Source organism: Acinonyx jubatus, chromosome A3, assembly GCF_027475565.1.
Source record: "Acinonyx jubatus isolate Ajub_Pintada_27869175 chromosome A3, VMU_Ajub_asm_v1.0, whole genome shotgun sequence".
NCBI lineage: Eukaryota > Metazoa > Chordata > Mammalia > Carnivora > Felidae > Acinonyx > Acinonyx jubatus.
The window spans coordinates 86,843,551-87,964,811 of record NC_069388.1 but is presented as its reverse complement, the minus strand read 5'-3'; the positions used below and the strand labels follow the sequence as shown (position 1 = coordinate 87,964,811).

Sequence of the window (1,121,261 nt, the reverse complement as noted above, 5' to 3'; positions counted from 1 at the left end):
AATACTATGAACAATTGTATGCCAAAGTTGGATAACCTATATGAAATGGACAAGTTCCTAGAAACACACAACCTACCAAGACTAAATCACAAAGAAATAGAAAATTGGAATAGATCTATAACTAGTAAGAAGATTGAATCAGTATTCAGAGATCTTCAAACAAAGAAAACCTCTGGACCTGATGGCTTCACAGGGGAATTCTACCAAGAAGTACTAATACAATCCTTCTCAAACTTTTCTAAAAAACTGAAGAGGAGGGAACACTTCCTCATTTTTGTGATGTCAGCATTACCTGATACAGGATAGCCAAACAAAGACACTACAAGAAAACTACAGTCTAATATTCCTGATGAACACAGGTGCAAAAACCTCAACAAAATATTAGCAAACAGAATTCTGTAGCATATTAAAAGGTTATACACCATGACTAAGTGGGATTTATTACTGGAATGCAAGGATGGTTCAACATATGGAAATTGATGAATATAATTCACCACATCAACATGCAGGGGGTAAAACACATTATCATCTCAATTGATGCAGAAAAAGTATTTGATAAAATTTAGCACATTTCACACTTCATGATAAACACTCAACAAACTAGGGATAGAAGGAAACTATCTCAACATAGTAAGAATCATAGAATAAAAATGCATAGTAAACATTATATTCAATGATGAAAGACTTTCCCTCTAAAATCAGGATCAAGGCTTTCACCACTTGTATTCAAAACACGACTAGAAGGGGCACCTGGGTGGCTCTGTCAGTTAAGTGTTGGACTTGGGCTCAGGTTATGATCTCACGGTATATGGGTTCGAGCCCTGTATCCAGCTCTGTGCTGACAACATGGAGGCCGCTTGGGATTCTCTCTCTCTGCCGTTCCCCTATTCACGCTGTCTCTTTCTCTCTCAAAATAAATAAATAAACTTAAAAAATTTAAAAACAAAAACAGAATACAACTGTTGGGGCACCTGGCTGGTTCAGTTGGAAGAACATGTAGTTCTTGATCTCAGAGTCATGAGTTTGAACCCCCATTGGTGTAGAGATTACTAAAAAATTTCCAACAAGAAATAAGGGGTGCCTGGGTGGCTCAGTTGGTTAAGCATCCAACTCTTAGTTTTGGCTGGGGTCATGATCTCATGGTTCATGTGATCAAGCCCCACATCAGGCTGCTGCATGCTGACAGCACAGAACCTGCTTGGGATTCTCTCCCTCTCTCTTTGCCCTTCCCCTGCTTGTGTTATCTCTCTCTCTCAAAAATAAATAAACTTAAAAATAAAAGAAATAAAAGGCATCCAAAGTGAAAAAGAAGTAAAATATCTCTGTTTGCAGATAATATGACTTTATATGTAGAAAACTCTAAAGATTCCACACAAAAAAACTTGTTAGAATAAATCATGAATTTAACAAAGTAGCAGAATCAAAGTCAACACACGAAAATAATTTGCGTTTCTATACACAATGAACAATCTGAAAACAAATTATAAAAACAATCCCATTTATAGTAGCATCAAAATGAATAAAATACTTAGGAATTAACTTAACCAAGGAGGTGAAAGACTTGTACAATGAAAACTAGAAAGCATTGCTGAAAGAATTGGAGAAGACACAAATGGAAATAGATCCTATGTTCATGGATTGGAAGGCAATATTGTTAAAATGTCAATGCTACCCAAAGTGATCTGTAGATTCAATGCCTATTAAAATCCCAATGATGTTTTTCACAGAAATAGGAAAACCCATCTAAAAATTTGTATGGAATTTCCAGTGACCCTGTATAGCCAAATCGATACTGAAAAAGAAGAAAAACACTGGAGGACTTCTACTTCCTGATTTCAAAACTTAGTTCAAAGATACAGTAATAAAATCAGAGTGGTATTGGCATAAAGCAGACATATAGACCCATAGAATAGAATAGAGAGCCCAGAATTAAACCCTTATGTATATGGCCAAATGATTCTTGACAAGGACTCCAAGACCATTAAATGGGTAAAAAACAGTCTTTTCAACAAATGGTACTGGGAAAACTGTATATCCACATGCAAAATAATGAAGGTGGACCCTTACCCAACACCACATACAAAAATTAACTAAAAATTGCTCAAAGACCTAAATGTAAGACCTAAAACAATAAAACTCTTAGAAGAAAACGTAAGACAAAAGCTTCACAACATTGTATTTGGCAGTGATTTCCTGACTATAATACAAAAGGAAAAATAGACAAATTGGACTTCGTGAAAATTTTTAGTAATTTGTGCATCAAAACACAACTATCAACATGCCCTTGTTGTGATGAGTACTGGGTGTTGGACGAAAGTATTGAATCACTATATTGTACACCTGAAACTAATATTACACTGTATGTTAACTGGAATTTAAATAAAAACTTAAAAAAAAGACACTATCAACACAGTAAAAAGACAACCCACAGAATGGGAGAAAATATTGGTATATCATATATCTGATAAGACAATTATAGCTAAGATATATAAAGAACTATTACAATTCAATAATAAAAAAGCAACCCAATTAAAAAATAGGCAAAGGATCTGAGTAGATGTTTCACCAACGATGTGCAAATGGCCAATGACCATGTGAAAAGATGTTCAACATCGCTAAATATTAGGGAAATGCAAATCAAAACTGCAGTGAGATACCACCTCATACCCAGTAGGATGGCCACCACCCAAAAGACAGGAAACAAGTGCTGGTGAGGATGTAGAGACATTGGAAACCTCATGCACTGTTGATGGGAATGTAAAAGGTAAAGCTGCTATGGAAAACAGTATGACAGTTCCTCAAAAAATTAAAAATAGAATTACCATATGGCCCAGCAATTCCACTTCTTGGTTTTTGCCCAAAAGAATTGACAGCAGGGTCTGGAAGAGATATTTGTACACCCATGTTCACAGAAGCATTATTCACAATAGCTAAAACATGGAAGCAACCTGTGTCCATCAGTGGTTGAATGGATTAGCAAAATGTGGTATACACACACAATGGAATATTATTCAGCCTTAAAAAGGAAAGAAATTCTGCCATACACTATAACATGGATGAAACTTGAGGACAATATACTCAATAAAGTAAGCACAGAATGACAAATACTATATGATTCCGTTTATATGAAGTACATGTTCAAAATCATAAAGACAGTGTATAATGGTGGTTTCCAGGAGACGGTGATGGGGAGTACAGGGAGTTACCATCTAATGGGTAAAGAGTTTCAGTTATACAAGATGAAGAGTCATGGGGATTGATAGGGATGATGGTTCTACAACCATGTGAATGAATTTAATACCTCTGGACTTCACACTTAAACTTAAAGATGGTAATACAACAACAGAAAAAAGTGGGAAAAAAGACAATGGAGACGTCTCTTCAATGTATTGAGAGAGATTATCCATCTAGAAGTTTATATCCTATAATTTGGATAACTATAATTATATATCATAATACTAAACATAAACATAAAGTGACAATTTTATGTCATTTAACATATTAAACTATTATTCAAGAGAGAGGTAAAAATGGAAGCATTTTCAGACATACAAAGACCAAGAGAGTTTGCTGCCCAAAGACCCTTCTTTATAAGAGACATGTTAAAGAGTAGATTAGCAAGAAAAAACAAAACTCAAAAGGCACACACAAAAAAGCATAGAGGTTTTTTAATCTGTCAATAAATTTTCATGAACTATTAATTATTAAGAATAATGTTTTTAAATTACAAAATTAAAATTTCAACAGCAATAATAAAATTGGGCACATTAAACAATGGGCCTGTTAAAAGGTTATTGTCATGATCAGGAGAAGAATTAAAAATATTGACTAATTTTATTTGTTAGTAGCAAAAATAATAGTTAAGATTGTATATTAAAAATTCATGGACAAAGACTAAAAGAACAGAAATACAATACATGCTTTGAAACCAGCAAAGGGTTTATTTTATTTTTTAAAGATTAGAAATTGATTTTTATTTTTTTTAAAGTTCATTTATTTATTTTGAGAGAGAGAGAGAGAAGGGGAGGGGCAGAGAGAGAGGAAGAGAGAATCCCAAACACTGTCAGTGCAGAGCCCCAAGCAGAACTCGAACTCACAAACTGTGAGATCATGACCTGAGCGGAGATCAAGAGTCAGACGTTTGACTGAGCCACCCAGGTGCCCCCAAAACAGCAAAGGGTCTTAAAAGGGGAGCAGTGTGGATGTGGAAATTTTTATCATTTTTCTAGAAGGTAATAAAGGAGACAAATTTTTTAAAAAAGAACCGTAAACAGAAAATACAAAGAAATTGGAGAAAAAAAGTCCAAATCAAATAGCATTCACACAACATGAAAGAGAACCTTACCCTATGTTTAACTGAGATGAGTGTTTCTAAACCAGAAAGAGATGGTAGGTCAGGATAGCTTTCCTAACTCATGGTTCTTGATTTTGCTCTTTAAGATGTTTTAGTGAAGAGCTATATATATATGAAAATACTATTCTCACGATCTCTGCCTGAAGAATCTACTGGAAAAAAAACTTCAGACAACCAAAAATGACAGGACAGAAAACAGCATAAAGGATAGTGGCAATGATCATCAGTGGTCCCTATTATCACAAACCTGAATCTGATCAAGTCTTTAGATCTAACTGCCAAGTCACAGGAAATACAGTGACCAGAGCAACATGTTTAAACACCACAGGGATGCAATCACAAAATCCAGAGTACAGAGAGAGACAGGGAGAGGGAGGGGGCATAGAGAGAGGGAGAGAGAGAATCCCACATCTAACAGTGCAGAGCCTGACGTGTGGCTCGATCCCTCAAACCATGAGATCATGACCTGAGCTGACCCAAGAGTCAGATGCTTAACCGACTGAGCCACCTAGGCGCCCCACTATCTATCTTCATCAATAAATAAATCGTAAGAAAAAAAAGATGAAGAGAGAACCTATAAGTTAACAGTCACAAGAGACATATTAACCAATTGCAATTATTAGACCTTATTAGGAGTCAAAGAAACTGTATAAATATTTATGAGGTAATTGAGGAAATTTGAATACTGGAAATTGAATGACATGAAAGATTATTGTTTTATTTTTTTAGGGATTGTAATGGTATATTTAAAAAAATTTTTTAATGTTTATTTAAAGAGACAGAAAGAGACAAAGCATGAGCATGGGAGGGGCAGAGAGAGGGGGAGACACAGAATCTGAAGCAGCTCCAGGCTCTGAGCTGTCAGCACAGAGCTGGACGTGGGGCTGGAACTCATAAACTGCGAGATCATGACCGGAGCCAAAGTTGGACACTTAACCCACTGAGCCACCCAGGCGCCCCTGTAACGGTATATTTTTAAGGTATGTTAGTGATATTTCTTTAGGTTGTATATAATAAGTCCTTATGTTTTAGAAAAACCTGCTGCACTATTTACACATGAAAATATATGGCATCAGAATTTGCTTCAAAGCAATCTGGGATGGGTGATTGGCCAACACATGGTTGGCAATGAGTTGGAAATTGTTGAAACTGGCTGGTGAGTGTATGGAGTTTCATTATAGTAGTTTTTCTGCTTTTGTTTATATTTAAAAATTTCTGTAACAAAAAGCTACAATAAAAATAAAGACTAGCAGTAAATGAATTGTGTTCAACATAAGTATGTAGGAAAAAACCAATAGGGGAAAAAGCTAAAGAAAATAGAGGGAAAATTCAGATAAGAACAAAAAGTAATGAAATAGAAAAAAAAGATACAGTTAATAGAAAAAGATGGTACAGTTGAGAAGATCAACAAAATCCAAAATGGTTCTTTGGAAGAGATAATAAAATAAACCACTATGAAGATTTATCAAGAGTAAAAAGAGAAAAGGTATAATAAAAATTATTTGGAATGATGACAGAGTAGGCTGGAAATAAAATAGAGATTATTCCATTCAAGACAAAAATCATAAACCAATTATCCTATGATGCTAAAGTGCTAAGATGTTAAGTCAAATCTTAGCAATTTGAATTTGGTCATTTATATAAAAATAATCATAATCAAGTAGGGTTTGTCCTGAAAAGGTAAGGAATTTCAACATCATAAAATCTCTTAAGGAATATACCATATTAACAGACAGGCTTTCGGGTTGCGCTGCCAGGTGTCCAAGAGGTTCTCTGAGTTCCCACTCAAGTACATCTGCAATTCAAAATGCCGCACCCATCCCCCCAAACTCAGCCCTCCAACCCTAGTAACTCCCAAGTCTTTTCTGAGGTGGATGTTGGAGGGGAACAAGTTGGTTGAATTGTCTTAGAATTGCTTGCAGATATTGTACCCAAGACTGCAGAAAAATTTTGTGCATGTGTACAGGAGACAAAGGTATTGGACCCACCACTGGGAAACCTCTCCATTTTGAAGGATGCCCTTTCCATCAGATTATTAAGAAATTTATGATTCAGGGTGGAGACTTCTCAAATCAAAATGTGACAGGTCGAGAAAGTATTTACGGTGAAAAATTTGAGGTGAAATTAAGAGAAAGTATTTACGGTGAAAAATTTATAATAAAAATATTATAAGCATGATCAGGAAGATTTATCGAGCATGGCAAATGCAGGTTGCAAATACAAATGGTTCTCAGTTCTTTATCACAACAGTTTCCCTCTCCTCATTTGGATGGGAAACATGTGATACTTGGCCAAGTAATTAAAGGAATGGGTGTGGCAAGGATACTGGAAAATGTAGAAGTGAAAGGTGTAAAACCTGCCAAATTGTGTGTTATTGCAGAATGCAAAGAATTGAAGGAAGGGGATGATTGGAGCATATCTCCAAAAGATGGTTCTGATGACAGTCATCCAGGTTTCCCTGAGGATGCAGATATAGATTTAAAAGATATAGATAAAATGTTACTAATAACAGAAGACTTAAAAATATTGGAAATACTTTTCTTCAAATCCCAGAACTGGGAGATGGCCATTAAAAAATATATGAAAGTTTTAAGATATGTGGAAGGTTCAAAGACTTATTGAGAAAGCAGATAGGTTGAAGCTGCACCGACAGCTTTAAGCTGCGAGCTGAATATTGGTGCTTGTAAACTGAAGATGTCAAGTTGGCAGGGAGCAATTGGCAGTTGTTTGGAGGCTCTTGAAATAGACCCATCAAATACCAAATCATGGTACTATAGAGCTCAGGGATGGCAAGGATTAAAAGAATAGATCAAGCATTGGCTGACCTTTTTGTTTTTAATATTTATTTATTTTTGAGAGAGGGAGAGAGACAGACCACGAGCAAGGTAGGGGCAGAGAGAGAGGGAGATACAGAACCCATCTGAAGCAGGCTCCAGGCTCTGAGCTATCAGCACAGTGCCTGATGTGGGGCTTGAACTCATGGACCATGAGATTTTACCTGAGCTGAAGTTGGATGCTTAATCGACTGAGCCACCCAGGTGCCCCAAGCATTGACTGATCTTAAGAAAGCTCAGGAGATAGCACTGGAAAATAAAGCTATCCAGGCAGAACTGTTGAAAGCCAAAGAAAAGACAAAGGCACATAAAGATAGGGAGAAGGCAGCATATGCAAAAATGCCTAATAAGGAATTCAGCTTTACTTAAATATTATGCATTGATTGTATAAAGACAATAAGAAGTTTTAAGATTTTTCTCTGTTACAGATGACCCTTGATGTGTTTCCTTTGATACTTCAGTTTCCCAATGTTTACAGCTTAGGAATACTGAAAAGGGTTCAATCTTATTAAAACAGAGTTTCACACACACATACACACAAAAGGAATACACCATATTAACAGATTAAAGAAAAATATATAACATTCTTAATAGATGCAGAAGGAGCATTTGATCAATTTTCTACAATCATTTAAAAATGTAAAGTTTTAGTAAACTTAAGGGTAAAAGGTTGTCATCAAAGTGGTATTGCATATAAACAGGTTGAAGAAAAAACTATAATGATCTTATAGGTCTAGAAAATTTTTTTTATAAAATTCAACATAAATTCATTTAAAAATTATACCTTTTACCAAACTAAAGGGTAAAAACCTACTGCAAAGATCATATTTAGAAATGAGACTGCAGAAGCAGTGCCAATTAAAGTCAGGAATAAGACATGTATATCCACTACCATAGAGTCTATTTATCATCGTACTGGCAATCTTAGCCAATGCAATAAGACGCAAAAAGAAAGATATAAGAATTAGAAAGGGAGAGACCAAACTACTCTTATTTGTAGACAATATGATTATCTACAGAGAAAGTTGATGCAAATCCACAGAGAAAGTTTTCTGGAAACATGATCAGTATATAAGAATTGGTAAAGGTAAATATTATTAGCGAATGTAGCTGAAAATATATCTCACTTGTAACTGCCTCATAAACTATAAGATACATAGGAATAAACTTAAGAGATGTGCAAAATGTTTAAAGAGAAAGTTAGTATTGAAGGACATGAAATAAGACTTGAATATATGGATAGGAAGACTCAAAGTCAAAAGATGACAATTCTTCTCCAAATTATCTTAAAATGAAATGAAATGAGAATTTTTAAAATTTATGGAATTGTACAACTTGACAAATTGATTCAAAAAACTGTATAAGGAAGCACCAAGAATATCTAAGACAGTATGAATAAAATGAACAAGGTGAAAGAACTCGCCTTACCCAATAGCAACACTTCTTATAAAGCTGGAGTGATAAACACGGTGTGATATTGGTATAGGGATAGATGAATGGGCCAGTGGAACAGAATGGAGAGCCCTGACCCTATAACAACCTTCCAAGTATAAACATGGCTGCTTCACTTCTACTTTTCACATCTCATGCAAATTTCTCCTATGGCCAACTCCAGCCCAGTACCATACAGGAAAGGGAATTCTAGGAAGTAGGATTCCAACTTAGCTAAGTTGGCACAGTACAAAGCCACCACAGCCCACCCTTTGTCGACTTGGCATCCATAAATACCCGTTTTCACTACATTTAACCTTGAAATGAAGTTTAAAAGCCAATGATAGCCAAATTGTGCCTCCACTTAACATGATGCATCTATCCCTTGCACAATGAAAGCCTATCAGATAATTGGTTAACCATATGGAGAAATAAAAAGTACATTCTTAATGCTCCCCGCCAAAAGAGGATATAAAGTCTCTTTATTCATAGTTCAGTGTTGTTCATTTCTCTTCTAACTGAGTCACATTTCTCCTGTGATATCCTGTAAATTAATTACTGACAAATAATGTTAAAAACTTATTCAGACAGTAGAGGAATGGGGAGGGGAAAGAAATTTTTTTATTAAAACACAAAAATATTTACATTGAAATAAGAAGAAAAGTTTCATCCTCATTTCTGCAGCTGATTGTGTTGTTTTAGCTGGTATTTATAAATCCTCTTCCACTTCCCATTCATATTCTCTTCTTGGTGAGGTGACCTTTGTTTCTGGTCTGGACTATTAACACTTCTTCCTGTATTGGGTTGTAGCAGTTTTTCCATTGACATTAATCACAGGAAATGGGAATGCCAAGAGGCTCCCCATTCTCCCCTTTGGAAGTCAAGACTAGTCACCCCAGACAATACAATAAGCTTCTTTTTTGCCTGTTGATTCACTGGCAAGAGAAGTTCAAAGTAGCCGGGGCCAGACTCAACATCCAGTTTAGTGCAACCACTGCTGTGTTCTCTGTGGGAATATTTCTCTTTTGGGAACTAGTACTTTTATTTTTTTTTTATTTTTTTTAATGTTTATTTTTGAGACAGAGAGAGACAGAGCATGAATGGGGGAGGGTCAGAGAGGGAGACACGGAATCTGAAGCAGGCTCCAGGCTCCGAGCTGTCAGCACAAAGCCCAACGCGGGGCTCGAACTCACAGACCGTGAGATCATGACCTGAGGCGGAGTCGGAAGCTCAACCGACTGAGCCACTCAGGGGCCCCGGGAACTAATACTTTTAGATCAGCAGAACTCAATGTTTCAGAGACAGAAAGCAACATTTTTGCTAGAGAAGCACTGTGTGTTTTATTGAGGGAAGCTGTTCTCATTTCTAACCTCTGCTTCTTGATCCACGAACCACTGCTTTGGGAGAAACAGCAGTATACATCAGTTGCTGATTTAGAGACCATCTTGCATCCTGAGGGACATTACCTAAGCCCTGCAAGGTGTTGCCACACAGGTAGTTCCGTAACTGAGTCTTGAAAAGGCCATTCTATTGTTCTCTCAGGCCAGCTGCTTCAGGATACATGGTAAGACCAGTAGATTCCATAAGCTTGAGCCTGTTGCCACTCTTCTTGAATGTAAAAGAAATTCTTCCGTCAGCCGTAGAAAATTTCAGGTCCCTTACATTGACCTTGAGATGGGAATTTAGAGCCCCAACTCATCATATTCTTTCCCCAAGTTCTTCAGGGCATTTTAAGAATCCACCAATCTTATTCTAATTATATTCAAGCAACTACTTGGTCAATCAAAGCACTGACTTCTATAGGCACCAAATTACAATTGTCTACAGGTGATCATTTTTCTCCCATTCTGTGACATGGAGTACTAGTGATCCCTATACCCCTGGTAGCCCTTGGTAGTCCTTGGCAAGGGTCATTTATGCCTTTAAATCTAATTAGACCACAGAATCAATGGATAATCTGGCAGGCAGTGGGAAAGGAAAGATGGATGTGAAATGGGGGAGCAAGGACAAATTGGAACCCAGGAAGAAGAGCAAGAATGAGCTAGAAACTGCTTCAGTCTCACACCGCCTCTAAGCCTCTAACTTTGTTAATTCAGGTGACCTGCAGAAGAATCTGGTCCTTTGTTTTAGAACTAAATCCACAACTAGCCCAGGAGTTGGGGGAAACTGTAGAGGCTCTGATGGGAAATAAAGGAGCTTTGTGCCCATCTGCTTTCTCCCATTTCCCCCACCAGCAAGGTGAGCCAGCAAATCTGTCATAATGCATGAGCCACCAAAGGGCCTGCCTTCCACAGTGTAAACATGACAGCTGCTACTTCACTTCTGTTGCCAATCTGTAGCATGCAGATTTCTCCTGTGGCCAGCCCTAGCCCAGAACCATGCAGGGAAGGAAATTCTGGGAAACGTAGTCCTAGCTTAGCCAAGTTGACACAATATAAAGCCACTACACTATTTATAAAAAGGTTTAAAACATATATAACTGAAGCCATAAATATGTGGTATGAGTATAAAGACATTCTTGAGCATGAAAAATATGATAACTAAGGGTGAGCTCTGGGGAGGAGGAAGGGAACAGGAGTAGGGAGGGCACACAGGCCATCAATTTTCTGTAATCTTTTATCTCTTAAAACAAAACAACTGTAGTAAAAATGTTTGATACAGTACGTGGTGGTGGACATAATGATATTCTTTTTTTAAATTTATACTTGCCTATAGGTGTGAAACGTTGAGAGGAGGAAAAGGAGGGGGGAAATGGTAATAATAATAATTGCTGATAGTTACTGATCACTTAGGCTTTGCACTTGGGTTATGCCACTTAGGTAGAGAATGGGTTTCTTTCTCTGGATTGAGGGAAGAAGCACAGCTGTAGACACGAACATGTTGACCCCTTTTCAGGATCCCAGAGCCCCTGGGGACCTGGAAAGATGGAGATGTGTTATGGCGGAGCCCCTCTGCTGCCCTTACTCCCAACATCCTTGAGAATTCTTGTCCCTTTTCTCCTTTTGCCCTCTCTTGTGCAGGGTCTCTCCATCTCTCTTGCTCTCTCAACTTTCCAAAGTTTTTGCGTCCAGAAGAAAGGTGCTAAGTGGGGGCAAGTGCAGGTCTTGGGAGCTACAATGCAGGGCACACACACATCAGGCCTTAAGTCAAGCCCAGCCCACAGGATGAGAGGGCCCAAGGCTACTGTGGGGAAGCCACACACCTCCTCCCCCCTGCCCGGCTGTCTCAGCTCCAACCCACACCTGTTCCTCCCCTCATCTACTCCTCCCGCCTCGCCTTGCACCTGACAGGCCAAGAGCAAACAAGGTTGTTGTTTGTTCCTCTCTTCGTGCAATGCACAGTCACACAAGGAGGCACCATATATGCTGGCAACACACATTGCACTTTGCAGTTACCTACTGTTTCCTAACTTTTTTGTGTGTACGCTGCTTTTAAGACTTTCTCTGAAATCCTATGCTCTTCAATTAGACTGAAGTCAACAAACATCTGTTTGTTTGAGGCCTGTTTTATGTGCAGGGTTAATGAGGGGTACAAAGGAATGAAGAACACAGTTTCTTCCCATTGGGAACTCACAATCTCACGACGGGGGAGATTCTATGGGAGTATGAAGTGCAGAGAGTATAACTTCAGAGAATCAGGAAGGCTCCTTAGAGGAAGCTCTCCTCTGCAGACAACCTTCAAAGAGAGGAAAGCCTATGAAGGGAAGGAGTGGGTGAGATTAGGCAGAAAGAAAATGCTGTGAGAGAAGAGACAGGGGCTAGTTAGTATGGGCCCCTTGGGGGACTGTCAGCTGGACAGAGGGAAGAAGGGGGAATGATCAGAGAAGAACAACCCTCGTGCAATGACGGTAGTTTGTGTTCTACCCACTTAGAGTACTTTAGAGCTGATTGGGCCGTTGGCAAACTAGCCAAAGCCCTTTCTTGTACTAAAAAGGAAGGACATTGAGGCCCAACTAAATGGGGAGTGATTTGCACAAAAGGCAAAACTGGGTCCAGGATTCAGCTTCCAGATCACTCTATCAGCTTCCAGATAAAATCAGCATTTTATTTGTCTTTTTATCCATCAGCCGTGCCTGCCACAGTGCCTAGCATGTAGTAGGCACAAACCTATTTGCTGAAGTGAATTCTGTTTCTCTAGTTTCAGAATTCTGTTTCTTCAGAAACTTATTCCTTCAGTTTCTGAAGAAATGGACAAGAAAGAGGGATGGTCCTCTACCCAACCCTGTTATACCACAGGCACCGTGCAGGGTGCATATTGATGCTATCTTCTTGATCCCCACAATCTTGCTGTTATTCCCACTTCACAGACAAGGAAACTGCATCTGGAGAGCTAGGTGGTTTGTTTACAGGTAGTCAAGTACCTGAATTCAAATCCAAGTCCATCTGACTCTAAATTCCATGACGAGGGTGTCAGAGGAAATGGTTGGAATTGAGTTTCATTGAATTGATTTTTACTCCATGCCCACAGCTCTTGGGGCAGGATTTTTTTCCTTTGGGGTAAATGGGGAAATAGCATTGTAGTAGAAGAGTATGTGTGAGAGAGGGTGAACCCTTTTAGGGACTACCTTGCTTTAACTGCTCATAACTGACAACACCAAACAAAGGTGTTGGTTCTTTTTTTAAGGTCGCTGCCCTTCAGTCTTTAGTTCCTCTCTGCATCAGGGGCATTCAAACCCCATCTGAGGATCCAGAAACTCAGAGATATTGACAAAATGGAAAGACATAAAAAGAATTGGATTATGGCATATGTGACCTCTCCAAGTGTCTTATAATCAGATGGAGTTGGAGAGGGCAGAGGATGGGAGAACCATCTAGAAAGAGGTTTCTGTGTTTAGAAGAAAGGAAAATAGAGATAGTGGTGGTGATTGTGTGTGTGTGTGTGTCTTGCAGGTAAGTGTTGGGTGGTGTTGGGCAGGGGGAGAACAGATCTGTCACAGGCTCTGTGTACCAGCCCAGACCTCCCCTCATCCCCCAGGCAGGTTTCTGGGGTTCTCACCAAGCCTTTGCCACTCCCTACTAAAGCTAGGGATGTTGAGTCAAGGGTTGGGGAAAGGTTGGAAGAGAACTGAGTGGGAAGGAGCACTGAAAGTCCCAGGGAAGCTCATTTTCCAGGCCAGGTGCAGAGGCTGGGCCTTGCTGCCAGCTGGAGGTCTAGGAGTGGGGCGGGGGCTCTGGCTGCCTGTTTGTTCAGCACTGAACTGAGATTCCTGTTAGGAAATGCCCTTGTTTGTGCCCAGACTGATTTGTTTGCTGTTCACACTTACATGGAGAGCTGCTCCTTGGAGTCCTGGCTTCAAACACAGAGGTAGGCGTGGGAAGGGGGAACATGGTTGGAACCCAGAGCCTACAGGGTCCAGAGAATAACCTGGGAAAATGAATGTCTACAGCTTCTGGTGAGGAGAGGGAGGGCTGGACCTCACTGGAAGCTCAGCCCTGACTTCTTTCTTTCCAGAGAAGAGCCATGTGGGGCTTGCCCAAAGAGGAGTCCCGACTCAGGAATCATTTGGAGTTTGGCTTCCTCACTCCCCGTGGGAACTGTCTGGTGGGGAGCAAAACATCTTAATGCAAGTTCCACCTTGGGATGCTGATTTAGTTGGTCTGGGGTGTGGCCAGGGCATCAGGACTTATAAAACCTTCCCAGGTGATTCCAACTGTGCAGCCAAGGTGAGAACCACTGTTCCAGAGTCTACATGCTTCTCAAACCTTCACATGCATATGAATCACCGTGGGATCTTGTTAAATTGTAGATCTGCATCAGTAGGCCTGGGTTGGCTCCTTAGCATCTGCGTTTCTAACGGACTCCAGGGTGATGCTAGTGCTGCTGGCCTAGGGACCATACTTTGAATGGCAAGGCTCTCTACCCGCTTTGGACTTCTCATTCCAATTGCCCTCATTGCTCAGAAGGAAGGAGGTAGAACCATGAACCCCAAAGCTTCCTGCACCTGTTCACCTGGCCCACTCTTTTCCCACTACCTTACTTGGTAAGTAAGCAACAGACCTCACAGACACTGGCCAAGGCCAGTCATTCTCAGAGTCTCCGTGGACCAAACAGATCCCTGACCCTACCTGAGACAAACCAATTCAACTAGCTCCAGTTGGGAGTATAGCAGAGGGCAGGAGGAAAAGCAACAGGAACAGCCTTCTCTGTCCTCTTGGGAAAGTAGGCCTGATGGGCATACAGGACACAAACATTCTGTGGTAGGGTATGGTTCTAAGGATGGCTGTAATAATATTTTCCTCCCTTATAATCTGTTACAAGGAGGCCTTGTCACTACCCCAGCCACTCTTCGTGGATCTAGGCTAGACCTATGACTTGTTTTAGTCTGTAGAATGTAGAGAAAGTGACACTGTGTAATTTCTAAGGCTGGGCCTAATGATCTGAAGTTTTCCCTTTGCCATTCAGGATGCTCACTCTCAGGATCCAGTTTCCATTTAAGAAGCCCAAGCTAGTCACGTGGAGAGTTTGAGAGAGGTCCCAGACTTCCAGCCAACCCTTCACCAGAAGATGCTGACCTGGGGGAAGGCAGAGGAGGCAAGGATAGGACCCTGTTTGCTTTCCCTTTTCCCTGGGAAGGCAGTGCGGTGGAGCAAAAGAATGGTCTCAGAAGTCAGACAGACCTAGGCTTACATTAGGCGTGTGCACAGTCACATAGTGAGAGTTTGGGGAGACTCACACCTCCTCATCTGTCCCCATCCTGCTCCCCTTGCAGCTTTTCCCATCCCAGAAAATGGCAACTTCATCCCTTTAGCTGTTCAGGCCAAAAAACTCAGGCTTCCTTGGATCCAGCCTTTCTCTCATCCTCATATCCAGTCCATCAGCATAATTCTTATAAAGCCCTACCTTTCAAATATAGCCAGAATCAGACTTCATCCAGCCACTTCCACTGCTACCACAGGGGGGCTGAGCCTCTTGTCTTTTGTTGGGATCACTACAAGAGCTACCTATCTGTGTCTTTGCTCCCATCCTTGCCCCTTGCCAGTCTCCAGCCCAGCAGCCAGGGTAGTTTTGGTAAATGGGCTTAGAGCAGGTCACTTCTTTGCTAAATATCCTCCAATGACTTCCCAAGTCATCCCAGGTAGAGACTGACAAGGCCCTTGAGAGCTCTTCTCTCTCTAATCTCATCCACTACTATTCAGCACCCCTCACCCCATATGTACGCACACACTCTGCTCTAGCCACACTGGCCTTCTGGCTTTCCCTTGGCCAAATCAATACTTCTTTACAAATAAGGAACACAAGACTCAGAAAGGAGGGTAAGCCACCTATCAAGGTGATACAGCTAGTACATGGCTGAAGAGAGGGACACTCCTTCCTGCCTCCAAGCTCCTCTGGCTCTGACCTTACATTGTCCACCCTTCCTCAGGGAACTTATAGCCTCAGCCTGGGGGGTGGGGATGCTTCTGGAGCTTTTCTGGGCTGGTGTTTCTCTGCTGGCTGGGATGACATTTGAACTTGGTGCTGAGGAGGATCCTGTGTGCTCACTGCCTGGGTAGGCTCTGCCCAGAAACAGAACAGGTGGGCTCATGATGCTGGCCACTGGCCTGTGTGTGCAGAACCCAGAATCAGGCCTGCACCTGCTCTGGGGCTCAAGGTTCCTGGGAGGCAGGACCCGGTTTTCTCAAGTCTCTGGAAAGCTCCTCGTACGATGCCCTGGAGAATTTAAGCCCTCTGTTTCAGCAGTGGTTTGTAGAGTTCTCGACTTGCTGTCAGGAAACCTAGGCTCTGGTCTGGCCCTGTATCTAACTTGCTGTGTGACAAGATGCAGGAAAGTCACTTAGGCCCCTTGCAAAGTGAGGTGATAGCCTCAAGGGGGGTGCTGATTCCATTTATGGAGGCACCATTTTGCTTTTTAAATGCCTATGCCTTCTGGGCACGGTCCCAGCGAGGCCACGAGAATGCTCCTGGAGGCGAGAGGTGGAGGGTGACTGGAACGGGCAGATTGAAGGGCAGGGCCTACGGCAAGTGTCTCTCGCGACAGGCAGCAGGGGGCGCGCGCAGACCGTGTGATGCGGAAGGCGGCAAGGCCTCTTACGTAGGAGCCTAAGAGGATCAGTTTGGCCTGTAGACCCCTCAGAAGCTCCAGGACAAGAAGCCTGAGTCGAGGAGGAGGGGCGCAGCGCTGTGTCCGGAGGGCAGTAGAGCACAGGCGGGAGAAAGGAAGCAGTGAGGGCGCTGACCACCGCTGCTCTCACTGCTCTCGGGCTGGTTGTGGTCAACACTTTCTCACTGCGGGGGGAGAAACAAGCACCCCCCACCTCCCAGGCGAGAGAATGTAACTGCAGGAGATACCCAAATGTCAAAACGAAAAATATCTCATTTTTCATCTGATTCCTCTCCCGACCCTGGAGGGGTGAGGGGCAAGGGAAGCGACCCTCGCTCCTACGCAGTCCCAGCTGGGAGGTGGCAGCGTGTAGTACATAGGGGACCCCATTTTCCTGCTCCCACACCACAATCCTGGCCAGCCTCAAATGTCCAAGGCCCTTCTGTCCTGTCAGTAAAGGTTCTTTTCTGATTCCAAAACTAATATATACATGTTGCATAAAAATAAAGCGATACTGAAATTACCATTAAAATGAAAGCCTTCCCATAATCCCCTAGCAAAATAACCACCGTGAGCGTCATTTTTCAGGTTTATTTCTATTCTGTACATACACTAACATAAATATTTATTACAATGATTTTTACAAAAATCATTGACTCAAACTGTAACACTGTTCTTTAACTTGCTTCATTTTTCACTTAGCGTTGGACACCATGTCGGTATATATATAGTTGCACCTCACTTTTAATAAGTGGTTGTGCAGCATGCTTGATATACCTGAGGCAGCCAGCTGCTGATAGGCCTTACGTTGGTTTTCCATGTCCCCTCAGGACAAGCATCCCTACTGGCACTGTGTTCCCTGCAAGTTACTATTTAGGAGAGATTCTTTTTTTTTTTTTAATTAAAAATTTTTTTTAAGTTTATTTATTTTGAGAGAGACACAGAGCAAGCAGGGAAGGGGCAGAGAGAGAGAGGAAGAGAGAGAATCTCAAGCGGGTTCCACACTGTCAGTGTGGAGCCCGATGTGGGGCTTGAACTCACCAACTGTGAGATCATGACCTGAGCCGAAACCACAAGTTGGAGGCTTAACCGACTGAGCCACCCAGGCACCCCCTATTTAGGAGAAATTCTTAAAAGTTCACTTTCTGGGATAAGAGATCGGCTCATTTGAATATTGGCTGATGTTGCTATGCTGCACTCCACAAGCTGAATGCCTGGCCAGTATGTTCACCCACAGCGAGGGCAAGTTCCTGGTGGGTTTAGCCACAACCTCTCTGTAGGTGAGGCTGGAACCCCTCCACTCGTGGAACTGGTAGTTGCCTGACCTGGTCACTTCTGGAGGTTCCAGCAGCTCACTAAGGAACTTAGGGGAGGGTGAAAAGGAAGGGGGCACACAGGTCAGGGAACTGGATTTGTTTGTTCAATTCAGAAATGTCAATGGTATGAGAAAGGACTTCATTACCTACAAAAAGAGCAGTGATAAAGCACTGGTTTTATCTCCCAAGGTGGAGGCTGGGGGGGGGGGGGCAGAGGAGCCAGTCCTCTGTGTGAGGCACCAGTGAGGGTCCCTGGGAGGGAAACTGTATCACTCTTGAGGGAAAGGCACAGGTGCCTTAGGGACCAGCCCACTACTTTTTCAAGCTCCAGCATCTGTCTGGAGGTGGAGGGAAAGTCTATCCCTGGCTAAACCTCCCAGCTCCAACATATAGCCTGTCTTTAAAGGAGAAGACAGGTGGCTAAGGTCCCTCCCAGAGGGATCCCAAGACCAAATCAGGTGCTAAACTGGTTCAAAAAGCCTCTGAGCTGCAGAAATCCTGGAGGGCTTTCTGGAGGAAAAGGTTGGCAGCTATTTGTGCCTTCGTGAACGGGCAAGATTTGGAACCGCTGAGAATCCTGAGCAAAGGCGTTTGTAGAAGCGATCAGTCTGTTCAGGGAACAGGAAGGAGCAGGGATTGAGGGTGAGTTGGGTGGGCAGGGCAGAGGAGCTCTAGCTAGGGATGTGGGAGAGGCTGGAGTGGGGCTATCCCACAGAAGCAAGAAGAGGATTTGCTCAGGAGTTTTAGATTGTCCTTCCAACCTCTGGGACCCTGGAAGATCTGGCTTAAGACTCTGGACATGTCCCCTGGGGCTGCTGGAAGCCTGTCAAAGGCTTGCTTCCCTGAGCAGCCCAGGACTCAGAGCTTGGGCGGCGGTCAACGCCAAGCAGCGCAGTCCCCTGGACACCAGGAGGCGCCATGCCCCGCTGGGCTGGCTCGGGGCTGCTCCGCCCCGGGGACCGCTGGTGCGGCCGAAAATCTGCGGCCTACCACTCTCGTCTTCATATCTCCACTCTTGGCTCTTTTTCCTTCCCCAAACCCAGCTAGGGGTTCCTCGCGCCAGCCGGCAGACGGTGAACTAGGGGTGCGGGGAGAGGGGAGGTTTAGAACCAGCCCTGGAAGGCGAGTCAACGAGGGTCCGAGGGACTAGAGGAGACCATGCCTGGGTTTCCCCCACTCGCCTTCCCTCTTCCCGTTCCTCCCCCCTTTCCCTGCCTCGTAACCCCTCTCCAGCCCTGCTCTCTCTCCCGCCCCCCCCCCCCCCCCCCGCTCTCTCTCCTTCTCGCACCTTGACCTTTTGTACCAAGCCAATTTTTATGGGAGTTCGTCCTCCACGTGTAAGCTTATTAAGGAAAGGGTGCAAAATTCTTAACATTGGAAGGGAGAAAAAATTGCTTTGCTCCTCCGCCTGGTGCCTGTCCCCTTGGAGCGGCCCCCACCTGCTGGCGGGCCCGGGCGGCCAAGCCTCCCCAGGGGCTCGCGCAGAGCCCCACCACCCCGGCGGGGGAGGGGGCCCCGGCCTCCCCCGCCACCCAGCTTCTCGCAGCAGAGTCGCGGCCTGGCCGGCGCTGCCGCGGGCAGAATCGAGGACGGGGGATTGAGGCGGCCGCTGCGTGTTTGCCCAGTGTCCGCCCCCGCCGCCGCCGGCCCTAATCTCCGATACACTTGCGAGTTGGTTTCCTGCCCCGGGGCCCCGGCTTCCCGAGCAAACAGGCCGAGCGCGGCGCTGCATCCGAAATGTGGCATTTGAGCCGCACCGCGGGAGGAAAGCCGGAGCGCGGCCTGTGGGGGTAATTGCCCTTCTCCGCCCCTAATCCTCCCGCCCTGCCCCTCCGGCCGGCTGCGGCCCATTGATTAGCGCGGAAGACTAGGGCTCAGCCCAGCCCCGGGAGGGGAGACCCGCTCCACACCCTGCGCCTAGAATGCAGTCACGACCCTCTCCCCGTCCCTCACTCCTCTGATCCCCCGGCCCCTCTCCAGCCGGACTTGGAGGCGGAGAATGTCCCTGGAAAGGACATTGAGGTTGCCTGGGGAAAGATGGGTAGAGGGAGGAGGGGAACACTTGTCCAGGCACACCCCAGGCCGAGGGAAGTGAGACCCTCAGACCACGCTGTACTAAGCAAGGTCAGGGAGGGGTTGCAGAGGATCCACAGGGGCCCGGCTGGACTTGACATCCTGAGAGCCCCTGTATGGAGCTGGGGGTTGGGAGGTTCCTGTGTACTCAAACCACCAGTGCTTCTGCAGTGGCCAGGGCCTGCTTCCTATGGTCTGCCCAGAGGGCCCTAGGCCTCGTGGAGGCCTCATTCAGTCATTCATTCACTGAGGGAGGTGGAGTGCAGAGCCCCAAGTGCTTCCAGTGGGAAATAGACATGGCCCCTTCTACAAGTCCTTAATGAGAGAGGTCAGTGCCAGGGAAGAGAGAAATAGAGTAATATGAGAGCCTTTGTGGGCAGAGGAACTGAGCGATGGCCTCACAGGGACAAGACTTACCAGCTGGGGTGAGTTTTCTTCCCTCTCACTTCCAGACCTCCAGCATGCACCCTTTCCTCTCCCAGAACAGCCACGCTAGGCCAAGAAAAATGAGGCTTGACCTTCTGAGCTACCTCCCTGGGCCTAAGCTGACAGTTCAAAGCTTGGCTTCTCTGTGTAGGGGCAAGTCTTGTTGCTGCAGTCCTTAAGGGTGCCAGGAGCAGGACCTTGGAGCAGAGGCCTCCTCCAACACCCTGAGGCCCAGGGAAGGAAAGCTAGGGCTGGGGGCAGAGGCTGGGGTAGGGCAAGCATAGGGCTGCAGAAATGGAACGTACAAGCAGAGATGTAGGAGAGTAAACAGGCTAAAAGGACTGGACAGAGACCTAGAACCTCATGCCTAGGTGCCTCCCCTCCCCACACCCTTGCACAGGGCCAGGACTAGGGTGAGGTAAGAAGGGCACAAATTTAAGGAGGCACTCCCTCTCAAGGTCATGCCAATGCAGGGTCAGCACCTGAGAGAGAGTGCCTCCTTGCCTCACCTTGGTCTCATGCCTGCCCTCATTGTCCTAAGTGAGCCCTCCCCTGGCCAAAGGGAGCTCCAGTTACTGCCCATGACCTGCTGATTTGCCTCATAGCCTGAGGCACATCAGGCACATCACCCTGAAGTTATCTTCACTATTCACTTGGTTGGTACTGACTGTCTCCCAGCTGGGATGGTGCTGCCCAAGGCAGTGACCACATCCCTCGAAGTCCTACGTAGACAGTGAGTGCTAAATGTAGCTGATGAATGAATAAATGCCCCCAGAATCTTCCACCCTCCTCACCCCAAGTGTGAATTTTTCCCTCTAGACATGGCCAGCTGCAGCGGCCACCCTGGGGTTGCTTGCTTTACCTTGAACTCCATTTAATCCTCAGGCCTTCTGCCTGAGCGTGAATTTGCACATCTGGTATGTGTTTGTTCTCACATCCTCTGATATTAAGCGCTGCTTCTCTCTCCAGTCAGACACTGACTCCCCAAGGACAGAGCCCAAGTCTGGCCTGGAATTCCTTATCTGGCCTGCAGCACTCAGCCCAGGGTGACACTCAGTATGCGCTATATGCTGAACCCCGGGGCATCTGAAGCCTGGACAAGTCCTAACCCCTTATTTGTGGTTGAGGAGAGGGTGATCCGGGTCACATGTCTCTGCAGTGACAGAGCTGACCTAAAGCCAGAGTCCCGCGTCTCAGAAGCAGTGGAATCTCCTCCTCACGTTTAGTAATTGCATCAGGCAAATTATGAGGGCACAACACCACCTTATGCATGTGGGCGTGGGCTGGTGGGGGCTTCTCAGCTTTCTCATATCATACCAGGTGCATGGCCACCAGCTCCAGTGAATGTGACAGAGCACGTGCGAATGGGTGGGCGTGTATGCGATGTCTGCCGGGGGTGTGTGTGTGTGTGTCTGGTGTCTGCTGTGAATGGATGTGTGTGTGCCTGGGGAGGTGTGTGTATGTGGTGTCAGTGGAGGGTGTGTGTGGATTCCGTTGGGCATGAGTGTAGGTTGGTGGGGGGGGGGTGTTGGCTGTGTGTGTCTGCTGAGTGTGGGCGTGTAATGTAGTATCTCTTGGGTTCTGTCTGTGTGTTTGTAGTGTTTGCTGAGGGTGAGGGTGAGTGGTATCTGTGGGGTGTGTCTGCAGAGTGTGTGCAGTGCTGGCTGGGATGTATGTGTGTAATGTCTGCTCTGTGTGCATGTAGGTGGCTGTCGTGCCTGCAGGCTGTATTATGATGCTGCCTTCCGGAAACTTCTGTGTAAAATGCCTAATGACATCCCCAGATCAGTTACCCTATGCCTGGGCTGGCTAGAGAGACATGCACAGAGGGTCTGGGAGTCCAGTGTCTCGGGAGGTCAGGAAGCTGAAAGACAGCAGTAACTATTGTGACCAGGGTGCATGGAAACCCAGACGGGGACAGGTGCTGGCTGCAGTAAGTGGACAGAGGCAGTGCCAGGAGGCCTCAAATCCGATTGAATACAGATGGCAAGGCCCCACGCAGCACACAGATCCCAGGGCAGGGAAGGGGACTGGACATGTCAAGTCTGGACCTGAATCCAGGCAACACTTTCAGTCTCAGGATGATTTAGAAGGAGAGGAGTGCTGGGGGAAGGCTGAGCTGAGATGGTTGGGGCAGGTGGGTTAGAAAAGTAAGCCAGCTCTTGGGGCGCCTTGGTGGCTCAGTCGGTTAAGCGGCCAACTTCGGCTCAGGTCATGATCTCACGGTTCGTGAGTTTGAGCCCCTCGTCGGGCTCTGTGCTGACAGCTCAGAGCCTGGAGCCTGTTTCAGATTCTGTGTCTCCCTCTCTCTCTCTGACCCTCCCCCATTCATGCTCTGTCTCTCTCTGTCTCAAAAGTAAATAAACATTAAAAAAAAATTAAAAAAAAAAAAAAAAAGAAAGAAAAGTAAGCCAGCTCTGGATGGCTAGCCCCATTGGCATCTTTCTGGGTAGAGGCAGCTCCATATTCTACAGGGCACAGGACTCAGTGAAGAAAGAAAGAGTTGGATTTCAGCCCCACTGCCCACCTGGCCCTTGTGCAGTGTACAACCTGCCAGACTGTACACAGTGGCCCTGGGTCTTGGCCTGTGAACCTGCAAGTTCTGCTTCTTCTGAAGCAGAAAAGAGGATGTCCTCCTCAGGCTTTGGAGGAGAGGAAGGCCTGACTGACTGGGGTGGGGATAGCTTTGGAGCAGGATAGCTGGAGGCCTATTGGCTGGGCATCCTCTCTCCCGGGCTGGCCTTCACAGTGAAGGCAGGGCAGAAGGGACTAGCAGTCTAGAAGCTTATTGTTCCACAGAGTGCCAGAATAACCACTTATTGCCCACAGAAGAGCTATGACAGGGAAGAGACTACAAAAAAAATAGAAAGAGGGCGGACCGAAAAGAGCAAGGAGTCTGATAGAGGAGAGGAGAGAAGCCTCCAAACAGTAACCTGAGTCACCAAGATGACCCAGAACTAGATTTGTAACCTCCTTTCTGGTCTCAGTTTTGTCATCTGATTCTGGGAGTTGGAATAAAATGATTTTAAGGTTCTTTCTCCCATGACTCTAACCACAGACAGAACTGGCCCGGCCTTGGGCTGCCCCAGATGAAGGTCACGCTAGTTCCCGTCCGCATTCACAGGGACATGGCGCGGGGGTGGGGTGGCAGTGGGAGTGGGGAGTAAGGATGGCTCAGTGCAGTCCATCCCCAGGCTGAAAACCCAGCCCAGAGTCCCATCTTGCTGTCTGAAACACCATGTTCATGTGTGAGCAAAGACTTGAAAGGACTGTTACAGACTTTTAGCTCCAAGGAAGGCCGTGTCTTTCTAACTCAATCCTAGAATTAAATTTGGAGGTCACATCTGTAGACTTTCAAGGCTGAGATTCTGGGAAATTCCAGCCAGACTCCAGAGCTGATGTGAGTGGCTTATGACCATTTTTTTTGGTTCCTGGGGCCTAGAGGACAGAGAAGGACAAGAGGCAGAGAATTCAGGCCTTTGGAGGTCATGAGAAGGTGGAGGTGGAGGTGGAGGACCATCTGGCTGCTTCAGTGCTGAGGAGGGAGGAGGGGGTGATGAGCAAGATTTTTCACTCCTTCAGTAAAACAAACAAAAAAATTATTTCTCCTATTTCCTTCTCTGAGATTAATGATAAACTGTCTGTCCCCTAAAAGAAAATGATAAAGACTCTAATTTTACTTGGAGGCTTAGAAATGCCATTTCTACGCAAAACAGGGAGCCCATAATCAGACTTGAGCGGGGCAGAGCTTTGATAGAAAATGTTTTCCTCTCTCCCTCTATTTCTTCCCCTCCTTTCCCTCGCAAAGCAAGATGCCCGACAGCTAAGAACAATGCTCAATAAAGTGAAATAATATTTTAGTCAAAATAGGCCGAGACTGCTCCCAGCCAACTGTAAATTAGCATTTTGAGGGCAAATATGCAGACAATTTGAGATAATGAAGCCTGATTATTCAATCCAATGAATGTTAACTAGGGAGCAGAGGCTCCAGTGCCTTATCTCACTCCCTTCGATTTATTTTTTTTAATCGTTTCACATTTGAACTCTTTATTTGTTTCTGTTTTATGCGCCCCCTCCTTCAGACACACACACACACATGCGTGTGCACACACACACTCCCTCCCTTCTTCCTCTCCTGCGCTTCTGCCTAGGCTGCTGAAGAGGACCATGGGAAATGGTCAGTCTGTCCACCTAGGTTCCCTGCCTGGCCTTCTGATCAGCTCAGCAAGCCCCACGGAGCACCCATTATATGCATGACCATTTGTGGAGTCAGAGGGGGTGGAGGGAGAGTCAGAGGGGGTGGAGAGGAGTCAGAGGGAGTCAGATGTGCACTAAACAGATGGATGACACAGGCCCTGCTTCTCAGAGCTTACAGCAGGGCTGGGTACAGAATGTGGGGAAGTCACAGAGGTTTATAAAGGAATATTCCTGGTGTGTGTGAGGTGTGGGAATCGAGGCGGCAGGGGGTAGACATGAAATAGGAAACAACAGGAGGAATTCCTTTTAAGGCCTTCAACCCACCTTCCCTGAAAGGTCCCAAGGGAGCTTCGTACACTCCCCCCCTCCCCCCTCCCCAGGAGTTATGTGTGGAAATCTTTCTTAAATTATTCTTCATTCCAGGCAGGACTAAATTCATAGTTTGCAGGGACCAGTGCAAAATGAAAATGCAGGGCCCCTGGTTAAAAAATTATTGAGGGGCACCTGGGTGGCTCAGTCAGTTAAGCATCTGACTTCAGCTCAGGTCATGGTCTCATGATTCATGAGATTGAGTCCTGCATCAGATCCTCTGATGTCTTTGGATCCTCTGTCTCCCTCCCTCTTTTCCCCTCCCCTGTGCTCTCTCTCTCTCTCTCTCAGAAATAAGTCAACATTAAAAAAAAATTATTGAGAATTCCCAGACGGTGATGGCAGAGCACTAAACCAAGCATGGGGGGCTTCTTCTGACCATGGGGCCTGGGCAACCATGCAGGACAGATACCCATGCTGCTGGCCCTGGCTCTAGGAGCAATGGGTGGATGTAATCTAAGAAGGCTTTCTGGAGGAGGAATAAGGCAGGACCCCCCCCCCCCCCTTCCCACCAGCTGTCAGCACAGCTATGTTTCCACCTGGCAGTGGCTGTTCTCCAGCCCAGAAGTGATGTTTACTTGGTGGTGGAGAGAACAGCTTCCAACTGGGTGAGGGATGCCCCATGCTCTGGTGCTCACCTGAGCCTCAGCTTCCTCTTTTGGCCTTGGCCCTGCTCTTTGCCTCATCAGTGCCTGCCTCCCATTCCTGCCCCTTTTCCCATGGGCTCTTGCCCCCGTGCCAGGCCTGTAGCTCCCCTTCCCTCTGTGCCCATTGAGTACGTATGGTGTATGCAGCAGGAAAGCTCCTCCCAGTCATGGCTTCACCCCTTCTCTGCCCTCCTTCTCAGCATGCCCACTCCCCACCACACCCCCAGCTCGCAGCAGGCCATGTTCACCATGCCCAAACCCCTCAGTGTGTCTGCTCGTGCCAGGATCCTCACCTGGAAGCTCTTCCTTCAGCCCCCTCCCACCCACGCCCATCTACTCTGTTCCCATGCCTCTCTTCACACCCAGCCAAAAGGGCTTTGGTGTCAAGCAGCCTGCTTCTGTGCCCTGCTCTGCCCTTCACCTGCATGTGCTCTTGGGCACATTATTTCTGAGCCTTGGTTCCCTGTGAGTAAGTGGGGACGTACTAAATAAACCCTGTCTCCTGAGGTAGGTGGAACAATGGAATGAGCCGGTACAGGGCGCAGCCCTCTTAAACGTACATATGTTAGCTTACCACTCTGGGAAGCCAGAGGGGGAGCTGCCCTCTCAGAACTGCTGTGCCGTTTGGCGTCCCCAACATGTATTGAGTCCCACGGTCTTGCACCGTTTCTTCCACTTGGTGGAGCTTTCCCCAAATGGGGTGGTGGACACTGAGGGCGGGCTCCTTCAACCTCCCTGCCATCTCCTTTTTGCCTGGAGGTGTTGTAAAATGAAAAACTACATTTCCCAGAACCCCTTGCAGCCAGGGTTCTGGAAGTGAATAGGATTCCACCAGTCGGTTATACCTTGAAATCTGGAAGGTAGACATGAGCCTGAGGCTGTTTCCTGCCTCTGGTTGTTTCTGGCCTTTTGTTTGTTTGTTTTCTGCAGATTCATTCTCTAGCTTCTCCATGTCATGAGGCAATGACAGTGGTGACAATGTCAGTAGTCACTCAATTCTGATTTTGTGATCTCTGTATTGCAGACACAATGGTTTTAAACCCATAGTTCAAGGGATGGTTTCAGAGGTGGTGGTGCCGCTGAGGTCAGTTCAGAATTCTTCTGGAAATTATTCCTGGATGTTCAGGTTAGAAACCTCTATACTGGCCCCTCCAACAATTTTGAAAGTACTTGATTCTCTGTATTAAATACCTCCTTGGTTAACATGCCCAGAGGGGTTTTTCCTGCAGAGCCTTGCACAGGTGCAAGCAAACCAGGCCTTCTCTTTCTTCTAGACACCTGCAGCACAGCACCTAACATAGGTCTCCTTCTCCTAACGAAAGCTTCTTCATACCAGCAGACCTGGCACTGCGATCGGCCTCTGAGCTGCCCAGCTCATGTGCTGGTCAATGCCTGTTTGCACTGGCATTCATTTCCTGCCCTTCCCCTGCACTGTTCTGCATGCAGGGAGCCACTCCTGCAAATTACATTTCTCGGGCCACTCTGTCCACTGGTTTCCTGTTGCATTCAACTAATGTAAGGCACTGGAAGGCAGAAAGAGGGAACAGGCCAGATTATTTCTTGTCTTCTCTCTCCCTCTGCTAACAGTGGCATCTATTCTGTGCTTCCAACTTCGGTCAGACACTCCCGGCAAAGGCCTCCGGCTCCCAGCTGTTGGCCCCTCCAGAGTTGTAGCTCTGACCTGGCAGTCCCAGCTCTGGGCTCCTGGGGGACGCCCTCTCCTCCACTGTCCAGCTCCAGGGGCAGTAGCAGCTTCTTGCAATTATTAATCTTGAAGTTGCCTCACCTTCCCATTTTCAGCTCTTCCAACACTCCTGTTACTGGGTTCTCAAATTAAATTCCCTCCGGAGTGAGCCACCTGGTGTGAGTGGGTTTCCTGCCGCCGCATTCCTCAAACTGGCAGGTAGCAGGGCCCTGAGCCACATCTTCCATCTTCACGGACGCAGTCCATCTACGAGGCCTGCCCGGCCAGCCTGCCCTGCCTGGCCCAGCCAGGGGAAACGTCTGGGCAGAGTCCTTCGGGGTCCCGTTCCCCCGCTGAGGAGTGGGGGGCTGGGGAGGAGCCAGGGTGAATGGCAGCTTTCGCCAACACCTCACTCTTCTCTTCTCGACATGTTTACTCACAGGCTGTCTGGAAAGTGAGAATCCTCCCTAATGGATGTTTCACCCAATTAAATAATTAACTCAGAGTGTTGCTAAGCATCCTCAGCAAATGTCTTCCCGTCCTGGAGGCTTCCTCATGCCAGGCCGTGGCTGCTGCCAGCCAGGGCCTGGCCTGTACTGACAAAGAAAAGGCTGGTGGGAGGAGCCAGGAAGCTGGGGGTGGGGGTGTGGTGCCCCCAAAGTTTCCAGGCAGAGATGAGGGAGATGAGTGCCCTGGGGAGAGAAGGCCAGGAGGGGCGCTTAGAATAGGGAGGCTGAGGCTCATAGGAGGGGCAGTAGACCACGGACTAAGGTGCCTACAGGGGAGAGGCTAAGGTTCGTTCATACTGTGGAATATCACTCAGTCCTTAAAAGAAGTGAAATAAGTTTACATGGCATGGACATCAAAAGATCTCCAAGATATCATAAATTAAAAAAAAATGCAGGCACCATGCATTAAATGCAGTTTAATTTAGTATAAGTAACAACTAATGTGCACTTGAATGCATGTACCTGCACATCTATGAAAGAGGGCCAGAAGGAGGCACGCCCAACTGCCCCCAGGGGAGACCCTCGTGCCTGTGAGTGGGGTGAGGAGAGGTGACTGTTCTCCTGTGGCTCTCTGCATGTCTGGAATGCTCGACTCTTACAACTGGAATGTGTTCTATCACTTCTATAATTAAAACAAAAAAATATATAGTGAAGAATACTGTTAGAAATTAAAAAAAAAATAGCTGTGTTAAAAAACTGGCACAGAGCAGGATGTAGGAGTTATGATAAATGAAGAAAATAGATTCTTAACCCCAGGGAATCTAGATTATTGAATCAGTATTTTCCAATCATTTTGGCCTCATGTCATAGCAAGAAGTAGATTTTCGGCAGATCCCAGCACACGTATATATTTGAAACAGAAATTCCACAAAATGATGTTTCTATTTGGTACATATCCTGCACCCTAGTATTTTCTATTCTTTTCTAATTTTCCTTTAAAAATGCTACTTGTGATCCTCCAAATAGGTTTCATGAGTATTAATGGGTCCCAAGCTACAGTTTGGAAGACACTGCCTAAACTGGGGGGTCTCTTAGGAAAGTCTTGGCCACCAGGCACCCCTTCCCCTCATGGAGAGATTTTCTTACTTGGCATGACCACAGGATGGCAGCGCTGGCTGCATCTGCTACCAGCACACAGGTCTGTCTTTGAACCATTATGAACCAGAATCAATCCTTTATGAACCAGAACTGAACCATCGCCTACTAATCATGAAAGAAAAGAAAAGAAAGAAAGAAAGAAAGAAAGAAAGAAAGAAAGAAAGAGGGAGGGAAGAAGAGAGAGAGAGAGAGAACCAAAAACATTCCACAAGAGTGAGACCTCCTCCCCTGAGGTAGGCTACTCTTTTTTTTTTTTTTTTTTAAAGATTTAACATTTATTTATTTTTGAGAGACAGAGACAGAGTGAGCAGGGGAGGGGCAGAGACACAGGGAGACACAGAATCCGAAGCAGGCTCCAGGCTCTGAGCTGTCAGCCCAGAGCCCTACGCAGGGCTCAAACCCATGAACCATGAGGTCATGACCTGAGCTGAAGTCAGACTTAACAAACTGGTGCCCTCAGGTGCCCTGAGGTAGCCCAGTCCTAAAGGTGGAAACCAAATTCTACCCAAATTCAAAACCCAGGTCCTCACTGCTAGCTGTGTGGCCTTGGGCAAGTTTCTTAACCTCTGTGCATCTCAGTGTTTCTTCATCTGTAAAACGGGCATAGATAAAAATACTTCCTTCCCTCAAGGAGTTGTAAAGATCACCACAGTGCCAATGGTCAGTAAGTGTAAGCTATTACTATTATACTGCTTTCCCTCCTGATTGCTCCTGCTGTGAAGGTGGGGCGGGTGGGCCAGGGGGAAGTGCTTTAGAGGTCAATTGACTGCAGAAATGAATGAAATCCGGGAGAGCCCATTTCCACCCTCTCCTCTCGGCCAGCTCTGCGAGCTGAAGCGGTGGGGGTGAGGGGAGATGGAGTGTGGCGGGCTCTGATGGGGCTGATAAGCCATGACTCCCGTTCCCTTGTGACCGCGCCCTGGGGCTTGACCACTGCCCCTGACTCCCCGCTCCCACACCCGCCCAGAACCAAGCCTATCTCGGAGATCACGGGCACCCAAGCCAGGACTCGCCCCTCCCTCTCCCTCCCCCCCCCCCACTCTGACCCCGGGTGAGGGACAGACACCCAAGATCTACCTCTAAACGGCTCACTTCACCCTTTTCCTGGCGGTCCAAACACCCCAGCGAAGGTGGGGCGCCACCTCTGGCCCCCCTGTGCACCTCGGTTCCTCCCCTCCACCAGGTGCGTGGCTCAGGTCAGCCTCCCTCCTCCCCTCTCCAGCCCAGCGAAAGGCTCCTTAATACCCCGCTCCTGAAAGCCCTTTCCCTGGCCTGGCTCCTGTGCACACCCCCAGACAGGCCTAGCTCAACCATCACTGGACCCTGAAGCCTTCAACTGGGTCGTCTTCTGAATATTAGGGCATGGTGTTTTCAAGTTAGAAACTTGAAAACAGCATCCGAAAGTCTTAAAAGTAACCTTCAGGACGGCTATGTTTCTTCTTTTGGAATTACCTCATATGAGACAAAGAACAAAAGGGTAGAACAAATCCAGTGTAAGGTAAATTGACACTTCTGGGTATGCGGTTTCGAGGTTTGACAAATGCAGAGAGCCTGTAACCACCACCGAAGCCAAGATGTAGAATATTCCCATCACCCTCCAAAATGTCCTCCTTCTGTCTCCTTTTACTCAGCCTCCCCTCCACCCAACCCAACAACCACTCCTTTGTACTTCTTCCCTGTAGTTTTCCCTTTTCCAGAAATGTCTGGAAATAGAATGCTAGAGCATGTAGCCTTTTAAGTCTGTCTTCTTTCACTCAGCACAATGCGTTGGAGGTTCACTCATGTTGTTGCATGTATTAATAGTTTGTTCCTTTTCACTGCTAAGCAGTATTCTCCTGTGTGGGTGTACCACAGTTTGCATATCCCTTACAAGTTAACAGATATTTGGACAGTTTCTGGGTTGGGGCTATGATTTAAAAAGCTGCTATTTGTACATTGGTACAGGTTTTTGCAAGAGCATAAGTTTTCACATGTCATGGGTAAATACCGAAGAGTGGGATTGCTAGGTCATATGCAAATTATTTAAAAGGAAAGAAAGAGAGCAAATCTCCTTCCCAGGCTTTTGGCTCTCCAGGCAACTGCCATTACCTTTTTCTTTGTATTTTTCCAAAGATGTGGGGGGGGGGGGGAGAGGGAAAGAGAGAGAGAACATATAATGTTAAAAAAAATGGGGTGCCTGGGTGGCTCAGTTGGTTGAGCATCAACTTCAGATCAGGTCATGATCCATAGTTGTGAGTTCAAGTCCCACATTTGGCTCACTGCTGTTGACATGGAGCCTGCTTCAGATCCTCTGTCCCCCTCTCTCTCTGCACCTCCCAGCCCATGCTCTGTCTCTCAAAAATAAATAAACATTTAAACACACACACACACACACACACACACACACACACACACACACCAAAAAACCCCCCACAAATATCAGATAATGCACATATTTTGCTTTTGTTGCCTTTTTCATTCAATGGATCTTGAAGGTTATTCCCTCTTAATTCATATACTTCTGTCTCACTCTTTCCCATAGCTCCATGGTAGTCCATATATGGAGGTACCATGCCTTATTTATTGATTTCTAATTTTTTTGAACTTGTTGTAATGAACATCCCTGTATATGTTTCATGTGCCAGTGTTGAGCACAACTATGGGGTAAGTCACAGGTGGAGTTCCTACGAGAATAATATACACCCTCATCACTGGTTGCTCCCCTCCTTCCCTCCTCCTCTGACCATAGCCCCCACCACACCAGTGAAACTGCCCTCACCAAGGCCACCACTGGCCCTGCATCCCTCGTCCTCTTGGATTCTCTGAGGCAGGCAATGTTGTAGACCCTGCCCTTCTGTTTGAAATATTCCTTTCAGGGGCTTCTGGTTTCTCTTGGCTCCCCACATCTCTCATAGTCTCATCTCCCTTTCCCCTTCCCCCCAGCCGTTCTGCAGACCCTCAGCAGGATCCACTCAGCTCTCTCCTGTCCTCCACATCTTCAGTCACACTTGCTTTCAGGTAGCTCTCATTTTATGTCCATAGTTCTGACCTTTGTTCTCAGCTGTAGTCAACTTCCTGCCCACCCTGTGAGACTGACACCCTAAACCTAACACTGCATCTCTCTACCCTCCAAAGCTTGTCCTCACCTGCTTGCTCTGGCTTTATTTATGGGTCTGCTATGCTGCCAGGAAACTGGGAGACTTTGTGTCCCCCTCTCATGCACAGACATGTACTGTATCCGCTCACTCTCCCATTAATCAGTCACCAAAAGTTGCCTTTCTCATGGTTCTTTCTCTTCTAATCCTAGGATCAATCACCCTGGGACTCTGCTTCCCATAACAATGTGCCAGGCCCTGTGCAAGAATTACCAATCAAATGTACACCTCACACAGCCTTATAAGAAAGATTCTTGGGGCGCCTAGGTGGCTCAGTTGGTTAAGTATCCAACTCTTGATTTTGGCTCAGGTCATGATCTCAAGGTTGTGGGATCAAGCCCCACATCAGGCTTTCCTCTGGGCATGGAGCCTGCTTAAGATTCTCTCTCCCTCTCCCTCTGCCCCCTCCCCTGCTCATACACTGTCTCTCAAAATACATAAATAAACTTAAAAAAAAAAAAAGATTGTCGTTTAAAGCTCAGATTCAGTAACACATCTAGGAAATGGTGGACCCAGGGTCCCAAGCAGTCCGGAGCCTGTGCTTGTGACTACATTGTTGTACCCCCTTACTCAGTGAGATTGTCTTAGTCTAGATTGGCTGGCCTCCAGACTTACCAAGTCCAACTGACACTTAACTCACAGATAGATCTTCCCAAGATATTGCTCTAATTACACCACAGCTCTGATCAAATACCTTCCCTGCCTCCAAATAGAGCCCTGATGTCAGGCTTGCCATTCAAGGCCCTCCATGCACTGGGCCCAACCTGTGCGTCTCACCCACCATGTGCACCTGAGTCTCCAGCTGTTCTGATGTGTCTTCTCATTCCCACATGTCCTTCTTGGCTCACACATTCCTTGCTGGGGGTGCCATCACCCTCATCTCAACCAGAGCAAATCTATCCCCTCCTTTATGGCTTAGCTAAATGCCACTTCCCCCAAAGTTCCCCACATCACAGAGAAAGTACTGCCTTAGAAAGGGAATACCTCAACTCTTGCCCCCAGGCTTCTCTCCTCTTCACCGTGAATCCAACCTCTGCTCCTGCTCCAACTGGTCCTGTCTTCACAGAGATCTCATTTTAGAAATTAAGCTGGACTGAAACCAGTTTGGCCCAAATCAAGCTGAACAGCATAGCTATTTGGTCAAAATAATAATAATATTCTAGAGTCATTTAAAATTCAATTTATTTATTTTTGGATAAAGAATAGACTTACATTGTTAAAAATTTTAAAGATAAAAGGGGTACAAAGTAAACTCTTTCCCCTTTCCGTCTCCCAGCCACCTAGTTCTTTTCCTCACAGGAAACAAGTATTATTAGTATCTTGTGTATTTTCTCAGACATATTGTATGGTGGGCTTTTAAAAATGTCCAAAAATTCTTTGATTATCCCTCCTTTGAGCATGGGCTGGGCTTAGTGAGTTGCTTGTGGTGTTGTAGACTTCTAAGACTAGGGCATCAAAGGCATTGCAGCCTCCCCCTTCCTGTGCTCTCCTACGGGACATTCAAGCAGCCCTCTGGGGAGACAGGGAACTGGGGCCTCCTGCCAACAGCCATGAGAGGAAGCCATCCTGGAAGCAGAGCCTCCAGCCTCAGACAAGCCTTCAGATAATCACAGTGCCCACTGACATTTGACCACAGCCTCATAAGACACCATGAGCCAAAACCTGAGCTGCTCCCCGCTGAGCTGCTCCCAAATTTCTGGCCCACAGAAAGTGTGACATAACACAATTGAGTCTTGTTGTTCACAGCAGTTGGTTCTATAAAGTCACCAAGAACACTGACTTCTCGAATACTGAACCGTTGCTCTTAGGGTAAATACACGGTTAGGTTCCTGTTAGCCTCTGGTCACATTTCCAACTGATCAATATGTAGCCTTGTTTCATGTGTATTTCTGTTTAAGAATACTGTATTTAATACATATTGTTGATTCATTAACATTGAACTCATGGCCAACTGCACCAGAACTCATGTCTGAACAAAGGTTATATAATGCACGTTTTCTCCGTAAGCTTTCTTGTGCTAAAGAACACTAGACAGCACGGAAGCCCTGCACTGGGGGGCCATTTTAAGCTGTGAAATCACCAACAGAAAGTATAGAAAAACATGGCACTACACAGACATGAGAGCTGAAACAAGAAGGCGGAGCATCACCTTGTTCAGTCTCAGCTGGGAATGTGTGTATGGGGCAACCTAAAATTTTCCTTGCTCTGCGCCTGTCTGCAAATGACCATGAAAGCACTTCAAGTCTTGATTTTGGGCTTACAAATTAATTTTAGCGAGTAAGCTCGGAAATACAGAATACATGAATAATGAGGATTCACTGTAAATATCTGTTGTTTTAGACCACTAAGAATTGGGGTAATTTGCTCTGCAGCAGGAGCTATAAAGAACACATATCCTAATATGCATGCTATGATTCCACTTCTTGCAGAATAATGATACATGCATAGGAAAGGATTGGGGACCAAGAGTACCAGTATAAGTGACTTCGGGTGCATGGAATTATGGGTGTTTTCTAAAGTGCCTTTGTTTGATGGTGTATTCTGATTTTTCCTGAAATAACTGTGTATTGTTTTATGATAAGAAACCATAACAAAACATTTAAATATATATTGTTAGAGGTTGTGTTTGTTCCAATTAGTTGCCTATCATTGGGCAATTATTTTTGCAGTAAATCCCATATTGGGAGACATTTATTTGACCTAACCAATCCCTTTTTGGGTATTTAAGTACTATCATCCCTTCTCAAAACGGATTACCTCTGGTCACATTGTTTGGGGCCACACGTTATACTACCTCCTCTTTCACCCCTGTTGTCCTTTATCTTCAACCTCCACCCCTTGATCCCTTTCCAGACCTTGCTTTGGTCTTTTCCATGAAAACAAGCAACCCTCTTATTTCCCCAGTAATGTGTACATTCACAGCTTCTTCCCCTTCCTCATCCCCAAACCCTCGGTCCACTGTAGTACTCCTCTTCCTGGCACCATTCAGCAAAACTGTTCCCCCGGTCTCCTTGTAGCTAAGTCTAACAGACCCTTCTTGGGGCCTTTATTACCCTGGGACTTCCTGCTGCTGGCCCCTGCCTCCTTCTTCTGGGTTTCCACACACTTTCTCCCTTTTTCCCTGTCTGCCTGCTCCTCTGTGGCCCCTTCAGAGCCAATGCTCTTGGGCCTGCTCTCTCCTTGGCCCTCTTCCCTCCTCGTTCTACACCCCCTGTCTGGGGAACACACCCCTTGGCTTCAGTTATGTCTGTATGTGAGGGGCTCCCACCAGGTCCCATCAGCTGTCTGATGTTGGGCCTGAGCTCTGGCCTGTATGTCAGCTGTCCTCTGGGCCTCTCACTTGGATGTCTCAGATTCACTACACTGGGTTTGTCCGCACAGGGCCCATCATCTCCCTCCCCTAGTCTCTCCAGTCTCTTCTTCTCTGTCCCCATTTCAGTTTCTCATGTGAGGACTTAGGAGTCACTTCCCCCTCTTCCTCAACCTCCACACAGTGCCTGGCACTCAGGACACTCAATTAGTATTAATGACTTTAATCAACCCCAAGCCTAGTTGATTCCACCTTCTGAATGACGGGAGAAGCTGTTGGCCTCCCTCCACCATCTTCTTTTGTCTGTTGTTTCTCTGTTTCTCCCTGACGCTATGGGACCTATCTCAGAGGCGGCAGAGCTGTGATCCCAGGGCACCTTACTTAACAAGATGCTATGGGAGAATGAAATCCAGCCTGCTCTCAGGGCACCAAGCTGTGGGACCTGGCAAGGGTTTACCCTCACACTTCCCTAGCCCCGCCCTCCTCCATCCAGGGGGAAGGGGTGCCTTTTAAGCTGCATATCCTCAGGGCTGCATCAGAAGGGACACTTCTTTCCACACGCTGAAAAGCGAGATGAGATCCCTCCATGCCCAGCGTCTAGTCCAGCAGGCTGCATGCCCACCTTACATTTGCTTGGCACCGGCACCGCTGGCTGAGCCCAGGAGAAAAGGGGCTTCTGCCTTCCGGGAGGTCCCATCGGGCTGCGAGCCAGGATAGGAGGGAGGAACTGCGAGGAAAAGGGGTGGAGGGGGGGTGTGCATGGTGGAAATGTGGGGGCAGTGGGATGGCCAGGGTCTAGAAGAGGAGGGGATGACTAATTTCCTCGCCGCTTGCTGACTTCCCGAAAGGGCAGCCTTGCTGATAGGGGCAAAACGACCTTACTCAGCGGAAACACTGGAGTCCAAGCCCTGTTCAGGCCAGCCACTGTGGGAGCGCGGCCACAGGAAGGAACTGTAGTTCTTCAAATCGCCAGCAGAGGGAGACCTGAGTTCGCCTCTGCTCCGTGCGGGGCGGGGTATGTGTGGTAGGCTCCGATGGGAAGGTTCGCCTATGGTACAGAATGTGGGGAGCAAGTATGAGGGAGAAATGAGCTGCCTTTCACGCTTCTCTCCTGTATGCCACCCCAAACTCAGGAATACAGGAGGGGAGAGGTGTGGTGGTACTCAGAGAAAGTGAGTGGGGTTTGAACCTGTGGAACGTGAGGTCCTGACGGATATCCGATGGGAGACGCGTACTGGGCAACTAGTATACAGTTCTGGAGCTTTGGGGAAGACGGGAGGGGGGGCGGTTAAACATGCAGATTTGGGGTCATGTTGCAATAAGTGCAATGTCTGAAGTAGCTGAGATTGCATAGGGAGCATGAGCACGAGGCAAGCCAAAGGCAGAGGACTGGGGAGCATCAGTATCTTTTTAAGAGGCTGGGAAGAGAGAGGGTGGGCATATCAGCGAAGTTGTAGAATAACCAAGGGAGAGTGTGGTGGATGACAAGGGATGAGAGAATTTTAAAGTAGATGAGTGTCCCCATTGCCAGCCCTCTAAAGAAGAGACTTTGGGGACCCCTGGGTGGCTCAGTCAGTTGAGCATCCAATTTCGGCTCAGGTCATGATCTCAGAGTTCATGAGTTCGAACCCTGCATTGGGCTCACTATGGTCAGTGCAGAGCCTGCTTTGGATCCTGTCTCCCCTCTCTCTGCCCTTTCCCCACTCATGAGTGCATGTGCACGCTCTCTCTCTCTCTCTCTCTCTCTCTCTCAAAAATAAGTAAAACATTAAAAAAGGGGGGGGGGCACCTGAGTGGCTCAGTCTGTTAAGCGTCTGACTCTGATTTTGGCTCAGGTCATGATCTCACAGTTTGTGGGTTTGAGCCCTGCATCAGGCTCTGTGCAGACAGTGCAGAGCCTGCTTGGGATTCTCTCTCTGCCTCTCTCTCTCTCTCTCTCTCTCTCTCACACACACACACACACAAAATAAATACACTTAAAAAAATAAATAAAAGAGACTTTGCCAGCCTGGTCCCAGGATCTGTATAATGTATGGTCCAGAGGGTGGAAAAAGAGAGATAAAATCAAGAGGCTGGAGAGAAGATGGGGCCCTTAGCTAGAGAGGTAAGTACTTAATAGAAACAATACATTAAAAAACAAACACACGGGGCGCCTGGGTGGCGCAGTCGGTTAAGCGTCCGACTTCAGCTCAGGTCACGATCTCGCGGTCCCTGAGTTCGAGCCCCGCGTCAGGCTCTGGGCTGATGGCTCAGAGCCTGGAGCCTGTTTCCGATTCTGTGTCTCCCTCTCTCTCTGCCCCTCCCCCGTTCATGCCCTGTCTCTCTCTGTCTCAAAAATAAATAAACGTTGAAAAAAAAAATTAAAAAAAAACACAACACACAGACACACACACACACACAAACACAAAAAACCTTCCTTAACAAAAGGAAACTCCCAGGAATCAAGAACAAACTTCATGGTAAAATATTGAAGTCATTCCTATAACATGTAAGACCAAGACAAAAATGTGCTTTATTGCTGTCATTATTCAACATTGTAGTGTAGATCCTACTTTGACAAGAAGACACAAAGAAAGTACAATTTTTGGAAAGGAAGAAACCAGAATATCATTATTTGCAGATGTTGTTATGTACCCAGAAAAGAGGGATACCTGAAAAATTATTATAACTAACAAGAGAATTAAGTGGCCAATACAAGATCAACATACAAGAATCAACAGTTCTTTTACATACCGATAGTAAGTGATTAAAAAACATAAAGGTTGGGGTGCCTGGGTGGCTCAGTCAGTTAAGCATCTGACATGATTTCATGAGTTTGTGAGTTCAAGCCCTGCTTTGGGCTGTCTGCTGTCAGCACAGAGCCCACTTTGGATCCTCTGTCCCCTTCTGTCTCTGCCTCTCCCCTGCTTGCACACGCACTCTCTCTCTCTCTCTCTCTCTCTCTCTCTCTCTCTAAAAAATAAACAAACATTCAAAAACAAAACAAACCATGAAGATCAAAACATACCATTTCTAGTAGCGACTAGAAACTATAAAATGCTGTACCTATACACTTAACAGTAGTTAAAATGGTAAATTTTATGTTATGTATATTTTGCACAATAAAAACAAAAAAAAATACAATACCTAGGATTTACTTTTTTTAAAAAGTGTACCACCCATATAAAGAAAACTCTAAAGCATTGCTTAAAAGAAAAGAAGAGGGGCGCCTGGGTGGCTCGTAGGTTGAGCATCAGACTTTGGCTCAGGTCATGATCTCACAGTTGGTGGGTTTGAGTCCTGCATTGGGCTCTGTGCTAACGGCTTAGAGCCTGGAGCCTGCTTCAGATTCTGTGTCTTCCTCTCTCTGTCCCTCCCCCACTCACACTCTGTCTCTCGCTCTCAAAAATAAACATTAAAAAAAAAAAGTTTAAAAAAATGAATAAAAAAAGAAAAGAAATGTGAAATAAATGGAGAGACATACCATGTTCCCAGATGCCATTATTGTTTGTTATTTTAATTCTGTTTTTACATGAATTAGACATTACTAGAATCATTTTATACAGGCAACAATACCTGCTTGTTTACCGATTTCTTTGCTCACCATTCCTTCTTGAATCTCTGATTTTCCTTCTAGGATTTTCCCCTTCTTTCTGAAAGAACATTCTTTAGCAGTCCCTTAATACAGGTTTATTAGTGCTAAACGTCAGTTTTTGTTTATTTAGATACGTCCCTAATTCACATCATTCTTCAAAGACAGTTTTGCTGAATATATAATTCAATCCTGGCAGTTACTTCCTTTTAATCCTTTAGTACATTATTTTGCTATTTTCTGTATTCCACTCTTGCTGTTGAGAAATCTTCGTCAGCTTAATCATTGTTTACTTGTAGGTGATATGACTTTCCTTTCTGATTGCCTTAAAAAATTTTTTTTTGCCTTAAAAAATTTTTTATGGAAAATTTCAAACATACCCCAAAGTAGAGAGAAGAGTTTAATGAACTTCCACATTCCCAACACCTGGCATCAACAGTTAAGGATATTTTGTCAATAGTGTTTCCTCTATTCTGCCTCCCCTTCCCTGAGGCATTTTGTTTTGTTTTTGCTGGGATATTTAAAGCAAATTCCATGGGTGCCTGGCTGGCTCAGTCAGTAGAACATGTGACTCTTGATCTCAGGGCCTTGAGTTCAAGCACCTTGTTAGGTGTAGAGCTTACTTAAAAAAAAAAAAAGTTAAAAAAGAGCAAATTCCAGATATACATAAGGATTAGATTGTGTTGTTGATAACTCAGGATTTTTTGCTTTATTTTATTTTTGCTAATCTCTTAATATCATCTAATTCCTCATGCATGTTCAAATTTCTCTGATTGTCTCAAAAAGGTCTTTTTACAGTTGGTTTGTTTGACTCAGCATCCAGAGTCCACATCATGCATTTGGTTGATATGGCTATTAAGTCTCTTTTCATCTATCACAGCCCCACTCCACCTCCTTTTTTATGCCATTCATGTCTTGATTAAAAATAGGCCATTTGTCTTGTGGAATGTCCACAATCAGGATTTGTCTGATTTCTTCCTCATGGTGTCATCTCACTTGTTCCTCTAGCTCCTGTATTTCCCATAAATTGGTAGTTCACTCTAAAGAGTTGATTAGATTTAGGTTATTTTGGCAAAATGCTGTCGTAGATGGCATTCCAGTTGCATTATGCTAAGAAGCATAATTGTGTTTGGTTATTGCACTTTGATGTTAAATGCATCCATTACTGAATTGGAGGGCACAAAATGGTTATTTCCTCCTAATTCTATCATTCCTTCTCCATTTATTAGTTGGAATTAATCTATTAGAAAATTTTCGTCAACTACTTGATTGAAATGCACTTGATGTCATATCAAGGTAACTAATGAAGGGTATGTGTGTGAGATTATCAAATTATGGAAGTTTGTGTATTTAATGTGCTCAATAAAATACAGCCATTATTATTTTAGATGCTGAGATTATCCCATCTTTAGTCCTTTCAGTTTGGCTTCTGTAACTTTTTGGCATTACTCTGGTAGTCATTGACAACTTTATTACTTTATGAGTCAATGAAATCTCCTAGGTCCATCTTGTATATTTCCTGCCTCAGATATGGAATCAGCCATTTTTCCAGGGAACGCTGGTTCCTTTTAGTGAGAATGATATTTAGAGAGCAAACTTTGGTTGTTAAGGGTGCTTATTGCTACCAGGTTGTCATTTCTACAGAGGACAGAGCTGGAAAATACCTATTATTTAGAAAGAAAAGGAAATAGTGAGTTCATATCTATGTTTCCAATTCAATTTTAAGATTACGAAGGTTTTCAACTGAACTTTTAAAAACTTTAATCTCTGGCTGCTTTTACAACTCTGTCGTTAGTATTCTTCAGTTTCCTTATAAGCATCTGGGGTGGATTTCTTTTTATTTATTCTGCTTGCTATCATATGGTGCATCCTGTGTTGTGAGTTCATATATTTCATCAGTTCTGGAATACTCTTCCTTTTCCTCTTCACATATTGCTTCTCCTACATTCTTTCCATAATGCCTTCCTGTGATTTCTCTCTTTTTTTAATGCTCATTTATTTAATTTATTTTTGAGAGAGAGAGAGAGAAAGAGAGAGAGAGAAAACATGCAAGCAGGGGAGGGGCAGAGAGAGAGAGGGAGAATCCAAAGCAGGTTGCAGGCTCCAAGCTGTCAGAGGAGAGCCCAATGACTTGGGGCTCTAATGCAAGAACTGTGTGAATATGACCTGAGCTTAAGTCAGACACTTAACGACTGAGCCACTCAGGTGACCCCGTCTTATGATTTCTTTCTTTTTTTTAATGTTTATTTTTGAGAGAGAGAGACAGAGCATGAGCAGGGGAGGGGCAGAGAGAGAGGAAGACAGAATCTGAAGCAGGCTCCAGGCTCTGAGCTGTCAGCACAGAGCGCAACGTGGGGCTCAAACTCATGAACCATCAGTTCATGACCTGAGCTGAAGTCTGATACTTAACCACCTGAGCTACCCAGGCACACCCTGCGATTTCAATTAGACAAATGACAGGTCCTTTCATTCTGTACACCATAACTCTTATATCCTCTGTCACAATATTCTTCTCCTGTTTCTCTTTGCTGTGTTTTAAGTAATTCCGTCAACAATTTCTTCATGATATCTCTTTTCAGCTGCATCTAATCTGTGTTTTTTAATATTCAGTGTACTCAGTGAAGTGCTTTTTTATTGTGGTATTGTTTATCGAAAAACTAGAGTACGATTACGTTTCATCATTAGCTGAACACCTAAGTAAATTATTATATATACATAAAATGAATACTACGAAATCACTTACATGATATTTATAAAATTTCAAAATGCATAAACAAAAAACAACAAAAGAGGGATTGCTCTAGACTAAGAGAAATTTAAGAAACACAATTACCAAATTCAGTATGTGAGTCCTAATGCAAATAAACCAACTATCAAAAAAGACATTTTGAGACAACTGGGGAAATTTGAATATGACCTACTATTACAGAAATCCAAGGAATTATTGTTAAATGTGATAATGACATTACATCTTTGTAAGAAAACATTGACATATTTTAGAGATGCATTAAGTGTAGAATTTATTTAAAATACTTCAGTAGCAGCACACGCACACACACACACACACACACACACACACACACACACACAAGGAAAAGATGAAGTAAGTTTGACAAAGGTTTGATAATTGTTGAATGTGGGTAATACTCATATGGGAATTCATTAAACTGTTCTCCCCACTCTTTGGGTGTATTTGAAATTGTCCAAGAAAAAGTCCTAGTCAATATATATGGAGGCAAATAAATAGAAACAGGCCTTGAAGAGCTCCAGGCAATCTGTTAATAATAGTTACCTATGGTGCAGGAGACAGCTAGGTAGGGTGGGGGCTAAGGCGGAGTTTCACTCTTTATATACATCAGTATGGTTTGATTTCTTCTTTTTTTCTGGTACAATGAGAATATACTTACATGTTACTTCCGTAAATTCCCTGTTAAGAAGGAAGTTGTCTGCATTGTCAATTGCCTCGGAGAGGCCAAGGCAGGACTGCAGAGTCCACTCAATTTGGCAACCAGAGGCTATTGATGACTTTAAGAAGAGCTGCGGGTGGGGTGGATGGCAGGCTGCAGGGATGAGGGGACGCCAGCATCGAGGTGGGAAGCTCACCTATGAAAAGCGTCAGAAGGGCAAGGAAGACAGCAGATAGGAGCAGGTGAGTAAAGTTTCCAGTAAGACGGAGTTTGGGAGCAAAGACATCTGCCTGAGCCAGGTGTGAGGGATGAGATATGGTCCTGAATGGGAAAACAGGAAACTAGAAACAGAGTTTGAAGGATCAGGAACAGGTTGAGAAAGGTAGATGGGTCAGGGTGATTTGTTCAGGAAGCATCCTGTGAATATCATTCCAGGGCATTAGTGGCTCATTTCTCTGAGTGTGTGTGATGGCTGGGGTGGGGGCTGAAAGCATTGGGGCCTGACTACAGAGCAGGGTCATTGACATTGAATGGTGACCCTTGTTTAGGACGGGTGCACGGGAGATTCAGGGGCCAGGTTGAGAGAGCTGTCAGAAATGGGTGAAGTGATGCCTCTTAGAATCCAGTTGAACAAGGAAGGGAATGAGGAAGGAAGTCACCTGATACCATACCTGGCACATAGTAGATGCTCAACCAATACTTGCTGACTGTTTTCAAGGGATTAGAAGCCTCAATAAGATTGAAGAGCAAGTGTTGTGAGACTAAGCGTGTAGGGGCTGGAGGAACAGGAGGTTGTGGTCACAAAGTGGTGTATTGAGAGGTTATGGTATCAACACTGGGATGGTTTTGGTCATGACCAAAGCTCAGCTATGGCTTGATGGAGTGGGTTGGGGGACAAGGTCTGTTTAGGAAATCACAGAACAGTGAGGATTTATGAGTGTTAGAAGATCTTAAGAACTGAAGTGCCCTCCCCTTCCTACCAGGTCTCAGCTTTTCTACACTTCTGTCTCTGGCTTTCCTATGTGTTGGTCTTTGATCGCATGTTCTCCTTTGTCTGTGCTTTCACTCACCCTTCAGTTAACTTCCTGGCTGAGTCGGAGCCCATCTGAGCTTCTGGGCACCCCTCAGGCAGTTACAACACATCAGTAGTGCTCTTCCATCCGCCTCAGGATCTGCTGTCGCCTGACTCCTAGATCTCGTGCCTGTGCACAGGCTATTCCTCACGTCCTGGAGTTTCCTGTGATCATGTGAACACCTGTTTGCCTGCTCATAGAGAAAGAGGCCATTTACAGTTAGAATGATTCGGTGTTTTATGGTTGTTCACACCCTGTGACTTGCCAAAACATTTTCATAAACACCATTTTTTCTGCTGCTCACATTATCTCAGGAAGTTAAAATGATAAAGGAAATATTAACAGAGGGAGTCTGGTGGTGGGGCTTGGCACAGAACTATGGAGACCCTGTAGGTCAGAGTCTGAGCTTCAGATTTGCTGGGCCAGACACTTGAATTTCGTGGGGTCCCCAAAGTGAGCAGTCTCACCAGGACCGATTCACACCGGCCAAACTGATAAGAGATTGATATACAAGCCAGATCTAAACTTTTATTTACAGTAAGGGATATATTTTTCTTTTTAAAAAAATGTCCATTTATTTATTTTGAGAGAGAGAGAGAACCTGTGCGAGAGAGAGTTGGGAGAGACACAGAGAGAGGGAGACAGAGAATCCCAAGAAGGCTTCATGCTGCAAGCGAAGAGCCCAATGCAGGGCTTGATCCCACAAATCGTGAGATCTTGACCTGTGCTGAAATCAAGAGCCAGATGCTTAACCGACTGAGCCACCCATGCACCACCAGAGTATATTCTTCAAAAGGTGCCTCCTATATCTATAATCCTTCCCCAAGAGATCTCATCCAGGTTCGTGGCTGGAAAAGCCACATATGCCCTGACGACTCCCAAATATGTATCTCTAGGCCCAGTCTATTCTATTCCTTACCTATCCAATGGTCTAGTTTACCTCTCCTTTGACTAATAGACATCTCTTGACTGTTCCAATTCTGCCAAGATGAGAATTCACTTGGGCTGCTGGCTTCCTCCCCAAACTAAACATAGGAGGAATTATAGAGAGCAGTATGAAATCCAGGAAATAGCAACAACAAAGAAGAAACGCCTGGGGAGCTAAAAGCCTCTTTAGAACAAAATTGCACGCGCGTGCGTGCGTGCGTGTGTGTGTGCGTGTGTGTAGAGTAGTTGCAGCCTGAGGCAGAGGTGACAGTAATCATAAGGATAAAAGAAAAGTAATGGACTTTCTGTTCTTGCCTCTCCCACACCTTTGCATCAGACAGACATTGCCTCTCTCTGTAGAACTGCAGAGGCAGTGGCTCAGGCCACTGGTCAGCGTGTCCATGGGAATGAACTCAGAACAGCATGAAAGCCCTATCAGGGTCAAGAGTAGATAAATTAGGGGAACAACTGTCTTTGAGTGTATCCTCACTCCTTTACTCTTTGCCCTCCACATCCCCAGGCTGGCCCTTCCAATCGGGAAAGGCAGCTTCCTTCCAGCCCAGGGGGGAGGGGAGGAAGAAAACCAAGACCCCAAGGAGTTTGGGGCCAGGTGAAGACAAGCAGACGTGATGCCATGTGATTGTGTGGTGCTTGGGGTGCCCCACTAGAGATCGGAGTCCCTGTTCTCTCCTTGAACTTAATAGGCTAACAGACACTGAGTGGCCTTCTGTCCCTCCCCAAAAGGCTGTATGGAGCAGAGTAGGGAATACCCTCAGGGAATATAGTCCCACAAGCCTAAGTAGTGGTACACTCAAGGCATAAAATTAAACCAAAAGAAAAGCAAAATGCATCACATGTAACATCAGAAGAAACAGGAGGACAGAAGCAGGAGAATTAGTACAGATGGACCAGGGATTTCAAATCAGCTCTACAAATATACAAAAGTAGTATTAGCACTATAAAGCAAAAACCAGAAAAAGTTTAGAAGAGCCAAATGAAAATATTAGGTAAGAAAAAGATAGTAGTTGAAATAAAGAGCACAATAAGTGAGATATATAACCGATGAAAAATAAATTAATTAGAGAATATCATTTTGAGAAACACTCCAAAAAGGACTCATTAAATAATGAGGAGATAGGGGCACCTGGGTGGCTCAGTCGGTTAAGTGTCCGACTTCAGCTCAGGTCATGATCTCATGGTTCATGGGTTTGAGCCTCGCATTGGGCTCTGTGCTGACAACTCAGAGCCTGGAGCCTGCTTCAGATTCTGTGTCTCCCTCTCTCTGCCCCTCTCCTGCTTACACTCTGTCCCTTTCTAAAATAAATAAAAAATAAAAAATAATTAAAAAAAAGAATGAGGAGATAAAAAAAATAAAATTGGCAGATCAGGAAGGTAGAAGTAAATGCCCACATCTATAACAGGAATTCAGAAGGAAAAAATGAAAATGCATAGAAGAATCTATTTGAAGAAATAATAGACACACATTTTCCAGGTTTGAAAAGAATGAATGGCTTCAGATTGGAAGGGCTACAGAGTGGAAAATAAAAGAGAGAAGGGAAAACCCATACAAGATACCAGATGGTAAAATCTAAAAATACCAAAGAGAAAACTTGAAAAGTATTAGATCGACATTAGATCTCTCTGTTGCAACACTGGGCGTAAGAAGATAGTGGAATAATATTTCTTAAGTACCAGAAGAAAATAATTTTGAACTTGAAGTTTTATATCCAGCCAGGTTGTCATTCAAACGTGAAAAAAATTCTCAGGCAACAAGGTCTCAAAATGCTTCTCATAAAAAGAGCCACATGAGAAAACATCTCTGGAGTGCCAGAAAGCAAGGATGCATGAAAAGGTAAATGGAATGATTCCAAATGGTTTATCCTAATATATAAAGCAAGTTGTTTACAAAATGTTAACAATTATTAAATATAGGTGGAGGGATATATTGATGTTTATTGAATTTACTTTTCTAGAAGTTTGGGAATTTTCATAACAAAAAATGTTTAAAACATTTTGGAGGCAATACGCAAATATGAAGAGATACAAATCCAGGAGACTTTGCAAGAAATAGAGTAAGAGTGATTTGATACATTGGTGAAATTTCTGTTGTCTAAACAACAACAGCAAGAACAACAAACTTAAGACTGAGAAAAGGAAATAGAGGAAGTATACCCATAATAGTCCCAAATTAATATTCTAGACAATACTAAATTGATAGTAGATTGGAAGTAGATAGAAATTTGGGAAATGCCTAAGTTCTTGGAAATGAAACAATACATTCTTTAAAAAATTTTTATTTATTTGTTCATTCATTCATTCATTCATTCATTCATTTATTTTACATCCAAGTTAGTTAGCATATAGTGCAACAATTTCAGGAGTAGATTCCTTAATGCCCCTTATTCTTTTAGCCCATCCCCCTCCACAACCCTCTGTTTGTTCTGTATATTTAGCAGTGTCTTATAAACAACACATTTTGATATAACCCATGGTTCAAAGAAAAAATCACAAGGAAAATTATTTTTGAATTGAATAAAAAAGAAAACTTGGGGTGCCTAGATGGCTCTGTCGGTTAGGCATCCGACTCTTGATTTCAGCTCAGGTCATGATCTCAGGGTTCATGGGTTCAGGCTCTGTGTTGGGCTCCATGCTGATAGTGCAAAACCTGCTTGGAATTCTCTCTCCCCCTCTCGGACTTTCCCCTGCTTGCTCTCTCTCTATCTCAAAAATAATAAAAACATTAAAAAAAAAGAAAATTCGACGTATCAAAATTTATGGGAGGCAGCAAAAGCAGCGCTTTTAGGGAAAGGTATAGCTTTAAACACCTATATTAGAAAAGAAAAAATGGTCTCATATCAATAACTTAAGCTTCCACATTAATAACCTGGAGAAAAGGAGCCAGCTGAGTCCAAAGCAAGCAGAAGGTAGAAAATAATATAGATTAAAGTGTAAACAAATGAAATAGAAAACAGAAAAACAACAGAGACAAAAATAAATTTAAAAAAAAGTTAGGTTTTTTGGAAAAGATTAACAAAATTGACATATCTTTAGTTAGGCTGACCAAAATTTAAAAAAAAAAAGGAAAAAGAAAAAGAAAAAATATGAATTGCAAAATCACGACTGATCCTACAGAAATAAAAAGAATATAAAGGAATACTACAAATTCAATAACCTGGTTGAAATGGACAAGTTCCTAGCAAGATATGGATTATGAAAATTGATTCAAGAATATAAAATCTGAATAGTAAGTAAAAAGTAAAAAAGTAAACAAGTAAAAAAAAAGATATCCACATTGGAAAGGAAGTAAAAGTGTATTCACAGATGACATGGTCCTGTATATACAAATTCCTAAGAAATTCATAAAAAAACTATTCTTAACATGGCAACACTGCCCAAATTGATGTACAAATTTAATGTAATCCCTATCCAAGTCCCAGCTGCCTTCTTTGTAGATATTGACAAACTAATTCTATCATCAAAGTGGAAATGCAAAGGATCCAGAATAGCCAAAAAATTTTTGAAAAAGAATAAAGTTGAAGGACTCAGACTTTCTGATTGGAAAACTTACTACAAAACTATAGTAATCAAAACAATGTGGTACCGATAGTAAGATGGACATATAGACCGATGGCCCAGAATTGAGAGTCAGAAATAAGACTTCACATGTAAGGTCAATTTACTTTTGGCGCAGGTGCCAAGGAAAGTCAATGGGAAAAAGATATTCTATACAACTGTTGGCAAGGATGTGGAGAAACTGGATCCCTCATACATTCCCAACAGGAGTGTAAAATGGTACAGTCACTTTGGAGAGCAGTTTGGCAGTTTCTTAAAAAGTTAAAAATAAACCTACCCTTCAACCCAGAAATTCCATTCCTAACTATCTACTGAGAGAAATGAAAACATGTCCACACAAAGATTTGTACATGAATATTCGTAGCAGCATTATGCATAATAGCTAAAACCAGGAAACAATCCAAACGCCTATCAACAGGTTAATGGATAAACCAAATGTGGTGTATTCACACTGGAAGACTGCTCAGCAATTAAAAGGAATAATTACTGATAACTGATACACACATGACATAGATGAACCTCAAAAACATTATAGACACAAAAGACTGTATCTTGTATGATCCCATTTATGTGAACTATACAGAAAAGGCAAATTTATACACGTAGAAGTAGGTCAGTGGTTGCCTGGGCTGGATCTGGGAATAGGGACTGACTGCAAATGAGCACTGCAAGGGAACTTTTTGGGGTGATGAAAATGTTCCAAATTTGGATCGTTGCAATAGTTGCACAGCTCTATACATTTACTAAAAATAATTGAATTGTACACTTACAATGGATGAATATGTTATTTTATGGTATTTACATTAAATTTCAATAAAGCTGTTAAAAAAAAGAATCATAGGTTCAGGGACCAAAGTATTGGGGTAATTGAGGGATATTTTATTCTAGCTGGAGGAAAATCTCTGATAGGCTCAAATCTGAGGGCTATATCCAACTACATACCTGTGATGGGATCAATAATGGCTCCAAAGATATTCAGGTCCTAATCCCTGGAACCTGTGAGTATAATCTCAAACGGCAAAAGGGACTTTGCACATGTGATTCAGTTAAGGGTCTTGAAATGGGAAGGTTATTCTGGATTATCCAGTTAGTCGGGCCCTGCAGTTAATCACAGATGCTCTTGTAAGTAGGAGACAGCGGGAGATTTGACACAGTGATAAGAGATGAGAATGTGGACTCGAGGAGCGGAGGAAGGGGTCATGAGCCACAGAATGCAGACTGCCTCCAGAAGCTAGGAAATGAGAAGAAGCAGATTCTCCCCCAGAGCCTCCAAAAGGAATGCGGACCTGGTGACGCCTTGACTTCAGCCCAGTAAAATTGATGTCAGACTTCTGGCCTCTAGAACAGTAAGGGAATACACCTGTGCTGCTTCAGGTCACCAAGTTGGTGGCAATTTGTTACAGTGCCATAGGAAATGAATATAATATCCAACCTCAAACAGATTTGGTATGCATTTTATAAATTTTGAATTAGTTGCAAATACATAAAAACTTGTAAATTTCACATTATAATCTAGATTCATGTGGGCTTTTTTTAAATGGGAAAATTAGGCAGCATAGGTCTTCCCCATCAATATGATAATAATTGGCCAGAACTGAGTCATGCTCCATCAGCTTTGTGGTCTTCCTGTGGCCTGTTTATTCTCTACGTATGCCTGCATCCTGTAGCCAGATGGGAGTTTGTGCCTCCTACTTTACTTTATTTACTTATTTATTTTAGAGAGAAAGGGGGTGTGTGAGCAGGGGAAAGGGGCACAGGGAGACAGAATCTTAATCAGGCTCCATGCCCAGCGTGGAGGGTGACATAGGACTCGATTTCACAACTGTGAGATCATGATCTGAGCCCAAATCAAGAGTCAGAGGCTTAACCCACTGAGCCACCCAGGCTCCCCTGTGTCTCCTACTTTAGAATGGTTACTGGGGCACCTGGGTGGCTCAGTCAGTTAAGTGTCCGACTTCTGCAGAGGTCATGATCTCGAGGTTCGTGAGTTTGAGCCCTGTCTGGGGCTCTGTGCTGACAGCTCAGAGCCTGGAGCCTGCTTCGGATTCGGTGTCTCCTCTTTCTGCCCCTGCCCCACTCGTACTGTCTCTCCTTCCCTCTCTCAAAAATAAAAATGAACATTAAAAAAATTAATATAGAATGGTTGCCATAGCTTTCTGCATCTGAAGACACGGCGCTGAATGTGGCATCTTCCTCACTAGCATGGATTATAACTATCTTCTTTTTGAGAGGGTCAAAGAGGAAAGAGGGGTCACTCATAAAGCTGCCTAATTAGTTCATCCTGTGTCATGTAAGGGTTCTGCTGACTAAAGAGCTCTTGCTTGCATTATCAGATTTGTCTGTCAAGCGTCTGGCCTTTGTAGAATATTTGGGGGCGGGGAGTCTCTCATGTTCACACTTTGCTTGTTTTTTCCATTTTACCGTGTTCTGATCCATTACCTCCTGGGGTTCCAGGACCACTACCTTCTCTTGAAAGGTGCTGTCAGCATCTTGGAGGCCTCAGAAGAGAGGCAGGAGGGGGCCATTGGGAAAGCCATCCTTGAGTCTGAGGTGTGAACACAGACCGTGCAATGATTTGCATCAGCACAGGTGAAAGGTCCGCAGACTTCGCCAAAATCTTGGGGTGAGCTATGAGGCACAAAAGAGAAGTCTTAAAAAAGTAGGTGTGAGAAAATGCTCCAGCATTCAAGATCAAGTGCCTCCACTTCAGTTCCTGTCTGGGCACTCCCTCTCTCCTATCCCTCAACTCCCTCCACCCGGAAGCCTGGGCTCCCGAAGCCCTTTTTCAGGTCAGATGCCACCATGGTTGGTCTTTCCACACTCTGACCAATCCCCTTGTGGAAAGACTCACAGTTTTGGTTTTTTGCTTTTTATTGATTTTATGTTTTAAATTTACATCCAAATTAGTTAGCATATAGTGCAACAATGATTTCAGGAGTAGATTCCTTAGTGCCCCTTACCCATTTAGCTCATCCACCCTCCCACAACCCCTCCAGCAACCCTCTGTTTGTTCTCTATATTTAAGAGTCTCTTATGTTTTGTGCCCCTCCACCTTTTTATACTCTTTTTGCTTCCCATCCCTTATGTTCATCTGTTCTGTGTCTTAAAGTCCTCATATGAGTGAAGTCATATGATATTTGTCTTTCTCTGACTGACTAATTTCGTTTAGCATAATACCCTCTAGTTCCATCCACATAGTTGCAAATGGCAAGATTTCTTTCTGATTGTTGAGTAATAGTCCATTGTATATATATACCACATTTTCTTTATCCATTCATCCATTGATGGACATTTGGGCTCTTTCCATACTTTGGCTATTGTTGATAGTGCTGTTATAAACGTGGGGGTGCATGTGTCCCTTTGAAACAACATACCTGTATCCCTTGGATAAATACCTAGTAGTGCAATTGCTGGGTCGTAGGGTAGTTCTATTTTTAATTTTTTGAGGAACCGCCATACTGTTTTCCAGAGTGGCTGCACCAGTTTGCATTCCCACCAGCAGTGCAAAAGAGATCCTCTTTCTCCGCATCCTTGCCAACATCTGTTGTTGCCTGCGTTGTTATGTTAGCCATTCTGACAGGTGTGAGGTGGTATCTCCTTGTGGTTTTGATTTGTATTTCCCTGATGATGAATGATGCTGAGCATTTTTTCATGTGATGGTTGGCCATCTGGATGTCTTCTTTGGAGAAGTGTCTATTCATGTCTTTTGCCCATGTCTTCACTGGATTATTTGTTTTTGGGGTGTTGAGTTTGCTAAGTTCTTTATAGATTTTGGATACTGACCCTTTATCTGATATGTCATTTGCAAATATCTTCTCCTGTTTTGTCGGTTGCCTTTTAGTTTTGCTGATTGTTTCCTTTGCTGTGCAGAAGAAGACACACACACACACACACACACACACACACACACACACATATTCCATGCAACTGGATAGGAAGAGCAAATATTGTTAAAATGTCGATACTACCCAAAGCAACCTACATATTCAATTCAGTCCCTATCGAAATAACACCAGCATTCTTCACAGAGCTAGAACAAACAATCCTAAAATTTGTATGGAACGAGAAAAGACCCCGGATAGCCAAAGCAATCTTGAAAAAGAAAACCAAAGCAGGAGGCATCACAATTCCAGACATCAAGCTATTCTACAAAGCTGTAATCATCAAGACAGTATGATACTGGCACAAGAACAGACACTCAGATCAATGGAACAGAATAGAGAACCCAGAAATGGACCCGCAAACATATGGCCAACTGACCTTTGACAAAGCAGGAAAGAATATCCAGTGGAATAAAGACAGTCTCTTTAGCAAGTGGTGCTGGGAAAACTGGACGGCGACATGCAGAAGAGTGAACCTGGACCTCTTTCTTACACCATACACAGAAATAAACTCAGAACGGATAAAAGACCAAAATGTGAGATAGGAAGCCATCAAAATCCTCAAGGAGAAAGCAGGCAAAAACCTCTTTGACCTTGGCTGCAGCAACTTCTTACTCAACACGTCTCCAGGGGCCAGGGAAACAAAAGCAAAAATGAACTATTGGTACCTCATCAAAATAGAAAGACTCACAGTTTTCCAGACACCCGCTCACTTGCTGCCCCCGTCCCTGCTGGAGGACACCACCTCTCTGGCCAGTGCACCTCCCAGAGTCTGGATTCTTCAGTCTGGATTGGAGCCTATGCACAGCCTCATGAAACAGTTTCACGGAAGTGCTTCAGCAATGCCTGTGGAGGCCTCTCAGTGGTCTCCATTCTCAAGAGGAAATTCGTCTCAGGTTCTTTTGGCTACCTTTCTGGCCTTCCTCCCAATTTCCTGTGGGTAATGGCTTTGACCAGGGTATACCCACGCCCTTGCCCAAAATAGGACTGCAGGGACTGCCTGCTCTGAATATTATTCGTTAAAAAGAAACATTTTCCTCACCCATAAATAGGTTTGCAATGACCTTAGTAGAAAATTATAGATCTTAAGAGTGGCCCACAGATCCTGAATCGGTAGCTTCTTTCCATCTTGCCATCCCACTCAGTGCTCAGGCCACACCAGCGTTAAAACTCATAACGGCATAAATCTCCCAGCTATTGCCTGTCTTGTACCTTTGTACAAACCCTTCCCTCTTTATGCAAACTGTTCTGGGCTCCTTTTCCACTCCTCATCTTTCTGTGGTCTCGCCTAAAGTAATTTCCTCAGGGAAACCATCCCTGACCTCCCAACTGGAAGGAAGTTCCTCTATATTCCCTGTAGAACCCCAAACACAGACACCCATAATCCTTCGCTCTCCCCTCACAGCACTTACTGTCACTTGAAGTTTTATATTTTTGGGGTTTTGTATTTACTGTCTCCCTCACGAGAGTTCCTCTCACGAGAGGAGCTTCTTGAGAGGCTGTGTCTGTCGGTCCCACATTTGTTGAATCCATAAATGAATGAAAGGGAACCATTTACAAAGACACTCTCAACCTCAGCCATCCCCGACAATTTAAAATATGCAGAGCTTCTCACTCTTTTGAACCCTTGTATTTAAAATAAGATACACCCAATGATGTATCTTGATAGTTTGCCTAACCAAAAGGCCCAAGACTTAAGTGTTTTTCTCAAAATAAATGTGAAATCAGCAAAGATGATGACTAAGAACATAAACTCTCATGCATGGAGACCACAGCTCCTTCCGGATGGGAAGGTCCAAATCCTCTGGGATGCTGAGACCATGGTCCCTGCAGAGGAAAGCTTTCCTCAGTACAAGGCCCAGAGTGGGGAGGCTGGCTCTGAGAGCGGAGAAGCCAAGCCCATAACTCCCCTTTCCTCAGTGGCCCACACAGCTCCTGGCCTTCTCTGATGTGCTATGACCTCTTCATCTCTGTTAATGGAAATTTAGGCTCCACCCCAAGTGGTTTGCTGTTTTAAATCCCCTGGAACTGAACATCCTTCTACAAAGATCTTTGAACACTGTGTGAAGATTTCCACAGGGTAAACTCGTAGAAATGGGATTGCCAGATTAAAGGGATGACCCATTTAAAATTGTTGGTATATACTGCTGAACTGATCTTCAAAAAGGCTGTGCCAGTTCATATTCACACCAAGGGTGTCCGCTTTGCCCAGCCCCCCCACCCTGCATACCACTGTTGTGCTAATTTGCGATTTTAAACTAGTAGTGAGGTTAAGCATTTTTTCATGTTTAATTGCCCTTTGTATTTGCCGGGAACTGTTTATTCAAATTCTTTGAGCAATTCAGGTAGAGCCCTAATATAAAAAATATACTCCTATATTTTATTCTGTTACTTGAGTGAGGTTTTTATGTCCATATCTTTAATCTATCGGGAATGATTTTTTTATGCGTTGGAACTCTAACTCTGTGTTTAATACTTATTGCTATTATTATTGTTATTAATTTTAGAGAGAGAGCATGTGTGTGAGTCGGGGAGAAGAGCAGAGGGAGAGAGAATCTTAAGCAGGCTCCACACTCAGTGTGGAACTCCAGGGGGCTTGATCCAACGACCCTGGGATCATGACCTGAGCTGAAATCAAGAGTTGGATGTTCTACCAACTGAGCCATCCAGGTGCCCCACTATTTTTTTTAAGTGTTTTGTTTGTTTGTTTATAAGTAACTTCTACACCCAACGTGGGGCTTGAACTCACAACCCTGAGATCAAGAGTTGCATGCTCTCCTGACTGCAACCTGCACTCCAGCCACGTGCCCCTATTACTGTTCTTTTTTAAAGATGGAGGTTAAAGTTGTCTTTTCCCTACATATTTGAAATACCATCTTTATCATAGGTTAAATTCTTATGCAAGTGAAAGATTGTTTCCAGACTCCACTCTGTTTCTGCTGACTGTTTGCCGAATTCTGGCTTCACCCCACATTGTCTGAATCATTGCAGCTTTGTAACACATGCCTGGTACCCAGTAGGCACTCAACAAATATTTGTCACTCTGTATTCTACTCTTTTGAATATACTTGAGAATCAATGATATCAAGTTATTTTAAAACCCACTGAGATTTGCCTTCCCAAACTCCTTGAGCAACTTTGTTTTAGATGTATCTTTTATTGCTATCATATTTTTGCATTTTTAAACCATATCGGAAAGTATTTTCTTTGAATTGGCAAGTTTCCACCATTCAGTTATTGTTATACAGATTGATAGATTTACTCTTATCATCTTTTATAATTTCAGATTGTTTTTTAATACTCCCTTGCTGCTTTCCATCATTTGTTTCCTGGTCTGTTTTCTTCATTGTTTCTCCCCACTTCCAGCAATTTGAAAAATGTTTAACTTTTAAATATTAATCTTCATCTTTTTACTTTTAAATAAATATCCTACAGCCTGTATTACTGCAAAGTCACTCTTCTCAGAAACCAAGAGAGCAAGCAGACAAAAAACAGAGATAGTGAAGATCTAAAAACGCAACTAATATGTTTGCTGTATTAGATATAATGGAACTCCACACCCAAGAGAGAATTCGTATTCTTTTTGAGCACAGGAGGAACATTTGCATTGGCTATAAAAGGAGCTATAATAAATTTCACAGAATCAATAACACACAGATCATGTCATCTGTCCACAATGCACTAAAATCATGAATTAATAACAAAGTAAGGCTTAAAAGCACATGCCTCTTGTAATTTTGCTTGCTCCACAACTCCCTCAGAACTCTTGCACCTGCCCCTCCCTCCTGGATTACTAGATGACTCTGGGAAACGAAATCCTCACTCTACACAGCAATTCAGGTTCAGTTCTCTTTGAAAACTCAGCTCCCAGACCAACGTTCTTCATCTGGAACTCCTCAGGTATCCGACAGAAACAAAAGGGTCATCTTCCGATTTACCAGGCAGGATTTGCCCTCCTAACCGTCTGATTTGGGCTCAGGTCATGATCTCATGGTTCCTGGATTCAAGCCCCGTGTCAGGCTCTCTGCTGTCAGCACAGAGCCCTTTTCAGATCCTCTGTCCTCCTCTCTCTCTGCCCCTCCCCTCCCTCTCAAAAATAAATAAACATTTAAAAATAATTATGAAGTCATGGATTTAAGTATATTTAATATATTTCAATCCATTGATTATTATCCTTGGCCATGCTCTATTTGTTGCACCTTTGGCCCGTGGAAGCCTCTCAAGTTGGCTTCTGAGTCCTTTCTGACAATCCTAGTAGGTCTTTGATGTCATCTGGGAAGCAGGCAAGAGGCAGATGCCCTCTGTAGCCTGCAGGTTTGGTGAGAGCACCTCTGCTTAGTCCCATCTTTGAAGAGGAAACACTGTACCCTCTAGGTTTCTGGTTAGAGCCTTGAGGGGTTCAGCAGAGAGGGACTACAGAAGAGGGAGCCGCTGAAGGTGGGGAAAATGATGAGTACAACTTTTTGTTTTTAAGTTTATTCATTTATCTTGAGATAGAGAGAACCGGTGGGGGTGGGGCCGAGAGAGAGATGGGAACAGAGGATCCAAAACGGGCCCTATGCTGACAGCAAAAAGCCCGATGTGTGCATGGCTTGAACTCACAAACCGTGAGATCGTGACCTGAGCCGAAGTTGAATGCTTAACTGACTGAGCCACCCAGGCACCTCGATGAGCGCAGCTTTTAACTTTGCTGTGGGCTGAATTGTGTTCCTCACAAATTCCTATGTTGAAAACCTTATTCCCAGTACCTCAGATTATATTTGGAGATAGGGCCTTACATAGGTAAGTAAGGTAAAATGCAAGCATATGGATGGGTCCGTCCTCCATAATCCAAAGTGACTGATGTTGTTTATAAGAATAAAAGATTATGGACATCTGAGTGGCTCAGTTGGTTAAGTGTCCCATTTCAGCTCAGGTCATGATCTAATGGTTCCTGCGTTCGAGCCCCACATCAAGTCTATACTGTCAGTGCAGAGCTTGCTTGGGATTCTCTCTCTCTCTCTCTCTCTGCCCCTCTCCCACTTGTGCTCACTGTCTTTCTCTCTCTTTCTCTCAAAATAAATAAACTTAAAAAAAAAAAAGAACAGAAGATTAGGGCACAGACAACACAGAGACCAAGGGACAGTCATGTGAGAATTCAGCAAGAAGACGGCCACCTGCAAGGCAAGAAGAGAGGCCTCAGAAGAAACCAACTTAACAGCACCTTGATCTTGGACTTCTAGCCTCCAGAACTGTGAAAAAATAGATTTGTGTGGTTTGAGCCACCCAGTCAGTGGTATTTTGTTATGGCAGCCTTAGCAAACTCCTAAGAACCTGTTGAGTTTGAAGCATCCACGGATGTTGCTTCGCAGTTGTAAGTGTGGATCTGGGGTTCAGGAAAGAAGACAGCTGGAAGCAGACCTGTGGGAATTGGGAACATATACAGGGTGGATCAAACCACGTATATAAGGGTGAATCTCCAGGGAGAATCTGACGAGTAAAATGAGGAGAGGGCTCAGAAATAAACCAATGTTAAGAAATGGGGGAAGAGAAGCCCTTGAAGGAGACCCAGAGATAGTGGGTCGAGGGATAGGCAGGAGCAAAAGTGTGGAAGAATGGAGTCTGAGGCAGAGAGTGGAGTTGAGGGAGTTTGGAGAAGGCAGTGGTTAACTACTCAATGCCAAAGAGAGGTCAAGTAAGATAAAGACTGAAGAAAGGCCTTGGGGTTTTACAATTATGAGTGAGTGGGGGCATGGAGAGCCCAGGCTGCAGTGGTTTGGGGTGTGACTGGAGAAGGGGATAAGGACTAGGAGGATAAATCATCTTCAGCAAATCTGATGGAAAGCAGGACATGGTGTAGGCTGACAGCGAGAAGCAGCTTGATATTTTCTCTTTTTTTCTTGGGAGGGACTTGAACACATTCATATTATGACAGGAAGGAGCCAGTGGATGAGAAATACCAGAATGAAGGAGGAGATGGAAACCTGGAGTGCCCCAAAGCAAAGAGAGGGAAATTAAGCACATAGGAATACCTCTTCCTCTGAGATGGGAGAAATGTAAGTGGTGATTAGTTTGTAGGTTTTAGGGTGGGAATCTGGGAATCAATATTCATGCACAACTTTTTATGTAGACACATGTTTTCATTTCTTTTGGATATATTTCTGTATATTTCTATTCCAATGAAATTGCTGGGTCATACGGTAACTGCCATATTTAACAATTTGAGGAACTGCCAAACTGTTTTGAAAAGCGGCTGCACCCTTTTACATTCCCACCAGCAATGTATGAATGAGGGCTTCAATGTTTCCACACCCAGTGGGTTTCAGGTGGTGTCTCATTGTGGTTTTGATTTACATTTCCTAATGACTAATGTTTTTTATTTCTTTTCATGTGCTTATTGGCCATTTGTCTATCTTCTTTAGGAAATATCTATTCAAATCATTTGAAAAAATGTTTTTAAAATGATTTTTTTAAATGTTTATTTTTGAGAGAGAGAGAGAGACAAAACTCGAGTGGGGGAGGGGCAGAGAGAGAGAGAGAGGGAGAGAGAGAGAAAGACAGAATCTGAAGCGGGCTCCAGGCAATCAGGCTCTATATGGGGCTCGAACCCACGGACTGCGAGATCATGACCTGAGCCAAAGTTGGACGCTCAATCGACTGAGCCACCCAGACCCCTCTCATTTGCCCCTTTTAGAGTTGGATTATCTTTCTATTGTTGAGTTGTAACAGTTCTTTATATATTCTGCATACCAGTCTCTTATCAGATGTATGATTTACAAATATTTTCTCCCATCCTGCAAGTTGTCTTTTCACTTTCTTAAGGGTGTTCTTTGAAGCACAAAAACTTTTAGCTTTGATGAAGGCTAGTTTATCTATTTTTTCTTCGGTTGCTTGTGCTTTTGGTGTTCTAAGAAAGCTTTGCCTAATCCAAGTCATGAAGATTTACTCCCTTTTCATCTGAGAGTTTTATTGTTTTAGCACTTCCATTTAGTCTATGATCTATTTTGAGTTAATTTTTGTGTATGGTGTAAGGAAGGGGTACAATTAATTCTTTTGCATGTGAATATCTAGCTGTTCCAACACATTTGTTGAAAAGGTTCACTGAATGCTCTTGGCACCTCTGTTGAAAAATCAATTGGCCATAAATATATGGGTTTCTTTCTGGATTCTCAATTCTTCCACTGATCTATATGTCTATCCTTATGCCAGTATCATACTGTCCTGATTTGTAGATAAGTTTTGAAGTTGGGAAGTAGGAGTCCCCTAAATTTGTCCTTTTTTCAAGATTTATTTGGCTCTTCTGGGTCCCTCCCATTTCCATATGATTTTAAAGACCAGCTTGTCAATTTCTGCAAAAAAACGGGATTTTGTTGGAAAATGTGTTGAGTCTATAGATCAATTTGAGGAGTATTGCCATCTTAACAATATTGTCTTCTATCCAAGAACATGGAACATCTTTCCATTTATTTAGGTCTTTGTTAATTTCTTTCAGTGATGTTTTGTAGTTTCCAGTGTACAACTTTTATACTTCATTAAGTTCATTTCTTGGTATTTTGTTTAATTTTTTGAAGGCTTTTATAAATGACATTGACCATAACAACTTCTTAAAAAATTTTTTTTAGTGTCTATTCATTTTTGAGAGAAAGAAAAATAGAGTGGGAGCAGGGGAGGGACAGAGAGAGAGGGAGACACAGAATCCAAAGCAGGCTCCAAGGTCTGAGCTGTCAGCACAGAGCCCAATGCGGGGCTCAAACCCATGAACTGCGAGATCATGACCTGAGCCAAAGTTGGATGCTCAACCGACTAAGCCACCCAGGCAACCCTATATTTTATTTTTTGATGCTTTTACAAATGGAATTGTTCTTCATTTTTCTTTTCAATTGTTTATTACTAGTGTGCAGAAATACAATTGATTTTAGTATTTTGAACCTGTATCCTGTAACCTTGCTGAACCCATTTGTTAGTTCTAATAGTCTCTTAGTGGATTCCTTTGGATTTTCTATTTATAAGATCACGCCATCTGCAAACAGAGATCATTTTACCCTTCCTTTCCAATCTGGATTACTTTTATTTATTTTTCTTGCCAAATTGCCCTCGCTTGAACCTCCAGCACAATGTTGAATAGAAGCGGAGAGAGGACATCCTTGTCTTACTCCAAATTTTAGGGAGTATACCATGATTTTAAATAGCTATTGCTTGTAATGATACTAATTTTTCTCATAACAATTTCTCTTACAATTCCAAAAAGAATTAGCGCTTATGTGGATGAATACACAGGCGAGAATAGCAATAAAATCTTTGAAAAAAAGTAATGAGTGAAGATTTGCTCTTCTGTTGTAGTAAGGCTTTAAAAAGGCAACAATAATTAAAACAGAATGGCACTGGCAACCAGATAGAAACCTCAGCAGAATAGAAAACAAAGTTCAGGCTCTGTCTACAGTATATATAAGAATGTATACTAGAAAACCAATGGCAAGGGGATAGTGTTTTGCAATAAGTACTGGGAAGAACGGACGGCTGTTGGGGGAGAGAGAGTTAGATTTCCAAACCTTTCACTAAAATAGTATATAGAATTTAAAGATGATGAAAGAACAAAGAAAAAGCCAAACAACTTAAAAGCTAGAAAAAATATGAGTGGATATTATTGGACCTGTGAGTGTGGAAGACCTTAACCTTGAGACAATGGAAGAAATTCAAGGATTTGACAACATAACCTCTTTGGTCAAACTGATTTGCAAAATATATAAAAGACAAAGTGTTATTCTTAATAAAGTGCTAACATAAATTAATAAGAAATTAAGGCTTCAAAGAAAAATGAGCATGGAAAATAGATAATTCAGAGAATAGACAACTCAGTAAAAGAGGAAATATAAATGACTAATAATGAAAAATAAAGTTCAATCTCATTGGCAATCGAAGAAATGCAAATGAAACAAGGAAATACAAACGTTTGCTTTCAGCAAAGATTTCTAAGATGATAATACTTATCACTGCTTAGTGTGTGTTAAGATGGCTCTCTTATTAACCCTTTGAGGTGACTTCTATTATTAGGCTCATTTAATAGATGTGGAAACTGAGACTTAGTGGGGTTTAGTAACTTTCTCAAGCTTATAATGCCACTGACTGGTGGCACTAGAATTTGAACCTGGGCTGTGTGACTCTACTATGGTGAGGGGCCTAGAAAACAGATGCAGGAAAGGGGAGGTGAAGAACAAGGGGAAATGTAGACTGAAGAGCCAGGCAAAGACATTTGAAGTACCCATGTGGAAGGGCGAACGGGCTTTTATGGTATTGCAGAACGAAGCAACAAGTTGAAATTACACAAAGGACCACTTTTTTATAGCAAGAACTATCCCCTAACGGACTAGAGAGGCCCAGGAAGGCATGAGCACACCCGGCCCCAGGGGAGGTAGGGGAAGCCAGAGGGTCCTTGGTCTAACCCTCATGGCAGGCTGCAGGGGATGGGGATGTTGGTGGCCTCATTTTGTAGAGGAGGACACATATCTCTAGGTGGTCGAGACCTCAGTGTCTTCAGAGTTTCTGCTCTTTTCTCACCCACAGATAGCTAAAAGACCCGGCCCTTTCCTCCTAGGGCCAAGTGACCTGCAGGGGAGCCCTGCCTGGCTTCACTGCCCTCCTATAGCTGCAGTCCCAGGCCAACAGGAAGCCTGAACTTGCCAAACTGCGTGGGCCAGGGCAGGAGGAAGGAGAGAGGGAGTAGTCCATCTGAGTTCTGTTTTGTCCTTTCCTGCAGCCTTGCTACTCCATGGCGGGGGGGGGGGAGGGGGTGCAGTCTAGTTGTGTTAGAGAACTAGGAAACAGGTTAAACAGAACCATTAAAGAAGGGTGACTAATGTATGGTAGTTGCAGTTTGGTAAAGATGTCTTCATTTGCAAAGCCCTTGGGGAATCCATTCTTAAAGTTGGGGCTTCGTCCTGAGTGCAACTTTGGTTAAGTCTCTTAACATTTTTATACCTCAATTTCTTCATCTGTAAAATGGGTATGACAACACTTCCTGCTTTATCAACTCCGAATTATGTAGTGCTTATATGACCAACAAGCTAGTGTGAGAGCAGAGTGCCACAGGCAGTAGTCCCTCAGACCTGAGTTCAAGCCCATTCTCTGCAATTTTCCAGTTAGAAACTTGGAGAAAATTACCCAAGCTCTCTCTCCGCTTTGGTTTCTTCATCAGTGAAAATGAAGGTGGCAACAGCACCTGCCTTAAACGGTTGTCTTCAGAGGTAAATGAGATAATACATGTAAAGTAAATGGTAGAACCAGGGCTCCAACACCCACTCCAAAGCTACACTACAGCTGCCTCACAGGCATAATGCAAACACATCAACAACAGAGTGTAGAGAAAAGCTTGGATAGAAACACAACAAATGGTTAACAATGTTTACTTCTGGGTGGGGAGATTATGACCTATTTGTATTTCCTTTATTTTCTTCTGCATTTTCCATAATCAGAAGAAAAGCTGTATATGATTTTCAGATGCCTTGAGATCATCTGTGATGGTCTCCACTGCATTAAAATCTTTCACAATATTTTCTCACGCAGTCTTCTCAGCAACTGCTTGAAGTAGGCATCATTATCCTCATTTTCTAGATGAGTAAATGAGGCTGATAGAGGTTAGAGAGCTGGTTTAATCTTCAGATCTTATTGCTGTGAAGTGGCAGAAAGCCAAGACCCACAGGCAGATCTGGCTGCCTCAAAGATAGGTGCTATCCACAGGGATGTTGGACCATGGGGCTCAGTGCCCAGGACTCCTCCACCCCAGTCTTCAGAATGCAGGGATAAGGTGGCAGGCTGTCAGGATCAGGCCTGTGGTGTGTGTGTTCCCATGGATCCCCAGTGCCTGGTGTACTGGTTCTCTGTATCCATATTGTGGTGGAAAACATGGCCGGCAGAGTTGGGATTTTTGGCATCCTTCTCTCATAGCACAGGATGTCAAGGGGTACTGTGGAGAGTCTTCCCAAGAAGAAATACAGGTTTCCATCATAAAAGTAGCCAGCCAGAGGAACTAAAAATAGGTTATCACATAAGATTGAGGGAGGGAAATGGTTGTGAGATACATTATCTGTCACAGCAGGAAGACAATAGATAATGGCCCTGATAAATCCATCTGTGTAAGCATTTTATGTAGAGAGATGGAGGTACCCACCAGGCTTGAAAACACAAATGGCTGTAAGTGAGTTTTCTTTGGATCCAGCGGTGGAGAGGGAATCTTTCGCTTTTCATCATAAGCGCTTCTGTCCTATTTGATTTTCTTTAGGTGTATGTGTTACATTTTATTTAAAAATTAGGATTTTAAAAAGTACAGGCTGTGGGGTCATCTGTGTGGATTCAAATTCCACCTTTGCCAATTATGCATCGTGGGCAGTTTAGCCTCTCTAAGCTGAAATTTTACCTTCTGGAAAATAGGAATAAAACTCATACTCATCCAGAAGGTTGCTCTGAGGATAAAATGAGGTAATGCATATAAAGTACATGGACCTGCATTGGCCGAAATGCAGTATCTATAATTACTAACCATTGTTATCATTATTAATAATAAGCCAAGCATTCAAATCATACCCCTGGGCTTTACACACAGGCACGTAGTAGGCACTTAATGGGTGGAAGTAATTGTTTAAAACTCCCATTAGAGCCTATAATTTCCGTCAACCAGTGACGCAGGAGCTCCAGCTGAAATATTGATGTCGTTACTTATTTATTCATCACGCTGCTCCCCACCGCAGTGTCCGCTAAGGGCGAGCCCAGCTCTCCCGCCTTCCGCGGCGCGGTCTCGTTTCATCAGTAGGTCCCCGAAGCGCGCGGAGGTCCGAAGCCGGGGCAGCTCACCGGCTTCCAGCTCGCTGTCGCGGGCCAGTCACGTGCCAGAGCGGGACTCACTTCTGGTTTCACGCAGCATCTTCCCTGGCAGGGACCGGCTGGAGGAGGGTTGGAGCGCGGCTCGAGACGGAGGGGGCAGCGGGGTCCCGCCCCACCCCCACTTGCCCGCGCCAAGAGGATGGCCATTCCAGGAGGGGCGGGCCGGGGCAGTTGCAGGGCAGGGCTTTCGGAGCAGGGACATCTTGAAGAAAGATTTGGGATTGGCCGGGAGACGCGGAGCGGGCTTTTCATACCGGGCAGAGGGTGCCGCGCTCCCGCAAGCGAGGCGGGGTTCCGCGGGTGCCCCCAGGCCGGGGCGGGGCCAATGCCGCAGCCCCGCCCACCCCTCTGCAGTGGCCGCGCGCCCCACCCCTTGGTGCCCGTCGGCCCCTCCAGCTCCGGTCGGGTCTGCGGTGGCCAGCGCCGGGGCGCGACAGCCAGGGCCCCCGCTGCACTGCCGCACCGCCGCGCGGGTCTGGGTCGCGGGGCGGGGCAGGGCGAGAGGCGGGGCGCTGACGTCGTGGCGCGGCCGGCGGCCGGGGAGGCGGGGAGGCGGCTGCCGGCTCGGCCCAGCCCAGCCCGCAGCTGCGGCGGCCCGGTGGTGGCGGCGGCGGCGCTCGGAGCCGGCTCCTGACCTCCCTCCGCCCGCTGCCTGGTTCCTCTCACGGTCTCCGTGTCTGCTCCCGCTTTTGCCGGCCCTCGTCCGCTGTCGCCTGCCCCGCCATGGCCCTGGTGCGGGACGCCGAGCCGGCGGCTGGGCCCTCCCGCTGGCTACCCACGCACGTCCAGGTGACTGTGCTGCGGGCCCGCGGGCTGCGGGGCAAGAGCTCGGGAGCGGGCAGTACTAGCGACGCGTACACGGTGATCCAGGTGGGCCGTGAGAAGTACAGCACGTCGGTGGTGGAGAAGACGCCGGGCTGCCCGGAGTGGCGCGAGGAGTGCTCCTTCGAGCTGCCGCCTGGTGCCCTGGACGGCCTGCTGCGGGCGCAGGAGGCCGACGCGGGCCCGGCGCCCTGGGCCGCGGGCTCCGCTGCAGCCTGTGAGCTGGTGCTCACCACCATGCACCGCTCCCTCATCGGCGTCGACAAGTTCCTGGGCCAGGCCACGGTGGCGCTGGACGAGGTCTTCGGCGCAGGCCGCGCCCAGCACACGCAGTGAGTGAGGGGCGCCGAGAGCGCGGAAACGGTTAAAGGCCTCGCTGGGCGGGGCTGGCGGGGGAGCGGGACCCCGAACCTCGGCCAGGGCTGTGCGCCCTTTGCCGCGCGCTCAAGGGCATAAACCGCTTCTTGGGTCCCCTTCCGATCGATCCCCTTCCTTGCGACGTTCAATGCTTGGCTGCTGGTGTGTCCTTGGGTAGCCTAGGGGGGAGGTATGATTGGTGGCCTAGCCTTAGGAGTAGATTGCCCGGTAAAGTTCGGAGTGGGATCCAGAGGCCCTTGCACCATGGGAACCTCAAGAAGGAAAATCTTGGGGCCATTCTTAGGGCCTCTGGGCCTGTCTCCCTTTCCTGGAAGGGGAGGGGCACTGCAGGCGCTTGCCCCAACCCAGGCCCGCAGGGTAGTGGAGAGGCCCACGGCCTCGCCCTGTGGGGGAAGGAAAGGTGCAGTGCTCTACTTGATGGCTAGATTGACCCGAGATGCCCCACCAAATCTGGAAAATGCAGAGGGCATCTGCTTCTTGCCTGGTATTTGGATGGCCTCTGGAACCCTGCCCCTCTGTGTCCCTGTTCTGAAAACAGGAGAACCTCTTAATTAAAGGAAGGAAACCCTTCAGGCAGCCTTCAAGTGTCCTGCCTGTCCTGCTTGAGGTGAAGGCAGCGTCACAGTTAGTGCACAGCAGGAGATCATCTCCCAGCCACTTCCACCTAGAAGGGCCTGTGTGTTTTTTAATCATTTATTTTGGCAGTGTTTAACCTTCCCTGTGTTAAGATCAAGGCTTCAGACTTGGAGCCCCATTTCCTGTTTGGACTTGGGCAGGATCTGAAAGCCAGTCCCTAGGGCTGAGCACCTGCTGTGGATCATTCAAGGGGTTAACTGGGGTGACACCTCCCCTGGACCCCAGGGACCCTGGATGAGGAGGGTAAAGGGATGGGGGCAGGGGTGTGCCCTAGGTGAGGACAGGTGCTGAAAAGGTTTGCCCACCTGGAATGGCATCTAACTGAGTAAATCTAGGAAACCTTGTTGGAGCAGGTGCAGACCCATATGAGAGCAGAATTTGGTTAGAAAGGATCTGACCTTGAATGTTTTTCAAAACGTGTGGAGGAAAGGGCCTTCATGGCTCTGTGGCCTGGAATGGGAAGCTGGGTAGCATAGGGCAGGTTCAGGGCAGGGCTGTGACCTGACTCCACCTCCCCCCTCCCCTGGCCTTCTCCTCTCCTTTTCTCTGAGTTGCTGCTGTTTGGTTGCTGGGTGTGGAATCATGTGGTATAGTTTGGCCCTTGTTTTGTTTTTTTCCTCCGCTTTTCTGTCCTCTCCTTCCTTTCTGGCCGAGGGAGGCTGTGGGGGTGGGGCAGAAAGCTCTCCTCTGGATCTCTTAGCCCTTTTCTTTCCTGAAGAGGCTTCTGTCCCCAAATTCATTCCACCCCTTTCTTTCCTGGTCCTTCAGCCTCCACCACTCAGCTAATCTGACCAGACTAGTACATGATACCCCTGGTATACAGGGGGAGACAGAAAATCTCTAGGCTTGTGGGGAGAGGCCTCTGTGAAGTCCGTGACTTGGGGTGGGGAGAGCTTTGATCTTTTTCAATTTCTGCTCTTGATTTCTTCTTGGTCTTTGGTTCTTCCTGAGCTGTCTGTGCTTGTAGGCCCAGGTTGGCCTGCCTGTTTGCAGCCAAGGACAGTCCCTCTTGGTGAATTTGACTTGCCACCCCTTGATCTGAAGGGAACCTTAATTTATTTTATAGAAGTCCTCTTTCTCACCAGGATCTTTCTGCACCTACCAGCTGCTTTTCCTCTGTTGCATTGACCTGGGTTATTTATAGAACCTGGAGGGGGCAGAAAGGAGAGGGGCCCTCCTGGTGGGACGAGGAAAAGTCTGTGAAATCTGCCTGATCTTCCAGTAAGCTGGACCTAACAGCATGCCTACTGACAGAGGGTGAGAGCTGCTGCTCCCAACTCTGGTCCCCACCTCCCACCTCTGACTTTAATGGCCACTCCTGGGTGCATATCCTGGGAGCACCCTGGCGTGAGCTGTTAAGACAGTGAGTCTGCACATTTCCCAGTGGAGAGAGGGCAAGATGGAGAGGACCAGGGTGTAGCCTCCTCAGCTTTGAATAATGGTGGAGAACACCATCCACTCTAACTCCAGGAGCCAGTCAGTTGTGGTGGTCTCATGGAAGGTAGATAGCAGCCCTATGTCACCAAGACAGAACCTGACTGGGGAAGGGCAGCCTCATGGTTATGATGATGGGGCTGTGGAGTTGCAAGAAGCAGATTCTAGTCTCAAACTTGCCACCTTGTGGCAAGTCAAATAAACTCTTGGTGCCTCAGTTTTCTCATCCGTCCAATGGGGCTATTACAAGATTGATGTGAGGCATGAAATGAGAGTGCAGGTAAAGCATCTAGATGTGGTTGCTGGTCGGTGAAGAGCAATGATAGTGGAGGGAGGCTGTTGGTAACAGTGTCTGGGTGATGTCCCTGCCCTGTAAAAAACTTTCTCATGTGATGGGGGGAAACAATACAGAACTTAGAAGAGCCTGAGCCTGGGAAGACCCTAGGACCATGGGTGGCAGAGTGCATCCAGGAGTATGAGAGTGCCTGATGAAATAGGCTGACCCCTTGCAGTCCTTCATTCTCTTTGCTGCTCCAGGTTTGAGAACTAGGGCTGGGCTTGGGAGGCCTCTTGCGGTGCTGTAGCCCGGCTCGGATCAGCTTGTAGCGCCCCCCAGCAGCCTGGGCTGGAGCTGCCCCTGCCCTGTTGGGGAGGCTGGACAGCCCAGTGTTTAAGAACCTGGAGCCTGGGGTTTCACTCCTAGTTCTAGCAGGCGAGTTTCTTAACCCGTCTCCTCATTTCTGCAAAGGTCAGAAAAATAATTATGGAATCGCAACATTAAATAAGACAGTGTCTGTAAAAGCTTTGGTGTAGTTGCAGACCTAGAGCAAGGCTTCAAAGTATGGGTGTTGTGGTTACGCTGAGGACCCTGCCTTGTGGGATGATGGTGATGATGGTGACTGGTGCGAGGTGCCTTCACGGCTCCTGAAGCTCCTTTGTCAAGGGGTGCTCTTTGAGGTGAGGGATTTCACTGGAGGCTTCCAAATAATTGAAGAGGAAGTCCTCAAAACATAATTTAACGTAATACAGGAGGAAACTGATTATAGCTGTCTCCCCCCAGTAAAGCCATATATGCATCATCACAAGTCTGAAAATCCTGAGATGTTTCTCCACTATTTCCTCTCTGGTTTTTATCTCTGTACCCTTCCTGGTACTACTCTCCAGTGGGTGCTGTGTGTGGAGTAAAAGAGTCCCTGCTGTAAAGAACCCCTCCCCACCCATCCTGGGCCTATTAGATTGATGGTTAGAGCCTGGCCCCTTGGGAAGGCTGAGTCTGGGTTTAATTTGGGTCGGGATCAGTTTGGTTTTTTTTATCCCAAAGAATAGAACTGTTGGGACCATGGACAGGCTGCTAACTGTGGCACCCTGATAGGTTCTGTTGCATCTGGTCAGACCCGTGCCACTGATTTTATGGAGGGCCTTGTGGAGGCCTGTGGCCCAGGACCGCTTAGGTTTGAGACTACAGTATTCTGCCTGGCTGGGCATGGAGACCTGAGATCCCCTTGAGAGTGGTGGGGTTGGGGGCACTGCGAGATGCACCTGAGGGAAAATGCAGCCTGCTGGCCTAGGTTGGGCTGGTGTTTGAGGGCTTCCGTTCATTTCTTAGCCTCCAGACAGCCTGTGCATTCCTGTGCCCGTGACCCCGCAGCCTTCTCTCCACCAGGTTCCAGATGTGACTGCTCCTCAGGAAGTAGCTGAGGCCATGAGGGTCCTTGGTTTTGGCTCCTGCTCCAACCCCAGACCTGTGGAGCTGCTGGGGAAGTCTGCTGTGGCTGTGGGGGGTGGAGGGGTAGGGTCTGACTCCCACTCCCTGAGTTACGGGTAGTTTTTATTTGGGGTTGCTTGAGCAGCGGTGCTGGGGCAGAGGGGAGGGGTAGGAAGTGACTCCTCCGTCCGACTGGGCGGTTCCTGGCTGGCACAGCAGCTTCCCCTTCCCTCTGCATCTGGCCCTGGGTGGGAACCCCGTCTCTGCCCTGTTCTCCTCTCCGAAGCCAGCCGGGGACAGGCATAACTCAGCAGCTCCTCCACTCCAGGCAACCGGAGGGCTCTCCCTTTCCACTGATGGGGGCCGCCGGCTGCACTTGTTATTGTTAGTCCCCTGGTGCCACGACGCTCTTGCCGAAGCTAGATGACTAGCCTGGCCTTGTCCACATTTTCCCTGCCCTTCCTATCCTGTGCCGGGACAGATCATTAACACAATGACAGGAGCTCTCCGGGCTCTCTGCAAGTCAGTTTGCTATGTTTTTCCTTGTACAGGGCCAGTCCTCTGCAAAATTGTGTAGTCATGAAGAAGCGTTGGCCCTTTTCACAGCCAAGTGATAAAAATCAGTCTACAATGTGGGTCCTTTATATAGCTGGCTGTGCTGCCAGTGAAGGGTCTAACGGCTTTGCTTTTAGTGAGCTGCCCGAGGACCCCTTAGGTTATTTCTTCCCTCAGGAAGGATGGCAGCCAGTGAGAAGAGCTGCACTTGGACAGCCCAGTGTTGGTCGGTTGGTTGGTCGGGCTGAGGCCTGGGTGTGGGGCTGGGCCCAGGCCTCTCCTTAGTGAAGGGCAAGCCAGCAGGGACTCCGCAGGTTCCATTCCCAGGAGGCAGCACTTCTAGGAGCTGCACAAGGGAAGGGCTTTGTCACGGGCCACCTCAACCTTCAGCTGACCCAGGGGTTGGGGTGTGGTGGGGAGGGGAAGCACAGCCCTTGATCATGGAGTTGCAATGTCAGAGCTCGAAGAGTGCTTCGATGAGGGGGCTGAGGCTGGGGAGGGGAGCGATACCGACTCAGCTACTCAGCCGCCAGTGGAGGGTGGGGCTCTGCTGGTCTCTGTTAGGCCCTGGCAGCCCGTAGGATTTCGGGCCAACGAAGAGAAGGCATTTGGGGCCCTGTGTGCATCCCAGGGGGTTATAGTGTGAGAAGGACATTGCTGCTAGGATAGGGTAGGGGGCCTTGGGGCTTATCTATGGGCCTGGAGGAGCAGTCTCATCCACAGGCTTTTCTGGAGTGTCTGGACACTGGGTGGGGTAGAGGGGATCAGAGGAGGGGAGGGCGTGGATATCCCAGCCTGAATGCCGGGAAGGTAATGGCTTTGTTAGGAGGATGAACTGCACATTTTTGGAGAAAGGGCCATAGGCAAGTGCTGTGTTTTCAGGCCTTGCCAGGGAGAACTGGAGATGTTCAGAGCATACAGAGCTGCTGGGCTCGGCTGTGGTCAGGGACACCTCCTTGAGGAAGAGACGAACACTGAAGACCTGTGAGGTCCACCTTGGCAGCATGTAGCAGTCTGTTTCAGGGGGCTGTTATTGCCTTGTTAGGGAGGCATATCATTTACTAAGCCATTTCTTTGTGCTGCCACTGTCCTATGGGCTTGACTTACTGTAGCTCACAGGAGCCCCTTGAGGTATAGGTATTGTTACTCTGTTTAACAAATGGAGAAACTGAGGCACAGAGAGGTGAAGTAACTTCTTTTTTTTCACTTAAAAATTTTTTTAATGTATATTTTTATTTTTTATTTTCTTTACAAAAATTTTTTAACGTTTTTTATTTATTTTTGAGACAGAGAGAGACAGAGCATGAACGGGGGAGGGGCAGATAGAGAGGGAGACATAGAATCAGAAGCAGGCTCCAGGCTCTGAGCCATCAGCCCAGAGCCTGACACAGGGCTCGAACTCACGGACTGTGAGATCATGACCTGAGCTGAAGTCAGACGCTTAACCGACTGAGCCACCCAGGCACCTCTTTAGTGTTTATTTTTGAGAGAGCTCATGAGCTTGCATGAGCGGGGGAGGGGCAGAGAGAGAGAGAGGGAGATAGAGGATTTGAAGACTCTTGTGCTGACAGCCCAATGCAGGGCTTGAACTGATGAACCGTGAGATCATGACCTGAGCCAAAGTTGGACGCTTAGCCAACTAAGCCACCCAGGCACCCTGAAATGACTTTTCTAAAGGCACACATACATGGCAGGGTCAGGATTTGCACCCGGGCACCCTAGCTTCAGATTCTGTGCTCTTCATCACCACTCTATACTGTCCCCCTCAGTTTCCCCCCATTTCTTTCATGATTTGGTTCTGCATAGGACGGGGGTTCTGCTGCTGCCCTCCTGAAGGTTTCTCTCTCCTCCGCAGGGCCAATCTCTGGGGCTCTGTAAGCATGGCCTGCTTCTCTTGTGTGAGGCCTTGGCTGATTGGGGCGTGTGTGATCTGCAGCTCCAAATCCAGCCATGTCTGTCTCAGGGGCTGGAGGTGTTGTGTGGGACTTTGGGAGGGAGGATATCAGTGTCACCAGAGTGTCTCTCAGGAGCTTGGGGGAGCCTGGGAAGCTCTGCCTTGGCCCTGGACACCCCAGCCCTGGAGAGATTTGCTCCCATTGGCTTGTGCAGTAGAGCAGAGCTTGGGAGCATCACCAGATATAAGACTTCCTGACCTTTCTCAAGAATCACGTGCTTGTTTTGCTGTGACAGAACACTCTGAGCCATCCAGTGCCTCACAGTGATGCAGTCGTTTGCTTTTTTTTTTTTTTTTTCTTTTGTTCAATATTTAGGAAGCAATTACTAGGCAACCGCTGTGCCTAGGTCAGGGCTTTGGAGAAAACAAGAGAAAGAAATGTATAGCCCTTTCCCTAGAAGGGCAAAAATGTGTTTGAAACAAGACTTACTCAGGAAGGATAATTAACCTACAAAGCAGCATACACACATGTGAGAGAAGGAAGGGGTCAGGAGAAGGGTGAATTCAGCAGGGTTGGAGTGATCAGGGTGGCTTTCTGGGGGAGGCAGGTCCTTGAATGATAGCTGAGGCTGTGATGGAGGCTGGGTGAGTTTTTGGGAGGGAGACTTCCCTTCCTGAAGGGAAAGTGAGTGTTCTGGGGCTGGGCCGGGAGAGGGGAGCTGATCTTAGTTTCCTCCGTGCCTCTCTTAGCAAAACAGCTTGACTTTATATTTATTTATTTATTATTATTTTAATATAGTGGTAGTATTTAACATTTTGTTTTATTTTGTGTTTTTTTTAAAGTTTATTTATTTTGAGAGAGAGAGACCACACGTGCTCATGTGGGTGGGGGGCAGAGAGAGAGGGTGAGAGAGAATCCCAAGCGGGCTCCACGCTGTGCCTGCCGTGGGGCTCGTCTCACAAATCATGACCTGAACCGAAATCAATTGTCGATGCTTAACTGACTAAGGCACCCAGGTGCCCCATTATTATCATTTCTTTGAGTAGTTTACTTGGTTCAAATTCTGAAGGTACAGAAGGTGTGCCATGAAAAAATCTCCTTTGCCCTGACCTTAAATCATCCAGCTCCTGTCTTCAGAGGCATGAGTATTGCCAGTTCTTGGGTAACTTTTCAAAGTTATTCTATGCATTTAATGTTTGTCTGCACAAATACAGCGTTCTCCACACACAGGTTTTACCTATGCTCAGACTGACCATCCCACACAGGATGTTTATTTGTCATCTCCACCTATGGTGCGTCTGAACTGGGACCCTGGCAGAGGGGACAGACACTGCTTAGCTTTGTCCCCTATGACCCAACACTCCTATGTTGGGTGAATATGGGGTTAGGATCAAACTGGAGAGGGGGTGTGGTTAAGTAGAATTTCTTCCTAGTCCCCAACCCCCATTTGACCAAGACCGTCTGAGAGAGGTCATCTTGCTGGTTCTCTCCTTCCTCCTGGACAGAGTCATCACTGGGGGGTCCTGGGCCACCTTGCTCCTAGGGGCTGATGACGGCTTATAAAAGGCCCTTGATAGACCGTGAACCCAAATCTTTATGTGTGGTTTGGCCTACTTTTCAGAGTGCTTTCCTGGCATCATCTCATTTCATTCTTCCCTGTGGGCAGACAAGGTGACCCCCATTTTTACAGATGTGGAGACTGCCGTCTCGGGAGGTGAAATGACTTGTCCAAGGTCACATGACTTGTTAGTGGCAGCCAGATCTCTGACTTGCAAGCCCAGTGCTTTTTCCCCTACCTCGTGCTTTTGGCTGTACACACTTCCTGCTGCTGTTGGGGTGGTTAGACTCGTCTCTGGGCATTTTTATGGCTTTTCCTCTGCCAAGTGAGCATAGTCGCTGGCCAGTCTGAGGCAAGCTGACAGTGACAGGCCTCTGGAGCCTGCAGCAGTAGGGGGCACTAGCTGAGATGTTTGTGCCTAGGAGGGAAGCTGGACCTGGCTGGGCTCTGAGGTGAGTTGAGCAAGCCATGTCCACGGAGGCTGGGGCGGCTCTTGAAGTGACGCTTCTGGGCTCTGAGGACTATTGGTTCTAGAGTGGGTGATAAGAATCATCCTGTGGCCGATAAGAGGCAATATCCTGCCCCAGGACTGCGTCTGGCTTACAGTCTTGCTGTAGATACCAAATCAAAGGGTGGGTTTGATTGTGGGCGTGGGGAGCCAGAAGATGGGCCTGAGGGCCCTGCACACGTCTTTGTATCTGATAGTATGTGAGGAAGAATGCTTCTGTGGGGTTTTGGAGAGGAGGAAGGGCATCCCATGCAGGAGACTGTGGGGAGGAGGTTTTCCAGCTTCCCTCCAGCTCCCTGAGTAATGACAGTCTTAGTTGGCACCCCTCCCGCCCCTAACTGGCTTTTCTTATTACTCCCTTTTACAGAGGTGAAATGATTGGTTTAAAGCCACTGAGTAGATCCAGAACTAGAACCTGGATCTCCTTCCTGTCTTCCTGCTATGACCTTAAAATAATTTTTTTTCAACTTATTTTTGGGACTAGCTGAGTCCTTGCCAATTCCATCTCATTTATCCAGCAAGTATTGGAAAGTGTTCCAAATATCAGGCCCCATCCCTGGGTTTGGGGGTAAAAGGTAAGTAGCAGTCCCTGCTGTCATTAAGTACTGAGAGTGCAGGGTGGAGGCACCCTACCGCTAGGGGAGGAAAGGAGGCCCTAGAGGGAGGGCACTCCTAGCCCCTCCCATTGCTCCTGTCCTAGTTTAGGAAATTATTATTATTTTTTTTTTACTTCTGTTCTGGACTGTTAGCATAGCTGCTGCTGCCTTTTTATAAACCAGAATGGCAGTTTATTAATTTACGATGAGAAGTAACCGCTGAGGCGTACGGAGTTGCTTGGGTCAGCCCAGCCATGGGACCTGCCTTGGGTTGTGTCAGCTTCCTGCCTGTCGCCCCTGCCTTGTATCTGTGCTGTCCTTGTCCCTGCTGTCCCACGCTCTTCCTACAGCACAGCATCCATCAGGCTGGGTCCTTGTTTTGTACCCCATAGTGCTCTTCAGGGCCCGGAATAAAGTCACAGCCCTTAAGTGCAGTGTTGGAGGCAGTCTCCTACATGCCCCAAAGCCCCTTTCTGCCTGTCTTTACCTGTCACCACCCTCCCGAAATCATCGTAGTACTCCCCTTTAACTTTCCTATGCAGCTTGTGCACTTTCGTGGTGTTGACCACGTTCCTGATTTATGTGGTTATCTTATTTCCCCACCAAGATGTGAGCTGCTTGAGGACTCTCCCTTCTTGTTCCTGGCACATACTTGGGAAATGTTGGGAGGTCTAGCTGAGGCCTCCTATGTCTGGGTGAGAGCCCTGTGCCTCTAAGAGGGATGGTGTTGGGGGCACCTGGGTGGCTCAGTTGGTTAAGTGTCCAGCTTCAGCTCAGGTCATGATCTTGCAGTTCATGAGTTCAAGCCCCATACCGGGCTCTTTGCTGACAGTGCAGAGCCTGGAGCCTGCTTTGGATTCTGTGTCTCCCTCTTTCTCTCTGCCCTTCCCCCACTCTCTCCCTCAAAAATAAATAAACATTAAAAAAAATTAAGAGGGACGGTGTTGGCATTGAGTGCCGGGATCCCACATGCCAGGCCCTGTGCTGAGGTTTGGCCATGAGTGGGCAGGGCTGAGCTCACAGGTCCGCACAAGGCTCAGAGACCAGGAGCAGGGCTGAGTCATAGCATAAGGAAAAAAAGCCTGTGTCCTGGCCTCTGGGGTTTAATGGAAATGCACTGTTAGTCCCAAGTGGGACCAGAAGGACAGTGTAAATGAATCCGTGCTCCCTAACATAACCATAATGCCCTTATCACACACAAAATCAACAGTTCCTTAATAATCATCCAGTATCAGAGTCCATATTCAAATTTCTCTGATATCAGAACTTTTTCTTCCTAGGTGGTTTGCTGAGTCAGGATCAGATAGGGCTCCCATCCTATGCCTGGTTAGACCTCCCAGTGTGACTGTCCCTCCCCCTCTATCTCAGACCCTTGCCTGATAGAACTGGGTCACTTGTCCTTGAGGCTGACACTGTGGCCCTGGCTGAGGAGCTCCTCATGTTGCCCTTCACCTTGGTTCTCCAGCCCCTGAGCACTAGTTGTTGGGTCTGGAAGGCCTGGTCCCCATGCCCCACCTGCTGAAAGGAGTCCTTCCACGTGGGGTGGCTGAGGCGGGTGCCTGGCCTCGCTGTCAGGGTCTCTCTGTCAGTGAGGCCCAGCTTGAGCAGTGGGTCCTGTTAGTCCGACCCAGCCACCATGGTTCCCCATCACCGTGTCACCCAGTGGGTTTAGCATTCGTGGATGAGCACCACCTCTGTCCCCAGTTCTGCCTTTTCTTCTGCACCTTTCAGGAATCTGGCATAAGGAAGAGCTTTCCCTCTCAACTCTGGGGTCACTCTCCATAGGAATAGCAGGAATGGCAATTCTTTGCCATTATTTTTCAAGTATTGATGGCTTTCAAATTAAAAATCCACCCTGCTCCATGATAGTGTGCATGATCCTAGTTATTTACACATCAGGGGGTTCCTGCCAAAGCAGAGATGACAGGGTCTCATGAACCTGGGGATGGTGGAGACAAGGCGGCTCGTGTCTGGGGCTGCAGCTCTCTCCAGGGCAAATGATTTACTCTGTACGACATCACTCGAAATGGCTGATGGCTGGCTTGGAGTAGGAATATGGGGGCAGATAATGTTAAGGATAGATATTTTTGTGTTTTCTCCTGCAGTTTTCTCCAACATTTACTTTCTGGGGTGCAAATCCTCTCCACTCAGAGCCCTGTAGCCCCCATTTGTACTAACTCTCTACATGGGGAGAGTGAAGTCAGGAAAGGAGAGCTGGCTCAGTATATCTTTCTCTCCTTTGTGCTGGCTCCTCACTTTCCCTTCTGGAAGATTCTCCAGCCAGTACATCAGGCCTTTTCGCTTCATTTGCCTCAGAGGGTGGGGTTCGATTCCTGCCACTGTCAGCTTTGCAAGACCCCTCATTCCCAGCCTGGTGGTAGCTGTTCGGTAGCCTGAAGTGAGGCCTGTCTCTGCTGAGGTGGCATCCATAGTCACAAGAGAGAAACTGCATACCTGGTGGGTTATAGCTGTAGCAAAGAAAGGTCAGGTGAGGAGCAACCCTCCAGGAAGTTAGAGATTGTGGTATTGGGGCATGATCAAAACAAGCTTGCCTGCTCCCTAGCTAGTAGGTGCATTTGGCTGTTTTTGTTTTTCTGGAGTCACCTTCACTGGCGTGCAGGGTATTGAGGGTTAGGCTGAGCACTGTAGCATGACGCTGGAGAGACTCAAGGCCTTGAGCCAGCTTCTGGCCCCTGGGCAGGCCCTCCCATACCCCTGGGTGGGAAATGGGGAGCAGTGCCTGTCCTCTGCTTTGAGATCTCAGCCTGGGTGTTGTGTAGTGGGGCAGGAGGGAAAGACCTGCTTTTTTGCTGCCTTTGCTCCCTCCCTACTCTAGAGCAGATATTCTGAGTCCTTGTGGTCCCACGGACCCCTTTGGTATCTGGTGAAGCCCGTAGACCCCTTTTCAGAACAACCCCTTCAACTGGATAGAATATAAAGTACACCAATGATATTGAAGTACATTTATCAATATGTGGAAACATTTGTTAAAGTAACATGTCTGTTATCACTATATTAAGTGATGCAGTCTAGTGATTGTCTAACAGCTTTAAAGTTCAGGGGGCAGTTGGGTGGCTCAGTTGGTTAAGCGTCCGACTTTGGCTCAGGTCGTGATCTTGCAGTCCATGGGTTCGAGCCTCGCATCGGGCTCTGTGCTGACAGCTCGGAGCCTGGAGCCTGCTTCAGATTCTGTGTCTCCCTCTCTCTCTGCCCCTCCCCCACTTGCACTGTCTCTCAATCTCTCAAAAAATAAATAAACTTTAAAAAAGTTAAAGTTCAGAGTAGTGATGGATATCAACCATATTTTGTAACATCTGCCACAACTGTCATGGGATGTAAAAATGTCTGGTTTCTCTTGGTAACACACTTATGGGTACTGACTGCTACTATATACCATTACTGTTGGCAAAAACTCATCATTGGCGGAAATACTAAATTTCAGTTAGAGGTTAGGGGAAAGAAAGATGTAACTTGTCTTCCATCTAACACATAACCCTGCCCTAGAGAAATAAGGGGGTGACTTTGGATTCCTTGGTTGGGCAGGGACATGGGGACATGGGTCTCTGTGTGTTGGTTGTACTTGCAGACAGGGGCAGTCTAGTGCAGTGATCAAGGTCAGGGTCTCTGGAGTCAGGGAGCTTGAGTTCACGTCCTGGCTCTCCTACTTACTGAAAAGAACCGTGTGACTTAACTCATTGGACTTCTCTGTGCCTCCGTGTCTGCATCTGCAGAAACACGTGAGCTGACGCTCGTCTGGCATTTCTCCTGTGCCAGGCCCCATTTTCTGAGTGCTCCACAGATAGCCCACTTAACGTTCCTAGTTGTCTTGTGAGGAGAGCAGATTGGATATCCGTTACCCCCACATTATAGGTAGGTATGGAAACTGAGGTGTATAGATTAAGTGACCTGTCCTGGGTGGTGGGGCTGGGGCTTAAACCAGGTAGCCTGGCTCCACAGGCCGTGCTTGTAGCCACCCTCGAGGTCTGCCCCCCACACCCACCTCACAGGGCTGTTAAGAGGATTAGTAAGGTATCATGGGAGTGTTGAGTGCATAGTATGGTGCCCAGCACACAATAAGTGATAAAGGAGAGGTGTAGCTATCAATGGTGATAAGATTAGTGTCCTAATGATGGGCTAGAATGTGGTCAACACCCAACCTCCCTCACCTTCACCGACCTCCATTCACTGGGTTGGGCACTTCCCAGATCTAGCTCAGTGCCTTCTCTCCCAAGGAAGTGAATGAGATTCTTCACTCAGAAATGGGGGGTAAGGCTGTCAGGATTAAAGAAGGCCCCTTTTTGGAACTGTCCCCTTTAAGCCTGGCACCTGTGGCTCCTGCCCTTGGAGGGCTCCTATTGGGGATGGGAGGCAGGGAGCACTCCCTTGCTTTCCAGGAGCTCCTGGTCTCATGGGTAAGACCCATGGGTTTGTAATGAGAGAAACATTACACAATTATTCAATGGTGAATGGGGACAGATAAGTTCCAAAGTCAAATCCTAGATTAATTTGTTCATTCACTGAACAAATATTTAGATGTCTGCTGTTTTTAAGTGCGGGGGATGCAGAGATGAACGGAATACAGTTGCTGCCTATAGAGCAGGGGAGGACAGATGTCTCATCATTGTACTGTGTAGGACACACACACACACACACACACACACACACCCGCACGTGGGATGTCCAGTAGTACTAAGTACACTGAAGAAACAGAATAAGGCATGTGCCCTGGGGGTACTAGGGAAGACTGAGGAGGTGCCGATGAACGGACACCTGATGTGAGTGAGTGAGGGAACCGTGGCCTGACGATCTGGGAGGATCAAGTGCAGTGGCCTTGGGCTCAGGGACATCAAGAAGGTGAGTGTGGGATGAGTGGTGCAGAGCGTCAGAGGAGCCAGGACCCAAAGATGGGACCTTTCTACCATTCTGAGGAGCAGGGTGTTTTGTGCCTATTTGCCGGTGGAGCAGGGATGGTAGGGAGTTGTCCTGTCCAGGGGGGCGATCGTGGTGGACTGGACTGCAGGGTGACAGTGGTGACACGGGTAGAATTCTGGATATAATTTGCACATAGAACCAGCAGAGTTCAAAGTTTAGATGTGGGGTGCGAGGTGGGGGAGAAGAGACAAAGATGGTCCTGGGTTTGGGGACTGAACAAATGACATGTGGGGGCTAACTGGGGCACCATTATTTGGGTCATAAGCTGCATTTGGGGCTGATAAGAACTGACGATGAGTCAGGTGTGCCTGGGCCTGTGTGTCACAGCCCTTACTGCCCCCGGTCTCTGACAGGACCTGCCCTGACCTGGGCATGTGTGAATTGGACATCAGTCCTAGGTTGGCTCACCGGGTGCTGGGCATTTCCAGTTATGGTGTGTGGCAGCTGTTAGCCCAGCAGCATTCCCTGATAAGTAGGTGGAGAGCTGGGTACCGCGGGCCGGGAAGCCCCACTGACAGGAGTAACTAAGGTTGTAATCTTGGGAACAGGTGAGGCAACTAGCCCCCTACCCCTTCCATCCCACCTTTGTCCTCTGTCCCTGGGGTGTGGGGGGAGGCAGGGCAAGAGGCTGAGTGCCAAGTCCTAAGTCCAAGCTGGCCCTGCTGAACTTTTGTCAGCCTGAGGGAGCTTGTGGGAGGTCTGGCTGATGAGCAAGGGGCCTTGAAGGCTTCTCCATGGTTCTGTCCTCCCAGGAATTCTTGACTCTGATGGCCATTGGGGGAGGCTGGGCTGCCCTCAGATAGGGTTTTAATGGCCTGCAGACAGGACAAAGCCCCAAGGTTCCCTCAGTGACCATTCCAGGGTGTCGGAATCCCGACATCCTCCTGGGATTGTGCCAGCATCTGTGGTATACGTCCAGGAATTTTCCAACCTCTGTCGCTGGACAGGGTGTCCAGAGGCCTGAGTGTTTGCATTCAGTTTTATGAGAAATGTTACATCTTAAAGGTCAAGGGCGTGGGCTGAGAGTTCAGCATCCTCATGTTCAGGTTCCAATCCATTGCTTACCCGCTGTGTGACTCAGGCAAGTGACAAACCTCTGTGGGTTAGTTTCCTCATCTACAGAATGGAGAAAATGGACCCCGCTTCCTGGACTGTGTGGGTAGTAAAGGAGGTACAGAACCTTGGACATGAGCGTGCCACACGTCTCCCCCTCTCACGTGTGGTCCACAGCAGCATGGGCATCCCCCGGAAGCTGGGTGGAAATGGAGCCTCTCAGACGTCCATGGCCTCAGATCTGCATTTTAACCAGACCCAGTGATCCTTTTGCACTTTGCAGTTCGGGAAGCGCTGATGTATGTTACTCCTGAAGCTCAGCATTGTAGCTATGCATCTCTCTTCAGGGACAAGGAGTTTCCTCTTACTCTTCCTTCTCATCGGTGCCCATCATGGGTTGGTTGCAGACACACTGGGGACAAGTCCCAGATAATGATCGTCACTGTCAAACCCTCGTCTCCTGCGTGTGTGCTGCCTGGGCCTTGGAGACTTCAGATGCCCCACCCACCTTGACCCTCACACTGTCTGAGAGTAAATGGGAAGCATTGGCTCCGCACTGACCAGGGGTCCAAGAGGGTGGCTCCCACTGGATGTCTGAGGACACGGAGGTATAGGGAAGTAACCTGGTAAGTGGTGGGGGCCAGGGTGTGCACTCAGGATGCAGAGCCCAGCTCTTAGCCACCATGCTTTGCTGCCATGGGCATCCAGATGAGAGCTCCAAGCAAGGGGTGGGTGGAGCAAGAGGAAAAAGAGAGGGAGTGGAGGCAGGGAATCACTGAGAGGTTGTAACATCTCAGAATTTACTGCCATGCACTATTTATTTACTTTGTAGCTGTGTACCCTGGGGGTTACTCAGTAAGTATCTGCAGGGAACCCAGTCCTGCTAGGGAGACCTTGAGCACCCAGAATATGACAGGACTAGGTAGCTGTGGAGCAGACTGCAAACAGATCTGGTTGTGGAGTGAGTTTGGTTCAGAGTGCCTGTGCCTGGTCAGAAAGAGGAAGAATTGGGCTGGCCCAGGATGGTGGCAGCTGCGAGATCTTCCCAGAGGAGGTGGGACTGGAGCTGGGCCACAGGACCCTGTAGGCACATTCCCCGTGGGAGCCCCGCTTTGTGGGGATGAGATGCCCAGTGGGATCTGCTGCATGTGGGGCTCTGTAAAGAGAATCTCCATCGTTTCACTGAGGGATCATCAGCCCATGTCGGCAATGTCTGTGGCCTTCTAGCCTCCAGTGGACCGTGTGCCACAGGGTCTGGCAGGTCTGGGATTTTCTAGGGGCCATCTGGATAGGCAGGAGGAGGAAGCAGAAGCAAGGGGTCGAGGAGAGGGATGTGGGCTTTGTCTGGGAGCTGGTGGTTATGTGGCCTTGCCATCCCAGCTGGTGTGGGTCATACTCTTTGGAGAAGGCCTGCTCTGGTTGAGTCCCAGGACACCCAAGGTGCCTGGCAGGGTCCAGTTCAGTCCTGCCCTGGACTGGTAGGGAGGTAGATGGGTGACAGTGGCTGGGGTCCAGAGGCAGCCTCACTCTGCTCTGGATGGGGGAGTCTCAGAAAATGGTAAGGAAAGTCTTTCCTCTTCACTCCTGGCCTTCCTGAAAAGCAGGTCGGAGACAGACAAGCAGACAGACAGACACAGACCCAAATTCCCTGGGGAAAAGCAGGAGAAGCAGAGGTGACCTTATGTGGGGGTAGGGAAGGGCAGGGAACAAGGATCCTTTAGGCAGAGGACCTAAGCCTCCCTGTGGTCTAATGATGTAAGCTCCCTTCATCTGAAGGGTGAGAGGGGAGAGGCCAGCAGCCTGTTCTGTGGCTCAAGCAACTGAGGAGATAAGATAGGAACAAGCGTTTTCTTTGGTCTCTTTTTCCTATTGTGACAGTAATATATATATATATATATATATATATATATATATATATTATATATTCCTTATAAAAAATTCAAACCGGACAAAAATACTCAATGGAGGCGGTCATTGTTCCCTGCAGCCTCACCCCCCACAGATAGCTACTGTTCATCCTGCGATGTATGGAGTGTGACCAGCTGGGACTGAGGGCCCCTGACCTTTATGCCCCAGCAAAGGATGTCTGTACTTGCCGATTCCAGTTACTCAGAGCTAGTGGGTTTGGGGTGGAGTCCACACAGTTCTCTTTTTCTCCACCTCCCAGGATCTTCTGTGCTAGATAGGGCCTGGTCTAGGTTTGGAGAAAGTGACTAGGGCCCGGCCTTTAAAGAGTCAGAGTGTCAGGCCCAGGGTGGGCACTGGCTTGAGAAAGTAGGGGTGTGAGGATGTTGATGCAAGCTGGTTTGTTTTTCTAGTAACCCTCCCCTCTTGCCCCCAGACACATCCTCTCACACATGCCTTTGATCTCTCAGCTCTCTCTCTTCTCGCCACACTTCTCCCTCCTCCTCCTGCCCCTGCATACTGTGAGAGCATGGAGACGTGCACGCACACTTTGAGCAGGGTCCTCTGTCCTGCCTGCCTGTGCCACCGTCTGCCCTGACGCAGCCTGCCCGGTGGATGGTCTAGGAGGGAAAACCAGCGGCCCTGGCTCACTGCACTCGGGCCATCGCGTGGGTCACCTAGGACAGGACAGGCGCGTAGCTCATAATGGGCACACAAGGGTGCAGTCATGATGGACTCTCCCAAAGGGGTGCAACTGCACGTGGCCTGGGAAGACGTTTTTTCATACAGAAGATGCCCCACTCCCAACCCGTTTATGTCTGTGAGAAGCTGAGAAGCTCGGGGAGCTGGTGCCGTGGGGTAGGCAGATTTCAGGGTTGGGGGTGACCACCATTGCACTGACTGAGGCATGTGGGGCGGTTGTAGGGTGTGTGGTGTGTGTATGTGTGTGGTGTGGGAGGGGTGTGTGGGGTGCAGTGTTGGGGGTGGTGGTGGTGGTGGTGGTGGGTGGGAGGGTGGGTAGTATGGGGTATATGTGGGTGTAGTATATGTATGTACTGCGGGACTTTGAGCCCTTCAGTGACCAATCTGACCATCTCTACCAGGTCTCATTGTACCTTCATGCTTGATTGGCTGGGTCTAGAATCCTAGGCTGGAAAACTTTTCCCTCAGAATTCTGAAGGCATGATTCCATATGTACCCAGTGTTGCTAGTGAAGATCCAATGTTACTCTGATTCCTGAACATATCAACCTGTCTTCCCTATTTGGAAGCTCCCAGGGTCTGCTTTATTTTATTTTATTTTATTTTATTTTATTTTATTTTATTTTATTTTAATTGTATTTATTTTAGAGAGAGAAAACGTGTGTGTGTGCACGAGTAGGGGAGAGGGGCAGAGGGAGAGAGACAGAGAATCTTCAGCAGGCTCCACCCTCAGCACAGAGCCTGATGCAGGGCTTGATCCCACGACCCTGGGATCATGACCTGAGCTGAAATCAAGAGTCAGACTCTCAACGTACTGAGCCACCCAGCCCCTGGGCTCTCCTTTTTATACCTGGTATTCTGAAACCTCACAGTGAGACCTGTTGGCTGGGTCTTTCTTTATTCATCGTGCTACGTGCTTATGGGCCCCTGTGTGCTGATGCTCATGTCCTTCAGGTCAGGAAAACTTTCTTGTGTTATTTCTCGCACTTTGTGCTCTCTGTTCCCTCCCTCTCCCCCCCCTCCTTTTTTAAATGTATACAGTTTTGTTTTTTTTTAAAGAACAGTTTTTGATTTACAGAAAAACAAATGGACGGTACAGGCAGTTCACATACACTCCCTAACTCTGATCCCCATCCCGTTCCCCATTTCCTCTGTTGTAACATCTCACATTAGTGTGGTACATTTGTTACAACTGATGAACCAGTACCAATATAATATTATTAACTAGAGCCTGTAGTTTACATTAGAGGTCACTCTCTGTATTTTAGATTCTGCGGGTACTGACAAATACATAATGACATGTGTTTACCATTACAGTATCACACAGAATAGTTTCACTGCCCTAAAAATTCCCTGTGAGTTGTTGATTTTCAGCTTGTTCAGCCTTTTTCCTGTCTTGTGGATTGGAGAGAGGCCTCTCAAGCCCTTCACACATGGAAGAAGACTCCCTCATCTTTCTTGACTCTCCAGTTACTTGGTGGTGAAACTCCTTGACTGACCTCCAATCATCGCCTCATCTTTGTTCTACTTTCTGGGAGATTTCCCCCAACTTGTCTGGAACACATCCTCTGAGGGTTGTGTTTAGCTCTTCTATGCTAGGGAGGTTAGACATTCTGGGTGTTGGTGTGAGAAAGGGGGCTGATTTTTAGTCACTCCTGTCTTCAGCCCTGCACCTGAACCCATCTTGGCGTCCCTACGTCCAGAACCTTTCTGGTTCAGTTTCTCTGCAGAATCTCTCTGCTCACATCTGTAGGAGATGGGACGGGGTATGGCCCGCTGAGCAGAATGGGAGAGGGATCTGGGTGGACCTCCGGGCAGACTCCTCGGAGTGCGAGTGGTCGGGAGGAGGATTTGGGCAGCAGAGGAAGAGCTCCGGTGCACAGCGCTCCCCTGTAGGGCGGGCTCCACCCATCCTGTGCAGTCCTCATGTGTGTGAGGGGTCTCTCTGGGAGTGTGTGGTGGGCAGAACATGGGCTTTGGAGAGGTGAAAACCTGGCTCTCGGTCTCCTCTGTCCTTCCTGGCTGCTTGTTCTTGGACGAGTTACTTTACTGCTGAGCCTTGACCTCCTGATGTGTAAAATCAGGGTGGCGGCCCCCACCCCCTAGGCGTGTTGTAAGGTGTGAGTGAGCGTCAGACGAAAACCCTTGTACTCCATTGTGGCACACACACGATGCTCAGCAGATGCGAGTGTTCCTTCCCTTCCCTGGGTCTCTTGAGGTCTCCTTGAGGCCACTTTATGCCATAGTGTCCCCCCCCCACCCCCCCACCCCCCGTCTTGCAGAGGTATTCCTGGTGGGGCTCGGATGAGTCAGTAAGTGACTGAGGTAGGGGTGCCTGTGTACATGTGTTCCTGGCCCTGGGCCTCTGGATGAGCTGTTTTTTCCTGGGCTCACTAGTGGCTTGGAGCAGAGCTTTGGCTGGGACTAGCCAGAGGAGATGATGTAAACAGGGAAAAATGTGAGTAGGTCTGTCTATACCAGGGGCCTGGAGGGTTAAGAGACCTCTCCACACCCAGTCTCACCCCTCTGGGCCTCAGAGTTGCAGATGTAGGCAGGGAGGGGGAAGAGGGGGGATCTCCGAGCTTCAGGGAAGGGGGATGGGAGGGTGGCATGGAGTGGTAACCGCTGCCCTGCCCAGTAACACCCAGGAGATTCCCCTACACAGGATGTGGTTTCCTTCATCATGGAAAAGCTGTAGATAGTTTCTCAGCTCTGCCTGTGGCTGGGAAGGCTGGGCCTGTGCGTCAGGGCAGGAGCCTATGGCGGTGGGGGGGGGGGGGCGGGCTCCTTGTGCTGTGACCACAGCTGCCTCCCACCCCCTTCCCGCAGGTGGTACAAGCTGCACTCCAAGGCGGGCAAGAAGGAGAAGGAACGTGGAGAGATTCAGGTCACCATCCAGTTCACTCGCAATAACTTGAGCGCCAGCATGTTTGACCTGTCCATGAAGGACAAGCCGCGGTCCCCTTTCAGCAAGATCAAGGACAAGATGAAGGGCAAGAAGAAGTATGAGCTGGAATCTGCCTCCGCCATCCTCCCAAGCAGCGCCCTGGAGGACCCTGAGCTGGGCAGCCTGGGCAAGATGGGCAAAGCCAAAGGCTTCTTCCTGCGCAACAAGCTACGCAAGTCCTCCCTGACGCAGTCTAACACCTCGCTGGGCTCGGACAGCACCCTGTCCTCGGCCAGCGGGAGCCTGGCCTACCAGGGCCCGGGCGCAGAGCTCCTCACACGCTCGCCCAGCCGTAGCAGCTGGCTGTCCACCGAAGGGGGTGAGTGAGGGCTGAGCGCCCCGGGGTGGGGGGTGGGGAACAGGGGGACAAGGAGGGTGGTGGGGGAAGGCCCCCCACCAGGAACCAGGGCTTCTCTTCCTGCTGCCAACCCCATGGGGTGCTTCCTTTTCAGGCAGGGACGCTACCCAGTCCCCCAAGTTGCTCACTCACAAAAGGACCTACAGTGATGAGGCCAGCCAGATGCGAGCGGCTCCACCCCGATCCCTTCTGGACCTCCAGGGCCACCTGGAAGCTGCCTCCCGCTCCTCGCTCTGTGTCAATGGGAGCCACATTTACAACGAGGAGCCCCAGGCCCCCCTGCGGCACCGCAGCTCCATCTCGGGCCCCTTCCCACCCTCCAGCTCCCTGCACAGTGTGTCTTCCCGGCCTGCTGAGGAGGGGACTCGGCCCGCAGATGACTCCGGGGGCAGAGGCAGCCGCAGCACCAGCAGCTCAGAGGTGCTGCCCGGACAGGAGGAGCTGAGCTCTCAGGCCAAAGTGTTGGCCACTGGGGCCAACCGCTCTGGAGAGGAAGAGGGGGCCCGGCTCCCAGAGGGAAAGCCAGTACAGGTTGCCACACCCATGGTGGCCTCCTCCGAGGCTGTGGCCGAGAAGGAAGGAGCCCGGAAGGAGGAGCGGAAGCCCCGGATGGGCCTCTTCCACCACCACCACCAGGGGCTGAGTCGGAGCGAGTTGGGGCGCCGTGGCTCTCTGGGGGAGAAGGGGGGTCCCACGCTGGGGGCCTCCCCCCACCACTCATCCAGCGGGGAGGAAAAGGCCAAGAGTAGCTGGTTTGGCTTCAGAGAAGCCAAGGAACCGACTCAGAAACCCAGGTACGTCCTTGGCAAAACCAGCTTTGCTCCTCGGGAAGGATGCTGGGGTATTTGCAGCCTGGACCCTGGGGCAGGGAGAATGGAGCAGATGGGGCCCTTGGGCAGGCTGCTGGGGCTCTGGCTTTGCATGGTTGAGTTGGGGGAGGGTGCTGTTTCCCTAAGCCAGGGCTTGGTGTTGGCACATGGACACAGGTGAGTTGCAAGGGCACAGCGCTTTGGGGGCCCTGTGGATTGAGGAGTCCAGTCTCCTGCTCATGGGTCTTGCTTCTGAGTTGGCACGCCTACCCCCTGAGGGAGGGGGAGAAGGGAAGAAAAGCAGGAAAGGCTATTTGTGTGAATTCTTTGCTTTCCAACTTCTACCTCTTGCCCTTTGGCCTCAAGGCCAGGAAGCTTTGGCAGGTGGAGAGGCAGGACGGGGCCTGTACCTCATACCCTCCACCTCCATCCCAGCTGTTCCCTGTTGGCTCTGTGACCTCTTCCCCCTGAGCGATGGGAGCCAAGTCATTGATGCCCCCCTCCCCAGTTATGCTCCTGGGCTGGCAAGGGGCTGAGGACAACTCCCTTAAAATCTGTGACCTACCTTCTGTCCTTGGAAGACTGTTAGGGCTCTGGCCCTCACTGTCATCCTTGGTCTTGGGGTATGGCAAGTGCTGATGGCTGTTCTGTTGTGAATGTGCCAAGTCCCACCCATGAGAGCGATGAGGGAGTCCTTGAGCTCAGGCTCTGGCAGAGCTCTCAGAAGGGTTCTGGTACTAATTAGGATTCTGTACCTGGTGCCACTGTGGGGACTGGTTTCCCACACATCCAAGGAATTCTCTGACACCAGCTTGATGTCTTACAATTCAACTCAATTCTGACACTATTTACTCAGAGATAGCATCAGACCCCACATAGGCTCAGTCCTACACGACTGACCTACAGGATTGACTCCCCCCCCCCCCCCGCCCACTTCGGATGCCTGTCACAAGTCCAGGTTGTCACCTGTGCTACTGACCAACCAGCTGTAGATCAGAGGTTCCAGTGACCATCTCCCCGCCCCCTTCCTTGGGTTTGGTTATTTTGCTAGAGTGGCTCACAGAACTCAGAAACACTTTGCTTACTAGATCGCTCTTTTATTATAAATGGCTATAACTCAGGAACAGCCTGATGGAAGAGATACATAGGACAAGGTAGGAAAGGGCGCAGGGCTTCCATGCCCTCTCCCAGCATGCCACACCCCCAGCATCTCCACATGTTCACTGGTCCCTGAAACTCTCAAACCCCATTCTTTGGAGTTTTTATGGAGACTTCATCACACAAGCGCTTATGATTAAATCATTGGCCGCTGGTGATCAACTCAACTTCCAACTCCTTTCTCCTCTGCAGAAATGAGGGTGAGACTGAAAGTTCCACCCTTCTGTTCATGGTTGATTCCGCTGGCAACCAGCCCCCATCCTTAGGGGCTTTTTAAGAGTCACCTCATCCACACAAACCCAGTTATGGTAGAAAGGGACTTGTTACGAATAACAAGATGCCCATTTCACTTTTATGGCTCTGAAGCATTTCAGGAACTGCAGACAAGAGACCAAATATTAAAAGATGCTCTTATTGCTTAGGAAATTTCAAGGGTTTTGGAAGCTATGAGCCAGAAACTGTGGATGAAGACCACATATATATGAGAAATATACGATTGGTCATTCAGATGACCAAATCGCCCACCCTGGCCCTTTGACTACTCCTCACTCTGACCATCAGAGGCTGCTGCATTGTCCAACAGGGTGTAGGGAGGGCCACCAGGCCTAGGTCCCAGGAGCAGATGTCCCCCCCTTCACAAAGGGGCAGGCCCTGGACAGGCAGTGTCTGTGGCAGCTCCAGCCAGTGTGGTCGGGCCGCTGTTTCTGCCCTCAGTGAGCCTGCCCCTCCCCTGTCCACGGGTCTGTGGGCAGGAGGTGGGGTGTGAAGGCTGGGCACAGTGAGGAAGGGTTGAGAGTGGGCCCTACAGCCGTTCCCCAGCAGAAGAGAGAGGACTCCTGCAGTCCTGGTTTTTCTCTTTCCCAGTGGAATTCAAGTCCACGGAGAAGGGCAGGGAGAGGGCTCAGGCCTGGCCGCCTGGCAGCCCCCAGGATGCCTCACACATGGACGGGCGGGGGTTGGAGCAGTCCCTGGGTGATGCTGCCCTCTGCATCCCCTGCTATAGGTATATCAGCTTCTGTCCCCGCTGCCCAGCCCCTACTCACCAGAGCCCAGGGGAACTGCTGGCCACCTGCAGCGGAGGGAAGATAAGGAAAAAGGGAATGGGCCTGTCTCAGAAGCCCAGGCTGAGCCTATAGCCCTGTGACAACTTAGAGATATTTATGGGTGGTAGTCTGGAAGGTGGTGGCAGGAGACCTGGGCAGGGCGTTTGCTGGGAGGAGCTAGGGTGCCTGGGTCAGATGGAACACAGACCATGGGCTCAGTGCTATTGTCTGTGGGGCATCTCAGGGCCTTTTCCAGGGCAGACAATTGCTCATGAGGTCATTTCTGTTCATGTGCCCAGGCTTTGGGCTCAGACCCCTGCAGGACATGACTTTGATGTTGTCATCACTCCTGCTTATAGCCTATTTTCCTAATCCTGGGTCTCTATGTCTCCCAGTGGCCCTTCAGAGTCCAGAGAAGTTGGCTCACTTATAGACATGAGGAAGCTGAGGTTTGTGCCCTTCTCCTTGAATTCTGAGCTTGTCCTCACCAGGATGGAGACCATCCAGGCATTTCTGCCCTTTGGAGACTCATTTGAGGGCATAGGCCACCAGAGCTGGCCCTGTGGCCTTGCATCCAGGCTGGGTGGGGTGGGAGGGCTGTTTTTTGGGTCAAGTGGCCTAATCTGGACAGGAGTGAAACCTGGATAGTGAGTCCGTCAGCATCACCCTGGCCCTGGGCCTTGACAGAGCCGGGAAGGTGGTCTGGAAGAAATGAGTGTTGGCACTTGCCCAGAGGGCTTGCTCTGGGCTTTTGAGGAGAGAATGAGGTCAGATACCCAGAACTGGAGTGACCAAAGGTAGCTTCAGGCCCCCAGTGGAGCTCCAGAGTCTGTCTACAGGCTCAGAGGTTCGGGGCACCTGTGCCCCCCCCCGGGGCTACCATTGCAGATTGCTGGGTGTTCCTCACTGGGAAGGGCAGCAGCGCCCTCTAGTGCTCCCACGTGGCACTGGTGCCCCAGGGAGAGGCCGGAAGCAGTACTACGGGTCGGATGTGCAGTCTCCAGAAAAAAAGCTTTTGCTGTTGGAGAAGCCAGTGGCTGGAAGAAAAGGAACAAGGGTATGAAGGGCTGAGAAGATGGTCCTCCTTTTCCTCCTGGCCTGGCCTGGCCCTTGCCTGCTAGGCCCATGGCTGTCATACTAGGCCCCTACCAGTGTGTGTGCCTGGGGGGCGATGGTAGTTGAGACTCAGCCCTGCTCACCAGCCCCGTGGTCGCCGTGTGTCTTGGGCTGCAGCATGAGCTCCTTACTGTGTGTTTGAGGACTGTCAGGAGTGTTCAACACAAGCGTGTTCAACCCACCAGAGCCAAACAGGGTTGTCTTTGTGTCTATCCCTCTCTGATCATTTAGAGTATAAGCTCCCTGTGGGCAGGCCACCCCGGAGCTCGCCCGCCAGGGCCCCTTCACACTAATCATAGAACCCTGTGTACAATAGGGGATCAAGTGCTGGATGCAGATTTTTTATTTTCATTTTTTTTTCAATATATGAAATTTATTGTCACATTGGTTTCCATACAACACCCAGTGCTCATCCCAAAAGGTGCCCTCCTCAATACCCATCACCCACCCTCCCCTGGATACAGAGTTTTTAAATTGGGGTCAGTGTGGTACAACATGGGAGCAAGTGTATTGTGGTGGCCTTTGGTGGTCTGTGCATCTGTCCCGGCCCCTAACCAGGAGTAGTGACACCGAGGTCCCGATGAGCTTAGAGTGTGCAGTGGCTGCCGAAAGCTGAGCGCCTCAGTGGCAGTCCGGGTGGGGTAAATGAGGGACATGATGTGTGTCCAGTGACCTAGAGTTAGTGTGGCCGTCCATCCTGTTTGTGGCTGTTTTCCTGGTATGGTTAATATTGCCCTTTTACTGTGTTAAAAACATTCTGGTTTGGAAGATAAATTACGTGGTCTCCCCACTTACAGCTTCCTAGGCCCCTCTTTGTCACCCCATTGTGCTCAGGTGATGGGAGAGGATACATACGCCCCGTCTATTGGACACCTTTCCTGGGCATCAGGCATCAGTCTCAGGAGGGTGCCAGGAGATCGTGCCTTAGGAGGGATGGCTAAAGGGCTTGTTGGCTGGGCGTGTATGCCTCGAAGGCTGGCTTTGACCTTTTGGGGGACTGCCTGGTGGAGAGCCTTTGCAGATCCACATGCCACCTCTGGGACCAGTGTGTGGAAATAACAAGGACAACGGCTCATCTCAGCCTAAGGAAGGGCTGTCCGCCAGTGAAACTGACCTCCAGCTACAGAGGTGGCCTGGTGATGCAGTAAGTTGCCCAGCAACGGCAACGTTTAAGTAGAGGGGCTGTTAGAGAGAAGGGGGGATGTCAGCATTAAGGGGCGGGTTCCACCAGTTGTCCTAAGTTTCCTGCAGGCCCTAAAGCTTTATTCCCTCAGATTACTGGGGCAGAGACATTTGGACCTCTGATTTCTTTCCCCAACTTTGTTCCTAGAAGACAAGACAAGTCAGCATATGTTGAAGTCCCCTCTGCATGGTGCGGGCTGGCACCGTGGGTTCTGGCCTCAGAGCATAACCTGGGGAGATAACCACATGTGGGGGTGCGTCTGGTCTGTGCCAGATACAGTGGCAGGGAGAGGAAATTCTAAAGTGAGAACCCTCAGAGTGTGCATCTGGGGTGGAGCAAGGGTAAGGGAGAGGCGGGGGGGAAGGGGAGGGGGTGTTACTGGGTGGGAGGGTTGGATGGGATGTTCTCACAGGTGCCGCCAATTCTTGGGAGCCTGCTGGGCCTGGCACTAGGAGTCCCATCCTCTAGGGAGAGCCCTTTGGTGGTTCCATACCAACGGGTTTGTGTGTACCTCTGGGGAGCCAGTGGGGGAGGGTGCTAGCCTAGCCTGGGGCTCTGGGCCTCCTGCTCTGCCGTCTCCTGCCCTGCGGTTCTGACTGCCAGCCAGACTGCGATGAGACCACAGGGGTGAGTGGGGCCAGGCCAAAGCTGAAGGGACTGCAGAGCTAAGCTAGGTGCTTTTAATGTTGATGGAGCTCTCTTCCTTCAGACCCCTCTGGTCACTTGTCACGAAGGGGACTGGAGAGATCCACTGAGGTGGCTCAGAGTAGCTCTGTTCCTGGGGGCTGACTCCTGCTGGCACAGTTGGACTGTGTCTGGTATGGGTGCTCCAGCTGGGGGGCAGGCTGAGGGCAGGGCCTTGACCCACGTGGTGGTACGTTGCTCTCTGTGGTCCCCTAGGTAGGCACCTGCCTGGGGCCTGCTTAGAATGGAGAAGGGACGTTTGTGGGGCTTGGGACTCTGGGCCCAGGATTTGCCCTCTTTTGGTATCTTCACCATGTCAGGACCACAGAGGTAGAGCCGTGCTGGGAAGCCTGGTGGGTTGGGAGTCGATGGGACTCTCTTACCCTCCACCCCACACCCAATCTCTAGGTGATAGTATGAGGCCAAGAAGCCACACTTGGATGGGGAGTTAGTATAGGGCAAAAGAATAAGGAGAGTCTCTGGAAGCTGGATTCTTAAGAGAAGCCCAGAGTTTTGGACCTGGCTGTGCCCTGCCAGTGTGGCTGGGATCACAAACTCACAGACTGTCTTGCAAAGCCCACCTTTGCTGCTGGTTGAACTGGATTCTTTCCCGTTGCTTGCTCCCCATGTTTGTGGACAAGCCGGCCCTGCCTCTGCCCAGCTCTCTCTGGGCCCTGGGTTCCCAGAAGAATCCTGGTGAACTCCAGACTAACCGGCTTCCTTCCATAGGTGCCCCTCCCACCCCAACCTGCGTTCCATATGAGCTGGCTGGTGAAACCTGGCTTCTGCTCCTCAACCACACCACCTCCTGCCCCTGTGCCTGCCCCCAGTGTTTCCCTGGGGAAAACAGCAGCTTGAGTGGAGAAGATGGAGACATAGGAGTTCCCAGGATGATCACCTGAGCAGGGGCCAAGGAATGGGGGTCTTGGGGCTTCGACTGGGGGCTGGAAGATGGGACCCAGGCAGTAGGCGAAGCCACCAAGGTCTGGGCCTGTTAGGTGGGCTCAGCTGCCAGGCAGCTGTAAACCACTGTCAGAGTCCTGAAAACTGGGGTGTGGGCCTCCCCTTTTTACCTGCACTGCCTTTCTGGTTTTCTGTCTCCTGGGCTGTCCTGGAGAAGCCATGAACTCAAGTTTCGGAGTCTGCCCCAGCCCACACCCCTACAGTCATCTGTGCACCATAGGTAAGGTGCAGGTGCAGGTGGTGCTCCCTCCCGGAGAGGACCCTGGAGCGGACACCTGGAGGCCAGCAAGTGTTCGCCGGTGTCCGTGGGAGTGGAGGTTCACTGCCACAGGATGGATTTCCCAGGGGAGCCGGCAATCTCTCTCTGTGTGGGGGACCCCAGAGGGCCCCTGGTGACACTCAAGAGTTGCTGCTACTGCCGCCTTCCAGTCTTTGTGTCCTGAGCAGGGCTGCTCTCAAGGCTGGCCTGTGAGTGCCCTTGGTGATGGGCACCCTCTGCAGGGTGCTGGGCCATGTGGATGCCTGACAGCAGACATCCTCAGTGATGTCTTGCTGTCCATCCAGGCAGGTTATGGACCTCCCTCCCCCCGCCCCCCCCCAAGAAACGAGAGGGGTGGGTTCTTTTTTATTGACATCTTACCATGCCTTGATGACTGCCCCATCATTACCTCCTATTGCTGCAAGAGGTCAGCAAAACACATCTGCTTCAGCGGTCTGAATTCCAGGCGCCCTGCCGGGTTCTATTAGCAAGGGCTTTACTTCACCCAGCCGGATCGCTAAGCCTGGCCTTTCTCTGGTCTCCTCATCCCCTCCAAGCACCTGGTATTTCTTTCCTCTCTCAGTCCTTAAAGGGATATAGGGTGCTTTCTGATTGGTTCTGTAGGCATAAGTCTGGTGTTGAGTAGAAACTTCAGCATATGGACCAGTGAAGAACACTTGGTTTTGGCTGGAATCCTGTCTGTAAAACGGGATTATTATTACTCTCTGGGGTTGGCATGAGGTTTAAATGAGCTCTGTCCAGCATCTTCCTCCTTGGGCAGCACCTAATAATGTACCTGTTAGAGTCTTCCCTTTGTCCCCTGGCTCACATACCTGAACCCAGGTACCAGGCATGTGGTACCTTGCCCAAGGCAGGTGGGGGGCAGGCGCGTGGTATTCAGCAGGGGCGTTTCCAGTCTTGGCATTAACCAGGAGGCTCACGGTTTTGTCTCCCTCCACAGCCTGGACGTGTCTCCTCAGGTAGAACCTGACCCAGCTGCTCTTCCTCACCACCTCCCCTGCTCCCCCTGTGCTACGGCCCCCCCCACTCCTGCTCCCACCGCTGCTCCCATGCTAAGCACTAACCTTTTTGCAGCCGCCTCCCCTGCTGCTGCCACTGCTGCTGCCGCCTCCGCCGCCCCTGAAGCCACCCCATCTGGATTCTTGGGTCTCACCAACCCGTTCCTCACCTCCATGCAGAGCAACCCTTTCTTCGAGGAACTCATAGCCGACATAGCACTAAACTCTCCTTCACCTGCTCCCTCTCTCCCCAGTGCCTCCAGGGCCAGCCCCACCCCCCTGGCCTCCCCTGGGAAAGCCCCGCCTGAGTGGGACGACACCTTCAACGTCTTTGCTGCCAGCAGGCTGCGTCCAGAGGCCAGGAGCAAGATCCTGGCCCCTGCAGGAGTGGGGCTGGAGGTGACTGGGCTGCAAGACCAAGGCCGTGGGGCCATGACAATGAAGGCAGCTGAGCCCCGGGGGGACCCTGGGGGAGGAGGAAGAGGTGGGAGCAGCGTGTGGCTGGAGCCCAGGGTTCCTCTGGACTTGGGACTGGACCGCCAGAGCAAGAGCACAGCTGACCTGGGGCCCCTTGGGTCGATAGGGGCCTGCCTGCCCTCTACGTCAGCCCAGCTGCACCCGAGAGCCTCAGACTCTGAAGCAGACAGGGAGCCACCAGCCCCAGGAGGGGAAGCAGGGCAGAGTCCAGCAGACAGTGCGACGTCTCTGTTTAGCTCCCCAGAAGTGATCAGTGTGTGGGAAAGACTGCCTGGCCCAGACGACGCCCCTGAGGGCAAGGACGAGGCATCCCAAGGCGAAGGCCAGCTTTTGCATGAGCTCAATACAGTGGAAGATTCATGGCCTTGGGATGTGGTCACCATTTCTCCTGCAGCTGAAATGTCTTCACCGGTCCTGCGGGGAGAGTCTGATGAGCTGCCTCCTCCCCAGATGCAGCCAGAGTCACCAGAAGCTGTGAGCCCCAAGGGGAGTGAGGGGCCTCCCCCACTGGAGCTGGAGCCAGAGCCTGAGCCAGAACCCAAACCTGAGCAGGTGTTGGACAAGGAACTGCAGCCCAGCAGGCCACCTCCCAAGCCACCACGCCTCTTCACACCCTCAGATTCTCAGGAGGAGGAGGAGGCGGCCACGGCAGCTGCTGCAGGGGGGCTGAGAAGCAGGGGGGCAGAGACTGGAGGAGAAGACGACCTCCCAAGCATGCTGGTTGCTGGTCCACAGGAGGCCAAGGAGGAGGGCGAGGCCCCTGGGTCGGAGTCTGACAGCCATTCTTCCAGAACCCTGCTGAGTGGGCCAGGCCTGGAAGACGTAGTGGAGGGTGCCAGCCCTCCTGTGTCTGGGCCCTACTTATCCCTGCCCACTAGCTGCCCTGAGGGTCCTGCCCCCATACCCCATTACTCAAAGAGCTTGGCTCCTCAGAGTCAGCAGATCCGGGAGGCTCCAGAGAAAGGAGGGAGCCCTGAGGGTCCTGAGGCCCAGACCCAAGGACCAGTGGGAGAGGGGCTTGGGCCCTTGCCCGGCAGCTCCCAACACACTGACCTCTGGGCGTCAGAGGAGGATGCCTTGAACCCCTTTTTGTCTCAGGGGAACCAAGACCCCCCCAGTCTCCCGTCCACATCCCCTCCAGGGTCCAGGGAATCTTCCATCCTCTCTGGTCCAGAAGAGCTGCCCACGCCCCCAGAGCCTGCTTTTCCACCGCCCCCTCTCCCGTCCTGGGCCGGCCACCGCCATGGGGAGCCCAGCCCTCCATGCTCTCCTCTGCCTGGAGCTCGGCCCCTGACTTCTTCCTCCCCACCCCCTGGGGAGCCAGCCTCCTCCCCTGGGGGCTCCCCTGCCCCACTTGGGGAGGACCACGCTGCAACCACCCCAGCCTCCCCGCTTGTGCTTCTGCCCTTGGAGACACGACCAGCTGAGGAGCCACAACCCAGTGCCAGGTGAGCGGTGAGCTGCCACCCTGAGAATACACTGCAGGAGGAGATGGGTGGAGGGGGGCAAAGCAGCCCAGGGGCTAGGATGTTCACATTCCAGCCTCAGTCCTTCCAGGGGCAGATGAAGGGCTCCTTTACCCTGAAGCAGGATAGGGGAGGCTTTGAAGAAAGGAGCCCTTCTGTGGTACCTGCTCTGAAGCTGTCTCCTCCTTGGATCCTCGGGCAAGCAGAGGTGCAGGGGGTGAAGAATGGAGTGGGGAGAGCCAGTGTGGGCTGGCAGGGGAAGGGGGATGAGAGTTCAGGCATTCAGCTGCAAGGGAAGCTGGGTACTTGTCAAATGGGGGCCACATCCTCTGCAGCAGGCCCAGGGGAACAGGCTGTGGGAGGCAGAGAAACAGAGGAGGGACCGATACAGAAGTCCGTCGGAGAGAAAGCCCAAGAGCTATTTAGAGGACAGAAGAAAAACAAAAATACTCCCTCACTCAGAAGAAAGGGTCTGTAACCCCTTCAGGTGCCTCATTGGTTTGTATCTGTGCCTTTTCAGGGGGTGGTCCTGATGTGCTTAGGACTGTGCGGAGTGGACACTGGATGCCTGTGTGACTGTGGTCACCGTGGCATTGGCCCGTTTGGGGAAGAATGATGAGGCTGTGACCTCACCAGGTTGACTGGTGCAGGGTGACCAGAGCTGAGGTCTGGAGACACAGATCACTTGGGGTCAATGAGGAGCAGTGAAGTCCAGAAGGATGCTAGTGCTCTAGGAGCCCTGAGTGAAGAAGTGGAGGGAGTAGAGGAGGCTGCTTTTTCTGCTGAACAGAGCAGGGTGAGAGTTTTGAGGAGCAGGACGGGCTCCTGGACTAGGGCCCCCAGCCTGCTGGCTCATACATTTAGTCTTCCGAATTCACTGAGCATCCACTGTGTGTCAGACACTAAACAGAGATCAAAGACATGCCCGGAGAGTTCCCAATCCAGTGAGCAAGACAGAAATGCACCCATGAAGAGCTGGCCTGTGGGGCCCATGCTGATGGAGGAGAAGTGGGAGGGAAGGAATCTGGGCTACCCTTGACTGCTGTTCCAGTGGTAGGTGGTAAGGGAGAGGGGGTGGTTACAGCTTCCTTGCTCTGATGACAGTGTCCTTACCTGGCCCTACTGTATTCCAGCCTCACTTCTAATTATACTCACTACCTTTAGGAAGCTTTATTCCCTTCAGGGCTGCCTTCATGTCGAACTCAGCATGTTCCTTCATCATGAAGTAGATGGGCCAAGTAGAGCTATCCCCATTTCTCAGATGAGGAAATGGGAGTCCTTGAGAGCTATGGGGTCCAGGGTCCCTCTGATGTGTGGGGGCAACCAGATTGAGAGCCCAGGACCCATTCAGGGTTTCTTTATGCCACCCCTCCCCAGGCACAGCCCATAGGTAGCATTAGAGCGGCTTTTAAGTTCCCATCCCTAATGCAAACTCTTAGGTGGGAAGAGATAGGTTGTTTACTGCTATCTGCCCCTTGCCTGGCCTCTCTACCACTCTTCCCAGGTTGTGAGACTGAATCCATGGCCCTATCCTGAGTAGCAGAGTTGACTTCTCTGGGTCTGGGCACTCCTTCCTCCAATGGAGCTCAGGGCCTTGGGCTAAGCCATTTTGCTTCCTACTTCTGAACAGTCCAAATTCTGGGGGCAGGTTAGTTGATTTGAGGGCCTGCTGCTTGCAGTTTGCATACCTGTCACAGGTACAGGGTGCTGGGGGATCCCAGAGCAGGGTCACTTTAGTCAGCTTGGGGGAGTCGGGAAAGTTGCCCAGAGGAAGTGGCCTTGCATAGCTTTGAAACATGAATAGGAGTTAGTAGGCCAGCAGGTGAAGGGCCAGTGTTCCAGACAGAGCCAGACAGACTTTTATAAGAGCCTGCAGGTGAGAAAGAGCACATTTCCCGGGGTGTCGTCAGTGCGTGGGGAAGTAGAGACCCATCAGGAAAGGGCAGGGCCCATTAGTGTTAGAGATTGTGTTTTCTTATCTGATCTAGAATGGTAAAGGCTGTTTAAGCGTTGGAGAGGCTGAGCTAGCTCACAGTCCCATAGCAGTACAGGGCATGGTTGGAGGTGGGCAAGACTCCCTTGGAGGAGATGAGTTAGCAGTTGTAGCCGGAGGAAGTTTAGCTAGCACTGGCTCGGAGAGGAGGGGATGGGGTGAGAGAAGATGAGAGGGAGCAGGGCTTGAGTTTTGTTAGTCCTGGAGCTGAGTGGGGGTGGGGTGGGGTGGGGGAGGAATCAGAGGGATTCCCAGGTGTCTGACTGGAGCCACCCACTGCTGGGAAGGACACAGAAAAGGACAGACAGGACAGACATGGAAGGGAGTATGATGCACCTGAACTGGCCCCGGTGTGGAGTGAGCCAGCCTCCAATTGTATGTGAGCCGGAGCTCGGGGGTGAGGTCTGGGCTGGAGCTGGACATTAGGGGTTGTGGGAGCCAAGGTGAGGAGGGGAGAGATCCAAGGGCAGACTAGCAGTTAAGACTGAGGAGGAGACCGTCAGAGGTCAGAAAACCAGATGGAGGTCTTGGAGGGAAATGAGGGAGAGCAAGCCAAAGGAAGGAGTGGTCCAAGTGTGAACTCCACAGAGAGGTCAGTGAGTTGAGAACTGAGGGGTTGGTGGACTCAGCAGGAGCACTTGTGATGGGCCGGCGGGGCCAATGGCCCATTCTGATGGGTTGAGGAGTCACGAAAGGTAAGAACTTGCAGAGACAAAATGCAGTGTGCATGCTCTGGTGGGGCTGGGGGAGGAGGAAGGGGAGGTGGGGCATGACTCATGCGGAAACAGAGTCAAGGGAGGCCTGTGTAATTGCTGAAGGGAAGCAACCAGTAGAGAGAGGCGGGCAGCCAAGTGTTCTAGTTTGGCCAGGTCTTTCCTGGTTTGAGCACCCAAAGTCCCTCACCCTGGGAATCCTTAGTCCTGGGAAAATTGGGAAACTGGGAGAGTTGGTCAGATCCCTAGAGAAAGGTTACAGTATGGAAGAGGCGGGGAGGATGGGGGGGGGGGGCTGGCAAAGACTGGCTGTAGGTGCAGAGAATGCTGTGGGCTGGCCTCTGCCATCCCTGTGAAGGGGCAGGTCTTCTGAGGGAGTAAAATGGAGAGGGCACAGGCAGTGAGGGAGGAGGAGGGGAGAGTTGCTGAGGAGTGCAGGGTGCAGCCGCCCCAAGGCTCTGGCTGTGTAGGGGACAGCCACCACCACGTGGTGGTTTGTGTCCAGCAGACTGCTGGCCCCCCCAGAGAAGGTGGCCCCGTGTTTTCGCTGCACTGCCCATCCCTCCTCATAAGGCATCTCCTTTCTGTGTCTGCAGCCCCCACCCTGTGAAGCCCCTCAGTGCTGCCGCTGTGGAGGGCAGCCCAGACAGGAAGCAGCCTCGCTCCAGTCTGAGCACAGCTCTGAGCAGTGGGCTGGAGAAGCTCAAGACCGTCACATCGGGCAGCGTTCAGCCTGTGGCTCCAGCCCCCTACGTTGGCCAGACTGTGGACGCCAAGCAGCTGAAGGTGAGGCCCGGCAGGATGCCAGGGTGCGTCAGACCGGATGTGTGGTGCCATGGAGAGAGGTCTGGCGCCTGGAGGTCAGGAGCAGGGTGCTGGGCAGGGTGGAGCAAAGAGCGGGCCTGGTCCCCCACGCCAGAGCCCTGAAGCCAGTCAGGCTATCTCTCGCACTGGAGACAGAGGCCGCTCCAGGGGCCTGTAGGAGTGAAACCCGGGTGTTGGTGGGTGGACAGGCAGGTAGGCCTGAGGCTGCCCTGCTCATTCTCATTCCTGGCCTCAGGACTCGGGTGTGCTGGACCAGTCGGCCAAGTACTACCACCTGACCCACGACGAGCTCATCGGCCTGCTCTTGCAGCGGGAGCGGGAGCTGAGCCAGCGGGACGAGCATGTGCAGGAGCTGGAGAGCTACATTGACCGGCTGCTGGTGCGGATCATGGAGACCTCACCCACACTGCTGCAGATCCCCCCTGGCCCCCCAAAGTAGCCTTCCTCACCCCTGCCCCCGGGAGGGTCAGCGTGCACCCACTGCCCAAACAAGGGCTTGCGCTGCCCTCCTTCCCGCTGAACTCACTCTCACCTGGGCAGGCTGCTGTCTGTCCTCTGTTGTCACTCCTTGCTCCTCTTCCCTTCTGCCTCCGTGGGGCTGCTGGAAGGGGGACCCTTTGGACTCCCATTGGAGGCATCAGGTTCCATGTACAACTTGTGTGTTTTGGGGAGCCCTCAGTCGTTCCCACCTGCCTATTTCCATATCCCTTAGTTTTAGGGGCTCCAGGGAATTGGAGCAAAGAATTTAGTACTCGAGGGGGAGCAGGGGTGAGCTGCAATTTGATGTGGCATCTGGGACATACTTTATTACCCCACAACAATGGTCAGTCATTTTGTCCAAGGCTAAACCCTTGTCCTCATTTGTCTTCAGCCCCTGGAGGGCTCCTAGCATTACTGGGGTTGGGGCTGTGGCAGGAACCAAGTTGCCCATTTTGGAGTTATGGGCAACAGAAGTCTCATGTCTGTTCCCTTGAGAGCAAGGAGCCTGTATGGTCTGGTCTCATCTCTGCTGTGTTCTGATTTTCGTGTGTTTCCAGCTGTTTGCAGAACGAGTGCCACGTGGATGGATGGGGATGATGTGTGTTTTCCAGGCCCCCCGCCCTGCCCTCCTCTTCTGATCTTTCCATTGAGTGTCATGTGTGAATGTATGGAGAGCTGGGGCAAGTGTGGGGAGAGCACCTCCTCACCTGCCTCCAAGCTGTGGGCCCCTCCAGGCCTCAGGGCTTTGGGCTGCTTGTGTTTGGGGATGAAGCCTCCATCTTTGTTTTTGTTGCCTGTCCAGATGCCAAAACTCTGTGCTGCGGCAGGGTTTGCACTTTTGGAAACCAATTAAAATGTGCCTTTTGTGGGTGGGGTCAAGAGCCTCTGGATGCAGACCTCTCTCTCTCTGTTTGGTGTCCCCCTCCCTCCCTGTTGAGCACACGGGGCTGGATCTGTCAGAGCCCTGGACATGGGAGAGGAGGATGGTGAGACTCGCTGCACCCTGTGCCCCTCCCCCAGAGTTCAGTTAAGGGTCTGGCGAAGCTGCCACTGCTCCTTTAACTTTCCTGCCACCTTCTCTTCCTCCCTCAACCTCATTTGCGGAGGGTCCTGGGATAAAAACTACATTCTGGAAGTGGGAGGTCCCACTCTGCCCATACTTAGGAAAAAAGCCTTTGTTGCTCTCCTCTCCATCCACTGGCTGCTCTCCCAGCCTGTCCCTTCTGCCCCATGGCCTTGCCTGGCTTGGCTGCAGTGCACTTTGAAATGAAGTGTCTGTCTTTTGGCCCAGCCCTGGTTAGCTTGCAGAAAACATGGCCGGCTTCCCATGGCATCTACAGGGAACCTTTAGTGGCTCGCGTGCCCTGATTTGGCAAAAGTTTTGGGGTAAGGAGGCACTGAAGGAGGATACTTTTGGCCCAGGGAGGAGGTGAGAGCTCGTCTGGAATTACCTCTTCTTCCTGAGAGAGCCTATGGGATCTTTCCGACAGCCTTGGAAGGACATGTGCTCTGTGGGTGATGTCTTCTGCCAGGATGAAGCAGAGGAGCCCCGACACATGGGGGAAAGCCCCTGTAATGTTATCTACCTTAACGATCACTCATCAAAGCTGAGGAAGTGTGTCCAGGTGTCCAGATCTTGGGTCATGGTTTTTTTGGGGGTCAGTGGGGGTTGGGTAGGTGTCTCTTCTGGGGGAAGGGGAGCACTCCTCTACTATGTATTCTTCCGGGCTCTATTCATTACCAGCCCTGACCCTGATCTTCCACTCATCCTTGATTGTGGGCCTCCAAAATGCCCAGGGCAAGGATGTCTTCAGAAGAGCTTTGAGTTGAAGCCCAAGGTTCTTGTTGGATGTTTCTGCTCCTGGCCACGACTTGGAGAGTTGCAGGTGGGGTGGGCAGAGAGCAGGCACAGTTCTGCTTTGCTGTTTGTCTTCCTAGTTGTAACTCCTGTTTATAAAGAGCTTGTTCTTCATGTTTTGAGCACTTTATGAAGAATAAAAAGTTCATATACTGCAGGTGGCTCTATTGTGTTCCTGTTTTGACAAACGTATGAAGGAGGCTTCCTGGGGGAAAAGGCGGGTAATGGGGTTTTGGATGTCACTGCCCCCATCTTAACATCAGGGGCAGCAGCACAGCATTGACAGGTGGCATGGACTCGGTCTTTTCTTTGCCGAGATACCCACATTTATTGAGCACTGTGGGGGAATACAGAGGGTAAAGACTTGATTCTTAATGTGAAACCACGTAGTCTAGTAGCAAATGATACAAATCCAAGATACAAATGGTTCTTCATAGCTAGCTAGAATCTCTCTCTAGCTTTAGGAATCGTCTGTTTCTTGTGGGTTTTGTTGGTGGATGAGGAACTGGCTGCTACAAATCATGCATTGTCCAGAAAGACATGAGCAGGCATGAGCCAATACTGCACCTCACTTTGAGACTAGGGAGACCCAAAGTGGGATTACCTAGGATCAAAACTATTTCTACTTCCCTCTTGGGTAGCTTCCTTCCCTTCCTGCCAGCCTGACACACTGACCAGATAATTCATCTGGGAATCTTCTACTCCATCCTGCACAAGTGTGTTTATTATCCTTGCTTGCATCCTGTTCTACGATATGCAGCACTCCTTCTTACCTAACGGCCTTGTAGTGCTTAATAAACATTACTGAACCCCACTCCCCACTCCCACTTCTCTTCCTGCCTGGGAATTAGGCTGAGGAGGATCTTCCTTAGTTGGGCAAAGGAAGTGGAAGCCGCCAGGGCTCTGAAGCTCCAACTATTTAATTCACACAGTCAATACATATTTGAGTCCCTGTTGGTAGTCCTCCCAAGCCTGGCACTGAGGACTCAGCAGTGAATCAAAAGGTCATACTTCCTGTCTCGTGGACCTAACTAACAGTGGGAACCACATAGGCAAAGCCGTAAATAATTAAAAGTGCGAGGGCTGCAAGGGAGAAGTGCTGGATACTAATAGGAGCATACAGCGGATTTTGTGGAAGTAGGGTGATGGATCGGGAAATGCGATGTTTAGGCTGAGGTCAGGAGAGCCAGAGTCAGGCAAAGACAAAAAAGTTTTCTGGGTACAGAATGTTCAAGGGTCAGAGGTGGGAAGCACCCCAGCATGTTCCTGTACTCAGTGTCAGGATGGCTGGAGAGCACAAGGGGAGGGGCAGGGTGGCGGCAGAAGAAACTGCATGAAGACTCCGCAGTGCAAGTCTTTGCAGGAAGCCTTTCGAGATTAACCCGGAGCCTTTGCGCATCTGGTCCCGGGTCGGACCCGCGAGTAGGGCTCTTTCGGACTAGAGCTCCGGGAGCGACGCCCTCCGCAGCAAGTGAAACTTCTGGGGGCAGGTAACCAGCGAGGGGGAGCCCTGTGGCCCCCTATCGGGACCTTAGAGTCGTACACGCACGCTTTTCCCATATTGCCTAGCCCTTCAGAACTGGCAGCAGGAACGGAGATCGGGTTTGAGTCAGTTCAACTCTCCGCAGTCTAGGGTTGGCAAGCGCCGTGACTAGAAAAACTACACTCCCCACAATCCCTTGCGCCCCCGGCTCGCTGCGGTTGCTTATGGCCAATCGGGAGAAGCAGCTGTGGCGGGGGCCGAGGAGGGACATTTTAAAAGGGCCGGAGATTGCAGGCGTCAGTGGTCATGGCGGATACAGCGACTACAGCATCGGCGGCGGCTAGTGCTGCTAACACCTCGACCGATGCACCTCCTTTCCAGCTGGGCAAACCTCGCTTCCAGCAGGTGAGGACGGAGCTATGGTCTGAAGGTCGGCGGGTGGCACAGGGAGGGCGGCACACTCCTCTCCAAAATCCCCTTTAGTCCTGGGGTCCTCCGACCCGCGGCCACTGGGGAGCCTGCAGCTACTGCCTCGGGGACCTCGACCACAGCCATCCCTTTCCCATTGGCGAGCAGAGTGGGCGAGGACTCCCACTTTGGCTCCCTATTGGCCGCTGGTGCCGTCACTCCTCGGTTGCCCGCTCCCTCCAGCCTTTCCCGCCCGAGGCGCTCTGTGATTGGCCACTGACAGTCGCGGCCAGGAATCCGGGCGCCCCGGGTCCGAGCGGCTTCTGCAGGGTCGCTTTGAGCTGTGCAACCAGCCACTCGCGGCGGAAAGTTCGAGCCCGGCTCTGGATGACAAGTTGGCGTGGCGGAGATGCCTTCTAACTTTCCCTGGGTGGGGATGACGTTCTTTCCGAGATGCTGGCGGAGCCCCTGGGCAGTGTCTGACCCTGCGGTCATGCTGCCAGCCCTTGACCCCAAGCCAGGTCCGCTGTGCTCGATGGTTTAGGGCCACGGGCCGAGGGGTCCCCGCGACCTGGCGACCCCTTTCCCCTCCAATGGGGGATTCGCTGATGCGAGTCGGCCGGCTGGTGCCCTGCCGGGGATGGAAGGAGGACGTGCGGGGAGAGCCGGGTGCGGAGGAAACGCTGTGTCATCCCCCGGGGCCGCGGGCTGTTGGAAGAGTCCGCGTCCCTGGGAGCCAGCTTCAGCTCCTCCTCCGGAGCGACCTCCGAGGAAGGTCTCTGGGACCCGGGCCCTGGCGCCGCCGAGGGCTCGGCTCTTTGGACCCGGTCGGGCTCTTCGGAGCATGGTGACAGTGGCCTTTTTACCCGGGGACTCCCGACAGGGCGTGACTAACTCGTCCTCGGCCACGGAGATGGGGATCGAACCCATAGCCTGGACGTGCGACCAGTGCTGAAGGCTTGGAGGGGCCGTTCCCACGCTGCGGGCCGCCTCGTACCCTCCTTCCTCCACTGCCTCCAGCCAGCGCGGAGGAAGTGGACTTTATTAGGAAAAGGGCAAAGAGGCTCGGCTGAAGTGAACTGGGTTTGCCTTGGGTGGGGGGCAGCGGAGGCGGACAGAAAGAAGTTTGCAGGAAGAAAGGAAATTGTACAAGGTCGGTGAGGTGGTGGATTTTTTGTGTGTGTTTTGTGGGGGTTTTTTTGTTTTGTTTTGTTTTTTGGTGGTAGTGGTTGTGTGGGAGAGGGACTGGTTCCTGCAAAGTGGTGCACCGAGCTTCACTGATACTTAAGGAATTAAGCCCCTGAGCCTTCTGAAAACAATGCCCTCACTGTTTTAAAACAGGACTTTCATTCCTTAAAAAAAAAATTAAGCCATCTCAGCATGTAGGTGTCAGAGCAAGACTGGCATCTTCCTGCCAGTGTAGGGTGCTGTCTAGGAGGAGACTGTCAGGGGTGCCTCTCCCAGAACTTGAATGACCCTTCTTTTGGCTGGCCCCCTTTCCCAGCCCTCCACACACGTACCACTCATCCTTTAAGGATCAGCTAGGCCTCCTACTCTGGAAACACTTCCTCTCTTCTTCCATATATTACCCCTGGTGGGACCAGGTCACTGACTCTTTCCTGACCCCCCTTTTTGGCCACCCCAAGTGGGATCCTTTTAGGTTAGCCTTTAGTGACAGTCTGTCTGTGTTGCTCTAATACTTGTTCTTCTCACCCCTTGTGTACATCTTTTGAGAGAAGGGACTGGTCTTGCCCTCCTTTGTCTCTGTCTTACCCCGAGGTGGGGCTAGGCACATGGTGATGTGCTGAATAAAGACTTGTGGGTTGTCTTTTTCGGGGACCTGTTCTGGGACATTCAGTCACACAACACACAGTTATTGAGAACTTCCCAGTGGCTTTAATGACTGAGCCCTTTGCTGTGATCACCGCTGGAGCCATATATGCACATTTGAAATTACTCCAGTCATTGCTGGTATCTGTTTTTGGCACCGCTCTTGAGGGCAATAAAAGTGTTTGTTGTATTTGCTTTGGCAGCAGCCCTCCTCCAGCGTAGTGACTTGCATAAAGCATAGTACAAGTGATTGTCCATGTTAAGGAACTTCCCACCGTTGCCCATGCCCCCTCCTGCTCCTTCCACACCACTCCCTGCTCTGTAAGCAGCCCAACCTGCCACCCAGTTGGCTCCCAAGAGACCTGCGAGTCCCCTGCATACTTCCCTTTCCCTCACCCTCTAAACACAACCAGAGGCCCAGTGTTTCTCGTCTCTTGAAACAGCTCTCAAATTCACCGGATTCCCTGCTGGAATCCTGGATCAAGCTGCCATTATCTATCTCCTGAGCCACTGTGGAAGCCTAACAGGTCTCCCTGCTTGCACTCTGGCCCCCTTCCAATCCCATCCTTCTTTCAATTGGCAGCCTCAACAACGCAGGTTGATCAGGTGACTCCCTCCCCTCCCCCCACCACACACTTAAACACTCTCCAGTGGCTTCCCCTCCTTCTGAAATAAAGACCTCCCTTTTGAAGAGGCCCCAAAAGCCCACATGGCCCACCCATGCTGACTTCTTCTTCCTGAAATCAGACTCCCTCCTTCCCCCTCTCTCCTATCACACTGGCTGCTTTCAGCCACTGGAACTCTGAGTGGTTCATAATCCGGGGCCCAATTCCCAGAGCCCATGCCACGGACACCACCCTCAGTCCCCAACTAGTCTCATCGCTTTCTTCAAGACTGGGTGCAGGGAGTTCTCTTCTTACTCCCTAGAGTCGCCTCAGGACCCTTCTTTCCATCCTTCAAAGTTCTCTGTGCAGGAGGGCTGGGGAATAAAGGACACTGACCAGTGTCAGAGGGTGAAGAGAGATGGCTTGCCCTGCTGGGCTTTGGTCTGTGACCATCTTTCTTCCCATAAGATGATGATAACAGCCAAGCATCGTTCCAGGCTTTTGGCATATTGGCTTATTTAATTTTCACAACAACTCTGTGAGACAGATAGGTGAGGAAGCTGCCACACACACAGATTAACTCACTTCCCAGGCAGTCTGGCTCCAGAGTCCTTGTTTGTTGGTTTATTGTTAACATTTTTTTTTAGTGTTTATTTATTTTTGAAAGAAAGAGAGAGTAAGGGAGGGGCAGAGAGAGAGAGGGAGACAGAGGATCTGAAGCAGGTTCTGGGCTCTGAGCTGTCAGCACAGAGCCCGATGTGAGGCTCAAACCCACTAACTGTGAGATCATGACCTGAACCGAAGTCAGACGCTGAAGCAACTGAGCCACCCAGGTACCTCTTATTGTCAACCTTTTTATTAAGGTTTTCAGACTTTCAAAAGTGGAGACAGTCGTCAAAGAAGAGCCCACCCATCACTGAGCTTCAACAATTGCCACTGTGAGGCTAGCCTCATTTCATGTATATGCCCCCATCCCAAACAATGAATTATTAAAAAAAATTTTTTTTTACATTTATTTATTTTTGAGAAACAGAGTGAGACAAAGCATGAGCGGGGAAGGGGCAGAGAGAGAAGGAGACACAGAATCTGAAGCAGGCTCCAGGCTCTGAGCAAGCGGTCAGCACATAGTCTGATTCAGGGCTCGAACCCACAAACTGTGAGATCGTGACCTGAGCTAAAGTCGGACGCTCAACTGACTGAGCCACCCAGGTTCCCCCAATGAATTATTTTAAAGCAATGCCCAGACAACCCATCATTTCATTGTACCAGCTAGTAGATAGCTGTAAAAAATAAGGACTTAAAAAAAAATGTTTATTTATTTACCTTTGAGAGAGAGAAAGAGCAGTGAAGAGCCTGATGTGGGGTTTGATCTCATTACCATGAAATCAAGAGTCAAATGCTTAACTGACTGAGCCACCCAGCCATCCCAGGACTTTTTCTAAATAATTTTTTTTTTACTTCAGAATAATTTTTTTTCCCATTAAATAAAGCTTTGGGTATTTCATAATCCCAGTTTTATTTATTTATTTTTAATTAATAATTAATTTTTAAATTTATATCCAAGTTAGTTAGCATATAGTGCAACAATGATTTTAGGAGTAGATTCCTTAATGCCCTTTACCCATTTAGCCCTTACCCCAACCCCTCCAGCAGCCCTCTGTTCTCTATATTTAAGAGTCTCTTATGTTTTGTCCACCTCCCTGTTTTTATATTATTTTTGCTTCCCTTCCCTTATGTCCATCTGTTTTGTATCTTAAAGTCCTCATATGAATGAGGTCATAAGATATTTGTCTTTCTCCAACTAATTTTGCTTAGCATAGTACCCTCTAGTTCCATCCACGTAATTGCAAATGGCAAGATTTCATTCTTGATTGCTGAGTAATACTCCATTGTATGTATGTACCACATCTTCTTTATCCATTCATCTGTCAATGGACCTTTGGGCTCTTTCCATACTTTGGCTATTGTTGGTTGATAGTGCTGCTATAAACATTGGGGTGCATGTGCCCCTTCGAAACAACACACCTGTATCCTTTGGATAAATCCCTAGTAGTGCAATTCCTGGATTGTAGGGTAGTTCTACTTTTAATTTTTTGAGGAACCTCCATACCGTTTTCCAGAGTGGCTGCACCAGTTTCTTCAGAATATTTGTAGATTTATGGAAGTCAAAAAGCACAGAATTCCGGTATAACTCTCACCTAGTTTCCCCTAATGTTATCATCTCATGGTACAGTTGACAACTGACCATGGTACAATTGTCAAAACTGAGTGTTGGAACATTACTATTAACTATACTCCCAGACTTTATTGGATCTCACTATTTTTTACACTAATATTCCTTTTTCTGTTCCAGGATCCAATCCATGATCCCACATTACATTTAGTTTTCATGTCTCCTTAGCCTCCTCTGGTCTATGACAGCTTCTCAGACTTTCCTTGTTTTTGATGACCTTGGCAGCTTTGAGGAGTACTGGTCAGGTATTTTGTAGACTATCTCTCAATTTGCTGTCTCTCATGGCTAGACTGAAGTTATGCATTTTGGGGGAAGAATATCACAGATGTGAAGTGCTTTCTTTCTCACATGGTATCAGAGGGTTTTTTTTTTTTTTAACATAACCACAATACCATTAACACACCTAAAATTATTGTTTCTTAACATCTTCAAACTAGTTACTATTTGTCTTAGTCTGTTTGGGCTGTTATAACAAAATACCATAGATTGGGTAGCATACAAACAATATAAATGTACTTTTCACTGTTCTGGAAGCTGGAAGTTCAAGATCAAGGTGCTGACAAACTGATGAAAGCCAGTTTTCTGGTTCATAGATAGCAGCACTTTGTAGTTGCAGCACTGCATGACATAAGGGTAGAGAGATCTTCGTGGGGTCTCTTTTATAAGGGTACTAATCTTGTTCATGAGGGTTCTGCCCTCATTACCTCAGTATCTCTCAAAGGCCCCACCACCTAATACCATCACTTAACCTCACACTGGAGGTTAAGCTTCAACATATGACTTTTGAGGGGACACAATATTGCACTATTCACATTTCTGTGATTATCACATCATGTTTTAAATAATTGATTTGTCTGAATCAGGAACATACATATATGTTCCATACATTATATTACATTATATTTGACTGATAAGCCTCTTCTAATCTATTGGTTCTCCTTCTCTTTTTTTTTTTTTTTTCCCATTTGTTGAAGAAACTAGATTGTTTGCCTTGTAGAGTCCCTCATTCTGAATATGGGTGATGGCTGATCTGTGGTATTATTTAACATGTTCTTCTGTCCCCTGTTGTTCCTATAAACTTGAAGTCCGTGCTTTAACCACTGCGCCATATTGCTTGGTGAAGGGGAGAAAGATAATAGGACGGCTCCTGGGGAAGCTCTATGACCTGACTGTGCTCTCTTTCCTCCTCCTTTTCTGCTCATTTCCTCTTCTGAAGTTGTTTTTTCTTTTCTTCGGGCCCAGACACCATTTTGGCAAGTCAGGTCCTAGGACAGGGAGCTAACATATGTGCTTCTTCCCATTTGCGTTTCAGTCTATCCAGATCCAGAAATAAGTTGTGTTTTGTTTTTAAAGTTCCTTTTACTCTTCCTTTGCCTGAGTCATTTACCTAGCTGACTGGGGGTGTGAGTGTGCTGTGTTTGTGCATGGGAAATCCAGAAATCCACTGAGGCAGCAGAGCAGATGGGTTGCATGAGGCTCCCTCGGGGGAGGAGGAGCTGGCTGGACAGGAAAGTGCACTCTTCACTTCTAGGAAGGAAGCTGTGTGTGGGCTGAGAGTTGGAAGGCAGTAGGGAGATTTCTTATGGAGTTTGCCTGAACTCAAGTTCCAGGATGAAAATGCCTTGCAGGTAGTTATGTTTTAATTGTTTACATCCTATAGGCTGGAGAGTGACTGTTTCCGAGGCTGGTCCTGGAGCTGGTTTGTGCTGTGGACAAGGTCAACACCTTCTAGTCCAGTGGCTCTCAATCCCTGCTGCACATTTGAACCCCCTGGGCAGGGTTTTAAATGGACACCAATGCCTGGAGCCCACCCCAGCCAATAGAATTTGAATCCCTGAGTGGAAGACCTTGTTTGGGGATACCCAGGTCATGCAGCCTGGCTGAGGACTACTGAGCTGGCCCAGCCTTTTTGCCTTTGGGCTATAGGTTCAGTGTGTATTTTATTCCTGATCTGGAAGAGCCCTGACTTAGAGGTCTGGGTATAGAAGGACAGTCAGTTTCTTTCAGGCCTTGGCCCTCAGCTGCTGCTCCCTAACCGCCTCTCCCCAGAGGGTGTAGAGGTGAGACTGTCTGTGCTGCAGGTCCTGCTGAGAATGAGATGACTCACCTCTCTTGGGAAGGGAAAGAGAAGGAATCACTGGGCTGACTCATTCTTCCGGTTATGAAAAAGGAAAGGAAAAACATCCACGATTGATTGGGTAAAGATGGGGGCTGAATTTTGGAGGGGAGAGGAAGCCCATACATTTAAAACTTTTGAGAAAATAAAAATTAACTCAGACAGAGAAAGTAAAACCCTTTGTTGCCATTTTTCAGTCTGGGGAGGACAGACATATAAGCCCCCTCTCTACAAAGAATCAGTGTTTCTCACAAGGCTATAAAGTTTCCCAATGACTTACTTCTTTGAACACTACTCTTCCATACTCGCTGAGAAATCGCATTCTCCAAGATCATAGATTGCCAGAAACTTTGCTCTTTAAAATAATGTCAGTAGGAATGAAACATCCACCTCTTGATAGGTGGGTCGAAGTCACTTTGACTTAGAGAACTAACCCAAGTGCCATAGTTTCTGGACATAACATTCCATATTTATCTTGATTTTATAGTTTCTAAGGAAACAAGATCCAGTGCCCATTTCTCAGTATAGACCTAGATGGACCCTTTACCTCATAGCTGTGCTTTGCTTTGAACCTATTAAAGCACCACATCATTTAAATTTTACTCTACCTTTCTCCAGAATTCTGTACTAACCCTATTTTCCCCTTTGTTTGGTGACATGCCCCATGGTTCCTCCACTGTGTGGCCTCTCCCTCGTTGCAGTGAGTCAGTAGATGTGACTTTGTCAGACTATGTGTTTGTCCCTGGGGGTCTTAGGCTGATTGGATTAGTACATTGTCATCTGTGCTTGCGATTTATAACTCAGAACTCCTTTCCTGAATCTCAGGCCTATCTTTCCAGTGTTTATTGAAATTACATCTGGAAGGCCTTTTAAGTATTTCAAACTCACATGACCAATACAGAACTTTTATCTTCCCCTCCACTAAGTCAGTATGCTTCTTGTTTTCCTTGTCCTGGTTAATAAGCATTAGTATCTAACTAGAAATCAAGGCATTATCCATATTCTGTTCTTCTTCATTCCCCCAGTCAGTCAGCCAGCCCCTTGTTCTACCCCAGGACCCAGCGCAGTGCTGGGCACATAGTAAGTCCTGAGTAGCTACTTGGTGAATGAATGAATAAAACCACAAGTCTGGTAGTTGCTTTTCTTTTAATTTTTAAAAATTTCTACTAGATGATACGTTTGCTTAGGTCTTGGGATGGATCTATATCTCTGTTGCCTTGCACTTCTCAGCTTGGTTATTTGCACATAGTAGGTATTTAATGTATATAGATTGGATAAATACAATAATATAGCTAGTTCCCCAGGTAACTAAAGTGATTATTTTTTCAAATTTAATTTTATTTATTTTGAGAGAGAGAGAGAACAAGAGAGCGCACAGAGGGGAAGGGGGGAGCAGAGAGATAGCAAGAGAGAGAATCCCACGCAGTCTCTATATTGCCAGCCCAGTTTGGGGCTTGATCTCACAATCATGAGATCAGACCTGAGCTGAAATCAAGAGTTGGATGCTCAACTGCCTGAGCCACCCAGGTGCCCCTACAGTGATTATTTAAAAAAAAAACATCAGAACATTCCAGTCAAACCCTATCTGTTCTTGGCCTTGCCCTCTTTTTTCTGAAATGTCTTTTATCACACTTCAGTCCCTCCTTTGGCTGACGGTGGTGCAGTTTCTGACTCTGGCCTTCATGCGTCTGACTCAGGCCTTGCTGATACCCTTCTCTGCTTGGTAAACTCGGCTGTCCACCCATTCCAGAGCCTCTGGGAAACCTCCTTGACTCATGAGGGAGAAATCATCTGTGTCCCCACTGTACTTAATGCTTCATTTAAGCTCTGGTCACAGTATTTTGTATTTATTTGTTTACTTGTGTTTCTTGATGGACTCGGCTTCTTGAATGTTTATCCAAGAAGCGTTCCCTGAGCCCAACTCAGAAGAGGGTGTAGATATCTGTGGAGCAAAATGTTTTTCCTGGGACTTTCTCTTAGTGGCTGGGTGGAGAGTGACACAGGGGACCAGCAGGGCTAGGACAGGGTGAAGACAGTGCCAGACCACAGGGCAGTCAGAAGCTAGACGTCTTCACCCACCATCTTCAAGAGGTTGCTTTACTCAGGCCCATCTTCCAGGCTCTCACCTCTGCCCCTGCTGCTCCTCTTCCTTCCTTGAGCCACCATCTGCCATACGTTTGTCCCTTTCAAGTCCTCTCCCTTCAGAGCCCTGCCTGGGCTCCATTCTCTCCAGGCAACCTCCAGGCCATAGACTGCTCACCTGCCCACTCATTCATTCTTGTGACAGGTGTGTTGCTGGAGCCCCTTCTAGGTATGAATCACGAGACCAGGAGCCAAGGAGGATGAGGAGATGGAAAGAACAGCCAACAGCCCACCTCCTTCAGGAGCTTATAATCAAGTAATATATTAGATAGTATTTTAAATTAAATATATTTTTTTATTTTATTATTTTTTAATTTTTTAAGGTTATTTATTTATTTTGAGAGAGACAGAGACAGCATGAATGGGGGAGAGGCAGAGAGAGAGGGAGAGAGAATCTCAAGCAGGCTCTGCACTGCCAGCATGTGCCCAGTACAGGGCTCGAACTCATGAAACCGTGAGATCACGGCCTGAGCCGAAACCGAGAGTCAGACGCTTAACCGACTGAATTAAATATATATTTTAAAAATAGAATATTACTTTTATGTATTATATATAATGCTGATTTTTTTTCATTTTAAAAAGAAATAAAAACCATCCATATTCCTATTACTCAGAGACAATCTCTCTTAACGTTTTAATGTATTTTCATCTAACTTAAAATAATTCTCTACTTTTTATTTTGAAGTAGTTTGTATTACAGAAAAGTCGCAATAAGAATAAAGAACTTTCAGGGGCGCCTTGGTGGCTCAGTTGGTTGAGCTTCTGACTTCGGCTCAGGTCATGATCTCATGGTTCGTGGGTTCAAGCCCTGCATCGGGGTCTGTGCTGATAGCTCAGAGCCTGGAGGCTGCTTTCGATTCTGTGTGTGTCCCTCTCTCTGCCCCTCTGCCGCACATGCTCTGTCTCTCTCTCTCTCTCAAAAATAAATAAACATTAAAAACATTAAAAAAAAAAAAGAATAAAGAACTTTCCTATACTCTTTGCCTAGATCCACCAGTTTTCAACATTTTGCCACACTTCCTTTTTTATTCTTTTTATCTGCGGATGATCATAAAGTCTGGAAACATAGCAAATATACATGATATCACCAAGGACATTTTCAGTCTGTAAAGAAAATAAAAGTACATTTCCAGATTGTATTGCCACCTTCTCTACTTACACATGCTATTGTTTCTCAGCTGTTTGAGAGTAGCTTATATTCATTTGTCTCCCTACTACTTAGTGTAACATAAGAATGAGGGCATTCTCTTACATTTCTGTCTTAGTTCATTCAGTCTGCTGTAACATAAATACCATAGACTGGGTGGCTTGTAAACAACAGAAATTAATTTCTCACAGTTCTGGAGGCAAGAAGTCTAAGCTCAAGGCACTGGCAGATTCGTCGTCTGGTGACAGCTTGAGCCCTGGTTCATAGACAGCCATCGTCTGTGTTCTTGCATGGCAGAAGGGGCGAGGGGGCCCTCTGAGGTCTCTTCTATAAGAGCACTAGTGTCATTCGTGTCAAAAGGCCCCACCTCAAAATTCCATCACATTAGGTGTTAGGTTAAGATAGGAATTAGGGGAGGGACACAAACATCCAGTGTCTAGCAATAGCCTCAAGTGTAGTTATTACATTTAGAAATTTAAGATGGATATAATACCTTTATTAACCTATGATCCCTGTGCCAATTTTGTCAGTTCTCTCAGTAACATCCTTGCGGACGTTTTTCTGTGATTCAGTCCAGAATCACATACTACATTTAGGTGTCTTGTCTCTTCAGTGTCCTTTCACGTGGACCAGGTCCTCAGTCTTTCTTTGTCTTTATGACATGGACATATTTGATGAACAAGCCTGGTTATTTTATGGCATGCTGCTCAGTTTGGGTTTGTCTGATGTCTCCTTATGATTAGATTCAATCCCTCCAGAATACTGTTTGAGTGACACTGTGAACTTCTCAGGGTGTCACATCTAGAGGCACACAATGTCCATCTGCCCCTCATTGGTCCCTTTAACACATCCCCATCATTTTGTGGGCTGGCACTTCATTACTTTCTGACACAACAAGATGTACCAGGTTCATCTTGTGCCTTCCCTTCCCCGGCCCTGGAATCAGCCACTTCTGTAAGGAACCCTGGTTTGTTTTAGTAGATCAGGGTCTGGATGTCATTCTGTCTCTTTGTTATCCACATACTGTCCATCTAGCTCTATTTATCTCCTTGGCTTTTTTCTTTTTAAAGTTTATTTATTTACTTAGAAAAAGCACGTGAGCGGGAGAGGGGCAGAGAGCGAGGGGGAGAGAGAGAGAGAGAGAGAGAGAGAGAGAGAGAGAGAGAGATAATCCCAAACAAGCTCCATGCTGTCAACGCAGAGCCCGCCGGAGGGCTCAATTGCACGAACCGTGAGATCATGACCTGAGCAGAAATCAACAGTCAGATGCTTATCCAATTGAGCCATTGAGATGCCCCGTATCTCCTTATTTTTTTGAGTTGGAATTATCCTGTTTGTATGCATTCCACAAAATCAGAAGCCTATTTTCATGTCATAAATGTCCAAGAACATTTCAAATGGCTGTAGAGTGTTCAATCATGCGATAGGACTGTTATTTGCTCATCATCCACCTTTGCAAATACTGCAGCGGTGAGCACCCTCAGCATTCACATCTTACCGCACCTCTGAACGTCTCTGTTTCCTGAGACTAGATACTTAGAGGGGAAATTTTGCCAGGACAACAGTGTGAGCATTATGTACAAGTGGGGAAAATGGTTGAGACCATTTGAGTTATAAGAGGTCCGAGAAGCAACCGTTTTAGTTAGGAACAGTGCCGAAGCTTGACCTGCTCTGTGAACGGCAGCGCCTCAGTGGGGGTGGATGTAGGAGGTGGAGAGGGTCCTCCATGCAGGGGGCATCACAGCGAGCAGAGAGATGGAGGCAGCATGGGGCCTGGTGTGCGCAGGGGACTTTCAGGGGACTATTGCAGGACTTTATTAGGAAGGGTAAGGAGCAGGAGGTGGCTATAGGATCTGGTGTCCTAATGAGCAAGGGGAGGGAGGGAGGGAGTGTGGAGGTATCTGCTTCCTTCACCATGCAGAGGACGGTGCTGGGGGAGCGGTGAGGCTCCAGTGCAGATTTGGGGTAGAGCCTGGAGTGTAGTGAGGCACCAACCCCCGGTATTTGTGGCTTCCCCTTTGTCCTCTAGCTTGGCATCTTCTCACCTCCCATTGAGCTTGGCTTTTTCCCTAAGGCAGAGGGCCCAGGAGCAGTGGTGCCTGTTGCCTGGTTTCCTTTCATTGTGCGCTAATGCCTGTGGCCTGCTTTGCACAAAGCCCTGCTTTTCTGGGGCCCCTGCTCTGGGGTGAGGCCAGGGCAGGCAGGCCCTGTCCTGAGCCTCACAGCAGCTCCAGGGCTATGGGTATAGGAGGGCTTGAGGGGAGTGAGCTGGGCACTGTCATGCCTGAGCTTTGCCCGTGGAGAGATTTCCTCGGGGACAGAGCCTGAGCTGGACCTTGGAGAGGGACCCTCCTTCACTGGAGAAGTCCAAAGCAAGGCAGGGAGGCTGTGGTGGACAGGGAAGGCCAGGAGAGGGCTCGGCCCAGGTCTCACCTTTAGCCTGTGTGCTCATGGGTGCTTGGGAGCAGTGGGAAGCTGGGAGTGGATCTCAGGGAATTCGGGGAAGTGAGAGGAAAATGTGAGGCATTTTTGAAGAGCAGCTGAGACAGTCATTGAGTGTCTTAATGGTCCTTATGGGTTGACTTTAGAAAGACTTCAGACCTGGGAGGCCCTCAGGTCACTGAGAAGCAAGGTCTCATTGGCACTCATCACATGGGGAGTCCTGGGGACTGTGGGACCCCAATAATAAGTGTAGGCTGTGGGGTGTGGTCCATGGGGTTTAGAGGATGATCTCCAGCGGCTGACCTGCTCTCCTCTCCCACCTCCTTCCCCAGACATCCTTCTATGGCCGCTTCAGGCACTTCTTGGATATCATTGATCCTCGCACACTCTTTGTCACTGAGGTAAGTCCTGGATGTCACTCTCAGTAGAGGCCCCTGGCCCCTTTAGATCCATGGGTCCCTTGTGTGTATGCTTTATACACATTGTCTCATTCCGTTTGCATTTTACAACATCCCTTCAAGGTAGATATATCGCATCGTTATTATTTCCAACTCTAATAAAGTTATTACCCAGCACATAAATGACATGCTCATTAGAAAAGTTCACATGGCACAGGTGTGTTTAAATGAGAACGTATCCTTTATGTACTCTCCCTACCCAGGCTCCCTCCTGTCGTAGGTAGTGTCAGGTTTGTTAAGGTATAATTTACCTTTTGCATGTGTACCATTCTGCGTTTCAGCAAACAGGTTCAGTCATGTATCTACCACCACCATGAAGCTGTAGGATGCTCCCAATCACCCTAAAATGTTCGCTCATGCCCGTTTGTAAAGTTGATCTCCCTCATTCCTGCCAGCCTCTGGCAACCACTTGTCTGTTTTCTGTATTGTTTTCTTGTTTAAAATGCCATATAAATGGAATACTACAGCACGTAGCCTTGTGTGTCTGGCTTCTTTTCCGAAGTGTAATGTTTTCGAGATTCATCCACGTTGCCGTGTGTGTATCAGTGGTTCATGACTTCTTATTGCTGAGCAGTATTCCACTGAGAGGATGTTCCAGAATGTGTGTATCCATCCACTTGTTGATGAACACCTGGGCTGTTTCCAGCTTGGAGCTATTGTAGATAATATACTATGAGCATTCTTTGTGTGGACATATGTTTTCATTTCTCTTGAATAAGTAACTAGGAATGGAGCGCTAGTTCATATGGTAAGTGTGGTAAGTGTATGTTTCTCTTCATAGGAAGCTGCCAAACCATTGTTGAGAGTGGCTCTACATTTAACATCCCATCTGCAGTGTCCCAGTGGTTCCACATCCTCACCAACATGTGGTATCATCACATTTAAATTTATCGCCAAGTCTATTTTAGCTATCATATGTCTTAATGGCCTTTGTATGTGTGTAGCAATGCATGCACATATAAAAAAGCAAATATTTGTTAAGCCCTTCACTGTGAGCAGGGCAGTGTGTTAAGCAGTTTACATGCGTTAGCTCATCAGATTAACTCAAAGCATCCCTACGAGGTAGATGTTATTCTAAGTTCCATTTTACAGATGAGGAAACAGACAGAAGTTAAATCTCATGCACATGGTGCTGGCCAGTGGTGGAGCCAGTGTATGAACCCAGGTAAGCTTGTCTCCGGAACCCTTATTCTTAGCCAGTTTGTATCCCGTTCAGGTAATAATCCCAAGATTACTCAGCTGGCAGAAGGCTTGAGCTCCCGCACCGGGACCCCACCTATCCCGAGGAAGGTCTTGAGCCTTGAGTTGTGCACTTCTCTGCACGTCTTCTCTGTGTTGAGCATTGGATTGCTTCTGCCCTGGACTTGATCCCTCTGGGAGGTAAAAGCCATGATGAAAAGAAGCACAAGGCCTTCTGGGCACCTGGGCTTAGAACCATCTCCAGTGGGGGATGCGGTCCAGTATCACTAAATGTGAGAATTACCCTGTTGTGTGCTTTCCAACAACATGTCAGTGAGAACAAAGGGCTCCAGCATTTTACTGGCTGACTTTACCTGCCCCTCTGGGTCTACCGCCTCGAAAGCACAGGGCTGCTATACTCTGGGCTCTGTCTGGATTCTCCTGAGGAGTAATCAATATGACTACACAAAAATTTGGGAAATCACCAAGCTAGAGAAACTACTTACCTAGCCTAGGTGATGTGACTTTCTAGAAAGCTCCAGAATAGCACAAAACCGGATATAATTGTAACAAGAATCCCAACGAAAATGCCACCTGCTTGACGGAGAAGGCTGCAGAGGCCAGTGCTTAACTCAAAGGGTAGGAGTGCTAATGATGGGTTTGAGACACATTGAGAAATGGTGGAGGACGACAGAAGGTCAGGAGGTACTTCGTGCTCCCCAGATTACCATGAGGAGGCGGGGGCTTTGGGGATAGATGGGCAGCTACAGGGCAGCATGCCAGCTGTGCCAGGGGACCCACACCCTCCTTCCTCTCCAGTCCACCCTCTTCTCGTTCCCAGACCATTTCATTTCCCACTCTCCTCCTGGTGCCACATCTTTCTTGCATTTTGAAAGGCCCCAATATTCCCGTACATCACTAAACCATTTTTGACCTGTTTCCCCTGTCAGCAACTCACTTGTCAAAGCTACCTATTTACTGACTGGAAAATAACCAGTACAACAGTAATTTTGGAATAGTTTTCAAAATTCACCTGTCCTCCTCCCCTCATCAAAGATTCTGAAAGGCTTCCCAGAAAGACCCACACCTCCCTCCCTGCTACATCCCAGTTGGGGACTGTTTTCCAACACTACATGCTGGCCTTTTGGAAAGTTTTTGCCCACAGAAGATCATCTTCTAAGCCCTAAAAACTCTGGAAGGGCCATGAGTGGGGTATCCAGGCCTTCACTGGCTCTAGTCCATGCAGGTTGCTTAGCAAGGCCATCTGCATGGAAGCAATGAGAAATTAGAAGCTGAGAGGAGAGTCTCTTACCTGATGCTCTCCCCCAGGAACTGTGGCACTACCAGAAGGGCCACTCTCCCCTCTGCCGAGCTCAGTCCACAGACCATGGTTCATGCCTACAGAGCACTGTTTCTCTCCCAGGGCTTTTTGCTGGTGTTCTGGGAGGGATTGTGTTCTGGAAGAGACCTAGACAGGTCTCTTTGCCTGTGAGAGCAATAGGTTCGTGGAGACATAAGGAGGTAGTTCTGGAAGCTGGAGGTTCTTGAGGTAGAAAGATCCTGGGCAGCGTGAGCTGTCTGGTGACTTGGTTCTGAGAGGCATTAGCCGAGTCGATGGATAGACTCCTCTTGAGAGAGTTTTGCAGCAATTTGTTTGACATTTATAACTGACCAACCTTTAAAAAGATCCCAATCCTTATATGTGTGATGAGGCAGAGGACATTTTATTCACCGTAGGAAGAAGGCTGTCTTTGTCATAAGAATGTCTTGAGCAAGGCTTCAGAGGAGGAAGACGTTTGTCTGCTTGATGCAGGGGGAAGAATTGTCCTTTTTGATCGTGCCAAGAGAGGGGAGAGAGAAGGAAGAAGAGGGAGAAACAGTGGAAAGGAGAGCAAGCATCCAGGATGAGCTGAGAGGCCAGTGGCTGGGGCCCTCTTGAGACTGCTCATGCCTCCTGGGTTGTGAAATTTGTTGACATGGTGTACTTTTGTCCCCTCTGCCTGTTCCTGGAAAGTTGTCAGTAAAGTCTGCCTGGTTCATGAAATCTCTGCAGGAGTAGATTATTTGGGAAGATCTTGAGGGGCTAGGAGTCTCTTGTCAGGGTGCAGTGTGTCCAGGATCAGACCTGAGGAAACAAACCACCAGGAGTTGGCAGAAGCCCCACTGTTGGCTTTCCACCTAGGTCATGGAATTAGATTTAGACCTCTAAATCTAATAGCTGGCAAGGTTGTACCAGCTGACATCAGACTTACTTTTATTTATTTATTTTTAAGTTTATTTATTTTAAGAGAGACACAGAGAGAGAGAGTGCAGGCAGAGCTGAGGGGGCAGGTAGTGGGGGACAGAGGATCCAAAGTTCTGTGCTGACAGCAGAGAGCTGGATGCAGGGCTCGAGCCCACGAACTGTGAGATTATGACCTAAGCTGAAATCAGACTGACTGAGCCACCCAGGCGCCCCTGAAGTTACTTTTAATTTTGGACTGAAGATGAAAGGAATTTGCTATTATGAATTAAATAATTATTTAAGGGAATGAATGGTTGACAGATTATCATCCTGAAGGACAGAGAAAACTAACTGCAATAGTGTTAATAACACAGACTCAGGACTAGTTTTGGTGTAGTAATCTGAAACCGGGGTATATTGTGGGGTAGAATAGATAAGTAATTATATTGATGTTGGGAACCAGGGTTCTCACTGTGGAAGTAGGAGGATACAAATATGGAGCAGGGGAAAGGACAAAGAACTACGTGATGTTGTACTGAATTGGAGGTATGGATATGAACTCATGACCCCCCCCCCCCCACCACACACACACACATTTGTGTTTATATTTTCCAGTTTCCTGGCTCTTTTCACTGAAAGGGCCTAGAAGCAATGACACCTGGTAACAGTGAACACATTTAGCACTCAGATCTTGGTTTCTAAATAACCAGTACTCCCTAATAGAAATCAGGGATTCTTGGAGAGGTGGCGAAATCCACATTTGGGGCAAGAGGAGCTGCTACAGAATGTGGGAGGGTGCTCAAAGAATGGAGACACAGGAACTGGCTTGAAAGGAAACCCACCAGTCACATTTGGGAGAATTTGAACGTTAAGAAGAATACAATGGGTTATTCACCCTTCAGTTATCCACCCTTCAGTTATAACACACTGAAGAATGATAATAATGGCAATAATAATAAATGCAGGAGTCAAAAATAACAAGAAGGAGGAGGAGAAACCCATCAGTCCACAGTCCACTAGAAGTGTGGGAGGGGGAAGCTCATCTTCACAGAAGAATGTCAGCTGATAAATGTAGTAGGAAATAGTCATTGTGTAACCCTCAATGAAATAACTGCCTCTGACCAGGATCTTTAATGGATGCTGCTCACATAGAGTAATGAGTTGTAGGCAAACAGGATATCCGGATGTTTTCAAGTAAGTGTCACCCTGAAGATAGTCAGCAAAGAGGAAAAGTTACCTTTACTGTGAAGAGCTTAGAGGACATTGCTTTAACCAGGTGGCCAAACTTAGCATCCTTAGCCACGAAAAACTGACATTATATGCCTTCTGATGTGATATGATTCTGGTAGTAATCCCTAAATACTGGAATATATGAAAGCCTAAAGAAGAAAATAAAAACAGCCCATAATCCTACCTGCCAGAAATAATCACCATTGACATTTTGGTATATGCATATGTGCAAAATTAGGATGATTTATGCAATATGTGTATATATATCTATCTCTTTATATAGCATATATAGAGAGAGAATCATATATGATATATATGTTTACCTAACATATATGTATACATAATATATACTCTTTTTTCCATGCAGCATATCATGAACATTCTTCCTTGTCATTAAATGTCATTACAAAATATATTTAATAACCACATAGTAATCCATCCTGTAGTTATTCTATAATGCACTTGATAATTTTCTCTCTTGTTGACCACTTGGGTGGTTTCAAGTCTTTTGCCATTATAAGTAGTATTGCAGTATATATCCATGTACATAAATCTCCCCATATTTCTCTTCATTTTCTTTGGATAAATTCCTACAAGTGGAATTTCTGAATGGAAGACTTTTTTTTTAATGTTTAAAAAAAATCTTTATTTATTTTGAGAGAGAGAGGGAGAGCGCATGAGCCGGGGAGGGGCAGAGAGAGAGAGAGACAGAGACAGAGACAGAGAGAGAGAGAGAGAGAGAGAGACAGAAAGAAAATCCTAAGCAGGCCCCACTGCAGTGCAGAGCAGTGCAGAGCTTGACTCGGGGCTCAATCTCATGAATCGTGAGATCATGACCTGAGCCGAAATTAGGAGTCGGACGCTTAACTGACTGAGCCTCCCAGGCACCCCTCTGAATGAAAGACATTTTAAGGCTTTTCATATATATTGCCAGTTTACCCTGTAGATTATACCAAGCTGTGCCAAGATCATATCAGTTTATAGTCTCAATAATAGTGAGGATATCCATTTATATTCTATTTTTTATCAACTACTTTTTAATCATAATATTTCTCTACACTTAAAAAACTTTCAGTATAATTAACATACAGCATTATATTAGTTTCAGGTGTACAATATAGTAATTCAACAATTCTGTTACTCAGTGCTTATCATAATAAGTGTACCCTTAATCTCTTTGAGGATGCCCATTTATTTAAATGCTTTCTAGACAACATCTGATATTCTAATTTTAAAGTCTTTAATCGAAGTTTTAATAGTAAATATCCAAATGTCGCTTTTTTTATTCAATTTTTTATTGATTATTTATAAAAATGTAAGTGTAAACATAAAGCTCATTTATCCCTCTTTGGGATTTTTACAGAAACTGAAAGAGTGCCAAAATTTATAACATTATCTTCTACCTAAAACAGCTTTGTAAACACAGTTTTCATCCTGTTTATAAGATCTTTTTTTTTTTTTAATTTTTTTTTTTTTAACATTTATTTATTTTTGAGACAGAGAGAGACAGAGCATGAATGCGGGAGGGTCAGAGAGAGGGAGACACAGAATCCGAAACAGGCTCCAGGCTCTGAGCCGTCAGCGCAGAGCCCGACGCGGGGCTCGAACTCACAAACCGCGAGATCATGACCTGAGCCGAAGTCGGACACTTAACCGACTGAGCCACCCAGGCGCCCCTGTTTATAAGATCTTTGATAGCTTCCCAGTGACAAGTTACTGTTTTGTTTTGTTTAAATCCAAGTTAGTTAACATGTGGTGTAATAATGATTTCAGGAGTAGAATTTAGTGATTCCTCACTTACATACAACACCCAGTGCTCATCCCAACAGGTCTCCTCCTTAGTGCCCTTCACCTCTTTAGCCCTTCCCATCCAACACCCCCTCCAGCAACCTTCAGTTTGTTCTCTGTATTTAAGAGTCTCTTATGTTTGCCTCCCTCTCTGGTTTTATATTATTTTTAGTCAGTCAGACAAAGACAAATATCATATGATTTCACTCATATGTGGAATTTAAGAAACAAAACAGATGAACATAAGGGAAGGGAACCAAACATCAGTACCTTTATACACTTTAAGTTCTTGCCTATCTGCACGCATTTTTGGCATACTATTACACTGAACAGTTTTTATTTGCCTTTTTCATTCATTTCCAAGTCTTTATAATTATTTATTTGTATATTTTTAAATGTTTATTTTTGAGGGTGCAAGCAGGGGAAGGGCAGAGAGAGGGGGACGGAGGGTCCAATGTGGGCTCTGAGATGTCAGTCTGACAGCAGCGAGCCTGATGTGGGCTCAAACACACGAACCGGTGACATCATGACCTGAGCTGAAGTCAGATGCTCAACCAACCAAGTCACCCAAGTGTCTCCACAATTTTTTAAAATCAAGTTTTAAAGTCTAAATAACCGTCCCTGTTAGACCCTTAGATCTAACAGCATAGGTGGTGCTTTTCCAAGAAAAGTAGTCTCAAACCTATCACTTTTCACTTCAGCTACATTTATTTTCTAGAATAAATTCCCAAGAGTAGGCTATCTAGGCTGGAGGCCATGATTGTTTCTAAAGCTCTTTGGGGTAGCTGGACGGGTTTCTTTTCTGAAGGGTTATACTTCCTGTCATGCTGCCAGAATTATATGGGTTTACCTCTCAAGGGCCCCTTGAAGGTGATCAGAGGTCAGCCACAGGGAAAGCAGAGCCCCTCCCCATATGTCCCCGGTTTCCCCTTCCCTGGGGCCTCCTTGAGGGTGGCCTGGGCGGGGGAGCCAAGGACCAATCTCAGCACAGATGTTTAACCCTGGGGGTCCCAGGACTACTGGGAAGGAACAGGAGAGTATAGGAAGGCTGAAGGAAGACAAGAGAAAGGCTTGGGACCCTGTCTGCCTATAAATCATTATCTTCTGCAAATCCCAGCATTTGGGAATGATTCAAGCAGTCTTTTGGGTGAGGGGAGAATGCGTGGCTCTCTGCCCTGGGCAGGTGCAAGACTGACCCAGGTGAGAACAATCAGACACTGAGCAATCAAGGCATGATGCGACATAAGCTGCTGCCCCCACCTCCTCCTGCTTCCCCACCAGCCATCCCTGCTCCGTTCTCTCATGCACACCCCCCTCTGCCAGTTCATTCTCCCCTGGCATCGGACGCTGTTTTTTAAATTTAAATTTAAATTTTAATTTTGTTTGTTTGTTTATTTACTTATTTATTTCAGTTCTGCAAACTTTGGGACTTCCAAACTCTCCACTTTGCCTGAAATGCCCATGTTTCAATGCTCCAGTTTCTCTGTGTCGGGCTGGGCATGGCTTTGAGTGAGAGTAAGGAAGGACCTTCCTACCCTTGCCTGGGGTGCCCTGCCCCAGTAGGCGTCAACTTTGGGGGATGCAGGCATTGCTGTGAACTCACTGGGAGACAACCCTTCTTTCAGTTATTGTTATGAGGACAGGAGGGTCTTCCATGATGATGTCTTTTCTTTTTAATGTTTTCATTTATTTTTGAGAGAGAGAGAGAGAGAGCAAGGGAGGGGCAGAGAGAGAGGGTACAGAGGATTTGAAGCAGGCTCTGTGCTGACAGCAGAGAGCCTGTTGTAGGGCTCGAACTCACTAACTATGGGATCATGACCTGAGCAGATGTTGGGCGCTTAACGGACTGAGCCACCCAGGTGCCCCTTCCATGCTGATATCTTGTAGAAGTGGCCCAGAACTGGGATTGAGGGATTTGAGGCTCCTAGGTGCCTCCCACCCCTATGTAACCCTGGACATGGAAATACCCTTCCTTTTCTGGCCCCAGTTATTTCAGAGGAGGGAGGTGGCCTAGATGGTTCTATGATAGATATATGCAAAGGGGTATTCTTATCTACATCCTGTGTAAACAGTGCAGTCTCTTGTAATTCTGGGATTTTGTCAAACCAGCATCACCATCGAGGGACTTTGGTCTGTGGCTTTGGAACCTGGATTCCTAATCCTGACCATACCTTTCACCTCTCCCCCCAGCAACCTCAGTCACTCATTTTTGGTTAAATCCCTCTGATGTGTGGCCCGTGTTAAGATGGACAGGGGTGAGTGGGTCCTGTGGATCCGCAAAGTGCCTAAAACCAGCTCCCTGGTCCCTGCTGTGCAATCTCTGACAGACAACAAGGACACATGGATGCTTAAAGGGTCAGGGACCTCAGAGAGGTGCAGATCAAATAAATGCACTGACTATTGACAGGAGTGGAGAACATTTCTGGAAGATTCATGGAGAAGATGGCTCTGAGCCTGGAAGCATAGTTGGGGATGGTCATAGACTGTTGGGGAGCAAGAGTGTCCTGATAAAGCAAACAGTATGGGCAAGGCCAGGAGGTGGGAACATGCAGGCACCACCCAGACAGTGATGGTCCCTTTACCAGATGTGAGGGTGAAATATTTCTGAGTGCTACTCATATCCAGATCAGTTGCTATCACTGCCACCATGTGTTTAATATATTAAATATTCTTATGATAAATATTTATGTCATGTTTGACATCCTCTCTGTTAGCCAAGCAGGGATTACATGCAGTCTACATTTAGTTTGAGAGTGGGCTATGGTGCCCCCCCCAAAAAAAAGATTAGGGTTTTTTTCCCCAATTTTTTAAAGTTTTTTTATTTTGAGAGAAAGAGAGACAGCATGAGTGGAGGAAGGGCAGAAAACAAGAGAGAGAGAGAGAGAGAATCCCACACAGTCTCCATATTGTCAGCAAAACCCAATGTGGGGCCAAACTCATGAACAGCGAAATCATGACCCGAGCCAAAACCAAGAGTCAGATGCCCAACCGACTGAGCCATCCAGGTGCCCCATGTTTTTTTTTCTTTTTTTTAATGTTTATTTATTTTTGAGAGAGAGAGAGGACAGAGTAGGAGGGGCAGAAAGAGGGGACAGGGGATCCGAAGTGGGATCTTCGCTGACAGCAGTGAGCCTGATGTGAGTGGGGCTTGAACTCACAAACTGGAAGATCATGACCTGAGTCGAAGTCGGATGCTCAACCGACTGAGCCACCTAGGCACCCCAAGATTAATTTTGTTTTTGATAACTTATTCCCCAGCTTTCCTTTTTGTGTCCTTTCCTTCCTGCGTCCCTCGGTCCCCATTACTGTAGTACGGTCTCCTGCCCTCTCTGGCCACCACTCCATGCTTGCCCTCCTGCTTCCTTCTCCTTCCGCTTAGGGCCTTGGGGTAGGACCCTTGGAGCCAGGATTCTCCTCTGTTTAAATTCTCTGCCCTGGAGCAGACCTCCCAGGGGCCAGCGTTTCCAGAAGGACCTTCTGGAGACCACACCCCCATCAAATACAAGGAGACAACCTCAAGGTGACACCTTCTGGCAGGTTAGCAAGAGGCAGGAAGCCAATGAGGGAGGTTGGGAAGCAACCTGGCCGTCCCTCCCCCTGGCCCAGGGCTCTAGAGAAGGGCCTGCAGCTTTACATCTGCCACTCGATGCCTTTGCATTCAGGGCCCCGCTGCCTGTTTGTTCATGGTTGAAAAGACTTCCTGCAAAGTTCACCATGCCTGGGACCTTCAGCTTTCCCCTTCCCTCAAGTGCCCAGGGCTCTCCCGTCAAGCCTCGTGATGCATAGGGGTGAGAGGAGGGTTTAAAGCAGGGAGATACTCCTCCCATCCCTCAAATCTCCCAGATAATGGCCTCCTCTATAGTGAAAAGCCCAGCCCCCAGAACAGGCAGGCCTCAGGGAACTTCTAAGGTCCTCTTTGGCTGTCCCGCAGCAGGGCCTGGAGCCCCAACCCCTCGGCCTCTGACCGAGGGGCCTGTCTGAGGGTTAGTAAGGCCCAGCAACAGAAAAGCATGTTCTAGCTTCCTCCAGTCCTCATTTCTCAGGCTTGTCTTCAGGAACTTGGGATTTAGTTCTCCCTCAACCCATGCCAAGATCAGGGCTCTTTGGAACTTATTCTTGTGGCAGGAGGCCTCCCTTTAATGATGGTGTCAAATGAGATGGAATGTGGCCAGGTTGTTATAGGAACTCAGGAGAATCCCTGGAGTGGGAAAATAATGAGAACACGGGGCCATTCACCATTCAGCGCTGGAAAGTAGAGCATTCATTGTCCCATGGCAGAGGCTGTGGCGTGGGAGGAAGCCGGCCTGGCCGGCGGCGGGGGGGGGGGGGGGGGGGGTGGGAGAGCTCGCTGCATCACTAGGAGGCTTTCGGGGTGTTGGGGGCACAGAGCAAGGGTTTGACTAAACTCTGGGTACAAAAACTGAACTTCCCACTTTCTAGCTGTGTGACCTTAGGCCAGTTGAAACAGTCAGCATGATCCCATTTTGTTGAAAAACAAATGCTTTAAATCTAGAAAGAAAATCATCCTCACTTTTTTTTAAAACCATCCTCACTTCTTCAGTAGTTACCTCAGTGCTATGTTTACAAGTGATTTAAAGTGATTTTTTGTGCTTATCCATTTTTTCTGACATTTTCTCTAAACAGCATGGATTGATTGGGGCCCCCTCCAATAAAAACCCTCACAAAGCTATCTCCACTTTGGAAACAGATTCTGGGAAGGGACTCTGGAATTTTGGTATTGATACCCATACATTTGAAAGGGGAGGGGCTGTACTTTCCAGCAGTCAGGCTGCTCCTAAGTAGTTTCCCTGGCCCCTCAATGCCCTGGATTAGACTAGTGTTGGCCACAGAAACTTCACACATGCCTGATGGGTCAGGTGGCCTGGCTGGCTTGTCCGGGCTCCCAGTTAGTCCTGCTGGTGGCTGTTCATTTCTCATGCTACGGGACTGCCTGCCAGCTGGCTCAGCAAACACCCCACCTGCCCCACTGGGTGCTCTTCCTGATGCTACATCCTGCCTTTAGACCAAGGTACTTCTGTGGAGGTCACTCTGCATTCCTCTGCTCAGCCAGCCTTATTCTTTTATCAACAGGAGAACAGAGGCACCTGGGTGACTCAGGCCCTGAGCCACAGATTCTTCATTTCAGCTCAGGTCATGATCCCAGGGTCGTGAGATCTAGTCCTATGTCAGGCTTTGGGCTGAGCATGGAACCTGCTTAAGATTCTCTCTCCCTCTGCCCCCTCCCATGCTCATACTCCCAATCAATCAAGCAAGCAAGCAAGCAAGCAAGCAAGCAAAATTATAAAAAGGAGAACAAAATAGCTTCACTGGGTTTCTTTGCCCACTCTAGACAACCCTGATGTCTGGGTGCCTCACCTGACCTTGACATAGGCTGCCTTCCATGAATGTTATCTGCTTCTTGTTAATTTTTTGAGGTATGGTATACATATGATAGAATGCACAAATCCTAAATTTATGGCTTAAAGCATTTTGACCTATGTTTATACCCATATAACCACCACTTAGATGAAGACATTGAACATTTCCATTACCTCAAAGGGGTCCCTCGTGCCTTTTCCAAGTCAACACCCTGCCCCACCCCCCCAAAAGTAACATGACCTCCACCAGGTTGGTTAGATTAGCATTGCCTGTTTTTGAACTTTATACATACTCTTTGGCATCTGACTTCTTTTGCTTTTCATTATGGATGTCAGCTTTCACAAATCACCCCAAAATGTAGTGGCTTCAAACAACAACACTCAATTCTTTTGCTCACTGATCTTCCATTTGGGCAGGGCTTGCAGGGGATGGTTCATCACTATTCCATGCGGCATCTGCTAGGGCAGATTGATGGGGCTCTGGAAAGTCCATTTCAAGATGGCTCATTTGCGTGGTGGTTGAGTTGATGCTGACTGTCATCTGATAGCTCAGCTGCAGCCTTGGGCCAGAGACTCAGTTCCCATCCAGATGCATCACTCCAGAAGCTGCTTGGGCTTCCTTATAGTATGATGGCTGAGTTCCAAGAGAATGACCATCTCAAGAGAACAAGGTCAAAGTGCAAGGCATTTTCATGACATAGCCTCCGAGGTCACATAGCCTCACCTCAGCCGTACTCTATTTGTGGCGGCAGTCACGAAGGCCTGCCCAGGATCAGCAAGAGGAAACATGGACTCTACCTCTCAATGGGGATGTGGGAATGTTCTAAAAGAGGGTGGGGAGTGGTAGATATTGGAGTGTCATCTTTGGAAAATACGTTTTGCAGTTTATTTCTGTGAGATTCATCTATGTTGTAACATGTATTTGTAGTTTGCTTTTTACATTGCTGAGTAATATTCCATTTACCTGTCCAGTCTACTATTGACATTTGGATTGTTTGCAATTTGGAGCTATTTGAATAGTGCTGCTATGAATATTCTTATATAAATATTTTGGTGGGTAAATGCTGCCTTCAATCACTGTTGCTGTCCCTTTAGCTTTTAAGATCTTACAAATGATACAATTCTATCCTCTTTTTCCCCCCTCCCTCTCTCCATCAGTTACTGTAGCCGTATGTACTTAGTATGTAAATCTCTGCTGGTGTTTTTAGAATGTTGAAAAGAAATTCTATGAGTATTATATAAATACGTTCTCTTTATAAAAACTTTCAATATTGCAATTAAGATTAAATTTCCTTCTGACACCCCTTGCCAAATCTGGACCCTTTCCTCTTACCCCACAGTAACCCCTGCCACTAGTTTGCTAAGTCTCCTTCTAGAGCTTTTTTGATGCATCTACACACATGAGTATTCTCATAGAAAAATATTGTTTTCTGTGTGTGTGTGGGCTTTGTTTGTTTGGTATAATGAATGGCATCATACGGCTCTGCAATTCACTTTCTCACTCAAAAAAATATGTTGGAGATGGAATCACATGCAGATCTACTTTGCTTTTTTAAACTGCCAAATATTGTTCCATAGTATTATTATACCCCTGTCATTTAGCGACATCCCTTTGGAAGGACATTTAAAGTGTATCCTTTATTGTTTGCAAGTGAAAGAGTTGCAGGAGCCTTGGATCTATGCCCCTCAATGTCTGTTTTCTTTCCCCTGCAGAGACGTCTCAGAGAGGCTGTGCAGCTGCTGGAGGACTACAAGCATGGGACCCTGCGCCCAGGGGTCACCAATGAGCAGGTAACTCTACTGGAGGTGGGAGGAGAAGGAAGGGGGCAAAGTCACAATCCTTTCTCTGCATCCGGAACCAACTCTCTTCCCTTCATTATCCACTTCCAGTGTTAAATAGCCATGTGGACTTCTGGTTTTTTGGAGGAGACACTCAGCTCTCTCTCATACCCTGGGTCTGGGGGGAAGCACAGAGGTGATAAGACAAGAGACGCCCAAAGGCAGTAGTTTTCTGGAGCTGATGTGTACATCTCTTCCCAATTCCACGTTCAGTGACATCACAGAAGTAACTTGAAATCAGCCATGTGGGAGCATTTACACCATGGAAATTGGCAAATGCTACAAATCAGGACTTTCTTCCCCAAAGAACTAATTTTTAAATATTTACTAGCATACCACTACCCAAAAGTTCAGGTTGAGGATGGGAAAGATGGGGCAGGATAAAGGGGATTAGGCTAGGATGCTATAATTTTGTTTTTTATATATCATGTAGGAATTTGAACTAGAGCTAAGTAAAATGTTATTGGTTGTGTTTGGTTTGAGGAAAGGTAGAGGGATGCAGTGCAGGGCTGCTTTAATGATTATAGAGACTGATGGTTAACATTGCCAAAGTTTTTCTTTTTGTTTATAAACTTTATTTCAAAAACTTAAAAAAATTAATTTCACGCTTTTTTTCCCCCAAAGTAACATGTGTGCATAGTTCAAAAAGTTAAATAGTACTAAAATACCTGGAGGAAAAGTACTATGTTGTCCCATCCCTCTTCTGTTCCCATTCTTTTTCTCCAGAAGCAAATACTTTTAACTATTTCTTCACATAGAAATCTGTATGTCAAACCAGTATGCTTATCTATAGTCTTATTGTTCAACTAGTTCTTTGTATTATCTATTTATAGTAGATGAGGATTCAGCTCTCTTGTTATTTACTTCCATAAAAAACACACTTCTCTCCGCCATCCTCATTACTCTCCCAAAATAGTTATTATGGCTTTGGGGTTTATGGATATTCAGTATTCACACTATTACAATTATACAAATACCACTTACTGTTTTTTGTTTTCTCTCTTTTGAACTTTGTATTTTACCTGGAGTTAATAATTGCCTTAGTTTTTCCACATTGGCATAGTTTTCTTTATACCATCTCTACCTCTTACTACATTCTTTAGCAGCCTTTGATATTTTCAGTGCCTCCTTTCAATCTGAAGACTCCTGTCCTTCGGTTCCATTTTTTTCCCCTGAAGTTTTCCTTTCTGGTGTCCACCTCTTCCAGCTCCAGGCCTTTCTATTGTTGTATACTTTAGTTTTGGTGGAGCACCTCTTTCAGTAGCTTCCTAATATAAGAGTAAATGGGAAGAAAATTTTGAGTCCTTTTATGTCTGAAAATTGTAATTCTTCACTCAGCCTTAATTGACAATTTTGCTGAGGAGAAAATTATAGGTTGACAGACATTTTGAAGACATTACTCTATTGTCTTCTCACTTTCAGGACAGCTGTTGGAAATCTGATACATTTCATCTCTGATTCTTTTCAAGTAACCTGTTTTCCCTTTTTGGAAATGTTTAGGATCTTCCCTTTTAAAATTTGTTATTTTGGGTTCCTAGTGACCCTTTTCAATCTGGAGACTCCTGTCTCTCAGTTCTGGCTAATTTTCTTATGCTGTTTCCTTGATAATTTCTTCTTATTTTGGAACTCCTGTTAGCCAAAAGTCGACATCTTAAATTGACACTTAAATTTTCTTATATTTTTTTCTTTTCCATTTCATCACTTTGTCCTGTGTGGCTTTGCAAGAAATTTCCTTGAGTTTATTTTCAACGTATCTATTGAAATTTTAACTTCAGCTAGTATAATTTTAATTTCCAAGAGCTCTTTGACTGTTTCTTTTTAAAAATCTTCTTTTTTTTAATGTTTTTATTTATTTTGAGAGAGAGTACACATGCACACAAGCAGGGGAGGTAAGGAGAGAGAGAGAGACAGAGAGAGACAGAGAGAGAGAGAGAGAGAAGGAGAGAGAGAATCCCAAGTAGGCTTCACATTATCAGTGCAGAGCCCAATGCAGGGTTTGATTTCAAGAACCGTGAGATCATGACCTGAACCAAAATAAAGAGTTGGAGGCTTAACCAACTGAACCACCTCAGTACCCCTTAAATTCTTCTTAATAGAATTCTTTTCCTGTGTTGTGAGTACAGTAGCCATCTCACGTCTCTGCATTCTGGAAGACAAGTGGGGGAAGGAGGCTGGAGTCCCAATACTCACTTTGCAAACTTTTATTAATTTCCCTGCTTTGAGTCTCACTTACTCCCACCCTCTACTGTGCTGGTGTTCTCAAGTCTGGGATCACTTGGATTTAGTTTCTTCAGAAGGCTGATAAACCTCTAGCATCTGGGAAACATAGGTGAGGGTGGTAAGAGTCACCTTGCTGTATGGTGAAGGCCTTGGGATCTTATTGCTTTGAGGACAGACTTAGACCAACTCCCTGTGTTTAGTCTTATGATTAGCCCTTTTTTCCTGTGGTACCTGGTACCTTCAAGACCTGAACTTTGCTGGTGTTTTGAGAGCAATGGACTGGCTCCCTAAGTATGTCTTCCTCAGGCATTTGGGGGATGGTTTTTTCTTGTCTACTGGATAAGTTACTAAACCTCTAATTATTTTCCATCCAAAAACATGTTGCTGTCCCTCCTCTGCTGTTGTCTCTCCTTCCATTCTTTTGGTGACCCTATGAGGCACTGCCCTTGCCTTCTAACACCTTTAGGTGTAAAGCCCATGCTGAGGCTCTGGGCTGACATCAGGACACACTAGTACCTGGCTGGCTGTTCCTGGGGTGGGTGGCTCAGCCATCAGCTCTCCCCAACCTAATTCATGTAATATGCATTTATGGAGCACCTGCAGGCCAGTTTTGATGCTGGGGCCTAGGGGAGAGAGCAAGGAAGAAAGTAGATGAAGATCTTGCTTCATGGACCCCCAGAATCTAGGCAATGATTATGAAAAACCACCATACTGTGGGACAGCAGAAGGAGGAGTAACTTGCCCAGACTGTCTGGAAGAGATTCCCACCAGAGATTTGAGGGATGAGAAGGGAATGGCCAAGAGGAGTACTAGGTAAGAGCCATCTGGGTGAGGAAGCACATCATGAGCGAAGATAGCAAGCCGCCCACAGCGGAAGTCCGGGAGAATGTGCTTTACTGAGGCCCGGCCACTTGAAAGGAGGGCACATATGTGAGCTGATGCAGCACCTTGGCCAGATGTCCTTGTGCAGGGCCCCAGGGAGTGGTGGGAGATGGGGCAATGCCTGGCTAGACAGGGTCTATCTTCAGGCATCTGTGCTGCTATCAGCAGGAAGCACGGGCTATGATCAGATCATCCCTGAGCACAGTGCTTCCCTCTGGCATGGGCACTGAGGAGTCTGGGTGGCCTCACCTGACATCTCCTCTCTAGGCCAAAGTAATCCTCAGACCCTTGCAGTTCCTCTTGGACCTGTCAGGGGTGAGTTCAGCCCCCCAACTCTTCACCCTGCATCTGCTCCCAACCCAAGCTCCCTCTGGCTGAGGTTGGCCTCTTGGGACTCCCTCCAGCATCCAGAGGTTGGGGAGTGAGGCCACATTTCTCCTCTTTACTCCCTTCAGTAGCGTAAAGTTGCCTGCCCTATTTGCTGGGCCTCTTTTGTTTTCTGCCCTGAAAGCCCCAGTGTGCCCCCAGAGAGCTGGGAGGAGGGGAGGTGGGGCGGGGGATCCTGGCAGTAGCCATGCTTCCCAATTCTGGCTCACGTTAGTGATGCCTGCAGTGTCCATCTGATGGCTGGGTAGCACAGTGCTCTAGGTGTGAGCCTGCTGCTCAGCCCCATTAATAATCATATCCTCCCTCTACTTCCCTTTCCAGTCCTCCTGGCTCTCACAATACTTCCCTCCCTGGGCCTCATCTACAAAGCCACACCTCCTCTGGCCTCCATGGACAAGAACAGAGTGGGTGGATGATGACATATTAGCCCAGGATTTGGGAAAGCCTCAGCATTCTGCAGTTAAGGATGGTCCCCTATTCCTGGTCTAGGCTGGTCCTGTTCACAAGCCATATCTAGGCCCAGGGTGGCTCTGGATCTCAGTCTGGACAGCTGCCTCATCTGCCCCTAGGCTCTGTGCTTGCTCTGACGTCCTTTTGCAGGCGTGTGGATCAGAAGCCTGTGGCTGCCTCCTGATGCCTGCGGGCCTATCCTGATGTCACAGGCAGCGCAGGGTAACCTACTTACCAGCTTGTAAGCCTGGCCTCTTGTTATGACATCTCACTGGTGGGTACATACAAGTGGATTGCTAGTTTGTTCACACCTGATGGCCTTTGTTTGGTCTTCTGTTGGTGGGTGGCTGATAATTCCTCCAGAGACTGTTGTTAAAAGGTTACTATTCCAGTGAAAAATTAGTCTTTAGGATAAAATAAAAATAAGTATGTATAAATTACCCTTTGGGCTTGACAAGTAGAAACTTGATGTGCTAGGAGCCCTATTAAGGACTGTAGTTATCAGTTAAACAACAAAGCCATAGGGGTGCCACGGTGGTTCAGTCAGTTAGGCATCTGACTTTGGCTCAGGTCATGATCTCATGGTTTGTGAGTTCGAGCCCTGCGATGGGCTGTGTGCTGACAGCTCGGAGCCTGGAGTCGGCTTTGGATTCTGTGTCTCCCCCTCTCTCTCTGCCCCTCCCTCACTTGCTCCTATCTCTCTCTCTTTCTCTAAAATGAATAAACATTAAAAAAATTATTAAAAAAAAAAGCCATAGATGAGAGCAAAGCTATAAGCATAGGCAGCTGGACTAGGTTTCTGGATGTTGACTCTGTTGTGGCGCTTTATACACTGGGGTGTCGCTGCAGTGGTTTGCTGTGGATGGAGATGGGTGAGGTTAAATATGAAAGATGCCCTCTTGGTAATGAGCCGCCACTCACTTTGGCTTACCAAGTGCCAGGCATTGTGCTAAGTATTAGCACTTTACGCACATTTCAGTTAATGTTCACAGGAACCCTATTTGGTAGGTGCTTGTATTAATCCCATTTTACAGGTAAGAAAACTGAGTCTCAGAGAGGTTACATTACTTACCTAAGGTCACATAGCCAGTATGTGGTGGAACAGGGATCTGACGCTGGGCCTGCTAGATCCAGTGCCCATCTTTCACCCACTTCCTGAAGGTGGATTTGGCAGGGAAGGGGGTACTCTGTGGAGTGGACTGATGTGTGCAAACATGGCAGGCAGAAGAGCTTGGCATTTGTGAAGGTCTGCAGCCCAGTTACACCTGTGCGGTTCGCACACACAGTGCAGGCCCTGGGCATCTGCTGAGCGTCCTGTTTGGAGCAGTTGCTCTGGGAGGTGGCCCCGAGGGGGAGATGAGCGCTCCCTAGTTCCTGCCCTCACGCAGCCGGCTCCCAGCACAGGTGAGGTGACCACACAGAAGCAGGCGCTAGAGGCCAGGCTGGAGGCAAGACTGTGGCTGAGGCAGGTAGGAGCTCAGCAAGGAGAGAGTCCTGAGAATGCAGGGAGTGAGGAAAGGCCTCACAGAGGGGACACAGTGGTTAGTGTAGAGTGTAGACAGAGACCCACCGTGTTCACAGACAAGAGGGAGAAGTGAAGTGGAGATTGAGAGAGAGAGAGAGAGAGATGGGGAGGGAGTGTGGAGGAGAGAAAGGAGTGGGGAGAGAAGATGAGACCAGAGAGAGGAAGCTGGAGAGGCAGTTGGGAAGTTACTTATTGCAAAAGTTTTTGCAACCCAGGTAGAGATGTGAGATGCGTTGTATGGGGCAAGGGGAAGCTACTGGAAGCTCTTGAGCAAGGGAGTAGCCTGAATGTGCACTGTGGTAGCATCAGTCCGAGTGCCAGGGGGAGGGTAAGTGCCCTTAGGGAAACCAGCCTGGAAGCTACTGGAGTAGGCAGGCGTAAGGAGAGCAGGTCTCTGGGAGCCCCTGTGGGCTGCTCTTGCCCATCATTCCACATCCCCCAGGGCCTGGGGACCAGCTCACCTTGTTAATTGCCTACTCTGCACCCAGCGTAACCTACTGGTTGCCCAGAGGCCCCACGAAAGGGTGGATTCTGCCTGCAACCTGCCAAGGAGAAAGGGCAGCTGGTGTAAGAGATCCTGCAAGTCTCCTCCTCTGGCAGTGTGGAAATGGGGTCAGCTGTGTTTGGGCTTTGCTGAAAACAGCAGAGAAAATATGAGAGAGTTAAAAATACTTGCACCCAAAATCTTCTCTGGGTGTCAGCAGGTTTGCCAGAAGGTGGCTGAAGGGAAGGCTTGGCTGACACCTCCCCTTCCTTACCAGAGCCTTCAGGACCCCTAGCCTCTGACTCCTGGTCAGGAGCCCACCCCTCTAGGCTGGCCACGGTTTGTCCCTTACCATTAGCGCAGGACAGGCAAGTGGCCAATCCTAGCTGAAGCATTTGCAGGATGTGCTAGGTGTGGTGCTGGGCGCTGTAGGTGCATCTCTGGGCTGGGTCGCTGCGGTGGGCTCCTGGGGGGTCCCCCTATTCTACCTGGGCCCCTCTGTCCATTCCCATCACAGCACGCAGAGTAATCTGTGAGCACCTACATTATTTCACTTGTTCCTTGGTTCCATAGTTTCTCAGCCTCAGTGCTATTGGCATCTGGGGCCACATAATTCTTTGTTGTAGGGGCTGTTCTGTGCACCGTAGGATTTTTAGCAGTATCCCTGGCTTCTACCAGCTAGATGCCAGTAGCCCCCCTCCCAAGTCATGACAACCAGACATTGCCAAATGTACCCTGGATGCAAAATCACACCCCCCTCGCCCCCCGGTGAGAACCACTTCTCTACAAACTGTGTTGTGTCCCTGCTTTCCACTCAGAGTAAAAGCCATAGTATTTAGCACAGCCTGCAAAGCCCCCTTCCTTCTGTGATCTTTCTCCCAGTAGTCTCCCCTTATTCAGTCCACTCCAGTCACGCTGGCCTCCTTTGCTGTCCCTCACACGTGCTGGGCAGGCCCACTTCTGCCTCAGGGCCTTCGCTCTGGCTGTTCTGGCTGCCAGAACAATCTCCCACTAGATATCTGCATGACTTACTCCCTCCTTCAAGTATTTCCTCCCATGTCACCTGAATGTAAATGACCCCAGGGCACCTAGGTGGCTCAGTGTGTTGAGCATCCGACTCTAAGATCTCAGCTCAGGTCTTGATCTCAGGATCATGAGTTCAAGCTTCACACTGGGCTCCACGCTGGGCGTGGAACCCACTTAAAAAAAAAAAGAAAGAAAGAAAATGACCCTGCCCACCTTGTACTGCTGTGCCCTCCATCCCCACTGCATATAAGCTTCATGAAAGCAGAGATTTTCAGTATTTTTTTCATTGATGTGTTCTTAATGCCAGAGCTGTCTGTGGCTGACACATAGTAGGTGCTCAGTAAATATTTGCTGAATAAATGAATTTTCTTTAATTTTCACAATAACCTTGAAAGTAACTATTCATATCCCCATATTGCAAAAGAGGACGTGGAAGTGCAAAAAGATTAAGTAAATTGCCTCAAATCACATGGCCAGCAAGCGGGAGATCTGGAGTAGACCAGGGTTTGATTCCAAGGTGTGTCCTCTTCGAGAAGCTGCACGTATACAGAAGTTACTGCCGCTAAACTACCAGGGGGATGTTTTTCTCCTTTTATGAATCTGTAGGATTGAGGGGGGGTACCTTTACCCCACATAGACTTGCATATGTACATATTACCTGGGAGTAACCATGGCAACAAAATTAATGGTAAGGAATAATGGGATTGGCCCAAGTGATAAATTAGGAAGTTTTTTTTTGTTTGTTTTATGGAGGCATCCTTTGCTTTACAGAAGGATCCCCTTCGGGCTCTGTTTAATTACCTTCTGGAGGTTGTTTTAAATAGGCTCTGTCTTTGCTGCCTTTAGAGGTTTGGAGAAGCAGCTTGGAAGGAGGCAGAGGGGAAGGGGAGTGAGCCAGACTGGGGGCGGTTGCTCCCTTCATCTGGGTTTTGGGTGCTGGGGTATGCCCTGCTCCACACCCAAAAGGCAAGGCTTCTCCTTCTGAAGCCCACCCTCTGCCCCTTCCCTTGGCCTCTACACGGGGTTCTAATAGGTTCGTATGGCAGCTCGGCAGAGACACTGGCCATTTCTGAAATCAGCAAACTTCTGCATTGTTCCAGCAACCTCTTGCCCAGACTGCTTCCCCCACCCCCGCTCTGTCCTCATTGCCCAAGCTGAGAAATCAAGCAAGGTCCAAAGTCTCACGTCCACATGAGTTCCAAGGGTGCGACTGGGGCCGCACCCTTTTTATGTTCCGCCAGAGGCATGGAGTGAGATGGGCTGAGCCCAGAGAAGACAAGTCATATTAAGGATTTTATAGGTTAAAGGTTGAGGAATTCGCAGGTTAAAGTGTAGTTACTTCACAGGCTGATAAGAAGATGCCAGAGGCTCCCCATTTAAAATAAACATTAAAAAATTTTTTTCACATTTATTTTTTTTTGAGAGACAGAGCAAGACAGAGTATGAACAGGGAAGGGGCAGAGAGAGAGGGGGGACACAGAATCTGAAGCAGGTTCCAGGCTCTGAGCTGTCAGCACAGAGCCCGATGCGGGGTTCAAACTCACGGACCATGAGATCATGACCTGAGCTGAAGTCGGACGCTTAACCGACTAAGCTACCCAGGTGCCCCTAAAATAAACATTTTTAAAAAAGGATCTACTGGGTACAGAGTTTCAGTTGAGGAGGATGAAAAGGTTCTGGAGGTGGATGGTGGTGATGTCCACATAACAATGTGAATGTGCTTAATGCCACTGACCTGCCACTTAAAAGTGGTTAAAATGGTAAATTTTTAGGTTATGTATATTTTTCCACAATAAAAAAAGATGGAAAATAGCCTAAAAGTCCACTTATAGGGTACGGTTTACAATATATGCATCCAAGGTTTCTGTTAGGAAGAGTGGTGGTGACATGGAAAGATCTCCGAAATATATAGATGCCTAAAGGGAGAGAACAGTGAACGTCAGTGTGCTAACATTTAGAAACAGGTGCATGTGGTGGTTAAGACTGGAGACTTTGGAACCAGACTGCTTGGGTTCAAATCCCAGTGCTGCTGTAAGACTCTGGGCAAGTCCCATAACCTGTCTGTGCCTCCATTTGCACATCTATAAAGTGGGGAATGTACTAGTCCCTGCCCCAAGGGGCTATTGAGGAGATTACATTAGTTAATATGTACAAAGCCCTCAGAAGGGTGTCACACTCCTAGCACTTGTTCACTAAATATGAATGAATGAGGATGAATGGAGGGACAAATCTGAGTCAGAGGTTGTGAGCTCTGCCTCTGAGGCTTTGGAGGTGGCTCTGAGCTTTGGCTTCCTCACCTGGGCTGTGAGCAGGTTTCTGAGTGTGAGAATCAAATAATTAAAGGGAGGGAAGGTGCTCAGCTCAGCGGGGAAGCATGGACTTATGTGTGAGGCTTTGTTATCGCCTCTTATCTGTGGCACTGGCCTGCGTGGTGTGGTGGTGTCATTGCAGGGTGGGGAATATGTCTGTGCGCGCTGGGTCCCGGGCCTTGCCGCTGACGCCCCCGCTCCTGGGTGGGGCAGAGGAGGCAGTCCTTGCACCTGAGGGACATGGCCGTGGCCGTGGGTTACTAGCACTGGGCTGCGCAGCTGGACTTCTGTGGGAGGGGAGCAACAGGTGCTGGCGAGGGGCATCAGCCACCGGGCTGCAAGGAGGAGGTTCGGAGACCCCAGGATGATGTCAGCTGACTCTCCTCCTCTTCTCGTGCCTCAGGCACGGCAGTCACCCTGGCCACACCAGGCAGCGATCTGCTCCAGAGGCTCTTGGAGAGCAGGAGAACATGAGTCGAGAGGTCGGGTAGGCCCGGGGGCCCATCTCCATCCTGCCACCAACCCGGAGGACCCTGGCTGAGTCACTTATTCTCTCTGAGACGAGTTGCTTTGTCTGAAAATAATCTACCTACCTCACAGGCATGTTGTAGGAATAAAGACAATCGAGATGAAGTTACTTTGAAAAATAATTAAGTCCCTTAAAAATAGATTGCTCATTTGAATGACTTCTCCTCTACTTTAGGCATTCATTGAGCACGTTCCAGGGGCTGAGTGAGTATTTTAGATATGTACACCTCATTGAGACCTCTGTTTAGTCAGGGTGAGCCAAGCACCGGAACAAACAACCCCAGATTTCAGGGACTTACGCACAAAGGTCTATTTCTCTCTCATGTCAGAGTCCAGTGCTGCTGGGGAACAGGGCACATGCCATTGTCCAGGGCCTGGCCTCCTCTGCCTCGTGGCTTTGCTGCCACCAGCCTCCACTGGATCCTCTGCGGGAGGTTGCGGGGCCAGGCCTGGTGGAGGCGTGGTGAATGTCACTTCCACCCATAGTTCATTAGCCAGCACCCCATCACATGAGCCCACCTGCCCGTGAGGGAAGCTGGAAACACAGGCTTCGCTGTGTGCCCAAAGGGAAATGCAAACTGCTGGGAGCATGCAGCACGGTTCTGCCCTACTCTTACAACAACCCATTTCACTGATGGAGAAACTGAGGCACACAGGCAGAGTAATCACACATCCAGCAAGTGATTTGAACACAGTTCTAATACCTGTTCTTTGTACTGTCGTTTGATGTCTTAGACCAGTGTTTTCCACCCCAGCTGTTCATCAGAATCGTGGGGAATTTTTTCTTTTCTTTTCTTTTTATAAGAGTTATATAAAGAGATCTTGCACTTTTTTTTTTTTTTAAATAAAATTTTGGAGCACCTGGGTGGCTCAGTCAGTTAGGCATCCAGCTTCGGCTTGGGTCATAATCTCCTGGTTCATGGGTTTGAGCCCCATGTAGGGTTCTGTGCTAGCAGTGAGGAGCCTGCTTCAGATCCTTTGTCTCCCTCTCTCAAGCTCATGCTCTCTCTCCAAGAAATAAACATTTAGAATAGGATAGAAAGGGGCGCCTGGGTGGCTCAGTTGGTTGAGCTTCCGACTTCGGCTCAGGTCATGATCTCATGGTCCGTGAGTTCAAGCCCTGCCTCGGGCTCCTTGCTGACAGCTTGGAGCCTGGAGCCTGCTTTGGATTCTGTGTCTTCCTCTCTCTCTGCCCCTCCGCCGTTCATGCTCTGCCTCTCTCTGTCTCAAAAATAAATAAACATTAGAAAAAATTTTAAAAAAAAGAATTAAAAAAAAAAGAATAGGATAGAATAGATTAGAATGGAATTTTAATTTAGAATAGCTTTAGGTTTGCTGTGTGCCCAGCACTGTGGGAGATACTGGAGGAGGGCAGCAGGCATGCCCTTGCCTCTAAGAAGCTGGACCTAGAAATGGAAGATTCTGATCCTGGGTGGGGAGTATGGGGTGTCAGGAATCTGAGCACAGGGCCTGGGGTTGCACCAGAGCTGGTGCTGGGACTGGAGGCACACTGTATGAAGGCACTTTCTGAGCAATAGAGGATCTGCCTTTTATCACTTCTTTTTCTTTACCTCTTTGCTGTTATGCACTGACTCACCTTCTTTGGCCAACAGTGATTTTGCATTTAGTTTTTCTCTCTTCAGTCCCCTTTACCCCTAATTATTAAAAACAAATCTACCACTTCTAATCTTTGAGAGTCTGGAATAGCAGACCATCAAATATGTTTGAAATGTATCTAAAATAAGGATAATTAGGCTGTGAATTAAGGCTTGAGGGACTCTGCTGTGAGTAAAATGCATAAACTTTAACATATCAATCTTATGCTTCTGTTTCTGCTACCCAGTAGCCTTCTGCAGCTTAATTTATATTCCAGATGACAATGCTGCTATATAAATGAAGCGTAACTGAAGCGTTCTCTTGTAAAACTCAAATCAACTGCTGGCCACCTCCTCCCTCTCACCCCATACCTTCTTGCTCCTTTAAAAATGCCCCGCCTTTGGTTTGCCCATAAATTTTGACTACGTTTGCTTGATTTCTTTTTGAAAGGTTTATCTTATCACATTTTAACATCTCTCAAATGGGATGAGTCTGTTAATTGATGGAGGTCTTGGCATTATGTTATACTTTTATTTCTTAGTGGGACATGCTAGTGTATCTTAGGGTCAGTGATGTCTTAGATTCAATGAAATACAGCATTTGTGTCATTTGAAGGAACTGGCAATTGTTCTGTCCCTCCAGCCTGTCTCCTGTGCTGTGCTGGAGAGACCTCACCGCTCATCTGAAAGCAACTTCTCTTTATAACCTTGTTATAATAACAGCAACAATAGGAAAATAATGCCCACAGCAGTCGGCAGCAATAAAGCCCTTCCTGTGTGTCCAGCGCTGCGTCAGTCACTTTTCCTATTCCTCTTTAACAATGTTGGAGGCAGAGCTATTATCCGCATTCTACAGATGAGGAAATGGAGGTTCAGCGGAAGAAGTGGCAAAGCCAGGCATGCAGGCAGTCTGTCCAGCCTTGAAAAATCTGTGTTATGCTGCCTCTAGTGATTCTGGGAGGCAGTTAAAGTAACTTCATTGAAATAGGGACTTCATACCTGGCCATACCTTAGAATCAACTAGAGAATTGCTGGAAGAATTTTTCAAGTAATTTTACAGCGCAGCCAGAGCAGAGGACCCTTGGTTGAAATGATCTGCATGAGAGACCCGAGCTCTGCTGTTCTGGGCTCCCTGATGCCACAGCCCCAGGGATGCTGCCAGTCCTGGGGGTGTCAGGACAGCCTGAGCTTCTCAGGCCCTCTGAACTGGATCTCTTGGTTAAAATATGGGGCTTTGAGACTTTAAATTGATATGTGCTTTGAATTTTTGTCCTTTATTTCCTTTTCCTTTTTTCTCTCCCTTCCTTCCTTGCAGCTCTGGAGTGCACAGAAAATCAAGCAGGTAATTCAATTTTGGATTCATTTCCTTCCCTCCTCTCTGCTCTCCTGGACCTTGCCCTGCGCTGTCCTGGGGAATCATGGCTGTGCTGCTCAGCCTTGCCCCTCCCATTTGCCACGTGCTGCCCTGCTGTCCCTTCTTTCCCAACACCCAGGGCCTGAGTTTCTGAATGCCAGAGCTCAGGCCCCTTGCCTTCTCCTGGGCCCCTGAGCTCCTTCCCTGTGGGCTCCTCTACAAAATCCTTCTTACATGCCCACTAAATACTAGGCACAGGGGACAGAGGACCCAGTCCCAATCACCTGCATTCAGCTTTGAGCATTAATCAGGAAAAGTCCTGTTTGCTGCCTGTGTTTTGTTTCTCTTGCCTTGAATGGTGAGAAAGGACTGGCCTTCCAGTCCTCCCGGGGGGAGCTCTCCTTTCCCTCCCTCCTCTTCCTCCCCACAGTCACCCTGTGCTCTGTTCCCTGCTCTTGCCAGGCTATTCTACACCCAGATACCAATGAGAAGATCTTCATGCCCTTTAGAATGTCAGGTAAGCCCCTGGGACCCTCCTGAATCTGCCTGGCCTCGGGCGCTTACCACGGTCACAGCTGTAGAAGCATCCAGATGCACCAACCTGAGGAGGGGCAGAACCCGTTACACACACGGCCAGTTTGCACCTCCGTATTCACCTTGGCTCGACCATACACGTCTCTGACCAGGCCTTAGAATCACCTGTGGGGCTTTAAAAAAAAATGTGCCTGCCTGCCTTTTCTTCCTGAGCAGTTGGGGTGCAGTGGAGGCCTCCACAGGTGAATCTGGGGCTCCTTTTCCTGTTATACACCACCCACCTACAGCAGCAGCCTCAGGGATGATACCTGCTTCCGGCAAGCCCTATCTTCTCTCTCACCTACCTGTGTATACTGTGCTCTTTCCTTGCAAACCACACTCCCTTAAAGGCACTTAATCCCCAGGCTAACTCCCTGGTGTCCGATCCTGCTATTAACCTGTACTCCAGAATGCATGAACTGCATTAGCACTACTGTGCACACAGAGAGGGTGGATTCCCATTCTGTGGAGACCAGTGGTAGAGGGGCTGGGGTGGGAAAGTGGACATAAGATCCCTGCCCCCAGGAAGTCCCTGCCCCCAGGAAGTCCCTGCCCAGTGGTCACTAGAGGGAAGCTCTTTGTGCATGAGCTTAGTAGCCCAGAAAACACTTGCACGCACGGGGCCTGGCCTAGCGTGTTTGTCCTACCTGTAGTTCCGAGAGGCCACAGGCCCTGTCCAGAGTCACACAGCAGAGGTCAGACTCCCACCAGAGTGTTGATGCCTACTGCGTGGCCTTTCTCAGTGCACTGGGGCACTCTTGCAGGGTGGGTGGGAGGGCTGTTGGCTGCTGCCTTGAGAAGTCCTCAGGTGGCTGGAGAGTCTCTATCAAGAGGTGTTCTCAGCTGAGTCAGTCAAGATCCCCACCCCCAGACAGCCTGACCTCATGTGAGTGAGAGAACAAACAACCACATGACCTCATCGTGCTGAGGCATTGCGTGCCCACGGACCCTCCTTGCTTGGCTGTGAGGAACTCCCAGGTAGCAAAGGCCTCTGGCCGAGCATCTTGCAGCTACGGCTGTAGGTGCACCGGGCCACAGCACGCTCTCACCTGGGGCCTGGATCCTCTTGTAATTCTCCAGTCAAACCTGGGGCCCATCTCCAGAGGAATGCGGGCAGTAGAGTGACGGTTCATGTGCAAGCGCAATTATGCACAGTCAGGATGCGAACCTTTGCTTTAGATAACCCAGATAAGTGTGGTTCTCTGCTGTCCAGCCCGCCAGCTGACTGCCTGCCATAAGCTAGAGGCCAGGGACACAGGGCTGCCCACTGACAGTGGGAGGTGGAGGGCAGCAGACGGGGCCTCCGATAGTCCAGGGAAGCGAGCGGTGAGGAGACAGTGCCTGGGGCCTGCTCTACTGAGGATGTTTAGGCAGGGTAGGAGAGATTTAAAGAGTACCCCTGGCACTTAGAGGTACACATCTCAAGTGTGTGGAGAGTTCCCCTTTCAGAACTAAGTAAGGCTGTGTGCTAGAAAGGTAAGCTGAGAGAAGAAGGAGGGCATTCTGGGGCCTTTGAAGGCAGCGTGCTGTGTGTAGTGGGCATGGGCAGAGGACACGGTGCCTCCTGGAGGAAATCATGGAAGGAACACCAACTGTAGCACCAAGTGCATGGTGTTCCCAGTGGTGGGCAGCCCTGCCCTCAGCAGAGGGCTTCTGAGTTTTGGAGTGAGAAGTATCTGGCCAAAGGGGAACAGAGAGAGGGTGGCTGGGGGACACGGGGGAGCCCTCTATCCTGGGGAGGGCTGAGCCGGGAAAAGGCCTGGGGGCTAGAGGTGCCTTCTGCCTCGCTGACCTGAGCTCCCTCATCAGGACCATTGCCAAGACCAAGTCTAAAGGTCTCTTCCGGTGCCTCTGTTGAGGGGTGGAGTGGGATGGGGTGGGACTGTAAGACCTGACCCTTTCCTCTCCCCTCTCAGGTTACATTCCTTTTGGGACGCCAATTGTAAGTACTGCCTTCAAAGGGTTTTCTTTTCTAAAAAAGTGTTAATGTATAACTCTATATCGTAATAGAGTTATGTGATAGAGTAATGTCATAAATATTTGAGATGTTGATTTAAGATTCATTCCTGGAGGGGAATTAGCAGGTAAAGTAGCATGCATGTCTTTTTAAATCTCTTGGTGTGTATTGTCGAACTTCTTTCCACAAAAGTGTGCCAACGAGCACCTAAGACAGAGCCTCCAAGTGCATTTGTCCCTGCACGTTCCCATGCTGAGTATTGCCACTAGGACATGCTCCTTACAAAAGACTTTTCCCAAAAAGCTTAGGAAGTCAGAGGATAAGCATGCCTGCTGAAACCCAAAGTTTAAAATTAACTCAGAGGGGTGCTTGGGTGGCTCAGTAGGTTAAGTATCTGACTTTGGCTCGGGTCATGATCTCACGGTTCGTGGGTTCAAGCCTCACATTGGGCTCTGTGCCGACACTCCGAGCCTGGAGCCTGCTTCGGATCCTGTGTCTCGCTCTCTCTCGGCCCCTGCCCTGCTCACGCTCTGTCTCTCAAAAATAAATAAATGTTAAAAAAAATTAAAATTAACTCATAAAGGATTCGGTATTCTTTTTGTTTAGTTTTGGAATCAAGGTTAAGTTTGCTCTTTAAAAAAAAAAAATATATATATATATATATATATATATCACATGTATAGAAGGGTGCATTCATCATAAATGTACAGTGTGGTACGTTTTCACAAAGCAAGTACATCCAAGTAACCTGCACTTAGATTCAGAGCCTAGCAGCATCTCAGGAACCTCTCGTGTACTACTCAGTCACTACCCCCACAGGGAATCACTTTTCTGACTTCCTTTACTATATTCCAATTTTTCCTATTACTGAATTTTATATAAAGGATATCACCAGGATGTACTTTTTTTGGTCTGTCTTCTTTCCCTCAAAATTATCTGTGGGACTCATCCATACTATACGGACATCCATATTGACTCACCCATATTGGTGTATGTAGTATTTATTTGTTCTTTTTTCATTGCTTTCTGTGTCATATCGCATTGTTAGAACTATATCAAAATTTACTTATCCATCCTCCTTATTTTCTGACTTCCTAAGCTTTTTGGGAAAACTCCCCTGTAAGTAGCATGTCCTGGTGACAATACTGGGGTTTGGAGTGAACAACAAACAGTGGTGCTTTGTACAAGTCTTTTAGAGGGTATTTTCCCTCACTTCTCCTGGATTATACCTACAGTGTTAAAGAGATAGCAATGAAATGCAGCGTGTAATCCTAGAGCTGGGATCGGGACCAGGGCAGGGGTATGTGTGAGATGGTATTGTGGTCTCTTGGAAACTGAACATACATTACATATGATGTGAGTCAGTAACCGTACTTGTTGGCGTTGCCTCCAAGAGAAATGAAGACATATGTCCCCACAAATTTCTGTACACAAATGTTTATAGTGGCTTTCTTCGTATTAGCCTAAAACTGAAAAAAGGTAAGAATGACCAACAGATAGTATATCTATGAGTGAAAACCTGACTGGGAACAGAGTCATGGCTTAGTCTGAAAGTTTCCTATATATCTCATAGGTCTCATTCCTTCTCTGTGTATTTGCAGACCCCCCTTCTGTAAAAAAGCGTTTTCCCATATGCCTTTCCCTTTTAATGTTTTTTAAATTATCAGTAAGTATGGTGGGTGTATTTTTTGTATTTGGTTGATAACAATTTACTTCTGTCACTATTCATTTTCATATGCAGATTGTCCCAAATGTGACCAGTAGGAAACCTTTGAAGCAGTTTCTCTGTCCATTTGACAAGTCCTCTTTATCCTTTGATACTTTAGTACTTTTTGGCACAATGTATAGATATTCCAGACTCATCTTGTGGTCTCTGCCCCAGTCCTGGAATCATGCATTTCTACAAACAGCTCTGATTCTCTTCAGAGAAGAATGGTATTTAGAAACCAACATCTGAATGCTTAGGTGTGCTCACTGTTGCCGGAGCCTCATTGTTTCTAGGCCCTCTTAGCATGCATAGCTAGGAAATACCACTTCTTGAAAATGATGAGTTTATGCCAATACCTTGAATCCCAATCCAACATCTCAGAGGTCTTCCTTCCTCCCATTTCATATTTATATCCCCCTCCTCCCTGAATGAGAAGCCAGCAAACATATGTGTACTCACCAAATCTTGCACACAAATGAAAGAATTTCAGAATTGCTATATCAGTACTATTCCCCAAAAGTGTATTAAGTGAAGTTCAAGATTTCTTTGAAGTTCTTTTTGTCCTTGGACTCTATCCTCCTGAGGGTGTACAGTCACAGAATTGTGGTCAAAAGTTATTTGAAGTAATGTTTTTCTTCTGTGTGGTTATTTGTGTGATATACAGTTAGGTTTATTTGTTATTGTTGGCATTCAGTTTTAGTTGCTTCTCTGTTCTTATTGATTTTTTTTAATATCTAAAATATCAACATAAGTCAAAGCTATATAAAAAGGCATGATAAACGTTCCATTCCCTGGGGCACCTGGGTGGCTCAGTTGGTTGAGCATCTATTGATTTGGGCTTAGGTGATGATCACAGGGGCGTGGGATTGAGCCCTGCATTGGGCTCTGCACTGAGCACGGAGCCTGCTTGGGATCCTCTTTCTCTCTCCCTCTGCCCCTCTCCCCTATGTGTGCTCTCTCTCTCTCTAAAATAAAATTTTTAAAAAGTTCCACTTCCCTTTTCACCTATCCTGTGTAGGTAAACAATTTTATCCGTCCTATTTCTTTTTCTAAATAAGCAGATACAAATATAAGTCCCATTTTTTTCTTATACAAAAGGTAGCATTCTATATATACTCTTTTGCACGTTGTTTTTTCCACTTAATCACATATTCTAGAAATCACGGCCCATCAGTTTATACAGGTCTTCCTTGTTCTGTTTTTTTTCTTTTTAACATTTGTTTATTTTTGAGAGAGTGCAAGGAGGGGAGGGGCAGAGAGAGGGGGACAGAGGATCCAAAGGGGGCTCTGCTGACAGCAGCGACAGCAGTGATGTGGGGCTTGAACTCACAAACTGCATGATCATGACCTGAGCTGAAGTCGGATGCTCAACCAACTGAGCCACCCAGGTGCCCCATCATTCTTTTTTTTAAATGGCTATCTAACTGTCTACTTTGTGGAAGTGGCATAATTTATTCAGCTAATTTCCTTCAAATGGACATTGAGACTATGTCCACTATATTGCTATGATGAATTATGCCAGAATGGGTAATCTTGTGCATATTGTTTTGATATAGTTAGAGATATACCTTGAGGGTAAATTTCTAACTTCTGTGTAAGGACTAATTCAATAGACATTTCTGGAAACACTAAACAAGAAAAAAGAAGATGCAAATAAACAATATTAGGAATAAAAAGTACAATAACTGTATATACAATGGAACTTTAAAAGATCAGAATGCATTAAACGATATGGGGTAATAAATCTGAAGACCTGGAAGAAAAGGGCACATTTCTAGGAAAGCACAGCTTCCCAAAGACCACCAAGCAAGAGGAAATACGGAATATGACTAGACTATGAATAACAAGAAATTAAATCAGTTGTTTAAAATATATGCACCAGGGGCGCCTGGGTGGCTCAGTCAGCTAAGCGTCCAACTTCGGCTCAGGTCATGATCTTGCGGTCCGTGGGTTCGAGCCCCGCGTTGGGCTCTGTGCTGACAACTCAGAGCCTGGAGCCTGTTTCAGATTCTGTGTCTCCCTCTTTCTCTGACCCTCCCCTGTTCATGCTCTCTCTCTGTCTCAAAAATAAATAAATGTTAAAATAAAAAATAAAATAAAATAAAATATATGCACCAAAGAACGAACAAAACATAACCACTAGACTCCCATGATCTTCCAGATGACTACCCTTTGTTTTTATTTTTATTTTTTTAATGTTTATTTATTTTTGAGAGAGAGAGACAGAGCACAAATAGGGGAGGGGCAGAGAGAGAGGGAGACAGAGAATCTGAAGCAGGCTTCAGGCTCTGAGCTGTCCGCACAGAGCCCGACGCAGGACTTGAACTCACAAACTGTGAGATCATGACCTGAGCCAAAGTTGGACCCTTAACCGACTGAGCCAGCCAAGTGCCCCTCTGGATGCCTACTCTTAAAACAATAGCCAAACTCAATTTTCATTATACTCAAGAAAGAGGATAAAAAGAGGAAATGTTCCCAGTTCATTCATGAGGCACTTTGAGACCAATACCAAAGAAGTAAATGGAAGAAAGAAAAATTGTAGGCTAATATCACTTATGAAATTACAAATAAAAGTCCAAATGAAATAACAAATTGAACCCAGCAATGCATTAAGACATGTCATAACCAATTTTTACTAAGAATGATAACATTAGGAATATATTAATAGAGTTCATCACATTAACAAATTAAAGGAGAAATGTGATAATCTCAGTACATTTAGAAAAATGATTTGGTAAAATGAAACATAAGTCCACTTATGACTTTTTTTTTTAAAGAGCAGATTAGATTCAGAAGGGAACGTTGTTAATTTATAGAGGGTCTATCCAAAAAAAAAAAAAAAAAATCCCAACCCCAAAGCAAGCAACATTCTTAAAGATGAAACAGATGAAGGTAAATTCTTAATGTCTGGGACAGGGTAAGAGTATCTGATATCCAACATTTTCCTGGAAGACTAGCAAATACAGTAACACATGACAAAATAAATCAGTAGTAATAGGATTGGAAAGGAAGAAACAAGAACATTCATGAGCATAGGCAAACTATTAGAACTACTATTTTTGAAGATGTCTGGATGTAAGATCAGTATATAAAACATTATTATAGGCCTTTGGACCTATAAAAAACGTCTAGAATATAATGTTTAAAAAAAGATAGTATTTACAATAGCACTTAAAACTATAAGGTACCATAGCAACATTTTTTTTTTTTTTTGGATAGGAAACAGTAAAACTGCTTTTATTTGAAGACAACATGATTGTGTACATACAAAGTCCTAAGGAATTTTCCAAAAAGTGGCTAGAATTAATAAGTAAACTTAACAAGGTAGCAGGCTACAAGGTCAATATACAAAAATCAATTATATCTCTATATACCAGCAGCAAAAAGCCTTATACATCATTTACAATGACATAAAAGATATAAAATCTTCAAGAATAAATGCTTCAGAGGTTATACAAGATTTCTCCGCTGAAAATTACATGCGTTGCTGAGAGAAATGAAGGAAGACCTCAGTAAAGTCAGATATATACCTTGTTTGTGGATTGAGAGTCAATATTGTTAAAATGTTAATTTTCTCCAAATTGAGCCATAGATTCAACACAATCCCATCAAAATCTCAAGATCTTTGCTGTAGAAATTTACTAGTTAGCCTAAAATTTATGTGAGAATTAAAAAAGACCTAGAATAAGCAAAACAATTTTTTATTTTTTAAATTTTTTAAAAATATAATTTATTGTCAAATTGGCTGACATACAGTGTGTAAAGTGTGCTCTTGGTTTTTGGGGTTGATTCCCATGGTTTATCGCTTACATACAACACCCAGTGCTCATCCCAACAAGTGCCCTCCTCTATGCCCATTACCCATTTTCCCCTCCCCCACCCCCCTATCAACCCTCAGTTTGTTCTCTGTATTTAAGAGCCTCTTATGGTTTGCCTCTCTCCCTCTCTGTTTGTAACTATTTTTTCCCCTTCCCTTTCTCCATGGTCTTCTGCTAAGTTTCTCAAGATCCACATATGAGTGAAAACATATGATATCAGTCTTTCTCTGACTAACTTATTTCACTTAGCATAATACCTTCCAGTTCCAGCTACATTGCTGCAAATGGCATGATTTCATTCTTTCTCACTGCCAAGTAGTATTCCATTGTATATATAAACCACATCTTCTTTAATTTTTTAAAAATGTTTATTTATATATGAGAGAGAGAGACAGAGTGTGAGCAGGGCAGGGGCAGAGAGAGAGGGAGACACAGAATCCAAAGCTGGCTCCAGGCTCTGAGCTGTCAGCACAGAGCCCGATGCAGAGTTCGAACCCATGAGCTGGGAGATCATAACCTGAGCCGAAGTTGGACGCTTAACGGACTGAGCCACCCAGGTGACCCTGAATGGACATTTTTCTAAAGAAGACCTACAGGTAGCTCACAGACACCTGAAAAGATGCTCAACATCATGCATCATCAGGAAAATGCAAATCAAAACCATGAGAGGGGCGTTTGGGTGGCTCAGTCAGTTAAGCATCCAACTTCGGCTCAGGTCATGATCTCCCAGCTCGTGGGTTCGAGCCCCGCATTGGGCTCTGTGCTGACAGCTCAGAGCCTGGAGCCTGCTTCAGATTCTGTGTCTCCCTCTCTCTCTGCCCCTCCCCCTCTCAAAAATAAATAAACATTAAAAATTTAAAAAACATAATGAGATATCACCTTACCCCTGTCAGAATGGCTGAAACCAAAAAGATGAAATAATAAATGTTGGTGAAGATGTGGAGAGAAAGGAACCCTTGTGCACTATTGGTGGGAATGTAAATAGGTGCAGCCACTATAGAAAACAGCATGAAGGTTCTCAAAAAATTAAAAATAGAAATACCATATGATCCAATGATTCCATTACTGCGTATTTACCCAAAGAAAATGAAAACACTAATTCAAAAAGATACGTGCACACCTATGTTTATTGCAGCATTATTTACAATAGCCAAGATATAGAAACAATCCAAGTGTCCATCCTGAATGGATAGGGAAGATGTGTTATATCTATATGTGGGGCATTACTCATCGATAAAAAGGATGAGATCTTGCCATTTGTGACAACAGGGATAGACCTAGAAAGTATCATGCTAAGTGAAATAAGTTAGACAAAGAAAGACAAATACCATGTGATTTCACTTATATGTGGAATCTAAAAAAAAAAAAACAACAAACAAAAAAACAAATGAGTAACCAAAAAGCAGAAGCAGACCTATAACTACAGAGAACAAACTGTTGTTAAGCCAGAGGGAAGGGGGTGGGGAGGTGGGCAAAATGGGTAAAGGGGACTGGGAGATCAGGCTTCCAGTTATGGTATGAAAAAGTTACGGGAATAAAAGATTTAGCATAGGGAATATAGTCTATGGTACTGTAATAGCGATGTATGGTGACAGAGCTCTCTATTTCTCTCTCTCTCTCTCACATGCACACACAAAGTATCCCTGTTTCAATGAATATTGTCTTGAATTCTACTTCATCTTATGTCAGTGTTTCTATTCCTGTTTTGTTTATTTGCTCTGTAAATCATTGCCCACACCTTTATATGAGTGACATTTTGTTTCTGCATTTTTTTGTATTATATGTCTCTTGACAAAATGTAGCTGAGTTTTACTTCTTCACTCAGTTTGAGAAACACTGTCTTTAATTTTAATAATAAATGGAACCCATTCATATTTGTTCTGCTACTGGTTATTGTGACTACTTATCTCAGCCATCAAATAGTTTGTTGTTGGTTTATTAAGCTTTGCTATTGTTTCCACTTCCTTTCCTGATTTGTACTAGAGTGACCTTTTCAATGGTCCTTTGGTTTCTTAAGTAGTTTGGAAGGGAAACATCCTACTTTTCTCTAGTTACTATTCAGCTGTAATATTTTGTAGAGTGGTCCTATTATATTTACCCTATATTAATAATAAATTATTCAATTAATAATTGAATAATAAATACGACCTCCTTAACCCTCCCCACATAGGAAGAGACTTTTTTTTTAATGTTTATTTATTTTTGAGAGAGAGAGAGAGACAGAGTGCAAGCAGTGGAGGGGAAGGGAGAGAGGAAGACACAGAATCTGAAGCAGACTCTAGGCTCCAAGCTGTGAGCATAGAGCCTGTCGTGGGGCTCAAACCCACGAACTGTGAGATCTTGAGCTGAGCCAAAGTTGGATGCTTAACTGACTGAGCCACCCAGGTGCCCTGGAAGAGACTTTTAACATACCATTTTCCTCTATTCTCTGCTTTACCATTTTACCCATACACACCTGCCAAGATTTTGGAAATAATCTGGAATCTCATCAGATTTTTGAATCTTTGCTTAATTAATACCTGTATGAAACTTCACAATTATTTAGGCTGTGTGTGTGTGTGTGTGTGTGTGTGTGTGTGTGTGCATTCTATGTTTGGCTAGAGCACGTCTGTGAATAATATTCAGAGTGTGTGGGCAATATACTTTTTGAGTCCTTGCATATCTGGAAATGTATTTTTTTTCTCTCTCATACATGAACAATAGTTGGCCTGATTCTCTTTTCCTTTGTAGGTAAACCTCCCCCACTCCCCTTAGGATCCTTTGGTATTTTTTCTTTTTATCTTTGGAGTTCAGAAATATCCTCAGGATTAAAAAAAATCTTCTCTGTATATTTTATAAAATTATACAAGTAATACATGAATATGTTCTTTGGAATTCAAAAATACCACCAAGACTTTTTAAAGAATATTTTTAAAGTTCTACAAGTAATACATGAATATGTTCTCTCAGCTCAGAATTCAAACAACGCAAAAAAAGTAGAAATTCCTCTGACAAGTCTCAATCCCAAATCTGCTCCTAGAAGTAACCTCTGTTAGAACTTTGATGTGAATTTTCAGGTTTTTTTCTAGGCATTTGCATATATATATGAGTCATCGTTTAAACGTTCTTTTCTGTTTTGTATTTTTTCCATTAAAAATACAACAGTATACTTATTTGTCTACAATTAGCTTATTACATTTAGTAATTTGGCTACATAAAGATCTGCTTCATCATTCATTCATTCATTTGTTTTTTCCTCCTGAGTAATATTCTCTCCCCCAGTGATGGACTTAGGTTGTTTCTGATTATTTGCTATTAGAAATAACAGTGCTGTGAGGCTCCTGGGTAGTTCAGTCAGTTGAACGTCCAACTCTTGATTTCAGCTCAATTCATGATCCCAGGGTTGTGGGATTGAGCCCTGCATTGGGCTCCATGCTGAGCATGGAGCCTGCTTGAGATTCTCTCTCTCTCTCTCTCTCTCTCTCCCTCTGCCCCCTCCCCTACTTACCTGCTCTCTCTCTTTCTAAAACAAATAAACAAACAAAAAAGAAATAACAGCGCTGTGAAAAATTCTTGTGAAATTCTTCTCACCCAAGTATGAAGATTTCTCAAAGGCCCATTCTAGAAAGTGAATTTGCTGTGTAAATAGGTATACACATTTACATTTTTGATAGCTATTGCCAAATTTCCCTTCAGGAAGGCTACATTTCACTACACCTTAGTAACATTGGTATTTATATTTTTAGATTTTTTTTATGACAACCTGATGGGAGAAAGGTAGCATCTCACTATGGTTTTAGTTTTTGTTTCCCTGAATACCAAAAAGTTTGTGCTTCTTTTCATCTATGTACTTACCATTTATATTTCCTCTTCTGTGAATTACCTGTTCACATCCTTTGTCCAATCTTCCATTGGCTGTATTTTCCAAATTAATTTTAAGAGTTCTTTATATATTGGGTACTAATCCTTTGAATTATATACATTGCAGATCTCTTCTTCCAGCTATTTTCTCTTCATTCTTTGGTGTCTTTGTTGTGGAAAGTTTTAAATATTGACATTTTAAAATATAACAATCTTTCCTTGGATGGGTTTTGAGTTCCGTCCCCCCCCCCCCCCGCCGTCACCTTCATCTCCTTTATTAAAATTACCAGATTTGTGAGGTTCGTGTCTGGGAATCAACTCTTGGATGTATTGATCAATTCTTCTATTTTCATCTTCTAATTTATTCATTTCTGCTTTTGTTTTTATAATATCCTTTTTCCCTCTTTCCCTTGGTTTGTTTGTGGTGTTTTAGTTTGTGTTTTTTTTTTTTTTTTTTTTTTTACATTTTATCTCAAATACTTTATTTATGCTCATTCTTTCTTTCTAATAAAAATTCTTGGGGCTGTGAATTTGCTTCTGAGTATATCTAATACCTAGCTGTATCTAATATGTGTTTGTATACAGTGATCCATATTTTTATTTTCTAAATAAGTTTGAAATTTCTGTTTTGACTCTTCTTTAATCAGGTAGTCAGAAGAACACATTTTGAATTGCAAGTGGTTTGTTTTTGACAAATGTGTTCTTTTCTTATTATTTTCTACTGTGTTGTATTTTCAGAGAGAATGATTCTGCCATTGGAGATGTATTGTGGTTTTCTCTGTAGCATACTATACGATTATACCAGTTAGGAATAGGACCATCTGCATATTAAAAATTTCAAAATAACAGTGGCTTAAAGAAAATAATTTATTACTCCCTCATGTCAAAGAAGTTTGGAGGTAAGTGGATCCCCATAATGCTACCAGGAACCCAGACTTCCATACTTCTGCACCATTCTCAGTGCTGGCTTCTGTCATCAGAATCCCCTCATAGCCCAATATGGTTGTCAGAGTTCTAGCCATGCATATTAAAGAGTCAGAGTTCACATCCATATTAAAGGGAAGAGTAAAAGAATGTACTTCCCAACAGAGTCAGTTCCCTTTATGGAGACTTCTTCAATCTCTCATACAACATTTCTGTTTATATTTCATGCAGAATCTCCCAACTATAGGAATTCTGTTAGTAAGCAAGAAGAGAAGAATGGTTGATATGTAGGCAAAGAAGAGTCTGCCATAATAATTTTAATAAATATTCCATCAACACTTGAGAAAGAAAGATGCATCATTTAGCAATATTGTTTCTTTGCAAACCAGAGAAGTTGAATTTGGGGCTCATTTCCCCATAAGAGGCCAACTGGATCCTCACACAATTAATGGGTGCCATCAACTAGGATGAACTAGATAACCCATGGGATACCAGCACTGTCTCTAGTTGACAAGGTGTTATTGAGGACACCCCATCAATTTCCACTCTCTTCTTCCTACCCAAGACAAGTCAGTTATCTTAGGGTCCGTACAGCCTTGGAGGCATCCTGGGAACTTGGGTGCCGTCCACTCTTGTGTTATTCAGGGGTTTACTGCTAAAGCAGATGCTGTGAATGTCCTATGAGGACCAATCCTCTCCCAGCCTGGAACAAGCACCCCTGTGAATAAATGTGTAGCGTATGGGAATACGGTGCCCTGGCTCTGAGATCTGTATGAACACTTGATTGAGGTGAATGGGCAGCGAGAGCTGGGACATCTCCCAGCAGGCCTCAGTGGCAGCCAGAGCCAAAACGGCAATGCTCACCCAGTCCCCACTTCCTAGTCTCAAATATTCATATTCCAGGATTCAGAATAGCTGGCCCAGAGACCAGGTCCTGAAAAGAGCCACTGGATGAAGCACACCTGTAGCCTTCTATCCTGGCACTTTAACGTGGCTAAGAATTCAGAGGGCTCACTTTCTCATTCCCTCCTGGGCCACTGCCTTGCCTTGTATGGAAGGGGCACCATGGCCATTCCGGCCTTCTACCAGAGCCTGGCTCCCTCTAGCCACATCAGCTTCCCTAAGGCCCCCACCATCACCTGGTAGCACTGAACATCTTGGCAAATGCCTGGTCTGAAGGGGAGTGAAGGTTCCAGTCCACACCTTAGGGAAGCCCCTGGTGTGATAGAATGCGTAAGAAATATATACATGCAGAAGCCACTAAAATGCTTACCAAAATAGAAATGGGGTGCTGGCAAATGTGCTAGGAACCGGGTCCCTGAGTTATGAAGGGAAGGGGTGATTAAGGCTGGCAGATGCCTCAACTGAGATGCTTCTGGAAGCAGCATCCACGCTTCCTGCCTAGGTGAGCATCCCCAGCCCTGACCCCCCGTGTTGTTCCCGCCTTGCCTGAGAGTAACCCCGCCCCCACCCTGCTCGCTCTCCAGAGCTCAGGAGAAGCGAGCTGGTTTTCTCCCAGAGGCTGGTGCCAGTTTAGTCAGCAGATTTCACAGATCCACTGGCACCCGTGTAGCGTCTTATTTTAAGCTTAACATTTGAAGATGGGAACTTTTCCCCCTTTGGTGTGTGGCAAAGAGATCCCAATTTATACATAAGCATGGTGGCTAAGCCAGGGCACCAAGGCTGTTCCCCAGGCTAGTGCAGTTCATGCTACCTCTTCCTTGGGTACCTTCCCAGAAGAACCCCGCCAACCGTGGTTGCTTAGAAGTGGCAGTTCTGTTCCCAGGTTTCCACTAAGAGGTGTGCAGCACTGTCCTTTCCATGCACGTGCGGCTGGGGAGAGGCAGGGCCAGTGTTCCGAACCCTGTCCTATTCTCTCTGCGTTTTCCCACCTGCCAGCCTGCACCCTGCACCCTTGGCTACCAGAATGTCGCAGATGCCAGCTTTCTCTCGTGGGCCCGAGCTTCTCTCAGGGGCCATTTGTGTCTCCCTCCTCACCTCTGAACTCCCCGTGATGCTGCTGTCCTCCTCTCCCCTCCCCCTGTCATTCTCAAACCCTCAAAACTCAAGGCTCCAATCTCCCATATCCAGGTGGGAGACTGAGGAGGGCAGACCGGGAGCATCCGGTCAGTGAGTCCCAGTGGCCTTGGGTTACATCCAAACCAGATCTCTGTCTTGGAACATTCAGAGCTTGGATTCTATGCTCTGAACCCTGCACTGCATGTGCGCACGCGGACTTAAAAGCCTCAGAAGGTGCAGGTGTGGGTCACTTCACCTCCAGGGGGAGGAGGGGTAGACCACAGAGGGTTCATTTCACGTGAGGATTTGGCTGTGTCCCAGAGCCTTCGTGGTGTCTCCCAACCCTCCTCATCCCAGACTCTGCTTTTTCACACATTTAAATGCCAATCACAATTTCTCCCTGGCCTACCTCCGTTGTAACCCGACAGCAGTCAGTTTGGCCTGGTTCGCACCAGAGGTGTTACTCAGTTAAGCTGGAATTGACCAGTCAGGGACAAACATTCACTGGATAAACGATATTCTCTTTAACTGGTTGGGATCCTTTAAATAGCACCCCTCATGCACTGAAGTGTTACTTTTCAGATCGTTAGCCACATAAATCAGAAGATGGAGACAAAGTAGAAGGAAAAAACAGGCAAATTGTTGAGTACTGGGGCCTGTGGTAGGTCTTTCAAAAATGAAGAGGGACATTTTGGAATTGAGTGAGTCAGTATGGAGGACACAGGTACGATGCCAGAGGACTGTCGCTTTGCCAGTGAGGACTCCCAGGTATGTGAGCAGTGAATGTCGATGGTTTCACCCGTCGGAAGCCTCTGGAAGTTCTCGAGGAAGACAGACTTTAAGCAGACAGATTCTTACCACGGAGAACCAGTACTGCCAAGAAGGCAGGCAGGGTGCTGAGGGAGCGAATGACAGGGGACCTGACTCCTCTTGAGGGTCAGGGAAGGCTTCCCGAAGGAAGTGACAACTAGGCTGAAGCCTGGAGGATGAGGAGGGATTAGCCGAGTAGAGAAGGGGTGGAGATGACAGGGACAGTGCTGTACCCTGTACTCATCCCCTGACTTGAGTTTCACCACCTCATTGTTTTGACACACACTGTGCTTCCTCTCTGGATTTTCTGTGCTTTTTTCTTTTAAGTTTATTTATTTATTTTGAGAGAGACAGAGGAGGGCGAGGAGGGACAGAGAGAGAGGGAGAGAGAGAGGATCCCAAGCAGGTTCTGCACTGTCAGCGCAGAGCCTGATACAGGGCTTGAACTCGCGAAGCATGAGATCATGACCTAAGCTGAAACCAAGAGTCGGATGCTTAACTTACTGAACCACCCAGGTGCCCCTGGATTTTCTGTACTTATAAAACGTCTTTCTCCTACTGCTCGACTCTGTGTTGCATGGCGGCAGCCTGAGGGAGTGAGGGCTGCTCAGTTCTCTCTTTCTGAGCATCGTAGGACATTGTGACCAGCGGCCTTGCTCTCCTGTCTTCGTCTTCAGCCATTCGCATCCCACCTCCAGCCAAGCAGATCAGGATATTTGGGGGTGCCCCTCTCCCACATTGAGACCTTATCTCTCTGCAGAGGTTAGAATACTCTGAAGGAGGAAGCCTGGAGTAAAGGTGTGAGCCAGTTGCCATCTGGGTGCCATTGGCCCCATTCTGGATTCTGTCCTGAGATGAGCCTCAGGCACAAACCCCCCATCTTCCTGGCTGGCCAGGCAGCCCCAGAGTTGAGCTATTGGTCACCAGGTGGAGTGATAAGCCGGGCTGCTCAGGAACCAATCTCACTAGTGAAGGCATAATTCAGGGGCATTGGTAATGGTACAGAATTCTGAATCAGAAAGGACATCATCTGCAGCCTTCCTATGTGGCAATCCCTGTATTTAAACAGCTATTGCTACCTCCATGCTGTGTGGCAAACATCCGCAGAATTTCTGTGGCGACCATAAGAATTTGTTCTTAGAGGTCCGTGGTTACCTGGGGTCTAGCTGCGTTCGACTGTGCTTGACTGAGTACGTGCCATTGCAGGTCTGGGCTCAACTGGGAGTCAGCCAACACAGACTGTACTTTGCTTCAAACGTCTCTCCTCCTCCTTTGATGAGGCCTCTGAGGCCTGGGCTCTGAACTGGCACACTGCCACTTCCTCCCACATGCTTTTGGCCACAGCAAGACATATATGTCCAAGCCAAGCAACGCCAAGAGCATGGAAATATATTCTTCCCGTGTCAAGGGCATGGATGCAGGGAGGAGTGAAGAATCGGGACCTAAAACTAATCTGCCCCTCTCTCCAAGAGCGTGCCCTCATGCAATGCAGGGTTTTAATACAAGGAGTAAGGAGGAAATGGGTGATGGTGGTCATGGTCACAGTCCATCATAGATCTTTTGCCTGGCCAAGAATTCATGTTCTTAATAATGAATTAGTAATGTTCTTCCAGTGTGTAGTGTGGACCCAGCTTTGTGCTGAGCGCTTTGGGGGACATCAGAGAGAAAAACCCTGATTCTACCTTCAGGAGCTCACTATTGAGGGATGAGGCTTGTGTTCAAGGACAAGATGGGGGCAAGATGAAGCTCGATGGTGTCATGCAGCCTGTGGAGTTCAGAGAAAGGAGAGACCGGCAAAAACTAGAAAAGGATGAGACAGGAGGAGAGGAATGATACGGACACCTTATACCTAGTGAGCACTTGCTGCCCACCAAACCCTGGGCCGAATTCTTTCCATGCCTTGCTTCTTCTCATGGCCGTCCAGAGAGGTGCCAGGATGGTGCTCATTTAACAGAAAAAAAAAAAAAAAATGGAGGCACAAGGGCTCAAGTAACTTGTGTGTGGTCACACAGCTGGTAAATACCAGAGCCAGGGTGTGAGTCCAGCTCTTCGTATGACCAGAGCCTGCATGTTAGTCACCGGGGCCTACGGCCGGCCACTTGAGGCGAAGGGGAGCAGCGAAAGTAGACAGATGTGAGAAGAAGACAGCTGCCAGGGGGCGGGAGCTGTGGAGGGGACCCCAGCCGTGTTATGAACTATAAATGGGAGCAAAGACTGGATGTGCGATTTGGCCAAGGTCCTGCAGCAAGATAGGGTGGAGGCTGGGCTGGAAATTCTGGCTGCTGGCTCTCCTTCCACTTTCCCTGGTACCAGCCGCTTTCTGGGCTCTCTCCACCCGTCTGCGCGGCCACGCCTGAAGCGCTTCCCTCTTGGAAGAGGTGCAATCCACTGGCATTGAAGCCGGGTGGACTGGCTCCCTCTCTCTATCCCTCTCTTTCCTCCTTTCTCCTGCCATGTTCTGGAAAGGGCAGCGTGGGGGAATGTGGGCAGGTTGCACCAGAGATATACATCTGAGAACTGAAGGAACATTTATTTTTAATTTAGACTTAAAAAGAAAAAAGGAAGTTATAAAATATCTGCTCTTGCTCCTGGGACTGTGCAGATGGTGCTGCGTGTTGCCTAATAGGGAATGGGGCTGGCACCCATGTGCTCCCGGCCCCACCAGCCTGACTGTAGGACCTGGAAAGTGGGATCGCTATTCCCCTTGCCTCAGCCTCAGATGGTTCCCGTGGGTCCGTTTGGCCAATACAGCATGGGTTTCCACTGCCTTCTAACCTCACCCTCCCCAGGTCTGCTGATTTTTCTGCCTCTTCTAATGAGACCAGTCTCTCGGCTGTTCTGCTCCTGTGAGTGTGCACACGTGTCCCCTGCCCCACGCACGCACACGCACGCACGGCTCAGCTCCATCCTACCACCTACTTCGGCAGATAGCCACAGCATGCTGACCTCTCCCTTCTTTAGGTCCTGTTCGGATGTTAGAAGTTACCGGCTTGACATGACCAAGTACCTGATTAAACCATCTGGTCATTTTCACGTCCAGATGTTATAAAGGATATTCTCATACATTTTCCTGTTTGGTCTTTGTGCTTACTGTGGTTAGGTGCCATATATTCCTCTCTTCCTGTTTGCTCCATTGGGAGCACCACGGAACATGGTGCATAGAAGGTATTTGAAAATGGGCATGGAGTGTGACTCTTCCTTTGTGCTCAGGCGAATGAGCTGGGAAAGGAACCCCTAAAATCAGAGAGTTGGAGCCCTCAAGCCAAGAGTGAGGAGACCTTTCTGACATTCTCTCTAGTTTGCTGTGAAGCCTTGGGCAAATCACTGAATTTCTCTAAGCCTCAGTTTCCCCATTTGCAAAATATAGAAAGCAATCTCTATTTTGTCTGCGCCCCAGCGTACTAATAAGAATCATGGTAAGTGACATAGGGGAAATTCTTAGCAAAATCAATCAATCATTCAATTTCTTTAAGAAAGCATGAGGGGTCAGAGGTGCCCAGCATGAATATCAGGCCCATGTTACAGCAGGAGGTTGGGACAGGAGGCTGGTCGGGTTTGGCTAATAAGGTTACAAGCTCACAGGTTACAAGCTGTGTGTGTGTGTGTGTGTGTGTGTGTGTGTGTGTGTGTGTGTGTGTGTGTGTTACATAGGCCTGGGTACTATTTCAGTTTCGTTTAGGACTGTGGTTTGTTCTGGAAAAGACTTGATGTCACACAAAGACAATGCCTGCCACCAGAAAAGACAAGTGAAGGCGAAAGTGAGATAAAAGTTTAGGAATGGGAAGAAGCCAGGAGTGAAGTTTGGGCACAAAATACATGCAGTGATGGTTTGTACACTTGACAAATATGAGCCATGGAGATCTGGCCTGAGGTTCTTGACAGTCAGTGCAGAGAGAGACACAGTAAAATGCTCAACGTCTACAAGACAGATGCAGACCAGATGCTCAGAAGTGTATAAATTTCTGACCCCAAGGCCAGAAAAATTTCCCCCAGGAGGATTCATAAAGGATATTCTGTGATGTAATGAGCAGTGAGTGTCATGGACAATAGGTGTTTGGTAAATATAGTGAGTCCCAAGGAGCTGTACCTTATGATGCTCCTGATAGCCCAAGCTCAGTTCAGGGAGTGTAAGGGAGACTGAGGAGGGGAAGGCAACGTGGCCCATAACACACACTTGTTATGTAAACCAACAGATTAGGGGGGATGATATGCTGAGTTCTCAACAGTGAATAACAGCTTTTACTTCTTCTTCTGGCTTTGGGAGGCAGTCAGGCATGCATGTGTGTATACACATACACACACACACTCACTAGATCACATTGTTTGTTCCCAATTTCAGGCCTCTCTAGGCTCAGCTTCCTCTCTGTGGAAGCTCTCTGGCTCCTGGCTAGAGGCTGACTAGGGTCCCCAGGGATTTTTCTCAGCCAGGCTGGGGAGGGGTGATTCCCTTTACAGGCAATGGGACTATCTCACTTGACTTCATACCTACTACTTGGAACTCAAGAGTAGAACTTTAAACCAAGGTAGGACCTCCAAGCTCAACCCCTTCACTCTATAGGTAAGAAAGCCAGAGCCCCAAAGGAGCCTGTCTTCTGCTGGAGACACTGTCGGCTGGAGATCACAGAGGCACGGGGCTGAGGTTGAGCTCCAAGCTCTCCTGATTCTCACTCCAGTGCCCTAAGCTGTTGCTGCAGAGAAAAATCAAACTGGGATCTCATTCTGGGGAGAAAAATCTCATAATTCCTCATTGGAGCTATGGAATGGCTTTACATTATATAATTTTATTCAAACTGATATGGGCCAATAAATATAAATGTGTGTGTGTGTGTTTGCTGTCTTAAAACATTTTAATGTTTAAAACATGATATACAAATGCTGCTGAGGATGTCTAGAATTTGATTTACTGCATAGTATTGGATGTTTATACTTGCTCCTTACAGAAATTCTTGCCAAAGAGCCATTTTATCTACAGGAATAATAAATAAGTCAATATGTGGATGGTTGTGCACATTTTTCCCATATGCATTGGTACTTGGTAGATGTTATTTTGCTCACAGGCTCTCAAAAGGTAAACTTGAAAGAGACACATGGATCCCTGAAGTCCAAAGTTTGGCCACTTGTGAAGATGAGACCATTAATATTGACTTAAACCAAAAAAACAAAGTCAGCAAGCCTAGCTCTTAGGTGACATTTGGGCTTTGGGAATAATGAATCCAGACCCATGTAGCGGTGCTCAGCCATATGTGTGTATTTGTTCATTCATTGATTCATTCACTCATTTGACAAGTATTTATTAGACATCTATGTTTCCTTCAGTAGCTTAAACATGGTGTAGATTTTCTTCATGGAGGCTCAGAGATAAAAGATCTAAATTCCCCCCGTTTGTATTTATAAAGTGCTTAAGGCCCTTGAAATGATTTTTCTCATCATATTTTAATCTGCACAAAAATCCTATTGGATCATGAGGGTGTGAAAGAGAGCTGGGTTAGCTGAGTGGAAGTAAAGATGTTCCTTCTGTTTGCTTGTTTTTATTGTCCCCCTGCCGTCAGTTATGGAAATAATACATGCCCAATGCTTAAAAGAATATAGGAATATTCAAGAAGAATGCGAGAAAGTACTGTATAATGTGACCTCCAGAGACATCTACTTGTGGGGCTATAGATTTGTTCATGAAGATACATATATGCTTATGTTTGTGTATATGGTTCTATGTGCGATGTGATGTCTTTTCTTTAACAAGAGTGGGATTGTGCTGTAATTTAATTCTGCAACCTGGTCCACTTCTTCGTGTGCCATCTCACATGGGCAGCAGTTTGTATGTACACATCAGCCACCTCGGTTTGTACAGATCCAGCTTTACTTTTGCTCATGCCTGTGTCATTTTTCCTTGCAAAAGTGTAGGATGGTCTTTTGGCTTTATTCAGTCTTTCCTCTCTTTTTCTCTCATAGGTAGTTGGTCTTCTCTTGCCCAACCAGACACTGGCATCCACTGTCTTCTGGCAGGTAACAGTCCCTGGCAACAGAGGGCCTATGAAAGGGGGCCCCACAAATGCTGGTTATGATTCCCCACCCCAGGGTCTCCCATCCAGGCCCCTGGGGGAAAGCCACCCCATTTCCCCCGCCCTGACTCAGAAGCCACTGGTAGAACCCCGGGACTTCAGATGCTGCTGAGCAGGTCCCAGCGGCCCATGCCTAGGCCATTTTATGTGACTAATTTTTGCACGAGGGGAGGATAGCTTATTTGTGGCCGCCCACTGCTCCTTGGCTGCTTGTCCAGAGGCCTGTGACCTCGAGGCCCTCAGCAGCATTTTGGTATAAGCCTCACTGAGATCTGTGGGGAAGGTGAACCCACCGCCAACCCCAAGGTAGCAAGGTGGGTGGGGGAATGTCATGGACCCTGGTGTCCACTCTTAGAGCCTGGGCTATGGCTCCCTAAAAACAGTTGAAGCTCTGTGTGTGTGTGTCTATGCACAGAGAGCTGGGCAGGAAGAAAGCCTGTCTGTCTTCAGGAAAAAATGTCAGAGTCTTCCCTGAATAAAACTCCTAACGGTGCCCGCATCAGGGCACGGCAGGTGGCGCAAGACACCGGGCTGGGATACTTTTGAAAGAGGTTCACGGCTGTCCGTAATTCCAGGGGTTACACGTCCGCTTTCGGCTCAGTAAGGAATATAATAAGGATTAATGTGTCAGAGGCAGTGAGGCCCGTTTGGGGCAGTGAACGCCACAGTTCCGGGAGAGGTGACAGTCTCTGGATGGGGATGAACTGCCGTCATGGGCAGGACCGGTGTCCTGGTTTGGCAGCAACTGAGGGGTGTCCCAGGTTTTCAGCGCTGATGCTGGCGCCATCCCAAGCAAACTGGAACAGTCGGTCATGGACAGAACCACCTGTGAGCTGGACACAGCATCCCATTGTCTTCTTGGAGGCTGTGGCCCCGCCGGGGTCCAGGCCTGGCTCCCATGCCTCCCCTGACTTCTCCTCTCCCCCCTTGCCTTCCAGTGGCTGAACCAGAGCCACAACGCTTGTGTCAACTATGCAAACCGGAACGCTACCAAGGTGAGCCGCGCAGAACAGGCTCGGGTGACCCTCAACCTCCCTCCAGGGTGGTGTGCCACCATCGGGGGCTGCTTCCTCTGAGTTGAGCATTGTGCTTCTCCAAGCACCTTATTGAAATGGCCAGCCCTTCAGGAAGGGCCCCACTGGGGAGGGGCTGTTCAACATGAAGTGAAGAAGGCCCATGAAATGGGAATGTGCCTGAAGCAGTGAGAGAGATGAGCTCCGTTGGCGGAATCCTCCTTGGGCAACTCTTATCCCCAGATCTTGGATTAGGATGGCAACAGCCACATGGGGACTGAATTCCCCTAAAGCTTCCTCCAAGCTTGCCTGGAAGCTGCCTTGGTGCCCCCCAGACTGTGGGCTGTAAAGCTGAAGGGCTGCTCCTGAGGGGTGAGGGGTCTGAGGGGCCTGTCACCTCCTCCCCAAAGTCCCCTGCGCTCCTGGGACAAGCTCAGGGTGGAGGCCTGTCACCCTTCTCTTGTCCAGGAAGGGGCTGGGCCCCAGCTTCACTGGTAACGCTGTATTTCCTGCACTTCTGTCCAAAGGCAGTAAGAGGGGAGGAGGAGTCTAGGTCCCCTTGGGGGGCCTGTCAGTTTGGGGAGGAGAGGCTGTGGGCATCCTCTAACCTAGGGGGGAGATGGGGTAGGGTTAGTGGCTGGGCCTTGGTGGTAGGAACTTTGGGGCCTGAAACTCTGAGGATGCCCCCCTTCCCCGTCCAAACCTTCAGTCCACATCTCGCGTGTGTGATCCACACGTGTACATCCCTGCTTGGATGGCTCTCACATGCCTTGAACCAAACATCTCCAAAATAACAGAGCATAGTTAAAGGCAAGTTCCTCAGCTCTTTCTTAATTTTATATGTTGCAACTTGGGTTACATTTTTCCTTAGAAACATTGAGCACCCCTCGCCTATTGGCATGGAAGCCCGGTGGCCTCATGGGTTAAGGCCGGGAGAGCCAGCCAGGCACAGCCAGCCAGGACACTGCCACTTTCACCTAGACACCCCTCCAGCTGCCCTCAGCCCACTTCCAGCACGCATCCTCCCTCCACTGGATATGCTTGCCCCAGACGTACATGACCCACATTGGCCCTTGCTGTTGTCTACCTCCAGCCAGCAGTGTCTGCCCCTGAGCTCTCTAGAACAGGGCAAAAGTGCAGTGGGCCCCTTTGGCATCTCCCTGGACGTTCCTGCCCTGTATTTCCTGTATGGAGCTGTGCTGAGGGAAGCCTGGCTCCCTTTGGCTTCCAGAGGGATCTTTTCCTTCTCACCTGTTGGTGGGCAGGACTGTCTCTTGCTGGCTGGGGCTGTTTGCAAGGGTGGAGTATGGCAGCTTTGGGCACCCAGTGGGCCTAGAAATCTGTCTCTGCCTTCCAGCCTTCTCCTGCGTCCAAGTTCATCCAGGGCTACCTGGGAGCTGTTATCAGCGCCGTCTCCATTGCTGTGAGTAACTCTCTCCCCACTTCTCTGTCCCACTGCTCTGCAGCTGCCCCTCTCCCCTGCAGCTCTGGCCAGACCTGTCTGAGGTCAGGGCCAGGCAAGGATGTGGGAGACAGAGGTTTGTGTGGGTGGGCCACCAGGGCAGGCTTCCTCGGCAGACAAGAGAGTAGATTCTGGTGACACTTTACTAGAGAGACACAAACTTTAACACAGAGTGCTCGAGATTTTGGAGAGCCGGCGGGGAGGTGAGGCGGTGCCCATGAGTGATGCAAAGGGCTGTACATTCCAGCTGAGGGCAGGACGTCTGTCCCTAGTAGGGCCCCTTGCCCCAGCACCCTTCTCAGAGGAGCTCACTCTCAGTAATGTGGCTGATGCAGGAAGCAAGGGGCTCAGGAACAGCTGTAAGGCTGGCCCAAATGCTGGCTCCCCTTTGCTCTCTGCCCGAGCTCCCAGGGCACTATTGTCCTCTGTGGCCTTGGTCATGTGGTTACATGTCCAGTGCATCCTGGAGGCCCTCCACAAGACAGGAATAGTTTCATCTGAATTCCTCAGGACTTTGAAAATAGAGCAGCTATTAAGTAGGGGAGGTTTGTAAACTGGCTGTGTGAGTGTAAGGCTGGATCCCAGATGAGGGCTGAAGGCAGGTGACACAGCAGGGGCCTGGGCCAGAGCCACAGTGGAAGCTCAAGTTCCCACCCTTGAGCCCACCCTTGTGCCCCCATCATACTCTCTAGATCCTGGCTGGGTGGTCTCCTATAGCTGACTCCAGAGGGTGAAAGTCACTTCACAACTTTTGTTATTTTATTCATCACACAATAAATACATGCAATTGGTGAGAAAAAACTTACAAAATGCAAATTCAAAAATTCACGTATAATGAAAGAATTCACATATAATAATCTCTTTGCAAAACCCACTTTCCTTATCTTTCCCATGTCGTTAAGTGTAATAATTGTTCACAACTATGTACTAACCCACTGTACCCTACACCGTCATTCATTCCACTGCTCTGGGAAAGTAGGGATTTGGGATTGTTCTGAGATGGCTTCTTTTACTCTGCTCCCGTGTGGACCACGTCCTCTCCAAGTGACCTGTTGGGGAGTGATCCCCACTTCATACCAAGATTGAGCTCCCTCCCGACTCGTTGCCTTACCCCAAGCCAGGAGCCAGACATTGCCTAATCTATTCAGATGGCTCGCTGAGAGACTGCAAACCCCACCCTGGTGAGGTCCCCAACCCAGCAGAGACTTCATTTGGGGTCATACAAACTGGCAGGCTCTGATTCTGGGGGGCTCCTGGCAAAGGTGACGGCTCTTGTGAGAGAAGGAAAGGGACTCTGTCACCTCCTCCTTGCTCTTCGTGACAAGAGGAGCTGATGGCTCTGCCCAGTTTAGCAGCTTGAAAATCCCATCTTCCTTCTTTGAGATTTAAGGGTGGAGTGGGGTGGAGCTGAGGGGAGGAAACCACTGAGCAGCCCTGACTGGGAAGGGCTTGAGCCCTATCCTGGTGGGATGTCCTCCTCCTATAGGCTTGGGGCTCCAGGCTCTCAGCATCCCCAGGCCTCACTGTCCCACCCAAGGGCCCTTTGGGCATTCCATCCCTCCCATTTCCTAGGATCTGAGCTAGCCCAGATTGTGGGGTCGGGCCTCTGACGCCCAAGCTGCTGTTCCTGGGGACTGGGGGCCCTCCAGGCTCTCAGAGCCAGGATCTTACCCTCAGGGACCGGAGGCCTCACACTGGGCTGTCACAGCCCCCAGGGGTTGCGCCTGTGCTTGGGACATCCCAGCTCCCTTCCAGAGCCCTCAAAGAGGCTTTTCCTGACCATGTGAGCCCAAACTCTTCCCACAGCCCCAAGGCCTAGAAACTTCTGGCCTTCCCACACACTCACTCAGTTACACCCCGTGTCCTGTCCTGTCATTGTTCTACTGGCTTACAAGTTAACCAGGGACAGGCCCTGTGTCTTCTCCCCCATGGAGGGGGAGTGAGCACTGCTCCATAAATAATTGTTAATTAGGTTGCTGATTGATTGCGGGCCTCAGGAGGCCCCTCTCCGCCTAGATCCACGAGTCTTAGCCGTGGCGGCGTCCCTCTGCCTGACGTCTTCACACAGTGAGGGTCTAACTCCGGCAGATGGAGCGGAGTTTCTGACTTGGAAAATCTGCAGCTTGCTTGCTTTTCTTTTGTGTGTGTAAATCACAAAACCTCCAAAGAAAGAGGCTTTATTTTATTTTCCTTTCCCTTGTTCTCTGGAACCCTGGGCCCGCGGCCTCATTAACTGATCTCTGCTTCAATTAGTGACAAATCCCCTCCCAGGGAGAACCTGTTAGGAGGAGAAGACCTGCAAACAAGTGTCACGGCCCCAGTGGTTGGCCCAGCTCTGGCATTAATTAAAACGAGTCCCTACAAGCAGGCGGCGTGGATGGGCGTGCTGACAGGCTGAGGGCAAATCCCAGGGACTAAGGACAAGCTGGAGTGGAGGCTAGGCCCTGAGAGTCCAGTCTCCTCCCTGGACCTTTCCTCTCCCTCAGAAGAGCCAGAGTCCTGACCTTGGCCAGCACCCCCCTGAATCAAGGACCCCCAGTTTGCATGGCCCCCCGAATGAAGTCTCATGCTGGTTACAGGACCACCAGTGCAGGGGTAGCAGCCTTTTGGTGAACTCTCTAAATAGATTTGGCAATGTCTGGCTTCTTGCTCGAGAATAAAAAAGAAATTTTGTCTTAAGTTATTTTTGAAATCTAACAGTTTGCTGTCTTTTAACAAAGGAAGCCTCTGTCAGTCCTCACTGTATTTGAATTTGGGGGTTCATGTTGAGTATTTCTGTGGTCAGCCCCCCGCGGGCCCTGGCTACACAAGAGTGAGACCTATTCACTCCCTTCAGGGGAGTGTATACGGCAGGCAGTTGGAAGGTGCAAGGGGGGTCACTCCGATTGGTATGTTGTCCTTCAAGACGAGGAGAGGGAAAGCTGAGGATATTTTGTGGTAGAACCAGAATTCTGATGAAGGTGACCCTTGGGTGTGGTGGTAAGTAGGGAAGGGGCCCCCAAGTCACAAGAGGCCGACTCTTCAGGACAGACCAGAGAGAGCCGAAGGCAGGGTTGAGGGTTCCCGGTAGAGGGCACAGCATGTGGAGAGGCATTCAGGAAAAGGAGACTGTGATGGACTCCGGAAGTGATGGGGATGAGGTGGCAATGAACTGAGGAGTAGCAGAGCCGCTTGTGAAACACTGGGAGCGCCTACTCAGGAGTTAGGGGGCCACGCCGGCAGTGCTGGCTGGACTCAGGGACCTGGGCATTGCGGGAAGGGCGGGCAGAGTGGGCTGGAAGAGAAGTCATGGCGGGGCAGTAGGCCCAGCAGATGACCCGCATCATGGACATCAAGGCCCTGGTGAGAATGGACCTGTGGCTGGAGAGGAAGGCTCAGGGCTGAAGTCCTCCATGCTGGTCAGGAGCTGTTTGGTACATGAGAGACACTTCACGCCTGGCTCTCAAACCCCTCACCTTCAGGCACGTCTTAGGTGGCTGAGCTCTTTCCCTCTTGGGGAGTTGCTGTTCTCCATTCCCAAAGGGTCTGGGCCCTGAGGGGTTCTTTCTGAACAGGATACAGTGGTTGTCTGTTTACCTTTACTAGATATTGGAGTGCAAGGAGGTGTCCCAGGAGGTTCCTGGGCTGAACCCCTACCCCTCCCAGTTCCCATTGCCTACTGGGAGCTCCATGTCCCGGTATCAGAGTGGCAAACAATCACAATGGTCATAATGCCTAACACTTCTGGAATGCCTTCAGTGTGCCAGGTACTGCTTAGGTGCCCTTCTCAGTTGTATCGATGAGGACACTGAAGCATAGAGGTGAAACCAGTGACAGAACCAGGATTCAAACACAGGCTTAATCGTACACTATTCTGCTAATACAAAGACACCATTTTCTTCCTGTTCCCAGTTGTGGCCTAAGGTGGAGGGAAGAGCCAAACAATGTTCTTGGCTTCCAGTTTAAAGGAACTGTAGCCATGCCTCCTGGAAGATAAGTCTGCCCCCAGGTACCCTGAGAACAGTGGGGACTGGAAGAAAATTTTTAAAAGGCTCCTTAGGTGTAATGGGGTTAGACCCACTATCCAACTTCATACTTGGTTCCTGCACCTGTGTTTTCTGGCCAAAGTTGAGCCAGCGGCGCATATTTGTCCCTGGTCCAGAGGCTCCTTGTTCCGCCTCCTGCAAGAACCAAGTCTGGCTAGTTCTGTGGTGGAAGGCATACTTCAGAGTGTTCTTTGTGGTTGAGGGTGTACCTCAGGGTGTTCCCTGTGGTCCAGGGTATACCTCAGAGTGTTCTCTGGTCAGGTGACTCAGGTGCTCTCTGGTCAGGGTGTACCTCAGAGTGTCCGTGTCCTGTCCTCTGGTCCAGGGTGTACCTCAGGGTGTTCTCTTGGCCCAGGGTGTACCTCAGGGTGTTCCCTGTGATTCAATCTATACCTCAGAGTGTTCTCTGTGGTCAAGAATGCACCTTGAATGTTCCCTATGATCCGGGTGTACCTTAGAGTGTTCTCTGTAGTTGAGGGTATACTTAAGGATGTTCTCTGTGATCCAGGGTGTACCTCAGGGTGTTCTCTGTGATCCAGGGTGTACTTATAGCCTTGCTGTCTTTCTCTGGGCCTAATGGAGGTAGGGACCGTTAACCAGAGAATCCAAGACCAGAATGTTAACTCACTGCTTTCCTGTGATTGGCTTTCGGGTTGGAGGGCCCATTACATGGACCCTGTAGCAGAATCTGAAGTTTTCCAGAAGCCTGCAGATGGTGATATTGGCAGTGGTGAGTCCAACGTGAATATGGGTTCTGCATCTATTCTATTCTGGGGAGGACAAGTTGTGTCCCTTCCTACGTGTAAGGGGTCTGATGTAACTGGTTTTCTAGCAGGTGGCCAACAGGTCCCTACAGGACACGGTTCAGGGATCAGGATTGGTCTCTGTTGCTGGCAAACAACCCTCTTAGAAGCAGGTGAAGCTGATTGGTCTTTCAGCCTGTGTATGACTCTGTCTCAGCCACCTTGGCCCTTTGCTCCTGAGCCTGTCACCAAGCAAGAGGCTGTCTGGGGTTGCAGGACAGTTGACCTCCACAGAGGGTCATGGGGTCCGCTTGGTTGCCAAGAGTTTATCCTACAACGAGCGCCCTCTGCTGGGCATTTTTGGCACCTCAAAGATTCTTCGACCTGCCCCGGCCCTTGCTCCACCACCTCCTAACCATCTCTTTACATTATCATCCACCACCCAAGAGTAGATCTGATTTCGGAATCTCGTGCCATCTCTCCTTTCAGGCATGCCCTCTTCTCCATTGTTCTCCAGGACCCCTTGGGTCCTCTTACAGGCTCTATTAGAGTCCACAGCTGGCTACAGACAACCTGGTATTTTATGCCCCTGACACTCTACTGAGCCTCCTCGTTCCTTATCTGGTTGCTTACTACTTACCCTTCAGGTCTCAGTCAGGCATCCCCTTTCCCAGAAACCTTCACGGCCTTGGGGCCACCCCTTCCAGGCCCCTCCTCCTGACAGAGTGACGAGCCGTCTGCTCAGGTGGACTCGGCCCTGTGTGTGCAACGTTTAGCACTGCAGAGTTGTTTGCTAGCAGTGATTGCACAAGGCAGATCTCCCTTGCGGCTCTTTTTTTTCCTGCCTCAGAAATCACTCACATGATGCATTCTAGAATATTTATTAAGCACCTACTCATTTCCCCAGGCAGCAGGAATTCAGTGAGGAGTAAGGGAGACACAGGCCCTGTACCCAGTACTTAGGGCCTACTGGGAGAGATGGATATTTAGTAAAGAGGCCACAGGTAAAAATATTTCTGTGCTATTCAGTTTTAAATAATATACATGTATCACCTTGATTCCCAACCTTTTAAGGAGGAAAATCAATGTACACTTTGAGACTGTGATAGGTGCAGGGAAGGAAGAGGTCCGGGTTCTGTGAGAAACTGTAAAAGGGGAGCCCTGAGTGAAGAGGAGGGCTGTCTGACATTTAAGCTGAAAAGGGAGGAGGCCAAGGGAGGGCCGTGCTTGAAGGCCCCGAGGAGAGAGGTGGTGGGGGGAGTGAGGGAGGGAGAGGAGAGAGAGAGTTGGCTCAGGGGAGGAGCAGGGCAAAGGCAGGTGGCTGGAGCCTTGCAAAGGGGGGTGTGGGGGGGTCCTGTGGGTCTCTATCTGCAGTGAGAAGCCACTGAAAGGCTAAAGCGAATTGATACCCATTTTTAGAAGATCGTTCTGGCTGCTGTGTAGGGAGCTGATGGGAGGGAGCAAGAGCAGAAGCAGGGAGCTGAGTTAGGAGGCGGGCAGTTGTCCAAGGAGAAGAGATGGGTGCTTAAGGTAAGCAACAGGAGCAGAGAGAAGTGGTTGCATTCAGGATACCTGGGAGACAGGACAGGTAGCCTTGCATGCCGAGTTGCATGTGGGGAGGGAGAGGCTCCTATCCAGGAAGACTCGTGGGTTTGGGGCAGGAGGAGCTGCTAACAGTGGGACAGGACAGGGTGTAGGTGAGGAGGAGCAAGGGAACCTTCATCCTGGGAGTGTGAAAGGGGAGCACCTGAAGCCCCTCCAGATAAAGGCGTCCTGCAGGGGGTTGCAGGTTTGTGGAGGACACAGCCTGCTTGCACTGCTCAAGCCCCATCCAGCGTCTCCTCGCTGGCCTCACAGAAAGGAAGCTGCTGGTGGCCTGGGGAGGACCTTGGTGCTTAAGGAGACAGCTATCAGCCGTACAGCTCATGACATGGGAGATCTTGTGTCACAGAGCCCCTTATCCCACCTTGGGAGATTGTCAGGAAGCCAGTCTTCTCTCTTCTGTTCCTGTCAGCTGCCCGTGGCAAATCCACTGGCCTGGGAGCCAGAGCTTGGAGAGAAGTGGCCAGAGACAGTCCACTGCTTCCTTAGGTCATTGCTGATGTCCCACGGGGTCTCCTGGGCTCTTGCTCCTCCCAGGACCCCTGTCTGCTGACCACAAGGGGAATTCGTGTGCAAAATCCACACCCTGTTTGTTTTCTTCTCTGCCAAAATGGAGCCCCTGTTTGGTTAATTTCTATTTTGTGGCTTATTTTGAGGCTGTTAAAACAGACCCTGGGGGACCCTCAGCAGTGATTGTTCCATATCTCATTATCTTTCCCAAACCCGATTATTAGCTCAGATTTTTCTGATCGCTAGCTGCTGTTCGTGATGAGTTGTGTGCCATTAATGCCAGCTGGTTCCCTTAAACAGGACCCACCATGCCAGGGAAAATGAGCTGGCATTCAGAGCCACCAGCCACTTGGCTTTTTAATTTTAATGGGCTCCACCAAATGTTTCAGGCCAAAGGGCCCCTGAGGAATCAGAACAGACGGGCTCGCAACCCTGGTCTGCAGCCCACCCTTCCCAGGCTGTGGCCATCCTAGCTGCTGGGACGGTAAGGCCTGAGTTGGGGGCTGTGGCAGGAGTGGGAATAAGTGCCTGCTTGACTCTCCTTTATTTGTACCTTCCTGCTTTCGAGCTCATCATCAGTGGGTGTGCAGGGTGACCTCACCAGCTCCTAGTCTCCCCACTTTGCTGGTCCCCGGCCCCTTCCTTGGCTCAGGCATGCTGGCCATGCTCAGGAATGAGCATGTCGGGAAGACCCCAGTGGGGTTCAGGGAAAGGGCAGGCCAGAAGAGATCTGGAACCCAGGCATTGTTGTTTCTCTTCTTTCCTCCTCCCTACCCCGGACTCCCACCCAGAGTTGGGGGGACAGGCTGAAACACTCACTCTGGACTGTGCCAGTCCCAGCCAGAGGGAAAAACAGCCAGCCAGGGAGGCTTGAGGGCAAGTCTGAGTGTTACAACCAGTGACCACTATTCCTTGTCCTCCCACTACACTCCAGCCCTGCCTGCCCCCAAGAGGCTGCCAGGGGAATGTCCCAGCTGCCTGCTGGCCTCCTGGAAGACTCCTCCAACACGTCCCACATCTTTCCAAAAGGATATCGGGGGTGGAGCTGGAGTTTGAACCTAGACCTTCTGTTTGATAGCTGGGATGGGGGCGCAGGCAGGGCTGGATCAAGGGCCCTATCTTTGCTGACGGGAGCTGCCTCCCATTCATCTGGGCCCTGGCCCCAACTGTGGTCTTTTCAGGACAGCTTTTGCTATGCAAACAGCAAGTTTTAAATGGCACACTAGACATTAAAGCATGCCTCATTGAGATGGAAGCTACAGAGAAAGTAAATAGCATAGTTAAGGCAAAGCTTTGGAATTAGCAGACCCCTGGGTTCAAATCCTAGCTTTACCTGCCCCGTAATAGCTGTGTGTCCCTGGGTAAAGTTACTTAACTCCTCGGAACTTGTCTGAACTTTTTTGAATCTATAAAAAGGAGCAACATACCTATGTAATTTATTTTTTTAATGTTTATTTATTTTTGAGGGGGGAGGGGCAGAGAGAGAGGGGGACAGAACATCTGAAGCAGACTCTGTGCGGACAGCAGAGAGCCTGATGCAGGGCTCGAACTCACGAAGCACAAGATCATGACCTGAGCTGAGCTGAAGTCAGATGCTTAACTGAGCCACCCAGGTGCCCCATGCCTATTTAATTTAGATATTTCATGCGATGTGCCCAGCACACAGCCTGGCACTTCCCCGTGCCCCTTTCCTCCTCTTCTCCGTCACCAACACCTGTGTCATCCTGTCTCCCTCCAGACTTTCCCACTCTGCACTCTGTAGGAACGTGTTCCCTGGCATTTGCGGGAAGGGGGGGCCACAGAAATAGACAGTCACTCACTGCTGAGAGCTGGGGAGACCTGGACTTGGTGAGTTCCATCTGCGTGGCAGGGCAGCCTGGAAGCAGGGGAGCAGGGCCCATTGTAGGCTAGCAGCTCCCTGGCCTGCCCTGCCATACCAGTGAAGTGTGTCCAAGCTGCCGCACATCTCCCTGCCTCCCAGCCTTCCCTTGAGCAAGTGACAGGGAAAGGACAAGGATGAGACTCTGAGGATCAGCTTGAGGCTTCAAATACAGACCAGATGCCCAAGAGCCCAAGCTGGGTTTGCCCGGGAGCATCCTGGCTCCGTGAGGTCCTGGGCTACCCAGGGGCTGACAGGTTGGCACTTCCTGTCTTCCCAGGTCACCGTGCCATTCTTGCTTTGACTGCTGTAGTCACCCTGCAGCCCTGGAGGCCTTCCCAAGGCTCTGCATCTTCTCCAACAACTCAGAAGGCTGAGGCCAGAGCCAGGGCTGTGGGGGCAGGGTGGCCTGCTAGTGACCAGGTGTGCCAGAGCTGAGCGCAGGCTCCCCAGGCCCCCTTTGGCCAGGTGTCCTGCGGCAGCCGCCGCTGCCCCTCCTCCCAGGAAAGACCTCCAGGGCAGAGTCTGGTTCTGGCCTCAGTTTGGGGCAGCAGTGGCCTCTATACATCTGCTTCTGGTCTGGCCACGTGTCTAGCCTTTTCTCTCTCCACGCCTGTGCTTGTGCTGTTTTCCCCACCAAAATTCTCTTTCCTCTGCCCTGCCTAACCCACCTTTCCTCCCTCCACGAAACCCCCCTTCCAGCCTTTGCTGATCTCCATCCATTCATTTGTTGGTTCATGCATTTATTCCTCAGTCACCAGTTGATTGAGCAAGAACTACATGCCGTCCACTGTCCTGAATGCTGGGTACACAAACATGAAAAAGGCATGGTCCACCTCCCCTGTCCAGCTGGGACATCACATCCATGAGCCGTGAACAGAGTGGCAGGAAGGAGGGATTGGAGGCATGTGAGGGAGCACCTTCCTGCCTGGGAGAGGCAACATTCCTACATGGCTTACATTTTTACATAGCTTCATTTATTTAGATCCCTTTATGCTCTAAGCTCATGCGAAACACTTTGCATACATTCTTTTTTTTTAAGTGTATTTATTTATTTTGAGAGAGAGAGAGACAGTGCGCATGCGTGTATACACGTGTAGAGGAGGGGGCAGAGAGAGGAGAGAGAGAATCCCAAACAGGCTCCATGGTCATCACAGAGCCTGATGACACAGGGCTTGATCCCACAACCGTGAGATCATGACCTGAGCTGAAATCAAGAGTCGGATGCTCAACCCCCTGAGCCACCCAGGAGGTCCTACATAAATTCTTGTAACAGCCCTGGGATGTTGTAGATATTACGGTCCCTTTTTACAGACAAGGAAACCGAGGCAGAAAAAGGTTCAGTGACTCCCACTGTTAGTAAGTCATTGGAGGTGGAGGTCAGAGGTGGGCCTTAAAGAGCAGGTGTGGACTGAGTAGAGAAGGAAGGCATTCGGGTCTCAGGGACCAGCATGGGCAAAGGCCCCAAGACCAGAAAGCTCCCATAGCATCTGGGGAGCAGTAAACTGGATTCCCAGAAGGAGAATGTGGGGTGTTGAGGGAGTAGGGAAGCTGCATGAAGGAAATGGCACCTTTTCACACAGGTCACGGGAGGAGCTGGTCACGTGTTCTAGAAGAACAGAGGATAGCATGGGGGATGGAATAGAATGGGGAGTGCCCAAGGGGAAGGCGAGGCGGGAGCCCAGTGTCCCAGGCTGGGTGAGGGGGCTGGGGTCTACGTGAAGAGGGCAGTGAGCCCAGGATGTCACCCACTGCACCCCCATCCTGCTCTCGGCTGCTCTACTTAGTTCCACAGTCACCTGTGGGCAGGTGTGTGGATCTCCTTCTCCTGAGCTCTTGAGGTTAGGCTTGTGCCTGAGCCCATAGCAGGGCCTCAGAAAAGGGGTTCCTAGAGGCTGAGGTGGGAATGAGGGTTCCCACACTTCATTTACTTGCGGATTATGTGTTCTTCTAACAGCAATCTTTCCTTTTTCCCTCCTAAAAGAGGTTGTGTATGTGGGGGGGGGGGAGGGGTACATGCATGCGTGCATGCGTGCATGCGTGTGTGTGTGTGTGTGTGTGTGTGTGTGTGTGTGCGTGTGTAGCTGAGACTTTCCCCTCACCCTCTTCTTCGTGGGCTGGTTAACTGGAATGACTGGGCAGTGATGCTTTGACTAGTGACCCTGGAGCCCGGCAGCCCCCGATGACATTGAGGATTTGGGGTCTGGGGCACAACTTCAGGGGAAGACAGTGCCGTTCACTCTCTGCTCCTGCCCCAGCCTGCCCCCCCCCTGCCCTAGTCGGCCAGGCCGCTGCAGCATCATGAACTTTCTGTTTTCTCTTTCTAAGGTGGGCCTTAATGTCCTGGTTCAGAAAGCCAACAAGTTCACCCCAGCCACCCGTCTTCTTGTCCAGAGATTTGTGCCATTCCCCGCTGTAGGTAAGACTTGAACCATGCAGAGGTGTGCAGGGGTGTGTGCAGGTGTGTGTGTGTCACACCTGGGTGTGTGGGGCTGCAGGGCTCTTGGGGAACTGGATGCCTTTCCAGACTTCTTCTGACATTGGGGGTCTCCTGGTGAGGGCAACTAGAGCAAAACATGTGTAGACAGAAGTGAGGGTGACAGGGGCGCTGCTGATGAGCTCTGTGACCAGGATTCTGCTTTTAGCTCAGGGATTCTTAACCTGGAGCCCCAGTCCCCCACAGGACCAGTAGATAGAACGCAGGGGATCCTATGAACTTGGCTGGGGAAAATACCTACACTAGCCTCTAGCTGAAATTTAACATTTCCTTCCACTGGGAGTGTAGGCAGCAAACCACAGTAACAAGCAAGAGCTGTGACTTTGTCACCAATAGAAATCACGGATACTTTCACGTCCTGTTACAGTTGTTGCAGAGGTTTTAAAATACCGTTTCTGTGCCACACTGACTCAAAATTATGATATTGATCCAATCCACTGGTAGGTCTTATTTTTTAATTCGTTAGTTAAAAAGCACACCTATGATTGTATCACAATTGAAAAAATATTTGGCAATGTATTCCAATATAATCCCTTTATTTTTTTTTTAATGTTTATTTCTTTTTTGAGAGAGAGAGAAAGAGCATGAGTAGGGGAGGGACAGAGAGAGATGGGGGACAGAGGATCTGAAGCGGGCTCTGCGCCTACAGCAGTGAGTCCCACGTACTCGTATTATTCATATTCAGGTAATTGTGGTGCGTGCGTGTGTGTAGAGGGGATTTTGCTGCCTCCAGCTAAGTCTTTGCTGGTCTTGGAGCCGCTGAGCTCACAATAGATGCCCCCGGCCAGCTCATCAAGCCCAGCCTGGCTCTTAAGAAGCCCATGCTTTGTTTGGGGAGAGGGCCCTATAGCAGAATGTTTTTAAAAACTAAAAAGAAACAACACTGAAAGAAGCATGAAGCAGTGTGTGATTAGTCGTCTAAAGAGAAGTATACGCCTGAACCATGATACCGAGTTCCCCGTTTGATGCCAGAGGACAAAGATAGGGGCCGGCCCAGGAGTGGTGTCAGGTCCCGTCACCTCCCAGGTGCCAAGGCTCAGTCTGAACAGCCCGAGTCAGACCCAGGCTCATGGTCCCAATCTCATTATTCACCTCCAGGGTTCAGCTTCCCCATCTGTAAAATGGGGGCACTGATACCTACCTTCCTGCAGCCCAGAGCTGTGGGAGGGCCAAACGAGATTACAGACCAGATTCCATTCGCAGGAAAGTGCTTTGGAGCACCTAAAGAGCCCCGTAAGAAGGTGGGAGATCATTACCTGGCAGCCCCCGCCTCCTCGTTGGCCAGAGGCTAATGAACTCCCAGGACCAACTGCCCGTCTGAGCCTCAGCTGACCCAGATAATTGCTTAGCAACTCCACACTTTTAATGAACTCCCAGCTATTTCTGGCATGGGCCACTAATGGAATAACTCTTTAGATCTGACTTTGTTAAGGGGCCTAATTGAGTGAACAAGGCTGCCGATCTTGCGTTCCTCGCTATTCTGGGCTGGAGGGTCAGATGTAGCCTCAGAAGGTGGCAGCTCTTAGCTGCACTGGACTGGATCTGGGACTCGGCGGAGATGCAATCTGTCCTTGAGCCAAGCTTCAGACAAGGACTTTGCCAGGGGCCTGTTCCAGCCTTGCTCTGCCAGTCATCTTGCTGGATGACCTTGGGGGTGGTCTTAACCTCTGGGGCTCCTTCAGGAGGAGGGTCCCTGCTTTCAGGTTTGACCCTATCTGTCATGCCCACCCGAGACTTTAGGACCTGTCCCTCTTTGGGCTCCAGCCTGATTCTCCTCCTGTCTTAATCCAAGAGGAGCCTGCAGGTCCAGCCACTGTCAAATTGTCTTGAGATCCCACATATCCATAGTCAGTTGCACAGGTTGCACACAATGCCATTTGTAGTCCTGATAGTCCTAGTTTGCCAGGATCCAGAGAGCAGCAGATCCTTTCTGGCTGCTTCCTCAGGCCTGCTGCCCGAGTCCTAGCTGAGTGCCTGCCTCCCTTCCACCCCTGGCTCCTGTCTCTCCTTGTCCACATTGCAGGCTTCCACTTCCCTGGCCCCGATGCCCTCCCAGGCCCATCTGTAAACGGATACCTGCTAACCCCCCGGGTAGATGTTGACACGGTGGTGTGCAAGATGAACAGACATCCCCCTCACCTGCTTTTGAACCCCTGGTCCTCTCAGGCCATCATACAGACCCTGCACTTGGCCACCCTTCACCTTGTTCTCAGGCTTAGACATCTTTTGTAAGGCTCACTGCATGCAGGCAGGGCCTAGGTCCCTCCAGGCATTCATCCTGCTTTCTATGGTGGGCTAGACCAGACTAGGCCAAGCCACCGTTAAGGCCACCAAGAAGCTTGCTCAGGATTTGCTTTACCTTGTAGAGGGTTCTTTGCCCTTCCAACCCCTGGCCTGATGGGGAGACAGGATTCACAGAGCCATAAGTGCTCACAGGAAGGAGGTTGAGGCAAGTGGAAGTGATCAGATTAAGCCCTGGCTGTTGGGATGTGTGTGGGGGCTTGGGGGTGGTGTGTAGAGCAGAAGGGGGTCTTCATGGTGAGGGAGGGTCCTGAAAGGGCCTGTGTGCCCTGTGCTCAGAGGCCATATCCCTACTCCCTCCCTCAGGAAGGAGGCTCCCAGAAGCCGGTTGCTTCTTCCCGCTGCCCTGCCCAGTGAGTTCTGCCCTGTTCACAGGACACTGTGAACAGGACACTTCACAGGACACTTCATTCCCCCACCTGACTCCACTGATTTTACCCCTCTCTGGCTTTGGACCAGACCTCACTTCAGCCCCTTCCCACTGGAACATGTGTGACAGACATTGCAGGCCTTCCCTGGGTTTGTAGGGGCTCCACAGCTCTCCACATTTCCCCCAGCATACCTCTGTGGCCTCTCACTCCCCACATTGTCTCTCTGGGAGGACCCAAGGCAGGGTGAGCCATCCCCATTTCCCAGAAGAAAAAAATTCAGACTCTCTGAGCTGGCCACCGCCCAGGCCTTGAAGGCCCAGCCCAGGCTACTTCAAGCCCACTTGGATAACCCCTCACCCAAACAGCCGTGAAACTGAGGCATGTGGTCCAGAGGCGCCCCCCAGGAGCACCCCACCTCCAGGTTCACCCTGGTTTTTTAGCTAGGGTTGTGCGTGTGTACGTGCACGCATGTGTGCTGAGTACGTGGGAAGCCCTGAGGACACTCACTGAGCCCTTCTCTCCCTCACGGTGGTTTCAGAGCCTTGCTGTGCCCCGGTCCACAGCAGCAATCATGTGGGAAATCTCGGTTTCTATTTATACATGGAGATGTTAGGAAAGACGGTGAGCCCAGGAGCATGTGTGCTGGCATCAGAATCGATTGGGGACTGGTAATTAATTTGTTTAGACCTTAATTAATTCTCCAGTTCTTTCTTATTTGTGGACTGTCACGCTTAATTGTGTTCAGGAGCTCGAGCTCGGAGCAGGCCCTCCATTAATTGATGGGTGCTGTGAGGTGGGAGTTAATGGTTTGGGGAGCTGGGCAAACAGTGTAATTAAAGGTCAGTAGAGGAGGCATTGGAAAAACAACCCCCCTCCCCCAGGTCCACCCACCAGTCTCCATGAGCAGAGTCCATTCCAGGGCAGGCAGACCCCACAAACAGCCTTCTCTTGAGGCCTTAGGCTGGGAGCTGGCAGGAGTGGCCAGTGGGAGGCATGCAAGGTCGCGGATGCCGCAAGGGGGCACTGGTGAGAGGAATGGGCACATTTCATCAGGAATGCGTGGGGCAGGGCCTTTAGCCAGGGGCCGAGAGGTGAGGATCCCCAGGTGCCACCTGGCAAGCAAATCTCCGTACCGGGCTCTGCATATATGTGTGCAGGAGTCAGGGAAGGAAGCCCTGAAGGTCACCCCACCCCCACCTGCTTGACTGAATCCATACCCAGCAAGGGACAAGACCCCCATGTGGGCTTTGAGCTCCCTCACGGGAGGCCGGAGCCTCAGCACCTGCTAGCTGACTCCTTGCACGGGCGGGGGGGGGCGGGGAATAACCTTCGCGTATGGGCCAAAATGCCAGCCTCATCATCCCTTTGCCGGGAAACGCCTTCTTCCTGCACTGTCTACAGCAGTCCCCTGCATTAAATGTCACAGCTGATTTCATCACCAGGAAAAAATCTCTGTGTTCACCGGGGAGTCCGTTCCTCAGGATGTCTGGGCAGTGTCTGGGAGGTCTTCTGTTCACATGTCTGCCCTCACCCCACCTCCTTGCTCCCCTTCACCCCCAGGCCACGTGGGTCTTGGTGTCCTTGATTCCTTCTTTACTATTCTTCCCTTGGTGTTCAAGCCTCCCTGCTTGCCTCGTCCGGGAGGTGGCCACGGCAATGTGCCCGAGCCCAGAGGGTTGGTCCTGACCTCCTCAGTTCCTCATCCCCTGAGGTGCACCTGTGTCAGCTGTGGCTGGGCCTCATGACGTTTGTCCCTTCCATCCAGGTCAGTGATAATGTGGTGTCCGCAGCCCTTCAGCTCCTCTGTCCTTTCCTTGACCTAGTCCCTGCCCATACTCCTTTGGAGCTGTGGTGAATCTTCAACCTCCCGTCTGCCTCGCTCACTGGTCCCAGGCCTTTGAACATGGCCCTGTTTGCCTGGAATCTCCACTTCCCATTACCTCAGCCCCCATCCTCTGCCTTCTCTTGCCTTCATTTCTCTGCTCAGACACCACCTCCACCAAGAAGCCCTCCCTGGTAGGCCCAATCAGGGCTAGACCACAGCACCCTGTGTGTGCCTGTGTGTGACCTGGAATTGCATGTTTTTTGTTGCTGTTTTTTTTTTTCTGGGTCTGCCTCCTTTATCAGACTGTGAGCTCCCCAAGACTCATTCATCCCCAACCCCCAGGCCCCCTCTATGCCTGGCACACAGTGTTCAGTGTGGGTTTGTTCAGTGATCAAATGAGTGCTTTGATAAAAAGTCTTTGAAATTGGGCACCCATAGTGGAGGCCCACCATAATGATATCGGTGACCACATTCTGTGGCTGCTTGGACATTTATTCTGGGTTTTTTTTTTTCATTTTTAAAATTGTTTCTTGAATGTTCTTTTTTGTTATGTAACGTTTTCACTGTCCTCCACACGTTTAGTTGTCAGGCCTAGGGTGGATGACCAATGGGCCATGTTTCCAGGTCATCCGGGGCACGTTCTCCAACCTTTCTGGGTTGGATCTGGAAGGATGAGTGGGCTGGGCTGGGTGCCATAAGCGCGAGCCGCCCTAGAAATGACATGGGCCCCCAGTGTGTATCAGGTTTCAAGAGGACGTGAGTAGTTAGCCTGAGGGAAGTCTCCAGTGGTGTGTCCTGGGGCTCTGTCTTCAGTCTTGTCCCCTTCAGTTATAACTGCCTTGGTCATACGTAACTGTGGGTTGCATTTAAGGAACAGGCACAGCAACTTGGCAGTGACTGTGAATTCATGGGCAAGAGGTGCAGGATCTAAGATTGCTCAAGGTGTGGCCCAGAACAAAGGAGTCTGTTTAGTTCTGGACTCCACACATCAAGAGATGCTCCACACATGATAAGCAGGAGCCCAACGAAAGTAGCAGGATCTTCTGAAAAACTGACAGTCTGTTGTTGCAATGAACTGCCTGACCCCTCAGTTAAAGAAGTGTCCAAGTAGCAGCCGGGCCCAAAAAGCTGTGAGGGGCTCTCACGTGCGATCAAGTCACCTGTTTCTCTGGGCAGTTTGCCCAGGACCTGGCATATAGTAGGCACTCAGTGAATGCTTATTGAATGAATGGCTTTCCAGTTCAGAGATTTCATAATTACTGAAATCCAGATAGCAGAGGAATCCAGAGGCAGAGAAGGTGGGAAGCACAAGGCAGGAGAGGGTGTTATGAATGTGGGAGGAGTAGGGACTGGCTGGGGTGGGCCTGCCCTGTTGAGGAAAGGGAAGGGCAGAGGGCCATTGGGACCTTGGATGTTAGCTTAGAGTTGGACTTCATCTTATGGTTAACAGGGAACCAACCACTGAAGAATTTCAAGCTAGGAAGCAGCTGTGATAAAAGGGAGTTTTCCAGACGAATGTGTTAGCAGGAATCTTTTATTAAGAGATCCTGAACTTGAGAGTCCGCCTACACCTATTTACAGGCTGATTTTTCAATCCCCAAATTCCCAGTCCTGAGTTTGTGACACTTTAGTATGGGTTGTGAACCTCTCCCCGAATTCTCAAGCTATTTAAAAGAAAACTGTGTCATATAGCAAGCTTTTCAGGTGGAATATTGGGGAGTATCGTGAAATCAAGCAAATATTAAGGTATCCATCCCTATTTGATAATCATCCCTCCTCTAAAGGCAGGGATGGGGCTGTGTTCTGGTGTGATTCGCATGAGTGTGTGTGTATGTGTGTTTCAGGTCGTGATGTACATACGTGTCCACTAGTAAATACATAGACCGTATCTGGCAGAGACATGAGAACCTGGCTAGAGTGTTGTCTCTGGGGAGGGTCAAGGGGAAGCTAAGAGTCAAGGGTTGGAAGGAGACTGGTTTTGTTATTTACCCTTCTATGAGATTTGAATTGTTCACTGTGTGCACATAATAACCCACAAAAGAGGAAAGAGACAGAGGAAGTAGAGTGGGGAAAGCTTTGTCCGATGTCAGTCTGGACCCAAATGGGAGCTCAAATCTCCTGGCTACCACAGTCATGCTTTTTTTTTTTTTTTAAATAAAAATGGTTCTATTATTTTCCTGATAATACATGATTGCTTTATAAAGTTAAACAACCCTACTTCTCTCTCCAAAGTAAGTTGGTGTATATCCCTCCAAATTCGAGTAAGCCTCTAAAAATGCGGGAATCTCTATTTATTCTATCTATAATATAAATATGCATATATAAATATATATTTAATACAAATGAGATCATACCATGTATACTGTTCTGTAAACTGCATTTTAACCTCAGTAAATTTTAGACACCTTTACAGGGCAGTCATAAAATCTCAACTTATCCTTTTTAACAACCATGATAGTACTGCACTGATCAACCTTATACACACATGTGTCTCTGTGCCCGTGACTGGGAGCTTCTCCAGGGCAGAGGTTTTCAAACAGCCACCTGGTGGGGGGGGCAGGGGGTAGGGGCTTTTAAAAATGCACAGATCTGGACCCTACTTCAGATTTGGTTTCAGTCGTGCCACCAGTGTTGACAGTCACCAATCTAGAAATAGAATGGCCACGTCAGAGGGCGTGCACATACCTAGCTTTGCTAGATATTGCCAAGTAAGCATACCGGCTCTTTTCTCCTACCTGCAAGGCTTAAATTTTTGTTTCCCTACATCCTCTTCAACATTTGGTGTTATCAATCTTGAAAATTTTTTGTCCATCTGAAATGGTTCTTTTCTCACTTTAATTTGCATTTTTCCAATTCCCAGGGTGGTTGAGAATATTTTCTTGACTGTATTGGGTATTTGGGTTTTCAAATAGAACGGAGAGAAAAAAAGGAGATCCCTATTGCATACCATACACAAAAATTAATTCCGGATAGATTAAAGACCTAAATGTGAAAAGTAAAATGTTAAGTCTTCTAGAAAAAAATATAAATGAACACTGGGGAAGGATAGAGTTTCTCAATGACACAAAAAGTATACACCAGAGGGGAAAGGATTGCTTATTTGAGTACATGTTACAGTATATGCCAGAAGACTCCATCTACAAAGTAAGAAAACAAGCCACACACTATTTGTAAGCCATTTAACCAATGAGGATTAGTCTCCAAAACATCCGAAGATCTCCTGCCAGATTGATTTTTCTTTAGATAAAAAAAATCTATCTTTGACTATTAATAAGATTGAGTTCGTGTTCATTGAATTTTTACTATTTCTTTTATGAACTCCTACTCGAATATTTTTGGGGTGATTTCAATGACTATCTTTCTCTTAATAACTGTTAAAGCTCTTTATACATTTTATGAATGGTTTTGCCCCAAAGTACCAGACTCAAACTGGCTGAATTAATAAATGAATGTATTACTGGGGCACCTGGGTGGCTCGGTTAAGCGTCTGACTCTTGATTTCGGCTCAGGTCATGATCTTACAGGTTTCGTGAGTCGAGCCCCACATCGGGCTCCGCACTGACAGTGTGGAGCCTGCTTGGTTCTGTCTCCCTCTCTCCCTGCCCCTCCCCTACTCATGCTGTCTCTGTGTCTCTCAAAATAAATAAGTAAACTTAAAAAAATTTTTTTTAATTTTAATGTTTATTTTTGAGAGAGAGACAGAGTGAAAGCAGGGGAGGGGCAGAGAGAGAGGGAGACACAGAATCCGAAGCAGGCTCCAGGCTCTGAGCTGTCAGCACAGAGCCCGACACGGGGTTCGAACTCGTGAACTGTGAGATCAGGACCTGAGCCGAAGTCGGACGCTCAACCGACTGAGCCACCCAGGTGCCCCCCCAAAAATTTTTTAAATAAAAAAAAATGAATGTATTACTTCACAAAGGGTGAGTGCCGAGTGAGGCACCCATGGCCCTTCCTTCCACCTCTGTGCTCTGCCAGGGGCTTCATCTGCGGGCTAGCCCCTTTCATGTCCTAAAATGGTAACAGCAACTCCAAGCACCACATTCAGACCCACCACTGCCCAGAGGACAGGAGGCTCTCCCTGCCACCGCTTCTTGGATGAGAGGAGACCTTTTCCAGAAGTCCCCTGCAGACATCTGTCATTGGCTAGGGTTGGCCACGTGTCCCTTCCTCAATCAATCACTGGCAAGGGAAGGATTATCACAACTAGTTAAGACTAATCCTCTGGGGGTAGAATAGTTATTGGGCGTCAGTTACCATGACCTTCTATTGATGAGTAGTAGCGGCTCTTTGTCACATAGAATACATTTTCTCAGTTTCCCATTTCTTATAATATGATTCATAGATATTGACTGCCGTATTTCTCAATGCTCAGATGCCTCAGTTATAGGGGCATTAATGTAATAGCCTTTCCGAAGAGGAGAGGACTGTATTTTCTGTTCGTGTGGAGGAATAAACAAGCCTTCGCTACACATTCAATCCAAGTCACTTTCTTCGATGTCACAGAGTTTGAGTCTGAGCCTTCCTCATTTTTCCACTTCTCTTTTGGACATCGGTTGTTAGACACAGGGTCACGGTCACCACTGCTTTTTGTAACCCTGCTTGTAATCTTGACCCTTTTGGCCACTTTAAAACCGACAGTATGCTTTGAAAGCATGTAAAAGAATTTGCGAATTTTTTGTCTGCGTTTCCTAGTTGGTTTTATACTTGTGGTTTCATTTTTTTCCTTTACTTTAAGGAGAAACTATTCCTGAAGTTAATCAGCTTCTTTAGGAAGTTCCTCACATACAGATACCGAAGTGTGGGAACGGTGAGTAGGTCGCACCGATCCCTGCTGGCTGTCAAATTTTTATGATCCACTTTAGGAAGTTTGGCAATTTCTTTTCACTTTTTAGACAAGTAAAGCATGATTCTATTCTCATTGTAAAAATTCAAGTGGTATTTAGAAAAACAGGGTAAAAAAAAAAGTGGAAGTCTTTCAACAACCCCTAATTCCTAAATTTAGGTCCCTTCCCAAGGAAATCACTGTGTGAGGTGTGAACCTTCTAAAACATTACCTGTGGGTTTATGGGCACACAGTACGTGTGTACCAATTATGGGGTTTTACATATAGTAAATCATCCTGTACACAACTCGGTAGCATTTTTTCATAGAAGTTTGTTTTGGAGATCTTCCCATGTGAGTTCCCTAATGGTGGACATTTAGGTTGTTTCTAATTATTTGCTCTTACAAACAGTGCTATAATTAACATCCTTGTAAATGTCTCTTTGTGCATATGGGCAAGCATTTCTTTAGGGTAGCTATCTATGGTTTGGCAATTTCTGCTGCCTTTAATTGCATTGCCTGGTATCTGGCAGACGATCTTCTGCATGTACAATAACTTTTCATGTCCGTGCTCCATTATAGTGTAAGTTCTAAAAAGATGTTTTAGGCAACAATTAGGAATCTAAGTTTAAGTTCAAATTCTGTGCAGACTGCTCTGGGTAGCTGAGGTGACACTTGAACGAACCTCCCCACGTGGCAAAGTTCACACACGCACAGGCAGTTGTGGTGGGGAGCAGGTAAGGGTTCCTCTCCGCCACCCCGACGTCCGTTGTAAGGCCCACTGGGATTTTTAAAACATTAAAACATGGGGGAATCCATCTTAGAACCAAGGAGTTAAGATATGTTGTTTTCCCCAAATGAATAGCCCAATAGCCCATTGCTTCACCTTCGTGTTTGAATGGTCCTTTCCTGTGAGTTGAAAGAACTGCTTTCCTGCAAACTCATTTCCCCTACAGGTGGGTGTGTTTCTGGACTATTAACCCCATTGATCTATGTGTCTGTTCCTGTGCTAGATCAGAGGCACACTCCCCCATAGTCGTCTTTTGGAGAACTTTTTTTGCACATTTGCCTTTCTGTCTACTGCTCTTCTTCCCCATGCTGTCCCTTTTACACAGGGTGCTTCATTAGCTGTTCACAATCTGCATGATTTTGCATCACGATGGGTCTGATGTGAGAACATCTGCAGCAGTCAAGCGCATATTTTCCTCGGGACTTGACACTGAGCTTGCCATCAGCGTGAAGCGATCTCTCCCCCTCTCTCTCCCTCTCTCCTCTCTCTCTCTCTCTCTCTGTCTCTAATCCCATGACATCTCTTAGCATAGCTTCTCCAACGTCAGTTATGCCTGAGTCTTGAATGGTGCCAATCTGAGTTGAAAATGTGCCAGCTTTCTTAACATTATCACTAACAGACTGCTTAATTAACCTGCTGATACTGTCAATAATAGATCTTGCTGGTGTGCTAGAAAGAAGACCCATGGCCTACAGTTTGGTCTCTCTTTCTCTCTCTCTTTCATTTGCTTAGGCTCTCAGTGCTCATGACTTGGGAGCTGGACTTGCCAAGAGTGGGATGGGAGGGACCAGGGAGGCTTGAAAGGAATGCGGCAGAAATGGAAGTTCTGGACGAGATCATGGAAATGAAATCACTGAAACGGTCTGGTGTTCTCATTGCTCAAAGATGAGGATGGCTAGTCACCTGTGTATACAGCGGGTGCTCAATAAATGGACCAACTGAAGATATTATAGGGCGTGTGCCAGTTGAGTAGGCAGTGAGAAGTGTGGGCGTTCTGAGGGAGGAGCCTGGGGGTGCCACCATTTTAGGGTGGCTTTCAGGGTTTTCCCTTTTTTCCCATCCAGGCAGCTTAGACAAGGAGAGAGCTTTATCGTGCCCAAACTGCCCTGGCAGGGCTGTCTGAAGGGAGGGACACTGGGTTTTCACTTCTTTTCCTGCTTTATGTTTCATGCCAAGTGGTTTTGTGTTTGAACCGAAGTCCTGCTCTATCTGCCGTGGCTTCATTTTACATTTGGAAAGTGCAGTGAGCAAGCGGATGCCACCATGAGCCTGGAGCTGGTTGACCACCACCTCCAAATACTCTTGTCTTTGTCTCCTCTGCCTGGGCACACACACGGCACGGGGCTAGAGATGTCTCAGCAGTCCCTGGCTTCCCCTAACCTGGTGGGGGAGTGGGTGCAGAAGGTGACATCTATGTGAGCTCAGCCGGTGCCCAGAGATCCCATAGAGAGGCTGAGCGCAGCACCTCTTCTTATATCTGGGGAAGGCTGGTTAGGGCGGCCGCTTCCGGTTGCAGAGTGAGCCGGTGGCTCCTGACTTCAGGCAGATGCTCCTTGCCTGGACCACATTCCTTTGGCCTTGCCTTTACCGCCGTGGTGGTGGTGGTGTAGCGGTGCCGTGGCAGTGGTGTAAGGGGTTCTCAGAGGGCAGAGATAGATTCCTTTCAGGGCAGAGAACCCCAAGATCCTCTCCAGTGGTTTTGTGGGTCTCCTGGGAACTGAAGAGCCTGGTAGCCCCAGAGGTGTGAGGGGTGCAGAGTATTCCTGCCGCCACTAGAGGGCACGTCACTAACACACAGGCCAGGTGTCCGCTTCCCGAGGCCACCCTGGGGACCCTTCCGGGACCTGAACCCCGGGAGGGTCCAAGGCTGGCAGGAGCTCACCTCTGGAGGTCAGGAGGGGGAGATTCAGAGCCAGGACTATAACTCAAGCCCAGCTGGCCCCAGAGCCAGGCTCCCAACTTCTCCTTTACCTCAGATTCACTTTCCTACTACTGTCAATCTCTGGACGTGTTTAAGACAAGGGTTTCCTAACGTCAACACTACTGACATTTTTGCCCGGATACTTCTGTGCTGTGGAGGCCGTGCATTGTAGGATGTTTAGTGTACCTCTGGTCAATACCCACTAGATGACAGTAGCACCCCCCAGCCCCAGGTTGCGAAAATCAGAAATGTCTCCAAAGCTCGCCAAAGGTCCACAAGATCGCCCCTGGCTGTGTAAGTCAGGTGAGCGTGCCTGCTGTGACGACAGGAGGGACCCAGTGCAGAAGAGGTCTGCCCGTGGTTACCACTGTGCCTGAGAGTCGTGTGGAAACACGAGAGCTCCTCAGAGATGGCATATGTGCTGTAAATACATGTTAAAACTGTATTTGGTCTCCTCCTTTTCTTCTCCAAAGACTGCAGAGCCTCTCGGTCTTTCCCTCTGTTTATTCCACCTCCCCACTTTATTGAAACAAGAGACTGAGGCTCAGAGACCCCCAGGGTCTCAAGCCGCCCCTCACCTGCAGAACCCCGTCCCCCAGCTGCAAGCGCCCTCACCGCCATCTCCCCAGCCTTGGCTCGGGCACCAGGAGCATCTGTGGTCCTCCTCCCACTGCACCTGCCCACTAGGCCCTGCAGCCCTGCGGCTCCCCAAACCCTAGTGCCCCCCCACTGGAGGGAGTGGGGAAGCAGCAGGTGTTGATGCTAATCAGCGTTCACAGCCCAGAACTGCAGTCGCTCCCAGGCTCACACACTCCCCAAAATTAAACACTCATTATACAAAATTAATTGACATTAATTAGCAAAAATTAAAACTTTAAACACAGCAAGGCGCTTTTGGGGGAGGAGTGAAGCAGGCGGCCTCCACATTTGTCACCCCCACTCCCCACCCGCCCACCACCCTCAAGTCCCCCCAGTTTTATCCCGGAACAGGGTTGGAGGAGGTCAGGCAAGGTCAGCACCACACCAGCCCTGCCCCAGGCCCGGGTCCAGCTCCACGAGTTCCAGGCGAGAGGAGCAGAGGGACACTCCTGGGGCTAGTCACCAGCTGATGGGTGGCCCCCAAATGCTGGTATCCGGTGTCTAACGGAGGAGCCAGGAACCCTCCCCTCAGCCTAGGTCTGTCATGATCTCCTAGCCAAGGGAGGGAACCCAACCATGTGAAGTGAGAAGGTCGGCCTTTAGCTCCCCCTGACCCACCCCTGCCCCCTATCCCTGAACCCGCCCGTCTCCGGGGCACCCAAAGGATTAGCTCTGTCCCACTTTGCTGTGTGACCTCAGATAAGTCACCCCCCTCCCCTGAGCCTCACTGTTCCATCCATATGATGAGGGGGCGGCGCTGGGTGAGTGCTGAGGTTCCCGCCTGCTCTGGCACCTGCAGTCAGAGAAGCGGATCTCTGGGAACCCAATTCACTCTGAGGAGCAAAGGGCTGAAGGTGGGGGGCTGCCATTTCGAGAACATGTCTGGAAAGGCAGCCCGAGGGGTTGAGTTGCTGGTGATGGAACATCAGGCACTGGTGAGGTGTCTTCAAGCCAGGGAGCCCTCCCAGAGGGGCACTCACTTCGCCTGCTTGCCAGGCCCACCCCCGAGGAAAGGAAAGTAGCTATCCCTTGATAGCTCTGCTCTCTAGCTCCTGAGCACTGCCCCCTTCCTCCTCTCATGTAGGTTATTTTCCACCTTTGCTCACGTGGCCATCAAGGGCTCCCAAATCCCTCAGCAGGCTGATGGGCAGATGGGCAGCAGAATCACACCTTCACTCACCACATTTGAATGCAGACTTGGCCCTTAACTCAGGACTGTTGCTGCTTGGGACGGGGAGGCTTGGGTGCATCCCGGTGGCTTTGCCCCACCAGCTAGAATGGCATCCTCCCCTCTTACTCCTGCCCCCCTGCTCCCCTCTCTCTCTCTCCAGCCAGTGCCAACATCTGCAACGTGGTCCTGATGCGGTACGGGGAGCTGGAGGAAGGGATCGATGTCCTGGATGGTGATGGCAACCTCGTGGGCTCCTCCAAGATTGCAGCCAGACATGTGGGTCATCCGGAGGCTCAGGGGGCCAGTGGAGAGGCCAGCGACAGGGAGAGGGTTTTGTTCCTCAGGGGCTTCCGTGCATAGTGCCTTTGCTTTGTCTTCTTGGTCTGCCTTCCTTGTCCCACCCTGCCTCCCTTCTGCATGAGCCCAGGGCCTCCAGGTCTGGCCCCAGCCATGCCTGTCCCTGAACAGTCCTTCTCTCCATCCCCCCTCTCGTCACCACTGTAAGACATCCCATCTCTTGTCCCAACCCCTCAGGACCTGGCTTCTCTGATCTGTTAATTGGAAAGGGCAGAGGAGACCCCCCCCCCCCGGAGCTTTCTTTCCCCCACCCTGGGACCTAGAGCCCTGCTCTCTGGCCTTTCAGAGCCTCCTGGGCAAGAAGAGGAAGTATGGGAGCGGGTAGTTCGTGGTTCTGTGCTAATGGGCACTTGTGCAGGTGGCACCTCCCTGGGGACCGAGTGTGGCTGAGGTGGGGCTTTGGGGAAAGAATATCTTGCTGCAAGAAGGCCATCTTTCACCTCTCATTTCATCAGCCTCACCTACTTCAGCAACTGGAATTTTTTAGAAAATTCCAGTCGGCTTGTGTATCTCCCCATGCTTTCCCAGCCTTCATCCTAGTGGTGATTAGTGGCCGGTGTTGCTCTAGCCTGAGTGATGGCATGGCGGGTCTGCTGTGAGTACCTGAGCATTCTCCTCCTCTCCAGCCACTGTCCCTTATCAGCTTTCCCGATGGGCCCCAAGCCTCACCTCCGTCAGTGAGGCCTTCTCTATAATCCTCTGAGGTGGGAAGAACCCTTTCCTTGTCCCAGCCCTCCCCTCTCCACTGGTCTCAGAGAACATGAGTGCCCATCCAAGGCTTGTGAGGGGCAGAGGGCCTGCGGGTGCCGGTGCCAGCACTGTACCCTCGGGTTCTTGTGCAGGCGCCGGGCCCCCCATCATTCCCACACCTGTTCAGAAGACTGGAGGAACCTTCTCCCAGGCCTTCCAGAGGCTGATCATGACAGAACTAGTTTCCTGGAAGACATTTTCAGCCCTGAACCTATCCATCATCAAAGGGGATTTGGCCTCAGTTTCCTACCCAACCCCATCCTCCCATGCAACCCTAGTGTTTCCCCTGATGTGCCAAGAGGGAGGCCGACTACGGTAACTCTCCTCATGATGCAAACAGCAAGGAACCCCTCACCCTTGCTGTCTAGGGGAAGGCTCCCAGGGTTTATGAGCTGTGAGCATTCTTCAGCACTTCTCTGAGGGCCAGGAGCCCAAGCCTTGAAGGAACTCCCATCAGAGTGACCATCAGAGTGCAGAACTGCCTCTGAGCTGTTGCCTTCACCATGCTCTGCCTCCCCAGGAATCCCAGGGGAGCCCTCAGAGCAAGGACCCAGTTAACCCCATATGGAGACACAGCAGACACTCAGCAGAAGCATTTCCCGCTCGCAAAGCTGACCTCTCGTCACTAAGAAGGGCTCTCATCCAGATCCAGGAGAGGCAGAATCTTTGAAATTTTTGTCTTTAGGGGGTGTCAAAAAGAAAAAAGAAGTAAATCCCAGAATTTCTGTCCTCCTTCAGCACCAAGAGCCTCACGCGGCTCAGCAGGCCCCAGCTGTTTGCTCTGGTCCTTCCAGCTCCTGCTTTGTTTTTAGAGCATCTCGAGTCCTCCATATGCCTCCTCCCCAGCCCCTGCTCCTGCCACCAAGGCACCTCCCCGGGCACAGGCCCCTTCCTGGGGCCGCTTCTGTGTTGCCACCCCTCCCCCACATGTGGCAGGTGACAAGGATCTGCTCTTTTCAAATGTGTGTGGTGGGAAGATGGGGGTGGCTTTTTTCTGTTGTTTGGAATAAGGCTTTGTGAGCAATTCCATGAATTATTCCAGCCAGCCAGATGTGCTTAGCAGCAGTACACACACCTAGAGGCTCCAGGGGAGGGGTTCACCGCCAGGTGGCTCTCCCCCACCCCCTGGGAGCTCTGCTCACCACAGCTTCTGCTTGCCCCTCAGGCCCTGCTCGAGACGGCGCTGACGCGAGTGGTCCTCCCCATGCCCATCCTGGTGCTCCCCCCGATCGTCATGTCCATGCTGGAGAAGTGAGTTGGGGCAGCCAGGAGAGAGGGGCCACCACTGGGGAGGAGGGTGCAAGAGAGGAGGAACCAGCTGGCCCAGGGCAGGGGACAGAAGTAGCTGGCAGCCCACCCTGCCCGTTTGTTCAGACACTCCTGGGTAGTGTTACTGGAATCGTGCCGTGAACATTCGGGGACTTCTATTCTGCAGGACCCTGCACTAGGTGCTAGGAAGGATGTCCAGATGGACAACACTGGCCCTGTCCTGAGGAGCTGACAGTTCTGGGGTGTGCGTGTGTGTGTGTGCACACGTGTGTGCGTACATGTGCTCTGTTGGTGCACAGTGCAGGACCGGTTGTGGAAAGAGTCTGAGGATTGTGGTAGGAAGACTAGATTTGGGGGCAGGGCCACCCTATTCAGGCATCCACCCTGAAGCAACTCAATACCTCACTGAGCCTCAGTTTCTCGTTTTTAAAATACAGATAGTACTAACCTCCCTGCCTTCTGCAGAAGCGTGTTCTGAGAACACATATTTGCCATGACAAATCTTATAAAGACATAAGGGAACACAGCAATATGAGCAACGATAGAGTGATCCTATAATTAATGAGCAGGATGTTGAATTGTGAAGACAGACATGCTGCCGGAAGGGCAGGCTGAGGGGACAAAGGGAGGAGCCAGAGCTGACCTTCACGCAGGCTTGGGCAGGCTCTGAGGATGAGTGTGAGTCTGGGAGGATGGCAAGGAGCAGAGAAGGGCTCTAAGTGGGGGCAGCAAGGTGAATACGAGTCTGGAGGTGCAGACCCCGAGCTTGCGCAAGTACGAGGGAGGCAGTGACCACTCCCACTCTCCTGGTGGCCTAGCCTAGGAGGGGGTGCCTCAGGGCATAAAGACAGGCTTGGGGACACGCTACCTGGGGCTCTAGATCAGTTTAGGGACCTTCCTATTCCCACCATTTGAATTGTAATAACAGCTAACATTTATTAAGCGTGTCCTGAGTGCCAGTCCTCTCCCAGCCAGGTCTCTGCCCCGACGCCATCTTCTCAAAGAGTCCCTCCCTGACCACCCCATCGAGGTAACAGCACCAGTACTCCCTTTTCTGTCCATTGCCTTATTTTTATTCATAGCACCTAGAGACATCGCAGACTTTATCTCGTTGTCTATCATCTGTCTGGCCCACTAGAATGCAATCTCCTTGGAGGCGAGTAAACGCGTGTCATTTATTGCCCTGCACAGCATCCAACACGGTTGCTGGCACGTAGTAGATGCTTAGTGTTTGTTGAATGAATGATCTCATTTAACCATCACAACAGTATGGTGAGGTAAGTGTAACATTTCCTTTTCACAGACGAAGAAAGCAAGGCGAAAAGAGGTTATACCATCTGCCTATAGTTCTCCAATAGGAAACGAGGAAACGACAGAGGCAGGAGTGGCCCAGGAGCGCAGCCGCAATGCTGGCTCTTCCTCCCACTCAGGCTGCCTTGGGTCTTCAGATCACATCGCATAATCCGCATGTCTTTGGGCCTTGCCCTGCATGGAGACAGGAGAGAAGCAGATGTGGGGTCCTGGTCTCAGGAAGCCTGTATTTTGATAAAAGAGATGGCCATGACCCGTACACAAGTCAGCTGCAGGTGGGACTGGGCAGTATGTAAATGAGCCCAAGGTGACCTTGAGGGGGGCCGGGGGAGCACTATGGGCCCATCAGCAGGGAAGACTGGTCCATAGGAGAAGGGCTGTAGCTGACTCTGAGAGCAGGGTAGGACTTCTGTGGAAGGCAGGCTTTCTGGACAAGGTGTGGGTCTTTTGTGTGGGAAATTGAGGAGTCTAACCAGACAGAAGCAAAGTGTGCTTGTTGGGGCCAGCTGATCAGGGGCCCTGTGTCCAGCCAAGGAGATGATCCCTTCCTCACCATGGAAGAGGGGGAGTCATGGGAGGCAACTGAGCAGGGGTGTGGCGTGTTGAGCACTAGGATTCAAGAAAATCAATCTTGTATGGGAGTTGCAAAAAGAAACAGATCCTGGGAGAACAATGGCTTTGGTGCCCCTGGCCCTTGTGTATGTAGCTGCCTCATGAATGGTGACCGCAAGTGCACACAAGGAGACCACCAGGCAAATGAGGAAGGCAGGGCTTCAGTCTTCAAAGCTACTGAACCCCAGGCCTGGAATTTTCTGGGGAAACATCTGTGATGCCTTTCTAGTTGGTATCTGAGCTGGGTTTGCAGAAAGTGGAGTGGAGTGGAGTGATGGTTAGTGTCCCATTGGCTTGGGGATTTAAATAGCTTTGGGAAGTTGGGTGGGATTGTTCCAGTTCTGAACCTCCCGGCCTAGGATCTGCGCAGAGGCCGTGTGCCTGGCTCAGCTCAGAGTCCAAAGAAGTCTGTCAGGGAGGCGGAGACAGGGAGGCCATTTGGTTCTGGCAGCCTTGTGTTTGGTGGGTCCTTTTCTGAAGTTCCTGAGAGGGTCCCTGGGGAGGAGAAAGAGTCCAGCCCAGGATCCCTCAGCAATAGCCAGACCCAGTTTGTGCCCTCAAGGACTTACTAACCTCAGATCTGTCTGGTAACCCCAGGACTGTGTGGTAGGAGGGGCCGAGCCGCACAGCACTGGCAGCCGAGGCTCCTGGTAGGAAAACGGAATCCGGGTTCCTGCTCCAGCACTTTCAGGCCTGGCTAGTGGAGGAGAGAGTCCCTCGGCTGCGGTCTCCCACCCGGGGAATGCTGGCACTGCCCGCTTCGCCACCTTGTGGGCTAGGAGCCTTTGCAGGGGCTCCAGCGTGCACCCTGCAGCCTTCCACACGCAGGGGTGCTAGCAGCGGGGCATCTGCCCAGAAGGCTGGTGGGGGAGCCCAGTTGGGTGAGAGAGTCAGGACAGCCAGGGGAAGAAGACAAAAGAACACTTACAAAGCAGCCTACTTGCAAATTAATGGAGTGCAAACTAAGACTGCTCCAAGTGCTGAGGGAGTGTGCGGTGGTGGCGGGGAGGCTGCGGGGAGACAAGCTGTCGCGGGGCGGGTGTGGTGGTGCCATGGCTGGGGCCTGCTGGCTCTGCCTCTGGCCTCAGCCCCACCTGCTTGGGAGGAGCACTCGGGGACAAGGTCCCCAGGTTTCCTGCTGGCATAAGAGAGGTGGGAGCCCAGCTTGTCCGGGTGTCCCTGTCTCTGAGACCAAAAGGGAGAGAGTCTCAAGTCTGAAGCAGAGGAGCCAGCACCCCCCACCCAGAGCACGGAGGGTGTGCACCCCTCCCACACACACACCCCTTCCCCTCACTCTCCACTGCCCCTTCCCTTGGGCTGAGGGCTCACACTCCAGCTCTACCCTCCTGAGGAGGAAGATGGTCTTAGTCCCTGGGCTGGGAGATCCATTCTCCCCATAATCCCACTAACTCAGAGGCAGGTGCAATGGCTCTCTTCCCTCAGCCCTGCATCCCTAGCCCTGGAGTTCGCCTTCCAGCCAGGTGGGGTCCCAGCCGGGTAGGGGTTCAGACTACATCCTCCCCAGTGGTTCCTGAGACCGCTCCCCAGGCTCCCTCCTTCCCGAGGCTCCGGGTCTTTCCTTTCTCCAGGCATTCGCACACACGCACATCTCTCCATCTGCATATTTCAACTCCCCCAGCTGCCTTTCCGATCCCTCCCTGCCATTTCCCTCTCCTCCACCCCTCCCCAGTCCTGCTGTGTTCACTCTCCCTGCTCAGGGCTGGGACTTCAGGGGTTCCTGTTTGGCTGAAGTCTTGGGGCTGCCTGCTTCCTGAGTCAGGAGCACAGGCTTGGGGCCTTCTGGACCCCTTTTCCAGTGCAGATTTCAGCCAGTCACCCCTGAGAGAGGAGCTGAGGTCACAGCCCCATGTGGAAGGAGGCTGTCCAGTGTCCCCACCAGGAGTGCCCAGGGATTCAGCCCAGGGCCTGCCCCTCATCTGCCAGGGAGGGAGCTGCACTCTTTCTCCCTGTCACCCTCCAGGCCCTTGGTGACCCTCCAGTCTATGCCTCCAGGGACTGAGGTCCCAGTCACTGCCACAGGACAGGAAGGCAGCCCCACCCTCCACAGCCTCTTCAAGGCAAGGGGCCTCCTGTGTAAGTCTGGAGAGTGAGCCCGGGTACCCCACTTCCTTGTCCTGCTGGAGAAGTTGATCTCAGTTAAAAAGATCTCAGAGCCCATTTCAGCCTTACTCCTGGCCCTTCTGTGACTCCCATGGAAGCCAGGAGGCCTTGGGCTGAGTCCATGGAGGATATGAGGCTCACCTGACCTGCTCTTACTCCTATGAAACTGCCCTCTCTCAATTCAGTCTTAATTCAACAGCTGGACAGGTCTTGGGGTCTGGGCCAGTGGGAAGGGCTAGAGGGTAGCCCTAGGGTCCTCCCTCCTTCCTGCACTTAACAAGAACAGTAACAGCAATAATAACACAAAATCACTGAGCATTTACTGTGTCCAGGCCTTTTATTTGCGTAGAATTAACAAATAAGTGGAGCTTTATTTGTGCCTTAGCAGGAACATCCTAGCCCAGGGTTTCTGTTTTAGACTCATGGAAGGTTGTTTGAAATACAGATTCCCAGGTATGATACCAACTGAATGGAGATCTTATGGGGTAAGGGGCCCTTGGGGGTCTGCATTGTTCAGCAGTTACCGAGACACCAGAGTTTGAAAACTGTGGCTCCCAATTCTGCTGTCTGCTCAGAGCCAGGAGCTCTTGTCCCAGGAGGGGAAGGTTGGAGGCGGGGCGGGGGGGGGGAGGCAGTTGCCTGCCCCCACAATGAAGCCTGCCTCCAGAAGGGCCTCTCCCCTGCCTATGGTCATAGCCAGCCCTGTTCCAGTAGGAGAGGGACAAGACCCTGATTATATCCTTTTCACACCAGGAGCCAGTCAGTCATGAGGACGCTGACACAGTTACTGAAATCAGATTTAGTGCCCACCCAACATAGTCCAGTCACCCATCCTGCTGGCGCAGGGCCCCAAGCCTCCCCAAGTAGAATGCCTGGTGGTCTCCACTAAAGGGCCTGCTGGATTATACAAAATGTGAGGTTCTGATGGGCAGCAAGGAAAGGTATATTGGCCAGTGGGCATGGCCCCCTCTCCATCTGGAGACCTTGTTTCTATCATGGAGCTGGGGCCCCAGAGCCTGGAGGGAGGGTTTTCGTACACTTCTCCTGCCCCAGAATCCCACCTCCAAAGCTTCTCATGGCAGGGGGCGGGGGGGAGGGTGCCAGCTGTGACATGCTGCAATGAGGCCGGCAAAGTGTTCTGCGGGCAGGACTTGGGGGCAGCACGGGAGCGATAGCACTCGCAGGAAGTCAAGAGTCCAGGCAGCAGCCCCGTCTGCCTCCTGCAGACTTAGCCATGGCCTTGGGCAAGTCATTGCCCTTCTCTGTGGCTCTTGGATGGACGTGGACCAGGTGGTCGCTGGGGTGTGTTCTGTTCCCATACGCGGAAGAGGATAATCCCCTCCCGGCTGTGTGTATGTGTGTGTGCATGTGCCTGTATCCACATGTGTGTATGTGTATGTGTGCATGTGTGTGTGTGCGGTCTGTCTCTCCCTGGACCTGGCACCTACCCTGGTTTGTTCAGTGCTTCGTTATGTGCCACCTTTGAGGACCATCTTTCTCTGCTGTGTGTCTCCCCAGGGGCAGGGGCTGACAGCCTCCTCTATTGTCTCCCCCACATGTGGCCTTCTTTGCACAGAGCTGGACGCATGGTGGGATGGGTGCCCCACAAGTACTCATTTACGATGGATGATTGAGAGTTCCCCCAGCAATGTCCTTCAGAGCAGAGCCTGGGGAAAAGGGTGCCGTTGGGGAAGGCTCCAAAGATAGAATTCCACCACGACTATTTAGCTATGGGTTGGCACTGGCCCAGGACCGTGCTGCCTGGCCCTGGGACGCTGAGTGGGACCCCGCATGGTGGGTAGCAGCAGCTCACCCTGTCTTCCGGTCTCATGGAGCTCCCTCCTCTCTCCCCCACAGGACGGCTCTCCTGCAGGCGCGCCCCCGGCTGCTCCTCCCTGTACAAAGCCTTGTGTGCCTGGCAGCCTTCGGCCTGGCCCTGCCGCTGGCCATCAGCCTCTTCCCGCAGATGTCAGAGGTCAGTGTGGGGAAGGTCTCGAGGGCGGGAAGGGTGGGTACAGTTTTGCCATCTGTTAACAAACACTTATTCAGCGCTGACTCCTTATCCCTGAGCTAGGCACTGGGGTTAGAGCCATAAAGGAGACACATTCAGGCCCTGACCTCTCCCGAGCTGAAGGCCAAGCAGTGAGCATGATAATTAAAAAGGGACTAGCAAATGAAGGGGGAGGACTGTTCGGAGGGAAAAGTCCAGCCGGACATGGGAGGAGACAGTGCGGGGCCCCAAACCCAGCCTAAGAGGGAAGTGGCATTTCATGAGGCCTTGAGGATGAGCTGGAGTTGGCCAGGTGCAAGGGGGAAAAGGGGACATATAGGCTGCGGTCACCTGGGGTGAAGGTTCTGAGAGGAGGCAGCACACAGCGCATTACAGGGGCCGAGGAAAGTCTGCATCACGAGCAGAGGGTGGGCCAGGCAAGGGGGCCCAGGGCAGGTGGAGGTGGGGACTTGGGAGCCAAAGCAGAGAAGGTAGGTGTCATCAGAAGGGCCGTGCAACGCAGGACTGCAGATTCCCAATTGTGAGCCTGGGCTGGAGCTCTGGAGGAGAAGGAGCCATCAGGAGGCAGTGGGCATCCAGCAAGAGATGGTGTCAGCTTGGACCAGGCTGTTGGAAGTGGGCATCGAGAAGTGGGTCCTTTAGGAGGAAGTTATAGGTCTATGAAGAACCGCATGTGGTGGGAGGGAAGGGAGCCGACGGGGTGTGCGTCCGGCTTGCTGCTTTTGAACGACCAGGCAGACGTGAGCACTATTTAACAAGATAGAGACACGAAGGGAGGTGGTTTGAGGGAAGAGGGCATGTTGAGTGGGATGGACACGTGAGGTTCCAGGATCCTGTGGAATGTGCTAATGGGGGTGCCCGGTGGGAAGTCGGCTCTGGGCCTGGAATCCAGGAGAGAGGCCTGGGCTAGAGGGACGGACGTAAGGCCACCAGCATAAAAACAATGATGGAAGCCGGGGAGTGTGTGGAGAAAAGAGGCCTTGGGGAGGAGTGGCATCCACAGACCAGCAGCCAGTTTGGTAAGTTCAGAGCTAAGTGCAGTCAGGGCGGGGGTGGGCCGCCCACAGGGGCAGGCATTCCTGAGAAGTTGAGCCCCATGAAGTTGAAGTGTCCCTTGGTGTCCCAGACGATGAAGGCAAACCCTCTCCCCAGGAGTGGGCCCAGCTGAGGGGTAAGGAAATAGGGTGGCAGGGCTAACGGCTCTGTCCAGGGGCTTGGCACTAAGGGAAAACAGAAATAGACCTGCAGCTGGAATGAGATGTGGGATCCAGGGAGGCTTTGATTTGCTTATTTTTCCCTTTTTTAAATGAAAGAGATGGGAGCTTGTGTAAATACAAAAGGGAAGGTACCAGGAGAGAAGCAGAGGACCGAGGGAGGGGGAAGATGGGGAGAGCAAAGTCCACGGAGTGGGGGCGGGGCAGAGCACAGACCGGGGATTCAAGGGATTTGCCTTGGCTGCGGAGAACCTGCTCCCCACTTTAGGAGTGGGGATGGAGAGAGATGCAGTTGGGGATGGTGTTGGGGGGTAAGGAGGTTAAGGAAGTTGTTCTGATAGCTTCTGTGTCCTCCTGACGGAGCAGAGAGGATGGCGAAGGGTGGAGGAGGGGGAGGCCAGAGGTTTGAGGACTATGGAGACGTTCGGAGGGACAATGGGAAAGACAGCTGACCAAGGAAGTTAGAGAATCTGGGTGGGCAGTGCACCAGGTCTGCTGTGAGGATGCAGGTCTGTGGGCGTGGCCAGGGCCTGTCTATCTAAAGGAGCCGGGGCTGAGAGGGCCACAGGGTTCACTCCGCAGGTTTCATCTGGCTGGCTGATTCAGGGAGTCGGTAAACCATCAGGCGGAATGGCGGGCCCCGGAATCTTAGCTGGGTGGGTGAAGATGGGCGAGTAAGCTGACCGGGGAAGGCAAGGTTTGACAGAAAGGCAGACCCAAGGGGGTCATAGAATGAATGTGGTATTTGGAGTCACTGAACTCTTGGGCAGATGGAGGCTGTGGCCACAGACTGGCACTTACGAGTTTGCGATTACAGGCCTGATCCTGCTCAGTCCTGAGAGAGGTGGGCGTTGGGGGCAGGTGCCTGGAGGGAAGCCAGAAAGGTAAAACTGAGGGGCCTGGACTGTGGGCCCTGGAGACCCAAGGTCCTAAGTAGGAGGTAGTGAGCCAGCCCGGAGCCCTGAGGTCCCAGGAGGGTGAGGACTAGAGTCACTTCCCCACACTGAGCCCCAGAGATTTAGAAGGAAACCAGAATGGGGTGGGGCTCCTGTCTTGGAGGGCCCAAGGCACACTGGGGTGGGAAGCCCGGTGTGTGATACGTGCCAGGAACACCCTCATGCCCGCAGGGCCCAGCCTTGCTGTGAAGCCGGGGATACCCCTTCCCCCATGAAAGCTGAAAAGCCGTTACCTGATGTTTGGAGATTCTGAATGGAGCCAAGGGCTCCAGAAGTTCTGAAGGTGGGAGAGAGGGCACTTCTCGGTGGTCTGGGCATCCCCGTCCTGGAAGGGGTGTGCCCAGCACTCGCCAAAGTGACTGCATCTCTCTGTACAGTCAGGCTAAATCTGCAGTTCTAGGCGAGGGTCAGAGACACTCGTAGGCACCACTGTGTTCAGAAGCTTCGGGTAGGTCTCCTATCTCTACCTGTCGTATGGGGAGCGACCTAGGGCAGAGAAGCCTCACAGGACAGAATCGGGGACTGGCCTGTTGGAAGGATTGCTCAGTTTACCATCCTTCTGGCTCTGCTGGGAAAATGGAGCAGCCCATTTTCTGCTGGGAGCAGCCCTGGGCCCAGAGCAGCCCAGGGACCAGACCAAAGTCACAGAAGTGAGGCGGTGATATGAGAGGAACCCCCAGAGGCCCATTCCCAGGCCATACTGCATCTACTTGTTCTGTAGGATTTTCTCTCCTCCCTCAGCCACTTTGACTGCACTGAGGTAGTGGAGAGATGGGGGGACCGGGGGCCACCCTACTCTCTGGGGGGAAGAGCCTAGGAGTGGGCCTTTGGCAGGTGTTCCTCTGGGGCAGATGATGGAGAGATGGCTGCAGTCCACCCACCCAAGCCTCTGGCTCTAGCTGCAGGAGGTTGTCTCAGTGAGCAGGCCTGCCCTCACAGAGGCTCCCTGTCAAGCTTCAGGCTCCTCTCTTCCCTCATGTCTGCCTCAAACAGGCATGGAAATGGACCAAAGTCCCTCTCATTGAAACCCAAGACTTTTTTTTTTTCTAGACTGGGAAGAATATAATCATGGCATGAGAAGTCTGTTCTCTTGAGAAAGGAGGGTAGGGATGTGGTTTTCAGTGCCCCTTCCTCACCTGCATCAAGTCCACTAGGATGTAGGCATGCCTGGGGGCTTTATGAGCTGCTTTGAGGCCAATCTGCGACCTGTGGCGGCAAGGCCATCAGCCAACTGGCTGAGAGGACCTCATTCCCTCCATCCATCCTTCCAATTAATTCTAATGAGGTACTGCTTCTGCCGTATGGGGATCATGTCTCACATCCCAGAAGCCAGTGGGATTTGCCATAATAAGTCTGGACTTGCTTGGGCTGACCCATCCTTGCCAAGAGTCACCAAGGTTGTCAACAGGAGTAATAGCTGGAACACCAATTAATTAATTAGGGGACTTGGAAATAGAGTTTAGGAACTTGTTTCTAGAATGGTTGGCCTGCAGTGATTGGTGTGGAGTTTCCAACCCACTAACCCCAGAGGTTGAGGAAAGAACTTCAATCCTCCCTTCAATCCCTGGGAGAGAGTTTTGCTGCTCATTTCAAATTAGTATTTCTGCCTATTAAAATGGTGCTAATTTTAAAATTAAAATTGCAAACAATAATAATAGCCACCATTTGCTAAGCATCTACTAGGCCTGTCAGCATGTTGGTAACTGTGCATCCCTTGTTGTATCAAGTCCTCCCAATGCCCTTCAAGTCTGAGGTATTATTGACTCTTAAGGGATGTTACCTAGAGCATTAGCGTTAGGTGTGCACATCTCTGACTCTGGGAAGAGATTTTTGCTGGAGATGGAACCTTTGGTGCCTGGGGGGAACTGAAGCCAAGGAAGGGGTGAGGTCATTGTGGGAGGAAGGAAAGGCATCAGGAAAAGGCAGGGTCAGCCAGGAGCAGAGGGAGGACCCTGATGGAGCACCACCATGGATCCTGAGGACAAGGTCATTTCAAGGAGGAGGGGCTCTCTGCAGAGTGAGCTACAGCAAGGGGACCTGTCAGCTGGGTGTGTAGGCAAAGCAATCTAGGAAGTGAATGATAGTCAAGTTTCTCTGTGTTCAGAGAAGCAAGCTCATGAATGGGAAACCATTCAAGAACAGTAAAGAAAGTGGCACTCCCTGGGTGTTCTATTGATGGGGGTGGGAGCCTGGAGAGGGCCAGTAGAGGGAAGGAATGTACAGGAGGGGATGCACGTAGCCCAGGGCAGAAAGGCACGGCCCTGGGTCCAGTAACTAGAGCGGCCTGCTTGGTGGGGGAGGGGAGATGGGAGACTAGGACATGACAGTCCTATGAAATAGGAGTCAATATTATTCTGTGTTTACAAAGGAGGAGACTGAGGCATGCCTTGCCCAAGGTCCAAAGGTGGTAATGGTGACTCCATACTCACGGAAGGATTTTATGTCCCTCCTCAGCCCACCTTTATATCTCTATAAAATGAGAAGGCCCAAGTCTGAGTCCCAGATGGCTCCCTGATAATGTATTATTATGAACATTCCAGCACCCTCAGCCAACCCTCCTACTCTTCATGGGGAGTCCCTGTCCATGTTCACAGGGACCCTCTGGAGTAGGTGTTTGTGCCTTTAAACTTTTTTTTTTTTCTTGAGAGAGAGAGAGAGAGAGAGAGAGAGAGAGAGAGCCTGAGAAAGCCTGTGCTCAAGAGCAGGGGACAGGCAGAGAGAGAAGAGGGAGAGAATCTTAAGTAGGCCCCACACCCAGTGCAGAGCCCTACACGGGGCTGGATCTCAGGACCATGAGATCATGACCTGAGCTGAAATCCAGAGTTGGATGCTTAAGGCTTAACCAACTGAGCCACTCAGGTGCCACCTCTTGTGCCTTTAATCTCTACCCCAGAACTGGGGGCAGGGGGAGGGTTGTTAGTAGGCCAGCAGGTAGGGCAGGGAACCTCCTTAGGAAATTGAGTGTGAGAACAGGGGGGTAAAGTCTGGCCTTCCTTCCAGACCCCAGGCCGGTCACTGTGCAGGGAGTGAGTGACCCTGTGACCTGTAGATTAGGGCTGTGAGGCACTGGACAAGACTGTCTCAGTCAGGCTGTGCCCAGGCATGGACCCATCCACACCTAGATTCTGTTTCCCACCCCATAGATGCTGGGTTGCTTTTCCCTTCCTCTTGTAATTATGAGAATCATGTCATAGCCCCCTGGTATCAGACAGCCTCCATTCTGATGGGATGGGCAGAAACCCAGTGAACAACAAATGTCAGATGGTGGTGTAGTAACATGAAAATAAAGCAGAGGACTGTGCTGGGGCTTTCCCAGAGGCAACTCAAGGTCACATGGATTGTGGAGGCCACCATGGCATGTGGGGCCTGATTTGTGATGGCCTGTCTGGCCACCCTACAGTCCTCTCTGTAGATTGGGGCTCTGGGTTCCAGCAAATGTGGTCATCTCTGTCCTCCCCCAGACACACACGTGCATAAACACACACACAAACACACACACACACACACACACACACACACACACACACACTCTGTGCCTGTGGCCCGGGTCCCTAGAGGGAGATGTCCAGGGTCCAGTCTTCATGCCCGCAGCCTTTGCTGCCACAAGAGGCTGGACCAGGGGATGGTGAATGTCCCCCCAACTCTGACAGCCAGCATTCCCCACCTGGGAGAGTTTCCAATCCCATTTAATGAACCTCATGTCTCCTTGGAGCAAGAAGCAGTACCTTGGCCAAGTCCTCTCCCCGTGTCCCTGCCTGTTTCTGTCTCTCTGTCTTTGTGCCTCTTTCTCCCTTCCTCAATTCCTCTCCGGCTTCCGCCACCACCCCCCCTCAACCCCATTCCCCTCACTTTTCCCCACTATTCCCTTGGGAGCTCGGGGGCTGGGGAACAGGGCTGCACATACAAGCCGGAGCCATTGTTTGACAATCTGTTTTTGTCTTCATCTTGTTGGCAGGCGGCAGGAGAGGAGCAAAAGGTTAATGAGGCACTGTGCAGCGGGATTACTGCGTGAACGGGCGGGCGGCGGGCGGGCGAGCCAGCCGTGGTAACAGGGAACTAATTAGGAGCAGTTTAACAGGAGGAAAAAGTGAAATCTCCTCTTCACCAACTGTCAATAATTAGCTGATTTGGTGAGGTTGAAATGTGTCCACAGGAAAAGGTGGGGCTTTTCTGTGGATGAGTGAGGCATTGGGGAATAGAGGCCACTAAGAGCTCTGCCCTGTCCATAGGTGGGATTGGGGCTGGTGGTCACCCCACATCCCCCAGGCCCACCCTCCTCCAGAGGCAGAGGCTGGCATCCCTCAGCCTCAACTATCCATATGACCTTGGTCTTAACCTCAAAGACCTCAGTTTCCCCAGCCATAGGGTGGTGGAACTATGTTTCTTCATGGCTCTGCCCATTGGGATTCTGGAAGCGAAACCATTAGACCAGGCCCTTGTTCTGGAGTTTGAAGAGCTGACAGCAGGCCATGCAATCTTGAGTCAGATGCTGACCCCATCTAACCCTCAGGTGTCTTGTCTGCAGCACGAGTGTGCCCTCTGAGAGCCACCTCCGAGGGCCTGGCGTGGCTCAAGAATGCTGCCAAATGGCTAATGGGCAGAGCCTGGCCTTCCTGGGAACTTGCCTTGTGGCCCCTGGACCCTCACTTGACTCTTCTGGCCTCCCAGCAGCAATAGGGACTGGAGTGGGGGCACAGAAAAGATGGGCTATGCGCCTCTGGCTGGCTGCGGGTGAAGGAGAGAACCCTGGGCTCTTCCATAGGGCTAGGGGGCTCTCTAAATGTGTGTGCATCTCTTTTCCCTGCACCACATGCCAGGTGGGAGGCAAGGAGTCAGGTTCACCAGTATTGAGCACCTGTTTGCTCTGTTGGCATGCCCTGCAGTTGCTGGTTGGTTGGCCTTTGCTCGTTGGCCTTGCCTGACAGCTCAGCAGAGGACTTCCCACCTTCCCCTGCCCCTCCAGCTTCTGCCAAACACCTTGACTGGAAGAAAAGACATCATCAGAGGCCGTCAAGGCTTCCTGCTCAGAGCCTCCCATGTCAGCCCTGCCAACCCCACCCCCACTCAGCCTACCCTCTCCTCTCCTCAGCCTTAGAGGGTCCGGGCCACTAGAAGAAGGCATGTTCTGAAGAAGGCTAAGGCCCTCGTCACATCCTCATACCACTCACAAACCACAAGTCACCCTGGCCCCAGAGGGTGGCTCTTAGAGGCCACATCCATGCTGTAGATGAGGTACCTGAGTGTCAAGTTCAGCCACCCCCTTCTCATTCCCTACCCCCTCCCTGTCTGGGAAGAGAATATGGGTGACCCCACTGGCAGCAAAACCTCTACCACCTCTCTCCCCATCAGCAGCTCTGAGGAAAATGGTAGTTTTCACGAACCAGCTTGGTTGGAAGCTGTGACTTACCAGAAGCAAATATCTACCCCAGCTTGCCTCTCTTTCCCCTCTCTTTCTCTTTTTCTTGGGAAAGCATTTGAATGCCCAACCAAGAATGGGGAAGAATTGGGAATGAGCTCAGGTCTACATTCAGGCTGTTCTAGAAATGACCGCTCCTCCAGGAAGTCCTCTCTGATGAGCCACACTAGGATCTGTCTCACCTCACATAGGTAGACTTCGGTGACATGTGTTTCCTGTGTCCCATCTACTACCTCGAGACAATTGTCCTTTCTCCCTCTTTCAACACATAAGGATGTTCCTAGGGCTGAGAAATAGAGCTCTTTATCAACACCTAATACAGAGTGTGGCTCATCTGGGCTTACCCCGGTTCCTGCTTCTCTGGCTTTTGCAGTGCTGTTATGAGGCCAGAGGCAACGTCTAGAGGGCATTGTGTCCCTCCTGAGTCCACAGACATTCACCTTCTCCGAGAGCAGGGGCCTCTTCCCTCTAATCTCAAATCCATCTCCCACTTTCCTTGGAGTTGTTTGTTTGGGGTTTTTCTCATTTACTGGTTTAATCAGTCTCTACTGAACTCCAAAGCGGGCTATTTTTGCCGTCAGAAATCTGCCGCCTCCCCGCCCGCTGCTTTCTTGGAGTTTGCCCACAGGACCCCCCAGGAGGGACGGATGGGAATGGCAAAGCCACTCAGAGCCCAGGAACGCCAACGCCACCTGTCACGTTGCCTGTTCCCCACACCCCCAGCCCAAACCTGCATGTGCACACAGGCCCACACACAAGCACACACATGAACATGCACACACATGGCCCAGTGACATCCTCCAGCAGGGCCACCTCTCAGCCTGTCCCTCCTTGTTCTTTCTAGGACCTTCTAGAAAGCCTAGCTGAATTCAGGACAGGGAGGGAGGAGGCTTGGTTGTGCAAAGCTTCCGCTGAGAGGATTAAAAGCATCAATATGTGCGAAGCATAGAACATGCCTGGCCTGTGCACAAGCAAGGGCTCAGCCTTGTGAGCCATGAGGACTCATGGCTCATGAACAAGACTGGGCCTAGGCTCTAGGATAGCCATGGAGTCCTTCCTTCCTTATGCAGCATCACATGGATTTTCCAAGTTTCCAAAGAACTCTCTCACCTGTTTCTTGATATTATCCTCATGTCAGTCCCAGGAAGTAGAAAATCTTCCCACCACACATATGGGGAAACTGAGGCCTTGAAGCTGAGAAGATGGAGGACAGAGAAGGATTCTGAGATTGATCCACCAGGGGGCACCCAGGAACAGTACAAAGCCCCAAAATGGGGAGGGGGTCTGAGCCTCCACTGGGTGCACATTGCACAGGGGAGATGGAAGAGTATAGACGGGATCCCTACACTTGGGGACCTTCAGTTCAGTTTGATTCAACTTCTGCCAAGGACCTACCGGCTTGAACTGGGGTGAGGTGGGGGACTGCTGTGTTCATAGATGATTAGCGAACAAATTGCCTGCAACTGGGGATGTGATGGAGATGGAAATAAATGCAAGGGGCAATGGATTTGGTTTGAGAAGATCAGGGGAGGCTTCCTGGAGGAGGCAGCCTTAGAGGATTAAGATATAGCTAGACTTGGGCCTCAAAGGCTAAACATACAGTGTACTAGAAATGGAGAGCAGCCAGTAGGTGAGAAACCTGGAGAAGGTCCCAGAAGGCCTTTAGCATCCAGCCAAGGAATCTGACATTCACTGGGAAAGCAGCGGGAGCCAAAAGCCAGCAACCATAGGCCTGACCCACAGGGTCTAGGCTCAAGCCTCAGCTGCTCTCCAGCGCTGTCCTAACACCTCTGCCCTCTAGGACACTCGGGACAGCTTCACAAAAGATGGGGCCTGGACTTGTGTGCCTAAGCAGGACCTGAGGCCTGCTCAGCCCTGAAGAGAGAGCGTGGGGTGTGCTGCCCCTTACGTGCTAGACCGGAAAGAGGCGTCAGACACACAGGGTCAGTCAGGTGCCGGCCTGGGCACTGGACCCCATGTCAATGTCAGCACCACCTGCAGATGCTCAGAAGCCCAGAACCCTGGCCAGGAGCAGGAGGCAGCTTTGAGCCATGTCACAGGGTCACACTGAACACCCCGCCCCCCCAGCCCCATGCCTTTGAAAAGGAGGCAGAAAAGCCACCAGAAGAAAGGCAAGGAGGAGGAAGTTCTTTGTAGTAGGTAAAAGCCCCTGAGAATGGGGCACAGGCCAGGGATCCAGTTTCCTGTTTGTGTCTGGGCACCTTAGCTCCAGGTTCAAATATGTAAACTATCCGCCGGCCTGGCTGCAGGTGTGTGTGCTCCCAGGCTGCAGAGGCAGCGGTGGCCCCAAATGCATTCCTGACTCGGGCCCCCCACCCATAATGAGCCGGGAGACAGAGGCAGATAGCTCAGGGTTAACCCTTCCTGCACCACCAAGGAAGACCCAGTCAGGCTGCTCTAGGGGACTGTGGGGCCAGCTGGGCCTTGGGGTGCTCAGGGGGGCTGGGGGTTTCTGGACGTGATGATTCATGTTTTCTGCCTCCGACTTTCAATGCAACTAAAAGTTAGGGACTATCTGCTGTGAGGGGCAGCAGGGTCTGGCTGGGTGGGGCATCTGGATGAGGCTCTCTGGGAGCCAGGGTGCAGGTTGTACCTCAGGGTCAGGGAACAGTGGCTGGGCAGCACTCTCTTGGGCAGGGTGGGTGTGTGTCCAGCAGGCCCACGGCCTCCTGGCACCGCCAGTTCTGGGGCTTGTGGGGGACTATCAGACAGCTGATAAAACTTCAGCTCTCTCACTGGTCCCTGCAGCCCCCACCCTCCAGGGCTCTGGCTCCCCATCCCCTGCTAACTGGCTGTCAGGTACCCGGAGAGGTGTCTACCAGATGAAGAGAGGGAGCCAGGGGCTCTTGCCTGCCCCCTGAGGCCAGCCTGGAACTAGGTCACCCCTCCTCCCTATGGCCACTTCTTGCCCAGCCCCCTTTCTCCTCATCCCATTCTCCTTGTATGAATCCCCTCAGAGCTTGTTGAGGTCAGAACCAAGCCCTGCCCTCGGCCCACTACCCTGGGCCATCAAGCCTTTACTGGGTTGGTACTGGTGACCCCTCTTGCTGCACCCATTCCCCTTACCAGGCCTTGGCAACTCCCTCACTCCACAACCCACCCATGAACCTCTGTGGGCAACACACCATTTGATCTGCTGCCCACATGGCACATAAAGCCAGCTTCTGCTTCTTATCCATCAGCCCCCCCACCCTGAGCAGCAGGGGTGCCCCCAAAACAACAGCACAGCCCTTTGTCTCTGTCTCTGGTTGGGGCAGCAGCAGGGCACTCTGTATCTGAATCACATCCATTTACCAGCAGAGCCCTGGATGTGATAGCTGTGGACGAGACCCCCACACCTCAGAGAGGTGATCTTCAAACGGCACAGGGGTCTTCCCTGTGGGGGCCTCCCGCTGAGGCCAGCGGTAAAGATCCCCAATGGTCCCGACGCCTGTGAGATCTGCCATTGCCCCAGCCCCAGCCAAGGCTAGAGGAGTCTTAATGGACAGCCAGTTGAAGTGGCCCAGGATGGAAGTGAGAGTCTGTGCCTGGGGTCAGCGCTGAGTTGGGGGTAGGAAATCTGGACTCCAGAGGTCACCAAATCCCGTTGTGAAGACTGAAGCCTTTCAGCTCTCATTGGGACCACTCAGAAAGCTGTGCCTGGTATCCATGCTGCCTGGTGCCTTGGCACCCCGTCACTGCTTCTGCTCCTTGGGCTGGTCCCTCAAGGCCACCATCATGGGCTTGTTCCCTTCAGCCGCCCCTCAAATTTGCCTGTTCTCCAGGCCTGGCGCCCTCCCCTTCCATCTGTTCTCCTGGGCAAGTTCCCCCACCCTGGGGCCTCCGGCTGTGCTTGCACATCCCGGGTTTGCTCTCCCACCCAGACCCCGGCCCAGAGCCCCCCAACCCATGCGCTGTCTGCCTCCCTGGCCTCTCTGCCTAGGGAACTCAACATGACCAAGCCTGAGCCTGTCACCCTCCCACCCTGACCCGTCCCCCTCCCGCATTCCCTGCCTCTGAGAACGGCGTCACCAGCCACCCCAGCTCCCGAGCTAGAATTAGGAGTCATCCAACGCACAGTCATCCTCGACACCTCCCTCTCACCCCCACATGGGATTGGTCATCAACTCCTATGGGTTTCTCTTCAGAAAGGATTCAGTGCCACCCTCCTCACAGCCCCGCCGGCAGCATCATAGGGCAGGACCTGGCACCTCTCTCTTATTCCCACAGCTGCCCCCCACTTACCCTCCGATCCGTCCTCCACATCCACGGCCACCAGAGAAACATTTCTAAAATGGAGTCTGGATCATGGCCCACCCCCACTCAGAATCCTCCCGTGGCTCCCCATGGCCCACACTGACACGTTCGTGTGGCCCATAAGGGCCTGCCCGTCCCAGCCCCACCTCCACGTCCTGCCGCATTCCCTACATGCCCAACGTTGCCCACACCAAACGGGCCGTGCTGGCCCGCCAATGCTTTTCCTGCCCTCTCTTACAAAATCCTCCATTTTATTCCCAGCCTACCTCCTCTGAGAAGTCTTTCTTCCTTATTCCTTTCATCAATACGTGGTAACCCCCACCCCCTCCCCAGTTACCATGGCACCTTGTCTCTCTGGGATCCATGTGCTTTCATAGATGACTCCTCCCCTAGACTGTGAGCTACTCAAGGGCATGGATGAGATAGACTGTCCATCTCACCTGTCCACCTCTGTGTGCCCAGCCCTGGTGTATGGAGTTGACAGCCATAAACGTCTGACGTGAGGGCTGGTTAATGTGAAATGAGAGAAAAAGCCCCGAAGGCCACTCTGTCCCCGAGCCTCTGCTCCTGAGTACCTCAACCAGCTACCCCTCCCCAGAGCCTTTCCACTGCCCGCATCTCCCCCCTGCATCCCTTCTACCTGCTGCCCTCGGCACAGCGAGGAGCCTGGGGGACCTGAGTCAGGGACAGCCCCCGCGGGGAGGATGAGGCCTTGGTCTGCACCCAGGCCGGCACCCTCCAGGGAGCGGGTCGAGTGGGCCGTGGCCCCGGCCGTGGTCCTCCACCGCGGTGGTGAGCAGCCTCTCCGATTTTAATGCGGGCCTCGGTGCTTCAGTGAAAGCCGGCATGGGAAGTTGCTAATAATGGCACTAAAATAAAATATGCTACATCTGTTATGGGTAGCAGAACAAAATTAGCTGCTCACACCTCTGACATCCAAGATGTCTTAACTTAAAATACTCCTTGGCTTACTTTACATCATTTACTGATTATATTTAAAAGAAATACAATTTTGCAATTACTGTTCTTTCCAGTGTGATATCTGTGCATCATTTTCCTTTTATGTTTATATATTTCTCCTTCATTAGTGCAGTCTGAAGGGTGATTAGGATTCTTCAAACATTTTACAGAGGTTAAACGTTGATTAAGATTTAATTATTACTGTAAATAGCTTGGAATGACATATGGTGCAAAAGCCTGACATATGTGCATTTGAATAAATGAAGTGCTATTTCCCAGGATGCCTCAGTAGCTGTTTAACAGCTTTCCCGAAGGGTTATGTTACACCTCATGGTAAGATTGCTGGGATGTTATATTTTGTTGGTTTTTGCAGCTGAAAGCTAAGAACAGTTTTCCAGTTTTTTAAAAACATTGAATATTTTAAATACCTAAATTGTTTTGCACAAATTTTTGCTAATTTGTCTAACTAGGTTAAACATTTTCAAAAGCATTTAGATTTTTAAGCGTGGGCGCTGTGCATTGTGTCAGTGGCAGCATGGGGACGAGGGGAGCTGGTGAGGTGGAGGGGACACGGAGGCCGGCAGGGGTGGGGAGGGAAGAGGTGGCTTGAGGAGAGGGGGTGGGGAAGAGGCCTGGGCCCTGAGCCTAGCTCTTGTCTCTTTGGCCCTCTTCAGTGGCCAGAGCCTGGGTATGGGGGTACCGTGGACCACAGGGGAAGGGTTCCCCTTCCCCAGAAACTCCACTATGCCCACTGGCTCTAGTCCACACTGAACTCCCTCCTTCTTGGCCTCTGACATGCCCGGTCTGGCCATGACCGAGTTCTTTGAAGGCAGGGCTGGTCTATGGCGCCTTCTGCATACTTCTCAGGGTGGCCCTGTCTTGACATACAGCAGGTACCTGGGACCAGGTTCGGCTGAACTAAGCCACAAAGGCCCGGCACTTCCTTGACTCTGCCTAGGGTGGAGATCATGCCGAGGCCCCCCTCACTGAAGTAGCACCTCCCTTTCAGGTTCCCTCAGGCATCCTTACTGGCTAAGTCCCTGGAGCTGCAGACCAACATCTGGGCTGCTGTAGAGCCTCCAGGGGGACCTTATTTCCCAGTGCCTTCTGCCTCCCTTCTTTCCATTCATTTATTCAACACTTACTGAATACCTCCTGTGCACTGGCAGTGGGCCTTGAGGGTGCAGGGATGAACACGATCGCACATCACGTTTGCTGCCTTGTGGAGCCTGCAGTCTAAAGTGGAGAGGGGGAAGACGAGTGGACGGTCAACCTCAGAAACAAGTGATACGACTGAGATGCAAAAAGTGCCAGAAGCTGTGGGGGGTCCCAGGAAGTGGCCACACCCAGGCTGGAGGAGGGAAGATGTCTAAAACTGAGATGTGGAAGATAAGCCCAAGGAGGAGCCCGGCAAGGGGGGTGGAGAGAGGCGGTGACAGAGGGGCAGTTCAGGCAAAGAACCAGGGTGGGGAAAGCCCGGTATCTGAGGCATGGCAATAAGTAGGCGTGTGCGGTGCCTCCAGCCCCAGGCGCAGGGCGAGGCGAGGCAGGGGCTGAATAGCGCAGGAGTCGAGACTGTTCCCTGAGGACAGTGGGGTTATTGAGCCATTTTATGAGGACGAGAGGGGTGCCCAAACTTGTGGTTGGGAAGGCTCGTACTGTCTGAGGTGGGGGTAGACGGAGACTTGAGGGGAAGGAAGGAAAGAGGAGGTGAGGTGGTGCCAGAGCATCACTGGATGACGGTGTGGGGAGCCGGGTTGGGACAGGGGCAGATGGTGACTTCAATCCCGATTTCGATTTTAGGGTTGAGTTCAAGTGCCTGTGAGACATCCATGAAAAGGTCCAGTAGACAGCCCCTGCCTGCCCAGGACTCAGGGCAGAAACACGGCTGGAGAACCCGCAGATCTGGGGAGTCCCCGGGAGGGTGGAATCACCCCGGGGCTTGTGCAGGGAAGAGGGCCCAGCCAGACGAAGCCCCCGGTGACCCTGAGAAGTGTCCAGTGGATGTCACAAAGTGCAGGGTGGCAGTGACTTGGGAGAGAAGGATTTTTGTGGATTGTGGTGGGAACAGAAACCAGATTTGCTGTGGGTTGAAAAGTCAGTGGGAGGTGAAGAGGTGGAGAAGGCCACCTGAGACAGTGCCTTAAAGAAATTTGCTTGTGGGGGAGGAGAGAGACCAGGCGGTAGCTGGAGCGTGACGTGGGGTTAACGGGACAGTTTATCAGATGAGAAGTTCTTGTCAGTGTTGAAACGCTGATGGTCGAGAGTCAGTGGACTGTGAAGGTGGGAGACAGCAGGAGAGCCTGGGAGTGGGCTCCCGGAGTAGGCATGGGGGACATGGACCCCAGGAGGTTCTGCCTTCTGAGGGGAGGGGTGGCAGGAGGGCAGGTGCGGAGCAGCGTGGACAGGTAGATCATGGGTTTGATGGGGGATGCCGAGGGGCTTCTTCTGTTGTCTTCTGCTTTTTCTCTGAAGTAGGAAGAAGGCTCTTCTGCTCAGGAAGAGTGGGGGGCTGAGGGCAGAGTGACTAAGGAGGGCGGAGCAGGTTTAAGGTGGCCCCTGTGGAGAATGAGGGAAGGAGCTGACTGGGCAAAGTGGCTGGGAGGAGGCGGGTTGCTGGTCACTGTGGGGGCCCAGCAAAGTCAGGTTCAAGAGCATGGTTGAGTTCCTGTAAACCTGGGCCCCTGCCAGTCAGAGCTGGAAGGACCTTTGGGCTAGAGAGTGGCTGGAGCGACAGCCCCTGGTGTCCGGGTTGGAGTGGGTGGGTGTGAAGACTGAGCTGTAGGGAGTCTGGGGCTTGAGGTCTTCGATGTCTAAAAACAGATAGGGATAGTGAGTGGGGTGCTGGAAGGATAAGGACTGTGGAGTCCAAGAAGGTTGAGTTTGGATTTCAGGAGTGTGGGTGGAGCAGCCCTGGGTGGGGACCAGGTCCAGGGTGGGTGTGGGAGTGGGTGTGTGCCACGAAGCAGACTGGGCCCTGGGAGATGAGGAGGTCAGAGTGTGGGACATTCACCTGCACGGACACACCGTCAGAGGAAGACACAAGACCGAGCCAGGAAGGGATACTGTGGCAGGAGGGCGGTAAAGGAGGATGTGTCAGTAGGCGGCAGCGGGGGAGAACTTTGGGTACCGGGGTAGTCTTAATGCTACTCCCAGCCTCCACACTCACCCGTCCCCCCTCACCTTTCTTCTCTGTTCTCACTCTCTCCTCAGATCGAGACGTCCCAGTTAGAGCCTGAAATTGCCCGGGCCACGAGTAGTCGGACGGTGGTATACAACAAGGGGCTGTGAGTGGTGGCCGGCCGGCCTGGGGATGGAGTGCTATCCAGGCCGGGGAGCCGGGGGCGGGAAGGAGTCTCCCGGCTGCACCTGCAGGGAGGGGCAAGCTGATCCCACCGGTCAAGCTGGGCCACCTGGGGGAGCCCTGGACCCACAGTGGTAGGGAGACTAATCTATTCACACGTTAACATAAGGGTGAGGAATTCTGACACATTTCCTATAAGAAATAATCAAGTGCATTTCTGGGCCTTACGTGGGGTTGTCAAAACTCTACTCAGCACAATTATCTGTGAAGCTGAAAAATTGTAGAGTGCCCACGGGATAGACTTAGGATCCTTTTATACTTTGGGTTTTTTTTTCTTTTGTTTTTTATCTGAATCAAGTCTGAGCCTTGGCTGCAGTGGCCCAGGTGGCAGCAGCGGACCAGTGGTGGCAGTAGGAATAGGCCAGGGGGCTGGTTGGGTTGGCAGAAGGGCTGGTAGATTCAAGACATTATGGTGGCCGGGCCCAATGGCTCCCTGAGCTGGGCTGGGCTGGGGGTAGGGGAGGCAGTCTACACCTCACAGGAGGAAGCAGCTACGACTGAGGTCCCCAGGAGGTGGCCCAGGGAGTCAGAAGCACTGGAAGCCTCTGGAAGATTCTGTGGGCAGTTGACTCTGAGTGTGGCTGGCCTTCATCCATGCTACAGCCTGCAGAACCAATCCCTCTGCACGAAGCCCAGTGCCTGGGGCTGGGGTCACCCTTCATGGAATCCCGATCCATTCGAGGCCTCAGCTTCAGGCAAGAAGCCCCAAGAAGGAATGATGTTTGGCTGGAATTGTGGGCCTGCACTTTGACCTCTGCAGGGTGACCCTCCTTCTAGTCACCAGGCTGGAAGCTGGGCTGTGGGGCTGAGGATGGGGCTGGAGCTGGAGCTGGACCGACCTCCATCTGGGGGGCTCTCAGGCCCCAAGGCTTCCTGCCCCATCCCACTGCTTCCCGAGTGGGAGGGTCTTATGCCTGAGTGCAGAGGCAGGTTTCTAGGTACCAATCTGAGAGTCAGCATCAAGACAGGAACTGCAGGCCCTGACTGTGGCACCAATGGGCTGTATGACCTTGGACAAGTCTGCTCCCCTCTCTGAGCCTCTACTCCCCATCTGGAACCAGAGGACTGGATCAGGGCGTTCCCACCGACTCTTCCAGCTAACCTCGTCTTTGCCTGTCCTGCTCAGATGCTGGTCATCCCAGGCACATCCCCAGTGTGGACACTGAACTGGGAAAGGGGCAGGCCTCTTTGGGAATGGCCTCAGGAGCTAGACCTTGACTTTCTGTATGTGAACCCACATCCTGGGAACACTTGATCTTTGCCCCTTTTCAGTTCTGAAGGAGGAGATAGTGTGGGTGGCTGGGCCTAAGTGTGGCTCCACACCCACGTGCCACCTCTCACCCTGCACCGGCCTCCGAGGCCACTTAGTGCTGGCTCCTGTCTCTTCCCATTGGCGAGCCAGGAAAAGGAGAGGCCTGCAGGGGCTCTGCAGAAGACAGCAGGACCCGAGGTGAGGGTGAACAGGGCAAACAAAGAGGAAGCATGGGTCCCGTTGTACCCTTCACCTGCCCCCAGCTGGAATGGAGCCCTCAACATGCAGCCGCATGGCCTCCTCACCTCCCTGGTGACTCCACCTGGGGAGAGACCTGGCTGGAGGTGAACACAGGCATGTGCAGGAAAAGACTAGTGCAGGGCAGCAAGGCTGTGGCCATGGGCGGCTCTCACCATCCTCTGTGCAGGGGTGGTTGTGGGAAGGTGGGTCTTCCACAGGCACTGGCACCATGTACCCCCTCAGAACCCCGTGCTGTCTGTGAGGACCTCCCAGCCTGGCCCTGCTATTTCTGCAGAATGCTGCCCTGAGGGCCCCCCACTCTCCTGAGGAGCAGCACCCCCCTACCAGTCAGGAAGGGGTGAACACAGAGCAGGTAGGGAGACCAGAACAGCAGAGAAAAAGGGGCAAGTATTTTTGAGCCAATCCTGCCATAATGTGACGGTGCCAATGACAGGCTGGGTGTTTCTGGGTCCCCTTTTGAAAAGCTCTCTTCAAACTCACCCTACCCCACCTCTCATTGGACCTTGTTTGTGTGCACTTTACCTTGAGACCAAAACTGCCCACCCCAGCCCCACTCCCACCCTTTCTGGAGATGTGGTAGAGATGGGGTCTCTCCGGCTCCCTCTCTGGACTGGCTGCCCTGGCCCAGCCCCACCCCAGCCCCAGCCCTGTGGCCTTGTCATCTCATAACCTACTTACTTTGTCTCCTGGATGATTTCTGGTCATGCTCCCAAATGCAACTTCAGGTGAGCTAACGGGACTCCTCCTTGGGAAAGGGGTTGGCAAAAGATCTGTATAATACAGCTCAGGGTGATGGTGACAGAGGGTTGGTGGCCGTGCTGATAAGATAAGCCCTGGCTCGGCTGTAGAAAACACCATAAGGGAAACCTTTTGGCCAATATCCATCACCCACTCTGCTGAGGCCAGAGGAAGGGAGGCCTCATGGGCAGACTGGCTCATGACTGGGGAGGAGGCTGAGCTAGGTCCCACAGCTAGGGTGTGGCTGGTTCGGCTGCGCCAGAATCCAGGCCATGCCTACAACTGGTTCTCTAGCCCTGGTGTACTGCCCCACCCCCCACCCCCACCTTCTTCTAGTCACTTCAAACATTCTCTGAGGCTCGGGGATGTCCTTCTCCCATTCTGGAGAATAATCTGATGGTGCAGGGGCCAAAAGCCCAAGATGTCTAGACGGCTGCTGGGTCAAGGTGGCTGATAGCCCCCTTTCTACTTCCTGATTGTGAGCTGGCTTGTTTTCTGTCCTGAGCCCCTGGCCTGGGAGAAGAGTGGGGTCCTGAGAGCAGAAGGGCCAGAGGACAGGGGCAAGTGCTCTTCCAGCCCTGGGCCAGGTGTGAGTGAGGCACGAGCACATATGCCTTGGCCACACCAAGGGGACTTTGCAGTGTCTTTTTAACCTTCTCAGAAAATTTCTCAATCTCTGTGATTTATGTAATACTAATGAGCTGTGGGCAATAAATGATGGATTTAAAGCATCAGGGCTTGGCTTTGTGGGTTGTGGGTGGGAGCAATAGGGGTACAGAAACACAGTGGGGACAGGCCAGGGCTGCCTGAGGATTTTGTGGGAAGCCCCCCGAGGAAGGTGCAGACCCCAGGCTCCAGGAGGGGTCAGGCCGTCTGGGAGGCCCAGAGGGAAGGGGAAAGAAAAGGATGGAAGAGCATGTGAGGGCAGGAAGTTGGACAGAGGGCATGGGTTGAACTTTACAGAAGGAACCCCCCCTTTACAGAAAAGTTGCTGAGCACTCACTAAGACCCCACCGCAAGGCACTTGAGTAGATAGGGATGTTGGTAGATCTCATACTGTTGCTGTCCGGGGGACACAGAGGGGAGTGCTGGTGGGAGGGTCATTCTGGACTGCCTGGGAGCCCAGAGAGTCTTCATAGGGAGGAAAGATGTGAGCCAAGTACAAAGGTACCAATATCCACAGTGTGTGTGGCACTAGCCCCAGGAATTCTGCCCCTTCCTAACTTCCCCACAGTCCCTCGGGGCCAGGCCTCAGCCACCTCCTAATAGTTCTGGCCCCTCTTCTTCTAGGAAGCCCCCAGAATCCCTGGAGAAGTGAGGCCTGAACTCTTTTCCTGGACCTCTAAGCATCTTCCACCCCTGCAGGGAGAAGCTGATGGCCTCCCATGGCAGGGGGACCATGTTGTAGAGGTGAGGTCCACGGCTGGGGTCACGTCAACCCAGGTGCCAGCCCCAGCTTGGCCCCAGCATGAGTGTTTGACTTCTAGCCAGTCACTTCCTTTATTCACCCATTAATTTGGTCAGGTGTTTATGGAGCATCTTCTCCAACAGAGCCTTGTGTCTTTAGCTGTAAAATGTCAAGAACAAGCATCACTCGCTGGGCTGGTGTAAGGATTGGAGAGACCAGGTGAGGAATGCGCCCCGACTCTTCACTTTTGCCTGTCCAGGTGTCAAGAGAACGGCTGCCTCCCCTTACCTGTGCACTGGGCCCCTCTAGGAGGCTTGGGGAGGGGGGGCAGGAAAGGGATGGGGGCGGGGTCTGTTCTCAAAGTGATACTTCTAGGTCATGGGGCTTCTGGTCTCTGGGGAATTTCTTTGCTAACAGCCCCACTGGCCACAGCCCCCATCCGGGCGGAAATCCTTGACTCTCAGGACAGACACAAATCCCTCCTGGGAGCTGTTTGTTGTTTTTAGCTGGTTTGGGGGCTCAGCTCCTGCCCAGCCCGGAGATCATTAACACTCCAGGAATGTGGCCTCCCTGGCCCCATCCCCACCCGCTGGCCCCTAGGGCCTCCCTCCTCCCACTCAGGCCATGATTAGAAGGAAAGTCAGAATGCTAGGGGATGAGGACAGTGATGAGTGACTCTTTCTCAAGGCCCTGGGGTACCTGGGATAATTTGAAGAATGGAGCTCCCTCAGTCTTCCAGAGCTGCTGCTGCTCCTGCCATCTCACCATACCCCTGCCGCTGATTAGCTCCTCAAACAGAAAAGTGTCAGCCATTCCCGAAAGGCCTAACCCCCATGTGCCCTTGCTTCCCTGCAGTACCAGGAGTCTCCTGGGCAGTGGCTGAAAAATGTTCATTCACTTCTCACGTCCCACTCTGAGGTAGCCGCTGGCAACCTGATCTAAGCTCAGAGCCTGACTCCTTCCTGACAAGGACATCTTCTCAACCAGAGCAAGAATCTGGGGCCCCACCTCACCCCAGTTCCCTGGGCCTTGTGGAAGGGTAAAGGGAAGGAAGGAGAAAGAGAAGGAAGACAAATGAGTGACAGAGGCACCAGGTGCCCCATGCAAATTCATCGAGGAAATGAGGGAAGGAGGCTGCCCTCAGCCCCCTGGCCCCCCGAGCCAGTTCTCCTCTCCACACGGAAGCATGGCAGAGCGAAGGGCAGTACAACAGGGCCCTCACTCAGTCCAGGGGTGAACCGCACGAAGCTCAGCATTAGGGAATGGGGTGGGGCAAGACAAGATGCTGGAAATAGAAGTGGGCCAGCTGCTGCAGGGCAAGGGGCAGCTGGGAGCCACTGGAGGCTTTAAGTAGGGAAGTGGATTCATCTGGCAACAGAATGGAGTGTATCGTAGACACAGGCAAGACTGCTGGTGAGACCAGGGGAGAGTCAAGGTGAGGGAAGATGGAGCCTAGACCAGGGGGTGGGAAGGTGATGGAGAGAATGAAGAGATTCAGGATTGCTCAGCTCTAGGTGATTGGTGGTGGAGAGGGTGGCCGAGAGAAGTCAGAGATGGCCCCAGGTTCCTGGCTTAGGCAGCCGAGGACATGGATGGTGGTGCCGTTTCTCAGTTAAGGAACAGAAGGAAGAACAAATCTGCAGGCCTTCTGCTTCACAAGTTATTAGAGGTCCCTGTGAGGTACTCAAGTCGAGGTGTCGGGACAACCGGATGTGCTTGTCGGGAGCTCAGGAAGCAGGTGGAGACTAGATACGTAGCTTGGCATGTTAGCCACTTACTGAGCACCTGGAGCTAAAGGGACCGTGGCAACCACCCAGGGGGAGTATGTGGGGTGAGAACAGGAAGACCTGGGAGAGAACCTCCAGGAACCCCCACCTCTGAGGCCTGGCCCAAGACAGGAGACTGCTAAAAAGCTCAGCCATAAGAAGGGTGTTATGGACTGAACTGTGTCCCCCCAAATTCACATGTTGAAGCCCCGATCCCCCATACCTCAGAATGCAACTGTATTCCGAGGTAGGGTCTTTAAGGAGGTTATTAAAGTAAAACGAGCTCAGGTGGGTGGGTCCTAATGCAATACGACTGGTGACCCTATAAGAAGAGGAAGTTTGGACACAGACGAACACAAAGCCAGCCATCTTCAAGCCAAGAACAGAGGCTTCAGAAGAAACCAACCCACTTTGAGCTGGTACTCTGAGCCTCCAGAACTGTGAGAAAATGTACTTCTGTTGTGTAAACTGCCTGAGCACACTAATGCCAGGGGTAAGAGGAAGATGAGGAGAGCATGGCACCCCAGAGGACAAGAGATGAGAATGCTTCCAGTAGGAGAGGCTGTGCACATACTGAATAGGTGCTGGGAGGTGAAGGAAGACGAAGACCAAGCACGTCCTTTGGAAGGACCTGGAGAGAATAGTCTCAGTGGAGTGTGGTCAGGTCAAAAGCCAGATCTCCATGGGCTGAGAAGTGAGTATGTCTCCGACTGGCTGCCAGTATACAATTAACTTGTAAAACAAAGGATTTCCAAGAGACTGAGTTGTGAGCTGGGCATTGAGACACGACAGTGGCTGCAGCATAATGTGGGGGCGAAGGGAAGGCTTCAGAGGGCACACTGGGGCTTGCGGACATTAATGGGTGAGAGGGGAGGAGCCTAGGGAGACAGGCAAGAGGAGTGAGGTCTCCGGAGGGGCGGGGGCCGGGAGGAGAGAAGGGTCTCAGGGGTAACAGGAAGCAGGTGGAGAGGATGGGTTGGATGCAGGTAGTGTGGATCTGAGGGAGGGAGGTTGAAGGGTGAGAGACTAGCTTGCCTGGCCCCTCCAGGTATACTTTGCACCATTCTCTATCCGCTCTCTGGGAGGCCTACTCGTATGGACTTGCCATTGGGCAAGTTTGGGAGTCTCCAGTGGGAAACTGAGGATTCGAGGAGGGTGACACTGGGGGGTCGATTCCGCGGGCCTCCCCTGCATCATTGGGCCTCCCACTCACGAAGGCTGCGGCTCCTATCTGGGGCTATCTCCATCCATCTGTCCTCTTGAGTTCTGGTAACTGCTCCTGCCCCTGCCTCTTCGGGCCCCAGGGCTGTGGGCCATCGTCATTAGCCTTGTGGCGCTACAACATCTCTTGTCAGGTGTCTAAAATTTGTGAATTGTTCCTTTATCCAACTCTCCTCAGACTGCCCCATTTGAAGGGACTACCTCTTTCTTCCTGGCCCCTGGTTGATATGAAGGTGTTCCCTTGCAGTGCTTCTCATTTCTTTCTGGAGATGGAAATAAGGTCCTCTGTTGAGGGTAAGCAGAAGAGGTTTGGGCAGAAGGGCGACTGTTTGAGACATCCCCTGTGGAGAATGGGAGTGGATTTATCAACAGGAGTGAGGCCTCAGCTGAGGCTGGGACCTTGGACTTCAAGGGGTGCCATCCAGCACACTTGCGGGATGTCCTCGCGGCTGCAAGGGCAGGTGGGGAAACAGGTTCAGGCAAGTTTGCAGGTGCCAGGCAGGTGCAACAAGGAGCAGTGGGACCAGGGGATGTCAGAGAGACAACAGAGGGGCCCGTGGCCAGGAGCGCGTTATGAGGCCAAAGCATGGACATAGGCGACGACTGAACGAGTGAGTGGCAAGAACGTGTGGTTTGATAGGGAAGGACATCTGAAGGTGCGGTTTGAAAGAAGGGGTCACGTGACTGTGGCCTCTCATAAGCCCTGAGAGTGAGGGTGATGAGGGGAGTAGGAAATGAGGGCCTGGGGTGCCGGGTGGGTTGTTCATGGAGACCCCCAGGTCTCGGGGAGACAGGAAGACCATGAGCTGGTAACCACAGTCTGACAACTGAGGGGGTACGACTGGGACAGGCAGCAACCCCGCCCACGTGCACAGCCGCACGCCCACACACACCCACACAGTCACACTCGCGCACACACGCCCACAGCCCTCCCAGACACTCCCAGACACCCTCACATGCACTCACCCTCACACACACCCCAGACAGCAGATGGGGCGCTCGGGTAATTGGTTAAACCTGTTCCCGATGTCTGGCTCCGCATTGGCAGCGCCTGTCTGACAGGAAAGCTGGCTGGGCCTGCACCACTCAGCCTGCTGGCCTCCCCGCCCCTCCCCCTACGGGGCTGCCCGAGAGCAGGGGCTCCAGGAGAGGCCTGTGGGGGGTGGGGTGGGGGTGCCGCCTGGCTCCCTCCTGGGCAGAACCCAGTTGACGAGGTGAGGGTTCCACGTAGTCCCACGGGAAGCAGTCACAGCACCCATGAGGAGGAGCTGGTGACAACCAAGTGCAGAGATGCTGAGAGCACCAGCCATGCCGCTGCGGAGCCGTGGGGACTAATCTTGGAAAGTTCCGCGGACCGGCGGAGTGTAAAGATCATTCCCCGAAGCTGAGGCGCGTGGCTTGGGCCACAAGAGCGAAGAACCTGCGTTCCCGCTACTTAAGTCACATACAACATGGGGTTCTTACGGGCGTCATCAGTACCTCAGCCCATCTGACTCTGCAGGGCCTGGGAGACCAGCCCAGCTGAGGCGATGTGACATAGCCAGGCTCTCTCGCGGAAAGCCTGGCCAAGCAGCCCCTGTCCACCTGTCCTCACCCCTGCAGGGCCCTGATCTCCAAGAGGAAGGAGCAGTCGAGGGAGGGCCGGGAGCATCATTCCTCGGCTTCTTCTCCCCTTCCCGGCTGCATCTGTGTCTCTTCGAGAGAAACTTTGGTTTGTTCCCTGGAGAGGGCCCAAAAACTCCCAAATTAGCAAACCTGGCAAGCCGGCAGCTCAGAAAATAGTTCATCCTGATTCCATGTTTTTCAGGCTCACAGAAGCCTTTATTAATGAAGTCACAACACCAATATTTACCGTCTGCAGGGAGAGGCACAACACGGGGGGGTGGGTGGGAGTGCAGTGGGGACTCCCAGCCCGCCCCTTGCAGGCCTGGCCTAGGAAGATTGGCAGGTTTCCTTGGGTCCTTTCCAGCCCTTTATCTGGATGACAGGGGCTGCTCTGCTGTGATCCTCGTGTACCTCCTCCCCCACCAAGCGACAGAATCTTGAGAGGAACAGCTCACCCATTCCCCTGCCCCCACTGGTGCCAAAAGAATGCCTCCCCTTCTCACCCTCACCCCACCTGTGTGGACATGCTCCCCAGAGGTTATCCACCTGCTTGGCAGTGAGAGTGTCCACCCCAAGGTGAGGACTTTCAAGATGCCAGGAATGTGTTTCCTGGCTGATGGGGTGCAGAGGGGCACTGAGATGGGAGAAAGCCCTTTGGTTTCTAGCATTGACTGGACCCAAGTGAGATGCTGACAGCCTCAGCTAAAGGACCTTCTGTGCTTGGATCCCTGCATGGGCCCCAGGCAGCAAGTCTTCAACACTGACTTCAACATTAATCAAGCCCCCAACACATTCCAGGAGCCTAGAGAAGCATAAGTAAAGGCACAGCACAGGCAAAACCCATGGCTCACTGGGGGACAGGGGTGACATGGATGAGACTGAAGCCAAGGGCACCAGGAGCGAGGTAGGAGAGGTCAAGCCGGGGAAGGAAGTGGGGCAGGGGAGGGGGCTTAGGAAGGATGTGACACAGTCCTGTCTGGGCTCAAGGAAGAGAACCCTAGCCACAGCATGGAGGTCCTCCTTTGAAGCGGCCTCATCCTTGGCAGTCCACATAAACCTCATTATGTCTACCATCCCTTCCCTCTCCTCCAACCCCCCCAGGAGCCATGTACACTGCTTCCCAAGGTAGAAGAAACCTTGGCCGTTTGTCAAGGTGGGCAAGCCTGGAAGAGAACAGGTGGGGAGATGAGTCAGCTGTGAATGTGTTGGGTTCAAGGTGCCAAGGGGGCTGGAGTGCAGCAGACGCGAGCAGCCGGCTAGGTGGCTCTGCAGCTTGGCAGAGGTTGGCTGGAGAGATTCCAGGGAGCCAGGAGAAGTCCCAGACATGGATGCGAAGCCCCAGGCAGAGGGCACAATCAAGAGGCAGGTGGAACAAGGAATGACCCTGCGGAGGACAGGGGCGATGAGGCACGGATGAGACTGGGGAGGGCTTGGAGAAGCGGGAGGTAAAAGTGTCAGAGGTACTGGAATAAGGCAGGGAGGGGTACGAGAATCAAGGAGGGAATGGTCGGAAGATCAGGGCGTAGATGGGGCCAGACAGGAGGCAGCTGAGTTTGGCCCCAAGGGGTGGCAGTGATTGGTGACTGGTGATGGCATCAGCATCAGCATTGGGTTAGAGAGCTCACGGGAGGTGAAGAAGTGGAGACAGGTCTGGACGTTGTAAGAGAAAGGTGTTAGGAATACAGGTCTTGCTTTTAAGGATGAAGGACACGTTGATGTGTGACAGTAGGAAAGGCAAGTCGATGAGCAGAAGAGCAGGTGAACTACAGAGCTCTATTGGGTCCTTCCTTGCTGTTTCCTGGCTGGAGGCCCTGTGTCCGTGGGGACAGGTTACAGGCTCAGCCTTTTGCCCCATCTCAAAAGTTTTCATCTACACAGAGGAGTTCTCCGGGGACGGGTGCGCATCCTGGTGAAGCTAGGACCCGGGGCTAGCATGGTCAACTTCTGTGAATGGTGCCCCGCCCCTCAGCTCCCAAGTCTCCCTTTTTCCTCGAGTGTCTCCTCAACTGGAGGAGCCACCAGTCTCTCAGCATGCAGAAGTATGCATGTTCTCTCTCTCCAACAACCCACATGGGCCTGTTTCCCACCGCTCAACAAACTTGGAAACTCCCAAGCATAGCCTCCCTTAAGACACAGAGTGGTCCTTCCCTATGTCTGGCCTTCATTTCTCTTGCTGTACACTTGGGAGCTAGAGACCAGGGTAGAGACCACCAAGGCACTGCACAAGCTTGCTCTGCTGGTCCCCAATGGTCCCCAGAGCCGGTATCCACCACCCAGGCTCGAAGGCTCTGGGGTTGGAGCTGGATGCCCATGTCATTAAGAGAGAGACTTTTATTATTCCCATAGGGAAGGGAGATACAAGGGGATCACTAAGAACTACAGCGGGTGCCTGGAAAATAAATTAAAACAGAAACGCATCAAAACAAACAGGAGATAAGAGAAATGGAGAATGGCTGGGAGGCTGCAGTGGCTGGCGGCCCGCCCAGGCAGGCAGGCTCTCCGAGGAGAAGGTTGAGCAGTCCCAGGCCTCAGCCAGCCCATTTCTTGTCCCTCTGGCAGTGGTAGCCCCAGGCTCCAAGCCCTGTGAGGCCGTGACTCGAGGCCTCCCCGAAGCCTGGCGGGGGAGCGGCCAGAGTCCAGCTGGGCCCACCCGGGGGCCTGGCCAGCAGCGAGCAGACGCTCTGCCCTCATGGATCCGTGGCTGCCCCCCCTAGTCATTGGAGGTGACATCGATGTCCTCCCCGTTGGCCTGCTTCGTGGCGATGCGCCACCGGTTGATGTGGTGGGAGCCCTTCTTCTTCTGCTCAGACTCAGGCCCCTCTTCCTCCAGCTTCTGCCGCTTGTACTTTGTCCTCCGGTTCTGGAACCACACCTTCACCTGGGCCAGGGAGGGAGGGGCAGAGGTAAGAAACACCCAGGAGGCCCCCAGAACAGGTACTGGGGCCTCAGCACCCAGGCTGAGCTGGGAGCCAGTTGGGGAAACCAAGACCAGGGTCCTCTCCTCTGGCCAGGTGCCACCTGCTGGGTCCAGAAGACTACTCTTCCAGATGCGAATGAGGTGGGGCAGGGAGAGGACACAGTGGGTCACGAGGAGCCATTTTCCCATCCCTCTATCACAGAGGGAAGGGAGCAATCGTGGAGCTGCCGAGCATCCTGTAGCCACAGCATGGCAGAAGGGAGGAACCCAGGCTCTGGAGCCCAGCAGACCTGGGTCCCTACCCATTTCTAGAGAAGAGAGAATAACTGCTCCTTCACGAGGCAGAGATGAACAGTAAGTGGGAGAATATATGAAAAGCCATCGCATGAGTCCTGATGAGCTCCCTGTGGGCCTGATATGGGCCCCACCTCCCAGGGCCACCCTATGCTCTTTGCAGCACAAAGAGGCAGAGCGGACATGGCTACGTGACCAGGAGATGATGTCCACACCAAGAGCAGTGCTCACGACAGCCAGAGCATGCCTGGGGTCACGGACCCCGCCACTCAAAAGGCTCTGACTCACACACCATCTAGGTCAGTCTCTCCAGGGGACCCTGTGAGCAACGTCAGGTGGAGTTACCCCCATCCCACATCAGAAGTAGAGCTGGACAGGTGGGAAGTCTGGTCCCTCATGTGGCAACTCCTCAGGGTAGTCTGAAATCCACCAATGAGCCCTCATCCTCCTTAGACATAGCAGTGTCTGCAGCCCCACCTGGGGCAGGGCTCTAAACTTCCTGCCCCCAAAGCCTTGGCCTCTGTAGCCTACCCAAATATGGGAACAGGTCACATGGGAGAAATCACAGGGGACAGAGGCAAGCTCCTCTTTAAACATAGAGGGTTCCCCACTTCTGTGTCAGGCATTGAGAGTCCTGACAAGGGGAGGGTTCAAACAGTGGACAATTATCTTCTGTGATGGGTTGTGGGGTGCTTAGAGGGAGGAGCAGGTCTGCAATGCAAAGCCTCTGCGAAGAGGCTTAGTCCCATCTCTAATCACCCCTCACTTCTCCCACCTCCCCCAGCATGTGATCAGTGTCCAGGATACAGCCTTTAACATCTTCGTGGGCGTGATCTAGGAGGGTTGTCCCAGCTTCCTGACTAGTCTTAGTGCTTGGGGACTGTGGAGAAAGTCTCGCTCAGTCTGTCAGCTCCTCCTGACCATACAGTTCTTTACTTGGCCTTACAGAGCCAGGCCAGCACCCCCATCCTCAGAGCTGGTAAAGGTGAGTCTGGGTGCTGACCCTTTGCTAAGTTCCTTCCCTTCTCTGGGCTTAAGTCCCTCATCCATAGGAGAGATGTTTTCGGGGGCCCCTGCAGCTCCAGGGCACCTCCTGGGCTTTTGCTCCAGAGGGTCCCTGGGGAGGTGATGCAGAGATGGCAGGGTTACAAGGCATGGATGGTTTCCTGAAAATGACAGCTCATTTAAAAAGCAAGCAGGTGCTGTCACCTGCAGCTGGGTGATCTGTGGTGTCCATGACAGTGGTGACTGGTAAGTCATGTGTGTGGAATGATGGTGAGCACCTTGGTTTTGGCAGCAGCAGTTACTGCTGAGGGGAGATCCTGGAACCCTGGGTGGGGCCAGGAGCAGTCCTCAGAAGACTACCCAGTCCAACCCCTAGTCCCTGAGAATGGCTGAGAAGCACAGGTCTTAGCCATAAAGCCAGGCAGTGGCAGCCAAAAGCAAGCAGGCCTGGCATCTGGGCGTAGGGAGCAGTTTCCTGCCCAGGACATTCTACCTTCATGCTTCTCAGACACTACCCCCTCTCCCCTTCGTGGAACTCACCCAGTCCAAGGCTTCCCCTAAGAGCACACCCTTCCCAGGGTCTGCCTTACCCCTTGATTTTAGAGCACTGGTTGGGGGTGGGGGCAGCCAGCCAGAGACAGGAAGAGATGAGGTGCCTGGCCTGGTGGATGGAGTAAGAGGAGGATCTTCTTCCCTCATTTCTAGAGTAAGGTGCAAACCTGTCGCCTGCATGTCTCACCCTAGGTAGACAAGGGAGAATGGTAGATGCTCTGGGTGCAAGACTTCTAGATTCCATAACCACCTTTCCTTGGGTACCAGGCTGGCTAGGCCCTGGGTGGTTCTGCGTGGCAGAACTGCGCGGCAGCCAGCCTGGTCCCCACCCCCTATCGTGGAGCCCACTGACACTACACCAGCCAGTAGGTGGGTGAGCTCCTGTGCCAGGCATTTGTGTGTGACTCAGGCCTGGATGCGGGGTTGGGGCAGCATTCCTGAGAGCCCAAGGGGCTGGCTAAGGGTTAAGTGTGCCCAGCCTAGCGATGGGGCAATCCGAGGAAGCCCTGGGCAACACCAGGACCTAGGGCCCTTCCTGCACCTTCTCCCTCCCACACAACTCCCAAGTCTCCTTCCAGGGAGGATGGATGGACCCAGCCTGCTACCCTCGCCTCACAACACTGGCCCAAAGAAAGAAAGTTTCCAGTGGTGGAACCCCAGGTGCAGGATATGTTTTCAGGCAAGGGCCAGCTTCCTGGCACACCCAAATGAAAGGTGATTCGGAATATTTTCTCCATGAAAATGACTGGGGTCAAGGAGGCAGATTTTTAGAAACAGGGATGCAAACTCTCTCCCTAGGCAGACTGGCTATCTTCTGAACAGCCTTAGGCTGAGTGACCAGATGCTGTTTACAAAGACTGTAATAACAGGGGGATGCTTCTGACTTCATAATATCAGTGAAAATGGCAGGATGCAGTTTGGGCACAGTGTGATCACAACCATGGAAAATAAAATCTATGCATGGGGAAAAAAAGACTAGAAGGAAATGTACCTAAAGTGAGGGTGACATTTCTTTTTTCTTTCCACTTTTCTGACTTTTCTTTAATGCATTACTGATAACAGTTAATAGTTATTTTTTACTTAGAAAAAGAAGAAGAACTGGGCTCTGAGGTATTATGAGACAAGAGTGACATCCCATCAACCTCTCTAACCCAGCCTCTGGGGTCACCCCGGAGCCCTTTCCCTAGAGGACAGAGGCCCTAGAAAGGCTACCAGCTCTGGGGGAGCTGTGCCTATTCTGCACCTGCCTCCCCGGAACATCTGCACATGAGCCCTCAAAGACACAGTTGGGATGTTGGCTAAAGGAATCCCTCCCCCATCTCTGAGTCTCCTGGGTTTGCAGAGAGGTTCCCTGTGGTCTCCAAAGTCCCCATCCCATTGAATGTCTCTTTTTCAGGTAAGCCGGATCTTTCCAAGATTCTCCACTTTTGCCTGAGTTACCCCCCTGGGGTACTCTTCCTTAGCCTTCAAATTCCTGCTCAGATGTTCCTAGGCTGGGCCTGCCCTATTGCCCATCTGTACTTCCTTAGTACTTTTCCCTGTCGCAGCAACAGTGACCCCAGCAGTGGGTTAATTTATTTGCTTGAACCTCTGTCTCCTCATCAGGCTGTGAGAACCCGGAGAATCAAAGCAGTGTATAAGTCTACTCTAGAGTCCCAGTGGGCATGTTCCAGTCTGTTCAGCAAGCTGGGCAGAGGTGAAGTGACCTGCACTCTGCTCTTGGCAAGAGGTGTCTAGGTCAGAAATGGAAAGCTGAAGAAAATCAATGGTGGAGGGAATTGAGATCTAATCAGAAAATGGGTTTGGGAAGTGCAATTGCTGGAAAGATGGGTTTAGTTCAGTGGACACTTCTACAACAGGGTCAACTTTTTTATTTTAATTTTTTTTAAAGATTTTTAAAAGTTTTATTTATTTAAGTAATCTCTACACTGAACCCCAAGATCTAGAATTGCATGCTCTACCGACTGAGCCAGCCAGGCTCCCCCAAGAGGGTCAATTCTTAATTCTCCATGTTGTGAATTGGATTAACCACTTCTAGGGAGAATCTGGGGGAGGGAGAAAGACCTATTGTTGGGGGGCACAAGGGTCAGCATGAGTCAAACAGGACGAAGAAAGTGCTGTGGATAAATGAAGGAATGCATGCATGCATTAATGTATTAAAGGACTGATTGATGTATGTATGCATTGATGAATGAAGGTGTGTATGTATTAACGAACAAATGAATGGACAAAGGAACTAACGCACAAGCCAACTACAGCTCCAGCCAATTGTTTCAGATTTTACTTTCGAATAACCTATTTGAATGAACCAGATTTGGACCCTTCTTTTCTACTAGTCCCCAACTTTAGTCCCTCCCAAATGGAAGAGTCTGTGGCTCCTGCCTGCATACTTTCAGACAAATACTTGTCCTCAAGGAGTTTGAACACCCTATCGAGATAATAGCCTTTTCCACTGGGGATCCATTTCCTACTATTTGATCATATGAGCTACTCTCACTCACAGGGTCAAGCCCAATGTCATGAAGCTCAGCCCTCACCCCACCAAACTGAAGCCACCTCTGACCCCCCATCAACCATAGCCCTAACTCTTCCTAAGCTTTCCTGTCTCCTCCTCTGTCCCACCATCCTGGATGCTTGCCCTCACTCTCAGAGAGACATCAAGATTCATCCGCCTCCGCAGGACCAGGCCCTGGAGAACCACTCCAGTCTGCCTTACCTCCCCTGCCCTGTCCTGCCTCCCACTGGACTCCTGGAACATGAATGATGCAGAAATTCTTGGAGAAAAGCCAAGACTTGAAGAAGGGATGAGTCCATCTCAGAACCAACAATAAGCTAGCAACAAAGGCCTCTTGACCTTTCCCTAAAATTCAAGTCATTTGGATATTTCCTTCTCATCTGCCCCCCCCAAAACAGAGCTTTTCAGAGCAGGAAGGGGCCCCAGGAAGTCTCCTTACCATGCTCCTGGGGGAAAAACCCATAGGCGGGTAACTATACACTCCTTCCTTCTAAGACCTCCCCACCTGTTCTTGGGCCCCAAGATGGTGGCCAGACTTGTCAGCTCCCACTCCATCTTAACTCACCCACTTCAAACCCTCCCCTTCCTTCCCACCAACCTAGAATCCTATGCATCCCACTGACTCTTCTGGGCCTGAGGTCTCCTGGGAGCCTTCCACCCATACAGGTCTCCCCTTATCTTCCTCAGTCACGGTGTGACTTCAAGGGGACTCCGGTCACTCACCCTATGCATATCCCATAAGTGTGCACACTTTACATTTTGCTCCCACCACCAAATGAGGAATCTCCAAGGCTAAAGACTCCATTTCTACACTCCTTTCCCTCATAGCTCAAGTGAACTCAAAGCTGGAAAAGGTGAAGAAACACCTGCTGAACTGGTCAAAGCAGACACGGACCAATTGATCAGCCTGGAGCAAACAAATGCTTTCTCTCATTCCCCATAAAACTAACGTGTCACCCCACACATGCACATAAGCACCCGAGCTGCTGTCCGTGCCATGTGTATATATGATATCACCTGACCTTTGGGTATCATCTCACTGCTCATCTGTGCTCCACACTGTGGCACATACATGTTACACACATACACACACACACACACACACACACACACACACACACACTCACTTGCCCTCACAGCTCTGATCTGACCCAAATCCAGGTCTGTGCCACCAGACTGAAGCTTAAATGGGCCTCATTCAGTCATCGAGGTCAGACGCTGAGGCTGCACCACAGCAGTGAGGAGCAAGTAATTAGAGCCAGAGGAGAGAACTAGCCCTTTTCCCAGGACCACTCCCTCCACTTCCTGGATTGATCCACTGCCATCCCAGTACAAACACCCTCTCTCAACCAAACACACAAACCTGCCCCCAACAAAGAAGCCCAGGTTTCCCACCTGCCAACACTCCATACTAAAGCTTTGAGCATGCATACACCCCTGAGCTCTGGCTGGGTTAAGACCCACACGTTGATTTCCTTAACTCCCCCAGAAGTTTTATCCGTGAACTGGTGGAGAAAATGAGATCATGTAGATTAAAATGCAAGGGAAAGATAGAAAACAGAGGGACAGAAAGGAGTCAGTGACTGCAGAAAGCAAGGGAAATGACTGATAAAGTGAACACATGGATATGAGTACAATCAAGAGAAATTCGCCTATTCATTTGATACATGTTTATGAAGCCTCTATGCCTTGCTGGTCATTGAGCTGGACCCTACGGTATAGAGAGAAACAAGAAGGCTTGACCTCTGGCTCCCAGAGGTGGCCTGTTATTCATCAGAATCACCCAGAGGGCTGTTTTAAAAACATTTCCTGGATCCCATCCTGGAACTCCTAAGAGAATCTCCTGAATGGGGCCTGGGAATCTGTATTTTAAGATTTCTTGGTGCAATAGATCTAGCCAGTCCACAGAGTGACATTTGGACATGATAGATAATTAAACCACAGCAAAGTCCTATGTGTATTATGATATATGGGAGATGTACTGTGAGCTCTGAGAACTTGCAGGAAGCATTATATAGAAACACAGAGAAGTAGAATATAGATGAGCCAGAAACTCAGGGCTGGAAAGAATCACGGAGTTGATTTCATCAAATCTTACAGATACAGCAGACTGAGGCCCAGAATGAAGACAAAGGCAGAGCTGATGACATGACAGGTAAGCACTAGCAGATATTTGAACATGCATCTGTCAGTAGCTAACTAGATCTGCAGAGATGGAAGCTTGAGATGGATGGTAGATACACAGAAGATAGAACAGATGATAAGGAAATAATCAACAGTTGGGTAAATGAGAGCTATTATTAGGAAGATTATAATTAATAGAATATATAAATTAACTAGCTATGGAGAGGCAGTTTAATGAGAGCAGACAGAAGTGCGTGGCTAGATATAAAACAGCTATCTGTGATGGATTGGAGAGCCCTGAGAGACGAATGTAGGTACTGACAGTAGAAATAGATGGCAGGGAACCGATGAGACTGTCGCTTGATGAACAGCTGATAGCTGGAAATGACAGGTAAGTTTGCCTGATAAATACTGAAAGATGGACAATTAATTAAATATATGGCATAAGTCCAAATAATAAGTACCAGAGGGACAGAAAGCTCTGATGATGAAGGAGACTGGATGGGGCAGAAGAAACACTGGACTAAGTCAGGAAACCCAGGTTTGGGGCTTACTGTAACACTAACCTGATACACTACTTTAAACAAAGGGAAGGGAAGGACTGGGGATGAGAATTAATATTATTTGAGTTCATATTAGGTGACTTTAATCTTTAAACAATCTATCTTCTGGATGAGAACATCACAGCTCAGAGAAGTTGAGTAACTCACCCAGGGTCACACAGATAATGAAATCCAAACTGCCTGCCTAGGGAGCTCTGCCCAGTTGGTGTCTCTTTCCCAGAATCCTCACCTGAATAGATGAGCCTAAGGAGGTTTCTCAGGCTCAAACCTCCCATAGTTCTATTGTGGTTTCTTGTTCCATATGCTAAAACCAGCTCACTTATAGATAGAATATGAGTAGACATAAGAGTTTTGATAGTGATGCTGGATATATTAGTCTATCTGGGTTTTGTTTTAAATGTGTTTGGAACATAATGAAAATGAAAGAAACAATCATTACATTTACTAACTGGCATTGTTAGGAGCAAATAGGCAGCTAGATTTGGTGTGAAAGAAAGTTAATTAAAAATCCTCTCACTGAGCTAAAAAATTGAAAGTTTAAAAGCAATGACATTATTTCAACAAGTGTTAATCTGTGGGTGGGAGGATTATAAACCATTTTGTTTTCTTACACTTATGCAATTAAAATTAATAACTAATACTTTTTAAATGATGTTAACTATAAACACCATTCTTAAATTGACACCTTGTTTTAGACAATAATTTTAAAACACTCCCAGGAGGGAACGGGGGTATTATTTTTTTAACTTGTTTTTTTAACATCTTTCTTTAAAACATTTTAAAAATTAACTCTATCATAAGCTTTATCTCTGCTGTTAGAACAGCCCAGCTAGCAAATCTGAAAAAGCGTGGGTCTTGCAGTGGAGTCCGGAGTAATGCATTGATTAAATGGGGGCATCAGACAGATGAGACGATAGATGCCAAAATGGGACGCGAGGACCGGCGGGTGATGTCCGTCAGGGGAACTGGGAGGCAGTTAGGGTCTGAGCCCCCTTCCTATCTTCACTGCTCCAAGGAGACCCCAGGCTGCCCCCTCAAGATCCGGGACCAGGGTGGTGTATCAGGGATGCTGGCGGTGGTGTAGTAGGGGCCAGACCAGCAGGAAAGGGGAGAGGAGGATAAAAAGCGGGCAAGCATACCTCTCTCATTTGCAGATCTGGGAGCTGTCAGGGACATAAGGGAGTAAGGTCTCCCGAGGCCCATTCAGACCCTGAAATCCGCCTCCAGGGCACCAGCCAGCCCCTCCAGCAAGTCTTACTCCCAGGGACCAAGAGCTTAGGCGGTGCTTCCAGGCAGCATTTATTTATGGCGAAGTCTTTACACATAACAAACCCAAGTCTGCCTCCCTATAACTCCAATCTAGTTCTTAAAATTTTTCTTTTCTTAATTATCCATTACAAAAACACTCCTGTAATGTCACCCAGTTCAAAACCCCTCCAACACCATGGAGTTTGTTCCTTTCCCCAGCTCAACGGCCCTTCCAGTGTTTGAACACAGTCCCTGACTCCCAGACTCTACTTTCGCACCATCCCCCGTCTGCGCGCCCAAACGTTTACCAGTTTGGAGAGCCCCGTCTGCGCAGAGATCAGTGCCACCCTGGGACCCCAAGCAGGGTCGGGCCCCTTCCTGGCTAATCTCCTTTGCTTCTGATGTTTACAGGCTGAGGACACGTGGGCTTTCTCCACACACCCCATCCGCCTTCGCCAGCTCTGCCCATGAAAAGCCCAAGCAGCAAAGCCAGTGTGGGAAAGGTCTGGCCATCCCACAAAACTGCGAGCACCCCCGGAAGAGTGGCGGGAGAAGGGCTGCAGTAACCACAGGACTGAGACGGCTCCGGTGGACTCAGGGGCAGCTCAGGAGTGACTGGGGCGTGGGGCTCCACGCCCTGCCTCCTCCTGATAAACTGGCACCTCCTATGGGCTTGCAGAGCAGACTGGGGAAGTGGTTTGATTCCAACCTCCTGGTGGTACTTAGTGCTTGACAGAAGTCCTGAGGCCTCCGCGAGGCTAAGCGCAGCGGGAGGGAAGGGGCTCTAAAGACTGGTTTAGCTGGAGGGCCGCGGGGTAGAGGCCGTGGTGGCTTTTGGAACTGGGTGGGACAGAGCTCCGGAGAAGGCGGGGATGAGAGTCGGGCTCCTCCTGCACCTGCCCGTCCTCCCCCCCTCCACCAGGGCTGACCGGCCGAGCGCGGAGGCCCGCGGGGTGGTTATTACCTGCGTCTCGGAGAGGCTGAGGCTGCCGGCCAGCTGCTTCCGCTCGGCGCCCACCACGTAGTGGTTCTTCTCGAAGGCGCGCTCCAGCCGCAGGAGCTGCGAGGGCGAGAAGGCCGTGCGGATCCGCTTGGGCTTGCGAGCGAAGGGGCCGTGCAGAAGCAGCCCGTCCTGGGGCACGTCGCTCGCTGCGGCCGCGCCGCCGACGGCAACACAGCAGGTACAGACAGAGAGAAGGGGCGCCGTGAGCCGCAGCCGGGCCGCCGCCGGGCCGCCCGCGGGAGCCGGCCAACCCCGGCCCTCTGGCCCGGCTAGCAAACGCCCTCGGCGCTTCTCTACCCTCTCCAATCCTTGACTCCCCGCCCCCACTTCTCCCTTTCCCTCTCGCCGCCCCTTCCTAAAGTCCAATCCCCTGTCCTCCCCCGACACCTAGGGGGGAGAGTTAGGGTCAGAGTGCTACCCTGTCAGTCGCGGGAGGGGTGGAATAGCAGAGCTGCGGATCACTCCGTTGGGCCAGGAGGAGGGCCCAGGCCTAGTGAGGCGCCAGCCGGCCCAAATCCACAGCGCCTGGAGCAGCAGAAGAGGCCATGGGGTGGGAAAAGTCCCTTAGCTCTCTTTGTCCACTTTGCCCTGTCCTATTTCCCTCAGAAAGGCCAAGAGTAGAGACAGGGCTGGATGTCAGGAAAGTGACACCCTCATGCCGAACACATTTTCAAGAACTAGAAGGTAGGTACCCAAGGCACTCTCTTTTCACACCTGTTTAAACCAGCCTTGCAGCTAAACGATTAGGCTGCTAGCCCTTTGAAAATTCTTGCCAACAGGCTCAGGCTTTACCTTGCAAGTGGTAAAAATAGGCCAGCAGCTAGGTCAACGTCCAAGCAACTCCTGAAGGTCTAAGGTCAGGCTTCTTCCTCCTCCTTCCCCACCTCTTTCCCCCAGGCCTTCTGGTAAAGCCCACTCCCCACAGGAGACTCCTACTGCTCTCCGTGGGAAAAGGCCTTGCTTCATCCCTGAATAGTCCCGTGCTGAAGAAACACGTGTATAAATATCTAGATGTCATCTTTCTCTCTAATATATATAGATATAGATATATTGGTTTCTGCATGGGCGTGTGTAAATATATGCTCCAGCCTCCCTACTGTCTTTTTCTCCCATCTACCATACAGTATTTTCAAAGAGTGTGATTGTCCCTTGGCAAATGTTGGCCATCATGGGAACTCAGCTCCTACCTGCAGGAGGAGGGGCTGACACTGGGTTCAATGAGGCCGGGTGGTTAGGTCAGGAACTACAGAAGCCAAAATAAGCTTCCACCCACAGCTTCAGTCTCAATAAACCCCCCACTAGGCCTTCACACAATCTCTGGCTTGGTTGCACATGCTAACAGGCTTGAAACAGGCCCTTACATCACCCATGGATCTCATGCAGTGGCACATAACAGTCCCCCTGACCCACTGACAATGCAGAGCCCTAGATGGAATGTTTTCACACAGTTAGCTGTTGAGATTTGACTGATCCAATTAATTTCTTCAGAAATGGCCACTGGTTTTACCCAATTTGACCTGTTGTTTTGTTTAAGATAATTGTTTGGATCTCCGTTGAGATCTCCCATCTCTGGAAACACTTGTGTAAGTGAAGTAAGGTCATATAATTGAGATGTTGTTGCTAAAACTCTCCAGGTAACTGTTCATGTCCCTCTGCTGGCGGATACTGATTGGCATTACTTTCTTTGGAGGACTTGGGTCCTTGGAGTTTGGACACCTACACAGGTGAACTTTGTTGCTGAGGTTTTCTGTGGAACAAGATTGCTAGAGGGGAGATAAAGTCCCCTGACAATCACTTATCCATTTCAAGTGGCTGGATCTGTGCAGCTACAAAAGGGAGTGGGATCACATCATAGGGGGGATGGAGGGGGACAGTCTGCCCAGTGGGCCCTTCAAGGTGGCAGCAGGCCGAGGGCTGTTAGGCCTGACTGAAGGCAGTTTAACTGGTAGTGGTGGAGGGGACAGATGATCAGGGGAGATGGTCTGGAAGAGAGGAATAATGAGGAGAGAAAGGAGGAGACTGATCCAAGTAGAAATAAGAATTAAAGTCTTAAGTGGGTACCAGTGTGATTAGGCCAGGGAAAGGTGGGAGAGGTGAGTGGGAAGCAAATACTTCTTGTTGATATTAAGTTGCTTCAAAACACAGCATTGTTCTGAGCCTGGGTGAAGTCCCAACAGTGGTTTTTCCTCTGGACAAGTGATCTGGAGAGGGAAAAGGCCTTGATCATCCCAGAGTTCACAGGGTTTGGCCTCAGCAGCTCAACTGACCCAGGCTAGTGAAAAGTGAGGCAGCAGCCTGGAGAGACCCTGTAGGTGGGAGCGAATGGGGTGCAGGGGTGCCTAGGGCAGTCTGTGGCTGAGAAAGCAGAACTATAGTCTGCCTCAGTGTGTGTGACTTGATGGCTGTTTTGTAATTCTGGGAGTGTGTGTGGGTCACTTGTGCGGTGAAGTTCTCTGTCTTTGTCTTTATAAACCCAAAGTGGAAGATGGAAGCAACAAGCTTCTCTCTCCTGACATACGCATGTCCCTTTGCCTCAAGTCTGGCTATTTTAGGAAAAGCTGGGTTGCTTGGTTTATTGTAATGTTCTGTTGGGGGCAGATAGCATATGTATAGTATTCTGTATGTGCAGAAGCACGGGGGTCCTTCTGACCCAACCTCGAAGAAGCAAGGGGTAGGAAAATTACTCAAGATGCTGAAAAGTGATGACAGATTGGATTTCAAAAGAAGCCAGGCCTTTCCCTATAAGAAAGAGGTGGTTTAGTGCAAAACTAACCATCCTGAGAAACTGATCAATAGCTCTATGTTTCTGTAAGGACAGTGATGCCTTAGGTGCCTATGTGCCTGGTACCCTCTCATTATGGGTAGGGGGCCTCAACAGTCCCAACCACAGCTTCAGTTCCCCCTAACTGGACCACAAGAACAGAACAAGCTTGGGGCTGGGGTGCAGTGTGGCCTGTTTCCATGCAGTAGTTCTGGCCTGTGGGAGTGGGCTGTCAGTTTCAGACAAGGATAGGTGGAAAAGTGGAGAGGGGCTGAGTTAGCCTTCCTTGGAGCCAGGAGGAACTGAACCCCAGCCCATTTTGCTCCGGCCTCTCACTTCAGACCCCTCCAAGGCAATGACTGGCAATAGAGACTCCCAGGAGTGAGGTGGCTGAAGGTGGGAGCTAGGGATACGAAGTGCCCAGGCAGACGCTGCACTCTCTTCTGGAGAGCTCCGGGCCGGCCCGGGGTTCTGGGTGGCTGGCTGGGCGGAGGAGCCCGGGGCAACAAGAAGGAGAGGCCGGCCAAACTGCGGAGATAACCTCATTCCCCCTCCTCCTGCCGGAACAAAGGCGCCCTTTGATGCACCGGCCCATTGCAAACGCCGGTCCCAGTGGGTTGGGGCTTCCCAGGCCCCCTCCTGACGCTGTTCTTGGCCTGGAAAGTTCCTGAGTCCGGGTAATAACACCGAAGTGCGGCCAACTCCGCGTCTCCGCCGGCTCCTCCCCTTTAGGCCTCGAAGGCCACCGGCTTCAGGATCCTGACGCCTGATCCAGACATCCCGCGTGGGCTCTGCCTCTTCCACCTCCTGGCTCTGCCGGAAAAGCTGCTTGCCTGCGCGCGGGCCCGTGCTGCCCGAGAGCGCTGCGCACCGAGCGCAGACATGTTCCTTTTCGTTCGTGTAGGGTTTCGTTTCTTGCATTAAAACGGGGCTGAAATGAGCATCGCAGAGACCCGGTTCTCTAGAAAACGCGGCGCCGGAGGGCCTGGGACGGCTCTGCCCGCAGCCCCAAGGCCCCGTTGGGACCGCAAGGCTCACAGCCGCCGGGGCGCGCACCGGGCTGCAGCGATGAAGACCGGACCCAAAGCCGAAACGTGTCAGCGTCCGAAAAGTCCTTCAGTGTCCAACGGATTTCCGAGTTCAAAAATTCGGCCACGCATGGCTCCATCTCCGCGTCCAGACACGGTTCTTGAGAGAAAAATCCAACCGTTTTTGCAACTCGACAACGTGCCCGCCGGGACTGATGGCTCAGGGAGCGGCGGCAATTTCTGAGAAGGTTTTTCGGAGAATTCATCTGGCCTCGCTTGGCTGGGAATGCTCAGAGCTGGATCTGTCGCGAGGTGCCCCCGGCCCTCAGCGCGCCGCGCCCGCGGGGACGAGGCTAGAGGCGGGAAAGGCAGAGCGGAGGGCGTGGGGCCCCGGGTCCGAAGCCAAGGGCACAGCTGCAGAGACCATCGGATGAACAGAGACCACAGGGCTTAGGATCGGTTCTGCCCTCTCCTCTGAGTCCCTGTCTCTGCACCATCCTTCTAACCACGGGCCCCTTGTGCCCCGTTCCGACGGTTCAAGAGCAGCCGCGTCTCTCAGATCGGCCCATGGGTGCCAGGTTTTGAGACCCAGGCCAGGCCCCACGGAGTACCGAAGTGGTTTACTCAGTTTTGAATAAAACTTCATTTATAGCAGTAAACAATGATTGTAATTGACAAGTTTCATGCCCAAAGCGGCTGACACCATAGGCTTTTTTTTTTTTTTTTTGCCCCCAAGATGATTTGGGCAAATCTTTGAAATCCCAGGGGGACAAGTCTGCCCACAAAAATTCTTGTTCAGTAATTACATTCTTTTATTTTGTGGGATCTGCTGGGTCAATATCTGCTGGTCAGATGGGACTAAGCAAATTGACGAAGCAGGACCGGGAAAGCGGCTCTCGGTGAAACAGTGAAGCACCTATAGTCAAAGCTTCAAAAGATCATTTTTCTTCTGTTACCTAAATAATGGTACCAAGCATCTGGTTTACTTTGTGTAGACCGCGGTTTATCGTCAGATTAGGTTGGTAGCCGAAGCTCTGTCTAGCCATATCCTTTTCATTTGTTTCACTAAAAGCCGGGTTACCTAGCTCTGAGTCATAGAACCTCACAAGGCTGAGGTCCAGTCCCGTCCACACTAACAAAATAAAACTGGAAACTAAAGCAATTACTTCACAAATTAAGGCCATTCTTAAAAAAAAAAAAAAGACAAGAAAAGAGAAACAAACTTTAACAAATTCAAGGAAGAAAACGAACTCCAACAAATGCAATTCTATTTCCTTCGGAAAAGTCAGATAATTGAAACGTGTGTGTGCGTGTGTAAGGCCAGTGGGGTATCTTCATTAGCAAACCCACTGCCCAGTGCAGAGATGGGAGAACAGCCTGCCTATGACCTTAAAAGTCCTCTGCCCCCGCCCCCTGCCTGGGAGGACTGCCGTCGGTCCCCCAGCAGCCGGGCGGGCTCCCAGAGTCCGCGCAGGGCGGACGAAGCCGGTTGCTGTTGCAAACCTTCCCGACCCTGCGTCTGAGAGGCACTTGTAACTTGGAGAAGTCGGGTCGAGGTTGCTGAGAAACACCCCAAGACAGTGGAACACTCCACACTGAACATTAACTCTCCAGTTTGCCCTCCCTGCTGCCCCTTCTTTCCACAGACCCGGGACACGCGGGTAGACTTTGCCCTGCTCCGACGCGCCAGCGAGGGCGGATATCTGGGAGTTGGTGGTGGATGCGTAAGCGAAGTATGGTCCCAGGTCCAGCTGGGGCGGAGGGAGAACCGTGAGCGCTGCGCTCACTGGCCTGCGACTGGCTCGGCCGGGAGGGATTCTGGCAGGCCGCGGGGAGGATCATGAGAGGCTCCAAGGATGCGCCCGGGCTTGGCGTCCGGACCGGCATCGTTTCTGGGAAAGCCTGGAGGTCCCAACCTGGCTCTCTGGAAGGGAACCCAACACCGCGGTAGCGCGAATGGATCCGCCGCGGCTCTTCCACATTCGGGAATCGGCCTCTGCCGACCCACAGCCTTCTTTCAACAACTTCTGGACAGCCCCGCGCGCCCCCGAGCCTCCCCCGCGCAACCGCAGCGTGGGCGCTGGCCGGCCGCCTAAGCGGGCACAGCATGGGCACTCACCCTGGAAGCGGTGGCCGAAGAAGCGGTTCCGCAGGACCCAGGGGTAGAAGTGCAGAGGGTCCCGGTGCTGGGCGCCGAAGAAGGAGTGCGGGGGCTGCAGCGGGGAGGCGCCCAGCTGGTGCGCCGGGTGCACGGTCAGCGCGGGGTGGTTCATGGCCTCGGGGAACACAAGCTCGGGCCCACCGTAGAGCGAGCGGCCGGCGCCCGCGGCGGCGGCGGCGGCGGCGGCAGCGGGGAAGCCGCTCACGAAGGCCGCCTCGGCCGCGCCGGGGTGAGGGTAATTGAGCGCCGTGGGCCGGAGTGGCTCCTCCGAGGCGGCCGCCGCCAGGGGATGGGAGCCGGCGCCCCCGCCGCCAGTGCCCCCGCCGGTGCCGCCGTCCTTGGCTACCAAGGACTCGATGGTAAAGCCGCGTTTGGCTGTGGGCTGGAACATGGTCGCGGTCGCCAGAGCCGAGCGAGGCAGCTGGGCTCTGGGGAGCGCTCCGCGTCCTGGCGCCGCCGCCGTGCGGGGTGTGCACCCAGCCAGGCACATGCACACACACCAGCACCCCTCACCTCCCCCGCCCGCCCGCCCGCGCTCAGACCCGGCCGGCGAGCCAGGCGCTGTGAGGCGAGGGGCGTGCGAGCGAGCGAACGCGGAGTCGGGCCACGGCGCGCAGCTAGGCGCGCCGGCCTCTGGGGCCGAGCGGGCAGCTCCCGGCGCAGGCACTGGCGCGGGTTCCGTGAGAGGCTACGAGCTGCCTCTACGGCCTGGGGGCTGAGCCCGGCCCCCTCCCTCCCGAGTCCAGCCAGGACCGACCCCCGCCCCTGGTCTTCCCAGCACTGCCCAGCTCAGCCTCGGCCGCTGCTCTGCGAGGCGCGAGTTAGCCGGCACCTGCCCCGCGCTCGCCCATTGGCCGCCGCTCACCTGCCCCAAGGTGGGGGGCGGGGCGGGGCGGGGCGAGGGACGGCGGGTGGGGAAGGAGCCAGCAGTCGGAGGCAAAAAGCGGACTGGAGCCTTTGCTGGGCGATCTAGGCCTCCCCCCCACCCCTCATCCGCCCCTTGCCACAAGCTTCTCCTCGCGTCTCTGCCCTTTAGCTGAGTCTGGCGACCACTCCAACCACCTCAGCCCACGCGAGAGCCGAAGAAGGCGTCCGAGGGGCCTTGGGGCTTGGGAAAATCTCCAGCCCCACTTCCCGATGTGTAACTCAGTTGAACCTCCTCCAATTCATCCTGGGATGTCGTTTCAGTTCTTAGGCAACTTGGATCCGAGTGGAGGGTGGGTGGGTTTTGCCCAACAAATAGGTTCTCCGAGAACAAGCTCCCTGGCCTCCAGGACCCTCCCGCTCACCCACCATCTGTCTCTTGGGACGCGGGTCTAAAAGCCGCGCCCTCGTTCGTGAGGTTTCGCGTTTTCTGAGTGTTATGGGAGACGGCTCCAGAAAGGGGACGCCCAGTTCTTTTCACCCAGGGGCCAGGCCGGGGACAGCGCGAGAAGAGCCACCGGAGTGGTCACTTTGCAGACCTCAAGCAGCAAATCCGTGTTCGGAAACACCTCCTTGGCCCAGCCACAGCCACCGCGGTCTGCTCGCACCGGGACGGCGGGCCTCAGCAGAGGACGATCTGCTTTTCTCGCCTTCTCTGGTCGTGGGGCTCAGGTGCAGGCGGGCCAGGCCAGGGCCTCGAGCCTTAACTTGAAGCTCGCCGAGCAGTCGACCCTGTCTCCAAGAATGCATCCCAGCCATCCCGGGAACGCAGCGGCCGCCTGGCCTCCCCTGACCCTCACCTTCCACCTGCGACCGCGGAGCAGCGGACGACTCTGCTCCGTCAGGTTTCCATTTCTTGCAATAATTCCCTGGGGGTGAGAGGGTGAAGAGAACCAGTACTCAGCAAACTTTTTCACCCGGGCCTTCCAGGCCGCAGGAAACACCGCACGGAGGCCTAGGAGGGCGCTGGGCGGTGGTGGGGAGGCTGGGACCCGGACCCTGCCAGAGCACTGCAAGGAGGGGACCGCAGCGCGTTTCGCTTCCTCGCCGTCGCCGGGGTCTGTCGGGGCGGCCCGGCTGTGGCCGGGTGCGCAGATCCGGCCTAGGCCTTGCCGGCGCCCCGAGGCCAGGGGTTCCGCGTGCCGCGTGACTCTGCAGGGACTCCAGGCCGGGTCTTGGGAGTGGCCCGCCTGAGCGCCGGGAGCCCCGGTCCGGGAGAGCGCTTCGGGCGCCCCTGTCGCCACAAAGCGGGTTAAAGTCTATTTTCCACTCGACTGCGCCGAAAAGCCCCCGCGCGCCGACGCCGTTCCGGCCCCCTTGGGCGAGGTGGGGAGGGGGCGGCGAGAGGGGGGAGGTGAGGCGAGGCGACCGCACCCTGCAGCCCTTCGCGTCCCGGGCAGCCCCGGGCCGAGCGCGGCGGAGCCTCATCAGAAATGCCTGCGGAAGGAATCCTTAACGAATCCGTGGCGAGCGCCAGTGCCTCTTTTGCGACCTCTCCGGATCTTTTTGGCTCTGTACAGGTCTCTCTGTCTCTCTCCCGTTTATGTCTCAGGCTGTCTATCCCCCTCCCTGTCTCGCTGCTCCACCCTCCACCCCGACTTTTCATTTATTTCTTCCCCCTCCTCCTTTGCCCCAGCTTCAGTCCTGGAAAAGGGGAAGCTCAGCCGGGCCGAGCGGCGACCTGAGCAGGCCACACCACTAAGGGGGCAAGTGTGCGGAGCTGGGCAAGGGCACGGAACGAAGGGATTTTCGCTTTAGATAGAAGGAGATGACTGGGTATTTTGTTGGAGCAAGATCCCCGCGGGGACGCGGGTTCAGTTGGATAAGCATTGCCTGGGCCTGTGTTCTGCGGCGACAGGGGGCTGCCACGGAGAAGACAGGAGCCGGAGCAAGTTTAACCCTGCTGCGGGCCTTGCGCCCCTGGCCAGAGACGAACCCCATCTGTCTAACCGCAGACCCTCGCCTCCTACCCCAACGTGAGGCTGGATATTGGCCGCGAACTCGCTACACTGGGCAGGTAGAGGAGCTTGGAATCTACCGGGCCATTCATTTCTAGACTTGGCATCTACACTGGCCACATCTATTGTCATCTGCATGGTTCTGAGGATACCTGTTGTTATTAACTTGATAGGCCTTATAATAACACCTTCCCTTGTGGACCTGGTGCTTGCGAAGTCCTTTGACATCTAGCTGTCTGTCATGAACCCCATATTTCGGATGAAGAAACAGACTGCACAGGACCAGTGACTTGAGTCTGGTCGCAGTCTCCATTGAGCTGGGACAGGTCAGTGATCTGGCTCGGGTTTCACTCCCATTCCGTCCCCACCCTGCTGCTGCAGCTAACTCCCAAGACAGGCGTTCTCTGGGTTAGGGATGGGTTGCTGGTGTGCTGGGTGTGCTGGTTTTATCTTCACCCTCCCTCCCGTTTCCCTGTTCCAAGCCTCCTTTCTCTGGCTTTCCTCTCTGGTAATTCTCTAATTTCCTCCATCCTTCCCCTCCCTGTGTGGATATTTATCCCTAACCTGGTTTCCTCTATTTCTGCTCCTCTTAGGGCCTCTTCCTCTACTGTCGCTTTTTCTGCAGTAGGTGAAGAGAAGAACTTGTCACCCTCAGGGGGTCTCTAAGCTTGCCTCTGTGTTCTGCCTCTGTGTTCTGGAGTAACAATGCTCTCCACCTGGCCCCTGTCTCTTGCTGTGCCTTCTCACCTGCCCAGTCTCTGCCAAGTTCTCCCACGTAAATGCCTCCTCTCTCCACCAGTGGACAGCAGTCCACCTTAAACCAAACCTCCTACCCCCTCTCCCACCTCTGTTCCCCAGCCCTTCCCTTCCACCTGCCTGTCGTCCCTCCCCAGTTGCTGAGTTCTGTCCAAAGACTGATCGGTGCCTTCCTCAGGCCAGAGGGCCCTACCATCCCATATGTCTGCTTACCTTTCATTCCACACCTGCCTGCCCAGCCCCTTGGACCACCCATCCTACCTCTGGGCCCTCATCAATTTGTCTCCTCCTTCCTTCCATCTCTGGAACAACCTGGGCTCCGATTCTGACTTTTCCACTTACTGATGGTGAGAACTGGGGCCAATAATCTTGCTTCGGTTTGCACATCTGCAGAATGGGAAGCACTATATGGGACCTCTGTGAGGATGAATGAGATTAGTATGTGGTGCACAGGACCAATTTGTGACTCCAGACAGCCACGCAGTAGATGTTACTATCTCTGCCCTTGGCCATGCCGGAAGCTTGGGAACTCAGATCCTCACTCTCTCATCTTTCTTTTCATCCAGTCACCTGGTCTTATAGTCAAGTATTTTTCAAGTCTATATCCCGTCCATTTTTTGCTGCTTTGCTGGGTAACTTTCATTCTTCACCACTCAGTTCAACTCCCCCCAAGGGAAGCACTGCCTCCACTCTGTCCTGGCATTCACCTGCAGGAGGGAGTTACCAGGATCTGCCCCCACCCCCACCTCCCAGGCTACACTCCCACCTCCACCCTCAGCTGGGAAGTGATGGTGTCCATCACAGCCCCCCCCCCCCCCCCCCCCCAGCACAGGCCAGGCAGTGTTTATCCAACAGAGCCCTCACTCTTGTGGAGTACTTGGTCTAACAACATCCCCAGCCATTTCTCTTTTACCTTTCATCCTCCTCCCTCCTCTTTAGCTTAGTTTGCCTTTGGGTCTCCCTGTCCCACAAAAAGCCTTCCGTCCTCTAGTTTCTGCTAACTTTTCTTCACCACCAAACTTTTTGAGTAAGTTTTAGTCTCTCTGCATCTGCCTCAGTTCCCTTCGACTCAATAAGCCTTTGCAACCTGGCTTCCACCCCCATCCCATTAGGGAAATGGCGTGCAAAGCTCCCAAACTTTTACCACGGTGTTATGACAATAGCAACATATGCTTACGGAGGCAATAACAATCCTAACAACCTTAAGGAGTTTTTGTGTTGTTGAACGAGTTATAATCCCCACCCAATGGGCTTACATCAGTGTTCCTAGCACATAGTAAGCACTTGATAAACGTTAGCTGTTAATTTTATACAGCTTTGCTATCTAATACGGAAGCCATGTGGCCATCGGGTGCTTAAAATGTGGATGGTCCAAATTGAAATATTCTGTAAATGTAAAATACATACCAGGTTTGGAAGGCTGAGTGTTTTGAAAAATCTAAGATATCATTAATATTTTCTGTGTTGGTTTCATGTTATAATGATGACACTGACACATTAGGGTTAAAGAAAATATATTATTATTTTATCTGTTTCTTTTTACTTTTTAAATGTAGTTACTAGGATGTTTAAAATTACATATGTGGCTCCCATTATATTTCTATTGGACAGAGTTGTTATAGTAGATATAGGTAATCCAAAGGAGGGAGGGAGGGTAAATGGGTGTGCAGAAAGGGAAAACAGAGATCTTATAATTATCATATCCTACCACCTAGAAAAAACCATCATGAAATTCTTGCAGTATATTCTTCCATATTTCTCTCTATATTGCCTTCCTTTAAAAGGTGGGGAATGGGGGTGGGAGAAACATATGCAGTGTTGTAACCTGCTTCTTTATAACCAACTACAATCCTCTTTGTACCCATTAAATATTCCCCATTGTTTGTGCTGTTGACAAATTTTCAGGATTTTAAACAAAATAGTGACCAACAGCCTCATAGCTGTATCTTATTGCATCTCTAGGAGTATTCCTTTTCTATATAAATTTCTAGAAGTATAATTTCCAGATATGCGGTATTAACTTCTGATCCATATTGCCAATTTGGCCTCTGGTAATGTACCCATTTGTTCCCCCATGTGCAGAGTTTAAGGGTGTCTTAAACTCTGATCATTCTCTGAAATGATCATCAGGATTCCTTATTTCCAAATTCCTGTCTTTTTTAGTTATAATTGGCTGTGGGCTTTTCAGCATTTGACTTTTGGAAACTCTCATCTCTTCATTTTCCTAACAAGGTACCTGTCTGGATCTGCCGCCTCTGATCTGTTCCTCCATGGGCTCCCCTTTCTTCTCCTAACTGTGGGTGTTCACTAGGCACCATTGTCTACTCCTTCCTTCCTTCCTTCCTTCCTTCCTTCCTTCCTTCCTTCCTTCCTTCCTTCCTTCCTTCATCTATCTATTTATCTATCTATCTAATCATCCATCATCTATCTTTATTCTACCTTTACTCCCACTGTTGCGACTAATACCTTGGTGTAACCCCTTTACGGATTTGTAACACCAACTCTTTATTTTTTCCCAGATCAAATTGCTAATTTTCAGTGCTTGTGAGGTAACCTTCCCAGGGGTCCTTAGACATTCACTGTACCCCAAAACTGAACTCAACATCCTCTACACCAAATCTGTCTCTCCCTGGCTCAGCCTCTTCTAATAACAGACCTCCAGGACATCTAATCTCAGTAGCTAGGAGGCATCTGTGAAATCTTCTTCTCTGCCACCGCCCTGCACATCCACTCAGTATTTGCATCCATTCCTTTCTTCCCATTCCCCCTGCTACTGTTCTACTTCAGGCTTTTGGTACCATTCTCTGGTGATTCTCTTACAATAACTATTTGGGGTCTCTCCTCTCTGCAATTCATCTGACTCAAGGCTGCCAGATTTCTAGGACACAACTCCATGTAAAAATGTTTTCACGCAACTGTGGGACCCAGGGAAGTTTCTTTACCTCTGTGACTCAGTTTTTCATCTGTAATCTGGAGATAATAATAGTACCTGGAGAGTTGTTGAGAGAACTAAAATGAGGCAGTTCGTGTATACCGCTTACTTAGCGCATAGGCTAAGAATCCAATAAGCACTAACTGTTAGTATCACTATGTCTAATAAAGTTCAAGCTTTTATCTTGCCATTCAAGGCCCTCCATGAGCACGTGCCTACCATTCTGACCTCCTGTCCTTTTCTCACCCATGGGTAGCCCCAACTGTAGCAATGTTGCCACCGCTGTGCATCCAGGGACTCCTCGCTCTCTGTGCCTCTTGTGCATGCCCTACACATTTCCCCCTCCAAACCTTGCTCAAAAACATTACAGCATGTATCAGTCCAACTTCTGAGAGTTAGGAAATTGGCAAAAGTGCCTGAAGTAAGGGGCGCCTGGGTGGCTCAGTCGCTTAAGCGCCTGACTCTTGATTTCGGCTCGGGTCATGACCTCACAGTTCATGGGTTTGAAGCCCATGTTGGGCTCTGCACTGACAGTACGGAGTCTTCTTGGGAGTCTCTCTCTCCCTCTGTCTGCCTGTCCCCCACTCATGTTTTCTCTCTCTCTCAAATAAATAAACATTAAAAAAGTACATGAAGTCAACTATATAGGGTGCTAACTTTGTGAGAATTTCATTTATTTTCTTTGCTGCTGTGTTCCCAACACCAGCACATTTGCCTGGCGATAGGTGCTCATCAAAGATTTGTTGACTGACATATGAATTCGAAAAACATAATTTAAGATTATATTTATTCTGCAACAGTACAATGATGTAAAATTTCATCACAACAGAGCACAAAAAAGAACCAGTTCATGCCCTGTGAGGTTTTGCCATGAAAGGGGAGTTAGATCTAGGCCTCACCTTGGAAGATTTCTCCTGCAGAGCCTCTGATTAATGGGAAAGGAAACCCAGACACTTTGAAGTTGAAAGCTGTCCAGTAATTGGCTAACGTCTTGAGTGGGGAGAACTATAAATGAAAACCTTCCACTGTCTCTCTATATGGTAAGATGTGTGAACTGGAGCAAATATCTCTTTCCTCTGGATCAATGGATGCCTTGTTCTTGCAAAGATGAACCAAAGACTTAATTCTTAAATGGAGCAATTAAGGAGCCCATGGCTCAGTGTCTCGGTGTTTTGCATAACAATATAAATATCTTCTCTATAATGAGATGTTATCTTTGCAGATTACTATTAATTCAAGGAAATGTTTCTTTTCAACATATGGGTCTAGGCTGCTCTGTCCCTGAAAATTTAGGCTCTTTCTTGACAGTGTGGATGTGTTCTTATTCAAATAGTTCTCCATAGAAGTGGAAAACGAAGGGAGGGGGGGCCTCTATCCTCACTTCCCACTGGTCAAAGGGTCTTGACCAGAATTGCCAAAGCCACCCTGAGCTATTTATTCTGCTGAATGCCCACTTACTCCTGTCAGATGGTTATGTAGTAGTGGATTGTCCTAGTGGGGCTCCAGGCAAGGCCTGGAAGTTCTGGAATGGACATGATGACTCACAGGCATCTTGCAAGGCAGCAAAAGGGGCTAGACTGGAGGCACTTAGAGAGCAGGTGAGAGTTGGGCTGGAGCTGGGAGACAGTCCCCCTTCCCCCAAACTAGGGAGGCTGGACTCTGAGAGGAGGAAGCTAGATCCTGCTATTACACGGATGGGGCTACCAACCAGCAAATAACTGAGTCATGCAATGAAAACTAAGCTCAATGACAGGACACTTTGGCAGGTCCCTCCCGACTTGACTTGGTGTTCTGCCAGTATGCTCACCTTCCCACTTCCCTAATTGTCCATTCACACAAGTTTGTTCATATCTGGATCTGCACAGCTTTGCAATGTTGTACATATATTTCTTCCTTTTCTTCGGTTGTTCAACAATTTGGCCGGGTCATTGGTGGATTCTTTCTTTGTAAGCTCAATCATTCAATATGATGTCATATTTGTTTCTAATAATATGGTAGACTAGATGTCCAGAGACCCAGTACAGAATGCCTAAGAATCCTTTTATCATACTTTGATTTTGTATTATAAAAATTTCCAAGCATACTTAAAAGCACACAAAATAGTATGATGAACACCCATATGCCCTGTCACCCAGATTTTATAATTATTAACATTTTTCCATTTTGCTTTATCTCTTTCCTTCAGAAGTTGTTTTTTTGTTTTTGTTTTGTGGTTTTTTGTTTTTTGTTTTTATTTTATTTTATTTTTTTAAGAGAGAGTGTGAGGGAGTGGAGCAGAGGGGGGAAGAGAGAGAGAATCCCAAGCAGGCTCCATGCTCAGTGTGGAGCCCGATGCAGGACTTAGTCCTACAACCCTGGGATCATAACCTGAGCTGAAATCAGAGTCAGACGCTCAACTGACTGAGCCACCCAGAAACCCTGTCCTTCTAAAGTATTTTAAAGTAAACTACAGCCATCCTAATATTTTACCTCTAAATATCTCACTATGACTCTCTATGGAGAATTCCTTTTTAAAGAAAGGACTTTTTATTATGTGAAATTTCAAACATGCTTCGTAGAGAATGGTATAATGAATCTCCACATGTTTATCACTCAACTTCAATTATCAATCTTTTGCCAGTCTGAAAAACATCTGTTTGAATGATGGCAGAGCTGGCACAAAAATAAGGAAAAATCCTCAAATGCCCAGAAATTATAGAAAGCTTGAATTGAGCCAAGGAAGTGGATTCTGAAGCTGGAGTCTGTGTTGGAACAAACTCCGATTCAGTGGTGGCACAGGGCTTGGGTTTTAAAGGGCCACAAGTGAGAGGGACAGGGCACAAAGTTTGAGACAGGAAGTCAGATCAGAGACCCCTGAAAAGTGACATCTTTACTGAGTGAATGAGAAAACACTCCACCCCCACAAAGGGAGGTGGTGGACACACGTGCCTGGCTTAGCTTTGGCTCTGTGTGGAAAGGAAAAAAAAGAAAACATATTTTCTTGAGAGTTCCTAACCATAGCCTCACTTTACTTGGATTTAGGGCCAGAAATTTTAGGAGGCCCTAAAAGATTCCAAGCTGAGAATTTAGTATCCACTGGCAGAGGCAAATAAGTATATTTATCCTCCTTTTTTAGAGGAATGTACTTGAAAGCCAAACTTCAAATACTCCCCCAGACGAAGTTCCAAGGAAGATGAACTCACAATCAAAAATCACAAAATACACGGGGATATAAACTACCGTGAGAATTAGAAGAAACTACAAACTGCAGAATCAGACCTGCAGAGACAGCATATATTAGGATTATCAGGCATAGACTATGAAATACTTATGTTTAGTGTATTTTAAAACTAAAAAACAGTATTAAAAAGAAACTAAAAAGTACCTAGCATGGGTGTGGAAAATGGTACAACTTTGGAAAATTATTTGGCACTTTTAAATAAAGTTAAAATATACCCATTCAGCCATTCTACTCCTGGGTATACACCTAAGAGAAATGAGTGCGTATGTTCACACGAAGACTGTATTCATAATCACCAAACCTTGAAAGCCACCCAGGTGCCCCTAAAAAAGAATGGAATTTTGCAATATCTTACAAAATGGATGGACCTTGAGGACACTGTGCTAAACAAACCAATCCCCAAAAGACAAATGCTGTGTGATTCCACTTATATGATTCCTTAGAATAGTGAAAATCCTAAAGACAGAAAACAGAATGGTGGTTGCCAGGGGCTGTGGGGAAGGAGGGAATGGAGACTTACTGGTTAGTGGATATAGAGTTTTAGCTTTGCAAAAAGAAAAGAATTCTAGAGACGGATGGATAATGGTGATGGTTGCTTGACAATACAAATGTACTTAATCCCACTGAAATGTACATTTAAAACCCATCAAAAGGCATCTGGGTGGCTCAGTCAGTTAAGCTTCTAACTCTTGATTTTGGCTTAGGTCATGATTTCACAGTTGGTGAGATCAAGCCCAGTGACTGGCTCTGCGCTGATAGTGCAGGGCCTGCTTGGGATTCTTTTTCTCCCTCTGTCTCTCTCTCTGTCCCTCCAACCCACCCCATCTTTCTCTCTCTCAATAATAAGTAAAGGGGCACCTGGGTGGCTCAGTCGGTTAAGCATCCGACTTCGGCTCAGGTCATAAACTCATGGCCTGTGAGTTCAAGCCCCATGTCAGGCGCTCTGTGCTGACAGCTCAGAGCCTGGAGGCTGCTTTGGATTCTGTGTCTCCCTCTCTCTCTGCCCCTCCCAGCCCATGCTCTCACGCGCGCGCGCCCGCGTGCAACCGCTCGCGTTCTCTCTCTCTCTCTCTCTCTCTCTCAAAAATAAATAAACATTAAAAGGAGCTTATATTAAAACCTAAAAAAAAAAAGTACATAAATACTTAAAAAATCATTAAGATGGTAAATTTTCTGTTACGTGTATTTTACCACAATAAAAAATAAGCTGAGAAGCAAAGACATATATACATAAATAAGTAAACAAAACACTGACGAAAGCAAGTAGTGTGTGTCTCTTAAAATCTATTTGGCAAAATAAAAACAGCAACACCTCCTCTCCCAAATATAAATGTTGACTGTTTATAAAAACACTAAATAAAACACCAAATAAAACACTAAGCTTCCTGTATAATTTGTAGGACTAAATATTGAACAATAGTAGCACATAGATAGGCAGACTGGTGACCAAGTTAAAGCACATTTGGATTACATAATTTTCTGAAGGAAGGCAAAGACAGTGATTCACTTTAGAGTTTGGAAATTAAGTAGGCCTGATAAGATGTCTAGGGTCACCACCAAAGGAATAGAAACAGAGCATCACTTCAGAATTAGTAAAAAAGGAAAAAATAGAATTTTAAAAAATCTATGAATGAAAAATCTATGGATGAAAGGTGATTGAGTAACAATAAAACAGTTTCTTAATAAAAACTGTGGTCAGTGGACAGGTCTTCAACCCGTGGTATGTAGGCTCTAACGGCAGTGCATCACTAGGCAGAAAGAGCCCTGCTTTGGGACATTAATCTGGTTAGAAAGTAGCTGAGAAAACATGGAAAGTGTCATAACAAGAAGTGTTAGAGAATCTGTCATTGGCATTCTCCTCCTGGAGATGGAACACAATCACTGAGCAATTCTAAATAAATACTTAAGCCACAGGAATTTAAAAACGGATGTCAAAACAAAAGTTTGAGTTTCTGTTTTTTCACAAAAATTTCTGAGAGTGTCCATCAATTATGATGCCAATAGTATTGTGAGGAGTAATCAAGTATTTTCACCATCAAGAGTTAATCAGGGTTGATAGGTTGATACAGAGAGTAACACGTTTCAAAGCCGAGATTCGGTACATGGTTTGAAATTTATGAAGGAAAGCAATAGGCCTTGTGGATCCAAAACTATCCTCAAAGTACAAAAACTTCAAGGGAATTAAAATATTCTTTTAAAAGCTTTACAATCGGATTGTTGATGGATGGAACAGAGCATGATAAAAGATATTCTGTTGCCCATTCCGCTTGTTCCACTAACAAAAAATTCAGGAATGAAAGATCAATTAAAATGTGAAAAAAAAATTACTGGAAAATTTCAGAAAACCAGAAAAAGTGGGAAGTGCATGTGTATTGGTGTAGTTTTGTCATAAATATCTACTTTTCAGTGTCATTGTCTTTTGTAAACTATTGCCTGATTACCTGAATCCTGATGAGGAAAGTAGAATTATCCAAAGTTGAAAACGTTTTATTTCTGGAAAAACTGTGTCTACCAAGGGTATAGGGAATCTCATTTGTGAGTGAGGGTAAATATTTTGAGTTGGAAATCAAAGAGAAATATAAAGAGAACTTACAACTAACTTAAATTGGTTTCTACAAATAATGCAAACTTTCTGTGAACGTTGGCCAAGTTCCTCAACTTTCAGTGCCAGTTTCCTTTTCTGAAAAATGGGAATAAATCATAGAACCTGCCATCTAGTCAGTTGAGAGGACTCAATGAGTATATGAACGTAAAGCACTTTGAATTGTGCCTGGAACATAGTAATCATTTAGAATTATTAATAAAATAATAAAGATGGACATTGTTCTCGTAAACTACTCATGAGATACAAGAAGGCAACTTATGGTGTGAGGATGCCAACTTCTTAGTCTATACGAGGTTCCTGCAGAAAATGTCCCAAACCGTCTTCATTAAGCAGACATTCATGGGCACCATGGGTATGGTTAAGATCACTGGGAGGCTCCTACACTGAATTATTATGAAAGCTGTTTTGAATAAAATTGCATTGCTATGTCTACACAGGAGCTTGACATAAGTGAAAGATGTAATGTTGTTGCTACAACGTTTACAGAGGATGAGCCAAGAGCTTTATACACACATTGTCATGCACGTCTTGGGGATTTAATGGTGTTGGGATTGTCGGGATATGAAAGAGTTCTGCAGTGATCTCAGTCTGTCAATTCTTTGTATGACACTATTCATGCATCTCTGGAAAGCTGGCAAATTTTCAAAACATTTGTAAACGGAGTGAAGTCATAACCTACAGGAAGCTCCAAGGTTGTTGGAAACATGTTGGCTTGTTTGTTGTGATCGAGAGACTTCTGCAGATTGTTCAAACGTGAGGAGTTGTTTCAAGCTATTCTTGAAATGTGCTGGTGGCTGGTCCAGTGAGGTCTTGGCTGACTTTGGTTTCCAAATTTGAATTCACCTTTCGTTTACAGATTTTAATAAATTTTAATTTTTTTAGTGTTTATTTTTGAGAGAGAGACAGAGACAGAGAGACAGAGTGTGGCAGGGTGGGGGAGGGGGACAGAGAGAGAGGGAGACGCAGAATCTGGAGCAGGCTCAGGCTCTGAGCCGTCAGCACAGAGCCCGACACAGGGCTCGAACTCAAACTTGCGATATTGTGACCTGAGCTGAAGTCAGACGCTTAACCTACTAAGCCACCCAGTCGCCCCAAGTTTACAAATTTTGGCTAATTTTAAACAATGGGCCAAGCATTTTTTTTTCCCCTAAAGAGCTTCTAATTGAAGCTACAGATGTTTTTCTCTTTGCCATCAAAGTTAGAAGCAAAATTTCATGGCTTATCATCTGAGAGAAGCGATAAATATTTCAAAGCCATTTGGGACAGAACAGAGAAATGATGCCAAAAAGTAAACCCCAAAGGTTTCAAAGTAGAAAAAAAATTGTTTGGAGGGGGAACAAAAGTTCACGATAACTCAGGTAGTATATTTCCCCTACTTCGTCAGATAAACAATTTATAATAAATGTTTATCTCCAATAAATTGCAGCCATATTACTAAATTTGTGTTTTCAAAAGCCAATAATAGCAGAATGAAACAAGTTTCAGAAACACTGTTTTGCGGAACAGTACATTCAATGAAGAAACAGCTAAACGTGTACAGGAACTTTTGGTGCACTTGCCTGCTGGGCCTGCGTGGCCATCCTACTGACCATAGCTGATAGGACTGAGGTGGTCACCATGAGTTTGCTGATGACCTTGATTTGGGCTGGGCTCAAACAATGAGATTCTCTCTCAGGCATTTGAACTAAGTGACCCAGAGAGAAATGACACTTGGCAGTGGACAGAGGGGCAGAGAGCATAGCAAAGCAGGGAGGTGGCAACAATGCCTGGAACCCCGAGACATCCTGGCGTCTACCCAAAGGTCTATTGTACTTAGGGTGAGGAGCACAGCCTGTGTCATGTCTGTCTCCCCCTGAGCAGCTCTTAAGTCCTTGAGAGCAGTCATTATGTTCCTCGTTTCACATTTCCCAACAGGGCATGGTCACCGAGTTCCTTGTGAAATGGGTTAATTAGGATAAAAGGACAGTTAGGAAATCCGGCCAGATGAAGGATGTAATGAGTGTGGAAGGTAGTACAAGAGAAGACCGTCAGCCTCTTACCGGACCCTCAGAAGGTGGCCAGAGTGTAGGTGGTATCAGCTGCTGGGGAGAGGCCTGGAGGAAGACCATGAGAAAGCCCTGAGAAGTCTTGGGAGCTTGATGTTGAGGACAGGGCCTGATAATGTAGACACTCATCCCCAGGAGGGCAGCTCATGTGAGCCCCAAATCCTCAGCCAGAGTGCCTCAAAGACATCTGTCATCTGGCCTCATTCAGTCCTCTCTAATATACCCAGTTAGTTTGTGTCCCCGTCCCACACACCGTGCCCATTCTCCCCCTGGTGTTCTTGCTTACGAGACTTCTGCCACCTAGCATGACTTCTTCCTCCCCACCAATGCCAACCCTGAACAACCTTCAAGGCTTGTTCCGGTCTCACTTCTTCCAGGCAGTCCTCCCCATCTTCCTTCCCCTAAAGATGGCCCTTTGGAGTCTTTGGACCACCACTTGCATTCATGCATTGCATTCTCGCATTCATGCACCACTTGTAGAACCCTTGCATTCATGTAACTTGGGAAAGGCATGGAGCAGGAGCCTAGGACTCTCTGGGACTACGGCACAAAAAGAACAAGGCAGCCGCTGCCCTGGGTTCCCGCACCAGAAATTCAGGCCCCCCTCACTTCCTTTTTGCCTCATTCCATGGCCCCAAAGAGAAAGGAGAGTCAGAAGGGGTTCCCTTCACCCACTCCTTGTCTGGTTTCCCAGTACTCCTCTGACGCTCAGGGAGCCTCTGGTTTCAGCTGTCCTCTCTCCCACCTCCGCAAAGGCACAGAGACGCTTCTCCCACACAGCAGCGCACCCACTCACCCCCACCTCGTCGGGGGAGACCCCCGTCTCTGCCCCACGCTGCAGCAGCATCCTGGCCCACCAGCCCAGCACCTGGGAGCCAACTCTCCTTTAATGAGCACATTAGTGCTCAGGTGCAGTGAGCCCAGGATTCTCCGTAAGCTGGGGCAAGCCCCTCGTTATCCTAACGAGCCGCCTAGCAGCGCTTCTGGAGATTCTCTTCTTTCTCCAGAGATCAGACTTTGTCCCCTCCATCGCACCAGTGGATTTGCTTTGCCCTTCCCACCCTGATGTCACCTGCAGCTCAGGCCTCAGTCTTGCTGCTCCCATTCCCTGTTTCCTGGGAGCCTGGCTCCAGGCCCTGACCTGATGTCCTCAGTGCCGACACTGCGATTGGCAGTTCAGAGGTGAATAACAAAAAAGGCCGGAGCCTCATGCTAAGCCAGGCTTTCTCTTGCTGCGCTGGAAGCCCCATCTCACTTCCTTCAGTGCAATTTGCTTTACTTCCAGAAGGCTTCCCTGACTACTCTAAATCTAAATCACCTGGCTCTGCCAATTCTCTCCAGAGAAGTCTGAAGCTCACAAATGATTCTATAACATGTGTTCACCTTTTGAATCTCTAGAAGACCTTTATAAATATACAGAATGGCATGCTTATACGGCATACTTTTCCAATATTCAACAGATATTTACCGAGCACTTACTAGGCGTCAAGCATCGTACTTGGTGCTGAGGACAAAGCAGTGAGCGAGACAAACATGGTTGCCCCTGTCATGGAGCTTAGCATGGGGCATGTTGGGTGGAGCAGGACAAGAAAGCAGACATCAATGGTATAGTGTGAACGGTGTTGTGTGGGTGGCAGGAGGTGTTTTGGGAGCCCATGGCAGGAGCACAGTATCAAAGATGCCAACCTTCTCTTGTTCTACGCAAACCCCCATCTTAGGAAACTCTGGCCCAAACAGACATATTTTGTACTGTGTGAACCTTCTGCCCAGTGCCCCACCACTCTACGGTTTATCAGATCAAGGATGGAAATGCAATGCACGGGGGCCAGTCCACGTCCTGGCCGGTGACCTAGAAAGGGGCTCACACTCAGAAATGTAAATAAGAGAGGCAGAGGGAAGTTGCAATTAAACGTGGGCCTAGGCCCTGGGCACAGGGTGCGTGCACGCTGAAGTCACAAGGGTGCAAAGAAGAAGTGTGCCGGGAAACAGAGAGAGGAAGGGAGCTGACCAGCAGAGACATGTGGTGGGCCCTTGAGGGGAAGGCTGGGGGCTCCCTTTCCCACTCACCAGGTAACTCGACAGTGACCCACACAACCCCCAAACAAAGGAGACCCAATGAGGCCCTGGAGCCAGGCTTGAGCAAGGAATGGGACAGGCCGAGAGAGGCTGCCAGGGATGTGAGGATAAGGAAGATTTAGCTACCCAGGAAAGGAGAAGGAGGGTGTTTCCTGCAGGTAAGGACATTTGTCATGGTGTGAGATCTCCAGAGGACATAGGCCATATAACTGCACTCACTACAGCATGAGTAAGACAGTAGAAATTTAATAGGAATTTTAAATTTAATTTTTAACTTTTTTCATTTTATTTATTTTAGAGAGAGAGAGAAAGTGCACAAGCAGGGGAGAGGGGCAGAGGGAGAGACAATCCCAAGCAGGCTCAGCTCTCAGCGAGGAGCCCCATGCAGAGCTTGATTCCATGACTCTGGGATCATGACCTGAGCGGAACGAAATCAAGAGTGGGACGCTCAACCGACTGACTACCCAGGTACCCCCAAATTTAATAGAAATTTAAAAGAGTAGAACTACGTTTGCTTGGAGCAGACTAAATACATCTATCCTTCCTTCCTTGCTTCCTTGCTTCCTTCCTTCCTTCCTTCCTTCCTTCCTTCCTTCCTTCCTTCCATCCTTCCTTCCTTCTCTTTCTTATTACTTTCTTATTACCAAGGTAATGTGCATTCACTATGGAACAATTTCAAAATTCAGAAAAGGAAAAAGAGCAAAAAAAAAAAAAACCCTTCTCAAAATCATACTACTCAGATATCATTGTTTAAAAATCATACTGTTATTAATAATAGCTAATATTTGTTGAGCTCTTTCTAGTCACAACACACTGTTCTAAGACTTTCCGTGCATTATTTTATTTAATCCTCTCGACCCTGTGAGATGGGTACTCTTTTTTACTTGACCTAGCAGATGAGGAAACTGAGACACAGTTTAAGCAGGTGGCAGAATTGCAACTTGGATCCAGGCAGGTGATAACTCAAGCAATAATCAGTGTCAAAATTTATGTGTATAATATTTATGATCTTTTTAAGAAGATCATAAAGTAACATGGACTCCTTTTTTCTTCTTTCTACAAATAGATTTTGGGAAAATTTCAAGTAACACATAGTCATAGTTTATACACTTAAAATTGTTCAAGTAATACATTTGTGCTAGAGAAAGTAAAAAGTACAAATGATTTTAAAGAGAAACACAAAAATCATTTGTAATCCTACCACCCAAAAGACCAGTGTTTACATTTAGGAGTCTATCCTCCATTCCTGGAGTGAATTTAGGATTAGGAACATAGCTACAGCTCTTAAATCGGGCAACATCATCCAGGGAGTGTTTTAATGAGCTGGGAAACCATACGAGCATTCGGCAGTTGGGTGCACACTGGAGGATGTGAGTTACGTTTGAAACCTTGAAGAACGCTTCTGTCTGATGCGAGCAAGTATGTTCCAGATGGTTGCGTTTAACGTTGCACAGAGTCTTTATAAACACCCTGGTTGCAGCGGAATGAGAATGGGGCCAGGGGTCAACAGAGCTGGCCTGTCCTCCTGAGTTGCATGGGTTGGGGGTCATTTCCTGTCTAGCCTCAGTTTCCTCATCTGTACAATGAGCTGCTACAATTCTAGGAAAGAGTGATTGCCAGCCGAGCCTCTCTTCTGGGTCATGTGCTGCATTTTAGATGATTCCTGACATAGTTCCCACCCAGCTCTGGCACGAAAGATGGGAGGGCTGGTATTATGAAAGGGGCTGGGGTCAGGGAACACCAAAGGCTTAGGGACGCCCCGACAAGGGTGTGAGCTCTATTTTCCTGGAGGGCTGGGCCAGCCAAGCCGATTAGGGGCCCGGAGCAGCTGTGGGCCGAGGGAGGCCGGGAGGCCGCTGGGAGTGAGGGGATTCAAACAGCTCTTTCCCACCCTCTCCCCCAGCAGCCTGCTCTGTGTAAAACTCCCAGACTCCAATCAAACCCCTTCTCTTTTCTCCTTTCATTCACCTGCCCATCTTCTCTCCTCTTCTCTCCTTTTCTATCCAAACTCATAATTAATCGCTCAAGGCAAAAGTAATGAATGTTAATTGGCCATCTGTAGGAAGACTAATTAAAATCTACCACGCTGGGGTTTCAAACATACCTATAGCAACGGAGTGAATCGGGAATGAGGCGAGGAGGGACTGAGGTAACAGCTGAAAGACTGCAAAACACCACTGGGCTTAGGTGTGAGGGAGCGAAGCCAGCACAGGGGAGGGGCGCGAAGCCAGCGAGGGAGGGAGAGGGAGAGAGACTTGCAGATTCACCCCTACCACTTGGGGACCTGGCCTCTTGTGGCTCTTCTGTTTTGTATTTAACAAGCACATTTACACATTTTCTTCTCACTGGACGTGGCTTAAGGGGTGGCTGGAGTTTGTCAACACACAATTGTTGTCCCTCAGCCACAGGCCCGAACACACCCTTTTATCCAGGACCGCCTGCACCATGTCAGAATCACCCCCGAGATACGCGCACACATCCCCGTGCCAGTGAAATCTCGCTCTCGAGAGGTAAGGTAACGCCCTGTCGCGTGTGTACCCGTGCGCACCCACGGATAAACTGAGAGCAACCCAGGGACACAACGTGTGGTTACCCACAACCACACATAATCACATGTATGCGCGCCATTGTGCGCATACATGCTTTCGACATACAAACCCACCGTTTATTCAGCTATAAATGGGGACGTGCGCTCACGGTAGTTTACAGGTACACTCACATTCATCCCATTCATCCCATTCGTCATAGGTATGTGCATTCAGTCACACACACAAACCCACGTTGGCGTGTACACACTGTTATCTGGCAATTTTTACATCAAAACACTTACATTAAAGGTACACACACAATTATGCAAACCCCCCTCCATGCATAAGCAAAGCCAAATGCTCCAGCACCTGTATGACTAATATTAACACCAAGGTGGCAAACAGTCACACACACACGTGGCTGGGGCCCAGAGCAGGCCCATGTGTGGTTCATATACATCCATATATGTGCACACAGACTCTGGCCCCAGGAGAGAACACACTCCCCATAATGGTCTCTTGCCTTCCTGAAAAAACAGGGTTGTAGCCACACATACAAGGGTTTAGACCTCATCTCTTCTCTCAGAACCCCCTGCTTGAGCGACATGAACACCCACAGCCTACCTAGAACTTCTGTCCAACCTTTGGGTAGAAAGGATGGTGGATCTGAGGAAAGAGGGGAATATGGGCCGGGGGGTCAGGGTGGGCTTAGATGGGGCAGGTCAACCGTACGTCTGCTAGTCTGTGGGATGAGTGGCAGGGCTGTGTACTCTCTATATATTCAAAGTGTCAGTTCTGTGTGGCTGAGAAGGCCCCCCTGACTGGGCATGGCACTGTGGTAGGCCCAGGGGCTACGCCCTCCGGCCATGGGCCCTGTTTTCTCAGACTCAGAGTAAAAAGGCTGCCCTCCCTTCTGGATCGTTTCTGGGGCCTCTTCCTCAGTGCTGTAAAATGCCTTTGTGATAAGCTTGGATTAAAGCAGGGCAGAGTGCAAATACAAAAAAGAACTTCCTGGCTCATAAGGAGTGGGGGACAAAAACCTGGAAAGTGTCCCCAGAGAGAAAGAGCACATGGTTCTACCCAAGGATCGTCACAAGAAACGGTTAAGTATCCCTGCGTCCCTGGGCCTTGTGCCAAAACTCTCTGCTCCTAGAGGCTCTGGGTCAGAGGTTCTCAGGCCGGAGTCAGTGCTCAAGGCGCATCCTTGGGTCTGGCATGGAAAACAGCTGGGAAAAGAGCAGGCCAGAGGAGGGCAATGTCCTCGGTGTCCCCAGAGGAACCTGTGTGCTGGGTATATCCCTGGAAGTCAGGAATCAGCCAACAGAAGGAATTCCTGGTTAAAACAAGCAGGCTGAAAAGAATCCCTGAAGTCCCAGGAGTGACTGGTGCACATGAAGCCAGGCACTCATCTCTGCCCCTCTAGGTCAAGAGGGCTCAGCTACTTGACATGCCCACTTGACAAATGAGGAGACCCAGCTTCTTCAATGGCCCAGGACCTCATGGCTGGGAGTGGCCAAGGCCGGCCACAGAAGCCAAGTCCAGTGGGCTATCTCCTAAAGCTGGGCATCCCTGGGCCTCTGCCTGTGCAGGATGGGAAGGAAGCACAGCCTGCTTCCTAGGGTATGGACCTTCTGGAGAGCCTCTTGGGGATCTCCCTCTGCCAGGCTAAGGGCTTAGAATTCTGTGGGAGAAACAGGCACGCACATGCTCGCTCTCTCTCTCTCTCTCTCTCTCTCTCACACACACACACACACATGCACACACACCCCTGTGACAGCTTCTACATTTGGAGCTGACAGATGTGCAAGGTAACAGCTCGGCACTGCCTGTGCAGCTGAGGCCCCAGCGTTGAATGTGGGATTATTTCCAGTAAGGCTCAGGGTGGCTTCGTGAGCACACGCCCGAGCGTGTGTGAGTGCGTGTATGCGTGTGTGTGAGTGTGTGACTTCTCTCAAACTCTCTCCCTCCATCTGAATCTGCCTTTACTATATTTTCAAATCTTTCTGTCTGTGTTCCTCCCTGTGTTGTTCCCTCTTGCTCTCGCTGTCCTGCTCACCCTACCTCAGTCTCGCTGTGCCTTGTGTCTGTTTTTGTGTCTTGGCCTGGATGCTCCAGTGAGGAGAGGAGACTTGCCTCCTCTCAATGTCTTCACTTTGCTTCCTGTCCTACCCAGGCTGGCCACAAGGATGGACTCTTAAAGCCCATTTTGTCCCAGATGATGTCCCTGCATTGTGCACAGGGCTCCTGCCCAGGGGAACGGGGTGGGCAGATCTGGGGCTATCCTGGGCCCAAGAAAACGGCCTCTCAAACTTGGTCTTCAGGCATGGCCTTCTTTTCCTCATGAGCCAGCTCATCCTGACACTCATCATTTATATGCAAATTAATATTTTAACCACTAATAATGCAGACCCCTTTTGCCTCCCAAAATACTGCAAAATTTTCTCCCTTTCTGTATTCCCACCCCCCATCACAGACTGAACCTAGCCATGGCTCTGTGCTAACCCTAAATCTGGACTCACAGTGACCCTGACCCTGGCCATATCCTTAATTCTGACTTCAGACTAGCCCCCACCCTAACCCTGACTCTGTCCCCTAAACTTCCCTTTTCTGAGCAGCTGCCTTCTTTGATCTCTGCCAAATACCACCTGGGTTTGCAAGGTTTACAGCTCGCTTTTTAAATTAATGAATCAATTATTTTTCACAGCTCACTCTTCAATGTTTTAGTGCATGTGGGGACGCACCTAGATCCAGTGAATTGGAATCTGGGGTGAAGGAAGAGTAATGGGAAAGTGATTTTTTTAATATATTTTTTTAAGTTTATTTATCTTGAGAGAGAGCGTGCACATGCCAACGGGAGGGGGCAGAAAGACAGGGAGAGAGAGAATCCCAGGCAGGGTCTGTGCTGTCAGACTCAAACTCATGAACTGTGAGATCATGACCTGAGAGCCAAAATCAAGAGTCAGATGCTTAACTGACTGAGCCACCCAGGCACCCAGAAAGTGATTTTTTTTTTTTAACTGCCCAGGTGATTCTGACACAGGCCAGTCCCACCCACTTCCATAATACACACTTTGGGCTTTCCTTTAGGGGTTCCAGGGAGGAATTCAAGGTGGGTTTGAACCCCCATGTAGGGATACCTGGGCTGACGGGAGTTTGTCGGCAGAGACCTAACTCCCAGGCACCATCATCACACCTGAGCTACTTCAAATGCTTCACTATACACCTGGCAGTGAGCCACTCCAGCATTCACTGGCTCCCTTGCTCGCTCTCTTTACTCATTCGTTCATTCATTCATTCCTCTCTCAACAGGGCTTCAGTGGGTTAGGTCTGAGTAAGGTCTGTGGAATACATACAGCCTTTTGAGCCTTGGGCCTTGGATCCCTGGGGTCAAGCTGGGGTTTAGAAGGGCAGGGTGGGGACAGGAAAAGCCTCTGAAGAAATGGGACCAAGACCTGAACCAGAGTATGGGCCAGATAGACTCCTGCAGCTCCAAGAGGAGGCACCAGGTCTGGGAATGGGAGCCAGGGTCCTCTCTTCCCTTGCCCCTGGGTGGGGGATGGGGGACATGGGCCAGTGGGCTAAGAGACCACTAGGCAGCTTCCAGGTTAATTAGCTGAGGAATCGCTCTGAGCCTCTGGGGTCACCTGGGGGGTGGGCCTGAGAAGTGGATCCCCTCAAAGAAAAAAAGGAACTTCTTTCTCCCTCCCTTTCTCCCCCCTCCTTTCCCCCAACCTCTGCCTGAAAATAAAAGTCCAGGACTCTCCCAGTTCACAGTAAGGGCCATTAGGGCTGAGGGAGAGTACATGATGGATGAAATGGGAGACGAAAGGCAAGGCAAGGGAGTCTTGCTGGGAAGTAACAATAATTCCAGGGTGAGAGTGAGGAGGTGGGCTATACGTTAGAAGTCTGAGGGAACATCCAGCCCTCAACCCTGCCTGTCAGCCTGTAGGCAGAAAAGCTCAGGGCTAGGGTAGAGGAGCAAGGATGGCTCCTTGGCCACCCTTGAACCCTCCCCCAGGTGGCCCCAGAGGCTCAGAGTGCACCCTCAGCTACCTTCCTTGTACACTGCCTAGTGGCCGCTCCTTTAAACACCAGAGGAGAGACGCTGTGGGAGCTGGAGAGGTGTCACCCCATGACGTGTCCACTCCAGGGGCTGGAAGTGCTCTTCACCCACCTCTCTGTCACCACACAGGACTCGATGGTGACGGAGCAAGCTGGGCACCCCGGGACACAGGGCTGTGTACATGAGTGAGAATTACTGCAAACACATGTTGGCATAGGAGGCCACGTTCGTGGGGAGATACTGTGGGTGAAGGAGGCCATACGCAGTATCCCAGGGCCATCTCCCTGAAGTGAGACGTGGGCAGATGTTAGGATGGAGCATGTCCCCAGGGAGTGGTTCTGAGTGGGGAGGGAGGGAGCAGCCAGGTCCTTCCAGGCTTGGCTGACAATGGACTCGGGCACCAGTTTGCACTGTATTCAGGGGATGAAGAACATGAATTGGGGGCTGGGGAGGATGCTCCTGAACAGCCTAGTCCCAGCTGGTCACATTCATGGACAGAGGTGCTGGATGTCCTTGGGGTGGGCCTGGAATTATTCCCCTCCCCTGCCCCTCACAGGCCAGCTGCTGGCCTCCAGCTCAGGGTATTAAACACAAAACCAAAATCTGCCCAGCTCGTTCACACCAGAGACAAAGAGAAATCTTGTTTGGTTTTTGGCTAATCTGAGGCCCTGCTCAACCCTGCAGCTGGACTCTGGGCATGTGCAGACATGTATTGTGTGTGTGCTTGCATGTGCTCGTACGTGTGGTGGCCAACGCCAGGCCATGCACTCTGGGAACACAGATGGCTGCCACCCCCCCCCCCCCCCCCCCCTGCTCTGAGGCTGGCAAGACAGTCTCCCTCCCCCAGTGGTGGGAGAACTAGGGAGGCTGAGTCCGGGTCAAGGAGCAAGGTCTGGGAAATCCCTGTAGTTGGAGCCCGTGAGGACTCAAGGAGGACTTAGGCCTGCCAGGGAGAGTGACCCCAGCTCCCTGGGGAGCCCTGAGAGTTCTCAATCCTAGAGTGCAGGGAGAAAGAGAGATGGGGGTTGTTTCCAAGGCTCTTAAATCCCTGGGCTCAAAGAGGACAAGTATCAGGCATGGGAGAGCCTCGCCACCTCGTGGGGACATGTGGTACTCCTCACTAAGTCCTGGCCAACCAGCCTGGTGGGAAGACAGGGAAACAATCCTGATGGGGCAACAACACTAGGGTTGTGCTGGCGCTGACGGGTCTCACAGCCCCACAGGGGCAAGGGGCCAGGTGAGATCACCCAACCCTCACCAGACAGAAGGGGCAGCCCAGGCTGGCCTGGCCTCACCTGCAGGAAGGAATCTTAGAGCTCATCTGTTCTAAGGAAAGAGAAACTCAGAGGGAGGAGGGCCCTGTGCAGGACCCCACATCTCTGTTACAGTGGGAAGTGAGACCAAGGGTTCCTGACTTCAAGTGTCATGCATTTTCCCATAGGTCTGGTGAGTCCAGAACAAGTGGTCCAGACTGAAGTCCAGTCCCACTGAGGTCCAAAACAGTGAGTTCTTGCTGTAGGTCAGCAAGGGGGACGGCACGTGGGCTCCAAGTGGGGCTCCAGATTGATCCGGACCTTGAGATTAAAAGGCAATACATACTATCCAAATCTATGGGTACCTACTGCGATACTAGCACTGTGATGACCATTTACAAACATTAGGTCATTCAGTGCTCACAATGACCCTTTGAGGGAGGTACCATTTTTCAGATTAGGAAACCAAAACACAAGAGAAACAATTTGTCCTGGATTACCAGCTGGTAAATGGCAAAACAGGGATATGAATGCAGTGCTTTTGACTCCAGTGAAGGCAAATGTTCTGCTGGGCAGAGAAAGAGCATGAGTCACTAGATCCCTCCTAGGGAAACTAGCAGGGCATTGCCAGCTCCAGCCCAGAGCCTGGGCTCCAGAGATGAGCTACTCAGGGTTCTCCTGGAGGAACTGCCTCAGTGCGCCCTCTGCTGTGCATGAAAAGGAACAAAGAGAGCTCCCTCCTACACCATCAAGTCGCAGGGCTGAGTCCTGGAGTTGGCTGGCAGGGACCATGGGCTCTCCTCCTAAATATGGGCCAGGGGCGAGGGGCTGGTTGGCTGGCTGTAAACTGCCACCACCGTGGAGCTCCCAGCCGCACATCCTATATCCACCGAATGGCAGAAGGATGGGTTTGGTCACACACCTAATTTCCTAGGGCTTCCCTCTCTTCAAATATTGCCCATCTCCTCCAAAGGCATGTTGGTCCCAAGCCCACCCCACTGAAGATTGGGACCATGGGCCAGATGGACTCTACCAGGAGGAGCCATGACAGCACCCTGAGATGGGATCCATTCAGAAAACCATCATGTAGGCAAAGGGTAGAATTGGGAATCTAAGAGGGCCAGGGAAGCTGGGAGTCAGGCCCTGAACCCTAAATACTCTTTGAATAGGTCCAAGATGAGGAAAGGGTAGTAAAGACTGGGTCAATATAGGTAAAAGCATGATGGAGGAACAGGCATCTGGGCATGTCCATCTCTGAACCGAGCTTGCCACTGGGTAGTGCTCAGTGACAAGAGGCAGATACTCCCAAGACAATGCCCCTGGATATAAGGACAACTCCCCAAGTTTGGGTTAATTGCTTTAGGGAACACCCCTAAGCCCAGCAAACCAGGAGTCAGTCATGGGCCCTGTGTCAGAGAAGGCAGGCATTAATAAAGGACAATCCACATTTTATCTGTATCTGCTTCTTACACGTACATAAACTCTCAGAAGCCTCTTCCCTCCATCTGGGGGACAGATGGCAGGTTCTGGAGGGAGGAGGCATGAGAATGAAGACATGAAGTTCAACACAAGGTCCTGCTACCATGAGCACAGAGCATCCTTGTGTGCCAAACTTGCACTGTCCTCCCTCCCCTGCAGGCTGGGAATCTAACATGGACCCTCCTATTTGACATTGGTTCAGCCATGGACTGGCCATGAGACCCAACTCTTTCTCTTCAAGGCTTCGGCTTCTTGTGCTGCTTTTCCCACCCCTAAAATTCCATTCCTGGGGAGAGAGAACACCAGTAACCCTAACTTCTCTCCCCCAAGCTTCCCCTAACTCAGGGCAGTCAACACACTCCTGAGAACTAGGACTCTGGCCACCCAAGGCCCTCATGCTGGCTGGCTCTGGGAGCAGGACAGTAGACATGAGTGCTTATCTGAGTAAGGCAGGATTGGCAGTACCACTGTAGCAGGATGTGGGGGAGGCATAGGGCTCCTGGGTGTGCCTGAAAGAGGGGGAAGAGAGCCCCAGGGAGCCAAGGGCATTGGCTTATTTATCGTAGAAGTCAATGTGGGCTCCAGACTTGAATGTGTCCTTTTGCAGCAAGTTTAGCAGTTTCTCGGCTGACACCGTACAATCCACAAGCTCCCCTTTTGTCTTCAGCTCCTGCAGCCTTTTTCGCAAGTCTGGGTCCATCGAGGTCTCCCGGGCCGACTGCTGCATGTCTGTGTCCAGAGGACCTAGGGCATGAAGTGCAGGAGCTGAGGTGACATGGTTGAGGCAGGGGCCCCTGCTGTGTGTATGGAGAGTGATGGAGTCGGGTCTGGCCACAGGCAATACCTCATCCTGGCTGACAAGGGTGGTTAGTGTCACCAAAGGGGGTCACCAAAAGGGTCAGGGTCATTCTGTCACTATTGAGTTCCAGACTCACAAATTCCAATGCCCAGCGAACATGGTATCTCCAGACCACTATGTCTACCAGCAAGCTTATCACCTCCTGTCCAACTAGCACCTCCTCCTGCCTTTTTCATTTCTATTAATGAAGTACTCTTCTCTCAGGCTCAAAACCTCCATCCCTGTCTCCTCCCTCCCCACTCTGTTCCCACAGCCAACAAGTCAGCAAACGGACCGTTCTGCCCCTATATACGCTAATAATCAGGCCCTTTATACTCCCCTGGTTCTCTCCCTGTTCCAACTCCTCTGTAGCCCTCTGCTAAATGCCCTGTGAGACAGGTAGCATCTTCCCTGTTTCACATAAGGAAATGTGGTACAGGCCTGAAATTCAAACCCTAATTGTTCTCAAACTCTAGTCTCTCAGACTTTCTGCCCACCCCCCGCCCCACTGCCCAGTCCAGGCAACTCCCAACTCCCAACTCTACTCCCTGTTCTGGCTAGCTCTCACCTCTCACTTGCTGGGAGTCTGTATTTCCCTTAAGGAGTGATGGTTAATGATTCAGGGACAATATACTCTGTGGATTCTTTCTTGGAGGGGATGGACTAGGCCCTTTGCCCACCCCTGAGGGGAACCACCCAGCCAGTTCTGGGTGACAGGGATGGTGGTAATGCCCCACCTACCTGGGGCATAGCTCAGCACCCTCACATTAGGCTCCTCTGTGGCTAGGACCCGGAACATCATGTCTCGGGCTGCCTTCCCGGCACAGTATAGTCCCCAGCCCTTGAAGGGCTGCAGAGCACAGACGGACGAGATGTTAACCACAGTCCTGATGAGGCCAGGACTGTCTGGAAAGGCCTTCAAGATGCTGGAAGTCAGGCAGAGCATGGAGGTCAAGTTCAGAGCCCAGTAGTTGTTCACTTCAGCTGGGTCAGCCAGGTCCACAAGGCCTTTGGATACGTCCCCGAGAGTGCCTGAAAACCAGACCATAGGAATCACTCTGTGCAGATGGGTCTTTCTCTTCCCCCAGCCTTCTCCAAGTTCCTCCAGACACCCCCCCTCCCATCCAAACCTAGAGGAATCTCCCTAGTGCTTCTGAAGACTTCTCCCTCTTTCCGGCTCTGCAGACACACCTGGGTTGTTCACTCATCCCAAGCTGGAAACTGAAGGGGTGCATGCCCCGCTCTGGGCCTGGGGGTAGAACTCAGGCGGCCATTTGGAAAAACTGGTAATTTACTTCTGCTGAAAGACCTCATGCCCTGACTCAGGCCTCCGCCAGAGGGCGCGGAACAAGGAAAAGATCAGGAATGTTCTACAGGCATTTTGGAAAATTTGCCCTGAAACGGGAAGGGGTGGGGAGGGTAAGCCTGAACCGCACCGATGGTACCGAGTTTTCCTCCATACCTTGCTGAAACAACCAGGATTTTTAGACATCTTATCTTATTCCTAACAGTCACCTTTAAAGTTCCCTGCGGTTCGGGAAAGTGAGAAGGAGCGAGAAGAGGCAGGGGCATTAAGCACTATTGCTAGGGCTCCCCTGGGGAGTCCGCCCCTGCCGGCGGGCGTCTTACCCGCATTGTTGATGAGCAGCACCCGTTGCAACCCCTCGGGCCTGGGAAGCTCGCGCACGGCGCCGAGCAGCTGCTGCAAACTGTCTTTGACGCCCAGGTCGGCGGACACCCGCACCACGCGCAGGCCCGGCCGCTCGGCAGCCAGCTCGGCCTCCAGCTGCCGCAGGGCCTCGTCGTTGCGGGCGCTCAGGACCATCAGAGAGCCGGGCGACAACAGCCGGGCCAGGAGCGGGGCCAAGGCGCGGCCGAAGCCACGGGAGGCCCCGGTCACCACGCACATGGCGCGTCCCAGGCCGCCCTCCTTGCTTCCGACACCCTCCATGCCTCCTAACTGCGCCAGCTCTCGCCAGACCCGAGACTGGCGGGGGGCGGGGCTGGGCGGCCGCGGTAGGAGTAGGCGGAGGTCCGGCCGCAGAGGGGCGGGAACTGAAGGCTTCGGCTGCGATTGCTGGGCAACACTTTCCTTGGCCGCCTGCGCGGTCCCAGGGTGTGGGAAGAGGTCAAAACGAAAGGGCCGGGAAGCACGGCCCCTGCGGGGAATCCTAGCCCAGTTCTGGGCGTGGCATCATTCTCCCAACACCACCTAGTTCCCACCCCCTCGCTGCCTCGCGTTCACTTCCCCTCAGGGACGCATCCGCCTTCCAAGTTCACATCGCACCTTTTTGCTCAAGGGACTTCCTCCAGGCCAGGCCATCCTGCTCTGTGCTGGGTGTCCGGGTGAGCGGCCAGCAGAAGCCGAGTGAAGCGCATGCCAGTTTGGACTCTGGGAACTCACCGCTCTCGGGGTAACGGAACCTACCTCTGGGGGCACCACAGTGCTTCTCGGAGTATGGTAAAAACCTCTTCTCCCTTCCTAGACTCAACAACTCTGTGCACCAGCCAGTTTCCCGTCCTCTGAGATGTCTGACTCCTCCTGGTCTTACAGGTCTGTGTTACACCGATTTCTGCACCCACTCACGTTACACTTTTCCTAGTAGTCAATTGCACCTACTCCCAGCTTCGGAGAGAGGACAGCACTTCCCTCCATTCTGACTTCAAACTTTCTAACTGATTAAATTTTTTCTAGCTTATCTTTTAACTCAGGCAGAAGACCTAAAACCTATCCCCCTCAGGCAATAGGGACTGCCCAGCTGCCAGCCACACCCCATGTGATTGACCTCAAGACAATGGTTGCTTTGAAGGTCACAGCCTATCTGCACGCACCCACAGACCTTTGTCCCACGTTTTCCTTATATAAGTCTTGAAGTATTTTTGGTACTTTGGAGACAGTCCTCGAGGGCTTAGTCTGCTGTCTTCCCAAGTGTTGGCCTCACTGAAATAAATTTATTTCTGGTTTGACCACCACCTGTTTCTCTGCCTTTGGATTTTGTCAGCAGCAAATGGCCAAACCTGGTTTGGGACCCCTGCAGCCAGGTGCCCTTGCACCCCTGTGCCTCAGCTACACTTCAAGTTTACACAATCACCTAAATGTGTACTTCGAGACCCATACTTCAGAATACCCGCTTTCTGATTTTTTTCAAGGAGAGAGGGAAGATGAGAAGGTTGGGAGACAGGTACAAATCTCCTTAACAAGACTTCAGAGTTTGGCAAGAGTGGTAAGCAACCTCTGATAATTCAGCCCAAGCCTTCACAGGGCTGTTCTCTCTCTGATGATAGACAGCAAGGCTCCTGGAAAAACAAATTTTGCTTCCTTGTGTTGTGTGGGCTATATCATGCCAACACAAAAACAATTTGGGGGGAAGGTTTCTACTGGTCACTATGGGTGCCTTTACTACAACCTTTTTGTAAAACATGCAGTTCAGGGGCGCCTGGGTGGCTCAGTCCATTAAGTGTCTGACTCTTGATTTCAGCTCCTGATCTCATGGCTCCTGAGATCCAGCCCTGAGTTGGGCTCTGTGCTGGCAACTCGGGGATTCTCTCTCTCTCCCTCACTCTCTGTCCCAACCCCCTCCCTCAAAATGAGTAAATAAACCTGAAAAAATTTTTTTAAAAATGTGCAGTTCAGGGGCTCCTGGGTGGCTCAATCGGTTGAGCGTCTGACTTCAGCTCAAGTCATGATCTCATGGTTTGTGGGTTCAAGCTCCAGGTCAGGCTCTATGCTGACAGCTCAGAGCATGGAGCCTGCTTTGGATTCTGTGTCTCCGTCTCTCTCTGCCCTTCCCCACGCTCGTGCTCTGTCTCTCAAAAATAAATAAAACATTTTTAAAAAGTGCAGTTCAGACTGTATGTCGCTATGGAACATACTCTAACAACAAATGAAACTTCAAAGAAACTTTAAACATCATTTAGTATATTTCTTGTTAAAATGCACAGTATTATTTTGAAACTGTTTGATGTAAATTAGGACCAAAAAAAAGTAACTATGCTAATGTTGTTAGGAGCCAAGATTTCCAGTGTTAAAGAGACCAGGTATAAATTGAAGGAAGTTAAGAGAAAATCTGTAAACTTCAATTTGAATTAGAATCCAGAAAATTGTAGAATTTATTGCAATTACTTTTACTCTTATACAATAACACTAAAACCATGTTTTTCTCTTCTGGGTATGTTGGTTCTCCAGTACCTATCATTAACCTTTTTAAGAGTTCTTCCTGCAATAATGGCAGAGATTAGAGTATGCTCTGTGAAAAGTAATAAAAGGAAATCTCCTTTAGAATGCAGTTGGGAAGAACTCAAGGTGAGCTCTCAGGCCCTATGACTTGTCAATTACAGACCCAGGGGAAGAGAAGGACCTTGCACATGGCCACTCCTATCCCAGCAAGAAGGAAGGCCTTTCTCCTCCCCTGGCAACAGCCCAGCCAATGAGAGACTGCAACAATGCAGCCAATGAAAAGCCACTATACTTTGAACTCCCAGTTTTCACCGTGGACTTTCTGTTTATAACAGCCGAGCTTCCCCTTTCCTCTATAAAGGAACATTCCTCTCGATGAAGGGAGTTACCTATAGTTTCTTGGGAGAGTGTGTGCTGTGGCTTGCGATTCTCTGCTATCCCCCAATAAATCCATTTTTTTGCTGTTAAAATAGCTGGCAGTTTTGTTTTGTAAGGTTAACTTACTTGGTGATCAGAAGTGGGATGCGAAGAAGACCCCCAGCAACTCGGAGGCTGGTGAACAAACCCGACAGCACCCACAGAGCCAATTGGGCTCACTGCTTTCTCGCTGACCCTGGAGTTTGCGGTAAGTTTCCTCCTGGATTTGGGGCTCTGCGCTTTGTATTTGCACTCTCCAGGCTTTATTAGGATCTGTTTTATGCCCTGGTTGTTTGTTTTGTTTTTACTTTGAAAGTGCTCCTTTGGCCTTTGGTCGGACTTCTTTTGGGGTCTGGATTGTTCCTATTGGAACGGTGACGGTCTTCACTCTGATTCCTTCTGGAACCAAGCTGCTACTGATGAAACTGTGCTGTTTAGGAGTTTTTCCCTTTGCACTAGAGAAAAACCTAGTAATGGGATTGCAGTCATCAAAATGCTCTGAGAATGCTGCTCCCTTCTTTGCCCTTAGTGGGACTCTGACTGGTTTTGTGTTTAAAAACTATGGTCCTTCTGCATGCACATTTATAAACTAAGTGGATTGATTTAACCAAAAGTAATTTAGAGCACCGGTGCCTGGGTGGCTCAGTCGGTTAAGCGCTGAGCCTGCTTGGGATTCTCTGTCCCTCTCTCTATGCCCCTCCCCTGCTTTCTCTGCTCTCTCTCAAAGATAAATAAACTAAAAAAGAAAAAAAAAACACACCACCAATGGCCATTATGGGGAACTTTTGATCTCTCCGAACTTAATTTAGTCAAAGTTTTAGAAAGCTATGGGTACTTAATAGAAAACAAAAACAAAAACAAAACAAAACTGGGATGCCTGTTTTAAATGGTACTGATATAGAGTAGACAGTTAGTTAGACATGTATTGGAGGCAAGGATGGTGATAAATAGGGTACACATTAGAAGCCTGGGGGCACAACATCCTGACTTTGTGGCTCCCAAGACCCTTCAACCTCCTGGCCTTGTGGCCACCAAGACACCAAGGCTAACAGATCAAGAGCCACAGGTGCAGAACATGCCCTCTCCTCTTCAGCCTCTGCCCCAGAGTAACCTATAGTGCCATTGTAATGTATTTACATTGTGATTTTAACCCTGCCCCTGTGGGAGGAGATGGACAGGACAGTTCCAGCAAGAACCTTGTAGGGCCCAAAACTCGTCCTCCTAATTGGCAGGAGGAGTCCCTTAGATGGTTGGAAACGACCTCAGTTAGAGACTGACCTAGCTATGACCCATAACCTATGCAAACATAAAAAGAAAAGACACCCCTAATCCTGGTGCAGTTGCTACCTCTGGGTCTGCTCACTGTCCCTTCTTGACAGTGTTCTGTCCTTAGTAAACTGCTTTGTGCTTGCTACCTTCCTTCAGGCTGTCGCTGAGTATGGATCCTCAAATAAATCTTTCGTGGGGAATACAAGCATTTAGGCCTCCATTCACACAATGCAGACTCTCCCACGGGTAATAATACCTTGAGACTTCCAGATATTTTCAGACCTAGCCTCTTCTAAACCTAGCTGCTTCCAGAAGGACCTGTTTGGTAACAGTCCACAGGGACAGAGTGGTTTACCTGGACTGGGAGAGAGCCTGGAAAATTCTTTTCTGAGGAAGATGATTATCTGCCTCCTCCCACTCCCCACCCCCCCTGCTCCGCCAATCTTATTTCAAGCAATATTTCAGCAGTTTGTGAATAATATTTAAATGGGCAGTACCACCCATAGAATTCCCTTAGTAATAGCACAGTGGTCCTGGGTGGCTCAGTCAGTTAAGTCTCTGACTTCGTCTCAGGTCGTGATCTCACAGTTTGTGAGTTCAAGCCCCATAATGGGCTCTGTGCTGACAGCTTAGAGCCTGGAACCTGCTTCAGATTCTGTGTATCCCTCTCTCTACCCCTCCTGCACTAGCATTCTGTCTCTGTCTCTCTCTCTCTCTCTCGAAAATAAAAACATTAACAAAAAAAAATTTTTTTTTAAATAGTGCAACGGTTCCCAAATTTGTTTGCACATTGGTCACCAGGGAACTACAAAAACACTGATGCCTGTGTCTCATAGGCCTGGACTTAGGAATTTTTTAATAAAATTTTTGTTCAGTTTACTTAAACTAAAAAAAACAAAAAAACCAAAAAAACAATTCACCCATTTCTCCCACCCTCCATCTCTTATAATCACCTTCTGTTCTCTGTATCTACACGTTTGTTTTTGTTTCTAGTTTTTGTTTTTGTTTTTTTAGATTTCACATGTAAGAGAGATCATACTGTGTTTATTTTCTGTCTGACTTATTTCACTTAGCATAATATCCTTGAGGTCCATCCATGTTGTTTCACATGGCAAGATTTCATTCTTTTTTAATGGTTGAATATTTATCCATTCATTCATCTATGGATGTTTAGGTTGTTACCATATCTTGGCTATTGTAAATAATGTTGCAGTGAACAGGGGGGTACATGTATCTTTTCAAGTTAGTGTTTTTGTTTTCTTTAGATAAATACCCAGAAGTCGAATTGTTGGACCATATGGTGGTTCTATTTTTAATTTTTTTAGGAACCCCTGTACTGTTTTCCATAGTGCCTACACCAGCTTACATTCCCATTAACAGTGCACAGGGTTTTCTTTTTTCCACATCCTCTTCTTATTAACACTTGTTATTTCTTGTCTTTTGAGTTTAGCAATTCTAACGGGTGTGAGATGATAACTCATTGTGGTTTTGATTTGCATTTCCCTGATGATTAATGATACAGAGCATCTTTTCTTGTACCTGTTGGCCATCTATATGTCTTCTTTAGAAAAATGTCTATTCAGATTCCCTGCCCATTTTTTAATCAGATTGTTTTGTTGTTGTTTTGTTTTTTGGGTGTTTTTGCTGTTAGGTTATGAGTGCTTCAGATATTTTGGATATTCACCCCTTATCAGATACATGATTTGCAACTATTTTCTCTCATTCAGTAGGTTGAGTTTTCATTTTGTTGATGACATCCTTTGCTGTGTAGAAACTTTCAGTTTGATGTAGTCCTATCTATTTTATTTTTTGTTTTTCATTTGGTTTTTAAAGTTTTTATTTTAATTCCAGTTAGTTAACATACAGTGTCATATTAGTTTCGGTGTACAATATAGTGATTCAACACTTTCATACATCACCAGGTGCTCGTCACAAGTGCACTCCATGATCCCCATCACCTATTTCAGCCAGCCCCCCACTCCCCTCCTCTCTGGTAACCATCAGTTTGTCTGCTATAATTTAGAGTCTGTTTCTTGATTTGTCTCTCTCTCTCTCTCTCTCTCTCTTTTCTTCTCTTTGCTCATTTGTTTTGTTTCTTAAATTTCACATATGAGTGAAATCATATGTTATTTGTCTTTCTCTGACTTATTTGGCTTAGCATTATACTCTCTAGCTCCATCCATGTTCTTGCAAATGGCAAGATTCATTCCATTGTGTATATATACCACATCTTCTTTATCCATTCATCAATCAATGGACATTTGGGCTGCTTTCATATGTTGGCTCTTGTGATAATGCTGTTATAAACGTAGGGGTGCATATATCCCTTTGAATTAGTGTTTTTGTATCCTTTGGGTAAATACCCAGTAGTGAGATTCCTGGATCACCGGGTAATTCTATTTTTTACTTTTTGAGGAACTTCTGTGCCATTTTCCACAGTGGCTGCACGAGTTTGCATCCCTATGAACAGTGAACGACATCCTTTTTCTTCACATCCTCAACAACACCTGTTGTTTCTTGTGTTGTTGAATTTAGCCATTCTTACTGGTGTGAGCTGATAGCTCATTGTGGTTTTGATTTGCATCTCCCTGATGATGAATGATGTTGAGCATCTTTTCATGTGTCTGTTGGCCATCTATATGTCCTCTTTAGAGAAATGTCTGTTCACATCTTCTGTCCAGTTTTTAATTGGATTATTTGTTTTTTGGGTAGTGAGTTTTAGAAGTTCTTTGTAGATTTTGGACACTAATCCTTTATCAGATATGTCATTTGCAAGTATCTTCTCCCATTCTGTAGGCTGCCTTTTAGTTTTGTTGATTGTTTCCTTTGCTGTGTAGAAGCTTTTTAGTTTGATATAATCCTAGTAGTTTATTTTTGCTTTTGTTTTCCCCTTGCCTCAGGAGACATCTAGAAAAAAGTTGCTATGGCCTTTGTCAAAGAGGTTACTACCTATGTTCTCTTCTAGGATTTTTATGGTTCCAAGTCTCATATTAGGTCTTTCATCCATTTTGAATTTTTTCTCTGTATGGTGTAAGAAAGTGGTCCACTTTTATTCTTTTGCACATTGCTGTCCAGTTTTCCTAACACCATTTGTTGAAGAGACTGTCTTTTTCACATTGGATATTCTTTCCTGCTTTGTCGAAGATTAATTGACCATATAGTTGTGGGTGTAATCCTCCTTGGACTGGTTTGTTTGTTTGTTTGTTTTTGCTTTTGAAAGAGGGACCTGGTTAAATACACTGTGGTACATCTACATCAATGTATAATATGCAGCCATAAAAGTGAATGAAAATTTCTGTGTACACTGATGTGAAAAATTAAATGAAAAAGGCAAGGTGAAGAACAGGAAAAGAGTATATACTATGTTACTTTTTTCACAGTAAAAAGGGGGAATAAAATATATGTACTTAGGCTGTACATATTAAGTACTGTAATCCCTGATTAATTATAAAACTAGTTAACTACAGAGGATGGTGAGGGGAAGATAATCTACACATAGTGTACCTTTTGGTACACTATTCAAAATAAATAAATAAAATAGGCTATTCAAAAATAAATAAAATAGGCTCTTAAAGGAATACGTAAATGTACCAGGACAAATAGAGAAAGAGTATATCAGAATTTTAATCTTTGTCGACTTGCTTGGCATTTTAACCTTCATAACATTAAACGAACTAATATTTAAGAATTTAAATATTTAAGAATTTAAATTTAAATATTAAATATTTAAGAATTTAAATTTAATTTAATTTTTGCTATTTAATTTTATTTAGATTTTAGTCTTTCAGCAAAAAGTCCCCTTTGGGAATTCTTCACATCTTGCAAGGATGACATGCAAGGAGAACATCAAGTTTGCCACCCTAAAATTTCACAAAGGAAATCTCTAAACTTATGTAAAGAACGTCCATGCTGAAACAACTTTGACCCAAATGTAACAAAGAGTATAGACTATGAATAAAACAAGAAAGTTTCAGAGAAATGTGAGACCTCCTAAACTCATTATGTTGTTACTAATCAAATTGCAAAACAATAGTCTTTATAAAAATATTTCAAGAATATAGTTAGTTCCTTCTACTTTTGAGACAAAAAATTTAAATAGAAAGCTTGACAAAATTACTGCTATAGACTGCCAACTATTTTTAGTGGTAGAAGATGAGGGATTTTTGACATTTGATGAAGATATAAATTTCCTTCTATAAAATATGTTACTAGAAACAGTTTTTATAATTAAAGTCTGCTGTGTATATAAAGGTTAATGATATTATTAAATGTGCTACTTCTGTATGCTGTACCTCAGACACTTGAATATGTACAAGCGAGCATACTTTTTTTAAAAATAAGAGCATCGTACATTAAAAAAAGGGGGAGGGTTGCCTGGGTGGCTCAATTGATTAAGCATCTGACTTCCGCTCAGGTCATTATGATTTCACAATCTGTGAGTTCGAGCCCTGCATCAGGCTCGGTGCTAACAGCTCAGAGGCTGGAGCCTACTTTAGATTCTGTGTCTCCCTCTCTCTCTCTCTCTCTCTCTCTCTCTCTCTCTCTTTCAATCTCAAAAATAAATAAACATTAAAAAAATAAGCAATCTCTATCAAAATAACACAAGCATTCTTCACAGAGCTAGAACAAACAATCCTAAAATTTGTATGGAACCAGAAAAGACCCTGAATAGCCAAAGCTATCTTGAAAAAGAAAACCAAAGCTGGAGGCATTACAATCCCAGACTTCAAGCAGTATTATGAAGCTGTAATCATCAAGACAGTATGGTACTGGCACAAAAACAGACACTCAGATCAATGGAACAGAATAGAGAACCCAGAAATGGACCCACAAACGTATGGCCAACTAATCTTTGACAAAGCAGGAAAGAATATCCAATGGAATAAAGACAGTCTCTTCAGCAAATGGTGCTGGGAAAACTGGACAGCAACATGCAGCAAAATGAACCTGGACCACTTTCTTACACCATACACGAAAATAAACTCAAAATGCATGAAAGTCCTAAATGTAAATGCCATCAAAATTCTCGAGGAGAAAGCAGGGAAAAACCTCTTTGACCTCGGCTGCAGCAACTTCTTACTCAACGTGTCTCTGGAGGCAAGGGAAACAAAAGCAAAAATGAACTATTGGGGGGTGCCTGGGTGGCTTAGTAGGTTAAGCGTCCGATTTCGGCTCGGGTCAAGATCTCACAGTTTGTGGGTTCGAGCCCCATGTCGGGCTCTGTGCTGACACTTAGAGCCTCGAACCTGCTTCAGATTCTGTGTCTCCCTCTCTGTCTACCCCTGACCTGCTTGCACTCTGTCTCTCTCTCAAAAATAAATAAACATTAAAAAAAAAGAACTATTGGGACCTCATCAAAATAAAAAGCTTCTGCACGGCAAAGGAAACAATCAGCAAAGCTAAAAGGCAACTGACGAAATGGGAGAAGATATTTGCAAATGACATATCAGATAAAGGGTTAGAATCCAAAACCCATAAAGAACTTATCAAATTCAACACCCAAAACACAAATAATCCAGTGAAGACATGGGCGAAATACATGAATAGACACTTCTCTAAAGAAGACATCCAGATGGCCAACCGACACATGAAAAAATGCTCAACATCACTCATCATCAGGGAAATACAAATCAAAACCATGATGAGACAACCACCTCACCCCTGTCAGAATGGCTAACATTAACAACTCGGGCAACTACAGATGTTGGTAAGGATGCAGAGAGAGGATCTCTTTTGCACTGCTGGTGGGAATGCAAACTGGTGCAGCCACTCTGGAAAGCAGTACGGAGGTTCCTCAAAAAAGTAAAAATAGAACTACCCTTCAACTCAGCAACTGCACTATTAGGTATCTCTCCAAGGGATACAGGTGTACTGTTTCAAAGGGACACATGCACCCCAATGTTTATAGCAGCACTACTGACCATAGCCAAAGTATGGAAGGAACCCAAATGTCCATCGACAGATGAATGGATGAAGAAGATGTGGTATATATATATATATATATATATATATATATATATATATATATACATACAATGGAGTATTACTTGATAATCAAAAAGAATGAAATCTTGCCATTTGCAATTAAGTGGATGGAACTAGAGGGTATTATGCTAAGCAAAATTAGAGAAAGACAAATATCATATGACTTCACTTGTATGAGGAATTTAAGATACAAAACAGATGAATATAAGGAAAGGGAAGCAAAAATAATATAAAAACAGGGAGGGGGACAAAACGTAAGAAACAAAAATACAGAACAGAGGGTTGCTGGAGGGGTTGTGGGAGGGGGGGATGGGCTATAAATGGGTAAGGGGCATTACAGAGTCTAATCCTGAAATCATTGTCGCACTATAGGCTAACTAACTTGAATGTAAATTAAAAAATAATTAAAAACAAATAATTAAAATATGAAAAAATAAATATTGAAAAAATAAAAAAAAAAAAGAGCATCGAGGATTGTTGGCAATAAACAGAGTAGACCTTTTGCATATTCCAACCAAAGTAAACTATGTGATATACAAGATACTTTGGAATTGCTTTATCCTGTACTTCCACAAGATGTTCAAACAAGGTAAAATAGCAGATTTTAACATTAAGGAAGCTGTTTGACCAAAAGAAAGCCTTGACATTTTACTTTGCAGATAACAATAGCAGCAAAGCAGGACTCTAACAACTCAGTAGTTTGAAGATAAAGGAGTTTATTTGCTGGAAACTTCTCAAGAGGAGTGCCTGGCTGGCTCAGTTGGTAGAGCATACAACTCTTGATCTTGGGGTTGTGAGTTCAAGCCCCATGTTGCTTAAAAATAAAGTCTTAAAAAAAAAAATAAAAGAGACTGCTGAATTAGTAATCAACTGAGTCGTCATGTCCATAGGTGATACTTGCTGTTGGAGTGCAAATTTATAGATGAAAAAGTGCAGGGAGGAGGCTAGAATAATAAACCATGTGATGATGGATTAACATTGCTGACATCAGTATGAACTCATTTAGCTAAATATAGATCCAATGGGATAAAGAGACAAATATATATATATATATATATATATATATATTTTTTTTTTTTTTTTTTTTTTTTTTTTTTTTTTTTTTTTTTTTTTTTTTTTTTTTTTTTTTTTTTTAGTTTAAAGAGTGAGCCTGTGGGAGAGGGGGGCAGAGGGAGAGAGAGAATCTTTTTTTTTTTTTTTTAATTCAAGTTAGTTAATCCAGTGATTCATTATTGCATAGTGCTCATCCCAACAAGTGCCTTCCTTAATGTCCATCACATTAGTGCATCTCCCACCCACTTCCCCTCCAGCAACCCTCTGTCTGTTCTCTGTATTTAAGAGTCTCTTATGGTTTGCCTCTCTTTCTGTTTTTGTCTTATTTTTCCTTCCCTTACCCTATGTTCATCTGCTTTGGTTCTTAAATTCCACATATGAGTGAAATCATATGATATTTGCCTTTCTCTGACTCACTTATTTTGCTCAGCATAATACACTAGTTACATCCATGTTGTTGCAAATGGCAAGATTTCATTCTTTTTGACCACTGAGTAATATTCATTCCATTGCGTATACATATGACGTCATCTTTATCCATTCATCAGTCGGTGGACATTTGGGCTCTTTCCATAATTTGGCTATTGTTGATAGTGCTGCTATAAGTATTGGGGTGCATGTGCGCCTTTGAATGAGCATTTTTGTATCCTTTGGATAAAAACCTAGTAGTGCAATTGCTGAGTTGAAGGGTAGTTCTATTTTTACTTTTTTGAGGAACCTCCATACTGTTTTCCAGAATAACTGTACCAGTTTGCGTTCCCACCGACAATGTGAAAGTGTTCCCTTTTTTTCTGCATCCTTGCCAACATCTGTTGTTTCCTGAGTTGTTCATTTTAGCCATTCTGACAGGTGTGAGGTGGTATCTTGTGGTTTTGATTTGTGTTTCTCTGATTGATGAGTGATGTTGTGCATCTTTTCATGTCTGTTAGCCCTCTGGATGTCTTCGGAAAAGTGTCTATTCATGTTTTCTGCTCATTTCTTCACTGGATTATTTTTTGGGTGTTGAGTTTGATAAGTTCTTTATAGATTTTGAATACTAACCCTTTATCCAGCTGTCATTTGCAAATATCTTCGGCCATCCCATCGGTTGCTTTTTAGTTTTGTTGATTGTTTCTTTTGCTATATAGAAGCTTTTTTATCTTGATGAGGTCCCAACAGTTCATTTTTGCTTTTGTTTCCCTTGCCTCCAGAAACATGTCTAGTAAGAAGTTGCTGCAGCTGAGGTCAAAGAGGTTGCTTCCTGTGTTCTCCTCTAGGAATTTGATGGTTTCCTGCCTCACATTTAGGTCTTTCATCCATTTTGAATTTACTTTTGTGTGTGGTGTAAGAAAGTGGTCCAGTTTCATTCTTCTGCATGTCGCTGCCAGTTTTCCCAGCACCATTTGCTGAAGTGATGGTCTTTTTTCCACTGGATCTTCTTTCCTGTTTTGTCGAAGATAGGTGACCATACATTTGTGCATCCATCTCTGAGTTCTCTATTCTGTTCCATCAATTTATGTGTCTGTCTGTTTTTGTGCCATTATCCTATTGTCTTGATGATTACAGCTATGTACTACAGCTTGAAGTCTGGGATTGTGATGCCTCCAGCTTTGGTTTTCTTTTTCAACATTACTTTGGCTATTTGGGGTCTTTTGTGGTTCCATACATTTTTTAGAATTGTTTGTTCTAGGTCTGTAAAGAATGCTGGTGTTATTTTGATAGGGATTGCATTGAATATGTACATTTCTTTGGATATTATAGACATTTTAACAATATTTGTTCTTCCAATCCGTGCTTTTCCATTTCTTTGTGTCTTTAATTTCTCTCATAAGCTTTCTTTAGTTTTCAGCAAACAATCCTTTACCTCTTTGATTAGGTTTATTCCTAGGTATCTTATGGTTTTTGGTGCAATTGTAAATGGGATCAATTCCTTGATTTCTCTTTCTGCTGCTTATTATTGGTGTAGAGAAATGCAGCTGATTTCTGTATGTTGATTTTATATCCTCTGACTTTGCTAAATTCATGTATCGGTTCTAGGAGTTTTTTGGTGGAGTCATTCATGTTTTCCAGCAGAGCATCATGTCATCTGTTAAGAGTGAAAGTTTGACTTCTTCCTTGCCAATTTGGATGTCTTTTATTTCTTTGTTGTTTGATTGTGGAGGCTAGGACTTCTAGTACTATGTTGAACAGCAATGGTAAGAGTGGACATCCCTGTTTTATATGTGACCTTAGGGGGAAAGCTCTCAGTTTTTCCCTATTAAGGATGATATTAGCTGTGGGTCTTTCATATATGGCCTTTATGATGTTGAAGTGTGTTGCAGACTTTGAGTCTGGAGTTCTCTCTTGTCCAGCAAGAGAGTGGATGCGGAATTGAATACAAGAGAGGCTAATGTCCAGGAGGAGACAAGACCCCTGAACAGCTTATTGAGCTCTCAAGGTTAAAAAAAATTTTTTTTTGCTTAATTATTTTTGAGAGAGAGAGAGAGAGAGAGAGAATGAGCAGAGGAGGGGCAGAGAAAGACGGAGACACAGAATCTGACGCAGGTTCCAGGCTCTGAGCTGTCAGCACAGAGCCCAATGTGGGGCTCAAACTCACGGACTGCAAGATTATGACCTGAACTGAAGTCGGACACATAACTGCCTGAGCCACCCAGGTGCCCCTCTCAAGGTTTTACATATGTGGTGAACGTGCAGAAGAAAACAATAAGATAGTGACCATTAATTTGTGTGTGTAAGAAGCAAAGGGTTTGGTGGGCAAGTGGCATTAGAAGTTGAGATTAAAGAAAAATGATATATTGGAGCCAGATGTTGGAAGGACAGTGTTTCTCTGTGGGTGATACAGCCAAGTAGCTGTTATCTCCAAAGTTTAAGATTGCTGGAGCATGCTGCCTTAAGGTTAACAAGGCACTTTTCATTAACTAACCTTGGGCACTTTCGCCCCATAGTGGCTTTCCACCTCCAACTGTCCTGGGACACTTTCATCCTGTGGAAGCATCTTCCCACCGTAAGCCTTGTTTTACTTAGTGACTAACTAACCTTGGGTGCTTTCACCTGATGGTGGCTTTCTGCCTCTATGTTTTGTCTTAATGACTGGCCTTGAGAGCTTTCACCCTGTGGCAGCTTTCTGCCCTAAGCCTTGTTAAACCATTGGTGTAAGCATACAGAATTCTTAAACTTATTTCCCACAGAGGTGTGTTCCTTCTATGCCTACTTTCTTGAGGGTTTTTATCAAGAAATGTTGCTGCATTTTGTCACATGCTTTTTCTGTATCTATTGAGGGGATCATGTGGTTCTTATCCTTTTACTGATGTGGTGTATCACATTGATTGATTTGCAAATATTGAACCAGCCCTGCAGCCCAGGAATAAATCCCAGTTGATCATAGTGAATAATTATTTTAATATATTGTGAATTCAATTTGCTAGTATCTTGTTGAGAATTTTTGCATCCAGCTTCATCAGGGATATTGGCCTGTAATTCTCCTCCTTAGTGGGGTTTTTGGTTTTGGAATGAAGGTAATGCCGGCTTCATAGAATGAGTTTGGAAGCTTTCCTCCCATTTCTATTTTTTGGAACAGTTTGAGAAGAATAAGTATTAACTATTCCTTAAATGTTTGGTAGAATTCCCCTGGGAAGCTCTCTGGCCCAGGACTCTTGTTTTTGAGGAGATTTTGATAACTGATTCAATTTCTTTGCTGGTTTTGGGTCTGTTCAGATTTTCTATTTCTTCCTGTTTCAGTTTTGGTTGTGCATGAGTTTCTAGGCATTTGTCAGCTTCTTCCAGATTGCCCAGTTTGTTGGCATATAATTTTTCATGGTATCCTTTTTAAATTGTATTTCTATGGTGTTGGTTGTGATCACTCACTCCTCCTTCATTCGTGATTTTACCTATTTGGGTCTTCTCTCTTTTCTTTTTGATAAGTCTGGCTAGGGGGTTATCAATTTTGTTTATTCTTCCAAAGAGCCAGCATTTTTGTTTTAATCTGTTCTACTGTGGGTTTTTTGTTTGTTTGTATATTGCTTTCTTCTGCTCTAATCTTTATTATTTCCCTTCTTCTGCTGGCTTGAGGCTTTATTTGCTGGTTCTATTCTAGCTCCTTTAGGTGTAGGGTTAGGTTGTGTATTTGGGACCTTTCTTGATTCTTGAGATTGGCCTGCATTACAGTGTATTTTCCTCTTAGGACTGTCTTTGCTGCATCCCAAAGGGTTTGGACTGTTGTGTTTTCATTTTCATTTGCTTCCATGTGTTTTTTTTATTTCTTCTTTAATTTCATGGTTAACCCATTCATTCCTTAGTAGGATGTTCTTTAGCTTCCATGTATTTGAGGGCTTTCCAAAGTTTTTCTTGTGGTTGATTTCAAGTTTCATAGTGTTGTAATCTGAAAATATGCATGGTATGATCTTGATCTTTTTGTATCTGTTGAAGGCTGATTTGTGACCCAACATGTGATCTATTCTGGAGAATGGTCCATGTGTACTTGAGAAGAATGTGTATTCTGCTGCTTTAGGACATAATGTTCTGAATATATCTGTTAAGTCCTTCTGGTCCAGTGTGTCATTCAAAGCCATTGTTTCCATGGGGTGTCTGGGTGGCTCAGTCAGTTAGGCATCAGACTGCAGCTCAGGTCATGATCTCATGGCTCGTGGGTTCGAGCCCCACATTGGGCTCTATGCTGACAGCTTAGAGCTTGGAGCCTGCTTCCGATTCTGTGTCTCCCTCTCTCTCTGTCCCTCCCCTGCTCATACTCTGTCTCTCTAAAAAATAAATAAACATTAAAAAATTAAAAACAACAACAGCAACAAAAACCCAAAGCCATCGTTTCCTTGTTGATTTTCTGCTTAGATGATCTGTCCATTGTTGTAAGTAGGGTATTAAAGTCCCCTACTATTATGGTATTATTATCAATTAGTTTCTTTATGTTTATTATTAATTGGTTTATATATTTGGGTGCTTCTAAATTGGGGGCATAAATATTTATAATTGTTAGATTTTGATGGATAGACCCCTTAATTGTGAGATGATGCTTTTCTTCATCCCATGTTAGTCTTTATTTATTTTTTTAATGTTTATTTATTTAGAGAGAGAGAGCATGTGTGTGAGTGGGGGTGGGGCAGAGAGAGCGAGAATCCCAAGCAGGCTCCATGCCATCAGCACAGAGCCTGACGCAGGGCTCAAACTCACGAACTGTGAGATCATGACCTGAGCCAAAACTAAGAGTTGGACGCTTAACTGACTGAGCCACCTAGGAGTCCTAGGCTTTGTTTTCAAATCTAGTTTGTCTGATATAAGCGTGGCTATTCTGGCTTTATTTTGCCATCCATTGGCATGATAGATGGTTCTCTATCCCCTCACTTTCAATCTGCAGGTGTCTTTAGGTCTAAAACGAATCTCTTGTAGGCAGCATATAGATGGATCTTATTTTTTTATCCATTCTGATACCTTGTGTCTTTTTCAGAGTGATTTTTGAAAGATATGAATTTAGTGCCATTGTGTTACCTGTAGAGTTGGTGTTTCTGGTGATGTTCTCTGGTCCTTTCTAGTCTGTTGCTTTGGTCTTCTTTTCTTTTCTTTTCTTTTCTTTTCTTTTCTTTTCTTTTCTTTTCTTTTCTTTTCTTTTCTTTTCTTTTCTTTTCTTTTCTTTTCTTTTTTCCCTCCACTCAGTGTCCCCCTTAAAATTTCTTTCAGGGCGAGTTTAGTGATCACCAACTCCTTTCATTCTTGTTTGTCTGGGAAACTCTTTATCTCTCCTATTCTGAATGACAGCCCTGCTGGATAAACAATGCTTGGCTGCATATTTTGCCCATTCAGCACAGTGAATATTTCCTGCCACTCCTTTCTGGCCTGCTAGGTTTCAGTGGACAGGTCTGCTGCTACCCTTATGTGTCTACCCTTGTAGGTTATGGATCTTTTGTCCCTAGCTCCTTTCAGAATTCTCTCTTTATCTTTGTATTTTCCAAGCTTCCCTATGATATGTCATGGTGTTGACCTGTTTTTTCATTTCTCGGGAGTTCTCTGTGCCTCTTGGGCTTGAATGCCTGTTTCCTTCCCCAGATTAAGGAAGTTCTCAGCTATAATTTGTTCAAATAAAGCTTCTCCCCCTTTTTCCAGTTCTTCTTCTGGGACTCCTATGATATGAATATTGTTTTGCTTTATGGAATCACTAAGTTCTCTAATTCTCCCCCTTGTGATCTAATAATTTCCTTTTTCTCTTTTTTTCAGCTTCATTATTTTCCATAATTTTATCTTCTGTATCACCTAGTCTCTCCTGTGCTTCTTCAATCTTTATTGTGACTGTGTCCACTCAGTTTTGCCTCTCAGTTACAGTATTTTTTATTTCAGTCTGATTAGTTTTTAGGTCTTTGATCTCTGCAGCAAGGGTTTCTCTGGTGTCCTCTATGCTTTTTTCAAGCCCGGGTAGTAGTCTTATAACTGTTATTCTAAATTCTTGTTCAGATCTGTTGCTTGTGTCTGTTTTGAGCAAGTCCCTGGCTGTGATTTCCTCTTGACCTTTCTTTTAGGGACAGTTCCTCCATCTTGTCATTTTGGCTAAGTTTCTGTCTTTTGTGTGTTTAAAAAAATTTTTTTTACGTTTATTAATTTTTGAGAGGCAGAAAGAAACAGAGTGTGAGTGGGATAGGGGCAGAGAGAGAGGGAGACACAGAACCTAAAGCAGGCTCCAGGCTCTGAGCTGTGAGCACAGCCCCATGCAGGTCTTGAACTCCCGAGCCAGGAGATCGTGACCTGGGCCGAAGTCAGATGCTTAACTGACTGAGCCACCCAGGCATCCTTCTTTTGTGTGTTTTAAATGCTTGTTATGTTTCCTGAACCTGAGATTAGTGCTGTATTTAAAAGGGGTCATACACTGTCCAGAGCTTGGCACTTCAGAAAGTGTTTCTGGTATATGCTATGTGCACTCTGCTATTGCATCTTGGCCGCTTTTTGTTGCTAGTTAGTCCTCTGCAGAGCTCGTCCTTGCTTCCAGTGGGGAGTGTTTGGACCTTTAACTAGGTGTGCTTTGATTTGTTTGTTGAAGTAAGCCTGGAAAAAATGGGCAGTGGGGGAAAGCCTGATCCCCCAAAAAAGAAAAGGAAAAGGAACAACAACAAAAAACAGAGAATCAAAAAATTGTAAGTCTGATTCCAAAGAAAAAGAAAGAAAAAAAAAAAAAGAAAGGAAAAGGATAAAAAAATCTGATCCAAAAAAAAAAAGAGATAAAAGGAAATTAAAAAAAAAAAAGAAAGAAAGAAACTATGAGCCTGATTCCAAAAGAAAAACAAAGAAGAAAGAAAAAAAAGAAAAAAAAAGCAGGTCTGGTCCTATTTTCACCAGAACTGCAGGTGACGTTTTGAAGCACTTGATTTTCAGTACGCTTGGTGCATGTGGGGTGCTGTCTGTCCGGAGGAGAGGCTCCCTGTGTTGGCTCAGAGTCAGTCTTACCCCAGTAAATAAGCATTTTCCAGGTACACAGGGGTGGGGTTTGGTGTAAGCGGGTCCTGCCTCCATTGGGGCCGCTGTGTTGCTCTCTGAAGTCCCCCTGTGTTGGTGTCAGGGGGGGAAATGGCACCACCCCAATCTCCCAACTCTGGACTGGGGATCTCACACCCTTTGCTGTTCAGGAAGCCCTCACAGAATATCGAGGGTAGTCAGTCCACACTGTACCACAACTCTCTCGCGTTTTTTTCTTTGGCACGTGGCTGGTATTCAAAACCCAAAGTCTTAAAGGACCGAGCAGGGAAAGAGAGAGAATCTTAAGCAGGCTCCACATTCAGCACAAAGCCCAATGCGGGGCTCGATCCTATGTCCCTGGGATCATGACCTGAGCTGAAAGCAAGAGTCAGACACTCAACCAACTGAGCCACACAGGAGCCCCAAGAGGCAAATAATCATACACAGTGTGTACATACAGATATATTTCCAAGCTCTGCCCTCTGAGAGGGTCAAGAAGCAAACACCCCAGTAGCAATGAGCATACGCAGTGCCCAGATCTTGGTTTCTCATACCATTCTCTAATAAAAGAGCCAGGGCTTCTTGGAAAAATGGCTGATTCTAAAATCAGGTGTGAGAAATAGCCTGGAGCGTCCTGTAGTGCCTGAAAGTTAAAAAAAAAAAAAAAAAAGTACTTAAAAAATGAAAATACCTAAAATGATAGGAATATGTCAGAAAGACATGGGAGGCAACTGAAGGTGATCCCAGCAGCCAAAGCAGGACAAATTGAGCAATAAAACCAAATAGTATTGGATTATAACCTATAGTATAAAGTAATTATCCATGAGTCTGCATGCTATAAATAAATAAAAGAATAAATGGAGAATAGACAAATCTCCCACACAGATTCCAGATAACTTATGTAGATACCTGAAAGGAGTGTTTATGCTCCATTGTATGCTTTACCTCAAGTTGGGGGAGCATAACTCCCCACCGCTTATGTGTGTACTGTGCATAGCGAATTCTTTCAAATTGTATCGTATGTAAAGGCATAAGAAAGTGGAGAAACATGACAAAAACTACCTCAGCCTGGAAATCAAGATCAACATCAACAGTGATGAATCATGTTGATACCATGTACCCTTGATGTGATGTGATAGGAATGTCAGTTTACTCTGTGGTCTTCCTCTCCAAAACCCATAATCCCATTATAATCATGAGAAATCACAATGGAATATTCCTCAGCAATGAAAATCAGGAACAAAGTGCTAATCCATGCTACAGCATAGGTGAACTTCATGAAAGTAGCTAGACACAAATAACTACATTTTGTATGATTTTGTTGGTGTAAAATTTCTAGAAAGACCAAAATAATAGAGCAAATCAATTAGGCATAGGCATGAGGGAACTATTTAGGGGTGATAGAAGTGTTCTAAAATGATCATCGTGTTTATGCTCTTAAATTTAAGTTTTTGATCTGTTTTAAATTAATTTGTGTATGGTATGAGGTAACAGTCCAACTTGTTTTGTTTTGTTTTTGCCTGTGGATATCCTATTTTCTTAAAAATACTTTGCTGAGCAAATTGGCCTTTTCCTTATTGTCAAAAATTTATTGACCAGAGATGTGAAGATTTATTTCTGGGCTTTTGATTTTATTTCATTGGTCTATATGTCTATCCTAATGCAAGTACTACGCTGTTTTAGTGACTGTAGCTTTGTAGTAAGATTTTGAAATTGGGAATTGTGAGTCCTTTAACTTTGTTCTTTTTTTCTCCAAGATTGTTTTGACTATTCAGGGCCCTTTGAAATTTCATGTGAATTTTAGGATGAGCTTTAACATTTCTGGAAAAAAAAAAGACCAAAAAATTGCCATTGGGATTTTGATAGGGATTGCATTGAATTTGTATATTTCCAATCCATGAACATGGGATATTTTTACATTTACTTAGGTCTTCTTGAATTTCTTTTAGCAATGTTTTATAGTTTTTAGTATATAAGTCTTGTGTCTCCTTAGATGACTTTATTCCTGAACATTTTTTCCTTTTTGATGATATTTTATTTTATTATTTTAAAGTTTATTTATTTTTGAGAGAGAGAGAGACAGAGACAACATGCGTGGGAGAGGGGCAGAGAGAGAGGGAGACACAGAATCCCAAGCAGGCTCTGCACTGCCATCACAGAGCCCAATGTGGGGCCCAAACTCATGAATCGTGAGATCATGACCTGAGCAGAAACCAAAAGCCCCAGGCACCCCATTTTTGATGATATTTTAAATGGAACTGTTTTCTTAATTTTCTTTTTGGATTGTTCATTGCTAGTAAATTGAAATGCAACTGGTTTTTATGTGTTGATTTTGTATCCTGCAACTTTGCTGAAGTCAGTTATTAGTTATAACATTTGTGGGTGACTGTGTGTGTGTGTGTGTGTGGAGAGAGAGAGAAAGGATGTTTCGTATCCACAAATAGACAATACCTATTTTTTAATGACCTAAAGAACATTTATAAAAATTCATCATGCACATAATGATCTGTATAAATCTCCAAAATTCTCTTAACATAATGTAACAAAATGAAACATAAAGCAATAAAATAATTTTCTAAAAAACCACAGGAAATTCTTAAGCCACATTTTTAAATAGCTCAGTTCAAAGAAGAAATATAAATCCATGCATGAAATAATACCAGTGAGAACATGACTTTAGACAGCAATTGAACTCTGCTCAGGAGAAAATTTATATTACTAAATGTTTTTTATAGAAAGCAAAAAAGACAAAAATGAACCAAGTGCCTTATATATGGTAGGGATCTTTGCAAAAACCAGAAATTAATTCAGACAAAATAAAACAGAAAAAATTTTTTTTTTATTCAATTCACAGCCCTGATAGAGAAATCCGAAAAACTGGTCCAAAGAGGATAGAAGCCCCAGGTGGCTCTCAGGTTGCTTTCCGAACCAGGTAACAGAAAGAAATGAATCAGCTACAGGATGAATCAGCTACAGCTGTTTTGAGTCTTATCATTTTGCTTAAGATTTAGTTGCCATGGAGAGAGTATAAAATTAGCCTAGGTCAGGTTTCATGTCTATTTTTTAATCTAGAAAAGTGTAGAACCACCGTATTCACTGATGGCTTCACCAAACCCATAGCCCATAAGGAAGGGTTAGTTCCACAGGAAAAACTGGGGTAGTTTATCAGAAGGGACGATGGATACAGAGTGGTGAAAACAAGCTGTCCATTACATACCTTTGGAAGCTAGATTTTTGCGAGGCTGTTGACTATAGCATTTATCTATAGTACCAAAAATTATGAGTGCTCAATATTAACTGAATGGTTAAACAAAACATAGCACATTTAAGATGGCCTATGATGCAGCCATTACAAACGTGTTTTGGATCAATATTTAAAGATTGAGAAATTTGCTACAGAAATATTGAATATAAACTGTGTAGAGCCTGTGAATTAAATTTATTTTATTTTTTTATTAAAAAAATTTTTTTTAACGTTTATTTATTTTTGAGTCAGGGAGAGACAGAGCATGAACAGGGGAGGGTCAGAGAGAGGGACACACAGAATCTGAAGCAGGCTCCAGGCTTTGAGCTGTCAGCACAGAGCCCAGCGCGGGGCTAGAACTCACAGACCGCGAGATCATGACATGAGCCGAAGTCGGCCGCTTAACCGACTGAGCCACCCAGGCGCCCCTAAATTTAGTTTAAAAAGTTTTATTTATGCATATAACCAACACCTGAAAAGAATGCATAAAGATGTGATGTGTATGTATGTATATCTACATCCTAATATCTGAATTTGTAATATGACCTTATTTGGAAAGGAGATTTTTGTGGATGTAAAAGTAATTAAATTAATGATCTTGTGATGAGATCATCCTGGATTATCCTCATAGGTCCTAAATCCAACAACCGGTGTCCTTATAAGAGGCAGAAGAGGAGAAGATGCAAACTATAGAGAAGGCCATGGCCATGTGGAAACAGAGATAAAAGAAGCCACAAGCCAAGGAATGTCTAAAGCCATCAGAAGCTGGAAGGGGTAAGAAATGAATCTCTCCTAGATCCTTTGAAGGGAATATAGTCCTCCCGACACCTTAATTTCAGACTTTTTGCTCACCATAACTACGAGGGAATAAATCTCTGTTGTTTTAAGCCATCCAGTTTGTGGTAATTTGTTACAGTGGCCCTAGGAAACTAGTAATCTCTGTATGCTTAGATAGATGGAAAGATAGAAAAAATATATAAAATTTATTTTCCCAAAATGTCTATATTTTTCCACAACAAAGAGTATTGTTTTAAAATGTGACTGTAGGGGCACCTGGGTGGCTCAGTCGGTTAAGCTTCTGACTCTGACTCAGGTCACGATCTCATAGTCAGTAGGTTCCAGCCCCATATCAGGCTCTGTGCTGACATAAAAAAAGGAAGGAAGAAAGAAAAAAAAAGCATTAGGATGTGAATATAAAGAAGGCTAGTACATTTAATGTCAGACAAAACAAAATTTAAGCAAAAAAGTTAAATGTGCCTATATTCTCACAGGCAATTCTGCAGGAGAATGCTGGTCACCGTGATTCAGGGAACCCCCTCCAGCTGTGTCTCCTGTTGGCTACTCTGAATGCCTGGCTCACATGGGGTCTTTCCACTTCCTTCAGGCACAGGTGTCCCCTTCTCCTCCAATCTGAAAGTTTGCTTTATTTCACTTTTACAAAAGACCCACATCAGCACCGACTTTTGCTAGTGGAAGGAAATCTGAAGCGGATTTTCGCCTTTAGGAACTGGTCATTGTTGTTTTGCTTTATGCCATTTCCGTTTAGGAAAGGGATTATAGGAACATTCTACTTTCAGAAAACAGGGAATCTATTCCCATCTCCCACCTCCTTCCCTTTGCTTTGGTGTCCTGGTTCAGAAGGTGTCAGGAGGGTGGTTTGGGATTGGGTCTCTCTCGCTCCTCTGCTGCCGCCTAGGTTCCTGCCCTGTCTGACCACAGCATTCAGTGTGCTGGGTCCCCCACGTGTCAGGGAAGGGGGCATGAAACGTTTACAGAGAGGGGTTATTACCGCCTTTCAAGTGCTCACAACCCATGTGGAGGGATAATGAGTAAAACCTGACAGAAACCCACCTGCACCATCCTGTGAATTTCACTATCTTCCTGGTGACTATTTTCTATTCTCTAAGGGCTGAGGTGGGAATTAAAGTTATTATTTCTTGTTGGTAGGGTGGGGATAGAGGGACAGCCGGGCAGTGAAAACACAGCCTAACTTATTTTTGGAAACCTCAGAGCAGAAGCTGTTGTCTTGGTATTCTAGTTGCCCAGTATCCCCAGATTACCCAACAAAGCAGGCGCCATCTAACCAGGCGGATTCTGGAAAGAGTAGCTCATTGGGGAGTCACGGCAGCGTCGACGATCACCAGCAACAGCACCAGGACCCTAGGCAGGGGTAACGCCGGGGCTGTCCAACCACCACCAGGTGGCACCAAAGCGCAGCCGAGACCTGGAGATTCGCGTCCTGCCACCTCAGATAGGAGAAGTTGGGGATGCCGGAGAATCAGATGCTGCGTGGGTGTCTTGAGAAGGGCCACGGTCCTCTGCCCCCTCCCTTGCCCCCAGGGTCAGAGCTCCCCTGAAAGGATATCCCTCCCCTAGTTAGGGATGTGAGGTCCCAAAGTGGAGATTCTCTGGGAGGACAGGCAGGCACCTGGAGAGGTGTCAAAATGATATCAGGACCAGAGGACCTGAGGACCTGAGTATGGGAGGTTTCACAAACGTGGCTGGGAGGGGGCTGGCAGAGTAGAAGTGGCCATGAGGTCTGGGCCAGTAGCGCGTGTGCTCAAACCGGGAAGTGAGGGAGACAGGCCAGGAATCTATGTTCTGCATAGCCATGGCAGGTGACAGGCCTGGGAGGAGAAAACCATCTCAAGGGATGTCACAGCGGGCAGGAAATGGCCTCAAAACATTTGGATGACCTTCCTGGAAGGCAACAAGGGTTCCCCTTACTTAGATGTGGGAAGGAGAAATCCCTAATTGACGGAAAATCCTGAAAAAACAGGAATGCCAGAGTTTGCCTGGAAGTGGCTAATATTTGTGGGTGGTTGGTGGGTTTTATTTTTTTAATGGCCATTAGGAATAATAGGCCTCAGAAAAGAGGACAAGTTTTGTAACAGAAAAATGAAGTTACATTTTGTTTTACCAAAGCTAGATCATGGCTTGTGAAATGCACATCAGCTACAAATATTCATACAAATTGCACATAAGAAACCTTAATAAACTCCAAAAAGCAGAAATTATACTTAACTATATTCTGTAGCCACATTGTAACCAATAAATATTTAACACACACAAGAAAACCCAGCCACTTGGAAATCATAAGAGGGGAAAAAATGATTCTAAACAGCACTAGAGTCATACAGAAATCAAAATTACAATACCAGAATCTTTAGAAAAAGAATAAGCAAGAAAACACAACATATCAACACTAAGGTATATGGACAAAGCTATGTTTTCAGATACAAACTCATAGCTTTAAATGCTTCTGTTAGCCGAGACAAAGAGAATTTAATCAACTGAATACGTCACTTAGAATTTTAGAAAAGCAACAAATCCTTAAGAAAGGAGTAAAGAAATAACTGTGGAGGTAAATTAATTAGAAAAAAGAGAAGAGAAAAAAAGTTCTTTTTTAAGAACTAACAGACAAATGCAAAATGTACATCTTTTACTTACTTGTTCTTCGGAAAGTACTTAGCCATTTGTCGGAGCAGAGGGCCCCCTTCCTTCCTTCCAGTTTGCCCACTGTGCCCCTGTAAGGAGAGTCACAATACACCCTCCCTCATAGGTTAGAGCCCACTCCCATAAGATCTGACACAACCTTCAAAATCTTGAAGTTCCTACACCTGCATAACTGGGACAAGATTGGGATGTTCTTGAGGATGACAGCAGGTTGGTATGAGTCATTGACCAGTTGGAAAGGGCTTACACTTATGTGTGTTTGTGTGTGTGTGTGTGCAAGTGTAAGGGCATACATGTGTGTGGATGTGTACAAGTATGATGTACAAGTGTGGGTGTGTGCGCACAAGTGTGGTATGTACATATGTGGGTATGGGTATACAGGTGGAGGAGTAGGTTTTCTTTTATTTAAGAAAAAATTAAAAAAAATTTTTTTTAACGTTTTTATTTATTTTTGAGACAGGGAGAGACAGAGCATGAACAGGGGAGGGTCAGAGAGAGGGAGACACAGAATCTGAAGCAGGCTCCAGGCTCTGAGCTGTCAGCACAGAGCCTGACGCGTGGCTCAGACTCACGGACTGTGAGATCATGACCTGAGCCGGAGTCAGACATTTAACCGACTGAGCCACCCAGGTGCCCCAAGAAAATTTTTTTAAATGTTTACTTAATTTTGAGAGAGACAGAGTGTGAGCGGGGGGGGGGGGGGGGGGGCAGAAAGAGAGGGAGAATCTGAAGCAGGCTCGAGGCTCTGAGCTGTCAGCACAGAGCCCGATGTGGGGCCTGAGGTCACAAACGGCGAGGTCAAGACCTGGGCGAAAGTTGGATGTTGAACTGACTGAGCGACCCAGGCACCCCGGTTGCTTTCTTTCAATCCTAGAATTATTCTGAATTGTTGAAACCAGATGGTCTCCAAGCATCCAATCCCAACACAGAAGTCCATTTTTTATGTGTTCTACAACCACTGGTAGGCATGTATTATGAAACAAGGATTTCAGTGGGTTCAAATTATGTACCCAAAACCAAAAAAGGAACTACCGGAAAGGAACTATTTTGATTTTCTTGTCCACCTATATCAATCATCTCTAATAACAGCACCATATACCAGGGACTCAGTGCCAAACAATCATTATCTCAGTTAACATTTCATTGTGTAGGAAGTGCTATTATTTATTCCCAACAGATAGGGCTCACAGAAGGGTTAAAGTGATTTGCCCTGCATCACACAGCTATCCTAATGCTGACCCTCAGTGAGGTTTGGATGGCTCCCAAGATGCCACTTTTATCATTATTCTATAAAAAGTATTATAAGTATTTTTATCAGTATTTTGAAAGTATTTTAAGGATTTTTTTTCTCCGATGCTTTGAAAATTATTTTTTCTCCATTCTTGTTGTATGCATTTAAAAAAATAATATGTATGTCTGCCTTGGTCTTTTTCAGCCCTAGATATGACCCCAACCAGGATTCCCAGTGTAACCAGAGCATGGGACACCATGTTGTGGTATGACCTCTGTGAGATGGCCACAGAATCTGAAGGTTTTCACTTGCATAAAGTCCAGACCCCTTCTTGCCCTGTAAGAATCTGCCCAGGTGGGAAGACCTCCTTGTTCTCATAACCCTTTGGTCTCTAGTCTGGCGTCAGAATCTACTCTTCATCATTCTGCTGTCCTGCTTCTCACAAATGAGCAAATATGGCACCGACTTGCATTAAAACACCGCTGTTGCTGGTACATAGTGAATTTTCTGTACTTGAGTCCTATTCAAGATACAATGCATAAAACAACTACCTTATGGCGTTAAAGAAATTCAGTTATTTTGAGGGGGCACCTAGATGACTCAGTTGGTTAAGCATCCAACTCTTGAGTTACGCTGAGGTCATGATCTCCTGGTTGTGAGATCAAGCCCCATATTGGGCTTCTTACAGGGCATGGAGCCTGCTTAAGCTTCTCTCTCTCTCTCTCTCTCTCTCTTTCTCTGTATGTTTCTCTCTCCCTCTCCTGTTGTTCCTCCCCTGCTCGCTCTCTCTCTCTCTCTCTCTCTCTCTCTCAAGAAAGAAAGAAAGAAAGAAAGAATGAAAGAAATTTGGTTATTTTTTCACAAAGTGGTTTTTTTGGGGGAGGGCACAAGAGAGCAACAGGCAGAGAGAGGAGAGGGGGAGAGAGAGAAGTGGGGCTCACCCAAAGCAGGACTTGAACTCAGGAACTATGAGATCATGACCTGAGCCAAAGCCAGATGTTTAACCAACGGAGTCATCCAGGCACCCAGTGTTGGTTTTAATTTGTTAATACTGTAAGGTGTTCCTGATTTGCCACTTCATCAGTTTTCCCCCCAAATTTTGTCATCTAATCGTGTTTTTTTAAGGTAGTCTTCTTCTTTTTAAATGTTTATTTTTGAGAGAGAGAGAGCACAAGCAGGGGAGGGGCGGGGGGGGGCAGGATTTGAAGCGGGCTCCATGCTGACAGCAGCGAGCCAGATGTGGGGCTTGAACTCATGAACCATGAGATCATGACCTGAGTGGAAGTTAGACGCTTAACTGACTGAGCCACCCAGGTGCCCCTTGGCATCTAATCGTAAGTAAAATCCGTGGCCTCCCTACACCTTATAAAATCTGAGCATTGGGAAAGCATCCCAAACGGGCAAAGACTAAAATTCCTAAAACTGCCTTGGCGTCACTAAGGTTTGGTAGACCTGGCTCTATCTGCCTGCAATTATCATTGGTTTCTCTGAGCTCTGGCATAAGTTTGCAGTGGTTTTTGCCTTTCCTCTTTGTTCTGTGTTTTATGGGTGCTTTCCCGGGAAGTTGGGAGAAGCTGTGTTGAGGACGGTTAGCCAGAACAGCCTTTGAAAACACCGTTGGGCTGAATCTCTGACAGTCCCGTGGAACAGCCAGATGCTGAATTTGAAGGTTCCTGGAGTGGCGCTGGGGCCAGTGGAAACCTCCCTTCTCCTTCCGTCCCTCACCTCCAGGCTCCCTTCTCCCTTCTTCGGGAAGGCAAGTGAAGCCTGGCTTCACTAGCCTGGCTAGATACAAGTGTCTGTGGCCCTGGAAAAGACTCTCCTGATGGCCCCAGGAGGATAAAAGCCAGAAGGATTATCTAGACTCATTCAAAAAAAATTCTGCCCTCTTCTCTGAGTTCCTCTGATGGCTGAGGGTGAGTCTCCTTGTGGCTCTTCCTCCTCCATGACGCTCTTATTGACCAGCGCTCCTCGGGGTCTGTGCTCCTGACCATGGTGTGTCACCACAGCTGGGTGAAGCCCCCACCTCACAAATGTCTTTGTTGTCACTGCAGCTACTCTCTCATGAGGTCTCAGACAGACATTTGGGAGCATTGGCCCTTGCAGTGTGAGTGAGGCAGAGAGGGTGTGACCTGCCTCAGCACCCGGAGACCCCACTCTGAAGGCTGGGGACCACCACTGTGGCGGTTTCTCCCACCACCATCATCTCCCCATCGCCAGGTGTCCCAGCCCCTGACAAGCCTTTAGGGTTTTCTTCCTCTGTATTTTGCAGTTGAGGGAAATGACACCAAAGAGTTGCATTCATTTAACAGACCCCTTATGTCTGAAGGAGGAAGAGGAATGGGAATGAAGAGATGGGGATTTGGAGGGAGGAGGACGCAGGCCAAGGAGCTAGGGTGAAGGGCAGCATAGGTGGCTGCAGTTTGGGTAGTGAGGGGGGAGTGGCACAAGGTAAGGGAAGGAGTTGAGGGTCTTTATCATGATGGCAATGTAGAGCCATTCAAGGGTTTGAAACAGATTAGTGACATAATGTGATTTGTATTCTAAAAAAAATCTGTACAATGACTTGGAACAGGACAAGCACATCAGGAGGATATGGCTCTGATCTGAGTGAGGCAATGGTAGCATAGGTGTGGAGAGAAGACCTATTGGGAATCTGGGAGCGAGGAATGAAAGATGAGTTTATGACTCAAGGGTAAGGTCACACTCACCCTTCCATGCCCATGCATGCCTGCATTCACACTTGTACTTCACCTTCCCCTGTCACTTGGTGCTTTGCAGAATGCAGGGATACCAGCAGATGCCCACATCCCTGCGGTTCTTTCTCTGTCAGTATCCTTGGAGGGAAGTTTTCTCTGTCAGTCATCTTAGAAGGAGAACTTGGACACGGTGGCTTTGGATTAGGAGGTAAACATCGGACAGGAGAGCTGAGAAGAGTGAAATCCCAAGGCGCAGGTCACAGGAGCTCAACAAATCTGTGACTTCATCTCACCAGGCCCTCCCTGAGAAACTCTGGAGAAAGGGTAGCCAGCCACTCCTCTGTAGACCCAACTCCCTGGGTCCTGGTCCCTGGAGAAGCTGCACCAGAGTGCCATGGTGACAGCGGTCACGTGAGAGATGTAGGCCCCCACCTCTGCACCCCGAGGACTCCCTGTACCACAGGTAGAAGGAGGTTTGGGAGCAGGACCCCTGGGCTTTCATGCAGGGCCTCTTAATTGTCTTGGGGACAGACACAGCTGAGGGATGGTGTTTCTGATTTCAGCCCTCCACAAAGGGCTAGTCTAGCCCAGCCTGGGGGGGAAGCTTAGGGGGAGCGGCTACAAGACCAAAGGGGAGGAAACACCAGAAGCCACAGAGGAAGGAACAGGTGCTGAGAGAGAGAAATGCTGCTGGCCTCCAGGCAACAATCAAAATTAAGGAAATGCTCAAATAAATGACAGGATGGGGGCATCTGGAAAGAACACAGGAACCAACCTGGGGGAGCCCTCAGTGGCCAAAGCTGGAACAATCTGAGCAATACAATAAATAATGTAGTGTTGGGTTGTTACCCAAAACATAAAAATTGATGTTTGAATAAGTAAGTAAATGGGGGGAGGGGATCCTCCTTTCCCAAAAATTTCATTTATCTTATGTAGATATTCCTCCTGGGGGGTGGAGCTTCTTTGTTCCCTTTCCACACATGAGAATGAACTTGACTTAGTGACTGAACTCCAAAGAACAGAGTTTGGAAAGGCAAAAATAGTAATACTAGGGACGCCTGGTTGGTTCAGTCGGCTAAGTGTCTGACTTGGGCTCAGGTCTTGATCTCACAGCTCTCTGCTCTCAGTGTGGAACCTGCTTCAGTTCCGTTTGTCTCCCTCTCTTTCTGTCCTTCCCCAGCTCATGCTTTCTCTCTGTCTCAAAAACAAAAAATACAAAAAATAGTAATATTACCATGGAGAAACTGTGTACCTTAGCCATGTGATCAAGGTAAACATCACCAGTGATGTGTAGATTTATGTGCTACCTGCTATGACGCAAAGAGAAGCCACTTCACCTCTGTGGTATTCTTTCCAGAGGCTCAGAGCTCTAGTCTAGTCATGAGAAAATGTCAGTCAAACTGAAATTGAGTGGTATCCTATGAAATACCTGACCAGTATTGCTCAAGGTATTCACACAAGGAAAGCCTGAAAAACTGTCACAGACTGGGGAAGACTCAGGGACAGGATAACTAAATGCAGTGTGATTCCCTGGATTGGATCCTGGAGGAGAAAGAGGACATTAACAGAAAAATCCAGTGAAATCCAGAGTTTATTTAGCAGAAATGTCCCAATATTTGTCTCTCAGTTTTGACAATGTATCATATATTGACCTACATAAAAAGGTAAACTGAGGTGAGCTCAAATTACGAGAAACTGGGTTTATTCGGAATGAATGGAGGAATTGCCTTTCAGGAAATGCATGCTATAGCAAGCTACAGGCGTGTCTTCTGAGAGTTTGGGCAGACTAATTTATGGGTGAGGGGTGCAAAGAGAAGGCAGTCCAGCCAGAGTCCAAGCAGTAAGTTCGTTGGCTTGAGGATGGGGAGATGATCTTTGTGGATGTTCATTGGTCAGGACATAAGTCTCAGTCTTCTGTAAATTGGGCATTTATGGGAAAACAGTCTTTCAGTTCCTAAGTTCCATTCTTTTTTTTTTTTTTTTTTTTTTTTTTTTAATTTTTAAGGTTTATTCATTTTCAGAGACAGAGAGACAGAGGGTGAGTGGGGGAGGGGCAGAGGGAGAGGTAGACACAGAATCTGAAACAGGCTCCAGGCTCTGAGCTGTCAGCACAGAGCCTGATGGGGGGCCCGAACTCACAGAAGGCTTGATCATGACCTGAGCGGAAGTTGGACGCTCAACCGACTGAGCCACCCACGCGCCCCCCTAAGTTCCATTCTTCTGAAGGTGCACACATGAGATTCGCCAATTCATATCCTCCAGTTCCATTTTAGATTGGAACCCTTCACACATGTAATGTAACATGATAACATCAGGGGAGACCGAAACTGGGTGAGGGGTGTACAGGAGCTCTCTATACTATTTTCACAATTTTTCTCGAAATCTGAAATTATTCCAAATAACAAGCTTATTAAAAATATATATCTAGGAGATTATTGATTCAATACCAGGTGAGCTTTCTCATTTGTTTTTTTTTTTTTTCAGTATATGAAATTTATTGTCAAATTGGTTTCCATACAACACCCAGTGCTCATCCCAAAAGGTGCCCTCCTCAATACCCATCACCCACCCTCCCCTCCCTCCCACCACCCATCAACCCTCAGTTTGTTCTCAGTTTTTAAGAGTCTCTTATGCTTTGGCTCTCTCCTACTCTAACCTCTTTTTTTTTTTTTTTCCTTCCCCTCCCCCATGGGTTTCTGTTAAGTTTCTCAGGATCCACATAAGAGTGAAAACATACGGTATCTGTCTTTCTCTGTATGACTTATTTCATTTACATAATACTCTCCAGTTCCATCCACGTTGCTACAAAAGGCCATATTTCATTCTTTCTCATTGCCACATAGTATTCCATTGTGTATATAAACCACAATTTCTTTATCTATTCATCAGTTGATGGACATTTAGGCTCTTCCCATAATTTGGCTATTGTTGAAAAGCGCTGCTATAAACATTGGGTACAAGTGCCCCTATGCATCAGCACTCCTGTATCCCTTGGGTAAATTCCCAGTAGTGCTATTGCTGGGTCATAGAGTAGATCTATTTTTAATTTTTTGAGGAACCTCCACACTGTTTTCCAGAGCGGCTGCACCAGTTTGCATTCCCACCAACAGTGCAAGAGGGTTCCCATTTCTCCACATCCTCTCCAGCATCTAGTCTCCTGATGTGTTCATTTTAGCCACTCTGACTGGCGTGAGGTGATATCTCAGTGTGGTTTTGATTTGTATTTCCCTGATGAGCAATGTTGAGCATCTTTTCATGTACCTGTTGGCCATCTGGATGTCTTCTTTAGAGAAGTGTCTATTCATGTTTTCTGCCCATTTCTTCACTGGATTATTTGTTTTTTTGGTGTGGAGTTTGAGGAGTTCTTTATAGATTTTGGATACTAGCCCTTTGTCCGATATGCCATTTGCAAATATCTTTTCCCATTCCGTTGGTTGCCTTTTAGTTTTGTTGATTGTTTCCTTTGCAGTGCAGAAGCTTTTTATCTTGATGAGGTCCCAGTAGTTCATTTTTGCTTTTAATTCCCTTGCCTTTGGAGATGTATCAAGTAAGAAATTGCTGCGGCTGAGGTCAGAGAGGTTTTTTCCTGCTTTCCCCTCTAGGGTTTTGATGGTTTCCTGTCTCACATTCAGGTCCTTTATCCATTTTGAGTTTATTTTTGTGAATGGTATAAGACAGTGGTCGCAATAAAGTATTTTTAAGATATAAACCTTGTTCTTTTTGACATAATTCTGTTGCACACTAATAGACTACAGTGTAGGTTAAACAACTTTTATGTGTACTGGGAAACAAAAAAATTCATTTGACTTGCTTTATTGCAATATTTGCTTTATTGCGGTGGTCTGGAACTGAACCTACAATATCTCCAAGGTATGCCTTTAATTTATTAACCATTTCTCTACTGATGGACATTTCCAGTCTTTTTGCTACTACAAACAGTGGTACATGGATGGTACCATTTACACATATGTGGGAATATCTGTAGAATAAACTTCTACCAGTGCATCTGTTGGATTACAAAATACTGGCACTTATTTTGATCAATAGTGCCAAATTGCCTTCCCTAGAGATTGAACTAATTTATACTTATACCAGCGATGTAGGAAATGACTCTTTCCCCATTACCCTTCCAACTTTCGTTCTAATCAAACCAGTTATAGAGCCAATGCACCCCTCCTTGGGTGTGATTAAATTGTTAGAGAACTCGCAGAACTAAGGAAACCAGTTTGCTTCTTAGGTTACCAGTTTATACAAAGGGTATCAAAGGTGCAAATGAACAGCCAGATAAAGAGGTATATCAGGGTTTGTCCAGGAGGGATCTGAACCTAGGAGCTTACATCCCTGTGTGTTTCAGGGTGCACCACCCTCCTGGCACAGGTTGCCTTCTGGTTCACTAACCTGGAAGCTCTCCGAACCCCAAAGTTCAGGGATTTTTTTGGAGCCTCATTATGTAGGTGTGGCTGATTAAATCATTGACCGCTGGTAATTGAACTCAATCTCTAGCCCCTCTTCTCTCCCTAAAGGTTGAGGGTGGAGTTTAAATTTACAAAGCAGTTTGGTTTCCCTGGCAACCAGCTTCCTTCCTTAGGTTGCCTAAGGGCTTTTCAATAGTAACCTTATTAACATAAACTCCTGTGTGGTTGAAAGAGCTCGTTATGAATAACAAGACACCCATTTCACCTTTCCCACTCAGGTACTGAGGACAAAAGACCAAATATTATAACAAAAGATGATCCCATTGCTCTAATCCCTTAGGAAATTCCAAGGGTTTTGGGAGCTCTGAGCCAGGAACCATGGGTGAAGACAAAAATATATACTTATTATAAATTACAATATCATAGGTTTATAATAGTATGTGGTAGGCAGAATAGTGGCCCCCAAGGAATTCTGTGTTCTGATTCCTAGAATCTATGAACATGTTACCTTACATGACAAAAGGGACTTTACAGATGTTAACGATCTTGCATTGGCAGTTTGTCCAGAATGTTCTAGGTGGGCCCAATGTGAGGTGACTTATAAGGGCCTTGATAAGTGAAAGAGGGATGCAGGAAAGTCTGGGTCAGAGAAGGAGTTGTAATGACAAAAGCAGAGGTCAGAGTGACAGGATTGGTGGTTTTGAAAGGAATGTAATTAGCAGATAGAAGCTGTGAAAAGGGAAGAAGTGGATTTTCCCCTAGATCCTTGAGAAGGAACACAGTCCAGCTGGTGTTGATTTTAGCCCAGTGAGACCCATTTCAGACTTCCAACCTATAGAACTATAAGAGGATACATTTGTATTGTCTCAGGGCACTATGTTCGTGGAAATTTGTGACAGGAGCAATAGGGAACCAATACATGGTAGTGGTGGTATAATTTTTATATTTTAGAAAGATGGCTCCATCACCTCTCCACCACTTCAGAACACTTTCGTCTCTACCCTACTTCCTGTTGCAATGGGTGAATATCCCAGCCTCTGTCAACAGCCAGTGGTAACTCCCCAAAAGACGATCAGTAAAGTTCGTTTATCTCGTTAAGCTTGGTTTGTTAGACTCACTGCAATAAGGGAGAATTCCACTTGCTGGAATCTTAGTGGTGTCTCCAAATAGAGACATGAGGACAGGATATATATAGTTTTAGGGCCAGGGCTGTGTGATTTTAAGGTGGGTCTTGAAAGGAGGAGAGCTGGTTAGGATCGAGCACGTGTATAACCGTTTTGGAATGGTGGGCATGAGGTGAAGTCATTAGGTGAAGGTCTGAAGGAGACTTGATGAACAAGTCATTTTAGTGGGGTCACAGCCTCATCTCCCAAGAACAGATATCTCCTGGAGCCACCAGCTAAGTTATTGTTGCTGGATTTCAGTATTGTTTAATACAAGGACAGGACAGTATGCCCAGTCCCTGTATTGTTAAATACATGAACTGGGACTTAGGCCGGCATCAACTCTCACCAGAAACTCCACTAGTGGTCTAGACCTCATTCCTTCTCTTTACTCAAGGACTTTGTCCTACAACTTTGTCTCTCTCTTTAGCATGGTCATTTCTCTCTCTGCTAGATCATTCCATCTTGAGAACTAAACTAAACTAAACTAAAAATCTCCCCACAGGCCCCTTTGACATCTGTCCCATCTCTGTTTCCCCTTATAGAAAAACTTCTTGAGAGAGTTGTCCGTGGTTATTGTGATCACCTCTTTACCTTCCGTTCCAGCCACTCTCTCTCCTCTGCCCCATACAACCCCACCACATTAGCCTTCCTTAGGCTCCCAGAACATTTCAAACATGTTTCTGGGGTGCCCGGGTGGCTCAGTCAGTTAAGCATCCGACTCTTGATTTTGGCTCGGGTTATGATCTCACGATTCCGTGAAACTGAGTCCGTGTTGGGCTCTGCACTGACAGCTGACAGGGTGGAGCCTGCTTGGGATTCTCTCTCTCTCTCTCTCTCTCTCTCTCTGCCCCTCTCCTGCTTGCACTGGCCTCCCTCTCAAAATAAATAAATAAACTTTAAAATAATCACCATCACCACCACCACAACAAACTGTGTTCAGAGCTCGGGTTAAATGTCATTTCCTCAGAGACACCTTCTCTGACCATCAATCTACACATTATGTGTGCAGGCGCTATTAGGCCACTCCGCTTTAAAAAAAAATTTATGTGTTTTCATGGTGGCAAGATATACATAACAACATTAACCATCTTAATAATCTTAAGTGTATAATTCAGTGGCATTAAGTATGTTCACATGGTTGGATAACCATCGCCACCAACCATCTCCAGAACTTCTTCATCTTCCCAAATTTAGACTGCATATCCATGAAACAACAACTCTCACCCCCCTCTGCACCTCCAGCCCCTGCCAACCGTGATTTAATTTCGGGCTCTATGAATTGGCCTCTTTTCGGTACCTCATGAAAGTGGAATCACATGATATTTGTCATTTTGTATCTAGCTTATTTTAGTTAGCATTACGTCTTCAAGGTTCAACCATGTTGTGGCAGGTGTCAGAATTCCATTCCTGGGGCCCCTGGCTGGCTCAGTCGGTGGAGCATGTGACTCTTAATCTTGGGGTTGTAGATTCGAGCCCCATGTTGGGGATAGAGATTACTTAAAAATAAAATCTTAAAAAAATTTCATTCCTTTTTAAGGTTGACTCATATTAATATATATATATATATATATATATATATATATATATATATATATATATAATATATATTATATGTATACATACACAGAGAAGAATGGACACTTGGGTAGTTTCCATCATTTGGCTATTGTGAATAATGCTATTGTGAATATTAGGGTACAAGCATCTGTTTGAGTCCCTGGTTCCAGTTCTTTTGGATATATACCCAGAAGTGGAATTGCCAGATCATATGGTAATTCTGTGCTTAACTATTTGAGGAACTGCCATGCTTGTTTCTACAGTAGTGACACCATTTTATATTCACACCAATACTCATAAATGTTCCCATTTCTCCACATCCACACCAACCCTCCTTATTTCCTTTTTTTTTTTTTTAAATAAATAATCTTCCTAATGGGTGTGAAGTGGTATATCACTCCATCTTAATTCGGTAAATAGCCCCTGTAAGTAGTAGCTGAGATTTTATACATGCATGTGACACAAACACACACACACACATTTTTATTCTTCTGCACCTGTGCTGTAAGCTCTGTAAGAACAAGGATTTTTGTCTCTCTTGTTTACCACTGTGTCTCTAGCATCTGAGAGTACTTCGCAAGCAATAACAACAGTAATGACAAGAGCCACAACAAATACCGGAGCCAACATTGATGCAGCACTTACTATGTGCCAGGCACTGTTTTGTGACAATATAATCATGCTGTAAGAGAGGTGTTCTTATCATCCTGATTTACAGGGAGTTGAGGCACAGGGTATTTTCCCCAGGTTACACAGTTAGTGTCACTGTAGTTGCTCAAAAAATGATTTTGGAATGGAAGTGCAAAGGGAATGAATGATGGGGAAGGAGGATTTTCGGGAAATGAGTTGGTGAACTATTGCAGGAGTCCTGGTGGAAGATGTTAAACCTTGCCTTCTGATGGTAGCAGTGGTGCTAGACAAAGGGTGGGGGAATCCAAGTCACCGCAGATGTAGAACCATTGATAAGACTGTGGTGTAAATGTGTATTCAGGAACGTCTCTAGTGTGCACAGGATGAGCTTGTCTAAGACAGGCACATGGGTTGTGAGAGGGAGGTTAAGACAGACTTGTGGAGATGAAGGAAGAACTAACCCCAGACACCCCTGATCACACCATACACATTTGGACTTGGTTTTTTCAGTGTAGCACTTGATTGTATTCTGTCTTTGTGAAGTTGCCTGTTTGCTGTAGAGAATAATGTCTTGAGCTTTTACACGGGCTCTTACTCTGCTGATTTCCTTCTCTCATTCCAAGGAGGCAGTTTGGCTTTGGATACCATGGTCTCAGAGCCATCTACATGGCAAGACACAAATGAAAGTAGTCAGAGGAAAGTCTGAGTTCCTCAGTGGCTTCATCCTAGGCTATCGGGAGAGGGAGCATGCTACTGTCTGATGGGAGAAGGCTAAAGTAGAGAGGGTAGAAGGGAGGGCAGAGTTTTTCAAGATTTGCGAAGTGACTTAGGGGTTCCCAAGCATGTGGGAACTTCGGCCTGTCTCCTTGGGGTGCCCCGTGGGGGTAGTGAGACAGGACAAAAGGATGGCCATCTAGTGTACCCCAGACACCAGGGTTACTAACCCCACAAGGCTTACTTAGGGGAAGGGTGGTTTGGAGACTGTAGAGCAACTTCATAGGACCCCAGGGGTGGGGACAATGAACATGTCAGTTGAGGAGCCCCTCTGAATGTTCTGTTCCAGACAATACCCTGGGCCTCTGTCCAAGCCTGAATTGAGACTGAATTTCTGCCAGCCAGAGAGTTGAGGTAGATTCAGTTTGATTGAAGGGGATTATAGTAATGCATCAATTCTTGCGTGCTCAGTTTATAAAGCAAAATTTAGACTTGCTTTGTGTGTAATAGTTGGCTTCTCTAGATGAGACGAGACACTCTCCAAATGCAGGGAGAGTGCATTCATTTGGTCAATAAAGATTTGTTAAGCACCTACTGTATGCCAGGCACTGATCTAGATACTAGGTATACATTAAGCAGATCAGACATGGTCCTGCAGCCTTGGATTTATAGTGGGGGAGGAAGGAAGGAAGGAAGGAAGGAAGGAAGGAAGGAAGGAAGGAAGGAAGGAAGGAATAAAAACAAGTATATAATTAGAAGTGGGGATGAGTGCTATGAAGCAAAGGAATGGGGTCTTCATCTTGGCAGCTGAGATTCTAACTTGGGAGCTAGCCCCTAAGCCAGTGGTGTTACCGCAGAGGAACTCAGTGCACTAACTCAGCCCCCAACCGCAGCTCCTCTACAGAAGCAACACCTTGACCAAGCCCCGAGGTCCCTGGCTTGATTGCTGCTTCTTTAGTGGCCAGACCTGCCAGATCTTTTCAATGCGGACTTTCAGTACTTCAAACACCATGCTCAAGTTGTCAGGCACATCAGTGCCATTGTTTGTTACTGGCTCTGAGGAGGTGACTAACCTAAGTCCTACTAACTCCCACTCATCCTGCGGATCGCAACAGAAATGTAAATTGTGAACAGAAATGTAAATTGTGAAGCCCGAATGGTCCAGATTTGGGTGTGTTTGAGGGGCTGGTGCAGCTGGAGGGGGCAAACACAGGAAGAGCGGTGCAGGATGGAGCTGGGTGGCGGGGGTGGGGAGTCAGGAGGAAGGTGCACAGGACCATGGTTTAAGTTTGGGTTTTGTTCTAAGTGCAGTGGGAACGATGTGGGGATTTGAAGCTGAGGAATATCTGTCTCATTTGTGTTTTCTTTCTTTTTATTCTTTTTTATTTTTTTTAATATGAATTTATTGTCAACTTGGTTTCCATACACCACCTCATTTGTGTTTTCAACCATATCCCATCATGCCAGGTATTTGGGTTAATGACTATTTGATTGGTTGACGATTACTTGCCAAAATGAATTAAACTAGGGGTTGGTGGGTGGAGGGGAGAAGCCCTCTGTGGAGATGGCTTCCTTATGGCTAACAAAGACTGACAAGTTAAAAACCCAAAAGTTCAGGGTTGGAAGGCCTTACACGTTTCCAACTACTTCAAAAAATTTTTTTAAATGTTTCTTTTTGAGAGAGAGAGACAGAGAGAGCATGAGCGGGGAGGGGCAGAGAGAGGGGGAGACACAGAATCCGAAGCAGGCTCCAGGCTCAGAGCTGTCAGCACAGAGCTGGACGCAGGGCTTGAACTCATGAACTGTGAGATCATGACCTGAGCCGAAGTTGGACGCTTAACCCACTGAGCCACCCAGGCACCCCTCCAACTGCTTTAAAGTAGAGCGGCCCCGTGACAGTCAGGTCCTGGAAAAGTTGACAAGTTGTCCTAATTTACTCTTGCTTTGCTTCTCCTTTCTCCAGTCTGACAAGACCATTGGGGAAGTTTTTTTTTTTTTTTTTTTAATTCCCTGTGTTTCCTGTGTTATGTTGGTGTGTCAGAGATTCCAGGCAGTGTATGTGTAGAGCAAAGTAGTGAGTGAAGCTTACCATTTTCAGGGACAGGCAGATTAGGGTGAGAGGAAGAAAAGCTGCTCACACATGAAATGAGACCTTTGGGCAAAGGAAAGGACCCCCCAAAATCATGATGACAGAAGTTGTCTCAGGCAGGAGCATGTGGACGAGGTCGCAGTTCCTTACTAAGCCCTATGGAAACATGGGTGGTGTCAGTATGATTGTGACCTCAAGGGTCTGGCAGAGCAGGAGGGTGACATCACTGCCCAGGGGACCCAGTGAGCTCAGACTCCAGGGAGGCCTCCTCACAGCCCCTAAAGAGGCGGGAGCAGCAAACATGATGATGAAGAGAGCCCTAGGGGCTGAGCTGCTTTCATCAGCTGTTCAATTATTGTTCTTTTCCTTCACCCTCCTGCCGGCATAGAATTGTACCTCAGGACTGGGCAGAGAGACAGAAAGAAGGAGCACTGAGGCTCTGTACCCAAGACATGGTAGGTCGTGTGGGGTGAGCTATCAGCTGGGGCAAGCCCCTGTCCCCAAGGAGCTCATGGTACAGGTGGAAAGACAGACTTGAAAACCAGTAAAACAGGGGCGCCTGGGTGGCTCAGTGGGTTGGGCGTCCGACTTCGGCTCAGGTCATGATCTTGCGGTCCGTGAGTTCGAGCCCCACGTTGGGCTCTGTGCTGACAGCTCAGAGCCTGGAGCCTGTTTCAGATTCTGTGTCTCCCTCTCTCTCTGACCTTCCCCCGTTCATGCTCTGTCTCCCTCTGTCTCAAAAATGAATAAACGTTAAAAAAAAATTAAAAAAAAAACCAGTAAAAACAGTAGAAGAAAGTGTATGAGCTTTGAGGTTAGGCCTGACTCCTAACCTCAGTCTGTCACTTAGTTATTTACTATCTGACTTGGGTACGTTATTTAACCACACTGGGCCTCCGTTTGTCATCATTAAAATGGAGATGGCAGGGGCGGCTGGGTGGCTCAGTCGGTTGGGCGTCTGACTTCGGCTCAGGTCATGATCTCACAGTTCGTGAGTTCGAGCCCCATGTCGGGCTCTGTGCTGACAGCATAGAGCCTGGGCTACTTTGAATTCTGTGTCTCCCTCTGTCTCTGCTCCTGCCCCGCTCGTGCTCTGTCTCTCTCTCTCCTTCAAAAAGAAATAAAAAAACATTAAAATGGAGACGGCAATTTTTGTCTCACAGCAGGATGACTGTGAGGAGTGAATGAGAGAAATCATATATCATGTTCCTAGAACCTAGCAAGTGTTTTTTTTTTTAAAGTTTATTTAGTTATTTTGAGAGAGAGAGAGAGAGACAGAGAGAGGGAGACAGAATTCCAAGCAGGCTCCGTGCTGTCAGCTCAGAGCCCACTGTGGGGCTCGAACCCACAACCTGTGAGATCATGACCTGAGCCAAGATCAAGAGCCAGATGCTTAACCAACTGAGCCACCCAGGCACCCCCCGCCTCCCCGGAATCCGGCAGATATTTAATGAATGGTAGCTGTTAGTATTGCCACTGCTTCAGATCACACAGTATGACAGAAACAATGTGGGGTCATGTATTCATACAGTTGTCTCGGGAACAACATGAGTTTGAACTGTGCAGGTCCACTTATGTGCGGATGTTTTTCAGTACATTTATTAGAAACGGTTTGCTGATTTGTGACAATCTGAAAAAAACTCTCAGACAAACCGTGTAACGGTTGATTTGCATTTCCCTGAAGGTAGCTCTGTGAAGAGGTCTTCAAGGTGATTTGGAAGGGGGCTGAGAAATTATACGATTCATTATACTGATGTGGATGCAGATGCAGAGAGACTTTGAATGATTTGAGTAAGGTCACTCATAAACTCGTGGCAGTGGAGGGTATGGGTGAGATGGCATGGCCAAATGGTCAGGAAATGGGCCTTGGAATCAGGTGCACTTAAGTATGAATACCAGTTTCAGCATTTACTAGCTGTGAGACTTGAGGTATTACCTAATCTCTCAGCTTTCTCATCTGTAAAATGGGATACATGATATCTACTGCAGAGGATTACTGTAAGAATTTAATGATGTATGTGAAGTGATTACTTTGTGTATTGAGACTGGTGCACAGGAAGTGCTGAATACATTTTTAACTACCAGTTCTGGAACTGAATTAAAGGCCCCCCGAGTCTTAGTTGAGTGCTTTTTTGGTCATTCCATGCTGACCTGACATTCTCTCTATTTAGCAGGCATTCAGATTAGGCGGGCTGTCTTCACTGGAGCTTTTGTACACCCCTCACTCCAGACACCCTTGTTGGTAACATATGAGATCTCTGGATTCAGTGGGGCCTCAAAAAAGCTGCTGACAGTAGCAGAAGCTAGTTTAATCACTACTATAGATATCCGGTCTGCATACCAGTCTTCTTCCTGTGATGGACAAAAAGTTTTTTGCTGAGCGAGATGCTAAAATGCTGAAGGGACCGTCTGTCATGTATTTTAAGGGATCTTTAGAAATATGAAAGGCTCCATACTTTCCCTGCCCCTCCTACATCTGTCTGGGGTTGTTTAAGCATGAGTAATTAAATAAAATGAGGACAGCCAGAGATTATCTAGAAACAGACAGGTTTGGCAACTTGCTCATTTCTTGGCAAACACCAGGACTTGTAACTCATTCTCCTCACTATTTGTTTATTTTTAAAATGCGTTTTCAGTTAATAACTACCATTTTTACTGAAAAAAAGCAATATATGCACAAAGGAAAGAATTCCAAGAGTGCATACATAATTAAAAATGATCTTTCTCTTACTTCAGCCCCCTTCCTTCCTATCCCTCTCCTGGCTACCACTGCTGTTAACAGTTTCTTGGGTATCTTTTCAGGGATATTCTATGTCATATTTCATGTATATATGTAAGCATATATATAAATATTTATTCTTCTCAAAAAATAGCAAACATATTCTATATACTGTTTCATGCTTTGCTTTTTCCCGACATGCTTTGCTCAACCTGACAATTTGGAGATAGTTTCGTATCTATACAGAATACAGAGTGTTTTCTTTTTCTCTCTAATGATTGCATAATAAATAATTTATGGCATATGGCTGGAGCAGAAATGATTTATTTTTATTTATTTTTTATGTCATATAATAGTTAAGTTTTCTTTATGTTTTAATAAGTTATTTAAATTCAACTTAGTTAACATGCAGTGTAGTATTGGTTTCAGTAGAAACCAGTGATTCATCACCTGCATGTAACACCCAGTGCTCATCCCAACAAGTGGCTTCCATAATGCCCATCACCAATTTAACCCATCCCCTCAACCACGTCCCCTCCAGCAACCCTCAGTTTGTTCTCTGTATTTAAGAGGCTCTTATGGTTTACTTCCCTCTCTGTTTTATCTTATTTTAACTTCCCTTCCCCTATGTTCATGTGTTTTGTTTCTTAAATTCCGCATATGAGTGAAATCATATGATACTTGTCCTTCTCTAATACACTTAGCTTAGCATAATACACTCTAGCTCCATCCACATCATTGCAAATGGCAAGACTTCATTCTTTTTGATTGCCAAGTAATATTCCATTGTGTGTATGTGTATGCATCTTCTTTATCCTTCATCAGTTAATGGACGAGCTCTTTCCATAATTTGGCTATTGTTGAAAGCACTGCTATAAACATCGGGTGCATGTGTGGAGCAGAAATGATTTGGCCTCAACTTCCAGTTTGGTTCTTGCATGCCTTTTTTTTTTTGTTGTTGATGGCAAACAATTCTTCCAGTCACTTTGCTCCGAACTGTGGAGAGATACCCAAGGTCCTCTATCCCCATATCTAGTAAGTCATGCCAGTTCTACTTTTTTCTATTTATTCTCTTTCATTCTCACTGCTACCTCCCTGGATTAGGCCTTAAAATTCTTATAGAATTCAGCTATCTCCAAATTTTCTTTTCTTTTTTAATTTTATTTTTTATTTTTTAAAATTTACATCCAAATTTGTTAGCATATAGTGCAACAATGATTTCAGGAGTAGATTCCTTAGTGGCCCTTACCCATTTAGCCCATCCCCCCTCCCACAACCCTTCCAGCAACCCTCTGTTTGTTCTCCATATTTAAGAGTCTTTTCTGTTTTGTCCCCCTCCCTGTTTTTATATTATTTTTGTTTCCCTTCCCTTGTGTTCATCTGTTTTGTTTCTTAAAGTCCTCATATGAGTGAAGTCATGTGATTTTTGTCTTTCTCTAATTTCACTTAGCATAATACCCTCCAGTTCTATCCACGTAGTTGCACATGGCAAGATTTCATTTTTTTTTGATTGCAGAGTAATACTCCATTGTATATATGTGCCACATCTTCTTTATCCATTCATCCATCGATGGACATTTGGGCTCTTTCCATATTTTGGCTGTTGTTAATAGTGCTGCTATAAACATTGGGGTGCAAGTATCCCTTCGAAACAGCACACCTGTATCCCTTGGATAAATGTCTAGTAGTGTAATTGCTGGGTCGTAGGGTAGTTCTATTTTTATTTTTTTGAGGAACCTCCATACTGTTTTCCAGAGGGGCTGCACCAGCTTGCATTCCCATTTTTTTAAATTTTATTTTTTATTTTTTAAAATTTATCTTTTTTTAAGTTTATTTGATTTGAGAGAGAGAGAAAGAGAGAGAAAGAGAGAGAAGGGGAGGGGGAGAGAATCCCAAGCAGGCTCTGTGCTGTCAGCTTAGAGCCTAACACCGGGCTGGATCTCACCAGCCATGAGACCATGACCTGAGCCCAAATCAGGAGTCTGGCACTTAACTGACTGAGTCGCCCAGGTGCCCCTCCAAGTTTTGTCTCTGCTCATGTTGCACAATTGCTCTTGATCACATTTCCTAAAGTCAAGGTTCTGATTGTGTCACTCTTCTTTAAGACCTCCGGTGGATTCTCATTCATTGTCTTACGTAAAAACTGAAGCAGTGATCAATAAATATGATTTTAAAATTCTAACCTGGGTAATTTATGGAATGCAAATCCCTGGATCAGGATGTTCAGAGGGTTTACACCTTTAGTCTGTATTAAAAAAAAAAAAGTTTACAAGTGTTCCAGATGCAGTTGGTTGTTTGACCGAGTGTAACCATCAGAGTAAGGTACACAGTTTCTCAGCCCAGTATTTCTCTTCAGGGTGCATTTGCAACCCCATCTTTTACTACTGCTTCTCTACACGCCAGTGCATATGAAGTTTTTGTTGGCTTTCTGGGCACTCCTAACACCTTCTAGTCACAACTTTTAAACTACCAGACCCAACCTTTCTATGAATCCTTCACAGCCAGAAATAGCCCTGAACTCGATTTACACGAGTAAGCTTAACTGGCTTACAGCCACATTCTATATTATCTTAGTTTGGGGATTCTCCAACCCCCCTCCCACCCCCTTTTAAAGCTTGTAAGATCTCTGCCTGCGGAAACCCATTTTGTCTTTTATTATTTGAGTGTCCAGAGCCTTGTGCACTTTGTAGCAAGGGCCTTAAAGAAGAAGCTGTAGAATCAGTGTCATTTCCTAACTTGATCACCATTGCACATGCGGTATCTTTAACTGTTCCTGGCTTATAGTGGGGCTTTCAACACGTATTTGTGGATTCAAAGAATAAATGAGCGGGGTTCAGGCGATCGTTGCCTGGTGAACTACAAGTCCCAGCGGGCATTGCGTCGGACGTCGGCGGACGCGGTGATGCAAGGGGGCGTGCCGAGCCCGAGGGAGGGGTCGTCCTGCGGGTAGCCGGAGGCCGGGGAGGTTCTGGAGCCTAGGGTGAGAGAGGGAACGAAAGGTGAGCGGGGCTGAAGGAGGGGACGCACTGCCTGGCGCCCCCAATCTATGGAGAGGGGTAAGATGGCGGAGGCGGAGAGCCTGGAGACAGCGGCGGAGCACGAGCGGATCCTGCGAGAGATCGAGAGCACCGACACGGCCTGCATCGGGCCCACCCTCAGGTACCCCCCGGGGACCGGGGCCACCGACGGGCGGGTACGGGCTGGACGGGGGCCAGGCTCCTTCGGGGCTGTGTGTTTGGCCGGCCGCCCGCAGGGCCAGCGCCAGCCCCCCGTTTCGGGGATCCCGGCGAGCTACCTCCACCCTGGGCAAGGCGGGTCTGCCTCCACAGCCCGGACATGGGGTCCCTGCTCGACCGCCGACGCCCACAGCCCAGTTACTCCGGAGGCTTCTCTTGCCTTCCTCCAGGCTGGGGCAGCCTTGGTTTTGCCTCCGAGGCCGGCTTCGAGCTGGGCGACTAGAGCGCGCCCGGCAGATGGTGGCTTTTAGCAGATCTTCCCCCTGGGGACATCACCCTTCCTCTCCGACTCAGACCCCATCCTGTCCTAGACATAAGTCCCGCTCTACGGACAAAACAGAAATTCACTCACAGTCTGATGATGGGAAATTACACTCTTGCCTCCATAAAATCACAACCACTTCTCAGAAATGAGTTTCTGAAAATCTTAGGCCTGGAAGGAAGTTTCCCTCAACCCGCGCCCCTCTCTGGGTAGCGGGTACTTGTTGAACCCTGTTAGTAAGACGACCTCTTCCAAAGGTGCAGCCTCAAGGTAGTCTCATCGCTGAGAAAAAGTTGTCACCCCGTCTGCCCACCCCCCCATACCATTACTTTGCCCTCTCACCCCCATTCTATTTGTAAATGTCAAAACAAACTCCACCTACCTCAGCTTAGTGTATTTAACAAAACTTAGGTACCACTTACTATGTACAGTGCAAGAAATTGTATTCAGCAATTTACAAGTGAAACTTACTCAAACTGCAGAACAATCCTATTAGGTACTGTTATTATCCTCATTTTACAGATGAGGCACAGAGAGGTTAAGTGACTTGCTCATGGTCACAGAGAAAATAAAGTAGGGGAGTAGTGATTCCTACTCAGGCTCTCTGGATCCAGGGTCTGCATTCTTAACCTTTTTTGTAATGTCTCAATTGGTGATTATCGTATATCTATACTTCCTGTTAATTATTCACCAGATCCAATTTCCAACCACCTTTCCCTTTCCCCTCAGTTTACTAGTGCCCTGGAACTTACTCATCTTCATCCTTCCTGTTGTACCTCCTGATCTTCATGCAGTCAGTAGACAGATAATTCTACCCACCTTGCACAGTCTTGGGGCACTACTTCTCCCTTCAAAGCAGTTATTACTCACTGCTTGTTGTTTTTTTGTTTTGTTTTGTTTTGTTTTGTTTTTTTCATAGGGAGAGTTGTCTCATGAAAGAGTGTTTGAAGGAGGGGCAGGCTGGAGACTCTACTCCTCATCTCCACCTGCACATCTTTCTTCTCCAGGGCACAATGGTAGCCTACTTCTCTCTGCCATCTCTGGTCATGACCATCTTTAGTAGTTTGCCTTTGTCCTTCATTGCATTGGGATCATGACCACCATACTGCTTTCTTTTCCCATTTTCTTGAGCTCTTAAGGGTGAATGATCCTTATTTCATTATCTTTACTTTTATAAAAACTGCAGACTGCTTATCAGTATTCTAAGTGTGTTACTATCGATTATTAATATTTGGTTTTTATAACACAAAATGTTACTGGAGTTATTGAGGATGCTGTTTCAGTATTTAACTAAGATATTTGGCTACTGAGCCAAGCAAAGTTCCCACTGGAGCATCTGGGATTGCTAGAGTTTTAAAGAAGGGTTCTTTATCAGAACACCATTAATATTGTCTTGAGTTGGTTGTGGTTTTCAATTGCTGTCCTTGGTTTATATGATAAGTGACTTTAATTTAGTGTTGTCAGTATAGTTTGTTGTGATTTATTATGTTAATTCTCCACTGAATCATAATGCATATTTGTTCAGCCAAATTTTGTCCTGTAACTTTCTAGTGTATTGATTCAGGATATATGCATTAGGATTAAAATACATTACCTTTTCTCCCTAAAATTCACTTTATTATTATTACTGAATTATTTTTCCACTGGTAAGTGGGGTTTTGTGGGGGTAGGTGGATGAAGGGATCTTTTGCCCAAAGGGGACATGGTTTAAAAAAAAAAAGGGTTTGAAGGGCTCCTGGATGGCTCAGTTGGTTGGGCATCCGACTCCGGCTTAAGTCGTGATCTCGTGGTTGGTGGGTTCGAGCCCTGCATCAGGCTCTGTACTGATGGCTCAGAGCCTAGAGACTGCTTCAGAGTCTGTGTCTCCTTTCTCTGCTCCTCCCCTGCTCACGCTCTTTCTCTCTTTCTCTCAAAAATAAATAAAACATTAAAAAAAAAAAGGGGGGGGTTTGAGAGTTAAGGCACTAGCTTACCAGTTTTAGTTGCTTTTCCGGACTCCCTGGATCATTAGTAGGGGCTCTTCATTTTTGGCCTCATCCTGTCTTTGGCAGATAACCCTAAATCTTACTATCATCCACAAACATTCAATCACTTGACATTCTGTAAATCAAGTACTAATACCCACTGTCTTTGTCTTTAGTCTACATTGTTCCTGTCCATATTCATAGAGGATGATCTCATTTTTTCCCCTTATCCCATTTACAGGCAGCAGCATGCACAGACTTGATGTTTCAGAGCCCATGCCTTACCCTGGATGCACCTCCATCATTATTACCTCCTCTCCTTTTCCATCGCAGTCATTAAATATATTTAAGGCAGTAGGCTCTCTTCCTGAACTCTACCCTCAACTGTTAATCTCATATGCCTCTTCCCCTCGTTGTAGTCCTTTCTATTTCTTACATCTTTTGAAGTAGTATTTCTAAAGCACCAGATTCTTACCTGTTCCTGAATTAGGTTTTGTAACTGAAGAGGAACTAAGGAACAGACAATAACAGTGAATTGGTAGCAGATATAAGATAATAAGGTATAAGATTATAGCCATCCCTACAGTTCCTGCTCTTCACAAAAATCCATTTAGCTACATTGCCTAACCAGACTCTTTCCTTTGCCAACTATTACTTGTGAATCATGACTTACTTTCTTTCCCTTCTGTGATACCAAATTATTCTTCCAATCTTACTCCTTTTGGTTTGCGAAGCCAGAGTAGCTTGACTTTTTCATTTTATATTTATCCTTATTTTAATCTTGAACAGTGAATGCAATGGTAGTCAATTTCCATATACCATAAGGGAGAGTGCCTCTCCTTTTTCATTGTATTCTGAAAGGCCCAAGCATATCTGCACATATAGAGGCTGTTGCCCAGCAAATTCTTTTGGGAAAGCAGCCATCTCTTTCTTCTCTGTCTTTATCTTAAAAATTATTTCATTAGCTGCAAGTCCTAATATGCAGATGAGGAAAGAGGCTCATAAGATATTAGGGCCTGTTTTGCTTTTAAAATGATATTGATTCCTGCTCTGTACTGCTAATACTAAAATATTGATCAGAAATCACTCATGAACAGTAGCTCCACATTTTCGTATTTCAAATCCCATCTCTATATTTCTAGTCTTCTTTCATATCACTTCATATAATATCACTTTCATATAACATTCAGGAGAAGTCATTTTCTAATTTTGCTCTTTGGATACCAGCAATTAACATTCAGTCTTTTTTTTTTTTTTTAAAGTAGGCTTCATGGCCAGCGACCCTGAGATCAAGACTAGAGCTCAGATCAAGTTGATGCTTAACTGACTGAGCCACTCAGGGCCCCAACTTCAGTCTTAACTGCTATTTAAGATTTTGTTTTTAAGCTTTTAAATTTAATAGTGAAATATACTGCCTGTAAAAACACAGCTCTATGGAGATATAATTAATATTCCAAACAGTTCACCCATTTAAAATATACAATTCACTGGTTTTAGTATATTCACAGAACTGTATAAACATTACCACAATTTAGTTTTAGAACATTTTCATCACTTTTTTTCTTTCTTTTTCTTTTCTTTTCTTTCTTTTTTTTTTTTTTTTGGTGACATAGCAAGTTTTCAGGGCACATCCATGTGGTAGCTTGTATTGGTACTTCATTTCTGTGAATATATAAAATGGATATACCACATTTTATTTATTCAGTTGATTGTCATTTAGGTTTCCTTTGGGGGCTGTTAGAACAATGCTTCTATGAACATAAGCGTACTAATTTTTGTGTGGACATATGTTTTTATTTCTCTTGGGCATATACCTAGGAGTAGAATTTCTGGGTCATACGATGCCCCATGTTTAACATTTTGAGGAACTGCCAAGCTGTCTTCCAAAATGTCAGCACCATTTTACATTCCCACCAGCAATTCATGAGGGTTCCAGTTTCTCCACATTCTTGTCGGCACTTGTTATGATTTTTTTTTTTTTTTTTTTTATGTTAGGATCCTAGTGGGTTTGAAGCTGCAATTCACTGTAGTTTTGATTTGCATTTCCCTAATGGCTAATCTTTTCATGTGCTTATTAGTCATTTGTTTTTATCTTCTTTGGAGAAAAGTCTATTCAGATCCTTTACTCATACTCAGTTTTTAATTGGTTTGTCTTTCTATTGTGGAATTCTAGGAGTTCGTTTATATTCTAGATATAAATCTCTTACCAGATATATGATTTGCAAATATTTTCTTACATTCTGTGAGTTGTCTTTTCATTTTCTTGATGGTATCATTTGCTGCACAGAAGTTAAATTTTTATGTAGTCCAGGGGCACATGGGTAGCTTAGTTGGTTAAGCATCTGACTCTTGATTTTGGCCCCGGTCATGATCTCACGGTTTGGGGTTTGAGCCCTGCGTCAGACTCCATGCTGATAGTGTGGTGCCTGCTTGGGATTCTTTCTCTTTCCCTCTTTTTCTGCCCCTCTCTCCCTCATGCTGTCTCTCTGAAAATAAATAAATAAGCTTAAAAAATTACTTTGTAGTCCAGTGTATCTATTTTTTATTTTTTTCTTGTGCTTTCCTTCTAGACTGTTGCTTTATATACTTTGTTAGACATCTATACTATTGGTCTAGGAACAATTTTTTTTTTTTTAATCTTGCTTATTTAACTAAGTTGTAAATTCGGTTCTTACAGGAAACAAATTGGGTGATGTTTTCAAAAACTGTTTTGCTTAAAGTCATTTGATAATTAAATATGGGGACCTGTTTTCCTCATTTGCTACTTCTGTGCCTTTGGCCACGTGGCTTTGTTTTCCATTGTCTGCCCTCCCCCATTATCTAAGTTGTACAAAACCCAGCTAATCATAATCTTTGGTTCATGACGTGTTGTCATTATTGGCACATGCGTGGACCTCTGTAAGCAGTTAATTATTTTTATAAGCAATTTACCACCCAAGTGGGCACATTTTTCTCTTCTGTTAAAATGGAGATGATACCATGTACATTGCAGGGACAGTATTTAAAAAAAATGAGATAAAGCATTTTTCACGGTACCTGCCATGTAGTAGTCACTCACATAATATGAGTCATCTTCTGCCTGTTACCTTTGAGTTTGCTATGTGGCCTTAAGTCTATTTTGGGAGTTATGTTAGTTTAGTGGCTCCTGGTCTTTTTTTTTTTTGCTTGGACTCACCTATTTGAGGGATATAATATTCATCAATAATCAATCAGACCTATCAAAATAATTATTTTGGGATGGAGTGGAGAATGGAGGAAAAGACAGGAAACAAAGTTATAAAAGCCCCTCAGGTGATTCTGATATACTCCCTCCTTGACAGTCAATGAGGAGAAAGAAATGATCTCTCATTGCTGATTGCTTATTTTTTAATAATAGCTCCCTTTTAAAAGTAATATTTTTATATTTCAATTATAAATGCAATGTGATTTTTATTTCTTATTTTTTAAAAATGTAATATGATTTTTTTTTTCCAAAGTTTATTTTTGACAGGGAGAGAGAGACAGAGCATGAGTAGGGGAGGGCAGAGAGAGGGAGACAGAATCCGAGGTAGGCTCCAGGCTCTGAGCTGTCAGCACAGAGCCCCATGTGGATCTTGAACCCACAGACTGCGAGATCATGGCCTGAGCCGAAGTCGGACGCTCAACCGACTGAGCCATCCAGGCGCCCCAAAATGTAATATGATTTTTAAAAATAAGAAACAGACAGTAAAAACTTAATCCTACCACCCTGTCTAAACTCTTAGATTTGCATATTTCTTTTTGGCTTTTTCCATATATATTTTATGACATTAGGTATTAGAAGAGTACCATCATGTTTTATCTTGGTTTTCCAGTTAATAGGTTATATACAGTTTTGTGCATTGTTATACATTATATAGCTATATTGTTTTAGTGGCTTTATTCATGAATTTACTCATTCAACAAATATTAATTGAGCAACATTTATGCACTGGATATTCTTACCACCTCTGGGGTACAGCAGAGAACAAATCCAATGAGTTCCTGCCCTTATGGACCTTACATTCTAGTGGAGCACTCACAAGAATAAACAAACAAACAGATGCATAAAGTAATGCTATTTAGTGATTAGTGTTTCACATGATGGGGTATTGTTTTCAATTAGGTGTTTAGAAAAAGTTACTGTGGCAAAGCTTTGAATAGAGTGAAGGAGCAAGCCATGTGGCTCTCCAGGAGAAGTCTTTTCCAGATGGAGGGCACAGTTGTGTGAAAGCTCTCAGGAGAAGCGTAATGGGGGGAGGCAATGGTAAGAGGTTAGTCAGGGTCCAGATCATGTAGACTAAGGTATAGGAGAGTTTTGAGCGGCAGAGTGACATGCTCTGAATTAGGTTAAACAAGGAACATTCTGGATGCTGTGTGGACATGGAGTAAGAGAGGAAACAGAAATCAGTCAAGGGGTAATTGCAGTAATAACAGGCAGGAGGTGGCTGTGGCATGCAATAAGGTGTTGGGGAGAAGGTGATGAGAAGTAGGTGGATTTAAAATATATCTTGAAAGTAGAGCCAAATGTTGGATTAATTTTGGGTGTTAAAGAAGAGAAGAATTAAGGATGATTCCAAGGCTCTTGCTTAAGTAAGTGGGTGAATGGTGGTTGCCATTTATTGATACAGGGACTAGAAGGAGAGGAACTTTTTCTTCATAGCACTTAAACTACTGCCTGACACATAGGCTTCTCCACTAGAATTTATTTTCCAGGAGGGGAGAGATTTTCTTTCTTTTGTTTGCTGCTGTATCCTGGGAATCTAAAAGGGTGCTCATATAGTTGGTGCTCAATAAATATTTATTGAAAGAATAGGATACAAGAATTGTACCACAAACTTAATTATCCGGTGTTGATGGACTGATTTGTGAATTAACTGTCTTAAAAAACGTGTCTAGCCTTTTGAGAGAAAACAGAACTGCTGAAAATCTGGAAAACTTCAATTTATGAGATGTATTTATTTTTTGGAAGTACATATAATTAAAATTTTTAAAAATGTTATTTATTTTTGAGAGAGAGATTAGGATTAGAATTATACATATGGGAGAAAGGGGATGGGTGGCATTAAATACATTTCATTACCATACGGAATAGGAGAATGAGTTTTTGTGGTTTCATAAAGAGAAGTTAGGTTTTATTTTAATAATGTCATTGAATTGTTAAGCAAATTAGAAAAACGAAAAACTAAAAAAGCCCTCTTATAGCTGATAAGACAATAGTGGTTTGGTTCAGTTAGCAATGGACTCTGTGTCTGATTTTATTTGGGCTAAATAAACAAAAATTTTCATTGAAGTTCTTCCAGGGGAAGGTTATTCTGATGTGTTATCTGATTAATTAGATTCAAACTACACAACATTAGTAATCAGAGAGAGAATATAAACGGGAGGATAGTCTTTGTCAGCCATTCCTTTGTTGAATATCAAGAGTTTATTAGTTGTCAGATCTCATATATAATGCTGATGAAACTGATCTCCTGGAGATACAACTTTGGAGATAAAATACAAATAGATGAATTATCCTTATTTGTCCGGGTTTGAAATATTTTATTCAAAAAATGGAAAGAAAAGGATAAGAATCATGGACCTAATAAATATATCTTTTCTCCCATTCCCTCTGTTTCCTTATTTTACTAGTTTGTTGTTTATCCTTTTCATGTTTGTTTATTTTTGAGAGAGAGAGAGAGAGAGAGAGACAGTGAGACAGTATCTGAAGCAGGCTCCAGGCTCTGAGCCTAAGTCAAACGCTCAACCGACTGAGCCACCTAGGCGCCCCACTTTCATTGTGTTTTTAATGCAAAACTAAGCATTTATAATTTTATTTTTCCCCCTTTTATGCAATAAGTAGTGTGCTATATATACAGTTCTGCAGCTTGTTTTTTTACTCATCAGATGGTGTATCCATACCCATATGCAGAGATTTTCCTTATTTTTTTTGTTACAGCTACATAGTATTCCATCATGTGAATATACTGTGGTTTATTCAGCCAGTCTCCTATTTCTGTTTAGTTGGGTTATTTCTAGTCTTTTGCTAGACAAAATAATGCAGCGATCATTAACCTTGAACATTGGTCATTTCTTACTGTACTTTTCATACTTTATCTATAGGGTAAATTCCCAGAAGAATGATCGTTGGGTAGACTGATGAGTATGTATGTAATTTGGTAGGTATTATACTTTTTAGAGGTTGGATCACTTTGTTCTCCCTCTAGTATTCTATGATATTACTCATTTCTCCATAGTTTTTTCAACAAAGTGTGCATTCGACTTGAGTTTTCGCCAATGTAATAAATGATAAATGGTATTTCTGTGTAGTTATCATTTGTAGTTTATTGTGAGTGAGGCTGAACATCTCTTCATATGTTTAAAAGGCTTTTTGTATATCTTTGTGTGTGTGTGTGTGTGTGTGTGTGTGTATGTGTGTATTGTCTGTCTCCTTTGCTTATTTTTCTATAAAGTTGGCATTTTTCTTTGACTTAAGAGCATCAGTAAAGAACCTTTCATTGTTATGCCTTGCTTAAATACAGCAGGAGTATACAAAATGCAATGAGTTTTGGTTACGAAAACAAAGAAACCATTGTTTTTTAAGGAGTGAAAGCTTCAAACTTGCCTTTTCATTATTTTAAGTCATAAAGGTATATGAATAAGCAGACATTTTGAAAGAGTAAAAAAAATCTTCTATCAGGAGACTGATAATTTGAAATCAGAAGATTTTGGGGGAAATGCAATAATATTATTAGATAAGGCCGCTTTATATACAAATAAAATTCTTAGCAAATCAGAAGTTGTCAATGTTTTAATAAATTATTTACCTTAAAGTATGATGCATCTCTTCACATGTTTACACAATTTCCAGCATCAACACAACTAGTGTATGAATCTATTGCAAAAAGTAATTGATAAGGGCAATTATTTAGTATGGTTTTGGAAGCAGTTTAGAAATTTAGATGACATCTATGACATAGTTTTAATTTAGAATATAATATATATGAATATTAATTAGGTCATTGAAGGAAGCAAAGATTTTCTGATTCTTTGTCATTGAAGTTGGTAATTTGTAGCATTTGCCAATGCTATTATGTGCCTTAGTGAAGCTTTCTGATGAAGGCAACTTGAATAAATAAAATCAGTGACTGGCTGATCTATGAAATGTGTGAATCGGGATTGAGATGCTGAGCAATGATGACAATGTAAATTTGCTTGGAGGAAATAGCAGAAAAGGCAGGAGTGGGACGGAAAGACTTAGTAAAAATAAAAACTGAGTTCATGCAGAGCTGAGCTTAAACACTTGAGACCTGAGGTGATTAATAGGTTATTTCTTAGAGATTCGTGCTATGGCTGTGGGAAAGAAGAGTAAAGCCATTTTTGTGATGCAGTAGTATTTGCTGAAGTATTTGGAAAACAAAGATGACAGTTTGCTTGAAGTCTGACCATATTGCATGGACTTTGTTCCAGTCTTCAAGTGAAGGAGAATTCAGTGACAACATTAATGAAATATTTTAATACTTTGGCTATTTAAAAAAAAAAAGATTTGTGGTGTGTATCTATAAATTTATATTATATTTTACATTTCTAGATGTCTGCAGAATGGTAAATGCTTTCCCTTAAATTGTAGGTAACTTAGTACTATTTCTGTCACATCTGACTAGTCATCTTTTATTCTGGTTAATTGACAATCGACTATTCTTTATCTCTCTTTTTTTCTGATTCTCTCCTTGACTTGTTCTAGAAAGGAATTAGACAGTTTCTAAAAATGTACGTGATTTACAAAGTACATATAATAGATGTGGTGAGGAAATTGGGTAAGACAAAAACAAAGGTAGGAAGAAGACTATGAAGTCAAGAGTGACAGCAATTAAAAGATTCCTATTTGGGGGCGCCTGGGTGGCCCAGTCGGTTAAGCATCCAACTTCGGCTCAGGACATGATCTCACAGTCCGTGAGTTTGAGCCCCGCATCAGGCTCTGTGCTGACAGCTCAGAGCCTGGAGCCTGCTTCAGATTCTGTGTCTCCCTCTGTCTCTGCCCCTCCCCTGCTCATGCTGTCTCTTTCTGTCTCTGAAAAATAAATAAACATTAAAAAAAAAAGATTCCTATTTGAAGGCCTATACATTTTGTAAAGGAGGTAGGCCATCAGTTTGGCTCTGGGCTTTCCAGCAACTAGTGCAAAAAAGAGACATGCACTGTTATTTGAGTTATGGTGTTGTAAAATTAAAAAGTAGTTACTTAAGGAGAAGCACAGCTATTCTTGGTTCTGAGTAAGACCAGAGAACTGTTTCTCCCATATGTCCTCACAAAGAAGGCCCTGTATAATGTAACTTTAATATCCATATAGTAAATGCAGCAATATGTGACAGGCTGTTTCTTATATTGTCCTTTAGTGAAAGCATATGGCATAACCAAAATACAATTTAGTAAAGGCAGATCTGCAGGGAGCCAAAAGAATTCAGTTCACTGCTGGTCTTGGCTTAATAAAGGCACAGAGTTTTAATATCTGTAGTGGAAGTTGAAAGTGCATTATCCAGCCCCCCCACTTTTATTTTTTGATCATTGATCACTTTGAGAAAGTTATGAGCTCTTTCTCCCTTTCCTTAGTAAGATGCATATGTATCCAGTTTCCATGATTTCTGATATGGAAGAGTATATGCATTGCATGTATGTTGGTTAATTCTTCATAAATACTATTTTTAATAGTCAAGTTTTTTGATAATTAAAGAGTATCAGTAAGTACAAAGTTATGTATTTTTTTTTTTTTTGCCCATTTTTCTGAATAATCACTTGCCTATATTAAGTACAGAGCTATATATGCTTTAGAAGTAAATAAACGAGGGGTGCCTGGGTGGCTCAGTTGGTTAAGGATCTGACTCTTGATCACAGCTCAGGTCTTGAACTCAGGGTCGTGAGTTCAAGCCCTGCATTGGGCTCTGTGTTGGGCATGAAGCCTACTTAAAACAAACAAACAAACAAATAAATAAATGTAAATAAAGCAGCTGGAGGTTGGATCAGTACCTTTTTATAAAAGTTGAAGAGGCTGACGTAAGCCCCCTTATTCCTACAGAAGAAGTAGAGTGAGAGTATCCTATGATAGGGCTAAGATTCTTCCTTAGAAATAATTTAGGATGTTTTCTAGCACTGAAATAAATGCTGTTAAATCCACAATGATTTTTTACATGCTACTTTTAAAAAAATTAATGATTTTAATTAAAAAAAATTTTTTTAACGTTTATTTATTTTTGAGAGACAAAGTGTGAGTGGGTGAGGGGCATAGAGAGAGAAAGACACAGAATTTGAAGCAGGCTCCAGGCTCTGAGCTGTCAGCACATAGCCCGACACAGGGCTTGAATTCACGAGCCTTGAGTTCATGACCTGAGCTGAAGTAAGACACTTAACTGACTGAGCCACCCAGATGCCCCTTAAGTTTATTTATTTTGAGAGAGAGAGAGAGAGAGAGCGCACATGCACGCACAGATGAGAGCGGAGGAAGGGCAGAGAGAGAGGGAGAGAGAGACAATCCCAAGCAGCCTCTGCACTGTCAGTGTGGAGCCTGATGCAGGGCGCAATCCCACGCCTCTGGGATCATGACTGAGCTGAAATCAAGAGTCGGACACTTAACTGACTGAGCCACCCAGGCGCCCTAAGTCCGTGATGATTTTATTTAGAACAATCTTAAATTTGATGCTAAAAATAACCAACCTGCCTTGGCTATTTAAAAAATTACCAATGAATAAAGTAACCATAGATGTTTGCCTTAAGCTATATAATTTGGAATATACTGTCTGGAAAATGTATGCATTATTAAGGAGGCTATTTACCTAGAATGTATGGAACCTACCGTTCTAGATTTATAAATTAAAAAAAATTGAGATATGTAACTCCAAGAGCACAATGATTGGTAAAAAAGATATTTAAGCATGTAGTATGTATTTGTATAACTGTAATTTAGAACTTTAAAACATGCATTACCCAGTGAAATATCCAAGTTAATAAGAATTCTCACAGTGCAATTAACTAGATTACCTTAATGTGATTTTTGATGATACATGTGGCTTGGAACTCTGTTAAAATACCTGCCTGCTGTTCACAGTCTTGAGGATAATCACGTTAACATATACCTTGCACTGTAGTGAAATTACCTTCAGTCACTACTGTGGTTTGATAATCAGATTGATCAATAGATAAAAACAAAAGTAAAGTAAAAACAATGACAATAATGAAAATTATTTTTAGAGCAGTTCTACCATTTTTTGAGTATTTAGATGCTTCCAGTGTTTAGTATGCTAGATAACTGTCCTGTTGTATGTTAGATAAATGACAAAGACCATTTGCCAAAAATGATGATTTGGATTAAAATACAGGCTCTTTTGCTATATTTGTTTTTGATTAAAAAGCTGCGGAGTAGCACAGGCTTTTAATTTGATTGTGCTTTTATATACTGGAACATGACAAACTCTGTGACGAAAGCACATCTTTTGGCACCATGATGTTGTCTAGTGGGGCACTGACATCTTGTGTGTGCAAGCCAGGTGTCTTTGCTTCTATTGTTCTCAATCTCTGTTTTCGAAACTTGCTTCCTTATGTTTTTCTCTTTGCTAATTGTACTTTTGTTTCTTTCCTCATATTTGTGCTTGCTTTTTTGTTTTTGTACCGCCCTTCTATTTCCTGTAATTTAGAACTTTGAAAACACACATTATTCAGCACAACATCTAAGCAGGCAAGAATCATCACAGTGCAACTAACTTTCATTTACTGGAATAGCTCTAGTGCCAATAAACAATAGAACTCTAAAAGGATTGATATGAAATGTGATCTTATCAAGCAAAATGAATAAATAAAAACAGCGGATACTGAGCTTGACTGAATCTATGTTATGAAACACTTTTAGTATGGAGTTTGATTTTGGGAAGGACATAACATATTAAAACAAAAAAAAAAGGAAAGAAAGAAATAGGGAGCTAGCTAAGCAGTTTGTTTTTGATGAGGTAAAAGAATTTCTTGACATGTGAAAGGAAGAAGGGTACAATGAAGGTCTTTTGGCATTAGAGTAGCAAAAGTAAGAGGAAAATGAAATGAGAAGAACTCTTGAAATCTAAAGAAAAATAGGTTATTAGAAGCATTTTATTTTATTTATTTTTAGTGTTTATTTATATTTGAGAGAGAGAGAGAGAGAGAGAGAGAGAGAGAGACAGAGCCAGAGTGTGAGTGGGGGTGGGTCAGAGAGAGAGACAGGGAGACACAGAATCCCAAGCAGGCTCCAGGCTGTGAGTGCAGAGCCCAATGTGGGGCTTGAACTGAAGAACTGCAAGGTAATGACTGAGCCAAAGTCGGATGCTTAACTGACTGAGCCACCCAGGTGCCCCTATTAGAAGCATTTTAAATGGTAGATGTGGATGTGACTGTATATATTATTAGCTTTTTTAAAAATTAAACTTTTAATTTTGAGATAATGTAGATTCACATGTAGTCATTAGAAATAATACACAGATCCCTTGTACCTTTACCCAGTTTCCTGCAGTGGTAACATCTGGCAAAACTGTAGTACACTAACTATATCATGACCAAGATGTTGATATTGTGTCTTCAAGGTCAAGTTTTAGAATACTTCCATCACTATAGAGCCCTCACATTGCCTTTTTTACAGACACAACCACTTTCTGTCTCCATCCCCTCTTTAGCCCCGGACAATCACTAATCTGTCCTCCATTGTTATAATTTTGTCATTTCAAGAATGCTATATAAATGAAATCATATAGTATATAACTTTTTGGAACTGGTGCTTCTCACTCAGCGTTAATTCCCTGGAGATTCATCCAAGCTGGTGTATCTGTAGTGTGTTCTTTTTTATTGCTGGGGGGTATTCCATAGTATAGCTGTCCCACAGTTTGTTTAGTCATTCACCCAGTGAAGAAGATCTGGGTGGTTTCTAGTTTTTGACTATTAAAAGTAAAGCTGTTACAAACAATTGTGTAAAGGTTTTTGTGTGCACATAGGTTTTCATTTCTCTTGGGTATATACCTAGCTCTGGAATTGTTGGAGCATATGGTCACTCTATGTTTAACTTTTTGAAGAACTGTGAAACTTATTTTCCAAAGTGCCTGCACCATTTTACATTCCCACTAGCAGTGTGAGGATTTGAGTGTCTTTAGATCCTTGCTTGCATTTGGTATTGTCACTGCTTTATTTTAGCTATTCTGATGTGTATAGTAATATCTCATTGTGCTTTTAATTTGCATTTCCCTAATTGCTAATTATGTTGAACATCTTTTCATATGCCTGTTTGCCCTGTGTATATCCACTTTGTTGAACTGCTTCTTCATTTCTTTCGCCCATCTTCGAATTAGGTATTTTTTTATTTTTTATTTTTTTTATTATTTACAAAACTTTTAAGCGTTTATTCATTGTTGAGAGACAGAGGGAGACAGAGCGTGAGTGGGGGAAGGGCAGAGAGACAGGGAGACACAGAATCTGAAGCAGGCTCCAGGCTTTGAGCTGTCAGCACAGAGCCTGACGGGGGGCCCGAACTCACAGAAGGCTTGATCATGACCTGAACCGAAAGTTGGACGTTTAACCGCCTGAGCCACCCAGGCGCCCCTAGGTATTTTTTTCAATGTTGAGTTTTGAGAATTCTTGAGATACTAGTCTTTTGTTGGATATGTGGTTTGCAGGCAGTTTATTCCACTCTGTAGCTTGTCTTATCACCCTCTTAATAGGGTCTTTTGCAGATCAGAAGTTTTTAATTTTGATGAAGTCTAATTTATCAGTTTTTCCTTGTATGGATCATGCTTTTGGTGTCAATTATAACCACTCTTTGCATAGCCCTAGATCTGTTTGTTTTTTCCCCTAAAAGTTTAATAGTTTTACTAAAATGTACAGTCTGTGATCCATTTTGAGTTAATTTTTGTAATTTTGTAATTTTTTGTATAAGGAGTGAGATTTACCTCAAAGATTTTTGTTTTTATTTTTGCCTATGGATGTCCAGTTGCTCTAGTATCATTTATTGAAAGGTTAAAACTATTTGTTGAAAAGGCTGTTTTTCCCCTACCAGGTTGCTTTTGCACCTTTGTCAAAAATTTCTCAGGTATATTGGTATGGGTCTTTTTCTAGGTTCTCTTTTTTTGTGTTGATCTTTGTGTCTTTTCAAAGAACCAGATTTTTTTCATTGATTTTTTTTTTCTATTTTTCTGTTTTTAATTTTATTGATATCTACCTTTGTTTTTATTATTTCTTTCCTGGTGCTTGTCTTTTTTTTTTTTTTTTTTTTAATGTTTATGTGTTTATTTTTGAAAGGGAGAGAACACGAAGGGGAGAGGGACACAGAATCCAAAGCAGGCTCCATGCTGTCAGCACAGAGCCCGATGCGGGGCTTGAACTCACCAACCCTGATGTCATGACTCTAGCTGAAATCAAGAGTCAGATGCTTAATTGACTGAGCCATGCAGGCGCCCATCCTTCCTGCTGCTTGTCTTATATTTATTTTTGCTCTTTAGGTTCTTGAGGCATAGGAGCTGTGAATTTCCCTCTCAGCATTACCTGTGTCCTGTAAATTTTGATATATTGTATTTTAATTTTCATTCAGGTTAGCGTATTTTTCTTTTTTTTTTTTTAAGTTTATTTTTTGAGAGAGTGGGCGAGGGGCAGAGAAAGAGGGAGAGAGTGAATCCCAGGCAGGCTCTACACTGTCAGCATGTAGCCCGATGTGGGTCTCGAACCCATGAACCCTGAGATCATGACCTGAGATGAAGTTGGACACTAAACCAACTGAGCTACCCAGGTGCCCCAGTTTAGTGTGTTTTTCAATTACTCTTTAGACTTCCTGTTTGACCTGTGAATTATTTAGAAGCGTGTTGTTTTCATTCCAAGGGTTTGAACATTTCTTGTTATCTCATTATTGATTTCTAGGTTGATTCCATTTTGGTTGGAGAACATACTATGTTTGATTTCAGTTCTTTTGAATTTGTTGAGTTTGTTTTATGGCCCACAGTATGGTTTTTCTTGGTATATATTTTGTGTATACTTTAAGAGAAGGTGCATTCTGCTGCTGTTAGAGTGTTTTACAAATGTTGATTAGATCCCATTGGTTAGTGGTGTTGTTATGTTGTATATCTTTGGTGATCATCTGTTTCTGTCAGTTGTTGAGAGTGATGTTGAAGTCTCTAAGTATAATTGTGGAATTGTCTATTTCTCCTTTGAAATATGTCATTTTTTCCCTCACATATTTAGCAGCTCTGTTGTATGGTACATACACACTTAGGATTGCTATATCTTCTTAGTGGATTGAGCATTTCATTATATAATGGTCTTCTCTGTCCCTGATAATTTTCTTTGCTATGAAGTCTATCTAATGATAATTTAGTTAAAATTAATGTTTGTTTTTATTTAAATCAGTCTTTTTAAAGAAAATTTTTTAAAGTTTTTATTTATTTTCGAGAGAGAAAGAGAGAGAGTGCGTGCGTGCATGCTCATGCGTGGCAAGAGGGGGAGGGGCAGGGAGAGAGAGAGAGAGAGAGAGAGAGAGCGCGAGAGAGAGAGAGACACACACACAGAAACTGAAGCAGGCTCTAGGCTCTGAGCTGTCAGCACAGAGCCTGACGTGGTGCTTGAATCCACAAACTGTGAGATCAGGACCTGAGCCGAAAGCAGATGCTTAACTTGACTGAGCCACCCAGGTGCCCCAATATTTGGACGATATATTATTTTTTCGTCCTTTAACTTTTAACCTACTTCTATCATTATATTTGAAGTGAATTTCTTATTGATAGTGTATAGTTGTGTTATATTTTTTAATTCACTCTATCAGTCTCTGTCTGGCACATTTAGAACATTTACATTTTATGTATTACTGATATGGTAAGGCTTTAATGTTTTGTTGTTTTCTGTTTATTCTCTCCTTTTTTGTTTCTGTTTTTCATGTCTTCCTTTGAGTTACTTGAATATTTTTATAGAATCCCATTTTGATTTATCAGTAGTGTTTTTGAGTGTACCTTTTTGTAGTTTTGTAGTTTTTTTTTGGTGGCTTCTCTAGGTGATGACATTATTGATTCGTAACTTATCACAATTTACTAGTGACATTGTGTTACTAGTTTAAGTGAAGTATAGAAATCTTACCTCCCTTTTATGTCCCTTTGTGTTTTTTTACTTATACTTCTCTTAAACATTTCCTCTGTAAACATTTAGACATATCAGTTTTTAAATTTGCTTCAAGCAGGAAACCTAATTTAGAAAAGTTAACAGAAGTAAAGCCTATTGTTTTTACTCATATTTTTGTTTACTGTTTTATATTTTCTTTACTGATGTTCCAAGATTTTTTTTTTTTTTTTTAAATCATTTCCTTTCTGTTTAGAGCATTTCCTATAGACATTCTTTTGCAGTAGGCCTGCTGGCAACAAATTCTCTTTACATGAGAATGGCTTAGCTTTCCTTCACAAGAGAATGTCTTGATTTCCCCTTTAGAATATCCTGAAGGATATATCTGCTGGGTGTAGGATACTAGTTTGACAGTTCTTTTATTTCAGCAAGTGTTGTGTGTTTTTTCTGGCCTCCATGGTTTCTGATGAGAATGTGCTATCATTTAAGTTGTGTTTCCTCTGTAGGAAAGGTATCATTTTTCTATGGCTTATTATAATATTTTTTCTTGGTCTTCAGTTTTCAGGAGTTTAATTATGATGTGTTTAAACTGGCATGGGTTTCTTTGGGTTTATTCTGTTTGGGATTCACTGACCTTCTTGAGTCTGTTGGTTTATGTCCCTTGCCAATTTGGACTGTTAAGTCATTATTTCTTCAAGTACTTTATTGCCCCACTTTCTTTCTATTCTCCTTCTGGGACTCTGGTGACACAGATGTTAGATCTTTTGTTATAGTCCAACAGCCCCTGAGGTTCTGTTCATTTCTTTCAGTTTTTTTTCCCCCCACATGTTGTTCAGATAATATAATTTCTACTGTTCTGTGTTTTGGTTCACTGATTCTTTCCTCTGTTCCATCCACTCTGCTCTTGAGCCCATCCACTGAGTTGGTTTTTTCTTTTTCTTTTTTATTTATGTTGTTGTATTTTTCAGTTCTAAACTCTCCATTTGGTATTATCATTATTATTATTATTATTATTTTTTTTTTTTTGCTGAAGCTCTCAATCTCTGTGTTTCAAGTGTGTTCCTAATTGTTTTTTGAAACATTTTTATTATGACTGCTTTAAAATTTTTGTCAGATAATTATAACATCACTGTCAGCTCAGTTGGCATCTAATGACTGCCCTTTTTCATTAGTTTGACAACTTCCTGGTTCTTGGTATAACGAATGATTTTTCATTGAAACCTGTACATTTTCATATTATGTTATGAGATTCAGGCTCTCATTTAAAAAAAATTTTTTTAATGTTTATTTATTTTTGAGACAGAGAGAGATAGAGCATGAATGGGGGAGGGTCAGAGACAGAGGGAGGCACAGAATCTGAAGCAGGCTCCAGGCTCTGAGCTGTCAGCACAGAGCCCGACGCGGGGCTCGAACTCACGGATTGTGAGATCATGACCTGAGCCGAAGTCGGACGCTTAACCGACTGAGCCACCCAGGCGCCCCCCAATTTTTTTTTTAACGTTTATTTATTTTTGAGACAGAGAGAGACAGAGCATGAACGGGGGAGAGGCAGAGAGAGAGGGAGACACAGAATCGGAAGCAGACTCCAGGCTCTGAGCCATCAGCCCAGAGCCCGACACGGGGCTTGAACTCACGGACCGTGAGATCATGACCTGAGCTGAAGTTGGACGCCTAACCGACTGAGCCACCCAGGCTCCCCTTCAGGCTCTCATTTATTTTTATTTATTTTATTTTATTTATTTATTTATTTTTTTAAATTTTTTTTTTTTTTAACGTTTATTTATTTTTGAGACAGAGAGAGACAGAGCATGAACGGGGGAGGGTCAGAGAGAGAGGGAGACACAGAATCGGAAACAGGCTCCAGGCTCTGAGCTGCCAGCCCAGAGCCCGACGCGGGGCTCGAACTCACGGACCGCGAGATCGTGACCTGGCCGAAGTCGGACGCTTAACCGACTGTGCCACCCAGGCGCCCCTTCAGGCTCTCATTTAAACCTACTCTTTCATCTGGCTTTCTTTGACACTACCCTGGCATGAGGATGTGTGGGTTACTCTTCACTACTACTAGGTGGGGGTGGATGTCCATGTTTCCCACTGGCCTCTGTTGACACCTGAGAGGTGCTGCTAATAACTTGCAGATGGGAGTTTTGGCTCCATACATGGTCTGTGCTGACACCATGGTGTGGGAGAGAGGGTTGTAAACATTTGGTGGTGAAGAAAGCCCCAGCTCCTTTCTTGGCCTTCTCTGACACCCTGACTGGAATGTTGAGTGCTTTCTTAATCACCTTGCAAAGGTGCAAGCCTAGACTGCCTCTCTGCCTGTGTTGGTGTGAGTGTGGCCATAGTTCTTTTCTGTGGTGTTTGTCTGGAATAGAACAGTGACTGTGAACATTTTCTGTCTTTGTAGGCTACCCCTTTTGGCTAGAGAGAGCAGGCTTTTGTTGAGACTTTTTTGTTTGTTTGTTTGCACTTGTTTGTGTTTCTGAATTGCTGCTCTCTTTAGTTTGAAGTCTGGGTTACGAGGCCAAAAAGAAAACGTAGGAAATTTACCCTTGTGTTGTTCCTTTGGTCCTGAAGTTCCAAGCCAATCTGCCTTTTTCTTTCCATCTCTCAGATTTTTTAAAAAATGCATTATTTGTTCTTTTCTTTTCTTTTCTTTTCTTTTCTTTTCTTTTCTTTTCTTTCATTTTATTTTAGAGAGAGAGTGTGAGCAGGGGAGAGGGGCAGAGGGAGAGAGAGAGAATCTTAAGTAGACTCCACGTTTAGTGTGGATCGATGTGGAGCTTGATCCCATAACCCTGGGATCATGACCTGAGTCCAAATCAAGAGTTGGAGGCTCAACTGGGTAAACCACCCTGGCACCCCCATCTTTCAAATTAAAAAAAATTTTTTTTTAATGTTTATTTTTGAGAGAGAGAGAAAGAGAGAGAGAGAGAGAGTGAGAGCGAGCGAGAGAGAGAGAGAAAGAGTGCAAGCTGGGGAGGGGCAGAGAGAGAGGGAGACAGAGAATCTGAAGCAGGCTCCAGGCTCTGAGCTGTCAGCACAGAGCCTGATGCAGGGCTCTAACTCATGAACTGTGAGATCACCACCTGAGCCGAAGTTGGATGCTTAACCGACTGAGCCACCCAGGCGCCCCTTAAATGTTTGTTTTATATATAATGTTTGGAGTTTTTACTTATGCTTAGTAGGAGGAGTAGGAAAAACTACATTTGCTCCATCTTCTAGGAAGTGGAAGTTTCATTATACGTTTATAAATTTTATTTTATTTTTTAATTTTTAAAGTTTATTTATTTATTTTGAGAGAGAAAGAAAATGCCTGAGAATGTGCAGGAGGGGCGGGGGGGGGGGGACAGAGAATCACAAGTAGGCCTTGCAGTGCCAACACAGAGCCCGATGAGGGGCTCGAACTACAACCTCGAGATCATGACCTGAGCTGAAATCAAGATAGGGACACTTAACCAATGGAGCCACCCATGTGCCCCTTGTCTTTAAATTTTCAAATTACTTTTCTTTTTATAAGTATCGTGTATATTTATTAGTAAAAATAAAGTCAAGCAGTGTAGAAGAGTGAAGATGTAAAGATGACATAAATACACCAGGAAAAAAATCTGTTTCTGGGAAATAACCATCATTAACTTTAGGTGATCATCATTCCAGATCAACATCATTTCACACAAACATACAAACAGGAGGGGGAGTGTAAGAAAATAATTTTCATAAAAAGTGGTTATATTATAATGTTATTTCTAATAAAAAGTATTAAATGTAATCTTAATTGAAGAAGAAACTTATGCAGTTACTGAATTTCAGGTAAATGCTTTTTTTTTCATCACAAATGATGTTCATTTTTAAACATCTTTTCAATGTAAGGTAAAAAGGCAGTTTCTGTATTTGTAATGAAAAAACTCACATTCTAGGGGCACATTTCGGCTCAGGTCATGATCTCGCAGTTTGTGGGATTGAGCCCCGTGTGGGGCTCTGTGCTGACAGTGTGGAGCCCGCTTGGGATTCTCTCTCCCCTTCTCTCTCTGCCCCTCCCCTGCTCGTGCATGCTCTTTCTCTCTCTCTCTCAAATAAATAAATAGACGTTTCATAAAAACCCTCACCTTTGGGGCGCCTGGGTGGCTCACCTGGTTAAGCATCTTGATTTTGGCTCAGGTCACGATCCCAGGGTGGTGGGATTGAGGCTCATGTCCAGCTCCACGATGAGCATGAAGCCTTCTTGAGATTCTTTCTCTCCTTCTGCCCCTCTCTCCTGCTTGTGTGTTCTCTCTCTAAAATTAAACAAAACAAAACAAAATAACACAGCTCATGTTCAATTTTAGGCAATATTAATTGATTTCCCACTGTGGAAGCAAAGGAAAATTAGATATAATTCACATAGCATATAATCCACCCACCTGAAGTGTACAATTCTATGGCTTTTAGTATATTCTCAGGCTACATCATTTCTCCAGAGCAAGTTCCTCTGTTACCTTGCCGAGGGTTAAGTATTTGGCTGCTGAAATGAATATCCATTCGTGGGTGCATGTGTAAGGGTTTGACTATTATGTATTTAATCTTCAACTAATCTGTTTGTTTTCAGCGCTTCCATTATTCTTGGCATTCTGAATCCTAACCTTCTCCGTGGTTATAGCTGGTCCTTGGACTCCCTTTTGGATTTCATTCCTTTGGCAAATACTCTAGGCACTTTTCTGTACTACTCTATTTCATCCTTACTGCTGTTATCAGCTTTCATCTTCCAGAAATTTGTTCCTATTTCTTGTTAGCTGTAGGCTCTTTTATGTTCTTCTTGGAGTAATGCAGTTTATTATGCCTTTTCCTTTTATGGGGTCTCAGGAGGGAGGAAGATAAATGTACATGGTTGTCTCATTACATTGTAATGGAAGTCTGGAAGCCAGACTGCCTTGTTTACACTGTAGGGTGAAGCCAGTATACATGAAATAGTTGATATTCAATAGATTTTTTTTTTAAGTGAAGGAAAAGTAAAGATTTTTCCGTAGCTACTAACTGCACTGTCCCATCTCCCACGCCCCATTTTTTTCAATACGATTCATACAGTGTGAAGTCTTATGTGACTCTAACTTTCTCCTCATTTTCTTCTCACATATTTTTTTCTTGGTCTCTCTCCCCTCCACTTTTTTTTACCTGGCCAGTCATTTCTCACCTGGACTGCCGCAGTTTTCTGTATCCATGACCCTTCTTAGCAGCAGTCTTGTAGACTTATTCATATATGTGTCCCAGTTTGCATTTTTTTCTTTCATATTTTGTAAAAAGTATGTTGATTTACATGATTTGCCTTTAAACTTTATTATTTTCTATTTTATGTGAAATTATTTTATGTCATACTTGTTAATCTGTGACAATCCCTAGCAGATTCATTTAGCATTTCCTTTTGTTAATTAAGTAATCTTTATGTACCAGGTACTTTATTTTTAAACTGTAATGGCTTTTAAATATTTCACAGTTTTTTTGGTTTATTGTAAAAAAAAAAAAAAAACAATTTCAAAGTATATGAGTAAAATTCCCTCTCTTCCCTGTTTCAAATTTACCTCTTCAAAGCATTATTAGTAGTTTGATGTGTAATTTTCTAGGCTTTTTTCCTGTGCTTATATAAGCATGTTTATATATGTACTCACATACAGTTTTATGGTTTTCTTTTTAAATGGGTATTACCGTATACATATATATACACATAAATATATATAAACAGTCTTACATATATAATAATATACACAGTCTTATAGTTTTCTTCTTAAATGGGTATTACAATATATATTTTGATACACATTTGTTTTTTCCTACTTAACAATATATAAGTAGTCATATCTTTATAAGTGGAAACTTCTAGCTCTACTTCATTCTTTGTAATGACTGCAGAGTATTCTGTTATATGGAATTACATGCTCCTCTGTTGATGGACATTTAGATGGTCTCCTTTTCCCTACCAACACCGTTCTTACAAACAATTCTATATTCTGATAAATATTTTTTTACATAATGATCGATACTGGTATTTCTGTAGGGTAGATACTTAAATGTGGGATTCCTGAGAATCTTTGTAAATTTAACATTTCAATAAGTAGAGGGCCGCCAGGGTGGTTCAGTCGGTTGAATGTCCTACTCCTTGTTTAGACTCAGGTCATGATCTCACGGTTTGTGAGTTCGAGCCCAGCGTTGGGCTCTGTGCTGACAGTGTGGAGCTTGCTTGGGATTCTCCGTCTCCCTCTCTCTGCCCATCCCCTACTCATCCTCTCTTTCTCTTTCTCACAATAAATAAACATCAAAAAACGAAACAAACTTGGGGGGGGGGAACCAATTAATTCCCATCCCATTCTTTTTTCTCTCCAAGTTAGTTTCCTGTGGAAAATTTAAAGCACGAAAGTTGAGAAAATAGCATACTAAACCCCTATGTTCCCATCTTACAGTCTCTTTTTTTTTTTTGAGAGAGAGAGCACAAAAGGGGGAGGAGCAGAGAGAGGTGGGGAGAGAGAGAATCCCAAGCAGGCTCCCCACTGTCAGTGCAGAGCGCAACGTGGGGCTTGAACTCACGAACTGTGAAATCATGACCTGAGCCGAAATCAAGAGTTGGATGCTTAACCAGCTGAGCCACCTGGGCGCCCCCCTTCTTACAGTCTTAGTGGTTATCAACACATAACAAATCTTATTTCATCTAATTCTCTTACTGCCTACCCATTTCTCCCCTTGCCTACCTTGGCTAATTTTGAAGTAAGTACTAAATATCATATCATTTCATCCATAAACACTTCAGTATTACCCATATTGCTTCTGGAAAATTTTGCTTTGACTTATGGATTTTTGCTTCATACATAGGCTCCCAGGAACTTAGTGAGTGAATCAAGGACTGTCTGTAGTTGGTTTGGAATTATTCATTTTGGCAATAATTAGGTAGTAAGAACAGTTTTCTAAGGTCACACCTAAAACCGTGTAATCAGCACATAGGTTATATAGCTTCTCTTTCCATTCTGTGTGGGAATGGTGGGAGGGAGGGAAAGAGGAGGGGAAGAAGGGCATACATTCAGTCAACCAAAATAGTTATCAAATCCTCAGAGTGTAAGGGTGAAAGAACAACAACAAAAATTCTTGTTTGTCTCACTGAAAATGATCATCTGATTTTTCGGAAGACTGCCTACAGTTCCCAACTGTTATGCCAAATTTAAAGAATAGGCTATAAGTATCAGGAAAGGGCTTTTTTTTTCTTTCATTTTTTTAGGTTATAAAATGTTTACCCAGAGTCTTAAGCTGAATAATGGTCAATAAAAGCCTCATGCAATTGATACTTTTTCTAATGATTTATTTTTTTTTAATGTTTATTTTTGAGAGAGAGAGAGAGAGAGAGAGAGAGAGTGAGGGAGGGGATTAGGAGAGGGAGACACAGAACCTGAAGCAGGCTTCAGACTCTGAGCTGTCAGCACAGAGCCTGATGTGGGGTTTGAACTCAGGAACTGTGAGATCATGACCTGAGCTGAAGTCGGATCCTTAACTGACTGAGTCACCCAGGCGCCCCTCTAATGATTTCTTATGATCAATGTTAGAATAGCTATGCCTTAAGTTTGCCAGGTCCTTATATAATGCTGACTGGAGAAGCCCAAGACAGCATTTATTGAGGATGCTGGCCTATAATTGTAATGGATTATTTAATAAGGTACTATGTTTTTTATTGAGGACGAGCAAAATGTTGTCCTTTAAGATAATGACTCAGGCTCTTCTCCAATCAGAGAACACCATTCATGTGGAGTATGTAAATTGGCAAAGTGGTTTTTGAATAGCTCTGGAGGAAAAAATCTTTCTAAGGGCTTTATTAACTTGAACTTTTAAGTCGGTTGTGTAGTATGGAAACCTGTGACCAGAACTTAGAAAGTGACCTCTTTTCAATATACAAAGTTCTGGGAGTATATAAAGCTGGGAAAACAGTCTCCCAAAGGTATACCAACTTTAAACTGTCATTGTCTCAATTATCAACTTTGGACAGCATGGCCCAGAATTTGCCCTTGTTAACCAGACTTACTAAAAAAAAGTCAGAAGCTTATAATAAATTAATTCTAAACACACACACACACACACACACACACACACACACACACACCCAAAAACTCAGGTGTCCTTTTTGGGTTTTATTTCCCATGTCACTAAACAAAGTTGGTCATGAGTTTTATTTTTGGATCCCGGCAGTCTTTGACAAACTAGGAGGACAAACAAGTCCCACGTAACTTAGAATCAGTTCTAAATTACAATAGTTCATTGATAGGAGAAGCCGAGAGAAATTTCTCAAGTTACTTGAAGCAGAGTTGTAAAGGTTTCATTTCACAACAAGAAGTTACTAGAAAGACTTTGAAATTCCTCGATCCTCCTACTTGTTTCCCTGTTTACTAGTGTACTAGAGCCAATCATACGTGGAGATTGCCTCTAGAATAGCTTTTCTCTTCTTCGTCATCATCGTCATCGTCTTCATCTTCGCCTTCATTTTCTTCTTCTTTTTAGAACAGCTCTTTTAGGAGGTAAATGAAGGAGAAATGATTATCTGTTCCAGAAGTGAAGAGGGGCTGCAAATCTAGGTTACTGTATACCTGAGCAGATTTATTTCTGGTGCTCCCATTTTGCACCATTAGGTTCTGTTCATCAAATACAAATTAAAAAAAATTTTTTTTTAAACATTTATTCATTTTTGAAAGGCAGAGGGACACAGAGCGTGAACGGGGGAGGGGCAGAGAGAGAGGGAGACACAGAAATAGAAGCAGGCTCCAGGCTCTGAGCTATCAGCACAGAACCTGACATGGGGCTCGAACTCACGGACCGTGAGATCATGACCTGAGCCGAAGTTGGCCACTTAACTGACTGAGCCACCCAGGTGCCCCTCAAATACAAATTTTAAAGAATCTTTCATTCAGATCAGTATGTTGTCAGTAAAATGATTATTTACTAGTAATCAAACGACTCATTTCTCCATGGCTCTAGGATGGGCTGCACCAGACCCTGTGTAATGTTCTTGTCCACAGAGTTACAACACACAAAATAGATAGCCAAACCTTTTGAAAACAAGTAAATAAAGATTAAACTGACTTGGAAGCAAATGAAGAGAATGAGTCCAGCAAAATTCTCAAACTAGTTTTGGAAGCAAATGAAGAGAATGAGTCCAGAAAAATTCTCAAGTAGTTTTGTTTTCCTGTATACTAGAATTGGTAGTCAAAGCAGCTTCATCCTGTTGATGGAAAGCCAGGGGTCAGAGAACAACCTGCTGTTCTTTATCTACTTGAAGTTGGAACCCCAGAGCTAGATAGAGCTTTATCATTAACTACTCGGAAAGAGTAGGTTATAAGTTATGTACGTAGCTGGGAGGTTCCGGTCAGCCTAACCTCTATGAATTTGTATAGTCTGATGTCTTTTTAAAGACTTCTAATTCACTATGGAGGTTCAGGTATGGTCTAAATTAGGTTTTAATTCTTAAGAATGGTTGCTTTGTACAGTTGTGCCGGTTGTATAGTGCATAGCTGGGCTACATTTAAGGTGGTGCCAGTTACAGCATAGATAGGGTAGATTTACATATTTATTAGGGACAGTTTTCCAGTAGATGGCAGGTAGGTATCTTATAGAAGGGACAGATGCAATATGGACAAGTGTAGACCTTACAAGACTGTAAATAAGAACTCTTTTTAAAGTTGTATGTATAGATGCAATGATTTTAAGTCCACTATCCATATATTTACCCCATTTCCTCTATGTATTATTTCTCTCACATTTTCCTTACTTTAATAGTGACAGGTTTTTTTCTTTTTATCGAGAAATGAGCTCTTGAGTGGATTTGCTTTGAAAGTGTTTTAGATTTTTATTTTTGGTGTGTTCACAATTTAACAACTCTGAGGCCTTAGTATGGATGTTCCTACCAAGTTGAGATGACCTAATACTTGGACCCAGTTAATAGCTCCATTGTATGTTGAATAAACCTCACATCTTTGCCAGAGTTTTGGGTATTACTCAGTTGTGATTCTATCAGTATGTGGTCAGCTGGGATTCCAACTTCATTTGTTATTTCTCAGAGTTTCCAGAAGGTTGCCCTGAGTAGCACCGGGCTTTTGATAGTATTCACCATGTGGTGCTTTTGTTTCTAAAGTTGGGTTTGGGAGTCTTGTTATTTGTTCTTTTTGCATCAAGATTAGTCACAGTTGCTGTTTTACTTCTGACATTTCAAATAGTTTTTGAGGTCTGTATCCTCAAAGATTATCAGCAAGCAAACTCTCCTGGTAGGGACATCACCTACATTTGTTTGGATTTATGTGGCAAACAATACCAAAAGGAGTTGAAATTAGCCTGTGAGGTCACTAGGTTTTAAGTTCATCTAAAACAGTGGTTCTCAAACTGGAACGTAGATCAGAATCACCTGGATGACTTAATACAGACTCGTGTAGGTCTAAGTTTCTGATTCAGTAGGCCTGGAGTGGGGCCTGAGAATTTGCATTTCTAACTAATTTCAGTTGACATTGATACTGCTGGTTTGGGTACCACTGCCCTAAGATAAACTTGCCTTACTCTTCTCTAAATTTATAGGTTCAGGTCTTTGAGAAAACTGTCAGAGTCTTAGAATTCTTTTTTTCCTAAGATGAGAAGGTATTATTTTTCCTGACTTTAAAAATAATATATGTATAGGGTAAAAAATTCAAAACATAAAGCAAAGCTTAAAGATAAAAGTAAACGTTACTTAAAATCCCATTGTCAATACGGTAAGCCAGTTTTGGTGAACTTCATTCCAGATGTTTTTATATGCATTTATATAAATTTATAATCTCATCCCAAACAATTTCGTTTATACTTGATATTTTGTAATTATACTTGTAATTTTGTAATAATTTGTACTTGTAAAATTCAACAATATACAATAGAGATATATATCAAATTAGTATTCTGTTATATTGCACAATTTATTCAGCCAATGATAATGGTAAATATTTAGATGGTTTCCAATTTTCTAGCAGTCACAAGCTCTTATACTATATCTTTTGTATATATCTCTAATCATTTTATTGTGAATTCCAAGAAATGGTATTGCTAGGTCAAAGGAGACGTACATTTAAAATTTTGATAAATATTGCCAGATTGCCTCCAGAAAGGGAATGTTAAGTAACACTTCCACTAACAGTGCCCAAACTTTGTCTGTAAACTGCAGTGATTTTTAAGATAGCAAATTTCTTTTATCTTCTTATGTTAGAAATGTTAGAAAATGTTTTAGCTAAGATGGACGCATCAAAATTCTCTTAGTTCTGGGATAGAAACTCGTTAGCTCTACCCCCTCAAATTTCGTCAAGGTTCTGATAAGATTGTTTAGATTGGTAAGCCTCAAAACACTTTCTCAGACACATCTTTATATTCATGATGCTGAAAGGACTTCAAAAGACAACTGTCATTTGTCCTTCATTTAAGCTTTGTGGAAAGTGTCTGAAAAGGGCCTATCACAGGATAGAAACAGTCAACATGGTGCTTTAGGATTTAGGAATCATCTGGTGACCAGTGAAACAACTACAAATATCCTGAAACTTTAGGGTGTAAAAGGAAACCTTTAAAATAAGAGCCAAACAATCTTTTCAGTCATGTAAGTTTTTTGTTTGATTTTTGCTAGTTGTCTGTTTTTTTTTGACAATGTATTTATATCAGTAAACAGAACACTCATCCTCTTAAAGTGTATTTATTTATAAATTATAAATGTAAGTACTAAAATATTATCAAACACACACAGGAAAATAGAAATTTAAAAGGGTAAGAGTAGGATATTGATAGTAAAGATGCTAATTTTCTTTCTGTACCTCAGAAACTGCCATTCTTGCAAGGTTTCTTTCTTTTTTTTTTTTTAATATTTTTTTAACGTTTATTTATTATTGAGAGACAGAGAGACAGAGCATGAGCAGGGGAGGGGCAGAGAGAGGAGACACAGAATCTGAACAGGCTTCAGGCTCCGAGCTGTTAGTACAGAGCCCGATGCGGCGCTCGAACTCAGAAACCACGGGATCATGACTGAGCTGAAGTTGGGCGCTCTACCAACTGAGCCACCCAGGCACCCCTCAAGGTTTATTTCTTAAGCATCATCTTCTATAGAGGCATATACCTGAACTGAACTTTTATACTGTGTGTAGTGTAGACACAGTATATCCCAAACACCATTTTGATAGTTTGTTCCTGAGCCTCATAATGTACGTTATGTGTATCAGCTTCAGAAAAACTAAAGTTCGTTGTAATCACCACAGTGGAGAATAAGAAGGAAGAAGATATTATTCGTTCCTTTAGGTGGTTGGTAAAATTGTACATAATGTCATTGATAGAGCATGTGTTACTTTGACTTTAGATTCAGTTCTGTTTGGAACCATACTGCAGGGGCACCTGCAAAGCTTAAAGATAAAAGTAAACACTACTTAAAATCCCATTGTCAATACAATAAACCAGTTTTGGTGAACTTCATTCCAGATGTTTTTATATGCATTTATATAAATTCATAATCTCATCCAAAATGGTTTCATTTATACCTGATATTTTGTAACCTACTTCTAAAATTCAACAATATACAATAGACACAGATATATATCAAATTACTATTCCATTATATAGATTGCGGTTAAGTGTCTGACTTTGGCTCGGGTCATGATCTCATGGTTCATGAGTTTGAGCCCCGTATTGGGCTTTCTGTTGTCAGTACACAGCCTGCTTCAGATCCTCCTCTCTCTCTGCCCCTCTCTCTCTGCTCCCACCCTCTCTCTCAAAAGTAAACATTAAAAAAAAAAAAAAAGGTATAGTGGAAATCATTTTGTCTCATTTGTCTTTATTACCTAAATTTTAGTAGTGGTTAACAGCCCAATCCCAGACTCTGGGGTTAGACTACTTGGATTCAGTTTCTGGCTCTGTTATCTATTCACTGTGTGATCTTTGGTGAGTTACTTTCCCTTTCTGTGCCTTACTTGCCTCATCTGCAGAATGGGGCTCATAAGAGCATCCGTCTTATGGGGCTCTTGTGAGAAATGATCTATGTTGTAGTCAATGCTTTTAGTAAATGTTTGCTATTATTAGTACTGTTCATTATTATGAAGTTAATGTCAAAGTAATATAAAAAGGAAAATTTAAATTAAATTAGAACTTAACAAGTGTAAAATTCTCTTATACATCTACCAACAGATACTTTGATATTTTATGACAAGCAGAATGGCATATCTTTCTGGAGTCCTACTGCTTGGGTTTGAATACTGGCTTTATAGTCACCTCGGTCAAGTCAACTTAGATTTGCCTTGGGTTACTCAGCATTTAAATGAGTGATAATAACAGTACATATCCCATTAAATTGTTATGAAAATTAAATGGATTATTACATGTATAGTGCTTAGAAAAATGCCTGGGTGTTATGAGTGATCAATAAAAACTGTTTATTCTTTACAGATACTCAAAAATAAAATTCTAAATTTTACTTTTCAAATACATTTCATAAATTTTTTTTCATGTTATTTGGCTGTATTAATAATTTTTTAAATTTAAGTTTATTTATTTATTTATTTAAAATCTTTATTTATTTTTGAGAGAGAGACACACACAGAGTGTGACTGGGGGAGGAACAGAGAGAGGGAGACACAGAATGCAAAGCAGGCTTCAGGCTCTGAGCTGTCAACACAGAGCCCAATGCGGGGCTCGAACTCACAAACCATGAGATCATGACCTAAGCCAAAGTCAGACGCTTAACCCACTGAGCCACCCAGGTGCCCCTAAGTTTATTTATTTTTGACAGAGTGCGAGCATGAGCTGGGGAGGTGCAGAGAGAGGGAGACACAGAATCTGAAGCAGGCTCCAGGCTCCAAGCTGTCAGCACAGAGCCTGATGCGGGGCTCGAACTCACGAACCGTGAGATCATGACGTTGTCCGAAGTCGGACGCTTAACCGACTAAGCCACCCAGGCGTCCCAATATATTAATAATTTTTTAATGTCTATGTAATGTTCTATTGTGTTGAGATACTGTAAACCCTAAATTATAATTATATCACTTCTCTGTTAGAAATAAGATGTTTTAGGGGCACCTGGGTGGCTCAGTGGGTTAAGCGTCCAACTTCAGCCCAGGTCATGGTCTCATGGTTTGTGAGTTCAAGCCCCGCATCAGGCTCTGTGCTGACAGCTCAGAGCCTGGAGCCTGCTTCGGATTCTGTGTCTCCCTCTCTCTCTGCTCCTCCTTGCTCATGCTCTGTCTCTCTCTGTCTCCTTCAAAAATAAATAAAAACATTAAAAAAAAAAAAAAGATGTTTTGCTTGTCCTTTTTTTTTTTCTTTTGGTCCCATTTCTTCAAAAAGAAAAGTTTATTCTTTTTGTAAACACTTCAAAAATGCAATTTCTTTTGCATACATTTTGAAATTAAAATATAATTTTAAACTTTAATTTAGAACCCATTTTAAACAATATTTAACTTTAGGCCAAATGACCACATAAATTATACCTGGCAATAAATCTATCACTATTATTATCTCATACAGCTGTCAGCTTTTTCTTTTTCTTGTTTACCCAGTTGCTTTTGTGTTACTGTGCTGTTCGTGAACTTTGTAAGTACATACATGTACATGCTATAGACTCGTCATCTACATGTTTTCATGAGGATCATCATGAATCCTTATGATCATGTTGCTTTGGCCTCTGTTCTCTATTTTTTGTGGCCCAGCATTTGAAACTTAAAAATATATGTGATGGGAACTATTTTATTTGGTTACTATTTGCTGAGATACTGGGATTTGTTGTGGTTTATGGGAACCCTTGAGACCAAATATGTTAAAATGGCAAAGTGAGAAAATCTAAACTCTGTGATCATTGTATATATACTTCTTTAAATGTTAGAACCTGTTTTGGTAGATCATAAATGTGTGGTATTTAGCAGATTGGGGCTCCAGGTAGTGCATTTTGATTAGTGGTTATACATAGCTAGTATGTCACTATTTTAAGTCAACATGTTACAGGTCTTTAAAAAAAATGTATTCAATTTTTTATAGTTTTTCAATTTGAATTTGGGTAAGGTTAATATAAGTTTGTGGTAAAGCTGAAGAATTGTAAAAATCAGATGTAATTATTTTTCTTTTCTCCATAGAGTTACAAAAAATAGATTTTCACCTTTTGTGTTTATCTCATAACAAGTAAATGTTTGGGATAGAAAATGGCTAAATTTACTTTTACTGTCTCTAGAGATGTTCTTTTTCATTTAATTGTTTGGTTTATAAACATTTCTTAAATATCTACTCTGTGAATTACTGTATTAGTCCCAAGGGAATATAAAGATAAAATTAGGAGAATATAGTTCATTGAGAATTTCTTTGGCAATATACTCAGATGCTTAAATTGATAAACCATGCCTGTTTGACTAATTTCTCCATAATATCAGATGTTTTATGGGAAGTGAAATTAGTTATATCATTCTTTTTTGTGAGTAGTTTTTTTCTCTTAGGGGTGGGGGTAGGGATGAAACAAAATTCTCCATATACTGATATAATTAAAAAAAATTTTTTTTAATGTTTGTTTTTGAGAGAGAGAGAGAGGAGGGGCAGAGAGAGAGAGAGGTGCGGAATCTGAGGCAGTCTCCAAGCTCTGAGCTGTCCACATAGAGCCTGATGCAGGGCTTGAACTCATGAACGGTGAGATCATGACCTGAGCCAGTCGGACGCTCAACCGACTGAGCCACCCAGGCGCCCTTCCATATACTGATATAATTATTGAAGCTGTATGATAGGTACACAGTAGGAGATTCAGTTTCTCTAGAACTTAAATGAAATACTATTTTGGCAGATATTTTGATCCAGTTTAGTATTCCTAGAAAACATACAGGTCTAATTTGTGGTAATTTCTTTCTTTTTGATTTAGCATTTGATTCAGTTTGTGTTTCAGTAAAATTAATATTTAGTCTAGATTCACTGCATACCAAAGTGGGAAAATCAATTACTAAGAACCAATGTAGAAATAATGTATTTCTTATAATTAAGCATGTTTTCCTTAAAAAAATTTTTTTTTCAATGTTTATTTATTTTTGGGAGAAAGAGATACAGTGTGAGTGGCAAAGGGGCAGAGAGAGAGGGAGACACAGAATCCAAAGTAGGCTCCAGGCTCCGAGCTGGCAGCACAGAGCCTGATATGGGGCTCGAACTCACGAGCCATGAGATCATGACCTGAGCTGAAGTCAGGAATTTAACTGACTGAGCCACCAAGGCGCCCCACATATTTTCTTTTTAAGACACAGAATATATTAAGATTTTTCTGCTGTTTTCTAGGTAACCAGTTTTCCATTGTGGAAAATTTTAAACATGCACAAAAGTAGAGAGACTAGTATAATAAATCCCCACCAAGTCTTTACCATCTATTTAGCTAATAAAAGAAGGGTGAAGAGGGTCTGGCTTAATTTTGCTAGACTGCAAATATTCAGGGAGGATTTAATGCAGGCCATCAACTTGATGACCTTATTGATTCATACATAAGTGGTAAGAGGACTGTCTAGAGACATTTTAAAACTTAATAAAGGCAAAGGTGGACTGTAGTATCCTTAAAGCTCATTTCAAACTCTGCATTTCATATAAGAGTGTAAATGGAGGCCCAGAGAGGTGAAGTGAATTGCTTGAGATTATAAAATTTAATGGGAGATTTTGGATTTAAGTTAGATTCTCTAACCCAAATGTGGTGACTTTTCTCCTTTGTTGGTAAAGTATATTGTTTTGGCTGTACTTTGTATGGCTTTGAGTTTATGATAATTTTTCCTATGATGCTGTATTGGACTGATTCCCTGAGAGAGTCCTTAAATTGTTGTTTTTTTTACTTAGTCTCTTGCCTCTGATCCACCTTCAGCTTAGTTGCTCCTCCTCTTAGAAAAGATCCAGATACTAGGGCACCTGGGGGTGGCTCATTTAGTTGAGTGTCCAACTCTTGATTTTGGCTCAGGTCATGATCCCAGGGTCCTGGGATTGAGCCCTGCATTGGGCTCCGTGCTGAGCATGGAACCTGCTTACCAGTCTCTCTCTCCCTCTGCCCCTCTCCCCCACTTGCATGCTCTGTCTCTCTCTTAAAAAAAAAAAAGAAAGAAAGAAACAAAGAAAGAGAAAAAAAGTCCAAATTCTAGGCCATTTCATCCTTATCCTGCTTTTGTATTCTTCTATATAGAGGCTTCTTAGCTTTTTGTTAGCTACCCTCCCCCCCCCAATATTAGACTAAAAAGTAGAAATTCTTCTTCATGTCTAGCTAGAGTATCTTCCATTTCTGAGGAGTCACTGAAAAAGGGGACATTTTTGTCAGGACCAGGCAGAGGTATAACAAGAAACAGAGACATAATTTATAAATAGCTCTTCCCTTGTCCCTTCAGAACACCACCCTTGCTGAGTAAGAGTACCAGACTAATGCTCCTTGGGTAGTGTCAGAAAGGATGGTCCAAAAAAAAGATGGAGAGGTCAGTGGTGCTATTGGCCTCAGGCATCATGAGCCCAGTTTTGGGATTTCTGGGGGGAGCTATTCCTTTGACTCTCACTTCACTCCTCCTGTTCCTTCTATCTAAAGTCTCCTCCCTCCATTAGAAGTCTTCCCAGAAATTTAATTTATCTACTCTGTACCTCCCCTCTTGAGAAGTATGGTAGCCTGAGGTGTATTTGCATAGAATTATACTCTTTGGTAAGTTTACTTTGCAAAATAACCTTATTCCCTCTTGGCAAATTATTTCCTCTTTTATGGGTGCTCTCCTCTTGTGGTCTAAGTGAAATTGCTTCTGGTTGCAAATTGAGTTACTTGTCTCCTGTGTCAGTAGAGACCAGTGAGGATGCCTGGGAGATCTCTTCCTTCAAATCTTTTTTTTTTTTTTTTTTTTTTAATTTATTTATTTGGAGGACCTGGGCGGCTCAGTTGGTTGAGTGTCCGACTTTGGCTCAAGTCATGATCTCACAGTTCAGGAGTTCGAGCCCCACATGGGCTCGCTGCTATCAGTGCAGAACCTGCTTTGGATCCTCTGTCCCCCTCTCTCTGTTCCTCCCCTGCTCATGCGCTCTCTCTCTCAAAAATAAACAAAAAACATAAAAAAAAAAAGACTTAAAGTTTATTTTGAGAGAGAGAGAGAGAGAGAGAGAGAGAGAGAGACAGCCTGTGCAAGTGAGGGCAGAGAGAGAGAGGGAGACAGAGAATCCCAAACAGGCTCCGCACTGTCAGCACAGAGCCTGATGTGGAGTTCAAGCTCATGAACTCTGAGATCATGACCTGAGCCGAAATCAAGAGTCTGATGTTTAACCGACTGAGGGATGCATGAACCTCTGTCCTTTCCCACTTTCAAAACTCTTGTGATTGCATTGGGTCCATCTAGATAATCCAGATTAATCACCCTATCTCACAGCTGAGTAGCAACTTTAATTCCACCTTTAATTAAAGTACAGCTTTAATTGCACTTTGCCATATAATCTAATATATTAATAAATTCTGGGGATTAGCACATGGACATCTTTGGTGGGGTCATTGTTCTGCCTACCACAGGAAAGGGTAGTTTTTATGCCATTCCACTGTTTAAAAACTTGGTTAGCTTATTGCTTACAAAAAGGGATTCTTATTTTTGGGGGTCGGGGAGTGGGACCAGAATCCAAATGCAATGATATGTATGATTTCTTTCACCACAATAAAGGTCACACAGAAATTCTGTAATCGTTTTGGGAGGACCTCTTCTTCTCCTTCTTCTCTTTTTTCTTTTCCTCCTTCTTCTTCTTCCTCCTTTTTTTTTTTTTTAATTTTATTTAAGTAGTCTCTATACCCAGTATGGGGCTCGAACTCACAACCCTGAGATCAAGAATCTTCTGCTCCTCCAACTGAGCCAGTCAGGTGCCCCTTGGCAGGGCTTCTTAAGGCCTATCTTTTAAGGCCTTTCAGTCTAGCCCTAGCTTAGCCTCTAGCTCTCCTCTTTCCCTGGCCCCGTCTCCCAACCCCAGTAATCTGGTTTTCTAGGTGAATGTTTCTCCAACCTGGCTTTACCTCAGAAAACATCTATGAGACGGTATAAAATTATGTAATTAAGACTGCCCCTTTCCAACCATGATTGAGAACCTCTGATGTAGCCACACTGGACTGTTATTCCTAGAGATTTTCATCTCTCTTCTCCTCCCCTCCCCTCCACTGTGTAAATTTCTTCAAGGTCCTTGTGAGATGGCATCTCTCCTGTGATGTTTTCCTGACTCAATTCCTATTAGAACTTCTCTGTTACTTCTTTTCTACTTACATCTCACACTTTTTATGTTTCTTTTATAGCAATTAGTTTATAATATTTAGTTGTCCACATTTGTTTCCTGAACAGGTTATGAATTCCTTATTTCTAGCACCTACTGCAGTAAATGAGTCATGGTAGGTACTCAGTGTTCATTTTGGTCATTTATCAAATAGCAGTTACTGAAGTTATTCATATACTTATGATTAGACCATAAACTGTCAGCACTTTCTCTAGGGAGTAAACAAAGGAAGTAGAAATTTATAAAGTGGTAGGAATGCATTAAAGTGTTTTTGATTATTAGTGGAGTTTATATGAATAAACTTTCTTTTCTGGTTTGTTGCTCCACATCTCCCTAAAATGTCTGGGTGATAGTCATCAAATTTCAAGATTATCTTTATGATTATATTTAGGACGTTGACTTTGGAGAGCTCTGGAGGGAGGGTCACTTCAAAACTAGTTAGTTATCTATCATTCCAGAGCAGTTGATACTGAGTTAGGTTAGGTGGTCCATGTGACTGCAAGTTTGGAGAGTCATGTCATATATAAGATGCCATAGACAGAGAAACAGTGGTTTCAAATATGGGCTCCAAATCAAAAGTCAAATGGCAGGTTATCTGTGTTTGATCAAGATTGAGCTGCTTCTAACAAGGACAGCTTTCTGTAGCATGTGATTTGATATGATGGTTACTGAGTTTACTGAGGAACATGGCAGTGGTTCGTGGGAGGGCAGTTAGTTGCTCATGATTTGAGTTCACCTCTCATCCCTAATGCCAAGGAAGTCTTTACCAGTGGACACTTCCCTTTTGGAATGGGGTTTCAGGCAGCTCTTGCTGGCTCCAGTGGAGGTATCGAGCCCGAGTTTTAGTTTCCCCAGCACCTTCTTCACTTCTATTTTATCAGTATGTCTTATGTACTGTCTATATAAGTAGACAATATGCCCATGTGATGTTTGTAATTATAGGTACAGATTATTCTGGCATCTTCTTATATACCTTATTATTTCTAGTTCAAAGTTTAGCTTCTCAGCGCTAAAAGAGGCTCATCTTCCAGTTGAATTATCTTCTTTTAATAGTTTTTTTTTCTTAAGCTCTACCTAGCAGCTTCTTCTTATATCTCATTTTCCTGGTTGCAAAGATTGTCTTTTCAACCATTTTCCACCTGACAGCCATACCCACTCTCCAAGGCTTACGTCATTTGTCATCTCTTTTTTCTTGACTCCTACAGGTGGCTAAGTAATTCATTTTCTTCACTTCTGAAGAACATTGTTCATACCTCTATTATAGAACTTATCACGTTGTTCTTACTTGTCAATTTTCCTTCCCCTCAAGACTAAACATTTTGCCTTCCTGTGAGTTTTGTATTTAGAACCAGTGCTTTGTAGTAATAATTTGGGATGGTGAAGGTAGGTCTTTATTTGCAAAAAATTACTGTATTATAAATGCAACCTATTTTTAGGCAGATTGGTTTTAGGAAAGAGTCTATATCAAGGTCATGGGGCTGAATTCTTTAGATACTGTATGCCTCTTTACCATTTGGAAAGTTTTTGTGTACCTTTTGTGTAGGTCTGTGTCTGTCTGACCTAGATCACTGCCCTAAAGAAATTCTTGTGCATTTACATTAGGTTACATATAAAGGAAATGGTCACCGTAACTGATATTCATAATAGCTAAAACATGGACACAATTCAGATGTCCAAAAATAATAGAATTGATAAATAAATCATTGTATGTTCATATGGTAGAATATTATACAGTAATGAAAATGGATGTTAACTATACTGGAATTAAAAAACTGAATAAAAAAATGTATTAACCATAGGTAAGATAGAACAACATGGATTCATCTTTTGTTCATATACTATTGAAAGAAACAGGGCAGATAAGAATACAGTTCTATATTTCCTTTGTATAATATTCAAGAATAGTGAAAACTAAGCGGTATTGTTTATAGATGCATACATATATTGTAAAATATAAAGAAGAGCAAGGAAATGTTATCATAAACTCAGGTTCATGGTGACCTCTGGGGGAAGGAATGAGGTAGTGATTGGGGAGGGGTGCTATGTAGGGCAAAAGTAATAATGATTGTGGTAACCAAGTGATTTGAGGCCAATTATCTAACCTCTTAGCTTCACTGTCTTTGGCTATCAACTCAAATAATATAATCACCTTATGAAAGTGGTAAGGATTAAATGAAATAAACTATATAAAGCAGTTAGCTCAGTGTAGCTCAGTGTTTGGCTAATAGTAGACAGTAAAAACTAAATGATAATGTTTTCTTATTATATTGTGTCTCTCACTGATTTGAAGTAGATGCTGTTGGCTTCTGGCAGGGAGGACAAAATTCAAAAGAATTGGATAAAATTCAAATAAGAAAATATAGAAATAATGATAAAGACAAGGAAGCTGTATTTGGATGCTATCACTACTTTGTGTATATACCTTGCTAGTTGGGCATACTATTTTGTTTAATCTTCAAAATAACCCTGAGACCAGATTCAATTATAATAGAGTTAACCCATGTGTCATTATTACCATCTTACAATAGGTCAGTTAATTTTTTTCAGTGTTCTATAGCTAATAAATGGTAGAGCTGAGATTTGAATCAAGATTTTTTTTCATTGTGCTGTTACTAATGACTAAATATGACTTGAAAGTTACCATAAAATAGCATTGCACATGTAAGTACTCTTAGAAGTATTTAGTCAAGTTACACCCTGGGAAAGTTCTACTGAAGACCATTAGCTTATATTCATTTCCAGGGAGGGACTCCCATTTTCCATGGCTATGCAATGGAAGCTAATTGCTTAAACTAATTTAGTTTATTCCAGGCCTCCAGGATTTAAAAAAAATATTTTTTTAACGTTTTATTTATTTTTTTTGGGGGGGGAAGGGGCAGAGAGAGAGAGAGAGAGAGAGCGAGCACGGGAGGGGCAGAGAGAGAGGGAGACACAGAATCTGAAGCAGGCTCCAGGCTCTGAGCTGTCAGCACAGAGCCTGACGTGGGGCTTGAACCCACAAACAGTGAGATCATGACCTGAGCCAAAGTCAGGCGCTTAACTGACTGAGCCACCCAGGCACCCCTAGGCCTCCCAGATTAATACTAATTTTACAGGGTCTAATCTGAAAGGCTGAAGCTGGGATTTGGGAAATTATTTGGAATCTAAATTTCAGTGAATTTAAGATTGCAAGCAAAAATTTACAGGGTTGTTTGTTGTAATACATTGCATGTTGATTTATTGTGTGCTTACTGCCTTTGACGTTTACTGTGAAGCTTGCTTAGATTTACAGTATACTCCATACTCCAAGGCTTAAAAAGGTGACTTCATGAAGGATTGCTTATCCACTAGGTGTTGAAGATATATATATATATATCCTTTGGGTATTGGCTCCTTCCCAGCTGTATTTGTTCTCTCATCATTATTATTTAATAAACATTTATGTAGCCCTTGGTTTTAAGTTTATTTTTAATAGGCCTATTTTCGGTTCAGAAAGTACGGTTAGTGCTGCTTTCAGTTTAAGCGTAAGATAAAATTAAATAGCTTTTAAATATCACCCAGAGAGGTTGTAGTGGTATCGAGATGTATATTCTCAGCTCCAGATTGCTTGTTAGTGCTAATAGTAATCCTCTAGTCTAATTTGCTAGACGCTTATTTTTTCTACTGAGCAATTTTGGATTAAAATGGACTGCTTTTGTCTTGCCTCCTACATCACTTAAGAAAGGAGCTATGAACAGTTTGTTCACTATATTTAGCTTTAAAATTTTAGGAAGCCAGAGTAAGCTGAAAGCGTAGCTTTTTGTGGGACTGCTTTAGGTCCCAGAAACTATGTGAGTGACCTTTTAATAAGCTAATTACTGAGCCTTTGAAAAGGCCCGTTTTTACATTATTATTATTTTTAAAATTTACTTTATATTATTATATATATTTTAAATGTCCACTTATTTATTTTGAGAGAGAGTGAGCACACATGAACAGGGGAAGGGCAGAGAGAGAGGGAGAGAGAATCCTAAGTACGCTCTGTGCTGTCATCACAGAGCCTGGCATGGAACTCAGTCCCACAAACTGTGCGATCATGACCTAAGCCAGAATCAAGAGTTGGACCCTTAACTGATTGAACCAATCAGGTACCCCATATTATTTTATTTTATTTTATTTTATTTTATTTTATTTTATTTTATTTGTTCTCAGTATTTAATTTTGAGAGAGAGAGAGAGAGAGAGAGAGAGAGACTGAGCGTGAATGGGGGAGGGGCAGAGACAGAGGGAGACACAGATTCAGAGGCAGGCTCCAGGGTCTGAGTTAGCACAGAGCCCGGCACGGGGCTCGAACTCACGAACCATGAGATCATGACATGAGCTGAAGTTGGACGTTTAACCAAGTGAGCCACCCAGGCACCCCTATTTTATATCCTATATTATTATTTTCATTTTTTATTTTATTATTTTATACTATTATGTTTATTATTATATATTATGCTTATAAATTATAAGTATTTTATATTACATTTTTACATTATTGTTACATTATTACATATTAAAGAGCATATTGTAGGTTAGGCCCCCCCTACAGTTGAAGTACTGATGGGATACTAAATATACAGTTCTTTTCTTATTTCTATTTCGGTGGGGAAAAAAAACCCTTTTTTGCTACTTAGATTGTAGGAACTTGTTGCCTAAACTCCTTTAACTCCATTTTGTTTTTCTTAGATTTATTTGATTGTGCTCAATATTTGCCTTCTTGGGTTTAAAATTTAAAAAAACTATCTCAGTAAAGGTTTCTAATGCTCCCTTGGAATGGAGCTGTTATTCATTGAGAATACACTCATCGGGAATACACTCAACAGACCAATCCATTTCAGTTGACCATGTTAGAGAGCAAGGAGATTATGGCTATAATTTATGGCTAATGCCTTTTCCAAATTAGCCCGGTGCCATTCCTCTGAGTGTGGCAGCCCTAAGGGAGTCTGTGAACATCTAGGTAGTTTGGTGTAAGATCTGATAAAATGTATAAAGAGAGGACAAAATCAGACTTTGCTTTCTATTAATTAGGTGGTGTAAACAGTAATTATTTTTACTGGCCTCTAGGAATGTTAGTATATGAGTGTGTCAAGTTCTGTCACCCAATCCTTGGCTGCCCCAACTTTTTATTAAGCAAAATTCTGGATTTACAGAAAAAGGGAAAGAAGAACCACCTAGGGTCAATAATTAATTATATACACTTGCCATATTTACTTTATATACATTTTCCCATTTAAATATCAAATTGGCTTTTTAATATTTTTTTAAAATTTATTTTTGAGACAGAGAGAGACAGAGCAGGAGCAGGGGAGGGGCAGAGAGAGAGGGAGACACAGAATCCGAAGCAGGCTCCAGGCTCTGAGCTGTCAGCACAGCTCAGAACTCACAGACTGTGAGGTCATGACCTGAGCTGAAGTCGGATGGTTAACCGACTGAGCCACCCAGGCACCCCACAAATTGGCTTTTTATTATATAGTTGAAAGAAAATTAGGTTTGGTATCATCAGTACTGATTTTCACATTTTGACTTCTGAGTCATAAAATGAAGCTGTTTTCTTTCTGATATTAATGTCAGTCATACAAACATTAAACATGCAGTCACACCCATCTTTTAGGAACTTGGGAGGCATAGCTAAAATGAAGAATTAGGACACTGATATTAATTCCTATTTAGCTCAGAAGACGCTGAGTTGTTGTCAAGAACCGGACTGGCTCCAAGTTGTTCCCCAACAAGCTAATCACACACCCATCCTAGTCTCTCTTCTAAACTTTTCCATCCTATATTATCTGGCAGTGGGGATGATGTAGGAAGAAAAAGGTTGGAAAGAAACTAGCATTTATTAAATTTTCTTTTAACATTTATTTTTGAGAGAGACACAGCACAAGCAGGGGAGGGGAAGAGAGAGAGTCAGCCCTGAGTCTGATGCTGGGCTTGAACTCACAAAGTGTGATATCATGACCTGAGCTGAAATTGGACACTTAACCGACTGAGCCACCCAGGTGCCCCGAGAAACTAGCATTTATTGATGGGAACTAGATGAATTACATGTTATCTCATATACTACTACTACTAATAATGTTATAGGGGCGCCAGAGTGGCTCAGTTGGTTAAGCATGCGACTCTTGATTTCAACTCAGGTCATGATCTCATGGTTCATGGGATTGAGCCCCTCATCAGGCTCTGTGCTGACAGGTGAAGCCTGCTTTGGATCTTCTGTCCACCTTTCTGCCCCTTCCCCCCCACCCCTCTTTTTCTCTCTCAAAAATAAATAAATGTTAAAAAAATTCTAAAAAACCCAAGTCTGTTATTTTCAGGTCACTGTGAGGACAGTACATTGGGTGCATTTGAATTAGAGATCTCAGGTGAAAAATGGTTCTATTAACAATTTATGGTTGGGTAAACTAAGTCTCACATGATTGGCAATCTGGGTGCGACTTGTCAATACTGCTTCTTAGAGGAGAGTTGATAAAGCACTTAGTTCCTTTGGAATTTCAGGGGGCTTGATAGTGCTAAGTGATAGTTAGGTTTTGTGCTTTTGCTCATCCTGGTAAAGAAACAGTGGAAAATTACAAGGTAAACCAGCCTAAACACAGCTGAGTTTCACCACATCAGCATTCTCAGGAGGGATTGGTGCCAAACATGGCACCACACCCAGAATCAGTCAGGCACAGGCCATAAAAGAGCCTAAATAAGGAATTCAGTGGAGAGGTTGTGACTCATCTCAGGATCCTGGAGAAAAAGCTGATATGAAGATCGAAGGAGGAAACTAAGCAAAGAATGGGGTCATCATTTCCTCAGGTTTCTGCCAGTAGTAACACTGGGAATATGGGGGATTTTTTTATATTCTTGAAGGATACATGCTGTTAAGAATCTTCAATTCTAGAACATTCCCAGTTGAAATGTTGATGCATGGTAGTTTGCTAGGCACATGCACTGGCTAAATGACTAGAATTCACTTTCAACCCAGTACCTATATTTGTACCAGGTATTATTTTTGATAATATGAGCAGTTAAGATTTACTGAATACCTACTTTGTGCCAGCCCCTATTCTAAGGAGTTTTATGCATATTAACTCATTTTATATTCACAACAACCTTATGAGGTAGATGAGGAAACAAGCACAGAGAGGTTGAATAATGCTGAGGTCATGGTTAGGCAAAGGAACTAGAACTTGAAACTAGGGAGTCTGTCTGAATCTAGTGTCTCCACTCTTGACTGCTATGTTGTATCAAAACCATTATGCTATATTAGAAAAATACTGTAAGGTAGGTATTATCTCATCCCTTTTATAATTTTTTTTTTTTTAAGTAGGCTTCACACCCAGTGTAGAGCCCATTGTGGGGCTTGAATTTACGACCCTGAGATTGAGACCTGAGCTGAGATTAAAGAGTTGGATGCTTGGGATGCCTTTGTGGCTCAGTCAGTTAAGTGTCCAGCTTTTGATCTCAGCTCAGGTCTTGATCTCAGGTGGTGAGTTTAAGCCCCACGTGTGCTTCACGCTGGGCCTGAAACCTACTTAAAGAAAAAAGAAAAATAGAGTCTGACACTTAACTGATTGAGCCACCCAGGCACCCCTATAAACTATTTTTTTTAACATTGTGCTTCAACATGAAACAGGTGAATATCAAGTATCAGAAAACTCTTTTAGTTACGTCTCTTTTCTCTAGCTCAGATGACTTGATGGGTCTTCTTTTTAGTCTTTTGAATTTGTAGTGCCATGTGACAGAAATTAGACCGGTACTGTCTTTCTGGGTCTTAACTAGAACCTTTTTGAAGTTTGTGTTAGAATTAAAAGTAAATTATAATCTCTAACTTTCCTTAAAACTATCTCTTAAGAGAATATGAAAAAAGAGAAACCTGAAGATTGAGGCATATAGGCTTTTTAAAGATCTTCTGAGATGAATTCACACTGGTTGAAAGTCTCACTTTCTAATAATATGCAATATATTTTAGGTTGTCAGATAGTTCTGATTTAGAGGTCTTTGTGAGGTTTCTTTCTGGACCAAATTCCTTCTCTAGTCTCTATAGCTGTTTTCTCTAGCATTTTAATAAAGACTTAACTCAGTGTTGGTGTTGTCCCTACTTCTACCTGTCATTGGCCTAATTCAGGCCCTTATGTTTTGCTTGGACGATAGTTTCCTTAATGGTGTCTCCATTTCATTCTTTTCGATTTTTTTCAACAACTCTATACTCAACAAGGTCTACTGTGTGTGAGATGCTGTGCTCTTCACTAAGGGTGTCAACAGTAAACAAGACAGACATGGTGTTGCCCTAGCAAAGTGTATAGTCAGCATGTCTGTCCATTTCCCACACCACTGCCATAAACTTTTTATGAAATCCACATCACATCTTTGCCTGCTGTAGACTCTTCATAGTCAAGTTATAGCATACCTTACCCATTCAAGGGAAGCCATCTTCGATTTCCAATGAAGCCATCTTCGATTTCTTCTTAGCAGCAGAAGCAATTTTTTTAATACTGGTTTCCCTAATACTTTATAAAATCTTCATCAGAGTATTCATTATATTGTATTATAGTTGATTGTATTAGTCTCCTCTGATTGTGAGTTTCTTGAAATTAGGGATAATATTTTATTCATGATTATTTTATCTTCAGTCTAATACAGGGTCTGGGATGTAAGTGCTCCATAAATGATTGAATTATGGCATAATCTTAGTACTTGCTGTCATATCATGTATGTATATTTTGTTTCCCCAACTACCAGGTCTTATAATTTCCTTTGTATTCCTTCTGACATGCAGGCTGGTGCAAAGGACATAATATATTTTTATTTTATTTTTTAGTTTATTATATTTAATGTTTATTTATTTTTGAAAGAGAGAGATAGTTAGAGCAAGAGCAGGGGAGGGGCAGAGAGAGAGGGAGACACAGAATCCGAAGCAGGCTCCAGGCTCTGAGCTGTCAGCACAGAGCCCGACACGGGGCTCAAACTCACGAACTGTAAGATCATGACCTGAGCTGAAGTCAGATGCTCAACTGACTGAGCCATCCAGGCACCCCCCCATAATATATCTTTAGATAAATATTTACTGATTATTATTGTTCTTTCAGTATCTTCTGCATGCTAACTCTTTTGTTTAGAAAAGCATTTCTTGGTCTCTTGTTTTGCAAAATGTCTGTCTTTATTTAAAAAAAACAGTATTTTCTTTAAAGGGCCTTATTTAATTTCATGCCTATCCTAAGCAATTATTTATCTTATTGATACGGTGATTGATAAGATGGATCTTGCTTCTGTTTGGCTGCTAGAATACTTAGAGCCAAATTTGTGGCTTACCCTCAAAAAAGATGATTTCTTGATATGCAGCTTACGTAGCCTCTTCAGTTTGTAGTGATTGCTCTTCTATACTTATTTAATGTTTCATCATTTGTATCTTTATATGCCGCTCTATTAAAATTTTTTAAAATGTTTTTATTTATTTTTGAGAGAGAGTGGTGGGGGGAAGGGACAGAGAGAGAGGGAAACACAGAATCTGAAGCAGTCTCCAGGCCCTGAGCTGTCAGCACAGAGCCCAGTGCAGGGCTTGAACTTGGGAACCACCAGATCATGATCTGAGCTGAAGTCGGACACTTAACCAACTGAACCACCCAGACTCCCCTTTATATGCTACTTTAAATCCTTAAACTAACAAATGACGAGAAACCAGCAGTACTTTCACTGAACCCCTTTTTAAGGCACAGTACTAAGTTCTATGGGATATACAGAGATAAATAATACAAAATATCTGTCCCAAGACGATTGAATTTGTAGTGTAGAAAACACTAACTTAGACAAGAGGGCTTTGGGAGCTGATGAGAGACATGGGCTTTGGAGACTCAGAGAACATTTCTGTAGAAGGTGACTTTATCTATACCTACCTGCCTACCTACCTACCTACCTACCTACCTCTCTAGAGAACATGGGAGAGGGGTAGAGAAAGAGGGAGAGAGAGAATCCTTAATAGGCTCTGCATTGTCAGCCCAGAGCCCGATGCGGAGTTCTAACTCATGGATCATGAGATCATGATCTGAGCTGAAATCAAGAGTATCTCAGGCGCCCCTGAGGAAGGTGACATTTGAACTGAATCTTGAGAGACAGCTAGGATGTGGATTTGTAGAGAAAGGAAGGATTGGGCATTCTAGTAGTTGGAAACAGTAAATAACCAACAAAATATACTTTGTGACATTCATTAGGATTATCCATTCAATATTTCTCTCTCTCCTCCCAGGCACTTGTTATGATTACTTGTCCTTGCCCCTTTGAAGTTAGGTATGTCCATGTGAATTGCTTTGACCAATGATATGTGAGCTAAAGTGGCATGAGTCATTTCAAAGAAGTTTTAAAGAGTCCATGCATTCACTATACTTTTTTTCCTCTGCCACAGTGACCTGCGGTGATCTGATTGGCATGTGGGCCAAAGATGATCTGTTGCCTGTATTTGTAAATAAAGTTTTATTGGAACATAGCCTAGTCATTTCTTTCTTTTTTGGAAAGATTTTATTTTTATTAAAGACATTTTTTTCTAATGTTTATTTATTATTGAGAGACAGAGAGACAGAGCATGAGCATGGGAGGGGCAGAGACAGGAGGAGATACAGAATCCGAAGCAGGCTCCAGGCTCTGAGCTGTCAGCACAGAGCCTGATGCAGGGCTCGAACTCACAGACTGCGAGATCATAACTTGAGCCGAAGTCGGATGCCCAACCGACTGAGCCACCCAGGCGCCCCTGATTTTATTTTTTAAAGTAATCTTTTTACCCAGCATGGGGCTTGAACTCACAACCCCAAGTTCAAGAGTCACATGCTCTTCCAACTGAGCCAGCCAAGTGCCCCTGCCATAGTCATTTCTTTATGTATTGTTTGTTGCAGCTCTCGCACTGTAACGGTTAAGTTGAATAGTTGTGACAGAAACCGTATGTCCCACAAAGCTGAGAATATTTTCTATCTGGCCATTTACAAAAAACTCTTGCCGACAAGCGCTCCAGATGTTGGCTGCTTCTTAGCATCAGGACATTGTAGAGTACAGCCTCCTTTTGACCCACAGTAGATATACACCGTCAGCAAGAAATAAAATTTTGTTGTTGTAAGCCACTATAGTTTGGGGTTGTTTGTTACGGTAGCATAATCCCGTCCATCCTGACAGTCAGGCTGTTTATAGGAAAAGAAGTTTTTTCTTGGAGAGGAAGAAACCTGTTGAAGAGGAGTGGTTTGAAGAAAATATGGATAGGAATGGTCATGTAATATTGTGAAAGTAGTAGACTGTTAGGCTCAAGTGTTTAGATTTTATTTAGAATTCTCAGTATAGAATCAGGATTTGGGATTTTTTCCAAGGGACAGAAGAAGAGTATGGCAGGAACTTAATGATAAAAAGATTAATCTGCTGAATAGTTATAGAAGGGTCGGGAGCAGTAGTTGAGTCAGGAATTTGATCTCTATAAAATAAAGCAAAAGTCCCTGAAAAACTGACAGGAATTTCACTTGAGGTTTTGTGTGTTCTTTTTAAAGTTTTTAAATGTTTTTATTTATTTTTGAGACAGAGAGAGACAGAGCATGAGCAGGGGAGGGGCAGAGAGACAGGGAGACACAGAATCCAAAGCAGGCTCCAAGCTCTGAGCTGTCAGCACAGAGCCTGATGCGGGGCTCGAACTCAGGGACTGTGAAATCATGACCTGAGCTGAAGTCGGACGCTCAACCGACTGAGCCACCCAGGTGCCCCGTGTTTTTTTTTTTTTAATTGAAAAAGTTGCAGTGACTTAGATTCTTATCCTGTTTAAAGCTTAGTAGCAACCTCAGATTTTTGGCAATTTGAGCAGTTACACAGGTGAGGAAAATCATTGTCAAGGGAGTTGTGATAGCTGAGGGCCAGTATCTTCCTTCTTCTTTCTTTGATTTCCTCTTTAAAAAAAGTTTTTTTTTTTTATTTTAAAGTTTATATATTTTAAGAGAGACAGAGACAGCACAAGTTGGGGAGGGGCAGAGAGAGAGGGAGACACAAAAATCTGAAGCAGGCTCCAGGCTCCCAGCTGTTAGCAAAGAGCCTGATGCGGGGCTCGAACCCACGAACCATGAGATTGTGACCTCAGCTGAAACCAAGAGTTGGACGCTTAAAGACTGAGCCACCTAGGCACTCCTCATTTCCTCTTTTTTAAATGAAGCAAATAACGTCAATTATTCAGTGAAATTTGGTGTCAGATGGCTTAAGGTAGTTTAAAGCGAAAAACAGTCAGAATTAGGCTTAACTCCATCCCATTGCTTAATCTGGTATATATATGTGGAAGGAAAATTTTGTCAGTTTGCCAGCTAAGAGTATACAGCTGCTCCTTAAGGTTAAAATATAGTATTTTAGCATACGGAATCCTTCAGGTTTCCTAAAGCAGCTTCATCATACATATGCTGTACTGAAGATATACAGAAGGAAAAAACATAGAATAACAACAACAAAAAATGCTATAGAAAATCCCTGTATAATCAGGTTATTTTGTAATGTGGTGGAAGAACTATGTTCTTTCAATCTTGCTTTGCTCTAGTGAAATAAATGATTTTTTTACTTGTTTTGATTATACTGGAGTAGGGGCATTTGGGAATTTAGGAAATTCAGTATATTGCCGGCATGTTTTTGTTGTTTATTAAGCTATTATTCTTTTTCTCTTAGAGTTTATATTCTAATAATACAACATGTTACATATAGACCACTTAAAAATAAATAGTTTAAAAATATTTTCTGCTTTTCTTCTGATTATGAAAATAATACGTGTTTACATTGATTGGGACTCTGGTTGTAAGTGACAGAAACTCAGCGTGAATTAACTTCGGCAAAACCATGAGCAAGCATTTGAAGACAAGGTGAAGCTGGGGTTAGGTTTAAGACTGTGACACGGGGCTCTTGTGCTGACCTGTTGGCAACGTGTTTTACATTATTAACAGCTTTTTTTCTAGGTAGTTGAAATACACACACATATATGTAAATATGCAATAAGATTTTTTGTGTATATGTAACATGTATATTTATAACATTATATAATGTTACGTATATTTTATGTAGGGACAGCAAACTATAATATGTACATTATATATTTGTGTATATACACACATACATGCACACATTTTTTATGGGCAGAAAGAAATAGAGGAGTGTGGGATTCTGTGTCAGTGTACTTACTTACACCTTTAATTACAGCTCTGTGACTTGGCAAACATCTGTGGCTTAGTTTCTTTGTATGTAAAATGAAGGTAATACTGTTACTCTGTATCATGGGATGGTTTCAGGTTAATTAAGGTAATACATAAAAAGTGTTTAGAATAATGTAATAAACATTATTATTTTTATTTTAAAGATCTTATTTTTTTTTAAGTAATCTCTACACCCAATATGGGGCTTCAATTTACAATCCTGAGATTAAGAGTTACGTGCTATACTGGCTGAGCCAGCCAGGCACCCCTGAATATTTTTATTATAAATACTGTTATGTTTGTATTATACTATTTATGGACATATATACTGTATGTATTTATATTTCATTAATATCCGTACAGGTGTCATGGATTTTGTATCCTGCTTTTTTCACTAACGTGTTTTTTGTAATGTTTTGAACTTCCAACACTTTCTAGAAACCTCACAAACTTAAACTTTGGAGTTTTTTGGTGATCTTAACTTCCTTCTGAAACATGGCATTTTGGGAAAGACATTGAGTATGATAGCCGTTAACTCAAAGGTGTGATGTGTTCTGAAGGAACATGAGATGACTAAAGGCAAATCTTAGTCATGGTTTACAGTTCTTGGCCTGAATGATTTGGTTAGTACACTTAGTATATCCCTTTCCTGAACTGAAAAGATGACTGGCATAAACAGGCTAAAGATTAACCAGAGACTCACTATCAATATAAAAAAATGATAGTTTTTTCATTTTTAGTATGTTAATTCCTATTAAGGCACTAAAAGGTTGATTCTGTTTCTACTGTAGACAGTACATTATTGTAGAAAGAACATCTGCAGACTAGTGTTTGGATACTAGTTTTCTGAACCTGTAAAATAGAGACGACAATGCTACCACTATTACGCTGTTTATCTAAAAATTATCACATCATCTTGATGGATTGGCCATTTTACCATTATGTAATGTCTTCTTTCTTTTGCAACTGTTTTTATCTTCAGGTTTATTTTGTCTAAATTTAACTCTTTTGGTTTGTCCTGTGAATCTTTTGGTTACTCTTTGTGTGGAATATCTTTTTCTATCCATTAGTTTTCAACCTATTTGTGTCTTTGGATCTAGGATGAGTCTCTTTCTTTTTAAAAAATGTTTACTTATTTATTTTAAGAAAGAGAGAGTATGTGTGCAAGTGGGGGGGGGGAGAGAGAGAGAGAGAGAGAGAGAGAGAGAGAGAGAGAGAGAGAGAGAGAAAATCCCAAGCAGGCTCTGTGCTATTAGCACAGAGCCTGAAGCAGGGCTCGATCCCACCAACTGTGTAATCAGAACCTGAGCTGAAATCAAGAGTCGGATGATGAACCAACTGAGACACCCTGGTGTCCCTAAAATGAGTCTCTTAAAGACAGTATATACTTGGATCATGTTTATTCTGTTTTGTTTGTTTTTGTTTCGTTTTAAATCCATTTCATCAATTTCTGCCATTTAATTTAAAAGACAAATCTGTTTTCATTTATTGTAATTATTGATATGGAAGGATTTACTTTTGCCATTTTCCTGTTTGTTTTATATATCTTATATTTTTTCTGTTCCTAAATTTCTCCATTATGTATTTTTTATATTTATATCTATTATAAATAAATAAATAAATATTAATATTATATTATCATATTTATATTTTATATATTTATATTATTATATTGTATTTATATAAATATATTTCCATAAAATAAATATTTATTATATTAGGTATTTTCTAGTTTTAATACTTTGGTTTCATTCTCTTTTCTTTTACTATATATTTTACGCTTATTTTCTTAGTGGTTGTCCTTGGGGATTACAATTAACATCTTAATTTATGGCATTCTACCAATTTGAATTCAACAGTATGCAAAAACTTTGCTCCTACAGAATTCCCTCTTGTCTTTCTGTTGTCATAAATTATATCTTTATACACTGTGTGCCCACCAGAACAGATTAGAGTTATTGTTTTCTACAGTTGTTTAAAAAAATGTTTATTTATTTATTCTGAGGGGGTGAGGGGCAGAAAGAGAAGGAGAGAGAAAATCCCAAGCAGGCTTTGTGCTGTCAGCACAAAGCCCGAACCGTGAGATTATGACCTCAGGCAAAATCAAGAGTTGGACACTCAACTGACTGAGCCATCCTGGTGCCCCTGTACAGTTGTTTTTAAATCAGATAGGAAAAATGAGGAGTTATAGGCCAAGAGTACACTAATACTGACTATTATATTTACCTGTGTAGTTAACCTTTATTGATGTTATTTCCTCATGTGGATTTGAGTTACTGTGTTTTCATTTCAGCCTGAAGAATTCTCTTTAGTTTTCTTATAAGACAATTTATTAATGATGGACTCTTTCCAGTTTTTATTTAGCCAAGAATGTCTTAATTTCTCCTCAATTTTGAAGGATAGTTTTGCCAGATAATTAATTCTTGGTTAACAGTTTTGTCTCTTAGCACTTGAATATGTCATCTCATTACCTTCTGGACTCCATGGTTTCTGATGAAAAATCAGCTGCTAATCTTACCGAGACTTCTCGGTACATGACAGATCATTTTTCTGGCTACTTTCAAGATTCTGTCTTTTAAAGTTTTATTATAATGTGCGTTAGTATGGATCTCTTTTAACTTTTCCATACTTGGAGTTTGTTGATCTTCTTAGATGCGTATATTCATGTCTTTCATCAAGTTTTGGAAATTTTTGTCCATTATTTCTTTCAAATATTCTTTCCGTTCCTTTTTCTCTCTCCTTTCTGCATAGGACTTTCATAATGTGTATGTTGGTACACATTTTTCATTTTTCTTTTTTCTTTCTGCTCCTCAGAATGTTTTTGCTTTCTGTTCCTCAGACTGGATAATTTCAATTGATCTGTCATCAAGTTAGTTGATTATTTCTTTGTTTACTTAAATCTCCTAGTAAACCCATCTCATAAATTTTTTATTTCAGTTATTGCATCTTTCAACTCCAGAATTCCCATTTTATTTTTTTTGTAATTTTTATCTCTTTATTGACATTCTTTATTTGGTGAGACATTATTCTCATAGTTTCCTTTAAGTCTTGTCTTTCCTTTAAGTCTTTTTCCTATTTCCTTTTTTTTCCTGTGTATGGTCCATACTTTATTATTTCCTTGCATGCCTCATAATTTTTTTGTTGAAAACCAGACATTTTGAATATCATAACCCTTTCCAGGGTTTGTTGTTGCTGCTTGTTGTAGTTGTTTGTTTGTTTAGTGAATTTTCTGAACTAATTTTGTTGTCTGTATTATTTGTTGGGTGCGGCCATGGAAGCATATGTTCCTTTACCTTAGTGGTCAGCTAATCATTTGATGGAGATTTTCTCAAATACTGAGATTCAGCTGTTTTTTTCTTGATTAATCATTCCCTTGGTTTCAGCAAGCTTTTGATTAGTATCAAGAGTTCTGAGAGAGTTGATTTTGACCATTCTTGCCAATTTATTCATTATTTTTATGGACTTTTGGATGGACTTTTGGTTTCCTACCCTGACATTTTTGCCTCTGACTTTTGAGGAATCACATTAATTTCTTCACTCAGTAAATATTTATTGAGTCCCTGCTATGTTCCAGACACTGCTGGACATACTTACATGCAGCATTCAGAATACTGAGCTTCCTGGGAAGGCCTGAAGGCAAGAGGGGTTGGAAGCTAACATTCACTGGTGCTGGTGAACACTATTGTATAGTATTTGATTTTTGTTTTTATTCACAATTCCTAATGATCAGAGGAGTTGAGCATCTTTTGTGTATATTGACCAGTTTTATTTCTGCTACCAGTTGGAAACTCATAAACTTTGTCCATTTTATTTTCTATTGGGTTGTTTGCTTTTATTTACTGATTTGTAGGACTATTTATATATCATGTATATTAACCTTTTGTTACATGTTTTATAAATACATTTTCTCATTTTGTTTTTTGACCTAATTTATGTTGCAAGTTTTTAAAAAAAAAATTTTTTTTTTAATGTTTATTTTTGAGACAGAGAGAGACAGAGCATGAGCATGGGAGGGACAGGGAAAGGGGGAGACACAGAATCTGAAGCAGGCTCCAGGCTCTGAGCTGTCAGCACAGAGCCTGACGCGGGGCTTGAACTCACCGACCGCGAGATCATGACCTGAGCCGAAGTTGGACGCTTAGCAGACTGAGCCACCCAGGCGCCCCGATGCAAGCTTTTAAAAAATTTTTTGTTTTTAATTTATTTTTTTTATTAAAAAATGTTTTTAAACGTTTATTTATTTTTGAGAGACAGAGAGAAACAGAGTGTGAGTGGGAGAGGAGCAGAGAGGGAGACCCAGAATCTGAAGCAGGCTCCAGGCTCGGAGCTGTCAGCATAGAGAACCTGACGTGGGGCTTGAACTCACAGACTGCAAGATCATGACCTGAGCTGAAGTCGGACATGTGACTTTTTTTTTTTTTAAAGTAATCTCACACCCAATGTGGGGCTTGAACTCACAATCCTGAGATAAAGAGTTGTATGCTCCTCTGATTGAGCTAGCTAGGTGCCCCTATATTGCAAGTTTTTATAGAGAACTTTAACATATTATTGTAGTAAAATCTACCAGTCTTTTCCTTTGTGGCTTCTGAGTTTTATGTTAAATTATAAAAACAATATTCAGATTTTCTTTAGGTATACTGATTTTTTAATTGATATTTCTGTTGAGATCATTGTAGGTTCACATACAGTTGTAAGGCATAACAGAGAAATCCCAGGTACTCTTTATCCAATTTCCTGCCAGTAGTAACATTCTGTAAAATAGTAGTACAACATTAAAATTAAGATACTGACATGATACAGTCTGCCAGTGTTAGTCATATTTCTATGTCTAACTTGTAGTCATCTATGTATGTGTATTTAGTTTTGTACAATTTTATTTCATGTAAGTTGGTGTATTTCCCAACACAGTCAATATACTGAACAGTTTCATCACCATAAGGATCCCTTGCATTACCCTTTTATTATCATTTTCACCTCCCTGCTGCCCCACCTCATAACTACTAACTACTGATCTCTCTCCATTTTTGAAATTTTGTAATTTCAAAATTGTTGTATAAATGGGATCATACAGTATGTGTTAGTTACCTTTTGGGATTAGACTTTTATTTTCACTCAGGGTAATTCTCTGGAGATTCATCCAAGTAGTTCTGTGTATTAATAACTTAATCTTTTGTGTTGCTGAATAGTATTCCATGATATGAATGTAGCACAATTTAACCACTTGTTGGAAGTCATCTAGCCTGTTTCCAGTTTCTTAGCTGTGGTATAATATGAAATCTATATTAGGTCTTTTTCTCTGGTTCCTGGCTCACAGCTCCTAAAACTCTTGGCATTGCTTGAGTGATAGGAGCATCTTTTGTTATTCCTAACATACCCCTTTCAACCATACCTCAGTTTATGCTAACGAAGTGACTCTTCGGGGACGCTTAGGTGGCTTTAGAATGGGGGCTAGTCAGCAGAAAGACCTCTTTGATTAGAGGGTTAGAACTTTTAGCCCCCTACCCCAGCCTCTGGGGAGGAGAAAGAGGCTGGAGATGGAATCCAGTCACCGATGACCAGTGATTTAATCAATCATAAAATTCCCTAAAGAATGGGATTTGGAAAGATTCTAAGGTGATGAACACATCAAAGAGCTTGGGAAGATGATGTGCCTGGAGAGAGCATGGAAGCTACCCATACCCCTTTTTCCCATGTCAGCTTTATAGATCTCTTCCATTGGCTCTTCCTGATTTGTATCCTTTATAATAAACCAGTAGTGGTAAGTGCTTTCCTGAGTTCTGTGAGTTGTTCTTGTGACTTATTGAACCTGACCTGGAAGAGGGGCATAGGAACCCCTGAATTTGTAGTTGATCAAGCATAAATCTGAGTGGCTTGGGTACCCTGTTTGTGGCTGGTGTCTGAAGTGGGGGCATTCTTATGGAACTAAGCCCTTAACTTGTGGGGTCTGACATTAACTCCAGTAGTAAGTGTCAGAATTGGTGTCAGAGAATCAGACAATTGGTGTAGGTAAAGATGGCACATATTTGATATCAAGAAGAGAAAGAACCTTTCACCTATTATTATGGATAAAGCTGCTATGAATGCGTACAAATTTTTGTATTTTTTGGTCAACATAGGTGGTCATTTTTCTGGAATAAATACCCAGGAGTGCGGTTGTTGAATTTTATGATAAGCGTATGTTTAGTTTTTTAAGAAACTGCCAAACTCTTTTTCTGAATGGCTGTACTGTTCTATGCCTTCCCACCAATAATGCATGAGAGATCCAGTTTCTCTGCATCCTCACCAGCATTTTGGTGTTGTCGCCACTTTTTATTTCAGCAATTCTGATGTACAGTGATACTGTAATATTGTTTACTGTGATTAAAGTCCATTTTTTAGTTTACTTATTTTTAAGTTTATTTATTTTTGAGAGAGAGAGAGAGAGTACGTGTGAATGGGGGAAAGGCAGATAGAGAGGAAGAGAGCGAGAATCAGAGAGCCCAATGCAGGACTTGATCTCACAAACCCAATCTCATGAACCCATGAGATCATAACCTGAGGCAAAATCAAGAATCGGGTGCTTAACTGACCGAGCCTCCCAGGTGCCCCAAGTCCATCTTTATTGCTGTGTTGTATAGAATGACCGATTTATTATTTGCGCTATTTGTGTGGGATTTACTATTGTTCCAAGTTTATGTTTTCGTAGATGTGGCCTGTTGCCCTTCTAAAGGTTGACAGTACTTAGAAACTTAGGAACTTATGAGACTGGATGGTGATACTGATTAATGTGAGTTTTTGAGGGTGTGTAATGAAATATGTCAACATTTGAAAGACTTAACAAAACCAAGTGAACCAGTATTTTTCAGATGACCAATGCCCTATGATACAAAATCATATGGGTAAAAGATTCATTCAAAGTGTAAGACAAATGGATTTTATTCTGAAACTCATAAAGTTTTGAGGTTGTAACATAAATTTGTGTATATGTATATATATATAAATACATGGAAAAGCTTTAAAAATACATTGTTGTTTTTCCAACTGCATGTGTATGAGGATTTTCCTCCTATCCTTCAGCCAAAACTCTGCACTGCAGTAGATTGAATGTAGGAGTGGTTATGGAATCCAGATGTATTCTGTTAAGCCAGCCATTAAAGAGATTTGCATGACTGTAAAACAAGCTGTTCTATTTTTTGTTTTAGAATGTATAACTATTTTTCATAAAATATATTCTTTAACATTTTTTTAAAAATTTATTTCTGAGAGACAGAGACAAAGCATGAGCAGTGGATGGGCAGATAGAGGGAGACACAGAATCTGAAGCAGGCTTCAGGCTCTGAGTTGTCAGACACAGAACCCGACGTGGGGCTTGAACCCACAAACCATGAGATCTGACGTTTAACCGACTGAGCCACCCAGGCGCCCCAACATAAAACATATTCTTTAACATGTTTAGTGGGTTGTTAATTTTAAATGAATTAATTTTTTACTTTCTCAGTTTTAATTTCTAATGATAATATGTATGTATATTCATATGTTCATATGAATTCATATGAAAAGTTCTTTAGAGTCCTCAATTGTTAATAATGTAAAGGGCTTCTGTATCTAAAAAGTCTGAGAACTGCTAGTTTAGATGAAAGGAGATTGAAGAGGCACGACAACTGAAGGGAATAGATGATCCTGGATGGGACACCCTCCAGAAAGAAATGAAAATGCTCTAACGAATATTATTGGGACGGTTGACAAAATTGGGATGTGGACTATGACTTAGCTTATGATTGTATCAATGTAAATTTCTTGAATTTGGTAACTGTGCTGTCGTTAGGTAAGAGAAGAAATACACACTGCGGTTTTAAGGACGCAGTATATGCAACATATGCTCAAATGGTTTAGGAAAATAAAAATGTATATATACATACAAGGAATGATAAAACAAATGTGGCAAACTTACACATTGGTGAATTCTGCGTAAAGGCTATTACAGGAGTTCTCAGTATTACTCATGCAGTGTGAAATTATTTAAAAATAAAAACTAAAAAATAATGAAGGAATATAATGAAATTTTAGAAGCAGATTTTACAGGTTAATCGGTAAGTCTTTTATTGTGTTAGTGAATGAAATGTTTCCAGCAGTTGGTACTCTAGCTATGTAACTACTTTGCCAGTTTCACCACGGGACACTCCTTGTGCTCTGCTGCCCCCTAGTGACTTTTATGTTCATCAGCAATTTACTCTGCAAGTACCACCACTTAGAAATTTAGAGCACCGTAGTCCTTTAACAATAACTTAGTATTAAGTAAAAGAGGTGTTTTGGGGGGGGAGGCATGGAGGAAGTTACTACTGTAAGCCATATCTCATAGTGTCTTTTTTCTTTGAATTAAAAAAAAATTGTATTTTTGATCTTGTGGTTCCTTTGTATTGAATTTGTAGTTCAAAAATCCAAAGGCCCTGAAAACATTTGTTGTCCAAGCTTGTCTAAATTCATCTGGCAACAAAACCTGACAAGCATTGACCTGAGGTGGTGATAGCCTTTTTTTTTTTTTTTGAATTTTTTTTTTTAACGTTTATTTATTATTGAAAGACAGAGAGTCAGAGCGTGAGCAGGGGAGGGGCAGAGGGAGAGGGAGACACAGAATCTGAAGCAGGCTGCCAGCTCTGTGCTGAGCTGTCAGCACAGAGCCTGACGCGGGCTCGAACTCGCAAACTGTGAGATCATGACCTGAGCTGAAGTTGGATGCTTAATTAACTGACTGAGCCACCCAGGCGCCCTAGTGATAGTCTTTATATTTACTGTTGTATAAATATTCCTACATTTTGCTGCAGAAATACTAATGTGATAGATGAGGGGAATGCTTCTTAAGACCTCACTGGGGATGTTATGAAATGTATGAAATATGCACCCTACTTGCTTTTTAAAATTTGGAAAATTCTGAATTCTGAAACATTTCTGTTTCAGGGATTTTTAGGTTAGGGATTGGAGATGTGTACCTGATTTGCTTAGCTTTGACTCCCAGTTATTAGGTATGAAGCAGTCTACTAGCTTATGCTGCTTTCTATTTTTTCTTTTCTCTTTTTAGTTGTATACTTTTTACATACTATATTTATATACTATATTTTGCGACTTTTAACCTGATCTTGTTTTTTGTCTTAGAGTTGCAGTTAAATATGCTCTGCCCTGTTATGGAAAGACTAGAGTCCTGCCAGTCTTTCTGGTTGAAGTTTCTCCTGTCATTTAGTTTGGTTGGAGTTCTTTCTCTAGTAGTTGCCTTAAGAAGGACTTAGGTGAACACATTTTTCAGTTAACTGTATATTCAGAATGGCTGCTCTGTAGACTTTATACCGAAAAGAGAGCTTCGTTGAACTTAAAAATCTTGGATTTTCTTTTCATGATAGTTGACTTTTTCTTTTCCTGTTCATTGGCTCTTCTTTTAATCTTTAGGAATTACTCTAAGGATTACAATATGCATCTTTGACTCATAGATTGTAGTATAAATTATTACTTGTGTCACTTCCATGACAGTGCTAGGATCATTGAACACTTGATTTTCATTTATCCTCTCCTACCTCTTAAGCTATTGCTGTCATGAATTTTAATTTTGCATGTCATTTAGTGCCCATAAGACATTATCCTTATTATTTTTTAGAGTCAGCATTCATTACTGTTTACCCTTTTGGGTTAATTTTCATTTCCTCCACCATTCTGTGCTTCTTTCTGAGATTGCTTTGTTTTTGCATGACGAACTCTCTGCAGCATTTGTTTGTTTATTTATTATTTATTCATTTATTTAAATGTTTATTCATTAATTTTTTTTTAATGTTTATCTTTTTTTGAGAGAGAGAGAGAGACAGAGCACAAGCGGGGGAGGGGCAGAGAAAGAGGGAGTCAGATTCGAAGCAGGCTCCAGGCTCTGAGCTGTCAGCACAGAGCCCGATGCGGGGCTCGAATTCATGAAACACAAAATCATGACCTGAGCCAAAGTTGGATGCCTAACCAACTGAGCCATTGCTGTTTATTCATTTTTGAGAGAGAGAGAGAGAGAGCGAGCATGAGCACGGGAGGGCAGAGAGAGAGGGGGCAGAGGATGACAGCAGCGAACCTGCTGTGGGGAACTGTGAGATTATGACCTGAGCTGAAGTTGGACGCCCAGCCAGCTGAGTCACCCAGGCGCCCCTGCAGCATTTCTTTTAATGCAAGTCTACTACTGACCCGTTCTCTTAACCATTTGCAACTATACAGATTATTGGCATTAAGTATATTCACATTGTTGTACAGCCATCATCCATCTTCAGAACCTTCTTAATGTTCCCAAACTGTACCTATTAAACAATGGCTCCCCGTTCTCCCCTTTCCCCTGCCCCTGGCAGCCACCATTCTACTTTCTGTGTCTCTGAATCTGACTATTCTAGGTACTTTCATGTAAGTGGAATCATACAGTATTTGTTCTTTTATGACTGGTGTCTTTCACTTAGCGTAATGTCTTCAGGGTTCATTCATGTTGTAATATGTGCCAGAATTTCCTTCATTTTTAAGGCTGAATAAACAATATTTTATCCTAGGTGTACCTCCTTTTGTTTATCCATTCATCTGTCAGTGAACACTTGGGTTACTTCTTCCTTTTGGCTTTTGTGAATAATGCTGCTATGAACATAGATGTAGAAATATTTCTTTTGAGTACCTGCTTTCAGTTGTTTTGGGTGTATACCTATAGGTGGAATTGCTGGATCACATGGTAACTTTATTTTTAATTTTTTGAGGAACTGCCAAGGTATCATTCAGTTGTTGTTTGACATATCTTTTCTGTTTAATGTTATTGTTGTTCCTTTAATATTTTCTCCTTTCTTTTCGGTTTTCTGTAGTTTTACTCTGATGTATTTAGGTATAGTTTTCTTTGTATTCACCCTGCTTGGGGTTTGCTGGGCTTGTAACTGTGGATTGATGTCTTTTATTAGTTTTGGGTAAGAAATAGTTGACCATGGTGTCTTTAGATGTTGTTTCTGCCCTGTTACGGAAAGACTAAACCCCTTTCATGGGAGTCACAAATTCAAAACGATTTTCGTAATACCGCTAACAACTTCTACTCACATTTCTGCAGGAGGATATATAGTATAGTATCCTAGAGACTACATGATATATGAAAACATCACTGTTTCAAAGGCTAATGTGATACATGCTTATGTTTTCTTATGCTTAAATTCTTTTGTTAGTTTAATTTTTAATGCGACAAATGTTGATAAATATAACCATATATACAGAAGCACTTGGGGACCTTAGTATTTTTTAAAAGTATGAAGATATCTTAAGGTGAAAAAGTTTGAGAACTGCTGGGGTGGGCCTTTGGACTGTGTGCCGTATGCTTCATATTTCGAATAGTCTTCTATATTTTACATCTTTTTGTTTTCCTTTTCATGCTTCAATCTAGACATTTTCTATTGATTTATCATCACTAATCCTCTCTTGCTGATAAACCATCTATGCAGTTCTTAACTTTAAAAATCATATTTTTTGCTTCTGATTTTTTTCCCCTCCATTTTAAAATAATATAGATTTAAAAAAAGTTTTTTTAAAATATTTATTTTTGAGACAGAGAAAGAGTATGAATGGGGGAGGGTCAGAGAGAGGGAGACACAGAATCTGAAGCAGGCTCCAGGCTCCGAGCTGTCAGCACAGAGCCTGACGCGGGGCTCAAACTCACGGACTGTGAGATCATGACCTGAGCCGAAGTCGGATGCTTAACCAACTGAGCCACTCAGGCTCAGCCCAGCCACCTAGCCCCTAAAATAATACAGATTTTAAGGCTCTGGTGAAATTTTCTGTCTTTTCATCAACATTGTTAATCTTTCCTCCCTTTTTTTCTTGTCTTATTAATCATAACCGTTTTAAAGTCCTTTCATGATGATGTCAACATCTGGATCATCTATGGATCTTGACCTTCAGTCATGTGATCCTCTCCTTTAGCCTGCCTGGTAATTTTGGCCTGAATGGGGATAAAAATTGTGGAGGTTCTGGATGACCTTATCTTCTCTAAGAAGAGGTTAACCCCTCCACCCTCTTTTTTGTAAGGCAGATAGAGTGGCAGTGATCTTTGTCCCGTCAGAGCTTGCTAGATTCAGGGTTCAGTGCTGGCGAGGCTGTGGCTGTCTGTGGTGCACTACTGCCTTATGGTATCCTGTCACAAAGATGTATAGCCTTGGAGTGATGATTAGGGCCCCTTCTTTCAGGTGGACACTGAATTCTAATCTTTATTTCCTCTATATCTCAAAACTTCTTAACACCCTGTTCTGCATCTTAGAGGCGTTTTGCTTGTCTTCTTAGCCTCTTGTCCATTGTAGCTTAAGAATTCAGCAAGTTGTGTTGAGGGAAGGAGAGAGCAGTATTCTGTTTCCTTCCCATTTTTCCTCTCCAGGATCTTTACTTCTTAAGTCTCTAATTTATGTCACTTCAGCTCCACAAAACTGTCAAAAACTGATTTCTCTTCCTCTTAGTCATGGCCTTCTGCTCAGTTTCTTTACTGGAAACTTAGCTTTACTTGTGCACAGATTTAGCAAATGCCTCGAGGGGAAAAAGTGACTAAAGAATGTTGGCTCAGCTCTTCTCATTTTTCCCCTGGCCTCCAGCATCTTGTTCCTTTAATTTCTGATTGCCTTAGTGGTACAAGTATATGGAGAAGAGAGGGAGAGAAGTGATATGGAATGAGGTAAGTCTGATCTAATTATAGCAGGACAGAGATGATATATGAAACTGATAAAAAGAAAGCAGCAATATTATCATATTTCTTACAGATATGGGCTTACCTCCAGAAATTAAAACCAGAAACATTTAAAAACAGTTTAAAGTGATTTTTTTTTTTTCTGGAAAATTAGAATAGAAATCCAAGAAGCTTAAAGATCTTCAAGCAGGATAAACGTAAGCAACAAAATTACACCAAGGCACTTCACAAAGGAATGACAACAATAGCTCAAAAGATGGAAAGGAGGAAAATGGAGGTATACTCAATTAGTTAAAAAGAAAGCAGGGAAAGGAAACCATTCACATTAATATCATTACATATTTGATTAAATTTGAACCTATTATCTTGCTATTTAGTTTTCATTTGCCCCATTTTTTTAGGTCCCTTTTTTCTTACTTTCTTTAACTGAGTGAGATTAACTTAATATTTAGCATTCTGGTGTATTCCATTGTAGGCTTTTTAGATATACCTTTTTTTTTAAGTTATTGCTGTAAGGATTGTAATATGCATCTTTAAATTATCACAGTTGCTGTGGCCTCAATGTTTTGTGTCCCTTCAAAACTTGTATATTAATATCGTAACCCCCAAAGTGAGCCTTTGGAAGGTAGTTAGGACAGGAAGGTGGAGCCCTCATGAATGGGATTTGTACCCTTATAAGAAGAAACATGAGAGCTTGTTCTTTTTCTCTGCTGTTTACAGTGTGAGGATACAATGAGAAGATGGCTGTCTGGTAAACCAGGAAGCGAGCCCTTACTCAACACTGGATTTGCCAGTGTTTTGATCTTGGGCTTCTTAGTTTGCTGAACTGTGAGAAACAAATGGTTGTTGTTTAAGCCATCCAGTCTATGATAATTTGTTATAGTAGCCTAAACTGATAAAGACAACAGTCTATCTTCAAATGATATCATCCCTATTCTTGTGTAACATAAGATCCTGGGTGATTCAGTCGGTTAAGTGTCTGACTCTTGATTTCACCTCAGGTCATGATCTTGCAGTTTGTGAGTTCGAGCCCCACATCGGGGTTCTGTGCCGATGGCATGGAGCCTGCTTGGGATTCTCTCTTTCCTTTCTTTCTCTGCACCTACCATGCTCACACTCTCTCTCAAAACTAAACTAAAAAAAGAAAAAGATCCTTTCAACAGTATATTTTCATTTCCCCCAATGACCTTAAGTGATTGCTAACATATTTTTATGTCTATATATGTTACAAATTCTACAATTTGTAGCTAATTATTTTTGGTTTAACATTGTTATAGTTTAAGGAAGTTTAAAAAATAATAAAAACTTTTATGTTTACTATTTCCTGTGCTCTTTATTCCTTTGTGTAGATCCCTATTTTGACCTGATTTCACTTTCTTTCTGCCTAAATAACTTCCTCTAATGTTTCTTGTAGTGCAGGTCTGATGGTAACAAATTCTCTAAGATTTTGTTTGAAAAAAAAAAAAAATCTTTATTTGTCCTTAGGTTTTGAAGAATGTGTTTGCTGCATAGAGAATTCAAGGTCTACAATTTGTCCTTTGGCACTTTAAGGATATCTTTCCATTGTCTTCTTGCTTATGTAATTTGGATGACAAGTCTGTAGTCATTTTATTTTATTTCTTTGCATCTATTGTGTCCTGTTTTCCTCCTCTGCTTTTAAAGCTCCCCTAGCCCCCTTATTCCTGGTCTTCTGCAAATTCAAGAAACTTTTTCTGACTAATCCAATTCCACACCAAACAGTATTTTACATTACTATAATGCAAAGTATACAGAGTTAAAGTATACAGATTTAAGTGTATAGATTTAAACATTATATTAATTTCTGTACAGGTTTATAATTGCCTTTCATTGTCTTTCATTCTGTCTTTCCTTACTAATTACAGTATTAGCTCCCTCAAAGGTAAACATTCTTGTCTTTTTCCTTTTAGTAAATGCTCAGTAAATATTTGTTAAATGAGCCCATGCTGGAAAAATGTCTAACCCACCTAGAATGGTAAATTTTCTTAAATTTCTGAGAAAACAGTTTCTATTTAGCCTGCTGTGGTCATTTTATTTTATTATTTAATTTCATTTAATAGATTTCTCCTGCCTTTTAAAACTTTATTTTTTGTAGTTGAGTGTATTGTGAACATTTTAAATAATTGCCCCCATTTTTCCTCGTGAAGTAAATAATCAAGTTACTCTGTAGATTGGAGAACTGGGATGTGATATGAATAGTGATATTCATAGCTTTGGGAGAGTGACCTAAACACAACTCTTTGTTAGTAAGTAGTCTTTGTTTATTTAGTGATGTTTGGGCCTTATTAGATCATTATTTTGTTGACTTCAGAGTTAACTTGTGTAGGGTAGCAGATTTTTAAAGAAATTACTGGACCCAGACCAGATTGATTGACAATAGATGATACATAACCGATAATAGATGCATGGTGAAAATATGCACTACACCTCAGGGAGATGTCTAACAAATTTTTCATTATAGGGTCATTTCTGATAGGAAGGCAATTTACTTTCCCCACAGTTCCTCATTATAATTCCTAATTCCTTGTATTGAACCAATCATGTAGTTTTAATATTCTCTCTTTCAGAAACATGTCTCTTAACATGTTAAGCTAGTCTTTATTTTATAATCATTTGAGTTGTGGTATCATTTGTTCTGTTAAATTTTATTTTTAGGGCCATTTTTCCAAATAAATCTATACAGATCAAGGTTGTTTCAGATTTTGTTTTTGTTTTTTTCTTTTGGAGTATTAAAAACAAAATCATTTAAGTATCGTTTATGATAGTTGAACATATATTTGATTTCATGATCTAGGTGTAAAGTAAAATCATTGACCAGAGCGGACAGGACACTAAGATGACTCAGTGTAGAGTTAATGACAGGTGAGATCTTAATCAAAGACCATGACCATCACTCAACTAACACTGTTTTAGAAAACAAAGGGCCATATGGCAAGGCTAATTGTGATATGCCAGGGCATTGTTTTGGGATTATGCACCAGATCATTGATTCTGGATGCTAACATTTGAAAATGATTTCTTGGTGGAGAATATGTGACTTTGGAATTAAGAATTCTCTTAGAATTTCTTTGCAAGGGAAGACACATATGAGAGAAAGGGTAAACAAAATATTTTGTTTATAATTTGCTGTAAAGATGATTTATTACAGTTTAATATTAAACAGCTCAGAAGGCCTAAAATTTATCTCACTTGGTGTTCTAGTTGGTGTTTCTCTTTGACACATGGTGTGAATCAACTGTCCTTCCAACTTGAAAGAGCAGAGAGCTCTCTGACGCAACTCCTTTGTTCTGGGGAATTGTTTCCACTGTGCCTTCAAAAGGGAGGGACATTAAAAGCTTTGGCTCATGACAGTTCTCTCCAAGTTGGACGCAGTTGGGGGGCTGAATGTTAGTTAAAGGAAGTGGGGTTGGAGACTTCTTCTATAACCTGGACTTATTTTTTTTTTTTTTAAAGACTGAACATTAACTTTTTCAAGCTTTCTATTTGACTTTATGAGATTGATGGTCTCTTCTCTCCCCTTAAAACGGAACCAGAAAATCACAGTTTTATATGTTGGTGTTTTCCAGGGTTCTCTTGTCTTAGATTGTAGCGTTGCTTAAGTTTTTGCCTTCTCCATAGTAGAGTTTTCTTTTGTGAAAATACTCATGTGCCTACATGACAAAGGGAAACATGGAAATGGAAAGTTGAATGACAAAATTATTGTCTCAAAAGATCTCAGTAGACTGGAAAAATAGATTGTAATTGTGATAGGTAGTAAGTTAGAGATTAGGATATCAACTGAGTGAGTATAGCAGTATATAAAAGCAAATTAAAAGATTTTATGTGAGTTTAAGCTCAATATATGGCATGATATGACGGCCAAAACTGTTAAAGCATTATTGTAAGACTGTTTTAATAGAAGCTGAGTAAAAAAGTTAAAGGAGATGTGTCTTTTTTTCCCCCCCTAGCTTGACCATGCTTGATTTTAAAATTGCTAATATTTATAGCATGCGTTCTGTGTGTCAGTCATTGTTTTGATGGTTTACGGATATTATGCCGTTTAATCTTCACACAATAACTGTATGAATTGGTTGCTATTATTATCTGCATATTACAGATGTGGAAACTTAAGTATAGAGAAGTTTAATAATTTGCCCACGGTCACATAGTTAATAAGTAGCAGAACCAAACTTGAATCCAGGAAGCCTGGCTTTGAAGTCTGTGCTCTTGACCACTGTCCTATACTGCCTGTTTTATTATACTTTAAGAAGAATGTTGACTACTGGAACGTGTCCAGAGGGTAAAAACCTGAATTGAAAGGCTGTTTATATATGGAATAGTTGAATAATTTGAGATTGTTTAGTCTGGAGAAAGGAAGCGGGGGAGCAAGGACTTGTTCTCAGTGGTCCTTTGAGGGCAAAAATAAGATAGATGGTGAAAATTATAGGAAGGCATATTTTATTTTTGTATAAGAACTTTGCAACAGCCATTGAAATGGGATCAGTTGCTTCATAATGAGCTTTCTTTTACTACAGATGTTTCCACAAAAGCTGGACAAGTATGTGATAGAGATACCTAGAAAAAATTGAACTAGTGTCTGTGAGTTTGGGTTGGATCATGTCTGAAGTTCCTTTTTTCTGTACATTTTTTATATTAAAGAAAAATCTTTAAAATGAGTTAGGCTGTAATATTCTTAAACAAATGCTTCTTTGAAACACACACACACACACACACACACACACACACACACAGAGTATTGATTCCTAACGGAAGCATGGCACTTATGGTGGAGAGGAAGGGTGTGTCCTGATGTATTTTTGTCTAAACCATGAAGGTTTTTTTGTAAATAGACTGATGATATTAGTAAGGAGTTCTTTGTATGTCCTGTTAGTGGAATAGGAAACAACAGAAAATGGCCTACTTTTCCAATTTACAAACCAAATTACTTAGTAGTAGAACAAGGTTCCATAATAACCATTGAAGCTCCTCTGTTCCCCTCCCATTTGAAAGCCCATGAAAGAACATTAATTGGTGCACTTCATAGTTGCAATTAAAGGGCCCTTGGAAACTGTTAACATCAGTTTTCAAATTGAGAATTTCAGGATATCATATATATTTATGTTTTAAATACATTTTGAGATTATGATCAATAAGAAGGGAAGGTTCGAATGTAGAAAAGATAGTTAATTAAAAAAATTCTTACCAGTGGGTGATTCCTTCTTGGGTTTGTAGGAGATAGATTGTGAGAAGAAATTCTCATTCTGTTTTTTACATTTATTTGATTTTTAGATAATTATTAAACATTAGACTCCAAGTAACCCTGACGTGGTTGTTTTTGTGTGGTTTTTATTTCAGTTAACATTTTATTGAGCATTTATCTATTGTGAACCAGGTACTATTTTAGACTTTTAAAAATGCATTTCCTTTTTTTAATGATAGAAACAATACATGTTTACTTAAAGAAAATGTAAAGTTACAGAAAAGTAGAAAGAAAAAGGTCACAATTGCATTATCCAAACATTTGTATTATTTTGGTGTATTTTTCCACTACCTCCCTCTTGCCCTCATCCTATGTCTCATCTCCTCTTTGTACCCCTTCATCCTTTTCCTTTTCATCTTACCCTTTATGTCATTGTAGCAACCTGGGAAAGGTAAATGTTTCTGTGTACTGACAATGTCAGAAAGGTCGCTTCATGTGTGAAATGATAGTGATTACTCCAGTAGGATTGTTTTTGAGCAATAAGTAAGGTAGTGTATATAAAATGTTCAACAGAGACCTTGGTATATATATATTTTTATTTATTTCTTTTTAGTTCATTTTTTAAGTTTATTTATTTTCAGAGAGAGAGAGAGAGGGAGAGAGAGAATCCCAAGCAGGCTCCGTGCTGTCAGCGTAGAGCCTGACGCAGGTCTCAATCCCACAAATCATGAGATCATGACCCGAGCCAAAATCAAGAGTTGGACGCTTAACTGACGAGCCACCCAGGCACCCTGGTATATATATATTTTTGAAAAGCTTACTTTTACTATTATAATTTTGAGCTGGATTTACCCTTTAATGTTATGGGTGATATCGGCATAGTAAAATTTTCTAGATTCAATTGCTGGGTGGTCAAATGACTGGCCTGTAATTTTCTGTGCTTTTCTTAGGAGTTGGTACTGTAGGTAACTTCCCCCTTCTGTTCTTGAGCCATCATTGCAAACTCAGATGTGTACCTCAGACATTTTTCAGAACCATGATCAGGTGTAAATCGACTTAGCTGTCCCCCATGATGCGTGGTAGGATTTCTCTGCATACTTGTATGATAATTGTTTAATAGAACACTTAATCCAGGTTGAAATGATGAAAAATTGCTAAATAACAGGACATTTAACATCGCTCTTTGTTCAGCTCTTCATGACTGTACATTACAGTGTCTAGTCTTGGTATGAGACTGATGGTTATCATTATGATACAGAGTTCTTGACTACTTTTATGTTCTCCCAAATACAAATCTTTAACAGACTGTACCCCCTCTCCCCCTTATAAAAAAGGACTTTGCCAACATATTTTTTTCTCTCCTTTGAGAGTTAACTTGGTAATTTCGAGCATATAACCATGATGTTTGGGAGTTATCTAACTGTTTCCATTGTTGTAGCCCGATTGTCCATGGTTTAATCATCAGTAGTTAAGAAGGAAAGCAGAAAATGGCTCCAGGCTGCACAGTACCATAAAAAATTTCCACCTGGAAGCAATTTTTTCTAAAAGCCCTTAGGGACTGCTGTCACCCTCCCCCCCTTCTGTTGGCAAAAAAAGGGCCAGAAACACCAGTTCCCTTCAGAGTCAGGTCTTGTTGCTGTTTAATCATCTTTCTCCTAGCTTCCAGAGAAGGTTAGAGGAGAGCTGGGGAAATAAGAAATTATTCCCAGACACTTCTCTTCTTCTACAATAGATTTCCTTGAACTTTCTAAGTTCCTTTTTTCTTCCTCTGATTCCTTCTTTTTCTATTTTGCATTTTAGCTGAAGTACAAACTATTTGTGCCGCTAGAACTTGAACTTACTTTTTTTAAGTAAGAATGTTTATTATTAACTCTAGGCTTGTCTTTGGAGAAAGTTTAAATGTTGAAACATATTTCAGGCACTGCTTTAGACCCTTTGTCACTCTATAATGCCTTCTCTGTGGGATACAGGCGTTGTTCCAGGAGTAAACCCTCAAGGAACGCAAGGTCCTATAGGGAAGATAGACAGATAAATAAACCATCATGATGTAGAGTGCTCAGTGTAGTACTCTCTCAAAAATATGAACAAATAAACATTTCAGAACAGAAGAGTATTGATTCAGCTTTCCATCAGTAAATGTTATTAGTGGCGGTGCCCATTCATTTCTAGAATAATACTAAGCATTTGTTGAAGAACTTTAAGGCAAAGCAAGATGATAGTACTTCTTAAACCACACATGGTTTCATAGGTTCAAGGCCAGTTTAAATTTACAGTGTCAAAATAAGGGTGTAAATGGGGTGTTAAATGAGGATGCTGTGGCTATTAAGGAGTACTTCTTATCCTGTATCAATTGATTATCAATGATAGGGCTAGGTGCTTCAACAGATTTTGTTTCTTCATAAAAAAAAAACAAAACAAAACATTTTTTAATGTTTGTTTATCTTTGGGAGGGGGAGGGGCAGAGAGAGAGAGGTAGACACAGAGGCTCCAGGCTCTGAGCTGTCAGCACAGAGCCCGAAACGGGGCTTGAACTCATGGGCTGTGAGATCATGATCTGAGTCAAAGTCAGATGCTTAACTGACTGAGCCACCCAGGTGCCCCATTTCTTCATTTTTATTTATATATATATATATATTTATTTATTATTTGATTTATTTTTACAATTTATATCCAAGTTAGTGAGCATATAGTACAATAATGATTTCAGGAGTAGATTCCTCAATGCCCCTTACCCATTTAGCCCATCCCCCCTCCCACAATCCCTCCAGCAACCCTCTGTTTGTTCTCCATATTTAAGAATCTCTTATGTTTTGTCCTCCTCCCTGTTTTTATATTATTTTTTGCTTTCCTTCCCTTCTGGTCATCTGTTTTGTATCTTAAAGTCCTCATATGATGAAGACAATATAAATAGATTTTTAAATGTATTCCTTAATAAACTGGATTATTACATACTGCAATGGATTTTTATTATAGAAGAAATTGACTTCTTGTGGGAAAAGATGCCTAATGTCAGCATATCAGTAAGTAGGAGAAAAGTAAAACCTTCAGTATGAATCTTCAAAGAATGAACTCACAATTCTGTTTGGTGTAAATGCCTCCTGACAGTGCAGGCTTAAATTTTCTCTGGTTTTTTGAAAAGTTAGTTAGGTTCTACCTCGTTGGGAAGGAGGGAATCTTCTATGCCAGGTTATGGTAGTTGTAGTAAGGAAGGAGGTTTTATAGAAGTGAGTTTTGAGCTGAAGCTTGAAGGATGAGTAGGAGTTTGCCAGGTAAAATGATGATAAGATTCTGGGCAGAGCGACTGCCGAGTACACTCAAGGAACTTCGAGTGGAGTTGTAGAGAGAATGTGGAGAGTGTTCAGAGATAAGTCTACACCTGGAGAGGGCTTATATATTATGTTACGGACTTGGACTTGATTTTGAGGCAGGTCTTAATTCTAAAAGGGAGTGAGTGTGTTTCATGATCACATTTCATTTAAAGAAGATTACTGCAAAAGAAGTATCAAAGATTGTTAGGGAAATAAGGAGGGAGGTCAAACGGTTGTTAAGAGAGATTATGAGGACATGAGCCGGGGCAGTAGCAGGGGGGGATAGGGAGGAAGAAAAGCATGGAAGTGATATTATGGAATCAGAATTAGTCTTGGTGATTGAGTAGTTGGAAGGAGGCGTGAGGTGGGGTGAGGAGTCCAGGTTAACTTACGTATTTCTAGTTTGGGTGGGTGGTGGTATCTTCAATTAGAGATGGTGACTGTAGGAGGGAATTGGAGGTTTGGGTGGCAAGCTAATGATTTCGACTTTTGACACGTGCAGTTTGAGATGTTTTTGAGGATGAATGGTGGTTGGATATTCGGGTTTACAGGATTTGACAGAGGTATACCCTGGTGTTATTGCTTTGGGAGTCAAAGGTGTTTAATAGTGAAAACTGAAGTATTTATGATATCTCTGAGTGAGTTTGTGTGAGAGTGAGAGGAGATGAAGCCCAAGCAGGTGTTGAGGTCCAGAAGGAAGAAGAATTAGTGGAGACTGAAAAGGGAAATGTCATGGAAGCCCTGAGAGTAGATCTTTAAGAGAGAGGGAGGGGCATGTGGCTGGCCGAGTCAGTAGAGCATGTGACTGTTGATCTCAGGATTGTAGGTTTGAGCCCTTTGTTGGGTGTAGAGATTACTTAAAAATAAAATCTTCAAAAAAAAAAAATAAGGGAGAGGGAATGGTTAGCGGTGGCACATACAAAAGAGGAGTCAAGTAAATGATGAACTGAAGAATGAATATTTTATTTGACAGGCTTTTTTTTTTTTTTTTTTTATTTTAGCAAGAATCGGTTCATTAGGGTGATGTGGGTAAGAAAGAAGTTACAACTGGGTCAAAGAGCAAGTCCAGTTTGAGGAAATGGAGGCAGTGGGTATAGATTGCTCTTTTAAGAATCTTAGCTATGAGAGGAGAAAGAGTAAGAGAAAGGATGTCAGAAGGCAAATTATCAGAACAGAAATTTTAATTTACCAGTATTTGTTTAAAAAAGAGTAAAAAGGGGCTTATGCTGTTGTTGTTTTTAAGTAGGCTCCATGCCTATCGCAGAGCCCAGTGTGGGGCTTGAACTCATGGCCTTGAAATCAAGATCTGAACTGAGACTGAATCCAATGCCTGACCAGCTGAGCCACCCAGGTGCCATGGGGCTATGTTGGTTTAAGAGGGGGGAATGTTTTAGAGAAAGAAGTCCATAGGGATGAAACATTTGAAAGTACAGAAATAAAAAGAAGTATTGATGGAGCATTCCTGGAGTGGAGGAGAAATGAGAGTTTTTAGAACAGAATTAGTCTTAGATTGAGCTGTGATGTCTATTCCATTGAGATAGGAAGGTACACGTTTAAGGGTAGGTAGAGATATAGATTGTCCTTAACAGTGTGGCTGTCACGGTAGCAGTTATGGCGGTCTCTGTTTCCTTGCTTTCATTAGTTTATTTTCCAATAGGCTGTTGTTGATTTGACAGATGTTTTGTGACAATTTCCCCTTCTCCACTTTGCCGTGCTATTTAGCCAATTTCAGGTTTTTAGTAAGCTCTTTAGCTAGGTGCTAGTTAACATTTCTCCACCCTGTTTTTATCTCTCTGAAAATACCATCAAAAAAGCCATCATGTGTGGGGTCCCCTTTCTGCCTTGAAGCAGATCTCCATCACAACATTCTTTTGGTTGCATGGACTGTTTTGGTGAAGCCAGTTGTATACCTTGGTATCTGTAGGGTGGAAGAAGGATTTAAATGTGTTTGATCTCCTGTGGCAGTGCAAGGACATTTGGGTGTAGTCTTCAGTTTAGACTTCCTTAACTAGTATGTGCTTCCCCTGTCCTTGATGATAATATACAGTGATCTACTTTCACCTTTATATACTCTGAGCATCCACATTACCATAGTAAAGGTCTGAATTAAAGTGATAGATGAACTGAAGAAGAGGAAGGAACTTTAAACTCCACTTGACCTTCTGCAGTTTCTCTTTCAACATCATGCTCAAATCTGTTTTTCCACTTTATTTTTAACTTTTGGAACAAACAAAAATACTAATGATGCTTTTATGGAGCTTAATGAGAAGAAAATGTTTCAAGACTAAAAACCATGACACAAGTTAAAAAAAATATATATGAAAAAGAAAAGACCAGAATAAATTCTGGATTTTTTTCTTGGATTAATCAAAATAAAAAGAAAAATGTTCAGTCTTTGTGTCTTAAAGTTCTCCTTGGTTCTGAAAACATTTCAACAGCTAAACTTTGTTTGATGTGATATTATTCAACTGTCTTTGAGATAATCAGAAACCCACATCTTATGGTCAACTAATCTTTGACAAAGCAGGAAATGATATCCAATGGAAAAAAGATGGTCTCTTCAACAAATGGTATTGGGAAGACTGGACAGCAATATGCAGAAGAATGAAACTGGGCCACTTTCTTACACCATACACAAAAATAAGTTCAAAGTGGATGAAAGACCTAAATGTGAGAGAGGAAACAATCAAAATCCTGGGAGAACACAGGCAGCAACTTCTTTGACCTCGGCCATAGCAACTTCTTACTAGACACATCTCCAGAAGCAAGGGGAACAAAAGCAAAAATGAACTACTGAGACTTCATCAGGATAAAAACCTTCTGCACAGTGAAGGAAATAACAAAGCTAAAAGACAACCTTTGAAATGGGAGAAGATATTTGCAAATGGCATATCTGATAAAGGGTGAGTTAGTATCCAAAATCTATAAAGAACTTATCAAACTCAACACCCCAAAATAAACAATTCAGTTTAGAAATGGGCAGAAGACATGAACAGACATTTCTCCAAAGAAGATATCCAAATGGCTAATAGACACATGAAAAGATGCTCAACATTGCTCATCATCAGGGAAATACAAATCAAAACCATGATGAGACACCACCTTACTCACCTGTCAAAATGGCTAAAATTAAAAACGTAGGAAAAAACACATGTTGGTGAGGATGTGGAGAAAGGGGAACCCTCCTACATTTTTGATGGGAGTGCAAATTGGTGTAGCCACTGTGGGAGACAGTATGGAGATTCCTCAAGAAGTTAAAAATAGAACTAGCCTATGACCCAGCAATTGCACTTCTAGGTATTTATCCAAAGGACACAAAAATACTGATTCAGAGGGGCACATGCACCTGATGTGTATTGCAGGATTCTCAACAATAGCCAAATTATGGGAAGAGCCCAAATGTCCATTGACTGATAAATGGATAAAGAAGATGTGGTGTGTGTGTACACACACACATACACACACACACACACACACACTCTGAAATATTACTCAGCATCAAAAAGAATGAAATCTTACCATTTGCAATAACATGGATGGAGCTAGAGTGTATTATGCCAAGCAAAGTAAGTTAATGAGGGAAAGACAAATACCATATGATTTCATTCATATGTGGAATTTAAGAAACAACAGATGAACATAGGGGAACGGGGAAAAAAAGAGAGGGAAGCAAACCATAGGAAGCTTTATTTTTATTTATATTTTTCAAGGTTTATTTATTTATTTTTGATGGGGGCAGAGAGAGAGATTGAAAGAGAAAGAGAGAGAGAGAGAGAGAGAGAGAGAGAATCCCAAGCAGGCTCTCCACTGTCAGTGCGAAGCCTGGGGGGGGGGCCCTGAACCCACAAACTGCGAGATCATGCCCTGAGCCAAAATCAAGAGTCGGACGCTTAAGTGAGCCACCCAGGTGCCCCCAAACTTTTTTTTTAGAGAGAACATGAGCAGGGGAGGGGGAGAGAGAGAAAGAGAAAGAGAGAATCTTAAGCAGGCTCCATGCTCAGTGTGGAGCCCAACACAGGTCTCAATTCCATGACCCTGGGATCGTGACCTGAGCTGAAATCAAGAGTCAGATGCTCAATCGACTGAGCCACCAAGGCACCCCAAGAGACTCTTAAATATATAGACCAAACTGAGGGGTGATGGAGGGAGGTGGGCTGGGGAATGGCTAAATGGGTGGTGGGTACTAAGGAGGGCACCATTTTGTAATGAGTACTGGATGTTATGTGTAGGTGATGAATCATTCTGCACGTGAAACCAATTTTACCATTTATGTTAACTAACTAGAATTTAAATAAAAACTTGAAATAATAATAAAAAAAGAAACCTACATCTTAGTCTCCTACCATTCCTTCCATTTCTTGATCTTTAGCATACATGGAGGCTCTCCTCCGGGCCAGGCTCGGTGCTAGAAGCTGGAGATAAAATGGGCAAGACACAATCTCTGCCCACAGGAAATTAATGTTCTAGTAAGAACTAGTAAAAGAAATTGACAAGTGAACGGGCAATCAGAATATAGTTTAATAAATTCTGTGATGGCATTCATAACAAAGGAGGAACACAGAGTCTCTGAACTAGAGAAAGTTTCCTAGAAAAATTAAGGTGCAAGCTGAGATTTGAGGAGTTAACTCTTAACTGGAAGAAAATGGGGAAAGCAGTCTAGCAGTCCTGGGAACAGGATTCCTTAGCATTGTGTAGACTTTGATTCACTGTTGGCTTTTTCTTTGATTTACCTACTACCTTTGAAGACTGAACAATGTTGTGCATTTAGGATACTTTCCTTTGCAAGTAATAGAATATTGAGGGAAAGTGGAAATAAGCAATTTCCTAAAAATTGGAAATTGCTCTTAAAATGGGAAATTTATGAACTCATGTACTCCGAAGTTGGGAAATAGGACTGTTTCAGCATTGGTTCATCATCAAGGACCCAGGTGTTTTTCATGCTTTCCCCCTTGCCATCCTCAGATTGTTGGGGCTGTCTCCTCTCACCTTGGGATGTTTGCTGCATCCCCACACATTGTATTGGACAGTGTCTGAAGTAGGAAAAGCAGTTTCTTTTCCTGCATCCTTCAGGAAAGAAAACGTCTTCTTGGATCTTCACTTTGAGACTTTTCTTTATTTCTCATTGGTGCAAGTTGTGTCACCTATTAACTGGTCACTGACATGGGGAATGGAATAACCATGATTGGTTTACGGATTAGTTTGTACTTACCTCTTGGAGTAGGATGGGAAGGTGAAACACCAGAACAAATTGGGGCTCTTCCAACAGGAAGAAGAATGGAATAGCTTTTGTTTAGGCACAACTAATAGGCAACGGACTCATCCTGAAGTAGAAGTGGAAGAGAGAGAGAGAGAGAGAGCGAGCGCGTGCACATGCATGTGTGTCTTTTTTTTTTTTTTTTTTTTAATGTTGATCCATTTTTGAGAGGGAGAGACAGTGCAAGCGGAGGAGGGGCAGCAGAAGGGGGAGACACAGAATCCGAAGCAGGCTCTGGGCTCTGAGCTGTCAGCACAGAGCCTGTCACTGGGTTTGAACCCACTAACTGCTAGATCATGACCTGAGCTGAAGTCGGTCGCTTAACTGGCCAAACCACCCACGTGCCCTGTGTCTTTGTTTTTAAACCCCTGAAGCATTGTGTCCAGCATGAGCTTTTCCTAATTGTGTTTTCTTTGGGAGTCAGTTCCAGATGTATCAATAACAAGCAGTGCAATTTTCATTATGGCATTTTTACTTTCCTTAGCCTCAGTTTCCTCCATTGTACAGTAATAGCTTTGTATTCCGTCTCTAAGACCTCTTTCAACTCTGAAATTTTAGAGGTTCATGGAACCATTTTACTTTCTTTGCTGGACAGACCAATGTACTACAGAGGACACTTGCTAGCTGTGTGAATTTGGCAAGTTGCTTCATCTCCTTGGGTTCAAGTTCTTCATTTATAAAATGGGAATTATGTCTAATTTATAAGGAGCAAAGGATTTAAATGAGATAACATATGCTCATAACATTATTTTCCTCTTTGGACAAACAGATTAGAGCTGATACAGGCTGTAGCAAATGATATAATCCTGTAATGATTTGTTACAGAGGAATGGTAAGTATTTGTTGAATAGAATTCCTGAAGTGCCATTTTAGCAGTTAAAATCTGTCTCTTAAAATGCCCATGAAATCTAGGTGGGATGTTTGAAAGTATGCATCAGGTATAGCCACTAGTATAAAACATGTTACTTTTTGCAAAAACCTGTGTGTGTGTGCATGTGTGTTTGTGTGTATGTGTTTATGTGGTTGTTTTTTGTGTATTGGGTACTTTTTTTGGTGAAATTAGACTCTACAAGGCAGCATTTATGTGGTTGACTCAAAATTTAGGCTATAAAAACTTGTTAATTCCTAAGCATTTCTTGTTTCTCTTTTACTAGGTACTAGAATATTCTTTGGCTTATGACAAATAATGCAGTGGTGCAGTTTGTTTATTTCATAGTCTTATTTAACTGTGGCACACCTGTGGCACCGATACGTTAAAAGCATATAGCTTTTCTGTAAATCCTGCTTTATATTAGAAATGGAAATTTAAATATTAGAGTGCTTTATATAAAGTATCATTTAATAACTAGTTATAAGTCATTGGCCAGGAGGTATTATAGAATACAGGTTTTAGGTTTTTAAGCAGTCTCTCTTACTTGGACACAACAAGTCAAAAGTTTCAAGGAATATTAGAAATGGGTCATCACTAGATGGCAGTCTTTCTCTAGTTTAAGTCATTTATTTGGGGTTGGGGGGTGGGGAAGCTACTCTTTGTTCAAGTGCACTGTTGACTGCAAATATTAGGTTAACTTTCGTAGGTCTATAATCTTTCCAGAATATAAGACTTGTTTATTTTTGCTTTTAACATTTTATATCTGATAGATAATGTTGGTTAGTACTGAGTAAGGCTCAGATACACTTGAAATGCTGGTAGAAATTGAACTGTTAAGTAGTGATCTATAATTGCCTTTTCCTGTGCTGGGCAATTTGAAGCAAAACCTTTAAATCAGTGATTTTTAACCTCTTTGTTAACCAGATGGAAGCTATGGATCAGTTTCCCCCAAAATTACATATATGTGCTTCTCCCTATACACACATAAAATCTGGAAAGTGTGGATTTCTTGAAACATACCCATTGAACACAAGTTTATTAAATATAGTTCAACACCCCTGTTTTAAATATGTGGGTTTTATGTTTATTCTAACTTTTTAAACTCTCAAGATACTCAAGGGATCCACTGTAAACCTTTGATGTTACTCAACATTATTATAATTAAAGAGAATAGTAGAATCATAAAGGCTGTAAAATAGGAGAAATAGGTAGGGGCTAAGTGATAAGGATGTAGAAAATTCATTAAATTGTTTTGAACCTGTTAACACTATTCTGGAAAATGTATGATCTTTACATTTTATTGACTTAACTTGAAAGTGGAAGTTAATTGTAGAAAGTAGGCTGATACTTAAGAGAATTTGTAATTGATTGCCTTCTATTTCCTAAATGAGAAAGCTGAGGGTCAGAGAAACTGAGTTGGCTGCTTAGTTGCATTGCTAAAACCAAGGCTACACAGGCAACGAAAATCTACCTTTCTTTCTTTGATTTATATTATTTTATAGGAAGTTCAGGGAACTAGGGAGGCATTATTGACATGTTAAGAATTTCTTAATTTGGGGATTTTCTTCTCCTTGAGTTGTCTTTTGTGATATTAATATAGATACTGGAAAGGAAAAAAAAGAAGAGATTGTACATAGTAGAAGGAAGTAGATGTGCTACTTAACAGTATTACTAGGTCAAGCTATAACTGAATTTGAAAACAAAGAGTTGTCTAATATTGAATACTTTCTGCTCATTTCATTTAGACTGATACATTTTTACTGGTTATTGCTTTTCTATGAGTGGCAAGGAATATTAGTATCTTCACATGGTAACCTTTCTTTTCTTTCCCTTTGGAAGGAGAAATTTATGTTTATTTGAAGTTAGTTGAAATGTCAATGGTAGATTATGTTTTGTGTTCATATTTCAAATAGCTCCTTCAGGCAAGTGGTTCTTCTATATTGTGTCTTTTTTTTTAATGTTTATTTATTTTTGAAGGAGAGAGAGACAGAGCGTGAGTGGGGGAGGGGCAGAGAGAGAGGGAGACACAGAATCCAAAACAGGCTGTCAGGACCGAGCCTGATGCGGGGCTTGAACTCACAGACTGCGAGATCATGAACTGAGCCAAAGTTGGACGCTCAGCCAACTGAGCCACCCAGGTGCCCCTCTATATTGTGTCTTAATTGTCAGCATGGGGATTGTTTATAATTTATTTGAAGATCTCTCCTCTTTATTTCAAAAGAAGGAGAATGAATATAGATTGCTCTGGGTTTTCTGCAGTAAGTGTTTAGAATTTTTAGTGGAAGCCAAACTTGTATGTATATTATCTGTAGTTACTGCTGAGTTTTGGGCAATGGAACTGATCTGCTGAGGAGAGTATGCAAGATGAGGGTCATGATCTGGCACCCACAAATGATTCTAGAATGTGAAAATGTTGGTAATGAACACATGGGTATTTGGTAAACAAATGTCAGATGTCGAAGAGGTTTTAGAGATAGTATTACTCATTCATTTAGTCAACAATGAATGAATGTTTACTCATTGTCTACCACCTATTTGGCACTGTTTGTAGAGGTACAGTGGTGAATATGGCAGACAAAGTTCTTGCCCTGGAGCTTATAATGTAATTGGGATGGGTTTGGGGGGAGAGATAGACAACAAACCATGGATGATGAGAATGAGAGAGTTGTTTGAAGATTCAGAGAATGAGCATTACTAACATGAGAACAGCAAAAACAAAATTCTTCAGGGAAGAAAAGCCTTAAAAACAACAAAAAAGGCCATTGTAGCTAGAACATAGGGGATGGAGGGAAGCTAGGGGTGGGAACTAGAGAGGAATGAGGTTGGAGAGATAATCAGAGTCTAGATTGTGTAGGATCTTATAGGTTGTGGTAAGGATTTAAGATTTTTATTCCTTTGGTAAAGAGAAGCCATTTTCTTTTTTTTTCTACAATTAACTTCCACTTTCAAGTTAAATCAATAAAATGTAAAGACCATACATTTTCCAGACTAGTGTTAACAGGTTCAAAACAATTTAATGAATTTTCCAAATTTTTATTTCTTTGGTAAAGCAGAAGGATAACATGAATTACTGCTCTATAAAGAGCATTTTAACTGCTGTGTAGGGTGTCTGAATACAGGCAGGCAGATGGGGAGATGGAGACTTTTGGAAGGCTATTAGTAGTGTGCCAATGATATAGATTTGGACTAGAGTTTTAGTGGAAATAATGGGATGCAGTCCACTATTAAGATATGTTTTGGAGGTTGGATTGTTAGGACTTCTTGATCAATTGGATAGGGTGCGTGATAGAAAGAGGTGGATTGGGAGTAATTCCTGCATTTGGATTTTGGACTTGGGTAACTGGAGAGTGCTATTAGTTGTGGTGAGGCGGGTGAATGGTGGGAAGATTTGGGGGAGGAACAGGTTGGAGAGTGGAGATAGTTTGGTGATAGATGATTTTTAAATTTGAGATGGTTTTTAAAAGTCCAGTTGTGATTGTTAAATGGTAGCCGGGTATTTGAGTCTAGTGCTCAGTGCAGTGGTCTGAATTACGGGTGTGGATTAGGAAGTCATTATTATGTACAGGGTATTTTAAAGCCATGGCATGGGATGACATTGCTTGGTAAAAGAGCATAGGTAGAAAAGATAAGTTGTTTTAGAATATTTAGAAAAAGAATAGAGAGGAGGAGTCCAAAAAGGAGATTGAGAAGGCATGTTAGTGAAAGGATAAAAAAACCCACACTATGGTGGTATCACAGAATTCTAGAGAAAAGATTGTTTCAAGAAGGGTGAGTGTATCACGTTACAGCAAATGCTGCTATTAAGTGGAGCATGATGAATGCTGACTATTGGGAGGTGAGGAAGGGGAAAGGAGTTTTACTGGAAGGGGAGCAGAGAAATAAGATGGAGAGAAATGTATAGGTAAGGACAGTTTCTTAAGGTCCTGTTTATATACCCACGAGAATGGTTTAGTAGAGTGGGGAAATGTATGGTGTAAGGGATGGATAAAAGGAAATAATTAAAGGTATAAAGTTCTTGATCAACAAAGATTGACAGATAAGAGCTGGAAACAGTTTTTCCTTTATTACGGGAAAGTGGACAGAGTGAGAGGTAAGAAGGTTCGTTCATTTTAGTGGGAAAAAGAGAAATATTTCTCTCTTTTTCCTGTGAAGTGTGTGGTCAAGTCAGCAGCTGAGAGTGAGGGGGTGGACATTTGAAGAGAGGGGAAAGTAAGTTTCTTACACATAGTTATTTTGGAGAATACAAAGTGATGTTGTGGTGGTGATGGTGGTAGGGGGGAATAGATTTAGGAGTATTATCTAGCAGCATGTATTGAGTGCCCAGTTTAGATTTGGGATTATATTGCTAACCTGAGTACCCAGCTCAGCTGTGTTTTTCTCCGGCGGCATCAGCTTCTTGGGTATAGTCGTAGAGTAATTGAATATTTGGCTTTACTCAAAATTGCGTTTTTCTAGGTAAGTTTCAGAAAGGAAAGTGCAAAGGAATTGCAATTCAGTTCTTTCACTTTATGATGATAATTCTGTGATGAATACTGTCACATTTAAATATTTTTCAATGAATAGGAAGCAGAATTTCTATTTTCCTTAAAAAACCGCTCATCTAGAATTGGGTCAATATTAATATAATTGGATTACTCTGTGGTTAATGTACCTTCAGTATGAAATTTCCACATAAATTTGCTTCTGGGTTTATAATTCTGTGTCTGTTTCTTAGAAGTAAATCTGGTGTAATCTTCATACAATTTTTTTTTTAAAGGTCTGTCTATGATGGTGAAGAACATGGACGATTCATGGAGAAGCTTGAAACTCGCATCCGTAATCATGACCGAGAAATTGAGAAAATGTGCAACTTCCATTACCAGGGCTTTGTGGACTCTATAACTGAACTGTTGAAAGTGAGAGGAGAAGCCCAGAAACTCAAAGTAAGGAGACTCTAAGACAGACTAATTTTCTGTCCTGTGCTGGGGTTTTGATTAGCGCTAAAGGAGTAGGGAGTACATTACAGGGTCCATGTTTGTAGTCAAGATACCAAGAAAAGGAATTTGTACTGAAATGTAGATAATTGGGACTATTTTAGCTAATAAGAATACAGTTAATACAGAATAAAGTTAAACTTTATTTTGGATAACTATATGTGGGTGAGAACCAGCAACAGAATCAGTAACTTTCTTTCAAATAGAAACCCAGTTGACTCTTCGTGTCATCCATCTACTTCCTTGCTAGGTAAAAGCATCACTGTAGGATGAGAGGCTTGTAGAGTGTGGCTGCAGAAGTCTCTGCAGCATGGCAACCAAGGTCACAGGGAAAAAAAAGTCAGTGGTAGCTGTGGTGTTTCTTTTACCAAAGTGTGGGAGTTCATTCTTGATATGACAGATTCAAGTATAGGAAGGAGATCAGCCATATTGGTCAGGTCCCTTATCTTGGATAACTGATTTTGCTTATTGATCTTAAATCTAACCACTTCACTAAACTCTTCCATTATTTCTAATAATCTGTGTGTGGATTTCTTTTGAATTTTCTGTGTAACACTCATATGCTCTGTAAGTAATAACAGCTTTATTTCATTCTTTCCAGTCCTTATGTTTCTAATTTCCCTTCCTCCTTCCTTCCTTCCTTCCTCTCTTTTCTTTCTCTTTTTCTTTTCTTTTCTTTTTTCTCTTCTCTTCTTTTCTTTTCTTTCTTTTCCTTCCTCCCTTTTCTTTTGTTCTTTCTTTCTTTCTTTCTTTCTTTCTTTCTTTCTTTCTTTTTTCTTCTTTCCTCCCCTCCCCTCCCCTCTCAACTCCTCCCTTCTCTTTCCTTCCTTCTTTCCTCTTGCCTTCTTCCTTTCCTTCCTTCCCTTCCCCTTCCCTTTCCCTCTCCTTTTCTTCCCCTCCCCTCTCCTTTTTCTCTTCTCCCCTGTTCTTCCTCTCCCCTCCCCTTTCTTCCCTCATTCCCTTCTTCTTTTTCTTCTTCTTCTCCTCTTCCTCCTCCTCTTTCTCTTATTGGAATTTGGATTAAGATCCCCAAAAGATGAACTTGATAGTGAGTGTGAAATTCCTATAAAACAATACATTGGTAAGAAAAGCAAAGAAGCGACTTTATTGAGGGGAAAAGTGAGCTATTTAAAGTTACAGTGATTTATCAGCTAATTTGACTGTAAAACCTAACCTGCATGAAGCTGTCAAACTTTTAAATGTTTCATTTAATGTAAAATTTTGTATTTTGCTGCAGAATTATTAGTGTGTTTGATGGTGGGATCTTGTCCTACTACCTATTAGGTAGAGGTTTTATGTAATGTACAATATGTACCATATTATCTTTATAAAATCTCCAAATTTCTGGTGTCCAAAACACAGTAGGTCCCAAGGTTTCAAGTAAGAGCTTATGGAGCTGTACAACAGCTATCCAACCTTCTTAAGAAGTGTATTATTTCCAACACAATTAAATCTCTTTTGTATCCTTCTCAGTTGCTCTCTTCACTCTCCCCTCCAAAAGTAACAGCTCTTCTGTTTTGTTTTTTGTTGTTGTTGTTACTGTGCTTAATGAGTAACTATTTTAGTTCAAATTAAGTTTGATCTGTTTTTCATTCAATATATCAACATTAATTTCAGATGAACAAAACAGTTAAATAGAGAAGACAAAACTATAAAGAAACTAGTAGAAAGTACAGATGAATATTTATGTGATTTGGGGACTGAGGAGTACATTTCTAAACAAAATTTGTAGAGCCAGAAAGAAAATATTTGATAGAAATGACAACATTAAAGTGAAAGAATCTTTTCTACATATAAGTTAAAAATATAAATAATAAATAAAAGCTATTTAAAAATACATTTGCTAAGTGATTAATATCCTTAACATAGGAAAAGTCTTTATAAGTTAAAAGGAAAAATATGAACAGTCTAATAAACTGAGAAATAGACATTAATATATGGTTCATATAAGAAGAAATATAAAGGAACTCTACAATTCAGAAAATTAAAGGAATGCTGACTTAAACAATAAAATGTCACCTAATTAAATGAAAAGATGAAAAAAAATGCTATTTAAGAGTAGAGATATGATACCAGTCAAACAGGGAATGCCTGGTTGGAGTATAGATTGTTACGCTCTTCAAGGAGAGCAATTTTATTTATGAATACTTAAAACTCCACATAGTTTTTTTTTTTGTTTTGTTTTTGTTTTTTTTAAGATAGAGAGTGGGAGTGGGAGAGGGGCAGAGAGGGAGAGAGAAAGAGAGAGAGAGAGAGAGAGAGAGAGAGAGAGAATATCCCAAGCAGGCTTGTACCATCAGCACAGAGCCTGATGCAGGGCTCGAACTCAGTAACTGTGAGATCATGACCTGAGCCGAAATCAAGAGTCAGACACTTAACTGACTGAGCTACCCAGGAACCCCAGACTCCACATAGTTTTAAAGACTTATTCTAAGGCTATAAGTGTATGTATAAGGATGTTCATATGATTTCTTTTTCATGTGTAAAACTTAATTTAATTTAATGTTTTTAATGTTTATTTTGAGAGAGGGAGACAGAGTGTGAAAGGGGAGGGCTGGGGAGCGGAGAAAGAGGGAGACACAGCATCCAAAGGAGGCTCCAGGCTCTGAGCTGTCAGCACAGAGCCTGTTGCGGTGTTTGAATCCATGAATCACAAGATCATGACCTGAGCCGGAGCTGGGCTCTTAACTGACTGAGCCACCTACACCCCCTAAATTTAATTTAACTTAATTATTTTTCCCCTGCCCTGCCCTCTAATGTGTAAAACTTAAAGTCATTAAATGTCCTTAAAGTCATTTAGTAGAAGATTAGTAAAATAAATCTTGGTACATTCATTTAAAAGAATAGTAAACTACAGTGTATTTTAGAAAAATATCTTACATGAGAAGGTATTACAAATGTTTACTTAATGTAGTAAGCAATTAAAAAGTATGAACAATTTGACTATATTTGTCTTTTTTAAAGAATTTTTTAAAGTTTATTTATTTATTTTGAGAGAAAGAGAACGAAAATGCACTGGGGAGGGTCAGAGACAAAGGGAGACAGAGAATCCCAAGTAGGCTCCATGCTGTCAGCTCAGAGCCTGATGCGGGACTCAAACTCACAAACCATGAGATCATGACCTTAGGAAGTTGGACATTTAACCAACTGAGCCACCTTGGCGCCCCAATTTGATTACATTTAAAATAAAAAGTTACAATGAAGTTTTGAAGGCTGAAATGGACAATTGAGGCTTCAGATGAACAGAAGTATCTGCAATGTCTAAAAACAAAGATATGGGGCTCTTGCCAGGAGCCGTGTGTGCTATTTGTCCTCACTCAGCCATCCCAACTTTCCATTCTCACCTCAGGCTGTTCTTTTCTGTGTTTCTTGTATGTGTATATTCCAAACTTCTCCCTCTGCTCTCCGGGCCCCTTGTCTGTGAGGGACAGCATAAAGCTCTGCCTCTGGTCACTGAAGTAGCTATGGGGCAGAATACTTTCCTTGGCAGGACCACTGAATATTGCCCATAATGTTCACCAGTTGCTGGTATCACTGGCCGCTTGGTACTCATCTTCCCTTCCTCTTTCTTCCTCCAAATTGTTCCAGGTTGCAAATTCCTTCAGATTACTCAAGATGCCCCTGAGAGAAAGCATGACTGCCAGTTCAGGGTGTTTGACTGCTTCAGGCTCCACTCATTTCCTCTGAAACCTGAGGCTATTAAAGTCTAGCGGCACACCCGGGAGGTTTTGCTCTTGGAGGGATCCATTCAACCTGGCTTAAGAACCTATGAAAATTTGAGATTCTTGAACTCTAGAAAAAATGTTTAGAAAATGGACAAGGTTAAATGTTAACTATTGTCAGTATTATTTTAACATAACAATGAAGAGAAACTACACTTTCTAGAATACCCACTCTTTCTTTTGATTCATAGTATATATATTATCTCTCTCTATGTTTATGTTTTCTACATGGAGTAGCATCCTGGATCAGCAGGATACTTTCTTCTCTCTCTCTCTCTTTTTTTTTTAAATAGACTCCATGCCCAGCATGGAGCCCAACGCAGGGCTCAAACTCAAGACCCTGAGACCAAGAGTTGGACGCCTAACTGACTGAAAGGCATCCCGTTTCCTTTCATTTTTATGTTATAATAGTATTGAAATAGTAATTATCTTTATTAGAAGCGTTGGTTAGGCTCCTCTGAATGTGTTTAAAAATTTTTTTCTAATACTTTATTTTTGAGAGAGGGAGTGCGAGTTGGGGGAGAGGCAGAGAGAGAAGGGGATACAGAATCTGAAGCAGGCTCCAGGCTCTGAGCTGTCAGCAGAGAGCCTGATGTGGGGGCTGAAACTCATGGAGTATAAGATCATGCCCTGAGCTGAAGTTGGACACCCAACCGACTGAGCCACCCAGGCACCCCACCTCTGAATGTGTTTTAGAACTATCATTTGCATGAGATCAGTTTAGGGAGCCATAATCAGTATTGTTAATAAAAATTGAAATGAAATAGAACAGAACAGAATAGAAAATAATAGCATGTATTACATGGAATTTTACTTCAGGCATGCATGTGTGCGTGTGTGTGTGTGTTTGCGTGTTTGCGTGTATGCCTTAAACTTGTGTACGGGTTGCATTGTAAAATGTTCTTGCAAAGAGTTTGAGGTTAAAAAAAGTTTTAGAAATTGTGTCTTTGTAAGGTAAATAGAGACCATGATTTTGAATTTAGGAGATTCATGGAAGGTGGAATTTCATGAGATATGTAGGATTAAAAAACAAATTACTCTTGAATAACTACTGTGAAGGGGCGGGGGAATAGCAGTACAATTCAAGGCATCCCACCCCATTTTTATTCACGTAGCTTGAAAGCTTTTTCTTATATTAAGCTGATATTTTTCCTATGTTCTAGTAACATCCATTTATTAGTTTGAGTAATAAGCACTATTTTTAGGGCAGCATCTTTCTTCTGATCGCCCTTCAGATACTTTAGCACCTTTATTGTGATAGCTTTTCAGATATTTGATGGATAGGTGTTATTTAGGTATAGTGTATAGTGTCCAGGTATAGTATATAGTATCTCTAAATGAATATTTTACCCATCTTTGGGCTAAAATACCCTTTATTTTTCATGTGTGTAGCTTTGAGTTCTTCTCCAAACATACTCCCATCTAATCGTGTTTCAGTTGTCAGTGGCCTTGCTAAAACATGGCATCTTAATGTAATTCTTATCATGGGGTCTTAGAGTCTTACCATCTTACTGATTCCAGACGAAGGATCAGCAAACTGTGTCTTGCAGGCCAAATCCAGCTTGTCTCCTATTTTTGTAAATAAAGTTTTGTTGGAATGTAGCAATGCCCATTCATCTACGTTTTGTTTATGGCTGCATTTTTGCTATAGTGGCTGAGAGGAATAGTTACAACAGAGATTATCTGCCTAGCCCTTTGCGAAAATAGTTTCTTGACCCCCATAATTTAGACAATTTAGAAGCATTTAGAAGCATTTTAGAAGCATTTAGACAATGATTCTATTAGTGTTGTCTTAGCTCTGCATTTGGGACAGCTACATTCTTAATTCTTAATTCATGTTGAGCTAATAGTCCAGTAAAACCAAGTGTTTCACATGTGGTACTATTAAATAGTAAAGAGGAGGTTTGAGGGTTTCTTCTTTTTCTGTTACTTCATAACGACTTTCTGGAGAAGGTTGGATTTTATTTTGTCTGTGAAAAAAGGAGGTGCTTGTGGTAATCTGCTCTGAAAATGATACTCCAGGTGTAGTATATAGTGTAGGGAAAATTTTTCAGATGTGTGTTCCTGAAAAACTAGTTTCTTAAGATGATCCTCAGTAAAAGGGTGTTATGTTAAATAAATGTGGAAAACATTCTGTATGATATCCCCCTTATTGGGCATTCATGGTACATGCAGAATATTAAAGGCTTCAAGAAGTCCTGAATAAAGTAACGTGTTTAGTGGAATTTCCCACTGAATTTTAGTGGGATATTTGGTGTGTGTGTGTATGTATATGTGTGTGTGTATCTATCTGTGCACCGTGTGCACCTCTGGGTGCATGTGAAGAGTGCCTATTCTTGGTGTTCTAAGGGACATAATAGGAAACACTCAGCTAAGGGAATGTCTTAAAAGTGTAAGGAGTGGCAGTTATTGGTGGAAGGGGGGTAGAAAGCCTCCATTAAAGAAAGCTTTAGAAGTTAATATTGCTCATGTTTGTTGTTGCTGCTTGGAGAGAGAGAGAGAGAGAGAGAGAGAGAGAGAGAGAGAGAGAGAGAGAGAAAGAGAGAAGGGCAGAGGGAGAGGGAGAGAGAGAATCTCAAACAGGCTCCATGCTGGGCATGGAGCTTGATCTCATGACCATGAGATCATGACCTGAGCCAAAATCAAGAATTGGATGCTCAACTGACTGAGCCACCCAGGTGCCCCTGCTCATGTTTTGATACTATCGACATGGTGAGGAAATTACTATTCTGTATACTTAATTTTTTTTATATCAGTCGAATCTCCAAAAGTGGATGTCAAAAAACTTGGTGCCAGCGCCTTTAAATTATGAACTCTAGATAAATTTTAAGGCCTGTTTACATAGTTTTGACTATCTGATGAAGAGATTGATTAATTTAAAAAAAAAATGAGAATACAGAAGTGTTAGGAACTATTTTGAATTAATGATCCAAAAGAGGCCTCTGGGTGGCTCAGTCGGTTAAGTGTTCAACTTCAGATCTGCCCATGGTCTTGCAGTTCACGAGTTCAAGCCCCACGTCAGGCTTTGTGCTGACAGCACAGAGCCTGGAGCCTGCTTCAGATTCTGTGTCTCCCTCTCTCTCTGCCTCTCCCCCAGTCGTGTTCTGTCTCTCTCTCTCTCTGTCAAAAATAACAGCACAGTTAAAAAATTTTCAAAAAGAATTAAGATAAAATGTTTTCTAAAATTAGGATAATAGGGGCATCTGGGTGGCTCAGTTGGTTAAGCATTCAATTCGTAATTTTGGCTCAGGTCATGAGCTTATGGTTTGTGAGACTGAGCCCCGTGTTGGGCTCTGCACTGACAGCACAGAGCCTGCTTGAGATTTTCTCTCTCCCTCTCTCTCTCTGCCCCTCCCCTTTCTCAAAATAAATGAACTTAAAAGAAAAAAAAGAATAAAAAAAATAAAATTAGGATAATAAACGGAAAATTTGACCTGAGTTAAAAGTTCAGTTTACACCCAAGTTTTCCAGGAATACATTGGTGAAGTGAGGAATATCTATGGTAAAATTTGTTCTTTGTACATATAGTAGAGATGCAAAGGTTCTCTGGGTAATTTTTTCTATTTTCTGTTTTCTCTCTTTTCTTTCCAAAACTCAGGTGTGATCTTTAGTTGTTATAGTGTCTTAGTTTGGAATATTCTAAGCTGAACATGTCAGTCAGTAAATTTGTTTTCTTTGATTTTTAAAAACACCATGCAGTAGAAAACATTGAGTAGAAAAGTTGATAGAATTTAGACCCAAGAGAATGCCATTAAACCAAAACGTGTTGGGATCCTGAAAGTATCTGAATAACTGTTTTTAGTCTTTTCATTTAAAATGTTGATCTTGGGGTGCTTGGGTGGCTCAGTCGGTTGAGCGTCCGACTTCGGCTCAAGTCATGACCTCACAGTCCATGAGTTCGAGCCCCATGTCGGGCTCTGTGCTGTCAGCTCAGAGCCTGGAGCCTGCTTCGGATTCTGTGTCTCCCCCTCTCTCTGCCCCTCCCCCACTCACGCTCTGTCTCTCTATCAAAAAATGAATAAACATTAAAAAGTTAAAAAAAAATGTTTATCTTACCCAACAATTGTCTAAATGTTTGTTTTTTTATGAGTTTAAATTGTCTTCTCTCCACAGAATCAAGTGACGGATACTAATAGAAAACTGCAACATGAGGGAAAGGAAGTAAGGCTGGTTTACCTTTTGAACAAATCTTCTCTGTTTCCTGTCATTCTCTTGTGATGACTGCATTCTTGATGGCTTAGAAGACCAAGAGCAGTGTGTTGGAGGAACTTGGACATTATCATTGCTTCTCCTAATGTTTTTCTGAATTAAATGAATGTAGCCGCTAGAAAGTGTAATGAGAAAGGATGTAGCTTTTCTAGTATATGTGCTGCCAAAGTGAGCACAAGGATGTAGCTTTTCGTAGCTGTGGTTTTAAATCACTTGAGTGGCCACTGCTGTTCTCTCTGTCTGGAATGCTTTTTCCCCAATATTCTACTTCAGACTTTGCTCAGATGTTCCCTTCTTAATGATGCCTTTTATTTGAAATTGCAGACTTGCTCTCACTCCTGCATTCTTTTTAGTTTTACTTTTTGTGCTTTATTTTTCTCCACTGCACCTATCGTGCTCTACTATTACATATTTTTAGTGGTATGTTTGTTTTCTGTCTGTCTCCATTAGAAATTAAGCTCCGTGAAGTCGGGAATTTTTGTTTGTTTTATTCATTGCCATATTCCCTCTGCCTGCCTAAACAGTGACTGGCACAAGGTGGGTGCTCCATAAATATTTGTTAAAAAGTGAATCAGTGATTCTGTTAATTGATATAATTGCCATTTAAGCCATCACAGTTTACAAGATTATTTTACATCCTTTTTCTCACTTGATTCCCATGACAGGCCTGTGATAAATCAGGACAGGTATTATCGCCATTTTATTGGTGAGGAAACTAAAACAGATGATTTGCTAAAATTTACATAGCAATTATTTTCTGACTTGCAGACCATCACTGTTCTTTGTGTCATGTACTTTTATTACCGACTAGTACTTACTTAGTTTTAATAATTTTTAAGACTAGCTTTTGATTGTTTTATCAATGACTTAATCAGGGCTATTTTCTCTCTCTCTGTCTCTCTCTCTCTCTCTCTTTTTTTGTATGGTATTGCCTAAGCAGATAACGTTTTTTACGTATAAGTTCGGGATGAGTACCACAAAAAGCTATGTAGATTACTGTTTTTTGAAAGTTTGTCTCTCATATTTAAAATTACACAGAGAATGCAGTTTCTTCTAGTTGTAGTGTGGTATGACTTCAAATGGGAAGGAAAAGTGAGTTACTCTTCCCTAAACTGGAACTCTTGGAAAAGCCATAACTTCTAAGCATGTGGTTTATTTGTTAAAATAGAGATTTAGTTGAAGATTATATTTAAAACCCAACTGAAGCAATATAGGGAGGACTGTTTCCCTCAAGGAGCCTCGCACTGATGAGAGAAACATAGGATCTTCTCAGAAGACTTGATGAAACCAAGCATAATGAAGGGTCTGAGTAAGGCTTGGAGAAAATCTGCAAGTTTTTTCTTTTCTTCTGGATAGCCCCTGGATTTTAGGATTCCACTTTAGCTGGCCTTTTCCAGTATAGTATGTATCTTGGGGAGAAAATGGGAAACCACGCAGGAATGTTTTACTAGTTGAGAAAGGCAGTTTCTTAGTTCACTTGGCAGGTCTTTCTATGAAACTGTCTGGGATTTTCTGATGAATTGAACACAGGGTGGAAAAATGTGACTGAAAGCTTTTTATTTACAGCTACTGGCATAATTCAGTTTTTTTTCCTCTTGCCAAGCTGGTAATAGCAATGGAAGAGCTGAAGCAGTGTCGACTACAACAGAGAAATATTTCAGCCACTGTTGATAAATTAATGCTGTGTCTTCCAGGTGAGGAGCTGGAAATGGACTAGGATTCTTGATGTAATTCCTTTAGCTTTAATAAGTTTTTCACTTGCTCTGAATAATACTTATATGCTCTTTTCCCCCTTTTCTTTCAAGTCCTAGAGATGTATAGCAAACTGAGGGACCAGATGAAAACTAAAAGGTAAGATTGTTTTATTGAATATTTTTTATTATGTAAAATTTCTGTTAATTAGGATAGTTTTAAGGTCCGTATTTAGCCTAACCTTTCAAGAAATAAGTCCGTATAACATCCTCTCTAGCCTTTTGTATATCTGTTGATTCATCCTGAGACTTACTTATACACACTGCTGGTATGCTGATGTATTTTGCCATATATAATGTTTAATAAGAAAAACACTACTCATAGTTTGGTTTTTAGAAGACCTGGTCTTTCAGGGATAAAACACGTAACTTTTAGTGGTAGTTTATTGGAGAAACATGCTTTGGTTTAGTATTGTAGTAGAAAAATGATTACTGGTTCTGGTGTAGGGGTGACTTAGGGTTCTTCCCTGAAACAGAATCAGTAGAGAGAGGGGGAGAGAGAGAGAGGGAGGAAGTCTATGTGTACAGTGAGGGAGGGAGGGAGGTGTTGACTGATTGATTTTAGGAAGCTGGTTCACATGATTATGGAGGCTGTTTTCTTCTGTTTTTTTTTCCAAAGGAATGTCTATAGTGACTCTTCCTCTCTTCTTCCCAAGCTAGAGTAAGCACACTACCCTGGAGTGTGCTGCAGTATGAGGGGGTATGTGAGGCTGTCTGATAAACAGGACACATCTTTCTGGAATGTTGATTTTTACCTAGGTTTCAAGGGAAAAAGTATAGAATTAAAATGTGATATTGAAATAACAGTAGAAATATTGTTAATAAAACCATTAAATCCTCAAGAATTTTAAAGCCTAAAAAGCATGAAGCATCAAAGTTTTTTGAATTTCTTAGACACCCATCTTTTTCCCAGGAGGATGTGTTCACATATGAGAATGTAGGTAATAGGAGAAGTTCTGTTCAGTGAGATATGAAAGTAGTGTTATTTTTCTGATAACCTCTTAGTAACGTTCTAAAATTACAGAAGATTACAGAGAATAAAAAAAACACTGTGTACCAGCTTCTCTGAATTAACAGATATTAATAATTTTCCAGTTTTGATTTATATATATATAAATACACATAGACGTATATAGACATATCTGGACAGAGAGAGGTAAAGATAGACATTTTTTACAATTATAGATAAGATTTATGTCCCTTTCCTCAACCCTATTCCTTTCACTACTCCCCTGAGGAAACCAGTATCATAAATTTGGTGTCTTTCTAGTCCATGTTTTTAACGTCTGCAAATCATATATTGTATTATTTTGTGTTTTTAAAAACATGTACATGAATGGTTCTCAGTCGGGTTTTTTTGAGATTCATTCATTCATTCATTCATTCCACAAAAATGAATGGATTACTTACTATATGCTAGGCATTGTTCTTGGGGGTAGAGCTCTGAAGAAAACAGACAAAAATATCTGCTGTTTTGCGGCTTCCACACTAATGGAGAATTTATTTATGTATATAGATCTAGTTCACTTACTTTAATCCTTGATAATAGTCCATTATGTAAATAATTCACATTTCCCCTCTCATTTCCAGTAGTTGTTATAAGTGCTGTGCACCAATACTTCCAGCTCAGTCTTCTGGCGCCATAGTAGGATTATGTTTCCTGGGCTCCATTGGGCTGTGTGACTGATAAGATGTGAGCAGAAGTGGTGAATGTTACTTTTGTGTTTAGCAGTTACTTTCTAGCACAAGGTCCTTCCAGAGGTCTGTTTTCCTTTGGGTGTGACCAATGGTAACTTTCAAGATGTTGGTTGAATCCCTTAGTAACTGCAGTGAACAGAACTTCTCTGCCAACCTGGTATGGGTGTATAGTATGAGTAAGTTATAAATCTTTGCTTTAAGACACTGAGATTTTTGGGATTGTTGTTGCTACAAGATAGCTGTCCTCACATACTGTGAAGGACATTTGATGTGTCTCCAGTTGTTTGCTATGCAGACGGTGGTTCAGTAAATATTCTTGTTTGTGTCTCTTTGTTCACACATTCAGGGTTTCTTGAGAACTATGTTCTTCAAATGTTGCTATATATACAAATCACATGGGGATTTGTTAAATGTAGATTCTTAATTCAGTAGGTCTGAGGCCATTCTGGAGATTAGGCATCTTCTACCAAGCTCCCAGGTAGTACCAGTTCTGCTGGTATATGGTTTATACCTAGAAAGAGATCAGCTGGATCAAAAAAAGGATTTTCATGTATTTGATCTTACTAGATATTATTCTCCAAAGTGATTTATCAATTTAGACTCCCACTGTCATTTTTTGGGGAGGTCTGTTACTCCACCTTTAGGTAACATCTGTATTGTGAGACTTTGTGGTTTTTGTCAGTCTGATGATTATGAAATGATAGACCATTATTCTGCATTTTCATTTTTTTGATTACTAGTGAGATTGGTTTTTGGGCATTTGGATTTTCTTTCATTATTTTGCCCATTTTTCTCTCAGGTTTGTTCTTGTTGTTTTTTCATTTATTAGAATACATTAATATGCTTTGGATACCTTTTCCTCTTATTAGGAATATCCTGCAAATATTTTCTTTCAATGCATGGCTTATCTAATAACTTTGTAAAGTTAGTGCTTTTTGTTGTTATAGTAGTTGTAAATTTTGTTATTATCATTTATTTTGTGGTCTTTAAAAAATTTTATTTTTAAACATTCTCAAGTACAGTATAAATTAACTGTTTTTTCTTGAATCAGTTTTAAGTTGCTAATGTGACACCCTCCCCAAACACTTTAGTGTGATTTCCGAGCAATAAAGACACTCTTCTGTGCAGCCACAATGCAACAGAGAATAGAAATTAACATTGATATTTTAGTAGCATCTAATCCTCATACCCAATTCAGATTTTGGTAATTATCTCAATCATGTTCTTTACAGCAAAAGAATCCAGTTTAAAACGTGTGTTGCATTTAATGGTCATGTCTCTTTATTCTTCAGCCTGGAACTGTCCTCGGTCTTTCCTTGACTTCCATGACTTTGCCACTTTTGAATATTACAGGCCAATTTTTATGTAGAATGTTCCTCAGTTTGGAGTTGTCTGATACTTTCTCATGGTTAGATTCATGTTTTATGTCTTTGGCTGGAATATCACAAAGGGGGTGCTGTGTTCTCATTGCATCTTACAGGTGGCACATAAATTTTATTTGTCCTATCAATGATGATGTCCACTTTGATTACTTGATTAAGATGGTGTCTTTCAGACATTTGCATTGTAAGGTTGCTCTTTTTTACATTTGCAATTAAAAATTTTGTGGAGAGGTATTTTATAGTTATATAAGTTAATCATTTTTCATCAGATTTTCACTTTAATTTTTTTTATGTCAGTATGGACTCACAGTTTCTTATTTTATTTGATGAGTCATGATTTATTAGTATGATTTATCTTGTTCAAATTATCCTGAATGGCACCAGTGGTGCTTCTGTGTCTGGCTTCTATGTCCTTTTAATATGTCCTCTTAATTTTTGGAGGACTTTGTTATGAAGGAGGTATTTTTCAGGTTCATCTTATAATCTGCCTGTTGCAGCCCTGGAATCAGGCAACTCTCTGAGTAACTATGGTTCTTTTGGTAGAGAATGTTATGTAGAAGCCAGGATATATGTGCTTGGTGTACTCATTAGTGAGTAACCTGGTTTTCACTGCTCTTAATACATTTACTTACTGAATCATTTCCTTGTATGAAACTAATCACGTATCATCGCTGTCACTGCAACTCTTTACCTTCTCAACACTGCACACTGAGTTGCCCTCCTCTATGGTATCCTCCTTACTCCACTTGGGCTGTAATACTGTAAGTCCTGGCTGAATGCCTTTGTCATCTCTCCTGGGCTCTGATTCTCCATGCCAGGCTGCCTTTGTATATGGACATCCTCCACACTCCACTAGGTCCCTTGCACACCATGCTGGTCCATCTCAAAATTGTTCAGGATATTCCCTTGTAATTTTAACATGTGTGGGCTCTGTAGTAATGCTTTCTCTTTCATTACTTAGTTGATAATTTGTGTCTTTTCTCTCTCGGTCTCTTTGATTATTCTAGCTAGAAATTTATCAGTTGCACTAATTTTTTTTCTGAAAAGCATCTTTAGGTTTTACTGTTATTTACTGATTTCTGCTATTATTTTTAGTATTTTCTTTCTCCTACTTACTTGAGGTTTAATTCCCTCTTTTCTAGCTTTATAAGGTAGATTTTGGTTCTTTATTTTCTAATGTAGCCATTTAAAGCTGTACATTTTTCTCTTAGCAGTGCATTAACTGCTCTTACCTGTTTTATGATGATGTGTTTTTTCCCCCTTTTATCTCAGATGTTTTAATTCCTTTGTGATTTTAGAAATTTAATCTCATTATTTAGAAATGAATTGGTTAATTTCCAAGTAGTAGATTTTTCAGGTTTAAAAAAATTGATTTGTAATTTTAGTTCACTGTGTTCATGAATGTAAGATGTATGATTTCAACTTTTTAAATGTTTGGTGAAACTTGTTTTAATGGCCCAGCATATGGTCCATTTTGGTGAAAATTTCATGTATACCTCAAAATTATGTATATTCTGTTGTTGAATAGGGCATTCTTTAACTATTATTTAGATACCCTTGATTAACAGTGTTGTTCAGGTTTTCTACATCCTAGTGATTTTGTATTTGTCAATTGCTGACAGCAATGTTGAGATTGTCTGTTATGATTGTGGATTTGCAAATTTCTTTTTTCTGTTCTTTCAGTTCTTGCTGTTGTATTTTGAAGCTTTCTTGTTGGGTGCATATACATTTAGCATTGTTATATCTTCGTTGTATCTTCTTGATGAGATGACCAGTTTATTATTATGAAGGTTCCTCTTTATCCCTGGTAATATTCTTTTTTTTTTTTTTTTTTTAAATATATGTTGGGGTGCCTGGGTGGCTCTGTCAGGTGAGCGGCCAACTCTTGATTTTGGCTCAGGTCATGATCCCAGAGTTGTGGGATTGAGCCGTGCAGCAGGGCCCGTGCTGAGTGTTGGAGCCTGCTTGAGATTCTTTCTGTCTCCAACTCATGCTCTCTCTCTCTCTCTCTCTCTCTCTCTCTCTCTCTAATAAATAAAACAAAAAAAAATTTAAAAAATGTTGTTTCGTATTAACATAGCCACTACTGCTTTTTGTTTAGTCTTTACATGGTCTGTTTTTTAATATCCTTTTTGTTTAAAATATTTTAACAGCTTTTTTTGAGATATAGTTTCTACATTATTAATTCATCCATTTAAAATGTATAATTCAGTGGTTTTTATTGTATTCACAGAGTTGTGCAGCTATCACTACAATCAATTTTAGAATGCTTTTATTCTTTTCAAAAGAAACTCTGAGTCCCTTAGTTGTTACTACTCTCCCCCCCACCCCGAACACACACACAAAACTTGCCAGCTGCTGGGAACTACTAATTTACTTTCTGTCTCTATAGGTTTGCCTATTCTGGACATTTACTATAAATGGAATTCTACAATATGTGGTTCTTTGTGATTGGCTTCTTTCGTTTAACCTAATATTGTCAAAACTCATCCATGTTATGCCATATTTCAGTATTTCGTTTCTTCTTATTGCTGAATAATATTCCATTGTATAGTTATACCACATTTTATTTATCCATTCATCAGTTGATGAACATTTGGGTTGTTTCTACTTTTTGGCTTTTATGAATAATACTGCTATGAATTTTTGTTTCAAGTTTTTGTGTGGACATATGTTTTCATTTCTCTTGGCTGTATACCTAGGAATGGCATTGCTGGATCCCGTGGTAACTCTATGTTTAACCATTTGAGGAACTGTTTTCCAAATTAGACTGTTTTCCAAATCAGTTATGCCATTTTGCCTTCCACTAGCAGCATATGAAGATTTCAATTTCTGCAAATTCAGTGTGTTGGTATTTATTATTGTCTGTCTTTTTGATTATGGCCATCTTGGTGAGTGACATAATATCTTATTGTTACCCTTTGTTTTTGAAAAATTTTTTTGAAGGGCATAGAATTCTAGGTGTAAAGATTCATTAGTTAAGATGGCATTTCTTTGTCTTCTTGTTTATGTGGTTTCTGAAGGAAAGGTGTGTGAGCAGTCTTATCTTTGTCACTCTGTACTTAATGTGTCTTTCCTTAAGCTGTTTTAAAACTTTTATCTGTGTCATTTTTTCTTAGCAATTTGATTTTGATTCACTTTGGTGTCCATAGGTGTGTATGCATGCATTTATGTGAATTTATCCTCCTTGTGGTTTGTCTAGCTTTTTGTATTGTAGGTTTATAATTTTCTTAAAATCTGGAAAATGTTCAGATACTGTTTTTCCAAACATTTTTTTCTGTCCTTTTCCCATCCTCATTCTAGGACTTCAGTTACATCTATGTTAGACAACTTTGAATAATCCCGTAGATGACTTGAAGATCTATCTTTTCCCCAGTCTTTTTTCTCTCTTTTCCTCATATGCGACAGATTTTATTGCTGTGTTCAAGTGCACTGATCTCTCTCTTTTGTATTGTCTAATCTTCTTTTAATCCTATCCAGTGATATTTTCATTTCAGATAATATGTGTTTCATCTTTAGGAGTTCCATTGTTTTTTTTTTTTTTTTTATGTTTAATTTCTCATTTTTGTGTCTTTCATTAATTACATGTATATGGCTCTGATATCTCTTTTCATGTACTTCTTTGCTAGTTCTGTCACTTCTGGCATTTTGGATCTCTTTCTGCAGACTGATTTTGTTTTTCCTAGTTGTAGATCAATTTGTTGGTTCTTACCATATCTAATAATTTTTGATTGGATGACGAACATTATATTATGTTGCTGAGTGTCTGGAGTTTCGAGAGCCTTTTTTTCCCTTAGAGAGTGTTGCTCTTTGTTTTGGCAAACAGTTGAGTTGTTTGCAGATCTATTTGATCTCCTCAAACCCATTTTTAAAGTGTATTTTTTTATTTTTGAGAGAGAAAGAGAAAGAGTGCGTGAGCGTGCACATGGACAGGGGAGGGGCAGGGAGAGAATCCCAAGCAGACTCTGCGCCAGGAATGTGGAACCTGATGCGGGGCTTGAACCCATGAACTGTGAGATCATGACCTGAGAGGAGACCAAGAGTCTGATGCTTAAGCCACTGAGCCACCCAGGCATGCGCCCTCTGCCCCCTCTTTTTAATCTTTGGAGCTGCGCCTTCGTTTCAGGGGTAGTTCAGAGTAGTATTCATGTACTCTGAATAACTCAGGAATTTCTAGGGATTCTTCACCAAGGTTCCTCTGCATTGTCTGAGCTCTTTGAAATGTTTATCGTACATCTTCCTGGTGTCTTTCTGTCTCTCCCTCCCTCCCCTCTTTCCCTTCCCTGCCTACCTTTCCTTCCTTCCCTTGTTTTTGCCTGTCTGTGTGGAATCCCACTTTTTCTATGACTGACTTAGTACTCGGCAAAGACTTAAGGGAACCCCTGTGTTGATTCTGCAGATTCTGCAGTCTTTTTTTCTGCATTGCTCCCTCTCCCTCTTTTTGTTTGGATTTCTGCTGTACAACCTCAAGTTGTGTCAGCTTTTCTGAACTTCTGTCTGTGACTCTAACTCTGCTAAGCTGCTGGGCTCTGTTTAGGTTTTCGTTGTGTCCGTGATGTAGAAATCACATTCAGGTAGATAATCTGCATAATTATTAAATGTACCTTTTTTGTCTCCCTTTTATCAGACGCCACTGAATGTCCACTATCTGAAAACAGATTTTATATGTTAGCCAGTATTCTGCTTTTTAAGATTGGGAGTTCATGCCTGTTCCTTGTTACTCCTTCATGGCTGGAAGCCTAGTTGTTGTTTTTGTTTTTGTTTTAAGCTGTAAATACTGATAATACTTCTAGGTTTTATGCTTCCTAAGGAAAGATATCTGACCATCTTTCTACTTGTTAATATGTTGAAAGGATTAAATATTTGTTAATGGTGCTTTTTGATTAGGAAAGGCACTAATATTTCCTGTGGTGAGAGCTTTCATTTCATATTCTTATCATACTCTGAATTTATAAAAATTTCTCATGGATAGTTGTGATCTGCTTTAAAAGATCACTTATTAGAATTTTAAAAATCATTATTGTGAAAGAGTTCTGTACCATGGCAAGAAAGGACCAAAATTTAATTTGCCTAGAATTAACATTCCTCTTCTCACAATAGCATTCAACTATGTCTAAATTATTCTGACCTTAGTTATCCAATTTACCGGATTATTTAAATGTCTTTCCCTTCCTTCTTCTTTTATATTCCCTGCTTCTGTTTCATTTACTTTCTTTCTGCTCACATTTCTATTAGGGAGCCTAATGAGGGGGAGACAGGGAAAACTAGCACACATGCAAGTGAAACTTAGGAATTTGACTTTTGATTCCTTTTTAATAATGTTTGGAGGTTGTCAAAAGTAATGTCAAAATCTGGTTTTAGATTTCCATGGCAGCTGGAAATAGAAATTTTTTCTTTTGGTGTCTGCTATACAGGTGTTTAATTGGCTATCATTCTTTAACCTGTCACAGATATTGAAATGCACTAGAAATTTGAATAATCTTATTGGACTGTTATATTTGGAGCATGAATATGCTAGGGAAAGGACGATGGGGAAATAAGGTGACATTCTTTGTTGCCAGGAATCACTGGGTTTTGTACTAATTAGCCTTGAAAAACGTGGAGTTATTTGACAGACCAGATGTTTTCAGCACGCAGCCATGTGTCTCATCAGTGAATGTGCCTGTGTCCGCAGGCAACACTGTTAGATTTTTCTCATTCTATAAACAATGTTCCAAAATATAACTAAACCCCAAAGTGTGTTTATCTTTTTGGCTTAATTTCTGGCTTTCTATCCTTTCTAAGGTTTCTCTCTAGAGGAATTGCATTTTATTGCACATAGCTCTTCATACCTAATTGTAGTATAAACACCATTCTGTTTACGCTAAACCATGTGAATTTTACTGTTTTTGAGTCTGTAAAATTGTAATAAGTAAAAGCAACCATTTCACATTAACTCTATTTGTACTTTTATTTCTAAATGTAGGGGAAATAAATCTTTCTACCCTCTATTTATTTGTACTGAGATTTTGATTTTTGGAACATATGAGGGAAAAACAATAAAAAAATCAGTAAAACCAGTCTCTAGTCCTTAGTGTTTATGGTACTAAGTACATTGGAGTGAGACGAACTTAAGTATCTACCATGAAATTCATTCTTAAAATCTGAAACAGAGCTATCAGTTCTTTTATTTATAAGATCAGAACTGAGTTCTTCCTATACTAAATATATCATGGTAAGTATGGAAATTAGGAAATGAAAAACATGAGGAAAATTGTCACCCATAATGTTGCTATCCAAAGGAAAAAAAATCACGGCTTAACGTTTTCGTGTATATCTTTCTAGACATTTTCTGTGTACTTATGTATGTGTGTATGCATGTAGTTAGTGATACATAGCTCATACATGCACATATATTCATAATTATACATGTATACATATTTATAATTTTGTAAACATTATGATTATACCTGTAAGTTTTATTTTTGACATAACTTTTACTCAACAATACTGTAAACATTTTGCTTTTAGTCTTTGACTACATTGATATATCATGATGTGTTTAACCAACTCATTGTTATTAGACACCTAGATTAGCTTTTTATTGGCTAATATAAATGGCTACAATTCAAGAGGCTTATATATTTTTGTAAACCTAATATTTCTTTTTGGAAATGCATGCTTGTCATGGTAAAATTCTTCCCTGAAAACTTGTATCATTAATACAAATTTGTTTACCAGCAGGTAGTAAATTCTCATTTATTGAAACCTCTGATAATAATACCCATATCTTTTGAGAAATCTTTGGGAGTTTGCATGACAAAACTATGTTTTTGATTTGTATTTTTTTACATATCTGTTCAATTCTACACCCCCCCCCCCCGCCAATATATTGGCCTTTTCAATGTTTGTGACTTTTCTTTGCTCATTGCTTTTTGTTCATTGCTTTTAAAAAAAACCTTAAGTTTTTCTGTTGTCAATAATCTTTACCAAGTTTTTGTTTCTTCGTTATTCTTATTTTTTTAATGTATGACTTATTTTGATTTTACTTTGTCAACCTTATTAATTTTAGTTTTATTTGTTCTCTTATGCTTATGGAAGCTTTCCTACCTATCAGATAAATATTACTTTCTTTACTATTGCATTACCAGCAATATTTACTTCTACCTAACCAGCAATATTTCTTTTCTTAAAATCTATTGTATCTGATATGAATATAGCCACTTCAGCACTTTTATGATTACTTTTCCCATGGTATATTTTATTCCATCTTTTACTTTAATAACCTGCTTTTATCTCTGAATCTAAACTGTGTTTCTTGTACAGGACATATAGTTGGATCATTCTTTTTAAATCCTGTCTGACAATTTGCCTTTTTTTTTTAAAGTTTATTTATTTATTATTTAAGAGAGACAGAGATAGCATGAGTTGGGAAGGGGCAGAGAGAGAGAGGGTGAGAGAGGGAATCCCAAGCAAGCTTCACTCTGCCAGCACGGAGAGCTCCGACACAGAGCTCAAATCCATGAAACCCCAAGATCATGACCTGAGCCGAAACCGAGTTGGATGCTCAGCTGACTGAGCCACCCAGGCGCCTCCTGTCTGACAATGTACCTTTTGACTGAAGTGTTTATTAGTCCATTTAGATTTAATGTAGTTATTGATGCGGTTGAGTTTTACTTTTTGTTTTCAGTTTTTCATGTCTTTTTGTTCTTACCCTTTTCTCTCTTTTTCTTGTATGAAATATTTTATAGTATACTATTTTAATTCCTCTGTTGATTTTTTAATGATACATTTTTTGCGTTATTTTCTTAGAGGTTGCTCTGTGGATTATAATCTGTATCCTAATGTATCATAGCCTACTTTGACTTTAGGTCAATGCTGATGTAGTTTTGGTAGAATATATAGTAGTGGTTTTGCTTCAACTTAGCTCCATTTGTTTCCTCCTTTTTTGTGCTATTATTGTCATATATATATTATGTCTCTATATTTTATAAACCCAATGATACAGTATTATAATCATTGCTTTTAAATTTTTTCTCTTAATGAAATTAAGATGAGAAAAGAAAAAATATATTATTTACTCTTTTGTATTTCACATATATTTACTATTTCCTATGCTCTTCATTTATTTCTGTGAATTAAAGTTAATTTCTGTTGTCATTTCTTTTCTGGCTTCCGTTAGTATTTTTTGTAAGGCAGATCAAGGAATTCTCTGTCTTTATTTTGGAGTATATTTCATTTTTATTGTTAAAAGATAGTCATCAACTAAGGATTAGTCCAAGGTTTTCACTCAAACAAACTTAAGCCAATAAGGTTTTTACCCTTTGTCAGTGGATTTGTGTGTAAGCAACAGAATACATCAAAATTTCAGGCAGTTTTCAAATCAGCCTGAGCTTTTAGTTTCTGCCAGGCTTTCTACGTGTGTGCCTGCTGCCTCCTTGTCAGCCAGGGTTGTGTGGAGTGCTTAGGCTCTTTTGGGTGTCTTTCTGCATGTGTGCACAGCCTCAATCAGCTAGGATATACTAAGAGCTATCAGGCCCTTTCATGGGTCTCTTATTTACATATGTTAAATTTCTGGTTAGTCCTCCAATCTGCCCTTTATCCCAACCCAGACCAACTTCAGGCCAGGAGAGCTGGATCCTTCCTTCCTTCCTTCCTTCCTCCCTCCCTCCCTCTCTCCCTCCTTTCTTCCTTCCTTCCTTCCTTCCTTCCTTCCTTCCTTCCTTCCTTCTTTCCTTCCTTCCATTTATCCATCCATCCATCTGGAGTTTGCTACTTTTCCTAATAATGCCACTCCTTATAAAGGCAGGGAAGCTGCTGGTTTTTATGACAAGCCAATATAACCAATGGGAGGGAGGGGGAATGGGGAGTGGGTGGAGTTGGAGGGTTGATGGAGGAAGCCCCAGGAGAGAGCACCACAAAGTTCCATTGTTCAACAGTTTTCATGAAAAAACACTTTCAATTTGTTCTTTTTGGTCGATTTCCAGAGCCCTGAAAAGGTTTGATGATATTTGTTTTTTTGGGTAGAAGATTTTCTGAGTTCTTCCCTGTGCCATAGTTGGAAGTTTAAACTTAGGTACTTTATTTTATAGGATGATTGTTTTGGCATTGATATGATCATCTTGTATTTTCATTTTTTTTGTATAATTTCATTGGTAGATTTTCTAAGTTTTCTATTTTCTTGGGGTAAAATCTTTTTTGATTGGAATTTATTGAGTCCTTTAGTGCATATATTAATTTTTAATAATTTGACACTTTCCCATTGATGTTTTTATTGAAACTTAATACTGTATTTGTCTTAATGTACAATCAAAACTAATTGAGGCCAGAAATTTTACCTGAGGAATATATCTGTGGCCCTAAAGAAGACTGAGTTGAGCTAAAGGTGATACAATTCCTTTTATAGGCATTATCCTGCACTGAAAACTCTGGAACATCTAGAGCATACCTATCTGCCTCAAGTAAGCCACTATCGATTCTGCAAGGTGATGGTGGACAACATCCCCAAGCTTCGAGAAGAAATTAAGGATGTTTCTATGTCTGATCTCAAAGACTTTTTGGAGAGTATCCGCAAACATTCAGACAAAATCGGAGAGACTGCCATGAAGCAAGTAGGTCTTGCGTTTATGATAGGTTGGCCAATGACTTTGCTAGTGTTCAGTTAAATACAGGTTTCTCTTCGTAAGTGTCTTAACTATTTCTCGTCATTTTAGGGAAGTCCTTCCTCTTTATGGGGACACATGATTAAAAATGTGTTTTATTTTTTTAACAGAGCAGTGAATTATTTGCTAGTTTATTGTTTGGTTCTGTGGATGTTCAGTAAATATGGATTGATTGTGATGGTTTATATTGGGACTTTGAAGAGGTCTTTCTATTTTTTGAATATTTTCCTTCACTTTGGATATGATTTGAAGCCCAGGATTTTTAAAAGGTCTCTTTCTCGGTAATGAGCTAAATTGTGCTGCAGGTATCTTTGGTTGATTACTTACTATGTAAACAAGGTATTGTGTTGTTTATAAATATTTCTGTAATTGTTATTTCTGATATCAGTGGGTATCAATGAAACAAGGCCTTTTGGGAAATGCTGTGAATTATGATCACAGAAAGAGATTTCTTTATAGCTTATAAATTAACAAACATATTAGAATTTTCAGGTTTTTTCTTTCTTTTTTTATTTTTTTTTATTGTAATATCTTCATCTCCAAGTCATGAAAGCCACCAAGAAACATCTTTTCTTTTGTCATTTCTCTTTTCTTTTCTTTTCTTTTGTCATTGTGAATAAAAGAGCAGTAATGATTTTCAGTGTTACTTGCTCTTCTGAAATTTAAATCACATGGATTTTATTGAAATATCTCAGTATACCTTATGATGTAGCTTACAACGATAAACAGAAGATTTGATTGTTTATGGAAAGTGTTGTTTGGTTCTGCAAACAACTATGTTCTTGAATAAGTCATATATAGTTCTTATCATTCTGGGAGGAAAGAGGGAGCAGGTTATATTTTTGATCTCAACAAGTCTTGGTAATTTTTCAGATGTCTGATTTTGCAAAAGAGGTTTGCCTGTTGGAAATTCCTTTCCTAAGGCAACGCTGATATTCTTTACCCCTTCTTTTAAATTTTTCAATGCTACACTTTCTAATGTGGAAAGTTTAAAACTAGTTGATGATGATAAGCCTGATGGGAATAATACATCATGTCATTTTTTTAGTGGTGAAGAAACAAAATTAATCATTGAAAATATATCTGTGTTGCTGGGTGTATTTTTTGAGTACGGGAATGAAGGTATTCTGCAAGACAAGTCTCTGTTGTGTTTGACAGATTTTTTTCTAAACTTTCAAAATATAGGAGAGTATAGTACAAAGTCTCTGTGGAAGCATTCTTTAAAAAAATATTTTTTTTAATGTTTATTTATTTTTGAGACAGAGACACACAGAGTGCGAGCAGCAGAGGGGCAGAGAGAGAGGGAGACACAGAATCTGAAGCAGGCTCCGGGCTCTGAGCTGTCAGCATAGAGCCCGATGCAGGGCTCAAACTCATGAACTGTGAGATCATGACCTGAGCTGAAGTCAGACACTTAACTGACTGAGCCACCCAGGCACCCCAGAAGCATTCTTTTTTAAACTTGCCTTTTCCATTAGCCCTCTGCTTGAGAAATTAACTTCAATTCCTTTTTGGTGAAAGACACAATGTTATTATTTCATTTAATATAGATTATCTTGTCTCACCTCTTAATTATCTAAAGAAATTAAGGCCCAGGGCAGGGAAGTGTCTTGCTAAAGTTCAGACAGCTTGTAAAGGTCAGATCCTGTAGTAGAATTTAGGTTACACTGAGGCAAAATTTGTCTACTGTGGCACTCAGTCTGTGTAAACTATTAGCTATTTGGTATATCTGTGCCATATAAAGAAATGGTGAAGAAAACTGTTGTAGATTCAGGACTTTTAATTAACTGATGACCCTTCATACTTCCTATAAAATTTATATCAAATATAGCTCTTACTGCATGCATGGCTATCCTATGCTATGTTAGTTAAGATCTTTGAATAAAAATATCTTAACACATTTTAAAATCTGTAGTACCTAAAAAGTAAGGAAAGTAGGAAAGAGAGAAATTACCACATACTTTGTATATAGTAGTTGTTCAATAAATATTTATTTGAATTCGTGGATGTTGGAAAAGAGGGATAGAGTGTGGTTTATTTTTCATTTATGTCAAGCCCAAAATGGTGTTTCTGACTTGTGTTGGTTTTCTTCGCGTTGGTTATTTGGGGCATCTTTTCATCATGTGGCTCTGCTATTTTTAATGTGGGTTTGAAGATTGGTACAGAAGGGCCAGGGAATTTTGCACGTAGGATAATTTTTAAGGGCTAGTCATGGATGCAACATATTATTACTTCTACTCACGTTTCATTGGCCAGAACCTAATTACTTGGCTTTACCGACTTGCAAAGGAGGCTGAGAAAATATAATCTCACTCTATCATTAAGAGAAGAAAGATACGTGTTTGGTGAATAGTAGCTAGTTTCTGACACAGTCTACCCTTTGGTCATCAAATAACTCTTCAGTCTTCCTCTTGTCCATAGAATACACTTAACCCTTCCCAAGGAGGGTATTCTAGTATCCCATCTAGTTAGTACATCCATTTCAAAGTCTAGTATATTTCAGGGATGCTCACAACTCTTCATCAGATCCGGATATGTCTCCAGATCCAGATGGGCTGCTGACCAGGAAATCAGATGACAAGCTATCTACACCTGTGTTCTCTCCCACCTCCAATGAAGAGGCTAGAATAGAATAACTACAACAAACACTTACATATAGAAAAGGGAATAATGGGAGACACACAGTATTCCCTGCTTCTTATGCAAATCATGTAATCTTTTTGGGCCATCATTGGGAAATCTTTCTCGCTTGGTAATAGTGGATCTTTTTTTGCTAAGACATTAACACTCTGAGAGGAATTCCTTTGCCTGTTCTTCCTGGCTCCTAGTTGCACTCTGTTTTTTCTTTGCCTGTTTTTTTCTTTTTCAAAAAGAAGCAAGTGCTGTGGAATATACCTTTCTTAGACTATCTCTCTGTCTCATTCTCTCTTCTCTCTCTATTTCTAGATATATCCACATTAATATCTGTAAGTGTGTATATATTTATGCATATACCCCCTATATAGTTATAGGTATAAGTGTGTGTGTGTGTGTGTGTGTGTGTATTTATCTTTGACTGCCTGCTTTCTGCTTTTTCAGGTGTAGGGGCCCAAAGGGTTGTTTTAAGGCTCTAAACAGTTAAAAGTTTATTTAGTCCAGATTTGTGGGCATTATAGTTACCTCAAAACTTAGTAAGCCTCTGATCTGTTTCTTTCCTATAGGTTCTCTGTGGACACCAGACCCGGTGCTCTTTGCCCCTATTGGGAAGGTAGTGGAGTTGGGGGAGCATAGGCTTTGCCTTATGCCTTTCTTGCTTTAATGTCCCTACTTTGAGGCTATATGAAATAATGAGTAAGAGAACCATACCTGAATCTGATTTTGCTTTGGAATTGGGTCACTTTGTTCAACTAGAAGTATTCTTTGGATGTTATTACTCAGCCCTTTATCATTCTTTTTCTGTTGGGATTCTATATGTGTTCAGCTTTCTAACTCTCTGAGGCCCAAGTGTCTGGACTTCTTCTGTTTCCTATAATTTTATTTGCAAACCAGCAGACTCTTTTTGTGCTCATCTCTTTTATGTAATACCTTGCTAAAAGCAGAAAGTAAATGCCGATGTATGTTATAACTCTGACTCTCCGTTGACTTATCAGGCTGCAGGCCTAATAGGCATGTGGTGTGCCTTCTCATTTATTTTTAGGTTCCAGTTTTACTGGTTGTTTTGCCACAGTATTACAGGCTTCTCCAGGCTTTCAACTTGTTAAAGAGATATTTTTGCTGCCTGTTGCCTGACCTCTAAATCAATGCCATTTATTTTAGTTTTGTTGTTGTTGTCGTTGTTAAGGAAAAACCATTCTATCAATACTAGTTTCTGTTTCCCTTAAAAAATTCTGCTTGTTGTAATAGCTAAGCTCTAAAATCTCACCGTAGAAGTTTCATGTTTTGCTCACTGGAAGTCTGAAGCGGATCCTCCTTGTAGCATAGCTCTTCTTCAGGTGACCATCAAGGGATCCAGGACTTTTCTTAACTTGTGGCTCTATCACTTCAACACATGCCTTCTAACATTGTTTCAGAAGGAAAAAGAGTGAATAAGGCCTGGGGGATTTTTATGGACCAGGCTTATAAGTGATACAAATCACGCTGCCAATATTACATTGGCTATAGCTTGCACGCTGCACGTGAGGCTTGGAAATCTAGTCTATCTGTGTGACCAGGCGGAACAAGAAATAGGTTTGGTGAATAGCTAGCTAGCCTCTGATACAATCTGCTACCATATAGGTTTGAAAAAAAAAAAACGTATTCTCTTGCCTTTTTTCTTTGCTATTTCATCTCTTTGACATTCCCCCTGCCTTGCATATGTTTGCTTTCTGATTTACTAATTCAGTTTTTAGTAAATTCATTTTCATCATTGTCAATGATGCTATTTAGGACTTTGTCATCATTATTATTTTCAGTTTAGCAACCACAGGTTTGGCTATAGAAATGTGTTCTTTTCCTTTAAAAATTTTTTTTCTAAGTAGGTTTCTTTGGAACCATATGACAAAATAGGTTTGAAAGTCTTACTTAATACTGGTTACTGGTTTGAGCTCTTCTAGAAATTAGGTAGATGATTGTGCTTTTTCATGGTCGACATCTCCCTTTGCCTTCTACCCACCATATCCTGAGTTGCTGCATTGATCTATGGGTGGACTCTGTCCTTGGTACTGTGAAAGGATGGAGGCAGCTGGTAGATTGGTTTCTTTTCGGGATATACCAGCAAAAGCAAAGTACCTGAAGGCTCCACCCTGATTAAACTTTAATGACCAAATTAGGCTCCAAACTTTTATCTGTTATTATAATCTCAAACTTGTCCAATTTTATCAAAAGATACGTTGCAAAAAATACTTTTTGAGGCTGATCTGAAGGATATGTGGTTTATCCATTCCTCTGTATTCAAAGTGTCATATTGTCTCCAGGTAAAGCTTTATCATTAGGAAGCTTTTTGCTTTGATTGCATGTGGTAGGCAGAATTCCAAGATGGCCCCTAGATTCCTGCTCCCTTGGTACATGCGTCCTGTAAAATCCTCCTCCTTGATTATGTGGCCTGATCTAACCAGGCAAACTCCTTTAAAAGAGGGAGTGGAGATCAGATATAGAAGTTAGAGAGATTTAAAGCTGCAGCAGATGTGCTACTGTTGGTCTTGAAGAAGTAAATTGCTGTGTTTTGGAGGGGCCAGGTGGCATGGAACTGTAGGCAGCTTGAGGTGCTGAGAGCTATTGCTAACAGCTGGCAAGGAAATGGGGTCCAGAATCCTACAACCACACGGAACTGAATTCTGCCTATAATATAAATGAGTTTAGAAGAGGACCCTGAGTTCCAGATGAGACCATAGCTCTGACTGACGCCATGATTTCAGCCTGGTGAGATCCTGAGCAGAAGACCCAGCAAATGCTGAACTTCTAACCCATGGAGACTGAGATAACTGTGTGGTTTTAAGCTGCTAAGTTTATAGGAATTTATTACAGGAGTCGAAAATTAATATACTCCATTATTTTGGTCTTGAGTAGAATTGATTGCTTTTTTACTAACCTGTACATTTTTATTTTGCTTTGGAGCTAGGAAAGAGTGGTATAATCTAGTTTAAAATGGTGTCTAGCTAAAAGTCTCTGAGTTTTTCATCTGTCTTCCCACGTACCTAAAAAGCTGCAGAAAAGTAAGAAAATGTGAAAGTATGAAAATTAGAAGTTCAACCATTTAGTAGAATCTGAGGAGGAATTTAAAAATTGTCTATTCTGCTGTTTATTACCTTGTTGAATTTTAAGTTAAGTAGTCATGTTTTTATTTTCAAAAAATCTTCAATCTTCATTCATTTCATATATATATATATACATATATATATATGTGTGTATATATATATACACATATATATATGTATATATATATATATATTTAACATGGTATTGGATTGATAGCATTTAGTGGACCCACCTGTGGCTTCTGCCATGGGAAATAGAGCCATCTGTAAAGTATGTAGAAAAACCCTACCTTTTATCCTGTCTTATTTTTTAAGTTGATTTTCTTCCTGTATGCTTCCAAAATACTATACATATCTTATTTTAGAACTTCATTTTGGCTTGAAGTGATTTTATAAAAAATGTCTAAAGACTTCTTTTTTGTTAATTGTCTGCTGTTTTCTAGTTTTCCTCTTGAAATTGATTTCTGTAATTCACTTGTTATGGAACTGATTTGTACAGGAGGGAAGTTCTGTATTTCTTATTTTGATTAGTTTGCCTTAGGCCTTGTGAGGCGAAGTAACATTTGTAATATAAACATTCTTGGCTAGGTTGATTTCTATGTGAAGCTGTTTAACAAAGGGAGGGATTTATTTACTTTTAAAATTCTAACTTGGCTTTGCCAAATTATATGGGTTGTATAACTGCTGCTTAGAAGAGGAACTGGTTGCCCATAAAAGAAATTGAAGGCTCCTAAGCAGTCTTCCTTTAGTAACTGGTTTTAAAGAAACTGCTCCTTGGGTGAGGTTAGTTGTCTCCATGGTTCTTTCAACCCTTGACTTTCTTTGGTTAAGTCTCGACTAGAGCAAAATGTGCTCTTTTATTTATTGTGTAGAACATCCTTTGACTTAGATCTGGCTCCATACTATGAACTGAGCTAACACAGGCCTTGTGATGACTGCCAAGGAAAAGCAGTAGTGCCCTTGAAACCTCTTTTGTGCTGGATTCTATGCAAAACTCCAACAGCATGTGACTTTTAGAGTCAGAGAATCTGGTGCTCAGTTGGTCTGGTATTCTTGGATTTACTTTATATTCTCTTTTCTTCTTGATTTCAGTATTTATATATTTGTACTGGTTTTTACTCCTTGGTCTTTAATGGTGTGGATGGCCTGGGGGTGGGGTAGGGGAATATGAGAGCTGTTTTATAGGGATTATTGAAATAAGCAGCAATCAGAATGGCAATCAGAGTATGGTAGATAGTCTGATAGCAGGGATTGAGTTTACTATTAGGTAATATGATAGTTAACAGAATAGACTTTGGAGTTTGGGTTAGACTCCTAGATTTGCCATTTGGTAGCTATATTACAATGAGTAGGTTGCTAAGCATCCCTGTCAGTCTGCACAATTCTATAAAGTTGGAATTTTTAATTCTCTTTTAAAGATGTGAAAAATTTTGGGAAATCAGGTATCTTAGTTCAGTCCCAGGGATATAATAAATGCTAAATTAAAAAAAAAAGAGAGAACTATTCTAGGTGAATAGTGACTACGAATAGACTCTTAACAGTGTGGAGGTGAAGATAATTAGAGGTTAAACTTGATGTGTTGAAATACTTTTTTTTCCTTCCTAAAATTAAATTTCTAGTGGCAGTTTTCGGCCTTGAATTAGATCTCGTTTTTAGACAGCTTTTTTCTCCTTGCCTTAAAAAAAAATTATTTGTTATATATACTTCTGAAACATTTTGGACCTGATTTCAGTTAAAAATCGTGTATATATTAGACGACTATGAAGTATAGAAGATCAATATCCTTGTACTGGTGTTGAGTTGGGATGAGAGAGGAAAGATTTTTTAAATCTGATTTGAAGACAGTATCGCAGTTTGGTTTTGAACTTTCTGTTTTAACAGAAAGTTAACAGAAAAAGGGAAACTATGGCATATATATATATGTGTGCATTTATAATAAACATAATATTTATTTGCTTTGACCAAGCAAAGCATATCAGCTTATTAGGAGAAATTTTTCTTTTATTAAACTTAAGAGAAAATTACCATATGGATTCTCAGTACAGCTTATGGTTTTGTGGTGTGCTCATCCTAAAATAAAACAGTGCTTAGAGAATCTAGAGGAGGAGCAGTTATTATGATAGATTATGTTATATTATAGTTATTATGATAGATTTATAGTTATTATTTATAGTTATTATGATAGATTTTGTGTGTGTGTGTGTGTGTGTATGCACACACACACACATATTTCACTAATTTTAAGATTAATTTTTTTTTGAGAATATTTCTTTTACTGAACCTTGGCTTTTGAGCAATAATAAAACATAGTATCATAAAAATAAACTAACAAGTAGAATGGAATACAAGTATAGAAATTGACCCAAATATAAGAATTTCATAAGTGACAAAGGTGGTCTCATGCAAGAAGCATAAACACACACCAATGAGCATCACACTATACAGGTGTAAAGTAAGTATTCCCTCAGTAAACCTTATAGGCAGAAAAGTCAGCACAGTGCGTGGGAACATCATTCTACTGTCATTTTCTGGAGGGGGCTGATGGGTTCAGCTTTGCTGTACAAACAGCAGGATGTGCCTCAGGAGAGGGACCCTGCCGTAGATCAGTTATAGGGAAGCTGGGAGGAAGCAGAAGACAGTCAATACATATTAGGTGGATCCTTGCTGGTCAGAGAAGTGTCTTGGTAAGGGGAATTGTCATATCAATGCCACTTATATCAGCTAAAGAGACCTAGTATTCTTCAGAAGAGCTAAGTCAGTTTTACTGAACTAGCTTGTTGCTAAGCTAGGAGAATGGTGAAGGTGGAGAGCCACAAGGGCCCTCCAAGGTGACATCTCATAGTAGTGGGGAACTCCATTAATGTGATTGCTGCTTTATTTATCTGTCTTCCCAACCAGTCTGTGGTCTGTATAAGGACAGAGGTACGGTTTTATTTTTATAGCTCCAGTACCTTACTAGCATAGTACTTAGGGATTGTAGATAGTTAATAAATAGTTAATCAATTAATAAATAGTTAATTAATCAATTAACTATTAATAAATAGTTAATCAATTAATGTCTATTGTGTTATTTAATTAAATTTAATATACCTACACCTTAACATTTTTCAGGAAAAGACATATTTAAAAACAATGTTCTAAGGTATATGCTCTTAGTCTCCAATTACATTCTTAAGTACGTGAAAATATCTGTAATTGCTTTTTGAATGGGTTTTGACCTTTTCTGTAAGTACTATGGAGGTACTAAGAGGTTATCAAATTGACTTCTTGTTAAAAATGGTGAATTCAACATATACACTTATATTTTCTACCTCTTCAAACTTGTAAAAACAATAGCCAAGGTTTTTTTGTTTTTGTTTTGTTTTGTTTTTACAGCATGAGCTCTCAAACGTAAAGAATATAGGAGGGTTAGATGATAGCAACATAATTTGGAAGCTGGAATGTAGGAAGGTGTGTTGTGTGTGATAATTGTCCTAGCATATCCAAGAAAATTCAGTCCTAAGCCAGTAGTAGAAAAAGCTTGGGACAATCCAATTTTTAGTGTTTTGCAGAACCCCCATGTCTAAGAAATTGCTAGCATTAGGTTCCTTTGGGAAAAGAGGGGTAAACTGATGTTCAGACAGAGGGATTGGTTGACTGTCTATTTCAAAAGCAGTTAGACAACCTGATTCCTTCCCCATCTTTTTCCACCAGGTGACTGCCCTATCCCAGCTCTAGCAGAAGACCAGAGGACAATAGACACAAGCTGGGGGTATAAAAATAGTGAAAGTTTGTATACTGAGTATTGAGATTCAACTTGCATTTTATAGCCCTCTTCTCTGATTTGGTCTCTAGGGCTCTAATAGCCAGGTTTATACCCTTCAGGTATGAGACTGGAAAGTACTGTGAATAATAGGATTAGTGCAAAAGAACTGTCCTAAAGGTATGTCCACTCGGTAGTCCTCAACCAAATGGACCAGTCAGATCATTTTGAAATCCACAGTTGACTAGACTCATGCACATGCATAGACATTAGCTTTTAGTTTCCCAACTTGAAATATGAGCAGATCACTAAGGATCAGCAGACATTTGAGAAAATCCTCTAACATAACAGTTAGAGGTCAGAACAAGCACATATAAAGAAGCAACTTGGAGAAGATATTATGCAAGAACAGCAAAACGTAAAAGGCAAAACAATCAATAGAGCTAGAAGGATAAGAGAAAAAATTTTATATGTAAAAACAAGAAAGCTACACAAAAGGAGAAATTCAGAGAACAAAAAGAATGTTTGGCAATTAAAAATATGATAGCAAAAAAAAACTGAAAGGAGGGTTGTGAAAATAAAGTGGAAAAAATCCCCCAAAGAGAAGAGTAAAGGGAAAAAGAGATGGAACATGGGAAATAGAAAAGATCTAAGAATATTAGGGGGTCAGTCTAGGATATCTGGCATTTGAGTACTAGGTGTTCTAGAAAAAGAAAGCAGAGAAAATGAAGGGAAGGAATTCATGGAAATAATAATGGGAAAATTTCCCAAAATTCTAAGACATGAACTTCCAGATTAAAAGATCAATCAAATGCCTAACAAAAGGGATCAAAATAGTCTTAGATCCAGGCATGTTGTGTGATATCAGAGGTCAGAGGTCAAATAGAAAATCCTAAATGTTTCTAGAGATAAAAAACAAGATTCAGTGTCAAAATGATTTTGGTTTATAGCAATACTGGAACGTAGACTGAAACAGAGCAATATCTTTAAAGTTCTAAGGGAAAATGATTACCTATCCATATTTCCCTATCTAGCTACAATATCAGGCAAGTGTAAGGATAGGATAAAGATGTTTGCAGTAATGAAAGTCCTCAAAAATTTGCTTCCTATGACCACTCCTCCCTCCCACCCCCAAAAAGGAAAGATATGGGATGTTGAGGGCATAGATTACCCAAGAGAGGAGAGGGACAAATGGAGTTTCTAAGATGATGATTAAAAGGGAGGGAGTTGGTTGACAGTGGGGAAGCAGGCAGAAAGTACAACCAGCACAGTCTGGAGTGTTTTAGAAAGTTTAAAAGAGGTATTCTGAGAAGGTGAAAGTGGCAGAATATTGGATGTATTTGTACACACTGAGAGGAAATTCAGATAGTTGGGGAGAATTTGGGAATAAAGTAATGCTAAGTACTTAAAGAACTTAAGCAAACTTAAAAACAAGAAAACTTAACTCCAGAAAACCAAAATTGTGTAAGAAAGGAAAAGTGATCATAGTATCTGACATGGCTTGGCTGTGGATTGCATTTATATAATTTATCTAATGAATCTAATAGATTCATTTAGCACTTATAACTATATAAATATAGTTATCTATATCTATAGTTATCTATATCTATAAATTATATAAATTAGAGGATTTGTCCTGTTTTGGAGGAGTAGGTGAATGGACACTGCAGGCAGATATGTGGTGCTGGTGTGTTATGTATGTGAAAGAGACCTAAATCCTCATCTTCCATGATGGAATGTCAATAGATAATGCTTAAAACTAACTAACACATAGCGAAAGGTAGAAGCAGCTGAAGGGTTCATTGACAGATGAATGGATAAACAAAATGTGGTACATACATATAATGGAATATTATTCAGTCTTAAAAAACAAGAGAATTTTGACACATGCTACAACATGGATGAACTTTGAAGACATTATGCTAAGTGAAATAAGCCAGGCTCAAAAGGACAAATAACGTGTGGTTCCACTTTTTTTTTTTAAAGTAGGCTTCCCGTGCAGTGTGGAGCCCAATGTAGGGCTTGCACTCATGACCCTGAGATCAAGACATGAGCTGAGATCAAGAGTTGGATGCTTAATGGACTGAACCACTCAGGGGCCCCTGTATGATTCCACTTTTATGAGGTTCCTGAAGTAGTCAAATTTATAAAGACAAATAATAGAATGATGGTTTCCAGGGGCTGAGGTAGAGGAGATGGTGGGTTAGTGTTGAATGGCTACACAGTTTCAGTTGGGGAAGATGAAGAAGTTCTGAAGATGGATGGTGGTGATGGTTGTACACTAGGAAGGTACCTAATGTCACAGGACTTTACACTTAAAAATGGTTAACATATGAACTGCAAGCTGTATTACAAAGCTGTGATCATCAAGACAATATGGTACTGGCACCAAAACAGACACTCAGATCAATGGAACAGAATAGAGAACCCAGAAATGAACCCACAAACATATGGCCAACTAATCTTTGACAAAGCAGGAAATATCCAATGGAATAAAGACAGTCTCTTCAGCAAATAGTGCTGGGAAAACTGGACAGTGATATGCAGCAAAACGAACCTGGACCATTTTCTGACACCTTACACAAAAATAAACTCAAAACGGATGAAAGACAGGAAGCCATCAAAATCCTCGAGGAGAAAGCAGGCAAAAATCTCTTTGACCTTGGCCACAGCAACTTCTTACTCAACACGTCTCCAGAGACAAGGGAAATAAAAGCAAAAATGAACTATTGGGACCTCATCAAAATAAAAAGCCTCTACACAGTGAAGGAAACAATCAGCAAAACTAAAAGGCAACTGACAGAATGGGAGAAGATATTTGCAAATGACATATCAGATAAAGGGTTAGTATCCAAAATCTATAAAGAACTTCTCAAACTCAACACCCAAAAAACAAATAATCCAGTGAAGAAATGGGCAAAAGACATGAATAGACACTTCTCCAAAGAAGACATCCAGATGGCCAACCGACACATGAAAAAATGCTCAACATCAGTCATCATCAGGGAAATACAAATCAAAACCACGATGAGACAACCACCTCACCCCTGTCAGAATGGCTAACATTAACAACTCAGGCAATGACAGATGTTGGTGAAGATACAGAGAAAGAGGATCTCTTTTGCACTTCTGGTAGGAATGCAAACTGGTGCGGCCAGTTTGGAAAACTGGAAAACTGTATGGGGGTTCCTCAAAAAATTAAAAATAGAACTACCCTACGACCTAGAAATTGCACTACTAGGTATTTATCCAAGGGATACAGGTATGTTGTTTCGAAGGCACACATGCACCCCAATGTTTATAGCAGCACTATCAACAATAGCCAAAGTATGGAAAGAGCCCAAATGTCCATCGATGGACGAATGGATAAAAGAAGATGTGGTATATATATACAATGGAGTATTACTCGACTATCAGAAAGAACGAAATCTTGCCATTTGCAACTATGTGGATAGAACTAGAGGGTATTATGCTAAGCAAAATTAGTCAGAGAAAGACAAATATCATATGATTTCACTCATGAGGACTTTAAGGTACAAAACAGATGAACATAAGGGAAGGGAAACAAAAATAATATAAAAACAGGGAGGGTGACAAAACATAAGAGACTCTTAAATATGAGGAACAAACAGAGGGTTGCTGGAGGGGTTATGGGAGGGCGGATGGGCCAAATGGGTAAGGGGCACTACGGAATCTACTGAAATAATTGTGTCACTATATGCTAACTAACTTGGATGTAAATTAAAAAACTAAACTAAAAAAAAAAGTGACAAGTGGGAGATCAAATAAAAATAAAAATGGTTAATATGGAAAATTGTATGTTATGTAAATTTTACCACAATTTAAACAATCAGAAAAAAAACAGGCTGTAGCACACATAAGCATGCTATATAAAGGTAAAGAGGGTAAAGTAAATAAACATCAAAAGAGTGGTTGAGTCTGGGGAGCAGATTTAGGGGGAAAGAGGAAAGGAGGAAACTTGCTTTTCATAACAAACCCTATAGAATGATTTGACTGTGTACAACTTAATTATGTATAGCCTTGTCTTGTGTGTATAACTTAGATAAGATATATTGAACAAAAAAAAGAAATATAAGTCATCAGATTTGGAATACATGTAGACAGGATTTGTTGGTGGACTGGATATGAGGTGGGAAAGTTTCAACTTTCAGGGTAGAGAGAAAGAGTTCCCCTTATTTAAGGGATTACTTACCTTTATGATTATTGATTTTCTTTTCTGCTTTATGTGGGGTAATTGAGGAGTCTTTGTTTTTCAGATTTCTTGTTAGCTGTGGCAAGATGGGATCGTAATTATGTGTTAGATGTAAGTTAAATTAAGGTCCATTTGGTTCTCTGTTATATTGTGTGCCTTACTAAAGAAGAGAGCAGATTAAATAATATAATGGGCAACAAAGCAAATGTTTTTTATAAATATAAAAATCTTGAAGGTGATGATAAAGGTTGAAAATTTGTGATAATCAGAATGATCTCTTTCCCTTGCCTTGAATTCTTTTTTTTTTTAATTTTTTTTTTTTTAACGTTTATTTTTGAGACAGAGAGAGACAGAGCATGAACGGGGGAGGGTCAGAGAGAGGGAGACACAGAATCTGAAACAGGCTTCAGGCTCTGAGCTGTCAGCACAGAGCCCGACGCGGGGCTCGAACTCACGGACTGCGAGATCATGACCTGAGCCGAAGTCGGCCGCTTAACCGACTGAGCCACCCAGGTGCCCCTGCCTTGAATTCTTAAGATAAATATTTATCCCTGTTGAGAAGAGAATGCGTGTTCTTCAACACTTTCTTTTGGTTGAAAAATATCACACTCCCCACCCCTGCCACTACTGCAGGCCCACAAACTCATTTCGTTTGTCCTTGGGCCTGTGTTCTGATGAGTGAGTGGTGCCTGTGTAGCCTCAGGAGAAGATGAGGAAGAGTGAATTAGAAGAACAGTGAAGGAAAATAGTGCTGATAGGCTGGCCTTCATATAATTAGTTGGCTTGGCCTCAGAATCTTGTGGGAGAGAGCCAGTGGCCTCATTATTACTTCATTGGGAAACTAAACTTTCTGTTGAATTTAAAATAAAGGAACATGACCCACACTGTGAAGTTTTTCTTGGGTGGTTTGTACAATAACTGAACTTCATTCTATTGTAACACTCCTGGGATTTCCTACTCCCCCAAGTATCATGAATAAATGTACCACACTAATGTGGAAGTGCAGTTCAGTTCATTGAACTAACTTTTGACTTGAACTTGAGATCAGTACTGTAGATCTGTGTTATGGGGTAGAAATGAATTGAAATTATTAACAAGTAAGATGCTATCTGGTTATGTTTTTATAATGTAATTTACCTTCTGACATATGTGGGAATATGAAAGAGGTTATTTAACATGTAAATACAATATATAAATATACAGCCTAATTGCTATTCAACATTACTACAGAGGAGCCTGAGAACAACCACCTTAATATCAGATAAAGTTTAGACCTGGTCAGGGACAGCCTCTGTTTGCCTTTCTAAGAGATGACTGGAAGCAAGATGAATTTCTCTTCTCATCATTGGAATGGACTATTAAAGCTTATGTTTAAAGGTAGTGGTCTCACATTACAGGTCTGAATGAGCTAGTATTCTTGTGCTATATCTGTTTATGAAGTTACTATCTTACTTTGCTTGTGTATGAATGGTGTTTTTTCAAGTCAGATATAAAACCACCATGATTGAAATCTAGAATAATGGGGTGCCTGCGTGGCTCAGTCGGTTAAGTGTCTCTTAGTGTCAACTCAGATTGTGATCTCATGGTTTGTGATATGGTTCTTGGGTTCGAGCTCCATGTTGGGCGCTTCTCTGACAGCGTGGATGGAGCCTGCTTTGGATTCTCTCTCCCTCTCTCTGTGCCCCTCCCTTGCTCTCTCTCTTGCGTGCACTCTCTCTCTTTCAAAATAAATAAACTTAAAAAAAATACAGAATAAATACTTAAAATATAGAATAAATATTTAACCTTACCTGGTTAGGTGCTCTGCCTCCTTTTTTTCCTGTTCTTTTCTCCCTTCTCCTTCCTCACTTCCCTTTCTTTTTCCTCTCTAGTTCTAGAAATCCTGCTTGCAGGACCTGACTATTTAGGTTCTTCCTGTGCAGGCCTACATGCTGACAACCCCAACAGAGAATCTTCTATGTTTTAAAAATCAACCATGATATAAGATTTAAAACCATATATATATATATATATATGTATATATATATATATATATACACACAACATATATATACATATTTACCTGTGTAGATAATGTTTCTTGGTATTCCAAGAAATTCCAAGAATTCCAAGTATAATGTTTTTAGAGTGTTTAAATTCAAGGATAAGGACTAATTAGTTCTGGTTATTCCCAGATCCCAGGTTTTCCTGATATTCTGATATATCTTCACTACTAATTCTGATTAGATTAGATACATTCTAATATCTGATGCCAATACAGTGAAAAGTATACAAAGCAAACAAGGACAGCAAAGATATGTTTTAAAATGGTTGTAAATCTTGGGGCACCTGTGTGGCTCAGTTGGTTGAGCATCTGACTTCGATTCAGGTCATGATTTCACGGCTCGTGGATGAAACGGGTGAAACGGCTGTGTTGGGCTCTGCACTGACAGCTCAGAGCCTGGAGCCTGCTTCGGATTCTACGTCTCCCTCTCTCTCTGCACCTCCCCCACTCGCCCTCTGTGTGTCTCTTTCTCTCAAAAATAAATAAACGTTAAAAAAATGTTTCAAAAATGGTTGTAAATCTTGGCCATTTTTTACTTAAATGTGATTAAATTCTTGGACCCTGCTGGCAGATAGTAATTTATTCTATCTTAATTCCATGTTAAACTTGGTGAGTACTTTCTCACATTTAGTTTTTCTCCACCCTATGTTTAGATCTGTTTAATATAATTCTATAAAATAGATTTCATAGAGCATGATAGATATATTTTGTCATTTCATTAATCTTTCCTTAATACTTTCATTGGACTAGCAGGGATCATTATACCTAAGAAAATAGGTTTCTTATGTAAGTGACTATAGAAATCACTGTAACATTATATAAATAGAAGAATTATGCATTATAAAATATAATGAAGGGAATTAACACCAACCAAAGCTACTCTTACTTTAAGAAGATTGCATTTGAGGGGTGCCTGGGTGGCTCAGTCGGTTGAGCATCTGACTTCAGCTCAGGTCACGATCTCGTGGTCCATGAGTTCGAGCCCCGCGTCAGGCTCTGGGCTGATGGCTCGGAGCCTGGAGCCTGCTTCTGATTCTGTGTCTCCCTCTCTCTCTGTCCCTCCCCCATTCATGCTCTGTCTCTCTCTGTCTCAAAAATAAATAAACGTTAAAAAAAATAATAAAAAAAAAACACTTTGAGGTAATGGTTTGAGAATGTAGACCCTTTAGTAGATTTAGGTTTAGGAGAAAGGAGACGGGTTCCATTGCTAACACTCTCAAGGACAACAGGCATTTACTTTTATGAATTTGACTAGCACTATTGAAGACCAGGAGAGGTGATGCCCTTATCTTCGTCATGCAGTTTTACCGATAATACAGCCTACAGAATATCGATCAACCGTCTTTATAATAGTTTTTAGAGAAAGTAAGCTCATATCTATTCCTGATCAAGTCTTTCTTGTAGAAAGACTTTTGTAGTATCTTCAGTATTAAAGGCATAGGTTTGGAGTCGGAAAAGCTGGGTTAAAACTTGGATCTATCACTTGGAACATGACTGAGCAAAAAGTCTTAGATTCTTCTTTTATTAATAAGGGTCAAGTAAGATGATGTATATAAAGTACTTAGCACTGTTTCCAACACCCAGCACGTTCTTAATAAACATGGCATTTGGGGATGTTTGTGTTTTGAGAGCTATGTGATTTTATCAGATAATTGAAGTCTTCACTTGGGTGTAGCTTGGGTATTGATAGCCTGATACCAACTGGGTCTCCACCTCTCCATCTTCTCATTCAATGATTGCAACACCTTTTTTTCTATGTGTGTTTTTACTTTTTTATTTTATTCTTATTTTTAAAAAATGTTTATTTATTTTGAGAGAGAGAAAGAAAGAAAGAGAAAGAGAGAATCCCAAGCAGGCTCCATGCTATCAGTGCAGAGCCCAAAGCAGGGGGGCTGGTTTCCATGAACTGTGAGATCATGATGTGAGCTGAAATCAAGAGTTGGACGCTTTACTGATTGAGCCACCCACTCATTGCGCTTCCATGAGTGTCTTTAAACAAACTGATCTGGGAAAGCATGAGCCACTACTTTTGGAGGGGAAATTTTCTTTTAACCTTAAGAGGTTTTCCTTATTATTTTCAGGCTTCAGTATTAATAAATGCAGGGTTTTATTTGCTTTTGTTTTTTACTATATTTGTAATGATCACTTTAATGTCATTGAGAAACCAAATGCTACTCTGTTTAAATAAGCAATTCAGGCCACTAAAATTAGTGAGGCTTAAATGGATCTTTATTTTGTTGGCAGTTGTCTTAGATTTTCTACAGTCTCCTCAAATAACTTCACTATGCATCTGGTGATTATATTTCTTAGTTACTAGATTGACCTGTACACTGAGCTCAAAATATTTTATCTCCTTCTGTGTTGATATTCTTGGTATGAATAGGTCAGTTTACTGGTGCGCTATACTTTCTTTTCAGTATCCCTAGATACTGTGCAGAGCACTGTGCAGAGTGCAGTGGAGCCAAGCCTGAGGTTTGGATCTAGAGCCTTTTCTAAATCCCCACGGTGTGCCCTTTGACCTGACCCTGGAGAAACCCAGTTGAGAATTCCTGGGATTGTTGTGTTCTCAGCAAATGCTTTATTCTTGTCCTCTGCCAGATGTTTTCTTTACTGAGCACAAAAACTCCATCAAAATAATGCTAAGGGAACTGATATGTGAGGGAAAAAAAAGAAAGGAAGAAAAGGAAATATTCAAACAGCCGGTCCAGATGAATAGACCTAAGGATGTTCTAGAACAAGAGGAATCTAGCTTAGTTATATAATCTTACATCCTTCTAGATCTCCCTAAAACTCCAAAAAGTTTTAGCAGGTATGCTAAAGTAGTTTAAAAAGTTTTAAAATTTATATACAGTAATTTTTTGTGTGTACATGAATTTTTAAAACATGCATAGATTCATGTAACTCCATCACAAACAGGGTACAGAACATTTCTATCACCTCCAGATTCTCCTGGGCTGCCCCTTTGTAGTTAAACCTTCTCTACCTGTAACCTCTGGCCATTGATCATGAAATGTATCAAAAGTGTAAGATAGGAAGCACATTGAACAAGTAATGAGGACTATCAGAAACTATAATTAATTACTGCTGTGCTCCTCACTGACCGGAAATGTGGCATTTCACTTATTGCCTTTTGTTTCAGATCTCAGTAGCGTAATAAACCTCAAACCAAAACAGAGAAAAGTTAATTTTCTCAATTAAATAGTGACAGATGATCACCTAAGTTATTGCTTTTTCTAGGCATGTGCAATTGTAAACATTAGAGGCTCTGTGACCTTCGAACCTGATTTTATAGGGATGGATTCTTTCTGTCTTCATTGGAAGGTGAATAGATAAACAACAGCACCAAGATGGCCAGGGAAAGTAACACGTGGACTAGGAAGTATGAGAAGTGGTCAGATGATTAGAGTTGAATTTTTCACTCCTAGACTCTTTGTTCTTTGTGAGACACTAGTGAACAACACAATGAGCAAGAGTTTAACCCTGTGAGTTGAAAGTTTTCTATTGGCTACCTTTTGTTTTGAAAGCTTGCAAAAAAAAAAAAAAAAAAAAAGAAAAGTTGTTGACAAATCCAGGCTACTTTACCTTCCTGACATACTTTTCTAATTGCACATCTATAGCAAATTTAGAACAGCTTTCAATTATTAGTTGCGTGTGTGCATGTGGAGGAGAAAATTCTCTGCAGATTAGGACATTTGTCTGGCAGGGTGGGGGGGGAAGAAAAGACTTTGCCAGGTTGTGGTGCCTCCTTGCACGTGTGTGTGTTTGCTTAAAACTCAGAAGTCAGCCAACATTTGAGGCCTCTGAGTGTGGTTAGCCATTAAAAGCGAACAGTGATAATGGATGTTTATATAAATTTGTAAGTATTTAGAAATTTCTAAAAATTGAAAAAATATTGTTTTAGGAATCAGAGTAGCCTTCCAGGGGAGATGATTTGCACTGTTTACCAATGAGATGTTAATGAGATTGGGAGAGAAGCAGGGAATTTAAGAGCCTTTATTTCTACAGCCTTGCACTGCCAGTGCTGAAGGCGTGTTCTGTCCTGAGCACACCACCTTGGGGAGAGTGGGCTGTAAACCACAGGGGGCCCACCTGCAGAATACTAGGCAATAAAAGGGATCTGAGGCCGGTGTTTGGAGGAGGGGGGTCCTGGACCTATGACAGAGTTCCGGAAGTGGAACTGAGAGGAGAGTCATTTACTGGCATTTTTCGAGGGCGTATGTCTGATCTGGTTTCATCTTTTTGTCCCCAAAGAACCTAGCACACTGCTTTGTACGTACCAGGCATTCGGCAAATTCTTCTTTTATCATACCTACATATACTTTTCTTTCCCCTTGGCAGAGCACTTTTGCAGTTAAGGACAGGGAATTTACATGGATATTATAATAAAAGTTTTAATATTTTCCTGTATTATTAGGCTATTAATTTCGTGACAACACCTATGAGTATTCTATTCAGCATTGATATCTCAAGGTACAATTTCTCTTTGAAATCCTAAGTGAAGTGTTTTCGCTTAGATATCATTTTATCTGGACTCTCCTCCAGTGAGTCTTTTTCCCTTCTATATACCAGTGAAATTTTTTTTATTGTAGTAAAATATGCTTAACATAAAATTTACCTTTTACATCATTTTAAAATGTACAGTTTAAATACTAAATACATCACACTGTCGTGCAATTGTCACCACCATCCATCTCCAGAACTTTTTCATCTTTCAAAAATGAAACCCTGTAACCAGTGAATTTTAAGCTTGTAATTTGTGCTCCAGTACTGATTGAGCAAATACAGTCTTTAAAAAAAATTTGTTTGAAATATTTATTTATTTATTTTGAGAGAAAGAGATTGGGGAAGGGGCAGAGAGAGGGAGGGAGAGAGAGAATCCCAGGCAGGCTCCACACTTAGTGTGGAGCCTGATGCAAGGCTCGATCTCATGACCATGAATGAGATCATGACCTGAGCCGAAATCAAGAGTCTGATGCTTAAACCTACTGAGCCATCCAGGCGCCCTGCAAATACTCTTTCGTATATATGTTGAAGAACTCATGATTGCTTTATAGAGAAGAAAAAGAGGCAAAGAACAAAACTGGAAATCACACAACAGCCTTTTAAAAAGGTTGTAATTCTCAAATTTTATAGATAGGTTTTTCTGTTCTTCAGTTTCCTTAAAGAATTTGTTCAGAAGCAACAATTGGGAGTAGCCCTTTCTCTCTTAAAGTCTTTCCAGTCTGCGCGTGTGTATATTTCCATGGTCTTTGAATCTCACAAGATAAATAAAAATATATCTACCTTAGGTTTTATGCTTAGTGCCGTTACTGGATAGCTTGAACCATGGTGGTCTTAATCTACTTTTGAGGGCTATACTGTCCTTGAATATGGTAATTTTATCCTGGTGTCAGACAATTTAAGGATAAGGAAAGGAGCTGCTTCTTTTTTTTTTTTTTTCAGTACTATCATCTTATTTTTTTATTTAGGTTGAAGTCTGTTATTAATTTGTACCTTTCTTTTATTTCTAAACAAACCATTTAAGAAAACAAGCAAATGCCAAAAAATAGTATAGCCTACTTCTCAACAGAATTACTTTAGCTCATCTTAGTCAGCTAAACATATGGTCTTCCTGCTGCTCTGATGAAGAGGCCATGGCCTAACTGGGCGTGTGTTCTATTTGCCTTTTTTGGGAGGTCTTTAAGCAGAGTTGGTCTTTTAACATTGGAGAAGAGAGATATCAATAGTGATAGTTCATACATATTTTAGGGACATAAACTGTTTGAGAAACTAATGAAAGTCATGAATGCTGTTTTTAGAAAAATTGTCATGCGAATACGAATTTTTAAGTAAAATTTCAGGGATTTAGGCACTCACTGACATGTATTCAATTATATATCCCTTGTGGGAGCCATCTGTATTATTAAGGTACAGTATCAGTGTCAGATTCAGTAATACATTCAACAATGCTTCTTTTCTAGTTTAATTATGATTTGTGAAGATTACATAGTGTAAAGGGTTGACTAGAGTTTTGGCTGTCCCAGAATTTAATTTTATATCATTAGTTAAAAATGGATGCCATATTCACTAACACATTGACAAGTAGGTTCAAGGTATTGGTAAACTTTTCTGAGTAGCCCAGTTTACATAAGATAGCTGTCAGAGAATAAGTTGACCTATATTGTATCTTGCTGCGTAAGATGGATAAGATTTTATTTCCAGATTGTGGTTTGGCTATGACTTCTCATGTGCTTTTGTCTCTCTCTCTGTATTCTCTCTTCTTTTCCCCCATCCTTATTTCTCTTGTGCAGGTAGTGCAGAAGAAATAGAGAAGGGCAAAATAACAATGAAAAAATGTTCTAGTTTTGACTTGCAATAGCTAAAGATAGCATAAGATAGTAAACTTAAAATTGGTATTCATTTATTTTTTATTATTTATTTTTTTTATTTGAGAGAGAGAGAGTGTGCTTGTGTGCGCCGGAGGGTCAGAGGGAGAGAGAGAATCTTAAGTAGACTCCACACTGAATGCTCAGTCCAGTGTGGGACTCGATCCCATGACACTGGGATCATGACCTGAGCCGAAGTTAAGAGTCAGACACATGACTGAGCCACCCAGGTGCCCCGAAATTGGTATTCATTTAAATATCTGGTATGACACAAAAAGGTGAAGACTTCATCTTTTTCTTCACAGAGTCGATAACTCTTTTCTTTGTGGGTGACCTTGCCTTTTAACCAACATCACAGAGAAACTGAAGACTGTCAGGCAAAAACTCCCTTGGCTTTCAGCATCTTTTTCCTGAACTATCTGTGTGTCCATCATTCTTTATTGCTTCAGCTCCAGCCTCAGAAAACAGGCTGTGCCTCTTGTTTAAGGCCATTTCTTCCATTTCTACTCAGTCTCCTTTCTTTGTTTTGTCTTTGTTCTGTCTTTTGTTCTGTTACTCCCTCTTCTCCTCTTGTTTTCAGGCTTTCGTTTTCAGTGACTGTTTCCACTTTGCACTTGACATGCTCAAGGCTCCCTTTCATTGGCCATATCACCATAGATCCTCTTCCCATCACCAAACCATCCAGTGCTTTTCATCCACATTTCCTCTGTCATTGAATGATGTCACTGTGCATCCAAGATAGAAATCTGCCATGCTAGGAAACTTGGAACTTGTGTTGTGATCTCAATGTAGTGAATACTATAACAAATAAAATATTGTGGGATGGGGAGGAGTGTAGGTACTGTAAGGTATAGGCATTGTATTAGTAAAAACAAAATATTAGAACTATGGAGATCCTTACTTCTTGGGATATTTGGAATTTGTAATGTCTGGAAATAGAGGTGGACTAGGTAGTCTGATGAGGCTGTTATATCAACTTTGCTAAATGAACTAGTGTACTGCAGCTCACTAGAGATTGTCAAAAAATTTTGGCACCTTTGTTTCAAAAGAAACTGAACTTGGGGCGCCTGGGTGGCTCAGTGGGTTAAGCATCCAACTTCAGCTCAGGTCATGATCTCATGGCTGGTGGGTTCATGTCCTTTGTCGGGCTCTGTGCTGACAACTCAGAGCCTGGAGCCTGCTTCGGATTCTGTGTCTTCCTCTCTCTCGACCCCTCCCCTGCTTGCGCTCTGTCTCTCTCTCTCTCTCTCTTTCTCTCTAAGATAAATAAACATTAAAAAAATTAAAATAAAAACGAAAATGAACTTTTATACCTGTATCTGTCTATTTGTATTTATAAATTATATATGTGTACTTCTTTCGTTAACTCAGTGGTTCTAAACTTTTGGGATTATGGACTGCCTTTAGAAAGCCATTTTTGTGTATAAATCTTCCAATATGTTTATATTATTTATTTAAAATGATAGACATATGTACTACTCTCACTAGCTACTATCTTAGAGCAGGAGATATATTTGGGGAAAGGTCCATTGTTAATAATGCATTTATATCTTATTTTCGAACAGTCTTCTAGATAATTGCAATTTGGGGGGGCTTTTTTTCTTTCAGATATACTTTGATCATCCTTATATTTACCACACGATGAATTTGACACAGGGCTTTTAACAGGCATATCAATTATCTATTGCAGTTTAACAAACCACCCAAAACTTAATGGCTTAAAATAATGCTGTCATGATTTCTTATGTTTCCATGGGTCAGCATTTGAAGCTAGGCATAGCTAGAGAGTTTGTCTGCTGGCCTCACCTGGCATCACTCATGTGGCTGGCAGTTGGTGCCAGCTGTTGTCTCGGTTCTCTGCATGGACTCTTATCCTCTAGTAGGCTGAACTGTGCTTCCTTATAGTATGGTGGTCTTAGGGTTTACACAGAGAGAGAGCTGAAGCTGCTAGACCTCTTAGGACCCAGACTCCAGAGTTTGAAAATGTTTGTCGCATTCTTTTAGCCAGAGAAAGTCACAGAGCCAGTCCAGATTCAAGAAGGTGGAGAAACAGTGTCCATCTCTTGATAGGAGAAGCAACAGGGCCACATTGCTAAGGGGCATGCCCACAAGGAGGCATGATTCACTGGAGACCAATACTGTAATGGTCTTACCACAGTAGGATGAAGACACGTATTAATTAAACCTGCTATTTTCTTGTCATTTGCATGTACGGCATTATTTTTTTTTTAAGTTTATTTATTTATTTTGAGAGAGAAAGAGCACGCATACAGGAAGGGCAGGGAGAGAGAGAGAAACTCTCCTTAACTGCCAGCATGGAGACCCATGCTGGGCTCGAACTCATAAACCGTGGGATTGTGACCTGGGCTGAAATCAAGAGTTGGACACTTAACTGTCTCAGCTATCTAGGCACCACTGTACTAGCATTATTATTGTTATTATTATTATTATTATTATTTTAAAACTACAGTTTCTTTCCAGGAATATGTTAAGACCATTTGTCCATTTTCTACAAGTTTAACAAAAACTAGATGATAGAATCTAATTTTAATTAAGCACATGTAATCCACAACATATCACAAAAAACTGAAAGAGAATCAACAAATGAGAGCATTACTATCAACCACTCTGCATTGTCTTTCTTCACTGCAGTGTATTCTGAATTCCATATATGATATGTGACCGTCTGACGTATAGAGAGTGAGGATGTCGGTGTCATTTCTTAAATCAAATGCTAGTGAAGCTTAGTTATTTTCCTGTTTTTTTTTTTTTTTTTTTTTTTTTTTTTAAGATGAAAAGAAGTATAAGTACTGATGGATTGTGATGCATAGCCTTGGGGGTAGACCTCCTCTACTTTGGAGACCATCGTGTGGAACAGTTATGTGCCACACCTCTGTGGCACTGGTATGCCCATTAGTGTCAACGCTGACAGAAGTCAGTGATTCAGCGTGGCGCTCTTATCCCTATACTAGCTAAGCCTTAGAGTCCTTCTCAAGTGACCTAGGCCAGCCTTCACAAATAGATCATAGATGGCACAGGAGATAAAATGTGTTTGTTATTCTGGTTTTAAGACATTAAGTGTACCTGTGGAAGAGGTAGAATGTTCATATGTTTCATAGTTGGCATTTTTGGAAAGATCTCATCAGCGGTGTGTGTGTGGGTATTTAAGGTTTGTATGAGGGAGCTGTAGGGAGTTGGGGAGATCATGGCCTTCCATCTCGGCTTTAGTAATTTTTTTAAATCATCAATGACAACTTTCTTTTGGTTTACATATTCAAAGGAAAACTTAACAGTATTTTCATATAGTTTTAACTTGTGTTTAGGTGGGAGATGAAAACAAGTGTTTTTTTTTTTTAATTTTAATTTTTTTAGAGAGAGAGGGCACAAGTGAGCGAGGGGCAGGGAGAGGGAGAGAGACAGAAAAACAGACAGAAGTGGGGCTCCCCTGAAGTGGGGCACAAGCTCACCCGATGTGGGACTCGAACTTACAAACCATGAAATCATGACCTGAGCTGAAGTCACATGCTTAATGACTGAGCCACTCAGGTGCCCGGAAAACAGGTGTTTCTTTGCAGTGTATAAGGTTTGTTGTAATCCTCTTGTCTACAAAAGTCAGTTCATGATTGCAGTTTCCTGATGTATATGTGTTTACTTATGTGAGTCCTTTCTTTAGTTTTTGATATATGCTTGTCTTGTTGTACTGTTGGAACATTGGGCTTTTACTAAGGGGTTTACTACTTGAAAAGCCTTGGTAAAATTCTAGTGTGCTCACTACTACTACTTCTCTGATAGCTGTGTTCTTCTGTGCCCTGAAGAATGCTTCTTCCATGCAGCCAGCAGGATTAGCACATAGCCGAGCCGAACCCCAAAGCATTCAGCCTTTTTTCCTGCTCTGACCCTGTAACCTCTCCTTTGGTTGGCAGTGTGCTGGTGTTGACAGTTCTCCTGGTTCAGCCAAAGGTGAAAGATAATTGCTTGTGGAGTAGCGGCTGGGATTGTATGTGTTTTTGTAGCGAGCACCCCCACCCCCATCCTCAGGCAAAGCTTTGGATCTGGTGCACATTTCAAAGCATGTGTTAAACTTTATGTGATGCTGATTAAAATGGAGGGCTCCGGGGTGAATTGGCAGAGTCCCACAACTGCATCTGCCAAATGACATACAGAGAAATGTCTTGCTACAAATGGAAGGGCTGAATTCTATCTCAGCAGTATGCAAGCCTGCAAAAGGAAAGGTGACTCTGGGCATCTGTACGTACACAGCCTGTGGAGCATCCAGGATTCTTTAGCAACTCCTTTGTTCCTCTGGCATTTTAACGGGAAAGAAAGCCTGTTCATTTTCCTTCTCCTTTAAACAACAACAACAGCAAAACCCATATGGAAATAATAGTTTGCATCCCACTGTCCTTCAGTGTGCCATTCCCACTGAACATTTATTAAAAACCTAACTTGGACCGAAGACACAGAGATGGAAGACTTACTTACCTTCTGAAGCTAGATTTATGGGTCATTGGGATGAGATCTGTGAAGCTCATTCTTGAAGGAAATGTGCTTTTACAAAGCGGATACGTTTGTATCCTGAGCTTTTTAGGTTCAAGGTTTCTTGATTTCTAGATTTCTCTCTAAAAAGATGTATTTTTATCATAAGCATAGATCACCTCTTCCTCAAAGACAGCATAGACCACATTAGTATCTCAGGTCACATTTCCTTAGACATCTTGCCCTGCTTTTACGATAGGGTTAGGATAGATCATCCGTCAGTTCTCTAAAGGAATTCAGACATTTTTAAAGGCAATGTAAGGAATGTAGAGAAGTAGGAAGTATAAGCGGTTCGCATGTTATGGCAGGGGGAAGCAGGAGAAAGGTTGAAGAAGTTGGTGGAAAGAGGAGGGTGAGTAGAGAAAGATGAGCTAGCTTTTTAATCATGGGTAAACCAGAGGGAACAGATAAAAGTAATTACAAAATGTACAGTGGATATGAAATATTAATAAAAAGCGGCCACTATTATACTGATTTATGGATTTAAATAACGTCACCATACATTGATGTATTTCATCACACTCATTCCCTGTTGAAGAGAATGAAGAATTGTTTGATCTTTTACAGTATTCTTTTGTTTTTCAAAATGGCCCAAAGGGCGGCTTTGGGGACTCACTACAGGACTTTGTTATTACCTAGATTATACTTCCCCACTTGAGGTGGGGAAGGCATAGAAACTTCACAGGCAAAGAAAAGCACTATGTATAGCAGATCCTGGATTGGGAAAAACAAATACGTTTTACTGTTCAGAACTTGCTTTTATTAACTCGATGTTTAAAAAAAAAAAAAAGCAAACTTTAGACATATGGATATATTCAGTTTTCCAGGTGAGACCATCAGATCTGTTCTGCTTTCAAGTGTTCTCTATGATTTTATCATATTTCTTTGTTAAGTCAGATTTCTTCCTCTCCTCCCCCTACTTCTCCATCTTTACCCTTTTGAAATGAGGGTGGAGAATGTGCAGGGAACAGAAAGAGAAAATGCTGCCTGTTTGCCTACCATTTTGGAGTTTTTATTAAATTTCACGGAGTTCCTTCCTTGCCCTCTGGTATTAAAGCTCCAGTGTTCCAGTCATGAAGATTCTTATTTCTAAAGAGTATTTTTGACTATAAATTTCTGTTAAGAGTGGTTTGGGATGAGAGGTTGATCATCTGGTTTTCTTTCTTCTAGAGTCCTGGTTGGGTCAAAATAGGATTTGCCCTGAGGATATTAGTATTGACTTCATGCAAAAGAAGTTTGAAACCTAAGATTCCACTTAGTTTCCTCTCCTGGGCTTTTGTAGAATAGTTTGCACAGAGAGGAAAATGCAACTGGAAGGTTGTCAGGCCCTGAATCTTAGTGAATGCCATTTACTTCCCAGGACCATCTAGAGTTTCAAATGGGTCATTTACTGAATGGAAGCTTCACCTTATGTAAAGCAATCTTAATTGGTAAAGAATACTCTGACAAAAGAAGAGGATGATTCTCCCCCCTTCTTTGTGTAGTGAAAGTTGTAAAAGAGGGAAGAATAATAGAAAAGGACTTTGGAAGTGGGCAGTGATCATGTAGCATTCTCCTTATATAACACTTCACCTTACTAATTTATTTAGTGTGTGAAAGATTATCCTTGTTGAGTAACATCTCAAAATTTGAATACAGGTTTTTAAAAATGTCAAGATTAATGTCTTGATGTTTTATACTTCATTTATTATTTCAGTCAGCAAATGGCTGTTGAGTGTATTAAACATAAGTCAGTATAGTATATGTCAGTGCTATTTGCTATGGAGAGAAATCCAGCAGGGGGTGGGGAGTTTTAGCTGTTTATTTGAGGTTGGGTAAGGTGTCTAATCCTTGGGTGTTCTATGGCTAGATACTTACAAATTAATTATATTTTCAAGGTTTGTTGTCTTCTCACATCAGCTGAGTCTCATCATTTTGTTAGACCTTAGGGTATCTTTGGGTGGCAGCGCTTCATGCTTCTGCCTCCTCAGTAGCCCAGATTCTGACTATAAACAACTATTTATTAGGTAAATGGGCATAGAATTTTGTATCTGTCCCTGTTTTTTTTTTTTTTTAAAGGTTTTGTTTATTTTTGAGAGAGAGAGAGAGAGAGGGAGCAAGCAAGCACAAGCCAGAGAGGGGCAGAGAGAGAAGGGGACAGAGGATCCGAAGCAGGCTCTGCGCTGACAGCCTGACGTGGGGTGCGAACTCACAAACTGTGAGATCATGACCTGAGCCGAAGTCAGATGCTTAAACCTCTGAGCCACCCAGGCGCCCCTTGTCCCCATTTTTTATAGTAGTTCTAGTGCAGAGCCAAGTACAATAGCAGATCCCCAGATAAGAGTGTCTGATTTTTTCTTTTAAAGAAGCATTTGAAACTTCAAGATTAAAGAAGGTTTTATGCATTATAAATTTATATATTAAATCAAAAACAGATTTGGATGCTTTTCCTGTTTTTGTTGCAGTAGACAGCTTTGATGAGCTAACTTTAGCCAACCTGTCAGCCAGGTTGGTAGCACATTTGTGTTCTACTATTTCAGGGCTGGAAGGGTTCAGATTCTTCAGTCTTTTAGTTGACACTTGTAATTTTACTTATTTTACTCTATAATAGGGTTTTTGAGATGGATTTGTTGAATCCCTTGAAGTGTTTTCACATTTTGTCCCTGTGTATATGGGTGTGCACTTTGTCTTGGCTCACGGCTTTCATGGCCTCTCATGGTAGTTTCTGTGTCAGTCTGGGTTCAGTCAGGGGAGCAGAACCCCCAGCAGAGTGCTTACCCACTTCCCATAGTAGCGTTTGGCCACTCTCTTAAGCAGGGCTGTCGTCTTGGTGTCTGATGCTGGAGTTTGAAGTTGAATCGGAAGGTAGTCAGGAAGGGAAAGTGGATCTAGAATAAGGGAGAGCAAAGATGAGCCGGAACCCAGGAGGATGGACTGAAGCTTTTGGTACTTCTTACTGCCTCTGATGGTAATGATGTGAGTAAGCTGCAGGAGAAACTGGCGCCCTGCATCTTGGAGCTGAATACACACCTGGCCCAGGAGCAGCTGAAGGAGGTTCCAGGGGAAACTGGAATAACTGCAGGGCCGGCCACCACCCCATGCCAACAAGCTTCACTAGAAGATACGTGCCACAAGTGTGAGCTGCAAAACAGCTGATGCTTTCTTGCCACTCTCTAAATCTTGCACGGGAATGTCTTTTCTGCCTCCCCCTAACTGTGCGGGGATGGTGGGATGGTGGGAAATGTAGTTTGACCTAGGCAAGCTGACACATTACAACTATGTGTCTATGATTCCAGGATGATTAAGAACCATTACTCCATAGCAGGGGTTGGAACTGTAACCTGTGGGTAGTCCACCTGTTTTTGTAAGTAATGTTTAATTGGAACACAGCCATACTAGTTTGTTTTCCTGTTGTCTACTTCTGTGCTGCGAAGGCAAAGTTCACTAGTTGTAATAGGCACTATACGGCCTACAAAGCCTGAACGATTTACTTTTTGGCCCTTTTAGAGCAAGTTTACTGACCCTTAATCTGCAGGAGCTAAGAGAGTCTTTGGATCCCCAAAGATTCCTATCTAGAAACACTTTTCAGAAGCTCTAGAACATTGTGTTTATCCTTAGGAAGCCTTGCTAGTTTATGTTTTCTTCAAGCATTCCTGTTGAATTTTTGTTTTTCTTTTCCTATGCATTTTATTAAAAAGTTTTTTGTAATGTTTATTTTTGAGAGAGAAAGAGAGAGTGCGTGCACGCGCACGAGTTGGGAAGGGCAGAGTGAGAGAGAGACACAGAATCCGAAGCAGGCTCCAGGCTCTGAGCTGTTAGCATATAGCCCGACACGGGGCTCGAACCCATGAACTGTGAGATTGTGAGCCATCCAGGCTTTTCCTATATATTTTAAAGTTTTCTGAAATATTAACCTAAAATAGAGTAAAAGTTATTTATAATATATTATAGATTGACCTTTTTAGAACTCCATAAATTTCATTGCCCATTTAGCTTGGCTTTTCCTATAAGCTTTATAGCTAAGGATGTTGTGGGTTAATTTTTTTCTTTTAAATTTGGTTCCTCAGTTTATTGTTTGTTTTTTTTTTTTTAAGTTTATTTATTTATTTTGAGAGAGGGAGGGACAGAGCGAGAGAGGGAAAGAATCCTAAGCAGGTTCCGCACTGTCAGTGCAGCGCCCGATGCTGGGCTCTAACCCACGAACTGTGAGATTATGACCTGAGCCGAAATCAAGGGTCAGATGCTCAAACGACTGAGCCACCCAGGCGCTCCCCCCCTCAGTTTATTGTTAAACTTAAAGTGGATGTATTAGTTTCCTAGGACTGCTGTACATAGTACCACAAATAAGGTAGCTTAAAAAAACAACATTCATTCTTTCGTGGTTCTGGAGGCTAGAAGTCTGAAATCAAGGTGTAGGCAGGATTGATAGCTTCTGGGGGCCCAGAGAAAGAATCTATTTCACGCCTTTCTCCTAGCTTCTAGTAGTTGCCAGCAGTCCTTGGTGTTCCTGGCCTGTGGCAGCATAACTCCAATTTCTGCTTCCTTCATCACATGATATTCTCCCTGTGTATCTGTTTCCCCTCTCCTTTTCTTATAAGGACACCAGTCATATTGGATTAAAGCTCACGCTGGTGATCTCATCCTAAGTTGATAATGTCTGCAAAGACACGATTTCCAAATAAGATTACATTTACAGGTTCTGGAAGTCAGAACTTTCAGGTATCTTTTTCTGATTATGGGGGGGACACAATTTAACTGACTACAGTAGAATTTAAATTTAAGTTGACTGAGTGCCCAGCATGCCCTTCTTATCAACTTTCTATATTGTCATACCACAAGGAAAATGAGAAATGAGCTCTAAATGCCCCAGAAATCTTTAGCATAAAAAAATCTGTACTGTATAAAAAACGAATTAAAACTAAGTAGGTAAAATAGTCTCTATATTCAGAAACTCAGACTAATACTGTATGCACAGAGTTGCCAGCCTGATTAGGAAGACTGATCTGTGGTTGGTTATTAGTGTTTGTCAACAGGTTGTGCCTAACTGCAGTCAACAAGTCAATAGTAGTGACATTTTTTTTTTTTTAATGTGACCATTAAGTACAAGGAATTATATTAGATACTGCTAAAGGATTCAAAAGAAAAAATTCCTTGAGAACATTTTCAGGAAAGGTGAATTGACATGTTGTCATCTGATACTATAACTATTGAAGCAACTTGGGGATAAAGGAATAATTAGGCTAGTTTAATTTAGAAAATAAGACTGTCCTCTTTATTTCTTGTTCCATGGAAATGAGATAATTGGAATATGCCTACCCATGGGAATATGAAGAAAACCATCAGTCACTTGTTAATTATAATGTTGCTCTCCTTGGTTATCCTGTACTCAGGTGGTGCTTAAATGATGAAATGATGATTGATTATGAAGCATCTGTTTAGAGGTTTTGGAGTTATTGTTGACATTTTTTTGTGAAGTAGGTCAGTGTTTTTTCCTCTCTACCTTATAGGCTAGAAAAGTAAGTGCTGTGAGAAACAACAACTTCTTTGGGCTGGCTGGGCATGGAAACTTGATAAACTTGTTGAAACTGAAGGTTTAATTCCTGGACTTACTACCTCTGCTCTTCTGCTGTGAAGAATTCAAACTCATGTAGCAGAATGTCTTGGTAGAGTCAAGTCTGGAATGAGAAGTTCAGTAATATTCCAGTGGATGTGTCTTACAGATGTTTTGGGCAGTCTCCTTAATTGTCCCAGGAATCTCAGGGACACTTAAGCAGCACCTAGCCGTGTCCTTCATTTGTCTGTTACATCATGGACACAGGGGAAAGAAGGTAAACACTGTGCACATTTATAAATACCTAAAAGCTGAGGTGAGGTGATCTGATTTCAAGGGCAGGCAGTAGAACCTCTAGGGGAAATTAACATGCAAGTAAGGATCCTTTGCTACAGGACCAGACTACTAGGAAGGAACATTGATCCATCCATTCTCACCTGGTCTTTTCCTCTAACCTCACTCGAGTGCCAAGCAATTGAATGCTTTAGGATAGGAAACTTTAAGATGGTATTAAGATCATTAGGAATTCTAATCCTTCTACTGTGGAGTACCCACCTTTAAACAGAGTAGGTATTAAAAAAGCAGGCATTTCTCTAAAGAAGAGAAAAACTCATACAAAAAGGACTGTAAGTGAGACTACGATGAATGGAAAATGAAGTCCAGTCATTTTGAGAAATGAAGTTTTTGAGCCAATGTGTTTGGAGACATAGACTAGCCTAACTGGGTATTCAGATTGATGGGCCTAGGGGACATTCAGGATGCATTTACCTTTCAGAGATTGAATGTCGCAGCCAGGTATAACTTTTAGTTTTGGTAACTTAATCATGAAATAAAGCAATGTACCTTTCTGGCCAGCTGCTCTGGACTAAAATTCTTAGAGCTGGGAATTGGCATAATTAATATGAATGTGAATGTGAGCAGGCAGTGTATTTTGAAAGTTGAAAATGGGAACCATGAGTTTAGCTTTTTTTTTTTTTTTTTTTTTTTTTTTAACCTCAATTTACGTTTGGACCTAATGCATCACTTCAATGCTTTGGAGTCATTTTCTCATTGGTGAAATAGGGGTGGTTAGAGTTTATCTCCAATAGAGAGTGATGAGGTTAGTGCCATTAACCAAAATGATGTACAGCTTTGGCTAGTAAAAGATAGGAAAGCAAAGGATTCAAGAGTGAACCTATGAAACTGTTTTCTTACATTGGATAGGATAGTGATAAATGAGCTCAGTTATCATGATGGACATTAGTAGATGCTGTTGGTACTCTGTTTATATCCCTTCAGCTCTTATCATTTCAGTGTATGCTGACCAAACCTCCAGTTGCCAGCATCTGCATTTTTTTGCCTGAGGGCTTTCTTTGGATGCCAGAAATGGGGAATTAATGCCGCTTTTCTGCCCATCCTCCTGTCCTAGTGGCTCTCAATCAATAACTGATGGAAGATGGTTCGTAAATATCAGCTCCTTTGCCCATCAGGTGGGTGGGTGGTGGAGAATACTTCTGAGGTAAGCGTTCTATACTATTTCCGAGATCCCCCATGGAATTTTTAGTTGACCTAACTTACTTGATAACTTGCTTGATGCTCCTTAATGACTTCATTCTTTTTATTGTTTCACTTCCTCATGTCCCTACAAGTCCTTCTTGGGGTCCTCTCCCACATAAATTCCTCAGACTCACATCCTTTTCTCAGGTTCTCCTTCTAGGGGAACCGAAAATAAGAAAGTAGTCAATAGCAATGAAAAGTCTGGGTGGCTCAGTTGGTTGAACGTCTCTGACTATTGATTTCGGCTCAGGTCATGATCCCAGTGTCATGGGATTGAGTTCCACGTGGGCATGGAGGCTGTTTAAGATTCTTCCTCCTTCTCTCTCTCTTTCTCTTTCTTTCTCTCTCTCTCTCTCTCTCTCTCTCTCTCTCTTTTCTCTCTCCCTCCCCCCCCTCACTCCCTCTGCCCCTCTCCTCTGCTTATGCTGTCTCTAAGATGAAAGAAAGAAAGAAAAAAAGAAAGAGAAAGAAAAGTCTGGACTCTATTTCTATACATACTGAGCAATAAATGTGAGTTTTTAGTGGATCCAAGATGAAGCACACATACATAGCCACTTAACTCCAGCTTCTGTTAAACTTATTCCCCATCCCCTTCTCTCACCTGTAGGATGATTTGGATGGATGATTTCCTTGGGGAGAAATGTCCTTTGTCAGTATCTTTTGGTGATTTTTTTTTTTTTTTCTGGGATGATCAAATTACTTACTCCAAGTAGGAACTTCGGGAATCCTTCTTGCCTGTCCTCATTTTAAGGAGTCTAAGTGGGAAAAAGAGATTGGTGATCTCATTGGTACACTCTCATTACTTAATTCCTCATTTTCAGGATGATTCTTATCTTCTCACTAGTGACACTTCTCAAGTTGAGACCTTCTGTTTTATGTTTTCTGTAAAATAAATTCGTAGCCTTTTGCTGTTGTGAGGAAGGATAGTGCTTATTAGAAAGGAGAATCCGAGGTCTGATTGCTTTGTAAGCAGACTCTCAGCTAAGCCCCTTCAGTCTGCGTTTTCTACCTTCCCTTCCAGTTGCCTCGTTCTGCCAGTGTGATGCAGGTGAGGCTGCCACTTGGCTTTTCCTACTCCTTGCTTTGTCTGGTTACCAACTGGGCCCTCTGCTTTCCCGTTTCCATCATTTTGTTGCTATTGGTTCTTCTGTAGTCTTTAATATTGTGGGTTTATGCCTTTTTTAAAAAGGCCGTTTGGTTTTTATTTAAGTGGAGCTTTAAGGAGGGAGTTCAGCTCAGTGCACATGCTCAGTCTGCCATCTTTAACTTGAAATCATGTGAGTTAGTTTTCACCAAAGAAAACATAGTAATAAAAGAAGCTTGGCTATCGTGTTCTGACTTCCCATCTCTCTTCCTGGTCTAACTGGCATTTAACCTAATTTTCCCGCCTTCCCGTTTCCACCTGGCATTTGTCTGCTCACATTGTTCCGTGGCACAGCATTATCATCAGAACAAAATCTAAACGTCCCAGGTGGTCATTTGAATCTTGCTAGTTTGGCTCAAACCTACTTTTCCAGTGTCATCTCCAAAGCAGTCTTCTCCAAGACCCTTGTCAGATTAGTCTACCCAGTCATCCAGACATACCCTGTATGGTCTTTTTTTTTCACATAAAAAAAAAAAAAAAAAATGGCGGCTGTACAGCCAAAGGTATTGAATAAAATGGTAGGTTGTGCATAGTGTCCTAATAAGTTAACAATTTATATATTTTTGAGCATCTGAGAAAAAACATTTCAAACAATTATTTCTTTTCAGAGTATTCATAAAATACTGTTGAGTAAGAGAAACATAAAAGTGAAAGTTGAACTTAACGGTCAAAGAAGATCTTAACGATTTTAGTGTGCAGGGGTATGTATTCTCAATTTGTGTCGGATATTTGTGCTGAATGTCATCATGTGGGAGTATAAGTACTATTTATGTGTCTTGTGCAGGACCTCTTCTTTTATAGTGGGAAGAAATAAGAACATAGCTTATTTATTGTTGCTTATTTGAGAAGTTCGAAGTCTTTGAACATAAATAATTAAGGAAGTTTGGTTAATTTTATTGATGGGTAAATGAAGAATTCACATTCTTGCCTATGGTGACACCAAAGTTTCAAAGCAGAACACTAATCCTTCATTTCTGAAGCCTGGACTTTTCCAGATACTACTCCTTGACAAAAAAATCTGTGTCTTCTATATAACTTGTTTTGCTTTAAGGAAATATGTATTGAAAATAGTAATTTTTCTCTAAGAGATTATCTTTCACCTACCACCCACAGCATTGACTGGTTTATTCTGTCTTAAACTGTATTAACTCAGTGAATTTTGTGTACGGCATCTTTGTTAAATTACAGAATTCTGTGGGTGGTTTTCTATCATGACTCTTTTGCCTCTTAAACTTAGAAGGACTGCACCTACCTAAGGAAATGCACTTTCCAAAACCCCAGACTTCATGTGTGATGGAACTTAAAAGAAAAACCCTTGGCTGAGCTTGAATGCTGAGAACCAGCTAAATGGTTTTCTCTGTCTGGAGAAAATTGGAAAAAGGGAATTATTAAGCCCAGCAAATGTAGTTGTTGATGGAAATGCTGACAGACTGGTTCTGCTTGGTGCCACTGTTGTGAAAAGTCAATCAATATTAAATATATTATAAGAGCTGCTGCTTATGTACAAGTTGTGTCTGGTAGACCTTCTCACAGATAAATAAACCCCTTCAAAAAATGTTAAGTGATTTCCATAAAAAACATTTATTTTGTTCTCCTTCTTAAGCCAAATTCTTGTTGTTTATGGCTTCCTGTGCCCAACAGTTCCTGATTTTCTGAAAAAGCAAAACATGTCCTGTGTGGATTAAGCTGCTGAAATGCCTTTCAGGCATTGTTTATGAGTCTGCGCTCTTTATTTTCAGAGAGAAAGCGAATACTTTAATGTCTTCCATATTCCATAAATCTGTCCCATGCTACGATTCAAAGCTGTGTGTGTTTTTGTTAGAAGGTACTTCTGGTTGTACTTAGGGAAGAAAAGCTGCCTAAGAATGTTAGTGAGTATTTGGGTGGTGGTGGCAGACTCCCCTAAAGGGGATTTGTCCTGGTTGAAAATGCTGTTGGTGTTCTAGCTCAAGAAAGTAGTCACCAAAGGTGCTGTTTGTTATAGTTAGGAGTAGTCTAGTTGCTCTTCGATCGCTTTGTACCAGTGAGTTTCCTGTTTGGCTCATCCTTTGGGACCAGTTTTCCCTCCAGGCAAGCTTGTTGATTTACCACTTCTGACTCCCCTGCTAAGTAGCACACCGAGTGTGCCTGCCTAGTGGTCTCAGTAGAGGGAAATTGGACTTTGCTTGACACAAAATGAGGTTGTCTATCTCTGGAGACTGAGCAAAAAATAACTTCAGTTGGAGATCAGAGATTACTTTTTTTCTATTTGATGTTTTATTTTGAAAAATTGCACACGTTACAGAAAAGTTAACACCAATGTTTACCCGCCACCTAGATTCTACAGTTAACATTCTATGATACTTGCTTTATTGTATTTTTCTCCATCTGTCATCCATCAACCCATCACATCCTTTTTATGCTTTTCAAAGTAAGTTTGAAACATCAGTACACTTCATCTCTAAATACTTTAGCATGCATGACATTAGTTAGAGTTTAATATTGGATTATTTTTTCTTTTGAGGTAAAGTTCAAATATGATGATATGTACAAATCCAAGTGAGTTTTTATCAAATGTATACACCTGTTTGAGTTAAACACGTGTCAAGACGTAGAACAGTACTGTCACCGCAGAAATTCTGTCTTGCTCCTTTCCACTCAGTCTGGTGCCTTCCCTCCCCAGAGGCAACCATTTTTTTCTACTGTACATTAGCTTTGCCTGTTATAGAACTTCATATGAATTGAATCATATGGTAAGGCTTCTTTTACTCAGCACAGTGATTTTGGGATTCATCTATATTGTTACATGTTTCAGTAGCTCATTCCTTTTCATTACTGAATTTTGTTCTCTTACATGAATTTACAGAGTTTGTTTATTCATTCTTCTATTGATGGACACTTGAGACATTTCACTTTTCATCTACTATGAATAAAACCACTGTAAACATCCTTGTATAAGTCTTTTTATGGACGTCTGTTTCATGTCTCTTAGGTAAATATACCTGGAGTAGATTTCAGGGTCAGAATTTTATGAAATACTGCCCAACCTTTTTGTAAAGTGGTCATACCATTTGATATTCCTGCTATTAATATATGAAAGTTGCAATTGCTCTACCTCCTTGCCAACATTAGTTGTTCTCAGTCTTTTTAATTTTAGTCATTTTGGTGGGTATGTAACGGTGTCTCATTATGGTCAACGTTAATTTTTGGCTTAGTGTGGGAAATGAAGAGTAAGAGATGGAAGGGACATCAAAACAAATAGTAGTAGCCCAGATAGTGAATTTTCTGTCTTGTTGGATGTAGATGAAGTGAGTGAAGAAAACACAAAGAAAAATAAGACAGAGAGGTGGAGTCAGAAGACAAGCGATGAGGGGGCTATGCCCTGAGGGATTCCAGGGCTGAAGTCACATCAGATATTTGGCAAGGAGAAGAATAGTAGTTGGCATAGAGAGTTAAATTTAGTTGACTTTTTTCCAGCATGAAAACGTTTTTATTATTGTGGTATCTATGGGAGGCATTAATAGTCATTATTTAAACATTTCATGTACTACATAAAGGTGTATATAAATAGGCATGTATTATTTAAAGATCCCAAAGCTCACAGATAATCTTTCAATGAAAAGATTTTAGATTTTTATCTGTGGATAAATGAAAGTCATTTATGTATATATGCATGTGAGCATTACATATTTGCAAAAATGGTCTTGAGCCATACATATAAACCATAGCCTTTTCGTTCATATCTAAGACATAGTTAATGTCCCAGAGTATAAATATACCAAATCATTTTTAGTAGTGTATTATATAAATAACATATTTTAGCCATTCCTCTATCTCTGGATATTAGGTTGTTTGTAATATTTTTTGAGTCCTTTTTGTGTGTAAAGCTCTATGCTAGGCACTGGGGTCATTCAAAGATGAAAAAGATGGAGTTCTGCCTGTAGGCACTCATAATCCAGTGAAACTGAATCAGATGCTGAAAGCTTTCAAAGTTAAGTATTTTTCTTTGCAGAATGTGCAGAGTGTGTGGTGGTTTGTGCAAAAACTCTGTCAGACTTCTAGGACTCTTTTGCTGGTCCCTCGTTTGTCAGTATACCCGGGCAGCGAGATTTGCCAAATTTTGATAGAGTTTGGTATTCTAAGAAGTATGGTAAACTAGTTGCACTTGGGAATAGAAACCTGTTCCTGTGGTTTTCAGTTGCTGTTCCACAGAACCCTAGAACTGCATGAGAACTTTATGGGGGGTTCATTGGAAGAATCATTTTCACAGGGCTGTGTCTCTTCCAGTGTTTACAATGGGATTTGAAGATCTACTTTATAAAACAATGCCATGGAATAGACTCATGGTCTTTCTATTTCATATGGAATCAAGATAGATTTCTTCCTTATAGTTTCCCCCTTAGTTACATTTGGAAAATCAGAGGCAAATCATTTCATATATTAATAGATGGTTACTTTTTCACCAATGACTTGAATCTTTTTAGATTATCAAATGAGTGAATGGTTGGTGTTCTCCTGTGCTTTCTCCTCATCTCTTATGGTTACCCAGTGGTTTGTTTGCATTCTAGCTCCTCGTCTCTCCGTTTCAGAGTTACTCTAGAACATACTCTAGAATTACTTCCAAGAAGCTTCTTACTGAGTTTTCTTACTTACCGACAGGATAGTAAATGAGGTGGAGAATATAATATAAAGAGGAACACAATAAAATATGTCTGGGAGTTTGTACACTTTTGATCTTACTACTGTCTGAATTTTGTCTGACTTAAATTGTGATCTTCAACCCTGGGGATCTTGTTTCTTGGATGGAATAAATAATAAGTCAGTCTATCCATTTGTGGAAAGAGCTGAAGGTTGGAGCCATTGTGTTTCTTACCCAGCTGGGAAGGATACTGTTTTCAAGTGTTATTTCCATTGTGTTTAATACGGCTCAGGGGCCTGTTTCCAGCACCTTTTTTATTTGGCCATGTGTTTTGCCCAGTTCATGGTGTGAAAGGGAACTCTGGTCAGGACTTTAGCTACAGGAATTAACCAGGCACTGTGACTAGCAAGATTAAAAGCCTTCTCAGACAGATTGCATTAGTTCTTTTTTTCAGCTGCTCTGGTTAGAAATAACTTTATGAACTGAAATTAGGCCGTTCTATTTCATGGGTAGTGGAGAAAAGGACTAGAAGAGTTTTTATTTTATATGGAATGTATGGCTGCTCTGGCAGCGAAAATATTTTCAGTTATTAATATTGTGTTTAACAACTTAATGCCACAATATTGTCGTGAATGGTGTCTGTTAGGAAATCCATGAACATGTGTTCAGGGGAATCCCCTTTCTTACCAAACTGTACTGCCATCTATTTTTTCTAAACTCTGGAGGCATGGAGCTAGTTTTTCATGATTGGAACTTGCATGGCAGACATCTTACACACTTAGTTAAATCTATAGATTTGACTTATGCATAACCCCTCTGCCTTTGACAAATGCTTTTATTTGCTACTGAATAGATTATTCTCTGTGTACACATGTATTGGAACTTCTTGTCAAGAGATTCTTGTTGAGATTCATTCACTCAACAGTAGTTGAAAGCCTATATTATGTCAGGTTTTGTCCTTGGAATTCAAAGAATGATAAGATCTAGTACTTGCCTTGAAGAGGCTCAGAACCTAATAAGCATTATAGCCTAATCAGTAATTACAGTATGATCCTGTGGTAGAAGGGTGCATATAGGGTTTTATTGCTCAAAGAGGCATATACATCATACTAAAATAAGTTTTGAGGGTGAATATGAGTTGGCTAGATGAATGAGGGTGAAATCCTGTTCTAGGCAGAGAGAATATTCTGTTTTGGGGGTTGAAGGTTTGTATTCAGAGAACTACTGTAGTTCATTGAGGCCTGAGTGAAGGAATATTTCTGGAAATGCATTGACAGATGAGAACAAAGAGGAATGCTAAAAGCAAATCATGATGGATTTTATATAGTAAATTAAAGGAATTGGAATTTTAATTCTATAGCTAATATTAAGGTGTTAAGGAAGGCATTGACTTTTCAGAGTTGTATATGTAAAAAACCCCCTTGATCGGGGCACCTAGTTGGTTCAGTAGGTAGAGCATGTGACTCTTGATCTAGGAATTGTGAGTTCAAGTCCCACGTTGGGCATGGAGACTACTAAAAAAATGAAATAAAAAATAACCCCCCACTGACAGCAAACAGAATATGTTAAAGGATGACCAGCCTGGAAACAGGGTGCTGACACAGAAAATCGATAAACTCAAAGCTAAAGATGAAAAACCATGGCTTTTTTCATTGTTCATTTCTCTCCTTTTTTCTCTGTAATGGCTTGGTCTAAGACTGTTGGGATGAAAGGGAGAGGGAATAAGGATGGTATTTGGAAAGGATCAACAGTAATGACTAAGATTTGAGTGCTTATTTGTCAGCTGCTGGTCTAATAAACCCTTTACATGAATTATCTTTTTTTTTTCTTTATAACATCTTGGGGCTGTACTGTATTATTCCTATTTCACAAATGAGGAGACAGAGGCAGAGAGACATCACAGAACTTACTTGCCCAAGGCCAAATGGCTAATTAGTGCCAGAGCCAGGGTTTGAACCTAGGCAGCCATGCTGCAGAGCACATGATCAAAAAAATTTTTTGAAGTCATTTCAGATTTAAGAAAAAGTTGCAGAAGTGGTACAAACCAGTCCACATACATACACTTTATCCAGATTGCCCAAGTGTTAACATTGTACCATATTGGCTTCATCCTTCTCTCTGTACATCTAATTGCTTATACCTATTATTAATTTTTTCAATTGATTTTAGGGTTAGCTGCAGATATAATGCCCCCTTTAAAAAAATGCATTCTCTTATATAATCACATTATCAAACTCAGGAAATTAATGTTCATATTATCCAATTTATAAACCTTGTTCATATTTTCTAAAAAAAAAAAAAAAAAATTGTTCTGGTCCAGGATCCAATCCCAGATCACTGTTTGGATTTTGTGCTCTTAATTTCCATTCTGTGCAGGCTTCCTGTGGGCTGGTCCTATGGCAGGCTACCAGAATCATTGTCTTCAGCTAAACATTGGTTATATTTTATTTTATTTTTTTGAAATCTGTTGCTATGTCTGTCAGTTTCAATGATTTAATAATTTCAAAGTTTCTTTTTTCTCTCTTTTTCAGGAATTTTTATCCAATTATAATTGTACACTTTTTTCTGTTACTTCCTCCCAATTCATTTTATAATACTATCAGTGGAGTCCCAGAAAATCACCAGTTTTTAATATTAGAAAAGTGTTACCCTTTCTCCCAAACTTCTTTCTTCTCTCATTGAAAATACACTTCCAAAAACATAATCTGGTCAGATTGCAACTAAGAGACCCACATTTCCTTTGTTTACCTTAAAGGAATTTTTAAAAATGTTTATTTATTTTTGAGAGAGAAAGAGAGAGGCAGAGAGAAAGGGGGACACAGAATCTGAGGCAGGCTCCAGGCTCTGAGCTGTCAGCATAGAGCCTGATGGACAAGGGGCTTGAACTCAGGAACCTGGAGATCATGAGCTGCGGCGAAGTTGGATGCCTAACTGACTGAGCCACCCAGGGGCCCCAAGGAATTTTTTTTTTTAAACTGGAGTTCTTAATTGTGGCCCATGTTCTCTATATAGGTCCAAGAGGTCCATTAACCCTCTGAAATTAAATGCAATATGATGTGTATTTACATATATTTCTGGAGGGAGAGTCCATACCTTTCGTTAGGGTTTCAAGATTGATAGCACAGAATAATTTTAGGAATTACGCTGTTAGTTTGTTAACTTCTAGAGGAGAGAGAATGTATCTTGAAACATTTTTTTGTGTGCCTTCGGAAATCCTGGTAGGCAATAAAACAGTAAGTCCAAGCAAATTTTAATCAAATGCACTTATTGAAAATTTCCATTGCACACCAATCTGTTGTAGGCACATGTTAAGTATACCCATGTTCCTAATTTAAATAGACTCCTATCGTGTATGTTTTAGCTATTAGTCTGCTTCAGTTCCTTAATAAGCACCCCTTTCTCCTCCCCACTGCCATCTCCTTCAGGGAACCAGTGCCAGTCCAACCACGCTGTTTCACTACTGGGCAGTGAAATCAGATCATACACCAGTGGTAGCAGCACATATAGCCATTGAAACAGAAATTGGTAGTCATGTTACAAATGTTCAGCAACGCCACACATTTCATGACCAGCTTTGCAAAAAAAGTTGAAAGTGTGAACAGCTGTTGGTGCATTGCATTTGCATTTCTGAAATTTCAAGTGAAGATAAAACATTAGCAGCTGTGATAGATTCCTGCATTTGACCTAGTGCCTTAGGGTATGCAATACATCGATGTTGTCAGGCTGTCAGGGTCCTGGTGAGAACTGTCGGGAGTGGAAGAATCTGAGATGAAAATAAGTTTGTTATTCTTGTAGGTTTTGTTCTTTTTTTTTTTTTTTAAATCTAGATAGTTTCTACTGGAATCCATTAATTCCCGTAGTCACTAAGAGAGCTTTTGATATAGGAATTCCAGTGGTTGATTGTGCTCAGACTATGCATGCTTTAAAAAATATTAAAGTGGTTATCTCTGTCATGGATTGCCCATCTTTTTATTTTGTCTATTCTGAATTGTATGCCTTTATGAGATTTTAATTCTGCCTTTGAATGTGTTTGGGTTTCCTCCTCTGTCTTCACTTAAGGCACTGTTGAACTCTTTTATGAAATCCAAATGCTTGAGGGCAGAATTAAACTTTGTTGATGAAATTATTTTAAGCCCACTTCTCATAATGTTTATTAATAAATTATATTTTCTCTCTCCTCTAGGAGTTAAGAAGTAAACTGTCAAGGAATATCTCTGTTTGACTTTTGGGCCCACTGAAACTCAGCTATAATGCTTTGGAGAGGGTCCAGATAAAAGTATTAAATAGGATTAAAAGTGTGAAGAGTAGACTTGGAGGTGTTGAGTGCCTGAAGCTGTAGAAGAAAGCACTGGGGAGGGGCTGGAAAGGATCAGACTGTGGCATTTTGAGCAACTATTTCTTTTAAGTTTGAAGGTACTTAGTTATTCTTTATTACTGTGCACTCACTCCCCCCACACTATCCAACCACAGGAAGAAAGGTGTAGGATTTACGTCTGACAGCTGAGAATCAGGATAGAGATTAGGGTTTGAATAGATTCTGAAACACTGAAAAATATTCCAAGAGTTAGCTGATAGATTTTTGGTCTGCTGATCTTAATAAGAAAGGTAAATTAATGTTTTGTCTGGAATGCTTTTATTTTGGAAGACCCTTGAAGACCTTTTAGTCCAAGGTTCTATATATTTCAACATTCTGGTATTAAGCCTTAGTGGAACTTATTATAAGAGTAATAAGTCATTTGAGCTTTTTTGTTCATGGCTTAGTGAGGTGCGGAGTATCACTGTGCTGTGTCATAAGGTGGGTTAACCCAGAACTTCTTGTTTTTGGGGTTGTTTTTGTTTTTTGTATCACTTCCTTCCTTGTTTGAGAACCAAAATAGTTATGAGTCAGTTGTGGTATCTTGTTTAATTGCCTAGGGGGCAAGAAGATACTGTGGTCTGAGTCATTTCTCAAGAATACAATTGACATCTGATTAGATAGGCACTAATTTTTCTTGCCTTCTTTTAGTTACGGGTATTGCCTCAATTTTGGAAATAGCGTTTGGTGGTTCCCCCTCCACTCTCAACTGCTAGACCCGTTAATCTTATTGAAGACTTTGGATTTTATATGCAGTCTGTGCAGGTAGCCAGATGCCATATGCTGTTAATTTCTGATTCCATGAAGGCCAGATCATACAGCTGGAAATGATTGAAAGGAAAAGCATGTTCTTTTGTTTAACAAGACAAAGCCTATTGTGTACTCTGCTTCTGATGCTTAAAAGATGTATTTTTTTTTCTTACTGCATAGTATGTAGGGCTAAAAGTTTTGAACTCTTCACTTCAGAAATTACTTTTCCAGACAAAAGAGCAAAACAATGTTTGTTTAAATTGTTCTCTGGAACATGACTGATAGTGTTTACAACATTTCTATGACATTTTGATCCAGTGGGGAGTACTTGGAGAGGTATTTAAAGTGCTTTTCACTAAATCAGATGCTCTGTAGTGTTTGAACCTTTTAAAAAAATCATTTGAAAGGTTGAGTTGAGAGACAGAAAATGGCCAGGGCATTCTCTAAAGACTAAGAATGACTTATCGTAAGCGAACCTGACTTTTTTCTCCCTCAAAAATTGAAAAACTACTTTCTAACCAAAATAAGATGCATACACATTGGTTCAGAGCTTTGTCTATTCATGTCAGCTCTTTCATAAGGGCTGTTCTCCAGAGTCTACCTTCTATTCAATGAAGGTAGTCATTGAGGGGCTGTGTATGTGTATTTTATTTGTGCATGTTCTTTTTTTTTTTTTAATTCTGTGGAGGAAGCTATGGCTTGATTTGGGTACAGTGGACACATTAATAGAACATAGAGGAAAACACCATATAATAGTGTAATCATCGAAGAATTTGTGTTTTGTGCATTGTTTTTCTAATCCTGATGTTAGGCATGTGAATTTAAGGCATTTAGCTGCATGAAACTGCCTGAGGGAATCTTACGAGCCATAAAGATTCCTCAATATAAGTATTTAAGTAATTGGTCCACTTTGCAGGGTCAGTTACTTGCAGAGAATCCCATCTTTTAATGGTAGATTTTTAAAGGAGATTCTGTTTAATGACATCAGACTAATAGAATATTTTAAATGTTATCTTTAAACTGAGAGATCTTGTTCACTTTTTATGTCTGTTTTGAAAATAAGCTATGGAAAAGTTGCATTATAGAATTCCAGATATGAAAGTCAGTACAAAGTTAAAAGAACCAGTTAGTGATATGCCCTGATCACGTAGCATGTATCAATGCCTCTTCTCTCCTCTAGATTGTACTCTGTTGGGTGCAGACCTTTATAATGGTGGAGCAAGATAATTTTAGTTGTGCTTGTGTTGAGTGGTATGTAAAATACATGTCATCCTGATTTTGTAGAAGGGATATGCAACTGAGGTTGATGTTAACCTAAAGATAGGAAAACAGTATATTTAAGAAGCATTCAAGCATCATTATTAAACAAATTTATGTTGTGCACTGAGCAACTTAACACTGTTAATTGATACCATCTCTTCTCTAGGCCTTCGTAAGCTAAAATAGCTAAACATTGTTTATTGTTTTCCAGTCAGTTGCTCCACCTTTTAAAAGTATATGAATTGGGGCACCTGATTGGCTCAATCAGTTGAACATATGACTCTTGATTTTGGCTCAGATCATGCTCCCAGGGTCATGGGATTGAGCTTCAGGCTTCGCACTGAGTGTGGAGCCTGGTTAAGATTCTCTCTCTCTGTCCCTTTGCCCCTCTCCCTACCTTGCATGATCTCTTTTTCTCTAAAGTAAAAAAAAAAAAAAAAAAAAAAAAAAGTAAAATAAAAAAATAAAGGGTATATGAATCATTATATTGGATAGATATAAGTAGTTGAAATAGATGTATCTTGTATTATGTGTACAAAAGTGTGTAAAGTAAGTGAAGAACATTGAAAGTTGAGATAGCACTGGTTCCAAGACCATTATTTAAAAAAATACTTGGTATGAGAGATGGAACTCTGGATTTGAAAGAATACTGAAAAGTAGGGAGCTTGGTCATCTGTAAAAGATGGGACTTTCTTTAAAAATTTTTTTTAAATGTTTATTTATTTTTGACAGAGAGAGAGAGAGAGAGAGAGAGAGAGAGAGAGAGCGAGCATGAGTGGGGGAGGGGCAGGGAGAAAGGGAGACACAGAATCCAATGCAGGCTCCAGGCTCTGAGCTGCCAGCACAGAACCCAACGAGGAGCTCGAACTCACAGACTGTGAGATCATGACCTGAGCTGGAGTTGGATGCTCAACCAGCTGAGCCACCCAGGCACCCCGAGATGGGACTTTCTTAATCATACAGTGAGACCTGAGAGAAATCTCAGAAGGGTGGTGTCATTGAAGGGAGGTTGAGAGTATGCTTGATTGGCAGGGGCAAAAAGGATCAAACTGAGGACATAGGGAAGTGGGATATCTAGGACTTCCTAGTATATGTCACCAAAATAAAGAAATCATAGGTTCATACAATTAAAATGTTAAAGGAAATATTTAAAGTCATATAATCTAACCTTTCTGCCAATGCAAAATCCTTCTTCAGTAGTACCTATAACTGAAGGGAGGTTTTAAATGTTAAAAAAACCCTTTTGGTCTCAGTCAGTAAATATTTATTGAGTTCCTACTATGCATCAGACAGTGTACTATTAATGCTGTGGATACAGGTATGAAGGAAATAGTCTTTCTGCTCATAGGTTTTACTGTCTAGTTGGGGGTTGATGGTAGAGAAAGAATAATCTTAAGAGATTTAAAAACTAAATACATACTTACAATTGTGGTAAGAATTCTTTTCTTTTCAGTGACAGAAACCCAAGTCTAATTACCTTCTCCAAAAAAGGAGGGAATTTACTGGTGCTCATAAATGAAAGTTCCAAGAATGGATTCACAGACGCATCTAATGTGCTAATTATTCTGCTTTTCTTTGTGATGATTTCAGTCTTTTTCTTAAAATGTTTGTTTATTTTTGAGAGAGAGGGAGAGAGAGAGAGAGAGAGAGAGAGGCAGAGAGAGAGGGAGACACAGAATCCGAAGCAGGCTCCAGGCTCCAAGCTGTCAGACCTGATGCGGGGCTCAAACCTATGAACTGTGAGATCATGACCTGAATCAAAGCCGGATGCTTAACTGACTGAGCCACCCAGGCGCCCCTGTGATGATTTCATTCTAAAGGAGACTTTTTCTACAGGGTGGCAAAAATGGCCCCTAGCGACTCTAGGCTTACATAATATTAAACATTAGCCATATATTTCTCCAGATAACATCAACAAAAGCTCAGGAAATGATTCACTTTGGGTCATATGCTCAACCCTGAACTAAAACCAGAAGAATGGGGTACTTTGGCTAACCCGGCTTGTATGGTCATTCCCAAGGCAGAGCATGTTATTGATAGTCACTGTCATTCGTTCCATAGATACCAATACCCTGCACTCCAGACCAATTGAATGTGAATCACTGAGGATGAGGCTCGAGTATTGGTAGATTTTAAAAGCTTCCCAAATGATTCCAGTATATATCCAGACTTGATGAATATTGATGTAGGCCTTGAGAGTTAGTATAGAGACTTATTTTTGAGTGAAAGGGAAGCCATTGGAGCATTTTGAATAGATCAAAAGAATAGATCACTTTTTTGACCCTATGGATACATTACTCTTATTGTTGTGTGAAATATGGACCAGAAGGGTGAAAGTGGAGTAAGAAGATCAGGTAGGAGGCAATTTTAGTGATAGAGGTATGAGAGGACTGAGTATAGCTTAGACCAGACTGTAGTGGTGGTGATGTTGACAAGGATTAGACACTGAAGTTAATAAATGTTGAGTATAGAACCAATAGGTGGATTAGTGGGTTGTAGGATAGGAGAGATCAAGAATGTCTCTGAAGGCTTTTGGTTCAAATAGCTCAAAGAATTGAATTGCTTTTCACCAAGATGGAGAAGAATGTGGGTGGAGTAGGTTTTGGTGAGGGAGAAGGGGCTACGAGAGGGAATCAAGCCAAGAAACAGACTTTTAACTATAGAGAACAAACTGATGGTTGCCAGAGGGGAGGTGGGTGGGGATGGGTTAAATAAGTGATGGAGATTAAGGAGGTCACTTGTGATGAGCACAGGCTGTTGTATGTAAGTGAAGAATCCCCAAGTTTTACACCTGAAACTAGTATTACACCGTATGTTAGCTAATTGAAATTTAAATACAAACTTGAAAAAAATAAACATATATGTAGAAGCATAAAAAAATAAATACATAATTATTTTATATATGGAATTTTTGTGTTTATTCACGGAGAGATCTATAAACAACATGTTATACAAATCTTGAGCAATTCTTTTACAAACATGCCCAAGATTCATAATATTTTACAAAAACAAAATACAACAGACATAAACATATTAAGAATAGCATTCAGTAACCAAGTAGGGGAAACAGAAGAGAGAGGTGTTCTCAGTTCTTCCATAGCGAGGAAAGTGTTCAGTATGACCAGAAAATAAAGATTGTTGGGCAAGTAGTAGGATCTTATTACAGAGGGCCTTGAGTGCCATTTTCCTGTCAACCCTAATAAATGCTTATGGACAGCAGAAGGGCAAGACCAGGTTTGTGTTTTAGAAAGGCTTACCGGTAAGCAGTGTGATGACCAGATTAAACAAAAAGAGATCTGACTGAGAGACTATTGCAGAATTTCAGGGGAAAGATGAAATACTTTAATGTAGTGGTGCAACCCAGTCTGACCCAACACTGCCATTTTATAAGGAATGTTTTGTAATGCCCCCCTTATAGTCCTGAAATAAAATTCATGGATAATATAATCTATGTATATGTAAAATTCAGAAGCTAATATAATACCCTAATTGTAGTAACAAGGAGAAGTAAAATAAATTTATAATAAAATATTATCATGACATAAAACTTCTATTATAAGATGTTGACTTCTATACTATTGTTATTACAACCCATTCAGGTGTGCATGAGTGAATCAGAAGCAGACACTGTTTAAGACCAGTGCTGTATAACATAATGCCTGTAAATGTGGGCCCAGAAAATACAACTGAGCCTATATCTTTTTAAAAAGTTTGTTAAGCAGCTTTCCCCGGTGGGGCTTCTATCAGACATCTCCTGATTTGGTCTCTTCTGACACTCCAACCTTGAGGAAACAATGAGTAATTGGGAACTGAGTATACAGTGGGGGGTAGAAGGTATTATTGTGGTAGATACTGGCCATTCCTTCCTAAAGTGAGGAAGTCTTTGCTTCAGGGTTAGGAGTCTTATTTTATCCCTGCAATCTGAAGCTGCTTCTTTTTCTTAGGTCTGTAGATGCACATATGCCCCCCCACCGCCCACCTCCCCTTCAGCAACCCTTAGTTTGTTCTCTATTAAGAGTCTGTTTCTTGGTTTGCCCTTCCCCCAACCCCCACCATGTTCATTTGTTTTGTTTCTTAAATTCCACATACGAGTGAAATCATATGATATTTGTCCTTCTCTGACTGACTTATTTCACTTAGCATAATACCCTCCAGTTCTATTCAGGTCATTGCAAATGGCAAGATTTCCTTCTTTTTTATGGCTGAATAATATTCCATTGTGTGATATATATACATATATCACATCTTTATCCGTTCATCAGTTGATGGGCAAAATAGAAATCACAACTACAATGAGATATCACCTCACACCAGTAAGAATGGCTAAAATTAACAACATGGGAACAACAGGAGTTGGGGAGAGACAGGAACCCTCTTACACTGTTGGTGGGAATGCAAACTGGTACAGCCACTCTGGAAAACAGTATAGAGGTTCCTCAAAAAGTTAAAAATAGCAGTACCCTACCATTCAGCAATTGCACTACTAGGTATTTACCCAAAGGATACAAAAATGCTGACTTGAAGGGATACATTCACCATGTTGTTTATAGCAAAATTATCAACAATAGCCAAATAGTTAAGTATTCTATTTAAAAATACTTGAAGACATAATGGAATATATCAAAGGCATAATGAAAGAGTCAGGAATTTGTTAACTTTCTATATTAGAGATGTAATACAGACTCATACCAGCATGTTGTATTTGCAATTTAAATACCATAAGCAGCATTACCATTGGTGCTTGATTTTCTGAGTTAGAGAACAGCTCTTTGTAAAGTTCTGAACAAACCGCAGAATGCAATTTCCCCTCAATTAACATAGTCATTGCATTTCTGAAAGTTCAGTGTATATTAACGCTGTGCAGACAGAAGCTTTAAGTTATGGGTTCAGAGGTTTTTGGATTACGTGAATGTGCACTGACATATCAGATGGTTGAGAGTGATGTGGGACATTTCTTCCTTTTGTAGGACTATCCCACACATGGCAGGATTTCTAATATCCCTAGCATTGCCCACTAACTGCCCGTAGTGCCTCACTACCTACTAGTTAATGTGATAACCAGACCTCCACAATTTCTTAATTATCTCCTTTCTGACACAGAGTACAGATCCCTAGTTTAAGGCATAATAGCACATTGATCTCTTTGTTTTTGGTGCTTCTTCTTTTAAAGAATTTTGAGGAGAAACCTATGGTGGATTATAGTGTCATGTTGGAACTTTTTATGAATCATTAGGAAATGATACTGTTTGGTGTCTCTGTAATTGGATAGGTGTACATTCAAACAGTTTGTGGTCCTAGCCATAGTATCTTTATCTTTGTGTTAATTTCTCATGTGTGTGTGTGTATATATATATATATATTTTTTTTTTCTCTGAAGCATATAAATGCAATTTGATGAAAATAGTACCCGCTTCCTTATAAATCAGACTCACTTCTTTGACTTTGTTTTTCCCTTCTATTTTATAAAAAATTTATAAAAAGGCTACTGGTCTTTATTAGCTTAGATTACAGTTATGTTTTGGGTGAGGGAAGCTTGTAGTGAACCTCTCACTTGTTTCTTGGGAATTGTGAAAATTTCTTGGTTGCTTGTAGTGGCTGCAGCATTGTTCCTGGTGACTAATGTTCCCAAGATTTATAGCTACTTTTCCAGGTTTGAATAACGAGTGTTTTTTTTTGTCTTTTTAAAAAAATTAACAGATTTTTTTAAAGAGCAGTTTCAAGTTTACTAAATTGAGAGGAAACTACGGAGAATTTCCATATACCACTTCATTCTATCTTTACATTAGTGTGGTTCATTTTTTATAATTGATGAGCCAAAATTGATATCTTATTATTAATATTACTAATAGGCTTTTACATTACATAGGCTCACTCTTTGTGTTGTATATTCTATGGATTTTATAAGAATATAAATAGCAAATATATATGATAATAAATATGTAGTGACATGTGTCTGTTATTCAGTATCATACAGAATAGTTCACTGCTCTAACAATCTCTTGTGCTCCACATGTCCATTCCTCCTCCACTCCCTTGTCTGCTTCCTGGCAACCACTGATCTTTTTACTATCTCCATAATTTTGCTTTTTTCATAATGTCAGATACTTGGAATCATGTTGCTTTACATTTCCCTGTACACACTGCTTTTTCTTCATCACACAAATTTTGATAAGTTGTACTTTCATTTAGTACCAAATATCCTTAGGGCTCCGGGGTGGCTCAGTGGTATGAGCATTGCACTCTTGATCTCGGCTCAAGTCATGATCTCTCGGTGGTGGGGTTGACCTCCGCATAGGAATTCTCTCTCTTCCTCTCTCTCTAGCCACCCCCCACCCCCACCCCTCGCTCATGCACATGCCTGCATGCTCATCTGTACACTTTCTCTCTCTCTCTCAAAATAAGTAAATAAACATTAAACCCCCTCCCAACCAGAATATTTTTACGTTTCTCTTGAGTCTTCTTTGATCCGTGTGTTACTTAGGGGTGTGTGTGTGTGTGTGTGTGTGTGTGTGTGTGTGTGTGTGTTTTATTCTCAAAGCATTTTGGGATTAGTAGCTATATTTATGCTATTCATTTCTAAAATTCCTTTGTGCTCTTCCCTTATAGTCCTGTCCTTATCCCTAACCCCTGACAACCACTGATATATTCTCCATCACTATAGTTTTGTCTCTTTGAGAATGTCACATAGATGGTATAAATGGTGTACATATGTACACTTTTGAGACTGGTGTATTTCATTCAGCGTAATGTCTTTGATATTCATCCAAATCATTGTATTAGTAATTCATTCCTATTTTTTGTTGAGTATTAGTCTGTTGTACGGATGTATCACAAGTTGTTTATCCAGCCAACTGTCAAAGGGACTTGGGTTGTTTCAGTTTTTAATAGAGCTACTATAAACAGTTGTGTACAGGATTTTGTGTGAACCTAAGTTTTCTTTTATGTAGGATAAATATAATGGAGTGAGATTGCTGGATTATAAGGTAGGTATATGTTTAACATTTAAGGAAGTGACTAGACTGTTCTCAGCATGCTCCACTAGCCGTGTTTGCGAGTTCCAGTTGCTCTATATCCTTACCAGCACTTGGTAGTTTTTTCCCTCTGAGTCTTAGATGTGTAGTGATGTTATGGTTTGAATTGATCTGTCTACACTGACTAATGATCTTGAGCATCTTTTTGTGCCATCCAGGTGTTCTTATTGGTGAAGTGTCTGCTCGAATATTTTGCCCATTTTTCAATTGGGCTTTTTGTTTTCTTATTTTGAATTTTGGGAGTTTTTTATATAGTCTGGATACAAGTTGTCTATCAGATATGTGATTTGCAGATATCTTTTCCTAGTCTGTAGCTTGTTAAAATTTTTTTATACAGTATCTTTTACACAGCAAAAGCATTTAATATGGATGAAGCGCAGTATATCAGATTATTAAAAAATGGATCATGGTTTTGGTGTCATTTCTGAGGACTTCATTGTCATGTCTAAGAATTCTTTGTTTCTCGGACATGTGGATGTCTAGTTGTTTGAACACCATATGATGAAAAGACTGTCTTTTCTCATTGAATAATTTTTGTACCTTTGTCCAAGATCAAATGGCCATGTTTGTGTTGAGTCTGTTTCTGTCATTTCTGTTCTTTTGGTGTATGTGTCTATCCTTTCACCAATCGTATACTGTTTTGGTTACTGTAGCATTAAAGTAAGTCTTAAAAGTATGTAGTATGTTTCTTCGCACTTTATTCTTCTTTTTCCAAATTAAAAAAAATATTCTTGTTCCATTGCTTTTCCATATAAATTTTAGAACCAGCTTGTCAATATCTACAAAAAATTGTGCTGGGATTTTACTTATAATTTCACTGAATCTATGATTCAATTTGGGGAGAATTGACATCTTTATTAGGCTTAGTCTTCTAATCCACAGATACGGTATGTCTCTCCATTCATTTAGGTCTCCTTTGATATCTTTCATTAGTATTTTGTAATTTTCATCCTATATGTCCTGTGTATGTATGTTAGATTTCTACCAACTATTTCATACTTCGTTTGCTATTGTAAATGATACTAAATTTTTTTAGTTTTCAATTGTTATTGATAGTTTATAGAAGTACAGTTGATATTTGTATGTTGACTTAATATCTTGCAAGCTTGCCAAACTCAACTTTTCTACCGTAGGAGGATTTTTTTATAAAAAAGATTCTTTGGTATTTTTTTAGGTAGATAATCACATTGTGGGTGAATAGTGACAATTTTATTTTTTTTTCTTTCTAATCTGTATGCCTTTACTTTTTCATTCTTGTCTTATTGCATTGACCAGGTACTTTTCAGTTCCCTAGCTTTTTTTTTTTTAAAATCTTCTGACTAGAAAACTGGGGCATTTGTTACTTTGCTTTGCTGTAGACTTTTCTACCTGCCCCCTCGTCCTGAGCCACAGAGTGAGTGAGAAGATAGAAAGAAAAAAGCATGCTGTTTGGCCCCACCCTGTTAGGACCACAGCTCCACTATATGGAGGGAAAGGTTCCTGCTTTCCCTTAGAGTTTTAGCTCCTGTGGACTCCCATTAGTGACCAGTGCCACTATTGCTTAGAGATTGCTTATAGGTTGTGGTGGGATGGAGAAGAAAAAGAGAAGAAACGTGGGATATTCCTGTTCTCACTGAGCATTAGGTAGTACCTTTTCTGTTCCTTGGGCTAAAACTGAGGGATGGTCCTGAAGCTTCAAGGCCCACTTCCGGGTTTCTGGTACATCGAGTCCAAGCTTGGAGATAACAGAAGTTAAAAAAAAAAAAAAAAAAAAGATAATTGGTTAATTTACTGTTAGCTTGGTGGTACTTCAAATCCTGGTCTTCTTCCCTAGTCAGCCTGCTACTATTTACTTTTCAAAGTCCTTAAAATAGCTGCTCTCTGCCTTCTGCCCAGATTTTATAGCTATATTCAGTGGGAGTCATAGGTTTGAGTATGCTTACTCAGTTTTACTTGAAACTGGACTCCATCAATGGAATTTTATGGAGATTGAGCTGAACCATCTCTCTTATGCATAGTCTAAGTAATCAAGAGTGAATGAGCTCATGATGTTGCCATATTTATAATTGAAAATATTTTGTGATACAGCACTTAACAGGCAAGTGCACTAATGAAGACAAAGTTGTTGTTAGGGGGCACTGAATCAAGATAGTGTTTGTGCACTACTCCTGAAGGAAATTCCAAGGTACCATAGGTTAGTTCTTTTGCCATTAGAAAGAGCTTCATGTCTATAATATAAGGTCATTACAGTTGACCTTGAAAACAGGGGTTTGGACTCATGAGTCCACTTATAAATGGATTTTTTGATAGATACAGTGCAGTAAATGTTTTTTTTTTTTTTTGTATTTTCTCTTCCTTATGATTTTCTTAATAACATTTTCTTTTCTCTAGTTTCCTTTCTTGGAAGAATACAGTGTATAATACATATAACATACGAAATGTGTTAACTGTTTATGTTATTGGTAAGGCTTCTGGCCAACAGCAGGCTATTGTAGTTAAGTTTTTGGGGATTCAAGTTATATGTGGAGTTTTGACTATTGGGGATCGGCTCCCCCTCATCCTTGCATATTTGAAGGCTCAGCTGTAACTTATTATAGGCTTTATTTCTTTCAACTTTTTGGTTAGGTGAATCATAGTTTTTAGACTTAGGGTAGAGCTGCCTATCTGCAAATGGAGTTTTAATAGCCAACTCTTCACTCCTCACTAATAAAAGTTTACTAAAGCAGAGAGTGAGATAGAGTAGTAAAGGAGAATATTGTATCACTTTATGATTTGATTCCTTATTTTGGGTTTTGTCCAGATTGATCTATATGGGATAGATCTTTTGCTGTTTTCAGATTGCTTGACTCTTTTGTTAGCTAAGGCCTTTAAGAGCTTAACATTACAAATACCTTAGGTTCATTGGCATATGCAGAACAAATGTGAATCAAACACAAAATGATTCTTTCAAGAATTTTATTTATTGATGTGGTAGCGAAATACTACACTGTTTACAATAGAAACCTAAGTGGGATTTGGGGTATGCTGAGAAGTTGACAGTTTGTGGGTCCTGAAGAAAATGCTGTCTTTTGTGGGATAAAAGAAGAAAAGATGTGTTCTTGAAATGATTATTTATAAATTATTTTAAATCTTGTTCTGCTTCCAGCTCAGGAGGCATTTGCCAGCATTGTGGTCACTGCAATAGTGAAATTTTGGATGCAAACAAAACAAAACAAAACAAAACAAAACAAAACAAAACAAAAACCTCACAGGAGTCTGTTAGCATTTGACTAACAAGATAAAGAACACTTAAGTAGGCTTGAGGAAATAAAATATGGATGTGCAGACAATTCTTTCACTTCCTTTCTCAGGACTAAATAAGAAGAATTGTAGGAATTCCGTGTAACATGAAGCACGGGTAGGTGGGAAGGATTTTGCTTGTTAATACAGTTGGTAAAAGATCAGCAGTCACTTGAAGGATAGAGATCCTGTGGAGAGATTTGCTTTTGTGTGATTTTTATCTTCTTCAGTTGAGAGGATAATATCTCATTTTAGTTCGTTTTTTAGGAATTTGGGCTGTGGCCAAAAGATTGCATTATTTTCATATTGTATATATTCCAATTTGTGTATTAATTTATTATATGCTTCTGCCTACTTCCTAAGATAATTTGAGGTACTCCTGGGAAAAGACAGAGACCTACAAATAGTGGGGTTAAATGAGCAGTAATATCATAATGAAAATGATAGTGGATAGGACGCATAACTAAAAGGAAGAGGAAATAATTATACCAGGAAATTGATCTACTGAAAGTTACTACATTTCTGTTTGTAACCTTACCCTGAATTTTCTATCACCCAAGGTTAAAAAAAGAAAACATGGGTAATTTTCATCTTTGTGTGATTAAAAGAAGTGTGATTTATCCCCCCTGGCAGTTTCTAAGAGAATGTAGAGTTTTGTTTTGTTTGTTAAATTAAAGATATCTCCTGATTTTTGGGGTGGGGTGGTACAACAGTAACCACGACTAAAAACAAAGTATATTTGCAAAAGAAGAAAAAAAAAAGAAAATTACTATCTCTATAAAGATATATACACTTATTAGAAAATGTTTTTGTATTTCTCAGTCTGTTTTTCTCTCTTTCTTGTCAGTCAGACTTGTAACAATCAAATGGCCGGTCACTTAGGAAAAGCAAGCAAAAGCCCTTTGTTGGCTCCAGTACCACAATGTCAGGAATATGAAAGGGGCAGAATTCCAGGACGGGGAAAAGGCAGTGGAGGGAGGGAGCATTGCTGTTGAAACTTCATGCTCTTCCCCAGGTCCATTATAATATTTGAAAAAAAAATGGGGTTCAGCCATGAAACTAACAATATTTACAAATTATTTTAACAGACAGATATCTGTGGTTCACTTGTTGCCATTAAGTGGTATTTGGCCTAAATTATTGAACTTTTATTGGTTTTAGATTTTTAAGTTAATTTTGTATTTTTTAAAAAAATATTTATTTTAAGAAAGAACGAAAGAGCTTGAGAGAGCGCATGTGTGCTAGCAGGGCAGGGGCAAAGAGAGAGAGAGTGAGAGAGAGAGAGGGAGAGAGGAAGAGAGAGCATTCCAAGCAGACTTCACTCTCAGCATTGAGCCCGATGCAGGTCTTGATCTCAGGAACTGTGAGGTCATGGCCTGAGCCGAAATTGAGTCAGATGTTTAATCGACTGAGCCACTCAGGTGCCCTGATTTTGTCTTTTTTTTAAACTAGTTTTTTTTCCCCACTATTTTATAAATTACTTTTGATTTCTTCCATCTTGTTGTTTCTCTTTGACTGTCTCAGAATACATTGATCCTTCAAAGGACCAATGTCTATATTGGTTCCTTGAGGATGTTTTTGTGTGACCTTCAGTATAGTTATAGAGAAAGTTAGAACTAAAGAGCAGGACTGGATAGTTAACCTATTCTTTGGACTTTATTTTCCAATGTCTATTGCCTTATTTCAATTATCCATATAATTTTTCAAATTTCAAAAGTAGTGCTTGCTTAGTGCAGGACATTTGGGAAATAAATAACATGAAAATTGTGTTTTATAATTAGTGCTTAGAGGTGACCACTGATAATATTTTGGTGAATGTTCTTATGATTCTAGTTTTTAAAATCTAGTACTGTAGTGAATTGTGAATAATTTTTATGTGGGAATATATTCTTCAATAATGATTATAGCTAATATTAAATGGGTACTCTATTTTTCTTTTATGTAAAAACCTAAGGTAGCCTCTCCAAGACTGATTCACTGACTATTCCACAAAATCATGAGAGACCCAGACTTTTTTTAACTTGTTGCTTTGCCATCTGTCAGTACTACCCAGGTCCAAGATGACTGAGTTCTATTTGTCCTATCCATATTTCAGCCAGGAGAATTTGGAGACAGAAAAAAAGAAGACCTAATATTGAAGAGTCATGGTTAAATAGTTAATAAAATAGATATTGATGATGTATTGTTAATTAAAAAAACCAAGTAACAGGTTATAAGATAATATGTATGTATGTTTGTATATGTATATATGCAAATATGTTTGTACATGTATACATATACCTACATACACGTTAAAAATGTCCGGAAGGACATATAACAAAATGGTAGTAGTCATCTCTGGACAGTTTTACGGGTTTTTTAAAATTGTTTGAAAATAGTTCTGTGATAAACATCCTGAAACAAAGATTTTTAGTTTCACCAGTACTGAATGAATTTGGCTTTTTATTTATAGCTGGCAGATTGATTGATTGATTGATCGATTATTTTGATAGAGATAGAGAGAGCAAGCAGGAGGGGCAGAAAGAGAGGGATATCGAATACCAAGTAGGCTCTGCACTGTCAACGCAGAGCTCGATGTGGGTCTTGAACTTAAGAACTGTGAGATTATGACCTGAGCCAAAATCAAGAGTTGATCGCTTAACTGACTGAGCCATGCAGGCACCCCCTTGTTTTTTAAAAAATAAACATTTTCTAGTATAAAAAGCAAAAATTGATATCTTGCTGTTTTGATTTGCAATTAAAAAATTTTATTTCTTCTTTGGTGAATTGCCCTTTTTTTGGTCCTTTGCATTTATGTGTAGGAATTTTAGTTTTATGTATTCATATCTAATGAGGTTTTCCTTTGTTTTCTGTTATGAAGTGTTTGTCCATTTCAAGAATAAGTAGTTTTTAAAAAAACTTTTTAAATGTTTACTTATTTTTGAGAGAGAGAGAGAGAGAGAGAGAGAGAGAATGAGTAGGGGAGGGATAGAGAGGGAGACACAGAATCTGAAGCAGGCTCCAGGCTCTGAGTTGTCAGCACAGTGCCCGGTGCAGGGCTCGAACCCATGACCTGTGAGATCCTGACCTGAGCTGAAGTCGGACGCTTAACCGACAGCTACCCAGGTGCCCCTCCTTTATTTTCTTATAGTATAGTTGTTTAGTATGAGATAGAAACCTGGCGTTTCATATTTTCACCAAAGGTTATTTATTTATCCCATTTATTAAATAATTAATCTTTTCCTCACCAATTTGAAATGCTAACTTTACAAACTTAAGCGGTTTTTGGATTTTTCCATTCTATTCATTTTCTTCTATTGCATACTACTATTTCAGCTATCATCACTTTATACTATACTCTGATCTTTAGCTTCCCTTTCACTATTCTTTTTTTTAAAAATTTTTTTTTTTCAACGTTTATTTATTTTTGGGACAGAGAGAGACAGAGCATGAACGGGGGAGGGGCAGAGAGAGAGGGAGACACAGAATCGGAAACAGGCTCCAGGCTCTGAGCCATCAGCCCAGAGCCTGACGCGGGGCTCGAACTCACGGACCGAGAGATCGTGACCTGGCTGAAGTCGGACGCTTGCCCCGTCTTTTCACTATTCTTTAGCTGAAAATGATTTGAGGTGTTTTCATTTATTCCATCATTTCTAACATTTCCTTTGAAAATATAGTTATATTTCATAAGAATTTGTTAAATTTTGGAAAAAAAATTACATTATATTTCTAACTTTTGGATGAATAGACATATTTATAATAGAGGCATCACGGCTATGAGCATGGTGTGTATATTCATTTATTCTGGTCTTCTTTATGTCTATTAAGTTTCATAGACCAAGATATGCTCAGAAAACATGTACGTTTAAACTGGGAGCCTTTCCAAAATATCTCATCTCAGGGAAGGTTAACTAGTTTAATATTGCCAAATTAGAAAGGCACTTTCTACACATAAATGGAATTTTAAATTTTGGTCATCTTGCTTTCAACAATTATTTGAATCTGTTGTTTTGTTAAATATTTCAGTGCTCATTTCTAGGCACTGGACACTGGAGTTTCTCCATGTTTTGGTTTTTCTTTGATTCATTTTGTGTTTGACGTGCATCTTTGAATACTTTTTTCGCTAAGTTTACATGCATTGGAATTTACATGGATGAAAATATTGTGGAACTATCGTATAACTAAGTAATTTTCTCCCCTCATTTTTTCTCCCACAAATAACCATTTTTTGGAATGTAGAATTCTTGTGTCATGTGCTTTCCCCCTCAGAATTATTTTCCTCCATTGTCTTCTGACATTTATGGTAGAAGTCTGATGTTTGCTTGATTTTTCTGTTTAGTTTATCTTTAAAAAAATCTACAAGTTTGGGGAATTAAAAAATATTGATCATTTTGAATAAGTTAGTATACAGTTATTTATAATGCATGCTTGTAGTTTTTTTAATTGACCTTCATATTCCCCAGCTATTGAGGTGAGTGATCATAGTTACAATTGTTTCTACATAAACTTCACTGCTCCTAACAGATATTTGTGTGGAGTGGTTACTCAGATCTTTTACTTAATTGTTTGAATCATTCAGTAATTCTGGATACTGAGTATGTGGCCCATGTTAGTAAGAAAATCATATTTGTTCTCCTAAGGAAAATTGTTGGCAGAAGTATGGTTAACAATTGTAGAGTAGGATTTAGATTTAGACTTGGTTCTACATGGGCTAACAATTTTGAAAAGACAAGTATATGTGAATGAAAAGAATGAATTAATTCTATATTACTATTTATATATGGTATTATTTGTTTCCACTCAGTATCCTTGTGTCTTTCTTGGAACGTATTTAAGACAGTTCGTGTAGAGTAAAACCCAAGAAAACATGTTCAGCCTCTTTTCTGCTTAATTAACCTATAAAATCATACAGCCTGCTAACTTGCTGAGATATTTTTGTAGCTGGAGCATTTGTGGCAGTCTTGATGTGTGGGTGATAACAGCTGTTGAGCATTATATTTGGGGGCTTTGAATTTAAGATAACTCGGTTAGAAAGTTGTGTGGTCAAGAAATGCAAAAAAAAAAAAAAAAAAAAAGAAGAAGAAGAAGAGAGAACGAGAGAAAAAGAAATTACTTACCTGCAATGTCCAGTATGTAAGCAATTCATATATTCAGAAAATATGAAAAGGCACTTTGTTTAATTTACATCTCTAGAGAAGCCAAAAATAACAAGACAAAACCAGAGTTAAACTCTATATGTCAGTTTTAAAATCGAGTGTCCCCCTCAACCCAAGTGACTGTTACTAATTTCCTTTGAGTTTTTCTTAGTTAACCCAGGTAATCATAAATGTGAAAGAAATAGGAGACTTACCTCAGGATTCAATATATACACCTTTTGGGGATAAGATAAGACTTCCTAGAAGACAGTTGTTAAAGACTTCTATGTAGGTTGAAAGCTGGAAGAAAATCTAATGTCTAAAAGTATGTTTTTAAAAAATTAAGTGCAGGATGTTATGCAATGGTATGTTATCAAAGATTTATTGTAAACCAGTGTTCTTTCACTAGCCCTATAGCCCTTTGATATTATTAATACTTAGTATCTTTAGATACTTTAGATTTAGATTCTTTTCTAGCTATGCTACAATCATTACTTGTGGAAGCTTGGTATATCCCATTGAGGCATCTATATGGGAATGTTTATATTCGATAAAGCCTCTGCTAAATGTTGCTCATAAATGTTAGGTATTAAATCTATAACTTTGTCCAGTCAGTTGATATTATTCCTTCTTTAGAGTATATTTCTGTATTCAGGGTTAATGGTAAAACTAGATGATTTTTTGTTTGTTTTTATCTTTTTGGTGCACTAATTTTTTTTTTTAAGTTTTAATTTTAACTACAGTTAGCATACAGTGTTATATTACTTTCGGGTATACAGTGTAGTGGTTCAGTACTTCTGTACTTCAGCTGGTCCTTATCACGATAAAAAAACTAGATGATTTTTCAAAGTCTCTTTCAACTCAGTATCAATTGAAAGATATTGCTCTAATATATTGCTTTCTAGAAAAAGGCATAATGATTATAAAAGTATTTTTTCTTTTTTCTGTGGAATTATATATATGAAATATTTTATAATTATATATGAGGTATGCATAATATATGTGCATGTATATACATATGTATATATATAAAAATTTATATCTATTATATAGATAAGGTGTGTGTGTGGGGGGGATGTGTATGGCTTATTTTCATGGAATTTTATTTTGCTCCAACAGGTAAGCAATAGAGACTGTAATTAGATCATTTTTAGCAACAAAGAAAATCTCTGTCATTTGGTCATTGCTGATAGTTGCAAAGTTTCACTTGATTAATCACAAAAAATGATAGGAAGAATATTTTTTCTTTAGAAACGTTTACTCTGTTATTGGCTAAAAAAAGCAACATTATTTTGGTGAGTGATACGAATTATTTTTGAAGTCACTATGACATATTTTTAAGTTTATTTATATTTTGAAAGAGAGAGAAAGAGAAAGAGGGAGTGTGTAGGGGAGGGGCAGAGAGAGAGTGAGAGAGAGAGAGAGAGAGAGAGAGAATTCCAAGGAAGCTCTGAACTTTTAGCGCAGAGGCCAACATGGGCTCATTCCCATGAACCATAAGATCATGAACTGAGTCAAAATTAAGAGTTGGACGCTTAACTGACTGAGCCACCCAGGAACCCCACTATGACAGATTTTTGATGTGGTTTGTACTATGGCAGTAAAATCTGTTGAAAAGTAGTATTTCTGTGTCTTCTCAGCTCAAAAGTTAATCAGCTTTTCCTATTCATAAAGTGGTTATCACATTTAATTTCCCTTCATTTTCTGACTTTAATATTTTGCAGAACGGGCTTTACCAAAGAGTTGGTAATGGTTTTGTGGTTGTTGGGTAGTTTTGTTACTGACCTGAATAAATGTAAAGAAGATATTTACATTTGGGAGATCATCACAGGATGATAGGATTTGGATTTAATATAAAGTCAGAGGAAACTAGAAAGACATGTAGATGCAAACTTAGAGTAGAGAGAAAAGAATGTGTATAAGCTAGGTATAAGCTATAAGGGAGATGGAGATTCAGTGGTTTATTAAAATATGATTTCATTATAACTAGGGCTTATTATGGAATACAAATTTTTAATATTATGAAATAAGACAGTGTACTCTTTACCATTATCACTGTTCAACATTTTGTTGTTAAAGTTTATTTTTGAGAGACATGTGCATATGTACACATGTGAGTGGGGGAGGGAGGGAGGGAGAGAGAGAGAGAGAGAGAGAGAGAGAGAGAGAGAGTGAATCCCAAGCAGGCTCCCACTTTCATGGTGGAACCCAACTCAGGGCTTCATCCCATGACCTGTCAGATCATGACCTGAGCTGAAATTAAGAGTTGGCCATTTGACTGACTAAGCCACCCAGGTGCTCCACTGTTCAATACTTGATAGAACTTCAATCATTGCAATGAAAGAAGAATATGAAATGAATTGTGCAAAAAATAAAGAGGAGAAGAATTATTTATTTTAACTTGCAATACAATGCCATTTATTGGATAAGCCTAAGAAAATCACTTGGAAAATGATTTGAACTAATGAGAGATTAGTGACTAGTCAATATATATATAAAAGTCAGTGCTTTACCATATGTAAGAAATTACAAGTAGAAAAAATGGGAAAAAAAACCATACTATATACAAAGCATTGACAACAACTACACATACTCAAATATATGTATACTTCCTAGGAAACAATAAGACAATTAAAGAACTTAATGAAACTAACAAAGAAGATGTAGGATCTGTGTGAAAAAATGAGCAATCAACATTATTAAGGGACATGAAGTAAGACTTTAATAAATGAAGAGACTATGTTGATGAATGGGAAATCATAAATTTAACATAGTTCTAATGAAGGTCACAATGAAATGAAATTCTTTTGGGTAAAATGAAAAAGTGATTCCAGAATTCACTTGGTGGAGTAGCTATAATCATAGTACCATGAATAATGGTGTGTGGCTTTTGTGGTATGTATTATTGATTTGCTGCTAACATATGAAAATATATAAAGTTACAGCATACAGTAATGATAGAACAATAGACTGGAATAGAAAGTACATAAACAAACCCTAGTACATTTAAGAAACTGATATATGATAGAGGCAGCATTTTAAATTACTAGTAAGAAGACTAAAGGGTTCACTGTGGCACATAAACAGTACAGGTGGATTAAAGAATTAATGTGAGAAATCATCAAAGTACTGGACAATATGATTGACTATTATTCTTGAAGTCAAGGAGGATTTCTAAACATGATTATTGGAAGAAGTATAATGGTGTCTGGAAAAAATTTGGCAGATTTCATTACAAATTTAAAAACCTATGTCTTATTATCAAAAGTGAAAGGTCAGTTGCAGACTGGGAGAGAATATTTCATCTGATAAAGGACCTGTATCCAAAATATACAAAGAATTTTTATAACTCAACAATAAGTTAAACAGCCCAATTATTAAAAATAGATCTACCCTATGACCCAGAAATAGCACTGCTAGGAATTTACCCAAGGGATACAGGGGTGCTGATGCATAGGGGCACTTGTACTCCAATGTTTATAGCAACACTTTCAACAATAGGCAAATTATGGAAAGAGCCTAAATGTCCATCAACTGATGAATGGATAAAGAAATTGTGGTTTATATACACAATGGAATACTATGTGGCAATGAGAAAGAATGAAATATGGCCTTTTGTAGCAACTTGTATGGAACTGGAGAGTGTATGCTAAGTGAAATAAGTCAGGCAGAGAAAGACAGATACCATATATTTTCACTCTTATGTGGATCCTGAGAAACTTACCAGAAGACCATGGGGGAAGGGAAGGAAAAACAAAAGGTTAGAGAGGGAGGGAGCCAAAACATAAGAGACTCTTAAAAACTGAGAACAAACTGAGGGTTGATGGCGGGTGGGAGGGAGGGGAGGGTGGGTGATGGGTATTGAGGAGGGCACCTGTTGGGATGACACTGGGTGTTGTATGGAAACCGATTTGACAATAAATTTCATATTTAAAAAAATAAAAAATTGGCAAAAGCGCTGAACACTTTGTCAGAGAAGATACTAACGTTTGAAAATTAGCATATGAAAAGATGGCTGTGTGTCATATGTCAGTTGGGAATTGCAAAAGATGATGAGATACCTACACTACACACCTGATAGAATGGCTAAAAATTTTTTTTTTTAATTTTTTTTTTAACGTTTATTTATTTCTGAGACAGAGAGAGACAGAGCATGAATGCGGGAGGGTCAGAGAGAGAGAGGGAAACACAGAATCTGCAACAGGCTCCAGGCTCTGCACTGTCAGCACAGAGCCCGACGTGGGGCTCGAACTCATGGACGTGAGATCATGACCTGAGCCGAAATCGGACGCTTAACCGACTGAGCCACCCAGGTGCCCCAGAATGGCTAAAATTTAAAACACTGACAGTACCAAATGCCATTGATGATATGAAGCAACAGGAACTTTCATTCATTGCTGGTGGGAATACAGAATGGTCCAGCCACTTTGGAAGCCAGTTTGGCAGTTTCTTAGAAAGCTAAATACACTCTTACCATATGGTCCAGCAGTCATGCTTCGAGGTTTTTACCCAAAATATGCGTTTGCACACAAAAACCCGCATCTGAATGTTTATAGCAACTTTATTCATCATTGACAAAATTTGGAAACAACCAAGGTGTCCTTCAGTAGGTGAATGTATAAACTGTGTTTTTTCCCCCCAGACAATGGGATACTGTTCAGCACCAAAAAAAAAAAAAAAAAAAAAAAGAATTGGTAAGCCATGAAAAGACATGGAAGAACCTTAAATACGTATTGCTAAGGGAATGAAGCCAATCTGAAAAGACTACATACATGTGGTATGATTCCAACTATATGACATTCTGGAAAAGGCAAAACTATGGGAGAACAGTAAAAAGATCAGTGCTAGTGTGGGGGGTGATAAGTAGGTAGAGCATAGGGGATTTTTAGAAGAATGAACTATTCTGTATGATACTATGATGGTAGATATACGACATTATACATTTGTCAAAACCCACAGAACTGTAGTATTAACTGTATTAGTTAAAAATAATTTGTCATTATTGGTTCATCAGTTGTAACACATGTACCACACCAATGCAAAATGTTAGTTTAAAAAAATCATGTCTGAAAAAATCCAGACAGGCAAAACAACTGGAAAGCATTTGTATTCTGGAACATAAATAAATAGTTAACATGTTTAGTTTTAGAGAACTCTAAAGACAAGAGCCCCATAAAAAATGGGCAAAAAGTATGAACAGATTGCATACAAAAGAAGGCAACTTCCATAAAATATACTTTGAAACTCTAATATGATGTCATTTGTCACCTATGAAACTGGCAGGGATTTTCAAAAAGTGGTAATATACTGTGACCAAGAATGTAGAGAGACAGCGATTCTCACATACTTCTGATTGGAGGAAATATTAGTCAGTGAGAGAAAATTTGAGAACACACATTAAAAGCTTTTACCTAGAATTTCAAGGTTGAGGAATTAGCCCACTTAAAATCAAGGATGTGGCCAATGATCTAGATATAAGGATATATACTGCACTATGTCAGTAAAAATTGGAAACTACCTAAATGTCCACCATTAAATAAATTATTTCATGTTTAAACAGTGGGAGAATGTGCTGAATGGTGTTCTAGAACTGAGGCACATTCAGGTTTGAAAGTTACTAGGTTGAAGGTTACTTGGTTACTAGGACCCTCTTTTCAGAAATTCTGATTTGCCATGAAGTTGCTCTTGATCAGCACCTGGTGATGTTGACGTTGCTCATCTGGGGACTGACCATATTTTGAGAACCACTTTTTTAGATAAATATTTAGGGAAAGAATGAAGATTATAAAACTGTTTATAATATGATTCTACTTTATAAGTGAGATGAATAAAATGGATTTGAAAAAAAAAAAGTCGAAATAGTATTACACCAACATGTTTACTGTGGTTATTTTGTATAATGGAAATGTGGGTGATTTAAATACTTTTTGTTAATCTGTGTTTTTAAAAACTTTCCATAATGAAAAGAGTTTTAAATGAAGGAACAAATTGAAACAATTTAAAAAACCAAATGATAAGGTAGAAGAAGTCTTAATTCTTTTCAGGTTTGGTGTGAGAACTAAAAATCTCAAGTATACATGATTCCTTTCTCCCCTATTACCTTTCACATGCAATCAGTTATAAAGATCAATTTTACTTTCTAAATATTTCTTTATCTTTCCTCAGCTTGGCATTCCTTCTGCCATTCCTTCAACCTAGTCTGTTATAATTTCATTGTTGAGTTCCTGGAATAGACTCTTTGTCTTGTTCCCTTACCTCCAGTCTTGTTCCTTTCCAATCCATTCTTTACACAGCAGCCAGAGTAATCTTTGTAAAAATCAAATTTGAAGCATTAAGCACTTAATGTGTCTTTAGCTGTCAGGATAAAATCCAGACTCTTTCCTCTCTTGCTTGTCTTTTATAATTCCCCCCTTCTACTTTACAGACATTCTAAGCTCCTTTTGTCTTAGTTCTTGTAAAATACATTTTAGTTTCCCCATTCAGGTCTCAACACTTTCCCGCCCCCCACTGTTTGTGGGACTTACCCTGCTATTTCACCCCTGGCCTGGCTAACTCCTGGTGACTTCAACATAATATTGTTTCCTCTGGGGAAGTTTTTCCAAGATTCTTCTTCCCTGTACTACTTTCTGTGTTAATTCTGTGTTAAGTACCCTTCCTGTGTATTTCCATGGCATTCTTTACTTTTCTTAACGTCGGACCTTCCACATTGCTTTTTATTTGCCTCTTTCCTTGTCTATATTAACCCATTTGACTACATCCTCATAGGGATCAGTACCTAGTATAGAGTGGGAGCTTCAGAAATAATTGTTGATGACTGAGTGAATGAATGGATGAAAAATAAAACATGAAGATGAGATGTAGAGATGTACTGATGGATGGGTCCTAAGTATAATTCATGTAATGTGTTCTGATTAGACTGGAATTCTCTTTACTCTCTGTTCTACCAGAAGACAAACTTGGAAAAGATTTGGAAGAGAATTACCCTGATGATTAAAGAGCTAGAAAGTAGAACCAGTGAGGCAAAATTAAAGGAATTGAGAGGATTATAAGTAGCCTGAAAATTAGGATGATCTAATAACTATCTTTAAGTATATACATGCACAGTTAATTTTCTAAGAATATTGATGAGCTGTCCACCATTTAAAGAGGAAAAATAATTTGGTTGATTCTATAGCAGAATTTAAATTCAATATCTGGGGGGAAATTTTAACAACTGCCAAGAAATTCTGGAATTACTTATTGTATGAGACCATGGGAAGGGCCAATTTTTTTTTTGTTTTAATTTGCAAAAAAATCTTATAAGTAAGAAATATTGTAAAGAAATGGTGTTAATTTTGTTAGTGGATAAAATACAGATAATTGTAGTGCCTCAGATACTAAGGGGATTTGAAACTAAATTTTCTCTTCTGAAAGCGCTGTTTAGAATTGAATATTGTTGATAAGTGAATAGTTTTCTGACTAATCTCTAGGTAGCCTCACCAGTTTCCTCTCAAGATTTAAGAAACTATAGCCTTAATTTATGGAGAAAATACTGTCAAAATCTGAGATGTTAATAATCAATATACAGAGAGCTATTTTGGGGGTAACATGAGCCTAGTAATGTTGACTTGAATGAATGATGTGTATCCTATATAATCAGCAGAATGTAAGGTTTAGCTTTCTCTGCAGCTGCAGGAGACATATTTAATTAATACTGAAGCAATTATCTTGACAAGTAAATCAAACTCAATTAGATCTCAATTAGAACACTAACATTTTCTCAAATATTGTATGGTTGCCAGATGGTTACACTTTTTTTTTTTAACCCACTGTCTTGCACACCCCCGTACCCCCTCCCCCTGCTTGTTTTTTTAAAGATTGACTTTCCAACTGCTGTGTTTATTAGGTATAATCACTCAGTTTTGTTTTCTTATTTTGGGGAGGAAATTTGAAATTTAATATGATGTATATCAGAATTCTGTTACCTGGCAATGTATGGTTTTGTTTTATAGAAATTTGGAAAAGTAACATATGGTGACTCATTTATAAAATGCATAAATTACAAAGTAGAAATTGTGGATCATTTAGAAGAGACTTTTAGAAGTTATTTAATTCATATCCTTGCCAGAGGCAGACCATATTATACCTGGATCTATATATTATTGTGTCATACTTATATTTTGTTTTCAAGTAGAATGAAAGCATTGATTTTTTTTTTTTAGGCTTAATAAGTGTAGGTATTCCAATTATAAACTTCAATGCTCACTAAATAAATTGTTGTAACATCTTCTAATCAATTAGTTATACTTAGAATAATTGTGTCTTCAGAGGTTTTCCTTTCAAGTGCCTTTTCAAAGGTCAATTAAATTTATATCCGTTTAGGTCCAGCTACTTCATTTTGGTATTAAATTTAATTTCCTACATCTTATTTGGTTGTCCACTCACAGATGAAGGTAGAGGATAGTGTAATAATGGCAGTGTTGCATCATGGATTAGGATTGAAGGTGGGGCGCCTGGGTGGCTCAGCGGGTTATGTATTTGGCTTTTAATTTCAGCTCAGTTCATGATCCCAGGGTTGTGAGATTGAGCCCTGTGTGGTGGGGCTCAGTGTAGAGCCTGCTTAGGATGCTCTCTCTCTGTCTCTCTCTCCCTCTCCCTCTCCCTCTCCCTCAGCCCCCTCCTCCTCCTCCTCTCTTTCTCAAATTAAAAAGACAAAGAACTGAAGGCTTTGTGGGTCAGACTACTTGAATTTTGAATTCCTGTTCTACACTTTCTAATAGGCTTTGGGTGAGGAATTTAACTTTTGTAATTTACAGTTTAAGGTAATAAACCTAACTCAAATGGTAGTTGAAGGTTTAAAGCAGATTAAGTATTAGATAGTCCTTAGTGTAATTCCTCGTACACAGTAGCATTCAGTAAAAATTGGCAGTTGTTTTTGTCGTTATTCATTTGCTTAGTCATTCACCGATTTTATTCAATTCACTTTTTCAGTGAATACTTGGATAATACTTATCTTTAGATGACCATTATTCTTAAAGTTAACGATTCAGAATTTTATTGCTTAGCATATGTATAGCATTTTCAGGAGAGATGAAATAGTCTCCGAGATTATTTTCTTGTTCCCATTTTTTTGTCAGTTTTCTCTCCAGTCCCAAATACTCTGCATCCGGTGCTGGCAAACATTTTGTATAAAGGTCAAGAGAGTAAATACAGATAGTAGATATTTTAGGCATTGGGGCTACATACAGTGTCTGTCATATGTTCTTTTTACAAAATGTTTTATTTTGAAATAATTATAGATTCACATTAAGTTGCAAAGATAATAGAGAGGTCTGATATACCCTTTATACACTTTACTGAGTGGTTACGGCTTACATAATTATAGTACAATATTAAGACCAGGAAATTGAAGTGTGTGTGTTTGTGTGTTTCTATGTTATTTTATCACATATGTAGATTTCTGTAACTACCACCTCAATCTGCAGTCAAGGTACGCAACTATTCCATTAAGTACAAAGAATTCCTTCATGCTACCCATTCCTAGTCACACCCACCTCCTCCTCTCACCCATCTTATCCATCCCCAGCCACTGGAAACCATTAATCTGTTTCTGTTTATTTATTTATTTTGAGAATGTTATGTGAATAGAATCATCCAGTGTATGGCTTTTTGGGATTAGTTTTTTTTTCAGTCCTTGAGATACATTGCTTCATGTTATGAATGTGCTACAGTTTGATTTTTGTGTGTAGTTTTCAAGGAGTCGATCCATTTCATCTATGTTGTCAAATTTATATGAAATTTATATGTGTGGAGTTATTTGTAATGTTCCCTTATTAGTCTTTTCATGTTAGCACAGTTTGTGGTGATATCCCCTGGTTCATTCCTGACTTAATGCCTTTTTTTTTTTTCTCATTTTATTCTTAGAAGTCTGTTGATTGATATTTTCGTCAAAGAAGCACCTTTTTGTTTCATTGGTTTTTTTTTCTCTGTTATTTTCCTGTTCTCAAGTTAATTGATTTTCGCTTTTATCCTTATTATTTCCTTTCTTCTGCTTTTTTGGGTTTATTTTGTTCTTCTTTTTGTTTCTTGAGGTGGGATTTTAGATTATCAATCTGAGATTTTTTCCCTCTTTCCTGATGTGTACAGTTAGTGCTATGAATTTCTCTACTGCTTTAGCTGTGTCCCACACATTTTGATGTACTTTATTTACATTTTCATTCAGGTCAGTGTATTTTTAAATTCCTTTGATACTTTCTCTTGATTCATGTGTTGTTTTGAAGTGTTTTGCTTAGTTTCTAAGTATGTGGGAGATACATTGTTTTCAGAGCTCACACTATATAATTTCAGTTCTTTTAAATTTGTTGACATGTGTTTTATGGCTCAGAATATGGTCTGTCTTAGTTCTGTGGATACTTGAAAGGAATGGATATTTTGCTGTTAATGAGGAACGTTCTGTAAATGTGCTCTTGTTGGTTGATGGCATGGTTGAGTTCTATATCCTTGCTGATTTCCTGTTCACTTGTTCTACCAGTTGTTGAGATAAGGGTGTGGAATCTCCAGCTATAACTGTGGATTTGTCTGTCTCTTTTCCATTCTATCACATGGACATCATGCAGAGGTTCCCCGTTACTGCCTGATAGGCATTAAAGTTCTGACTCCCTACTCTCCCTTTCCTGACAGCATCTCTTAAAGGGGGGAGGAATTAGAGCACATCATTGTAATCTGGAGAGGGTATAAATATCGACTTCTCATTAGGCCTTTGGTGAGGTGGTGGTGGATGGGGCTGCAGTCTTTTTCTGTGGTGTGTGGCCAGAGCAGAGTCAAAGTTTTCTGACTTGGTAGACTGCCCCTTTTCTGGTCCTTTGGCTAGATACAGGGAAATTTTGGGTCCTTTTTTGGTCTGTTTTCGTTGACTTTTCCATGTTGCTGGCTTCCCTAGTATCCAGTGTGGTATATATGAGTCAAATAAAACTCAGGGAACTCACTTCATGTTGTTTGTTGGGTCCCAAGGTCCCTAGATGATTTGCTGCCTTTTCTCCTACTCTCAGAATGTTTATGTAATGTCTAGGGTTCTTAGCTGTATTTAGGAAGAGTAGGAAAAAAATACATCTATTTTTCTGGACGTTGAAGTTTGCTTTTTGTTTTGTTTTTTATTGGTTTATTTTTCTAAAACCTTTTTTTAGAGCTGTTTTAGTTTACAGCAAAATTGAGAGCAAAGTACATCCCCCACACATACATAGCCACCCCCATTATCAGCATTCCCCATGAGAGTGGTACCTTTGGTACAACTGATGAATGTATGTTAACACATCATAATCACCTAACATCCATAGTTTACAGTGTGGTTCATTCTTGGTGGTGTATAGTTTGTGGGTTTGGGCAAATGTATAATGACATGTATCTACCCTTACAACGTATCATACAGAGTATTTTCATTGTCCTAGAAATCCTCTGTTCTCTGTTTATTTACCCCCACCCCACCCAACCCTTGGCAACCACTGATCTTTTTATTATCTCCATAGTCTACCTTTTCCGGAATGTCCTGAGGCTGTAGTCGTAGTAAAGTATGTAGTCTTTTCAGATTAGCTGCTTTAACTTAGTAATGTGCATTTAAGGTTCCTTCATGTTTTTTCATGGCTCAATAGCTCATTTCTTTTTAGTGCTGAATAATATTCCATTATCTAGAAGTACCACAGTTTGTTTACCTACTGAAGGACATCCTGGTTGCTTTCAAATCTTGGCAATGACAAATAAAGCTGCTGTAAACACTTACATGCAGGTTTTTGTGCGGACATAAATTTTCAGCTCCATTGAGTAGATACCAAGGAGCACAGTTCTGGATTGTATGGTAAAATTATGTTTCGTTTATAAGAAAAGGCCCAACTGTCTTGCAAAGTGGCTGTGCCATCTTGTATTCCCATTGGTAATGAATGAAAGTTCCTGTTGCTTTACATCCTTGTAAGTATTTGGTATTGTCAGTGTTTGGGATTTTGGCCATCCTGATAGGTGCGTAGTGGTATCTTGTTTTGTAGCGGGTTTTTTTGTTTGTTTGTTTGTTTGTTTGTTTGTTTTGTTTTTGTTTTTGTACAGTCCTTACAAATGTTAAAAACCATTCTTAGCTCAAAGACTGTGCCAAAACAGGCTGTGGAGTAGATATGGGTATATCTATAGTAGATATATCCTGTATATTTATAGTAGATATATACTATCTATAGTATAGTCTACTATAGTAGACTGTAGTTTTCCAATGTGATAGCTGCCTTCATCTTTTTAATCTTATCTTGAGTCCCTTGGTTGCTCAGTGTGCTACAGCCACTGGCTTTTTTTTTTTTAAACCATCCAACTCTTTTCTGTCTTTGGAACTTCACACATGCACTTTCTTTCAGCTGTATCATTCTTCTCTCTATTGTCTCCCTAGATATGCTGTTTATCCATCAGGTTTCCGCTTATGTATTATATCTTTTCAAAGGGAACCTCCTTGGCCCTTAGCAGTCTAAGTGAGATTCTCAATGCTGCTTCATAGCACTGTCAACTTTCCTTTTATCATACTTTTAACAATGTTATTCTAAATTTATAAGTGTGATATTGGTTTAAAGTTTATTTTTATTCTTACAAAAATGACAAGTTCTTTAATGGAACAAATTCTGTTTTATTTACTAGCTTCCAAAGCCCTAGAACAACATTTCAGTGTTTAACACAGTAGTTGACATTTCGGCAGTTTTATTAAGGGGAAGTTGAAACTTTAATTTGAATGAGTTCCAAGAGATTGTCTTAGGAGTTTTAACTATGTTTGCTAATTAAATATTAACATAAATCTTTAAGATGGATATTGTTCCTCCTTTTTATAGGTGAGGATGCTGAAGGTCTAAGGGCTAAAGTAATTTGTTTAAGGTTGGAGGGATCGAAAGGACCAGACTCAGGTGACAGTCTGAATCTAAACTCATTTTGTTTTAATTATACCAGTGGTTCTCACTGAGGCCCCAGAATCTTGTTGACAGTAGGGGATTGGGAAGTGATATTAAAGTAACAACAACAACCACAACATCAACACAAACACAAACACTATATGATCCTGCCTAGTTCCTTCCCCAGTTCAGGGGCGTGAAGATGAAGACAGGCAGATAGGAATATGCTCCTATGTTTAGAATCCCTGCACCTCCACCTGCTGGCAGATAGAGTACTTTTTGTTAAGGGCCTTAATATTTGGTGTAAGAGGCAAATTTTGTGTTTGGCCATTTGCTATTGAGCTAATAAACTAATAAGGCAAGCTAAATACATGGTGTAATATAAAATACAAAGAAGATATATCAATGGATATACTCAGGAGGGTACAGTTTATTCCAGCTGGACAGTTTAAAGAAGTTAGCTCATATCTCATTTTCATCATTGCGAAACCAATGTGTAAATTAAGAAGTTGGTATATGGGACTTAATTCTTGGGGGACAGTTATTGTAGTTTCTTATCAGATGTAATATTGGGTACTTAGAAGTTGAGGGTAAACTAAGTAGAATGTTTGAGATTACCATTATTTAATTTTTGCTTATTTTTCTATAGAATTTTTCTCTTCATGGTGATACCTTGAAAAACAATCTTAATTGTTCTGTCTGTGCAATTGTGTATCTTATTTTATACATTTACTTATAAATATTTTCATGTTATATATTCTTTGTAAATTTCTCTTTTTAATTAGCCTGTTCTTCTAGAGAGTCATTATTCTATATGTTAATCAATTATTTTTACTAAATAATGGATATTTAGATTATTTCCAGGTTTAAAAAAATATTAAAACACCAACTATGTGCTCATAGTCTTGTCCATATTAAGATAATTTAAGATAGAGTCTCTGAGAAAAGGAATTATTGAGTTAAAGGGTATAAATATGTTTAAGGCTCTTGCTACATATTAAAAAATTGTTTTCCAAATTAATTTTTCACATTTTCCTGATACTTTCAGAGAATTTCTGTTTCATTGTACTCTTGCCAGTAGATCCTATTATTATTTTCTTCAATCTCTTAAAATTTAATAGGCACTGTTACTTTACATTTCTCTAATCACTGGTGATACTAAAAACTTTCAACATGTGTTTATCCACTGTTTACATTTTTCTTCTGTGAATTGTGTGCTCATTTCCCTTGTTCGTTCTTGTATTCTTTTGGGAGGTAATGCCTAGCTTTTTTCTTTCTTGCTTTCTTGCTCTCTTGCTTTCTTGCTTTCTTGTTATCAATTTGTATCCACTCCCATAAAGTATATCTTCTGATCTTTTTTGTTTGTGATTTATTGTTGTTTTTTTGTTTGGATATTTATATTTGATCTTGGTTTTTTGTTTGTTTGTTTTTATTCTTATTTTTGTTTTTAATGGCTTGAGTGTTTTTTCCCCCATAATTTGACTCTTTAATCAATCTGGAATTCATTTTGGCATATGGTCTGTTATAAAAATCTATATTGCTTTCCAAGTTGGCATCAACATGTATTGGCTAATCTGTGCATTCTGTTATGAATTTGACTCCTTTACATACTCTTGTGCTTGTACGTTATCTTTTACAGATTTGATGTCGTACTTAAACATTATGATTGGATGTAGTGATGGAATAGAATAGTCGGGGTCCTATATAGTAGTGATGTGGGATTATGGATAATTTATCTTTGACTCATTTAAGTTACATTGTTTTACACACACACACACACACACGTGTATATACATTTATAAATACACACAAGTACAATTCTTTGCTCTAGAACTATGAAGAAGTATTAACTATGCCATGTTGCCTGTTCACACTATGATGTGTTTTCCTTTGTAAGTAAAAGTTAATTTTTGCAGGATGTTCTGATTAGTGATGGTAATGCAAAGTCATGATGAATGTGCTATTATGTAGTTTGCTATGTTAGAACATCACTTTGGGATTATTTAGTTTGGTGATTTGATACAGTGCCAGTGATTCTCCATTAGGGTTGACTACTGTGATGTTATTATTCATATTGCTACTTCCTCCTGAGATTTGCACTGGAGCATTAGAATTTTTTTTTCCAGGGCAAAATGCAGTTAATATTCTTCAGGATTGCTATTTCCCCTATTGTAATTATTTAATTAGCTAGCTTGGGAGTTCTTTTCTCTTATTTAACTTGAAAAATAATCCTATATTTCCTAACTTCTGGTAGCATTATTGCTTTCAAAAATATTAAAAGTTTTTTTTTTCTGTTTGGAAAAATCTATACACATTTATTGTACAATATAGAAAGGTATGTAGAAGTTTGATCTCAGAATCAGATTCCAGAGGTCACAGTGGAAGGATTGGTGGAAGAGGTCATGAATATGGATAGGACTAGGTTACATTTGGACAGATGTTGCCTATTCAGTTAACTCCAGGAATTAAGGTGGCATGTAAATGAGCATAGTAAAGACTATGCAGGTCTAAGGGGATTAGCTACTATTCAACTTTAGCTGATTATTTTTATATTTTTCATTATTTCCATTATTATCAGACCTTAATTTTTTCCCTTAAGAGGTGTTGGCAACCTGGATTTTGGTATGAATTCTCCTAATTTCTTAATATTGGCAGGTCACACATTTGTGATTGCTTACTTAGGAGATCTAAAGAGTATGTGGGGATGAGTCTGGAAGGTAATGGATGATTAAAGAACGTTAGGCCCCAATCACTGATGGGAGGTATGATAGAATTAGTCCCTGAAGCTTATGAAAGGATGGTGAGTAAACAGATCTCTTGCTCTGGTTCTTGATACTTCTTTTCTGCATTTATTGTCTATTTGAGGCTTGGCGTGATGTAATGATGACCATGACTAATGATGTCTCCAAAGGCTTGCAATCTTTTGAGTATTAAAGAGAAGTAAAGAAGAAAGTATAATAAAGTACAGTGAATGCTATAATAGAGGAAGTACAGGGTTACTTTGAATCCTAGGAGAAGGTTATCTATCTCAGATTTGGGTGATTAAGGGAGGCGTCCCGTAAAAGTGGTATATCAGCTGAGTTTGAAGATGGGGTGGTAGTTGGGTTGTGTTGTGGGTAGAGAACAAAGTTTGCAAAGGTCTGAAGGCTAGAGAGGATGGTACATTTAGGAATTGGAAAATAATTTACTTCTTATAACTGTTTCTGATTTTTAACACTGTTTTATATCATTGACATCTTAGTCACTGTTTATATGTGGTGAAGGATGATGAATTGAGTAAAAAAGATGAATAAATAGATAACTGATCGAACATAAAGTGCAGTGATAAATGCATCTGTGAGAAGGGACGATTGCTGCCCTTGTGGTCTTATATAGTAGGGTCCTTTGTGTTGAGTCTTGGCTTTTTTATCAGAATAAAGATGTTAAGGGCATATGCCTATTATATTTCTGATTACTAGCTGGTGAATAGAATGAATGAATCAAGATTCCGAAGGGTCTCTACAGGGTAATGAATTGGCTTTATCCAATACAATTTTATCTTGAGTATATTGCACTGCTCTTAAATCTAAAATAATTGTTAAGTACAAGATGGGAAAAGTTTATGAATAGTGGTGTGTGTGTGTGTGTGTGTGTGTGTGTGTGTGTAGAAAGACACTGCAATATGGTCACTCTAAAAAACCAAGGATGTATGAATTTAGTTTAGTACTGGATGAAGGAGTTGATCATTCCATTCCTGTTTGGAACACACCTGGAATGCTATTTTCAGCTTTTGGAGCCACGGTTTAATAGGCTATAAGTGAAGCAGAACATCTTCAGTGGAAAGGAAATAGAGTAGCTGTCCAACAAAACATGACTGCTATGACGAGAGTTGAAGGACTAAAATATGTTTTTAATCTGGAAAACAGAGAACTTCTGGGGCTGTTGATATGGCTTTATATTTTAAGAGGGTTAACATGGAAAATGTGAAACCACATTTAAAAGCTAATCCAAGGGGCACCTGGGTGGCTCAGTTGGCTAAGTGCCTGACTTTGGCTGAGGTCATGATCGCATGGTTTGTGAGTTTGAGTCCTGCCTTGGGCTCTGTGCTAACAGCTAGGAGTCTGGAGCCTGCTTCCGATTCTGTGTCTCCCTCTCTCTCTGCCCCTCCCCCGCTCATGCTCTGTCTCTCTCAAAAATAAATAAGCATCAAAAAAATTTTTTTAAAAAATTTTTTTAACGTTTATTTATTTTTGAGACAGAGAGAGACAGAGCATGAACGGGGGAGGGGCAGAGAGAGAGGGAGACACAGAATCGGAAGCAGGCTCCAGGCTCTGAGCCATCGGCCCAGAGCCTGACGCGGGGCTCGAACTCAGGGACTGCGAGATTGTGACCTGAGTCGAAGTCGGGCGCTTAACCGACTGAGCCACCCAGGCGCCCCCCAAAAAATTTTTTTAAGGTAATCTGATTATCTACTTTAAATGGCTCTGCATCCTGCATGTACAAAACTAGCAAAGACTAACAAATGCATCTACAAGAATTCATATATCATAAAAATATCACAACAAAAAATGAGAAAAAAGGAACCTCAACCTTCTATATACTACTTTGTGTTTCTTGTGAGTGGATTTTCCAACCATGTTGGTTTCTGAATACAGGACCTAAAACATCAAGGATACACTATATCATCTTCTCTCCAGAGAGAGAGAGTGAGAGGGAAAGAGAAAGAAAGATTGCACGAGAAAGACAGGCTTATGCCAGGTCTCTGCAGAGTACTTGCTTCTAAGGTAGCCAAATTATGGATGACAATTGGTTAACATAAGCACAACCAATACTTCATTAATTCAAGTAAGAGCTTTTATTAGTAATTTTGATTATTTTCCTTGAATATAAAAATATGTTATTTTCTACTTGAAGCTAACTCCGAAAAACTTTTCTGCTCAGGAACAATTTCTGTGGATGGAACGCTGGGTGCATAAGAAAGAGTGTACAGCATAGTTTGTTGAATTACAGAGGTTCTGCTCTGTGAGCAGCAAGTTATTATACAATTGGGCAGGGATCTCTGATGTGGCACCAGTAAAGGGAGCACTGCTGAAATGGAGAGTGTTTTTAATATGTACATTTGCAGGGTCTTAGACTCAATTAGAGAAGGAATTTGGTTTGCAGTTTACCCTGACTTTCAGTAACCTGAGAAGCAGAGATGAAGAAAGGAACAATTTGCATGTAGAACAGCATTCAGACAGCTAAAGAAAAACAGTAAGACACTGATTTTCCATTTTGCTTACTAAAAGCCTGTGCATGAATTCTGCTTTCATTCCCTGTCTTCATGATAGCTCAGAGGGCAGTCTTTCCTGACTTAACTTACTCAGATATTCATTTGAACCTGCTCTCCTTAAATCTTCAACTAGTCTGCCCTCTGCAAAGGAATTCTCAGTCAGTCTTAGGAAATAGAAATTAAAATTGCTTCTGAATACTAATATCTATCCAATATGACATAGATCAGATTAATCTTTTTTTTTTTTAATTTTAGAGAGAGAGCGCACACATGCACATAGCGTGAGGGGGATAAGAGGGGAGGGAGAGGAGCAGAGAGAGAGAGAGAGAGAGAGAGAGAGAGAGAGAGTAAATCCCAGGCAGTCTCCATGCTCAGCATGGAGCCCAATGCTGGGCAAGATCCCATGACCCTGGGATCACGACCCAAGCCGAATTCAAGAGTCAGACACTCAACCGACTGAGCCATCCAGGTGCCCCGATCAGAGTAATCTTAATTAAGATCATGCCCAGTAGGGATCAAACTTTAGCCCACAGCATAAGATTAGTACACCTTAGATTACTAATAAGCATATTTAGAAATAATATAAAAACCAAAAGGGATTTTCTCTCCCTTATGTAGATTATGGGATACTGGGGAGGGAAACTGCTTTCCTCTCTCATACTCAACAATATTTAGTGGTATATATAAAGTATTGTGCCAGTTAGATGCCAAAAATTCATCTAAAAAGTCATGATGTTGTCTTTAATATTGTTATAATCTACATGGGAAGACAAAACTATTATACATAGAAACTACAGTGGTTATATAAACAGCAAATATTATAGGCATTGTATAGCAAAGGTTATCAGAACAGGGAGAGATCATTGTTGGTAGGATGGTCAAGGCCAGCTAAATAAGAGAATTCACAGAGTCTCGCAGTTTGAAAGGATCTCGAAATCATCTTGTCATAACCCATTTAGGGATTGACTAGTCGGCAGTCAGTGACCTCTAAAAATTGCACATTTAACATTTTTGGATGAGACTAAATCATAAAATATTTATTAATTTAGACTTGGGAGCTTTTTTGCTAGCTATTTATTGCCTTAAGAGGAACTCTAAATACTATTAGGAATCCTTGGTATTCTTCTTTTGATAACCATTTAGTGTGTATTCTCTTCTTGATAGCTCCAGCTGGATGAATGCTGAAGGAACCATTCATTTTTATTGTTGAATGTGAGTTGTCTACAAGAATAAATATAGGATAGTTTTTTATTTCATCATTTCTTATTCAAGTAAAAAAATGTGTGTTTTGGAATTTTTTAATTATTTTTTCTGGATTCAATGAGGTATTCTGGGAGATGGGAAAGTGTAACTTTAAATTCCTTTGATTTATGCAGTAGTCCTGAAAAAGGAAAGGAAAAGCTACTGTTAAATTCTGATGGAGGGTGAATTCAGAAGGGAGGGACAGATGAGTAGAAATTTTGAAGGATAGCCAGAACATATCAGTTTAGTCTCTTTGAAACCACGGAAAAGTTATAGTTTTGTAAAAGCCACAGTAAATTCAGTTGAAAACCATTGTTTTGTGTAAATGATGACCAAATGTGAATTGGAGGTGAAGTTCCTGAAGTTAGATTTGTAACGGACCTACTGTGGTGGCCTTGTAGCAGCGGAAGGAGAATAGAAATATCCTCAGATATTTATACAATTCTGTAAAAGACCAACAATCCCCAGAGAATGCATGACATTTGGGATCTTGAAGAATAGTGCAGGAATTTGGAGGCAATTGGTATGGCCTGGAGCCTTTCTTGGCGTATGCTAGCAAATTTTGGAAAAAAAGTTCTCTTTCCAGATGTGTTACATGCGAGAATTTCTCATGAGTTGCTGGAATGAGGACAATAAGGAAAACTAGAAACTGATGTATCCTTACCATCATTATGGACAGGCAAGAGGGCCAGTTCTTCAGAGACTGGCAGTAAATTGTGTGAGAGAGAACTGAAAGCAGGGATCCTAGCAGAGCTGTCTTGAGGGCTCTAGATGTGTGTTTGACTATATAATTACAGACAAATATGAAAAGACTGTTTCAGTCGCACTTGGAATTTTATAATTGAACAAATATTATGCAGTATCAAAAGTCTTTTTTATGTCTCTTTAAAAAAATTTTTTTTAACGTTGATTTACTTTTGAGAGAGAGAGAGAGAGAGAGACAGAGTGTGAGCGGGCAAGGGGCAGAGAGAGAGGGAGACACAGAATCGGAAGCAGGCTCCAGGCTCTGAGCTGTCAGCGGGGCTCAAACTCGTGAACCACGAGATCACAACCTGAGCCAAAATCAAACGCCAAACCAACTGAGCCACCCAGGTGCCCCTATGTCTCTTCTTATATAAAATAAAAAAATGTATGTTATTGAGCATGGAAAAAGGTATGGAAAGACAGACCAACCACCAGGCTGTTACCGTTGATTAGTAGAGGAAGAGTATAGACTGGTTCATTCCATGTGGACTCTGCAGCCAGACAGTCTGTTTCACTTATAATATGTGTGACTTTGGGGAGCTACCTAACCTCTTTGTGTCCATTTTTTCTTTCATAGAGTTGATAGGAAAATTAAATGAGGTAGTATGTGTAAAGTACATAGAATGGTGCCTGGCAAATGGCAGGTACTATATAAACGCCTTTTAGAATAAAATACAGTAAAATAAGATCCTCTAATCTTGAACTAGTGGAGAAAATATAGAAAGTTACTCTTTAAATCTTCCTTCTTCATTTCTACTGAGGACTAAAAACGGCATAGAGATTAAACTTCTCTATTAGCATTATATTTGGTTTTTGACTATAGAAGTGAAACTGGAAAGTAGTTCCTTATATATTCAGAAATAGAACGATAAAATATGAGCAATATTCCAATCAAAAATTACAATCATTCACAGTTCATTTAGTCCTGTGTAGTTAGTTAATTCTTGTTCTGCTTCATCTTGGGTTACTTGTCTCATGAACTCATCTGCTTTCAACTGGTATTCTAGAAATCCTCACTTTACTAGTTTTGCCTCAAAGTGATGTATCAGAATCCTATGCCCAAAAGGACCTGCCAAAGTCCTTATCCAAAGTTGGGTTCCAAGATTTCTTTTTGTAGATGAAGCATTCTAGCCTGTAGCTGATTGCACGTTCTTTCAGGGAAACATCAGAAAAATATATGTAAATGACAAAAGATTTAAATTTGCTGTGTTTGATTTACTTTAAAAGTGGAAGATCTGGGGCTCCTGGTTGGCTCAGTCGGTTAAGCCTCCAACTTTGGCTCAGGTCATGATCTCCTGGTTCATGGGTTCGAGCCCCACATCAGGCTCTCTGTGCTGTCAGCTGGAGCCTGCTTCAGATTCTGTGTCTCCCTCTCTCTTTGTCCCTCTCCTGCTTGTGCTCTGTCTCTCTCCCTCTCCAAAATAAACATTAAAAACAATTTTAAAAGTGGAAGATCTAAGGAGAGTTTATTATGATAATAATATAAGTGAAATTTGGTTGTTTCTGTGGCATGGAAAATATAAAATTCAATTAAAATTTTTTAAATAAATATTTAGTCTAAAAACATAGATTAACCTTATTTCCAAAGAAGAGTATATATTACTTCTAATTCATAAAAATGGACACCATGTTTACTGATAAAAATATCTTCAGCTATAACAGAATAATCCTGACATATCACAAAATACATCAAGTATATCAAGTAAAGAGATTCTATATGTCTGGAGTAGGTTCTAAACATCTGTATATGAATAAAACTTAGTGGATAAGTGATGTGGATCCCTAGTTGAAAACCACTGTTCTGGAAGATTTAACTTAAGTAAAGTTGTGGTTAACACTTTAAACACTAACAAATTATGATGACACTCTACTATTATCTAATATCAGGCAAAGCAGCACCAAGACTCTGGTGTCCATATCATTGACAGTGAGGATATTACAGTTTTCTAGGATCTTCTCATGCAGCAAACGATTTCTGAAACACCACAGTTTACAAATTTAATCTAGGGAAGGCTAAGCATCTCTTCCGATTTGCTAACTCAGTAATAGTAACCTATCAACTAAACTTAAATATTTCTAGCACTTCTCTTTTTACACGGTGAAAGAACAAGTCCTTTGTGATTGTCCAGGGTCTCTTTCAGAAATCTCAAGGACAGTTTGATGTGCAAAAGATATCATTTAGGATTCAATTTTAGGAAGGCAAAATATTGAAGATTGTTAAGAGATTTGAATATGTGGTTGAGATGGGTTCATGGTTATAGGGAAATAATACTTGGTTATCTATTTTTTTTAATGTTTATTTTGTTTATTTTTGATATGTAGAGAGAAGGTAGGAGAGGCAGAGAGAGGGAGACAGAGAGTCTGAAGCAGGCTCCCACCCTATCAGCACAGAGCCCAATGCGAGGCTTGAACTCCTGAACCATGAGGTCATGACCCGAGCTGAAGTCGGATGCTTACCCGACTGAGCCACCCAGGCACCCAATACTTGGTTATCTATTTAACCAAAGCAACAATAAACATGATTCTAAAGAAACCTCTTTCCTAGTGAGAGATTTTTTTTTTAATAATCAAGGAGATAATAAAGTCAACATAAATCATAGAAGGTTTTTTGATTAAGACACAGAATCCTTACTATCTGGGCAGATAAGAGGGTACAAGAGGGTAAAGAATAATATTTTACAACCTCTTATTAAAAGCAGGCCAATGTCCCCCCAAAATTTGCTATTAAAAAAATTTTAATGCTTATTTATTTTTGAGACATAGAGTGTGAGCAGGGGAGGGGCAGAGAGAGAGGGAGACACAGAATCTGAAGCAGGCTCCAGGCTCTGAGCTGTCAGCACAAAGCCTGGTGCGGGGCTTGAACCCACGAACCATGAGATCATGACCTGAGCTGAAGTCGGACGCTGAACCGACTAAGCCACCTAGGTGACCCGAAAAATTTGCAATTTTTAACAGAGAATATAAATTATACTTTTGTATCAATATAATATCTGTTACTAAAGTTCTTTATGAAAATCTTATAAATAAGCCCGTCAAACCTTAGTTTTGACCACGACAAATACAATTTGTTTTCAAAACTTTGCCTAACATTTTTTATCCATACATATTTCAAAGTGGCAAAACTGAATTCATTCATTAACAGATTTAAGTGTATGTAGCTTCTCTGTAGCATATTAAAATAAGCAAAAAGTGTACAAATTTAAGTTATGTTTAGTAAATTAGTTGTTTCCGTATACCATCTTACTTAGAAATGGTCCAGGTATCTAATGACTGCCCACTAACTAACTAAATTTAGTATTGGTGCAAGATGTTAAGTTACCTAAAGATGTTGGAAACTGTCTTTAAACATTTTTTTTTAATGTTTATTTATTTTTGAGAGACAGAGCATGCATGAGACGGGAAATGGCAGAGAGAGAGAGAGAGATAGAGAGAGAGAGAGAGAGAGAGAGAGAGAGACAGGGGATTCAAAATGGGCTTCATTCTGGCAGCAGAAAGCCCGATGTAGGGCTCAAACTCCCGGAATTGGGAGATCATGACCTGAGTGGAAATCGGACGCTTAACTGACTGAGCCACCCAAGCACCCCTGGAAGTTGTCTTGAAGCTGACATAATTACTGTTGAAATAAAATGTGTCAGAATAAGTTTTCAATTTGGATAAATACAGATTTACATTTTTCACAATTTTAAACATTAAGTAGATATAGCACTAGTTTATTTGATCAGTAAGGTAAAAGTTTAGGAAGAACATAGTAGAATTAAAAAATCTCTGCATATGTTATACTTAATAATGGTATTAGAGAATAAATAGCTGTTTTTAATGAACCAAAATAAATAGTCTTATTTGCCAAAGATTTACCAATATTGCGTGAACTTGAATTCATGGAATATTTTGGAGTTCCCATAAGAATACCTTTTTTTTTTTCACACTGAAAGCATTAGATATTTAATTTCCTTAATTGCTAGGAGTTCAAGGACTGTTCTCTTTGTAGAAGTGCTTGTTTATCTCTGAGCCAATCAGAATAGAGCTACTTTAAGAGATTTATAATCTAATTTGGTTTTACCATCTGGAGATAGGCAAATATACAGTCACACAATGAGAAGTACATTTCTAAATTACAGACATGTAAACACAGACACTTAAAGAGAGGAGGCTGGTTTAATGATGTACCTGAACAACTTATATTCAGAAGTTTTGAAGAGTTGGATGGCAAGCCTAGAATTTTATGATAACAGCATTTGAACTGGAGTTGGTGTCCTGTGATGCTTTGTTACCATTCTTTCTACCCTACCCTACCTGGAAGGAATTCTGTTCAGTGAGTTCTGGAATAGGACTTAAGTCAGTGGTTTCCAAATCTTTTGATAGTACATCCCTGATAGTAAAAAATATATAAATTTATTGATTTAGGTATTAACTTATATATAATATAGTAATATGTTAATATATAATTATATATTTACTATACTATAATGTAAATATTATAATATAATAAATATTTATTTAGAAATGAGTGCTACTATACTAATATACTATGACATTATAAAACATGCACACAAAGTAGAAGTTAAAAAATTATCATATAATGAAATGAATTTTTAAAATAATTTTCATTTACTAACTGGAAAGAATTTCTTATAATTCTCATTAAGTCACTTTTTATTAGTATTTTTAAGGGAAAGCAATGGTAGAGAAAGGTGAACGTTCTTTACTTTGGAAAATCTTGGTTTAACATTTTGTAATATAGCAAAGACCATATAATAGGTTTTCCTTCTGATACTTGGTTTTTATGATTTTCATAGCTGAAAAAGATAACTTCACAAATATGTGCAGATACAAATGGGAAAAGTGTGTGACTGGTTGTGCTTTTAAAATAATGACTTCCATTTTTCCACCTACCAGTTATGCAGATTGTTGTTGTTTTATTCATCCTGTATCTTTTGTGCCTAGGTAAGTGCCTTGGCACACAGAATAATATTTGTTGAATGATTGTTGGTTTTTCAAACCTAGTAAAATCTTAATTCTTAGGTTGGCTCTGTCTTCCTGCCTTCTCCCCCCCTTCCCTATTTGGAAAGAGCTTCCTATGGATTCATTTTTTGCATAATCAGGTATGCTTTTAAGTACTAATATGGATTGCTTACATTTTTTTATTATAAGGAGAATACATGCTCATTTTAGAAAATATAGAAAATAACATGTAATTTCATCACATGGAATTTTGCAACCCACAGATAGCTTTGGCAATGTATATATTTTCAATATTTATTTATCTTGAGAGAACGAGAGAGAGAGTGTGTATGCAGAGGAGAGACAGAGAGAGGGAGAGAGAATCCCAAGCAGGCTCCTTGCTGTCAGTGCAGAGCCTGATTGTGGGGCTTGAACTCATGAATTGTGAGATCATGACCCAAACAAAATCAGGAGTCGGATGCTTAACTGACCGAGCCACCCAGGTGCCCCCAATATTGTTTTTTTTTAAACAATAATTTTTAAATAAATATGGGTAGTACAATGTGTATACTGTTTTGTATGTAGGTTTTTATCTTTAAAATATGTTAGAAGTATTTCTTCACTTGACTAAATATTTTTTTGAAACCATTTTAAGTGACTGTGTCATCATTATCTATGTGCCACAGTTTATTGAGCCATTTCTCTACTACTGGATATTTAAATTATCACCAATCCAAATATTAGGGCCAATGGCAGCTCTTTCAAAGATCTTATATATATTGCCTTGTTGTAAAAAACAGAATCTTAATCTCACTCTAAAGCTATAATTTTGATTTAAAATATCTCTGATGGCTCTAATTAAGATGGACTAAATAGAATCACTTTTTAAACCTTGAGACTATCTGCTTTTACTTTATTTTTATTAAAGTTTTTAAAGTTTGTTTTTGAGAGAGAGAGAGAGAGAGAGAGCGAGCATTGAGTTGGGGAGGGGCAGAGAGAGGGGAACAGAAGATCCTAGGCGGGCTCCATGCTGGCAGCAACGAGAATGATGTGGGACTCGAACTCACAAACTGTGAGATCATGACCTGAGCCAAAGTCTGACCCTTAACCAACTGAACCACCCATGGGTCCTTGATTTTACCTTATTATATTCTATTGAATTTATTCATAACCCAGAAATAAATCATGGGTTTTGAGAGAGCCAGTGAATTACAAACTTTGAAAAAATGGCAGTTACCTCCTGTTGAAATTTTATTTACCTTTTTCTGATTCGAACACTAATAAAGAAGATATATATGAAAATGTAGTGTTGTGCCTCCTTTCTGGACTGTATCCAAATATTTAAGCAGGTCATACTTAAATAGCAAATTATCGGGCACCTGAGTGGCTCAGCTAAGGTAAGTGTCTGACTCTTGATTTCAGCTCAGTTCAAGATCCCAGGGTTTCAGTTCGTGGGATTAAAGCCCTGCAGAGGGCTCTGTGCTGACACAGTCTGCTCAGGATTCTCTCTTTCCTTCTCTCTCTCCCCCACTTGTGCTCTCTCTCTCTCTCTTTCTCAAAATAAATAAACATTTAAATAGCAAATTATTATCACTATTTACATTCCTATGAGATAATAAGGTTAGAGCTTTTTCTTTTTTTTTTTTTTTAAAGTTTTTTTTTTTTTTTCAACGTTTATTTTTGGGACAGAGAGAGACAGAGCATGAACGGGGGAGGGGCAGAGAGAGAGGGAGACACAGAATCGGAAACAGGCTCCAGGCTCTGAGCCATCAGCCCAGAGCCTGACGCGGGGCTCGAACTCACAGACCGCGAGATCGTGACCTGGCTGAAGTCGGACGCTTAACCGACTGCGCCACCCAGGCGCCCCTATTAGAGCTTTTTCTAAAATTTTTGTTTTTCATTTATGAGCTAGGGGCAAATGAAAGGTAATTTAGCACATTAAACTCAACTCAAAGAACCTTGGTTACCCTGAATAATGCTTACTTTTTTATATTAATAAACATTTATTAAATATTGACAGATAATGTAGTCTTTAATGATCTCTAACTTAGACCTCCTTGGACTTTTTGCTTTTTAGAAAATTTTAAAATCACTCTAATTTTCTTTGGTTAACAAAGAGCTTTCACACTTGCTTTATTTCTTTTATCCCTTAAAAAATTTATGTGGTTAATATTTATATGATATGTGATCTAATATTTATTAGTTTTTTAAACAACTAAGATATAATATATGCAGATGAAAAATATTACAAGCCACTATTTCGTTCCTTTAACTGCTCTAACACAATCTCATTTAACTTTTACAGTAACCTTGTGAGGTTGGTATCAACTCATTTTTGTAAAAACTGATGCAGTGAAAGTTAAATTACTTAATCTAAGTCACATACCTAGTAAGTGGTACAGCTAGAATTCAGACCCATGTTTAACTGATTTCCTGTACTTCTTTTACTATGTACTAAGTTCTCCAAATATCTAGTATTTATTACTATTTAAAAACCTATATTGTTTGCTGATATTTCTTCTCTGTGATTCTTGTTATTTGGACACTTACGGAGACATAAGGAGAAGACACATAGGGAAAAGATTGAGGCTACCTGCTTTCCAGGGATATTACTGCTTTAATAGTTAAACAGGCACTGCTTTATCCGATTATGAACGTTTCTTATGTTTTCTCAGTGTGGAGTGTATGCTTCTGTCAATCTTTAGTGCTTTTGGAGTGTGCCTAAAATATGTGATGTTTTGTTTTCTAGCCACATTAGTTATATTTCTTAAATTTTGGGTTATTTTGCTTTACTAAATCTAAGTCTTTATACTGTTAATGAAACTTTACTCATTCAAGTTTGGACTTATTTCTGAGATTTCCATTGACTGCAGAATAGTTACAAGTTACAGAGACCTGCCATCAAGGCTTTCCCCAGCCTATTCCAGCCTATCATCTCATTTTTATAAAGGTAAAATGAGCCTATCACTCTAATCTCGCCCTCTGCTCCTTTACTCAAATATTCTCTTCCTACCAAGGTTGTCCTGTGAGCATATCAGGACCTTAGTTTACCTATATTTTTTCCTTGTACTTACAACCCAGCACTACATTTAAATCCCAGATCAACTGCCACCTTCTTTGTATAGGTTTTTGGTGTCTTCAGTTAGCTTTCTTTACAAGCTTTATTTTGAGGGGTGCCTGGGTGGCTCAGTTGGTTAAGCATCCGACTTTGGCTCAAGTCATGATCTCACAGTTTGCGGGTTTGAGCCCCACATTGGTTTCTGTGCTGACAGTTCTGAAGCCTGGAGCCAGCTTCGGATTCTGTGTCTCCCTCCCTCCACCCCTCCCCTGCTCATGTTCTGTCTCTCTCAAAAATAAATATTAAAAAAATTTTTTTAAGCTTTATTTTGAAATAATTATAGAATTAACAGAAAATTGCAAAGATAGTTTAAAGAGTCCTGTGCACCCTTCATCCCAGTTTTCCCCAGCGGCCATATCTTACACAATTATGGTAAAATATCAAAACAAGGAAATTGACATTGATACAGTGTATTTGTGTGTGTATGTGTTATTTTAGCACTTGTGTAGTGGATTTCTATTAAGTATTGTCACAGTCAATATATAGAATTATTCCATCACTGCAAAGATCTATTGGTATCACAGTTTACCAATTAAAGTGTAGAAATCTTACCTCTGTTGTCTCTTTACCCTCTTCTGTTGATAATATAATTGTCTTAATTTTTCCTATGTATATTGAAATCTATGCCACACAATATTATACTTTTGCTTTAATCATATAATTTAGAAACCTCAGGAGGAGTAAGAAAGCCTATTGTATTGGCTCATACTTTTTTTCCTCTTTTTATTATTTCTTATTCCTTGCTGATGTTCTAAGATTCATTCGTCATTTCCTTTCTATTTGGAGAACATCTTTTAGCCATTCTTTAGGGTAGGTCTGTGGGTGACAAATTCTTTTAGCTTTCCTTCATTTTGGATGTCTTGAGACATTCTAATGAAGATATCTAAGATATGTTTTATTTCTCCTTTAGTCCTGAAGGATAATTTTGTTGGGTATAAAATTTGGTGTTGACAGTTCTTTTCTTCTAGCACTGGAAAGATATTGCATCATTTCCTTTGGTTTTCCATTGTCTCTGATGAAATAGCTACTATCACTTGAATTTATTCCGCCCTATAAGTAAGATACCATTTTCCTCTGGGTGCTTTGAACACTGTTTTCATTGTCTTTAGTTTTTAGAAGTTTAATTATGATGTGTTTTGGTGTAGATTTCTTTGGGTTTATCTTGTTTGGAGTTGACTCAGCTTCTTGAATCTGACTTCCTACTGGGCCTTCTCTGACACTACCGTGGTCTCACTGCTACTTTATGGGGGTTGGAAGCCAGGATCCCCACATGATCTCCACTGACACCCTATTGAGGGGTCTTATTAGTTGCCTGATGAGGGTGGAAATCTGGGCTTCCCACCCAGCCTTTTCTGATGGGGTAGGGGTGGGGTTTACATTTTTTCCATATGATGTTTGGCTGGAGTGGGATGGTTACTATCTAAAAGTTTGCTGTACTGCTAGGTTGCCCCTTTCCAGTCTTTTGGCTGGAGAGAAGGTGCTTTTCTTTGACCTTGTCTGCTTTTGTTGGCTGTACCTGGGGGTTAGTCTTATACCTACTCTGGCATATAAAAAACCAAAAAGGAAAAACAAAACAAAACAACAACAACCCATCAGGCAACTCATCACCTGATGTTCCTTGGTTTCTGAGGTCCCTCTCCTCCCTTAGTGGGCTAGTGTGGTGCCCTGTCCATATCTCCATCACTGCACTTAGTCTGCAGTGCAGTGATTTGTTTTTGTTGGTCTTGCCCACCCAGTTGGGATCTTTGAGGGTAGAAACCATGTAACATTGATATTTATATAGAGCATTAATAAAGTGCCTGACACACAGTAGATGTTTGTAAGATTGAACTAATTGTTATATATTCATCTTTTTATTTCTAATATTAACCAATGTATGTGTAATATACTTGTTGCTGTCTAAATACATGTTAAATGAATTCATTTGTTAGTATGAAGCTGTGCAGTGTTTTTCATTGCATAATGAACAGAAGGACATGGGTAAGTTCTTTGCTAAATAGCCTATCTTTGAAATATTTTATTTATTCATCTAAATATCTGGAATCAGTAATTAGAAGGTAAGTAAAATGCTTTTTATAAAGTATTTCACTGGAAGCATGGTATGTTGGATGTAATGGTTCACATCTTGCTTCTGCTTTGCTGAGTGATACTGGACCAGTAATATATATGTGTGTATATATATATATATATATATATATATATATATACACATATATACACACACACATATATGTATATGTGTGTGTATATGTATGTATACATGTATACATATACACACACACACACACATATACATATATATGTGTGTGTGTGTGTGTGTATGTGTATATATATATATATATATATATATATATATATATATACACATACACATACACACACATACATACACATACACATAACTTTGAATTTTGGTTTTCTCACCTGAAAATACTGGCAGTTAATGCTGATAGTCTCTATGGGCCATTGTGAATACATTGGAAATCACTGGGCTATCATCAGTACTTTTATAAATGTTTACCTTTTGTCCTGATCCATTCTTGATATATTTTCCCAAACTCTGCTTTTTCTTATTTTTATTAAAATTTTTTTTTATAATCTTTATTCATTTTTGAGAGACAGCGAGAGACAGAGCACAAGCAGGGGTGGGGCAGAGAGAGAGGGAGACACAGAATCCAGAGCAGGCTCCAGGCTCTGACCTGTCAGCACAGAGCCTGACACGGAGCTTGAACTCATGAACTGTGAGATCATGACCTGAACTGAAGTTGAATGCCCAACTGACTGAGCCACCCAAGTACCCCTAAACTGCCTTTTTTCTTTTTTTTTTTTAATATGAAATTTATTGTCCATTTGGTTTCCATACAACACCCAGTGCTCATCCCAATAGGTGCCCTCCTCAATACCCCTCACCCACCCTCCCCTCCCTCCCACCCCCCATCAACCCTCAGTTTGTTCTCAATTTTTAAGAGTCTCATGTTTTGTCTCCCTCCCTCTCTAACCTTTTTTTTCCCCTTCCCCTCCCCCATGGTTTTCTGTTAAGTTTCTCAGGATCCACATAGGAGCTGCTTTTTCTTATGGTGACTGGTTCATGTTACTGGGTTTATTTATGGTCTCTTGGGAATCACTTAGCCTAGGTTTTTTGGTGATTCTTTCTATTTTGTAAGTAGGCTAATTCTTGCCTCTGACCTTGTATTGGTTTTTGGTTTTTGGATTTGAGGGGTGTGTGTGTGTGTGTGTGTGTGTGTGTGTGTGTGTGTGTGACTTTTCTCCCTCTGGCTTTGATGATGTCAGGACTTCTTATTCTTGTAGTCTTAATAGCACCCTTGCCATCATAATAGTCCTGCCAGATTGTGCTTTCTCACTCTTTAAATCTGGTAAAAAATGTGTACTTCGTTGTTGCACCCCCTGTATTTTTGAATACTTGGCGTGTAAAACCCTGAAAAAAAATCCTTACACATTTGTTACACAGCTGTAATCTACTAGTGTTATAAGTGCTTTGCACTGACTATTTAATCTCTGTCACATCTTTATGATTTCCATTGGGTAGGATGAAAAAATGAGAGGATTAGCTTTGCACTTCCCAAATTTCTCAGTAAGAAGGAAGAAAATGTGCTTAACTTTCCATTCTGTGCTTATTTTGTATTCTTTGCAAGTGACATTATCTAAGAGTGAATTTTTTACCATAGTAGTTCTGTTTTTGTTGACTGTCATTTCCATTTTTATTTATACTAAAATACATGTGAATCAGTTTATAATAGAGATTATGGGTAGATTCAAGCAGCTTGTTCTAGCTCTAGCACATGAAGAAGAATGTTGTGGCTGTATTTGGTTCTAGTTTTGCTCCCGACTGGTCTATGACTTTAGTGAAGTCATTTAAACTTCGTGAATGTATTTTTCCAACCATCATCTGAAATGGTTACCTCCTAGAATAAATTGAAATTAGGAGAATGACTAGCAGGATCCACAATTCTGTGAATACTTGCTAAATACTTGGTAAGAAGTTAACTGACTTTTTAGATCTTTGATGGTAGATTCTAGTTATAAACCTTTAGGCTCAGTCTTCTCCTACAGTTGACTTTGTATTCTATTTGCATTTTAACCTTATTCTTTACACTTACCTGCTTTTCCTTTAGCTTTATCTCAGCCCCACTCTTCTTCTCATGACACCAAAATGATTGCTTCTGTGATTTTCTCCCCTTCCACAATTGTGAGAGTATAAAAATCCAAGGGATAGAGAGAAAGAAGACAGGATAGCAACCTCTGCCTCACCTTTTATCTTTTGAGAATACTTTAGCTGACTTAAGTTGCCTACCTGTTTGTTGACCTTTGTGGGTCTTGCATGGACATGATCAGTCTGTAGGCAGCTAATTATCAATTCACACAATATGTTTTTTGGGATCATATGTTTTTTTGTTTATCAGAAACAGAAGTAAAAGTTGAGAACATAGTTTTCTAAGTCCAATTTCAGTTGTCGGTATTTGGAATAGTTTGTTACCCACATCTTTGCTTTTGATGGTGCTCTTGGCCTGAGAACACTGTGACCATTTCAGTATTCCACTGTTTTTTAAAGTTTCCCAAGGGCTACATTATTGGGGACTTTCCTTATGTGAAACATAAAAGTGTTGTTGTTGTTGTTTAAATTGCGACCATATTTTTTTATTAAAATCTGTTGCAATTCCACTGAACACTAAGGCAGAGATTTTTCCAAACATTTGCCTTGAGCTGTTGTTTCTATTTTTAATTTTATGGAAACTAACTTTTTTTTTCTGATTATAAAAATAATATCTGTTCATTCTAGAGAACTTAGAAAATGCTAAGAGGTACAATGAAGAAATATATATCATTAGTGATGTATCATCTAGGAAGAAGTTGTTAACACTTTAATACATATTATTTTTTAAGGATATACAAGCACATATATTTATTTATTAACAACATTGGCATCATATTTATAAATGGATTGTTGGACATAGTTTAGTATTTATATTTTCATTTGTTATTAAATACTTAATGCAGTCAAATATGTAATGTATGTAAATTATAAAGCATGAAAATAAGATAAACATCTTTGTACTGCTTTCCAGGCTAAGGTAGATGTCATCAACAACTTTGAAACCCTTTGAGTTGCTCTGCTTCATTATATTCCTATTTCCTCCTTCATCAGAGATAACCAGTAATGCTACATTTTGTATATATCATTTACTTCTGTTTTTTGTAGTTCTGTGTGTAACCACAGCTAATATATTATTTAGTTTTCCTTGTTATTTGGTCTTGATAAAAAAGGTAACAGATCTTGGGTTTGCATTTTACACTGAACACTATGTTACTACAAATCGTCCATTTCTTGGTGGCTCTTTTATTTTCATTGCTCTAGAAAAGTAGTAGGATGTACTTTACCATTCAACTAAAGGTGGATACTGGAAGATGGCAAGTTTGGTGACCTTGAAAGTAGTATAGTATGGTTTGGTATGTAAGATTATATATATAATGGTTATGCATGTGCATATTATATTGTACATATTATCACTGTTTTACTTAAATTGAAGCTGTGTTATATTAGGTGTTTGATTCTAATTATAAGATTGTTTTTATCTCTAGTAATGCTTTTGCTTGATATTTCATGTAATATTTAAAAAAAATTATACTGGCTTTTCTTGTTGTCAGTAGTATTTTCATGGTGCAATATTTATTTTTACTTTTTTTGAAAATAAGTTTTTAGTTTGTCTCTTTAAATAGCATATCCTTTATCAGCATTTACTAATGGGCATTCAATCTACATTTTTTATCTGCTACTGATGGTATTTGAAATTTCATCTATCTTCTGAACTTGAGTTTTTAAAAATTATTCCACCCTCTATCTCTCAAACTCTCTTTCCTCTTTTGAGAGTTAAATACACTTTCTGTTCTTTGTGTAGTTAGCCTAGAAACACCCTTAGACAAGTCTGAAGTTAATCAAAAACCTTTCTCTCCACCTGGATAGGGACCTTACATTATCTAAATTCCATTCATCTCCCACCTGATCTGTGATATCATTATTTTATACTTCATTAAAAAAAATTTTTTTTAATGTTTATTCAGTTGAGAGAGACAGAGCACTAGCGGGGGAGGGGCAGAGAGAGGGTGACACAGAATCCAAAGCAGGCTACAGGCTCTGAGCTGCCAGCACAGACCTGACTTGGGGCTTGAACCCACCAACCATGAGATCATGACCTGAGCCACAGTCAGCCTCTCAACTGACTGAGCTACCCAGACACCCCAATACTTCATTCTCTTTTTAGTTGTACCAGACATTATTATTACATACAATCAATGCTAGTTTATATTTGCCGCATTTTAGCTCTTTATTCCTTCTTTCCCTTGATCTCAGACCTTCCATTTGAGATTACTTCCCTTCTGCCTGAAGTATGTCCTTTATAATTTCCATTGATAGAAGTCTGTCTTTAACATTTTCAGTTTTTCCCCTTATTTAGTTTGAAAATTTTTTTTATTTCACCCTTATTCTTAAAAGTAGGTATGTAATTCTGGGCTTGCAGTTCTTTTCTTCAGTACATTACATATTATTTCACTGTCTTCTAGCTTCTATTTTTGATGCTTTTAAGTTAGCTGTCAGTCTGGGTGCCATTTTGAATTTAATTTATCCCTTCTCCCACCATGTGATTTTAAAATTTTCTCCAAGTCTTTGGTTTTCAGCAGCTTCATTGCGATTATATTTGTAAGTAGATTTTTTTTACAAATTTATACTATTGGTTTGTTGTATATCTTAAATCTATGGATTGGTGTCTTTAATCAATTCCAGAAAATTCTCAGTTATTCGTTCTTTAAATATTGCCTTTGCCTCAATCTCTCTGCATTCTCTTCATGGAACTTTAAATGTATATTAGATTCATTTCATACTAAACTGCTTGTTATTATCTGCTCTATATTTTTCACCCATTTCTCTCTGGCTTCATTCTGTATAATTTCTGATCTATTTTCCACTTAACATTCTTATTTCTACTGTGTTCCATCTATCAATGGTATTCATAAAATTTTGAATTTCAGTTTTTTTTCTTTTCTAGTTTCCATTGTTTCCCTAAATCTGGAATCTCTCCCCTCTCTCTCTCTCTCTCTCTCTCTCTCTCTCTCTCTCTTTCTCTCTCCCTCTCTGTCCATCTCTGGCTCTCTCTGTCACTTGTTTCTTATTTCTGGGAGGTATTTTCAATAATTTTATTTTTTCAAACAGTGTAAGAAGAGTTGTAATGTCTGTGCTTGTTCATTATAAGACCTGAAGTCTTTATGGGTGTTTTTCTTTTTGTCCACACTCATGGATCTTGATTTTCTTTTGTGCCTGCCTTTCTTTGACTCTGACTTGGCTAGTGTCCCTTGAGGCCTGGGATGAAAGTTCCTTTCTCCCAAGATATTTTGTTTATTTCTGTCAGGTACCTTAGAGCACTACTAATAAGGGACTGTCTTAAACCAAACTCATGTGGTCCATCCAGGCCTGGGTTCCAAAGGCTTGTGAGCCTGAGACTTAACTTCTGCCCTCCTCACTCTTTCAGGTTTCCAAAATGAACCCAAGTTTGAAGTTTCTGGAATTGTAACTGGCAAATGCCCTCAGTTCACCTTTAGCTTTGGTGCTGTAAGTGTTCTTACTTCTTTGGGTGTAAGTTTTCTCCAGGAATTTGTCTCCATGGTTCACAGTAGCTTATTAGCATTTCAGTGCTTTTGACTTGGATGTTTATGATATTTTATCTAACATTTTTGTTTGTTTTAAGCAGAAATGTTGGTTTGAGTAACCTAGCTCTCCATTATTAGAATTTCTGTTGTGATTTGATGTTGTTAGTGCTGACTCAGTTTCTTTGGAACTTTATTTATGGGTTCTGTAGTCTTTCTGAGAAAAGTTGTAGTGGCTTCAGTCAGGTGCTTGTAGGGTGGGGGACACTGATCGCATGAGTCCAATTTTAACTAAATTTTCAACTTGGTATTTTTTGAGTCCCAGACCCATATGCAGGCTGTTCAGTGGCCACAAATGCTCAGGGTAACTCGCCTTCTTACCCCTGTCCCCTGCCCTGCTCTCCTCTTTATGAAGAGTCATTGTGGAAGCAGGCTTGTGTCTATGCCATGTGATTTTGTGGGATATGTATTTCTCTAGTTCAGTTTTTATTATGTGTCTAGCCCTTTGTTGTTACTGCTTTTTTACTGCGTCTCTACTTTGATTCCTTGCCCTGCATGAGCCAGAGGCTTTATTTCTTGTCCCCCTTGTGTATTCATTAAAAATGAAGTTGTAGGCCAAGTATTGGCAAACTTTTTCTGTAAAGGGCCAGATAGAAAATGTTTTAGATTTTGCAGGTCATACAGTGTTCTTTGCAACTACTCAGCTCTGCTGTTGTGATATGAAAGCAGTTGTAGATAGTTCTTAAATGACGAGCATGGCTGTTCAAAAAACTTTATTGACACTACAATTTGAATTTCACATAATTCCATTTGTTAAGGTTTTTCTTTTTTCTTTTCAACCACTAAAATTTTAAAAAATGTTCCTGCTTATGACTATAAGCTGGATTTGGCTTGTGGACCAAGTTTTTCTGACTCATGTTTTAGGTTATTAAGATATCTTTCCTCCTTGCTGCTGTCATTCTTGGCCCTTTTAGAATTTTTCTCACTTCCATGCAAGCTTAAGCTTAATATTCATTTTAATACAAGATTGAAAGAATATTTTTTGTTTTATCTAGGATTTTTAGGTGTTTTGCAATGTTAGGATTTCAGGATATATATCTCCAGACTCATATTTACTTCATCATTTCATATTAAGTAATATATAGTAAAATATAAAAGAAATGACAGAACATTTCCTTTTTCAGATTTTATGATCCTTCCTGATCCATATTATATTCTTTGTTTTTACATAACTGTAAGAGTTTATGCATGCTGTTTTGTTCTATATTCTCATTTAACGTTCCTTGGATTTTTATGCATCCCTGCAATCTCCCTATTTATTACTTAATAAATATGTAATATTCTTTGTTTTACTATTATAATTCTAGGTTACTTTAGTTTTTTCTTCAGCACTTAAACATGTCATTCCATTGTTTTCTGCTTCCATTGTTTCTGATAAGAGAGATCCATTGTATTCTAATTGTTCTTTGTCTGAATGTCATGCATATCATTTTTCTAGCTGTTCTCAATATTTTTCTTTATTGTTGAGTTGTACAGTTTACAGGTGAGGGTTTGTGGGGTACTTGTATATCAGTTTTTAGCCTTCTTGGAGTTTACTGAGCTTCTTGGTCTGTGGTTTGAAATCTTTCATTAGTTTGGGGGAATTCTTATTCATATCTCTTAAATTTTTCCCCCCCATATTGTGTTTCTCTTCCTTCTAAGAATCCAGTTATACATCTGTCGTACTGTGAGAAATGGACTCATTAATCTCTGATCCTTTTTCTGTACTTTCATAGTTTGATTTCATTAATGCTTTCCTCTAGTTTATTCAGTCTGCTTCTAAGAACATCCAATAAATCCTCATTTCAGATACTGTATTTTTCAGTACTAGAATTTCTGTTTGATTATTTTTTGAATTTTTATTTCTCTGCTGAAATTGTCTACATGTTCTCTCTCATTTCTTCCAGTTTTATAAATTCTTTACATATTTATAGTAAGTATTTTAAATTTTTTGTCTGCTAATTTGGACAACTAGGTCATCTATGGGTCTACTTCTATTGCTGTTAAGTTCTCCTGATTCTGAGTTACATTGTTCTGCTTCTTTCCATGTCTCAATTTTTGATTCCTTTGCTCTTCCAACAGAGTTTTGAGAACTAAGCACTTAAGGCTGTAGATTTCCCTTTGTTTTCCAATACCCTTTCTGTCTTCCCATATGTTGCTTACTTGGTTATGGACCTGTGAGCAGAGGTGGACTATGAGGGGGTGATCGGAAAGTAGGAATAACTAGGTTTGTGTTTGGACATCTCGAGATTTCAGTCTCCCATACCAGCCCAAGGGTTGGTATTAAATATTTGACTGGTTTCTCCTTGTTCCAACATTTTTTTTTTTTTTAAATCTATGGTAGGATTATTCCTTTCTCACCTGTGACCCAGACTTGGCAGCTGTCTCCAGTGAAGATAATGGATGTCATTTTCTGTTAACATCGAGGAGGGCTTGTTTCCTTCTGGTACTTTGTTCATTTAGATTTTTGTTCCATTCATACCTCATGTGTAATAAGAAATATATTTACTTTTTGATATGTATTTTCATTGTTGTTATTGGTGTGGTGAGAGCAATGGTCTACTGTGATTTTCTACAGCATAATTAGAACCAAATATCCTTTTTCTTTGAATTTAGGGTTTTTAAAATTTAAAGTTTAGTTTTTAAAAATTTCTTTCAGCTTTTACATTCATTGCTGAAATATTAGCGTGGAGGGAAAGTAGGTTGAAATCTCATGGCTACTGTGTGTGTATGGGTAGGCAATAAAAGAAATGATAAAGAATCTTTGTTTCAGTAATGCTTGTGTGCATATATGACTATTTTGGGGCGGAGGGATGGGGTTGGATATAGGAAGAATAATTAGGCTACTGATGACCATTAACATTAAGACATACATAGGTCTTTTAGTTAGTTTAATAAACTACTCACTGATTTCTAAGATCAGGGATTTTTCACCCCTCACAAGAAAGACTTTCTGGAATTTAATTATCTTTAGTATCTGGAAGTCTTGCTAAACTTTATTGTTTGTCCCTTAATCTCTCCTTTTTACACCTACATCCCTTTAATATCTTCTTTGTGATGGTACTGAGTACCTTATTAAGTTCTCAAGGGGTTTTAAAGTTCCTTAAAGCTTTGAATCTTTATGTACTGAATATTAGTACTCCATTCTGAGACTCATAAAGCTAAGAGTTCAGGGTAGAATTGTTAGAATCTTGTATATTGTTTTCTGTTTTCATTTATTTAGCACTGTGCATTCTGGTCTAAACAGCATTGTTTAGTTCATTTAAACTTATTTTTGAAGATGACCTTTCATATTTGCTGAATTTATATGGAATAACCATTCCTTCAAACATTCCATTCATTGTGACTCATTTCCTTAATGTCTTTTTTTTTTCCACTTTAAATTGGGATCATGTGCTGGCTTTTTGTTTTTTTAACATATGTATCCCTCTTTTCTTTACAATGGGCACTTTTTCAGCCTTACTGAGGTATAATTGATAAATAAAACTATAAACCATTTAAGTGTACAGTGTGATGATTTGATATGCGTATACTTTGTGAAATGATTTCCCCCATCGAGTTAACGAACACATCTGTCACCTCACAGATTTACCCTTTTTTGTTGTTGGGAACATTTAAATTCTGTTTTTTGCTTAAAAGCAAATTTCAATTATACAATACACTGTATATAATCACCCTGTTATACATTAGATCCTCAAACTTTATCTTATAAATGAAAGTTTGTACCTTTTTAACAACCTCTCCCTATTTCCCTCATCCCCTACCCGCCATCCTCTGGCAGCTACTTTTCTACTCTGTTTCTTGAGTTTGACTTTCTTTGTTTTTAGATTATGCATATAAGTAATACTAACACGTGGGCATTTAATTGACTTAATGTGTTTCCCAACATCTTAGAAAAGTTATTTATATAAAAAGTTTTCTGAACTTAGAAGAAGATTTATCATGTTATTAATTGTCCAGTTACCATGTAAACCTCATTAAAAAGGGGGACTGATTTTTCCTATTTATAGATCAGGAAGTGTCTGTCTGGATGCTAGAGTGTAACATATTTTTCCAAACATTGACCCAAAGATTTGGGTTGAGCATTATACAGTATTTGTAAAAATGTTTCTTCTTGAGAAGGAGAGAGTTTGTGAAACTTAGCTGTTTTTAAAAAATTGGGTACATACAGTTATATCTTCAATAAGTTATGAGAGGCAAGATTGTCCTAATTATTTGGGGAAAGAGCTTGAGATTTAGAGTTAGGTTTAGTTCAAATCTAACCATATCTGGGAAATAGCTTTTTAAAAAAATATTACAGTCTCTGTTCACCGTCTTTCCTTAATGCTGTTTTAAGAATGGCAATATTTTTTAAATGCCCATGAAAAAATGATTTCACTGAAATAAATTTCTTGTTTGTTGTGTTATATGCATTAGCCATGAGGGTGTTTTTGTTAAGTTTGATACTTAGAATATGTGTTAGATTAAATCTTGGTAACATTAGGTTAGAAAGATTGTGAATGGACTGTATTTTATATTTCTGGGAAGTACTTATCTTCTAAAACTTACATTATAGAATCCTCATTAATATATGGTTTCTTATGGAAAGGGGATGGATAGAAAGTTTTGCTAATATGGAATAGTTTTTTAATGTTTACTTCATAGGCCTGTCCAGTAGTGTGTGTGTTTATTTATTTATGGCATATGTATATAGTAGTAGATAAATAGATCCTTTTATCTTTATAGGAAATTGAATTTAAATAAGCTTGATAAATGATCTCATTGGACCTGAGAAAGATTTTGCTTAAAGAGTTGGAAGCATGTAGAATATTTTGTCTGAAGTTTATTTGGTTGAAAATGAAAGCAATTTCTATTGACCTATCTAGAAAATAAAATTTTATTAGTGCATAATAACTGAATCTTCTGGAGAACTCTTTCTTTAGTTCTCTTTCTGATTCATTCCACTGATGGCCTGCAGAGGGCATTACATGTATGGTAAATACAGATAGCTTTGTGTTTTCAGTTTTCATCTAAAGTCATTGTACGTGGTGAATAGTTTCTGAGTTATTATTCACATATTCTATGATATATAATAAATATGAGGATTATTATCTTTAGTGATATTGGGTTGAGGGAAAAGATAGTTACAAAACTATAAAATTAATTCAATTATAGTGAATTTTTTGTTACAATAATATTTTATTTTACTGTCGTTTCATTTTTTCTGAGGACTAAATGAAGGAACTAGGCTTAAAGGGATTTTAATAAATATAAATATAAATAAAACTTCCTAAGAATTGTTTGCCTGGGATGCATTAGTTTATGAATCAGGCTTTAATGTATGTGTGCTAGTCTGATCTTACATGAAATGCCATGGAAGTGATCCTTCCCATTGAACAACAACAACAAAAAGAATAAAGGTTTCTTCTTAATTGCAGGCATTTTGGGACCTTAAAATGCAAAGAAAGCAGCTTAGTTCTTTTTATCTTTGAGACAAGTTAACATGATATAGTGAGAACTGTAGTAAAAACTTACAAAAGGCTTTTCCTTTGGGCTAAGAGGACGGTTATATAATCAAGACAAGAATGGGAAAAGCTGGACTGGGCCTTGCGAAACCCTCAGTGATGTCTCTTCACAGTATAAACTGATGGACATGCCTTCTCATGCGGGGTTTTAGTGTTTCTGTCCCTAAGTTAGAGATTGTTAATCGTGACCTTTATAGGTACTGTTTTGCCTTCAGATTTTATGAGCTGCTTAAGTGAATGAGAAGTGCTTGTATTTTTGTGCACGCACCATTGAATTCAAGTACATCGGGCTTTCACTGTTTTTTGGGGGGGTTGTTTAGTTGTGAGTAGTCAGGAAATTGAGTAAATGAATGAGAAATAACTCTGAAGAATTAATTTGTATAAAATTTGAAAACTTTATTGATGAGAAAGCCCTTTTTTGTTTTGTTTTTTTGGCCAGGAATGTTTTATTTTATTTTATTTTAGTTTTTTTAAAGTTTATCTATTATTTTGAGAGAGAGAGAGAGAGAGAGTGAGCGCACGCCAGAGCACCAGCAGGTGAGGGGCAGAGAGGAGAGACAGAATCCCAAGCAGGTTCCATCCCATCAGCTCAGAGCCTGATGCAGGGCTTGAACTCATGAACTGTGAGATCATTACCCGAGCCAAGATCAAGAGTTGGACGCTTAACCCATTGAGCCACCCAGGCACCCCTGGCCAGGAATATTTTAATGCTGTCTCTCACTTTTTGGTATCACATAGACCAGACTTGGAAGTAAATAATTCAAATATAATCGGTGGTATGGTATGATCAGTAAGAGAGTGTAATTATCATGCACATGAGAATACACTTGCAGTGATGGAGGGTATCGCCACTGTTGTTATTTTGGCCTTCACATCTTGGTTCTACCGCTCTCTGAGGTTTGTGACCTGTGGTCACTTAAAGCCACCCCTCTAAACTTTAGGTTCCTCTTGCCTAGAGTGGGAATAACAAAAGTAACTATAGTTGTTTGTGATGTAAATTAAAAAATTCAGATTATGTGCTTAGGATGGTACTTGGTGCATGAACAGCACACAAAAACATTTTTATTGTTATTACAGGATTCCTTTTTGTAATTGTTTTTTAGACTCAAAAAATTATATGGTTTTCCTCATTTGAAGGGCAAAGGAAAAATTTTAAAAATATTTTTGAAGGACCTGAAACCAGATTTTGTTCACACGTTTTTTTTCTATTTGGTTTAAGACTGTGAATAACACTAACTCTCAGGAGGAAATCTCCATGCATCTGTGCGATTTATTTCAATAACACTTACATTGGGTTTGTATTCTTCTTCCTTAGGTGGTTAGAGCCACTAAATCATTTGGGGACTCCAGAAGATCAGTGTGACAGAAACTTCCATCAGCATCAAGTGACCAGGGACTAATAAATCTAAGATTTTTTGTTCCCCCTGGCATAGTTCATGATTATTCAGAAACTACTTTGCTGGAACATATAAATGAAAAAACATTCTAACAGTTCAAGATCTAGTCTTGATATTAAGAAAACAACAACAACAACAACAACAACAACAACAACAACAACAAAAACAAATTCCAGGACCATAAAGGAAGAATGTGGTGGGTGGGGGAAGTCCTTGAAAAGTTGTTAACTTGGGTAAGGGAAATACCAGTATCTCTGTGGTCTTTCAGGAACAAAAAACATTTTTTTTTGCAGAGGGCTAGTGTTTGAGCCAAGATACAAAGTGACCTTCATGGCTGGCTGGCTCAACCTCAAGTTTTCCTAGGGAGAGTCCGTCCGCATTGCTCCAGGGCTTGACAGTGGGGAGCAAGGAAATGATGGTTGAAGCAAGGAATGACTGTGATTTCTCACCAGCAGATAGGTACACATTACTTGCTGAAATGATTCAGCAGTTTAAAGTAGAGAGCCGTGAGACTCAGCGAGTTACACATAGGGAACAGAAGACCCAGGAGGGGCAGCTAGCTCCCTTGGAATACTTCTGGGATTGCTCTGTTCCCTTCTGCTTTGAATCACAGGCTGAGGTGTGCTTGTGCTTGTAGGCTTTTTCTTCTTTTTCTTCTCACTCCTAACCCTGCCCCCAAGGTTCCTTGATTGTTTATAATAGAGTGTTCTAGACAGCAGCAGGGAAAAATTTTCAGGGGGTGGGGGTGGTGGGCCAGGGATGGATAGGAGGGGGAGGAAGGTGTTTCATCTATCTCATCAGTGTTTAAGGTACTACCATTTTTTTAAAAAATGACATTATTCTGTTCCACCCTCACTCCCTGGAAAAAAACAGGCCTCTTGTCTGGATCTTTTCGTTTTAATGATTTCCATGAAAAGGCTTTTACCCAGGCTCTGACATGACTGTCAGAACACACATTTAAATGCGAGACTGCTTAAAAGGCTATTGATATTCCCTGGTGGAAAAGAAAGTGCTTTAAAAAAATCCATCTGTCTGTACACAAGTTAACCCTGACTATTTTCTTTCTTCCTCCTCCTCTTCCTCCTCCTCCTCTTTTTTTTTTTTTTCCTGGTGGAAGACTCAGGTTAAAGCCAGATCTTTGGTCTCACAAAAATTTGTGTGTCACCATCTTCCAGAAGCTGTCATTTTCATACAGTGATGGCTCTGATTAATTTAATCCAGATCCAAGGATATTGAGTGAGGAGGAAGAATGCTTAATTTTGATGTGAGGCTGTTGTTCAGTCTCAGACTGCTTCTTTTGAATCTGGGGCTCATTTCTGTTTGTATGTCTTGGATATGTTAGCAGGAGTCAATGGTCTGTGTAGGAATTACGTATGGTATTTATAATCGAAGACACATTTGGCATGAAGTTACTAAGTGTTAGGAATTAAAGCTTGTATCAGTTGCTACGGCAAATGGGTTCTGAAGTAACAACCAGGTATTTGATAAGATTTTAATTAATTGTTGGGCATGTGAGTTGTCAGCGTGGTTGGTCTGCTCTCATGTTGCTGAGAGAATATTCTGTTAACTGTTAGCCACTATGTTTTGTTGTTCTCTTTCTCACATGAAGTGTGATGGTTTTACTGAACAAGCAAGAGATAGAGGCAGTAAAATCCATTAACAGGAAAAAAAAATTGCTGCTATTGAGAATTCATTCCTGGAAAAAGTAATATGATTATCCACATTTTATCCATTGTAATCATGCTGCCTGAACTCACCTAAGCATTCAGGGCTACCTAATTATCTCATAAGTCCTGGTTCCTATTCTCAACTCTTCTCATGTTGCTCAATCCCACAACTTCTATTCTACATTTGAGCAGATGATTTTTTACCTAGAAAAGAAGGTCATTAGGTAGAAATCTAGGCCATTAGGATAATTTTCTCAAATTTCTTTTTTTCTCTTTCAAATTTCCCCTAGGTCATCATCCTCCTTTGCCTATTTCAGAGGGAAAAAAAGGATCTGGTGCCCTTAATATAAGCTTTTTTTTGATGCTGTTTCTTCCTAATTTCTTTAAAATGTTTCAAGTGATCTCTTCTTTTACTTACATGTTCAGTCCCTTGTTTGGTTTTCTTCTGCCCACAAACTTGGTCTTGTACTTTATAATAATAAATAATACTAATACTAATAGACTAAAAAAGAAAAAAGTATTCTTTTAGTCATACTCCCCTCTCGAATGGAACTTTAGCTTTATAGTTCTTTTTAATGCTGTAGCAGTCACACTTTTGAAGTTTTTCAGTTCAGTTCAGTATTTACTGAGGCCTTCTATGTGCCCAGCACAAAAATCAACCAGTTTACAGCCTCTGTCTTCTAAGAGTTTACGTGTATTTCAGTCTAGTAAAGAAGATTAGATCTAGTTATAATATTAAATGATAAATGCTCTTTTTTTTAGAGTTTATTTATTTTGAGAGAGAGAGGGAGAGAGAACAAATAGAGGAGGGTCAGAGAGAGAAGGGGAGAGAGGATATGAAGTGGGCTCTGTGCTGACAGCAGAGACCTTGATGCAGGGCTTGAACCCGTGAACTGTGAGATCATGACCTGAGCCAAAGTTGGATGCTTAACTGACTGAGCCACCCAGGCACCTCATGATAGATGCTCCAATAGAGATATGTACTCAGTGCTGTGGGAGTTTACCCTGGCATTCACAGTGTGCCTTCAATTTGTCTTTTGATTCTTCATCTCTTTTTGAATGTCTGATGAGTCTCCTAATGGAGGATAAAGAAATTAATGCTTTTATATTCCTTTTCTTTTCATCTCTTTTATTCTTATCTTTTGTTGGGAGGGGTGAGATCTGGTTATAAATGAGTTGTTCTTTTTATATAAAATGAAGTTTTTTATATGTCATAATTTTTATGTAATATCAAGCTTCTGCTAATTATAGAAGGTTCATGTTGTCTTATCAATATGTGGTAAGTTATTTAGCGCTAATTAAACTTTAAAATAATTGGTGTTCTTCCATTCATTGCCAACTTTCCCAGTCATGAGTAATTTATTTTGAATCAAGCTTAGCTGCATTTCTAACTCCCGAGTTTTCAAGAAGGTTCATAAGATGCAGTTTTACTTAGGGATTTTTTAAATATATGAATATGTCTCCCTAATATTTGTTATTTTATTTATTTATTTATTTATTTATTTATTTATTTATTTTAACATTTATTTATTTTTGAGACAAGGAGAGACAAAGCATGAATGGGGGAGAGTCAGAGAGAGGGAGACACAGAATCTGAAACAGGCTCCAGGCTCTGAGCTGTCAGGACAGAGCCCAACGCGGGGCTCGAACTCACGGACTGCGAGATCATGACCTGAGCCGAAGTTGGCGGCCCAACCGACTGAGCCACCCAGGCGCCCCGTAATATTTGTTATTTTAGAAGTTCTTCTTGGCTTTTTCCTAAATTAATAGGCTGTTTGTTTTTTTTTTTTTTTAAGGAAAGTTTTAGGTTAAAGAAAAATTGAGCAGACAGTTCCCATATGCCTTTTTTCTTCCTAGCAATTTTCCTTATATTATCTTGCATTAGTGGATTATATTTGTTGGAACTGATGAACCAATACTGATATTAGTTTTAAAAATTGGGATATAATAGGGGCTCCTGGGTGGCTCAGTCGGTTGAGCGTCCGACTTCGCCTCAGGTCACGATCTCACAGTTGACTAGTTCAAGCCCCGCGTCGGGCTCTGTGCTGACTGCCCAGAGCCTGGAGCCTGCTTCCGATTCTGTGTCTCCCTCTCTCTCTGCCTCTCCCCCGCTCATGCTCTGTCTCTCTCTCAAAAGTAAAGATAAACATTATAAAAATTTAAAAAAATTGAGATATAATTGACATATAACATCGTATAAATTTGTGCTGTACATTTAAGCTGTGTTGATTGATATATTTACATGTAGCAGTATGATTACCACCATAACATCTCTATCACGTCACATAATTATCATTTCTTTTTTCTGGTGAGAACACTTAAGATGTAGTCTCCCAGCAGCTGTGAAGTTTATAATACAGTATTTTGGGCCCTAATCACTATGCTGTGCTCGAGCACTTCTTTCTCGACTGGTGGCAAATTTGTGCTCTTAAACAACATCTCCACAATTATTCTACTGCCCAGCCCCTGCTAACCACCATTCTACCCTCTGTTTTTATGAATTTGGTTTTTTTTAGATTCCACATATGGCATATCATACTGTATTTGTCTTTCTCTGCCCAACTTAACTTGCTTAGCATAATACCCTCAAAGTCCATCCATGTTGTCACAAGTGGGAGGATTTATGAAAGGAAATGAAAACAGGATATCAAAAAGATATTTGCACTGTTATGGTTATTGCAGCATTATTTACAGTAGCCAAGATAGGAAAACAACCTAAGTGTCTGTCAGTGAATGACTACATAAAGAAGATCTGGGAGGTGTGTGTGTGTGTGTGTATTAGTAGCTTTATATCTGTATGTGTAGAATGAAATATTATTCAGCTATGAGAAAGAAGGAAATCCTGCTATTTGTGACAATATATTATTATTATTCTTGTCATTTTTTGACAACATAATATATCGTTAACCAAAGTTAATCATTTACACTAGGGTTTATTCTTTATGTTGTAAAGTTCTGTAAGTTTTGAGAAATGCATGATGTCATGTATTCATCATTGAAGTATCATACAGAATAATTTCACCAGGCTGAAAATCCCCTGTTCTTCACAACTGTTTACGCCTTCCCCCACCCTCAAATCTCTGACAGCCAGTGATCTTTTTATTTCCTCATTAGTCTTGCTTTTTTCAAAATGTCATGTGGTTAGAATCATACAGTGTGTAGCCTTTCAGATTGGGGTTTTTTCACTTAGCAGTATATATTTAAGGTTCCTCTCTTTTTTATGGCATGGTAGCTCATTTTTCTTAATTTTAGAACAATATTCCATTGTATGTATGTATGTACCACAGTTTGTTCTCCATTCTGCTATCTCGGTTGCTTCCAGCTTTTGGGAATTCGGAATATATAACTGCTATAATACATTTGTGTGCACATAGATTTTAAACTCATTTGGGTAAATACCTAGGAATGCACATGATGGTTCATGTGGTAAGGCTATATTTAGTTTTGTAGGAAACCACCAAACTGTCTTCCCAAGTAGCTGTGCCATTTTGCATTCCCACCATCAATAAATGAGAGTTCCTGTTGCTCCACATCCTCACCAGCATTTGGTATCGGCAGTTGTTTTATTTGTTTTTAATTTTAGCCATAATAGATCTATACTGGTATCTAGTTGTTGTTTTAATTTGCAGCTCTCTAATAAGAGATGGTGTTGAGCGTCTTTTCATATGCTCATTTGTCACCTGTACATCTCCTTTGGGGAGGTGTCTATTCAGAATTTTTGCTAATTTTTAAATTGGGTTTTGTTTTTTGTTATGTTTGTTATTTTCCCAAGTATATTTTGGATACCAATTCTTTTATCAGATAAGCGTCCTGCCAAGATTTTACCACAGTCTGTGGGCTGTCTTTTTATTTTCCTAATAGTGTCTTTCACAGAACAGATGTTTTTTAATTTCAGTGAATGAACTTCAACTTAAAAATTTTTCTTTCATGGATCATACATTTGGTATGGTTGCCTAAGATGTCTTCACCAAACCCAGAGTCACCTAGGTGTTCTCTAATGTTCTCCTCTGGTAGTTTACATTTTTGCATTCTACATTTAGGTCTATGATCCATTTTTAATTACTTTTTTGTTTTGTGAGTGGTATTAACATCTATGTCTAGCTTTATTTTATTGTATGTGATGTCCAGTTCTAGCACCATTCGTTGAAATGACTATCTTTTTTCCACTGAACTGCATTTGTTTTATTGTCAAAGATCAGCTGACTATATTGGTGTGAGTCTGTTTATGTACTCTGTGTTCTGTTCCCATTGATCTGTTTGTTCTTTTGCCAATACCACACTGTCTTAATGACTGTAGCTTTATACTAAGTCATGAAGTTGGATGCTATTAGTTCTCTGATACTTCTTGCCATCAGTATTATGTTGACTATTCTGTGTCTTTTGTTTTTCCATATAAACTTTAGAATTAGCTTATCAATATCTACAAAGTAACTTGCTGGGATTTTATTGGTATTGTGTTGAATCTATAGATCAAATTGGGAAGAACTGATATCTTAATATTGAGTCTTGTTATCAATCAACATGAGATTTTTCTCCATTTATTTAGATCTTCTTTGATTTTCATTGTAAGTTTGCAGTTATCTTCCTATAGATTTTGTACATATTTTGATAGATTTATACCTATGTATTTTATTTTACTTTTTAATTTTAACTATTTATTTAGAGAGCCCACAAGTGGGGGAGGGGCACCTGGGGGGGGCAGGAGGAGAGAGAGAGCAAGAGATAATCTTAAGCAGGCTCCATGCTGAGCTCCATGGAACATGGAGCCTGACTTGCGGCTCAATCTCATGACCATGAGATCTTGACCTGAGCTGAAGTCAAGAGTGGGATGCTTAACTGACTGAGCCACCTGGGCACCCCCCAAGTATTTCTTTTGGGTGCTAATGCAATTAGTGTTATGTTATACGTTTCTAATTCTGATTGTTCATTGCAGGAATTTAGTGAAATATTTGACTTTTGTGTATTCACCTCCATTCTGTAATCTTTCCTGTAATCACTTATTAGTTCTAGGAGCTTTTTTTGTTGATTCTTTGGAAATTTCTATATAGATGATCATGTCATCTTTAAACAAAGACAGTTTTATTTCTTCATTCCCAATGTATACATGTAATTTCCTCTTTTTTGCCATATTACTTTAGCTAGGGCTTCTGATGTGATGTTGAATTGCAGTGGTGGAGCGCACATGTTACCCTCTTCCTGATCTTAGGAGGAAAGCATGTAGTTTCGCACCATTAAGGATGATTTGCTTAAGATTTTTTTATAGGTGTTCTTCATCAAGTTTAGGAAATACATAATTAAGTAACACCCTTTTTTATTCCTGATAATTTTCTTTGTTCTGAAGTCTGCTTTGTGTGAAAAGGATGTATAGTTAAGTTCGTCTTTCTTTGGATTAGTGTTAGCATGGGGTAGCTTTCTTCATCCCTTTACTTTTTCAAATCTATCTGTGACTTTATATTTGAAATAGGTTTCTTGTGGGGAACAGATAATTGGGTCTTGTTTTTTGTTTTTTTTTTTTATCAACTTTCATTTGCTTCTAATTGTTGTATTTAGACCATTCACATTTAAAGTGATTATTGCTATAGATGGATTAATATATATCATATTTGTAATTTTCTTATTCATTGCATTTATTTGTGTTTTATCTTCTCTCTTTCTGCCTTGTCTGGTTTTAATTGAGTGTTTTATGATTTCATTTTCTTTCCTCTCAACAACTGATTATGCGTTATTGAAGTTTTCTTATACTGGTTGCTTTAGCATTCGCAACATACTTTTATAATTAATCTAAGTCCACTTTTAAATAATGCTGTACCACCTCACAGGTAGAATAGATATAACAGAGAATTCCCAGTTCCTCCTTCTGGTCCCTTATGTCATTACTGTTATATATTTCCCTTATCCATGAACTGTTACAACTGAATGCATTTAGCTTATTATTATTAAAATTTGTAAATGTTTTTCATTGAACTGAAATTCAGATAATATAAAATTGACTATTTTAAAGTGAACATTTTAGTGGCATTTAGTACGTTTTTGTCGTTGATTTAAAAAAATGTTTGAAGATAATTTGGTAATTACATAAGAGTTGTAAAAATAGTGTAGAGATTTCCTATATACCTTTACCAGTCTTCCTCTTAGTATCTTTCATAACTGTAGAACACTAACATTTACTAAAATTAAGAAATTAACTTGATACAGATCTAATAACTACTGTACTGAACTTATTTGAATTTCACCAGTTTTGCCACTAATATCCTTTCTTTGTTCCAGGATCCAACCTAGGATCCCTTGTTGCGTTAAGTTTCTCTGTCTCATTATTATTATTTAATCTGTGACTGTTCCTCAGTCTTTTCTTTCTTTTATGACCTTCATATTGATCAGTTACGTTGTAGACTACCCCTAAGTTTGGGTTTGTCTGATTTTTTTTTTTTTTTAAGATTAGATTGATGTTGTACATTATTAGGATGAATACCAAAGAGGTAATAGGTCTTCAATGCATCATTTTGGGGGTTACATGATACTGATATTTACTACTAACTTTGGTTTGTTAATAGGATGTTTGCCAAGGTTCTCCACTGTAAAGTTACTTATTTTCCTTTTGTAATTAGTAAGTGTGAGTTGGCCATAAATGTCTATTCTGTTATATTTATCTACATGTCTATCTTTATACCAATATATACCATTCTGTCTTACCATTGTAGTTTTATAAGACATTCTGAAATCAGGTTGTGTAGACTATGTACACTTATTTTTCTTCTGCAAAATTATTTTGGCTATTTTGTATCCTTTGCATCTCTATAAATTTTCAAATCAGCCTGCCAGTGATTGGGAGTTTTATTGCATTTATAGATCAACTTGGGGAGGAGTAACATCTTAACGATAATAAGTCTTATCTAGGGGAATTATGTACCTCTCCATTTATTTTAGTCTTTGTTGGTTTTTTGTCAGCAATACTTGCCATTTTTTACTGTACAGGTATTATACACTATTGGTTGTTCAGTTGTTTACCATTAAGTCTGATGTTATATACTTAATCCAAGTAGAAATCCTTTAATTTGAGGAGGTTTCCTTCTATTTGTAGGTTGCTGAAAGTTTTCGCTTGAAAGGGTATTACAAGTTTTCACTTTTTTTTTTAATGTTTATTTTTGAGAGAGAGAGAGACACACACAGAGTGTGAGTAGGGGAGGGGCAGAGAGAGAGAGAAGGAAGAGAGGGGCAGAGAGAGGGGAAGACACTGAATCTGAAATGGTCTCTAGGCTCTGAGCTGTCAGCACAGAACCTGCCATGGGCTCGAACTCTGGAATGGTGAGATCATGACCTAGGCCGAAGTTGGACACTTAACCGACTAAGCCACCCAGGCGCCCCAGGTATTACAAGTTTTCAGTTGTTCTTTTGTGCATCTCTTGAGGTGATCATTGGTTTTTCATTTTATATATTTTATTTATGTATAGTGAATTACATGGTTAATTTTTTATTTTTTAAGTTTATTTATTTTTGAGAGAGAAAGAGGGAGACAGAGGATCTGAAGCCAGCTCTGCTCTGACAGCAGAGAGCCCGATGCAGGGCTTGAACCCATGAACTCTGAGATCATGACCTGAGCCAAAGTCGGATGTTTAACTGACTAAGCTACTCAGGTACCCATTTGTGGTTGATTTTTTAATGTGAACCTGTGTTGTACTGCAGTATAATAAAATGTACATATTTGATCTTCATCCTTGGTTCCTGGCAAAGAGCTGCTAAAATCCTTGGAATTTTTTGAGTTATAGGAGTGAGAGGAGCATCTTTTGTTATTCATGACTAACTTCTTTCAATCATAACTGAGTTTATGCTAATGAGATTACTCTATGTGGGTCCTTATTTAGCTCCTAGATGGATGCTGGTCACCAGGGGAGCCAACCTTGTGATTAAAGGGCTGCAACTTTTTTTCTTTCTTTTTTCTTTACATTTTTTTTTAACATTTATTCATTTTTGAGAGACAGAGACAAGAGTGTGGGTAGAGGAGGGTCAGAGAGAGAGTGAGACACAGAATCCAAAGCAAGCTCCAGGCTCCATGCTGTCAGCACAGAGCCCAATGCAGGGCTCAGACTCGCGAACCATGAGATCCTGACCTGAGCCAAAGTTGAATGCTTAACCGATTGAGCACCCAGGCCCCCCAGGAGCCCCAAGAGTTGCAACTTTCAACCCTACTCCTTTACTTTTGGGAAGGGGAAAGGAGGGAGGGACTAGAGATCACGTAAATCATCAGTGTCCAGTGATTTAATCAACTGCACCTATAAAAGTCTGTGAGCCATGGGATTTGGAAAGCTTCCAAGTTGGTGAACACATCAAGGTGCTGGGAAGGTGCTGTACCAGGACAAGGCATGGAATCTCTGGACACCAGTTCTCCTTCTGACTCCACTCCCTTATTTTACCTTATACATCTCTTTCATTTGGCTGTTCCTGAGTTTTATCCTTTATTATAAACTGGTATTAGTAAGTAAAGCACCTTCTTGAGTTCTATGAGCCACTCTAGCAAAATTTTGAACTTCTGAAAAGGGCATAGGAACTTTTCTAATTTATAGCCAAATTGGACAGAGGAGTGGGTACCTTGGCACCCAATATTTGTGGCTGGTGTCTGAAGTGATGGCAAAATTTTGGGGCTGAGACCATACACCTGTGGAGTCTAACACTAACTCTGGGTAATGTCAGAATTGAATTGAATGGTAGGACACCCAGTTGGTTTGGGTGGAAAAACCTGCACATTTGTGCATACAACAGATGTGTTGTATGTAAAAAAGATCTTAGCCCCAGATTGCATCCCTAAGATGAACCCCATCTTGTCATGAAGTGTTAGCAACACACATACCCACAGATACATTTCTACAGTTTGTTTAGTTTAGTTTTTAGTTTGCTAAAAGTATTACATATGTTTATGTGTCTATTTTTACAAGGGATATAGGTCGTTTCCTTGTATAGTTTTTTTTTTTTTAAATATCAGAGTGATCCTGGCCTCTTTTTTAAAAATTAATTAATAATTTTAAAATTTACATCCAAGTTAGTTAGCATGTAGTGCATCAATGATTTCAGGAGTAGATTCCTTAATGCCCCTTACCCATTTAGCCCATCCCCCCCCCACAACCCCTCCAGCAACCCTCTGTTTGTTCTCTATATTTAAGAGTATCTTGTGTTTTGTCCTACTCCCTGTTTTTATATTATTTTTGCCTCCCTTCCCTTATGTTCCTCTGTTTTATATCTTAAAGTCCTCATATGAGTGAAGTCATATGATATTTGTCTTTCTCTGACTAATGTCACTTAGCATAATACCCTCTAGCTCCATCCACGTAGTTGAAAATGGCAAGATTTCATTCTTTTTGATTGCCAAGCAATACTCCATTGTGTATTTATATACCACATCTTCTTTATCTACTCATCTGTTGATGGACATTTGGGCTCTTTCCATACTTTGGCTGTTGTTGATAGCATTGCTATAAACATTGGGGTGCACATACCCCTTTGAAACAGCACACCTGTATCCCTTGGATAGATACCTAGTAGTACAATTGCTGGGTCATAGGGTAGTTCTATTTTTAACTTTTTGAGGAATCTCCATACTGTTTTCCACAGTGGCTGCACCAGTTTGGATACTGACCTCTTAAAATGAGTTTGGATATGTTCTTGTCTATTTTCTGGAAGCATTGTGTGGAATAATTTTTATATATTTTTAAAATATGTATTTATTCCTTAAGTGTTTGATTGAATTTACTCGTGAATCATCTATGCTATTCAGATTATCTATTTATTCTTGCCCTTTAGTAGTTCATGTATTTCAAGGAATTTGTCTCTTTCACCTAAATTGTTGAATATGCAGATAGACAGTTGTTAACAATATTCCCTAATCTTTTGAATGTATGTTGGGTCTGTAGTGATGTCCTAATTTTGAATCTTTGAAGTCCATATCTAATAATTATGAATTTTAGATCTCTGATGTATTTCCTTCACCTCCTCTTTCCCCCACTGGTTTCTGTGCATGTTGTCTTATCTCCTTTTGTGTTTGGTTACTTTTGGTTGTTGCTGGGTACTGTAATTTCAAAATTGTAGAAACAGTTTAAGTCTAGAATGATGGTATTCTTCCTTGGAAAAGAATTGTGCTTGCTATTATGAGATACTAGTAGACAGGATTATTCTAGGGGACTTTGGGATCACTTTGATCCAATTTAATGCATACTATGAATCTCTATAAGGGCCTGTATGATTCCTGGTTTACATGTGTCACAGGGTGCAACTATTCAGTGTTCCAACCCACAACGAATGGTTCATCAAAGTCTTTCCTTCCTGATGGAACTCAACTCTTATTCTGTTTTCTAATCCTTTGGCATTGAAAAAGGTGCTATTTAGTCAGTCTGTTACCCTTTTAGTATTGGCAAATGCCCTCAAAGGAAGAATAGCTTCAAATATTGCTATTTCTTACCCATGTCACTTCCCTTTCCTGCATTCTGGCCTAATAAGTTTCTACAATCCTGTTAGCTCTCTTGAAGCTTTTGAGCAGATGGCTTTTATATTTTATTCTGCTTTTCTTGTCTAAATTATTTAGTTCAATGTTGCCTGAAGAGAATATTCCTTTATAGTTATTTATATCCACATCTGTTTTATAAAATTTTGATCAAATTGTATATGTAAATTATATCTTAACTTTTTTAACTTAACATAATGTTAATAACTACTTCTTAGTGTAAATAAATATTCTTGAAAGTCATCGTTATTAATAAATTGAATAATATTTCTTCACATTATGTTGTATAATTTTCTATTCTTTTTTCTGGTTTAATTCCATATTACTAGACATTTACATTTCTTCTTTGTATTTCCTACATAATGATATTTCTAGATTCAAAATTATTTGCAGACCCTCTACTTTACACATTTTATAAATGTAAACTTGATCATTTTTACTGAACTAGATGCCTGCTGTGATAACAAAATTGAATTTTATTATGAGGATGCATAGAAACCTTTAATATCTTGAGAAACACCTGGCTTTTAAGTTAAAACTGGAAACAGAAGCTTGTGTTAGTGTATAGTTTTACACCTAGCAATAAGAGAACACATGTCCATCTGATCTTAGGAAGATTTTATAAGTTTCAAATGGGTCTTTGGCCCTGAGCCATTTTTGCTGTCATTTTTTATTAACTTTGTTCTCTTTTTCTTCTTATAGAAAGCCTGCTTTTTATAATATTGTTTAAAAAAATATGATTCCATTCAAAAGGATATTGTAAAATGGTGTCTTAAAATCGTGTGTCTCAGTCCATTAAATAGACTCATAAAACATCATAACACAAAATATGCAGTAACTAGTCTGAACCACAGAGTTAGCCTTAACTCACTTCTAGTTCTGTGTCATAGTAAATCAGCTTGTAATGATCATCACAAGACAACAAATTAATTTTTCTTTTTGAAACGATCATCCCTAGCTTCTTTTGTGGATAAGAATGAGGCATTTAAAATCACATTTGTAAATAGATATTCCTGATTGGAACTGAGATTAAATCTTATAGCTTAGTACTCAGTTTTTGTGTAACATTTATTATAGCCTTTTTATTTGTTTTTGTACAATAGTTCATATTTGTAGTGATGGTCTTTCATAGATTGGTTAAATTGTAATTATTGTTTTTTTTTTTTTTCCTGTGGCATTTTTGAAGGAAGTAAAGACATGCTGTTTCTATTCTATAACACTCTTCTGTCTACTATGGTTCATCAAAGGTCAGTTTTGTGGGAATTTGGTTCAGTTTTTTATTATGAACTGGATAGCGGTTGTTATGTTGTCTTTTATAGGTTGATTAAACTGCAATTATGTTGTTCCTATGGCACTTCTTTTTTTTTTCTTTTCTTTCTTTTTTTTTTTTTAAGTTTATTTATTTTTTGAGAGAGAGAGAGGAGGAGCAGAGGGAGGGAGAGAATCCCAAGCAGGCTCTGTACTGCCAGCGCAGAGCCCGAAGTAGGGCTCGAACTCACAAACCCTGAGGTCATGACCTGAGCTGAAACCGAGTCAGATGCTTAACCAGTTGAGCCACCCAGGCACCCTCCTATGGCACTTCTCATAGGAGTGGGTAGTTAGAGATATGCTTTCCCTGTTCTGATACTCTTCTTATCCCTCTGGTGTGGTTCATGAAAAACATATCTTCTGTGTTGATAGGAAACTAATGATAAAGCAAGAAAACATTAGATTATGGAAGGAAAAAAGAAACTGTCATTTTTCAAAAATTTATCCTGGGCCAATTATAGTGCTAGGCACTCTCACATAAAAGAGGAGAATGATTTGCTTAGAACTTTAATGCTTCTCAAGGTGAAAATTTCTCAAGGTGGTTGAAGTTAAGCTTTGGAAATCTTAAATATTTTAATTTTTTCTTTGTTATTTTTGCTATTTCCAGAGGATGTGAATCAAGCACAACATAGTAACACATGCTTTTTATGTAAATACTCGTATTTTTAATAGATTGGGTGTTCTGATAGCTTTTCTTCAGGCACTCTGTGTTAGAATGTGGACATAAGCTTAGTGTTTTCATAACTTTTCCATTTATATTTATAAACAACAATGTTATCCATATTATCTTTCCAGATATGCTTTGTTGTCAATAGTTTATACATTGTATGAATTTTACTAGGACCATAACCAAGTTTTTCCTTGTATGGAGATTTTCTTTGTGGGAAATTGTCTTCTATACATTTTGGATTCCCCATTCTTGGTCTCATTAGCACTCTCCATAGTCAATGACTTACATCCAGTAACTTTACTGCAGTCCTAAGATCATGCCCCAAAGTCAAGGTAATTTACAGGATAGGAAAAGCATACCCTGGCTTTCCTAGTTAAACCACACTAAAGGTACTGGTTTCTCCTGCTAAAAATTGGCTTCCTTCATCAGTCTCCCCTCTTTAGAGGGCAGTTTGGAGTATTGCCCTTCACTTTGATGTGGTCTTTAAATTTCTTCTCTCTTCATTGGACTTCTTACAGAAGCCTTTATTTGAAACAGAATGTTTAAATTCAGCTGTGGCTTTCTAACACATCATTTTTTTTTTTTCATTCACTACCATGTCAAGTAAGTTATGTTGGATCTGTTATATTATTTTTTCGGTACAAAAACATAAGGAAAAGATAGTAAGATAGACATGGGGGAGTAATTGTAGTGACTCAGTGTACATATAGTAACTTGTTTTTAGATTTCTCTTAATTCTGCTAGGGGAAAATCAAATTTTAGGCAGTTAATATGTCTCAGTGATCATTTGGATACAAAGAAATTACAAATATACATTTGATATCCTGCTCCTTTGCAAAATTTAAAACTTACTCTATTGACAAAAAATTACTTTTCTTTTTCTGGACCATATGCTTAGTGTTTTTTCAACATTCAATATACTACTGAATATTTTCCATCTTGATAACGTTTAAGAAACTCAGAGCACTTTGTAACACTTTATTGAAGAAGATGGAAGAAGGAAAAGCAATTTGTTGTTTACATAGCACTAAAGTTATTATTTCCAGTCACATTGTATGGATTTTAATTATTATAGGAATTGTAACTTTGTATCATCTGTCTAGTCAGAGTTATGGTACTTAAAAAATCAATTTTTTTAAAAAATTTTCAACATCTGATGAAAATTTATTCTATATTTTAAAACTGAGTTTATGTTGTTTCATGTGTTTAAATAATACATGTATAAATTTTAATGCTCGAATTGTCTTTAGCAATCCAAAATATTTGTTTTCAGCAAACAAACTAAAATTATACAAGGTTGTACAACTTACTAGTAGCAATTAGGACTACAAGTTTCATCTCATGATTCAGTGTCCAGTGTTTTTTCTTCTTAGCTCACACTGCTTTGTTGTTTTGTCACAGCCATTGCTTTAATATTAACTTCCTTGGGAAGAAGTCTGTCAGGAAAAAAGTCTTTCTGACAGATAGTTCCAAACTGAGCCCAATTGGATTCTTTTTCTTATGGTAGGTATTACAGAGAGAAAGCCTAACAGTACATTTGAGAAGAATTATACTGGATTGAAATCTTCAATACAATGTTGTTATTTTCGGAAGCATTTGCCCTTTGGGATCTATTAGTAGTGATACCTGGTTGTCATCTTCCTTGTCATCGTCTTCTCCTCCCCGTTCCTCTCCGCCTCCTCCTCTGTCCCCTTGTCCTCTTCTTTTCCTCCTTCTCCTTCTCCCCGCTCCTCCTCCTCCCCGTCCTCTCAAACCAATATAATCATCAGAGTTTGGAAGGAATGAGGAAATACATTAATAATGTAATAATATTTGCCTTGGGTAAAGTAACTTGTTTCTGAGATTTTGGAAAGACGGAAATCTCCTCTGCATCTGAGATTCTTGAGACCCTGGCTTTTATTAGGAATGCACTACAGAATTTAAAGGTCTGGGCAAAAAGCAAGCCTTACCTGGTTTCCTAGAAGGAAGATAATGGATAAATAAAGATCGATATATTAGAATTTTTATTTTGCTGAAAGGGTGAAATCAATAATTTATGTGATTATGGAATAATTCTTGTTGTTCAGGAATAGACCCCAAGATGCTATTGATTTTACTTTCTATTACTCCAGTTCTTTGTTGTGTCTTTCTGGTTTTGTTGTTGTTGTTGCTGTTATTTGTTTTTTTTTTTTTTTCTCAACTGCTTTTGATTGTAAATCTTGTAAATGGAATAGAAAAAAGAAGTTACTTCTCTTTGAGTTTGTTTTGTAAAGCAGAAATGGAAGGGACCCAAAGAATAATAGCTCATTATCTAGTTTGGTGATTGAATCACTATGACTGTGCTGTCCAGTAATACTTTTATTATAGATTTACTTTTGAGGTGCCATTTGGGTTCTGTTGACTGAGGGAAATGACTTAAAACCTTTGTGAATTGTTCAGCTGACCACAGAGTGTGTGTAGTTGGTGGCTATATGCCTACTCTCTTTCTTCCCCCTAATTTTATCAGTTGTCTTCTGAAAAAGAATATGGCTTGGATAGTAGTTTAGTAAGATGTTCTGATGTTCTTTATGTAATTTTATTGTTCATTCCAATGAAAACTTAGCTAAATTAGGATATTAAATTGGGATCTTTGTTGATACTGTAGTTATAGTTGAGACTATTGGTTTGAGTGAAATATTGACTGAACTGTTTTAATTATAACTTTTTCTGGCTCTTTTTGGGTGGGATTGGGTGGTCCTTGAGTGAAGCCTTGCTTATATAGGCCTTATCTTTTCTGGAAGAGTAGGTTAAAACATAAAATATTAAGCACTTAGGGGAATACTACTCTGAGAGTAGTAATCAATAACCCTTGATTATTTTTCCTCCCAGTTTTACCTTTCCTTTGGGTATTTTGGGGTCATTTTCACCACCACCTAAAGATGACAATGATAAAAGATGTAAAACTCAAACTAATCTGTGGTAAAAAATTGTAGACAAGAGTTGATGCTATTGTCAGAAATAATAAAGATTATATTGAAATTTAGTTCATTCATGAACCAGCCTATCTTAGAACCATGCATAAATGATTCTATGCATGAATGATCTATTAATGTGTTAGACATTAAGCATAAGCTACCATAATGCTCCTGTCTTTAGTAGTTGGCATTCATTTTGTATCTTAAAATGACTAAGAAATTCTTGAAATGTGATCAACATGGCTGACATTGTCCTTCTAGATATTAGAATGTAATGTTTATAATAGTTTAAATTCTGTGAGAGCTCAGGATTAAAGGGTTGACCCTATGTAGTTGTCTGTCTTTTCTTAGCCTGTACCAACACTAGATAAATAAGCTGTAAGGTCTGAAACACAAATGATACTTATAAAGGAGACTCTTCTTGATTACTCTGTATTTAAAAAGCAACCTTTCTTCCCTTCTTTTATATTTGCTCAACAATTTGCCATTTCTGATGCCATTAATTAATTAATTCATTCATTTCTGAGGATTTGAGTTTCCATCTGGAACCATTTCCCTTCACCTAAAGAACTTCCTTTAGCATTTTTTATAGTGCAGATGTGCTGGTCTTAAATTCCCTTAGTTTTCTTTTATCTGAAATGTTTTTCTTTTACTTTCATTCCTGTATTAGTTTCCTAGCACTGCCATAACAAAGTACCACAAATTGAGTGGCTTAAAATAAATTTACCATGTCACAGTTCTGGAGGCTAGAAGTTCAAAATCCAAGTGTCATCTAGGCCATGCTTCCTCTGATACCACTAGGGGAGAATCCTCCTTTGCCTTTTCCTGCTGATTTGCCAGCACTCTTGGCTTTCCTTAACACTTGCAGTTGTAGCACCTCAATCTCTGGCTTCCTCATCACCTGATATTGTTTTCTATGTCTTCTGTCTCTGTCTTGTCCTCTTCTTAGGAGGACACTAGTCATATTGCCTTAAAGGCCCACCTTGATGCAGTATGACTTCATCTTCAATACATCTGCATTGACCCTATTTCAAATAAGGTCACATTATGAGATGCCAGGGTTTCGGACTTCAATATATCTGTCTAGAAGGTGCAATTCATCATGTAATTCCTGAAGGATATTTGTTACATGTAGAATTTGGGTTGATTACATTTTTTCATTTCATTTTCTTTTCTTTGACTTGCTGGCCCCTGTAGTTCTCCTGAGAGATAATAGTCATTTATCATGTATTGTTTCTCCACCATATATAATGTAGAGTTTTTTCTTAAGGCTTTCAGATTTTTCTCTTGATCTCTGATTTTCAGTGTTTTGACTCTGATGTGCATAGGCATGGTTTCTTTGCATTTATCTATGTTAGGATTCACTGAATTTCTTAACTCTGTTACTTTATGTTATTTATCAAATGTAGGAAATTTTCATCTATTATTTTTTCCAATATTTTTTACAAAATATTTTATTTCTCCTCTTTTTCAGGACTCTAGTTCTACTTACATTAGACCTTTTGCAGTATTATTCCCCATGTTCCTCTGGTTCTGGTTTGGTGTTTGTTTAATTTTTCATTTCTTTCCTTTATTTTCTGCTTGGATAATTTTTTTTTCATCTGTCTTCAAGTTCACTGACTTTTTCTTTTGTTATCTCTATTTGGTTTATAAGCCCATTAAATGATAAATTATTTCAGACATTGTAGTTTTTAGTTCTAGAATTTCCCTTTGGCTCTTTTACATAGTTTCTATTTCTTGGCTGAGATTTACTATATTTTCTTTTTTTTTTTAAATATTTGTTTTGATAGAGAGAGAGAGAGTGTGAGTGTGCATGTGTGAGCAAGTGGGGGAGGGAAAGAGAGAGAGAAAGAGAGAGAATCCCAAGCAGGCTCAGTGCTGTCAGCACAGAGTCTAACAGGGGGCTCGATCCCAACAACTGTGAGATCATGACCTGAGCCAAAATCAAGAGTTGGTGGCTTAACCAACTGAGCCACCCAGGTGCCCCAAGATTCACTGTATTCTATTCATTGTGAGCATATTTTTCTTTATCTCCTTAAGTGTAGTTACAATAACTGTTTAAAAATTCATCCAGTGAATGAATTGAATGAAAATGATAAAAAGGACATAATACATCTTTGGAAGAATGAAAGTAAGGAGGTATACCCAACATTGGAGTACCTAAATATATTAAGCAAATACTAACAGATCTGAAGGGAGAAACAGATAACAGTACAATAATAGTTGGGGGACTTCTGTAACTCATTTTCAACAACAGATAGGGCAGTGGGACAGAAAATCAATAAGGAAGCATTGCACTTACACTATATCTTAGACCAAATAAATTTAACAAACATATACAAATTATTCCAACCAACAGCAGCAGAATACACATTCTCCTCAAGCATACATGGAACATTCTCCAGGATAGATTATATATTAGGTCACAAAACAAGCCTTAGCAAATGTAAGAAGATCGAAGTCATATCAAGTATGTTTTCCAACCACAAAGGTAAAAAACTAGAAGTCAATAATAGGATGAAAACTAGAATATTAATAAATGTGTGGAAATTAACCAACAGACTCCTGAACAACCAGTGGGTCAAAGAAGAAATCAAAAGGGAAATCAAAAAATATCTTTAAAGAAACAAAAATGGGAATACAACATACCAAAACTCATGGGATGTACCAAAAGCAGTTCTTTGAGGTAAGTTTATGGCAGTTAATATAAAGATGACAAACAAACAGCCTGACTTTACACCTTAAGGAACTAGGGGGGAAAAAGGCCAAACTAAACCTAAAGTTAAGAGAAGGAAAGAAATAACAAATATCAAAGCAGAAATAAATGAAAGACCAGAAAATCAATAAAAATATCAATGAAACTAAGACAGCTTTTTTTTTTTTTAAAGATAAACAAAATTGATACACCTTAAGCTAGACTCTAAGAAAACAATACAGGAGTCAACATCAGAAATGAAGGAGGGGACATTACAACTGACACCACAGAAATACTAAGGATCATAAGAAATCAGTAATTGCAAACAAATTGGATAACCTAGAAGAAACAGATAAATTTATAGGAACATACAACTTACCATGGCTGAATCGGGAAGAAATAAAAAATTTGAATAGACCAGTAATAAATGAGATTGAAGTAGTAATCAAAAACCTCCCAACAAAGAAAAGTCTAAGACCAGATGGTTTCACTGGTGAATTCCACCAAACATCTAAAGAAGAATTAATGCTAACCCTTCTTAAAGTCTTCCAAAAATTTGAAGAGGAGGGAACACTCCCAAACTCATTTTATGGGGCCAGCATTACCCAGGTAAGGGCACTAGAAGAAAAGGGGACTACAGATGAATATACATATAGATGCAAAAACTGTCAAGAAAATACTAGCAAACAAATTCATCAGCACATTAAAGGGATCATACCATGATCAAGTATGATTTGTCCCTAGGATGCATGGATGGTTCAACATATTCAAATCAATAAGGGCGATACATCACATTAATAGAATGAAAGGTAAAAATCATATGATCATCTAAATAGATGCAGAAAAAAAGCACTTGACAAAATGAAACATCATTTCATCATAAAACTCTCCACAAATCGGATATAGAAGAAATGTACCTCAGTATAATAAAGGCCACATATGACAAACCCATAGCTAACAGCATACTCGACAGTAAAGGTTGAAAACTTTCTTGCTAAGATCAAGAAGAAGACAAGGGTGCTCACTCTCAATACTTCTGTTCAATATAGTACTGGAAATCCTAGCCAGAGAAGTTAGCCAAGAAAAATAAATAACAGTCGTCCAAATTAAAAAGCAGTAAAATTGTCTCTGTTTACAGGTGATATGATCTTATATGTAGAAAATCTTTATATGTTCCACCAAAAAACCATCAAAACTAATAAATTCAGTACAGTTTTAGGATACAATATCAATACTCCAAAATCAGTTTCATTTCTGTACACTAACCATAAACTATCTTTGAAAGAAATAAAGCAATTTTATTTATGGCAGCATCAGCATCATAAAATACTTAGGAATAAATGTAACCATGGAGATGAAAGAGGTGAAATATCTATACTGGAAATTACAAGACATTGATGAAAGAAATTGAAGAAGACACAAATAAAGACACATCCCATGTTTACTGATTGGAGGAATTAATATTGTTAAAAAGACTTTAGTACCCAAAGTGATCTGCAGATTCAGTGCAGTTCGTATCAAAAGTCTAATGACATTTTCCAAAGAAATAGTTTAAAAAAATAAAAAAAAAAAACAGTCCTAAAATTTGTATGGAACTACAAAAGACCTTGAATAGCCAAAGCTATCCTGAGAAATAACAAAGCTGGAGACATTATTCATAATAGCCCAAACATGGAAACAACCTAAGTGTCTATCAGTGGATGAACGGATAAAGAAAATGTGGTGTATATATACTAGAGAGTATTGTTCAACCATAAAAAGAAGGAAATCCTGCCTCTTGTGACAACATGGAATGACCTTGAGGACATTATTCTAATTTAGAAGTCAGATAGGGAAAGACCAGAACTGTATGGTGTCACTTATATGTGAAATGTAAAAAGCCAAATTTATAAAAATAGAGGATAAAATGGTGGTTTTCAGGGCCTGGGAGGTGAGTGGAATAAGAAGCTGTTGGTCAAAGGGCACAAATTTCCAACTGTAAGATGAGTATGTTCTGGGGATCTAATGTACAGCATGATCACTATAATTAACAATATTATATACTTGAAAGTTGTTAGGAGAGCAGGTCATATATGTTATTGCCATGCACAAAAACGATAATTATGTGAGTGGATGGAGATGTTAGGTAACCTGTTGTAATCATTTTGCAATATATATGCATATCAAAACAGCACATTGTCCACCTTGAACTTATGTAAATTATGTATCAATAATATCTCAGGAAAGCTGGAAGGAAAAAAAAGAAAGCACTAGGAAGAGTGATAACTAATATAGCAGGGTGTATGAATCCACAAGTGAAAGTATAAACAGAGGTACGCGTGGAATGGAGAAGACAGTTCAGGACATATTGGTGCCTCCAGTGAAGCTGAGACTTTGGAGGTATGAGTTAATAATAGATGATGGGGTAAGATGAGGGACTTAAAAATAGTGTGATTTGTTGAATGTTAGTGTGCAAAACAGTGAATTCCTTTTCTTTCTTCTGCCTCATGCATGGAATATTTGCACTTAGATTCTTAGATGGGAGACTAGAAGATTCTTTTCTAGAGAAATTCATAAAAGACTGCCATGAAGTGCCATTTGGATTTCACCAGTAAAGAGGTTATCTCCCTCCTAGAACTCCCTAAAGTGAAGCCTGCTGGTTGACAAGTCTTTTCATCCTTACAGATCTTTCTGTCAACTCTTGAGTGACTTATTGTTAAATATAAATGGCCCCCAAGGATAAACAGACATTTCAGGGAAAAAATATCCAACTGGGAAGAGAGAGACCCAAATTTACCAATATGAGAAAACAAGTAATAACAATAAAAATTATCAGGAGGGAGCAGATAATGCAGAAACAGTAATATGTTAAAAAATTAATTTGTATTCTCAAAAATTAAAACAATTTTTTCAATATAAAAGTGGTACAAAGATCATCAGGAGGTTTTATAGGAGAATTCACTGTCCATTAGGAATTCCAGACAAAGGAAGAAAATGATCAGGGCAGTAATATGAGAAAATCCCCTTTATTCTGTGGGACTCAAATATCCAGGTTCATGGATAAATTACTTACCTAGCATAATGAACAAATGACACAATGACTAACACCAAGGTATGCCATTGTGAAATTTACAACAGATAGGGTAAAGAGGTTTGAAAAGCTTCTAGAGAGGAAATGTAATGTCTTATACAAAAGAATGAAGATCAAAATGACATTGTCTTTCTGGTTAGCAATAATGGGTACTAGAAGACAATGGAACAATGCTTTCAATAATCTGAGGAACCTTGAATTCTATACTCAGTTAAATGTTTTATCAGTTTATGTGAAGATGAGTCATTTTTTGATTGCAAGGACTCAGGAAATTTAACTCTCATATTTCATTTCTTAGGAATTACTTGAAGGTGTGCTCCAACAAAATGTGGGACTAAATTAATTGCAAGGTAGATACAGAGTTTATGAAACTATGTCTCTAACCCCAGTGAGACGTGAAACTAAGTCCCCTCTAGAATGATATTTATGAAGCAGGGCCTATAGTACAATCAGCTCAGGTTACTTAAACCTGTAGGAAAAATAGGGTCTGGATAGGGTGCCTATTATGATAAGCGTTTTGAAGAAATAAAGATTATTATAGTTAGAATATTAGAGAATTTTAAAAAATTAGAGAATTTGAAACTCAAGGAACAACAAAAGCTATAATCAAAACACAAACGTATAATCAAATATATATAGTCATCGTATAGATACATCCTGTGAGACAGGATGCTTACATGACATAATTATCAACACTGATTATTGCTTTAACTTGAAATACTATGCTGGGAAGATAATTGATGAAGCAGAAAGGTAAAAAGGTAAGGAGTCTAGATTTTTTAAAAATTAATTTATTTTGAGAGAGAGAGAGAGAGCGAGCTTGCGAGCAGGGGAAGGGCAGAGAGAGAGAGAGAGAGAGAGAGAGAGAGAGAGAGGAAAGAATCCCAAGCAGGCTCTCAGCCCAGAGCCCGAGGTGGGGCATGAACTCACTAACTGTGAGATCACAACCTGAGCTGAAACCAAGAGCTGGATGCTTAACCAGCTGTCACCCAGGCACCCCTAAGTGAGCTAAGTTTTTACTCTAAAGTATAAGGGTATTATTTAGAAATGTGGGTATAAAATGTTAACTCTACAGAACAGAATTGGGGTGTAGGAAAAAGCATAAGGAGGTTCTACTTATTATCATAAAATAGTATTATTGGATTTTTAAAAAAACCATGAACTTATATTCATTTGGCAGACATTTAAAGTGAAATAAATTAATTGGGAAAAGATGAAGTTTTTTAAAAAATGGAGTTGGTGCAAAATAACCATTTGAATGAGTGGTTTTCTGTCTCTATGTAACATTCAAGGTAAGTTGTAGGAGGATTAAGCATATTAATGTAAAATAAATGATAAAAGTACTAGAGGAAAATAAATACTGATAAAATTGTAGAGTGGACAGTAAATTTTTTTACATAGCCAAATCTAATTTATTTATTTTCAACATTTATCTTTTCATCTAGATTTTCTACTTCTAGAAATTCCCCTAATAAAATAATTAACTATACACACAAACTTTTAGCTCTGGAGATAGTCTGTGCAGCATTATTAAACAGCAAAATATTGGAAGCAATATAAATCTCTTATAGTAGGTTATGTTTACATAAATGTGTTCTTTTAGTCATTCATTCATTCATTCATTCATTCATTTATTGAAATTTATTTATTTTGAGAGAGAGAGAGAGAGAGCAGAAGAGTGAGGGTGGAGCAGAGAGAGACAAGGAGAGAGAATCCCAAGCAGGCTCTGCACTGTCAGTGCAAAGCCCAACATGGGGCTTGAACTCATGAACTGTGAGATAGTGACCTGAGGCCAAATCAAATTGGATGCTTAACCAACTGAGCCACCCAGGCACCCCTAAATAAATGTGTTCTTTTAAATGCAATACAATGCAAATATTGTAATAGATGGTTTTATTTGTAGAGAAGTAGATTTGTGATATATTTTTGAGCAAAAAGAAAATTAAAAGAACTTTATTTAGTATGGTTCTTTTTTTGGCCTACCAGTATACATGGTAATTGCTCATAAATAGAAAATGCAGATAAGCAAGAAGAACAGTCTTTTACATGCACAGAAGTCTTTATATGTGGGGTTGTCATTCACCAAAATAACTGATATTACTGAGTGGAGATTTTGATAGATTTTTTTCCCTTTACTTTTTTGTAATTTATTTTATAATTAATTGTAATTAACATATGTTTGTGTGTTGACAAAGGAAAATGATAGTGTTTAAAAAGAGCAGAGAATTCTAATTTACAAGAGAATTCTGTAATTTTACTATTGTGTCATACAAAATGTAGCACCCTACATGTAGTACATCTTATTGCAGTGAATTTTGTTAATGCAAAAACATCCCCCTTGCCATTGAAATATAAAATATAGGTTTAAAAATTGTTTTTTAATGTTTATTTGTTATTGAGAGTCAGAGAGAGACAGAGAGTGAGCAGGGGAGGAGCAGAGAGAGAGGGAGACACAGAATCTGAAGCAGGTTCCAGGCTCTGAGCTGTCAGTGTAGAGCCCAATGCAAGGCTTGAACTCATGAACCGTGAGATCATGACCTGAGCTGAAGTTGGAGGCTTAACTGACTGAGCCACCTAGGCGCCCCATATAAAATATAGATTTAAATATGAACTGGAGACTTTCAAAGGGCTAAGGATCCCAGTTATAATTTAATTAATTAGAGAGAGTAAGAGACAGAGGAAGGGAAGAGACAGAGAGCGGGAGCAAGACAGAGAGAGAGACAGAGAGAGAGAGAGAGAGAGAGAGAGAGAGAGAGAGAGAGAATCTTAAGCAAGCTCCATTCCCAGCATGGAGCTTGATGCAGGGCTTGATCTCACAACTGTGAGATCATGACCTAAACTGAAATCAAGAGTAGGGTGCTTAACCGACTAAGCCACCCAGGCACCCCAGGATCCCGGTTATAATTTCAAAGGGAATGTAGTGAACACCTTCCTCAATTAAAACACAAAAAGTTCCAATGGTATCATAATCCTAGATTTATCATCTTACTGATGGAAATTTTTGGGGATCTGATTAAGTTACATGCAAAACTGTTTATCCCTCATTTATTTATGTATTTATTTATAAAAATTTTTGGAGGGCTCCTGGGTGGCTCAGTCGGTTAAGCGTATGACCTCTGCTGGGGTCATGATCTTGTACGTGGGTTCGAGCCCCACGTGGGGCTCTGTGCTGACAGTTCAGAGAATGGATCTCACTTCGGATTCTGTGTCTCCCTCTCTCTCTGTACCTCCCCCACTCGTCTCTGTCTCTCTGTCTCTCTCTCAACAATAAATAAAGAATAAAAAATTTTTTAAAAAAAGAGTGAAAAAAATTTTTTTAATGTTTATTTATTGTTGAGAGAGAGAGAGAGAGAGAGAAAGAACATGAGCAGGGGAGGGGCAGACAGCAAAGGAGACACAGAATCTGAAGCAGGCTCCTGGCTCTGAGCTGTCAGCACAGAGCTGGATGCGGGACTCGAACTGCCAGATCACAACCCAAGCCGAACTCGGACCCTTAACAGACTGAGGCACCCAGGTGCTCGTTTATCCCTTGTTAAAAGTATTATACAAAGTACACATACATGTATACATATATACACTCCTATGGACACTAATATGCAACAATAACTTTTAAAATATGATCTTTCATAGGTTGCTTTTCCTTAATTTTGAATCACTATCTTGTTTTGTTTTCTGTTTGTTTCTTTGAATTGGATATTGGAGCTGGTTGCCAGAGCTAGTGCTGGTAAATGTGCAGAAACTCAGTTCTGATATTGCGGCTTTTTTGTACTTCTCTTGTTTGGTGAGATTCAACTTTAGATTTTTTATATCTTGATCTTGACAGTTATTTTCATGGTTATTTTTTGGGCCTCAGACTTAAAACAGAGGTCATAGCCCTACTTCACTTTATTATCGTATGGGATATTATTTTAGCTTTGGTTTCTCTGAGGGAAGCTGGGAGGTTGTATTTGAGTGGTTTATTCAAGCACATGATCTATCAGAGTAGGGGTCAGGAGGAGTGAGAAGAGAAATTGGTGGAGTCCATACAATGTTACATTTGTAGGGCAGTCTGGTTCTTTAATCCATGGGGCCTTCTGAGAAGCCATATGGAACTGATGGCAGTGGGAGAGACAGAATGGGGAAGCATTTATCTGTCAGCTCTTTGGTCAAGGCTGTCTCCCTTCTGGGTTAAGACTCATGAATGCTAAGTAGTTCTGATGGTGCTCAAAGCCCCAGGGCAGGAAGGAAGCTAGAGGTATGGTATAAGTGTGAGAGCTGGTTTCAGGTTCTACTGTGAGACATTATTCAAGGCTGCCCACAACAGGTTGCTGATGCTCTACCTGGAATAAGCCGAGGCTGAGGGGATCTGAAGTGGAGCACAAGAAGTGTTTGGTACAGATATCTAGGCCTTAAAATGTAGTACGAATGCAAAATTGAGTGGCAGTGTGTAGCAATATTAGATGCCATTAATGATAATGCATCTAAATATTGCTAGCTCAGGTGCTTCCATAGCAGATGGTAAAACAAGGCTCCTATCTCATTTTCAGAAGGATGACAGGTGGAACTTAAAATTCTCAGTCTTGTTTTTGTTTTTGTTTTTGTTCTTTGTAGATAGGGATGTTACACAGAGAAGTGAAAGAACTTACCCAAAGTTATAGAATTACTGAGTTTAAGAGCTTAGATTTAAAGATGTGGCTTGCTCCAAGAAGCCTATACATATACAGACACACACACACACACACACACACACACACACACACACACACACACCCACCCTATAATTGAAGTTTATATAATTATGTCAGGTCTCCAAGCCTATAAGCCTAGACCTCTCTTCTGATTCTAAAGGTCATTTGTATGTGTTTCTTTAGTCCACTAGAGGTCAGTATTGGGTTGATAAAGACTGGAGACTGCTTTATTCACAGAATTTTAACTGAGTCTTACTGCTAGGTACCATTGGAAGTGGTATTTCACAATAAAACTTAACTTCTTAGGATAGGTAGGGTACCTCACAGACACGTTTTGACAGTTTTAAAAGTGTCAAAAGATACATTTTTAGGTTAATAGTCCAGATTAAGTAATTTGTATAGGCGTTCCTTCCCTCCACCCTTCTCTTTTTTGTTCCCTCTTTCATAGGTAGGAAAACATCCAAATCATCTCTTTTATTGAACTAGATTTCATTCTTACATATATTTCTTTTGTTTTCTATTGCCTTTATATAGTAAACATTTATATAAATTTACTCCGTATATATCACTGTGTCTCGGTTTGGAGGATTCTAAGAATGGTAAGATGTGTTTCCTATCCTCAAAGAGAGAAGAGTTACATGCTCAAGGGCTGTACTGGCCTGTTTGTTTTTTTTAACCTGTCTACCTGGCACATTTGCCAAGCTCATCTTCTCTGTCTTCTTTCAACTTATTATTTTCGTGGTTTTTATTATTTGCCACCATCTAGTCGTCAAGACCAGGATCCTGGAGTTATTCTTATTTCCTTCACCTCTTCCATGTACTTCCATGTACAACAGAAATCAGTAAGTTCTGTTACTTCTACTAGTTATCTGTCTGCTGCCTACCTTTAATTCAAGTCCTCATCATTGTTGTTTGGACTGTTACGGTGATCTATGTTAGTTTTTCTGTTTCTAGTCTTTACCTTCTCCCAGTTGACCACTCTTTTGCTCCTGGAGAATTTGCCTGAATTAGAAAGCTGATCTTGTTCTTCCCTGCTTATGTTCTTTCATTGTTTCTCCATTACCTACTAGTGAACCTTGAAACTGCTTTGTATGGTTTCTTTATCTCTTGGTAGTTCATTATCACTTACACTTTTATACAAGATTACTTATTCCTTGGGTGAATAATGTTATTTCACATGCGGTGATCTTTTCTCATGCTGTTTCCTTCCTTCTGGAATGCTTATCCTTTTTACCTATCTCCCTTTGTAAAAATCATATTTATCTTTTAAAACCACAGTTTGCTACCCCTTCCTCTGTGGAGTCCATTTTTAATCCCCTCCACACATATATGACTGCTTTCTCCTATGTCCAATTATTGTACCTGTGTATCTGTTTTTCTGCTTATTACACTGAATTTCGGTCCCTTATTTGCCTATCTATGCTTCCTGTAACTGTATGACATGAGGTTTGTGAGTCAGGGACTCCATCTTATTCTTTGTAGACCCAGTATGTAGCACAATGCCTGGTACCAATAGATATTCAGGACCTGTTTGACTGAAAGTAGGGATGCGGAGAGGATGCTCTGGGAATTAGCACAGTGAGAGAAGGCTTCCTAAAGAAAGAATTCTAGTTGGGATTCAGAGTACAGGTTGGATTCAGGTGGGGAGAGGTCATCTGCTAGAGAAATGGCATAATATTCGTAGTATATTAAGTGGTAGAGTTTGATCCAAGTGGAAGACTCATGTTGGAGAGTACTGGGTAAGTACATTGGAAAATTAGGTTCAGCTTCCATTATGGTGGAGTCGAAGGGAAGTTGGGATCGAATTGGGATTTGTACTTTTTGAAATTTTTCCTCCCACTTCCCCTCACACTCAATTTGTGTGATGAGTAATGTGGTTTAAGAAGAGCCTGGCTGTAGTATGCAGGGGAATTCTAATGAGAAGGTGATGAGTTCCATTTTAGGCATGTTGGAAGTGAGGTGGAGAAACTCACAAGCAATATAGGCAATGTGCTACTGGAGATGTGCTGCTGGGTCATGGGAGACTGGTAAGAGAAGAGGGCTTGAGGGAGAAATCTTGCTTAATTTCTCTATATTAGGAAATCAGAGAAGAATATACATGAGGGAATCTTGAGGAAGAGGTAATTAATGTGTAAAAATTGGTCATGAAGAGAATGAACAATTAAGAAAAAGAAAATACCTCAATACTTTCTAATGTCTGCTTGTCTGCTTGGCACCTTCTCCCCCAACTCTAACATAGGAGGCAGAAATTGGTCAGCTGCTTCTTTGGCTCATGGTTATAAGGGTTGTCTTTGGAGGGACAGAATAAATGGTCCTGGTGAGATAGTTTAGCATGGTAGAAAAGAGCTCTGAAGGGCTTTTGTTGTTGTTTTTTTTTCATGGACTTAGGATCCCATTTTAATTTTAGCATATATTACATGTATTTATATACTTACATCTGTATTTACTCTTTCCCACTTCATTCCAACCCCATAACGTATGGTTTGGATAGATGGTAATTTTCATTTGCATTCATAATGAGTAATATCTTAGTATTTCATTGTTCTACCTGCGATTCTTTGTTTCTGACTTGGCCACTTCTGCTTAGCAGATCTGCTCTGACTGCTCTTTTATGGACTGAAGCCTTGATAATTTTGACAGGACCCCAAGTTCTGTTAAAGCCTTAGAATACAACTTGCAGTGCTTTGATTTCTAGCAGAGGGTTTGCTGTCTTAATTTGCCTATTTGGCCGAAACTGCATTCCTTCAAATTGATGGGAACACCAGACACCACCTGAAAAGAACAAATCATAGAAGACCTAAAATTACTTCGATAGGATACTTTCAGATTTGTATCATTTCAAGTTTAAATGACAGTACTGAAGTGTGGCTTCTCTTGATTGCTTTTGATATGCTGATAGTATTTTACTGATTATGAAGAAAAATAAGTGACTTGGGATTTAATGGAATAAGACCACCTTATGAAAGCTTTTGGTTTTGTTATACTGAAGAAGATAGGCTTAAAGGACAAGTGATCACTGTAGTCCAGGGCTTGCTTTTTTAAATGTGAAAACTCTAGGAAGTTCTTCCTTCCTTTGTGCCTTCCCAGAGACCTGGATCCCTTTTTGTGTGGTTTGCTTGAAAGTAGAAAAGAACTTATTACTTTTGAGAGAGATAGAAAGACTATGCTATCTAATTTAGGGGTCAAATGCTTGGAGGACAGGTATGTTTTATGTACATATGTAAATTAAATGTTTTTGGATATCCTGTCTATCTCAGTTTGTTACTGAAGCCATGTATATTTTATGTAAGTCAAATCAAAATATCAGTGAGTATTATGCATAGAAACAAGCTTGTCCATTGATTCAAATCTCTGGAATGTAGATTCTTTTCATTTTCTTGGCAGAAACTAGCTCACATAGTTCAAGTTTTTTCTCTGTCCTATTATAATTGCCTCATTTAACCAGTGCCTGGACTAACATCTTATACTTAATATTTATCTTGAATTTTTAAAAAGTATTTATTTATTTAGAGAGAAAACAAGCAGGGGAGAGGCAGAGAGAGAGAGAGAGAGAGAGAGAGAGAGAGAGAGAGAGAGAGGAAGACAGAGGATCTGAAGTGGGCTCCGCACTGATAACAGATAGCCCGATGTGGGGCTTGAACCCATGAAATATGAGTTCATGACCTGAACTGAAGTCGGGCACTTAACTGACTGAGACACCCCAATGCCCCTTATCTTGAATTTCTTAATGTCATTCAGAATATTTGGAGACTTTTATTTTCTCCAGAACTATTTCTACCTGTCACTGTGGAAAAATGTCATATATTGATTCAGAAATGTATATTTTGAGAGGCCATTCTTCTTCTTCTTCTTCTTCTTCTTCTTCTTCTTCTTGGCATTGGAATGTGAAATTTCTTTATTTTAAAAAATTTTTTTAATGTTTATTTATTTATTTTTATTTTTCCAGTTTTATTGGGGTATAAGTGACCTATAAGTTCTTAAGCTTTGTATCTTGGGATGATACCAAGTATTATGAAAAAAACTGGAAGTTCCATTATGAACTTTTGGAACATGATCAGTTAAACCAAATTAAAGAAGTTTCCTTAAAAAGGATTTCTCTTACTTTTTATTCTGTTAATGTGCATTGTGGCTCCAAGAAGGCTCCAAGACAGCAGTGTTTCCCATTTATTTGACAACAGAACCTTTTGTGGGGGAAATATTTTGTCATGCTTTGAGGGACTGTGGGTAGAGTAGGAAGATCTCTGACCCAGAATTTGGGAAATCACATGTTGAACTTCTGATTTACCACCAACTAGCCTTGTGACCTCAAACGGATCCTTTGCCCTCTAGACTCAGTTTCCTAAGTAGTGACTAAGGTCATACAGCTCTAATACTGTGTGGATTACTACTTGTGTTGTTGACTGCATCGTGACACTTTCCACCTCTTTGTATGTATTAAAACTGCACCATCTGAATCTATTTTGTAAAGTTGAGGGGATTACGTTTCCTTTTTATGAAAGTTCAGAAGAAGAAACCCTTTAAAACTTTGTTTTCCACAGATAAAGGCCATGCAATCCTGAAGGATTAGTTAGTTCAAATTATTAAGATGTTTCATTCCCCTGATTACATTCTATTGGTCTCTTAATACCACAGAGATTATAACCACTGTTCTTAAGAGTCTGCTAAGCTAAAAAGTTCTTGTCTTTCTTCCCTCAACCACAATGATTCCAGTATGGCATTTATCTCATAAGAGATACATATTTAGTCATTTGCACTAATCTCTTGGCTACTTATGTGAAAAAGGGTAGATTGTATTTTTGTGATTATTTACTGGGTATATTTGGAAAGTCTAATGATAATATTGATTATCTTTTTTCTTTCTGGGGAAAATGAATCAAGATGGGTAACATCAGGGTTAAGAATGTATACATTGAGGGACACCTGAGTGGCTCAGTTGGTTAAGTGTCTCTTTGTTTCGACTCAGGTCATGATCTCATGGTTCATCAGTTCAAGCCCTTCATTGGGCTTTGCACTGTCAGCATGGGGTCTGCTTGGGATTCTCTCTCTCTGTCTGTCTCTGTTCCTACCCCATTTGCACTCCCTCTCTTTCTCTCTCAAAATAAATAAACTTTAAAAAAAATTTTTTTTGATGTTTTTATTTATTTTTGAGACACAGAGAGACAGAGCATGAGCAGGGGAGGGGCAGAGAGAGAGGGAGACAGAGAATCTGAAGCAGGCTCCAGGCTCTGAATTGTTGGCACAGAGCCCGACGCGGGGCTTGAACTCACCAGCTGTGAGATCGTGACCCAAGCTGAAGTCGGATGCCCAACCGACTGAGCCACCCAGGTGCCCAATAAATAAACTTTTAAAAAACATTTTTAAAAATATATGTTAATATGTTTGATTTTATTTCTGGGACTAAAACTATGAATTAAGACATTTTGTTGTATTTTCCTTTAAGATACCAGTTTGTTCAATATTAGAAGTTCTTTGAATGCTTAATCAAATTTTGTTTCTTTTCTCTCTCTCTTTCTTTCTTTTTGTAATGTGTGCATATGTGTTTCTATCCTAGGCTCAGCAACAGAGAAACCTGGATAACATCGTCTTGCAACAACCCAGAATAGGTAGCAAGAGAAAATCTAAGAAAGATGCATACACAATTTTTGATACGGAGATAGAAAGCACTAGCCCCAAGTCTGAACAGGACTCAGGAATTCTGGATGTTGAAGATGAGGAAGATGATGAAGAGGTAACCAACATTTGAACTGGGGAAAGGGGACTAATTACTAGTTTTAAATGTAGTATATTTGAGATGTGATGAAGAATTTATCTATGTAATATAGCTTGTGTGATCTTCTGCATCACAATTATCCACAATTAAATTTAACCCACAATCAAATTATCATTTTAAATCCAGATGAGCCTCAACTTAAGGAAACTGAAGATGCACCATGATATCTTAGAATCTAATTTTTTAGATTTTGAATACAATCATCCACCTTTTTTTTTTTTTTTTTTTAAGTTTCAAGGTTTTTGATTGTATACTGACTGGGCACTACATTAAGGAAAGAGTAGAGTTTATCTGACCTAGAGAAAGATCTAGATGACCTCCACTGAAACTGGAACATAGCTACTTGAGATAAAAGATATTATTTTATTTATTTTTTTAATAGTTTATTTAATTTTGAGAGAGAAAGCATAAGCACAGGAGGGGAAGGGAGAGAGGGGGACAGATGATCTGAAGCAGACTCACAGCAGAGAGTCTGATGTGGAAGCTTGAACATGACCTGAGCCAAAGTCGGATGCTCAACTGAGTCACCCAGGTGCCCCAAAAGATAGTGTTTTAAACAGTGTGTGCAAATAAAGGGATCTTAGACTGAAAATATAAAGAGGCTTGAGAAAGTTGACAATACATTTCTGGAGGAAATAAATAGGAGTGCTTATAGAGAATTTGGGAATTTTGTGACATATCTGTAACCTCTTAAATTAGTTCTGTGTCACTTTCAGGTAAAGAATAAGATTGAGTGGCTTCAGTAGTACATATATTTATGTCCTGATTTGTTGTTAGAAGTACATTCAGTGGGTTTTTAAAAATAAAACTACTGTGACGTTTGAGAAATCTTGTTAACCTGTTTTTCTAAATACCTTTTGCATAAACTGGATCAGTTTCTTTGTGAATGTAGTGGTTAGGAGCATGAACTTGGGAGTCATACAGATTTTATTCAGATTCTGGCTTTGCCTTTTAATTCAATTTTATTTTTTAAAATTCTCATTAAAACTCATATCATTTACTTTTTAAATGTCCACTGACATGTATGAGGGACCATTTATGCCTGCACTCTGTAACCTGTTTGCCTTCAAGTGCTTGTCTGCTTTTCATTGTTTCATGTCTCCTGATGAAATTGGGTTCACTGTCTTCCCCACCCGTGTTCTTTGTTCTGTCCTCCTGCCCTTCTTATTCTTTATTTTCCTCTCCTCCCCAAAACTATACCCCCAAACTTGTCACTGTCTAATTTTGTAATCTTAGATAATTGTTTAACCTGTTGGAACTTTAGTCTTCATCTATCAAGTAAAGACAGTAGTCTCTGCCCCGTAGAATTGCACAAGTGTCTGCTCCATAAAAGGTAGTCAGTAAATGTTAGTTCCTGTCCTGTTGTTACTCTTCTTTGCCGACTTCTGTTATGTTTCACTACCTCCATATTCTTCCTCGGGATATGTTTATTATGTAAATGAGGGACATTAGTAGGTAATAATGCGTGAAAGTTCCATCAAAATCCCTATTGTACATGGATAAGAAATAGAGCGAAGAAAAGAATCAGGCGTTTGCCTATACCTGTAGAAATAAAACGGGGCAGAGAAACTTGATCCCCCTGAGTGTTCGGCATTGTCTCCTCTTGTCTGGAATGTCTGATATGGTAGGATATGGGTCCATCCTGGAGAGCAGATTGTCAGGTATTAGGCCCATCACTGATGACAAGTTATAGTAGTACCACAATCAAGCATCAGAAGCAACAAAGACCAGCTAATGCCTTTTATTTACATTTTGGGTGCCTGTTAAGGAAATTATATTCTATCAGGCACTATGACCTAAGGAAATAGAAGTTAGACATAGTCTGTGCTTCTGCATAATACACGCCTCAAAGAGATGACTAGATGATAATATGAAAGAATAAAATATATGCATAGTGCTGACATATAGTGAGAACCTTATGGATGTAAGCCATTCTTTATTATAAACTCACTGAAGATCCTGGGCAAATCCGTTTTAATTTTTGTGCTCTATTTCTTTGTTTTGTCTTCTGAGGTCCAGAGAAGATAAAGAAAGTGGGACTAGTGAAATGTGTTGAGGGTTCCTCATAAGTGAAATATTATAAGAATGTACTTGGAAGTTAACATTTTAAAATGGTCATGTATCCCAAATCAAACAGAATCCTGTTAGACTTGCTGATTGAGCTCTTACAACAAGAATTCAGCACTTCGCTGTCATCTAATGGCATCCTATCTTAAAAAAAATCCTACCTTCTATTTATTTACTTCTCAGTTTGAATCTTCTTCAAGTGCACATTCTTAATCTCAAACCTCATGTAGAGAATTATTTATTTAGATGTCTCCAAACTGGTTTCTTGGCATAGTTCTTGCATGGTGTGAATAAATTCTTCAGATAAGGTCTTTCGTGACCCACTGTGACGTTCTGACCTTCATTCTTGTCATTCTTCAACAGACCTCATTGAGAGCAGCGTAAATAGTTTTTGAAATATTTTGACTTCCAAACTGTGGCATACAATCCTGTAGGGCAGTGATTCTTAATCTATTTGGGGTCATATATTCCTTTGAGAGATTGATAAAAAAATATATGGAGTATTTTCCCAGTGAAATATGCATATATTCACTCATGAAAGGTTCTGCATGAAATTTCAGGGGATTCGTGAAACTCATGTTGCTCTTCAGGACCCCTGTTAGAACCCGTGTTATAGGTTAAGTGCTTCTTAAATTTTAATGTGCGTAGGAATCACTTTGGAGTCATAATAAAATGCAGATTTAGATTCTGCAGGTTGGGGGTGAAATCTGAGAATCTGCATTTTTCACAAGCTCCCAGGTAAGGATGATGCTTCTCTCTGCAGAGCACATTTTGAGTTGCAAGGCTATAGAGGACCTTGAGGAAGCATTTTTAGTGCCTAAAGAAAACAAAACCCTTGAATGTTTAGATGTATTACTGAATTTTCATTAAAATGTCTTAAATTTTTTCTAACAATGAATGCAGTACTTAAGAGAAAGTTATATTTTGCTTTCTAAAATCTGTTGCTTACAGATTACCAGCATTATTTTTCGTGAAATTTTATGATTCTGATTTAATGTATTTAAGTCTAGGTATTATTCTCCTTCTTGTGCTTTGAACAAAAGTGTATTTAGTGCACTTTTAGTATTCTTTGAGTCAAGTGACATTTGTAGGCTATTAACTATGTCTTTAGTGTGGTGATACTTAATGGGAGACCACAGAATGAGATGGGTAGAAAAACCCGAACACCTAGAAAGTGCTTTGAACTTAGGAAACAGATATTTAATTTATTGTTGAGCTGAAGTAAAGTTTGTGCCAGAGGTAGAAAAACTGAATAGCCTGGGAAATGAAGATGAAGTCACAGCAGTAAATTGTCATATTGGATGAAAGACCAGCTCACATGGAGAACCAACTGACAGAGTCAGTCTCTCTCTCTTTTTTTTTAATCAATTGTTTTAAACATTTATTTTATTTATTTTTGATAGAGCTTGAGCTGGGAGGGGCAGAGAGAGAGGGAGACAGAGAATCAGGCTCCATGCTGTCAGCACAGAGCCTGATGTGGGGCTCAAACCCACAAAGCGTGAGATCATGACGTGAGCTGAAATCCAGTTGGATGCTTAACTGACTGAGCCACCGGCGCGCCCTGACAGAGTCAGTCTCTTGATTGCTGAGAAGATGTTGTAGGAAAAGTATTCTGTAAAATTCTCTATTTGTATCTAAGCTAATGAAAGAGTCACCTTAATTAATGTAAGTTTTTTTAAACTTGTCGTATATTAAAGTTGAACTATGCACTACTGATACTTGATCATTTTTGACCTACAACTTAATTAAATTGATTTTCAGTGGAAATATGTATGATTTGGCACATACATACATATGTATCATATGGTACATAATATATCTCATCACAGTGCTTGGCACATACAATGCTACCATTATATATTAGTTAAGATGATGGCATTATGACTGTGTCTTTTTTGGGAAATAAAGGTGAAACACAAGTTGATACAGTTCTTGATAATGTATATTTGCGTGGACTGATGGAACACTATCTACTGTAAACAAAACAATCTGCTTGAAATAAAGCACTATTGAGTAAGAAATAATTTGGAGAAGCAGGGCCTATGATTCTTTTTTTTGTTTCTGGGTTACTTCAGAACTTCTGCATTTTTTTTTTTTTTTTTGGTTTATTTATTTTGAGAGAGAGAGAGAGAGTGCAAGTTAGGGAGGGGCAAAGAGAGAAGGAGAGAGAGAATCCCAAGCAGGCTCTACACTCAATGTGAAGCCCAACATGGGGCTAAATCCCATGAACTGTGAGATCATGACCTGAGCTGAAACCAAGAGCTAGATGGATGGTCAACTGACTGAGCCACCCAGGTTCCCCAAAGACCTTTTGCATTTTTCCTTCTTTTTTCTTTTCTTTTCTTTTTTTTTTTGAGAGAGAGAGAGCAAGCCAGAGCATGAGCAGGGGAGGGGAAGAGAGAGAGGGAGACACAGAATCTGAAGCAGGCTCCAAGCTCTGAGCTGTCAGCAAAGAGCCTGATGTGGGGCTCAAACCCACGAACTGCGAGATCATGACTTGAAGTCAGACGCTTAACCGACTGAGCCACCCAGGCGCCCCAGAGCTTCTGCATTCTTAAAGCATTCCCTGGTACCATACTTCTGGCACATCTCATATTCTAGTTTGTGTCTCTCTTAGTTATTTTTGTTGTTAGAGAACAGTAGTCATTACTTTATCCATTCAACTGTTCATAGAGTATGGGTCAGATAAATGTTTGTTGACCAAATCCATGTCAGGTTTTCTCTCTCAAGATTTTGGTGTCTGTTTTGAAATATGAAGTTAACAGAATGGGATTGCTAATTTAAATACAAGTATCATGTAAAATATAAATAATGTCTGCTGAGATGTCTTTATGATTGTGGTACTGTACTAATTTTGAGGTAACAAGATTATTTGTTTGCTAGGGATGCCATAAGAAAATACCATAGATTGCCTGGCTTAAACAACAGAGATTTATTTTCTCACAGTTCTGGAGGCTGGAAGTCCTAAGGTCAAGGTACCATCAGGGCTGATTTCTCCTTAGGATTCTTTCCTTTGCTTGCAGACAATTACCTTCTTGCTGTGTCTTTACATGGCTTTTTCTCTGTGATTGTATGCCCCTGATGTGTCTTCCTCTTCTTATAAGGACATCAGTCCTGTTAGAGTCCCTACTTTATGACTTTATTTTACCTTAATTACCTCCTTAAGGGCCCTATTTCCAAATACAGTCACACTGGGGTTCAGGGGTTCAACATATGAACTTTGGGGTAGACACAATTCACAGAGTGATTGGAAAGACTGCAAGATTTGTATTTAAAAAAATACAAGTTTTGTCAGCCTTGTGTTATTAGAGCAAATCGTGTAATTTCTCGAGCATCTCTTTGTCACCTATAAAATAGTGACAGTGATTACTTAATGCTGAATTGCTTGTGAAAAATGGTGGTTATTATATTTTCCCAAATTTCAAAGTGCTTATTGCAATACTTTCTATTGATAGGAAGGTAACAAAATGAGTTGTTACTTATTTCTCAGTAAGTTAAATAAAGGATGCCATTAGAACTTTGGAGTTAAAATCAGAGGTTGCATATTGGCAGCCCATGGGCCAGAAATAGATTGCAAAATGGCTATTGGCTTGCACGGCACTTAAAAGTTTTTAAGTTATTTGCCAACTTTTAAGTAGCGAATTCATGTAGTAGGCTCTTTCCAAGTATGGTAGTAGTAGAATTACCGTGAGCAGCAAGATTGCCACCAGGGATATATTATTTTCACTAATCTACAATCCCTGTTGTGTCTGCACATTGGATATTGCCATTTATTATCACATCTGTGCTGTTATCGAGGGAAATACATTATTACTTATACCATGTCTGTATTTACAAATGGCAAACTGGAAGGTACACTGATGGGGCCACATGTTTGGGAAAAAAATGATGAGAACAGAGTTCTTTGTAAAAATGAGTGATAGTTTTAGATATTTCACATACAAAGTATGCCTGTTAAAAGAATACAATATGAAAAGCTGGCCTGACTCACTTATTCCCAGTAGCTACCCACCACTGTAGACTTTGTTTTTCACTTCTGTTCTTAATGACAACTGTTTTATTAAGAATATAAGCAGTCATATGAAGAATAAATACCCATACTTAAAATCAAATAGCAATAAAAGCAATTTAGAAAGTTGAATGAAAACTAAACATGCATCAAATATTCTGTTTTGGTTTTCTTATTCGTTTGTCTTTTAGGTCTGTCTGTTCATAAAGATATATTATGCTTCACATTGATTTAAGATCTTTAAAATCTTTTCATTGTACTGATAGTATAAAGGTCTTGTCATTTGGGAATTATTTACCTCAATTATAAACATCTACCTGCCTTTTCAGGGCTTTTAGAATTTTTCCTTTATATGCTCATTGCTTATTCAGTCACTCCCTTCACTCTGTACTAAATTGCTCATAACCCTAATTAGGGAATATACTCCTTTTCCCCTCATCCTTGTCTAAAATACTAACTTCTACTTTTCCCTGAGGACTGGCTCAATGTGACCTCTTCTGAACACCCATCATCCATCTGTCCATCTGTCTGTCTATCTATCTATCTATCTATCTATCTATCATCTTTCTATTTATCTACCTATCTACTCATACATCTATTCTTTATTTCATTTATTTTTTATTTCTAATTTTTAAAATGTTTATTTATTTTTGAGAGAGAGAGAGAAAGAGTGAGCAAGAGCCTGTGCACGCAAGTGAGGAGGAGCAGACAGAGAGGGAGACAGAGGATCTGAAACAGGCTCTGCCCTGAGAGTGGAGAGCCCCAATGTGGGGCTCGAATTGATGAGCTGAGAGATCATGACCTGAGCTGAAGTCAATGCTTAACCGACTGAGCCACCCAGGTGTCCCATCATTCTTTATTTTAAATTGAGGTATAATTGTTATATAACATTATATTAATTTCAGGAGTACAGCATAATGATTCAATATTTGTATGTATTGCAAAATGGTCACCACAATAGTCTAGTTAACATCCATCAGAAAACATAGTTACAGGATTTTGTTTTCTTGTGATGAGAACTTTTAGATCTCTTAGAAACTTCCAAATATACAATGCAGTATTACTAACTGTAGTTACCATGCTGTACATTACATCTCCATGACGTATTTATTTTATTACTGGAGATTTGTACCTTTTGACCCCTTTCACCTATCTCACCAACCCCCCAAACTCCACCTTTGGAGTAGCACCTTCTTTATAAAAATTTATTAGTTTTTTGAAAAATTTTAAATCTTCAGAAAAGTTACAGGAGTAGTAAAATGAGCATCCATGTGCCTTCACTTAAGTACTCTGCTTATTAAAATTTGGCACTTTCTTTCTTAAAAATTTGACTTTGAAAGAATCTGTTTCATCAATCCTCCCCTTCCCCTGCCAAAGCTGAGCCATTTAAAAGAAAGTGGTGTATTTCATGCATTGTATTTGAAATCCCAATACCACAATCTGTGGTTTCCCAGGAATGACATTCTTCTACATAACTACAATGCAATGATCACACTCAGGAATTTTAACACTGATACAACACTACCACTTAACATACAACCAATGTGTGAATTTCCCCAGTTGTCTTAATAATGTCCTTTATAGCAAATTCTTTTATCACTTTTCCTGCAGCCACATCTAGTCAAGTATCACACGTTGCATTTAATTCTTGTGTCTCTTTATTCTCTTTTAATATCTCTCTATTTAGGTATATCTGATAATCCTCATGATTAAGTTCAGATTAATCATTTTTGACAGGAAAATCACAAAAGTAATACTAGGTCCTTTTTAGTGCATCATATCAGGAGGTACACCAGTAGTGAAGGTGGAGTCTACCAGATTTCTGTGCTGTAAAGGTACCCTTCTTCTTTTGTAATTAATAAGTGATCTGTGGAATGATACTTTAGATCCTGGGACTATCCTGTTCCCTGACAGTTTTTCTGATTTAGTGATTTAGAATTCATTGATGTTTTGTTCCTGAATCATGCAATTTATGGTGATTATAAAAGAGTGATTTTTCTATTTTTATCATTTCTTTCACATTGATTAGCTGGCATTCTTCTATAAAGAAGAACTTCCTTTTTGTCCCATTCCCTTTTTTTTTAGTGTCAGTATTGGCACATGAATTCTTACTTCATATACAATGGGTTATATTCTGTTCCTGTCTTTCATTTGGATTCTCTAATTGTTCCAAATTTGGCCCAAATTTGGGAGTCTTACCCATTATCTTTTGACATGTTTCCATCAATTTTTGAGCACTTCCTTTTTTTCTGGCACAGGATGTTCTTGGTTCACTCCAAGTTCTGCCCTATCCCCAGAATCAGCTAGTTTGTCAAAGAGTTTTCCCTTTTACTGGAGAATGATATATAGAACTGAGATATGGGCATTAGGTATGCTCCTTCTGTGGCGAGAGCTAAGAAATACACACACTACACAAACACATAGACAGTTTTATAAATCCTGAGCTAAAGGTGATGCTTCTAATTTCACCTGAATATCATAGGTCTTCCTCTTCTCCTATTCTATATTTGTATCTCTAAGAATTCTTGTTCCCAGAGTATGAATATATTTACTCATCTGTCTACTCATATAACACAAAAAAGTTTCAGAGTTGCTATGCACGTGTCACTAAAAGGAGTAAACTTAACTAGGTTCAAGATTCTTTTTGCAATTCTTTTTATCCTACAATATATCCCACTGGGGCTATAGTTCAGACTATTTTGTTCATTTTTTTTTTTTTTTTGCTTTTTCTTCTATGTGGTTGTTACCAAGCTGATATATAATTAGGTTCATTTGTTTCTTTTTGTATATTTTTTAAGGTTCCTCATCCTTATTAATTTAATTTTTTTGAATATGTAAAATGTAAACATGTTTCAAAAAGCAAAATTAGGGGCACTTGGGTAACTCAGTCGGTTAAGCAACCAACTTCAGCTCAGGTCATGATCTCACAGTTTGTGAGTTCGAGCCCCACATCAGGCTCTGTGCTGACGGCTCAGAGCCTGGGGCCCATTTCGGATTCTGTGTCTCCTTCTCTCTCTGCCCCTCTCCTGCTCATGCTCTGTCTCTCTTTCCTTCAAAAATAAATAAATGTTAAAAAAAATTAAAAAAAGAAAGCAAAATTATATAAGAAGATTTTTTTCAATGATATTCCATTCTCCTCTTTATCCCTTCCACCCTGGTCCTATGCACTCTTCCTAAGTAATCAGTATCATGAGCATGTGTGTATGTGTGTGTTTTCACATACCCTTCCCCATACCTTATACGACACGGCTGTTAATAATGTAATACATATATATTTTTGTACCTTATTCTTCCACATGAAAATATGTCCTATAAATTATTCCATATAAATTCATAGACATGTTTCTCATTCTATTTTTACTGCTAACTAGTACTCCATTATTTGAATGTATCAGTTTATTCAGCCAATCTCCTATATGTAGGCATTTAATGATTTCCAAAATTTTCTTATTAAAATATAGTGTTTCAGCTACACAGCTATTATAATTAGTGTTAAAAAAACCTGACCATACCAAGTACTGGCAGGGTGCCTAGCAACTGTATATATTGCTCTTAGATATTGCTGCAAAAATGCAAAATAGTTTAGTCACCTTGGAAAACACTTTGGTGTAGTAGTGTATTATGCAGTTGAACACACACCATCTGACTCAGCAATTTCACGCATAGGTATTTCCCCATCTGTTCACACAGAGACTTGCACCCAAATATTTATAGCAACTTTATTCAGAAATTGCCAGAAAGTAGAAACAACCCAACTGTCCTTCAGGGGAAGGGATAAATGGCTGTGGTATATCCATAATTGGAGTTTCATTCTGAAATAAAAAGAAATGAACTACAGATACATGAAACAATACAGATGAACCGCAAATGTAGTATGCTAAATGAAAGAAGTCAGACTCAAAGGCTGCATACCGTTGGGGCTGAATAAATAATACTCCTGAAAAGGCAAAATTAGGGGCATAAACTGGGTCAGTGTTTGCCAAAGGCTGGGTGTCAGGGAATAATGGACTCCAGGGAGGCATGAGGGAATTTTGGGGGTGGTAAAGCTGTTGTGTATCTAGATTGTGATAATGATTACAGGATTATATGGTTTTGTCCAAACTTAATGGATTGTTCACTGGAAGGGTGAGTTTTACCTTATATAAAAAATCTTAAAATTTAAAAAACAGTTTAAAAATCAACCCCGAAACCTGAGAGTTATTCTTCTTATAGTCAGATATATATCTTCAGGGTAAGTTCCTAGAAGGATTGTTGATTCAAGGAGTAAATTAATGCATGTGTAGTTTTGCTAGATAATATCAAATTCTGCTTCATTGAAGTGGTACCATTTTCTATACATCCCCCCTCTAGGTGTGTGTGATGTGTCTATTTCCTTACAGTTTCTTTAAGAGAGTGTTTTGTTAAGCTTTTGAATATTTACAAGTTGCATAGATGAGAAATGGTCTCTCTGTATAGTTTTAATTTGTATTCCTATGGCTATGGGTGAAATGTAGTATCTTATAAGTTTGAGAGCTGTTTGTATATTTTTTTAAAGTAAACTGCTCATGTCCCTATTTTTCTAACGATTTTGGTTTTTTTCCCCCTTTCAGTCTTAGTGAGTTGTTTCTGTATTAGGAAAATTAATTCTTCATCTATAACATTTTTTTCTACCTACTTTGATCAGCTTAATTTTTCTTCCTCTCAAAACCTTTATATTTAATACCATATTTACAGCTAAAGGTCCTTTTTTGTGTAACAGTTTAGCATTTCTTAGCCTATAGTAGACCATTGTTAAATAAAGACCAGTTGAATTTTTACTGCCTTAGTGTTCAGCTTTAAGCAGAGAATTCTTGAGAGAGTAGCTTTTGATTTTGGCCACAAAGTTTTTTTGCGGCATCTCAGTATAGGGAGAATGGTGATTTTTCTTGATTTTCTTCTGCTTAGTGAAAACACTTGAGTAAATTATGTAGTAATTTGTTTAGGGATTTCTCAGGAAGAATCCTAGTCATTCGTGAGAAGCTCTTAGTAATATTATGCAGTTTTTAGGCTAGGGCTCTGTTCAGGGTATTCTTACAGGTTCAAAGGTTTAGAAAATTCTTTTATCCTTTTGCTAATTCGAGTCACTTAGAGTCCTAGGCCTTCGAGTTTGTTGGTGCCTCCATGGTGTTCATTCCAGCTCTGTGGAAGATTATGTCCAAATGAATTCTACCTTTCTTTTCTCTGAAGCTTTGGAAGCAGAGTAGTATAGAAAAGCACATTGGTGAAGAGTGTTTGCCAGGTATTTCCTGGCTTCCAGACATAATATGGGCCGTCGAAATTGATCCTTTGAGTGCAAAGGTAGTGCTCTTTTCAGCTAATCATTTCTTGTTTTCTCCCTTCAGAAAGATGCCTGGTACATTTTAATGACTTGAGATCCAACTAATGCTCAGAAATGGGCACCAAGTCCCTGCATTCATTTACTAATCCCAACGAACTGTTTTGTGAAAAGTGGTAATCAACAGTATTTTCAAGAAGGAGAATGACTCAGATGTTAGTGAGAAGAAACATCTCTAAATTCTTTGCAAATTTTTATCATACCCTTTTTGGATGTTTTACCGACTTTGAAAGGTTTCATAAGAGAAAAATAAGTGGCCTGTGTGGTATAGTGTATGTGTGTGTGTGTGTATCTCCTGGGACAGCTGTGAACAACACTAATGCATTTCTTTTTTTCAGGTACTATCTTTATCAGCAGCATAGGTAAATATTCTTGAGTGGAAGGAGGCAAGCAGTTGTGTACTCTATTGCCTTTTCTTAATGATATGCTTACCCGTTAGTAAAGCAGGTAGATCTATGATATTGTTTCCTGCAGATTTTTTTCTTTCCTGCTTCCCTTCACTAGAAGTAGCTACTAACTTCCAACTCCCTTGTTGGGGGGGAAAGGTGGTATAAAAATGTTAAATAAATGTATCTGTTAAAGCTTGATGTCACTTATTTTAAAATAAAAATCTCCTTTTTCTTTAAGAAATACAATCATTTTTCCTTATTCTTTATGGAAAGAACTTAACCAGTAACTTTCAATTTTCAATTGTCAATTTTCAATTGTCATCTTTGTCTAATACAAAGATGTATTAGAGAAGAAAAACATCATAAAAGTCAGATCCTGCTGTTTTGCAAGAACTTTTATAATCAGAAATGTTTATTCTTCTTTTCTTTATGACCATCTAATATGTCCATTTCTACTCTGAATCTTTACATCATCTTCTCCAATACATGGTCTGCAGAGTCTCATAAGACTTTTTTTCAGGGTGCCTTTCATTGATTCTAAGTCAGGGTGCCTTTCATTGATCCTATTCATGAATTTACTTTTCTTATTTTACAGCATCCTCTGCCTCCAGACTCTTTTTTGTCACCTATATAGTGGCACTGTGTGATAGCTAATGTATCGATAGGATATGATGCTATTTAACAAAATCTACAGACAATAAGTAACAAAAACTACAGCTTTGATGGAAGCTATTAATATGTATCCTACAAATGTAAGAAGCATACTGAAACAGACTAGCCATGTATATTGGTATCTGGTGATACATGACCTCTAATGGGTGTGTGAATGCATAATTGTAGCGTGTAACAGTTGTCTTCATGATACCTACCCCTGAATGTTATAGTCCAGTCACTCCTAAATTCTCTTGATAGCTTATTTATTTATGTTATTTTAATATCTTAACTTATATAATATTATAACATGTCCTGAGGCACAAATTTCTTAGTTACAGAATCTAAAATCTAACCTAGTATTTGCTTCTCTGATAATGAAGAGGTTTGAGTTGACAGAAGGCACTAATGCCCTCCATTCAGGAACTATATAGGGAATGAGGCAGCTGCTGTCCTTGGTGATGAAATTATTTCATGTGAATTCATAAGGAAAACAACTAGTTAAAAAGGCAGGATAATCTTGAGTATACTGTTTGTGGCTGCTGTTGGTATCTTCATAGATCTATTTGAACTAGAAAAATACAGACTCCAGTATCTTAATGTCTTGAGTTCCTGACTGCCAGGCAGAGGAAATGTTTAACTATTTTAATCATGTTTCTGTATCTCAGAAAGAAAGCCCTTATGAGAGGAAATGACAACGTCCTACCACAAAGTTATCTCTTATCAGTTATAGTCCCAGTCGATAATGATTTGTCAAACTTGGACATGTGTAAAATGCAAGGGCTGTGTTATTTACTTTGGAAAGGAAAAATTAGATGAAGCTGATAAAGACGGAGTCATGGCTTTTGTTAGGAGACAGAAACCATTAGGGACAGTCATTGTTAGCTTAGGAAAGTGTCCTTGGACTCCTCCCTCTGCCCCAGCTGAAATCTAAACCTGCTTGAATCATTCTTTGCACTTGAGGGGAGAGAAGGGCAAACAGAGGGGAAGAAGAATGAAGACAACCTTGACAGAGATTTTGCATTTTAAATGGGGAGCAAAATGTGGACCTTAAAACAGACCCGTTTATGTGAGTCAGGAGAAACTGCCTTTTGTTCTCTTTCCCACTCCCATTTATTTAGTTTTGAAAGTTCATTTCTTATCCTTCCAAACGTATGGCATTCCTTCACGTACAGCGTATGTTGCCCTCTTCCTTTTTCCTTTCAGTAGATGTGATTCTTTTTAGTTAGTGGAAGCAGAGAAAACACATCTAGCTCAAAGCAACATGAGTCAGTGCATGCTTTACATACCTTTCTCCTCACAGCACTCTTCTTGGTTCCTTGCAGTGTTCCTAGTGTTCTTCACAGAAGGGAGCATGGAGGAAAAATGATTTCTAAATAGTAGGCTATTTTGGGGGTGGAGGTAAAGTTTGTGAACCAAAGCCCCATTTTGCTCCTTTTCTTGTCTACATTTGTGTACCGCTTTCAAAGCAGGCAGTCCTTGGCTGGGGAGGACTTAACTGGATTATGGTTGCAGAGGCTGAGAAATAGCAAAGCCAATACTTCCGGGTCAGGTCACTTCAAACTGTTTGAAGCTGAGGATGATGATGTCAAGACAGCCTCACAGAAGATAGGTTTGGTTGTAAATATTTGCTGGAGCTGACAGGAAAATCTTTCTGTCCTCTCTAAATATACGTATTTTTTGGTTGGCCCAGATAAACCATTCTTTTTAGCCCGTTAGAAAGGGGCACCATTAGCTTACTCATCACAGATTTTTAGGGGAAACTGTCCCCTAATGTGGATGTTCATTCTATAAGGATGGGCCTGACATGTGAAGGGGCCAGGCCTCTGTCTGAGGAATGGCTTGGGAGCAGTTTCCTTTTGAATGAAACTAATGGTCCTGAGTCAAAGCAAAACAAAATAAATAAACTATGTAAAGATGAACATATGAACAAAGTTGTGATTGAAATTTATTTAAATTTCCTTAAGCTTTTTGTAAGTATATAATTTATTGTAAATAATTTTATAATCATTCATTCTAAATAAAAGTTTCATTTCTTATACAGATCAAAATTATTTTACATGTGTTCTTATCTCTTTTCATATGTATGTGTAATTTTTATGTAGTTTAAATATTAATATAATTTTATTTTTCATCTTTTGAGCTTGTGTTTTGCTTAGTTGTAGTTTTCATTAGTAGGCTCTGTTTTTCTGGCAAGATAAATTTCCTTCACATCTTTACTTTGCAATTCAAGAGAGGAGACTATAAAGATATTTTGATGTTGTGGCCATTTAAAATAAGACTGCCTAAAATGATCATCTGTTGCCTCTTTTTGTTTTATTAAGATGAAAACGAGTGTCCTTAATTTTTACATGCTTTTTAATCTTTTTGTTTTTAAATACGTGGTGCTTATCTGTCCATAAAATGTTTTTCTCAGTGATTTTTTAATGCTGACTTTTCTAATTGCTTTTTTTTTTTTTTTTAATAAATCTATGCTTGGACCATGACGTAGATCTTATGATCAAACTTAGGATTCACAGGAGATTGTTTTGAGTGATTTCAGAGTATATAGCCCTGAGAGATTCTTAAACATAGAGATTTAGTGTGCTATCATGGGTGCAAAGCAAATGAACAAAATAGTCAATAAATTTGAAGCAATAAACGTAGAGAGATGATGATTTTGGAGAGATAAGAAAGTATTGGGCTGCTGAGTTGTAGAATGAGTAGATTTCTTTGGAATAGCATCTTGGTGAAGAAAGCTATGCCACCAAAGAAGAAATGATCCTGCTTGATGAAATGAGGAAACAGACTTTGTAATCACAAGTCCGCTCAACCCAGTTTAGTGCCTGCTGCTTATATTCTGATGAATCCTACAATTAGCAGTGTTACAGTAAAACCTGCAGCTAGGTCTTTATTTTGATTATTTTTAATGCACTTTTGCCTGTTTTGTTTTTGCTTTATTTTGTTTTGTTCAGTATTTACTTTGTGTCCTTTTACTCTTATTTAATTCCTATAGGTCAACAATATAGGCAATAGTTTCCTTTTTCAGTTGAGAAATTGAGGCCAAAGTAAATTGTGAGTTACTCATTGTCAGGTCACATAACCAAACAGTTTTAGCACTGTGACTGTCTCCAGTTCTTACCTAATGTTGTTTGTTTTACTTTGCCTTTTGATGTCTAGATTTAATCTGTCTACATTGTTCGTACTATAATTTTCTGGTATTTTGATTGCATGCTGACGTAAATATTCACTAATTCTTATGTCCTTCAGAAGTTGGCTGGCAGGCCGTTTAATTCATCCTGTGCAGCAAGTTTTGGTTTTGACCACTGAAACTTAGTCTTTTTCTTTTTTTTTTTCTTTTTTTAATGTTTGTTTATTTTTGGGGGAGAGAGAGAGAGAGAGAGAGAGAGAGAGAGAGAGAGAGAGAGATTGAGAGAGAGCATGTGTGCGTGGGTAAGGGTATAGGCGGGAAAGGGGCAGAGAGAGATGGAGAGAGAGAATCCCAAGCAGGATCTGTGCCATCAGCACAAAGCCCGACGTGGGTCTCTAACTCACCAACCATGAGATCATGACCTGAGCCAAAATCGAGAGTCAGACGTGTAACTGACCGAGCCACTCAGGCACTCCTGAAACAGTCTTTTATGTAGCCTACCATGTGTCCAAGAAGATACAGTCAAGTTGTCAAAGTCATGTTACCATCTTCTCATCCCTTTTGGAGGCCCATAGCCTGAAATACATCTCTAAAAGCAGACGCAGGGCCAGTGACATCTTCTGTTACTCTTCTCTGTTTTCATCCTTCTGTTCTGTGTCAGCCTTGCTATCTTCGGTTATTAATCTCATGGTTAAAATACCCAAACTGGGTTTATGAGAGCATGGTTTGTTTGTTTGTTTGTTTGTTTTGTGTTTTTCTCCTAGAAACTAGAGCTGACTTTTATTTTTTTTACACTTGAGTAATAAAAAAATAAATGCAGTTTAATGTTCCTAATAGCTTTGTTTGAATATTTTGTGACAATTTTGTTTGTTTTGCAGGTACCTGGAGCCCAAGATTTGGTGGATTTCTCTCCTGTTTATCGATGTCTACACATATATTCTGTCCTGGTGAGTCTTTATCTAGCTCTGCCTAATAAAGAGGTATATTGAGTTCAAAACTCTTCTTTCTCATTTTTTATAGTTTTTCTGTTTATTATTAAGAGTAAGAAAAAAGAAACTATTATTTAAGGAGTATTAATTACAAAAAAAGAATCCTTTCTTTTTTTCTTGAATCTTTTGTTTGTCATGTAATTGAGCTAAGCAAATAACATTAATTTCTATCAGTCATCAACAAATAATAAGATTATACCTAGAAATAGTCACACACTCAGATTTCTATTCTTAATTTAATGATGTAGTTATTTAAATAACAATAACCTATCTTTATATATTAAAATAATATTTGTAAAAACTGTTTATCTTTTTTTTCCTGATGACACTTACTCCTATGCAAAGAGAAACCTCTCTGGGGGCGAAATTATTATGGGTGTTAATGGTATTATAAGAAATAGCCCTTTCTCTATCTTGGTAGTCACCTACGTGCAGATATACAGATATAAAGGCAATCAAAAAATTAAACTAGGAAGCCAAAGTATCATTAAAGACCAATTGATGAGAGAAGTCCATTATTGGTATTTTTTAATAACAACGCTCTACAAAGATTCTATCAGGTTGTTTTATAATATGATGGAGTAAGTCTTACTTAAGTCTGTTACACATTTTCTTTCTTCATATATCTAATATAGTGTCACTTAGTTGTTACTCCAGACAGTTTGGGACACTGGTCTATGGACTTCATGGCTGGAGTATTTTGGGGTGATTTCCATTAGTTTGGGAAGACTTGGTAATTTTTTCTCCTCTCCTTCATCCTCCCACTTCTTGCTAATTTCCTTTTCCCCTCCTCCCTTCTTTTCCCTCTCCACCCCTTGTCTCCATCTGTCATTCCTTGTTCTATAAAGATGGAGGAGGTCATAGATTGAGTTGTCTCAAGGCACCTAAAATAAGTAATTTTTTTTTCAATCTCATGTACCAATAATTAAATAAATCATATTCGTCTTAGTTTGTGACACAACACGCTATTATCGTTATTTCCTATCAGTCCCCCTCTTGTATTTTTTTATCTTGTTTGTTTCCATTCATCCCCTATCCACAAGCCCACAACTCTTATCTCCAAATATACAAACTCTAATATGTTTAATGTCTGGTAATGGTTGTGTTTGTATCCTTGAAAAATATAGAGTAATTTTGTATATGTAGGTATTTTTAATTTACTCAAATGGTGTTATCTTATGGATCTATTTTTTTCTTGTATTTTTTTATTCAGCCTATTTTTAATATCTAACCTTGTTGTAGTCTATATGTCTTACTCATTGCCTCCCACTTCTACATGATTATTAACAAATGGTTTGCATTTGCTGTGTTTTATCTATTACTTCAGTGATCAACTCTTAAATTGCTTCTAACATTCTGCTGTAATAAGTAGGACCCTGTATGGACTTGGGTGTAAGTTTCCAAGGTTTCTATACCTAGGTTGGAATTGCTGGGTCAGAAGGTATATATATAATTTTAATTTTAATTTTTGATAACCTGATGGGTATCAAATGATGTCTCTTTGTTTTAATTTGCATCTCTTTGATTACTGATAACATTGTGCTTTTTATAGACTCCCCCATCATTTAAGATCTTTTTTCTCTGAAATGCCTATTTTTGACCTTTGTTCAGTTCTGTTTTGCCTTCCTTGTTTTGTTTTTTTCTCTTTTCTGGAAAGAGAAATTTCAGAAATTCCTTTTATGTTGTACATATTGACAATGGAGGATGTTGCAAATGTCTTTTTTCCAGTTTGCCTATAGACTTTACACTATGGCCATATTATCTTTCATTAACAGGAGTCCTTGATTTTGATATAATCAAGTCCATCAATTTAAACCTTGTAGTTTGTACTTTTTAAGTCTTGTTTAAAAAAGAAAAGCCCCTCTCTATTCCAATGTCATAGGGCATTCCCTTTATGTTAACTTTAACTTTTACCCATTACATTTTGATATTGATTCATCTTGGGTACACTGTAGTTATAGTATGAAGTGTAGGAATCCAACTTAATTTTTTTTATTTGATGAACTCAGTTTTACCAGTCCTATCTACTACATAATCTGTATATGGCCCACTGATTCTTGGAGTACCTTGGGCATATACTAAGTATCTCTATATATATTTTGGGAAGAATTGACAACTTTCTACTGCTAATTCTTGGTATTCATGGAAGAAAAAAGTCTACTTTTAAATTATTTAGTTAAGCTTTGTTTCTATGTTAATGGTCTTGGGCATTTTTTAAGTAGTAGCAAAATATAGTTTTTTGTTTTTTTTTTTACAATATTCTACCTTACTTTTTAATTAGTAATTGCTGATATTGAGGAATGCTCTCGATTTTTGTAAGTTAACTTATATCTGGCAACCTTGCTCAACTCTTTTATTAGTTATTATGGTTTGTTTTTTGGTTTTCAGTAGATTTTCTGTGTGGTTGTTCATAATGTCTACAGATACTGACTTGCTTCTTTTCTTCCTATCCATATATCACATTGTTTTTTTATTGTTGTTGTATTGACCAGGATCATCATTACTTACTTTGTTGTTCAGGAAGGTGATAATAGGCATCCTTGTCTCATTTTTGATCTCTAACAGCATGTATCTAATGTTTCTCAATTAACTGATGTTTGCAATAAGTTTTTGGTAAATATTCTTTATCTAGTTATTCCTAGGCTCCTGTAAATTTTTTATAAGAATATAAATAAATGTTGAATATTATTGGATTTTTTTCAAATATATTGCTACAGTTCTGTGGTTTTTATACTTTAGCTCATGAATGTACTAATTAAGTTTCATTGATAGATTTTTGTGATCTTAAATGATTCCTGTATTCTTTAGATAAATCCAACTTAATGAGGACATATTACTGCTTTTTTAAAAAATACTCTGTGAAATTTAACTCCTTTTATTTTTTTTATTTTAAATCTGTTTTGTATTTATATATGGTTTTTGTTAAGTCTCAGAATTGCAATATCAAGTGTACTTTTCCTCTCAAATAGTGTAAAAGTATGAAAATCAACTTGTATAGTTTAATGTTATATCTTCAGTACCAACAACAGTACTTGGCATATAGTAGGCACTCAATAAATATTAGTGGAATGAATAAGTAAGTGGTAGCTAAAAGAATGCAGTACATTTGTTTGAGCATATGCTAGCTCAAACTTTATTACTCATTTATTCACTAAACACTTACTGAATTTTTGTCCTGCATGAAATGGATATGGAGAGCAACGATGTATAAATAAATCAAGGACTTATGCTTTTAAAAAAAATTACAATCTACCTACCAGGAGAGAAGTTATAATCTTTGAATGACTAGAATATAACAGCACTGTATCTCATCACTGTGTATCTGTTAGTTTTTTAAACTTTGTTAAGATTTTATGGTATAGAAAATGTGACAAGTTTTCTTCAAATGAGAACTCTAATAGTGGTTAATAAGAGTATTGAAGTAATTTATTTGCACACTCACTAGCTGTGTGGTGTTAGGCAAGTTACCGAAACCGTAGCTTTCTCATATATGAGCTATGGTAATAATGATCTGCTTAGTGCACTTAAAGGTATGTTCCAATGGTGCCTCGCTCCGTCTTTGGTACATGATTGGAATTTAATACATGGCCGTTAATCTGGCAGGAGTTATGTGTCTCTGATGCTGATTATTAGGCACATTATTGGTATTTTTTAAAGTATATGATGTAAAGTATAGACATATAGATAGAGGTTCTAGTCTCTGCCATCAACAGAGTTTATCAGTTATTCTAAATGTACACGTTCTTAAATATACAAAGTCGATGTCATCCTAAACGAGAAGTTTAAAAATTTTTAAATAAATTCCACATGCTAATATTCTGTAGTGTTGCAATATTTGGTATTCATAAAGGTTTTATAATAATTTGATAAGACATTGTTTATATGGCAGAAACAGGCTTCTTCCCTCTTTCATAGTGTTTCCTAATTTTGAAAAAGTACAACCAGTGGTAAGAGCTCAGCTCTGTTTCTGGAATACATGTTTATTTTTTGGACATTGCTGTTCCAGAGCTAGATGGACTTTAAGCACTAAAATGTCTCTTTTGTTAAAGGAAGGGCTAGACACATATGACTTCTAGAGTTGACCCTTTTCATAGCTTTTGGGGGGCCGTAATTTGTTACTTCTCTATATTTGTTTCTCATTCTCACATCACTAATATGTGTTACTATGTAGTGAAGGACATCTCTTCATAATAATGATGACAAAGATATTTAAAAATGAATTGCTTAATATAAAGATTTGTAACATAAATATTTTTTTCAAATTTCCGGATGTAGTTAATATTAACATTTTGGCATATTCCACAGGCAGCACAAACTCTGTATGTTTCAAAATGAACTCATTATCTCACCCCTTCCCTAAAATCTACTGTTTTGGATTTACCATGATCTCAGGCAATAACAGCATTCTATCAGTTCCCCAGGCAGAAACCCAAACCTTTTTGTTTTTCTTAGTACCATATCTAAATCGCCATGCCTTGCAAATGTTACCTCCTAAATACAGTTTTACTCTCTTTCTCATCCTCCCCTATCCTAAAATGATTGTCCTAGACATCGGGATTATTGAAAACATTCTCCTAGCTGCTCTCCCTTCTTTATAGTATAAATCCCTGACTCCCTTCTCACTGTGATGATAGTGATCTGTGCATCATGCAAATCTGGGATATATGTTATCTGCTTAAGATTCTCTAATTGGTCATCTATTGAGTAAAATATAGAAGTATAGAAGAAAATATGGCATATCAAAAGACAGAAGGTTTTCCATGTCCTGTCTGCCATATTGTCTGCTGCTTACCACTTTGCTTTAAAGAAACTGAAATGCCTCTAGTTCTTTGAATGTACCATGCTATTTCCTGCTTCTCATTCTTTCCTCATTCTGGTCCTTCTGCCTGAATGAGTATTCATTCCCACTTCTTTTTATTTTACGGACTCCTACTTATTTCATACTTGTGTCCTCCAGCAAATTTTCCTAATGTTTCACGTTGAGCTCAGTGGACCCCCTTCCCCTTTGCATTGTTATACAACCCAGTACTGTTTCTGTTAGTGCTGAGTGTATTCTATTATCTTATCCTAAATATGTGTTCTTTTTCCTCAATAGACTGTAAGCTCTTTTAGGGCAGGTACCATGTTTTATTCATCTTTTTTAGCCTTAGCACTTAGCACTTAGTATTAACAGTATATAATACTCAATAAATGTTTGTTTTTGATTTTGAGAGATAACTGCCCTCCTTTTGACCTGCAAATGAATCCAGTTTTCTAGCCTCAGGCAGTGTTATACAATATCAGGGCTGGGACTTATACGAGGGAAAACAGTTCTATTGGTGTCCAACGGAAGGATCATAACAGAAGTAACAAAAAGTTCTAATATTTTGTCATTTACAATAGTGTTTATCTGAACTTTTGGCCTGGAGGATAACAAGGCACACTTTGAATAAACATGGCAATATTTATTATTTTTAGTGAAACCGACCTTCCATTCACCCCCCTTTTATGGCTGTGCTGCTTATAAATTCCCAAAGGATTATTTGAAAAATCCTACTTATATCTGCCAGCCTTATCAGTAGGGCAGGAGTTCACGTATTGTAACAGGAGGTCAGATTTCGGTCATGGTCTTATAGATGGGGCCAAGCACCTGTAAATTCTTCCTTTGGTGACTAAAGTGAAGTACAATATCAAACAGGCAGTGAGACTTTTCTAGGAAGTGCTGAACTTTGGCAGGAAGGGCAAACTTTGGCAGGAGGAGGGGAGGGAAGAAAGTGAACAAGGGTCAGATAGTGGTTAATTGAGACTTGGTTCTTGGTATAGTAATGCAGTGGAAGTGTGCAGGGCAAATGTAGGTGTATTTTATAGAATTGCTTTAAACAATTTATATTGTTTAAATCTTCATACACAGTTTAGAGATGGGCAGGCAAGGGGCAGGTATAAAACATCATTTTATAGTCATCAAGGCTGATGTTTTTGGAAGGGAGAAAGTAACAAACTAAAAATTTTACCGGAAGAGAAATGAATAATAATAATTTGAGATTTTTGTACATAGTGTAGTAGTAGTTAAAAAGATGCATGGACTCTCTGTCTAATGAGGACAGAAGCCAGGCTGTCTTACAGAGTTTTTGAAAACTCTACCAACCCAGCAATGTCTGCCATGTTTATGGACCCCAAGCCTTGAACCCAACTCAGTTTGGATAAAGATTTATATATACTGTTAGCTCCTCTGTGCCCTGGAACGTCTTTCTGACTCTTTTCCAAATTTTCTACTCGCTCATCCTTCTATCACTGAAGGACTGTATATATGTACCATATCAAGGAACTTGGATGTCATTAAGAGACTGGGGGGAGCAAACCTGTAAATACAACCATACTCCTAGTGTGTGGGTCTCGTTTATGATCTTATCTTCCTGTGGTTTCTTCTTTTCCAGTGATCTGCATTATCTGCTCATTAACAATTTAAAAAAGTCCTAGGTGAAAGAATGTTGCCCAGTGTATACCTTTAATTTATGTACTTTTTCACATTTGTGTTATACTATAATAAAAGTGCCCTTTCTAAAGATTTCTGACATCTTGGATCCAGGGATAGCGTATATAGCAATATGTGGATTTTTTAAGTAAGCAGCAACCTCTCAGTATTACATGAATCATAAGAACCTCATTTTTATTTCATTCTCTTTCAATTACTAAAGGAGACTATAAAACAGCCTGAGGTATAAGGGAATGCAGAATGTCGTTGGGCGGTGAATTCATATTACAAAGGCTCTAGCAAGTGCAGTATTTCTTTTAAACTTCCTTGGGCAAGGGGCCTCTGAGAATTTGATGAAAGCTGTGAGCCCTTTCCCCAGACAAAATGCACATATGTACAGGCGTGTGGTATTTTGCTTAGAATTTCAGAGGCTTCTTCAACTCCTGAATCTTATTAGACCTAGAAAGAATCCTTCATGTCAAGGGAACTAGAGGCTGAGTTAGGCTTCAGACATCTACTGATTACAGACCTATGCCCCAGAATGGCTTACCCCAATTCCACTTGAGTATCCCCTTTTATAAGCCTCCTAAGGACTCTCTACCACTTGTCTTTCTCTTAGAGTTGGAAGCCTTGCCAAAATCTCAATTTAAAAGCATATTTCAAAGTGAACTTACTTCGGTGCCGTAAATCTTCATTCCCTGGGCAGTCATTAGGCATGGCAAGCTGGTGACCTATTTTTCTATTAAGAAGTTAGCCTCAGCACCTAAACTAATAGCTTTGTCCCTTGAATTCTTTTACTAAGAAGATTCAAACAGAAGTTTAAAAGTAATTATGAGGACTATAGCTGATAATTTATCTCCCTGAACATAAGTAATTTTGTTAAGTTTCAGGATATTTTACCTCTTGCTTGCTTTAATAATATTCCTTTTTGGCTATAATTCGGAGAGATAGTCAGTAGCAGGGCGAGAATTTCCCCACAATCTCTTTACAGTTCTTTGTGATCATTGCTAGTGCCAGAAATGGCATGCGGTGGGATGTGGTAAGCAGGAATCTTACTGGAATGTATCTCTCCCTTTCTAATCTGAGGATATCTACTTGTATGGTCTGCACTGGCACCGGAGGAAACTCCAAATCCACGGTCCTGTGACTACTGATAACAGCAAGGAAAGTATTTGGAGAGTGGAAAAAGGAATGGATATGAGCAGTTTTAAGGGACATATTTTTTGAGATGTTAAAGGAATTACTTAATGAAATTACTTAACTGTGGTAGCAACTGGCTGTTACGTTAAAGCACTTGGGAAATACATAACATGAAGAGCCTAAGACATTACTGAGATTTTCAACTAAAAAAAACTGATTCGTTTTGGCATTCTAAGGTTAGACTTCAAGATACTTTCAAATAGTGGTAGTGGAAGGGTTGTTGTTTATATGTGTATTTATGATAGTATTGTCTTGGTTTTTATATAACACTTTGTGCAACAGTCTCATAGTACTTCACAAATTTGACTACATTAAATAAGTGACTTATTCACATGGCGAATATGAGAACACCTCACTTGGTAGAGACTGGCTTCACTCTGAATCATGCCATTAAATAGTTCTTTTGTTGGCACCTGAGGTAAGATATTATAGTTCTTACTCCTGTACCTTTATCAGAAGGCACTATTGCTATTTAATAATCAAGTAAATTTAACAGCAAGAATTGGAACACAGACTTAAGGCAGATCTGTCTGCAGGACTGGGTGTATTTTTGATGGCCAGATCCTTTTAATTGTTATTGACTTAAAAAAATAAGACTGCCTTAAAAAAATAGAAAAAACTTTCTGTTCCATTTAGGTATCAGGACAGTTGATTGGCAAATAAAAAGCGGATATTCAGACATCAACCTCATGTAGTTTTCCTAGTGTTTCTCGTAGACCATTGACCTAGCAGCAAATGCTGACTGGTTTTTTAATTTTCGTTAAAATTGATTGTACTTTGCTATAGGCTGTTTTTTGAAGACGTATCCTGATTCTACTTTAAACATTGAAACTATTGACTTGGATTTATTTTATGTAAGTGTGATAAAAATCCATTATTTAAACTCTTTCAATTTTTTACAGAGACACTTGAATGAACATTTAAATTTTTGGTTTGGGTGGAAGCAGAAGCAAGGTCATTTACAACTCCTGTGGTAGAAATGAAGACAAGTGAGAAAGGCCTATATGTAAAATTCTAGGGGCTTAGAGTTTGTAAGTTTTTATTCTCATTTGACATTTCCAAAGATGGTGTTACAGAGAGAGGGAAATATCACATTATTTCACTAGTCACATGAAACTGGAAATTGTGGATGTAGAATTCCAGCATTGCCAGAGACACATAGCTTAATGATCTAGATTCTCCTAAAGTTGTTTCTGGAGCTATATTTCTAGGGAACACCAGGCTCATCAGATGATCTGTTAAAAGGAAGAGGAGGAGGAGGAGGGCTCCTGTTTCAGATGTCATCAGAACTTTGTATACTGTATTTCTCTGTCTTGGGTTTTTTACAGATCACAGTAGTATATTCAAATATGTTCTAAGAAGACCTACCAAAAAAATTAAATAAATAAACATGTTAAATTTTATTTAAGCCAGTATTTCTTAATAGAGTGAAAGAGGTAAGGAGGACCAGGATACTTTCTGCTCTTGAAAGTTCATAATTTAATGGGTCTAGGGAAAAGCCACTTTGTAGGAGACTCCGAAGATACCTCTTTTTGTTTGTTTGTTTTTTAATCCATCATATTTATTTGGAATATATACATTGTCTTTGGGAAATAAGAAAAGAATATTGAACTTTTAATAGAAAAGCCTTCCTGAGAAGAGTAATATGAAATGAGTGGGCACCATTTTCAAATCTTTGGGATAGCAATGATATTAGCAAGGAATTCTGATGTTTCTGTACTTGACATTTATTTTTTAAGAACTTGAAGTGGCCAGCATTTCAGGCTCTGGTTTTTAGACATTATTCCTCGTGACCCTTTTGGTAAGTGTTGTTTTATTTTCACCTTAAATGGACTCTCTTTCCCATCTCAGAACTATTCATTTGCTTCCCCCCTCCTCTCTAAGACAAATGCAAGTTGTACTGTTTGAGGGGCCAACTTAACACTGTTAGAACAGAGCTGGGAGCTTTCTGGTTTGCTTCCATGGTGATCTTGAGTACTTCCAAGCAATAAGAGCACAGTTGGAGTATTTTCTTTAGAGATATTTTTTTAATGTGGAAAGTTTTGCCCTGAAATATGTGGTGACTCCTAGTCCATCTCTGACACTTCGCAGATGGTCTCGTCACTCTCCTGCCATATCTCCCCGCCCCATAGTTGCACTGACCCACCAGTGCCTGGGGAGGTTAGATAGGCATAAACACTGCATAGATCATAGAGAAAAGCTGAGGGTGAGATTCTTTGTGTGCTGCATTGATAAGGACACAGGAAAAGCCATTTATAGCGATAACTTTCCTGTAGTATGGGCTAATGGGCCCTGGTTTGTAGTCGCTGTAATCTAACTGTTTATAATTGTCATATTGCTCTTTTCACCTGGTGACCTTATTACCCCCGAGCATATCATTTGGCTTTGAATAAAAACAAGAGGCAAAAAAAGTGATTAAAAAAATTTTTTTTCTACATATGCTCACATTTATATTTTATAATGTTTGTGTTGGGAAAGATTAAACTCAAGGTGCTTTTTTTTTTTTTAACACTAATGTCTCACTTACACAGCTTTTGATACCACAATAACATAATTATTTTTTAAGCTTTGACAAAATGAACAAGAAATAAATCATTCTCCGTATCACACCCAGTAACACCCCTTCAAAACAGTTTAAATCATATAAAAACTGTGTTTCAAACACTTTAGTTTCTCATTGTTCTCAGAATGAAGTAAACTTCTTAACTTGGTCTAAATAGTCTTCCATGTTCTATCCTGGGCTTGACTGTCTTACCTCCTTTCTGGTCACTCTCTTTCTCCTGCTCACAATCTATGCTCCACATGTACTGACCCCATGTTCTCTCATAATGATGCCTTCGGACAGGCAGTTCTCTTTCCTGAAATAGAGTCCATATTTCCTGTCTTCCTTTTGATATTTTTTTCTATTCCATTATGCCAAATTTCTCCCATTTCTGAGATCTCTGGATTTGGCATTTATAATCTTCTCTCCCTCGTCTCATATATCCAGCCAGATCTCTTACATCTTTTTCTTCCTTTTCCTGTTTTGGTTGTGACTGCCAGGTTTTTGTTTGTTTATTTTCAGTTTTTAAATTTAAAAATTTTGGGTTCTTTTGCTTCCCTGAAATGCCTTCTTTACTAGATGCTTAGTTTAATACGTTGTCCCAATAGTTTTGGATATTATGAGGTGTTGGGGGGGGGCATGAATAATTGTGGCCAGAACCTCATGATGTGAACAAGAGGACATGGAGGGGAAGGGTTTCCTTTTGTTTTATAGAGGAAATTTGGTCATTCAGACAGTTATGTAAGTTGCATATACCAAAATGATCTAACCAGAAACAAATGCCATAATTGGAGCTATGTTTTAAATATGGCTGGTTGTAGCAGGTGTAATGAAGAGTTTGTTTTTAACCTGTGAATAGAACTGATTTATTTTAAATTGTGAGAGATTTGGAAAAGCCAAGGTTGGGGCTATAGTGGATTCTCTACTTTTTCAGATTTTTGTAACTCAAACCACAATCTACAGGGGAAGTAATTTAGGACCTCAACACTGGAGTAGAAACTCAGACTCTTTGCCTGTAGCACTCGAGATTTCCTCAGGGAATGTTGGCAGAATTCTTCTTATTTCCTTAACTGAATGTCTTTAACTAGAGCTTCTGGAAATCTCAGACTACTGTGTTTCTCTCATGACACAGAAGGAACTTAACAAACAATTGTGAAACAAATGAATGAATGAATGTTCAGAATCCCTCCAGAAAGTACAATGTGAAAAATCGATGGAGACCTATAAAAGGGCTATTATGCCATGGTCAAAGAAGATTTTGTTGTTTCAGCTGAGGTCAATAAAGGTCATCGATCTATTATATGGGATATTGGTTTAGGTTTGGGATTTCCTTTTGCCCTGAAACAAAGCGTAAGATTTATTAACATATTTTTTAGATATGAAAATGAGGTCATTTATTATATTTAATGATGATATCTGTAGCAGTGTAAGTTGTGTTTGAGTACCTGTAACTCAGACCCAACTTTGACAGTTTAAACAAATACAGGGTTTTGGGGCACCTGGGTGGCTCGGTTGGTTAAGTGTCTGACTGTTGATTTCGGCTCAGGTCATGAGATGGAGCCCCAAGTCGGGCTGGAGCCTGCTTGGAATTTCTCTCTCTATTTCTCTCTCTCTCTCTGTCCCTCCCCCACTTGTGCGCGCTCTCTGTCTCTCTCTCTCAAAATAAATAAACATTAAAAAATAAAACAAAAACAAATACAGAGTGTATTTTTTTTTTTATACTATGACAAGTAGTCCAGGTGTCGGCACTTCAGTGTGGTATGGTGGCGCTACACTGTCCCCAGACACCTATGTTCTTTTAGCGGTTCCAGTTGTCCATCTTTAGTATGTAGTTTTTGCCTTTGTACTTGCAACATGGATGCCAGAACTTTAGGCATCTTTCTTGTATCTCAGAAAGAAAGCAGGTGGGAAGGCCACAGTGCAAGGGCTGCATTCCATCTGAGTCTGTTTCTGTTCATCAGGAAAGCAGTAGCTTCAAAGAATACAATATTTTGTAAAAATGCTGAATCCTGTTGTAATTTTAAAAACAATTAAGATTAGAAACCAAGTGATTTCTAGTCAACATGGTGTTTACAAAAAAAATTACGGACAAACCAGATAAGCTTGAATCTATTCTAAATCTTAGGACATGTTACTTAATGTCTCACAGCCTCAATTTTTTCCATTTAAAAAATTCTCACAGTGTTTCTGTGAGAATGGAATGAAAGAATGGATGTAAAAGTACCTGGCATGTTACCTTTAAATCTTAAAGAAATATTTCGCTTTCTAGCTTGTACATAATCCTGCTCACTCCTACCCCATCCTTAAACGTTTATATTGTAAAAAGGACTCTTTAAGAATGCAGCGAGGAAGGAATAAGGGACTAGACTAATGCATGTGTAGATATAAATGCGCAGATACAGAAATAGTACAAGAACACCTGTGCTCTTCCTCCTACAACCCTCCCCCACTTAAGGTTACTTTTATAAAATAACGAATCTAGAAATTAAGAACTGAAATATCCGAGCAAGAAGGACTTTTGCCTACCCTTTCTTTTATTTATCTCTTTTCACAGAAGGGGAAACCGTGGCTTCAAGCAGTTAAATTACTCATCTAAAGTCATATAATCGGTAGGTAACCAAATTAGAACTAAAAGCTAGATATAGGGGCACCTGGGTCCTCAGTCAGTTAAACGTCCATCTCTTGGTTTCAGCTCAGGTCATGATCTCATGGTTCATGAATTCCAGCCCTGCATCCGACTCTGTGCTGTCAGTGCAGAGCCTGCTGGAGGAGCAGAAGAGAGAGAGAGAGAATCCCAAGTCCCCAACCCCCCCGGCCACTTGCTCTTGGTCTCTCTCTCTCTCTCTCTCTCTCTCTCTCTCTCTCTCTCTCAATAAATAAATAAACGTACAAGAAAAAAGCTACATATAAATTCTCTGCCTTGTGTTCTTTCCTCCGTCAGTTGTCAACATCATTAAAGTGGCTTATGTGTGGAGAGCTATTCTAAGCACGTTTATAAGCATTAAATTATTCATTATATTGTATTGCACCCTCATATGATACATAATCGGTACATTAACTTTGTACACCTTATCAGCACATGGTTTTCTTTGTTCTACTATCAGTAAGAGACTGGACCTGGTTTCTTGTCCATAATGATTGGAAGTAGGGATGGAGGTGGGAAGGCCGTCTACATCTTTTTAGTCTACCTTTTCAAAACATCTTTTCTCCTTCAGCTTTGCCTTTGGTGCATACTTTAACAATTCTATGACCACGTGAGTGTAACAATTTTATGTGACTGTGTTTATCAAAAAAGTTTTGGTCTGGTTTTCTAGAACTGCCTTATAGGGAGGCCTGATTTATCATAGTCATACTTGGGAAAAGAATAGGATTTTCCTTTCTTAAACAGTAAGGTCAGTTACTTTCTATGAAAATGGTCTGTCTGCCTATTTTTTTTTTTTCTTGTAACATAAAAAGATGCCATTGAAACTAGTATCATTGAGATAGTGAATAGTCCAGTCCAGACCACACTTGGCTTACAACTAGTTGTGGGCTTAAATGGTCAACAGTGACTATAAGTTTGTTTAAGCTGTTATTCAATTTTTTGGGAGGGCCTTTAGGACACTTTCTCTAGGCTTTATTTGCAATTGACTTGTTGTCTTTCTAAATTTTCCCACGTTATTCAGAAATTCAGAAGAATAATTTCTTCCTCTAGATTTTTCTCCATTATTCAGAAATTCAGATGTGTAATTCCTTCCACCAAATAATGTAATAAAAAGCGGCTAGGCTTTAAAATCTTAATGGAAAACACAAAAGTGGGAAAATTTCTGAGTAAGGGTATTTTCTTTGGGGAAAAAATAGGAAACCGTAAGTTGATATTAACAATAAACAGATAGGGGTTCTTGGGTGGCTCAGTTGGTTAAGCTTCCAACTTCAGTTCAGGTCATCCGATCTCACAGTTTGTGGGTTTGAGCCCCATGTCGGGCTCTGTGCTGACAGCTCAGAGCCTGGAGCCTGTTTTGGATTCAGTGTCTCCCTCTCTCTCAGCCTCTCCCCTGCTCATGCTGTCTCTCTCTCTCTCTCAAAAATAAATAATAAACATTAAAAAAATTTTTAAAGAAAAAACAATACACAGATATATGAATGAATGAATGAATGAATGAATGAACATGTAAAAATCTAAATACATCCCTATGTTAATAGGGAAGAAGGCTGTGGTCTTATTTCTTATAGTAGAATGTTGAGTGTTGACACTTATGGGTCTCTTGCATCCCTGTACGTCTTGTGAGCAGAGGCATTGTCTGTGTTTGTTCCAGATTATCTTTTCAGGGATGTTTGTGCAGCCAACAGCTTTGTAAGGTAGGGATAATGTCTCCTGCCAGAGAAAGAAGCAGGCATGTTTCCAGCTTTGGAAGATCAAGATCGTGTTTTTCTATGGAAAAAGATACTTGGGTCCCTATGCTCAGGGTTCCTTTCCTTTAAAGCAAACCGCTATATGTGCAGGTGTCTCCTGGACTTCTTCACATTGTCCTATAGACATTGGGATTCTGGGAACTGATGCAAGCATAAATGCTGATACCCAAGCTGCTGCTATTGATACTAGAAATAAAGTCCTTTGTCCCTGATCCAGTTTCGTACCTGCCGCTAGCATTCATGAAAATGTGGCACATGCTGATTTGTCGGTGTGCAAGGTGATAAAATCTCAGACTCTTCGTGGTTTTTCAATTTGTAGTCATTAAAATAGAGATTTATTCGGGCACAAATCATTCATACTTACTAACTGTAGTGAGGAAATTTTGGTAAGTGGTAGTATATTTGTGTGGTCTTAAAGTGTCTCCCTAGGATTAGTTATTAATAATGAGGCAAAAATATAATTGGGCACCCTCATCATTAGGTGATCAAAATTTACATCAAAACTTACATAAACATTGTGTGTCTCTGAGTGAGATTCCCTGAGAGTGATACCACATTACTTTATGTAGTATTCTGACCTGGAGTATATAACTTGAATCTAATTCATGAGGAAAAATTACAGACTCCAGATGAGAAGCATTCTGTTTGAAAGGAAGGAAGGAAACAAATATATACAAATATACATATTTACAAATACATATTTTATACAAATATAAAAATGTCAATCATAAGAAATAAAGAAAAGCTGAGGAACTGTTTCGAATTAAAGGAAGCTAACGAAGCATGACGGCTAAGTGCAATGCATTGTCCTAGGCCAGGATTGGCAAACATTTTCTCTGAAGGACCTGACAGTTGTATTTTAGGCTTTGTGGACCAAAGGGTCTCTGTTACAACCACTCGAGTTTACGGTTGGTTATACCTCAGAAGCATCCAGACACCATATGTACGTGAATGGATGTGGTTGTATTCCAATAAAACTTTATTTACATAATAAGCAACAGGATGGATTTGACCCCAGGGGCTGTGGTTTGCTGATCCCTGTCCTAGATTGAATCTTGAGCTTGCAAGAAAATATGCTCTAAAGCACATTTTTTGGATTCATTGACAAAACTGGAATATGGACGGTAGATTAGGAAAATGTTAAATTTTCTGAAATTGGAAACTATTCTCTTGTTAAAGAAATTATTCTTATTTTCAGAAAATGCGCAATGAGCTATTTAGGAGTAAAGAGATCTGATGTATATAACAAAGTTTCAAATGGCTAAGGAAAAAATAAATAGGAAGAGAGCAAATGATAAATGATGTGGGGCAAAGTATGGTTAGTAGGTGAATCTGAGTAAATAATACGTGGGTGTTTCCTCATACTATTCGTATAGTTTTTCTGTAAATTAGAATTCTCTTGAAATAAAAGCTTAAAAGCATATGTATGTTGATATATGTGAATTTATACGTATGTACCTCGCCCATAGGGAAAAATATAAAAAATTTTGTAGATCTTCTCTCTGCACTCTCTTGATAGATACCTACAAAAAAAGAGAGATTAACCAAAACGTGAATTGGAAATGAAAATCTGTGATTGATGTAACAAGGGAAGCCAGCAGACATCATCCTTGGCCTAATCTGAATGCACTTAGTTACCACGCGGCTGTAGTCCAGGGGCCAGAGGTTTTAGCGCGGTCTGAAAATGACGGTGGGAGCCACATTTTCCAGACTGCGAAACACAGGGTACCTTGTTTAGTCAGCAGAGTTTAGGTCAAATGTGGTTATGAAAAACAGATGAATTCTGGTGATCAAGTTGTACTTTGACAAATATTCCATTGTTTGAACATGCAGTAATTTCTGAAAAATGTGAAGCAGCCTGGACTGCAGAGATTGAGTTCTCTCTTCTCAACTCCCTTGCCTACTCACAAAGGTCTCGTCGTCGTGGGGAGTAGAAATAACAGGGCAGAAGAAGTATGTTAGGTCCTCCCCTCCCCCTTCTTCATCCTCTTTTTCCCCCCTTTGCTCTACTGACAAATCAAGCCGTTCTGGGCAGGCTGTTTTGTCAGCTGGAGGTCTTGCACTACTCCGGGCTTTAGGGAGAGTTTTTGTGTTTCAGTGTTGTGGATAGTGGTGTGTTCCAGTGAATTAGATTCTTTGAGTTTATCCTGGTAATAGAAAAATGGTACTTGAGGTTTAGTGAGACATTGTTATATTCCACTGACTCCTCTGGCTGTGACCTGGGAGTCACAGTGTCTACTCCCACCGCAAGAGGCTCATCCATAGAACTCTCTTCCTAGAATTTTAGAACTATAGTAATGGCACAGCAGGCCAGAGATGCTTGATACCAGGACTCTGTAAAGAGTCAGATCCTCTCTAATGACTTATTTTCCCACTTATATACTTGTGTTGTCCTTTGTGGTTGTTGCTTTAGGGTTTTGTCTCACTTTGTTCATTCATCCTTTCAGTAAATATTTATTGCATGCTTGTTGTATACAGAGGACATGGTCCATCCTTCTGCCTTTGGGTAGAATTTCTGTTCTGGATGATATAGGCGTGTGCCATTCAGTGTGATCAACACTAGCTACATGTGGCTTTTGAGCACTGGAAACATGGAGAGTCCTAAATGAGATACGCTGTAGGTATAAAATACACACCAGATTTCAAAGGCTTCGTACAAAAAAAAGGAATGTAAGATATTTTACATCACCTCTTTCTTTACTTTTCTACTGTGGTTTCTGGAAAATGTTTAAATTGGGTATGTGACTCACATTTGTGGCTTGCATTATATTTCTGTAGAACATTGCTTCTTATCAAAATATGAAATAATACTTACAAACCCTGAGTATTTTCTGTCTGTCTCTTATCATGAAGCAATGGTGGTAATTTCTAGTATTACTATGTTTAATATTTTTCTGTGAATATCAGCCGTGATTATTACACTTTTTTTTTTCCAGTTTTGATGGCGGTCAGTACATCTCAAAAATACCAATTCTTGTCCAATTGTTAAATTCTTGGTATACCATTGCTGAATAAATTTGGAACCTTGGTGAATGTCTCTGGGCAACCAGATTCATTTACAAGCTGACATTTGTAAAAGTGATTAGTGTGACCCATCTTGACGGTAGTATTTTCATGGTTTTGGTACAACTTTTATGTAAGCTGCCAAAATGTTAAGGACAGGCTCTCTTGCTGCTTCTCCTTCTCCTTCTTCTTCCCCTTCTTCTTCTTCTTCTTCTTCTTCTTCTTCTTCTTCTTCTTCCTCTTCCTCTTCCTCTTCCTCTTCTTCCTCTTCTTCTTCTTTTTCTTCCTCTTCCTCTTCCTCTTCTTCCTCTTCTTAACTATTATAGCTACAAGGAGGTAAGGTCATGGTAATTGCATGCTATAATGGGTTATTAAATATGAAGGAAAAAATTCACCTCTAATCTTAAACATTTAGTCATTTATAAAATTATAGATCAGTGATGATAATATCAGTGATGACAAAATGATATAAAAACTGTTTAATACTTATTTGTGAAGGTTCCCCTTTGTTGCTGCAGTCTACAGTGCACTCTGCTCTGAGGAGATTGGACTGTGAAAAAAGTTTTGATGGCTGCCTGGCTGTGTCTTTTGGAAATGTTGGTTCTTTCATGCCCCGGGAAGGCTGCCAAGACATAAGTATTGCAGTGCCCCTACAGATGGCTTTATTTTTTAGAAGCTTGAAGCTAAATCTTCATTGTATACATTACAATGTGTATACACTCTGCAAATGATTGTGGCAATCTTAACATCTTTTGTATCATAGTTGCATGGTTTTGATTTAGTTTGTCTTTCATTAGGTAGGTCATATTTGGTATTAGTGGCATGTATGAATTTGGGACAGTTTTTATTCTAAGTCTCAACCATGATATAGATAATTTTCAGGGCTATAGGAGCTTCTATGACTTGAGGCCCCAGCAGGGAGCAGTGCTGATGAGGAACAAAGCTGTAGGCAACTTTCAGGGAGGGGAACAACAGACTTCCTGCTGTAGGGCTGCTCAAGCAGGAGGTAGAAGCATGGTTTTTAGCCAAGAAGAATCTTAGGCATGTAGACAAGCCCAGCTCCATAATGGGAAATATCATCCTGTTGTCTTTCGCTTTCTTCTTTACCTCCTCCTCCTCCCCCTCCTCCCCTACTCCTCCTCCTCCTTTTGTTACGTAGTGTTGACTCCTTCTTCTTCTGTCGTTACTTAATGTTGACATATTTTTGCGTTGGGCTTGTTAAAGACCAGTCAGTCTGAGAGTATTGTTTCTACTGTGTCTTATATATTGAGGAGAGACAAAGAAGTATGAGACATACTATTATATTCAAGAAAAATTGATATACCTATGAGATAACTACCAATATATATGGAAGTTTCATAATTTGGCAAAGGGCATCTATGAAAAGTCCCTAGCAAAGCTCATACATCATGAGTAAACTTTAGAAAGATTCCTAACAAATTAGGAAGAACTCAAAGACAAATACTCAAAGATGTCTACCACCACCCATTGTGTTCATTATTCCTAAGGTCCTAGGCCAAGGGAAAAAAAATGAAAAGGAGGGAAGATAGAATTTCAGAATTGTACAATAAAGCCTCTATTGTAAAAATTTCGAAATTCTATTAAAAAACATTTAGGAAGTAGTAGATAAATGAAGAGAGAGACACTCTTTGAATAGGATGTCTACACATTGTAAAACTGTCACTTTCTCCCTGACTTAATTTGTAAAATGAATGAAATTAAAATAAATCCAATAGGAAGTTTGTGGTAACCCTTTTCCGAATTTGTTCAAAAGTGCTGTAATGTAGAGGCTAGTGGCTTGCTCTGAAGACTTGAAGCCATGTTGTGATGGTGCATGCCCCACAAGAAGCTCCACTGTATCTCCACAAGAATACATGTATGAGGGTGTTAATTTTGACATTGTTTCTTGTCGAAAATAGTGGAAGCAATCTAGGTATTCATCACTGGGGGACTGATAAGTAACATTGGTGTTTACGTATGATTGATTGTAATATATGCAACATGTGCCAAGCTATTTAAATTTTTTTTTAACATTTATTTATTTTTGAGAGAGAGAGAGGGAGAGAGAGAGAATGAGCAGGTGGGGCAGAGAGAGAGGGAGACAGAATCTGAAGCAGGCTCCAGGCTCTGAGCTGTCAGCACTGAGTCCGACGCCAGGCTCAAACTCACAAACTCCAAGATTGTGACCTGAGCCAAAGTCGGATGCTCAACCTACTGAGCCACCCAGGCGCCCCTATGCCAACCTATTTTAAATGATGAACAACCGTTATATGTAACAATATATAAAGGTTTCAGAAATATAGTGCTGGGGGATCAAAGTAAAGAGCAATATAATTGATAGCTTAATATCATTTATATAAATTAACCCATAAAGTAATACTATACATACTTATTTCAAAGGCACACTTATACATATATATATGTATATGTGTATATATATGTGCATATGTATATATGTATGTATATAAAGAAAGAAAGAAAGAAAGAAATTTCATTTGAATGACATGTCTTTTTCTATATACTAGAGCAGGTGCCTGTGTTGATAAGGGGAATGGGACTGGGAATGGGGCATAAAAGAAAAAAATAAAAATGCATAATATTACATACTTCAACAGTGTTTCTTGAACTAGGGTAGTATTATAAAATCAAGTCTTTGCAAGTGATGCCTTAATAAAATGCTCTGAACTGTTGCTACTTGAATGTCATGGTATCAGAGAAATCCCATTAGCATTTGTCAAAGAGGCTTCTGGGAATTTTCTTTAGTACCACCTCTACCCTTAAAATGTAGGTAGAATAGTCACAAAAACACAGGTGGAAGGTTTTATGTATTTCTTCTTTTTCTTCTGTGCTGCTTGAAAACCTGTATTTCTTTTTAAGATCATTGATATACATGGTCGGGCCACCAACTAGTTTTCTTTATCTATTTTGGGGAACCAAAATAGAAAAGAATTTGATGTTTATGGCAAGGAGTGTGTACACATCTAATATTCATAAAGTGAATTTTAGTCACCATACATTCTTTAAAATTCACTCTTTCAAAGAAAAACAGCTGTATCAAGCAACTAAATAATACTCTATTCACTTAACAAGTATTTATTGCAGATATGTTTTATCCTATATGGGTAGGTGTCAAACCAATTAGCATTCTAGACTCTGAAGAGGTGCATCAGGGATTCCTTGCTTGAAAAAAAAAAAAAAGAGTTCCTTACTGCAAGTCTCAGCACCTTTGTAAACATGAAAGAAAGACATTGAGATGGTTCTTGGTGTTAAAGAGGGAAAGAAATGTAAATGATATGATTAGCAAGTGTTCTCTTTTCATTTTAAGCTTTTCATCTGTGGTCAATGAGTGAAACACATTTCCTCATTAAAGCAATTTGGATGTAAGTTTCCTGAAACCACATTAGGCTGTCCACCTCCCCTGAAGTTTAGTATGACTTAGTCTTGATTTGAGGGAGGGGAGAGATTCAGAAGGAAACCTTCACCCATTCTTGGAGAGGGGAGGGGGGGAAAGCTACTTTTGTCAGGTTGCTGGAAGGAGGCTCTTTGGAACTAGACAGAAAAACCTGCCTAGGAAAAGGAGCGTGTAATGAAAATAACATGAGCTGGTATCAGACACATTTTTCTTGCTTTCAGTAAACTTGGTAACTTTGGCTTTCAGTTTGCTTACAGGGATAGGAAAATGTATTTTAAAAAGTTGTTGAGAAGAATACGTGAGATAATAAGAGTGTTTTTATAAAGCAGATAATTAAAATATATTATTTTATAAAGCAGATAATTAAAAATATTTGTTTTCTTGTGGCTTCTGTGAAATATCCTCTATGAAAATGGCAAGCACAGAGGATCTTGTTTAATGTCTGGTGCTATATTTATCTCCTCTTCAACAGGTCTTCAAAGTATGAAAATAGAAAAGGATCAAACTATAATCCTCATTAGAAGGAAGGAGAGTTTTGTCTTTTTTCTCCACTCAGTAGTAGGTGTAGCCTGAAGCTGTGCTGTAGTCAGCATACCACATTGCTGAGTCCTTTCAAGTTTAGGGGTTTTGTGTTTCTTCCATGGCATTTTCACACACACTTCATCTTACTTGAGCCTCGAGATACCAGTCTGACATAGGCAGGTTTTGTAGTGAACATCTTATACGGACCTGGTGGTTGAGGGAATTTGAGGTTCAGTGAGATTAATTGATCTGCCTGACGGATCATAGAGCTAGTGATTGGCCAGACTGGGAGCCAAGTCTGATTTTATGAGTTGTATTTGAAAACCTCTTTTTACTTTCCTGTATTAATGTTTCTGTTGCGGAGGCAAGTGCTATAAAGTAAGTAAAGGGACTTTTTCCATGACGATACATTCTGAAAGCATCACTAAAAAGTAAACACGTTGGCATTGTTTTGCCTTAATATCTGCTCTTTGAAGTTTGAGAAGGAAGAACTGTTTATAAAATTTTTAATTAAGAAAGCAATGCTCTTGGTGGTTTCTGGAAAAAAAAGAAAGTATTTAAAAATAAGAGTCATGCCCTACCTTCTAATACTGGCAAAGACTTGGAAATCAGATATAAGGACCTGGAGAAAGACAGTCGCATAAACCACATTGGTTTTGGCTTAGAAAAATGACTGCAGTGGAGAGAGAAGATGGGCAAACTGTATTTCATAGTTTGCTCCTTAGATTGGGAATGTTGCCTTCTGGGGAACTCTAATAATGTGTTAGTGTTGTCACACCAGGTCTCTTTGGTCCTGTCAGCGTTCTGTGACTGCTATGTAAAATTTCAGGCTTGCTGAGATAGCTCTCTATAGTTCATGCTAAAGATTTATTTTTAATTAAAACTTAGCCTGCGCTCCCTCCCTGCTCTTCATTCTAGACCTGGCTTGGGAAAATCAGGAGGGGAGGGGTAGGTGCTAATAGTGCTGTTTTAAAAGGATCGCTGCCAGTGCTAAGTTAGGCAGAGCCAAACTTATTCTGGACTTGTCTTCGGGTAGATCATCCTTCCTTGGCTTGCCAAATAGCCCTTCGTAATGCCAGGTTATTGTGCAGTTTGTTCCAGCATCAGGCTTCATTTAGGCCCTCCCATTCAGAAAAGAGCAAAACTTTCCCCTCTTTCCAGGCATAGCATTATTACTCTCTTAAGGGAGACTTTCAGATACTGGTCTGTTCCAAAGACCTTCTGTTAAAACTTTTCTGCTGTGCAGGGTGTCTTCTGTTGCCTGAAATCATCTCATACAATTAGTGTAGAGTTGCATACTTGGCATTCATAGGGAGGAGTCTTCAGACAGCCAGCTAGCTACCTTGTCTGTAGTCAGAAGTGGTAGATGACAGGGTCACCAAAGTAGTAGTTTTATGGTCATCTTACTGCTACCAGGATGGTGAGTCCCCTTCTAGGGGCCAGCACTGTTACTTCTAGCCACTTCTATTCTCCCCTGTCCACTTCAGAGAGAGCACTTTTTTTTTTCCCCCTTTCCTTGTGTCCTTTATTTTGGCATCTGGTAGTTCCTATACTAATTCCACCATTGTCTGCTCTAGGCTCTTTCTGCAACTGAGCTGGTAAGATCAGTTAATGGACACTGTAATGCCTTTGATAAAAGGGAACCAAGGAAATATCTTAATTTTTTTTTCTAAATGTCATTCCCTATTTAAAAAAATAGAAAAATATGAAGAAACCAAATTACAGTTCTACCATAGTTTTGGTCTGCTTCTTTGTAACATATTTGATATACTTTAATAAAAATTTAATTGTACTATGTGCATTTCTTTATGATTTAGATTTGCTCCTCTCCCTATTACATATACCATATCACAAATATCTGTTCATGTCAAATGTAGACCCAACATTATTGTTTTTATTTCCCTTGTACACATTTACTTAATCCAGTATAGTTAGAATTAATCATGTAATGATGATGATGATGGCAACTATTTATTGAGTACTTACTACATACATACTAGGCATCATATTGTATGATTTACGTACGTTGTTTTATTTAAGTCTCATAGCAACCCTGAGAAGTATATATATTAATATCCTGATTTTGCAGGCAAGGCAATTGAGACTTAGTGTGTGTAAGTTGCTTAAGATCACAAAGTTAGAGGTAAACCAGGGTTCTAACCCATACTATTCAAATCTGAATACAAGTTCTTTCATCGGTGCATATTTTAGACATTTTTTTCATCACTTATCTGATTATCACTTTAGGTAAAATTGTTAAAGTGAATTAAAGGGCATATGCATTTTAAGCTTCCTGATACCTAAACTTTGAGAAAAGTCATGCCAATTTGCATTTCTTAACATAACAGTATAGAAGTGCAATTTTACCATATTTTCAGCAATATTGGGTGCTGTCTTTTTTCTTTTGCTAATTTTGTAGGTGAAAAAACGGTACATTGTGAATTACATTTGCATTTTAAAAATCACTCTTGATTGTGGACATTTTTCTAATTTTTAGAAGCCACTCATTCCTTTTTGTGTGTGCACAGAATGTTTATATTTTATTTATTCAGATAAGTAGTTTTTTTTTTCTGATGTGTATTTCTGATATTTTCTTAGTATGCTATTTGCTTTTTAATTGTTTCTTTTATTTTGATTTATAGAAAAAAAATTTTTTAATGTTTATTTAAGTTTAGGAGAGAGAGAGCAGGGGAGAAGCAGAGGGAGAGGGAGACCAAGGATCTGAAGTGAGCTCTCTGCTGACAGAAGAGAGCACAATGTGGGGCTTGAACTCACAAACTGTGAGATCATGCCTTGAGCTAAAGTTGATCGCTTAACTGACTGAGCCACCCAGGCGCCCTTGATTTGTAGAAATTTTAAAATTTGTGAATCAATCTGTCACTTTTCCCTACATGTGTATGTGTTTTTATAAGTTTATTTATTTCTTTTGAGAGAGAGAGAGAGAGAACATGAGAGAGGGGTAGGGGCAGAGAAACAGAGGGTAAGAAAGTCCCAAGCAGGCTCCACACTGTCAGTGCAGAGCCTGATGCAGGGCTCTAACTCATGAACTGCAAGATCATGACTTGAGCTGAAACCAGGAGTCGGATGCTCAACCGACTGAGCCACCCAGACGCCCCATTCCCTTTGTGTTTTTTTAAAGTATAAGTTGCGTACATTAAAATGTGTGCAAATTTTGAGTGTGTAACTTAATGGATTTTAACACATGTATACACTTTTGTGTCACCCAGATCTGGAAATAGAACATTTCCACCTCTCAAGGAAGTTTCCTCTTACCTCTTTTTAGTTTTGGCTGCTCTTGAACTTCATACATAGGTAATCATATAACATATGCTCTTTTGTGTCTAGCTTCTTTTCCTCAACATAATGTTATTGAGATTCATGCATGTTGTTGCATGTATTGGTAGTTTATTCATTTTTATTGTGAGGTAGTTTTTCACTTTATGGATAGTGATGGACACTTGGGTTGTTTCTAGTCTGGGGCTTATAATGAATCAAGCTACTGTGACATTCTTATACAAGTATTTTTTTAATGGACCTAGATGCTCTTTTCTCTTGAGAAATACCTAGAACTGGAATATTATAGTTATCTTTTTGTTATCAACTTCTACTTTTCCATTGGTGTTAGGTAATATATGCATAGGCTTCAGCACTTTGAAATTTATGGAGATTTTCCTTATGGCCAAGTATATAGTGTAATTTGGTAAATGTTCAAAGTGCACTTGAAAAGGATGTATATTCTGCACTTGTTAGAGTATCTTTAAACGATAATTTGATTTGCCAATACTTGCTGACTTTGTTCTAACAGTATATAGAGAAAATATTCAAAATATTACAGGGGTGCCTGGGTTGCTCAGTCGGTGAAGTGTCCGACTTCGGTTCAGGTCATGATCTCACAGTTCGTGAGTTCGAGTCCCACATCAGGTTCTGTGCTGACAGCTCAGAGCCTGGAGCCTGCTTTGGATTCTGTACCTCCCTCTCTCTTGCCCCTCCCTCACTCATGCTCTGTCTCTTTATCTCTCAAAAATAAATAAACATGAAAAAAATTAAAAAAAATAACTATATTATAAATGGAGAATGGTAAAGACATAAAGGGAAATATGGTTTCTGTAGTTCCCTGGGACTGGTAAAATGACAATGTCAGTAGCCCATGATAAGTTATGAATATATAATGTAATTCTTGGAGTAACCATTCAAAATGTCATACAAAGGGGGTGGCACCTAGATGGCTCAGTCGGTTGGGCATCCTGACTTTGGCTTGGTCATGATGTCATATGTGTATGTCTGTGTGTGTGTGTGTGTATATATATATATATACACACACACACACACGCACATATATGTGTCGTATATATATATGACACAAAAATGAGAGACATAGGCCCTAACATAAAAATAATTACATTGAATGTAAATTATCCAAATATACCAACAAAAGGCAGATATTGGCATAGTAGACTAAGAAACATGACCCAACTATCTGCTGTCTATAAGAAAGTCACTTCAAATATAATGATATAGGCAAGATGAAAGTAAAAAGGATGAGCATAAAAGGACATCATGGAAGCATTGATCAAAGAACGGTGGAATTGGCAATATTAATATTAATGAAGTAGGGGCTCCTGGGTAGCACAGTCAGTTAAGCATCCAATTTAAACTCAGGTCATGATCTTGCAGTTCATGAGTTGAGCCCCATGTTGGGCTCTGTGCTAACAGCTCGGAGCCTGGAGCCTGCTTCGGATTCTGTGTTTCCCTCTCTCTGCCCCTCCCCAGCTAGCACTCCGCACTCTGTCTGTCTGTCTGTCCGTCTCTCTCTCAAAAAATAAAATAAACATTAAAAAAAAAATCAATGAAGTAGACATTAGAACAAAAGAAATTACCAGAGACAAAGGTACTTTATATGATAAAAGGATTGATCCATCAAGAAGACCTATAATTCTAGATGAGTATATCCTAAACAACAGAGCCATTAAATTATGAAGCATAAACTACTAGAACTGAGAGGAGAAACTGACAGATTCACAATGGAAGTTGGGGACTTCTAACCCCTTTCACAACTATTGAGAGAACAACTAGACTGAGAATCATCAAAGATAATAGAACTCAGCAACACCATCAACCAATAAAATGATAAATGGACATTCATAGAACACAACAGTGGCAGAATACACATTCTTTTCAAGTGTCCACAAAACATGTATTAAGTTAGACTGTATCCTGGGCCATAAAATAAACCTCAACAAAATTTGGAATCATGTACAGACTTCAGTGATATCAGACTAGAAGTCACTAACAAAAATATAACAGGAAAATCTCCAAACACTTTGAAACTAAACAGTATACTTCTATATAATGCTGGGTCAAAGAAGAAGTCTCAAAGTAAATAAAAATGTATATTGAGCTGAATGAAAATGAAAATTTGTGGGTGCAGCTATAGCAGTGTTGAGAGGGAAATTTATAGCACTAATTTGCATACATTAGAAAAGAGGAAAAGTCTCAAACTGATAGTATAAGCTTTCTACCTCAAAAACCTAGAAAAAAACAAAGACAAAATAAACCCAAAGCAAGCAGAATAAAGGAAATAATAATAATAATAATAGTAGTAATGAAACCTTGAAAAGAAAAAAAACAATTGAGAAAATCAATGAAAGTGCTGGCTTTTTTTTAAAGGACTGATAAAATGGAAAAATCTCTAACAAGACTGATAAAGAAAAAAAGAAAGAAACAGATTACCAATATCAGGAATAAAACAGGGGATATCAAGAATATATTGTTATTGATACTACAGATATTGAAAGGATAATTGAGCAGCTCTACACACATAAATTTGAGAACTTATAAAACTGACCAGTTTTTTGAAAAATGCGAACTGCCACAGTTCACATAAAATGACATCTATAATTGGAATAGCCCTGTGACTATAAAGGAAACTGAATTTGTATTTTAAAACTTCAGTGTTAAATCTCTAGGCTCAGGCAATTTCATTGGAGAATTCATACAAATAGTTATAGAAGGATTAATACCAAGTCAACATAGTGTCTTCATTATATGGAAATAGAAGGAGCACTTTACAGTTCATTTTATGAAGCTAGTAGTACTCTGATGCCAAAACAAGACAAAGATAACACAAAAACTGGGCTGCCTGGGTGGCTCAGTCAGTTGAGCATCTGACTTTGGCTCAGGTCATGATCTCTCAGCTCATGGGTTTGAGTTCCACGCCAATGCAGAGCCTGCTTCTGACTCTCTGCCTCCTTCTTTCTCTGCCCCTCCCCAGCTTACGCACGCTCTCTCTCTCAAAAATATTTAAAAAATGGTATTAAAAAGATAATACAAAAACTAAAAATATAGACTGATATCCCTGATAAATATAGGCATAAAATTTATTAGCAAAGTATTATTAAGCAGAATTTAGTAATATATGGGGAGAATATGTGGCCAAGTAAGATTTATTTCAGGGTATGTAAGGCTGATTTAATATTTAAAAATCAGTCAATGTAATTTACCACATTAACAGTCCAAAGAAGATCACATAATCGTATCAATTGATGCAGAAGGAACATTTGACAAAATTCAAGCCCATTCATGCTTTATTTAAAAAAAAAAAAAAACAAAAAATCAAAAAAACAAAACCTTTCTCAAATGGATACAAAACATACGCAAACGCCTATAGCTAAGGCATGGGATGCCTGGGTGGCTCAGTCAGTTGAGCATCCAATTTCGGCTCAGGTCTGATCTCACCGTTCATGAGTTTGAGCCCCGCATTGGGCTCTGTGCTGATAGCTTAGAGCCTGGAGCCTGCTTCAGATTCTATGTCTCCCTCCCTCTCTACCCCTCTCCCATTCACACTCTGTGTCTCTCTCAAAAATAAACATTAAAGAAAAATTTTTTTAAAAAAGTCTAAACTAAAGCTTATAGCTAAATACTTAAGAGTGAAAGACTGTTTTCCCCTTAAGATCAGGAACAAAGCAAGGATGTCTGCTCTCACCATTTATATTTAACATAGAGTTAAATGTTGAGTAGACATTCTAGTCAGTGCAGTAAGACTGGGAAAGGCAATAAAGGGCATACAGATTGGAAAAGAAGAAATGTAGCTGACCCTTTTTGTAAGTAACATGATTGTTTCTGATGAAAACCCCAGAAAATCAAGGTAAAACCACGTAGTACCAATAACTGAATATAGCAAGGTGGCAGGATACAAGATCTACAAAAAACAATTGCATTCCTATACATTAGAAATGAATATATAGATACCAAAATTAAAAATACAGAACTATTAATGATCATTTAAGAAAAGATACACTTACATGTAAATTTTTTTAAAGTGTGTAGGACTTGTGTGCTGAAAACTACAAAATGCTGATGGATGAAATCAACAAAGATGTAACAAATGGAAAGACATAGTGTGTATATGGATTAGAAGACAACACCATAAAAATATCAATTTTTTCCCCAAGTTGATACATAGATTTAGTGAAATTCCTTTCAAAATCCCAATAAGATTTTTGTTGCTATGGACAAGATTATTCTAAAATTTAGATGGAAAGACAAAGGAACTAGAACAACTAAAACAATTTTGAAAAAAATAATAAAGCGGGAGGAACCAATATACTCCGTTTTAAGACTTATTATATGGTTACAGTAATCAAGCCTGTGCGGTATTGGCAGAAGCATAGACAGATTAGATCAGTGGGATACAGTAGAGAATCCAGAGATAGACCCACAAAAGTATTTGAAAAAATTGCAAAAGCAATTCAACAAATGGTGCTGGAACAATTGGACATCCATAGGAAAAAAAAAAGTGAGCCTTGAGCTATTTCTTACATTTTATACAAAAACTAACTCAAAACGGATCATGAGTTAAAGGTGAAGTGCAAAACTAAAACTTTTAGGAAAAAAACAGGAGAAAAATCCTTAGAATCTAGGAGTGGGCAGAGAGCTCTTAAACTATACTCCAAAAGTGCTCACCATAGAAGAAAAAAGGTTGATAAAATTGGGCCATATGTAAATAGAACACTTTTGCCCTGCAAAATACCCTGTTTGGAGGATGAAGGGACAGAGTGGGAGAAAATATCTGTAAACCACATATCCAACAAAGGAGTAGTATCTAGAAGATACAAAGGCTTTTTAAAAACTCAACAGTTTAAAACCAAACAAGCCAGTTAGAATATGGGCAAAAGACATGAAGACACAATTCACCGAGGCAGATATACAGATGGCAAATAAACACGCAAAAAGGTGTTCAACATCGGTAGTCATTAGAGGAATTCAAATTAAAGCCACAGTGAGTGATTGCTGTATTCCTATCAGAATAGTGGTGATACCAAATGGCAGTGAGGATGCTGGTGGGAATGTAAAATAGTGCAGTCCCTCTGGAAAACAGTTTGGCAGTTGCTTAAAAAATTAAACCTGTAATTATCATGGGACCCAGCAATTGCACTCCTGGGCATTTATCTCAGAGAAATGCAAATTTAGTTCAGGTATTTGCTGTACATGAATGTCAGTAGCTTTATTCGTAGAAGCCCCAAACTGGAAGCAACCCTGATGTCCTTCAGTAGGTGAATGGTTAAACAAATGTGGTACATTTATACCTTCCCATGGAATATTACTCAGTAATATAAAGGAAAGAATTACTGATAGAGGCAACAAACTGCAGGAATCTCTATATAGAGATTTATACTGAATGCAATAAGCTGATCTCAAAAGGTTACATACTATAAAATTCCATTTATGTAACATTCTTAAAGTGACAAAATTAAAGAAATGGAGAATAGATTAGTGTTTATGAAAAGTTAAGTAGAGGGTAGGGATGGAGGCAAGTGGAGAAAGGAAGCTTTGAGGTATCTTTGTAGTTTTGGAAATGTGTACCTTGACTGTGTCAATGTCACTATCCTGGTCGTGATAGAGTACTATACTTTCCTAAGATGTTTACCATTGGAGAAATTGGGTAAAAGCACAAGGGATCTGTCTCTATTATTTCTTGTAATTGTGTATGAATCTATAATTCTCTAATAATAAAAAGTGTAATTTGAAAAAATGGTATTGAAGCATATTTTATTCAACTCTTAGGTTCCTTTTTTCTCTTAACCTGTTTTCTTCTTGTTATTCTTCCTTCCTTCCTTCCTTCCTTCCTTCCTTCCTTCCTTCCTTCCTTTCTTTCTTTCTTTCTTTCTTTCTTTCTTTCTTTCTTTCTTTCTTTCTTTCTTTCTTTCTTTCTTTCTCTTTTTACCAGGTATCAGCTTAATATTTGTCCACTTTGTTTATAGATATTCTGCCTGTTTTTCTGAACATCTGAAGTTCAATATGATAGATTTCTGTATTCTTAGATTTTAAATTTGTCTGTTTCTTTACAGCATCTGTTAATGGGGAGGAAAGCATAGATTTATTTATACAAAATTTCCCCAGTCTTCACTTAACTATATAAAGGGCTGTTTTTTTCTGGGTGTGTGGCAAATTTGATTTTGAAATGCAGAGAGCAGCCATGTGTCTTTAATAAAACAGCCATTACATACATTTATATATCATAAAAATAATGTGTATAGCTCTTTCAATTTATAAAGTACTTCAACTGAACCTCAGAATTTTTTGCTTTTCCTGGTGTTGGCTTCCTTTATGTACATGAGAAATCGCTTCAAAGCTGTACGCCTAGTTCTTTTTATGTAAAATCTTACACCATACCTTCTTTTAGGCCAGTACTTCCATCATGAGGACAATTAACAGTGTCTCATGCGTAACCACTCTGACACGATGGTACTATTTTCCTTTACGGTTTTAGACACCGCATTTTCTTATTAGCACTTTAGTAATCGTTCATGTGGCAGCATGACACAGATTAAGAGATTTGTCTGGAAGTTTTAAACTTCCAAATTTTGGAGCACCTTAGTAGTTTAAAAGATTGACAGGTGTGAGTTAGAAAAGACTTTCGTTAAAAATTGGCAAGTGTGAAATTGGGCAGTTGAACAGTATGTTTGGAACACTACCAACTCTGGGGATTGTTCTTGGGAGAAAATGCAGACAACCTCATTACTTCACTCTAATTAAAGGAATGGCTCTCCTTGCTAGTCGTGTGTAGGTAACCAATTCTCCAAGAATTTTTGGTGTCTCATTGTTGAGTAGTTAATTTGGTTTATGTCTTTGCTCACATATTCTTAATGGTTCCTGGTATGAAGGTACTACTCAATAAAATGATGGAACTTGGGGGGGGTATAGTTTAAATTACAGTGTTTTGTTACAAAAAATAGTAAAATAAGTTGCATTTCAATTATTTTATATTAGAAGCTATGTCATTAAAATTTACTTGCTAATTGCCTACAATTGATTAAATCATATTATAATCTACAGTAAGCACATTATGGTACAGAGTGATAGCAGGTAATTTTAGTTTGGGTTTCCCTAACAAAAAGGACACTTATCTTAAAAGTGAAATCCAAATCTTTTCCTGATCAATTACCTTAATCATGGAGGAAGTCTGGGTTTTTGTTCTAACCAGGCAGGTAGGTTGTAATTTTAAGCAGTTTGGTTTGCAAAGCATGATTAAGACACCGTTCCCTTTGAGGTTTACCCTTTCGCTTCTGAGGTACAACTGTTTATCATCTTGGGTCAAAGGTTATAAAAAGTAGTCATCAATTAAAGCTTTATTGGTTGTAATTGGTAATGCTATGAAAGGAGCCAGCCAAACTGAATCTGATAATAAAAGACTCTTTGTTAAAATATTTAATAAATTAACACTCTCTCTTGGAAGGGGGAAGCTAATTACAAAGCCCAAGATTGTTAATCATAATGTTTACTTTCTTCAAAAGCACAGTCTCAACTACTCCATAATCATTAGACATCAGATTTCTTTCTTTTTCTTTTTTTAAATCCAGCAGACTCTGTCATTCCCGGAGGGGATGTTCTTTTCTATGGCTCAGGCTTGGGATATGGCAGAAGGAGGAAATGCCAAGACAAACATAAGTTATAAGGGCCATCTTAAAAATAAACAGGACTCTGTTAGAACGTCAGACTGCCTTTGCTCTCTTCAAAAAGGGTCAAAAGTTTATGTAGATTTATTTTGTAGGCTAATGAATGATATCAAGAATTGGGGCATTTGGAAAGTAATGTTTTTGTTTTGTTTTGTGTAATAATAAATTATCTACCAGAGCTATTATCCTATCTCTGTACATGTGTTGTTGTTGGTTTTTTTTTTTTTTGAGGTGTTTTGACAGTTTGTGGCTTTTGAATTTTAGACATTTCCAAAGCCCTAACGTAGGTAAATGGAACTGTGACACATACCACCTCTCCGACTCTTGAATGACCTTGCCGTGGGAACTCTCTGAATGGGCCTTTACATCTGGGAATCGAATGTTTCTAGATTTAAGCAATAGGGGGCATCTTGGGTTTGTTCTTTACACATGTTGCTGTAGTCTGATCTTTAGGGCAGTTCTAATGAAAGAAAATCCTGCTTTGGGCCTGCTGTGCAAATTAGCCATATGGCGAAGTGTAATATCCCGCTGAACGTCATTATGGGGCCCTATGAAAAGTGCTCCCCTTTTCACATGGAAGCAAATTAAAATGGCCCTTTCAGGTTTTTGGTTTTTTTTAAACTCTGAATAAACCTGTCTTCACTTGGATGCCGGGACAGTTGAAAGGGAGTTCTCCAGCTGCAGTCAGGGTGGTGAAATTACAGGCTTTGCCCAAGACCAAATGGAAATATTGCTTCCTGTAGGCAAAGCCGGAAGAACAATGGTGTGTGCTTCCATCCTTCCATTTCCCTCCCTTGTTCTTTGTGTACTTGCCCTTAGCTGCTTCTCAATCCAAGAGTGAGTTTTCTGTTATTGTGATGGATGAGAAGGGCTCAGCCCACTCTCCAGTAGACCCTGTATCAGTCTCTACGAGGAAAGGCCCACAGATGAAGAGCTGTTTACCCAAATAATGGCACAGTAAATATTTAATGAAGAAGATGGGCCTGTCCCATGTTGTCTGTTGTTTGGACATACTGCCCATATGAAATAATATCGTCCCAGCATAAGTTTTTATTTTTTTTCTGCAACACTAGACATGTAGATCCCACTAATGTTTGGAGGCATGGGGTTCAGTAACTATATGAAATGTTCAGGGTGTCTGTGTGCGTGGTATACATTGGCACCTTTTACGAAGAAAAAGAAATCCACGGAAAGGTCTTTCATCCCGTCTTCCCTTTCCCCCCTGCTCGAGGGAAAGGATCATACAGTCGTGACTTAGTTGATTACTAGTGTACATTTGTAAACTGACAGCAGCTAAAGTTTGACTTTGAGCTTTGTTAGCAATAAATTTCACCACTCTTACAGACAAAAACAAAAAAACCTCCCTCATTTGCCCACACAGAGTGGTAGTGCTGTGTGCCTCCTATGTTTATATCCAGGCAAGTGCCTAGACACATGGGGAATTCAAAGTTATCATTTGTGTATCTATTTTTGTTTTTAAGCATTTATTGAAAGCTCATGTTAGTTCCAGCATTTGTGTGATGACAATTTACAGCATGTGTTTGAAGAAAGAAAGTTGGCACAATGTTGTGCAATAAGAGTAGATCATACTAAATTACGATGTTTGAGAAAAGATTTTTGCATGCAAAATGAAAGGAATGAAAAGGGTATGTACCATATTGTCCTGTTTGTGTGTGTATGTGTACATATGTGAGTATGTGAAATACCTGTTAAGAATAGAGGAATGTTGGTAAGGGAGTACACCAAAAAGTAAACAGTAGTTATCTCCAGGTGATGGGATTATGAATGACTTTTATATTCTCTCTTTGCCTTATCTGTATTGTCTGATTTTTCTAAAAGTCACAAATTTTACTTTTGTAGTTAGTAATTGCAAAGAGACAATATTAAGAACACAGCTAAAAGCAAAAGATTGAAACAAAAGAAAATGAAACCAACCAAACAACCTTTTTCAGCATAGCCTGAAGAGAAGTGGGTTATTTCCTGGTTAATTCTGGTGCTAGGATTAATGATTAGACTTGAGAAATTGACAATGGCTTTGGGGACATTTGACCATTAGCACTCTTCTCCACTTTTATCATAGGATGTGATGTAATATTTAAATTAAATATGAATTTAGAAGATAAAGCACCTAGTGAATTGAAGAGGTTGATAGAACCTGGAGGATATTTCTTTGTTTTAGCATTAAGTAAAAATAGAGTATGTTCTGTGATCCTTTAGCTCTTATGTAGTTGCCCTATAAGTGAATGATGAGAAATTTATTGTGAGGAATACTTTATAATAGTATAAGCTCCTGTCTTTAGGTTAAATTTCAGATGGAATATATATACTTAACAGAAAAAATTAAGCAAAGTCTTGTTTGGCTTCTAAGCCTTTCTTAACTTCCACTAAAATTCTTTAAATGCATAAGCGTCTGAAAATTTGTAACACCATTGTTAAAGAAGACTTATAATTAACATTACATTGCCTGAATTTGAATAACATTTTCTCCAACTTTAAGGCTGATTGAATGGATTGAGAAATCTAGTTGTTGAGTGATGTGTGTTTTATTGCCATAAACAGAACAAACCTTAAAAGTCAGAAGGTACTTTATGCCTTTTCTACTCTGTGCCATCTGGCTTGAGAATACAGTACTGAATTGATGAATATATTGGTTTTCTATCCCCATTCTGTTTAGATTCTCCTTTATAAGGCTGTCAGCATGTGGGGTGGGTGGGTGGGGGGGACAGTGGGACTTCTGGTGGCAGCACAGTTTATCTTGTGCTGGAGAGTACTTAATAGTGCTGTACAAGAACACAAATAGGAAGACCCTGTATTGTGGTTTTCATTCACTTAAGAAGTTCAGGGAGTTAAACACTGGGAACTGTATGGTAGGAGAATGTTTGACTGTATTTATGTGAACTTGGTAGGCCAGTTGTTTGCTAGACACTGGAATCAGTTTGTGGATTTACTTTGAAACAACTTTGGACCTGGGCACATCAACCTGCTGTGAATTGCAGCTTCCCTAAAGATATTAGATCTATAGCCAGATGATGGTGAGTGGGCCAAGGCAAACCACAAAACAAGCCTAGAAGCAAGCACTTGTCCAGAAAGAGCTCCTATTGTTCAAAACAGAGCAGTTGGGAAAATGAAACAATACAAAACAAAATATGAGATCTGCAAAAACAGCCTGAATAAAATGGGACAAGGAACACCATCGTAAAAATTCAGAGGAAACATGATTCTAAGAATGATTTTCTGCAGGAACCAAAGGAAATTTTAGAAAATTGTTTGGCATGAAGAAGGCATAACTTCTATGAAACAGAAACAAAAATCTTCAAAAGAATAAATGGAGATAGAAAAACAGGATGAGATAAGTAGGAATAATTACAAAGAAATGATTACTGCAATAGCAGATAAAGCGTAACTAGAAAAATGGAGCCTTGAAAGAAAATATTGATTAATATTCTATTTATACTTTTAATCATTTATTCAAGCCAATGTATATTGAGTGCCATTTATACCAGGCATTGTTCTAGGGGCTGGGAACATGACAGTAAATAAGACAAACAAGAACTTGTTCTTGTGGAGCTTACATTTCGAATGAGAAGAGCCAGACGATAAAAAACAGCGTAATATCAGATGGAGATATGTGCCATGCAAAGAATTAAAAGCAGGTTATGTATTTGGCAAAACTTCCATTTTAAATTGAGTAATAGAAAAGTCTTTTCTTAGTAGGTGACATTTAAATTTATATTTTAATTATTAGAAAGAGCCAGATATTTCCTAATTTTTGGTATCAAAAATTAGGTGCTAGGTCCTTTTGTACTTTCATTCTACAGATATTCCTTACATTATCTTATTTTCTCCTGGGTTTAGATTACCATCTCTCTGTTAGTGATTCTTGATTCTGAAAACTATTGTCTTTAGCTTAGCCCTTTCTCCTGAGCTGCAGGCCCAAATACATCTGCTCCTGAACACTTAGCACTTGGAAGTCACTAATTAAACATGTTTGGTACAGAGGTCATTATCATCAGTTTCCTCAAATACAAACAATTCTAGTTACTCGTGGTAGTTATATTTTATAAAGTCACTGTAAATACTGAGTTCATGAATACTGAACCATTGCTCCTAGAGGAAATACAGGGTTAGGTTCCTGTGAGCTTCTGGTCACAACATTTCATCAGTCAGTTCACAGCCATGTTTTATGTGTGTTTCTCTTTAAAGATGTCTTATTTAATGTATTTTGTTGGCTTATTAACATTGAATTCATGGGCAACAGCATTATAACTCATGCCCAAACAAAGCTTATCTAAATGTGTTTTCTCTCAAAGGCACATTTTGTCTTCTTGAGCTTAGGTATACTAGACAGGACTTTGGCACTGTGTTTGGGGGTCTTTTTAAATAGCAAAATCACCAGGGGCACCTGGGTGGCTCAGTCAGTTAAACATCTGACTGTTGATTTCAGCTTGGGTCATGATCTCATGGTGTGTGAGATTGAGACTCTTCACTGACAGTGTGGAACCTGCCTGGGATCCTCTCACTCTCTCACTCTGCCCTTCTCCCACTTGTGTGCTCTCTCTCTCTCTCTCTCTCTCTCTCTCTCTCTCTCAAAATAAATAAATAATAAGCTTTAAATGGCAAAAATCAGCAACACGAAGCACAAAAATGCAAGACATACAGATGGCCAACAGGTACATGAAAAGGTGCTCAACATCAATGATCATCAAGGAACTGCAAATCAAAACCACAATGAGGTATCACCTACATCTGTCAGAATGACTATTATCAAAAAGACAAGAAATAACAAGGTTGGTGAGGATGTTGAGAAAGTAGAACCCTTGTTATTTGTTGGTGGGAATGTAAATTGATGTAGCCACCATGGAAAACAATGTGGAGGTTTCTCAAAAAATTAAGAAAAGAACTACTGTATGTTCCAGCAATTTCATTTCTGGGTTTTTATCTGAAGGAAATGAAAACACTAACTGAAAAAGAATGTGCACCCCTATGTTCATTGCAGCATAATTTACAATAGCCAAGACATGGAAACAACCTAAGTGTTCACTGGTGGATGAAGAATAAAGAAGATGTAGAATCTATATATACAAAGGAGTATTATTCAGCTATAAAAAAGAATGAAATCTTGCCATTTGCGACAACATTGTTGGACCTTGAGGGAACTGCTAAGTGAAATAGATACAGAAAGACAAATAATGTATGATCTCACTTATATGTGGCATTTAAACAGACAAAAAACCCAATTGAATGCATTGATTTGTGGTTGCCGAAAGTGGGGGATGGGGAAATTGGGTGAAGATGGTGAAAAGGAATAAACTTTCAGTTATAAAGTAAGTAAGTCCTGGGGCGCTTGGGTGGCTCAGTCGGTTAAGCATTTGACTTCGGCTCAGTGAACTTGTGGTTTGTGAGTTTGAGTCCCATGTTGGGCTCTGTGCTGACAGATCAGAGGATGGAGCATCTTTCAGATTCTGTGTCTCCCTTTCTCTGTCTTCCTCCCTCGCTCGGACTGTCTGTCTCTCTCTCTCAAAGATAAATAAAGATGAAAAAGAATTTAAAATAAGTAATTCCTGGGGATGTAATATACAGCATGGTGACTATAACAAATAATACTTTATTGGATAATTGAAATTTTCTGAGAGAGTAGATCTTAAAAGTTCTCCTCACAAAGAAAAAACAACGCATGTGGTGATAGGTGTTACTGGACTTGTGGTGGTGGTCATTTTGCAATATATATCAATATTGAGCCATTATGTTGTACGCCTGAACATAATATGTTTTATGTCAATTATATCTCAATTTAAAAAAATCACAAAAATGCAAAAAATGGGGCACTGGTTGACTGTGAAGAGCATAATTGTTTGTAGTATGAGAACTGAAATAAGGAAGTAGAGTTTTGCCTTGTTTGACCTCAGCCGGGAACATGTGCGTTGGGTGCAGCTCAAATTTTTCAACACTCTGTGCTCATCTGTGAATGACTATGAAAGCAGCATGAGTATTGATTTTGAGGCTACAAGTAAATTTTGGCAAGTAGGCACATTTGCAAATACGGAATTCATGAATAAGAATCGAGTATATATCCCTGCTCTTATGTTTCCTCTCTCATTAAATGACACCACCATCAGACCAGTTACCCAGGTTAGAAACCTCATGTTAGCTTTCTTTCTTTTCTATCCTTTACCACCAACATCCAATCAACCATCGGCTTTTACCTCCTAAATATAAGTCAGGTTCAGACTGATCTTTTTGTATCTGATTTTCTCTGTTTTCATTCTACTTAGTACATGACAACGTACAAATATCTGAAGTTCTTACGGTCTCTGGAGTTCAAGTCCAAATATCTTAACATAATTTACAAAGCCCTCTAACCTTATTTCTTGTCATCCCTCTCTCTTACACTGTGAAGGTACTGCCATGAAGAACTTTTTTCAATTCATGGGATGTGTAATGCCATTTTTTTCCCTTGAACCTCTGTGTCTCTATGAGGAATATTTTTTCCTTTATATTTACCTGTCTTATTCTCACTCATTTGTCAATTCTGAATATAAATGGCATTTTTTTTTCTGGGAAGCTTTCTCTGACATTCCTCCCATCCACACCACACACACACGCACACACACACATCAATCTAACCCAGAGGATTCTATGGTGTTTTTTTGTTTTTTTAATTGCTAGTTTTCCACCATAGACTATAAATTCAGTGATGATGGGGACCATTCTTTATTGCATGTCAAGCACTTTATATACATTAAGTGACTTGATTTTCTGTGATGTTATATGTATTAATTCATTAATTATTACAAAGCCTTTGGGCCACTGTAATACTAATGACATAAAATGAAAACAAACTAAAGCAACTTTTCACTTGGATACTATTTTATATCTATTCGCTCTATACCTTCACTAGCTTTTGAGTTTTTTTTTTTAATAAATATTAATGATTAGATGAGTTTGAAGCTGAAGTGGCTAACTTGATCTATTTGTGGAAAGACAGGCAGTCAGCTGGACTGGTCAGACATCTACTTCTGAAATTCCACCTGTAAGCATTGAGTTGACAAAATTGGCAGAGGAAATAGAATAATCAGAGGTGAATTTATTTAGCTGCCACCAGGGAAAATCTAATTTTTGTAAAGGGAGAAGCCAGAATTATTAGATAAATTGGTCTTTCCTTATGTTTTTATTTTATTGAATGAATATTTGAAAGGCAAAACTGTATCTAGTTAAGAATTAAGTATAGGTCTATGATAGGTTTTCATCTTGCTTATTTTCTACCATTTACAACAAATAATTAAATTATTATACAATGGTCTAATTTGAGAGAAGACTTTCCCTAAATTCTCAGCTAAGTGTACCTTGGCTCCAAAGCATGTTGAATGTGTAACGTCACGCAAGAATAATAAAGGGCCTTTAGGGCTGTTAACTTTAAAATGAAAAGCCCTTCAGTGTGTACAGAATGTAATTGACATTTAATAATACCACTATGCTGTGAAATGGTGGCAAGTGGGGAATAACTTTAACAAACCAATGTGCAGTTTCCACTTCTTATTTCTTAAATAGAATCATTTGCTACCTCATTAACTTATGGATTTAGAAATAAGAAAGCCTTGAAATAGCTGCCTTAGTGTTTGATTTCATTTTATGGCAGGAAAAACGCAGGTGTGTATGGTTATAATCACTTTAGCATTTAAAAACTTTTGTTTTTAAGCTACACCAGGGGTCAACAAACTGTGGGCCAGATCCACCCTGCTGCTTGTTTCTGTGTGACCTGTGACCGAAAAACAGCTTTTACACTTTCAGATGGTTGGTAAAAAGTAAAAAGAATATTTCATGGCATATGAAAATTTTATGAAATTCTTATTTCTGTTTCCACAGATAACGTTTTATTGGAATTTGGCCACACGCATTTATGTACCGTCTATGGCTGCTTTTGCATTTCAAACAGCATTTCAACTAGTCTCTTGACTAGTTGCAAGAGAGACTGTATGTCTCATCAAGCCTAAAATGTTTACTATCTTGCCCTTTAGAGGACGTGTTTGCCAACCCCTGAGCTTACACTATTGAATTAGTATGATTTAACACCTTAAATCAACTTCTCCTATTTAAGGACCTAGCAAAGAAGTCATGTCCAATAAAATTCTTCAGACTTTTGGGAAGGTGAAGGAAACTGAACTTAGGGATTGCATAGAGTTTATACTTTCTCCCATGGGCAAGGCTTTCATCTTCATCATTGATTTCATTGTTCTGTTTCAAAACATAAGCACTTGCATAGTGGTGATTATTTGTCAGATGCTGTTCTAAAAGCTTTCTGATTCATCTGGATCCTCGTGACTATGATGAGGGTGACCTCTCTACAAGTGAGAACACCATAGCACATCTATGAGTGAAAGTTAAATAGCTAAATGGTGGAAGTTAAATTAGTGAAAGTTCTGCAGCTGGTTGTACAGCTAGAAAGGAGCAGACTCATGATTTGAAAGAAGTCCTCTGGTTCTCAAATCAGTGCTCTTAACCACTGTGCGTGCCGTCTCTCCATTTCTACTCTTACTTATTTAGAAAAGTCTTGGATTAAGAGTAGAATTTAGTAATGGGGGGGCATGATGCTTTAAAAGCTTTGAGTTACATTGGTTTCCTAGGCTGCTGTGACAAAGTACCACACATTGGGTAGCCTACACAATAGAAATTTATTCCGACCCAGTTTTGGAGACTAGAAGTCCAAAATCAAGTGTCAGAAGGCCGTCCTCCCTCTGAGACAGTGAGTGGGAGACTTGTCTCTCCCTAGCTTCTGCTGGTGGCCATCCATCCATCCATCCATCCATCCTTGGCTTGCAGCTGCATTGCTCCAATCTCTACCTGTGTCACCACATGATGTTCTCCCTGTGTGTCTGTGTCTTTTCTGCCCACCCCCCCTTTTTTTTCGTTTATTTATTTTGAGAGAGAGAGAGCACACATGAACCAGGGAGGGGCAGAGAGAGAGAGAGAGAGAGAGACACAATCCCAAGCAGGTTCTGTGCTGTAAACACTGTGACATGGGGTTTGATCTACTGTGATACCATGACCTGAGCCAAAACTAACAGTTGGATGCTTAACCCATTGAGCTACCCAGGAGCCCTTTTCTTTAAGGACACCAGTTATATCAGATTAAGGGTCACCCTACTCTAGTACAACTGCATCTCAATTAAAACAATTTTTTTTGATGTTTATTCATTTTTGAAAGAGAGAGAGAGAGAGAGACAGACTGAATGTGAGTGGAGGAGGGGCAGAGAGAGAGGGAGACACAGAATCTGAAGCAGGCTCCAGGCTCTGAGCTGTCAGCACAGAGCCCGATGTGGGGCTTGAACCCATAAGCTGTGAGATCATGAACTGAGCCGAAGTCGGACACTCACCGACTCAACCGACTGAGCCACCCAGACTTCCCTAAATGCATCTTAATTTGAATACATCTGTAGTGACCCTATTTCTAAATAAAGTCCTATTGTGACATCCCAGGAAGGACATAAATTTTGAAAGGATGCTGTTCAACCCAGTTATGGAGCTCATGAACCAGCTCTTGCTCTCTAGAGCACCTTTCATTTTAAGAAACTGTGTATCAAGAATTTCTAGGGGTTTGTTTCTTCTTTTTTGCTGTTAATCCTGTACTTGATTCTATTCTAGCTGGGAAGGCTGATTTACTATTCTTTGCTCCTGCCTTTTTCCTGCCTTGCTCTGGCCCTTTGCTCATGATTCATTTGAGACTGGTTTTCATTCTGAACATTTTTCTTCTGGAATGTTCTGTGAGGTTTTTAAGGCCCATTTTCTCAACTGCTTTTAGGAGAATGTTGGTTTGTCTTCATGCTTGTGAATTTATGGTAGTTGATTCAGCAACCAGCTTTGGTGTGTTGGTGGTTGAGTTCTGGTAGTGTCCTCTTAAGAATCTTTTGTATCCATTCTTATGGGATTTGTAAGTAAGGTTCAATAAATGGTAATCGTTCTTTTTATTTTTTCTATGATTATTATCACTGTTAAAATAGCAGATTTTGAGAAATGTGGGGTTGCCTCAATTCCAAACCTGAGAGTTTCTCTTTTCCCACGAAATACTAGAATAATTGGTCAAATCGTGTCAACCCGTTTCCTTTTGTTTATTTTACAGGGTGCCCGTGAAACCTTTGAGAACTACTACCGAAAACAGAGGCGAAAACAGGCCCGTTTGGTGCTCCAGCCTCCATCTAACATGGTAGGATCTCCAACTTAACTTTTCTCTCTTTTTCACTTTTCTTTTCTGGCATCTTGTCATTATTTTGCATATATGCTGGGGTTTTTTTGTTTTTTGTTTTTGTTTTTTTTTACACTGTCACTCTGAGACCATTTTTGGTGGATGTGACTTACAGTAAGAAAATAGCAACTAACATCTATTGATTGCTATGTGTCAGGCATCATTTTAAGTACTGGATATAAATTATGTAATTTCATCCTCCTTATAACTCTATAATGTAGGGAGGGTACTATTGTTATATTTACCTTAGAGTCTTGGGAACTGTGCCCTAAGAAAAGAAGTAACTGATTTTAACTTTGTCTTAAGGTATCAAAAGAGAAACAATAACTTTTTCTTCTTTGCTTTGTTGCAGCATGAAACTTTAGATGGCTACAGGAAGTATTTTAATCAAATTGTAGGGTAGGTATATGTATGTGTGTGTATTTAAATGTATACACTTTCAATACCTAGACTCGTGAGACTTGGAAAGATAATTTTTCCTTGGGAAATTATTTTTCTTTTTTTCTTTTAAATTTTTGAGATTTATTTTTGACTTTCTGATAATTTCAAAGGAATGTCTAATTGGTTTCAGCATTATATTGTTGAAGAGTAGTTTTTAAGGATGAAAGAAGAAAACTTTTGAATTGTAATTTTATTATATTTGATGTTTTGTTTCTCCATTCTCCGTACGGGGGAACCAAATAATCAGCAAAAGTTGGCAGACTTTTTCTAAAAGGGCCAGATAGTAAAGTATTTTAGGCTTCGCAGGCCATACGGTTTCCGTCACAACTATTCAGCTGTGTTGTTGCAGTGGGAAAGCAGCTATAGACAGTATATAAATGAGTGAGCGTGGCTGTGTTCCAATAAAACAATATTTATAAAAATAGACAGTGGGCCAGATTTGTCCCACGGGCTATATAGTTTGCCACCATCATCTAGAGTATACATACTAGGATGGAATTGCATTTCCCAAATAAACACCATATAGACAGCTTATTCTAATTATGAAAGAATGACTTTGCAGTTAAAAGAAAGGGAAATGACTTGAATTGTTCTATGAAATTTCTTTTTATTTCAAATTGAGATTTCTTTAAATGTAATTGATAGTTTTGATTAAAATATATCATAAAAATCCCTTATTTAAAGATCTATTTTATTTAGTAGGAACATTTAGCCAAGGTAACTGAACATACACTTTAAATGTATAACAATAAAGCTACAGCAGAGTGTTAAAAAATAAGTTTGCATTTTTTTTTTTTTTACCTTAAGGAGGAAGTCCACATAAAGGGAATTATTTTGGTATTTTGTATGTTGAGCTCTTAAAAAATGTGTATTGCAGCTTTCACTGTCTGTTTAAAATTGGTTAGCTTTTTAAAAATGTCTTAATGGCCTGGTGTTTTTAATATAGTGAAATTAGCTTCCCTTACCTGTAAACATTTTCTTCCCTTTTACATGGCTGACTAATATGGTTAACATTTAATAGAAATGTACCTCCGATTTCTATAAGGTGGCTGGACAAAATTCCATGTCCAAGAAACATGATTTTGTTCATGACACCAGGTAGCTTTCTTTAAGAAAAAAATGACTATTAACTTCAGATTTGATGGCAGCTCTTGTTTGCCAGACCCTGGAGATAGTCAAACTGTAATTTCTGACAGTTGTACTTTCTTTTTTCCTCAATCTTAGCTTTTTTGTGGTTGAAGATCACATTTTACATACAACCCAGGGCTTAGTAAACCGAGCCTACATTGATGAACTCTGGGAAATGGCACTTTCAAAAACCATCGCGGCACTCCGCACCCACTCGGTATGTAAGAAGCCCGTGAGAAGTTCTCACTTATTGCTGATTATCTGTATAGTAGTCAATGTTGTACTGCTTTAAAATCATTTACGTATTGCGTGGAATCACCTACCCGGAGCTATCTCTTTCAAAGACACGTGGAAGTAGCCACTTCAAATTGCCACATTCTCTAACACGGAGCCCACTTTTGTGGATGCTCTGTGCAGGAAGAAAAAACAAAAAACAGCTGACATGTATTGGAATCCTCTCTCTGTGTCAGGCATTGTTATGTGTACTTTATATGTAGTTCATAAGGTAGTTATCATTATTATGTTTACCTTATAGTCTGGGAACTGACCCTCAGAGAGGTTAAGTAACCAGCCTAGTGTTATGCAGTAAGTGGTAGAGCTTGGATTCAAATCCAGACAAGTGACTATATTCTCAGCCACTACTCAGTGTTGCCTGCTATAAGGCCATTAATATTGATGTGGCGTTCACAGTTTTATTCTTATTTTTTGAAAAAAATGTTTACAACATATCAATGTTAGTAAGTACGAGTTCCCACGATTTTGATATATTTTATCAAAGCATGAATTTTAAATATTTTTTTTAAGTTTATTTATTTATTTTGAGAAAGAGAGAACATGAACAGGGGAAGAGCAGAGAGAGAGGGAGACAGAGGATCTGAAGTGGGCTTTGTACTGACAGCAGAGAGCCTGATGCAGGGCTCAAACCCATGAACTGTGAGATCATAACCTGAGCTGAAGTCAGATGCTTAACCAACAGAGCCACCCAGGTGCCTCTCAGAAAGTTATATTTTAATTGTGTGGGGGGGGGTCCCAATAAATAAATAAGAATATCAGATCATCATAATACAGTTAAATTACAGTTAAATACAGTTGAGTACAATTGAAACAGTGATAGATTAGGACAACACGGTGCCTGCTTTTGGTTAGTTGATCAGAAGTGGCATTCTTTATGCAGAGGAGTCATTATGTATGCAAAGATCAATTAAAGAGAATTCTAGGTATAAGGCATGGTAGTACAAGGGCTTTGGGTGTACTTTTCTATCTGAACTGTTCGAGGAATGATAGTGAGGACTTAATAATAGAAGATAATTTAGCATTTAGAATATTTCAGTAAGTGGCTTTGATATCCATATAGTGCCAGCTAGAAACAAGATATCCACGACCCGCCAGCTTTCTTATCTCTTCATCAGCAAGTGTTCCAGAGTAAATACCATGTGTAAAATCTGTCATCGAAGGGATTGTAGCTGTTTTTGGGAACTGAAAAATGTTCAGAGTGGGTAGAACATAGAATGTAGAAAGTTAGCCAAGTGTGGTATGAAGTATAAAGAAAGAAGTAGATAGGTGTCATATTATCTAAGACCTATTTGATGCTTAAAGCACTGGGTTGAATGGAGTGTACGTGTTCATTGTGGGGGTAGGATAAATTGGAATGAGAAGGTCAATTTGGCTAAATTATGGACGAGGGATGAGAATAACGTGGGTAGAACAATTAGTAGGCTAGTCTAGTATTCAGGCAAGAGGTGATGATAGCTGAAACAAGGGGTAAGAGTATATGGAGAGATGTGGATTAATTGGAGAGATTTTTAGGAGGTAAGATTAACTGTATTTTTTGGTGGATTAGATATAAAAGGTAAGTTAAAAGCATATCAAGGTAATGCTTAGGTTTATGGTTTCTTTCCCTATGATGGTTTGAACATTTGGATATGATTACTTTGCCTTTGTGGCATCCAAGTAATAAGGTATAGGGGTTTGTTTAGTATATGTTTAGTATAGGAGTTTAGAATTTGAGGGGCATCTGGGTGGCTCAGTTGGTTAAGCGCCCAACTCTTTGATTTCAGCTCAGGTCATCATCTCATGGTTTGTGAGCCTGAGCCCCGCGTTAGGCTCTGTGCTGGCAGCCTGGAGCCTCCTTGGGATTCTCTCTCTCACTCTGTCTCTGACACCCTCCTGCTTGCTCTCTCTGTCTCTCTCAAAATAAATAAATAAATATGAATTTGAAGTCAAAGAAGGTATGTCACTGAATGCATTGTAAAGATTTTCTCCTTTTATTTTTATTTACGGTTTCTTCTTTGGTATTTAGAAATGTTAAATGTTTGCCTGTTTATATATCTATCTTATTTTAAAATTTCCCTCATCGTTCATAAGTGGCATAGGACTTTATCTGACATTTTTACCATTTTATCTTTTTGTCATAATAAAGTTTGGCAAATTTAAACATACTTTTTAAAAGTTTCTGCCTATTCTGAGACTAAAAAAAGTCTCATAACTATGTTATGGCTTGAGTTTTACACATTTTTGTATATACTACCACTTGTTATTTATTTTTATTTAAATAATGGTTATGGATTTCATTTTATTGTTTTGCAACAGTGTATCTGTTGTCCTAAGATAATTTTTTTAATGTCTTATCTTCTCCCTTAGCATGGTGTGTCGTTATATGTAAATGTTAACTTACAAAGTAATGTTTATTCTAAGAAAATATGATTATCAATAGTAACAAATTTTGGTCATGATCCTTGGCATGATTATTATTAGCTTTCTAATATGTAAATTTAAAGATTCTTTTTCTGGGTGCTTGAGTGGCTTAGTCAGTTAAGCATCTGCTCAGGTCATGATCTCATGGTTTGTGGATTCGAGCCCTACATTGGATTCTGCACTGATAATGTGGAGCCTGCTTGGGATTCTCTGTCTCCCTCTCTCTGCCCTCTCCTCTCTCTCCCTCTCTCTCTAAAAAATCAATCAATCAATCAATAAATAAATAAACATTAAAAAATGAGTATCTTAAAAAAATAAAGATTCTTGTGTATGAAAATATAATATACAATATATATTTTAAACAAAAACAAGCTGTATTTTTCACTTAATGTCTCATCAATCTATATTAATTTTAACATATACTTGCGTAATATTCCATTGTACATATGTATCTTTTTTAGCTCTTATAAACATTACAGTGAATATTTTTATAAAAATATTGATTTTTTTTAATGTTTATTTATGTATTTTGAGAGACAGAGAGATAGAGAGTGAGCAGGGGAGGGGCAGAGAGAGAGGGAGACACAGAATTCCAAGCAGGCTCTGCACTGTCAGTGCAAAGCCCAATGCGGGGCTGAGACCCACAAACCATGAGATCATGACCTGAGCTGAAACTGAGTTGGACACTTAACCAACTTCTATAAAAATATTTTTTATATTTCTTATATAATATATAAAATATATTATAATATATTAAAATATATTATAAAATATAAAATATATTTCTTATATTTTTTATATTTTAATAAATTCTTAGATGTGAAATTAGTGAGTTAAAGGATCTGTACATTTCTTAACCTCTGGATACATATTGCTAATTTGCTTTGCTAAAATATTGTACCATTTAGCACCACTCTGAGTATCACCTTTTAGAATGCCAACTTTCCTATTCTGTTTACTTCACAGAAAGTTATATTTAAAAACAAAAAATCATTCCTAATCTAATATGTCAGAAATTATATCTTAATTTAACATGTTTTTCTTTGATTAATACCGGTATTGAAAAATTTTTCAGATATTTTCTCTCTCAAAAATAATAAACATTAAAAAAATGGGGGGGGGGCGCCTGGGTGGCTCAGTAGGTTGAATCAGTTGAGTGTCCAACTTCGGCTCAGGTCATGATCTCATAGCTCTTGGGTTTGAGCCTTGCATTAGGCTCTGTGCTGGCAACTCTGAGCCTGAAGCCTGCTTTGGATTCTGTGTCTCCCTCTCACTCTGACCCTCCCCTGCTTGCTCTCTGTCTCTTTGTCAAAAATAATAAACATTAAAAAAATTTTTTTAAACTCTCTTCAGATGTTTTTAGTTATTTATATATCTTCTTAAAAATTTCCTGTTCATATGCATTGCATTTATATTTTAATAGCTTTATAATACTTTATTATGTATTATTTCTTTAAAATATGGATGCTAACCTTTAATCTGAATGTTAATCTCTAGTCTGATATATAGGTCACAAATTTTTTTTTTTTTTTAGTTTTATGTGTCTCTAACTTTGCTTTTCTTTTCCAAGGCATTATAGAAATTTAACTTTTTGTGTAAATATATTGATTTTTAACTTTATAATTTGTCTTCCTTATTCAAAAGAATATTTAATTATTTGTTTATATTTGATCTTGGTATTTCTGTAGTTACTTTTTAAATATACGTATCACAAACAAATAAAAGTTTATTGTAATATAGAGTGTGAAGTTGGGTTTTATCTTTAATTACTTTTTAAAACTACACATCACTTCCAATAACATTACAATAACATTATCATGTTAATCTTTTACTTTATTCAGCACAGATTGCCATAATCAAATGCCATAGACTGGTACCTTACACAACAGACATGTATTTTTTCACAGTTCTGGAGGCTGGAAGTCTGAGATCAGGATGCCAGCATGCTTCTGGTTGGGTTCTGGTGAGAACTCTTGCTGATTTGCAGATGGCTGTGTTCTCATCACGTCCTCACATGGCCTTTCCTCACATGGCATCCTACTGTCGCCTACTTCTTTTCTAAGGACACTGATCCCATCAGATCAGGACCTTTCCTCATTTAACCTTAATTATCTAAGTTTTATTTCCAGATATAGCTACACTGGGGGTTATGGCCTTAACATATGAATTTTGTGGGGACATAATTGTTCCTTAATATCCTTCTCTTCCCAACATATTTCGGAGGCTACTTTTATCATATAATAATATATTTTATAGGGGTGCCTGGGTGGCTCAGTCAGTTAAGCATTCAACTCTTGATTTCAGCTCAGGTCATGATCTCATGGTTCAGGAGATGGAATCCTGAGTCAGGCTCTGTGCTGACAGCAGGGAGCCTGCTTGGGATTGTCTTCCTGCCTCTCTCTCTCTGCCCCTCCCCTGCTCCTGTTCTCTCCCTGCCCCCCCAACCCATGTCAAAATAAATAAATAAACTTAAAAAATAATAGATTTTATAAATACTAAGATCTTTTGCTAGGCTCTATGATTCCCCACCCCCCTTTCCTCTCTGCCTTGAACCAATGTAACATTTTTTTGATTATTATATTTGACATAGTATGGTTTAATTTCATATAGGACATGTACATTCTCTAAAATCCTCTTTTTAGGACATGCTAACTATTTATGTTCTCATTCTTCCAGATTAATTTGATAATCAGTTTATCACATCCCTTTTACCACTTACAATATCCTCCCTCCCCCAAATTGAACTATAGTGTTGTTATGCAGTGAATCTGTAAATTAAAATGGAATTTTTTTTTTCAGTATTTGGTGTTTTTCACCAGGAATATATATATTTTTCTTAATTATTTGCCTTCATGTATTTTGGAAAGGTATTTTATATGCTTTCCATAAGTCCTATTTTTGGTATTTTATGTTTTTTTTCAAGGTAATGTTTTTAGAAAAGTTTTTTGCCCCCAATCATATTTATTAACTAATATTACTGTATTCTAGGGAGAAGAGTCCTTGATTTTGTTTGTTTATTTTATATTTGTCCATGTCAATGATTTTACCAATTCGGTTATTTTCCTGGGAAAAGCTTTTTCTTTTAGAAAACTTAGATTCCTTGCAAGCAATTTCTTTTTTGTAAAGCAGGGGTTCTTAACTTTTTCTCTGTGACTGATACATTTGAGATGTGACGGATCTACACCACTCAGCAGGGAACTGCCCTCTCTTCTTCATGCAGTCGTATTTGGTATCATTAAGAGGAGGACACTTTCCAAGCATACTGTTTGAAATGTGTATCTCTGGAGAACATTAATCTTAATGGAGTCTTTCTTTGTAGATATGCTGTATATTCTTTTGAATGGAAGAACAAATAACAAAATACCTGTTTTCTTTCCAGTAGATCAGCATCAATCTGTAGAGGCAGAAAGTAGATTAGTGGTTGCTTTGGGCTGGGAGTAGCTAGGAGGATAATTTAAATGACATAGGTTTTCTTTTTGAGATGAAAAAATGTTTTAAAATTGACTGTGATTATGTTTGCACATGTCTGGGAATATACAAAAACTAAAAACCATTAAATTATATACTTCAAATAGGTGAGTTGTATGGTATAGGAATTAGATCTCAACAAGGCTATTAAAACATATAAAACATTAATTAAAACATAGCACCTCTGCATCACATACATTTACAGTCATTTTATTTATTATGAGACAGAGTAGTTGACGTCACTGATGTTAATTCTATTTATAGTATTATATTACCCAGCAAAGCAAACTAGAATAAGAACAACCGAAACATCAAATCTCAAAAAGAAACACTATATCTAACTGATTATGCTACTTGCTTATCAAAAATCTATATATCTTTCTAACTATATCTATAGAGATATCTATAGATATAGATATCTATAGATATATCTAGAGATATCTATATCTATATATCTATATCTATATATCTCTATAGATATATCTATAGATATCTATATATATCTTTCTAACTTTCTGTGTCATATTTCAAACTACTCTTCTTCTGATTCAATTATTAGTCAATACATAAATTGGAAACATTTTGAAAGATACGATATTTCAGGTATTAATATGTGTAGTATTCTCAATGCTGATTTCAAAACATGATAGAGATCTGACCCAATCCATCTCACTTGGAATTCAAATTTAGCAATATATTAGAAAATTATATGCTAATACAACAGAGAGTTTGTATCAGAAATGGTTCCACATCAGATGATCTGCTAATATAGTTGTTAATAATATAAACAGATCATCTGATAATACCGAAAAGGTATTTTTTAAGATTCAAAATTATGGAACAATGTAATTAATTCCATGTGGCAAAAACCTCATGTTTCATAGATATTATATATAGTGAACATTTCAGTTTGTTATGGTAGGTGGACAAGGGTTGTACTGGGATAGTGTATTTTTGTTTTTTGTTTTTTAGTTTATTCATTTTGAGAGAGAGGGAGTGAGAGACAGAGAATCCCAACCAGTCTCCATGCTGTCAGCCCAGGGCCTGATTTTTAAAAAGTGTAGTAAGGAGGAAAAGGAAGCACACAAGCCAGAGATAAACGTTGCTTTCTTAGGAATCTTTGATTATCTGAATACAGAAATTTAATTCATAGATTAAACAGGTAAAACTATCATTTTGTGATCAAGAAGACAAAGTCAAATGTATATCCCCAAATATGGAGCAAATAAAGAGATGGAAGATATGAAAGGAAAGTTAAGAAACATGATGGATAGCTGATGCTCATTTTTTTTTAAATTTTTTTTAACATTTATTTATTTTTGAGATAGAGACAGAGCATGAACGGGGGAGGAGCAGAGAGAGAGGGAGACACAGAATCGGAACCAGGCTCCGGGCTCTGGGCCATCAGCCCAGAGCCCGATGCGGGGCTCGAACTCACGGACTGTGAGATCGTGACCTGAGCTGAAGTCGGACGCTTAACCGACTGAGCCACCCAGGCGCCCCTGATGCTCATTTTTTATCGTATCTAACTGAGATTTAGAAAGGAAGGATAGACACAAAGGAGAGGACTTTAATAATTAAATAATTAAAAGAAGGAAATTTCCAGATTCCCATAGTTGAAAGGCTGTATTGAGTATCAAGCAGGGTAAATGAAGGCAGACACTTCTTTCACATCAGAAATGCTGAATTTTAGTTTGAGGCCAAACGAAAGGCATTTTCAAACATGAGGATTCAGAGTTTATGCTTTACCTCTCCTATTTTATTGGTATTGTACAAAAAAATGAAAAATCCAAAATACAAGATGGGATAGGATTAAAATAAAATGTGTGCAAAAAAATGAGTAAAACTCATAGATAAATCTAAATAGCTATTTGATTATTTGTAAAGTTTAATGCTATTAAGAATCCATGTGGAAGGAGAGAGACTTAATGTTTAAAAAGTTTTTTAATGAAAACTCTAGATTATTTCATATAAACAGCGGGAAGAAAGTATATAACTTATTAATAACCACTGTAAGAAAATTAAAAAGAACTAGGATCCAATGAAAAACATGGAATAAAAAAGAAGCAATCATTGTAAATGGGAAACTTAAGATGGAGTAGGTTTATGGGGAACCTGGGTGGCTCAGTCAGTTAAGCGTCCGACTTAAGCTTAGGTCGTGATCTTGCGGTTCGTGAGTTCGGGCCCCGTGTCAGGCTCTGTGCTGACAGGTGAGCCTGGAGCCTGCTTCGGATTTTGTGTCTCCCTCTGTCTCTACTCCTTGTCCGCTCCACTCTGTTTGTCTCTCTCAAAAATAAATAAACATTAACATTTTTTTTAAAAAAAGATGGAGTAGGTTCAGATACGTCAGCCATCAAAGGAAATGTCAAAGAATTAGGAAGTTTTATAGTCTGGTTACTGAGACATACTCATACATTATGGTGAGTATGAAAAAAGTGAAAATAAGGTAAGAGGAGCAGAAATGGCAATATTCTCGAAGGCAAATAGAATTGAATTTGAAGACCATTAAATGGGAAAGGAAAGGAATATTTTGTACTATTCTAGTTTTAACCCACCAAAAAGAGAATAGCCTTTTTATAGAGGACAAGCAAGCATCAATATGTATAGAACAAAAACTGTTAGTAATAAGAGGAATTGATGAACTGTACCATTATGGGTGAATTCAGTATGCCTCTTTCAGGAATTGAGAGTTCAGACAGGAAGTAACCAAATTGTAATTAAGAGAATTTGAATATCAAAATTACTGAACTTTCACATAGTAACATGTATACATCTTTGAATCGTGCGCACATAACCTACCTTCCATGTCATTTCAGTTTTCAGTTTTACTGATAAGAGATTATGTATGGACTTTATTTGTAACTTTTATTTTCCTCTTTATTTAGGTTTGTTTTCTCTTTGTATTCCTTGTGTTGTTGCTTAATTTCATTTTTTTTACTGTTTAATCAGACTTAACTAAGATTTGTCTGTGTTATTGATATTTTTAATGAGCTTTTGTTTTCATGGATCAAATTTTTCATGTCTCTATGTTATTTCTGCTTTTAATTTGATGAATTTTTATCTCTCTTGTACTTATGATTTATTTTGGCTTTTTGAGTTAGCTTTGTGGATTGAGTGCTTAGTTTATTTTCAGTCTTGTGTGTTTTCTGCTTGCATTTAAAAATATAAATTTTATTTTGAAATTGCTTTAACCACATTGCATAGGCTTTGATATCAAGTATTACATTTTGTTCATTTAAAAATAATATGCAATATCAATTTTGATTTCTGTTTTGACTGAAGAATTATTTAGAAATATGTTTTCAAATTTCCAACTGTTAAAAATATAGATCATGGTTTACTGGAGTCTCTACTCAGCTCTTTCCTGCCTAAATCTGGTGTTACCTTGAGCCAGGAAAGGGTTAGACCCTTTCTGGAGAGCCTTTACCAGGCGAATCATCAAACAATTAAATAAATTAAAAATTTAGTTTTATTTTTAATAATTACAGTGTTTTTCCTCATTGTCTTTTTTTCCTTTAGTCTTACTGCTCTGATCCAAACCTTGTGTTAGATTTGAAGAACCTCATTGTGCTTTTTGCTGACACACTTCAGGTTTGTGATTTCTGTTTACATAAACTTTTCTAGATTAGTATTCATCAGGTGTAAATCTTTTCATTGTCTACCTAAGCTTAATAAATGCCTTTTAGTTTTTAGTTGTGTTTCTTCTTTTCCTAGAGCTAGATCTTTTAATCTTTTTATAGCATTTCATTGTTATCACTTTGACCAATTTATATTCTCATAAATAGTTCCAATCCCCCCCTTTTTTTGCTCAGAGCAAGTCAATTAATTGAACCACTCACTACCTTAGTTTTTTTAAAATATCTTTAATTCAGATACAGTGCCTGAGTGATTTTGGAGTTTTTTGGTGTTTTTGTTTTTTTTTTTAAGTTTATTTATTTATTTTTTGTGTGAGAGAGAGGCAGTGTGAACAGGGGACGGGCAGAGAGAGAGGGAGACACAGAATCCCAAGCAGGCTCTGCGCTGTCAGCACAGAGCCAGATGTGGGGAGATCTATCACATTTCCCTCCCTACTCCTGAAATTTGCTAAGGGTACAGGATGAGTTGCAGGGAGGAGTTAGCTGACATTGTACCAGTATATATTGATTTTAATTATCATCTGTTTATTTTTTTCTGACTAGCTTAAATATTTTGGTATGTATCTTTTGATTCTTGAGATAAACACTAGACATGAAGTGGGAATGAAACATGCTGCTGTCATGCTTTCATTTAAATCTTTGACCAGAATATGGTAATATCTTTCAGTGCCTGATCTCTTTCATGTTGAAAAAAAAAATCACCTTATAAAATGAAGCTGTTTTCTTATTTTGTTTCAGGTGTATGGTTTTCCTGTGAATCAGCTTTTTGACATGCTGTTAGAAATCAGAGATCAGTATAGTGAAACTCTGCTAAAGAAGTGGGCAGGTATTTTCAGGTGAGAAATTATCTTTGTCGTGTGTGTGCACGCGCATGTGCTAGTGTATGTACACACATGTTTATACATAAGGCTTCTCAATATTATAAGCAACAAGTATGTGTGGCTTATTTTATTATAGCTGTGATCCAGGTTATGATTCAGAATTCAAGCAAATTGAAGAGATGTCCCAAATAAAGTTCCCAAGATAACTGATCTCAGTGTATCATGTCTATTATGTGGAGATTCCCCAGATCCCATTTTGGCTTTTTTTTTTCCCCCCTTGAATACCATCCAGATCATCTTGAGTCTTCTTAATATATTTGTTGGTTTCCTCTTTGAGGATCATGCCTACTATATAGCTCACTTGTGGGGTGGTAGCTATTGAACCCCTTTGAGTAATGTAGGCTTTTTTGGAAACTTTTTTGAAGACTTACTTATGTGGTTCCTCAAATTTTTCCTTCTCTACATATAGAGATGAGGTGTATTACAATCCAGTGTTTGAAAGATGTTATTTAAATCGTTATTATATCATGTATACACTAATAGACAGTTATTGCCCTGTTACACCTTGCATTCACAAATATCTCCTTAGACTATTTTCTTGGCACACAACTCATGTCATATCACTTGAGTTTCTTCTTCTTTTGAACTTTTATTCCCTTATTTAATGTGATCTTCCAGCTTATTACAATAGCCTGTCCCCAGATAAGCTTACCCTGTTTTTAAATTTTTCTAGCTATAAGATACTACATTTTTCCTTTAATATTACTAATGGTACAATTGTATTTAGGGGAGGATTATGTCTCTATGAACCTTGAAAATTCATAACATGATATATCCATGGTCTTAAAAGTGTCTGATCTGATCCCTTCAGTAAATTTGGTTTTGATTTTCGTAGTTTGGTCTATGCTTTTAGAGAAACTCCAGTCTAGTTAAGGAGTCATTTCCTCTGGATGAAGTTCAAGTTCATCCTTAATACAGAATAAGAGATGAAGTAAATGAACATAATTTGGGTTTATCATAGAAGTTACTTTTCTTCATCTGCCAGTTTTGAAAGTTAGAACAGAACTAATACAGGATTAAATAACATAATCAAATGTATTTTCTTTAAAAAAAACAAAACAAATGAAACCTCTTTGCTTTTTTCTGGAGCACACACATCGTTTTGTTTTTACTACCCATTTGCCTTACAGCTTCTACATGTTGCTGTAAAATTTTGTCTCCTCTGTAAATCTCAAATACTGTGAGATCATGTTCATAATTGCGTTCCCTCTGTTTCAGAGTAGTTTTCTTTGTGTCGTCTGTCAAAGGTATTTTTACCTGCAATGAATAGTTTCATTGTAGAGGAATAGAATAGGAACTAGAAAACATTCGTTTTGGTGGTTTGTATACACAACTGTTTGAGTTTACCTGAAAATTACTTGTAATCACTACAGTGATTAACCAGCCCACCCTTCCTTCATTTTATTTCTAGAAACATACTTGATTCTGACAACTACAGCCCTATACCAGTAACAAGTGAAGAGATGTATAAAAAGGTGGTAGGACAATTCCCATTCCAAGACATAGAGCTGGAAAAGGTGAGGAATACTGTAAAATAAAATTCTCTGTTTGATTTGGCATACTCTCAAAGCTTTCATTTTATCAGTTTCATTGAAGGCATTACCTCCAACTTAGTGCATTAGAGCTCTAGAACACCCCCAGAGAACGATTTTGGGGCTTAAAAGAACAGAAGTTCCTGTTTGAAAATCAGTATATGATTTTGGGGTCGAAGTGTTAAGGGTATTGCTGGGCATGTTCCAATTTGGTTTATACTTTGAAATACTTACTGTTATCATACTCTTAGGACATTTTCTCCCCCACACATACAGTAAAAATTACCCTGTGCTATATAATATATAATTCTATTGGTATATAATTCGACAGTGCATTGAGTCATGTATGTACTGCCATAATAATGATACCAAAATAGTTCCATCATCCCCCAAATTCCCTCATGCTGCTCCTTTTTATTTTTTTATTAGATGTTTTTTTCTTAATGTTTATTTTTTGAGAGAGAGAGAGAGAGAAAGAGAAAGAGAGACTGAACGCCAGCTGGGTAGGGTCAGAAAGAGGGGAGACACAGAATCTGAAGCAGGCTCTGGGCTCTGAGTTGTCAGCACAGAGGCCCATGCAGGGCTCAAACCCATGAATTGTGAGATCATGACCTGAGTCAAAGTCAGATGCTTAACCCACTGAGCTACCCAGGTGTCTCATGCTGCTCCTTTTTAAATCAGTTTCTCCCAACCCTAACCCCCAGACTTTGGCAACCAGTCTGGTTGCTGTCCATCTACTTTTGCCTTTTCCAGATTGTCATATAAATGGAATCGTACAGTAGGTAACCTTTTGAGGCTGGCTTCTTTCACTCAGCGTGATGCTTTTGAGATGTGTCTAAGTTGGTATATGTAGCAATAATTCATTCCTTTTTATTGTTGGGTATTTACCACAGTTTTTTTTTTATCCCTTCATGTGTGGAAAGACATTTGAATTATTATTTAGTTAAATTTATAGCCTATTTTTTTCGTGTCAGGAAACTTTTGGAAACACTTTCTTAAATTTGAGGTTGTTAAGTAGACACTTTGCAATGTGGAAGAAAATTCCTTTTGCATTTTAATTAATTTCTAAGTATCTTCAGCATATGTTAGTTTGTGACTTACTTTCACTAATTCTTTGCATTTACAGCAGCCATTTCCAAAAAAGTTTCCTTTCTCTGAATTTGTGCCAAAAGTTTACAACCAAATTAAGGAATTTATCTATGCCTGCCTGAAGTTTTCAGAAGATCTTCACCTAAGGTATGTCTGAAACAGTGGAAATGCTGCAGATACTGAGACTGGGAGTCTTATGTGCAGAAATATTCTGAAAACCTTTGGATACTCTTTTCAGCTGATTATGAAAGTCGTAATATTAGCCCTTTACAGCACAGTACTGCTATATTGATAAAATCATGGTAAAAGTGAAAGTTGGAAACTTGTGAATAATGTTTTGCTTATATTACTTAGCTTATTTTCTATTTTTATTATAAATTTGCATTTCAACATTTTTTATTAGTAAGAATTTACTGGAAAATAGTATATTAATTTTTACATTCTACTTGATGAAATTTTAAGGCCACTAGGGGAGTAGCAAATAAAATCCTTTGGAAATACCCTTCTTTCCAAATATCCTTTGGACTTGTTAAAGGTATCCATATCTCCTTTAAATTATTTGACTAACATGTTCTGAGCCTATTTATGTAGCAGATACATCCTGTTTACGGAGACTGCAGAAGTAAAAGACACAGTTCTTTGCCCCCAGATATTGTCAGTATCTACTGAGGATATTAGGCATGAAAATATACGATGGCGAGTGTTGAAATATGTTTAATTTACTTGCAGAACACCTAGAAGACTACTTAATTCATCTTAAAGAATTTGAGGGAGAATAATCATCATGATTGGCTTTCAAAGGAGTCCTCTCCCCTCAGTGAATGATACCACCATTCACCCAAGCCAGAAATCTAAGAATCATTCCAACTCCTTATTTCCTATTAATAACTTTTTATTAAAAACAAAGTTTTAAGCATTGGTCTAATTTTTGTAAACACTTTACAAATGTACTAAAAATGTCTGTAAAATTCAAAATAGTACTAATCTATGAGGCCCTAGAAAGTGTAATCCATTTTTCAGAGGAAGAAAGTGAGGCCGAGAGAGGTTAAATAACTTTATCAAGGTCACATAAGATTAAGTGTTTAAGCCAGGATTCAAATCTGATCAGCATCAGCCTCAACAAAACAATTACTGCAGTGTTTAGAATTCTTACACTTTGGCCTCACTGTGTTAGTATTTTACATGCATAATCTCAGATAATTGTCATAATGTTTCTTGCAGGTAAGTGTTAATTATTCCCATTTAACAAATGGCTCATTTGTAACTGAGCCTCTGGAAATCCAGTTGGTGACAAAATTATATTGATTGGTGTTTGTTTGTTTTCAGTTCTTTTTTCTTTAAAGTTCTCTCTTCCCAGTGTGGCTGCTTTCATTCACATTGTAGTTATAATTGACTTGGGCCATTTTAATAGTCTCCTAATTGTTCTTATTTGTCTGACTTTGCTTTCCCAACCATCTACCCTTTCTCCTCATTCTATTCTGTATGTTCCCTAGAGTAATTTTTCTACAATCAAATCTTATCATTTAACTTTACATGCTCACCTTTCCAAGGATTCCTCATGGCCTACAGCATAAAGTTCAAACTCTAACCTGATGTACTTCTCTATCTGCCTGCTCCCTTACCCCTTGACCTAGTCTCCCTTGTATCCTTCTTGGCTCGTATCCCATGCTAATTTACGTGTCAGTCCGTGCCTCAGTCCTAACAACGTATTTGGTATTTTCTGATCATAAGATGCTATTTTAGACTTGACTTTTCTCCTGACTCTATCTCTACTTAAAATCACTTTTTCCGTGGTTTTGCTCCTGTCTTCTACCATCCTTCAAGGCTCATTATAAGCCTTTAATGAATGGAGGATTTCTTACCACCTCCATCCCTAATGGAGTTGATCTACTGACTCCTTTGTGCTCTTTCTGTACCTTATGAATACTGTTGATCAAAGCTGCTCATAGATTTGATTGCTCTCCTTGTATCTGTGGTGTTTCTGTAGGCTCCTTTTATCTATGTGTTAGCCTGTAGGCTCCTTTGTTTATTTGCTGGTTTATTCACCTCATGTTATAGGTAATCTGTCATTTGTCAGATTGTACTTGGTAGTGAGGACATTAAGATGCTGAAAATACAGTCCCTGTCTTCAAGGAGTGTATAATCTGAGGAACTGAACAATTGATGATAAGCGCTATCATGGAGAGACAGAGCATCAACATAGGAACCAAATGTTGAGACAAATTAAGGATGTTAGAAAAGGCCTCTTGAAGGGTAGAAACATTTAATGTTTTGTTCAGGACAATATCTCCTGCACTAGCTCAGTCAATTAAGAAACAACAACAACAAAAAAGAATGAGTGGATGGAATGTATGGCATGCCAGGGAATTCTGAAAGTAAATATAATTGGAAAATAGTTTGAGTAACTTGTTTGATAATCATTCTTACTAATTAAAAAATGAAGCATGGTTTGTAGAGTTCATTTGTTCTTTTCTCTGAAAATGAGGTTGATTTCATGGAAATGAGATTATCTTTGGAAGTTATAAACCAAAAGTTGTTTACCCCTTAGGGCCCACCCTCTCTACCACTACCACCGAATGACTTAATAACGGAGAGTGATCTCTAGGGTACTGATACGTATGTTACCATATAGAAAATATTACAAGTTCATTGCATCATGACTCTTTCTATCCTGTTTTGGAGGAAAGGCAATATGATAAAGGGATAATGTTGAGTAAATTGTTCAAAAGTCTTTTTTCTTGCTTGAATATATCAAGTTTTTGCCTGAAAACTCCCTTTGTTATGTTTAACATTGACAATTAAAAATAAATATTCAGGGGTGCCTGGGTGGTGCGGTCAGTTGAGCATTCCACTCTTGATTTTGGCTTAGGTCATGATCCCTGGGTCATGGGATTGAACCCCATGTCAGGCTCAGTGCTGAGCATGGAGCCTGTTTGGGATTCTCTCTTTCTCTCCCTCTGCCCCTCTACCCCACTTGCATTCTCTCTACCTCTAAAATGATTTAAAAAAAAAATTTGATTTGGGAAGATTTTACAGGTGCCTTTATTCTTTGGTTTACATTTACCTTATTTTCTAGGCTATATTTACCTTCTAACTTGGAGTGACAGAGACCACTTTGACAATCATAGCTGTCTAATATGGGATATAAGATAACATATAGGGGCACCTGGGTGGCACAGTTGGTTAAGCATCTGACTCTTGATTTCGGCTCAGGTCATGATCTCACGGTTCATGGGACTGAGCCCTGTGTTAGGCTCTGTGCTGACAGTGCAGAGCTACTTGGGATTTTCTCTCTCTTTCTCTGGCCCTCCCCCACTCATGCATGTGCATGCATGCTCTCTCTTTCTTTCTCTCTAAAAATAAATAAATAAACATTAAAAAAATAATATGTATAAAAACAAGTAGTTCTCTTAAACACAAGACTCTTAAAATAAGAAAAACTGCTGTACTGACATTTTTATGAAGGCTTAAGGGTAATTATTCTCTTAAGTCAAACTCTTTTTCTTATAAGAATTTCCCTTTTACATTGGACAGACGATGCTGAATAACACGAGAAATATTGAATTATATGAATTCTGAGGACGCAAAACTCTGTTTGAAAGAAAATTCTTTTAAAAGTAAGCAAATAAATGGCATTTCTTTGGTAAAATAATGTTCTAGCACTTGCGCTGGACTTAAAAAGTAGAATACACACACACACACGCACACACACATATACACACACACAGATTCTTTTAAGTTATAAAATTAGATCTCTGTAAAGAATTTAGGAGATAGAGAATAGTCCAAAGAAGAAAAAATTTGAAAGACTCAAAATTTTAACACATAGTGATAACCACTCTTTATATATGGGAAATCTTTTTCTTTTAGTCGTTCTTGCATGTGAATACATGCACATGCATAGGACTTTTTTTTTTTTTAAAGCAAATTACTGTGAGATACTTCTTCTGTTTATAATATAGAAAGCTGGAAAGAGTATTGCTTCCTCCTTAACAATGAACAAAACAAACAAAACAATTAAACTACAAAATGAAAACCTTTTTTGGAACCCATCAGACAGCTGAAGTTACAGGGTGACCAACTGCCCTGAAATCTAAGATGAGGCTGGCCCCTCTAAGGAGAGTAGCATGATGCACAGATTCCCGTACCTGTGGCAGATCAAGAAAGAAAGGTGTAGATACTATACAAGTGAGGAGGAAATCAGTCAAAGCCTTAGGATTGGTAAAACCTTAGTTGGAACTGGCATGTTAGTAAGGAACCTCTAGTTGTGAGTCCGAGATCCAGAACATTCCCTCATATGTTCTTTTCCATGGACCTCTACTGGGTGTCCTTGAGAAAGATTGGGGATTGAATAAGACAGCGGAAAGAACCCTCCATGATATTGCAGGTGTGTAGAAAGGGGATCAGCCACTGCTGTGAGAAAGGCATGAAGCCCCACCCCCATGGTTTGGACCCTTCACTTACACAGATCAAGAACTGCATCACTGGAGTAAGGACAGCAAGCTCTGTCTCTCTGCAGGGTACAGGAAAAGGCCCATTCTTTGCACAGGAAGCACTGAAGGAAAAACATCCTTTTACCCTGGAACAAAGGCAGAAAACAGTCCTGTGCCTAGGATCATACCGATACTATTAAAGGTCTTCTAACACTGGAGGAGGGCAGAAAACTGTGGTAGACCCACTGGAGATATAAAGCAGAGTTGGCTGCCACTAAAAGGATGGCAGGGATGTTGAGCAAGCTCTGCTTCTGAGAACTGGGCACACAGGGCCTACCCAAGACTGAAGCTGGCCAGGACAACAGAGAAAGTCCATTGGTCTCCATTAATAGTTTCGCAGCAGCTAAATAACAAGTGGCTGCAATCTAGCACTGATTGATGGGCCAGAATGTAGAGAAAGATCCATTCTATATCATAGGCACACAGGTATAACTGAGAGCTGTGGGTGGTACAGAAACTTTATGAAAAACCCTCTGGGATTCCAGCACCCACACCAGTCCCATGCAATTATTAGGAGAATTTGAAATCTGTGACGCACTGAAGATAACCATGTGAACAACAAAACCCAAACCCAGCTCAACTCCTGCTTATGCAAATGGCCCAACAGGAGGAGAACATGGTCATTTCCAAGTATAAATACTGTTACCTCAGATTCTAATGTCTTACATATGAAATCCAATCTTCAATAAAAAATGTGAGAAATGCAAACAAGCAATTAAAAACAACTCTATTGTCAAGGGACAATGAAGTCAACAAACCAGACTCTGATGACCCAGATGATAGAACTTTTAAAGTTAGAGACTTTAAAATACCACATACATGAATAGATAGGGACTTTTGGTAGAGAAACAGACATTTTTAGAAAGAGTCAAATGAAAATGCTTGAAATAAGAAACTGTTTTTAAGAGATGAAGACTTCCTTTGAGAGGCTCATCAGTAGACTTGCTACAGCTGAAGTAAGAAGTCAGGGAACTTGAAGATAGGTCAATGAAAGTTTCCCAAACTGACACACAAAGAGAAAAAAAGGTGAAAGGAATAAAGTGCCCAAGATCTGTGGGGCAGTTACAAACAGTATAATTGAGGGGCCAAGAAGAAGATAAAGAGAACAGGGGAAAAATATTTTAAGAGATAATAGCTAAGAGTATTCCAAAAATAATAAAAGACATCAAACCAGAGACTCCAGATTTTGAGAACCTCATTAAGATAAACAGCAAAACAATAGCAACAAAGCAAGCAAAGAAAAATACACATCATTTTCAAATAAGTGAACATAAAAATTAACATAATGCCTTAAAGACATTTAGAAAAAAAAAAAAAAGATGCTATATGTAGGTGTAATGAAAAGCATTACAGGAGACTTGTCCAAAACTATGCAAGCCAGAGACAGTGGAGCCACATGCTTGAAGTAATCAGAAAAACAAATCAAGCAAGATTTCTATAGACAACAGAACAACTTTCAGAAATAAAGTGAATTTTTTTTAGCCAAACAAAAGCTGAGATAATTAATTGCCAACAGACGTGTGTAGTCTTTCTGCAGACATAAAATAAAAGGAAATTCTTTACATAGAAGGAGTATACAGGGTAGAAACTTATACACATGAAGAGATAAATGATGAAATAAAGGGCTTTGGGAATGGTTAAAACTAATTTTTTTTCCTTTGTTTTTAGTTGCTCGTTTTTTTTTTTTTTTTTTTTTTTTTAGGTTGTACAACATGATTTTTTTAAGGCAAAGAAGTATGGTGATTTAATACACACATACATTAAGAAACAATACAATTACTTTTAATTAACATATTTACCACTTTACGTAGTTACCATTTTTTGTGTGTTTGCTTTGTTACTCCTTCTCTCCCCCCATCTGTCTCTCTCTTTCTCCCTCCTTCCCTCCCTAGTTGTTTCTCTCTATATATGTATCTGTGTGTGTGTGTGTGTGTGTGTGTGTGTGTGTGTGTATAATATTATAAGTCCTATAGTTTATATTAATTTTGATTACTCGGTTAACATATTGTGTGTTCTCCCTCTATAATTATCATTATCATTTTCTTTTTATAATAAGTTATGTTTGTATTTTTGTTGAAATACTTTGAGACTATGTATTCTGTTAGTTGTTAGATGTTCTTCACCTTTCTCCCTCTTACAGTATCCATTCTTGCCTGGAGGCGCGCCTGGGTGGCTCAGTCAGCTGGGCATCTGATTTCAGTTTAGGTCACGATGTCACTGCTCCTGAGTGCACGCCCCGCATCTGGCTCTGTGCTGACAGCTCAGAGTCTGGAGCCTGCTTCCAATTCTGTGTCTCCCTCTCTCTCTGCCCCTCTGCTACTCCCACTCTGTCTCTTTCTCTCAAAAATCAATGCTAAAAAAATTTGTTTTAATAAAAAAAAAATTCTTGTCTGAATCAGTTTTTACTCTGATCATTACTGGTTTATGATTTTTAATTAATTTTGATTTTTTAATTCCTTGTATAAATATAACTAGGCATTCTATTTTAAGGGGTTCTTCCTTGCTATCGATCTTCTATCTGTCTACCTGTTTATCATCTATCATCAGCTAAAACACACGGATTCTTAATTCAATTGGTTCATTCCTTTACTATCTTCATTCCTTTTGATGCCAGACTGTCCCAGATGTAGGGAGTGTTAACCTTTCAGACTAGCTCCTATGCCTTGTTGGTGCATTCCTGTCACATTTTGGGACATTTCCTTACTTAACCATGGTATCATTGATTTCTCCAAGGGGCCCACTTCCCTTTAGTGTTGAGTGGTATCTTGAAAATAAGATCTGGGCATGTGTCTTTATTTTAAAATGTGTCATTTTGAATCAACAAATAGGTGCTTTTTGGCTCTTGATACAATCTGTGTAATTGGAGTGTACCTTAATGAATTTAGTGATGTGGTTGAATTTAAGCCTGCATGCTGGCTATTGTTTTTCTGTTTGTCTCATTCATTTTTTGCTCATCTTTTCATGTTTTCCTTCCTTCTTCTTGACCGAATTTTTTTAGTATTGTGATTTATTTCCCTACTGGCTTTACTTGAGTATAGCTTTTTCCCCCCAATTGTTTGTTTGTGTGGTTGCTGTGGGGACTACAGTGTACATTGTTGATGTATCACAGTTTACCCTGAATAATATATCATTTTGTATGTAATTTAAGAATCTTACCACAGCGTAAAATAGTTTATCTTCTCTTTTTTTTTTGATGTTGTTGCCACATAGTTCACTTATACACCTGTTTTAACCCTAAAATAGTTTATTGTGTGTTTGAACATTTAATAACATTTTAAAGTTCAAGAAAAAAAATTGTATTATTTTTACCCACTACGTAGTTACCATTTTCAGGCCTTCTCATTCTTTTCTACATATCGAGGTTACCCTTTGGCATCATCTTCCTTCAGCATGAAAAATTTTCTTTCAGCATTTCCTTAGGGTATATCTGCTGGTGTGGCATTTTCTTGGCTTTTAAAAATATTTCTAAAATACTTTAAAATAGTTTTAAAATTATTCTAAAAGTATTTTTATCACCTGTGTTTTCAAAATATATTTTCTAAGACATGGACTTCTAGGTTGATAGTCTAAAGATGTCATACCACTGTCTGCCTCCATTGTTTTCTGAAGAGAAATAAGCCATTATTATTCTTGTTCCTCTGAATGTATTGTCTTCTTTCCATGGTTGTTTTTAAGATTTTCTTTTTATCTTTGGACTTTACAATTTGATCTAATATTCTTTTTTTTAAACCTTATTCATTATTATTTCTGAGAGAGAGAGACAGAGTCTAAGCGGGGGAGGGACATAGAGAGAGGGAGACACAGAATCTGAAGCAGACTTTAGGCTCTGAGCTGTCAGCACAGAGCCCGACGCGGGGGCCGAACTCATCAACTGTGAGAGCATGACATGAGCCAAAGTTGGACGCTTAACTGACTCAATCACCCAGGCACCCCATGACTCTGATGTTGTTAAATGTGTGTGTTAATTTTGTGTGGGAGGTACTAAAGCTCTTGGATATGTGGGTTGAAATATTTTGTCATGTTTGGAGATGATTTTGCCAGTATGTCTTTCAATATGCCTCCTTTCTCATTCTTTTTCTTCTTCTGCAACTCCTAGTTGCTTGATAGATCATTCAGATTTCTTGAGTGAGCTGAATGTGAGTACCAGTTTTAATTAGTTTCAAATTACTTCTGATTTCAAATGATACTGCAGAATCTCTTTGTCCAGAAGACCAACTCTAAAATTCCAGAACTTTTATCCAGGAGCTTATCTCTGATCTTAACAGGATTTGAGCTGGGCTGGTTTCATCATTAGTTTCTTCTCCTTTTTGGATTGAGTTTCTGTAGCCCCGAAAACAAAACCCCTTGCAGAATTTGCAAGATCTGTCTCTGTTTTCTAGCATTGTCTTCACCATTTCTTTCTTTCTTTCTTTCTTTCTTTCTTTCTTTCTTTCTTTCTTTCTTTCTTTCTTCTTTCTTTTTATAACTGCTTATTTATTTTTGGGGGGAGGGGTGGAGATTGAGTGCAGGAGGGGCGGAGACAGAGAAGGAGAGAGAGAATCCCAAGCAGGATCCATGCTCAGTGTGAAGCCGATAGGGGCCTGGATCTCACAATTATGAGATAATGACCTGAGCCCAAATCAAGAGTGGGATGCTTAACTGACTAAGCTGCCCAGTTGCCCTGTCCTCACCTTTGTGTGTGTGTGTATGTGTGTGTGTGTGTGTGTGTGTGTGTGTGTGTGTGTTTTAATTTATTTTGAGAGAGAGAGAGAGCACACATGTGCACAAGCAGGGGAGGGGCAGAGAGAAGTGGGGGAGAGAGAGAATCCCAAGCAGGCCCCTCACCATCAGTGCAGAGCCTTACATGGGGACCAAACCCATGAACTGTGAGACCATTACCTGAGCTGAAATCAAGAGTCAGAAGCGCAACTGACCAAGCCACTCAGGCACCCCCCTCACCATTTCTTATGGAGCAGAATTCTTGTAGGGGAGAATTATTGCATCAATTCATTTATTTTTGTTTCGGGGTTCTCCAGGGTTCCAAATTGTCATAGCAGCCCATACTGTTAATGGTTTGGCTAATTTCTCTCCATCTCACCAAAGCCTTTCAGCCTCTGACTGTTTCAGTCTTGTATCCATCTGTACCCAGAGTAATAAACGGCCTCAGGTATGAAAGTGACTGCTACCCTTTGGTCACCTTTCAAAGGCTTGTCATGGTGAGCAATTCAGGTATACATTTATGTATGTGTGCTAATTATACTTTGTGGACATTGAAGGAAAATATAGCTTTTAGATTAGACCTGACTTTTTTGTTGTGATGAAGATAGCGGTGGTCTTTCTTAATCTTCTATATCACATCCGAATGTGGAACTTCTGCTAGATCTTCTTTTTTTTGTAATGTTTATTTATCAGAGAGAGAGAGAGAGAGAGAGAGAGAGAGAGAGAGAGAGAACACAAGTGGGGGAGGGGCAGAGAGAGAGGGAGATACAGAATCTGAAGCATGCTTCAGGCTCTAAGCTGTCAGTGCAGAGTCCAATGCAAGGCTTGAACTCACTAACTATGAGATCATGACCTGAGCGGAAGTCAGGTGCTGATCTGACTGAGCCACCCAGGCGCCCCAGTCTTCTTAAACCATAATAGAGATATGTAATAAGTATAGGATATCATGAGAGTGATTAATATCAGGGGAACCAGATTTTTTAGATACCTGTGTTAATAATTTTTATAGCAACCTATACTTATTTGTAGCTCATATTACAATTGACCTGGTATAATTATTAGTTTAATATATGAAAGCAGGAACCATGACTATTTTGTTCATTCACCATTTTGATCTCATTATTCTACCCACATAATGCCCAGCACCTCATATATTTGTGGAATGAAGTATTTCAGTTCAGTAATAATTTTGGAAAGGTTAGCAGTGGGCCAGAGGGTATTGGTCAATTAAATGTATCCTTACATGGACGTTGTGAAAATATTTTGATGTATCATTTCTTCCTGATTATGTCCTTGCATTCTGTAGTCATATTTAGTTTTGATATTTTTCTGTTTTCCACACAGCCTGATAATATACCTTGCCTATATATTTAGAATTGTAAGATTTTTAATCTGACTATACTAAGCCTCTGATTTTCTTCTCTAGAAAGAGAAATGGATGAGATTAAATTTGTGACCATCATCCACAAGCAATAAATTTATAAAGAACTCACAAATCTCTATTTACAGTTATTTCTTGATGTTTATAAACTAGAATTTCTATAACATTAACCTTATCATTGAAGAAATATTTGTCTTAAAAGCATATCTTTTATAGAAAGCCATCTTGGGTTATACTTTCAGGGGCTCATGGAGGATGTATAGGTCTAGAATTTAGTTTATTGGTTACAGGGCTGTTTTTCTTTTTCAAACTTGGCATATAAATATAGATAGCTATTGAATCATTTTCTTTATGTTTAGTTTCCTTTACTGTATAGAAAATGCCATTATTGGGGTGCCTGGTGGCTCAATTGTTAGAGCATGCAACTCTTGATTTCGGGGTGGTGAGTTTACCTGAAAAAAAAAAAACAATTACACAATAAGGGTTTAATAATGTTCACTGGATTAAAAATGAGGGAATAAATTCAAAAAAGGAAAATGTCTTTATTCGTCATTTTTGGGATAGTAAGGATTACAAGACATTTATGCATTATTAAACTACCAGCCTAAAACACTTATTTTGGAATCAGAGCTAAACAGACATTCTATGAAAGAAGACAATACAGAGGTAACTTTTCTTAGGGGTCGTTACCAGCACTTAGCTGTACACAATTAGCAGTAGGAAGCCGACGGAGAGACCAGGTTGGAAAATTATTAATATTAACAATCTGTGAAGGAACTTGGAAGTATGGGAGAAATAATGGTTTCAGGATGAGGAATCATGCTGGGTAACTGTTTATGTGCTCTGAGAGACAGTTTATCATAGTGTTTAAATGCTATGGGCTTTAGCGCTGGATGGCCTTGTTCAAAGCCTTTTTTTTGCTGTTTACTTAATGTATGACCTTGAAGAAGTTACTTAACTTCTCTGCGCCTTCATTTCCTCATCTGTAAAGTAGAAATAATAATAAAAGTACTTTGTATCACTGGTGTGAAGTTTAAATGAATTTTATTTATTTTATATGTTTATTTATTTATTTTTGAGAGAGGGAGAGAACATGAATGGGGGAGGGGCAGAGAGAGAGAGAATCTCAAGCAGACTCCATGCTGTCAACACAAAGCCCAATGAGGAGCTCAGTCTCATGAACTGTGAGATCATGACCCGAGCTGAAATCAAGGGTTGGATGCTTAACCGACTGTGCCACCCAGGACCACTAAATGAATTTTAGTATATTAAAGTACTTAGAATAATTTCTGGCACAAAATAAATGTTATTCGCTGCTGCCATTATCATTAACATCATCAGAAATACCACTGGTGGTGCCTTGTTTGTTTCAAGAGTAATCCTGCTCCCTGGTATGACTCACTCTTGATAATTCTTTTTCAGCTCAACCGAAGTCGATGACATGATTCGTAAATCTACAAACCTGTTGCTAACCAGGACTCTGAGCAACTCTCTGCAGAATGTCATTAAAAGGAAGAATATTGGACTTACTGAGGTAAAGCTGCTCTTAATGGAGGCAGCCAAGGCAATATGTGAACAGATGCCCTAAGCTCTGGGGCCTGTTTGTAAGTTAATTATAACTTTCTATATGGTCCGTCATGTTCTTACTGATGGATTCCTAATGGTGAAAGTGCAAAACAAATCATTTGTTTTTTTCTTTTGTCCTCTTGGAGACATTTATTACATTTTGAAAAGTCACTTTCTTTCTTTCTCTCTCTCTCTCTCTCTCTCTCTCTCTCTCTCTCTCATTATTTTCAGTACCTAACTGGTTTTCCTTTCTGAGGTTGTTGGGATACATTTGTATTATTTGCCATCAATTATATAAAAACAAAATTGTTGGTTGGAGAATATAGTCAACATCAGGTTCCTATCCAAACGAATGACAGTTCAAATACAACATACAATATGAAACCACTTGTGTGTGCGTAAATGGATGCCAAGGATATTGGCACTTGTAGTCCTTGGTTTGTGTTAGACTCAGCTTTTGGTTTTGAGATACCTCTTGTATGTGAATGGTGAATTACTCTTTATCAGCATGTGAGTCTGGGGATCTGGGATTGAGGAAATGTGGGAGAAAGGCGATCGTCACATTTCTGTGGAAGCTTACAGAATCTCACAAAGCAAGAAGGGATATTACACACGTGTTGCGAACAGTATCTTGGCAAACTGAAGATTTGGCACGTTGGCGTGGAGTCCTAAAATTTAGAAAGATGTGAAGTTTCCTTTCTCTTGGAAACCCAGGATTGCATGGGAGAGTCGACCTGCCATTTTATGGAAATTATATTGCCAAAAGTGAGAGCTTGGAGGAATTTTTTTTCACAGGAAAAGGGAAAGGCTGTTGGCCATATGTTTTACTTGTAGAGGTGGTGTAGTTTGGAAGTCCGTTGCTCTAGGAAAAATTGACGTTTTCAGATACACACTGTCAGAGATCATGGTGAAATTCAGCAAATGGTTAATGAATCTGACTCATAGGTAAAGACAGCTGGAAGCCAGGTGAACATCTCCTTCTGATTTTGGAGTGCTAGCTTCTTTCCCTGGGTGAAGATTTTAAACTATTATAATGTGGAACTTTGGCAGTGTTTGAGTTCCGTGTATAACAAACTTTTTTTATGATTGAAAGTTACATTTGACATTATTTAGGACAGTTCCCTCATTTTGCAGAGCTTCCTTTCTGTTGCTGGGTATAGAAATATTAGGTATTATCTTTATGTCTGAGAATAGGTTAAGTTTCATCGTCAGGAAGGCTGAGCAAAAGAAAAGTGGAATGAAATGGAGTGAAAAGTAGGAAGTCCTCCTCCTTCTGTTACAGTGCACTGTTCTCCTTATGTGGATCCCAGGTAGGACAGGAAGTCTGTTATTTAGTTTTTGAACTATCTCTGTATTATAACTTTTGATACAGGTTTTCTTATGCCATTCAACAGTCTCTTAAAACATTTTAAAGAGGTAGCTTAGAAGGAACATGGTGTGATAGAAACAGCTTTGGCCTCAGAAGTCTCTTGAGTTTAGTTGTGACTGTGCATGTCATTGATTTACTGTGACATCTTAAGAGAAAGACCTAACTGCTCAGTTCTTCAGTTTTCCTGACACCATTGTCCTTTGCAAGGGCCCTGCACATATCAGGTCAGGACAGGAGAAGCGGTAGAAGCTTATCAAAAGAACTATATTTTAGTTCTTGGCACTATTTCAGTGAATGCTAAATATTATTCCTAAGTCATTGGATCTTTCTAGGTAATAATGTACTTTCAGTATCAATATCCTTGCATATGAATGAAGGAACATCTACACACATTTATTTATTTTGGCTTTTATGGTGGTTTGTACACATACAGACAAATACATACCCAGTGATTTTTATCGCCAACCAGTAAATCTTAGAATAATTATATTGCTCACCTTTGGAAAGACATTATATCCTCCTTTACAGGTAACTAGCGTCAGTTCACATCTGCACGCATCATCATACTAGGTAACATTTGTCGAACAGTTTGTATTCTTCATAGTCTATTCACAAATACCATCTCATTTAGTACAATGACATTTGAAGCTGGCTACGCATGTGTTATTATTCCTATTTTCTAGAAAGCGTAATTAAAGTTCAGCGAGATTGCCTGAGGTCATATAGTTAACAAAATGATAGAAACGAGACCTAAGTCTGGGTTGTTTTTTTCCCAAACTTAATTCACTTTTACTATAATGTACTGATTTCCATATTGATTTAATTATTTCATCATAACAAAGGGGCTTTTACAAGAAGTCCATAGTACTGTGGAAATTGTTCTAGGTAGAGATGATTTTGTGTCAGCGAGCACATATCCATTCAAGCAGTAGAAGTATTATAAAACCACAAAACTAATTGAACCCTATTTCAGGTTGTCAGACAGTTCCTTCAGGTCTTAAGAGTTCCTGTAAGCTAATGTCTGTCTGCCTGTCTTGTTCGAATTTATGTTACCACATTTCTTCTTTTTTCTGTCTATATGCTCTATCCTTTTATCTTTTCCTCTCCGTACACTGGTTTTCTTGCTTTTGTCCTTGCTTCTTGGCTTCCCCACATTGACTCCGCTCGACATTACCTTTTAGTTCTCGCTTACTGTAACTTGAATGCTTCGCACTCTCAGACTTTACATGACTGTCCCTGTTCAGTCAGCAGGTCTAGCTGGTTTCCTCAGGTTGCTTCTTCCAGGTCTGTGGGAAGAAAGTCAGCAGAGCAGTGGTTAAGAGTGTGCGTCCTTAAGCAGACTGCCTGGGTTCCAATTCTGCCTAGGTTCTCTTCCCTTAATAAATGTGTTCTTGGGAGCGTGTAGTTCATAGGGTTGTTGTGGGGATTGAATGAACATAGGAAGCACTTAGAACAGTACCCAGTATGTAGTAAATACTCCATGTATGTTACCTGGTGTTGTTGAAAAAGAGGTCTGGGTAGGTGAACAGTGACTGCCAAGTTTAGTACGGGGTGAAGTTTTTTCAACCAAGAAAAGTTAGAAGATAACAACAAATGTCCTGTTAAGATAAATAGCTTGCTTGTTGACTTTATAATATTTATTGCGTACCTACTGTGTTTAACAGGCACTGATCTAAGCTGTTTGGATAAATAAGTGAACAACAACAAGAATAACAACAACAGAGATCCTTGCCTACATTCTAGTGGCAGAAAACGTGATAAATAACAGCAAAATAAATAGTAAATCCTCTAGTATGATAGAAGGAAGTGAATTTGATGAAGACAAAGGAAGGAACCCATGTTAAGGAAATCAGGAGTCTGGTGGAGGTTCAAAGTTGGTCTTATTAAAAAGAGTAGCATCTTCTCAACATCACTCCTCATCAGGGAAATACAAATCAAAACCACACTCAGATATCACCTCACGCCAGTCAGAGTGGCCAAAATGAACAAATCAGGAGACTATAGATGCTGGCGAGGATGTGGAGAAACAGGAACCCTCTTGCACTGTTGGTGGGAATGCAAACTGGTGCAGCCGCTCTGGAAAACAGTGTGGAGGTTCCTCAAAAAATTAAAAATAGACCTACCCTATGACCCAGCTAGGAATTTACCCAAGGGATACAGGAGTACTGATGCATAGGGGCACTTGTACCCCAATGTTTATAGCAGCATTCTCAACAATAGCCAAATTATGGAAAGAGCCTAAATGTCCATCAACTGATGAACGGATAAAGAAATTGTGGTTTATATACACAATGGAGTACTACGTGGCAATGAGAAAGAATGAAATATGGCCCTTTGTAGCAACGTGGATGGAACTGGAGAGTGTGATGCTAAGTGAAATAAGCCATACAGAGAAAGACAGGTACCATATGGTTTCACTCTTATGTGGATCCTGAGAAACTTAACAGAAACCCATGGGGGAGGGGAAGGAAAAAAAAAAAGAGGTTAGAGTGGGAGAGAGCCAAAGCATAAGAGACTCTTAAAAACTGAGAACAAACTGAGGGTTGATGGGGGGGTGGGAGGGAGGGAAGGGTAGGTGATGGGCATTAAAGAGGGCATCTTTTGGGATGAGCAGTGGGTGTTGTATGGAAACCAATTTGACAATAAATTTCATATATTAAAAAAAAAGAGTAGCATCTTGATGTTGAGTTATTGTTTTAAGGTCAAAGAGCATTTCTTGGCAGAGGTTAGAGCAAAGGTCTAAAGATATTTAAGTTCCTGGTTAGTTCAGGGAACAATAAGGAAGCCAGGAAGGCTAGAGTGGAGTGAGAAAGGGGAAAAGAAGCAGGAGATTAGATTACAAAAGTGCCAGGGGGTTGTGGTAGGGCCACTGTAAAGTGTTTGGTTTTTATTTTGAGTGAAGAGGGAAGTCATCATTGCAGGAATTTGATTAGTGGTACTATGTGCCATATTTCAAAGGAATCACATTGTTGTATTGGGTATCCCCAATACTGCAGGGTGTAAACAGGGAGACTGGTTAGGAAGCTAGGACAGTAATGCAGCAAGATTTGATGGCCACGTGGGTGGCAGCCATGGAGGTAGTAACAGGTGACCAGATTTGGAGTTTAGAGTCAGCATGCTTTCCTGATGATTGGATCTGAAGGGAGAGAGAAAGCGAGGAAGGAGTTGAAGATAAGTCCATGATGTTTTGATTTGAGCAGATAGAAGGTTGTATATACCATGCACTATGATGGCAAAAACTTTAGGTAGAGCTGGTGTTGGAGTAGAGGATATTGGGAATTTGGTTTTGGAGAAATTTAATATGTAGTGTTTATTACATATACAGTTTGTGATATTGAATAAGCGGTTGTATATATGAGTTTGGCATTTGAAAAAGAGGTTTGACCTGGAGATGAAAAATTGGGAGAATATAATGTTTGTAACCACTTGATTGGATAATATTACTAAAGGAATTTGTAAAGATGGAGAAGAGAAGATGAAGGACTGAACCCTTGGGCACTCCATTATTAAGGAGTCAGGAGAAAGAGAAACTCACAGAGGAGATTGAGAAGGAGTCACTAGAGAATTAGAGGGAAAACAAAACAAAACAAGAACAGTAACAGGAGTATGGTGTCTTGGAAGCCAAATGAAAAAAGTGTATCAAGAAGGAGGGAGTGGTCAGTTATGACAAATATTGATAATAGATCAGGGTAGATGAAAATTAAGAATTACTATGGGACTTAGCAACTTGGAGTATGTCGGTGACCTCAATAAGATCATTTTTAATAGAATGATGATAGAAGGCTCCTGATGGAGCAGGTTGAAAAGAGAATGGGTCCTGTGCAGAAGAGTTTCAAATAACGTATATAGATATTACCCCTTCGAGAAGGTGAGACTTAGCTCCCACCCCTTGCATGTATGTAGGTTGTACTTATGACTTCATGTAAAAAGTAGGGTATGGAAGGAGGGAAAACGTTACTTTACAGTGAAGGAACCTGGCAGATACTACCTCAGTCAGGTGATCAAGGTTAAAATCATCGTTGATAAGTGATATGGATAGCATGTACCTTTGACAGGGTGTGATGAGAAGGCACCTGTGATCTTTCTTCCAAAACCCATGACCCCAGTCTAACTGTGAAAAAAAGATTAAACAAACCCAAGCTGAAGGATGTTCTACAAAATACCTGACTAGTACTTCTCAAAACTTGTAGGGTCGTCAAAAACAAGTAAAGTCTTAAGAAACTGTCACAGACCAGAAGAGGCTAAGGAGATATGACAGCTAAATGTAATGTGGTATCTTAGACGAGATCCTGAAAAAGATAAAACATTAGGGAGAAACTAGTGAAATCTGAATAAAGCGTGTTGCTTAGTTAACAGTAATATACCAATGTTGGTTGCTTAGTTGTGGCATATATACCATAGTAATGGAAGATGTTAACAATAGGAAGAACTGGGTGTGGCACACTTGGGAACTTTTTGAAACTATTTTGTAAATATAAAACCATTTTAAAATAAGGTGTTGACTTGAATTACACAATTTAATGTATGAGAAGAGTGAGAATGACAAGAGTGACTTTGGAGACAGCAAGGAGAAGACAACTCTTTCAGGGAATTTTATTAGAAAGGTAAGCCAATGAGGTGGTAATTGGCAGGGGAAGTGAATTAAGCAAAAGGTTTTTTTTTTTTTTAATGTTTATTTATTTTTGAGACAGAAAGAGAGAGCACGAGTGGGTGAAGGGCAGAGAGAGAAGGAGACACAGAATCGAAAGCAGGCTCCAGGCTCCAAGCTCTCAGCACAGACCCCGATGTGGGGCTTGAACCCACAAACTGTGAGATCATGACCTGAGCTGGAGTCGGACGCTTAACTGACCAAGCCACCCAGGCGCCCCTTGTTTTGTTTTTTAACAGGAGATGTAATAGCCTGTTATTTCTGATGAGAATGTTGCAATGGAAAGCAGAAAGTTGACATGTCGGAGAAAGGGGGAATCTTTGGAGTAATGCCCTTGAGTAGGAGAGAGGATGTAGACTGCAATGCACAAACAGAGGGATTGGCTTTAGATGGTGTAAAGTTCATCTCTGGTAACAGATGAGACTCAGTGTATGTGGACGCAGATGGTGGTGGCTGGGCATATTTTGTGGTGGAATACTCCAAATGCTCTGTTTTCTCAGTGAAAGATAGATCTTCAGCTGAAAGTAGAGATCCAGAGCAAATGTTGGGGTTGAACAGAGAGAAAGTACATCTGGGGGTATGGAAAAGAGATTGGTTGGTGCTGGATAATGTGGTTATTTTGTAGCATTAAGTGCCCACTCTGGCTAATGGATAGGAATTAAAGTGAGACTAGTCAGAATGGTTGTAGATTTTCTTAAGCCATATTTAACGGGAGATATGTTAAGTGAGTCCATATCAATAATAGCTTTCATGAATTTGGTATATATTACATTCAGTACTTTATCATTTATATAATATTTATATGTGATAATTTGTAATATATTGATTATTTCTTTGGTATGACATTGATGCTGTTATCTCAATTTTAAGATGATGAGAGATCTTAACTTTGCCTAAGGCCACACAACCAGTAAGTAGTTTGGAAATAAGATTTAAGACAAGTTTTGAAATACAAAATTTTCTTTTAAAAATAAGATTTGAAATAACGTTTAAAATAAGATTTCCTTTGTTCTGAACCTTTACTCTTGCACTACATTAATTTAAAAACATCAGTACCATGGAGAGAAAGGAAATAAACCACCAGTTAATATTAATCTCAGAATGTCAGAGAATTAGTTACGTTTGAAAGAAAATTTTAAGATGAATCAAAACACATCTTACTTCTTTATGAAGAATGAGTTGATAGAAAGGTTTAATGTATAAATTGAATTAAATTGTATTTATTGTAGATAATAGAAATAATATAACTTCACTTTATTTAAGTCTCCACTCAAATGTCATTTCCTTAAGGAGCCCTTCCTCGACCACCTATCTGAGCCCTACCATCAGCGTGCTTATTACTACTTGATATTATGCTGTATGTTTATATGAGTTTGTGGTTACTCTAATCTCCACAAGGCCAGGGGACTTGTCTGTCGTGTGTGTAATTATGTACAGCTGTATTCTCATTCCTTGGCACAGAGGAGTTGTTAATTGATGAAGAGAAGAAAGAAAAAAGAAAGATAGGTACGTGGGTTCCTATGGTTAAGTTAAAGAAATTAAGATTTCCTATTGGTGATACCACATTGAATATTTATATATATATTTAAATTATATTTATAATAGTGCCCCAGGAGACCCAAATAAATGACCAATGCTTTGCATTCCACCTTTTATTTATTTATTTATTTATTTACTTACCTTTTTAACATTTATTTATTATTGAGAGACAGAGAGAGACAGAGCATGAGCATGGGAGGGGCAGAGAGGTGGAGACACAGAACTGGAAGCAGGATCCAAGCTCTGAGCTGTCAGCAGAGAGCCCAACATGTGGCTCGAACTCCCAAACCGTGAGATTAAGACCTGAGCCGAAGTCCGACGCTTAACCGACTGAGCCACCCAGGCGCCCCTCCACCTTTCTTTTTAATATCATTTAAATTGATGACCATGTAGCTCTATCCTGTTGTATATCTCCCATATATCACTGTTTGCCATCCCCTGTTGTTAACAGCACTGATATCGCTAATATCACTTATTTTGTAAGTAAGTCTTGTCAAATATAAGCTTTGTACTAGATTTTGAATTTGGAACCACTAGCTCCAAATACTTCAGTATTTTAGGTATTTGCTTTGGAGATGGTAAAAAATTGGTAGTCGAACCAGCTTTTTTTATCTTTGCTGGGTGAAATGGAGAAAAAAATCCTTGAAATCTTAGGTCGAGTTTATTTTTGCGAATGAGAACCAAGGCCGCTATTTAGTTCTTCATCTTCTTGCCAATCCAACAGTTGAGAAGCACTGGCAGTGTGGAGGGTGGGTGACTTCTCATTTTCTTGCTTTGGGTCAGTCCTTGTGGAGCTTCAGTGTCCTGAATTCTCTGCTTTGGGAAACAGAGGATGTGAGAAGGTAACAGGTGACTTCCACAGTCTGCTGTGTGCTTTCCTCATCATTGTCTCTGCTACGGGAATGAGAGACAGAAATATTTTCTGCTTCTTAATGGTTTTTAACCTAAGTGACTCATGTCATTCATGTGTGAGAGGTGGTTTTTTGCTTTATAGTGTTTTCTTTCTTTTTTTTTCCAGGCAATCCTCAGAGAACTCTGCTTTATATAAGCTATAACCAATACTTAATCTATTGCTAATGCCATGTCCTTCAAACAATATTAAGGACAGTTTGGATTGCTACAGTGATATATTTATGGAAAAGAGTGGGAAGTGGGGGTTAAAAATATCAAAGGAGCTCAAACTCTGATGGAAGTTGATATCTGAAATTGCTTCATTTCGTCCTTAAGTTCAGAATTACCGCTAAAGTATCTGGCTTCACATTTGTAAATGCCCTTGTAAAGATTTTGGTTAGCTGTCATTCAGAAGTAGAGATCATTTAGGCCTCATGAACAGACAATATTCCTTTTGAAAATGACATGGTATCTAATGTAATCGTAGAGTGTTTTAATAGTCTATTCTGTGCTAGGCAATGAAACATTTCAAAAGTGACTGACAGCCAGTTGATGTAATTCATGGTGATCTTTTGTGTTGACAGATCTTTAAAAAGTCAAGGGAAATTACTACTGTACCCAGTGAAGCCGCCTCCTTTTTTTTTTTTTAACTGCCAATATCCTGCAAAACAGGACAATTTTCTCTTTGACTGCCACTATTTTTTATTTCGATAACATGACATGATTCCTCCTTATTATTAGGATTTCTTTTGATAGATGGAATATGTTCCCTCTAGGTAATGCCGACTTTAAAATAGAAATTCTTCAGTTCTCCAAATTAGCTCTCTGACTTTCTAACTTATACATCAAGACAACCTTGCCGGTAGCCACCCTCCCACTCAGGAAGAAGAATGATTTAATTTAGACAATTAAAAATTTTTAAACGATTTTAGCCTTTCTTTGAGGGAGAAACGTGTTGAAAGGAAGAGGGTGATGAACTGCTTATTTTGGTAGGTTTTCTTTCCTAGAGCACTCTATGCTTAAAAGTCTAATGTTTTTGGTAATTTTGTAGGAGATCATATCTGTGTCCAAGACTCAGAGTCTCAAAATTCAAACTGTAGAATGAAGGGAAGGGTGATGAATATGAACTTGTCTGATAGGCTGTGGGGAATAATACAGAGATCAAGTCCCAATGTTGCCCTAGCATTTCACTTGTTTGGAATTGCATCTCTGGGTCTCTGCCCTTTGTCTTCATGTTTCAGAAGTAGATATTTCCCTCACATTTTCCAGCTGATCCTTGGGGAATAGATCCTTGAGTACCTTTTTCCTTAGTCCAATCCATTACGAAAGCATTGTCATTATGATTTGACATGGATTCTTTGAGAATGAACTGTGCTTTAGCCCTGTGCTGGTTGCTGTTGGGGAGATAAGAGTGTACTTTCTGATTATAATCCTATTAATATTTTTGTGTCATATTCCACAAAATATACATACAATATACAATATAATACAATGGCTTCTACTGAGGTGTAATTCGACTTTTAAACATTGTTTTGAAGTACCATTTGATTGTAAAATTGTTACCCCCCCCCCCCCCACCTTCATCTTCAGTTCTGATTTGCCTTTGTGTCATCTACCCACTCTGCCCCGGCTCACTCTCTCACTGGACTAAAAGGTACACCTAAGTTCATCCGTAACCTTATACACCCAAACTTCCCCTACCTTCCACAGCCCTGCCGCCACACACAGTCTTGTGCAAACAAAAAGTTAAACATGTAGAAAAGAGAGACAAAAAAAGATTCTATTCCATTTTCTTTTCAAATTTCTTTTAGACTGCAAAATGTCAATACTTTTCATAGTTAGAATAAGTAATAGGTACCTCTCCTTTTTCAGTTTAAACTTATTTTTTACAAGAGTGGAATCAAAGCATTTCGAGGTCTAGTTGGTGACAGACCCAGAAACTATTATTTTGGCCTAATGTATGGTAAATGTGCACCTCCCCCCGCCATCTTATGCTTATGCTAAAAGGCAACATCAGAAGTCATTTCGATGAGTCCATAATTTGAAGGTAGAGGACTTGGATTTGAGTCCTAATTCCATTTAGGTTATGTGAGCTGGAGAAAATCATTTCATTCTGTTTCTGTTTAGTAAAATAGAAGCAATAATTATGCCCACTTAACTTACTTTTCCAGGTCGCTGGGAATACAGTGTAAGAAAATGAATTGTGAAGTAACTTTACAAACTTTAATTCTATACAGACAGTAAGAGCCATTCTTTCTCATCCTCCTCTCAAAGTTATTTATAAATGACTTTTTATCTTACCAATACTGTCGTTTTTAAGGATCTCTCCTGTTAGAAAAGGAAAATAGTATTAACAAAAGGATACTTAATCGTCAAAGTAACTATGTGAGTTAGAAATTATTTTTGGCAGTTTACAGATAAAAAAGCAGCCATTAGAGAAGTTAAAAAACTTTCTCCAGATTATTAATTTGAAAGAAGTTAATCCACTTGTTTCTCTGACTGTAATGTCCATGTTATTTCTTCTAGAAACTAATGTAGTTTGTTACTATACTGCAGTCTATTCCAACATCTCTGTGTTCATTATGATTCATTTTGAAACTTCTTGCCATTTCAGTTATTCTTGTTCTTTCAGTGGGAGTTCATTTATTTAATTCATTTAGCAGTCATTTATTGCCAGACACTGTGCTAAACACTAGCAGTTTTTGTTCTTAGTCTAATCTCTTAAACAGAAGATATACATTTAAAATAGAATGACAAGTGCTTTTATAGTAGGGGAAATACAAGATGCTTTGGGAAGTCAAGGAAGGCTTCATAGAGGAAGTACAACCTAAGACCATGCTCTTACAAGCCCTTTGTAGAATATAGATGGCCGCTGCCATTATGACTTTTGTTTTTCTTCTATCAGTAGATTCCTATTGAGTATTCGTTGTGGGATGAATAGTCAAATGACTCTTACATGTGCTTGTTATTTTCTAGCTTGTCCAGATTATTATCAATACGACACACTTGGAGAAGTCCTGTAAGTACTTGGAAGAATTCATTACCAACATCACTAATGTGCTTCCAGAGACAGTCCACACCACCAAGCTCTATGGCACCACAACTTTTAAGGTGAGAAGGCTCTATAGTACGGTAAAACTGCCTGCGAGATACAGAGTCTGGGCCATTCTACCCAAGATGGCTTTGTTTCTCCCAGGATGCCTAGTAACATGATTCATAATATGGTTTTGAGAATAAGTACTTATAATTTCCTTAGAAAAACAAATACCAATGCTAATTTCTGGATTTTTTGACTTAAAAATGTCTGCATCTCTGTCCACTAAATCTTCCTTGTATTTTGTACTTGAAAATGACTGTTTCCTCAGTTGGCCCTCGTTTTAGTCAAGAATTCTTAAGGATGGTCTAGCTAATAGTCGTTGTAACTAAAATCAACATCAATTAATTTTATTTTAATAAGCTGTCCTTGCTTCTTTGTGTTCTGTGTCCAGATTTTTTTTCACTTTTTTAGTGAGGAATTTCTGCCCCTTACTATTGTAGCTAACAATTTTATAATCATTTCACAAGGCCACAGCACTAGCTTTGATCCTGAGTTTGATCAAATGAGAAGAATGACACTCTTGTAGAGCAGAAAATAGATTGATGGAGAATTTCTGGAGAGTGAATGACTTATTAAAAAGGCCTTAAGAAATTCCTTTATATTGCCTTGTGACCTTTAAATAAATATTAAGCAGAAAAAGTAGTCTAACATCTTAAACACTACAATGGTAGACTCTGACATAAAAGCCAACCTGTTGTTTTGGGTTTTTGTTATTATTGTTATTATTTGATTATTTTAGTTTGGAATCAAATCTGTTTCATCCTTTTGAGGTTGGTATTAATTAGATACAAAGTTATAGATTGCAATCATGATATATGTCCACTGGTGTCAACTTTTTCTTATCCTTTTATCCTCTTTCCCTATTTATTGGCACCTTCCCTTGAGAATAGATTTAAGACAAAAAAATCAAATTTGATTCATAACTGCTTATTATATTTTATGAGATGAAATTGTTAGTAAGATCTCTTTTTGTGTTATAAGAAAAGGAATGAGAAAGAACCTGAATAGCCAAAGCAATCTTGAGAAAGAAAAACAAAGCTGGAAGCATCACATGTCCTGATTTTAAATAATATTACAAAGTTTTAGTAATCAAAATAGTATGGTATTAGCATAAACACATATGCATAGATCAATGGAACAGAACAGACAGGCCAGAAATAAACTCATGTATATATATGGTCAAATAATTTACAACAAAGGTGTAAACACAGGAACACACAGTGAGGAAAGAATAATGTCTTCAATAAATGGACAGCCACATGCAAAAGAGTGAAACTGGACCCCCATGTTTACACTGTATACAAAAATCAACTCAAACTAAGGATTTGAATGTAAGATCTGAAATTACAAAACTTCTAGAAGAAAACAATGGGTTAGCTTCTTGACACTGGTCTTAGCACTGATTTTTTAAATTTAATACCAAAGCAAAGGCGACAAAGGCAAAAATAAATAAGTGGGACTACATTAATCTAAAAGGCTTCTGAGCAGCAAAGGACAGAACACAAAGGCAAAACACAAAAACACCTGATGGATTGAGAGAAAATACTTCCACATCATATAGCTGATAAGGCATTAAATATCCAAAATATGTAAATTACTCATACACCCCAGTAGCAAAACCCCAAATAATGCAATTAAAAGGGGGCAGAGGAACTGAATAGACATTTTTCTAAAGAAGATATACAAATGGCTAATATGTACATGAAAAGATTACTGTTGGTGAGATACTACCTCATGCCTGTTAAGATAGCTAGCATCAAAAAGACAAGAGAGAACAAATGCCTGCAAGGAGGTAGAGAAAAGGGAACCCTTGTGTGCTGTAGTCAGGCATGTAAACCAGTATATCTGTAATGGATAAAAGTAAGGAGATTACTCAAGAAATTAAAAATAGAACTACCATGTGATTTGGCAGTCCCACTTCTGAGTATATATCCAAAGAAATAAAAATGATTATCTTGAAGAGATATTTATACCTCCTTGTTTATTGCAGCATTATTCACAACAGTCAAGCTATGCAAACAACCTAAGTGTTTATCATTGGATGAATGAATAGGTAAAGGAAATGTGGTACATATATTTGATAGAACATTATTCAATCAAGAAAAATGAGGAAATTCTGCCATCCATCCAACATGGATGGACCTTACGGGCATTATGCTAAATGGAATAAACCAGACAGAGAAGGACAAATGCTGCATGCTATCACTTTTATGTAGAATCTTAAAAACAAACAAACAAACAAGTCAAACTCACAGAAACAGAGAGGAGAAAAGTGGTTGCCAGGGCATGGGGAGGCAGGTAGAGGAAATAGAAATTGGTAAAGGGGTATAAATTTTTAGCTGTAAGATGAAAAAGATTTGAGGATCTAATGTAAAACATGGTAACTATAGTTGATAATACTGTATTGTATAATTGAAATTTTCTAAGAGAATATAGCTTAAGTGTTCTCACCAAAAATAAATAAATAAATATTTAAGATAATGAATGTGTTAATAACTAAATGATGGGAATCCTTTCACAGTATATACACATATTAAATCATCATAATGAACATGTTAAATATAATTTTATTTTTTGAGGCACCTGGGTGGCTCAGTTGGTTAAGCATCTACCTTTGGTCATGATCTCATGGTTCACGAATTCAAGCCCTGTGTCAGGCTGATGCTGACAGCCAGAGCATAGAGCCTTCTTCAGATTCTGTGTCTCCCTCTGTCTCTGCCCCTCCCCCGTTCATACTCTTGTCTCTGTCTCTCTCAAAAAACATTTTTTTTTTAGATTTTCAATTATACTCCAGTAAATCTGAAAAAAAAAAAAAGAGATGTTCACAAAATATTCTTTATGTATGTATGTGACCATGGGTCATTCATTTCAAATTACCTAAAAAAAAATTCTGTTATACATTGTCTTATATGGGTATCATTACTTGCAAACTTTCAATAATGTTTCATTATATTATTGTTGAAACTCTTATAGCGAAGAAAAGATTTATCTGATAAAGAGGACCCAAAAATGAGTATGGTAAGAGCTTTAAGAACTTTAGAATCACCTTAGACAGTGTAATAAAAATTATGATTACTGTTAAATATTAGCATTATTAAGGAGGATGGGCAATACTTTCATCAAAAATATTTCCACTTAATTTACTGTGGAAGCCAAGACTTCTTGGGAAAGAAAATGTGGGAGGGACTGTAGTTGAATGTTCACCAGAGAAGAGGGAGTTAGGGAGTTAGAGTGTGAGGTTCATTTATACTCGTCTCTCATATGGGGAATATGTAGAATGTACTGCTATTCTTCCCTTAATCCACCTCAATTTTCTTATTTCAAGGGCTTTTCAAATTATGGTCAGAAATCCTCCCAAAGGATGGCTTGTGTAGTTTGTTGTTGTTCCAGCATTAAAATTGCTGAGGGAAAATTAAGGGCAGACAGGAAGCCATAGGAGTTGAGTAGCCAGTTAAATACTTAGTAAAGGAGAAGTTCTGGAGACCACTAAAGGTCATGTTGACAAGTGCTTATTGGAAACACTGATTGCTTAAAACACACTGAAAGTTTATTTTTACCAGGACTGTTTCAGACCAACTAACCCAGAACTCAGTATAAACACAGCAATTATAGCAGCTACATGTTGTGTATTTTCCTAAGCTACTGTTTCCAGAAAACTTTCCCTTGCAGATGGAAACCTTTATGCTGAAAAAGGGGCAAAAATAATCAGAAGGTCTTCAAGGTATTTTCCTGCAGAATTGCCCCTTGTTCCTGCCATGTGTGACATAATTAAGCTGGCATTCTTAGCTTTCCTTGTTCATAAGAATTTCCTTACTCTCTTACAAAATAGAATGAGGCTATTTATTAATTTACCCCACCACAAATATTGTTCGTGTACCTACTATGTGACAATCTGGTATGCTCTTGGGTAGAAAGAGAAATAATACTTAATCCTTGGATTTAGAGTTTGTAATCTACAGGGAGCACAGACACTGTAACTTCTGTAAAGAACTATGTGAGAACTACCAGAATAATACAATAAATACATTGTCTCTTGTCAATTCTACAAGTTTTTATGAAGCATCTACTACATACCAGGCAATTTACAGGTATAAACATAATCAACAGGTCTCCTGACTTTAGAGAGTTTATATTGTGGTGGGGATGATAGTGATAAACAAACAAACAAAAATCTCATTTGATCTCGGTTGATGACAAGAACTAAGAAGAAAAATAAATGACTTGATTGAAATGAGAAATAGAATCCTTTAGATTTCTGATAGATAAATATTGCACTCAGAGGGAACAGTACAATAGCTGATATTCAAGTAGGTGTGTTCAAGGAATAACAAGGAATTCAGTCTGGCAGTGATATATCTATCATTAGAGGTAGAGGTGGTAAGAAATGAGATGGTCGGGAGTTAGATGTTTTCTGGCCTTGTAGTAAATACCTTGGGTTTTATTCTGAAATGAAATGTGAGGCCATTAGAAAGTGGGAGTGGTGGTGATAATCTGACTTATATATTAATGGGTAACACTGGTTGCCATGTGGAAAATAAATGTGTTGTAGGTTAGGAAGAGTGGAAGAAGAAAATTCAATTTGGAAGTCCTTGCAGTGGTCTAAGTAAGAGATAATGGTGTTTTTTTGGACAATAGTGGTAGGATGAAAGTGGTAAGAAATATTTTTAAAGGTTGAGATGGCAAGTTTTACTGCTAGACTAGGTATGGGGTTATAAGAGAGAGTGGAGTCCGGATAATTCCAAGATTTTTGAATGAAGCAAACTGTATGAATAGTGGTCGTATTCACTGAGATGGGGAACAGTGAAGAATAACAGGCCAGGGGAGAGGCAGTAGAATCAAGACTTCCATTTTTGACACATTAAGCTTCAGATATCTAGTAGTCATCTGCCTAGAGATACTAAATTGACAGGGCAAAGTCAGAGCTGGGCATAAAAATTCAGAATCCTTCTGTATAAAGATGGTATTTAATGCTGTGGGGCTGGCTTTCTTTTGGGAATTGAATATAGATAGAGAAAAGGTGAGAGGATTGGGCTTCAAGGGAAATTAATAGTTACAGGTCTAGAAGAATAGGATGAGGATACTTATCTTAGGTTTGAGACCTTCAAGGAAGACTTCCCAGAAAGGGCACAAGATGGAATGGGTCTTGGGACCAGCAGGAGGTATCCAGATGGACAAAAGATGAGGAGGGAATAGGGGACATTTTTAGGACAGGGAACTTCATGTACAAAGATGAAAGAATAAATAAAATCAGACATGTTCAGTGTAGAGTAAGGGCAGCACTGAGATAGAGAAGTAGTTAAATGCCAACTTGTGAAGCACTTTGTTTTGTATTGATACATCATTTGGATTTTATCTTACTGAGGTCTTTGAGACACTTCAAGCAAGGATATGTTGCACTTTGAAAATAATCATTTTACCTTGCCTAATTAAAAAGAAGGATGGATGGATTGAAAGGAGGGTGGGAGGAAGGAAGGGAAGGAGAAAAGAAAGAAGGAAGGAAGGAAAAAATAAATCACAATTACTTGAAATTCACAATCAGAGGAAATTAAATACCTAGAATATTTTGTGTAAATGTGCTAATAAATTTGGGGATCTATAGGAAAACATAGAATAAAAAGTGATTCAAGGTAATAACTATGAAAGAAGTGAAAAAGTTATTAAAGACTTCTTAAATTTGGGCAAGATCCATATGATTTTGTCTGTGAATTCATTTGGGTCTTCATGAAACAGATAATTTCTGTATAATTTAAACTATTCCAGATTGGTAGAGAAAAAAGGGAAACTATCTCAATTCATTTTCACAAAGTCACCATAATAATGATTCAAAAACCAGAGAGGGGCACCTGGGTGGCTCAGTCAGTTAAGTGTCTGACTTCAACTCAGGTCATGATCTCACAGTCCGTGAGTTTGAGCCCTACGTCCGGCTCTGTGCTGATAGCTCAGAGCCTGGAGCCCGCTTCCGATTCTGTGTCTCCCTCACTCTCTGCCCCTCTCCTGTTCATGCTCTGTCTCTCTCTGTCTCAAAAATAAATAAAAACATTAAAAAATAAAATAAAATCTTAAAAAACAAAAACAAAACCCAGAGAAACCCCCAAAATAATCTGAACAATTGAATTTCAATTTTGATGTAAAAATCATAAATAATAGACTATCAAATATCATCTAGGACATAGAAAGTAGAAATAAAAGTAACTTTAAAAATCCAAGAATGATTAGTATTAGAAAATTGTTTAAAATTATCCACTTCCTTAATAGATCAGATGAGAAAAAAATACATAAGTATTTAAAAGATACTGAAAAGGTATTTTATGTAAGTCATTATCTCTTCCTGCTTACATGTCCTAGTAAACCCATCTATCAGCAATTGACAAATCCAGGGGCCAGAAATTGATAGCTTGAGGAGGAGAATATCCAAATATAGTCTAACAGAATGGTACTGTCAATCAACTGGATTAAATTGACAATTGTAGAATAGTTCATCCAACAGCAGTAGAATACACATACTTCTCAAACTCATAAGAGTATTCACCAAAACAGACCATGTTCTGGCTGGTAAACACATCTTAGCAAATTTTAAAGAACAGAGATCATACAAAACTTGCTCTCAGGCCACATAGAATTGATCTATGGAAATAAGTTAATAGAAAGATAGCTTAAAAATCCCCAAATATTTGCAGATTAACCAGCAAACTTCAAAATAATACATGGGTCAAAGAAAGAGTCTCATGAGAAATTAAAAAGTAGTTCAAATGAAATGAAAATAAAATACACCTTTTCAAAATTTGTGCCATCTAAGCAGAGCTTAGAAGGAAATTTATAGTATTAATTGTATGTGTTAGAAAATAAGAAATTTCTTAAAATAAATAATCTAAGCTTCTATCTTAAGCTAGAAAAAGAACAGCAAATTAAATCCAAAGTAATCAGAAGAAGAGAATAAAAATTAGAGCAGAAATGAATGGTTTTGATGTAGAAAATCAAAAGAGAAAAATCAATGAAACCAAAGGCTCGTTCTTAGAAAGATCAATAAAATTATAAACTTTGAGCCAGGCTAACCAAGACCAAAAGAGGGAACACTCAAATTGTTAATGTCATAAATGAAAAAGGGTTAATTGCTGGAGGGATGGCAGTGGGGGGATGGGCTCAATGGGTGATGGGCCTTAAGGAGAGCATTTGTTGGAATGAGCACTGGGTGTTATATGTAAGTGATGAATCAGTAAATTCTACTCCTGAAACCAATACTACACTACATGTTAACTAACTTGAATTTAAGTTTAAAAAAAAAAATGAAAGAGGGATTATCACTACTGATTCCATGGACATTAAAAAAATAATAGAGGAATATTATGAACAACTCTGTACCCAGAGTTTGATAACCTACTTGAAATGGATCAATTCTTTGAAAGACATAGTTTACCAAAACTCAAACAAGGAGAAATAGATCATCTGAATAACCTTATATCTATTGAAGAAATTAAATCAGTAATTAATAGCCTTCTAAAACAGGGACAGATTTGGTGTGAGCTCTAGGAATTGATGAAATCACCCAGTGCAATTGAGAGGATTAGAGACCAGAAAAGTAAAAATAAAACTAGGAGAAAACCACTCATGAAACCCAAAGGAGAACAGAGTTCTAGAAGAGAATGTTTGACAGAGCAAGTAAGATCAGACTGAAAAATGAATATTGCATGTTGTGGGATGGAGGTCTTGGGTTACCGTGGACCAATCCATGTTGATGGATTGTTAACATTGGAATCCTGATTGCCCTAATGCAAGTACATCCTTTTGTACTGAAAATATTTTTCTTGGAACATTAGTCCCATATACTTCTTAGAGCCTTTTATATGCTAGTGTACATCATGAGTCTCTTAAACATGGTTTCTCAAACTTCTTTGATCTAGGAGCTCTTCTGCTGTTGTGTTAGCATTTTTCAGATCTGTCGTTCCTTAGAACACATTTCAAGAAACATTGGCGTATACCAATCTTTGAAGGAGCCTGATGACAAAGACACCAGAGAGGTAGGGTAGTAGCTACTGGGAATTTTTATAGCATGAAGCTGAAACTTATAATAAGCAATGTGAGGAGACTAGGAGATCTAGAGAGGTTGGTATTACAGGAAAGGAGGTTCTTGGAGTCCTAGAAGAGATGAATGGGAATAAGATCTGAGAGTGAGTATAGGTTTGAAGAAATGTAAGAAAATAAAAAAAGGACGCAGATAGTTGAGGGAAGTAAAGACAGATTCTCTATCTGGTGACGCAAAACAATAGCTTGTCTTGCAGACACAGAATGAAGAGACTCTACTATACTTTTGAAAAGGAAAAATTAATGGAGACTGTGATAGTCTTGATATTCCCAATTCCGTTACTTAGTGGATATAAGTATGAGATGTCTCCAAGTAGAAATTTCTGATTATACTGGAAGTCTGAATGAGTTTTAAAATTCCATATTTCACAGGATGCCAGACATGCAGCTGAAGAAGAAATTTATACCAATTTAAACCAGAAGATTGACCAGTTTCTACAGCTGGCTGACTATGACTGGATGACTGGAGATTTGGGCAACAAAGCTAGTGATTACCTAGTAGACCTCATTGCCTTTCTACGAAGCACTTTTGCTGTATTCACACACCTTCCTGTAAGTGACAATTGCTCTTACTTTGCTCATCATATAGAAGAAAATTTTGTTAAAATCTATCTTGGTGAAAGATGTTTGTTTCTGTTTTAACTAGCCAGGAGTCTCTTCAGGATATAAAAAGTCACACTATAATTATTGCCCCTTGATGAGATTTAGAGATCTCTTCCATCATTTTCTCACTGAGTTTTGCAGTTTTTTTTATTTTGTTGAAAATGGTCCCTAATATCATGTGTATTTCTGTTCCTCCTAACTTCACCTGAAGTAATTAGTGCAAACACATAGTGCATGCTATGGTAGAAATAGAAGAAAAACTTAGAAGTTAGAATTTCAGGCATGTATCTTTAATCCTAGAATATCCACTTAATTTTTTTTTATAACCTTAAATATCTGGTGAAATTCTCCATCTTTTAATCTAATTTATCTATCATTTCTCTATTTTCTTTAGCATATTAATTAGTAATTTTAAAGTTATTTTTTATGTTTATTAATGGTAATATGTAGTTTATCTACATATGGGTAGAATTATTTTTGATCCTTTTTTTGGTTCTCGGTCATATGGTCCTGACTTTTTCTGTTAATTTTTGGTTGATGTTAGACATTGCATTTATTTAAAACATGTAGAGGTTCCAGGTGAGGACATTTCCAACTAAAGTCGGTTTATCCCTTTTTTTACTAAGTAGGTAGTATGGGCAGATGGGTTATGGTTTGAGCCTCATCACCTACTCCCTTCCTGCGCAGATCTGGGTCAAGCTTGGATTGTAGATGCAGCATACCTTTCGTTTGCCCCTGTTATTAGTATGTGGTTCTTTAGAGCTTTTAATGAGAGCCTGACACATCACTGTCTCTTCAGGACCAAGAGGACTATGGATATTTCCATTTTTCAGAGGAACCTTATCTCTTTCAGCCTCTTGCCTTTTTTAATTTTAGAATTTGGCAAATGTCTTAAGAAGGAGGATTACCCAGATCAACAGTTGCCAACAGGAAAAAAGTGGTTGTAGATTGTCAGTGTCAATTTACCACTCCCTCAAGATTTTTCAGCTCCCAACTGAAATTCTCATGAATCCTCCCACTAGTGAATCTTTTTCTGTGAAACACTGTAAGACTGGGGGAAGATCTTACTTTGCTTTTCAAAAGTTTTGCCTTAGACCGTTATTTTCCTCTGCTGTGTAGCTTTAGAATTCAGAAAATGTCTGAGGAGAAAGCTGGCCCTCAAATCTCCAATTTTGGCACTTCAGCCCCGTGGAAACAACAAAAATTCAGTGATTTTTTTTTTCACCCCAGTAGTTACTCCCCTGCCTGTACCTAACCCAAATTTTTGGTCTGTTCCTATGCCTACGTTTGGCAGATGCCTCCAGGGATGGCTGCAGAGCCTCAGCTCACCTTTAAAAGGTCTGCCCTCTTTGCAGCGTTATTCCCTTTAGTCCTCATTGCTTCATAGTCTTCTCGTGTGTCCGTTTTTTACTGCCTTTTATACTGCTCGGTGGGAGCACTGGCCTGCAGAAAACTAGGTCATTTCATCTAGCTTCATCTTGATACTGAAGCCAGGCATAAGTAGCACAAAGGAGAACACGATGAACCAATCTCACAATTATGAATAAGAAAATAGACTGAATCAAATTTTAGCAAAGCAGTTCCACGGTGTTTGAAGAAAGTAATTTCCCACTGCTATGTAGGACTTATTCTGGAAATGCAAGGATGGTTTGATATTTAAAAATCTGTGAATATAATTTATCACATTACTAGGTAAAAGAGACAAAGATCATAATTGTGTATTCTAAAAAGGCATTGTACAACATCCAGCCTGCACTCCTGATTACAAAAAATACTTAGTAAAATTCAACCAATATAATATTTCAGTAACATGATAGGGAGCACCTATGTGAAATTCAGCAACCACCATGGATTTAACAGTGGAACACTAAAAACATTTATTTGCATTTATATCAGAAGTATGGTGGGGCTTCTGGGTAGCTCAGTTGGTTAAGCAACTGACTTCAGCTCAGGTCATGATCTCACAGTCCATGAGTTCCAGCCCCTCATTGGGCTTACTACTGCTTTTATTCTATCAAATAAGGTTAAAAAAAAAAGAAATAAATAATACATATTCTCATTGTTCATAGATTATTACTGTGTGGTTGGATAACCCCCTCTCCCCGCAAATAAATTAAAAAAATAATTAGGACCAGTAAGACTTTAGTTGGTTAGATGGTCCACTTAGAAAACAAATTAAAAAAAATGCTGTATTCATTATTGGATTACAAGATCCCTGTAAATATACTTAACAAGTTATATGTAGGACCAATGTGAAGAACATTTCACAGAGTAATTTAAGAGAGACTTTATTATGTACAAATATATGCAGTATTTTAGATGGGAATATTTCATATTGCAGAGAATTTTTCCAAAATTAATCTAATTGCAGTGATATGAATTTAGTGGTGGGGGATCATCTTAACAAAATGATTCTAGAATTTATTTGGAGACAAAAATGGACAGTATTTGCCAGAAGATATGAACAAGTAAATTGAGTGTGGTCTTTTCCTAGAAATGTTCATTATACACTGAAAATTCAATTAAATACCCTTTTCCCATTGGAATAAACTGATAGATTAAAGAAAGAGAACATAAAATCTGGAAGTAGTTCAAAGTACATGTAAGAATTTAGTATATGGGGAAGGTGGCGTTCAGCAATGGCTGTTGCCACTACTGTCTGCTAATGTGGATAAAAAGATGTTAAGTCCAAACTTCACTTATCAAAATAAGTTCTAGATCCAATGCCTGTTTACATTTTTAAAAAGAAAGAAATTAGGGGAGAATCAATAAAAATATTAGCAAGTATTTATTTGTCTAAAATATTAGCAAATATTTCTGTAATCTGTGAGTCACCATCCTAAGGGTGACACCAGGGGCACCTGGGCCTGTTATGGGCTTAGTCTGTTATGCTTTCAACTCTTGATTTCGGCTCAGGTCATGATCTTCCAGTTTGTGAGATGGAGCCTCATGTCTGGCTCTGTGCTGAGCATGGAGCCTGCTTAGGATTCTCTCCCCCCGCCCCATCTCTCTCTTTCTGTCTCTCTCTCTCTGACCCTCCCCCTCCACTTGCATGTACATACTCTCTCTCTCAATAAATAAATAAAATAAAATAAGGATGACACCAAAGAGTGAAATCATTAAGGAAAAGGTTAATAATTTGGCTGCATAGAATGTTTTGTAAGAAAACAGATGAACATAAGGGAAGGGAAACAAAAATAATACAAAACAGGGAGGGAGATGAAACATAAGAGACTCTTAAATATAGAGAAAAACTGAGGGTTCCCGGAGGGGTTCTGGGTGGAGCAGATGATCTAAATGGGCAAGGGGCATTAAGGAGGACACTTGTTGGGATGAGCACTGGTTGTTACATGTAGGGGATGAATCACTGGATTCTACTCCTAAAATCGTTAGTGGTCTATATGATAACTAACTTGGATGTAAATGAAAAATAAAAATAAAAATAACTGTTTTGTAAGATACCTAAAAAGAATTAATAAAGAAAATAGAATGTAAACATATCAAAAAAAGTACTTAACAAGTATTCCAAAAGGTTAAAATCTGTACTATATAACAACATTGTTTCAAATTTAGTAAGAAAATAACACACAACCTGGGAAAGTTTGTAAATGTTGTATTTTAGGCAGTCAGAAAAGAAGAAAAATATAAGATAACATGAACAAAATATGCAACTCTGGTAATAAGACAAACGTATTAATGTTGTAGGATATTTTTGCCTATAAACTTGCCAAAAGTAAATAAGAAAATGATGATGTTCAATATTTATGAGAAACATTTCCAAAAATCGGTATTCTGATACATTGCTGGAAGGTGTGTAAATTGGTATATCCTTCTTGGTGGTCAGTTTTCAATATGCCTCAAAAAACTCATAAAATTTGCTTACCTTTGACCCTGCAATCAATCCCACTTTTAGCATTCTAACTTAATGAAATAATCATGGGTATATTATACAATTCAGATGTGAGTATGTTCAACATAGTATTTATTGTCTTTTGCATAGTGGAGTAGAGAATAAGTTAAAAGCCAGTAATAGATGTTTTAGCTCAATAAATTATTATATATTCACATAATGTGATGTCAGTCAGTCATTAAATTAATGGAGATAGATATTTATTGGTTTAAGATATGTTAATTATTTCTTGATTAGAAAAGTGGATTGCAAAATCATTTTATATAATATGATCTCACTTTTATTAATATAGATATAGACACATTAATCATTTATACTATATACAATAAAAAATCTAGAATTATGCACTCCCTGGTTTAACTATACTAATCTCTATATAGCTTTTAATTTTTTTCTTTTTGTTTATCTGTGTTTAAAAATATTTTTTCTGTCATGAAACATTTGCTACTTTTATAATTGTGGAGTGGGGGGAGGCGATTTTAGAATTATTATTCTCTGCTTCAAGATTATTCTCTTTGATAATTAATTTATATTAAAAAACACTTTTATTGAAGAAAGATGTTTACAAATGTATTTCATTTTTTGAAAGGAAAATGGCTAATAGTATTTTGGCCGTAATGTCTCCTCCAGCATTGTACAGGTGCTTGAATGAGAAAGATTTTGGAATGTGATGAAAAATAAAATGTAGTAGTTCACAGTCAAAGCCATTCTAAACAGGTGTTCCCTATATTCGTCTTCCTTGCTTTTTTTCTGTTCTTAAAAAAATAAAATGACACCCTCATGAGCATGACTGTTTTACATGTCATATAATACAGAGTTCCTATGTATTCAGTAGTTGTCATAGGTCAGCTCCATACTTACTTGAATGTCCAGGCCATTTAGAAATAGCACTGTTAATCAGATTCATGTTTGTCTAACACAAAGTACATGCTTTTTCTATCAGTAGAGTTGTGACCTTTCTTGCAGGTCTATACTGTAAATAATTCATTGAGGAGTTTTCCTTTTATTTTGTTTATTCTGAGCTGTCATTGCTATCTAAATACTATAACCTCTCAGTGTGGATCAGGATGATCGTGCTGTTCAGAATCAAAGTGGGTGGTGACTCAGCCCTAAATCCTCAATATTCTGCAAATACCATGTTTCTGTGTAGTCTAGTATAGAGATCTTCTTTCTGAAGCCACTGTTAAAAAAAAGTGTTTGCATTCACCAACCATTGTATTCTCTAGAATCAAATTAGTATGGGTTCTAAAACGATCCCTTCTTCTGGGTTTACACAGAGCAGAATAGACCACCCAGCACTTGTGTTTATGTTCACCAACGTGCTGGATAACTTCTGCATGGAACCTTGTATTTATAAACTGTATTAGCCAAACAGAACTGTGTCTGAGATTTGCTCTTGTGCACTAATAGTGGAAGATGAGAGAGGAAAGAGCTATTTCTGAGGAAAAAACAAAAACAAAATCATTTGTCTTTTAATTAATATGAATATTTCTTTTCCTATTTTCAACTCCCTAGCAAGAGTGGCTCTCTTCTCAAAGAGTGACTGAATAATAGGAAATATGTATATGGAAAGAACTGTAAAGAAAAAGCCAAAGACTGTATTGTTCTATTACATTTTGAAATCTCCAGGTTTTCTTAGTTCTCAGGGATGTTTTGTCACTACATAAGCAACATAACCCAGAGTATAGGGCGGTGTGCAGGTTTGTGTGTGTGAGAGAAAGACAGGGAGGGAGGCAGAATGGAGAGGGAAAGAGAGTGTTTGGGTGGAAGTGGATGTCTTAGAATTTACTTCATCGAACACTGAATGGTTGGGGGCGGGTAATTGTTGAGATTTGCAACTATTTCCCTCTTGAAGTTTTCATGCCCAAGGTGGCCTACCTATTTTCACGAGGCACCCAGAAATGATTGTAATAATCACGTTTTCCACAGTTAGAATTCAAAATTGTTACCACGTCCTTAAAGAGATGAGGTAAGTACACAAGCATGTTGGCAGACTCCAGTTGTGTGATTTAGAATTTCAGGCACAGCTACCCAGTTTGCATGCTCAGCATAAGAGCATACTTTTGAGAATTTATCCTGGTTATCCTAATAATTATCTCTCAGAAATGCATGAGAGAAAGGAAATGCTGTCTCAAGTAACGGACCCAGAGGAGGGAATCCTGACTTTGTTTTCTCTGTCTGCTCTTAATGTTAATTTATATGACCCGGGTCAAGATCTCTCTTAACCCATTTTGGTTTGCCTTAGTTTCTTGGTTTCTTAGTTTTCACAGTGTTACCTCTTCTTGGCCTTTCTTCCTGGGCAGTTATTTGATGGACCATCTTTAAGGGAAGGTCATTTTCTATATAAAGGTTCCTGACATTTTTCCTGCCTAAAGCCCTTTTAAAATGACATTTCTCTTAGTACTGCATTTAATTCTGTGAACTGCTGCCATCTCAGGACCAACCAAATGATACTGCAAGTTAGGAAACTGTCAGTGCCTCCCATTAAGTATAAAATCTCTGTGACCATCAAGACTGTCCATAATATGACCTCCAAACTACTATTTTGTCCTTGTCTCTCTCCATTTTCTATTTGCCCAAGATACTCCTTCCAAACTGAAGTAATGCTCTTTGTCAAACACATCAAACTATTTTCCATCCTTGTTGTTGTTCATACCTTTTTGTGTACTTTAACCGTGTGTATTGAAATTGAAATCTTTCCCATCCTTCAAGGCTCCTTTCAAATCCCACAGCTTCCATGAAGCCTTCTCCTGTTCTCCCAACCAGGTATGACATCTTTCTTTTTCGTTTGGCACTTATTATATGGCACTAACCTAATTCTGTCCTGGGTGGGATGTGTGTCATTGACCTATGTGCTTATTTCAGGAAAGGGGAGCGTGGTAAGTTAGAAGTACCTACTATCTTCCAGACGCGTTACGTGTGTTACATGTCATCCCAATTAATGAAGATGCAAAATGCCTTAGGCAGATGAGTATGATCCCAGTTTCAATGATGACAGTGTGAACTCAGGGAAGTTACATACTTTGTAAGAGATACCAGAAATAGGCGGCAGTGTCAGGATTTAAACAGATGTATTTGACTTTATAACTTTTCCTCTGTTCCATTGTGCCTATTAAATTGATTGCCAGCCATAGGACTGTAAACTGTGGCCACACAGAGACCTTGTTTGATTCATGTCTGTCTGTGTCTACTGTGCAGTTCCTTGCATGAAGTGGTGCACAATAAGTTTTTGTGGATTTTTCTTAATTTGTGTAATAAATTAAGTGAATTCCTACCTAAGGATCAAAAACCATTTTGGGATCATGTGTATCATTAAAAGTACTCATTTAATTATTAAAAAGAAAAGTCACAAAGTGTTATTCTGAGACAAGGACCAAAAGTTTGGGTTAGAATTCTTTGTTTTTAAATTTTATTTTATAGAGGAAGAGAGAGCGTGTGCTGCAGTGGGCAGAGAGGCAGAGGTGGAGGAGGGGGGAAGAGGGAGAGAGAATGATAATCTCAAGCAGGCTCTATGCTCAGCCCTGAGCCTGATGAAGGGCTCCATCCCATGACCCTGGGATCATGACCAGAGCTGAAATCAAGAGTTGGATGCTGAAGGGACTGAGCCACCCAGGCACCCCTCTTTGGCTTAAAATTCCAAACTGGACTTTCTCCTTCCATATGTCCTTAAATGTACCCAAATTAAAAAAGATCATTGTGTTTCAAGTGACAGAGTCACAATTTAAACATAACTTGCATTTATGTTTCACTTTATGATATTCAAACTTCTTTTATATATTCTCATTATTTCATTTGGATTTTTAAACAAACTTTATGATATATAAACAGTTATTATTTTCCCCATTTGACAAATGTGAAAACTGAGGCCTAAAGTGGTCTTGCTCAGGGTCAGAAAATGAATCAATAGTGGGGCAGATCCTAGGTTTGTTTTTTTTTTTTTTTTTACTCTGGGTCATGCTTTCTCCACTGTATAAAACCATCTCTTCATATTTAATAATAGCTACTATTTTTTGAGTACATACTGTGTATCACAGTTACTGTGTTTGGCTCTTTTTCTTTCTCTGCCTGTCTCTGTCTCTGTCTCTGTCTCTGTTTCTGTGTGTGTGTGTGAGTGAATTTTGTTGCAAGGAATAAATGAGAATATATATGTTAAAATTATATTCTCATATATATGTTCTCATTTATTCCTTGCAAGAAATTGGCAAAAAGGTGTTATTATCTCATTTTACAGATAAGAAAAGTAAATCATGGAGAGGCTTATGTATCAAAAATTAATGATCTTAAGAGCCGTGGAGCTGGGCTGTGAACTGCCTCCAAAGCCCATGTTCTCTTCTCTCTTGGCTCTGCTATTTCTGAACTCTGCAGGGGGTACACGAGGCTTTGTTTCATGGAGCCATCATTTAAATGTCTATCCTCTGTGAGATTCTTATTCAGTATTTTTGTTAGTGTATAAAATTGTATTCATTGTGAACAGAACAGTTCCCAGCAGGAGAGGTAAATTGTGATAATATGTACAGAAAGTGGAAACTCTGGTAATGGGAAGGATACTAGTTAAGTGGGTTGCCTGTTTCTAACCTAACCTAGTTCCCTTAGCTGACATCTCATGTGGAAATTCTCCTGTCTAATGGTAATAATGATTCTCTAAATCAGCTCAGTCTCTGTGGTTTTCACTTGAACAAAACGTAGGCGTGGCTTGGAGATATTGTGGGTTTGGTTCCAGACCACAGCAATAAATTGAATTTTGCAATAAAGCAAGTCAAGTGAATGTTTTTGGTTTTTCCATTCATGTAAATTATGTTTACACTATACTGTAGTCTATTAAGTATTCAGTAGCATTATGTTTAACAATCCAATATATATACCTTAGTTGAAAAATGCTTTATTGCTAAAAAATGCTAACCATCATCTCTGAGCTTTTAATGTGTTGTAGTTTTTTTTTGTGTGTGTGATGGAGGGTCTTTCCTTGATGTTGATGGCTGCTGACTGATCAGGGTGATGGTTACTGAAGGTTGGGGTGGCCGTGGCAATTTTCTTGAAAATAAGACAGTGAAGGGGCACCTGGGTGGCTCAGTTGGTTAAGTATCTGACTGTGGCTCAGGTCATGATCTTACAGCTCATGAGTTCGAGCCCTGCTTTGGGCTCTGTGCTGACAACTCAGAGCCTGGAGTCTGCTTCAGATTCTGTCTCCCTCTCTCTCAGCCCCTCCCCCACTTGCACTCTGCCTCTGTCTCTCTCTGTCTTTCTCTCAAATATAAATAAACTTTTAAAACATTACAAAAAAAGACAGCAAAGTTTGTTCTATCGATCGGCTTTTCTTTCCAGGAATGATTTCTCTGTAGCATGTGATGCCATTCGATCTCATTTTACTGGCAACAAAACTTCTTTCAAGATTGGAATCAATCCTCTCCAGCCGTGCCACTCTTTGTCAACTGAGTTTACGTGGTGTTCTACTAAGTCACTTGGTATCATTCCAAGCGTCCTCACAGCATCTTTACCAAGAGTAGATGCCATCTCAAGAAACCCCTTTCTTTATGCATCCATAAGAAATGATTCCTCATTGGTTCAAGTTGTATCCTGAGATTGCAGCAATTCAGTCTTATCTTCAGGCTCTGCTTCTACTTCTGGTTCTCTTGCTCTTTCCACTACATCTGCAGTCATCCCCTCCACTGCCCAGCACCTCCTATTTATAAAAAACAAAATATCTACGAAGCGAAATAGAGTGAAGTGCAATAAAATGAGGTATGCCTGTAAGGAAGTTCCAGGTGTTCTTAAGGAACCAGAGGAATCAAAGCCTTCAGGATATCTATCAAATTCTTGTTCAGATTAATTATATAGGTAGAGACAGTGTCCAAGGAAATTTTTTCTTTTTTTCTGTTTTTCCCCCCTGTGATACAACAAATTACAGATTCTCTGTCTACTGAGAAATCAGTATTCCCTGATGATATGCTGTTAAGATTTTGATTATTTGAGTTACATAGAGTACATAGAAATCAACCGATTAGCTCTTTATTAGTGTGGTACTGAGGTTGTGAGTTTAGTTTGGGACTTACATCCTTCAGGAGTTTTGTATTTCTTTAGAGACATCTTTGTGTGTTGAGCTATTACTTGGCGCTTTTCCTCCGGAAAACTGTTACCAACGGCCATGGCCATTCTTTGGTAGTTATCAGCTGGTAGTCCTTTGCCTCTTTAATGATATCGGTCTTTACATTGTCTCCTGCTCTTATAATTGTTAAATAAAAGATTAAGAAAGTTTAAATGCTAAGAAACATTTACTTCTAATCTTGTTTTTGGTGCTGAGATAAGGTAGATAGTAAGGAGAATCTAGTGCTTAAAGGAGCACAAAATCTACAACTCTCCATATCTAATACACTGTTTAGAGTCAGAGATACCAGTGAGAACATCTTGGACACTGCTCTGTCTGGTCACTTTAATATCTCACATACCTTTATAAAATGGGAAGGAGGCAGCTCTGAGTCTTTCTCATTGTTGCTGAGGTAGTGAGAAACTTAAAATTCTCTGAGGACAAAACAATTATTTCAACATTGCTTATGAGGAGATCAAAGAATTAAAAACATCCCTAACTGTGTAATAATAGGTAAATGGCTATATAAACGATAATACTATTGATCAAGGAACTATTATGCGTTTGTTAAAACTAATATTATGTATATCAAATAATAACATGGCACTGCAAAGTGTTTATAATATAATATTAAATGAAAAAAACAGAGTGAAAATTTTACAAACATGATTACAAGTATGTGAAAACTGTAAAAGCATGTTAGTGGGAAAAATGTTCAGTGAGGACATATGTGAATTATAAGTAATTGTGTTTGTGGTGTGGCTTCGTAATCTTATTCAAAATTGCCACTTTATAATTTCTTTGTTATTGGCATTTTTAAAATATAATTTATTGTAAAATTGGTTTCCATACAACACCCAGTGCTCATCCCAACAGGTGCCCTCCTCAGTGCCCATCACCCACTTTCCCCTCTCCCCCCCATCAACTCTCAGTTTGTTCTCAGTATTTAAGAGTCTCTCGTGGTTTGCCTCCTCCATCTCTGTAACTTTTCCCCCCCCTTTCCCTCCCCCATGGTCTTCTGTTAAGTTTCTCAAGATCCACATAAGAGTGAAAACATATGGTATCTGTCTTTCTCTGCCTGACTTATTTCACTTAGTGAATATCCAGTTCCATCCACATTGCTACAAATGGCCAGATTTCATTCTTTCTCATTGCCAAGTAGTATTCCATTGTATATATAAACCACAACTTCTTTATCCATTCGTCAGTTAATGGACATTTAGGCTCTTTCCATAATTTGGCTATTGTTGAAAGTGCTGCTATAAACACTGGGGTACAAGTGCCCCTATGCATCAGCACTCCTGTATCCATTGGGTATTGGCATTTTAAAACTATTTAAGCAGGGGTGCCTGGTGGCTCAGTTGGTTAAGCATCCAACTTCTGTTCAGGTCATGATCTCGTGGTTTGTGAGTTCAAGCCCCCTTCGGGCTCTCTGCTATTAGCACAGAGCCTGTTTTGGATCCTCTGTCCCCCTCTCTCTGCCCCACCCCTGCTCTTGCTCTCTCTCTCTCTCTCAAAAATAATAAGTAAACATTAAAAAAAACCTAAAAGTATTTAAGCATTTGCTTTATTAAAACATTTTTAGATCTTTGTGGCTTTTTCCAGGTCAGACTTGCCTTTGCTCATAAATTACAATAGTGAAAGATTTCAGTCTTCTTCATTTAGCTCATTCCATTCTTCAGAGTAACACGTTTTACAGATTAAATTTAGGCAAAGATAGGTAAATTATTGTCCAAGATCATACAAGTCAGTATATGGTAGAATAGAGATTTAGATTGAGGCCTCCCATGCTGAAGCCCAAGATCTTTTTGCTATAGTAAACAAGTTGCTTTTTTCCCTAAAATTTTGAAGAGTAAAGGAATAAGTTTGGTTTGGAATTTATGGAGGTTCTGTCAAATTGAGGTGTCCTAGCAAAGTTCTAGGGAAGGGGACTGAGAAACATCATCAGGATTAGATCAGGAATAATAGATCACCATTGAGGGCAACTAAGGGTGTGTGGTCATTACAGGAAGACCATAATGCACTTTATCTTTATGCCACTTTATTTTCAGATGTGTATTTCAAAAACACCTGTGTGTCTGTCATGCCCTCTGCTTAGAAATTTTTAATGATTTGTACTTTTTCTAGTACAACTCTTAGTCACATTACCTATATTCCCTGTAATTCCTCTACATAAACCCTTGACTTCAGCCAAGTAGATCTGTTCACTGTTATCAAACATACTATGCTTATTTCTGGTTGTAAACTTTTGTTCATGGTTTTCTTTTTCCTTGGAAGGACTTATCATCTCACTTTCAAATCTTTCCTTCCTTTAAAATACAACTCAAAGCCTGTTTTCCCAGTGAAGTCTTTCTGGACTGTGCACCCCGCCCCCCGCCCCCCAGCTGAAGTCATATCCCAAGGGCTTGACTTTCTTACAAACTTATATAGATCTTAATGGTTTCATTCTCTATTTAAAACGTCAGGTATGTTGTCTTAAATTACTGCTTTTTTTAAAAAATATAGTCCCTTTATCATCTCTCAGGTTACAAGTTCTTTGAATGAAAATGTCTTACACTTTTTAATATATCCTCCAACGCTAAGTAGGTATTCAGTGAATGTCATGATGAGATTGGATGTGTCTGATAGCAACATTATGCATGGAGCAGTGACTTCCGACTCACATGACTGTTTGCTATCACATGACATCTTTTCTATTACAACTCTCTAATATAAACTTATTTTGCTTTACAATTCCATCTCTTTGAGAATGAAGTTGGGAAAACACTGCAAAGGTAATTTATCCAAGTTCCCAAGAAAGAAAATAATTGCTGCTTGGGAATATTGCAGTTAGGTCATTCTAAAGTACGTTTTTACTTCTTTGACACGATGGCAAATTTGAGCCTGCCATTGGTGCCAAGATACTGTAGCACGTTTAGTGCACATGTTGTGGGGTGAGGAGTTCACAGTTAAATGAACAGGAATCTGGTACATGCCACTGTTCTGCAATACTTTCATGGTGGTTTATAGCCACAGTTTTAATACGGCTTAGTAAGTGCTTGAACTTCTCTAAACAAATAACACATATTACTGGGAATCAGACACAGTGCATACTTGCCCCTGGGGACTCCTCCTACTTTGAATTAGCAACTACAGGCTTGTTGCTCTTTAGCTCCCTGGCTGTAGATGAGGTCCAGACCCTGATTAAGGAAAAACTACTTTCTTAAAAAGTGATTAGAGTCTCTCTCTCTCTCTCTCACAGACACACACACGCAGCCAAAAAATGAATTTTCTACCTTGAAATGCTTCCCTGATATTTTTAAAAAGAGTTTGTGTTTACAACATACACTTGTTATTTTTATTTCATTTAGGGTAATTTGCCTTTACAGTGTTCCTGCAAATGAATGATTTACTCTCTTTAACTGTTCCAGGATGGAGACTTTTGTCAGTACTTACAGTGATTGTCACACTAAAGAAGCAAAACAGCTTTAAGTTCTGTGTTTGTATATGTGTGTTTTGTTCTGTTTGGGTAGATTGCTATTTTTTGTTTTTCTTGGAAGTTTCCTTTAATCATTGTGTATCTTGGTAGTTCCTTTGGGAGATAGTGTTAGGATCAAGAAAGAGGTGACAAGGACCTGAAAATGGGAGGCCGTCTTTCAGTAGACAAATGGGTCCTAACTCTGCGGTTTCAAGAAGTCTGACATGAACCCCTTGAGTTTTCTTTAGAACTCTATTTTTGGTGCCATGTTGACCATATCTGTATTTCTGCTGTTGTAAAACAGATATGGTGACCCCTATGGCTCCTTGTTTTAGTTAAGAGTCCCCTGGAAAAATGTGTTTTTTAAAAAATAGTCCATCTTTTAGAGAAGGGAATAACTTCATTTGCTATTTGTTTTTTAAACTGAAGAATAACGAACATAGAAAAGTGAACAAATCATATAGTTTGAAGAATGTTCACAAAATAGGTCGTCCTGTGTTTTCAGCATGAAGATCAGGAAACAGAACATTACCAACTTCCCCATCAAATCTCTACCTTTCTTCCTGAGGGTAATCACTATCCATACTTTTAGTACCTGTAGCTTGGTTTTGCTTGGTTGGTAGAATGATGCAGCATGTACTCTTTTGTGTCATTTCTTAGGCTCAGCATTACAATCATGAGATATATCCATTGCATGTAGAAGCAATATAGGTTACTCAATGTCATCTCAAGGGTCCTTATAAAAGGGAGGTAGGAGTGTCACAGAAAAGGAGATATAATGATGGAAACAAAGGTCAGATTGATGTAGACAGGAGCCAAGGAAGGTGGGAAGCCTCTAGAAGCTGAAAAAAAGCAAGGAACAGATTTTCGCCTTAAGCTTTTATAAGGAATGTTGCCTTAGTTTTATAAGACCTATTTTGGACTCCTAACCACCAGAACTGTAAGATAATAAATCTGCATTGTTTTAAGTCACTAAATTTAGGGTAATTTGTTACAGGAGCAATAGGAAGCTCATATAACTGTACTATAACATATTGGTCTGTAGACTCTTTACACTATTAAAAGTTATTAAGGAATTCAAAGATCTTTTGTTTATGCTATTTATAGCTGTTAATATTTAACATATTTGAAGTTGAGACTGAGAAATTTAAAAATATTTATTATTTTTTAAGTTTTTAATGTTTAGTTTTGAGAGAGAGACAGCGTGAATGGGGTAGGGCAGAGACAGAGGGAAACACAGAATCTGAAGCAGACTCCAGGCTCTGAGCTGTCTGCACAGAGCCTGACGTAGGGCTCAAACCCACGAACTGTGAGATCATGACCTGAGCTGAAGTTGGACACTTAACCGACTGAGCCACCCAGGCGCCCCATAAAAATATTTACTTATTTTAAATAATAACAATAATATACTTATTATTTGTTAACCTGAATAATATATTTTTCAAGAAAAACAACCATATTTTCCAAAACAAAAGAACTGTAGTGAAAAGAATGGCATTATTTTATGGTTTATACAGCTTTAATGTCTGGCTTAATAAAAGAAAGTCAGATATCTCAAATCTGCTTTTGTAACAGTCTGTTGTAATCAATTGTTTTGTTTAAAGTACATGATAAAATCTGGTCTCACAGGTATGTTGCATAAAGGAGGAGTACTTTAATAGTCTGTTCAGATTATTGTTGATATTCTTTGACATTACAGCAAAACTTGACGTGATAGTTTCGTAAAGGTTAGTTGTCATGTGGAATCTGAAATCTTATCAGTGAATGTTTCATATTCTGTTACCTTAATGTTCATTGGTCTGTTTTGTGTTTTGAATAGATCTTTTACCCATGTGTGATTTTGTAGCATTATGCATATATCATTTAGAAAATGTTGGTTTACTCAGTTATGCAGATCTTCACAATGTTGGCATATTTTATTATATAATACCAGAAAAACACAATCCACATTCAGTAATATTACCACCAGTCTCATTCAAAAAGTCTTTTAAGAGGGGGCCTGGGTGATTCAGTTGGGTAAATGTCCAACTCTTGATTTCAGCTCAGGTCATGATCTCACAGTTGTGGGATTGAGCCCCACATCTGGCTCTGCACTGAGCATGAGCCTGCTTGGGATTCTCTCTCCCTCTCTTGCTGCCCCTCTCCCCCTCAAGCATTCTTTCTCTCTCTATCAAAATAAATAGACATAAAAAAAAAAATAAGGTCTTTTAAGTATTGGGAAACTATATCATGGTGGCAGATACTAGTTTTCCAAAATTCATATTTTTGCTTCTAGGCTTGACTTGTGTCATTGGCAACTAATACTGTCAGATGTTTTCTTTAAAGTGGCAGGATCATTTCAATCATTTTAAAGAAAATGCCTACCAAAACCCCAAGTCTGAATAACCATAATTTGTCTGTCAGCTGTTCTTTCAGGTGAAAAGGGTGTTCCATGAAAAAGAGGCTAGTTCAGCTTGCACCCAAACAATTACACAAATGTTTTCCTTGAGACGGTTATCATACTTTGCTATGCAACATAAATGTTTTATGCATATGTCCCGATTTGTCACACAGAGCCAACCCAGGGCTTGAATCCATGGACTGCAAGATCATGACCTGAGCTGAAGTTGGACACTTAACCAATTGAGCCACCCAGGCGCCCCTGCAACATAAATGTTTTATGCATACTTCCCAATTTGTGACACAGAATATAAAAAAGTCAAACTGAAGAGTTGGGATTTAATCAAATGAATAATTTTTACTGCTTCAACAAAGACGTTCTTAAATGAAACGCGTTTTGTTTTATTGTGAGTACATGGTGTTGAAGAATACAAAGGTTACTAGTACAGTTGGGTACCATAGGGTTAATTCATGCTAAGGTACCAGTGGTTTTGCCAGTCATTGCTTTTGCAAATATCAGCGCAAGTGAAATGTCATCAGTGTGAATGTCAACACAGTGAAAAAAGACAAGATCTTAGTGTTGTTATGAAAGTTGTTTTGACTTTGTGGACACCTTGAGGGGTGTCCAGAATACTCTTTGGCATCTGCAGACTACACTTTGAGAACTAATCTGCTGATTATGAGTTCATTATAGGATATACATATCACGAACAATTGTTCCCTAGAAAATGGCTTGCCTTTTCACTCTCTTAATGGTGTCTTTGGTGCGTATTGCCCTTTGAGAAGTATAAATTTATTTTGTGGTACAATTTTTCAAAATTAAACCTTTTTCCCCCCCTAAGGAATTGACATATTGGTCATGACAAGTTGGTCACATTACCATTTTTCTATTCTACTTCTCTGTGCCACACTTCTGATTTCCAGTCCTTCTATTTTCTTCCTTAGTAGGTTGGAATTGTCCATTCTCTAGTGTTGGTGTATGTGATCTCTGCTCCTTACAAGCCTGCATTCTTTAATTACATAGCTTCAATATACTTTGTTTTATGGTTCAAACATTGCAGGTAACTTGAAGCATTCATGATATTAACTGGTAGGTTGGAGAGGAAAAGGGAAAGATTATAAAAGTGAATCTCAATTACACGAAGGTAGAATTTTCTAGATCACAGATATTTTTTCATGAACAGTTTTAAGTCTAGACGATTTTTATTTCAGGAAGTGAGTTATTCAATATTATCTTAAAATCATGAACCTTTAAATATAGTAAATAACAATATAGTCTACCATGTAGTAAGCATTTAATAAATATCAGCTACAAAATTTATAGCAGATAATATTAAATCTTATAGGTATTGTTATTATTAAAACTTGAAAATCCTTCTGTAATATATACAGGAGACATCAGTTATTTCATTATTAAAGGAAAAGTATTGATTTGCTGCCTTGTAGGTGGTAAAGGAAATATGAGATGTCAGTTCCCGAGGGGACATTTAATTGTTCTCTTTCTTTAGGGTTTCCCTTTCCTTTAACAGTGGCCCATAGGGATCCTTCCAGTGTTTTTTGTTTATCTCTTTACCTTCCTGGTGGAACCTGGCTCCCGAGTGTAGGGCACGGACTGAGTCTAATGAGCATGAGCTTTATAGCATGTTGAGTTTCAATAATAATGCCTAAAACTTCAGTCCTAGTTCAGCTCTGAAGTTAGTGCAAGGCACCAGACTACTGCAAATAATATGGCTATGATTAGACCTGATGATACCTATTTTATGGTATTGAGAGAAGCTTGCTTGCTAGACCTGGCACAATTGTATTACTGATGCTAACTGTAGAAAATCATGAGGACTGCCTGGGGACAGTTGTCTGATTCAGTGAATTCCTCTAATTATGTTATATAGCATTTGATCTGCTTTTGATGAACAGCTACTACTACCCAGGCCTACCAAACTGTAATGTCTTTATGGATAACTTGTCTGTGACTCACCTTGATTCTGTTTTGCCATGAGTTAACAAGTAACCTCTTTCATTGTTTAAATCTTCTGCTATTTTTAATCATGTGGAAATCATGTGATTAATTTTTAATGGACCTATAACCTCTGCAATATATGGCCTTTGCCTTTCAGGGCCCTCTGGTAAATTTGCCAGTCTGTCTCTGATGTCTCTTTGGAGATTGAGCAGATATTTGGCTTATTAAGTGCTTCTAGTCCAAAAACCTGGAAGACACTATGAGAATGTTATCTTATCCAAATACCAGAGTTTAGCTATTTTTCCTCTTTCCTTCTTATCTTGTCTACATTAACAGGGTATGTCTACATTAACAGGAATGCTGAGGACCCTGGCACAGTTTTCTGGAGACCTCATTTGTGTCTATTTATTTATTATTTTTCTAAAGGATAGACATCCCATCATGGAAAGGAAGCAGTTTATAGCTGGCTGCTGTGAGCATTGTTACTGGCTCTTACCATTAATTTGCTACCTTGTATTTAGAGTAAAATCTGGATACCCAATAGCCCTCTGTCTCTTCTTCTAGAAATGGGAAAGCCAAATGCTGGAAAACTTGGTTGCATAGAATATGGATTTGATCTGTTTTGAATGGATCTAACAAGTAGAAGTTAGAGAGAGGAAAATTAAATAGAGCATGAACTAGTTAATTTATGGTCAACATTAGAACAGAGAATAGATGATTTTTAATGGAATGTTATAAAGGTTATACACACATAGATTAGACTGTTACAAAGGTAATACATACATAATGTTAGACCAGCACTGTGTCTCCAACCCTGAGATTCCTGTGCTTCTTCCTCTGTGTGCTGGAATCACATATGAAGAATAACTTGGTGTCTAATTTGATATGATTTGATACAGTATGTGTGTAATGTTTATAGGTCATCCAGCACAGTAACTATGAAAACATATTAAAAATTATACTAATAGTTAAGATAATTTTAAATCAAGGCCTTAATTTGAGGTAATTTTCACCTTGTATTTCTTATTTTGCTCTTATGTAGTTATTAAATACTTGTGTTTGACCCAATATAGTTAGTTGTAGAACTTAATTGGGAGGGATCTGTTCTAAAAGTTTATCACTCTGTCTCCAATAACTGCAGTGGGGGGGGGAAAAAGATAATGCTGTAAGACAGCTTAGAAAGTGGAATTAGGAACATAAATAGCAAAGGTAGAGGATTTATTTCATTTTATTTTTTATTCTAATTCCAATATAGTTAAATCCAGTATTATATTGGTTTCAAGTGTACAATACAGTGATGTAATGATTCTACACATTACTCAGTGCTTATGGTGATAAGTGTCCTCTTTAATCCCCTTCACCTATTTCACCCATCCCCCCACCCACCTTTCCTCTGGTATCTGTCAGTTTGTTCCCTATAGTTAAGAATCTGTGTTTTGGTTTGTCTCCTTTTTTCTTGTTCGTTTGTTTTGTTTCTTAAATCCCACATATGAGTGAAATCTTATGGTATTTGCCTTTCTCTAACTGACTTCATTTAGCATTAAACTCTCTAGATCCATCCATATTGTTGCAGATAGCAAGATTTCATTCTTTTTTATGGCTGAGTAATATTACAGTGTGTGTGTGTGTGTGTGTGTGTGTGTGTGTGTACACGCCACATTTATCCATTCATCTATGGATGGACACTTGGGTTGCTTCCATAATTTGGCTGTTGTAAATAATACTGCAATAAACAAAGGGGTGCATATATCTTTTTGAATTAGTGCTTTTTGTATTCTTTAGGTAGTACTGCAATACCCAGTAGCGCAATTACTGGATTATATGGTAATTCTATTTTTAATTTTTTGAGGAACCTCCATTCTGTTTTCTGCAGTAGCTGCACCAGTTTGCATTTCTACCAATAGTGCAGGAGGGTTCCTTTTTCTCCACATCCTTACCAACCTTCGTTGTTTCTTGTATTTTTTATTTTAGCCATTCTGACAGGTGTGAGGTAGTGTCTCATTGTGGTTTTGATTTGCATTTCCCTGATGATGAGTGATGTTAAACACCTTTTCGTGTATCTGTTGGCCATCTCTATGTCTTCTTTGGAGAAATGTCTGTTCATGTCTTCCGCCCATTTTTTAATTGGATTATTTGTTTTTGGGGGTGTTGAATTTATCAGTTCTTTACAGAGTTTGGAAACTAACCCTTTATCAAATATGTCATTTAGAAATATCTTCTTCCATTCAGTAGGTGCCTTTTAGTTTTCTTGGTTTCCTTTGCTGTACAGAAGCTTTTTATTTTGATATAGTCTCAATAGTTTATTTTTGCTGTTGTTTCCCTTGCCTCAGGAGACATACCTAGGAAAATGTTGCTGTGGCTGATGTCAGAGAAATTACTGCCTGTGCTCTCTTCTAGGATTTTTATAGTTTCAGGTTTCACATTTAGGTCTTTAATCCGTTTTGAGTTTATTTTTGTGTATGGCCTGAGAAAGTGGTCCAGTTTAATTCTTTTGCATGTAGCTGTCCAGTTTGCTCAACAATCACTTGTTGAAGAGACTATCTTTTTCCTATTGCATATTCTTTCCTGCTGTGTCAAAGATTAATTGATCATATAAGCATGGGTTTATTTCTGGGCTCTCTATTCTGTTCCATTCATCTTTGGTCTGTTTTTGTGCCAGTACCATACTGTTTTGGTTACTACAGCTTTGTAGTATGTCTTGAAATCAGGGATTGTGATACCTCCAATTTTTTTCTTTTTTTTTTTTTTTTAAGTTTGCTTTGGGTATTCTGGATCTTTTGTGGTTCCATACAAATTTTAGGATTATTTGTTCTAGTACTATGAAATATGCTATTGGTATTTTGAGAAGGATTGCATTAAATCTGTAGGTTCCTTTGGTAGTATGGACATTTAGTAATATTTGTTCTTCCAATCCATGAAATGGAATATCTTTCTATATGTTTGTGTTGTCTTCAATTTCTTTCATCATTGTTTCATAGTTTTCAGAGTATAGGTCTTTCACCTTGCAAAGGTAAAGGATTAGAACATAATTTCTAGCTTAGTGCTCTGGCGTAAGACTTCCAAAGTCTACATAATATGAGCTGTGGATTATTTTCCTTATAGGCTTAAATATAAGTGAAACAACAGATTGGCAATTATGTACTTTTATTTTGCTTTCTGGCACTATGGAATCTCATATGACTGTTTTTAATTTGTGAATATATAAAAGAATGCTGGTGACACTGTATCTCTCCTCAGAGTCCTTAGCCATCTTCCCAGATGGAAACTGTGACAATTATAGTGTCCTCTCCATGACTGGACAGAGTTTCTATTGAAGTGACCTGATCCATGGCGAATCTCCTGTCCAGATGTTCTAAGACATTGTACTCCCTATTTATAAAGAACTCTGGCTTGAAAGTTGAATATATTATTGATTTAAGCAGATGCTCCAAACCAAGGGAGTTTTTTTTTTTAATAGCACAACATATGGTCATTTTTGCTAATTTTTATAGTTTACTTTCATGTTCTATATAGCCACTATTTTAGTTGTTGAGGTGGTATGTTTGGTTTATCATTTAGTTCATCTATTCAGTGTTGCCATGATAAAATCATTTTGTTAATTGAGAGACAATGATAATGGATATCTGGACTTTCCTCCCACCTTAGATTATTATTTCAGGTACACCTTAGGTGAGAATGCATGAAGAAAAATATCAAAAAAAACCTTATTTTCCTCTATGTAAGCTGTTACTTAGATTATCGTTAAGTTGATTTTGTAAACAGTTGCCTAATCACGTATATCAGTCACTTAAATTAATAGAGGATGGGGTGTATTCTTTTGAGATAGACGCCTATCTAGAGTTAGATAACATAACTATGTTTTTCAAAAAGATGAGAATTCAAAAAATTATATAACAGTTTGGTATACTACATAATCTGGTAGAAGAGAAAAGAAAAGACAACTTTAGTTTTATGCTGAGCATGGAGAATGCAGCAAACCAGTAATGTTTTCTGCTAATATGGCAGCCTGTGTCTTTTCATATTACCATATAGTGTCTACCCTGATGCCTAATATACTTCAGCCCACACAGGTTAGGGAAATGAATTTCAAAGGCCTTTAGTGACTTATCTAAGCTTATTACAACTACTTAATAGAAAAACAAAATAAAATAAAATAAAACCCAGATCCCTCGATTCCTTGGCCAACACTCTTTTCAGATACCATAGCACTTTCCAGATTCTTTTCTGCTGTACTATGTGTATGTATGTTTGTGTATGTGTGTGTGTGTATACATACAGATAATATATATGTAGTATATGTATATATGTATATGTATGTATATATGCATATATACACATGCATGATAGATTGATTGATTGACAGGTAGATAGTCTAGGTGGAAGAAAAATACAGTATGGTATATGGTAATTCCCCCTGCCAGGAAACTCAGTGTGATCTTGGAGTGGTAGCTTCAAAACCTTTTATCTCCATTTCCTCATACAAAAATAGCTTTTATGTTCAGCAGTCATTCAAATGAGTTCATTGAACCCATACTATGTGAAAAGCACTAGACAGGTATTTGAATGATGACCGGTCAGTGTAAAATATGGTCAGGGCTCTGAGAGTGATACAGATAAAGCACAGTGGATGTTCAAGCAGGAGTTCTGAGAGAGAGAGGAAGTTTGGAATGATTTTATGAAGAAAGTAAGAAAGAAAGGAATGATTTTATGAAGAAAGTAAGAAAGTTACTTTGAAGAATTTTTAGGAAAGATCTTTTAAGACAGAAGTAACCCTATTTAAAAAAAAAAGGCAGTAAAGCTCGAAAGCTTGGTGGGGCAGGGGTGGGGTGTGGGAAATAATGAGTAGTGTGATATTTCCTGAGCTTAAGATATTTAAAGAAAAATAGCAGGGCAAAGTAAATCGGAAAAGGCAATAGTTGGGGCCAGACTGTGGGAATCCCAACTAGCAAGTTAAGGGAAAATGGAGAATCACTCATAGATTTTGAACAAGGAAGTGTGAATGAAAATCATAGCTTTCTTTCTGGAAAATTAATTTGATTGCAGGAAATTGGATCGGGGATGGAACAAATTATAGATAGGAAAACAAATTAGCAACTGCAAAATTTCTTCTAGTACATCTAGTTCAGATTAAAAAATGTTTGAATTGACAGAATAGAGATGAAGAGAGAATTACTAAGAGAGATATTATGGAGGTAGAATCAATATAAGTGGATAATGAGTGGATGTTTGGAGCAAGGGGAGAGTTACAGATGACTGAGAGCTTTGAGCCAGGAGTTGAGAGGGTGAAAATATCAAGAAGATAGATAGCCTGTAAAGAAGAGATGTTTTAGGAAGGCGTGATGAATTTAAATTTGAACATGACTTTGGGGTCATTTAATGTGTACTTATTCTTAGGATTGGAGTGTTATGCATATGACATTGTATAAAATATTTGGTATAAATGGACCTCAGTGGTTCCTTTTATTGATGTGATTCTGTCTTTCGACTTTGTCCTTTTATAGAAATTTTAATGGAGAAGTTATTGTCCTGTATTTAATGAAAGCATATTTCTGATATTGAAATTCCTTAAATGTGTTAACTCAGTGCATGTAGCTTCTATATTGTATGTATTGTTAGTGGTAAGTTATATAGCAAGAAATACTTAACTCTGTTATTATGATTCTGGGGATTTATTCTTTTTCACTACAAGAGATAGAAAAGGATGTTAGCTCAGAATAACACTCAAGGCTTCATTTTTACCTTAGGAAAAAAGAAATGTCTTAAAAATTTTTTTATGTTTATTTAATTTTGAGAGAGAGAGAGAGAGAGAGAGAGAGAACCGCAGGAGAGGGACAGAGAGAGAGGGAGATAGAATCTGAAGCAGGCGCCAGGCTCCGAGTTGTCAGCACAGAGCCTGACACAGGGCTTGAACCCATGAACTGTGAGATCATGACCTGAGCTGAAGTCAGACGCTTAACCTACTGAGCCAACCCAGGCACCCTGAAAAAAGAAATGTCTTAAATATGGCCAAATGTAAAAACATAAAGAATTATGTTTAAATGTTTTAATTTATGGCTTTTACAATAATCTTTATATTTCTGTATCTGCAAAATAAGCCTGCTGAAGTTGTTTCTACCAAAATAGATCTTATTTGTTTAACAAAAACTATACACTATTAGTATACACAAACTGTTCTAAGTTACTTTACAAATATTAATTATTTAAGAATCCTGTGAGATTGGTAGTATTTTGCTCATTTAACATGTGAGGAAACTCAAGGACCGAGAACTTAATTAAGTTGCCCAGGATCACACAGCTCATAAGTGGCAGAGGTAGGGATTTTATTGTCTCTAGATCCTGAGTAAAAGCAACATCAGCCTTTTACAGAATCAGTGTGGTGGTTTTTTGACACCTGATGTTTCTCTGGACAACGTGCCGGAAAGTAAATTAAATTAGGCTTTAGGAAAAGTTTCAAAAGGAAATTCTGGTCCAGTGCCTCAGCACGTGAGTATCTTGCTTTAGACATCCATGTAGCAAGACTCTAAACTGGGTTCTGAAGTGTTAATGAAAAGAGAATGCATTAAATGTGAGTTGAAGATGATTTCTGAAAGGGTTGGGGAAAACTGTATGCACTGGGCTGTAAGAGTGCTTCTTTATAAGATTGCGAATTATAGGCCCAAGTTTCAGAATCACCGGATTTTCTCTGTGATGTGTTCCTGATCAAGTGTCAATATAACTTCATAGTCTAATGCCTTAGATAAATTGGTGGTGATGCACTTGTAATTCAATGACATTTCCTTCTCATTGTTCAATTTATTTTATTTTTATTTCCGTAACTTTAGAATAACTTGAGCTCCTAGAATTTGAGGTTCACTGCTTTCAATTTAATTAAGACTTATTTATTGAGTACCTACTATGTGCTCAATGATGCATTGTGCTGCTTGGTAAGGTTATAAGGATGAAATATCCTCTCCATGAAAGAATATAGTTTAATGATTTCTAGTATTGCTGATTTAACTGCGTGGGATGTGTTTGGAATCCAGCTGTCCTGAAGATGCCTTTTAAGAATAATTCATCACTGAAATAATAGATAGAGATTTACTCCAGATTTAATTCTTCATTCTCACTAAAGATCTAGATAAGAGCACAACCTGATCCTTCTGTTCTTAATTCAGGGTCCAGTATTGGTGGAGGTAATGTGCAGTAAAATTTAAATAAATAAGCTCATCAAAATAATTGTTTAAAATTCATTATGAAGTTGTTGGTGAATTTTATTTGAAGCTATGATACCAATTCTGAAAAAGTATGTGTAGAGTGACGTTTTCTATACTACGTAAGTACTTTCTATACTAGATATTGTATACTGCAGTACTTAAAAATGATTCTGTGGTCTTTTTAATGCTTTTAAGAAACTAAATCAGGTAGGCTGAATTATCTGATCTTTTGGTCTCTATAAATAAATTATAATAATTTACGATAGTAATAGCATACCTTTGAGAAGATAAATTTTAGTATCCACATTTTATAATGGAGGAACTCAGGATCCTTATGGTTAAGCATCTTGTCTGTGTTCCCATAGCCATGAATTTTTTGGCCCCCAAATCTATGTCAAAGGTCCAGCTCCAAAGTTTGTTCTTTTTAATGTAGAGTGTTACAGTTCTCACTGGCAGGATTGACAGTTCGGTTTCTTTGAATAGTTTCACCGAAATAGAGAAATTCAGGATTTTTTTTCCTGCCTTTTTATTTCCCTTTAATTAATTTTATCTGCTACTTTCAATGGAACTTGGTTGTGAAACGATATATTGAGTTATAAAGTTAAAATTTCCGTCTGGTATAACTTTTCAAGGTACTAGAGTTTTTATAGGTTCTGTTTTCCTTTATATCTTTTTTTCCTCAGACTATCATGATGAGTTTTTAAGACTTACAGGGAGAAACATGTATTCCATCCATATTCTTGGAAGCAAAGACCAATTTTAGAAATGAGCAGAAGATGCTGGCTACATCAGTTTTTGTTTTTGCTTTCTTATGAAACTCTGCAGGTAATAAGATGAGGAAATGTAACTTTCTCAGTTATGTTAGGTCTTTAGTTGTATGAGTGTGTGTGTGGTTTTTAAAACAGTCGTAACACATTTCTAGATAAATTTGTCCTTTGATATAGTCTTGTTGGAAAGCAATACAGTTTTCCCCAAAGCAGTGTATTTTGAGCCATTTTATGGATCTTAATTGTTTTATAATTATTATTTATTATCCCAAAGAGTGTCATTCAATTTAATTATTTCTTCATCCAAGAAATATTTGTTAAATGCTTATGGAATGCAAGAAACCATACTTAAGCAATCTACCCTTTTATTCCTTAGTCTTGGCTATTAAGCAAGGATTCACGGTCATGGCACTATCGACATTTGGGGCTGGATCATTCTTTGTTGTGGGGGCTGTGTACTGTAGGATGTTTAGCAACGTCCCTGGCCTGTACCTGTTAAATGTCAGGGAACCACTCTGCCTTCTCCCTGAATTGTGAAAACCAAAATGCTTCCAGACATTGTCAAATGTCCCCTGGAAAACAAAATCATCACTGCTCCAATGTCTGAATTAAAAATTTTAAAAAATATTACTCAGGTGATGAGTAATTGCTTCCACTGAAAACAATATAGTAATGGTCATGAAAGCTGTTCTAAAAGAGAAGTTTCAAAAATATTCAGAGCGTGATTAGCACTACTGTATAGCCTCCCGTGGTTATCTAAGTTAGGAAATGTCTGTTTAAAAAATTAAACCACTCTATGCTTATATCTTATATCATTACTTGCCCTTGGTACTTTATTCATTTCTCCTAATATGGTCTGTTTGCTTTTAATTAGACTTTTTTAATCATATCAAATAATCTTCAATTTAAAAAATGTTTCCATTAGGGGCACCTGGGTGGCTCAGTCGGTTAAACCTCCATCTTCAGCTCGGGTCATGATCTCATGGTTCGTGAGTTGAAGCCCTGCATCTGGTCTCTGCTGTCAGCACAGAGCCTGCTTGAGATACTCTGTCCCCCCTTTTTCTGCCCCTCCCCCACTCATGCACGCCCTCTCTCTGAGAAATAAATTTAAAAAATTGTTTCCATTATCTTCTAACATCTTCATCTTTTTATCTGCCTTTTCCATTTTGGGAAAGTGCAAGAATAGTCTTTTGGAAACAGTTGGGTGCTCATTTGACAGAAAGTGCCAGAATATTCGTAGAGGTCAAATGCAAATATCAAGATATATGACTCCCACAGTGATTTTCAGAAAAGTTATTGGAATAGTGACCGTGTCATTGGAACCAGACAAAAGCTAACAGTAACTTTTTATTTTGTCCACTTATCTCTTAAAGGGACTAAATTAGTGAAAGTATCTTAGAATACTAAGTTCAAGGTAAAAATCAAATATAATTATTGTTAATTACAAAGGCCTATTATTTGATATCCCTAAATTTAATTTCATCAACTCTTATGTGAAATTATCTGAAATTTATGTGAAATTTTCTGGGAAAGACGGCTAATTGAGCAGATTGCCTACCTGAAATACTATCCAAAAATGGACAAAATGAAGCAAAAATAGAGTTGTAAGCTTCAGCCCTAAGTAAAACCATAGGAGTGACCCTAGCCCCATTCCAATTATCAAAGACAATTTTCTTGATATTAATAACATTTGAACCAAATCAAAGTTGAGTGTCAAAAGCTGATACATAGGTCACCAATTTCAAGCAGGTTCTAGGTTCTGCAAAGTAAGTGAGAAAGTTCGGAAATATCTTATTGATAACACTTAACTTAGAAGCACGGGGGATACAAATGGCAAATACCAAACTGGGGCTAATTTTCAGACTACAGAATAGAGGATGACAGAGGAGGTAGGGTTGAGAGAGGGGTGGCTTATACTCTTTATTTTTCTCAACCTGACTTCCTATTGTGGAAAAATCTTTCCAGTTGTGTTGTTGGTTCTGAAGTGGATAATTGCTAAAATCTAAAAGAATTACCCTCATGAATCTTAACATTAACTCAGGACAAGAGAATCCTCCGGTTTGATAGGAGGGTTTGCAGACAATGTATTTGAGTTTAGGTCATCTCTGCTACATTCACTATTCTCTATCATCCTCTCCCCACTTCCCAAAGCATCTGAAATAATGAACAGATGTTATATCCAGCCAATTTCTACACTTCCAGCTTAGATTATAAAGTGTGTTTTTAAAGCATACTTTGGTTAGAGGTAACCAAATTGTTCTTCTTAGCTAAATGATGGAGAAAGAACCTGTGTATGAGGGCTACTAAAAAATGAGTGAAATAAATAGGAACATAAAAGGCAATGGACGAATATATTTTGAAAGAAGAATTACTTCAGGAAACTGAAGAACACTTTAAGAAAAAATAATTCTCAACACTCTCATGGAGATAAAAGTGACCACAGACTGTATGATAAGAGATCAAAGAAGAGTTTAAGAGATTAAGATATAGAGAAAAGAACTATAGTACTTTTATAGAACTAAAGTACAATTAAAAAAGAGTTGGCAGGGGTGGGGGGGGGGCGCATGAGTAAAACTATTAAAATAATTAAAACCACATTAGATACAGGGAGATGTGGAGTGAATGATGCCGCAGATGGGACTTATGACTTAGGCGCAATTCTTGAGAAAAATCACATAAAATGCAGTTAAGAGAGAAGAAAAACTGTTAGTGGAAATTTGTTGCTACAGAAGGAAAAAACTCATCCCTGGAATAAAAGACTTTAATCTACAGATTGAAAAGAGTTTACTAAATACTAGGAAAAAGTAATGAAGACTTAGAATTCTGGTAACTTTTAAGATTAAAAAATTTCCATAAGTATTACTAGAGTAAGAAAAAAGTCACCTACAAAGTTAAACAAAATTAAGTTGGCCCCATATTTTTTTCTCAGACCCCAGATGACACTGTAATAATGTCTATAGAATGTTGAAGGAAAACAAAATAGGTTACTTAGGTTCAAAAGTATAAAATTATTTTAAAAACAAAAATTAAAAAATATTTTTTAAAAGTAAGAAATTATAGCCTCTATGAACCCTGTGTAAAAATTTGCTTAGAAAGAAAAGGAGTCAAAAGAAATCCATAAATGGTAAAATTACCATGTGGAAACATTGGTGATGAGCCGATTAAACACCGAATAAAGCAGACTAGGGAAAAAGTATGTAATCAAATTTTCAAATAGAAAATATATCATTTAGAAATAGTAATTTGATGCTAGTTAGCTAGGATAAAAAGTTAAAGAGCCAGAAAAATGTAGTGTTCTGGCGGGGGTGGGGGGGTGCGTGGGAGGGAATATCATATTAACATGCTAATTGCTTCATCCTTCTTAAAGGAGTTTATTTTTGAAGTATATAAATGGAAAAATATGGCTTCAGCATACTAGTGTATTTCATCAGTTGCAAACGTTTCTTTTCACATTTTAATATCTCTGGACTTGGAATTTGTCTTGTAATCAACTGTGGCTTACTGATATAATTGGCACCATGTTTTCTTTCCTGATCATTTAAAAATAACAACGCATCTTATAGTTATTGGCATTTTAAAGTGCATTAAATATAGATTTTAAACATATAAGATCATAAAATACAAGCCATAAAGCAAAAGATTGAAAACAAAAAAATGCTGAGAGAGGAGGCAATAGGAAATAGCAGTTGAGAGCTCAGACTGTGGCGTCGGACTGACTTGGGTTCACATGGCAATGCCAGCAAATGTGGAGGCACAGTCAACTTATTTGTGTAACAGTAACACTGACAATTAGAAAATTTTCTATTGAACAATTCTGTGATCATAGAAGTAAAAACTCTAACTTCCGGAAAATTTTAGAATAATGGTAATAAAAGCAAAACATGTCATAACCTATAAGGTACAATTAAGAAGGATACCTAAGGAAAATTCATAACTTGGATGTTTCTAGTTTAAATCTATCAAGAATGAGAAAACAATTATGTGCATTTTTTAAAAAATCAGCAACTAAAGGATAGCAACAGGAACTAAATAATAATGGCAAAGCCATTAATCAATGAATTCAGTATCAGTTGAACTGATAGATTTAAGAGCTTTTTCTTTGATAATGTAAAAGTCATTAGTCTTAAGTTGGGGAAAGGAAGAAAGCCAGAAATATCTAAAATTAAAGATTTTGGAATATTAAAGGTTAAAGAATTGGGAGATGATTTAAGATACAGACAAAATTGAATGCTACAGCTTTACACAAAGCTATATTATACATTTGAAATTTTAGATGAAATATATAGTTTTCTAGGAAATTTTAAGCAGATTTTAAAGGGGTTAGAAAAATCAAAAGTTAGAATAATAGAAGAATAAAACTGTTACAAAGAGCTTATCTATCCTTACCTCTTAATTAAAATGCCTTCTAGATGGCTTCATGGATGAATTCTGCTTAACTGTTAAGGAACAAGTAATATTAATGCCATTAAAAAGGTTCTTGACATTGGAGATAGAAGGCATAACTAACAATTACATTCATGAGACAACAAAATATTGGTATGAAACCTGACATCAAAAAGTAAAAGGGACACCTAGGTGGCTCAGTTGGTTTAGTGTCCGACTCTTGATTTCAGCTCATGTCATGATCCCAGGATCCAGCCCCCAAGTCGGGTTCTGCACTGAACATGGAACCTGCTTAAGATTCCCTCTCTCTCTCTCTCTCTCTCTCTCTCTCTCTCTCTCTCTCTCTCTTCCTCTCTCTTCCCCCTCCCTTCCCCCTGCCTCTGCCCCTCTCCCTCACTTGTGCACTCTCTCTCCCTCTCTCAAAATGAAATAACTCTTTTAAAAAAAGTTGAAAAAAATCAACAAGTCAATTTGCACAATATTGATGAAAATCATCTTTAAAAATTCAGCAAACACAATAGACCAATGTATTAAAAGAACATAAGCCATGATCAAATGAAATTCATCTAGGAACGCAGGGTTAGTTCAATGTAATTCTGAGATTATACTGAAATACAAAAGATTAAATTTTGAATACCTAAAAACATTTGGTGTATAATTGAACATTCCTATAGAAAATCTTTATAAACATTAATGTATAAACATTTTCTTAAAATAAACGTGTGTGTGTGTGTGTGTCTGTGTGTGTGTGTGTTTCTGTGTGTATGTGTTTAAAAGGTTTTCTAACATCATTACTTAATGATTTTTCTCTGGAGGTGCTTGCTAAGGCAATTATGGAAGAGCAACAAATAATAAATGCAAACAAATAAAAGGGCAACAAATAAATACATAAATAAGGTAAAATTATTACTACTTGTCAATTATGTGGTCTAACAACTGGAATACCATCAAACCTAACTAAGGAACAATTGATTAGAAACAAAAAATATGTAATTTAATAATTACATTAATTTGTAGTTTTCCCATGTATAAACCAAAACCTGAAAATGTAATGGATATAAAAATCCCACTCATAATAGCTAAAAAAACATTAGAACATTTAGGAATAAACATGAAATATGTGAATACTGTATTGGGAAATTTATAAAACTCTACCAAGTATCATAAAATGACCTGTTCATATGGTAAAATGTTTGTAAGATAACCTGTTCATATGGTAAAATGTTTGTCGATTATCCATTAATACAAAGCAACGCAATAAAAATCCCAGTGGGATTTGCATTGGATTTATTACAATTATGTACAGTTTATCTAGAAGAAAGAATGTGAGAAAAGGAATGATCAGTAAAATTCTAAAGAAAATTAGGGAGAACTTTTTTTTACCTAGTTTGGAAGGTTACACTCCTTGGAGTAGCCAAGACTATTTGGGAATTTCATATATAATAAATATATATCAGATCACTGGGAACCAGGATGGATTATGGGATAAATGTAACAACAGAGTTAAGATGGGGAAAAAATAGATTCCTTTCACTGTCCTTACACAAAGATTTAAATATATGTGTTTAAAAAGTCACAAAGGTATTAGAAGAGGTTTTCTTATCATGGTACAAAACACAGGGGCCATAAAGGAGTAGTCTTAAATTTGATTGTGAAAACTCTTTATTTTTTTTATTATTAAAACTCTTAATACTTCCCTGTCAAAATCACTGTAAATGGTCCAAAGTCTAGTAAGAACAGACAGGGCTAATTTCATAATAAATATTAAAAGCATATAGCATGCTCTTAGATATTGAGTTAAAATACTACCAATTAAAAATGTATATGGTCAAGGTAGACGAGGTACACATGTTCAAATATTCTTTAACTTTCCAATCCCATAAAATAATAGTGCAGATATATCTTTTAAGTGGAAATAACTTACTAGCAGTGAAAGGAAAGAGAGTGTAACTGGTGCCCTCTCTGTCTTCTCTGCACGGGGAGCCACTCTCAGCCACAGCCCCTCATCCTTTGAAGCTTTATGCCTGTGCAAAGTTCCTTCCATCCCCTGCTTGATGAGGAGCACCTGTCAGCTGTTGAGCCAATCATTGTCTGCAGTGGTGCCAAAACAGTAGCTGCCCCATGTACCCTGACCTCACTTATTCCTAGCTGCAGCTGCCAAACTGGTGCCATTTAAAGTGACATCCACACAGCAGCCAAGTTCTTAGGTCTGGGGCAGCCGTTATAGGGGTGGCCAGCTCTGGGGCTGGAATTGGGACTGTGTTTGGGAATTTCATTATTGGTTATGCCAGGAACCCTTCTCTGAAGCGACAGCTTTTCTCCTATGCCATTTTGGGCTATGTACTTTTGGAGACCATGGGTCTCTTTCACCTGATGGTGGCCCTTCTTGTTCACCATGGGAAGGAGCCATCTTCACCTCCTTTGTCTTGTCAGCCCTGTATGGTCCTTTTCTTATACCTCCCCAGACAGGCTGGGGAAAATGGTTGGCTCAGGGGATTGACAAAGAGAAGACAAATAAATACTGTATTAATAAGGAAAAGAAAAAGAATGCCATTGGCATACAAGATAAGGGAATTTTGAAATATAAACACACGTGCGCGCGTGTGTGTGTGTGTGTGTGTGTGTGTGTGTGTGTGTGTGTGATTATTTGGGGAAAAATACCGGAGTAAACCATTCTCTAAAGGTCAAGTATGAAATCGCTCTTGTTCAAGTGTACCAAGCTGAGAGCCAGCATATTGGCTCCTCATTCTTTTATTTCCCTGCTGACTCGCTTAATTCTAGGATGATTGGGATAAGAGTACTGAGCAAACTGTAAGCAGAAGGGCTCTTGGATTTCTCCAGACTCTAGCCTACTTATATTGTACCCCAGGAGAGAAAGTCCATGATTCCCTCTCTGCAGTGAGGTCAGTGAATAGAATTGGCAAGATAACACGGTATGCAACTCCATGGTAGCACTTCCCAGAAGCTATCTTGAGTTATCAGCATAAGCTTAACTCTTTTACAGATAAGTTATATTCTTCATGCCTTATTTTTTTCAGTGGCATAACTCCCTCTCAAACTCTTCACCAATACCCAAGGTGTAGTTAACAAGAGTATATTTGGCCCAGTTTTTACTTATTATTCATTTCAGGTTTTTTTCTTATGGTCATGGTGTGGGGTCCTATTACCAAGGCAACCGAGAGTGGATTATGTGCTATGCATCTTTTACTAACACTTTTAACTCCTTTTTGTATGATTATTTCTGTTTCTTTAGCTACCCTCATGCATAATAAAAAGGTTTCAAATCATTCTAAGGTTCTGACTGTCTTTACTAGTAGCTATACTCTTGTCTTTTTCCAGGTCTGACTTTTTTCCTACAATGTTTGTCATACTTCTATAGAGTTCTTCCAAATTTAGCGATGTTTTCTTAATGTCTTTCCCTTTTCCTATAATAAATATCTGTTCTGGTAATTCTTATTCAACACTACTGACACTAATAGAGAATTGACTCTGGGACAATTGTCAGTGTGATTTTTTTTGGAAAGAAGTTGACCCATTGGCTCTCTAACCCTCTCCTACTTCTTTTCAGTGGACAACTGAGAAGTGGCTCATGTGTCTAACAAAGTGTTTGGATATCACAGCTGACTTGATAAGGCAATCTCTATGTAGATAATGCCCTTTTAAGGAGAGATGGGAGTCACTCACAGCCTGAATATAAACTGTCAGTCCACTCTCCCCAGAAACATGTCCCATCCTGTACCACAGTCACTGGGGACATACTACTGTAGATATAACCAGAATTAATAGAAAGATAAATGGATTCCTAAATACAAAGATGAATAGACAAGTCAAGCCAGTAATTGAGGAAACCAACAACATGAAGGGTAGGCACTCAATGACAAAGAGAAGAACTAACATCTGACTTAAAAGAACTTTCAAAAGTAAGTTTAATATCCTCAGAGAAATTCAAAAGAATGGAAATGTAAAAATTAAAAATATGCTAAATGAATTTTTTAAAACTCAATATATTAGCCAAATAGAATAGAAACAGCTGAAGGATGCTCTAGTAAGCTTGGATAAATGAGTATTAGCAACATTGGATACTAGAAGAAAATGAGTATTGTTAAGTTTCTGAAGGGAAATCATTTTGGAATTAGACTTCTATTATGCCTGAACTGGTATTTAAAGCGGCATAGCAAAAGAAAGACATTGTAGGATGTAGAACTCAGAAACTTTCCATGATTCTGTGAAATCACTAAGGAATGTATGTTGCAAAGTTTAACATAAATCCAGGCAAGAACAATGAGCATAGAAACTAGTAAATTCATAGTTAAAACTAAATGATATTCATGTATATTGTAAATGACAAATCTCAGATAATGTCAACATGTAGTAGATACTAGTTTGGAGAAAAGTAAGAGAAAACATCCAAGATTTTTGTCTTATCCCACTGGAGACTCTCAGTGTTTATTATCTTTAGATAATAACTGAAATACACCTTTTAAATGTTTTAAAATTTCAGGGTAGCAACTAAAAATATTAAAACAGGGGCGCGTGGGTGGCTCAGTCATTTGAGTGACTGACCTTGGCTCAGGTCAGGATTGTGCGGTTCCTGGGTTCGAGCCCCACGTCAGGCTCTGTGCTGACAGCTCAGAGCCTGGAGCCTGCTTCGGATTCTGTGTCTCCCTGTCTTTCTGCCCCTCCCCTGCTTGCACTCTGTCTCTCTCAAAAATAAGCAAACATTAAACAAAATTAAAATATTAAAGCAGCAGAGGGAGAAACATAAACAGGAAAATTTGACTGATCCAGATTAGGAGAAGTTAAAAACAAAGTGTGATTAGAGAGAAAATATGAAATAAGATGATGGTAGTAAGTCCAAATGTGTCAAAAACGACATTAATGTAAAAATAGTAAAATTGTCTTTTAAACATAGAGACTATGAGATTTGCCTTAAATAAAAATTTGACTTTGTGTTGTTTACAAGAAATACCACTCAAATAAAACAGGATAGAAGGATATAAAAGAAATGTGTGAGCAAATATTCCAGCCAGATTTAAGAAAAAGAAAGCAATATTAACATTATATAAAATAGAACTTAAGGCAAACAACCTCAAAATTAGATAAGAAAGGTATATATCACATTGTTAAAAAAATACACAGTACACAGGAAGATTAAAAGGGAAAAACTGTATGATCATCTCTCAAATATTGAAAACAATTTAATACTTTAACATGAAATCAACAGTTTAACATTTGATGTACTTTAACAGACATTCGTAATAGAAACTGAACAAGCTAATAATGAACAGAAACTTCATTAATTTGATAGATGCTGTTTACCAGGGATATGGAACAAACATCATGTTTAATGGTGAAACATTAGAAACATCCTATTATGCCAGAGGGAGAACAAACAAGCCCATTGTCACCACGGTCATTCAGTATTTTTCAGGAGGTCTGAGCCAGTGCAGTAAGACAGGAAAAATAATAAGCAGTGGGACTGTTGGAAAGGATGTGAGAAAGTTGTTTGTAGACCACGTGATTGTCCATTTGAAACAAGCCAAGACAACCAATTGCAAACATATTAGAATTAGTGAGAGTTTAGTAATAGTCCCCGATACAATGTTGCATATCATGTTCTTCAGCTTTGTCTCTACATTATACTATATAACAAAATGTGATGAAAATGGATTGCATTCACAACTGTAAGAAAAATGATAAAATACGTAGAAATAAATATGACAAGAAGTATGTACAACATATAAGAGGAAACACAGAAATTTTATGAGGGACCTAGAAGAAAACCAAATTATTAGCAGGAAGAAAAAACAATAATCCTGGATAGAAAGATTCAGGGTATGAAATAATCAGTTTAAAACAATAACATCTAAAATAGTGAAGTGTGGCAATAGAAAAAGATAACAATGAGGTAAAATAGACCAAAATTACATTTTTAAAGTGCTTGACCACATAAAAGTTGAAATTCATATATGATGCAAGATACTCCAACTGAGAATTAAAGATAACTCTAGATAATTAAAGACAAACCAAGAGAATATTTATACATAACAAAGATTAAGATCTAGATCTTATAAATTATTAAGAAGAAGCTCAATAGAAAAATGGGGAAAGAATATACGTGAATGTTTTGCAAAAGAAGAACTAGAAATGACTGGTGAGTAAATGAAAAGATTTTCAGCCCTCATTAGTAATCAGAGAAATGAAGTTTAAAATCACAATAATATTTTTCTATCCTATGAGCATAACTGATAAAGGCTGATAAAAGACAGGAAAATCAGTTCTCTCCTACATTTTCATGATAAAAAGCCCTTTTGGAACACACCCTACCAGTATCTAGTAAAACTTAAAAGTGCACTTTCATATAGTCCACAGTTTCATCTTGTACCCATTGAAAATCAATATACATAAATATTAATTGCAACATTGTTACATAAAAAATTGAAAACAATTCAGATGCCCATGAATAGGGGGCTTATAAGGTAAATTATAGTATATAGCATAGTAAGTACTTGGAATAATACTTAACCTTTTAAAAGAACACAGTGATGTGGTAAGTTCCTGTTTGATAAGATTGAGTTATACAACAGATTTATTATGATTTTATGTTTTAAGAAGAAATATATGCACTTGCGCATGTATGAAAATGCATACAAGCCAGACTGGAAGAATGTATTCCGTGCTGATAGGTAACCTCTGGAAGGGAGTTTGTCTGGTGAGTAAATGTGAAGAATTTTCACACTTTGCTCTATTAAATTCTTCATTATTTTGAATCTTTTATAATGACAGTGTAATTAAAAATTAGAAGAAAAATGTGCATATCGCAAAAAGAAATACAAAGGTCAATAAGTAAGTATCCTTGTGCTCATGGTTATAGAAATGCAAATGAAAGTATCAGTGAGATTTTTCATATGTCATATGAGTAATGATCGAAAATACCCAGTCTTCGCAACGTTGTGACCAAAGAAAGCACTGTTAGAATATGAATTTTTGTTAGGCAGTTGACTTCATTTATTAAAATTCTGTATCTCCACCCTTTTACTTAAAATTTCATTCTCATATATTATTTTCAAGGCATCATCACAAATAGGCAACAATATATCTGTAAGGATGTTAAGATAGCATTTTTTAAAGCGGTGATATTGAAGCAGTCAGCACTTAAATAAATATTGATACATCCAAGTAATGAAATATATAGATCAGTACAAATGCACACTAAAATTTATTTAAGATACACATTAAATTTTTTTGAAGTATGTTACAAGTAAGTTTATCTAGTGTGATCTCATTTTTCCAGAATCTTTGTGTGTATGTGTGTTTGTGTATCTGCAGGGTATATTGGTTAGAAAAAAAATTCCAGAGGTAAATGCAAGGTTTGAAATCCATTATCTCTTCAATGTAGGATTATAAGGGACTTTGTTTTTCTTTGTTCAGTATTTCTATAATGTTTGAGGAGTTTTTTTTTTTTACCACAGTGATGCATTGCTTTTGTCATCAGTGAGCCACTAATATAACAGTTGATTTATACATTCCTTAGGAATTTTCCTTTTGTTAAAATAAAAAAATTGTTCTTTTGTGATTTAAGTGTTGAATATTGTATTTATGAAAGAATCTTCTCTTATTTTCATTGACTTTTCATCCCTTTAGTTCTTATCATTAGTAACAATAATATTTAATATTTAGTAAATGTGTACTCTGTGCCAGCCCTGTGATTTTCAAACTGCATCTATTAAAAATTTTTTTGTAGTGTTTATTTATATTTGAGAGAGAGAGCGCGCACAAGCAGGGAGGGGCAGAGAGACAGGGAGACACAGAATCTGAAGCAGGCTCCAGGCTCTGAGCTGTCAGCACAGAGCCCAACGCAGGTCTCCAACTCATGAGTTGTGAGACCATGACCTGAGCTGAAGTTGGACGCTTAACTGACTGAGCCACCCAGGTGCCCCATCAAACTGCATCTATTTTAATCTAACCAGTCCTTGGATTATTACTGTTGTTTGTCCTACAGAGCAGCAGTTCTTAAACTTTCTGGTTTGGGGAACTATTCATACTCCCCCATGTTACTGAGGACACCAAAGGACTTTCGTTTATTTGCATTACATCTATCGATATATGCTATATTAGGAATTGTCTTAGAAGTCTTTTAAGTATTTATTATTTTATTTTAAGAGCAATAATAAATCCAATATGATAATGCGAAAAACATTTTAATGAAAAATGACTATTTTCTAAACAAAGTACTTTTTCAGAGCAGCATTGTTTTACATTTTTGCCAATCTCTTTCTTGTCTGGTTTAATAGAAGACAGCTGAATTCTTAAACGTGCTTCCTCATTCAATCTGTTATGATAAATTATTTTAGTAGATTGTATCATTCACAGTTATTCAGTTCCCTGCCCTGTGTTAGGTTCGGCCATATGACTTGCTCTGGCTAGTGAAATGGAAGTTTTTCATATGCTACGTCTAAGAGGAAGCTTTAAGAGCCATTCTGTGCTTCTTCCAGCTTTCCCCTCTGCCATGTGCACTGAATGTCCCCAACGGTAGCTGCCCCATTTCCAACTTCGTTCTAGAATAAAAATGACAGTAAGCTGATCCCTAGCCAACAATAATTTGGGTGAGGAATAAGCCTTGCTTGTAAATCACTGAGATTTAGGGGTTGTTAATGTATCGTAACAGAGTGTAAGCTGACTGACACAGAAGTTGATAAGGAAATGGGATACTGCTGTAATAAACAGACGTAGAAAAACACCTAAAATATATGACATTGACTGTGGAGCTAGGCAGAAGGTGGCTTCCATGATAGAACTTTTGGTGAAATTGTCACCTGAGATAACTGGAAATCAGATGATATACCAGATTTAATATGTGGTATTAGGCATTAGGAGACTTTGGGAGAAAAAATGGACCAATGTTCTTTGGTTGCCACTGGCTTCATTTGTTTACAAATGGAGATAAACTCAGGAAAGAATTGGCCTGTTTATAAGCAGGGTATAAAGGGAATAGGGAGAATCTAGAAATTCCAGGAATTGAAGAGTCAACATATTTAACTCTTCCTCATTTTCAACTGATAAAATATATAACTGAAAATTATTTGGATCCACAGAAGCCCATTATATTTCAGGTGTCTACTAAAGACCACATCAGAGCTAACACTCTCACAGTTTTGTTAAAACTTCAGATTCAATGAAAGTGAGTAGGCAGTGAGGATCAAGAAAAACTAATGACTTCCCAGAGGGCAGAGCCAGCAGCCTCAGAGTACAGTGAGTGAGGAAGCAGCTACAGGAAAGCAGATTAAGAAATGATTAAGGAATGTTCTCCACCCTGGGGGCAAGCAGCTCTTACATCTTCGGCCCAGCAGAGTTTCAGAATTCACACGGATAAGAGACGGCTGTATGTTTCCTGTCTTCCCCTTTCTGAATTGAAGGTTTATTCTAGTTGTAGTATTCCCATTCTACAATTATATGCTGGATGTTTGAGGGGCAGCTAACTTGTCATTTTAGTTTGTTGGTCTCCAGAGTAAAAGGTGCCAGATCTGGACTTTAAATAGAGTCTGTTACAGGATTATGGACTTTTTTGTGACTCTTTTGGCATGATTGGATAGGATTTTCAGGTTATCACCTCTGGGGAGTAGGGTGTGAGAAATCTAATTCTCCACCCAGTGATCTCAAGCTTGGCTGTGTGACTTGCTGTGTCCAATGAAATGTGAACAGAGGAATGGCTATCACCTCCAAGCAGAATCCCTAACAAACATTACATTGTTCTGCCGTGGCTGTCTTCCCTCTGCCAGGAAGCATGTGCTGCTTCCTCAGCCTGCCCTGGCTGACATGTAACGTGAAATAAATCTTTGTAGTTGTAAGCCACCAAGATTTGGGAATTATTTGTTACTGCAGCATAACCTAGTGTAAGTTGTCTGATAAATCAATATTGCTCAGAGTTTTTGATTTCACCTCTAGAATTCTGAAAACGCTAAGACTCCAAAATCTCCTGGAAAAAAAAAATCACTTTTTCTCTGCACTTTGCTAATGAAAGATACAGAGTAAAAACGATTGTTGCTGTTTGGCAGTATTGCGTATGTACCATATATAGTGTTACTGTTTTTCACATTCCGGGATCCTAATTGCTTTGTTGTAAGGTCAGCGCCAGTGGTCAGAATTTCACTTTGTGCTACCTAGTGCTCCTCATTAGTGTAGTGAAGCAGTGTTCTGCAACAGTTTTATTCAATTGGTTTTTACCTTGGCATGGTTAATTCTAGAAGCTGGGATCTAAACTTGTTGGTCACACTTTGGACAGTGAGCTGTACCATCTGTCTGTGATTGAATACAGTCAGAAAATACATGGAAAGTCTTCCAGACATTTCAAACTATAGTGTCAGTACATTTTCAAGAGTTTTCAAGACACTTCAGACATAGTTTTTTGTTTTAACCTGAGAAAACTTTGCTTCTTTCCCCTACTGCCTTTTTTGTTGTTGTTGTTGTTGGTTTTTTTTTTTTTTTGCAACAAGCGCAGTGATTTGGACTTTGATCACTGTATTCTTTGCAGGACCCCAGGCTCAGCATCTTTTCCTTTGTTTGTTCTTTGATTTGTAAACTTTCAGAACTCCATAGCTAAATTTAGAAGATTGGGCAAAAGCGATAGTCTGAAGACTTGCCTTCTTTAATTGAATAGAGAGCCTTAGGGCCCATTATCTTTCCTGGCTTGATAATATGAGCGAGTACCAGAAACTTAAGGATCCCTCAGGGTTGCTATAGCAGTTGATTATGTTTCAGAAAAGAAAGATACATAAAAACACAGCATGTTCATATCAATTCCAAAAAGATTTTCACCAGTTCAGTGACAGGAGAGTACTTATTACCAGGTTAATTCAGTCAAGGCCGTGGACATAGAGTCTTACATTAGGGAAAAAAAGAACTATCCTAAACGTTATATTGTAATCTAGTAATTGTCTTGACTGTTGATCCTCTGCGAAGCAGAGCATCTTGAATTGTGGTAAATGTGAGCAGAGCTGGGCAATTTCAGCAAACTGGTAAATTTTTATAGACTTGGAGATTGTATTCTTAGGATTTGTCTTAGGTCTGTCTAACTGACTTGAATTGAACTGTGGTACTGAAGAAGTTGGCACAAAAAATACTAAGCAAAGCTAGCGAAGGTCATTAATTTCTAAAGTTTAACCGATTGACACTGAGCGCATCTGTTCTCTGATAGGCTGTTCTCTCAGCATATTAATATATCCCTGCACAGAGGGCCTCTGTCCATGTCATGTGGAAATGGCAGGGTTCTTTGTCTTCTTGTCTCATTAGCTAACTGGAGTCAAGCACTCAAACTTGAAAGTGATTTTTTTTTTTCAGTTTCAGATGAGTATTTATAAAACTTTTTTTGGACAACTAGTAATTGGACAGTTAGATAAACTATTCATATAGTTGAGGAGCCAACAGTTATTTTTCAAAAGTTTTTGGAAAGCATTATGTAGTTGATTCATTGTGTTTTTGTTTTTTGTGTTTTTTTTTTTACATTCTTTGCAATTCTGTTGTTATGGGATTAAAAAATAATAATTTGAAGAATACTCTGTGCGGACAGAGTCTTTGAGTTCTCTTAATGTCAGAGAAAGGACACCAAGAGATCTCAGAAACTGGCTCACTTATAAATTAGAGAAGACCACGGTCTGCAACTCTCTTTAGCTTGATGAGCTGAAGCTAAAATACGAAGAATAATATGCTGTCTTTCATAGATGAATATGTTATTAATGATCTACCATGTAGAACATGCTTTTTGTTGATGTTTTCAATACAGATAGAAAACAAGGAGTGGGAGTGTTTAGTAAGTTATTCAAATCAACAGTGCCTATAAAGACTTGAGAATTTGAGTGGACTGAGTTCAGGTTAAATAAGTAAGACGATAGGTCTACCAAAAAGCTCAATTGATCTAAGGCATTGTAGAAGAATATTTATTAACAGTTTTCAAAATGTGGTCCCTGGAAGACTGGTGTCAACATCATCATAGAACTTGTTGAAAAAATCCAAAATCTTGGGCCCCATCCCAGACATTACTGAATCAGAAACTCAAGCTTTTGCCCTAGCAATCTGTTTTTATAAGTCCTCCAGGGAATTCTGATGTATGTTGAAATTTAAGAATGTTATTGATCTAGAACTATATCCTCTTCTACTCAACTCTGGTCGGAGCAATCCTAGATCAATTATTTTGCTTTTGTGTACTTTAAATTTTTAAAAATAATTTTATTTTAAAAATACTTATTAATAATAAAAAATAATTTATTATTTTGCTTCTGGTTGTTACCTTGATCACTGTTCTCAGACTTAAGTGATGGATGAGCCCCTCTTATCTGAAAGTGTTCTTATTCTACCTCAGTTCATCTCTAGCTAGGGTTAGAACTCTGATTTAAACCTTATTTTCCTTCTGCTTTTTTTTTTAATGTCTATTTATTTTGAAAGAGAGAGAGAAAGTGGGGGAAGAGCAGAGAGAGGGAAAGAGAGAGAATCCCAGACAGGTTGCACGCTGTCAGCACAAAGTCTGATGTGGGGCTCAAACTCACAAACCATAAGATCATGGACTGAGCCGAAATCAAGAATCGGATGCTTAGCTGACAGCCACCCAGATGAGCCTTCCTTCTGCCTTTTGAAGATATTATTCCGTTATCTTCTAGCTTCTTCTTGTTGCTGTCAGCCTTATTTATTGTTCCTTTATAGGAAACTTGTCTTTTCTTTCTTACAACTTTGAAGATTTTTGTCTTTTTATATCTCTGTCTTATATTTTAGGTAATTCATCAGATCTGTCTTGTAGTCGAATCTGTTGTTTATATAATACATTGAATTTTAAATTTCAGTGTGTATTTTTCTAGAGGTCCTATGTGGTTTTTTTTTTCCATATCTGTCTGTTCATAGTGTTCTATTATTTTGTGATTATTTAAATTCCTTTTCTCTTGTCATCTTAAATATATCTTTTATTTTAACTTTCAAAAAGTTCTTTTATCTCAGGTCTCTGCCTGTGCTTTTTCCTCATTTTGTTGATCTTTAGACTCTACCTCATGAAAAATCATTTTTTTATGTAGTTTTAAATTTTTGATTATGAGTTTATTTTTGACAAGAATTGTTTTTCCATGGGAATTACATTTCCTATATTAATAAAAATGCCCCTGTAGAGCTCTTTTACATTTGTTTTTCCTGATGGTCTCAGGAGTTTCACTGATCCAGGATCAGTTTTTGTTCATATTTCAGCTTAGGGATTCTTTGTAGTATGTGACGATTATAAATTCTGACAGCACACCAATATTTGGATTTTAACTTCTTGTGGAAGAATATTTTTTCCCCAACACCAAGTGGATAACTTTATATGCACTTAAAAACAAAACTTCCATGTCACTTTAATATGATCTCTTCTCCCTGAAAGGGTAGCCTTTCGAGGTCTCAGAAGTAGGCAGGTGTTACGGACTTAATATTTGTGTCCCCCTAAAATTCATATATTGAAATCTAAATCTTAGTGCCTTTATAAGAAGAGGCTAGAGAACTAGCTTGTTTTCTTCCCACCATGGGAGGATACGGTGTGAGGTTGTCAGTCTGCAACTCAGAAGAGTTTGCAACTCAGCAAAACCCAGTCGTGCTGGCATCCTGATCTTGGGTTTCTAGTCTCCAGAACTATGAGAAATAAATTTCTAATATTTATAAGCCACCCAGCCTATTGTACTTCGTTGTAACAGCTTGAGCTAAGACAGTGGGACACTGTCTAGTTTATATCTCCATTCTTCTGTGGAAGCTGAGGTCTATCCCCATATTGATATTAAAGCCCAATATGTAGCTGTTAGGTAATTCTGGCCTCATGTCTTCCTGAGATCTGAGCAAAATTTCGTTAGGTTTTGGGTTTGTTGTTGTTGTTGTTTTTCCTAGTACATGGATATTTCCTTTTCTTTCAAACTCAGTTTTTTAACTAAAACATGCTATGATATGGAATCCATAATTTCTATGTTTCGTGTCAGCTCAGTCTGCCATATTGCCAGAGTTAAAATTTCTTGGTCTCTTAAATTCTTCCCATTTTTTGGATAGTGCTACCTATATGTATGTAAACAGAAAGTAGAGATAAATACCTTATCCATACAATCCTTATATAATTATCACCTAAAACAGATTTACAACTTAAATATAAAAATTTATGATGAATAAAATTAAAATTAACAATATTACCTTCATAACGTCAATTTTACGGTTTTGCTAAAGCTAAGTTGCTACATACACCACGAATAGTACTAAGTGTCAATGCAGGATTTTCAGAGTCACGTGCAATGTATGACTTTTCTGCCAATTTTGTCTGGTTAACCTATTGTGAAACTTTTTTATACTGTGTGATAACCTGGTTTGACTTGATACAGTTGCATAAAGGTCCATGTCTGCCCTTTTGCTCATAGCAAAAATGACCTGTTACTTGATACCAAGGTAATTGTAAATACAAATGTAAGGCCAACACTGAAATCATATAATGGTTTTCAGTTATAAAAACAAGCATTCAGATAAAACAAACCACAATTAACTTATGTTTTTAGACAGTCACAAAAGTGTGGAAAATGTCCCATCAAGAACCATGGAACCTGTCTCTGTAAACCAGTTTGGGGAACTCTCATCTGTGACATACAGTTGTGACATGGCTGCTTGAATTAAGAAGAGTCACCTCTGGGAGGGATATCAGGAAAATGGTGGAGTGGGCAGCTCCAAACTCTCATCCCACCACAAAAACATTGACCACATGAATGCTGAGTTAAGAAAAAGGCAGTCTGATAACAGGATATCTGTGTGGTGTTTTTACTTGCCCTTTCCCCGCTTTCCCACCAAGCAAGTTGGTTGTCTTGAAGCAGCTGCAGCCCATTTCCCGAACGTGGGTCCCTGTTTACTGACTGCAGAGGGGTCAAAGCACATCTCCTACACAAAGTATTGTGTATGTTTCTCCTAACCTGTCTAAGGGCTACCTCATGCTCAAATTATCCCAGTTTTCTCAGCGGAAACTTTGGAGAACAGAAGGCAGTAGGTTTCTATAGTCAAAGAGCTGAAAGAAAAAAAAGAAAAGAAAGAAAACCTTATTAACCAAGAATTCTGTATTTGACAAACTGTCCTTCAAAAATGAAGTTGAAAACATATCTAGATAAACTGACATATCTAGATAAAAGCTGAAGGAGTTCATCCCCTTTAAGAACAAGAAATGCTAAAGGGGTTCCTTTAGGTTTAAATGAAAGGGCACTAGCCAGTAACTTGAAGCTGTTTAAGGAAGTGAAGATTTCCAGTAAAGGTAAATACATATAAGAGTCAGTATTATTGTATTTTTGATTTGTACCTCTACTTTGTATTACTACTTGATTTAAAACACAAATGCATAACAAGAATTACAAATCTATCTTACTGGGTGTAAGTGTGTAAAAAATGTAATTTATGACAACATAAAGGTAACCTAGATGAAAAGAGCAAAATTATAGAAACACACTTTACCTAAACTGGTTACAGAAGAAAGAAAATTATAATAGACCTATAATAAGTAAAGAGATTGAATTAGTAATCAAAAACCTCCCAAAAAAGTCCAGGACCAGGTGGATTCACTGGTGAATTCTACCAAACATTTAAAACGAATTAATACCAATTCTTCTTAAACTCTTCCAAAAAATATAAGAGCAGGGAACACTTCCTAACTCATTTTAGGACAGCAACATTACCCTGATACCAAAGCCAAATAAAGACATCACTAGAAAAGAAAATTACAGGCCAGTATTCTACATCAATATATAACCACAAACCCTCAACAAATTACTAGTGAAGTGAATCCAACAATATTGAAAGTATTATGCACCCTGACCAACTGGGATCTTACCTAGGAATATAATACTCGCCCACTATCACAGAAGCAGTCAGGTAATACACTACATTAACGAGTGAAGGAAGAATACCACGTTATTGTTACAATTTTGCAGATAAATGATTTTAAAAAAATCCAACACTCTTGTGGCAAAAACACTCAGACAACTAGGAATAGAAAGGAATATTTTCTTTTTTCCTTTAATTTTCTTTATTTGTGTTAAAATGTTTCTAGATGTGGGACTCTTCTTGTTTATTTTATTTGACGTTCATAGAGCTTCTTGGATTTGGGGCTTAATGTCCTTCATTTGTTTTGAAAAATTCCCAGCCAGTATCTCATCAACTATTTCTTCTGTCCAGTTCTCTCTTCTTTTACTTTCTTCCTAGGACTTCAGTTACACTTTATTAGTTCTTTTACTTTGTTTCGTATGTTTCTTAAAACACTTTGTTTTATACATCTAGTTTTCTTTCTTTGCCGGAGTCTGAATATTTTGTTGGACCTATCTTCTAGTATATAAATCCTTTCTTCTGCCATGTCTTATATGTCATTAAAAACATATTTTGGGTTCTCAGCTTCAGAAATTGTGTTTTTCAGTTTAGAATTCTTATCAATTTTCTATTGATAGATCTCAGATCTCTAGTAAAATTCTCTTATTACCAATTTTATAAACATTATTTCATACGAGAATTACAGTATCTGAATTATCCAAGGGTTTGTTTTTGTTTTCTATTTTTTATCTTGTTTTGCCCCACCCCCTCTCATGATATATTTCTGTCTTTTGATACTTCTGATAATTTTTTTTTTAAGTTCTGGACCATGTATTCTCACTGCAAACTAGGCTATCCTTAAGGCTTTGTAAAGATTAGTCTGTTTCTGGTTTGCATGTAATCATAAGGTATGGTCCTGTTGGAATTTCAACCTGGATCTTGGCCTGTTTGCCAGTGCCCTTATTCCTTGGTGGATCTTGATCTCCAAACCTCTGCCTAGCCCCACGAGACTGCTTAAATTCTACTTAGCTTTCTCATCTCTTAGCTGATTCTTCCTGATTGTTGTTTGTGTTTCATGCCCCCTTACAGTTTAGGATCAAGTGAAAGGAAACAATAGAAGGAATGTCAATCTCTGCAGTACGCTTTCCTCCAACATCATCTTATTCCCTGATTTTGACTGTCTTTGTGTCTGAGGACCTGAAGTAAGAGTGCTAAATCCATTATTATTTGACTCCACATCATTGAGCAGCTCCACTTTCCTTCTCAGCCTCCGAATTCTGTGTTGGGAAGAAGCAAATGCCCCAAAGGGAAGAAACATGAGAGAAATTCCACCGTTTAACTTTTCTCTTTTGTTTCCTTAAATCTTTGCGTCCTTCATTGGTCTTTGATGCCTTCAAACATCTGTTTTTATTTTGTTTTGTTTGTGTTATTTTATCAAGTTTTACAGTGGGTCTTGGTGGGAAGATTTGTTTTACATCAGCTGCGTTGTAATTGGAAGCCTCCTAAGTCTTTTTTTATCTGTACACACTCTACATTTTTTTTAATTCTTTGTCCATTATTTGTTAAAGAAAACCACCTACTTATTTTGCAGGATGTCCCATGGTATATCGCTATGATGTCACTTAACATGGTCCTCTGAGCTCCGTATTTTCTTTAAACCGGTGGTTAAATACAGATGTAACTTTGTCAAACATACTTTATAAATACATACGTATATTTCTAATTGTGTTAAGTTGGGAAGCTCATAGTGTCTAATTTTCTCTATTTTTTTGATGTTAAGAATGAATCCATGTATTCAGTTTTATTTTAATTTGTATTGGTGTCAAATGGTAAATAAATGTATAGTTTTAACGTTGTTAAGAAACTGCCAAGTGGTCTTTGATGGTAACCAGATCATTTTACGTCTCTAAAACCATAGTATGAGAGTTATGGTTACTCTAAATTTTTGTCAACATTTGGTATTGTCACTGGCAGTTTTTGGTCTTTTATTTATCATTTCCCCATTACCTACCACTAGTGAGCCCCTTGAATTTGGATTTATCTGTTATCAATATATTACTGCCTCTTCATTTACATTTGCTTTTTCCTTATGTATATTTACCCATTATTTTTTTCAAATTGTTATTTAAATTCTAGTTAGTTAACATGTAGTGTAATACCAGTTTCAAGAGTAGATTTAGTGATTCATCACTTACATATAATGCCCAGTGCTCATTATAGCAAGTGCGCTCCTTAATACCCATCACCCATTTAACCCACTTCCCTCCATCAACCCTCAGTTTGTTCTCTATCACTAAGAGTCTTATGGTTTGCTGGGGCGCCTGGGTGGCTCAGTCGGTTAAGTGTCCAACTTTGGCTCAGGTCATGATCTTGCAGTTCGTGGGTTTGAGCCCCATGTCAGGCTCTGTGCTGACATCTCAGAGCCTGGAGCCTGCTTCAGATTCTGTTTCTCCCCCTCTCTCTGCCCCTTCCCTGCTAGCACTCTGTCTCTCTTTCTCTCAAAAATAAATAAACATAAAAAAAGATTAAAAAAAAAAAAAGAGTCTCATGAGACTTATGCTTCCCTCTCTCTCTTTACCCATTATTTTATCTGTCAGTTTCATCAATTTTTTGGTCTTGCCTTTGTCTTTTAATAAGATAATTTAAACAATATACAATTATTGTGCTATTTATTTGGTTATGAGTGTGTTGTTTTGTTCTTTCTTTCTCTTTTTAAATTTTCTTTTGTTTGTTTTGGTACCTATGCCATATTTTATAGCTTTTGCACATCCCCAGAGCTTTGAAAAACATAAGTCCTTTCATTTTTTCCAAAATACTCTTAAATTTGTAATTCTCCAAGTGTTAGAATTAGTGTGAAAATTTTCATATGTGACATAATATAAGTGGTTTATCACACATTTGCGTTATCTCCCTCTTCCTCTGCTATAGTTTTAATATGTTGCAGTGTTTTAGATCAAGATTAGTATTATTATTCCAGCATTTAAAAATGTTTGTTTATTTATTTTGACAGAGAGAGGGGGAGAGAGAACACACGTGCATGAATGCACAAATGGGGGAGGGGCAGAGAGAGAGGGAGAGAGAAAATCCCAACCAGGCTCCACACTGTCAACATGGAGCCAGACACAGGGCTCACTCCTACAAACTGCGAGATTGTGACCTGAGCCAAAATCAAGAGTCTGGTGCTTAACTGACTGAGCCACCTTGGTGCCCCTTGATTATTTGATGTTTCATTTTTTTTTTCTTGGCTCCCCATTACAAACATCAGTTGACCTGAAGTTAACTTTATCTTCTGTGTTCAAACTGATCATCTTCTCTCTTATAATTTTTAGCTTTAGACCAGTTGTCCAAGTTCTGGGAGAGAAGGTCTCATGTTTGTTTTCCATATAACTTGGTTAATTTTCCTTAGTGCAAATCCTGCACTTATTCCCTCTCGTATGGAATTTAATTTAGTTACTGTGCTTTTGGTGTCCTTTTATCTTATCCATCTCTCTTTGTAATTCCTGCTGACTCTTGGATTTGTCATGTTATTTCACCTCACACTATTTTCTCCTTATTGCTTTATGCTCCTCTTTTATTGAAAATGATTTATTCCACCTTTTAGATGATGATATCAAAGAGTTTCTTGAAAGTTTTCTTTGTATCCTCTAATACATACTTTTCTGAGGTTTGAGAATTCTAGAAGTCTTTTGGATCCTGTATTAGTCAGGATTCTCCAGAGAAACAGAACCAATAGTGTGTGTGTGTGTGTGTGTGTGTGTGTGTGTGTGTGTGTGTGTGTATGAAAGGTTTATTGTAGGAATTGGCCCACATGATTATGGAGTCTGAGGAGTCCTGAGATCTGCAGTTGTTAAGCTGGAGACTCAGGAAGTTTGTGTAAATTCTGGATTGAAAGCCTGCAGGCTCAAGACCCAGTAAGAGCTGTTTTTTAGTTCAAGTCTGAAGTCTGGAAAAGACTGATGTCCCAGTTCAAGGCAGTTAGGCAGGAGTTCCTTCTTCCTCACAGGAGGATATGCCTTTTTGTTCTATTCAGGCCTTCTACTGATTGGATGAGGCCCATCCACATTAGGGAGAGGATTTGCTTTACTCAGTCTATTGACTTAAATGTTAATCTCATCTGAAAATACTGTCACAAATGCACCCAGTGTAATGTTTGACCATATATCTGAGCACCCCGTGGCCCAGTCAAGTTGACACATGAAATATAATTAACACGTAAAATAACCACAGATGATATGCCCTTTTTTTTTTCTCTTCATTTTGTGGCATTCTTACTTGGGCCATGTGCTGGTATTTTATTCTCCTACTTGACCCCAGATGTAGTTCTTTACACATTGAATCCTTGTCAGAAAACAAGGGTAGTAGACAGCCTTTCATCCTTTTCTCTTCCCCATTTAATGGCAGTCTCATCCCTTCCCTAAACTATTTATGTATGTAATGATATGCACATCTCTCCTCTGATTTCCTGGTTCTCCTGGCTTTTAAGTTACCAGTTATTACAGCTAATCAACTTCAATGGCTTTCATACCTAAGATTGTTTTTCCTTACATAATAACAGTTCCAGAAATTATAATCACACAGAGGCTCAGGAATGTCAGGGCTAAGGTATTTGTCATTTCTTAACCCTTTTCTCAAAGTTCTAAGGCAGAATTTTAGCCATCACATATTTAGATAGCAGAAAAAAGGAAGGATCGGGCAAAAGGGCTTCTGAAGACATTTCTGCTTTCAAATCATTTGTCTTCCATATCTGACAAGAGGCTGAGAAACGTCATATTCTGTTTATGTTGCCAAGGATTATTTTGTTAATGAAGAAGGGAGCAGGGATGATGAACAGGCAACTGACATAGTCTGCACATATATTCTGTTTTGAGTGGAGGTGGTGTCTTACTGTCACCATTGTCTGCATCTCTAAAAAGTTTCTAAACTTGTGGGATACAGTGCAAATGGTCAGTTTCTAGCATGTCCTGTCACAGAGATTCTTCCATTCTTGTTCTTCCTTCACTCAAGGACTGCGCCTCTGAGATTACATTATATTTCAACAGTTTGCCTTCAACTATAAGTTTAGGTCATCTCTTCAAGATGCACAGCTTCTACTTCGATTTAAGAAAGAAGCTAGGTGGCAGGAAGTAGTTGAGGGATGTACTAGGAATAGGGGAAGCCACATTCTAACTTAATGGCTCAGAGTAACAAGTATAGAGAGGAACAGCTGCCTAGTTCTGTATTATGTAATTCTCAGTGTCTCTGAGATCAAGGGATAGATTGTAGAAGACTTTTACAGAGTGTTTGATGTATTCTGAATGTAGAAAATGTAGGAACATTTTTCTTAATTCAGCTTCTGCCTTCTACTTTAAGATAACTTCATCTCTGTTTTTTCAGTCTTGGTTGTAGCATTATTGTGGCTTTTCATCTTTTTCTGGCTCTTTACTATTGAGAGTGTTTGTGAAAAACTATACTGAAGGGCTGTTAGCCAGGCAATCTTTATTCAGTGGGTATTTATTTTAATAGCCATTTGGTTTCATTACCTTTTAATGAGTTCTTTGATAGCGAGTTCCTTAATTAACAAGGCAGTCTTTCAGGTTTCCTCTTTTCTAATTGTTAACATATTTTGTTGCTTTCACACAGATACACTGTGATGAAAAGTTTCCTCTTTACGGCTCCTGTAGGACCATTCAGAAGGGGAAAGATGGGGATGGGGAGAATATGCAGCATGTTTCCTTAGACATAAATGGTTTAAGAGTATTTGCTCTCCCAAACTGAGACTGAGTGAAATATTCCTATTTCATGCTCAATTTTCTACAACATGATTAACTCAGAGTGGATTTCTACGTGTATGAAAGTTGATTGAATCCAGCTCATGTTAGAATTTGCATGTTATAGAATTTTTCTATAACCACTTTTCAGGAAATGTGGAATATTTAATTCGGCCTGGGACCCAAACAAGTTTTCATTTAAAAGTTTCCTCGATCCATATGCAGTACTCCTCGCAAAGATAAGAATATTTTATAATACACTGCCTGCCACTCATTGAGGCCCTACTATGTGCCAGATACTGTATAGGTCTCTACAGTCTGTTATCCCATTTATTGCATAAATTTCTGCAAGGTCGGTGTCATTATCTTCATTATACTGATGAACAAGCTAAGTCTAACCAAGATTAGACAACTTTCCTTAAAGGGCACAGAAGTGACAGGGCCAGGATTTGAACTTAATTTAGTATGAACCAAAGTCCTTGCTCTTTCTCTGTGTATCACATCCCCTCTAGTCCTGTCTTGCTTTCACTACGACTTGCCATAAAATGGACGTGGTGGCTCATGCACTGTTCTCCCATAGTAAGATTAAGCACAGAGCTAATTAAATTGTTGTAAAGAAGATCTTAAATGATTTCCCTCAGAGAAAACCTAAGGGTTTAAATATTCTGAAATGAAGTATTTGTACTGGCAGAAAATAATGAACCAAAGCACCTACAGGATCCGTTAGCTCAAAAAAGCAAAAAAGAAACTCAGGCTAATGAGGTGTTTGGGAGGAGAAATGCTCTTATTTAGGGTATTGACCAGTTAGGAACTGAGTAATAAGTTGTATGTGGAAGTTAAAAGCGACTGGCTGGCAGACAGTCAGGCGTCTGTACCATTGTGTTTTGTAAACTTTCTCCTATGGCTGTGGTGTGTTTTTTCCAAGCCCACTTAATTTTTTATGAGGTTTGTAAAGGTCTTGAATAAACAATTGAGATTATAGAGGTTTTCCTGGAAGCTTTGGTTAATATTTTAATACACTCTGCTTTGTCACATTATTAAATAGCTTATTGGAAAGTTTGAAAGAGAGTGTTTCTTTTTTCTTCTTCCTATTTTTCTTCCTTTTTTTTTTTTTTTTGTTCTGGTAGTTAAATATCAAAATTGAGTATAGTTTTTAGTTGATTCTCTCTCTTTTTATTTTAACTCGATACCTTTATAGATCACCCTTGGATTAGAAATCAGCATCTGGGAGGCCTCCACTTAAAATGCACTTCAAGTGAAATTACAGTTTAGAGGGTATATCTTGAAATGAAGCCAGTGATTGTAAATGTATGTAGTAAGCGAGGACTGGAGAAGGAGAGGGGGATCGGACAGGGTCAGAAAACAGGAACTAGTAGAACTTTGGAGATTACCTCATCGTGACCTTTTCCTCATTAATATTTGAATCTGATTCTTTGGCATCTTGGTTGCAGTCTGGTGAAATGTCAAGCATGGCAAGGACTGAATCCCTTCAAAGACATTTCTGTGTTAATGAGATGACTTGATGAAGTTGACCTTTAACCTGAACAGGAATTGAGGAAAGAGAAAGGAAGAGTTTTTATTTCTCATTTGAGGACTTCTTATTCTATGGAGGTTTGTGTAGTAATAATTGTTATTTGTAGAGTCCTTTATATGACCTCATTTCAAATTGGAAGCCACTTGAAAACATTTCCATGTTGTTGTTATTGGGATGTAACGAAGGTCACCCCGTAAGCCTTACCACTTTTGTGAAGCTTTCTCTGACTGTTTTGGCCTCATAACCGTTTCTTCTAAAATCATATAGCACTTAGAGTTTATTCTGCTCAATTTAGCACTTAATTGCATGTTCTCCTTGATTTGCTTCAGAACGGGAAGTACACTTTCCACTTTTTGCGTGAACAGAATTTTTTGGTTAAAAAGAGGAAAATCATCTGACTCTATAAAAGGCATAAATGGTTAGTAAAATATTATGAGCTCAAAAAATACTTACATTTTAAGCAGATATACCCAGTGTCTTTTCAGCTGTCTTCCATGCTCTGGATCACAGGAATAAATATTATAATAATCAGAAGACATTTACTGAGTACTTACCAGTACCAGGTAGTGTGGTAAATCATAGGAATTGTTTCTATTTAACCATCATAACAATCCTACTTTACAGATGACAAAATTGAGGCAAAGGTTAAATTCAGTGTTCCATGGCACTGTATTTAATGTTTGTTTTCATTAAATCACATATTTAATATTTAATATTTACACTGGCAATTTAATATTTAACCCTGTTGTCGTCTATGTCAGTAGAACATACAAGTCAAGGTGTATCTGCTGGTATTTTTGTTGTTTTGTAATGGGAATGTACTGACTAACTGGCTATATATACTCTTAATCCTTTATTGTGAATTTGACTTTATATGAATATATGAATGCCATATATGAATGCATTTTCATTATAAAGCAAAAACGTTTGCCAAACTGAAAATGGAAATCAAGACAAGGGCACATAAAATTATTGGCCAGGGAAAATTCTTTAAATGGCTATTATCGTTTTTTTTCTGGTTGGTATATATTGGTAAATTAAAAAGGTTCTTTGGGTCCTGGGTATGATCTCATAGCTCAAATGAGGGAGTGAGACTTATTCTTTAGTCATAAATATTTTTATATTTATATTTTTATATCTGTATACTTATATACAAAATATAGAAACAGAATTGTCCAAAAAAGGAAGGGATCAATTCTTGGGATGTAAATTACAACAGGTTTTAGAGGAACAGGGTACCAAAGAAAAAAGAAACACAGAGAAAGAGCCCCGCCCCCCCCCCCCCCCCCCCTGCCCAATGTCTTTATAAAATTCTCCTTCAGTCCCTGGCTAATTTCTAAGTTTCATAAAATAGGGCCTACTCTGGAGCTGTAGAAGACATCAGCTGCTGAAATATTGATAGCTGAGCAAATATTCAAAAAGTGCACAGCAGAGACATTGAGGATTGGACCCACACAGAGACCTGATGAACACATGGCCTTTGTGTTTAAACATTTGCATTTCTGTTTAAACATTCAGTAAGGCCATTTGCAGGGATTAGGGAGAAGGTCCTAAGATAAAGGATGAAATTAAAATAAACCCACTGTAACTTTAAAAACAAGCATGACAGAATGAGAGAGGATCCACTACCTGCCTGAACAAAACTCAAAACTCTGCTGAGGAAGATAACATAATCTAACCCCTCTGTAGCATCTTATCTGCAATGTGTAGTATGTGAAACAAAGTTTCTTAACATGATAATAAGCAGAAAAACTGACCTGCAATCAAAAGTTAAAACAGTCAATAGAAGCAGATCGTTAGATAATCCAGATATGCTAGTAGAGATTTCAAAATAACTGATACATATGTTAAAGAAAACAGAGGAAATAATGAACAAGACACAAAAAAAGATTATTTGAACAGATATTAGGAATCAAATGTGTTTTTTTTTAATTTTTTTTTACATTTATTTATTTTTGAGAGACAGAGACAGAGCATGAGCAGGGGAGGGGCAGAGAGAGAGGGAGACACAGAATCCGAAGCAGGCTCCAGGCTCTGAGCTGTCAGCACAGAGCCTGATGTGGGGCTCGAACCCACGAACCATGAGATCATGACCTGAGCCGAAGTCGGACGCTTAACCGACTGAACCACCTAGGTGCCACTCAAATGTGTGTTTTAGAATAGCAAAATATAGGATTTGTAATGAAGAGCTCATTATGTGAGCTCTTAAAAATGGATTAAATGTGTTTAAGAAGAGATTCAATGAAGCAGAAGTCAAGATAATTTAACTCAATGGTCTATAGACACCACCAAAATGTAAATGCATAGAAAAAAGAAAAAAAATATACTTTTAATTTAAAAAAATGAAATAGGGCTTAAAAGAGAGATGGAACACAGTTGAAAGGCATAACAAATGGGGTGCCTGGGTGGCTCAGTCGGTTGAGTGTCCAACTCTGATTTCAGCTCAGGTCATGATCTCACAGTTTTATGAGTTCCAACCCCACATCTGGCTCTGGTGGGCAGCACAGAGACTAGTTGAGATTCTCTCTCTTCTCTCTGTGCCCCTTCCCCACTCATGCTGTCTCTGTCTCTCTCAAAATAAATACATACATACACACATACATACATAAATGTATAACACTTATGTTCTTGGAGACCCAGAAGGAAAGGAGAGAATGAGCACGGTACAGAACCTTTAAAGTGTCCACACTCAGTAACAGATCTTCAAACTGCATGAATAAAAACTGACAGAACTGGAAAGATAAATAGACAGATTCACAGGTACAGCTGATTATTTTAACACTCCTTCCATAACCAATAAAACAAGTAGACACAATGTCAGTAAGGGTATAGAAGACTTGAACCACAGTAAAACAACTTGACTTAATTGGCCTTCTACCACGACCAGCTGTTTTTTAGTGTACATGGAACATTCACTAAGCTAGAGCATATTCTGGACCGTAAAACATGTCTCAATAAATTTAAAAGGAGTAAAATCTAACTGACTATGTTTGCCATCTGCCACAGAAATAAATTAGAAATCGTAAGACATGTTTATGTAATTACCCACTTAGACGTAATATATCATTGATTTGCTAACGTGTTGAAATTGTGTATGTGTGTTTATGCAGGATGTTGGTATATAGTTTTCTGTTCTTGTATTGTCTTTGCCTTTGATTTTGCCACCAGGGTAATGTTGGTCTCATAAAATGAGTTTAGAAATGTTTTCTCCCCATCTCTCTTTTGCAATAGATTTTGTCTAGAATTGGTTTAATTTCTTCGATTAATACTTGATAGAATTCACTGGCAAAATAATCCGAGTTTGGAGTCTCTTCATTGGAAGTTTATAAAATATAAATTTAATGTCTTTATTAGAAATAAGCTTATTTGGGGCACCTGGGTGGCTCAGTCAGTTAAACGTCTGACTCTTAATTTCAACTGAGGTCATGATCTCGTGGTTCATGAGCTTGAGCTCTGTGCTGGGCTCTGCACGCTGACAGCATGGAGCCTACTTCGAATTCTCTCACCTTGTGTCTCTGCCCCTCCCCTGCTCATGCTCACTCTCTCTCTTAAAAAAAAAAAAAAGAAACTTATTTAGTGTGTGTGTGTGTGAGTGAGAGAGAGAGAGAGAATCTCAGGAGATGTAGAGAAAGCATTTAGCAAAAATGGACACCCTGTCAAAAAAAAAAAAAAAACCAAAACTTCTTAGCAGACCAATCTAGTCTTATTTAATCTAATAAAAGGGTATCTATGAAAACCTACAGCTAACATTTTACTTAATGGTAAAAGACTGAATGTTTGACCTCTAAGATCAGGAACAAGACAGGTATGTCTGCTCTCACCATTCCAATTCAACACACTATTGGAGCTAGTTAATGCAAAGTGACAAGTAAAAGAAATAAAAAGAGTGCTAATTGAAAGGGGGAGTGAATGAAACGTTTTTCTTTTTAAAAAGATAACACAATTGCTGATATAGAAAATCCTAAAGGATTTTTTATTTATTTATTTTTTTTTACTTTCTTCAGCACCGTATTTTCTTTTTTAATTTAAATTCAAGTTAGTTAACATATGGTTTAGTATTGATTTCAGTAGTAGAATTTAGTGATTCGTCACTCACATACAACACCCTGTGCTAATGCCAATAAGTGTCCTCCTTAATGCCCTTAATGCCCATTTAGCCCATACCCACCAACTTCCCCTCCAGCAACCCTGTTTGTTCTCTGTATTTAAGAATCTCTTATAGTTTGCCTCCCTCTCTGTTTTGATCTTATTTTATTTTTCCTTCCTTTCCCTATGTTCATCTGTTTTGTTTCTTAAATTACACATATGAGTGAAATCAAATGATACTTGACTTTCTCTGACTGACTTATTTGTCTTAGTGTAATACACACTAGTTCCATCCACATTGTTGCAAATGGCAAGATTTGATTCTTTTTGGTCACCGAGTAATATTCCATTGTATATATAAACCACATCTTCTTTATCCCTTCATCAGTCGATGGACATTTGAGCTCTTTCCATACTTTGGCTATTGTTGATAGTGCTGCTATAAACATTGGGGTGCATGTGCCCCTTCAAATCAGCATTTTTGTATCCTTTGGATAAATACCTAGTAGTGCAATTGCTGGGTGGTAGGGTAGTTCTATTTTTAACTTTTTGAGGAACTTCTGTACTGTTTTCCAGAGTGGCTGCACCAGCTTTTTATCTTGATGAGGCTCCAATAGTTCATTTTTGCTTTTGTTTCCCTTGCCTCCTACGAGATCTTTAAAAAATGGTAGTGGAACTAAGTTTGCCATATCACAAGATACAAGGTCACTGTGCAAAAAATAGGTCTGTTTCTTTGTGCTAATCAAGAGGAATTCGAATCTGAAATGAAAAATCAGTGTAGTATACGACATCAAAAAGCAGGAAATACTCTGTAACAAAATATGTGCTAAAGTTGTGCACTCAAAACATTACCAAACAAAATTAAAGAAGATCTAGTTAAATAGAAAAGTTTACTGTATTTATGGACTCAGTATTATTAAAATGTCAATTCTTCCAAAGTTACTCTTTAGCAGCTCTTCTCTACCAGACTTCTGGGTGAGAATTAAACCTCAGTGCCCTAAGGCATCCATGATATATAATGAATTAACATTTCTTCTATGTATGTGGAATTGTAGTAGTCATACCAATCTTTTAAATTTTTTTTTTAACGTTTATTTTTGAGACAGAGAGAGACAGAGCATGAATGGGGGAGGGTCAGAGAGAGGGAGACACAGAATCTGAAACAGGCTCCAGGCTCTGAGCTGTCAGCACAGAGCTTGACGCGGGGCTTGAATTCCCGGACTGTGAGATCATGACCTGAGCCGAAGTCGGACGCCCAACCGACTGAGCCACCCAGGCGCCCCTAGTCATACCAATCTTGAAGGAAATGAGTATCGATGTTAATAAGCTATTTTTAAAATTTATATAAAAATTCAAAAACCTAAAATAAAACTATTTTGAAAAAGAAGAATGTTAGAGAACTTTATACTGCCTAATTTCTATATTTACTATAAAGCTTTATTTAGTAAGGAAGAGAGTGAAGTATTGGCATAAAGTTTGACTGAAAGATCAATGGAACAGAATAGAGAGTCCCAAAATAGACTCCCACACGTGTGGTCCCTTGGTTTTCAACAAAGGTGCCTATCCTGAATCACTGTATTGTATATGTGTAACTAATATTACACCGTATGTTAGCTAACTGGAATTTAAATAAAAACTTTTTAAAAAAATAAATAAAAATCTATTAGCTATTCCCCACCTCCATCCACTACCAACATGGACAATAAACTTGAACAGGTACTTTTTAGAAGAGGGTATCCATTTGACCAGTACACATGTGAAAATATGTTTTAATAGAATTACTCATGAAAGAATACAAATTGAAACTACAATGTTACCTCTATAGACTGGCACAATAGTATGAATTAAAAAGACTTACAGTATCAAGTATTGGAGAGACTGTGGAACAACTCCCATACATTGCTCCTGAGAGTGTGAAATGGCACAATCATTCTGAAAAACTGGCAGGTTTTTTTGGGGGGGATTTGTTTTGTTTTTTGAGAGAGAGAGAGAGAGAGAGAGAGAGTGCAAACAAGTAGGGGAGAGGGGCAGAGGGAAAAAGCGAATCTTAAGCAGGCTCCACGCTCAGTTCAGAGCCCCTGAGGAGGCTTGATACCATGACCCCGGGATCATGACCTGAGCTGAAATCAAGAGTCAGACGATCAACTGACTGAGCCACCCAGGCGCCCCAAAAGTTTGGCAGTTTCTAATAAAATTAAACATACAGCTACTCTGTAATCTAACAATCTCACTCCTGAATATCTTTCCAAGGAAAATGAATTTCCACTGAAAGACTTCATTCAGAATAGCTCCCAAATAGAAACAACCCCAAATATATACTAGTAGAAAAAATTAATAAACAACTTGTGATTTATTCATGCTCCTCAGCAATAAAAAAGAACAAACTATAGTTACATGCAGTCACATGGATGAATCTCAAAAACATGCTGAATTTAAAAAGCTAGGCACAAAAGAAGGCTATAGGGTTCTTTTTATATGAAGTTCAAGAACAGGCAAAACTGATCTGTGTGGCTATAATCTATGTGGGTTTACTGATTTGAAAGGGCCATGAGGAACTTTCCAGTGTATGGAAGGGTTCTCTTATCTTGATCTTGATGGCAGCTTTATAGGTTTTTGTACGCGTAAAGATCATCAAGCTATGTTCTTAAGATTTGCACATGTACTGTTTGTAATTATACCTCAATAAAAGCACACATAGCAAACAGTGTTGTTGTTCTTTTTAAAGGGTTCTTATGTTTCTTGAAAGGTGACTGAGGATAAGAAAGTGAAGCAAGTGGCTAGGTCTCAGAACCAGTAAATCCCTCCTCTCCTTCCATCCACATCCTGAGTAGTGTATACTCCAAGTTCTGTTTGGACTATGCTTTTTTCTTTGGACTTCTTAATTGTTTCATGACAAGTAAGGTAGAGATTGTTTACCCTTATTTTTTTTTTTTATGTTTTTCTTATTTTTGATTACTAAGGGTAATCTTATTTTTGATTACTTATTTTTGATTACTAGGGGCTCACCATCTCATTGTAGGCTCTACTGATGGCTCAAATGACACTATATATGTTGTCCAGGATACTTTGACTACCATCCTTGGGCTTCACTTCTTTTCTTTGTTTGTTTGTTTGTTTGTTTGTTTTAGCTGTTAGGAAACTTTCATTTGTCTAGAATGGGGATTTGTACATGATTTTAGTGAGTAGATATTTATACAGATTTTCTGACTTGAAGAATGTTCTTTGGGCAGGATTGTAAAGACATGAATTCAATTGTGGGAAAATCTACTTGGAGAGGATGTGTGATTTTTTTTTAAGTCTGTTTATTTATTTTGAGAGAGAGAGAGAAAGCATGAGTCGGGGGATCAGCAGAAAGAGAGAAAAAGAGAGAGAGAATCCCAAGCAGGCTCCACGCTGTCAGTGCAGAGCCTGACGGGGAGCTTGATTTCAGGAACCGTGAGATCATGACCTGAGTCAAGATCAAGAGTCAGTTGCTTGACCAACTGGGCCACCCAGGCACCCAGATGTGTGATTTTTTTAGATGGTTTAAGTATAATGGTGAAGTAAAAATTTGTTCATGGAATTTCTGCAGCACATGGGAAACCAAGTTCCAGGCATGGGTCCCAGATGACAAAAACTTATGCGAAGACCCAGAGTTCTATTCCTCCAAATATAACTTAATGAATGTCCACCCTAAATAAATAGGAGACCCAGTGCTCTGGAATGAATTGGTCTTATCCATAGCTATGGGCTATTGAGGAAAAAGGAACAAGGTAGCTTTCTTATTCAATAAAGGAAAGCAAGTTAGCAATCAAAAATCAAGTTCCCTGGGGCAGGCAGAAATAAGACAAGGGTCCATATTAAAGGGAATGCCTACAGTAAAGGTCAGAATAGAAGGTTAAGGGAGCAGAGGCACCAGGTAAACAGAAAGGGAGCGCTTTATAGCATGGCTTTACATTCTCTCTGCAGAGCTCTTACTTGCCTTGCTAGATCAGTTTCTGCATCTGAACTTTTCTATGTCTCACAGTGAAATAACTCATTACATGACTTGAGAAAGAAAAAATTTGACAAAACCAAAATGTAAGCAAGGGAGTGTTATTCAGGAAGCAAAAGCAAAAGAGAAAGTTGGTGTGAAAAAGACAGCTCTCTTTCACAGAACAGTTCCTGGCACTTTGCATTTGTCTTACTTTGAAACTTGCTAAGATTATCGAGAGAAAGAGAAATTTGGCTTTGGCCATTTGCAGTGACTAAGCCAAGATCCTTGGTGATCTTGGAGTCAGGGTCTGATCCCAGTAAGCTGACAGAGAGCTGTGGTTGGAGTCCTACTGTGAACTGAGCTTTCTTTTGATGCTTCCTTAATGCAGAAGGGAGAAAAAACCTCTCGCTCAGTATCCTGGCCTTTTAGACTTGTGTGATTTTTCTTGTCCTCTCCATTCCCTTATCCCAAGTCATGGAGCAACAGAAACGCATGGCAATTACCAAAGTCCCTTTACTGGGAAGCAGAATCAAATGATTATTAAGTCTTTGGTGTCTGACAGGGCTGGGTTCACATCCCAGCTTCACCACTTGCAAGATACACTCTATAGTTTAACTCCTCTGTACTCACATGTATAAATCAAGGGTTAAATACTTCATGGGGTTCTTGCAAGAGTTATGTGAGAACGTGTTCAAAACATTTGGACATAGTCAATGCTTAATAAATGAAGGCAGCCAGTCTGGCGATGGTAGAGATAGTGGTGGGATTGATGATGGCGATGCTTTCTCTGAGCTCCTCACCTCTATTCATTTGTGTTCTCTGACATAGAACTTAGTATCGTGTAATTGAAGTACATGGTAATTGAAAGTAATGAATACTGGGGTGCCTGGGTGGCTCAGTTGGTTAAGCGTCTGACTTCGGCTCACGTCATGATCTCACCCTTCGTGGGTTCGAGCCCCACGATGGGCCCTATGCTGACAGCTCAGAGCCTGGAGCCTGCTTCAAATTCTGTGTCTCCCTCTCTCTCTGCCCCTCCTCCACTCACACTCTGTCTGTCTCTGAAAAATAAATAAACATTAAAATTTAAAAAAGAGAAAGTGATGAATATTAAGCTTTCTGTATGTCTTTTAAGGAGTCTGTGAGATTTCTAAACATTTGTCTTAATTGTGTTTGTGTCTTTGTGTAAGAAACAATGGATATCTCCCTTTTTGTAAAGAGAATTAGATACCTCCAAGACATACAGTTACGTATCAGTGTGTACCTGCTTTGCAGTTTTGATGCCATAGTTTCTTTCCTTTCAGACCATATGCTTTTCGAGAAAATGTACATGCATTATATGACAGTGCAGTATATCACTCTGTGTAAAGTATTGTGATACAAGGAAGACAGACAGTAAGTAGAGGCGGAGGTAGAGAGGATAATTTGAATTACAGAACATGAATCTGAGTATATTTTTTAAAATTTTTTTAACGTTTACTTATTTTTGAGACAGAGAGAGACAGAGCATGAACAGGGGAGGGTCAGAGAGAGAGGGAGACACAGAATCTGAAGCAGGCTCCAGGCTCTGAGCGGTCAGCACAGAGCCTGACGTGGGGCTCAAACTCACGGACTGCGAGATCATGACCTGAGCCGAAGTCGGACGCTTAACTGACTGAGCCACCCAGGCGCCCCAAGTCTGAGTATATTTTTGCAGTAAGTGAGTAAGTTGATTTGGTTATCAAAAAGCTACATGGTGAAAACCAAAAAAGTATTTTCTTGGGTCTTGACTCACACCCAGTGGTGATGGTTCTCTCTATGGCCATAAGCCTGATTTTGAATTAACATTATGAACTTGTCACCAGTTTACTCCTCTCCCCTTCTTAAAACTTAAAAAAAAAAAAATGTAACTAGATTGAAAAATACTATGAACTAAAATGCTTTCGTAGTGGGTGGTAGTGGACTTTTAATTCATTTAGGTGATGTTTGTTGACTGTCTTGGAGTATGTAAATATTGTAGATGCATCGAGAGGCAGCATGATGTTGCCTATTGAACTAGTTCTAAGACCCTGTGACTCAAACCGCCCTGCACCCCAGGTTTCTTGTGTGTTCAAAATATGGCAATTCTTACCTCATTTTTCATCTTTTCTGGCATTCTACGTTTATTCTTGCAGGTTCTCCATACACGGACACTATTACATCTTCATGAGATACAGCCTAGGTGTCATTAGGCTGATTTGAAAGTCTTCCTAGAGGTATCCAAAAGGCATTTTTATGGGCCATTTCATCAGTTTAGGTTTCCCTAAGTCCCAAATTCTTACCCTGTCCTAGAGACGTTGGCTGTATGTTCTTGGAAAGAATCTGCTTCGTAATAAGATTACTTAATGAAGAGGGTGAAAAAATTGGTGAAACCACCAATTTTTATTGCATGGCGCGTTGCTTGTCATTGCCTGAGTCTGCGTTTATCCTTTCTTTGAACACCTATGGACAGTGTGGTGGTAATGGAAACTAGAAGTGAAAGAGAGAATGGATAGTGGACTGTGAATTAGAAAAGTCCCAAAGTGCTTTCTAGAGTTAGAAAAATATTTGACAATGAAAACATGATTTTCTGCAATTATCATTTTGTTTGGAAATAATTAGCTTGAGGGGAAGTCGGGAGAAAAGTGATTGGAGGGCAGTTAAATAACTTTGTGTGTTAGAGTAGAATAAGGCATGATCATGTATAAGTGCATTTAGCGTCATTGATTGATATATGTTGATATGGACATGAAAGCCAAATTGTGTTTCTTGTGACTATGTTAAGATTAATAAGCTATTTACTATTTTGAGTTGAATAAGGAATCAGAAGTATCAACTAATTTACCCCAAATTACACAGCTAGGGGACTTTCTGACTCAGATCTATCTTATTTTCATGTTACCAGTCTAGTTGTGCTTCTCCCTGGCAATCTGTTTTGGCCACTGAAAGAAGCCTTTCCAATGCTATCTTCTTCAGCCTCTGGCTTAATGGGGCTTGTAGCTGTTTGATTTTCACAACATCTCCATGTTCACCTTGTCGGGTCCTTTAAATATCTTGGCCTTGATAATCATGTTGGGTTACAAGTTACAAAGTATGTCCCTGCTGCTACTCAGTATTTGAAGAGTTGGCTCCTGAGCTACCACTATCTTACCTGTTTGGGCCTAGTCTATGCCTTGGATAAGCCGTTAACCTTGTTAACATCTGGACCAGTTTTTGCTCAGTATTTCGGTGTAAGACAGTAAAAGATTTACTACTGCTTTTTAGGTGATGGTTTAGTGGAAAGATACAGATTTAGGACTGGGTGGAAATACCCATAACTCTATGAATTTGTCTACATTTCTGAACTTCACAGAGAGCCTTAGTTTATTTATCTAAAAGAAAAAAATAATCCCAACTTCTTGCGGTAATTCTGAGAATTAAGTGAAATAGCACAAGATGCCAACTGTTTAGGCTGTAGCAAATCTTGGGCATAGAGTAATGGGCATAGAGTAATGCCCAAGAGATGACAGTTTCTTACCCTTTTTTCTGGCTTCTGATCTGCACTGCTGTCTCTGGGCATCTGCTGTAGTCTCATCTTCCTTCCTTCACTCCATTCCTGCTCTCATTGTTGAAAACCCACAGGGCTCCTCACAGCATTGATCCGCCCCCTCTGATTGTTCACCCAGGGCCTGTAAGTGTGTTGAACTCCATGGCTCTCCTTGGTGTGGTGTCTGTTCCAGGTCTCCAGTGGGTTTAACTGAAAGCAAGCCTCTTATTGGGGATTTCATTCACAATATAACTCTTCTCTTTAGGATTCTGTGTACTTCCATTGCCTCTTTTTCACTCGGTCTGTGCAGTACTCCCTAACTTAGGTATTTCCATTTGTTGTCTTAAGTCATCCAGAGTGTGGATCTTCAGAACATACAAGCAGAAGCATATACATGAGGAACACTTCTAGTATGTATACAAAATAGGGCATTGCTTATCACCCTGTTATTTTTATGCCATAAAATAATACTGTAGTCAAATAAATAAAAATTTGGAAAACATTCAATCTCACAGAGTAATCAAAAGACATAGAATCATAAAATATCTCCTATTTAATTAGGAGAGAAAAATTTATATAGTACTCAGTGCTAGTGACTATGCAATTAGTGATACTCTCATAAATATGTGGGGACATTATAAATCAGCACATACCTTAAGCAAAGCAGTTTATAGTGAGATATTTAGGGATCTAGTTTCCACCTATGTTTTTCTTCTCATATATGCATATGCATTATGAATCACAGTACTGATACCCTAATATGGTCCAAGGAAATAATCTTAAAGGAATTATCCAAAGTATATAAAAAAGTACACAAATTTCAAAATTCATTGTGGTATTGTTTATTGTATTTTTTTTTATTTAAAGCCTGCTACTTTTGAGGAAGGCCCTGGCCCAGTGAAGCATAGGAGAAAAACGTTAAAGACGTTGTAGTCAGAATCTGGCATTTTCATGACTTCTTACTAGACTTACATTACTCCATGACCTACTGCATTTATAATAGAATATACATATATATGTATATATAGGTATACATATATATCTATATATATACACATATATATCACGTTAGCAGATAGGCATATATATATATATGTAAACATCCTAGATCTCCAACAACAGAAGGGCAGACATAGGCAAGTAAATTGTGGTATACTCCTAAAATGAAATACCGTGGGATAATTAAAAGAATAAACTGCAGCCACATGTATTACATTTAAAAATTTTCATTTATAATATTGAACCAAAAAAGCAAGTTGCAGAGAGACATATTGTATGATATGATAGAAAGTTTCAAAATACATAAAATTTTTTTATTATATACTTATATGTAACTTTATAATAGTATTTTAAAAATTTAGCTGGTGTACCTAGCAACAATAATGGTTGTCTCTAGGGAGAGGAAAGAAAGTGATTAAGGAGGTCATACAAGGGCTGAAACTATATTTATAATGTTTAATAGATACATAAGTATTCATCATATAATTCTGTATACCTTTCTGTATGATTGAAATATTTCATAATTTCAAAATAGAAGGATCCATTGACTAACTTGAGATCTCAGACTTTTTGAAACATTATCATCCTGTTTTTCAGAATAGATGATAAATAACAAATAAAATGGATAAGTATCTGGAAAAAAGTGGATTTCTCTTCTCTGGTTTATAGCTTAGATCTGGGACTAAGATGCAAAGTGTTTGAATCCTTTAAAGAAGATAGTAAATATTAATTTTAATATCAATATTTTAAAAATTAGCTTAGGGACTCCTGGATGGCTCAGTGGGTTAAGCATCTGACTTCAGCTCAGGTCATGATCTCATGGTTCATGGGTTCGAGCCCCACCTTGGCCTCTGTGCTGACAGTTCAGAGCCTAGAGCCTGCTTCAGATTCTGTGTCTCCCTCTCTCTCTGCCTTTTCCTTGCTTGCTCTGTTTCTGTCTCTCTCTCTCTCTCTCTCTCAAAAATAAACATTAAAAAATTAAAATAAAATAAAATTAGCTTACAGTTTATGTTTATAAACCTCAGTGTTCATTTTTTTTCAAAGATTTTATTTTATTTTTTTGAGTAATCTCAAAACCCAACATGGGCCTTGAACTTAGAACCCCAAGATCAAAAGTCGCCTGCTCCACCCAACTGAGCCAGCCAGGCACCCTTTCATGTTCATTTTTTAAGAAAACAAAATTCATCCTCTTCATTTTTTTTTTCAGGAAACCTTAATTGTTCTTTTCCTTTTTGTGTGTGTTAAATCATAAAGCAGTAAACACTTTGGTTTCTAGATAAATTAGGGCATGTTGTTTACATTTGTCTTTTAAGAATTATAGTAATTTTGAATTTTTTTTAACGTTTATTTACTTTTGAGACAGAGAGAGACAGAGCATGAATGGGGGACGTTCAGAGAGAGAGGGAGACACAGACTCTGAAACAGGCTCCAGGCTCTGAGCCGTCAGCCCAGAGCCCGACGCGGGGCTCGAACTCACGGACCGTGAGCTCGTGACCTGAGCCGAATTCAGACGCTTAGCCGACTGAGCCACCCAGGCGCCCCAAGAATGATAGTAATTTTGGATGGGACTTTTTAAAATTTATTTCTGTGGAAAAAATCCTTCTCTGTTTAATTAAAATTTTGAATATTGTTTATCTGTTGTTTAGGTAAAAGCGCTTGGATGTTAAACATCTGGGCTTTGTGAATTTTAGTTTAATGTTACAGCTGTATAACTCAGGGTGACGAAGCTAATATTTAAGATGTTGCCACCAGGTGCTGTTAATCCAAGATTATTGAATGCCGAGGCTATCACGATGGAGAAAACCTTAAAGAAATCTCTAACTGAAAAATGAGTTGTCATTTTTGTTGGAATTTCATTGTAATCCATTAACATGATTTACGCTCTTGTATTTCAGGGAAAAGTGGCCCAGACAGCATGTATGTCAGCTTGCAAGCATTTGGCCACGTCCTTGATGCAGCTGTTGCTGGAAGCTGAAGTAAGACAGCTCACCTTGGGAGCATTGCAGCAGTTCAACTTGGATGTCAGAGAATGTGAACGTAAGATAGTGAACCACCCTTCACTTGTTTGTTTCACCTGTGTACTCACGTCTGTGAAAACCAAGAAGTTTAAGTCTGTGGGTCTTTGTTCCCGATGGGGTCGACAAATACGGGAGACAACTTGAAGGATGTGTAGAAATGGCCTATCATCAAGCTGATTTGAGCACCCAGAGTGCCTAGGCCCACATGTAGAACAGAGATCTCTGGCCACAAACGAATTTGCAATCTAGAGTGGGAGATAAGGCAGACGTGCGTTTTATAGGCACCAAAGAAAACTTGATTAGTCTGAAGACTTCGGAAGAATGCAGTTCCCAGTCACTTTTTTTTATGTTATATTTTAAGGCTATTTTTACATCTTATCTGCAAACTGTTCTTAGTCTAAAGAACAAATGCGTGTGCATTTGTGAATCAGAAATGCTTTCTATTGCAGGTAAAAATAGAAAATGTTAGAGTGGTTTAAAAACATAGGTTTTATTTTTCTCGAGGCAGTGAGTTGCTGTGTTGATTTAGTTGCTCAGTGATGTCATCAAGGACTCAAGTTTTATTTATTTGTTTGTTTGTTTGTTTATTTTTGAGTATAGTTGACACACAATGTTATATTCGCTTTAGGTGTATAACATAGTGATTCAGCTTCTATATACCTTGGGCTGTTTTCACCACAAGTGCAGCTGCCATCTGTCTCCATTGAAGGCTATTACAATATTATTGACTGTGTTCCCTATGCTGTGCCTTTTATTCCCATGACTTATTCATTCCTTAACTGGAAGCCTGCATTTCTCACTCTCCTTTACCCATTTTGCCCATCCCTCCACCCCTCCTCCCTCTGGCAACCAGCCGTTTGTTCTCTGTGTTTATAGGTCTGATTCTACTGTTTGTGTGTTTATTCATTTGTTTTGGTTTTTAGATTCCACATGTGAGTGAAATCATGTGGTATTTAGGGGACCCAGGATCTTTTGTTCCCTCTCCTCTGCCACACTTAGAGTGTGGAATTTTCCTCCTCATGCATATTATTCCTTCTCATATATGTATTATATGATAGTCAGGAGAGATTCACATTCCCTCAAAAAAAACCCAAAATGCCATATGACCCAGTGAGTCCAAAGAAAACAAAAACACTAATTTGAAAAGATACACACAGCCCTATGTTTATTGCAGCATTACTTACAATAGTCAAAATATGGAAGCACCCTAAGTATCCATAGATAGATGAATGGATAAAGAAGATGTGGTATGTATCTACAATGGAATTGTACTGAATTCAGCCATAAAAAAGAATGAAATCTTTCCATTCATGACAACACAGATAGACGTAGAGAGTATTATGCTAAGAGAAAAAGACAGATACCGTACGTTCACTTAAATGTGGAATCTAAACAATAAAACAAATTAAAAAAAAAGAAATAGACTCATAAATACAGAAAACAAACTGGTGGTTGCCAGAGGGAGAGTGGGGGATGGATAAATAGGTGATAGGGATTAAGATGTACAAAATTCTAGTTATGAAATAGGGAAAGTCACAGAGGTGAAAATTAGAGCTTAGGGAGGATAGTCAATACTATTGTAATACCTTTGTATGGTGGCATGGTAACTACACTTGTGGTGAGCATTTTGCATTGCATGTAACTATTAAACCACTATGCCGTGCCATCGAGACTAATATAATATTGTATGTCAGCTATAGTTCAATAAAAAAAAGAAGAGGAGATTCACGTTCAAGACAGGAAAAAGAGCCCAGTGTCACTTATTCCTTTTATTAAGATAATTGAAACCTTTTCAGGAGATTCCTAACAGACTACTTTGTTGTATCTCATTGGTCATCATACAGTTGTACGGTCACCTCCGGCTCTAAGGGAGGCCAGAGACTGAGTATCTGGAAAAGTGGTAGAAGACCATTGTAATTGGGACAGTTGGTTCATCATGAATCATGCCCTTGGAGTTGAACACAAAATTAGTTCTGGTTAGGAAGAAGAAGGAAGAAATAAAGAGCGTTCTGGTGTTCATTGTGCTGTCAGCAAGAAATGAAAATGAACAAAAATGATATGATGACTTGAAATTTTTTTTTGATTCTAAGAAAATTAAAATAGTGGAAAATACTAAAAATCTGCTAATACTTCTTCCCCACCTTTTTATTTTTACTGCCTGTTGGTTTCCCTCACTTGACTCTTGGTGGCTAGAAATTAAGGTTTTATTGGCTATGCTGTTTTTAATTACTTACTTAGTAGAGACTTCCAGTTTCAGTCACCACAGAGGAACAGGTTTCAAAGCTACCTTTCTGCTATCAATAACTGTAAAACTGGATAAACTGTATAAAGCAGTCTATTTCACGCATTGGATAGCAGACAGCACAAAGCTGTGATCTTTCAGAAAGGGGAAATGCACAAGGTAAACTTGACATTCACTCTCGTTTTCTATCAGAGGGTACTATCCAAACAGCAGCACAGGAAAGTAGAGCCAAAATAAAAAGCAGTGTTTGACATCGAAAAAAACAAAACAAAACAAAATAAAAAAGAGATCGGCATATAGGGCTGGTGAGGCAGCTGGGATTTGTGGGGCAAGATACAAGAGAGCAAGGAGCTGTTTAGAGAAGTAACTCTAGAAGTTTGCATCGGAGAGCCCTTGAGCCCTTGGTCAAAAACTAAATTGCCATGTGCAGGTTAAAATTTTGTGATTGGCAGAGAACAGCCTCTGAGGATCTGTGGGCTTAGTAGGAATGCTAGAGGTCCCACAGTGCTATGAGACATTGGAATTCTGATCAGTCAGAGTTGAGAGACCAGCTAATTATCTTGTACATTCAGTAAGACCCCCAAAAGTTAGACCTTAAGAGTGCTCAGGTTCTAGAGTAAGAGCCAATCTTGATCCACCCTAACAAAGCCTAATTAAAAGAGGCCTGACAAGATAAAGGTAATCTACCAATAAAATAATTGCCTGCCAAAACACAACTCATCTGTCTTTGAAGGAAGAGGAACACACAAAAAAATTCAGACTCTTAACCATATAGCATTGATAATTGCACAGCAAAAAGCTAAGATTGGACATGTAAAGAAACAGGAAAAAATGTGACCCATAAGAAGAAAAGACAGACAATAGAAATAGACCCACTGATAACAGAAATGTTGAAAATAGCAGACAGAGCCTTTAAAAAACTGAATATAAACATATTCAATACTTTAATTTACAAAATTTTATATTTTGCAGAAAGAAAAACTTCTTTTTGAGGAATTTTTTGGGGAAAAAGAAAAGTAGAAAAAGAAAATAAAAGTCACCATGATCTCATCATTCAGATATAAGTACAATTCCAGGGATTATATTCAGAAATGATACTATCCAGCAGCCACAGAACTTTTTCTAGAAATAGTCCGCCAGATTCCATGCATCTACTTAACCAAAATTGTTTTACATGCCTCTGTTTTAACCAATTAGTTACTTGGAGGATGAAAACATAATGATTGGCTAGACGAATCAAGATTGGTTTTTGCTATTTAGCATGAAGTCATCCATTTCTGAGTTTTGAGAAAAGAGTAGAACTTCACTCTCTCTATATAGAGTAGGAGTAGGCAACCAGCCAATGTCATTGGTTCAGCAACTAAGTCTGATGAATGACTGGGAAGGACTACATGACTGCATTTTGTCAGAACTAAAAGATAAAGAGGAATGGAGGTGATAAAGCTAAAATATAGGAGCCTTGAGGAAGAGGAGTGATGGTCTAGGAGAAGCACAGGGGAGGAAGGAGGATGCCTATGTTATGGCCTGATTCTGAAGTACGTTGTATGTCAAAGAAGGAGCATCTTCTACCTGAGGGAAGTAGAGGCAAATTGGTTTCCTTGGCAGAGAGCTAGCTTTCCATTAAGACTAAGAGGTGGAGAGATCACTTTACATACAGTATAATATTGTATTTATGAATGAAAGGGTGGAAACAGAGTTTGTTATCCATGCAAAAGCGGTTCCAGAGAGCCAGTACGGTATCTGAATAGCCATTTGATATATTGGTAATAGCCTTTCAGACTCAGGAATCAGCTTGAAGCCAGCATTTGTAGGGCATGACAGTACCTCCAATAACCATATTACCACTGAAATATTTTTTGTCCATATATTGTGGAACCACTAAGTTTCATTGATTTAAGAAGTTTTAATGTTTCATTTCTGGTTGTCAGTAATTTGTCTGTCAAGAAACTTTCCACGGACATTTATTTTACTTTAAAAGAAAGAATTCTATTCTATGTCTTTTGCTATACCATCCCCCTAATTCTTTTTTTCTTTAGATGCTCAGTGGTCTATAAAAAATCTTAAAGAAATGATACATAAAATTCAAGTAACTATACAGAGGCGTATAAAAGCAGCCCCAAATGACAAGATAATTAACACTTACATCTTTCTACCCAGTGGTGTGTGCATGCGGTATTTTCTCTATTGTCTGTGAGTCCTTGGAAGAACTGTATAGGTCCCGAAAGAAATCAAACTCTGGACAAGGCAGAAAGTGAATGTACCTTGAGTGTTTGACTCTGAGGCCTGGGCTGCCATTTTCTTAGGTCCCAAGTAAAAAGAGGAATTGTATGCATTGCATGAGCTTGAGATATTCAGCTAGTGCCGTGTAGTCATTAAGAACATAGATTTCAGAGTCAGCTCAACCAAATGGATTCAAGACACCACTTATATTTAGTGTGACCGTGTGTAAATTATTTAACCTCTCACAGCCCCATTTATGAAATAGGAGTAATAATAGTAACTAATATTACAGGAATGGGATCAGATTTAAATAAGAGAATGCATGAAAGGGTTTATTTCATGGCTGGCAAAACACTATGCATTAAGTAGTGGCTTCTCCTGTTATCATTAGCAGTAGCAGCAGCCGCAGCCACAGCAGTTAATAAATATCCAGAACTCTCAGAAGGACTTTTGCAGGTCACTCAAACCTTTGTCTATAGTGTATGAATTAGGTAGGTTGGAAGATGCCCTTTTATTTGGGTTAAGAAATTCATTTTTGTTTTTGGTAGTTGTCTGTGAAACTTCTGGGGTTGTCCTGAAATGTCTGATCCAGAACCGATCATTTTCTGATTCTCAGGTTGATGCTCTTGTGAGATATCAGTCAGTCAGCTCGGCTGTTTACTAGAAATAGTAACTATGCTTAGGGCACCATTACCTAATAGGAATGTTGTTACATAATTCTTCCTGACAGGACACTAAACCAAATATGTTTATTTTAATTAATTTATTTTTTAATGTTTTATTTATTCTTGAGAGGGAGAGAGAGACAGAGCATGAGCAAGGGAGGGGCAGAGAGAGAGAGTGGGACAGAGAATCTGAAGCAGGCTCCAGGCTGTGAACTGTCAGCACAGAGCCTGACACGGGGCTCGAACTCCCAAGCGGTGAGATCATGACCTGAGCTGAAGTCGGATGCCCAACCGGCTGAGCCACTCAGGCGCCCCTAAACCAAATACGTTTAAAGTGGAGGCTATTAGGAATTCAGGAGGTATGAAGAAAATATTCCTTTCCCTTTCAAAACTGGCAGTGGATATTTCTACTTTGTCTGGATTTCATCTTATACCTCCATATGTTTGTATGTCTTCTATTTGGTTTTAGATGTTGGAGCCCTGGATCCTGGCAGAGAAACTGGATTTGAAATACTAGCGAGTCTTAAGAGCCTACTACTTTACCTCCTTAACCAAACTTGGGCTCTATATCATACATGTACTTCTTAGTCAGTCTGGGTCTGGATTTGGAATTTCCTAAGCTTTCTCTTTGTGCCTTCTAAATAAAGAGGTCTAGGTTCATGGCCAAGCTCAACTACTTATTTACAGCATTAATTTAGTAATATGTTCACTTATTCAACAAATACATATGGAGCCCCTTCTTTGTGCAGAGTACCATGCTGGAGGCTGGAGATAAAATGGGAAACAGTGGATTTTAAATAGGAGAGTGACTGATTAGATTTGTATTTGTATTATTTTTTATTTTACTTTACTTTATTTCATTTTATTTTATTCTATTTTATTTTACTTCTATTCTATTCTATTCTATTCTATTCTATTCTATTCTATTCTATTCTATTCTATTCTACTCTATTCTTTTGGTTAGATTTATGTTTTTAAAAGGGACTCTGCAGTTTATCAGGAGCCTTCAAGACCAGTAATAGGTCTATGTCAGGATAGAGATGAGTCGAGAGCCTCAGCCTATTTCTGCACAATAATTCAAGCTATGGAAATAAATGGATCAACTCATTTAACCTCCCTGAGTCCATCAATAAACTAGAAATACTAATCCCTGCCCTATTTGTCTCACAGTATTGTTAGGAAGTGAAATGAGATAATATATATAAAATCATTTACAAACATCCATGGAAATTTTACATATTACGGAATCATTTCTTTACCCCTATACCTTTATGTGTGTTTTTTCCTTTTCTTTCTCACTTCCACTGTTATATGGTTTATGGTGTTAAATATTTTCAGTTTTTAGTTATCTACTCAGGTCCCTAAATTATTCAAAAGACTGGTATATTAAAAGTATGATATAATTAACCTAAATCTGGGGCACATTTGTTTGCAAAGAGATACAGCAGGAATTGAAGCTTTTAAAATTTAGAAGAGTCCATTTCCCAGGATCCATCAGTCTTTTGCACAGAATAAACTGGGCCTTAGAATAAGAAGGTAAGAGAGGATGCACCTTGTCGTACTCTCAGTTCTTTGGTGGTTGAGTAAATCTGTCCTTGGTTTACTGTTCGGGGAAGGGCTCCAGAGTCTTCCACTTTGCCATTCTTACCATAATAACCCTCACCACTTTACAAGTCAGGAATCCAATGTGGATCTGCCTAAACTTGGGATTTTGGAAAACAACTTCAGAGTAAATTCATGACCTCACTGAGCCTACTGTGATAGAACGTAATGGCAGAACACCATTTGTCACTTACCCTCCATAAGTCCCTACTCTAACTGAAAGATCAGATAGCTTTCTGCATCCCTTGAAGAATTAGCTTTAGCTCAGAGGCGCCTGGGTGACTCAGCTTCAACTCAGGTCATGATCTCACAGTTTGTGAGTTTGAGCCCCGCATCAGGCTCTGTACTGACAGCTCAGAGCCTGGAGCCTGCTTCAGATTCTGTGTCTTCATCTCTCTTTGCCCATCCTGCCACCCCCTCTCTCAGAAATAAATAAACATTAAAAAGAATTAATTTTAGTAGTTCCTAAAAAGTTTTAACATTTTAGTGTCTTTGTATGTATTCACTAAAATAAATGGCTTCGAGTCCCCTTGTGGTATAGACTCAGGTGTGTTTTAGCTAAAGGTAATCAGGCAAACCTTTATAGGCTTGCTTAGGATTTTGCCACTGGGGCTTCAGAACTAAAGAATCTTCATAAAGTGGTCTCTGTGAACCTTAAATGCAAGGCCCAAACAACTGCCAGTTGGGATAAATGTACTCACTTGTTTTGATTCTCTGTACTACGTGAGTCCACCTATCCTTGACTTCCAATTCCATATAGTTCATTATCTACCTTCGGTCACTCACATATGAGTCTCTCTTAGGGCGTTAGGCATTCCTTTACCTATCCCTTCTCGATGTGAGGGAGAGAGAACAGAGTCCTCAGGACCCTGGTGAGAAACATAAGGAAAGCATATGTGACAGATCCACACTGTATCATTCTTCCTTTGCGGCCTTTGAAGTTTATATTATGCGAACGCAGTCCTGGCCCTTAAATAACATCTAAGCCAGTGTTAAACCCAAATCTGCATCAGCCGACCAACCAAACTGTTAAAATAACTGCTAGCCAGTACATTCAAGCAAGCCTCTCCAGCGAGATGCCCTATAGTAATTAATTTGTCAGTCAAGATTATGTTTAGTTGTCCTTGAATAAGTAATGCAAAATGCATATCCATACAGTTTTCCCTGTTTTTGCAGAGATTCCCTAGAACACTCTTACATTTCCGTCTGGATATAATTTTTTTCTTCTTTACCTTTATTTTGCATATCACCCTTTGAGCCCATGTTTATTTAGATCTGAGTCACAGGACAAGATTCAATAAGGAGTGGGACATAGAGCAGGCTGCTATCTTCTCTGGCAAAGAGGATGCAATGGAAAGCCTTCTGGAGAAGGGGAGGGATCAAGGTTCCCCAATTTCTTGCAGTACTCTTGCATTTACCAAAGAAATATGGTGAGATTATGAAGACAGCTGGAATATCAGTACATAACTTGAAAGATCAATTTATGCACTTCATTTTCAACTCACTCAGCTATTCAGCTGCAGATAGAGGGGTACTGCAATAGAGCCTCGCGATGGCTGTTTTCTTGGATGTTTGAGCTCCACGTTCTACCAGGGATCAGAGTTTGCCCCATTTTCTTGTTTGCCCGGTGTCGTTAAAAGATTTCACATGACTCATATTCTTCAATTTCTTTAACTTGATCGGTGACAGCACAGCTTTGTCCTCCAAAGCTTCACCCGCAGTGAGAACTTGTTCCCTGATGACTTAAGATAATACCTTAATTATGAGCTTGGCTGCCACATTCCTCAGACTGTTGACTTCCTGGGAAACCATGGGAGGTCTCAGTGCCCTTTTCCCTGCCATAACCTGCTAACCAATTTCAAACAGTCTACTTTTTCTCCAAAGTCTTTGTTTGCCAGCTCGATCCCTAATAATCTGTCTTAATTAAGAGTGTGTTTATTTGCAAGGAACAGAAATCTCTTCAAACCAGTTCAAGAATAAAGGAAAGCTTATTTTAAATATATGCATTTCATAGAATCCAAGAAAAAGGTAAACAGTAAATCAGTTAAGTTAGGGATCCTATTTACCCTGATTGTTCCTGTCTCCTTAGCACCTAGCACAGTGCCTGACATATGGTGCTTGCTTAATATTTATTGAATGAATAAAAATGATTCAGTTAGCAACTGCTTCCATTTCTGGAGCTCTTCGTCAGCTCTGAGGATGGGAGGGAGTATAAGTAGGAAGTCGCTCGGATGGATGGCATAGCAAAGACAGCCTGGGATATAGTTGGAATCCTAAGGAATATTCTTTTAGGAGGATGTACAACTGGCAAGGCAAATGATTCGCAACTTTAGTACACATATCCTACCACCAATTTCTATGGATTATAAAGCCATCTTGCCATCAACAATCAATTATCAATATATAAGCTGCGTAATACATAGTGATTAAAATTGTAGGTGATAGATTGGTCTTTGAAACCTGGATCTTCATTTTAGTGGTCTGGGTATGCTTAACTCCCTTAGTTTCTTTATTTGTAAAATGAAATTACAATTGGTGTAAATCATAGACTTGTTATGATGATTAAGTTATTACTCATAGTAAATGCTCAAAAACTGTCCTCATTGTCACTGTTATCATTATCATTAGAAAGACTAGTAGGCTGGAAGTCAGGAAACTTGTATTATAACCTCACTGCTGCCACCAACTAGTTGTACGGTCTTGAAAATTCTTTAAACCTGTTTGGGCTTGAGGCTTCTCATTTATAAAATGAGAACGTTGGGCTACATGATTTCTAAATTTCTGTGTAGTTTAAAGATAACATTATTTATTGTGGGAGGAAAGATCATGTGGATATTTTCATGTCTGTAGAGAGTTGTAAGGATTAAATGAAATAATGCACATGAAGTGATTTACAGATCCTATATACATGAATGTTTGTAAGCATTAGTAAGTATTACATGTTTATTAGAGCTTTCATTATTAGTTATGTACAATGCCATGGCCCCCAGGGGACTTATCCTCAGAGTATATGGAAGCAGAAAGCAGGCTTTGAGTGATTTCTGTCAGGGGCTCTTATAAATTCATTGACCCTTGGAATAGATCAATAATTGTTTCCTCAAAGACACTTTCTATATAATTCTTTAAGGCAGGATTGCTTCAGAGTCTGTTTTATACTATTTACCTTTGGATAACATTGGCTTAGGAAGCAGTCAAGCTGTATAGTCCAGACCTGAAGCACTACAGTCACCTGTGAAGATGTTAGTGTGGTCTTGGGTCAAGTTGCAATTGCAACAATGAAACATATTAGTTAAGCAGTCCTGAATTTCAGAAGACACTAAAGAGTATGAACACATCTCTTGGAGACTCGGTTATCGGGACATGAATACTGGTAGAAATAGATTTAAAGAAGAGAAGTTGGCTCTCTACAACATTAAATGAATCTTGGAAATGTTAAATCATTGTAACAAATGGCACCATTTCATAAGGGATTCTTGTGAAAAGTTTAGAATTTTCTTCCTTTCCAATTCAAATATATTTCTTATACTTTATCGAAAGGACACTTTTCAGATTGTATCTTAAGCATTTGGTACCTCTTCAAATCTTAAAAAGAGAGCCATCCTAAGAATATAAGGTTTGAGGAGTGACAAAAGGAGGAAATTTGAGCTTAGTTAAGTTTTAAATCTGATCTCTCTGGGTTATATTAAAATAACAGATGCTTCTTTTCATATGGCCTGTATAGTGCTTGAAGATGCAAATGTCCTATGGGTAGGCTATTGAAGGACATTTTGTGTGTTTCAGTATCATTAATTTCAGATCCCTTAGCTTCTATCTTGAGCCTCATCTTTATGAATTATAATTTTAAAACAAGCTTTTGCTTTCTGCTCTCTTTCATCTGAGAAACATTAAGGTAAGAAGATTAATGATAGACTTTGGGTTCATATGCAGAAAAATAAACTTGTTTTTTTATAATTTGCAGTGCTGTGCACATGTGAAAACCTAAGGTAATTAGTCATTAATGCTTTTAATATGATGGAGACAATAACTCATTCCATGAAGCAGACTCCGTGGCTAATGAATTTTGTCTTTTGGTTGATTGACTGGTTAATGGAATCAGAAAAATATTTTCTATCTCTTCTTTACAGTAATGCTTTCATTCTCTACTGGAAGTATATAGGAATTTGAGTAGCCAGTCTTAACAGAGTGTATTTTTGTTTATTCATTTTATCGTTTGTTTTCCCCTTTTCTCAGTTTCATTTTCTATTCCTATTTCTAATTCTCATTTTGATTCAGTATCTTCAGTGAAACTTACAGATTTGCAGGGGAAGATTCATTAAGTTGGCAATCGTATACACACACACACACACACACACACACACAGTAATCAAGAGTTCATTCTCTACATTCTTTGTTTTCTCTGCAAGACCTGGAACACTGTAGATATTTTATACAAGGAGTCAGATTTAAAACTCAAGTATTTGGGCTGAAAATAGAGGCCATAGTCCGGAATCATTTTCTCAGGTACACAGCTCACAATCAACGTATTGTGCAAAAGTTTCTTTGGGAACTTACGGATTATATGGCTTTGTCCCTCCCCCACTCCCAGATCCCTACCAGTTCTTCTTAATCCAGGATTGAGCTTGGATTTTCAGATCTAAAATAATGTGGGAAGAGCACACACTGCAAATATCTTCCTTCTATCCAAAATAGGCAGTACAAAAGCCATGCTTTGTTTGCTGTTGTTTTCCTGTGACTATAATACTTGTCATGCTAGGTGCTATGCTATTATGATGCGCCTTTCTGCTATGGAGTACCCAAACAGAAGTCTTCCCTGCCACTAAAATGGCAATATCACGTCTCTTTGACTGTGGATGATGGGCCCTGTACCTTCTGAGAGGACTCTTGTCAGACATGGGTCAGTGAGTAGTGCCCACTCAGCAGTTATTCTGGCTTATGTGCTGAAGTTCTTTGAATTCCAGAAGAGAAGGAAGTCATTGTCTCTCTGAGCCCATTGCCAGACACCTGGTCATTTGATAGTAGGTGCTGCCAGCCTGAGCAGCGAGGGCAGGCGACCTGCTCTTCCTCACCATGGCCTCAGATACCATCCTTGTCAAGCAAATGGAGATGGATCCTGCTGCTCTAACCTTGTTATACATCACTGTCAAGCTCTGCTCTTGGCTTCCAGAGATTGGCCAACACAGACAAAGTACTTTTTCTGGTAGCAAATGTTACCTTGGGTTGTTTGTGGGGCATAAGGGTGATGAGGGAATACAAAAGACCTGCCACATGAGGGATCATAATTTTGAATTAAGGTTCTCTTTCTGTGGCAAACTCTCCCATACCCTAAGTTCTGTCTGACTGTTTGGAAAATGTGGTACTTATCCCATCTCTAAATAAGGACAGTGACTGATTCCTCTTTGAAATTGGTTTGAGTTTTCTTCCTGATTTTATTTTAAGGGATATTTTGGGGGGTGTGGGGATGGTGGCCAAGAGATTTACCTTGAACAGCTGGTAGTTTCCAAAAGGCTCTTTTCCTGCTGCATGGCTTTGGAAAGGAGAATACCAGATTTTTTTGTTGAAGTGATATTCCAAACTTAGTGCTCCTTCCCGCTTTCTCTACATTTTCCGTTCTAGCTGTTTCAGATTTTAGTCCTTATTTTTTTCTCAACTTTAAGACCTTATACACTTTGGAAGTTTCAGGGACCAGAAAGATTAAGAAATGCCATTTCAAGGAAGGAAAATAATAAAATTATATTGTGGTTATTACTCTTTTCCTGTCACTTGACCCTGGTTCTGGACTTGGTAAAACAGGTTTTCTTACAGTAAAACGAGTATATCGTAGCAATTTCTTACTCTCCAAAGCCTTTTTACTGTTTCCTCATTAGAAAGTTAGGCAATTATTTAAAATGTTCATGAATCCCCGTGATTTGCTTCAAAACACCCAGAAGCATTTCTAGGCAGAAATGAGCCAGTAGAAATAGTAGCTCATCTTAATTATTGCAAACCCAAGACCTCACCATTAGCCCCAGACCAGCGTATGGCCATCTCTTTCTGTTATATCAGCTAGCTCCAAAGAGCACCTCAGCTAAAAGTTATTTTATTTCTTTAGCATTGCTGCCTCCTTCCCTTAAGCCGTTTGTGCATCCCTTTTACTCACATGGGCCCAAATCTTAATGCTTGCAGTAAGCCGGAATCTGTCGAGAATATCTGATGAATTCACTGCCCCTGCTTGTCACCAAGTGTTTACACTGGGGCATTTTATACATTACATATTTTCTTTGGCCCTCACTTCATGTCTTTGGGGCTGAGGCCAGTAAACGGTTGGTTTTAATTGGGCCGTTTTATAGGGTGTAAACCAGGAAGGCATATTAAATGCCATGTTTATTTAAAAATTATTTTAATTGTTGAAAGTTGACAGACTTCTACTCAGGTGTACAAGGAGTTCCCATAACATTCTAACCCATCTACTGTCTTTAGGTGGAACACACCTTATACATCTCAAAAAATTGATGAAAGTTCTAGATTTTATAAGACATTTTAAAAGAAAAAATTCCATGTCTTTTCAATCATTACATACTCTATCTAGCATTTCAGCATTTAACAAATTCTGGTTTGAGTTAATCTATCTAGTCTACTTTTAGCATTACAAATTGTAAAAATTTACCTTCTTTCTCTCTTCCTTTAGTTTATCTATTTGTTGGGTGTGTGTGTGTGTGTGTGTGTGTGTGTGTGTGTGTATGTGTGAATGAGAGAGAAAGGGGGAAAGAGAGAAGTTGAGGAGACCTACTACAATTTCTCCAAAAGATCACCTTAGCATTTCCAATTTTTATATTTCTAAGATTGGAATTTAGAAAATAGGAGGAAAATATCACTGCCAACACTTTCATTTAGAAAAGCGAAGTTTCCGGTGAGTCAATGTATGGAATTCGTAAGTTTTGCCTATAAATTTCTGTTGATCTATATTTTACTTCTATTTTCCACCCCTTTCCTGGGAAGAGAAGCTTGTATGGTAGGGTCACTGGTGGGATAACACACACCTGAATGGGTGCATCGAGACCTGTGTCTTTGTGCTTGATCACTAAGTATCTGTGAATAATACACTAATGTCTTTTAAAATCTTTTTACTCATTTGTTATATGGGAATTGTTTGGACTAGGATATCCAACTGAACTACATGGGTAGGAATTAGCCACTCAAGTGGGATGAGGTAGGTTTGGAAGGATATTCTAACTAGTAAGGCAGGTGTTCGTATAAATTCTGGGAGGAAATTTAAAAGTGTGGCATACTAGAGAACTAAAACTAGTTCATTATGACTGGAGGAAAGGTGAAACGAAGTGGGGTAACCAAGAGGCAATGGTGAAAATATAATCCTTGTTAGGTGCTGGAAGACTTATTGAGAAGTATATACTTGATTATAGGTACGTAGGGAGCTGGTCATATGTTTTATGTATGAGAATGACATGGTCATTTTCTGCTTTAGGAAAATCACTGTGGCAAAATTGTGGAAAATGCAAGCCTAAATACAGAATCTTCAGTTAGGAGTAGGGTTGCCAGATAAAAAAACAGGACGCTCAGTTAAATGTGAATTTCAGGTAAACAATGAATAATTTTATATAATACTGCATGGTACATGCAAATGTCAGGTAAGAGAAGGCCTGGATAAGTGTTGCTTTAATAAGAAAGAATCCAAAGTAAATTTTAGAGAAAGTACTTTTAGGGGAAGTAGGGGTGGTAGAAACCAGATTGCAGCGAATTCAGGAATGAGTGGAAGATAAAGAAGATGAATCCGTGCTTGTAAATAGCTTTCAGAAATGGAGTTTGAAAGAGAAGAAAGCAGAAGTTGTTTATTTTATTGCGTCTGAGAACTTCAGTGGAGTGGTTATTTTTATGTTGCCACTGTTCAGCCTGATGATTTGGGACAGTTTAATAGCAAGTGACACCAAACATTTTCTATAATGTGACCAACAATAAAAGAAAAATAATTCTTCCTTTATTTTCTTCGTAGGTATCAGTAAAATTTGCCTCGTCATCTTTCTCTTCTTTTTGTCATTCTGAATCATGTACCTTTCTTCTGAATGATATGCCTTGCTGGAGAAATACCAAGTCTCCTCCATTTTTCACCAAGTCCCAGCAGTCAGCCTGTTTAAGGCCTGCCCTTCCCCTCTGAGTCACTGGAATCTTTTTGCCAGCTGTCTGCCTGTCAGTGGATGGAAACAAGGTGTAGCCTAAGCCCCTGCCCAGACAGTTAACCAGGGAAAAGAGTGAGGTTCTCTATTCTTCCCTAGAAAAGCATTTCTGAGGGCTTTTCAACAAGGATCATTTTAAAGACAGGAGTGCTTTTAATACTTGAAATGTTCATTTATCTCCTATACCTTCTAGCACTTAAGATATTCCTTTAAAAGCACCAGTTTATCATGGAAAGAAGTGGCTCATGTGCCTTAAGAAACAACGATTTTCATTTCCTTTTCTTCCAGCCAACCTAAATTCTTTTTAAACACTAATCTCCCTCTCAGCAGTACCTGGGAGTTAAAACCCTTAATGCTTCCTCTAGAGCTCCTGAGTTGTGTCCGAAGTCCTTTCCTTGACCCTTTACCCAGTAAGTATCAGCCAAAGGGCTAGCGTTGCACTAACAAAGATTCTCTTCTCCTTTTGTCTTTGTTTGTTTGTTTGCTTTAGGGGAAAAGGAGAAAAGGGAAAACACATCCTAAACTGAGTTCTCAGTGGCACAGTTTATATTCTCTAAGTAAGATAGATCCTAAGTTTAGGTCTTGACTTCTTAGGTCTAGCCTATGTAACCAGAATGGGAGAATGGTATTTATGTTGATAGTCATCTAATGCAAACATTTAACATGGCTGTTGGATCATTGTTTTAATATTTTACAATAAATTTCCATTTTAGGGGAAAAAGTTCCCAGCTGATAATTAGAACAATTTCATGAAACAAAGAATCAAAGCTAGTAAATATAGAAAGTGTTCATTTTCTCTGGGCAAGATATACAGAACTTTTACTTTGTCATGTCAAAAATGATCTCTAATATCAAAGACTTATTTTAATTCAATATCTTTAATTTTTTGATTCATTGAAGAAGTGGCCATGTCAAGGGGAAAAGCATATTATTTTATATCCAAATCCAGTAATGTTCCCATTAATTATGCTGGGACATGTATGGCTCTAGCCTAGATATTAAAATGGACCCAATATCCTGTTTTATTGCACTTGATCTATATTGGACTTTGTGTTCCAACAACAATTCTCTGACATCAGTTGGGTGTCCTACAGTTCAATCCAATTCTACAACTAAGTTATTAGTCGTAGACTAATTGCAGACTCCACAAGTTAAGGGGTCGGTCCTGTAAGACTTCCCCTCTTCAGACATCAGCTGCAAGTCTGAGGTGTCCAAGCCACTCACTCCTCTTGCTAGCTGACTACAGATTCAGAACTCCCCAAACTCCCTTGCATTAAAGAATTCACTAGGAAACTCATAGAAATCACCAAAAGTTCTATACTTCTGATTACAGTTTTATTATAAAGGCTGTAACAGGAAGAGCCAAATGGAAGATATGTATAGGTTAAGGTCCTGGGGAAGAGGGGGACAAGCACAGTTTTCATCCTGTCTCTTGGTTGGAGTCTAAGCATGTCACCATCCCAGCACATCAGAGTGTTCACTAATCTGATACTGAGTTTCAGTATCCAGAGGTTTTATATGGGCTTTCATTACATGGGCATGATTGAGTAAATAATTGGCCACATGAGTGAAGTCAGCCTTCAGCCCCTTTACCCTCCCTGTAGACTGGGGGTGTGGCTGAAAATCATGAGCTTGGTCTTTCTGGCTTATCCAGCCCCTCCCTTAAAACTCTCTAAGGTCCCACTTGAGCAACCTTGTTAGCATAAACCTAGGTATGGTCAAAAGAAGCTCATTGTGAATAGCAATTCCTATTGCTCAGGAACTTTCAAGGGTATTTGAAACTATTCTAGGAGCGGGGGCAAAGACCAGACAGGTTCTTTATTGTATCATAGACATCAAGAATATATTTGATTTATTCCTGTAGCTTTAATTAAGTGAAATATTATTACCTTCATTTCACAGCAGAGACATTTAGTACTAAGAACTTATCTGATTGGCCAAAGGTCACATAAGTAAATTCTAGAAAGAACTAGAATCTCAGTTACCTTATCTAATGAGATATCTATCTTTGTGGACATCAGCTTACATTATGAGACTTAGTTTTCCTAGAAAATTGTAAGAACATCATGAAATATATATGCCAAAGAAATATTAACTACTCTCAGTTTGAAAAGAATGATATTGGTGCACTTTGCTGGCTCAGTTGGTAGAGCATGTGACTCTTGATCTCGGGGTCATGAGCTTGAGCCCCACATTGGGCATGAAGCCTACTTTTAAAAAGTTGTAAAAGAAAAAAAGAAAGAAAGAAAGAAAGAAAGAAAGAAAGAAAGAAAGAAAGAAAAGAAAAGAATTATACTGATTTTTCTTAAAAAGTCTGTCTCCTTTAACTTAGGAAACTTCCCATGTGGAACGTACCTTAGTCATTTCTCTGACTTTCAGCATTTTTCATAGTGTGGTACGATATACCTCCACCCTGTTCCAGAGTCTTGATACTTTTCCCTTTAATGAGTCAGTATTTATTTTATCTTGCACCTTAAAAAACATTTTGCAGTTATAGATCAGGATGGTTATTGTCATCACTGGCTAGGGAAACTGAGGCATAGCTCACTATGTCCCCAAATTTATATACTTATCAGCTGTCATCATTTAAAAACAATTATACCCTACTGCTTTTTCCAAAAATGATTTGAGGCCACTTTCAACAGGATAAATTGAAAAAATAAATAAGTTAGGTACCAAAGCCTCCAATTTTCTGCAGTTTCACTTTCTGTGGTTCCAGTTACCCAAGATCAACTGTGATCGGGAAGCAGGTGATGCTCCTTCTGATGTATCATGTATCGTCAGTAGAAGACTAACACTTCATCACAATGCCTATGTAACAGGTCTCCTTTATCTTAGCACGCAGGTGTTTTATCTTCTCTCATCATCACAAGAAGGATGAGTACAGTCCAATAAATTATTTGAGAGAGAGAGACCACATTGACATTAACTTTCATTACAGTATATTGTTATAATTGTTCTATTTTATTCTTAGTTGTTGATTTCTTAGTGTGTCTAATTTATAAATTAACATAGATATGCATGTATAGGAAAAACCATGGTATGTTTGGGGTTCAGTACCCTCTGTGGCTTTAGGCATCCACTGGTGTCTTGGTACATATCTCCCTGCAGATAGATAACAGGAGACACCTGCGTAAGAAAGAGAAAATGGGTTGAAGAGAAGAAGGTAAGCATACAAATATAAGGATTAATAGAGAGGTAGTATAAAAATGTATTGACGGGCATGATGAAAAATATACAAAGTACATATATAGCTCTCTGAAGGCAACATACATTTCTAATACAAGTTGAGTCAAAGCCATTGTGTAGTATCATGGACATTTGCTTCAATCCTAATTTCATAGCCGATGTAAAAATAGAATTCATAATGCTGTGAATTTTAGGAATGCTCTTTCTTGGTCATTTCAAAATCTAAGATCATTCTTGGCACATTTAATTTTAACTTAAGTTCATTACAGTCAACATCATCTAAAGCTGTGCTGTCCAGTCCTATAGCTATCAGCCTCAAGTGGCCATTTGAGCATTTGAGATATAGCTAGTCAGAAATGAGAAGTGCTGTAAATGTAAAATATATACTAAATTTTGGGGAAAAAAAGGCATGAATCATTTTTTTTAAAGTAGACTCCATGCCCAACGTGGGGCTTGAACTCACGACCCTGAGGTCAAGAGTCACATGCTCCTGACCTGGGTGGCTCAGTCAGTTGAGTGTCTGACTCTTGATGTTGGCTCAGGTCATGATCCCAGGGTTGTGGGATTGAGCCCCATGTTGGGCTCCATGCTGGGCATGGAACCTGCTTAAAATATTCTCTCTGTCTCTCTCTCTCTCTCTCTCCCCCTCTTTAGACCCTCCTTTCCCACCCTCTACTCCTCCACTCCTCTCCCCACTCACGCTTGCTCTCTCTCTCTCTCTCTCAAGAAAAAATACACACACACACACACACACACACACACACATATATTTTTTAAAAAAAGAGCCACGTGTTTTACTGATGAGTCACCCATGTGCCCCCCAAATGAATAATTTTTAAAATATTAGTTTCATGTTGAAATTGAAATATTTTATGCATATTGAGTCAAACAAGATATGTTATTAATTTCAATATTAATTATTTTGTCTGTTTTTAGTGTATCTATTAGAAATTCTAAAATTACACATGGGGCTGGCATTTCTATTTGGACAGTGCTTTTCTAGAAAATTGATTTTCACTGTTACATTAAATGACCTACAGAATCCTTCTCAAAATCCTTCTGTAAAATGTCAGATAGCCGCAACTTTGTGTATATGTTCATACAGCAGGATAATCAGTGCTGAACAAACACATGGACAAAATTAAGTCCTTAAAAGCACAGTGAAAATTTCAAGGATATAAAGTCACTGCTTCTGAGCACTAGTTTTTCTCATCTCTCAGGAAGCCCACCCCTCTCATGGTGGACCCTCAGTTTTCCTAGAGATTGTACACAGAAGTACTGATTGGGAGAAGCTTCTTTTCACCATGATTTTAAAAGATATATTATGAAGCTGGCACTTACTTTGCAAAATTGTGAAGCATTTGGGAACTTCCGAGGAAAATTATGACTTTGCACAGATCTGTGTATTTTTAGGATTTTCTGATTCCTAACTAAATGTAAAGGAATACTTAATATGCCTATAAAGGAACATGCAAAGTGAATATTTGTTTTTAGACATTTGAGGTGGGGGGTGCCTGTTGAAATATTAGAAGGACAGACTTAGAGGGATCAGATTCTAACTAGGTCACTGACTTCACCTTTTGGGCCTTAATTTGCTCATCGGTAGAAATCCTCAGTAGTTCCAAATGCTCCTTTCAGCTTTAGCAGCGTAAGTTATAGACTCAAGTCCGAGGTCATCTTTTGCTCTGTTTTTGCCTGGAATATTAAGGTAAAGTCCGCTGCCGTGCGGCATGACATTGTTCTGCCACTCGTTATTGTCTTGACTTCCTCAACCCTTCTTCCTCTGCAAAGAATCACACAATGCAAAAGTCACTCTCTTTAGTTTAGTGAATACGGCTAAGTATTCTTACCCATCATTTAAAATATTATTTCTTCAGACAAAGATGAGCACTTTATTTCAATAAAGGCACCCACTGCCCCTTGGACTCCATGAAATGGTGGGAACTTATATTATCTGTTTTCTAAACTTAAACAGAATTGTTTCTCTAGTTTGCTTTGCTAGATTCCGCTGACTAATTTCATTAAGCTGTTTACTGATTCTTCTTATATGTTAAATAAGATGTAGAAATCGACCTCTCTGATCTGCTAGGTTTATTCCTCATAAAACAGCTTTTCTGTCCGGGAGAATGTGTGCTGTCACTGACACCAGCCACTGAATGTGCCAGGACCCTCCTTTCCTCCCGGTGGTACAGTTAGAGGGGCAGCCAGGTGGAGATTGATTGTCTTGTTTACTGAGCAGCAGCATGGAACTTCCTTCATGCTGGTGTCCATTTTCTCACTTATGGGAGATCAATTCCTTATTAATTAAAATGCCGTGTCTGTCTGTCCTAGCTCTCAATGGTCTTTCAGAGCAAAAGGAGCTTGGAGAATTGAACTTAGAAAATCAAACTTTAAAAGTACTTTGCAAATCTGTGTGCAGTCCTGGCTTGGCATTTGCAATCAGATTTCAGTGTCGTCAGTTTCCATCAGATTTCTCTCACAGAACTTTGAGAATGTGTTTGAGTTAGCCTGTGCTTCCCTCTGCCCTTTTTGGGATGGGAAATGTAGTGAGTTACATATTTAAGGTATGTAAAAACAGAGAGTGATGTGCGTCACGGAGTCATACCCTGGCTAAATAAAGGTGCCTGTTTTTTATGATCACATGTCCATGCAAGCACACTTACACAAGTATGGTCAGTTTCATCTCCAAGGTGGTTTTTTTCTCCCCCTCACTCCCCAGCGTTTTCCTGTCTCTTTGGTACCTGTCTCCTTTGCTTACTTCTTTATGTTCTGGCCAACCTTTCTCTGACCAGCAGAGCCCCAAGTGGATTCCCTGTGGAGTCCATCAACTCCTGTCTGTAATGAGCTTAGTGGAGCCACTGTGAAGTGATGCAAGAAGAGGCTAGCTTCCCCAGAGCCACACTTGGTAGTCTGGCACACTCCTTGTCTGTTGCTCCAGGGAGCTAGATACCAGGAAACCATTATGTTAATACAGCAACAGCAGCTCTTATTTTTTCAATCCCACAAGCACCACATGTGACCTGACATGATCTTAAGATGTAAACAAGAAGCCAACATACTTTGGGCCCCCCGGGTACTGCGTTTTCTTTCTCACCTGACACTTTCGCCCTAGCCAAACCTCTGGTCCCTTCAGTGAGGGCTGGTGATGCTATCTTGTCCATTTTCTGACCTGGAAGTTCAGTGAGAGCAGTAGTGAATGACGGTATCTAGGGACCTCTGGTCAAAATTTTATCCACTGTCTTTTCAACTTCCTCTTATTTAACCAAATTATGTTTTTCTCCGACAATTGCTATTTTACCTATTTTCCGGAGAGGGTACTAGTTTTGCTTTTCTGAAATAAATTTTTATCTTGTTGCTCATCTGCTTTTGAAAATTATTCTTGTTCCATGAACAATTTGCATAAAATAGATCTGTAATTTTGTGACTCAGTTATACCCTTACAAACATGATTGTTCTCCTAGAGTTATTTCAGAAGAACTAGTTTTATTTTCTGTTTCTCACAACTTGCTTTTGAGAAACTCTCAGATGTCCTATCCAGATACACAGATTATAGACTATGGCAGTCATTTTGATTTCTCAAAGCCCTTTCTAATCTGACTCTGCCGTTTTATTCTAATTAGCCTTCTATGGTGTTTATAAAAATGGTTTTTTTCTTCAGCCAAATGTGAATGTACCTGATAATTTTAAAGTTTATTTAAATTTTTTTTTCCTTCCCCCCCTAAGTGATAGTGTTAGTTAATTATAAGATCAGCCTTCAAGAAGTGTAGAAAGCATTTTGAAATTAGTGGAATCTCTTCTTTTTCTCTTTTGGTAATTTTATATCATTATAAATAAACCTACAGGATATTTTTGAGAAATTAATATTGTTTTTAGAAATGATTGCCTAACCACGTAGATTTAAGTGTGTAGGAGAATATGAAAGAACGTTGAATATTTGGTAAGTAAAATACTTTTTTTGTGTGATTTTATTTCCCCGTTTATGCCTTCACTTAATAATATGCCTTGTTTTCTGTAACTTTTATACCTCCTTTTTATTTTCTTAAATGAAAATATTTCCTTCGTAAACTTTGATGAGTTGGCAGTTTCCTCATTAAAAGATTTTTCACATTTGCAAATTGGGTCTTGGAGTGAAGCCCTGATACCAGCTTCAACTCTGAAGTCCCTACCATGATGGTACAAGGGCAGGAAAGAGCTGCTGGGGAGAGCCAGAGCTCTCTGGAAAATGCATCACTGGTAGGCTCTACTAATCTGAACACATTTTTGAAGAGGAAGCTTTCTTGCCAGCCTCACTGGAACCTTGACTCAGTCCCTAAGTAACACATGCTGGTCAAATGTTGGGTTTAGGTCTTTGTGAAATAGAGCAAGCACCTTATATAGTCTTGCGATGCCGTCTACACTACAGAACCCAGGCTTTGGAAACACTTGGTGTTGGAAACACTTAGAAACTGAAAACCTACTACAGATCTTGGACTCAGAGACAAGTCCAGAAAGGGTCTTGTCCATTGTGCCCCATATGTACATTGGTTCCACTCAGTCATAATTGCATACTTTTACCTCTTTTGATGATTTCCAAAGAAGGAAGGTTTCCATTTGTGATGTTAAAGAGAGGCTTCTTGTGTGTGCATCTAATGAATTTGTGTATGCATCGGCCTGTTACACAGACTGGAGCTTTTTGTAGTTTTCTTCTTCTCTTTCTGTCAAGCAACATCTGGGAATTTGGGTGTGCAGACCAATCCCGGCTGCCTGTAATGCTAAATCTTGAATAAGTCCTATCCCTTGTCACTAGAGAAAGTATTACTAAATCAGCACCACTAGGTAATTTTGGTGCACGTGTGCACATGTGTTCTATTTCCTATTTTTGATTATGAAAGTGGTCTCTACTCATTTTAAAAGTTTATAAAATATAAAAAAGAAGAAAATCCTTTTGTAATCTTTCCGTCTGCAACAGCCTCAGTTAACATTATGAAATGAGTGTTTACTATGCATATTATATTTTATAGAGTTGAAATCAGACTGCTTACAAATGTTCATTTATTTAAAATATTCACACTTTCTTATGCTGTTAACATTTTTTGTATATCTGAACAATTGACTCTAAGAGAACAACCGTGTTTTTAAGCGTATATTGAATCCAAACATTGCAAGAGATCTGTTTTATGCATTTTTTGAAATTCATAAATAACACCAATAAAAACTGCTGTGGCTAACATTCTGTTAATTAGTCATCTCAGTTTCATTTAAGTGAAAGACTTAAATATTTGCCTGTAAACAAATTTGCAGTGCCAGCTCACTAACTCATCACTGAATGGTAGCTGAATAAATTCTCCTGTTTTGTCCTGGGTATGTAACAGTGTTTCTTAACTTTTGTTTGGTCACCAGCCCTCTGAGAGTTCAGTGAAAGCTAGGAAGCTTCTTCCCAGAGAACTGTATATTCACACAGAAAACTAATTGTAATGATAATCAATTATGATATGCCAGGCCCTCTGCCAACTGCTCTATGTGTGTTATTTCATTTAATCCTCATGGTAGCACTATAAAGAATGCACTGTTTTCTTCATTTTTGAGAAAAAGACATTGAAGCTTTAAGGAGATTAAGTAATTTGCCTATGCCTGTAGACCTAGTATCCGAGCTCAAATTCTGGTATTTATGACCTCAAAACCCATCTCTTCAATCATTGTGCACCAAATTTTAGGGAGCCCATACATTCCTAAAACCTGCTTATTGGTACTCATATTAATAAGGCCACGTTACCTATTGCAATCTAAAGATTTTCATTGGCAGTGAAGAGGATGTATGATTAATGAATCTCGCTGTTTTTGTAACTTATTTAATTAATATATTGAGTATTTGTTGAATATCTAGTATTTTAAATACTTGTTAGGTTCAGTGATATGGTCCTTATCCCTAAGGAGTTTACTATCTACATGAGAAGACAAGGATTATATATGTAAAACAATGAGGAAAAAATACAAACATGAAGTTGAATATACAGTAATGAGACATTTCCATAAACTATATGTGAAAACGAATCTCTTTACTCTGTCATACTTTGAAGCAATTATCACTCTTTGATTCCCTGATTTATAAAAGGAAAAGCAAATCTAAAAGGCCACCATGTCCTCTGGGAACCTGGAAGATTCAGTGTGTCATAAAAATGAGGTCTATAAAGTGAGACTCTCGGTTTCCTGAGTGGTTTTGTCTGTGTCATCTGTCAGCCCCAGGGAGCATGCTCAACAAGGAGAGGTGAGAATGTGTAGGCAGCTCTCAAGCATTTCAACCTTGTGTCACGGGGTAATTCTATTGAGTTGGACATGTGTAGGTAAGCAGAACACCTTGACAGTTGCTATATTTTGACTCAAGAAAGGTTCCTACTGACAGAGAGGACTTTAGTACGTCAAGTGATGAAACATAGCCTTGAGTCATGCAGGAGCAGTGGGGGGAAACTAGCAACTTTGGATGAAACCATCAGGCATGGGAAGCCTATTGAAGCCGACCACTGACAATCAAGGCAGTCAAAAAGAGTGGCTGTGGCTATGATTCAAAGAACTGCTTTCTGTAGGAGCACAGTATGGGCGAGTTGTACATCTGACTTGAGCAGCTGCTGCGTATACAAGGTTAGCACAGATAATGGCTGTTGTAAGATATGAAGGATGGAGTATGTCAGGCTTTCCATTAACATGGCCCTCTTCAAGTATTTGTACAGTTGTAGGATTCTACTCTTTTGAAACTTGAATCATTTGGCCTATAATATGATGGAATTAATTTGCAAATAGCATTTGAGTTTTCTTTTCCTCGCAAATAGAAACCCAGTGCTGCTAATCATCCTATCTATAGTTTATCTCCTTTCACTTACAGTAGTTATTTTTTTTGAAATATCTAAAATAATATTTTGTGTACAGTTGTAGAATATACGTGTGCTATATTTTGTTTAACAAATTTTGTTAAATTTCATTTCATGTGATGTTTCCATAATCCCTTTCAATTTTGTTTAGCATTATTTTTTTAAGTGGGGCAAGGATGTTATGAAAACCTATTCTGTCTAAGAAGCCCCAGATGGAAAATATTTTTTAAAAACAGGGATTCCCATAGTTGTTCACAAATCATCATTTAAATCTGTCCAGCTACTGGATGTTGGAAGTAATTTTCCAGGCATTTATGCAGGTATCTTGATGGATTTTATTTAATTTCAAAAAAAAGTATGATACTAAGTCTGTATTATTTCTTAAATTCGTTCCTGGAATAAAACGTAATTGAAAACATTCCTTTTCATATTTGCTTTGAGCCAATACTGGAGTTGTTTTTGAGGTAAATGGTAGATTGATGTTAAATGTCCATCACACTTTGGCTTTATAGAGAGAATTCAAGACATAGTAACTGTCCAACTCTTGAATTTTCTCATTCTCTGTGTGTGGTGTGTGTGGTATGGGTGTGTGTGTAGGGAGCTTAAACAAGACCTTTTGATTTCATAATAAGCAGGGCTTAGGGACGATAAAACTTGACATTCTTAACTATTACTAGTGTCTGTCCCTATAGCCCGTGCAGTTATCTTCTTGTTAACGATGTAGAAGCCAGAGTCATAAACTGAGCATGGACCCAAGGCGCTACTGTAAATTGCAAATAGCATTCATGTGGTGTCTTTGACCTAAGACTAAATTGGGGTAGAGGGAAGAGAAAAAAAAGAGTTTTCGAGAGTGGAATAGAAGTAGAAGTCAAGGACAAAGAGTACACTAGTAGGATGGATATGTGCAAATGTTCCGTAAGCTTTTGCCATGAGATTTGTTTAGGTAGGCTTTTCATATCTGCAAGTACTTCTTTGCTCAGGAGCCAAGCAGTGGGTTGGGACAGCCTCTGCGTGTGTGTGTGTGTGTGTGTGTGTGTGTGTGTGTTGGCAATAATGCAGTCATGAGATAATACAAATAATCAGTGAGGGAATAATTAATGATGTGGCAGGGAATATTTTTTGATAAATGCTTGGGGAATGAGGTGACAGGCGTGAAATTAGAAAATTCCTTCAGCGATCTAAAATATAAATAGCTTTCGGAACTGAAAAGAGTTTCACAGCTGAAGATTTTATTGTGTTGAGAGGAAAAACTTTTTTCTCTCCCCCACTCCCTCCTCCTTTGCAAGTTGTTTGTCCATTCACAAAACAAATACTCTGAAGCCCAGCGCGGCTCATGGGAATAAATTTCAGGTCGAATTAGTACAGTTTCCTTGCTGTCAGGATGCTGGAATTAATGGTGTTTTGATGACACGAATTTTGAAGGGCAAACAAAGAAGCTGAAGGGAGAGAGACATGACTCCTTAGAAGCTTGGTCCTCCTCTCCCCCAGCCTCTCTTGTCTTCCCTGTCATCCGTCTGCCAATCTCCCTGTCCATGGTTAGTTAAAGGCGCTTTTTATCCTCTTTTCTTTCCCACAGAGTTTGCCAGATCCGGCCCGGTGCCTGGGTTCCAGGAGGACACGCTGCAGTTGGCCTTCATCGACTTGAGACAAGTAAGTCTTTGTGTTTTTGTTTTTTGTTTTTCTTTTAAGATGTGTGACTGAAGACCATCAGGTCTTAAGGAAAAGGGGAGGGGAGGGGGATTGGCGTTGGCGATTCACACTGGAGACCTAAGGGTTTTTCCCTGTGTTTGAGGCCACCTCTTTTATTTAGCTATCTGGGATCCTTAGCTATGGTGGAGTTAAAGGTTTTGTGGGTAGAAGGGAAGGCAGGAGGTGGGAGGAGGGACCCAGAGCGTAGAGGGACTCAAGTGACCCTCAAGTGATGTGACCCATTGTGCTATAGTTGGCTTCTGCAGACACAGCAGAAAGATAACTCCGCAGACCAATGCTAAGCAGGTGCACTGATGCAGAGACAGCCTGCCTGGGGACTTTTGTTTGTAGATAATGAGGGCAGCAGCATTTAAGAAAAATGAAATATTTTACATTCTGGATGGTTGGTTTGGCTTGTTGACTTTTTCTCTGCTGCCTTCAGTCTTCCCATCCCCTCCTTTGTAGAATGTGGTCAGCCAAGAGTGACTAAGTGGTGGTTTTAGAAGATGATTAGCAAAGGCCCTGACCAGTCATGCTAACCTGACAGGCAACCCTGTTAAAGTAGTGTTGATGAAAGCCAGTCGTCAGACATACCTGAGCTTTGCGAGCCCATCAGTTAGAAAGAGTCATTCTCTAGGGCTGTTGCTTGCAGATCAAAATGGGCAGGTTGGTAGGCCTCGGTGGTTTGGGTAGAGAGGAACAGGATGGGCGGGGGCCGAAAGAGGGAGAGAGTTAACCGGGCTCTGTCATCTCTTCACTCTGAAGATGGATGGCGTTGGATAGAAAGTGTGAATGAAGTAAGAATCAATGACTGATGCTTCTCTCCTATTAAAACAATCTTTTTTTTTTTTTGTCTGTTTTAAAAAGGGGGCTGGCTTTGTTTCTCCTGCCATAATGATGCAGTGCCTCTTGTTTTCAGAGCTGACATAGTTTGCATTCTGAAAACTTTTAGATGCCCAGAGTATTTCTTAAAGCTATAGGACCCCTTGTATTGGTAGTCTCCTTACCACTGTGACTCGATTCATGCTGGAACAGCTTTTAACCCATAATGGATGGCCTGAGCTACCCCTGAATCCTTGTGGATGGGTGGTGTAATCTGTCATCTGATGACAATTCTGGAAAGCCCTGTTAAGCAGAAAACAGAAAATTGTGTCTCTATAGACCCGCCAAAGTTTGAGGATTCAAGCCGCGTCCCAGAAACGTGTGTCAACTTAATATTTGGGGGCCGAGGTGGGGGTTCTCGTACACATAAAGGCTTTCCCAGCATGGTCACAAATGGAGCTGAGTATCTCTTTCCACACTTATGACCTTCCACCTGTGGATTCAGCAACTCAACTGAGACATTCAGGTTTTAACCCCTTGGCTGATGTGAGACTGGGAGACTGGGATTTTGCCTTAGGGTTTTGTGGAGTGCTATCTGTTGGAATTTTCTCCCTTGTTTCTTCTCAGAAACTTCTGAGCCAATTGGCTTTTCTTGGAAAGCAGAAACTGAATTTCATTGGAGAGCCACATCCAAGGAAAAAATTTTTCCTTTCTCACTATTCATGAGAAGGAAGTGTGGTCATTCTCTCTAGTTTGTGGTTTTTGGTCCCTATGGAAAGCAACTGGTGTTCACAGAAAATGTTAACTAAGGGAGTAAGTTAGAAAACACAGCCAAATAAGGTGGATCTGAGCCGGGGACAAATGCTCAAGTATTTGTGGGCTCTCAGTGAGCACTGGTGTTTATGCTTAAGTTCCTACTTGCTGTTACATTTCTGTTCTCAGACTTCCTTTTATGATATTTTAGCAGGAGAAACCAAAACTCCTAAATTTTACTAAGAACAAGAGTATGTCTCTTCCTATTGAATCAATCACCTAATTTCTAGTTGTGTCTGTCTCTGTTAAAACAATAACTTTCCTAACCTAGACCATTTGAAAAACTTCCCCAGCTCTCAGGCTGTAGCTCTTTATTAGCAGCCCCCAGGTAGGTGGAATCATTGTGAGAAAAATTATCCCTCCCTGTTCTCTTCTGAAAATATTGATCTCTTTGCAGTCCATCTTCATTGTTCTCACAACTTGTTTAAAATGAGCATCTTTTTAAAAGGGGACTTCTTCTGAACTATGGAGATGTTCAAACTATCAGGAGAAAACCTGGGAGTATGTTTCCAAAGGAGATATCTGGACCTCAAATGAAGCATGATTAAGTGCCTTTGAGTATGTTGTCCTTCTGCATGTTTCCTTCAGAATCCCGTAATAGAATTATGGAATTTGGGTGTTGGGGCTCATTTGAAAAATCATGCAGGATAACCTTTGACTTGATACTTGAAACCATGTGTAGCACCCAGACTGTGCCTGTGTATCCTCCTTGAAGAAAACTCGCCACCCCAAGACAGCAAGGGCCTCCTTATGACAACCTGATTATTAGAAAGATATTTCTTTTTTTTTTAATATTTTTTAATGTTTTATTTATTTTTGAGACAGTGAGAGACAGAGCATGAACAGGGGAGGGTCAGAGAGAGGGAGACACAGAATCTGAAACAGGCTCCAGGCTCTGAGCTGTCAGCACAGAGCCCGATGCGGGGCTCGAACTCACGGACCGAGAGATCATGACCTGAGCCGACGTCGGCCACTCAACCGACTGAGCCACCCAGGCGCCCCTAGAAAGATATTTCTTAAGTTGGCTAAAATCTGTCTCGCTGAACTCTGACCCTCTGGTTCTTTATGTTTTTATTAATGCATCACAATTTCGGGGACAGGCTTCCTCTCCTGATTTATTGAGCATCCTCTCTGCTAGCAATTGAGTCTTTATCACATGTATAGCATTGAGACCCACTCCTCAAGGAGTCCTCACACATGCAATTTTACGGAACAGATTGGAGACTCTACTCTCTTTGGTCTATGTGTTTCTTTCACATTGTTAACAACACAGATTTTTATCATTCTAACCGGTCTAAACCTCATTAGATCCTGATTCAGTTTTCTAGCTTAGTGACTGACTTAATCATCATGTGCTTTCTGAGTCTGACGTAACAATATTAAGCAGGCATGGCAGAAGTTAAAGGAAGAAGTTAAAGTTAGGGCAAGTTCTGGGGTGTGCACCCATGCAAAGCACCACGGTTACAGTGCAGCAAGGGTGTTCTTTTACTGTCATTGACTGTATCTGCCTCACTGCTTTATGAGCATGTTCATTCTGATCGTACTTTTGTGTTGCCTTGCTTTAGAGTGTTTCAGACACTGTCAAGTGAATAATTTTAAAATAATCAAAACACAGAATATTTGATGAGATCATCTCTGCATAGAGTGTAATAGCACAGTGTCATTTAAAAGCTATAGAAATTCAATTAGGACTCAATTTAGATACGGATAGCAAAACGATTCATCCTTTCCCACCTGTCCTGTCTATTCTCAGTCTCCTACTTCTTAAGGAAAAGAGTGAAATGACATCTTGACTACACAAGCTTTCATGATATTTTATATGCGTACAACACTTCATAGTTAATGTACATTTATGTGCAAATCTCATTTGTCAGACTGCTAGGCTTAGAAAACCTGCTGTTAATGATAATGTGAATTAGACAGTGCAAATCAAAATCTCCTTTGCCACTAAATGTCCCAAGTCCACAAAAGGAGGATTGCAGTATGACTTCACATTCATGTGTTCAAATATGTGTGTGAATCGCTATCAAAGTCCAACTTCGGGTTAATGTTAGATCTTGACAAGGACAACTTAAAGGGCCCACTTATTAGCTATCCTGAAGTGGCATATGCACTCCAAGTACTAGTAGCTGCCAGCCCTTAATGTTTCATCATTGGGAATTACCATACAAGGTCCATAGCGGATTCTCAGTAGTGACTGGATTCTCTACCAGTACTCTGGTTTGTGTTTTTCTTCTTTTGTTAAGCATTCAGTAGATAATACTAATGTATATTAGAATTTGAACTTCCTTTGATTTTCATTTCAGCTTATTTTGTCAAACTCTGAGTGCCTACCATGAACAGAGCACAACCCCGGTGCTGTGGGAATACAGAAGTGAATATCATACAGTCTCTGACCTCCAGGAGCAGAGAAGTGATCAGCAAATACTTACTTTTAATATAAGTCAGTCTGTAGTGAGCATTACATTGGAAGGATGAAGCTATTACATATGTTTCAATTATTTCGTTGTGTTTTGCTGCATAACAAAGCACCCAAAATGCCTTGTCTTAAAAGAAGAATCATTTATTTAACCCAGGTTTCTACAGATGAGCAATTAGGATAGGTTCTGTGGGCTCACACCTTGAGGTCAGGTACTAGATTCACTAGGAACTGCCTGGTCTAGGGCGTCTTAGCTAGACTGACTCTTCTCTGCTCCATGTGGTCTCTCATTCACCAGCAGCCTAACCCACGCGTAATCACGTGGCGTATTGGTAGGTTTTAAGAGAGCAAGGGGAAATATGCAAGCCCCTTAAGGTCTACACTTGGAACTGGCAAGCCATCGTTCCCACCACATCTTATGGGCTAGAGCTGGTCACAGGGCCAGCCCAAAATCAAAGAGCGGGGAAATCAACTTCAGTTTATCCTCCGGTTGGGATATAAGATCTTTATACAGACTATGCATCTATAATTGCAGAAAGAGGCCATGGAGTGGAGAGGTCTTCGGGAGCCTAAGTAGTTATAAAATACTGCATTAAAATAGTGGAAAGTTCAACTGATAGAAACCAGGCATTGGTGAGGGAGGAAAGTGTTTTAAGCATAGAGAATAGCCAGTTTTAAGTTTTGTTTAAAAACATATATGGAGTTGTTTTAACTAGGATCTAGACTATCTTTCCTTTTTTTTAAGTCTTAGACTAATCTTTTTAAAACCCCCTTTCTTACTTTCTCTTCTTCGTTTCTTACTTTTACTATTCAGCTTCCTCATGGACCTGTTTTTTTGTTTGTTTGGTTGGTTGGTTTTGTTTATGTCTTCTCCTTCTCAGCAAACACTGCTTATTGTAGGCTACCCTGAAACATTTCACATTTCTGTTACATTCACTGTGAGGGAATCGTAACTTCCCTAGATAATTAATTATTTATATTACTCATTTAATTTCTGGCTGTTCACCGTACATATTTGACCAACAGGAAAAGGTTTGAGTGGATTCTTTTCTTTAGTAGCATCACATTATTTTCTGTTCCTTGGCCCCAACTGTTGCTTACTTCCGATATACTAAGTTTTTATAGAGCTGAATGAACTAGGTTGTGACATTGCATCAGATCTCCTGAATGGAGCTTGTTGGCAACGACTCTCAAACAGCAAAGCCATCCCAAGATATCTGTGGCTTTTTTTAGATGGAGCTGGTGACATTCCCTCTAGGCCAGTTATTCCCCAATTTCTAAACCTTCTGACTAAAGTAAACACGGTGCATTTCCATTGCAGGCACTTAACTTGCCTTAACAACAACTCTAGGACCTAAGAGAAATAGTTGTATATTTCTTTGGAAATGTTGAAAGAATTCTGATGTTCGTGTTAGAGGCGTAAAAGTGAAATCAGGACCGTCCGCTCTGTCAGGTATGAAACCTGGGAACAGCTCAGAAACTAACTATGCAGAACTGCCCTTCCTGTTTCCCAGCCTGTCTTCATTCTGTTCAGTAAAGTTTTGGTTTTTGAATCAACTTGCCTACTTTTTTTCTTTTTTCTGCTCCCAAGTCTAATGAACAACCACTCCCACTAAGAGGAACATCCCCCCTTTGCTCTACTGATCTAGGCTCATGTGGAAAAATCTTAACTTTGCTTAATAACCACTTACGTGTTAGCCTCAGTAGAATACCAATTGATAGAAAAACTGAATTTGTCTGATACCACACATAACAAGATGATATATAGTCAATAGAATTTCTTTTTTTAAGGTTTCTCCCTAGCCAGTCTAAACAACCCCTAACTTTTAGGAAACTACAGAGGAGGCCTGCATCAGGGTAAGGCGGGCCCACATCTTAAAAAGGCCTCAGGTGGCAATCTTCTACATTTCGTCACAACGGTTAAGCCCTATTTAACAGGAAGAAAGTCATTTCCCACATGTACTTCTTAATACTGGTTTTTAACTTGCTGGGATGTAATCTGGAGGTTATGGTGGGGGGCGGGGGATGGCCTATAGTTTTCCTAAATGTTTACTGAGCAGTTGCCAAGGAGTCATGGTGGAGAAAATGAGAGGTGTGGGGAGAGTTGGTAGGGGGATGTTTTTGTGAAAGGATGTTCTCGGTGGAGGAAAATAGAGTGGTATGTAAATCCTCAAATCCTCTGGTAGTGAAGTATATGGGCCAGTAACGCTAGAGGTAGAACTACTCTCCCAAGTGCTCACCTGAAATATTCTGTTGACCTTCAGATTGTGTATGATCTTGAATAAATAGTGGCCTGTAAAACTGGGAGTCATCTGCACCAGGGTTCAGAAATCAAATAGCTTGATAACTCATGGAATTGGAAGATGCCATTACTATGACTAATGTGGATGGAGGGGTCAGAAGGAATGGTTTAAGCCATTAAGCACATTATCTTAGAAAAGATCATCAGCACTACTGGTGTGGTAGCATGTATATGGGGTTAAATGTCATTTCAGAAATGAAATCCAGAGTCATCCTATCCCAAAGGCATTGGTGGTTGGAAGAAGATAAAGTAATAATATCAGACTGTCTGCACAAATCTCTTTGCTGAGACAGAGGTACTAAAAGTTCCTACAGACCCTAGTCCATGTTTTAACATAGATAAAGCAAGCAAACTTTATAGACCTCCCTAAATCAGAAGTATTCATTCATTCATTGGACATTGTCCCTAGCACTATTATAGTGACTCTAGTGGTGTAGTTGGGAATAAAACAACTGCATCCAAGGGGATGCCAGTTGGTCTCGATTTTGATGTTTTTTTATATTGATGCTGTATTGGTCAGTTTTAGGGACAGCCGCAGAGCTTTCTGCAAATCCCCAGGGCCAGCCCAAGTCTGTTGTACACTGATACACAGGCTTTCAGAAAAGAACCTGTAGCTGTGATTTGGCAGCCCGGCATACATAAGATGGCCATCTTGAAACGCTTCAGAGGGTGGTCCTTTGGTTTTTGAAAGTAGGGTTTTCTGGTTGTTTTGACAAAATTGTTGTGCCCATGTTATTTTGACAGCACCAAGGTGATACCTTTAACCTCAAAGGAATCTCTGACCGCAAATGATTCCTGTTCCCGAGCTGGGGAAAGCTTACGCCTTTGGTCTGGTTCTGTAAAAAACAGAGATAGGAACGTTTCTGAGAATAGACTCCACCGAGCTAGACTTATGACCTCACGTAAGCCAAGGCTAGATCAGCACACACAGGATGGGCACAGGTAGATAAGGTCTTCAGCCACTGAGATAGATGCTGCTGCTGCCACTGAAAATCAGGTATCTTTCCTTATGTAACTGGGCTGCCATGGAAAATTTATAGAAGGAATTGCCAGTAATATGTAACACATTCTGGGATTTACCCAATGCCCTTGGTTGATTGGAGGAAAGTCTATTCTAGAACTGCTGAAACTTTGTCTCACTTCATACTAACCTCTCAACTAGGGAAGGAGATGCACTCAGAAATTCTGTCTGAGGTTTTTTGTTTGTTTGTTTGTTTGTTTGTTTGTTTTGATTTAACATAGAATCCATTTTTTTTTTCCAGACCAGGATCTCATGAAATAATATCTGAGCAGGTGCGACTCTTTGGTATAGGAAATCATGTACGATGTTATTTAAATGCTAGGGAAAAAAAAAACAGACATTTTAACGGTCCAAATGACATCATAGCATGTGGGGATGGCCATTTTCTATTCATTGTCCTCTCACTATGGAAATCATTTTAGCAATTCAGAAGTCTAATTTCTTAAAGTCTCATGGAGTTGTTTCAAGAGGTTGGGAATCAGAGAAAAGGGAGCATGTATTAGTAGTGGATGCCAGCCACATTGAGATCATGATAGTTTATAAGAGATAGATTCCTCATTGATTTTTCACAGTGGAGAATAGTTGGGGCCCATGAAAGGAAGGTGAAAGGTCTGATGAACACCGCTTTGTATTTTCCAGGGGCTTTGCTTTTCCTCAGAGAGGAAGCTTAGCCATTTAGCACGAATGTAGGTGGGAGACACTCGGTTCTTTGCCCATTTGTACTTGGTAAAGTGGTAGCTTCTGAGCCTCTTTGAAGGCCCTCCCTCTTATAGACAGTTTGTGTGTCTGGAAATGCTGACTCGTGAATGACAGGCGCTGTGGGCCCTGTCAGGGTCCTTAAGCTGTATTAATAGCAGTTATGTGGAAAGAAGTTATGTGGAAGGAACTTTAGCTAGCTAGGAGCAGTTGTGGATAATCTTTTGGGTAGTAGGAGACAAAACACCAGACGTTGGATGTGTTTTCCCATGAACAATACATTGGGTTTGGCCTTTGACTCATGGATTGCCCCAACCCCAGGTTAACATTATCCATTGTTGCCGTTAACCCAGATTGGCACGGTCTCGGGTTAGATAGGAAGTCTAATCTAAAGCTCACTCAACAGAGTTGTCTAGCACTTCCTACTTGGCAAAGCTGGGCCACTTAGGGGTTCCACCAGGGCATACAGCAGCCTTTCCAGTGTATGCTAGACATACTTTTTCCAGAAGTGTGCATCTAGTCTGCAGCTGTCTTCTACCCCTTTGCTCCAATAGCATGATGGCCGCTTTTAAAGTGGGCGCAGTGCCAGTGTCACTCTGGATAGCCTTATAGCCAAGTCTGTCAGTTCAGAGGCTAGAGTTTTGTTCCATTTCAAGCTCTTGTGGGAGGAGCTAATAAGCATAGCGTAGTGAAAGCCACCTGGTAGTTTCTCCCTTTGCTCAGGGACAGCGTTGGTGATCCTCTGACCGAGGTGACCTGTGAGGCATGCTGCCTGGGCTAGCGTGAAGTTCTGCACCGCTGTCTGCGTCTCCCAACACGCCAAGCCTCAGGAACTTGGGAGGCTTCTCCCGTATCTCAACACACAGCCTGAATATGCAAACCCACACACGTGGAATTTGTGGATTTTCTGAGATAATCACATCTTCGGGAGAAAGGTCAAGTGAGTCATTACCAATGAATTTCCCTGGAAGTAGCAGTGGTATCAAAGTCTGTCGCAGGAGTACTGGCAGCATTAAATAAAACCTGATGGATTCTGAACACACATCTCATCTTCATTAACTGCACTGCCTTAGTGTCCTACTAGAGAACACTTACAAGCCTGGAAAGGGCAAAGAGCCAGGCCTCAATCTAACTAACTACTGCATCTATTGACAGCCGCTGGAGGGCAGCAGAGAGTGACAACAAAGGTCCAGATTTAGGGAATTGAGGCATATTTCAATTTGCCAAGGAAGAAGCCCCCTTAACTGTAAAAGAACTCACTACCTAGGAGCCACAGTTGCAAGCCTGGGTCCTGGAGAACAAGGACCAAAAAGAGCATCTACAACCCTGATCTGAAAATTAAAACCCTCCTTCTAGGCAGGTTCCTAGGAATGCATAAAGAAATGAGATAAGACTGACTGGGAAAGGGCAACCAGACAACATCAGTAAAGTAGGAAACCAAAAGGATAGTCTGAAATGTTAAGTCTCAAGGGGGAAGCAAAGATGGAATAGGAACCAAATGAAAGAAAGCTACATTGGAAGGCAATCCAGACTGAGCAAGTCGCAGAGGCAAAGATAGAGTCAGGAAAGACTGACTCCCTGAGACAGGTATACCTAGGAAGGAGCCTTGTGTAGGGCACATATCATGAGGCAGGGAGCTGCAAAGGGACCAATTTCAGACACAACTAAACAGTCAGATCTGTGAGAGTCTCATTTTTAAAGTAGCTCCTTCTTGATTAACCAGGATCATTTCTTTCTTAGGCTTTCTTGATTTCAAGAACAAAATGACTCATTGAGAATATGGCCAGAGAGAAGGATGATATGACTAAGGGATTCTTATGCGTGAAATGAAGTTGAACTTGGTCATGAAGCCCTTCTGGTAGCACTGGTGTAAAAGGACAGACAGTTCACTTTCCATGATTAGCTTCTGGTGTTCCCTTCTCACATTTTATTCTGTAACATTTGCTAAGAATATCCAGTGGAAAGGAAAAACTGGCTCTGGCAAACTAGTTACATAGGCAAGATCCTAGTCAATCCGGGGACTTAAGATCTGTTCCCAGTAGGTTAGCAGAGAGCTGGTTAGTCTCTTCTAAATGCTGAACACTTAGCAATTTTCCAAATCCTGTAAGTGTGGAGAAACAAAACTCTCGGTTGGCCTCTTAAACGTCTAGTGTCTCCCTTCTATGTCTCAACCCCTTAAACATTGGGAAAATTAGGACTCTCCCATATCCACAAATTCTGGGAACCCTGTACTGGGCGTTAGGACAGAGTGAAGTTTGGAATTGGACAGACCTGGGTTACTAGCTGTGACATTTGGCAAATTATTTGACCTAAGATGCAGTTTCCCGCTATCTTTGATTATACGCTTACTAAATATTAAGTAACATGATTATGTTATCTTATTTAATGCTTACTCCAGCATTTTAAGCCTTATAAATTATTATAAAGTCTTCTTTTTTTATAGCCCAGGGTCTGTTTTCAGTACGTTAGTTCATAAATATAATGAATGACTAAATAAATTATGATATGCCTAAGTGTCACTCATCAATAAAAAGGAACTATTTGATAATCCAATTCTAAAATTTATATAACGTTCTAGAAAATACAAACTAATCTATAGGGACAGAGAGTAGATCAGTTCTTGGGAACAAGGGGACAGGACTGATGAGAAAGAAAGACAAGGGAGCTTCTTGGGATGATAGAAATGTTCTTGGTGGTGGTGGTAGTTACATAGATGTATATATTTATCAAAACCCATGGAGCTGTATGCTTAAAATAGGTTTATTTTTATTGTATATAAATTATATCTTAATAAAATTGATTTTAAAAAGTAAGTCTAAAAAAATGTAAAATAACATTGTATCTATAAAATTCTAGAATTTATATTCTTATTTTCATTCCGTGTAGTATTTTGAGCTTCCTCCATAGTATTGAATGTATCAGTAGCTCATTTTTTAATTGATGAGTGAGATTTCTCTATATGGATATATAATAATTTAGTTAGTCATTTACCTGTTATATTTATTAATATTTTGTTGTTTCTAGTCTTGGAATACTATGAACACGGCTGCTATGAGCATTCATGTACAAGTGCTTATGTGGATAAATGTTTTTATTTCTCTTGGGTAGTACATGCAGTGGAATTGCTGAGTCCATGGTAAGTGTATGTTTAACTTTATTCTTAAAAATGTCAAACTCTTCCAAAGTGGCTGTGCCATATTCCACACCCACCAGCAGTGACCGAGAGCTCATATATAGTGACCGAGAGCTCAGGTGTTTATTCTTCAACGCTTGGTGTGACAGTCTTTTGTCTGTTGGTTTATTGAGGCATAATTTACATATAGTAAAATTAATCCTTCTTAGATATACAGCTCTGTAAATTTTTACAAACTTATGCAATTATATAACCGCCACAAAAACCAAGAATATTTCCATCCTCAGAAAATTCTTTACGCCTCTGCAATGAGTCTCCTCTTCCAATTCCCAGCTCCTGGCAATGACTGCCCTGATCTCTGACACTATAGTTTTGTCATATAAATGGAATCATACTTTTAATTTTGGCCTCTCACACTTAGCATAATGCTTTTGAGATTCATCCATATTGTTGCATTTATTAGTAGTCCATTCATTTTTATTGCAGAATGGTATTCCATTTTAGGGATTGTTTACTCATTCATCAGTTGATGAATATTTGAATTGTTCCCAGTTGGAGCTTTCATGAATAAAGCCATTTGTGTAAAGGTTTTTGTGTGGACATGTGTTTTTATTTTTCTAGAATAAATACTTAGGAGCGAGATAATTGGGTCATAGAAAAAGTATATGTTTAACTTGCAAGAAGCTATCAAGCTCTTTTCCAAAGTGCCTTTACCATTTTCCGTTTCCATCAGGAATATATGAGAGTTGCAGTTGCTCTTTACCCTGACTAGTATTTGATATTGTCGATTTTTTTTATTTGTACCATCCTATTAGGTATGTAGTAGGATCTTGGGGTGGTTTTAATGCATATTCCCAGAGTGACTATTGATGCTGAATTTCATTTTGTATACTTATTTGGCATCCATCTCTCTCCTTTTGTGAAGTGTTTGTTTGAGTCTTTTGTCCAGTTTTTAAAATAATTCTTATTATTGGGGTGCCTGGATGGCTCAGTCGGTGGAGTGTCCAACTTCAGCTCAGGTCATGATCTCACGGTTCGTGAATTCAGGCCCCGCATCGGGCTCTTTGCTGACAGCTCAGAGCCTGGAGCCTGCTTCCGATTCTGTGTCTCCCCTGTCTCTGCTCCTCCCCCACATGCACTCTGTCTCTCTCTGCCTCTCAAAAATAAAGAAAACTAATAAAAAAAAATTTTTTTTAATTCTTATTATTGAGTTTTAAAAGAATTTTCTATATTCTGGTTAATGGTCCATTATCAGTTATGTGTTTGGCAGCTTTTTTCTCCCAGTCTGGCTTTTTGTTTTCTTAACAGTATCTTCTGAAAAGTTTGCATTTTTTATTTTAATAATACATAGTTAATAATGATATCATTTTTTTTCATTGCTTAGGACACATAGACTTATGCGTCCTATCTTAAGAAATGTTTACTTAACCCAAAGTTACAAAGATATCTCCTATGTTTTCTCCAAAGATTATAGTGTTAAGTTTTACATTTAGGTCTCTGATGATAATATTTTGAATTAATTTTTCAGTATAATATAAGATATGGTTTTGTTTTGAATTTTTATGTAGAACCTATGGTTGTTCCAGCCCTGCTCATTCCAAAAGACTATGCTTTCACTGGTGATTTGCCCTGACACATTTAATAAAAAGTCAATTGACCATGTATGTATTGTGCTATTTCTGGACTTCATGTTCTGTGCCATTGATCTGTGTCTGTCCTTTTACTGTGTCTTGATCTTACTTTTCTATTAATCTTGAAATCAGATAGTATGTTATGAACTCCATCTTTTTTTTCCAAAATTCTTCTGTTTATCCTAAGTCCTTTACACAGATATTTTAGAATCAACTTGTCGATTCCTACAAAAAAGCTTGCTGGAATTTTGACTAGGATTTTGCTGGATTCTTAGATCAGTTTGAGAATGGACATTCTGGCACTATTGAATCTTCTAATCCACATATATAGTCTATCTCTCCATTTACTTACGTCTTTGGTTTCTCTCATCGGTGCTTTGTATTTTTCAGCAAACTTTGCGTGTGTTTTGTAAGATTTATCTCAAAGTATTTCATGTTCGTTGTAAATGGTGTTGTTCTTTTAATGCCAGTTTTTAATTGTTCATTGCTAGTGTATTGAAACACAATTGGGATTTGTATGTTGACCTTGAATTTCGAACTTGTTAAACTCACTTATTAGATCTAGTGGTATTTTATACATTTGGGGGCGTTCTCTAGGTAGACATTTATGACATCTTTGAATACAGTTTTACTTCTCCCTGTCCAAACTAGATGCCTTTTATTTCTTGCCTGATTGCACTGGGACCCCCACCACAATGTCAAATAGAAGTACTGAGAACAGATATCCTTGCCTTGTTCCTGATCTTACTGGGGAAGTATTCAGTTTTCACCATTAAATATAATGATAAGTGTAAGTTTTTAATGTCCTTCATCAGTTGAGCAAGTGTCTTTTAATTCTTAATTTGCTTAGAGTCTTTCTTATGAAGGGGTCATCAGTTTTATATTCTATCACTAGCCATTATTATTTTTGAACTTAGAAGTTATGTCTGATGTTTTGTTTTTACACTGAAGTCGTAAGATATATACTCATACTTTGAGGATTTTTTTATCTGAATTACTTCTAAAAGTAATTTATTTATACAAGAGTTATAAAAACATTTGTATGGCTTTTCAGTGTATTGCTGGTTCCTACAACAAAGGATTATAGCAACTTACAGAACCCTAGCTGTGTGTTCGTGCACTGGTTTTACATTAGCCTCACCAACATTGAGTCTATAATATGTAAATGTTAAGTGTTTTGGTTAACTTAATAGGTACTAGAGGGTACCTTATTCTTTTCTTCCACACTGTTTTCTTTTTTTGTACACATGAAAAATACTGAGTGGCTCATGAACATCAATGAGGGTATGACTTTACCAGCGTCCAATTTTCAGTTCTCACTGCCATGTCCTGTGGTATGTCTTTTGCAATCCAATTTGATGTATCCATCATTTAAATTTAGCTTATTACAATCTAATAAGAAAGGTGAGACTGATGCTTCTAAAAAGTTAACTACCCGGAAGAAGCAGCATATGATTTAAGTGCCAAATTCAATAGCATATAAGCATGCTATTGCATGACTTCAGAGGAAGGAGGTATGGCTGTGCCATTAGAAGTGATGATTCTTGCCTTTTTGGTTATTGTTGTTATAATAAGTCAGTAGGAGCTGATTTTCTTTCTTTTATTTGGGGTATTTATTTTTTCTAAAAGCGTTCTATGACAAAACATTTGAGATTTGCTATTCATGGTGTCTGTGAAAATTGTGGTCATCTGGAGAAACTTAATCCCATGCTAAGAATAAAAAGTATTCAAACTATTATTTCATCTCAGTGTTACTACAGAAAAAAGAGCAAATTAGCCTTCTATTGGCTGGCAAAGTAAAGGTATAACTTCTCTATTTTCTGGACAGTGCTAAAAAATACACTCTAGAGACTTAATCTGTAGATTGAGATGTTCGTCTAAGCCAAATATCAGTCATAGAGAGGCCTCCCAAATTCTCCCCAGAGCTCTATGCTTTGGGCCTGGTCGAGGTGAGCAGCAGGTTTTCTATGCAATGGTATGACCTCTTTATGAGCTACTACTTGTATAGTCTGTAGTGTTCAGTGATGTCAGATCACAGGAGACTTGGAGAGACTGTGAGGACAAAGTGGTTCTCGGAAGCTACTGGTACACCAAGACTATATTAAAAAGAGCTACCTCAGACCATAGTAAGTTGATGATGTCATTAAAAGTGAATACGTGTTATGAGGTAAGGGGATATGTAATTATTCACTTCAGGGCATATACTGCTTATCATTTGTCACCACAGCATTTGTGCATGTGGTGCAGTGTGGTGGTGTGTGTGTCTGTGTGTGTGTATTTGTCCATGCGTGCTTGTCTGCTCTAAATCCAAGTATGGTTAGAGTTCCATATGATGCTGTTAATTTTACCTTCCCTTCTCACATCTGATAGAAATCATTAAAAGAGAGAAGGTGGTTTTCCATGTGATTTCTCTGGGATACCAACGTCCCATATCTATCTTTCTATCTTTGTGGAGAAGCACTGCCCCCTTGATGAAGTGATAGTGAAAAGAGACAGTTAATTTCATTGGTGGGAGGTAGTGATAGGTTTGGGGGAAGCAGCACAGGAGTGGATATGTTCATGGTTCTTTCTGTTAAGTATGAAACTCTATTTTATTCTTCCTCGTTCTCTTGCTCTGTTTTATGTCTCTGCCATGGAGGATCTTTTATTTCTTTTCTTCGTTCTGCCACCTGCTATTTCTTTAAAACACAATTATGATCCTGTCATTTGCCTGCTTACAAAGCCTGAAAGCTCCCTGTTGCCTGAAGAACAAAGGACAGACCCCTAGCAAAGCAATTCTGATGCCTGCTTGTCTTTCTGGTCTCCTTTTCCTGTCACTCTTCCCCATGTGGAAACTCTTCCCCAGTTCCAAACACCTCCCCGGTTCCAAATCCGGGTAAGCTTTAGGCCCCTTCTGCCTATCATACAGTGTGCTCTCTTGGTAGAGTGACAAACTCCTTCCCTTCCCTCACAGCTTGGCTCAAATGTCATCTCCTTTATAAATTCTTCCCAACCTCCTCAGACAGATTTAATTGTTCCCCCTTTGGGTCTCTGACATTTTGTATGTCCCTTCATTACTAATTCTCTTATAATTACTTGTTTAATCATCTCCCTTCTCCATTAGATTCTGTGTTCACCAAGGGCAGGAACCCTGTTTTATTTATCCTTGATTTCCCCCTCCCCCAGGGGGTAACATAGTCCTATTACATATAATGCTTTCGTAACTGCTTGCTGAATGTGTTGACCTAATATTGGTTGTGGCATTTCAGAAGTAAATGGGATTAGATGAAGTTTCTGAAAAATATTTATCCTCAAACTCCCTTAAATAAATAGTACTCATCATTTTTCTCCCACCATGTGCTCTTAATTTTCACTTTAATCTCATTAAATGAAGTGCAGGAGTCACAGCCCTGGGGAAGGCAGGACTCAATACGGGGAAAGGATAGGCTCACTGGTAGTCTCCCGTACCTAGTGCGCGAGGTCTTCTCTAGTGAGAACCGTGAGGAAAGGCTACCTAGGAAGAGCATTGTGCAGCTAGATGCTTCGTGCCGGGAAGGAAAATAGCTCCTCACCTGATAAATTATTCTTACTGCTTCAACAGGAGATGACTTCTCAGATGAAACACTTGATCATATTCTTCCAACGCGGGTGAGCACCCATGTCAGGTGTCAGGTGTTGCCTTTCTATTTCTATTCCCAAATGGGGGCCATTTTCTCAATGGAAATCCATCCTTGGAGTTCATCCAGAATTTCAGCCTTGTTGTATCCCTCTGAGACATATGTGGCCTACTAGTGGAGCTCCAAAATTAGGCCAGAATGTCAATTCAAACTCTGAAACCATTTCAAGATATTGAAATCTTTCTAGGATTGACATCCAGAGCAGTTTACAAGTAACTCCTGGTGAGAAAGTGAGGAAGGTTGAATGAAAGTGATTAAAGTGTTCAACATGTAACATGGCCTCATTCTTCATGCCAGAAATATGCTTATCTTCATCATGGATGATAATAAAAAACTCTTAATGTGTTGTATTTTATTATAGCTTAAAATGTTCTAATTTCAAATTTATTACGATGCTATGCTAATAAAAACAGGATTGCACTGGTATAAAAACAGGCACATAGATCAATGGAACAGAATAGAGAGCCCAGAAATAAGCCCCTGCATATATGGCCAATTAATTTACAACAAAGGAGCCAAGAATATACAATGGGGAAAGTATCTTTAATTAATAGTGTTGGGAAAGCTGGACAGCTACATGCACAAGAGTAAAACTGGACCACTGTCTTACACCATACACAAAAATTAACTCAAAATGGATTAAAGACTTGAACATAAGACCTGAAACCGTAAAACACCTAGAAGAAAACATAGTTGAGTGAACTTTGACATCAGTTTTTGCAATGATTTTTTTAATTCATCGCCAAAAGCAAAGGCAATTAAAACAAAAATAAACAAGTAGGAATACCTCAAGCTACAAAGCTTCTGCACAGCAGAGGAAACCATCAACAAAGTGATAAGGCAACCTACTGAATGGGAGAAAATATTTGCAAATTATATACCCAGTAAGGGGTTAATATCCAAAATTTATAAAGAATTTATACAACTCTATAGCAATAAAATCCCCAAACCAATTTAAAAATGGGCAGAGGAAGGGTGCCTACGTGGCTCAGTTGGTTGAGTGTCCAACTCTTGATTTTGGCTCAGGTCATGATCCCAGGGTCATGGGATCAAAGCCTGCATCGGGCTCTGCACTGAATTAAGATTAAGATTCTATCTCTCTCTGTCCTTCTGCCACTCGTGCACTCTCTCTCTCTCTCTCTCTCTCTCTCTCTCTCTCTAAAATAGAAAAAAAAATAAAAGAAATACTTTTTAAAAAATGGGCAAAGGATCTGGATGGACATTTTTCCAAAGAAGACATACAGATGGCCAACGGATACACAAAAAGATACTCAACATCACTAATCAGGGAAATGGAAATCAAAACCACAGTGAGATATCACCTCATACCTTTTAGAATGGCTGTTATCAAAAAGACAAGAAATACCAAGTGTTGTCAAGGATGTAGAAAAAAGGGAACCCTCATTTCCTGCTGGAATATAAATTGGTGCAGCCACTATGGAAAGCAGTATGGAAGTTCCTCAAAAAAAATTTAAAACATAACTACCATAGGATTCAGCAATTCTACTTCTGGGTGTTTGTCCAAAGAAAACAAAAGCACTAACTCAAAAAGATATCTGCACCCCCGTGTTCACTGCAGCATTATTTACAATAACCAAGATATGGAAACAATCTAAATATCTACTGACGGATGGAATGAGTAAAGAAGAACATTTTTCAGCCATTAGAAAGAATGAAATCTTACTATTTGTAACAACATGGATGGACCTTGAAAGCATTATGCTATGTAAAATAAGTCAGACAAAGACAAACACTGTATGATCTCCCTTATATGTGGAATCTAAAACAAGCAAATAACAATAAACCACAAGCTCATAGAAAGAGAGAACAGATTGGTGATTGCCAGAGGCTGAGGGTGGAGGGAGTGGGTGAAATGCATGAAGAGGAGTCAGAAGGTACAAAATTCCAGTTATAAAATAAATAAATCATAGGGATGTAGTGTACATAATAAGAAAAAAATTCTGTAACTATGTATGGTGATGATGTTACCTAGACTTATTGTGGTGATCATTTTGTAATATATACAAATATTTTATCATTATGTTGTACACCTGAAACTAATATAATGTACATCAATGATACCTCAATTTAAGCCTTCTAAAACTAAGTCCCTGATGTCCTCATCCCCCTCCCCTCCATGAACATCTGTTCTTTCTTCAGTCCTCCATATCTCAATGAAGAGCAATTCTGATCTTCTAGAAATAGAAACCTGGGAGTCATCCTTTACTCCTTTCTTTCTCTCATATCCCACACACCCAGTCTCAGCAAGCTGTGTTTTCTATCCCTTCAAAATATATCCAGAAACCAACCATTTATAACTATCATTTCACCCTTCCAGACTCAAGTAACAGCTATTTCTCACTGTCTTCTTGCAATAGTTTCTTCATTGTTCTCCACGATTGTGCCTTTGCTCCTCTACAGACCATTCTCAATATGGCAGCAGCATGAAACAGTTAAAGCAAAAGTCAGATCATGTCACTTCTCTGTCTAAAACCTCACAGTGGTTTCCCATTTCATTCTAAGTAAAAGCCAAAGTGCTTTCAGTGACCTACAAGGTCCTATAGAATCTTTGCTCACACATATCCCTTAACTCTCTAACCTCCTGTCGTACTGCTTTTCTTCTCACTCTGCTAGCATCTATATTCTTCCTCAAACGTGGTAGACTCCCATATCAAGGCCTGTGTACCTGATGTTGTCTCTTCCTAGAAGGCTCTTTTGCAGGTATTTATATTGCTTACTCCTTTATCTTCCTCAGGTCTTTATTCAAGTCATCTCACGTTCACCTTCTCATGGAGACCTTTGCTATTTAAGATTGTTGCTTTTCTCTCCCACTGCCTCTGCAACCCCACCACCCAGTCAAAAACCAGAGTAAAACTCTCTATTCCCTGCCTTATTTTTCTCTAACAAATTTATCATCTGGTATATTTTATACCTTACATATCTTGTTTAATTTGTTTTCTGTCCACTAGAAAATGATTCACGCAATCGTGGATTTTGCCTGTTTTGTGAGTGGTTTTTTGTTTAATTTTTTAAAACTTATTTATTTATTTATTTATTTATTTATTTATTTATTTAGAGAGTGAGCAGGGGAAGGAGCAGAGAGAGGGAGAGAGAATCCCAAGAAGCCTCCACACTGTCAGTGAAGAGCCTGATGTGTGGCTCGAACTCACGAACCACGAGATCATGAAACAAGCCAAAACCAAGAGTCGGACCTTAACCGACTGAGTCACCCAGGCACCCCTGTTTTGTGAATGGTTTTATTTTTAGTGTTAGAACAATTCCTAGCACATGGTAGCCTTTCATTAAAGGGAAAAAGTTTAATCTTTATATGTTTGCCTTAGTTTTAAGTACCCAGAGGTTAATAGCCTTTTAGATATGAATTGTTCTGCAGAGTAACTGATGTACCATTAAAAGTAGAGATTTCAGAGAGTTTTTGATCCGTGGCTTAAAAATTGTGTTGTACATATTGGATATAAAGTGTATACCTTTTAACAAGATAGAGAAAGGATATTTCCTAAAAATATTCTTGGGTGTAGGTATCTTTATAACATAGATTGATGGAGACTTGCTGATAAATGTCCCTTCCTAAAAACATGTCATCCAGGATGATGATGTTGATGGGATTAAGTATGGAGACGAAAACTGTGAGCCAGTTGGGAAAGTCTGATCACAAGTTGCAGTAAAACTTAAGGCAGCCCAACTTACCAAGAAATGCAGAAGTTACTTGAAAATGGTCAAAGTAACCCAACAGAGCAGCTGGGGAGGAATGTTTTGGTAAACTGAAAATTGACTCCTGATTGGAAAAGTGTGTTGTGACTTTTACAGAAGATTTTTAATGTTATATATGAATGGACTCACCTCTTTTCTTCCAGGAGAGTCAGTAGGGTATGATGATATGCAGAAAGTTGGGGAAATCAAGGGATACCAGGTGATATGATAATGTGATAACCTGGGATGCTGAGTTCAGTAAACAAGAAGAGAGAGGCAGGAGAAGTCTTCTCTGCAACTGTGAGAGTTTAAGTACGGTATCTTGGATTAAAAAAACAAAGATACTAAAACTGTATAACCTAAAATTAGAGTCTACAAATTCAGTAGCCCATCCTGAGAAGTGGCAGAGAAATCTGAACTAAGATATCCAGGGCTAATTAGGCACCTTTTGTTGCTTTCCTTATGCCCTTCTCCTTCATCCCCTTTCTTGGTGTGGGCATCAGGCCCACAGAAACCCAGAGAACGGAGAATGATCTGTGGAGTACACAGCCTGCTGAAATCTCCCTCTGCTTTTACAGAGGGCAGCTGGCAACTGTGCACTATCCTTAAGTAGCAAATTGTCTGGAGAGGGATCATAGGACTTAATCTCTAAATCTGCAACTGGCTAATTGCATAGATGCTAGGGTTGGAAAGCTTAGATGGGCCAAACTGACTCCTTGAAATGTGGATTTTTTTTCTTTTTTAACTTCCCAGTCTGGAACAGCATAAACTAGTTGTGGTTTTACGTTAGTCGTATCCTGTAATGTGCTGAGCGGCATAGGCTTCAGAGATTTCTTTATTGTGGCTCCTGCTTTTTATGAGTTTATGGTAATAGAACTAAAAACGTCTTGGCAAAAAGTCAGATGTGGCAGAGGTGAAGCCATTAACCTTTTTTTCCTACTTCATCTTTCCCATTTTTCCCCCGAGAATCCAGTAGTAATTATAAATATGCACATACTTCTAAAATCTCTTATGCACATACTGCATCTTGAGTTGTGTACTGTCTTAACCATCTTTTAGGTGCACGGACCTTTGGGAGAGAAGTAGAGCTCATTGCTTTTCAGGAGCCAACCCCTATTACTATTGAAGAGATCTTCTTTGGGCTCAGAGATGATAGAACAGAGTTTCCGGTAGAGCTGAGCCTAAAATTGCTTACAGTGGCAAAGATTGGCATTGTTTCACCCACATTTTTGTCCTTCCTCTTGAGGCCCCAGAATAGAGTGCCTGACAGATTAGAATCCAATCCAATCCAATTTGACAGATTAGAACTAATAGTAGAGCCACCTCCTGTTCACTACCCCAAGATGGAGAACGTTGAGGGGATGTCAGAATATATGTGATGATGCCAGAAACTAGGTTATCCTGGGAAAGTCTCTTCCTTACATTTTAATTTCTCCAGTGTAAAATGAAAAAATTAGGTTAGATAATATTCATGTTCCCTTTGATGTCTTATGTTCTGTGATTGTGGATCATCTTTAGTGGCTTTAGACTGGCCCTTTTTCAGGATGGTTTCTTCCTTAATTTCTTATAGGTACTTGCTTAGAATCCCTTTATTTCAGTTTTAGAAGATAACATGTATTTAATAGGAAGAGTTTTAGGTCTTCTATCACTGATGATCCTCAGTTTATAACACAGGATCTACCCAATTCCTTTAGTTAAATTAATATTTATCAATCCACATGTCTATGTCTCATAGAATTTATTTGACTCTGTTGGAAAAAAAAATATTGGTGTCAGGAGTCTCCCTGCTTGCTTTCTTTTCTTGAAAACCTGAGGTAAGGATCTTTCTTATCCCCGTGGAACTGCCATCTAGCTATTACAGCTTTCCACAGCTACCTTGCTTTAGGGAGTTCTAGCAATGATCTATTATTCTATTGCCTAGAGCAAGATGTTCCTGGAAAAGAAGTCTCTGAATGTTCAGCCAATTTAGCAATTCATTGGCTGAGTGTTCTGAGGTATTTCAGGATATTATGTGCAAAATTGACATTTGTGTGGTCACTGCCCAAGTAGAAGCACCATGAAAGATGACTGGATTAGGAGGATGTAAAAGACTAGGCAAAAGAGTTTTGAGAAAATTATTTCCAGGTTAAAAAGAGGAAATCAGTAAGTCATGAACAGGCAAAACTTCACATAAGCATCTTCAAGATCAGTGTCCCTTTGGATCTACCTCTTTGATTGCTTCTTCTCAGGCTCTTTTTTTCCGGGGGAAGATGGGGAGGTGAGGAGAGGTTCTTTTTTTCTATCCATTTCTTAATATCGTACTTCAAGGTTCCCTCAGTTCTGTGAGTCCTCTGTTCTTCCTACTCTCCATATTCTGCCCAGCTCAGGAAAGAAAAATGTGTGTGTGTGTGTGTGTGTGTGTGTGTGTGAGTGAGAGAGAGAATAATGCCCTGCTCTCCCAGAGATGGCCACGTCTTAATCCCTGGCACCTGTGACTAATGCTACCTATAGGACAAAAGAGACTTCACAAATAGGATGTTGAGGACTTTGAGAGGAGGAGATAATCCTGGATTATCTGGATAAATGCAGTCTAATCTCATGAGTCCTTAAAAGCAGAAGAGGGAGGCAGAAGAGTGGATCAGAGAGATGAGATGGAAGAAAAAGTGTGAGATGAGAGATGAGATTCAAAGTGTGAGAGGGGTTTGACCTACCTCGCTGGTTTTGAAGCTAGAAGGAGGCCATGAGCCAAAGAGTATGGGTGGCCTCTAGAGGCTAGCAATGACCCTCAGCTGACAGCCAGCAAGCAAATGGGGATCTCAGTCCTGTGCCCGCAAGAAACCGAATTGTCAACAACCTACGTGAACACAGAAACGAATCCTCCCCTAGAGCCTCCAGAAAGGAATGCAACCTTCCCAACACCTTGATTTTAGCCGGCTGGGGGGAGACCATGGTGTACTTCTGCTTTACAGAACTGTGAGATGATAAATGTGTGTTGCTTAAGTCACTAAATTTGTGGTGATTTGTAATGGACGTAATAGAAAACTAACACAACGTACATTTCGTGTTTTGTTGCCAAAGTCAAAAACTTTGCATATGCTATTCAATAATACATTGCAGTAGAGGGAAACAAAGAGTGTGATCTGTATGTTTAGACAAAGCTGAGTTTGAATCTTGCCTCTATCATATCCTACTGAATGACTTGAGAAAATAATCTTCTTGAACTTTTTTTTCTTCTGGAAAATAGCTATAATACCGGCTAGCTTGGAGTAGGGGGCAGAATGAGATAGCACATGTAAAGTGCCTGGCTTACTATACAATTCAATATATGATAGTGATTACTATTGTAAAAATTAAAGCCAACACTGATATATTTTAGCTGTCAAAAGAAGCACCATACTTAGCTACAACATCAAAGAAACAAGCAACAACAGAAGAAAATAGGTAAATTGGACTTCCATCACAATTAAGACTTTTTTGTTTCTAAAGACTATCACGAAAGTGAAAGACAGCGGATACAATAGGAGGTATTACCTTGGACATAATACAAGGGACTAGTATTCAGAAGAATACTATAAATTTATGTCTGAAAAATAAAAAGACAAATTACCCAGTTTCAAAGTGGGCAACAGATTTAAATAGACATTTCCCCCAAAAGTGTATGCAACATCTTCAGAAATGTAAATTAAAACCATAGTGCAATACCACTCTACATCCACTAGGATGGCTGTAATCAATAAAATGAAAAGAGAACAAACGTTGGTGCAGATGTAGAAAAATTAAAACCTTACACCTTGCTGGCGGAAATGTAAAGTGGTGCTGCCTCTGTGGAAAACAGTTTGGTGATTCTTCAAAAAGTTAAACAGACTATCATATGACCCAGCAATCCCGTTTCTGGTACGTACTCAAACGAATTGAAAATAGGGATTCAAACAAAAACCTGTCCTTGAGTAGTCAAAGAATAACACTATTTACCATAGTCAAAAGGGGAAACGACCCAGATTCCATCAACTAATGAATGGATACACAAAAGGTGGTGTATACGTACAATGGAATATTGTTTGGCCCTAAAAAGGAATGGAGTAATAATACCGGATACAACATGGATGAACTTTGACATGAAAGTAATCAGATGCAGTAGGCCACAGAGTCTGTAATTCCATTTATCTGAAATATCCAAAGTAAGCGAATTTATAGAGACAGAAAGCAGATTAGTGGTTGTCAGGGACAGGGGAATGAGGAGGGACTGCTTAATGGATGTGGGTTTTCCTTTGAGGTGACGAAAAAGTTCTATGACTAGATAGTAGTAGTTATTGTACAACATTGTGGAGGTACTTGGTACCATTAAATTGTACGCTTTAAAATAGTTGAAATGGTAAATTAAGTTTCGCTTTTGATGATCCAGAAATGCTAAGGAGTAGTCAGTGCGTGTGTGTGCGTGGAGGAGGCGGGGTGCACACACACCTACATGTGCACATGCGGATGCAGAACTAGGATCAAGGAGTGGAAGAATTTTGGAAGTCTTAGAATAAGTGATATTGTTCAAGATATTGGAATATACATGGGTGCAGATTTTATAGCATGTAGGGAAATACTCCAAGAATGGGATTTAACTTGGGTACTATCATGACATAGCATCTAGCTGCTTTTATTTAGAAGGTCGGATTAGGGAGTGAACTAGGCAGGAACCAAAAATATTTGTTAGGATGTGTGTTTAGACTAATTTTCCGTAAGTCCGTTTTAGTGAGGAGCATGTAAACAGAGATTAACTGGAAGACAAAGTGTCAGAAGAAATGAGAAGCATTTATCGTTAACTTGGCACCAAGTGGTGGGAACCGAATGAATCCCCTGTAGTAGCCGGATCATTCTCTCCTCCATCCAAGTTCCCTTTCCTATCTGTTTCTTCTGTGTCTCTTTCCTCCTATAGAAAATTTTGTTGTGTGGCCGTTTGCATCAGTCACAGAAATAGAGAAAAATGAAAGCAGGAAAGCTTCAGGGCAGTTTTGTGTTGCTGTAGAATGTAAACATCACCCCTTGGTCAGAGGGAGTCTTAGTCTGTTAGGGCTGCTATCACAAAAATACCACAGACTGGATGGCTTAACCAACAAACATTTATTTCTCACAGTTCTGAAGGCTGGGAAGTTCAAGATCAAGGCACTGGAAGATTTGGTGTCTAGTGAGGGCCCACTTCCTGGCTCATTGATGGTCATCTTGCTGTGTCCTCACTTAGCGAAAGGGGTGAGAGAGCTCTCCCAAGTCTGCTTTATAAGGGTATTAATCCCATTCATTAGAGCTCCATCCTCATGACCCAATCACTCCCAACGGCTCCGCTTCCTAATACTATCACATTGAGGATCAGGATTTCAACATGTGAATCTGGGAGGGACACAATTATTCAGTTCAGAGCATAAGGCTTTCCTTTAATTTTTCATAATTCTGCTTGAGAGGACTTATTTCCTAAGGTTTTTAATTACTCTCTTTTCCATCAGATTTACCATCTTTTAATGTTAGTAGAAATTATTTTTTGCTTATGATAATAAAAAATTGTTTTCAGTAATTTCCTAATGCGTTTATAGTCATCATCTTCATTTATAGAAAACACCTTTCTTTTCCCGCTAATAAAAAGAAGAACTAGATATAAAAATCTATCTGAAGTAGTTTAGATATTGTGAAGAACTGCCTGCCTATTACAATAGAGGAAAGTAATAATGTTGGGATATTAGGAACCTCCCTAGAAATGTACATATATGGAAACTGTCATCAGCCGTGAATAAACTAGGTCTCCTCTTGGCCCAGAATACCGACCGATTGTTTTCATTTACTTAAACCCTTAAGTTCCAGCAGCCTAATGAGAGATAGGAAAAAGAAAGCAATAACAGTTACATGCCCTAAGAGCTTTATGTGAATTAACTCACTTAATCCTTCCAACACCTCTGTGAGGTAGACACTACTTTTATTCTCTTTTATAGATGTCCTCTTAGAAGCAGACTCCGTTAGCAAGGTCATTGTACTTTAACGTGTTCCTTCTTACTTACCTCTTCTGCCGCCACTCCATCACTTATTTATTGCATAGTTGTCCCTCTTACACCTTTCTTAGGACTCTTGGCTTAGGCTCTCGGTATATCTACAGTAAATGAGTGTTGATTTTGAAAATTACTAATGAGAAGCTAAGCCTGAGATGGTTCCAGAAGTGATCCACTATTGTAGAAAGGAGGTAGCGTTTGGGGTTGCTAGTTCTGGTTGGGCATATACAGGAGACACATGCGCATTTCCTTGAGGAAGTAAAAGGTAAAAGCAGAAGATATTTAGGTGTTGTGGTGTTTGTTGAATTTCCCTTCTTTGAGGTCTCTGCACAGGAGACTTTTTCACTTCAGAGTATTTTAAGGACTTTATGCATTCCGGTATATAAAGCTCTCAAATGAGTCGACTATTTTAACTCAGCAGTTTTGATGAATTTCAACAATGGACTCTGGGAGTCAGGATGACTGTGTCTTTATGGTGGAAGATTTTCTCCTGTAGTTTATATTCTATTTTGTAAGCATACATGTTATGTTTTATATAATGTTTTATGTTAAAACATTAAGGAGTATTTGCCAGATACAAACTTTATTAAGTGTTGTTAACTTTGTATTACTCCTCTAGTGTACATGTTGATATAAATACATTGAACTTAAAAAACGAATTTTTTTTAATGTTTGTTTATTTTTGAGAGAGAGAGACAAAGCATGAGCAGGGTGGGGGATTTCAGAGAGAGAGGAAGACACAGTATCTGAAGAAGACTCCAGGCTCTGAGCTGTCAGCACAGAGCCCGACGTGGGGCTTGAACTCATGAACTGTGAGATCATGTCCTGAGCTGAAGTTGGACACTTAACTGAGCCACCCAGGCACCCCTAAACCCACTGAACTTTTAATTAAGCCCAAGGCACTGTGCCAAACTTTGGGTGGAAACATATAAAAGAACTGATCCTTATCCTTGGCATGTATTCTAATAGGAGAACAGTATATACAGCATCAGGCTCTTGAATTCCTAAGGTAAAGAACGCCTACTTACGTCTGGCCTGAAGAAAAAAAACGGGGGTTGGGGGTTGCTCTTGCAGAGTTTTCTACACTTTACCAGAGAGATCAGACATTGAATGAGTAATTTTGAATAAAGTGAGCCGGATAATGAGGGAGCTTTAACCTAGATGTTAGTGACATTTAAGAGTAGCTCAGTAAAATTTAGCTGGGGGAGGGAGTGGAAGTCTCATGGTGAATGCATGATGCCTCCAAAGCAGAAGAGGGTGAGGCATGCATGGCCAGATGTTCCAGAACCATATAGACCAAGTTAGGGTTTTAGACTGTATCGTAAAAGTAATGGGAAGCCATTAAAGATTTTAAGAAAAGGATATGATGAGACTTGAGTTTTTAAAAGGTTATTCTAATTGTAATGTGGAGGGATTGAAGGAGGGCTATCACAGACTTGGGAACATAAACTAAGAGGCTCCTTTGTTTATTATGAGAGATAACTTCAATATGGTCCTGATCCTAAAATGTGCACTAAAGTGAGCACCTAAAACATGAAGTGATAATAATCTCATTTATAAACACAGATGCAAATATCTTAAATAGAATTCAACTTTAATGGAATTATATTGAAATTCCTAGCTAGTAATTAGGAAATGTTAACATGTTTTTCCAGAATTGTAGAGATTGAGAGCAAATGGCAACTCACTACCAATTATAAGAGACAGAATTTTTGAACATGCAGACTTAGATGTAACTGAACAAATTGCCAGTCTTTCTGGAGAAGAGTTTAGCAGTATACAACAAAGATCATAAAGCTAACCACTAAGTTTTTACCTAAAAATACTTTTTTATCTTTATAAAATTACCCAAAGGGGCTAAAGGGGAGAAGAGGGGTTAAAACTTAAAGTATTTGTAGCTACTACTTTTGATTAAAAAAAAAAACAAAACAAAAAACAGTACAAATATCTAACAGTTGAGAAGAGTTAAACTGTTTGTTGGATGTTAATCATAATGTTCTAATTAAAATCACGTATTTGTGGACCACGTTCATGCATGTAAGGAGCACAATACATACAAAAAGTACAACAAAGTAATGGTAAAAAAAAGAAGATCAGAGGAACTCCTGGTGGGCTCCGTCAGTAGAGCATGTGACTCTTGATCTCAGGGTCATTAGTTCAAGCCCCACGTTGGTCATGGAGCCTACTTAAAAAAAATAAAATAAAAATAAATAGAAGAGCAGAAAAATGGCTTATCCATAATGATATCATTATATACAAATGTATTCTTGAGGGTTTTTTTTTTAATCTTTATTTATTTTTGAGAGAGAAACAGAGTGTGAACAGCGGAGGGGAAAGGAGAGAGGGAGACACAGAATCTGAAGCAGGCTCCAGGCTCTGAGCTATCAGCACAGAGCCTGATGTGGGACTCGAACTCACGAACCAGGAGAATGTGACCTGAGCCGAAGTCAGACACCCAACCGGCTGAGCCACCCAGACACCCCTATAAATGTATTTTTGTAATGGTGAAGATAACAATGCAGATGTTATGAAGCACGTGTAGAATTTGGGGAGTTATTTCAGGTGAAGTCACGTATGACTCCGTTTTATCAACTGTGTAATGAGGATATTGGATTATAAAGGTATATATTTTCATGATACATGAATTAGTTTAAATGGGTAATATACATGAATATATCTTGGGAGCTACCTTAATCTGGATCAGCCTATTAAGGGTGAAAAGGGTTTCTCCTTTCCTTCATCTCTCCCCAGGGAGAAAAATGTGTTCAGGAGTTTGAGGACTCTGGGACCATGCTGCTTGCTCCCCCTTTTGGAACAGGAGAACAAGACAGGATGGAGGCCCTAGTCATGTGCTATCTAAACTAGAACAGAAGTTCCGAGCCCTGGAATTCTGATCCTTTTATTTCACTGGCTTCTTGGGATCATTTGAATCAGCTAGTGTTCAGCTATTGAAAAGGCACCTATTTAATTTGGTCTATGGAAATAGTGGCACAGCTGTCCAAGGGCGTATGTACCATGGACTTTGTTACAGTGTTGTTTATAATGACCAGACTTTGGAGCAATTGCGTAAATTTTTAATTAAATCAAATCTGAATTTGAGATGTTTAATCTGATTAAGTAAATCATGATACACGCATGCCATATGGTATGCTGTGGTACGCACCCCAGATGTAATGAGGATTAAGTGAACTGGTATTTGTAAAGCACCTAGAATAGTGCCTAGTACATAGTAATCACTGTGCTTTTAAAAAATGATGTATTCAAACCACAGAATATGATGAACTTGTTAAAAAATGACGATACACATCTGCGTTTATTTACAGTTCAGTTGGTCACAATGTATTGTTGACAGAAAGTAGGTCATAACACATCATCTGTGATATTACTAAAAGAAAGGTCAGGAAGGATATATTAAAAATTATTTTTTAATTAAATTTTCTTAAGAACACAGAGCCAGAAATACAGCCTAATTTTTCTAACATCTGACTTCCCTGACAGTAAGTCAGAATTGGGTTGTGTATGACCTTGAGAGATTTCTTTAATGCTAAGGATTTTCAAGGATTTGCTCAGAGCAACTGTTGGTCCACGTGACTGTGAAAGTCAAAGTAGATTCTTATGGGCCTTGTTTTTATTTTGATTGAGTAAGAGTGAGGTTTTCGGGCTCAAACTGATTGGTCCCGCTTACTTGGAAATGAAGGAGCTTTGGGGTTAAAGGACAAGTGGCACCCTGTTGAACTTGCCGTGGGTGGGGGTGTTTAGATATAACTAACAGATCACAAAGTTCCTTTGAGGGAAAACTGTCAGAATCTCTTTCCAACCAGAGTCCTATCTGGGGAGATTAATTCCTGTTATCCCTTATGAGGTTGTGAGGATTAAATAAGTCAACATATGTGTGTATATATATGTTATATATATATATATATATATATATATATATTTATATATATTTATATATATTTATATATATGTATATATAATTTATTTTCAAAATGATTTCCATACAACACCCAGTGCCCATCCCAACAAATGCCCTCCTCAATGCCCATCACCCACTTTCCCCTCTCCCCCACCCCCCCATCAACCCTCAGTCTGTTCTCAGTATTTAAGAGTCTCTTATGGTTTGCCTCCCTCCCTCTCTGTAACTTTTTTTCCCCCTTCCCCTCCCCCATGGTCTTCTGTTAAGTTTCTCAGGATCCATATATGAGTGAAAACATATGAATAAGTCAATATATTTAAAGCACTTAGAAGAGTACGTAGCTGAGGTGCCTGGGTGGCTCAATCTAGGTTAAGTGTCTGACTCTTGGTTTCAGCTCAGCTCATGATCTCCACAGTGTGGAGCCTGCTTGGGATTCTCTTCCATCCCTCTCTCTCTCTGCCCCTCCCCAACACACATTCTCTCTCTCCCTTTCTCTCTCTCTCTCTCTCTCTTCTCTCTCTCCCCCCTTCTCTAAACAAACAAACAAACATTAAAAAAAAGAACACCTAGCATATAGTAAGCACTATGTATGTTTCTTATTGTTGTTTTTGTGTTTTTGTCTGAGCCATGCGGTATTAAATGGAGCAGAATTCTAGTGAAGTATCCATCACCCTGTGACTATTGCCACTCAACCAAAAGACAGGAGAAATGACATTTTTTTCTCAGTGTTTTTGACTAATACCAAAAAATATTGGAAAGGAAGAAACGCAGCTGTCTTTATTAACAGATTGTATCATCCTCAGCCTAAAAACTTCAAGTAAATTGTCAGAAAAACAGTATAGGCATACATTGGAGATACTGCAGGGTCAGTTCCGGACCTCCACATAAAAGTAAATTTCTCAATAAAGCGAGTCAAATGAATTTTTTTGTTTCCCAGCACATATAAAGGTTATGTTCAGACTGTATCATAGTCTATTAAGTATGCAATAGCCTTGTCTAAAAAAAAGTATGTTAAAAGTATTTGTTAACCTTATTTAAAGAATACTTAATTGCTAAAAAAATGCTAACCATCATCTGAGCATTCAACCAGTCATAACCACTGATCACAGATCACCATAACAAATATAATAATGATGAAAAAGTTTGAAATAGTGCGAGAACTACCAAGATGAGACCTAGAGACATACAGTGAGTAAATGCTTTGGAAAATGGTGCCTGTAGACTTGCTTGACACCAGGGTTGCCAAAAACGTTCAATTTGTAGGAAACACAATGTCTCTGAAGTGCAAGAAAGTGAAGCACAATAAAACAAGATATGCCTATGTACTGATTAAACATGGTCAGCAAGATGGCCAGACATAAAATTAATGTACTAAAACACATAGCTTTCCTACATAACAGCAAATATCAATAGAGGAAAAATTCTCATTTATAATAACAAAATCAGTAGAATTCCTGGGAATAAACCTAACTAGAAATGTACAGCGTCTATAGGAAAAAATTATGAAACTTTGTGAAAGGATATAAAAGAAGTATAAATGGAGAGCTACACCATGTTCCTGGATTGGAAGATGAAGGAATTTTGGCAATATTTTCTCCTCGAAACTAATCCATGCAGTCAGTGGGATACCAGTCAAAGACCCTGTGGAACTGTTTTTATGAAAATTAATAGGCTGATTCTCAAACTTCTGTGGAAGATATAATATGTGAGAATAAAGAAGAAGATTTTTAAGAATAGCTATCGTATTAGAATCGTTACTATGTGTCGGGTAGTGGTTGAAGTACCTTACGTGTGTTTACTCATCTAATACTCCAAATAGTAAAATGTAGGAATGGGTAGTATCATCATTTTTCAGATCATGTCTACTAGAACAATACAGAGCGATTAAGTAACCTGCCCAAGGTTAGTAAATAACAAGGTTAGTAACACCCAACTAGTAAATAACACAGCTGGGATCTTACCATAGTCTGATTTCAGCCCCTGTTCTTAACCACTGCAGTCCTGCCTGTATACTAAGGGGATATTTTCACCACTCAATATCAAACATCATATAAAGCTATAAATTAAAAATTATGATTTGGGTGCAAGAATAAAGTAGCACACTAGGAAAAAATAGACCCATGGGAATTTTGCTTATTTATGATAAAGGGGCAATTTCAAATCAGTCAGGAAAATATTAGTAAGCTGTGCAGAGACAATTTACTATCTCTTTGGGGAAAAACTTAAATTAGATCCCTGCTTTATACCATGCCCATAAATAAATTTCAAATGTATTAAAAACCTAAACATTAAAAGTATTAAAAGAAAAATAGGAGAATATTTTTATGCTCTCAGAGTAGGAAAAGACTTACTAACTAAAGTACAAAATCTAAGGCCATAAAATAAGATTGACAAGATTTAAGACTTTAATATGATAGAAGACAGCATAAACAAAGTTAAATCACAGTCCGAGAGAATAATGGCAGTATCTGTAATGGAATAATGATTAATATCCAGAATATATAAAAAACTCTAAGGACTCAATAAGAAAAAAAACTAACAACCAGCAGAAAAATGATCAAAGCGTATCATATCAACAGATAGTTGGGAAAATAAAAACTAAAATTGCCCTTCCCCGAATAAAAAGATACTTACCTTCACTATTAAGGGAAATTAAAATAATAATGAGGTATCATTTGTCAACTATCAAATAAATAAAAAAATTTTGAATGTATAATATCTAGTGTTGAAAAAAGAAGAGAAGAAACTGATACTATTTGAAGCTATCAAATGGGGTACAAATTGGTGCAGCGTGTTTGAGGACAGTTTGGCAATAACTATCAATATTTTAAATTACACCTTCCATTTTATCTCTAATAATTTTACCTCTCACATGTGTACAAGAATACAAATATAAAATATTCATTATAGGAGTGCCTGGGTGGCTCAGTTGGTTAAGCGACCGACTTCAGCTCAGGTCATGATCTCACGGTTTGTGGGTTTGGGCCCTGCGTTGGGCTCTGTGCTGACAGCTCAGAGCCTAGAGCCTGCCTCAGATTCTGTGTCTCCCTCTCTCTGCTCTTCCCCTGCTTGTGCGCCCACTCTCTCCCTCCCTCTCTATCTCTCAAAAACAAATAAACATTGGGGTGGCTGGGTGGCTCAGTCAGTTAAGCATTCAACTTTGGCTCACATCATGATCTCACGGTTTGTGAGTTAGAGCCCCGTGTCAGGCTCTGTGCTGACAGCTCAGAACCTGGAGCCTGCTTTGAATACTGTGTCTCCCTCTCTCTCTGCCCCTCCCCAACCTGTGCGCTCTCTCTCTCTCTCTCTCTCTCACACACACACACACACAAATAGACGTCAAAACAAATTTTAAAAAATTCATTATACTACTATGTGTAACAGGGAGAAAGTAGAACAAACCTAAATATCCATTGGTAGGAGAATGACTAAATTATGGGCCATTCACACTTGGTATATTACACATCCCTTAAAAAGGGGGAGGGAGGGAGGGGTGCCTGGGTGGCTCAGTCAGTTAAGTGTCTGACTCTTGATTTTTGGCTCAGGTCTTGATCTCGCAGTTTGTGGGTTCGAGCCCCATGTTGGGCTCTGCACTCACAGTGTGGAGCCTGCTTGGGATCCTTTCTCTCTGTCCTCTCTCACTTGTGCTGTCTCTCTCTCAAAATAAATAAATAAACTTAAAAAAAGAAAAAAGGTGGAGACAGTACATATACCAGAATGTAAAGATCTTCAAGACATAGGAAGTTTAAAAAGATAAGTCACCAAACAATACATAAAGTAAAACTTCCTATCTATATGCAGATATCTATCGATATTGTGCGTGTTAACAATGAGATCACCCCTCCATCTTGAAGAAGAAAGAGTTTTCAGAAGGGAGAAACTTTTATTTGATTGCCTTCTTTCATTGAGAATGTGTTTTCGTATTACTTGCATACTTCTTCAAACTAGTTAATTTTAGAGGATAAATTTAGAGGTAAAAAATCCCTCTTAGATAATTTGGTTCATCTCTTGTCTTTCTTTCTGCAGGTTTATCCTCTGTAGAATAGCACAAAAAGAACAGTCTCTTTACCTGACTGCAAACATTCTTCCTGGGGGAATTTAGTTCACAAGTAGAAACTTAGGAAAAATCAGAAAAACATTGTTTATAGTGAATTTTCCTTTGCCTAATTTTATCCCTTTACACCTAGTTAGTTTAAGTCTCTTGAGATGTTTACCTTTCTCTCTTCCTGGAAGTCACGTTCTTTAAATATCTAGAGAATAGTCATACGATTGTATTGTCTTTTCTATTTCCATATAGAAAACATTATTGTACACATATCCTCTATCATGAAACCCCCAAAACACTTTTCGGGAGCAGGCAAAATAGAGAGGAAATGAATCTAATGAATGATGATATATCTATCCGCTTCTCTTATCTATACTATTGAAATGTATGTTATACCTATAAGAGGCCCTTAATAGATACTGCATGACTTATCTTCATCTAAATATTTAGGGGCTTCTTTAGAATTCCCTTTTTTCCCCCTCTGTGTGTGCTGTGAAAAGAACAGTGGCATTGTCATTAGAAAAGCCAGGGAAATTTGACCCTCTGGATTTTGGCAACTCAGAAAACTTTTCCACTTGAAGAATCTGAAAGACTCATGTTTTCTTCTCTCCCAAGCATGTCAGGGTATCATTTCAGCTGGCTCAAACTGTATTACATTGGAAACTTCCTGTTTTATATTAGAAACTGCCAGGGTGGATATAATCTTATATTCAGCACTTCAGGAGTACATACTAATTTCTTCAGAAGCCAATCTATTGTTTTTAATATATTATTATTTAATATCATGTAAAATATATTATTTAATATATTATTATTTAATATCATGTAAAATTGAGACACACATGTTCAGGATTCTGTTCAAATTCTCTGTGCACCCTTAGACAAATCCATAACCACTCTTAACCTTCAGTTCTTCATCTTTAAGGGGATGTCTTCATATTTATTTTACAGACAATTACAAAGTATGATTATTATTTGAAAGCCTCCTTCTAAGTATTTAACTTTCACCTCTTTTGTACAGTCTCTTTCACTATATTCTGAAAAAAACAAATATAAAAGTTTTCTTTCTCTCTTCTTAACTTCTTCTATGTGCAATCATCTAATCTGTTTAAAATAAATACATTAGAAGAGACTTCAAAATGTCATCTGGTCCAATAATCAGCCTCAGGGGAGCGGAAGCTTCAAGAACTTAGGAGAGAATCAGCTTTTCTCTTCTTGAAAAATCTAGGAAAATACAAACTTCACATCTTCCTTTTTTAGTCATTCAGCATGAGACCCCTGATATTCAGGCAGTAGCGTTCCAGCTCTTACTGTGTTATTAAACACCAACTGTGGTGATCCTTGAGCACAGAGAACAGTATCTACTCGTATGAACACTCCTTAGACTTAATGAAGAATTTTCACTTGCCCATTAATCATTTGTGTTAGTTATCTGCTATTGCATAACAAAGTACTTCAAAACTTGGTATAAAATGACACATATTTATGATCTTACAGTCTCTGTGGGTTAAGAATGAGTGTGGCTTAGCTGTGTTCTCTGGCTCTGGGTCTCCCACAAAGCTGCTGTCACTTCAAGAAGGATTCATTTCCTTACTTACTCAGTGACTGTTGGAGGACCCAGTTCCTTACAGGTTGTACCCCAAGGCCTCCCTCAATTGTTCAAGAGCTACTGGCCACAGACAGACCTGTAGTTCCTTGCCTTCTGTGCCCCTCCATAGAGCGTCGCACAGCATGGTACCTTGTTTCATCAGAGCAAGCGAGTGGGAAACAGAGAGTATGATAGTAAGATGGAAGTCACAGTCTTCTGGAACTTCATCACAGAAGTGACATACCATCACTTTTGTCATGTTCTATTCTTTCCTTCTAGTCTGGGCTTAAGGAAGTGCTAATCCTTTCCCTGCTGACATGTTCAGACACATGCTAGCAAAGTTTTTTATCGAAATAAATTGCTCCTACAGGTAGCTGTAGAGAGTGAGGATCTACACCAATTTGTGGTCAGCAGAATTTACACCAGAACCAGGATTCAAACTAGGGATTGATTCAGCAGATCACTGAATCAGAATCTTGAAACCAAATATTCTCCATGTGATGAACTTCTCTCTGAATGCCTCTAAGGTTGGAATAAAAGATAACTTGAGGCATATGTGTCTGAGAAGTTCTGGCTTATATGGATGATGAAACATCTTCACTGTAAACTACATGTATACATATTTGAAGCTAGACTGACTTCTCTCCTGCAGAAGTTACGGCCTATAATGATGAATAAGGCAGTGACCATTGGAACACTACTTCCACTGGAAGATGTGCATATGAAACAAGGCAGTGATCAGTTCTGGTAAGGAAGGGGCTTTGTGAAGTAACGAAGCAAGGGAATCTCTTTCTCTCTAGGTCATACTGAAGCTTACCCAGCTTAGGAAATTAGGGTGGCAGTTTGTTAGGTGGGCGAATGGTCGTCACCGTCTTTGAGGAAAGAGGCTCTATAGTCTCCTGATAACCTCCTTCCAAAGTTTTCAACCCTTTAAACCTGTTGTTTGAAGTTATCCTGGCCTTGGTTAAACCCACAAACCATTCAAAACCATTGCTGCATTAATTTTCGATCACAATAGGAAATGGACACATACCACACTGGATGTAGGCAAATAGATATGTACAGTAAGAAAATTTCCTTCTCATCCTTTCTTCTCAAAGTTCAAATCTCCCCAGTTTTGTTAACCTCTTCCAGAGCCTGTATTCCATCTCTTAAACCTCGTGGCTTATGGCATTCTTTGAAATTTTAGTAGATTTCTTTCTATCTCCATAGTTCTAATAACGTTACTTTCAAATGGTTTTTTTTTATTTTTTTATTTCATTTTATTTTCTTTTTTAATTTTTATGAAATTTATTGTATTGGTTTCCATACAACACCCAGTGCTCATCCCAACAGGTGCCCTCCTCAGTGCCCATCACCCACTTTCCCTTCCCTCCCACCCCCCATCAACCCTCGGTTTATTCTCAGTTTTTAAGAGTCTCTTATGGTTTGCCTCCTTCCCTCTCTGTAACTTTTTTTTCCCCCTTCTCCTCCCCCATGGTCTTCTGTTAAGTTTCTCAGGATCCACATGAGAGTGAAAACATATGGTATCTGTCTTTCTCTGTATGACTTATTTCACTTAGCATAACACTCTCCAGTTCCATCCACGTTGCTGCAAATGGCATGATTTCATTCTTTCTCATTGCCAAGTAGTATTCCATTGTATATATAAACCACATCTTCTTTATCCATTTGTCAGTTGATGGACATTTAGGCTCTTTCCATAATTTGGCTATTGTTGAAAGTGCTGCTATAAACATTTGGGTACAAGTGCCCCTATGCATCAGCACTCCTGTATCCCTTGGGTAAATTCCTAGCAGTGCTATTGCTGGGTCATAGGGTAGATCTATTTTTAATTTTTTGAAGAACCTCCACGCTGGTTTCCAGAGCGGCTGCACCAGTTTGCATTCCCACCAACAGTGCAAGAGGGTTCCTGTTTCTCCACATCCTCTCCAGCATCTATAGTCTCCTGTTTGTTCATTTTAGCCACTCTGACCGGCATGAGGTGATATCTCAGTGTGGTTTTGATTTGTATTTCCCTGATGAGGAGTGATGTTGAGCATCTTTTGATGTGTCTGTTGGCCATCTGGATGTCTTCTTTAGAGAAGTGTCTATTCATGTCTTCTGCCCATTTCTTCACTGGATTATTTGTTTTTCAGGTGTGGAGTTTGGTTAGTTCTTTATAGATTTTGGATACTAGCCCTTTGTCCGATATGTCATTTGCACATATCTTTTCCCATTCCATCGGTTGCCTTTTTTAAATGATAAATTGAAGCTCAGAGGTTTGTGAATTTGTTTTGGCTGTGCCTATAGTCGCAGTGAACACTGGTCCCACTAGATTACGCTACATCTTTGTCTGGATTTATTAGAAGTCCCCTAGCTCTACTTTGCTGGTAACTGACTCTTTGTCTCTCCACCTTTCTGCTTCTACCACCTGGAAGACACACATCTGCCAATACATCTCTTACAATTGGTAAAAATGAGAGCCCTGCCCATTAGAATCATTGAAGGCTCCATCCAAATCATTATACTATGAGATGCTCACACATCTTTCAATAGTCTTCCCCAGCCAAGTTCAAGAAGTAGACAAGATTGAAGTTATTACTCTTGAATCTGTATACCAGTCTGGATTTGTCGTACTTACAAAGAGTCACAGAACCTTTAGGGTTAACGCTAAAGTGAGGTTCTGTTGATGCATTTATCAAAGCTCCATGGGACATGGAGCTTGCTTTTATATTACAGAAAAATCAGCTTTTTACTTGATAGAATGAGCGTGTCAAAAGAAATTAAGTGGATTCTCAGATTATGCTTCTTAACGAGTGTATATTTGGGTCATTCTGGTTTTCAAGTACTCATCAAAGCTCTAGTTTTACTTTTTAAGAAAACAAATTTTTTTAATGTTTATTTATTTTTGAGAGAGTCAGAGACAGAATGTGAGTGGATTGGGGGCAGAGAGAGAGGGAGACACAGAGTCCCAAACAGGCTCCAGGCTCTGAGCTGTCAGCACAGAGCCCAACACGGGGCTCAAACTCACGAGCTGTGAGATCATGACCTGAGCCGAAGTCGGACGCTCAACCGACTGAGCCACCCAGGCACCCCTATAGTTTTACTTTTAAAAAAATCATAATAAATAATGATTGACTATCTATTAGATTTATGCCCCAATCTCTTGTAAGAGGAATATAGATAAGAGAATAGAGAGCTGTGCTTCTCATTTCATATAGTATCATCTAATATTAGAGAAGGATATAACTCAGTTAGGCTAGCCCCAGACCTTTTCTTCACAGCAAAAGTCTGCAAACTAAGGCCTACTGTGTATGTTTATACATAAAGTTTTATGGGGACATATCCATGCCTACTCATTTGCCTGTTTTCTGTGGCTGTGTTTGCACCAAAATGTCCAACCTTAGTATTTGATACGGAGAATAAATACATGGCCTACAAAGCCTAAACATTTACTACCTGCCCCTTTAGAGAAAAAGTTTGCCACCCCCTTCTCTATAGTATTAAATGCAAGAAAGTGAAAGCACTTACATACTTTGAAGAATAAAGTCTCTAATATAATCCAGATGTCCATATTTTTAATCAATAGAAATGTGGGGATTTTTTTCATAAAAGGATGTGATTGTACAAAAGGACTGGCAGATAACATTAACATTTTAAAAAACATTTTGAAGTCTGTATAGGTTTTGAGAGACATGTTTAAATACTTAAAATATTTTATTAAGATATATAAATACTTAAAAATGAAGAACTAGGGACACCTGGGTAGCTCAGTTGGTTTGGCTTCTGACTCGTGATCTGGGCTCAGGTCATGATCTTATGGTTTGTCAGTTTAGGTCCTGTGCATGGGACTCTGGGCTGACAACATGGAGCCTGCTTGGGATTCTCTCTCTCCCTCTCTGTCTCTCTCTGCTCCTCTCCCACTCATGTGCAAGCATGCACATGCTCTCTGTCTCTCTCTCGCTCTCTGTCTCAAAATAATTAAATAAACATTTTGTTTAAAAATGAAGAATGAAACTAGACCACATTCTTATACCATACACAAAAATAAACTCAAAATGGATGAAAGACCTAAATGTGAGACCGGAAACCATCAAAACCCTAGAAGAGAAAGCAGGCAATAACCTCTCTGACCTCAGCCGCAGCAATTTCTTGTTTGACATGTCTCCAAAGGTAAGGGAATTAAAAACAAAAATGAACTATTGGGACCTCATCAAGATAAAAAGCCTCTGCCCTTCAAAGGAAATAATCAACAATGGCGGAATGGGAAAAGATATGTGCAAATGACATATCAGATAAAGGGTTAGGATCCAAAATCTTTACAGAACTTACCAAACTCAACACCCAAAAAACAAATAATCCAGTGAAGAAATGGGCAGAAGACATGAATAGACACTTCTCTAAAGAAGACATCCAGATGGCCAACAGACACATCAAAAGATGCTCAACGTCGTTCCTCATCAGGGAAATACAAGTCAAAACCACAATGAGATACCACCTTACACCAGTCAGAGTAGCTAAAATTAACAACTCAGGAGACTATAGATGCTGGCGAGGATGTGGAGAAACCGTAACCCTCTTGCACTGCTGGTGGGAATGCAAACTGCTGCAGCTGCTCTGGAAACCAGTGTGGAGGTTGCTCCAAAAATTAAAAATAGAACTACCCTACGACCCAGCAATAGCACTACTAGGAATTTATCCAAAGGATATAGGAGTGCTGATTCATACAGGCATATATACCCCAATGTTTATAGCAGTACTTTCAACAATAGTCAAATTATGGAAAGAGCCTAAATGTCCATCAATTGATGAATGGATAAAGAAGATGTAGTTTATATATACAATGGAATACTACTTGGCAATGAGAAAGAATGAAATCACGCCATTTGCAGCAACGTGGATGGAACTGGAAGGTATTATGTTAAGTGAAATAAGTCAGTCAGAGAAAGACAGATATCGTATGTTTTCACTCATAGTTGAAACTTGAGAAACTTAACAGAAGACCATGGGAGAAGGGAAGGGGGAAAAATAGTTACAAACAGAGAGGGAGGGAGGCAAACCATAAGAGATTGTTAAATACAGAGAACAAACTGAGGGTTGGGGGGGGGCAGGGGGGAGAGGGGAAAATGGGTGCTGGGCATTGAGGAGGGCACTTGTTGGGATGAGCACTGGGTGTTGTATGTAAGTAATGAATCACGGGAATCTACCCCAAAAACCAAGAGCACATCTTACACACTGTATGTTAGCCAATTTGACAATAAATTATATTTAAAAAAAATGAAAAATTGGGTATGAAATCCCTAATGTCAATCACATCAGGGGATTAAAAAATGTATAGAATACATTGATGTTCTTTTATTCTTGCCACTGGTAATTATAGAAGTCCGTATTTTAAAAATTGAATCAAGACTGTATACATTGTAAATCATTAGCAAAAACAAAACCGAAGAAAATTCCTGCATAGTTGGGGAAACACCAAGAAAACAAAGCAGAATGACAATAATAAATGTAAATAGATTGCGTTCCTACCAAAAAGCTCAGATTGGCTTAAAAAAAAAATCCAGACATCAAAAAGTGACTCTAGAGTGTTAAAAGATACATAAAAGACAAATGTGCAAGCAAATATAATTTAAGGGAAAGTAGAGGATATAGTATTAAAATCGGTGAGCATGGTAGGAGTTAATATACCAAATTTTAGTTGAAAAAAATTGAAGTACAACTGCATTTAATTTCACTGAACATTATTGGTAGTTGGTTAATGAGAAGCAAGATCACTCAGGCCTGTCGTTACAGAAGACATGTAAATACGTGTTCTAGCCTTAGCCTGGATGTCCTAGCCTTTAGATGCGTGCATACATGTGTGAAAGAAGAAAATCTGGTGAAGAGCAACTGAAGAAGCCCAAGTGTCTGAGGAAAGAAAGACAGACAGAAGTGATGGTTGCCTGTCTTCAACACATGCCTTCCTGATTCCGGATGCCTTGAATTAGAACCATGTTGGTCAGAATTCTAGAGCTTGAGTGATTGTATCAGCTCGTTGATGCTTTGTTTCTGTTGTAAAGAGTCAAACTGAGGAAAGGAGAGTAGAATGACTGTAATAAACGTTAACTTTGGAGAGTGAATAATAATTGTTGATTCAATTCCTAGGTTTTGTCTTCCCATACAAATCATCTTCTTTTTCTATTTGTTTTTTGTTTTAGATGTTTTTAATGTTTTATTTTGTTTTGAGGGGGGGCGGCAGAGAGAGAGAGGGAGACACAGAATCTGAAGCAGGCTTCACACTCTGAGCTGTCAGCACAGAGACCGATGCTGGGCGGGAACCCACGAACCTGAGCCAAAGTTGGACGTTTAACCGACTGAGCCACCTGGGCGCCCCTGTATTTATCTGTTGGTTTTCACCTCTGCACTCTTATCAAAGTCTGGCTCGTCCTTTATATCTATTATTTAATTTCCTGGCATCATGATCATTACTACCTTTAACACATTTGTTGGAATTCTGTTGTGCTATAGGGTTTCTTTTTGCATTGTTTATGCTGTCTCCCTTATCATGACTATTCTGCTTTCTTGTATCATACTGGAAAGGCAAATCAATTTTTAGTTTTTAATTTCCTTCTGGTTTCTCTATTAAATCTTTTCCAAAAATATGTTTTCCTCTTGAACCTTAAGGATGATGGTCCCTTGCAATGATCTTAGAATATTTTACCATAGCTTTTTTCCCCCCAGTTACATATCCTAGAAGGAATATTTAGACGCATTAGGTACCTAAATATTAGACAGGAACTGTGGTGCACTTTGGTCCCGTTTGCCCGGGTCTGCTGTATAGTGTCCCCAGAAACATCAAAACAGAAAGCTCATGCTCTTGCATCCGTGTTAGGAGTCAGCACAGCAGCATGTGTTATATACCTAGAGCAAGAATGTTGGCTCATAGGCTACATCACAGTATATATTTATTTCTAGGCCACAAGTTTAAATACCAGACTTTCAGTTTTAAAAAACAGACACCTGTTAACCCTGTTCTTGAGTGTGGTTAGCCCCATCCCAGATCAAAAGCCGCGGAGCACATTGATATGCACAATTCCTGACTGAGTATCCCACCTTCAACAATTATTCATCCAATGCAACATTAATGGTTTCCTGTTTATCACAAGCCTGTCCCCACTGTCTCTCTCTCTGACATTAACCGGTAGAATGAATGGATATTCTATTGCCCTGACATGTTCTCTTCCTGGGATCTTCTAATCTGTGCCCGCATTGTGACTCCATAATGCTTTGCATCACTCAAGCCCTCTTGCCTTCAGCCATATCATAAAGGTGTAGGTACTAGGTAGAGGCTGAGAAAAAAGGATACCCAGCTTTGTGCACCTCAGAAAGCAGCAACTGATAAACCACCTGCTGGTAAGAATGAATTTCTTGTGTATATGTTGGTGGGATTATAAAATGATACTATCACTGGAAAACAGCTTAACAGTTTCTTATGAAATTAAATATATACCTACCATGTAAACTAACAGTTACACTCCTGGGCATTTATCCTAGAGAAATGAAAACTTAGGTTTACACAAAAACCTCTACATGAACATTCATAGCAGCTTTATTTGTAGTAACCGAAATTGGAAATGCACTTCCAGTGTGCAGTCCAAAGGTACTGCAAAGAATGAATGGGTATGTGTTTTGAAGATACATGCAATCTGTGACAGATCTATACGGTAGAATACTAACTACTTGATAATAAAAAGGATTCAGCTATTGATAATATACAAAAATGTGAATGGGGCGCCTGGGTGGCTCAGTCAGTTAAGCGTCCGACTTGGGCTCAGGTCATGATCTTGCGGTTTGTGAGTTTGAGCCCCGCTTCGGGCTCTATGCTGAGAGCTCGGAGCCTGGAGCCTGCTTCGGATTCTGTGTCTCTCCATCTCTCAGCCCCTCCCCTGCTCATGCTCTGTGTCTCTCTGTCTCTCAACAATAAACGTTAAAAAAAAAATGTGAATGGCTCTCAAGGGCATTCTGCTGAGTGAAAAATAAAAGCCAATCTCAGATGGTTACATATTGTATGATTCCATTTATATAACATTCTCTAAGTGACAAATTATAGTGATAAAGAACAAATCAGTGGTTCCCAGAGGTTAGGGTTGGGGCTGGGGAAGGTGTGATTAGTATAAAGTAAAACAAAGGAGTCCCTTTATGGTGGTGGAACAGTTCTGCATTCTGATTGCAGAGATGATTACACAGATCTACATGTGATAAAATTTTGTACATTTTATACAACACATGCAAGTACGTATAAAACACATATAAACAAGTATAAACAAGAATGCATGTAAAAACCGGTAAAAATCCAAATAAGGTCTACATCTGAATTCGTAGTATTGTTACCAATGTCAGTTTCCTGGTTTTGACTGTGTACTCTGGTTACAAAAAGTATTATTGTGGGAATCTGGCTGAATGGTTTATGGAAACTCTTTGTACAATTTTTGCAACTTCTTAGGAGTCCGTTTCAAACTACTAGGTTTCAAAAAAAAAAAAAAAAAGCAGCAACTATGCAACTGAGGAACGGCCACCCAGTTTTTCTGACTGATAGAGGCCAGTAGTTTTCAAACCTGGGAGATCATCAGAGTAAGTTAATGAGCTTTATAAAAAACAAAAACAAAAAACATAATCACTTCTCGACAGCACCTCCCACCTCCACCTCAGCCTGTTGAACCAGGATCTCTGGAAATGAATCCAAGGAGTCTGTATTTGCAGAAAACTGTCCAGTGTTGGGAAACATTGTCATAGAGCCTGGATTTTGAGCCAGGGGTGGGAGTAGGGAAGACTGTTGTGTGCGTTCTGCATGAGCCCTGGATCGTGATTCGCAATCCTTCTGAGTTCTGGCAGAAGCTTAAGTGTCCGTTTTAGATTTTAACATTGTTGAGAGTTTTTACTTTTTTTAGAGACTGTATAGCTGTTTCCATGGGGAGTTTCTTGAGGCTGTGTCATTAGCTACTAATCAGCTGGCCACTTAAACCAGAAGCAGAGCAGTAGTACTTTTATAGACAGACCATGTCTTTGCCTTATCCTCATGTGAATGGTGACTTGCCTCCAGCTTTCCCCAGCGAGGCTTCCGAGTTCTACTTTAGTTGATCCGATTTTCACATTGATGTGGCGTCAACATAAATCACGTTTCCCCCAAGATTGGCTAGTGAGTGGAAGACAGCCAAGGCACGCCACAGTGAAGACATCAGTTAGGAAAATTACATTCAAAACCTGAAAGCAGCTGTCACTGAAGTTTTTGTTTATGAAAATTGGAAAAGTTCTCCCCTCTCAGCCCACTGACATCCCTGATTTATTGTTTCTCTGCTGAAAATTATCCAAAGATGTTTTCAGGCATCAGTTGGTGAAAGCCAAATTTATTGAAGGTGGAAGAGAATGTAAAGAGCCATTATATTTGCGAATTTCTCAGTACGACATGGCCGCCTTTTCATAGCTAGAGTTGACCAGATTCTTTCTGTGTTTGTAAAAAAATCAGTTGAGGAGCTAGTATGTGCCATCCTGCTAGAAGGGGCAGATGGTTTGTTATGCTGTGCTACAGAAAACTCTAGGCAGTAATCAGGACACTTGAGTGTTTCCCCTCGCTCTGCTAACTGAAAATGTGTCGTTGGTCAAATTGTGTAACTGCTCAGAGTCTTATTTTCCTTCTCCATAAAAGTTGGAGGTAGACATTAGAGTAAATGAGCATTTTCAAACATTCATGAGTTGTAGAATTTAGACATGATCTAAATTTAGATCATGTCTAAATTCTACATCTAGATCGCCTCCCTTTTGGAACTTAAAAGAAAAATAATATTGTCATTTGTTTCATGGCATGTGATAAAGAAGCAAATTAGAAATTCATATTTTGCATATTATTATAGACTCTGAGGTTAATTTAAATGTAATATCTGGAAATATTAATTAAACACTTGTCACCATTTCCCTTATAAAAATTATGCATAGTATTTAATTAAGCCAATTATGTAAGAGAAAGCAGAATTTATTGAGTAATCCAATTATAATATTTTATTGAATTGTTTAGAGATAAAATGTAAGAAGCTCCAGTTATTAAAATACAGATCCAAAGAGCCAAATCTATTTATAAGACTTATTGTTTGATATTTTTAATTTTGAACAGTAAAGACTAATTTGTATATATAATTTTCAAGTTGTGTTTCTAAATAAAATAAGAAAAGGTATTTTATGCTAGAAAGTGCAACTATTTATCAAAAAATAAGTGTAATCCTAAATCCTAATGAATACAGTCAAATTGAATACAAATATAGTTCCTCTTTTTATTTATTTTTTTAAATGTTTATTTTTTTTATTTTTGAGAGAGAGAGAGAAAGAGACAAATAGAGTGAGCGGGCAAGGGACTGAGAGAGAGGGAGACAGAATCCCCAGTAAGCTCCATGGCGTCAGCACAGAGTCCAATGTGGGGCTCAAACTCACGAACTGTGAGATCGTGACCTGAGCCAAAATCAAGAGTCAGATGCTTAACTGAGTGAGTCACCACCCAGATGCCCCTCCTCTTTTTAAATATAAATTTTTATAGAGTCTGATCAATGAATGTAATTACCAGTTTGTTTAAGGTCATCTTTGAACATATTTGCAAAATTATAATCATTTTTATGGTCTTCATTTCTCTTATTTTCATTAACATTCAACATTATTTTCCATTTTTGGATTTTCTAGCTATCTTTTGCTATTGATATCTAGTTTGATTTTACTGTGATCAGAGAATATATAATAAAATTATTTCTAGTCCTTTGAAATTTGTTGAGACCTGTCATCTCTCTCAGCATGTGGTCAATTTTGGTAAATATTCTAATGCCTTTAAAAAAGTGTTTTTTCTGCAGTTACTGTCTGCAGTGTTCTGTAGACACCAGTCAGATCAAGTTTGTTCGTCACAATGGGTAAATCTATATCTCTACTAACTGTTTGGTTGTTATCCTAATTGTTATATCAGTAATTAGGAGGCATGTAACTGTCCAGTTGTGATTGTAGATTTGCTACTTCTCTTTTTATTCCTGTATATTTTTTTCTCTACTTATATTGAAGCATAAATTACTAGGTGTATTTAAATTTAGGAATGTTGCATCTTCTTGGTAGATTGACTCTTTGAACATTATAATAGATCCCCTTGTATCTCTAATAATGCTTCTTCCCTTAAAGTCTACTTTGTCCAGTATTATTAGTATAGCCACATCAGCTTTCTTTTTGACCAGTATTTGCATGGTACATATTTTTTCATTTTATTTTCAAGTTTTTAAGATTGTTATATTTAAGGTATTTTATCAGGACATGTAGGGTGTTTGTTAGTCTTTGTTCTAACAAATTCTGCTTTTTAATGGGGGGGGGTATTTAGTTAATTGGAACTTAAATTAATTACTGATATGTTGGGATTTATATATATATCATTATACTTCTTCTTTTGTATTTTTGCCCTGTCTTTGGGTTTTGTTTTGTTTGTTTTTTTTCCTTTTTTCTTCCCTCTTAAAAATTAATTGTTTTAATTTTAACTTTTTAATGTTTAACTTTTTAATCTATTAGTTTGTTTTTTAGACTGTATAACAAACATATCTTTTATTGGCTAGTATATCTTTTAGTGGTTGCCCTAAACACTGCAATAAGTTAAGCATCCTTAAAGTTCTAGAACCTTATTATTATTGCCATTGTGCATTTTAACTTCACAAATCTTCTAAATCCAAAGGAACACTACGATGATGATGATGATGATGATGATGATATTTATTTATATGTATCTACATATTTACCCTTTTGTTTCTTTCCACATTCTTTTTAATATTTCTTTTGGTGGAGGTCTGCTGATAACAAATTACTGAGCTTTTGTTTGTTTTAAACTGTCTTTTTATTTTTTGCCTTCATTCCGGAAGGACATTTTCACTGAGTATTGAATTCTAAGTTTCAGTTACTTTTGTTTAGCATGTCAGTGTTTCAGTTCTATTGTTTTCTGACTTTCATCATTTTTCTTGGTGAAGTCAGGCGTCAGTCTTATTGCTGGTCCTTTGAAGGTTTGTCTTTGGTTTTGGCAGTTTTCCTGTACTGTGCCTTGTTGTGGGTTTTTCCTCCATGGAATTTAAAATTCCTTTTGAATCTGTGACTTGATATCATTCATTAGTTTTAAAAAATTGCAGCTATTATATCTTTCCTTTTCATTTCCTTCATTCTCTAGCTCTTCCTTTTTGGGACATGAACCCTAAATATTTGGCTCTTTTCACTATATCCCATATGTTTTATCTTTTTGTTCAGTCTAGGTTATTTGCCTCAGTCTAGATATTTTGTACTTACCAGTGTTCCAATTTACTAATGCTCTCTTCAGCAGTGAGCCCACCCACTGTACTCCTTTTTTTTTTTTTTTTTTTTTTAGGTTATTTTTGAGAGGTGGTGGTGGGGCATGCATGAGCAGGAAAGGGGCAGAGAGAGAAACAGAGAGGGAGAGAATCCCAAGCAGTCTCCTCATTAGGGCACAGGGCCCAACACGGGGCTCAAACTCACAAACCAAGAGACTGTGACCTGAGCCAAAACCAAGAGTTGGACACTTAATCAACTGGGCCACCCAGATGCCCCTATGTTCTTAAGTTTAGCTATTGTATTTTACATTGCTGGAATTTGCTGGGTTTTTCCTTTTTTTTCATTTTTCAGTTGTGTGGTGAAATTCTTCATTGTGTCCTCTGTTTTATTATACACATGAGTCACAGTTATTTTAAAGTTTATTTCTGATTTTGTTCAACTGTTGGACTGTTTTCTGTTGTCTGTTTTTTTACTCCTATTCTAAGCAAGTTTGTATTTTTATTGAATCCCAGCCATTGTGCATGAAAATTTCAGCGGGTCTAGGTAATGTTCTCCCCCAGAGATTCATCTTGTCTTTTAGGCGGTATTTAGAGGGAGGAAGGACACCAGTCCCATCCTTTGAGGAATTGTGCAGACTTTTGCATGAGCTGTAGTTTGTATAAGTTTCCGTGTATGCTTTGTTTGTATCCACTGTTACCAGTATCCCTCAGTGTGTCCCAAGTAGGGGCCCAGGGTTTGTTAGTAAGCCCCCATGCTGGGAGTTGAACTCTTAATTTTTGTTTTCTCAGCACCAAGAGTCTATAGGAAACTCTGCTCTACTTCTTAGGCCCCTGCCTGTTCTGGTTTAGCATCAGCACATGCCAGTAAGCTTGCATTTCTGTCCCTTCTTTCTCTATGCAACCTTGATTATTTAAATTCTTTGTCCTTGGTAACACCAAACCCCGATATTTTCTCTCCAGCCCCGTGAGTTTGCCAGAAGTTCTCCTGGCTTCCTTGCCTCTCTCCTAACACCAAGAATCCGGTATGCAGAATTTTGGGTTTATCCCAAAGAACTTCTCTTTTCTCCAAGATCTTGTCTTCTCCAATCCTGGATGTCTCAGCAGCTCTCTGATGCCTTCAGGCAGCTTTTTTTTTTTTTTTTTTTTAATTTTGTTTCTGGCTTTTCTAATTGTTCTTGGCAGAAGTGTTGGTCTGCTTCAAGTTACTCATCCTACCCAAAACCTGTTTGTTGATTTAAAATAGAAATTCTCACTGAGGCCATCACCACCTTTAACACTTTGAAGCCTCATAGGCTCCCAACCATGTCTGGATGAATGATCTCTAAAGATGTGTTTAATTTTTAATTTCCAATGATTCTTTCAGGTTAATATCATGGGCTTTTATACTCATATTGGTGCATGGGAAATGGTCATTTGTTTTTGCTTAATTCTAACAACTGTTTTATCTCAGGACACTTCACTAGAAACAGGGTTATGAGCACGAGGAATGTGAAAAGGAGAAAAGAGTAGTGAGTTACCATAGTTGAAACATATCTGAATTAATTTGTGAAGTAGTCAGAGGTGATACAGGCAAAGGAGAGAATCCCCCAAAAGATTATGAGGATGAAACAGGGAAAGAAAAGTACAGAAAGGAATGACAGAATATATTATTTGAATCTATCTCATAAATAAAATGCTTTGTTATAGTGCCATTTATTTAAAGTACAAAAAGGAAAAACTGGCAAAATAGAACCAGAATGATAGGAAGAGATTAATAAAGGCCAGAGGTGGTAATGACTAAGACCCTACATAGATTAAGTACTAGTACATGCTTGCTGTAAGACAGATGAAAGATGTATTTTTAGGAAGCATTACTTGATTCCATTAAGCAAGTTATTGTTGATGATAATGTTAGTCAGTCATCTGTTTCTAAATGACTCAATAGCTTTAAGAAAATTATCTGTACTTATTTTGCTAGTTCACCAATGTAGATCCAAAAGGGAGGAGCAAATTTAGCAGAAGTTCCTCTGTCATCATAATTTACCACATACAAAAAGCAATTCTTTAACATTTGGACCCTTGATACAATTTTTGTGTGGACCAAGGTCCAAATTTTCTAAGCCACCTGATCCCTTACCGGACGTATTTTGATTCTAATCATAAAGATTGGTCAGATTATCCCTGAGGGGAATCTAAAATGTAACCATGTAACTCCAGAAAGTTTGGCAGAGGAATAATTACCTAAAGGAACAGATCTTAACACCGGTAAATAGGTTTGTGACCGTAGGATTCTACACTTCTGAGAATATCCAGTCTCTGTTCTAGTTCCAGTTCAACCCTGATTCAGGTATAAAAGAGGGAAAGAGAAAGAAAGTGATGGTAAAGATGTGGTGATTGAAATGAAAATCCTTTTCATGTCACAGAGCAACCATTAGTATGATTGTTCTACAAATGGAATATGGCTCTGGTTCTGCCTTTAATCTTAGTAGGGTTCTGAATCTAGGTCAATTTGATATATCCTGAGGCTTACTTAGGAACAAACCCAGAGCCCTGAGTTCCTCCCTTACCATCCCACAACTTTAATCCCACATAACTAAGCTGGTACCCCAGAGCCCTATGAACATTAAAATACAAACTGCCTGGGTATTCACCTTATGGCAATTGATTTACAAAGTCACAGTACATTTCTTTTGTATCTCACCTTTAACCCTCTGTGTTCTTGGGATCTCACACAGGATCCTGAATTAAATATCCACCAGAAACACTAGATAGTTTCATAACTATCATTATCTTTTTTATCTTACAAATAATCTTGTAAGATAAAGATTATTCCACTTATAGTAATGAAGAAACAGGTACTCAGGGTGCTCTTGAGCAATATCTTACTGCCGTGCAGTAGCAATTGTACATTTGGGCTCCCGTGTTCTGACTTCAAGTTCATTGCTCTCTTTGGACCCCAGAGGATGTCAATGAATACTTGGTTGCTTGTTGACTGAGAAGGAACGATCCCCCTAAAATGAAAAACAGACTTCAAATGACTTCTTTGCCTCGGTTTAACACTCACCACCTCCTTTGGAATGCCAGACAAGGGAAATGATCAGTTCAATTGTTGCCGTTTATAAGTGGGGAAGTTGAGACCAAAGATGCTTTATTCAAGGCCTCAACTTCCAATTGCCATTCAACATTTCTCACTAAGGAAGTTGAGATGCATATATGTTGTCATCTTGTTTGAAGGTCAGGTGGAATGTTTCTATGATGACTCTATTCATCATGGAGTCTGATGTGATGACTGGTCTCTCACAATCCCTGTGATGACTAGGGATTTCTGGATGAATGCAGGGTAAGGGAGGAGGGCGATATCTTCCCTGCCCCCTGTAACATGACGTGTTTTTTACAGAAAGTAATTTTTTCTTTCAATCTGAGGCAAGTGTAATATAACACTTACTGAACATTTAGGATGAGCTGGGTATTGTGGAGAGTGTATAATATGAACAAACCAAAGCTCCTGCCTCCAAGAGATGATAATTTAATGGGGGAAAAAAAGGTGTTCTAACATGTTCATAGAGTTCTAAGTTAATTAAGTTTGGGGAAATGATTTGCCACTTACAAATACCTACTTTCTAATTACTACCAACATCCATGTTTTAGTAGCTTTTAAGCTGTGTTGCATGGCCGCCAGTGTTTCCATTGAGCTCCCGTGGGTGTGATTCTATGCTGTGGTGGTAGAAGCTGGTCGAATGGGGGAGGCAGAAGGGTTGAGCTGATAGGTCCCTGAGTGATTTATCCCAAATCTGCCTGAACAGCTTTGATTTTCTATGTTTTATAAATTCGACTTCTTCATAAGATTATGTGGGGGAGAAAGCAGGCTCTGCAACTAAGAAATTTAAATCACTGGATGATGCAACAATAATGAAACATTCAGTCTTTATGGTGGGCACTCGACTAAATGCTCTGTGGTCCTGCAGTAACCAGAAATTACCTCCCTCATTTGAAAATCAATATTGCAAGGACCGCGGTCACATTTTGAGAGGGAAATGGTTGTTACGCCACCCGGTTGTTTGCCAAGACAAGGAACCACTCTCTGTACAGGGAATGAGTGAACATTATAGAAATTGTCATTTCATTTTATCATTCCAAAGAGTCTCAACAAGGCAGGTCAGGCTGTAAGAAAGTAGACGCAGCCCAAGCCAGGTGGTGATCCAAGTTTTAGGGAAGAGTTCTCTTAAGCAACTTGAGGCAAAGTCCCATGCAACTCATAATTGTATCAAGGGGAATAAATTGCCAAGAATGAAATACGTTAGTGAGACTTCTTTTTGGTCCCTTCAAGTTGCTTGCAACATGAACAATACAATGAGCAGTTGAGTCATGTACATAGTTTGGAAAGAATAAAAGAATTAAAACACACAAACAAAAAACAGCTAAGCTCTGTGATGGAAAATGAGATTTTCATACAGGGTGAGTGACAAGTTATGCAGAAAGCCTTCCTGAGCAAAAACTTTGGGGCCACTTGTTTGGGTTTGGTTTTTAAGTGGGAAAATGGGTCAGTTGGTCCTACAGAACATTCCCACAAAACTTGTCATTCTGGCATGTGATACAACGTGGGCAACAGGGGATTAAAAAAAAAATCACATCTGAATTGACTCCTCTCTTTGATATTACCTGGGCTCTTCCAGCCTAATTGATAAAAGAAGGAACCCTTTGCAGAAAGCATTTACCCCTCAGAGAACTTCTTTTCTGTTCCTGCTCACTGAGAAAGCAGAAGGAGATCAGCATTTTCCCCGTTGCATTTTCAATGCAGCCTCAAGCTTCACCTATTATGATCACTTCAGAATGGAACACAAGACTGCTCTTGAACTAGTTCTGCTTCTGACAGTGATGCAGTCATTAAGTAAGTATCTAGAAACTCCTGTAAGGCTCCACCCCAGAAGTGCAAGGCCTTCCCCCAGGAGCCAGAGTCAGCTCACTGAGATCGCTGTTGGCACTAATCCTCTCAAAACTCCAGAAGTCAGGAGCCAGGGCTCTCCTTCCTTTCCTATCCTCTCCCATCCCCATCCCCCATGCCCCATTTTCTTCACAGCTACTAAGTGCTCTCTCTGGAATGTTTGAAGGTGAGGATTTAGGTCTGGGCAACCTGTTAAAAATATGAATTGTTACCATGAACTCTGAGTGGCCTTTCAGCTTTGCTGACAGAAATTTACTCCATGTAGACCTCCCCCCCCCCAAAAAAAAATTAAGCAGGTAAGGTCATTTGGAGTTGAAACAAGCATGCAGTCGGTGTGTTTGAAAATGAAATTATAATTAACCTGCTGATGGCTGTGAGGTGTTACCTTGAACTCTGTGTGGCCTCTTGGCACAGCGGCTGAACTTGCTTTATTGAATACCCAGAGACCTGAACAGGTGAAATCAGGATGTGTCCGGGGCCAAGTGTACTTGTAGAAAGAAGATTATGTCTCTTTTAGTGCCGATTGTAAGAGAGTTGAGGATTAATTGAGCAGCACTAATCAGAAAATAAAAATGAGTTTTGACCATCCATGTCTACGTGAAGCATAAAATTTGTTAAAACTGCTGAGGAAAGTGACTTGCCCACTTTGTGAATCGATTCCTGAAGTGCTGAGAGGTCACCAGGCCTAATAGTGACCCAGGAAGATTATTGTAATTTGGAAATCATATATCATCTACATATTTAGGAAAACATTGTAATTACCAGCTGAGAGCTATGGAGTGTTGCTTGAACTCCAAGTGGTCTGTTGACACATGGGCTGGACAACTTTCTGGAACTATTCAGAATGAGGTAGGTAAAATCATACAGCAGTAACTTAGCATTGTTAATGACAAGGAGGGGTGATGGGGTCATTTATGGTGTAGAGTGAATGGGTCTGAGATAAAATTTAACTCTTTGTTGTCCGGGAAATGTTATCTTAAAGTTAGTGTGTGGCTTACTGCCTTAGATCATCAACTGAATCAAATAATGGTGCTGCAGTTATTAAGTGTGTGCTATGTTAAGGGAATACCATAAACAATTGATTTATTGTCAGAATCAGTCATGAGCTACACCTCGTCACACTTGGTGCTTTAAATTGGCAAGAAATCCATTTCATCTCTTGTCACACTGAATAAAAAGAAGTGCATCGTTCTGTTGCCGCCATCTTTTTGTCCCCTCCCTGTAATTATGTAATATCATTCCACGGTAAAGTCACATTTTATTTTGGGATCCTCCTTATTTGGCAGAGAGCATCTATCGTTAGACTAAACAAACCATTTAGTTCACTTTGTGCCTTTGACAGGCTGGCTAGAATGAGTGCTCTTGTTGGTTTAATAAACAAAGAATAATAATCCAAAATGGGTTTATTACTGGGTGGAAATATTCCATTCATGGGATTGGAATGATCTAATTGTTCACATCTCTGTTTACTGTAAGTGTTAAATGTGTAAGTAACACTGAGGTCTTCCTATTTCAAAAGAGGTTTCAGCTAAGACCCAAATACACTCTTGGCCTTCTCAACTCCTCTTGTAGTGGCAGCCTGCATTATACACTCTTGCAATTCTTGTACCACACTTAAATGAAGAGGGAACTTCACAAGGCATGTTTATCTTAATTTAATGTCATTTCACTTGGCTGGTGATTTAAGTCCAACATCGCTAATAAACTAGAGGAATCCATGTCTTTTTGAAAGAGAATGCCTTGTATTTGTCCAGTGTGCTCATCTCAGTCAAATGCACAAACTTAGAAATTAACTAAACCCTACTACATGCATGATCATGGCGGCTCATTGTACACAGAAATCGCCTCCTGTCACTTTGGGACACCATTTAGATTTTGGTGGACTTTTATGTAACTTGGTCTATCTGCCTTAATGTGTAGGGCCTCAGATAATTTTATGTCTTTTGTTTCCCCATCAGTCTGGTAGGTGTTGTCCATTTCTTGGATGCATCATGTTTCTAGCCTGCAGCCAGAAGCATCACACTTCATTTGTGCTGTATCTGCAATCTGAGATGCTCCCTCTATCTTAGCCTTGGTTTCTTAGTTCCTTCCTGCTTTCTCCATGATGCCTCCCTCACCATTACATTCCAGTCTCTGAACTCTTATGGATTTTCCACAACACTCATAATGGTGGTGGCAGCTATATGAAACAAAACTTATACAAGTACCCACATTAATGTCAGCACTTATCATAAACTTTGTCATAGTTATTTTGCACATTGTGTCAATATCTCTTCTGTTTCTGCATGGTAAGCCCCTTTCCCCCTGCAATTGCTGCCAAACTTTTTAAACTAAAAATCTGATCATTCTTCTGCAAAAACAAAACAAAACAAAAACAAAAAAAAAACACAACTCTTCAGGATCTGTCCATCACCTCCAGAGAAGGAAGAAAAAAAAAACAAAAGCCCTTGTGTATCAAGTGCCTTCTCAGGCTAGCCCATACCTGCCTTCCCAGCTGCCTCTTCTACCATCCCCTAGGTATACCCATACAAACTTTGTTGCTATTCAACAAACATGGCATAGCAAAGTTTCCTCCTTTTAGCTAGGCACTCACTCCCCTGGCAAACATTTACTCAACTTTTAAGACTCAGGTCAGACATTTCCTCATCTGGGAAACTTTCTCTGACTTTCTCAGGCAGGAACTGGCCAGCCCTGTGTCCTTCACACCTTACACAAAACTCTATTATAGTATATCATACCATACTATATTTATTTTCCTATATGTCTCCTCTACTAGCTGTGAACTGTTTAAGATAGAGACTGTTGTCTCACTTATTTTTATATCCTTATCTCAGTTTCTGGCACACAGCCCCTGTTCAAAAATGTTTGTTGAATGAATGAGTGAACAAATAAACTTTTTTAAAAATGGAATTAAAAGAAAGCCAAAGGATTTCCACTGAGAAGTTAGTTCATGTCTATAGATGTCCTGCTTTCATGTTGATAAATGAGCTACTTGGCTAAGGGGGCTTGAGTGCATACCTTCTTTTTATGTCAGCAGAGAATCCAGTCCCTTGAAATATGTCTTGACCACGGGTACCTTGATTTGGGAATGTCTTCTAGTTTGAGTGGAAGTGATTTTGCTATTGTTGTTGACCACACCTGGATTCCAAAGTAGGTCAGATGGGTGTAAGTACAATTTGTAACTAGAAAAGTAGTCTTTGGTCTCATCTTTTACCTTCTTTTTAGAGCAATATCCGTTTCAGAAAATGAACACCTTTTCTTGGCATTTTGCCGTATTTTCAGCCAGGATTTTAATCAGAGGGAATTAGTATTCCCACCTGCTTTGTAATTATTCTTTAGTAGGACCCACGCAATGGCCAGTTCTATCCAAAATTAGCATAAAAGAACAGTGCCACTAACATTCTAGTAAGGACCAGCCATAGGGCTCCCCTGTCAGCCCCAAAGTCCTGGAGCACAAACTCTTGAAATTTGATCCTGTGTTTCTTTTTCTGTCACTGAGACTTAGTTGTTCTACTCTCTGGGGCTCTCTAAACAGGTCATAGAAGTAGCTTAGACATAAATAGTGAGGACCACCATTTTATTGGAGAGTAAAACAAGGCACACCAAGGTTACGTGGTTTGTGAAATGACATGGGGTAGGTTCAGGTACAGGTCAATGCAGTGGTGAGGAAAGCACCCAGGGATCCTTGACAGTCCCCTGGCTAAACACCCAACTCCTCCACCCTGGGCAGTTTAACTTGTACCAGTGATCCCGAGAATTTTCTGAATGAATTACCATAATTGGACTTAATTCAGGAAAGGGATGTTTCCTGTACACGCCAAACAAGCTGCATACTGGATTCTTTTGCCTAGATGACAGGGAGGAAGAAACCAAACAGGAAATACATCTTTGCAAATTAGAAAAGTTGATGAGCTAAGTTCTGCAAACGTTGGGCGCCGATCCAAAGTGAACTCCTAGTGACCCCCTGGCACCTTGGCTCACCTCCCTGCACTTCACAGCCAGAAGCATACCAGGTGGATTCACTTTCTTACCTCCCTGATAAGGCAACAGGACCTTGCCACACCCAGACTCACATCCAATCTCCTTTCCTGCTTCCCCTGACCCCAGGTCTGATAAAAATCCAGGGTGATAATGCTATTGAGGTACAGGCTATAAACCGTATCAGTATGTACGTAAGTAGAGGGAGGGGAAAGGGGGAGGAAAAGACCAAAAAAAAAGGCCGAATGGAGAGTTCAGCCTCACCTCTAGGTGACCTTGGCAGCATGTGGAGTGGAAGGGAAATTGCCAGGAACTTGCAGCCTTTTTTTGAGCATTGTTTTGACTTGGCTTTGCTACAGAGCAACTTTGGGGGACTGGGGCAAAAAATAGGTCATTGTGAACTGCAGGTGCAGTTTTGATCTTGAACTATAATCAGTTGTGGTATATGTGCAAACCCAGAAGTATTTATCAAGATGAAAATTGAAACTTTTCCTCATAGGTACACACCCCTTTACATCATATTAGCACCAACATCACAAGGGTTTTTTCTCCCCCCCAAAAATGGAAGGATAGAGTGGAGTTCTTAACCACTCTCCCCTGCAATCCCCTTCCTCCTTCTATTCTTCCCTCCCTTCTTATCTTCCCACCTCCCTTCCTCCCTTAATCCCACCTCTCCCGTTCTCCCATCTCTCTCTCTCTCCTCCCACACCTCCCACACACTCTCTCCTTCCTTCACCCCCTCCTTCAGTAGACCTCTCTGTTGTGAAAAACCTCATTTGACTAACCCTGACTCTCCAGGCACCCCCTAAAGAGATACCGATTAAGGAAGGCAGACTCACTTGAGGATTCAATGACAGACAAGATATCCAAGAGGCTGGGATTTTAACTCTTACTCCCAAGCAGACGGAGCATTCACCATGATCTTCGCCTAATTTAAACTTGGAGAGAATGCAGACCAGAATGCAGAAAGAATATCTCCCACCAAATGAAGTGGGATGGCTTTTAAACCTTTTTTCTTGGCCTCCATCATGTCACTTAATGCCTCCCACCATCTGTTTCCTCATTTTCTGAACGTAATAAGAAACACATCAAAGCACCTGGCTGCTAAAATGATAGGCACTGTCTCTGGACCGAGAGGAAAATCAGGAGCAGTTTTGTACTTGGGGCCTGCTAGAGAACCTTGTTCAAGTTGCTGATTCCTTCCTTCCAAACTATTCCATGCACATAGAGAAGATTAAGACAGCAGAGGTTTAAATTTCAGCAAGAAACCTTTAAATGAGGCTAGAACTGCCCTGCTGCCTATTTTTCTAGGGAAGGAACCATTTAGGTGAGGCTTAATACAAAGGCAAGTTAGTTTTATTCATTTTCTGATTATTGTGATTTTTGAAGATTAATAACTATAGGAAAATAGGTATCTGTGACATACTTTTTTGGCTGAAGTTGGCTTAGTTGACTGAAACTGTTGTTGGGAAACATAAATAGTTAAGAAAAGCATTTGTATGTTTTCAGCAGCAACTTAGGATGTGTTCAGGATAGTGTGGGAAAGAAGATAGGGAAGGGAGGGTGGGAGGGCAGGAGGGCCTCCACTTGAGGGTTCTTTAGAATTTGTGATTTAATAGGTCTGAAGAGTTCTTTTTTTTTTTTTTTTAGTCTTTTATTTTGTACCTTACTGTTTTTTGGAACAAAGATACGTATAGCATTGTCTCTCTTTTGGAGGAAAGTGAGACTTGGGGCAGACAGATATTTTAGGACAACCTGTTGGCCTTCATTTGGGATTCCTGGAGCCTCTTATTCAGGGTGGGGTCCCTGAGACCACTTCCAGGCTGCTTAGACTAAGCAGCAGCCCTCCATGGCTTCTGGTGCCCCAGAATTTTGTCTAACCAGGGGTTTTAGCGGCCACCAGCAGGAAGCCTCACATCTCTGTGATCTCTGTATCCCAGGTTCCCAGAGGGAGCAGTGATCCAGAGTTGCTACCAGCCACACCTCTGCAATTCTAGGAGCCTAAAATACCCAGGCCTCTGTTGGTTCTGCTAAGCTAGAACAGCCATTCTCAGTGATGATGGAGGTGGTTTGGGGTACATCTAGAAGGCTTCTTGTTCCCCGTCATCACCTCACATCCTGTACTTGTTCACCTCTTCATGTCCGCCCCATCTCCTATAATGAGGAGAACGTCCCATCCTCATCACATATATAGAATTAACAAAAGAATGGTCAACTTTTAAAAGCCCTCAATAAATGCTTCCTCATCCCTTTCATTTTCCTTGCCCATCTGAGTATCTCCTATGTGCTAGGCAAAAACTAAGCAGCATACTCCTACATTATCTCAAATAATTTTCCAAAGACTATGGGAGATAAGAATTATTTCTGTTTTATAGATGAGGAAACTGGTACTCAAAGAGGGTAAGCACTTAGCCAAAGTCTCACTAAGAGGCTGAATCAGGAATTGAACTCAGGTCTGTCTGATGCCAAAGCCAGTCAACGGTGATGCTCTTCCCCCTCCTCTCTCCGTTGACCTCGTCTAGAACCAGCATAGCGGAGCAGCAGACGTTCACCCAGATAGCCATGAATTCCCCACTTTAAGTTTTAGAGGAAACACTAAACAATGCTAAGTCTTTACTTATTTTAGAATTTCCAATAGATATATCTTTCCATACCTCAAAGTAAATATAGTCAAGAGATTGGCCCCTTTGAGACCTAATGTTTTTCGAGAAATTTAAACATAACAAACATTATATTTCTGCTATCCAGACTTGAAAATTCAACATTTTTGTCTGTTTCATCTTTTATTTTAAAATCTATAAATTGGCAAGAAGAAATATGAGAAGAAAGGAAAAAGAATTAAATGGGAATAAAAAATGCAAAACATTTGAGTATGTTTTATCCCCAGGCCTAGGCAGTCCCATTCTTTTCCTTAAAAAGAAAAAAAAAAAAACTTCTATTGTTTTTTAATTCCAGGACAGTTAACATACAGTGTTATATTAGTTTCAGGTGTACAATATAATGATTCAGCACTTCCATACCTCACCCGGTGCTTGATCCCCTTCACCTGTTTAACCCACCCCCCTTCCACCTCCCCTCTGGTATCTATCAGTTTGTTCTCAATAGTTATGAGTCTGTTTCTTGGTTTGCCTCTCTTCGTCTCTTTTTTTCCTTTGCTCATTGTTCCTTAAATTCCACATTTGAGTAAAATCATATGGTATTTGTCTTTCTCTGGCTTATTTCACTTAGCATTATACTGTCTAGCTTCATCCATGTTGCTGCAAGTGGCAAGATGTCATTCTTTTCTATGGCTGAATAATATTTCATTTTATATATATAAATACACACTGCTTCTTCTTTATCCATTCGTCTATCAATGGGCACTTGGGCTGCTTTCCATAATTTGTCTATTGTAAATAGTGCTTCAATAAACATAGGGCTGCATCTATCCCTTTGAATTCGTGTTTTTGTATTTTGGGGGTAAATACCCAGTAGTGTGATTATTGGATTTAGGGTAGTTTTATTTTTGACTTTTTGAGTAATCTCCATACTGTTTTCCACAGTGGCTCTAGGCAGGCCTATTCTTTTTTTTTTTTTTTTTTAATTTACATCCAAGTTAGTTAGCATATAGTGCAACAATGATTTCAGGAGTAGATTCCTCAATTAGATTCCTAATTACCCATGTAGCCCATCCCCCCTCCCACAACCCCTCCAGCAACCCTCTGTTTGTTCTCCATATTTAAGAGTCTCTTATGTTTTTGTCCCCCTCTAGGCAGGCCTATTCTTGACATGAATTTGGTTATGTATCCTTTCAAGTTTATTTTTTTTTATGCTTTTAAGCCATATATGAGTACCTGTGAACAATATGGAATGTTACCTTGTGTGTCTTCTAACTTTATGTATGTAGATCATGCTATTCGTTGTTCATTTTTCTCATCCAATAGTATTTTTAAGAATTCTCTGTGCCAATAACGAGGTCTAATTTGTTCCCTTTATCTGTTGTATAGTATTCTATTAATATGTCACATTTTATAATCCTTTATCCTACTGAAGAACATTTAAATTGTTTCCCTTTTTTGTTGGTATTGTTACAAGTAGCATTTCATGGATCATTCTTATGCTTCTTTCATTGTGCATGCATATGACTGTTTCTTGAGAGTTTTTACCTAAAAGTATACCTAAATGTAAAATGACTGGCTCATTGAGTCTTGTCTTGGTGCACATGAGATTTAAAAAAAAAAAAAATTTTTTTTTTAAATTTATTTATGTGTGAGAGAGAGAGAGAGACAGAGTGCAGGTGGGAGAGGGACAGAGAGAGAGGGAGACAGAATCTGAAGCAGGCTCCAGGCTCTGAGCTGTCAGCACAGAGCCCCACGCAGGGCTCAAACTCACGGACCGTGAGATCATGACCTGAGCCGAAGTCGGATGCTTAACTGACTGAGCCACCCAGGCGCCCCTAATGAGATTTTTATTTGTTGAGCTGATCCCAAGTGAACCCATAGGTGTATGTTTACAGTGAGAGAAGGAAAGTGTCAATATAGAATATAGAAATGAGAGACTCTGGGTCCCCTGACTGTCTGTCTATAACATTGTTCCCATTCAACAGACAGAATGGCAGTCTTCAGCTCTATACTTGGGAGAGATTAACATGGTTCAGTTGATTATATACAGCATCTCCTCTTTATTGGTACATTATCCTTTTTTTTTTTTATATACTGAGAGATAGGCCCATTAATTCAGTAAAAGGAAATAAAAGATCTTATGCCCAGAATTCAAACATCAGCCAGCTCTGTGGTGTTCTAAGCAAACTGCTTTCATGATCTTCCTAACATTCTGACTGTCTGTCAGAATGCTTTCTTATGATTCCTGCAGCAGAGCCTAAAAGGGAGAAATTTTGCTTTGCAGGAGTGGCTGAGAACAGCGAGAGACTATGCATTGTTTGGGCATTCTGCTGTATGTATAAAGTATTTATTTACTTTATTTAGTGGCTATGGCTGTGACTTTATCTTCTTCTAGCTCATTTTCCAGCGTAACAGGATAAGACCACTCCTGCCATTATGATTTACCATGCAGTAAACAATGAGGGCTTTTGGATTGCATTTTATAGAACTGCTTTATTCAGCCTTTCCTTCCAACTCCTTTGGGAAGGAATTGACAATTGATATTTCTCTTTTGGATTTCTCAGTGAATTCAGCATTCCTAGATTTGGTTTCTGTTTGTTATTTGGCTTGTAAAATCCATTGCTTTGGGGATAAGAATGGCTTACGTCCAGCATAATAGTTTTTTGCTTACTAGTGTACCCAGTGACAGGAGGGGAAGGACAACGTGGCTTACCAGGGCCTTATCTCAGTTCTTTTTATATTCCACTCTGAACATAGCAGTGCTCCCCCACTCCCAAACAAACAATTGAGTATCATTTCTGACCATGAAGCAGTCTCTTCCCAGCAGCCTATCGTCAGTCATGGAAAGTTCAGATATATCGGCATCAAAGTAGTGCACAGAGATGTGCAGGCCAAGTGTGGCGCCGGCGGCCATCCTGCTGTTAACCTGTTCTGGCGGTTACACAGACCTGCTTGTGCGAGGGGCCAGTTAATTTCATAGGGCAAGTTTTATTCCATCAGCAGAAGGAGAGTTTCTGGGTCTTTTATATGGGACTTTCATTCTGGAATTTCTGTGAGGATTTCACGGAATTTTCAATCTGATGTCAAAAGTAAATTAGTCCCAATTCTAAATTTTCCCCCAACTTTGGAATTTACTTTCAGAGGAAAAGCTTCAATCTAGGTATGTTTGTATTGTGTGCATCCATTTTCTCTCATATCGGCATCTCTTGTCTGCATGCTTGTCTTTTTAAGGTTAGTTGCTGAGCAACTTTAAGGCAAGCCTTGTTCTTTTTGTGTGCGAATTTCACTTTTCAGTGCCTTTTTGTCTTGTTGATTTGCAGTAAGTGTATATTGAATTAATTCCATATGTATTTTGAGGGCTGAATTCAGAACTTGAGGGAGGTGGGAAAGCTACAAAGAAAGCACATAAGCCAAATCACCAGCCACTATGCACCAGGATGCTATTTTACCCAATGCTCTGAAACAATTTTAACCACTGCTCCAGAGGTAATATACATCACTTCATTTTACACCTTTGCTACATGTATTGCGATTTCAAAAATTCTGATTAAGGGGGGTGCCTCCGTGGCTCAGTCAGTTGAGAGTCCAACTTTTGATTTCAGCTCAGATTATGATCTCGTGGTTTGTGAGATCGAGCCCCGCGTCAGGCTCTGCACTGACAGTGCTGAGTCTGCTTGGGATTCTTTCTCTCCCTCTCTCTCCTCCCCTTCCCCTGTTCTCTCTCTCTCTCTGTCTCAAAGTAAGTGAATAAACATTTTTTAAAAGTTTTTTTAAAAAAGGCGAAGATAGCTTCTATGTCCCTACCTTCCCCACCCCACTGCCACCACCCAGGCCAATATTTAATAGTTTTGACTTTCTTTTTGATTTATTTGTAATCTGCCTTTAATATCAGGGGAGACTTATTGCCTAAACAAGTAAGTGTTGGGATTTGAGTTGGAAAGGGAACCTGTCTGGACCTCTTAAACAGAGACCAGAGGTTACCCGTATGCTTTGATCCTCTGATACTAGATACATTTACCCAAAAGGCTGCCTAACAGTACATCTCATTTTTCTTTGCAGACAGTAGTGGAGATCCCAGTAAGGGAATTAACCTGGCCAAGGAGAAGGAAGTTCTTAATCCTAAGACTCGCTGTTTTCCATTCATTCCCTTTGTTAGCACAAAAACTCTGTTATCTACGTTGAAGGAGCATATTTTTCCTATCCAACAGGTTATTCAGTGTGATACAGGGAAAGAACACTGACCTGAGAATCAGGAGATTTATTTTCTATGTCTGTCTCTACTACTACCTGCTTGAGTAAATGTGAGCAAATAATCTAACCTTTCCTATCAACTGTAATTGGAGGCGGTGTGCAATAAAGATAAGCCCATAGCTGAAGCATAGCATTTGATCTAGAGCACAGTTTAAGCAAGACACTGATAAAGTGCATTTAGAAGACAAAGTTAAGCAGGTTATCAAGAGATCACTGTTTAAAGAACTGTGAATATTTCAGCCTGAAAAAGAGAAGACTTAGGAGATTCACAATATCCAGCTTCACATTTATGAAGACTTAACTTATAGAGAACCATGAATAGATTTACTTCTCTTTTGCTAACTAGGACCCATTATTAGAAGTTAAAGGGAAGCAGATTGCCTCAGTATAAGAGAAAAACTTGTCAACAACTGGAGTTCCCCCAAGTTGGAGCTGACTACATTTCCTATAACTAGGGGAATGCAAGCAGAAAACAGATTCCCATTTATATGGGATGTTTCTTATTGGGTAGCAAATTATACTAAATGATTCCTAAGGTCCCTTCCAAAGCTACAGGTCTATGATTTTGTACATAGACAAACCCAAACTCCTCCCAGCCTTCAGTTCTATGACCCTACAAGATCTTTAAGTTTTAATAAGCTTTTCTTAAAATCACAAGTATGAGAATAGATAAGGCATGTTGTTTTATTGCTTTCCAATCTGGCAGAGCTTCTCGGGCTCTGATATGATCACCAGTTCCCTGGAGGGGGTGCTCCAAGCATGTTCTTCCTCTGCTTGTTTTCCCTCCCTCCAAGCACATCTGCCACTTTTTTTCTCCTTCTTCTTAGTGATTTTTGTATTTCTTTGAATCTTTACAGGTGGTAGCAATTTTGGTTCATCTGACTTGATGGTATGAAATTCTAAATAGTTGGGGGTCATTTGGAGTGATTACTTTTTTCTTTGTGTTCTGGGAGCCTGGGGGAGTGTGTTTGGAGCTGCTTAGTTCATAGTCCTTGTCAACATAAACTCTTTATTCATCTTCCCATCGCTCTGAAGAACAGACAGAGGAGGTTCGGGATATCACAGATGTCATGCAGACACATACAGACTCAAGCAGAATTATAGGAGTCTCTAAACTGGATAAATTTAGTAACTTTTATATTTCCAAGTCTGGTTTAGGGAAAAGAAATTCCGTAGATTTTCACCAGATAGAAAATAAGACCAATTTTGGTGGACAGTGTCTCTAATTGGAAATCTGTTGAAATATGCTCTTGCATGTGGGAATATCTTCACCTTACCATCCCCCCAAGGATTAAGTTACCAAGAATTGCAGCTATTACGAGGAAATTGCCAAGATCTTCTCTGTTCTCTTATCAAATTATCTAGATGGCTGGGGGTTTTTGGTTTTGTTTTTGGGTCTTCTGTTTTTTGTTTTTTTACTTCCCCCGCTCCCCTTTCTGAAATCTGCTGGAGCCCATATTTTATATGAGATTCTTTTCTATTACACTTTCAAGGTATTTGAAATCCTGTCTAGATCACTGGCCATGGGGCAGGGAAAGGGAATCTTTGAAATTGATCTGTGTGGTGACATATTTTAAAACCATGTCTTCCAACTTCACAGAAGTTGTGCTAGTGACCCCCTGTTCATAATTGTTGCCTCGCATAATCAAAACTGGATATGACTTCTGTTATCCTATAAGCTAGTTCCTAAGCTTGAATTTTCAGAAGTAAATTGCCATTCTTTCTTAATGTTCCAATCAGCCTCATCTCAATCAGGCTCACCTTACCCGATGATATTGGTGAAAGCCCAACAGTCTCCATGGGCCACAGCATTCCCCTTAGATATGCACACAGAGTTCAGTTTCCCTTCATATATCTATATTTCTATAATGTGTAATCTAAAATACTATTTTATCATTATATATAAACTTTATTATACATAAACTTGAAGAGAGAGTTCAGCTACTGATACTCTTTCAAGGCAAAGGAACCCAGAATGACATGCTAGGGGTGACACTAGCCGGAACTAAATTACTCAGTCAAAAATGGGCTTCTTAGAGCAACCAGAACTCTCATACATTGTTGATGGGAGTGTACAGCCACTTTGGAAAATGGCTTGGTGGTTTCTTTTTTTTTTTTTTTTTAATTTTTTTAAATGTTTTTAATTTATTTTTGAGACAGAGAGAAACAGAGCATGAGCAGGGGACGGGCAGAGAGAGAGGGAGACACAGAATCCGAAGGAGGCTCCAGGTTCTGAGCTGCCAGCACAGAGCCTGACGCAGGGCTCGAACTCACGAGCTGTGAGATCATGACCTGAGGTGAAGTCAGGCGCTTAACCGACTGAGCCACCCAGGCACATCATGGTGGTTTCTTGTGAAAGTAAACAAGTTACTTACCTTGTAACCCAGCACTTTCACTCCTAGGTATTTATCCCAGATGAAAATATGTCCACAAAAAGACTTTTAAAAGAATGTTCATGGCAACTGTATTCATAATTGTAAAAAAACTGAAATTTCCAAGTGCCCATCAGTGAGAGAATGGATAAACTGTTGTATAGCTATAGAATGGAATATTATTCTTTAATGCAAAGGAAACCTGCTAACACATAGAACAACATGGACGCATCTCCAAGACATCATACTGACTGAAAGAAATCTTATGCAAAAGAGAACAGATTTTATGCTGTTGTTTATGTAAAATTTAAGAATAGGTGACTATCTACTGTACAAGATTCATGGACCAAGCAAAACTAATATAAGGTAGAAAAAAATCAAAACAGTGGTTGCCTCCGAGGGTTAGGCACTGAATGATGGAAGTAATTTCTCTAATTGGGTTTAGGTTACATGAGTTTATACATTTGTCAAAACTCATCTCAAATGTATACTTCAGATTTGTGCATTTCATTATATGTAGATATTACCTCAAAAGAAAAAGTTGATCTGTAAACATATCAAATGCTAATTAATGACACACATGATGAAATGGTTTACTACTTACTTTGAAATGCATCAAAGAAAGAGTAATTGATGAATATATGTGTGATAAACAAATATAGTAAAATGTAAATTGTGAAATGAAATTTAAGAGGTGGTTATATGGGTGTTTACTGTTAAATTTTTTTAGCTTTCCTGTGTGTCTGAAATTTTTCATAAAATGTTGATGGGGAGTAGTTGGGAGGCAGTAACAGCTGCAGTGACAAGAAAGCCAAGCTTAAAATTTTCAGTGGGATAATTATTGTCTCAGTCTATATATATTAGGGCCTTCTAGTACTATTTCTTCTTCTTCTTCTTCTTCTTCTTCTTCTTCTTCTTCCTATTATTATTATTATTATTATTATTAAACTCATTCATTTATTCAACAAGCATTTCTAGAGTACCTATTCTGCATCAAGCCCTAGTCTAATTGCTGGGTTGCCAGGATGAAAGAAACAAACCCTGCCCTGGGGGAGCTCACAGTCTAATGGGGTAGATAAGAGATGCTTCCATGCTGTTCACACTTGACATTCCATAAAGAAAGACAGCGCTGTTTCCTTGTTGTCTGTGTCTTACTAGTCTGAGAATTTGAAAAGAAACAATTAAGAGAATGCTAGGCCATTTCGGTTTAAAGAACATTAAGAATCTAACCACATGGGCTTTTCGCTTTAAACTACTTAAAGACTCCAAATGTGAAATTTAGTGAGTGAGCCAACCACCTCCTGAAAATCTCAGGAAGTTCCCAGAGGGTGTCCCTTTTATAGGACCTAACACAGAACCGTGGGAAGAGACTCAGCTGTGTGATTGAGATATTTCTGTGCCCATTTAACTTCAACTCTTCAAAGAGTCTTCAGAGGAACTGGAGTTGTAGGAATCAGAATACTGTCTGGGACCATGTGATCCCTCCCTATCAGCCTCATATCATCCTGTGACTGCATAGGTCGTGGTGACTAGCCCAGCCCTGAGAAATGGGGTGGTTTGGAGGGAACAGCAAAAATAACTCCTGCTTTGATCTTCCTCAAGATAAAGAGGCATCAGTGTTTCACTGATCTTTTTAGGTCTTCCTAATTCTGCAGAATTCACAAATCCCGTCTTCATAAGGATCTTCTGGCAACTGACAGACATGTAATTCAGGCTCCGTGTGTTAACAGGCCTTGTTAACACTCTGTATTCTACTAATGGTAAACATCGGAATAATACATTTCCTTCAGTATTGACTTCATGACCAAAGATCGATCGTGATTTTTCATTCTGCTAACATTTGGTTTACTCAGGATCAACTAATTTTAATGATCAAATTTAGACTATAATACAAACGTGATTTTTCCAACCCTGATGCTACAATTAGAGATTAAATTCAGGAGGAAAGGAAAAAACAAAACAAAACTAGAGAGCCAAGAAGATAACCCCAGTTGGCTTTAAAAACAAACAAACAAAAACCACATTTAGTCAAACTGGGCCTTGTCTAAGAAGGAAGATATGTTTTATTTTATTTCTTTAAAGCTCTGTGACTTCTGAAAGATGGAAAAGATTTTGTGAATATTATTCTCAGATGTGATGGATCCATGTTGGCAAGACTGGCTCATATGCAGACACTTTGAACAATACCTGTTTAAGTTGGCCTGTGTCGTGTCACATATGTGCTTTCCCTTTGTGGGGAAAAAACACTTACACAGTCATTTCTGTTCCCAGAACATGATGAGATGGGACAGGAGGGAGTCAGCCTAGGGACAGTGACTGGTTATACAGAACAAAGAATATTAAGGGTGACTTTAGGCACAAATTCCATGCCCCTGGAACCTGGAATAAATAGGTTCCAGATACTTGATTTTACATTCAGCCTCTCCATGTTCACAAATACACACAGTCAAGGCTATAACAAATACTTAAGTGCTGAAACTATGGGAATAGGCCTCTAATACAATATAAATTTTGGCACTAGAAGGGATTTATTTAAGAATCATCTAACCCTTTGATTCCCAAACTTGGTTGATCCTAAATTAGCTGGGAACTCAGTGATTCTAAGTTAGCATATGGGACTGGGGTGGTGTGGTGAGGGCTGGAAATCTATAGTTTTAAGTAAGCTTTTCATGTGATTCAACTGGTCAGCTAGTTTTGCACTATCCTCACCAGTACTTATCATCCCCACTCTCAGTCTTACAAGTGAGGCAACTCAATGCCCAGAGAAGTTGTGACTTGCCCAGAGTCACACAGCTAAAGCCAGAGCTAGAACTCCAGTCTCCCAATTTTCATTCCAGTGCCTTTTCATTTTACCTTGAAACAACAGTTGCAAAGACCATCTGTTTCATACTTTTCCTCTGAACAGAAATCACATAAATTCTTTAAACTTTAGTTACCTTAACTGCAAAAGGGTTTGGTAATATCTCAGTCACTGTATTTATTATTTTCCTATGGCTGCTGTAACAAATTGCCACTAACTTGGTGGCTTAAAACAACAATTATTTCCTAACATTTTTGGAGCCCAGAATTCCAAAATCAAAATGTCAGAAGGGCTGTGCTCCCTCCAAAGCCTAAAGGAGAGAATGCTTCCTTGCATCTTCTAGCTTCTGGAAGCTCCAGGGATTCCTTAGTTTGTGGCTGCATAGCTCCAATCTTTGCCTGTATATTAACATGGACTTCTCCCCTCTTCATGCTTTTGGATTTAAGGCTCACCTGTTTTATCTCAGAATGGTCTCATCGTAAGATCCTTAACTAAGTTACTGCTGCAAAGATTGTTTTGTTTTGTTTTGTTTTGTTTTGTTTTGTTTTAAATACAGTTACATTAACAGATACTAGAGGTTAAGACCTGGACATATCTTTTTGGTGATCATCATTCAACCCACTATATTTCACCTTTTGGTCCTCAAAAATTCACATCTTTTACCTGTGCAAAACACACAGACCTTGTCCCAACATTTTCAGATATTCAGTCCATTACAGCATTTACTCTAAGTTGAAAGACTTCTCTAAGTACCATGAGCCCATAAGTCCCAAATTTAATCATCTAAATCATTTATATCAAATATGGGTAAGACTCTGGGTATGATGCATCCTAGGATAGAATTGCTCTCTTATCTATGAATCTATGAACCAAGAAAACAAGTTATCTGTTTCTAAAATACTATGGTGAGACAGGCATGGGATAGACAGTCCAAAAAGGATAAATTGAGGGAATAAAGGTGTTACCAATCCTAAGCAACTCTGAAATCCAGCAAGACAAATTCCATTAGGTTTCAAGGCCTCGGCCCAATCTATGGCTCTCCAGGCCCATGGCTCTGCTCTCCCGGGCTGTGGCATCTCTAACAGCCTCTGCTTTCTGCACCAGAGTCTATGTCTTAGAAGTCATTCTTTCTTCCCCTTCAATGGTAGCACATTTGCAACTGGGTAGCTCTGTCTGCACATTTCCTGCTTGTAGAATTATGGTCCAACAGACTTCCTTCACTCCATCCTGTCTCCATCCCCTTCAGTTTGGCTGGCAGTGTCTCTCCTGATACAACATTCCTAAAAGAGTACACAGAGGCCCCTGTGTATATCACAGGGATCCATACCATTAAATAGGAGAGCCCTCCATAGAGCTTCCCTGGATAATCTCTGTTTCTGGCTTCTGCTGAGATGGTTCAGTAGATCAGTGAGTCTCACACTGAATCTCTTTCGCAAAAGGTTGTCCAGGCACACCCTTGGCTTTCTCTCCAAAACACACTTTCCGAACAGTAAATTTCCTAATTTTTGTATCCTTTGCAATCTGATTTGGACAAGAACCTTCCAAATCATCAGGTACTGGTTCCTTTATAGTTAACAGTTCTTTCTTCCTTTTAATTTTTAATAATTTTTCTTTTTTTATTTATTGTATTTATTTATTTTTCATCATGGTAAGTGGACTCTTTAATTCCCATCACCTATTTCCCCCATTCCCACCTCCTTCTGGTAACCATCTACAGTTAAGAATCTGTTTCTTGGTTTATCTGTACATTTTAATAGTTTTTCTTTATCTCTTTTCTCTTACCTTTTACCATAAACAGCAAGGAGAAATCAGGCTACACCTTCAACACTTTGTAAATCTCCTCAGCCAGATACCCAAATTAATGGCTTGTAAATGAGTTCTACTTTCCACCCAACTGTAGAAGACAATTCAAACAAGTTTTCTCCCACTGTATATAACAAGGATCATCTTTGCTCCAGTTTTCAAAAATGTTTTCCTTATTTTCTTCTGAAACCTCACCAAAAGCACCTGTAATGTTTGTCTTTCTACCACACACTCTTTTCATGACCATATATACATCCTCTAACACAGTAGCTTTCTATGCCATGTTCCTCCCTTCTTTCTGAGCCCTCTCCAGAATCCTCTTTAATATTAATATTTCTACCACTAGTTTCTTCAAGGCAATCTTAGCTTTTTCTATTGTTTCCCTCAAAATCTTTCCAGCCCCTGCCCATTACCCGGTTCCAGAGTCACTTCTACATTTTTAGATATTTTTTACAATGACGCTTCTCTTCTAGGTACAAAAATCTGTACGGGTTTCCTAGGACTATTGTAACAAAATAACCATAAATTTGGTGGCTTAAATTCTCTCACTACTCTGGAGTCCAGAAATCTGAGAACAAGGTGTTAGCATTGCTGTGCTCCCACTGAAGGTTCTATGGAAGAATTCTTCTTTGCCTCTTCCAACTTCTAGCGGATCCAGACATTCTTGGCTTGTGGCTTGTATAACTCTAGTCTCTGCTTCTGTCTTTTCCTCTTCCATCTTATAGGGATATTTATCATAGGTTTTAGGGTTTAGCCAGTTAATTTTGGATGACCTCATCTTGAGGTCCTTAACTTAATAACATCTACAAAGACTCTTTTTCCAAATAAGGTCATATTCATAGGTACTGGAGGATAGGACCCTCTTTTTAAGGGTCACCATTCAACCCACTACAGTTGCCAGATGTTAGGGGAACACATTGTTTCTAAAGCTTCCTTCTAGAACAATGATCTGTGATTTTTAAGTATTTTCATTAATGAGACTATTAATAGTATTTTTAATTGTGTCAGTATGCTTTATGTGTATTATTTAATTCTCACAATAACTTATAAAGCAAGTAATATTATTGCCATTGTATAGTTAGGAAACTTAGGCTCAGAGGTGTGAACTGATGGGGCACCTGGGTGGCTCAGTTGGTTAAGCGTCCTGGTTTTTGACTCAGGTCATGATCTCATGGTTTGTGGGTTCAAGCCCCACATCAGGCTCTGTGCTGACACTGCAGAGCCTACTTGGGATTCTCTCTCCAGCTCTTTGCCCCTCCCCCACTCATGCACGTGCATGTGCTCTCTCTCAAAATAAATAAATACACTTAAAAAATGTGATTTTGCTTACAAAAACTTAAAAAAAAAAGTGTGAGCTGACTTGGGCAGCGTTCCAAAGTATATCACAGAACCTAGATTTGAATCTAAATCTGTCAGATGACAAAGCTGAAGTTTTTACTCTTTATATTGCCTCCCAGTATTTTTTTCAGAATATAGCTAAGGAGCAGTATATCACTCATATGATGATTGAAGGCAGTATATATGTGTGTATATATATATATATATATATATATATATATATATATATATTCCATCAGCCCTCCAACCAGCCAACACACATACACACACACACAAAGCAAGAAGAAAGAATGTCTACATACAGGAATAATGGCAGGTTTTTGCCCTTATTTATATAAATTGGATTAAAACTGTATACTTTCCAAAAATAGCTATAACCCTTTCTGTAGCTCCAATGCCCTTCTTCCTTTTCCTATTCCCTAATATCAGTCAGAAGTTATCAGATTGGGAAATAATACAACATGTTTATGGGGTAATGGATCAATAAAGAGAGAAAAGTTGATTCTAGAGAAAAGAGGGTTAATTACAGGAACAGAGCCCTAGAGTAGACAAAAAGGAGTAGGATTAGAGTCTAAGTGAAGGATAGTTCATTCACTGTAACAGAAGAAGTAGAAGTTATGGGTACAGATGCAAGGGTGCAGATAGATTTCATGGTGATAAAGTAGTGTAAACAAGAATAGTTATCTAATGTTGGTGTTGATCAGGTATGAAGTTATTTAAACTTTACATTTGCTAAATGTTCAATGAAAAGTCTCTTCAATTTTATTTCAGCTATGTCTATGCTATACATGATTATGCTTAGTGGATTAAGTTACAAAAGAGTAGAACTGAGGAAATGCTAAATCAAATGTTGTTACACCCCATGACCAATGTATTTGTGCATTTCTCTGTAGGAAGTATCACAATATGAGTAAATGCATATTTGCATGAGACATAGTTGTCTCAAGTACTGTTGAAATTAGGGTTTCAAACCTCATCCATGTCATTTTTCCTATTTAAAAAAATGAAAATTAAAATGTTATCCTCAAACTTACACATGTATTTCATTAACTAATTTCCTTTTAACCATCTTGCAAATGCATACCTTTAGTTTCCTTTTTTTTTTTAAATATAATTTATTGTCAAATTGGCTAACATACAATGTGTAAAGTGTGCTGTTGGTTTGGGGGTAGATTCCTGTGATTCATCACTTACATACAACACCCAGTGCTCTTCCCAACAAGTGCCCTCCTCATTGCCCAGCACCCATTTCCCCCCTCTCACCCACTCCCTTATCAACTCTCAGTTTGTTCTCTGTATTTAAGAGTCTCTTATGATTTTCCTCCCTCCTTCTCTGTTCATAACTATTTTTTCCCCTTCCCTTCCCCCATGGCCTTCTGTTAAGTTTCTCAAGTTCCACATATGAGTGAAAACGTATGATATCTATCTTTCTCTGACTGACTTATTTCACTCAGCATAATACCCTCCAGTTCCATCCATGTTGCTGCAAATGGCATGATTTCATTCTTTCCCATTGCCAAGTAGTATTCCATTGTTATGTATAAACCACATCTTCTTTATCCATTTGTCAGTTGATGGACATTTAGGCTCTTTCCATAATTTGGCTATTGTTGAAAGCTCTACTGTAAACATTGGGGTACATGTGCCCCTATGAATCAGCACCTCTGTATCCTTTGGATAAATTCCTAGTAGTGCTATTGCTGGGTTGTAGGGTAGTTCTGTTTTTAATTTTTTGAGGAACCTCCATGCTGTTTTCCAGAGCGGCTGCACCAGTTTGCATTCCACCAACAGTGCAAAAGGGTTCCCATTTCTCCACATCCTCGCCAGCATCTATACTCTCCTGATTTATTCATTGTAGCTACTCTGACGGGCATGAGGTGGTATCTCATTGTGGTTTTGATTTGTATTTCCCTGATGATGAGTGACATTGAGCATCTTTTGATGTGTCTGTTGGCCATCTGGATGTCTTCTCTGGAAAAGTGTCTATTCATGTCTTCTGCCCATTTCTTCACTGGATTATTTGTTTTTTGGGTGTTGAGTTTGGTAAGTTCTTTATAGATTGTGGATACTAACCCTTTATTTGATATTTGCAAATATCTTCTCCCATTCCATTGGTTGCCTTTTAGTTTTGTTGAGTATTTCGTTTGCAGTGCAAAAGCTCTTTATCGTGATGAGGTCCCAACAGTTCATTTTTGCTTTTAATTTCCTTGCCTTTGGAGACATGTCAAACAAGAAATTGCTGCAGCTGAGGTCAAAGGGGTTGCTGCTGGTTTTCTCCTCTAAGGTTTTGATGGTTTCCTGTCTCACATTTAGGTCTTTCATCCATTTTGAGTTTATTTTTGTGTATGGTGTAAAAAAGTGGTCTAGTTTCATTCTTCTGCATGTTGCTGTCCAGTTCTCCCAGCACCATTTGCTAAAGAGACTGTCGTTCCCGCCCCCCCCCCCCCCCACTGGATACTCTTTCTTGTTTTGTCAAAGATGAGTTGGCCATACATTTGTGGATCCAATTCTGTATTCTCTATTCTATTTCATTGGTCTATGTGTCTGTTTTTGTGCCAATACCATACTGTCTTGATGATTACAGCTTTGTAGTAGAGGCTAAAGTCTGCAATTGTGATGCCTCCTGCTTTGGTTTTCTTTTTCAACATTACTTTGGCTATTTGGGGTCTTTTGTGGTTCTATACAAATTTTAGGATTGTATGTTCTAGCTTTGAGAAGAATGGCAGTACAATTTTGATTGGGATTGCATTTGAATATGTAGATTGCTTTGGGTAGTATTGACATTTTTAACTATATTTATTCTTCCAATCCATGAGCATGGAATGTTTTTCCATTTCTTTGTGCCTTCTTAAATTTCCTTTATAAGTTTTCTATAGTTTTCAGCCTACAGATCTTTTACATTTTTGCATACTTTTAGTTTCAAATGAATAACAATAGGACTGGATTTGGTTCATATCTATTCCTATTCCTACACGGGAGAAATAATCCAGTTGACATTTGACAGCAGGTGTGTTGTTATTATACCCATTTTCTCCATATAAGCCATTTAAATTAATTAATTCTTGAGATTAGTAGACTCTGATAAAAAGTGAATTGTTACATAAATGTAAATTCCTGTGTACAATTTGAGCCATTTTATGTGCCTAGAGAACCTATTCTAAGAGATTAGTTTATAATCTTGGAATCCAAATAGGAAAAGTTCACCAAAGAATAAGATCAGGAACAAGCATGCTAAGGAATAAAGTAGACGGCAGGGGAAAAGCAACTATGGAGATACTGCGAATATCAAATAGAAAGTAAGCAAATGAAGTAATGAAGACCCATGCCTCTTTCATTAGCCTACAAAAATCTGACTTTTGCAGAGTATGCTAGTGTCGACACAGTGTTATCAGGATCAGAAAGATACTGATCAGTTTGGTTCAACAGAATAGAGACCATATAGGAAGAACACATTGTGACTTTGATTGCCATGCTTATATAAGAATTTGAATATTGTTTTTATCCCCAACATTATATAAAATGATTGACACCTGATCATGGATCTGCCTGCTATGTCACTCAGGCTTCATGTTACTTTCTGGATGAAGGAGTTTCTTGAAATAGCTCAAGAAGTAAAACATCCATTAATTCAACAAAGCATTATTGAACACCCATGTGCCAGACATTAAAGATTCAGCAGTAAATAAGCAAGGTCAAATCACTATTTTCAGGAAGTTTACATTTTAATGGACAGTTCTAAACAATATCAATCAAAATTGATCTTACCTACCCTTAATATTAAACCTAAATAACTTGATAAACCTATCATATTAGGTTGAACCATATAAAACTACCAATACTCAATAAAAACAGCAATTTCATGCCGTTCAACCAGCTGTTAATTGGATGAATGCCTACCTACCATACCAAAGAAGAGATACATTTTTTTCTATGTCATTGACATAGCTTTATTTATTTAAACTTATTTAACTTTATTAATTTTTTAAAAATAGTTTTATTTCAGGGGCGCCTGGGTGGCTCAGTCGGTTAAGCGTCCGACTTCAGCTCAGGTCACGATCTCACGGTCCGTGAGTTTGAGCCCCGCGTCAGGCTCTGGGCTGATGGCTCGGAGCCTGGAGCCTGCTTCCAATTCTGTGTCTCCCTCTCTCTCTGCCCCTCCCCTGTTCATGCTCTGTCTCTCTCTCTCAAAAATAAATAAACATTAAAAAAAATTAAAAAAAATAGTTTTATTTCTATAAATCAGAAATAGTTATTAGAAACAAGCCTGTTGAAATTATACAGGCTAGGTCCCCAGTCTAGTTACAAGCTGATGGAGACAGACAATAAACAAATGACCACACAAATAAATAATAATGATAAGTTTTAAGGTGAAAATAAACCATATACATTTGACTATGTGGCTGTTCATGTAAGAAATATTCATTTGGAAGAAATTTTATAAATCTTTTATAAAATTAAAAATAAAAGCCCTCTCAGAGCACCTGGGTGGCTCAGTCAGTTAAGTGTCTGACTTCAGCTCAGGTCATGATCTCACAGTTCATGGGTTCCAGCCCCACATTGGGCTCTGTGCTGACAGCTTCAGAGCCTGGAGCCTGCTTCAGATTCTGTGTCTCCCTCTTTCTCTGGTCCTCCTCCATTCACAAACTCTCTCTCTCTCTCTCAAAAATAAATAAACATTAAAAAAATTATAAAATAAAATAAAATAAAAGCCCTCTATATATTTTTGTTCACCATCCATTGTATAAGGATTCATGCAAAAAAAAAAAAAATCTCTCCTAGAATTCAGTGCCAAGAAAATATTTGCCTTTTCAAATGAACTCTATTGAAACTAGAAATTTAGTGTGTTTTTCTTTTCGTTTGGTGGCCAGGAAGCCAAGAACTGTTTAGTGCTCTATTACAGTGATAAATTTGTCCAGATTCCGAGTTCATCTTTCTTTCTCTCTCTCCTATTTGGCGGGGGGGGGGGGGGGGGGGGGGTTAATCTCATATTTTTCTATTTACCTTATATCTATTTTAAATTTTACTATGTTTTTCTATTTATATATTTTCTATGTGTTTCTATTGTTCTGTTCTAATACATTTATTACATTAATATATATTTATAATATCTTTATCATTTCTATTTTTCTTACATATTGTTTGTTTTCTTCTATTTTTTCTAATCTTCTATTTTTTCACCTAACTTTTTTTCTAATTACCTTATTTTGTCTATGTTTTAATATTACAGGCAATTTTATGTCCTTTTTGGTAGTAGATAGGGTATAAGTAATAGTTAAGTTAATAATTTAATAACACTGTTTCATTTGTTCTGCAAATATTTGTTGAAGATTTACTATGCTGGGCATAGAGAGATATCAGTGAACGAGATAGACAGGGTCCATAGAAGGAAATTACACGTGAAAATGGACTTTTGATGTACCCAAAGAAATGAACAGTTAGAGCTGGATGTTTTGATGGAAGACTATGGACATTTGGGAAACTGAGTCACCATTAACTTTGAATGAACCTACACTGCATATAGCACATGGTGAAATGGTGAAAATTGAGCCAAATTTAAGCTAAAATGCCTCTCCGTACAAAGAGTTTAGAGCTGAACAAATCTAGATATAATTGTTATTTCTTAAGTGTCTCTAAGTGCTATTTGTGATAATATGATGATTTATCAAACCTAGTTCCTGCCTCCAAAGACTATCAGTCTGGTTGCTAAAGAAGAATAGAAATCTGGGGGTGCCTGGATGGCTCAATGGTTAAGAGTCCAACTCTTGATTTTGGCTCAAGTAAATGATCTCAGAGTCATGAGATGGAGCCCTGCACTGGGCTCCACACTGAGCATGGAGCCTGCTTAAAATTATCTCTCTTCCTTCCTCTCTGCCCCTCCCCCCTTTTGAAAAAACAATTAAGAGCGAAAGAGCAGAAATCCAAGATTACAGGAAAGAAAATATAGTACCCATACCTGGCATGGGACATGGAATTATAATAATGAAAGACTTCTAACCCATTTTTAGTTGTTATCATTGTTTTTGTGTTATCTGAGTAGTTCAGATTCTGGGAGAGGGAGTTCGGTAATGTGGAGAATTGCTTCCAAGAGGACTCGAGAAGAGTCGAATAGTCCAGGACCCCTGGCAAGCATAGTCATCAACAGAATCAGATGATTAGAGAATCTTTGGTGAGCGGCTTTTCAGGGACAGCTAGTTTATCTCCTATCCTCCAGACATCTCCAGACATCTTCTACCTACACCATAAAAAGATAGATGACAGCCTTTCTCACTCCCCAAGATTCTCAAGGAAGAGATCCAGGTTCAGATTCAGAGCATCTTAATATGCCTCCCAAACTTACTCATAAGATGAATCAAAACAAATCATTAAATGACCAAAAGTATCAACTTCGAAAAAAACTACCAACTGTCCTTCCTCTCTCCCCCCAAAAAGAATCTCATCTATGAGCCAATCATCCTGTTCTGATAAATTTGCAAATTTCCCATGTTTGCCTTCCAAGGCAGCTGTGGAGAAGTTGCTGGGAGTTTACATGAGTAGTTACAGTCACAAACTTCAGCCTGCCAAAAAGTGTCTTAATTCCATGGCAGATCTAAGAGGGAGGACTTCTGACATCTGGTTGGAGCTGGAAAGTCCAGAGGTACACCATCAGGTCAGCATAGTAGATTATCCTTGGGAAACCCTGGAAGATGAGCTAGAGGAAGATTAGAAGCTTTTAAAAGACACTAAAGCAAACAACAGCATCTGTGTGATAATGACAGCATCCCCAAGTGTCCTTTTTCTCTCAGGCAGTAGAGTCTGCTGGATTTTTTCCCCTACCATTTTCGGCATCCTATTGCTGTACCTTCAAAGACTTCTGGCTTCTCATAGGAGGGGTCGTAATTCCTTGTCTTGTACACCAAGCAGCATCAGCAGTCTAATTCTTGATTCTGTCTGTGTCTTGCCTTTCCATGTCTTCTTTTCTGAGGCAGGCATAAGATTTGACCAAATAACCACCCCACACAACAGAACCTGCATGTCATTAAATAAAAAAACATTTATCAGAACAATTCTCTTCACCTTCTTGATGATATCTTCTTGTTGTTTGCCTTACAGCAGAGTCCTACCTTCTGCATTTCTAAGTAGCAGATTTTATTACCCTCTTCGAGAAATGTGTGTGTGGTGCCACATGGGCCACTTTCCTCTGTAGGCAAATAACTGTTGTTAAATTTGGATCACACCACAGGGGACTTTACTGTGGAAACTCAAAAACCTCAACAAAACAGGTTCTTAGAAAGGTCATCTCTTTCAGCGTCCTGCCTTTATAGATTTACAACAGAAAATGATCTCAGAGAAACGTCATCAAACCTCTTAATCAGTATTCTGGATCTGTTTAGCTCTGTTTCCAGGAATAGGGTAACAACTGCTTCCTAAGTTAACCTACTCCAGAATGTCAATCAGTTAGCCAGTCAGTCAACTAATTCTGAGTGCCTTCCATGTGCCAGGCGCTGCAGATACAACAATGAAAGCTATAGGCGCTCCCTTCCCAGAGCTTACATTCTAGAAAACAAAGCAGTCAGTATGTGATAAAGATGACACACACTGTGAAAAGCTAGTATAAAATATGGAAGCCTGATTTAGTGGGACTGAGCCAAATCTGGAGGAGTTAGGGATGGCCTTTGTGAAAAAGTGACATCTAAACTGAGACTTGATGATGAAGGGTGGCAAAGACTGGTGCATTTGAGACATGAAAGAGTGCAGTATCTTTAGAGCTTAGTGAGGTGGATAGATGATGGGGTTGTAGACAGGCTAGGCCATAGCTCTGTAGACCATATTACGTTTTTAATATTGAAAATATTTTATTCAAAAAATAAGCCATTCATCAGTTTTAGGCAAGGTGTTAATATAACCAGGTTTTGGGTTTGTTTGTTTTTTTAATCACTCTGACTGCAGATTGGGGAAGTCGAGAATCAATGGAAGAGACCAATCTGGAGGTTTTTGCAATAGTTGAGGTGTTTAAAAAAAAAAAAAGGAGGAAGGAGGATACCTTGAACTGCTTATCATAGCAAAAGAGGAAGAAAAGTGGGTGGATTAGAAAGAAGTAGAATTGCCAATACTTGACCAAAGATTGAGATGCAAGGAAGAAAGAATCAACGATATATAGTGTGTAAACCATGAGTTCTGAGAAGGCTCTGCTTTGTTAAGATGTGTTTAGTTTTTGTTGTATCCTTAGTATATAGCATATATGAGCTATTAAAATAATTTTTTAATGAATCAATGAATACGTGATCATACATCCACATTTCTAGCTTGAGCAATTGGATTAAGAGTGGTGCTGTTTACTTAGATATGGAACAGAAAAGGAGGAAAATATTTAAGAGGAATTGGAGTTCGGTTCCTTGATTATTCATGTCTAATTATTAAAAGAGCTATGGTAGATCTAAAGCATACGTACTTCACCTTTTAAAAAATTAAGATTATTTTTTAAGAGAGGTTTTAGGTTTATAGAAAAATCCATCAGAAAATGTGGAGAGTTCCCACATGCCTCCTTCTCTCCCCTCCCTGCCATCACTTCCCCTATTACTTACATCTTGTGTTAGTATGGTACATTTGTGAAATTAAACAAATAATGATACATCATTATTAATTAAAGTTCATATTTAGAGTAGTGTTCTCTCTGTATTGTACATTTTATAGGTTTTGACAATATATAATGACATGTATGCATCATCATGTATCATACAGAATAGTTTCACTTCCTTAAAAATCCCACATGCTCTGCCTATTTTTCCTTTCCTCCCTCCACCCAAACCCCTGGCAATCACTGATCTATTAACTGTCTCCATAGTTTCGCTTTTTCTAGAATGTCAACTAGTTGGATTCATACAGCATGTGGACTTTTCAGATTGGCTTTCTTCACTAAGCAATATGCTTTCAAGGGTGCTTCATGCCTTTTTGTAGGTTGATGGTTCACTTATGTTTATCACTGAATAATATTCCACTGTATTGATATACCACCTTCTGTTTTCCATTCACCTACTGAAGGACCTCTAGGTTGCATCCAAGTTTTGGCAATTATGAATAAAGCTGTTAGAAACATTCATGTGCAGGTTTTTGTGTGACTATAAGTTTTCATGTTATTTGAGTAAAGCCTAAGTAGCATATTTTTGGAATCATATGTTGAGAACATGTTTAGTTTTATAAGAAAGTGACAGTCTTCTTTTCTTAAATTTTTATTTAAATCCTAGTTAGTTAACATACAGTGCAATATTGGTTTCAGGAGTAGAATTCAGTGATTCATCACTTACATACAATACCCAGTGCTCAGCATAACAAGTGCCCTCCTTAGTACCCATCGCCCATCTAGCCCATCCCCCACCCACTTCCCTCCATCAACCCTGTTTGTTCTTTATCATTTAGAGTTTCTTATAGTTTGTTTCCCTCTCTCTTTTCATCCCCCTTCCCCATGTGTTCATCTGTTTTGTTTTTTAAATTCCACATATGAATGAAGTCATATGGTATTTGTCTTTCTCTGACTGACTTATTTGCTTAGCATAATCCACTCTAGCTCCATCTACGTCATTGCAAATGGCAAAATTTTATTCTTTTTGATGGCCGAGTAAGATTCCATTGTATATATGTACCACATCTTCTTTATCCATTCACCAGTTGATAGACATTTGGGCTCTTTCCATAGTTTGGCTATTGTTGATAACACTTCTGTAAACATTGAGGTGCATGTAGCCTTTGAATCTGTATTTGTATCCTTTGGGTGAATACCTAGTAGTGTGATTGCTGGATCATAGGGTAGTTCTATATTTAACTTTTTGAGAAACCTCCACACTAGTTTCCAGAGTTGCTGCACCAATTTACATTCCCACCAACAGTGCAAGAGGGTTCCCCTTTCTCTGCATCCTCATGAACACCTGTTGTTTCTTGTGTCATTAATTTTAGCCATTCTGACAGGTGTGACGTGGTATCTCATTGTGGTTTTGATTTGTATTTCCCTGATGAGGAGTAATGTTGCACATCTTTTCATGTGTCTGTTAGCCATCTGCATGTCTTCTTTGGAAAAGAGTCTATTCATGTCTTCTGCCCATTCTTCACTGGGTTATTTGTTTTTTGGATGTTGAATTTGATAAGAAGATATTTGCAAATATCTTCTCTCATTCCACAGGCTGCCTTTTAGTTTTGTTGATTATTTCCTTTGCTGTGCAGAAGCTTTTTATCTTGATGAAGTCTCAGTAGTTCATTTTTGCCTTTGTTTCCCTTGCCTCCAGTGACATGTCTAGTAAGAAGTTGCTACAGCTGAGGTCAAAGAGGTTGCTGCCTGTGTTCTCCTCAAGGATTTTGATGGTTTCCTGTCTCACATTTAGGTCTTTCATCCATTTTGAGTTTATTTTTGTGGATGATGTAAGAAAGTGGTGCAGCTTTATTCTTCTGCATGTTGCTATCGAGTTTTCCCCACACCATTTGTTCAAAAGACTGTCTTTTTTCCATTGGATATTCTTTCTTGCTTTGTCAAAGATTAGTTGACCATGTAATTGTGGGTCCATTTCTGGGCTTTTCTATTCTTCTCCATTGATCTATGTGTCTTTTTATTCCAGTACAATACTGTCTTGATAACTACAGCTTTGTAATATACCTTGAAGTCCTAAATTGTAATGCCTCCACTTTGTTTTCTTTTTCAAGATTGCTTTGGCTATTCAGGGTCTTTTGTGGTTCCATACAAATTTTAGGATTGTTTGGTCTAGCTCTGTGAAAAATGCTGGTGGCATTTTGATAGGGATTACATTAAATGTGTGGATTGCTTTGGGTAGTATAGACATTTTAACAATGTTCTTCCAGTCCATGAGCATGGAATGTTTTTCCATTTCTTTGTGTCCTCTTCACTTTTTTTCATATGTGTTCTATAGTTTTCAGAGTACAGCTTTTTTAGATTTTTGGTTAGGTTTATTCCTAGGTATCTAATGGGTTTTGGTGTAATTGTAAATGGGATCGATTCCTTGATTTCTTTTCCTGCTGCTTCATTATTGATGTATAGAGATGCACCAGATTTTTGCATGTTGATTTTTTATCCTACAACTTTACTGAACTCATCTATTAATTCTAGCAATTTTTTGTTGGAGTCTTTTGGGTTTTCTACATACAGTGTCATCTGCAAATAGTGAAAGTTTGACTTCTCCTTGCTGATTTGGATGCCTTTTATTTCTTTTTGTTGCCGGATCATTGAGGCTAAGACTTCCAGTACTGTTAAATAGTAATGGTGAGAGTGGACATCCTTGTCTTATTCCTGACCGTAGAGGAAACGCTCTGTTTCTCCCCCCAACTGATGATGGTATTAGCTGTGGGTCTTTCTTATATGACCTTTATGATGTTGCGGTATATTCCATCTATACCTGCTTTGTTGAGCGTTTTTTTGGTTTTTTTTGTTTGTTTGTTTGTTTTTTGTCAAGAATGGATGCTGTATTTGAAACTGACAGTCTTCTAAAGTGTCTGTATGATTACATTCCCACTAACCAGGAATGAGAGTTTTTGTTGCTGCATATCCTTGCCAGCATTTGATGTTGTCAGAGTTTTGGATTTAGTAATTGCAATAGGTGTATATTGATATCTCATTCTAGTTTTAATTTGCAATTCTCTGATAATAGCACCTTTGTAAGCAAATGTGATACACAGAATTTTTTTATATGTTAATTTGCTATTTATCTTCTTTGGTCAGGTGTCTGTTCATATCTTTTGCCCATTTTTAAATTATGTTGGTTATTTTCTTATTGATGAGTTTTAATTCTTCATATATTTTCAATGCAAGTCCTTTATCAGATAAGTCTTTTGTAAATATTTTCTCACAGTCTGTGGTTTATCTTTTCATTCTCTTCACAGTGTCTTTTGCGGAGCTGAAACTTTTAATTTTAGTGAGGTGCAACTTACCAATCATGTTTTTGGTATTGTATCTAAAAACCCATTACAAAATCCAAGGTCACTTAGATTGTCTCCTATGTTATCTTCTAGGAGTTTTATAATTTTTGTTCTCCACTTAGGTCTATGATCTATTCAAATTAATTTTTATACAGGGTATATAATTTTATAGAGGGTCTGGATTAATTTCTTTGCATGTGGATGTTCACTTGTTCTGGAAACATTTGTTAAAAAGGCTATCCTTTCAGAGCACCCAGATGGCTCAGTCACATAAGCATCTGACTCTTGATTTCACCTCAGGTCATGATCTCACAGTTTGTGACTTTGAGCCTCACGATGGGTTCCAGGCTGACAGTGCCGAGCCTGCTTGGGATTCTCTCTCTCTCTCTCTCTCTCTCTCTCTCTCTCTCTCTCTCCCTCTTTCTCTCTTCCCCTCCTCTGCTCTTGCTGTCTCTCTCAAAATAAATAAAGAAATTAAAAAAAAAAAAGATCTACTCTTTAAGTATAAAATACAATATTAGGCACTGAGCCATACAGTAGATCCCAAAAGACATTCACATTATAACTGGAAACTTGTATCCATAACCAATTCTTCCCATTTCCCTCACTCCCCAGCATCTGGAAACCAAAATTTATTCTGTTTCTATGCGTTAGGCTTTTTAAGATTCTACATGTGAGTAAGATCATACATTACTTGTCTTTCTTTGTCTTTCTCATTTCACTTAGCATAATGCCCTCAGAGTTCACCCATATTGTCACAAATGGTAAGATTTTCTTCTTTTTTATGGCTGACTAATAATCTATTATATGTCTGATAGATTAAAAATATTTTTCTTTTTGGGGCGCCTGGGGCGTTGGCTGAGCGTCCAACTTTGGCTCAGGTCATGATCTCGCAGTTCGTGAATTCGAGTCCCGCGTCAGGCTCTGTGCTTACGGCTCAGAGCCTGGAGTCTGCTTCGGATTCTGTGTCTCCCTCTCTTTCTGCCCCTCCCCTGCTCATGCTCTGTCTCTCCCTCTCTCTCAAAAATAAATAAAAATTAAAATATTAAAAAATATATTTTTCTTCTTTGTCCTTTCATCCACCAACAGACACTTGTTATTTCTGTGTCTTGGCTATAGCAAATAATGCTGCAGTGAACAGTGGAGTGCACATATCTCTTCAAGACAGTGATTTCATTTCCTTCAGATATATACCCAAAATGAAATTACTAGGTTATAGTAGTTATATTTTTAATTTTCTAAGAAACCTCCGTACTGTTTTCCCTAAAGGCTGTACCAATTTCCATGTCTATTAGCAGTATCCACCCATTTCTCCACATCTTTGCCAGCACTTGTTATCTCTTTTTGATAATAGCCATTGTAACAGGTGTGAGATGATACCTTATTGTGGTCTTGATTTACATTTCTTTGATGATTAATGATGTTGAGCATCTTTTTATATACCTGTTGGCCATTTGTACATCTTCTTCTTTTTTTTAAATATGAAATTTATTGTCAAATTGGTTTCCATACAACACCCAGTGCTCATCACAAAAGGTGCCCTCCTCAATACCCATCACCCACCTTCTCCTCCCTCCCACCCCCCATCAACCCTCAGTTTGTTCTCAGTTTTTAAGAGTCTCTTATGCTTTGGCTCTCTCCCGCTCTAACCTCTTTTTTTTTCTTCCCCTTCCCCATGGTCTTCTGTTAAGCTTCTCAGGATCCACAGAAGAGTGAAAACATATGGTATCTGTCTTTCTCTGTATGACTTATTTTACTTAGCATAACACTCTCCACTTCCATCCACATTGCTACAAAAGGCCATATTTCATTCTTTCTCATTGCCACGTAGTATTCCATTGTGTAGAAAGAAGATCTATTCAGGTCTCTTGCCCATTTTTTAATGATATTGTTTGTTTTTTAGCTATTGAGTTGTATAAGTGTGTTGTATATTTTGAATATTAACCCCCGTCAGATAGATGGTATGCAGATATTTTCTCCTGTTCCACAGATAACCTTTTCATTTTATTGATTGTTTCTTGTGCTACAGTTAGATGTTGTCTCACTTGTTTATTTAGCTTTTATTGCTTGTTGGGTGTGGTCATATCCAAAACATCATTGCCAAGATCCATTTCAAGGAACTTTTTCCCTAGGTCCTTACTAGGAGTTTTTAATGTTTCAGGTCTTACATTTAGTTCTAATCAATCACAAGTTATTTTTTGTACGAAATATAAAATAGGAGTCCAATTTCATTCTTTTGCATGTGAGTATCTAGTTTACCTAGTACCATTTATTGAAGAGATTTTCCTTCCCTCATTGAGTATTCTTGGCTCACTTTGTCAAATATTAATTGACCATATGAGTATGGGATTATTTCTAAGCTCTTAATTTTGTTCCATTAGGCTATGTATCTGTTTTAATGTCAATACCTTCCTGTTTTGATTACCATAACTTTGCAGTATAGTCTGAAATCAGGAAGTAAGAAATGCCTCCAGCTTTATTCTTCTTTCTCAAGATTGCTTTGGCCATTCAGGCCTTTTATGGTTTCCAACAAATTTTAGGATTTTTCCTTTTTCTGTGAATTGGAATTGGAATTTTGATAGGAATTTCATTGAATCTATAGATGGCTTTGGGTAGTATGGATGTTTTTGCAGTTCTTTAAATCCAGAAATACAGGGTATCTTTCCATTTATTTATATCTTCTTCAGTTTCTGTCATCAGTGCTTCATAGTTTTTAGTGTATAGGTCTTTCACTTCATTGGTTATATTTATATCTAACTATGTTATTCTTTTGGATGCTATTGTAAATAGGGTTGTTTTCTTTCTTTCTTTTTCGGATACTTTGTTGGTGGTGTATGGAAACACTATTGATTTTTTATGTTGATTTTGTATCCTGCAGTTTTACTGAAGTTATTTAATTGTTCTCACAATTTTTTGGTGGACTGTAGGATTTTCTTTTTTTTTTTTAACAATTTTTCTTAATGTTTATCTTTGAGAGAGAGAGAAAGAAGAGAAAGAAAAAGAGAAAGAGAATGAACAGGGGAGGGGCAGAGAGAGGGGGAGACACAGAATCTGAAGCAGGCTCCAGGCTCTGAGCTGTCAGCAGAGAGCCCAACGTGGGGCTCAAACTCATGAACCTCAAGATCAACTGACTGAGCCACCCAGGCACCCCATGGACTGTAGGATTTTCTATATTTAATATCACATCAACTGAAAACTGATAATTTTACTTCTTCCTTTCCAATTTGGATTGCTTTTATTTCTTTTTCCTTCCTAACTGGTCTGGCCAAGACTTCCAGTTTTATGTTGAGTAGGAGTGATGTGAGTGGGCACCTTTGACTTGTTCCTGATCTAAGCAGGAAAATTTCATCCTTTCACTGTTGATACAATGTGAGCCATAGGTTTGTCACATATGGCCTTTATTCTGTTGAGCTATTTTCTTTCTAGGCCAAATTTATTGAGAGTTTTTATCATGAAAAGGTATTAAACTTTGTCATGTTTTTCTGAATCTAATGAGATGATCATAAGATTTTTATCTTTCAGTCTATTAATGTGGTTTCTCACTCATATTGATTTACCTATGTTGAACTATCCTTGCAATCCAGGGATAAATCCTACTTGATCTTGATGTATGATGCTTTTACTATATTGCTGAATTCAATTTGCTAGTATTTTGTTTAGATTTTTTATATTTATAATCATCAAAGATGTTGGCCTGGAGTTTTCTTTCTTTCTTTTTTTTTTTTTTTTTTTTTTTTTTGGTAGTGTCCTTATTTGGTTTTGGTACCAGGGTAATGCTGGCCTCATCAAATGAATTTAGGAGTATACCCTCTTCTTTAATTTTTTTGCAAGCATATGAGAAATATTAGCATTAATTCTTCTTTAAATGTTTGGTAGAATTCACCAGTGAAACCATCTGATCTTAGGCTTTCCCTTTCTAGGAGCTTTTTTTGTTTTAATTTTTTTTTAATGTTTATGTTCTTTTTTAACAGAGAGAGAGACAGGATGAGAGAAGAGGAGGGGCAGAGAAAGACAGAGGGAGACACAGAATCCAAAGCTGGCTCCAGGCTCTGAGCTGTTAGCACAGAGCCCGAAATGGGGCTCGAACTCACGAACTGTGAGGTCATGACCTGAGCCGAAGTCAGATGCTTAACTGACTGAGCTACCCAGATGCCCCTCTAGGAGCTTTTGATTACTAATTCAGTCTTTTTGGTTGTCACTGGTCTGTTCAGATTTTTATTTCTTCATGATTCAGTCTTTTTAAAGTTTGTTTATTTATTTATTTTGAAAGAGAGAGAGCAAGCAAGCACACATGTGCTAGCAGGGAAGGGTCAGAGAGAGAGGTAGAGAGAATCCCAAGCAGGCTCCTCTCAGCATGGGAACCCAGCACAGGGCTCAATCTCACGAGCACGAGATCATGACCTGAGCCAGTGTTAAGAGTCGGATCCTTAACTGACTGGAGCACCCCCTTGTATGTGACAAGTCACTCTTCTCTTGCTACTTTCAGAACTCTTTGTCCTGTAGCATATGTTATGCTTCGAGTGTAGCATAACATATGAAGTTGTTGAATCACTATCAGGTATACTTGAAATTAACGTAACATTGTGTGTTAACTGAATTTCAACTAAAAAAACCAAACTCTTTGTTTTGAGTTTTGACAGTTTATGTCTTATTGAAACCTTTTTCTGGTTTAACCTATTTGAGGACCTTTGGGCCTCATACATCTAGGTGTCCATTTCTTTCCCTAAGTTTGGGGGAGTTATAGCCATTGTTTCTTTAAATAGACTCTCTCTCTCTTTTTTTCTCCCCATGCTCCACTCCTGGGATTCCCATAATGCATATATTGTTTCTGTCAATGGTATTGTACAAGTCTGGTATAGCTTCGTCACTCTTTCTTATTCTTTTTTTTTTTTTTCCTCCTGACTATACAATTTCAAGTGATCTGGCTTCAAATTCACTGATTCTTTCTTTTGCTTGTTCTAGTAGTCTAATGATTGAATTCTTCAGTTATTGTATTCTTCAGTTCTAAGATTTCCATTTTGTTTCTTTTTATGGTTTTGATTTCTTTGTTGAACTTCTTATTTTGTTCTTGCGTTATTTTTCTAATTTTGTTTGTCTATCTGCATGTTCCTACGGTTAACTGAATTTCTTTAAGATTATTCTGGATTTTTTACTAGACAGGTCATAAATTTATTTAGCGTCTATTATTGGAGCTTTATTTAGTTTTTCTTTGGTGGTGTCACATGTACCTTATTCTTGGTGGTCCTTGTATCCTTGTGTTGATATCTGCACATTTGAGAAAGCAGTCTCCTCTTCTAGACTTTACTGGTTTGCTTTTGCATGGAAAGACATTTTAACCAGTCAACTCAGCATAATATTCTGGACAGATCAATGTATAGCACCCACAAGCAGACTAGTTGTTGGGGTCTCTAACTGGGTGAGGCTGCTGCCCAGACTCTCTGGTTTCAGGGAAGGGGAGCCACTGGCTGGGCTCTACGCTTCAGTGGACCTGCTGGCTGTGTTCCATGTTCAGTTAGAGCCCCTATTTATGCTCGCTGTCATGTGAAGCTGTGCTCTCTGGTCAGATAGGACCAGTAGCCAGAGTCTGCAGTTACCTGTGTTTGGACAGTGAAGCATGCTGTGCTTCCTGGCAGGGCAGCACTACTAGCTGGACTCTGTGATTGGGCAGGGCTGCAGGCTGTGCTCTTCAGTCACTCCTGGTCAGGGGTCTCAGGCTGTGCCCCATATCCAAGTAGTGCCACTGGCTAGATTCTATTCAGGCAGGGCCACAGGCCGGGCTTCACATTAAAGTGCTTCAGGCTATGTTCCATGTTTAGATGGGGCTGCAGGCTGGATTCCACCATTGGATAGGCCATTGGCTGTGCTCTACTGCTGGATGAGGTTGCAGGCCTCTGTCAGGCAGGACCTCCAGCTGTACTATGGCAGCTGGGGGTGGGGGGCGGATGGACAATGTTCTCTACAATTAGGTGGTGTCACTGTCCAGACTCTATTGGTCAGGTAGGACCTATCGCAGGTTATTCACAGTTGGGTAGGGTCACTGGCTAGTCTCCCTGCCTGGGTATGGCTGCAGACTGTGGTCATCGATTAGGTGTGTCTGTAAACTAGTCTCTAAGACTTCCCAGGGTCAGTGTTCTGGCTACCTGGTCAAGCAGGGCTGGAAGGTTTACTCAGCAGTTGGGCAGAGCTGCTGGCTTGGCTGTTTCCTCAAGAGGGGCTATAGGATTTGCTCTGTGACTTCCTGGGGTCTCTGGCCATGCTTCCTGGTCGTGCAAGGCTAAGACTATGCTCAGAAGTTGATCAGGCTATTGACTTGCTTCCCCGTCTGGGTAGTGCTGTCAAAAGTGCTCCATAGCTGGTATGATCTATTTACTGGGGAACCAAACCAGGCAGAACTGTTGATAGAGATCCCTGGCCAGACAGGCCCACCAGAGCAGCTAGGCAAATGTGCAGTGCTACTAGGTAGAATCTGTTGAGTGCTGCCACTGCCAGCAGGAACAGTTTTCCAAGATCCATCCACTAGTTGCTTAAACTCTGCCCCTTGCTTTGTCTCTAATCCCCCATGGTCCACACCCCACTTATCCTCCAAGTGATTCCTATGAGGCAAGACCCAGGTGGGCCTCCTGGGAATCATCCATCAATGTTTGGGAAAGTAGATGCCCAACTTGGACTCTCTTTTTTCCACTGAAGAAGTTGAAACCAAATGCCCAGGTGGGCCTTCTCAGTGTGGCACTGTGCCGGCCTGGGGGAGGGGCAGTACAATCAAAGTGAAACTGCTCCTCTTACTCTTCTAACACAATCCTTCCTGGTCTCTATGTCCAAGGAGGTGCTTCAGCCTTACCTCAGATTCCATAATTTCCACAAAGGTATCTTGTCTATGGACGGTTGCCACTTGGTCTTTAGGTGATGGTGGGTGAAGTCAGGAACCACCTATTCTGCCATTTTCCTGATCTTTTATTATTCTTTTAATTTCAATGGTATCAATGATGATAGTCCTGCTTTCCCTTCTAATGTCTCCAGTCTTTTCTCCTTGGCTAGAGGTTTATCAATTTTACTGATCTTCATAAAGAACCAAATTTTCATTGATTTCCTCTGTTGACTTCCTGTCTTCAATATTATTGGGTTTTTTTCTAATTTTTATTATATATTTTTCTGCTTGTTTAGATTTAATCCACTTATATTTTTCAAGATTTCTTTGCTGGAAGTTTTGGTTATTGATCTTGGATCTTTTTTTCCCCCTAATATATTCATTCAGTGCTATAAATTTCCCTCTGAGAACTGCTTTTACTGTATCCCATAAATTTTTAGAAGTTGTATTTTACTTTAGTTCAAAATACTTTTTCTCTTGAGACTTACTTGACTTGTGTGTTATTTACAAGTGTTTTGTTTAATCTTCAGGTATTTGAGGAGTTTTTAAGCCATCTTTCTGTTTTTAGTATCTAGTTTTTCATATCTAATGTGGTCTTAGAGCACTCCTTGTATGATTTCTATTCTTTTAAATTTGTTAAGATATGTTTTATGGCTCAGAATATGGTCAATATTAGGGAATATTCTGTATATACAATCTCAAGAAGATGTGTATTCTGCTCTTGGATGAATTTTTCTATAAATGTCAATTAGATCCACTTAATGGTGCTATCCAGTTCAACTGTTTCCTTAGTGATTTTCTGGCTACTGGATCTGTCAATTACTGATAGTGTTGTGTTGAAGTCTCTGACTATAATAGTGAGTTTGTCTATTTCTCCTTGTGGTTTTAACAGTTTTTGCCAAACGTATTTTTATGCTATGTTGTTAGATGCAAGGTGTTAAAGAATTGTTATGTCTTTTTGAGAATTGACCCTTTTGTCATTGTATAATTACCTTCTTTATTCCTGTTAATTTTCCTTGCTCTGAAATCTGCTTTGTCTGAAATTAATGTATTTACTCTAGCTTTCTTTTGGCTAGTGTTAGCATATTATATCTTTCTCCATCCCTTTACTTTTAATTTATCTTTCTTTATATTTGAAGTGACTTTCTTGTAGACAACATATAATTGAGTCTTTTTAATTGATCCACATTGATAGTCTCTATTCTTTTTATTGGTATTTAGACCATTTATGTTTGAAGTAATTATTGATATAGTTGGATTAATATCTAGCATATTTATTGGTGTTTTCTAGTCATTATTTGTTTTGTAGAGTTTTCTTTTTGTCTTCCACTCTCTTATGTTTATAGTTTTAACTGAACTTTTTAAAGATTCTATTTTTAGCATATCGATTATATCAATTATAATACTTTTTTTTAGTAGTTGCCCTAGAGTTTGGCATGTAAGCTTACAAGAAATCTAAGTCCATTTTCAAATAACACTGTACTATTTCATGGGTAGTGCAAGTACATCATAACATCTCAGTTCTTTCCTCCTGTCCTTTATAACATTGTTGTCATTCAATTCACTTACCCATAAGCTATATATACTTACCAAATACATTGTTGCTTTGAACAAACTGATCTATTAGTTCAATTAAGAATAAGAAAATACAGGGGTGCCTGGGTGGCTCAGTCAGTTGAGCGTCTGACTTCGGCTCAGGTCATGACCTCACAGCTCGTGAGTTTGAGGCCTGTGTCGGGGTCTCTGCTGACAGCTCAGAACCTGGAGCCTGCTTCGGATTCTGTGTCTCCCTGTCTCTGTGCCCGTAACTCACTCGCATTCTGTCTCTGTCTCTCTCAAAAATAAATAAACATTAAAAAAAATTTTAAAAAATTTATTCCTTTTCTAACACTTATTCTTTATTTAGAACGGATTTTTGAATGTATACATTTTCTTCCTCTCTGAAGAACTTCTTTTAAAATTTCTTGCAAAGCAGGTTTATTGGCAACAAACATCCTCACTTTTTATCTTTCTGGAAAAGTATTTTGTCTTCACTTTGGGAGGTTAATTGAACTGGGTGTAAGATTCTATGTTGGTGGGTTTTTTTTTCTTTCAACACTAAATATTTCATTCCACTCTCTTCTTGCTTGCATGATTTTTAAAGAGAAGTCTGAAATAGTTCTTCTCCATATTTATAGATAAGTTGTTTTTTCTCCTCTGTCTTCTTTCAAGATTTTCTCTTATCTTTGATTTCATAAAATTTGAATATGATATGTGTAGGTGTAACTTTTTTGGTAATTACCCTGCTGGTGTTGTCTGTGCTTCCTGAATCCATGGTTTGATGTCTGTATTTAATTTTGGAAAATTCTCAGCCACTATTACTTCAAATATTTTCCTTTATTTCTCCTCCTTCTGATATTCCCAGTTACAGATATATTATACCTTTTGTAATTGTCCCACAGTTCTTGGATATTCAGTTCTGCCTTTTTCAATTTTTTCTCATTGAATTTCAGTTTAGGAAGTTTCTATTGACATTTCTTCAAGCTTACTGATTCTTTCTTTAGCCATCTCCAGTCTAATGATGAGCCCATCCAAGGCATTTATGATTTCTGGTACAGTGTGTTTTTTATTTCTACCATTTCTTTTTGATTCTTTCTTAGAGTTTTTGTATCTCTGCTTACTTTACCCATCTAGTCTTACATGTTGTCCACTTTTTCCATTAGAGCCCTTAAGGATACTAACCATAATACTTTTATTACTATTCTAATCATTCCAACATCCCTGTCATATATGAGTCTGGTTCTGATGCTTGTTTTGTCACTTAAAAATTTGTGTTTTGCCTGTCAGTATGCCTTGTAATTTTTTCTTGAAAGCCAGATGTAATGTATTGGGTAAAAGATACTGAGATAAATATATCTTTACTGTGAGGTTTTATGATTATCTTGATAGGAGTTAGGTTGTGTTTACCATTTGCCTTAGGTGTGTCAGAGGCTAAAATATCCTCTGGTATCTTTGTTTTTGTGTCCCTTATTATCTTTGGATTTCCCTAAACAGTTAAGAAAAAAAAAGGCCTGAGATATGCTGTTCTTTCAGTTGTATTCCCCTTGTATCATGCAGGGGCTCTGTTGATATGTCATAAGGTATGGGGAGAGGGCAAGTGTTGTATAGTTTTATTCTTTTGTCCTTTAGTGAGCTTTTGTCCCTGGGATATTACCTTCACAAGTACATCTCAGTCCCCACCCACTTTGTTGAGATAGGAAGGCTGGAGAGGGCTGGAGTCCAGTATTTTCCTTCCCCCACATGGAAGTCTGAAGCTGAGTATTTCCCTTTCCCTAGTTTCTTAGGTTCTGTTAAAACCCCAGGTAGGGTCCTGTAAAATAGTTTTTGTTGAGAGCAAGTCTTGCTAAGAATAGAATGTTTTGGGGGGCGCCTGCATGACTCAGTCGGTTGGGCGTCTGACTTCGGTTCAGGTCATGATCACTCAGTTTGTGGGTTTGAGCCCCACGTTGGGCTCTGTGCTGACAGCTCAGAGCCTGGAGCCTGCTTCGGATTCTGTGTCTCCCTCTCTTTCTGCCCCTCCCTGCTCTGTCTCTGTCTCTCTCTCCCAAAAATAAATAAACTTTTAAAAAATTAAAAAAAAAAAATAAAAGAACAGAATGCTCTGGGAGTATTTCAAGATGACTGCCAAAAATAGGTACAGGATTTCTTTATAAAGTGATGAAAATGTTGTAAAAGTGATTATGGTGCTGGTTGCACAATTCTGTGAACATCCTAAAGACCATTAAGTTGTACACTTTACGTGGGTGAATTACATGGTATGTGAATTGTATCTTAGCTAAAACGTTAAGAGAAAAAAATACCAAGTTCTTCCCCAAGTCCAAAAGTGAGAGAAATTTTTGTTTCCTTCCTTCTTTGGCCTTGGCTCTCCCCTGCCTCCTCTCCACCCACACTTCAAGTCAGTAGCCTCCAAGGAGCACTCAGTTTACAGCCCCTGCTGCCACAATGTCAAATTCTGTAGAAATATGTTATACAGAGCAGAAATCAAAAAGTCATAGTATGTGAAGTTCCACACAAACTGGCAATTACACAGAGATTGAGAGGTCAGGCAGAGGGCGAGGGTAAGAAGAAGGACAAAGTTGACTCTGGAACATGTTTAAATTCTCTTTGCCATGTAGCTTGCTTTATATTGTCAGCTAGAAGCTTTACTTCATTTCTAGTCAGTTTTCCAGTTTTCTGTGTGTTTTGTTCATAATCTTTGTGCTGAGTTTTTTTCATGTTTTTGTTAGGCACATCTCTTGATTCTTTGTTCTCTAGTAGTTCTTGCCCTTTTTTTCTACAAAAATATATCTGATTTGAAATTTGCATGTGCACATTTTCAACTTCCTGATTATATTCTAAGAGAGAATAGCCTTTTTGGCCAGTGATAAAAATCATTGATCAGAAGTAAAGGAGATATTATCCCGATTACCAGGTAACCTGTCATACAGCACACATAACTTTCCTAGCTTAATCACATACCCACTTAGTGATATATTAAACTTGAAGAGTTTAACTGTTTACATTCCTACTGCCTAGCATACTGTCTGACCCCTCATCTGTGCTCCATAAGTATTTATGAATGAATGAATCAACGAATGGACTACCTCAATAATTTCTGCCTAGCACTGGCAGGTGCTCTTCAATTCTCCGTGGACCACTATGCCTTTTTCTTTTCCAAGTCTACCTTCCTGTCTTGAAGTCTCAGGAAGTATTGACTCTGAGTTTACAGCCATGTCATCTTTCTCTCCAGCAAGTAGAAGAAAAGAAAAGCATTACTACTACCCTTCTATGTTTAAATACAGGACTAGTAATGTGTTGATAGTGACCAGAGGCAGCATTAACGTTGCCAAAGAGCAGTGGAATCCCTGGAAATTGTGTAGGAGAAATTGATACTTCCCATAGTCCCCCTGAATTCTGAAGTTCCTCTTTGTTGGCAATCCCACTAATTATCTGTTTGCACTAGATCTAGCTAAATGACAATTAAGTCAAAAGTTGCCAAGAAAATAACCACATCTTTCAAGACTCTTCTGCTGAGTCACAGAAATCCCAGCCACTTTGCCTGTGGAATAGCATTGCTAATTGATTGAGTCATTATGGGCCAAACATGTCAAAACAATTCAGACACCAGGACAATGCTGGCATGAAGTTTCCAGGGAATTCTGCAGAACTTATGAATATTTTAATTTATTGGTACCTATCTTGCAGGAAGACATGTTGAAAGTTACGTTATATTTGATAACCAAATATTGAGTGATTTTGAAAGTCTGAATTCAAGGCAGTACTAACAAGTCAGTGCCAAGATGTGATTAACTTCCTTTTGCCCTTAGAATAGTGTACCCGGAAGGTTATTTTCCGAGCTCAAAGTAAACCAAGATTCTAAATATTTCAAACCATTTAATCTCTTGTGTATGCAGTGGCCTAATATTACAGCCCTATTCTCCAACTGCCATGGGCCTATAAGCACAAATCAATGCCAACTATGCTGGTAAGCCAGCCATGTTACTGAGGGGATTATGTACTTTGATTTGCCAAGAAGCTGTCTGGTCTGGTCAGGAGAAGAACATTCTCAGTCCATTTTGGTTCAACTCAAGAATCTAAGGGAAGTAAATTAACTCTTCTAGATGTCAGTTTCCGTAAGATGGGGGTAGGAATCCTTTTTTCTCAGGGATGCTCAGAGTGATTAACACAGCATTTATTAGATGCTTTAAGCTCTTTTATCAACTGACATCCCTTAAACACTTTTGTACAGCTGGGTTAGCCTTGAAGAGGAGGCAAAATATACCTACAAAAACATAAGCCACAATACAAGATGTTGTATGATAACAAATAAGTGGTACCGTAGTGGGAAGAAAAGGTGATGGCAGACGTATGGAAAGGCAGCTGAAGAGACCAAGAGCCTTCACCATGCAGCAAGGAGGAGGGCAGGACTGTACCCCAGAAGGAGCACAGCATATCCAAAGAGCATGCTGGGAAAGAAGGCTAAAGTAAAGGCAGTTATAAACTGAAAGCCCTGTACACCTGCTAAGTGGGATTATTCTTGTATTTCACTCAATTTCTAGCCAGCACCATTTAGAAGCTATATTTATCAATTCTGCCTGAATGTCCTCATTCATGTTGCTTTAATAAAGAAAATATGGGGTTCCACAGTCATGTGATCTTTTGAAATTCTTTGTCCCATTGTCACTTTTTAAAGGATATCATATGTAGTAGAGTTTCTTTCCCTGATTATAAAAGTAACATATGTACATTAGAGAAAACTTTAAAAATATAGAAAATTATAAATTTTAAATAATATTGATATTTACATAGATTTGTGTCTTACAGTTTTCACTTAATAGTATCTTATAAGCATCTTCTCATGTTATAAACTTCACAAACATCATTTTTCATATTCCACCATAGAGATGGTGGAATAACTTTTTTCCCTGTGGTTAGACATTTAGATTGTTTATGGTTTTAGCCTAGTATAGATAACACTATGATGAACATCCTGTACATATATCTTTGTTTTTTTTTTTATTTAGTTCCTTAGGATTAATTCCCAGAAGTAGAATTACAAGCTTAAACGCTGTGAATGTTATGGCTCCTGATTTATATTAACAAACTGCCTTCTAGAGTAGTTTTACCAGTTTACTCCCATGTATATTACATAAGGGAGCCATTTTTAATCTCACTATGACCTGTCAGTTTTTAAAAACCTTTGCTTATTTGATAAGCAAAAGGTGTCTCATTGTTTTCATATGTATTTCTTTGATTGCTCCTAAGGCTAAATATTCTTTACTGTTTAATACCCATATGGTTCTTTAGAACATTACATGTTTTGTAAGAGCATTGCATTCTTTTTTTTTTAAGAGCATTACATTCTTATTAATTATAGGTCTTCATAGTAGAGTTATTACTTCTTTATCATGTTTACTGAACATATTTTTCCTGGTTTATTTGCCTTTTATTATTGTCATGTTTATTAGCTACTGAAGCTTTAAATTTGTATGTAGTCAAATCTGTAACTTTCCTTTGTAATTTCTCTGTTATTATTCTTCAGAAGTCCTCCCACAATCAGAAAGAAGGTTAATACCTTCATTTCTTCTTTATTATTCCATTTTTAAAATTAGATTAAAATGCATCTAGGATTTATTTTGGATAAAGATCTGAAATGAGGATTTAGTTTATTTTTGTTTCATGCAGATCATTTTCCCAGCAGTGTTGTCCATTCATTTCCCCAGATTTGGCAACCAGATCTTACAAATTTACAGTGCCTTTAGTATTTAAAGAATATGTGTGTGTGTGTGTGTGTGTGTGCGCGCGCGTGTGGTGTGTGTGGTATGTTTTCATGGGAAATAGGAAGTTGGGAAAATCCTCCACCATGTTAAACCTGAACTAGATTCTATTTTCAGTGGGAACTTTTAAATCAAACATTCTCAGTGAGTTTGATTTTATCAAATCAATGTTAGCTACTTTATCTTTATCTCCAGCTATACTCAAGGATGGGAAAAGCACTTTAACCGTTTCTTTATTGACAATTTTTTTTTTTTTAACTGCTATTTTCTGACACATGCCTCTAAGGCCTGTTTCTTCACTCTTAGGAATATGTCACTTTTATTCTTGCTTTCATCTACACTGTGGACGAAATAAGTGCCCTTTTTCTAGCCATCTTTCAGCAGTACTTCAAGACCCAGATCAAATCCTAATTCTTCCAGCCAGCCTTGTTTAGTCCTCTACATTCCAGTAGGACTGATAATCTATACATAACAATTGAAAACTTAAATTCATTTTATCCCAAGTGTAAATCCTATTTCACCAGATACTGTAAGCTTCTTGCAGAGACTGGTTCTTCTCTTCCTTGGTACCTAGCACTAAGAATTTTTAAAATCTCATGTAAGTATGCAGGTCAGGTCATTAGCTAAAATGTTAGAATGCTAAGATCCAGTGTTAGGTATTTACCACCCTCTGTGCCAGCATCTCAAGCAACTAGTATCAGGGTCTCTGTAAGACAAAGGTGAAATAAATTATTCCCATTTGACACAAGAAGGAATTGTAATACAAAAAGATAAAATGATGTGCCTTCAGTTAGTGAAAGACATCAATCAGAAGTTGGATCTCCCAAACTCAGTCTTTTTGTCTTTCTACTAGTTCTTCCCTTTTTAATTTATTTATTAATTTATATTTCTCAAAGTGTGTTCAACAGAACCGTAGTGCCATACCGTATTAATAAGTGTCTTGCAGTGAAAAGAGTTCCATAGTTAAAAAAAAAAATGGGGACATGCTGAGTTAAATGAATTCCAATGGGTTTCTTTACAGTAGAACTTCTCAGAACCCTGACTACAGTACTTACCGTTGGTGAATCAAACTTACTGCCTGGAGAACTCCTTTCCCCCCACGGATAATCTGTATATATGCTTTATTTCTTAATGTTTATTTATTTATGAGAGAGAGCGCAAGTGGGAAAGGGGCAGAGAGAGAGGAAGGGAGACAGAGAATCCAAAGCAGGCTCTGTCAGCGCAAAGCCCGGACGTGGGGTTCAAACCCACGAACTGTGAGATCATGACTTGAGCTGAAGTCGGATGCTCAACCAACTGAGCCACCCAGGAGCCCCCTGTGCATATACTTTAGGAAATAGTCCTGTTCTATTCCTTTCCTTCTGCACGCATCCCTTTCTTTCCTGCTTTTATATTCTGTTTTTGGTTTTCTGTCTAGGGTACATTGTACAGGAAGGTGATCCTGCCTTTGTAAGATGCTCTGTCCTCCTCTCCTACCTGCTTTTCTTTCTTTTCCATTCCTATTCCCCATTAATAGCATCGCTACCCAATCAGGCACTGCAACTAAGAAATCTTCGATTTATTCTTGATTCCTCTCACTTGCTCATTCTCCTGGATTTCAGGTAAATTATCAAGTGATGTCAGCTCTGTGCCCTTCCCAAATCTCAAACCACTTTGTCACTCTGTATCTCCATTGCTTCCACCCTAGTTGAAGCTCCTCCAGTTGATCACTTTGTGCACTGTTTCTTCAGTGCAGCATGTCCTCCGCATTTATCAATTTTGTGCTTAGACACCTTTGATCATTTCCCTTTGCCTGAATGATAAATTCCAAATGTTCTTCTCATGTTCTTCTCCTGAATGAAATGTAGATTTGCTGACTCCAGTCTACCAAAACAGCCTTTATTTTCTTTTATTAAGCTTTTCATTTTAACTCCAGTATAGTCAATATACACTGTTACATTAGTTTCACGTGTGCAATGTAGTGATTCAGCAGTTCCATACATCACCCGGTGCCCATCACAAGCGCCCCCCTTAGTACTCATCACCTATTTCACCCATAGCCCCCACCCACCTCCCCTCTGGTAACCATCAGTTTGTTCTCTGTAGTTAAAGAGTCTTTTCTTGGTTTGTCTCTCTCCCTCACTTTTTTCCTTTGCCCTTTTGTTTTGTTTCTTAAATTCCACATGTGAGTGAAATCATATGGTATTTGTCTTTCTCTGACTGATTTATTTCACTTAGCATAATACTGTCTAGCTCCATCCATGTTGTTGCAAATGGCAAGATTCCATTCTTTTTTATGGCTGAATAATATTCCTGTGTGTGTGTGTGTGTGTGTGTGTGTGTGTGCGTGCACATGTGTGTGTATCACATCTTTATCCATTCATCTATCTGGGTGCTTCCATAATTTGGCTGTTGTAAATAATGCTACAATAAACATAGGGGTACATGCATCCCTTTGAAGTAGATTTTATATTTTGAGGTATAAACACTCAGTAATACAATTACTGGATCTTAGGGTAGTTCTATTTTTAACTTTTTGAGGAACCTCCATAGCGTTTTCTACATGGCTGCACCACTTTGCATTTCTGCCAACAGTGCACAAGCGTTCCTTTTTCTCCACATTCTCTCCAACACTTGTTGTTTCTTGTGTTTATTTTAGCCATTCTGACAGGTGTGAGGTGATATTGTGGTTTTGATTTGCATTTCCCTGGTGATGAGTGATTTGAGCATCTTTTCATTTGTCTATTGACCATCTGTATGTCTTCGTCAGATAAATATTTGTTCATCTCTTTTGCCCATTTTGATTGGATTATTTGTTTGGGGGTAGTAAGTTGTATCAGTTCTTCATATATTTTGGAAAGTAACCCTTATTGGATATGTCATTGCAAATATCTTCTCTAATTCAGTAGCTTGTCTTTTAGTTTTGTTGATTGTTTCCTTTGCTGTGCAGAACCTTTTTATTTTGATGTAGTCCCAATATTTTGCTTTTGCTTTTGTTTCCCTTGCCTCAGGAGACATATATAGAAAAATGTTGCTACAGCCGATGTCAGAAAAATTAACTGCCTGTGCTCTCTTCTAGGGTTTTTATGGTTTCAGGCCTCACATATCGGTTTTAATCCATTTTGAGTTTATTTTTGTGTATAGTATAAGAAAATGGTCCAGTTTCATTCTTTTGTATGTAACTGTCCAGTTTTCCCAACAGTTTATTGAAGAAACTGTCATTTTCCCATTGGATATTCTTTCCTCCTTTGTTGAAGACCAATTGACCATACATTTGTGGGTTTCTTTCTGGTATTTCTATTCTGTTCCATTGATCTATATGTCTATTTTGATGCCAGTACCATACAGTTTTGATTACTACAGCTTTGTAATATGATTTGAAGTCTGGAATTGTGATACCCCAGTTCTGTTTTCTTTTTCAAGATTGCTTTGGCTATTCAAGGTCTTTTGTGGTTCCATATAAATTTTAAGATTGTTTGTGCTAGTTCTGTGAAAAACACCATTGGTATTTTGATAGGGATCACATTAAATGTGTAGATTGCTTTGGGTAGTATAGACATTTTAACAATATCTGTTCTCCCAATCCATTAGCATGAAATGTCTTAACATTTGTTGTGTTGTCTTCAATTTCTTTCATCAGTGTTTTATAGTTTTCAGAATATAGGTCTTTCACTTCATTAGTTGAGTTTATTCCTAGATATTTTATTATTCTTGGTGCAGTTGTAAATGGGATTATTTTCTTAATTTCACTTTCTGCCACTTCATTATTAGCATATAGGAATGCAACAGATTTCTGTACATTGATTTTGTATCCTGTGACTTTACTGAATTAATTTATCAGTTCAGGGAGTTTTTTGGAGGAATCTTTAGGATTTTCTATATATAGTACCATGTTATCTGTGAATAGTGAGAGTTTGACTTCTTCCTTACCTGTTTAGATGCCTTTTGTTTCTTTTTGTTGTATAATCATTGTGGCAGGACTTCCAGGACTATGTTGAGTAAAAGTGGTGAGAGTGGACGTCCTTGTCTTGTTCCTGACCTTAGGGGGAAAGATCTCAATTTTCCCCCATTGACAGTGTCTTTCCTGCGTTTCCTTTTCGTCCAACACTTCAATTGTACTTTCCTCCTGAAGGTCTTACTCTTTTCACACCTTTTTACCCTTACAAATGCTATTCCTCTACCAGCAATCATCCTCTTGTCCTGATGAATAATAGGAGTGAGCAACAGTAGTTATGTAAGGCTGAAATGAAGGTATCTCCTCCTTAGCTTTTTGCCCCACCACGTTGCTTTTTCTAAGTTGAGTAAAATTATAAGCTTCCTGGTGAAAGACTGTCTAGTTAGAAGAAGAACAAGAAGAAGAAGAAGAAGACACACAGATTAACTTATTTATAACTTTATTGCATTGATTCAAAGAATATGGTATTTTTCAGGTTTGCTATATAGCATATTTTTTATCAGTTTTGTGTATTTTCTAGTAAATGAATGCAATATGACATATCCAGTGAATCAAACTTAATATTGGTGCTATTTTTTTTATTTATTTATTTTTGTTTGTTTTTTTAATATTGGTGCTATTTAAATCTTCTACATTTCCTAAGGTTTTATTTTAATCTGCTTTATTAATCACTGAAAGAAGAGTGATAAAATCTCCCTCTACTTTTGTGGTGTATTAATTTATCCTTATAACAGTGTCAGTTTTTGCTTTGTATAGTTTTGTGTCTTGAGACTATGCTATTGAGTATATAGCATTTCTATATATAGAAATTTTATGGCTTGGTGAATTATCCTTTTACCAGTATATAGTGCCCTTCTATTCCTAATGTTGTTTTGTCTTGGAGTCTATACTGCATCTACTTTCTTTATCCTTTTGTGTGTGTGTGTATGTGTGTGTGTGTGTGTGTGTTTGCTCAGTTTGTCTTTTCCCATTGCTTCACTTTAAACTTTCTGTGTTCTCAAAGTTATATTTTCAATTTATCACTCATATCTCTCTTACAGTTGGATTTGCTTATTAATAAAATTCCAGAACCTTAGTCTTTTAACCAATTAGTTTAGACCATTGCTATCATATTTTTATTTCTAACATCTTATTTGTGCTATTTACCTGCCTTTGTTTCTTTTTGTTTCTAACTTTCCCCACCTTTTATTTTTTTATTTTGGCTTTAAAATATTAGTGTTACAGGTATGAAAGTAAAGGATGCAGATATTTTCTAAAAGTATTTAATATGTTAAATTACTTTTTTTTAATTTTTTAACGTTTATTTATCATTGAGAGACAGAGACAGAGCATGAGCAAAGGAGGGACAGAGAGAGGGGGAAACACAGAATGCAAAGCAGGCTCCAGGCTCTGAGTTGTCAGCACAGAACCTGACACAGGGTTCGAACTCACAAACCGCGAGATCATGACCTGAGCCGAAGCCAGACGCCCAACCAACTAAGCCACCCAGGTGCCCCAACCTTAAATTACTTTTAGTCTTAGACACACATACCAAGGATTATGTCTTTTTTTGGTTTTGGTTTTGGTTTTGGTTTTATAGTGGTTGTCACTTCCCCTCCTTCCTATTTACCTGACCAATACATAGACAATTTGCTGTTAAAGGGGCGCGTGGGAGAGGAAATTGGGAACAGTGTATTTCATTTGTTATGACAAATCGATTGCCTTATTCCTGCTATACCGGAAGATAGATTTGTTTTTGGTTTGTCCTTTCACTGAAGTTCAGCCCACAAAGAGTCTTGCCTTTACGCAGCAACTTCCAATTCTAACCCTGCTCCATAGACAGGTCCAAGTCATTGTCTCCAGTCCCCACGTGGGCTTGAAAATCCAAGCTTCAAACACCTCCCTGCCCTTTGGGACAACTAAGGAATGTTTCCTTTACTACCTGGTTCTGATAATGATTTTGTACCTGCCACTCTACCACCTAGGGATATGAAAATTAAAGAAAGAATAATGCAAGAACTTACCTCAATAGCTGACACATAAAGTACTCAATAAATATTAACTATTGTTGTTGTTAGGTTGCTTTTCCTAATTTTCTGCTTGTTAGACTTGCTATTGAAATTTATCAGACTTTCTTTACTTATACCTCTTTTTAATGAACATAAACACAGCATATCCTGTTTAATATTTAAAATTATAAGATAAAGCAACTTTGTGTCTAAAAGAAAATAAAAACAATGGTAATTCTCAGTATGCTTTTATTTTAGTTTTTTAAATAAATGTTTATTTGCTTTTGAGAGAGAGAACGTGAGCAGGGAAGGACAGAGAGAAAGGGGGACGGAGGACCCAAAGCAGGCTCTGCACTGACAGCAGTGATCCCGATGTGGGGCTCAAACTCACGAACTGTGAGATCATGAAGTCAGATGCTCAACCAACTGAGCCACCCAGACGCCCCCTTGGTATGCTTTTAAAACTACACATACATTCGTTTCTTTCCTCTTTTCCTCTGGGGAGATTCTGCAATACCTCCCTCCCCTACAAAACAGTGTTTGCATCCTAGTTGAGAGCCATTCATTTAGCTGGTTTATAATTTTATGTATATTGTCTTTCCCCCTACCCCCCTGAAAACTCTGTAATATACATCTTCATATATATAACATTTTTAGTTTAGTAAGTTATTCCCTTCAGGCCAATTTCTAGGAGTGGAATCATTGTGCCAGAGGGTAGGAATAGTTTTGTGATTCTCAAAACATAAGGTAATATATCTTTCTAAACAACTCGCTGTGTTATGGTGCTATTTGCAGCTCATGATTATACTGATTTTACCAAAACCTGGGAAACATCAGGAGTTCTTACTTTTAATATATGTGCTACTTCTTAGGTATAAAATGGCAACTTCTTATTGCTTTCATGTCCCTGTCCTTGATCACTAGTGAATGTAAACTAGATGTTTATGCAGCATACATTTCAGGAGCTTTTATTATTTTAATGCATATCGCCAGGTATTAATCTCAAAAATCCTTATTTAAGCTTTTGCACTCTGAAAAGGTTTTGGAGCTTCAGCAAACTGAAAAAGGAGAGAAATTAAACCAGAAAGTGGCTGTGTTTATAAACAAGCAGTCTTGAAACATAAGACCATTGTGGTAATTGGAATGGTCTGTATCCCAGAATGTCCTGCTTAATAGATGCCAAGCTCACCAACTAGCTGGGAAAAGGCAGAGCAGTGTGTTTACCCCCAAGGTGATCAGAGGAGGCAAATCTGAATTCCTAAGCTCCACAGTCACTCTCTGCTCCAAATCCTATCATGACCCACACCATCTGAGCGCTTATGCTAAGGATTGTATTTTCCTGAAGTGTTGTAAGATTGTTTAAAAAAAAAACCAGCATCTACTAGGTTTGAGAACATTTTCTCTCTTTATAAATGTATTTAATAATAAAACAAAAACACATGTTCTTTTTCCAAATACCATGTTAATTCAAAAAAGGCCTTTTCATTAGATGATATGTACACAAGGGGCTAAAGATTACAAAGGCAAAAAATTAAATTGTAAAGTATACAAGGATGCTTAGGACAAAACCTTAACAGGGGTCGTAATCAGAGATGCTTCCCTTCTGCTTGCCCTGTTTGCAACCTAACATTCACGGGGAACACTGCCTAGGGAGAGCCTGAAGTGGTTTCATAACCTGTAACCACAAAGGGATGACTCAGATCTTTATCTTTTGTAAACTGCGCTCATAACTTGGTGCCTTATTCACTTTCCCAAAGTCTAAATGTGTTTGGTCCAATGATTTAAAACACGTTGAAGGAGTGTGTGTGTGTGTGTGTGTGTGTGTGTGTGTGTGTGTGTGTGTTTCCCCACTCCATTTTCTGAATAGTGGTCTATCAGTGGCTATTAGCTAATGAAATCAGTTAACCCTTATAACTTTATCTGCATTTGGGAATCCTTCTACCTTCTTGCCAAATAGACGGGGGCTTGGTGACCAAGGAAAAGACAGCAATATTCTTTGGGTGGGATTGAGGGTAGGTTCAGGGCAGAGCAGATGGACCTCAGACATACTATACACAGGTGCTGTCACTGCCACACGTTTTCAGTGCTGGTGACTCACATATAAAGTTTTAGTCTCTGAAGAGAAAATGAGTGCACTGTAAGCCCTCACATGAAAGCAAGTGTCTCCTCTCTTTCTCTTGGTGTCTTAGCCATCAGCCTCCCCTGACTGGTTCAGTTACTGAGGAATGTTAAATACATGAGGGGACCCCTAGTGTGAACATTTCCTCTGCCCAGTTAGAGTTCAGCATAGTCTGTGATGAGTTACTTGGAGGGTTGGGGATATGTTAAGTGAGAAACATAGCTCATTGTGTAATAATAATATTTTCCGGGAGAATTACTCATGTAGGCCAGCCAGCCGCATTACCTGTCTTCAGTAGAAGCCAGAATGAATATTAGATATTTCTTGAGAAAGATACCAGTGTCCACATAAGGACCCAACTCTGAAACACTGTCTCATGAGAAGAAAGACTATGTGCTCTCCCTGCTGATAAACAGCTTAGTCTCTAGTCCAGGGCTGTTTGTTTGTTTGTTTGTTTGTTTTTGAGATTCCATAACTAGGCTCAGTGACATTCAAATATACAGTAAATTTCCTTATAAAAAATGATTCTGGAAATAATAAAAGTTAAAGTGAATTGGGGCGCCTGGGTGGCTCAGTTAGTAAAGAGTCTGACTCTTGATTTCAGCTCAAGTCCTGATTTCACGGTTCATGAGATTGAGCCCTACGTCGGGCTCTGCACTGACAACATGGAGCCTGCTGGGGATTCTCTCTCTCCCTCTCTCTCTGCCCCTCCTGTGCACACATGCACACACACTCTCTCTCAAAGTAAATAAACTTAAAAAAAATAATAAGTTAAACTTAATTATGGTAAAACAAAATTATGTTTCTTGTTGTGAAAAAATGATTAAGAAGCTTCTTGAATGAATTGTCCAATGCCTTCAGCTCTACCTATAAAAATATAACTATTACATACTTGTTCTTATGACTACATAAAAATATTTCCTTTCATGCTTTAAGGTCTACTTTTCCTATAGAAAGTTTTCTGTGATAAATTCTGGACACATAGGTGGCCTTGTGAACCTTCCTCATACACAACATTTCCCTGCTACAGTGAGTCGGTGTTCATCATGTGGTGTGTCACCTGCTTCTTTTTTTTAGATCTGATTTGGTTTTTCAGTGGCAATCATAGTATTTGCTATATTTTACAGGGTTCATTATTCCAGGGCCTAGAATAGGCCAAGTAGTGGGGTCCAGCCAACAGAAAGATGGAGGTTGTAAATGTTTTTAAAAGTTCCCGTCTTCTCTGGCTGTTCAATTAGTGAATCTCCCAGGTTTTGTGAAGCCCTTAATGACTGATCACTATGAGTATTCTGGATCTCTGCTCAGTCTTTCCTTCGTATCCCTTGATTTTACCCAGCTTCACCTCCCTTGCTTGACCCTCTTACCTGGCTGGTTAATCATTAGGGTTTCCCCAAACCAAGGAGAAAACAGATAAAAGAAGGCAGTGACAAAGTATTGATGGTTTTCAGGTACATCCAGTCAACTGGAATGTGTTTTTAAATATCTTCTGGGCCCAGGCCCTCAGTTGTGTATAATAACTGTTCAAAACAAAGTTCACCTCTTACCTTCAGTTATTTAAAAGTAAGTTATTCTTAGAGGGTCATTCATTCATTTAATAAATATTTGCTGAGCCTCTGCTATGTACCAAGCACTTGATACACATTATTTAGGGTGGAGGAGTGAGAAAATAGATAAATAATAAGAATAATCAATAAGCTATACGGTTGTAGGTAGGTACCAAGTACTGTGAAAGAATAAGGGAGTAAAACAAGGAAAGAGGGATGAGAGTGTGGGCACGGGCGGGGGGACAGGTTACAGTATTAAATGAGTCAGGGAAGGCCTCACTAAGGTGAGGTTGGAACAATGCCTTGAGGGAAATGACATAGTTATTCAAGCAGACATCTGAGAGAAGAGCAGCCTTCAGGCGATGGAGGGCCACGATTTATCATTTAAAATTTGTAGGGTAGATTGTTGTATCCTTCCTTTTCAAATGAAGAAACTGGATATACCAGCTGGATATCTGTTCTGGCTTAAAGAGACTTTCAGTTGAGGCAGCTTTTAGGCAGAGGCCATTGTCTTTGTTTTAACAGATTGGGACAAGTAAGACCCAGAGAGGGAAGGGGAGCTAACTTCAGTAGAGCCATGAAACTAAGCAACGTGGGGCAGGCAGGCCACAGTTTTTCAGCCGAGCTCTGTGATAGCACATCATCACACAGCCCATCTTCCTTGGGCCTTGGAGGTTTCTTGTCTTGTAAATTGACTTCAGATATTTTCTTTGATATGATGTTAAGTTGTCACTAGTTTGCCCATGCAACATAACAAAGTTGTTATAATGCACGTTAAACAGGTTTCAGTGAAGAGAGGGAGACCATAGCATGAAGACCCTAGATATGTCCGTGTCATTTCTTAGTGGCCATGGCTACACTATACATGCTTTGAATGCCCTGGAAATTGTTTGGGATGCTTTCCCGGAGGTCAGAGTGCCCATCTGGAAGGACTGTAGGGAGTCTGCTTGTGATTATCTCGCCTGCCCCAGGGGGCATGGGGAGGGAGCCCTCCTCCAATGTTTTCTCATTGCCTTGGCCAGATAGAGAGCAACCATCTGCTTGGGTTCAAGTAGAGGAGGGCAGGCAGAGACAGGACTTGCAAGTAGCAGGGCCAGCACCTAGGAGCAGTTTAGAAAGAGCTGGGCGCATTCTCTAAACCAGCTTAATCTAGTTTATATACTTTGCAGACCCTGGAAAATAGAATAAATTCACCTCATTTCCACCCATGGGTACCTAATGCAGCCTTCACATTAAAAGCTTATTAAAACATTTATGTAACATTTGGAATCTCCAAATCCCTTGACAATTGTTTAATTGGCTAATTAATCTCTGCAGTTTCCCTCAGAAGCAAGTTGGTACTTTCATCCCCATATTAGAGATTAGACACAAATGGGGTAAGTGCCTCACCTGAGGCTGTGACATGAGTCAGGTCCCGAGTACCTTAACAGTACGTGAACCAGTATTCAACCGTGGCTCCACCTGTAGAAATCCCTTAACTTCGCTGAGCCTTAGTTTTTTTGTATATGTGTGAAACACTAGTGATCTTTGTCCTACCGATCCCAAAGAATGATTGTGACAATAAAGTGAGACAAACTGGATGTGCAATAATACTAGTTGTAACTAGGCAGTAGATCGAGGCAGAAGGAATCAGCAACCTATTGAATATTTAGGGAGTGCCACTTGTTTTGGGGCCTGAGCGGAAAACGTGAGGAGAAACACCTTTGGCTGACCCTCTAGCAAAAACTAAGTCCTCTCCCTCGTTTGACTCAACTTAGAGTAGGGAAGAGAAGGAACACAAAAGTAGTAAACTAACAATTAAAAGCCTGAGTAATGCTAGGAGGAGAAAAATGAAAGAGGTAAAATTGTATATAACAATGCTATAAACTACTGATCATGGCATGAGAATCATTGTCTGAACTCCAGCAATATGGCGGCAGGCACAGAGAAACTGAAGATGCGAGGGCAGAGGATGCTTCCATAGCTGGATTCTGCCGTCCAAACCATTGGTGTGTGTTTCAGCTCTGGTAATGACCTTTGAAGATCATGTCCTATACTCTTCCCTCCATGCCACCACCCACTCCCTCCTGCCACTGCTACACCATGCTTTGGAAAATGAGACCAGTGAATTGGTTGTCAGGATGATGGTCACCATTATCACTGGTGAATGCCAGTGTCTCTTGTTGCCTACAGAAAGCAAGCCCCCCCACATACAAGCAACTGTAGGTGCAATTAAAATTGTTGTTAAAACATTGGTTCCTTTATTTTCATTCTCTTCAGTGTTTTTCTTCATTCTTTTTTTTTTTTTTAATTGGATATGTAAGAGTAGAATGGAAATCTAAAAACTGGAGTAAGGAGTGAGGGATAAATGCAAAAGAAGAGGTCCTGAGAACAAATAAAAACTCAGGAAGGTGAGGAACAGTGTTGGAAGACAGTGGACAAATAAATCATTACTAATCAGGTTAATTTGGTTAATTAACCTGATTAGTAATTATTCTAGGTATGAACACATATGAGCACATACATGTAGATACACACATGGGCACACACTTATACACACATACCGTGTTCTAAGACCTTTTCTGGGTGGCCTCCTTATTCTTGGTTGAGTCCCTAGAAATTAAGGCAGGATGAAAGAATTCATGCATATACATAAATGCTGAACTGTAAAATGCCTTTATGCTTAGGATTAAAGCTCTGTAGGTATTAGAGCAGGAAGCAACCTGAAAAATTCACATTGCTGATGTGCTGAACAGTAGGTAGCCATCACAGGCCTTGCTGTACACATTTATGAGGTATTCTCTTGGTCGACAGAAGGCAAGTGATAATTGTCCTCTGACACATTGACTTGTAAACTGGCAAAATTTCCTTTTTTTCATTGTTCCTAATACCAAACATTTTCTTTTCCCAAAGAGTCCATCAGTGATTTAGAACAAGTTGCTTAACCTCTCTAGCCTCATTCTCTTCATCTGTAAAGTGGGCTTATTATATAGTAAACCCTGCCTCATAGGGTTATTTTGAGATAATTAAAATGATATAAAAAAGTGCTTAGCACCACATCTGGCACACAATAGCCATATTAGCACTTACTGAATGCCTATTGTGTGCTAAGTCCTATTCAAGCCAGTTGAGGCACAAAGAAAATAAAGCATAATCAAGAAGTCTTCAAGATACTCATCTCTTCAATTCCTGGAAATTTCCAACTAAAAATGCCAGATATCAGTCCCTTAAAGCAGACCCATATGTGCCTAGGCGTTCAGGCAGCCATATTCTCACTGTCACTGTTTTATATCTTTTTTCCTGACCTGCACTCTTCTGCGTGACCCCTTGAAGGCAAGGTCCCTCTCTCCTACTTTGAACAAGGACTGCCCCCATAGTAAAAGACTATGTCTTGCCCACTAGACCTGAAGCTTCCCCGTTGGGAGACTTTTACTTCCTCTGCTGGCAGGTATGTGGTGCATAATGAGTTTAATGCACAGTGAGTACTCTGAATGCACCAGCTCCTTTTTCTAGCTAAGGGACCATACATATGTAGCAGAGGTGGTCAGTGCCCTCATTCTGTACCACTGAGTCTAAGTCCAACTTGAGTGTCCATGCTGTGTCAACTTAGGAAATCCTACTGCTTGACCCTCCTCTGTGTTTGCTGTGTGTTCTTTCCTTACCTTAATTTGAGTAAAAGGGAAAGAAGTTAAGAGGGAAGGATAGCAAGGTTCAAGTGCCAGAAATGCATAATGGTTTTTAATCCTCAGCTTCTTCTGACCTGCAAATATTGTTATTATCCAGGGCGGGTCTCGAATGGGAAAATAAGGCATAATAGTGGGAGTCCATGGCAAGCACACAGTGTAAACCTTTAATCCACAAAACTGGCCTCTGCTGAGAGACACCTTAGCTCAGGCCACCTGTTTATCTTACCTTGATTACTACAGCTTTTCGTAATTGGTCTCCCTGCTGCCAGTCTCATTGTCTGCTGAATTATTCTCCATGTTGCTGTGAGATGGAAGTCATCTCTCCCCTCTCGAAGAATCCATAACCATTGCTGTCCTTTATGGCAGGTACTGCTTTCTACCTTATATCTGGAACCACGCAAGCATGTTCTCTCTTGCCAGATTGGAAGAATACAAGGTTTCTGTCCTGCAGTACCTTCACCCTTCTGATTAGTAGACTTCATTCTTTTAGTCCAGTCAGTACTAGTCTATTAAATCAGTTGCCTATATTCAAATCCTGGCTCTGCTGCTTGCTGACTGACTCTTATGGTTGTACTGTGCTCGTACGAGGGCATCGGACTGGCAATTTACTCTCAAAGGGCTTAAGAAAAAAATGTTTAAGTTCTTTGTACCGCACTTTCAACTGTTCTGTAAGTTTGTGATTATTTCAAAATCGAAAATTTGTAATTAAATCAAAAAGGGAAACAGTAAAGCAGAACCAGTAATCTCATGAAAACAAATAAATTAACCTAATTATATATTAAATTGATGACATCACCGTGAAGAACAAATAATAATATCAAGTTATTTTTGAAAACAGTTATGTTTTCTTTCCACAAAATAATTGCAAAAAATTTTAAAATTTTACTTGTAGGTTTATTATAGGTTGGTAATATTGATGCTGCACTTTTAATCAATCTTATGTATATTATAGGTAAGCAACTGTATATACTAATATCATTAGGAATAAAGATTTTTACTAAAAGAGAATAACTAAAATAAAAGAGGATTGAGGGCTGAACAGTGCTCTGGGGAGTGTTTTTTCCCCCACATACTTAGTGAATAATTCTATTTAATTTGTTTCTCTACTCCTATTCACATTCTATCAGAACTTAAGGAAAGATAGAACATTTTCCTAGTTCACTTTATAAAATTAGCCTAATTCTGAAAGTTGCATTTCCAAAAACACAAAAAAGCAAACGATACATCATTTTGAATTAGGACATAGAGTTTTAAATCTCAAACAAAATACTAGTTGAATGAATTCAACAGCATATTAAAAAAACAATCTCTTTTGATGAAACAGGACTCATCTGAGAAACGCCAGGCTATCTTACATTATCAGCAGATGAAAATAGAAAAAAATCACTAAAGTAAGAAAATTAAATAAGAATACCACTGTCATCAGTATTATGATCCTATATATTCTGGTAAATGAATAAGACAAGCAGAAATAAGAAGTAAGGAAAAGAAGAAAAGTTGTTACTGATTACAAATAATTGTCTGCTAAGAAAACATAAGAATAAATTGAACACTTACTGATATTTGATGAGAATTTATTAAACACAGGTAATTTATTAAGCACAGTTGAAATAGAAGTGACAGACTGGAAGAAAATATGTTCAATATCTATAACTGACAGAAGATTAATATCTGGAATATATATAACCTCACACTAATCAATAATCAATAGGAAAAAGCCCATAGAAAAGTGAATGACAGATGTGAACAGGAAATTCACAAAATAAACACAAAAAGACAATAAATATATGGATTCCTTCATAGCCGAGAAAATGAAAATACTATTTCTATCAAATTAACAAAATTTTTTAAAGACAAATAATATGCAGTACTGGAACAAGTACAGAGATTGGCTTTCACATACCCTGCTACTTGGAACTTTTGTTGTTGATGTTGGTTTGTTGTTGCTAGTGGTTTATTATTGAGATATAATTTAAGTATTTACATACATCAAAATTTACTTTCTATTGTACAGTTCTAACAAGTACATGCAGTCATATAGCCATCATCATAACCAAGATATAGAACAGTTCCATCATGCTGAGGAATTCCTTCATCCCTTTGTAGTCAAACCTTTCTTCACCCCCAGCCTCTGAAAGTCACTGTTCCCATAGTGCACCGTTTCCAGAATGTTATTTATATAAATGGAATCATACAATATGGAGCTTTTTCAGTTCGGCTTCTTCCACTTTGCACTTGAGGTTCATCCATGTTGTAAGCATGATTTTGCTTTTGATTACTGTGTAGTATTCCCCTGTATGGATGACGCACTCTTTGTTTACTCAGCAGTTAAAAGACATCTGGGTTGTTTACAGTTTTTTGCAATTATGAATAAAGCCATTGTAAGCATTTATGTGTATAGGTTTTGCTGTGAACATGAGTTTTCATTTAGTGTTTGTAAATACCTAAGAGTGGAGTTGCTGAGTTCTATGTTAAGCCTTAATGAGAAACAGCCAAACTGTTTTCCGAAATGGATGTGCAATTCTGTTTTTAAATTTGAGCAATTCTTTGACTGCTCAGAGCCTGGAGCCTACTTCGGAGTCTGTGTCTCCCTCTGTCTCTGCCCCTCCCCACTCATGCTCTGTCTCTCTCTGTCTCAGAAATGAATAAACATTAAAAAAAATTTAAATTTGAGCAATTCTGATAAGTGTGTAGTGATGATAAGATCCCTGGCTTTGATTTGTATTTCCCAAATGACTGATGATCCTGAGCTTCTTTTTATGTGCCTGTTTATCATCTATGTATCTTCTTAGGTGAAGTGTCTGTCTAAATCTCTTTGCCATTTTTTTTTTATTATTTTTTTAACGTTTATTTATTTTTGAGACAGAGAGAGACAGAGCATGAACGGGGGAGGGGCAGAGAGAGAGGGAGACACAGAATCAGAAGCAGGCTCCAGGCTCTGGGCCATCAGCCCAGAGCCCAACGCGGGGCTTGAACTCACGGACTGTGAGATCGTGACCTGAGCTGAAGTCGGCCGCTTAACCCACTGAGTCACCCAGTCGCCCCTCTTTGCCATTTTTAAAGTGCGGTTCTTTTTCATATTCCTGAGTTATAATAGCTTTTTTTATATTCTGGGTTCAAGTTCGTTATCATATACGTGGTTTGAAAATACTTCCTCACAGTCAGTGGCGGTTTTTCATTCTCTTTTAAAGAGCAGAAGTTCTTAATTTCAATGAGGTCTAATTTTATCAATTTTTTTAATTTTATGGATTGTGCACTTTGTGATATAGCTAAAAAATCTTTGCCTAAGCCAAGATCACAAAAATTTTCTTCCATGCTTTCCTCTAGAAATTTTATAGTTTCAGGTTTCACATTTAGGTATATGATCTACTTTGAGTTAATTTGTATATATGGTGTAATGTGTAGTTTGGAATTCTTTTTTTTTTTTTTTTTTTGTATGTGGCTGTAGTGGGCCGAGTGGTGCCCCCCCACAAAGATATGTTCATGCCCTAATCTGCAGAACCTATACATATTACTTTCTGAGGCAAAAAATGTGATTAAGAATCTTGAGATGAAGCATGTATCCTGTATTATTCAGGTGGGCCCTAAAGGCAATCCCATGTTTCCTTATAAGAAAGAGGTGGAGGGATTTTTTAAACACACAGAAGAAGAGACAATGTGACCACAGCAGCAGACACTGGAGTGATGTGCCCACAAGCCAGTGAATACCTGGTGCCATGAGAAGCTTGAAGAGGCAAGGAATAATTTCTCCCCTAGAGCCTTCAGAGGGAATACAGCCCTGCCATCACCTTTATTTTTATCTTCTGGTCTATAGAACCGAGAGGGAATAGATTTCCATTGTTTTAAGCCAGCCAGTTTATTTATTATTATTCATTATTTATTATTATTTTTTTTATTTTTATATTTTTATAATATTTTATAATTATTTATTATTTATTATTATTTATACCGTTACTTTGTTACGGTAGTCACAAGACACTAATATAACGGCTATCCAATTATTCTAGCACCCATTTGTTGAGAAAGCTGACTTTTCTCTATTGAATTTCTCTCTCACCTTTGTCAAAAAACCATGATCATACATGTGTGTTATGTCTATTTCTGGACTCTCTTTCTGATCCATTGATCTATATGACTAATTTCACTAACACTACTTTGTCATGATTATTGTAGCTTTTGACATAAGTTTTGAAAATAAGTAGTGTGAATTCTTCAACTTTGCTCCTCTTTTTTAAAATTTTTTAGTTTTTCTGGTTTCCTTGATTTTCCATATAAACTTTAGAATCAGATCTTCAATTTATACTGAAAATATTCTGCTAGTGCTTTAATTGGGATTGTGTTTAATCTATAAATCAGTTTGGGAAACTTTGACATCTTATCAACTTAGAGTTCTCCAATCCATGAACATAGTATATCTTTCCATTTGTTCAGGTTGTTTTTGATTTCTTTCATCATTTTGTAGTTTTCATCATACAAATCTGGCACCTATGTATTTCACGAGTTTTGGTGGTGCTGTAGATGGTGTATTTTTTTTTATCTACTTCAATTTCCAATTGTTTATTGCTAGTATATTGCATTAGGATAGATTGTTTTTCATATACTGGCCCTGTATCCTATAATCTTTCTAAAATCACTTATTAGTACTAGTGGCTTTTTTGGACATTTGAGGTAGACCTTCTATATAGACAATTTTACCATATGTGAATAGTGCTGTTTCTCTCTTTCCAATCTGTGAGCCTTTTTTTTTTTTCTGGCCTTATTGTACTGCCTGAAATCTTCACTACAATATTGAAGAGCATAAGAGTAATAATCTTCCTTGTTTTAGGTATTCATTTGGTGCTTCATGTCAGGGTGTCCCTCCTCCAGAAGTTTACTGTTGACACTGGTTATTTGTTGTTTGCTAGCTTGGTGATGAGAAGTGGAGATATTCACATTTTCTACTCTCAGTGATCCTGTCCCTCCTTCAGCAGTATGGGATCTTTAATGATATGGACCCAATCATTTTTCTGTTTCTCCCTCATAGATACACTGTTGGGTTTTGTTTTGTTTTTTTTTTCTGTACCCTTTCCCCAGCTTCACTAGATTTTCCCATGTGCCCTGAGTGCTGCGCTTTTTTTTTTTTTTTTTTTTTTTTAATGGAGAAAGGGTAGAAACATCTGGGGCAGGGCTTTGTTCGTTTTCTAAAGTAGCAACTATACATCTCCTCAGTCCTCCACCATGAAGGAAGCCTTTTCTCATCTCTTGTTCTTCTCCCAGTCTCTCTTGAACAGTGAGGTCTGTGAGAAAGAGTCTCCTAATGGGTACAAATTCTTCTTTTGTGTATTGCTCCCAAAACTTCAATATTCTCATGCTGGTCCACACTCAGCCTTTAGCAATTTGTTAACATTTTAACTGACTGCTTGCCTGGTACCCAGCATCTGCCCCAGGTAAGCAAGCACTCATGTCTCATGTCTGCTTGAAAATATTTGTCTGTCTTTGAGTTTTAGGCTAGTTGGTTTTGCAACCTCAGCTGTCTGATAAGTTCATGAGCTGTTCCTTCCTGCAAAGCTTTTAGGCTGCTTTGATTTCCTTGGTGTGTGTGTGTGTGTGTGTGTGTGTAGGATAATGGTTTCTTTCCTAGAAGTTAAGTTTAGGTAATAAGCATTGTGTTAGGTAGGAGAGTGAGACATGTTGGAGAGGTCATGTGAGGCAGATGCTTCTGCTTTGGCCTTCCTTCTTGGTTACCAGGTGACAGTAGGGTGGTAAATCAAAGAGACATGCTGGAACTTGTGCCTAGCCCAGGGCAGTCCTGGAATGAAGTCAGGTATTTTTTCTCCCTAACATCTTACCTCCGAGGACACACGTAAAACAATAAGACTTATTAATTTAAATGTCCATCCCTTTTTTCTGTGGCTAGCCTTCTCAGAGAGGTGTTCTTTAGTAGCAAGTAGGAAGAAGATGAGATTACTTGGCCCTCTCTCACTATTCAGCAAGAAGAGCCATATGATGGCCTTATGAGTAGCTCTTGCTCCCCATGGGCAGTGTAAGCCAGAGTCTTATGATTAATGAGATGGGGCATTCACTAGTGCTTTTGAAAGATGGATCATCGTGAAAAGGCCCAACCCTGTTTGCTGCATTTCCTCCCTAAAAGCAGTCTTGACAGAAGCTATGCGAGTCACCCTGTCTCCCATTAACAATGACCTCAACTGTTTGCTTTAAGGAGTTCACAACCCCAAAGCAAAAGTTTCACATACAAAAGCATAGCATCAACTAAACCTTTTGAGGGAGCTTCTCCTGAGTCCTCAGCCTGTACTTCTGTTTGTTAAATCAAACTACCTACCTTTATGGCATCCCATCAATGGCATTGGTATGGTCTTAAAGGAAGAAGCCTGCAAGTGGCCACCTCTCCACAAACCTGATGCGTTCTAACTGCAGATCACCAAAGAGGGGAAAGTACGACTAGCAGGAAGGAAATAGAAGACATGATTCCATGGAAGTGGGGTTGAATGGCTAGGGAACCATAGCCAGAATCAGACGCTGAAAAGGGGCTTGAGTTACCACAGCAGTGTGTGCTAACAGTCAGCAGGGAGGATACTTTTCAGCACATCCTGTGCCCCAGACACCAGTGATAATTCTTAGCAATACCAAATGATGATTTGAACAGAAATGACTTTTGTTGTCCACAGAAGTAAGGGACTCTAGGGAGGTAGTGGGCAAAAGAGCATCACTGAAGCCCCTTCTTGAGTGCAAATGAAGACTGTCTTGTTACCAGCCTACAGAGAAACACCAGTTTCGTCTTGAAGGCTTCCTATTGCCAAGTCCCATCCAGAAGTGCTAACAAGACTCACTATAGACACTCTAAGAGAATTCATTCCTCCTCTTTCCCTGTGTTCAGTGGATTGTTAAAACCAGAAAGGTGGGTTTAAGGCCTCAAACTGTCTTTGCTGAGTTCTCAAAACAAGTGACTGTCTAACCTGTTCCCAGAATGGAGATTTCCACCTGTTGTGATGATCTTTTGCTATATTAACAAGCTACCCCCAAGTTCAGTGCCTTTCATCAAGACCCATTTTATTTGTTCACAATTCTGTAGGTCAGGAATTTGACCAGGGCTCAGCTGGGCAGTTCTCCTGCTGGCATCTTTCATGAGGTTGAGATTGGACAGCGGCTGGGGGGGGGGGGGGGGGGGGGCAGAGTACCAGCACGGCTTCACTCACACATGTGGTACCTTGGCGGGGTTGGCTAAGAGGCTTGGACCTGTCTGCTTCTCCATTTGGCTTCTTTACATGGCAGCTGGATTCCAGGAATGAGTATTCCAAGTGGTGAAGCAGAAGCAGTGATCTCTTAAGGCCCAGCCTCGGAAGGTACACACCACCACTTGTCATACTGTTTTGATGAAAACAAGTCCTGGAGCTAACGCAGATTTGAAGGGAGGGGGAAGAGACCCCACCTCTTGGTGGGACAGTAGAAAGGTTCTTCACAAATGAGCACAAAGGATGGGAGATACTGTTGCAGCCATCTTTTGAAACACAATCTCCTCCACCACCTAGGGCTCCCCTTAAAGTGCCTCATATCCTGCTCCGCTATGAGCTGTGTTATATTTAGCCCAAGCATTATGCACTGCAGTTAGCACTCGTGCTTTTTTTTGTTGTTCATTTTATTGTGGAGAGGGAGAATATGGGAGTTCTGACCCCCAATACATCCCTGAAAGGCTGATTGTCCAATAGGCTTGAACTTTGCTTCTCTTAAGTAAGACAGAATTTGTGAGGAAAAACTTGGAAGGAGACAAGATGCAAATTCTTGGTTCATCTCCCCCATTATTATCTAAGTCAAATGTGTTTTTATTATTATTAAGTTGAAGATGCTTTATTATCCTCACGGGGATTTTCATTTCCACTAATATGCTTGATACTTGACATTTAATTTTTTTTTATTACTCTGCTTTTTTATCCCGTCTCAGTTTCAGCAACTCCAAGTCCTCTTTAATAGGGCTATTATTTTCTAGGGCTGTTCTATTCCTGTGTGTGTTGGAAACTGGGGTTTATCTCTATGATATGTTAGTAATTAAAGCAAATCTCTACAGCAAGCCATAAAACAGCTTGCCCTGCCCCAAGAAACTGGGACTGTCTAGAGGACTGAGAGCTGAACCAGGCAGATGCAAAAAGCTGTGTTGGTGGCTGAAAGCCACTATTACACCCTTGGAAGCACTGTTTTTGCTCCCCACCTCTAGATATGCTTCAGGTCCCCTGAGGACAGAGATGCCACCCTTCTACAAAGAGAGGCACCATCCTAAGCCAGACAGCCACCTTTGGGGCACAGCATCTTGAGCCAAAGGGAGAAGTGCCCTCAGCATATTCCATATTCCAAAGCAGTGGAGCCTCTTTTTTTTTTTTTTTTTTCCACCTCAACACGCCTAAGGGATTCCACACACTCCTATCAGTGTAGAGGCTCATTAGGGCAGTGAAGGCTCTGTGGTTTGGGAAAAGTCCACCACTGAGAATCACTCGGATAAAACTTTAAACAGCTTAAGGTGACACAGGGTGGCAGAGAAAGCCAAATCAAAGGAACAAGTAAACCAGACCGATATATAACCTCCTGAATCCCTTACACAGCCTCTGGGGTTCACAAAACAAAACATACTTTTATCCAAAATCGCACTGGCTTCATAATAAGCCCAGACAATGCTACCTGACCACATACTAAATTTACAGTGAGCAGTAGGGAGTTGTGTGATTAAAAATCATTCATAAGTCTGCCCATCACCTTCTAGTAACCTCACCATTCATGGTGCCTTATTAAAGTCTCCAATAAACCTAGCCTGTGGTGGGTGTGGTGTAATGTTCCATCTTAAGCAGGGACAAAGCTTTTGTTTCTGTTATGGCTTTGCACTCTTTGGGGCACGTGGTAGGCATTCATTGTAGGCTTTCATTAATGAACAGGTGAGAATGCATGTGGGAAAATAACTGTGCCAGCCTCAGTCCTAACCTTGCACCAGACTTCTCTGAAAGCTGGCCTTTCCTTGATAGTACAGCTCCAGCAGAAGAGGAGGGCTCCTTTGTCCACCCCAGCTTCTCACGGGAGAACAAGGCCCATTTAAAAATTAAATTTTGAGCTAGAAAAGAGCCCTGAGAAATTAATTAGCCCCCAAACTTCATTTTATAGATAGGGAAATTGAGTCCAGAAGTATGACTCTTTCCAGCATCACCTGTCAGTGCATCTGTAACTGAATCTCTGCCAGGGGGGCAAGTAAACTGGTCCACTGAGGCATGAGTCTTAGAGGTTGCAGGTGCCCAGGTATTGGGAGGACTAACGGCATTGCAGGTGGAGGGAGGAGCATAAAACTGCTAACCCTTTCCTGCATGGCCCTAGCAGGAGAAAGCTTTGCCGCCCTGAGAGGGTGAGAGGTGGCGAGGGTTGCCTTCTACCATTTGGCTCAGCTTATGGTTCTCTGTCCTAATCGGCACCCTGAAATCAGTGCTAAGTGGATGCTTTGAGGAGACGCATTTGTAAATAAGTGTTGCTCTCTTGGATCCCGCCCGTAATATTTCAAGGCCAAATGCCCTTTCCCAGCCACAGGGGATGTGTGCACGTTATGTTGAGGAAACAGGCCTCACTGCTGCAGACCTGTAGCAGCACCTTGCTGCTCCCCACCACCCACCAAAACCCCCCAGTCTCATTAGAAGTACAAACCAAGCTCCCATGGGCACTGTCCCCAGGGAAGGAGCACACACCGATTTGTTAGATGAGGCATGACCCCCTCTGGGATGGCTGCCAGAAAACTGCACAACTTTATGGAAATTGTAACGACTCAGGGGCCCTTTGGGGAAGGTACACGTCCTGGAAAACACCTAGTCCCTTAGCTTTAAAATAGATGGCAGGTCAGGAGAGGAGAGAATTCATTCTATAAATATTTATTGGGTGTCGTGTCCATGTCAGGCACTATTCTAGGAAATGGGTCTACAGTGTGAACAAAATATTATCCAGTGCTCCCTCTTGTAAACCTCCTGTAGCAATCCATACCTTACTGCATATCGATATGCTCATTTTATTTAGCATTGATGGAAAGGTAATATGTCATCAGTAAAAAATGACAGCAGATTTATTGACTTAAATACATTAGCCTGGATCCCCAACTAAATTGTAGACTCCTTGAAGGTAGAGGTAGTATCTGTTCCTTTCTTTGTAGTCCTGATAGTGTTTCACATGATGGCAAATGCAGAGAAAATACTCAATAAAGGGTGTTTAATTAGATGCCTAAAAAATAAAATCTGGAGACAAAGTAGAGAGAATTAAGGAAGAGACAGGTAGCAAGCAAAGATTTAGGTCCTAAAACAACAGCACACCCTAGAGATGGCAGCTACAGATACTCATCAAAAGAAAGCCTTACAATTTACAGTAGGTTTTTTTTTTCAATTTATGCCTGCGTAATCTGTGCACAGCAGCATCGTTAGTTGTATCGTAACTGAATACAAAGAGCAACAATATAAAAATGTCATCACTGAAGACCAAAATTAAACTCCATGTATTTTAAGGAAGAGGGACTGCCTTGATTATAGGCATTGGTAATTAGGTAAGAGCATTATTCTAATGCCCACAATTGTATTTTCAGTGCATCCTTGATTTTAACATTCAAGGCAAAGGTTATAGAGACACTCTCTAATGGAGACGTAGCCCTTACTTCAGCGAATGCTGCAATGATCAGAAATGGAACTAGAGCCTAGTTTTTTAAACAAGCCATTCATTAGTTCTTTTCTGCCATGAACATGTGTCTGCATAGGGTCTTTGGCTGAAACACATTTAACTTCCAGTAGAGTGCAATAGTCACACTTTCTATTAGGAGGGGTGGGTGCTAAAATGGAGAATTTTGGGAAGGTTCTGAACACACCAGGCCCAGCTTTGATTTCTTTAAGAAAGAAGGTTTTTTAGGGGATTGGGGAACAGCAGGAGAGAAACAGCCAAGGAACTTGTACTTGTAAATTTCTAGTCAGTGCTCACCATTGATGAAGTGAGAAACAAGGAGTCAACTAAAATAGTTCAAGCTACTTCAGGTAACAAGATTGTATCTTTAACTCCTTGCCTATGGTTCATTTGACACAAAAGGTACCAGAGAGTAAAGAGAAATAGCTGTGGTTGCAAGGTTAAAATCCAGAGAGAAGAAGCTTGTGAATGAATGCTTGGATAGTGACAATGGAAGAGAAGAGAAGAGTATGAACTTTCCATCTGGGGGTGGTGAAGTGAAGGGTGCAGGCTCCCTGGACTTATTTCATTCTGAGGTGCAGGGTCTTAGAATCCAGAAAGGGGTTAAGGTGGGAACTGGCATCCCTTTGGTTATTTTGTAACTGAATCATTAGTCAATTGTTCCAGTTGGAAAATACAAGATTTCATAGCCAGTAAGTTAGGTGGTATTTGTACCACAAAATGAGAATTTATTTGAAAACATTTTGTAAATTGTAAAGCACCATCTAAATACAAGTTATCACTCTCCTTCCAAAGGGTTCCAGGTATTTTCAACATGTTCCCCTGATTTTTATTACATTTATATGATTTAAGAAGAGAGCAAGAAGCATGGGATTTTATGGTGGAAAGGGATCATCGAGATCATAAGCGTAAAGATTTTTGCTCAGTGAGATAGCCCCACTAGTATTTCTGGAAAATGTTCATCTCTGCTCTGTTCAGGTATTTCCATTAAAAAACAGTCTGATACCTGCTAATGGGAGAACAAATTGATATTCATTTCTGGAGAGCAGTTTACCAATGAATGGTGAAAGCTGTGACCTGGAATTCTGCCTTCAGGAATTTCCCTTCAGCCATCATCAGCATCATCATGGCTAACATTTGTCATGCATTTACTGTGTGAAAGGCACTATTCTAAGGGCTTTGAATGAATTAACTCATTCAATCCACACAGCAACCCTATGTACTATTATTATCCCCATTGTATAGATAATGAAACAAAATAATAGAGAAGTTAGAAAACTTACCGTAGGTCACAAAGTTAGTAAGTGGAAGAGCTAGGAATGTAACTTCATCTGTCTAGATCCAGAGTCAACACTTTGAGCCACTGTACTACATTGTATTGTTTCCCAAGGAAACAAGTGAAGAAATGCCCAAAGAGCATTTCGTCAAGGCATCTGGTAATATTGGGAAGTATTGGGAGTGACAGGAACCAAAATATCTACCCGTAAGGGATTCGTTCATCTTAGTATGATGGCATATAGCCACTAAAAGTAGACACTGTTGAGTCTTTTAAAATGATTGGGTTTATCTATAGGTGTTTACATGTAAAAGATGTCTGGGCTGTATTAGTGGAGAAGAACCAGTTTTTGCAAAGATGTCCAATATGCTCTATTTTTGGTGGGAAAAAAAAAGTCTCGAAGGCTAGATACCAAATCATTGACAATTATTATCTCTAGGAGATGAGATTATAGATGATAGTTTGCCCATTATGCTTTTTTGAGTTAAGGAAGTTTTTCCTGATTTTTTTTTCCAAAAACATATACAGTTTTTATGAAGAAATTACACAATAATGCTGCATCATTTTGAAAAAACAGTATACACAAAAGAAGTAGAGGTCATTCTACTCTCACACACATATTCCTTACACCCTTTACTCCAGCACATTCCTCAGCTCTCTTCTTTAGAAAATGTTTCCTCGTTTTGTACACTGAGAGCTTGTGTCAGCTTCTGGGGGCTTAGTCACAAGGGTGTTGCAATCCTACTGTGTGTGCCTCTCAATGGATTAAGCGTTGTGAATTTCATACCTCAAAGAATTGAACTTTCCATTCGGGGATATATAAACATAAAACACTTAGGTTGCTCTCTATGTCAACATCTGGCTTACTGACATAGTTAGCTATTCAGTTGTGAGGGACAAACAGTTGCAAGAATAGAAAAACATGTGCTACAGTGCTTCCTGTGCACCATAAACAGTGAGTACAAATGGAATTCGGAGAAAGGGTAAATCTCAGAAGCCCATAGTGGTATTCAGGGTCTCCTAGAGAGGATGAGGGCTAATGCAAGACCTTGAAGGATGGTAGGAAAAGGAGGAGGATGTTCCATTCAATCTGACCCACATGAGCTTTTATAGATTTCCTTAATTCTGTGGTTCTAATATTCTACTCTCATATTTGAAGATCACTGAATCAGGTAGGCCTAGATTCAAATTCTGACTTCCTGCTTATTAGAAGTGTGCTTCTGAACAGTTGGCTTGGCTGCCCTGTGCCTCAGTTTCCTTACCTGTAAAGTGGGCACAATAGTATGTTCCTCTTAGAAGAACATTAAATGAGACGATGCCAATAAAGCATTTAATACTGTGTCTGGCTGACTTTCAGCTCTCAACAGATGTAACTTATTATGCTCCTCCCCACCACCTCTGCCCTAAATTTCCACCCCATAGTCTAATCTCATATTTTCTAGCTTTTGGCACAGATTTGCCTTTCTTCCTCTTGTGTATGCCTTCCTGGTTCCTAGCTGCCCTGTTGCATCTGTCTCACTGCTCGTGGCTGCTACCTATGTGTTAGGTGGTTATTTGCCTGCCTTTGGACTGTCAGCTTCAGTACGGCCCCTGTTTGCTCTCAGCTTTCCCCCTGAATGTCACATCCCAGCCCCATATGTTCAGCCTCCTGGACTCACTACCAAACACAGAATGTGCTCTGGGAGGCAGGAGCCCATTCTCTCTCTTCTCTAAGTCCTGATCAGAGTTTTGAACACAGGTTCAAAACTGGGACCAGAGGCGGACTTCAGAACTCCCTTGTCAGACTTAAATATCCCCAATACTGTCCTGGCTCCCTGGCCTTTTCACTTCCCGGCTCAGTTCTGTGTGTCAGAGGCAATGCCTGAGTAGTCCCAAAGGCCGTTTTCTGATTCCTGGCTGATTCTTACAAGCAGCGAGAGATCTTGCCGAGAGCAGAAGCGGAGCTAAGCCATCAGCTGCTTTCCTCGTTTGAGGGACCCTGCCTGCACTTGGCTGCTTTTATGGACAAGGCCTTGCCAACTGTAGAAACAATGAGCCTCTTTAGGACCCCTGTCACTGCCATAGGGTAACCAGAGACAGAACGAGTCCTTTCCAAAGGTGACTTTGCTGGCCAGGGCCTATCACCTCAGTCTGGGCTTCCTGACCACTTTTTACAAATCTTTTGGATCAAACAGAGCACTCCGTGGCCTTTTCTGGTCATAGAGGTCTCATTGTTTAAGGGTCAGCACAGGGCTTTTGCAGGCGTATCTTGGCTTTGGGATCCTAGAGGGTTTAGCAAACGTTACTTCAGCGGAACATCCATTTTTTCTCATACTTTTGGCATAAAACAGTGAATCATAGAAAGAAATATTCTTAGGTCATCTGGTCAGTCTCCTGGGTACAGCTACAGGGTGTTTCCTTAGAATATGGGCTAGTCTCTGTCCAGTCTCCATTTCAATATCCCAGATGTTAGGGTGTCCTCATCTCTCAGAGCAGCTCAGAGAACAAAACGAACTGTGTTTTCCTGCAACCTTCCCCTGCCTGCCGCCCTATCAGCCTGCCGCACACCGTGGAGCCACCCCAGGGGAGGGCACCTCTCTCGCACAGGCAGAAGTATCACTTCAAGGATACCCTTCAAGACAAGCCAGGAACGAGAGCAGAACAGGTTCGTGCTTCGCCTGCAAACTTCGAAATTGCCTAGAGATGGGCCCGGGAGCATCTCCGCCGCTCTGTTGAGTTTGAGGCTTTCGAGGTCTTCTGGAGCCTTAATTTCTCTCCCATGGCCAAATTTCTTTGTCCGTCTTTCTGGGACACCTATGCAATGTTTTCTCTTTTGTTCAGAGCTGTGAAAAGGAACTGTTTGTTTGACTACGAGTTTCCCCTTTTTGAGCTCCCCCCACCCTAAACTCATTGCTCTCTTCCTCTCCCAAAGAAGAAAGAGGAAAGCAAGCCACAATAATACTTCTGTAAATTTATGGCCACTCTGTAATGTTTAATCACAGCTACGTGACTGGGGGCTTCAGAGCAGGCGTACAAGTTCAACGCAAGGTGAATCTTGTCTGAGATAATCTGAAAGTTCATTCAGAGGTGAGGGCAGCAGCCTCTTGCAGACGAGTGAGGTTAACAGGAGGTCACCTGCTTTTTTTTTTTTCCCCTTCTGGTCTTCTCCCCTTTAATGTGTAAACAAAGGGAAAATGTAACTTCCAATGAACTTGGCATATGTTGTGCTCACGCTAATCTTGGCCTGGCCAACTGTAAACAGTCCAATATCCTGTGGCTGAGCCTTTCCACCCATTCTCTGCCTTTTGGAGAGCATGAAGAAACACACAACAGAAAGCAGAGACCAGTACCTTGTGGAGGCAGCCCTGGCACCCAGGGAGCTGCAGGGAACCCAGGGGAGGCCCGAAGGAAGACCTCAGGCAAAGGCGCTTGCTCCGATGCACTCGGGGCCCCAGGACACGGCCTCCTGTGACACTTTCTCACGAGCGTCAGTCAGCACACATTTACTGATGAACTTCTGTTGTGCTCCACTCACAGTGCTAAACACTAAGGGAGGAAACATGGACGAGCCCTTAAGGTGCTCACGGGCTGAAAGGTGGGAATACCTTTGATCTGGCCATGGAGGTAAGAGGACGAAGGAGAGGGACTCTGTTGGCATCCAGAGAAAGCTGAATACCGCTTTGGGACGGAACTCTGTCACACGTTCCCCTCAGTTGTAGGGCTGTGCTTTGGTGCACACCCCATTTACAGAGATGCTTCCAGGCCACAGAATCCCAGAAACTTACAGAGGCAGCATGTATGGGCAGTACCGGGAACCATAGCCTGAAGATCAACAGGTTATAGATGAGCAGTGGCCACCTGATGATTTTGACCAACTCTGACTTGCCATAAACCCACTTCCTTGGCAGTCTATAGCCTCTGGGCCAGTACAGATTCTGTCTCTAGTTCCTCTGGGAACATAACCTGTGCTGTACCTCAGCATCCCTCTTGGGAATGTGGGATATACTTAGCATTCCAGTATCCAGAGCAAGAATGATTGCTTAGTGAATTTTCTGTGGCAAGTGTTGAATCTCAAACCAGCTGCTAGCACCCCTTACTCGTTTGAGGAGTATTTAGAGAATGTGGGCTTTACCCCCGTCAACCCAACACAGGGCCATTTTAGTAGTGTGGGGTGGTAAAGAAAGTCCGGGGGTATTGGCAGCCAGGAAGACACAGCCTTCAGCTGTGAAATTGCCTTTACGCTGTGCTTGGTACCACTCTGGGACCAGGAAATGGAAGCCTCTGTGACTGTACTCAATACTAAGCATCTCATAGTTAACATTGGACCAGACCTGTGCTAGGTAGAAGCAGAGAAAACGATAGATCCTGCCCTGAAGGAGCTTACAACCTCCCTGAGGAGGCAAGACAAAAGGAACGATTAGGGGCTTAAGATAAGCTATGATGCCACCAAATGAGAGACTGTGCCTGGCATGATCGGAGAAGGCTTCTTCTTAAGGGTCTCTTTAGAAAGGGAAGGGTCTGGATGGGACAAAGAGAAAAGGGGAGGTATTCCAAATCAGAGAACAGCACGAGTGGAGTTGTGAAGGCAGAAATAAGTGAGTTGGTTTGTCACTTCCTCTTCCTCTTCCTCCTCCTCCTCCTCCTCCTCTTCCTCATCGCTGTCATCATCATCATCATCATCATCATCGTCATCACCACCACTAATGGTTCCTGAGCATTTACCTCATGCCAGGCACTATGCTGAGCACTTTCCCAGGGTAGGTATTATTATTTCCACTTTGAAGAGGGGTTGGTATGCTGCCCAGTGGCACAGAAGTAAGACCATAGAAATCCTGAACTCACTACAGCTCCCGGGCAGAACAGCTTGGAGCTGCCTCAATACCACTTATTTCTGTAACTGAAGATTTCCTAACTCACCTTATACCCCAAGCCCAGTGTTGTTCAATGTTTGCTTTTGAGATCCACAGAGGGGACAGGGGAATGTATTGGGAATATTTAGCTGCCAAAGATAAAGCCTTCAAGTCAGGGATGGGGCTGGTCACCAGATGGAGAGGACTAGTCAAAGGGTGAGAAGACGATGGTGATTTGCCAGTACACCATGATATCTACTTTGGGGTGATTTTCTTGTAGACATGGGAGAGACCTCAGGTAAAAGAATAAATTGTTTTTCCCACAGCTCGGCCATGGTATTTAAACTGTGGGTGGTCCCCCGCAAAAAAAACCACAGCTGATAATCTGGCCCTTGTTAAGGTCCTTGAAGGAACTCTGCTCCGGGGAACAAGCCACATGGACAAATGCTAAGCTGGAGAATGTCCATGTGTCCCGGCTCACAGAGAATATGGACACGATAGCTCTGGGGTCAGGACACGGGAGCTGTAGCTTGGAGGAGAGCCAGAGGCTCCAGTCGACAACATTGAAGCAAAAGGCAGACAAGTTTTATTGCTTTAAAGTTCATGAAGGGTAATGTTTAGTTGCTTTTTAAAAATCTCTTTGAATAATAATGATACCCTGTGGTAATAGTGTTATTAACTCTAATAACAATGTGAAATTTTCAAGTGCTTTCACTTACTATATCTTTTGTCGTACCCTTATATAATAAATTGGAGCAGATTTTTAGCAAATTCACCTAACTGAGAAACGGAGTCAGAAAACTACACCGATTTGAGATCTCATGACAAGCCTTACTCTAACCCAGAGATAATAAAAACAAGGGCCTAGTGTGGGTTAAAGGCTCCCATGCCACCGCAGACGAAAGACCTTATTGCTGTGGCCAGACAAGAAATCAGAAGACTCAGCTTGTCTGTGCAGAATAAGAAAAAAAATCTTTCCATCCCAGGACCCCTGAGAAATGATACCAAGCTCCCAAAAGGAGGCTCCTTTCTTCTCATTTCTCCTTCCCACCCAACTCAAACACTAGCTAACGGGCACTTAGATGCTTCTTGTAAAATTTCAGAGGCCGTCTCTTCAAGTTCAAGGAAATAGGGGACATAGCTATGGAAGCGGAGCTGGCACCTCTCTGCCACCCCAGGTCAGCCCCAAATACCCTGGGAAATCCTGCAGAGACTCCCTGACCCATTCCCAAAGGCTCGGAAATGGGGATAGAACTTTCTGACCTTCCTATTCAGACAAGAAATATTTTGTGTTTATCTTAATTCTGGTCAGAGTGGGCTTCATGACCTCAGCTTTACTGTGCTTCTTTCTTTATTCCTGTACGTGTTCTTTCCCAAGAAGGGATAGATTTCCTTTGCTTATCTTGTTGAGAATCTTGGCCTGGACTGGTCATCTGAGTTCTCTCTGTACCGCTTGCTGTGGTATCAAATTCAGGGGTAATTTAAGTGGGCCCAGGAAGTGGCCTGACATTTTTACATCATTTCAGATACGTATGGTGGTCAAGATTGAGTGATACCCTTTCCCACTGTGCTTGCCCAGTGCGCTGCAAGCAAACCGCTCCAAAGACTCCCTTGTCTTTGGACAAGGACATACAACCGTACAAATTCCCATCAGCGACTGAGTTGGCAAAATACATGGTAGTATAGCTAAGAATGCTGTTTGGCAGTTAAAGCCAACGAACTAGGCTTCCGTGGATCAACACCGACGGATCTTGAAAACGTAATACTGAACGAAAAAAAGCAACTTGCAAACATTGTGTACAATATTGTATATGTAAACTAAAAGACAAAAAACCTTTCCGTATGTTGTTTCTCCACCAACAGCATAGGGGAACCTGGGTGGCTCAGTCTCTTGATTTCCGCTCAGGTCATGATCTCACGGTTCGTGGGTTCAAGCCCCACATTGGGCTCTGCACTGACCGTGCAGAGCCTGCTTGGGATTCTCTCTTTTCCTCTCTCTCTGCCCCTCTCTTGCTGGTACATGCGCGCGCTCTCTCTCTCGCTCTCTCTCTCTCAAAATAAATAAATAAACATTAAAAAAACCACGTAGGGGATACATAACAAAATCAGGCAGGCAAAAGGAAGGGAGGAAGGGAAGGGGGCTTTCACCTCATTTTATTCCTTTAAAACAAAAGGAGGATTGAAAGTAAATTAGACAAACCAGTAACGTCTGTTCACCAGAGGTAAAATAACTTTTATATGCTTTTTTACTTTTTTTTTTTTTAATAAAAAAAAAATCTCTTTTTCCTTCTCCTTCGTCTCTTTTTGCATCTGACCTGTATTCTGGTCTCAGGAACTTTGGTTCGCCCCCAGCTAATTAAATCACTGCCTGTAGTAGAAAGAGAAGTGAACCACAAGTCACATGCTTCTGTTCTAACCCCAGCCCCATTCATGGTAGCCTCACACATTACCATGAATCTTTCTGGACCTCAATTTCCTCCTCTGTAAGATGAAGGAATGGTGGTGCTATTTACTTCCTAATAAAGAATTCTCTAGGTTGAGAATCTTAGAACCGGAAGGGATATTAATGTCACAGGCCGTCGGCAAAAGTTATTCTGAGAGGAGCCCTACTCAGTAAGACTGGCTGCTGGTGATAGACCCAGGGCTACAATGCTGTCTTCTGTCTTCTGTTCTGGAAATCTGAAAACCCTTCCGAAGCCAAAGGAGTACATTTAAAGCTAGCAAAGGAAAGCAGAATGAAGAAAGGTATGTTTACCAACCAAAAGACACATATATAAATATATGGGGTCCAGAGTGTTTTTAAAGATGCCAGGCAGAATTCAAGCAAAACTGTTCCTCCCTCAAACAAGAATTCTGAGAAGTAATATGGTGACAGTTTCTGACATGAGGACAATTTTAGAAGGAGATTCTGATAAAGGCAGGGTATTTGTGGTGATGGAGGTGAGGGGAATGGAGATGGAGGAGAGAGGCCCCAAGGAGTTAGATAATGTTAAGGTTTCACTCTTTCTGTGAGCCTTAACTGACTTTGGTCACATTGAACCTGCCCCTGGCCCCTGGCCAGCCTTCCTCTCTGTCTACAAAATTCACAGTGAGCAAAGAGAAAGGAAAAAGCAGGACACATCTCTTCACCTCCTCCATAGCTTAAGCAAAAGGCGGGTGTGAGAACCCAGAGACATACTGATCCGTGCTTTTCTGGGGAATGAGAACAGTCATGGGGAACACCTGCCCAATTCATTCATTTGTATTGCTTGCCTGGTCCCTGGAGGAAACGGATTTTGAAAACTCTGCCCTGCAATCATTGCTCAGTCTTCCCTGTCCCTCTGCAACACTCAGTCAGCCTCCTGTCCTTCAGTTGGACCTTAGTCCAGGTCCTCATTACCTCAGATCTTCCTACCTGAAAATTTTCTCCTCAAGTCTGTTGATCTAATAAATTGTGACCGAAATGTTATCACTCTCCGTGGTATGTAAGTTTTTTTTTAATCCTTAGACTGGCAGTAAGTACTCTCCGTAGTCCAGTTCCATTACTACCTCTTCAGTCTTCCCACTGCTGCTTCTTTATACGGCACCTCTGCTCGTCCACGTTGTATACCAATGGGCCATTGAGAGGGGCCCAGAAGGGAGTAAAGGGAAGAGCCCAGTCTTAGGAATCACACTAAGATTCCTGGGTCCAAGTCCTGACTCTATCACGTTCTGAATACGTTCCTTTCCATCCATTCTTTTAACCTTTGGCGGAGGGGGGGGGGGGGGGGGAGGAGCCTTCATTTCTTCATCTGTGAAACGAGATTCTACCTCATAGGCTGTTGATTTGCCTGAGGATTCAATGAAATAGGTGAGTAAGATGCCTAGCCCAGTGTATGTCACATAGTAAGTGTTCAAGAAATATCCAGTTTCTTCTTCCTTTAAACATGTCTTAGCTACTCCAATTTGTGCACCTTGGCGTCCACTGGTGTCTTTGTTCGAAATTCCCTTTTCTCTTTTCTCTGTTTAAATCGTGCCCATCTTTCCTTGCTGTGAACATGTAACGTTTACTTAATACAGTCTTCTGGAGGCAGAAGAACCCTTTTGAAATTTGGAGTTTCTAGAGAGGAAACAAACAGAAAGGATCCCTTGGTGGCTGAGAGTCACTTATCTAATACTTCTTTAGTTGATCTATTGATTAGTTGTGTAATTTGGCAATGGAACCTGAGTAGTTAATTTTATTCAGTCTCCTGTCCCTCAAACCCAGAGCAAAATAGATTTTAAAGGCATATGTGACTGAGCTAAGGTCTTCAGCAGTTAGCTCTCTAGGCTGAGCCTTATGTCCAAACCCAAGCACCTTTCCCAGGCCATTGAAATTCTTGCTTATTGTAAATTTATCCAGGGTCTAAAGACATTCCCTGTTAGATGTATTTTTTATGCCCACCATAAAGTTCCTAAGTGGTCATTTGTAATGACTCCTACAAGGCAAGAAGTAATTTTTTACAACTAGTGTTTCTTAATTTATCCATTTATAAACGAGAACCCAGACCATTTTCATTATGAATTTTGGATAGTCGATAATCTTTCCTGCAGGTGATCTAACCAGCATTTGCAAACTTTTTTGATTGGCCACCACTGTTGTCACTCCTTATATTTTTTGTATATAACAGTTTATTAACAAATTGTGACTGGATGCTGCATAGCTACAAAAGGATAGTCCCACACATATTCCGCCCCCCCCCCCCCCCGCAACCGCACTACAGTTTAAGAGATAGCACATTATCATTACCTTTAAAAGTTGGCTTGTGTCTTTGCCCATGTGAGTCTACACACACATTGCTGTCATTAATATTTCAAGGCATAATATGTGCTTAGGCTGAGTAAAGTTCATTGTTCACAATAGTGGATACAAATCATATTCTAGATAGCCTTTTTAATCATTTCAAATTTGGACAGCTGCTTTATGAAACCTGACTAGCTCATCATTGTGTTTACTTTATCACATGGATGAGAAAGGGCTTGCACATGATACAGAGACTTGTGAGCTTTGTCATTTCCTGGATGTTTGCTTATACTTACATTGTTAATACTATCTTCAATCCATAGTATCCTTGCAAGGGGCCGGGGTTTAAACCACTTATTCATTTTGGCCAGAGGGGAAGCATATTTACTTAAAAACCCAATAGTATGGTCCCTAATCCACTTACCTAAGAACCTTGAACGAATCGTCGTGTGCTGAAGGAGAATGAACACTGGCCCGTGGCTCCTACCTCCTTCTCTCACATCTGTGGAACTAACCTCCATCCAAAACCCACACCTGCCTGCCTTCCCCACCCCAACAAGGGGTCACCCTTGGGTGACACCCACGGATGTCAGCCCACGGAAGAGGCTTTCCATCCTCCCCTTGAACATGTACGTACAGTATGGCTATTCTCACCCAGCATGAAAATAGGTTTTCCCTCTGCCCCTGCAGCAGGATAGATGCTGTCATCAATGAGAAATAGCCTCACAGTCTCTGACAAAGGAATACTTGGTGTTGGCATTTTTGTTTGGGAGTCTCCCCGCCCCAGGCACCAGCTGATGACAATGGGAAAGCCTGAAGCCTCCCTGTCTTTCTTTTTCTCTTTACCAAGGTAGTCTCAGAGGTGAAAAGTTTAGATAGCAAACCTATAAACCCACATTTATGAGGCAAATAAATATTTCTCAGAGTGACGTTCCGTTTCAGGGGAAGCTGCTGACGTGCAGTTGGTCTCTGATAAAGAGCTTAATGAAGCCTCCATCTGCCTGGCGGCTGGGCCGGAGGCAGGGCAGGGAGCTGCGCGGCCACCACTTGCCCCTTTTCCTGCCCGCACTCAACCAGGGAAAAAAGACCAGGAGGTCAGCCCTTCCTTTCTGGAAAACCCAGGAGCCAGCCTATTGAGTGGCCGTTGCTGCAAAAGTCAAGTATAAGCCAGGTTCCTGTAACCTCTAGAGATCCAGAGAAACTTGCCACCTCTGTCCACCCCAGTTCCACAGCCTGTGGAAAATCCCATGGCCTTCCTCAGATTTCTGTGAATCCCTAGATAGATACCTCCAGTCTTCTTTCCCAGGCTCCCATTTCCACAGTGCCGATGTACAGCTTTCTAGGTGCGAAATTCAGCCTCTTTGAGTTCACCAAAAAATAAATAACTAATTCACCCAAGCAATTGAGAGCAGAGTAGATTTGTCTAAAGATTAGAATTGAGCCGCATGGATTGTTAGGGGAGATTTATACCCCACAGTACACAGCAAACAGCTTTAGAATAGTCACTTATCAGACATCCCAGCTCATCAGAGACCTTTGGGGCCATTATACCAATAGGGATTTCCTTCTTAACCCTTGACACACATACTAGTTAAGTCTCCTCTCTTTAGATTAGCTCACTGCCTCTCAAGAACCAAAGTAACAAATTTCTTCCCTCTTCTCTACCACATGTCTTGGCACCTTGGAGATCTTACAAAGCAAGATACAGACATGTTTCTCTGCCCTAAAAGAACTCTGATGCCAGATGTTAAGATAATGAAGTTTTTGCCACCTTTTTACAATCAGAAGGATCTCCATGATCCTTCTGTCTTTAATTTAGTAGATATTAGACATCTCACATCTGAGAGAATTTCAGAGCACACTGCCCTCCCTGGCCTGGATGGATCTAAAGGCCACTTTTTCTGTAAAAGACCGGATAGAGAATATTTTAGGTTTTTCAGGCCGTGTGGTCTGTCACAACTATTTAACTCAGCTATTAAAGCACTAAGCAGTCATAGATAATGTTAGCTAGTGAACAAGGCTGTGTTCCAATAAAACTTTATTTACATAAACAAATGGTGACTGTAGTTTTCCATCCCTTGATCTAGAAGAAAGCATATAGCAGCTTTGATGAAAACGAGGAGAGAAACCTCTAGGCTAAACTTCAATCTCCTTAGTTTAGCATATGAGGTCATTTATCACTTGCTCATTTGTCCTACTTGTCCTAAGGTGATCCCCACCTACCTGGCTCAGGCATAGATGCTCTTCTTCTGAACTTTCTTTGCACTCTGTTAGAGTAGCTGTGAGCGTGCTCACATCATTCTGTATCTGTTACTTAAAGAGTAACAGAGTTACTTGAGACTCGAGATATCTTCTTCACCCTTTCAGAAGAATGCCTAATACATTGTTGATACTCAATTTATGTTTGTTAAAATAATTCCTGCTTTCTACTGCATTTGCTCAGATTTTAGTGTCATGAAGTGCTCCTGAGGATACATGGAAGGCAGGCAGACACTCTCTGAATGAGTGTGGCCCAGCCCCAGGAATAGGGAGTTGTGGGAGATCTTGGGTAGTGAACACAAATGGGTCAGTAGTCAATTCCAAGCTCTTTAGTGGACATTTCACAGTCGTTCTCTTGATCTGCCCTCGGCTGTTGACAGCAGGTGTTATGATTCCGTATTGGAAGGAGAAAACAGATTTATTGGTTTAACTGGGGTCACATCGTCAGTCAGGGAACCCTTCCCCACCCCGCCTGAGGCTCTTTTGTGCTGTGCTAACCTTCCTCCTAAAAGGCACCTGTGCATCAGGGATTGTGAAAAATACTTTATAATGATGCAACTGGTTTCATCCTGTCCAAGACAGCGAGTAGACAAAAGAAACTTGGCCTGGTTTAGTGTCCTGTATGTTATAATTCTCTTGACTAAATGTACTGTACTTTATGTAGCAGCCATGTTCTGAAGAGGTAGCATATTTAGAATGTTGTCAGTTAGATTATATGTTAAATTTCCCAGAGGAGCATGTTATTTGGAGTCATTTGGTAGTCTCTCCTCTCATGAAGAATTCTTCCGGAATATATGTAAAGTGCAAATTCAGGGTTTTGTACATCGAGTTTACTTCAAGGACACACCTGCTTTGGGAGCACAACTCTCTAGAAGACTCAGTGCACCTGTTTGAGAGAAAACATGTAGAGTAAAGCACCCCCAGGGGAAAGAGGTGTGGCTCTTGTCAGTGTGTTTTTGTATCTGTGTCTGTGTGTACCTTAGCTCCTATGATCCTTTACTCCCATGGAATCTTTGCAGATATTCTAGGAAGAGGAGGCTCTCTCTAATGTGAGGTAGAGCCCACGCTGCCCGCTAGGAGGGACCTAGATGTCACCTTGGAGCCAAACATCTGCTGAGTTCCCATTCAGTACTCACAGGTGTCTTCCTCTGGAACCTTAGAACCACATAACCACAGCTGGGTTCCCACTCACCTGTCATAGGCATCATCTCTCCTGTTTGATATTTCCTTCTTCCTCACTCAACCGCCCTTCCAAGTGCTGGTCAAGAGAACCTTAGGGTTGGTCCATTTGGAATGTTGGTTGTGAAAAACACACATCATAAGTCTGTTCCACCATCTAGCCAATATCGTTCCCATAACATGTTAATTCACCTATTTTAATTCCATGTAACATGTCTTTGCTGACCATCTGCTGTTGATCTAACCATATGCTCGTCCACACTGTGGAGTACTGAGAAGGAGAAAACATGATCACCATCCTTAGCAAGCTCCCCATCTACATGGGAGATGAGGCTCAGATCACAGAATTAGCAACAAAGGCAAAAGTATATAAAACACTTCTCTTCTTCAAGAGTAGGCATGATATGAATTGGTTTGGTTGACAAGCACCAGTCCAGTAGTGAGAACAAGCAGGGCATTCTTCACCAGCCTCTTCTTTCTTTACGTTCTGAGTTCTTTGGGTAATCCTTTCTGCCTATGAGAACACAAAGGCACCATCAGAATTGTTTGCTTAAATATTAATCTATAATTCTTACTTGAAGATTTCCTTCTACCCCTTTACCACGTACAACTCATCCATTCGAATTACTTGTACATCTTCTGCTGGAGAAGCATGTATGCTCATATGCGCTAACCAAGAAAGTGCTACTTTCTCTTAATCTCATTCCAAAAGTCTTTTGTGGAAGTTAGCATTTGTTCTGCTATTATAATGCTGTCTGTTCTCTGTTGAGTTAACTTACTCTGTGGCCTTAGACTAGTTTTCACTTTGAATCATTTGGATTGTTCTAGACTTTCTCAGCTACCACTGCAAAAAAGAAAGTGTTCAGAAGTTTGACGTAGCCTCGGGCAAGTACCCAACCCAGAGCCTGGATCAAAGAGGATTTTAAAAAATAAACAGGTGTGGCATCTTGGGGAGTATAAGCCATCAAGGCATCTCTACCACTTGTCTACTTCATGATTTTCAGCAACTTGCCTTTCCTTTCTGGGTCTTGGTCCTCCCTGAGTCCTATTAAACATGAGAGTGTTCTGAAATAACTAAGAAATACAGTAGAGACAGCTTTAGAACTGCTAAAGCCTTAGTTAAAAGTCACATTGAGGGACACCTGGATGGCTCAGTCGGTTAAGCGTCCGACTTTGGCTCAGGTCATGATCTCACAATTCGTGGGTTCGAGCCCCACATCGGGCTCTGTGCTGACAGCTCAGAGCCTGGAGCCTGCTTCGGATCCTGTGTTTCCCTCTCTCTCTGCCCCTCCCCGGCTCGCACTCTCTCTCTCTCTCTCAAAAATAAATAAACATTAAAAAAAAATTTGTTTTTAAGTCACATTGAAAAAAAAAATAAAAGCCAAACAGGAAGCAAAAAAAAAAAAAAAACAGTATACCATGATTCAAATATCTTTCCTTGTCCTGTCCTTTCCCACTTATGTATAATTTTTGTATAATAACCAGTAATGATATAATTTACAATTTTTGTTCATCTATGTAGCTTATAAAATGTCACATCAACTACTACACTACTTTAGTTGTTCTCTTCTGATAAATACCATGAACAAATAACTGTGTTTGCAGTCAAAGCATCATTAACGATTGGTCGAGTTTGCTTTTGATCTAAGTAGCCCTAACATTTATTGGTATGTCCTACTCTGTAAATATCAAACGCTCTCCTGTGCCAGCAGTTTAATGATAAAGTAGCCCCAAAACATAATGTCTGTCCTGTCCCTTGAAAAATGACTTACCTGGTTTACAAAAACAGCATTTGTGTGACTAAATCAAGAATATGATCATTAATGAGGAATTATCATCTAGGGAAGGAGTTCTAGGACATAACATTAAGTGAAAAAAGGAGAGCACAAAAGAGTATCCATGGTATGTTACCCTTCAAGTGAGAAAGAAAAGGCTATAGGAAAATGCTTATGTATATTCTCATTTGTACAAAAGTAATACAAGAAGGATAAACCAGAAACGAAATTGGTTGCATGCAATGCGTAGATAGGAAAGATGCAGAAAGAAGTGGAGAGACTAGAACAGGTTAGTTGGGATGAGGAGAGAGCGATACTTCTGAGTATAATTTTTATATAGCTCTGACTCATTCCCCCAAATAAATAAATAATAAAAATCAACCAGAATGTGGGAGGAATACAAAGTGGAACACAATGGTGAAAAATAAGTCTAACTGAGTTAGGAAAGAGTAATATAACCACACTGAATTGTGAAAGAGCAATATAACCACACTGAAGTTGGGGGTGGGGAGAAAAGAACTAAGCCAAGTAATTTAAAAGCCAGTATTGTGAATGGAAAATTATAAGCCTGAAGACAAAAAGAACTATATACAAATACTACACTCTAGTTAGTAAATTTGTTTCTCACAGCGATTCTGAAATACTTTATAATAGAATTGAACAAATAAATAAAATGTAGATAACTAGAACCAGGCTTCTCAGTGTCAGAGAAAGAAGTGATAAGGAAAAAGGGAAGGCTAGCACAAACCCCATGGTGTTGAACTGCAACCAGAGACTTCAGATAGGAACTCGTGATTTTAGTATATATACATAAATAGATAAAGAAATATAAATATGTTTGTATGTGCAAGTTAGTAAACACATATATTTCTTAGCTCTGTCCATTGTGGATGACCAAGAAGCCATAACACCCCATAGAAATGAGCAGGCTAATTGCCCAGATTGTGGCTTCTAAACACCATTCTCCAGTAAAAGGAACCGTAGCTTCTTGGAAAAGTGACATTTCAGAGCAGGGGCAGGGAAGGTACAAGATGAGCGTGGAACAAACATCTTAGTGCCAGAAAGTAAGCAAGTGTTCAAAAAAGAGTAGGGCTGGTTGAAAATACACTGGAGAGCCATTCTGAAGGAGTTCCTAATGACCAAAGCTGGAATAATTTGAACAACAAAGTAAACAATGATCATATTTGATTATAACCCGTGAAATAAAATAAATATTCATGAAGTAGTACTAATATAAATAATTGGACAAATAAATAAATGGAGGAGAAGGGACAGTACTTTTCCTCACAGAAGAATTCCAATTAATAATTTACATAAGGAGTGAGAGAAATAACCAACCACCACAGTAAATATTGTTGCAGGCAAGATCCATCAATGGATATTAAAGTTGGTGGACAAAAGTTTGAGGGAAAACAGGATATTGCATAGTCTTTGTATTAATTACAAAGGTAAAAATAGTAACTTTATGGTGGAGAAGTCATCAACCATCGCCTTAACTAAGTGATTGAGCAAGGTTAATATCGCAAATAATGAGATGTGGCCATCATGTACACCTGATATTGATGCACTGAAAAGGGTACATTATCACTTCTGTTGTATTTATGCAAAGCAAAAAAAATACATAATCTTGACCCAGAGTTTCTTAACCTCAACACTAATGACATTTTGCGTTGTGTAATTCTTTATTGTGGGGGCTGTCCTGAGCATAGTAGGTTTTTTAACAGCATCCCTGGCTTCTATCCTCTAGAAGCAGCATCACCACCACCCCCACCCCACCACCACCACCCCCAGATTACACCCCCTTATTACATCCAAAAATGTCTCCAAACATTACCAGATGTCCCCTGGGAGGTAAGATTCCCCTCTGGCTGAGAACTATTGCCTTAGTCTCACCATAAGAAAATATTGGGCAGACCCAAATTGAGGGATGTTCTGTAAAACAAATGACCAAAGAAACTATTCGTAAGTATCAAGATCTTAAAGATAAGAATGAGGAACTGTAACAGATTGGAAGAGAGAAAGGAGACATGGAAAGTAAATTCAGTGTGGGATTCTGGAGTGGATCATAAAGAGGACATTAGTGGAAAATCTGCTGAAAGTAGAATAAAGTCATAGTTTAGTTAATAGTATTGTACGAATGCTAATTTCTTGGTTCTGATCATTATATTATGGCAATGTAATTAATATGTGAACATTGGAGAAGCTGGGTGAATGGTACAGAGGAACTGTCTATACTGTTTTTGCAACTTTTACATAAGCCTAACATTATTTAAAAATAATTTTTTTAATATGCCACTGATGTTAGTAAAATGCAGACAGATTTCCATATTCCAAGTCTATGACATGGATATAAGCGTAACTGGTATTTAGTATTGCTGAGATGATTCCCAACACCTCTAAGGTATTGTGTGTGTGTGTGTGTGTGTGTGTGTGTGTGTGTGTGTGTGCGTGGTTTGCACCACAATTTATATTTGCTATTTAAATTTTGTTATAAGTGAAAATTTTGTAAGATGTTCAGTTGTTAGTTCAAAAAGGAAGAATAGTCAGTATGTCATTTTATAGCATTTCACTCATTTGGCTTGGAATACAGTTATTCATGCTTTTCTTTTATTCTCCTACATGAGGGTAAACCATTTATTTTAATGACACTTGAAAGGCCCAGCCCTGTTCTTTGCACATAGAGGATGCTTTAAAAACATTTGCGGAATCCAGGGGGTTTACCTCTTCATTAAGAAAATCTGAGATAAGCTCATATGTTCTATTATTATTGTTTCAAATCTTATGAGTAACTATTAGAACAGGTTACTTCATTTGAACTTTTTAAACTTTAGAAGGTTAGTAAGTTTTATACAACACTTAAGAAACATAGAGGCTCCTGGCTAGCTCGGTCGGTAGAGCATGCAACTCTTGATCCCGGGTTTGTACATTTAAGCCCAATGCTGGATGTAGAGATTACTTAAAAATAAAATCTTTAAAACATAAGGGTGCCTGGGTGGCTCAGTTGGTTAAGCATCCAACTTTGGCTCAGGTCATGATCTCACAATTCATGAGTTCAAACCCTGCGTCAGGCCCTATGCTGACAGCTCAGAGCCTGAGCCTTCTTCGGCTTCTGTGTCTCCCTCTCTCTCTGCCCCTCCCCCTCCCCCACTCACATTCTCTCTCTCTTTCTCTCAAAAGTAAATAAAACTTAAAAAAAATCCTTCTAAAAAATCTTTAAAAAATAGAAATTAAGAAAAAAAAAAAAACAAGTCTTAAGAAACATAAATAGAATGAACACAGTGCAGGCCCAAATTGTGGTTCTATAAATTCTATCAGAAGTCATCCCATACAGAATCAGGAATTTTAACAATGTTCTGATGCAGAAGAACTCATCAAAAGCCAACTACAGGAAAACGCACTAACTAAGGAAGATACCTGGTTATGAGAAAAATGAACTATCCTTGTGGTTGTGTTAGCAAGTTTTCCAGCCCATCCAGGTTTGCTAGGCCTCCCCAGCCAAAGCAGACCCTTGTCTATGGACCCTCTTGACCAGCCCCAGACACAGAAGCCATGCATAAAAAAACACTGGTCTTGGGGTGCCTGAGTGACTCAGTCGGTTGAGCACCAACTTTAGCTCAAGTCATGATCTCACTGTTTGTGTGTTCGAGCCCTGCGTCGGGCTCTGTGCTGACAGCTCGGAGCCTAGAGCCTGCTTTGGATTCTGTGTCTCCCTCTCTCTCTGCTCCTTCCCCACTCGTGCTCTGTCTCTCTCTGTCTCTCAAAAATAAACAAACATTTTAAAAAAATTTTTTTAAAAGAAAACACTGATCTTCCTTCATAGTAAGACTGATACTTGACTGAAACTTTTGTTATAAGTGCTTCCTTGTACACACAGACCACTTCATTCTGTTCCAGGCACACAGGCATCACTGAACTCTTCGCTGAAGTCACAAACTAAACCCTAGTATGGATAGAATGCTGGAGGTACAGAAGACATCACAGTACTCAAGATACAGGTTTAGGTAGTACCCAGATGCACCATTAAAGACTAAATCATGTTGTAAGGAAACACTAAATCATGTCCCCTTTTAGTTTTTGTGATGACAAACAGAACATCTCATTGTGACACTAATATTTGAGTCATCTTCTATTTATGGCAAGAATGGTTTCCCATTTATGATAGTGATGTAAAATGTTCTTTTACATTTTTCTTATGATAAAACAGGAATCAATACAAAGAAAAAATGTTAAGTAAATAATAACATATGTAGCATGAGGCTATGATAAAAATTGCAAGGTAATGTTCAAACTATAAAGACTGTGGAACACTGATCTTCCGTTCAGTCTTCCACCTCTGACCCTCCTCTTTCTTCTTCTCCATCCACCATCTACTTACAAATATCAAGAAATAAGAGTTCTTAGAATGCATTTTTAATATGCTACTTCCTGTGAAAGAGAGAAAGAAAAATTAGAAAGCGTCCATGCCTCTGCCTATCTTTACAAATAGAGGCGTAGGGAGGACAGGCCCAAAAACAATGGAGTTGGTTACCAGTGAGGCATGGGAAAAGTTGGGGTAAAAGAAATACAGCAAGGGAAGGAACAATACTTCTCCGAGTTAGCTTTTTTGTAGTTTTGACTTTTGGAAGCATGTTAATGTCCTACATATTTAAAAACTAAATTATCAAGGATGGGAGAAAGGAGCCTAGAACTAAAAGCAAGTGGAAACAAAAGAACCCGGTTGCATTTAGATGAATACCATAACTAGACCCAAGAGAAAATTGAGAACTAACCCAAGTGACTTAGGAACACAGTGTTTGATTGTACACCCAGTCTTGAGTTGGGATGGCAAATTGCAATTTTTTTTGGTAGTGGTATGTACAAATAATTCTGAACCTATTTTAGATATACGATAGGATGGAGCAAGTTCACAAAAGAGATGATGTTCTTGAGAGCCAAGATTCTTATTGTGGAAGAAAGCGCGCACAAGTACGGAATAGAGGAAGGCGAGAAAGAACTCTGCGAGAATGATTAGAATTGGAGGTATTAGTGTAAACTCGTGATTTCTACAGTATATATGTGTACATGCTTATAGAAGCACACATATGTATGTATATGTATATTTACGTGCAAGTATTTCCCGTAATAATATGTATATTACGTGCAAGTTAAACCCTCTGCTGAAAGGGTTTAACTGCCCACAGATTGCCCCCCAGCAGCAATGAACAAAGCTGCTACAGTAGCAGTAGGCATACTTAGCACCCAAATCTTGGTCTCTATAACATTCCCACTAAAAGAAACCAGGGCCTCTCAGAGAAATGGCTGATGGCTGGGGCACGGTAGATATAAGACAAGCCTGCAACAAACACCTTATTATGCCAGAAGGTAAGGAAGTATCACAGGGACACAGGCTCTAGCTCAAAGCGCTCCCACTTGCCAAATCTGGGACAGTTTGAGCACTGAAATAATGAATTAGGTATAGTGGTGAATATAAGCCATTGAAAAAATGGGAACTCATGAATCCATGCCATAAATAAATGCGTAAGTTAGTGAGGGAGAAATGCTGAGTGACAACTGATAAATGTGGAGGGAAGCGTGGAGTTGGAATGCCATCATTTTGCAACCATCATAGTAAAGCTGAATCAGACAAGAATCTTCAATGGATGCTAAATCTGAGGGGAAATTTTAATCAGGAGCTGTATATCTGCATGATCTTAGATTGTCTCCTCCATTGCTGACTAGTTGGCAAAGGAAAACATAATACCTAGGCAGGGAGAAATCAGACAGCATCTTGATAGGGTGATCAAAATTGATATCACCAATGAGAGACAGATGAACAGTGTATACCTCAAGGTGTGATCCCCTGAGGAGTAGTACACAGCATCACTTAGGTTGTATTCTGGCCAAAAATTCATGTCTTAAATCTTATTATAAGAAAGCACCAGAAAAAACCAAGTAGGGATTTGTTTTTGAGAGAGAGAGAGACAGACAGAAAGACAGAGAGAGAGAGAGAGCACACATGCACGTGCCAGTAGGGGAGGGGTAGACACAGAATCCGAAGCAGGCTCCAGGCTCTGAGGTGTCAGCACAGAGCCCAACACTGAGCTCAAACCCATGAACCGCAAGATCGTGACCTGAGCCAAAGTCAGACGCTTAACCAACTGAGCCACCCAGGTGCCCCTCTTGATCTCTTATTCTAACACTTCCATGGGATCCAGCCAAACTGTGCCCCATGCAGCTAACTTGGTTAAGTACTCCCCAGACTCCCCAGTCTCCAGCTCTCCCAGAGGAGGCCATAAGACTGGGCACCAGCCCCCTGAAGGACTGTGGAAAGCAACACAGACCCAGAGTGTGATCAACAGCTCATACTGGTTGAGCTTAATAGAGTTGTGTAGCTTTCATGCCCAGAGTGGGATAAATTAAGTAGCTTGTCATCCCAGAGCTTTTAGGCTCAGTACTGGCATTGAGAGACTTTGGCAGGAGGATACAAATAGAAAACTGTAGAGCTAAATCATGAACCACCCTCCCCACCCCATTGGTGATTTGCCCAGGCATCATCAGCCAGAAAGACATGGCATTCTGTGCCATAAATCAGAAAATACTGATAGCGTTAATTCCATCACAGAAATTAGGAATTCATTAATAAAGAAGGTAGTTTTGTTAAATGCACATATGTATACACATCTGAAAATACCAAAAATACTTTTAAGAAATCAGGTTTTCAAATGTTTCCAGTTCAACTTGTTATTCATTCACTTTTTTTATTAGTTTATTGTATTAGTTCCCTAGGGTGCAAACAATAACAGGCTCCCCCAGGTCTTTTACATTTTCCGAGAACAAATTTTAATTAAGAGAATGCTGTCTTTTTTCATAATTTTTTTTCCTGGTATTTAGGGGAAAAACACAACTATATTTGTAAAACACAGTACTGGGAGGACTAGAACGAGTGTCTATTGCACTCCTAGGAGCAGGTAAAGAGGAACTATCTTGCATGGTGTTTGGGTACTACAGGACAGAAATACCACAGTTAGAGTAGGAAGTCAGGGAAAATTCTCTTCTAAAGCAGAGCTCTGTGAGGCCTTGGGGCAGTGAAAGGAAGTGGTAGAAGCCCTTTTACTTGCCAACTAAAATAGGCCTGACCTGAAAGAGGCCTGAGAGGGCCCTTTGGGGCCAGGCCAGCCTAGACTGACTGACTTGTCTGCTCATCTCTGTCCCCGTCTCCTCTCCTCTTTAGTATCCCTTTCTTGGCTAAGGGTGTAGGGGCTTTCCTCAGTTTTAGGCTTGGGACTTCAGCCAATTCCTGTTCTGCCTAAGGAAGTTTATAACAACTATTCTAAAAGAATGGATGGGAGAGGAGGCCTGGCCAAGCAGGGCAAGGCCCACAAGCGCCTGTTTGCCCAGTTGCACGGTGAAGACAGACAGGGGAGGAAGGTGTGCCTAGAGCCCAGGCCCTGGCATTGGATTTGACTCTAGGCCTCTCTTGGCTTTGTTCTGCACAGAGAGACAGCCATCCACTTGTCTCCATCATCAGTTACCTCTCAGAAAGGGAGACCCAGGAACATGTCTTGAGTTCAAAGGCCTTTACATGAATCCCATTGCTAGAGACTGCTTAGAAGGCCTTCCTGCTGTGCAGCAGTGTGAGAACAGGACTTTGCCCCCTCTAGAAGCTTAGAGAGGGGAGGCAACAGTTTCCCTTTGGTCACTCCTACCTTTGAAATGCAATGATTTCTTTTTTGGCTTTACCTAGTTACAGCTTTTAAATATTTGTTAGAGTGATAACCTGAGGCTAAATCTGGCTGGGAAGGAAAGCTTTTGACAAAATTCACTTAAGTTTCTCTAAGTCAGAATCTCTCCCAGACTCAGAACTCCATTTACCCTCAGAGTGCTTTCATTATCTTCTTCTAGGCATCCAGTTCTTGGCACTCATGACTCTTGGTGCTCTGCTTGAACCCTCCTGACCCCAGTGCCAGATTCTGTGCCCTCAATCTTGGACTAAGCCCACTTTTCAGTCCTGACCTATCATGGCTCTGGGTTCCATCTATTCGGCCAGTATCCACGTAGGTGCGACATGGATTGCTCCCATAATGCTACAGGATCCATTTATACCTTGGTCCAGGGTTTCCGTGTTGTCTCTGTGCCCTGTTTACACGCTATAGGTATGTGTATATGTCTGTGTCTGTAAAGGAAAAACTCAGTGTTTTGCTCTCTATGTAGGGAAAAAGTCAGTTTTTTCCTACTGTGTTTCTCCTCTGAGTCGCCTTTACCACTTACACAAAACGCTTCATTTCTGACACTTCTGGTCACCAAATGCTTGGACGTTTTTCTCCACGTCAAGCAATTCCCTGCAACACCAGCTGGGTGCCCTACAATTTTACTCAATTCTGACACTGTCTACCCACAGACAGCATCAGATGCCACAAGTTAAAGGCTCAGTTCCCCCAAGACCCTCCCCGCAATTCAAACAGCAACCACCTGGTCGTCAACCTGGGACTCTGACTGACTGTTGTAGATGGCAGTTTCCCTTGACCCCCTCCTTAGGTTGAATTTGCTGGAGTGGCTCCCAGAACTTACTAGATCACAGGTATCTTAGAAAAGGCTATAACTTAGGAACATTCAGGTGGAAGAGGTGTTCTATGCTATGGTGTAGGTATAGGGAAAAGGGTGTGAAGGAACTTCCATGGTCTCTCCAGGTGTACCACTCTCCCCAAATCTCCACATGTTCACCACCTGGAAGCTCTCCAAACCCTGTACTTTTGGGATTTTATGGAAACCTCATCACATAGACATGATAGCTCATTAACTCTGTTTTCAGCCTTTCTCCCTTCTCAAGAGAATGAGTGGTGGGGCTGAAAATTCCAAGCTTCTAATCATTGTTTGATCTTTCCAGTAGTGACCAGCCCTTATCCAGGAAGCCCCCCAGGGTCACCTCATTAGAACAAAAGACACTCCTATCACCTAGGAAATTACATGGGTTTCAAGAGATCTGTGTTAAGAACAGAGGTCAAAGGCCAATATCAGGACAAGAGATGCCCATAGTGTTCTTATCATTTAGGAAATTACAAGGGTTTTAGGAGCTCTATACCAGTAACCAGGGCCAGAGACCAATATGTATTTTCTGTTATCTCACAGTATCAGCTGAGTAACTTGGGCAAAGTCAGTTCAGGAAGTCATGCAACTGGTTCTTGAACTCATACCTTTTTAACCTCAAAGCTTATACAGTTACGTATGTGGCCCTCTAAGCAGTCTCTCTAGCGATAAGATTCATGTGGAATGCCATTTGACACATGGAAAGCATTCGTTAAGTATTTATTAAATTAATGAATGGTTATTATGATCGTCTTGTGGTGTTTTTTTTTTTTTTTTTTGCTAAGTTTATTTATTTTGAAAGAGAGAGAGGAGAGGGAGTACACGAGTGGGTGAGGGGCACAGAGAGAGGGAGAGAGAGAATCCCAAGCAGATTCCACACTGTCAGCAGAAATCCTGTTGCAGGGCTCAGTTTCACAAACCATGAGATCATGACCTGAGCTGAAATCGAGAGCCAGATGCTTAACCGACTGAGCCACCCAGGCGCCCCTACAGTCTTGTGTTTTGATTCAGTCTCAGCCTGCCTCTGAGAGCTAAGTGCAGGCATGTAGTCTTAGCAACATTACAGCACTTATAGTAGAGGTGACTCTGCCTTCCAATGACTACTCATTTATTTTCCTAGTTGCATTACAGTCTTTAGCCATGCTTTCTCTTATTACATTTTTATTTTTATTTTCCAGATCTACTGTTAGCTGGTAGTGAAGGATGGTAGGGGTTTCTGAGATCCTGGTTGGTCTTGTCTGATTAATCCCTGGGGTGGGGTTTGAATATTTTACAGCTTTTGGATCTCTTCATCCAGTGGGACTGGTCAACCTACCTTGCTGACTATGGTCAGCCCAACTGCAAGTACCTCCGGGTAAACCCAGTGACAGCACTGACCCTGCTTGAGAAGTGAGTACCTAGTCCAGCGGTCTCTGCTGGGAAGTAGGGGTTGGTATCGGGGATAATTTTCTCTTCGCCAGTACCTTCAAAAGACAGCAGAGAGGTCCTGTTCTTGAAGTTGCCATAAGTGCTACCAGCAGTCTCCATCATTGGATTTGGCAGGCTGGCCTTCTTGTAGCCTCTTAATTCCTGAACCCCCAATAAGCTAGGCCAAGTATGGGTCACGTGGACTCTGGCAGTACTTTGGAGCTTAAAGGGGCAACATCTCTTTAACTAGAGATGGAAAGAGAAGAAAGAACCATGCCTTAAGCTTGGTCAGAGGCCACCTGGTGAATAGAATGAGACTGGCCCCAGTCGTCCGGGGATGATGGGCAGAACAGCCCCATCGAAGAAACCCCATCCGGTTTCTAGCAGAGAAGTTCTTGGAATTACTGAAACCTTCACCAGCAACCCCTCCCACTCCCTGCCAGAGTCGAGCCTTACTGTGCTGACTGTCCCAAGAAAGCTGTGTTGGAGAAAGTGTCTCCTTCTTGCTCTGGGCAGTCACTGGCCAACAGAGGCACTACCGCTGGGATTGGGTCAGCCATCTCCAGAACATCCCATGGCTAACCAGTGTATCAACCAGATGCCGGGATCTGCTGTGCAGCCTAGTTCTGCCTTTTGCTAACCTAGTTGAGAGCTGGCAAGCCAGAGACCAAGATCCAAGGAAAGGGGAAGCTTTTTCCTGTCATCACAGTTGTTAACTCCCAGCTTCCTCGAAGCTTCTTAGAAGAGTACCCTGCATCTAAGTAGTACAGCAAGTACCTATGTGGCCGTATGTGAACTTGGATACACGGACCAGCATCTAGGAGGTCAGAATGGAGCCTTAAGCAGAAGAAAAGGTTAAGGTGTATTCTTCCTACTACGCGGTGTGGTGGGAGAGAAGGGGAGGAGTTGGAAAGTAAGCAAGAGCAGGATGTAGAGGGATGTGTTTGCAGCCAAGAAACTAAGAGCCCAGAGTGCAGCTTTCTCCAGGCCAAGACAGACTGATGTTTCCATTTTAACTTTGTTTCCCATGATTCTCTCTCCCAATGACCTTCCTCCCTAGGATATCTAGAGAGTAAGTATATTATTCACTTGGGCCTTTTCCATCACTTTGAGGCAAGTCCTTCTGGTTTCCTCATTGACACTAATGACTACACTAAAATCCCTACCCTGTGAGTTGTCCCCACCCTGACACACTAATCTACTAAACTAGCCTGGTGCCAATTGGCTGGCTGCCTCCTCGATCCTTGGTCCTCAGAGTGACCCTTGGCATACCAATTCCTATGGGGCTGGAGGTCACAGCAGGGATTTTCCCCCACTGGCGCCAGGTAAAAGGCTGTTCCCACTCAGCTTCCTGGCCCACTCAATACTCTTGCTAGTGCAGGGCTTGAAACTCAGCCCTGACAGAAGCGAGCTCCTCGGCAGTCTTCCCCGCCTCCTGGTGGTTGAAGCCCATGGCGTTAAGATCTGGAGCCTATGCCTCCCGCGGAAAATTTTTTATTAGAGGCAAGCCTAATCCCAGCTGAACTGGGGACATGTTGGCTTTTCAGTTGGTGTTTAGATGTCGTATTCACTATGTGTCCAAATGGGCTGTGGGATTCCCTTTCAGTTCCTTCTCTCAGTAGTCCTTTACTTGTCTGCTCCTGAGAATTCCTAGATCTAAGAGGTATTGCCTCATCCACTTTCTGTGGATCAATTATAGGCTAAAATCATCAGCCTGTCTGTAGCATTCTGGTGGCCTAACAGGAACAAAGCCTCGTGCTTAGCCCTAGGAGTCAGCAGGGTTTAAAAGCTTCCTTCCAAACCCAGTAGGGCCATAGGCCATGCTGATCACTAAAATCCCTATTTCCCAGCCTCATAGGAACCAGTCCCTTTCCCTGACCCTTTCCTGCTTTCTGCACAGCCAGATGTACCACCAGAGCTTGACAGTCTCCGCTTTTTAACCTGGCGCTTCTTGGCAGGGTGAGATATGAAAAGAACCAAAGACCTGCTGAGGACATTCAGGAAAGAGAAGAGGCTCCTGTGTCATTGAGAGGTGGCCATAGCCAGAGTAGATCAGGATCCCGAGGAGGGTTCCCCTTTGGCTTTGGAGCATTCCAGGGCACAAACCAGCATGCCACCGTCAGCCTTCAGGGCACCTGAGTTTATCTTTTGAGTAATCCCAACTCCAGGCCTTAACGGCCAAGAACTCCAAGACTCTGAGGCCCAGGGTTCTTCTTCCTCCCTTCCTCCTACCTTATTGCAAGAGCTTCCTATGGGAGCTGAAAGCCAACTCTGGTTCCCCATCTCTGGGCGGCTTGGAGGAGTCCTGAAATTAATGACCACATAGGATGTTAAATTAAATATCCCATACATATAGGGAGCGTTTTTTTCTTCCTCCTTTTTTTCTTTTTTGTTTTGTGTTGTTTTTACTTAGATTTATAGCATATTCCCTGGGATATATAATCTAAAGCCAGGTCAGTTCCATAAATGTAATGGTATAATTAATGTGTAAGGGACCAAATACAGTAATCATCATAGCCTTAAGACCCGCGTGCTTTCTTTTCAACCAACCTCCATCACCTCTGCTTCTTCCTCACCTCCAAGCACAGACCTGCCCATGTGGGTGGGTGTATCTTATACTCAGTGTTCTGAGTTCGCTTGAGTAGTTCCAGCCTTAAGGCCCTTAAGCTTAGATCTGTGAGAGAAGTCTCCATTCATTTGTGGCCGTCAGTGTCAGCCAGAACCACACAGCTTTGGTGCTCGTCACAACCTCCTGACCTCATTTATATGCCCTTGTGGGATCTCTGGCCTTTTAACTCACTGGCCCCAAAGCTGCCCCTCTGCACAAGAGCCACCCCACAGGAAAAGATGGGCCAGGATTGGCGATGGGCCAAAGGCCCTTGGATGTATACCTGGGGGTTGATTACTAGGGTTGCCAGGTTCCTTCCCCCCCACTTCTTCTGACCTGTGTCCCTGCAGCCCAGGGAGCTGTGAAGTCAGAGAGCTGGTGTAGCTCCTGGGGGGTGGTCATGAAGACCCAGGAGAAATTGGTCTGGGCAGTGTTCTTAATTCTCTAACACCAGAACTAGGGGTGGGCTGAAGGCCCAGTGTGCAGAGACTGAGGCCAGAGTTAACAGTCAGATGTCAGAGGTTGTGGACTCTCTGCAGGGAATAGCAGATTCCCACATTCTATCACAATGGCTTATTCAGACCTGGGCATTTCTGTGAAACCACAGCTTGGCCTTGACTTTATCCATGCTTCCCTGTTAGGTCTCTCCGTCTGACCACAACTGTTGCCCAGAGCTGCCCATGGTTTGTACTCTAAGACTATGCCACCTCTGGAGCTTTAACAGGACCCAGGAATAGAAAGCCCTGCAAAGACCAAAGGTCTGAGGATATAGACAGACATCGAGTCCTCAGGGGCTTCTCTTGCCTAAAGTTCCGGTTCATCAAGTGAAAGGATGGCCCACCTGCTCTCCTCAGCACCACACACTCAGCCACCTCACTGCCTCTGGGTCCTTAGTGTGAGACAAAAGAAAAAAGATCATTCAAGCCCTTAGTGTTGTTAAGGATGGGATAGAGTAAACAGCCTGTGAAGTTTAGAAATACGTGGTGGCTTTTCGTTATTCATATCCTCTTGGAATTACTAGTTGAGAGTATGTTTTTTCCCTATCTTTCAAATACCAGCTTTAAGGTCCCAGCAAGATTTCAAAAGCTCATGAGATGGTAAGTGGATCCTAGATATCCTGTAAGAGTCTGTTGAGCACCAGGACTTTAGCATGCCCCAGAGACCTGTAACAGGTGCGCAGCTGGAGATAGAAGGGAAGGAAATAGGTAGGGCGGGTATGGATGATCAGGGGGTTGGCTCTCCCATAGCTGGCTTTTGACTTTTGATTCCAAAGGTGACCGAAGTTGGGAGGGCTATGGACAGCTTCCTGAATAAGTAGGTAAGTATGGGCCTGACAGTGGAAACATTCTGCACTCTCTCAACTCTGGGTGGATGGTAAGATACGCTGTGCGATCCTGCCTCCTGCCAGTTCTTTCTACCATTGTCTCCTCAAACACTTTGCTCTCTTTCTTTCCTTCTGTGTTTAGGATGAAGGACACTAGCCGCAAGAACAACATGTTTGCACAGTTTCGGAAAAATGAGCGAGACAAGCAGAAATTGATTGACACTGTGGCCAAGCAGCTCCGGGGACTCATCAGCAGCCACCATTCGTGAAGGCTGGCCTCAGGCCCACAGAGGCTGCTCACTATAGCCCCGTAGCCTGGGACCCAGCCCTGGCTGGCCCTGCATTTGTGCATTCTTCTTCAAAGAGAGCAAATGTATTTTTTTAATAACCTATGTACAGTATTCGCATAACCTTTCCCTATAGTAAAAGAGGCACAAGATAAAGCAAGTACATGAGATGTTGCTAGCCTGGGGCTCAGGAGAAGTTACACTATACTGTCTGTATCATCCTAGAGATGGTGATATCACCAATCCCAGTATGATGAACCACCTTTCATCCATGGCTCTCGAGCCTAGGTCTGGGGCTCAGGAACGACACTAACAAAATGGGTACTTGGCACTGGGAGGTAAGGTGAGTAGGCGAAAAGGTAATAAAGTATATCCTGTTTACTCCCGGGTGCCCCATTCACCACATAGGTGAGGCTGATTCTTCATGATGCAAGGAGAGGACCAGGAAAACGTTACTGTTTAGTGTATGGAAGACCAGCACACTGTTCCGGAGGTTCGTATCTCCTCCGTCCACCAACTTTCACTGGCTAAGAAACAAGCATGGCATGTGGCCAGATGACAGCTTCACTCCAGTTCCCCAAGGATGGCAGTGTCTTTAGCCCATATCTGACCAGTCTTTTATTGCTGATTTCTCTAGGGCAAGACAGAGTTGAGTATACAGTGGTACTAATTGGACCCCATGACTAACTGCAGGTTGCTCCACACCAAAAGGAGTTTTATTGGCTCTTGAAAACCAGTGTGAATGGAATCAGAGCCTCGGTCCTTTCCCCATTCTTCTCATTTTCTTCTTTCAGGGTCAGGGAACTTGGTTCAGAACATAGATCAACAGTTATTTCCATAGATCTTCACAGAGACTTGGCCTCCTTCAGTAGTGTCATTGAGATAAGTCAGATTCCAGAAGCCTGAAAATGGCCCTTACTCTACCCTTAGGTAAAACCTGAAGATTACCTGGGAGTGTTCCTTGTGTTGTAAAACCAGCTCCCTGGCCACCATCTTTCAAAGAAATATTATCAGCTCTGCACACTGGGGGCAGCCGTAGCTGGACAGGATGCCTCTAGGGATGGAGACACTGTCACCATGAAGTAGACAGGGCCAAGTATGGCTAGTAGTTTGTTACCTCTGGCCCAGCTGTCCCTTACTAAGTCATATCCTAGATCTGAAGCTCTTCCTACTCAAGCCTAAGCCTTCCATCCTCTCCTGAGATCCCCCGAACCATCTTTTGGCCTCATCTGAGAAAGATTGTCTGTAATCCTATCCCACAAATTCTGGAGTTTGCAAAGCGAGCCTGGACTAGCTAGCTCGGAAGCTGTGTCCCTGTGCCAGACAGGCTTCTGACACAAGGGCTTTGCTGTGAGGTCTGTCAGAGGAACCTGGACTTGAAGACTCTTCAGGAAGATGCTACTGTGGCTACTGGCAAGAGTATAATTATGCATCACCAAACAATGACAAATAAGCCACACAGGCCTTTCCAGCTTGGATTAGTGGGTGGAGAGACGCATCAAGCAAAATTCTTCACTACCTTTGTCAGCTACTGAGTTGCTTCTGGGGAGGGCAGTGCTTCCTTTTTCATTCCCCACCCCAGCCCCCCAACCCCCTGTATCCCATCACAACTTGAAAACCAAGGGGAAGAGATTATGCCCACAGACATGCAGGCTTCCTCAAGGCTGGAGAGACGAGTCTGCGTGTAAGCTCTGGAGAATCTTTCTGAAGCTCACCTTGAGACCTAGGTGGTTAGCCTAGGGTCTTAGGATGAGGGTCCGGGTGAATGCTGCCACCCAGAACTTCAAAAGGCAAGGGATGGCAGGGGGCCATGGGAATGAGACCCAAGATGCCATCTCCCAAGCCCTGGACTTGACTGAAAAGGAGCAAGAAATGATTACACGAATCTAAAGTCCTGTTGCTTAAGAAGGGCTCCAAATATACGCCTTTTATTAGTCCCCAGTGTGCAGCAAGATTCCTTCAGCTTTGTGTACTGAGACTTGGATGTGGAATGGAGAGAACCTTAAGCAGGTCATACTTTTTGTCTTTTTTGAGTCATCATTGCTGGTCCGGTCTCAAACATGTACCCTGGAAAGACTGCTGTAGAGGAAAGGCGAACAAGGTGGAGGAATGGGGGTTCCTCTGCACCTTGTACACAGAAGTCCCTTTAAAGAAAACACTTATTCAAGCTCAAGACTTATTAGGGAGGACCCTTTGGTAGATCTCCTCTTCCCTCTCAGTCTGCCTTTAGTCTTTTCTAACGAAACCAACATGCCGCTACTGAGTTGTCTGTAGAGACACTCTCTTGGGGGGCAAGAGAAGGTCAAAAGACAGGGACCCGCAGCGTCCAAGTTGTTTGAATTGGTGAAGTAGGAATTTTCAGTTTTGCCTTTTCAGTCTAGCTGGACCAGCCCTTGAGAGGACTCACACACATGTGCCCATGCCCATCAGATTCCTAAGATCTGGCCTCAAGTGCCCAGAGATAGATAGGTAGGTGCCCCAGTGGGCCTCAGTAAGGGGGGCAAGAACACAGGTGGCTAGAAGCCTCCCAGCCTTCTAGTTAATATGACTCTTGACCAAGTTCTTGGAAAAACCTGGTCCATGCTTCTAGAGGGATGTTCTTGTTTGGGACCCTAGTGGGTTTCAGAAGTAGTACAGGTGGCTTGTATAGTTTCAACATTCATAGGAAATCTCTTTGTGTGAACTGTAAATGAAGCTGTTGGCAGGGGGAGGGGGAGAACAGGACCCAGAGATTGGAACCAGCAGAGTCCCTGTTGACAGAAGAAATGTCCAACGGCCAGGGAGTGCTCCCCAGTGTTTCCATTGCATACCAGGCCTAACAGCCTCTCAGGCCTCAAAGCCAGCCTAGCTTCACTGCACACTTGTCAAGCGCTTGCTTAGCAAGCCCCAGACCCAGAGCCCTTTATCCCCAAGATTGGCAGTGGCCATGACCTTCCTCATAAAGCCTCTCGACACTCCCTGGGGCCTGCTAACAGAAATCCCCTCCTACCTTGGCCTCCTTTCTCCCAGGACTCTCCTCCTGGCTGCTTCAACTGCCTCTTTTTTTCTCTTCGCCTGCATCCGCAATTACTTTTCACCAATGTGTTGGAAATGGCCTTTTTATTTTGCACAAATAGTTGTACATTTATGGAGGAAATTTAGGAGAGTCCATTTTTAACTCTAAAGGGAATTTTTTTCTTTAAAACTCACTAGTAAAGCTACTGATGCAGATGGGCCTCGTGGTTAGTGGGAACCTCCCGTGTGGACAGAGCATGTTTATTCCTCCTGTACATTTTCCTCTCTTAACTGCTATTAAACAAGAGAGCCTATGTACCTGTTTCAAAAGCCACGGTGTTGTCTCATGGGTTTTTTTGTTCTTCCGCCCCTTTCGCACAGTGCAGCTATGGTTGGTGATCTGGATGACAGCCAATGCACCCCCTCAACTGGACTGAGGACCAGAGCAGGCAATAGCCTGCTGGGGGGAGAAAGCCTGCCTGCCAGACAAGGGCAAGGAGCCTTTGAAACGTCCCGAACTACTGAGTTAGATCTTCCTGTCTATGTAGTTAACACTGGCATCATCACCATCAAGACGAGTAACTTTTGAAATGCCTGATTTATGTGGAGCACCAGGCTGGGCAACTTGAGGCCTGATGTGTTGAACACCAGCCCGGCAACAGAAAGGCTCCCAGTCAGAACGGGAAGATGGCGGATTATCCAGAACAAAGCCAGGCTGGGAGAAGGGGCGAAATGAGCCGATTTTAGAGCTCAGCGTGGGAGAGGGGCAGGCACCACGGCCTGCTATAGGAATGGGTCTGGTCAGGGAAGAGAGCAGAGAGAAAGCAGGACGTTAAGTAGCTGGGCCTTGAAGGACTCAAAGTCAAATTATATTAAGCTGTAGGAGTATCTTAGGCACAGACCATATTAGAGTAAAAAGCTGGCCTGAGCCTGGCATATGCTGGGAGGTTCCCCACGGAAGCATGGGGAATAAGGCCAGAAATGGTGTAACAGCACCAGTCTGCCTGCCCCCTCAGAAGCCATGAGAATAGGATGGGAAAAATTCCTGTAGCCAGATTTCAGTCCCTGCTGTGCCACTTACTAGCCAGCTGGCCTTGACCAGTTACCTCCCTCAGTCTCATAATCCTCATCAATGAAACAGAAAAGTAGTCCTGATTTACAGTGTGGTTGTCAAGTGTGAAGGAGTCATGGATGGTCAGGATGTTTTGCCAGTTCCTAGCCATAGCACGTGCACTGTTTAAGGCCTTCCCCTCCTTCCTCTCCAATTCCACAACATTCCTCATGGCTGAGCACTGGACAGAAGTGTCCAGAGCTTCTCTGCCTCCTGGCTTCTCCTCTCCAAGCCCAGTGCAGGGTGGATGGTAATGAGGCCTCCGGAGCTCCTGTACACAAAATGGGTGCAAGCCCTTCGAATCAGCCAACTGTGACTCAGGGTACAGCCAGTTCTTCAGCTAGAATCTGCCCCCTCACCACCACTTAGAACATTCTCCGTTCTCTCTTTGGTGCCAAAGTTTACACTTGGTACTAGAATTCAGGAGTTCTTAACCAGGGGTTCATGAACCCGTGGAATATGTGTATGTGTGTGAGTATACACGTATGTGCACGTGTGTGGGTACCAGCTTGCGTTCACCCATTTTTTTCTGGATAGAAAGCGCGTGGCTCTCATCACTGTCAAAGAAAGATTCGGGACTAAAATACTGAATGATAACCAAATCTCCTGAGGGAAAGCCAGATGCCCTGAGCCTCCTCTCCCTGCCTCATAGAATTCTGGAAGATTTTTCAAGACCTTCAGTTCTGCCTCCTACCTTTTCCAGGAGCCCCCATGTGAACCTCAGGTCATACCTAAAAACCGGTACAGCCACTCCTGGCTTTTTCTACTCAGCCAGGTTATGGTAACTGAGGTCGGCATGAGGACCTTGCACTTCTGAGAATACGGAGCCTCCCAGCTGGTTGGGGAGAGTCCAGTGTAGATACATGGACCCTCAAAGCCAAACTGAACCTGACTCACCTCAGAACATTTCCTATAGCTTCCGAGCACTGACTGATGCATGGTTCCACCGCCCCAGACCTTATCCAGAGAGGGAGCAGCCCTGGTGGGGTGTCCAGGGTGGGGTGTGAGGTGGGGACCCTGGGACAGATGTGAAGCAGGCACCAGCATGCCCCTTTTCTCACAGCTAGGCTTATCTGCGGACCAGGCAGGTGAGGATGGGGAACAGCTAGCGGGAGATAAGGGGAGGGAGAGAAAGTGCCAGACCCTTTCCCTGGAGGCCTCAGTTTTGAATTTAATGGGCAGTGTGTGCCGGGAATGAGAGAGCCTCACAGCCCAGGGGACCAGAAGACAAAAGCTCTTGAGGAAGTGCAAGGAGGAGGAGGAGAGGAGTGGGGGCCTGGGCATTGTGCGGGAGAGCCACCCCTCTATCTGTTTCAATCACTGCTGGGGTTAGGGTTACCCTGCACTTGGGGCCCCACTGCTTTGTGGGGTCTGTGACATCAGCCGTTGTGATGGTAATGGAGGGGCCTCTCTCACGGGGGGCTCCCCTTCACCAGCCAGCCCACATCAACTCCCAGAGAGGATTGAAGCTCCTGTTCCCTCAGGGTGGGGGCAGGATGTGGGCCCAGAACTAGACCCAAGAGAACAGGCCCCCTCCCAGTCTGAACCCACTGCTTAGTGTTATCTTCCAGGCCCAAGCTATGACCTTCCTCTCTCCAAAGCTCCAGAAAAGGAATGGAATCTGAACATTGAGACGCTTTTCTGGCCCTAAACAATCCTTCCATTCTCTAGGCTCAATGATGGGTCTATTTCCTCCTGTAAATGGGTCTCGTAATCTTCAACTTTTACCTTTGCTTCTAAGGGTAATTAATTAGATCTCCCTCTTGTTCTCCCTACACACTCCCCTCTCTGTTACAAGGCTCAGGTTAAGCCGGGTGGATGGCTTTTCTTTCTTTCTATTCCATGGAGTGCTCATTTTTAAAGCTGATGGAGTAAGTCCTTGCCCTCTCCAGTGAACCTCTTCTCCAGAGAAGCCTGCTAGGGAAACACCACTTCCTCGGGCCCAGGAAAGCGGCCTCTGCCCAGCTCAAGGCTTTTCAGGTAGCCAGTTCTGAGCAACCATTTCACTCTTTCTTCCCAGATATGTCTCCAAGGTTTTAGGGAAGGGGCCTTCGGGCTGTCAATCTCAGGAGCAAAGTGAAGGATTAAGTGATGATCTGGACCTTGGAGGTGAAGGGAGGCAAAGATGGGCACGGGAGAAGGAAGATCAAAAACTCAGATTCCTTTTTTTCCGAAGTCTGAGGAGAAACAGGCGTCAGGTGCAGGGCAGCATGAAGGCATCAGGTGGGGAGGAGTGAGGATAGACCCCCATTTGAGCAGCAGGAGGAGAGGCTGCTATGGGGAGGCAGGTCATGGGGGCAGGAAGTTGAGCCCTAGGGACACCGATGATTTCTAGGAACCGTGAGCTTGTCTGATGCTCCGACTCGACAATGAGCTCTTCGGAGGCAGAAATGACTTGGCATGCCTGTCTGAATCCTCTGCAGCACCTTGCCCAGCAAATGGCACCTGGGCACTCCTGACCAAATGAGTCACACCCGCAGTGGGGACAGTTACTACCGAGGGGGGGTGCAGCTGGGAAAGCAGCACTCCCTGCTGGGCGGAATATCTTGTGGCCCACACTGGTTTGGAAGGGGATTGAGAATAAAAAGGAAACTAGCTTTTGGTCAGTTTTGTTATGGTTTTAAAATTCTCTACAGCCATGTACTACCCCACTCTTGGTATGCTGTGGAGTAAGGAACAGGTTGAAAACAGACCGCGTCAGGTGAGAAACCAAAACGGCAGTTTAATTCCTGACAGGCAGGGTGTGCTCCTGGTGGTGGTGGTGGTGGTGGTGGTGAAGGAGTGTGTCCGTGCATGTGTGGATGTGGGTGACTAAATACTGAGCCCTAATCCCATTTCCCACATAGAATCACTGTTAACAGTATGGTGATGTTCTTTCAGATCATCTGAATATGTAGATACTTTCTTCACCAAAAAAATTGAATCCTGGTATTTTATATTGCGGGTTTCTTTCCCACTTAACGTATCTTAAACATCTTTCATGGCAATATAATGGGATTTCTTCCTTTCTGAAGCCCATGAATACTTCCATTGCATGGATGTACCTGGGGTTTATTTAATTCTGAGTTGGTGAATATCTGGGATGTTTCCAGTGTTTCACTATTGTGAGTAATATCGCAAGACTCTTGTATACATCCTTGCCTTCTTGCATAGTATAAAATTTCAGGAGTGGAATTGATTGGTTAAAGGTCGTTAGTATTACAAATCTTAATAGAAATTGTGTGTTACTCTTGAAAATCCCCAATTTACACTCCCTCCAATAGGAGAATGTGGCAGTGACCCAGCTTTCCTCCCCCCAGCCCGCCAAACCCCCACACCAAATGGCTGATTGGCTGACCAGTTGTCCCACAGAATCACTGATTAATTTGTCAATATCATCTTTATCATATATTAAATTCCCATTTATTCTTGGGCCTATTTCTGGACTTTATTTACTGTTCCATGATCATTTCTATTTCTGAGCCATTACCATATTGTTTTAATTACCATATCTTTTTAGTCTGTTTTAATACCTACTAATCCCTTCCTACGTCATGCTTTTCTCTTTCAGATTGTTCCTGAATATTTGGATAATTATTCTTCCAGGGTAATTTTATAATTCTCTTTTTCAAGTTTTAAAAGTTCTATTGTGATTTGGATTGGAATTGCATTGAATTTATAGAATAATTTGCAGATAAATAGCATCTGTATAACATTGTCGATGCATTTGTGAAAAATATCTGTCCATTTACTCATCACATCTAGATTCCTCTAACAGTTTTAACATTTTCTGCATTTGGAATCTTCACATTTCTTATTTAGTACAACCACGGATGTTTAGTGTTTTCATTACTGTTGTAAGTGAGATCTCTCCTTCCATATTCTACATTTTCTGGTTTGTTTTACTTAAAGAAGTAAGGTATGAACATCTATCAGATTGGCAAAGTCCTGCAGTCTGATATTAACCAATGTTGATGAGGAGAGGGAGAAACGGTGGTGGAAAGATATATTCTTAATACAACTACTTTCTAAAGCAGTTTTGTGCTGCAGATTCAAACCCCTTATCTGCAATTCAGAAATCAAAAAACAAAAAACAAAAAACCCCTCAAAACTGCAAGCTCTTTCTTAACATATTTGGTGGCAAAACCTAACTTGATGGGAGGCTATTTATGGTCTTTATCACACTTAATGTGGATATTTTTACTTTTCAGCACAGAAAAAGTAATATATTTGCTTATGGAATACTTCTCCCAAGCCCTGCTAGGGTCTGATACACGGCACATGTACCATACTGCCCTTCTAAGATCCAAACAGTTCTTATTATGAAGCACATTTGGCTCCAACAGTTTGGAACAAGGTATTGTGGGTGTGTGTGTGGTAAAGTTAAAGATGTGCATATCCTAAGACTCAGAAACTCTGCTTCTGAGAACATTCCCTAGAGAAACCTAGCCACCAGAAGACATGTTTAAGACTGTACCGTCTAGTATTGTTTATAATGATGAAAGATTAGAAATAAGCGAAATGTGGGGCGCCTGGGTGGCTCAGTTGATTGAGCATCTGACTTCAGCTCAGGTCATGATCTCGCGGTTTGTGAGTTTGAGCCCTATTTCCGGTTCTGCTGTCAGCACAGAGCCTGCTTAGGATCCTTTGTCCCCCTTCTCTCTGCCCCTCTCCGCTTGCTTCCTGTCTCTCAAAATACATAACATAAAAAAAGAAATAAATAAGTAAAAGAAATAACCTAGATGTCCACCAATGGAGAATAGATTCATTGTGATATATTCATCTAATAGAGACCATATAGCAGTTAAAATGAACTACAACTACATGTGCCAACACGAACAAACTTTTTTAATTTTCTTGAATAAAAATGCAAGTGGCAGAATGGTGACAGCATGGTAGAACTTCAAGTTTGAAAACATGCATGAGAATGACAGACACCAAATCAGTGTGGTAGCCATCTCTGCAGAGTGAGGGGGGGGGGGGATGAGGTTCCCCCAGGATACACAGTAGCCTTTTGATTCATCTGTAAAGTCTAATCTCTCTTTTTTTTAATGTTTATTTATCTGTGAGAGAACACAAGCGGGGGAGGGGCAGTGAGAGGGGGACAGAATCTGATCCTAAGTGGGCTCTGCTCTGACAGCAGCAAGCCGGATGTGGGTCTCGAACTCACTAACTGCGAGATCATGACCTGAGCTAAAGTCAGACACTCAACCGAGCCACCCAGGTGCGCCAAAGTCTAATCTCTTTTTCTCAATCTGAAATGAATATCTCAAAACGTTGAGATGTTTTTACAAATACATAGATTTGTACTCTACATAATATTCCCAATCCTAAGAATTCTGGATGGTGAAGCATAAGTGTACAGGACTAGAGCAGCCGAACAGCAGAGACCCAGGCATTTTTTGTCTTTCTATTCTGTCGTGCTTAGCATGCTGAGCATTTCACAGGCACAGGACAGCTGCGTCACCTGCAGGCATTACATCCACCTTCAGGCGGGAGGAAAGGAACAGGAGGAAGAAGGAAAGGCAAAGAGATAAAAGGCCTGTGTGGGCCAAACCTGTTCTGTTCCTTCTTTAGGAGACCCTGATTTCTTTCCACCTTTCTGTAGATTTAGAGTTGCTTCCCTAAAATTATGTAAAATGTTCTCAAAATTATTTGAACTTGAATTACTATTTTAAATGATCTCCTTACATTACAACCTCTTACATCTTATTGGGCAGAATTGAACCACATGACCACCCCCGAAAACAATCACAGCCAAAGGGAGGAAAATGATCACATTTGGTTTAGATCAGCTATGGTTTTTTCCCTGTAAGCTCCATGAAAACAGTGTTTCATTCGCAGTTTTATCCTGAGTGCCTAAAAGAGTTTCTCTTGCATAAAATATGCTGATTAAATTGTATGGAAAGAACCAATGGTACGTATGAATGAGAAGATAAATGGAGCTGGGTTAGGGGCAGGAGACAAGGGATCTGAGCCAATCCGAGTCCTGTCAGCTGTGAATCAGAGGGAAATGAATGTTGTCAGGGTAGTGGGTCTGTCACAATATCCCTGACCCACTGAGCCACGCGATGCAAATTATGTATTTGTTTGTTACAGATGAACAAATATTTTCTCCTAGTCTTTCACTTAATTTTTTAAATAAGCTTTTTATTTTGAAATAATGTTAGGTTTATGGAGAAGTTGCAAATTGATCCAGAGTTCTACAGCCCTCACCCAGTTTCCTCTGCTGTTAACATCTTATATCACCACATACATTTGTGAAAATGTTAAAAACCAACATTGGTACATTAGTATGAACTAAACTCAGATTTCAGTGGGATATCACCAGCTTTTCTGTTCTGGGATTCAATCTAGGATACCATGGTGCACTTAGTTGCTATAGCTCCTTAGTTTCCTTTGGTCTTTGACAGTTTTTCTGTCTTTCTTTACTTTTCATGACCTTAACAGTTTTGAGAAGTCTTGGTTAGGCATTTTATGGAATGTCCTCCAATTTGCATTTATCTGATATTTTTCTCTTGAATAGACAGGGATTCTAGGTTTTTTGAAAGAATGCCACAGAGGTGAAACATCCTCATTATATATCAGAAGTTTCATGACATCACTAGTGACGTGAACTTTGAATACTTGGGTGTAACAGCATCTGCCAGGTTTCTCCACTGTAAAGTGACTCTTTATCCCTTTCCCTACTCTAGCTAGTAGAAGCAAGTCACTGGGGTGCCTGGGTGGCTTTGTCAGTTAAGCGTCAGTCTCTGGATTAGGTCATGATCTCATGGTTCAAGTTCGAGCCCCGCGTCAGGCTCTGTGCTGACAGCTCAGAGCCTGGAGCCTGCTTCGGATTCTGTGTCTCCCTCTCTCTCTGCCCTTCCACTGCTCGCGCTCTGTCTGCCTCTCAAAAATGAATAAAACCATTTAAAAAAAAAGAAGAAGCAAGTCACTAATTGCAGCCCACTGAGATGTGACAGGGAGGGGCGGGAGTTAAGATTTACTTCCTAGAAAATGTATCTACATAAATTATTTGGAATTCTTGCATAGGAAAGCTTTGGCTCCTCAATTTACTTAAATCATTTATTTATCTCGGTATGGACTCATGCACATGTTTTTGCACCTATTTTAGGCTATTTTCTTATTTTTTTTAATGCTTTTCTTTCTTTCTTTCCTTCTTCTTTCTTTCTTTCTTCTATCTCTCTTTCTTTCTTTCTTTTTGAGAGAGAGAGAGAGCATGCAAGCAGAGGAGGTAGACAGAGAGGGAGACAGAGGATCTGGAGTGGGCTCTGTGCTGGCTCAGCACAGACAGAACTCAGGAACATGAAGTCATGACCTGAGCCGAAGTCTGACGCTTAACCAACTGAGCCACCCAGGCGCCTCTGAACTCTTAGTTTTTTATCCCACTCTCAAATCTATATGTCTATCCTTGGGACTTCTGTATTTATTTTATACTTTGGGTTATAATTCAACACCATGTTATCTATTTCTTTGCTCAGTTTTGGCCATTGTAATGCTCTTTCAGGTTGGTTCCTGGCTACCTTTGAAAAACCTCCATCGTCTCATTTATTTGAACATTTCCTTGATTTATGGAACTACAAGATGCTCCAGGCTTATCTTGTACTTTTCCTGTTCCAGTTCTAGAATTAACTAATTCTTCATGGAGCTCTAGCTCCTTTTATGGTAAAATGATATTTAGAAACCAAGATCTGGGTGCTTAGTGTGCTCATTGCTACTAGGGTGTTGTTTATGGGCTCTCAGCAGACGGAGCTAGATACTTTATTATATAATAACCCATGTGCACACACATATCTATATTTGTTTCTGTATCTATACATCTCTCTGTGTGTGTATGGTGTGTGTGTTTGTGTGTATAATATATGATGTATGTACATTATATATATATATATATATATGTGTGTGTGTGTGTGTGTGAGTTTATACAGATGTTTCAAACTCTAATCCAGTACCACAGGGACAATTCTAACCTTTCCTTCTCTCCAATGATAAGAACCTGGCTCCCACCATCTACCAGCCATTTACGTATTCATTCAGGCCCACTATACAGTTTCAGAATTGCTAACCCATAACTTCCCATTCACCTATTGTTAATTGGTTGTACTAGCTTTGATCATATGGAATTTTGAAATGTAATGCAGTTGAATTGTCAGTCCTTTCCTTTAAGCATCTGAGTTTTGTTTCTTGGTTAGAAAGGCTTTCCCAGCCATCATCAACCCCCAGATTATAAAAATATTTTAGTTTTGTTTTACATTTAGGTATTTCATCTATCTGGATTTTATTTGGGGATTATATGAGATGCAGCTTTAAACTTTTTTTCTCTCAAATGGCCATCTGAAGGTCCTAAACACCTATTATTAGTAGTCAGTCCTTTCCTCACTGATTTGCAATGCATGAGTCTCTTTCTAGACTCCATATCCTACTTGTGTATTTGTCTGTTTCTGTGCTAATAGGAGGCTATTTTAATTTTTGATATCTTAAAATATGTTCTGATATCTAGTATGGAAAGTCTCCCATCATTGATCATTTTCAGAAATGTCTTGGCTATTCTTGTATGTTTATTATCACAGATGAGCTTTAGAATTAATTTGTGAAATTTCATTTATAAAATCCCATGGGATTTTGATTGTGATTACATTGAGTTTATCCAATTTTGGAGAAACTGACATCCCAACATGGTAAGTCTCTATTTAGGTCTTCTTTTATGTCTTTCATAAAGTTTTATGCTTTCTTCCCAGAAATCTTACATTATTCATGAATTCACAGTATTCGCATTATTCATGTAAATTCACATGAATATTCACATTATTCATTATATATTTTAAATTATATTTTCAAATTTATTAATGCTAACATATAAGAAAGCTGTTGATTATCTGTTTGTCATGTATCTGAGCAAGTTATTACATGCTTTTTATAGATCTAATAGGTTTTTAGTTGATTCCCTAAGATATTGTAGGCAGTCCTAATAGCTGTAATAATGACAATGTCCTATTCCTTTCTAAATCAAAAAGCTATTTATTGGCGGGGGGATGAAATAGGTAAATCACTAAGCAAACCTAATCAAGGAAAAAGAATGTAAGAAATTATAAATACTTTCCTGATTCCTGGACAAAATTAAGAATCAGAAAATGGAAATAACCACAGACTTGAGGAAATTTTAAGAGCAGTTTTAAAAAATAACTGAAATATAAGTAAATTTTATGGAAATAAATCCATAAACCTAAGGATGGCTGATGGTTCCAGAAAAGTATATATTGCTAAAGTTGACCCAGAAAGGAAGAGAAAGCCCCAAAACTTTAATAATTGTGAAAGAAATCAAGGAAGCTGTTCAAGAGCTATCTCATATTTATATTTATATTTATATTTATATTTATATTTATACTATTACTGGTTTATTTTTTGATTCAAGTAACACACAGTGTTACATTAGTTTCAGGTGTACAATATAGTGATTTAACACTATATTGTCTCCAATATACATGTCTCCATGTATACATGTCTCCATGCTCTTCACAAAAAGGTACTCTTAATCTCCTTTATCTATTTTACCCATCCTTCCCATATCCCTTCTGTCAGCCACCAGTTCATTCTCTGTATTTGTCTTTTTGCCTCTTTTTTCTTTGTTTGTTCATTTGTTTTGTTGAGATCCATACTTTTGATTTTTCCCTTGCATTTCTGACTTTTTAAAAAAATTTAATTAGCTAAGACAGTCACACAGTGTGGAATAACAGAGGTCATGGTTAGGATTGGTCCCTTTCCTTGCTTAAATTGAAGTGCTTCTAATGTTTAGTTGTGAACCATGAGGTTAAAGTTTCTTCTATTCTTAGCTTATTGCAAGCTTTTATAAGAAATTAGTGTTGAATTTTATTAAATGCTTTTGTTCCAGCATAGACTAAAGTGATCAGTCTTTCCTTTATCTATTAATATAGCAAGTTCTAATGTTGAAATATCTTTTGATTCATTGAGTCCAACCCCACCTGGTTATGATGTCTTATTATTTTGATGAACTTCTGAATTTTATTTAGTAGCATTTGATCAGGATTTTTGTGTAAATATAAGTAAGACTTGTCTGTGCCAACACTGCTTTTGTACTGCCTTCAAAAGGTTCTGTGTTGGTACACAGAAAGAATTTTTTTGAGAAATCTTATCTTTATTCTCTGCTCTGGTGTATCAAGGGTTATCTGTTCTTTGGCATAACTTATAAAATTATCTTCATCTGGGGCAGGGGTAGGTACCTAGAGTGCTCGTCATTGATAGTTTGCAGTTCCTATAAGTGAGTGTAGGTGAGAGAGAAACAGTAAGGGTGGGAAGTAACTTGAGAAAATAAGTTATAACCAGAGATCATCTCTAAACAAACTCTTCCCATCCTGAAGATTCCCCTACTCTGAGGAAGATGGCAGTGGGGATGGAGATGAGGGGTGGATTCAAGAATCAACACGGAAGGTAAATCAATTGACTTTTGGTTAACTAACATCCAGGGACATGGGAGATGTCAAGCTAATGACATCTGGTTTACTAGCAAAACTGACAGAGTTGCCAGAAATAAAGTTGCTAGTTTCCAGGGGAGGGTAGGTTTGAAAGAAGGTGAAGAATTCTGTTTTAGACACTTGAAGAAGGTATCTTTTAGAAGCTTGATGAAGGAAAGAGATTAGGCACAGTGTGCCGCCAAATGGTAAATGTAACCTCACAACTGGCCCATCTCCAATCTACAGATCAGTGACTAGAGGCCCAGAAAGTCTGAGTTCTTCAGTCTTTTGATTCTAACAGTCATGTTTATTTATTTATGTATTTATGTATTTAGAGCACGGGAGGGGCAGAGGAAGAGGAAGCAAGCTTCATGCCCAGTGTGGAGTCCGACCATGGGCTTGACATGGGGCTTGACCTTACAACTGTGAGATCATGACCTGAGCCGTAATCAGAAGTCAGGCACTTAACTGACAGCCACCCAGGCGCCCCAGTCACGCTCTTTAATTGCATCCTTTATGAGGTGTCAGCCTAGAGTTCAGTGGCATTAAGGGAAAGCCTTTTCAAGCTAAGAGAGATATTGGTTTGGTTCTGGGTGGAAGGGAAGAAACATTTAGAAATGGCCAGAATAAAGTTGCTTGCGATGGAAGGGAGTGAGGTCTTGGAATACATGAGGGGATTCATTCAGAAAAACACTTACTACGAATGTAGACACAGGGGCTATGAAGAGGAAGAATGCCCAGTTTCTGTACCTGATGTCCTTTTAATCCATCAATAAAATTCCTGATGTCCCAGTTCACACCAATACAACCCACCTCACTCTTTGTCTCTCCTCCTACCTCCTCCTCCCCCACAGTTCCAAGAGGCAGGGACCGTATCTGCCTTAATAAGAGAGGAAGGATTACAAGGATACAATCAGTGCTCAGATGGGATGTACAGAATGTTCTGGAGCACCAGGGAAGGGGTGACAAACTAGAAAACTCCACAAAGAATATGATATTTGAATTGGGTTTTAAAAGATAAGTGGGAGTTTACCAGCCAATGAAAGGAAAATATGTGAAGCAGAAGCACATTGAAGGGAATATAGAAAAGGAAGGATATTCAAAGTAGTGGTAACTGGCATATGTAAAGACTTAGATCACTTCGCATCTATTAGACTGGCAGAATTAGGAAGTGGAGTAAGGCCAGGGCTGTTGACGATGAGGGCAACCAGGCGTCTTTGCGAACTGCCAACGAGCGTGGACTAGTGCAGTCTCTCTCGGACCTCGCAAGCTCATTCTTGGTCAAACACCCAGACAAAATGGCATCCAGTGAACAACGTTTGTGGTAATAAAGCGTTGGAGGAAGTCTAGGTGTCTGTTACTAGAGTAAAATGCAGTAAATATGGTAAATACGTATTTTACACATGCATTGCCACAGTCAGGAGTCACAAGATAGAAATAACGCAACATACATCGACCTCAAAAGTCGCATTCACTTTTTTAAAAATCCCAAACCAGACTTATAGTGCAAGATTGTTTATGTAAGTTAAAATTACATACTTACACAAGATAGCATTATTTTCAAAGATAACGGATAGTTCGCCAAGGGTGTATACCAACACGGGAGTGTGAGTCTGGGGGCGAAATGGGGGATCCAAAGTAGGGCTGGGGGAAGGAAATAGGAGTGAAGCCTGTACTGACGGAAAAACCCAAGAACTGAAGCGTACGACTTGTTTCCCGCCCATGAGGTCCAAATAAAGGACCTGGAAGCATGAATGCCTATGGAATGGCAGGGGCTGGCTGAGTGGAGGGAGCCCAGGGCTGAGGCTGGGAGGGAGGCTGGGGTCAAAGAGGCAGCCTGGGCCCCATCATGAGGGCAACAGGAGCTGCTGACAGCAAGGAGAAACATTCTGTTTCAAAGGTTCCCTTCTGGTGACCTAGAAGGTAAGGAAGGACTGGATGGAGATGGTGTAGTGTTCAGGAGACTACTTTAAAATGACAGGAGAAAGACCCAGATCACAGGTTACATGTGTAGGTGGTGGTCTGGAGTAAGGGCTGTATCTAGGGCCGGTGGAGGATGCCACAATAGACCACCTCTTGTTTTCACGGGGTCAGTCATGGGCTTTGCTCATTTCAGTACCTCTCTGGAAGTGTGTGAAGGTTGCCAGCTGCATAGACGCCGGTGACGGGTCTCTCCTCTCCCAGTCGCGTTCCCGCGTCCATCCCTGCCTCCCTGGGCACAGAGAATAGGAGACTCAAGTGCCAATTCCAGCTCTTCCCTCAGGTTCCGGAAGTGACCTTGGACAGGTCATACTTCCTCTCTGGGCCTCACTTCCTCTCTCTTCCCTTTCCAGCTTACACTTTCTTTGGCTTCATCTCATTCCTCTAGCAATAGCCCTCAACAGGGAAATCTTGCCCCCGCCCAAAATCCCCCCCCCCCCCCCCCCCCCGCCATGTCTCTAAAGTCCTGACATCCTCCTTAATCTTCCAGCTCCACTGCCCCACCCTGGTGAGGAGGAGCAACAAATTGGTATCGTAATGGCCCTGCTGATTGCATTATGGGTGTCTAATGCAATATGCCCTCATGAGGACCATCCATCAGAGCGGGGCCCCTCCCCAAGTCCCTGCCACCCCAGTCACATTAGTCAGGCAGCCCATTCATCACTACCACACACCTCCATGGACACTGGCCTAGACGGATGAGGGGCCAAATCAGATTTATGGGGAGGAATCGTGGAAAAAATCAGCCCCATCCATCTCCCAGACACTGAGGAGGGAGCCCTGTGTCCCCATTCCCTCCAAGGCTCCTTAGGGAAACGGGTGCTAATGGAGAAGCCAGCCAAGTTGCTTTTGTTGTCCTGAAGGTCCATTCCTGAGCCCCTGTGTTGCCTAGCACAGCCCTACAACTAGCTTCTCTAGGGGTTCATAATTTTTGGAGCAAAGCCCCTGCCAGACTGGGACACAGTGCCCAGAGTCGGCTACAACTTCTGAGAGCGCAGGGAATTCATTTGACCAGATCCCTGGGTCGGGCCCGCTGCTGTGAGTGGAGCATGGGAAGGAGCAGGCACCAAGCCCAGTTCAGCAGTGGGACCTAGGGCAGCCTGCTTGGGAAAGCTGATTTCACCCTGGCCTTCCATCTGGATGACACTTTGCCCAGGGCTCATTTTAGCTCTGTTGGCCAGACGGGGCAAGTCTCCTCCTGTGCATGGAATATACTTGGAGAGGATTGAGAATGAGATGGAATGAGAAGGGGAAAAGCTACCTTTCAGGTCCTTTCAGGATGTATGAGAACTGAAGCCTGTATGATCTGGGGGGTGCTCTTTAAGAAAATAATGCAAAAGTATGAATTGCTGGGGCCACTCTCAGGTTTTCAGAAGGAGCCTGTACAAGTGAGAGACCCCAAAGCTCCAGCTTCCCCAGCCTTACCTTGAATCTTCCCCTGCTATGAGCCCACCACTGTGTCAAATATTTACATGGATTACCTTTTTTTATAAGCCTCACACTGCCAACTTCCCAGGAAGGCAAGAACTTATTCTCCCCATTTGTATAAAAAAAAATTGAGGCTCAGTAAAGCGACTTGGCCAAGAGTCTACAGCTATGGATGGTAGAACCGACCCCCTGGCTTGCTCTCGGCCCACTGCCTCTTGGCCTGAGTTGCGTCGGCTGGTCGTGTGGTGGGCAGAGAGGGGCCCCTGACTCAAACGTCAGCTTTCCAGACAACTCTCTGTGGATGCAGTGTCCTCTCCTCCAGCTGTTGCTCTGTACCCAAGTGCTGCAGCTGCTTTAGGGGCTCTGGGAGGGACCAGTCAGCCACAGGACGAGGAGGGTGGAAGTTCTTGCAGCATGGAACTCTGGATCAGTGATGGGTCCCCTGTCTTACAGTAGTTAATCTTGCTTCCCCCAAACTGACCATGGCCCCATCTGAGCTGGGTCCTGGGGGGAGGGAGCTCAGCCGCTGAGCAGAGCTGGGAGCCCATATCTGCTTAGGCAGAGGGCCATGCAAGATCCTTTTTTGTTTTTTCTCAACTGTTTATTTTTGAGAGAAGGGGAGAGAGCAAGTAGGGGAGGGGCAGAGAGAGAGTGGGACAGAGGATCTGAAGCAGGCCCTGTGCTGACAGCAGAGAGCCTGATGCCGGGCTTGAACTCACGGACCGTGAGATCGTGACCTGAGCCAAAGCCAGACGCTCTACTGGCTGAGCTCCCCAGGCGCCCCCACGCAGGATCCGTTTAATGTGACTGCAGCTGCCTGGGAGAAGCCTGCCCACCCCTACTCCCACCCTCATCCCCAGCAGGCCTTCCTCACTCTGCCCAGGCTCTTGTGAGGTGTCTCTCACACTGCAGGCCAAGCCCGTCACTGCTCATCTGGGCACAAAGCTGCTGAGAATAGCGGACGGACGGTTGTCCTCCTGCCAGGCCTGAGGCTGCAAGGCCATACCGTTCAGCCCCCCTCCCGGTGTGCGGAGAATGGGAGGCAGGTGGGGCACGTGTGGTGTGAAGGAAAGACACACGAATGTCCTTGAGCGTGTGTGAGTGCAATAAGAGCATCTTATTGAGAATCAGAATGTGAGCATCCCACCCGGTAGAGGAAGCATTAGACACCCTTCCCTGTTCACTTGCTTCTCCATGGGATGGTTGGGTCTGGTCTCTTCCCCACCGTTGCCTCTTGCCCCTGATGGCAGTGCCCCCTCCCCTCGGAGGGCATGCCCCCTCCCCCACCCCTTCCCTCACCTGTCTTCCACCCTTCTCTTCTGCCTTCCTCCAGGCCCTGGCGCCTCCGGGCCAAGTCGCCACCCCTGCTTGCTCCTCTGGCACCTGAGCTCTCCTGCAGTGGAGAAGAGAGTGTGCGGAGAGATCAAACCCCTCTCTGTTATTGGCCTGCTGCTCTTCCCATGCTTTCCCCACCCCCCACTCCCACAAGGGGTTTGTGTAGAAGCACTACCTATTGGGTGTGGTCCTTCTTCTGAGCTCACTGGGTGCTGTCATCCCCACTCCTCCAGAGGTCCCCTTCCTGTCTCAACCCCGAGCACACGGCAGATGGCTAGGAAGTCTGGTTGTGTTCTCCAGGAAGCCATGGCCTGGGGAGAGCATAGTGCAACGGGGGGTCTCTACCTGATGAAAGACAGGCAGCTTGCATGGAGTCTCAGCCTGGGGACAGACAAGACCATACTCACTTAGGAGGTGCCCCTAAAATGGTTATGTCACTATGTAATGTGGCAAAATACCTCAGTGAAATAGATGGTTCTATATACAATTATAAGTTACAAAAATTAACTCCTAAAAAGGCAGCTGGATAAAAAGTCCTACTAATGGGTGTCCCTAGGTCCGGAAGCTCTGTGTGCACGTGCATGCGTGTGTGCAGGTGTGCGCGGGTGTGGCTGTGTGTCCCTAGGTTGAGTAGGGCTGAAATTGCTAAGGGGCATTTCTCGATAACCCTGAGATTTCAGGTGCTGAAGGGAAACAAGGTTATCAGTCTCAAGTGAAGTTAACGAGGACGTGTGTCATGAGCACAGAAAACAGGTCCCTCGTTCCCAGATTCCTTTTCCTCCACTTGTACCTGGTGTTCCCTGGGACTCTCTCCTAGGCCTGCTCCTCGTTCTTTGTAGCCTTCTCTATCCCCACGTCTTCCATTAGCATCTGAATACAGATGATGTTCAAATCTCTCTCCAGTCCAGATCTCTCCTCTGTGCCCCAGAATTCCATATCCAACAGCCCACCAGACAGCTCCATTTGAATAATGCTTCATCACCTGGAAACTTCCAGGGCAAAACCAAACTCATCTTGTGCCCCAAGCTTCACCCTTCTTCGGAGATCCTTAGCTTAGTAGATAAGATCACCATCACCTGAAATCCTAAGCCCCTCTCCCTCATCCCTCCACCCCTGGTCACTTGCCAGATCTGTCCACTTTTTGATTGAAACTCTAAATATTTCTAAAGTCTTCCCATGTTTGTCTATCCTCGCTACTAGTGAGGTTTAGTCCTCAGTGTGCTGGCTAACAGCTCAGACTAACCCAAATTCCCAGGGTTTGAATTCCAGGAATGATTAAGTCTAACTCCCCAAAATACAGCAACGTTCACTTGGGCAAGTTTTTGAGCTGCTTGGTACCTCAGATTCCTCCTCTGTAAGGTGGGGGATAATAGTATCCACTTCCTGGGTTCACTGTGAGGATTCAGTGAAATAATATATCCGAAGCACTGAAAAAAGTGCCAGGCACATAGGAAATGTTTGACCAAGTGTTACCTATTACTACCGTGCTATTGTTATCACAATGGTTAGAACTATTACTATGCCCTGAGTTATCCCCAGCCTCCTGATAGGTCTCCCTGGCCCCGCTCTCGTTCCCTTCTAACCCAGTCGCCCCCCTGGAGAAGCGCCGAGGCTCACACGGGGCGAGTAGAGTGCTCTGTGAATAAGCGGCAGAGCAGATTTGGTGCCTGTAGGTCTAATGGACTCCAGAACCCTTGTTCTTAGCTACTAAGCCCCTCTGCCTATTCGCCAGCACAAAGAACGAATGGATCTGGAAAGCAGGATTGCGAGGAAAGAATGAAACCAGTCGGGGGGGGGGGGTACTAAGAAAGGCAGAGATTTTCCATGTGGGCGGCCATCTAGTTGCAGGAGGTGGGACGCCAGGGCCTGGTGCTGAGGCTTGACTGGAAGAGGAAGCAGAGAGTTTTGGGGGGGACGCTGATGAACAGAGTGTGTTAGAGGGCCAAAGTCCTCCCAGGAACTTCCCGGTACCTCCCAAGTGGTCAGGCCCAGGCACGGGGACGAAGTGAGAGCCTGGAGGGACCGCAGGCATGGGCTAGAACAGCCTTGGCCATCAGAACAGTTAGACCAGGGCCATCTCTTCTCTTCGGCCACCATATCAGCGTCTGGGGAGGAAACTAAGGAAAGCAGCCGAGACCCCAGTGAGCACGGAGCTGGGGTGGGATGGCGCGGGTGTAAGCGTGAGGAGAGAGTGGGGGGTGCTCAGTGGGACAAACCACACAGCCTCCCCACTCTGCCTCTCCGTCTCCTTCTGGCAGAGAGTCAGCAGGAGCCATGGCTCGTGCAAGAGGACGTGCTTTGGGGTGGAGGGCTCTGCCAGCGAGGTTCTCAGATTAGCTCTCTCTCTCTCTCTGAGCTCTCTGGACAAGGTGGCTGGTCAGTCAGCCTCCCTGCCTGCTGTCTGACTCCTGAACAAAAGCCAGCCGGGAATGGGAAGGCAGGGTAGGGGGTGGGCTCGTTTCAGGCACTGTCTCCAAGCTCTGGATGAGGGCGTATTTTCTGTCAGGCGTGTTGTTCTGCGCCCAAGGCTGGTGCCTTGGGTTGCTGCCCTTTGCCCCCAAAGAATGGAAACAAGTGTTCCAGTGCCCCCGTGTGCCCTGCTTCGGGCCTGAGGCTGCCTCCACAGTCCATCCTCCATCGAGCCATCCTCAGTGTTCAGGTGCAGGACAGCACTTTGGCGAGGAAAAGCGTGCCCGTCCCTCTCCTAACCAGACCCCTAAAGAGAAGCTGGCTGCACAGGCTGAGCCGGGGGTGGGGTGGGGTGGGGTGGGGTGGGCTACAAAGGGCACTGCGCCTCTCTGAGCAGCGAAGGTTTCCCTGGCAGGGGGGCTGGGAGGAGAGTCCTGGAGGGAGGAAGCTGCACTCCAGCTTGTCTGACTCAGCCCATGTGAAAATGAACAGTGTTCCTTTTAAAAATCAACAATCTTGCAATTTCTGGGATCCGTGGGATTTGTGCAGCTTAGGTTGAGGGTGGGGGGGAGCAGTTTTTAACACCAAACCACATGAAGGCAAATTCACTGAGAGCCACCCAACCACATCCCCTGCCTTTCATATCGGTGTTCTACCTTCCACAAAAGCTCTGGGTTCTCTGTCATGCTTTCTTTTCTCTTCCTGGATCCCAATTGTCAAGCCTTCAAGAAAATGCACTTCAGTCCTTTGTCACTGAGTGTAATTTGATAAACTGAGCAGAAACACACTGCTCTCCCCATCCTTTCAAAAACTGTTACTGCCAGAGAAAGAGGCTGAGGGAAAGAGATCTGAGGTCTTTGAATGGACGTTTAAGCACGAGCGCACGCACACACACACACACACAGTCTCATGCACATACCAGGACATAGAGTTGCCTGGGATGGGAGGGGAGGTTGAATCCCAGAGACTGTGCGTGGGGGCCTGGCCCTGGGGTCCTGGGGCGGATGCCCTCCCAGCTCCCAGCGACTCCCCTAGTTGCAGGCCTGGTTGCAACCGCCCAGTGGGCGGTGCCAGGGCAGGTCCCAGGCTATAAAGGGCTCTTGGCTCCCAGGGCCAGAGGGAACGCCATCGCTGCGGCAGTGTCCCTGCCAGCCACAGCCAGCTTGGGGCACTGCCGGTGTCCCATCGCCACCAGGCAGGCTACACTTTTCCAGGCAGTGCCGATTTGGACACAGCTATCAGCTGCGTTCCTCGTACCTACCCCGTTCTCTCCATCGGCAAGTCCCTTTTTGGGTTGCTTTCTTCTGGGTTGGGTGTGGGGCGGAAGGAAAAGGACTGGGTATGGGGGCTCTAACAGGGGAGGATGGGGGTATTTCCATTTCTTTTTAAAATTCCTTCTGGGGCACGTCTCTGAAGCTGAGATTTCTGGGATGAGGCTCGTTCCTTATTCAGGGAAAGGAGAAAGCAGCAAACTTCTTTCCCAAGGGCTTCCTCTTCCCAGGGCGGCAAGAGGGTGGGTGAGGGGCGCTCTCCTAGCCGGTGGTCTCTGGGAGGTTGGGAGTAAGGAGCCAGGCTGTGCCTGCATCGGACACTGGCAGGTAGAGACCCTTGGATGGGGGTCGTTATCTGTAAAACAAATCTGAAATTAAAAAATAAAATAAAAAATCTAGACAGCCAATGACGACGGGATACCTGGGGGGTGGGATGGGAGCAATCACACTAAAGGACAAAGAAGAAGAGAGAAACCCTTAAGAAATAAATAACTGGAGTCCAGAATCAGCTCGGCTCCCACAGCATCACGAATAGCAGGATGGCGCCTCCAAAGAGGTGGCTGGGCCCGGTGGGACTCCGGCAGGTGGTGGTGGTTTGGAAGGGGTCTGTTAGTGTTCTAAACAACAGCCTCAGAGCCTCTGAGACCGAGAGGAAAGGGGACGGACGAGGATTCTCTTCCCCGGGGTCTCTAGAAAGGCAGCATTCATGGCACTGAGGTGATTTTCAAGCAGAGCTGGGTTGACTCCCCACCCCTAACCAGCCTGGACAGGAGGGTTCTCCGCTCCCGCCCCCCTTCAAAATAGCCGGGCCAGTCTGGGAGCGTCCTCTAAACTGTCCTTGAGGACTGGGCACTGGAGGGGCACTGCCGGCCTTGCCGGAAGGAGGGCATAGAGTGGGAGAAGGTGGACAAACAGGCCTCGGGGATGAGTATCTGGGGCCGCAAGTTGGGATCCAGGGCCAAAAGGGCACCACTGGAGTAGCTGTTTCTGCTGCAATTCTGGAGAGGCAGTGGAGGAACATATCTGAGCTGGAGCCGGTGTCCCGGGGTGGGACCTCTCCTACGCAGGAAACAGAAGGTTGCTGCCCCGCTGGAGCAGGTTTCTCAGGAAAGGTTTCTCAGGAAAGGGGCCTTGCCACAGGCAGCCATGTACTAAGAGGTCTTAGGATGAAATGAGGACCAGCCTGAGGCCCGGAGAGGGGGATGGGAGTGGAAAGCTGATTTCCCAGGACTCCTGGTTGCCAGTAAGACAGGATGGGGCAAAGAGCAGACAGAACCCCCTGAGGTGAAATTCTGAGCTTTATCCCTCCGGCTAGACTACCATGGTCCGAGTGGGAGACCTAGAAGACTTTGCATAAACTCTGTAGACCCCTGAATACCAGCTCTGCTTCCTCTCCACCGCCCCCTGGTCTCTGCTCTCTGGTCACTGTTAGCTTTTGGCTCTGGTTGGAGGAAGCAGAGGTAGTTTTAGGGAAAAGAAAGTAATTAAGTGTAAGTTTCTAAAAATTCAGGCCCAAACTATGCAAAATTGAATGTAAAATTGACAACTCCCTCTTTTGTCAGCTTGAACGGTCAGAATGGACATTAAAACAAAGGGGCAGCTGCCCTGAGGACAGGATCTCAAGTCTCACGGGGCTGTGTGCTTCCTTGGGGGAGGACTGAGTAGGACAGCACAATGGGGATTGCGGGGTGGGGGGGGCACTCTGGGCCTCAGTTTTCTTATCAGTATGAAAAGTAATATATATATCTAATATCTAAAATCAGCTTTATTTCATGGGGCTACATGGAGGTGAAATAAAAGAGCAGAAGAGATTTGTGGACTCTTATGGACTGCACACATATAAAAGGGATTTGAAAGGTACAATGCCTCCATTCCTTTGGGCATAGAAAGTCCTGGACACTCCTGGGGAGCTCTGTGCTCTGATGAGGAGCAGGCCTTGGGGCAGACTTTCCCCTGTGAATGGGTGGTTTCTGAGCCCAGGAAGAAGGTGTAGAGGTTGCGTCTTGCCCATTGTCTGCATATTCCAAGAGTGCCTGCAGCCTGCCCTCCATATTCTCCCTGCCCGTTCTGCCAAGCATTGCAAAGTTCATCCATGCAGAACTCCATCTGAACCAGCATCGCCATGACTGATCCCCAGTCTTTTCTGACTGATTTCCAGGTGCCTGAAGGCCTACGGGGATATGAGACACAAGCTGTGAGCCAAAGCTTCAGAGCACTGCAGGCAATAGCTGGAGCCCTGGATGTGCCCTGGGGAAAGGATTGTAGATGGGGGTCAGGGACAGAGTCTGCAGGAGTTCCTGTGAACTCCTCCAGCCAGCCTGGAGGGAGAGGGATGCTTTTGGGAAAAGAGCAGATCATATGCAGGCCAGAATGAGAAAAATATTCTGTCTGATAGCCCACTCTTGCTCCCTGAGCCCCATGGGTTGAGCGGTGACCCACCTTTGGGGCAGTCCACAAGGAGCCAGCCGCATTCCTTCGGCCAAAGGAGGGGTTGGGTGATGTTTGAGAGGACAGGGGTTCAGTCTGGGGCCAGGGGCAGGGTGAATCTGTGACCAGGATTAAGGGTCAATTTGGAATTAGGCTCAGGGGCTTGTTTTAGGTCAGGATGATGGGTCAGACTGAGGTCTGGGGCCAGGGTCAGAAGTCCATCCGAGGTGGATGAAGGAATGTCCTCCGATGGAATCTGACTGGCGAAGATGGTTGCTGACCCTTCTCTGTCCTGGCCACTCCCAGCAAGCCTACTGCACAGACCTAGCATTCCTACTTCCCCAGCATCTCTGGCACGTCTTAGAAAATCACACCACCGTGGCTTTTCTTCTCTTTTGTCCTAAGTGCTTGTTGGGATTTCAGCAAGGATGGTTCCAATTAGGAAATCCAGCAACTATTGTTGTGGGGCTGTGCTGTCCCTCTGGACATTCCCCGCGACCCCACTTGGTGCCTGAGCAGAAAGGACTCGGAATGACTTCCCCAGGCCCCCTCCTGACTCCCGCTCTGCTGCTGAAGGGGAGGAGAGGATGAAAATGCACAAAAGCCATCTCCAGGAGTATGGGCAGGGAAGGGGAAGACAATGGCTTCTGGGGCTGTGATCCCAGCAAAGCCGCCACCTTTGTGGATTTTTGAAGTTGGTGGCTGGGAGGTGAGTGTTGTGTGAATTTGTTGACGATGATTCTCGGAGTGTGTGTGCCTTCCTACATATGTGTGTGCGCTCACCATTTGCCTGTGCATCTCTCTGTATCTCGGTAAGACTATGTGTCCACCGTTTCACAGATGTGTATGTGTGTGTGTGTGTGTGTGTGTCCATCTTTCAGAGGCAGATGCCTCTGCGGGTGGGTTCCCCAAGGTCATCTTGCCCATTTTACCACCTTGAGGCCAGTGCTGTGTCTGGGGGTCAGGCTACATTGTTAGGGGTCTCCAAAATAGTGGGGTCTCAACAATTCCCCAAGCCCCATTCTCACCGAACTTCAACCCCACATGGGGAGTGAGGTGGGGCTGGCCTCACCACTCCTGGGTGCCCAGTCCAGTTGACTGTCCTGTGAAATCTTCCTATTGCGAGGGCGTGCCCCAGCTCTGTATTTCTGGGGCTACAGTGGTCCCGACAGGAGCTTTGTGAATATCTGGGCCCCAAGCCGTCTGAGGTGGAAGCCTGAGGGCACTAGGGTGGGAGAGGAGCCCTCTGGGAGCCTACACGCAGGCTCTTCAAGGCTGATCTTCCACTAGGAAGGGAGATTGAGGGCCAGAGGAACAGGAATTGCTTCCCCCTGAATCTGTAGTACCATAACTGTCCACCAGGTGGGGTTCCAAGGCAGAGAGTGAGAATCGAGATGCCAGAGCTCTAGAAGCCAGAGATTAGCTTTCAAATCGCCGCCGCCACTTCAACCTCCGAAGCGCTCTTACAGGGAGGGACAGCACATATGCTCGCACCTTAGACGCTCACACACATTTTCTTCAAGTGAACTCTAAAATAGAACACGTATTGGGTGCAGGGGAGGTGTTAAGAGGGGAGTCTAGTTTCGTTTACACACACACCACCCTAAACTGAAGGTGGGATATCAAGACTTCTGCTCTGGGAGTGCGAGAGTGAACGGCAGAGACGAGGGGGCTGTGGGGGGAAAGGACCTACGGGAGAAGGCGAGCCAGGCACTAGCTAGATGATGCCGGGCTTGGCACGCGTAGCTCCATGTATCACAGACACGCAGGAGGAGAGGCCAGATGACAGACGGATGCACAGACACACATATAGCTCCACAGAGAACACACGAACCCGCAGACACACCACCCAGCTCCACAGATGTCGAGCCGACCCAAGGACACACAGGCGCACACACAGGTGCGGCCCCGGGCCACACGCACACCTCGCGCAGGCACGCGCGCCGGGCCCTCTGTGGCCGGCTCTGAGAAGGTGGCCGCGCTCACCCAGCTTGTTTATTTACTCATTTGTATCAATGAACGTTTGTACCCGACTCCTCCCGCCTCCGGGTGCCGGGTGCCGGGGCTGCCGCATTTGTCCTCGGCGCGGGACACTCACCCGGATCGGCACCCGGGGGTTCCTCCGACGCTGCGGGGGGCGGAGGGCACTATAAAGTTAGGGGGTCCGAGAGGAAGGGCTGCGTCGTGAGCAGCCCAGGACGCGGTCGGGGAAAGGGGAACATTGGCGTCTTGTGGGATGAGAGACATATGCGGGTCGTGGTGCGGGCGGGGGGGTGGGGGGAGGAGAGACCTCTGCATCGGAGGTTTGGGATGCCCGGATGGGAGATGGGGGACCCCGGCTAAGGAGAATTGGGAGGAGAAATGTTGGCGGGGGCGTTGAAAGGTCCCGGGAGATAGGAGCCGGCGGGATTCCGCGGGATTGGAGCTTGGGACCCCGATCACAGGTTCAGGGGCTTTCAGCGGCCCTCCATCGAGGGGCAGTCCGGCAGAGACCTCAGCCACTGGGGCGACAGCCCACACGGGACTGCCCGGGGCGGGAGGAGGGGGCCAGGGACCGGGAGAGAGGAAAAGAGGGAGGGAAGTAGCTTAGCAGCCAAGCGGGCACGAAGCGAGCGCGCACCGTGTGTGTGTGTGTGTGTGTGTGTGTGTGTGTGTGTGTGTGTGTGTGTCTCCTCTCGTCCGTCTGTAGGTGCCGGGCTCAGCGAGACGCCGGCGAGAAGGAAGAGGAGGCGAGAGGTGAACTGAGTTTGATCCTGCGGCGGCTACAAGTGGGTCCCGGGCGGGCGGCGGGCGGCCGGGGCGGGGCGGGAGGCCGGCGGGCGCTCACACGCTCCGGCCGCCGGCCTTTCACCACGCCTCCGGCTTTGTGAGCGCGGGGGGGGGGGGGGGGGGAGTGTGGGGGGTGGAGTGGGGTGGGGGTAGGGTGGGGGTGGGGTGGGGGGGCGGGCTGGCGGAGCGCCCACGGCGCAGCCTCCCGCCTCTATATAAACACACGCATCGCCTCGCTTTGGACTCAAATTCACATTGAGAGAAGCTTTTAAAACCACCAGCCCTGAAATCCTGCCTCCTGCTTTTCCCCCTCTTTCATTCCTTTTGCCTTCCTTTCTTTTTTCCCCCTTTCTTCCCCCAGCAGCAACTCCAGAGCCGAGAGACTGCGTCCCGGGACGGATTGCCTTTTCTTAATTGATACAATAGCCCAGCTCGGGTTTTCACCTCCTCCCCCAACCCCACCCCGCCTCACCCCGCCCGCCGCCGCCGCCGCCGCCGCCGCCGCCCCAGCGCCCGCCCGGGGCTCTGTCGTCGGCCGCGTCCCGTCCCGGCAGCGGCCCGCCGGCTCCGCACCCGCGCTCCGGCTGCCGCGCCCGCCGCGCCGCCTCGCCAGCCGCGCCCGCCTCGGGGGTGCGCGGCGGCGGCTCTGCGGCTCGGGCGCGCCGCCGGGGGCAGCCCGCGGACGCTGGGCTCGGGCCTCTCGACTCGCCTCAGCCGGGGAGGCTTCCCCTTCGCCCCCAAAGTTTCTGGGTTCGTTGGAATTTTTGGATTCAGAGTTTTTTCCCTTTTTTTTTTCCACCTAGGAATTTGAGGGGAAAACTTTTGACAAATCGATCGCACTTTCTCTCCGCTAGCTCTTACGAGAGAGGCTCCCGCTGGACAAAGTTTTCCAAAGTTTTCCGAGTGTGATGGTTGCGGGGAGAGCTAATCCACCAGCTTGATTCACGGCTTCATCTCACCACCCTCGAGCAGTCCCCAAGCCCGCTATAAGGGAACAAACAAACAAACAAACAAACAAAGTTACACTCCGAGTCTCCTCGAGTCTCCTCTCTCTCTTCTTGTAGGCAATTTTTTTCCTCCCTCTCTCCGCTCCCCTCGCAGCCTCCACTCCCCTTCCCGCGGCCCCTTCCTCCTTCTCTGTTTCGGCTGGAGGTACCAGGACCCCCGGCCGCAGCCTCCCCTCCCCCGCCGTTCGTGTCCCTTCTCATCCGGCCTTCCCCTCCCCCGCCGCGGCCGGCACAGCCAATCCCCCGAGCGGCCGCCAACATGCTCTTTGAGGGCTTGGAGCTGGTGTCGGCGCTGGCCACTCTCGCCGCGTGCCTGGTGTCGGTGACGCTGCTGCTGGCCGTGTCGCAGCAGCTGTGGCAGCTGCGCTGGGCTGCCACCCGCGACAAGAGCTGCAAGCTGCCCATCCCCAAGGGCTCCATGGGCTTCCCGCTCATCGGAGAGACCGGCCACTGGCTGCTACAGGTAAGGGCGCACTCGCTCGGATGCTCTCCGGGGTCCGCTAGCGGCGAGCGCTGGGAGGAGGGAGCCGCGGGCTGGCCAGGGGGCGCCCGGAGCTTGAAGGCACGGGTCCCCGCCCCGCCCCTTCCCTCCTCTTTGCGGGTGCCGTCCGGGCTTCTCCTGCCCGCCTGCGGCGTGGTTTGGAGCCCACTGGCGCCCGGTGCGCAAATTCTGGGAGTTGATACGAGAGGTCCCAGGACCCCAGAGGGCTCCCAAGATTGACTTTCCCCCGTCGCTGGCGACCCAGCAGGGGTCTAGTGGGCTCCCCGCGCGGTGCGGGCCTGAGGGGGCGTCAGGTCGTGAGCCGCTTTCGTCTCCCCTTCGCGTTCCAGGCCCCGGTCGCCGTCGGCTTCCGGGGCTTTGGCGGTGTCCTTGGGACCCGAACACTGAGTCGGGGAGACGAAGGAGCCAATGGCACCCAGAAGTGCCCCTTTTAGACCCCCTGCTGTGTTCCCGCCGCGTCGTCGGCTGCGCTAGGTACAACTGCCTTGGTCCAAGGTCGGAGAGAGCGTGTGTATTTTGTGGTGGGGAGGGAAGGAGGTACCCCAAAGAAGATGAAAAGCCTGAGACTCGAGGGTTCTTGGCTTTTAAGGAAAAGGGTCTATTTGCTTATTGGGTGGGGACACTGTAGCAAGGGAGAGAAACCTGGGATTGGTGTGTGAGATCCATAGAGTGTGTGCATGTTTGTTGCCAGACGCCTCACGACCTCACGCTGCTGGTGATAATGGGGGTGGGCGCGTCGGGAACCAGACTCAGGTAAGGTAATGGGGAGATTAACCTGGAATTAACCTCGTCAAGTGCTAGACAAACGCGTTTGCAAGTGGATACACACAGAATTTTTTCTTTGGGGGGTGGGGGACGCCTCTGGTCAACCGCGGGAAGTGTGTCGTGTTCGCGTGTGCACCGGTGTTTGTCCGGAGGATGCTGATGGCGGTTAAGAGAAGCATGAATGTCCTGAAGACAACCCGGGCAAGGGAGAGGTGGGGCGGGAGGCGAACGCAGAGACCTGTGGGTTTAGAAGTGCGAAAGCAAGGCTTGGAACTAACAGACGCGTGCAATCCGCGCGCGCACCACACTTACACCCTGCCGGCCCCGCCCCGCGCCAAGTGACAGCGGAGCGGGGGCGAGGAGGGTGATGCGCGTTTCCTCTGCGGTGTGGTCTTCCCAAGTCCCAGAATCGGCCCATCTCTTTTGGGGTTGTTCAGGCAGTGGGGAGGGGTTCGCTTTCACCAATAGGGCTACCCTCCGCAGAGAAATCCCCAGAGCCTCTCCCTTGCCGCCACACTTAAAGAGTTAACTGCGGCGGTGGTCTAGGCTTTTGGCCGAGAATTTAGGAAATAAAATACCTCATACGGGCATCAGCTCCTGTCTTGTTAGAGCCAATCTGCGGAATGCATGGTCTGTCCCCACCTCCTTTTCCTGACCTTTCTCTGCCATCCAATGTCCCCCTGACCTTTTCTCTGAATCCCACAAGGGAGGGCCCCTTGGGGCTCCGTGTCCAACCCGCACAGAAGATGGGAAAAGGGAAGCAGGCCTACACCTCCCCTTCCATCAGCCCGCAGGGCCCTAGACTCCGCCGTGGGAGGGACATGGGGGATGCCTGTAGGAGACCGCTGAAGGGGTTAATGGGAGCCCTCTGAATCCCAGCTTTATTTTTTTGGAGTCATTTATCAGATTTTACGGGGAGACCTCCAAGGGCTCTCCGTTTCCACCGTGCGCCATCTAAACAGAGCCTAGGGCTAAAAATACAACATTTTTGTATAAATTGGACTCGCGGCCCGAGCGGCCGCCCCTATGAAAGTCCTCTTTGTGAAGACCGTGGAAACGGCGGACAAATAACTCTTTATTAATGCCACAAAAAACGCACTTTAATTATAGTTAGGCAGATCAGAGGCGGGAGGGGGGCGGCGGGAGAGAGGCGGCGGCGACCTCGGAAAATTCACAACCCAACTTTTGTGTCGAAAGAAAAGAAAAACAGAGGAAAAGAAGGAGAGGAGAGACGGAGAGTCAGACGGAGCGAGCGAGACGGGTATAGCAGACGGAGGGAGGGAATCCCGCTCCTCAACCCCCCTTGGTCGCACCTCCATCCTCGCCTAGAATTCTCTTAAAGGGATAGACGCCGTCTAGAACCGCGGCAGGGTCGGAGAGCTCTCTCCTCCCCCACAACCTGGGAGTGGGGTGGCGTCCCCCCGCGACCCAGCCCCCCTCCTGGAGGCGCGGGCGCTCTGGGCTCTCTCCCTGTCGCGCGCCCGGGCCGGGGCCGGAGGCGCATGTGGAAAAGTGATTAGGGATCCGGGTTCTGCAGAGTCACTTTTCGGCTGTGCTGGGGTGTGTACACATCTAGTTGGAGAATACTTTTCCGTAGAAGAAAGGAAAGTGAGGAGAGAGACCAACCTAGGAAAAGGGGACCGCCGAGGTGTCCCTTCGGGGGTGCGTGACTCGGTAGGTCTGGAGTCCGCATCCGCACTTCGTTGGCGGCCGAGAGCTACGGCCGGACAGGTGGCGCCCCTCCCCTTCCCACCCGGTGCCGCCCCGGCGGGATAAGGGTTAACGTGGGGTGGGGTGGCGAGTGCCTACGTCAAAGGTGAGCGGGACGCCCCTGCCCCCGCCCCTCGGAGGTCCCCTCGGTTTCCGGTACCCGCGCGGGGGCCCGCTCAGCCAGCTCCTTTGAGAGCCGGGCCGGGGCCGGGGCTGGGGCCTAGGCGTCCTGGGCTCGCGCCGCCGCAGCCGCCGCCGGGGATCCGGTTACCTGCGACAGCCGCCCCGCCCTGCCCCGCCCCGCGGGAAGCGCCTTCCTCGGAGCTCCCGTTCCAAACTCCTGGGCGGCGACGAAAATCCTTCTCAGTTATTCCCAGGGCACATTGCATTAGGAAAATCGCGGCTCTCGGCCCGTGACCCTACCTTGCAGATCCCTCAGAGGGCCGCCGGGTCCCTTCGCGGCCCACCCCTGAGAACGGAGGAAACCCCAACCCCCTTCTGTAGTGACTGCCTCCGGGCACCGACCGCTTACCGCTATAAATAATCTTTGGCCTGCGGCCACCCCGCGGGGTCTCGCCAGCCCGTGGCCGAGAGCCTGGAAATATTTATTCCGAGAGGCTCCGGAGCGTGGGGCGGGGGAGCGAGGGGGAGGGGGGCGAAGGCTCTAGCTTTGGGTCCTGCGGTCCGGGATACCTTTTTCCTCCCGCAAGTCATTACTAAACACCCTCCCGAGGGGTGCCCCGGGCCTCCCGCCTCCTTGCATTATTTATTATCCTCTAGGCCCTACTTCCCAGTTCTTGTGCATGCTATGAAAAATAAAACCTTCGTGCGTGTTTGTGTGGGGGGGGGGTGGAGCAGGGGACTGGTGGCCTGAGCGGGGTCCTCCGCCCCTCCCCCTCGAGCCCCTCAGGCTGGGCCTCCCGGACATCTCATCTGGAGGTGTACGCTCTGAGAGAGGTTTTTTTCCGTGGCTCCCGCAGGGTTCCGGCTTCCAGTCCTCAAGGAGGGAGAAGTATGGCAACGTGTTCAAGACGCACTTGCTGGGGCGGCCGCTGATCCGTGTGACTGGCGCAGAAAACGTGCGCAAGATCCTCATGGGCGAGCACCACCTCGTGAGCACTGAGTGGCCACGCAGCACGCGCATGCTGCTGGGCCCAAACACAGTGGCCAACTCCATCGGCGACATCCACCGCAACAAGCGCAAGGTAAGCGCTCTGGGTTAAGAACCCCGCAACCCTGCTCCGACCCTCTTCTTTGTACCAGCCTCGGGTGTAAGGAGTTCGCAGAGCCCGGGAGACGCCCCCACTCGAATCTGAGACCCCATCTGTACACCATGCCAGAGGACCCCGCAGTTCCGTGCCTCGAAGTCTGCGGTCTAGGTTCCAGAGCTGGCAGGCCTCCTCTGGGTCTGCCCGTTTGTTGGCTAGCTGTGCCTTTCCCACTACCAGGCCCAGCGGGGGGCTGGCTGTTCGGGGTGAGGGAAGTGGTTTAGAGGGAGCTTGAACGGGCAGGGACTAGGGCGTCCAACGCCTGTCCTCGCGGTGCTCCACAAAATTAAAAAGAGAAAAGGGCAGATGGTGGTCCATGCTCCCAAGGCCTGGAAACGGATCTTTGTAAAACCAAACCTAGCCTTTCTGCCACCGGTTGCTGGATTAAGGTAGACGCGGCAAGCGCTGGGAGCCGAGCACCCTGTGCGAGACGGTCGCGGAGCCTCGCCCGGGAGGGGTGAGATGAAATCTGGGCCACTGCTGCGAGAACCAGTCTGGATGGCGGAGGAAGGGCGAGGGGTGGGAGAGCAGCGGCGGCGCTGCAGGGGATCAAAGTGCACCTACCCCCTCCCATAAAGAGGAAGAGAAAGTGGGTGTTTATCCTGTGGATTTCCCGAGCGCTTGCAAGAGGCGCGGAGGAGGCGAGCCAGCGCGCACGGAGCGAGCCTCCCCGCCCCCTCACAGGGCTGCGCCGCCGCCGCCGCGGCTCAGAGCGCGGGCGGCACGTGCTGTTTGAACTGCAGTAACCCGAAAGCTGAGCCGCAGGCGGGCGGGGCGGCGGCCGGCGGGCTTAAAGCCGCCAGTGAGGGGGCGCTGCACGACCTCCCCTCCCTCGGTGTTTTCCATTAGGTCAGAGGACTCATCCAGGTTTGAAACCTGAAGGGAAGAGAGGCAGCCTCTGATCTTCCCGGAGGAGTGGCAGAGTCTGGGAGGGGGGCGGGTAACGGTGAGCAGCCCTCTCGGCCAGAAGGCCATGTGGAGTGGTCTTTGTGAACGTAGGAATTAATCTTGTAGTATTTGGTGTCTTCTGCACTGCATGCGACGAGTAGTTCTCCATAGCAGACAAGTAGACAAAAGGCGGCAAAATCTGATGGAAGAGACAACTCCCCCCCCCCCCCAACCCCACCCCGCCCCGCGATAAAGCACGTACTGGAAGGGGCTCCTGAAGTAGTCTTCCCCATCTGCCTCAGTAGAGCAGGAAGCAGCTAACAATTCCAGGGGGCAGATGAGGAGTGGCTGGGAGGGGGCTATAGGCTCAGGAATGGGGGGCTTATAAAATGTGCTGGCCATTATGTTTTTCCTAGTCTTTATGACTCCACCCAAAGCCTGTTCCAAAGAGTGAGGAGACAGCCTGAGATTCAGAAACCCAGCTCCGGAGAATACGTCTGCTTCCTCATTTTATTTTTATAGAGGCTTTGACAAGAAAAGTTATCATCCCCTTCTCACAGAAGGGGACACAGAGGCTTGGAGAGTTTGAGGGACTTGAACCAGGTCAGGAAGCAAAGAAAGGGCAGGACAGGGCATGCAACACAGGCATCGGTGAGATGAGTTGTTTCTGGGCCACCAAGCAGAGCCCTACTTAGTCCTGCCCACCTGGGCTTGCCAGAAACTGGTGGTTGGGGGTGGGGAGGAAGGAGAAGGCTGGATCAGGACCAGAGTGTGAGACCCTGGGGGTGCAGAGGGCTTGCTGTTGCCTTGTGGTTCCACCCACCGGTGCCCAACTTGGCTGTGGGCCTCCAGGTGGGGAGGGCTCCCTGGAGGGCCCCCAGGTTTGGCCCACATTGTCCATTTGGGAGGAGGGAAGGAGAAGGCATGATGAATGCTGCCAGAGGAATGCACAGGGAAGGAAGGGGGAGGGATGGATAAGGATGGAGCAGGGGTGGGGCCTGACACTGAGAGCCACATTGATGGTCTCCCTCTTTGGGGTACCCTATTCTCTAGTTCCTTGGGGATAGGAGGTGGCCAGAAAGCAGTTCATCCTGACAGAGGCTTGAGAACCCAGGGCAGGGCGCTCCCAGTGTGTGTACTAGTTGATGCTTGCTATGTGGCATTTATATGGGTCCTATGGTAAATGGGTGGGCGAAAGGGTCTCTCCCCCCTCCCCCCACAATCTCTCTAATTCAATTTTCCATAAACTTAGGTTTGCTGAGCCAAATTGAAGGCTTTGGACTAGGTAGACACAGAAGTGGGAATCTCGGTCTTTGCCTCAAGAAGTAGGATCTAGCTGGAGGGACGAGAAGAGAATGAATATTCAGGGGCATATTGTTGGTCCTGGAGAAAATGGCTAGTCTGCAGGACCCCAGTGCCCAGTGGACCCAGCCTGGGCAAGGTCGGGGGTGTGCCACGCACGATGCCTTATCCAGTCCACTCTGTAGTCAGGGACCTGGCTGGTGAGCAGGCCGCTGGGCCGGGCCCAGGCCTGGTTAGGATGTCCTCACAGGAAGTACAGCCCAGGTGTGCTGGGGCCTGGCTGGCTGGCGGGGAACTAGGAGCGTCACTGTTTCCATTGGGGCTGGTGGCCCACCCCTTCTCTGGGAGGTCCGACCAGATGTGCTGGGAAGGGGCTCCTTATAGCCATCGCTGCACTCCAGGTGTTTGCCCTGCTGTCCTGGTGGTCTAGGGCCAAGATGGGCGGGGTTGTTAGGGAGAAAGTCCGGAAAGTCTTGCCCAGTCTAACAAAATCCTCTCTTGGAGAGCCAGGCCTGTGTCCCTATAGCCACTACCTCAGACTCTGTCCCTTCTCTTTTGTAACTTCCCTTCCCCCAGGGGTCTGGGGTGTCTCTGATAATGGGGGAGGGATGTCATCCTTCTTTGTGTGCAGAGGCTGGGGTAATTACCCTGGAAGGGTGGATGGAGTGTGGTAGGGGAGATTGGGGGGAGAGTTGTCAGACACACAGAGGAGGAGCTGGGGGTAATTACAGAAGCTCCAGTGCACAGCCCCACACACCAGAATCAGGCATTTCCTCTTTTCCTTTGGAGATAGGGCCGAGCCTTTCGGCACCAGAGGGCCAGCAGTTTCAAGGCACCTCAGACAGTAGTAGCCCTCCCCAAACTTGGAGAGCATCCCAGAGAATGCACTTAATCCTGGATTTCTGGTGTCCCGGAGATGGCAGGCATGGCTTTCCCTTCATCTCAGACTCCTGGCTACGGGGACTTCTGTACCCAAGGCTGAGGTGGGGGAGCAGCTCCCCAGGCTTTGGAGGTAAGGATTAAGAAGCCCTGCCTCCCCGCACACCATCCCTCAATGACCTGGCCTTTGGGCCCTGTCTTGGGTAGGAGTGGAGGTCAGGCTCAGGATCACTGCACCCCTCTCAGAGACCCTGTGCACCCTGCAGTCTGTGTTGGGGTAGAGAGTCCAGGAAGTGCTTCAGCAGGAGGGCAGAGCCAGGAGGGTTTGGGGGTCTTTAGGGAAGCCAGCTCAGACCTGCCCTAGATGGCCTTTGGACCAGTGCACAACCTCTGGCTGCAGAGTCTCCCCAGGCTCAGCTCGGGGCAGAAGTTCCCACCTGTACTGGATAGGAGGGTGGGTGGCGCGGCCAGGCAGCCCCGCTACTGAGAGCTCTGCCCCAGCCCCTTGGCAGAGGCACACAGCCTTTGTTCTGCCAGCCCCAGAAGTCCTTCACTCAAAAGTTACTGTAGCAGTAGCCGGTGGGTGCAGGGGCCGCCGAGGGCGCGGGTGGCAGGAGCGGATCTCTGTGAAGGTCAACGGGGGAGGGAGCCCATGGCCAGCCAGCCGCCAGGGCGCCTGGGAGTGGGTGCCTCCCTCCAATTGCCCTGTGCCAGGGAGTGGGCGGGTGGGCTGGCTGGGTGTAGGGTTCACCCTCTCCCGTTTCCCTCCTTTCTCTGTCCTCCCAGGGCAGGGAGGGGTCCAAGGCTATGATGCTGGGGTGTCTGCTCACTTTCCAGCCTTGGGAGACAATTCTGGCCTTGACAGGGAGGGGAGGCTTGGCTGGGGTCTGCTCTGGCCCGGAGCCCCCTGTGCCAGCCATTGTCTCTGTTCAGGATGGCCCAGGCTGAAAGACCGGGGTTAAGAGCGTGCCTCTAGGGGAAGAGAAATGCTGAGAGCAGGAATATAGTAACCAGAACAGCTGGCCTTTTCCTTAGAATAAACTTGGCTATAAAAAAGCGGCCCCTTAGGGCTCTTAGATAAATTCAGAGCTCCCGGGATTGGTAAGAGGGTGGCTCGTGGGGTTTGGAGTGGTGGGAGATGGGGTTCCCTGCCGTTGGTGAGTGTGGCCAGTCATGGTCTGGACTGTGACATTGGGAGAACCCTTCCCCCCTTGGGCCTCAGCTTTCTGAGGGGGTTTTGCTATGGCTGGAAGAAGGATGAGTGTCTCGGCAAACCTAAACCTTCAGATTCTGTGGCTTAGGTATCTGCCAAGGGCTGCTCTCCCTCCCCCACCATGTGCTTTTGTCCTGGGGACAGAATTAGAGCTGGAGTCAACTGGGGGACAGACCCTCTGTTCCCATAGGTGCTGGGAACCCAGAAGCATGCCCAGGCTGGGGGGTCTGGGCTGGCCCCTCCCAACCAGAGGGGCTGAGACGGGATTGGCTCAGGAGGCCGCCAAGGTGAAGTCCAGGCCCAGTGGAAATGCCAGGCATCTGGGAAGATGACGTCCTCTCTTGTCCTCCCCCTTACTTGAGTTTAAAGTACACACCTTGGCGTCACCCCTGTGCTGTGCGGACAGCTGCCTTGGAGGCTGCCTGCCCTCTGTTATTCTTTCCACTCCGCAGGCTGTGGCTCCGGTGGCTTGGCTTGGCGGGGTGGCCTGCCCAGGCCCCCACCCTCCTGGGCAGCCGCTTCCATTCCTCCCAGTCTGAGTCACTGGCCCAAGGAGTAGGTTCGCTCTCTGACTCTTCCCGCTCCCGAGGCTGCCTGTCCAGAGGCTGTCTGTCCGTCTGTGCTTTCATGGCCACCAGCTGAGAAGGGGGAGGCTATTTGGCTGAGCAGGTTAGCAAGCAGGGCTCTGGGGCTCCAGTGTGCCACTCCTCTCCCAGGGGCTCTATGTGAGAGGCAGGAGGGGGAAGCATGTATAGAAACAATTATGGAGGATTTGAACCTTGACAAGCCCCCTGGTGTCCCACCCCTACCCCCTCCCATTCAGGGGAGAGAGCAAGAACAAGGATGTAGACCCTTGAGCCAGTTGCTTTGCTGGAGAAACTGATGGGGGTGATGGAGGGTTTCCAGGCACGCCCTCCAAGGCGAGAGCCCATCCTGCGCTGCGCCGCATCTGTGCCTGGGAGTTCTCGGGTCTCCCGTGACACTCTGCTTTCTCTGTCCCGGCACCAACCCTGGTGGGAAGTCCATACCTGCTGTTCCCTCTGCAGGGCTTTGCCTGGGCCACAGCTGGTTCCCGATGACCTTTGTCCAACATTCTTGGCTCACTTTTGGGAATTCCTAGGGAAGCCCCAGAGGGAGACAAAGCAGCTGTGGCTCCTGTTACAACTGTGGTCAGGGCAGTCGGCTCTGGGGGCTGGGAACCCTTCCTCTCTTCACACCACGCAGCTCCGCTGGGCGCCTTCCCGTGTGCCCGAGTCCTGACCCCGCCCGCCCGACGTGGCCCAGGCCTCCCTGTGCCCTGGCCAGCACCTCCGCCTCCTCCTGGCCTTTGTGGTGGGTGGTGGTTTCTGGGCTGCCTCGGCTGTGGGAAGTGCCCTCGTTGTTAATCCTGGGCACCAACCCAGAGATGAGGCCCGGGAGTTTTCCTGGTGCCTGGGAGGCCCTGATGTCTGTGGAGCCGCTGGGCTGGAAGCAGGGGCATGGACTGGATGACCTCTGAGCAAAGTCCTCTGGGCTCAGAGCGCCTGCAATCTCCCTTTGCTTCACTTCTCGGTTGGCCATTTTCTCCGCCTCGGGGGGCTCTGAGAGGAATCATGGGTGAGATGGCTAGGTGGAAAGGGACCCAAGAACATCCAGTTAAACTTCTCATGAAACCAGTGGGGAAACCAATCCCTAGAGAGGACAGTGACCTGCTGGCTGCCACTGATGAGTCAGGGTCAAGAAAAGAACCCTGGACCTGGCTGTAATTCCCTTTTCAGAAGCCCCAGCCCAGAGGCTTGCAGGTGCAGGGTGGCAGAGGGTTCCCTGGGGATCATTCCCAGCTCCCCATAAGGACCCCTGTCTTCCTAGAGGTCACGTGTGGACCTCTTACCCTCGGAGTCCATCTGCTTAGTCCCAAATCCCCCTTGGTCCTCCTGCCCTCTTTGGACCCCAAGGTTTGAGAAGGAGCAGTTCATCTGGCCATCACTAGAGGGCGCAGGGAATGTAACCTTTGGGGCAGGGCAGGGCAGGGCAGGGTTCCTCAATGGGTCACATCTGGCCAGTCCTTAAAGTGCAGTGGGGGTCCTCAGAGCGCCTCCTTTGGTAACCCTGGGATGGCCCTTCCTGGGCCACTGTAGCCTGCTTGGAGTGCGTGCATGGGGGCCTGGTAGGCCCTTACCAGGTGACTCATGCAGTGCCAGATTCTGGACTCTTTCAAGGGGATGGCATCTACTTTGGGACACATAGATACTGGCATTTATGTGCTCTGTACATTGAAAGGAACCACAGAGCTCACGTCTTTCAACCTCACCATTTTATAGATGAGGAAACTGAGGCTGGGGGGCGTGATTAGGCCATGGTCACACAGTAAGTTGGTAAGTTAAAACTTAGGTCTCTGGATACCCAGTCTGCCTTTGCAGAGTCACCACCCCACTGCATATTAGAGCGTAGCTGGCTTTGACACTGACCAGTCTAGGTCTGCATGGCCTCTGTCCTGTTATCCACTGCCACATGCCCACCTTTGGGCTCAGGTCTCCTGGTGCTGGGAGCCTGGCCAGCCCTTGCCCCCATCCCCTCCATGACAGTACTCAGTTGGCCCTGAGCTGGCTGGTCCTAGGCCAGGTGTGGCCTCCCTCTCCCTGCCTGCCCCCACCTCCAGTCTCCTCACTGAGGCCTGGTAGCCACAGAGTATCTTTCTGCCTCCCTGATGAGCATTTTGCTGTTTTGTAAGGGCCCTTAGTTGGCCAGCACTGGGCTTTCGGGACTGGGCCCCATTCCCACCCCATAAGAGCCAAACTTGGAATCCTGAGGACCCGGGGTGTGTGTGTGGGGGGGGTACTGAGGCAGAGAGCACACTGCCTTTATCCATAGCCCTCTGAAGAGAGTAGCAGCTGAAGTCTCCCTTGTATATTCCTGGGACCCCCACACTGAGCAAGGTGTGAGTGACCCATTCAGGCCCGAGCTGCCCTTGGCCACTTCCCATCATCCTTTTACATTTCAGCTGTCCCTTAATAGCAAGAGCAGCCCCGAACAGTGCTGGCTTCTCTGCCCCTCACTGGCCTCCTTCCCTCCCTCCGTCTGCCCACCGGGAATTTCGGAATGAAAGTGCTATTGTGAATGCCTGGCTGGGCCACTGAAGGGCCAGCACTGTTATTTCTGCAAACCAGCCCTCCCATTAGCCATGCAGGGCTGAGGCCAGGAAAATGTTACCTTTTCCTCCTCGAGCTGACTGCAGGGGAAATTCTCACATTTACAGTTTGTGCGGTGGTTGTGTTTGGGGGACAGGAGGGGAGGGTGAGCGCGTGTGTGTGGTTTGCGTGGGTCGGGGTAGGGGGGCTAGAGGAATATTTGTCTCCTTCTCCTGTGCCGTCCCTCCCCTCACTGCCTTCCCCAGTGACCTTTCCCTCGCTGTTGGTGGGGGTACCCCCTTCTGCTCTGGACTCTTGGAGGGGGTAGAGGATGTTGGTTATGAGTGGGACACACAGGCGATCAGTAAATAAACTAATGTTGTCCCCTCTCCTGTACACCGTGGTCACCAGTGTGAAAACTGTGCTGGGGCATTTGGGTAAGGAGGGGGCAGAGGGTGTTACTGAGGAAGCAGGAGGATGGAAAGCAGAGAAGGTGGAAACAGGGACTCACTGGCTACTTAAAATGGACCAGGAAGATGCAGGGCATTAAAAGAGCTTCTGTTTGGCTTTGTGATCTTTTGGGGTGGAAAATCTTGCCCCCATTCCCCTGCCTCCAGGCCTGGCCACATTGAAGACATTTTTGTGGCACAGCTATTAACAGATGGCCTGGGATCTGCACCCAGTAGGTGTTTCCCAGGGAATAAGAGCAATTTGGTCTCAGGAAGTCCTGCCTGTGGTCTAACCTCAGACTCTCTTGTCCTCCCGTCAGTGGAGAAGAAGAGCCACCTAGTGCTTTCCATCTCTTCCTTGGCCAGTCCTTGCACCTGTGTTCCACTCCTCCTGGGTGCTTCTGCCCCTGTGGCGGGGGAGTTTGGGAATGGGTTCCTGTCGCGGAGGGGCCAGCTCCTCCGCAGCCCTGCCCAACACTCCGTTGCATGCTCCCCAAAGTTGATACAGCCACATCGCCTGCAGACCTGCTGGCGGCTGGACTGCCCAGTCCGCAGGGCTTTGCCACTGTTTGGAGCGCATGCTTTTCTGGGCGTCAGGAAAGGAGAGGACAGCTCACATCTCCATGTGATGACATGGAAGGTCCTGACTTTGAATAAAAGTGCCCACGAATGGTGTTTTAAGCCTGTCCTTCCCCTGGTTCTGCCTCAAGGCACAGGCAGCAGGAGGGGCTTTGGAGGTAGGCGAGCCAGCAGGTGTTTGTGTCTAGAGCTGGAAAGCGGAGCTCGATTGGAGTGGGGACCCAGAGTCTCTGTGGCCACCGTCCTGGCTGCATGCTTCAGCGGGGCCCCCTGGGAGCCGAGAGGGCCGGCACGAGCGCCTCTTGCCACTGTCCCCTGCCCTCCAGGTCTTCTCCAAGATCTTCAGTCATGAGGCCCTGCAGAACTACCTGCCTAAGATCCGGCTGGTGATCCAGGACACGCTTCGCGCCTGGAGCAGCTGCCCTGAGGCCATCAACGTGTACCAGGAGGCGCAGAAGCTCACCTTCCGCATGGCCATCCGTGTGCTGCTGGGCTTCAGCATCCCCGAAGAGGACCTTGGCCACCTCTTTGAAGTCTACCAGCAGTTTGTTGAGAACGTCTTCTCCCTGCCTGTCGACTTGCCTTTTAGCGGCTACCGACGGGTGAGCACCCAGGGCCTGGGAGGAGAGGAGATGGGGCATCCATGAACCCACTTGGAGTGAGATGGTGGCCGACCACTAAGACGCTCACTGGTCACACAGACAGAGGGGAGGTGTCAGCAGAAGGGTGGGGGTGGAGCCTTCACCTGCTGGTCTCTGCAGTTTAGGTGGGAAGTTCTCAGAGGAGTCCTTTCCCCGTGGCCCTCCCGGCCGTGGGAGGGGGCCCTTCCTCTTTGGTGACCAGGTGGCCTCCTTCTCCCCTCAGGGCATTCAGGCACGGCAGATCCTGCAGAAGGGCCTAGAAAAGGCGATCCGGGAGAAGCTGCAGTGCACCCAGGGCAAGGACTACTCAGACGCACTGGACATTCTCATTGAAAGCAGCAAGGAGCATGGGAAGGAGATGACCATGCAGGAGCTGAAGGTGGGGGCGGCCTCCCCAGTGGTCAGCGCGAGCGCCCCATGCTCTGTTTCTACCCCTTCTGCTCCCAGCCCCCAGGGACTGTCCCTGACCAGCTGTGGTGGCCATCACTGCTTGGGGCTGGGGCACTTAACCAGAAAAGAGACCGTGTCCCCGTCTGCTTAGTGTGCAGACTGATGGGGATAGATGAGAAGCATCCGCAGTGGGTGGTACCGCCCCCCACCACAGCTTCTGTGCACCCACACTCTCCATCCCACCCACAATCCCATCCACCATTTAGGAAAAGGTACTGAAAATTGGCCCCTAGAACCCCCACGCACATTTGGTGTCGGTGGCTTCATTGACCCCCTCGACCCCTCGACCCCCTCCACCTCCCGGTATTCACCACTGCCCGCCCCTTTTTAGGGTGGGTGTACCACCTGAGGAGGGATTCATCAACTCATCCTGGTCTCGACTCTGCCACCTGCATGCCTGCCAGGTGCCCACGGAGACTTCCTGAAGACTCCGCCATCCCCACTGTCTGTGCTCACCCTTAGTCTGGCTCCTGCTTTCCCCCTGGCGAGCCATTAGGAGCTCCAGTGACCTTCCCGTTTGACAAGAAGTGTTGTGCCTCGTAGGTGGTGCCACGGCGAGTCAGAAACCCAGGTCCCTTCCCTCTCCTCTCTAGGCCTTCACGTGTAAAATACAGGGTTTGGGATGAGGTGACCCGCTGAGACCTTTCCCTGGGGTACCCAGTGCCCAGGTGTCTTGCTCCCCTGAGAACCCTGGTGGGGTCTGAGGCTTCTGGGGGCCACCTCCGCTCAGCCCAGCACACGTCCCCGTGGGTGTGGTCCCAGGTTACCTCCCCAACCCCATCAGTACTCCTGACCTCCTACTAGATGTCCTGGGGATGGAGGAAGGGGCCGCGGCTGCCAGCTGGAAAGCCCCAGTGTAGACCCACCCTGCTCGCCACGCCGGGCCTGGCTCCTTGAGATTTGTCCTTTTTCTTCTGTGAGCTCACTGCGCTGATTAGACCTGCTGGGGCTGGCTCTGGAATCCAGCAGTGAGGGAGAAGCAGCCCTGCCCCAAGGGACTTCCAGGCTCGTGCCTCTGCCCTGGACTGTAGCAGCTAATTCTCCTGCCCAGCCGGGGGACTGGCCCCGTGACCTGTGTCTGTTGTGGCCCGGATGCCGCAGCAACATGAGGGTCAGAGGCAGGCCCAGCTAGATGAGCCTGGGGCACGGGGGATGCCGGTGGAGCGGGGCTGCCCCGGCGCTGGATCATCGACGATGCCTCTCTCCTTGCCGCTGCAGGACGGGACTCTGGAGCTGATCTTCGCAGCCTACGCCACCACTGCCAGTGCCAGCACCTCGCTCATCATGCAGCTGCTGAAGCACCCAGCCGTGCTGGAGAAGCTGCGAGAGGAGCTGCGGGCCCAGGGCATCCTGCACAGTGGTGGCTGCCCTTGTGAGGGCACACTGCGCCTCGACACCCTCAGCGGGCTACACTATCTGGACTGTGTCATCAAGGAGGTTATGCGCCTTTTCACACCCATTTCTGGTGGCTACCGTACCGTGCTGCAGACCTTCGAGCTTGATGTGAGGCTGGGCCCTGCGGGGCTGGGGCTTTGGGGATCCTTGGGAACATTGCTTTGGGGGTGGGGGCTGGCTGCTGGGAAAGAACAGCCTTTTTGTCAGGGTACTTCAGTACCCAGATGCTGGGTCAGATGAAGCTAATCCGGGTATCATAATGGAAGTTGCATGTGGACATCTGTAAAACAAGAGACATCTGCTGAGGGGGGAGCTGTGGGGGGAGGGGGTGCCACAGTGGGGGGCCTCTAGAAACATCTGGACCTGTGGGGCTGGCAGGCAGAAAGTCATCTGCCCTCTCTCAGACCTCCTCCGGCTTTCACCACCATACCTCACCCCTGCCCCCGTCTTGCCTCCAGGGTTTTCAGATTCCCAAAGGCTGGAGTGTCATGTACAGCATCCGGGATACCCACGACACGGCACCTGTGTTCAAAGACGTGAACGTATTCGATCCAGACCGCTTTGGTCAGGCACGGAGTGAAGACAAGGATGGCCGCTTCCATTACCTCCCGTTCGGCGGCGGCGTCCGCACCTGCCTGGGCAAGCATCTGGCCAAGCTGTTCCTGAAGGTGCTGGCGGTGGAGCTGGCTAGCACGAGCCGCTTTGAGCTGGCCACCCGGACCTTCCCCCGCATCACCTTGGTCCCTGTCCTGCACCCCGTGGATGGCCTCAGTGTCAAGTTTTTTGGCCTGGACTCTAACCAGAACAAGATCTTGCCAGAGACGGAGGCCATGCTGAGCGCCACAGTCTAAACGCGCCTGGCCCATACCCCCACCTCAGCCCAGCCAGGCGGGGTGGGGTGGGGTGGTGGTGGTGGGAGGCACCAGAAGGGTCGAAACCTGTGTGTGGGAGGGGGCGGGAACGTGGGGAAGGGGGAGCGGCCCCCCATACCTTACCCTCCCCTGTTTCCTCTCCCTGGCAAACCCTACCCAAAGCCACAAGGGCCCCGTCCTTCCAGGGGAAAGGCTCTTCTCCTGGCTCCTACTTCTCTCCAGTCCCTCCAGTTCCCACCAGCTTAGCTTCTGGGAAGGGGCATGGCGGGGCACTCTGCATGCCCATTCCAGTGTTAAAAGTCAGTGGCTTGGCTGTCGCATTTGCTTGTCATGTTCTGAACTGGTCCCACCTCTCCCATTTCTTTTGGGCCCCTTTAGTCTGAGGACGGGTGGTTGAGGGGGAGGGAGGAAAAGAGGTGCCCCGTTTGGGGCTCTCTTCAGCACCCCCTCCCTTCCTGCTTTGACTCAGACTGGTAGAGTGCCTCTCCTGGTGTGGCTGCCCAGGAATAGCATACTGGGTAAGAGAACACGAGTCACCCTTGGTAGAGTGGGGGGCTGCAAGCAGCCTGCAGGGGCCCCACCCTGTTGCCAGTTTGGACATTTGAAATTACCTATTGCTGCTACTTTTTCTCTCTCTGACCTTGGGGCAAAGGAGCCCCAGGCCCTGTCCTCCCAGCACCCTCCCTGGTGGCCCTGGGCATGCGCACTGACATCCTCACCTTCCTGCCAGGCAGCCTTGAGCCCATCCTACTTCCCTGTTACACACATGCCCAAGGCCTTTGGCTCATGGGCTGCCCGCTGCCCCTCACCCCGGACCCTCCCCACTCCCCCCATATTTATTCACTTATACAACCGAATCTTGGCGTTCCCGGGGACTGGAACAAGCATCTCTTCTGTCCCCAGCCTCCTTCCCAGCTGTCCAGGGCAGGGCTTCTGCGAATGGGTCCTCCCACCCACGGGCTCCAGACCTTCTGTGGGTTCAACCTCAGAGCCTCACTCTCCGGGTGAAGTCCAGTGCCTCCACCTTTGCCCCCTGGCGGTGGTGGGGAAATGGCCCCCTGCCTCCCTCCCTGCTCTGTCAAAAACCCTGTTCACATGGGGATTTGGAGGCTGCCACAAGCTCTTGCTTGGCCACTGTTCACCCCGGTGCCCCCCACTCCTCCTAGTGAGCATGGGGAAGTATACGGGTTCTTTCCTCTGACAGGGAGTGAGGGCCCCTGTTGTCCGTCCCTTGACCCTCACCCTTGGCCCTTTGCCCTTGGAAAGATGTCCTTGAAGTCCCACCCACCTCTATGCCACTGTCTACTTAGCCCAGCTCAGAGGTGTGGGGACAAGACGAAAGCAAGGGGAGGTGAGCGAAGGAGGCAGCCCGTTCGCTGCGCTGACTCAGGTCCTCTGCCGTGGTCTGGAGGCAGCTGCAGTGGGGAGGGTGCTGCAGAGCTGAGGAGGAGGGTACGTGCGATTTGTCAGAAGTGATTTGGCTGAAAACTGGCCAGTCGGGATGACTGGGGGACAGAGGAGTGGTTCCTGCCACTGGCATTTTGAGTGTTGGAAATTTGGGATGCCTCCCGGGATGGTTTTGGGGGTCTCTGGTGAGTCTCTAAGTGATTTTGTCTGTTTTCAGATTTTTCTTGGCTTTCTGTGTTTCTCTATTGGATTTTGACGAATCATCTTTACAAGAAAATCAAAAACACACAGAAGAGACAGAAGAGTGCAGGATTCCATTCCCTCCAGTTCCCTCTCTGTAGCAGTGGCTACTGTGGCCGCTGAGTGGCCCCCTCATGGTGCTTGCAGACCCCCACCCGCCCCCACTCACATCCCTGTGTGGTAGGCTTTAGGGCAACTGGTTCATGCCTGGTGGACCGCTCTATAACCCCTGTTCTCAAGTGTTTCATTTGGTTCCTACATTTTCACTACTAAAAAACAGTGCAGAACAGGGGCGTCATTGACAAAGAGACATTTTTAAAATATTAGCAAAATCTCTCAATCCACCCCCCCCCCCCACACACACATTCTGAAAAACAGGCAAAAATGTGTCAAGACTCATCAACGCTTGCAAAATATCTGCATGGTGCACCAGAATTTCATACCCATAAAAAAGCCCAGTGTCTGCAAGGTTCCTGGTCCATTAAGCTGACCCAGCTTGTCCTGAACCAGTTGCTTTTGTCTGAACATCTAGGAAGGCAGTAAGTGCTACTTCAGACAGGAAGCCCACCAGGCCTGGCCCTGGTAAGGGGGTGGGGGGTCCGGAGGGCTCTGGGAGGCATCAGTGGCCTTCTCTTGGGGTGACCAGCCTGGGAGGGGCAGAGGGGAAGTCGGAGGGGGTCCCCGTGAGGAGGAAGGAAGGATTATTTACCCCGCTGGGTCTCAAAGGCAACAAGAAGGGAACCGAAAGAAGCTCTTGACTGGCTGACAGGAGGGTCCCAGTGTCGAAATTCAGCCGTCTCTCCTCTCTGTGTCCATCCGTGTCCGTGTGTTTCTTGTATAGGCTCTATAGAGGTAGCGCTAGTTGGGTGATGTTTCCTCACTTACCATTCCTAACTATTGTAACTTGACATTAAAAAGACAAAACCCCACAACCCTCTTCCTGCCACAGGCTTGCAGATTGAAGCACTTTCGATGTTGGGCGCTGGCGTTTGTGTTCTGGGTACCATTCTGACCCTGCCCGGATCACTATAATATTATTTTATACACAAAACTTTTTTTTCATAAATGTTATAATTTTGTGTCTGTCTTTATAAACTATTATAAGTACTATTTTTGTTATAATTCAAAATAGATATTTAGTATAAAGTTTTTGCTGTTAAATATTTGTTATTTAGTAAAATATGAATTTTTTTCTCTATTGTAAACATGGTTCAAAATATTAATATGTTTTTATCACAGTTGTTTTAATATTGAAAAAGCACTTGTGTGTTTTGTTTTGATATGAAACTGGTGCCGTGTGAGTGTTTTTGCTGTCATGTGGTTTTAATCTGTATATAATATTCCATGTTGCATATTAAAAAAAAATGAATGTTGTGCATTTTGTGATTTTGGAAATACTCAACCTGGCTCTTTTATAGGCTTCCATAATAAACCGTGGGGACTCACCCTTGTTTGCCTGTCTGGTCTCTGCATTCTCAGCATTGCTGTAAGGGTCCTCCCGGCCACCCACATGCCCTTCCCCTATGCCCACCTGCCAGGCAGGAAATTCTTCCCCACAACCAAGCTCACCATTCCTTGTGCATAGGCGCAGAGAGGTCCGTGCCAGTGCCCTGGGAGTAGTGGGTTCCCCTGGGTGGGGAGACGTGTAAGTGTACAACCACTGGTCCCCATACATTGGGGGATGGGGCAGCTGGGAGTTGTCTCCGCTGGCCGACTGTGGCCATGACCAGCTCGGCCGGGAGTCTCATTGCTGGACGAGGCAACCCAGAGCTGAGGCCCCATCCTCAGCGTCCGTCTTGAACAAGGACACTGATGTCCATGGCCACACGGCAAATTGGGGAGCAGAGTTCAGTTCTCCTGACTTCCAACCTCGTGCCCTAGAGCACCTCTCAAAGCCTATTTCATGGGTGTTGTAGGAGCAAACGGGTCCCCTGATTAAATACGTTTGGGGAAAGGGTCAAAAAGGGTTGGGCAGATTCCTCCCCGCAGGACCTCCCGGGCCCTTGAACCTGAGGGCGGGCGTGCTAAGCGACTGCCTGGGTCACAGGGCTCCCCAAGCCCGTTTGACGACGGAAACCGTGTCCTCTTTCACGTTCCTCACACTCAGATAAAAGGCGCTCTGCAACCTGACTCGCAGAGGGCAAAGGTGAGGCCAGCAAAGGGCAAGACGTCCAGTGCTGGGACAAGAAACTCTGAGGGTGGTTTTCAGGACTGAGGGGCTGGGGTGGGGAGAGAGGGCCTGGTACTGTCACAGGCAGGGCCTCATAGTACCCAGGCCGGTCCCATCCTCTGCCTTGCCCACTCCCCTCCCCACAGCCTGGGGAGGGAATTCCCGCCCCCCCCCCCACACCCCCAAAAAGCTAGCCTGAAAAAGGCGCTTTTTTTTTTTTGTGGCTGCAGCGTTCTTTGTTTGTTTGTTTTGACACTGTTAGGTCCAACCTCAGTTCAGAGTCCCCAGATCCAGAGAGGGCTGCAGGGCCTCTCCCCACCTGGCCACCTGGACCCAGAGCCTGGCCACCCAGAAGAGAACCACCAACATCTTCTGAACAATGCCACCAGGGCAGGACACTCAGCCAGCCTTGTCCACCGCATCCTCGGCCCTGTGCCATCTTTCTGCTTCACCGGCCCCTCCCCACCGCCCTTAGGTCTGCTCTCCCTGAGCCCTAACCTCCACCTGGGGAGGGGGACAGCAAGGGGGACTCCCTCGTTTTCCATAAGATAAACCAGACTCTTAGAGTGGCGGGGACTTTCTTATGGCTACACAGAAGCAAAGGATGGTCCTTGAACCAGAACTGGGCCACCTGCCCCACCCAGCACGTGCCCCTGTGGGACTCCCTCACCCGGAGGCCTCCAGGGTCAGTGAGAAGCAGCAGTGAACACCCCCCAACTTCCACCAGGAACCATGCCAGCAGAAGGTAGTAGTTTTTCAAAGTGTGAATTCCAGTCTCCTTGGCGGAATGTCCTGTGTGGCAGCAGAGGTGAAGGCAGCATGGTCCCTGGGCTGCCCTCAGTCTGACCGCCCTGCCACGGGGTGGGAGGGCCCAGCCAGGTGGCTGCCTGGCCTGTCATCACCCAGTCTGTCTGTGCCTCTCCCCCGTGGGCCCAGCGGGTCACCAATGTCCCCCACACGGCCGCCTGCCCCGGGAATCTCCTGGCCTGGAAGGAGAACACAGGCTGTTGTGGACAGGCAAACATGGCCACTGTTTGTTCAGGGATTGGGGCGCCAGTTTGGAGGGAGCTCACAGACCGCACATTCTGCCACCTCCCAGCATTTTTCCAAAACAGCCTGGTCTTGGCTGGGCCCGGCTGACCAGGGTGGCCGGGGACCGGGAGCCAGGAACAGGGCAGCGAGAGCAGAGCCTTGGGGCCAGCCGGGTGAGGTAAGCAGGTGAGGGCAGAGACCGCGCTCCGTCAGAGCCAGCCTGTGCAGCTTTGACGTGCCTTGAAGGAGAAGAGAGAGAGAGGGAGAATGACTCTGTGTGTCCGTGGTGGGGCCTAAAGGAGAAACAAAGCTGACTTGTCTGAGTCTTTGGGCCGAGCCAGCCAGGCTCTGCTCCTCGTAGAGACTCCGGAGCACTGAGCGGGGCATAGCAGCTCTGATGACGAAACAGCAGGCTGGAACCTGGGTTCAGCTTCTCATCTCTTACCTGACGTCCCTTTCTCCAGAAGCGATTGGTCTGCCCCCTGTTGCCCCCTAGGGACCCTGGCCTCCCTAAAGATACTTACTGTAGCCTTTTTGGCCTTTGCCCCCTCTGGGTAATGAGAATGCCTCCCCTCTACCCAGCAAGCTCTGGTGCTCTGACTCCAGCTCCCTTCAACTGAGCCTCCTTCTGCACAGCAGACCAATGATGGGTGAGCCACAAAGACTTGCATGGGACTGTGGTGCTGCGACACCCCTGCAGGGAGCTGGGTCCATCTTGGAGATCGTCTGAGGCACAGAGAGCGTTTCTTGGCTGACAGTAGCCTCGTGGCCAGGCTCCTGGCTCACCCAAGGGGATCAGGCTCCCTGGGAGAGTATATAGGTAGTTTGGGAGACAGATGCGCCTGGGCGGTGCCCATCTGCTTGGCTATAGGCCACTTTCTTCCTGCCTCATCTGCACCACAGAGGCCCTTCTTGCCTTGCCTGGTGTAGACTTGACATTTTGGTAAGGGCTTCTTTTCCACGGCTTCTTCTTCTTGGACTCAGGCTTCGATTCTCTCTGAGCGAAACGTTATGTCGAGCATATTGTGATCAGTGCCCACTGACGGTGTGCAGCAAGAAAACCTCACCCTGAGCCTGTAACTGCAGTGGTCAGTCACATAGCAGCCCTCAGCAAGGACTCTGGCCCAATTTGCGACTGGTGCTCATTCCTTGGGAAGGAGGGTGGTCACTTCTGATGGGTTGCCCTGGGATGGGGGTGGGGAAGATGGCGCCCAACACAATCCATCACCACCGCCAATCCCAACTACACTTCAAGACCACCAGGTCCTACCCAAAGGCACATACATCCCAAGCAAAACTCCATGAGGCCGAATTCCAGTTCCATAATAAAAATTGGGATATCCTCCGGAGTTGGTAGCAAACAAGAAAATCATCCTCAAGTTTTAACCCGCCTACGCTGTTTCCCCCCTGTGTGGAGGTGGGAAGACCCATCAACCCCCTCTGTGAGGGGCGTCACCCGGTGACACCTCCCAAGGTGTTCACACCGACAGATGCTGAACTTGCAGTGTAGACCCAAGACACAACCTATACACTTTCGCCTGTCATGAGCCAGATGCCTCTTCTTTATTAAGTTCATAATGCAAGTCTTGATTAAGTTCCACAACTCATGAATAACTCCATATGCCAGTTAGGGTAGGGGTTAGTTTTAAAATGCACATGGGGGGGCGCCTGGGTGGCTCAGTCAGTTGAGCGTCCGACTTTGCTTAGGTCACGATCTCACGGTCCGTGAGTTCGAGCCCCGCATCAGGCTCTATGCTGACAGCTTAGAGCCTGGAGCCTGCTTCAGATTCTGTGTCTCCCTCTCTCTCTGGCCCTCCCCCCGTTCAAGCTCTGTCTCTCTCTGTCTCAAAAATAAATGTTAAAAAAAATAAAAAAATAAAATGCACATGGGGTGCCTGGGTGGCTCAGTCTGTTAAGCGTCCAGCTTCGGCTCAGGTCATGATCTCGCGGTCCGTGAGTCCGAGCCCCGTGTCGGGCTCTGTGCTGACAGCTCAGAGCTGGAGCCTGCTTCGGATTCTGTGTCTCCCTCTCTCTCTGACCCTCCCCTGTTCATGCTCTGTCTCTCTCTGTCTCAAAAAAAAAAAAAAAAAAAAATTAAAAAAATTTTTTAAATGCACTGAAAATTTCTAAGGACAAATACAGACTCCATGCTGCACTTGACTATCACCCACCTCTTCCTCTGATCTCTCCCGCACCATGTCCCTTTCATTTCCCTAATGCAACTCTCACTGCGAGCTATCTCCTCTGGGGGAGGCAGGTGTCGGGAAGCCTGCTGTGATTCTCAGAGTTGACACTGCGCACATTAGCCTGTGCATGGGGAGTGTGGGACTGAGGTCTGGTCCATTCTCTATCCTCTGCCTGTGACAGATACAGGTCCATCGACTTCCCCTCTTTGGGCTTCTGTTCTCCCACCAGTAGATGAAGAACTGGATGTTGGGATTCCTTCCAGCTCTCATGTTAGACGAGTTCAGATTCTTTCTATTGCAAGTAGCTTCGGCACAAAGAGGGATTTATTGAGAAAACACCGGATTGGGTCATGGACTCCAAGGAAGACCTGAACCCCCAGTCATCGGAAGAGCAAAGCATGACCGTCCAGGAGATGCCAGCAATGGGGAGTTGTGGAATTGCCCTCTTGTTTCAGTTGCTTAGAAGACAGAGTCTAATTGGTCCAGCTTGTATCCCCCTTCTGGGCCAACGATCTATGTTCAGGGAGCCAGGGTCACCCAGCACAGGTGAGGCAGCTGAGAAATGGGGTGGGCCAGAGAGGCAGATAATGCCTCAAGAGTTCACACCAGATATCATTGTATTTCTAAAACTCAATCTAAATGGTTTTGTAATGAACAGAGTGCTAAGGGAAGGTTTAACCAGAGAAGGCAAAGCAGAAAAATTGATGCAGGATGGAGTAAATCAGGGAAGGCTTCCTAGAGGAAGAGGTTCCATTTTTTTCCATGCGGTAGATGGACTGTCTGGAAGGGCACCAGCCCTGGTACTCAAGTACTTAAGTACCAGGTCAGGGCCTGATATCTAACCAGGAAGCCCCTCATTCTCTTGTTGCAGACATGGCCTTGGTGTCTGATGGGGCCTCAAGCCCAGTTCTCCTACTGAGCAAAGAACTGAGGGTATCTCTGCCTTAGTTTTTTAATCCACAAAGCAGCAGGAATGTATTAGTATTGCACATGACTGATTAGTATTGCACATGGGCTTAGGTGAGACGCCAAGCAGACCCTCATCGGAAAGGCGCTAACTCCAGATGGAGGTCTCAAGGAGCTGGCAGAGTGTTGGCCCTTCCCTCCTGGGGTCCACCTGGTCACTGTGCCTGGGTCTACAGTCTGCCCCTGGCCCTCGGTGAGAAGAGCGTGGGAATGCACGAGAGGTGGTGAGACAGTGAAGCAACAGGAATTCTCACACACGGTGAGGGGAGCGTAAGTTGGTGAACCGCTCTGGAAAATGGGTTGGCAGGAGCTCCTCGAGCTGACTGGCTACTTCATCCTGGGATTACTCTCGAGCTTCTCTGAATGTGGGCCTTGAAGACAGATGTCAGAGTCTGACAGTTTCCATGGTCAGGAGCCTAGGCATCACTTAGCTGAGTTCTGTACCCAGGCTCTCAGGAGGCTGCATTTTCATCTGGAGCTTGGGTCTCTCTCCCCAGCTCACTGTTGGCAGAATTCAGATCCTCAAAGCTGTAGAACTGAGGCCCTCAGCTCCCAAAAGCCACCTGCTATTCTTGCCACATGGCCCTCTGACCACGTGGCAGCTTGCTTGTTCAAGGCCAACAGGACGGCATCTCTTTGGCTTCTTCTGTCTCTGACCTCTATACCTCTGATAAGGTCAGGCCCACCCAGGATCACCTTTTGATTAATTTAAGGTCAGTGGATCTGGAGAACCTTAATTACATTTGCAAAAATCCTTTCACCTTTGCATGTAACATAGCCTAACCGCCAGGGTGAAACAGCATTGCGTTCACACAGGGAAGGGACCACGCGCAGCGGATATAGCAGGGGCAGGAAGCTTGGAGTCATTTTGGAGCTCTACCTGTACAATCACGAAGCAACACAGATCAACAAACTGCAGCGCACAAACGGGATGGACCTGTCTCCCAAATAAAAAGTTGATCGAGCGAAGTCAGACATCAAACGAGAGGTACATCTATATCTGTATGTTTCAAAATGGCAAAATCAAGGCTATTGCTAGGGATGCATATGTACATGCAGAACTATAATGATGAGCAAGGCGGTGATTACAAGGACCAGTCGGTCCCCTCCAGGCCAGAGTATTCTCTTTCGACCTCTGTGACACAGGTAGTAGTTATGCTAGTATCTGGTTTACAAAACATTTTCTGTACTACACATCGATGTATTTGTATGCACTGCTTCCATAGACCCCTTGTATTTCATGCGTGCAAAACTTAAACACAAAAGTGAACGTGAGATTTGTCTTAAGCAAGAGATGCAAGGGGGTGAGGAGCCTCGCATGGGACCACGTTCTTCTGAGGACATCTACACTGCCAGGAGGTGCCAGATGCTGTGGGGGGGAGGGGAGGGAGGCAGCGTGTGGGAAACCCCAGCTGTAGGGGGGCGTGTGGGGGAGCTTGCACCCCACAGGCCTCCCCTGACTCTGCCAGGAGAGCTGTCTCCCTCTCCAGGCCCTGGCGAGGCTAGAGACTGAAGCCACATGAGAACTCCTTCTGCCTTGCACAAACTGACAGCACTGCTCCCGAATGGACAGTGACGCTTGAGCCCCGAGCCCTGAGCCTGACACCAGACTGCATTTGTGGAACAGGTTTCCAACCTGAGATCCGTGGAAGGCTGTGGGAGTCTTGACACCCCCTAGTGTTGTATTTACAATGTTTGTGTGCTATGCCTTCTTGGAGGTGAGGGTTCACAGCTTCCAGAGCTTTCCAAAGGGGTCCAGGGATGTACAGAGAGATTGGGAATCGGTGCTGTGCATTTGGGTCAGCAAGAGGATTAGTCTTTATGCATCTTTATGCAACAAGAAGGACTAGTCTTTATGCATCTTTGTCTGGGTCCCAGGCCCCACTTACCCCTTTTTACAGATGAGGAAACTGAAGCCCAGAGTGCTAAGTACCGTATCCAGGTTCTCACAGCTAGAAGTTGGAATCCTCAAACAGATGCTTTTTCTTGGGGTTTTCTCCTGGCAAGAGGAGGGGCGGGGAGGGCCCCTGTGTGCAGCTTGCAGTAATCCTGCAACTCTCTGGGCTCAGCACACAGACAGCGGAGAGACGCCTGCCCGGTGAGCCTGGGGCACTGGTGTCCAATCTGTCAGGCGTGGCCTCCTCCATTCCCTGCTGTCAGGTGGCAGAGAAGGAGCTGAACAAAAGGACAAGCAGTCCCTTCCTGGGGCTCTGACATAGCCGGAGGAGGAACAACTCCATGCAGCCCCTTCTCTGGCTTTTGGGTGGCCCTGAGGCTGGGGATGACCCTGGGGGGCTCCCTGGCAGTGGCAGGCTGGCATCTGCACCTGGGAGGCTGGGTGGAGGGACGTGAACCTAAGAAGAGTCAGGGCATGTGTGGGCTCAAACTAGAGAAGTGAGCATAAGGTGTGTCCTGAGGGGCCAAACCAGCAGCATTAATACAGGGTGGGGGAAGCTGATGAGGCACGCATGCTTAAGAAAACGACCTGGGGGTCAGGGCTGGCCCCACACTGGTGGTGAGCAGCACTTAGGGAACTGGTTGTGGGGTGGGGCCCATGACAGGGTGTGGAAGGGTTGAGGGCCAGGAAGTGGTCTTTGCTCAGCCCTCAGCATCAACCCTCCCCTCCCCGGAGTGGCCTGTCCTTTGAAGGCCAGACTGATGTCTTCCCTGGAGTTGGGGGACCACTGGGAAGGGGGTCCCTTTCTCTGTCCATCAGCCTTCACCCATATGTTTGGCCTCTCAGGCTGAGGAGGGAGGTGAGGGGTAGGAGCAAGATGAAGCTGGACAGGGAGCACCCCACAGGGCTGGGCCTAGCGGGGCGCCTAACACAGGCTTTCTGGGGAAGCTGGGAGCATAGTCTGCCCTCGGTGCCACCCTTTCCCGGCACTTTCACTGTCTCCTGTCTGTCAGTCCCCTGTCTGTCAGTCAGCAGGCTGAGTCAGAGATGCCCCGGGGTTGGGGGCCGCCTGCCAAAGGCCTGACTCACTAAGAATGGCTGACTGGTTTCCCCAGTCTCCGTCCCTCCCTGTCACAACACGCTGAGGTGCTGAGGGGGTGAGGGCTGGGGAAGCACACGGGCATCTCCCATAGCAAGGGGCACAGGGGCTTCTGTCCGGGACAGGCTGATCCCTGGGACTGGGGCCCCAAACTGCCTGGAAGGCTCTCTGATGTGGGCCTCTTTCTGCTCCCGAGCCTCACACGAATCAGGACACACGCGGTGGCTGGATGAGTGAATTCCATCCTCACTGCTGGCTGAAAATGACACTTTAGCTCTCCCCAGCCCACACAGGACCATGTAGACCCCTGGCTTCCTCAGTTCCGCGAGACTGGAAATGCTGCGCTACTTTTTGGGCCATGGTTCAAAAACATTTAGCCCCATCGTTAGTTCCGATTTCACATTTTCTTTTATTCTATATTTTGTATTTTATTTTTAAAGTTTATTTCTGTTGAGAGAGTGCATGAGCAGGGGAAGGGAAGAGAGAAGGGGAGAGAGAGAGAATCCCAAGCAGGCCCTGCTCGGTCAGCGCTGTCAGCCAGGAGCCCAATGCAGGGCTTGATCCCACCAACCATGAGATCACCGCCTGAGCTGAAGTCAAGAGTCAGATGCTTAACCGACTGAGCCACCCAGGCGCCCCATTTCACATTTTATTTGAATGAGAACTAATTCATACCCTTTCAAGCTAAGGAGTGAGCTTTTGAGTCAACGTGCTATGGAGGTACTGTTCAGAGAAATCTGCGCTCCCAAGATGGTCTCAGGGCCCGCCGAGTCCCTGGAGCCGAGCTCGAGCGCCATCCAGCCCAGGGCGTGGGAGACACCGCAGCCTGGGTCTGTGCCTCTGCTTCTGGGCTACAGAGAGGCTGGTCTAGGGCCTCAGGCCTCAGGACGTCGGAGCCATAGGTGAGGCATGGTGGACTGCTGTGGGGGAGGCACGGAGGTCCGGTTGGCACATGGTATCACGGTATGATGTTTGTTTACAGGCAACAGGAAGCACGACCCACTGGCTCTCGGAGCTGCCCAAATCAGAAGGAGCCCTGGCTTTAGGTCCCTTGGTTCCCGGGGTTCCCCCAGGTGCTCTCTCCAACTTTATCTCTTGGTCCCTCGTTGTCTGTGTCTGGCTCCATTCTGAGTGAGTCAGAGGCAGGTTGGCCAAGGGCCGTCCCAGTCCCTGCAATCCTAGGGGAAAGAGAACTCTCCCTCGCGGTTCATACGACAATCCCAAGGAAGGCTCTGGCTGTGGGCAGGGACCTGAGTGCATGATGGCCAGTGAGGTCATATGCCTGCCCCCACGGGGTGACAGTGGGTTGTGTGACAGTTGACTCTACTGTGAGCACCTGGAGTGAGACAGGAGCTTCCCCAAATGACCAGGAAGTGGGTGAGAATGTGTACCTCCTCCAGCCCCCGCCTGGAATGCGTAGCCTGCTGTGTTTGTGGGTATTTGCAGCTCTGACCCTTTCCGGCTGGCTGTTGTAGGGCTAATGGCTCAGGGAGATAACAGACCTGCGGGAACTTAGGTGGGAAGCTGTCTCAATAACAGAGAGGATTTCAATCCAATCTGGGGCAGCGAGCTCAGACAGAGAAGCGTCTTTTCCCCTTGTGTCCAGCAAACAAAGACACTGACCAGGTCACCCACACTTGCCGGGCCTTCTGGGGCGGTTGAATATGGGGAACTTCCAGACATGGGGCCAGCAGGGGTGTTTGGGTCCTTGAAGCCCACCTCATCTGGGGGCTGCCCTCAAGGATCCGTCAGGGCCAGGCATGGCATCTGGGAGAAGGACCAAGGGCTGTGGGGCTCCTTGGTTAGGTCAGGATAGCCCCTGTCAATCCCCACTGGATGATGTAGCTCTTCACCCCCTCCCCTCCTACTGGAACTGGTAACCCTGAGCACTGGGCTGAGGCTAGTTTTAGGGGGCTCTGCAGGAGGCCAACTCCCTCTCTGGGAGGCCAGGCAGCAGGGAATCTGTTTTGAACAAGTTAACTCTTTTTTTTTTTTAATTTATTTTTGAGAGACACACAGAGAAAGAGAATGCGCACAAGCAGGGGAGGGGCAGAGAGAGAGAGAGAGAGACACAGAATCTGAAGGAAGCTCCGGGCCCTAAGTTGTCAGCACAGAGCCCGATGCGGGGCTCAAACTCATGAACTGCGAGACGATGACCTGAGCCGAAGTCAGAGGCTTAACTGACTGAGCCACCCAGGCACCCCTGAACAAGTTAACTCTTACCTCCCTTGGCTCAGCCACAAACCACCAGCTCCTGTATCTTCTAAATACCAGTTGGAATGGGTCCGGGGGCACAGAGCTGCGGGTGTGGACCCCAGCTGGGTCCAACCCAGCACAGCCGCTGGAGGCCTGTTGTGAGGACATCCCTAAGCTTCTCTACAGACTGAACATTTGGCACTGGAGAGGGTCTGATGGTGACCCTTACTCCTGCATCCAGCAAGAGAGCTTCACGCCTGAGGAGTGGGCACAGCACACGTTACAGACAGCTGACCTGCTTCACAAACTCCTCTCTCCTGCAGCTCCACACATTGCCCCATCCCCTGCTGGAGACGGCATGCAGCCTGCCCATGTTCTTCCCCATCTGAACTCCCGAGTCTTGCCTCTCCCCAGCTCGTCCTTGGTTCTAGGTGAGACTTCCAGGCCTGTGCCTGAAACAGACCGGGAGAACCTTCTCTGAATCCGCAAGACATTTGGCTCCAGGGGACATTCTCTTCTCCTACCCCCCCGGTGGGTGACTTCTCTCAGTGCCTGTGTATAGCGACCTCTGTGCAGAGGAACTTGGCCTCCCCTAGTACCGCCTTCTGTGTGCCATGTGGCCCTGTTTTCGCAAGGAGAGTACAGTCTCTTTAGTGACCCTCGTCACTAAAGTTACCTTGTCACTCATCAGTGACCCTCACACTCTGTACATGTTTCACAAGTAGGAATCTAGGGACCATGACATTAAAATGGATGTGAGCTGCATTTGATCCAAACTTTCCACTTAACAGGTGAAGGAAGCATCTGAGGTCCAGGAAGGAAAACCAACTGGGCTGTAACCGGCCGGCTTGGTAAGGCTTGAAGCATTTGGAGACCTGGCTGTTTGGCTCTTGGGCCAGCATCTGCCCAGCTGCCCATGCTGCCCTAAATACCGAGTGAGTGAATGAGTCCCCTACTCAGAAACCAGCCCCTCGAAGGATCTAGAAAAAATTCTCAGACCTTCTTATACATGTCAGAACAGATCCTGTACCTTTTAAGAAATGATCAGTTAACAAGCTCGCTGTATCATTCAGGATTCTTTCAGTTGCAAGTGACAGAATTCCCACTCAAACTAGCTCGTGCCCAAGAAGGAATTTATTGCCCCGTGTTTAAGACAGTCCAGGTTGGAGCTGAGCATGGGCCCACGAGTTGTCGATCTGGGGCCGGTCTGGCCAACAGAGGGGTTTCTTGATACTGAGGACCCTGGGGAAGAGGTGAGTCTCCAGGTTGGGGTTGGGGCCACTGCCTTTGAGGCTCTAAGGGAGTGGAGGAGGGGAGCGGATATCTAGGCTAGAAGGATCCCCCATTGGAAAGACCTGAGTCATGAAGTAGAACTAGAATCTTTTCTTTCTGATTTGTCACATTGTAAAGTATTTCTTACATGTCGAAGAGCATGTAAGTATGTGTACAGGTTTAAAGGATAATAATAAAGCAAATACCCTGGAACCACCCCTGAGGATGAGAAAACAAAGTCAGCCAGATCTGGCACCAACCCAGTGACACTCGCCTCAATTGCACCTTCCTTTCTTCCCATCCTCCTCCATTTTGACTATTCTGGTTCCCGCCTTGAAATGTAGCCCTTAGAAAAATAATATTTCACGTTGCCTGCCATTTTGTAAATGGAATCATTCTTCTTTCACCTGCTACACATTATGAATTTTGAGATTCCACAAAATTATGTTGATGTGTGGAGTTGTGGTTCATTCTCTCACTACTATATAATATCTCATTGTATGTAATAAACATACCTTGATTTATCTATCCCTCCTGCAGTGAACGAACGTGTGATTGTTTCCAGGTTTTTTTCTACCATAAGCGGGGCTGCTATGAATGTTCTTTCGTCATGATGAATCCATTTCAGAGCTCTTTAGAAGTTAGTCATAGGATACGTGAGTGTGAAGGTTCAACTTTATCACATGATGCCAGACTGTTTCCCAAAGGTTGCTCTTCCTGTGTGGCTATTCATTCCTTATCTTGCCCTAATGTTTCAGTTGAGAATGCAGCCCAACTCTGTGGTCTGGAGAGCTAATGTGATGGAAATGGTTGGTTTTCATGGCAGAAAAGGGGGCGTTTGGTTCTTGAATGCCCTGTAGTGTGAAGTCACCAAGTCAGCAGTTACTGGGAGACTCGATGTAGGAGCTGGGGAGACTTTTCTACAAGAAGATCAACACTGTGGCCTCATGGCTGGCAGAGATGGAGAAAAGGAAGACTGGTGAGCTTGCTGGTTGTAATCATTGGGAGCGGAGAGAAGTCCCTGCTACCACTAGCCTTCAGATACGCCCATACAGAAAACCCTTGCACACGGGGAGGAAACACTTGGAATCAGACATACCAAGCCGTAGAAAACTCTGTGCTCATCATGAACGAATAGACCTCTGCACAGGGAGAGTAAAGTTATAGCACAGGTCAGCCTTTCTCTCATTCCACCTCTAGGGATGAAAGAGTTGAACAGAGACCCACATGCTCTCTGGAAGAACCTGTCTTAAATCTCAATACAGTAAAACCTTGGTTTGTGAGCATAATTCATCTCGGAAACATGCTTGTGACCCAAAGCACTTGTGTATCAAAGCAAATTTCCCATAAGAAATAATAGAAACTCAGATGATTTGTTCCACAACCCCAAAATATTCATATAAAATGATTACAAAGCTGTAATACAATACAAAATAGTAACATACAAAATATAAAGAAAAATAAACAAATTAACCTGCACTTAATCTTTGAAAACCTTCGTGGCTGGTGTGAGGGAGACGAAAGAGAGGAGGGTTATTGTGTAGGACGACTTTCACTATCACTAACGGAATCACTGATGTCTACTGGCTCAATGGAATCTTTTTCTGCTTGGGGGCCAATGTATATGCTCACACGGATGTTGACTACAGTACAGTATTAATAAATTCTTGTCATATACTGTATTTAATATAACTGGCAATAAAGCAGCCGAGGAAAGGTCTATATCTGCAGGCAGACTGACCCAGAATGAAGCGAAGCATTCCTAAGCTTACTCTTGTATGGAAAAGCAAAGGACTGTCCCTAGGTGCTTTGAAGTGACAAAAAATACACTGGTGCCAGCTGTGGGCCCCTCCCAACGTTCTGAAAAATCACTGATTTCTGCCAAACACCATGGCCTGAGACTGAGCATCTGAGCATGGGAGACGATCACTCACAATCCCGCAGTGAGAGAGAGAGAGAGAGAACTACTGGCTCAGTTGTGATCATGTGACGTCTGGCATCATGTACTACTCATATTGCAAGACATCACTCGTTTATCAAGTTAAAATTTATTAGAAATGTTTGTTCGCCTTGTGGAACACTCACAGAACAACTTACCCACCATCCCAGGTTTTACTGTACTAGGTAAACAGAGGGAAAAGTAACATTTATTGGAATGGGCAAATAGTTCAAAAGAAAGGGACTGTACCAGTTTTCTCTTGCCGCCTAACAAGTTGCCCCAAAACTTAGTGGCCTAAGACAATAATAAGCACTTACAATCTCTCACAGTTTGTGTGGCTCAGGAATTTAGTAGGAGATGAATGGTAGGGTGAGACTCTCACGAGGCTGCTGTCATCTGAAAGCTTGACAGGTTGGGACCATCTGTTTCCAAGGTGGTTCACTCACACAGCTGGAAAGTTGGCACTGGCTGTTGGCAGGACCCCTTATTTCTTCCCCAGGTGGACCCTTCCACACAGCTGCTTGAACATCCTTGGGACATAATGCTGGGCTTCCCCCAGAGTGAGAGATCCCAGAGCACAAGGAGAAAGCCATGGTGCCTTTTATAATCTAGCCTCAAAAGTCATATGCCATCACGTCTGCACAGTTGTGCAGTTGTGAGGCTGCATTGGTCTCACAGGTTGTCTCTGGCTCACTGTGGGAGAACCCAGAAGGGCAGGGGTAGCAGGAGGTGGGGCTTTTGGGGGGACATTTTGGAGGCTAGCTACCCAAGGAGAGCTACCCCAAGGAAACTGAGCAGATGTTCCACTGTGGAACAGAGTTACTTTGAGAAACAGCCCAATGTGGGGTTTGAACTCACGACCCTGAGATCAAGAGTCATATAATCTACCAACTGAGACAGCCAGGTGCCCTCAGAGTTACTGCAAGAAACAAGAGAAAATAAAACAAAACAAAATGAAATACTGTATCTTTCTTTGTTTAATTGCATCTACAAGAAAAGAATCATCTGTTACAAAAATTCCTTTAAATGAAAAACCACGATTACAAAATTTAAAAAGTATAAACCATGAATAGCATGAAACCAAACAGTATTAGAAAACCAGCTTGAAAATTTGTACTAGATATGTACTAGGAAAACACTAAAGAGAAGAGAGCAAACATAAGGGACATAGAGAATCCAGGTGACACAACCTTTGTTTACGAGGAGGATGAAGACAACCAAAATGGAGAAAAAAAAGATGCATTTATATGGGGCGCCTGGATGGCTCAGTCGGTTAAGCGTCCAACTTTGGCTCAGGTCACGATCTCTTGGTTTGTGAGTTTGAGCCCTGTGTCAGGCTCTGTGCTGACAGCTCAGAGCCTGGAGCCTCCTTCAGATTCTGTGTCTCCCCCGCTCTCTGCTCCTCCCCTAATGTTCTGTCTCTCTGTCTCTCAATAAACAGACGTTAGAATTTTTAAAAAAAAATGCATTTATTCATTCATTTGTTATTCATTCAATATATATTTATTGAGCCTATTACGAGCCAACCACTAGTGGAGATTTTATATAATCATTTAAAGTTTCTAGTTAAGACAGAGAAATGCTGCATGATCTCACTTATAGGTAGAATCTTAAGAACAAACTCATAGAAAAAGAGGTCAGAGTTATGGTTACCAGAGGTGGGGGTGGGAGAGGGGGGATTGGATGAAGGCAGTAAAAAAGTACAAACATCCAGTTATAAATAAGTGCTGGGGATGTAACGTGCAACATGGTGATTATAGTTAGCACTGCTGTATGTTATACTGAAAAGTTGCAAAGAGAGTAGATCTTAAAAGTTCTCATCACAAGGAAAACAACCTTTTTTCTCTCTCTCTTTCTGTCTTTTCTTGTAACGATAGGAGGTGACGGGTTTTAACTAAACTTACTGTGGTAACCATTTCACACAATATCCAGATCAAGTCATTACGCTGCACACTTTAAACTTAAACAATGCTGCATGTCAATTACATTTCAATCGAATGAAACAAAAAAAATTCAAAAGGAAAGTTTCTAGTTAAAGATTTTGTTAGTTATTTTCTGTAATCTACTACTTCTATAATCAAAGAAATAATAGAAGTAAAATTTCTCTGATGCCACGAAAGATGTGAGCCTTCAGATTTAAGGGGCAAAATTAAAATAAAGGGACCCATGCATACCTTTATCTTTATAAAATCTCAAGTTCCAAGGATAAAATAAAAATACTTTCAGTATACAGGTAGGGTAGAAACACAAAGAGAAAAAAACGGACTTGTCCCAAACTTTACTCATGTTTATGTAACTCTAAATTCTAGAAGAGAGCAAAACAATTTCTGTAGAATTTTCAGCAGCAGTGTTTGCAAAGAATTCTGTACTTAGCTAAGATGTCATTCACATATGGGTCAAAAGAAAGGTATTCTTAGACATGTAAGGACTCACGTAATCTGCCTGAAAAACAATGCCCCAAAAGGTCCAGCAATCAACTGAGAAATGAGTCAAAATAAAGAACCCCAAAATGGAAGGAGTGGCATAAAAGAAACAACCATGAGTAATTAAGCCAGTAAAGAATAATGTCTACATCATTGTTTGGAACATGGTTATGTTCCGTGGTTATGTTTTGGAACATGGTTAATTCTCTAAGGAGAAAAGAAATGTAAGTTCTGAATATGTAACTATTCCTAACAAAAATTTAAGATGAGGGGAAGGCCAAGAAGGAAATAAAAGTGCCCTAAATTTCTCATGTAACTGGAGTGAAGTATATACCAATTCTTGAAGTTGGTAGTTTTTTTGCTTTAAATATTTTGTTTTATTCTATAGGTACATAACTTTCAAATTATCACAGAAAAGGAAGGCAAGAAAAATTGATCAACTAAACAAAATTCAGAAAGAGAAAACAGCAAGGAAACATGAAACAAAGCAGAAAATATTACAAGAACAATGCCAAACATACAAGTTTCATTCAAATATGAGCGTATGAAATTCTACTGTTAATAGATGAAAACTTTTACATTGTATAAGCATAATCAAAGTATATTTTGTTTATCAGAAACATACTGTGTTAGAGAAGAGTGAAAAATAAATGAATGGGAAATTCTTTTTTTAAAATGTCTATTTATTTTGGGAGAGAGAGCACGCACGCACGTGCACGTGTGAGTTGGGGCGGGGGGGGGGTAGTGGTGAAGAGAGTGAGGCAGAGAGAATCCCAAGCACAGAGCCTGATGCAGAGCTCAGTCTCATAAACCGTGCAATCATAACCTGAGCTGAAATCAAGAGTCAGACGCTTAACCAACTGAGCCACCCAGGGGCCCTGTGAATGGGAAATCATAATCCTCAGGAAATGCAAACAGAGAGGAAGCAGAAGGAGCAGTATCAGAAGTATACGAAGTGGAATTTAAGGGAAAATGCAGGTAAGAGTGTTATTTTATATTGATCAAGATGCCCAATAAAGATACATCATAAACTTTTATGAACCAAATAACATCTCATTAAAAAACAGAAAACAACAACTATTCTAGACAAAAGAAGAAATTCACAAATCCATGGTATTAGTGAGGATTTCAAACATATGAATCTCTCTCTTGGACAAATCAAGGATTCTTAAAAAAGTTATAGAGAAGTGGAGACTCTTGAGGTTTCACCTGAACAGGGCAGAACCACCTGCTGAGACCCTGTTCCCTTCAAAGTCTGCTGGGGAAGAAAGGAGCATGAACACTTCATCCTCAGCCCAACCTAAGATTTGGTTTTGGGATTAAATCACACTCTCACCTCCAGGCCTTTGCACCAACTTTTTCCTTAGCCTGGAACAACCTGGCTTCTGCCCTCACCCATGTTTACTTGACCCATCCTCACTGCATTTTCTGGAAAGCTCAAAAGTCACCTCCTCAAGGAGGCCTTCCTTGCCTCTTCCTGAGGGGATTTTCCCTGCTAGCTGGTCTCCCTCCCCCTGCCTCATCTGGGCCATCAGTATTCCCTCATCCTGCTTTATTCATTTTTTAAATTTATTTGTTTGCACATCATTCTCACTACTTGATGTTACTATATAAGCATTCAGTTTGTTCATCTTTGTATCCTCACTGCTAACACTCTGTTTGGCACACAATAGTATTGGCTCAAGAGTATGTATAATGGGAGGCGCCTGCGTGGCTCAGTCGGTTAAGCGTCCAACTTCTGCTCAGATCATGATCTCTTGGTCCATGGGTTCGAGCCCCACGTTGGGCTCCATGCCGACAGCACGGAGCCTGGAGCCTGCTTCAGATTCTGTGTCTCCCTTTCTCTCTCTGTCCCTCCCCTGCTCGTGCTCTGTCTCTCTCTCTCTTCAAAACAAACATCAAAAAAAAAAGAAGAAGAAAAAGTATAATGCATACATGAATAAAATTTTAAATATAAGCGTTTTTAAACTTCAGCAAGTTTTTTGCGTTGCTGTAAATCTGTGGTTCTAGATTGGGAGTGGTTTGGGCCCCGTGGGAAAGTCTGATAATGTCTAGACACATTTTTGGTTGTCACAACCTGGTGGAGGGTTCACTGCTGGCAGCTGGCGGGTAGAAGAAGCTGGTGTGGTGTTAAATATCCTGCAGCGTGCAAGACAGTCCCCACAGCAGAGATGACCTGTCCCCAAGTAATAGTGCTGAGGAAACTCTGCCGAAGAGCCATTGCTGCCTTCTTTGTTTAGGAAGATGCTTTCTTAGGGTTTTAAAACAAGAAATATACAAGAAGATGTTAGAAATCAGTTTTCAGTGGTTGTGAGGTGACCCTCGGGTAGGGAGGGAGGGGTCGGCGGAGCAGAGAGGAGTGACAGAGCAGTGAAGTTACTCTGTGGGCTTGTGTAGCAGTGGATACGTGTGGTTATATGTTTGTCAGTGCCCGTAGAGCAAACACCACCCAGAGGGAACCCTAAGGTAAACTTGAACAGATGGTGGGGAACACTGATAACGGGGGAGGCTGTGCATGTGTGGGGGCAGGGGACAGAGGAGGAATCTTTGTACCTTCCGCTCAACTTTACGGTGAACCCCAAATTCTCTGCAAAATAAAGTCTACTAAAAAAACCCAAAAAGCAGAGTTTCACCAAGTCATGTAGATGTTCTAGCTCTTTGACGCTCAAAATGGTCCTTGGTTCAGATGCATCGACACTACTTATGAGTTTGTTAGAAACGTGGACTCTCAGGGCACCTGGGCAGCTCAGTCAGTTAAGCGTCCAACTCTTGATTTCGGCTCAGGTCATGATCTCGCAGCTGGAGAGATAAAGCCCTCACGTCAGCACAGAGCCTGCTTGAGATTCTCTCTCTCCCTCTCTCTTTCTGCCCCTTCCCGCACTCTCTCTTTCTCTCTCAAAATAAATAAACGTCAAAAAAAAAAAAAAAAAAAAGAGAGAGAGAGAGAGAGAGAGAGAAATATAGACTCTTGACCCCGTGCCAGGCCTGGTGAGTGGGAAAATGCAGCTTTATGATACCACAGGCAGTTCATAACCACATTTAAGTTTGAGAAGTCCTGGGCTAAGACACGGGTTCTCAGCGTTGGTTGCTCACTGGAATCATCTCGGAAATGTTTAAAAATCCCAATGCCCATGCCACACCCCAGGCCAATAAATGAGAACCTGGGGACTGGGGCCCACTTATTACCCTTTTTAAAACACCTCAAGTGACTTCGGTGTGCGCCCAGGTTGTGAACCACTGAGGCCATGTGTGGAAGTCGCAAAAGGCTTAGTAACAAACTAGTTCTGTGACTCTTGGGCCCTTTATCCAGATCAAGGGCATAAACCACTGTGAGAGGGCCAGGCTGTGGGCGTAGAGAGGACTTGAGAGGGAAGGTCCCTTTGGAGAATGTATGCGTGAGCCTTGGTCTCCCCCTTACCTCATGGCCACTGAGCAGGCCCCTGAGCAAACTTGGTCTGTGTGGCCCGCACTGAGGGATGCGGTGGACCGGGGTCCGATGCCTGCCTGAGAAGAGGCTGTGGTTGCCAGGGGAGGTAGCAGGGCAGAGGGAGACTGGTTGCTTTTTTCTACCAAAAAGGCCTGGCCTGGGGGCACCTGTTTCTCATGGGCCAGAAAATGAGAATTCATCAACTGGCCCAGAGCTGTGAAAAAATTTTGCTCAACCTATTGGGATGAGCACTGGTGTTGTATGGAAACCAATTTGACAATAAATTATATTTAATATAAAAAATAAAATAAAACCCAGATACCCAGGTCTGTCAATTTTTTTTTTTTTTTTTTTTTTTTTTTTTCTCAAGAGGATCCTGCCAGAGACCGGGAAATTGGGAAGGGGCATGACAGAAAATGCGTCACTCCATTTACAGCAAGGACAGCCACATGTTCCCTGTGTGGCCTCTGAAGTCTCCATGAAAATGCACCCTAAGACAGTCATCTTTAAATCACGGAGCATAAAGCCATCTTATCGCAGTACCTGTCAGCTGAGAACCCACTTTGTACTTACTTCTTTTCTCTCTCCCTGGAGGGGCAGATGCCACAGCTATTGACTGGTGGAGGTAGAGAAGTGCCAGGCAATGACAGAAAAAGACTCATGCCGGGTGCTCCCCACCTACTCCTCCCTATGGACCCCCCCTCCTCAGGGTAGGTGGCTGCCCATGCCGAGGTAGGAGAGAAAATCAAAATCAGGTTTGAGGATTTTATTACCACACAGGCTTGAACGCTTTCTTTCTTTCTTTTTTTTTTTATACCATTTTTTTTTTAACGTTTATTTATTTTTGAGACAGGGACAGAACATGAACGGGGAAGGGGCAGAGAGAGAGGGAGACACAGAATCGGAAACAGGCTCCAGGTTCTGAGCTGTCAGCCCAGAGCCCGACGTGGGGCTTGAACTCACGGACCGTGAGATTGTGACCTGAGCTGAAGTTGGACGCTTAACCGACTGAGCCACCCAGGCACCCCTCTTTCTTTTTTTTTAAGTTTATTTATTTTGAGAGAGAGAGAGAGAGAGAGAGAGAGCGCGCGCGCATGGGAGGGGCAGAGAGAGAGAAAGAGAGAGAGAATCCCAAGCAAGTTCTGTGCTGTCAGCAAGGAGCCTGACTCAGGGCTCGATCCCATGAACTGTGAGATCATGATCTGAAAATGAGAGAGAGAAAAAACACTGTTCCAATTTTCAGCCTAAGCGTTGGGGACTGAATAATGTCTCTCGCTGAACAAAGTCTGAAGGGACAACAAGGGAGACAGAGGTAAAGAGCCTCTGAGGCCATCCTGTGAGCCCGCGCCAGCATGCGGCTGCAGAAGGAAGGCCCAGAGCTCAGTCTGGAAAGGGACCTTCACCAAAGGGACTAGACCTTTCTGTGTAACCTAGTCCCGGAGAAGACAGAGGAGGGGCCGTGGAGGAGGGACAGAAAGAGAGAGAGGTGGGGAGGGGACTTGGAGTGCTGGGAAAGGGCAAGTGGCTGGCCCCAGAAAGGCGTGGATGAGGGGACGACTGGGGCGCGTGGGCCACAGTTTGGAACAGGCTGGGATGTGCGGCTTTGAGACTGATGAGAGAGTTCCTCCATACTGGCCACACACGCGCACGCTTTGATTTCTGGAACTGTGTTCCTGCACTTTGTCTTTTTCAAAGCAAACGGAGCCAACAATAACTAGGTTTTCTTCTCTCTGAGTTTGTGTCAGGACCGAATGACTCCCCCCTCCTCTCCCAGCTCTAATGCCACACCTGGGAGAGGAGGGCCAGTGAAGAGCAGAATAGCAGTTCTGGCTGGTTCAGATGCCACCGTGAGGTGCTACTTGGCCCCTTTGCCTTTTCCTGTTCAATAAGCAGGGAAACAACGCTCCTGAGGGGTCCCCGTGCCCCCTTCCACTGCCTGCCACAGGTGTCCCAAGGGAGAACTTCCACGCCACCCTCGGGTCCTGCCTCAGGATGGACAGGAGGATAGGGTGGGGTGGTCTTTCCACTCCCTTCTCTGCCTTTGCCATCTGTGGGCCCCAACCTCAGTCTCTTTTCCTCCCTCTGGTGTTGAGAAAGCTGGATTTGACCGGCCATGGGGACGGTTTAAAGTCAGGCTGCCTTCCATCTTTCCAGCTTGCAAGGGTCACCTCAGAGAATTCTAGAGAGGATAGAAATGCGTTTCAATCACTGCCGAGAATCGTTTTAAAAATCATTCTTATGCCAGGTCACAAAGACATTATCAATAGCCTCTAAATGTACAAACTGTACAGGTCACATTCTCTGACCAGAATTCAAGAAAACTAGAAATTAAAAACCAAAGGATAAGCAAAGAATAACAACACGGAGCCACTGGGGAAATTAAAAATCACTTTTCGAAGTCATTCTTGGGTCTGAGAAGGAGTGCAAACTTCAATAACAGGCTGCATGGAACAGAATGCTAATGATAACAACACAGAAAAATAAATGAGCCAGGCATTTATTTTCAGATGCCAGAAACAAACCACCATCATCACCACCAACATAACCCAAGGAAACAAGGAGAAGCTAATAATGAAAAACCCCAGAAATTAATGGATTAGAAAATAGGAAATGTAAATTGATAAATACAGCCAGAGTCTGGCTCTTTAAACAGACCAATGACTTCAAGAAACCATTGGCAAGCTTAATCAAAAAAAAAAAAAAAAAAAAAAGGAAATATGAGGGTACAGAAATGAGAAATGATAGGGAGTTAACGAAAAATATAAAGAAATAGGCTTTATAACTTTATGCTAAGAAACTTGAATATCTCAATGAAGCGGATAGTTTTCTGGGAAAATACACACTACCAGATTTGACTCAAGAAGCAGTAGAAAATCTGAATTCGATTAATAATCCCAGATGAAACTGAAAAAAAACTGTCAAAAAAGTATTAAGCCTAGACCGTTTCAGAGGCGAATTCTTCCAGGCCTTCAGGGAACGAATCATCTCTGTGCTGTGTAAATAGGGTCAGTGCACGGAGATAGATGGGCTGCTTCCCAAGTCATTGTACTGAGCCATTGCTGCCCCAATGACAAGGAAGCCGATGAGACAGCCATGCAGAAGAGGAACTGAAACCCAATTCACCAATACGTACAGAAAATATTAGAAAATTGAATGCAGCCATATGTGTGAAATAACAATAGGCGATACATAAGCAGGGCGATGCAAATGTTGTTCAATATCAGGAAATCGCTTAGTGCGATTAATGACATTAATAGATCAAGGTGAAAAACCGCATTATCACTGTTTGAAGAGCTTAGGTTTGGAAGGCAGAAAGCCCGAGTACAAATCCTACCCTTTTCACATCTTTACTGTGGACTTTTAGGCATTTTCTCTACCTCCACATTGGGAAAATAATGTCTCAAGTCAAGGTCATGTGTGGACATACAGAACTCTTGGTACAGAGCTTGGCACATTGTCAAAACTCAATAGGTGAGAATTTTAGAAAAATTCCAAGATATTAGCATTCATTCCAGGTGATGTTTTTGTAAATAAAGCAAGAATTGAAGAACACTCCTTTAATATTACAAAGGTTATCTCTCTCAAACCAAAACAACATCATAATTAACTGTGAAAACATTAGTGACATCCCAATTAAGTTCAGGAACAAGATAAGGATGCCTCTATCTATCCACTATTACTTACAACGTTCCAGAAGTTCTAGCAATGAAATTAAACAAAAAGATAAAATAAGGGTCATAAATATTCCCAAGGAGCAAATATTATCATCATCGTTTTCAGGGGATATGGTTTGGGGTTTTTTTGTTGGTTTTATTTTTTGTTTTTTGTTTTTGTAATTTGAACATGGCAAAAAATCAACTGAAAAAGTCATGGAGCTAACAAATGAGTTTAGTAGGGTAGCAGTCACAAACTATAGAGATATAGATATAAAAACTGATACCTTTCCTACAATAATGAGCAGGTCATTAGAACACATCATGGAACTATATTACATTCACAACAGCAACAAAATTCATGGGAATTAACAAGAAATGGGAAAGGTTTATGTATAGAAAACCTAAAGTCTTGGGCACCTGGGTGGCTCAGTCAGTTAAGCGTCCGACTTCGGCTCAGGTCACGATCTCGTGGTCCGCGAGTTCGAGCCCCGCTTCGGGCTCTGGGCTGATGGCTCAGAGCCTGGAGCTTGCTTCCGACTCAGTGTCTCCCTCTCTCTCTATCCCTCCCCCGTTCATGCTGTGTCTCTCTCTGTCTCAAAAATAAATAAACGTTAAAAAAAATTTTTTTTAAATAAAAAAAAAAGAAAACCTAAAGTCTTAAAAAAAAAAAAAGAAAACCTAAAGTCTTTACAGAGGAAATCAAGATGGGACAAACAAAAGGAGAGACAAACACTCTTCTACGAAGAATCAAAATACAAGTTTTCGGTTGTTCCAAATAATCCATACATGAACAAATTCCAATCAAAATTTCAATGAGATTTGTTTTCTTTAGGAAACCTTGACAAAATTATTGCAAATTTCTCTGGAAGACTAGAAGTGTGTAAAGGAAAATTATGAAGAAAAGCAGGTGGATGAACTTGCCCTACTAGATATTAAACATAATTAAAGACTCCAACAATTAAAACAGATTCACTGGTACATAAAAACAGATGGATTCACAAGACAGACTAGGAAGGCAGGAAGAGATCCAAGTGTATGTGGGAATTTATTCTTGATTATGGAGGTATTTCATAGAGCAGTCAATAAGTAATGGCTAAGTTAGATTCCTTCCTCAAAATGCACAGAAAAGCAAATCTCAGTTTCTAATTACATACATATTTTTATTTTTGACTTTTTGTTATGAAAAGATTTCAAATTTTCAGAAAAGTTGTGTGAATAATACAATAAATTTCATCATATCCTTTGTAATGATTCACCAATAACTAACATTGTACAATGGCTTATTATAGATATGTGTGTATTATCTATCTATCTATCTATCTATCTACCTACCTACCTGTCTATTGTATATGCATTCAAATCTGGCTTTTTCTGCTATCTTAACTGTAGAAACTATGGTTTTGTTTTGTTTTGTTTCTTCTGTAACAATTGAGAATGAGTTTCAAGCAACATGTACCCTTTATCCTTAAATACTTCAGTGAGATTTTCTAAAGAACAAGGCCATTCTCTTCTGTAACCACAATACAAAGTTCCAATTAAAATATTTAACGTTGATATAATACTCTTAATCTAATGCTTAGCCCCTCTTCAAATTTTGCCAGGTTTCTCACTAAATAACCTTTATAGGCATTCCCCTTGGATTCAATCCATCTAGGATTCAATGTAGGTTCATTCACCGCATTTAATTGTTATGTCTTTAGTTCCCTTTAATCTGGCATAATCCCTTAGTGTCCCTTTGTTTTTCATGTTACTGGTATTTTTTTAAATATACAGGCCAGTAGTTTCCAAGACTCTCCCTGCATTTGTGTATATCTGGTACTTCATAATTAGAATCAGTTTATGCATTTTGTAGGACACGTTGTGTCCTCAGTGCATCACTTTGGGAGGTACAGGGTGTAGGTTTTTTCCATCTTGGATGATGTCAACTTTGAGCCACCACTTGGTTAAGTAGTGTTTAACAGATTTCTCCACTGTGAAGTTACTCTGTGTGTGTGTATGATTAATACAAAATTTGTAGGGGGTTGGATACTTCAAGGCTGTGTAAATATCTGTCACTTATTTTTACCTAAATTAATTATTACTAGGGTTGCTGCAAGATGGTAATTTTCTAACTCTACCATTCTTTCTGTGTTTATTATCTGGCAAGAGCTTTCTCTCCCTCTCTTCCTCCCTCCCCTCTTCTCTCTGCCTTCTTCCCTCTTTCTCCTTCTTTCCTGTCAGTGTGGACTCATGGATTTTATGTTATTCACTGGGCCATCATCCATTACTGTCATTATTCATTTTGATGCTCAGATTGTTCCCATTTGGCCAGTTGGTCCTGTGCCCTTTGACCTGTTCCTATCAGTTTTTGAGTACTTCTTTGCTTTCTGGCACAATAAGATGTCCCAGGATCATTTTGTACTTTCTCTGTTGCAGACTTGGAATCAGCCATTTCTCTAAGGAATTCTGGTTTCTTTGATTGGAAGATGTGGAGGAAGAAAGATTTGGGCATAATTAAATATAAAAAAATTAAATCATGAAAGAACCATAGATGAATAGCTATATAATCTTTGGGTGAGAAAGAACTTTTAAATATAACATCAAAGACAAACCCCATAGATTTTAACTGTATACAAATTTAGGACCTTCTCTAGGAAATCATCATAAATAAAATGTTGAGAGGTCTCAAGGCTCATTCCTTGGGTTTCTTCTCTCTATCCACAGTTCTTTTCTTTGTTATCTCATTCACTATTATGGCGTTAAGGACCATCTGTGTTCTGACGATTAGCAAAATTACATACCCAGCCTGAACTTCTCTTCTGGATCCCAGACTAGTGTGCTCAACTGCCCGTTCAACATCTTCACTTAGATACCCACTCTGAATCCCAAACGTCTCTCTCCCTCCACAGCTTAGTCAGATCACACCATTTCTCCATCAGGATCACCCCTACCCCATCCCATTCTTTCATATATCTTGGAAAAGAAGCCCATGTCCTTATAACAGCTTCCATAGCTCAACATCATTGGTTCTTCACTCTGGCTTCACATTAGAATCATCTGGAAACTTTAAAAGAAGTAGAGATGCCTGGAACTGGGCCAATTAGATGGCAATCTCTGGGAGTGGAGGAAGGCTCCTGGGGGTCCTAAGTCGTGGACAGAGTGGAGAACTCCTGCCCTACATGATCCGCCCCATTACCTCTCTGTCCTCATCTACAGTCTTCTCCTTCCTTCCTTGTTTACTCCATTCCAAGTGAGCTGGCCTTTTCGCTATTCTCGAACACATCAGGCATGCTTTTGCCTCAGGGCCTTTGCACATGCTGCTTCCTCCTGACCAGAACCTCTTTCCTAAGACATCTGAATGGCTTGGCTCCCTCACTTCCTTCAAGTCTTGCTATGATGGCCCTTTCTCAGTGAGGTTTTTCTTGTTTAGAGTTACAATTCTTATCTAGCTACCAGCATTCTTTGTCTCTGTTTCTTGTTTTATATATATATATATATTTTTTTTTCCTGTAGCACCTCAATAATCTGACATTTATATATGTATGTATGTATGCATGCATGCATGTATGTATGTATTGTATGTGTTACCCTTCTAGAGCAGGGATAGGCAAACTGCAGCACGTGGGTCAAATCCAGCCCACAGCCTGTGTGTGTACTAGTTAGTGCAATAAACTATAGAGGTCTGGCTGGAACACCCTCCTGCACCTCTGTTTTCTCCTCAGCTCTCAGTGTCTGCTCCCTCTGTCCCACCTCCCAGCCTCCCAGGACCCACTGGCTGTCACCTACATGCTTTTGGCAACTGCTCAGCACCCAGCAGTGGAATCTCCATCTGGGAGACAGTGACTAGGCAGGTGGCCACCCCACTAACCAGCTGCTCTAGCCTAGATGGCCAGGATGTCCTAGAAGAGCAAAGTCAGTTTTCATCAGGTGTGGCTGTCACTGGGGCAGAGAGTGAAGCTGACCATTGCCACTGCTCCCCCTCCTGCCTGCCACCGCCCCCCCCCCTTCCTGGGGATGATTGCTCCTGTTCCCAAGAATGTCTACAGTGGACAACCACCAGCACAAATTGTGCTCAGCGCTCAGAAACCGGAGTAGGGTGGAGAGGAACAAGTTTTGTCTCTTTTACGTAAGTATCTACATTGAATTGGCCTGTGGTGGAAAGTATTTAGTATCCGGTCCTTTTATAGGAAAAGCTCATGGACTCCTGCTTCGGAGTATAAGCTCCATGAAGGCATGTTTGTTTTTTTTTAATGCTTATTTATTTATTTTGAGAGAGAAGATGAGAGAGAGCAAGAGCAAGCAAGCAGGGGAGGGGCAGAGAGAGAGGGAGAGAGAGAATCCCAAACAGGTTCTGTACTATCAGCGTAGAACCCGATGTGAGACTCCATCTCACGAAGCATGAGATCATAACTTGAGCCAAAATAAAAAGTTGGACACTTAACTGACTGAGCCACCGAGGGCATGGTTTTTAAATCTTATTTTGTTCACTGATGATTCTTTTGTATCTCACAAGGTGTCTGGTACTCACATAATTATAAAGCAAACGATAAACTAGGTAAATATTTGTATCACATATAACAAAATCCTTACAATACAAAGAGCCTGCGAAGATTACTAAGAAAAACATGGACATTTTAAGAGAAAATCAGAGAAAGACAAGAAGATAAAGATTCACAAAGTAGCAATACAATGACTGATAAACATACGAAAACTTTAATACCAATCAAATAAATCCCAAATAGAAAAAGATAAGGTTCACTTAGACTGGCAAAGACTAACACAATAAGAATTGTTTTTGAGGAGGACTATCTGAAATGGAGCCTTGTTAAACCCCTGGTTTGTGTATTAAATTCTGGATAGTGAGATCATGGGTGATTTTTTTTTCTTTTTGTCCTGTATGAATTTTTGAATTTTCTACACTGAGAACATGTTACTTAAGTACAATTCATTTTGAAAATTATTTCTAGAAAATGGAAAAACAGTAGGAAGGACATTCAAGGAAGAGCGAACCGCCAAAAGATTTCTTGCGCATCTTAAAGTGGGATGAGGAAACCTGAGGGTCACGGGAAATAGGGATATTGTGACCCTAGACAGAGAATATGGTGCTTTTGGTGAGGATGTGGTCTTAGAGTCATGCCTAAATTCTAGCCGTCAGCTGTCCTGGAGCACTCTTCCATATCTTCACAACACAATTCTCAAGAAAAATGCTGGCTGGCGTAAAACTTTCCCCAAAGATGAGTAATAAACAGAAAGGAATCATTAAGAACCCTGTTACAATAGAGAAAGGAGAAAAGAAATATAACAACTAAGGAGCTGATGAAGAACTCATACCAGAAAAGCAATTACTTCAGGAAACAGAGGAACATTTTGGAAAAATACTCTGTCCATGATCACAAAGAGATTAATGAGAATATGAACTCTCCAAGGGACAATGGAAGAGCTCAGAGGAGGGAGAAAAGGTTGAAGAAGAAACATTAAGACAATGTAGAGAGATAAAAAGTGAACTGATAAAGATAAAAAAATAGAAATATAGGGTAATCATACATGTGTTGGGAAGACAGAAACCTTATTGGTAATCAGAAAAATAGAGCAGGTTTTTTTAAGCACAGTAAGATGCGTAATAAACAAGTATGAGAAAAATCTTATAAAATGTATTGGAGAGCAGATAGAAAAAATAGGTGGTGTTCAAGACAGATTAAAGCACTCCAGCATCTATGTAATTGTTGTTTCAATAGAAGGAGACCAAATAGATGGAGTAGAAAAAAAAATAAAAAAGAAAAGAAAACTGCCCAATAAAGGGAGACCTGAATGTAAAGTTCCAAAGGACACATTATGTTCTGGAAAGAACACATCCCAGTCAAGTAATTATGAAAGCTAAAGAAAGAATCATATGGGCATCCATGCAGAAAAAGCATCACTCACAAGGGAGAAAACAGTATCAACTGGCCTGAGGCTCATCCCTAGTAATATTCAGTAGCCAAAGTTAGTGGAGTATTGTCTACCGAGTTCTGAGAGACGTGGAACATAGCAAGCTCTCACTCAGGCAAAGTGTCACTCAAGTCTAAAGGCAATAGTCATTCCCAAAGATAAAAATATGCCAAGACTTGACACCCCTAAGTGTTTCTTGAGAAACTATCCAGTCATGGAATCCAATTGATCAAGAGATGAATCTAAATAAAGAACTGTGGAATGGAGAAACCATCATATTAAAGGGTGGGTTATGAATCTTGAATAAATTTACATATGGAACCATCATGTTTATTTTACAGATATAATATTGAAAATATGAAAATTCTTGTTGTTGCAAGCCACTGAGATTTGCATAGTCCTGCAGCCTAAACTAGCACAAGCTAATTGATATGCCAATATTGGCCTAATAAACCAAAGTGTATTTCAGTGAGAGACTCAGAGACCTTCTGGGAAGGAATGTGCTCTAAGATTAGAAAGCTTCTGGTTGGCCTTGGAGAGCCTAAGGGAGTCTAATATAGGGTGTTATCTATTACTTAAATATGCCCTTGGCCATGTCCCATGAACTCATCTCTTGTCCTTGGGAGAGAGCTGCAATACAAATAAAAGCAAAATATCTATTTTAGTAAAACTGAGCAATTTTGTGGATAGAGCAATGAGCTTTGAGATCCTCTCCCAGAACGTAACACAAAGGGGAGAGAGAGATTCTATCTCTGTCTGCTCTGGACTTGCTGATGGCTTTGCATCTTGGGGGTTCAGTGCCCACTGGGAGTACTGCATACAGGAGCCACGCTCAGGGTGAGATCAGAGCCCAGTGGGAAATGGCAAGTGGTTGTGCAGAGCCTTGTGTTAGACCGTGGATCTGGCCTGAGCAAGCAATGTAGCAATGATGGTTTCAGTTGCAAGTATGGAATTACAAAATATCTAGCAATGCAGTGAGCTTCAGGTAGCTTAATCTAGGGGCCCGAGGATGTCACCCAGGACTTGATTTCTCTTCATCTCTTTTTTATTTCCATGAGATTAGCTTCATCCTACAGCTGGCTCCCTTCGGGTTTGTAAGATGGCTGCCTCCAATCCTAAACTACATCAAGCAGGTGAGCAAACAAAAGCACTGAGCACAGAACACAGTTCCTCAACTTCATTCTAATGGGCCAGTTTGGGTCATATATCCAAACCCGTAACTGTGGAAGGGAATGACATTATGTAATTCGCTTAGACCAGCCATTCTCAACCGGGGACAGTTTTACCTCACGGGGGATGTCTGGCAATGCCTGAAGACATTTTATCATGGTAGGTGAGTGTGTGTGACAGGCACGTAGTGAATAAAGGCTAGAGATGCTGCTAAATATTCCACAATACACAGGACAGCCCCATTCCCCACTCCCAACAAAGAATTATCCAGCCCCAAAAGTCCATAGTGCTGAGGCTGAGAAACCCTGGCTTGAACCAATCAGGAGCCCCCCCTTACAATTGAGATGAGTCGGGACAATTCAAACTGTTTGACTAGTACACATGCAGGAAGGGTGAAGTGGATGCTAAGAAGGCAACATGATCCTCTCCACAAGTGCCCAGCAGACCACTAGGTGGCAACTGGACTTGTGTGTGAGCATAGGTGAGACACTCCTGGGGACTACCAGAAGTTCTTGCAGTGGAGATGTAAGATGCCAAAATCTTGCATGACACGGACCACAGAAGTCAGGGGTATTATCAAGAGGGCTCTCTCCTTTGTTCCTAGAGGTCAGTGAGGCTTTGACCAGCCCAGGGTACACAGTTGTAGGATTTTGGAATAAGACCTGGAGGCTTGGGTATCATTACCTGCCTGAGTTGGGGAGGATGGACTAGGCTGGGCAGGAGCTGGAGAGGGGGGCAGCTATCATCAAAACATGAGGGCTGCAGGCTGGGCCAGGGATGGCTATCTGCTCCCAAAGGTGATATGGATCCTTTGATCCAGCAGGGGACTGATATCATCAGATTTGCATTTCATAAAAATCACTCCTGTGTGGAGGGTGGGTTGGAGTGGGGCTGGGGACGGGGTGGGGGGGAGGCAGCAGTGGGACGGCCAGTAGGAAGACCAGGTAGGAGACTACAATGGGGCCCTGGGTGAGGACTAAGAAGGGAGTGGAGAAGAGGGCGTGGGTTAGAGAGCTCCTAAGGAGGAGGCACTCAGATGATTCAGAGATGGGTTGAATGAGGAAGGTAAAGGAAAGGAAGGAGTGCGTATACTTCCCACATTTCTAACCCTAACTGTTGATTGGTGGAACCACCCAAAGAGATGAATCTCAAAGGGAGGGGGTGCTGGGGCAGTGGCTTGGAGAGGAAACAATAAGGTGGGGTTTTAATCTGAACCTTAGGAGGGTCATCATCTGATTAATGGAATTGAATCAGTGAAAGGTCTACATGGAAAGGGAAAAGAAAGTTGAAGAATGCCAACATCTGGGGACATCTGGGTGTGGCGGCAGAGGGGTGGGCAGTGGCCAACAGGAGAATCCAAGAGACAGCAACTCAGGGGAAGTAGGGCTTTCTGTATATGGGATAGTATGAAGAAATTGAATAAGATGACGGGGCGGGGAAGGGGAGGGAAGCAGCTATTGAATTCAGCACTGGGAGGTCATGGCGACGTTGGGGAACACTTCTTGCACTGATGTCCCAGAGGTCAGATTGCCAAGCACAGGGACACAGTGGGAGATGGGGAGAGGGAAGAAGCCAGTCCAGACCCTCTGGGGAGAAGCTCAGAAGGGAAGGGAGAAAAACAAGACGGTGGCAGGCTGGAGGGAAAATTGGACAGACAGGATTCAGGCATATCTGAAAGCTACTTCTATTACATTTTAAAACCAATTAATCAGGAGTTAGATGGTTACATTAACACAGGGCTTCCCCCGAGGGAAAAGAAAGTGAGTGTTAATGTAGACTTGTAAAAACTTAGTGCTTTTGGGGTGCCTGGGTGGCTCAGTTGGTTGAGCGTCCGACTCTTGATTTTGGCTCAGACATGACATTGATCCCCACGTTGGGCTCTGAACTGGGCCTGGAGTCTGTTTGGGATTCTCTCTCTCTCTCTCTCTCTCTCTCTGCCCCTTCCTGCTCTTACCTTGTCTCTCTCAAAATAAATAAAAAAAAAAGAAGAAAGTTATACGAAAAAATTCAGTGCTTTTAAACCAATGTTTTTAGCTTTTGTATAGTAATCTGACATTTTTTATGTAAAAGCAGTACATGTTACTTAAAACTCAAGCCTTAATTTTGACAGCAGGACAAAATGATGATGTTTTATATTAAATATAGTTTATAAATGTATTTTTAATTTTTTTAAATGTTTATTTATTTTTGAGAGAGAAAGAGACAGAGCGTGAGTGGGGGAGGGGCAGAGAGAGAGGGAGACACAGAATCCGACGCAGGCTCCATGCTCCAGGCTGTCAGTACAGAGCCCGACTCGGGGCTCGAACCCACTAACCGTGAGATCATGACCTGAGTGGAAGTCGGACGCTTAACCAACCGAGCCACCCAGGCGCCCTATAATTTATAGATGTATTAAATGCACATAAATTTAGTATATATTAAATTATTTTAAAATGTATTTCACTATTTCTCTGTTGGTGAAATTATTTTATTGTGTTTATTAAGATGGTCAGAACTTTCATGCCAAGGGAAAGAGCGCCGGGGAGAAGAGGAGGGTCCAGGAGAGAATGAGATGCTCTGCTCCAAGTTCACAGTCCTCCCGGGACCGTGGAGCCCCCTCTTCAAGCCCAGGGAACCTTCTAATTTCCCGCACATTTGGAGGAAGAGGTGCCTAAGGCCAAAAGATGAGCAAGTCCTTCCAGCTGAAGCCAGTCATCTCCAAGCCCAGGGCCTCCCTCTCACCCTTCACGTGAGATCATTTTTGGGAACCTTATCACTAACTGTTTCATATTCATGTTTCAAAATGTGCAGTGGCAATACATTAAGAATTCTTGGCCTATAGTAGAGTCGTTTCCTCATATGAGGCTGAGGAGTTTGGACTTGATCTTACAAAATGAGTGAGAAATTGGCTGCCGTGCTAACAGTGCAAGCAGGCCTCCTCCTGCTGTTCTTGGGCCGAATCTTCCCTTCCCTCGGGTGAATGATCCAGAACCAGTGCAGATGTTCAATTCCACTATTGCCCTTTTGAACTTGATTACTCAGACAATACCCAACAACTGCCCCAGGGTAATCAATGATGTGCTGATATCCTGTTGGGAAGTTGCCGTCGTGAACGGCAGGCCTGGAGACAACTGTGCATTGCACAATGCCGGGTCATCATGGAAGCTGGGAGAGGATCAGGAAACTGGGGCAAATGTCACTCTGAACTTCAAAACTGGAGAGAAGATGGATTATGGCAGAAGGTATCATGCCCAAGGAGGCTCCTTGATTGGATGGGTAAAAACGCAGTTTGCAAATCTGTAGAAAGAAGAGTGGTCACTCCTGGGAAGACTTGTGAGATTCCCTCATGTTCATTTTTGATGGTTTGTGAAGTAGGAGGTGTGGGAGGGGATGTGTCCATTGCACTCAAAGTCTTTCAAGTCACCCCGGTGGTGCCAGGTGGAGACCTGGGGGCTGGGATGACCTGGCCCTTCTCTGACCCTGTTTCTTTCCACTGCCTACAATTGAGACCAGGTGGATGTCTAGCTACCTGGAAGGTTGATTCAGGAGTCAATCTCAACCAGGGTTTTGGAAAGTGTAAGGAGTCTGGTTGGTTTGTAATTGGATAAGGCAGCGCGGTTATCTCTCCTTTTTTGGCTTACCTAAAGCCCCAGATCTAGAGATTAGGGCTTGCCTTGAACCCAGTCTAACCTAAGGTCCCTCTTGTCTCTGAGCCCTTTCAGGAACTCCATTCCATCCAAATGTTGGGCCTGTGTCTTGTCTTTACCAGTAAGCTGCATCCCTTTTCCCAGTGAGCCCCATGCTGTGCAGTCTGGCCTGCCAGGATTGTCACAGACATCTGTGGCTTAGTCCTCTTTGGCCGCTCCCCGGGGCCTCTCCAAGGCTGGCCTGCCTGGGCAGTCTCTGCCGCCTGTCTTGCCCTCTTTACTGGCCCAACTGTACTTCCTGCCTCTGATGACTACCGGTTTCTCCCTAACAAATGGCTGCCCCAGAGTCATCTCTAGTTCCAGATCCCAGACCTCCCATAGCCTATAAGCCTCTAGCCCCTGTTGTCACAGGTTGGGGCCAGAGGGCTAGTCTGTGGAACTCTAGGTGCCTGCCATCCCCGTCCCCTCTTCTGAGGAAAGCAGCCTTGGGCAGTTCCTTGCAAGTGAATGCTGGGCATTATGGTCTGGGACCCAGCTCCTCTCTGGCCACAAAGGGCTGGCCCAGGAATCAGTACTTGCGTCCATAGAGGCCATCTATTGGCTGGATGCAGGGGAGATGAGCTGCCCATGAACTACCCTGGTGGTAAGATTTTGCCCACAAGGGTGTTGCATATTGGATAGTGATGAGCTGGTCCAATCAGATCTTCTCTATTGGGAATTTCAAAAGTGAGGTAACTCATAAAAGTTAGGCAGTGAAAAGGAGAAACAAAGGCAGAGGAAGGGGCAGGTGGGATGCCTGGCTCCAGAGATGGGGAGACACAACTCTGCAGCCATGTTGAGTCTTCTGGGGATCAGTCTGGTTCCCCCTCCTCCATCCCTCCACCCCCACCCCAGGCTTGGCCGAGGCAGGTTTTTCTCACTTCCACATCTCCCAAGGTTACCTTGAGCCAGGCTTTGTTCCTACTCAGCCTCTCCAGGGGTGAATGGCCACACCCAAAGGGTGCTGATTTAGGAAAAATTGAGGTCAGATGGAGGGAGGTTTCAACAGAATGTCTCGGCCTGTTTAATGATTTAGTAGCTAAGGAGATGAAGACATAGATGACAGGCTTATCACACGAGGGTGTGACCAGGATTGAGAGGGATAAAAAAAAAAAAAAAATGGGTATCAAGGTCAAAGGTCAAAGAGACCTAGTGTCAGGCTGGAGAAATGGGCCAAATCCAGTGTGATGACACTCAAAAGACAGATGGGAAATGCTCCCTCCAACCATACCGCAGCACTACTGCTCTTAAAAAATACTTGGCGTGTCTCATTGAGCACAGGAAAATAGTCCACAGGGTGAGGAAGTTGCCCCAAAGGGAAAAAGCCAAAATGTTTGAATCTTACAAGAATAAGAATATGGCCTCTAGTTCAACCTCCACCAATGGGCTGGGACAAAATGGCATGGCCCAGGAGGCTTCACGGAGCTGCTCTAGTAGTGGGCACTTATGGGACAGCTAAGGGGCCAATGGTGCCCAGGGTGTCATCCTAATTCTTCCCTCTCTCCTAATCCTTCCTTCCTTCCTAATCCATCTATCCATCCTTCCTCCCTTCCTTCCTAATCCTTCCTTCTTCCCTCCCTTCCTCCTTAACTCTCTTCCTTCTTTCCTTCCTTCCTTCCTTCCTTCCTAATCCATCCTTTCTCCCTCCCTCTTTCCCTTCCTCCCTTCCTTCCTTCCTCCTTTCCTCCCTCCATTCCTTCCCTAACTCTCTTCCTTCCTTCCTTCTTTCCTTCCTAATCCTCCCTCCCACCCTCCCTCCTTCCCTCCCTTCCTTCCTTCCTTCCTTCCTTCCCTTATCAAACACTGATTGAGAGCACCTCCAGTCTGGCACCATGGTAGGTAAGTGGCCTCACAAGGGAACAAGGAGGCCAAAGAAGTTTCACAGAGAAGTTTGTGTCCAGAGGAATGAGTAGGAGTTTAGTTTTGTGAGGCAGATTTAGGAGAGTGGGAGGTGTGGGAAGGGCATCTTTGTTTGAGAGAAGTTTGAACCGGCTGGAAGCAAGAAGAAAAGCCGTGATCACACAGTGGGAGACAGACCAAGGACTGTGGCCTTTATCCTGAGGTCAATTACTAAAACTTTTTAAGCGGGGGCAACACAACCACGTCTGAGATTAGATAGATGACTCTGGAGGCAGGATGGCAAGTGGACTGGAGAGGAAAAAGATTAAGGGCAGGTAACCAGCATGGCAGCCTTCCTTCTTGCTGGCAGAAGCCATCCTCTGGGTAAAGGGCTGGAAATATTGGACACCTGCTTTCCCAGCCTCCTTTGCAACTAGATATGGGCATGTGACCTTAATTGGACAATGGAACTCAAGAGAATCCCCCTGGGGAAGGGGTTTCCAGGAAAATAATCCTTCCTGATAAAAAGAGAAAATTGAGGTAAATATCTTATTTGCCTTTAGACTTTGCCTTGTAGAATGTGTCGTTGGGGTCCATGGCAGTTGTCTGTTACACTTCAGGGGAGAGCCGCAAGAATGGAGGCAAGGCTGACCCTGAGCCCTAACATCACTGCTTAGCTAGTACTGGGTTTGCACGTCTCCTGGCAGCCCATCATGGAGTAGTGGCGGCTAACATTTACTGAGAGCTATGCCAAGAACTTTGCGTGTATTGAGTCTTCTCATATTAACTTCATAAGGAAATCAAAGCCCTAACACACATTATTACTCTACATGCAATACATGTAGGTATTTCCTCATCTGTATGATGCACAGAGAATCAAAGTGACTTTGGCACAGAGAATGCCCAAGTCCACACACAGGTAAAGAACCAATATTCCACATCTCACTTGGTTAAGCCTTTGTTGGCTGGGCATCCTGTATCTGACAGCTGGAGGCATCCTGACTGGTGGAGGCAGCTACTGCTGTGGTCTAGGTAAGAGAGGGTTGGGCCATGAGCTGGGGCGTTGGCCCTGGAATGGGAGAGGAGAAGGGTTAGAGACACATGGGGGGCGCACTTGGTGCCCTGCTGGCTGGGAGTGCTGAGGGAGAAGAAGGGGTACAGGAAGAATTCCTGAGCATGATGAAGCTGTGGGAGTGAGATGGAAGGAGGCTGTGGCTGCTGCCCACCCAGGGAGGCAGGAAGCAGATGCGGGTGCATGTGTGTGCGTGTGCACGTGTGTGTGCGTGTGTGTGTGTGGCCCTATGTTCTGCTTCTCTTTGCATTCGGCAAGGTCAGCTTCTGGGTAAGGAGCTGGGGGAGAGTGAGGTCATGGTCAGGGAGGGGACTGCAGAATTGAAGGTTTGGAGGTGGTGCTGTTCCTCGGGGTACTCTGTCTTCTCACCTCCTCCCTAGCTAAGCACCTTCTCTCTCTCTTCTCTCTGCCCCCTCAGTGTGGACTGCGGGGGCTTGAGGGAGCCAGCCAGCCCATGACGCTGTTGGGAGCTAGAGGCCTCTGAGAGTGCAGCTCCTGGGGATACGCAGACACTCAAAAGGCGTATTTCTCCAGGCAGCCCTCCCAGACTGGTGGGGAGCTGGTGGGTTCCCACGGAGCTTATAGCTTACCCAGGAGCCTCGCTTCCTGGTACTTGACCCGGCTGCTACCTGTCATCACTTTTCTGATCCTTGCTCTGACCTCGGCATTTCTGGAACAGGTGCATATCTGGACGTGAAGATGGCTTCCTCCCCTAAGACTATGCCCTCCCTTCAGAGGCAAGCTCTAGGTAGGCTTGGGGGACAGCGGCTGGGGAGCTCCCCAGAGGTTTGCCAGAGCCTCAGGGCAGAGACCACATGAGGACCATGTGAAGAGGGGACAGCAGGCAGGTGAGGAGTCCTTCCAGGGCTGTGGGGGCCCTGCGTCCCACCTTCTGCTTTCACAGCCTGAGTCTTGGCTGAGCCCCATGTGCCTGCAGCTGGCCCGGCTTGGGGGATGCAAGATGAGGCCTCCCCTGAGCCCTTGCGGCTCTAGCCTCAGGCACCTCACGAGCCTCAGGCAGCCGGGGTAAGCCGCCTCCTGGGAGGGGCGTGACAGGTCACACTCCTGCCTCACAGTCCATATCATCTCTCAAGGGGGGACACGGCCATTGGGACCACATCCCTGGTGAGCAGCAGGACCGTGGGCAGAATGAATACTACTGATGATCCAAGGTAGGCCCTGGAGCCAGACCGCTTGGGTTTCTGGGTTCAAATCCTAGCTCTGCGTGTGCCAGCAGAACAACTTAATGGGTGTTTTTTTAACCTCTCGGAACTTCCGTTTCCATCGGTAAAATGGGGCTAATAATTGGAGCTACTGTAGGACATTGCTGTACGTAGTTAAATGAGGTGATCCATGAACCCGGTGCACTGAAGTCTCCTTAATGGTCGGTAGTATTTTATCCCTGGATGTTCCTGGCGGGGGCAGCCTCTGTCTCCCGCCTGCTCGGGGCACCCTCCATCCCAGGGTGCCGGCAGCAGACAGACAGGAGACAGCGCGATCCGAGGGCGGGATGTGCGTGTGTTCTCGGGGAGCTGATCCGTGAAGCAGACCCTGGAATTCACTACACTCATCTGCCGAATCCCAAATGGAAACAAATACAAATGCTCTTTATAAACAAAGACAGCGTCTTAAAAAGAGAACAAACCAATGAGCCGGTCTGAACTGGAACCGGAGCTCTGGGTTTTGTGACTATTTTCTATCTAAACAGAAACTCCCCAGGCCCCGGACCTGACTTCCCTCCAGGCCTGGATGCCGGTGGCTGCCTGCACCTCCCTCTCCCACAGCCCAGCCACGTGCCGGGGCCTCTCCAGCTGTGGGAAATTCTTCCAGCTTCCAGTGGCTTCTCTCACAGCGCCAACGGCCATAAGGGGAGACGATGTGGCCCGTGCCCCTGGGGGAACTGAGGTTAGGAGCCACGTTCCCTCCAGACCTGGGACACGTGTGCAGCTTAACAGTGAGGCTGAGGGTTCCCATGCTCCAGCCCCGCTTGACCACACCATCTCAGGGCAGAGGTCATCGTGGAAGAGTAATGTTACCATGTTCTTCAGCCTCAGCTCGGGATCCTGATCTCCCTGTCTGATCTCCGCCCCATCTCCCCACCCCCCAGCTCCCACCTGCTGGCAGCACAGGGTCTCCTGGGCCCACCCCCAGCCCCTCCCCCCACTGGAAGGCCTCAAGGTCAGCCTCACACCTCGGAGGCCTGGACCACACCACGTCCCACCCTTCCTTCCTCACTGGCTGCCTCCTCGCATCAGGAGGCTGCAGGAGCCTTCTCAGCAGTGATTTACTGGCCCCACAAACATTTATTGGCTGCTACTAAGGCCTAGGCACCAAGAATCGCCTGGGAAAGCCAGGGTCCCCTCTCCCGGCCTCCCCACCAGTCCGTCTCCACCCTCTGACAATGACAACCCCCTCCCGAACAGCTCTGACTGTGTGCCTGTCTCCACACTGTCCCCATTATCAAGAGGTGGAGATCAGGTTCCTTGGCAGGCCTTCAAGGCTCCTCGCAGTCTTTCTAATTTTAACTTCTCTTTCCGGCTTGCGTACATTCCGCCACCTTCCAAGTTCAGCAGGCATCCTCCTCTGACCATCGGATTTCCCTAGCACCCTCAGGGGGTAGTGGGCCTGTGCATTCACTGCTCTGGAATCCGGCCGTGGGTACTCGGGCCTCAGCTCACACTTCTCAAAGTGTGGTCTTCTCCGCCCCCCCCCCACCCCCGGCCCCCGGCGTCGGACTCTCCTGGGACACTGGCTAGGAAGGCAGACTGCTGGCTCCCCAGGCCCCTTCAGCAGACCCCCTGGCAATGGGGAGCTGGTTCTTCAGCCAGCTGCCCTGGGGGTGGCTTTGGCTTTGGCTGACTTTTGAGGAGTCCTGTGGGACTTCGGGGGTGACTGAAAGGTGGTGGGGTTACTGTCTCTCTTGTCTTCATCCCTCCCGCAAAGCCCAGTGCAAATGGAGCTCTAGGAAAACTGTGTTCCACGTGAGGCCTGACCCGCCACGGGATGGGCCTGCCTGCAGATGGCCACACTCACTTCGGCAGTGACTGTGTGGGGTCACACACAGGAGGGAACCTCAGAACACCAGTTTCCTTACTTAAAGGGAGGCAAGAAGATGGATGAGAGGTTTCTGGGGCAAGGCTCCATGCTGGGGGTCCCCAGACTTACGACGTCCCCGGCCAGATGGGTAGAGGATCTTTACTCAACCTTCATCCTGGGAGTGAAAATTGCGGACACACCTATGAATCTTTTTTTTTTTTTTTCTGAGAAGGTGACAAATGTGTGGCCTTAGCAGGGAGAGGCCAGCTGCACGGCGATTCTTGGGGTATCATGGTCACGGCCGACACATCCTCCAAGCCGACCGTTAATCTGTGTGAACAGGTAAAATTGCACACCCACATCACACGCTGCACGGAGGTGCTGAAGGGGGGCTAGGCCGACAGGTGCGAGCCCAGGCAGGCGGAAGGTGGGCTGGCGTATGCCTCCCTGTCCTGCGTCCGTGCGGGCTGACACAAGAGCAACTTCTGTCCTCCGGCCGGCTTCGGGCGTCCAGTAGCCACAGCTCCACGGGGCCACCCCCACCACCCGCAGCCCCTCTTCCCCAAGGCCTGGCTTGCTCTAATCCTGTTGTCAGCACTCTGTCGGGGCCAGAAAGCCGTGGTTACCAGCAGCACTCAGAGCGGCAGAAAAAGAACAATGCGTGACTCAGTTCCACGCTTCTGTTGTGGGTTCTAATTTTAGGCCATTGTTCCATTCCTCTCTTTGCCTTTCCCAGAATTCTAACGGGTGGGGGCAGACCAGCTTGCCAAGATGGAGACCAAGAAGGGGTGGGGTGCAGGCAGGGTGAGAGGTGGGACTGAGGCGCTTGCTCGGAGGACCAGGCTGGGAGTGGTGGCTTGGTCAGGCCTGGGGCTCTAAAGAAAGAGGACCCTTCTGGCAGGGGTCTCCACCGCCCTCCAGAATGGCCCGAGGGTCGGAAACCCGTGGCTTTGACCCTCGCAACCCCTCTGATTACTCAGCTATGCCATCTGAGCTTCAGGGAGGGGGATCTGGAAACCCCAGAGCTCTGAGTCACTAGGGTTCGCAGGCGAGTAAGAAGCCCCACAGACCTCAGAGAGACACAAAGCTCACGGGCTGGTGTGTGAGCACTCGTGTGCTTGCGGTTCACGGGCCCAGTGGCTGCAGCGCAGGGTGGAGAAGGGTTCCGCGGCCCCTGGCTTATCGTCACCCCATCCTGGAGGGACTTGCAACTGCCTTACTCCACAAGTGGTCCCGGCACGAGGGTGGACACCGGGGTTGGAGCATCACTGCCAGGAATCCCTCCAGGCACTGCTTCCTTCCTGGGCTCCCGGGCACGAGCGCCGCTTACGAAGGATGGGCGCAGAGCTGTGTTTGGAGTCCAGCTGCCTACGTCTTGGTGCTCCCATTCTTTAGAGCCTGCGTTACCCCGGAGCAGAACGTGGTGTGTGACTCATAGCTCCTTGCAGTCTGATATGTGTGCGCGAACGCATGTGCATACTAGAGCAGTAAATCCCTCTCCAAATTGTGAATAACTATGGTCCTTTCTGGAAACCAGCTTTGGGCTGGGAGGTGAACCGCCTCACCCCAACTCACCCTTTCTCCCCCTCGCTTCCTCTGAGGTGCAATCTGGTGGAAAGAGCGGTGGAAACCTGAGGGCCCAGGCATCCAGCCCCACCCTTGGACTAGTTCTGTGGCCCTGGGCAGTTTCTTGTTCTCTCTGGGCCTTGGTTTTCCTGGAAGCAGGAGGCTTGTCTGTCCTTCGTTCTCTTCCTCCCTCCCTCCCTTCCTGCCTTCCTTCCTTCCTTCCCACCTTGTTTCCTTTCATCCCTCCCTCCTTCCCTCCTTTCTTCCCTCTCTTCTTCCCTCCTTCCTTCCTTGCCTCCTTCCTTCCCTCCCTCCCTCCTTACCTCCTTCCTTGCTTCCTTCCCTCCTTCTTTCCTTCCTTCCCTCCCTCCCTCCCTCCTACATTCCTTCCTTTCTTCTTTCCTTCCCTACCTCCCTCCCTCATTCCCTCCTTCCCTTCTTCCTTCCTTCCTCCCTTCCTTCCTTCCTTCCTTCCTTCCTTCCTTCCTTCCTCAGAGACCTTGGTAGGACACTAGAGCTCTGTATGTGGCTGTCGGCCCTGGGGAGATTTCTTTGGCAAATGGAGGTGGCGTCTCTCCTCCCTGGCTGACTCAGGCAAAGGGGCACAGCAGGCTGGGTGCCCAGAGCCCCATGAAGGCTTGTGAGGGCTGGTGCCCCCTCCCACCTCCCTCCTGCTCTCCTTCCCAGGGGGCTCTCTTCCTCCGAGCCTCCGGCCCCTTCACCCCTCATTCAGTGATGCTCTCTTAGCTCCCATGCTCTCCAGACTCCACCAACGGTGTGTCCTCATCCCTTTTCACTAGCTTTAGTGTTCATTTTCACCCAATTCAGTGCCTCTTTTCCCTTACCTCATTCTTTCTCAAGATCAGAAACACTTACTCTGTCTCCTCCCACGCAAATTCCGTGTCCCCCTAATGTCAACACAAGCCATGTCTCCATTTGCTCCAACGCATGAAGTCTTTTTGCACTTTTCCTGGCCCTAAGTGGACTGTCCCATTTATTCACTGCTGTGTACAACCTGACCCCAACTTCAGAGGTTTAAAACAGCCACCATGTTATTACATCTCACAATTTTGTGGGCATTCTGGGTGGCAGCCCGGCTTAGCCAGCCTGCATTCAGGAGGTGGGAATTAGATTCCGCTCCCAATGGGGGCACTCACAGAGACTTTCAAGCCTTCTTTCATCTACCACACCATCTCTCAAGGTCTTGAGTAGAGGCCTCTGGGATTTTGCCCTTGTCGATGTGCTGATACTTTGTAACTCTCCCAGGTCCCTGATGGTCTTGGCTTTCTAAACTAGGCTGTGCACTCTCCCCTGGGAGGGAGGGGAGGGAAGTCTTGGTCAGATCCTGCAGGCAGAGGCTATACTCAGCAGATGTTGTCCAAAAAGAGCAGGAGAGGTCCCCACTAGCTGGAACGGGGTTGCACAGAAGTCAACAATCATGCTGATGACACATATCATCCGAACACCAGGTACAAGCACGGGACCATGAAATTGCAGCTCAGAGGCCTTGTTCTAGGGAGCGGTGAAGTGGGGCCCCAAGCAGGTGAGATAACAACCACGTGTTCAGAACGGGCAGGGCACTTGCTGTCTCCAAGATGGCAGCTCTCACCCATGGACCCCTGGCTGCTGCTGGTTTAGAGTGGCACGCTGGAGTGGGACTGAAGCTTCTGATGGCATGGAGTATCAGTGCACGGGCCCTGGGGTCACCGTGCCTACATTCAGAACCCTGATCTGCCACTTGCTATTACGCAACCTGGACAAAGTTGCTGCATCGCCCTGAACTTCAGGTTCCTTCTCTTTAAGACAGAACAGGAAGTGGGCACCTATCTGAGCATGCTGTTGCAAGGATTTAATAAGATAATGAAGGTTAGCAGCTGTCATTATTGCCAATATTGGCCTTAATCATTAGGTTCCGACTAGGAGGAGAGGGAAAGAAGAGGAAAAAGAAAAACTGCAGGCAAACTAATAATTGCAGAGATAAACTCCATTAATTAAGACACGAAGAGAGAATAATTTACGCGCTGTAGCACAAGTCAATTTACAATTGTCTTTGCAAATTTCAGCACCCCACTTACACATGTATTTTATTTTGACGAAGTTATATATGTACATGACTGAAAAAGTCTAGAAGTTCTACTCCTCCCCAGTTCTGAGTCCCGCTTCCTAGAGATAGCCACTTTTAGCTCGTTCAGTGACACTAGTCTACATATTTTAAGATTTTATGCTTATGTAGCTTTTTCTGGTAGATTTAGGTATTATGTGTTGGTTTCCTGCTACAAAATGTGAGATTTGGGCTACCACCCCTCCCTCAAAACACGGACATACTTGCTCTCCTTCCAGGCTTGCACTAGAATTCTATCTTAGTTTCTAATATCTTTTAAAAAAGGTGTTTATTCATTTTTGAGAGAGAAAGTGTGAGCAGGGGCGGGGCCGAGAGGGGGACAGAGGATGTGAAGCAGACTCCGCACTGACAGCAGTGAGCCCGATGTGGGGCTTGAACTCATAAACCATGACATCATGACCTGAGTTGACGTCAGACGCTCCACCGACTGAGCCACCCAGGCACTCCTCTGATATCTTTTTGATTGGACTAATACTGAATCTTGACATTATGGCCATAAAATCCACTCTTCATGGCTGAACCATGTAGTGTACTATGATCACATTTTCTTGTGTAACTTTTTGTTTTCCCTGAGGTTAATAACTGTCCATTTTTGGTTACTTAGTTTTCATACCTACCAATTATTAATCCCCTAACTCTCCAAAGGAAGTGAAAAATCCTCTCGACATGTCTAGACACATTGTAATTAACACTGATAGGCAATCAACTCCATTTTATTCTTGTCAACATCCTTCATCACATGTTGACAATCCTTGGCTGTTTGCTCATATTTAGGAATGGGGCACTATAAAATCTCCTTGGAAACTGGGTGGATGAAGCTTTTTGACTGTATGTGACAGTCTAGCACAATCTGTGTGGGCTGATTTGTTGGGGGTACCACTGACTGTCAGTGTGTGTATGCTTTTCCTCCTGGGCTAATTGGTTTAATCAGTGAGGGATCCACAGTCTTCTGCCCAGGTGGGAGTGTTACGTAAATCCTGTTGCAGAAATGTGGGAGCTAAGCTGGGGGAATGGACTGCACGCCCCCCTCCCCCTAGTTCCCTATTTATAGCTATCTGTGTGCTCCCAGTGCTTCTGAATTCAGAACCTCTCTGTTTCAATCTCCTCAGAGAGGGAGAACTCTCTTCTTGGGCCAGGATGGGAAAGGGCACTGGAGGTCTAATTACCCCTCAAAAGGCTTTCAACCAAACCTCTTATTTTCAGCCTCACCCGCACCCTCTTTTTCGGGGTAACCGGTATTTCAAATTGTCAGATTTTCAGGGGCTGAGGCCCATATAACCTCCCTTTGGTGGTCCCCAACACTTTCTTTGGGTTTCAGCTTTCCCCAGTGTATGGCCAGTTACTGTTTTGCTATCCGCTTTCTGCCTTCCAATATTTGGTGACAGTTTATTCCTGTTCTACTCTGTCTCTGTGGGTTTGTACATTAATAATTTATTTCACTTTTGTTTTCGTGGGACTTCTGAGAGAGTGGTTCAGTCTTCCATGTTTGATTGGAAGTCCTGGGGGTATCGTTTAGTCACTTCATAGTGAGGAAACCTGAAGTCACAAAGGATGTGAGCCGTTCAAGGACACATAAGCAGTGAAGGGACCTGAACCCAGATCTGGCTCTAAACCTTGTGCTGTTTCTACTCTGCCACACTTGCTTGGCCCACCTTTTTTTTATCCTTCCAATGATCATTTACCAGAAGACAGTTTTGTTCAGTAGGATTTACTGAAGCTTCCAAGAGAGTATGGAGGGAGGGCTACATCATAGAGTAGAACTCAATCCTGAGTACTAGGTGTTTTCATACTCAGTTATTTCCACCACTGAGAATTTATCACCGACTACGCCTTCTCCTTTGGCCCCCATGCTACTCCCCAGTCTGGTCTTCTCTCCACTCTCTTGTCCTCTCCATGTTTTGGGTTACCTCATTCTCCTTTTCTCAAGCGGCCTATGAAAACTCAAAATTTCTCTCCCAGTTTTCTGTGGAACTATAGAGATATTTCTTCTATATTCTTTTCATACATAGAAATGACAGGCGGATGGAGGTGGGAAGGACTTGATTTTGCCTCAAAGAATCCCACTGTGTTAGGGTAAGATGGTAAATTTCTAGAAAAAAGACTCCTCAAGTATATGACTCCTCCTCCTTCTCTCATTTAAGGGGAGTGTGTGGAAGTCTATGCTCCATCTAATCGTTTGGGGAACGAGGCTAACCGCAGCTCTGTCAACTTGAGCACTGGCCTCCCAGTGCGTTCTAGTCCTTGGCGTCTTCGTCAGCTGGAGGAATGTGGAGACGTGAGTGAGGAGGGACTGTGGGTCAGGCCTGGCAATGCTACATATCCTAGCTGCTCACTTCTCTTGTGAGACTGGACATGTGGCCTTGCCTTGGGAGGCAGAGGGCACTAGGGAGTGTGACATCAGCCTGGGCAGCTGCTTCCCAGAAAGAACTAATACTGTAGAGGAACAGGGGAAGCTATTTTGGTGGTAGCTAATCATTTTCGTTACAACTATCCAGGTATTATATCTTCATATAACAATGCAAATTATGGGAGAAATGGAAATTAGCTTCCTAAATGGAATGCCGCCCTCTGACAGGCAAAGGATCTCAAACCATAGTTGAGTTTTTGAAATGCCATTTGTTTTCTTTGTGGGATTTCTATCCATTTATCCACCTATCCACCCACCCTCCTTTATATATCTGGCATTAGGTCTTAAAACAAAGAAAAGAAGCCATCAGTCAGCCAGGAACTTACTGGAAAAGTCGGATGCTCTGCTTCTCAACGTCTCTACCCCTACACAGTTTCTCACCCTAGCCTCTGTGTATCTCCAGTTCAGAAGATTTTCTTAAGTTTTGCTTTCAGTTTGATATGAGTTTAAGAATACCGACTCTTCTTTTTCCCACTGCATATGCCCCTCAGCCCCGCACTCTTCTCCCCACCTGTATTTTGTTGGGCTCCTATAGGAGGTGTGCCTCTGGGGTTTGAGAACCACTGGGATTGAGGAAGGTGTAGCAAGTTTGTGTCTTGCATGGGAAGTAAGGGTACAGGTTACCTAGGAGACCTACAGAAAGCCCAAGCTTAGAGCAGATCAGCACAAAACCAAGGACTAGCTATGAAACCGCTGGGGTGACTGTGGAGTCGGATGGCGGGAGATGGAGAGGAGGCAGGAATTTCAATCCCATGAATGGTTTTGGAGGACGTGGTAGGTACCAGTGTGGAGAGAGATTGGCCAAGGCCTGAGGCTACAGCTTGCATTTGGTGGGGACATCTTTGATGCCATCGTTTCAGGTGGACAAGAGAGACAGTGACCTAGCCACCTCTGAGGTGCCACAAAAATGGAAATGGAATAGGAATGGGAATAGGGGTAGGAATAGCATAGGAACAGAAGTCTCTTTATGGGTCACTTGGTCTTCACCTACTCCACCCATCCTCTTGGGCAACCGAAAGCCACCTTCAATGTAAATCTAGTAGAATAAAAGCACAAGAAAGACCAATTTTGTCCAGGACTAAATAATTTTAATAGGAGCCAATATAGAAACTATTGTTGACAGACCATATTATAAATCCTAATCCCGGAAAAATATAGACACACTCTGTATAGGCAAACAAAATCATCAGACACACAAATAAATTAAGCGGCTCTAAACAAGGGATCCACTCAGAGAAATGGGAAAGTATATATGAAAACATAAAACAAATCTATTCCATTAAACTCAGATTAAAAAAGAAATGCTCTACTTTCATATTAGCAATGAGATGAAGGAGGAATCTGAAACCAGGGCCCAGCAGTAATTGAATCTATCTCCGGGGTGTTTTGTTGTTAATCGATAATTTTTTTTTTTTTCTCTTCTGACAAGATCCAGGTGCTTAAGACTCTGTCTCAGGTCATCCCTCACCTCTGCAATTACTTTTGGTCGGCTTCTTCCTTAGGTAGGGTGTCTATGTGGTTGTCCAATTGACAATTTACAGCCTTGGGACTTTGCTTTTGTGAAAGTTCCAGCAAAAGTCACTCTCATTGGCCTGACCTCAGTCATTGCTGTCTCAGGCATATGGCCAGAGGATTGCCATGTTTTCATTGTCCTATGTCTGTTCACCCCTGGGATCTGGGATAGCGTCGTCTCCACCCAGCCCACATGAATGGAGGATGAAGGAGAGGTGGTTCCTAAAAAAGGAAGAGATGGGTATTGGGCCAGCAAAAACAATCGTTCACTTACCCAACGTAATTATTATTTATGTGGAAGGCAACACAGAGGCATTCTTAGATCTGCCAGGATTCAGAAAGTAAGTTGCTCATTACTCCTTCTGAGAAATTGCTTGAAGAAATGTAACTGAGAAATGAATCAAAATAAGAACTCCAATATGGAAGCTGCACTATAAAAGAGACGGTGGCAAGCCATAAAACTGTAAAACTTAAGTTAATGTATAAGTTATTGCTAGTAACATGGTTAGAAACGAATGAAATGAGGAAAACATTCTTTAGAGAGTTAACCAAAGTGAAAAGAAGTTTGTAGCAATAACCTACACCAGAAACCTCTGGTTATTCCAATGAAAATCCTTGGATCAGGTTAAGGCAGAAGGGAAATGCGTGTGAAGTAGGAACAGTAAGAGCAAACTGGAGTCCACCGGGACACACAAGGACCACGTGTGTCTCTCACCGCTCTGAATAGCTCGCACCAATGGGACATGCGGGAGGACCAAACTTCTGAGAAGGAGGAGGTGATCCAGCTGAGCCGAGGGCCACTGTCCACACCAAGATCATCTGGAAGACACGCAGCGTTGGTGAACTGCAATAGTATTTGGCCCAGCACTGCATTCCAAATCCCACGCGGACCTCTCCTGGGGCCGGCTCACCTCCCAGCTACCTAAGGAAGGGGATCCTGTGAAATGCAGCGCTTCCAGCTTAGCTAAGTGATTTCAGTAAAAACCCGTCACAAGAATTAAACAAGAGAGAGAGAGAGAGAAAGCAAATGCATGCAGTAGTTAATGAGGTAATTAAGAGAAGAGTAGTAATACAAACCTAATGAAAGGAAAAGGAAGAAGTTAATGCAAAAGCAAAACTTAATAAATTAGGAAAAGATTCAATAGACTTATTAAACAAACCAAAGTGTTCATTTGTGTAAAGACTCGTAAAATAAGACAATCTTTAACACTGCCAATGAAACAAAAAAGAACACATAAAATGTGATGAATGAGAAACAGCACAAAACCTTAGAAAAAGTGATTTCGAAAAAGAAGATAGCAATAAACAATTGGAGATTCAAATTAAAAAGGCTAGTTGTAAGAGCATCAAAGCATTAAAATAATCAAGGATAAATATAACAAATTATGTGAGACACATGTACACCGAAAATTATAAAGCTTTGCTGAGAAATTGAATAGAGCTGCAATTAAAAGACAGATATGTCATGTTTGTGAACTGGAGGGCTCAATATTATTAAAATTTCAGTTGTTTCCCAGATTATCTATAAATGTAAAACGATCCAAACTAAAACCCCAGGAGGCTTTGTGGGGGGCGGTGAGGAGGGGTAGAAATGGACAAACTAATTCTAAAATTTGTATGGAAATGCAAAAGATCTGGAAGAACCAAAACAATTTTGTTAAAAAGGACACAGTTAGAGGACTTAATTAAACTTTGATTTTATGACCGTAAAACTCCAGTAATCAAGACAGTGTGGTATAGTTGTGAAGATACGTGTACAGATCGATGGGACATATATGGTCAGGTGATTTTCTACAAAGGTGCCAAGGTAATTAAATGGGGATTTATTTATTTTGAGAGGACATATGGGCAAGTGGGGGAGGGGCAGACAGAAAGAAGGAGAGAGACACTCCCAAGTGGGCTCTGCCTCAAAGCCCCACACAGAGCTTGATCTCACGTTAGCCACAGCAAGATCCCGACCTGAGCCTATCATGTCAGGGGTCGAATGCTTAAACCAGCTGAGCCAGCCAGGTGCCCCAAATGGGAATTTTTAAAAAATAAAACACAGAAGTAGAACAATTACATATCCCTATGTAAGAAAGTGAGCCTTAATTCTTACCTCCATGCCACATAAAGAAATGAACATGAAATAGATCATAGACCTAAGTGTAAGAGCTTAAACTATAAAGCTTCTAAAAGAAAATGTGGAAGAAAATCCTTGTGATGTTGGGTGAGGCATATTTCTTAGGACACAAAAAACCCACAAAGTATTAAAGAAAAAAGTATTAAATTGGACATCATCAAAATAAAATCTTACTATTTGAAAGACACTTAAGAAATTGAAAATACATGCTACAGATTGGGGATAAAGTATCTGCAACTATATTTGTCATATAAAGAACTCTTAGGGGCGCCTGGGTGGCTCAGTCGGTTAAGCGTCCGACTTTGGCTCAGGTCACGATCTCACTGTCCGTGGGTTTGAGCCCCGCGTCGGGTTCTGTGCTGACTGCTCAGAGCCTGGAGCCTGTTTCAGATTCTGTGCCTCCCTCTCTCTCTGACCCTCCCCCATTCATGCTCTGTCTCTCTCTGTCTCAAAAATAAATAAATGTTAAAAAAAAATTAAAAAAAAAAGAACACTTATATGTTAATAACAAGAAGGCAGTTGCGTAAAATGTGGACAAAACATTTGAATAAATACTTCACCAAAGAAGATATGTGAATAAACAAAAAGGCACATGAACAAATACTCAACATCATGAGTCAACAGGGATATATAAATTAAAATCACAATAAGGTATCACCATGCACATGTTAAAATTAAAAAGACTGATCAAATTCTGTGTCTCCCTCTCTCTCTCTGCCCTTCCCATGCTCATGCTCGTGCTCATGCTCTGTCTCTCAATAATAAATAAATGTTAAAAAAAATTAAAAAAAAAAAAGAAGGGACACCTGGGTTGCTCAGTCAGTTAAGTGTCTGACTTTAGCTCAGGTCATAATCTTGCGGTTTGTAAGTTCAAGCCCTGTGTCAGGCTCTGTGCTGACAGCTCAGAGCCTGGAGCCTGCTTCAGATTCTGTGTCTCCCTCTCTCTCTGCCCCTCCCCTGCTCATTTTCTGTCTCTGTCTCTCAATAATAAACATTAAACATTTTTTTAAAAATAAAATTAAGCAAAAATAAAATTAAAAAGACTGACCACATCAAGTGTTGGCAAAGATATGGAACAGTGGCACTCTCATACATTTCTGATGGGAATGCAGAATGGTACAGCCACCTTGGACACAGTCAATTTCTTATAAATTTAAACACATATTCCAGCAATCTTATTCCTGTTTATCCAAGAGAAATGAATGATGTGTCCACACATAGACTTGTACACAGAGGTTTGTGTGGCAACTTTATTTGTAATAGCCCCTGAGTTAGCTCTCTGAAGCAGCTGTAAGAAGTTACCAGAAACACGGTGGCTTACAACAGCACAACTTTGCTCTCTCACAGTTCTGGAGTCCAGATGTCCAGTTTTGCTGGGATGAAATCAAAGTGTGGGTGTGGCCCTGCTTCTTCTGGAGGCTCTAGGGGAGAACCCACTTCTTGCCTCCCCCAGCTTCCTGTGGCTGCTAGCTTCCTCTGCTTGTGGCTGCATCAGTGTGGCACCTTGAAATTTCTGCCTGCTCAGCCTTCACACCTCCTCTGCTGTGTGTATCAAATCTTTCTCTGCCTCCTTTTTTTTTTAAGTTTATTTATTTTTTGAGAGAGACAGAGACAGCGTGAGTGGGGGAGGGGCAGAGAGAGAGGGAAAGAGAGAATCCCAAGCAGATACTGCACCGTCAGCATAGAGCCCAATGTGGGGCTCGAACCCACAAAACCATGAACCCATGACCTGAGCCAACACCAAAAGTAGGACACTTAACCAACGGAGCCACCCAAGTGCCCCTCCTCTGCCTCCTCCTTATGAGAATACATGTGATTGCATTCAGGGCCCACCCGATAATCCAGGATAATGATTCCATTTTACAATCCTTAATTCAATCATATCTGCAAAGATGCTTCTCCCATGTGAAGTAGCATTTATAGATTCCAGGGGATTGGTCTGTGAATATCTTTTGAGGGGCCATTTTCTCAACCTACCATAGCCTCAAACTGGAAATAATCTAAATTTGCATCAACTGATGAATGGATAAATAAATTTTAGTATATCCATATAATAGAATACTAATCAGTAACAAAAAGGGATGAGTTCCTGATACATGCATGCATGAGTCTCAGAAATATTACGCTGTGCAAAAGAAGTCAGATGGAAAACACAAATTCTTTCTGATTCTATTCCTACAAAATTCTAGGAAAGGCACAGCTACAGTGAGAAAAAGCAGAGCAGTGGTTGCCTGGGGCAGAGGTGGGGAGAGAGTGGTATTGACTATAAGGGGGCATGAGGGAACTTTCTGGCACCATGGAAATGCTCTATATTTTGGGTAGAGGTTACAAGAATGCATTAATTTGTTAAAACCCATCGAGCTCAACACTTACAATGGGAGAATTTTTTAACGTAAATTACACTTCAGTAAAGCTTATGCTAAAAAGGAAAAGAAATTTGAAAATCTAGAGGAATTCGTTGAGTTTTAGGAAAAACACAGCTAAAGTAGAGTCAAGAAGAAAAAGAAAGTCTGACTAGAGCAATAAACATGGAATGAATTGAGCAGTGTGTCAGGAACTTTGTTCCCTATCCCCGTCTCCTACAAACTGTACCACAGGGACAGAAGGGACTTGCAGGCGATTTATTTCAAACCTAAGAGAATTTCTACACAACTCAAACTGCTCCAGCAAATAGATAAAGAAGGAAAAGTTTTCAATTTACTCAATGAGATTCACTTAATCCTAGTACAAAAGCTTTAGGAAACAACACAAAACAGAAAGCTATTGAATAGTGAGCTCGTGAATAAAACATCAATAACACATCAGCAAATGGGGGCACCTGGCCGGGTGGCTCAGTCCCTCAAGTGTCTGACTTCAGCTCAGGTCATGATCTTGCGGTTCACGAGTTTGAGTCCCGAGTGGAGCTCTGTGCTGACATCTCAGAGCCTAGAACCTGCTTCGGATTCTCTCTGCCCCTCTCTCCGCCCTTCCTCTTCTCACACTCTGTCTTTCTCTCCAAAAATAAACATTAAAAAAAAAAAAAAAAGCAAATGAAGTGCATCCTTATGTAAAAAAGGACACCCTCTGCTAGAAGTCCAGGAAGGGTAAAAATGCTACAGGAAAGGAAATGGAATCATATGTATACTACATGGCTCAGATTTGGGGACATTATAATTTAACAGAACACGGAGACTGGGGGGAAGTATGCTTGTGGCAGAAGAGTGATCCCTTTTCCACAGTAGAAACTGAATATTTATTTATTTATTATTTATTTATTTATTTATTTATTTATTTAGAGACCGAGAGGGAGAGAGAGCACTCACAAGCAGAGAGGAGCAGAGAGAGAGAGAGAGAGAGAGAGAGAGAGGGAGAGAGAGAGAATCCCCAGGAGGCTCCACGCTGTCAGCTCAGAGCCTGACATGGGCCTCGATCTCACGAACAGGGAGATCATGAGCTGAACTGAAATCAAGAGTTGAACGCTTGAGTGACTGAGCCCCACAGGTGCCCCAAAAGTGAATAGAGTTTTAATCTATTAATAGTTTAAACTTGGTAAATTAAGAATGCTGAATAGAAACAAACGATTTAGGTGTATGCAGTTAAAAGTCCAGAAAAACCACCAAAGGAACAGCAAATGTCTCAGGCGGGAGGGGGGGAGTGAGGCAAGGCATTGCTAGTTTTCATCATGAGCTTTTTTGACTTTTAAAACTGTGTTCAGGGCATTCCTCTGGTGGAAGAGATGTTTTTCAGGTATACAAGTTCGTAAAAGATGTATAGTAAGGGTGTCCATCTCAGCATTGATTGCGATAGTGAAATATCACTGTCTACTTGGGTAGATAATTTGAGGGTATGTCTTAGAGGGCCTTCTGGCTGGGATTGGTTTGGGGAAGGAAATGGAAAGCTTTGCCCGGTAAACTGGGCCACAGGGGGCCCAGGGGCAGGGGCTTAGCAAGGGCCCTAAGCGGGTCAGGAGGCCAGGGTCCGGGAGGAGCAGGTACACTGGCCTGGCAGGCCGGAGCGGGGGGCAGTGTGGGATGGGGGAGGAAGAGAGATCCAGCTGAAAGAGGAAGGCGATGCTGGAGAGCAAGGGCTTTGAAGGACGATGTGCTGGTTTCTGAGGTGCAGCCAAATGTCATTCCCTCCTAGCCCTACAGCTGTGTGTTTTGTGGGGTTTCTCCAGAAACATCTATGCTCTTTTCCTGTACCTTTGAGATCGAAACACAGTTCTGAGGTGGCCAGAAGCCAAGATTAGGCTCAGTGAAGCTGGGCGAGTTGGATTAAAGTAAGTCTGGGGACAGGTTTAGCGGTGAGTCTGCGGCCAGGAGTGAAGTTCAGTCTGAGGCCAGGTTTAGGGTTCAGTGTGTGATCAGGGTTAGGGTTTGTCTGCCGATGCGGGCTTGTGATTGGATCCCATTTTTTCCGTGTCAGTAAACGTGGCTTAAGTGCACGGATGAACTGAAAATTTTGGCTGGCTATGCTCAAAGCCCTTCAGCTTTTGCGTTTCTTGGTTCCTTCTCTTGGCTTCCTGTCTCCCTCTCACCACACACACATATAGGCATCTCTCCCCGTCCTCCCTAGGCCCAACCTCCATAAGTCCCAATCCATTGCTAGGCCCTGTGCTCACTAGCTGGGGTTGGAGCCTTAGGCAGTTGGGGTGTCTGGCCTGCGTTGTGAGGAGAGGGCTGCATGATGGGAGGCGGAGGGCTCTCCATCCCCTTGCCCACCTCTCTCCAACCGGCAGCAGGTGCTGAGATGGCTGCCTTACTCAGTGGCCAGGAATCCTGGCCCACGCGATGCCTGGGTGCTTTCGAGGCAGGTTACTGAAACTATAATCCTGGCTTTCCTTTCATTCCTGACCCCCACAACCGCCATGGTCTCTGTTCAGCCACTCCCTTTCCCTGTCCCCAGAAGCCACCTGAGTCAGGCCTGGGAGAAGGACTCCCCATCCAGCCTGCAGCTTGCTGGGTGTGGGAGCTGTCCCTCGGCTAGGTCAGGGTGGGGTGGAGGTGTGACGATGGGGGCCACGGGTCAGGGCACTGTCTCCCTGTCCCACTGCCGCCCTCCTGGGTGCACGCCTCCCCGGCAGCTGGTCCTCGGCTGCCTTCCAGTTTGGCCGCCTTCCTCCTGGCCTTTCATGCTCCAACATGCAGGAGTTTCAGGAGAGGCTCTGGGGGTGCAGAGCCCAGCCTGGCACCGAGGCAGCCAGGGAGGGAGGGGCTGAGCTCCCGTTGCCCTTCTGCCTCTCTCAGCTCTTGGGGCCTCCCTCTCCCTCTCTGTCTTCTTTGCTTTCTCTGGGTCCCAGCCTCACCAGCCCCTGGCTTCTTCCTGTCTCTGCCTGAGCCTCTCCCCCTCTTGCCCTGACCCTTGTTTCTATGCATCCCTGTGGCTGTCTTGCTCCCGAGCCTTATCTCCACCTCCATCCTTGCCCCGTCTCCATGTTGTCCTGTTGCTTCTCCCTTTCTCTGTCTGCATCTGCTGCTTGCAGACTTCCGTCCCCATCATCACAGATTGGAGGAGCAGGTCGCATCGCCTGGCAATAGAGCCACGCAACAAATACCTGTGGCTGATGATGATGATAATTTGAGCGAGGGACCCTTCCCTCAACCTCCCCCCACCCAATCACTCCTGTTTAGGAAACCTCATCACTGAGTCACTTCTTGGAGCAGAGGCAATTCAAAGCCACGTTCTCTGAGCTCCCAGCAGGCAGATGCCAGCACTGTGCTGGGGGCTGGAATGTGTGAATAAGACCGGTGTCCATCCTCCAAGAGTTTACGATGGAGTGTGTCGGGGTGGGGTGGGGGAGGACGTGTGTGGTGAGAACACAAATGCTGAAAAGAGGAACAACCATGTAATATGAAAGCGACCATTCAAGGCAATAACTAGAGGCCGTAGCAGAACGTGCAGCCAAATATCCCCTGCTGTTCTGAGGACTAAGGGGTAGTGGCGGGCTGAGAAAGCTTGCAAATCCCCCTGGAGTCTGTAAGGGGAGAAGCAGCTGCTGAGAGCTGGGTGGGATTTGTGGGTGAGGTGAGTGCACGAGGGCAGAGGGGTGGCCGGTCCGGCTGGGGCAAGGTGAGCAGTGGTGCACAGGTGGGGGCACGCTCTGAGCCAGGGTCTCAGGAGGGTAGCCGGCTTGGATCTGGGTGTTGGTGTTTGTGCACAAATAGGAAAAGGCTGAGAGGCTGCTTGAGCCCAGATAGTGGCCTTGGACTTGACCCGCTGGGCAGTAGGGAGCGAAGGTAGCTTCTTGAGCAGGGACATGATGGGCCTCAAACCACGTGTTTGGAAGCAACCGCAGTCTGCCGTGCATACTGCTTCTTCCCTTAATACCAAGCACTAGAGGGCTTTCGCCTGGGACATTGTCCATGTCCATGAAGGCAACTGTGTCCCCACTGAGGACCGAACTCCAGGCCACAGCACCTGTCTGCAGTGGGAGGCTTGAGGTTGTGCAGGCCATCAGGCATATGCCCTGGCAGGTCAGGGAAAGGACTTGCGATGGCTGCATCACCCTCTGCTTAAACCCTCTGAGTTTCCCCTCTACCCGGGATAAGCTTAAAGCTACATGAGGTCTGCAGGCTCTGCGTGGCCCAGAGCCTGCCCCCTGCCCCCGGTGTCTCTCCACAGCGGGGTCTTTGGGGCATGCTTCAGCCATTTTCCCATGCACTTTCTCTAAGCCTACTCTTCCCCATTTGGGGCTTCCCCAGGGAGGCCTGTACTGCCCACTGCAGATTAGGTCTGGTGCTGCCCTGGGTCACATGCAGGGAGCCCCGGCTCCTCAAGAGACACCTTGGGGTGGGGCGCTTTGCTGCTAATTGTCTCCTGTAAAACACTTGGACGCATAAAAGATGACACCAGTGAGGAATGCAGCTGCTAATCCCAGTGTCTCTTGAGTCAGAGAAGGAACTGGGGAGGGATCAGCCCCGAGAAGCTCCCGGATGGCCCCCTTCCCATCTGTTCCCCTTCAGGGTCTGCGCCCACTGGGAGGGCCCTGGGAGACTCCCTTTCCAGGAAGCAACCCCTGAGCTGTGCCCCGGTCCCAGTTTCTCCTGTTCCTCGGGACAAGATAAAGAGAGGAGCCAGTGGAGGGTCAGGAGATCAGGCATCCAATTTCCAGAATGGCTGTGAGGTCTGGAAAAAGTCACTTCTTGTATCTGAACCAGCAGCAAGTAACTGAAGACCCACCTCAAAGCGGCTTAAACAAGAGGGTTGGTTTGCCTTCACACAAAGCAAGCAGTCCCAACATAGGGTGATCCAGGGCCGGGTGACCTGGCAGGCCAACATTCCCCTCAACCCTCAAGGGGCCTGGAGACCTCCCATCTCTCCTCTGCCTGACATAGCACTTGACATTGTCTTCCTTGTTTCAGGCCAGGAGGGTGAGACCCTGTCATCAGCTTGCACGGCTGGCTCTCAGCAGACAGCCATGGGCACGCTGTGGTTGTCCTGGTCCTGTGACGTTTGGAGGTGGGCAACTGCACATGTCCGGCAATACGTGGGGTGGTTTGCATCTTCCACGACCTTTGAATGTTACACCAGCCTTTCATGGGGGTGAAAAACCTGCTTTTTATTATCCAAGCCTGGGACCTAATTGCATTTTATTGAAGCGTTCTTGCCTGAGACTTACCCGGAAATTGAGGGACAATTCTCTGTGGTTTAGAGCCACCCACCACTCCTGGGCAGTGTGGCTTCCTTCACAGGATCTGAGCGACCGGATCACTCTGATTGTCACAGTGCATTTTCTGGGATGGTCCTTCTTGACCGTGTAACATACCGAAACACAATTATCTTATTAGAAACTGCTTTTCTTGTATTCCTCCTTTATGTTAGGCATGGTATTGTGTTGATTGTTTTTTCTTTGGAACTGTTATCTATGGATTTCACTTCAGGATAGAAAAGAGGGTAGGTTAAAAGATTTGCAATAAAAAAGAGGATATTGGGTATGAAAGGGTCGTGAGCCACTGGCTTAGGCTAATAGAGTTCATCTTTGGGGTCGAAAGGGAGCATCCTCCTTGAGCAGCTGGGATGATGAACTTCAGGACAGAATTGGAGGTTCCCAGCAACAGAGAAGGAGGTAGAGTGGAGTGTCAGCTGGGAAGCCACCAATACAGCTGCTACCACATCCCATGGGGGACCTCTATTTGCTCATCTGTGAAATATGGTTGGTTGTCTCAGCCTTGTCCCATGTGAGACAAACTCAGGGAGCTGTGAAAGCCCACCCCACACACCCAAAAGGTGGAGGGCACTGCTGTGCCCTGGGGTCCTGCATGCCTTAGTTATCTTTATTGATCCCTATTCCAGCTCTCACAAGTCCCTGTCCTCACAATTTTTTAAACCCAGATTCACTAAGACCATTAATATCAAGTAGAAATGTAGTTACCAATGCATCCGCAACTCCACTGAAGTGTGGTGTTTCTTAACATGCTATCGGGCTGCCCCTTCTGGATACGTTGCCTGCTGACCAATCAGTGTTGAATAGAAAGAAATAGAGGAACATTCCAGGTACCCAGAAAGTGGAGATGGTGCAAATGCTCCCTGAGGTCCACCCTGCTCCAAGGACCTGTCTCCTTCCCCTGCAATTCTGCTCCTAGAACTTCAGATGCTGGCTTTAAGCCTTTTCCAGGAAGGTGTGGGTGCGGGGGCATTCCGGAGGGCTTTGGCAATGCCCTTGAGTCGGGCGGGAGTGGGGCTAGTCTTGGTCTTGCGCTTCGATCATACAGTGGTTAAGAGTGAGGCTGACTGCCTGGGTTTAAAACAGTCCCTGAGTTTAAATGCCAGAGCCGCATGTTTAACCACTCTGCCTCAGTTTCCTCATTTATCAACCGGGTAATAACACAGCATTGGATTAAAACAAACAAAGTCTACAAAACCTTAGAATTGTGGCTGGCACAGTACGATTTAGCCATTAGCTGACACTTCATCACTGATGCATGAGGTTTTGGGGCTAGGAGCAGCATGCTGATGGGGTACCCCCGTCCTTTGCTGGGCCCAGAAGCTGTAGTCCTAAGAATCGTGACTCACAGTACTGTGGGGGAGCCGCCTCGGAACCTCTGCTTCCCTCCCAGGCCTAGGGTGGCTGGGCCCATGAAATGACCTCAGCCAGGAGGAATGAGGGGCGCGGAGTCTATAGGGCTGGGTTTCGGCCCCTGCCTACCCCTGGGGCCCTCCCAGCCCTGCTTCGTATCTGCTCGCCAGCAAGTGACCAACAGGCAGCAGGACTCCAGGGGTCACCTCAGTTACTCACTGTGACCTCTTGATCCAGACCCAGCACACGGGACCCCTCAGCAACTCACCTCTGCTGATCACCGCTTACAGGCTGATCTCCAGCCTCGGATGCGCCATTGACCCTGACCTTAGCTAAGACCTCAGGCTGGCTTCTGACCAATACGTGGCTCTGAACTTTGACTAAATCCTGGGCTCAGACAGTCCCAGTTCTGGTATCTGGCTAAGCTCTGGCCCTGACTGCAGACAAACTCATCTTCTAGACATGGAAGGCACTCAAGGGCTTCTGGGATGAAGTCCCTTTCTTTGTACCACTTGTCCTCCCTTCTGACCCCTGGGCTCCTAAAGGGGGTCCCTTGCCTGGCTCCCCTTGCTGGGAGCAGTCACATGGAGAAGGGGGCCTCAGCTTGGGAGGAGAAGATGCTGGCTTTGTCTCTTTAGTCAGCTTCTTAACGATGGCCACTAACGAGCATCTTTCCTCCTGCCCCCTCTGACTGCAGCTCCCAGGTGGAAGGACCAATCCCCGCATTAACCCAGAGCCTCCCTAAGAGCAGTGACAGAGCTCCCCAGTTGGACCAGGTTTTTAAAGGACAGAACTGTGTTCCTTCCATCAGATTAGAGGATCCCCAAGAGCCAGAGTTGTGTCCTAGTCATCTGAGAAGGCCTCCAAGGAGGGGATAGGAGTAGCTGGGATACTGGAGTTATACAGACTCGCATTCAAATCTGGGCTCCGTCATTCTTCAGCTGTGTGTCCTTGGGCTCAGCTTCCTCAGCTGTGAAGTGGGGCAGTGGTGTCACTTACCTGGTAGGGCTGTGAGGATTACATGAGATGCACGACAAGAAGCACTGGGTCTAGTACCTGGAGCCCATGACTGCTCTGTAGAGGTCAGAGGTCATGGATATTGTAACACCACCATGTCAGGGTTCTGCTAAGGCAGGGAGATGTGGTGAGGCTGAGACCCCCCCCCCCCCCCACATATCAGGTCTTTCTCATTGGGTAAGGATCAAATGGCAGTATCTAAGCTGGCATCCCTGCCACCCTCACTTCTTATGGCTCCTCAGGTGCTCTGGGCCTTCAGGGCCTGGTCCAGCCTCTCCACAGAGCTCTTTTCTGCTCTTCCCCCCAAGAAAGAACCTCCTTTCTGGCCTCATTTCCCTACATCTACCATCCTTCCTGGGTTGCCTGACCCAGCCCACCCCCTCCAGGAAGCCTCCTGGGTTGACATCTGCCAGGGCCTGGCTCTCTAAGGCTAAGTCACAAAAGCCAGGGCTGGTCCTCCATGCTGATGGTCTTGCCATGATCCCTGGCTGCCTGGTTCTCTGGAGACAGTGAGGATCCAGGGCACAGCTGCCCCCTCCCACCATGGATTCTAAGGCAGAGCTGGGGTAGGGATAGGGTGAATCCCCTGAATCAGAGCCACTGTGCTAAGGACATCTCCATAGCACTTGTGACCCAAACAAGCACCCAAACTGCCCTCAGGAGGGTTTGGCTTCTTTTTATCTCTTTTCAACTAAGTCAATTAAGTCATTTTGAATGACTCCAGTTGGCCACTTGGGGCTTTCTCTTTAGTGAGGCCTGATTCATTAAGACAACAGGACAGGTGCCAAGGTCAGCTATGACTTCATGAGCCAGGGACACACTTCCTGTAGGCGGGCTGGGGGTCCTGCCCACAGACCATTTCTGAGGGGAGAGAGAAGAGTAAGGCAGGCATCCTCATGTATGCCCCAGACTAACCTCTTGGGGAGAGACCAAGAAAACAAGGATATGATGCCTCATTCAGCCAAAGCAAGGTGTGAACCCAGGCTGCCCCAGAGATTGGAGCATTTACTATTTTTTTTTTGTTTTTTATTTTTTAATGTTTATTTATTTTTGAGAGAGAGAGAGACAGAGTGTGAATTGGGGAGGGGCAGAGAGAGAGGGAGACACAAAATCCGAAGGAGGCTCCAAGCTCTGAGCTGTCAGCGCAGAGCCCGACGCAGGGCTTGAACTCAAGAACCGCGAGATCATAACCTGAACGGAAGTTGGACACTTAACCACCTGAGCCACCCAGGTGCCCCTGGGGCATTTACTTTTTAATCAGCCATAAGCATTCTTCAAGGGTCCCCTAGATCCTTTGGGGAAGGATGAAAAAGATGGCTCTATGACTCCTGGAGACTCCTTTTACCTTGGCTGTTGGGGATATGAATGTGTCAACCTCTACGTTTGACATATTTGTGTCTTTCTCCTCTTGAACTTTTATTTGTTACTATTGTTCTTTCATTAGGAGCAGCATTATATGCCTGTGTTTTATTGTAAGCTACCTTTTGTCCTCTCTGGAAGTAAGTAGAGTATACATAAAAAAGCAAGTAGTTGGGTCCACAGATGCCCACAGACCATTAAGGGGGACTCCTGGGAACATCCTGTATCTTGCCCCTTGGTTGGGGGAAATCTCAAGCTACAGGATGTGGAAAAAGTGAATTTTCTGGGGTTCAAAGACCTGGAAACAATTTACAGCTATAGCTTCTGGTTGGGGTAAGGAGCTGCAGGACTTTGGCCCAAACTGTGGCTCTCTGTGGAAGGAAAGGGGTCTGGGTTTAGGGCTGCAAGCCTGACTTTGGCCCTAACTCCGTTTTCTCTGGTAGTGGGATCTGGGACAGATCCTTTTGCCCCAGTGGGCCTCTGGGCATGGTGAGGGATATGATGAGTATGATGTGGGGTTCAACCTTGGCTTTCACTGAGTTCCCCCAAGGCTCCCCGAGCCAGATTTTAGTGATTTCTCAGATCAAGGCTGGTTTGCACATCTGCTCCTGCTGCTCAAAGGAAACTAGGAGGGTTTTCCTAGACTCCAGGCCCAGAGAGGCGCCCTCCTCCCAGCTCCTAGAGGAGTAATCCATGTGTTCGAGGAATAGCTTCTTTCCGGCCCCAGGGAGACCCACTCAACACCTGAGGCCTGGTTCCCTCACATCCTTGCTCCTGTGTCCTCCACTGGTCCTGGTCCCTCCATGTCCCAGACCCAGTATCTCAGGGTGACCCAGTGCTTACATCAGAGGTGCCTGACTCCCTTGGAGCAGGTGTCTGCTTCTCAGCACGGGGAGCCTTCCTTAGGCTCTGAGCAAGAGCATCTTGCTGAGTGAGCTGAGAGGAACTTCTAGGAGCATCTCCTGACCTGGAAACAGGCTCAGTGGGCCCTGAGTCACCTGTCTCTCAATGATGCTGTGCAGATGGCATCATGGGCACAATTAACACTTACTGAGCACATGTCATGTACCTCCACCTCACTGAGGTGAACGCTTATTTAATCCACACAACAGCCCCCAGAGTCAGGTACATTATTAGCTTTAGTTTTATAAATAGGGAAACTGAGGCACAAAGAGTTTGTGTCACGCAGTTAGGAAATGGTGGGTTAACCAAAGTTCTCTTAACTATTATAATCTACAGACTCACTCATTAATCCATCGCCCGTCCATCCATTCATTCATTCTGGAAGTTTTTATTGAGTATGTACCGTGTGTCAGATGTTAAGGATCCATGAGTGAATGAAACAGACGAGAAGTCCTGCCCATCTGGAACCACCATTCCAGAAGGAAGAGAAAGACAATAAACAGGACACACAGTAGACACGTAAAATGTATAGCACGTTAAGAGGTAATAAGTCTTACAGGGAAAGATAAGAGTAAAGTGGACTGTGGTGCTGGGGGGGTGGTGCTGTGTTGAAGTGAGATGGCCAGGGAAACCCTCATTTCAGCCAAGACCTGGAGGGGATGAGGAGAGGGGCAGTGAGAAACTGTGTGATTCTGGATCTATTTTAAAGGTGGAGTCAAAGGTTTTGCCGCTGGGTCAGACGTGGGGTGGCGGAGAACTGGAGGAGTCCAAATTTGTGGCCTGAACAACTGGAAGGATGAGTTCCCATTTACTGAACTACAGGGTGGAGAAGGTTCTTTTCTGGTTTTGGGGGATGATCAGAGTACAGTCTTGGGCGTGTTCAGTGCATCCCAGGCAGAGCTGTTGAGCCAGCAGGGTCTAGCGTGCAGGGAGAGGTCCAGGCTGAGGACTCGGCTCTGGGCTCCGATCGTCCCACCGTCAGGGCAGAACAGGGGCATGGGGATTGCCGAGGAAACAGGTCCCACCACGCGGCGGGTGAGTGGCAGGCCTGGGACTCACGCCTGTGCTATTCCCCAGGACAGGGGCTCCTGCGCCCTGCATCCACAGCCTCCCAGCGACAGCCAGGGCAGGAAAGGGCTAAGGCTGGCTGGCTCCACCTTGCCCTCTAACAGAGAGGGAGCTGAGGCCCACGTGACTTGCCTGGGCTGGCAAGGACAAGAGGCAGAGCTAGAACCCAGGCCTTCCTGATGTGAGGTTCAGAGATTTGTGCATGACAAGATAGTACTGGTGGAAGCGCCCTGACAGGTCTGGAATGTGGGAGTGAGTGCAGTGGTGATTATTACTATGCCCCATTGGCTGGCCAGGGGCGCATTTCGGCAGGATTGGCAGGATCGCCCTCTCACCCAGTCAGCTCTGAGGACCGGCTCATGCTCTTCCTGCTGGGAGAGGCCCGGGCCCTGGGTGGGGGCCCCACACTCAGTCCCTGCCTCCCTGATTCATTCCAGCTCTCCTGGCGGCCTGAGTCACTTTCTTTCCAGGCGAGAGCTGCCTGTTTGGCAAATCCCTGGATCCAGGGGGGAGGAATGGGAACTCGACACCAGGGTTGGTCCTGGGCATAGGTGAGGCAGGCAGCCACCCACTCCTGCCCCAGATCCCTGCCCCAGCCTGGAATTTGCTCACTTGTCTGCCTGTTCAGCCAGCAATTTCTGAGTAACCATCGCCATTCAGGTGCTCAGTATTGTGCAGGATACAAACCGCTTTCAAATAGTCCTGTTTTGCAGATGAGAAGACTGAGGCTCAGAGAAAGGAAAAGATTCCGGAGTGCCGAGCTAGTTCGTTAGCAGGAGAGCCGGCATACAGATGCAGCCTGTCCGACCCCAGGAGCTCTTCCATTTATTGTCACTACTGGCCCTAAGCGTGGCTGCCATTGTCCAACTCTTGGCCCCGATTTTCTGCTCTAGGGAAGCAAGATGTGACCTTGGGGGAAACGATTCAATTCATCTTATACTTTAGGCAATGGGAGAAGGAGGAGTCAGTGGCCATGAAGGAACAACCTCATGGATGACTATGCAGCAGGGGCAGGGCAATAGCTGTGGGAGAGGTCTCGGTGGTTGGGTGCTTAGCAGCAGCTCCGTGCAAGTAATCAGAAGAAGCTTATCAGAGAAGAAGCAAGCTTGGTAGAAGGCATTCTGGGCAAGGACATGACCAGAGGAATGGAATGAATTTGTATTCAAGGGCCAGATCATAGGGTGTGTGTATGGGGTAGGGGAGGGTCAGATTGCAGAAGTTTCTGAATGCCTGCGGAATGTTCTGGGCAGTACTGGTGAGGGGCTGAGGTGCCTCTTCCCCCAGGAAGCCTTCCTGTGCTAATTCCTCTCATTCCTGAGCCCCAGCCAGCCCTCCTTCCTTCCCGGGCATAGCCTGTACTTCAGAAGAAAAGCATGAGACTTCCTGGGTCATGCCCTCTCTCCCAGGGAGCAAGGGCATGGGGAAGCTCACAGGATGTCTACACTACATCCAGTAGAGACTGGAGATGGCAGAAAGCCAGAGACTTTCCCAAGAAGGCTCCAGCTCAGAAGGAGGTTTGACCCCCAGACAGGTAGACTGTGTTTTACTGGAGGTGTATCCAGAAGTCTTCTCTCCAAATAGCTCCAGCCAAAGGTTATGCTGCCCGGAATTTGATCAGTGGAAACTCACACTTTTGGACTAAGGCACATCCCCTAATCACAGGTAGATTTCCTCGGGAGGGGTATCACCGTTCCCATCACCATGAACGCCATGAGCCAACACTTTCTTCCTTGGGTGGGTGAAGGGGGAGGGATGGGGGAGCAGAGAAGAGGAAGGCAGCCTGGGAACCCCATAAGAAGGTCAGGTACCAGAGGCACCTCAGGCCACTTCACACCTGTGCTGAGGGAGGATGAGATCCATTTGGAGGCTCCACAACAACTCCACATTTCACCAACGCCCCAACGATTAGGTCCACACTTGTCCTCTATCAATGAAACTCTTGGTGGGTCTCGGGCTTCTTTGAATAGGGGGTGTAGGAGCTGATTTAGGAGGACTGTGAAGGGAGTGTCTGGAGGCCAGTTGCCCTCAGCAGGCAGAGCCTAATTCAGGGGAAACAAACCTGGGTACCAGTCAGGTAGCCAGTCTGTAGAGGGCCTAAAGGATTCAAGCTGGAAAACGGTGCCATCTAACTTAGGTTTCTACCTGTGACTCCATCTATAACTGACCAAATGTCAATTAGCTCCATTACCACTGACATAGGCAGTGCCCTTGAGTAAAATTAAGAAAATTTTATGCCAACCTATCTTGTCTGTGTATTTCTGAAATAAGCATGTAGGCGTTGTATGATGCAGTTACATGATATGCCTCTCACCTGGGACCCATTCAAAGCTGCAATGAGCTGAAATCCTGCAACCAAATAATGCACGGTGCATAAAGCACTTTTATTGGGAAGGAGGGATTTCTTTTATTACATAAGGTTTAAAGGCTTTGACATGACCCCCAAAACAGGTCCAGTTTTGAAAAAGGAGGACTGAGACCTTGAGGAATGTGGCCAGTGGACGACCAGGAACCACAATAAAAATAATGTTTAAATGTGAATTTAGGCTTAGCAACGATATGTATATAAGTTCGAGGGTGTGGCTAATAGTGGCCACTTATAAATAAGGGGAGGATTCTGAAATAAACAATTCCAAGTAAATTAAAATATATGACATTGACTGCAAGTAATTGATTTCTTATTCTGAACACAAAGAAAGAAGTATGTAATTTATATTAACTGAAAATCTGTTTCTCCATTTCCACTAAATAAAAGCCGAACACGAAACAATTTTAATGGGTTATGGGGACATAATTATTAGCTTTCTTGGGTCGACTGGGTGCTTTTATCTTTGTTGATGAGGTTGGCTGGAGGCATATAGGGTGCTTGTGGGAAAGCCAGCAGCTGGGAACGACACAGGTCCAAATTCGTGATATAATAATACATGTGCTTCTTATTAGTGCTTTAAACAACAAGACGCAGCAGAAGGTCTAATAATTATTGCAATTCCAATGTAGTGGTGAGCACCGATGATACTTCAAGGTGTCTTCCCTAACTGTAACGTGATATGAGAATATCCGATTCCTATTGGTGACAAAGTCACAGGTACTTTGGTATTCCTCTGTGGTTTGTGGTCTACATGCATGATTGAAAGAGAATTCAGTGGGGGATTAGGGAAAATAAAGGTGTATTTGTTTTTCTTCACCCAATTCTCAAACCTTTGCATCCTATCCACAGACTCCCACGGGGTCCAGGGACCCCAGGATAAGGATCTTGGCCTCCGAAGCTGCACCTCAACCCAAGCACATGGGGCAAATGCCTGGAGAGTGACACTCTGGGGCTGACTTCCCCTCTGCCTCCTCCTTAGGGCTGGCATCTTGTCTACAGCTATGTCCTGTCTCCCTCCAGTCTCCCCGGGTGACCATTCCTCATGGCTCCCTGCTCTGCCCCCATCTGCCTGCCCCCCATGCCCGCTCTGAGTTGGGGCCTCTGGCTGGCCTGCTGCCAGAGCCTCCTGACTGGCACCCTGCTCCTCTCTGCTGGCCTCATGTTGGTTTTCCACATGGCAGCCAAGGGGACAGCAAGATGCAATGTTCCTCATGTCACCATCTGCTTAAAATCCTTCGGTTGCTTCCAAGCATGCTTAGGATAAGAATAAGAGGCAGACCTCGGCCCCGGGGCCCAGCTCGTGGCCCACCAAACTCATCTCCCACCGGCCCTCTGTACACACCCTTGCCGCCTTTCACTTCCTGGCCCATCCATGCCCTCCACCCGGCCTCACCACTAGCTGTTCCTTCCTCTGGGGTGCCCCCGCTCAGCTCTGCACCTTGAGAAGCCCTCAGCTCTTTCTCCGATGTGACTTTCTCCAGGAACCTTTCCTGCTCTCCCTGGCGCCGCCCCCCCACACCGGCTGCCCCTCTCAGTGCTGGTTTATTATAGTGTACATTTCACCTCTCACATGGGGGATGGATGGACGTCTTTTGATGCTACCGGGGGGGCACTATGACCATCCTGCAACCTGGGAGGACCACGCAGCACTGAGACTGCTCTGGCTTGTGCTCACTTTAGGAGACCACGGAGTGCTGGGAATGCAGGGGCCATTGGCCTGGGGCGCAGGGCAGAGGCCGGCCACCCTCCCTGTGAGCTGCACACCATGCTCTTTTGGGCTCTCCCAGCACCAGGGTCTAAAGCCCCGATGCAGTTTCAGTTTTACTCTTCTTTGATCTTGCCATCTAGACTATAAGGTCTGAGGAGGCAATGATGTCACCAGTGCCCAGCACCTCCCGTGCACCGGGGACTCAGTGGGAATGACAGAATGCACAAGCTCTGCCCGGAAGAGCCCTGTGTCCCCCATCCTTGTCCCTCCCGGCCTCTCCAAAGTCTACGCACTCTCAGCTGGGCTTTAGTGGAGATTTCCCCACTCGCTGGCTAAGTCATCGCTTCCTCGTTTTGCAGGAGTGTTGCCAGTGACTCAGACTCGGTGTGGCTGGCCCTGCCTTGGAGGGAGCTCCCCAGAGACCGAGTAGGTGCTGGCAGACGTGTGCCGAATTGAGTGTCAGCCAGGCTCGGAGGCGGAGGGGTGGACAAGATGACCTGATTGGAGGAGGGTGGGCCCTCAGAGGCCAGGTACCTGAGGTCAGGGTTCAGTTCAGGGTTAGGCGGCAGGGCAGAGGCTCAAGGGAAGGTGCTGGGGAGTCGGAAGAGTTCCACACCCTGTGATCTGGGCTGGGTGCTCCAGATAGGATCCTGTCACACCCCCGGCCGTCTGCTCTGCCTGCTCCTGGGGCCGGGGCAGCAGGTGGGGCTCACTTATCGCCAATGAGGCCAACGGGTGGAGCTGGCCTGGCTCTGTGGAGATGACAATCACACAGGAACTTCTCAGTGGAAAATCACCTCATCGCATAGCCCCTTCCTGGGAATGGGAACAGAAAGGACCTGAGAGGTATTGGGCCCGAGGACCCACCAAATATTGGGGTCTTTGGAAGGCACTTGGGTTCTTTTCAACATGGAGGTGGTGGACCTCCTCTCTGCAGGACCCTCACATGGACAGTATTCAGACTGGGTCAGGGCGACTTGAAGGTTAGTCCGGAGCTGTGTAGATCTTGGGCTTTCGGACCTTAGGAAGTAACTGCAGCCTCCTTCTAGGCCTTTGGGGTCTTCAAAATCACCTCTAATCAGACCAACTCTGTCCTGGACCAACTCTAGACATGGTCCCCTGAGGTCTTGTACCTCCAGCTTGGCTGTGAAGGTAACTTAGGCTAGGGTCAACTTGGGGGCTGAGTGCTCTGGACACCTTTTTTAATGGGGACAGTGGCTACTGGCCCCTTCTGGTCAGGGCGTACAGGTTGAGGAATGTCCGTATCACTTGCCAATTAATCTGTTTAACATGAAGCGCTAAGACATATGTGCACAAACCCAGAATATACCCTGGCATGAGCTTTCCCACCCATGCCCACAAATGAAGACCTTCTCTCACATGACCACAGACATAATTAGGCTCCCATCCATCAGTGCACAGGACCTCCATACAGGGTAGGTGGACATACCTCAGACATGGAACAGTCCCCACCTGCAGGCTCAGTTCCTCAGTCTTGTCTGGGAAGGCGGGCAGTCATGCAGATTTCCTTCCAACCTCTTCTAGGTGCTAAAAACCATACTTGCAGTTGAACTGTTTGTACAACTTTGTATCCCATGTCATGAAGAGTTTTTTGTAAACGTCATTTTAAATCATTACATAATCTACTGTCATATGGGCAGATCCTAATTTCTTAAACCAACCCCCTATTATTGAACATGTAAGTTATTTTCAGTTTTTCACACGACTGTATGTAAATCTTTACCCACCCAGTAGATGACTTCCTTGGGCCGAATTCCCTGGAGTCACAATACTGTCAAAGGGTAAAACTCCCCTCCCTTTCCTCCCCCATTTTTTGTTGAGATAAATTAACATATAAAAAGGTAAGTCTTTTTTAAAGGCCTTTGATTCATAATGCCAAATTTACTGAGATGATTGATTTATCAGCAGTTCCTTTACCAAGCCTAGATACTCTTATTTTAAAAATTATTTATGAATGTAATGTGCAAAATTATTTTTGTCATTCTTTTGATTTGCATTTGTGGATAACTAATAACTACAAACATTTTAAATGTCTGTTAGCAATTTATATTTTCACCTTTTTTTTCTATTTGAGTTCTCTTACCAGTGATCTATTTTGTCCTCAGCTTTTTTTTTTTCCATATTGATTTCTAAGAACTCTTTCTATAGTCAGGACATTAACTTTCTCTTTACTGGCCATATTTGTTTCAAATATTGTTTCTATGTTTCCTACTTGACTTTACATTCTGCTTTATTTATTTTTTTTTTTGTCATACGGAAAACTTACATTCTAAGCAATCAAATTTGAAATTTTTTCCTTCAGAACTGCCCCATACGCTTTTAAGCGAAGAATGCTCCTACCTGCTCTAGATGTTGAATATCACCGCTGTGTGTGTGTGCATGTGTGTGGCTTCATTTTACAATTCAGCTCTGTCATCATCTGGGAAATAAGGAAGAGAAGACATTATCCCTGCCCTCAAGGAGCTTGCAGGAAACAGAGCAGAAGGAGTGTGGTGCCTATGTTATCACTGCTCTTATGTGTGCCAGAGATAAAATATGCAGATAGGGATTCAGTGAAAGGAAAAGGGAGCTGCATGGAGGAGATGGAAATTTAATGGCGTGCTCAAGGTTGCGCTGGGCTGGGAGAGGCTTTATTTATTTATCAAACATGTACACAGCCTCATTATGTGCCAGGCATTGTTTTAGAGCTTCATAAATATTAACTGATTCAATCCTCTAATAACTTACTGAATTATTAGCATACTATTATTACCCCATTTTATAGTTGAGGAAACCGAGGCCCAGAGAGTACAAGCAACTTACCCAAGATGGTACAAGGAAGGGCTGGGATTTGAACTCAAGAAGCCTGGTTGGGTTGGGAGGAAGCAGGGGTGCTTATGGCTAAAGGGACTTGAATGTACAGACAAAGGATTTAGTTAGACCAGCAGTTGGAAAACCGTTCCCGCAAAGGTCTAATAGTAAATATTTTAGACTTTGCTGGCCAAGAGGACAAACTGAGGAAATCATAGACACTTAAATGACAAAAGAAAAAACAACATTTTTTATTAATGAAATTTAAAATGTAATAATGAGTACAATTAAAAAATAATACAGGTCTATAATGTAAAAAATGGAAACTTTTTGAGGGATATAATATTTTGCTTACTTGGGGTTTAAAGTTAGTGGTCCCTATCATCTAATAGCAAATGTTCACCTGTGAAAACCACTCTCAGGCACCTGGGTGGCTCAGTCGGGTAAGTGTCTGACTTTGGCTCAGGTCACGATCTCACCATTCATGAGTTCGAGCCCCACGTCGGGCTCTGCGCTGACAGCTCAGAGCCTGGAGCCTGCTTCGGATTCTGTGTCTCCCTCTCTCTCTGCCCTTCCCTCACTCATGCTCTCTCTCTCTCAAAAATAAATTAATTAATTAATTTTAAAAAACACTATCAGTTTGTGGGGCCTTAGGGGACACAAATGATGGGTTGGATTTGGCCTGTGGTTGAATGTAGTCTGCCAGCCCCAGTTTCGACCCGGGGTCGCTGGCAGAGCTGTGCTGAGGAGTGTCCACTGACCGGAGAAGAAAGAGGTAGAAAGCTACTGCCGAGGTCCAGGGAGAGGTGAGGCAGTCCACCTCAGGGCCAGGGCAGTGTGGGTTGAGAGGCAGGGCTGATTTGCTAGCCTTTTCCGAGGTGGGCTCCCGGGACTAGTGATTAGGCGTGCGGAGAGGGAGGGGGTCCTGCAGACAGTGTGGGCGGCCAGCGTGAGCCAGCACACGGAGGCCCAGTGCCGCCCACCCGGTCGGCAGTGTCCTCAGCCCCGGCCTTGCCCCGCCAGCTCAGGGGGAGCGCACCGGGAAGACTTGAGTAGAGGCCGTGACACTGAAGAAGGAAAGGACGTTGCTCCTGCCACAGTTTGGTGGGGCCTTACTGCTGCAGGGCACCAGGAAGTCTCTGTGGCCGGAGAGAGTCCCCACGTTTCTGGTCACAGGGGCAGCAATCCCACCAGCAGACGGTTGGTTCTCTTTTGGGCTTACACACTGCCCCTTTCACAAGGTGGCCGGGCACCCGGGCCTTCCCTTTCAGGGGGAATTAAGGGACAGGCTGTATGGTGGCTGGGGAGAACATTGCTGCAGTGGGGAAGGACCACACACAGGGAATGAGAGGCAGTCTGAGAAAAGGTCACCAACATGGCCAAGTCTGTACCCAGGCTGATCAGGCTATTGGGAAAGGCCCTTTGATTTCTCTCCCTGATACCTCCTAGTGGAGCACGCACCTGCCCCCTCCCCTGTCCCATGTGGGGGCGGAAGGTGGCCACTTACTGTGCCCGGGCTCTGTAATTAAGTCTGTAGCAATGGGCGGGGGATCGGACAGATCTTGTCCCAAAGCTGTTCTTGCTGTCAATGGGCTTAAACGGAGGCAGGTGGCTTACGAAATGCTCCTGAGAAATCGTCCTGGGTGAGTCCAAGGTGCGACATATGCAAATGGGCCTGAGGGACTAACGTGGGGCACCTCTACTGTGGGTGTGGTAGCCCTCCTGTCCACAGGTCCAGAGGGGCTGGGGAGAGCAGGGTTAGAAGGCTGAGGGCCAGGCCATGCAGGGGTGATCTCCACTCACAGCGGTCAGCACGGGGCTGAGGGGTGTCACTCCTGACTCACAGACCTGTCCCTTAACCTGACCGCAGGGTGACCCTGTTCTAGCCTCAGACTAACCTCAATCCTGACCTCAGACACAGCTTTAACCCTGTCCCCCCAGGCTCACCTTTGAACCCTATCCATCTTACAAAAGCAAGCATTCTTCATTCCAAGAGAGATCGGGCATAGCAGTGTGGGTAGTTTCACGTGGGTTCCGAGGAATCCAGCTCACCGCCTGAGTCTTAATTCCTGGAGGGTGGGCAGGGGACGGTCCTTGGAAGGCCACTGGAGTGAGAATCAGGACCAGCCTTTCACCTTGGCTCCCACTCAGCGGAATGGCTCCGGGAAACTCTCTTGACCAAAGTAAGGTTTGAGTCCTCAGAGAGATTTACTCATCTGTCCGACGGACATGTCTCCCCATACCTGCCCTTGCCATCTCTGGAGATAGATGTGAGCGGTCGATGTGGGGGAGTGGAAGTGGTTTGGAAACCAAATTGCATTGTGCTACAAACCTATAGAATTAAAATGAGAAGGGTTGCTTGCACGAACTGCCCGCCATCAATCAGTCTGTGCCCTGTGCTAACTTGTTTCTACTTCCTATTCCCTAGCATTTCCTGCTCCCTCCATTCTTTTGTCTTGTCCTATTCATTGAGAAAAGTTTCAAACATATTCACAAGTAGGGAGAATAGTTTAATGAGCCATTAATGTGGTAGCCAGGAGAACATGCTTGGAGGACCTCCTAACTGATCTAGGGACCCCGCTGCAGGGCTTTGAACCCTCGCTCTGTTGGAGAAGAGGCTGCAACGCCCTCGGGTTGGACCCCACCGGTGCCGTAGGGATACTCCCGTCCTGGGAGATGTGGATCCTCTGCCAGTGACTTCAGCTCAAGGACTCCCCACAGCTTTGTGCAAGTGTCCTCAGACCCCATGATGACACTGAAGTCTCAGATGCCCTTACCCAACCTTCTCCTCCTTCCCCCTTCACTCAGGGTCAGACTTGCATCTGGCTCTTTCTCTATTTCCTTTCTCACAGGCATTTCCTCTAATAAAATGAAACCTTTCATCTCATTTTGGTGCCTGCCTCTTAGAGGACCTGGAGCCCCAGACCCATCTTCCACAGCTGGTCAGTTATCAATATTTCACCACATTCACATCATCTATCTTTTCTTCACCCTTTTTTTGCCCCCCTGCTGGAGTAATTTAAAGCAAATCCCGGACACCATGCGATTTCACTCTTAGGACCGTGGTTCCTCATTATTCACGGATTCTGTATTTGCAAATTCGTCGACTGCAGAAATTTACTTATAATGCCCCAATCGACCTTGGCGGTACTTTCAGGATCATTCACAGACACGCAGAGTGGTGAGAAATTTCAGCCACCAGCTCTTCTCAGCTGAGGTCAAACAGGCCAGTGTCCCACCTTTTTGGTTTTTTTTGTTTTGTTTTGCTTTGTTTTCATTCTGTTGTTGTTGTTGTTGTTTCTTTCCCCCAGCTTTACTGAGATATAATAGACATATAACATTGTGTAAGTTTAAGGTGTACGAGGTGTTGATTTGATACATTTATATATCGCAAAACGATTACCGCTGTGGCGTTAGCTAACACCTCTATCACGTCACGTAATTACTACTCTTTTTTGTGGGGAGAACATTTGAGATCTACTGTCTTAACGAGTCTGTTCTGCCTCTTTGTTTCGGCTCTCATACCAGAGCGAGCGTCCTTTACGTGGCCTGTCTTGTGCCACTTTTGCTGCATTTCTGTGCTTTTTGTTGGTGGTTTTTCTGTTTAAAACGGGCCCCAAGTGTAGTGCTAGAGTGCTGTGCAGTGCTCTTGGATTCCAGAAGGCTGTGATGTGCCTTCTGGAGGAAATACGTGTGTTAGATAAGCTTCATTCAGACCTGTATGAGTTTTTCAGTTTCATGAATCACAGCGCTATTGGCCAAATTCAATTTAATAAATAAACAATATGTATGAAATAAGGTGTCTTTAAACAGAAACAAAGATGAAACAAGGCTACGTATTGATTGGTTGATGAAAATATGACCAGTAGTTCGTAAGGACCTATCCTGTATTTCCCCTGGGAGTGATGGTTCAGTATCCAATAATTCAGTGTTATGGTGACTTTATACAAAATAACTTCCAAAAATAATGATAATCAACTGTACTTCAGTGTAGTGACTGTTCCCTTACAGGACCACAGTGTCATAATCACACCTGACAAGATTAACACTGATTTACTTGGTATCATCTAACACAACACATTATCAAACTATTTTGACAAACTCAAAAATGTCTCTTTGTGGTTGATTTATCCAACTGGGCAGGATGCAAGCAAGAGTCAGCGTTTCATGTTTGGTTGTTATGATTCATAAGTTTCTGAATCTGGAGCATTTCTACCCTGCCCTCTTAATTTTTTTCATGCCATTGGCGTGTTGCGGATGCCAGGTCAGTTGCTCTGTAAAATGTCCCACATTCTGTATTTTGTCTCTCTGCCTCCTCCTGGTATCATTTACTTTGTTCCTTTATACCCTATATTTTGCGGCAATGGAATTATCTCTAGAAGATTCTATAACTGGTGAGGTCAGGATATAAAGGGTGAACAGGGAGGTGAGCATGAGGTGTGGTGTTAGCGTAACACTGGGAAGGCTGATGTTAAGGTTGAGTTGGGTCCAGGTCTGAACTCAGAGCTGCAGGGTGGTCTAGTGGTTAAGAGCAAAGACTTGGGATCCAGGATTTTTGGGTTCAGACTGTGGCTCTACCATTTATTAGCTATTGACCTTAAACAGGTTGCGTAACCTCATTTGTAAAATGAGGATAACAAGAACCCTTGCCTCACAGGGTTCTTACGGGGTTTAAATGAGTTAATGTATGTAAAACACTTGGACTGGTGCCTGGCACATGGTGGCTATTTTATTATTATTGGGGTTAGAGTTGGGGTTGGATCTGGGTTAGTTTCGGGGTAAGGGTGACCCTAGATCATGATGACTGGACATTCTACCTCATGGTCAGAGGGGAACTGGGGGTGGGGAGCACCAGAATTGCCCCTCCTTTGGGATGCCCTTCCCTTGCTGCATCTCCGGAGACCAGATTGGGACTGAATGGGGTCGGGTGGGGCTGTCTTACTTTCTCTTGGAAGCCTTTCCATTCCTCAACAGTTCTGGCTCTAACCCTTCTTCCCTGCCCATATGCTAACAGGGCTGTGGAAGTTCTTTGATACAACCACAGTCCTTAGTGGGTTTTAGAAGAGTGTGAAGAAATAGTCCTTGGCTTCTAAATGAGAAGGAAATTTTGCAAGGTGCAGACACCTGCCTATGTGGACGTTTGGATCAGTTGCATGGAGCTAGAATGGAAAAGGGTTGATATGACTCCAACCCGAGAGCAAGGCAAAGCATACTGTGACCACCAGGGGTGCTGGTGGATGTGGGTTTAGTATTCACGTATTCATCCGTATGCCAACCATCCATCCATCCATTCATGTGTCTAAATGCTATCCATCCATCCACCCATCCAACCGTCTGCCATCCATCCAACTGCTTAATTCATCTATTCACCCATCCATCACTGCAACAAATACTGGGAACCCACTCTGAGTCAGGCACACCATCTCTCCCCTTAAGCAGCTTGCTGTGTAGTGAAAGAGGTGCGTATTTAATTACCACACACTGTGCTAGTACAGGAATGTACAGTATGTGAAGAGAGTTCTGGAGAGGGTGGAACCATTTATGGCTGGGGCCAGGGGCTAGAAAGGGGACCTCTTCTTTCCCTCTTTGAGCTGACTCTTCTGCTCCAATGGCAGAAGAATCTTCAGGCTGGGCCCAGTGGCAGGCTCATTTTTCAGTTTCCCGATGCTAAATCACTGGGTTCAACTTGAGAAGGGACTTGTTCGTTCCGGGAAGGAATTCTGAAGTTACTTAAATCAGTCCACCACACCTGTGCAGGCACCCTGAGGTCATAGCCATGTTCTCTGGAGATAGTCTGTCTTCTTCATAAGGACTCTCTTGGGGGAAATATGGACACACGTCCATCCACTGGAGGGGCAAGACCATGGGTCCTGTACTGCTCTACTCAGTTTGGAGTTATCTCCACTCCCTCTTACTTATGGCAGTGCACATTGACCCAGAAGCCCCTCTTGTACCCCTCTACTCTGCTGCCTTCCAGCCCTACCTATCCCTTGGCCCTTAGTTTAGGTCTCTTGGTCATGAATCTTAATCTCAGGGGTCCTAATGGGGAACACTTTGCCTCTAACTAATTGCAGGGTCCAAGGGTCAGAGTGCAGGAAATGTGATTCCCCAACTAAGACAAGATTCTCCAAAGTTGCTGCATGGTGGCAGCTGTCTTTGCCACCGGCCTAGGGCTCAGATAACGCAGGCTGTGTCTGCTCCATCAGCCTAGGGCAGGGGCTGGGGCCTTGCCCTTCCCTTCTCCCCAGCTCCTGAGCAAGAACAAGCCCATGGAGCCTTGCGGGCTGGCCCATTCGTGGGGAGAACCTAGCCAGGGCCTCAGGTGGTTTCAGCACACTCTCCCTCCCTCTGTCTGTCTGACTAATGTTCCCATCTGCAAGCCCCAGGTGAGAGGCAGCAGCAGCGGCGTCTCCCGCTGCTGCTCCAACGAGCTGTTTGCGGTGTAACTGCCTGATGGTATCTCGGAGGGTGGTTTGGGTGAGCTGTCTCTTGGGAGTGTCTGCCTGTTGTTTGCCTCAGCCCCCACCCGGCCCTCACCCCAGCCCCTGCCTGAGCTCATTACATTATTCATAGAACGACAGGACTAGCACCCCTGCCCCCAGCACTGTAAGAGACACCTGCCTGGCTGATACTGATGGTGTGTGTGTGTGTGTGTGTGTGTGTGTGTGTGTGTGTGTGTGTGTTTCAGGAGAGAGGATCCTCTCTGTACCTCCTCTTGAACTAGAACCTAGGATTTCTCCTCTGATAAGTTCCAAAGTAGTAGCCATGGGAATATCATTGCTGGCAGGGTGTCTCTAGAGATGGGAAGCCCCATTTCTATTTCCTGGCTCTCAAAGAATCCCAGCATCAAGCCCGGGCATCCAGCTCGCGTTCCTGAATGGCCTCTAAATATCCTCCTCTGCACCAATGGGTTCCCATCTCCTTCTTCTGGGAGATTTCCTCTCTGCTCCCTCCCCTTCCTGGCCCCAAGTCTCTCCTGAGGTCGAAGAAGACTAAGAACAATGCCATCCCCAGAGCTCATTGCCCAGCCTGGCTGGACCTCCACCACCAGCTGTGTGAACCACTGCCACCAGCCTACCCCTCCGACGGCACTGTTGTTTCCTAAGCTGTAAAATGGGAATAAGAGTAAGAAGAGTCCCTTTGGGGTTAAACGAGATCATGTATGCAAAAGCTCTGGGATGCAGGTGCCCCATGTCGTAAAATTTTTCATCTTTCTGACCCTGTCCCCTCAATCCTGGACTTCCCGGGGAATGTCTCCTGGGCAGCAACCATGTACAGAGTGCACCACAGGAAAAACAAAAACACAAGAAATAAGGGAGGGAGAAGAGCCCTGCCCTTTGTGATCCTCTGAGCTGATGGGAGAGATAGAGTCTCTGCCTGGGGAGCTCCCTGTGTGTATGCGTGTGCGTGTGTGTGTGCGTGTGTGTGTGTGTGTGTGTGTGTGTGTGTATAGGGGAGAAGGGGTTGCCCCCACAGAGGAGGGGACCCCAGGTATGTGTGTGCAAGCTAGACTGAAGACTACTGTAATGTCTTTTTAGCAGGCAAGAGCAATCAACAAATTCATTAAGTTCCTGTTTACGCATCTATTGTCAAAGCTAATAATTTGATTTAACTAAGCTGATTACCTTCATTAAAAACCATTAGTTCCCATAAGCAAATGTTCCTGTGTTTGCATTTTCATAATTATGTTGACATTTCACAACTTGCATTTCAAGGGAGGCCTGTGCTCAGGCTCAGCTCCGTCTACCCCAGCCCACAGGGCTTCCTCTCCCCAGCGTGGGCACGGTGCTAGGTGTTGGGGGGCCGCGGGGAAGAAGACAGGCCTGGTCCTCCTCTGTCTGCAGCCTAGGCTCTGCTGTCTCCAGTGTCCCAGATGCCTCACCAAGTGTCTTATGCACAGAACAGCCCTCAGCACAGCCTCTCCAGGATTGACACACCCACCATTATCTGGGCAAAGGGAGGCTCCAAGGGACCCCTTTCAGGGAAGGGGAAGGAACTAGTATTTGTTGAGTGCCCACAGCTGCAAGGTGCCAGCACTGTGGTTCTCTCTTTAACCCATTCAGGAGCGTATGGGGATCTCCACGTTAGAGATGTTGGGACTGCTACTCAGGGAAGTTAAGTCACTCCCCCAAGTTTGCCTGGTCAGGGAGAAGGTCAGTACCAGGTTTGCATCCCAAACCTGTGCTATTTCCAACATACCATCCCTTCTTTCCCAAAAGAAGGGTAAACAGGGCCCTGAGCCAGTTGGTCCACGTGCTGGCTCTGCCTGTGTCCATCAGGGAGGAGCAGGACTGGAGTGCATCGCATGCTGACAAGGGTGGGTCTTGAGGTCACTGGCCTTCCTCGAACGGCCTGTAATTTTCCCTTGTGCTGCAGGTCCTGGCCTGGCCCTGGGAGACACCTGGGTCCTTAAGAGGCCTGTGATGTGTGCATTTGGAGGCCTGGGCAGAAGAGCATACCATCCTCCCTCTCCTCTGTGGCCTGTGTTTCCAGAACCCCTTGAGACCCCACAGGCAGGCTATGCTTAGGGTAGCAAGAGCCCTCCTGCCTCTCTGGCTGGTGCCCCGGAGGGTTTCCCTGGACACCCATTCCCCTGAAGTAAGAGCCAGGGCTTAGACTGGGGAAGCGAGGAGACAGCAGACTCTGGGATGACTCCAAACAAGACAGAGGAGTCTGGGCTTTGTGAGAGCAAGAACCATACTTGACATTGATTGAGCACTGGCTGTATGCCTGGGCCCCGTCCTTAGCACTTTGTCACTGACAAGCAGAAAGATGTACCTCTTGGAGCCTCAGTCTCCCCATGAATAGAATGGATAAAGGAATGCTCAAATGGGGAATTGTGCCCTGTGGTGCCACTGGGAGGTGCCTCTCCGAAGGCGTTGTGCTCAGATTTCTTGACACCATGGATGCACCCTCTCTTCCTCCTGGACTGTGATGGAAAGAAGGGATGTGTCTGCCAGGGCCTTCTGGGCTGGCCACGGGGGTTGGGGGAAAGCTGAGCCTGGAAGAAGGAAGGGCCCATCACGAAGATGGCACAAGTGGCCCATAAGAGCCATGGAAGCCAACTGAGACATGGCCCATCACGGCCCACTTGCCCCTTCTTCCCTTCCCTCCCTACTCCTGCCTCCTTCTCTTCCTGGGTCTGGCTTCCTGTGGGGGCTCTCTCCCTACCTCTGTCTCTCCTCACCCATGTGGGACTTGCTTTTCTCAGGCCTCATTCCGGGGCAGCCCAGCTGTGGGTACTGCTCCCGAGGGCAACCCTGACAGCCCCAGGGTACAGGAAACCAGTCCCACCCCTGCCAGCTTTGCACAGCAGCGTCCCTTCCTGGGACCCCGTGGCCCTCCTCATCCACGTTCTTTCCCTTGCCTCCCTGCGTTTTGCTGTGTCTCCTCCCCCTCCCGCATACCTACCCCCATAGACTGCCTTCCTGATTGTGAATACCTCCCACCCTTGTTCTGTACCCCCCTCTGACCCTTCACTGTTCTGAACCCTCACTGCACCTCTGTCCCTGAGGTGGGAGCAGCCTCTACACTTGTAGGAGACAGAAGCTTCTAGATTGCACATGGCAGGAAGCTGAGGGCCTGGACTGAGTAGTCAGCAGCTGCTGGTCTTGGCCATTCAGAGGAGCCAGGTGAGCCCAGCAGAGGGCACAAATGTTGCTTAGAAGCCCAAGAGACCTGTGGTACTTTCTTTGGCATGTGTTTCAAAGGTAAATCTCCCACTCCTCTTTAAGGACAGAAGTGATCTTTAAAAAAAAAAAAAGTTCAAAGCTATTGTGACCCAGAAGGTGAGTTAGATGAGTTAGAGAGGACAATTTGGGGTAGGAAACTTGTAATGGAGATAAACGAAGACGATGTCTTCGTGTCCCTTGTCACTTTGCTCTGTGAGCATCACGATGCACAAAAGGCCTTGACAGGGGGCATCTGGGTGGTTCAGTCAGTTAAGTGTCTGATTCTTGGTTTCAGCTCAGGTCGTGATCTCACAGTTTGAAAGTTTGAGCCCTACAGGGTCTCTGTGCTGAAGGCATGGAGCTTGCTTGGGATTTTTCTCTTCCTCCCTCTCTTCCCTCCCCAGCTTGTTCTCTCTCTCTCTCTCTCTCTCTCTCTCTCTCTCTCTCTCAAAAAATGAATAAATAAACATAAAAACAAAACAAAAGGCCTTGACAGGCTCTGGGAGGGTAAAGGACCACAGCCTGCCCTGCTCATCCTCTAGAGCTCTGTCCAGTGGACCAGATGCCTGAGGGCTATGAAGAGTGCTCCTGGATAGGTAGGAGAAAAAATAATTCGGTTCCTCCTAGGAGAAAGAGGGATTGAGATGCGGGGAATCTTCTTGAAAGATTTGCCTCTGGAGCATAAATTGGGAGCCATAGTGCCAAGATGCAAGGGAGCAGGACTGGGGACCCCTGGGTTTGAGTTCCAGTTCCATCACTTCCCAACTGTGTAGCCCCGAACCTGTGACTCTGCAGAGCTTGGTTTTCTCATCTTTAAAATGGGAATAATTTTCATACCAGTCTCATGGTGTTTGTGAGGCTTAAGGACTAAATCTCAAAGGGCCCAATACATTTTGGCTTTAAAGAAAGCACATTTCTAAACAGTGTCCCATTTCAAAAAAACTTTTTTCAATGTTTTATTTATGTTTTGAGACAGAGAGAGCAAGCAGGAAAGGGGCAGAGAGAGAGGGAGACGCAGAATCCGAAGCAGGCTCTGGCTCTGAGCTGTCGGCACAGAACCCGACGCGGGGTGCAAACCCACAAACCGCGAGATCATGACCTGAGCTGAAGTCAGATGCTTAACTGACTGGGCCACCCAGGTGCCCCCCCAAAATATTTCTGAGTGAAGTGTGAACTGCATCCTAAGCAATTACCCAAGACTCCAACTGCCCTTTGGCGTCAGAATGTAAATGTTGGAATTCCACTTTGTCTCTGTCACTTGCCTGCTGCGTGCCCGTCTGTACGATGAGGAGGCTGTAATAGATGTTTCTAAAGTTCCTGTGGGTTTGGCATCATTGCCTCACGAATCCAGTGTCATTGCCCTTTGTCACTGGCCCGTGACAATGGGGACAGTTAAATGAGGGTTAAGGGAATGGGGAGAAGGCCTCCTCCTCCCAAGAGCCTGAATCCAGGAAAAAGACCCAGATAGGAGAATTCTAGTCCTGAGCCAGCTTCTAGAAGGAAATAGGGTCTGTGCGTGCCCTGAAGCCCCAAACCCAAGTATCCAGAGGCTTCTGCACCTCAGGTGCCATAGGGGTGAGTCACCCAGCTGGGAGTGGGGTAGGGAGGTGGGACTTGGGAAAACGTTCCCTTTGTCCTCCTTCCTTCCTTCACCTCGTGCTCCCGAGAGCAGGGCAGGGAGGCTGAGCAGGATCAAAGCTATGCACACCTCCCGAGACACGACGTTGGCATGTTTAGTCACCTGGGCCGAGCTCGGGGAGGCCGTCATGAGTGTAACAAGGACAGCATGCACACTCTCCCTCCCCTCCACCTTGCGGTGGCTTTGACGAGCCCTTGCGAAGCGATGGCCCTTGAAACAGATCACGTCCGTCCACGTCGAAAAGAGAGCATTATTAATAAGTTGCCCTGGGCACCTGGTAATGATTGTGAGCGGCTGGGAGCCAGGGTACACGAGGGCACTGCAACTTGAAAGGGAACATTTCCCAAAGGGAGGCGATAGGTCTTGATAATTGTTATAATAACAGCTCAGCGGGCCTGGGTTGGTTCCTTTCATCCTGTGAGGTCATAAATGGCTTTCTCCACCGGAGAAAGGACAGGGCCTCCACCCACCACAAACACCCTCTCGCCCGCACTCACCCAGCTGGGGATTTGCCCAGCTGTTATTTCTGAGCTGGGGAAACTTCGCGATTGTTAAAACAAGGTGAGCTAATCGTGCCTGTGTGCGCCATTCTCCCAGGATGGGAGTGGAAATTCCACTTGTCAAGTAGGCTCTCGAGTCCTCTGCCAGGAAGCCTGTTCCATTATATTGGCCCAGTTTCCCCCGGTCTCTCACACAGACTCGCGGTGTGCAGTGTAGTTAACATTTGGTTTGCTGCGGGAGAGGCCCCAGATGCATGGCTGATTCCCTTTCCTCTTCTCCTGTTCACGCTGGAAAAGGTGACAGTTGGGTCATGAGGAGGGAAGAGATAACACAACTCTGACCTTCCTCTTTGTGGGGCTCAGGGGCCTCTCCTCAGGACTCTAACAGGGCCAGCAGCCAAAGGGTGGGCTGGCACCCAGAGTGCCGGCGGCAGGCCTTGTGCATGTGGTCCGGAGGATGCGTTGATGAAGGCTCTTTATCTTCTACCTGTCTGCTTTCTTTTACGTTGGTCTGAGATGGCGAGATCACGAGAGACCTGCGTGTGCAGGTCTGGGATGGCAGTACCGTGGCACTCCCCCTCCCCCGTGAATTCTCCCACAGTGGAGGAAGCCACCTCCGGGGTCACCTGGTTTGGAAGACAGCAGGGTTCATCTCTACTGGGCTCCTGCCTCTACTGGGGTTCAAAGCTGCCTGCCCTACATCTAGCATTTTCCCAACCCTTGGGTCTGGCCAGGCCCCCTCCTCAGCCCTCACTGGCCTTGCTGAGCAGCCACGGCCTCCCCTATAAGCCTAGTGGAAAACACACACCCCTGGCTTCCCTGTACATTTCAGTCTCTCCAGAAGCCAAGAAGCAGACCTGTGTTCCTGCCCTCGGGGAACTCAGGACTCTCCCCTGCAACAAGGCTGTGATGGAACCCCGGCCACACCTGCTGCTGAAGGAAAAGGAAGAGTCATTTGGACCCTGCTCATGAGATGCTTATAGGACTGAGTTAAAGGCTGGGACAGGAGAGGACAGGCTGGCCTCTCTCAGTATTGGATTTGGAAGTCAAGTGCCAAGAGAGAGCTATTTGGGAAAGCCAGTGTTTCAGTAACGACTGCTCTTCAGCTAACGTGCCCCACCCTCCCTCCCTGATTCTCTTGGGATCTTTCTTTGTCCCTGCTTCTTGCTCTTGGTCTCTGTACCACTGTCCCTTTGCTTTCTGCTCAAGGCAGGCTCACAAAGGTGCCTGGATTGACAATTCTCCCACAATACCTGGATGAGTGCGTAGACTCAGCCTTGGCACAAAGGACATTCTTCTACCCTCTGTGGCCAGACCCCCATCTAAGACCGTATCAGCACAACGCCAGGGCAAAAGAATGGTCAGCTGACTCCCGGAGATCCATTTTCCAGACTGACACCAGCAAACCCCAACCAGCGTTGGCCGTGACCTGGCCTGGAAATGCCAACTTGCCGCCATTCCCCCACATTCTGGACTATGCTGAAATGAAGCACCCTTGGCCCAGAGGTTATTATTATTATTCATCTGGGATTATCTACAATCACAAAAAAAGAGGGAAAATAATTGCCTCCCAGAAGAGGGAAATCAGGGACTCCAAGACAGGAAACAACTGTGACCCAGGGTCAGTCTCAGAGGTGGCTGAGCCCAGCCAGGGGTGTCCTCTGACCTCTGCCTCTCCCACCAGGACTCTGTCTTGGCAAGTAGTGCAGGGAACAAAGGAACCAGCTTAGGTGATGGGACAAGGTGGTGGGATGACAGGCAGAAAGGGGCATCCCAACCACTTATTCTTCTCCTAGGAACCCCCCGGGGTCTCAGCCCCAAGTAACCCAAAGGTCAAAGGTCAAGAGAGGCTCCCGCCAGGATGAGACCCCACAGCAGAGGGAGGACTCTTTTCCCAGATGCAAGCATCCTGTCTCTGCTTCCTGGCTGGACACACCTTGCCTCTTCTCTTGCTGGGGATTGTCCTTCTGCCTGAGGAGTTTTCGCACACAATGGTTGGCAGACTTTGGCATTTATTTTCATCACCATTTTAAGGCGAATGGCATTTGTCGCATTCCTTCCTGGCTGGCTTTGATGTGGGGCGATTTCCCACTCCCTAATGACAGGTGAGGAGCCGGCCAGCTAACACCCAGCACCTCTGGGCTGCCCGGCTATCCCTGCCAGATCTGGTTCCCACAGCTGCTGCTTGTTTTCAGTATCTATTTCAGGGACCTTAATTAAGATCCTCTTTAATGATGGAGAGGAACCTCTCCGGTGATTACCTCCTCGCTTTTACAGCTCTCTCAGGCTCTTTCCCTTACCTCCTCCTCTCGGCTCCCACAGTCTCCATGCCTCACCTGGCAGACATAGACGAGGACACGCTTTTCCGCAGGGCTTTGGGGGTTCGGGCCGCCCCCTCCCCAGACATTCCAGCGACGCTCAGGTGCCATAACAATAACATGCAAGATCGTTTTAAAGCCTATGCCCTAAACAAGCTGCAAAACTACAGTGTAGCGTGGCACCTGGCACTCAGAAGGAATGTAGTAAATGTTGGTTTTGATGAGCGAAATGAGTAAAAAGATCGGTGTTAAGGGTGAGTTTAGTACTGGACAAAATATTGATATTTGGGGTGGGACACTTCTGATTTCCTGACTGGAAGCAGTGCTAGATTCTGGGCTTCTCTTCCCGAGCTAAGCATCTTCATCAGTCCAGAGATACGGAGATCTGGTCACAAGCTGGGCTGTGTTGAGGCCAACGGTCACATGGCAGGGAGAGTACTGGTCCAGGCTGTGGAATCCCTGCTTCGTCTGCCAAAGTTCTGTCCCAGGTCTTCCCTGGCTTCACTTTTTTGTCTGCAGATTGAGGCCATCAATCCCAACCGCACAGGTAGACCATAAAGTGGTGGCAAGATTCTGTGTGTAAAAATGTCTGGCAAGAGCCCTTCCGGGTTGATCCAAGTTAGAGGTGAGACGTGGCTTTTCCTTCTGGAGGAAGAGGGGACTGGAAATCCCAGGAGTCCAGGGGCTTGGGCTGCAGCATCATGGAGCCCCAGATGGGCCTCCACCTGCTCTCGGTCCTCTCCCTGGCCCGAGGTCCTGCTTGTCTTCCTCCTCGGGTCTTGCCTCATCCCGCCTCCTTCCAGGCAGCCCTCCTGCCCCCACGTTCCACTGCAACCCAACACTTAGCCCTGTCCATTCTGACCTTCTGTGGTGTCCACCTCACGTGGCCACATCATATCCCCCCAAGGAGGTTACTGCTTTCTTTTTTTTTTTTTTAATTTTTTTTAACGTTTATTTATTTTTGAGACAGAGAGAGACAGTGCCTGAATGGGGGAGGGTCAGAGAAGGAGAGGGAGACACAGAATCCGAAGCAGGCTCCAGGCTCTGAGCTGTCAGCACAGAGCCCGACGCGGGGCTCGAGCTCACGGACCGCGAGATCATAACCTGAGCCGAAGTCAGAGGCTTAACCGACTGAGCCACCCAGGCTCCCCAGAGGTTGCTACTTTCTTAAAAGGAATCCTGGAATCTCAGAATGAACATTGAGGCCAGAGAGACCCAGGACTCATTCAGATCAACTCCTTTGTGGGAAATGCTGAGAACAGGCTCCCAAAGGTTGAAGGACAGGTTCAAGGCCACTCAGAGTTTCAGCGGCCAACTGGAGCTGCTGATGCCCAACTTCATATTCTTTCCAGAAGACTTTGTGGCCAAGACTTGTACAGGGCAGCTTCGATGTATGGGAGGTGATGGGGAGATGTTTGCATGGGCATGTGGGGGTGAGTGAGAGTCTAACACCCCAGCCCTTAGCAAGGGGTGCTTAATCATCCCCCACTCCTGACTGAGTCCTCCAGTTTGACCCGCTCTGATCACAGAGTGGGCACTCTGCACAGAAGCTGTGAGCTTGGATCCCCATCCCTCTGAGCCTCAGTTTCCCCATCTGTGAACTGAAGGGTTGTAGTGGGGAAACTCTTGGGTTCCCTCCAGCTGGGTCATTCCCTGGTACTATGAAGTGAAGCAAGAGATGTGGAGATCTCCACCCCCTTGCTTCACGCCATCCTCACGAGTACCTGTCCACCGTGTGCACTGGCTGTCCTCCGGCAAGGCTGACCTGTCCTGACAAGATGGCTGGCTTTGGAGATGGGGTGGGCGTGGTGACTTATGGGCTAAGAGCCTGGAGATTTGAGTTCTGTTCCCTTGGTAGATATTCGCTTGTGACCTGGTTGTGGGAAAACCGTGGAATGATTCTGAGCTTGTTTCTTTTTTGTGTGTGAAATTGAGATAACAATTAGCCTCCAAACCACCCACCTCCGTGTGGTTTGGGTCAAGTGGACATTGGTTGTTCAATGTGCTCCACATTTGTGGATTTGCAAGGGTGTTTTAATCTCTGTCAAGAAAAATTTAGGGAAGATACCCAGGAGGACCACCAATGCATTTCTTGGACCTGGTTACGGTGCCGAGAACCTAGTTCTCAGGAGCTGGGGCTCTTAAGGGGCATGGAGGGGCTGGCAGGTCTGGAGCCTGTCTTGCAATTCAGGTCTTCCTGGTGCTCTATGCCCAGGCCTTGGTTTTTATTTGCCTAGCACCTTTCTTCCCAGGAACTAAGAGGAGGAACACTTCGTTATCTCAGAGCCTTTCAACACCCAGGGGAGTCAGGGAGGTAACTGGGATCCTTATCAGGGGTGGGGCACAGGGCTGGGAAGGGGCCCCTGCATCTCTGCTCTGCCTCCCATCAGTGGTCTAGAGTTTCTGGGGCAGCTGGATTTTAGCATTTGGGCCCAGGAGACAGCAGGCCTGCTATCTAATTATTGCCAGAAAGAAAGACTTCAGATCAAATACTCTATCAGCAGAGTCATTATTTTAGGTAGCTGTCATTATTTTTGGTGCCAGTGAATCATCCCACACAGGTCTTCTCACAGCTACCTTGGGTCGCATTTCACAAACGGTTTATCTTGGAAGGTATAGCAGGAAGGAAACTGCTCAAAGCCAGGCATCTATGGAGACTTTATTGACACTTAAAAAAAAGTGGGGTGATGTTTGGCTGGCTCTGCTTTAAAATGTTCCCAGGCTCAAGTCACAGGCCATATATTTCATTGGGCCCACCATTATTATCTGGGAAGAATCTTGGTCCTGGTTAGACCTCTTTGATTTTCACGAGAGGATGTCCAGCTTTTCACCAGCTGGACATTTGGTAGGTCATCGGGTCTCATGTAAAACTTCATCACTTAGAAGGGGCTTTGAGCAAGGCACCAGTCATGAGAACCTAGAGTTTCCCAGAATTTGTCTGAACCTGGCCTAGAGACACTCTCCTCTGACAGCATGACTTCAGAGATCTGCAGATGACACTCTCCACCATGTGCTCTAACATCTACTGATGGACCACATTAGGCCATCAGGACTCACAGAGCTGCACTGAACGTCACGTGCCTGGCCCTCAGTTAACTGCACTTCACATCAGGCAGACTCCCTTATACCTCTCTGGCAAATGTAAGAGACAGCTCGTGGTCTGCTACAAAGTCATCTCTGAGCGGGGGGCTCACGGTCTTATCTTCTGTCCTCTTTGGGAGGGGTTAAGGAGACATTTCTTTGCTTTCTCTGGGACATCAGGAATGCTGGTGCTTCTCATAGGCAAGTGGTTTGCTTTAATCTTGAGGGTCCTGGGAGCTGTGCAGCTGATCAGGTTTCATTTTGGCACTGACTGTTAGAAGTTTCTGAGCCAAATTTGTGGCCCACCCCCAGCAAATGGATCAAAGTTTATGGTATGTTTATTTTGTATTAGTCCCATCCTTGGCTCCATTTTATGGCTTTACCCATGCTTTTACATTTTTTCTTTCTCACCTGCTTCTAATTTATGTCATCTTGCTGAATTTGATACATCTTTATATGCTGCCTTAAATCCTTTTGTGAAACAAAGAGGTATACAAACAGACAAACAAATGCATATTCTGTCTCGTCACTGGACAACATATGACAATTTTTGGCATGGGAAATAGGGTCTGTACAGCTCCTGCTTGTCCCCAGGGCCATCATTCTTCTACAAGACCAGCCAGATAAACTGAGCAAAGCCAAGTTTCTACTCTCCAAGGGGTGGGGAGTCAAAAGCAAATAAATAACTACACAGAAAGTCAGGAGATTTCAAGAGCTGTGAGGAAGATAAAGCAGGGTAGGGGGAAGAGGACACATAGAGCCCAGCCAGGGACCATCTTACCGAGAGGGCATATTTGAGCAGAGCCCAGGGGAGAGGGGGAAGTATTGGGACATCCACGGTGAAAGAGAATTCCAAGCAGAGCGACTGGTCAGTGCAAAGCTGAGAATGTTGGAGGAGTTCATGGAGGCCAGCACGGTAGGGGAGGACTGCGTGTGGAGGAGAGCGGGAGCAGACAGGGGGCAGGGACTCCATCCCCCAGGACCTCCCCAGCCACAGTAAATGCTTGATGTTCTGCTGAGATGAGAAGACTCTGTGGGTCTGGGCATGGTCACCGTGGCCATAAGGGGCAAGAACGAAGCAGGCAGATGTGGAGGGAGGCTATTGCAGTGATCCGGATGAGAACTGATGGGGGTTTGCACTACAATAATGGCAGCAGAAGGGGTAAGAAGTGGTCAGACTCTGAATCTTTCTCCATACCCTCTCACCAAACTAGAGGTCTGTTTTGTTTGTTCTTCTTGTCTAGGTTCCGACCTTTTCTACATCAAACAGTGCAACCTGGCTGCTGTCCCCATCCTTCGCAGCTCGTCAGCTCTCCTCTGCGTGACATGGTGCTCCTGCAACCCTCATGCCTTTCGCTTCCACGACCCATCTCTTCTCCGTGTCCTCTCACCTGGCACAGAGCTCTGTCACAATCGGACCAGGCTTCTCTCGCACCACCCACCCTTTTCAGCTTAGTGCTTCAGAGCACTTTGTTTTTGTCCTTCTTATTCTCAAACATTGCTACACAATTTGCAGGGCCCAGTGCAAATAAAAATGGGGGTGCCAGTTTAAAAGTTACTAAGAGATTCAAGATGGCGACAGGAGAGCATTAAACCAAAACCACGGAGCCCTCCTGAGCACAGGGCCCTGTGTGGTCACACACCCACGAAGCTGGCCTTGCCCGTTCTACATGCTCCCAGGACAATCTCATGCACGCTGGCATTAACCACCACACACGCTAATGACTCTCACATGCATCTTCCTTCTTGAGCCCCAGAGCCAATTGTTGGGCCAGCCTATTGACATCAACACTTTGTCACTTTGCAGGCAACTTAGAAGCAGTACGTTCAAGACCGAACTCATTATCTTTCCCCCCGAAACCTGCTTCTCCTCCTGTATTCTCTATCTTGATAAATAGCAACATAATCCTCTGAGGTGCCCAAACCAGAAAGCTCTGAGTCATCTCTGACTCTACCGCTGCCTTACCCCCATATCCAATAGGTCTCTACGTTTGAGTGATTATAGTTGCCTATTATCTCTGCTATCCATCGGCTCCTCAGCGCTCCAGGCCCCTGCCCTAGTTCCGGTGCTCACAGCTCCTGCTCCCTCTGCTTCAGGTGTCTCCTTATGCCCGCCCCCTTGTTTCCTAGCACCATCCATCTTTCTCTACTGTGTCACCACAGTGAGGTTTCTAAAACACAAAAATTAATTGCTTCACTCCCATTTCTACAACTTCCAGAGTCTGCAGAACAAAGTTTAAACTCTGGCATTGCATGCTGGCTCTTCGTAATGTATTCTCTGCCTACTCCCTGCATCTCCCAGCCCTGACCCTGGCCAATACCCTCCACACTGCAAACGGTGCCAGGGATCCAGCTATCCTTGTCCACCCCCCAACAGCCAAGCACCTTCACACTACTTACCTGTGCACATCCTGTTCTCCCCACCGGGTGCCAACCCTGTGGCTCCCTCTGACCACCATGCTCCTTCTGGACCTTTATGATGCAGCTCTAGGATGTCAGGTTGAGTCTTCCACCTCCCAAAGATGCACTAAAAAGACCCAATAAGGCTAAGAGTTAGAAAAAGTCCAGAGCAGAACCGACCGAGGAGGCTGTCGTGAAAATGGAAGGCATTTATAGGAATTTCTGGAAGAAATGAAGTGATAAGATCATATTAAAGGGACAGCTGATTAGTACACAGGTGAGCAGACAATACAGGTGAAGAGGATACTCCCTTGAAGTTAAAGGTGAGGGTATTCCCGACAGCACTTCAAAGGACTTGAAGCTCGCAGCAACAAGGATAGCTAATGGATATGTGGTGGGACAGTCTCACTTGGCAAATTGAAAAGACATGAACTGCAAACTGGATCACTTCCCCCCAGTGAGAGTGGCAAGCTCATGTTGTGTGTGTTCCTTACCAAGTCTCAGTGTGAACTGAAGAATGAAAAGGTGTGGCAGGGCCCCAGCGAACTCTGAGCCGTACCACAAATACGGAGAACTGAAAGGAATCTGAAGGATGGTGAAATTCCCTAAGGTCCTCAGCACCCACAGAGACAACTCCTTTCCATCGTCCTGTTGACACTGTCCTGTTGACATCAATGGCTTTGCTAGAAGACAGGAAGCCAGCAGCAGGGAGCGACGTGATGGTCTTCAGGGCTTACCCGAGCTCCTCACCCCAGCTGTTGGCCAATGCTCTCCAGACCATGAAGTTACTACTAGGAGCAGAATGCACAGCACCTGAGCATGAGGATGGGCGCCCTCATAGCCCTGAGCCTTTTAACTGAGAACTCTGGCCTGCTGCTCTGTTCCCAGCCCACCTCTCCTGAAAGGAAGCCATCAGCAGTGTGGTGGCTCAGTTCCCACCCCAGGCAAATGCCACCCCTGGAGCCTAGCAGCTATCACAAACCTACCTTTTCTAGGGGAAATGAGGGTGATCTGGAAATCTATACCTGCCCAACTGACGTTCTCATGTGAGAGACAGAGAAAGGCATTATTTGGACCTAGAAGTCAAAATATCTGTATGCCCCTTCTGGAAGGGTAGGGTGGAGGGGCTGGAGAGAAACAAGATGAAAATGAATCAGAGAAAAATAAATCCAGGCAAAGGGAAGATTCAGGATATAAGAAATAGTTTAATCCAAATAAATGTGTTAGTAATGGGATTTAGGAATTTAATGCAAGTATCATGGAAGGATTATAAAAAGAAAAACATACCTGTAAAAATCTAGGGAATAGGAAGACATGGGAAGAAGACAATCAAAAAAAGCATATTAAAACTTTCATTTTGTTTTTTGAGATAGTGGTTATTTATTGATGTGGATATTTTATTCAGATTTATTTGTTAAAATTTAAAGATAACCAATGGTAGGATAGATATAGGATGTAGGACTTTGAAACTACTGGAGAATAAAAGGTACCAAAAACTTGTCCAGTAAAACTTAGAAAAGGGAAACCAGGAAATATCAATAAACAGAAACCAGAAGACAAAATGTAAAGGCATGAGATCAAACATAAAAGTAACAACAGTAAGCATAACTAAGTTAAACTCTCCATTAAAAAAGCATCTCAGGGGCTTCTGGGTGCCCCAGTTGGTTAAGTGTCTGACTCTTGATTTTGGCTCAGGTCATGATCTCACAGTTCATGGGATCGAGCCCCCTGTTGGGCTCTGCGCTAACAGCGAATTGCCTGCCTGGGATTCTCTCTCCCTTTCTCTGCCCCTCTATTGCTTGCACTCATGTGTGCACTCTCTCTCTCTCTCAAAATAAATAAATAAACTTAAAAAAAAATCTCAGATTGGCTCTAAAAGCCAAATCCAGTATTGTGCTGTCTATAAGAGAAACACATAAACCAAATGGATACAGAATGTGAAAAATAATGATATGAACAAAGATATATTGGGAATCGCATGTGTGTGTGGGAGAGATGGGGTTGCAGGGATGAAAGAGGATTAGGAAAACAGAAACAGGATGGCAATATTGATATGAGAATAAGTAGAATTCAAGGAAAAATTAGATTGGAAAAATGAAATAATTTATATTCATAAAAGTTATAGCCAATGAATATATACAATATTAATGAAGCTTTATGCATTGAAACCTAATTATAAAAAAGTATAAAATGCTAGAAATGCACAAACTTAAAGGAGCCCCAATCATATTGGGAGGTTCTAGCACATTTTCGTCAGAATTGGACAGACACTCAAAAGGATTCAGGTAGCACAATTATAAAGTTTGATTTAATGACAGCAATATAACTTTATACCCAATATATAGAAAAACGTTTTCTTTTCAAATACCTGTGAGTCATTTACAAAAATTGACCACGTATAAATACCTAAACAAATTCTCAATAAATTTCCAAAATTGGCCGTGGTGCAATAAAAACTAGGAATAATAAATAAAACCAAAAAGTTTCCTAAAAATGGAATCACTAGAAGTACTTTTTAAAAATTATTTTCTACCAAAAAATTAATGGCAAAGGAAACAGAATACATCAAAATGTATGAGGTGAAGCCAAAGCTACACTCAGAGTAGAATTCATTGTTTTAAATATTTTGTTAAAAATAAATGATTGAAAGGGACCCACCGATTTTGAATTTTTAAGACGTTCCCTCCATATACATATTATATCGACTTTCATATTTATAAAATTATACATCTATGTTCTTTTTCACTCTTCTTTTTTTCTTGCCAGTCTTGAAAGAGGTTTGTCTCTTTTAAGAAATCTTTTCAAAGAAACTCCCCAAGAACAGCGATCATGTCTACTCTGCTCATCTTAGGATTCCCCACCTGTTATGTGCAGTATCTGGCACATGCTTGGCACACACTAAGTATTTACTGACTGGGTAGCCAACAGAGCCTTGTTTTGACTTTCTGTATCAACGCTTCTTTTTCTTTCTTATGCATCAATTTCTTCCCCCTACTTTCTTTTGATCTGATTGTTTCTTTTCCAATTTCTGCAACACATGTCAGTCCCTGTGCTGACAGCCTGGAGCCTGCTTCAGATTCTGTGTTGCCCTCTCTCTGCCCTCCCTCCCTTGCTTGCACTCTCTCTCTCTCCCTCTCTCTCAAAAATAAATAAACATTCAAACAATTTTAAAATTTATTTCAGAAATTCAAACCTAGTTCAATATCAGACAACTCATTAACTGACAGATTAAAGGAAAAAATTATGATCATCTCAATAGAGGCCAGAATGTCATTTGACAAAATTTAACTCCTGTCCTTGATAAAAACTCCAAGTAAGCCAGGAAAATTAAGCAAGTTTATTGACTTGATAAAAATTAGTCACTATAAAACTACTGCAGCCATTATCCTTAATGGTGAAACACTAGCAACACCATTATCGTCAAAAACAAGACCAACATGCTAACCATCACTGCTATTATTTATCATTGTGTTGAAGGTTCTAGCTAAAACAGTGAGATAAGAAAACCAAATAAAGAATTACGTATAGTAAATGGAAAGGGAAGACTTGTCATTGTTATGGCTGATGTGAGCAATTGAAATAGTGTCAGCCATCAAGTATTTGACAAGAAACAAGTTCTGCGAGGCAGCCAGATTAAATCTATATAAAAACCCAAATATCTATAGGCTCCCTAAATACCAGGAACAATCTGTTAATAAATAAAATGCAAAAACAAAGATCATTCAAAGAGTATGCTTAACTACAAAATAGCTAGTAGCAAATTTAAGAAGTAATGTATAAGATGTATGTGAAAACATTTTATTGAAAAAAGTTTTTTTTAACATTTATTTATTTTTGAAAGCTAGAGAGAGACAGAGCAGCAGCAGGGGAGGGACAAAGAAAGAGGGAGACACAGAATCCAAAGCAGGCTCCAGGCTCTGAGCTGTCAGCACAGAGCCTGACACGGGGCTTGAACCCACAAACTGTGAGATCATGACCTGAGCTGAAGTCAGATGCTCAACCGACTGAGCCACCCAGTTGCCCCCCCAAATTTTTTTAAATATAGAGCAATGTTTGAATTAATGAATGGAGAGACACAACAAGTTCTTGGATAGGTAGATTTAATTGTATAAAAATATCAATTCTTCCCAAATTACTCTGTTAATTGAATGTAATTCCAATAAAAAGCCCAATGGGATTTTAACATTTGAACACTGCAAGTCAATTATAATTTTGCAAAATAAGAATAATAAAAAGGAATTTGTTTTATGAACTATAAAAAAGGACTATATCATGAAGATAAAAGTATGGCATAGAGAATATAGTCAATAATACTGTAGTAACATTGCCTGGTGACGGATGGTAACTACACTTATGGTAGGCATTGCATAATGTATAGAATTGCCAAATTACTCTATCGTGCACCTGAAATTAATATAACATTGCGTGTCAATTACACAAAAAAGTACTACAAAGTTACAGTAATGAAAATTATACGACAGAGGTACAAAAAGAAAAAAGAAAACTTGATTAATGGAAGAGAATAGAGAGTGTAAAAATAGATGACTATACATACATAAAAATAACCCGTAGAGTACACAAAAAGGTTACGATCGTATTAACATGGGAAGGATTTTTTTAATAACTGGAATCAGAATATGTAGATATCCATTTGCAAAAATATGGTGCCTCTAGCTCCTTAACAACACATGCAGAAATAAATTTCAGACTAAGTAATTAATTTGGAGAATACCTGCATAATCTTTCCATATGAAAACACCTTTCTAATTATAACTTAAAACCTAAAAGTTATAAAGCATGGATTATTTATAGTTTATAAAAGCTGTATTGTATTTATAAAGTTATAAAAGTTAGATTGTATCAAATCTGATTTTATCAATGATTTCTGTCGAGTGGAAGACCTAAAAAGCCTTAAAAAGATCAATGTAAAACTGGAAATAATATCCACAATACACAAAAAATTCTATATAATGTTGATAACTCAGAAAAATAGGCAAAGATTATGAAAAATAACTCATAGAATTCAATAAGCATAAGAAAAGATGCCCAACCTTACTAATAGTCAAGGAAATTAAGATTAAAATTTAAGTTTTTCAGTTTGATGGATAGGATTTAATATAATTGCCCAGTATTTGTATGGCTGCAAGTATAAATTGAAGCAAATCATTAAGGAGGACCAATTTTGCAGTGTCTGTCCCTTTTACTCAGTGATTTCATTCCTGGGAACTTAACCTACAAAAAATATTTACATAAGTGCCCAAAAGTTATATATAAAGATGTTTATTGCAGTAAAGTTTGCAATCATGAAAAATTGGAAGCAACCTGAAGGTTTATCAGTTAGGGACTGGTTAAATTAATTACAGTAAATTCACACACCAAATTGTGCCAATGTGCACAAAGAGAGTGAGGAACTGGGAGGAAAAACCTGGCAGCCACATAGTTAATCCTATGTTTGCACATCACACTCCTAATTTTGTAGCCCCAAGGCCATGCTCCACTGGGATACCAGGAAAGAGTTTGGAGATCTAGTTTGAACGTTTTCATTTTATAGCTGAGAAACCTGATTGCTGGCAAATGCTGGCCCACCTTCTCCTGGAAGCCCTAGAGTGGAAACCCTGGTTGTAAAACCTTCCTTATGTAAAGCAGGTCTGACTCTCTGAAACTATTTGTCATCAGAGAGCAGCTGAGGAGACCAGGGTACTAGATAAGAATCAAAGGAGATAGAATTCAATGTAATGAAAAAACCTTTAGGATTGACTGAAGGTGCTCTGACTGCTGGGAAGCACTGTAGAAGGAATGCCATTGCTTGTGGGGTTGATTAACTGACCATCAAGGTCACTTTCAGCCTTGAGATCTCATTATTCTCTGTTTCCACTCATTGGACTCAGTTTTACCTTACGGAGAAACACAGCTTTGGACTGATCTCCCTTCCCTTAACACCCTTCAGATAATTGTAGAGGACTCTCCAGTTCACTACTAGTGTTTTCTTCCTCAAACTCAACATCTCCATCTCCATTTCCTTTTTTTTTTTTTTTTTTTTTTTTTTTCAAATCACTTCTCATTTATTATGCCTTCTTGACTCTTCCTCCTCTGGTCCAACTTCATTTGGTCACTTTTGTATCTTGAACTATGGAACCAAAAATTTAACTATGATTTCTAGCTGTGATCTGATAATATAGAATATTTTTTACTTTCTTTATGTGGGACATACAGTTCTGTCTATAAAGTCCTAAGCTACTTCTTTGACTGGCATTGCACCTAGCTGGATCCTATTAGACTCACAGAAGAGATGCTTTAAATTATTGTGATTTATGAACTGCACAACTCTAGGGGGCTCTATTTACAACGTATTATAGATTTATATGTTTCTTATGATAATTTTCCAGCAGATGGCAGTAGAGTGTCTGAGGAAGGGGGTGCCTTTTCAAATTTATACAAAGACCTTCTATGAGCTAGCAATGACCCTGGCTCATAGTCATCAAAAACAATAGATATTTTTAATATGGGTGCATTGTCTTTATGGTGGACTCTCCAATATTCACTTCTTCCCTCCTTCCTTCTTAACAAACTCCAGTTTTGTTCAGTTCTCCACCCCTTCTCCATGTGACTCTGAGGAAGGCCATCCATTGACACCTCTACCCCCAGGGGTAAATTTGAATTACTCTAAATCAGGGTTTCTTAGCACTACTGACATAATTCTTTGTTGTGGAGGTTTGCTATACGTTGTGGGATGCTTAGCAGCATTCCTGGCCTCTCTCTAATCACTAGGTACCAGTAGCATACCCTGTCTCCTCAGCTGTGATAACTAAAAACATCTTTAGACATTGCCAAACATCCCTTGGGAGCAAATCTGTCCCCTACCTTTCCACCACGGGTGGAACCACTAGCCTAGAATGTCTCAGAGAAGTAAAGCTTTCACACCTGAAGCTACTTTCCCTTGGTTTCTTTGTTATAGGAGATGATAAATTGCCTTAGCCATCTGGAATCAGGTATTTTTGTTACTTGCAGCCAAAAGCATTCCCCTCTAATACAGGAATTACTGCTAATTTATGTCAACACTTCCTATGTTTGTATTACTGGGGTTTTTTTGGTATTTTTTGTTTTTTTGTTTTTTGGTGGGTTTTTTTTGTATCTAAGTGAAAACCTTACACTACCTCCATTCACTTTGTTATTGCTAGCTTTAGCCCAAGTCCTGGTCTCTCAAGAGCCTTTGGAATCCAAATTTTGTCATTCAAACTATTAGTTACCCTCTCTCAGTTTCACATTGTTTGCAAATCTGATAAGCTTGTCATAAATACTCTTGCCTGAGTTGCTGATTTAAAATATTTTATCAACATCCTTTAGGTACAGTTTTTCAACTAGTTACAAATTCATCTTATTTGTCATCAGCCAAGTCACATTTCTTCATCTTATTTATTAAGATTTCCATAGAGGCTTTGAGAAATGGTTCACAATGGCTGACCCATAGTGGTCCCTGATCCACATTAGTCAAAGAACCAATTAGAAATAGAGTAGGTTATTTGATGTAAGCTATTTATTGAGAACCCATGTTAGCGCATAGTGACATAGTGTGCAGAAAGTGAATGCTTTTCAGTCCATTCTGGTGTTTTGCTGGTAAAAAGTGTCACATTCATCAGTCTGCAATACCCACCCACCTTCCATCTTGTCAACATTGAAAAATACTCAACACTTATGAGTCTCTTTGGTGACTTGTCTCTAGTTCTCTATAAACTCTCAAACATAAGCAACAACGGTTCAGCAATCACATTTGCAATGGTATTTGGTGCTCTGAGACTTCATTCATCCAAGACATGAAATACACTTAAAGTCGCCCCTTGTGTAAAAGAATTTAAATAAAGTAGCCTATGCACTTACTCAACCAAATACCACAGATGCAAAGGAGTGTCTATTAAACTCTGATTAAGAAACACCATAAAGAGTTGTCAGGCTCCACCTCTGCATCCAAAACAAATAGCTGGGATGTTTGGCAAACTTAGGGGGAAAAGAACCCTTGGAGAACACAAAGGGCATGAGAAGGACTCTGCCAAGAAAGAAAAATAGAGGAGTGACTTACACTGGTGACTTCCCCTGAGTCAGATTGAGTTCCAGTCTCCTCTTACCCCCCACCTCCCTACCCCCTTCCCCCAACTGACCCCTACAGCCTCCCATCAGAGAGACCTTGTTGATGAGGAACCACGGTGACTGCAGGGGCCAGTGAGCTGTGGGAGGGAGCATCTGCAGTAAGTACCAGCCCAGGAGAATGACCTAGCACTAGAGGAAATAACAATTTCGAGAAGAGAACCAAAGGGACCACACTCAGTGTTAAGAGAATGTCATGGTATCCATGTTCTGCTGTGGAAGGGGAAGTGTCTTCCGTGGCTCTCCTCCCTAGGTGGGGCTCTCATTCCCTTCCTGTAAGTCACAGCTCAGAGAGCCAGACTGATTGGGTTCAAATGGTGGCTCTCCCATTTTTAGTTATGGGACCTTGGGCAAACCATTTAACCTTTCTGAGTTCACTTTCCTTGTTTAAAAATGAGAAAGGGTGCTCAGTGCAGTGGTGCATGGCCAAACAGCACATAGGGTTATTAGCTACTATCACTCTTAGACCATCTGCTTTGGAAACTTCCTCCCTGCAGAGGCTGTTGAGAGAAGAGAAAGCCAAGACATTATGAGTATGAGCCTCAAACCAAAACTTCGTCCTGGGGTTTATATAGTCCAGATAAGGAGGGTCAAAGCTGGAACAGAACTGTGATTTCAAAGGTTCAAGTGATTTTCTTTGCTGCTAGAGGGGGGTTCTTGGGTTCATTCTTGGGCAACAGCCTTTCTCATTAAGCAAAGCAAATGCAGTGGATTTCCAAAGAGCTAAGTTTCTCTGCATAATCATGTTAACAGTTTTCCTTGAATGATAGTGATGGAGGTAGGGAGGGGTGGACAGATTGTACCTCCTCAGAAACATACTTCCTTTAAAGAAATACCTCTTTCACAATTACTGGATTAGGCAGTCTTTCATGATATAATATTGCTTGTTCTTGGGAGATGTTTCTGTGACTCTTCAAACATTGGGTCACAGATTTTGGAGGAGACCCTGAGGGTGACAGAAAGCCTACGCAGGTCTGATCAACACTGTTGCTGGAGGAAAGAGGAAAAAGGAATTGTTTTGGCATGGCTGGGACTGTTGATAGCTCACAGATGGTATTTTTCATGACTAAGTAAGCTAGAGGTTGGGAAATGTCTTGATTGTAACTTTGGGTTTGGATGTATTTTAAGGGTGAAAGGGCAAGAGTGTATGCCTGTGGGCAGGGTTGGGGTTTTCTTGAAGGCAGCTGATTTCTCATTGTCACTCATGTTTGTAAGAGGTTAGCCATAGGACTGGAAAATAAGAATTTGGAAGGTGGGCCTTAGAATTAAGTAAGAGAAAACTGGCTCCTGTCTGTGGGCCTTAGGATACAATTCAGTTGGATTTTAGATTGGGCTGTTATGCTTAAGGACACTTCTTTTGGGGTAGACCTAGGAACAGGTAGATTGGGGAAGGCAGGGAGGCCAGCCTGTACCCCAGTGAGATGGGCAAGAATCAAGGGGAAAAGGAGGGCAGTGCGGAGTCCCTGTGAAGGGGCCTGGGCCTTGGACTCAGGGAAGCCATCGCTAATGTGCAGTATAACCTTTTGTGCAGTAATCCCGTCTGCATAGCCTACCTTTGGCCAGCTTGTGTTAAGTTCCAATCAACAGAGGAATGGCAGGAGGGTGCTATTCCCACACTTGGGGAAGAGTTGCTTCAAGGAGAGCAGGAACATGTCTGGGGAAACTGATCCTGAGCCTACAAAGGCAACATTCAGAAGAGCAAGCAGTGTTTCAGAGCCAGAGGATGTCCCGAGGTGGGAAGAACATAGGAGGCATTTGGTGAACACATCAATATTCCCCAGGAAATCCAGACACAGCTGGAAAGGGATAGGGGCTCAGACTTGTGTGAATCAGGGATCAGGGGGAAGCACGGCTTCCTAAATTGGTAAAGGCTGGGATGTCAAGGTGTGTACCTGTGTCACCTTGTGGCTGCATGGCTTTGTGCAAGTTACTCACCCTTCCAGGTCTGTTTCTCCATCTGGGAAATGGGGATAATAATAGTGACTACCTCACAGGATCCTTGTGAAAATTAAATGGGCCATGGTAATAATCCAATTCATAGTAACTGTTGATGTTATCATTACTAACCCTAAGGGTGCTGGGAAAGGGGAATTAGTACACCAAGCAAAAAACATTACAACTAATTGCCAGGGGAATTCACATCAGGTGCATAGATAGAATTGCTGCTTCGAGAAGAGGAATTCCTAGCTCATCACCGACTCGGGGAGGAGAAAATAATCCTGATGTGGCAATCTGGTGAACCAATGGGCTCCCTGGAAACTCTCAGGCTGCTTCTTGCTCTGCAAACCATGCAGAACTGGAGAACTGGGTCCTACAGCATCTTAAAGTCTCGAATCTCACCTTCCCTAAGCAGAGTCACAGTATCAGACATCCACTTGCAGAGGCCCAGAGAGGATCCTAAGGAGAATGTTAACCCCAAAATTCTGCCAGAAAAGGGCATTGAGAATTTAGTACCAAGTTGCCTCGACCCGTTCCCCTCAAGCCCAACTCTGGCAGAGGCGACAGGACGAAATTTATACTGTGATTCTATTTGGGTCCTTCAGTTGAGAGTCATGACTCTATCAAGAGGACCTGACACTGAGTTTCATACCAACCAGAAGCCTTTCCAGCCGTTGCCTGCCCCATCTTGCCGCTCTCAGCCAGGCTTCCTGTGGGATTCCCCTGGGCACTCTGGCTTCTGTCATATGGCCTTGCTTACTGCCCTAGAGCTTTGGTGCCTTCCCTCATGGGATTACTGCTTTCTGGAAGCTTCCCTACACTTGCACCCCCAAATGGGCTGAATTAGGAGTGAAGCTCTCGGCACTCCATTAGTACATCATGCTTACCTCTGTCATGGCATTCATAGCACGTATAGTCACCGACTTCCTGGCCTTTTCTCCCACCGGAACGCATGTTGTTTGGGAGGAATGGGTCATGTTGTCTTCCATTGTTTGCTCCTATTTTGAGCACTGCAAGTGTGCTTTAAACATGCGCTAAATGCATTCATGGGTAGGTGAAGCACACTCAAGTAGAGGGAAGTCAAAACAGAAAGGGTATTCATTCAGAAATCCAATCAGGCATTAATTGGGCACCTACTGTCTGCCAGACACCCCTCCAGGCACTGGTGACACAGTGGCAGACGCTAGAGCCAGGCCCTGCTTCGGCGCATGCGCGTTCCAGTGTGGAGGACGGGAGGCAAAATGAACAGATGGTATGCTGTCAGTTGGCACTGTGTGTTACATAAAAAAAAAATAAAGCAAGGAAAGGTAGGGCGAGCCATAACTATTCCGCTGAGCATTTTTAAGACAAAGATTTTAAGTAACAATATTGTAAATGTTAAATAAAATTACAAAAGGAAGAAAGACAGCTCAATTATATTTTAGAAGCAAATAATGGGGTTCATAACCACGGGTTAAATTTTTCGCATGTCTGAAATGACTTGAAACATGGAAGATGCAAAAGAACTAATTGATTTACTCTGTTCTAAAATGATTACAACGTAATTATTTGGTCTTTTTTAAAAACATTTTTTAATGTTTATTTTTGAAAGAGAGAGAGAATGAGCACGAGTGAGGGAAGGGCAGAGAGAGACGGAGACAGAATCTGAAGCAGGCTCCAGGCTCTGAGCTGGAGCAGAGCCCAACGCAGGGCTCGAACCCACGAACTCATGAACTGGGAGATCATGACCTGGGCTGAAGTTGGACGCTTATCCAACTGAGCCACCCAGGCACCTCTTGGTCTTTGTCTTTTAAAGTTATTTAGTTTCTTTATGCACATACACAGGTAATTTCACATAAAGGCATGGATGTGTTGCTTTGGTTCCCCCTTTTTCTTTTCAGAATCTTTCCCCCCCTCTCATCTCCCATCCCTCTATAAAACAGCATTCCAACCCATGTTAGTGAACCGGTATGGAACATTCTATATTTTTCTCTATGCTAATGTGATATTTCATATGTGTGCACACACACTCATACACATGAGAGTTTTGTTTCTCTGTCATTTTTTATCAAAATATAAAGACGAGATATTATTTGCCCTCTCTACATCTTGCTTCATAAAACCTCATCTAAATCCCTCTCGGGCAAAAAGTTATATTTCTTATTTTTGTAAAACAGCTGCATAATATTCCATGGTATGGCCAGGCCATTTTTCCTCAGCCATTTATAGTGGAATAAATGGCTATAGTGGAATAGCCATTCCACTATTTATAGGCATTAATTTTACTTCCAGCTTTTTTTTGCCACGAAAACAATGCAGCAATAAATGTCCTTGAATATATGTCCTCATTATCCTAGTTCTATGAACATATATATATATATACACATGTAGGTGTATGGGTATATAGAGAGAGTTTAATTTTATAGGTGTTTGCAGGTTGCTTTTCAAAACAGCTATAACATTTCATATTGCCATCAACAATACGTTGGAGTTTCTTTTCCTCCACACGTCCTCTAGGAATAGATGTTGTTGAATGAAGCGACATCTCATTATTATTTTAATCTGTATTTCTCTGTCTACTAGTGATTTAGCTTTTGTATTTGGGTTCTAGTAATTCAATGAATCTCATTTTAAAGTAAATTTTTTATCGAAGCATGGCATGCACACAGCAAAGTGCACGAACTGTTAAGTGTACAGCTCAATGAACAAATTCCTATAACCGACATCCAGATGGGGAAATGGAACATTACCACTTCCCCAGAAATCCCTACCAGTCACTGGCCCCTCTGCACCCCGGGGGAAATCGCTATTCTACCACCACGGATTAGTTTTCCCTGCTTTTGAGATTTATACGAGAGAATCACACCTTCTGTCCTCTGGCACAGTATTATTTTGTGAGAGTCATCAATGTTGTTGCATGAAGCAGTGTCTTTTCCTCTTTTCACTATCTAGTGAAGATTTACTTTAGGTGGATATACCACCATTTATTTATTTGGTCGTTCGTGGGCATTTGGGTCATTTCGAGTTTTGACTAGTAATGAACGGTGCCACTAAGAGGATCTAGGTACATGTCACTCCTGCTGAGTGTACATGCAGCAGTGGAGTTGCTGGACCACAGGGTACCCGTGTGTTCACTTTCAGTAAATACGGGCAAAGATCTACTACCGTCAAAGACCAGTGCCAAAAATGATTTTTACCAATTTGCACTACCCGCAGCAGTGATTGAGAGTTCTAGCTGTTCTATATCCTTGCAGGTATTTTTGTCTTTAGCATTTTCGCCTCTTGGGTGTGTTTTTAATTTGCATTTCCCAGATGTTTACTGATAGAGCGCACCTTTTCATCTGTTTACTAGCATTTAGATAGTCTCTCTTGTGACATACCCATTCAAGTCTTTTGCCCATTTCTCTAGTGGTTTATCAGTCTCTCACAATTTATGAGAGTTCTAGGTACATGTTTTTTCCATCTTTGTAAGATATGTGTATTTTATTTTATTCTTTTAAAGGTCATTTATTTATTTTGAGAGAGAGAGAGAGAGAGAGAGAGAGAGAGCAAGCAGGGGGAGGGGTGGAGAGACACAGAGAGAGAGAATTACAAGCAGGCTCCATGACGGGCTCGAACTCATGAACCCCATGAGATCATGACCTGAGCGGAAACCAAGAGTCAGAAGTTTAACCCATTGAGCCACCCAGGCGCCCCAGATATGTGTATTTTAAATGTCTTCTCCCTGGGGCTCCTGGGTGGCTCAGTCGGTTGAGCGACTGACTTTGGCTCAGATCATGATCTCACAGGCTCATGAGTTTCAACCCAGCATTCAGCTCTCAACTGCTGTCAGTGCGGAGCCTGCCTCAGATCCTCTGTCTCCCTCTCTTTCTGCCCCTCCCTGCCCCACTCACGCTCTCTCAAAAATAAATAAGTATTAAAAAAAATAAATAAATGTCTCCTCCTACTTTGTGGCTGGTCTTTTCTTTCTCCTAATGGTGTTTTTTGATGAATAGAAGCTATTTGTGTTAGTGTAGTCTACTTAAGTTTTGTCTGATTATGCTTAGTACTTTTTGTGTACTGCTTAGGAAGTCTGTCCACCTTAAGCTTATGAAGACATTCTCCTGTGCTATCAACTAGAACAAGGCTTCTCAACCTTTTGCATTATCACCTGTGATGGACAGATGGGTCCCATCATCCCCTGCTCCTGGTATTTATGCCCTTGTGTAATCCCCTCCCCTCCCCTTCAGTGCAGAAGGGATCTGTGACTTGCTTCTCATTAATAGAACACAGCAGAGGTGATAAGCTGTCACTTCTGCCATTATGTTACCTAAGATTATAACAGCTGTCTTGCTAGGGGACACTCTCCTTTGCTGGTTTTGAAGAAACAAGGTTCCGTATCGTGAGCTTCTCAAAGAGGACAGCCATGTAGCAAGGAACTGAGGGTAATTCTGGATGACAGCCAGGAAGAAACTGTAGTCCTCAGCCCCAAAGCCTGCAAGAAACGGAGTGTTACCAATAACCATGTGAGCCTGGAAGTGGATCCTTCCTCAGGCAAATTTTCAGATGACCCAACCCTAGTTGATGCTTTGATCGTAGTCTTCTTAGGGACCCAGCTAAGTTGTGCCCAGACTCCTGGACCACAAAAACTGTGATGTGATTGATGTGTTACTTTATACCACTCAGTTTGTAGTAATATTGTTTTGCAGCAATTGATAACTAAAAATCATACCCCCAAAGGATATTTCCTTAATATTTTTTCCTAATCACTACCACCTCCACTATAAAACTGTATACACTGTTTATGTCATGTGTGTATGTCTCTGTTTTACATATAAAAATAATAAGATGTTTTCACCCCTCCCCAAAAATGAATTTTCACTCCCCGGGGGCAATATTGCCTCCTTTGAGCATGCACAAAATAGCACTGGCAAATTAAAGCCTACCACCTATTTTTGCAAATAAAAATTTTATTGGGACACAACCATGCTTGTTTATTAATAACTGCTTATGGTTGCTTTTGTGCTACACAGCAGAGTTGAGTAGTTGCAACAGAGGCCATACAGCACACAAAGCATTAAATATTTACTACCTGCCCCTTTACACAAAAGTTTGCCAACCACTGCTTTAAAAGTCTTATAGTTTTACTTTTCACATTTGAATCCACAATCCACCTAGGATTTAATTTTTGCCTGTGATGTTAGGTAAAGGTCAAGACTCTTTTTACTTCCATGTGGATTTTCAACTTACCCAGCATTATTTACTGAAAAGGTTAGCCTTTCCCCATTGCACTGTGGCATCATCTTCATCTAGATCAATGACTGTGTATGTGTGGGTCTCTCTGTGTGTGACATAGTTTGGAGACAGCAGATGTCTTTAGAATACTGAGCTTTCTAATTCTTGATGTGATATATACTTCCATTTATTTAAATATTTCAAAATTCTCTCAATGATACTTGTATTTTTCTTGTAGAGCTCTTATACATATTTTATTAGATTAAGCCCTAGGTATTTGATTTTTTGATAGCTCATAAGTAGTATCATATAATCATTTCTATTCTTTAATTGTATGCTGCTAGTATATAGAGGTACAACTGACTTGCCTATATTAATTTTATTCCCAGTGACTTTGTTAAATCCATTATTAATTATAATAATTTACCTGAACGTTGTTCTGGATTTTCTCCGAGCACAATTATGTCATCTGTGAATAATAATATTTTTATTTCTTTATTTATAGTTTTTGTACCTTTTTATTAATTTTTATTTTCTTGCCTTAACACATTGACTAAAATCTTTGATAAACATTTCATAGAAGTATAGTAGATACCTTTGTCTCATTCCTGAACTCGGAGGGAAAGGTTTCAGTATTTCGTCATTAAGTACAATGTTCTCTGTAAGGATTTTGTGGATAGAATTTATCAGATTAAGCAAGTTCTCTTTTACTCCTAGTTGCTAAAAGCTTTTATTTATTTATTTATTTATTTAATCTATCTATTGAGAAAAAAATTTATAAATTTTTTTCTACATCTACGGAGATAATTATTTGATTTTTCTTCTCAATAATAATTAATACAGTGAATTATATTGCTTGGGTTTTTGAATATTAAACTAACTTTTCACCATGCATTCTTGGAATAAACCCAGCTTGGTTTTTTAAACACATCACTGGATTTACCTTGCTCACAATTCGTTCATTTTTTTTTGCATCTATCTTCATAAAGTAAATTGGGAATGCTTACTCTTTTTTCATTCTTCGGAACAGTTGTATAATGCAGGCATTATTTCTTCCTTACGTGTTTGGTAAAAACGTCTGGGCTAGAACTTTCTTTGTGGGAAGATTTCAAATTACAGATCCAACATTCAAAATATATGTAGTAGTATAAGATGGTGATATAAGAAGATCCTGAACTCACCTCTTTCCAAGGACAAACCAAATCTCCAGCTACATGTGGGTCAGTTCCCTATGAAAAACTAGTGGAACATCTCCTCCAAAACAAAGGATAAAAGGGCCACATCAAGACCAGTAAGAGAGGCAGGGCTACTGAAACTCAATAGCAAAAAAAAAAAAAAAAAAAAAAAAATCTGATTTTTAAAAAACGGGCAGGGGATCTAAACAGACATTTTCCCAAAGAAGACATACAGGTGACCAGCAAGGACATGAAAAGATGCTCAACATCACTAATGATCAGGGATTTGCAAATCAAAACCACAATGAGATATCACTTCACAACTGTTAGAATGATTGTTATCAAAAAGACAAGAAACAAGTGTTAGAGAGGATGTGGGGAGAGGGAACCCTCATGCACTGTTGGTGGGAACGTAAATTGGTACAGCCACTGTGGGAAACGGTATGGAGTTTCCTTAAAAAATTGAAAATGAAACTACTCTATGATCCAGCTATTCCACTTATGGACATTTATCTGAAGAAAATAAAAACACTAATTCAAAAAGATATATGCACCCTATGTTCACTGCAGTATTATTTACAATAGGCAAGATATGGAAGCAACTCAAATATCCATCGATGGATGAATGGAAGATAAGGTGTGTGTGTGGGGGTGTATATATATATATATATATATATACACACACACACACACACACACATATACGCATATATACACACACACATATATATACACACACAACAGAATATTACTCAGCAAAAAAAAGAAAAAAAGAAAAGAAATCTTGTCTTGGAGGTATTATGTTAAGTGAAATGAGTCAGGGAGAGAAAGACAAATACCATATTATTTCACTTATACGTGGAATCTAAATACAAACAAACAAAAGAAAATAAAGCTCACCCCAAAAGGAAACAGTGCCACCTTTAAGCAATCACACCCCATTCCTCTCTATCCGCAGCCCCTGGCAAGAACTAGTCTGGTTTCTGTCTCAAAATGTTTCTCTATTCTGGATATTTTATATAAAAGGAATCACGCAATAAATGAATGGCTTTTTGTGTCTGGTTTTATTTACTTAGCGTAATGTTTTCTAGGTTTATCCATGTTATAGCATGTATCAATACTTCATTCCTTTTATGCCTAAATAATATAGCATTGTATGGATATACCCCATTTTGTTTATCTTTTCATCAGCTGATGGATATTTGGGTTGTTTCTACCTTTCAGCTATTGTGAGTAGTGTGGCTATGACTCTTTGGGTAGAAGTTCTGTCCGAACACCTGTTTTCAATTCCATTTCTAGAAATGGAATCACTGGGTCATAGGATAATTCTATGTTTAACATATCAAGGAACTGCCCAACTGTTGCGCCGTTTCACTTTCCCACCAGCAACGTATGAGGATTTCAGTTTCTTCACATCCTCACCAACACTTGCCATTCTCCTTGTTTTGTTTTATTATGGCCATCCTAGTGAGTATGAAGTGGTATTCCATTGTGCTTTGATTTGCCTTTCCCTAATGATTGGTGATGTTGAGCACCTTTTCTTGTGCTCATTGGTAATTTGTGTACCTTCTTTGGAGAAATGTGTATTCATGTCTTTCGCTTTTTAATTAAGTTGCTGTCTTTTTGTTGTTACGTTGTAAGCGTTTTTATAGATTTATATATATTCTGGATACCAGACTCTTACCAGATAGATGATTTGCAAATATTTTCTCCCATCCTGTGGATTGTCTTTTCACTTTTTTGATAGTGGACTTCGATGTACAAAAGTTTTAAATTTTGTTGCAGTCCAGTTTATCTATTTTTTTTGTTCCACTGTTCATGTTTTTGTTGTCGTATCTACAAAGCACAGATCATGGATGTTCATACCTATCTTCTTCTAAGAATTCTATAGTTTTAGTTCTTGCGTATTTATATTTATATTTGTCCATTGCATTAATTTTTTATATGGTATGAGGTTGATAAGTTGATTTTTTACAAAGTGGCAAAAGCACTTCAATAAAGAAAGGATAGTCTTTTTCAAAAATGGTCTCGTAACAACTGGACATTCATATGCAAAAAATGAACCTCAATCTATAGCTAAGAAGAGAGAAATCCGCAAGTTAGTTTATTTTTTTTTTATGTTTTTAAATTTTATTTTTGAGAGAGATAGAGACAGAGTGTGAGTGGAGGAGGGGCAGAGAGAGAGGGAGACACGGAATCCTAAACAGGCTCCAGGCTCTGAGCTGTCAGCACAGAGCCCGATGTGGTGCTCGAACCCACGAACCATGAGATCATGAGCTGAGCCGAAGTCAGACGCTTAACTGACTGAGCCACCCAGACGTTCCCCACAAGTTAGTTTAAAGAGAAACTTGGAGAGAGCACCAGCATCCAGAGTGTTTGGGGTCAAATGATACAGATATGGAGAAGGGGTCATTCCCTTCATTTGTTCATAGAACCTACGCAAGTTTTGTTACCCCAAGTTTTGTTACCCTGGAAGATTAGGATACACGTCTTGGTATGGATAAGGGGAGCTGATGCTATATTACAGCAGTAACAACTTGGCTAATTTTAGGGATGAGCTAACTTCACAGTACACCCCACAAAGTTCTGGTCCAAAGCAGCTCTCTGAAAGAGAGCCCAGGAAAGTACAAATGTGGAGTCTTCGTTATGATATCAACTCAGTGATACCTGAGGAGTGGACACATTTCCTATTCATTTTCTTACTACCCTTGAGAGGTGTAAAAATGATCCAAAGCTTCCAACATCCTTTTCTCCTGTTGCCCACCATTGGTATGTAAATAAGATAAATGGGACTCTCACTGGGGAAAGTTATTTTTTCTGAACCAAGAGAGTTCTTAGGATGATGTTGGCAATGGCGTGTGAGTCACGAATGCTGGACTTTGTGCAGTATGTACCTCAGTCTTCCAGGGCCTCTCTCTTTGACAGCAGAAGGCTGGCGTTCTTGCATTTCCTGTTACTCATAAATCCCCGGAGCTGAGGGCTCCTGGCCATTCTTCAGAGCTGAAGAATGAATTCCAGTTGTAAACAACAGTTGCTATGATGACAAGGTGTTATGGTTTATCTACAAAGCACACAAGAGGATATGAAGCAATTAAAGCCTATACATGAGCTCGCTCTTGGCCCAGTTGGGAATCCCTTTTTTGTTCACCCGTCTGCAGGAGATTGACATGAAAGGAGCCAGGGCTTTGGAGTCAGATAGACACGCCTTGGTTGGAACTCGTACCTAGTCAGGGTATTAGCTGTGTGACTGTGGGCAAGTTTCTTAAGCAAACTGAATTTCAGTCTCCTCAGGAGTGAAAATGGTGATAATGGCAGGATTATTGAGAGGATTAAGTCTGGTAACATAGGTGAAAGCACACAGTGGGTGCTTAGAAAATGTCAATCTCCATTCTCTTTCCCCATTTAAATGGGTGGCTGAAATTCTGCTCCTCAGTATCTGTAGAAGTTAGGAATCAGGCTTGGCTTAGTGTAATACACAAAACAACAGCAACTTAGATGAGAAGTTTGTGTCTTTCTCATCCAATTTCTGGAGATAAGCAATCCAGGTGGTTCGAGGATCCTATGCTCCAATATCCCTATGGTCCTGGTGCCTCTCCACCACATCTATGCTCCAAGCAGCAGGGCGGAGGAAGGAGGAAAAGGCTCACACGCCATCCTTCAGGGAAATGACCAGGATTGCCTGCGTCAATTTTATGCAGCTCCTACTGGCCGGCTCTTAGTCCCATGGTTACCCTAGGTATAAGAAAGCCTGGGAAATGTAGTCTTTATTGTGAGCAGCCATGTGCCCAGATGATAACTGAGAATTTTAGTACTATTGAGGAGAGGGAAATGGATATTAGAGGGCCTCTGCTCAGGGTCTGTATACTTTTCCCTTTCTCTTAGCTCAGTTGCAAATTTCAAATCTAGGGGCAGACTATATAGATAATAAATCAAATCAAATTAATCTTACACCACTATAAAACGCATAAGTTAAATTATATTAGAAAAACATGTAAACAAGACATCAGAAAAAGCAGAATTAAGACAAAAAGTATCACAAAAGGTCAGTTTTTATTGACAAGAGTTATAAGTCATAAGGATTGTTTAACAGTGAGAAGTCTTTGTGCTGGACACCTTTCATATTCCCTTCCAGATCCACTCTTCCTTCATGTCCTCAGTGCTGTGGGCCCCAGGAAGGAACTGCAGGGGCCACATTGCTCCCTTGGTTTCTGCTTCCACTTGGGTTTGGCCAATGGAGAACACCAGCATAAGATGGAGGGGAGATGGAATGGTGGGGGCGTGCTTAGTTCCCTAGCAGCCTTCCTGCAAGAGTGTCACAGATTGGCTCCATTCCTCCCCTGAGGTCATAGTTCTCAGAGGAGCCCTTTCCACATGACCCTCCCTGTTTTCAGGTTCCCGTACCTGCTGTCACCTTTGCTCCTTCCATCCTAAGGAAGCTGCTGGTTCCCTGCTATTCTAGCCCTAGGGTACTGTACTACCACTGTGGTTTCACTGCACCAGAACCACACCTTTTCACTTAGTCTCTTTATTAAACCCTCCTCAAATTACCCACTTATACTGGGCCATCTGTTTCCTTTCAGAACCCTATGGATGCTTAATGCTCCAACACTATAGCATCAAAAGGCACAAAGCAAAACCTATTAGTATTGTAGAAAGAGATTTATAAAAGCAAAATTTCTTGAGACATTTTTAACCAACCACTACCCATCTAAACACTTTAAGCAGTAATGTAAAATTTGCATCCTGGCTAAAAAGAATTTGTACTAGTTTGAAACGACCATCAACAACTTAGAACATTGAATAATACTTCAAATATCTCCAGCAAATATGGCAGAAAGATAATGGTCTTAAAATGTAAAGAGCTCAGAAACAAAATTATGAAAGGTTAATAAACCCATATAAAAAATTTTAACATGGCTGGTAATCAAAATATGCAAATTAAAGCAAAAAGATGTCTATTTTTAGCCTATCAAATTAACAAACATTGAAAAAATAGTGCTTGCAAGAGTGTGATATAATACTGTTATTCACAGCTGGTGGGAGTGTGAACTGATAAAAATTTTCTAGAAAGAAATTTGTCCTCTATGTATTAAGAGCCTTAAAAGATTTATACTCTTTCAGCCAATAATTCTACTTCTAGGAATTTATTATAAAGAAATAATAAATAATGCAGATGTGTTTAAGGATGCATAGCACATATTGTTTATAAGAGCAAAATGGGAATAGTCTAGATAACCAACAATAGTTGGTGGTTACATTATGATATATCTGTGGAAAAATACACAGACATTAAAATAGGGCTTCCAAAAGAATTAAACATGGCAATAATCCTCAAATAATATTAACTTATCATAGCAGGATATACAACTGTAGAAATAGATTCTTAATTAGGTTAAAAATATACATAGAAAGATATTAACAGAGTTCACATAAGTGGTGAATTACAGATGATTTTTATCTTTCTCTGCTTTTCTGTATGTTCCAGATGTTCTACATTGAGTATGTATTACTTTTATAACACTGTGTATTTTTAAAAGAACAGAAAACTTGTGAAAGTCTTAATCTGGCTAATAAGGAAGCCATTTTCACAAAGCTGTATAGGGCTTCAGGAGACCAAGAGACCTGATTAGGACCTCACTCAGCCACCTACACAGTACACCATCTGAGGAAGGAGAATTCTTCTCACCCTGGAAGCTATTTTGAACTATCTTGGCATAGTTTGGATTGAGCACATTAGATGCCAGGGTTAATCCTCAGGGAAGAGTCCTCGGGTAAAGGGAAGACGGGAAAGAAGAGAGGAGAACCCTCAGGAACTACCGGTGTCACTGGTGGTGTGGCTCAAAGCAGTAAGGGCAGCTTAAGCAGTGTGGCCTGGTGGGGGCCATCGGGGCGGGGGGGGCAGTGCAAGGTGATGGAGGCAATCAGCAGTGTCTTTTATTTTTATTTTTTTTATTTTTTTAAATGTTTTTCTTTATTTTTGAGACAGAGAGAGGCAGAACACGAGCAGGGGAGGGGCAGAGAGAGAGGGAGACACAGAATCCGAAGCAGGTCCCAGGCTCTGAGCTGTCAGCACAGAGCCCGACGCGGGGCTCGAACTCACGGACGGTGAGATCATGACCTGAGCCGAAGCCGGACGCCCAACCGACTGAGCCACCCAGGCGCCCCAGCAGTGTCTTTTAGAGCAACCAAGCCCAGCAGTGACTAGCAGCTGAACAGATTCATGGGAACATATTCAATACCACTGGTGGTGGGGAGGGGGTGTCTCTTAGGAACGCCTGAGAGGTGGGGCTGGGGCTTTTATACTAAAGGTGTTGTTCTTTTACTACTTTTATTTAAGCTGTAACTTTCTAAATTCTTTTTTATATTTGAATATCTTTTTTGTGTGCATGTGCCATTAACACAAGTTTTAATTATTTCAGCTTTAAAACACACAAGTTTTAATTATTTTAGCTTTAAAATACATTTTATTATTTTTTAATGTTTATTTAGTTAATTTGAGAGAGAGACAGAGAGCATGAGCAGGGGAGGGGCAGAGAGAGAGAGAGAGAGAGAGAGAGAGAGAGAGAGAATCCCGAGCAGGCTTCGCACCAGGAACACAGAGCCCGGTGCAGGGCTTGATCTCACCCACAGTGAGATCATGATCTGAGCTGAAATTAAGAGTTAGACACTTAACCAACTGAGCCACCCAGGCGCCCCTTAAAATACACATTCATGCATGGTAGCACAAGTTCATTCCATATAGCAAAGTTATTCAGAGGCAAATTTGTACTCCTGAATGTTTTCATTGTTAAATAAGTAAAATTAAAAATTAAAATTTTTGAAAGCTATTCATTCAGGAAGTTAAAAAATTAACTGTGATATCAAGTTTTCCTATGAAGTAACAGTAAGTAAGCCAGTGCCATAGTAGCACAATGGTAGACATATAGATCCATGGAACACAATACGGAGATCAGCCAATAGACCCAAACATATATGACCAATTGATTTCCAACAAATAGGACAAGGTAATTCAATGAGTCAAAGGATTCTGTTTTCAACAAATGATGCTAGATCAAATGGAGAACTATGCGGAAAACCAGAACCCCAGCCCTTACCTCACCTCACCTCATACTAAACGTTTCTCAAAATGGATCAGGTACCTAAATGTAAAAGTTAGAACTATAAACACTCTAGGAGAAATCATAGGAGATAATCTTTACTGGCTGGGTGAGTATTTCTGTGTTCGGACACAAAAAACACGAACCATAGAAAAAACTGAGATATTAAATGTGATTAAATGAAAAGCTTCTGCTATTTAAAAAAATCCATTAAAAAATAATAAATAAATTTTAAAAATCCATTAAGAAAATAAGAAGATAAGCCACAGACTGGAAAAAACATTTGTAAGACACATATCTGACAAAGTACTTTTATGTCAAGAATATATAAAGAACTCTTAGAATCTGCTGATCAGAAGAAAACCCAATAAAACCTACAAAATATCGTCTTTTTCCTTAATCTCTCATCTAGCTTCCAAATATTTGAACAGGGACCCTTATAATATATTCTCAATACAGAAAAATGTATCATTCTTACCAGTAATAGCTGGAAAGGAATACTACTAGCAAAAGAAGAAAATTAAAGTAGTGTTTACCATCAACGAGATTGAGAGAAAGTGGTGCGATCTTTCTAAAGGGCAGTTTTGGTTTTTATAGTATGCATACACTTTTTTGAAGAAATTATGTTTCCAGGATTTTTTTCCAAGTTCCAAGTGAAAGGTCATGTACATAAAGGTTTAGCCATAGAAAATTATAAAAAATTGGTTGTTGCTGGGGTGCCTGGTTGGCTCAGTCAGAGGAGAAGGTGACTCTTGATCTCAGGGCTGTGAGTTCGGGCCCCATGTAGGGTGTAGAGGTGACGTAAATAAATAAAACTTAAAAAAAAAAAAAAAAGAAACTGGATATTGCCTAAGTAGCCCTACTAGGGAATGAGTTAAATAAATGATGATATATGTGTATATTAGGATTATGTGAGGTCAATAAAAACATTGTAGAAACATATATGTTAATACTAAAAGATGTTTGCATCATGTTAAGTGAAAAGAGAAGTTACAAAAGAGTGTGTGCAGTAGGATTTAATTTTTATAAAAAAGAAAAGCATTTATATACAGCAATGTATGAAATTAAAAAAATAATGTATGAAACGCAATAGTGTTACCTCTAGGAATTGTAGTTCTGGCTTATTTTTTTTTCTTTATGTTTTCTTCATGCTTCTAATCTACCGGCCTGGTGACCCTATCAAAGAGTGGTCCATGTTTTTATAGATCAAAATCACTAATCCTTATTTCCTGGAGAACATAATCTAGGGGACCTGTCTTCTGGCTCCTCTCCCTGGCTCATCTAGACTTCCTGACTGCGTTTCCCTCTGTGTGTCCTCCTGTCCTTGAGGAAAGAGCCTTTTTTGACTCTTCTCTAGAAAGAGATCTCCTGGATTTAGTGTGACCTCAATTCCAAGTGGTGCTTGACACACTAATTGTCTGTTTTCTCTACTTCTTTATCCTGCTTTGCTTACCTAATCTTTTCCTATTTTCCCTCCTTTGTACCTCATCCCTTGAACACAGGTACCTCCTTTGGTTCCCAGACCCTCAGCCTACAAATTACCAGATTTGGGCCCTGAGCCTTCCCTCTTTCATCTCTTTCATGTGGCTTATCCCTTGATGCTCAGGCTTTCTGGTCTGTGTCTGAAACTTTTACTGAGTACATTGGAGGGGCTGCTGATTCCCTCTTCTCAGCATTCCTCCCCACTTCCTCTCTTCCAGTTAGAAACAATTTTCTATTCACAGTCAGGTGATGTCTTGTGGATCATAGCGTTTTGGTCAGATATTGGCATGTGATGTAAAAGCTGGGTAGTGAAAGCTCCTCCCTGGGAAAGCCCTCTTCCCTCTCTGGCCAAATGCTGTAAGAAAAGTCTGGAGTAAGCCAGTGGCCATGTCCCCCATTGTGAGTGAAAGCCAGTCCGAGAGAATCAAGCTCATACACAGAGGAGAGAGATGCATGAAAGAAACAGTACAGATGGTATTTGGTCCCTTGATCCAGCTATCCTTGAAGGCATTCTTATCCTCATTATGAGTCGGGACAATGAATTTCTGTCATTTCCAGCCACGCATGTGTTCTAATGTAACCATTTCAGACATTTCTGAGTCCCTGTGACTTAACACTGCAATAGCCCTTTGCAGTTCTCTCTCAGAAAGCTGTCTTATCCATCTTCACATTCTCGAAAGTTCTGGGCTGGGAATGAAGAGACTAGGGTTCTACTTCTGGCTCTGCTAGCAAAAGCTGTGTGAGCCTTTAATTTGCCTCCGTTTCCTCATCTATAAAAGGAAGCATCAGATTAGACGGAGTCTAAAATTCCTTCTGGCACTAACATCTTATGATTTTATGATTTCAAATTCCGCACCTCCAGGCTGACCCCACCCGAGCTCTGGTCCTAAATCTGCCTGGTTAACATTTCCACTTGTGTGTCCCACCATTGTCTCAAACTCAGCAGCTCGGATGCCAGTCATCAGTTCCTCCCATAGCCTAGTCCTTTTTGTTTCTGTGCGTGGGAACACTGTTCTTCTAGACACCAGGACTCAAATGTTTGGGACAATTTTTCACTGCTTACATGCTTTTATCACACATGCTCAAGTGGTCACCAATTACCATTATTTCTTTCTTGAAAAATTCTTGGAGTCATCCTGGTTTGGACTCTTATTGCCATGTGTTAAGATGTATCTACAACTACCTCAAGTTCTGTGTCTCTCACATATATCTACCTTATATCTGTTTCTGTACTTATATCTACATCTACAACTATTATCTATACCATATTCATACCCCCAATCCCAATCACAAGCTCCAGGCTCATATCTTCAAATACATATTGAAAATATCTGCCTGGATATCTCTCAGGCATCTCAAACTTATTATCCTCTCCTCAAAAGGCTTGCTTCTCCATCAGTGTTACACGCCTGGAGTACAGTATTTACCATATAACCTTGGACATAACCTTCACTCCACCTCTAATCCCATCAGCTCCTGGAATGGCTCTCAGACCTTCCCCTCCTCCCTCGGACCCACCTCCTCAAACTGCCATAGCTCTGGCCTTTATTAGCTCTTCCTGAACCAATGCAACCTTCCCATTCTTTACACTGATTGATGTTAGAGAGTTCTTTTCAGGCCACTAAACCCACCAAGCCCATCTACTGCTTGGCAACTTTCAAGGCCCGTCCTCTTCCTACCACATCAACTCCAAACATTTTAACGTGGCCTGAAATGACAAAATTGACAAAAAGGTGTCCCAAGGAGGAATTATTCCAGAGGGTTGCATATAAAGCTCCCAAGAGACTTCTCCATGAACACAGATGCAAGACATGAGAACAAAGATGGAGAGTGGTGGATCTAAAGAAAACCAGATTTCAGAATGCAAGTGGCAACTTAAGTATTGGTCTCAAGTTGGACCGGGTTCCTATGTGATTTTCTCCTCCCTTGTCCCTCCTGTAATGAGGATGCTTAGAGTCGAAGATTGGTCCACAGTGCTACAGTGTGATCTGCTTTCTCTCCTGGACTTAATAGTTACTTACACTGGGCTGGTGGTGTTCCCACCACTAGGTGGGCCTCCCAGATCACTGCTGCTCTGGGTTCAAGGGCCAGCATACTCTCCATTGTGCACCTTTCTACTCCGCTGAGCAGGAGTGCTCAGGATTGCCCTTCCTTACATGACGACAGCTCTGGGATCTGAGGCTGGGCTTGCCTGGAGAAGAGAAGGTCACCCAGCAAAGTCAAGGGAGACCTGCCTTAGGGGCATGGGGCAAAGCCTCCATGGGGAACAAAGGGCTCCTTGACCTTACTTTGTCTTCTGTGCTCATATTTCCTTTAGGGAATTTGGGAAAAAGCTTGTTCTTGCGAGTCAGATCTGGGCCCCCACACCTGGGCCATTTACGTCTCTATAAATATCCACCAGCATGCCACTCTGGTACAACTCAAAACCCTCATAATTACTTTTTGTCACACAAAGCAAGAAGAATAAGGAAGAGATGGGAACACGTTTTCTGGCAGATGGTATCTGGGAACAGATGACAGAGACAAGACAGGTCAGTCAACTCCTACTGAAAGGAAAAATTTGGCTTTCTCTGCCCAAGACAGCAATCTTCATTCTTGGAAGTATAGAACAAATGTGGTTAGGAAGGAATGTGAATATAAAAATAGAAGTAAGTGGTAAGAGAGCAATTTATTGCTTTTGAAAAATATTTAATGGTAATTTTTTTTTTTTACTTTACAGAACCGTTTGAAACTGAAATGTGAAAAGTCATCCATAGTCTCACCAGCCTTTATCAATAACTGTATCTTATTCCTTCCACTCCCCCTTTATTTAACTGTGCATACATTTTTCTTCTATTTATTTTATAAATCATAATCTTAATATACACAAAAGTTTGTGTTCTGCTTTTTATAAGAACATTACAGAATAAATTATATTTATGTCTTATTGCACAGCTTTTGTAAACCTTTGTTCATTCAGCAAATACTTATCGAACACCTTCAGTGCCCAGGCAGGGGCTGGTCATGGCAAGGAGCCTTTCCTCCCAGTGTTCACGGCGGGCTGAACGTGAGAACAAGCAAGCCTGCAGGTACCTGAGCAGGAGACAAGGGCAAAGACAGGGAAATATAGGATCTGGAGGAGCCCGTGGGAAGGGCCCAGATGTCTGTGGGGTGGGTATCATGGAAGCTTCCTGGAGGAGGAGGTGTGTAAGCTAAGTCCTGCGGGGTAAGAGTTGGCAAGAAAAGAATGTGAGGGAAGAAAGAATGTTCTCAAGTCTGGAAGAGAGTGAGGGCACAAGGACGTGCAGAAAGTTTTATCTGGTGAGGATTTGGAGAGCTGGGCTGAGCCTGGAGTGGGGCAGGCTCCAACAGTGGGAAGCACGTGAGGGAAGGCCTGTGTGGTGGGCAGGGTCAGCCTGCCAAAGAATCTGAATGAGATCTGGAAGGTAATGGGGAGCAGGAGATGTTTTAAGAAAGGCAGTGACAGGTTAGGACTGTATTTTGATTTTTTTTTTTAATGTTTATTTATTTTTGAGAGAGAGGAAGACAGAGCGCAAGCAGGGGAGGGGCAGAGAGAGCTGGAGACACAGAATCTGGCCCAGAATCCGAAGCAGGCTCCAGGCTCCGAGCTGTCGGCACAGAGCCTGACGCGGGGCTCCCACACACAAGCCGTGAGATCATGACCTGAGCCGAAGTCGGGCACTTAACTGACTGAGCCCCCCAGGTGCCCCGGGACCACATTTTTAGAAAAGCTGCTTAGGCCGCGCTGTGAAGGACACGTTGAAAGGAATCAAGAGCAGCATCGGGGAGTCCCATTAGGAAACAGGGCAGTAATCCAGGTGACAGCGGATGGCTCTCTGAACAAGTCTTCCCTATTTCCAGCCCTGCTCACCTCTAGGTGTAGAGGAAACAGCCTTCCCCTGACTTGCCTCAGGGCCCACTCTGGTTGGGCTCACCTGGACCGGCGCACTGGTTTCTCACTCTCTTCTGATCTTCCAACTCCCCCTTTAGGCCTCTGTTCTCCTTCCCTACTTTCCTCCACGACTTTGTAAAGTCTTATTCCTATAATATGTCCTGCATACTGCGTCTCTGCTTCCCGACGTAACCTTGATGGATGCAGTCCCCATGGACCCCGTCACACTGGCCTGTTGCCCTGTGAGCACTTATCCTGCCTGGAGTGACCTTGTTCCCTTGCATAGTGTTTGTACTGCATTGTTAAGCCCCCAAGAGTAGGGGCTTGTTCTGTTTTGTTACTGAGAACAGTGGCTGGCATGTGACAGTTGCTCAATCTGTTGAGTGAGTGAGGGCATGAATGAATGAATGAACGTTTGGTCCAAAGCTCAGAAGCGAGTTCTGGGCTGAAGATAAAGATTCCAGCGTCACCGAAGCCATGGAAGTAGACAAGATCACCCGGCAAGCGTGGAGAGAAGAAAAAACAAGGAACGTCAGAAACAGAATTCTGAAGAGTGCCCATCACGTGCAGCTGGAGGACAGGAGCCAAGGCAGGTGCGCTGTACTGAGAAGGGCAAGGAAAAGGAATATTTCAAGATGGAGAGACACATGCTGCTTAACAAGAGAGCGGCCTTCGGGGTACTTGGACAGAGCAGTTTTAGGAAAGTGGTGAGGACTGAAGCCACACTACTGTGGATTGAGGAGAAAGTACGGGTGAGGGGGCAAAGACACCAAATGCGGGCACCTCCAAGATAGTTGGCTGTGAATGGCAGAAGGAGCCGGGCCAGCGGCCGGACCTGCGCAGTTTTAACATGGCAGACTCTTGAGCACCCTAAATGCTGGTGGGAGGGGCGGACAGAGAAGGAGAGATTAAATCATAGGGGGACGGGCGTGCTTACTGCATGGGGGCGTCCCCGAGAAGGCAGGAGGAGATGCTTGTGACTCTCACTGGGGTTGGAGCTCAGAGCAGGTGGAGGCTTGGAGCAGAGAGCCTCCCCATGTTCACGGAGGGGAGGGACCAAGATCAGCCTGGTCTGGGTGCAGGGAGCCCTTTCCAACTGGGGACAGGAGATCCAAAGACCTCCATCACTGGGAGGTGGGGAATGAAGCCACTTGCTCAGAGGGCTGGGGAGTGGAGGGAGAATGTTTTTGGCTTGGCTGATCTCAGTCCCTTTAGTACGCGGGATTCCTACAAAGGAGAGCTCCGCCTGAGGCCAGGTCGCTGCTGGTCCCTCAACTAGGCCCTGAAAGCGTTAATTCCCTTCTGGAGTCTTTGGCCAGGAGGAGTTTCCCTCTTTTCAGGAAAAGACCATTTCTTAAGCTCTTCTGAACCTCCTCCCCGCTCTTCCTCTGGGAACAGCTGAGGGGCCTGGAGCCTGCCCTTCCCTGCGCGGCTCAATCCCTGAAGAGGGCAGTATTTTCACAGGTGGGCCTTGCTCTAAGGAGCCCTATTATAAGAAGATGCTGGCTTTTTAAACTGGGGCCAATAGAGGAATTTGCCAAGAGGGTCTTTGAAGTAATGACCTCCCCAGTTAGTGCCCTGAAACATATTTTTATATCTTGGAGGAGAGATTATGATCTGGTTGGGGGGGGGGGGGGCGGTGCTAAGAGCTGTGGGAGGCAAGAGACCTAGAGGGTGGCAGGATCCTGGCTTGTATCCAGGAGCCCACCAGGGGAGCAGGGGCTGCTGCTCTGGGAGGGGCCTGGGGTCTGGGGAAATCAGATTCACAGGGTTCTACGTGTCTAAGCCCAGTTCCTGGGCAAAGTAAGGCCCTTCTGGATTAGAACTGTTTATTCTCCACAAGCCCAGGCCCAGCCAGACTGTGTGAGGTCTGAGCCAACAGAAGCCATGTGGAGTGGCCCCTTCCCCTGTCTGGTAAGGATGAGCAGGGCGAAGGCAGGAGTGTAGAGGTGATTGGGGGGAGATGGGCCCAGAGGGTGGTACCCATGTGGTTCTGAGGACCTTCTGCATGATTCTCACTCTCTCACTCACTCACTCACTCATTCATTGCTCAAATCTTTATTGAGCACCTACCACATGTCAGGCTTCTTGCTGAGATTCCATGGTGGGTTAGACAGGCCTGGTCCTGGCCCTAAGGAGCTTACATTCTGGCAGGGCATCAGACATTAAAAATAATCAGTGTAGTTACGAACTGTGAAAGAGCTAGGGAGAGAGAAAGGCAATGTGGTGGTTAGGGTCCTGGGGAAGCCACCTTAGAGCTGGGATCTGAAGCCTGGGCCGACACTAAGCAGGGTGGTGTAGGATTCGAGGTTGAGGGGGACAGCATTGGCAGAACCCTCAGGGGCAAGTGGAAGACCTCGGGTGTGTGTGTGGGGGGGGGTGGGTGGAACAGAGAGGGAGAGGGTGTGGGCGAGTATGAGGCTAGGAAGGCTGGCAGGGGCCAGATCACACATGGCCTTGCTAATGGCATTGAAGGGTTCAGATTTTATTTGGGGTATAAATAGGAAGCTCTTGGCTACTGTGGCAGAGGTTTGGGTGCAGGGGCCCCAAGGTGACACTTCTAGTCAGAAAGTGGGAACAGAAGTCCATGCCTCTTGCCCTCAGATCCCCTTTCCATTTGACCTCCCTCTACACATGCTTTGCAGGGAATAGCTGGAGACAGGGGAAGCCTTGTTAGGGCTTGAGGGGTCTCACAGAATAAGGGGCAGAGGCAGCAGTGAGGGGATCTGTTTGGTACAGTGGGATTTGTGCAAAGGGAACATTCAAAATCATGCTGAATGTGCATGGGGGTCAGCAAGTGGAAGGCCTTGAATGCCAGGCTGAGGAGGTTTCGATTTCTTTGATCCTTGAAGGCTTTCGAGCAGAGGCACGACCCAGGTAAATACTGGAAATCTTGTTTGGTGCTGGAATGCACAATGAGTTGGAGGGAGCGGAGATATAGGAGGTAGGGCCAGCACTGCCGTGGTCTAGGAGAACAGTCCAGATGGGATTATGGGGGAGGCAGGGATGTTGGGGCAGGAGTCAAGGCTGGGGTACGGCTGGCAGAGGCCCCAGCAGAACCTGTTGAGAGATGTGCTATGCGCGTATGCCCACGTGTGCATGTGCGTGCGTGTGCATGTGAGTGCGTGTGGGTGGCGGTGGTGGTGGTGGTGACGTGATTCCAAAACCATGGCCATGAGCTTGGATCACCGTGGCCATTTGGTGCCGGGTTGGGTGTGTGGTGCAGGTAGGTCACTGTGGCCAGGCTGAGGTGGAGGTGCTGAGTGGACCCTCAGCTGGGGAAGCCAAGCGGAGTGTTGGAAAGGCAAGCCTGGAACTCAGCAGGAAGGAGGAGCTCTGGAGTTATCTAACTTCTGGTGCAAATTAATCACCAATTAACTGATTATTCCATAAACAAAATGCCGCCTCTGTGAATTCCCAGACTTTCCAGTCAAACCCTGCAACCTCAGCTATGGAATTCTAGCCTGTCATTCCTGAGGTCAACCCCACCCTTGACTATCAGTAATGACAACATCAGTTCATCCTTCATTCTCCACACACTCTCCCCTCTACGCTTGGCCATGGCTGGGTTGAAACCCTCAAAGAGACTCACCTCCCAATTCCCACTTGACTTCTCTCCTGAGCTCCTCAAAGGCTTCCTTGCAACCCCAAGGAAAATTGCATGGCCCAAGGCTTTGGTGTCCTTACCAACGTTTTCACTCTGGCCATCCTGGTGCTCTTGCTGGAACGCCTGCCCGTCTTTGCTTATCTCCGCTTTCCCGTGTGGGCAGCCAAAAGTTCTTGTAGATGGATGACTACAAGCCTCTGCAAATCCTGCCCGTTCTCTAAGGCCCATCCCTGGTCTCACCTCCCAGAAGTTGTCCCATGATGACACCTCAGCCAGCTCCTCCTGCAAGGCTGGCAAAGTGTAGACTGTACTACAGACGCTGTGGACTGCATGTGGCCTTTGCCCGGCAAGCTGGAACTTGGTCCTCTTCCGCCTGTTTTTGCTGCTCCCTGTTCATTTCATGTGGGTAGGTTGTTCTGGTTGGGGGAGGCCGGGCTCTGCGGGAGCAATAGCTCCACTCTGAGACCTCGGTGGCTTCGCATGGTGCAAGTTGATTTTCTGATGGTGTTGCATGCCCGTCGAGGGTTGGTGGGAGGGCCCTGCTCCTTTCTTGCTTGAGGACCTAGGCCGATGGCAACCTGGCATCTCGAAGCTTCACCATCTGGAGTAGTGCTGTCTGTCCGATACAATTTTTGGCAACGACGGACCGTCTTGTATGTGCTGTGCGATGCAACTTCTGCTAGCCACATGTGGCTATCAAGGGTCTGAAATATGCTAGTGTGACTAAGGAACAGAATCTTGAATTTTATTTGGCTCTGACAAACTCAAATTGCCATATGCAGCTATTGCTACCACATTCGGCAGGGCAGATCCACAACAGGAGGTCTCCATATTCACCCCCCAGGTATCAGCAGAAGAGAGTGTGTGGAGGAACTTGCCTGCCTTTCTGTGCTCAGCCAAGAAGTAATCACTGCTCAGAGCTGGTCACCAGGCCCCACCTAACTGCAAGGCAGTTGGAAAGTGTGGGACAGCCACGAATACTCAGAGAGCAAGAAATCGCTTTGCCGCAGAGCTCTTCTCGAACCTTCCTGGGGCTAAGGTGCATGGGGTTTGGGGGCACAGATTCAGATGGTCTGCTTGGAGAGGGAGGGCAGGGATGGGCTGAGAGATGGTAGCTTCGAGATGCAGAGACAGGCCGAGGGAGGGCAAAGAATGTATTTACCACCTCACAGACTGGCTGGGCCTAGGGTCCTGAGGTGCTGGCTCAGAGAAGACAGAATGGGGAAGGCAGGGTGGTCTAGCTCCCCTCAGAGGAACAACAGCCCTGGCTGGGACACATCTAGCCTTTCATTCTGGGTCCCTGGGAAGAGAAGAGCTGAAGAGCTGCCAGAGGCCTGTTCTCGGAGCCCTTGGAAGGGAAGGGCCCCACAGGGCTTTCAGTTTTCAAATGGCTTTGGCTCATCCCACCCCCCCACCTCCCCCCCTCGCTGAGGTGAGTCACTGAGCTGCCTGCCGAAGGATGAACTGCAGGGCAAGAACCCAGCATGACGTCATCTGGGCCACACTTCCCGCCTGACCCCAGCCCTGAGGCCAAGTTCAGGGAGTTTCCCAAGGCCAGTGAGGAAGGGGGTCATGCCCGGACCGCTGCAGCGCTGTAGCCACTGAGAAGGGGTGGAGGCAGATGGGGTGCGGTGCCTGTAGGGTCAGGGCCCAGGAGCTGCAGAACGGACCTCCGAAGTGACTCAGCCGAGGAAGGAAACTGAGGCACAGAGAGAGGCCCCAAGCCCACTCAGGGAGTTAGCAGCTGAACCGTGAGCAGGGCCTGGGCTCCTGCACAGGGCCCTTTATGCTCCTACAAGAAGGGGTCCCGGAGGCCAGCGCCGTCCGGACGTCATCCTCACAGTCTCCAGGTTGGTGCACGCTCCAGCTGTTTTTATTTTTCCTAGAGACCCACATAACTCAGGCTCCGTCCACTTCTGATTTAAATCCTTGCTGCTGTTGGAACCCGTTTCTTTTCCTCTCACCCCCCAGGACAGATGACAAAGCTCCAGATGGCAAAGCGAGACCAGTGTGAACAAAGGAAAGGTTTTATTTGAGTCTGGAGCCTGGGAAGGGAGCCTCTGCTTCCTCCAGCCAGGTCACCACAAATCTGTATCTTAAAAAGAGAAACCTAGAGGGGGAGAAATTCTTAACTTTACAAACTTGTCTTCATTTTAGAGAAAATTTTACCATAGGATTCCATTAAGGCAAGGCGTTCCCTGGTGTATTTCCTATGGAATTTGATTCACAAAACTTCTAATTTCAACAAAATGTTATTAACAGTTACCATCTGTAAGGCACCAAAGGTTTTTAAAATATGGCATACCATCAAAGTTAGGCTCGCCTGTAGGTTCCTCAAACGCCAGGGAACCCAAAATCGGTTTGGACCATGCCAGCCTCCAGTCTGCCCAGGCCAGGAGAAGTGAACCCCAGTTTATAAAGGAAAAATTGATGTAACAGTAAGGAATGAGAGCCGAGACTTGGAAACTGCCCTCTCTACCACACAGGGGAGGGTGTGTTTGGAACCTGGTCTGTTGGGGAGCTCCTTCAACCTTGAAGCCTCCCACCTCCCCCCACGGTGTCCAGCAGGCTTGGGGCTGTCCAGCTAGGTGATTAGCTCTCACTGTGTCAGAGGCCAGTGTATATTCCAGAAGCACACTCTCTTCCCCTCTTTCTGATGCTGTTTAGAGATGGACTCCTTACCACAGCGCAAGTTGACCTGCCCTCTGCTGGTATCTGTGGCAGATGGTATTTTCCAGAGACTTCCAAATATCTGTGATCCACGTGTTCTAGCAAGCCACTCCTCCGTGGAGGAGGGGAGGGAAGCCTAATTTCCCTTCCCTTGTTTCTTGGTGGGCACAGGTTGCTTGAACAATAGAGCACAGTAGAAGGGATGCCGTGTGACTTCTGAGGCCGGGTCATAGAAGGTGATGCGGTTTTTGCCTTTTTCCCATAACAGGTGTGCTTATGTAAGAAATGCAGATACCTTGAGGCCGCCGTGAGGAAGCCAACTGCATGGACAGGCCACATGTAGGTGTTCTGGCCATCAGTCTTGGCCCAGGTGCCAGATGTGTGGGTAAGGAGCCTTCAGATGGTTCCAGTTTCCAGCTATCAACCCATGCCCAGCCTTCAGGTCTCCCCAGCTGAAGGGGAGCTCAGACAGCACAGAGCAGAGATAAGCCATCCCTACCATGCCCTTTCCAGTTCCTGACCCACAAATTCTGTGAACATGGCAAATGGCCGTTTCCTGTTGTGACTTAGTGGGATCATTTGCTACGTGGCTGTAGTAACCAGAATGATGCCCTGAGGTCTTGGGCACCCGGCATTCTCCTCCATAGAGCTCATTGCAATGGTAATTAATGAACTAACTATTCAGGAAGTGCTTTCATTAATGACTGTTTTTCCCATTCAACTCTAAGTTCCAGGAAGGCAAAGGATGCAGTCGGGCCGTCACTATATTCCTGGGGAGTCAACCAGGGAGATGTTCAGTGAATATTTAATGAATGACTGATCCTAACACTGTCCTCAGATTGACCCCTAAACTTGACCTCAGAATGATCCTGGCCTTGGATTCAGACTGACTCTAGCCCTGGCCACAGACCAACCCCTAATTCTGGCATCAAAAGCCTAACCCTGGCCACAGACCGAGCATAGCTTCTAGTGCTTGTGCCTGAGCAATAAGCCCTGTTTCATACTGACCCCTAAACTTGACCTCAGAATGACCTCTGACCCTGACCTCAGGCTGAATCCTGGCCTCACCATGGCCTAGATGACCTGGACCCTGTCTACCTCTCCTGGATCATCTTTTGCGCCCCATAACCCACCCCCACGTTCCCACCACGTTGCCCGTCTTTCAGTTGCTTGAAGGAGTAAAGATCTTTTGGGCATTAGCACATCTACCTCCTGGCTCCAGGTCAGGCATGCACTTGCCCCTGGCCAGGAATGCTCTTTGTCTACTAACTCCTATTTCTTTCAATCTGGCTTAAATGTCACTTCTTTAAGGAGCCGTTCCTTTCAATGAGACCTCTTTATAATTGCTGTCAGCATTTTTCCACTTTATAACTATATATATGCATATACATATATATACGTGCTTGCTGTTATCTGATGTCTTGCTCTTTCTAGAGACCAAAAGCTCTTTCTGGGAGTAGTAACACCACGTTTGTTGTATTCACCACTCTCTACACAGTATATACAGCACGGAGCCTGGAACCTACAAGGGGGCTAATAAATAATTGCAGAATGATTGAATGAACCAATGACCAGGTTTCGTGTCTTCCAGGAAGCCTTCTCTGTACCCCTCAACTGCCAGGTGGAGCTCAGGGTCTCTGGCTGAGCCCTGTGAACAGCCGGGTGGGCAGGCTCAGCCACGAACCAGGTTATTTGCGTGCCTCCGTGCTTCTGCCATCCATCAGTGTGTGGCTTCCTCCAGCCCTGAGCCCGGCCTCTCCCCTCTGCAGCTCCAGCACGCACAGGCCTGGGCAGCTCAGTAAATGCGGTTGAACTGTTGAACTGAACCAGTTCCTTCTCTCTAGCCTCCTCTCTGGCCTCAGCTCGCGGCTGATTCATGTGAGGGGCCATCAGGAGCAGTGCTTCAAACAGAGAAGAAACAAATGAAGAAGTCGAGAAGTCGGCAGTAGGAGACAGGCGGAGACATCCATCTCCTCATGCCCTCTGTCCTCATCACCATCCCCCTGAGGGTTGCAGGCAGTCAAAAGTTCAGGCTCCACGTTTTCTGGAAGAGGGAGGGAAATCTGCGTGTGGGGGATAAAAAAGTCCCCAAACTCAAATCACGCACACAGAACAACAAGCCATAAAACTGAACACCATTGGGAGAAGATGGGGTCACATGGTGGGAATCTGGATTGCAGAGGGGGGGGCAGCACTTGAGAAAACGCAGCCTCCTCAATGGGAACCAGATGGGCTACGTGCTCTTAAATAGAATCCCAGACTTGCAGCGCTGGGCGGGAGCCGGCCTGGAGTGCTCTCCCCCTGGCCCCTTCATGGGCAAGGGGACACAGAGGCAGAGGGAGGTGGTGGCAGGCCCTGGGGCTGCGACAGAGCGGCTTCTAGACCCCAGTCTCCTGGCTCCGGGTCAGTGCTCTGCTCAGCCTGCCACGCTGTCTCCCAGCCCTTTGCCAGAATCTCCAAATTAGAAGCATATCGAGAAGCAGTCCTGTCATTCCCCCTTTTTCCATTCTTTCTTCTGATTCTTTCTTTTTTGCAGTATAATTTTATAGGTGCCAGCAAGTACTCCTTGTTTCAAACCTCTCTCCCCATCTCCATCGACATTCCCGCCCCCTGCCCCATGGAGAGAACACACGGCCCACTTGTGACAGGCACAGTGCGAGGTGCTTTAGGTCTACTTGCTCACATAATTGTCACAAAGCCCTGGGGGGGTAGGTGTTGGTCTATCAGCTTGGTATCCCATAGGATGGGATGTAGGACTGGAGGTGAGGCTGGGGAGATGGGGACATGATATTGTCATTTTGCTTCTATTGACCATGCAGGATTTACTATCTTAGCCAGAGACCCTCATAGCCACAAAAGCATGAAATAAAGGGGATCAGGGGGATCTCTTGAGATACTGAAATCCAAGCAGCCTCCACTCCTCCCAGCAGTGCCCATCACCCACCCTGCAGAAACCACTGTGTGAAAACATGCAGGGGGCCATGCATTCCCTTTTCTCACTGACCTCTCCTCCCAGAAAAAAAAAAAGGCATCACTCACTGGTCTCTTTCCCAGCTCCCTTGGGAAATAGATTCTAGTGATTACTTCCCAGGGGTGCTACATGTGGCCTTGCAGACTGAGCACTGAAGAGCTCTGGGAGCACCACTCACAGGCACAATGATGTGAATGACAGCCCCGGCCTTCCCCCTGAGCTTTCCTGATGGTGGGGCCTCTGGCCTTCTCGGGGCACAGTGAGGAGTTCCTGCTTGTCTGGGCCTCAGAGGTGTCTGTCTCCTCCCAGGAGTTGGGAGGAAATTGGGCGTGCACTCACTTTGAAACCTCTCCTCTCCTGGGGGTGGTGTTTTCTAGCTGCGGTAGCATTGTCTCCAATAGCCAGGCACGTACTCATCCCACCAAGGGTGGCCAGCCCCTTGCAGCAGGTGTCTGAATTGTAGGTGGACAAGTTCTAAGTGACAGTCCTGGGGAGGGTGTCCCCACAGGAAAAGCCAGTGCAGAAAGGTCAGAAGCAGAAGTGCCTGGAGTGCACGGGGGCTGATGTGGCCACAGTGAGGAGTGAGGAGTGAAGGCAGCAGGAGATTCAAGAGGAGTGAGGGTGGGAACGGGGATCAGCTTGGGAATAGTCTGGAAGGCCATGTGCAGGAGTCAGGATTTTATTCAAAGAGTGGTAGTGATGCTAAAAGGGTCTAAGCAGAGAAGCCATGAGACTAAGTGACATTTTTGCACTATCACTGGCTGGGGTGGATTTGAGGAAACAGAAGTGGAGCAGAGTATCACAAGATGAGACTACTTCAGGGTTCAGGTGAGTGAAGAAAGACATGGGCCGGGTGACAGCAGTTAGATGGAGAGAAGTGGATGAATTGGAGCACATGTTGGAGAGGGACTTGCCCCGAGTGCCTGCGTGATTGGATGTGGGGGTGAGGGGCCGGGAGTGTCCTAGATTTGGGGTCTGGATAAGCAGGGTAGCTGGAAGGGCCACTCACTGGGACAGGAAGGTCGGCCTCCTTCCCTAACCTCCATCCCTGACTGCCTCAACCCGTGACTTCAGCAAGTGAGTAACATGTGCTGTGGCCTCTCCCTGCTCCCTTCCTTGCAAAGCAGATGGTGAGACAAGGAAGAAGGCCAAGCCTCCGCGGCTGTGATTGTACTTTCCACTTTTAGCTCAGCAGTTGGGAGCCCATGGCCTTGCCATTCCTTGCCTCCCACTCCTGGTTGTCTTCGCTCTGCTCCAAATCAAATCCAGCCCCGTACTCTTCACTGAGCACCTGCTGTGACCCAGCCACGTGAAGGCCACCATGGGAGAAACAGGAGGAGCACGTGTGGTCCCACCTTTGCGACCTGAGGAGAGCTGGCGCACCAGGAAGGGTCGAAGCGGCCAGGAGCATGGCAGAGAAAGAGTCCTAGAAGGCTGTGGGCACTTTTATGAGGTCAAACCATGGCAGTTGGAGGCAGAGTCGGTGGCTCTGATGAACTCCTGAGGCAGGGAAAAGCCAGCTCTACCTCCCACCCCACCCCCCTCACACATATGTGCGCACAAGTATGTACCCTTCTTGGAGGCCCCACCTCACACCGCTCGTGATCTCCAACTTCAGGCTTCGATGCTCCCTCTTCCCTGATGGGGTGGAAAGGAGAAGACCGAGTGGTCACTTGTCCACTGCCCTGCTTCACCATCCCAGACTGCCTGCAGATAAGAGGCTTTCGAAGACACCCATTGCTGACCCTCTGTTCTGAACTTCCCCACAGAGCAGGTCAACTCGTCCCTGTCTCTAGAAAGCTCCAGTGGTTCTCTAGGCGTGGACCCCAAAACAGCAGCATCACCTGAGAACTTGATGGAAATGCACACGTTTAGGCCCCACCCCAGACCTGCTGCCTCAGAAGCTCTGAGGGTGGGGCCTCAGAATCTGTGTGTTCATGAGCAACTTCCCACCCCCACCCCCACCCCTGCCCTGGGGGATTCAGATGCACACTCAAGAGCCTTGGCTATCCTCGGACAAAACCTCCCCGGAAAGGGGAGATGTTTCTCTTCTGCTGCTCTCCCTAAGAGGAAACCCCAGGGGCCCCTCTACGACCAGATCCTGCCTCCCCCAAGAAGTCTCTCCCATCCATATGGACTCTAGCTCTTCAAGTTTATTGCCGCTCCCATCACCCCTGGGGCTGTGGGAGTGAAGGCCAGGTGGCCGCATCTGCTGCCACGTCACCCGCCCTCCCCACTCCCAGCTTGGCTTGCCACATCCACATGGTGTCCTCAGAGGAGACAAAGTTATCCATGGAGGACATTCTGGGCAGCAGAATAAATGGGTTGGCTTGTGACAATGGATGAGGGATACCTCAATTCAGTTCACTGGGTTCCGATTTCTGCCCCAAACCCTGTCCCTAGCAGTGGGGAGAAGCAACACCAAGCCATTGACATTGCAGTTGGCTCCTTTAGGTGAGAGATGAGAGGCTGGTGTGCACAGACAAAATCCGTTGTCTGCTGGCTGCCTCCTGGGAGGGCACAGCTTTGCTGCCCCTGGGGAGCTCATACGACAATGGTCTGTTTAATCAGGGGCCCCTGTTTTCTCTAAAACTCCAGGCAATAACCATCCACTGAACAGCTCCTCCTTCAAGGAGTTCCTGCTTCACAGGGCCCTTGGCAGAGCCTGTGGGAGGAACCGAGTGGGGTGCCGAGTTACTTCCTGCCAGTTAGGCCCCTCCTCACTTGTGAGCAATTGGCCAAATATCAAATTTTTTCACGTCAGTGTTTTCGTTGCCTTTTATCATTTTCTGATTTTAGTCTCCAATGAGTTGTAGAGCTACGTGTGCTTAAACGGTACACACTGGGTGGGGGTGGGGGATTTGGTGCTAGACTGGGCAGGGCCAGAAGAAGAGGGGCACGGTCCAGCCCCCTCAGATGAGCAGACAGGGGAGGCTGTGGATGTGAGCGTGCACAGGTCTAGCTGCCCACTGTCGGCAAGACCAGAGAACTGGGAGCTCCAGCCCAAGCTCCATCACCAATAGACTGTGTGGCTCTGAGGGTGTGAGTTAGCCTCTGTGGGCCTCAGTTTACTTGTCTGACGAATGGGAACAATACTAGCTCTGCCCCTCCCACCCCCTCAGGAGCATTGCAGATATCCAAGTGAGCTAGTATCTGAAAAATATGGGTGGCTTCACAAAGCAAGGCAACGTAGTCACAACAGGGTCATCTCCTCTGCCTTGAAGGTGGGGACTGTGCTTTCCCATGTTTTGTATTCCCCAAAGCACCTGGTACAAACCATGACAGGTGGTCAATCAGTACTTGTTGAATGAAGGAAATAGAAGACATGGTCCCTGTCTCCACGGAATTGCAGATCTAGCTGGGGGCTGGTGGTGGCAGTGAGGAACACACAATGGAAGAAACGTAAGAAGAGTAGAGAGAGGCCCTTGTTAGCTCAGACACCTCTAATTTAGAATTTGTGATGCTTTCACAAGACCGGGGAGGAATTAGACCCTGCTGATGGAAACATGTGCCGAACAAACTCCTCATGGGAACAAGATAATAATTGTAGGAGCTCCCGGCCTCCAAGTGCAGGTTGTGTTCCAGATGGCAGAGAGAGTACTGGACCCTTTGGCCATACCCACTTGCATGGGAGCAGTTAGCGTGCCAATCACAAGTGAACTCTGACCTCCTCTCTGAAGTAGCCAGTACCTTTCCTTGACCATGCTTTGTTAATGGCCGTTCAGGGTGACTTCGTGTATTTAAGGAACATAAAATTTTATTTTGGTAAGTCTAGGCCATTACTGGTGTCCCTCTACCTCCTCCCAAACAGCCCCTTTCTATTCAATTTTCAAATAGATGTAGTGACAAAGAGTATGTAACCAACCCCATGTTATGAGCTCCCCTGACAGGAGTCGGGATCCTTGGGCCTGGCAGAGAACCACTGGCTGTTGACGACCCAGGTCAGCCACTGGCCTTCCCTGGGCCACCGCTGCTTCAACAAAATGAGCAGGTGGGCCCAAATGAAGCTCAAGGTAGGTGTCTCCTGCATTGGACTCTCCTGGTCCTTGACTGAAAAATGCCTCAGCCTAGAGTAATGTAAGAACAAGATGGCCCCAGCCTCTTCCTGCCTGGTGCTCTGCTCAGGGGGACATGTGGCTCCACGGGCTAGAGACAGAGGTGGTCCAGGTTGTTTTGTCCATCCTTCCTGGCCTCAGATACTTGGGGACCGGCCTCAGATGGAAGAGGTATCCAGGTAAGCCCTGTCAGCTGAGGTGGGAGAGAGCCCTGCAGGCATAGGAAACACATGAGCATTCGTGTGGCAGTGGGTGAGAACCCGGGTCCCTGCTGGAGAGAATGGGCAGTGGGCAGTGTGGAGATGTGGTGGAGGAACAGGGTATGAAAGTTTTTGGCCCAGGAAGAGGAGCCCAACCTTAATTGGTAAGAGTGATTGCAGGCTGTGAGTAAGGGGGGCCGTGATGGAGGCCCCGTGCACTGTTCTGCGGCCACTCAAGTGAGACAGGCTGGAGCTGGCAAGGTCTTTGGGGAGGCCTGAGATAGCCTGGGAGAGAGTGGTTCTGCCCCAGGGCCACAGGGAAGAGGATAGGTAGAAGGCCGGAGCCGAAATCCCTCTAAAGGCCAGAATGCCGACTAGGGGCAGCAAGAGGGGCCCTGGGGAGACCCCTCTGCCCAGAAATACCCTAGATAGTTGAGATTCAGCAATTCCCCTCCCTGGCTTCCTACAAAGCCCAGGGGATGATGTGCAACATGCCATCTAGTTTCCTTGAATCCTCACAGCCCTGCAACACTGGTGGTATCATCCTTATCTCCCGAGCGAGGAGACCAGGAGCAGAACTAGCAATGTCGCTGGAGGCCACATGCTGGGAAGGCTCCGAGGCACCTGTCTGACTCCAGAGGCCCTGCTCTTGCTATTGCCACCCCTGCCCCATGCCTGAAATGGCCCTCATCTCCAGGCTCAGGGCCGGCATGGGGATTGGGCTCCGGGGGTGCCAAGGGTCTTGGTACAGACCCCAGCCCTAGAGGGCAGCTGGGCCTTGTCAGGGGAGGGGGCGGGTTTGGTTTCTGAGCTTCAGGGTCTGGGAGGCTGGAGAGGGCCCAGTGGCTCTCTGCCCTAAACACAGCCACACTTTCGTCCTCTTCACGTCCTTCCTCAGACTCGTGCCAGTGCTGCCACTCTCTGGCTGAGCTACTGGGGAATCTCCTTCACACCTCAGTCTCCGCATCTGTGAAGTGGAACTGATAACAACGTGGTGTGGTTGGAGCCATTCAGTGAGATCACATATGCTAAGTGCCTTCATAAGTGGAGGCCTTCGTTCCAGGAGCACCATCATCAGCAGAGTTCTCGCCACGTCCCCTTGTCCACCATTACACGTTGCATTCATCTTTTAAAGCCTGGTGTAAATGCCTTCTCATCCCTCTTGGCAGAATTTTCCCTGATTTCTATCCTGCTAAGAAGCTTGATAACAGCTTTATTGTGTGACTTATCATGGTCTGGCTGTAATCAGTAGAGGATATGTCTGTCCTTCCAGATAGTGAGTCCCTGAGGGCAGAAGCTGGATCATCTCATTTGTGTGCTCTTTCTTGGCTCAGGAGGGGACAGCTGGGAAAGTTCTCAGGCGGTCCCCAGACCTGTGCTCCCTGGCTCTGCCCATCCTGGCTCCCTCCTCTTGATGGAGAGGCCTGTGGTCTCAACGCTCCACTTCGAGGCCTCCTCACCCCCGGTCACCAAGACCTGCTTCCTCACCTCTGAGATGGGCCACCAGGGACCCCAATTATTAGTCCTTTATTTTGCTGGCTCTCTTTGTCTGCCTGATCATGCAAGCCACTCCTTTCTTTCTAGAAATGAATTTTACCTTTTGTGTGTGTGTGTCAGTATTTTCTCAAGTCTTATCCCTGCTCTGGCCACTCTCTTTCTCTATTCTTCATAGCAAAGTTGGGGATCTCTAATACTTCAAGGTGATTCCAATTCACCAAAGTTCTGAGAAAGGTCTCCCCAACATGGATCTGAGCTCCTTCTCCCCAGCATTCTACACGGCCATCCTTACACCTTGTCTGCATGTACTTATTATGCTTTGCTGCCACCAAATAAACCAATCTAGATGGCCTGAAAGCACACAATCTTATGAGCCATCAACACAAACTGAAAGAAAGTCAACACATGTTTATATCTATAGAATGGCAGAGATGATGGTGTGTTCTCCAAAATCTTTCTCTGCATCCTGGGCCTGGCATTTCCCACTAAGTTCTGGCCAATCAGATATGAGCAGAAGTGATGGAGGGCACTCCACGCCTAGCCCTGAGAACAACCGCCCCCCCCCCCCCTGCCCCCAACACACACACACACAATCTCCTATTCTGGCTGGATGTGGAGAGTCCAGCAGAGAGTTCTGGAACCATGGAGTTTACAGATTTCAGGTCCCTGAATCACACTACGAGGAGAGTCACTCCATCAGCAATGCTTGCATTGGATTGCTATAATATAGAAAAATAAACTTTTATTCTGTTAAGCTATTTCAATTTGGGGATTGTTTATTATCGTAGTTACTCGACCCTGACTACTATAACCCTAAGAGTATGTAATGTGCCTAGCTTACAGATGATAGACAGACAGATAGATAGATAGATATAGATAGAAAGATATAGATATAGATATAGATATAAGAATATACATATAGATAGCTAAGTAAATCAAGATGGTGGCAAATAGATTAGGGACATAGGATGAAGGCAGGGGTAAAAAGAAATCTACAAGTCTTGCAAATATTACAGAAGTCAGTAAGAGGAAGAATAATATTTCAATAGAGAAAAAGAAATAAAGGCTTTCAACAGGCAGCTTAAAATGAATTAACCTCAAGACTAATAAATATATGAAAAGATGCTCTGAGGAACTAGGAGAATGCAATTTAAAAGACAACCATGTCAAACTCCTTGGCTGGGCAAAAATTAAACATCACGATTATTATACCCAGTGTTGATCTGGAGAGGGAGAGAAAGGAACTCTGGGTTACTTGATGATAATCTCCTTGGACAATAATTTCATAATATCTAGTAAAGTTGAAGATAACCATTCCTTCACCCAGCTATGCTATAGAAAGTCTCACACGTATGCACCAATGATATAGATGAGATGTTAATTTGGCTCTGAGCTTCCTAGCTGCCAAAGCAAAGAGGGGCAGATGATTAATGCCCATATAATTCAATTCTCAATGCCCATATAATAAAAAAGGAGACCTGTGGCTCTGGCTTTCTGGCCATGAGGTCAAAGAAAATGTTTTCCTGTGGATTCCTCCTGGTAACAATGTGTATTTTAATAGGCAAGGTCTTAGGCAACATCCCCATAATAAAGAGTAAATTGTGTACAACTTAGGAAGTTTCAAAGCACTTATCCCTTTACATGAAACTTACTCTTGATTCTAGGGATGAAATGCACACTGAGGACCAAAAGGATATTTAGTAACAGTAATTACAGGAGTGTTCAAAGTTGTGTAGCCCAAGAATGACCTCTCTGGTGACAGAATAGCCTGGCTTGATTCAGGAATGAGATTTTTATTATCACTAGGAAACCTCCCCACCCACACCACGATGACAATTTCTCCAAACCAAGCTTTTGAATAGAGTTGAGTAGCAGAGAGTTCAGGTTACAATTTCAGGCAAGCAACCAGCCTGAAATTATCCTCTGCTGTTCACTTAAGACATGATCAAGAGCTTTGCTGATGGCAAAGAAAATTGCTATCCTTTCATGAAAGTTAAGGAGTCTTTACCAGAAACAGTGTCTAGGTTAATAGTTCCCCTATACTTTCTATAAAGGAAGTACAGGTAAATAAAGGAAATTTATATTAAAAAATACACATAAATGTAAGTAAGCTATGGCTCGTTCCTAATCACAAAATTTTGAGAGCTTTCTCGTAGCCAAAAGGAAAATGGACATGACCACCTCCAATATTGGAGTTCTTTGTGGAGCTTGCTGATTTTAGCTCCAAAATGTCCAGATCATGATCCAAGTATACAGCTTTGGTGGTTCATGAATAAAGCTTCCAGCCCCAGAGGAGTGAATCTTGCCTTGTCCCTTAACTCATTCTTTCTGGTAGTCCTGACAAAAGCTGCCTGCCTGAACCAAATGCTTCCTGTCCCAGAGAGTAAGGACCAGTCTTGAAACCAGTCTTTCATCCCATTTCAGAAAAGGACTCTGTCAGGTAGTTACTCCAATGATTCCCAGAGTGGTATGGTGGCCATCAGAGTTCTCAGGACACATCTGAGCCATACTAAAACCACACAATTGACCCCCAAATCATTCCTGCTGGGAGTCAGAGGCCAGGACAGTGGGACCCATGCTGGGAAGAGGGTGGATAGTTTTCAGTTGCTGCCTCTGTTGGGTGGAATGGTGTGACACAGATCAATGCAGGGAATCACTGTCATCTCAAAGTTGAAGCTTACCAAAGAGGAAAGATGCTTTTGGGCTCTACCCGGGGGGCCCTTTACCAGTTCTGTGTGCCCATCCCCTGGCTTTTGTGAGTTTTGCTCTTAGGAGTTTGCACCTTTAAAGGCTACTCTTGGGGGTCACTGTAGGCACTTCACCCAGACTCCTGGAGATCTGGAAATGCTGAATTTCTCTCCCCCTGGGGCAGACTGAGCCATTGCCTGGTTGGTGGAGGAATGTGGCCGTTTCCTTGCCTCCAGGGGGATAAGATCTGTGGTGTGATTTATTCTCCAGAGCTCTCTGCAGGATCAGGCAGACTGTCACACTGTGACTTAGCTTCTCCCTGTCCCTATGCTACTTCTCCCACTTCCCCCACTGGGTTCTCCTGGGAGCAATTCTTTGATGAATCACTCGGACATGAATCCCCTTCTCAGGGTCTGCTTCTGGAAGACAGTGGGTCCACTGAGGGGGCTTTCCGGGGCCTCATGAACAATGGAGGAGGAGTCTTGGGCTTGTACTGATACCTCCCCCACTCCCTGTTCCTCTCACCATGCTTGGGTCCAGGACAGCAGGACCCTGGGATCTTTGTTCATAGTCAGTCCTTCCTGATAGAGCCAGAGACCTCCTCCGAGATCTGTGACAAGTGGCTGGATATTTGGACTTTTGAGACATAAGTAGCTCCTAGAGCAACTGAGATGCAATGCATCCTGGCAATAGGGCTTCCTTTGCTGCATTCCTCCGGGGCGGCCTGGTAGGCTTGCCAGGGGAGTTTTGGCTTCCCAGAGAACCTCATAAAACAAGAATTTTATAGGCAGAGGTCTTTGCTGCCCAGGTCAGGGAAGTCACACAGAAATCAAGCGGCCCCCATTGGAGGTGTGTGGCTGCAAGGCAAGCACCCCTGGAGGTGACAATCCGTCACCCCACAGGCCATAGGCTTGTCTGGACCCCTTCTGGTGTCTTCACAGCCACCTGACCAGAGTTTCCCAGCTTGCCCAGAGTTGACCTGAGGCTGCCTATGGGCAGAAGGAGGTTGAGGGTGGAAGGGCTCCCTTTCTGAACCTTCTAGAATGCCCATTTCACAGATACAGCAGTTGTTGCATCATCGAAGACACCAGCCCTTTGGCTGAACTGCAAGCCCATTTCCCGTCAATGTATGCCATGGGCTGCTGTTGAGCAATAATGTGTCAGTTGGATCGGATGGCCCCCTTCAGTCATGATGACTTTCCCAGAGGTGTGGCCCATGGGGAAGCAGTCTTTGAAGGCAGCTTGCCCATGGAGGGGGCCCAGCCTGGGCCTTTTTGAGAAAGGCATCAACATTCCCAGCATCTAGGTCACTTCCGTTTAGTACAGCCATCAGGGATGTGCTGGAGAGGGAAGCCCAAAAGGCTCTCTCGCTGGGACCCTGCACCCCAGGAGCATCTCCTTAACAGAAACAAAGGACGGTAGACTCTGACACGGGTCTTATGGGCTTCCATCAGGTACCTGACATTCTCCAGGGGCAGGGCGGCCAGCCTCCCACAGGCCATCCGGTCAGCCAGTGGCCAGCAAAAGCTGAAAATATGGGGCACTTAGAAAGAGCGATGGCTTGGTAGGGATTGGACCTGGGGCTCCACACGTGGGGCCCACCCTACATTCTAACTGGGCCCTTCCCTGCCCATCCCGAGCTGGGCCCAGTCTTCCATCTCATGTCCAGGGCTACCTTCCCTCCCACCCTGGAGAGAAAGATGCCCGGCCTGCTCTCCAAGGGTGTAGTGCACCCAGACTCTGAGAAGCAACCCCCAGTGCCTTCCCTGAGACCCTCCTTTGGCACTTGTTTTGTGATGTCATGTCAGTCACTGTTGAGCCTGTAAGGCTAATCCTATCTACAGAGCAACACGCAGGCAGGGGCTCCCTGCCTCTGCCTGCTGAGGTCTGGCCTCTGCTCTGTCCCCTGTCACTGAGGTCCTCAGTGTTCTCTGCTACCAGTGGTGGGGGCATCCCGGCCTTTAGGGCATAGTCCTTTCTCAGCCTTGGACACGGTGGGGGGTGTCCTTGGCCTCAGCCCGCTCTAACTCCTCACGCTCTCCCTGGACAAGTGCGGCTTCCTGGTGGGGGACCATCTGTGTGCCAGAGGCTCCCCATGCTCACTCCTGAACACCTGACTATCTCCACCAGACATCTCTCTGGTGAAGGCAAAGTCCCAGCCAACTCACTTGCCCTAAAAGGAACCCATCTTATCCCTGCTTTCCTCCCAAATCTGCTCTTCTCTAGCTAAACTCATCACCTTTTGTCCCCACCTGGTTCCTTCTCCCCCAGCCCTCGTCATCATAGCAAATGGCCTCACTGGCTGGTCACACAGGAGCTCCTGCCAGAAACCGGGGAACTGCCCCCACTCCTTTGCCCTACACAAAGCCCTGCTGATTTTTCCTACCCATTACTTGTCGTGTCTGTCTTCTCTCTCTGTGGCCAGTGCCTGGGCTCTGCTCAGACCTCAATCTCACCTTCCAGCACCCTCCCAAGTGCTTTTGCCTGATCGCCCAGAGCAGGATGGCTTGTTTCTTGAGAGAAAAAAGGCAGGGCTGGGGCTGGGCCATGATGGGCCTAGCTCCTCACTGGGGGGGCACCTTAAGTAAGTCTAGACCTAGGTTAAGTTCCCACAGTCTCTCTGGAACAACATGAACCTTCTTCACTTGTTGGCTGTGTGTGTCCAGAAGGCTTTCAGCCACGAAGCATTAGTCCTAGGGGCATCTCGACTCTTGTGGCTGCACAAAGCTACATTCTTAGGGACTTGTCTGGTGGGTGGGGGAGGGGAATGGAGGTTTCCCAACTGGAGGTTTACCTCATATGGATATGCCCTCCACACACAGAGCACCAAGCAGCCCCTGTGCTTCCCCATGGGGCAGGAAGCTCTGCTCTGCATCCCAACTTGTGGACTTCCCCCTCAGGAAGACACCCCCCACCAGATCATTGTCCTCGACCCAGCCACTTTAGATTGTCCAAATTGATGGCTTAAAAATCCTGAACTGCTCTGGGGCCCCTGGGTGGCTCAGTCAGTTAAGCGTCCAACTCTCAGTTTCAGCTCAAGTCATGATCTCACAATTCATGACTTCGAGCCGCTCATCGGGCCCTGTGCTGACAGTGGAGAGCCAGCTTGGGATTCTCTCTCCCTCTCCCTCTCTGCCCCTCCCCCCTCTCACTCTCTCTGTTCTCACTCTCAAACAAATAAACTTTAAAAAAATAAATAAAAATCCTGAGCCACCCTGGCCCAAATACCAAATGTCCCACCTCCTGGGGCAAGGGCACCCCATCTCCTACACCTCCCTCCTGAAAGAAGGAAGCTGGGGCCCTGGGAGTGAAGAGAGACTCTCCCTGGGCCTGGAGAGGGGCTTTCTGTGGGTTTTCCTTCAGGGAAACTGCCTTACTCCAGGAAGAGCCTCTGACTTGGTGTGGAGGCACGGGCCCTCCCTGTAAGCCTTCATTTCTCTGGGGCAAATGCCCCTACAGGCTAAGAAGTCCCTTAGTCCTATAACTGTCCTGATTGTGGAGTGAAGGGACAGTGGCCTGAGGGGTGTGTATGTGTCAAAGGGAGGGACGGACAAGCAGGGTGAGCATCCCTGGGGACCCACAGGCAGAGGGGAGCACCCTGTAGACACGTTGGTCCCCGTGGGAAGTGGGGGTGCTAGAGAGAACCCCTGTGGCCTGGCGGGCTTCAGGAACCAGGAACCGAGCACGGTGGCCTGGGGGAGGGGCGGGAGGCCGGTGGGAGAGAGGCTTTCAGACTTTCAGGGAACGTAAATTTTACCCCCGGCTACTTTCTCTGGGATTTATTTCTCGGTGAACTTGAGACTTTGCCTAATTACGTTTGGGTCTCTTTCAAAGCACATAAATTGCATCCAGTTCTTCTGCCTTCTTCCTAGGAATAAATTGTCCCTGTGCAAGGAGGGATCTGGGGGAGAGAGTGAGACTTTATTAATTCGACACAGAACTCTGTTCCCCTGCCCTCCCCTATGCCCCTCGTTGAATAATAAAATAATGAAGATTTGACTTGGACCAGGATGTGTGGATAAATATATTGGTGACATGAATGGAAATGGATTTATTACATAAACAGGAGACTTCATCAATTTAAACCTGGCCTCCTTTCAATAGGCATAAATTACATTTTCTTTTCCTACCAGTTGCTGTGTTTTTTTTTTTTTTTTTTTTTTTTTTTTTTTAAGAAACTGGATTTATCGGAATTGAGATTTCACTAATTTATTTCATGGAGCCTCGTGCTTCCTCTTTCTGCCCAACTCATTAAAGACTGGTCCTTCTTGAGTCTCCCCCACCTCAGTCCCACTCAGAGCTCTGTGGCCTGCCAGGAGGGAGGTTGGGGTGAGGGGTGGCTGGAGTGTGGCTTGTTTTGGGCCAGAGAGACAGATGCTCATTGCCGCTACTCCCTCTAGAACTATCTACTTCACCTTAACAAGGGCACCTCAACAGGGTGTCCAGCCCCAGAAGCACAAGAAGATCCCTTTCCAGGCCCCCAGGAGGGCCAAGGGATGGCCCAGAGCAGGGTCCGACCTCAGCGGGTCCCGGGATTTGTCAGCAGACCAATGGCAGAGAGAATCTGTGAGCTGGACTGCAGGAAGGGATACAGGGGTGCTTGGCCACAAGTCCCAGCGGGGTGGCAGTGGGAGGGGTCCAGTGAGTGCTGGAATGTCCCATCACAGACCAATTATCATGGTACAAGAATTGCTATCCTACGAGTTCGGGGCCCAATTTATATACTCCTCTTCCTCCTCCTCCCTCCCTGTCTGCGGCTTTCTCTTAGCCAAATGGGGATTTGGGTCAGCACCTGCCGAAGTGTTTGGTTGGAGCAGGAAGGTGGCTGGAAGCTGCCTTAGCAGTGGAAGACGTGGCCTTTGGACTCTGACTTTGCTTTTTCTGTATTTTTACTGGCATGTCAAGGTTACTTCCAGCCTGGGAATTCCTCTTAGGGAAACTTCGATCTGCCTCTCTTCTATCTCCGCTTAAACTTGGAGAGTACTGAAAGTCTTCAATATTCTCATTCATTTAAAGTGATGTTAACACTCAGTGTGTTAACACCTCTGGGGATGTATGTATGACAGAAATGTGGCTGCCATCTTATTTGGAGAAGCTGGAGAGGGCAACGACTCACTCCAAGATCTGAGAGGTGACTCATGGGGGGCAATCTGGGGCACCACAAGAACCAGCCGATGAGAGATTCCTGTTCCCAGAGCCTTCCTGACACCCCTTCATGCCGCAGTGGCAAGGACACTGTCTCAGCATAACCAGCCCTCTGGGGGATTAGGGAGGAGGGGAAAGGGAGGGAAGAAACTTCCTCCCCCCCCCCCAAACCCTCACTCCCATCTCCCATCCCACCCGGTTCACCAGCCCCAGGATTGGCAAGGGGGCCGGTGGCGGTTCTGCAAGCTGTCATTCACCAAGCCTGTTGTCTGGCGCAGGTGTTTCCAATAAGGGATCCTTCAGGCTTGCTTCATCCAGGAGGATGTTTACAAGAAGGTCTGATGAGAAATTGTCTCCAAATGCTGTCTTGTAAGCAAGACGTTAAGAAGGGGGGTGGGGGTTAGTGCCTTAGGCTGTAAGCAAGCAAGGCTTCTGGAATGGGGCCTGGCCAGTGCTCCCTCCACCCCCAGTCCTCTTGGCCAGGACTGGCAGGCTGGGGCCTGGGCAGGTCTGGGCCCACTGCCAAGGGTGGTGAGTGCCATGGGGGTTGGCTTCAATAAACAAAAGCAATAATGTTGGAAGAAACTCCACAATAAACAGAGATACTGGGACATCCCAATTTTGCTACCCAAACCCTAAGGCCTTTTCTCTGACCCTGTGATCTTTCTTTGGCCCCTCTTCCACCGGTTGGGGGGCACAGAACTCTGTGGTTTTATTATCATCATGGGTTTTATTATCATCATGGTGAGCAATCCACACATCATTAAGAAGCATCTTCCTGGAGAAGCCCAGAGAAGGAAGGGAGGTATCTTGTATCCAAGCCTTCACACACAGAATTTTCCAGTGTGATTAAACCCTCTAGGAGGAAGGTAGGGGATGCATAGCAGAGCTGGCAAACTTTTTCCATAAGGGCCAAATAGTAAATCTTTTCAACTTTGAGCTCCATACAATTTCTGCCACAACTATTCATGTCTGCCGTTGTTTTGTGAAGGCAACCACAGATGATAGGAAAATGAGAGGGCATGGCCAGATTCAATCTAATCTGCTCACAGTAGTTGGCTGACCCCTGACATATGCGATCAAATGAGTCCCAGAGAGGTGAGGCGACCAGCTGAGATCACATAGCCTGTGGGCAAGTGAGCAGGACAATCATCCAGTCTCCTGACCCCGCTGCCCAGTAGGCTGCACAGATTTGTGTGACCCAACTTAGTGTAGCTGACCAAGATCCTGGATGGTTCCCTGGAGACCTGAACTTGGCATAAGGGAATTGTACCCCATGGAAGAGGTCAGTATGCTCAAAGCTGGAGAGGAATTTGAGACTAGATGTCTAAATAATGGGAGGAATGTAGCTGGCTGTCCCAGTGTCTCTAGGCAAGAGCTTCCGGTGCCTTCCCTGAGTCATGGAGATAGGACACAAAGGACAGTGTCAAGTACCCAGGTCCAAGGGCCACTGCCTATAGGAATCTGGAGATGATCCCTCTTTGAATACCATCCCTATGGGTCCTAGCATGTGTGGGTTACAAGGTCTGTGGGGGTGAGGTTGTGTTAGAGAATAAGGGTGCAGTTCAGCCTGGGTGATCTCTGTGAGGTGTGGCTCAGGTGTGGGGGAGGTGGAAGGGGACAGAGTGAGGCTGGGTTGGGACTGTTTTGTGGTGGGTTGGTATGTACACAGGATTTGAAGGCCTAGAGTAGCCACAGGTTCGATGTGGCTGGGGGGAATCAATGAACAGGGGGTTGGGACTTCCAACGGAGTGCCCTCTCTCTCTGTGGAGGAGCAGTGAAGTTCAGCAGAGGGTACACAGCTTGCAGTCAGGTTGGGATGTTTGGCTTTGGGGTCAGTATGACTTTGGATTAAAGGTAAGTGCATGGATGGGGCTTAAATGTCAGTGTATGCTCAAGACAGGATCACTCTGAGGTTAAGTCTGGTGAATCACTCTTTGTTGGGACTGATTGTGAGGTGAAGTCCTGGGATTAAGAGTGTGGCCCTATTTGGAGATCAGAGTGCCTGGTTGTGGGGTAGCTGAGATTAAGGCCATTATTTGGTTGAGGTACTGAGGTCACCGTTTGGCTAAACTTCATGAGGTCAGTGAGTGGTCAGCTTGGGGTGTCTATGGTAGAGGCTCTAACTGGGTAGTGAGCATTCATGTGGGGCTTGAGATAGGAGTGACAGCCAGTGCTTGGGGGTCAGCCTGTGGTTGGAAAGAATGGTAGCCAGCATTCTTTATGCTTTGTTGGATTGGTGTCTTATTGCATTTAGCATGTGTACTGTTTGGAACTGGGGAGCCGGTATGTATTAGGGGTTGGACATTACCATGTGTGACTGACTTCAGGGATAAATATGTGCCCGGACTACATATTCCAGTGCAGTTGTGGGTCATTGTGGATCAGTGTAGATCCATCAGTGTAGATCAGCTAGAGATGGAACTGAGGCATCACTGTGTAGTTGGCATTGGGGGATCAGTATGATTTTGGGTCACCTGGTGTTGAGGATTGAAGATATAGTTCAGTGTGTGGGTCTTTGTAAGCTGTGTCATTAGATTGGAGGGTCAAGGTGCAGCCAGGTTTGAGGGTCAGTGTGTGTTTAGGGATCAGTTAGTCATATTGACCTTCAGTTGGAGAGGGTAGGGCATGGATGAGGTTGGGGATGGGGGTGAACAAGTGGTTTCCCGGGAAAGCCTCCCAGAGGAAGGGAGCCTCATAAGCACAGACTCCAAGGCTGAATTGGGGTCAGCTGGGGACTCGAGCCCAGAGTGGTGGGGTTTAGCGGTCAGCAGGCCGGTATGCAACTCTGGGGGTGAGAAAGGGTCAGGGGAGTTGGTGGGAAGGGTGGGTATGGGGAGTTGGTGCCTTGTTTAGGGTGGAGAGTTCTGGATGTGGACTTCTCCAACTTGGCTTCTTAGAGAATGCAGGGACTAGGGGAGATTTAGGAGTCAAATTTACTTGAATATTTGAGCAAAACACTGTAGCAAATGCAAAGGTTGCTCTGCCCACACCCCCTGGGTAGGTAGGCTCTGTTCCTTAAATGCCCATACGTTTTGGCTACTGCACCTGCAACACTGTGAGAGGGTGCACCCCTGACTGTGGGCGCAGGTTGCATCTTCACCAGGAAACCCAGAAAGGCCTGGGGTCACTGCGCTCCCTCAGTGATAGCCCAACACTAAGGACAGGCAGGAAATGGTAGATAAATACCCCTGCTGCAGCTTCTCAGCAGGACCGAATCCCTTTCCTACAGTAGTCCCTTGTTCATTAATATACCCTGTGTGGGCTTCCTTTCCTTCCCCACCTCACATTCCCGCTCCCCTATGGCGCTTCCTGGGATCACGGCCCAAACAAATGACTCGCCCTCATATCCCGGTCTCGGGTTTGCTTCTGGGGAAACTGACCTAAGAGAAACATTTTTATAATAAAGCTAACAAAGATATATTATGGGAACATGAATTCCACATGACTTCTCAAGATAAAGCAAAACCACGATGAAGAGTGCATGGTTCTGGCCACAGGGGTCTCCCCCTTACTTCACTAATAGGGGCTCCACATTTGGGAACTGGGCTAGAAACCAGAGGACAAGTCCCTAGAGGTGAGCCTCCCAGGCACAGACAGGGTGGAGCATGAATCTGGGATGGGGTCGGGGAACAATTAGAAGGTACTGGGCACTGTGCACTTGAGTTTGGCAGCTCAGCATGTGGTTGGGGTGCAGTGAGTGTGCATTGGGGTTTGGGGTCCTCAGGGCTGTTCTTCCAATGGAAGAATAGCATCCATGAGGGATTGAGGTGGCTTGTTTAGGGTTAAGTTGCACTGGGGTGGGCCCTGTCCTGGTGACTCCAGAGTGGCCCAGTTTTCATCATTACATGGTGAGTGAGACACCTGAAGCATGCTAAGGCTTGGGAGGGGTTGGCATGTAACTGAAGTCGGGAGTCAACAACTGATAGTCTACGCCTCCCAGGATTTCTCTGGTAGGAGGGCTATGTAATTGCTTTGGGGGTACAGTGAGTCATTGGATTTGGGGATCAATATTTGAAATAATCAGGACGGGGATCGGGGGCTATGAGCACTGCTGCCATTCCAGTGGCCTTTTTTAAATGCTCTGCTCTGATGGACACATTCCTGCCCCAGGGGAAGGCATGGTGAATGGAGTGCAGGCTGGATTTCAGCCCTCGCCTGTCCCTTGTCCGGGTGCCTTTGGGCAGTGACCAACCTGCACAGCTCCACATAGCAGCCCTGGAGGTGGTTGGGGGTCTCTGAGCAGGGAGTTCCTGCTGACCCAGCCTCAGGAGTAGCTGCCGCATCCTCCAGCCTCCTCCCCAGCCATCTCCTCCAGCTGTCCTTTTCTTCTGAGAGGAGGTGAGGCAGGTTTCTGTAGTGTGAGCCCCCGCACCCTGTGAGGCTTGGGAGCTGGCTTCCTGGAGTGAGGGTCAGGGTCAGGGTTCGAGTCCTGGCCACGTCGTATATGTGTCAGAATGAGCAATGCCTTTTTAGGTCACATATACTTTGGACTTCAACACTGCTTTATGTAGGCCGTAAAATTAATAGGTGGGAACGAGATTTATGGGCCCCACTGGGCTGTTCTTTGCTTGTTAGGTTAAACACACTGATTTCCTGGTACAAAAGTGCTTGTTAAAATAATCTCCCCCAGCATGTTCAGAGGGGACATATCTGTCTTGTTTGGGGGGTGGGGAGAAGGCTGTGGCGCCCCATCCCCACCTCTGGGGCTGGCCCACCTGTCATGACCTCCCCCAGCCCCAGCTGTGTGTATGATGGAATGAATGATGAGGTTTCTGGGTGGGGGGTGTTCCAGGGAAGGAATGTGCCTCTGTGCAGATAAGGCCAGAGCCAGACCTGCACTCCCATCACCCCCATGAAGAGCCCGGAAGACCCGCTAGCCTTTGTTCCCGCAATATCTTGAGAAGGGAGGCTAGAAGCATGGCGGGGTGTGTCGGGGGAGGCATGGTGTTGTTGGGGCAGAGCGAGAGGTTGGGAATGCCTGAGCATTCTCAGGTGGCACTGTGCTTGCAGGTCACTGGGGCCCGACTCTGCGTGCCTGCCCCCAATCCTTCATCTACCACACTGTCCTGGGACATGTGCCCTCCCTGAATGACTCAACCACTCCTGGAATGGAGGTTGTCATGCCATCTCCTGCCCTGCCGGGGTTCTCCTCTTCCCCTGAGGGTGTGTCTGGAAGGGTCACAGGTGAAGTGGGTTATGCAGAGCACATAGGGAACTTCTGGAACCAGGGTGCTCACAAACCCGCTGGGCAGAACTGGGCAGTGGGTTTGGGTGGGGCTTGATTCAGTCAACGGCAGGACACATGTACAGCACAGGAGGAAAGGCCCAGGCTAAGCCAATTCAGGACTGGTGCTCGGCCTTTAGCAGGCCCATGAGACGCCTGCTGAATGACAGCGTGCAGACCGGGGCACTCCAAATCCTCTACTTCCCTGTTTAAATTGAGCTCACTTTGAGACCCTCTGAAGATTGGATTTCTCAGTCTTCTAACATTCCCCAGGGGCTGGTTCCAAGGATGGGGAGATGCTCACGGAGCTTCCCCAGCCCAAGTCCTCCTGCTTCCTCAGGCTCACCCTCCTGTCAGCCTGCTGCTCAGTCTCAGAAGCCCACTATGATAGCCCTCTCCTGGGCTCCTGGTGCCTTTTGTGTTTGATATTTGTGGTCATTTCAGTAAAGCATACTACCCACACCATGCCTGATTCTTGTCCCATTCAACCCTCATGAGGTCGATGTTATACCCGCTTACCGACAAATAAGCAAAACCGAGGCCCAGAAAGCCACCCAGCAGTGAGCGGAGTAGCTGGACCTGAGTTAGGTCTGAGGACCTGGTCAGTGGGGGCCGCTTTCCCTGCTGTCTGCGAGGACCTCCCTCCATCATTCCGGGATATTAGAGCCATCAGTGGAGCAGCCAGAGCAGAGGTGCTGTCTAGACCACTTCCAGGTCTGTAGTGCCCAGCTCAGTGGGGCACCCGTGGTGGAAATTCAGCCTAGCTTGCAGACTGAGGTGTGACAGCTGTGCTGTATGGGTCTGAATCTGAAGTTAGGCTCCTGGGTAAGAATCTTGGTTTCAGTACCTCCTGGCTCTGTAGTCTCGAACGAGCCTTCTCGGGTGTCAAACGAGGCTAATAATAATACTTACCTCATTGAGTTGTTGTGAAGGTTCAATGAGATGCTCTGTATAAAATATTTATGACAATAACTGGCACATAGTAAGAGCTCAGTAACTGGTAACGCAAGGTCCTAACCTCCTTCCATCACCTTCTTGTTCTGAAATACTGCCACCTGCTGGTAGGTTCCAGGTGCAGCCACCATGTGCCATTAGTGCCTGGTGCAGCTGAGCGCCCCAACTGGCACCCACCTTGATTCCTCCATTTGGACCATCCTCCTCCCCTCTACAATAAACCACGCGCCTCCTCTCTTTCCAGACTCTGCACAACAGCACCTCCTTCTGGGAGTTTCCTTGATTGTCAGCCCTGCACATCAAGGAGCACAGAGCCACATCTAGTAGCTTTTCCCCTCTGTCCTCTCATCTCCTATGTCTTTGGTTTTGTGGATTTTAGAGCCAGGCAGATGTAGATGTGAACCCTGATGCCAACATTTAGTGGCTGTGTGACATGGGGCAAATTACTGAACCTCTCTGAGCTTCATGATTGAAGAATCCCCCCAGTAAACAGTCACTACTGTCATTATCATCTTCTGCCCTCTTGTCCCAGTCAGCTCCTGCTGTCTCCCCCCACGTTGGCTCTCAAGAGGGCACTGCTTGCCTTCTGGTCCCCAACTGCACATATCTTCATGGCAGTTTCTGAAGAATTTTCCCTGCTAGTAATCACAGGGAAAAGAGAACAACACGTCCGCGGGGAAGGGGGTTATCTAAAGGTTAAAACGCATTGTGATGGTGACACAAGAGGACCCCACTGTCTTGGTTCTGTTCTTGCTTCCCATGTGTTTCATTGTAAGCCTTGCTTGGAGGGGGCCCAGCCTTCCTTGTCTCTTCTGACCACACCCCATGTTATCCCAAAGCAGCAAGCTGGAGGAGCTTGGCTTACTCCAAAGCCTCCTGGAGAGGATCTCGTGAGGATTGATCTGTAAACGTGGGGGTTGGACCATAAAGTTCTCTAAGGTCTTTTCTAGCTCGGGCGTGCTTTGCGTCTGAGTCAACCATTTTTTGATTTAATGACTTCCAAATGTCTGCTTAGGAGGGCTTGCCTTTGCACCAGTGGTTGGCACTGAGCACCACCCCACGCTGACCCAAGGACACCTGCTGGACCCCGACGACGGGACTCAGTGCCCTGCTCTTGCTGGAAGGCCGGCTCTTCATTCGAATCCAATCCAAGAAGGTCTGAGGCTGAGAGACAATGCAGGTTCAGACTCTGGTGGGAGAGGCAGGCCTGGGCAACAAGGTGCACTGCGTGGTCTTCTCACTCCCCTTGGAGGTGAGCACTGCACCCACTGCAACGGAGGGCCCGCGCAGCCCCTTTGACCTGAAATACACTCTCCCACACTGAGATCTATTCATTTCCTCCCTTTGTGTTCTCCTCTACAAGTTCATCTCAAACCCAGCCTTGCCCAGGAAGGGCAGCACGCTTCGTGCCTCTGCCCCGGGGGCTGGGTGAGTTTGCCAGGCCCTCAAAGGCAGCCTGAGAACTCGCAAAGAGGCAGAAAGCATTGGGGAAGGGCTCCAAGGGAGCCTAGGCTGGGGAGCAGACATTCAGACAGCCCGTACCGTGGTGCACAGCCTGCCCACAAGCCCGGTGGATTAGAAGGGGTATTTGGTGAGTCCACAACCAGCCCGCAGAGGCGGGGAGCTTTGCTCAGACTTTGTAGACCATCCAATGGCCTCTTTCAAAACAGGATTTTGATGAGTTAAGTGTAAATGAATCAGAAACACATGGGTTGAATTTCCCTCCAAATGCAATGGGGTTTGAATACAGCTCAGGGAGGGAAGGGGGGTTCTGGGGAGGAGAGACGTGGCTTAATCAAACAGGTCTTTTCTTCTTTTAATGTTTGCCACCACTGCCTCCAGGCTCCCTGCCTTCTACCATCTCATCCATCCCACCCCCAGTGGGGGAGACCTGGGGCTTTGCTGCCCGGGCTCAACTGAGGACCCTGGGCCAGCCCTGCCGGCGTCAGACTCAGGGGGAGCTGGATGCACCCGCCTCCCTCCGGCTGCCGTCCAGGATGCCTGGCAGAAGCGGCTGGAAGGCTTTTCTCTGGAGACAGTGACTCCCTGCTCATCCTAGACTCCTGAAGTAGTCGGTGATGTGGAGGAAGGGGGAGCCAGAGAGAGTGCAGGATGGCACCCTTGAATTTACAGGGACTAGACCCCAGTCTTAGAATGTAGTGTCTTACGAGGAGGCAACTTTTTAGACAAGATGAAGTCTTCATCTATTTAAATCACATGTATTATTTTCTTTTATTATAAACATCATACTCTTTTTCAGGAGAGCAAGTTTTAAAAGCACAAAGAAGCAAAATAACAATATAAAAGCTACCTACAACTCCCACCCCGGGGGTGACTTGTTAACATTTTGGTTCAGCTGCTTCCAGGCCCCTGTGTGCTTTTTAAACATTACAGATTTACAGTCATGCAGGATAGAGGCACTAAAGTGGACTAGTTGGAATTCTGAGTCTTGAATAGACTGCCTGGGCTCCAATCCCAGTCCCATCACTTGCTGCATGTTACAACACATTTGCCAAACTTTAGAACCCACAATTGACAACAGCAAAACACAACAACAATGATAACATGGTATCTGCCAGGATTGAATGGAATAATATTCATAAAGCACTTAGAGGAGTGCCCAGTGCATAAGAGCCACTCAACAGTTGTTAGCTAGTAGTGTTTCTATTTTGTGTCCTGTCTTTCTTCATATATATATATGCCATCGACTTCCTAGGTCCTTAGTATTCTCTATCAGGATTGAAAGGCTGCATTCTTGTCATAGGTTATTCACCCAACCTTTCCTTTAAATGTATGTTACAGATAACACTGTAATAGACATTTTTCTGCATTTTAAGGGGGTTCAAGTTTGAGTTTGAGCTTTTTGGCTTAAGTTTCCTTTTGCATAAGTTGTTTTGCATGGGAGAAAATTAAACTGGAGAATATTTATGTCTATGAACTTGTGGAGATCTAGATTTCTGTTCCTATAGTTTTGCCTTTTAAAGAATATAAAATGAACGGGATCATATAGTATGTAGTATTTTGTGTCTGGCTTCTTTCACTTTGCATAATGCATTTGAGATTCATTCGTATCATTGCATGTATCAATACTGCATTCTTTTTTATTGTTGTGCGGTATTCCATTATGTGGATATAAAAATTTTCTTACCCATTTGTTAGTTGACAAACCTTTGGATTATTTCCAGGTTGGGCCTATGATGATTAAAGTCCTTAAAGTTTACACACCAGTCATTGGTGGACATATGTTTTCATTTTTCTTGGGTAAATTCCTAGGAATAGAATTACTGAGTCGTGGATAGATAGTAACTGTATGTTTAACTTTATAAGAAACTGTCACACTGTTTTCCTAAGGGACTGGACTAGTTTGCATCTCTCCACAAGCAATGTTTGAGAGTTCTGATCAATAACATTCCTCGGCGGCACTTGGTAATGTCAGTTTTTAAAATTTTAACCATTCCATGGGATGTAGTGGTATCACAGTGTGGTCTTAATTTACTTTTTCCTAATGATTAATGATTTTGAGCCTCTTCTCATGCGCTTATTTGCCACCAATATATTTTCTTGGGCTAAGTGTTTAAGTCATTTGTACATTTTTTAATTGAGTTAATTGTCCTCCTATTATTAAGTTGTAAGATTTCTTTACATATTTTGGATAAAAATTATTTATTCTATATATGTTTTGTAAATATTTTCTTCCAACCTGTGTCTTGTCTTTTAATTTTCTTAAATGTCTTTTGAAGAGCAGAATTTTTTATTTGATGAAATCCAGAATTTATCATTTTTTTCTTTTATGGATTGTGTTTTTAAACTCATAGTTTAACAGTTTAGTGCAACCTAAAGTCACAAAGATTTTCCCCAGAGTTTTTTTCCTAGAATTTTTATAATTCTAGAATTTACATTTAGATCTATGACAGGGTTTTGAGTAAATTGTTATATGGAATGAGATATGGATTGAAGTTAGTTTTTGTTGTTTTTTTTTTGTGGTGCTTTTTGTTTGTTTAGGTTTTGTTTTGTTTTGTTTTGTTTTGTTTTGCATGTGGATGTCCAACTGTTTCAGTACCATTTGTTAAAAGACTATCTTTTTTTCTAATGAATTTTCTTGGATCCTTTGTCCAAATCAGCCAACCATATTTGTGAGGTCTTCTCTGTTCCATTAATCTAAATGTCTATCTTTTTTACCAATACCACCATCTTGGTTAATGTAGCTTTATATTAAGTCTTGAAATCAGATTGTATGAGTCTTTCAACTCTTTTTTCCAAAGTTCTATTCTAGTTCCTTTGCTTTTTCATATAGTTTAGGGGTGGCTTATCAATTTCTACCAAAAATCCCACTGGGATTTTTACTGGAATCTCATTGAAACCATAAACCAATATAGGGGGTATTTTTGGGTTTTGGCAGTTTGACTAAAATACGTTTAGATTTTGTTTCTTTTTAACATTTTTGTTCCCTGAGTTTCTTGGATCTGTGGTTTGTTGTCCTTTGGTAATTTTGGAAAAGTTCACAGCCACTATCTCTTCAAATATTTTTTCCTCCACATTTTTTCTCTATTCTTTTAGAATGCCAATTTTGGGTCTTCTCGATTTTTAATATGATTTTTCTCTTTGTGTTTCAGTTTGGAAAATGTCTATTAGCTACCTTTAGGCTCAATGATTCTTTTCTTTTCTGGACCTGCCAAAGAGATTCTTCTCTATCTCTGATATCACATCCCCCACCTGTAGTATTTCTATTTGGCTTTTTCATAGTTTTAATCTCAGTGTTGAGGCTCCCCACCTGTTTAAGCATTTGTCCACTTTTCCCAATAGATCCTTTAAAATATTAATCACAATTAGTTTAAGGTTCTTATTTGATCATTCCAATATCTGGGTCATCTCTGGGTCTAGTTCTATTGACTGCCTTATCTCTTGACAATTTTTTTGTGGCTTTTTTTTTGTGTGTGTTTCTTGTAATTTTTTGCTGAATGTTGCACATGGTGTGTAGAAAAATAGCAGAGATTGAGATAAATGGTACTCTTGCCCTGAGATGGGCATGATACCTTTCCTGTGAGAACAATAATTTGTGTGGGTGTGTGGGTATGTGGTTGTTGAGTTGCTCTAGTCAATGTTTAAACTGGGTTTGATATTGTTGTTGCTATAGGTACCTTCACACTATGGTATCTTGCAAATTCCTTGAGTAGGTGGGCTACTACTACCTACTGCAACCCTTTCTTTTGTGTTCTGCCAAAGTAAAATAGTTTGTGCGTTCCACCTCTCCTCAAATGAGCCATTCACTCTTTGAAATCTAGTTCATCTGGTAGTTTTGTGACAACAGCTTTCTGATGGGTTCAGGAAAGCTAATAATTTTGTAGATCATCTGACTTTAAAAAAAAAAAACCAAAAATAGTTATGTGGGGGGAAGCAATGTTCCCTTGTGATTTTCTACATCCTAAAAGAAAGTAGATTTTTCTTGTCCCTTCACACCTGTCTAGATGATCATAGGGTTTTCTTCTTAGATCTAAAGATGTAGTGAATTGTTTTAATGGCTTTTCTATTAAACCATGTTTACGTTATTTTTTAATTTTTTTCAATGTTTATTTGTTGTTTTTTTTAATTTTATTTTTTAACATTTATCTATTTTTGAGACAGAGAGAGACAGAGCATGAACAGGGGAGGGGCAGAGAGAGAGGGAGACACAGAATCTGAAACAGGCTCCAGGCTCTGAGCGGTCAGCACAGAGCCCCACGCGGGGCTAGAACTCACGGACCACGAGATCATGACCTGAGCCGAAGTCGGATACTTAACCGACCGAGCCACCCAGGTGCCCCTGTTTATTTGTTTTTGAGAGAGAGAGAAAAAGACAGAGTGCAAGCAGGGGAGGGACAGAGAGAGGGAGACACAGAATCTGTAGCAGACTCCAGGCTCCAAGCTGTCAGCACAGAGCCCAACATGGGGCTCACACCCATGAACCATGAGATCGTGATCTAAGCCAAAGTTGGACCCTCAACCGACTGAGCCACCCAGGCACCCCTGCTTACATTATTTTAATAATGCCATTGCCTCATGTTGTATTATTCTCTTATTGAGGGGCTAGATTTGATTTTCTAGCTCGATAGGCAGTTTTGTTTCATTACTATATTTCTCATATTTTTGTATCATGATTAATATAGGTTTATAAAATCAACTGGATCTTTCATGTCTTTCTAGTCTACGTAAAAGTTTACATATCATGGAAATCCTCAATTCCACGAACATTTAAGTGATAAAACAGATCCTTCCACCATTTGTTTGCAGTAGTTCTGTATCAACCTTTTGAATTTGTTCCTTAATTATTGGCCTTTTAAGGTGTCATGTGTCATGAATTCCTTGTGGCGATTTGCATTTCCCAGGACATTATTTATTTTATTGAGTTCCTTAAAGTTTGGACTTGACTGGATTTATAATCCTTGGTGTAACACGAAAAAGAAGAGGAAACTTAGGTAGAGCCTTTGGGAGCACCAATATTCAAGAGGAGGAAGAAGTGGTACCAAAGAGTGTGAGAAAGAGAGTCCCGAGAAATGGGGAGAACTAGGAGGCTGTGAGAGTCTGGAACTAAAGGAAGAGAGACTTTTCAAGCTTGAAAGTAATCAAGCTGGACTCATTTCTTTGCCACACTAGGTAACTGAAGAAACTATGAATTTACCAAGAATTTTGAAGGAAAAAATTGAGATTCAGGCAATAGGAAACATTTTTTACTTATATACATATTCAGAAAAAAATACCACACACCCATCTTCTATGGAAAAAAAGCTTACTTAATAATCTAATCCAGTTGATGAGGAGGTAAAACAAAAAAGTTAACAAATAGGGGAGTTGTGGTTTAAAAGAAACCAGTAAATATCGAGGTAATGTGGACACAGAACTAAGTAAATTGTTGTCATTATTGTTTTGAAGCTGAATGCTTTCTTAGTTACATTTAAAATTATATAAATAATAATGATTTGACCATGATAAACCTGAAGTAAAAATATCAAGTCATTTTGGCAAAAAATTGAGAGGAAGAATTTAGGAGAAGAATAATGTAAACGTATACCAGTTCTTTATAGTTCATAAGGATATCTGAATAATACTCTTTTTAAAGATACATTTTATTGGGGAATAATTTACAATAAAATACACACATTTTAAGTGTATGGGCCAATGAGTTTTGACAAATGTATACAACCTCATAACTACCACTACAGTCAATATAGAGAACCTTTTAGTTACCCTAGAGGAGTCACTTGTGGCCCTGTCCAGTTAATTTCTGACCTCCACCCCAGCCCCTGATCTCAGAAAGCCATTAATTTTTTTTTCTGTCTGATTAGTTTTCCTACAGTTTCATATAAACAGAATCATGTAATATATACTCTTTCATACTTGGCTTCTTTTCTTTAGGATAATATAATAAGCCTTGAAATCAAGTATTGTAAGTCCTTCAACTTTGTTCTTCTGTCAAAATCATTTTGCTATCCTAGTTCCTTTGCTTTTCCATGTAAATTTTAGAATTAACTTGTCAACTACTAAAAAGTTTACTGGAATTTTGACTGATCTTGCAGATGTATCTATAGATTGATTTGGGCAGAATTTATATCTTAATGATCCCAAGTCTCCCAATACACGAATATGATCTTTCCCTTCATTTACTTAAATTAATTTTTTTCCTCAGCAGTGTTTATATAGTTTAATTTTTATCTCTAAATGAACCATATATTTTTCAATTTTTTAAATGCTTATTTATTTTTTTTAATTTTTTTTAATGTTTATTTATTTTTGAGACAGAGAGAGACAGAGCATGAATGGGGGAGGATCAGAGAGAGGGAGACACAGAATCCGAAACAGGCGCCAGGCTCTGAGCTGTCAGCACAGAGCCCGACGTGGGGCTTGAACTCACGAACCGCGAGATCATGACCTGAGCCGAAGTTGGACGCTTAACCGACTGAGCCACCCAGGTGCCCCTAAATGCTTATTTTTGAGAGAGAGAGAGACAGAGACAGAGAGTGAGTGGGGGAGGGGCAGAGAGGGGGACACAGAATCTGAAGCAGGCTCCAGGCTGTGAGCTGTCAGCACAGAACTCAACATGGGGCTCGAAATCACAAACCATGAGATCATGACCTGAGCTGGTCGGATGTTTAACAGACTGAGACACCCAAACACGTCTACTGAGAGCATTCATCATGAATGGGTATTGGGTTTTGTCAAATGATTTTACTGCATCTAGTGATATGATCATGTGATTTTTCTTTTTCAGCCTGTTGATAAGATGGATTATGTTAATTGTTTTTGAATGTTGAACCAATCTTGCATACTTGGGTAAATTCCACTTGGTCATGGTGTATAATTCTTTTTATACATCGTTGGATTTGAGTTGCTAACATTTTGTTGAAGATTTTGCATCTATGTTCATGATACTGGTTTGTATTTTTCTTTCCTTTTTTAAATGTCTTTGTTCAGTTTGAGTATTAGGGTAATGCCAGCCTCATAGAATTATTTCTGAATTATTTCTCCTGCTTCTATCCTCTGAAAGAGATTGTAGAGAATTGATATCTTTGGATGTTTGATGGAATTGACCAGTGAACCCATCTGGGCCTGGGTGCTTTCTGTTTTGAAAGATTATTCATTATCAATTCAATTTTATTAGTAGATATAGGTCTATTCAGATTGTCTATTTCTTCTCATGCAAATTTTGGCAAACTGTGTCTGTCAAGGAATTGGTCCATTTCATCTAGGTTATCAAATTTTGGGGCATAGTGTTGTTTGCAGTATTTCTTTTCTTTCTTTCTTTCTTTCTTTCTTTCTTTCTTTCTTTCTTTCTTTCTTTGTGTTTATTTATTTTTGAGACAGAGAGAGACAGAGCATGAGTGGGGGAGTGGCAGAGGGAGAGGGAGACACAGAATCTGAAGCAGGATCCAGGCTCTGAGCTGTCTGCACAGAGCCCGATGCGGGGCTGGAACTCACAAACCGCAAGATTATGACCTGAGCTGAAGTGGAACGCTTAACTGAGCCACCCAAGCACCCCTCTAGAGATTTCTAATTAAACAACATTCTTTTTAAAGAACCAATTTTTGTTTTCATTGATTTTCTCTTGTGTGTTTGTTTCCTATATCATTTATTACTGCATTTGCCTTTACTATTTTCTTTACTGACTTTAGGCTTATTTTTATCTTCTTTTATAACTTCTTAGGTTGGTTAATTGTATTATTAATTTTGGGTCTTTCTTCTTTTCTAACATAAACAGTTAGTGATGTGAATTTACTTCTAAGTACTACTGTAGCTATATTACACAACCTTGATAAACTGTTTTCATTTTCATTTACCTCAACATACTTTCTAATTTTATGTGTTATTTCTTCTTTGATCTTTGATCTATTTATTTGATTTATTTCTTCTTTGATATTTGATCGAATATCTAATTGTTATTTAGAAATGTCTTCTTTAATTTCAGAACACTTGGCAGCTACCCAAATATCCTTCTTTTATTGATTTTTAGTTTAACTCTTTCCAGATAACATGCTCTGTAAGATTTCAATATTTTTCCAATTCACTGAGATTTGAAAAAAATGGCTCAACATGCGATCTGCCTGGTAACTCCCCTATACACTCTTGAAAAGAATATATATTCTGCTGTTGATGTGTGTATATTCTCATTATAAATTTCAGTTAAGTCATGTTGCTTGATAGTGTCAGTTGACTTTTCTATATAGTTACTGATTTTCTGTCTACCCGTTATTTCTTTTAATTAAAGAATAATTGGGTATAATTGGCAAGTATAATTGTATGCATTTAAAATGTATAATGTGATGATTTGATATACATATACATTGTGAAATGATTACCAAGATTGAGATAATTTACACATCAATCAGCTCAAAGAGGTAACTATTTGTATATGTTGTAAGAATGCTTAAGATCTACTCTCAGCAACTTTCAAGTATACAATACCACATTATTAAATATAGTCACCACACTGTACATTAAATCCTCAGAATTTATCTTCTTATAACTAGAAATTCATACCCTTTGACCCATATCACCCCATTTCCCCCTTCCCCAGCCCTCAGAAACTACCATTCTATTCTATTCCTAGAAAATTCACTTTTTTTTTTTTTTTTTTACATTCCAATTTAAGTGATACTATACGCTATTTGTCTTTCTCTGTCTGACACACTTTACTTCATATACTGGCCTTCAAGTTCATATATGTTGTCACAAATAGTAGGATTTCTCTTCTTTTTTAATGGCTGACTAATACTCCATCATGTAAGATATATATGTCTATATACATACATACATACATATACATATCTCTCTATATATAAAGGTTATATATAGATATAGATATATGTAACATTTCATTATCCATTCATTCATTAAAGCACATTTAGATTGTTTCAATATCTTGGCTATTGTGAATAATGCTGCAGTGAACATGAGTGTGCAAATATCTCTTTGAGATGCTGATATCAATTTCTCAGATAAATACCCAGAAATGGGGTTGCTGGATCAAAATGGCAGTTCTATGTTTAATTTTTTGAGGAATCATCATACCATCTTCCATAATGGCTGTACAAATTTATATTTCTACCAACAGTGTGTAAGGATTCCCTTTTCTCCACATACTCACTAATATTTGTTATCTCTTGTCTTTTTTGTAATAGCCATGCTAATTTGTATGAGGTGACATCTTATTTTGGTTTTGATTTGCATTGCCCTGATGATTAGTGACCTTGAGCACCTTTTCACCTACCTGTTGGCCATTTGTATGTCTACCATCTTCCTATTTATTTTCTATTTGTTCCATTTATTCATTTTTTTCCTCCCTTGATTTATTTTTTTGGTTGTTTTGCCTCCACTATTGATTTATTAGCTTCTTTGTTTTATTTTTAGAGATTGCTCTAGGGTTTAATCTGTCTAATCTCAGTCTACCTACAAATGGCATTATACTGTTTTATGGATTATGTAAGTTTTCTTTAAATTATTGAACATATGCATAACAGCTATTTAATAAATAAATAATTAAGTATTATGGTGATAATTCTTTCACCTATATCATCTGGGTCTCTTTCTATTGAGTGATTTTTTTTTCTTTATTGTGAGTCACATTTTTCTGCTTCTAGTCATCTCTAGAAATTTTAGATTGGATGTTGGAAAGTATAAGTAATATATTCTTGAAAATCAGGATTTTGTTGTCTTTTTTAGAGCACTGCACTTTGTTGTGGTAGGCAGCAAAGTTACTAGTGATTTAGTTTGATCCATTCAAGGCCTTTTTTATTTATTTATTTTTTTTAATTTTTTTTTCAACGTTTATTTATTTTTGGGACAGAGAGAGACAGAGCATGAACGGGGGAGGGGCAGAGCGAGAGGGAGACACAGAATCGGAAACAGGCTCCAGGCTCTGAGCCATCAGCCCAGAGCCTGACGCGGGGCTCGAACTCACGGACCGCGAGATCGTGACCTGGCTGAAGTCGGACGCTTAACCGACTGCGCCACCCAGGCGCCCCTCAAGGCCTTTTTTAAAGCACTTTCCTGGTGGGCTTTTAATCTATGATTTAGTTTTTCTATTAATGTATGGTTCTTCTTAGGATCTCAGTACACTGAATGTACTACATGTTCAGTAAGAACTCTTCCAGCCCTGTTTGAGATCTTAGAATTCTTCACCTTCTGACTCACTGACACCTTCTTCTTTTCCATACTCATGGAAATTTACACACCGTCATTTTATTATTCATCAGAGAACCGAAAGGATTTCTATGAAGATTTCTCAAGTTCTTTTTCTGGATAGCTACTCCACCTGGGGATTCTTTCCCTAAACATTTTAGCTGCCTCAGAACTCCTGAACTCTGATCTGTTTCCTCAACTCATTGAGACTACCCAGCTTGTGATTCCCTCACTGTTCTGTGGTCCAGAAGGTGCCTCTGTGCAAAAAAGGCAATTCAATCATAGGGGTTTCCTTATTTGTTTGTTTGCCTTTCCCGATCTATGTATTGTCCAATATCTGGAAGCAGTTATTTCATGTTTTTATCTAATTTCTAGTTGTTTAAGGTAGAAAAGTAAGCCCCGTCACTGTTAATCCATCATCACTGGAAGTAGAAGGGTAAGTACACTTTTACTTCTTGACTTGGATTATTCTAGAAATATAGACTTAAATAAGTGGCAGAAATTTGCTTGGTTGATTTTCCTGATGTTTACTGCAAATATTGCCAAAATACAGAAGTTATGACAAAGAAAATAATCACTGTTAATATTTTGTCATTTGTCTTTGCAACTTTGGTCTATACTTGGTGACACTAATAGATATGGGTTCATAACTCTACCTTTGTAGTGGGTGGTGAAGCCTTGGTAATTAGACAAACAAACAAAAATAAGTAGTATAAATCTCAGAATGGAATTATAGTAATAGAGTTATTACTAACTCTCCTGAGAGTTATTAATGTTATTATTATTTACAGATAATATGATTACCTACATAGAAGGCTTAAGAAGATAAACTAAAATGACAAGAAATAGAATATTTTTCAAACAGAAAATTTTTATTTGACAATATTAACTACAGTTGATTCTTGAATAACATAGGGTTTAGGGGCATCAACCCACCATGCAGTAGAAAATCCACATATAACTTTTGGCTTCCCCAAAACTTAACTACTAATAGTTTACTATTGACCAGAAGCCTTTAATGATAACATAGTCAGTCAATTAACACATATTTTATATTTATAAGTATTATATACCATATTCTTACAATAAAGTAAGCTAGAGAAAAGAAAATGTTATTAAGAATATCAAAAGGAAGAGAAAATATATTTATAGTACTGCATCCAAAAAATCCACATATAAGTGGACTAGTGCAGTTCAAGCCTGTGTTATTCAAGGATCAACTGTAATTAGAAAGTATACTGGGAAAAAGATCTTTATTACAATATCAACAAACATATGCAATGTCACATACATATGTAATTAGGTTTATGAAAAATGTATGAAAAATTGCATGAAGAAAATTACAAAGCTCACTTGAAATCTTTAAATAACTAGTAAGAATATTGTGTTCTTATTTGGGAATATTTAATATTGGAAAGTTGTCCATTTCCCACATATTTAACTATAAATTACTTGTAATCTTCATCAAAATCCATATGGAATTTTTTAGAGCTAGACAGAATGATTCTAAAAATCGTTGAAAGAATAAAGTTTGATAAGATCCAGGGAATTTTTGAAAAACTCTAGTAATGAAATGGGAGTTTCCTTACCAGATATTAAAACTTATAATAAAGTTAGAGTAATCACAATCGTATGGAACTAGTGCAGGAATAGACAAAACAGATCAGTGAAGCAAAAAGACAAAGCCCAGAACAAGTCCAAAAGTATTCAAGAATGTATTGCAAAATAAGAGTGGCATTTTAAGTCAGTGAGGAATGGATGGATTTCTTCAATAAATAAATTTGCATTTACTATCTAATATATTTGGGAGGCAGGGATATATCAGGAGTTAAAGCATAATTTGTGTAAGAAAGGCTTAAATGTAAAATATGAAGCTTATTAAAAGGGTGGGAAACAGACACTCTCATATATTTTTGGTGCACAATTTG

At 42.3% G+C, this 1,121,261-nt stretch overlaps 7 protein-coding genes, 2 long non-coding RNA genes and 2 pseudogenes across 29 annotated transcripts; 7 read left to right on the top strand and 4 right to left on the bottom strand.

Annotated features, from left to right (window-relative positions):
- The first annotated feature begins 5,671 nt into the window (after positions 1 to 5,671).
- LOC106967776 (peptidyl-prolyl cis-trans isomerase D-like) lies at positions 5,672 to 7,820 on the top strand (annotated as a pseudogene).
- Positions 7,821 to 64,100: 56,280 nt separating this feature from the next.
- Positions 64,101 to 101,892, top strand: RAB11FIP5 (RAB11 family interacting protein 5). 4 transcript variants are annotated; one of them, XM_027072195.2, is made up of 6 exons: positions 64,101 to 64,862; positions 85,216 to 85,652; positions 85,786 to 86,485; positions 93,868 to 95,850; positions 99,171 to 99,360; positions 99,635 to 101,892. In XM_027072195.2, exons 1-6 carry the CDS (start codon positions 64,432 to 64,434, stop codon positions 99,836 to 99,838), a joined length of 3,945 nt encoding a protein of 1,314 aa, XP_026927996.2. In that variant the 5' UTR covers positions 64,101 to 64,431; the 3' UTR covers positions 99,839 to 101,892. The 4 variants fall into 4 exon arrangements, with proteins under 4 accessions (XP_026927996.2, XP_026927997.2, XP_026927998.2 ...); XM_027072196.2 differs by having other exon boundaries at positions 64,106 to 64,862; positions 94,180 to 95,850; XM_053200758.1 differs by lacking the exon at positions 64,101 to 64,862 and adding an exon at positions 70,601 to 73,143 and having other exon boundaries at positions 94,180 to 95,850.
- A 135-nt stretch (positions 101,893 to 102,027) lies between these two features.
- Positions 102,028 to 219,857, top strand: SFXN5 (sideroflexin 5). 8 transcript variants are annotated; one of them, XM_015064025.3, is made up of 15 exons: positions 103,490 to 103,625; positions 112,700 to 112,810; positions 116,476 to 116,544; positions 130,114 to 130,191; positions 142,961 to 142,987; positions 143,462 to 143,516; positions 145,489 to 145,514; positions 164,598 to 164,651; positions 165,646 to 165,702; positions 167,078 to 167,143; positions 178,270 to 178,360; positions 192,438 to 192,553; positions 194,550 to 194,635; positions 200,555 to 200,672; positions 216,725 to 219,857. In XM_015064025.3, exons 2-15 carry the CDS (start codon positions 112,763 to 112,765, stop codon positions 216,800 to 216,802), a joined length of 969 nt encoding a protein of 322 aa, XP_014919511.1. In that variant the 5' UTR covers positions 103,490 to 103,625; positions 112,700 to 112,762; the 3' UTR covers positions 216,803 to 219,857. The 8 variants fall into 8 exon arrangements, with proteins under 8 accessions (XP_053056736.1, XP_026928001.1, XP_053056735.1 ...); XM_027072199.2 differs by lacking the exon at positions 103,490 to 103,625 and adding an exon at positions 103,694 to 104,781; XM_015064023.3 differs by lacking the exon at positions 112,700 to 112,810 and having other exon boundaries at positions 103,459 to 103,625.
- On the bottom strand, positions 140,265 to 144,361 carry LOC128311230 (uncharacterized). Its single transcript, XR_008289405.1, has 3 exons — positions 144,220 to 144,361; positions 143,564 to 143,706; positions 140,265 to 141,271 (listed from the first exon to the last, which is right to left on the bottom strand). It is a non-coding gene; the product is annotated as an uncharacterized LOC128311230 (long non-coding RNA).
- Positions 219,858 to 227,439: 7,582 nt separating the features above from the next.
- Positions 227,440 to 245,734, bottom strand: EMX1 (empty spiracles homeobox 1). Its single transcript, XM_027072201.2, has 3 exons — positions 243,256 to 245,734; positions 237,309 to 237,493; positions 227,440 to 228,004 (listed from the first exon to the last, which is right to left on the bottom strand). Exons 1-3 carry the CDS (start codon positions 243,785 to 243,787, stop codon positions 227,837 to 227,839), a joined length of 885 nt encoding a protein of 294 aa, XP_026928002.1. The 5' UTR covers positions 243,788 to 245,734; the 3' UTR covers positions 227,440 to 227,836.
- A 23,354-nt stretch (positions 245,735 to 269,088) lies between these two features.
- Positions 269,089 to 271,997, bottom strand: SPR (sepiapterin reductase). Its single transcript, XM_015064069.3, has 3 exons — positions 271,604 to 271,997; positions 270,716 to 271,006; positions 269,089 to 269,880 (listed from the first exon to the last, which is right to left on the bottom strand). The coding sequence occupies exons 1-3, from the start codon at positions 271,923 to 271,925 to the stop codon at positions 269,690 to 269,692; spliced, it is 804 nt and encodes a 267-aa protein (XP_014919555.2). The 5' UTR covers positions 271,926 to 271,997; the 3' UTR covers positions 269,089 to 269,689.
- Positions 271,998 to 300,048: 28,051 nt separating this feature from the next.
- LOC113603176 (uncharacterized) lies at positions 300,049 to 303,367 on the top strand. 2 transcript variants are annotated; one of them, XR_003424718.2, is made up of 4 exons: positions 300,049 to 300,451; positions 300,807 to 300,926; positions 301,013 to 301,138; positions 301,494 to 303,367. It is a non-coding gene; the product is annotated as an uncharacterized LOC113603176 (long non-coding RNA). The 2 variants fall into 2 exon arrangements; XR_003424717.2 differs by having other exon boundaries at positions 301,013 to 303,367.
- An 8,368-nt stretch (positions 303,368 to 311,735) lies between these two features.
- Positions 311,736 to 915,717, top strand: EXOC6B (exocyst complex component 6B). Of its 9 annotated transcripts, XM_053200753.1 has the most exons (23): positions 317,295 to 317,379; positions 325,785 to 325,840; positions 399,234 to 399,399; positions 407,286 to 407,333; positions 408,985 to 409,075; positions 409,187 to 409,232; positions 421,598 to 421,802; positions 558,880 to 559,056; positions 575,576 to 575,644; positions 618,278 to 618,361; positions 618,753 to 618,799; positions 620,066 to 620,186; positions 629,651 to 629,722; positions 630,505 to 630,602; positions 632,059 to 632,164; positions 633,306 to 633,415; positions 645,263 to 645,374; positions 656,830 to 656,964; positions 665,402 to 665,581; positions 733,316 to 733,457; positions 759,940 to 760,013; positions 908,040 to 908,152; positions 912,245 to 915,717. In XM_053200753.1, the coding sequence occupies exons 2-23, from the start codon at positions 325,821 to 325,823 to the stop codon at positions 912,369 to 912,371; spliced, it is 2,343 nt and encodes a 780-aa protein (XP_053056728.1). In that variant the 5' UTR covers positions 317,295 to 317,379; positions 325,785 to 325,820; the 3' UTR covers positions 912,372 to 915,717. The 9 variants fall into 9 exon arrangements, 8 of the variants coding, with proteins under 8 accessions (XP_053056729.1, XP_053056726.1, XP_014919506.1 ...); XM_053200754.1 differs by lacking the exons at positions 317,295 to 317,379; positions 325,785 to 325,840 and adding an exon at positions 311,736 to 311,956; XM_053200751.1 differs by lacking the exon at positions 325,785 to 325,840 and having other exon boundaries at positions 317,141 to 317,379; positions 633,309 to 633,415.
- Positions 694,499 to 708,084, top strand: LOC113603293 (ATP synthase F(0) complex subunit C2, mitochondrial-like; annotated as a pseudogene).
- A 717-nt stretch (positions 915,718 to 916,434) lies between the features above and the next one.
- Positions 916,435 to 917,778, bottom strand: LOC128311229 (uncharacterized). The gene is made up of 2 exons (XM_053200757.1): positions 917,392 to 917,778; positions 916,435 to 916,765 (listed from the first exon to the last, which is right to left on the bottom strand). The coding sequence occupies exons 1-2, from the start codon at positions 917,776 to 917,778 to the stop codon at positions 916,442 to 916,444; spliced, it is 711 nt and encodes a 236-aa protein (XP_053056732.1). The 3' UTR covers positions 916,435 to 916,441.
- Positions 917,779 to 940,446: 22,668 nt separating this feature from the next.
- On the top strand, positions 940,447 to 960,683 carry LOC106967773 (cytochrome P450 26B1). 2 transcript variants are annotated; one of them, XM_027072209.2, is made up of 7 exons: positions 940,447 to 940,563; positions 941,368 to 942,034; positions 945,529 to 945,753; positions 954,560 to 954,835; positions 955,098 to 955,253; positions 956,543 to 956,827; positions 957,178 to 960,683. In XM_027072209.2, the coding sequence occupies exons 2-7, from the start codon at positions 941,831 to 941,833 to the stop codon at positions 957,568 to 957,570; spliced, it is 1,539 nt and encodes a 512-aa protein (XP_026928010.1). In that variant the 5' UTR covers positions 940,447 to 940,563; positions 941,368 to 941,830; the 3' UTR covers positions 957,571 to 960,683. The 2 variants fall into 2 exon arrangements, with proteins under 2 accessions (XP_026928010.1, XP_053056725.1); XM_053200750.1 differs by lacking the exon at positions 940,447 to 940,563 and having other exon boundaries at positions 941,203 to 942,034.
- The last annotated feature ends 160,578 nt before the right edge of the window (positions 960,684 to 1,121,261 follow it).

Coding starts and splice junctions, on each gene's coding strand:
- RAB11FIP5 (XM_027072195.2), top strand. CDS start 64,432: ATGGCCCTGGTGCGGGACGCCGAGCCGGCGGCTGGGCCCTCCCGCTGG. Junction 64,863..85,215: donor GGCCGCGCCCAGCACACGCA/GTGAGTGAGGGG, acceptor CCCTTCCCGCAG/GTGGTACAAGCTGCACTCCA. Junction 95,851..99,170: donor GAGCCACAACCCAGTGCCAG/GTGAGCGGTGAG, acceptor CTGTGTCTGCAG/CCCCCACCCTGTGAAGCCCC.
- SFXN5 (XM_015064023.3), top strand. CDS start 103,527: ATGGCGGATACAGCGACTACAGCATCGGCGGCGGCTAGTGCTGCTAAC. Junction 143,517..145,488: donor CATGCCCTTTAGAATGTCAG/GTAAGCCCCTGG, acceptor CTCCCCTCTCAG/GTTACATTCCTTTTGGGACG. Junction 164,652..165,645: donor CATCCACTGTCTTCTGGCAG/GTAACAGTCCCT, acceptor CTTGCCTTCCAG/TGGCTGAACCAGAGCCACAA.
- EMX1 (XM_027072201.2), bottom strand. CDS start 243,787: ATGTGCCTGGCTGGGTGCACACCCCGCACGGCGGCGGCGCCAGGACGC. Junction 237,494..243,255: donor CTTCGGCCACCGCTTCCAGG/GTGAGTGCCCAT, acceptor GCGCGGCCGCAG/CGAGCGACGTGCCCCAGGAC. Junction 228,005..237,308: donor TCAGCCTCTCCGAGACGCAG/GTAATAACCACC, acceptor TCCCTGGCCCAG/GTGAAGGTGTGGTTCCAGAA.
- SPR (XM_015064069.3), bottom strand. CDS start 271,925: ATGGAGGGTGTCGGAAGCAAGGAGGGCGGCCTGGGACGCGCCATGTGC. Junction 271,007..271,603: donor GCTGCTCATCAACAATGCGG/GTAAGACGCCCG, acceptor TCTGGTTTTCAG/GCACTCTCGGGGACGTATCC. Junction 269,881..270,715: donor GGTGCTGAGCTATGCCCCAG/GTAGGTGGGGCA, acceptor TTCATGCCCTAG/GTCCTCTGGACACAGACATG.
- EXOC6B (XM_015064020.3), top strand. CDS start 317,267: ATGGAGAGGGGTAAGATGGCGGAGGCGGAGAGCCTGGAGACAGCGGCG. Junction 409,233..421,597: donor GACCAGATGAAAACTAAAAG/GTAAGATTGTTT, acceptor TTCCTTTTATAG/GCATTATCCTGCACTGAAAA. Junction 665,582..733,315: donor CTGTATTCACACACCTTCCT/GTAAGTGACAAT, acceptor CTTGTATTTCAG/GGAAAAGTGGCCCAGACAGC.
- LOC128311229 (XM_053200757.1), bottom strand. CDS start 917,778: ATGCCCAGGCCCCCACTCCTCTCCTCCTCCTCCTTGCACTTCCTCAAG. Junction 916,766..917,391: donor GCTATAGGAAATGTTCTGAG/GTGAGTCAGGTT, acceptor TTTTGTGTACAG/GAGCTCCGGAGGCCTCATTA.
- LOC106967773 (XM_027072209.2), top strand. CDS start 941,831: ATGCTCTTTGAGGGCTTGGAGCTGGTGTCGGCGCTGGCCACTCTCGCC. Junction 942,035..945,528: donor CCGGCCACTGGCTGCTACAG/GTAAGGGCGCAC, acceptor TGGCTCCCGCAG/GGTTCCGGCTTCCAGTCCTC. Junction 954,836..955,097: donor CTTTTAGCGGCTACCGACGG/GTGAGCACCCAG, acceptor TTCTCCCCTCAG/GGCATTCAGGCACGGCAGAT.